Source organism: Anastrepha ludens, chromosome 4, assembly GCF_028408465.1.
Source record: "Anastrepha ludens isolate Willacy chromosome 4, idAnaLude1.1, whole genome shotgun sequence".
NCBI classification, from domain to species: Eukaryota; Metazoa; Arthropoda; class Insecta; order Diptera; family Tephritidae; genus Anastrepha; species Anastrepha ludens.
The window spans coordinates 24,790,527-25,943,959 of NC_071500.1; the positions used below are offsets into that span (position 1 = coordinate 24,790,527).

General features: G+C 37.6%; 25 protein-coding genes and 2 pseudogenes across 51 annotated transcripts; 15 read left to right on the plus strand and 12 right to left on the minus strand.

Moving 5' to 3' along the window:
- Positions 1-6,967: 6,967 nt before the first annotated feature.
- LOC128861149 (A-kinase anchor protein 14-like) lies at positions 6,968-7,493 on the plus strand. The gene is made up of 2 exons (XM_054099067.1): positions 6,968-6,979; positions 7,047-7,493. The coding sequence occupies exons 1-2, from the start codon at positions 6,968-6,970 to the stop codon at positions 7,491-7,493; spliced, it is 459 nt and encodes a 152-aa protein (XP_053955042.1).
- A 3,499-nt stretch (positions 7,494-10,992) lies between these two features.
- On the minus strand, positions 10,993-11,617 carry LOC128861316 (larval/pupal cuticle protein H1C-like; annotated as a pseudogene).
- Positions 11,618-14,791: 3,174 nt separating this feature from the next.
- LOC128861313 (A-kinase anchor protein 14-like) lies at positions 14,792-15,342 on the minus strand. Its single transcript, XM_054099356.1, has 2 exons — positions 15,288-15,342; positions 14,792-15,221 (listed from the first exon to the last, which is right to left on the minus strand). The coding sequence occupies exons 1-2, from the start codon at positions 15,297-15,299 to the stop codon at positions 14,817-14,819; spliced, it is 417 nt and encodes a 138-aa protein (XP_053955331.1). The 5' UTR covers positions 15,300-15,342; the 3' UTR covers positions 14,792-14,816.
- A 2,820-nt stretch (positions 15,343-18,162) lies between these two features.
- On the minus strand, positions 18,163-18,769 carry LOC128861312 (calphotin-like). The gene is made up of 2 exons (XM_054099355.1): positions 18,708-18,769; positions 18,163-18,639 (listed from the first exon to the last, which is right to left on the minus strand). Exons 1-2 carry the CDS (start codon positions 18,717-18,719, stop codon positions 18,163-18,165), a joined length of 489 nt encoding a protein of 162 aa, XP_053955330.1. The 5' UTR covers positions 18,720-18,769.
- An 885-nt stretch (positions 18,770-19,654) lies between these two features.
- On the plus strand, positions 19,655-20,220 carry LOC128861150 (calphotin-like). The gene is made up of 2 exons (XM_054099068.1): positions 19,655-19,666; positions 19,744-20,220. The coding sequence occupies exons 1-2, from the start codon at positions 19,655-19,657 to the stop codon at positions 20,218-20,220; spliced, it is 489 nt and encodes a 162-aa protein (XP_053955043.1).
- Positions 20,221-32,326: 12,106 nt separating this feature from the next.
- Positions 32,327-33,159, minus strand: LOC128860040 (uncharacterized). Its single transcript, XM_054097264.1, has 2 exons — positions 32,994-33,159; positions 32,327-32,910 (listed from the first exon to the last, which is right to left on the minus strand). The coding sequence occupies exons 1-2, from the start codon at positions 33,000-33,002 to the stop codon at positions 32,614-32,616; spliced, it is 306 nt and encodes a 101-aa protein (XP_053953239.1). The 5' UTR covers positions 33,003-33,159; the 3' UTR covers positions 32,327-32,613.
- A 16,417-nt stretch (positions 33,160-49,576) lies between these two features.
- Positions 49,577-50,689, plus strand: LOC128862045 (uncharacterized). The gene is made up of 2 exons (XM_054100448.1): positions 49,577-49,667; positions 50,123-50,689. Exons 1-2 carry the CDS (start codon positions 49,647-49,649, stop codon positions 50,660-50,662), a joined length of 561 nt encoding a protein of 186 aa, XP_053956423.1. The 5' UTR covers positions 49,577-49,646; the 3' UTR covers positions 50,663-50,689.
- Positions 50,690-53,463: 2,774 nt separating this feature from the next.
- Positions 53,464-54,705, minus strand: LOC128860104 (uncharacterized). Its single transcript, XM_054097367.1, has 2 exons — positions 54,621-54,705; positions 53,464-54,550 (listed from the first exon to the last, which is right to left on the minus strand). The coding sequence occupies exons 1-2, from the start codon at positions 54,630-54,632 to the stop codon at positions 53,693-53,695; spliced, it is 870 nt and encodes a 289-aa protein (XP_053953342.1). The 5' UTR covers positions 54,633-54,705; the 3' UTR covers positions 53,464-53,692.
- Positions 54,706-68,596: 13,891 nt separating this feature from the next.
- On the minus strand, positions 68,597-70,468 carry LOC128862035 (uncharacterized). The gene is made up of 2 exons (XM_054100437.1): positions 70,378-70,468; positions 68,597-69,175 (listed from the first exon to the last, which is right to left on the minus strand). Exons 1-2 carry the CDS (start codon positions 70,387-70,389, stop codon positions 68,672-68,674), a joined length of 516 nt encoding a protein of 171 aa, XP_053956412.1. The 5' UTR covers positions 70,390-70,468; the 3' UTR covers positions 68,597-68,671.
- Positions 70,469-141,977: 71,509 nt separating this feature from the next.
- Positions 141,978-151,523, plus strand: LOC128861402 (uncharacterized). Of its 2 annotated transcripts, XM_054099522.1 has the most exons (5): positions 141,978-142,186; positions 146,821-148,681; positions 149,216-150,334; positions 150,455-150,747; positions 150,824-151,523. In XM_054099522.1, exons 2-5 carry the CDS (start codon positions 146,837-146,839, stop codon positions 151,425-151,427), a joined length of 3,861 nt encoding a protein of 1,286 aa, XP_053955497.1. In that variant the 5' UTR covers positions 141,978-142,186; positions 146,821-146,836; the 3' UTR covers positions 151,428-151,523. The 2 variants fall into 2 exon arrangements, with proteins under 2 accessions (XP_053955497.1, XP_053955499.1); XM_054099524.1 differs by lacking the exon at positions 149,216-150,334 and having other exon boundaries at positions 141,983-142,186.
- A 7,354-nt stretch (positions 151,524-158,877) lies between these two features.
- On the plus strand, positions 158,878-160,012 carry LOC128859598 (uncharacterized). Its single transcript, XM_054096535.1, has 2 exons — positions 158,878-158,944; positions 159,015-160,012. Exons 1-2 carry the CDS (start codon positions 158,878-158,880, stop codon positions 159,959-159,961), a joined length of 1,014 nt encoding a protein of 337 aa, XP_053952510.1. The 3' UTR covers positions 159,962-160,012.
- A 4,845-nt stretch (positions 160,013-164,857) lies between these two features.
- Positions 164,858-166,099, plus strand: LOC128861256 (uncharacterized). The gene is made up of 2 exons (XM_054099245.1): positions 164,858-165,155; positions 165,223-166,099. Exons 1-2 carry the CDS (start codon positions 164,964-164,966, stop codon positions 165,958-165,960), a joined length of 930 nt encoding a protein of 309 aa, XP_053955220.1. The 5' UTR covers positions 164,858-164,963; the 3' UTR covers positions 165,961-166,099.
- Positions 166,100-167,819: 1,720 nt separating this feature from the next.
- Positions 167,820-169,677, plus strand: LOC128861257 (uncharacterized). Of its 3 annotated transcripts, none has more exons than XM_054099247.1 (3): positions 167,820-167,906; positions 167,962-168,212; positions 168,280-169,677. In XM_054099247.1, the coding sequence occupies exons 2-3, from the start codon at positions 168,021-168,023 to the stop codon at positions 169,006-169,008; spliced, it is 921 nt and encodes a 306-aa protein (XP_053955222.1). In that variant the 5' UTR covers positions 167,820-167,906; positions 167,962-168,020; the 3' UTR covers positions 169,009-169,677. The 3 variants fall into 3 exon arrangements, with proteins under 3 accessions (XP_053955222.1, XP_053955223.1, XP_053955221.1); XM_054099248.1 differs by having other exon boundaries at positions 167,838-167,906; positions 168,005-168,212; XM_054099246.1 differs by lacking the exon at positions 167,820-167,906 and having other exon boundaries at positions 167,913-168,212.
- A 190-nt stretch (positions 169,678-169,867) lies between these two features.
- Positions 169,868-170,665, minus strand: LOC128861258 (uncharacterized). The gene is made up of 2 exons (XM_054099249.1): positions 170,373-170,665; positions 169,868-170,317 (listed from the first exon to the last, which is right to left on the minus strand). Exons 1-2 carry the CDS (start codon positions 170,547-170,549, stop codon positions 169,934-169,936), a joined length of 561 nt encoding a protein of 186 aa, XP_053955224.1. The 5' UTR covers positions 170,550-170,665; the 3' UTR covers positions 169,868-169,933.
- Positions 170,666-173,871: 3,206 nt separating this feature from the next.
- On the plus strand, positions 173,872-174,314 carry LOC128861260 (uncharacterized). The gene is made up of 2 exons (XM_054099251.1): positions 173,872-174,041; positions 174,137-174,314. Exons 1-2 carry the CDS (start codon positions 173,872-173,874, stop codon positions 174,312-174,314), a joined length of 348 nt encoding a protein of 115 aa, XP_053955226.1.
- A 609-nt stretch (positions 174,315-174,923) lies between these two features.
- Positions 174,924-179,013, minus strand: LOC128861259 (coiled-coil domain-containing protein 186). Its single transcript, XM_054099250.1, has 11 exons — positions 178,311-179,013; positions 178,036-178,248; positions 177,861-177,980; positions 177,741-177,804; positions 177,488-177,642; positions 177,283-177,425; positions 176,989-177,169; positions 176,149-176,388; positions 175,771-176,085; positions 175,355-175,711; positions 174,924-175,294 (listed from the first exon to the last, which is right to left on the minus strand). The coding sequence occupies exons 1-11, from the start codon at positions 178,878-178,880 to the stop codon at positions 175,220-175,222; spliced, it is 2,433 nt and encodes an 810-aa protein (XP_053955225.1). The 5' UTR covers positions 178,881-179,013; the 3' UTR covers positions 174,924-175,219.
- A 27,260-nt stretch (positions 179,014-206,273) lies between these two features.
- On the plus strand, positions 206,274-233,313 carry LOC128861265 (oocyte zinc finger protein XlCOF8.4). The gene is made up of 4 exons (XM_054099259.1): positions 206,274-207,078; positions 226,745-227,475; positions 227,708-227,880; positions 227,967-233,313. The coding sequence occupies exons 2-4, from the start codon at positions 226,778-226,780 to the stop codon at positions 228,710-228,712; spliced, it is 1,617 nt and encodes a 538-aa protein (XP_053955234.1). The 5' UTR covers positions 206,274-207,078; positions 226,745-226,777; the 3' UTR covers positions 228,713-233,313.
- Positions 233,314-252,443: 19,130 nt separating this feature from the next.
- On the plus strand, positions 252,444-270,152 carry LOC128861268 (fibroin heavy chain). 2 transcript variants are annotated; one of them, XM_054099261.1, is made up of 11 exons: positions 252,444-252,524; positions 252,791-252,954; positions 264,498-264,589; positions 264,656-264,759; positions 264,820-264,900; positions 264,960-268,082; positions 268,146-268,513; positions 268,581-268,777; positions 268,869-268,991; positions 269,047-269,159; positions 269,213-270,152. In XM_054099261.1, exons 2-11 carry the CDS (start codon positions 252,886-252,888, stop codon positions 269,827-269,829), a joined length of 4,887 nt encoding a protein of 1,628 aa, XP_053955236.1. In that variant the 5' UTR covers positions 252,444-252,524; positions 252,791-252,885; the 3' UTR covers positions 269,830-270,152. The 2 variants fall into 2 exon arrangements, with proteins under 2 accessions (XP_053955236.1, XP_053955237.1); XM_054099262.1 differs by having other exon boundaries at positions 264,960-268,064.
- A 40,239-nt stretch (positions 270,153-310,391) lies between these two features.
- LOC128861269 (homeodomain-interacting protein kinase 2) lies at positions 310,392-321,383 on the minus strand. 3 transcript variants are annotated; one of them, XM_054099266.1, is made up of 12 exons: positions 321,028-321,383; positions 320,635-320,955; positions 316,645-316,745; positions 316,346-316,555; positions 315,839-316,279; positions 315,456-315,756; positions 315,115-315,395; positions 314,814-315,034; positions 314,098-314,724; positions 312,143-313,191; positions 310,621-310,780; positions 310,392-310,483 (listed from the first exon to the last, which is right to left on the minus strand). In XM_054099266.1, the coding sequence occupies exons 2-11, from the start codon at positions 320,719-320,721 to the stop codon at positions 310,640-310,642; spliced, it is 3,459 nt and encodes a 1,152-aa protein (XP_053955241.1). In that variant the 5' UTR covers positions 320,722-320,955; positions 321,028-321,383; the 3' UTR covers positions 310,392-310,483; positions 310,621-310,639. The 3 variants fall into 3 exon arrangements, with proteins under 3 accessions (XP_053955241.1, XP_053955238.1, XP_053955240.1); XM_054099263.1 differs by having other exon boundaries at positions 312,143-314,724; XM_054099265.1 differs by lacking the exon at positions 321,028-321,383 and having other exon boundaries at positions 312,143-314,724; positions 315,115-315,383; positions 320,635-320,815.
- Positions 321,259-460,779, minus strand: LOC128861271 (G-box-binding factor-like). 6 transcript variants are annotated; one of them, XR_008454357.1, is made up of 5 exons: positions 460,140-460,779; positions 443,441-445,042; positions 387,335-387,400; positions 338,244-338,330; positions 321,259-321,386 (listed from the first exon to the last, which is right to left on the minus strand). XR_008454357.1 is itself a non-coding variant. In XM_054099273.1 (3 exons), exons 2-3 carry the CDS (start codon positions 444,234-444,236, stop codon positions 387,390-387,392), a joined length of 807 nt encoding a protein of 268 aa, XP_053955248.1. In that variant the 5' UTR covers positions 444,237-445,042; positions 460,140-460,779; the 3' UTR covers positions 383,683-387,389. The 6 variants fall into 6 exon arrangements, 5 of the variants coding, with proteins under 5 accessions (XP_053955248.1, XP_053955244.1, XP_053955245.1 ...); XM_054099273.1 differs by lacking the exons at positions 321,259-321,386; positions 338,244-338,330 and having other exon boundaries at positions 383,683-387,400; XM_054099269.1 differs by lacking the exons at positions 321,259-321,386; positions 338,244-338,330; positions 387,335-387,400 and adding an exon at positions 417,058-417,095.
- On the plus strand, positions 422,182-424,059 carry LOC128861270 (putative nuclease HARBI1). Of its 2 annotated transcripts, XM_054099268.1 has the most exons (3): positions 422,182-423,035; positions 423,093-423,237; positions 423,304-424,059. In XM_054099268.1, the coding sequence occupies exons 1-3, from the start codon at positions 422,676-422,678 to the stop codon at positions 423,681-423,683; spliced, it is 885 nt and encodes a 294-aa protein (XP_053955243.1). In that variant the 5' UTR covers positions 422,182-422,675; the 3' UTR covers positions 423,684-424,059. The 2 variants fall into 2 exon arrangements, with proteins under 2 accessions (XP_053955243.1, XP_053955242.1); XM_054099267.1 differs by having other exon boundaries at positions 422,182-423,237.
- Positions 460,780-461,828: 1,049 nt separating the features above from the next.
- LOC128861273 (BLOC-1-related complex subunit 6) lies at positions 461,829-463,109 on the plus strand. Its single transcript, XM_054099274.1, has 5 exons — positions 461,829-462,234; positions 462,303-462,392; positions 462,453-462,649; positions 462,706-462,866; positions 462,926-463,109. Exons 1-5 carry the CDS (start codon positions 461,913-461,915, stop codon positions 462,969-462,971), a joined length of 816 nt encoding a protein of 271 aa, XP_053955249.1. The 5' UTR covers positions 461,829-461,912; the 3' UTR covers positions 462,972-463,109.
- On the minus strand, positions 463,077-463,810 carry LOC128861274 (peptidyl-prolyl cis-trans isomerase-like 1). The gene is made up of 2 exons (XM_054099275.1): positions 463,626-463,810; positions 463,077-463,551 (listed from the first exon to the last, which is right to left on the minus strand). The coding sequence occupies exons 1-2, from the start codon at positions 463,712-463,714 to the stop codon at positions 463,104-463,106; spliced, it is 537 nt and encodes a 178-aa protein (XP_053955250.1). The 5' UTR covers positions 463,715-463,810; the 3' UTR covers positions 463,077-463,103.
- A 2,417-nt stretch (positions 463,811-466,227) lies between these two features.
- LOC128861275 (bifunctional heparan sulfate N-deacetylase/N-sulfotransferase) lies at positions 466,228-844,208 on the plus strand. Of its 15 annotated transcripts, XM_054099285.1 has the most exons (10): positions 466,230-466,319; positions 466,421-466,482; positions 468,040-468,767; positions 568,419-568,476; positions 651,529-652,425; positions 655,988-657,944; positions 734,275-734,478; positions 803,214-805,077; positions 829,143-829,495; positions 841,053-844,208. In XM_054099285.1, exons 6-10 carry the CDS (start codon positions 656,386-656,388, stop codon positions 841,153-841,155), a joined length of 4,083 nt encoding a protein of 1,360 aa, XP_053955260.1. In that variant the 5' UTR covers positions 466,230-466,319; positions 466,421-466,482; positions 468,040-468,767; positions 568,419-568,476; positions 651,529-652,425; positions 655,988-656,385; the 3' UTR covers positions 841,156-844,208. The 15 variants fall into 15 exon arrangements, with proteins under 15 accessions (XP_053955254.1, XP_053955256.1, XP_053955258.1 ...); XM_054099279.1 differs by having other exon boundaries at positions 466,228-467,519; positions 468,016-468,767; XM_054099281.1 differs by having other exon boundaries at positions 466,228-466,697; positions 468,016-468,767.
- Positions 844,209-902,758: 58,550 nt separating this feature from the next.
- LOC128862618 (U2 spliceosomal RNA) lies at positions 902,759-902,940 on the plus strand (annotated as a pseudogene).
- A 93,547-nt stretch (positions 902,941-996,487) lies between these two features.
- Positions 996,488-1,028,161, minus strand: LOC128861167 (protein javelin). The gene is made up of 5 exons (XM_054099094.1): positions 1,027,732-1,028,161; positions 1,025,045-1,025,357; positions 1,002,628-1,008,019; positions 999,933-1,000,284; positions 996,488-998,605 (listed from the first exon to the last, which is right to left on the minus strand). The coding sequence occupies exons 1-5, from the start codon at positions 1,028,159-1,028,161 to the stop codon at positions 997,176-997,178; spliced, it is 7,917 nt and encodes a 2,638-aa protein (XP_053955069.1). The 3' UTR covers positions 996,488-997,175.
- Positions 1,028,162-1,088,627: 60,466 nt separating this feature from the next.
- On the plus strand, positions 1,088,628-1,138,615 carry LOC128861170 (uncharacterized). The gene is made up of 8 exons (XM_054099096.1): positions 1,088,628-1,088,673; positions 1,098,226-1,098,357; positions 1,098,579-1,099,199; positions 1,133,046-1,133,277; positions 1,134,185-1,134,290; positions 1,134,362-1,134,463; positions 1,134,529-1,134,732; positions 1,137,496-1,138,615. The coding sequence occupies exons 1-8, from the start codon at positions 1,088,628-1,088,630 to the stop codon at positions 1,137,793-1,137,795; spliced, it is 1,743 nt and encodes a 580-aa protein (XP_053955071.1). The 3' UTR covers positions 1,137,796-1,138,615.
- Positions 1,138,616-1,153,433: the final 14,818 nt, after the last annotated feature.

Genomic DNA, 1,153,433 nt, shown 5'->3' on the forward strand with positions numbered 1-1,153,433 from the left:
AATTTAAAAGTTTTTTCAGAAAAAATTCTAGATAATTCGCTTTTTTTCGGCCTTCTAACTGTATATAACCCCTTCAGTTACAGTGATTGTGCTTGTGAGTGAGGTATCGCGCGGTGTGCAAGAATATCCTGAAAATTATGCTCCCATTAATTAGTCCTTGTTTTTTTTACTTTTCTTAACTTGTTTTTAGTATCGGAACAAAACATTGGGTACTGAATAAATATCGGTAAAAAGTATCGCTTATAATCAAGTATCGTGTAAAAAATTTTAATTTTAGCTATGGAACAAAAATTCGTTTTTTCAACAAAAAAATAAACATTTCGCTTTTAGCATTGACTTTAAGCAAGACAATCACCCTCACTAACTGAGATATAAATGGCATTTTTCCTAAATACCACATTGATCAAAAACTTACCGTAATATATTCAGAAAATTCAAAAAAAAGTTTATTCCTCAAAAGTGTCTACTGCCTTCAAAGTGAAGAAATGCAACACAATTATGCCAGCGTTTGATCCAGCTCTCGAAATATTCCTGGAACTCTATTTTCTGTATAGCCGTCTGCGATTTTTTTTCGGCTGTTAAGACGCGGTCCAAGTAGTGGTTTTTTTGACTCGATCAAACAGAAAAAAATTGCAGGGAGCCATACCGGGTGAATTCAATGGCTGTTGGATGAAATTGGGTTCCGTTCGCGGTCAAAAATTCACGGATTATAATGGCACTATGAGACGGTGCGAGTTGGACGGGTTGTTTTTCCACAAATCGATTCTTTTTTAGTGAATTGATTCACATTAATGTCTCATAACGCCCAAACAATAGTCCTTATATAGTCTAACTGTCTAACCTTCTGGCAAAAATTTGTGGTATACAATACTGTTTCAGTCCATAAAAACCGTGAGCATCGCTTTTTGTTTTCCAACGAAAATTACGTGGTTTGTTTGGTCTTTGTTCATTCAGAACTTTCCACTCACTCGCTTGATGTTTTGCGGATCGTGCTAATAAGCCCACATTTCATCTCCAGTAATGATGCGTTTGATAAATATTGGGTCGTATTCAGCCTTGGTAATCATGTATTTGGTGATATCAACGCGGTTCATTTTTTGCATGAAATTTAGATCCTTTGGGACCAACTTTGCAGCAAAACGATGCAAATCCAAATCATTTACTATGGATCCATAAGAAATGTACAAGTCCTCTGAGAGCTCTCTGATGATTAATTTGCAGTTACTGATCAATTTTCCTTTGACTTTATTGATCTTATCATCAGTTTTCGGAGTCGAAGTTCTGGCACTACGTTCGTCATCCTCGATGGACTTATAATTTCTTCTGAAGCGTTCATTCCACTCGTAAGCGTCGGTAAGAGTATCATTGCGAAAATATTATAGTTTCCCAAAATATCTAAGGTTTTTGCACCATTGAATTTACAATGCCTTTTTTAACACAAACTTTAATACAAACTCGTTGTTGCGAATTAAAATCAATTTTTAAAATTGTAAAAAATCGAGGACGGGTGCAGAGATAGATTTACTCAAGACGGTGTAATTTTTACAAATGTCAAGCAATGGCGATACAATTTTGGCTGCTGTTAATCACAGATGTGGAAACCTAACAAAAGAAGAAAACAACAGAACTCAAATCAGTTGACTTAGAGCGTCATCTGGCGGTTGTTCCGAGAGCAGAAAAGAAAGAGGTTTTTCATTTCTCTAAAGGATTTTCTTTCAAATTAGATATGCCAAAATTCATGAAGAAATGTAACTGTTTGTGATGAATCCTCTAGGTTAATCGTTGCCATATAGCAAATACTGGCAAAAAGTATCGACACTCAGTACCAAAATCGAAAAAAAGCGATTAGAAAAATTACTTGCTTCGGGAAAAACTATGAAATATTTACTTGCAAGTACAGTTATCGAGAAATCACTAAATAGACCTATGGGTTTATTATTATATTTTCTACTCAGCCTTAGCAAGTAGGTCAATAGCAGGTAAATCAGTGAGTTAATATGGGGACTGTTTACTTTCATATATGTGGGAGCCAATCATGTCTTTGATAAGCTGCAATATAAGTTAACCAATAATGGGGTCAGCACACAACTCGCTATTTAATTCGTCTTTGCTTAGACGTTTGATCGCGAAACCTCCATTACGATCACTGAACCTCATTTTTCATCTCATCATTGGCTGATCGAACATTTCAATTGCCCACCTTCACTCCAAATTCTTTATTAATCAAACCTCCCGTTATCGAATTTTACCGATACGTTTTCGCAGATTCCATTGAACATCGTTTATAGCAGGAGTCTTCTTTGATCAGAAGTTATAAACATTAAATGGCAGTAGACAGCCGGTGATCTACTTCTTGGACAGACAGACCTCTTGTTTTCCGCAAATCGTTGCTCACAGTACCCCAACCTGGGTCAAAACTCAAAGTCAGCCGGATCTATTTTTTAGCTATTATCTTTTTAAACAGTTGGTTTAAACAGCTGACGCACGTTTCGTGTTTTGTTTCACTGTCAAACATCTTCAGTTTGGTCTATAATTTAACCATGAATCGTCTTACAAACGAACAACGCTTGCAAATCATTTAATTTTATTATAAAAATGCATGTTCTGTTTAAAAAGTTTAAAGTCAAAAAATTGTGTTCAGCGACGAAGCTCATTTTTGGATCAATGGATACGTAAATAAGTAGAATTGTCAATTTTGGAGTAAAGATCAGCCAGAAGAATTGCAAGAGCTACCAATGTATCCAGAAAAGGTCACAGTTTGGTGCGGTTTATGGGCTGGAGGTATCATTGGACCGTACTTCTTCAAAGATGCTGCGAATCGTAACTGTGAATGGTGAGCGCTACCGTGAAATGATATCCAACTTTTTTTTGCCCAAAATGCAAGAGCTTGACTTGCATGACATGTGGTTTCAGCAAGACGGTGTCACATGCCACACAGCACGCGTAACAATGGACTTGTTGAGAGGCGAGTTCGGTGAACATTTTATTTCACGTTCGGGACCTGTCAATTGGCCACCCAGATCGTGCGATATAACGCCTTTAGATTATTTTTTGTGGGGCTATGTTAAAGCTCATGTCTATTCAGACAAGACTGCTTCAATTAACGCATTGGAAGACAAGATTAAAGAATTTATATGTGAGATACCGGCCGAAACTGTGGAAAGAGTATGCCAAAATTGGACTAAGCGGATGGACCATTTGAAGCGCAGTCGCGGCCAACATTTGCATGAAATAATCTTCAAACATTAAATTATATGGACTGTACTATCGATTTAAATAAAAATTTCATACATTTTTCTGAATTTTACTTGTGGTTTTTCGAAAAACTTTTCTATAGCTCTTAAAAATCGCCCTTTAGTTAAACTAATTAACTATGCCACTATAGCGCTGTGCCCCCTAAATGTGACTGGCTTTGTTAATAATCTTAATTAATATTTAATCTTTGTTAATACTATAATTAAAGCATTCGTCAACATACTTAAGCTTAATTAGCGATACTAATCAGGGCTTGCAAATAAATTCCTTCGCGCCTATTAAGTTCCAAATAGCCACCGTTACAAGTAAGCAATCCAGTATTTTACGAAAATTAATAAAAATGGCATGAATGTATAAAAGAAACACAGCGCGCATGCTCATCAACATTTATTTCAGTGGCATTAAAATTTAATTAATTAAATGATTGGCTCAATTCGGTGCAGTAATCAAATTTCGTTCAACAGTGAACTTCGTTGGGTCGAATGATATGTTTAAATGTATGTGTGATGTATGTCTATATATATGTGAGCAGATAAAGTTGCGAAAATTATGTTTAGGGTATTATAATTAGCGTCTGTTTCTAATTATAATAAGAAGTGCTTAAGTTTCGAAGAAATCGAGCTTTAGATACCCACCGCATATTTTCATTAATACAGTCAGTAGTCATAGTAAAAACCATCAACAATCACACAGGCCAACAATTTTGCAAAACTGTTACTCAACATGAACAAACGCTACTAATTATGAACGAGAATATATCCAGGATCACTTTTGATGTAAACAATACTGCCCCAGAATGTCTAAGGAGGGCTAAACTTTTAAAATTATGCGAACAGTTTATCATAAATATTATGTATAAGACGTCTTAAAATTTCTGTCTCCAAACTTTTTAACAGAACTTAACGATAATTATTTTTTAGTAAATTTTAAGCCTCTACTTACTACCTAAAAGGGTATTTTTAAACGCTGTGATTAAGGGGATTAAAGTTCATTAAAACACACAGCTAGAGGGCTAAAGAATTTCACTGAAATTTTAACCAGACAATTCTGCTTGAGTCTCATTATATTGTTGTTGTTGTTGAAGTGGTTGAGTATTTCTATTGAAATAATCTCAATTAGTGACTAGCGCCCTTTTACCACCAGTGTTCTTCTGTGATGTCTGTTTTTTTAGTCAGATCCATTTCGTGAGATCCAAACGTTTTACCTCTGTGTCTGAGTCTGCATTATTTTGTTGTAGGAAAGCCTTACCCTACCTTCCAGTGACTTGTGCTTGGGCGAGAGCATCCTAACAGGTCCTCTGTATGTTGCACGACAGCCATGTTTTTTTTTGTTGTAGTACATGTCGTTAATTGCTTCCACCTTCTTTCGGCCAAAGCCTAGTTGTGTGAAGCAATATGTAGATGTTTCTACTCTGTTGAATGGTGTAGCAAATTCCACCAGCTCTGTTATGTTTAGTGCAGTACCTTTTCTTGCTAGCTCATCTGCTTTTTCATTACCGTGCATATTCCTATGTGCAGAAACCCATATCAGAGTAATTTGAAGCCAATGATCAATCAGTTCTAGTTTCTCGCAAAACATGTAAGACTGGTTTGGATGAAATGGAGCTGGAATTTAAGCTTTTGATAGCTGTTTGGTTGCCTGAAAAGATGGCTACTCTTGCACAAATTTCTTTGTAGTCTTTGTAGTGATTTGCATGCTTTTCTGATTGCTCAGGAAGTCTAACGGATTTGGATAATTTGAGGGGCTCCGAATTCAGGCCAGCTCGCACGCCACAGCTTATCTTAGAACCGTCAGTGTAGATTTCAAAGACGAACTCCCAATCACCTTCCCTTTCCTCCATTGAGCTCTCAGTGTGAAGTCACATTAGTTTAGTCAAACCTTTTTCAGGTACTCACCTGAAACTCTGCGAGCTTTTCGTCTTCGGTGACACCCAAAACAATGATCAGCTTCAAATTGCTCTGAAACACTTTAACCCTCTAACTACCTTTCCCAACGAATTTTCATATTACATGCCTTAAGAAAGGCTCAAAAATGCTCATTCAGGTGGGAGGTGGACTGTTAAAATGCACTAAAAAGATAATTACTCGCTAATTTCTTTTATAGACGTTTGGGGACAGAAATTATATTTGAAGAATTATGTATAAAGTATTTTTGATAAACTGTTTCCGATTTCACCCTGAATTTTAAAACTTTATCTCTCCAAAAATTAAACAAAAAAAGATACATATTTTTTTAACATTTCCTTTATTCCTCGGTGTTTTAGGGGTTCCTATTCAAATAGTTTAAATTATTATTTCCTTTAATAAAGCTCAGGTTATCAGCTTTTGGATACTTGTGAAAAGTACTTAAAAGGGAGTGTAATTTTTTATACCAAAAAATCCTGTTGTCCCATTCGAATTCAACAGAAATTTTTAAAACTTAGGTGGCGCGGGTAAAGATGAAACAAAAAACAAAGAAGCCAATAAGCGATAGGCTTTTAATTTTTTTGCTCATAGAAAAAATTGTATTAATTAATTAGAAAAATTATTTGCTTTTGCCATTCAAGTGTGCGTATGTATGTATAAACTACTTTAAATTCTCTAATAATAAAGGGTTTTCCTATAGCAGGTGTTACAGGTAAATGGATTGCGCTATCGAGAGGTGACTAACGATTTTTTATGGCAGGAATTGGATGGTATTGATCTGGACCACGTTTCATTTCAATAAGACGACACTACGTGCCACACAAGCAACGAAGCGATTGATCTTTTGAGGGAAAATTTTCCGGACCCTGGTATCTCTCGAAGAGGGGATCACAATTGTCCACCGACATCTTGTTATTTAACATCTTGTGACTTTTTTTTTTTTAAGCCACGTGAATGAGAAGGTCTACGCCAACAGCCCAGGGTCAACTCAAGATCTCAAAGATGGAATTCGTAAGGCTATCGGGGACAAAGGGCAGCCACTTTGCAATTCGGTTGTGGAAAATTTCATGAAAAGGATATTGTCCTGTAAGCGTGGTCGTGGTGGTCATTTGCCTGATGTTATTTTCCACTATTAACGGCGTGCCTTCCTCTTTATAATGAATTAAACATCCGATCATTTATATTAATATAAAAAATAACGTTTTTCTATGAATATCAAAATAACACCTCTTATTAAAAAACCCTTTAGTTATATTAAATAATTTGATGTGCAGTAATTAGCTATTCCAGTACTATGAAGCGATGCAAAATAAATAAATATAAGAAATCACAATACTCAAATTATAAATAAATAAAATGCATTTGATTAATAACATAAGAATCAAAATATATTATTCTTCATACACAAAAGCAACGCCCATTCAAACAGCTGCTTCCCAAACCTAGGTCAGTTAAACTTCCGTCCATTGGCACTCGATTGAAATCTGCGTGTAAGGCACAAAGAGTAAAGTACCAAACAGGTTACTCTTTATTTCGCATCAACTGCATACTTAGCTAACCTCCGCGCAAGCGTGCAAGTATGTGTGTGTTTAGGTTTTTATTTCTACCAACCTTTATCAATTTTATCTATGTACTTATATTTTCTTCTGTACCAACAACAAATTACCTATGGTAAGTGAATTAATTAATGCGGTGGCGCTGAGCATTACGAATTTCGTATAAAAACGCCAAGCAAATCTGACAATACCATCAGTTCCAATTTACTTACAATCAAAGCAACAAATTTGTACTAGCAAAAACAAATCAAAATGTTTAAATATGTAAGTGGGATGTGGTTTAATTTTGTAGTATCATTTTCTAATGACAATTTTCTTATCCTTTTCGTAGTTCGCATTCTTCGCCCTCCTCGCTGTCGCCGCCGCCAAACCTGGTCTGTTCGCCGAGACACATACCGTTGTGCAACCAGCTGTAGTTGCTAAAACTGCCTACGTCGACACTAGCGCCTCCTCGGCCATCACCCACCAGAGTCACGTGAACTTGGTCAGGAAGGTGCCAGTTGTACCAGTAGTCCATGCTGCTCCGGTCGTCCACGCTGCTCCGGTCGTACATGCTGCTCCAGTCGTCCATGCTGCCCCCGTTCTGAAGACCATTGCCACACCAGTGGTGCACGCCGCTCCAGTCGTCCATGCTGCACCCGTTCTGAAGACGGTCGTCACTCCAGTGGTTCATGCCGCCCCGGTGGTGCATGCCGCCCCTGTTTTGCCAGTCGTGCACTCAGCACCTCTTATTAAGACTGTTGTCTCATCTCCTGTTGCTTACAGCATCCACCACTAATTATCTGATTAACATGATTGTACTTTCAAAATAAGATTAAAAAACAAACAAAAAATAGAAAAATTAATATCTATAATTAGAATTAACTGTTTATATGGTATTTATCGCATCGAATATATGGCAAACTTTCAAGTCCTTAGCGCTGTCTTAATGATAATACAACTTTGACCCTTATGAATTTTACTACATCAACATCGCTTACGTAAGTTAGGGCAGATGGCAATTGTCGAATATTGGACAAAGTTAATATAAAATTAAAAGGGCGCCAATGATTTTTTACAACCAAAAACGAAAACCGAAAAACAAAACGGAAGAGTAATGGAAATATCCGCTTAGTGGCAATTACAAATTGCCCATGAAGAAACGCTACATGATAATATGGAAATTTTGCAGGCAGATACAGTATAAGTCTGCCAGTATATTAGAACTGAGTGCCAGGATGTCTGAATTATATTCGCAATGAATCTTTGATGACGACCAGCCTCACGACGAAATTGCGTATTTTCAAATAACCAGAATTTCAATAGTATTTTTCAAAAACTAAACACTTCGGAAAGCGTGACACGATGCATAATACAAAGACAAACTTCTTTGGATACTTTGGCCGCTATATATCATGGAAATTGTCATATACTTTGGCAGCTGCTCAAACATAACCATTAGAAGAACTATCATCGCCATCCTATGGCGCTTTACTTAATCAATGAAAACTGACCGGATGATGGGAAATTCTGTGTTGCTAAAGCGTCCATTGAGTTTTACGTGGGTATCTCGCAGCATCGACTTTACACTACGTTGCTCAAAAGCACATCGGATCAAAATAATGCGTCGATCAGCTGAAATAATTTGTGGTAACAGTTGTTAGTGTGGAAAGGACTCACTAGTAACCTTGGTGAGGTTCGAGGCTTATCTAAGCCTCTACCATACCATGGCTCCGACACCCATCTGCTATGCCACTCAACATTGAGCCAAATGCTCTACACTCATTTGGCTGTAAAATCACAACCACGGAGATACTCCTACTCGCTTTGATACTAGATTTAAATCTTGGGCGGACCTTGTTTTTATTAATACTCTTTCCCACACAAAAATGGGCAATTCATTACGTAGAGCTTCCAGTCACATCAATCACTACTCGATCATTCACACCGCCAATAGAAGCTTTTCTGCCCGCCAGAAAATACCTGCGCCAGAAACATAGCGTTCCTACAAAAAAATAAGACAAAAAAACAAAAATTTTACTGAAAACGAATTAAATCTAAATCACTTGTTTAATTTTGGCATTTAGTCGCATGAAAACTAAAAAACATTAATAAATTTGATTAATTTCGACTCGCCTCATGTTTTTGAAACTTTTTTTTGTGAAACTCTTTCCACCGTGGAAACTTATATACGAGGTGTGTTCAAAAAGTATCGCAAATTTTGAATTTTGGCAGGTTACGTATATTCGAATTTCGATTTTTTTGTGGCGATATGTTGGTACTCATGTCTCTCTCTCATGCCGACCCGAACTCGTCATTTGAATGTTCAGTTAATTGTTGACAGCTGCTTTGCTTGCAAGTGTTTCGGCTCGTCTTCGATTTTTAACTATTCAAAAGATGGATCAAAGAACCTGTATAAAATTTTGTGTGAAAAACGAAATTAAGTGCGCGGATGCATTCCAAATGTTGACTGTGTCATACGGAGAAGCTACTTTGGACTAAAGCAACGTTTATCGGTGGTACAGAAGGCCGACGAAAAACATGCCGGACGCCCGAGCACTTCAACAACAGACGAAAGAATTGATGAAGTGAAGAAAATGGTATTGGCCTATCGTCGAATCACCGTTAGAGATGTTGCTGAAGACGTAGACATATCGACTGGCTCGTGCCATTAGATTTTTTTCAATGATTTCGGCATGAGACGGGTCGCCGCAAAATTCGTACCAAAACTGCTCAATTTCGACCAAAAGCAGCAACGCATGAACATTGCTAATGAGATGTTGGACTCTGTCCGCGACGACCCAAATTTGCTCCAGAGGGTCATAACTGGTGACGAATCATGAGTTTTTGGTGGTATGACGTGGAAACCAAAGCTCAATCCTCTCAATGGAAGCTGCCGCACGAACCAAGACTGGAAAAAGCGCGCCAAGTTCGGTCGGATGTGAAAGATTTCCGTATCGTTTTCTTCGATTGCAGGGGCGTTGTGCATCATGACTTCTTGCCACTGGGTAAAACGGTCAATAAAGAATATTACCTGCAAGTTATGCGCAATTTGCGTGAAGCAAGCCGCCATAAATGCCCGAATTAGTGTAAGAACAAAAATTGGCTCTTGCATCACGATAACACCCCTGCTCACACATCGTTGGTTGTGCGTGACTTTTTGGCCAAAAACAACACACTAATGATGCCAGAGCCACCGTATTCCCCAGATATGGCCCCCTGTGACTTTTTCTTGTTCCCGAAAATGAAGAGGCTCATGAAAGAACGACGCAACGATGCGACTGGCGAGATAAAGACGGCATCGAAGCATTGAAGTGCTTCAAAGTTTGGAAAAAACTTTGGCACAAGTGCATAATATCTCATGGGGATTACTTTGAAGGAGATAAAATGAATATTAATGGATGAATAAATAACTCTTGAAAAAACGCAAAATTCGCGATACTTTTTGAGCACAACTCGTATACATATATATAATTGGCGTGTACATCCTTTATGGGTGTTTGGCCGAGCTTCTCCTCCTATTTGAGGTGCGCGTCTTGACGTTGTTCCACAAATGGAACGACCTACAGTTTCAAGCCGACTTTGAGCGGCAGACATTTTTTATGAGGAGCTTTTTCATGGCAGAAATACACTCGGAGGTTTACCATTGCCTGCCGAGGGGCGACCGCTATTAGAAAAAACGTTTTCTTCATTTTGGTCTTTCACCGATATTTGAACCTAAGTTCTCTCTGAATTCCTAATGGTAGTCACTCACCAAACCATTCGGCTACGCCTACCGCGGAAGCTTGACCGTGGAAACTTAGCCTCTATAAATATAAGTTTGTACTGCTCCATTCAACCGCTCTTGTGACATCGTACTTCTTAAATAATTACTTAATTATTCGAGTTGGAATAGCCCCATTAAGTAAGTCAGGGCTGCTTAAAGAAATAATGGATCAATCTACTTTAATCGCATGAATTAATGAAATTTTAATTTGTATCTGTTTTCCATTCTCATACACTTTTTCCTTCATTCACGCATGTTATATTGGGCAGAGTAGCTGGAATAGTTAATAAATTACATAGTTATTAGTATTATCCTTCACAGCACTCCCAACTCAACAAGAACGCTTACTAGACTTAACAAAACGGATGTTGGCCTTAATCCCTTTGCCATCATCTTGACCTAAACAAGCATCACTTATAATTTAATGTGTTGTCTAAAATCTTCTAGCAAAACACATCACATTTAAAATTAAATAACATCATTCAAATTTATTTTAACAAACATAAGACAGCCGGTATCATAAAGAAGAGTTTTAATGATGAACAATGTGGGCAACTGGGGCAGCAAAAACTGATTTTACAACAGGTGCAGCATGGACGACTGGCACCACGGGAGCAACAAAAGACTTCGCCACTGGAACATGATGAACGACTGGAGCCGAGTAGGACTTCACAACAGGTACAACGGGAGCAACAGTCTTCACAACTGGAACATTATGAACGACTGGAGCCGAGTACGTTTTCACCACAGGAACCGAATAGGTCTTTACTACGGGAACAACGGGCGCAACAGCCTTAACAACTGGAACCACTGGAGCAGCATGTACGACTGGAGCCACAGTCTTCACAACGGGTGTTCAATATGGCCATTGTTATGCACTTGAGTGATGCTCTGATGGGAGACGGCAGTTGGTACGCTGTGCACTACAGAACCCACTTTGGCCACAACGGGTTGTGCGATGAAACCAGGAGCGGCGGTGGCGATGGCGAAGAGAGCAGCGAAGGCGATCTGAATTAAAATAAAATGATGATAATTAATTTCGTTTCGCCAAAATATACTAAAATAGCTCAAATTCTTACGTATTTGAACATGGTGTTGTTGTTGTTGTTGGAGTTGTGGTTGTTTACTGTTAGAAGTGTAGAAGGCGTTTGATAGCTTCCTATGGATTTTAGCCAAATTTATAGTACGAAAATTAAAAGTTCAAAATCCGCTAGCTCAATGGTGTATATTTCTATTGAACTTCAAACTAAGAAAGTGCGCGCAGCAAGCAGGTTTTTGCTATTATTATACTTATAACAACCGCAAAGGTTAGCCAAATATATGTGTATATAAATAAAAGGGATATTATACCTACATAAAGTTTTACTATTTTCCTCCTTCGTAGAGTACAGCGAATGTCGTAATTAAAGAGAAAATGTTGAACAAAAACTACTGTTCGAAAATCTATTTAAATAGTCTCGTTAAAATGTTAATTGTGTATTAAATGTGTATATGTATACAAAATTTCAATTTGCAAAGTAATTTTTTTACTACATACAACAAAAACATACATCCAAATGTACATAAAATTTATGTTTGCTTTGCAATGAGTTGATATTTCTAGCTCCTTTGCACCCCAACTTCAAAAAGTGCTGATTCAAATGCAATCATGTGAATGCACACAAGTACACGAAGACCTTAAAAATGACATTAAAAAGAATTCATACTTCAAACTGAATGAACTTTATTGATTTTGCTTACCTCTTTTGCTAGTGTATACCTCGTTTTTCTTACTAATTAAGTGATAAAATTGGACCTTGCATGATTATTCTACAAATAAATACAACTACAAAGCTTGGCACGAAAATGTTTCTAATCTTGCGTGGGCTTATTAAGGGCTCACGAGAATAGGCCTCCAAAGCTCATCTTGGCATGCCCTGCGCAAAGGCAATCAATGATTGATGTTTCTCGTTATGCGTATAATTTTTTTTCTATCATATTTTTTGTCTTTTGTTTTATTTATACTTCATACAGCTGGCGCCATTTCGTTAAGAGGCTTTTCAAAAGGCGTGAAGTGCCTAATGCGAGTACGTTGCCAGTCAATTGCGGTTATCGCTAAGAATCAGTTAAGAAATTTTATATTCGGCCGTATCCGAATGGGTTTGAGCGTGGCTGCCATTCGGCGGTTTTGGGTTCAATGGCCACTGTGTACAATGGAACATCGAATGATACGAGATGTTTTTCTAATACTAATCGCCCCTTTGCAGTTGATGGCAAACCTCTGAGTTCATGTCTGCCATGAAAACCTGCTCTTAAAAAACTATTTGAGTTTCAGAGGCAGCATAAAACCTCTTTAGGGTACCACATCAAGAATAACACCAATAAAGAACGAGGGCACTAATTATGGGCATACAAGGTAGGTACATTGTACATACAGGGTGGTCAAAATCACCTTTTCTGGTGAAGCACATTTCGAAAAGCAAACTGCCAATGCATCCTCAAAGAGTGGCAGTCTGATGCTTATTTTAGTGGCATCATTGAATGGTGGAAACTCCACTTCGGAAAACTGTGAGCACTACAAAGACATGTTAAGCAATTTTTTGTGGCCGGTAATTGAAGACATGGATCTTTGGTTTCAGCATGCTAAAATTTATCTCTGGCACGCAAAGTCAGTAGTCGTGTCATCAGTCGTCCCGGCGATGTCAGTTGGCCACCTCGGATCTGCGATTCGACACCGTTTTTGTGCCCTATTGTAATACTCGTTGTGAAGGCTGTTTCTCCAGTCGAACATTATATATAAGTGCTGATTGTTGGGTTAAAATTATGGGGAAGGGATATGAGAAACAAATTGAAGATAATTTCATTAATTCATGCGATTAAAGCAGATTGATCCACAATTTTTTAATCAACCTGAACTACTTTATGGGGAATGATGGTTATACCCATTACTGATTAAAAAAAATTACAGTTTACAATCAAAACGTCTTTTTTCTTCACATTTTCCTCTGCCGCTTTAATCAATTGAATCAAAAGTTATCAGTTGTCACTGTAAGTACAGCAGAGGTCACAGATTGCGAAATCGCCCTTGTAAATATTTCGAACTACACTTCATGAATATATTTTGTTAGAACGCCACCTTTCTTTCTCTACTTTGGATATGATTATGTCCGATCACATGTTACCCCATCTTATTTTTCTGTAAGAACGCAGTGTCTCTGGCGCAGTATTTCGGGGACAGAAAAGTTTATATTGTCAGTGTGAATAATCGAGTAGTGATTGATGTGACTGGAAGCTCTACGTAACGAATTGACAATTTTTGTGTGGAAGAAGTTTTATGAAAACAAGTTCCGCCCGAGATTTAAATCTAGTATCGAAGCGAGTAGGAGTATCTCCGTGGTTGTGATTTTACAGCCAAATGAGTGTAGAGCTTTTGGCTCAATGTTGAGATGCATAGCAGATGAGTGTCGGAGCCAAGGCAGGGTCTTGGCTTAGATAAGCCACGAACCTCAACAAGGTTACTAGTAAGTCCTTTCCACACTAACAACCATAAATTATTTCAGCTGATCGACGCATTATTTTGATCCGATGAGCTTTTGAGCACCGAAATGTAAAGCCGATGCTGCGAGATACCCACGTAAAACTCAATGGACGCTTTAGTAACACAGAATTTCCTATCATGCGGTCAGCTTTCATTGATTAAGTAAAGCGCCATGAGATGGTTAATGGTTATATTTTAGGAGCTGTCAAGGTATATAATAATTTCAATGACATATAGCTGCCAAAATATTCAGAGAAGTTTGTCTTTGTATTATGCATCGTGTCACGCTTGCCGAACGTGTCTTAGTTTTTGAAAAATGTTATCGAAATTCTGATTATTCGAAAATACGCAATTTCGTCGTGTGGCTGGTCATCGTCAAAGATTCATTGCGAAGATAATTCAGACATCCTGCCACTCAGTTCTAATAGACTTGCAGACTTATACTGTATTTGCCTGAAACATTTTCGTATTATCCTGCAGCGTTTCTTCACCCGCAATTCCTAATTGTCCCTAATAGGATATATCCATTACTCTCCCATTTGTTTTCCCGTTTTCGTTTTTAGTTGTATAAAATTCATTGGCGCCGTTTTAATTTTTTATTATTAACTTTATCAATTATTCAACGTTTGCCATCTGCCCGATGTTGATGTAGTAAAATTCTTAAGGGTCAAAGTTGTATAGTCTATCATTAAGACAGCGCTAAGGACTTGAAAGTTTGCCATATATTCGATGCGATAAATACCATATAAACAGTTACTTCAAATTATAGATATTAATTTTTCTATTTTTTGTTTGTTTTTTAATCTTATTTTGAAAGTACAATCATGTTAATCAGATAATTAGTGGTGGATGCTGTAAGCAACAGGAGATGAGACAACAGTCTTAATAAGAGATGCTGAGTGCACGACTGGCAAAACAGGGGCGGCATGCACCACCGGGGCGGCATGAACCACTGGAGTGACGACAGTCTTCAAAACGGGTGCAGCATGGACGACTGGAGCAGCGTGGACTACTGGAGCAGCGTGGACGACTGGAGCAGCATGGACGACCGGAGCAGCATGGACTACTGGTACAGCTGGCACCTTCCTGACCAGGTTCACGTGACTCTGGTGGGTGATGGCCGAGGAGGCGCTCGTGTCGACGTAGGCAGTTTTAGCAACTACAGCTGGTTGCACAACGGTATGTGTCTCGGCGAACAGACCAGGTTTGGCGGCGGCAACAGCGAGGAGGGCGAAGAATGCGAACTACGGAAAGGATAAAAAAAATTCATTAGAAAATGATGCTACAGAGTTAAAGCACAGCCCACTTACGTATTTGAACATTTTGATTTTTTTTGCGAGTGCAAATTTGTTGCTTTGATTGTAAGTAAATTGGAACTGATGGTATTGCCAGATTTGCTTGGAGTTTTTATACGAAATCCGTCATGCTCAGCGCAACCATACTAATTAATTCACTTACCATAGGTTATTTGTTGTTGGTACAGAAGGAAACATAAGTACATAGATAAAATTGATAAAGGTTGGTAGAAATGAAAACCTAAGCACACACATATGTACTTACACGCTTCCGCTGAGGTTATCTAAGTATGCAGTTGATGCGAAATAAAGAGTAACCTGTTTGGTACTTTACTCTTTGTGCCTTACACGCAGATTTCAATCGAGTGCCAATGGACGGAAGTTTAACTGACCTAGCTTTGGGAAGCAGCGCTGTGAGTGGGCGTATATTCTTGCTTATTGTTATCGTTTGTTTGTATGTTTATCTTTAGAAACAAATCAAATTTGATTTTTTACAATCAGTTTAAAGTAGATTTACACGTCGGCTGGACCAATCCGCTGTTGTATAATTTTTTGTAAGAAAATTATTACAAAGAAAAATAAAAAAATTGCTCCTGGTATGGGTACTGATTTTTATTCAGCAAGCTTCGTGTAACTTCTAAGAACAAAGATCCAAAGCTGAAAGGTCATTATGTGAAATTTTCAAAGCCGGGGTGCATTTTCTCGCATTAAGGGGGTCAAACGCCCATTCCTTCAAATATACAGGTGATATACACTTCTGCGTGGAAGATTCTGAGAAAACTATCCTTCGGAAAAGACCGCTTTGTTTTGGGGTCATATAAATTTTCCAGTACCTATGCCTTCAGATGCCCTCGAGCGATCTGTATACTCTTGAAGTTTCCTTTCGAAGTCAGGTGTACTCCAGTTTACTCATTGTTCAGTTCGATCTGCAAATTATTCTCAAATCTATTGACCTTAGTATTATCATCTCTGTCTAGTTGCGCAAGTGGGAGCTGCGGACTCAACGCAGCTGTGTTCTTGGAAGAAATCAGTTTTTCTTTAGTAAAACCCTCCCTAGTTATATTAAACACGGTACACTTGTTTGTTTTCTGACTAACTATGGATCTGAAACGGTATCGCAACAATGCGCACGCAATGCTAAGTGCTAGTCTCTGTTACCCAGCACTTGGGCTGAAAAGTCCCGGGCCTAACAAAGAAAACATGTGATGTTTTTTTGTTCAAAATTAGCTTTGTTCATCAAAGTAATTTCCATCAAGAACAACGCAATCATTCAAGTGCCGCTCTAACATTTCAATACCACTTTTGTAAAGGGGTTTATCTTTTACCTAAAAATAGGCCTCAGTTTCAGCGATATCCTCTTCATTAGAACGAAATTTCTTACCGGTGAGCATTTTTTGTAGGTTTACCATTGATTTGATTGACTTGTGGCTTGTGTGTTTTTGGTCAACAGTGAGCAAACGCGGCACCCACTTTGAACAGAGCTTTCTCATAGTCAAATGCCCATGCAATATCAGGCCAACTCGTTATTTTGATATCTTTACGATGTCAGCTAACTCAGGCATCAATCAAAAGGATTTTACGGATTTTTTTATGTTTTCTAGTGTTACCGCCAATAGTAGCACCGCCACCCTTAGCACAATAACCCACGAACTAAGAAATAGAATATCATGAAATTTTAACACCTGTATTTTTAATGTTGTGTACTAACTAAAAAAAGCGAATGCAATAAAACTAGTACTAGTGTGTTAGGCTCAGGACATTTCAGCCCATGTGTTATACTGTCGAACAGCCAGTTCGTGTGTTATCATTTTCTAATTATCATGATGCACATCCATGTCAGGATTCTTGAACAACAACCCCGGGATTCTCTTGCTAAACTTTTGCGTACCAAAAAGATCGGATGAACATTTTTTTGCGGTCACGAGATCATCTATGTGTGTTTACCTCACTATTTTGAATCTTTCTATTATTTTTCCTTAGCCTACTTATGCGATTCTTCCGTAGTGGATGTGATACACGTTGCTCTTGGAAAATATCAATAAAAAAGTAACTTGGCTTAGATTTTTGGACTGCTTTTCCTATTGACCTTGTAAATTGGCGTGTGAGTGAGATTTTGATCTCAGCTTGTGAGCTCGGCAACGATTTTCCCATTAAATTTGTTTAATTTATTAACTATTCTAGCAACTCTTCCCAGAGCAACTTGCAAGAATGAAAGATCATTTTCACTTCATTGACTTCGCTGACCTCTGGTTAAATATTAGTAATACATTGTTTCGTAATGTCCGTATTACCACTATCGGAAACAGTCTAGTTTCGGTTCCATCCCCCCAAATCCAATTTGTGGCGAAAGGGAAAGGTGAACATACCAAATTACTTTTATGGAGATACTGAATGCGATGATGCGGAGCACACCTTTTCCACCTGAAGAAATAATCGATAAAATCATGATAGGCGAGAAAAAATCTAATGTCGTCGCAAATTTCATTGAGAATATTATCCGAAAAAAGGCGTGAAATGAAAACTTATGCTGAAGAGCAAGATGCATATGTTTTTTAAAACAGGCAACCCTGCACGCAAGGTGATTAAGTGAATGTGTCGTCTTGGACCAATGCGGAAGCGTTCCCCGGGTTGAGGGAAAAATCCAAGAGAACAGGTGGGATGCTTTAAGTGGAGTCACCACACACGTAGTGCCGATGGTTGCTATATCCCGCAAAGACACTTTTAACCCGACCCCACAACCAAGCAAAAAGAAAAAAAATCAATACACACTTATACGTAATTGTATACAACTAATATTAGTAAAGAATACAAAACGAAACGAAACGAAGTTACATTGAAACAATATCTTATTTATTTAATTTAACAATATCACAGGTCACAGTGAACAAGTTTAATGATGAACAACATGGGCAACTGGGGCAGCAAAAACTGATTTTACAACAGGTGCAGCATGGACGACTGGCACCACGGGAGCAACAACAGACTTCACCACTGGAACATGATGAACGACTGGAGCGGAGTAGGACTTCACAACAGGTACAACGGGAGCAACAGTCTTCACAACTGGAACATTATGAACTACTGGAGCCGAGTACGTTTTCACCACAGGAACCGAATAGGTCTTTACTACGGGAACAATGGGCGCAACAGCCTTAACAACTGGAACCACTGGAGCAGCATGTACGACTGGAGTCACAGTCTTCAAAACGGGTGTTACAATATGGCCATTGTTATGCACTTGAGTGATGCTCTGATGGGAGACGGCAGTTGGAACGCTGTGCACTACAGAACCCACTTTGGCCACAACGGGTTGTGCGATGAAACCAGGAGCGGCGGTGGCGATGGCGAAGAAAGCGATGAAAGTGATCTGTGAGGATATTGAATTATTAATGAAATTTTAGAATATATCCAAGTCTAGAAATGTAAAAGACTTACGTATTTGAACATGTTGCTTTTGTTGACGAAGTAGTGGTTGTTCACTGTTTAAAGGGTGGAGGCTGATTGATGGCTTTCAAATGAATTTGTGCGAAATTTATAGTGCCAAAAAATATATGCTGAATGCATGTGATCTGAGCATAAAATCATAGCGCATTGAACTTGAACCTTAAAATTTTGCGACACCAACTGCCCATAATTAACATTTTATTCGCGAGCTTTGAGTGCGCACACATTCACATATGCGCATGTGCATAGCGATCCAACAATAAACAATACTGAAGTAGTGAGCTTAGGAGGCACGCATGATTGAATTTGTTTCGCTTTTGAATATTTTGCCTTGGAAAGCAGAAAATAAGTATCTTATTTAGCGCCACCAAAGTATCTGCTAGAAAACTGACAGCGAGACCTACTCTTCAGGAGCTTTATTGAAATGTTTGGGTAATTAAACGCACATTAATTAGCTTAAATTCAACTCTAAAGCCCAATTACAATGATTTGGCAAATATTTTTAAGTTGCAGCTGAAGTGATTGCCGGGGACGACTACTAACTCTGTGCATACTTCATAGACCCAATATTAACGGCTTTTAAAAACTATTTTCTTAAAAATAAGTAAGTACTCACACAAAACAGGGTCCACAAATACATATATAGTACATATGCACAATGCATACATATTTATTTTAAATAGTTCATTTGCGTATTCGATTTCGAATGATCGTCCATTAATTTGTTGTTTGTATGTACTCGTTTGTATTTTGTGGTCAAATTTTTACGCGTAAGTCAATGCCAATAACCCATTGACTTGGTGTGTAACCGTTGAACATAAAAAAATCGATGTATACTTTAACTGAATATATAAATTCCTCGCAGATCTCTTAGCTTATCATCAGTTAACCAACAAATTTCAAAGAGCTAACACTAGCAGCAAAAATATAGCAGCAACATGTTCAAATACGTATGTTTCCTTTATTGAAATTAATTAAAAATTCGGTATTTGCAATAACTACGAAAACTATTTTTTCTTCCGAGCAGGTCGCCTTCATCGCTTTCTTCGCCATCGCCACCGCCGCTCCTGGTTTCATTGCACAACCCGTTGTGGCCAAAGTGGGTTCTGTAGTGCACAGCGTTCCAACTGCAGTCTCCCACCAGAGCATCACTCAAGTGCATAACAATGGCCATATTGTAACACCCGTTTTGAAGACTGTGACTCCAGTCGTACATGCTGCTCCAGTGGTTCCAGTTGTTAAGGCTGTTGCGCCCATTGTTCCCGTAGTAAAGACCTATTCGGTTCCTGTGGTGAAAACGTACTCGGCTCCAGTAGTTCATAATGTTCCAGTTGTGAAGACTGTTGCTCCCGTTGTACCTGTTGTGAAGTCCTACTCCGCTCCAGTCGTTCATCATGTTCCAGTGGTGAAGTCTGTTGTTGCTCCCGTGGTGCCAGTCGTCCATGCTGCACCTGTTGTAAAATCAGTTTTTGCTGCCCCAGTTGCCCATGTTGTTCATCATTAAACTTGTTCACTGTGACCTGTGATATTGTTAAATTAAATAAATAAGATATTGTTTCAATGTAATTTCGTTTCCTTTCGTTTTTCATTCTTTACTAATATTAATTGTATACAATTACGTATAAGTGTGTATTGATTGTTTTGTTTTTTTTTTTGCTTGGTTGTGAGGTTGGGTTAAAAGTGCCTTCGCACGATATAGCAACCATCAGTACTACGGGTGTGGTGCTTTCACTAAAAACATTCCTCCCCTCCTCGTGGATTTTCCCCTCAACCCAGGGACTGCTTCCGCATTGGTCCAAGAAGAACACATTTACGTAATCGCCCTGCGTGCAGGCTCGCCTGTTTTGAAAAACATATGCATCTTGCTCTTCAGCATAAGTTTCCATTTCACGCCTCTTTTGTCGGATAATATTCTCAATGAAATTTGCGACCGTATTCCATTTTTCCTCGCCTATCATGATTTTATCGATTATTTCTTTAGGTGAAAAAGTTGTGGTCCGCCTCATCCCATTCAGTATCTCCATAAATGTAATTTGATAGTTTACTTCTCCCATTCGACACAAATACTTGCGAAACGCCCCGTGTCCAGACAAAAACTATGTGATAATTAACTTCCCCGTGCTTTCTTTCTACTCACTTTTTTAAATCGGGTATTCGTCTCGCTGTCCATTTACCGTACTGTTCAGAATTCCATCTTGTTTACCAACTGTTTGCGATCTTGGGCCAGAATATCTATAGGGATGGTTACGCTGATAACTAAAACCGCTGTTTCTGATACTCTTCTGTATGGCGAAGCCACTCCGAGAGCGCAGTTACGTTGCACAGATTGTAAAGTTTTTCACCGACATTTCACTCTTAGCGAATCTACCCATATTTCGCAGCCGGATTGAAGAATCGAGTTCGTTATGTTCACTAAAAGTTTTCACGTGCTCTGAGATTGACCTCCATGAATTTGGATTTGCCAAGAACTTACTTTACTTGTGGAAGAATGACTTATGTGCGCCCAGTAAGTTTATCTTGAGTGTAGTTGTACTTCTAGGCATTTGATCACTCTTTTTGTCGATAAAGTGGCACCGTGTACTGTATAAGGAGTGGTCTAATAGAGTATCCACAATATCCACCATGCCATTCCAAGTCCGGTGTCGCTCAAGCGAGACATGACACTGATCATGACTGGAGCTGGATCAAACCAAATATTAACTTTTTATTAAATAAAATAAAATATTAAAAATTACGGAAATATTTTTAGTGAAGGAAGGAATGAAAAAGTGACCTGTTCGCCCTTGTAAATAGTTTAAATTAGAACTTACATTAATTTCATTATTATTCTTGATTGTCTAACTAAGCGTATTAGGGCGATTGAGGGCGACCTCCAGCTGATTTAGTCTGTTAGTAGAAGCTTTGGCAGGGAACTAATTTTCCCGCTGACATGTCCGTCTGACTTTGAAGTGCACTCCAAACACTCAAAGAAGTAGTCTATGGTCGCGTCATCCTTGAAATAATAAAGATTTTATAAAACTGAAAAAAAAAATGTATAAAAAAACAAAAAAATAAAAGTTTTTCTAATAGTGGTCGCATTCAATGGCGAACCTCCGAGTGTATTTCTGCGTATCGTAAAAACCATTTGCCCTTCGGAGATGGCATAAAACTGGAGATTCCTCCATTTGTGGAACAACATCAAGACGCAAACCACGAATAGGAGGAAGTGCTCGGCCCCAAACACCTAACAGACGTCAATTATTTATTTTATAATTTTTTTTTTTTATAAAATCTTAGTATGATGCAGATTACGTCGAGTTATTCGTTAATCGGAATTAGCAAAAAGTACTTGGCGACGAAGCCTCTGTCACTATAAATCCGATGCCCAATTTCTTCGCTTCGCTGCGCTTCCTTCCATGGAACTCAACTTCGCTTGTAAGCCTGCAAACCAATAGCGTTCTCTTTGGTTTTATTTGATAAACCGCAATAATAACGGTGGTCAATCAAAGTGTGATCAAATAAGAATTCGCTTGAGAGACAATTTGCAATGTGTTGGCGTGGAATTTTTTTAATTCAGTAAAACGCTTTTAAGTGCGAATCTTTTTCCAAAAATTATATATGTATAACAAAAATTTTAAATGTATCAATAAAATAGTTTTCAGCAAACGTTGAATTAAATATTGATTCAAAGAAATACTGCTTCGAATAACTTTTACACCACCGTTCCTGAAATTTGCTCACATTTACTTTCTATAGCGGCCTAACAGCTGGGCGTGCCAACTTAAAATCTTATCTGTGATAAATATAATAAGATTACAAGTGAAAAAAGTGTATAGACAAAGCAAAAAAATGTTCGACCTTTATTTAACAACGAGGTTCTGAGATATTTTATTTAAGAACACCCTAACATATTTAGCGAGCCTTTTGCTCCGACCATGCAATCTCTGGTTAACCCTTAAGTTGTAAATCCTCGATCGGGAGCCCACCGAGTCTCGCCTGCTCATTTTGGCCTACCCCAAATAGGTGTTTAGTTGCTACTCAGAGGATTATTATTATTGATTGGCTGTTTGTGCACTGCGACCTGAAGAGATCTATTGTGCAGCGCCATGTAGCCTACTCGAACAGTTTTAGGCTGTTAATAAATCCTAAAACTGCTGTAGCCTTTATTTCTATCAAGAAGTTTGGATCTATAGCCCCATTTCCCAGGTAATTTAGTCTACGTCGAGCCAGTGCTGATTGAACCAATTGGGCTCTCCAGTAATCGATTAGGCCTCGTTGTTTCTCCTCACGCAGAAAGGCACTTTCACCCCGCTGAAAGGTTCACGACCTACGAAGGGAGTGTTTGCCCCCTTATTCGCTAAAGTGTCCGCAATTTCATTCCCTTCGTGGCCCTCATGTCCCGGAACCCACATCAACTAACAAAGTTCCTTGTTGCTAGGGTGTTGAGGATTTTAAAACATTCCCAGACCAACCCTAAATCAAATGAGAAGTTATCCAGAGGATAATTGACCGATAACCGATGTTGTAACCTGTTTGAAGTCATTGCAGAATTAAAATCGTTAAACTTTCTTAGACTCTTACCTTCATTCTCCATGAATACGATTTTGCTTTTCTATGGATTTCGACACTTTGTATACTGTAAATAATCGGTATTTTGTTTTCCAAACTCCAAAAAGAAAACAAAAACATTTACAACAAGAAATTTAAACAAAAAGGTGCTTTACGGCAATGAAGGTGCTCCGTAGTAGACGCCGCAACCGAAGCGTAATAGAAAACGCAATCCATGAGAAAAAGTATTGTATGATTTTTCATTTTGCTCGATGCTGCTCAGGCCTTCGGCAAGCTATGGATTTTGCTTCCAAAGGAATTTTTTGGCGTTTTAACTTCGTATCTAAACATTAGATATCTCAGGACCAAGCGCGATAGAACTTATGCAAGCGTTACGCCAATAAATGCATGAAAGTATCCTTGGACCTATACTCTATCTGCTCTTCACAACTTTCTGTATACTCAATTAACCAGGTCATAATTTAAAAATATACAAATACCATAAATCTTTCTGTACTTAATTTTTATTTTTATATTTTAATCACGGTATGCGCTATTTTTCTGTCGCAAAGTGTTTTTGCTTATGTTTTTGGTCACCAACACAGCGATAATCAACACAACACAAGCAGCTAAACACACCTCCCATAGCTTACGTGAGCATACATAAATGTGTCTACTCGTAAATTTTGTTGCTGAAATTCCTCGCTCTCGCTTTGTTTGGCACGTTTACTACGTGGTTTTGCTAAATTTGGCAAACTCAAAACTAACCAGTTACCTCTACAACTTTCCAATTACCAGCCGAAATAGCTGCTATACAATGTTGCTGGCGAACTTGCAACATTCGCTGTTCAAGTTCAATGTGAAAATATTGATTGCCAGGAAAACTTGAATTAGTGAAATAAATTTCTGGTACGATTTAGCTGATTGCGAACTTCTTCGCTAGTGATGCGATCTTATCGAATTCAATAAATGCATACGAGACGCCGTAGCCGAATGAGTCGGTACGTGACTACCATTCGAATGCGAGTAGGTTCAAATCTCCGTGCATGAAACATCAAAATTAACGGAACGGTTTTTTCTAAAAGCGGTTGCCCCCCGGCAGGCAATGGTAAGCTTCCGAGTGTATATCTGCCATGAAAAATTTGTTTTTTTACGAATCTGCCGTTCAGAGTCAACTTAAAACAGTAGGTCCCTTCATGTATGGAACAACTCCCAGACGCACACCACAAATAGGAGAAGGAGCTCGACCAAATACCCAAAAAGGGTGTTAGCGCCAATTATATATGTATATATTATATTATATATATATATTTTATAATTTTTATAATTTCTAATATATGTATATATAATTGGCGAGGGTCGTTTGGAAAGTCCATGCAAAAATGAAAGCAACTTATTTCTTTGGGGTACACTTTTTTTCATTTTTCGACATATCCTCCTTTTAGGCTTATACACTTCATCTGGGGGGTTGACGCCTTCCGAAAAATAGGATTTGTCCAAGTCTGACAAATAGCCATACGTTTCCCGCCAAACATTTCTTCTAATTGTGGTACAAATAGTAATCCGAGGCAGTCTGGAGAATAGGCGGGATGTGAAGCGAGTTGAAACCTTTTTTGCTTAATTTCGCGCCCACAACTACTGAGGCGTAAGCAGGTCTGTTGTCGTGATGGAAACGGAAAATCACTCGGCTTCCGCGATTCCAACGAATGCCAAACAAGAAGAAGAAATAGATCGATCTGGCTGAAACTTGATATGTCGATGGTTTTCGAGAAAAGTGACATAATTCAAAAATACAAGTTTTGTAGAAAATCAATTTTAAAATTACGCAAATAGATAATCTAAGTTTTTGATTACCAATATTCATATTTTCCAATCCTACTGGTTTTGTGCAATCATAATACAACAGTGCTTTGTGGAAATACCATATTTTACATTCTTAGCTTATTTTAAAAAGAAATATTGTAAGTTTTTCGCAAATGTGTCATTTTTCCTGAAAAGATTTAAAAAATGTATTGTATATTATATTTTTTTCAAATTTTGAGATACATTTCGAAGAGTAGTAGAGTCAAAAGCAAAAAAGCAATTTATTTTTGATTATTTTATTATATATTATATTACAAAATAAAAATTGTAACACAACATTTACAAACTTCCTCTGAATAAACTAGTAAAACAAAAACAAAAACAATTAAATCCTTTGGTAGAACATAAAAAATACTTTTTTTAAGGCATAATGGTAAGAAAAATCCTAGATGTTATTGTAGAACTGAGAGTAATACTTTGGAATGATATTCTTCTCCATCAGTTTTAATAAACCTTCCTTTTTTTATCCTTAACTTTCTGTTTAGCCTTGTAGGCGCGATTGAGCGCAGGTAGAGTTGTTAATTCGCTATTACTGCTAGTACTACTACGGGTAGACGATGTTCGGGCTTTATTTACTTCAAATTTCATAAAATCAGTCTCGGAAAATGATGTTTTATAAAACACTGTAAAAGGGGACTCTTTTCCACTCTGAAGATACTAATATCATTTATTTTTACAAGTTCTCCATCTAAGTTTTTAAGGATTTTTGGAGTTGGATCAGTTTTCTAGATAAGTGACGCGCCAATTCGATCACCTGACAAAACGACACTATCGCCATCTCTCAGAATTGCTTCAAGATTCGCTTATGACACTTTTCCAGGTAAAAATATATAAACTCTGTAGTTGATTTTTGCTTTTAACGGCAAAACTCCGAATTTTGAGTTGTGTCACTTTTCTCGAAAACCATCGATGTTTTCTTCCAAGAGATGCTACTAACTAAACACAACCTCGATACGCGCCAGTTGTGATATATCTTTGACTTTGCACGAACTTTTCAAACGACCCTCGTATGTACGTAGGTGGAGCAATGCCAACAGCAGTGTCTGTTAACGTAAAGTGTGACATTTTTAGTGATAATCGTATTCAAAACAATTTGTCATACATACATTCGCTAACTATTTGCGTTGTTACACATACCAGCAGCATTGATATAGATCAAGAAATGGAATTAAGCTATACTCCATATATTCAGTATTGCATTAGCATTTCATAAAATGTGGCAATCGCTCAAAAAAGTGCATGTCGATTGCTTCGAAACTTAGCTCAAACACATGCATATTAACCCTCATGGAAAAAAAATTAGCCCGCTTTGGCTATCACGAAGGATGAACTATAATTCTTCGTCCAAGTGGGCTCACTTTTTGGGCAGCCACTACAAGCCAACCTAGTCCTAGTAGTCTAGTAGGTAATAAACTCTCATTTCTACTTCTTTATAACGAAATTTAAGTGACATTCACATACATAACTAATATTGTATTTGGGCACGCCTCTTTCAGCCGATCTTCTCTTCGGTTGTCTGATGTGCGTTTTGATGCTTCCATACACGTACGCCTACATTTTTTTTCCTTTTCATGGTAGAAACCCGCAAAAAGGTTTATCATTGCCTGCTGGGGACTGTCTACCGTTGGAAAATACGCATTCTTTAATTCGATACTTCATGTTCACAAGGGTCATCGAACCCCGAGCCAACTGGGCGCTAGCCATGCACAACGCTGTTCGATCGTTAATTCTGGTGCGGAATGATCAAAAATCAACGCAGAGTTTATTAGGGATCTAGGACTTCGCCGTGCAAAGTTAATCTTATGAAAGCTTATTAAATTCACCAAAATCGCCCAAGTTTAATGCAGTTTAGTTTTTTTTTTTTCAACAATTTCAATACAATGTTTCAACCAAAACAAATAAGAGCAAGTAAATCTTCTTCATTGCAAACTACCCAGTGTGAAGTTATCCGCATCCCCAGACTCTGAGCGAACTGTTACGAAACGGTCTCTAAATTGTAGACAGCTGAGCCATGTAGGGTGGACTGAATATCAACGCCCTAAAAATCGCAATGCTGATATCTACAAACAAATATAAAATATTTACTTTCAAAGTTCTCTCATTAAAAGGCGTGGGACTTACAATTGCTACTGGTAAACTCAACTGGAACCGTAATATCTAAGACAGGTCAAGAAAAATGGCCACTGCTCTTTGCGCATGCAAAACGGCTTTAGGTAAAAGATGGGTCTTAAAACCGCGCATAGTACACTGCATGTAGTGAGGTCTATCCTCATCCATGGTGGGACTGATTCGTGGCCAACAGTGGGAAATATGGTTTGCAATAGCAAAATGAAAAAGATACAAAGTGCAGCATCCATAGGACCGCTGCCATCTATCCCAACCAAGGGTCTTGAGACTCTATACGAGGTGTATTCAAAAAATATCGCGAATTTTGGCAGGTGACGTATATTCGAATACCGATTTTTTTGTGGCGATATGTTGGTACTCATGTCTCTCAGTCATGCCGACCCGAACTCGTCATTTGAATGTTCAGTTAATTGTTGACAGCTGCTTTGCATGTACGTATTTCGGCTCATCTTCGATTTTTAACTATTCAAAAAGATGGATGAAAGAACCTGTATCAAATTTTGTGTGAAAAACGAAATGAAGTGCGCGGATGCATTCCGAATGTTGACTGTGTCATACGGAGAAGCTACTTTGAACCAAAGCAACGTTTATCGTTGGTAAAAAATGTGTCCAGAAGGCCGAGAAGATGTGAACGACGAAAAGCATGCAGAACGCCCGAGCACTTCAATAACAGACGAAAAAATTGATAAAGTGAAGAAAATGGTATTGGCCAATCGTCAAATCACCGTTAGGGAAGTTGCTGAAGACCTAGACATATCGATTGGCTTGTGCCATTCGATTTTTTCAATGATTTGGGCAAAATTCGTACCAAAACTGCTAAATTTCGACTAAAAGCAGCATCGCGTGAACATTGCTAATGAGGTGTTGGACTCTGTCCGCGGCGACCCAAATTTGCTCCAGAGGGTCATAACTGGTGACGAATCGTGGGTTTATGGTTATGACGTGGAAACCAAAGCTCAATCATCTCAATGGAAGCTGCCGCACGAACCAAGACTGAAAAAAGCGCGAAAAGTTCGGTCGAATGTAAAATTTTTCCTTACCGATTTCTTCGATTGCAAGGGCGTTGTGCATCATGAGTTCTTGCCACTGGGTAAAACGGTAAATAAGGAATATTACCAGCAAGTACCCGCATTTGTGGAAGAACAAAAATTGGCTCTTGCATCACAATAACGTCCCTGCTCACACATCGTTGCTTGTGCGCGACTTTTTGGCCAAAAACAACACATTAATGATGCCACAACCACCGTATTCCCCAGATCTGGCCCCTGTGACTTTTTCTTGTTCCCTAAACTGAAGAGGCCCATGAAAGGACGACGCTACGCCACAGTTGACGAGATAAAGACGGCATCAGAGGAAGAGATGAACAAGATAAAAAAATTATTTTTTGAAGTGCTTCGAAGATTGGAAAAAACGTTGGCACAAGTGCATAATATCTTATGGGGATTACTTTGAAGGGGACAAAATAGATATTAATGAATAAATAAATAATTTTTGAAAAAACTCAAAATTCGCGATACTTTTTGAACACACCTCGTACTATCTTTTCATAGATATCCATGGCAAATTTCGAACTAATTGCAACGACTGAAATTATGTCTGGATTTATATTCAAGAAATATTTCAGATTTGTACACTCGGAAATTTTTTGAACCCCTCCGGAGAACACAGGGAGCTGGATTACACTGCTCCACTATTTTATTTTGAAAACAAAAATTCTCCACACGAATCCCAGAAAAATGTGAATGGAATTACGTTAAGGGCCTTGACCCAGCGTCTGGGGCTAACTTCACTGACAGCTCAAGACTAAATAATAAGACATCCACTCGGAAGTACCTTAGATGAACTTAAGTCTACGGCTACCTGACTACTGCAGTGTCTTTCAAGCAGAGTTAATAGGTATAAAGAAGGCTGCGTTATAGGTCAGGCTGTCAAGCTGTCATAAAACCTCTATAGTGCTATTCTTAATGAGTTAGCTAAGCAGTGTACCACGAAAATTGTCTGAGTTGCTGGACACAGAGACAGCCCTGGATTTTGCATCGCTTATGAGCTGGATTGATTTGGAATTGATTTTAAATCTTTCATTCCTGCCCAATATATGAGCATCTCTTTATCCTCAAGCAAATTCTGGATCAGGTTGGTCTACATTTCGTTAGACAATAGAAAACGGATCACAGAGCTCACTTTTGAGATAACAAGACAGGTTTGGGTTAGAAGGAATGAGCATGAAACTATTGCTGAGGGACAATCTGGACTGTTTTTTCATTAGCACGGTGGTTGATAAAATCACCGGACACTGCCTCCTGGGAGCACATGGAAAATGTATGAAGTTTGCCTTAAATTACTTTTGCCGCAGCTGCAGAAACGAGGAAGATGTGGAGAGTGTTAGAGACACTTTCTCTGCCTCTGATTCACTTTTGTCAGAACGCGATATCGATGTCTAAACTCTTACTTCATTGGATGACTAGCAAACTAGAATCGGCAGCCATCCACAGTTCCACCCATCGTTTCACCACATTGGGAATTAAAGAGGGAACTTGAAGACTAGTGGTATCACAATCAGCCTCTAAGTATAAGTGGGCTCGCTCTACACCCTTATGGAGAGTCACTAGCACCGTAACCTAGCCTAACCTAACCTAAAGCTGGAGTCACTGTTATCGTTGCTTGAATTGTATACTTATCAAAGATTTCAAATAAAATTTGGAGAACTTCAAATTTTAAAATCAATTTTAAAAATAAAGAAACAGATTACTCATATTACATATGAAATCAAAATAAAATATTTCACAACATCAATCTCGTTTTTAATAACCGCACCTCATAATCTTAGGCTGGAATTAATGCACATGGAAAGTTTTAACATTTCCCACAAGTAAAAATTTCCGCTGCACTAACAGTTTAACATTTGTTACACATATTTTATATGTGGTTGCATATATTTTTCATAGTCGTATGGATATCAGAAACGTATCGTTTACTGGCACAACCTCGCATCACGCCATGAGTCTATAATGCTATTGATGCCCTAGACGAAAATGAAGTTTCTGTACAGTTTCATTGTTGGCTTAATCATTAACTCCGAGTGGATCGTAGGGCCAAAATAAAGTTACTGAAGTCGTTGCGATTATTAACAAGTTCTTTAGGATTATTACAGTTTGTATGGCGGTCGGCAGCTATCATACATCGCTACGGTCTTTGATGTAGCTGAACGCCTTGCAGATTCCAAGAAAGGATTTCGCTGCAGACTTCGCCAGCATCTTTGCGCAGTGTATAGCCAATCCAACCAAACCTGCTGCGTTTTATGTTTTTCGTATTTGTATAATTGTGCAAAAGCACTGCAGTCTATATTTATTCGATTTGAATGACTTCGGATGTTTCACCAGTTGCTGATATTTTGCTCTCGTGATAACAAAAGTCCTTCTTGTGGAAGACAGGACAGGAGGGAAGTCTACAGTCATATGTGGGTCATCATTCATTGAGAAGTTCGATATGAATTCGAGCTTTATTCCAATAACTTAACAAAATTCAGCGCAGGATTATGAAGACTAGATGGCTGGTGGGACATGTGCATGAAAGGCCAAGAAACTGTGACGAGAATGTCCAATATTTGAGCTATGTCTGTTACATACTTAGGCAGTATAACCCTCACAAAATGTAGTATCATTAAGCCCTATTCAGTATGTCTTATTAGCTTACCTAACTTGCAAACCATTTAGCATACAGCTGGCCTTTAGATATCTAACGTATTGGTAGTTAGTTTAACGTTGTTCTGTGCAAGTACAACAACTCACTCTAAATCCGTATTTAACATATTTTACCTGAAGGTTGAATAAAAGTTAACTATACCTTCCCTAATAGTTTAGCTAAAAACGTCACAAACTTGCTTCTAATTGGTCCTGAGCCTCTCTGTGGAAATTCTATGGATCAACGACAGGCGAAACAATTCCTAACGCCGAACAGAAGAATTTCTGATAAGCTACTTTCGCTGAGCAGAACAGACTTAAGACTTTTAACTGATTACTTTACAGGCCACTGTAGTCTGAGATACCACTTAAACAAAATTGGTCTCCCTGAAACCATTATCTGCCGATTCTGGACACTGATAACTCAGAACACATTCTTTCTAGATGCCCTGCAAGTAACATATCTCTGATCTGGGTTCCAAGACATAGCAACATAGAGGGAAATGAAATTGTAAGACATAGTAACATTGAGGCAAATGAAATTGCTGATGAGCTTGAAAAGAAGGGAACTGAATTGGTCTCAGAGACCTCCTACCCGATCATCAACATCCCTCTTACTTATTTTTCAGGCAAGCGCAGAAAAGGTGGAGCTCCATTTCTTCATGTGGTATTTCGAAAACCCTGTGACTCCAGTGCAATAGACGAAAGACTCAGTAAGCCCTGGCGTTTCCAAGCCATTTTATTTCCAAACTCGTAGCTGTGTTTACCGGTCAGCTGGCGATCGGCACACACGCGGGAAAGCTAGGTTTACCATTCAACCCCCCTTGCAGAAGCGGTGGGGACCTTTCAGAGAAGGATACTGTTGAGCACTTTCTCTGTAAATGTCCGCGATTGGCAGCTAAGCAATTAAGGTCACTGGATGCTCCTTTTTTCGACAGCTTGTGGCAGCGTTTCAACCTTAATCCCATAAATCTTCTCAATTACATCAACAGCTTTGGCTGGCTGTAGATATTTGCCTGTTGTATGTTTCATAACGGTATCAAAACGGTGCTTTAATGCTACTTGGGGAGTGCCAGAGTGGAATTGAAGCCATTTCACCTACCTACCTACCTCCTGCACTAGGCAGGATGACCGAGGTGATACTGCCGTACACTCATATAAATTATGGAACGGTAAACCTCGGAATGTGCCAAAACTTTTAAAACGCCTTAAAATATAGGGTGTCTCAGCAGGCTTTGCACCATAGATCTGTTTTGATCGCAGTGTGCAGTAGCCTAATAGTAATAATAATAATAATAATAATACCTTCTCCAGCCATCTGAATATCATGAATAATTGTCTTTTATATGAAATTTTTCAAGCATAAAAATAATTATTTCCTACCAATAACAAACCAAAACAAACTAGTCTTATTAGTGTATAAAAAACTATATTTCAAGTATTGTTACATACTTTTTACTTACAATATTAATACAAAACTTTAAAGCATTCTAAGTTTATTAGAAACACCAACATTCACTAAAATTCACTTATACTCGTACATAAAAATATCAACACAAATATTATCAATCTATCTTCGAATAGGAAAAAATAGCAAGCACACATTAATCGGTACTTTTTGCACAGGCCTACATATAAACATATTTACATAGGTATGTATGAACAACGGTTCACTTTGTTCGTTTCATGCTTGGCGCCCTTCACTCTGGCACATACACCGGACTGATATCCAGCACTTCGTGTCGTTCGTCTAAGCGTTCATTTCGCGCCAGTGTACGATTCACATTCAACGGTTCCACATAGCCCAAAGAACGACCCATGGGCGCTAGTACGAGATGCGCATGCGCCTGCGAAGAGCCCTGATAGGAGACCACCGAAGGTGCCGCATCGATAATTATACCCGCCGCTGTGGCAGCCGCCATTCGATCGATTGGCTGTGCATTGCAATGGTTATGGAAAACAATGCAGGTGAGGAAAAACGCGACAAATGTGGAAAACTGCAAGTGAAGTGCGAGTATGAAAATGTGCATGAAATTGCAAAAGTGACAGATTGACTCAATCCATTTACAAATATACTTACAAATTTCATGATTACGAGCTCGAACAACTTCAATGCGCTCAATACGCTCGACACTTTACGCGCACAGCGAAAAAATGTGCAGACTAGGAAAGCGCAATGCCGCAGACAGACTGAATGACTGACTGATTGGTTAGCTGATGGCTTGGTTGTCTGTCTTACTAACTGACTTACCTAGCCATGTGAATGTGTGAGTGGGTACTTAGCCAGCCGGCACGATTGTTGCGATCGCTGCCATGCATTGTTGGTAGGCATTATTGGAATGAGTACGGCGAGCATGTAAATATCAGAGTTGCGGTAAAAACTTGATTTCATATAACCGCAAGCAATATGCGTACAGCTACGGTCAAAATAATAGTAGTACACACGAGGAAACCCAAAATAGAATATACGAGCACATAAGCAATAAAATCTAAATTGTACACAACTTTTCTCAAAAGCAGACAAACTCAAAAGTGAAGCAAATGGGTGAAGAATGCAACTATTCTTGGCACAAATGGGAAGGGATTGGCCACACGCTAAGGAAAAATCACGAAAATATCGCTTAACAAGCGTTACGCTGGAACCAATTTCAACGAAATGGTAGAGGAATTGGCAGACCACGTATCACCACGCTGAAATGAAGTGTCTTGGATTATCGTAGATCGAACTAAGATCCTTAGCAGAAAACCGTGTCCGTTAGCGTAGAGGAGTGGTTGACGCCCTATGCCCCAAACAGGAGTTGGAGGAACACATATATATGTATATATATATATATATATATTGGCACATAACAGTTATAGTTTTGAAATTGTAGAAAACTTATTTTACTTTGAAACCAACAGATTTGGATATAATAATATCAACCTTGAAATCAAATGGGAAATCTCTATCACCAACAAGCGCTAATTTTGATTTAGTAGGTATATACTTAAGCAATAAATCTGCCCTTGACAAACAAAAGGAACGCTTTATGAGACTCTCATCATGAACGGCTTACGGACGTATGTAAATACTCTAGTACAGAACACGATGGCAAATGTTGGCAGAAGGAAGTAAGATCTGATCAACTGCAGAAGAACTGGTCTTCATGTGATGTTTTTAAACAATTTTAGTTAGCATGTCCATTATGTAAATAGATGTAGTTAGCCCACCTATCTTTAATCTCCTTCTTCACTATGCGATAAGAAATGAAGTCAAGTTGGGAAACCTTCTGAGTCGTTCTGGAATAACAATCGCGTATGCAGACAATATCGCCATAGTGGCAAGGAAAAAAGATATATATTTGAAACCTTTTGCAACATTGAGAGTCGTGTGAAAGCAATAGGCCTTAGAGTAAGTGAAGCAAAAACTAAAAAGCTGAAGATCTCTCGCAGTGAAGAGAGACGAAATCCTGAAAACTTCGTAATCGGGACATTGACCTTTGGGGGAGTTCAATACCTGAAATATTTGGGAGTGTTAATAAAAAATTACAACAGTAGTCTCGGCGCAAACACAGACGAGCAAATAAAGCATATTGTGCCCACACAAAATTGCTGCAACCTAAAGTGGTAACACGAACTCCAACTCTACCAGTCAATAATACTGCCAGTGCTGTCGTCCGGCTGTGAGTACTAGACAATGACAAAACCAAAAAAGCTCAAGAGCGTTCAAGGGAAGAGTGCTCCGAAGGGTGGCCTTATGCGCTGCAACGATGGAACGTACCGAATACGCTAAAACGCTTAGGTTAACCTAACTTGACCAAGTCATAGCCGACCTGAAAAAGCTGCGAGTTAGGAACTCGAAGCCTATTGCTAATTGGAAGAGGATTGTGGACCAAGCTAAAGCTCACCCTGAGCTGTAATCTCTACTTGATATTGATGATGACGATGAGTTTATTAGCATGTGAAAGGAAAAAAGACTGAGGTACTTTATTGGATTGACTTGTTCATTATCACCTTCAATATACTTTTAAGTTCTTCACATACAATATTTTTCTGAAAAATCCCTAAATGAAATTTTCCAGCAACTAATTCTCGGGCTGTCTTAACTCTCATGTGACCTACCAAACTAATGTTTTAAGCCTTTTTCAAAAACAAGGCCTTCAAATCAGCCCTGAGATGCGTTATGTGATGTTGAACAAAAATACTCCTCACTAAACTTTACTATGTACATATGTATATCTGGCTAACTGGGCTTTCATTCAATTACTCTTACAGAGTGGCCGGTGGCAGAATTAGGTTTTAAATTTAAAGAAGAATCTTAAACTTCACTTTTTCAAAATTGAAGTCGTGCCAGCGCTTAAGGGGTTGCATACGTCCAGAATTTTTAAAAATTGTTTTTTTACAGTTTATTATTCTTTATACTTTTAGGCGTATTTCTGTGGATGCCGATGTAAAAATTCATCAAAGATACTAAGTTATGGTACAAAATGTAACTTCCCGACGAGAGTTTTATGCGCTCAGGTAGATGTCCTTCATTTCCTCTTGAAAGTTTAAACTCGCTTTTCTCAAAACTACTTTTTCTGGCACGGTCTGCATGATAACTCCTACAGTTTTTAATATTTTTTGTTGCGATTTTTTTTTAATATTCGAAAGAGTTTTCTCTATAGTCTGTCGATCCGGATGTTGAATATTTTTATAAAAAAAATTTCTAAACATAATTAAAATGTGACTTAAAGCGCATCCATTTCTTAAATGCCGTAAATTGCAAAATTTTTCAAAATTCAAAAGTCCGGCTCGACAGACTATAATTACAGCTTTATTTTGCAAGGATTTTTTTTAGTTTTTACAGATCCATTAACATTTCGAGGAGAAATGATGCAGACCGTGGAGCAACTTTTTTTCATTGTACTTTGGGTCACGTGATTTTTTATATACTAATTTTTGTAAAGAAAAATTAATATAAAGTTTTTTTATAAATTTTAAGTACTAATAAACAATGTAAAAAAAAATATATTTATTTCTATTGTTACGCCATCTAAAAACCGTTTTTCTTTTATCGCATTTTTGGCGCTGCTGGACGTATGTAACCCCATAAGCCTAACGATTATAATTTGCGTCAACTTTTCTGCGGGACCATGATGGGGCGATTTGGTGTGCATTGTCAAGCAGTGGAATAGTTGAGTCATATTTTTTTGAAAATCGCTGAGTGCAAGCCATTACTGTGGGCAGTGTCTCTTGTCAGCGTACGCTGAACGATTATTTTCTGCCAATAATGAGAGAATATCCTTCCTTCAGTACTCACACATAGTTTCAGCAAGATGGCGTGATTCCATGCCGCACACCGCCAGAGAAACCATGGCGATACTGCGTGATTTCTTCCTAATAAACTAGTAAGTCGTTTCGGTGACATGTAACGGCCACCTAGGTCACTGAAGCACCTATGGCATTTTTTCATTGCTAAGGCACCTCAAAGTAAATTCTATGAAACAAATTCTGCGAGCATATCAGCACTAAAAGAAAATATTGTTCCCGAAGTCAATAGCATCCCGACATCCCTTATCCAGCGGAGAACGGAGACCGGATTCCAAGAAAATATTCGATGTAACGGTCAGCATGTAGAGAAAATATATTTTGAAGTGAAACTTCTTAAGCGTCGATGGACGAACGAGAATGGAGAGTAAAATTTCAAGGCCATGCAACGTTTTGGGCATTTTCGTTCCGCGAGAGAGAAAAAAGATATAACGTAGAGGAAAAGGAGAGAGAGAGAGGTTCCTTATATATATCTTAGATACACTTTAGGCTATTTTTCCTGAGTTTTTCCTTGTCGTTGCTAATTTCTAGTGAGAAATAACACTGTCTACCTTTTGGCGCTTGTTTTTTGGAGCAAACTTGTAGGAAATATAATATATTGGTGCCTACTTTTAGGCGTTATATTTCCTTGGTGCCTACTGTTTCGGGCGTTTCTTGGTCCCCATTTTTTTGGATTTTTTTTTTTTGGTGCCTACTTTTTGGCACTTATTTCCGTTTCCTGGCTAGTGCTTGTGCGTGCTATGAAGTGCTATCCATTCCGGCTTGGATTTATTGATATTGCCTTGCGGTAATTTGTGCCGTTGCTGCGGTCCTGGGATCGCTGCGTTTGTGCGGGTGATAAGCGCTCGGACTAGTGCGCGTTGTTGCCACGGTTTGTGTCCGGCGTTTACCTACACCGGTCGACCCTTCTCCGTTTTTTGGTAATTTTGTCTATTTGTATTCTCTGTAAATGTTGTGATTTTATTTATTCTTTCTCTCTCTCATTCTCTCTCGGGTCTTTCCCTCTTTCTTTGTCTGCCTTGAAAGTTTCACTTCTGTTATGTGTACTACGCTATACGCACTTTTTTTTAAATAAAATCCGCTTTTGACATCTTTGTGACCGTTTTTGAAATCAACTTTTATTATTAGTAATATTTTTTAATTTAGCTTTTAATTCTTAATTCTAGCATCGGACACCCTGATGAACGGTTAGTGTGCACTGATATGCACATATCTATATAAATGATATATAATATATAGTAATGTGGCCATATAAAAAAATTAACCACAATATCTTTATATTGATTGACTAATGAAATTGCGTCCAAAGCTCATCAGTTTAAGATGTTTCTACAAATCGTCCCCTTAGTATTAAAATAGCCTATACATTTTTTGATGTTTTGAGAAAATGAATTTCAAACTTTTTGTCGAAAGTAGCTCTCACTCAAATCTCGTTATGTCTGTGAATATTTATTATTTTTTGACTGACGTTTTGACCCACTTTGTGGAACTAGAATTTTACAAAATTTTGACCACATATAAAATCGACGATGGAGAATCCAAAAATTCAATAAAAAAATAATAGCCTATGAGCACATAGGCTATTGTTATACTAAGGGGACGAAATATTAGCCTTACACCGCCCCAATAACACTGTGACAATTGTTTTTTGGAAGAGCCAGAGTAGTGCAACTTTTTTTCGTAGAATATATAAGAAATAACGACATAATGCATCCTTGAACCATATTACATTGACGCAGGTCCACAAACTGAAAATCACACACAGAAGCCTCGATGTTTAGCAGTCGTAATTGTAAGTTTTAGCTTATATTGAAATTAAATTTCTTTCAAATCCCCTTAACCAGCCTATGGTAGAATTCATGACAACTATTTTTTTAACGGCAACTGTACATATATATGTATGTCTGTAAATAATATAGATAAGTGTTTTAAGGTGTTCGTATTTACCTTTGCCTTTTATTGGAATAGTCAATAACAAAAATGTATGTAGAAATAATAACAACACAATAGAAGTACGGCAAATGAAGCGAGAAATGAGTGATCGTCAATGATGTACACTAGTGCAATTTGCGCGCCAGATAAGGAGTGGCGGAATGAAGGCAAGGAGAGGGTAAAAATGTAATATTTTAAACTGAACTAAACCTGAGCTTTGATACCCTTCATATGCGCAACCATTTCATATTGTTTGGTATAGGAAGGGAATATAAGAATGTCTTTCAAATGAAAAATACTTTTATTCAAAATACTAATTCCTGAATTCTTAAACCTAATCTTGTTATATGTGATTCATTCCCATTTCAGCAATGGAAAAGTTAAAAGAATCATAAGTAATTTAGACTTTTAGAACTTTTATCTAAAAATACTAGAACCTCATGGTTAGACTATTAATCGCCTCGCATATATATACTAACCATACCCGGCGATATGTTGCCTTAAGCTACGTTCACGTTACGGGTAAAAATTCCATATTTGTATAGACCGAGTTTTGTGTTTTAAACCACTACTGCAACAAACTCATTGCGAGGAAATACATTATAATTTTTCGTACATACTTTTTCGTCAATACTGAAAATCTATCAACTATTACCCCGCATTATGCTCCCCTTTATTTGAAGTTGACGATTTTAGCGGAGAATATTTTTCCTAGACCACCAGGCTCGCAAATGCGTGCGCATATTGAACGCTGTTCCCACATTAGGTTTTAGATGCCGTTATAAAAGATTTCTATAAGTTTTACAATGTTACAAATTATTCCTGCTGTGTACTCTACATTGACGAGTTCAGCTTTATGGTGATGTGTTGTCGATTTGAAAGAGAGCATTTCCTTCCAAACACGATATCAAATTGTAAATACCCACCAAGGCACACCAAGCCTAAAGCTAGATTTTATTCTGCCTAAGTTAAAGTAATTGTATATATCCACCCTATACTCTACCTCTCGAATCAGTCACCCGTGAGCATTTACGGTTCACATTTAAAACCAACAATCAGTAAACATTGGGTTGGGAAATAAGTACGTAGCGTTTCTACCGGATACTTTTATTTAAACAAAACAATAAGTATATCAATAAATTAATCAATTATATATTCGTCGTTGTTGTTCACAACCTCTCGACCAATTTGTTGATGCCAGTCCGCCAAAAATCGCCAAGTCTAGTGTCAAAGAAGTTGTTCAGCCAGTTTTTAACGCCCTTTATATAATATGATTTGACAGGGATCAGAAAAGATGGTAATCGGTCGGGACAGGATCCGGAGAATACGGCGAATGCTGAAGGACCTTCCATTCGAGCTCTCGGAGTGCGGCTTTGACGACTTGTGCAACATGGGGCCTCACATTGTCTTGAAAGAGTAAAGTTGTTGATCAGGTATTTTCAGTCGAATAGCCTTATTCACGCGGTGTAGCTGAGCAATGGAAAGCTCCTTGTTGGCCGTGCCATTCTCATCGAGCATTTTCCAGTGCACCGTGCCCTCCCACTCTCCCCAAAAACATATAATAATCTTCTTTGGATAAAGATGAAGATCAGGCTTCACTTTCGGCTTTGACGTATCTCTAGGAGTTACCCAGTCCTTTCTTTGCTTCATTTCTCATCCGCTGTGACGATTCGGTACAAAAAGCGCTGTTAATGTCGCCGAGTTTTTTTATAATTAAATATTGCTAGGCGACCATCGTAGCCGAATTGGTTGGTTCGAAACCTCGGGCATGAAACTCCAAATGATTGGAAAAGGTTTTTTTAATAGCGGTCATCCCTCAGCATGCAATGGCAAGCCTCTGAGTGTATGTCTGTCATGAAAACTGTAGATCCCTCCACTTGCCGAAAAGCATCAAGACGCACACAACAAATCGGAGAAAGAGCTCGACAAACCTCAGTGGTATAAATGGTCTTAACTACAATAGTTAGTTTTATTCTTTAAAGATGTAAAAAAATATAACGTGACGAGGTTTAAATATTTCTGCCTTTCAAAAAAAACAAAATACTACTTATGGAAAAAAAAGTAGAATGTTCCGACTGATACCTATATAAAAAGGGGCGAAAATTGCAAAGGAGCCGCTGCTTTTCTTGAAATTCACAGTAAAAACTTTCTCTTCATCAAATGCAAGCGTATCTGTCCAAAAAATTCCTCTAATTTAACCTTCTTTGACTACTCACGGAAGCTATAAATAGTCTTACGAAATTTTATATAAAATAGTAAATCGTGCCTGCCACTACGCGCTATAAAGGGCATAAAATCATTGTGACTCCATAAGAGAACCAAAGCTCAGTTTACTAAAGCATAAACTACAAAACAGCAATCAACAAAAAAACACTTCAAAAAACAAAAACATGCGGATTTAAATTGTTGTTATAGTAGGTGGCACCTAAACGATTGCACTGCTGACTTTTCTACAACTTATAAATTGCGTAAGAGGCTCTCGAGAAGAAAACCAAATAAAATGAAACAAATAATAAAAGCATTTACTAGGAGTAGAAATAATAAATCAATAAAAATAAATAAATAAAACAAACAAGTGAAGGTTGATTGAACACACTTTTTGTTTTGTGCGCATGAGTGCGGCCCTAAGTGAAGCCAAACATGAGTAAGTAACTACATGCCTTCGAAATACATTGAATGCTCGTAGCCACATACTCGTACAATACAATAAAAGTGTAAATTGCCCCCAGCAAGTGAACAAAGTGGCTAAGCGATTTTATGCATTCAAGCGCACACTCAAAAAAACAACTGCAAATCACAGAATTTTATATGTAGACATTTGCGACAACTTTTATGGGTTAAATTGTAACCAAAAATATTTGGGTTTGAAGCGAGAGCGCAAAGACTGATAACTTTTATTAAAAACTAGCACTTAGTACAGCAACTTTCGCATTTAAATTAAGAGTTGTTGATTTAGATTTTATTTCAAATACTATTTTTTTAGAAAAATAGTAGAAATTGTTGGAAAAAATGTGCAATTCTACTGACGTACACTGAGAAAAATGTTTAACGTAAGCTCTATTGATTGGCTTTTGATTTAAAATAATAAATTCCATTTAAATGTTTTGTACATGTGGCGCAAAATTAATCCATCTATCGAAAGATTTATCATTTTTGCAAATGGCGACGTACCTCAATCATATTGGGCACTTGCGACCGAAACAACTGCACTATATACACAGACAAGCAATGGGCCGCGTAAATGTCGAAATAAAGATTTCTATCACTCGAAATCATTTTTTTTTTATTTAGTAAAAAACTTATCTAAAAAGACGAAATTGGAAGACTAATTTCGCGCCTCCTTGCAAAGGGTGGTTAAATTTCAAGGGCCGATGTTGAATATGAACTACACCAAAACGACAAGTTTTTTCTGCATTTCATTTTTCCATTTCAGACCAACTCAATTTGAGTTATGGAAAGATACACAATCAAGTCAATGGTCAGAATGATGGTAGAAAATGGCAACAGTGAATGACCAATTTTCGAAGAAAATCATCTTCAGTGATGAGGCATATTTTCACCTCAGTGGATTCGTCAATAAGCAGAATTGCCGCATTTGGGCGAATGATAATCCAAGAGTGGTTGCCAAAAAACCAATGCACCCACAAAGAGTGACTGTGCAGTGCGGTTTATGGGCCAGCGGCCACATTGGGCCATATATTTTCCAAAATGAAGCCGGTCAGGCAGTTACTGTGAATAGTGTTCGCTATCGTGAGATGATAGTGAGCTTTTTATGGCCCGAATTGGAAGATATGGATGTGAACGATATGTGGTTTCAACAGAACGGTGTCACTTGTCACACAGCTAACGAAACAATGGCTCTTTTGCGCGAAAAGTTTGATGGCCGAATAATCTCACCCCGCGGCGATGTCAATTGGCCACCAAGATCATGTGATTTCACACCGTTGGACTTCTTTCTTTGGGGTTATTTGAAAAAAAAGGTGTACGTCGATAAGCCAGCAACAATTCAAGAGCTAAAGGATGAGATAATTCGGCACATTAACGGCCTAGAACCTCCATTGTGCTTTAGCGTCATGGAAAATTCGGACCATCGGATGAAGGTGTGCCGCCGAGGCCGTGCCGGCCATTTGGCCAATATTTTGTTTCATTCGTAATTTAGCCATACCAATATTATCATAATAAAGGGAAATGATAATAGTTTCCTAAAAAATTGTATTTTATTCAAAAACAACACCGGCCCTTAAAACTTAACCACAGTTTAGACATAATAAACTAAAATATTTAATTGTTTTGCACATATTTGGAAATGAAAAAAAAAATAATTACTATCATTCATTGATCTTACAGTCTGTCTAATGGAAGCGTGAGCGGCCAAATACAAATTTAAAGTTCCGTTATGAAAAAAATTAAATACTACTTAATTAGTGTACCCTTTTCCACGTTGTGCAATTTATTATTTTTGTTATATTAATATAGATATTTAAAAAGCCTATGTTTACGAAAGGAGTTACCCTGTCACGTGCAACTGCAACAAAATATTTTAAGAAGGCGAAGACGTTCATAAATAAATGGATACAAAGGTACACCGAAATTAAAAACGTTGACGACTTCCCCGAGCGAGGCCCATAAAAAAATTACTTCTACTTTATTTATTACTTATCATTGATTTGCTTATTGATTTGTTTGGGACAAAGCCGAACTTATCGTTGCGCGAAACTGAAGCAGTTTGAAGAAAAAGTGGTGTTAATGTGTCCAAAGACTCGATTCGAGGACGTTTACGTGCATAAGACCTCAAATTCCGGAGCATCCGGAACACATTGAAGAAACCGCTGCTCTCATTATCACGCATTGAATGAAAAGGTTTGCATGGGCTAGGGCAAATTCAGACGGGAATTAGGTAAACGTTATATTAACGGATGAAACCTTCTTTCGCGCGAATAGTTGCACACGTCAGTCCTGGTGTGCTGCTGATAATCGACAACTTCAAAAAACTTTAAGCATCCAGATAAGGTTCATGTTCGGGGTTGCTTCTCCGAAAAAGAATTTAGCCTTTTATTCGTACCGCCAATTTGAACAAAATTTTGATGAATAAAATTTCCAAAAAGTCATTATTACCGTCACCTGCGAAGATGTTTTCAAAAAATAGCTGGCGAAGATGTCTGGCAAGAAAAGACAACGATCCGAAGCATCGAAGTCGAAGATTTGTAGAGTGGAAACACCAAAATGTAATTGAAATGTTGGATTGGTAATGTAAATATTATATATAAATTTTTGGCAAAAGTCAAGGCAAATTGGGCCGACTTGGAGCCGATTACCTCCACAACTTGCGCAGAAATTAACACAAAGTACGACTCAAAGATGTGCAGTTAATGATGGTGTCTTAACATTTTATTGAATATATGGCGTATAATAAATATTATAAGCCCATTCAATGCAGTTTGTTAAAATCGAATTGGTCAAATACAATAGTTTCTAGGTTATGACGGTCACACTTCTATTAAACAGACTGTATAACGTTCAGCCATTCCCAAAATCTTAAAATGATAAGCTATTGGAGTTTACTGTTCGTCATAAAGATCAAAAATGTAATTAAGTTTTTTCAAGCTTAGCAAATGTGAGCTCTTTTGACGAACTCTTTTAATAAGTACTTCGCACTCAAAATATTTTATTTTGGAATAGTATTTTGTAATTTTGGAATTATCTCTTTAGAAACGATTTCAAAAATAAATTCGCGCAAAAACTTCTACACATAATTGGAGATTGTTGAATATTCGAAAATAAATATGAATATTGTAATATTTTTATAACCTAGTTCTGACGCTAGAGTCTGTCGGGGAACAAGCAGGAAAATGGGCATCCATCACAACACACACTGTCACAGTTGTAAGCAACCGCAGAAAAAGAAAACGATTTTCCATTTCTTCTGTGAATGCCCTGCCCTATGAAAGGAGAGAAAATAAACCCTGAAAAAACCACTGTTCGAGAGTCTCGAACAACTTTCTGGCACATACGTCAAAGACCTAATAAGGTTCTTAACCCCACAGACTGGATATAGTCATGTTGCAAATAACTAAACAAGTTGGAAATAAAATGATGGGGAAGCGCTGGTTGAATTCTAGGTAAATCACCACTTTAACGCACCAACTAGGGCTACCTCACCGACCTTTCTCGCTTTTTCACTGCGAGGAATCTCCAACTTTCCCCCACTAAGTCCACGGCGACCCTCTTTACCACCTGGACAAAGGAGGTCAAACGACCTCTCAAGGTAAAAGTCGATGACACACCAATTCCGACGGTAAACAATCCCAAAATTTTGAGTGTAATCTTCGACACTTTGCTCTCCTTCTCTGCGCACACAACCGCAATTGCCACTAAAGTCCAAAATCGCAACAAGGTTCTCAAATCGCTTGCCCATAGCACTTGGGGCAAAGACAAAGAATTGTTGTTATCGACATTTAAGGCACTTGGCCGGCCGGCTCTAAACTATGCTGCGCACGTCTGGTCACCTGGAATTAGTGACACGCAGTGGATAAAGCTTCAGACATGCCAAAACACTGCCATTCGGACAGCGACGGGCTGCCTCCTAATGGCCCCAATACAACACCTTCACAACGAGGCCAATATGCTACCTGTCAAGGAGCATAACAAGCTGCTCAGCAATCAGTTCCTGTTAGGGTGCTACCGTAGATTCCACCCTTGCAGACACCTGCTTGAGCCAGAGCCGCCTCCCAGGCACGTCAGGAGACACCTACTACACTACGCCGACGAGATCCAGGACAAAACAAACCGAGACGTACTGGATCGGACAGTGTTTAGACAGACATTAAACGACATTCACGGGGAGACTGTTACCACCTTCATAAGGTCCCGTCCAGTGAATGCCGTAATCGGAGTCCAACCACCACCCATTGCAGATGAAGAGCTCCAGCTTCCTCGTGAGACCCGCATAACACTGACACAATTACTTTCGGGATATTGTAGCAGGTTAAACTCCTAGTTATCAAGAATTGACCCCGACATACCTAACTTATGTCCGGCATGTGAAGGCACCCCGCACGACACTAACCACCTTTTCATTAATACCCACTCGTCTAACACCCCTCTCCCTCTGGACCCAACCTGTCGAAACAGCATGTTTCCTGGGCCTACCTTTAGATCAGCCTTAGGAAGACGATCGTTGATATACTCTACACTCACGGCGCTTCTCTTACTGCTACAACAACAACGAACCAAGCAGGGCACGAAGTAAGGTCATTCAAGTAAGCGTAGAACTCTGACAGATTTTAAACTGGACTCCAACAAAAAAAGCTTTGCGTCACAGTTTTATCTTTTCTTAAATGACACACGCATTCATAACGTGTTCTTTTCTCTCAATAATGTCGCATTCATTCCGTCCTCCACCAGTGCTGTCACATTTTCGTTTTCTTTTCTCTAACTGTTATATTTGACGAGGCGAATGTGTGGCATTTTCTACCCTCTACAAAAAGTGAGGGGAGAGTTGTTCAGCTGAATTTTGTTAGGTTGTATACACAAGGTCATCCAAATATATGTATATAAGATACTCTAACTCTTAGTTAAAGCACAGGGAGTCCTGACAATTCGTTAGCATGTTGTGCTTCAGATAAGTAGCTTTCTAGCCTTCCGCACCTCCAAGCAAGTGTTTTCTGTTTTGGTCCGCGAGTGGTATTTTAATTTCCACTTACCCGAGCCTCCCACGATCCGCCACAAGAGGACGCGTAAATCGTTCTATTAACTTTTGATTGCATTTTTCATAATACTGTGTGGTCGTTACCGACAGCATGTACTCCGATGATTTCACAGCGGCGCCCGTGGTTCCACAAGGCAGCTATTCGTTATTTTTATCAATAATACATCTTTTTGTTTCATCAACTCTAAATTTCTTTTATATACCGCTGACTTGAAGATATTTTCAACAAGTTCAAACTTCTCAGACTCCATCAAGATCTAAACTGACCTGGATAATGTCTCAGCCTGGCGTCGAACCAATACAAACAGTGAAATATAAGTAAGTGTTTTCACTTATCATTTCTCAATCGCATTATCTCCTCTGTTTATTGCATGGAAAGCACTCGACTTTCCGCTCCTCTTAACGAAACAACTTAGGAGCAGTTTTTAATTCCAGATGATCATTTAATTCTTTTCTAAATCACTCCATTGCTAAGTCAAATTTATTCCTTGCATTTATTTGTCATTTTATCTACGATTTCACAGATCCCTGCACTCTTAAGCTATTATTTACGTTATTCATATTTATTTTTGACATTATTAAGGATGAAATCGATTCGTAATACCTCCTTGAGCGCATTTATTTTCAAATTCCAAGCAGGATGCTCCGTAATAGTGATATTGTGAATTAATGAAATGTTCTCTAAGACAAATGCTCGAAAGATATGTATGGCAGGTGAGAAATAAAATACCAACCGCGGGCCAAAGCAGGCAAATATGAACTTGATTACAGTCTTTTTGTCATCGAGTTGGAAAAAAAACGAACACAAAAATCCATTCAGTGTGTGTCTTACAAATAAATGTCAATTTGGGCAGCGTTGGCCTCAGAATGAGCGGCGGTACGTGGAAGAAGGAAAGCGCTACACCTTTTAGAAGCCAACAGGAAACCACTAAAGTAAACTCCTACGAAAATCATACAATACTGATTAATAAATTTTATTGAAGTACAATTGCAAAAACGGTCTTCCGTCTCTGGCAATATGAGGCTGCCAAGAATCCCCGGCGAAAAACTTATCAGACACTCAATATTGGAACTTGGACTGCTCGCAGTTCTTACGAAACTGGCAAGCTCAAAAATGCTATTGTATAATAAAAGTGAACTGATTGAAGATGGGTACGCCAAATATTAGCGAAATATGGTGGTCAGTTAGTGGCGAGTTCATATCAGATGAAATGAAAATTTACTATTCTGGTAATCAAAACAGAAATCACATAATGGGTGCCGCTATTATTATGAAAAAGTCATTAGCGCGCAGCGTTGGGGGCTTCATTCCTAAATTGTTTCAACTGCTTTTTTTCTTTCTGTGTACCCTTTTATGTACGATTTTACAGAGTCACTAAAAAGTAATTGCGATCAAATTAGCGCAGACGAGGTGAGGTATTGGTAATTGCAATTGCTATGCAGAGGTAGCAATACGCACCTGTGCACACCCTATGGGGAAAAGCTAATGGAGTAAGTGTCTGGTTCACAACTCGTGTAACTTTGGCAAGCTTTTCTACATATATCGAGTGTTTTTTAAGAGCTTGGGAAATTAAAACGATAATATAAACAGATTTATTGCTGGCTCTTTTTTTTAATATGATATTCGTCATATGTTCGCCGCGGCTCCGATTTAAATAGTCCCTTCGATCAGTCCAGTTTTTTCCTACTTCTTCCAATAAATCTGACCGTATAGCGTCAATGGTGGCTTGAGTACTGCAAAAACTCGATTGTTAAGCGCGTTATATGGCAAGTTACGCCGTCTTATTGGAGCCAAATGTCGCCGATGTTTAGCTAATGAGTTTTTGGAAGCAAACATTTTTTGGAAACAAAAATTCAGTCAGCAAGGCTTATTTTCAAAAGAATTAAGGACCGCTGATGCCGCCAGTGCTCTATGAACAGATTTATTTTCTTCAAAATAAAATTCTTCAAAGCTTTACTTTTTCATTCATCATTGCTTGTTGAAGTAAATAAAGTCTCGTAGATATAAACATTTATTCAGAAGTAGGCCATTCTCATTTTCCAAGCTATCTATTTACTAATTTATCTTAATGTCTACCCATTTGCAATTTATTATTATATGGAATTTAGGCGTCATGCCAACCTACTTTGATTGAAGGACAATACCTGTACCAAGTTTCTTTCAGATATCTTATATGGGTTGTATTGAGGACGCTTTCGGTATATGTACATATGTATGGGGGATGGTTCAATATGTAGAAGCCCACGCAAGTGGAGAAAGTCCAAGCAACTCATAACTTCGCCCTAGTACCTTCTTGATAGCTTCCGAACATCCGTTCGAGATCGATCTAATGTGAGAAGCGAAGGCGAAGCAACCCTTGATATCTGGCTGTGCGATGGGTTCGGGACCCGCCACCTGTTAGTTTTGCTTTTTCCAAATTGGATAAAGAAACAAAAAGGATGGGTCTGTCATCAAACAAACAGTCGGCGCAGTCGCGTATCGGCACCCACGCCACTGTTGGCAGTTGTAATTTCATGGTTCAGTAACAGACTTCGTTTATCTAGGATCCAGCATTAACACCGATAATAATGTCAGCCTTGAAATCCAACGTAGAATCTCTTTTGCCAACAAGTGCTATTTTGGACTAGGTATGTAATAGAGTAATAAAGTCCTCTCTCAACGAACAAAACTAACACTCTACAAGGCTCTCATCATGCCCATCCTAACGTATGGCGCAGAAGATTGAACGATGAGAATATCCGATAAGGCGTTCCGTGAAGTGTTTGAGAGAAAGTTTCTGGGGAAGTTTTTTGGATCTTTGCACATTAAGTATCGTAGGCGATGGAACACTGAGCTGTGTGGGCTTTATGGCTACATAGACATGGTGCCGCGAATAAAGATCCAGTGGATTCGCTAGCTCATGTCGTCCGAATGGATACTCGTACAAAAGCTGCGGCTCGATGAGGCACCAGTTGTTGGTAGCTGAGGATGAGGAAGACCTCTTCTGCGTTGGAAATATGAGGTAGAGAAGGACTTGGCCTCATTTGATGTATTCAACTGAAAAATGACGGGCGCGTTTTATTAAACTCGTCCAAAGTCGGATAAACGGTTATTGCACCATCAAGGAGAAGTAGGCATATATATGTATCTATATCTATCTCAAACTTGTTGGAGTGTAAGCAAAGTGCGAATACCCTTTTGTACTAGAGCACTGAGCCATGAAGGTAAAAATAGCAAACTAGTCCATGCTTCAAAATATTATATGTCAGACTATAAAGACACCAGAGCGGCCAGCATTACGTATTTTCCCTACAAGGCAATTTAACGAATTTATATGTAGGTATACTTGTGCAATGGTATATTTGTGCACGCTTAACATTGCTGCTAAATTATGTTATCTTAAATAAATTTGTTAGAAATTTGATTTATGGATATCTTAATTTCCTTGATGGGAATTTGTGAGTGCAACTGACCTTAGCAAATGACAAAAACATGGAGAAGAATTGTATTGCTGTTGGAGTAAACAGTAAAAACACCGAAAATTATTGTACGGATTTGAACATAGATATACCATAAACATACTAACATTTTGTGAAATTCGCAACCACATAAAAATTGTGTGGTTGCTGCACGCGATTTACTCCAATTCAAGGCGTGCCACCGTCGCACAATCAATGCGTCTACGGCTGCAATGTAACGTATAAATTCAATTTACGCAAATCATCGGTGTTAATCTCGATTTGTGAAGCGCGTTAAGCACGTAGTAAGAAGAAAAACGATACGCCGAAAAAATAAATAAATAAATATCAAATAATAATTTGTTTATGTGCATCAATAAAAAAATGGTAATTAATTAAATCAAACAATTAAAGTGTTTTCTTTTCTCGAAAAAAGTCACCTCATTATATGTGGACCTTACGAAAATATTGCCATACGACCTGTGAAAATGTTTTGTATTTCATATGAAAATAGACCAAGAAAATTCAATTCATATAATCAAATATTATATATTAATACTGGATATAATGAAATGGAATTTTTGTTAAAATATTCTACTATACTATGTAAACGAACTTGTGAGCACAGCTAAACAAAAATCAGCAGAACAACGCGCGTCCTCAGTTTTTGTAGAGGGTAGGAAATGCCACACATTCGCCTCGTCAAAGTATAACAGTTAGAGAAAAGAAAACGAAAATGTGACAGCTCTGGTGGAGGACGGAATGAATGCGACACTATTTCGAGAAAAGAGAACACCATTGGGTAAACTAATTAAACATTACTAATTAAACTTCCTTCGCAGCAGCATCTTCTCATCTTCACCGCCTTTATTGCCACGAGCCATGCCGGCCTACTCTCCCTGTCTCCAGAAGATTTTAAGCAATCCGGCGATATAAAAATCGCCACAATCGTACATAATGCACCATCTGCCGTTTCGCATTCAACTTTCACGCGCATTCACAATCATCACGCCAACCCCAGCCAACACATACAGTCCACACAGCCGAACATTGCCAGTACTACCACACAACCGGCAGTACTTCATCACATACCAACGGTCGCGGTGCAACCAGTCTACACTACACAGCAATTGCATGCCATTCCAGCGGCGATTGCGAAGCATGAATCACCAGCGGGACAAGTGGTGAACAGTGTGGCGACCACAGCGACAGCAGTCAAAGGCAAGACTCCAATTGTTGAGTCATTGACGCATACGCCAGCACATTTGACTTTCGCCGCTCGGCCAGTGGTTTATCAGATGTTACCTGAAATAAAGCCAGTGCGTAAAATTAATTATGATGAAGTTGTGCCTAGTCCAAGGCATGGGACATATATACATTAGTGTACGAGTATGTATACAAGCACCAAAGTGGAGTTTAGAATAAATTGAGACTATAAAAGACACTATTAAGCCTGCATAAAATATAAACATTTTTATTTTGAAGCTTTGTTCTAAGTTATTGTGCCACTGTTCCTTATGTGCTGGTTCCAGAGGCCTGCATTATCTTTTATTTCCCTAACCCTCAGTAACTAGGACACCTACACACTCCCTTCTTCTTCTTTTTTATTGGCGCGATAACCGCTTAAGCGAAACAAAGACAGGATACGTACAAACAAAAATATTGAATTAGTAGAAATAGATCAGTAGACACAGACATCCGCCTCTTGAATGATCATCACATTGACTTGTGTGCCGGCGCTTATTAAAATTGCGAGGCATTTTATGGTTGCCGATCTTACTACATATGTAGATACTCGTATAAACTTATTCAGATAGGATAAAATGCATAATTCTGTAGCTTCTTCTTCTTCTTGATTGGTGCAACAAGATTTTGGCCGAGTTTAGCAAAGCGTGCTAGTCAATTCTTTCTCGTGCCAACCGGCGCCAGTTGGACACATCAAGCGAAACCAAGTTCTTCTTCACCTGATCAGAGGAGGTCTTGTTCTTCCTCAGCTACCACCAACTGTTTTTTTTTTCCTTGTTCACTCCACTCGGAAGCATAGGGCCTTGACAAGATTTGATTTGCGTTGGTTTCGTTAATCTATTGAATTTCGGGCAGGGTAGGTGATTAGCCTGCCGCTATCAGTCCTAAGTAGTGGCCCAGCTGTCGTTGCTTAGGAACAACGTCTTCATACTGCTTGGAGCGCTATCTGTGTGTCAGATTTTTCTACCAGAAGGATCGCACAGATGGTTGAGGACCTAAAGTGGTGTGTCTGCGCTATTACCGTGGCTGCCTGCTTCCTCTTACTGGCGCCACTGATGCAATGTGTAACTGTGTGTTTTTCTTTGTTTTTGCTTGTTTTAGCAGCCACAATGCAAATAATGTGCTGATTATTGTGCGGTAGTAAGATTGGAAAGGATAAGTTTTTGGGTTTAAGGAATGAGTTTTTTTTGTAGAATTTCTCTATATAGGTAAATTTGGAAAAGTGTGAGGACCGTGCTTTACGTTGGATTCGAACCCACAACCTCTGAGATGGCAGGCTAGTGCACTTACACTAGACTACCGCGGCCGCAAGACCACCAGCTGGTACCGCATTGAATATTTTCAGCGCCGGAGCGTTTGTATCCATTCGGATGACATGAATCAACCGACGTAGCCGCTGGATCTTTATTCGCTACACTATGTCTACGTATGTTGTCATAAAGCTCATACAGCTCATCTTTCCATCGTCTGCGATACTCGCCGTCGTCAACTTGCAAGGGTCCAAAAATCTTTTTGAGAATCAGAATCTCTCTGTAAAACACTCCAAAGGACGCCTTATCGGATGTTGTCATCGTCCAGGTTTCTACACCATACGTTAGAGCATGATGAGAACCTTGAAGAGTTTTAGTTTTATTCATCAAGGTAGGGTTATACTGCTCAATTGCCTACTTACACACTCTCTATACAACACTCCCTAATGAAGGTTAAAAGGATCTTGGGTGACATATACGTAACAGAAATAAAATCAGCTACAAATTCCTAGGCATTCTAGCAAATTGAAGAAATATCTATCTGTATAGCAGCTTGATCAAAATGTTATGGAATGTTAAGTATTCAGAAAATTCAAAACACAATTTTATTTCTCATAAGGGGCAATATCCTCTTCAAAGTACTCCCCATAAACTTTAACGCACTTATGCCAGCTAAGCATTTCTGGGCGTTGATTTTCTGTATAAGGCTATAGCCATCATTCGTTTGCGATCGTTTTTTGACTAAATCAAACAGAAAAAAATCGCAGAGAGCCTTAACAGACGATGAATGATGGATAGTACAATATTATTTTCGTTCTTGGACAAAAATCCTCGAATTATAATGGTGCAGAATCCACAAGTTGTTATCCCACAAATCCTTTCTTTTTTAGCGAATTGCTTCACGTAAATGACTCGTAATGCCCAAATAATAGTCTTTATTAACAGTCTGGGCTTCTGATGAAAATGCCGTTGTGATTCGTAGAAACCGTGAGCATCGTTTTCATTTCCGACTGAAAACGACGCACTCATACTCATCTCATCTCCAGTTTATCAAACGCAAATATTTCATCAGATTCAGCCTTTACAATCATCTATTCGGTGATATCAACGATGTCCATTTTTGCTTGAAATTCCGCGCTTTTGTGATCAACTTTGCCGCAACATGGCGCAAACCCCCCAAATCCTTAACAAATACTCTTTAAGCAGCACACCCGGCTTTATTGGTCGTGTGGTCCTTGAGCACCCTCCAATTATCGGTAGGTAGCTACGCTCTCACTTTTGTCCTTGAGGTCTGCTGCCCTTAGCCTCGCACAGTGTAGACCTCACAAAGCAGGAAACTGTAGAGGATGGCGGTCATACCTGATTTTCGTGACGCTCCCTCCCTTTTTACCATTTCTCCCTTTTCTTACCATTTCTACTTTAACATTTACCATTCAGTGGACTCTCAAGCCCCTTGGATTCTCAAGGCTAGCCTTACTATTATTATTAGAGGTGTTCGAGAGAACACCGAAACTTTTTTGTCTTGCTTGTTTCCCGACTAAGTCTCCACAGCATTCGGTAATTGGTAGTCAGAAAAGTGGCGACTCGAGTTTCACATGAATCAATCCCTTCTGTAAACGAAGCAAAACGCTCAAGGTGTTGTTCTTTTGCTTTTCTTTCAAAGTTTCACTAGACATTTTTATCAACCATTGTAGAGTTTGAATTTTTTATTCCAAAAAAGTTTTAGTTAAAGTAAATATGAAACCTAAACAACACGAGTGATGCCTGTAAAACAGAAAACACACTTCGACTAAAATTTGGATAATTAAAATTTTAAATAAATTTCTTATAACGAACATCAACCTGGAACACAGTAAGCAGTTTCAAAAGATTTTAAAGTAAATAACAGCTAGATCAGCAATAAGAGCATCCTTTGCCTCAGAGTTTGTATCTGTTGTTGGCACTACTCTGGGCATTGCTTGCATTCGAGATGATGCTTGCACTTGCGCTTGCACTTGCACTTGTTTTTGCATTGCCACTTGCTTTTGCATTTGCATTTGCGTTTGTGTTGCCTCTACGTACCACGGATGTTTGCGGTGAGAAGATGATCGGGGTATGGTAGGCACGCAACACTTGTGACTTGATTGTACGCACTGCGGGTGCCACAATGGGCGTGACCACACGCGCATGCTTATGCACCACCGTTTGACTCTGATGTGACACAGCAGTCGGTATTTTCTGCACCACTTCTCCCACCTTAGCTACAGTCGACTCGCGAATAGTGATGGTCTCTGGTGCGATAACAGTACGTAGGCCAGGACGCGTAGAAATGGTAATGGGCAGTGGTATAGTCTCAGGCGGTAAGATGTGATGTTGGATGGTTGTAGAGGAGCTGCTGCCTGTTGGGACGTTAATCGAAGAAGATACACGTAATGCGGAGCGCGATGCTGATGCTGAAGCCAATGCAGAACCAGCAGAGGCCACAGCTGTAAGACGTGCTATGGATGCTGGCGCGGCAGCTTGAGAGTTTGAAATAGGTGCAGGAGTGGCAATTGATGTTACCGATGCTGGCGCACCTGATTCCTGGTCATCTGTTATGCCCGTCGTGTCGTTGTTGTCCTCCTGCTCTCCCGATGTGACGGCATTCGATTGCAGCTGTTGTTGATTTTGAGACTTAGCTGTCAAGGAGATTGTTTGATAAGGCTTAAGGATCGAGCTGCCGCTGATGATTTTGTAAAGACCGTCCGGCTCCGGCGAGGCTATACTGCACACAATGCAAGCGAGTAGTAGTGGCAACTGCGGATGGAGATTTATGAGTTGAAATATGAATAAGCAAGAGCACTCAATAATTTCATTTAAGGCTCACCAATTTGAACATTGTTATTTCGCACAATCTTTCAAAATGTTTGCTTTAGAAAATACCAGTTTCTTACTGATGCTCGAACTTTACTTTCTGGAAGCTTTTATACTCATTAAATGTCGTTGCAGATGATTGGTTTCACGTCAATCATTGGCATAGAACATCTTAGATTTCAAATAAACTCGAACCAACATCAAGTATTTCATCGCATCAGTAATCAGGTGATTCAAGTTTCATCGAGTGAGTGGTTATGAGTTGCTTGTTTGTGTATTACAAAATTGTTTTACCAACAGTGATATAATTTTTATATTGTAATAGGACACTTTTAATCACATGTGAGAATTTGTGAGCTATTTGTGATTATTTCCGATTTGCATTTACTAATTTGTTGAATAATAATTTCTTCTTTATGTACTCTTTGTATTCCAATGTTATGAATTAAATGTAATAGACATCAAGCAAGCGTTTGTCAAACTTAGTCGAAAACATATTGAACATAATTTAAAGATGTTAGGCATACCTTGTATACTAGTACGCCTAATTGGCATAACGTTAACAAACACTTGGGCAAAAGTGAGAATCCAAGGTAATGCACCGACCGTTTTGAAGTGATCTCAGGTGTAAAACAGGGAGATGCGCTTTCACCCAGCTTTTCAACCTGGTACTATACTCTGATGTGCGTCTAGAATCATCTGCTAGGATGGCAGGACTTATCATCAAGGAAGAAAAAACTAAATATATAGTGAATTTAAGGGGTCCCGGTGGTCTAGAACTTTTAAAGAACTGATTTTTTTTCATATTTCAAAAATATAGGCTTTTAAGAATATATGTACTGTCAAATTTTTGGAAGGATATTCGCAATTAGATTCTACAGTCGTTTTAACAGGTAGAGTCAGATTCGTCACGCAGCAGCATCAATGGAAAATATCCACTCTCAAAACTTTAAACTCAATTATCTCAAAACTACTTTTTTCGGCCTGGTGTAGTAGTCAAAAAAAACTATTCAACCGAATCGTCTGAAATTTTAAAATGTTGTTCACAACATCAATGGCTATCGCCCGTACCTGAATCATGTTATTATTTAGATTATTTCGTATTTTTTTATTAAAAATTTTTTATTAAAAAACCGAAAAAACCCCGATTTTTAGAGTGTCAAATTCAAAACCGCGCTATTTTGTAAAATTTTTTTTTATTGTAGTACGGAGCATAGCTACAGTCATACTGATTAATAATTTTTTTGATTTTTGTGTTTCAGATAAATAGAAGAGCCAAAATAGACAACACCGTCCAGGTCCAATTTTTCGGGAGAGTCAACTTCAGCGCCATTTTTTAAATTATTAAAATTAAAAAAGAACTTCATTTCATTAAAAAAAAATTTATTTTTCATTAAAAAAAAACAATTTTCACTTTTCATTAAAAAATTTTTTTTTAATTTTGTATGTAAAAGAAGCTAAATAAAAATCTTAAAAAATTCAAATATCGTTTTTCATTTTTTTATTGCAAAAAAAAATTCCTCAAAATACCCTAAATTGTCGAGCTCTAGACCAGGGCTCCCCCTTAAGTATCTTGGAGTTATGCTGAGTGCACAGAAAGCTACCTCTATTGCCATACAAGACAGCATACAAGCTGCAAATAAGTCTTACTTCACGCATAAAAAGTTGATGAAGTCGAGATTACTTTCTAGAAACCAGAAACTACGAATTTGCAAAACTCTCATAAGACCTACACTCCCACACGGGTGCGAAGGGTGGGCTCTGAAATAAAATGAAACCGATCAGTTAAATTGTTTTGAAAGGAATATCCTTAGAAAATATATGGACCTGTACGACTTGAAGACGGTACTTACCGCATTCAGTACAACGACGAGTTAGACACATTTATCAATTGGGCAAACGTAATCAAGTACATCAAAGCGTGAAGGATTCGATGGTAAGGTCACATTTCACGAATGAGCAACGATAGATCTTCGAAGCAAGTCCACAAGGCGACAGAAGAAGAGGCCGGCCTAGAAAACTATGGAGAGATAACATCGAAGGTGGCTTTGATGCTATGGGCATATCTGATATCAAACGACAAGCTGATGACCGAGTGACATGGAAGCGAATTGTAACGGAAGCAATGGTTCACCCCGACCTACGATGCTATGATGATAATGATGATGAACGTATTCGAATGTAAACGATTATACAATTTACGTTCCCGTGACAGTCGGTTCTACGTTACCGGAACGGCCCGGATTTATATCTGGCCAAGGACTGTCACTCCAGCAGCATTCCCCGTGCATGCATGACATATCTTTTTTCAAAAGTCCGCCATTTTGTTATTTTTCAAAAATAATGTCCCATTGTTACATCTGTCAGAATGAAGAGCCTACAGAATAATAATCAGTTTAACTTTTCATTTTCAGATATCCTGAAGAGCCAAAATCCTGTTAACAAGCGACCTATCTTTTTTTAAGACGCTTACTTTGGTGCCACCCTACTACAAAAAAATATGTAAAACAAAATTATTTTTGTATACAATTTGATGTCAACTATGGCATTTTATTTTCTTAAAAAAAAAAAATCCTAAAAAATATCTATAAAAAATGAGTACTTGACCAGACTACTACCTTAAGCGTTGCATTTCAATTTGCTAACTTTGAAATGCCTATGAGTCCTCAGAAGAAAGCCAATAACTTCTCTTTACAGACACTTTTGTAAATCTGTCTAGCGTCATGTACAAATAAAGTCAAATAAAATTAGTTCAACAAAGCTTTTCTTTTAATTAAGTGCCAGTTTGGGTGATCGGATAAAAATATTTGCTATTGTGCATATATTAGTTTCACATGGAGATTTAAGTTTCAAAAAAAAATTTAGAGTTCCATTTTACCACATCACATAACTTGATTTTAAATAAGTCGGAAATTTTGGAAAAGTTATACATAAAAAATCTTACTGCCATTCAACGATCGAAACAAACTTCAACTACTGCACAAAAGGCGGCCGTAAAAATTTATTGCATTTTAGTTTAAAATTTTTCTTACCATAGACCCAATTCGACCTGATGCAGAGGACGCCTCTGAGCGAAGGTGACCTCCCAGAAGTGGTCTTAAAGTCAACCCAAGTAAAATAAAGCTTTAACTTATTGTATCACCCTCAAATATACAAAAAAGTGTAAATGTTCCTTCAATATCCTGGAAATTACAATGCACTTAATAGAAAATGTTGCTTATCCTCAGCCGTCCATATTCACACAACAGTAGTTTAGGAGTAATTAAGATGTTGGGATCAAATGCTAACATTTTCAAATAGATATTTAGAGCAGTTGACTAACAGCGGCCGCCGTAGCTGAATGAGTTGGTGCATGACTACCAGTCGGGAGTACATAGGTTCGAATCACCATGTATGAAACATCCGGTTGGTTGGAGTGATGATTCACCAAGAATCCAATTAGAACTTCCGCACTATTTTGTCCCCACATCCTAGCTACCAACAAATTATTCGGTTATTCCTTCACTACTACAGCGTGAACGATATGAAGTGTTACCAACTTCACACAGCTTGTATCTGTAAAACAGCTCATGACATCAACGGCAAAATTGTTTTAATGACAGTTCAATATATTGTTTATAACCCATCAAAAGCATTTGCGTCTCAGTTCTGTTGAATTTTTTTTTTCTGTGATGGAAATCAAACGTAATGGTGTGACTGCGTTATATTTGGCTAGAAAATCACAACCAGCCATTGTTCGTGAGCTCAGTCACCTCAAAGCGAATAAAATGTTTATGTATCGCACTATAAAACGTTACAATGATACTAGTAGCATTGCAAAACGCTATGGAGGTGGACCAAAAAAAACCGCAACAACGCCAGAAATGGTTCGAAAAGTGAAGGCTCGACTTGAATGAAATCCACGTCGAAGTGGAAGAAAAATGGCCAAAGAACTGAAAATATCACAAGACAGCACTCGACGCATATTGAAAAATGAGCTCAAGGTCAAGGTTTACAAGTTCCAAAAAGCACACGATCTTTTACCCCAGCAAAACAAGTTCGGTGCGAAAGAGCAAAGGAGTTTTTGCGCTTGGACGAACGTGACGAATTTCCTCACATTGTGTTTTCTGATGGAAAAATGTTCCCAATTGAGCAGTTCATAAACACTCAAAACGATCGACTGAACACTCATACGAAAATTTGAGCCTACGTATGGCCACTCGAAGCAATTTCCCATCGCAAGTAATGGTTTGGGCCGCAATAACCGCTGATGGACACTCTCCAATCGTTTTTAGAGCCGTGGACACGCAAAGATTTCGGTCGTAGACCATGGACGTTCCAACAGGACTCGGCACCGTCTCATAAAGCTCGTGTGAACCAAGAATGGTTAAAAAATCGAATTCGCCAGACACAAATTCGACGAACTATTCCATCTAGTCCATTTTGGAGAGCAAGGTGGGGACTAAAAAATATGACAGTATGGATGCGCTGAAAAAAGCGATTATACGAAAATGGGCCAAAATACCTAAAGATCACATTCGTGCAGCATGCAACTCATTTTTTGACCGTTTGAAGGCTATAGTCAAGGCAAAAGGTGGTCATATCGAGCTAAAGTGAATATATGTTAAAATTGTAATCATTTTTGTAATCATTTGGCCAGCTCGACGAAGTTTTCAAAAATAATAAAACAATGTTTCATTCTATAGTTCATTGTCTAAAAAAATCTTCTAATTCAAGGTAAATTTCAAAAAACTTTCATCCAAATATTCAACTTTTTGAACAAAATTTTTAGGAAACCTTTATGTATACATTTTTAAGTCCCATTCAATTTTAGTATCACTAAATGGAAGTTTGAAGTTACTCAAAAATCGCGTTGACTTGGGACAATCTTTTTTTTGGTATACATTTTCTTCCTTATAAAATACTTCAAAGTTATTTTGGCTTATATTTCATGGGCGCATCATAAAATTCAAATAATTAGTGCTAAATACATAAATACAATTCATTTTCATGTTATGACTGACATTTTTGTTAAAGTCGTTAACAAAAGTCTGAATTTTTCAAACGCAATATATTTTTCCTTACTCAAGATAAACAAATACTGCAGGGCCTGTAGAGAAATGCACGCTTTAAACTAATAATTTTTGAGAATTTTCATTTTAATTTCTCAGACACAATATATTTTTCCATATGGCAAAATGAAGAAATACTTGTACGTATGGCCTGTAGGTAAATGCACACTTAATCTTCTTCTTTCTTCTTTCCCAGCATTACAACGCAGGGTGCGTCAAAGCTTCCTTCGCAATGCTCCTCCAAAACGGTCGAACTTTAGCTTTTGCTTCCTCACTTCCACACTCGTTTTCCACTGCCTCTATTCATCGGTTCCTCGGTCTGCCTTTGGCCTTTACGCCCATTGACTTTCCTTTCTTCTCGCAATACATTCTTCATATTCGAACGTTAATCCTGCCACGAATACTTTAGCGTTGACATAAATATCAGCTTCGAAATAAATTCGTGTAACTTCCACATATGCGAATTCATGTATGTATATAATTGACGCTTACACCCTTTTTGGGGGTTGGAAAAACTTCTCCTCATATTTCTGATGTACGTCATAACATTACATAACATAACATGGTACAACATATCACACGCAGTAGCATAACACAACACAATATACCATAACATAAGGTAACTTAGCAAAATACAAGATTGCATAGCATAAAATAAAATTAAATAAAACAAAAAAATCAAATTTCTAGATTAAAAACAATTATTTCCTTCATTTATTATTCTCATCTGTCGCTTAGCTTTGTGAGATGCTAAACCTCAGCGAGAACTCAACTGTAACTGCCAATAGTGAGCTGGGTCGTGATTCAGGTGTACTAATTGAGGTAAACTGCGTGTAAGTTGGAATTTTTATGTAACAACGAAGAGATATTCAAAAAAATTCTAAAATTTTCTTTTTTGAAGTAGTTAGCGTGAATTTATTACCTAGTTACACTCTGTTCCAGTTAATACTCAAGTTTAACTTTTTACTAAAATGGGCTTCAGTAGAAGGCTTATTTTATTCTTCATGCTGCCGCAGAAAAAAAGGATGCCGCCTATAGAGCCACGCTGCGATAGGGCGCAACGCGAGCCATGTGGGATCGCTACAGAGAGCTGAAAAGGAAGAGAGACGTATTATCCGAAAAAAGAAGTGAGAGGCCGAAATACGAGAGTGCGAAGAGCTTGAGATGCTGGCCAACAGGAACAACGCCCGAAAAATCTACCAGAAAGTTCGGCGGCTTACAGAAGGTTTTAAGACCGGGGCGTTTTCCTGTAAGAACAAAGACGGCGATCTGGTGACTGACGTACTGAGCAATCTTAAATTATGGAGGGAACACTTCTCGAACCTATTAAACAGTGATAGCTGCTCATGTCACGAAAAGTGAAGATCCCGATACCCCAATCGTTGACGATGGAATTATCGTTCCGTTACCCGATCATGACGAGGTGAGAATAGCGATAAAGCGGCTAAAGAACAACAAAACCGCGGGTGCCGACGGACTGCCGGGTGAGCTATTCAAACATGGCGGCGAGGAGCTGGTAAGGTGCATGCATCAGCTCCTGTGCAAAATATGGACGGATGAAAGCATGCCTGCCGATTGGAATTTAAGTGTGCTCTGCCCAATCCATAAGAAGGGTGATCCTGCAATCTGTGCCAATTACCGCGGGATTAGTCTTCTAAATATCGCCTATAAGGTTCTAGCGAGCGTATTGTGTGAAAGACTGAAGCCTACCGTCAACCAACTGATTGGACCTTATCAGTGTGGCTTCAGACCTGGAAAGTCTACCATCGACCAAATATTCACAATACGCCAAATCTTGGAAAAGACCCATGAAAGGAGAATCGACACACACCATCTTTTCGTCGACTTCAAAGCTGCATTCGACAGTACGGAAAGGAGTTACCTAAATGCCGCGATGTCTGAATTTGGTATCCCCGAAAAACTAATACGGCTATGTAAGATGACGTTGCTCAACACCAGCAGCGCCGTCAGAATTGGGAAGGACCTCTCCGAGCCGTTTGATACCAAACGAGGTTTCAGACAGGGTGACTCGCTGTCGTGTGACTTCTTTAACCTGATGTTGGAGAGCATCGTACGAGCCGCAGAACTTAATCGCTCAGGCACAATTTTTTATAAGAGCGTACAATTGCTGGCGTATGCCGATGATATTGACATCATCGGCCTTAACAACCGCGCTGTTAGTTCTGCCTTCTCCAAACTGGATAAAGAGGCAAAGCGAATGGGTCTGGTGGTGAACGATGACAAAACGAAGTACCTCCTGTCTTCAAACAAACAGTCGGCGCACTCGCGTATCGGCACCCACGTCACTGTTGACAGTTATATTATAATTTCGAGGTTGTAAAAGACTTCGTTTATTTAGGAACCAGCATTAACACCGAAAACAATGTCAGCCTTGAAATCCAACGTAGAATCTCTCTTGCCAACAAGTGCTACTTTGGACTAAGTAAAAAAAACTGAGCAGTAAAGTCCTCTCTCGACGAACAAAACTAATACGCTACAAGACTCTCATCATGCCCGTCCTAACGTATGGCGCAGAAGCGTGGACGATGACAACATCAGATGAAGCGACGCTTCGAGTGTTCGAGAGAAAGATTCTGCGTAAGATTTTTGGAACTTTGCACGTTGGCAACGGCGAATATCGCAGACGATGGAACGATGAGCTGTATGAACTTTACGACGACATAGACATAGCGCAGTAAATAAAGATCCAGCGGTTACGTTGGCTGGATCATGTCGTCCGAATGGATACAAACGCTCCGGCTTTGAAAGTATTCGATGCGGTACGAGTTGGTGGTAGCACAGGAAGAGGAAGGCCTCCTCTGCGTTGGAAAGATCAGGTGGAGAAGGACTTGGCTTCACTTGGTGTGTCCAACTGGCGCCGGTTAGCACGAGAAAGAAACGACTGGCGCGCTTTGTTAAACTCGGCCAAAATCGCGTAAGCGGTTATAGCGCCAATTAAGAAGAAGAAGAAGAAGATGATGAATAAATAAATAAAATTCGGTTTTGATGCCTCAGGAAATAATAAATTCCTCCTACAGTTTTTGAGCGATCACAAATGTTATTGACTACGGATAACGGCTACAAAGAGTGAAACATCTAACCCATATTTTTTAAATCCGCTTTATCACAGCAGAAATACATTCGAAGGTTTGCCATTGCTTGCCATGGAGCAATTGCTATTAGAAAAAACTTTTTCTATCATTTGGCGTTTCCTATCCTTCCGAATAGGAGTTGTCACTCACCAACTCATTCGTTTACGGTTTCCATGAATTTAGTCTACTTAATATAGAATAGAGCTAACACAAAAGTAACAAAGAGGTTACTTTTATTTTTCTGCAATGGTTAAACTCTTCCGAATTATGTTCTTACAGGGTGTGTATTAACACAATCCACATATTCTTATATACTTACATGCACACGCATAAACCCCAAACAAATAGTTATTACCTCCTTTATTGCACTCATATTAGTCTCACAACGCTGGTATTGTATTCATTCAACGCTATGGCCCCAGCCGTCTGCATTAGACGAGTATTCTTACTTGTAGCACCATTAGCGAAGGCAGCAATAGACAGCGCAGCTCCAATACGGCGGCTGGGCCACTTAGACGTATGAGCTACTCGAATAATACATACGGCTTTATTCTCATTTCTGATGTTTTTACTTGCCACATTTACAAAGTATGTATGTATGTAATATATATGTACATTTGGGTGGTCCCAATTTTTGTGAGGAAGAAAAACGTATTATTTTTTTGTTGTTTTTGTAAGGCTATAAAACAAAAAACTACTAAATATGGAATTTTAAACCGATCGAAGAAGGTTTAGAGATTCCGACTAGAGCATCAAGTTTGAAAAATGCTTTTTGGAAAAAAAAAAATTTTTTGTAGGTGTTCTTGAAAAACACCCCCAGAATTTTTTTCCTTTTTCAATAATAGGATTCCCTTTTTGGGTGTTTGGCCGAGCTTATCCTCCTATTTGTGGCGTGCGTCTTGATGTTGTTCCACAAATGGAGAGACCTACAGGTTTAAGCCGACTCCGAGCGGCTGATATTTTTATGAGGAGCTTTTTCATGGCAGAAATACACCCGGAGGTTTACCATTGCCTGCCGAGGGGCGACCGCTATTAGAAAAATGGTTTTCTTTATTTTGGTGTTTCACCGAGATTCGAATCTACGTTCTCTCTCTGAATTCCGAATGGTAGTCACGCACCAAACCATTCAGCTACGGCGGCCGCCGATACCCATAACTTTATTCAATTTCGTACAGCAAATCAGTGAAAGATTCCGCTCGTAGCACTATGTAGCACGCAACTGTATGTACGTATGCTTGTTCCGATGCTAAAATATATATAATATCTTTCACTGTTCCCCATTATTAATTTCACGATGAATGCTGTGTTTTAAAAACGTTAATATCTGACTCATTGACTGCAATGTTATTCGGAAAATAAAGAAAATTACGGAAAGTGACTGATTATTTTTTTTTTTTAATTATGTGGTCTTACTTTTAAAAAATATAAATATTTCGAACTTTAGAATAAAGTCGGAACCGCTAAATCATACCGGATCGGCTTAGTTCTTCATATTTAATAGTTTTTTGAATAATCTCACATTTGTAGTGGGCGTCCCGAACAGTATCCACAATTTCAGTAGAAGCGGTCACCCTAATGTGCATATATACATGTATGTGTGTACATGTCTCATAGGCATAAAAGAATATTTATTACAAAATATTTGTCTTGATTTTTAGAGGATGATGAAAAGTGGAAAAGTTCCATTGCGATTATTGAATGATGAACATATCTTGCAGAGAAAACGTAACTGGTGTGAAAGTCAGATTCAGGACCAGTACAATTACACCAGATGAAAGCGATTACCCTTTTCATACATAACGGGCGTAACGGCGTATTATGATTTGAGCCTTTACGTGGTTTGCCTTAATATTTTGCGCCCCTTTGCAACCTTTGCAGCCTTTGTGATGAGCTGTACTATAATTCGAGGTTTTTACGAGGAGTGCCTTTTATATGTCGGGATTAGAGAACAAAAACAAATTTTAATCATCGAAAATCACTTTATTGTTTTTCAAAATACTCTCCATGAAGATCTATACACTTTTGCATGCGTTTGAACCAATTGTCGAAGCACTTTTGCCACTCTGAATGAGGTACCTCCAAAACATGCATTCTGAATGCCGCAACCGCTTCTTCAGGTGTCGAAAAACGTTGACCTCTCACTTTGTTTTTTACGTACGGGAATAAAAAGAAGTCACTCGGTGCCAAGTCAGGACTATACGGCGGATGACCCATTAATTCGATGTTTTGGGTGCTCAAAAATGCAGTTGCTTGAGCCGATGTGTGAGAGCTCGCATTGTCCTGGTGAAGAGTGATCCGTCTTTGGCGATTGGTTTACCTAATTTCTTGGAAGACAACTGGCAAACAAATGGTTGTGTACCACTCAGAATTTACTGTTCTGCGTTGTTCTAGTGGTACGGTTGCGACATGTCCAGTTTTTCCGATAAAACAGGCGACCATTTGCTTGGAAGTGCTTCGTGCGCGAACAACTTTTGTTGGATTTGGCTCATCTTGAAACACCCATACAGTCGACTGCTGTTTACTTTCGGGCTCATACGCGTAAATCCATGATTCATCACCTGTCACGATGTCATAGACGTGTTTCGACACGAGCCTTTTTTTGAGCGATTGACAAATGTGGGATCCAACACGAACAAATTTTTTTGACAGTCAAATGTTTATGCAATATTGAATGTATGCTAGTCCCACTAATGCCTAAGATTGTCTCAATCTCACGATAGGTCACATGACGATCTTGCAATATCAGTTCGCGCACAGCATCAATGGTTTTCGGAACAACAACTGATTTTGGACGACCTTCACGAAATTCGTCTTGGAGTGAACTACGACCACGATTGAATTCACCATACCATCGATAAACAGTGGTCCTTGATGGAGCTTCATCGCCAAAAAATGAATTAAGTTCATCCATGCAATGTTGCTGAGTTAATCCACGTCGAAAGTTGTAAAAAATAATCGCACGAAAATGTTCACGATTTAATTCCATTTTTGGACCGAGATGAATCTTTTAAGTTACTGTAAACAACACAAATAGCGCTGGTATTTCAAAACGTTTGAGTACGTAAAAGCCAAAAAATGTCAAACTTTGCGATACAGCTGTCAGTTGCTAGATTGCAACACCATCATACGCAACACCATTCATCATAAACTTACTTTGCCCTTAAGAGCTTTATTAATTATTTTTTATCAGTGAGTTGAAAAATTCATGTCGCCAAAAAGATGAAATTAGTTCGTGAAGATTTATTACGATTTTCAAGGTGGATTCTCCTGACAGGAGTGCATTGACCAACTTACTTCCACATTTGGCGTTGAAGCACGACACTTAGCCACTGTGAAACACTGGTAAAAGGAGTTCGTGCACTATGAATTTCATGAAGGCCGTGCAAAAATGATTGTTGTGAAAGAGATAATCGATGCTGAGCGGCAATTGATAACGCAAAATCGTCATGTGACATATCGCGAGATAGAGACATCCCTGGGCATTAGTGAGGCTGGCATACATTCAACATTGTATGAATATTAGGTCGTCAAGAAGATTTGTTTTCGTTGGATACTGCATAATTTGACAACTCTCCAAAAAGAGGAAATTGCAAAGAACTGTTTAAGAAATTCAGCGGCGGTGGTTCAAAGCACGTCTGGAATACCGTAAGAGATAACGAATCTTGGATTTATGCATATGGGCAGGAAACAAAACAGCAATCGGCAAAACGAGCCTAATCCAACAAAAGTGGTTCGCGGAAGAAGCAGCTCAAAACAAATGGTCGCCTGTTGTTTTGGTCATGGAGTAACTGTACCGCTAGATAAACTTAAAACGTCTATTCTGAGGGGTACGCAACCATCTGTTTGCCAAAAGTTTTCGGAGAATCAAGGAGCACAAACCTCTGAAGACGAATCATCTTTTACTAAGTCAATGCGAGCTCTTACGTAACGAATTTAAATTTATTTGAAATTAAAAGTTATTATAAATAAAAGAACAATTATTTTAAAAAATATTAAAAAAATTGATTTATTTTTATGCGTCTCAGGAATTGTACCTAAATCCTACTGGAATTCCTTTGGCTTATACAACAGCGATAGCAATGTGAGCTAACTATCAGTTTTGTTTTATAACTATTGTTGTAATCAGTGACAGATATTCGTGTGCACGCCTAATTTTTAACTTTACCACCTTCTCAATGTATGGCTCGAAGCAACTTCGCCAAACTAAAGAAAATTTAAATTGCATGTAATTTCTAGTTAAGTTTTTGTTAATTCCTTAATGGCCAATTTGAGCTCTAGTACAGTCTTATGCTGGTGTTCTTGTGCTTTTTGTCCATAAATTTTATTCAAAATACTGCTCTTAACAATTATATATGAAAAAAGATGGAAATGAATGAATAAGCACGTCTACAGGTAAAATTCGCCAAACAGTGGAAGAATCGATTCATGAATGCCTTATTGTTGAGAACGTCGAGATATCGATGTGGACGGTTGCGTTGCTGCAGTAATATTCTGAACAGAATAAGCAATTTTTGGTCAAACAGTCCTATTTTTATCCACGACAGAACCAGTTTCTCGACATTTTTTCACTAAACTTTGAATTGTCACTAAGCTAAATGTCAACAATACACAAAAAAAGTTTAAGCCGGTATTAAATGAGTTGTTACAAATTTTTTTTTCCCCACCTTTCGCAGCATCCCATGCACGTACCCACCGCTACTGGACCAGGTGACGGTTGGTTTCGTCATCCAATGGATGGCGTCTGCCTTCAATATTAAAAGCAGTCAGCATGAAATGATGAGGTCAAAATGACCCTTGGCTCCCGGACTATGAGCCAAAAATCCAAAAAAAAAAAACAAGTGTGGATCACAGAAGCTTGGTCTGCATAAATTAGAAAACTTATTAGACAGGCTAATTTTCCCATTTCTTATTTTGCTTATTTTTTAATTTAATGTTGAAAAAGTTTCAAGCGTTTTTAAACGAATACTTAAATAATCTACAAGTACTTGTATGTTTGAACTGCTGTGCGAGGTGTGGCAGAAATATTCCACTGATAACAGCAAGAATACGTACGTTTAATGCTTTCTGTATTTATCAAAATGCACCAAAAACGATGGCAGATTTCCTAAAACCTCTTCTCTTAAACGAAAAACATCAATGCCATGTTTTTCAATAACTGGTGTAATTAAGCGAAATACTCTATGATCAAAACTACCGGGAAAGTGAGGCACCATGAGTACCTTCCATCGGGCCAGACAGTCAATAAAGAATATTATTTATCTGTTTTGAAGCGTTTGAGAGATGCTGTACGTCGCAAACGGCCGGAAGTGCGGGCAAACAATTCTTGGATTTTGAATGATGATAGCGCGCAATCGCACCGAGCCCAAATTGTGCTGGATTCTTTGACCAAACACCAAGTAAATACCATCGTGCAAGCCCCGTATTCACCTGATATGGCCCCATGCGACTTCCTTTTGTTTCCCAAGTTGAAGTTACCACTTCGTGGAAGGAGCTTTCAGTCGATAGAGGAGCTCAAAGAGAATGCGACGAGGGAGTTGAAGGCCACCAGGCGTGCATGGAGGACTGGGTTAAACGTTGGCAAATGTGTGTTGCTACAGCCGGATATATTTTGAAGGAGATAAAATAAATTTGCCTGAAATTTAACTCTGTTTTGTTTTATTTAAACATTCCCAGTACTTTCTGAGCATAGGGTGCATACGGGCTAGCACTAAATTAAACCGAAATCCAAAAATAGGCGTCAAGGTAAATAAAGTTGCGGAGAATATGCAAAATGCACGAGTAAAATAATTTACAAGGAAACATGAAACATACCTATGTACATTCACAGAATATGTTGTTCTATTTATTCATTCATTTTTTTCGGCAGTTATATGGAATACGTAACAAATTCGAAAATATTTGAAAGGCATATATACATTTGCTTACTTCCTAAAATGCGCAGTAGTATAGACCAATGGTTGTCCCCCATAGGTGAATCCATATGAGCGGTAGAGTGATGCCGGAATCGCAGGAGCAGCTGAAGCGAAAGAGCGCAATTGAATTGGAGCGTTGGCGTGAACAAAATCGGCAGCGGGTCCTAGTCCAAATGGCAGCGTGCGCAGCAAAGGTGCGACTGAGAGTGGTGCCGAAAAAGTGTGAAGGGCCGGTGCCGTATACGAGCGCACAGCAGGCGCCACTAGCGGTGCAACGCGTTGAGCTTTGCTATGCACGATGGTTGAGCTCTGATGCGAGACAGCAGTGGGCACACTCTCCACCACATCGCCTACTTTAGCCAGTGCCGGTTCATGCACTTCAACGTGGGTAGGCTGGGACGCCACAAGTGCAGACTTGTAGATCGGCAATGCTGCTGACAATGGAGCGGCTGGCAAGACGGTGAAGCCATCAGGAGTGGCAATAGCCAAAGCGCAAACAGCGAAGAGAATGAACTGAAATTAAAATTAAATTAGGCATATTTTTGTTTTTTAAATGGTTGAGTTTCGAAGGTAGCACAATTTTTCTTGCTTGAAAATTCTTGCTTTCATAATATAGGTTTCAACCTGTTTACCCAATTTTTTTTTAATCAACTGATGAAGTGAAAAAATACTGAAATGCCGCATATTTACAAAAACAAATGTTATTAATTTTTTCGCTAGTATTTTTGAAATGAATAATGAGAAAAAAAGCTTGCCGCTTTTGAATCGAAATTTTTTTTTAATTTTCACTTTTTCAATTTGAAATATGTATATAGATAGGTAGATATGTAGATGTGGCAGTCGGTGTCTAAACCAGCTTACTTAGACCGTTGCCGATCCATTGTGATACCACAGTAGCAGTTTATCTACAATACATACTATTCCCCGCTAAACCATTTTTTTTTAAGTGGAAACCCATTGAAACCCAGCACCCGCCACAGATAATGGTTTGGGCCGTTGTAACCGCGAATGGTTGCTCTCCAGTCGTTTTCATCGAGCCTGGCGTTAAGGTAAATTCGTAATATTATCGGAAAGAATTCTAGAGGTTGCTTTGAAGCCGTGAGCAGGCAAACATTTCGTTTCAGATAAATTCACCAGACGCGAATCCGATCGATTATTCTCTTTGGACCATTTTGGAGAGCAAGGCTCGAACTAAAAGATTCACCAGTCTCAAGGCGCTGAAAAAAGGCATTGTCCGCGAGAGGGCCAAAGTACCGGCAATTCACCTTCGGGTAGCTTGCTATTCGCTTCTGGATGGTCTCAAGGCCATAGTCAAGGCAAAAGGTGGTCATATCGAGCAAAAGTAAATTGAAGTAATTTTCCAAACTTAATTTATGGCCTTTTTAATTGGTTAGACTTTGAGTGGCGGACCCGGTAACATAGAGACTTTTTTTATCGACCGCTTAAGTAGCCCTTCTGAGCGCGTGACATGTCAGACTATCAACCATTTCGTGTTGGCTGAAGTAGCAATGCTACTTGTATCACGAAGTTTGTAGGTTGAGGTATACCTACAATCCCTATACCAAGAGGGAGGCGAGAGGTTAGTGCCCTCATTCGCTAATTTGTCTGCCTTACAATTCCCTAGTATGTCACCCTTATGTATGTATGTAAACAATTGGAACTAAAATTATCATATTATTTTAATACATAGTTGGAATTTGTTTTTGCGCACTCACCACTTTAAACATTTTTTTTCTTTGTTAATTCAGAAATTTTACAATTCTCAAAATCTATTTAGTTTGTTAATGTTCCTTACTGGACACGAGCACTCGTACTGACTGCTCGCCTCAAATTCGTACCGCTTTTTATACAATTCTTTGATCCGCCTCAGCAAAATCAGAAACTCCTTTAATGATATTAAGAATGAAACTTAAGTGGCATAAGAATCAAAAGCGTGGAAAAAACTCCAGCGGAAGACTAGCTTTTAAGCCTCAAACACACGCGCCATCGAGATAGCAAAGAAATCCAAACGATCATATTTCAACCGCACCAATAAACTTACAAACACTAAAAACCATAAAAGACAAGGCTAAAAAAAGCAAAGAAATCCTATTAAATACTCAACTACACAGCTAGCATCCGTACTTGGTACATACGCACATACCCGTTGCACTCAATCCTTTTGGCCATGAGGTGAGATTTCACTTTCGCTGAAGAACTCCGTTCGCATTTTAGCCGCATCAAAGCCAATTCTGCACAAAAATAGGGGCCGTAACAATTGCAACAAAAAAGGAATGCGATTTGCCCAACACATCCATTAACTTGTACTAACTACGAGTTGCCACAAACACTTGGTTGTTGTTGGTGGGTGTATACTCGCATTCTATATTCAAGTGTTGATCGTTAACACTGATTGGCAAGAGCAATTGTATGTCACACTTCAATTTGCGCTGGCTAAAGTCGTTTGTTATTATGTCAGCGGTAGTGGCAGCGGGAACACCTAGGGGTGCAACATCATAAAGTGAAAAATCGATGGTTCGGTGTATCGAAGTTCAAGAGAAAAAACAGCGATATTGGCTTCAACTTAAAAAAAAGGTAAAAAAATAAGAAGGCCCAGAACTCACTTGTGCCCAAGGGTATTCTAATTATGTTCGCATGTAATGGAATGAATGAATACAGATAGTTATGTACATATATGTACATATGGTAGGTATAGTGGTTGTCGGTTGACACACCTAGGCCTGCTGTAGGAACATTGTGATACCACCAAGGCTGCCCCCTCTCCTCACTCTACATTGCCCTCATTGAACCAACCTGTGGCTTTAATATATCTAACAAGGCTTATTATTTTTATATTGGCTACTTCTGCCAAGTTATTCAGGGAACTTTTTCCTATAATATTGAACCTTATTCTATCCAGAGCCAGGCACCCGCATAGAAAGTTTTCTATAGTCTCTTCTTCTTCAATGTCGTTACAGCTTCTGAAATAGTCGTTATAGCGTGCTTCCAGTCTACGGGCATGCCTGCCAATCAGACAATGCCCTGTTAGGACCTCGAGAAGATTTATCATGTTTTTTCTGTTTAGTTTCAACAGTCGGTTTGTGCGGTCCAAGTTCCATTCCGGCCACATTCCGGGACGCTATACGCTTGAACTAAATTGGGAAATATTGAAAACCTATTTCCAAAGTGGTGAGTCTTCTTCTTCTTCCGCGGTTACAGTAAATGGCGACCGTTACCGTGACGTGCTCAACGAGTTTTTGTTTCCAAAAATTGAAGAGGATGACATGGACGACATTTGGTTTCAACAGGACGGTGCAACTTGTCACACTGCCAAAGTTACACTCGAACTTTTGGCTACCGTTTTTCAAAACCGAATAATCAGCCGAAATTCCGATATCAATTGGCCGCCTCGGAGCTGTGATTTAAGCCCGTTGGACTATTTTTTGTGAGGAGCCGTTAAGGACAAATGCTATGCGAACCATCCACAGCAATCCACAACCGATTGATGCTTTAAAACACGAAATCGAAGTTGCCATCCATGAAATTGGAGCCCAAACAATCGAAAATGTGCTTAAAATTGGGTTGATCGAATGGCGTACTGTAAAGCCAATCGTGGTAGTCATTTGGACGATATTATTTTTTATTCATAAATGACAATGTTCAATCTTCAAAATAAAAAAAAAAAGTTTGAAAAAATATTAATTAGTTTTTTTTTTTATAGCCGATTCAAAAAGCAAATTTTACATGACCCACCCTATATTAGGCGATTTTAAAGCTTTCTGGGCCGATTGGCTATCTGAATATATGGTGAGGACACTTTTATTCAGGGCTAGAAGGCCTACCCTGATAGCTAAAATTTCAGCTTGAAATACACTGCAGTGATCCGGTAACCGGAATGAGATGTTGGAATTCATTCCTACAGAATGAAGGCATCCGCCTACTTGATAGATGCTGATTCCGTTTCTATTGTTCATTACTCCATTGTCCCAATCTTCTCTCGTTAGGAAAGCTGTGGTAAAGGATGTGTTTAAATGCAACTCTACTGAGCTACAAACGTCTGTCGTTTGATGTAGGAAGAGGTATTCGTCTTGCGTGACCCCTTCTATTAGTGGCTAAGTTAGAAGATTCTCTAACCTAAGTGCCGATTTCGCCGCCAGCTGTTTGCTGTAGGCCTCAATCGGTAATAAGTGCAGCATGACATTCATCGCTGCCGTGGGCGTAGTCTTTTGTGCCCCGCTTATGCAGAGACTAGCACCCCTTTGAATACTTTCTAGGCGTTTTACTGTTGTTCTATTCTCAAGTGTTGGCCACCAGACTAAGACACCGTATGTCATGATGGGCCGTACCACTGTTGTATATAGCCAGTCTGTTCGAGTTTGAAAAAGCGATTGATTATTTGGTCTTCATCAGCTATTGGGATATTTGGTCCATTATAATTAGTCGATCCAATATATTTAATGACACTCTGACTGTCGCACCAAATTAACGTTTTTACTTTTGATTCAGCTGCGTATATAATTGCTTGTTCTACAGCTGCAAGTTCTGCATTAAAGATTCCTGCATGTGGCGGTGATAGAGCTTGCTTCAGAGTTTTAAAGGAGTCACCTGAAGTTTGTTCTATTTAAGCGTAAGTTGAGGTGTCATCTTGTTTGGGCCCGTCAGTGAACAATACACGCGCTGGGTTAAATTCATTTTTTTTTATTTGCATAGACAGTTTTGAAGATTTCAGCATTTGTGTTTTGTTTGTTTAATTGACAGAGTGTCATATCCGTATGAAACTTAACCTTAGATGGCACCCAATTTTTTAGTGGTTGTGCCGGTATAGGTGTTTTTATATTGTTAATATAGCATATTACGTTTTCCAAAGCGCTTGCCTTTCTGCCGGTTATCATTCTTTTATTCATGGATTGTTGTTCCCACATACTAATAGGACTATGAATAAATTTAATATTCAAAATATTGTCCATCGCTTACTACTACTTTTTCCCATCTTTCTGGCAATTCACGGATTCCCTTTGTGAAAAATTCGGTCGGTTTTGCCGCAATCCACGAATCGATCCATTTTTTGACTTCATCGTAATTACGGAAGTGCTGGTCAGCCAGGCCATGTTGCATCGATCGGAAGAGATAGTAATCGGATGGCGCAAGGTCTGGACTATACGGCGGGTGGGGTAGGACATCCCATTTGAGCGTTTCTAAGTATGTTTTGACCACTTGTGCAACATGTGGCCGAGCATTGTCATGTTGCAAAATAACTTTGTCGTGTCTATCGGCGTATTGCGGCCGTTTTTCTCGCAGTGCTCGGCTCAAACGCATCAATTGTCGTCGGTAGACATCCCCCGTAATCGTTTCATTCGGTTTCAGTAGCTCATAATACACAACACCCAGCTGGTCCCACCAGATACACAGCATAACCTTCAGGCCATGAATATTCTGCGCCGACGTCGATGTTGAAGCATGGCCAGGGTATCCATACGTTGCCCGACGTTTTGGATTGTCGTAATGGACCCACTTTTCATCGCCAGTCACAATTCGATGCAAAAAACCCTTTCTTTTGTGCCGTTGAAGCAGTTGTTCGCATGCCATAAAACGGCGTTCAACGTCTCTTGGCTTCAATTCATACGGCACCCAATGGCCTACCTTTCGGATCATTCCCATGGCTTTTAAACGTTTGGAAATGGTTGATTGATCAACTCCCAAAGTTTTTGCAACCTCTTCTTGCGTTTGAGCCGGATCTTGATCGAGCAATTCCTCCAATTCGGTATCCATGAACTTTGGCGGCGCACCCTCGCGTTCTTCGTCTTCCAAGCCAAAATCACCACTTTTAAAGCGTGCAAACCACTTCTGGCACGTTCGCTCAGATAGAGCATGCTCACCATAAACTTCCACCAAGATACGATGACTTTCGGCTGCTTTTTTCTTCATATTAAAATAATGAAGAAGAATTCCCCGCAAAAACACATTATTTGGCACGATATTCGACATTTTCAAGTGTGGTAAAAATATTGTTGTTTACGCTTCAAATAAAAAACTTATACTGACTTTTGTGCCTTACGACAGTAGCTCTCCAATGAATGTTTGGAAATGTGGATCGATGGAATAATAATCAAGTTACGCCATCTGTTGTAAAACCGCACGAACTTATTCATAGTCCATTATATAACGGTGTAAGGGGTCATTTCGAAGTGTCACGGCCTTCGCTGCGAGACTAGCTGACCGATGTAATTGACAATTGATATTATGATACCGCGCCTCAAGTCTGAGGGCATCAACCGAGGTTGCCATGAGCAGTCCTGCGGCCGTTCGAAAACATCTATTCATTGCCGTGTTGATTTTGATTTTATTCTTTTTGGATATCGTAAGTTCGTGTTGAATTATTCCTTCCGATATATATTAGTTCGACATATTGAAATGGCAACATCTATACATATGTGAACCTTTTTTTCTGGTGCAGAAGATTTTTGATAGGTTATTAACCTTCTCCAATTTTTCCCAAATTGTGTTGAGATGCTCATTCCATAGTGCATTTCTGGAAAAGGTGAGGTATTTTTGTTTTTTGCAGTTTGTTTATTTGTTTTTTCGATGTTTCGAAAGTGCCTTAAGAATATACTGTGAAATTTTCATGCGGAAGTTCCCAATATTATAGCTTCCACAGCTCATTCACTAGATAGAAAGCGGTCCGCGCGCTTCTGTACCTCAAACTTTAAACTCATTTATTTCGAAACGACTTTTTTCGGCCTGATGTCAAGTTCAAAACCCGTGCCATTTTGTCAAATTTTTTATTCTAGTTGCGGGACATAGCTACATTCATACTGATTTTTTTTGGCTTTTGTGTTTCAGACAAATATGATAGAAGAGCCAAAATGGGCAACACCGTCCAGGTCCAATTTTCCCAATTTATTAAAATTAAAAAAAAAAATTACATTTTTGTATGTAAAAAAAGTTAAATAAAAAAGTCCAAAAAATTTAAACATCATTTTCAATTTTTTTTATTGTAAAAGAAATTCCTGAAAATACCCTAAATTTTCGAGCTCTAGACCACCGGGACCCCTTAAAGGTGATATCTGCAATCCAGCTGATTTGCTTTTTTCCATTCGCCGTGTGCATCCGGATGTCAGCATGAAATGAAATAACGAAAAGCCGTTCCATTCGCACTATCGGCGTATGCTTCTAGCGACAACTTCATGGCGGCTGCGCAACATAGTTCGTCATTTTCTTTTTTTTTTACTTTCTTTTGAAGTCATATTTCTATTTAAAAAACATTGTTGTCGATCTAGCGCAACCACCTTTAATGAATGCACCTTGGTACGTAGGCAAGAAAATTATTTGTAAATGACGTTGAAGTCAGTGTTGTCCCTTCCAAATGCGGTATTTCAGTTTCAGAAAAGAGAAGGAGGAAGTGTAGTGAAATTTCGGAGTAAACTTTGAGTTAAATCGATATAAAAACGTCAGTGTAAAACACCGCTTCAAGTAACATCGATACATCGCTGTTTTTCAACAAAAAAATCGCTGGTTCAAAAACATCGATGCATCCTTTGCATCCCTAACAGTCAATAAAACGCCTACGCCTCTAATATTCATAGTCGCAGGCGTAGACAGGCTGTGAGTGTTGTATACATTTTTATTGTATGCATACGTACATATTTTTATATGATGTTCACTTTTTATTTTTAAGATCAACTTAACAATCCAATGAGATTAGAGCGAATATCTCATTGAATCTGTTAAGCTGATTATAGAAGGGCATTGACAGCTGTGGCAACACTTAGAGAAATTTTGTAAGTACTAAATTACTTGTAGAAATAGTTACTAGTTTTTCACTAAATTCCCCAGGATGAGACTATTCAATTCATTGCAACTTCATTACAAATCCTGGCGGTTGTCACACGCTTAAAAAAAAGTTATGAAAATCTATGTACATATATATGTATGGATGCCAGGTGGCAGAATTATAAATTAAAAGCTAAATTGAAAAAGAATTACTAATGATAAAAGTTTACTTCTATAACTATTGCAAAGAAGACAAAAGGCGAATTTATTTTTTTTTTTTCACTATAGCCTCTTTATTATTGACCGTCGAATGAACTCACGGAATCAGATCTCCGTGCTCCGTACTCGCTGGAGAAGTGATCTCGGGATACCATTAACCTAGAGATGGATATTTTCTTATAGTGCTGAAATTATGATCGCTAAATTTGTTTCTAAACTTAAAAACCCTAAGCAAACCCTAAGTTGATCGTATTATCTGAATGGGATGATGACATACGAATGCAAACACATCTTTTCAATTCACGACGGGTTTTAAGTTTCACTGCATTTTCGATTGTATTTCTGAATAACAAAAAATGCCAAATTGTCAAAATAATGAATTAATCAAAACCTAGCAAAACCTTTTACAAAAGAGCCTAAAGAGTGTATATTCTGGGGGAATTAAATTTGAAATACCACCTTGGTCAAAAAGTTGCCCGAGCCAGGTGACGCTCTAAGTCAGCTTCTTTGGTTAACAAAACTTTACCGCCATTAACATTTGTAAAAGTTACGCCATATTGAATAAATATACCTCTGCGCCTGTTTTCTATTTTTTACTTAGGAATCTTGGGAAACTGTTGGACATGAACGCTTCAGAAGAGATGGTAAGTTCATCGAGGATGACGGACGTAGTGGTAGGCCATTGACTCCAAAAACTGAAAACTCAATAAAGTGAAAGAAAAGTTGATCAATAACCTCAAACTAACCGTCGATAGTTGGCAGAGGCCTTGAACATTGATAATGAGTCGGCTCAGGACTTTATACTTAATAATTTGCGCTGTATTGCTTCAAAGTTTGACCTGGGTTTCATGCAAAAAAGGGATAGCGTTGACACCGCCAAAAACATGATTTCCAAGGCTGAATCTGCATCATTACTGGAGACGAGACGTGGGCTTATGAGTACGACACGCAATCCAAACATCAGACGAGTGAGTGAAGAGCTCCAAATGAATCAAGAACAAAAAAACCACGTCGTTTACAGTCGAAGATGAAAGTGATGCTTACAGTTTTTATGGACTATACGATCTTGTACACCACGAATTTTTGTCTGAAGCTCACACAGTTAACAAAAACTATTATTTGGGCATTATGAGAGATTTACGTGAAGCAATGCGCCAAAAATTAAAGGATTTGTGAGAAAACAACTCGTGGGTTTTGCACCATGATAATGCACGGTCGCACAGTGTCATCAATATGCGTAAGTTTTTGATCAAGAACGGAACGAATACCATCCAATAGTCATCAAATTTACCTGATATGGCTATCTCTTCTTAATTGGCGCGATAACCGGTTAAGCGATTTTGGCCGAGTTTAACAAAGCGCGCCAGTCGTTTCTTTCTCGTGGAAATGGATTTTCAGAAATGTTTCAAGAGCTCGATCAAGCGCTGGCATAAGTTCGTTGCAGATGGGGAACATGGTGGGGTGTACTTTAAATGCGATAATAGCACTTTTGAGAAACTCTGAAGGGTCATAAAAATCCTTGCAGCTCTTCTGTCCTTGTGCTCGAACAGCTAGAAGTGAGCTTCTGAAAGCAGGCTTAAAAGGATGCAAAGCCTGAAAGAAGCAGTGGCTTTTGGAAAAAAGATTTAGAATGAGCTCTCCGATACCAATATTTTACGGAGGAAGATTGGTCGAATATTCTGTGGTGTGATGAATCGAACTTCGAGCGGGACTTAGTTTACCCCATTTTAAAACATCCCCAACCAGAGCTTCTTACCCTAGTCCAATTTCGAGGAAATATCACAAGCCCTATGAATATCTACTCCGACAGCCAAGCGACAATTAGGGCCTTGGGATCGTTGTTTGTGCGTTCGAAATTAGTCGGGGAATGCCTCTCTTCCCTCTCCATTGCATCGATATACTTCGATATTAGGCTCATTTGGGTTCCCGGTCACATCGGCATAGAAGGAAACTGCTGGGCCAATGAGTTGGCTAGACAAGGGACCCCCGAGACGGCTTCATGGCAATACGAGAGGATTGCAGTTCCCTTCAGAACCTATGGCTTGCTCCCGGAAAGATGGGCGTCGCGTAAACTCCGCGAGCGCTGGACCAGTGCACAAATGCGAATGCATACCTGGCCTCGGGGAAACTTCTAAGGCTAACAAAGCCACAGCTGTCGAATTTGGTAGAAATCCTCACTGGACACTATCCGTTAGTTGTACATGCGATGAAGATTGGCATTGCTTCACGCCCTTACTCCAAAAGCTGTCTGGAGGATGAGATAGAATCATCTCAGCACCGTCTTCTAAGCTGCCCTGCTCTCGTCGGGCTAAGATTTAAACATCTGGGCTCTCACTTGTTCGCAACATCAGCAGGTATTGTGAGTTTAATCTGCACACATCTGGTGAAATTCATCAGCAGCTTAAAGCGGTTAACCCATACGTATGCAAATCGCCACTGATGGTTGTCATCCTCTAATCCAAGCCCTGGATTCTGTCTGGTTATTTCCCCTCTCCTGTTCCCCTCCCCCGTGTATGCTATCACAACAAGCAAACTGTTTTGTTTTAAATTTGACCAAGTGGGCTTCTCGTAAGGGCACCCATTTAATGCCACGTGTAAGATTTCCAAGCACCAAATACAGATATTTCTTTCTTAATACAACCAATGAGGTGAAAATGTGCGCTCTCCGAATATATTATTTTCTATGCATATACAGAGAAGCGATTGGTCTGCGATTGCTCTTTGGCTTTTACTTTCTCAGTTAAGTAAACCTAATATGAGAATAAGCCAATGTCTTCTCTTCATTACTAAGTAGTGCGATAAATGTTGAGTTTCTCTCAGCAATAGAAATCCGAGCTTGTGTTTCCAATTAAAATGCCATTTTTTTGAATTTCCTTTAAAATTTTATCAATCTAAAGTGTGGTTTTCTTTTTAAAATTCGCACCTTCTCACAAACCATCATTCTTCAGCATCCACTTTGATTATATGTAAAGAAGTTCAATATTTCGAAAAGCTCTTCAAGCGCAAAGCGATCCACGTACATATTCTGCACCACAAAGATATGACAATGAATTGCTACCACTTTTTTCATACAATCAGGAGTGCAATTTGAGTACAGTTAACTGTGAGTCACTAAGGGCTTTGTAAAATTATACTGTATAATTGTGGTAACGAATATTGATCTATTGATACCCCAGTAGCTGGCCGTCGTGACAACAATCCGTTTAGATCAAAATACTTTAAAACAATGCAATGTCAATGCACTGGACATAGATGTAGGACTTCGTCAAGCAAACACTTACAAGCACATATACAAAATGAAAAGCAATACATGTGTGTGGATTTAAAAATTTTGTAGACAACAAGTCAAAAAACAAAGGGAATACTGAAATGGCGATTAAAAGTTCATTAAGACCAAACTTTTGTTTTGGCTCTTTCCTAGAAAGTTAGCGGCATAAAAACGCTATTTTGCATTTGATTATTCCTATTAACTAGGTTTGTAAATAATGTAAGCTATATTTGGAAGACCAAAAAAAATATAAATATGTGGCTGTATTAAGTCAATAAACGTTCCAATGAAAAACATTTTACTTGTACATATGTGCCTAGAGGCGAGAACAAGATATATGTATGTATTCACTTGATAGCCTTAAAGAGGAGCTCATGCCTCGAAGTTCAGGGTCTAGTATCGAATTGTAAACAAAATACTAGAATAACAATTAAACGGAAAAAACAGTGCAGCCACCTCATCAATCTTTCTCACATCACAGAGTCGATGCATTTACAAGCAGTAAGGATTTCTGAAAACAATAAGTAACAATTGCTGCCCAATCCAGAGAGTGCAGAGAGAAAAGAAACAACTTCTACGCCATCTTTTAGTTAACTTCCAATACAAACATACACAGGTGTGTGCATAAAAGTATTCGTATGTATAAGTAGTCGTATGTGTTTGCAAAGGGTATTTCGAAAGATACGCTTAGATGTTGTTTTAATTAAAACATGCAAATATTTTGACTCTTTCAGGTTTCACTATTTTCATACAAAACAATCATACAAGTATGTGAAAAATGGCATCATTTAAATGTCCAATATGACCTCGTCTACATCCGCCAAACAGTCGGTCCATGCAGGCCTAAATGCTGAGAACAACAGAACGTCATTTTCTATTCTCGCCAATTCTTTTTCTATCCTCGACAGAGCTAATTTCTTGAATTTGTTCCATCAACCTTTAACTTGTTGACTCATACGAGTGATTATTTCCACCGAAAAAATCATGAATTTCGCGACATGTTTTCCTTAAAAATCGATCATTTTCGTGATAAGTTTCAATATTATCAAATTTTTACGCATTGTGCCTTGTCGCCCACTTGATAAATGTCAAATATGACATAAAAACAGGTACCATACACAGTGTATTGTTACAGTGAGGCAAATAGCCGAAACTAAAACTGTAAAATGCTGGTTTGACAACTCCTTTAAATATATTGGTTGAGCATTTTCATTAAGTGTCATTAATTTTTAACCGAATGAAATGACTTTTCATTTGTGGAAGTTGGTAAAACAAATATTGTATTATATATATATATTTTTTGTTTTTTGTGGTTATTATTATTATTATTATTAATTTTTTTTTTTTTTGGTAAGAAACCATTTCATAGATTTTGATTTAGTATTTAAAAATGAAATAATTACGCCACGAACGCTAAAAAAGCATTTAAACGATGCGTGAAAATCGAACTTATCGATTGTGTTTAAGCTGTCAAAAGAACATTTGACCGTTACTGATCGTGACAAATGTTATTGCAGTGGCAATAATTTCCACAACGCATGCAATTTCTTACAAGTGGTCCCCACTACTCCTATTTGTAACATCTTGGCTGAATCCGGACTTCCTAGTTTAAGTGAGCAGGTGGAATATATGACTGCTGGCCTTATGTACAAAGTGTTATACTGCAATAATGATCACCTCTATAAAATCACAATCAATGCAGCAAATAGAAAATGTTTTCCAAAGAGGCTGTCGGCAATATATCATGTGGTTGTCTGGGACAGAAAAATGAGTATCCATTTTAAACCTACTCGTCAAATCCGCAGAAAGTGCTCAGCTTGGCTTCTTTCGAACTCGTCATTTGTTAATTGCTTTCAAGATTATCGAAAGGAAAACACTTGTGGTCTTATCTACCGACAAATATTCCTTCAGCACAAACGAGAATTAAATTAAAAATCTTTCAAATTCATATTTACCGATGTCTCCAAAACTAACTTCTCAACCTCTTTCGCGGTTATATCTGAGGATCTACAAAGTTCTGACAAAAGGTTTGCTGCACAATCACTGCTCGACATTTAGTAGTGAAATCTTTGCTATATACATATCAAGCCACTCTAATAGCATCCAGAGAGAAAGGTAAATTTTGCATTTGTACCGACAGTCAATCTGCCATCGATGCCGTAAGAAATTTCAACAATAACAGTGCTGTACTAACTCATGTTCGAGATTTACTTGTCAAGCAAATAAACAAAATTAAATTGATGTGGATACCAAATCACTGCGGAATTAAAGGCAATGAGTTCGCTGATTATGTCGCGAAAAGTGTTCATAAGGAACCGGCTCTGTATTTTGACGTTCTGGAAAAAACTGACTTAAAACGTCTAATAAAGCAGTACTTACATAACAAGGCTCTATTGAAATGGAATGAGTACTTTCATCATTACGCGACAATTAATCCCTTCAGAGTAATGCCTACCTGTCCACCGGAATCTAAACATGCAGACATTTTGTTGTTCTCAGGAACCCAAGTCCCCTGTTTCTGAAGCATCCCCAAAGCATGCAATCGCTTGGAAATGGACTGGCGGGTAACTCCCAATACGTGAAGCATTCTTGTGTTTGACACGGATCCTTATTGAGCAATGCCTCCACTGTTGTTGTTTCACTTAAAGCAGCATCTACATAAACTTTTTTTAACTCTCGATGCGCTTCAGCCGAGGTTTTTTTCGAATGAAAGAGGAAAATCAACACTTCCCGCAAATGACGATTATTCGGCTCAAAATCAGACATTTTAACAAAACCAAAGCTTGGTTTACAACGTTTAGGTTATGTTAGAATCGACTAGCACACACTGCTGGCGGCATCTTTTAACAAACAGCAGGAACTTAGTTGGGCACCTAATACTTTTACTCCATTTGCTTCCTATGGGATAATGAACGCAAACACATGCAAATCATTTTACCAAAAAATTTTCAAATAAGCACAAGTCAATGGCTGGCTCACTGTGGTACCGTGTAGGAACTATACACTACTGACATCTAGGCGTCACTTTTGAAAGACCCTTCATTTTAATTTCCATAGAGGTGAATGACAAATTTCACAGAAGCTCGATTTTCCATATACGCATATCGAATGTTCAGTTGTTCGAATGTCTTTTGTTCTTTCACCTGCAGCATTTTCTGCATTTCAAATGAAAAACTTAATGAACATATGAATAGAATGGCCTTTTGGCATGAAATTCGAAAACAAAACAAAATGTAAAGCCAATAACTTGAACTCGGCTGGTCAGCAAGGGGTCAGACAGCGTGATTATGGTAGGCAAACATGACGTGTGTAATCTGGAACCCCACGGTTAATCGAACACTCATTTGAAAATCATTTGCCACCACCGACTTTAGAAATCAGACAATAAAGAATACAATTTTGTATTTACAATAAACAAGCGCATGCTAATGAACTTCTCGATGTCGTTCAATCACACTCGAACCGTAAAGGAAGTGCAGCTATTGAAAGAGGAAGGAGATTGACAGCAAAATGGTTTTTAATGAGAAGGGGATTGCTATGATTTCTTAGGAAAATTAGGAAGCATTTTTCCCAAAGTGATAGTGGATAGAAATCGGAAAGTGTACATTTAAGAACGTCTCTCTGGCAGATTTTTAATGTCTCTTAAATTTTAGTTTTTTTTTTTCTTACTATATGCCTGTCCCTCTAATGCTGAAATACATATATATGTATGTAAGTAGCCAATGATTGTTGTGTTGGATATTAAATAAATTCATATTAGTCTGAGAAATGGCTTAATGGTTTTTTTGTCAATGGTTTAAAACTGTTTTATGGTCGATTTTTAGCTCCTGGGCGATGCTACGACTACTAACATGTCGATCAGCTTCTATATTTCTGCGATTTTATTGATATTTTCGCATTTTCTTCAATATCAAATATGCCTGTATGGAACTGACGAAGCCAAAATTGCACTTAGTTTGAAGTTACTGTAGCGGCCTGACTTGCATTTCCCTTAATCAAAGAAAAACTATAAAATGTACCAAATTTTCTCTTTGTTCACTTCCATTGTTAACACCCTGTAAATCACAATTGAATGGAACAAAATAAAAACCGCAAAAAGAAATTTTTCACTGTGTAATATCGCCTTGAGAATGAGCATAAACTTTAAATTGTATGATCGATACTTTGCGAGATATCGATCACTAAAGCCATGTACCGATAAAATAATGGATTTCCTTTTCCCCAAGCTAATATTAGGCAAATGAAATAAATTTGCTTAAAGATCCACAATTAGGGATCCTGGTTTTTTTTTAAGTCCTGAAAATTGCGGGCGAAACTGATAAATTTATCTGCAAATTTCTTTAATTTTACTCGAAATGGCAATAGAAAAGTAACAGGCTTTATCACTGGTTATTCCAGATAAATGAATTAGTAAATTTTGTCCAGTGCAGGTTTCTTGACGAAGAAGAGAATATAAAAGAGCACATGACTTGTCTTAGTGAAGCCCTTACTAAGCGGAGACTTCACTACCTGGACTCTCCGTACCTGGTAGCGTACGACCTAAGCAGCATCTGGCCAAGAAACTTTGCAAAGCAAGTGAATATATCGCACCCTAAATACAAAAGGGTCACAACTCAAAATTTTCCACACTCGAGCTTGACTTGTTTACAGTAGCACAGAAAACAAACTATGCGACATATCACGCTGAAATTTGCCATGTAAGCTTATAACAGTCCTACCAAAAAAACAAAAAATTTATTTTTGCCATATGTCATCCGCGGACCGTTTTATTGATAACGTCTCGTTCATATTTGAGCAGAAGGTACATTTTGAGTTGTGACCCTTTTGTATTTAGGGTGCGATATGTTTCCCTAGAATAATACGAGGGCGGGTCAATAATTCCGTGACTTTTTGTATGTCTGACCTCTTTACTGAAAAAGAAATACTGCTCCTGTCAACAGGCATCTGTCAGTTGACTCCTGTCAAAATTTGAACGTGCTGCGTCAGTTAGTTTGTGTTTTACAGCTACCTTTATCAGACTACCCAGTAATTCACAGTCGACCACAAACGCAATCGTGTAACAACTTCACAGGAAGGTTTGGCGTTGTTTAATCGCAATATGGAGGAGTTTTTGCGCCGTTTTGTAACCGTGGACGAAACATGGATCCATCACCACGCACAGGAGACCAAACAACAGTCGAAACAGTGGGTTTCTAATGGTGAATCGGCTTAATAAGCACACGAAATTCAGTTTTTTCCATTTTCTCCTCAAATTACAGAAATTTCACACGCCTCTAATGCCCAATTGATGGTGTAAAATGTTGCGAATTGATACGTGCGACACGCTAAAGTCACGAGCTACCTCCCTCGAACTTAAATGATGGTTTTCCATCACCATTCCTTGACTATGTCGACGTTTTCATCCATTGAAGGCTTTGATGGGCGACCAGATCGGGGCAAATCTTCCTTGACTTTTGTTTTTGAACTCTTCCTTGACTTCTGTGTGAATTGAAATCCCGTTCAATACACAAAATTTAAGACAACTTCTTTATTCGATATTTCTATCCATAATGAAAATCATCGACTCCCCATTGCTACTCGAGAAACTCAATTTCTCAATAATCAAAGAAGTACCTAATTTTGCTTCCATTGCTCCGAATTCTAGAACTCTGGGAGAATTTAATTAGCTTTTAAATCATGCTGGACTAGATTTTTCTTCAACAAAGAATCACTTCAAATTGGTACTAAATGAATTGTTGAACAAAATTCTTAGTATTATCTAATCATCTTTCTCTGTAAATTAAAGGAAATGTTACCTTTTCTTTCATTCAATACAATTGAAACTAGTAAATTACAATTTTAATTTTACTTTGATTAAATTATTTAGCACTAATCTGTTTTCACCTTTTGTAAGAAATACTGTAATTGAAGACTATTAATTGAATAAATAAATAATAAATGTAAATATAAAAAATGTTTGTGTGTGGACCTTTATAAAATTCAAACAAAATATAGAAAATAAATTTCCGTTCAATAGGAAAAATTAAAGAAATTTTATTCTTATATAGTAATTTAAGTTTTAAACGACATGTTTTTTACTAATATTTATTCAGTGCTCGACATTTTCTTCCGATACCAGAAAGAAGAAAAAAAGTATCCGTATCAAGGCGAAATTGAATGATCATCAGTACACTGATATGTACAGTTAGTAACATAAATAAGTATACAGGAGCCTGATTTATGGAATTGTTTGACGCCAACGCTTTCCTTAATATGTAATCAAAATATAATATTTTACACATGGTAATTGGGTACTGGGATAACCTTTCATATGCCCCTTAATTTAGCTGTAAATTTTAAGTATTGTTATCCCCGCTTTGCTTTGTCTTTGATGCCAGCGAAATTTATGTCGCAAAAGTTAGTATACAGCAAACGATTGTTCAGTTAGCATAACACTTATTTTTACGTATTGATTAAAAAAGTTAAAACTATTAAAAGGAAATAATCAAAGTGACTATAAAAATTTAGGGAACTACGTTTTTTATTAATTTTTGCGACATTTTTAGTAATGGCACCAAGAGGGAAAGAGCTTTCTGATGATTTAAAAAAACTGATTATAAAATATCACACGGAACATAAATCGTTGCGAGAAATCGGGCGTTTAATAGATAGGAGTTTTGCTACAGTTCAAAAAATTGTGAGTAAATATAAAAGTGCGGGAAGCACTACTAATAAAGAGCGTTGCGGGCGTCCGCCGCTCTTAAGTCCCAGAGAAAAAAGCTTAGTCGTACGAAAAATCAGGACAAACCCCAAAATAAGTGCCCCCAAATTGAAATCTGAAGTTAAAAGAGAGACTGGAAAACAATTTAACACCCAGGAAAAAGCCCTTCGTGAGTAGTGTCAATCGGAGTAAACGGATTTCATTCGCAAAAGGTCATGAAAAATATGACCAAACGTTTTGGAACCAAGTCATATTTTCTGATGAGTGTAAGTTCAGTATTTGTGGAGCTGACGGCCGTGAAAAAGTTTGGAGAAAAGTTAACGCGGAATTGGATCCAAATTATATGGCCGGCACTGTGAAGCATGTAGGGGGCTCTGTGATGGTTTGGGGATTTGTATGGCTGTGAACGGGGTTGGAAACTTGGTATTTATCGAAAATATTATGGACCGATATGGTTATTTAAATATTTTGAAAAATAATTTAAAAGAAAGCGCTACGAAATAGGGCCTTGGAGGAACGTTTATCTTTCAGCAGAATAATGACCCCCAGCACACATCCAACATTGTACGAGAGTGGCTGTTGCACAGAGTGCGAAAACAGCTGAAAACACCACCACAGTCCCCGGATACCAACCCAATCGAACATTTATGGGAACATTTAATGCGGCAAACACGTAAACATCCGATTAGAAATAAGGAACAACTGAAAAACGTGCTTCCAGAGGAATGGAATAAAATACCACCAGCTGTAACTGAAAACTTGGTGAAATCAATGCCTTCACGACTTAAAGCGATTGTAAAGTCTAATGGGTATCCTACCAAATACTAGGATTTGATTTTAATTATGTTTTTGATTTCACAAATTAATAATATGATTAACTGTATACTTACTTTTGAGACTTGAATTTTTATAAAGTTTAATATAAAAAGCTATAATTTGGTTCCTTTTTCAAATTTTGTCATTATTTGGATTAAATTTGATTTTTGTATTTCATTCATGTAAATAAAATACAATTTTGTTATAACTTAGGTTGTTTGAAGGAATCGATTGGGGGAAAATTGAAAACGTGTCCAGTGTATACTTACTTCTGTTACTAACTGTGTTTGTTGCCAGCTTAGGAAATGATTCCTTCAGCAGAAAAATGAAGCAGGCCTTATCACATTATATTATGCCAACTGATTGCTCTATATGCGTTTTGATACTCGTACACAAATGCTGCAAAATCCTACATTCGTATCAAAATCACTATCTAATGGCAAAACAACCAGCAAAATGCAAACAAGTAACGGAATGTAAACAAAATAACAATGCGGTTGAAGAATGGAAATCAACTATTGTTATAGGTATGTGACTGCAACGAGGCCATTCGCAAAATTGTGGCTTACAACGAAGTGAGCTACTGAGGTAGATGATAATAATAATCGCTTAACTCAAACATTGTTGAAAGTAGTTTAGGCCAAGCTGCTCCTCAATCGCTGCGTGAGCGTTTTACTGTTGTCACACACATGGAGAGACCTTCCACGAATGGTAGATACTCGTATTTTTTGGAAAATTCTTTTCATAACACTAATACACTCATATTTTTGCTGTTGGTAGCTGCGGGTTCATCGCAATTAGAAAAAACGTTTTCTATAAATTAACCGAATAGTAGTCATGCACAAATCCACCACTCAACTACAGCAACCTATACATATGTACCTATATATACTTTATGTATATTGTATAATTGTATAATTGTATATGTAGATAAGTGGCGCTCGCAGCGGCAGGCTAATCACCTACCCTGTCAGAAATCAAAATAGATTAAGGAAACCAGCGCAAGACTGAGTCTTCTCGACGCCCTATGCTCCCGAAAGGAGTGAACAAGGAACAGAAAAAAAATTTAAGTGGCGCTTACACCCTTTGTTGGGTATTTGGTCGAGCTCCTCCTCCCTTTTGTTATATATGTCTTAATGCTTTTCCACAAATGGAGGAACCTACAATTCTACGAGTATGCCGCCTCTGCATGGCAGATGGCACTATCGAGGGGTAGCCACGCACCAACCCATTCGGCTATGGCGGTCACCGTATATATAGACGTAGATACATACATACATAAAATGTGTATTGAAGGAATATCTTTCACAGTATATTTATTCCTTTTTGTTGCACTTATTTAACGGTATGATTTTATTGCTACTGTAGTAGTCAACATTCCAACTATTTTGCAATATCAAATCAAGCCGTACGGTAATATTTATTCATTTTCCAATACAAAAGTTTACTTTCAATTGCGCGAAGGGGGTGTCACTCACCATTGAGATTCAGGACTGCTCATGACAAAAGCGTATCAGTAAGAATCCTTTGGAATCCATCAGTTACCAGCTTACCGTTATAAATATTAATATTTTTTCCATCAATTGCATTTGAATATGACGAACTTGAAGGAAGAGTTGCCAGCAATAAATTGTGGGAAATAAATTTTACTATCAATGCTGAGTAAAAAATGTTCTCAACGCGCTTTGTCGATCTGGTTCAATAGTTTCGTGAATAAGTGGCATTGTAACTCAGTCACTATCGATGAACGACGAAAAATGCGCTCTGTGGTGTTGGCGACGTTATCGAAACGTATGCACTTCTTCAAAAATCAAGAGTGGCCGAAAATGATAATTGGTTGGTCAACGATTTTTTTCCACAGTGCGGAAAAACGGTTCGTAAGGCCGTAGGCCATGAAATATATGTATCTTTTTGACAAACTTATAATGTAGGCATATTACTTAAAGAACCTTGTATCAGGGCCTCTAGTGCTTCCTGTTATTAACACTTTCCGTACAAAACGTGATTCCGTAGAGTTTCATGCCAGCCCAAGTTTTACCGTCGGCGCACTAGAACGAGAGCGGAGAGATATACGAGAATATCAACAATGTAACACTAGTAGGTTCATGCATTGTCGATTATCTGCATTTACAGCGGTATCGACCTATAGAATTGGCAAAAATTGTTATTGTTCCGAAATAATCTTATTGGTATATAGCTTATTTTGGATTTTCGGCTAGAAATCTGCAAGGTATCCCACACTCACCCAAATCATTCAGTTCAGAAGAATACCTACTTTTTCTGAAACGCACATCTGTAATTTATCCTAAAAATGTTCATTGGATGGCGTGAAAGTACAATTGATAGTGAGAGTAGTGAGTTTTAGAAAAAAAATTATATATAGAATTTCGTCGAGTTCAAGCTTGGTTACTGATGAATGACGAAGTGAAGATATTGAAGAATTTCTAACAGAACTGGGTTCAGACAAAGAAGAGAAATTGAACACAGCGACTGATTTATTGGACAATATCCAATGCGTGCTTCTGTTGGATTAGTCGTCTGACATTGGTCCAGGTGAAGTTCTTTGGCTATTCTTGAATGAAACAGTAATAAGTATTTTAGTCACAGAAACTAATAGGTATGCATAGCAGAAATTACTTAAACATGAATTGACTGTTCACGGCTGGACAAAATAAATGGAATCTCACCACTTCCCAAGACGTTAAAAAATCTATTCGATTGATGATTTGGATTGTTCTAGTGCAAACACCGCTACAGCAATGTTAGTCAACGGAACCTATATACAGGGACCGGCACTCGAAGTGTAACCAACTTCAGACCGCTCGAGTAGCACGGGCATCGGTTGTCTGTTAATTGGCTAAATGGCCACAGTATTGTTTATAAGCGCACAGAAGCATTTTACCGAGAGTAAACGCGAAAAAAATTCAGTAATGGATTTCAAACGTAATAGTCTGATTGCATTATATTTGGCTAAAAAATCACAACCAGCGATTCTTTGTGAGCTCGAGTACCTTAAAGTAAATAAAGTTTTTGTTTATCGCATCATTACTCGTTACAATGATACTGGTAGCATCGCGAAACGTCATGGAGGTGGTCATCAAATAACTTCAACGTCACGTGAAATGTTTCAAAAAGTGAAGTAGCGACTTGAGCGAAGTCCCTAACGAAATGCTCATCAAATGGCGAAAGAACTGAAAATATCTGACCATAGCGTCCGGCGCATACTGAAAAATGATCTCAAAGTCAAGCCTTGCAAGATCTTGAAGGCGCATAATCTCACACCAAAGCAGCAACAAGTCAGACTTGAGAGATCGAAGGAGTTGCTTCGCTTGGCCGAAAGCGGTCATTGTCCGAACATTGTGCTTTCTGACGAGAAAATTTTTCAAATTGAGCAATTGGTAAACTCCCAAAACGATAGGGTTTATTTGACCGACCGCTCATATGAGAATCTAAGTGAGCGATTGGCCACCAGGAGGCATCACCCGCTACAGGTAATGGTTTGGGCCTCTGTAATCGCAGATGGGAACTCTACAATAGTTTTCATCGAACCTGGCGTCTAGGTTAGGTTAGGTTAGGTTGAAGCGGTTGTCCTGTGGGACACACTCAGGCTCATAGCCCATTGTGATGCCGCGTGGGAAGCTTGTCTCTATCTCTCCTAAAACCAGCGTGTATTTTTCAAAAATTTTAAAATTTCTCTGATTTCTATAGAACTGAGGTCTTCTAACTCATTAAAAAATTGTCTAGCCAGAATAGTAAACCTGCGTCTGGATAGAGCAGGGTAGTGGCACAGTAGGTGCGAGATTGTCTCTTCCTCGTCCTCATCTAGACAACTTCTACAGAAGTCATGTGTTTGCACACCCATCCTTTGGGCGTGTCTACCTATTAGGCAGTGCCCCGTTATGACTGAGATCAATGTGCTAAGACTGTGTTTATTTTGGCTTAGCAGAGATTCTGTGCGTTTAGCATTTAGAGTCGGCCAAAGTTAACGGGCGATTTTGCAGGTTGCTTCATTTCGCCATCTTTCGTTTGCTTTCTTTACAATTTCTTCAAGGATGTGTAGCTTACATGTTTGTAAGGGTATCCCTATGTCATTATCTATGTGCTCGTCAGACAATTTAGTGCCGAGTCTTGCTAGTTCATCGGCTTTACAGTTACCCTCAATGTCGCGATGGCCAGGAACCCATGTTATATTTAGGTGAAATGACTCAGCCATCTCGTTAAGAGATGTGCGGCATTTCATGGCTACCTTGGAGGTTGTCGACTGTTTTGTGAGGGATTTTATCGCCGCTTGGCTATCAGTGAAAATGTAGATATCATTTCCGGATATCGCATCACACTGTATCAGTGTCGCGGCTTTTATTATTGCCATCAGTTCAGCCTGAAAGACACTATAGTAGTCGGGGAGCCGAAAACTGAAGGAGATCCCCAGATGTTCAGAATATACACCTCCGCCCACCCTGCCCTCGAGCTTTGAGCCATATGTGTATACATGGAGCGTCTAGGTAAATGCGAAATATTATCGGGGAAGTATTGTGGGGATTGCTTTGGAGCCGTGGGCAGACAAACATTTCGGTGGCAGACCATGGTCGTTTCAACAGGACTCGGCACCGTCTCACAAAGCTCGAGTGAACCAAGAAAGGCTTAAAATCAACATTCCGACCTTTATGACGTCTACACAATAGCTCTCAAATTCACTAGACGCGAATCCGATGTATTATTCTCTTTGGACAATTTGAGGGCAAAGTCCGAATTAAAAGATTCACCAGTCTCGAGGAGCTGAAAAAAACAATTGTCCGCGAATGGACCAAAATACCTGCAACACACATTCGGGCAGCTTACGATTCGTTTCTGGACCGTCTCAAGGCCATAGTCAAGGCAAAAGGTGGTCATTTCGAGCAAAAGTGAATTGATGATTCGATAGTACAAAATAACAGATTTGGAAAAGTTTCACCACTTGTAGGCTTATTGATGGTTAATTGTCAGAAGGTTTTTTCTTCAGGCTAAGAAATTTTTAGCCCGGTGCATTGAAAAAAAAGCCAAGTTTTGTAATGTCCTATCCATTGAAAAGAGGTGAAAGGTAAAAGAAAGCGACACGAGAAGATCATAATGGTGTTGCAGTACTAAAATGGAGAGATGTTCGCGGAGTCAGAATCTTATGCACAAAACACTCTCCCATCATGATTCGAAGCTTGGATTCTACACATCTCGGTCGTCCTTCGAAAATGAAGTCTTTGGCGATAATAGAGTACGATCTTGGTAAAAGTGCATCGACAGAAACGACCAGATGGAATCATATGTAACAAACATACAAAAAAGCATCAAATAGTAACGCAAATTATCAATATATTTATTTTTAGGGACAACGATCGTAAATACTCATTTAGTGTATCAGAAAACTACACAAAAAACTGAGATAAGAAAATCTGGCTCACCATTTGGAGAATCGCAAGAATCACCAGCACAAGGCTGTGAGAAGGATGTGCGTACTGTGTTACCAAAAGAAGGCGAAAAATGGCGCACGACAACAAGCAAAAAAACCTTAAAAATACGATAACGTCTTGTTTGAATAGCCAAAAATCGCCTCAGGTGTGCTTGGACTGTTTCAACGTATATCATCCGACATAGTATAATGTATTGTAATATCTTATCCTATATAAATTAACAAAAAGTGGAGTGCTATTTGTGTATGTTTTATATTTTTATGTTGTATGTTCTATATTTATGCTTCAGAACTTGTTCCATTCAAATTTTTTATTAAAATGCAACTAAAAATCGTATTTAACTTGAACAAGGAAAGCGTAACCCACATATGGGTGACGTGAACCCCAAGCAAGCATGCCCCCAACCCAAGTATTAGGTGCGCAGCTAAGTTCTCTCTTTTTGATGAAAATATTATACAACTTTATTCTCAAAAAATGGTTACAAGTGAATCATTGAAAGTATTGCCCATCGCTGACTAGCTTTTCCCCATCTTTCTGGTAGATGTCGTATATCGTCGCGGTAAAACTGTTCATATTTTGAGGCTATCCACGAATCAAGCCATTTTTTGATGTCTTCATATGAATGGAACTGCTAGTCAGCTAGACCATGTGTCATAGATCGGAACAGGTGATAATCGGACGGCGCAATATCTGGAGAATATGGCGGTTGGGGTAGGATTTCCCATTTTAGTTTTTCCAGGTAGGTTTTAACGGGTTTGGCAACGTGAGGCCGAGCGTTGTCATGCTGTAGAATCACGTTTTCATGCCTCTCCGCGTATTGCGGGCGCTTCTCGCGCAGTGCTCGGCTCATTCGCATCAATTGAAGTCGATACCGATCCCCAAAGATGGTTTCGCTTTGTTTTAACAGTTCATAATAAATAACACCAACTTGGTCCCCCCACATACATAGCATAACCTTCGCAGCGTGAATATTTGGCCGAGGCGTAGGATGGTAGCGAGGTAGAAGCAAGACCGGGCAGTCCCCATAACTTTTTTTTCTTTGTGTTGCTGTAATGATACCATTTTTCATCACCCGTCACGATGCGATGAAGAAAACCCTTCCTGTTTTGCCGCTGAACGAACAACTGTTCAACAACAGGCGAGAAAACGACGTTCAACATCCCTTGGTTTTAACACATAAAGAACCCTCTTTCTGAATCATTCCCAAAGCATGAAATGGATTGGCGGGTAACTTCTAATACTGAAGCAAGCTCTTCTTGCGTTTGGCATAGATCCTCATTGACCAATGTCTCCAATTCAGTGTCTTCGAAAGATTTTGGCCTTCCTTCACGCGGGCGGTCGTCAACATTAAAATCACCGCCTTTGAAGCGACGGAACCAATCTCGGCACGTTGTTTCACTTAAAGCAGCGTCTCCATAAACTTTTTGTAACTCTCGATGCGCTTCAGCCGCTGTTTGTTTCGAATGAAAGAGGAAAATCAACACTTCGCGCAAATGACGATTATGCGGCACAAAATCAGCCACTTTCACAAAACCAAAACAAAATCACTAATGTGTCGAAGCAGTTAGTTTACCATATCGCACCCTAAATACAAAAGGGTCACAACTCAAAATGTACTTCTGCTCAAATATGAACGAGACGTTATCAATAAAACGGTCCGCGGATGACATATGGCAAAAATAAATTTTTTAAGCTTACATGGCAAATTTCAGCGTGATATGTCACATAGTTTGTTTTCTGTGCTCCTGTAAACAAGTCAAGCTCGAGTGTGGAAAATTTTGAGTTGTGCCCCTTTTGTATTTAGGGTGCGATATGTCTAAGCTTGGTTTATGATGTTTAGGTTATTTTAGAATCGACTAGCACACCGCTGGAGGCATTTATTGACAAACAGCGAGAACTTAGTTCCACATCTAATAATAAAATCTTAATCGTGCCACCAATATCGATGCAAAATCATCGGTAATTGATCATGGAAAATTATAAAGAAAGCGACCATCCCTCAACTTTGCACTCGTTTTATACATACAAGTTGGCGCAAGATTAATCCATCTATCGGAAGATTTTTAATTTTTACAAATGGTATCGTATGCCAATCATATTTGAAACTTGTGAACTAGACAGCTCCAGTATACAAGCAGACAAGCAATGAAGCGCGTAAAGGTCAAAATCAAGATTTCCATCACTCAACATCCCTTTTTTTATTTTGTAAAAAATTTATTCGAAACCCAAATTTTTTTATATTACTTTTGATGTTGGTAACCCCAGTGTACTGCACAGTGACGTAAATCTAAAGTTGCGCATAGCGGTAACAGCAGTTAACAAAAGGCTATGGGAAACGAATTTTGTTTGTATGTGTGCTTTGTTTGTTTGTCGCTATCAATGGTAGAGAAACTGAACTTAAACAATAAATAAATTAATAAAATACCTGTTAACATACAAATTGAAAATGTTCAGATTTTCGAATCGAAAGAAGCATTTGGTTTTACTGATGTCGAAAAAATGTTTATGTATTTTTCTATTCCTGCGCGCTCGCACGCCGCAAAATAATATATTTTTTTTTAAGCATAACGATTCAATGTATCTGCATAAAGGCTGGAGGTACGTATAGAGTTTATGATATTACGTGAAATATGTGCCATTGGAAGCTACAACTTTACTCCATCTTCCAAGCAGCATAAGGAAAAATTCGCGTTCCTTTGACTTGATCCATTCATTGAGCCAGTTTGCGTTGCTCTCGTGAGAAGTGAACCGCTCTCCAATAAGGGCTAACTGCATTGATCGGAACAGATGGCAATCCGAAGGTGCAATGTTTGGGGAATACGGTGGGTGGTGCAAGATTTCCCAATTAAGTCCCTCTAGTTCCATTTCTATCGTCCCATTCCGGCCGCTTTTCGTTGAGAGCTCGATTCAAATGCATTAGCTGCAGTCGCTAAGTGAGCGTGGATGTATCTTCATTCGAATATATGTACATAAATATTTTCCTTTTCTTTTACTGTTTTAAAATTATAACGACTTCATAACCTTAAGATTTGTGCATCGATGTATGCATGCCACATCCTTGCTCAATATTTCTGCTACTTCATTCTTTATTGCACAACCAAATGCTTTCACGTAGACATGGCAACAAACAGAATAATCAACACATTGTATTTACGAATGCATTTGACAAACTTTTCTTAAATGCATTGAAATTGAAGCTGAATTCTCAATTTCATAATATTTCTTGGCTTTACTGTCAATTCAATGCGACAATATTCGCTGCAGAATGCATGCCAATTCAATGTAATGCTGCCAGATAATGGGGGTGCGATAGCCCAGCAGATGCAGCAGTTTAATGGAACGGAACATTGCATTGCGAGCTTTGGTCCTCAAACCGTTTGGCAGTTTTTATGTGCAAATGAATACATTTATGGGGTTATTAATACATATACAGTTTTATATATTTTACATTTTCATACACGAGCGCACTTACATAAGTATGTCGAAGGACGCGTAGTGGTCGATATAGGTATACATTCTGTCGGGAATTGTGCATTTAAAAAGCTTGCGTAACACATGTGTCTAATTTGTTTTGCTAGAATGTTGGTACAACTGTTTTCTATAGTGTCGCAGAATTTGAGCGCGATTTGTCAATTAGCTTGTTTTTGGCATTTAATTACATCAGTCAACCGCAGGTGTGATCTGCGATTTTCACTATGGATAACAATATCGAACAAAGGATTTGTCTTAAATTTTCTGAACGGGATTTCATTTGCCGAATTGTTGAAAATGTTACAGAAAGTCTATGGCGCGTGTGCTTTTATTAAAACCACGGGTCTTTTAAGTTTAAGGGAGGTAGCTCGTGACCTTAGCGCGTCTCACGAATGAATTCGCAACATTTTACACCATCAATTGAGAATGAGATGCGTGGCTGCTCAACTGCTTCCAAGAGAGTTGAATATCTTTTAAAAAATTTATCGGAAGAAGGTGGCTGAAGTCATACTTGAGCAAGTGACAAGTGGATTCGGACCCAACATTTATCCAGCGCATCATAACAGGTGATGAGACGTGTATATATGAATTTGACATACAAACCAGTCAACCAGTCAACAGGCGGCTGAATGGCGCTATCCACATGAGCCGAAACCCAAAAAACCACGTCAAAGTCGGTCAAAAGTGAAAGCCATGCTCGTTTTCTTTGATTATCATGGTGCTGTCCACTCGGAATTTCGGAATTCGTTCTAAATGGTTCCCCGCTAAATATAGAATATTATTTGGAAGTTATGAGAAGTTTGACAGAGAATGGAGAGAATGTGCGTAGGAAACGGCCCAATTTGTGGAAAGAAAAGTTATGGTGCTTGCACCATGGTAACGCACCGTCTCACAAGGCTCATAATGTGGATACTTTTTTGACCATCGAACAACTACCGTATCCGTGACTTTTTCCTTTTCGCAAAACTTAAACTGGCACTCCGCGGAAGCCGCTTTGATTCGATAGAGGCTGAAGGAGCTGAAGAATATCTCTTCAAACGCGTTTGGAAGGTGCTTTGATGACTGGACTAATCGTTGGCATATGTGTATTGCTTCGAATGGAGCCCATTTTGAAGGCGACAAAATAAATTTTGATGATTAAACAATTATTTTGCGTTTTATTGAACAATTCCCGGTACTTTTTGGACAGAATACCTATATTTCTAATTTTTGAAGCTTTTGAGGTATTCAGTACTTTGTTGGGTATTTTTTATTATTAATTATTGGTTGAAGTCTACGTGGCATGCAGTGAACCTTTTTTTGTTTTTTTTTTTTTGTTTCTTTGTTTTTGGTTTTGTATATTCTGGACTAATTTGGTGCTACTCTTCAAATATCGCCTGTTTAGATCAGTTTTTTTATGGATGTCATATTTTCTTATATTTGTCTTCAAAACCGACACAAATTTCCGATGACCTACAAAATATTAGAGTCTTATTTAGATGGTCATGCGTAAACTGCTATCTCTTACAGATGTTCCTTGTACTACGAGTGGTTTATTACGGGCTATTCTGTCATTTAAATTTGCTTTTCTCAGTACTCTTCGAACAGTTTCTGGATAGCAAGTCTTACCTTTGGTGCGCTGAACCGTTGCCGAACTTAAATGTGTAAAATGAGTGCTATTTTATGATACGACGCGGCATTCTTTTTTTGAAATGTTCCAAAACTAACTCATGCTTTTGACTCGAGTATGAAGCAACGGAACCTGCCCCATTCACAGAAGAAGAACTTATGGATGCTGCAAAAGCAGTGAAATGCAATAAAGCGCCAGGACCTAATGGCATAGTTGCCGAAGTATTGAAACTATTGGCAATCGAACACCCTCTTTTGCTGCTAAACATGTACAACGCATACCTAAAAGAAGGCGTTTTTCCAGAAATATGGAAAAAACAAAAACTAGTACTAATAAATAAAGGAAAGGGAGACCCAACATTAGCGTCCGCTTATAGACCGTTATGTACGCTGGATAGCGCAGGAAATTTCTTTGAGAAACTGATAAAGCATAGGCTTAGCGAAGCCGTAAAGAACAATGGCGGACTGTCTGACAGGCAGCATGGTTTTAGAAGTGGCAGATCTACCTTAGGAGCCATTCAAGATGTAATAGCTAGCGTAGAACATGGCCAGGCAGGTAATCGATGCTCCAAACGCTTAGTATTACTAGCCACACTGGATATTAGAAATGCTTTTAACAGTTTAAGTTGGGACGACGTAATTGAAGTCTTAAAGGTAAAATTCAAGATCCCGAATAATCAATTGAAGATTATTCGTAGCTATCTAAGCAATCGCGTGCTCTTATACGAATCGCGAGAAGGGTGTAAGACTAAACAAATAACAACAGGTGCGGCTCAAGGATCAATACTCGGACCTGAACTTTGAGAGATGACATTGCAGCTGTAATAAACGCCCGAAACACTGACGAAGCCAAAAGGAAGTTAAATCAGGTGATGATCCGAGTTCAGATATGGCTAGAAGACCATGGATTAAAGCAGGCCACAGAGAAAACAGAGCTAATCCTTCTAACCAACAGACGTATCCCATTAGAAGTAGACATACAAGTACTCGATGCCACTTTATCGACAAAAATAGTGGTCAAATACCTAAAAGTGCAATTAGACACAAGGCTAACTTACTGGGTGCATATAAACCATGCTACCACAAGAGCTGCCAAAGTAAGAGGCAGGTTAAGTAAGCTCATGGCAAACTTTAGGGGTCCAACGCAGAGCAAGCGAAAACTTTTAATGGACACGACGAACTCGATTCTCTTATACGGATGCAAAATATGTACATATTCGCTTATGGCGCAATCCCGGCGGAAAACTCTACAATCTGTGCAACATACCTGAGCTCTCAGAGTGGCTTCGTCATACAGAACAATATCTGAAGCAGCGGTGTTATTTATCAGCGGGACCATCCATATAGATATTCTAGCGCAGGAGCGCACATAGAGATAGGAGGCAAAAAACACAGGAATCCCAGTATCACGCTTCTCCGATATTAGAGTTCAAACGCTCACACTTTGGCAGGCAAGATGGAACTCTGAACGGCATGGTAGATGGACAGCGATACTAATACCCGGCCTAAAAAAGTGGGTAGAAAGCAAGCACGGTGAGGTTAACTATTACCTCACACAGTCTTTGTCCGGACATGGGTCCTTTCGCAAGTATTTGTGGCGAATGGAAAAAGTGAGCCAACAAAAGTGCAAACTATATGGAGATACTGAGTAGACATCTTCTTTAAATGCGAGAGGTGGAACGTAGAGAGAACAGGTCTGCAACGAGCTATTGGTGTATTTACATCTGAAGAAATGGTCGAGAAAATAATGATAGACGAAGGAAAATGGAATGCCGTCGCAAATTTTGTGGAGGATATTATCCGAAAAAAGAAGCGAGAAATAGAATGTTATGCTAAAGAGCATTGTGCATAGGTTTCTCAAAACAGGCGACCCTTGCCGCAGGGTGAGTAAGTAAGTGTCCTTCCTAGGACGCCGTCTTGGCCCTCTACCTCGAAGCAATGCGGAAGCAGCCCCGGGGTGGAGGTAAAAATCCAAGAGAAGAGGAGGGATGTTTTTAGTGGAATCACCACACCCGTAGTACTGATGGTTGCTATATGATGCGAAGGCATTTTTAACCTAACCTCACCGCCAAAAAAATAAAAAAAAACGCATGCTTTTGTATCGAAGTACGCGGTCTTAGGTATAGTTCAAAAAACCTAATATTGCTTCATTTCAAATCCACTCTATAAATTGTCGCAAATTGAGCACTTTTTGTATTTTAAGGTAAGGAATGTAATAAAGCAAAGTAAATGAGATGTCTGCATACATAAATGACAATGAACATACGGGCCGCCCAAAATCAGTAATCACCGGAAACTCCATCGAAATTGTTCGTAAATTTATCAAAAATGCACCGAATCATCATTGAAATTCATGAAATATTCATGGAATTGAATGTCTCCAAAACATCGATTTATCGCATTTTGACAGATCATTTGGGTTTACGAAAGCTCTGTGGCCGTTTCATTCCACACAAGTTAACTGAGGACCAAAAATTGCTCAGAGTTAACTGTTCGAAAGACCTCATAAAGAGGGGAGAAAAGACGAGAACTTCCTTTACAATATTGTAACCGGTGATGAAACGTGGTGTTTCCAACATTAATGGAAGGCCTCAGACAAGCCACCACTCAAAAAATCGCGTTTGGGGAAGTCAAAAATCAAGTCGATGCTCATTTGTTTTTTCGTTTCCAAGGGTATTGTCCACAAGAAGCCAGAGGTACCAAAGGGCCAAACCGTCAATGCAATTTTCTATCTTGGCGTTTTGAAGCGTTTGTTGCATCGCATTCGTCGAATTCGCCCTGAATATTGCGAAGGAGGAAGCTGGCGCTTGTTGCATGACAATGTACCATCTTATCGAGCCACTCTTGTGACTGATTTTTTGACTAGAAATCGCATTTTAACCACCAATCACTCACCGCTTTCACCTGATATGGCTCCCTGTGTCTTCTACCTATTGGGAAAATTGGATTTGACCATGAAAGGAAAATGCTTTGCGTATGTACATAGCGGCCATTCAATTCGGTCAATGACCTGAAACACTCCTTCGACAAGCTTTTAGATCGCCAAAAACAGTATATCAAGGCCAGAGGGGACTATTTCAAATAAATAAACTCGAAGCTATCAGCTATCAGCTATCACCATTTCTCAACCGAAAAACAAATTTTTTTTTTGCATATCAAAAAAATTCAACTAAAAGGAAGTTCCTTTTATTTCATGTCTTTAAAAATATAATTTTTATCTTATGTACATTATTTAAGAAATTTATTTCAAAAGTATCTTTTTATTTTCTGCAAAGGCCCAATATTCCTAAACCGAACTATGATCTACTTTTCCACCTTTCTCAGTTTTAGTTCAGAAAGTTGCAATGCATATTCAGAATTTCCTTTAAAAGTTAAGAATTGCACTTAAATTGGAAATTTCTAAATTTGAATTGCAACTTATCAGCCCACAGTGGTTCCGCCATAGGACATTGGATGAAAATAGTCATGTTAAAATTATGCAGCAATATTTAGCTAAATGTTAGTTCATTAGTCATAGTAACTTAGAGTACAAAAGAAATTTCAACTGCACAAACAATTCACTTATAATTGGGCCTCCAAAGTAAGAGAATTTGAAAAGTGATAGTTAGCGTGGTCTCCGCTCCGTACTTACGCAGTTCCGGGAAGTGTTATTTTTCTAAGCATTACTGTGTTTATGTCCTGTTGTACAATGGGAATTCAAGTTGAAGGTATGTACGACGTGTTAAACGCTTTGTTATCTTTTTTAATTATTATTTAATAGGTTTTCAGACCGTACGAAATAGGTACTTTAAAATTTGCCATTTATTATTGTATTTTTATAAGAAGTTTGTAAAGTTTTAACTAAGTTCGCATGAATCTGCACAAATGAAACATACATTAAAATATTCTTACGTATGTCCTCTTTAAGGAAAAATAATTTCCAGCTGCGATGACCTGCGATTGCGCTTGATATAGGGTCTAATCTGTACCTATGTGTACCTATGTTACCCAACAGGAATTGACGTTACAGAATCATCTGCCGAAATTAATTTACAATGTTTGTTGGACCACACTTGCTTTCGAATTCTCGAATATCAAAAACCAGTATGAATTAGTAGGTAAATGGGGTTTCGATGGCAGCACTGGACAGAGCGAATACAAGCACAGTTTTTCTGAACCGAGAACGGAAGAAGGAAGTTTAATTGTTACATCTTATGTACCCTTGAAATTAATTTGTAAATCGATTACCTCTGACCCAGATAAGATAATTTGGAAAAACCCTCGCCCATCCTCCACAAGGTTTTGTCGGCCTATACGTTTTCAATTTGCTAAAGAAACTAAAGCTCTTTGTGTTCAAGAAGAAGAGCATTTTAAAAAAGCTATTAGTGACTTGAATCCGACTGTTGTTAAAATCGATAACCATAGTTATAAAGTAAGTAATTCTTTACAATTAACTATGGTTGATGGTAAAGTGTGCTGTGCTCTTAGTGACTCATCTACGAGTATATGTTATATTTGTGGTGCGACACCTAAAGAAATGAATGACTTAGAAAAGTGTCGAAACAAACAAGTAAACTCCAGTAGATTTGAATTTGGTTTATCACCCCTGCATTCTTGGATTAGATTTTTTTAATACTTTATTCATGTTTCTTATAGAATCGAATTTAAAAGGTGGCAAGCACGTTCATCTGAGGAAAAAGCACTTTAAGCTAAGAGAAAAGAATTTGTTCAGAGGGAGTTTAGAGAACAATTAGGCTTGATAGTTAACAAACCGCGAATTGGAGGAAGTGGCACCTCTAATGATGGAAATACAGCACGAAAATTTTTCCTTCATTCAACCATATCATCCGAAATCACAGGAATAGACAAACACGTTATAGACAGATGTAGTTATCTCCTACAATGTCTTTCATCTGGTTTTAAAATTAATGGGAATAAATTCAAAAAATACGCACTAGACACTGCTAAAATTCTAGCTAGTAAATATTCATGGTATAATTTACCTGCATCAGTTCACAAAGTGCTCATTCATGGGTCGGAGGTGATCGATCATTGTTTATTATCAATTGGAGAATTATCAGAGGAGGCAGCTGAATCATGTAATGAATTAGTGAAACAATTCAGACGTGACAATACCAGAAAGCACTCAAGAACTGTAACTAACACGGATCTTTTGCCAGGCTTCTTCTTAATTCCGATCCATTTATATCTAGTCTACGAAAATTACCATGTAAAAAGAAATCTATGATGTCAAGAGAAGTGTTAGATTTATTGAGTTAAAAGTTTTGTATTTCTAAGTACATTAACTTTTTTGGAAGTGAATATTTTATTGTTTTCATAAATAAGAATAAGTTAACTGCCATCAAAGTATACTTTACGCTCATCCTTTCGGAATTTAATGTTTTTTTCTATTATTGTTTATAATTTAAGATTTATGCAAAATTTTAAACGAAACAAAAAAATTGTATATAAAAAATGTGTGTACCTAATTTTCCTTTGACTTTTTATATTAATTATATGTCTTAATGTTTTTTTAACAAATAAAACATTTCTCAACTTAAAAACGTACTAAAAAGTCATTTATCACGCCAAAAGTTCTTATGACCGCTCTTCCTTCGCGGCGGGACCACTGTGCAGCCGTTCGATGGCGGCTTAAAACTATAGGTCCCTCTATCTGTATAAACAAATAGGAGGAGGAGGGCGGCGAAATATCCAATAAAGGGTGTTAGCGCCAATTTAACCTACATATATGTATGTATGTATGTATATTATTTACTGGGAAATTTTCGTAACATGCATATGTACATACATATATACATACGTATTATGTTGATTGAAAAAATGGGCTAAAGTTTTGTCGAGAGGGAATTGCCGAAAATCGATGGAAATCCGTTTGGCACACATTTTATTTATAGATGTACAAATGAATATGTATGTATGCACATATCTCTTGACTACACAGAAAAATAAAGGCTTTCGAATGAGGTGTCGCAATATATAATATGTATGTAAGTACATTTGTATGTACATATGTACTTATACAGAAACGAATTTATGCGCACCTTCTTTCAAAATTGCGATGCAACGAATTCGGCAAAAGTAGACTACCTATTTTGTTTGCCCCAATTTATTTTTGTTTATATTTTTTCTTGTTTACCAACTAATACTTGTTGATTTCGGAGCTTTTGTTATGAAAGCCGCTTGAAGTGCGAAAATAACGCCTAAAAGTTGGCAACGAAGTGTTTACAAACAGTCACGGCTGGTTGACTGAGTCGAATTTCGTAAGGTTTGGCTTACTACGTATAAACAAAAATGGATAATAAATAACAATAATAAAAGTTTCTATCTAAACATTTAAATTTACCAAACATTAAATGTTCAATGTTCATATTCCATATGCCATTTTGATTATTTTCAAAGAATATAAAAACAAAATCGAATTTTCGTCATTGCATTAATTTTAGATGAACCAGTGCAAATTTATGTTGGTTCTCGCACAGCACAAGGATGGCTATAACTTCTTCTAAAGTCATTTTTTTGTTAATATTGTCTAGCAACTCTGTATTATTAGTTTAGTAAAAAAAATTATCAAAATCACTTATTTTTTCATGGCTCTGACTAGCTCTGGCCAAAGATTATAACAACTTCTCGATTTTTTTATTAATTTCATTCAAATGAGCTTAACGGTTTCTAAGTTTATTCAAATGAGGACAAAATGCTTTAAAAAGTTTGTATTATATCAAAAATTACAAAAATTTAATTTATTTAACTGTACCTTAACTTTTATTATTCTCAAACTTTTGTTGTATTCAGTAATGTCTGTTGTTGTTGCTGAAACATTTCATGCTGTGCCGCCAAGTTACTTTAATCATTTCGTCATTAAAATATTTATATGTATTATGCACATTTGTATGTATATATGGGCATATGTGTAGGGTGATCCTTATTTACTTTATTTATCCAAGATATATGGATGTATACATAAGATTTTAGTCTTTTTTAATACACCTATGGAATGAAAGTTCCAAATTCAAAAACTGAATTCTATTACAATAGAACATAGGCTTAAAACCAAAAACTAACGGTCAGACATACTATACTATATTATACAAGGTGAAGTCCAAAATAAAAAAGACTGGCATCTTAAATATGTTTTTTAATTTTTACCATATTTTTTATGGGTTAGTGCGTTGGAAATTACATCCCTAGCTGACTTGTGAAAGTTTGGTGGCATTCCGTTCAGAGGAAGCGAAGTTACTACGTCTAAAGTGTCAACATGTTATAGGTCATAAGTTTTGGGACAATGAGTTTCGAACAAAGATAAAAAAAGTTTATGGCGATGATTGTCTATCTCGTGGTTCATGGGTGGTTTACACGTTTCAGCGATGGTTGTGAGGGCATAAAAGACAATGAACATACGGGCCGCCCAAAATCAGTAATCACCGAAAACTCAGTCGAAATTTTTCGTAAATTTATCAAAAATTAACCGAAATCATCATTGAAATTCATGAAATCGGAGTTGAATATCTCCAAAGCATCGATTTATCGCATTTTAACAGATCATTTGGGCTTACGAAAGGTCTGTGCACTTTTCATTCCGCACAAGTTAACTGAGGATCGAAAATTGATCAGTATTAACTGTTCGAAGGACCTCATAAAAGAGGCGAGAAAAGTCGAGAACATCCTTTACAACATGAACCTGAAACTAAGCGTCGAAGTGCCGAATGGAAGGCATCAGACGAGCCACCACCCAAAGAATTGCGTTTCGAGAAGTCAAAAGTCAAGTCGATACTCATTTGTTTTTACGATTCCAAGGGATTGTCCACAAGTAATTTGAGCCAAGGGGCCAAACCGTCAATGCAATTTTCTATCTTGGCGTTTTGAAGCGTTTGTTGCATCGCGTTCGTCGAATTCACCCTGAATACCGCGAAGGAGGAAGCTGGCGCTTATTGCATGATAATGCACAAATCGCATTTTAACCATCAATCACTCACCGTATTCGCCTGATATGGCTCTCTGCGATTTCTACCTATTCGGAAAATTGCATTTGGCCACGAAAGGAAAACGTTTTGCATCCGTAGAGGCTATCCAGAAGTCTTGCACCGATATTGTGAGGGACATTCCGGTCAATGACCTGAAACACTATTTCGAAAAGCTTTTAGATCGCGCAAAACAGTGTATCGAGGCCAGAGGGGACTTTTTTGAATAACTAAACTCGAAGTTATCAGAGCAAAGCTACATTCGTTTTTATTTTAGCTCAGTCTTGTTTATTTAAGACTTCATCTTGTATGTATGTACATGATTTTAGTAAAAAGGTGGCGAAGAAACATCAATCGATTCTATGAATCTCTTGTCAATTTTGTGGATATTGCATAAATTTCACAATTTCTAATGGCGATCATTTATAGTCCAGCAGCGTTGTGAAAAGAGCTCAGAGGTGTGACCAACTTCGGCCCGTTAACCGGCTTTCAGCAATTTTGAAGGAATCAGCTGATTGGCTGACGTATCTTGGCTCATGAGAGCGATTTGTTTACGAAAAAAATTAGATTATGTTTACGGATGTTACTTCGTTGATATTTCGTCTGAACAACGGCTGATTGGAGGATTGTGGGAATACGTGTGAAATTGGCGTGCACAATTCAGCTCCCAAATCTCCTATGACGTGGCAGCCATCTCATATGATCGTGCACTCATAAAATTCTTTACTTTGAAAGGTTTATCAGCAACGTACTTACTTAGTGTTGCCACAAATTTTCACTGTTGAAGAAGTTTTTAATAAGCAAAAGAACAAAATCTAGGCAAAAACTTCTAAAGACGCTAAAAATGTTGTACCTAAGGTTCAGCGGGGTGGTAGTGTCTTGTAAAGGTGTTACATCTCTTCATTTCCGCGCAAAAGAGGTTAAAACCGGAGCGAAACTGTACCGGGAAGATGTCTTAGAAGGCGTGGTGGACCAGTTGAGCAGCACTCTCTTCAATGGAGTGCGTTGGATCTTCCATCATGGCAGAAACCACCCAGCAGAGGCTAAAAAACGATATTCCTGGGTTCATAGTCGCAGAAGATTGACCGTCTGGAAGTCCAGATCTGAATCCATTGGAATACAATTTGTGGTCTGACATGGCCTGTCGAAGACCTCGCAGCAATTTTGAGAGTCTCAAACAATCTTTAGTTCAGGCAGCGTCGTCAAAATCCATGAAAGCCGTGCATGCTGCAATAACTGAATGGCCTAATCGTTTGAAGGCTTATGTAAAAGCAAATGGTGACCATTTCGAATGATTTTGTTTTTTTAATATTGTTTACATAATTAAATAAAACTAACTTCGTTAAAAAAAGTATTATAATTTCATATCTGTTAGTATTTCATATCTGAAAGTGTTAAAGCAATCTTGTCCTTCATCGATGGGTTTTAGAGTATAAAAGTGGTCGCAAAGCGTTGAAATTGAAGCATTAGTGGACGTTTGAAAAGAACAACTGCGAAAATCGTTCGATGAGTGCATGATACTGTTTGTGAAGATCCAAGCTTAACTTAAGAGGTCCCAGTGGTCTAGAGTTCGAAAATTTAGGGTATTTTCAGGAATTTTTTACCCAACCAAAAAAAATGAAAAAAGGATATTTTCATTTTTTATGCTTTTTATTTAACTTACAATACAACTTACATACAAAAAAACAAAATTTTTTTTTAATTAATAGTTTTAAAAATGGCGCTGAAGTTGACCCTCCCGAAAAATTAGACCTGGACGGTGTTGTCCATTTTGGCTCTTCTATTTATCTATGACTGTAGCTATGTCCCGCTACTAGAACCAAAACAAAATTGATAAAATGGCGCGGTTTTGAATTTGACACTCTAAAAATCGGGTTTTTTCAGTTTTTTGATAAAAAAAAAACTAAATAATTGAAATAATAATATGATTCTAGTATAGGCGATATCCATTGATGTTGTGAATAACAAATTTCAGACGCTGCGATTAAATACAATAGTTTTTTTTTTTTTTGACAACTCCAGGCCGAAAAAAGTCGTTTCGAGATAAATGAGGCTAAAGTTTGAGGTACAGGAGCGCGCGGACTGCTCTATACTTAGTAAACGGGTATATTCTTAAGATGAAAAATGAAATTGAAATTTGAAAAGATCGAGCCAAGGAGCACCAGGAGATTTGGTGGATCCTAAAACACTCAGGCTAAAAAGCCCATTGTATTTAAAGCTGTGGAAAGGGGGTGGATAGTCAAGGAGGGAAGGAAAAAAGTGTCAGAGAAAGAGACAGGAAAGAATAGAGACAGAGATAGAGATAGTTAGTCCTGTAAGAATTTTCCAGATTCTTTGGCAAATCTGTAAATATCCTCCAGTTTTAGAGAACGGATATTACTCATTCTTATGACATCGGAATCCAAAACTCGTAGCCGTGCTCTAGCAAAGGCAAGACACTCACAGAGAAAGTGCTGGGTGCTATCCGCCTCCTCCAAGCACGACAGGCACATTGGGACCTCAATGATTCCCTGGCCCCTTGGGTTGTGTCCTGCAATGATACCGACCATCAACCAAATGGCTTTCCTTCTAAGTTTTAGTAGAAAGTTTGACAGTTTTCTGTTCGGACTTGTCACAGAACGCCTTGCAGTTCTGCAGCGTTCCAGACCGGACCATCGCTCTTTATGCAGATTGCCTACATAATCGCTGATCCAATTCATGATTCCTGCGGAACTGATTCCGATTATTGGCTCTGGCCCCTGTGGGGGCACCTCTGATCCATGGTTGGCCAATTCGTCGGCGATTTCGTTTCCTTGAACAGCGGAGTGTCCCGGAACCCATATAAGTACAAGCCTGTTTTGTCTTGGGACAGAATTGAGCTGCTTCTTACATTCTTGAACAATCTTTGAGGTTTGCTTCGCGTACTCCTGGGCCTTCAGTGCAGCCTGATTGTCACTGAAAACTCCAATCTGTTTCCCGCTCCATCTCCACTCGATTATATTCTTAAGGTACTCTACTTTCGAAGTATTGAAAAAACAAAAAATCGATTTTTTTTTAATTTCTAGCCCACCGGGTCCCCTATGTTGGCACCAAAGGCATCTCAGATTAATAAGTAATCCATATTTTACATGAAAAATTGCATATGGGAAAATTGTTCGGAAATTCAAGAAAAAGGAGTGGTAAAATATTCAGCAAAGCTTGCCGAAAAACATTACAGAGACAGCATACAATTATTAGAGGATCATTGGAACAAGTGCATTGAAGTTGAGAGAGATTATATTGAATAAAAAAAGAGGTTGTCTCTAAAGTCGGTTTACTGACGATAGTTTAACGTGACAACGTCATACGAAAATACTGATGTAAGGGTTGCAATTTTCAAAACAAAATTTTAATTTTATTTGTTTGATAGATATTTTGTATGGATATAGAGGAGGAGGTAAATGGAATTGCAATGGAATAGGTCAAGTTATATTACATTTACACAAACGTGAAAAATTACGAAACATTTATCAAATTCATGAAAGATATCCTCAATTTCGATTGTGCATCAGACGTTAATAAGTCAACAACACTAAGAGGCAACATCATTAGACTTTTTCAAGACAGATTACACTCGAAACATTCCCTTTCATTTCCTACTTTTTCTATCATCGTCCTATTCTCAACAGAGAAATGGTTCATTACCATGCACACAGCAAGAAGGCATATGCAAATACAAGTATGTGAATTTATATACAAATGCGCATATACATATTGTACATATACATACATATATATGCTCACTCAAGTAGGACAGAGCCAGATGTCGAACGTTGCCGAACGCGGGGGCCGATTGTGCTCTTTGTCGTTCGTTCCGCGCTCTCGCTTGCAGTTCAAGCAAGGTAACGACGCATGAGCAAGATAACGACGCATGAGCCAGATAACGACGCATTTTTTGGTGCGTGCAGCCGGCTACATCGAATTATAAGACGTTATCACGTCAAAATAGTTACGTTAAAAAAGTCATGTTCTTCCTTTTTATGCAGCCTTACGTTTAAACCAACTTGTAGTTTGTATTTACAAAATATTTTCATTATGAGCAATCACAGTTATTTACAAGCCTTTTTTGTTTGCTTACTTGGACGGCATGATTCTTCCAATATTTTTAACGGCCTTCAATTATGCGCCACCCTAATACAATTGCAAATGTAAACACATTGCATGCAAACAAACATATTTTGTATACAGTGCCAATTCATCTCTAGCCCGCCACTCTTGAATGTTGCCAATCAAAGCGCCAAGCAGTGGGAATCTTATCCACTTAACGCTTGTTAGCCAAATTATCCAAATTGATGTTTGTACAAAAGGCGAAGAATTAGTATGATTGCATTAAATTGTTACAATATCGCTGACTTCTTGGATCACAAAAATGAGCTTAAGGGACTAAGGTGTTTCCTGGTAAGCCACTTAAAGTATCCTAAATCCGAGAAAAACAAAATAAATTCGCAAGAATTTTATAGGGAACTTAAATAATATTTTCAAAGTAAAATTGAAGGAACTTGCGTAACGCGCAATGCAAAGGGCTATCAAGTTGAGCGCTTGAGAGCGGAAGAATTTAGTCCCATTGTAGCTTTTCGGTAGCCCAATTAAGTCACTGGCATTAAAACATTCTACATTATTCTGTGTGGAAAATTTAATTGATTTCAATTGAGCTAAGTAGCCATCATCTCAGTCCATTTTTGTTAAGTATTTTGCTCAAAATTTAAATTTTCTAATCAATAAAAATTTAAGAGGCTTTACAAGTTGTAATCACAGATGGATACAGGTAGAAGAAAAATAGAAATAAGTATATTACATTAGTTTAGATTAAATTCTTGATGAGGTTTGCACCTCGACCGCATGGTCTTTTGTGCCCTCTTCTCATCACAGTACCTCATTCAGACCCAGTTCCCTTAGTAAACTCAGGATGGAGCTGGGTTGGATTGAGCGTATGTGCCTTTCTTCTGGCTACAGTTGGCCAAGATGTCTCAACTTTCTACGCGCTATAGCGTTACATTCAAGGAGAAGGTGCATTGGAGGCTCCTGGGAATGGTCACAGAAAGGACAAGATGCCGTAGACCTAATCCCGACCATCTGTAGAGGACTTCGCAATCTGCAGTGGCCTGTGAGAATGCCCGTGAGCATTCTCAGTTTATCCTTGGGGAGAGTAATGAGTTTTAAAACCTCTTTTAGTTGTTCCCTGCCAGTAGGGACCTTGCCTGGCATAGCTCCATAGTGGGGTGCTTCTTTTTGATGGTGTGTTGTCCCATAGAAAGGAAGGGCTCAGATTCTATTAAAGACGAAGCCTCAGCCTCTCTCGCCATTGCGTCCGCTACTTCGTCCCAAGTTATGCATCTGTGTCCTAGAAAACAAATAAGTCGGACGCAATTGTGGTGCGATACACCCAAGAACCAGTGGGAATGTGATCACCCAGGACGATAGGGCCATGCGTGCCGTCTGACTGTCACACAGTACGGCAATTCGCTCATTCCGGAAATTTCTGTCTAAATTTATCTCTGCATATAGGCAGATGGCATACATCTCCGCTTGGAAGATGCTTGCCATCAGCACAGAGCGCTTGATTCTAGAGCCTGTACGTTCTGGAGTCTTCGAGTCATCTGTGTACCAGTGCAGGGTATACTCCTGGAGTTTCTTTTCAAATGCACGTCTACTCCAGGTTAACTTATTGTTCAGTTCAACTCTGAACTTCTTTTCGAATTTAATTACTCTAGTGATGTTATCTCTGGGTAGTGGGAGCTGCAGCCTCAGCACTTCCATGTTTTTAAATGACATCAATTTTCCTCTCCCGAAGCCGTCCCCGGTAATATTCAGCAGGATATGCTGGGCTGATTGCTGAATAACTATATGAAGCGGTGTCGACTCAAGCATCACCTCCATAGCAGCTGTAGGCAGGTCCTAATCGTGCCCATGGTACACACGCATGCTAAGCGCTGAAGCACAGTTGGAGATGGCCGCACCGTCGAGAGAGTGACTCCCAACGCCCAAGCGGCTAATCCATATGTCACAACTGATCTTATTAGCATGACGTACATCCATCTGAGGATTCTTGGGCTTCAGCTCCAGGATTTTCCAGCAAAAAGTTCATTTAATTTCGCTGACCAAACCAATAGCAACCCCGTCTAAGCTGATCTCTTCCATTCTTCGTAAAACTCTTTTACTGGTGAGAGGAATGATGGCTATTTTGGACGGTTTTATATGCAGACCCACGCCAGCCCACCATATTACGTATTATAGTTTTATTAAAACTAGCGAAACAGTCTATTCAGATCAGCATCTGGAGCCTCGGTTGTTACTCCGACGGTTTTTCAACCGCATGTACAATACTTTATTTAGCAGAATGGAAAATTGAAAGGAGATGACGAGCACAGCATGTCAAAGTCTGCAGTGACAGTTAGTCTATGCTAAAGCTACAGAAAAATCTTCTAGCCTATTGAAAAGTTGACTAGGAATATAAGTTGAGGCTGAATCTCAACGCAAATGGTTTCACTATATTTTGGGGGTGAAGTAACCGAATTTTCTGATGAAAGAACAGGCAGTGAGCCCACTGGTCACCGAACGGATCCAGATCCGGATCCACACGTCTAAATTTAGCGCAGACTGCTAGGGTGATCGGAAACCTCTTCGGCAAAACTCACGCCTACCGCTGGTACAGCCTTTAGGACACCATTAAGGACAACCCCAAATAACGCGCTCGAGGTACTAGTTAACTTGCCTGCTCTAAATCTAGTAGGAAAACACGTGGCCGCCGCTTCAGCGCTTAGACTTACTAATATGCCGCTATGGAAGACCCGGCGGTTCAGCCACGCTTCTATGCTACATAGTATGAGTAGTTATACCCAAGAAATCGACTACTCTTTCCCTAAGCTCTCCTTGGACAGGCTCTTCAAGACCAACATAACATCCTGTCAAGAAGAGAGTGGCAAACTCAAAGGCCATGGGGAAAAGAGGAAATAAATTTTTACACGGAAGCATCCAAGCTACAAAAATAGTAGGCTATGGAGTTTTTTCAAAAGATTTAGAATTAGAACTAACTGTTCGACTTCCGGACTACTGTAGCGTCTACCAGGCAGAAGTCTTAGCCCTGAAGGAGGTAACTGTGCACCTTAACACCCACGTCTTAATAAAAACTATGATAAATATTTTCTCGGACATCAAATCAATGGAGGCAGTTATACTAAACTCTCTGCGAAAGCCTTATGAGAAAATACCACATGCCGACTTGACTCGGAACCCGCACGGTATGATAAGAAGAGGCAGACCATTGATGACTTGACAAATAACTATCCGCAATGAAACTGGAAACTCGTTTAATGAGCTGAGATTTATGTCTAGAAATAGAAATGTTTGAAACACTTTTGTTGAATCCTTAAGCTCGCAAAGGAGCATGGAATAATAATACTAAAATCAAAGGTTGCTCAGGAATGCCTGGCAGCTCTTTATGGTCAGTCTTATATGGTTTCCGCGTCATAGAGATATTGAAGAAAATTGCAAGGCCGATGAGCTAGCCAGAAAGGGGACTAATCTTCCACTGCTTGAGGAATTATTGGCATTCCTATGGCAACTTGCAAATTAAGGATAAAAAACCATATTCTCCAGGAGGCCAATAGGTTATGGAGAGAAGAAAATACGTGTGTTACAACTAGCCTAATTTGGCCGCGAATAGGTAAGAAAAGATCAGGAGAATTACTCAACCTCTCAAAGGAAAACATCTCGAAAGTCGTGGGTTGTGTCGCCGGTCGTTGGCTGTTAGGTAGACATTCTTTTAAGATAGGAGTGTTTTCTCATGAATACTGCAGAAGTTGTACAAACGAGAAAAGGAAGTAGAGCACTTGCTCTGTACTTGTCCAACCTTAGATACTCGTAGGAGTAGAACAAGGAAAATACTAATATATTTTGACTCTCTTGCTGGACTATCCAGTGTTGCGATAAAATCTATCCAACACATCATAAGAGAGTCTAAATGATTACCCAGAAGTACCACAACGAACCTGCATGGTCTAAGAGAGTTGGTTACTCTAGTCAACTGCCACAAAAACCAAACCTAACCTATCGAAAAGTATTGGAGGAATAGAGAAAGCCAATAATGAAAGAAAATTGTAACTCCATGAACTTTTATAATCAACTCTAAAAACTATGTAAAAATTATCCACTTAGAATAAAAAAAATATCTGAATTATTAATATAATTAAATATCTTAATGTAAGAGCTGTCCCATTCCGTTTGCAGCTTTGTTGGTGTCTCTATATTTACTAATGCGCAATACACTCCCGTATGCAGTATAATCATTGCCCTTTAGCAAGTAAAGCTCATCTGGAAATGAACTTTAATGACCCAGCGGGTGCATCATTTAACTTGTTCTTGTACTAATGGTTCACTTGTTTTGGCGGCAGAAAATTTACCCTGACAGAGGAATTATATTTATATACAAAGTATGAGCTTATAGTACGTAGCACACAATGCAAATGATATTATTTGATTATAATAATAAGTACTACTTAAGTGGATTATTCGCATCCCTTATTGAAATAGTCGAAAAAGAATTAAGCATTTCGCGTCAAGGCCGTGCAAATATGTCTACGTAAATGTTTACCGGTCTCAAACCTTTTGCTGCATCTACAGTAGTTGATATCGTGGAACATTTCGTCTCATCTCTAGTAGCTGCACAATTCTAGTGCCCAAGTATCCCAATACTCCTCGAAAAGGTATGCAGCAGCCTGCCCTTCCGTAAAAAACCCACTCAAGCTGGCCAGATAGTGTTAGCATGTGTCCTTTCCCACTACTATCCTACCCACTTCAACTCACCAAAAATCCGTAAAAAGTTAGCCTTAACGTGCCCAGTTCACCCGTATCACTAAATTCGACGTAATTACTGCCATGAATCTATCTAGCTACGATTAAATCTTTGATTTCTTACGGGGCAGTAGTCTGGTAGAAGTAGACGACGAATCAATCAGTAATAAACTCACTTAAAGGTTACAAAGACATGCGGCTGTATGCATAACGGAAGCCATGCCATTTAGGGCAATCATTTATGGCTTTCTGAGCTTCCAAGTGAAACGGCTTCACCTCATCGACCGGAGACCACCCTGACCCACATGCTGAGTTCAAAAGTATGCATTGTAAAAGTGAATTTTTACCGATATGTATACCGATACATATTTAATACATTTAATTGTAGATGTACGTAATATTAAGAACTGATTAAACGCCTACAGTACTAATTGAAAGTCATGGGAACACATCTTGACGGGCAGGTCACCTCAACGTTTTATATCTTCAACGAAATTCAGTCAATTTATCTGATTTCCTGCTGTCATTTGCATTGCATTGAAATGTGTCAGCGACATGTACACTATGGAGCAAAAGCGAGCACAAAAAAGATATTTAAAAAGATTCAGCAGAAATGTTTAATACCGCTTTTAAGTTTTTAGCATTATTTATTTTTTATATTTCTATACTTAGGTGTAGGAACTTGATTACATTATACTTATAAACTTAACATTATATTCTATATTATTAATTAATAAAAACCAAAAAAGGACATGTGTTCAGTTTTGCACTCGCTTCGAAATTCAAATTTAAATATACATAGTTAAAATTTTAATAACTCGTTATTCCTCCTTTTGCCTTTATTGTTGAACTCACACGTTTCGGCATGCTTGCTATTAAGTTTTGACACGTTTCTACCGGTATTTCTTCCCATCTTATTTGAACTCTTTCCCACAGTTCATGAATGCTATTTGGGGCCTCATCAAAGTTACCTAACCGTCGTTTCACTATAGACCACAAGTTTTCTATAGGATTGAGGTCAAGGTTTTGAGATGGCCACTCAATGGTCTCGTAATTCTGGGTTTTTAATATAGAAAATTTCGGACGAGCTTTGAGGAATTACTTCATTCTCTGGAAATTCCATTTGACCCAAAGCTACCGACATATTTTCGTACAGAATTTGATGATACACCTCTTTCGTCATGATTCCTCTAATAAGCTCTAACGTTCCTACTCCGAAATAGGAAAAACATCCCCAGACCATCCGTGATCCGCCACCATGTTTAACCGTTTCTATTACCTGATGACTCTGTGTGGCTCTTCCTGTGTCAGACCAAAAATATCGTATGCCATCTGAGTTAATCCGATTAATTTTGCATTCATCAGACCATATCACTCGTTTCCAGTCTTCTATAGTCCAATGCTGATGAGCTAAGGCAAATAATATAACATTCGAGCCTTTCTGTTTTTGACAGAAAGTTTTGGCTTTTTGGGCTTTTTGGCGGCGAAACATCCAACTTTTTTTAGTGCCCGACGTGCGGTCCAAGCAGTAGTCTTATTTCCTATGCTTTCAGCAGCTTTTTTTGGTGTTTTGGTTTTTCCAGCCATTAAACTTCTGGCCATGTGCCTTGCATCTTGGTCAGATAGGATACGAGGGCGGCCATTTTTTGCACTTGGCCCTTTCAAATTTTTATTTTTTTTAATTTTCATCACCATAGCTTGAGATATCCGTAGCTCAGAAGCAATTAGTCTCGTTGATTTGCCTTCTAAAATTAATTCTCCAGCTTTTACCACTTTTTCATTATTAATTTTTCGCATTTTTCACAAAATGAACCTTAACGAATGAAAACCAAAACGCAACAGAAAAATAAAGGAAGTAACGAATACAAATCTATCGAAATAAATAAACTTTTTATTGTTATTAACGGTTAACTTCCAAATCATAAGGGGAAATAGAGGGAGGGCAAAAGTGATTACATGTTGCTCTTAAATGCTCGCTGCTTGCAAATTCTTCTGTTATACATAACACTGTGGAACAAATTCAGGTTAGCAAAAATTAGGTCCATTCTGAGAGTGGCGGGTGAAAATAGAGGCGAAATTAGAAGACCCGTATCGCGCCGTTTTTTTATGTTGGTTCGAATTTTTTTTTAATCGGCATTCGAAGTTCGAAATCGGAGCAAAATTGTTTATATGGTTTTTTGGCTATAACTCGTCGACTATTTGATATTTTTTCAATCTGTAAAAGCCAAATTATTGCTAGAGACCTGTGCAACAGTTACAATTTTTGAAAAAATTGATTTCGAAAATTTTTGTGGTACTTATGAAACAATATACCGAAAATCGGCTCCGATTTCGAACTTCGAAGGCCGATTAAAAAAACTTCGAACCAACATAAAAAACCGGCGCGATACGGGCCTTCTAATTTCGCCTCTATTTTCACCCGCCACTCTCAGAATGGACCTAATTTTTGCTAACCTCAATTTGTTGCACAGTGTAATTGTTGTTTTTGTTTACTGGTATTTTGTAACACACTAATTCCAAAAAAGGTGGTACCAGTTTTAATAAAAAACCATGCATAGCGCTGAAATTGATTATAACACAGCTGAATTGTAATTTTGTGATCACTTTTGCTCCATAGTGTAAATATTAACAATTAACTTCAACAATTTGTCTCACACCAAGGTTTCTTGCGGTGTACACTTTGTTGTTTGTGTACCACAAACCACTTAACAAAACTGACATTTATGCCAAACGCCCACACACTATTTAGTTAAGAGGCAGCGACTGGGACAAATGTCGTAAGGTTGGCCATAACTTTTGACCAAGAAAGTAACTGAGCACCGCAAGTATGCCCTAATACGACTGTTGACCCCAATAGATCCTCATCTAAATAAGGAAGCTAAACCAAAACTTCAAACATACTAATAAACAATAATTTTGTAATATTCACTGAGATGCGCCCCAAACTGGAAACGCTGTAACAAAGCTTTATGGAAAACGAGTTATTTGTAAACAGATTTTGCTAAAGTAGTAGCAGTCGATTGCAACATCAAAAATAGCAATGCAAAACATACCCAATCATTGCATAAAGACACAGCCACACCATTAAAAAGTAAAATAAAAAAATGCCGACCAACAGCCGGAAACGAACCGATGCCGATGCAAAAGCCACTGCAACGAATATGCAATCGCGCAAATTGGGGAAAATCCCGAATTCTGTAGCCAGGCGATGCAATAAGTGAGATGCAATAAATGCTGTGAAAAAAACTTAAGTGTAAGATGTATGTATGTAAATGCATTGGCTATGAAAGCAAAAGAAAAAAGTATTGGAACTAATTTTTAGTCGTTCGCTTGCGCTGTCTGCACTTTTTGTTTTTCAACGTTTCAGCTCTTTTTTTTTTTTTGTCTAAGACACACAAGTTTCACGCTTCAACTCAATGTTGGCCAACTGAAACATAAAACCAACAAAGAGGCAGTTGCCTTTCATGTTCGCTTTTGAAACATGGGGATATCCCCAACAACAATTGCTTTGTGCAAGAGTCGGAAAGCAAACTATTGACTCAGCGTCAATGCAACAATTTTGAGCGATTTTTGACATTACCTACTCACCTCTCACATAAACGTATTTATGTATTTATGTATATGTATGTGAACGCACACATTCATAAAATGCAGTGAGAAGCCAAACAAGTCAGCGAACTTTTTAGTTCATGAACTGGGATTTGATGAACAAAGTCACACCAGTACGGAAGTGACTAGAATTGTACCAATTGCAAAACTACCAATTAGAGCTATATGCAAAATAAATATTTTTAATGGTTCTTAAATGAGAATGCTTCAAACATTAAGGGGTTATATACAGTTAGAGTTTTCAAAAAATCGATTTTTTTATTTTTATTTTTTTTTTTCTTAATGTACATCTATTTAAGAATACACACAGAAAATTTAATGTCGTTCCGGTGAATATTTTCGAAGTTGCACGCAAATTTCAAAATACGTTTTAGAGTACTTGAAAGTGCTTTTCAAACTTTCAACGCTTTTTTCCCAAAAAAGGGTGTTTTCAAAGTCGGTAACCAACATTACACGAAAACGGCTAAACCGATTAGACTCAACTATTAACACGAGTTTCTTAAATATATTTTTTAGCAATTCATCGAAGATTTTTTTTCAGCTGTAATTTTTTTTTTTCATAAACAATTTAAGGCCGAAATTTTGGTCAAAAATCGAGTTTTTGTTTTTTGAGAAACCGCCATTTTGTCAAAAAAATTTATTTTGCTTATTCCTTCGAAGTACCTCCTGTCCTACCGCATGGCGCAGAAGCGTGGACAATGGCAACATCCTATGAAGCGACGCTAGGAGTGCTTGAAAGAAAGATTCTGCGCAAGATTTTTGGATCTTTGCACGTTGGTAACGGCGAATATCGCAGGCGATGGAACGATGATCTGTTTGAGCTTCACGATGACATAGACATAGCACAGCGAATAAAAATCCAGCGGCTACGTTGGATGGGTCATGTCGGCCAAATGGATACAAGCGCTCCAGCTCTGAAAGTATTCGATGCGGTACCAGCTAGTGGTAGCAGAGGAAGAAGAAGGCCTCCCCTGCGTTGGAAAGATCAGATGCAGAAGGACTTGGCGTGTCCGATTGGCACCGATTAGCACGAGAAAGAAACGACTGAGACGCTTTGTTAAACTCGGCCAAAATCGCGTAAGCGGTTATCGCGCCAATGTAGAAGAAGAAAATACCTGTGGCTCAACTACCGTCACTAGCGTCCGTTGGTGCTCTCTGATAAGCTGGAAGTACCTGAGACTGATCCTGGGCAGAGGAGTAACGTGAAAGTTCAACGTTGAAGAGAGGATTAGAAAAGCAAAAGTCGCCTTGTATGGAAGCAGAGCGCTATCGATAAAAGATATGCCCTCTCGCCTAAAGCCAAATTTTAACTATATAACACAATTATAAAGCCAATTTTGTCCTATGAACTCCTTGTCTGGTGGAACTCGCTGGAGAGGAGGACGTCGATTAAGAAGCCGGAGAGTGCCTAGATACAAACGAGACAGAGTAGACGTTCTATGATTAGCGAGGGTGTGCACTCACCATGGAGATGTGAGGAAAGTTTCCAAAGATATTAGAGTGTCCGTAGTAAGAGTTTTGCCTGCCCCGGGTGCCACATTTAACATTGAGTTAAGCGCTAGAGTAAAAGTGGTCCGAATCACCGCACTGTTTTCAGTGAGGGCAGATCCTTGGCTCGGTATTAGACTCATTTGGGTGCCTGATCTTAGTGGCATAGTGGGAACTTGCTGAGATAAAGGGCAAGAGGATGGATCTTCGAGATGGTTTCGCCGCGAAATGAGAGGATTGTGGTTCCCTTGAAAATCTGAGATCTTCTCATGGAAAGATAGGCTTCACGTCAACTTAGCTACCGCTCGATTAGTGCACAAACGTGCGAAGTCTCAAGATTCTTCTCACCGCGGGTAGATCGCAGGCGCTCGAGGGAACTTCTAAGCCAAAAAAAGCCGTAGCTCTCGAATTTTGGGAATATGCTGTATGCCGGTCATTGTCCGATTGTTTTCTTCGGCCTAAGATTCAGATATCTTGGCTCTCACTTTTTTGCTACAAATACGGATATAGCAGATTTGAAATCACTCACCTGACGAATTTCATCAGTAGCTTGAAGCGCTAAACGCATTACCTGCATTGCATTTGCATTAATAAACTACCATATGTTTTATTTTTAGAACGACTTTCTGAAACTGTCCTTTTTTTTGGTTTATTTGCTGTTTCAACTCTTCCAAAACCTGTGATTTCCGTCACAAATCATACTAGAATTTCGCGGTTCTACAATGAACAAATTCAATAGCTACTGCAGAAGTTGATGCACAGTCTCATAATTGACATTTCGTGGAATATCACCATGTTTTAAAAATACCAGTTGCAAAAAGATAGAGGTCGAACTGCTTCACCTGCAAACCAAAATGCAGTATAGTAAAGTAATTCAAGACCAGTAGGTTTGACTGTAGGGAAATCATGCACACACACATGTGTATGTACATAAATACATTCTAATCAGCCGGCAGTGTCAGCAACTGCGTGTAAGCAACATGCTCATGAATCAGTGTATAGGATCTCTCTATTTCCATGGACTGTTTGTCTCAGCAATGATTTGCTCCTGCAGTATAATGCCCTCACACAAATCACAACTACTGCATAAGTGTATGCACATACACAAAGCTAAATATGCGCATGCGTGACATTTTACAGTGGTACCTTAAGTGAATGGCTTCTTGAAGATTAAGAAAAGAGCCAGTTTCATTTTTGGTAAATATGTACTACTAGAAACTGATGTAAGTGGCTCAGGGCCAAATCTGGTGAATGCAATGAATGGATGCAATGGACAATTCGAGCTTTAATTCAAAGATTTTAGCCATTGTCAAAATGCTCCTGTGACGAAAAACAATTTTTTTTCTTTTGTAAACTTTTTTTCACGAATTGTACTGTAATTGCAAGTAATGGGGTTGCCCATATTCGACGGACCCATGTGTTTTTTTTTTAAATCAAAGAAAAACACAATTTTTTTGATGTTGACGATAATAATCATTTTATTTGGCTCAAGTAGATTTGTTGACATCACTTTTTGAATATGATATCTCTCAAATGGCCGCCTTCAGCCTGTACGGCGTATTGTGCCCGCTTTGCAGCATTTTCCATAGTTTTAGCTAACATTTCGGCTGGAATAGCGGCTATTTCCTCACGGATGTTGTTCTTGAGCTCTTCTATGGTCTTTGGCGTATTAATATAAACCTTTGATTTTAAATATCCCCACAAGAAGAAGTCAGGTGGCGTTAAATCGGGCGAACGTGGTAGCCAGTCAAAATCGCCATTTTTTGACATCAAACGACGAGGAAACAATTTCTTCAAAACATCGATTGTGGTGCGAGCTGTGTGTGGTGGAGCGCCGTCTTGTTGAAAGCAGAACTGCCTCATAAGCTTTCGACGAATAATTGGCATCACAAAAGTGGTTATCATATCGCGATAACTCTTCTGATTGACGGTAACAGCTTGACCATCTTCATTTTCGAAGAAAAACGGCCCAATAATCGTTTTCGCACTAACGCCGCACCAAACAGTGACTTTTTCGTCGTAAAGAGGTACCTCTTGAATTTCGTGAGGATTTTCAGTGGCTTAAATTAGGGAATTTTGCTTGCTTACCGTCCCATTCAATAAGAAATGAGCCTTATCGGACATGATGATTTTGTTCTTCTTCTTTTGACTTCTTTTGTTGAATGTAAATTTCAACAATTTGGGAGCGCTCGCGTTGCGTGTACTGTTCCATGGTAAAAATTTGCTTGGATTGACGCTTCCACCCGTTATGTCATCAAGCGATCTGACGTCTCTGTCAAAAGATACAGGGTTGCCATATGGGTCCGTCGAATACGGGCAGCTCTGTAGTCCACAAGAAAAATTTCTTTCGCATTCCAAAAAACTTATGCTAACAAGAACCCGAAATCGGCCAAGATTCTAGAGTCAAACTCGTCTCTGAGCCAAGGAACCAGGTTCACACCACTCTATTACCTCTTGTTTTGATTTAGATCGTAGTAATAGATTCAAATCTTATTGATAGGGATGAATCGACGCACAAAATCCACCTTATCCTTTCAAAAACGCTCTATACCTATGTTGCTGAGAAAGTCGCATTCGGATGTGTTTTTGTTCCATTGTTAACAAATGGGTGTTGCATTGCTTGTGCTTTCTGTTGATTCTTTTGAGTTTTCTGAAATCCAATACTTCAAACAAAATATTGTTTAGATACATAGATGCTTACACAATCAGATAAATTTCCTTTGCTTTTAAAGCTTCCAAACGTAAAAGTTCAATCGCTGCACGATTCTTGATTTCTTCCATTGTGGAAATTACTGTGACACGTCGATACTAAATGGCGGGTAATCAAAAAAGGGATTGACAATTAAAATGAAGCCTTACATGCGTTCATATGAAGAGAGAACCAACATAACAAAAGAAAAAATTTGGCTAGTAGCAACGCCTTCTCTTATCGAACCGCAAAACTTATTGAACAACCTAGTATATAACCTCGTCATGCAGCGAGGTAAAAATAAGTGCTGAATGTCAGATCAGCGATTGATCCAGTTCTCGAAGCATTTCTAGAACTCTATTTTCGGTATAGTCATCAGAACCGTCTTCGATTTTTCCATTAATTCCTTTCGGTTGTTAAAATGCGTTCCCCGTATTAGTGTTTTGACTCCATCAAACAGAAAAAATTCGGAGGGAACCATATCATGTGATTTCGATTGCTATTGGATAATATTCCTTTTGTGCTTGGTCAAAAATTCACGGACAGTGATGGCCCTGTGCTATGGTACATTATGGTGGTGCAAAATCCACGAGTTGTTATCGCACACAGCCTTTCTTTTTTACAAGAATTTTTTTACATTTTACAGATCCATAAACATTACAAGGAGAAATGAGGCAGACCATGGAGCAACTTTTTTCATTGTACTTTGGGTCACGTGATTTTTTAAATAGGTACTAATTTTTGTAAAGAAAAATTAAAATAAATTTTCTTATAAAGTTTAAGTACTAATAAACAATGTATAAATTTTTTTTATATTTATTTCTATTCTTATCCTTTCTAAAAACTGTTTTTCATTTAGCGCATTTTTGGCGCTGCTGACCGTATGTAACCCCTTAATGTTTCTATTATCGAATGAATACTGTGTATGCTAATACCCAAACGAGTGCTTGATATTGTATGAATGTATGTACATACATAGATGAGCAAGCATAAAAAATTGTGTGCGTTTGATTTTTTGCACGCAGTGACTCATTTTGGGTTATTTATTGAAATTTTATTTATTTTGGGCTGAGCACCTCACTTTATTGTGCTTTGCATTTAAATGCGCGGGGAGCGTGTCTCGTGTAACCCACTATCTACATACATACATTAATATCGTAGTTATTGTCTGTTTACACTTCCATTTTATTGGAGTGAAGGTCGTTTGAATAGCTGGATTTGAGCGTGTCATGAATGCAGATATTTTTTGTGACGCTAACTACACTCGTTTACAGCCGACAAAACCCCAATTGAAGATGTTAGAAAAATGTGTATAATCTAAAAAACTTAAAGTTAAAAAAGTTTAAATCTAAAATTTTTCTAAAACAGTATTAATACCATTTGTGCATATTTAAATTACATAATTGATTTTTTCAATGTGACTTTTGTCATAGTCGAGTGGGTGTGTCACTAGCACGCGGCTGGCAGAAACTTTTATATCCAAGAAAGTGTCCCTGTTTCTGATTCTGAGATGGCTTTTCTGAACGTAATTTTTCTTACCCATATATGACAGATGTATTTGGTTTACAAAAGCATACAAGTAAGTTAACCTGGCATATACACTACATTCATTAAGTGATTCGACACCACAATGCCATGTGAAATGGTTCAAAAAGTGAAGAAGCGACTTAAGCGAAATCCCCGACGAAGTGCCAATCAAATGGCGAAAGAACTGAAAATATCTGAGCGTAGCATCCGCCGCATACCGAAAAATTATCTCAAAGTCAAGCCTTACAAGCTCCAAAAGGCGCATGATCTCACACCAAAGCAGCAACAAGTCAGACTTGAGAGAGTGCAGGAGTTGCTTCGCTTGGCCGAAAGCGGTCAATTTCCGAACATAGTGTTTTCTGACGAGAAAATTTTTCAAATTGAGCAATTCGCAAAATCCCAAAACGATAAGGTTTATTTGACCGACCGTTCATACGAGAATTTGAGTCATCGATTGGCCACCAGGAGGCAACACCCACCACAGGTAATGGTTTGGGCCGCTGTTACCGGAGATGGGCGCTCTCCAATCGTTTTCAACGAGCCTGGTGTCACGGTAAATGCAAAATATTATAGGGAAAGTATTCTGGAGCTTGCTTTGAAGCCGTGGGCAGCCAAACATTTCGGTGGCAGACGATGGACGTTTCAATAAGACCCTGCACTGTCTCACAAAGCTCGAGTTAACCAAGAATGGCTAAAAAACAACGTTCCGAACTTCATAACATCATAACACAATGGCTTTCTAATTCACCAGACGCAACCCCAATGGATTATTCTCGTTGGGCCATTTTGGAGAACAGGATCCGAACTAAAAGATACACCAGTCTTGAGGAGCTGAGAAAAGCCATTGTCCACGAGTGGACCAAAATACCTGCAAGTCTCATTGGATCCATCTGGATCGTCTCCAAACCATAGTCAAAGTAAAAGACCATATCAATTGAATAAAAGTAAATTTCCAAACTAAATTTATAGCCTTTTTAATTGGTTACACTTCGAGTGCCGGACCCTCTAGATTATGACTTGTCGCGAAGGCGACCGGCTTTCTATGACAAACCAATCTATTATAAGGTGATGGGCACGCCAAGGTCTTCTACTCTTCAATTTCCTCCTCTTATCAAATAATCATCACGTTGATATATTTTCTTTACATGTGCTTCGACGATTTCAAACAAGTTTTGAGAGCGTTCTTAGATTCATAATCCTTCAAGCAGTCGCACCATAAACAAAAAACTCTCACCCTTAACTAAGGTCAGCCTTAACAACGCCAAAGGAAAAGTCTTTGTGCAAAAGTCAACCTCGGAACACTATGCCATTCGAAAGTGGAGTTAAACAAGGCGAAACTTTATCAACAACGGTGCTCAATTTGCTTTTGCACTACCGAATCAAGAGCGTTGTAAGATCCTGTCATCTAATCAGCCGCTCCGGGATAACCATCGCGTATGCTGAAAACATAGCTATGCTCGCTCGATATTGAAAGTAGACGGATGAACTTTTCTCTTACATCAAAGCAAAAGCAAAGACTGTCGGACTCCATATCAACGCCCAGAAAACGAAATACATGAAAATGTCACGCGATGTTAAAAGGCGAAAGCGTGAAAATATAACTATCCATCCCAGATCGACTTGTTGCAGCAAACAGGAGCTTCTACGCCAAAAATAGTCTCGCGCAACTGTAAATACAATAATTACAAAGCAATAATAAGACCATTTACGACATATAGCTGTAAACCATGGTTACTGTAATTTACGGATGAACAGAATCTCCGAACTTTCGAAAGAAGAGTCTTGAGTATGGTCCAATCCGGGTTGCGGATGGTTGTTTAGAATCAGATACAACGAGAAGCTGTTGCAGATTTCCAAGGAAGATAAAAAGCTCATACAACGGACCCACAAGCAGGGTACTCCACGCCGGACTGCTGAGCTAACCCTTTCAGACAGTGTCCGGTGTTAAGCAGGGCTGCGCTCTTTCTCCGCTCGTATTTATATTCACTCTCGACCTGTTCTTCGAATGCTGCGATGTCGCCAAACTTGGTATACCTACAATGGAAACTAAATTGTTGTTCGCTAGCCGCAATGAAATGCAAAGCATGTTAAACATCGTTTCCACTGTTGGCCCAAAACTCAATATACAAAAATCGAAAACTATGTGCTCTAACACTCAAAATGTGCAAAATTTCCATATCGTTAACGATATTCTTGATTATGTGAAAGAATTTGAGTACCTAGGTAGCGTTCTTACATCTGAAGGCGATGCCTCGACGGTTTTAAATAATCGCCTAAGCAAGATTAAGTAGGCTTACGTTTCTCTTTCGAGAGTATGGAATTCCCCCACAATTAATCGAGCTATAAAAATTTAAATTTTAGCGAGACTTGGTACAAGATACAATGTTTTATCAATCGGAGAATAATGAGAATTCTCTGGCCACGAACGATTTCAAATCAAAGGCTATGGGGATTCACGAAACAGAAAGGCATAGATAACGACATTAGGCGCAAGAAATACGGGTGCATCGGCCATACACTTAGAATGGACGCAAACAACATTGCACATTCGGCCATGGAAGAAGACTGGTACAAGGGCTAGAGGGTGTCCAAAAACTACGTGGAGGCGTACAGTTAATAACGAAACAGCCAAATCGTTTAGCGACTTACGATGCATGGCTCGTTATAGAGAGGACTGGAAATGTTTTGTAGATAGGCTAAGTTCCTAATTTTATAATGTAAATTATATTCAATTAGAACACGCGAATAATATTCATTTTTTATTCAAGCGTAAATATGTATGTATGTACATATGGATACATACATATATAAGTATGTTAACTATACGAGATCTTCATAATGCTTCTGTGAATCATGTCGCATCAGTCATTCTTCAAATTTCAAGAAGAGTTCAATGAAACAAAAGTCAACAAGCCGGCGAGGTAAAGTTTGTCCAAAAAACCCGACGGTCAGATCTAGCACTTCAATGAATTACATAGAAATCAAGCTTAAGTATGAGCATCGCCGCTAATCGCTTCCGATCACTATGCACTAGCATTCAACTCGGCGGTTATGAAAACCTAAATACATAAAGCCACAAAAATACATAAAATGTTATAAATAAACAAAAATTAAAAAGAAATGTGTACACTTTATTGTTGTTACTGTACGCAAGAAGTGATTAGCATTAAATTGACAAAATTTGTTGTGAAAAAACCGAAACAGTCGTTGAAATGGTGAAGGTCACACTGACCATACTCAATAAACGCGAAAACAAAAAAACTAAAAGCAAGAAACCGAACAGACGAGCTTAACGTGGAATATTCAATAAGTACATACTGACTGTCTGTTACTTTTTTTTGTTGCCCATTGAAAAATTAATAATTTGGCACGCGTACCCAAAAATACCACGAAAATGTTAGTCAGCTCCAAGCCTTTAGCTGTGGTGTTAAAGACTTTTAACTCTGAAAAATTTACTATACACTTTTCATGGGTGTGTATTTTATTAGTTCTGCTATTAGCCGTAAAATTTCTGAGTTTCGGTTATTCCGAAAATTGTGTGCCTGACGTATTTAAATCACAGCCGACATTTATTCACATGCTCACTGCGACTGTCATTGGGGTAAATGCTGAGTTTTCCCACCAACTCAGCTGCTATACTAATGAATAAATGTATGTATACATACGAGAGTGGTAGACCTAAAAATATGGGCACCCAAAAAAATTGCAGATTTTCTTTAAAAGATTTTTAGTTGAAAGCTAACTATATGCAAGTTGTATAAAAGAGATCATTTTAAAAACATTTTGCTAAATTCTTATGTGGGAATAGAAATAAAGGAGTTTTCAAAAGTGACGCCTAGATGTCAGTAGTGAATTATTCCTAGACGGTACTTTTTTTGTATGTCATCTTTGACATTTGTCAAGTAAAGAGTGTAATTGTACACAAAATGACTGAAACTTATTATGAAAATGGTCGATCCTTAAGAGGTTCCGGTGGTATTGAACTCGAAAATTTAGGGTATTTTCAGGATTTTTTTTACAATAAAAAAAATGAAAGACGATATTTAAATTTTTTAGGCTTTTTATTTAACTTCTTTTACATACAAACATGAACAATTTTTTTTTTTAATTTTAATAGATCAAAAAAATGCGCTGAGGTTGACCCTGCCGAAAAATTGGGCTTGGACGGTGTTGTCCATTTTGGCTCTTCTCTTTATCTGAAACAAAGAAACCAAAAAAATTATTAATCAGTATGACTGTAGCTATGCCGCGTACTAGAATAAAAAATATTAATAATTTGACAAAATGGCGCCGTTTTGAATTTGACACTCTAAAAATCGAGTTTTTTTTCAATCAAAAAAGTATTGTACAAAATAATTGAAAAAATAATATGCTTCTAGTACAAGCGATACCATTGATGTTGTGAACAACATATTAAAATTTCAGACGATTCGATTGAATAGTTTTTTCTTTGACAACACCAGGCTGAAAAAAGTCGTTTCGAAATAAATGAGTTTAAAATTTGAGGTACAGGAGCGCGTGGACCGTTCTCTACCTAGTCAATGGGCTGTAGAAGCTATAATATTGGGAATTCCTGCATGAAAATTTCACAGTTTCGAAATATCGAAAAAAATCGATTTTTTTTTTAATTTCTAGACCACCGGGTCCCCTTAAGAACAACATATCTCATAATTCGTGATTTTTGTGGTGTAAATAACCCTCCGAATGAGCCGACAATTCAAAGTTTGGTGAAAAAATTTTAAGAAACTGGTTCTGTCGATTATAGAAGAAGGACTGGTAGGACAAAAACCAGCAGTGTTGCAAAATCAACATCTGGATGTTCTCACCAATTAGGCATTCATGTATCGACTGCTCGACTGTTTGGCGGATTTTACCTGTAGACGTGCCTATTCATTCATTTCAATCATTTTTCACATATGTATAATTGGAAGAGCCGTCTTGATTAATCTTTTGAAAGCCCCTTTATGACAACCTCGTATACTTTGCGATTTCAATATAATATTTTGGGTATTAACAGCCTTGCCTCTATTATCATAACAAAAAATTTATAGAACTACGCAAGGCGAATCTTTTAAAAGTGGTGTTGGTAAATCAGCTGATTTGGTTTTTTTTTATTTCGCCGTGTCCATGCATCCGTCAGCACAGAATAAAACAAGACGAATTAATTTTATGTTTTCTACTTCGTCAATACCTTGCTGTGACAATCAAACGTATATCAATCAAAACATTGTTGTTGATCCCGTGCTATCACCTTTAATAAATGCGCCTTCGAACTATGAAAAAGTGAGAACATTAAAATATTGTATCAAGGTTTTGTCGAAAAACCTTAAACTAATAGATTTTTACAGTGTTTCTTGATACGAGAGACGGTCGAAAAGTTTCTGAAATTGAGGGCTGGCAGAGGGAAGATTTTTTTAATTAAGATTTCTTGGTGGTTTAACACAACTACAGATACTAAGTTTCAGCTAAATCGGTGCATAAACCTTTGAGGTTTCCCAAAATGAGCAGGTAAATCCGTAAACATCACAACATCAACCATGAAGAAAATTAAGTTGCATGAAACTGAGTAGAATCCTCACCAAGTAATAAAATACACAAATCAACATGGAAAGAATGCCATCTGTTTACATGAACTCTGGCCTAGGAAAATGTACTATTTATGAGTCTATAGTCAATTCAAACAAGGTGGTGTGACAGTTGAGAATGATCAGCGCTCTGATCCACCGGGGTCCTTGGCGTCCTCCGGCATTGTTGAAAGATGAAGATACACCTTTGAAAAAGAAAACCACAAATCTTAGAAATTTTTGGAGAGTACCATCACAGACTGCTTTGAATATTCTCCATGATCACCCTTATGTGGCTAAGATTTTCATTAGATGGATATCGAGAATGCGCGTTAGTACTTCGAATGTTAATGCGAGTTTTTAACTATCTGTAATGAGAACTCAGATGAATTTATGCAACGAATTTTTACGAAAGACGAAAGTTAGGCGCAACATTATGAACCTGAGCTGAAATAGGCTTCTATGCGGGAGCCATTTTATCGATAGATTACAAAGAAAAATATGTCAATGTTACGAGAGAATAAAATGCTATGCATAATTTAAAAAAAAAAAGTTGATGCCGCTGATGAAATATGGAAGAGGAAATGGACTCAAGGTCTGCTTCTTTCACACGACAATAGATTTGTGCACAAGACTCATGTTGCGATGGTTGACCTATGCGAGTGGGGCTTCGAAACACATAAACATCGTCTATAAATTCCAGATTTAACAACTGGAGATTATCACACATTTTCAAAAATATTAAAAATCTTCAAAAAATGTTTACTGATAACGATAAAGTGAAATCAGCTATTTATTTCTGCTGTAAAGCGATTTTTTTAAACAACTGTGTGGGAGATCTGAGAAGAATAAAACAAAATTTTATATTTTAATGCACGCGCCATGCTCTTCATTAGGTGGATTTTTTGGTCCTACCTCGTACCACTGTTTTCCTTGTGTTACCTTCTTCTTCTCGTTCTTGATTGGTGCGATTACCGCTTACGCAATTTGAGCCCAGCTCAACAAAGCGCGCCAGTCCTTACTTTCTCATGCTAACCGGCGCCAGTTGGGCACACCAAGTGAAACCAAGTCCGTCTCCACCTCATCTTTCCAACGCAGAAGAGGCCTTCCTCTTCCTCTGCTACCATCAGCTAGTTCCGCATCGAATACTTTCAGATCCGCGACGTTTGTATCCATTCGATCGACATGACCCAGACAACGAATCCGCTGGGCCTTTATTCACTGCGCTATGTCTATGTCGTCGTAAAGCTCATACAGCTCATCGTTCCATCGCCTGCGATACTCGCCTTTGTTACCTATGTACGTCTGGAGAAAACGTCAAAGATTATCAATTTGAGGGTTTGAAATTGGATTTACTGTCAAAATATTATTATAAATATTTTATCTGAAGACGAGCAATGTTTCTTATTAATGAATTTTCTAAAATAGTCTTTCTGTAGCCAAAAAATTGTATCCATTGTGGTGCGATGCCAATACTCAAAATCGGCTCAGTCATTTGTCTATGTCATTCAATCTGGGGGCAAACTATTCCTTAATAGCTATTCCAATACCATAGCTGAAAAAACAGTCCTCAGTCCATTCGACTACCCCCTTATTTTAGTCTCCTTATATTCGGCCTACGTTCGGAATGTAAGACTTTAAATTTGGACTCGTCTAAGAAAATAAGTTTGGCTCAAAGATGAAACTATCATCTTAAAGTTTTCGATGAACTGTTCTCTCAAATTTCAGCTTAATTTACAATATTTGTAAGAAATTCTTCTACCATTTAGGATTTCACATACTAGGAGAAGACAGAACGAGCTCGAAATTGCAGCGCAAAACGAGAGCTGAACAGAGATAAAATAGAGAAAATTGGAATATTTTTATAATGGCCCTATATTCTTTGTAGGATTAATGGGAATATATTCATGTTCACGGTGGGCATCGAATCTGTGGCACGAACCGACTGGTGCTCACGCCAAAAACTCACCACCCTACATTGCCCGCATGAATTTTTTATAAAAAAAACACTTAGCCTACCCGTTTAATTTAATTCCTGCTAGACCGCATATGTTTTTAAATGCTATGCACGCTGTTCGTATTTTTTTGTTTGCAACTGTTTCAATCAACATTTATTTATATTGCTTAATTATTTTCTTCATTCATGAGTTTAGCTTTTTCACATGCTTTTTGGCTTACCTTTAGTGGCTTATTTTTATTTCGGATTTATAATGATGGCCTTTCGTGAAAAGGGGGATTGCAACACAGCGCCAATTGCATCGATCGTGAGTCATGATTTTGTGCCCAATTTTAATTTTCGTACCTTCATGACGTCAATAGTTTAACTTTGCTAATTGTAGCTCATTGCAGTTAGCCTCTTTTTCGGTAAAGTTTGTTTTTTTTTTTGCCTTTTTCGTTTCAATAATAAATGATCGCTATTCGTCGGCACATAATTGACTTGAAAAAATTTAGACAATCATCTTTCCACTTTCAGTGTGTTGACCTATTTTTTATGCTGTTCAACTTTTAGTCTTCAGATTTGTGTTGGTTTCCTTCCATACATTGGCGATTATGTAATGCTTAAGACGATGACTGCACACATATGTATATATATATATATGTGTGTGTGTATAAGCCCGTATTGTTTCATTCCCGGCTTTTTTTTTTTTTTTACCCTTTATTATTGTTTCTATTTCAACTTAAAATATTTACAATGTTTCTTTCTTTTTGGGTTTCAACAGTATTTAGAAGCCAATACCACTATATACATTTATCTAAGAAAAAAACAAAAATTAACTCTATATTTAATTAATTTAATTATTTAATGAATAAATATATTCATAAAATTGTGACACCATTTACATCTGCAGGTCAGTTGGTCGTTTACGCTTAAGTCTCCTCGTCTCGGTTTCCTCTTTTAATGGAAGTTGCCGAATTTCCCTGTTAGAATGTTCTAGTAGTCGGTTTGTGTGTCTTAAGCTGTTGTTGCGTATTTCTTCATGGACTGTTTTTACTTTAAGTTCTCGATGGATATTATCATTTAGTATATACCACTCTGCTTTTGATATTATACGGAGTATCTTATTTTGCGTTTGTTGTATAATTTTTATATTTGTTCTGGGCAGTTACCCAAAGCTCTGAGCCATATTTCCATATTGGTGTTATAATTACTTTGTATATAGTATCTTATTTTCTAGTGAGAGCGTTGAATTCTTTCCCAAAAGCCAATGAAGTTGTTTAAACCTAGTCTTGATTTCGCGTCGTTTTTGTCCAATGTGTAACTTCCAGTTAAGTTTATTGTCTATAATCATACCCAAGTATTTTGCCCTTGTGTCGTGGTGGATTTGTTTATTCTTTATGAATATTGGATTGTATTGTTTTTTTCTCTTGTTAGTGTATGTGACGTGGGCGGTTTTATCTTCGTTTATTTTGATTCCCCATTTCTCGAACCATTGAGTGGTGTTGTCAAGTAATTCCTGAAGTTTATAAGCAGCCGTTCTTGGATCTTTGTCTGATGCTAACAAGACAGTGTCGTCTGCAAATGTTGCTATTAGAGAATTCTTAGTTACCGGTGTAGGGATATCAGCAGTGTAAAGAAGGTACAGAAGTGGCCCAAGGACACTACCTTGCGGTACACCTGCTTCCATTGTTAGTATATCAGAATACTTATCTTCGAATTTTACATAAAATTGTCTTCCAGTTATATAACTTTTCATTAGTTCGTAGTAGTCTGTTGGTAAATAAGTCAAGAGTTTTTGTAGAAGTCCTGCGTGCCATACTGTGTCAAAAGCTTTGGCCACGTCGAGATATACTGCTTCACACGTTCGTTTTTTATCGATGTCTTCTAAAATTTTGTTTGTAACTCTGTGAACTTGTTGGATGGTGGAATGTTTTTGCCTGAATCCGAATTGGTGGCAAGGTATTATTTTGTCCTTTTGTATAATGGGATCGATTCTGTCAAAAAGCAACTTTTCAAAAATTTTTGATAATACTGGTAGTAGACTTATAGGTCTGTACGAAGTTACTTGGGTAGGATCTTTGCATGGTTTTGGTATTGCGATAATTTGAGCAATTTTCCATACTTTTGGGAAATATTTCAAGTTCAAGATTTGATTGAACAAATTCCTTATATAGATAAGCCCCTTCTCTGGGAGTTCTCTTAAAATTTTTCCAGTTATTAGGTCGTATCCTGGCGACTTCTTAGGATCAGTTCTCTTACATATGCATTGTTTTATTTCTTCTAATGTAACATTTTTTGGTTTGCATGGATCTTTTTTTGCGTGGGTCGGGAAAAGATTTACATTAGGCGTATTGTTCGTAAAAGTACTTTTGAAGTGTTTTGCGAGAACTTCAGCCTTGTCAAGATTTGTTTTAGTCCAGGTTTTGGAAGTAAATATTTACCAATTTTTGCATTTGACTCGGTGTGCGCCCAACCAACAAAAGTGTTAGTATTGTAACTTCTTAAGCATTATCATAAAAATATACATACATACATACACACATACATATATAAATGTCCACATGAAAAGATATAGTCACTATGTCAGCTTTGTTTTCAATATTTAACTCATTTTATGATGCATGGCGTTAATGTGGCATTTCAGCCGGCACAGCATGAATTATAAAAAAATGCATACATATGACAGTCCCACCTTTACTTCCTGACCTTAACAAAAATTTTAGTTACCTTTGTCTTGGTATTTCTTAACCCAAATAGTGAACCTTCGGGTTCCATGCTGGTTCTCAAAGAGTATGTAATTGAGGATTTTTAAGGCAATGCACAAGACATGGAAAATTGGAATACCAACTAAATTACTTGTACAAGGTAAAGTCCAAAATGAACAAGACCGAACTAAAATAGAAACGACAGGAGCTTTACTTTAATAACTTTGAGTTTCTGGCCTCGATACACTGTTTCGACATCCTGAAGCTCGTTCCGGTCAATGACCTGAAACACTCTTTCGAAAAGCTTTTAAATCCAGCTTTTAGATCGCAGCTTTTCGAAAGAGTGTTTCAGGTCATTGACCGGAATGTCCTTCAGAATGTCGTCCAAGATCGTACATAGAATTTTTCGCTCGAAGGCTGCCAAAACTTTTTCATCCACTATTGACATCGTCCATGCTTCTGCGCCATATATTGGGACGGGGATAATGAGCGTTTTATAGAGTGCCAGTTTAGTCCTTCGAGTGAGAGCTGTACTTCTCAGTTACCTACTGAACACAAAGTGACACCTCTTGGCAAGAGTTATTTTCCGTTTGATCTCCAGGCTGACGTGATTTCTGTTATTAATACAGGTGCCAAGGTCTTCGAATTGTTGGTTGTCAACACTAATATATTGCCCAAGACGCGAAGACTCCTTGTGTGTTAACTGCAGGTATTTTGTTTTACCCTCATTCACCGCAAGACCCACATAGCTCGCTTCCCTCTTTAAACTGGAACATACCGAGCATAGAGCGCGTTTGGTATCGCCGATAATCTCGAAGTCATCGGCATATGCTAGTAGAATGGTAATCTAATGAAAAATAGTACAAGTCCGGGTCAGCTCGGCAGCGCAAACGATTTTTTCCAGCCAAAGGTTAAGAAAGTCACAAAATAGAGAATCGCCTTGTCTGAAACCTCGCTTGGCATCGAACGGCTCGGAGAGGTTCCTTCCAATTCAGACGACGCTTGTGGTAGCGCGTAACGTCATCTTACACAGCCGTATTAGTTTTGCGGTGATACCAAACTCAGACATAGCGGCATAAAGGTGATTTCTATCCGTGCTGTCAAAGGCGACTTTGAAATCAACGAAGGGGTGGTACATGTCGAGTTTTTCCAGTATTTGGCGCATCGTGAAGATCTGCACTATGATGGATTTTCCAAGTCTAAAGCCGCACTGATAGGGTCCAATCAGTTTGTGAAGATGGCCTTCATTCTCTCACACAATACGCTCGACAGGACTTTGTATGCAATGTTAAGCAGGCTTATCCCGCGTTAATCTCCGTAGATTGCAGGATAACACTTCTTATGAATTGGGCCCAGCACACTCAGGTCCCATTCGCTGGCATGCTTTCATCCGACCTTATCCTGCATGCGATTATTCAACCTCCAGCTTTGTACATATAGCTCGACGGGAAGTCCGTCTGCTCCAGCGGTCGCGTTGTTTTTAAGTCGCCTAATGGATGTTCGCACTCCATCTAGGACGGGTGGGGGCACCACGATTCCATCGTCGGGTATCTACTTCCCCATCGACCCTGCTACGTCCACTATTAAGCAACTGGTTGGAAGGATTAAAAAAGGAAAAATTGCATTTGCATTTTTTGCCTTGCCCTAGTGATGTGACATTTTGATAAGGGCACTTAGTACAATATTTTAATCCTTATTAAAAGCAGCATGTCTACCAAACTTATTAAGCATTCAAATTTGCTTTACTCCTTATTTGGTTTACATTTTGATCATTTCTCTCTCTTGTCGATTACAACAATTCGTCGCTGTTTTAATTTAAGTTTTTTTCTTTGCGGCCGCATTTCCTTTCATTCAACGCGTACAAGTAGAGAAAAGTAAAACATTTAACATGGCTAGCGTATGTTTTGATTTATATCTTCCCCCATACACTCGCTTTCGGACCATTTAACCCGGTTGCAAACTGTGACGACTGACGAGAAACTTCATGCAGGTTTTAAACACCGGGCTAAAACCAACAAAAATAAGTTTATTGCAACTAAATATTTGTAAATTATATATTTAGATGTGGTTTTTTTTTTTTGAAATTTAATTTTTCCATTTATATTGCTGATATTATGTAGTTGCACTTCTTGCGGAAACGATGAACTCATTTTTATTACGTCTTACATGTGTGCGTACACACATACATACATACATGTGTGGCAAGGCAGGCGCAAACGAGCCAAGTTCAAGTTAAAGCAAATTTGAATGGGGAAAAGTTACATGCATGGGAAGAAACACACAAAGTTTGACATTTAGCATAATTAATGGAGTATAATTTTTACATCTACAGTAAAATTCCTCTATGCGGACAGTCAGTCCTTATAACCGGACAGTGCCAATAGCCGGACAAATATTGTGCACACAAATGTTTCATTAATATTTCCACGAAAATATTATCCCAATAACCGAACACTCTAATAACGGAACACACCCATTATATTTCAAAACCATTTTGCTTAAGGGGGTATTCTGGTCTTAAAGCCCGAACTTCGAGCATTTTTTGACAGTGAATAAAAAAAAGCTATTGATATTTTTAATATACTATCCATTTTTTTATCATTTATTTATTTATATGTATATTAAGAGCACATAAAATGAATTTAAAAACAAAAAAATAAATTTTCTTGGAATTATGCGTCCTTGAAGTGGAAGGGGAAAACAAAAGGAAGTGTCGTCACGATTTCTACCCTTGGCGTCATTTGAAAAAAAAAAGATGACAAATTCTTAATTAATATGCATATCATTATCGTATAACGCAGAAACAAAGGGGAAACAAATTAAAAAAAAAAATGGGGGCTACTCAAAAATTGAGGTCGATTTTTCCCTAATTTTTAAGCTTTCTCGAATTGTTTACACATATTAAAAAATTGAAATTTCCAGTTTTCCGTGCGTCATAGAGATATATATAAAGAATATTCATGATAAACTTCAAGCAAATAGGTTGATTAGAACTTGAGATATCGTGCCGACCGTACCGAAAGAAGTAGTTTCGAGAAAAACACGTTCGCCGTCCGCGCAAACCAGTATAGCTGACGCGTCACTAAAATTGTTGTAACTTCGAAAATAATTCGAATTTTGAAAAATCCGTTTAGGGAGATATTTTTGAATACTTAAACTATCGAATTTTGAAAAAAAAGATGTTTCGATTTTTTTCAAATTTCTAGACTAGACTAGACCCTTAAGCAATTTTTCATAAACGGGAAAATTCAATGAAATTCCAAGCAAGTAAAAAAAAAATTGTTTACCAGAAACGAAAAATTCTCGTTTATTAAATGTTGACCGTTATGTCGGATACACTCTTAGAATCTGGCATTCGTACTCCGTGCGACTCTCTGGAGAAATGATGTCGGGATGCCAATAACCTCGCGAATGATATTTTTCTTTAGTGCTGCGATGGTTGAGATACCCCCGCAGCAAATAAGTCCATGGAGGTAAGATCGGGTGGCCTGGCTGGCCCGGATATGTCATAATTTTTAATTGTGGCGTACACCCTGTTTGGGTGTGTGACCGAGCTCCTCCTCCTATTTGTAGTGTGCGTCTTGATCTTATTCCACAAATAGAGCGATCTACAGTTTCAAGGCGACTCCGAACGGCAATATTTTTATGAGTAGCTTTTTCATGGCAGAAATACACTCGGAGGTTTGCCATTGTCTGCCGAGGGGCGACCGCTATAAGAAACTTCAGCAAACTGTGCTTTGCGGGTTGTGATTGGACTATCTTTCCGAACCTGCAAAATTGGAAAGAGGGAAGAGTCGGTACGGATATAGATACCTCTGTTTTCACTGACGGATCCAAAATGGAGCATTTCGGACTCCTTTAAACTGCCGGAAACAAGCAGAGGTCTTCGCGATCCTGCAGGCATGCAAAATGCTTTGGGATTGCTGTTGGGAGGGAGACATTAATATTTTTTCCGATAGTCAAGCTGCAATCAAGGCCCTGTCGTCACCGTATTGCAGCTCTCTTCTCGTGAACTCCTATAAGGAGGAACTCAAACGTCTCGAACGTGCAGGAAACATTTCCCTTATCTGGTTCCTGGGCACAGGAATATAGAGGGAAATGAAATTTCCGATGAGCTTGTCAGGAAGGGATCGGCAGAACCGGTTCCAGCTGTCCCCTTCTCAGACATCGGTATCCCCTTGGCCGTCGTTAAAGGGAATCTACATAATTTCTTTCTAAAAAAAACGCAAGACAGATGGAGGTCTGTCTCATCGTGTGCTATTTCAAAAACACTATGGCCTCAATACGATAGAAACAGAACGCTTAAGGTGATGGGAATTCCCCGCCATTCAATTTCCAAACTTATTGCGGGGTATCTGGTCACTGGGTGATCGGTACTCATGCGGAGAAGCTTGGAATTCCGTACAACCCCTATTGCAGAAGCTGTGCAGAGAAAGAGACTGTGGAATACTTTCTCTGCAAATGTCCGGCTGTGGCGGCTAAGCACTTGAGATTCCTTAGCGTGCCCTTTGGGGATGACTTGAAGAAATTCTCCAGCCTAGATCCCTTTTCTCTCCTCCGCTACATCAACAGCACTGGATGGCTGTAGATGTTTTTTTTTTCTCTTCCCTAAATCCTTTCACAGGTAGTGGTCCACATTATGGTATCAAAACGGCACGTAAGTGCTACTTGTAGTGTACCTGGGGTACTCTTGCCATCTTACCTACCTACCTACCTTGGTCATTCACCGAGATTCGAACCTAAGTTCTCTCTGAATTCCAAATGGTAGTCACGTAACAAGCCATTCGGCTTCGGCGGCCGCCCGGATATGTACATATGTGATAGAAAATAATAGTTTAGCATACGCCTATAAAAGACGCTATTCACAGAAATTACTTGCCCTCGGCGGTTAAAAAAATATGGCCCAATCATTCCACTGCTTGACAATGCACACCAAATTGCCACTTTGGGACAGTGAATTGTTTGTTGATGTTCTAATAGTGGACTCTGTCCTTAGGTGACCAATCAGGAAAATTTTGCTTGTTTATGTTACATTTCCATATAACTGAAAGTGGGCTTCATTACTCCATAGAATAGTGTTTTTCCATACGAACCCGCCCCAACAATGCCTCGCAGAAATGCATGCGCATATCGTAAGCGTTAGGCTTAAGCGCTTTCTCTATTTGAATACTTCATTCACAATAGTTTTTGGCTATTCTAGAGCATCGCATGGACTGCCGCGTATTGTCGTACAAACTTTTAGCGACAAGTTTAATATTCTCATGTGTTCCCGATGTCCGGCTCGGCCAATCCTATTCAATAAGACAACACCGCACTTTGTTGGATCCCGGCTACTCTGGAGTAGCGGAAAATGAAAGAGCGGATGAGTGTGCAAGGAAAGGCTCTGAGATTGAACTTCCGCGAGTAACTGTATACTGCGATTGCCTTGAGCGTAAACGCGGAAACCAATAGAAGGTGGTATCTGACTACTAACTGCAGGATTTCCAAAGCGCTCAGGCCAAAACTGAATCTTAAAAGGACAAAACGTCTGCATGGGTTCAACAGATCAACTACCAGCGTCCTCACAGGTGTTATAACGGGTCACTGCGCTATTGGCACCCTAGCCAGTTGAATGGGTGTTACTCATAATGACTTCTGCAGGAGTTGTGAAAGTGAAGAAGAAATCAAGTCGTTACAACACCTCCTTTGCAAATGTCCTGCACTTGAAAGAAGCCGTGCCAAATATCTTAGCGATTATTTCTTTAAAGACCCGTGAAATTTTCAAAATGTCTCATTGTAGGGACTGAAAGAGTTATCTTCTTAAAAAGATCTAAGTGGTCTAAGCAACTTAGTTAGGAAATGGAAATCAAATGCAAGTATCACAATGGACCTTAGAGCCACCGAGTGTCTTGTCGTACATAGACAAGCAACTTGGCTAACCTAACCTAAAGGTATTACATAAGACATTCACAAAAGAATCTAATGAAGAAATAAGTGATCATACGATGAGGCGTTAAAACTTATTGCGCGTTTGAAGCAGTTTGCCAGAAAAGACTTTATAGCCTTTCAACACATCAAAACTATCGAGAAAAGGATATTTAAAGCACCTTTCTGGTCTAGAATTTCGAAAAAATCGATATTTTTTCATGTTATGATAGTTTATACTTTCAAAAATATACTTACAAATTTTTATATTGAAATTCGAGTAGTTTAGTCGTTGTAGTCCTTTGAAACTGATCGAACGACGCCCAGGTATAAGCGCGTTAACCGTGTTTTTCTCGAAACTATTTTTTCCGAGTTGGCGTTGGTAATGTCTCAAAAAGTACTGAACCGATTGATTTGAATTTTTAATATGTTATTGAGTAGACTTGTGGCTCTCGCGGGTAGTAGAATTATAATTTTATAATAATTTTTTCTAGTTTTGTTAAGAGCGAGGACGTGAAAAAACATTTGTTTTTTTTTTTGTTTTTCAATAAACAGATAAAATAAATATCAAAAAAAATTTTTTTTGTAAATCTGCTACCCACCACAGCTACATATCTCCTGATGAATAATCGACCGAATTTTTTTTTTCAGACGTACCTGAGCAGCCCAATCAGTTACGCCAGTGGCATGTGTTACGTCAGAGGAGCAATTTTTTTTATTATTGTCACTGAAAAAAAAATTTTTTTTTTTGTAAATAAAGAAGTGATCTATTGAATAAAAACGATTTTCAATTGATACCGATTGTTTTTCTTCAATTTTTAACGCCTTCAATTTTTCCGTCTCTAGACCAGAAAGGTGCCTTTAAATTAAAACAATAATTGTTGAGTATTTTGGCCGAGCTCCTTCTCCTATTTGTGGTGTGCGTCTTGAAGTTGTTCCATAAATGGAGAGCCCTACAATTTTATGCCACCTCTGAACGGCAGATAATTTTTATCAGTAGCTTTTGCATGGCAGAAATACACTCGGAGATTTGCTATTGCCTACTAAGAAGCGCCCGCTATTGGAAAAACCTTTTCTTGTGGCGCAATTTAAAGGAATTGAAAAAAATGAATTTGAGCATAAGTTAGAGTTTGGGTATATTTTACAGTGAAATAAAAAAGCAGCAAATTGGAACCTAGCTACCAAGGCTTACGGCTCCAGTTAGGATGTAATCATTTCTCTGTTATAGGAAATGTATCAATTTACTTAAAAAGTATTTTCTGTCATACACTAAACTCAAGCAAACAACAAAAATTATTTAAATAGTAGACAAAGTTGGAAAACACTAAAAATCTCACTCATGTACATGAATACTAAATGCATTATCAAGCCATGAACGGTATTTCAGTAATTCTCAGAAATCATACATACAAACTGCCAGCGGATGTTAACTGTAGCCCTCAGTACAAAATTGCAAAGTTCACTTTAAGGCTCTTTATGACGTCACATTTCATGAAATGGAATTGATAAACATTTCAACTTCAAGATCATGTCTTTGAGCGGCACGCGCATACGCACATATACAGGCACTGAGGACTTTGGCTGAGTTTTGAAGTAACTTTTGCGACTGCGCAAATGCACCGCTTCGCACAGTCAAACGGAAATTTTTCTACAACCATTGTCATTGCTATACATTTCGCTTACTGCTTACAGCCGCTTTTTCGGTCCGACTCTTCTCTGGGCATATTTTACTTTTTTGCTGTTTTTGCCTTTAATTTTGTCTCTTCGTAGTTTTACTCAGTGAGTTTACCGGCTTAGCCGCTGCTACAAACTATCAACATCTGGCGGTAGTGGTATAAAATGTTGTGTGAGGTCCAAAACAAAATCAGTCAAGCAGCCAACATCAGTAAAGCGCACAGCGCGATCAGCAATAAAAAGGAGCAAAGGATTACCTTTTTTGTGGATTATTATATAAGGATAACAAAACAAAGCTGTTGAGTGCGAATTGAAGTTGTGCCAGTGCTAAGTGCGTTTTACTTATTTATTTCTCAAACCCAATTAAGGCGAAACAAAAGCGAAAAGGTGAGTTTTGTTTTTGGGGAATTTCGAAATCCAAAAAGTAAAGCAATAAAAGCATAAAAATATAAAAAATGTGTAAAAACGTTATTAAAACTAATTGTGCGACAGTGAAGGCAAAAGTGATGGGGAAAAAACAAAAGTACAAAATAAGTGAATGCTTGCCGTTTAGCACTGAAATCATGCAGTTTTACATTTCGTAAAAAAAAACTAAATGCCACGGAACTCATTAATTTTTAAAAAGTGTTGGCTAATGAAGACATTAAAGATGTAAATTATTTAAAAAGCGCAAACTTAGAGCATAAATAATAAACTATTTTTCCACCGTTTGAGATGAGTGAGCGCAAGTGAAGTTGCATGCGATTTGTTGTTGTTGTTGTTTTTGAATTGATTAACAAGCGCATTTGTTGAATGAAGGCTGGCACCGAACGGGCATTGAAAAAAAATTAATGGCAACGAAATTGGTTTAATCGCCAAATGCGCACGAAATTCCAAATCAATGTGCATAAATTTATTGGTTATGCATTATGACCAGCATTGAGAAGAAAGATAGCTAATGAAAGGCAAACTGAACAAATCAAACGGCAATTATCTACTTGTGCAAGATGGCGCAAAATCAGTCCCCCAATTTTGTTTTTGAATAACTTTTTTACTAAATAAAATAAAAGATTTTGAGTAATGGAAATCTTTATCTTCACCTTCAAGCGCTGCATTGCCTGTTCCTTTTATATATTAAAGTGTTTTAGTAAATAAGTGTTGAATATGACTAATGTACGGCGTCGTCATTTGCAAAAATTATAAATCTTTCGAAAGGGTTATCAATTTTGCGCCACTCACTGTCTTCTAGCAGGAAATAAATGTTATTCAGTTACTCTCTAATAAATTTTAAGTTTTTCCGCTGCTTTGGACAAAGGCATGCTGTCTATTTTTGGAAAAGAGAAAATCTGAAATTTACAATTTTTTCAACTTTCTTTTATTTCGACTGCTCATTTTGATAGTATGTGAAATATAAATATTATAATACTTTGCAGTTATTAGTATTATAGAGCTTTTGGTTCCCAGTTAAATTAAATGCATTCATTCAAAAGGGGGAAATTTTCTATATTTTTTCAATTGTTCCCACAGGAATAACTTTTAAATGTATGAAGTCGTAGATTTCCCCTGCCACTCACATATACTTGAATATTTACACAGTTACAATATAGGCAATAAAAAAGATTTAGCATCAGTTTCCGTTTTTTTTTTTTCAATAATTTAGATATTTTTTATTACTAATATATTTATGCATTTTACATAAATGAAAACCCGGCAATTTTTTCGCAAAACAGCATAAAATACTAAGAGCTTCAGCCTAAGAGATGGGCAAAAAATTCGGCTAAAGAATTGAAAGCGGTGAGCGATTAAATATTAATTTATTTTCCTTTAAGTCTAATACGTATCTATAATAAGGGAACTCATGAAGTTTATTAATTCTATAAAAAAAAATTGTTTATACCTCCAAAAAGCCAAAAATAACCAGAGTCATCTCCCGTGTTTTTTTCCTCGAAACATTTTGTTGAATTTTTGATAATAATAAACTGAAGAGCCTCAATCTCGGTCATATGGAGCCTGGTTAAAGTTTTCGAAGTCACACTTGGACAGCTTGTCGTTCAAAACAAGCACAGCTCGAGTACATTTTTTGCTTAATGGCAGTGTATCTAAGTGCATATATAATACTTCCGTTATATTGGCTTCTTTTTCCTTTTTTTTTTTAATCGTGAGTCTTCAATTGACTCTCTCCGAGTATAAGTAAATGATTAGGGGTATTCAGCACCAGTTCAGAGAAATAAAAAATCGGTATTCGGTAACTCACTGATATCTAAGTATTTCTGATAAATATTCTTGCCATCAAAAAATTTTATACATAAATACAAAGTTCTATTTCAAATTAGAGTTGCGCCTTGATGATCCTAATGCGAGGTTCATTGTAGAATTTTTTACGATATATGCACAAGTACAAACATACACACAAATGTGAATGCACTATTATTTTAGATGAATTTATGTTTAAGTTTGAAGAAGTGCAGTGCAAGGGAAATTTTATAAGATGTAATAAGACGGGGGCGCCGATCGTTCGTCACTACTATTCAGAAGTGCGCAAGTTCGAGTATCCGTGCATAAAACATCAAATGATAGAAATAGTTTTTCTAATAGCGGTCGCCTCGCGGCAGGCAATGGCAAACCTTCAAGTGTATTTTTGCCAAGAAAAAGCTCCGCATACCAAATATCTGCCATTCGGAGTCGGCTTAGAACTGTAGGTACCTCCAACTGCGGAATAACATCAAGGCGTGCGCCACAAATACGAGGAGGAGCTCGGCCAAATACCCCAAAAGGGTGTAAGCGCCAATTATGTACACATATACATATATATGTATATATAATAAGACGTAAATGTAGGCAGTTAAAAACTATATTTGGCATAAGCTTTAAACAACCAATTTCCAACAATTTACTGTTTGCGGTGTAGCGAGGTAGATACGCCGGGTATTTTCTAGTATGTACTTAGTGCTTTGCTATTTAAAACTTTAAAATATGTTTCATGGCAATAAGTAGTTTCACAAAAAGTAGTAAACCTATAGCAGACATCAGTTTTATGAACCATTGCACTTGGCAATAAAGAAAATTTCAACGCTTTTCCTAAGCGGAACAAAAACTTTAAAAGTTAATTCTTCCTAAAAAATGCCATCATAATGAAAAATTTGAGTAGAAAGTGTAATAAGTAAAGTTTCTTGTCTACCAAGTGCGGCCAAGCAAGTCAAATTTATTGAGAAAAGCTCATAATTTAGTAGTTTTTTTGTTGTTGTACTGTCTTTTTACATTTTTGAGATCTAAGATTTATGTGTATAGTAGACATATGTAAGTAAAAGTACCTAACGGTTACTTATGTGTGTACATCTCTTCCTTTTTCCTAAAGCAATGCGATTGCAAAACTTGTAACATACATATTAATTTAAATATGCAAAGCCATAAACTATACTCCCTTGTACACACATAGATCATAAATAATTCAGCTAAACAGAAATTTGCTCTCATCATGCAATATAAATACAACATTGCACACTCACGCGCACTCACACGCACTCAAACAAGCGAAAACTTCCGACCATAACAGGCCACTCACTCACCAGGTACAACGATCATTGCAATATTTCCCCTTCGTTGTTTCCCCAAAATAAACGCAATATGTAGAAATAAATCAGATGCAGTTGCGTAATAAAAATAAAAACAATTAAGTAAAAATATTCATGTAACTAGACAATGAACTACGACAGATATTCCTAAAAATCCAATCTCACAATCACAATTATAAGGCAAGCATACACTCCTTTTTACCACGCAGCTATTATTTAAGTTCGTTTTTTTTTATGCATCCATAAAAATTTGCGCTCCAGAAAACACAATTAAATCTTAAACCCGCGCATAACAACTTCACAAAACTCTGAAAACAAAAATCAGACAAACAACTGTCAGTTGCCTAAAATGTGTACAAGCAAACATACACAAACACATACAAGCAATACCTTGAACCCACACACAAGTTTAGGCCAGTTGCATAACGGCTACAAAATAAAAAACAAAACCAAAAATAAAACTGTAAAGCAACAACAGGCATCCAAGTCCCCCAATGCGTTCAAGTATAGCATAAAGAAAGATCTCACAAATAAGCAACAACAACAGCAACATTAACGTCTACTCCCGTATGTCATTTCCTCTGCTTTAAGAGTCAGGCTGTCAGACATTTGCTCTGACATACATGCATACATATGTAACGTTCACACTGTGTTGCAGTTTAAGGAGTTAGTCAACAAATCGCACGTAACCATTTTTGCTTGTAAGTATCATATTTATGTATGCATGTATTCGTCTTGCGATACATACCTATGTATGCATTGCAAATTTTCATTTCGTTAAAAAAGTATTTGAAAAACTTAATTTGCATAAAAATTCCCGCGCCAGGCATAAGCGCTTACATCAGCTAAAAAGTATAAAGCACTTCCTCTGAAGCAAGGTAAATGAAATGAAAAGCAGCACCTTCACACCTCGAGTACATCCGCACTCCACTTTTGCGCAACTTACAACAGCAAACCGTTCAGCTGATGGCGATTGTTCATTGTTGTTTTTATTTTTGATTTTTCTTCATTTCGAGCTAACGACCTTAAAACGAAAGTAAAAGTCTTTCGCGCATTGCTCCAGCTCGATCAGCCATTTATCCATCTGTGACTTCAGGCGTGACTCATATTTCAAGCTCTGCGCTTTGTGCGCAGCCAACTCTGCAGTGCTCTGACTATTGTAAACAAAAGAGCCGAACAAACCGGTTGTTAACAATTGCCGAAATACTCGAACTTGTATGTTTGTATGTACAGTACAATATTTACTGTTGATCTTTGCGCAAGCGCAGCGACAGAAGTGGCACAATGACCACAAATGTATCTGGCGCCATCATTAAAATTTGGGTTAATTAACACTACCTTAAAAAAGGCGAGAGAGAAAAAAGTGAAAAAAAAAACAACCATTGAACTTGTGAAACCTTTAAATTTGGTTTCTTCATTGCACTCTGTTTCAATCACTAACCTCGCATCTTTTGTTTCCCTTTTCAACAGCTCGTACGCCTGCATAATGAGATTAACACATCGTCTGGCAATCATGGCCGCCATACTCTTGGCTGGCTGCTCAATCAGTTATGCACAGGAATCAGCGTGGGGCGGCGGTTGGGAACCCGCGAAGGAGTCAATGCTCAGCAGACGCGGCGCAGAGTCCGACAAAGCAGATCCCGCCGCAGTCCAACCTGCAGAGGTAGAGGGCCGTAATTATGGTGTAAATGAAGCTATCTATAGCAATGATACTAACGTCGACATCAATGCCGTCATCGATCAAATTATAAACTCCCGCCGCGAAGGCCGTATTTTAGGCGAATATGATCAAGTTTATGCCGATGGTAATATCGATCAGGCGCTGCAACAGGGCGACCACATGCAGGCACGCAATCTTATACGTGACAAACTTTGTGGATTGGGGCTGATGAGTTGTGATGTCGAAGAGAAGCGTCCTTACTATTCAACAATTTACGCGCAAGGTCCGCCACCGCCCTCGTTTGGTGGTGGTCCATATGGACCGGCCAAGCCAATGCCACCACCTGGCCATTTCAACAGTCGTCCGCCACCATCCTCGTCATTGAACTCTTTCGGTCCGCCACGTAAAGTTGGTTACGAAGGCGCTTACAAGCCACCTTATCGTCCATCTGGCCCAGGACCAGTGTATAATGGTCCTTATTTGGAAAATCCACCACCCTCTGCAATTGGCGCCACATTTAATAAACCTCCACCCGGTGCTATAATTTACGGCAGCAAACCACCAGGTCCCGTCTTCAACGGCAACTCCGACGTACCTCCTCCTTATGCCTTTGAAAATCCTGGCGCTGAGAAAATTCAAGCATCTGGCTCCTCACAAACCAATTTTTATGCACATCAGTCGTCCTCCGCTTCGGCATCCTCGTCTTCGAAAGTAGTTGTTGGCAATTTGAATGCCATTCCGGTGCCAGCTCCACAAGGCGGCTTACAACAGCACGTGCACCACCACTTCCATCACGTTGAGGGCGCTGACGGCGTCGCTGGTGCTCAGGTGCCAACTGTGCCAATACCAATTGGTGGTGGGCAATCGATTAATACTGACTTCTCATCACTTGCACAATCATCGACAGCCTTCACACCACAAACTCAAGGTGGTTTCACGGAATCCAATGCCTTTACAGCCGGTTATAATGGTGCTTCACAAGGAGGACTACTTTCGCAGGCGGCAGCCAATAGTTTCGGCACATATGAGAAACCCAGCACAGAACTCTACAAGCCTTCAGGCGGTTTAGGTAGTTTTGGCAATGCTGCTACTCAAGGGATTTATGACCCATCTAACGTTAATGGTGTTGACACTACAGGTATTTACGGACAAACAGCTGGCGCAAATAGCTTTGGCCAGAGTGGCTTCGGACAATCGACCAACTTTGGCCAGTCCAACAACAACTTCGGACAAGCCAGCGGCAGTTATCACAGCCAAAATCCCGACTATTACAAGAAGGAGTTACAAAACTTTGGGGGTATTGGTACCTCGGCTGGCTACAATGGCCTCGGAAACAATTTAGCAGGTCAATACCCAGCTGGATATGACACCTCACGTCAACAAATCGTCGATTGTCAATGTGTACCATTCAACCAGTGTCCGGCAGCCGATCGTATTGGACGCAAGGAAGACCTTATCTTAGCTATCGATCCACGTAATTTGGGCAAAGACATTGAAGCTTTGGGTGATGAGACAGCTACAAACGCCACTGTCAGTGAGACAGAAGATAAGAAAAAAGAAAAGAAAGAGGAAAAGAAGGCGGACGAAATTAAACGCAGTAAGCGAGAGGCTCAAGCCGAAGATAAACAATCCGACGAGGGTGCAGCTGATCTGCCACTAGATGCCGAAGGGGTAAGTGATATTTTGAAATATTTTATTTTTTAATTCATGTTCTGATAACCGTAACCAAATTAATTTCGTGCCTGATTACCCGTAACAAAGAAATTAATATTAATGCAAACTAATTGGCAGTACAGGTATCAAACACTCTACTACGTTCCAAGTGCACACTCACGAAACCAATGTCCACGTCACATGTCGTACTCTCCCAGCAACACCAGTTACAATAGACATAGTAAAACTTCGGTTACAGTTCAGTGGACCTCAAGTGAACTAAAGAAACCAAATGAAATACGTATTTATGTTTCAGAAAGTCTTCTACAATGGGTCGCGTAGTTCCGTGGTGCGCCTACAATGTAACTAATCTCACTAAAACCTTCCATTTCTAATTGCACACCCAAATCATTCATTTCATTCTGGTCCAAGTCGCACGCCTACTAGCATGCCAATTCAAATCTCACATGATTCCTCCACTATAAACATCTTATCATGTTACTCATTTCCTCTTTCTCACTTGTCCCTCCCCAAAACATAAACCATCTATAGCGCACTGGCATACCAGAGCTCGCAGCCTTCGAGCTAATAAAGCGTAAAATTCTTCCCACTTACGGCGTATCATTTGGCTTGCCATACCCCAATGGTGTAGGTGGTTATCCTGCAAATCCACAAGGCGATTTTCATCCTGCACCGAATCCGAATTTTGGTTCAATAGGACCGAATGGCTTGAATCTAGGTCTTTTAAATGTAAACCCATTGGTCTCCGTACAGGTCAGCAAAACTGAGTTCGGTGACAAAGTGGTAAAACCACTGGTCAATCTTCATGTTACACCGAATGCCAATATCTTTCAAAAAGTCGGCGAATTATTCAAATCGAAACCCGAGTACACACACAATACACATTACCATCATCACGACCATTACAGTAGTTTTGAGCATGATCACCATTCGCATACTTTTACCGCACCTGGTCCCATTTACGGTGGCACAGGCCCCAGCGCCACGATCATCGATGTGGTGCCGAGCAAGCCGATATATGAACATCATACTACTATAACGGCACCGGCAAATACAATAATTGATACCGGGTTTCTCCCGCAGCATCAACATCATGCGAGTCAACAATTCCAACATACCTCTTTCGGTACAACATCCACGGCGAATTATTACCCAGGCCCTTATGCTGCGGTCGGCGAACATTCTTCATATCCTAGCTATAACTTGGCCAATACAGGCCCCGATCATTTCAGCGGTTCGATTTCAAGTGGGTATGGTGCGAGCGGTCATGGTGCTGGCATTTATAGTGAGAGCTTAGCACAATCAGGATACTCAACTGGCTTTGGCGCGAGCGGTCATGCTGGTGAGATTTTCACTGGCGAGCATTATAATGCGTATGAAGAGCGCAGTTCTAACACAAGCGTCACCTTTAAGGGGCCAAGTGAGCATGGTCCGAAACATCAAAATATTAACGAATTGCATACTCGCCGAGGTAAAGGATTGCGCTATGAGCATAATTTGCGCCCCATACCAACACAAGCGCCTGGTGCTGCTGAAGGTAGCGACTATGTGACATTTCCACGCGATCGTCGTCGACGCGATGTGGTTGAGCATGAGGAAGCTGCGGAACGTAAAGAGAGTGTTTTGGCACGAACGGTAAAGGCGGAACAGGTAAAACGGGGAATGATGACAATTTAGCAAATTGCGTGATAAACAACAAAAAAAACGAACTTTTTTTATTGCTTGCTTTAAAATAAATACTAAGAAATTGTTTTTTTTTTTCTTTTAAAGCGCGCTTACTACGGTAACCGCCCAGTTGAGAAAACCTGCCGCGTCAGTGAGGTCTGTTGCCGTCGTCCTCTACGCCCACCACCACAACAACTTGGACGTTGTGGTACACGCAACGCTGCTGGCATTACTGGTCGCATCAAGAACCCATCGTATATTGATGGAGACAGTGAATTCGGCGAATATCCATGGCACGTAGCCATCCTGAAAAAGGATCCCAAAGAGTCGGTTTACGCTTGTGGTGCCACACTGATAGATGCACAACACGTCATTACTGCCGCTCACTGCATTAAATCGTAAGTTCACCTATCTCCATATCTACACATGTTTTTATGTAATCATTCGATTCTTCTGCTCTTTCAAAAAATGTAGTCAAAACGGCTTTGACTTACGCGCCCGCCTCGGCGAATGGGATGTCAATCACGATGTGGAATTCTTCCCCTACATTGAACGCGACGTCGTCTCGGTACACATTCATCCCGAATACTACGCTGGTACTTTGGATAATGATTTAGCTGTGCTGAAACTTGATCATCCCGTGGACTTTACCAAGAATCCACACATCAGTCCCGCTTGCTTGCCAGACAAATTCTCCGACTTTACTGGCTCTCGCTGCTGGACCACTGGTTGGGGCAAAGATGCTTTCGGCGAACATGGCAAATACCAGAATATTCTCAAGGAGGTCGACGTGCCGATCTTGTCGCACCATCAATGCGAATCGCAATTGCGTCAAACGCGTCTTGGCTACAGTTACAAACTCAATCCCGGATTCGTTTGTGCAGGCGGTGAAGAAGGCAAGGATGCCTGCAAAGGTGATGGTGGCGGTCCATTGGTGTGCGAACGTAACGGCATCTGGAATGTGGTCGGCGTTGTATCCTGGGGTATCGGTTGCGGTCAAGCCAATGTACCCGGTGTGTATGTACGTGTTTCGCATTATTTGGATTGGATTCGTCAGATTACGCAATACTATAAATGAGTAACGGCACAGGTGATGACGACGCATGTAGTGGCGACCACAACAGCCTATCACAGCTGTCAGTCGCAAGACCGAGATGTGTTCCACTTTCACTTTCGATAAGCCATTTTTGTTACGTGTGCGAGTATATGTTAATGATATTATTTATTTTTGTTAGTGTTGTAAGTGTAACTACATAGGTATGTATGTAAGTGCTGTTCAGTGCGACTGCTTATCCTGTTTTGTTTATATATCTTTTTGTTTTTGTAAATATTTATTGTCTTCTCGCACGTTTGTTAAATTATTTTATTGATCGCCTGGCGCTATTTGCGAAAGCGGCTGCTGCTTGGCTACACCATTAAATTATTATAATTACTAAATTATTTATACGACACTTAATTGTCCTACATTTTGTAAAACGTAAATAAAATGTATTTATGTGTAATAAAAAAGTAAGAATTGAGTATTTCAATATTTTTAATGGAAAATATGTAGAATTTGGATCACTCTGTGCTAAGATCGAATTAGTAATATCATCCTAATAGCATCCCTTTACCTTTCACCGATTACAGAAATTTCGGAGAGAGCAAGTATGGGAGAGCAATACAAACTTAAATACGCTTTAAAAATAAAAGCTAAAGTCCGAGAGGCCGACAGAAAATGTATTCTCAGTTTTTGGTACAGATCAAATAACGTCTCGAACCACCTGATAAAGTTAGGTCGAAACATGTAGCTAGAGAGAGTGGATTTCGCCTATAATAATAATAAAAATTTCGTATCTGTAGTAAGCCCAATGGCCAACACTCGACCTAATTGTGTCCTACTACAAGTTTTAGAATTAATAAATACTAGTCCGCTAGACTGACACTTCTTCTTCTTCTTAGCCTCACAGTCCGTGGTGGACCATAGCTTCATCAACAATTTTTCTCCACTTTATTCTATCCATGGCTACATCTCTCCAGTTGTGTACGTTCATTTGCTTAAGATCTGATTCGACGTCATCTAACCATCGCTTTCGTGGGCGTCCTCTTTTTCTTCCTCCAATTGGTGTTAAAATAAAAGCTTTCCTAGCATTTCGCTCTTTCGGCATGCGCAGTACGTGCCCAATCCATCTAATTCGTTGGGCTTTGATAAAACGTATTATATTTTGTCCTTGAACGATTTCTTCGATTTCATTATTGTAGCGAATGCGGTAGCTGCCATCTATTGTTGCAACCGGACCATATATTTTCCTTATGATACGTCTTTCGAAGCACATCAGCTGATGAATATCATTTGTTTTCAGCGTCCATATTTCTGCACCATATGTAAGGACGGGTCGTATCAGTACTTTGTACATTCTTATTTTCTGTGCTCTGGACAAATATTTTGATTTAAATAGTTTTATGTTAACGTAGTAGGCGTTATTTGCAGCTTGGATTCTGTCGTTAATAGCTATCGCCGAATCTTTATCTGCTGATAGTTTATAACCCAAGTATTTAAATTCAGTGATATTTTCGAAAGCAAAGTTGTTAATACTTAGGTCATCGCGTGTCGTGTTGTTGACTGACCGAATCATGTATTTGGTTTTCTCGGTATTTACGTGTAGTCCCAGAGCTTTTGCATCTTTATCAATACATTTAAAGACGCGTATAAGAGTGTTTCTATCTTTAGCCATAATAAGAATATCATCAGCGTAGGCACATATCTGAAAATCATTATTAAATAATGTTCCATTCGTGTTTATTTCTTTAACAGTCGTGTGTAGCATTAAATTGAATACTAAACATGACAATGCGTCTCCTTGTTTTACTCCGGATATGATTTCGAATGGGTCTGACAGGCTTCCTTGCACCTGTACTTTACTTGTTGTGTTCGACAATGTACAAAGAATCAAATTAATTAGCTTCAGAGGTATTCCAATTTTCTGAAAGCAGTATTTTATCCGTTTTCTATTTATACTGTCAAATGCCTGTTTGAAGTCAACAAAGAGGCAAAATATATCAATTTTATATTCGTAAAACTTTTCGAATATCTGGTGGACAGTAAAACCTTGATCAATCGTTGAGCGGTTGTTTCTAAAACCACATTGGTAATCGTCTAGGATGTTCTCAGCATAAATATTCAGCCTTTCAAATAGAATGTTTGTAAATACTTTATAACCTGTATTAAGTAAAGATATGCCTCTGTAATTTTGGCATTCAGTTTTATGTCCTTTTTTGTGTATAGGTACTATTATGCTTGATGCCCATCCAGTGGGTATTTCATTTGAATGCCATATTTGGCTTACTAAGGTAAATATTTGTTTATGTAGTTCATGTCCGCCATATTTCAGAAGTTCTGCGGGTATTCCATCTTCACCACAGCTTTTATGGTTTTTAAGTTTTCTTATAGCCAATAGTACTTCGTCAAAGCTAGGTTCTTCAACATAGATTTCGGCCGTATGTAGACTGACACTACTAGCATTAAATATATAAAATGTATCTATTTAACCTATATGTTCCCTGCCTCAAGCTAGGAAATGTTTGAAAGAAAAAATATTTTAGTAAATTTCGCCTTGCTGAAATTTCATTCAGATCCAATGATCTCGATGAAAGATTTGCAGTCTTGCCTTTGCCAAGGCAATAAGATATGCTCGGTGGTTTTTTTTTTATAGCCGATTCAAAAAGCAAATTTTACATGGCCCACCCTATATAACAACTGTGGGGCAGCTGTTAATGACACTAGTTATTGCTAGACAGGCTTGCCTTTGAAAATTTCGAAGTAGTTGTTTAGCGGTTACTTGTTTGGCTTTCCACCACCAAACAAGGAAGGCATAGGTGATGATCGATCTAATCACCATGGTATACATCCAATGAATCATTTCATCTAGACATAGACCAGGAGTAGGTCCGCTGAAGGACTATTTGCTGTCACCCTTCCCCTAAAGAATGATGGTATACAGATCGTAGTTGAAAAATGCGTGACTTTCAGAGTACTCAGAAAATAATGTAGCGCAAATTTGTACACAAAAATGAAAAGTTAGCTTAGGTGAATGTAAACAAAGAAAAGTGCTGAAAGAAAGAAAAAAGTTGTTGATAAACAAACAAATTTTAACAAAAATCTACAATGACGTCAGGTTAACAGTTGACAACTTTCTTGAAATCAACCTTATTTTGGTTCCAGTTAAAAGAACTGCAGAATTTACGAGCATGCAAATCTCGATTTGGCATTTATTTAAGGCTAGAACGACTCAATGTCTAATAAACGCGGACATGTTTGTAATTGCAGAGTATTCTCATGACGGCTTTGGGAGGTAGAGTACAAGGGTATGCTGAAACAAGTTGAGCAACTTCTCTGTCAACTTGCAGTGTTTTTAAGGGTTAGGTAAGAATATCTATGTGGCCGCCGTAGCCGAATGGGTTGGTGCATGACTAGCATTCGGAATTCACAGAGAGAACGTTAGTTCGAATCTCGGTGAAAACACCAAAATTAAGAAAAACATTTTTCTAATAGCGGTCGCCCCTCGGCAGGCAATGGCAAACCTCCAACCTTCTGCCATGAAAAAGCTCCTCATAAAAATATCTGCCGTTCGGAGTCGGCTTGAAACTGTAGGTTCCTCCATTTTTGAAACAACATCAAGACGCACACCACAAATAGGAGGAAGAACTCGGCCAAATACCCAAAAAGGGTGTACGCGCCAATTATATATATATAGGTATAAAATATCTAGGAAAATATTGAGTGCACTCATAGCTTTAAGCAAGTCTGTGTATAAAAACAAAGGTGAGCACAATAAAGTACTGTACATCACTGGCCACTACCTACGTCTATCTCTCAGGCAAAGTTTTAATTCCTTCTCGAAAAATGCAGTGGTTTTTAGGTAATCCCTGAAATGGATTCTCAAGTCAAATATTTCTGAATGGATCGAAGTTAACAGAAATCGTAATGTATTTACTTATATAATACGACGCGTGGAGTAGGAGCTCATATTTCAATACTTTCAAATATAATATTTTTCGACAAGAGTTGCAGTATGTTACCGAGCGTTATCATGCTGAAATATTACTCGACCGTCTCTTGTCTCGGCTTCATTTCGCTCTTCGATTGCTCGGCGCAAGCGCATCAATTACAGTCGGTAGATGGCACGGACTTGACCCCAGAAAGTACAGGGAATAATATCAGATTGTCGCAGTCTATCCATTTTTAAATTCCGAGTCAGATAGTTCAGTTAAAGTGCGTGAATTTTTCGGCTGTAAATTGGCGCAATTGATGTGTTTTTGAATTAAGGGATGGTAACAGTGAAATCGAAAGTGGAGTCATAAAATATTTGGACTATTTGGAACTAATATTTTGAAAACGTCGACGCCGATTTACTGCAGAGCTCTCTGATTGGGTTGAATCCAATTTCTTCGCCACCAGCAGAGATTGTGTATATATGATTTGCACTGGCATTTGTTAGTAAGAGGCCTAAAATCAGCGTTTGGTGAATCCTCAATCCAGCAAAAGGCGAAAAATGCAAGAATTTTTATCTACAAAACCGGAAGCGGAAGTAGTCAAAGTGTTTGCGTACATTAAAAAATAATGCTAACACAAATTCAATTTATCTACATTCGAATCCCTAGCACAAAACTAAAATTATTCGGGTATACAACTCCATTTAATTGTTGGAGGGTCACAGAAGAAAACAAAAAAGTTTTTGAAACAGCGAAAAATAAAATTCAAATGGAATTTTAAGATCGATTGGGCTTGAAGTAGACAAATTGAAAACAGGCTATGGAAGCAAGAATGATTTTTTAAGAACAAAATGATGTCTGCCGGCATTATTGGTGCTTATTTTAAAAGTAATTTTAGTGGTCGAAAAATAAATGTTGACGCATTTCGTCATTTGTGAGAAGAAACGAGGGAGCTTTATTTGTAAAGGGTGAAAAATAAATATGACAATTTAGAGGTATCGGATTTTAAATTGAAATAAAACTACGAAAATTCCTATTGGTTGGGTAATCTTTATTATTTTTGTGTAGAACCATTCTTAATATAATATTTATTTTTTAGACATAATCCCTTTCAAATGTTGGCTGCAGTCGTAATTCGGTCATACCAATTTTGAATGACACGCTGTAGGGCTTTGGGCGGTATCTCGTGAATAACTTTAGTAATATTAACTTTCAATGCCTCAATCGAAGCTAGTTTATGAACAAAGCGTTTAGGATTTACATGGAGAGGAGAAATAATCTGCTCACTGAAGCGACGACGCAGTAAATCAATTCTTCCACGGGCTGTATGGCAAGTAGCGCCGTTCCGTTCATCCGGCATCAAAAAGTCGTTCATCAGCATTCGCCATTCACTGTTACATTGGCGCCAAACTCGTCTTTAAAGAAATATGGGCCAATAATTTCTCCAGCCCATAGACTGCATCAAACGGTTGTTTTCAATGGAAGTAATTGTTATTCTTGATGGCTTCGGGTTGCTTTTCAGCCTAAATATGACAGTTTTGTTTATTGGCGTAGCCATTCAGCCAAAATGGGCTGTACGGTTATTTGCATCATAAGTGGGCCTGAGTGGGTGATGACCACATTTCGCAAAACATCGATTTTTACAATACAATTGTACGATTTGTAAACGTTTTTGAGTCATGTCTTTCCATAACAAAATGTCGATGAATACTGAAAAAAATTATGTATTTAATTTGACAGTAGTCAAGCGAAATCTGTCAACAAAACCCTACTGGAAAAAGTACCTCCAATCTGATCACCCTTTATAACTAAACGTAGTATTTCGGTTTCCGCCGCAGTATCCGAATGCGTTGGCGCGTGACTACCATGGTAGAACAAGTTTTTGTCTAATAGAGGTTTCCCCTCGACAGTAAATGGCAAACTTCCGAGTGCATTTCTGCCGTGAACCTGATATTTCATGTCTGCGATATTTCCGATTGGATTGCTTTGGAAAGTCGAAATAAAGATATCAGAAACCATCAAGAACCCCCAAAGAAAATAAAATTAGAATTAAGTTATTTATGTATCAAAAAATATTGCAATCAGATCGTTTTTAGTCCTGAAGACGGAATCTTTTGTGGATGGAAGGCATATTAGGAAGCGAATCAGCAGCATATTTTATATTTAAGACAAATGTTCAATCCAAATTTCATTAAAATCGAATAAAACTTATCATATTCGTCACATGTGTGAGGTGGGCGTGGCAGTTTATATATATATAATTGGGTGTTTGGCCGAGCTCCTCCACCTATTTGTGGCGAGCGTCTTGATGTTGTTCCACAAATGGGGGAGCCTGCAGTTTCAAACCGACTACGAACGGCAGATATTTTTTTATCAGGAGCTTTTTCATGGCAGAAATACACTCGGAGGTTTGCCATTGCCTGCCGATGAGTGACCGCTATTAGAAAAAACTGTTTCTTAATTTTGGTGTTTCACCGAGATTTGAACCAGTTTACCTATATTTCATATTCTGTCTTTCCAAGTGAAAGTTTTATTAAAATCGGAGCATGTTTTTGGCCGACGAAGAATACCAATTCGACACCTATTTATACGTGTGATTAAAACTAAAATCGTTTAACTATACTTCCTATTATTCCTTGAGGATTGCTCATTGATAAGTTAACAGTGTTTGTGAAAGATATCAATTGCTTTGCATAGGACTGAGCACAGTGTCTACCACGAGCAGTGGCTTAATTGTCCATATTTCTGTAGTTATTACGACAACAATATTAATGGTGAATGAAAATCCTCTAATCTGATTCAGCCTTTTTGATGCCAGTATAGGAAAGATTATGCTATATTCATACGTAATAATCTCGTCAATAAATGTACACTCCTCTGTCATAGATGACTGCATCTTTGAATGATTTTTATGGCTGTTGATGAAGTTCACTTCAAAATGTCTTGCCTTGTTGCCATATGCAACAATAGCTCATTAAATTTCTTTTACTTTTTACTACATTTAACTACCTGAGTGCTTTTAATACCTAGGCTGTAGCAAGCGTGATAACAGCCAGTTGGAAATTTCACTTCCTCAAAAGTTGTTTATACTAACATACGTACATACGAGTATGATGTGTGGTCTAAAGTAGACGAACCAAATTAAAACGAAAGAGTGTATAAAAAGAATATTCGCCTCTAAGTACATGTATAAAAAGTAAGAGTCTAATGTAATGGGTACACTGATTGGCCAGTGCCGCATATTACAGTATTACACCTGCCCACCTGCCAACCGGCCAACTAATAAACTTGGTAACAAACTAAGTAGCCGCTGTTAAACAAAATCGCGATCATACCGCATTTTGTGGCCGTTACAAACGGCTGAACGCAGCCGCCGTTTATTAAAGCCCGCCATACGAAATTTGTTATAGGGAATTTTAGATATTGTGTGTATGTAAACCATACATGTGTATGTGTGTGTGTGCATGCATTCATGTACGCATTTTTGTTGTTTGTGCTTACCTTAATGGATTTACATGCTATTTTCGGTGTATAAAACCAATATTCAGGATATGCCAATGCTCATTACTGAATTTGCAGCAAACATGATCAAGTGCAACACCGCATTACCGCTACTTCTATTGGGTTCGTATATGAAATGTACACAAATTTATTTACGAGTATATCGAAAAAATCACTCATATCTTCCTTGCAGCACTCTGTTGTTCTACAACAATTGGTCGTCTCAATAAACGCAGCGGTTATCACTACAAAACGCCAGTTGGACCACCACACGGACCTGTACATGGATATTACGAGAGTAGCAATACCCTGCACCCACACGAGTTGCCTTCAGGTCCATCACATGAGGTACCGAGCAGCTCCTATTACGATTACAAACCCTCCTCCCAAAGTGCTCACGCGCATGGTAGCAGTGGTGGTGGTGGTGGTGGTGGCAAGTCAGGTTACAGCATTGGCAGTGGTTTGCGTTCCATCGCGCAAGGTTCAGCGAATCAGGCATACACCGCTGTTGCCAATCAACATGCCGCCGCCAAACAGGCAGCTTTTATAGCTAAAAATACATTGGCGCAGGCTGCCTCGCAAGCGGCGGCCACCGCACAGGCAGCACTGGCCGGCAAACAAGTGATTCTTCAAGAATTAGAACAACAGGCAGCCGAAGCTCAGCGTTCGCTCTCGCGTGAATTGGAGCAATTGAAGTCAGCTAAAGTTGCTTCTCAGTTAGCGCAGCAAACAGCTCAAGCTGCTAATCATCATATTTCAGTGTTAACAGCAGCCGTAAACAATGCAAAATCGGTAGCTGACCAGGCTGAGCAGGCTTCGAACGAGGTGGCGAATCAATTGGCTTCACAATCGTCAATGGTCGGTCAGGCAAAAAGTCGTGCCGAGCAGGTGGAGGAACAACTGAAACAGGCGCGTGTCGATTTCGAGGCTACGAAGGAAGCGGCGCTAAAAGCCGCTTCTTCTGCCGCCGAGGCTCAAGTGAATGCATCGAAGGCGGCCGCACATGCCACTATCGGCTTGCATGATAGCACCAATCACAATCCTCCCAGCGCGGAAGCTGATGACTCGTCGTACGATATTGAGACCACTGGCATGGGTCACGAAATACAATATGATGCGCATGACGTTCATCGGCAATGATGGTTGGTTGGCTGGTCGTAGTAAATAGTAAAAATACAAGGTGGCGCAGAATTGGCTAAGACTGTAAGTTTATTGTGAATAAAAAAATATTTACATGCATAGTTCCCTTCAAAAATTGTTTTTATTTGAGCATTTAAATTATTTACTGTTAAGTTGAAAAAGCAAAAGAAACTTTCAATGGGTGATTGCAAGTTGACTCTTGCGATAGTAAAACAGTAGTGGGCATCGAAAAATTGGAAACAGGTTTTTTATCGCAAGAAAGTTTCTAACATTGCGCATATCTAACAATTTCTAATGGAACAAGGTACAAATTAATAAAATAAACCAGTAAGGAAGTCCTAAATTCGGTTCGGGCCGAACTGTACTTATATACATTCTGTCAAAACAATATCAGGAATTGTTTATTTAAAAAGCGCGTGTTGTTTTTTTGCTGGAATGTTGGTACCATTGTTCTCTCTGATGTCACAGAGATTGAGCGAGATCTGTGAATTAGCTTGTTTTTTGCATTTAATTACATATATCAGTGAACCGCAGGTGTGCTCTGCAATCTTCACTATGGATAAAAATATCGAACAAAGAATTTGTCTTAAATTTTGTGTTTGGGGGCGTCCATAAATTACGTGAGATGTTTAAGGGGGGGGAGGGGGTCGAGTCAAATCTCATCTAATCTTACGTTGGAGAGAGGGGGGGTCTCGGCAAATATCACGCAATTTTTTTTCTGATTGAAACAAAAAAATCTCAAGCGTAATCGTAGTATGATTAAGATAATTCACTAATTCGTTCGAAAGAAAATAATTTCATTCATACTTCGACGTTATACATTACTACTGTCAAACCACCATATTTGTTTTATACCAAATAGCTCAATTTAATCTGAATTTGCGGTACAGTGTAGCCCGTCGGTTGTTTTCGCGCCACTATGAGCCGAACGCCCTATCACTCAGATTGACGTTTGACAATTCCGGACTTCAAAGAACATGACGGAAAATCATTTGCTCCATTTCTAATACGCGTACCGATTCAACCGCTGAATGCCTTTATCAGCACGCCTATTGATCTCTATTGCCCAAGTATACGTGATGATTTAGAGAAAATATGCTGCAGTACATGCGGTATTTACTTCGCATCTATCACAAGAGCTGCAGAGCACAGGAGAGCAGCTCACATTGCACCAGCTAAGCAAGCGCGTATGTTCCGCAAAGTGCGACCCTCACGGATTGTCACAAGACGAGCTAATGAGTTACTGTGCGCAAGCGTCAACGGCTTAGAGTGGCTAGATTAGAACGAAGTTGAAGGAGCACACGATTTTACTGAAAATCATATGGACATGTTGGTCCCAATAGTCTCTCTTGAAACCGCGCATGATTCTCCATGGACTGAATTAGAGTAGATATTCTTTTTTTAATCGCAGTAGTTACGATTTAAGTCTTCTATTGTTAAATTTTTTTTATACTTATAACTCTCAGCAATATTGATTACTAGTCTTAACTAGTCGTAAATAAAAGCACGAAGCAAATTTTTTTTCTTTTTACAATAACAATCCAACGCGTTTACATAAGAAACCCACATTTTGAAAAATCTCACGTGAGATTGGGGAGTGGGGGAGGGGGTTATGTTGCAGATAGTCTATGGCGAGTGTTCTTTATTAAAAACACCGGCTTTTTGCAGAGGGCCCAGAAGTCGTGGAAGATTTTCCCCCATCTGGTCGCCCGATCAACGGATAAAGTCAAGGAAATGGTGCTGGAAAACCATCATTTAAGTTTGAGGGAGGTAGCTCGTAACTTTAGCGAGTCGAGAGTTGAATTTCTATAAAAAAATTCATCGGAAGAAGGTGGCTGAAGACATGCTTGAGCAAGTGAATACGGACCTAACATTTATCCAGCTCATCATAACAGGTGATGCGACGTGGGTATACGAGTTTGACATGCAAATCAGTCAACAGGCGGCTAAATGCCGCTATCCACATGAGCCGAAAACCAAAAACCCACCTCAAAGTCGGTCAAAAGTGAAAGTCATGCTACTGGTTTTCTTTGATTATCATGGTGTTGTGCACTCGGAATTCGTTTCAAATGGTTCTACGGTAAATAAAGAATATTACTTAGAAGTTATGTGACGTTTGAGAGAGAATATGCGTAGGAAACGGCACAATTTGTGAAAAGGAAACTCATGGTTCATGCATCATGATAACGCACCGTCTCACAAGGCTAAAATTGTGAACACTTTTTTGACCAAAAACCCGACAAATATCATCGAACAACCACCGTATTATATTCGCCGGTGACTTTTTCCTTTTCCCAAAACTTAAATTGCCACTTCGCGGACGCCGCTTTTAGTCGATAGAGGCCATTAAGGAGAATTCAATGAAGAAGATCTCTTCGAACGCGTTTAAAAGGTGCTTTGATGGCTGGACTAATCGTTGGCATGTATGTATTGATTCGAATGGAGCCTATTTTGAAGGCGACAAAATAAATTTATTATTTAACCAAAGACCAAGTAAATACCATCGCGCAAGCACCGTATTCACCTGACATGGCCCCGTGCGACTTCTTTTTGTTTCCCAAGTTGAAGTTACCACTTCGTGGAAGGAGATTTCAGTCGATAGAGGAGGTCAAAGAGAATGCGACGAAGGAGCTGGAGACCATCCCTTCGTCAGCCTACCACGGGTGCATGGGTGATTGTGTTAAACGTTGGCTCATGTGGTTTGCTTCAGACGGGTCATATTTTGAAGGAGATAAAATAAATTTGCCTGAAATTTAACTCTGTTTTATTTTATTGAAACATGCCCGGTACTTTCTGATCATAGGGTATACCCGCGCTGGCTTGAGCTAGCAGTTAATTCTTGGAATCAAGCAAACAGATGGGCGAGGTTTTTATCCCATCCTAATGATATTTATGTTGGATCAAAATGAGGAGGTGGAGTTTTATTAGGTCCTCATCGCGATACAGGCATTTGCTTACACGTTATTTTTTGATCCCCTATTTGAGGAATTTGGCTTTATATATAGCAATAGCATCACTTTTTATCTTTCTAAAATTTACCGTTATATGGGAGCAGCCTTATTCGCCATTTGATGTGTTCACATAGCGTGAAAGTTTTAATAGGGCATGGGACGCAAGAGCAAAAGTTCGTTAACTGAAATTAAAAGACCAGTTATAAAATACTACGTGGGAAGGAAAACTTAGAAAGAATTAGCGGAAATTTTAAACACAAAGACGTACTGAGGCGATACCGAGTAGAGAGCAGGACTGACTACATTAAATAAAAGAGCCAGACGAAGAATTTTCTCCTCTTGAATAACACGTGAAATCAAACATCAGCAGCGGCTCAAGACCCCTCTCCCTATAACTTTAGCATCGCGTTGGCTATCGCTTCGCTTTGACGGAACGTGGGAAACTGCAGTGCCTTGCGAGGGGGGTTCAATAAATACCCGTGTTAGAAATGAAGACATCATTTTTTTTTTAAGTTTTGTTTTTTATTTTTCAACATAATCCCCTTTTAGAAAGATACACTTCTTCCAACGCTCCGGCCATTTTTTTAACCCCTCCAAAAAATAGGATTTGTCGAACTCTCCAAAATACGTCACTTTCTCGGCGATTACTTCCTCATTTGGACTAAATTTTTTTCCCGCGAGCCATTTCCTTATGTTAGGGAACAAGAAATAGTCGCTTTTTCATGGCAGAAATGCACTCCTAGGTTTGCCATTGCCTGCCGAGGGGCGACCGCTATTATCAAAAACGTTTTCTTTATTTTGGTGTTTCCCTGAGATTCGATTTGCTGCCATCAGAGTGTCATAATTATACCGCTCGGGTTTTTGGAACTGCCTGCAGTATTGTGGCGGCAGAACCCTTGAGCGAGGTAACCAATGCAACAACTTTGCCTTCAGTATTCCAGTGATTTGTTCTTGCTTTTGTTTCGTACTGGAACTTAAATATAGGGAATGGCACAGTGGAGCTTTTACCTAGGAATCACTGGTTGAAATATTCGGACGATTTAAATGTAGCTCACATATAGCCCCTGGTGACGCTCAAGCATGCATGTCCAACAGACTTATATGTGTGCGTGTCGGATGACACTCGTACTTGCTTCGTGTCACACATACTTGTTGTCGGCTTTTGCATGATGAAAATCAAAAATTTTAGATATTAGCGTCAAGCACCCGACACGCACACATATAAGCTGCAGAACATGGATGCTTGAGCGTCACCAGGAGCTAATAAGCGAGTATTTACTACATCTGGATAGCAACCAAGGCGAATTTATTACAGGTGACAGCAAACACATATAAGTAAAACCCTACATGTATTTGTTGTTGCGTTTGGTGCAAGCATCATGTCAAAATCAGTAAGCAAATGTAATACATACAAACAAAGCATATCATTTTGACGTAAGCCATACCTACGGCGAAAAATTCAGCTGGGTGAATGCTGTCACCTTATTAAATCCACCTTGATAGCAAGGAAGCAACATAAGCGAATACTAAGGCGAATTAAGTACTGAAGATGGTGTCTTTCCAAAGCAGTTATTTTATATTTCGCGATTTGACAAATCTATCTGCGTAAGAAATAAGGGATTTTGAAAAAAATGTAAAGACAATCTTTAATTTACATAATTTTGTTTTAATTGGATTTATTTTAAAACAAATAATTATAAATATGTATGTAGCGAAACTTTTCCATTAGCTTCGAAACAGTTTTTTTCAGTTAATTTTAATAATCTCAAATTCCCCTCAAATTTTATTTCACATCAGATTAAGACTACATTTTTTCTTTTAATTCCCATAACAAATTTTTATCATTGCTATGAACTATTGTGAACATTTACTCTAATTAAATATTATTCGTAAAGAAACACTTCTAATGATTTCGATATATGATAAATTCACTTCCAAAGTCGATATAGAAGTTGTATGTATAAGAAATTTGTAAAATTGTCTTTACATGGATTAAGGTTTCCTGTCGCTATTTAATGAAATAATATAAATATAGAAAGAAGCTAGTGGAAATGGCAAAGAAAAAGAAAAAGAGCCGAGGAGGGAGGCCAGGGGTGCATTATCGTGGAAAACCCCTTTGGGAGCTTTTAGAAAATTTACCCGATTATGGCGTTGGCCGGCTAATAATTCGTGGATCCTTTCAACAGAAGGAAGATGAACCGAGCTATATGCGAATTTTGGAGGTGGATATGGCCTCAAAAGCAGTAAGTTGATTTAAATAATCTAAAAATAAGATACTAAATATTAATACATGTATGTATGTGTCAATAGCCGGATAAGAGAAAGAAAAATAAAATAAGGGTGCCAGTCAAGGTGCAAAGAATATTTCGCGGTATCAAGTATCCTCGACCGGTTAATATCTGCAGTACAAGCTATTTGTATGACTTCAAATTGGTACCTAAAGACGAAGAAGAAAAATATATAAGCCGTACGAAGACAACAAATGAAAGTGGTTATTATTATCGTAATACGGGCGAAAAGAAACGAATAAGAGCGTTGGTAGCGCAGGGCTTTACTCCATATGAAGCTAAGCAGAGGGAATTAGAAAGGCAGGCCCGACAAGAAGCTGAAGCTGAAGAACGCGCTAGTGTTGGACCAAGTAAAGAACCGGTACCTAAAGTTGATCAAAGTAATTTCACTGATCAATTCGACGACGTTGAGGACGAAGGAGAAACTGAAGATTCATTCGATTCGGATTCTATACCTGAGAAGAAGGTGCAGAAAAAGAAAAATAAAGGACAAAATAGGAATGACTTCAGTAAAGAATTTCTAAAACAACAGAATTTTGAAAATTTTTCACCAGAACAAACACTCAGGATAGAAAAAATGATACAAAATGGCATGGACGCCGATACAGCAAAACAATTAGAATGGGAGAGACAAATAGCTTTTGAAGCCGCAGCTGCCAATGGATGTAATAAATCAGATGCTGGTCCGAGTAGAGGGTCGAAAAGGTCCTCGTCTCTTACTACAAATGCGCCGAATGCAAAATTAACAAAAATTGGCTGAAAAAATTTATATTGGATGGGAATTAAAAATGTGTAGCCAAAAATTGTGATTATTTGTTCTTGTAACGAGTGCGCTAAGTTTGGGTTATATTGTATATATCCTCTACAAATAATAATAATAATTTTTTTCTTAAACTTTATGAATATTATGTTATAATTTTCATAATTCCTAAGAGCCCTATTAACCAACTAATACAATTTGGTTTTAGTGAAGTTCTCTACACCATATGCAGATGGCAGAATTTATTTTAGTGGTATATCCAGCAACAATCAAACTTCGAAATATAAACCGAAGGTAATAGATCAAACAAATAATAGCTCCGTTCATGAAACAAATAATTTGTAACAAATGCTCAAGTATTGGAATTATGAACACGTTATGAAAACTTGTAAAGTAGGTGAAGTGGGAGAGCAAAATTATATTTTATTTTAAAATGAAGTTGCAAGTTTTTACCGGAATTTGCAAGCAAGAAAAATAGCTGATCGCAAAGTAAAAATAAACGAATTGAGTCAAAGTTGTAAATTTAAATAAAAATGGAGAAGTAAGTAAATATATTTTAGATAAAATTAATAAAGTTTATTTGAGGTTGTATATTAAATAGGAATCGGCCGATGAATGTGTGTATGTATGTACTTCTGAAATACAGAATCCAGTCACCGTTGCTGCATACGTTCTGAAATACAAATCGACAGCATTGATTGTTTCTTTTGTATTTTAGGCTTGTACTTCTTGGTTATTAACTATATACAGCATTATCAAGAATGAACTTTGACAGAAAATAAATTAAATTTTTCGCTTCGCTTCGCTTTTTTTTTTTTTTTTGAATTTTTTCCTTAAATATGTCATCATATTTTCTGTTGGATAATTATTCTGGTTTTGTGCTGATGTATTCAATACTTTACTGCAATTAAAAAGAATACTCATTCTGATCATTTGAGCTTAATGTTTTGGTCCATTGTCCTCGTAAAATTTTAACTTAAGTTTGTTATCAAAAATGAAGCAAACTTTTGTTATTTGACAAATGGCATTGCAGAATATTCAAATATTGTTGTATTTCTACCATGAAAAAGCTCCTCATAAAAAATATTCGCCGTTCGGAGTCGGTTTGAAAGTGTAAGTCCTGCCATTTGTGGAACAACATCAATACGCACGTTCACATATGCATTAATTACCAATAAATCCACAAAATTAATCTATGGCAGATTACCTGCCAAAATGACAATCAAGTGTCAATACTGCTTTGAAAAGTTTTTCTTCATAGAAATTGCTTTGGTGGAATACTTTGCAGTGTATGGTTTGTTTCATTATTAACGATATGAAGAAAAGACAAGGAGAAGGAGTAGTTAATTTAATGGCGAAATTGGCTGTTAGTAATAATCATTTGGAGGAAATCAGTAAACGACGTTTACTGAGGTTTCAAAAAATTATGGCAGCAATAGGCATACGAAGTTCGTAATTATATTTTATAATAAGTAATAAGAGGACATACGTTTATGGACACATGCTTTTTTCTGTTAAATGAATGCATAGTTAAGAATATTTAACAAACATTTTATTAGAATTATGCCTACAAACCTGTTTTATTTGCCGGCATCCATTTTATGTAGTTTTTACTTTGACATTTTTCTTTTCACTCGTAAAAATAATGATTACACAAAAAACACAGGGTTGCCTGTCAAAAAGTATGGTTATTATCTAGGAATATTTTATAATCTCAGATTTTGGGAGTGAAATCTTGTATGGAAAATCTCGCCTTTAAAGTAGATCATCCACTTATATGTGAACGTCTTATTACTCTCTCATCTCAGCTTGTTTTGACGTAACAAATTTGTATCATTGTTATGAACTATTGTGAATATTTAATTAACTATTCGTGAATAATCACTTCTATTGCTTTCGATATTTCCCAATTTCGTTGCAACTTCGATATACAAGTTGTTGAAAATGTATGTATACGAATTTTGTAAAATTCTCTTTAATGAAGTAAGGTTCCCTGCATAGACAACGTTCCCTGTCGCTACTTAATAAAATAATATAAATATAGAAAGAAGCCAGTGGAAATGGGAAAGAAAAAGAAAAGTAACCGAAGAGGGAGGCTAAGGCCGCATTATCGTGGAAAACCCCTGTGGGAGCTTTTAGATAATTTACCAGATCATGGTGTCGGCCGGCTAATAGTTCGAGGATCCTGTAAACAGATGGAAGATTACCCGAGCTATATGCGTATTCTGAATGTGGATATGTCGTCAAAAGGTGTAAGTTCATTTAAATGATCCTAAAATAAGATACCAAAAATTAATATATGTATGTATGTGTCAATAGCCTCATAGGAAAAAGCAGAACAAAATAAAAATTGCAGTCGAAGTGCAAAGAATCTGGCGCGGTGTAATTTTTCCTCGATCGGTTAATATCTGCAGTACAAGCCATTTGCATGATTTCAAATTGGTACCTAAAGACGAGGAAGAAAAATATTTAAAACATACGAAGACAGCAGGTGAAGTGGGTTATCACTATTGGACTGCGGGCCAAAAGAAACGAATAAAAGCGTTGATAGCGCAGGGCTTGACTCCATATGAAGCTAAGCAGAAGGAATTAGAAAGGATCGCCCTAGAGCAAGCTGAAGCTGCAGAACGCGCTGGTGTTGAACCAAGTAAAGAACCAGTTCCTAAAATTGATCCAAGTAATTTCGCTGATAATTTCGACGACGTTGAGGACGAAGGAGAAACTGAAGGGTCTGTTGATTCAGATGATATACCTGAGGAGAAAAAGAAAAATAAAGGGCAAAATATGAATGACTTCAGTGAAGAATTTATAAATCAAAGGAATTTTGAAAATTTTTCACCAGAACAAAAACTCAGGATAGAAAAAATGATACAAAATGGCATGGATGCCGATACAGCAAAACAATTAGAATGGGAGAGACAAGTAGCTTTTGAAGCCGCAGCTTCCAATGGATGTAATGAATCAAATGCTGGTCCGAGTACAGGATCAAAAAGGTCCTCGTCTCTTACTACAAATGCGCCGAGTGCAAAATTAACAAAAATTGGCTGAAAAAATTTATATTGGATGTGAATTAAAAATTTGTAGCCAAAAATTGTGATTATTTTTTCTTGTAACGAGTGCGCTAATTAAGTTTGGGTTATATTGTATATATCCCCTACAAATAATAATTTTTTTCTTAAACCGTATGGATATTATGTTATAATTTTCATAATTCGTAAGAGCCCTATGAGCCAGTTAATTCAAATTGGTTTTGGCGAAGTTGTCTGCAGCCATACAGAATTTATTTTAGTGATATATTCAGCAACAATCAGAATCACTGTGGGAAATTTTAGGTTCGAAATATGAACCAACTCTAATAGATCAAGCAAATAATATGTTAAGACATCTCCCAGTAATTCGCAATGAAGAGGTAAATGCTGAAAGTAAAGAGGCAGGACTTATTACTCACCGACCGTTTCCACGACAGCCGGTTCTACGTTACCGAAACGACACGGATTTATATCCGGCCAAGGACTGTCACTCCAGCAGCAGTCCCCGTATGCAAGTATGGGGAATGTTTATGCTGCAATAACAACTTACCGACTGTTCTAGTGGAAGAACCCAATACTTTTTTTACGTTTTTCCTTTATTATTATAGAACTGTAAAATTGTATTGAAGTATGAAAAATGCTTGATTTTGAAAATAAAATTGAAATCCGAATGCTTTACATGAATTAATCAAGTATGTGCAATTGTCAAGTTTAGTATCGGTAGGCACAAAATATATAAATAAAAGAATTTACTAGGCGTTAAGCAAATGAAAAACCATTAGCTTCGTTTCTCAGAGAGCCTATTACACTTTACTTGAACGATTCGGATTTATTTGCTGCCAAGGTCTCAATTTTGGTCTGGTACAACAATAACAACATTTGCTTTTTTAACTTATTGTATTTTAGTAAGCGGTAACTTAAAATACATGCATATGTGTATAGGTTTATAACAAGCCTTCATATAGCTTCGGACTCGCTGGTGTACCTAAGCCCATTGTGCATTCAATAGTCGGTTTTTCTCCTTCGGTAACTAAGCGTACTATTTTATTATGTGTTTTTTTGTGATGGACTTTCATTGTAGGCTCCTGAGTACCAGTCTCCTGTCGAATATATTCACGAAACAGTGGGGGAAATTCGATTTTGTCTGCTAATAATTTCTCCGTCACTTTTTTCGTGTTGTTAATATATTTTGGTTCATCTTCTTTGGGAATAAGTTCGTAGTCTGGCTTGTAACTAGTTCTGTATATGGTGACTGGATTTGGACTCACTACGCCACGCCATGTTTTTTCTACCGTTACAGCAACTTTACGTATAGGATCCTTTGCTGGCTGTTCATGTAAAAGATTAGTCAGTTTGACACAACTAAGAATGCCTCGTACTCACGTCATGTGGTGTAACCTCTACTTTAAGTATACGCATATAGCAGGGCTCTTCATATCGTTGGAATTTGTTACGTATTACCAACCGGCCAACACCGAAGTCACGTAGATTTCCTACTATCTCCCACAGCGTCTTGCCGCGAAAATCGGTTGTACGGCCAATATATTTGATTACACTCATTGTTTTTATTTAAATTTCTGAAATTATCTCTCTTGGCAGAAACTATGAATATAAACTGAAATATTAAATAGAAAATGTGAAGCAGTCAGCTGTTTTCCTAATGTAGCAACACACTAGACGAGTTCGTACAAGGTGACTTCACTAAAGCAACAATCTTTCATATATATTCTGTTTTTGCAATTAGCTGGGTGGATTAACAAAACTTTAAAAAAATTGTAAATAAACAAGAATAGATTGTAAATAAATAATACATATCCTTTATTCATGCTGAATGCTAAACTGTACCTAAATATTATATTTTCTTCATTAAGAATTTAAATGCTGAAAGCAACTCTGCTATCTTCGAAAAATTTGTAAATTCGAACTTTTTGAACGTTTTTGTAGCAATCCACGATTTACAAACTATTCTCACAAATTTTGCTATTTTCACAAATCTAGATGTTTATTTCCTCAGTTATAAATAAAATAGAGAATTATAGACACATCTAACTTTACCATAAATAGTAGTGGGTGCCATGGCTCACAGACAACGTTTGAGTGAACTGGCTCTCAGCAATTTTGAAGGAATCAGCTGATTTGCTGACGCAACAAGAGACCAACATTGTCACAGGTTTGTTACGACAAAACTGAAACTGTGTTGATGATATAAGAAATATTTAACGCAAGCATTGCTCATAACTGATTGGAAGAACGTGAAATTTCGTGTAAAATGAACGGGCACAATTCAGCTGACGAATCTCCTATGACGTGGTAGTCGAATTGACTCTCGAAATTTCGTGTCAGATGGATAAATCTTGTAATCTATCATCCCATGACTGCATTTCAGAAAAGCAATGTTCAAAAGTACTAAATGCGCATTTAAAGCACAGCATAAATAAATTAGTCAATATCGAAATTATTTATTTATTTATTTATTTATTATTAAAGTCAAAACATACAACCATAGGTTATTTTTACAATGATTGACCTTAAGAATAGCTGACATAAAAGGATTAACAGTAAAATCAAAATTAAAATTAAAATTACAGATAGTAGTAAAGAAGTATAAGTTGGAGAAAGTATTAAAAGGAAAGTAAGGTAAAAAATAGTGGTAGCAGGAGTAGGGATTAATGGGAAGAGATTTAAAGTACATTCAGCAATTTTCGGCAAGATAGCGAAGCAATTTATTTTTGAAACACGAGCTTTCTTTTATACGTTTAATTTTGTAAGGTAAGGTATTCCAAAGACGGACAGAGAACACAAAGTATTGACGTTCAGTCACCAAACAACTGTATTTCATCGGGACTATGTTTAACGAGCGGCAGGACTTTGAAGGCATAAGTCGATCTTTGAGGTATCTGGGTTTTTGAGTGTTTATGATCTTGTGGAGTAAAACTAAACATTTAAACCTAAGCAAGTCGTTAAAGGATACGGAAGCAATTTTTTTCGCAAATACTGAAATATGGTCATAACGTTTTTTACAGTACACGTACCTAGCAATGTTGTTATACAAAACATTAAGCTTACTACGACACACACTATCACAAGGAGTATATAACTCGCAACCATACAGTAACGTTGGTACCAAATACGTTTTAGCTAGTAGCAGTCGAGTGTTTACTGGTGTAAAATATTGAGTTGTCCATAAATTTCGGAGCATACCATAAACTTTGCCTATGACAGTAAAAATGTGGTTGCTCCATGTCAAAGTTCTATTAAATGTAACCCCTAGATTTTTAACATTGTCCACATATTTAATCTCAGCGCCATTTAGTTTGACTTGTGTATAGCCATCGAGCTTGATATATTTTTTGTAAATAACGATGCATTGGGACTTATCAGGATTAAGAATTAACCCATTTTCAGAAGCCCACTTGCTTGTGAGGCTCAAGTCAGAATTCATATTGCTTATGCAAATATCAATGCAGCTAATGGGACAACTAACATATAATTGAACGTCATCAGCATATACATACATGACATCACTATATTTAATCACACCGAACAAATCGTTAATGTACAAGACAAAGGATAGAGCCTTGAGGTACACCTCTGGTTACAGGGAGAAAGTTTGACATGGTATTATCACTACATACGGCTTGTAATCGGTCACTAAGATACGTTTCTATAAGAGTCAAGGCCGACGTTGAAAAGCTAAATAAGTTTTTAAGCTTCAGAATTAAGAGCTTAAGGTCTACGGAGTCAAATGCCTTTGAATGGTCAAGTAGAGTTAGAAAGGTCACATGCATTTTGTCAATGTTGAGCCTTATATCGTCAGACACGTCGAGATGACATATTTTCAGTCCAGACTTTAGCCTACTTAGTACGCGAATCATATTAAAAGTGGTATCTCTGCCCGTGTGAAACTGTTTATCCTTACCTATCATTGGTGAGGGAAGTAAAGAAGAGGACATTGCATATAAGACCCTTTGAAACCCGAATATTACCGAATATGACAGGAAGTATAGTTAAAACGGGAGTTAAGAGAAAGTTTAAGTAGCGGAAATAGAGAATATGAATGGAAGAGATAAATAAAAGGAGAAGGACACAATTTATTTTTATTGAACTAAGTAGTAAGATGTTATTATAAGAACTGCACAGTATTTTTCTTTCAAAAAATTCTGTATAAGTATCAATACTATCATTGTTAGTTACTAATTCTTCGATTTCCACAAAATTATTTAGTAGTCCTTGTATACTCAAGTATTTGCACCGGATGAAGGGGGCTGGTTGCTAATATAATTTCTCTTTTTCAATATTGATCTTTCGTTTAAAGAGTTCACAACTATGAGGGATAATTATGAGGGATAATAGGGTATATTCAGAAACGCATTATAAATGCGCAGTAATTGCAGCGCTGGCAGCACTGCCAATGTGACAAGTGTTGCAATTGATAGATTGGCAGTATTAAAATTTTTCCTGCAAATAGTGCGCGACGTTTGATACAAAAATGGCGTTTTCGAACGCAATGCATTTGCAGTACTGCCATATTTGCATTTCTGAACGCATTGCCAACACTGCAAAAGTACGTTGCGCATTATAATGCGTTATTGAATATACCCATATATTATGAAAAATGCATTGTTTTTACTTACTTATTCAACTTCATCTATCTACATCTACATATGCAACAAAGAGCCAAACATCAGAAAAGTAGGAACCGCCTTGGTAGGAACTAAGCAATTGTAATAGGGTTGCAAAAGTTTAAAAGCGCTGCGATACTTTATGATGATCATTTTGAAAATGTCGTCAAGGAATGTAGTGCTTTGTGCCCGCACTCTTGACTTTTTGAATTATACGATGAATAGGAAAGAATAAAGGGTATATTCAGAAACGCATTATAATGCGCAACGTACTTTTGCAGTGTTGGCAATGCGTTCAGAAATGCAAATATGGCAGTACTGCAAATGCATCGCGTTCCAAAACGCCATTTTTGTATCAAACGTCACGCATTATTTGCAGGAAAAATTTTAATACTGCCGCTTATTACGCTAATATGATGTCTGATGAGAAGTGAGCATAAAACTAATTTTTTTAGCTTTTAATGCAAAGATATATTAAATATACGTTATTAAAACAATATTTTATTACATTTTTCTTGATTTTAGCGATTATCTAAGTACATCGGAAGTAAAGTTGCTTCTCAGAGTCCGACTGAGCATGGAAAGTGAATGTGCTTCAGGGAGGAGGAAAAAGATCTTTTTGCAAATCGTCAACAAATCTATCAATTGCATCACTTGTCACATTGGCAGTGTTGCCAGCGCTGCAATTACTGCGCATTTATAATGCGTTTCTGAATATACCCAAATCCTTTTTGGTGCAATTTCCACACGCTGGAAAACTGCCAGTGTGAGCGTCATAAAAAAATATCAATTGACTACAAAAATATTTCATTAAGTGCCAAATTCATTCCATTTGCTATCTCTATTGGCAATTTGATTGAAATGAATCACATATTTAGTGTCGAGATGCCTAATTCGAGGTACATCGAATGCCAAGAAGTCAGATTACAATACTGCAATAAGAACGTTCCCACGACAGTCAATTCTACGTAACCAGAACAACCTAAGGACTGCATGTGAAGGCACCCCGCTCGACACTAACCACCTTTTCACATGTCTCACTCTTCTAGCACCTCTCTCCCTCTGGACCTAACCTGTCGAAACAGCAAGTTTCCTTGAACTACCTTCAGATGAGTTAGACGAAGACGACCGGTGATATACACTACACTGACAGGGCTTAGTATTGATGCTACAACAACAACAACTGTCACTTCAGCAGCATTCCCCGTACATGTATGGGGAGTTTTTATGCCGCTACAACACAACTGCAATTACAAACATACACCTTTATTTACATTGTTTTATTTTTTATAAGTATACGTACATTATGTGTACATATGTATGTATTATACGTGTATACTCTATCTATTCACCCGCTTTTCATAAATTTGTTTATTTTAGCTTTGTTCATACACATGGCTAAAATATTTATGTTGGACAAGTACATATGTATGTATGTATATAAAACTACCTTACAAAATGGATTTATTTTTAATATTTATGGAATTATTTAAACCGTTTTACAAAACTGACTGTCCACATTGTTTTGTTAAATTAATACTAATTAAATTTTGTTATAGTATTTGCGGCTCATAAAAGTCGCAGTATTGTTTAAAACATGGGTCTGTGTCATTCTTTAGACTCCATGATCCTTAATTTTCTAGTCAGGTTATCTACTTCCAGCCCTAACACATCAAGATTTTCCTACAGAATAAAGCAAATCGTATACAAACATTATATATTACACTTATTATTTCAACTCACCTTTAATGTTATATTTTTGAGCAATGTATCCTCTAAAACTGCCTGCAATTTCTTATTTATTTCCAGAGACAATTCTAATGTCATACTCCTTGTATCACCCTTTATGCCATTGTATATAGCCGACATAACACCGTTGCCATATTTGGCCAATTCAGATTTATTTTGATCACTTCTCGTGGAGGTAAGTGCGCCTGCTTGATCGCGCAGCATGTAATACTGGACAACTTTGGACTTTTTCTGCAACTCGGCCACAAGCGAAAGCGTGTGATTTTCAAGGAAGTCAATTTTTTCCGTTTGTCGCGCTGAAGCCTGCTGCAGACGCAATATACGTTCAACCAAGTGTTTCTTCGAAGGACCCTACAACAAATACAAAATATTAATTTTATTGACGCACACTTCAAAAGACAAAGTGATACCTGTAAATCCTGCTGTACCGCTGTGACACTGCTGGCCATGGTTTCTGACTCTGATGTCTCGCTTGGCCGTCGACTTGTACTCGGTTGACTACTTTGGCTGCTTGTACGGCTGTGCGTGCGATGTTGTTTGACTACTAAAGCAGTTCCATTTTCACTAAAACCATTAGTAGATGGTAGGAGTGCTTCGTTAGGCTCCGCAACACTTTTGAAACCATTATTAGAATGTGACCAGTTTTGAAGTGCAGGAGCTCCTACGGATGGTGGCGCTGCGTGCTCCATAGACCTTTTGTACTTTTGCAACTCACGTTGTAGTTCCTTTAGAGTATCAAATATGTTTGCATTTAAACTACGGGTAAAATGAATTCAATGGTGATTTACCTTTATTACTGTGGCATGTTTATGCTTAGAGGCCTCAAAATCGCCTTCAATATTTTCTAGCTTCGTTTTAGTTACTTCATAAAGTTTAGTTTTTTCTGAAAGATGCTTGGTAAACAATTGCCTTTCCTCAATTTTTTTCTCCATCTCAGTTTTCAATTCTTCCAACAACTTTTCATACTTGTTGTCGTACACCACTTTTTCTTTCCTTAAAATAACATTTTCTGCGCCGATACCTTGCACCTGCAAAATATAAAAGAAAATACAGTATAAGCCCGGTAAACATATCTAATCATTAGTTCGACCGTTCAATTTTAAGCATTGCAACTTTTATAAGCATTTAATTTGTCAGAATACGTATTTTGGGGAAAATGTTGCCATTGACTTAACCCATTTTTTTAATTAATTAATTTTTAATTAATCAAAAAATTTAATTTTGAAATTGAAAAATAGTTAAATTCTAAAATGAAAAAAGCAATTATTGAAAAAAAAAAAAATTAAAATAATGCCGAACACTTGTTGATAAAATTATAACATTGAGCGTGCATGCAAATCAAGTGGCTTTTGGTATCTCAGGAAAAAAAGGACACAATGGGTTAATTTACACACACATACAAAGCGTTTACTTTCATGCTGTCAAATAAACGTACGCCAAATGCTTATTCCACTTTGTCGATTGCTTTAATTTTAATAGTGCATTTTACAAATTAATCCAAAAATGCATTCTTTACATCGTGAAATGGCTCGATATTTGTGATGTGTTTAAAAGTTACAAAGTCATTTTTATGTTGTTGTTGTTGTTGTTGTAGCAGCAGTATGAAACCAATTTCCAACTTTACCCACCTTAGACTTTAGCAGACAAATCTCATTTTGTAAACCCACAATGGATTCACTCATCTCTTTGTTAATACTCAACAGTTCCTTTTCCCTTTTATGTAGCTGATATAAATCTTGTTCGTTATCATGTAACTTTTCCTTCATTTCTTCCATAGTTTCCGTAAGCGTGCAGATTTTTTCTTCGTTTCTAAAAAATTAATAAAGTTTGTGTTTGTTCAATGTAAAGGGTTCAAAGGTTTTGTAGATATACCATAATAACATACATTGAGCTTTCATATTTAATTATAGTCAATAACTTACAGAGTGTGTTGGGTTTTTAGCACCTGAAGTTCATCCAATTGACCACGTAATTTGGCAGAGTTCAACATCTCTTCGCTGTAGGCGTTTTGTAGCGAATTATGTGCTTCTTGCAATTGGCATAGAGCAGTAGAGAGGTCCATTTTCTAAAAAGCAAGGAAATTACTAGTAGCACATTAATTTCATAGTGTAATCGCTTAAGCTTTACTTCCAAATCTTCCTTGCTTAACTGATCTTGTAGCAGTTTGACTTCCTCTTTTGATTTATTCAGTTCTCTGCTTAAGCTTTCTACTTGATCAGTTTTGCTTTTAATCTCATGTTTTAGTAAAATGGTGTTAGCCTCATACTCCATTTTTAAATTTTCTGAAATATTACGAAATTGTTACACTTACACTTTTTATTAAATGTTTAGAAATTTAGGGTTGTTTGTAAAAGAAATTTCAGGCTATTTATGTACTCACCATTGGCCTTTTCCTCCAGTTTGTTAGGTGCATTTCGTTCTTCTTCGAGTTTCTTCTCCAATGCCTAAAAATAAAATACTTGCATATGTGAAAAAAACAATATAGCGTTTTTGCACGCACCATTCGTGTTTCTATTTCCATATTCAATTTATTTGCATGATACTTTAGTTTCGACTCCAAGTGGCCATAGTCAGTTTTTAATTTGTCACATTCACGTTGATATTTGCGAACTTCGTTGCACTAAAAATAGACATTTAACTAAAATCTGGTCTTTATTTACAAGTGTATGTCAAACCTTTTCATCTATAATGTAAGACATGCGAGACTTCTCTTCGTAGAGTGCCTGAAAGCGTATAGTTACATTTTTAACTTCTTTTTTGGCATCAGCAAGTTGCTTTTCCACAGCATCCTTTTCTTTCTTGGCATCCAATAATAACTTTTCTTTCATTGCAAACTTAATAACCGTCGACTCCTTTTCCTTATTTGCCAGCTCCTTTTCTTTTCGAAACTATGAAGTAGATGAAAATTAAAATACTTGATATTTCTTTTAAAGTAGTGTAAGCAAATTACAGCATTTTTCTCCTTGTCAAGTATTGCATTCTCTCGTTGATACAATGTGATCATATTTTCCTTTTGTGCTAGTGCTGCATGTAGTTGTTCTAACTGTTGTTCATAACACTGCCGCTGCCGTTCAATTTTCGCCATGCACTCAATATGTGCTAAAGTATCTCCAATTTGCGACCTTGGGGTGCTCGGCGAGCTGGGAGTGCCTCCAGTGGACGGTGGTGGAGTAGGAACATAATTTCCTTGCAAAACATGGGATTCGATAGCAGTTGCTTCCACAGCCGTTTCAGCCTCCACAGGAACCATCTGTGGCTCAGAAATCAGGTGGTCATTTGAAACAGCTGTTTGCAATGCCTGCTGCGATTGTATTGATTTCTGCTGCAAAACAGCTTCAACTAAGTCCTGCACTGGCGAATCGACCTTTAATTCAGCCACGTCTTTAATGATCTTCTCACATTTGCAATTTTCTCCCAATTCATCTCGTGTATTACAATTATCGCTAGTCGATTCATTATCATTCATGAGGTCTTCTTGAGTGTCAAGTGAGCTGTCCATTTTTGCGTCTGACTGCTCCATTTGTAGTTAATCTGTCGCTAACATTATCATTTAAAAAATTTGTTTATTTAATTATGTTTTCGCAGATCCTTTGCTACTTTCTTTTCCATGTTTACGCGTCACATATTTTTGTAGGTGCTTCCAATCCTGCATTTTTGCAAAACAGCAGAACGATTTTGAGTAAACTGGGCCACACTAGCAAACAGCTGCGCCATACCCGGTAATAACTACTAGTTTAGACGAGCCAGCTGTCAAAAGTGGCTTACTTGCAGTTTCGCCTTGTTGTCTGCTTCATTCAAGGCCCATTAAACAGGTAGTAACAGTAAAGCAAAAACAACAAGAGCAACGTTTTTTTTTTTTTTTTTTTTTTTTTGAATAACAAAATCTGTAAACGAAGCTAGACAGCTTAGCGTAATTTAAAAAAAAATTGAAAATTTAAAGACCGAATAAATAAAAAAAAAAAAAATGAAAATAGGAAACTTACAGCCGCTACCTATTTAATGTGCCTTGGCTTCCTTACTTTTTCTCGTTACGCTTTTAAGGGGTTATATACACTTGTAAGGTCGAAAAATCACGTTTTTTTGAGAGCTTGTTACAAAGAACGATTTTATTAAACAAATACAATTTTTAATTATTCAAATAATGTCTACTTTAAAATTAATTATATCACGTAAAGTTAGTAAAAATATTGAAGTGCACGGCTCCTGCAGATGATCTCCCAAGCTCCCTCTAAAAAAAAGCGTTCGGCGGTGGACAAAATATCTCCGGTTTGGATTATCTGAAATCAAACAACCAATTAGATTCTTTTTGTGGATAGATAAAGCTAGGTATTAATCGAAGGAATAGTCAAAATTTAATTTTTTGATAAAATGGCGGCTATAGGTAAAAAAATTGAATTTTTTACAAAAATTTTTGCGAAAAATTGCCTAAAAAAATGGAAAAACCCATCAGAATTCTTATTCCTTCGAATAATACATGGAGAATATATCTGAGAAGGGTGTGTTACAATTTCAATACGACCGGTTCAGCCGTTTTTGAGAAATCGTGTCCACCGACTTCGAAAACAAGGGTTTGAGAAAAACGCGTTTAAAGTATGAAAACCACTTTACATAGGGTAAAAATTCTCTGAAAAGCCTTTTCAAATTTGCGTGTAATTTCGAAAATATTCACCGGAACGATATTAAATTTTCTGTGTGCATTCTTAAATATATTAGTATTAAGAAAATAATATAAAAACAAAATCGATTTTTTGAAAATTCTATATTTCGCTTAAACCTGTTGTTTGCCATTTCGTCGAAGGCTCTCGTCATTGGTAGAGCTGATTTTGATAAAATACTTTCGGTGAGGTGATTTACCAATGAAAATTCCTCCTGCACGATTCCACTTAGCCATCGTAAGAAAATTTTAAGTTTAGTTCTAAATTTAACAAGTTTCAAAGTATGTTAAACTTAGCAATTATTGCAAAATATGCTCTAAGAAATACCGCAAAAATTTCATATGTTTTTGTAAAACGTATTTTGGGCTGCTCTTTTGTCGCCTATGCTTTCCATATCCAATTTGACCGCAATAATGCCATAAATTGCAACGAATCGCTGGGAAAGAACGAATAAATTTTTAAAAGTTCCGTTCCGGAACTTCAACTCAGTTAGATTTTTTCACCGCGAAAAATACGAATTGGTTTCGATTTAATTCTTGTGGCGAATGCAGGTAGTGAAGCGGGCCGGGTCCACACTCTCTTGCCTTTACGGGCGTTCAATGATGTGGGTCATTTACGCGGACATTAGCTATCACTATAGGCAATTGAATGGTAAAGTCGTCGAGAGACGACGAAGGCTCTCATCATGCCCGTCCTATCGTATGGCGCAGAAGCTTGGACGATAACAACATCCGATGAGGCGTCCCTTAGAGTGTTTGAGAACAAGATTCTGGGTAAGATTTTTGAACCTTTGCACGGTAACACCAGTGAGTATCGAAAGCGATGGAACAATGAGCTGTATGAGCTATAGGGCGACATAGATATAGCACAGCGAATAAAGATCACGTGGCTTCGTTGACTGGGACATATCGTCCGATTGGAGACAAACGCTCCGGCTCTGAAAGTATTCGATGTGGTACCAGCTGGTTAGAACGACTGGCGCATTTTGTTAAACTCGGCCAAAATCGCTTAAGTGCAGATAGCGCCGATCAAGAAGAAGAATAAGCCAGCAATCAGTATTTCGGAACAACATTTTCAAACCGAGTTAGATAAATAAAGGCTTCTCGAAAAAAGTTCGAATAAGTTTCCCAAGCTGAAGTTACTTCCATTAAAGCATTGATAGCTATTGTTGTAGTTGCATGAAATATTGTCCATCCAGTAAGTGACATCATTTTGCTGGATATAAGTCCGGAGCATTTCAGTCACCTAGACTCGCTGTCGTGGAAAATATTAAGTAATTAAAGTTGATGACTTTTGCAAGTTGATGGCAACCCATCTAGATGATTTTGTGCACTTCCTCAGTAAAGGCAAGCAGAATATCTCTGCCACAAAATTATCATACACACCTATCAACCATATGAAAGGCAGAAATAGCTCCGGAGAACTGGACTTCGCAGCTGATAATGCAGAAATTTCTATTTCAAATCGCAAATATGTTCACTTCGCCTCACTAAAGAGGAGTTAGTTGTTGTAACACATCAAAGTGATCTGCTGCAGGAATAAGTATAAAATCACCCGCCCAATGCTTAGAGAACTTCTCTACAAAAAACGTGTCTGTTTAATATAAAAATAAAAAACCAGTCTATCCTATAAGCAGCTATAAGCAGTGGATAAACATCCAGGTATATTTTATGCCGCACAATACAACGCTGTTCAATCTCTAACCATGGACTGCTTAACAGAACGTTACATTCTGAAAGAAGGCAACTCAGTCAATAGTCAAAAATAGCATCATGCAGTGAATTCGCTGAGCTATCAGGAGGAAGCATAAGATCTCCGTTCCAGTTACGATCGGTATGATGGTGCGGTTTGAATTTGAGTCACCCATAATATAAGTAGATCCAGAAATACTAAATGTCAAGTCGGCATGCTTTGGCCATTATCTTAGACTTCAAAGAGGTCCTCACTTTTTAGACTTAAGCAATCAAAATGTGGCATATCAGCCGTCATCATCTTTTCAGTCGATAGTAACAATTTGAAGAATCATATGGGGTGCAGTACCTTTTTTGTGCCGCTGCATAGACTTCTATTCCGACTCAGCTTCATAGGGATGACCACTGATTCTATTCCTGTAGTGCGATTCACCAACACATTTTAACGACATTCGCATTGTTATCTTTCCTTAACGATTTTAACGATTTTACTATTCGGTATCCCATTTTATAAAGGAAATCGATAAGACAAAATCAGCTGCTTGGTTAACATGTCGATTCTCGCAAACTGAACGACCACAATTTTGTTGTGGTTAAATTAAACCAGAAAAGAAGAATTAGTAGTTTGAATTAAAATTTTGAAATTCCATTAACAAAAACAGGAAGACGGGAATATGTCCATTGAGTATTTAGCTTATGGCCTATCGCATGGAGATGTGATAGTGAACCCTCAAACGACATTTGCTCCGCGATGTATTTGGCTGCAGGAGAGTTCCAACAACTATCCCTTTTAACTCCAGACTTGGCTGAGGACCTAATTTCTCAGGTTGGCAGTAAACTCAGTTTACAGAACAGTTAAATCCTGTAATCTTCGAACAAGTTTAATTCTAAACTCTGTCTTTATATTACAAGGTTTTAACTGCACTGCGATTTTTTGCAACTTGATGTTATCAATGACCCGTAGGTGAGCGATAGGGAATATCCATGAGCCAGTCGTTCGTTAGCCGAAAAATACATAGCGCAACAGATGCAATCAACCGTCCAATGTTTTACGCAAGGGTGACCCGAGTGAACCGGCAAGCTGCAAAAGAAATTTGTGATTGAGTTGCTCAGCTGTGAAGCGGATTTTTTGACATTCTAAACAATATATGCATAATCGTTTGAGCAAACTACAAATGCTGTAGACAAAATTAACAATTATCGAATCGTTAAAAGTTAGCGAAAAGATAGTGAATCTTACTATACAGATTTAAAAACTTCCACGAGCTGTTTCTTCTGAGGTAATGTTGTGCATTATTACATGATATTCTACAATAATTGGTAGAATATGAAATATACGCTAACCATTTCTCAACATATGCCACTTAAAAAATGTATAATACATTGTTTTTGCGAGACTCTTGTCGCATAACAAATGCTCAATGAGGACTTAAACTATGTTAGCGAGCTAAATTTTGATGATCTATTCCTATTAGACTTGCTTAATTTTTACAGGTTATCAATCGATTTGTCTGCAATTTAGTATTTAAAGTTATATTGGGTAACCAAGTAGCGCTAAGAGCTAACCAAATCCTCCTCCTCCATTTCCCGAACAATTTTACCTACTCTTTAAATATTTTAAAATGGGATTTGAATAAAAATGTATGCGTATAAACTTCCACAAATCAATTTCCACATTCAAATTGAAAAACATTTTATTTGTAAAGTGTGCGAATTCGCTGCCAACGATACCTAAAACATATCAGGGGGAAAAATGTGAAAATTGAAAACAAAGAATATTGATAAATAAACATTTCCATAGCTTTTTGATTAAAACAAATGTCTTTACTTTACCTTTTTTACTCAATGCGCAAAATTTCAGTACTAACTGCCTCTTTTCAAACACGCGACGCCTTTTCCTGATTTTCCACTTGTTATCATTTCTGTTGCTGTTTCCCCCGCCGCGCTAACCGCCACATAGCCATAGACCGCATAATTTAAACGAATCAGATTAGGTTAGGTGTTGTGAAGGCAGTGGGAGAGGGTGGCTCGCTGAAAGCAAGAAATCAAAATAAAAATAAAAAAATTGGACGCAAAGTGTGTGCGTGAAAAGTTCAATGGCCACATTCGAATGAAACGCAGAAATATTTTCCAACACACCTACCTGCCACCCCCACCGTCTGTATCATACATCTCTTTGCGTTTCCGCTTTTTCAAGAAGTGTGCGGTCTTTGATGCGATTGCTTGTGCTTTTTGCGTTGTTGCTTTTTCCCGTTCAAATGCCTCTGCGGGATATACATGGAAATGCTTTTTCTTCTGCGCATAAAGGGTGATCCAAATATAATTTTAGTTTTTTTGAAAAAGACAAATATTTTTTTAGGTGACTTAGGTTTTTTTGTGATTGGCGCCTTAATGTTGCCACACACATGAATGGATCTAAAGTTTTTGCTCGGTACAGAATGGTAGGTGATTTTTTCGTATGAGGCTTTTACTTAGCAGGAATACGCTCAGAGGTTTGTCATTGCCTGCTGAGGGGCGACTGCTTTGAAAAAAATTTGTTCAGTCACTAAAACTCCCTACTGTGCTACGGTGACTGTAATATTTACCATCTTCTTCTTCTTAATTGGCGCGATAACCGCTTACGCGATTTTGTCCGAGCTTAACAAAGCGCGCCAGTCAGGAGGTCTTCCTCCTCCATCGAATACTTTCAGAGCCGGAGCGCTTGTATCCATTCGGACGACATGAGCCGCTGCGCTATGTCTATGTCGTCATAAAGCTCATACAGCTCATCGTTCCATCGCCTGCGATATTCGCCGTTGCCAGCGTGCAAAGGTCCAAAAATCTTCCGCAGAATCTTGCTCTCAAACACTTGAACTCCACGCTTCTGCGCCATACGTTAGGACGGGCCTGGTAGAGCCTTGTTTTGTTCGTCTAGAGAGGCTTTACTACTCATTTGACTACTTAGTCCAAAGTAGCACTTACTGAAGAGAGGCTCTACGTTCTATAATACCATCTTATAGCTTAATTACAGAGATAAAACATTGCAACTATTTTTGGAATAATTTCAACCATGTGACTGAGGCCTGACTCATTCCAGTTTTTACCTATTGTGGATTGTTCCTTGTTGATGTGGATTGTTCCATCATTTCAGTTGATAACAGTATCGTTTACGACGAAAGATCCTTTAAGCACATTTCTTCAATTTTGTTTAACAAAATGTCGGAAGTAGTTGCCAAAAAACAGCATTTTTTAATTTTTTAAATTTCTAGATTGGAAGCGCCTCACCGTCAGAGTCACTTAAACGCTTGTCAATTCTACTCCGTCTTGACCAGCAAGCACTCCAGATTGACGCTTGAATCACATTGCTATCCAATCTAAGGTTCACAAAGTTTGTGAAGGTCAACTAGGCGGTGAGTCATTTTTGTAAAACAAGGAAGTTCCGTTATGTCCTGTCGAACCATATGTCAGTTATTTATAAATAAGTAATGAAATGCAGTCCCATGATCTTCTAGACATATTTCACAAGGAGCCGATTTTTTTGCCTCAAATATATTGTGGAACTCATCCAAGAGAATGTGTCTCGTGATTACGCCAACAATAGCCTGCAAATAAACCAACGTAAGTAAAAATTTTAGACTACGAGCAAATCTTGAGTTCATGCCAGTAGTCATCGTATTTCAGTGACGGAAGATAGGAGTATTGGCTTTCAAAATCACTACCCGACAAAATCATTACTCTAAAAATACTACCAAACTGGCGCTCGGCCCATCTCCATAATCCCGTGTGACTTTTCTGACCCCAGCTGAGGCAATTTTGACGTAAATATGCTTCGCCAAAGGAGAAAAACATTATTCTCTCCAAATTGAGAAAAATCCAAAATCTTTGCTTTTTGGTTGGTGTGTCAAATATCATACTTAGATATTGGGACTGAATCGATTTGTGCTTTGCCGATTGGAAGAAGCGTTGGACTGTGTGTTAATTACGGTGAGGATTCCTTCAACATTCAAGCGTAGTTAGATCCTCTTTGTTCTCTTGCAAACAAACTTATACTTCAAGCACCCTGTTCTCATACATATTCACACACATACATACATACATCTTCTTGCTTTTGTACTACTTATTTTCGAGATTTTCCATTGACAACGTATTGAGAATTGGCTGCTGTGCTACATCTGACTAGTTTAGTTGGAGATGTAGAAGATGTATTGGCAACCAAATTGATGGACAGCTAGTTGATCGGTGGTCGAAGTCTAGTGATTCGTAGTGTACTTGGAGATAGGTGTGCCTTAAGCAGCACTTGTTCATCCAATTGTAGAAACGTAATTTCAACAAACAAAAAAACAAAAACAAAAAAATAAAAATAAAAGTAGAAATTTTAATTTAAGAAGAAATTGTTTTATTATTTCATTTTCTATTCAAAGTTCTCTTCTATAAGTATAATAAAATATCTTCGATCATATGCAATAACCGCCACAGCCGAAAATCGTGCTTTCGAGAAAAGGCAGTTTCTTTGTCTACATATATTTACACGAAAGCCAATACGTTTGTATTAACAACCTTTTAAAAACATTGCTAAGAAGGTGCGAGTTACACGTAAATAATTTTATTCTTTCAAAATCTTACTGTGTTCTAGGCTTCATTGGCAATACATCTGAATTTTCTGATTCTTAAACTTCCATTTGTGGAACAACTTCAAACGCACACCACAAATAGGAGGAGGAGCTTGGCCAAACACCCAAAAAGGGTGTACGCACCAATTATATATGTATATATAAACTTATAAGCTGATATTTACGGTCCTTGTTCGTTCTTACTTAAAGTACGCTGTTATAATTTGTATACCTTACGACCAACTTTCATTGTTCAAAAATTCCAAAAAATATTATTTAAGCAGGTATTACCTACCCTATGATTTCAGTTACCTGTTCCATCCTATAATTCTCGGCTAAAGCGAATTATTGGGTATGAGAATAAGTTTCCGCCCTTTCTTGGCCAAAGTTACGAATTATTTAAACAACTAAATAAGCCATTGGAGGCTACAACTTTACCCCATCTTTGAGGCAGCATACCTCTGACGAAAATTTCGAGTTCTTTTGACTTGAGCCAGTTTGCGATGCTCTCGTAAGACGTGAACCGCTTTCCAATAAGGGCTAACTGCATTGATCGGAACCGATGGTAATCCGAAGGTGAAATGTCTGGGAAAGACGGCGGGTGGTGCAAGGTTTCCCAATTCAGTCTCTCTAAATATATCTGGACCGATTTTGCAACGTGTGGTCTGGCGTTGTCATGCAGCAGAATCAGTTTGTGATGCCATTCCGACCGCTTTTCTTTGAGAGCTCGATTCAAACGAATTAGCTGCAGTCGGTAACGATCACCAGTGATGGTTTCAGATGGCTTAAAGAGTTCATCATAGATCACATCCTTCTGATCGCACAGATGAACAACATAACATTTGAAGCATGAATATTTTCGCTGCCCATGGACCTGGTTTACCTGGCAGGCTCCAACATTTCCGACGCTTAGGACTATCATAATAGATCCATTTTTCATCACAGGTGACGATGCGATGCAGAAAACCTTTTCTTTTCTGCCGTTCAAGAAGCATCTCACACGTCATCAAACGTCTCTCGATATCCCTCTCCTTCAACTGATGTGGCACCCAGTTACTTGCTTTCTGAACCATTCCCATCGCGTGGTAACGACGAAAGATCTTTCAACATGCAAATCTTTAGACATATCATTAAGAGTTCGACATGCGTCTTCATCCAATAATTGTTGTAGTTGAGTATCTTCGAATTGTTTCGGTGCCCCTTCGCGATCTTTATCACTCACGTCGAAATTGCCTTTTTGGAAGCGTCGAAAGCACTCTTTACAAGTTGTATTTGATGGAGCGTGATTACCGTAAATATTGATCAATATACAAAATGTTTCAGATGCACTTTTCTTTGAAAGGTAATAATGAAGCAAGGTTTCCCCGTAAATGATGTTTCTTTCGGGACGAACGTAGACATTTTTGACGTCAGATAAAAAAGTATCTTGACGCTTCAAACGAATGCCAACTACTGCGATCGAGACCTCACATAAACACCTTCAAATCACCAGTATATTACTAAAGCCAACACAAAAATTGTATCAGCAGCGACACCTCTTTTACAAGGGCGGAAACTTATTCCCATACCAAATAATTTAGAATCTCTAAAAAATACGACAATTCTTACACTTTCAATTATTTTCAGTATTGTTAATGGCATCGTCGACCAATTTGAGCGGATGAACTTTAAATAAGTTTTCTCAATTTTTGCCCTTTTTATAGGAAAAATTTTAAGACTAAATTTGCGAGGTGCATGTATTGCACGCGAGTTACATATGCACATAGACAGGTAAAGGAAAATGATAAGTTTGCAGAATTTATCAGTCAAATAAGTCAAACAACAGGAAAGTAATATGATATCATTTCCGTTGATTTCCCAATATTTCGTCGCACTAAAAAATTAAGCATTTTAATAAATAAGTATTTTTATTATTGAGAAATATAATATGTTAAGTAAACATTTATGTACAATTGTAAAATTTACAGAATAAGCAATTATGTACACAGTTGTAAGCTTTCATTAAACCTAAAATCAATTAATAAAGTTAGTCTGTGACTGAAAGCTTCTGGTCAAGCAACTGCTGTGTGTTTTTTTAAAAACCCTTTTGCATTAATCGAATATAAAATGCGCGCACTTCGAAACTACAATTCATTATCCAATACCAGCTTGCTTGATTTCGCTTTATTTAGACCTAATTTTCTAAAAAAATTCTATTTGGGTACTTAATATTGCAAATATAATAGTTGTTTACATTTTTATTAGTCTGTAAGGAAATTTGTACTGTAGATTATTAGAATAAATAAATATATTAAATATATAAGTAGAGTTTGTTAGAATACGATGGAAAATAATACCAAAAATAGAAAAACGAGATTAATATATTTGTTTCTTTAATTTAACATTTTTTTGTTTTTTTTAGTTAATAGTTAACATTTTTTTTTAATAAAGTGTGGGGCATCATCTTTTTAACGTTTGTGAAACTGCAAACATTCTATACCAAAATTTTCAGAAAAACACGTTTTTTCTTGTGCAAATTCAATGTTAATTTTCAAATCGCTGGCGGTATGGGTAAAATAAATAAAGACAAACTTTTTTGGCCATAGAACAAATTCAAGAGGTAGCATCAGAAATAAAAATTCTGTTTTAGGCCATCCTAATGTATGTAAGTGCATATGTATATATGTAGTACTACAAAGTATATCTGTACCGTGGATTACTGAGCGGCTGAGGTGGATGCATTCACGCGCCATTTGAAGTTCGCTTGAAGTTTCTATTGTGTGCTCTCTATTAGTCATGGCGAATCATAGAGGCGAACAGACAGACATGCACAACCGATGCAGCGCCTTCTTTTACAAGTTGCATTTCACCGCGTTATAACTATTCGACAAAGCATCTTGTTTAAAATAGACATTTATGGTGGTATTTTCTTTGAAATGATCTGAGAGAAACTAAAAAAATTTCACTGGTGCATACATACATATGTACATATGTACTTATGTATACATATGCGCTTATACATATCTTTATGTTTGCCACAAGTCAAAGGATATTGGAAAGGAAAACAAACGACGATTAATTTGTACATCTTTGAATACGTACGAGGGTTGCTACTTAAGTTATGAGATATGGCAACATCACTGTGAATGTGTTAAATTTGGCAACTGTAATCGTAAAGTTTAACATTTCTAATGGTAATGGAGTGCAAATTGTGTTGCTTACAAGTACTTCGAACATGAACCCATTGTGATGCCGCATGAGGAACTTCCTCAACTCTTCTAAGACCAATGTGAACTGATCAAAAATTTTAGAAGATCCCTGATTTTAACGGTGCAAAGTTGTTCTACCTCATTAAAGAACAGTCTACCTAAAGTGGTGTATCGTCATCTGGGTAGAGCAAGACTGTGGCACAGAAAGTGCTGAGTTGTTTTTTTGTCTTCTTCATCTAGACAGCTTCAGCAAAAGGTATGTGTCTGCAGACTAAGCCTCTAGGCATGTCTGCCTATTAGACAATGTTTCGTTTTAACAGAAATAAGTTCGTTAAGACTATGCTTGCTTTGGCTTAGGGGATTCTGTACATTTAGCATTGGGAGTCGGCCACAATTGTCGCACGATTACGCAGGTGGGTTCGTTGCGCGATCTTTCGTTTGCTAATGTTAGAAAATGTCCAAAAAATAGGTAACTTGCAAGTCATTAAAGGCACCATTCATTTTCTATGTACTCGTTTCGTTTTGTTCGGAGTCTTGCTAGTTCGTCTGTTCTACAATTCTCTTCGAGGTCGAAATGGCTAGGAATCCATATTAAACTTGGGCGTAATCATTCAGACATTTCGTTAAGAGATATGCGGCGCTTCTTGAATACCTCGGAGGTTGCCTGTATGTCAGTCCAAATGTAGATATTAATTTCCAATATTGTATCACACTGTACCAGTGTCACGGCTTTAATTATTCTCATCAGTCCATTCTGAAAAACGCTGCCATTGTCGGAGAGCTGAAAATTAAAGGAGATTCCCAGATGTTTGGAATATACACCTTCACTCACCTTTCCCTCGACCTGTGACCCATATACATATGTTTGTCTTGACTGTTTTGGTGTCACGTCACTAGTCACCAACAGATACACACCTTGCCAGTCCTCTTAATATTCACACCCTCTCAAAGGTGCTCTGCCACAGTTCAATGCCATGGCAGTGAATTGGTATAACTACAGCCTATGCATTATTCCGGGTTGCATTCCCAATTTTTCCACAATTGACCTATTTCAGGAGTAAAACGTTGTTAATACTTTGCGCACCATATCAGCAGCTGTGAGTCCTCAAATTAGCTTCTTTTTTTTTTGTTTTTATCGGAACAACTAGCAAGTGAGCAAGTGCAGCACTCAGACACATTAATTAAGTCCATTGTACTACACTTGGATTCCCTTTTAATTTTCTTTAAATCTACCCGATCTCCGAATAAATCTGAGTAGATCTTGTGGTGCCAAGGAGCCAAGATGGTCGCTTCTTAACACATCAGTGCCAAAGACCTCAAACCTGATTTGAGCGAAGGCGGGGCAGACACACAGGAAGTGGTCCGCCGTCTCATCCTCCTCTTTACAAGCTGGGCAGAGTACACTGTCTGAGATGCCCAACCTTTCCATGTGCTTTGCCCACAGAAAGTGGCCCGTCATCAGTCCAACCAGCCGTCTGCACTCCCCTCAGCTTAATGACAGAAGGGTTTGCGGCAGTCGATCGGACATGACAGGTAACATCAGTTTTGTCCATCTGCAGCCTCTCTCAGCCTGCCAATCTCGCTTGTGGGTAGTAGTTACCCATTTGCTAACCGTGGCCGTGATGGCCGCAGAGGGGAGTGGCAAAGCGGGCTCTGAGGCCAACTTCTTTGGCCCATCTTAGCTAAGGAGTCAGAGGTCTCGTTACCCGCGATACCCACGTGTTCCGGGACCCATGTTAGCATCAGGCTATTATGTCTACCGACATAGTTCAGCCTGGACTTACAGGACTTCACTACCCCTGATGTGGTTTAAGGGCTGTCTAAGGCGCTGCTTGGCTGTCGCTGCAGACACATATAGATCTGCCTCTCCATCGTTTTTCCACAACAAAGTTCATCGCTTCTTGAACTGCATACACCTCCGCTTGAAACACAGATGCATGCATTCCAAGAGCAAAGTGCAGTTTTGTCCCGCTGGATTCCACGTAGACCCCAGAGTCGGAGCCATGCTCGGTCCTGGAGCCATCCATATAAATGCGAAAACAGTGTTTGCCGGGCTCATTTTCTGAGTCTTCCCACAACTGAGCCTCTGGTAGCACTACACTGTATCTCTTTTCAAGTACGACTCTTGATGGCATGGAGTCAAGGGGCAAATTAACTTTCTATTCAGCGAAAGGCGTAGACATTTACGTTATTCTAAAGGGGTTTCCCCCTAAGGGTATCAGTTTAAGAACATGTGTTTTATGTCTCCTGTTAAAAAGTATCATATCCGTTTTAATAGCCAGATTCTACAGCAGTTGTGAACCTAAACACCCTGACCGGAAATTTCTTAATTGATGCTTCACCAAATATTGAGTTTATTGTCCACTAGATTAACATTCGCACTATAAGCGAGACTAGCGCACCCTTTTATTTGTCGAAAAAAGCTGCTGTATTCCTTATAGTGAATTGATTTTTCAATTGTGTAAACTAGTGAGTGAAGTGCTGTTTGAGTGGTTTGAATATAATAACACCGAATCGCCATCTCAAATATAGACACATCTGACCTCGGCGATTTACAAGGTTAGAAGTTGTTAGTGGCATATGTTATGCCTTCTGTTGTTACGAATAGGAGCTGTATTGCCTAAATTCCTAATCTGAAAATTTTTAAACATAATGAATTCAAGAATCCGTATTCGTTTGTAACTGAACTGCTCAGACGTGATGATGTGCGTTAATAGCAGCTGCCAGTACTAGGATAATACAGCGCCCGAGGTTACTTTTACTGCACTTCTCAAGTGTTGTAATGGTAGTGGCTCCTCCGCATTGTGCATGATATAAGAAGATATACCACAGGACTCCACGACTAAGATAACATTTAAATTTTATAGATACACATTAATATATTTCTTTACCAATATGCACGACACCGCTGATAATTGTGGTCTTCCCTATTTGGATGTGACGGGATACCAAGGTAGGCAGCTATCGTTGGTACGGTGCTATCCGCATGGATAATTGAATGGGCACCATATAAACTGTTTCACGCACGCCTGGTCAGCCTTCTCAGTTCGTAATGCATTGAGTTACCTAGGGGGACTAAACCACAATAATAGTCTTGTCGCCACGGCAAGGAGTCCAACGTGGGGTACTTCAAGCCTTAATCTTGGTAAAAAATATAAGTAAATCTTTAATATTCCTGTGCGAAATTTTCTTTCACTTTAGACGTGAATTACACCAACGACTGTTTCTCGATAGAATCGCTTCGCCTTTTGGTGATGAAATATCATCTCGAGCTGTTCGTAGTCGATCTTCGCTGTAGGACGCTCCTTGTACAAAATCGGTTGTTGTGTCTGAAAAAATCGTTGATGATTGATATTGCAAGACCATCATGTGGCGCACCGAGGGATTGAGGCATGCTTTGGCATTAGCTTCTCTTGCGTATATTCAACATTGCACGAATATTTGGCTGTCAAAAAGATTTTCTCGCCTTAGGTACCGCATAATGGGAAAAATCGTTCAGTAAAAAAATATTTGTGTCGATTACTGCAAAGAAATGTTGACAAAATGCAATTGCGTGCATCTAAAAATGTTTACAGGATTGGGACAGGTGACAAATCATATGCACCCGAAACTGAGTAAACTAAAATCTAAACTAAAACTAATCGTGGATCTTTCAAGACGAGCCAAATACAGCAAAAGTTATTCGCGCACGAATTACTCCGAAGCAGATGGTTGACTGTTTTTTTTTTTAAATTGGATATATCAGGAAAAATATTAATATTAATAATATTAGGAAAAATAGAGAAAACCAATCACAGAAGACAAAACATTATCCAACACGACCGTTTCAAACAAGTGAATTTTTGGGCAATCAATACATCAAATTGCTCCGCCAAACGCGATTGCAGTCCAGGTTGAGCCCAAATTATTTCTTTTTATTCCAACAGTTTAAAAATAAAATGGTTTTCCGATGCCTGAAGGAGATGTGGATGCGTTTTAGGCACATGTTTCGGAATTTCTTCAATCGGAATGGAAAGTGCTTTGAAAATTTGTGCAAACTCATGGAAATGAATACTATTTGCAAAAACAATAAAGCCATTTTCGATTATATGCAATTTTTTTTTACTTGTTTATCTCAAAACTTAAGTTGCAACCCTCGTAAACAATATTTATGTGCATTTCTTTAAACTATTTTGAGCTATTTGTTAGCGACTATAAGCTGGCTTTCTTTTTCATCTGCCCGTTAAGAAAAAGGTGTTGAACTCGTTTGTTAATATTAAAAGAGGTGCAACGACACTGCAGCCCAAACAAACAACCGATGAATACTTTCAAGTGCGAAGTGTGAAAATATTAAAAACTGAAGTTATTTTAAGCAAACGGATTTATGGGTTTTTTATTATGGGTTTGTATGTATTCTACTTTATAGGTAGATGTAAATTTTTTCAACTGCATTTCTATCCTAAAATTTTCGTAAACTTTCGGTTGTTTCAAATGTTTACAAATCTATTTTTATTATTGATTTTCTTTTTCTTAAATTCATTCTTTAATTAAACACTTTTTGGTTTTAGTGGTTTTTTTTAAATCTAGCTGCCGACATAGCTAGCGCCCGATATACCACACTGATCAAAAAGTTCCCGGGATATATTCAGAAAATTCTAAATACAAGTTTATTCATTATTATACGCCCCATCAACCGAAGCACACTTATACCAGCGGTTGATCTAGCTTTCGAAACATTTCTGGAACTTTATTTTCGGTATTGCTCAGAGCCGATTTTTCCATTCCACAAATAACGATGGCTATGTGCGTCGGTTCTCTTCCTATTTGTGGTGTGCGTCTTTTTGCGTTGTTTCAAAAATAGAGGGACCTACAGTTTTAAGCCGACTCCGAAAGGCAAATGGTTTTATGAGACGCTTTTTCATTTTAGAAATAGGCTCGGAGGTTTGCCATTGCCTACCGAGGGGCGACCGCTACTAGAAAAAAAACTTACTCTAAAAAAGTCAGAAAATGGCCAGCTCAAATGACGGCAATGTTGGACCTTCACAAATACCGGCTGCTCTTCTTTCATTCACCATAGACCCGTCTGTGTGCATATTTGGAATGTAAATGTAGAGAATCCTTTTATCCAAAATTCTATATTAATTCACGTTTTTAACTTCGAATTTCCTACCAAAGAAAATGTTTCTAATAATAAAAATAATGAATAAAATTTAGAAAGGATTGATCTAATTCGAATAGACGTGATAGTCGTAATGAACGTCATTCTGCATAGGATTGTAGTACGAATTATGCAGTTATTCCAATATTAGGTCCGATCTCGTATTTGTCGCTCCGTTTAATATACATATGAAGAGCGGTGTTCACAATGGCGAAAATGTGATATCAGGCAGAGTTGTGGCATTCCTTGGCAAGCTTATCTACGAGTATAGCGGATGACCACACTGATAAGGCCGAATCCGTTCGTTGATGAGAGGATTTTGTGTTTCACTAAGTTCGGCCGATAGAACCTGTAATGGTCTATGATTAGAACGCTTTTCTTAGGGTTAACGTAGAGTACACTGAGTTTCCAATTATTGGCCATATGTTTTTCTGCTGGTAATTACCGGCGCCACAGTTGACTGACTTTTTTCAAGCCGACTAAAGAACAGTGTAACTAAAACCTCTGTTCTAGCTATTGACATGCAATAATACGCAAAGGAAGGTAAAGGGTTTTCCAATAAGTGGTGTTATTGAGGTAAAAGATCAATGGTTTCGTTGCTTGTGTGGCACGTAGCGCCGTCTTGTTGAAAAAAAAACGTTGTCCAGATCAATACTATCCAATTCCGGCCATAAAAAATAGTTAATCATCTTTCGATAGCGCAATCCATTCACCGTAACTGTTGCTACAGCTTTATATTCGAAAAAGTAAGGTACAATGACTCCGCTGGACCATAAACCGCACCAAACAGTCACACGTTGAGGATAGAGAGGCTTTTCAACAATAACTCTTGGATTTTCTGAGTCCTAGATCCGACAATTTTGCTTGTTGACGAAGCCACCGAAGTGGAAATGGGCCTCATCACTCAAGATGATTTTTCGATGGAATTCCGGATCATTTTCATGCATTTCAACGACCCAATCAGCAAAGACACGACATTGTTGATGATCGGCCGGTTTGAGTTCTTGTGTTAACTGGACTTTATAAGCCTTAAGACCTAAATCTTTATGCAAAATACGGTGTAATGACGTTTGTGGAATGCCTAATTCGAAAGAACGAAGAGGAATGAACAAACCTGGGTTTCCTTTAACACTTTCGGCTACCACAGCAATATTTTCGGCTGTTCTTGAGCGACGTGCACGTGTTTTATTCTTCACATCACTAACTTGTCCCAACAGAAATTTGTTTATCATGATGCGATAGCGTTCGCCATTCACAGTTACATTGGCGTCAGCTTCGTCTTTGAAGAAATTTGGGCGGATGATTTCTTTAGCTCATAGGTCGCACCAAAAGGTTGTTTCAATGAATGTAATGGCTGTTCTTGAATTTCTTCGGATTGCTCTTCAGCCCAAATATGGCAATTTTGCTTATTGACGTAGCCATTAAGCCAAAAATGGGCCTTATCGTTGAACACCATAAGTTAGCCTTAGCGCGATAAACACTTTTCACAGAACGTCAATTTTCGTAATACAATTGTACGATTTGTAAAAGTTGTTGATGATAAAATGTTAATGAATACTGAAAAAATTATGTATTTAGTTTGACAGTAGTCTTGCGTGATCTGTCAAAAAACCCCATTGGAGAAAGTACCCCCAATCTGATCAGTTCCAATCTGGCAACGCGGACATCTAGCGGCCAGTGCCTTTTGGAGATAGCGGTTAGCAGGGGTATATCTTCCCTGCCCTTTTCAATAATAGTTTCATTTACTACCGCACCCTTTGCTGGATAGATGCTTCCATCTGCATTTAGGTAAACCCGGCAATTAGTTAACTTTGGAAGATCCGACGTCTAATAATGTTCACTAACATAAAAACCTTTTTTGGCTACGTGATATCAAGGGACGAACTATTTTGGATCAGTAAGGCAATGAATAGTAAGGCAATCCAGCATCCAAATAGGGGAAAAGCTGCGCTGAAGGGGTTGAATGTCATACAGTAAAGCTTCGAATTTATACTTTTCAATCGAATGTGCTTTCTCGGTATTGGATCCCGGAGTTGGCGGTAGAATCGCTGGGTCAAGCATTCTTAGTAAGCATTGGCACATGCAATCCTATGTGCATATGTATGTATGATATATGTAAGTAAGTACTAGTGTTCCATTTGTGTGTTTATAAATATGAAGTAAGCTTTTTAATGAATCAAAATTTAAATATGTTTACGATGTGATTATCTCTGGGCAAGTGCGGTGATTTTAATGGTCCATCATTAATTTTGGTGCAATTTGCTTATGACCTGTATACGTTTCACTGAATTGGCTGCTAAAAATTTGTGTCGTTGCACTCATGAACACAGCCCACATACACATAGCGCCAATAAGTGAGCTCACGCACACAGCTACCCAATGCCATGGTGCGAAGATCGATACACACGCACACTCGTATGTGAAGGCACGAATCGCAGCAGGGCGAGAATATTTTGATCATTGAACCAAATATTGTAAATAAATTGAAAAATAATATAAACTGTACTTGTATGTATGCACATGCCTACACCTAAAGAAACGAATAAATCTCTACTCATACATATGTATATACATATGTATGTATTCACGTGCGCTTGTAAATATTTTACAGCAGCTATAAGTATGTACGTGAACGTATGTAAACACCTCTATGCAAAGTTGTTCATGAAATTATGAATCTTAAAATAAAAATGCTTCTCACCCCCCACCACCGTCAAGAAAAAAGGAAACATGAACGGCACTCGCACCAATAACATTACCAACGCCATCACCGCTGCCACCATCACCACCACTAGTTGCTGCCGCCTCGAATGCGACGTGTCACTGCACGCTTGTTGGGGTGCAGTGGCATTGCAGTGGTAGCCAAAAAGTACAACAACAACAACAATAACAATCCGAACACAACAACATCATTGCTCGGCGGTGACAATGCCAGCAGCAGCCAGTGTGGTTGCTGCCAGCGATTAATGTGTATGCAACAAAAACGAAGGTTGCATCAAAGCCGAGGTGACGCAGTGTGTCTTATTGCCCTCAGCATGTGTTGCTTTGCTTGTTGTAATGCAGGGATCCAGGACGAAAATAGATTTATTACCGGCAGATTCTGTGGCAGTGAATGCTCCTATCATGACGCGCCAGCAAACCAAACAGCATCAACCCCAATCAAAGAGAGCTCTCATTTTTGGCCGTTCCGCGTTTACTATCCGCTGTCGCTGGAGCTGCATTCCAGCACAGTATATCTACTCTATTTGTATGCATGTATGTATGCATATGTGTGGGTATGTACATATCTTGCACCATTAGCCCCTGCGTCGCTCGGCTCGTCAGCAACGTCGTTCGTTGCAGTAACTGTCTGCACTTTGGCCAGTGCTGCAGCTCAACAGATGCCAATGACTATTTTTAAATCAAATGCAGACGAACTCACACAACTGCATACACTTACAATTACAAATACAGAGCAACAGTGTTTGTTGTTGCGCTATACACACCAGCATGCCAACACTCCAGCAGCAATGCAGCCGCCCTCCCGCCAACCCTGCCGTCAACTATTACGCGTGCTCAATGACCGCCCCTGACATCACGTTCGACACTATTTTCGCAGGTTTTGCTCTTTTTTCGTTCTCTTTCGCTGTAAAATTAATTATTTGCAATTAAAAAAATGTTCCTTAACTTTGCGAGTATACGAACCGAATATCGCGTTCATTAAAAGCTGAGTTGAGTTGAAGATGAATTCTGTGCGGAAACGGAAGTGGTTGTTGGTGTTGGCGTGTTGGTATTCCAAATACGCCATCTAAATACTTTTGGCACATATGTCACGCATGCCTCTTCGTCAGACGCCAGTTGGCAGTTAACAATTGCCTGCGTCCACCAGCCATTTAACCATCACCAAGATCACCCATCAGCCATCCGCCACCAACCACAACGCAATAAATTTTACCATCAGCATGGAAGTCACTTTGTTCCACATCACGGTTTAGCGCGATACTTTCTTTGTTCGACGTACGGCTTGCAGTTTTTGTCCATTGTGCACATTGTATGGTTCCAATGATGTGTCTTGCGAGGCTGTGAAATGTTTTGACCTTTCTTTTAAATTGCATTTTCTTGTATTTTGCGTAGTTGGCATTTAAAGTGCTATTTATTTAAAATGTTCTCTTTTTTTTGCGAAACAAAGAAAGGATATCAGGTCCGGTGTCAGCGATCATTATTGTGTATACTTATACACACATACTTGTATAAGCATATAAAGGGTGATCAGATTGGAGGTACTTTTACCAATAGAGCTTTTTCGACAGACCACGCGTGACTACTGTCAAACTAAATACGTAACTTTCTTCAGTATTCATTAACATTTCATCATGGTAGGGTTACTCCACCATCACACAGAGGCTACAATCTTTGATCAACAAATGCCTCCGCATCATCTGCAGAATATTCTGGCCAAACACCAACAGCAACGACGCACTCTAGAGATCAACGAACGAGGAACCCATCCTTTGGCAAATCAAACGCAGAAAGTGGCGGTGAATAGGTCACACATTGAGAAAACTACCAGGTAGCATCATAAGAATGGCACTGGACTGGAACCCGCAAAGGAGCGGTCGACCAAAAAACACGTGAAGAAGGTCATTGCTGCGCGAACTAAGCAGATGCTGACCTCTCATGGGGCGTTGCAAAAACAACAGCATAGAACCATGTAAGATTGAAGAGTCTTGTCGAGGCACTATTTTCCCGAGGGGAGCAACGTTTATAAATCGTACATATGTCTTACGAAAATCAACTCTCTGTGAAAAGTGTTCATTGCGCGCTGAGGCCAACTTATGGTGTACATGGATGAGGCCCATTTTTTGCTTAAAGTCTACATCAATAAGCAAATTGCCGTACATCGGCTGAAGAGCAGTGCAAAGCCTTTCACATCCATTACAGCCATTACATCCATTGAAAACATCCGGTGGTGCGGCCTATGGGCTAGAGGAATCAACGGCCCATATTGCTTCAAAGACGAGGCTGGCGCTAATGTAACGTCGTTTCGGTGAGCAATGTATCTCTCGCCTCGGACCAGTGGATTGGTGACCGTGTGATATCACACCTTTGGACTTTTATTTGTGGGGATATGTAAATTCGATTGAGGCATTGGAAGACAACATTACTGAAGTTATTCACGAGATACCGACCGCAGTCCTCCAGCGAGTCATTCAAAATTGGTGTTTACAGATGGCCGCATTACGGCGCATTTGCGGCCAACATTTCAAAGGGATTATTTTTAAAAATAAATTTCATGAATGGTTCTACATAAAAATTGCCAAATTTATTTGAATTTTCATTTTCTTTTTTCAATTTTTCGTTTCAATTTTAAATCCGATACCTCTAAATTGATCACCCTTTACATACAGACACAACTATTGGATCACTAGTGGTACTCACATCATGAGGAAAAGTAAAATTGTAGCGCAAATGTTTTCAAAACAGACACCCGTCTCTTTAAGGATAGGTGGGTTAAAATATTTCAGGATCACATTGACTTGTGTGGTCAGTCCATTTTTTAGGCGACCAAATATATTTAGTACCGTCAAGAGACAATTCGGCCAGCAGTAAGTAACATGATGGGCTAGGATCCGGTTAAATAGTTGCGAATAACTTTTTCTGAGGTTAATGCAATAAATTCTCTTTTTAATGAACTCGTATCCGGATGACTGGTTAGAGAGAGTCACCAGAAGGGTGACCGCTATTAAAAAAAAACGTTTTCTATTGTTTTGTAGTTTTATACACGGAGATTCGAACCTACGCACTCCCAAATGCTAGTCACGCTTCAACCATTCGGCTACGGCGGCCGCAAAATTGAAACAAAATCTCCAAAATCTCCATAGCTGCACTAATAATTATTAGTATAAGTGCCAAAAACCAAAACCCGGTACAATATGGGCCGAACGCCGCACAATCAGCCCAGGATTTGGCCAAATGATGGAATATTCACGCAAATTCATATCCCGATCACGTGGGATAGACTTTTCCCAGGTAAATGATCTTGTTTATTGAGTTTGATTGACTTGCATCCAATCCTCACTTGAAGCAATTAAATTACTCTGCATGGCTAAGCCATTGGTAGCGTTTTTTCCACAATCTTTTCGCTACCCATTACCCAAAGTATAACCTGATTTGATTGGAGATGTTTTGCAATGAAGTTCAGCATTACTCAACCAGTCTCGGTGTAATACTGCAAGACGTGGCATGAGTTACTATCCAAAAGGCGGAGGCCTTTGTAATAGCATTTTTTGTTCCTTGTTTACTCCTCTCGGGAGCATAGGGTATCGACAAGACTCAGTCGTTAATCTATTTTGATTTCTGACAGGACAAAATCGGAAAGATGGAAAGTTCTTTGTCCTAAGTTGGTGCTTTCTTGGAGCCGTCATTGTGTAAGTGGTGGTTCTGCGAAAACCCTGATCAAGACATATTTCGTAGGAGGAAGGATTTCAAAGGGCTTGTGTAATTCTATTTCAGACACTATACATTACATTATATCCATCGTAATCAGTGTCCTGCCAGATGGTAAATGACAAAAAACCTCCCTTCAAATCAATTCTAAGACTAAGTTCGTACTAATATGTGGTTGTTGATGTTGTAATAGTACTATGAATAAGTTCGTGCGGTTTTACAACAGATAACACGTAACTTGATTATTATTCCATCGATCCACATTTCCAAACATTCATTGGAGAGCTACTGTCGTAAGGCACAAACGTCAGTATAAGTTTTTTATTTGAAGCGTAAACAACAATATTTTTACCACACTTGAAAATGTCGAATTTCGTGCCAAATAATGTGTTTTTGCGGGGAATTCTTCTTCATTATTTTAATATGAAGAAAAAAGCAGCCGAAAGTCATCGTATCTTGGTGGAAGTTTATGGTGAGCATGCTCTATCTGAGCGAACGTGCCAGAAGTGGTTTGCACGCTTTAAAAGTGGTGATTTTGGCTTGGAAGACGAAGAACGCGAGGGTGCGCCGCCAAAGTTCATGGATACCGAATTGGAGGAATTGCTCGATCAAGATCCGGCTCAAACGCAAGAAGAGGTTGCAAAAACTTTGGGAGTTGATCAATCAACCATTTCCAAACGTTTAAAAGCCATGGGAATGATCCGAAAGGTAGGCCATTGGGTGCCGTATGAATTGAGGCCAAGAGACGTTGAACGCCGTTTTATGGCATGCGAACAACTGCTTCAACGGCACAAAAGAAAGGGTTTTTTGCATCGAATTGTGACTGGCGATGAAAAGTGGGTCCATTACGACAATCCAAAACGTCGGGCAACGTATGGATACCCTGGCCATGCTTCAACATCGACGCCGGCGCAGAATATTCATGGCCTGAAGGTTATGCTGTGTATCTGGTGGGACCAGCTGGGTGTTGTGTATTATGAGCTACTGAAACCGAATGAAACGATTACGGGGGATGTCTACCGACGACAATTGATGCGTTTGAGCCGAGCACTGCGAGAAAAACGGCCGCAATACGCCGATAGACACGACAAAGTTATTTTGGAACATGACAATGCTCGGCCACATGTTGCACAAGTGGTCAAAACATACTTAGAAACGCTCAAATGGGATGTCCTACCCCACCCGCCGTATAGTCCAGACCTTGCGCCATCCGATTACTATCTCTTCCGATCGATGCAACATGGCCTGGCTGACCAGCACTTCCGTAATTACGATGAAGTCAAAAAATGGATCGATTCGTGGATTGCGGCAAAACCGACCGAATTTTTCACAAAGGGAATCCGTGAATTGCCAGAAAGATGGGAAAAAGTAGTAGTAAGCGATGGACAATATTTTGAATATTAAATTTGTAACCATTTTACGTCAATAAAGTTTCAAATTTCGAAAAAAAACCGCACGAACTTATTCATAGTCCTATTACTATGATGCTTATCTAAGTAGAAGTTAAAAAATTTAATCATTTACTTTTCACATTATTCACCGTGTCCGACGGAAATATGTCTGGATTGGTAGAAGATAAAAATTAAACAATATATGAATTTCTTAGCTCTGCTCTTCTTAACTTGGCATTGCGATGTAGCTTCTTCATATATACCACCTTGATCAAGAAGTGCCCGGAATATGTTTAGAAAATTAAAAATACAAGTTTATTCCTCAAAAGTGATATTATCACCTTCAAAGTACACCCCATCAACTGCAACGCAGTTATGCCAGCTTTTGATCCAGTACTCGAAACATTTCTGGAACTCTATTTTCGGTATTACCATCAAAGCCGTCTTCATCAAACAGAAAAATCACAGGGTGTCATATCAGGTGAATTCTATAGGTGTTGGATGGTATTCGTTTCGTTCTTCTACACGAAAAATTCACGGATAATGATGACACTGTGCGCCGGTGCGTTATCACAGTGCAAAATCCACAAGTTGTTTTTCCCACAAATGCGTTCTGTTTTGGTGAATTGCTTCTGCTTCGCCACCTCTTCCTCTTGGCACCGTCTCTTATATCGTCAATTGACACGATTCATTGTTATCTTCAAACCCTTTGGATTAATCTACTTATGGATGTATGCATGTATGTAGGTATATCTATTAGCCAAGGAGCAGTTGCCGATCTCCTTTTGCTTTAAGAAGCAGCCTTTTATCTGATGTCTCGCAGAGATAGTGAGGAGCCATTTCTTCAAAATTCATCATTCATTTTATCGAAATTTTAAAAATGCGAATCAGAATAAAAAAACTGGGTAAGCAGTTTTATAGCTCATTAAATTTTACAATAATAAAATGCAAGTTGGAAGTGCTAGAAGATCCTGTTGACTTTTTATAATTTTTGGATTAAAAGGGTCTTTATTATATTCGGGTGGGGAATAAGTTCGTAGCGTTTTTACCGAGGACTTTTATTTAAACAAAAAATAAAAATTATATCAATAAGTTAATCAATTACATATTCGCCGTTGCTGTTTACAACCTATTCCCACCTCTCCACCAATTTGTTGATACCATTCCGCCAAAAATCGCCTGATCTGGAGTCAAAGAAGTTGAAGCAATTTGAAGAAGTTAAAGCAATTTTCTTTGTTTTTCTTTTCGTTGAGCTCGTGAGGCACACAGGCTCTAAATTTTTCGCTAAATACCGTTGAATGAAAGTGTTTGGGAATCGTTTTATGATCACAGTTCCTTTTCTCAGCCAATTCACGACTGGTTTGGCCACCGTTCTTCTTCGAAATTGATTTGAGATGTTCTTCATGGTCTTCCGACGTCAAGGTCGCCATTTTTGAACTTTTCAAACCATTTCCGTGCTATAGACACGCCTATGACGCTTTCTCCATATAAGCCGCGAATATCCCAGGCTGCTTCGGCAACTTTTTCACCTCGATGAAAAGCAAAGAAGAGTAGGTGTCGAATATGTTGATTTGGTATCCTGGGTATTCCATTTCTAAGCCTCGAAACTAATAAATTATTAAATAACTCAAAAATACACCTAATATAGTTTTGTAGAGCAGAAAGAGTTCTATCGAATGAATACTTACCCTTTGCCAAACAGCAAACAAATCGTAGTAAAATAAAAGAAAAATATAAAACGCTCTGAACTTATTCCCCAGCCCAATAGAATCAAAATTAAATACAAATTAAGAGAAAATAATAACAAAATAATTTAAATTAAAAAATAAATAAAATTAAAATTAAATAAAAAGGCACAAATAAACCTTGGCTGCGTATATACCCTGTACAATGTCAAAATGTTGAGGTGCTATATTTTTTACGTGGGCTGTACCTATAAAATATTAGAACAATTTCGGCACGCACATTTTCAACCCCGGATCCAGGCTTTTTCTTGGCGACGTGGAGTTGAGAGCTTTTTCTTGAGGATTTGAAAGCCTTGGCTTTGGTGAAATTTATAAATTGTAAATGATGTAAATTACCATTGGCAACAGGTGTCTCCCTTGAAAGAACTCAATTTATATTTTCAAATACATATTTATTACATAATTTGCTTGAATATAATGAAATTTCTTGTCAAATTTTTCAAAACCCATTAAAAATATGTAGGTAAGCATTTATTTTTGCCTTAGCCAGTGCCAAAACGGTGTTCTATTTTGCCTTTCTTTAGATTCTTTGTTCACTATGCACGCAAATACAAATGTATACGAGTATATGTACGTATGTGCGTCAATGTCTACCATATTGCGAAGTATAGGAAAATTTCAAATGAGCCCATGAAACGCGCATAGATCACCTTATTGATTAACCAAACTAAGCCGCTGAACACAATATTTATTTATTTATAGAATAAAGTGTGAAAAGAGATTCATTCGTATGAATTTTTTCTCACCTGACAAAAAGTGACATAAAGTTCATTATACTACAAAAAGCTCAACGTATAACAAGCGCTGCGTTTCGTAGTGTGTGGTGGCACACACCTGTGATGAAAATGTTTAGCGTGCATGTACCAGGTACACACATATATAATTTCGAAAGAGCTTAAAATTTATTTTGACTCGCAATATTTGCACTACTTGTTAATTTGGAAATAGCCAGAGGAGTGTGCTGCGCATATTTGTGGCGAAACAACCCCGCAGCGATCAGTGCGATACTGAGGCATTCCACTCGGTTTGCCAAACACCTAACTACAAAAAATAAAAATAAAAATAAACAAATATACAGAATACCCAACTATTGATGAAATGGAAAACAGCTTTAGGTAGCAACTACAAAGGAAGTCAATTGAAAAAGAAAACAAAGCGAAACAAAACAACTTTCCCCCGAAAGCGCAAGAAATGAAGAAAAGCAAATGCCAAAAAACACAAATGTGGTTTGGACGCCAGAGACCGGCAAATTTTCACCTTTCAGCAACATGTTTGGAGTGCTTTTGTGAGTTTTTTGACACTGATTGTTGACGCTCATAGACGCTTTGCCCTCTAACAGAAACTCTCCAATGGATCGCTAAGACATCTGTAGCTCGTCTCGCCATCTTTTCGCTCGTGTAGATTCTGCGCATTGCTCCTTTGCGAGCTCTCCCATCTCTTAAGAGCATGGCACGTACCACAGATAGACTGAGTGACAGCTAAGAGGCGAACTTCCCACAGCCAGCTGAGCATATAACCGCATTGTAGGAAGGGGGAAGTGCTGCCCACTCGTCCACACAAGAACGCCTATGCCATTACGTGCGGCACATTGGGCTGGTCATAAGGGTGCCACGCTTAGTGGTGAAATTGCAGGTTCCCTGAAAGATCGCTAGATATATGCACATACATATGCGTATATATGTACTTTAGTGAATGGACTCTCATTTTCCAAGATAATTCTTTGTTTTGCTTCCACTTCTTTGAAATTTTCCTCGCTGGTACCACCTTTTATTTAGCGCTTCCTGCAGTGCTCATACACAACGTACGTACTCATGCACATTCATATATACATTCATATATTTGTTTGTGTGTGTTTGAGAATATTTTGCTCCCGAGAAAAATTGACTCGGATTTATTTTTAACATATCACACTTGTTTGGCAGCGCACGATCCTCTCAGCTGTCTCCCGCTAGTTGAACGAGGGAGGCCTTTTTGTATCCTAAGTGTGCTGCGCAGCTGTTACCGTATTGCTGTTCGTTATGGTTGGCGTTGCCGTCATCCTCACAGCCATCACCGACAATTGCCACCAGCACGGCAACGACCACGACCACCGTCATTCGTGGCATAGTTAAGCGTCAACACCAACGCCATCATCAGCTTCCCCCCTCTCAATTGTTCACCGCTCGCCGATCACTGATCACGGTGCGCCGCCTTACAGCCTGCGCCATAGCGGTGGACGAACGCGGCGGAAACATTTTCGAGATGTAAAAATGTAAGTGGTATTTTGAAAACCATTTCAGTACTTTTCGAGATTTCCAAGTGATTAAACGTGTGCACAACTAACAACGTCCAAAGGCAAGCAACGAGCCATAGAGGAGAAAAAGAAAACAGAAAACAAAACTCATTTTTTTTGTGCAGAATCAGTGAAAATTGAAAATTATTTCCACAGAAGAGTACGACGGAAAAGTCAATATGCGAGTATTGCAAATTTTGGCAATGCGTGTGTGTGGTGATTTTAGATTTTAATAATTCAGTGGAACTACTCGACCTACAGCAATTGGGGCCATTTTATAGCGAATGTAATCGTGTGAAAACTTATAGTAATAAAAGCCTATTGGACTATATATTTATTATATTTGAACTTACAACACCACTCACTGTTAACGAACTTTAAGTGCGAATTTCGGAGAATTGAGCGGACAGAATCGCACAGTTTCGGCAAGTGGACACGTGGCTTCACTCAGTCGCTGCGTTGGCCACTTCCTTCTTACGCCGCTGAATCATCCATCTAATTATTGTCTATGCATTAACTTTTCTCATTTCACAAAAATTTAACAAAAGTCGCAAATAGTTATTTCAAAAACGCTTTGTGATTGACGATTGGCGGAGGAAATCTATACAATTCTACTTTTCTAAGGTAAGTCCTTATGGCGTTATTAAGAATATAATTTAATGTTGGTTTTTTTTTTATTAAAATTTTATTTATATATACATACATATAAATACATTGTTTATCCCCGCGGTTTAATCGCAAAACAAAAATGTTTTTTTTTGTATAAGATTATAATTGAGGTAGTACGTAAATATTTATCACAGAATTTGTATGCCAGTGCGCACCTTTAGAACACATACATACGCATATGCATATATTGGCCGATATTTTCTTTTGGGTGCTGATTTCGCAGAAATGGAAAGAATCACTTTGGCAATTTAAAAAATTCTTGTGAAATTAGTGACCACTAAGCGGCTATAAAACCTACTATTTTTAAAGTGCAGTCATAAAATAAAATTAATATGAATTTACCAATGTTTGTACTATAGGACAAATTGAAGGATGGCATTATTTATAATTAAATTTTACTACAATGTGCGCGGATATACAAAGTCCGATCCGTATCGAAAGTAGTAATTTTTTCTAAGTGTATTTTTGCTGAAATTCAGGCTGACATACGTAGTGGTGGCTCCAGGGACTGCAATTCGATTTCGCTAAAATAGTATGTGTCATCCTTGGAGTAGTGCCTGTTTTTCTATCTATAACGCATTCCAATTGGCGAATACCACGATGTACTTCATTTTTTTTTTTTTGGTCCCGTCTATGAAGTTGCGTTTGCTCAGGCATAGTTTAGTTAGTCTTCCAAAAACACACTTACTTACTAATCGAACTCATTACCCAAACGATTATTTATAATGTGCACCATATACACATGCACGAGTATACATTAGGCGGGTACATTGTTTTCTCTACTTTGTTTCGGCGACTAAAATGTTTTACTGCCAATTCTGAACAAAAAAGTCCATGGAAGCATAGCTCTAAATTGGATTGTGGACCTCCTTGTCCTATGCTGCAAATAGGAGTTAAATCAAATCACATACATATGTATGTATGTTATTTTAAATTTTATTTTATTTAAATTTTATAATTTATTTATTAATCCACAATCAATTTGTTTGCATATTTTAGTAAATTTTTTTGGCTTATTAATTTCTACAACATCTCAGGAATATTATCCTAAATTTTCAAGTCGATCCGAATAATAAATTCGGAGACACAGCCTTTGGAAGGTGTGCGCTTTCAAAGTCGGTTGTCAAATGTTCTCGAAAACTACTCAACCGATCTTGATGAAATTTTACACAGGTGTTCGAAATACAATTTACTCGTGCTTGAATGAAGGATTTTGTTTTTTTTTCTATTACAACTATTTAAAAAAAACAAAATGTCAAGCAAATTTGACCGAAATTTTCATTTTTTTGCAAAAATGTCTGCCAAAATTCTAATTTTTACTTTTTTTTCTTTCCTTCGTTCAAGCACGAGTTTATGGTCTTAACTAAAGCACTTATTTTTGTTTTTTCATTTTTGATGAGCCTGTCAGGAGTTATGCTGACAACGCGGACGCACCTTTTTTTCGAGGGGTCACCGGAAATGACGTCACAATTGAGGAGTTTTAATTTTTTTTTTGAAAATTTCAGAAATTATTCTTTAAATATGTATCTATAAGACAGAAAAAATTTTGAATTAAATAAATCATTTTTTACATAGAAAAAAAAATATTGAAAATAGGCCTTTTCTTTACCCGACGAAACCCATGTAACCCCTTAAGGGTGCTAAAAACTAATTTTTGGCATTTATTTGCTCAAACCCACCGCTAGAGGGCATAGCATCAGTTGTGGCCTGCAGTTTTTCTCATTAATCCAACTGCGGTACCAACGTCCCTGTTGAGGCCCGAGGCTCACTCGTTTTCGATTTTCCAATGCGTCATAAAGATGGCGAATGACAGTTCAATAAAATGAAAACCAACGAATGTAATGGTTTTTTTAACCATCCGTTGGGCACTCGAGTCTGGCCAGACTTTTCTGGCTTCCTAAAATTTAATTTTCCATCGGCTTATGAATATAACCTTTTAAAAAGGATTCTCGAACAGGACGAAGAAAGCTCTAACCAAACGGTTAGTTATGATCCAACCTATGGAAATTTTTTTCGTTCTGAGTCTGAGGTTCGAAATCCATTTTAGAGCTATGCCCTTATGCACTTTTGCGTTCAGAATAACCAGTGGAATATTTCAGTCGTTGAAACGAGGTCGGTTCAATTTTTGAAGAACAAATTGACCCACCCTAATTTACATATTTATATATATGAGTGCTTTTATAATATACGTTCTTATAAAAATATTGAGGTACAACGGTGTCCTAATTGCTGCCAGCAACACACCACGGGAAACGATTTTCAATTTCAAAGCGATCATTTGTTTAGAAAATTTTGAATATTTAACTTTTATATGCATACATATGTATATGCGCACGTAATAATACTTGGTTTGCTTGCATATTTCAGTTGTCTTCAATTTTTTGACAATTTAAAATTTTAAAGAAGAATTAATATACAAATTTATGTGAATACTCACATATGCACTTGGCTAAGGGAATTATAGTAGATCTTTGTAGGACTTTTAATAAATCGATGCCACTTAAGGTAGGCGGTAATGCATGAAGTCACCGTTTAGTTTTGACTTTGTCTCCTTGATTGGGGCGATAACCGTTTAAGCTATTTTAGCCAAATTTAACCAAACGCGTCAGTCATTTCTTTCCCTTGCTAAATGGCGCCAGTTGGACACATCACGTGAAAACAAGTCCTTCGCCACTTGATCTTTCCAGCCTACAAGTGGCTTTCCTCTTACTCTACTTTTAATCCGTTGGGTCTGCACTATGTACAGCTCATATAGCTCATAGTGCAAAGATCGAAAAATCGTTCAATCTTTCAAAGGAATGTTTCTCCCGAGCACTCCAAAGGCCGCTTCATCGGAAGGGCTAGCGGAGATTTTTTTGTGATGAGAATAGGGAAATATTAATGTACCTGCCAACGAAACTACGATACCCTAAGGAGTTTTTCTCAACTAAAAGATAGAAAAAGCTCATACGAACGAAGAATAATAAAATACAAGTATATCCACATTGAAACTGAATTTCGAGAGTGATTTTGCCGTGCTGTAATTTGAGAGGAGTTAACTGAAAGGAAAGTGTAAAGGGAATAGAAAGTGAAGAGTTGCTTGTAAGCAAAAAGTGTAAATTGACGTCAACTCAACAACTAATTCTCTTCGAGAACCGAGCAGTGGTGCTGCAATATGCGTAACTTTCAATATTTTCTCAACCGCGCATGCGATGGTAATTTACCTGAAATTTTGCAAACCATGTTTCGCGGTTCACTCGGTTGAGACGTGGTTTTGCTGCAGTTTCGCTTTTCATATTTTCGGTATATTTCCCAAGGAAGATCAATGTGACGTATCAGCTATTAAATAGTATTCGCCTTTACTATTCATCTCGTTAATACTCGTATATCCCTACACAACACTCTGCCCAAGTCTTGCTGGGAAAATCTGATCGAAAAAAATGATAAGTTTGTCAAGGTTTACATGCTAACTACATATAATAGAACCGCATGAAATGATTTCGCAGCAGACTTTGTAAATATTTCCTTTTGTAAATTAGTGCATAATACACCCTGCCGGAAATTTAATAGCGTAGAACCAGGAAAGTGCTTTTCCAGCATATTTGAAATAGAAGCTATGAGTATCAGGCACTTCTTACTGTAACTGATCGATTTTACCCGTCGGTGTCGTAAAAAATGACAATTGTTCTCTACTAATTCCGTTTGTAATCCCTAGGAAATGATAACATATGTATTCCACTGATGAGATCTAACAAACTAATCATCCCAAATACCCAGTAATAAGGAAATGAGGAAGTAGATAAGTGCAAGAGAAAATGATCTGAGTGTGGGTTCCAATTTAAGCATCCAATTCATGCTCACTTTCCTGCTTTTGCATGTCGAAGGAGGAAATGAGCAGCTAAGTACTAACGTTTCTGTAGAAGCCGTTGAGATGAGTAAGAGGTCGTGTCTATTCATTCAGCACTTCCTCCGCGAAATGCCCCGCATTGATAGGCAATTTCACCAAATGATATTAACTGGAATCGGCCGCAGTAACTGAATGGGTTGGTGCGTGACTACCATTCGGAAATCAGAGAGAATGTGGGTTGAAATCTTGGTGAAACACCAAAATAAAGAAAAAGTTTTCTCTGAAAGCGGTCGCACCTCGGCAGACAATGGCAAGTCTCCGAATGTATTTCTGACATGAAAAAGCGCCTCATAAAAAAATATCTGCCGTTCGGAGGTGGCTTGAAATTGAAGGTCCTTCCATTTGTGAACAATATTAAGACGCACGCCACAAATAGTAGAAGGAGCCAGACACCCAAGAGGGATATACTTATGTGCCAATTATATATATAGGTATATATATATTTGCATATATTTACTGGAATCAATTGAAAACCAATTAGCGCGGAGAAACTTCCCATCCGAGTATTGTTAGAGGGAGAGATCGGCATTGCAGCTTCTTACCTTTGTACATTATTTGCTGCCTCTCTTTGGTAACTGATGTGGGTTTTCCCGACATAATAACTGAAGTGGTTCGCAATTGGTAAAGTAGTACGAAGTTGTGCTGAACCAAGGAATAGAGATTTACATGGTTTGCTCTTTAACTATGGTGAAAAAGAAAATTGTGAGGGGAACTTCGGCTGCCACATCACAAGGGAGATTCGACAGCCGAAATCTGCACTATCATTTCACATGTATTCACACACTCGTCCAATCAGTCGTTGTTAAGATGGCAACGAAGTGAAATTTTTTTTTCGTATATCACTAACACAATCACACACAGTTGATTCTGTTAAATTCGCTGAGAGCCGAAAAACGGTCTGTTAAAGAGCACACCTTTTAAAATCTTTTCACCATGGTGCTGAACTAGAAATTTTCTGCACTAGTTCATGCCTTCTCTACAGGGCATGCATTCTAAATCTTAGTGAATTGGTACGAGAATGTGTGAATGTATTATCTGCATTTACGAGCCAATTTCAATTACGTTTTTACAATCAATGTCAAGTGTAATAAATGTGATTGCGTCTGTAAATTATACTACTCATAATAACCAAACAAACCAAATGCGTTGGAAGCACATTTCTGCAAAAGAAATACCAATATATGTATGTGTCTATATACATATGTATGTAGGGATGTATGAATATGTAAATAGAGTATACAATTATGTACCAAAACTTAATGGTTTTGCGCATACAAATGTATATGTATGTATGTGTAGTGTAATGGACAACGCTTCCTAATGGTGAAGCAATTAGACAATTAGCCATTCGAAATACGTTTTGCTCGATAACAAGGAATTTTGCATTATATTTTATAATTCTTAAATAGCGCATTGTTGAAACATTTGTTGATAGCGATAAAGCCCATACTGCCAAAATAATTTCTTGTTTACAGTTCGATATCTACGAATTAAATTAAAATGTATACATCGAGGCGCAGAAAACGTTTGATTATAGTTGTATTACCCTGCATCTGGCTTGCAAAATAATACTAGGAAATTTAGTGAATTACGTGGAAAGCAGCAACGCAAAATATTCTACTTGAATTGATACAACCGGTTTGAGTTAAAAGCGCTTAACTAAAGGGTTTTCCAATAGCAGGTGTTACAGGTGAATGATTAACGATTTTTTATGGCCGGAATTGGATGGTATTGATCTGGACAACGTCAACAAGACGGCACTACGTGCCACACAAGCAACGAAACTATTGATCTTTTACGGGAAAAGTTTCCGGACCCTGTTATCTCTTGAAGAGTTGATCACAATTGGCCATCGAGATCTTGTGATTTAACACCTTGTGACTTTTTTCTTTGGGGCCACGTAAAAGAGAAGGTCTACAGCTCAGGGTCGATTCAAGACCTCAAAGATGGAATTCGTGAGGCTATTGAGGACATAGGTCAGCCACTTTGCAATTCGGTTATGGAAAATTTCATGCAAGGATATTGTCCTGTAAGCGTGATCCTGGTGGTCATTTGCCTGATGTTATTTTCCACTATTAACGGCATACCTTCCTCTTTATAAAGAAATAAACATCCGATCATTTATAGTAAAAAAAAAAAATTTCTTTGAATATCAAAACAACGCCTCTTATTACAAAAACCCTTTATATGCCATCTGATTGATAGTGTTGCATTCGGCCAGCGTAGATTGTTGTTGTTGTTGTATTTGTTGTAGCAGTATAAACATTCCCCATACATATACGGTGAATGCTGCTGAAGCGACAGTCCTTAGCCGGATATAAATCCAGGTCGTTCCGGTTACGTAGAACCGATTGTCGTAGGAACGCCACCGTAGCCGAATGGGTTGGAATGCGTAGGTTCGATTCCTCGAAAGATATTGTTTCCCAATAGAGAGGGGTGGAAGAATATAGTGCGGTTCTAAAACGAACTGTGCATTAGTTGCGTTTATCTATTCCCCGGATATTCATACTGATTGGTGTATGCGATCACCAGAACCAACTTGCTTCTTTTATTCAGAAGTAGTTGTCACCTGGGGCGGTTCCCGTAGCTGAATGGCTTGGTGCGTGACTACCATTCGGAAGTGAACGGTTTCGAATCTGTGTGCACGAAATACAATTTATAGAAAATGTATTTTCTAATAGCGCTTGCCCCTCGGTAGGCAATGGCGAGCCTCCGAGTGTATTTCTACCACGAAAAAAGCTCCAATAAAAAATATCTGGCGTTCAGAATTGGCTCAAAACTGTAGGTCCTTCCATTTGTGGAAGCAGCACGACGCACACCATAAATAAGAGCTCCTTCTACAAATTATTTTTTTTTTTGTATTTGTCACCAACGAGACTTTTAAAATAATCCCAGTTTTGGAACTAGTATCTTCTCGAACAGCCAACAGGTCATAAAAAAGAGACATCGACTTTTGCAAAAAAGTCATCGACGTCGAAACAGTGCCTGTAATACGTCAAGGATGTAGTTCATTGGTGCAGAGTTACCATTATAATTGGTAATGAAATGGCTTTTGAGCTGACTGAGAATGACGCGACTGGAGACCAAGAACCTCTCTTGTTTTTGTGTTTTATCAATAGGACTGTCTTATGAGTTTATACACGTAGAACCTACTCCAATGAGAACTAAAAAAAGTTTCGAAACTTCTAGGAATTTTAGTGTTTTATTAAACCCATACGTTTATGTATGTACATTAAGCTCGTTGTTCAAAGTTGAAAGAACATTTATGCATCAGATTTTCTAAATTTCAATCTTTCGATTGGGCGCGGTTAATGTCTATTGCATAGGGGTAGAGAGTTCAGTTCACCCTACGAAGATGCAAACAATAAAAGCTGTGTTTTGTTTTTTAGTCTAAACTAAATAGCTACTCTACACCAGTCGAAGATATCACAAACAAATTTTAGCTTCGATTGGTGACGCTTAAGGTTGTCGCAAAGGGGGCAAAGTTCAGATTCCTCTACGGATACAACCAAAAAAAAAATTCAAATCCAACAGCAGTGCGACATATTGTGAAATTTTGTCTAGTTTTTTTATTTATGTATAATATATACTTCTGTCTTCAGTAAAAACCATATAACGCAAAGTTTCAAACTTTGCGAAAAATTAAAAAAAAAATGAAGTTGTTAGAATTCTGGTTATGCACTTTTGAAGCTCATTCAATTTTATTGTGCCAGCTTAAAGTGGCTCGAAATTCGCGTTGCGTTTGATAATCTTTTGTTTTTTGATGGTGTTATCATTTTCTGCCTTGCTCCACATTTTTTTATAAGACGAAAAGGCACAAAACCGCCGTCAAAAAAAATGTCAAACTTGCACTTTATTACCTCAAAATGTGATATAATGTTACATACTCGAAGTTTTTCTAAGAATTCTGATGAAAAAGTTTGAAAATTTGTTACATTTTATTTTAATTTTGTACGGAAATTGAAACTATAAGTTACTTGGTTTTTATTGTAGTATGAACTATATTTTATAAAAAAATAAATAAATAAAACGTAAATAAATGGTAAAACTTTCCAATATGTTTTGCGCTGCTTTTATTGTGCGCGCAGGTGTATGTGTATATGTGCTTATGCGTGTATATAATCGCATCCCTTATTTTGATATTTAAGCAATAAAAAAATAATTACATAAACGAAGACACTCAATCAAGAAATTCGAATGGCTTATAATATAAAATTCAAACTATAAGCCATTAACATTTGCAAGTTAAGAATCTATAGAAATAAATGTTGACATAAAATATTATACATATTAAATATAATAATAAAAATATTGTTTTAAAAGCAAAAATACAGTCCACAAGCATTAGTGGATATTTCCATAGAAACTGCTTGTTTTGAATTTGCCTTTTGTATTTGTTGTACCTGTACATAATACTTGTAAATATGTATGCATGTGCACAATATTGAAAATTTTTGCACAGCTTCCCATATGTGTTCGTTTTTGTTGGCTACGCATTTCGGAATTTTTGTTCTCTCTAATTCTTATTTTTACACATGGGCTAAAAAGTCCCGGACCTAACAAAGAAAACACGTTTGTTTTTGTTAAAAATTAGCTTTATTCATCAATGTAATTTCCATCAAGAACAACGAAATCATTCCAGCGCCACTTTTGTAGCACGATTTATCTTTTGCCTCAAAATAGGTCTCAGTTTCAGCGATAATCTCTTCATTCGAGCGAAATTTCTTATCGGCGAGCATTTTTTTAAGGTCAATTTTTTTTAGGAGTCAAATATGGCGAATACGGTGAATGTGTAGTGCAATTCGAAGTTCAATTCATGTAGTTTTCCCATTGTTTTGGTTGACTTGTGACTTCTTGTTTTTGGTCGACAATGAGCAGACGCGGCACCCACTTTGAACAAAGCTTTCTGATAGTCAAATTCTCAGAGAATATGAAGCCAATTCGTTCTTTTGATGTCTTTACGATGATAACTCACATAACTTTACTTGTCGATCATTCAAAACGATTTCGTGGGCTTTTTTAAGTTTTCCGGTGTTACCGCCTTTGGTGTCATTTGGGCGTCCACTGCGCTGTGCATCATCGGTGTCTCTACGCCCACGTTTGAAGTCAGCAAACCATCGTTTTATTGTTGTTTCTGATAGAGAGCAGTCCCTATAACGTTTTTCAAGTCATTGCTTCGCTTAAACAGTATTTTTTCCCATCAAGAAGCAGTGTAAAATTAAAACTCTAAATTCTTTTTATCCATTATTTCGAAAATAACAAAAGTAGCGTCACTCTTAGCGCAGTAACTCACGAATTATTGAATCGAATATCATGAGATTTTAACAGCTGTCTGCCCAAGGTTAGTACTAACTGAAAAAGAGGTGAATGCAATAAGACTAGTGCCGTCCATATGTTAGGCCTGGGACTTTTCAGTCCAGGTATTATTATATGGTATTTGTTTTTATTTTTATTTTGCTCTTAATATGCGAACAGGGAAACGCACGCGGTATATCTGCTTAGATTTTTCGCCACCACCCCCTTCTTGAACGGCACATACACGCGTATTTCAAACGCAACGACTGGTGGCAACAGCTGACATCTGGGAAATTTCTGAGATATGTTCATTTAAATATATTACATATATGAGCAACACATGTTTTTATGTACATATATTCAATACATTAGAGGTGTCAAGCTTTGTGGGGAAAATTTTAAAATTGTTCATACTTTTGATTAAGGCTTAGAGTATAAAATTCGATCAATTTCATTATTAAGAACCCCACGCGAGTTTAAGAAAAGAAAAATTTGCTTGGTACGCGAAAAATCGATTTTTCCTATTTTTTGTAACCAAATTAACTGTAAAAATTATTATTTTTTAACTTGAAACCGACCGATAGCGACGCGCAAACCCAATCGGCTGCAACTGTTACTTGGTTATTCTGACAATCCAGAATCCAGAAAACTATATTTTATTATTACCATTTTTTTTTTTGACAAAGGCGAAAATGTAAGCCAAATCGCTGAAATAGTGAATGGTGTTTATGGTGCCGATCGCGAAAATATTGGATTTTTTTTCCTCAAACTATATTTAATTTTTTCATCCTACTTCAGTGTAACTGATTTTTTAACCTTGCAAGGCACACTAAACCTGAACCCAATAGGATCTAATTTTTAATAATACACCTTGAGCGGTTAAGGCAAACAAAAATTTTGCGGTTCGCATGCCTATGAACATTTGGACACCCTTAATATAAATATGTTTGTATGTATGTATGCGTCTACCTATTAAATTATAGTTATGACGCGAGTTTTGTTGTTGTATCTTGTTTGGTTTTTTGTTGGAGTTTGGTAATCTATTTGATGTCTGCTAGAGACTCGCATGTTTCTCTGACAGCAAAATTATTAATTAGATTTGTCATGAAAACGAATTATTAAGTAGAAACAATGCATGCATATGTACGTATGTGCATGCCAGTCCAAACAGAAAACAGAAGCACGTATACATACATACATAAATGTATACATGAATTATTACTTAGTTGAATGCTTAGCTCGTCAAATGTAGGAAGTGCCATTTGAAAATCTGCAGCAAAAAATGAATATTCATAAGTAACATACATACATACATACATAAATATTAATTATTTTCTTTTCTGGGAAATTTGTTCTTTGTTTGGCTTGCATTCAGCAAGATTCTGTTTTATTCTATTTACATTATCTTGGTACTTCTTGCAAAGTGAACAACAAAGATTTCACTCGCCTGCCATGCTTTGTTTATATTTCGCCTTGAAACACCTTTACCATACATGCAACTAATTGTTGGTATGTTTACTACGGCGCAGATATAACAACATAAAGAAAATATGTAGAGCGACAGAAGTTCAAAATCCTTTTTATGAATATAAACAAAATGCAAACGACTCGCAGGCCACCAACGCCTAAGACACCCAGAAACGTGATTATAAATTCAAAGTATGTGTGTGTGTGTGCACCGTGGTGGCGTTGCTGTTGGTATTGGCCGATCGGTGGCTCTGTTTTAGTCTATTTTTAGGACATTTAGTTCAAACTTGAAAAACATTGAAATCGATTTAAAAAGGCACTACCTCCTTAATGTATGCGCTTTGAAGCATGCATTTGTACACATCCATATACGATTATGTAAACATATGTTTAGTATGTATGAATGTATTTGTATGTTCCTGCCACGCATACCCTGCAGAGAAATCTACTGTACTCTTGGTGTATTTTTACTAAATTTAAGGCGTTTCTGTTGCTTTTCATTATAAGCAACTGGTGAATTATACACGGCGATGCTGTAGAGTTGAATCCGCACCTTTCGTGACCAACGTTTATTTTCCTTTTTGACAATTCGAAACTAGTACCTAATTCTTCATACGAGATTTAGCTTGCTTTACATCTCTTAGCCTCTTAACAGGTGTATGTCAAAAGTGCATACTATCCACCAAGGCTCTTTAACATCGTCTTGGACACCGTTATGCAGAACTCCGCAAGATTAGGAATTGGGAGCCTGTAGGACCAGTTTGCTGACATCGACTACGCGGATGGGCATCATTTGCCTATTATTGCATCTAAAGCTGGACTGGTTTTCAGTTAGTTGGTTTGAGTTACTAACACTGAAAATACGCGTCGGCTCCTGATCGATTTACCCAGCTGGAGAAAGTACAATCTTTTCGCTATCTGGGTATCTATCATATCGGTGTCACGTGGCTCGAGTAAAGACACAAAAAACCGCATTAGGAAAGCTCTAGCAACATTTGGTTCTCTAAGTCCAATCTGGATAGTATCACATAATTCCGAAAGCATGAAGTTGAGAATCTTTAACCCTTCGCGGTTGTATGTCTATCCTCCGCCACCACAGCAAGGAACCCTACAGATTGTATACTGTATTTAATTATAGCATTAATAAATCTTGTTTATCCTTAATAATCTTGCATGTTATATATCACTGCTCTTTCAACGGAAATTAATTCCGAGCACTGCGGCCTCATGTCCAAATTTAATACGACTGCAAAGGGATAATTATAATGCTAAATCAACATTGCTCTATACCTGTGAAATATGGAATGCAACAACGGTTGATTTAAACGCACTGCAAGTTTTCACTAATCGATGCCTTCGTAAAACCCTGAAAATCTACTGACCCACCACAATTCCGGATGCTGATGTGTGGAGAATAACTCAGCAAAACCAAATACTCTTTGAGATTTGCAGAAGAAAATGGGGTTGAATTGGCCACGTAAGCAGTGGGATGACCTAACAAGAGCCGCTATTGATTGGGATCCCTAAGGCAGCAGTAAATGAAGAAGGCCATCAAACCCTTCAAAACGATTGTTGGATTCGAAAACATGCGCTATGAATTTAATCCGTAATGAAGCTGAGGGACAGCGCAGAACGGATCTGAATGAAAAGAATTTGTTGTGTCCCTTTGTTCTTCTCTGCAATCATAGGGAATAATACTACACATCTCTTTTTTGAAAGTCTTAATGAACAAACCAACACGTAACTGATTTGAATTATATTGAACACTTTTATATAGATGGACAATGGCACTGGGTCGAGAGTGCACCAGGGATCCTTAAATCCTTAAATTGCTCCTTTGCAGCATATTACAAGCTGAGATCTACACTATAGACAAAACAGCAACGTCGTTAAGACTAATGGACCACTTCCAGCAAACCTTACCACTTTTGTGGTCAAGGCACTGACCGGGTACCTGGTCACAGTGACATTGCAGGAAACTGCGAAGCCGACGAGCTGGCCAGCAGGGTGCCTGTGAGGCAATGTGTCCGCGAAAGGAGAGGATCGGGATCCCCTTGACAACCTGCGGTCTACTCCAACTCAGCGAACGCTGGGCAAGTACACGAACGTGTAGGGTCGCGAAGTCCTTCTGGCTACGTTTGAATAGGAGGCGTTCGAGGGATATCCTGGGGATGACAAAATGTCATCTCTCAAATTTCGTGGGCATCATCACGGGGCACTGTCCGCGAGGTATACATGCCGTGAGACTCGGAATTACTTCGAGTCCTTTTTGCGTCAGCTGTATGGAGGATGAGGTGGAATCATCTCAGCACCTGCTCCTTAGCTGCCCAGCCTTCGCGGGACTAAGATTCAAGTATCTTGGTTCTCACTTCTTTTCGGCGCCTGCTGATATAGCAGGTGTTGATAACAAAAATCTGATGAACTACATCAGCTGCATAATGAGGTTAACACAACCGCGGACTAGTCACCGTTCGTAGTCCACAAACACTCACCACTCCCCATCCCTTCCCTTCCTCCCCCTTCTTTGTCCTTCAATGGTATCACAAAGGACGAACCAAACTATTTCGTCCAAGTGGGCCCTACTCTCTGGGCAACCATTACAACCTAACCTATCCTAACCACTGACCGCAACGCGCGTCAATTCTAGATGTGTTAAATAATGCAGGAGGTTGCTTTCGGTTGTTTAACAACATAACACCATACTTTGTTGGGTTTCCGGCCACTCTGGAGTGGAGGGAAATGAAAGAGCGGATGAATGTGCAAGGAAAGGCTCTGAGCTTGAACTTCAGCAAGTGGTAGAGGACATAAGCATTCCTCTAAACGATTTATACACTGAAATTGAGTGGAGCGTAAACGCTGAAACCAATAGAAGGTGGTCTCTAATTACTAACTTGTCTGCTTGGATTCAACAGATGAACTACTCACGTCTTGACAGGTGTTATAATCACAGGTGGATCACTGCTCTATTGACATTCCAGCCAGTAGAATGAGTGTAGCTCACAATGACTTTCGCAGAAGCTGTGGAGATGAAGACGAAATTTAGTCGGTACAACACCTCTTTGTGAATGTCCTGCTCTTCAAAGCAGCCGTGCCAAATATCCTGGCAATGCAAGGGTATTTGTTTCTTTGAAGACCTGGGAAATTTGCAAATTGTCTCACTGGAGGGAATAGTCAACTTCATAAAAAGATCCAATTGGTTTAAGCAACTTAGGGGATGGTAAACAAATGCACGTATCACAATGGGCCTTAGAGCCACAGAGTGTCTTGTCTTAGACAAGCAACCTGGTTATCCTAACCTAAGGCAATTACATTACATTTAATGCGTTCAGTAAGTAACAATCAATCGTCAATGCGAAATATATTTGATGGTCTTTAAAAATGCTGTGAAAATGTTATAATACATCGTTTCTCTGCAGGGTATGTTCTTCTCACTCATTCAAACATTCACACGTAAACATACATATGGAATGCATCGAAATCACGCAAGTGAAGAGTCAGCCGACATAAGCAACATTGCCACCACAGCCAATGTGACCACCTTGGGCTGCTGCCGCCTAGAGCGTTCAATGCGCACTCATGCAAATATAAGAAAGTGTTTTAAATATTATTCTAGTGCAGACATACATTGAACGCCTCAATTTTGAAGTCGAACCCTGAACGATTTGTTTACACAATTTCCATTGTAAACAGAAGCAATGGCTTCTGAAGGAGTTTTTCTGCTTGCAAGTAATTATCCTTTGAATGATTTTCCGACATTGACCTCAAGTAAGGTCTCAACGTTATATGCATACATACTCGTATATATGTATATATTAGTATGTGCGTACATAAAATGTCTATGGGCGCATATGTATGTGTGTGAGGTGAAGTGACGAAAGGTTCTGCCTAAAGAAATGTATCTGCAGTTAAATTAAAAAAAAAACAAGAGTAAAATCCTGATTGAGATGCGAATATATTCTTTGGATAGGGGCAGTGAAATAGAATATCATAGTGAAACACATTAAAAGCCTTACAATAAACATTTAAAGTGTAATCAATTTAGAGCTATCGGATTTTAAATTGAAAAAAAAAAAAACGAGAATTTAAATTGATTGGCAATCTTTATTATTTTTGTGTAAAACCATTCATGACATTTATTTTTTAAAGTTAATCGCTTTCAAATGTTGACCGCAACTGCGCCGTAATTCGGCCATCCGTAAACACCAATTTTGAATGACTCGCTACTCGAAGCTACAATAGTTTATCCACAAAGCATTTAGACTTTAGATAGGGCAGGTATATAGGTAGGTGAAATGGTTGAAGTGCAAGGCTGCTACCCCTCAAGTAGCACTAAAGCGCCGTTTTGATACCATTATGAGACCTCCAACAGGCAAATATCTACAGCCTGCCAGAGCTTTTAATAAAATGGAGAATATTGATGGGATTTAGGTTAGCGCATTGCCCCAGGCTGTCGACGAAAAGAGCACTCAGTGACCTTAATCGTCTAGCTGTCAAGCCCGAACATTTACAGAGAAAGTGCTTAACAGTATCCTTCTCGGAAATGCCCCCACAGCTTCTACAATGGTAACTCCAGCTTTTCCGCATGTGTGTGGATCGTCCAGTGACCGGTAAATACAGCTACGAGTTTGGAAAGTGAATGGCGTGGAGGCCCCAGGTCTTTCTGAGTGCTTCGTATATAGTACAGAGGTCAAAGGATTTTCGAAATAGCACATGAAGAAATGGCTGCGGTTTCCTGAGAAATAATTTGTACAGTTCCCCTTTAACAACTGTCAGGGGGATACCGATGACTGTGTAGGAGGTCTCTGAGGCCAATTCAGTCCTCTTCCTGGGAAGCTCATCAACAATTTCATTTCCCTCTATGTTCCTATGCCCTGGACCCATATCAGAGAAATGTTACCTGCACACCTAAGAGATTTGATCTCCTCCTTACAGCAGTTTACTACTTTCGTTCTGCCCCATGGCGTCGACAGAGCCTTGATCGCGTCTTGACTATCGGAGGAAATATTAATATCTTCCTGTCTCCCGCGTTCCCTAAGCATTTCTCACGCCGATTCTATCTTGGAACCGTCAGTGAAGAGAAAGGAGCAAGCTTCGGTGCAGATTTTCCCCTCGATCCAATCCTGCCTATTAGACTTTGCATACCCCCAAAAATAAAAGTTCACGGGTGTGCTATCACAATCTACGGGTCCGACACTAGAGATAAATTGCTCACCGAAACGACAACGCAGTAAATCCGGGCTGTATGGCAAGTAGCGCCGTTCGCATCTTGTTGTAATCAAATCTTGTAGAGATTACGGGCTTCAATTTCTGGCATCAAAAATTCGGTTATCAGAGGACGATAGCGTTTGCCATTTCAATGTTACATTAGCGCCAGACTCGTCTTTGAAGGAATATGGGCTGATGACTCGCCCAGCCCAAAGACCGCACCAAACGGTTGTTTTCAATGGATGTAATGGCTGTTCTTGAATGGTTTCGGGTTGCTTGCTCTTCAGCCCAAATACGGCAATTTTGCTTATCGACGTAGTCATTAAGCCAAAAATGGGCCTTATCGCTGAACATCGCAAGTTTACAGAGCGTAGATTTTCGTAATACAATTTTACGATTTATAAACGTTATTGAGGGGAAGTCTTACCTTGATGAATTGTTAATAAATACTAAAAAAATTACGTATTTAGCTTGACAGTAGTCACGCGTGGTCTGTGAAAAAAGCCTACTGGAAAAAGTACCTCCAATCTGATCACCCTTTAGATATGTTTTGTGATGGTTTTTGAGGCCTATGTATTATCTGATGAACCTAAAATCTGACCCACATATTAGCACTTATTCCATTGCGCTGGAACTGACGATTAGCCAAAATAAGAACTTTTTATATCGAATTGATGCCTTCGATTCTTTGTTGAGGTAGTTGATATCTGGCTTTTGAAAAACTTATCACATACCTACGATAATATGGATCCCATAAGGACAAACACACAAATCGGGCCATTACTGAACAGATTGAAGCATGCTAAAAAACGCTTCACCAAAACGCTGACTAATAGATTAATAGATTGAGATATGTACGTATGTATGTATAAAAAATTGAAGGAATATTTTTCAAAAACACTTATTTATATGTATTTTTATTACCATCAAGACCAAAATATTTCTATTAAACACTATTTTTATTCAACCAATGGATCGGAAGTAAAATTTCCTCCGAATCGCTAACTATTTGACCACAAATCTTAATATTTGCAATTTGTTTATAATCACTAAATTGGCTTAAGTGAGTGTGCATACATAAGTATGCGTATGTGTATGTGTGTATCTACTTATATTTGTAAATATTGTTGTTCATGAGGATTTTGTTTTGGTTTTTTGCCGAGCTCGCCGAAATTACTTGTCAGCTTTCCTCGCAAATGTTTGTCTATTGCCGTATTGTCGCACGCTTAGTTGGTTTTATTGTTGTTGTTGTTGTATTATCGGCGATTTGGCCTCAATTCAACTCATTAAATTATGAGCGTCTAAAGGAAAATGACGCACATTTCGTATTTAGCAGGTTGTTTCACCTCTCCTTCGAGCAGCAACAAGTTAAGCATCAAAAGAACAGCTGAACTGGCTAGCAGATTGGCTGCGTCATGCGCATGTGAATTTCGATTTGAATTTTACATTTTGCACAAAAACAATTTGTAGACGTATTATACATATGCGAGAGTTAAAGAGTATTAAGCCGAGTGGGATTAGCCAAGGGGCCAAGTGGCAATGTGGCAAAGTGGCAAGTGGTGATTACTATTGGTCAGACGCACGTACAGCAGCCATACATACACACACATACTTAGCGGGTTGTCATTTGACTGTGGTCGGGGTTTAGAGCCCGCGAGAAAAAACATGTGTTTGTAGTTGAAATCGCGCTAACCTTAAGGTGGTCCATCTATGCAAGTGGTTCGGGATCAGCGCGAGGTACAAGCATACATACATATGGATGTGTGCATGTGCGAGAACGTTGTGAAATTTATTTAGCTTTGCTTGTGGCCAGTAATTTTGAACGCCATCATTTTGCGCCCCATGTGGCGTGCATGATTTCCTTGAAAATAATATGCAATATTGTTGATGAAAGAAATATTAGGGGCAAATTCGAATTTTTAAGTGATTTGTAAATTTAATTTATGTTCGCTCATAAGCACTTCCGCAGACGTTAAATGGACAAATGTGATTGAAATAAGCTCTGTTTGTGTAACATAAAAAGAAATTATAATGTCTGATGGCGTTTTTTGTCTTTATTAGGGTAGAATAGATCCAAACACTATGTGATCTGAGATACGATTTTTATACCCGCCCGCACTTGTTCACAAGGGCATTATTATTTTGTTCGCATGTCGGTTGGATGTAACAGCATAAACGAATAAAGACAGATGGACGAATACATATGCGTTAAATACCGTTAGCATTAGGACTTACGGACAGAAACAAGCGAGCTTCAGAGTAAACCGTTCATGCAACGGCCACATCAACAGTCTCCGAATTATCGTTGAACAGTCAGTTGAGTGGAGGACCATGCTCGATCTCGTCTTTATAGTCTTCAAAAAGCGTTCGATGCTTTACATCACGCCGCTATTTGTAACGCCTTCGAATGCAAAGGGGTCCCATCGAAATTGATTCAACTCCTCGGACGCAAGGTATCGGATAATGCACAAGAAACTTCTGGGTGACAAAATCAAAATAGGTGTACGTCAAGAATGTGTTCTCTCGCCATTTCTCTTTAACATCGTTTTGGACGTTGCCTTGAAAAACGCGTCGTCATCTAGAGCCGGTATTACCTGGGGACTGCAACAACGCCTGACGGATCTTGACTATAAAAACGACATTTGTATTCTGTCCCACAACAATCTTGACATGACAGCGAAGTTTCAAGAAGTGCAAGAAGCAGCTGAGAAAGCCGGCGTGAAGATCAATATTCAGAAAACTAAAGTCAGTCGTATAAACACACGAAATACGCAAAATTTCTCAATTGATGGTATCGATCTCGAAGATGTCCGATTGCCCATCTATTTAGGCAGCGTTATATCGGTCTCTGGAAGTTCAAGCGATGATATCAAAAGCCGAAAAAAGAAAGCTGTGGAGACATTTGGCTCTTTGCAGGCAATTTGGAACGCATCAAACTGCGCATATTTAACTCCAATGCAAAGTCGACTTTACTTTATGGTTGTGAAACGTGGAGTGGGACGCCTGCTGACACAAGCGCAGATGCCTTCGAAATATTCTGGCCAAATGTTATCACGAATGCTGACTTGTCGGTCAGAACCCAGCGGAAACCAATACTATTAGAGATTCGAAAGAGAAATGTTCTACGCAGAGGAAAACGTGACTTAAACAGAGCCGCCATTAAGTGGAACCCCCAAGTTAGCCGCAGACGTGGAAGACCAGCAAATATCTGGACACGACTGTTGAAGTCAGAAGTACGCACAATGCAGTTTAGCTGGAATGAAGTTAAGAGAACGGAAGAAATTCGTTGTGGCAATGGAATTTATGTGGTTGTGGAATTTGTGACGACGAGGACTTATGGACAAGTTTTCACAATTTATGTGTTTCTGATTTAAGTTTCATAATTTTTTTAATATAGTTTTCTACTGTAAAACCCCTACAAATCTTCGTTTCAAGCATTGTGCAAATTTGAAAAAAAAATGATCAAATTTCCATTAAATTTCACACTTATTAATTGGAGTTTTTAGCAAAATTTCCGCTTGACGTTTAATAGCCCATTGAATTTTTGTATAATAAAGTGCACGCTTCAAGTGACCCAAAAATTGCGCTTGATTTTGAAATTGGTTTTTTTGCTGGCTTTCTTGATTTCACCTTAACATAATTTTTGTATTAGATTTATAGAATTCATGTGATATTTTATGCTATCGGCTACACTGCACTACATAATAAGAAAAATAAATCACTTTGTATGAAATCTTCATATTTTTCTGTTTTTCTTCCCATAAACAGTTACCAAGTCAACAGTAAAAGTGCTGTGCCAAGATGACGAAGGAACAAGCAACCGCAATACCGGAAGAACTGTACAACCTTACACAATTGGCCGAGGTTACATTAGCTGCTGGACGACTCAGCACAACCAACATAACCGAAATTAAGGACTACATCAGACGGCACAAGACTTTGGAGTACCTCTCAGATGAGACACCATCCCCAACGACTACATCTGATGCCCCAATGACAGAACCACAAAGCTACGTACCGGCAGCACCTACCGCGAACGAGAGCAATGAGTTTTCGACTACTTTGTGGCGCAACAACCAGCAGTCGATTAGTCAAACTCCACCTTATGAGTCAAGAGAATTTCATAACGCCCAAATAGAACACCATATTCGCATTCCTGCCATAGCAATGACGCGTACAGCATTCTATTCATCCTCCGATGATGACTCAAACTACTACAGTCACAAGGTTTTTGATCGTAAGAAATTACGGCGCTCCACAATTTCCGACAACTCCCGCTATGATGAGCATTCGTGTAGCAGTTTGCCGAGCTGCAGTAGTGAGGAGCCATTTATGGGTTCCTCAAGTAACTCGAGCAACTCAGAGAGCATTAAGTTGTGCAATGGTTCTGAGGGAAGCGCCAATAGCAACCATTTGGCCGAAGATGAACACGTTTGTCCGGAGTGTGGCAAGAAGTATTCGACATCGTCCAATCTAGCGCGACATCGACAAACTCACAGGTAAATGAATCGCATGATCGAAAGGTTTATAATTTTTGCAAATACAAATCGCCAAACATATTTCGTGCTTACGAACTAGAAAACTGCAATCAAGACCTTTTGTTTTTATTTAGTAAAAAAGTTTTTTAAAAAGAGAATAGGATGATTAGTTTTGTGCTACATTTTTACATACAATAAATAATAATAAAATTTACAAGCGCGTAAATCTAATTCACAATAATTAATTTCACAGGTCAATAATGGACAAAAAAGCGCGACGATGCCCCTACTGTGAAAAAGTCTACGTCTCAATGCCCGCCTTCAGCATGCACGTGCGTACCCATAATCAGGGCTGTGAATGCCAGTACTGCGGTAAATGCTTCTCTCGGCCATGGTTGCTGCAGGGCCACATACGCACACATACCGGTAGGTGTAAAAAAGTGTAATCCGCAGTACCTTTGCCAATTTGTATGCTTGTATTTGTATGTTAAATTTTACTTCTCTTGATTTAGGCGAGAAACCCTTCAAATGCAGCGTTTGCAACAAAGCCTTTGCCGATAAATCCAATCTACGCGCACACATACAAACCCATTCGAACACCAAGCCACATACGTGTGGACGCTGCGGCAAAGCTTTTGCGCTCAAATCTTATCTGTACAAACACGAAGAGTCATCGTGCATGAAGAACAACCATCGTGTCGGTGAGTCGCGCTCAAACCGTAACTCTACCAATTCCGCAAACGCATCCTGTGCTAAAGCTATGAGCACACAATCGACTTCAGGTTCAGCCAAGTCCACCTTGGCGACAAAACTCTTGCAGAAGGAAAAAGAGCGACGACAAGCTACGATGGGCTATGCCGAAATTACACCGGAATCTGTAGAAAAACCCTTCGAAATCCATACCATTCTGACGCTAACGGACAGCAATGGCGTAAACAAAACGAATGTGGTGCAAGAGAAATCCTACACAATGCTTACGAGTCCCATGTCTCAGGAGGAGTATGAACGCTTCGAACGTATCAGTGTCATACAATCGGCCACGCCTAGTGATCTCATTTATCGTGAGCAAATCATTAGCGTTCAAGGCTTCGCCGACACAGCCACACATATGCCCATACAATTGTGTAATCTAAGAAATGAGATACATGAAGATCAGATGCAAGAGCAGCCGATGGACTTTTCGCCCAAAAATAATTTTACACATTCAACAAAGACGAGCCCTTTTGAATTGACCAGTAATTATGCAATATTGGCCTAAAGCATGGAGCACTCAAAATATAATATAGTTCAAAAAGACAATGAAACATTTGAAAAAGTTAGACTGTTAGTATGTTTGGAAGAATGAGACGATATGCTATAAAAATTGTGAGTTCTATAAAAAGTGCATATGCATATGGAAAATGCGTAAATGACCGGATTAAGTTTGAATTGATAACTGATTTTTATACGATTTTTAACAAATACCCAGCTAAAAAGTTTGATAGTTTTAAGCAAAAAAAAAACCGAAATTAACAAAGACTTAGTCGGCCTTTTCTGGGATATTCTGTAAGTATTTCGCAACAAGACATCCTTTTTGGAAATAGTGTTCGTCAAACGATTGAGTGTGCCTCATTTCAAAATTGAAAATGCTTAGTTCGAACCAACAGGAAAGACAAACCAATTACAGCATAATCTTCCACAGGTGAGCACTCATGCTTCCAGGGCTCTTGCCAGTTCTTAAGAGATGTACACATGGGATAATCGTTGGTACGAAAATCGCAACGAAGTTATTTGCACGTACGGCGCATTTGGCCTATTAAGCTGATATTTTTTAGAACCGGTTTTTTTAATCTGTGGCTGAGAGCCTATCGCCTGTAACGTTTGACTTGTCTTGCAAAATTTGGTGTACAACTGTTTTGCTTACACAATTTTACACTTTTCTTAGGCCTAGACAATTCTTTTTTCAAAGGATGCTTGTGAAGACTTTTATAAAATACTTATTGAACCTAAAGATTTTGTTAATATTTTAATTGCAATAAAATAATTCAATATGTTTGGCTCAGAACTTCGCAAACGTTTTGAAGTAGTGAAATAAATTCAGATATTAGTATAAACGAAAAACAAAAAAAATGCATTAAAAAAATAGTTTACCAAAGAAACATTTGCACTTGTAGTTTAATAGAAAACTGATTGTGATAATTCTGAAAAAGATTAGTAGTAGAAGATTACAAATTGTGTAATAAGTAGATACTTTCGTGTTTCTCACAATGAACTACATGAGATATAAGTAAATATATGCATACTCATACGCACACACACACACATATATATATATATGTATATATAACACATATTACATGCCTATGTATTTATAAAAAATGCATATGAACGTCTACATATATTAAGAATAAATATTAAAAACAAAAATGAGTACTTCATTCTATAACAAAAAAATAGAGTTACTTTAAAATGTAATAATTTGTGGCAACTAAATTTCATAATAATGTGGAAAGGAAAAGGAGCAAAGATATTTATCTATGTATTGTTTTTTTAACTATCTTACCGATTAAACCATATTTTCAATATTATTTACCATTAATATTAATACATTATAAAAAATATAAAGGAAGGACTAGACATTCAATTAGGCTGATAAAAATTGTAGATTGTGCTGAAAGCTCGCTTTCTCCCTTTCAAGCACTTCAACAGAAATTTTTTACTGAAATATATATTATTATTATTATTTTTATTGTATTTATGACTAAAATTACAAAAAAATATTTAAGCACCAGTTACCAGGGATGTACTGAAATGTATATGAAATTATTGCTTAAAACGATTTAGCAAATACTTAGAGTGGGAATTCTTGCTATTAAAAAAACAAAAAAAAAACTGAAAATGTCAGTATTGCGATCGGATTAGAACGTTTTCTCATTAAATCAGTGAAGGGCAAGAGTGAGAGTCGGTCGTTATAATCACCCACCAGAAACACCGAAAATATCGCAGGCGTAAATGCTGCAATTCAGGAAATGGGAATCTCTCATTATCTGAGAATCATTCAATATGTTCTTAGTAAAAGATGGAAAACTTAGTACTTCTAAATTTTTTTAAATTATTTTCCAACAGAATCTTCAATTTCAATGCTTTTCCAAGCGTTTTTCCAACTCATTTAAGTTAACCAAAAATTACGATATTTTAAGTCTGCTGCTATTCAAAAGTTTGAAATCTCTCCTTATAAGAGAATCATTCAATATGTTCTTAGAAAATGATGACAAATTTAATTGTTTTAAATTTTTTAAAACTATGATATTTTCCAACGCAATCTCCAATTTCAACGCTTTTCCAAACGTTTTCCCAACTCATTTAAGTCATGTAAAAATTAAGATGTTGGAAGGTCTTTAATCTGCTACAATTCAAGTTGGAGTCTCTCATTATATAATATGAGAATCATTGAAAAATATGGAAAATTTAATTATTTAAAAAATTTTAAAATTATTTTCCATATAATCTCAAATTTCAGCACTTCTCCAAGCGTTTTTCCAACTCATTTAAGTTATCCAAAAATTAAGATTTTGGAAGGTCCTCAGTCTGCTGCTACTCAGAAATTTGGAAACTCTCAGAAAAAGGTAGAAAAATCAATTATTTTAGATTTTTTTTTTAAATTATTTTTTAACGTTTTTCCAATTTCAACACTTTCCCAAGCGTTTTTCCAACTTATTCATCTAAAAGTCAAATAAGAATTAAGATTTTGGAAAATCCTCAAAAGAGGTAAACAAATTTAATTATTTAAAAAAAACAGAAATTATTTTCAAACGCAATCTCTAATTTCAACACTTCTTCAAGCGTTTTTTTCAATCCATTTAAGTTATACAAAAACTAAGATTTTGGAAAGTCCTCAAAATAGATATAACTTTCTCGTTCGACATAAGCCATTTTTTCAACTTTGAAAATAAATCACTAGGGACCAAATCCAGTGAATACGATGGATGCTGTAATAATTCCTACTTGAATAATTCCCCTTTAAAACAGCAGAGGTATGTTTAATCACTACTCGAGCTTCAATTTTTTTTATTCTTTTAAATAATCATAGGCTTTTTTAACTCAATCGACAATAAAAATAAAAACATATGATCACCAAAACTCAACTATCTAAACGTTCTCGTTGCAACGAGCGTCATCTGTTGTACACTCTAAGGACTTATTGAATGCGCCACGCAAAAACGAAGCTTGGCACTGCTTTGTTTCCTTGATTCAACTAACTCAAGAAATGAAGCATTTGAGTATTTGAAACACTTTCGATTGGACTTTGCAAAAGTTATGTTGTGTTCCTATTAAAAACACCACCACCTTTACTAGGGAATTTTTGACAGCCATCTGAAATATTGTAAAATGAAGTGATTTCTGAAATCTTCTTGACAGTTCATTTTGGTGAAATTATTATTTTTTCGATATATTCGAAAATGTTGACGTCTCTCCTCTTTGCACTCGTATATTCCCTCACACAAGCTTGGACACCTATATGCATGCATATATTTATATTTTAAGATATTATGTACATTCTAAGCAAAAAGCTGTCTGCTTTTAATGTTTTTTGAGCCTAGTATATATTATATATGAATTGAAAATGGTCTAAATATATTAAAATAAAAGAAGTAAAAGCAACAGTACAGTATTTTATGCAACGTACACATTGAGTTAGCTTTCCATAATATTTGTAATTGTAATACTTAGGCAAATCTGCACATAAGCCTGCACAAATATATTAATACATATTAGAAATACACTTACACACAATGATCTTAATTAAGCATAAATATATAAAGCATACGTATATAATATTTAGGTACCTTTGTATTTTAGACAGCTTTTTGCACCAATTCAATTTTATATTAGTGATTTTAGTTTGTTACTCACCAGTTATTCGTATTGAATAGATAATCGAAAAGTGAATATTTAGCGCTTAAATAAAGAACGAAAAATAATATTTATCTTATTGCAGCTGCAGCAGGTGTTTTTGCATTCATATTAATTTTATATACATGTATGTACGTAAGATATTTGTACTCTCTAATAGTGTTGTCTTTTCTCGAAAAAAAAATGCCATTTCATTATACCTGTATGTCGATATTATGAAAATATTGCCATATGCCCTGTGAAAATTTTTCGTATTTCATCTGAGAATAGAACAAGAAAAATATGACACTCCTATAAATTATACGAGCTGGCGCAAAATTAGACATTCAATGAATTTCAATGAAATGAATGTAAAAAAGTAATTTTGAGTGATGCAAATTTTATTTTCGTTAATTTATAAAAGGTGGCACAAAATTAATCATACAATTTATACAAAATAATAAAAAAAATTATTTCGAGTGATGAAAGTTTGATTTTTTTTTAACTTATAAAAGGTGGCGCAAAATGAATTATCCAATTTTTACTAAAAAAATTGGATTTCGAGTGATGAAGATTTGATTTTATTTATTTAATGTATACAAAATTGTACGCAAAATTAATCATCCAATTTTTACTAAATAAAAAACAATAATTTAGAGTGACGAAAATTTTATTTTTGTTATTTAATTTATGCAAGGTGGCGCAAAAATAATAATCCAATTTTTACTAAATAAAAAAAATAATTTAGAGTGACGAAGATTTGAGTTTATTTATATAATTTGTACAAGGTGGCGCAAAAATAATATTCAAATTTTTGCTAAATAAAAAAATAAATTGCATAAATTAAATACAAAAATAAAACTTCATTACTCAAAATTATTTTTTTATTTAATTTATGCAAGATGGCGCAAAATTAATCATCCAATTTTTACTAAATAAAAAAAATGAACACGAGTGGTAAAAATTTTATTTTATTTTATTTGTAAAAGGTGGCGCAAAATTAATCTTCCAAGTTTTGCTAAATAAAAAATAAATTGTATAAATTAAATAAAAAAATAAAACTTCATTACTCAAAACTTTTTTTTTTTTTAATTTCTGCAAGATGGCACAAAATTAATCATCCAATATTTATTAAAAAAAAAAATTTTGAGTGACAAACATTTTTCTTTTTTATTTAATTTATACAAGATGGCGCAAAATTAGTCATCCAATTTTTACTAAATAAAAAAAAATTTAGAGTGACGAAAATTTTATTTTTGTTATTTAATTTATACATGGTGGCACAAAAATAATAATCCAATTTTTACTAAATAAAAAATATAATTCGAGTGATGAAAATTTAATTTTGATTATTTAATTTATACAAGGTGGCGCAAAATGAATCATAATTGACCTTTACGCGCTCCATTGCTTGTATACTGCAGCTGTCTAGCTCACAAGTAAATAAATTATATATGGTTGAGGCACGGTGCCATTTGCAAAAATTATTAATGTGATTAATTTTGCGCCATCTTGCATATTTAATATAATATAATAAAATATATACATATCGGACATAATGAAATAGAACGATTTACTTCCTCTTTTCGAAAATAATTAAAGTTTTCGTACTACTATTTAGGCGAACTTGTGTACACTGATAATCAAATGGGCAACTCTCACCCTCACTATTTGCAGAGACTATAATTGTTTGAGAAAATAAAACGAAAATTGTATAGCTCTAACGCAGGGCAAAATGAATGCGACATTATAGCGAGAAAAGAAGACACCATAAAATTACACACATAATTTGTATATTAAAAATCACTCAAAAAACGGACGAGATGGTCTAGTCTTTAATTTTAAAAATTGAACTTTGATAAGCTTCAACTATATTTGTTAACTACATTTAAAATACTCGTTATTAAAATATGTGCACTCAGTAATAAAAATATGTATTTGTAATTTCTAGCTTTTAGGCCGTATATTGTGCAATATTTGAAAGAAAAAAGCATTAGTGGAATATGTCAATTATTGTAAAAGAAGTTGTAAGAATCCATTTCAAAATCTTCATTACCGAATATGCGATAGCTTGCATACAATGTTTGATACAGGCAATGACATATGCGTATGTAATTAAACGTGCATGTAGGTACCTCTAGCAAGAAATACTAATTTTACTCAAATTAAGGTAGTTTTTAATTATTTAATTTTAAGCATTGTTAATGTAGAAACAGCGCATTTGTATAACCTTTTTTTAATTTCCTAATTCTGCTTATACTTGTAGTAACATTTGTATGTATTATACACACATTTATTCGTTTTTTTTATGGATTGTACATAGCAACAAATATACAAAAGCTAATTATGCCAAAGATTATGTTTAGAGTTGCATTAAGTGCTCGTTAAATAAAAGAGCAAATGCCAAATAAAAAGAAAACAAAAAATAAAATAAAATGTATTATTTTGAATTGCTCGAATGCATAATTAAGCAGGATCAACTAATCTGGAACTATCTATGAGTTAAGTAGTTCAAGGTAATTTAATGTCATAGCATTTGCATTGAAAATCCTCGAATTTGAAAGAAAAATAGTACATATAAAGGGTGGGTCAACAGCATATTTCTAAAACTGCTATAAAAATATACGTCCTACGGGAAATGAGTTGGTGCAAGACTACCTATGAAAGCAAGAAGGATGGACGTACGGCAAGATGATTTCTTGAGAACAAAATGATATCCGCCGACATTTTTCATATACATACAGGTATTGAAATACATAGTTGAACAGTTTTTACCCTATTTTAAAAGTAATTTTATGTGGTCAAAAAATATGTCTTGAAGCACTTCAATTATTTCATTTCAATCAAGGAGGAGTATTTCAAACGAGGGAGGAGTATTTGTATAATTTTTATTTCAGTAGCTGCCGCCGTATGCGAATGAGTTGGGGCATGACTACCATTCGGTAATGCCCGGGGCGTCGTACTCAAAATGAGAGAAACACCAAATGGCAGGAAAAGTGGTTTCTAAAAGCGATCGTCCCGCGGTATGGCAAGCCACCGGTTGTACCGTATTTCTACTACGAAAAAGTTCCTCATAAAAAACTATATGCTACTCAGAGATGGCATAAAACTACAGGTCTCTTCATTTGTGGGAAAACATCAAGACGCATACCACAATTAGGAGGAATTCAGTTAAACACCCAACAAAGGGTAAATACATGGGCTGATACGACTACTGATTGATCGCAGGAGATCTACTGACAGGATCGTAGGAGACTCGTGACTAACTTTGGTGGCGTACAGATAGAAACCAGGCTCGTGATGTATATGTTTGTCCCGACGATCTATTCACGAGTCTGACTCGGCATATTCTTATTCATGTTTGGATCAAAATGTTCATCACGAGTCAAACTCGTTAAAGCACGGCAAGGGTTTAACGAAATGGCAAGTATCAGGTCAGTCTATAAGTTCCTGCGCATTTTACCCATAATCTCACTTTTGTACGATTTTTGCACACAAAAAATTATTCGCGGAATATAACGGAACTATTTATATTTTCTTTGAAATATTGTGCATTCAACAAGTGATTTTAATCGCGGATAGAAGCACTTGTTGTTAATAAATAAAATGGAATCTTCGAACGCGTATAAGAGGCATATTTTTTCTATTTTTTTGATAAAAGTGTTAAAAATGCAACAACTGCTGCTGCAGAAATAAACACTGTTCACGAAGAGGATACCGTGAGTGTAAGGACTGCGCAAAAGTGGTTTTCAAAATTCCGAAGTGGTAACTGCGACGTGGAGGATGCTTCGCGCGCTGGTCGCCCTGAAGTCTTTAACTCCGACGCGTGGAAGCTGAGCCAAATTTGACAATCGATATGATAGTTCAGAGGTTATATTCATCGCATGGAACAGTTCACAGGCACCTGGTTCAGTTGGGAAAAGTTTCAAACCTGGGAAAATGGGTTCCGCATAGGCTTTCCATCGCCAACCTTCAGCAGAGAGTGAATGTGTGTTCTCAGCTGCTGCAACGGCTTGAAAATGAAAGTTTTTTGAACCGTATCGTCACTGGTGATGAAAAATGGGTCCTTTAAGTAAATCTTGTTCGCAAACGCCAATGGTTAGATAAAGATGAAACACCAGAACCGACCCGTAGAGATGGCCTTCACCCCAAGAAGGTTCTCCTGTCTATTTGGTGGGATGTGCCCGGTATTGTTTATTATGAACTTCTGGAACCAAACCAGACGATAGCTGCTGATTATTATTCTCACAACCTATCAAACCTGAATGAGGCACTTAACAAAAATCGACTGCCTTTAGTGAATATACGCAAAGTTTTGTTTCACTACGACAACGCAAGACCTCATACCGCAAGGCAACCATTAGGCAAGCTGAACGAGCTCGGATGGGAGCGTTCCGCATACACCATACTCTCCGGATATTTCACCTTGTGATTATCACCTTTTCCGTGGACTTCCATCCGATATGTGTAACCAGAACTACTCCTCAAAAGAAGCTATAGAAAGGGATACAAAAAGTTTTTTTTAGCGGGGAATAAACAATTTGTCTAAACGTGTGGAAGACATTGTAAATAATGAAGGAAAATATATTATTGATTAATAAATACAAGGTGGCGCAAAAGCCTTGCGATGTTTTTTGGCTGTAATTAAAAAAAAAAATGAAAAACGTTGATTCTTCTTGTGGATTATTTTTATTTGGTCTTTTAATTTTTTTTACATCAAGTCGAGAATATGATGTCATGTAAATGGCCGCCGCCACAGTTGATTGCCATTTGAGCCCTTTTTGTGGCTTTTTCCATCACCTTGGCGTAAACTTCCGGCGATAGGTCCTCATATTATTGACGGATATTGTCTTTAAGAGCTGCAAGAGTCTGAGGCTTGTTGACATAAACCCGCGACTTCAAAAAGCCCCACAAAAAGAAGTCTGGAGCGGTCAAATCAGGCGAACTTGCTGGCCAGTGCAAATCGCCAAAACCGGAGATTAGGCGTCCGGGAAATGCATCCTTCAGCATATCGGTTGTGGCACGTGCAGTGTGTGCCGTTGCACCGTCCTGTTGGAACCACATGTTTTCCAATCCCAATTCATCAAGTTGCGGCAAAAAGAACTCGTTGATCATTGCTCTGTAGCGCTCACCATTCACAGTAACCGTTTAGCCCGCGACGTCTTCGAAGAAAAAAGGTCCGATGACTCCTCCAGCGAAAACAGCACACCATACAGTGACTTTGAGCGAGTGTAATGGCTCTTCGTGGGTTACACGCGGATTTTCAGTGCCCCAGAAGCGTAAATTTTGCATATTTACGTACCCGCTAAGATGGAAATGGGCCTCATCACTCATGATTATTTTTGATGAAAAATCATCTTCCTCTTGGTGGTGATTAAGTATGGCTTGAGCGTATGTTAGACGCGTTTGGCGGTCAGCAGCTAACAGCTGATGCACCGTCTGGACTTTGTACGGAAACATCTTCAAATTTTGTACCAAAATTCGCTGTAAAGACCGTCGACTGATACCCATTTGCGTGGCACGTCGTCTGGTCGATGTAGACGGCGCTTCCATGATATCCTCGGCTATGGCAGCAATATTCTCTGCAGAACGGCTACTCCGGGGTCTGCCACGCCTGGCAGCATCTCGTGTTGTGCCAGTCTCTTCGAGGCGAGCGGCTAAACGTCGCAGTGTTTCACCAGTAGGCGTTGGACGGCGAGGAAATCTGCGACGAAATTCACGTTGTGCCAAAGTCACCGACCGATTATTGGTCAAATAAATAGTCAGCAATATTCCGCGTTCTGGAGAAGTGTAGCGTAAAATTGTTTATTGACGTGTATTTCGCATGTGTTTACTACACAAATGTCAAAACAGAACTGACATTAGGGGCCAATCGCAAAATTTATAGCATTTTCTGATAGGAGGATTACTTTAGCGCCACCTGTTAGTTGAAACTGAGACCTATTTTGAGGCAAAAGATGAATCGTTCTACAAAAGTGGTATTGAAATGTTAGCGCGGCGCTGGAATGATTGCGTTGCTCTTGATGGAGATTACGTTGAAGAATAAAGCTAATTTTGAAAAAAAAAAAAAAAAACGTGGCCCGGGACTTTTCAGTCCATGTGCTTGCTGTCCTTGTAAAAAATGTATATATGTTATTCATATGTAGTTTTATAAAGAAAACGTAATACTGTAAGTATTATCCTAATAGAAACACCTAATAGTGATATGTTTTATGGTTTTATTGGATATATTTTTTCATTTATGTCTTAAATTTTTTTAAATATGTAAGTTTTAAGAAATAAGTAAAAACCGAACAGTTTGGAAAATCTTCAGTTAAAATTTTTTTGCAATAAATTAAACATTTTCATATTTTTGCAAAAAAAAAACATTTGCTTAACTTTGAAAATGGAAGGAATTTGTTTTGATCGTTCAACGGATTCTTCAGATTATTATTCTTTTTTTACACTCAAACGTCAACTCCATCTTGCTTTGCCGTTTGTCAATGGCACTCATGTCGAGATTTACCCACTGAGAACATAATCGTGTTTGTGGTAACGCCAATACGTATTTTAACAAATAATTAAATGTCAACTGCTCCATTGGCATGTCGATAGCCTGATAGCTTCCCTCTGCAATAAGCCGTAAAACAGAGGACAGTCGGAGAACTGGAATTATGGGCGACGACCTTGCTGAGCTTGCGCTGTCTTCAATAAAACTCAAAACGTATGTGAATGCATCTTTATTTAAACAGTCATTTTTGAAGTACTTAAGTAAACCTTTTCTTTAACTCCTTGCCGTGTCATTTAGCTCGACGAAACTCGGGCCTAAGTGTTACGTGTCAATGCGTGGTAAACATATCACAATAATATAAACCACTTTGTAACAGCAATTAGGAGACTCGTGACTAACTCTGATGGCGTACAGATAGAAACCAAGCTCGTGATGTTTATGTTTGTCCCGACGATCTCTTCACGAGCCTGGCTCGTCATATTCATATTCATGTTTGGATCAAAATTTTCATCACGAGTCAGACTCGTTAAAGCACGGCAAGGGTTTAACGATATGGCAAGTACTTGCATTGGTTCGTCCATACCGAAAGATTTGCTTGCATCTCTCAATATTTTTAACACAATTCTGAGAATCTGTTTGCCTTTCTCACTTTCCTACTCCATTAAAATCATTGCGCATGTCAATGAGTACATTTTAATTTGGAAATTCAGCTGACTTTGCAAAAAACTTGAAGATTATTTGCTGAATTTTTTTGCTTGCATTGAATCAGCTGTTGTAGAAATATCAAAATTTTACATTTGAGTTCACATGGAACCCACGTTTACATTTTTTCGCATTCGTAGTAGACGTTCGTATTCGAAGGTTTTCTACGATGGGTTCTATGATAAGGCTAATTAGTTTCACAGCTGCATCCGGTTATGCTTTTTAAGAGGAAAATATTCCATTCCTTACTGCCAAACAGCCGAGTACAACCATATATCGTCCCCTTAGTATTAAAATAGACTATAAATTTGTTGATGTTTTGAGAAAATGAATCTCAAACTTTTTGTCGAAAGTAGCTCTCACTCAAATCTCGTTATGTCTGTAAATATTTTTTATTTTTTGACTGACGTTTTGACCCACTTTGTGGAACTAGAATTTGACAAAATTTTGACCACATATAAAATCGTCGATGGAGAATCCAAAAATTCAAAAAAAAAAATAATACCCTATGAGCACATAGGCTATTGTTATACTAAGGGGACGATATAATTCTCAGCATCTTATTGCTAATAGCATACAAATAAGTATTGCAAGAGGGTGCTCTGTAAACTGGGATTTTGGTCTATCGGAGAACAAACAGCCAAAATGGGTATCCCTCACAATACATACAGTCACAGTTGTAAACAACCGGAGAAAAGGAATCAATCTTCCATTTCCTCTGTGAGTGCCCTGCCCTATGGAAGGACAAAATGTTAACCCTTGGCCAACCGCTGTTTGAGAGTCTCGAACAACTGTCTGACTTAGACGACAATAACCTAATAAGGTTCTTAAACCGCACAGACTGGAAGTAGTAATACTGTAAATAACAGTTAAACAAGTTGGTAACGAGGATGTGGCAACAAAATAGTGCGGAAGCGCTAGTTGGATTCTGGAAGTATCACCACTTTAACCAACCAACCACTCTCCCCTAACAAACTTTCGCCACTTTCACCGCACCAAATTCAGTACCGCATTACATATGATAATTGTTGGGGTTGGAGCGAAGTTGTTTTACGATAGTCAAAAATCGTCTTGTTTAAATACAATAAAATCTGGTAGGTAAATTTAGAGAGACTGCTAAATCTGGGCAGACGTCATATGACCTTGTGAGTGCCTATTTGCTAGTTCATTCATAACGGGGCTCAAATGCTACATCCTTTTACCTTTGCCTATGTTGCTGTTTATTTGAAATTCGATTCTTTCCAATGCTCTAAAATTGTCTGCATTACGGGCGTGTATTTCCGGAGCTGATAGTTTGATCAGCACTATAATAATTCTCTTCGTATTTAATACTCTTTCCGATAACCTTAGGCTATGAAAACTTAGTTGCAAATTTTATTTATAAAGCGTGGCTTCATTCATTTCACGTCAAAACTTTATATACACACTTACAAATATGCATATGCGTGTGCTATTTGCCAAATTTATATAAAATAGAAGCTTTAGCTAGTTTAGTAGTTGTTCCAATTGAAATTATTTACTTGTTCTATTATTTAAAAACAAAGAAGTATTGAGAGCACTTTAACCCATGAATTTAGAACAAAACTGAGCTTATCGGAAAGCTAACCTCCAACATCTTTGTTGGTATAAGTGTATACACATATATACATACTATACATACACATTTTCCGTACTTATGCACATATGTTTGCACGCACATATTTACAAACAAGTGCGCAAGGGTGCGTATTTCTATAGTTATACGCGCGATGTGCGCTCCATTGGCGCCAATAAATAAATTGTTCTAAAAAATCATTCAAGCAATTTGATTCAAGGCTATCATCACTTTAATTTGTAATCTTCACGTTTTGAACATACACAACCCCTATGTACAAGAATATGTATACATATGCACATTACTTAGAGTGCGGCTTGCAAATGATGTACTCTAGAAATTTTAAAGTACGCATGCCTTCGTTTGTGTGTAAGCATTGATAAAAGACGAATGTTGAAACCCAGATTGATTATATCACTACAATCTTCCATTGAATGAAAATTAATTAATTAAAATGTGTGGACTCGTATGCAAATCTATTTCAAACATCAAGAAAATAAATTGAATTTTACTAAATAGAACAATAAAATGAAAAAACAAAGTGTTTGGCAAATGGAATTTAGGTCGACGTGATGACATAATCGAATATTTATTATGAAATACTATCAGTAATAAATATAATAATTTCATTGGTACACACAAGCATCTTTATACGTTTCTATGTATATGCTATTTAATCAGCTATCTCCTAGATTGTCGTCAAAGAGACTTCTTCGTATCCTCAACTTACAAGTTGGGAAGTCAGTGAGGCAAACATTGAGAAAACATTCAAGTAAAATGGAGTCAAATATATGGATAGGTGAAATGGATTTTTCTACTTCTACTATTTATATACTTATATATAATTGGCGCCTTTTTGGCTGTTGGTGCCGACCTCCTCTTCCTATTTGTGGTGTGCGTCTTGATGTTTTTTTCACAAATGGCGGGACCTTTAGTTTTAAGCCGAGCCGAACGGAAGATATTTTTTTATGAGAAGCTTTTTCATGGGTGAAATACACTCAGAGGTATGCCATTGACTGCAGAGGGGCGGCCGCTATTATATTTTTCTTCATTTTTGGTCTTTCACCGAGATTCGAACCTACGTTTTCTCTGAATTCCGAATGGTAGTCACGCACCAACCCATTCGGCTACGGCGGCCGCCCATTCTACTATTTGGTTGGTTGGTTGGTTGGTTAGAGTGGTGATTCATCCAGAATCCAACTAGCGCTTCCGCACCATTTTGTTGCCACATCCTCGTTACCAAATTGTTTAACAGTTATTTGCAGCAGGACTAAATCCAGTCTGCGCGGTTTAGGAACCTTATTAGGTTGTTGACGTCTAAGCCAGACAGTTGTTCGAGACTCTCGAACAGCGGTTTGCCTAGGGTTAACATTATGTCCTTCCATAGGGCAGGGCATTCACAGAGGAAATGGAAGATTGATTCCTTTTCTCCGGTTGTTTACAACTATGACAGTAAGTGTTGTGAGGGATGCCCATTTTGGCGGCTTGTTCTCCGATAGACCAGAAGCCAGTTATGACTGCCGTAAGTCTACAGGTGTCCCGTCGTCCTATGTTTATTAATGTCGACGATTGCTTGAGATTGTAGGTGGGCCATAACGTTCTGCTGATTTTGCATTTCGTCTGGTCTCTCCATCTACAATCTGCAATTCGAAGGTATTTTAGGGAAATTGCATTCTTGACCGCACCTAGTGGAGTGAATACTGGTACTGCAAGAGCGCTATTCATGGCAGATCCCCCTCTTGCCAGTTCATTAGCCTTTTCGTTACCTTCTATGTTCCGGTGTCCCTACTTTGCTCCACCACTTTAGAGGTTGTTATAGTCGCGTCCAGCTCCTGGATTGCGGCTTGGCTATCCGAAAGAATAGCGATATTGCCCTTAAAAGAGAAATCTGCGATTAGTAACCTACAGGCTAACCCAATTGCTAGTACTTCCCCTTGGAAGACGCTGCTGGTATTAGGGAGACGCACAGATTTTTCATTTCCAAGTCTATGAGAATATATACCAGCTCCAACACCACAATCCATTTTACTGCCATCTGTATAGACTGTGGTATCGAAGTTGTTTAGAGAGAATCCCTTATTCCATTCTTTTTTAGATGGAAAGAGTGTGGCAAAATTTCTATTGAACGTTATCATCGGGACGATGTAGTCAGTCCTCACCGAGGTTAACTGAGTTTGTCGCAATAATAGGCTAGCGTGACCATAAGTTTTTCCTTTCCAACCTAAATGCACTCATGGTTTCCGTCTTCTTTATATTGGAATAACTACTATTTACTATTACTAATTTCACAATCGAAACGCCGGAAACGCTGAAAACGTCGCATAGCGTCTACTCATCCTTTTAACACTAAACTAATTCGCATTAATTCAATTTACGATGTGTGGCCATCAATACTTTCTTTCAATGGTTGAAATATTATTTATCCGTTAGACGATGTGTGGCTATGATTGAGCGTGAATGTTCGCAACCTTTCACTGCATCTTCATGGGGTGTCACAAATCAGTATTTTAGGTAAGGATATTAGTATCTTTTTTTTCGTTTGCCAATTTTCTTCTGCGGCTAGAAATACTGAGGATGTTTCTAACTTGCAATCGGAAAGTAATGCGCTCGTTCACTGGTGCAGTAACTCTGGCATCTCTCTAAACATGAAGAAATGTTTTTATGTTACTTTCGTCAAAACTTGAATTTTTGTAAATCATCTTATAGTATTGCTAATACTTTAATCTGTTCATGAATTCAAAGATCTAGGTGCCATATTTGACTCGCATTATTCATACAATAGTCTCATTAACTTTGTTGTATGTACTTCTTACCCAATATTAGGTTTTATACCGCGTAATAGCTCGAAATTGTCGGACCCCTACACTCTCAAATTTCTTTTTACTTCATTTGTTCGCTCTAGATTATAATATTCAAAATTCATCTGGTCGCCTTACCACCAATTTGCATTTGCGAGAGTTGAACGTATACAGAAGGTGTTCCTTAAATATGCTAATAGGTCGTTTCATTCTGAAAGAATCCTATAATTCTCGATTGATTTTTATTAACTTAAAGTCTCTAGAGAGTAGAAAGTCTATACTCTCACCGTCTATTGTTTTAGTCTAATTAAAGGAGAAATTAATTGCTCATTTCTATTAAGGAGCTTTGTCTTTGACGCTTCTACTAGACCTCTACCCAACACTTACCCATTTAATCTTAAAAACCTTTTCTGTTATTTGGTGTTTCATGCCCGGGGCACTACCAAATGCTAGCCGATCATGAAACCATACAGCTACAGCGGCCTTAGAGGCTGCTGGTCAGTTTTATTACTTTACCATTTACGTTCTTTCTGAACTCCGAAACGGAAAAGGCAAAAAAAGATACCCTCTTTTAAATATTATATATTATTGGGTAGTCGAAAGAGTCTTTTCGTATTTTGTCAATAGATGTCGTTGGAGTCATCTATCTCCAGTGCTACCAATCACATTGTGTCATATCATATGGTGTTAGAAAGGTGACATTTTAAGCTTCATTTAACCAAAAAAAAAATTAAATTCGGAGAAGTTGAAAAAAAGTTATAGCTGTTCAAAAATGAGTGAAAAAATGAAGAAATTCGCTATATTTTGAAATTTTTGTATAAAAAATGCAACGCAAGCCACCAATGAAATTTGTGAAGTTTACGGAGACGATGCTGTATCAGTTCGTGTAGTACAACAATGGTTCGCTCGCTTCCGTTCTGGAAATTTCTATGTGAAAGATACACCCCGCTCCGGTCGACCTATTGTTGAAAAAGTCGATGAAATTATGGAAAAGATTGACCAGGACCGTCACATAAGCTGCCATGACATCGCCAAGGCACTAAACATTCTTGATCAAACGGTTTTGAACCATTTAAAAACGGCTGGTTACAAAAAGAAGCTCGATGTTTGGATACCACTTGAATTGTCTGTGGAAAATTTAATGGACCGAATTAACATCTGCGATTCTTTGCTGAAACGAAATGAAATCGAACCATTTCTGAAGCGAATGGTAACAGGAGACGAAAAGTGGATCAAATACGACAATAATGTGCGAAAAATATCATGGTGCAAGGGTGGTGAAGCTCTACAAATGGTCGCAAAGCCAGGATTGACGCCTTGAAAGGTTATGCTGTGGGTTTGGTGGGATTGGAAAGGAATCATCCACTATGAGCTGCTCCAGCCTGCTCAAACGATTGATTCTACACTTTACTGCCAACAACTGATGAGATTGAAGCAAGCAATCGAAAAAAAACGGCCAGAACTGATCAGCAGAAAGGGCGTGATGACTCGGCAAAAACTGGGAGAGCTTGGCTGTGAAGTTTTGATGCATCCACCATATAGCCCTGACCTTGCACTATCGGACTACCATTTGTTTCGGTCAATGCAGAGCTCCCTTAAGGGAGTAAAGTTGGCTTCAAGAGAAGCCTGTGAAAATTACTTTTCGCAGTTTTTCGCCGAGAAACCACAAAAGTTTTACACTGATGGAATAATGTCTCTAGAAGAAAAATGGCAAAAGGTGGTCGACCAAAATGGTACATATTTGGTTTAATAAAGTTCATTATAAATATAAAAAAAATGAGTTGAAGTTTGATTAGAAATACGAAAAGACTTTTTCGACTACCCAATATATGCAATAAGTAAATTTGTTTAGGTTTTCTTACAGTACTTTATTTATAAAAAGTTAAAAAAAACATACAGACATATATAATATATTCAGTTTTTTTGTATGAATAGGAAGTTTCGAAATTCTTACCTCGTCAGTATAGGACTTTACTCCGAACTAAACTTCATACCGTCTTAGTACCGACCCTATGGTTGGAGCACTACTGACCTGATGCCATCCTGATACGTCAGAAGTTGCTGCCCATTTCAATAGAGAGCCATCCCTGTCGGATCTGTACGCTCCCACCCGCCATGTCCATACTATAGAAAAGTTAGTTTCAAAGTACGCTATCGCCAGTTTACTTCTATTTTCATCACTGTATAGGTTTCTTAGTTTATGCACTTTCCATTTTGCCTGCTCGCTGTATATGAGTGGTTCCTCAGCATCAGCGACACAAAGTTCTCGGGGCGAAACTGAAGCCGAGGCTATTTCCCAATTTATCTTTTGGATTTCTAAAGCGAGGCCATCCGAAAAAGCGCATGCTCCGCATCTTCGGCGACTGCTGGTGTACACTGTTCGCACCCAAAGCTATGACTATACACTTTAAAGCACCCGTGACCACTTAGAATTTGGTGGAGGTAATAGTCTGGCCCCTGTCTTTCTTTGGAAACAATGTGCAGTTCTAGAGAGGAAACAGGGCTTTCACCTTCTTTTTGTTGCACCATCCCTTTATGTCTTCTACTGCCCTTTGCTGCGCTGATTTACGATTTTTCTGAGTGCACATTGATCACCTTGAGTCTGGTTGTGCTTCATCGTTCTCCTTTCACATAGGTCACACCAGACTGTCGTATATACAATAGGGCGGGTCGATTTAAAAATCGCTCATTGCTCTGGGAAAATCGTATTCTAGGGATCAAAATAAGAAACCATACCTCCGAAGGAACCATACCTCTAAAACGAATTCTGATGTCCCCCAATTTAAAAATATCACCATTTTTGGCCTTTACATGAAAAAATCGCTAAATGGCTATGTTTTTTTCTTTATTTTTATTTATTTATAATAATATTTATTATTTATTTATAATATCTATTTTTTCTCTTAAGAAATTTATTTAGTCAGAACATATGTAAATGAAAAAATTAATTTAAGTGAGTCATAGAAAAGAAACTAAAAAGTTCGACCCAAATTGGGGGACATCAGAATTCGTTTTAGAGGTATGGTTCCTTCGGCAAAGTTTCTTATTTTGATCCCTAGAATATGATTTACATAGAGCAATGGGCCTAATATACAAATAAGTATAATGCATACATAGTCAAGTTTCAGAAATTCCAAGTCTGGGTTTTTATTAAACAAAACCATTAATTTTAGCTTTTTAATCTTTTTTTAAATTCAACTATCGCATTATTTCTTTGATACGAAAGTTCTTTTAAATAAAAATGTATCCCTAAAATCTTCTCTTGAACCGGCACTCGAAGAGTAACCAACTTCAAACTGCTCGTGCAGCTAATGCACGGCCATCAGCTGTCTGTTAGTTGCCTAAATGACAGTGTAGCAATTGTTCGTGAGCTCGAGCACCTTAAAGTAAATACATTTTTTGTTTATCACACCATTACTCGTTACAATAATTCTGGTAACATCGCGAACCGTCATGGAGATGGTCATCAAAAGACTGCAACGTCACGTGAAAGGGTTCAAAAAGTGAAGAAGCGACTTGAGTGAAATCCCCGACGAAGTGTCAATCAAATGGTGAAGGAACTGAAAATATCTGAGCGTAGCATCCGTCGCATACCGAAAAATTATCTCAAAGTCAAGCCTTACAAGATGCAAAAGGCGCATGATCTCACACCAAAGCAGCAACAAGTCAGACTTGAGAGAGCGAAGGAGTTGTTTCGCTTGACCGAAAGCGGTCAATTTCCGAACATTGTGTTTTCTGGCGAGAAAATTTTTCAAATTGAGCAATTCGTTAACTCCCAAACGATAGCCATTCATACGAGAATCTGAGTCATCGATTGGCCACCAGGAGGCAGCACCCGCCACAGGTAATGGTTTGGGCCGCTGTAACTGTAACCGCAGATGGGCGCTATCGTTTTTATCGAGCCTGCCGTCAAGGTAAATATTGGTAAATATTATCGGGAAGGTATTCTGGAGGTTGCTTTGAAGCCGTGGGCAAACAAAAATTTCTGTGGCAGACCATGAACGTTTCAACAGGACTCGGCACCCATCTCACAGAGCTCGAGGGAACCAAGAATGGCTAAAAAAACAACGTTCTGAACTTCATAACGTCCAGACAATGGCTTTTAAGTTCATCAGACGCGAATCCGATGGTTTATTCTCTTTGGGTCATTTTGGACAGCAAGGTCCGAACTAAAAGACTTATCAGTCTCGAGGAGCTGAAAAAAGCCATTGCCTGCGAGTGGACCAAAATACCTGCAAGTCACACTCGGGTTGCTTGCGATTCGTTTCTGGACCGTCTGAAGGCCACAGCCAAGGCAAAAGGCGGTCATATCGAGCAAAAGTAAATTGATTCTTAATTTTGTATTATTTTCACACATTTTTTACTTTTAATTGATTAAAAGTATTTTTCCAAACTAAATTTATGGCCTTTTCAATTGGTTACACTTCGAGTGCTGGACACTGCATTTCATGATTACTTCATTCAGTAGCTGCAATAACAGTCAGTATTTGGCATTTCATAACCCATGGAAAAATTAAAAACTTTGTATATTTTATTTTTTATAAAGGTGTAAAGGCTCAATATTTATTCAGAGGTAATGATTTAAACTCCCGTATGGGGTGTTCTTTCTGTGTCTACCATTCAAGTGTCAATTAAAAAACTTTTTTCGACTAAAATTAATAAAGATGTTCCGCAATTGCAACATATGCTTCTCATCAATGCCACATAAATTATAATTACCAGCAATAAATTTTGTTTGTCTGTAGCATAACATGGAATTATGTAGCACAGCAATGTCACCATTCATTAAAATACTTAAGAATTTTTCAATTCCAAGATAAGCAAGCCCAAGCTAAGGCTTGGCCAAAGAGAAAAAGTAAGTAATTAGTAAATTTAAATATCAATGAATGGAAAAAGTTGTTTTTTTGATAGGATCACTTAGTAACATCTTGTAAAAATACATAAGCGCTTAGATATGTAATTGTTTGTAAATATTTATGTACATTGATTCAATTTAACTTACACACATATTGACTTTATTGAAACTACTTGGGAGTAGTACGCGGGCGCAAATTAAGAATATACTCGCCCACATGCGTTCATAAATTGAAAATCTTGCCCATATTCAATGGTACCGTGCATCTGCCCGTGTGTATAAGTATAAGAAAGTAAGTAGGTCTTTATGTGCTCATCTTCTAAATAGACGAGCATCCCACAGTCGGCGCATTACTATGGGCAATGACAAAATATATTTACTTGTAATGGAATAGAATTTATCGCCACGATCTCACGGCGATCGATCGATTGCAAAAGCTTTTAATGGACTATCAGCATAGGGACACTGCTCCGCTGATCAGCGATCGCTACATGAGTAAAGGCAAAACATTGCCCAGCAGGCGGCAAATGACAAACATCAAGTGGAAACAGATACACTCAAAAGCAATTGTGCTGCGCGTCTGGACTTAAAAGAGTCCAAAGAATTTACTTAAGTAAGTCGAATACACACCCATATGTTCGTTCGTATTGTGTCTGTAAGTAGATGTTTGTTTATATGCACTTAGGTCAAAGCATTTGCAACACATTCTGTCAAATAAGTTCTGGTACTAAGTCTATAATGTTGGGTTAGGTTATACTGGCTGGCCGAAGCCACGGACATACCCATAACGATACCAGATCAGAGTCGTATTCTATTAAGTTGGTAGCAGTTTGTCCAGTTGAAAAGCACTATAGCACCTTGGAAAATAGGGAAATATGGGAAAAATAACTTGCAAAGTACGCACGCCTTTGGAAGTCAGCGGCATACAAGTAGATATCGCATATATTAGCGAGTTCAAAACTTACTATCCCATAAGAACTCAAAGTGGTGCCTAGTTCGGAGTTGATTTCGTATTCAATATAAACTTCGAGCGACTCTCTGTAATTTAATCGGTTCCGCGAGGCTTAACAATCTGTTTTCGGGGTGATAAGGATTTTGAATTATGTATTACCCCATTTGGGCTATGAGAAGACCAACTCAATGGCATATGTGAGCTTCTCGCCGTGTAACTACAAAATTGCTGAGGACTTTACTCTGATATCAACTCTGAAGAACTTGCTTCTTGCAAACACAATCACCGGTTCTCGAAGCATTGGACCTGTCGAAGGATTTCGATATAGCCAGCCACTCTAAGCCACTAGATGATATCCGACAGTTGACCCTCCTGCCGGGGCTGAATAAGTGGTCCAAGAAATATCTGCCATTTATCCAACCACCTATCTGCTTAACCACCAGAGGGAGTCTCACTGGTCTGCTATGCTGACGATTGTTCAATGATGGGATCCAGCAATGACATCGATGACTTGTGCTCCAAAGTGAACGCTTATCTCGCCAGCCTTTATTGCTCTTTTACTGCGAGAAATCTCCAGCTGTCCCCTCAGGTCAAACTGCGGCTAAAGGTGCAAGTCGATGAGCAATACCAACTCATAAAAACAACAAAATTTTGGGTGTCACTTTCGATAGTTTGCTTTTCTAATCAGCGCATACAACCGCAATTTCCACTAAGATCCAAAATCACAAAAAGGTCTTCAAATCGCTAGTCGGCAGCACTTAGGGCAAAGACAAAGAAAAGTTGCTGGCGACATTTTAAGCGATTGGCTAGTCGGAACTAAATTACGCTGCGCTCGTCTGGTCACCTGATACTAGTGATTCTTAGGGGATAAAGCTTCAGATCTATCAAAATACTGCTATTAGGACCGCCACGGTCCAACGTTCACATCGAGTCTTCCGTACTGCCGATCAAGGAGCACATTAAATTGCTCAGCAAGCAATTTCTGCTTGGGAGCGACCATAGGAATCACCCCAGCAGACATTTGCAAGCGTCAATCAAATCAGGACACACCTATTCGTCTACACCGACGAGATTCAGGATGAAACACAATTATAACTACTTGACAAACATTAAACGGCATTCACCGGGAAGCTTCACCAGAGTCGGAATCCAACCAGTACCTATTCCAGATGAAGAACTTCAGCTACCGCGTGAGACCTGCGTAACATCGGCTCCATTATATATATATAATTGGCGCGTACACCCTTTTTGGGTGTTTGGCCGAGCTCCTCCTCCTATTTGTGGTGTGCGTCTTGATGTTGTTCCACAAGTGGAAGGACCTACAGTTTCAAGCCGACTCCGAACGGCAGATATTTTTTATGAGGAGCTTTTTCATGGCAGAAATACACTCGGAAGTTTGCCATTGCCTGCCGAGGAGCGACCGCTATTAGAAAAACTTTTCCTTAATTTTGATCTTTCACCGAGATTCGAACCGACGTTCTCTCCGTGAATTGCGAATGGTAGTCACGCACCAACCCATCCGGCTACGGCGGCCGAAACGGTCTGGAAATTGTAGCAAGTTAAACTCCTACTTATCCAAAAGCGACGCCGACATACTCACTACATATCCGTCATGTGTAGGTACACCGCACTACCTATTCACATGCCTACTTACCGAACACCCTCTTCTTCTGGACCTAACCTGTACTAACAACACGTTTTCTGAGCCTACCGTTATGCGATGATGATCGGTGACTACACAGCACTGGCAGGGCCTAGTGAACTGCCAAAACAGCAACTGGCTGTCCATTTCAATAAATTTAGGATTTTAGGAACGAATCGGGCTATATACTGACAAAAATGCTGGGTCCACTAACATGCTTTCTCAGTTCGGATGTGTTTTTCAAACTGCACTTTTGAAATAAGTACTGAGCTATATTTGGCGAAATGTATGTACATACTTACAATTGTTGCTGTATACCAGTACATAGGCAAGCATAATTTTATGGTGATGTTACTGTCAAAGCAATCCCACATGCGGGAGTTCTTGAAATGGGTCAAAAGTCTATGACAATATCTTGTAATGAAGTTGCATATGTAGTCATAGTTGTTGTCTAAAGCAAAATCCCAGACCACTTGACGCAATACTCGCATGCTGCGAAGCAAATAAGTAATTATCGTTCCGAATACGGCTTAGTTGAACGAAGAAGAGACATTGAAAGATGAACAATTAACCAAAACAAAAAAAAAAAACAAAAAAGACTTGCTGTCGCTGCAGTGACACGCCACAAATGCCCACTAGACAGCTCTGCAGGAAACTAATCGAGGGAAGAGCTACGTTTCATTGCTGAAATGGAGCAGCAGCAGTGAATGGAAGTAAAATGATCGATTGGCGCGATCAGCAGTGTTGATAGGGTGTTTCAGAAATTTTCTACCAGCAACACCAGCATACTGAGCACATACAAACATACATACACATATACACATATGTGAAGGCATGTATTGCTATGCCTGTGCAAGTGTAAATTGTGACTATGGTTTGGAGACAAGCAGCCATTGCGTACACAAGCGTCCCTAGTACGCTTGTGTGTGGCGTGTCTTTGCAATCGTATTAAAATTAATGTAAATCTATAAAACTCTTCAATATATATTTTTTATTACTTGTTGCTTGTTCTTGTTCCTACACGCACTTACACATCGACAGTTATAAAATGAACTTACTCGTCTCAATTGAAGCTCTCCAATTGTGGGCCGAACGGTTGGCATTGCTGTTATTCGCAATCCAGTGGTTGTCGCGATCGGAAGCCCTCAATTCGGAATTAATCCTCGTAAGAAAAAAAATATTAAAAAATTTAACAAATCAAATATATAGAGTGTGTTTCGTTGAAAGGATGTGAATGTACATATGCTGTAGTGTACAAATAAAAATGCAGAATATGAGAAAGTGAAATATTTACATCTAAAAAAAAATATATTTATATTCATGTGACACATATCCTTGAGTAGTGAAAGCGAGCTTATATAAAAATATGATTACATAATAGTTATATGTGATGTATTGAGTTAACCAATTACAAATAATAAATCGTTACAGCTCGAGAAATCGTATTTCCTTTGAAAGAATAGTGGAGTGAATACATAACCTTAAAGAATTTGGCAACTGTGCGCGTACCTACGCCAAGGATAATTATGTTGCCCATTCGTTGGGCTTTCGTCGGCATTGCGCTGTTGATTGCAGCTACAAATGGAGCAACAATAGTAAGTCTCAATTCGAAATTTCTCAACTAACCAGTAACTAATCTAAGTAACCAAATCTTCGAAAACTGAAGCGCTACGCCAATTAAGACGAGTTCGAAGGATAACAAATCAACGCTATAAATAAGCGAGATACATTTTAAAAAATGCTTGCTCATTTTGTGCTTTTGGTGATATTCTAAAGGGGTTTCCAATAAGTGCTGTTATTTCAATATTCAAAGAAAAATGCTATTTTTTTAATATAAATGATCGGATGTTTATTTCATTATAAAGAGGAAGGTATGCGGCTAATAGTGGAAAATAACATCAGGCAAATGACGACCACGACCACGCTTACAGGACAATATTCTTTTCATGAAATTTTCCATAACCGAATTGCAAAGTGGCTGCCCTATATCCTCGATAGCCTCACGAATTCCATCTTTGAGGTATTGAATCGACCCTGGGCTGTTGACGTAGACCGTCTCTTTCACGTGGCCCCAAAGAAAAAAGTCACAAGGTGTTAAATCACAAGATCTCGATGGCCAATTGTGATCACCTCTTCGAGAGATAACACGGTCCGGAAGCTTTTCCCGTAAATTATCAATCGTTTCGTTGCTTGTGTGTGGTTGTGTGTTGCCTGTTATTGGAAACCCCTTTATATAAACTTGCTTCTTCATATCTGGCCAATGGGTTCAATGAACAAATGTTAAAAAAAAAAAATTACTTGCGTATTTACATCGAAAGCTAAATTGTATTTGTTGTAAGCTACAAGTAAACACGATTTTTTTTTTTTTTTGAGCAACAAAAAGATTCATTGGCGAAGTCAATTAAATGTTCAGAGCATAGAAATTTTGGAATACCGTTATGCCCAGAAAACGCCTTCCTTTCAACGGCAAATGCTTTTTACCGAGAAGATAAAAAATGGGAGTAGTTGGCAGCTAACACGTGTTGTGGTCATAAAATCTGTCCCAAGTGTCTATCAATGTGATGGCGCAGTCAACTTTTGGGGAACAGGGGCAGAAAATAGTTATTATTTCACGCTCGATATATGTATATATAATATAATTGGCTCTTACACCCCTTTTGGAAGTTTGAATAAGTTCCTCCGCCTGTTTCCACAAATGGAGGGGCCTACAGTTATGAGCCGAATCAGAACGGCAAATGGTTTTCCACGAGGAGCTTTCTCATGGCATGAATTTTGGCATTGCCTGCCGAAGGGTTACCGCTTTTAGAAAAAAATATTATTTTGGTGTTTCATGCACGGAGATTTGAACCTATCTAACCTTCCGAAATGGTAGTCACACACCAACTCATTCGGCTCTGGCGGCCGATATACGAGTAGTTACATGATTATAAAGGCAGGGGGCGAGCATTTTATTCTAATATGTCAAAATCGGTTTTCTTGAAAGTTTTTTCTACAAAATTTACTATAACGTCTAGAAATTTCTCTACTACAACTTTGTTATCAATGACTTTATAAAATTTGTTAAAATCAATTTTTTTTAATTATGTGAAACTTGCTATTATAATGCTATAGACACAAACAAAAACAACTAGGTTCCAATAATTGATTCTGATGAGAAGACAAAAAATGTAGGCTTGTCGGCGATTTGAAAATTTATGTTTGAATTTTTTTAAGGGAGTCAAAGCTCTCACTTTTTCACATTCTTATGATCAACAAGCATAGGAAACCATTTGATCGGACAACGCAACTGCTGGAGGAGAGCAAAAAACAAAAAAATGCGTGCACCCACGTCTTGAAAATATATGTACGTTTAGGGGGTTCAAAGTGTTCACCCTTTTGTACATTTTTATGTTAAATCGGCATAAGAAACTATAAATATTTTAGATATATGGTGTGTTCAGCCTTGAGCTACTCAATAGATGGGGTTCTTAGCTGTTTTGTGATTTGCGCGAAGGGCCAAACGTACTCATAACTAAAGACTATAGCGGGTTAAAATGTACCACAAAAGTATAAGACTTACTATAAGACTTCAAATAGAGAAAAGATCGAATTCAACTTAAACGCCAGAAAAAAGACAAAACGGCGACAGGTACGCTAATTTGAGTGGAATTTTAATTTGTGGAATACAGCATACTTTCAAACAGACGATGAGAGTTATAGAAAAAGTTAGTATTAGAAAAGTGTGCGTAATTTAAAACCGATCGAAATAATAATATTTCCGTAATATTATATTATATTTTATTAAAGAAACCAACGCAAGACTGAGTTTTGTCGAGGCAATATGCTCCTGAGTGGAGTGAATAAGGAAAACAAAATTATACAGGGTGGGCCATATAGCCTTTGCTTTTTGAACCACCTCTTTTTTTGAGAATGGTAACACAAATGACATGCCAAATGTGTTCATAATTTACTTAAACGTTTGACATTTACGAAATGGGGCTCTATATGCTTGAACAAAATTGAGAAATATTGAAAACCTATTTCCAAAGTGGTGAGTCTTCTTCTTCTTTTCTGATTTTCACATCGGTGGCTACGTCAATAAGCAAAATTGTCGAATTTGGGGCTCAGAAAATCCACACGTTACTGTAGAGAAGCAAATGCATCCCCAGAGAGTCACTGTTTGGTGCGGTTTTTGGTCTGGCGGCATCATCGGACCATTTTTTTCGAAAATGAGCGAGGAGCCGCGGTTACAGTAAATGGCGAACGTTACCGTGACATTCTCAAAGAGTTGTTTCCTAAAATTGAAAAGGATGACATGGACGACATTTGGTTTCAACAGGACGGTGCAACTTGTCACACTGCCAAAGTTACACTCGAACTTTTGGCTACCGTTTTTGAAAACCGAATAATCAGCCGAAATTCCGATATGAATTGGTCGCCTCGGAGCTGTGATTTAAGCCCGGTGGACAATTTTTGGTGAAGAGCCGTTGAGAACAAATGCTATGCGAACCATCCAGAGACAATTGATGCTTTAAAACACGAAATCGAAGTTGCCATTCATGAAATTGGAGCCCAAACAATCGAAAATGTGCTTAAAAATTGGGTTGATCGTACGCACCAGTTTATCACATTTACCAATTTCACTTGGTTTATAATAACTAGTTTTTTTTCGATTTTTGAAAATTACCGTTATATAGCATTTGGCTGTGCTTATTGGCCAATTTCGCTCATTTTCAATACCAAACTACTTTGTGTACCAACACTCATGGAAATGATCGACTAGATCGACTCCTCTCCTCGTTCTGTGCATTTTCGTATATGTGTGCCGGTATCTCAAATCCTTAAGCGGTTCCATTCAACCCTTATGTGAACTGATACTCTTGTGAACAAGTGCGTAAATATATAGACTCGATGGGTCTCAGGTTTTTGGATAAGCTTAAGCGGTTACATATGTCCAGCAGCGCCAAAAATGCGCTAAAAGAAAAACTGTTTTTAGAAGGAATAATAATGTAATATAAATAAATATAAAAAAATTTTACACATTACTGAAACTTTATAAAAAATTTTAGTTTAATTTTTCTTTACAAATATTAATATATAAAAAATCACGTGACCCAAAGTTCAATGAAAAAAGTTGCTCCACGATCTGCATCATTTCTCCTTGAAATGTTGATGGATCTGTGAAAAGTAAAAAAAATCTTGTAAAATAAAGTTGTAGTTATAGTTTGTCGAGCCGGATTTCTATATCTATAGAGAAAACACTTCGAATATTGAAAAAAAAACGCATCAAAAAATATTAAAAACTATATGAGTTATCAGGAAGACCGTGCCGGAAAAAGTAGTTCTGAGAAAAACGTGTTTAAAGTTTGAGGTACAGGAGCGCGCGGACCGCTCTGTACCTAGTTAATGGGCTGTAGAAGCTATAATATTGGGAATTCTTGCACGAAAATTTTACAGTATATTCTTAAGATACTATACTTTCGAAATATCAAAAAAAATTCGATTTTTTGAAAATTCTGGACGTATGTACATAAATAACTTGTAGACATTTAACAAACTACTTGTTACAACATCGTTGTATAATTATAATAATTTCTTTATTGTCACTTCAATTAAATGTTCCCCTTATTCCAACCAAAGACTAGATGACTCCGTACTTTAGTTGGGAAAGAAGGTTTCGCACTACAATTGAAGAGGAGGGATGGCACAAAAGCATGAAGCCTGGCCATAGAACTTTTCACATCTATACAGACGGCTCTAAAACTTCAGTTGGAGTGGGAGCGGGTATTTACTGCTCAAAACTAAGGCAGCCTATCAAGCTGCCAGACCACAGCAATATTTTCCAAGCTTACACTAGAACTAGAAAGAACTCAACAATTAATATATACGTGGACAGTCAAGCAGCAATAAAAGCAATAAGCTCATATAGCATTAAGTCAAAAAATGTTCGACAGAGCAGGGAGGCCATAGAGAGGCTAGCCGCAAAACAGTAGGCTGCATATCTATTGGGTGCCTGGTCACAAAGGTATTATGGGAAACGAAATAGTAGATGAGGTAGCAAAAATTGTTGTTAGACTACCTTTTGAACAAGAGAACGACATACCAAAACCGCCAAATACAACATACAATGAAATGCACGACTACATGAAAAGGCGAGTGGAAGATTAGTCCACCTAGCGACTAATCTAACCTCATGCAAAACAGCGAAAGTCATGTGTAGAACTAACGACAAAAAACTGACTCAATTCGTACTTACGCACTCGCGAAAGGACTACAGAACTATCATAGGTATGCTAACAAGCCACAATATATTGGCTGCATATGCGTACAAGATAGGGATTGCTAGCAACGACAAATGCTGGAAGTTCAGAGAGGATACAGAGGAAACTTTAGAGCACCTTCTGTGCGTTTGTCTGGCATTATCAAAAACGCGTTTAAAATGCCTGGGAACCCAATTTTTTGAGGGTCTGGAGGACGTCTCAAAAGCGGATCTCCCAGCGCTGCTTAGATTCGACAAAAGCGCTGACATCCTACTTTAGGTATTCATAGAGGTCGGTCTCCATCTGGTATCGCTAAGGACCAAAAGTTCTATGCGTGGCTTGTTGCCAAACAGGCTAACCTAACCTAACCTATTCCAACCAAAATTATTTTTTTTAAATATCTCTATTTTACTCACTCCACGCCCAAAACAAATCCTAGTTTTAAGGAGTTTTCTTTTAAGTACGAAAAGATACTAGGATTTGTTTCTGTTGTTGAAAAAAGAAATTCTTACCATTCCGACCTTAACCTTAACCTGCTTCACATCACCCTCAGAATGATTTCAAACAAACCAAATGCTCGTATTCATTGTGATCTCAAAGTACCCACAACAATTGAAGAAATAAGAAAATATGTCACATCACACAACACAAGACTCCAATCGCACTCAAACCCTTTCGTAACAGAAATAATTGCAAACCCCATAACCTTCACCAGATTCAAGAGAAAATCTTCCAAAGACCTCGTATGATAATAAATTATTACGTATCTTAAAATAAGTAATTGGGGTGTATTCTATAAATGTTTTTTCTCTTAAATAAATGAAATAGCTCTTAGTAAAAGTATTGCTTAATGCTTAAAAAACAGGTCGCAATAAAGAAATGGATTAAGAAACAAATGTATAATACAAATTCAAAATAAAGTATGATATCAAATCAATCCATTTTACCCAGTGTGAAAGCAGCCGAAACTCCAAAAGGCGCAGTTAAAGTTTTATGAGGCACCTTTCAAAAACACAAACATACTAATGCAATATTTTTAGTAAAGACTCTAAAATAAACACCTATATCTATATAAATCTTATCTGAGTTCCTGGGCACAGGAATATAGAGGGAAATGAAATTGCCGATGAGCTTGCCAGGAAGAGGTCGACAGAACTGGTTTCAGTTGTCCCCTTCTCAGACATCGGTGCTCCATTGACTGTTGTTAAAGGGAAACTGCACAATTTCTTTCTAAAAAAGCGCAACGCAGATGGAGGTTTGTCTCATCGTGCGCTATTTCAAAAACACTATGGCCACAATACGATAGAAACAGGACTCTTAAGGTGATGAGAATTCCCCGCCATTCAATTTTCAAACTTATTGCGGTGTTCACTGGTCACTGGGTGATCGGTACTCATGCGGACTACTATACAACCTCCATTGCAGAAACTGTGGGGATTCTGCAGAGAAATATACTTTTGAATACTTTTTTACAAATGTCCGGGCCTAGCGGCTAGGTGTTTGAGATTCCTTAGTGTACCTTTCGGCGATAAGCTGAAGCAGTTCTCCAGCCCAGATCCATTGTATCTCTTACACCCCATCAACAGTACTGGATGATTGTAGATGGTTTTGTAGTTTTTCGCAGGTAGTGCTATAAATTATGATAAAAAATGGCACTCTAGTGCTACTTGTGGTGAACCAGTGGTACTCTTGCCATCTAACCTATCTATCTACGTACGTACCTAAAATAAAAATACTAGAGTGACTAGCACATAAAAAAAGTTGGGTTCAATTTATTAATTATATGAAATTCGTCCCATCTGAAGTGATTTATGGGAGGCTAGACAATGTAAGTTTACGTAAATCTACCATCACTAAATCAAAGCCATTTATGCCTCATTTACTTAGGTTTCGCACAATTCTGTACATTTGATTATGATTGAATATCCAAATCCCAGTTCTGACGTTCTTCTTCTTCTTGATTGGTGCGATAACCACTTGAGCGATTTTGGCCGAATTTAACAAAACACGCCAGTCGTTTCTTTCTCGTGCTAACCGGTGCCAGTTGCTCACTACAAGTGAAGCTAAGTCCTTCTTCACCTGATATTTCCAACGCAAACGATGCCTTCCTCTTCCTCTGCTACCGCCAGCGGGTACGACATCGAATACTTTCAAAGTTGAAACGTTTGTATCCATTCGGGCGACATGAGCCTTCGAAGCCACTGGGTCTTTATTTGCTGCACGATGTCTATGTCGCCATAAATCCCACACAGCCCATTGTTCCATCGCCTACGATACTCACCAATGTGCAAAGGTCCAAACATCTTCTGTAACCCCAATACATAAAATACCTTCAAACTTCATAATGAAAGCTAGACAGTCGTTGCGTGCCGTATTCCTTTTAATTAAAGGATCAATATATAGATTTCGTAAAAAAGGTCAGATGTGCACATAAAATATGTTGAGACATGTTCGGTATCCACTACAAGCGCGGCACGGTCATTCAGCAACGTATCAATCGAGCTTGAAGGTACTGGCCCAATGCATTCTGGCTTTGCTTTGAAAACTTGTCCAGTCAAATGGACACTTTGAACCCTTTCATAACAATCAGATAATTCGTGAAAGGAAAAAGGAAACAAAGAAGTTAGTCATGTCCAATAATACTTAATGCATATTTGAATCATGATGTAAACTAGAAGCAGTGAAAAAATACAGCGATTTTTTCTTTTAATAGTAAAAATGTTCAAGATAAGACGCCAATCACGCCAACAACGAAAGTTTTGGATGCGCAATTATATTAGATCGTCAAAAGCGCGGGTATTTTCAGAGAGACGAGGACCAGTTCCAGAATGTACATATCATTTTTATGCTTTTCAATGGCATTTTCTGGACACATTTTTGAAAAGCAAATGTAAATAAACCGACTCTCTAACCTGCTTAAAATTCACAAATGAAGCTAAACTTAATCAAAATAAATGAACAGGGGTTTTCCTAATGTCAAAAGCGTTGAAAATAGAACGTTGAGCTGTTCTAAACCTCACCGTACTTCATTTGTTCTCATTTCATATATTAAATTTTAGTATTGTTCCATTAATTGTTGGCAGTTAACGAACCCCAGCCAGCCTAAATTGGGCCAGCACCTTTAGTGGAATGTATATGCCTCGTCACACCAATATAGCTCGAGAATAATTTGAGAGAAAACTGCTAATCACAGCATAAATAACAAATATATTGAACTGTATGTATTGTATATATATGAGCATCATGGTAATTTTATTAAATTTCACGAGTGGTTGTCCTTTCACCCTACTTTGGCTAGTTGCTATTGACGAAGTTCTGATAATGCTAAATAAGGGGTTAAGGTAGTGGCATACGCCGATGACTTGGTCCTGATGGTATCGGGACCGTTTCCCTCAGTCATGGCTGAGGTTTTGGAAAGGTAACTGATTGTACTCAGTTGTTGAGCTGCCACCTGCGGCCTCCGAGTCGACTCTGACAAAGCGGAGCTGGTACTATTTACCAGAAAATATAAACCTCCACCCTTTCGACTTCCCAAATTAAACAACCACGTTCTCCCGACTCCATCGGAAGTTAGGTATCTTGGAGTGATACTTGACTCCAAACTCCATTGGAAGCTACACATTGAAAATCGGGTAAAGAAGGCCAGTATAGCATGTAAACTTGCCTCAGTGCTGCCCTGAATGCCCGTTTGCATTTACTTCCCATCGACTTTTACGTCATGTCCATCGCAGCTCAAAGTGCAATTAGGTTAAAGGAGGTTGGCCTCTGGAGGCAATCTCTCAAGGGGCATGGTAGTATTTTCAGGCAGTTAACACCATATTTCTCCGAACTTCGAACAGATCTCTCTGACCGCAAACTAGAGTTTGAGGGTCGCGCTAGAACAATTTTTCCAAATTGGAAAGATTGGATCGAGGGGAAAATCTGCACCGAAGCTTGCACGTCTGCCTTCACTGACGGTTCCAAGATGGAGTCGGAGCAGAGGTTTTCTCTAAATCAGCCAATTTATATATTTCCTTAAAATTGCCGAATACTGTTAGTGTTTTTCAAGTAGAAGTCTTTGCGATCCTGCAGGCATGCAAAATGTTTAGGAAACGCGGTAGTGAGGGAGATATTAGCAAAACAGCATTGGAATGGAACCCACAAGGACACATACGAAGTACTTGAAGGCATTCTACCCTCCCTGAATTAAAAGCAGTTAACCAAAAGTGGGATGTCGTAAATATACCAGCGGTGAATAGAATAAAATTTAAATGTTTTGTTGAAGCCCTATATTCCCAAGTGGATCAAAAAAAAAAAGAAATATATATTATTATTAATTACATTACAGGAGTGTAACCGGCATCAGCTGTCTGTTAGTTGGTAAATGACAGTCCAGAGATTGTTCGTGAGCTTGAACACTTTAAAGTAAATAAAAGTTTTATTTATCGCACCACTACTCGTTACAATGATACTGGTAGCATCGCGAAACGTCATGGAGGTGGTCAATGACAATCCAGAGATTGTTCGTGAGCTTGAACACTTTAAAGTAAATAAAAGTTTTATTTATCGCACCACTACTCGTTACAATGATACTGGTAGCATCGCGAAACGTCATGGAGGTGGTCATCTAAAGACTGCAACCTCACGTGAAATGGTTGAAAAAGTGACTTGAACTTCATAATGTCCACACAATGTCTCTCAAATTCACAAGTCGCGAATCGGATGGTTTATTCTCTTTGGTCCATTTTGGAGAGCAAGGGCCGAACTAAAAGATTCACCAGTCTCAAGAGGCTGAAGAAATCCATTGCCCGCGAGTGTGCCAAAATACCTGCAAGTCACATTCGTGCAGCTTGCGATTCGCTTCTGGACCGTCTCAAGGCCACAGCCAAGACAAAAGGTGGTCATATCGAGCAAAAGTAAATTGATTATTAATTTCGTATTATTCTCACCCTTTTTTTTCTTCGAATTGAATAAAAGAAACTTTCCAAACTAAATTTACCGAATTTTTAAACGGTTACACTTCTAGTGCCGGACCCTGTATATTGTGCCGGACCCTGAATATTGTTCATTTTGCAGGTGCGGGGCATGTTTATTGTCCAATTACATCAATTTTTAACACCAACCGTTTCTAGTGCCTGAAATCTCCAATTTTTTTTTTAATTTTAGTAAATGCATTCTAATTATGTACCTTCTCGACGAAATTTATTATTTTTCCTGCTAACTAAATATGTACAACATGTCGAATTTGTGCTACAGAGTTTCAGTGAGATTGAGTACCGTGGCGTAGTTTTTGATGACAATTCTTTTTAATAAGAAACCACTAAAAGGTGAACAATAGAGGTATCGAATTTTAAATTGAAATAAAACAACGAAATTCAAATTAATTAGGCAATCTTTATTATTTTTCTCTAGAACCATTCATGACCTTTATTTTTTAATGATAATCCTTTCAAATGTAAACACCATTCGTAAGCACCAATTTTGAATGACTCGCTAGAGGACTTCGGTCGGTATTTCGTGAATAAGTTTAGTAATGTTGGCTTCCGATGCCTCAATCGAAGCTGGTTTATCCATAAAGCATTTAGACTTTACATACCTCCAAATTAAAAGTGCAAAGATATGATATCACACGATCTTGGTGGCCGATCCACTGATCCGAGACGAGAGATAAATTACTCACCGAAACGACTACGCAGTAAATCCATTGTTTCACGGACTGTATGGCAAGTAGTGCCGTCGGCGCATTGTTGGAACCAAATGTTGTGGATCTCACGGGCTTTAATTTCTGGCATACGGCCATTCGGCTACGGCGGCTGCCAGTGATATATATTTTTAATCTTATGTAAGTTATTTTAACAATAACAGTTCATTTTCGAAATGATCACTCTGCGCTTAATCAACGCAAACTTATTTGCAAAGCCAATGTTGTCTAGCTGAAACAGTGCAATTGAAAAGAAGTCGAAATCATCTTTTCTGACAAAACGCATTTTAACAAACAAACTGTCGCATCTGGTGATCAGAAAACCGCACATGACCGTCGTCAAGACAATACGTGCTCAGAGAGTGGCAGTTTGGAGCGATGTGTCTATATTTTGAAGCACTGGCGTCCTAGGCCCATTTTTCTTTGAAAATGCTACTGAAAACGCGCAACTGTGGCATGATAAACGATTTTTTGTGGTAGGAAATTGAAGATATTCTTTGGTTTTAGCGAGATGGCGCGCCATGCCAAACAGCCTGTACTACAATCAATTTTTTGCATAACAGTTCGGTAATCGTGTTAACAGCCATCTCGGCGATGTCAATTGGCCACATCTGATCTGCGATTTGACGCTGTTCAACTTTTTCGTAACGCATTGTGCAGAATCGAAATATGAAAGGTTTTTTAAAGACCATCTGCACTCGAAAAGTGTTAAGAAAACAAGAATACTTTCTTTAAATTTACAGCAAACTTTATATATATAGGTATACATATAATTGGCGCGTACACCCTTTTTGGGTGTTTGGCCGAGCTCCTCCTCCTATTTGTGGTGTGCGTCTTGATGTTGTTTCACAAATGGAGGGACCTACAGTTTCAAGCCGACTCCGAACGGCAAATATTTTTATGAGGAGCTTTTTCATGGCAGAAATAAACTCGAAGGTTTGCCATTGTCTGCCGAGGGGCGACCGCTATTAGAAAAATGTTTTTCTTAATTTTGTTGCTTCACCAAAATTCGAACCGACGTTCTCTCTGTGAATTCCGAATGGCAAACTTTATACTCAATTATTTTATTTCAGTGAATTTTGTAGAGTTATCATAAAAAAAAGGGGAACACCATTTTTTCCGAATTTCATTCCGTATATTATATTATGTAATCCTTAATTATTTCTTATGCATTACAACTACGTATAGTTATTAAAAGCAGATGTTTTTGTAATTTTAGCCTTCGAATGATGGAAGTGTAGCAGAATCGAGTTATGATGTCAGTAATGATCAATTTGATTTGGATAGATCCAAGCGAAGCGGAAGAGGCTAGTAAGTTTGTATGGAGAGATGTGGTTTTCATAACTTTTACCTACTTTGTTTTTGCATAATTTTAAGTTTGCGCGGTCAGACGCAATCTCAGTATCTGAATTTTGGTAAACCAGAGCAAGACGGCAAAGCTGAAGCAGAGGCTAATGAACACGGCTCCAGAACAACAGTTTGTACGACATGACAAACATTTTTTAAATAAATTCTATAAAATAATGCATGTTTACTCCCAGCTGGAAGCCATGGCATGGGACAAGCGCAAAGCCAATTTTCTATGGGGGACTGTAGTGAATGTGCAACAAGTCCCATTTACGGCAAGTGTTTAAATATCTTTTAAAGCTTTAGATGTTTTGACAAACATTATTTCATGTAGAATATCCGGCCGGCTCTCCGGATCCACTAACTTTAATTGGCGGCAGTGGTAGACCAGATGCTTTAATAAGTATTCCAGGTACTGGTGCAGGCGGTCAACAACCTGTTGGGCGATATGGTCCGGGTGGAATTAGTACGGCCGGTGGTCCTGGAGCCGCTGGAGCAGTGAGACCCGGTGGAGTAGTTGGACCGGGAGGCGTATTTCAGCCGTCTGGTGGAGTTGGTGGAAGAGGTGTTTTAAGACCCGGTGCTGGAGCACAACCTGGAGCAGGATATGGAGTGGGAGTTGGAGGTCAATCCACTGGACCTGGAGGAGAAAGAGTTCAGCCAGGTGGCGCGTTCAGACCTGGCGCAGGTGTACAACCAGGAGCTGGTTATGGCCCCGGTTTTGGCGTACCCGGAGGAGCAGGTGTTGGAAGTGCTGTTCAACCAGGTGCTGCATTAAGGCCTGGCGCTGGTTTGCAGCCAGGTATAATTTATGGTCCGGGTGCTGGTCAACCAAGTGGACCTGGTGGCGTTGGAGCACAACCTGGCGGAGTTTTAAGACCAGGTACTGGATTACAACCTGGTGCGGTAGGTGGAGCTCTAAGGCCTGGTGACATCGAAGGGGTTCCAGCTGGTGGCAGTTATGGTCCGGCTGTAGGTCGTCAACCCATCGGTGGTGATGGTATAGGGGCACAGCCTGGATCAACCTTACAACCCGGTGAAGCTTATAGACAAGATGTTGGCGGTCAACCTACTGGGCCTGGAGGAGTAGGTATAGGGGGAGGTATTCAACCAGGAGGGGATTTAAGAGCAGGTGGTAGACTTCCACCTGGTGGTGTATACGGACCTGGAACTGCCCTTCCTCCTGGACCAGATGGCGCAGGAATTAGTGGACCCGGAATTGGTTTAAGACCGGGAGCGCTTATACAGGGTGGCCCTCATGTAGGACAACCAGTGAGGCCAGGAGGCCTAGATGCCAGCGGAGGTGTGCAACCTCCTGCTGGATTAAGGCCAGGATTTGGAATGCAACCTGGTGGAGTAATCGGTGGTGGTGCACATCCCGGTGATATTTATCGACCTGGTGCTAGTCCCGCAGGACTTTATCAACCTGGCTATGCGCCCGGTTTCGGTCCTGGAGTAGGTTATGATGGAGTACACAGACCAGCAGCAGGCGGAGTCTATAGACCTGGAGTGGGCCCTGGAGCAGGCATACGTCCAAGTGATACCTATGGAGCTGGTGTTCAACCTGGTGATCGTATTTATGGATCTGGTTCGATTGGTCCAGCTCAAACTGGTGTACCAACCGGGCCTGGGAGTAGATATGGAGTCGGAATTGGAGGACAGCCAATAGGGCCAGATGTAAGCGGATCATATTGGCAACCCGGAGTAGGTGTTTCTGGCATACCATCTGCGCCCAGCAGTGGTACTTCACAGGGAGCCTTATACAGACCAGATCAGTCGGGTGGAATATACACTCCTGGCATCGGTAGTGCAGTTGGAGATCAACCGGGCGCAGGTCTACACCCAGGGGTAGGTTTGCGGCCGGGAGCGGGTTATCAGCCTGGCGCAGGTCTACAACCAGGCGCAGGTTTACAACCAGGCGCAGGTCTACAGCCAGGGGTAGGTTTGCGGCCGGGAGCGGGTTATCAGCCTGGCGCAGGTCTACAACCAGGCGCAGGCTATCAACCAGGTGCAGGTCTACAGCCAGGCGGAGGTTTACAGCCAGGAGCGGGTTATCAACCTGGCGCAGGTGTACAACCAGGTGCAGGTCGACAACCAGGCGGAGGTGTACAGCCGGGAGTGGGATATCAACCTGGTGCAGGTCTACAACCAGGCGCAGGCTATCAACCAGGTGCAGGTCTACAACCAGGCACAAGTCTACAGGCAGGCGGAGAGTTACAGTCAGGAGCGGGTTATCAACCTGGCGCAGGTGTACAACCAGGTGGAGGTCGACAACCAGGCGGAGGTTTACAGCCGGGAGCGGGATATCAACCTGGTGCAGGTCTACAGCCAGGAGCAGGTTTACAGCCAGGAGCGGGTTATCAACCTGGCGCAAGTGTACAACCAGGCGGAGACTATCAACCAGGTGCAGGTCTACAACCAGGCGCAGGTCTACAGCCAGGGGTAGGTTTACAGCCAGGAGCGGGTTATCAACCTGGCGCAGGTGTACAACCAGGAGCAGGTTATCAGCCCGGAGCAGGTTACCGACCCGGTGCAGGTCTACAACCAGGTGCGGGCATACATCCGGGAGCAGGATATCAACCAGGAGCAGGTCTACATCCTGGAGCGGGTATACAACCAGGTGAAGGCTTACAACCGGGAGCAGGCTATCAGCCAGGGGCAGGTCTACAGCCAGGCACAAGTCTACAACCAGGTGCAGGTTTACAACCAGGCGCAGGTCTACAGCCAGGCGGAGGTTTACAGCCGGGAGCGGGTTATCAACCTGGTGCAGGTCTACAACCAGGGGCAGGCTATCAACCAGGTGCAGGCCTACAACCAAGCGCAAGCATACATCCGGGAGCAGGCTATCAACCAGGAGCAGGTCTACATCCTGGAGCGGGTGTACAACCAGGCGAAGGCTTACAACCGGGAGCAGGCTATCAACCAGGGGCAAGTCTACAGCAGGGAGCGGATTATCAACAAGGTGCAGGTCTACAACCAGGCGCAGGCTTACAGCCAGGAGCGGGTCTACAGCCAGGCGGAGGTTTACAGCCAGGAGCGGGTTATCAACCAGGTGCAGGTCTACAGCCAGGCGCAGGTTTACAGCCAGGAGCGGGTTATCAGCCTGGTGCAGGTCTACAACCAGGAGCAGGCTACCAACCAGGTGCAGGTTTACAACCAGGCGCTGGTGATATTTACGGTACTGGTACTGGTACTGGCCCTGGAGTAGGTCCATCTGGAGCTTATCCTTCACTTCCACAAACAGTATCGACATATGGCCAAGGCGGTGGTGTAGGTACTGGTGCACCAACAGGTGAAGCTTATGGACTAATTGCGACAGGAACCGGAGGTACTGGAATAGGTGGTATTGGTGGTACTGGTGTTATCCCAGGTGGTGTGTCGACAGTACCCGGAGGAGTAGTCTATCCTGGAGCAGCTTCCCTTGGAGTGGGAGCTTTGGGTGAGTATAAAGTGGAAGGTAAATTTTACGCAAAGTCTATTTTATTGCAAATGTCTGTAATATAAAAATGTCTTTCTTAAGGGCCAAGTAACTTGATAACAGCATCTGGTGTGGGAGGAGCAGATGATGCATTCTCCCAAGCGGAATCTTCCATTAGCGATGGCCAAGCAGCTGCTAGTTCACAAGGCAAAAAGAATGGAGGTACTGCAAAATCTCAAGTATCAGGAACGTACAGTTCAGCTGGAACATTCAGTGCCAGCGCTTCAACATCTGATAGCGACCGTTCAGCCAATGCTCAAGTGAGTGGAAGCAAAGAAGGAGCTATGAGTCAGTCTCAAGGACAAGGTGGTGCAGCCCAATCGCAAGCTCAAGTACAAGTCAATTCGAAAGATGGAGGTACCAAGGCTTCCTCACAGAGCGGGGGTATAATCCATCAAAGTCAGAGCGAGGTATTGTATTGCGTTATAAAGAAGCGATGTTGTTGTTTATCTATTTTGTCCTATTCACTTTTTTTAGGTACAAGCAAATGATAAAGGAGGCTTGGCAGATTCACAGTCTAGTGGGCCGGGACAAACTTCGTCACAAGCTCAAATTGGTTTCCGGCCCAATCAAGATGGCAGCCCAGCAGTACCGACTAGCGGAGGTGGTCAAGCTTCTGCGCAATCTGGCAGCCATTCGGGCCAGAGTCAGTCGCAGATTCAAGGCACATCTAAGTAAGAAGCTCTTATATTATTACGTAAATCTAGCAACCCCTATTGAAAGAAATTGCAACAATAAAGTAAAACAAAAATAACATTTTTCCAGCTTCGGTGTCTCGTACCATGGAGCCGCACAATCAGCCTCTGGTACTAAGGAACAAGTTGCAAGCTACCGCGAACAGAATCGTGAATTATTTCATAGCATAAGCCAATTTGGAAATGCGGATGCGTAAGTCCCTCTATATCAACACTTTTCATTGCATAGGTTAAAAAACTATTTCTAGAGTGACTGACCGTGTAGACACCGTGTACGGTGGGCCTAGTGGAACAGCACTATCAGCTGATGGCGGCGCCTTACCTGATCTAGACCTGAAGTCTTCAAAGAGTGTTAAAGAAAGTAGGTTATACATAATAATACCAATACTGAATATTAATAAGATATTTTTCCAGTCGTCAACGCCAACAAAGTTACCGACGACGATTCCACATTAAACGAAGATGAAGAAGAGGAACCGTACGATGAATACGACGAAGACGATGAGTACTACAATGAAAATTCCGCAAAGTCCGATAGCAAAACCGACTCTCAATCATCATATCGAACCTATACACAAAATTCACCCACACAAAGCCAACAAGCCGCTGTGCCCAGTTCATCAGATAAATATCTCTTGGTACAAAATCAAAATGGCCGTGTTCAAAAATATCCATTCCGATCAACCACTGAAGTGGTACCTCGTGGCTTTCGGGGTACCGTTAATGTGGAGAAAAAATTCCACCCTAAGGCAGTAAAATCACAGCCTACTGATACTGGCCTTGATAGCGCCGAAGAGCAGGACTCAATCCAGCACCGAAAACCGGATAGTTATGTAACAGTCACCAAGTCGATTACTGGTAGTATGGACAACACGAAAAATCCACCGCAGGAAAATAAGAACTTCCAATCGACTTACTATACAAAGTCATCCACCTGTGGATATTTCACATTTTCCTGCAACATAGTATACGGTGCTAATGGCCGTAGTAAAATATGTCGTCCGAAAGCGCCAACAAATGGAAAATGCTAGATTTCCAAAAAAATAAAAAAAAATCATCGATATTTTTTATATCAGTAATAACTTAGTCGTAAAGATAAGCTGTAACTTAACTCGAATGTATTTTTAAAGCCCTAACAAAATGTAACATTAAAACTTACTTAAGGAGATTCATTGTATGCCGAGCAGTAAAATCATAGAAATGGCTTTAAGAAAGTGCTAAGGTCTATTTCCAAATAGGTTATTTTTCGAAACTTACTAATAAATACACTGCCGTGGAGAAAAACCGTTAAACAGATATGCTGAAGAGCTACTTATTGATAGCTTTGTAATAAATGTAATTATTGTTTTTTTTTTAACACATCTCTGCAGTTTTTATTGAAGCACCAATGTGGGCATGCAACACATGGGCTGAAAAATCCTGGGCCTAATACATAGATGACACTAGTTTTATTGCAATCACCTCTTTTTCAGTTCGTACTTCGGCCGCCGTGGCCGAATGGGTTGGTGCGTGACTACCATTCGGAATTCAGAGAGAGAACGTCGGTTCGAATCTCGGTGAAACACCAAAAATTAAGAAAAACATTTTTCTAATGGCGGTGGCCCCTCGGCAGGCAATGGCAAACCTTCGAGTGTATTTCTGCCATGAAGAAGCGTCTCATAAAAATATTTGCCGTTCGGAGTCGGCTTGAAACTGTAGGTCCCTCCATTTGTGGAACAACATCAAGACGCCCACCACAAATAGGAGGAGGAGCTCGGCCAAACACCCAAAAGAGGGTGTACGCCCCCAATTATATATAAATATATATACTAACCTTAAACAGACAGATGTTAAAATTTCATAATATTTTATTCATTGGTTCGTGAGTTACTCCGCTAAGAGTGTCGCTACTTTTGTTATTTTCAAAGCAATGGATCAAAAAGAATTTTTTGTTTTAATTTTACACTGCTTCTTGATGGGAAAAATACCGTTCAAGCGAAGCAATGCCTTGAAAAGTGTTATGGGGACTCCACTCCATCAGAAGCAACAATAAAACGATGGTTTGCTGACTTCAAACGTGATCGTAGAGACACCGATGATGCACAACACAGTGGACGTCCAAATGACACCAAAGGCGGTAACAGCACAAAATTAAAAAAAGAACTCAACAAAATCGTTTTGAAGGTAGCCACCCTTTTTCCCGAATCCTATTTCATGAAATCCTTTTTCCCGACAACCGGTTTCCCGACAGATATTTTTCCCGAATCTAATTCCCCGACAACTTTTCTCCCAAATCCAATTTCCCGACAACCTTTTTCTCGACAAATGTTTTTTTTCTTTGTTTAGACATTTTTATATCATATCATTCTTTATTGTTGTCATGGTAACAATATGACAAACCTTCAGTTTTGTTTATAAACTTGTAATTTGATATTTCAAATTAAAATATTTCTTGAACATTTTTGTTTTAATTCGAAAACATGGGGTCGTTAGGTAAAATTGTCGGTAACAAATTAAACATTGACGGTTACGTATATTTAAAATCGAGAGAAAGAAATGGAAAAACGTTTAGGCACTGTAATCGATTGCGGAAAGGTGAATGCAGTGCAAGAGCTGTAATGGTCATGAATAGTGACGATGTTATCACACTTAGAGGACCTGCACAATCAAAACAGGATTCACATATGTATATTAATAAAATTCCTTTTACTACTTATTATTATTTTTTAACTGTCGGGACTTGCATTTTCGGGAAAAAAGTTGTCGGGAAATTAGATTCGGGGAAAAATATCTGTCGGGATCAGAGTGCGTAGAGCGCTCAAAATTCACTCCTACTCTTTCAAGCTATCACTAAATGCAATAAAACTCATACAAAATATTCTCTGAGTAAATCATTGAGAGGATCTATTTTGCGTAAACTCCTCAAACACTTTTATTACTCATTTGTTTGTATACAAAGAGTTCTGGTCGTTCTGTGAGCATTCGCTTTGTTTTCTTCCCCCGAGTTTTGTAAATGATGCGCTCTTTATTTGAGCTCAAGTTTATATGAATTTATCAATGATAAGTAATTTGATATTCAATATTGTCCCTTTTTGCATTGCTCAATTATAAATATGCATTTCGAGCATATCCTAACCAATTTCTGCTTTATTTAATGAAAGCAATACTTTGCGAGAATAGTGAAGTTTATTTCATTTATTTTTTTTAAATATAAATCATAAATACAATAAAACTTATATGAAAATAAAAATTTCAAAGAATTTCAAAGAAAGAAAGTAAAAGAAAATTCATTAAAGTTGAGGTTCATTGAATTTAGTGAAAGTCGATTAAATATATTATTTAAGACTGATCGTCGTTCGGTTCGTCAAAATCTGTATTTTTGAATAAACTTTCATTCAATTTGATAAACAGCTAGAAAATCTGCCCATTTTTTACACTTTTTACACACGCGAAACACTTGCAAACGAAAACCAGCCACAAAAATGCTTTAATAAAAACAAACGGGGATAGAAATTCAAGTAGGAAAATGTGTCAATATAAAAGAGTGATAAAAAATGATGCTTTCAAAGAAAACTCACTGAGCATACAAAATGATTGCTACTGTTGAAGAGAGTTTATCATTTTTAAATAATCTGAGAGGAAAGAATAAGCTAGCGAACACTCAATTCGGTTGATGCTTTCAAAGAGCGCATGTTAAAAGAATGTCGAAAGAGGAATGTTAATAAATGATTTTTTCGCTCTTTCAAAAAATAACTGATGCTCTCTTGTTTGGTTTTAAGCAGAAATGAAAAACTCAAAACAAAATGCATTGAGTTGAGTTTTTATCAGCTGAATGAGGGATATTTTACTCATCAATGATAAGTATTTACGAACTCTGGTCGGGATACAGGTTGTCGGGACACGAGTTGTAAGGAAATAGTATTCCGGAAAAGAAACGGGAATCCGTTTTGAATGATCGGAGAGTAAAGTTGCGTGCGTTAGCTGAATCGTAAAGATATCAAAAGAACGAGTTGGCTTTTTATTGCATGAACATTTGACTATGAGAAAGCTCTGTTCAAAGTGGGTGCCGCGATTGCTCACTGTTGACCAAAAAATAGTAATCACAAGTCATTCAAAACAATGGTAAACCTACATGAATTGAACTTTATATCATATATGTGTGTATACTTATCATATTTGGCTCCCAGAGACTACAGACTGTTTAGAGAGAGAATTAAGAGGTTATCGCTGAAGCTGAGGCTTATGAGGAAGAGGAAAACTTCTTCTGCGTTGGAAAGGTAAGGTGGAAAAGCACTTGGCTTCACTTGGGGTGTTCAACAGGCGCCGGCTAGTACGAGAAAGAAACGACTGGGGGTTATCGTGACAATCAAGAAGAAGGCATCATTAAAACACATATTCTGCTTATATTAATTTGTTTCTTGGTATTTATTTAATTATTTGTTTTTTTTTTTTGCAATTATTTTTTTACGACTTATGTTTTCTATTTCACATTTCTGCTTGTATTTGCAATCTATCTAACTCAAGCTTGAGGTTTTACTTTACGTAAATGTCATCGTTTGAGTTGTGCTTTTTTGCAATTGGATACAATTTTTCCATACTTGTATGTGACACATAAATATTTTTCAGCATGTTTTTATAGTTATTTCTTTGTTTTTGTAGTAACTAATTTATTTTAATGAAAATTTAAAACTTCACATTTTTCTGGCACTACGCGCTAGAAGTGTGTTGTTGTTATTTTCGCAATACATGCACACATAATTCAAGTGCTGTTAGCTTGCATTATTTTTATTTCTATTTTTGTAGGTTTTGTAATTTTTATGAGAATTTTAAAGTGTAAAGACACTAAGTTTCACAAAATCTAGAATTTATAAGTTAGTGGTTGTTAGTTTTTTTTTATAGAATTTTGTGAATTTTACTTTTTGTTGTTGCGTTTTTTTGGTTTTTTGAATTTTGTAAATCTTTTAGTTTTGTCTCCTTGCTATTTAGCGATTTGCATACATTACAAATTTGTATTTAGTAAAAATCGAATTATTTATGCCGTGTTTTGCAACTCGAGATTTTTAGTAGATTTTTGCTTTCTTCTCATTTTTTTACTTACATATTTATTTTTATTAATTTGCATAGTTCATGTATGTATGTAGTTATTATGCTTATTTATGTAGGTATGTATATTTGTGTATGTTGTATATAAATTTGTAAAGTTGGGCTTATTTATTTAGAAATTTTTATTGTTTATTTTACTAACTTTTCATAGCATTTTCAGATTCACTTCTAAGTATTATTATTATTATTAATATTATTTAGTGTTCAGACACACATACATATATGTACGATAGATATAATGTTCGCTGGCTACTTTTACACAATAACTATGCAATATATGAACAGCCATAGAGTTAAATTTATTTGTGTTGTTTCTCTGTAATGCTAAATTTTACCTTTTTTCTAGATTTTAACGGCATTATTCTCTTACGTATGTATGTATGTGTATTTGGGTATCGTATTCCTTATATACGAGTACACACGAGTTACGAGTAACCATATACATATCTCAAACGATTTATTTAAAGACACGAAACGACGAGTAGTTAAAAATGCATTTCCCTCCTTTCAACTTGAAAACACTTTAAAAAATTGTAAGTGCTTATGCCTATAGATGCATCTTTTTATACGAGTAGGCTAAAAAGGGCGACAACTGAATGCGAATGCATGCGTAGCAATACTTGTACATTTGTGTATTAATATATGGATGTGCATGTACATGTCCTCAAATGCGTGTATTTTCTCGCATGCAAATTTGTAGATTTGCTATCTCTATCATATTCCAAGTTACGTATGATATACTATGGTACATAAATACATATGTATTGGTGAGTACAACTTAGGGTACATACTCTAGTATGCTTGCATTACTACACCTTCATAGATCTCATACGAGTATTTGTATATGTACATATACCTATATAAATAACCTAGCATCTTTTCTTTACATTCCTTTTACCGCAAAACTATATTTCTAAGGTGTAAAGAATTATACATACATCCTTCGAAAGGTGTTATGATGCTGAAAGAAAGAAAATTATTAAAATTGCAAATTTGTTTAATGCAAAGCGGAGAATCAATTAAAAAATGGCATTAAACAAATGGAAAAACCTTTATGTAAGCCTTCTAAGTGTATGCTTCAAAAATGATACCGAATTAAATAAAGAAACAGCGATTTACGCAGCGGTTTACGAATACGATTTAGGTTATGAGAGAGGTGAATATGTAGATGAAGGATAGCATAAACGCAAAGAGAAAAACAAAAATTAAAGTAGAAATAGAAATAAGGATACGTAATTAACTCAAAGATGAGGGTATATACATATAAACACCTAATAATAGAGCAAAGGTGAAGGTGAATATGTGTGTAATACAAATAAAGATAGTGTAAGTGGGGAGGAAAAATATTGAATATAAAAATAAGACAAAATCAAGTAAAAATAAAGAACAGGAGCGAAGTAGAGATAGAGACAATGAGAAAAAAATATATAAATATGAAAATATTGAATTTGAATAGAAATTAATTACAATGGAAATTGTTAATAGCCGAGTTTTTGAACACGGACAATACTAATGTTTGCAAGGTGGCGCAAAATTAATCATTCAATTTTGTTTATGAATAACATTCATACTACATTCAAAAAAAAAAAATTTTTAGTGACGGAAATCTTTATTTTGGCCTTTACGCTCCCTTGCTTGTGTGTTTGCACACTGCAACCGTCTAGGCCACAAGTGTCAAATCAAAAATCTTCCGATAGGATGACTAATTTTGCGCCAGCTTATTTAAATACTGGAAAACTCACAACTTCTACATAGACTAACCGTTCGCAGTTCAACGCTTGAAAATTTCTTATTTGTCAATCGAAAGCTCTTTTTTCATAATTTTATATATTAAATTACTAAAAAAGTACACACACACACTCATACAATTTTATTATATATCTGAATTATCATAAATTCTAAACTTCTATGAGCTTAAAATTGTGCCCTGCATTTACTTGAAAATAATATTCATTAACTTTTTAGACAGCATTTCTTAAAATTACTTAGGCATAAAAGGTGTTTCTTGTATTTTACAATATTATTTGTTGTCTTTAGAAAAGCGAGTACTAGTCAAATACCACCACTAAATTAACTGCTTATTTTGTATTACTATTTTACATGCGCAATTATTATGTGCTTATCTATGTATGTATGTACGTACTACTACGCATTTAAGCCTTTGATAAAACTTGAAAATTTTAAGTTTGAAAAAAATTACTGTTGCTCGGTGTGCTTCGGTTTATATTTGATTAATTTTAAACGCATTAGTATTTCATTTGAGTTTTATTTTTTATTTTATTTTATTTTATTTTATATATTTTATTTCTCTAAGTACATATATAGCCTCTGTTGTTGTTTTTACTCGAAGCTACTTTTTCATATTTTGGACAGTTATTTTTAAGCAAGATCTTTTAGCTTAAGCTAGTTTTTTTTTTATTAACTATATCTAATGACTTTAAGTTGATTATCCAAGAAATTTCACATCGATAGGACACCAAGTATTTCGGGCAATAATGTGTGCAATTCTACGAGTATCATTGCGTTCGTGGGTATGCGACGAAGGTTTGACCAGAAAACGTCTAAGGCAGAAGAGCTGCAGCTGCCGACCCGTTTTTGTACTCAAATACACCAACAACCAAAGAACGTATCTGTATTTGTGCAATAAGCTGTAATACCAGTTCGTTCCTCTAGCAAAACTCGGGTAGGAAATTTTAGCACACATACACACTAGAAGCTATTGGGGTTTAGAGTATGGCCAAGCTAATTTACGCGTTTTGGTAGAGAATCGGCCGAACAGCTTATCGATTTTAGAAGTTCTCAGAGTTTACTCAATGCCGATATTATTAAAGTGCAAATATATATTAGTTGTAGGACAAAACATTTCATGACGTTTATGTCTTCGGCTACGCCGTAGGTTAAATTCCTTTCATTAAATCGAATATTAAACCTTTTAAAAACATACTACCCAAAAGCTATGCGTAATTTTTATTTTAAATACTAAAAATTATGAACGTGAAGGCTTTTTATTATACCCACAAACATTTGACTTGGAATTCAAAGACACTGGAGGATCTATTCAAAAGAGGGCTGCGAAAAGTATAATCGGTCAAACTTGATATGAACCACTGCTCTATTCTTTCTACTAACGGCTAACTTTCAGTAACTTTAAAAGCTAATAAATCTGAAGTTATGAATATTCAGATTTCATAAATTTTGAATTCGATTCCTATAAAATCCAACAAATTGCCTGACAAACTCCACTAAGAAGTGTATTCAACATCACCAGTTAAAGATTGAGATTGTGACGATTTAATTATAACCAACAGATCGAAAGATAAGTACTGCATATTTACTAAGAAACCATTCAAAATTTGTTGAACTTGGTTTCATTTGTAAAGCGAAAATTGCATTCTCGGGGGCCGCGCAATTTCCTTTTGCGGCCTCAGTGTAATTTCAGTTAGAGAAGGTCTCTTAGCCTATCTAATCTAAGAGATTTATGTGTATATATAATTGGCTCTTACACACCTTATTGGGTGTCTGGCCAAGCTCCTCCTCCAATTTATGGTGTGCGTTTTGATAGTTTCCTACAATAAGTTTAACTCCAGTTCCAAGCCGACTACGAACGGCAGATAGTTTTTGTGAGGAGCTTCTTCATAGTAAAAATACACTCGGAGGTTTCCCTTAACCTGTCGATCGCTATTAGAAAAAACTTTTTTATGATTTCATGTTCGTACACTCAGTTTAGAATGGTAGTAACGCACCAACCCATTTGGGCAATGAAATTTCAGCTCCCTTTATATGTAAGTGGGTACGATCTTCCTAACTCTAGAAAGCCAATAAATTCATGTAAAATTTCAAGTTGGTACTAAAATTGAAGGACATATGAGCGAAAGTATCACTAAGAGGCGTTATAAATTTTGTGCATCTAATTGGTTTATAATATTTTTAATGCGCATTATCGATATTTTGATATATTTATTCAGTTAATATACCGCTTATGTTAATGAAAGGCATACAAATATGGTAAAAAAGTTTTTATATTCATAAGTTTTGCACATTTGCTTCATTCAATAACACAACAACAAAGATGTACAGCATAAATTGTTTTTGCCGGGCCTTATGCAGCACGCATTTCAAACAACAGAAAAAACGAACATTTACGTACTTAGCACTTAGCAGGCCATTATTATTTTGTTACAGATTTTTAATTAGGACACAAGGGATACTAGGTAATGTACAAAATCTCCAATGTTCCCGTTTTTATTTCTTTTTTATTTATTTTCAATTTCGTTGTTTTACCTAAGGATTTCATTTCACAGTAAAAGAAATCGTAAAAGTATTCTACTTTTCTTGTTTATCTTTTCGTTCTTCTTCTATTCAAGCAGTTATGCGTGCAAGTATTTTATTTTACGTTTTTTTTTTTTGGTTTTAGCTTTTTTTTTTTTAATAGTTGTGTCCGCCTTCTATCGTTTTCAAAGTATGTTTTGGTGGTTTGAGTGAGTGAAGAAACCAGTTGATTAGAGTTTAGAGATCTAAAAACGGTATACGAATATTATTATAACTACGTGTATGCTTTTTTTTGGTATGTGGTATGGTAATTTTTCTTGATGTCCATATTCTTCTAATGCCACCCGGATGATTGGCGTGTATGTGTTGCGAAGAAATGTCTTTTGTGTGCAAGTAGCATTAATAAAAAAATATCAATACTTATATGCTTTGCAGTATTAAAATGAGCTTGTTTTATAAACGACAACCAGTCGAATTATTGGCTTTAAGTTTCTGTGCATTGCCAAATAATTCGAAGAAGTCAAGTAGCAGAAGCATTTCGCTTTCATAGCAGTTGGCCAAATTGCACTGACGGTTGCGATATTCACTCTCACAAAAGTATCTACAAAATGTCTGCTTTCACATAAATATTTATTTGCTATTTTTATTGCTAGACACATTTAAATACTTTAATATACTTAAATACATACATACATAATATGTAAAATAGAGTGTCGCAACACATAAAATGTGCCGTTTTCCCATCGAAATTATAAAATTTATTATTTTTTAAGGCTGCCGCCAAAAAAAATTTCTGAAAATTATTAAGATTCACGTGCGCCGCACCAATTTGTAACACCTCAAAAATGAACACCTTTATAAATGAAATTACAAATTTCACTTCAGAGGATACACAAATTTAGGCCTAAAAAGCCTACATAAAATGTTTAAAATTTCTATCAACGAAATCAAAGTAATGATATTTTTGGAAGTACTTTCAAATCAGTCCAGCTCACGTAAATTTTAATAATTTTCTGAAATATTTTGGAAAAAGTCTTAAAATATAATAAGTTTTATAACAGCGATAAAAAAGTACCGATTTTTATTTTGCTTTGCCTGTTAATTCTGTTTCGAAAATTGCAGTCGAAATCCGATAACCTTTGGTAGTTCTGTATATTATTTGGTAGTTTTAGTACTCGGACAAGAAGAGAGTTATAAAATTTATGTATGTTCAAAACGGGCAAACCTAACCTGAAGCGAAATGTTTAATTTCCCAAATATGTAGAAAACTTATTGTAAACTAGATGAATAAAAGAAATTTGGTCAAATAAAATATTTGGATGAATTTTTTGTAGCAATTATCATAAAAAAATGTTGAAAATACTTCGCCGATTTCCTTTCAGTTCCGGCTATTTTATTTGTATTAGAGTAGACTAGATCCCTCAAAAACCGAACACACTTAGACTCTTAGAGTAAGAGTCGGATTGTGCTAGCACTAGAAAGGAAATAGCAGGCAAAGAATAGTTAACCCTTTGGGGACGAGTGCCGGCATATAGCCGCCCAGGTTAGTTCGTAGCTGCAAGGCTCCTGACGTCTGTCGTTCTGAGCGATAAGATACGCATAGGTATAGTAAAAGAGTCACGTTTTCATTCAAAGACATTAAGGGTCATTAGCGATGAAGTCTTATCTTCTTTATAATGTAAACTTACGATGTTAAACGAAGGTAGAGTCAGAACGATTTTCACTGCCAGAGGAACCAGTAGGCTTTTTATACATACATATATTTTATATTTTATCCTACGAATGATGGCTAAGCGATCTGGAGATGATACGTTAGATAGTAACAGTTCTGATGAATATTACTTTGAATCTGATAAGACGGAAGATGACGGCGTTATTTCGTCAAGTAGAGGTGCAATCCATTTTTGATTTCATGAAAAATGTTTCTTGTGTTAAATAAAGCCATAGTTTTTATAACGTTCCACGTATTTATATTCTTTATTGCGCACTCCAATATCTCTCGTCCGTCTAGCGGCTCCGTCCCCAAAGCGTTAAAAGACACCACAGTTGAATTTTGAATGTCAACCATTAAAGTTAAAGGAGCAAACGCCACTAAAGTTCCATAGGCGATCAACATCCACCCAGATTGACTCTCATGAGTGTTGATGAAATGGGCCCATACGAAATTGACTGCTTCGATAGCATGGCTTGAAATATTTGTAATATTGATTCTAACCACATGGAGAGTCTGGTGAAGGCGGTCGCAAGTATCGAAAGTTGTAGGTTGGTAAGCGCCGCAGTTCCAGCGACTTTACAACCTTTCACGTCCTCTTCTTCAGCGGGTTTTTAAAAAATGAAACTGAAAACCATCTTATCTCTACCACGCGGAAAGCCAAACCAAAAAATTCAAAATAAAATTTACTTATGGGAAATTATTTCTACGAATAAATAAGCTATTTACGGACCAGATTCTATCGGCCCCTACACTGGTCGAACATACTCGTATGCATCGCTTGATTTAGTTGAGTGGTAGATGGAAGGCAGGTTGCGCTTTGTCAGACAGTAAAGTCTTTGAAATCACCGAATGTAGAATAATAGAGAAGTCAATATATATATAATTGGCGCGTAAACCCTTTTTGGGTGTTTGGCCGAGCTCCTCCTCCTATTTGTGGTGTGCGTCTTGATGTTGTTCCACAAATGGAGCGACCTACAGTTTCAAGCCGACTCAGAACGGCAGATATTTTTATGAGGAGCTTTTTCATGGCAGAAATACACTCGGAGGTTTGCCATTGCCTGCCGATGGGCGACCGCTATTAGAAAAATGTTTTTATTGATTTTGCTTTCACCGAGATTCGAACCAACGACCTCTCTGTGAATTCCGAATGGTAATCACGCACCAACCCATTCGGCTACGGCGGCCGCCACTAGTCATATAAAATTAACACATAAAATGTTGGTAAAAAATTATGTTTATAGAATAAGATCTCTAACTGATATAGATTATAAACGGAATGGAAGGTCTTTGGTTCAATTTAAACGTGCACGAATCCAAACATATGAAATCAACTACAATGGAACACAGCATTTTCCTGAGAAAATTCCTCCTCCAGAAAATTATCAGCGAAAACATATTTTCAGCGTTGTAAACAATGTTATAAACAAGAAATAAGGAGGGTAATATCATATTGCTGCAAGAATTGTATGTCAAAACCTGGAGAAACGACACCCGCCATCTTTTCGTTGTCTTCAAAGCTGCATTCGACAGTACAAAAAGAAGTTATTTAAATGCCGCGATGTTCGAATTTGGTATCCCCGCAAAACTAATACGACTATGCAAGATGACATAGCTCAACACCAGCAGCGCCGTCAGATTTGGGAAGGACCTCTCCGAACCATTTGATACCAAACGAGGATTCAGACAGGGTGACTCGCTGTCATGTGACTTTTTTAACCTGATGTTGGAGAGCATCGTACGAGCGGCAGAACTTAATCACTCAGGCACAAAATTTTATAAGAGCGTACAATTGTTGGCGATTGCCGATGATATTGACTTCATCGACCATAACAATCGTGTTGTTAGCTCTGCCTTCTCCAAACTGTATAAAGAGGCAAAGTGAATGGGTCCGGTAGTGAATGAGCACAAAACGAAGTACCTCCTGTCATCGAACAAACAGTCGGCGCACTCGCGTATCGGCACCCAAGTCTCTGTTGATAGTTATGATTTCGAGGTTGTAAAATACTTCGTTTATTTAGGAACCAGCATTAACACCGATAACAATGTCAGCCTCGATCCAACATACATAGAATCTCTCTTGCCAACAAGTGCTACTTTGGACTACTTTGGAGTAGTAAAGTCCTCTCTCGACGAACAAGACTAACACTCTACGAGGCTCTCATCATGCCCGTCTTAACATATGGCGCAGAAGCGTGGACGATGACAACATCCGATGAAGCGACGCTTGGAGTGTTCGAGAGAAAGATTCTGCGTAAGATTTTTGGACCATTGCACGTTGTCAACGGCGAATATCGCAGACGATGGAACGATGAGCTGTATGAGTTTTACGACGACATAGACATAGGGTAGCGAATACAGATCCAGCGGCTACGTTGGCTGGGTCATATCGTCCAAATGGATAGAATCGCTCCGGCTCTGAAAGTATTCGATGTGGTACCAGCTGGTGGTAGTAGAGGAAGAGAAATAAGAAGATTGCTTAGTTGAATCTTTAATCCAGTCATTTACGTTTATAATTTTTTGCATTACTTAGTGTCGATGGCGCCATGACGATTTCGGGCGCAACCTAATTAAAAGTGCTGAATTAATGAAAATTAAATTTATTTAAGCAGAAAGCGTAAAACTATGCTTCTAATATTCTAAAAATGACAAATAAGGCGTTTTTCAATAGGTGTGCTTAAACTTTTTTCCGATAGGGAGGGCGAAGGACGCAATATTTTTTATTTTTCGCTTTTCATTTGTAAACTTCATTAGGATACATTTCATCATGGAACGCTACACACTTGAGCACCGATTGCAAATCGTGCAAATTTTTTATGAAAATAATCGTTCTGTTGCTGCTACTTTAAGAGCATTACGGCCATTTTACGGTTCTTCAGTGATGAAGCTCACTTTTGGCTCAATGGCTTTGTCAACAAGCAAAATATGCGTTACTGGGCAGAAAGCAATCCACACGTGATTCATGAGGCACCGTTGCATCCCGAAAAAATCACTGTTTGGTGCGGTTTACATGCCGGCGGCGTAATTGGCCCATATTTTTTCGTTGACGAGAACGATCGCCACGTTACTGTGAATGGAAATCGATACCGCGACATGATAAATGATTATTTTTGGCCGCAATTGAATGGTATGGACTAAGACGAAATGTGGTTTCAACAGGACGGGGCCACAAGCCACACAGCACACGCTACAATTGATTTGTTGAAGAGTAAGTTCGATGAGCGCATTATTTCCAGAAATGGACCGGTCGAATGGCCGCCGCGCTCGTGTGATTTGACGCCTCTAGACTATTTTCTTTGGGGTTATGTGAAGTCATTGGTCTACAGTAACAAGCCGGCGACGATTTGTGAGCTCAGAGCCAATATTGAACGCGAAATTGCTGGAATTTCGTCCACGTGCACGCGGTGGTCATGCAAAAGAAATTGAATTTCATATTTAAATGTACATACATATATGTTCAAACTGGATAATAAAAAAAAAATTAGTTAAAAAAGTCAAACCGTTTGTGTTTTATTCAAAAAAAAAGTTGAAGCGCTCTTACTGAAAAACGCTTTACGTTTAGTGCCAATTTTCGAACTTCCCTTGCGCCTACTATGCGTCAATGTGTTAAAGTTATTTAAATGCATCTCACATATTAATGTTGCCTACATACATATGCACATTGAAGAAATACACATGGGGAGCTACATGAAGTACATACAGTACCTGTGCATATACTCGCATACCTATGTAACACCTACATAATTAGTATTAACTCAATGAAATTCGTATCCAGGCTACCGGAAATCGACCGTATTTACATAAATGCATACGTGCACTGACTAGAAATATGCTTTATTATTATGTTATGCTTTTTAATTACTTTTTAAATATTTTTTTATTAATAATTTTTGTTTCTTCACGCTAAATACCATATACATATGTACGTATTGATCTGTGATGCTACATTTAAATAATGATTTTGTTGTTTTCACTAAAGGTTTGTTTAAAGTACTATAAATATTTTTAGAAATTTGCCACTCTGGTGTAATATAAAGCTATAAATAAAGATAACTTTAATTTTTTAATTAATTATGTGCTATATATATAATAAATATTATTACATACATATATGTATAAGTTTGTTTGTACGTACATAATTTGCAGCTACATTTATAGTTATAACCTATGAAATATTTGTTGACATATAAAAATATTTTTATTTTTTAATTTTTTGTATAATCATTATTTTTTAATTTTATCTCTTTGTTTGCTTTTTTTCTTTTTCTTTTGCTTTGTATATATAATGCATTGATACACTCATTAGATTTATGTAAAAAAAAGTGTATGTATGTATGTATGTACATATGCGTTTGCTAAAGATTTTATTTGTTTGCATAATAAATTGTTTTTTTTTTGTCACATTAATGTGTAATAAAATTTTTTAATAAATTCGAAGTTCATATATTTTTTACATGACATCAATAATTATTTGCCTTAAAGTGCCTAATAAATTACATATCATTTATTCATTTAAATTTATTATTATTAATATTGTAAACATTTACGTTTGCTATCACTACATGCACTGTTAATTAACAAATACACATATGTACCTTTGTACGTGTATGTGTGGATGCATACCAATTTTTGTGTGTTTTATTATGCATGCAAATTCAAATAAACGGCATTATTTTGTATTCAAGTTGTTATTTTAATTCATATATAAATTTGTCTTTTAATTCATTAATCATTTTTCTTTTAATTCATTAATAATTTTTCTTTTAATTAATTTATAATTTATCTTTTACATTATTGTGTATTCCTTGTGTCTTTCGAATTAGTTTTATCTTCAAAAAAGGTACCATAATTGAGTTCTTGTTCAACACCTTACCTTATACCTATTCTCCACCGCTTATTCCATACTATACTACTTGTATAAGGTAATATAATATCTTGTTTATGCAGTTACTATGCGTGTTAATTAATATAATGTAATAATAATTTTCGTTTACTAATTATTAGGTAGGAGAGATGCTAGTCTTATGAATTTCATACATCAACATTATTTGCATTTGTTTGCCTCTGTTCAAATTTTATAAGGCTATACGAGTATTTATTTAGTTAGTAGCTACAAAGTATCCAGTTAGTATGTAATGAATGTGCTATTAACTACGTACGTACACATATAAGTATGTATATTTATATGCACGTAAGACTATCCATGTCATAAGTTTCAATAAAAAAATGTTTCAATTACGAGTATGCAGTTAAACATCTATACGAGTATAAGTCACAGTTGCGTATATGTATGTGTATGTGAATGTATGTATTTAATTATTGAAAATTACATTGGAGTGAAATATAAAAACACATAATTTAAGTACATTTCTATATATGGTATATACATAATTTATATAAAAGCATAATGTCTACTATATAGAAGGATTTATTATGTATTCGATTTTATAGTATGTCAATAATATGTTGTGCAGACGAGGCTGTTTTGGTAGCTGATTGCGAGGATAATCTTCAAAGGCTTGTATCGCTTTGCTATAACTTGCAAAAAATACAATATGGAAGTTTTAACTGAAAAAACTAAATTTTTGTTGGAAAGTTGTAAAGTTGGAAATTGACCGCCATATGATAGAACAAGTAATGCCGAATAACGGTATGTTATCCAGCACACCTCTAAAAATCTTTTCACAATGGATTTCACAGATGTATACACGCACATAAAACGGGAATTCGGACATAGGTGCCTTCAGCTACAAAAGCAAGAATTACCAAACCGTCTATGATACAATGCGTATTTTTATGATTTATTATTTGACAGCATTTGTTTTTGTAATTTTTTAATAGATGTCTACTATACAAAACTTAAACTTTTCAGTATCAGCGTAAAATCGGTCCTCCGGTAAGGATCTCAGACCTGACTCATCTCTGAGTATATAAGCAAACGCCTTCAAAGGCTTATCAACAAATGCCTTGGAATTATATGTCCAAGAACAGTCTCCAATTCAGACCTTCTTTCGCTCACTGATAGCTGATTAATCAATCTTGAAATTAAAACACGAAAATGGGGCTGGAATGAACATACTTTTCGTAAAAAAGACGAAAATGTTGCCAAAAACCGGCGCAAAGCACGCCCACGATAAACTTGGATGCGCACAATCCTAAATGAGAGCTCTTCCATCGCCACCTAGCACGAAATTAGACATATTAGAAGAGCTTTTTCATAGCAGAAATACACTCGGTGGTTTGCCAATGCCTACCGTAAAATGATATCATACAAAAAATAGAAATATTGCTGGAATGCATTTTTTATTTTATTATAATCTGGTAGTTATTTATTTTTTGAATATAATAGCTGGCATATGTCCTCCGCGGCTACGAGTTGCATGCTTCATTCGATCAGCCCAATTTTTGACTACTTCTCCAATAAATCTAGTCGTATGGCGTCAATGATGGCATGCATATTGCAAGAAAGCAATTGTTAAGCGCGCTGTAATGGCAAGTTGCGCCATCTTGTGGCAACCAAATGTCGTCGATTTTTAGCTGATTAAATTTCGGAAAAAAATTCAATCAGCATAGCCCGAAAGCGCTCGCCATTCACCGTAACGGTAGCGCTTTCCTTATTTCAAAAGGAATAAAGACCGATAATGCCGCCAGTGCTCTATGAACTTCGCGAGCAGATTTTTTTTTTTTTTCAAGGTACATTTCTACAATTTGGAAGCATTTTTCTGGCGTTAAACGATTTATGATGACTTGCCAAACCTTACTGAACAAAATGTCAACACAGTTTGCCATTCTCAGTTGTCAAGAAATATATGTTAGGGTATCATGATTCAATTATTAAAGGTTTCATCACTTGTGACATTGGCATTTAAGAAGGGCGAAGAAAGTGGAAAAATTAAATACCTTTTTGGTAAAAATGGTAACAAAAAATGTTTTATTTTTATTTAAATTATAAATGGTACAAACAGAAATTGCCAGCAATGATATTAAAAAAAATGTTATTAAGTTAAAACCAGATTGATATTTTGTGAATTAATTTTTAAATTGAAAACTGATCACGAAGTTGGGAAGCTTTACCAATATGAAGCTATCATATTACCTAAGCATTATGGCACTAATGAACTCATCATAAATTTAGTTGACTAACAACAAGCTGTGAACATACTCTTGCCTTGCTTTACTATGCTATGCCCACTTAAGTTTGCAGTTCTGACCCAGAAGTCGCGATTATTCTTACATTCCAAACTACTTGACAAACTACCACGGGCATGAAACACCAAATGATAGAAAATGTTGTTTGTAATAGCAGCGGCTCCTCGACAGACAATGGCACACCTCCGAGTGTATTTCTGCCATGAAAAAACTCCTCATAAAAAACCATCTGCCATCAGGAGGCTATGATTAGTTACATATTGCTAAATGAGCTCGTGTTGGTAACTTATGTATTTTTAAAGTAACGTAGTAAGTACTTCCCTAACCTGTATTTGTAAGCCATCGGGCTCAAATTGTCAAAACGTCCATCTTTCACGCTTATTGCCCCAAAAAGATGCTTTATTATATCCTGATTTAAGCTGTATGTCAGTATGTTTTCCATATCGTTTTGGCTATTCACATACCGAGAAGGTTCTTATACACCCTTTTGAAAACGAAATGTTTTTCCTACAAATTTTACTTTTCTTCCACTTTTGCTAAAAATTTCTAGAGTTCACAAGTGTCTTGCTAAAGGAGCCGATTTGTCAAGAGGGAATGAGAATGCTGCTTAGAGCAAACATTTTATTATTGAATCATGTTGGGATATATGCCAATTCTTATTGCCGAAATAAAAAAAAATGTTTCATTCAATAACTATTTTCGAGATAATACTTATACCTCTACCTTCTCTGCTCTGCCCACTCATTAAATGGCAGAATTATATAAATTTATAATTAAGTTAAAGCATTAGTGGAGTGGTTATTTAAAAATGTTATGTTAATTTCTAATTTGATCTTTAAGAAATGTGTTTACTCAGCATGCAAGTAAAAGCAACTAAATTCAAATAGTGAGTGTGAATGTAAATTTCTGGCACATCTACATACACATTTTCATCGCACTAAATTATAATTTTTTGCTACTTAACTTTATCTAAAATTGTTTAATGCACTGGTTTCTTAGCATACACAGGGTGCTTCGTTACCGACTACAAAGACTTAAGGTTACATTCTGCGACTAATCTCATGGCAAAAGGTACCTTAAAATTGGGGTCCAACTTGAACGCCGTAGGAACGGCAACAATTTTTATTTGCACCTTTCCTTCCTAAAGTGCGTTTACGAAGCTTTGAGCCTTTAAAAGCCAATGAAATTATCTGCGAGATCAACAAAGTAAAAATTGTAAAAAAACAGAATTCGTAATAAGTTGTTTATTGAAACAACTAAAGTGTTAACTTGCTATTAATTTGGCATTTTTCGACAGCCGGTTATCTAATATTCAGAACATCATCACATTTTCAACTTTTCCTTTACTACTTTACCATAGAAGGGCATGAAGCACCAAATGACAGAAAAATTGTTAGCTAATAGCTCCTGAAAAAGCTGCTCATAAAAAACCATCGGCCGTTCAGAATCGGCTTAAAACTGTAGGTTCATCCATTTGAGAGAGGAGGAGCCCAGTCAAACTCCCAATTAAGGGCGTAAGGAACTTTCTATATATACAAGATACTCGTATATAATTTTTACAATAGGGGGGAAAGATAATCTTTTTCACTACTTATGCGAATTTCTAGGTACAGCTAGAGCAACCCTTTCGGTAAGCCTTTCTTGCAGTAAGTTAACATAAACAGTTTTCTGCTATATTTGGAGCTCACTAAATGGCTCTGATTAAAAAACAAAAAAAAAACAAAGACATAACACGAAAACAGCGGTAGTAAAACGGTAGTATCCCAACAGAAATGCTCAAGCAATTCAACAGCAACAACAACATATAGTCTGTGTCAGAAAAAAGGAACCGTGTTTATTCATGAAGTATAAAAGATATATATTTAAATTTTTTCCCCCATGAAAGTATGTACAAAACTACGAGTCGCAATTACTCAATAAGCCGTGTAATCTCCATCGTTGGAGTATATCCTGATATCTTCTCGGCATGCTTTCAACAAGCTTTTCTGCGAAGCTCGTCGACAAAGAGGACTAGATTTTGCGAACTTGACGCACGAGTTGCTTTAAATCGTGGACTGGCTTTCCGGCAAGATGCGTTTTCATTATTCTCCACACATTTTGGAGTTGACGTCTGGGGACTGGGAAGGCCAGTCCATTACTGTGACGCCATTTTCGTGTTTTGTTGTTTCTCAATGTGTTTTTTTGAGAGCAGTGGTTTTGATGATGTGGGACGGTAGGATGTGTTCGCCTCCTTCAGTCGACGTTCGATGGTGTTGATACTCACATCTATTCCCTTTTTAGCGAAAATTATGCGTGCTTGTCGTAGTCACATAAAAGGGTCCCGCTTAAAAAGTTGAACGATCACTTTATTCTGCCTTTTTGTCATCACTCGTTTCAAGCCTCGCTCGGAAAAGTCATCAACATTTTTGTACAGCTTATACCGCTGATTTCACATGACAACAAACTTTTTTGATTTCTTAATCACTTTTGCAACCGCGGCGTAAGATAATTTTGGCCTTTCGAATGCCTGCATATAAATACCGCCACTCATTTTTGTTTGGCTGCGTTTACGGGAAAGTTTCGAACGACACTAACCTGAGTTAGCACTGGTGTTGTAGCCCTTGAGTGGGACTATTACGCAGCAAAAAGCAGAATGAAATATATCTTGAATCTACAAGAAAAAGCCGGTTCTTTTCTTCTGACGCAGACTGTATGTAGTTGGTTGCTTATTTCGCATGCCTAAAGCTTGAAGTAGGGATGCCATACCATACCGTCATTAATTTACCATAACGATATTTATAATACATTCACATATAAATACTCTTTCGTTTTTCAGTCCGTAATTAAAAAGCGAGATTGCATATACAAAATTTCCCTCCGAAATTTGAGATTATAAAATAATCCTAGAATATAACCATATTTTTTACATACAACCCTGTATTATTGATAATTATTTTTACGAATGTAAGGTGAAACGTCAAAGTAAAGACTAAATAAAACGGACGCCGGCAAAGAAAACAGGTTTGCAGACATAATTCTAAAAAACAAATGTTAAATATTATTAATTATGCATTCGTTTTACAGAAAAAAGCGATCGCAGTGGTACGGAGAAGCAGTCGAATTTCTTTTGCAGTTGTGGCAAGAAGTACACCATATCCTTGGGGGGTATACATCTTCTAATGGCCCCATCTATGTCACCTGTAATCGATTACAGTGTTACCTATATGTTGGTTTGATCAGCAAATTTATGGCGTTATGGTTATATGGATGCGGCATCACAATGGGCTATAAGCCTGAGTGTGTCCTACAGGACAACCGCTTCAACCTAACCTAACCTAAGCTATGGTTTTGGTATCTCTACTTTGAGCTTAAAACTTTTACATCATATGTCCACTTTCGATACATCCTCGTAGTGCGGCAAGATAAAAATCAAAATGGCTGCAATTCCTAGGGCGTTCCAGTTTGACCCCAAGTTTGAGGAGTGGTCACAATACACCCTGTATATATGTGTGCGTACATACGTACTTATGTTAAGATATTTATTTATGTAATAGTAGTCACTATGTATATACGTCTATGTACATTGAAAATTGCAGTGCACGAAATTCAAGGTTTCTTACATTAAAGTTTATTTTTGTTTTTTGTTTTTGTAATTTCGAAATTTTTTCAATTTGTATATTGTTTTTGTGTTTTTTTTTTTGTTTTTTGTTTTGTTTTATTTTTTGTTCCACTGGAAATTTTATTTCTTTAAAATCAAATTTTATTTGGACGGGCATAACATCAATCTTTTTTGTAACTGTATCTAACTACATATACATACATATATCAAGTGCCATTGAAATTTCAAATACCTTCTTATTGTACGTGTGGTTGTTATGATTCAAATATTAAATTTTTCTGTTTTTTCTGCTAACTTGCAAGGTGCTTTTTCTATACTTTTTCGCTTAAAATCGCTACTTTTAGTATTTTTGTTGCTCAAATTTGTAGAAATTTGCGTCTTTTGTGATAATTTTACTTTTTATTAACTTTTGCTGGTTTTTATTTTTGTTTTTGTTAACAGCTACAGTTTTGATTTGTGTTACTGTTTAATTTGCTTTTAATTTTCTTAAGCATTTACATCTACATATAAACTATTTGGTGTTGCCTTCTTTCTAAAAATGTTGCTTTGATCAAATGTCCATTTTACAAATCATGCATACAAACAATTTGTATGTATGTATATGCAGCATTAGCTATTTGGTTGTTGTTTTGTGCTTTGCGATATTTTCTGTTAAATGCACAAAATTGCATAGTGAAACACATTCGAAGCAATGAAATCAATCATCTGAAGCTCATAAATTTGTGTCGTTTGGCTGTATGTAATTATTGTTTGCTAAAAATTCAGGCTTGTATTTAATCATTTTTCATTTTCTTATTTCTTATTATACTTTTAAATTTTAATAAAGCTGGGAATAGCAACAATCCGTATTGAGTTTTCCAACTTTTTTTCAGTTAGTTATTTTTGTTTGCTAAGAAATGTAATTTTCCCGTTTCCGTTTTTTTTTTTTGTTTTGCTTTGGTTATTGTTGCTTGGTGGGATAAACATTTAGTGAAATATTTCCATTAATTTGTTACTATTTCGACATATTTATACATTTATTTTCTTATATTTTCTAACTTTACTAAATTTTATAAAATCGATTTTTTTTGCATCGATTGTATTGATTTCTTGAAATAAAAAAGATTGTGAAAAAAACAATGTTAGTTAAAAAATTGGAAACATTTTAAATAAATATATAATATTAGAGCTGTGCAGTAGTTAGCAGAGATGTTAAAGAATGCAGCCATTGCGACTTAAAATCATTGCAGTCATTCAAAAGTGTTAGTTGACGCACTTTTTAGCCAATGGTGCGAGTCATTTATATATAATATTTATTTGCTTAAAGTTTTGAGGTGAAGTCCAAAATAAATACCACTGGTGTCATAAAAGTGTTTTTGATGACGCCATCTTTTTAATGAGTTAGTGCGTTGGAAGTTACATCCCCAGCTAACTTCCAGTGAAAGCTCGGAGACAATCGGTTCAGTAGAAGCGAAGTTATTGCGTCTAAAGTGTCAGTATGTTTGTGTCATAGGTACAAAAATGAGTTTCGAACAAAGAGGTAATATCAAATTTTGTTTAAAAGTCAGTAAAGTGTTTACCGAAACACTTCAATTCATGAAGAAAGTTTATGGCGATGATTGTCTGTCTCGTGCCAAAGTTCATGAGTGGTTTACACGTTTCAGAGTTGGTTGTGAGGGCATAAATGACAATGAACATACGAGCCGCTCAAAACCAGTAATCACCGAAAACTCCATCGAAATTGTTCGTAAATTGATCAAAAATAAATAGGAGTTGAATATCTCCAAAACATCGATTTATCGCATTTTAACTGATCATTTAGACTTACGAAAGGCTGTGCACGTTGCGTTCCGCACAAGTTAACTGAGGACCAAAAATTGCTCAGAATTCAACATTCGAAAAAACTCATTAAAGAGGCGAGAAAATACGAGAACTTCCTTTACAACATTGCAACTGGTGATGAAACGTGGTGTTACCAACATGAACCTAAAACTAAGCGTCAAAGTGCCGAATTGAAGGCCCCAGACGAGCCACCACACAAAAAATCGCGTTTGGAGAAGTCAAAAGTCAAGTCGATGCTCATTTGTCTTTACGATTCCAAGGGAATTGTCCACAAGGAGTTCGTGCCAATGGGTCAAACCGTCAATGCAATTTTTTATCTTGGCGTTTTGAAACGTTTGTTGCATCGCATTCGTCGAATTCGCCCTGAATACCGCGAAGGAGGAAGCTGGCGCTTATTGCGTGATAATTCACCATCGCATCGTCACTCTTGTGACTGATTTTTTTGATTAGCAATCGCATTTTAACCATAAATCACCGTATTCCCCTGATATGACATCCTGTGACTTCTATACATTCGGAAAATTGCATTTGGCCATAAAAGGAAAACGTTTTGCGTCCGTAGAGGTCGTCCCATGTAGAGGCGCCATGTAACGAGGCCAGCGGGGACAATTTTGAATAACTAAACTCGAAGTTATCAGAACAAAGCTCCTTTTTCCTATTTTAGCTCTGTGTCGTTTATTTTTCATTGCCTCAGAAACAAAAAAAAAAATGTAATCCCCATTTTAAACTTAATTTCATGGAAATCATAAACACCAAACACACAAGCCCGATATATCAAGGATTCAGCTTACTAAAAAACAAATTTTTAGCAAAATTAATCCATTTGCATTTTCATTTCCGCATTTTCACTTTTGCCTACTATTTATATTGGGCCGGAGTAATCTGCGTTGTTTGCCCTTTGTGTATACGAGCATAGCCATCATTGGTCGCCTTTACTCGTATAACTCGACACGATGATTTGCGCATCCTCTTATTTTTATACTTTATTTTTATACTTTATAAGAAGGAGACGAACAACCCTGGATCCCCAAAACCAAAATAATTTTTATTCGAGATTGTTTTTTTTTTTACTCAATGATTGAAGTCATTAATCTTTCCTGCTATTCATAATTGGTTAATCATTTTGCAGTCTTAGGTGCGTAATAAAATTCTAATTATAATTTTTCTATGCTGGCTTACTGTGACAGCAAAAATTTCACGTTATTCTGTTGCGGCCAAAAAAAATACAGTAGTGCCTATAATACAATTTTTTGTATGAATTTCCTGGTAAAATTTATAATTGAAATTAATAAGCATAGATTGAAATATTAGTTTGGGAAAAAATAAATGCTTTATTTTTGCGTAAAATTTTAGAGCAAATGGTTTAAGGCCGTGTTATGGTTGATCTTTAGCTCCTGGGCGATGCTACGAGTTCTAACGTTCCAGTCAACTTCGATTATTTCTATGATTCTATCGATATTATAGATATTTTCTTTAACATCAAAAATGCCTGAATGGAATCGACGAAACCAAACCTGCACGTTACAGCAGCAGTTGTTACAGTATCGCCACCATAAACACCAATCACGAATTCAAAATTTCAGTGGTCTGCCTTGCGTCCTCGCCTTTATCATAGAAAGTTTGTTGATTTCCATTGTTAATACCCTGTAACTCACAACTGAATGGAACAAACAAAAACAGCAAAATAATTTTATTGTGTGAAATGGGACCTTGACAACGAGCAAAAACTTTAAATTGTTTCATCGATACTTTACGAGATACCGATCACTACATCCATCTACCGAGAAAATAATGGATTTCTTTTTCCCAAAATTATTATGATTTTTGCAATAATATGATTGATGCATGAAGGAAACGATAGCTCTCCCGACAGTCGATTCTACATTTCGGAACTACCAAAATTTATATCCGGACAAGACTGTCACTCCACCAGCATTTTCCATATAACAACAATAACATCAAAGACATGATATCTAGACATAAATATCTATATCTAAGATGTGGCACAAAATTAATCATCCAATTTTGTTTTTGAATAACTTGATTTAAAAAAGAATTATTGAATTTACGCTAAATTATTTTATAAAGTAAAAAAAACAAAATAATCTATGTTTTTATCAAATAAAATAAATTATTATTTTCTCCTTAAAAGTGAAAAAACCCTTAATCAAATTTACTCTTTTTATATTGTCAATGAAAAATCCCTATTTCACTTCATTATTTTCATTTTCATTTAATAATTAATTATGAATTTAAACAATTACACAGGCCGACAAAATTTAACCAACATTCAGACCCAGAAACCAGACTATATATTTCCGAAGGTTTATGATGCGCTGAATCCAAATCTGGCCTCAGAATTGCTCTATTAGTTTGAGTTTTCGAGATATCCTAACCTAAAAGTGCAAAAAACCCCATTTTTGCCCATATTTGAGGTTATGTAGCCTTGCAGATGTTTTCTTTCACCAAAATTAAAGGATGGCATCTTTAAATACAATCCTTCTTTTTTCAAATGGCGTTTTGTTTGCTCAAATATCATTTTTTTTCGCAGAGATATCGCATTTTGAAATTTTCATGTTTCGAAATTTTCCTACACCTGAAAATCGATTAAGATAACATAGACATGATATAGTCGATTACTAATTTTCTTGGGTTTGAGGGCCTGAAATATATGGATTAATAGTATGTAAATTTGGAGTTTGTGGGTAAGCCTGCTTGCGGCATGATAGGGGTGGTTACTAGGGGTTAGGGCTGTGTGTGACTCGGTACCCAAAGGTTAGATAGTGTAGGGGTGTGGTGAGTCAGCACACTTATGGTGTGAGACAAAATTTTAAGAAAAATAAGACTCAATTCAAGAAAATTAGTAATCGAATATATCATGTCTATGTTATCTTGATCGATTTTCAGGTGTAGGAAAATTTCGAAACATGAAAATTTCAAAATGCGATATCTCTGCGAAAAAAAATGATATTTGAGCAAACAAAACGCCATTTGAAAAAAGAAGGATTGTATTTAAAGATGCCATCCTTTAATTTTGGTGAAAGAAAACATCTGCAAGGCTACATAACCTCAAATATGGGCAAAAATGGGGTTTTTTGCACTTTTAGGTTAGGATATCTCGAAAACTCAAACTAATAAATTAATTTTAGTTATCAATCCGAATTTTGCATGGACAGAGAAGCAGATATTAGTTTAAATTATTTCGGATACTTTTCCTTGTAGACTAGTGTTATTATTAAATAACGAAAAAAAAAAGTTTGATTGATGAAAATCTTTATTTTGATCTTCACGCGCTCCATTGCTTGTCTGTTTGTATACTGCAGCTGTCTAGTTCACAAGTGTCAAATATGATTGACGTATAACGGTATTTGTAAAAATTATAGACCTTTCGAAGGGTTGATTAATTTTGCGCTTCATTGAGAGAAATTTTGCATATTGCCAATGAAAAAAAAAAAAAACGATTACATTGGACCTTCCACCAGAAGAATAATCCAAATCACTTCAGCAAATCGGTGACTTGAGGCCAATTGGATTAAGATTGTGGAGTGGGTCTCGTGGTCGCCACAAGCAAATTTCAAATCAACAGATAATTTTCAACTTTTCAGCTTTAAGAACTGATACAAGGAGTTTCGCGCCATTAGAAGGAAACGAACATTTAGTGAGCTCAAAACAAAGATGCTGCGCTGCGCAAAAAAATATATACGAACTTTATTATATAATTCCTACTAATATTTTTTGATCAATTAAGTAGGTATTCTGGATGTTCTCAACCTAATGCTTTGGAGCAATGGCATTTTATTCGTTGATATCCGCACAAAGCACAAGTGATGTTAATTTCTAATCTAAATCTAATTTTGCTCAAGATTGCGGCACTTTTCGTGGCTACCAGTTCAATATTAATTCCGCGATTGAAGTTAATGGAGAAAGACGGTGCTGTTCCGCCACGATAACGCACCAGCACCTCATCTGGAGTTGTCGCCGCCAAACTGCGTGAATTGCTGCTGCGTGAATATTGTCCACCACTTTTTATACGTAGACTGAAAAATTAACACGCCACCGATAAGATTGAACATGTTGAAAATTGTTTTCTTAAATTCGCTCCTCGCCCTTTAAACTGTGGTGAGCCTATGCTCCCCCGCGTAACAATAGAAATTAATATATATGATATTTCCTAATAATTTAACTTCTATTTAAGAATGCTTAGTTCTAATGCATTTTTTTTTTAACTTTTTTTATTTATTGCGCTTTTAGCATTGCATCAACGGTTCGTTCGGCTGAATATTGATTGCGATACGCTGTGTTTGAAAACAGGCGAACTTATCTGAGAACAATCCATGGTGAAAAGATTTCAAAGGTGAGCTCTTTAACAGACCGTTATTCGGCTCTGAGCGAATTTGACAGAATCAGCTGAGGGGCTGACGTCACGTTCCCACGACAGTCGGTTCTTCGTAACCGGAGCGACCCGGATTAATATCCGGCCAAGGACTATCACTTCAACAGAATCCCCCGTATATGTAAATGGAATGTTTAAGCTACTACAACAACAACGTCACTTGAAATGTGTTTCCAAAAAAAAATTAAAATTGTGTTAGCGATATACGAAAAAGATCAACCAAGGACACTTCGTTGCTGCCTGAACAACGACTGGTTGAACGAGTGTGTGAATATGCGTAAAATTATCGTGAAACTTCGGCTGACAATAAGATTGTGTTAGTGATACACGAAAACAAATCAACACCCAAGTGACGTGGCAGCCAAAGTTCCCCTCACAATATTTTTTTCACCATAACTAAATAGCAAACCTGGTAATCTATCATCCTTGAGAACAATCAACTCCACTGTATAATGGGCATTTGCATGCAAGTTAACAGTTTTATGTTGGCCACGCTTTTAAGCGTACACGGTGTTCTAAAGCACGAAAATTTCACCTATTTTCAATTTTTTTTTTTTTGCCATTAAAAATTTAAAAATATATATATTTCAACTTTTCGTGTTGATTACTATATCTATTGAGCATACAAAAACATTTTGTATTTTTTTAACAATATTTATTAGTATAAAAATGACGCTGAAGATGACCCCCTTGAAAAATCGGACACGGATGGCGTAGGGGATTTCGAGACTTCTACTCAGCTGAAACACAAAATGCAAGAAGATTCTTAATCGTACTCTTTCTGATGAGTTATGGTCGGAACTAGGGGTATATTCAGAAACGCATTATAATGCGCAACGTACTTTTGCAGTGTTGGCAATGCGTTCAGAAATGCAAATATGGCAGTACTGCAAATGCATCGCGTTCAAAAACGCCATTTTTGTATCAAACGTCACGCATTATTTGCAGGACAAATTTTAATACTGCCGCTGATTACGCTAATATGATGTCTGATGAAAAGTGAGTATAAAACTAATTTTTTTAGCTTTTAATGCAAAGATATATTAAATATACGTTATTAAAACAATATTTTATTACATTTTTCTTGATTTTAGCGATTATCTAAGTACATCGGAAGTAAAGTTGTTTCTCAGAGTCCGACTGAGCATGGAAAGTGAATTTGCTTCAGGGAGGAGGAAAAAGAGTGTTTTGTGGAATAAGGTGGCGGAAGAAATAAAAAAAAGTGAATAAAGATTTGAAAATAGACGGGCAAATCGCGCAGCGAAAATTTTCTAATTGTTTCAAAAAAAGATTTTTTTTTTTTTTTTTTTGAAAATTGGAAAAGTAATGAATTACAATCACAATAAATTAAAAAGCATTAGCGACTAGGAAAAAAAGATTTATTTTTGGGAATTTTTCGTTTTAATGAACATCTTACTATATGTGATCTTTTTAGCTTTACACGTCTTTTTTTCTTAAATTTATCAAAAAACTATCACTTTTTACTTCAAATATATCGTCAACAACTAAACTCAATAATACTTCCGTTTTAGTGTAAAACGCGTTCATAAATGCAACAAATCTTTTTGCAAATCGTTAACAATTCTATCAATTGCATCACTTGTCACATTGGCAGTGTTGCCAGCGCTGCAATTAGTGCGCATTTATAATGCGTTTCTGAATATACCCTAGAACAAATCGAAAAAATTAAAAATTGACAAAATGGCGCGCTTTTGAAAAAAAAGTTCATAAAATTGGGTTTTTTCCACTAGCTTTTTAGTGTGAAGAATAGGAAACTATTTAAATAAAATTATGACTCTAGTTCCGACGATAGCCATACATGTGTGAATAACACATTCAAATTTCAAGTGATTCGGTTGAATTTTTTTTTTCATTCCCGCCGTGCCGAAAAAAATCGTTTTGAAATAAATGAGGCCTTTCACACACCGTTCATATCCTCATCTGCACGACATGTTTTTTGTAATGTTGCGATGATGCCGATAGGCTTATAGGTATGTACGCACACAATATGACTATTTACCATCCATGCACGAGTTGTCAATATGTCGGAGGACGAAGAGAAATTAATTGTTTCATATTATTTTCTCCATCGGAGGAGAAATAAAGGAAAAAGCAGGCACTGGCACGTTAGAAATTGAATTATTAGCATTTGAATTTCTATTTCTTGAAATTTCTAGACCCACCGGGCCCTCTTAAATGCGAAGCCTATCATAGTCGCGGTCTGAATTCATGTATACACATTCCGCCAACGACTGTCGGTGCCTAAAGGCAATACAACAACAACAAAAAAGAAATTAAAAACCATAACAATCTCAAACACTGTTTGAGCTCTTGAAAAGAAAATAGCGAATAAAACAAATAAAAACAAAGAAAAGTGTTGAAAAAATAATAATAAAAAAACCTAAAAATGTAAAAAAACATCTAAAGCAAAACCAAGCAGCTCTTAGCTGGCGGAATTTGGATAAAATGTAATAGAAAACAATGGAGAGAAATTATTTAAAATAAAACAAACACAAAAGTTTTCAATTTGCTGCATTTAAATCATATATTTAATATTTTAGTTGAATAATCTTTTGTATTGTTTTTTCTTTCTAATTTTTTTCAGTAGTAGGATAATACAAATAGAGTTAAGTTTATTTTAGTGTTTACATATGTATAGTATGTATTGTATATATGCAGTATGTGTATTATAAGGTAAACATATTCCATTAGCGTTTATAGATAATATAATATTTTGTATTTAACACATATGATTGAGTGGTTCGATTAAAAAGTACAAAATAATTTGTAAAACATACAGTAATTATATTTAGTTTTCTAGAACATTTAACTGTAATCATAGTATATAGTATATAAGCAATAATAGGTAATTAATATAATCCATATAATCAAAGTAGTAGTATACAAATATCAAAAGCACACTCTACATACTACAAACAGTGAATAATATATTGCCCTAACTCAATCAATGGATAATTCATTTTTTGTTTTGCCAACCACGAAATTATTAGGTATATTTGAATTGTTTTAAACGTTTGTATTAAATGTTCATCTAAAGCCTACTTATTAAATTGGTAAATAAAATAATAGTACATATTATAAGAAGTACAAAGTTTAGTAAACAAAAAATTGAAACATGTGTTGACCCAAACTCGAAATGGTTTTAAAGATGCTTTCATCCTTCCATATTTATGAGTATCTATTTCTTGTGTATTGTGTACGCATGAAGTGGCTAGTAAATTCAAAATTTCACATAAGCCTTTCTTATGGCCCATAACCGTGGTGGGGCGAGTGTGTGAGGTTATGTAAGAAAATTTTTATCAAGTCAATATTTGCTAATAAAACAGTTTCTGTGTATGCAAAAAATTGTCTAAACTATTTCGACAATAGCTGTTTCATACAAACAGAGCGATTTTGCGAAATACACTTCTCATAATTTCATCTACAGAACTTGTTAATTGTATTCGTAAAAATTAATAAACTGGCGCCTACACCCTTGAAAGGTCTTTAGACAAGACTTCACGCGCCTAAACGCTGTGCGTCTTGATATTGCGCAATAAATGGACTGATCTAAAATAGTTATGTTAGCACTGAATCGAATTTGTTTGTATTATTATTATTGTAGGAGCATAAGCATTTCCCATACATGTACACGGAATGCTGCTGAAGTGAATGGCAGTCCTTGATCGATGACGTAGAACCAACTGTTCCACGACAGATTTATATTCGGCCAAGGACTGTCACTCTAGTAGCCTTCCCCGTATGTATGAAAGTATGGGGAATGTTTATGCTACTACAACAACAACAAAAACTAACTGTTGTTGGTTTTTTTTATAAAAAGCGATGAGCTAGCGGTTAGAGATTGCTGCAAGAAAAAAGTGTAGTTTAATAGTGGGTATCGAAGCCAGGACCTACCGCCTGTGGATTACTCACAAAAACACTTTGCTACGTTAAAGGCCGATTATAAACTAGATTAACGAATTTTTTGTCCCAAAAATTCCTTACAAACGTACCGTTTGAATAATCAAGCGAGTTGACTAAGGTTAGGTTAGGTTAGAATGGTTAGCCAAGGAGTGGGCACACTTGGACGAAGATAAACGGATTCGTCTCTTGTGATACCATTGTGACGGAAGGAAAACTTAGCCAAGGGAAATAACTTGAATTTCTTAAAATCTCAAATATTTTGTTACCAATTTGCAAAATAAACGCAATAATTGAGATATATTTTTCGATATTTTTTCCACTACTTTCTGCTTTATTTTTATGAATATGCAAAACAGCTAGTCACACGAAACTTTTAATAAAAATAAAAAAAAACACAGAGATACACAACATCGCTCATATTTAACGATTTTTTACATTCCTCTCACTGCTCTTTTATGATGAAAAACCGCGCAGCAATTTTTAGGCGCCATTTTCATTCGATAAGCAAGCGGTCGCCGTAGCTAAATGGGTTGGTGCGTGACTACCATTCGCAGCGTGACACAGCGAACCTTCAGTTCGAGTCTCGGTGAAACACCAAAACTAAGAAACAGTTTTTTTCTAATAGCGGTCGCCCCTCGGCAAGCAATGGCAAATCTCCGAGTGTATTTCTGCCATGAAGAAGCGCCTCATAAAAAATATCTGCCGTTAGGAGCTGGTTTGAAACTGTAGGTCCCTCCATTTGTGAAACAACATCAAGACGTACGCCACAAATAGCTCGGCCAAACACCCAAAAAGGGTGAACGCGCAATTATAAGAAAATAAAAAAAAGCAATTTTGTAGACGTGATTTTTTTCGCAAAAAGCCTTGTAATCCAGTAGCTACAATGAATTATATTATTGGTGTTTTTAGGAAATGTGAGTTTTTCTATAGTATAAAATGTAATACAATTTTTTTTTCTTTTTTTTTTTGTGTAATAAACTGCAATGATGTGAATTTGCTACATTCTTATTAAATTGCATAGTTTTTTGCCTGTGGACATCAAAATTTTCTTAATACGTTGTTGGGTATCGTAAAAAACATTTATTACATGAATTTAACGCATTTTCACTAGAAGTGTAATGCAATTTTTTAGCTTCTGATTTTAAAACTTTAACACACATTTGCTTAATTTGTATATTCGAATGTTTGTTTGTTTACTGCGCATTCGCTTAATAATTTTACTATACATTTTTCGAAACCTACACACATCCATTTAGAATCATACGGAACTACATGCAATTTATTTAAACTTGAGTAAATGATTTAGAACTCTCTAAAAACACTCCATTCACACATAATTTGTGTGTGTATAACAAAATTTACGCAGCATTGCATATGTGTGCACATGGAATTACAATTTTCGTATGCTTACTTTAAATCGCTTATTCAGGTTAGGCCAAATTTTGTATGCTCTAATATCGCTGGAAACAGCGCACTTACATTGAACAATTAGAGCATTTTAAGTAAAGGTCATTCACAACACATTTAAACACATGAATTTATTATATATGTACATACATATAAATTTATATTTTTAGTTTGTCTCGCCATTTTCTTTTGCATATGCCTACTATTATTTAATTAATTATTAGCTACATGTAAATTCAAATTTTATTACTTTTGTAATGATTCCCTATAACTTTTGCATTGTAGTGTTTTGTTGTTATTGTAAGTCCATATTTTACTTAATAAACATTAATTTTTAAAAAGTTGATTATATTTGCGCTAAACTGTGGACAGTAGAAATCAAACAAATTAATAGTAATACGAATGTATCGTCAAAAGCTCTCCGACAATTGGCAGTTCTGGGTTTATGGTAGACCAGAATGAATTGAAAAAGCAATTTTTGCCGCATACTGATGATCTAATATTTAAACCCTTGCTTTTTTATTTATATACATACAAAATTCCATATAAAACTGCGGTTACTGCGCCCATCAAGAGTAATACTAATGCCAATTCTAGTACAATGTTGGTCATTTTTGTCCAACGGTCATAACTTTTTTTTACATAAAACAAGCGAAATTTCGTTATAAATTCAAAGGACTTGGGGAATCTCCGAAATTTCCTATTTCCTCAATAACTGGTTTTACATGCCGAAAAGAGAGAGATTTTATTTGACGATTGGGCATAGTTCAACCTTTAATGTTTCAATGGGCTAAGGCTAATTCGTATACGACTAACGACACTCGCGAGCGACAAAACCTCCAAGTGTATTATTTGATAATTAGACAATAAACGCCAATCTAGTATTTCATACGATGCAAACCGAGTAGTATAACGTTTCAATTTGACAACCAATCAACGAATAATCTCAATAGTGGTGCCATCCCAACAATCGGTTGCACGAAAGACTAGCGATTCTTTAACCTTTCATCTTTCTCTTTCATCAATTATTCTATTCAATATATACAGTTCCCAGTTAATCAATTCAATGCATACAATTCCCAGCGCTCGGTTGTAGTGTAATGATCCCAACTTATATACAGATTGTGACTCCATCCAGCCAACATTGCCCAGAATGCGAGCTCTGCCTTATTTCTCAAGCAACAGAAAAAACTGCCTAATAAGTATTCGAACTGCCCACAATTAAATGCGAGTGATTTACATAGTAGAAACAAGTAAGATTAGTTAGAATTTAAATGTTAAACTCTATTAGTTTAGTATATTGTAAACAGAGAATTTTTCGAAGTTTAATTTTTCTCATTACGTAGTGTTGATTGTGTTATTTTGTTACATATATATATATACTAAATATATATATTTGTTATTTTTTGTATAAGTGTTGCCCTAATACTAATTGTATTTCGATAAAAATTGTATATAAAGTTTTTTTGTATCTATGTATTGTATTTATGTATGTCTAATATAAGTTGTTTGTTACTTGTTTGTATTGTATTAATATTTTTTAGTTTCTTGTAACTTTAACATAATTTGTATTTATATTTATATGCTTGTATGTATAACCATTTAAAACCTACATCACAATAATTATAAGCTAAATGTGTTGTTTCTGTTAATATTGTTTCTTTTTTTTTGTTTTTGCTTTTGTTTTTTGCGTATACCACATCTTAGTTTGTGTATTACTACTTGTATTTTTTTATATATTTTATTTACTTATATTTTGTGTGGGTGTGTGTGTTTTGTCGCATTTGCGTTACACGTTGCCTTATTATCGTATTTTTTTGTTTAACTTTGTTTGATCCTTTGTTCTTATATTTTGGTGCCTTAAATTACTATTTCTAATTTCTATTAGTTTATTTTATTATTAAATTGCGAACATTTCAATGAAAGAAAAAACCTACTTCATTTCTTTTGTTGTAACCAATATCATATATCATTTAGTATACAGTGAAGAAAAAAATTAAATACGACACCATTAAAAATGTTTTAGCGATTTTGTATTTTATTTGTAATACATGCATTTATTTATGCGCTGTAATAGTAGTTGTAAAATTGAGTTCTTTTTTTCATACTTAATTTTTTCTTTTGTGGTGTTAATCTGCAGAGTAGATCAATTGTGTTTTTTGTCTTTTAAATCATGAAGCAGCGCTAACAAATATTATTTCTAGGCATACAAAGTGCGTGCATTTGCATTTTACTAAGGACTGTTACTGCCGCACACATAATTCTGTTAAAACAGAATATAGCATATTTATGCATGTGTAGAGCATTCCATGTTATAAATACTTCAACTAACATTATGTTATAGAAAAGAAGTACGTATTACTTTTGTATTTGTTTGTATTCTCTCTCTCTCTCTCTCCCTCTCTCTCCCTCTCTCTCTCCCTCCCTCTCCCTCCCTCTCTCTCTCTCTCTCTCTCTCTCTCTCTCTCTCTCTCTCTCCCTTTCTTGTCTTTAGTTCGATCACACACAAGTCGGTTTGCATTGGCACACAACTTTCGGGAGAGGATGAGAAATTTCATTTACATAATGTTAAAGCACATAACATACCTATGTGCTGTTACTATTACAGACACACTCTTTTGTGCACAATGACAAAATTAACATTTTTACAGATATTGCAAGTGTACACAATCGGAATAAAGTTAATTCTAAAAACAGCATAAGAATTACGAATAACCAGCAAGCAAGCGCTAGCTTTAGTTTTAACTTTATTTTAATTATAAATATGCCAGTATTAAGCCTGTCTTTCACATGAATTGTGCATGTCATTTCTTTTACACCAATACGATTTCGTCATCACACAATAGCGCATAACATATATACATTTACTCAACTCTATTGCAGTGTGCATACATATGTATGTACGTATGCATTCACCATGAAAAACAAAAACTACTACATTAGTGTAGTTACAAGGAGCATAAAATAGCTCTTAAGTGTTAATTTTTTGATTTGCAAATGTTATAAGCTAAAAATAATTATACTACGTATCATATGTATTAAAGAAAAAAAAAAAACAATGCAAGAATAATAACTTCGTATTAATTCTAGAGTTATATAATATAACAGAAATTTTGTATATGTACATATAAAGGCATGCGTATCATAGCATATAATATAAAGAGATAAAAGAGTGATAAGAATAAATTAGCTTAAGCATAAAAAAGTGGTTAATTCCAACCCAAGTAATTGTTTATTTCACTGGGACCAATACTAAACTAAATAGCACATTCATACCAAAACGCTTGTCTGTAAAACTGTGTAGTTATGCTGGAAAGAAGTCCATCTAATTTTGTATGCAAAACTCCACCCCCAACTACAGCCGTGCATGAAAAAGAGTTAAATATTTTTTGCTTATATGTAAATAAAGCAAACTAATAATTGACATGTTTACTACTATGTAATTATGCATGAGGAGTACTATAAAGTGTTGCTACATAACTGAATTAGCGAATAACTAATATACATATAAATTTATCATATATTACTTGTACATTAAAATGAAATATTTGTAAGCGCTTAGCACTAAATAAAATACGCGCTCCACGTTCGACACATTGCTCCTTTTAAAGCCTCACACACTAAGTGCAACAACAACATAAATTATCATAGTGCGTTTATATGTTAATGTATGCATTTATTTTTATTACAAATTACACCATTATTATTACTTCATTGTTTCTTTACAACCTTAAAACATAAAACAAACATAACGTTTTTAAATCAATTGCCAATAAAATGTATGTTATGTAAGTGTAAAAATATTATAAAATATAGCACAGCTAGGCAATTTTGTTGTGAAGCGAATAAAGAGAGTTGGTTGTTAATTTGAAAAATTTAGCGAAATGTTTGGACAGGCAACAGTTATTGAATTATGCAACACATATTTGGGTTGAATAGCAAAGTGCCACTTATTTTAAAACATACAGTATCGGACAAAACATTTACAACTGCAATGCAGCCTTCAATTTATTTTTTGTCATAATGTCATTCTTCACTCAATTACAATTCAATTTCACGCTATGGATACTAGAGCATCTGAGTAATATTTTCCAAAAAATCTTTTCAAGATCCTTTCCTTTTTGTAGCTGTATTTAAAAAAAAATTAAATTATCTAGCAACTATTAGCGACAAAACAATTGCAACCTTATGAGCTTAGCTATATAACAGTAAAAATGCTTGAGCTTGGTTTTGTTTTCTAACTGTTCTGAGTTTAGTTTAATCGTGTCAGTTTGTGAACATCAGTTTTGTGCAGAATTTGTGCCGATAACACAATTTTTTTGTAAAGTTGAGTTAAATGAAGTAATGGCTCGAAATAAGTTCGGTGAAATATTACGCGCGCGTGTTGTAGATGAATATAACAAAGGAATGACCCAGAAAGATATATCCATAAAATATAATATTCATAAGTCATCAATTTCTCGAATTATTGCGAATTTTATAAAAAACAAAACTATCGCGGTGGTGCATCGAGGAGGCCGACCAAGAAAAACGGATGAAAGAACTGACAAACTGATAGCGAGAGAGGTAAAAAAATATCCATTTAGAAGTGCCCCCCAATTGGTAGAGCTTGGGTTACCAATCAGCTCAAAAACTGCCAGTCGTCGCCTGGCTGAAGCTGATTTACGGACGTACCGACCAGCAAATAAGCCGCTTATTAGTAAGCGTAACCAACAAAAACGATTGCAGTTCGCAAGGGATCACATAGATTGGCCATTAAGCAAGTGGAAAGCTGTTCTTTTCAGCGACGAATCCAAATTTAATTTAGTCGGAAGTGATGGCGTATCCTACCTTCGACGCCCACGTAACAAGCGTCTTCAAAAATCATACTGTGTAAAGACTGTTAAGCATAGTGGTTACATTATGGTCTGGGGATGCTTTTCTGCTGCTGGTTTGGGACCACTCCATCGTATTATGGGCATAATGGACCAGTACGTTTACAGGGACATTATGGAATCGGTAATGCTGCCATATGCTGAGTGGGAAATGCCCTTGAAGTGGGTCTTCCAACAGGATAATGACCCGAAGCATACGGCGAAGGTCCTGAAATCATGGTTCCAGAGGAATAAAGTGGACGTAATGGAGTGGCCCCCACAATCCCCAGATCTTAACCCCATAGAAAACCTATGGGAAATAGTAAAAAAGAGAATTGATCGGACTAATGTGGCAAATACTGACCAACTTTTCCAAAGAGTCCTGGAGGCATGGAGAAATATACCACAAACGATAGTTGACAATTTGATAGCTTCAATTCCGAGACGATGCAGAGCTGTTATTCAGAGCAATGGTTTTGCCACGAAATACTAAGTTTAATAAAAATAGTTTACTGATTTCCTTTAGTTGCAATTGTTTTGTCTTATTAGATACAGGTGTTGGACACATTTGATTTTTAAATTTAAGATATGAACTGTTGAATTTGAATAAATTTGTTTTATTTACGTAAATCAACATCTTTTATTACAAATAAAGTGAAATTAACAGGTTCCAAACAAATAACGGCTGAGCAATCGAAAGTTTTCATTGCCCACATTTTAGTTGCAAATGTTTCGTCCAATACTGTAAGTGTACACTTAAAAAGGGTGAGGCTCTTTGTTCCACCTAGGAAGTATGGAAAAAAAACCAAATTATATATGTATATATAATATAATATATGAAGGGTATTGATTTTTAAGTGATTTATTGCGTTGTGCTACATATAAGCAGCTAGACTTTATTTAATTGAAATTAATTAATTTTTAATTATGTGCATTAATGTGCTGACTCATGAAAATAATATGAAATTCTTGGCAAAACTTTTATTATCATACAATCAGTTTGATTTGTTTTTTTATAATAAAAGCTCGAAAAGTAAAATTGTCGCGGAAAGACATCAAACAATCTAACTTGGTCAATAGGCACGCGGTAAGCTATTAATTTTTTTCGCATCCGCAGTTCGAAGGAGCTAGATTATTGAGGCCTTTACATGTTTTTTTTTTTTTTTTAAATTAATTCATTTGTTTATTTGAATGAAGTGCTTTTATAAATAAAAATTTGTATTTCAATACTAGCATATGATACCACTACCTTCCAATATTAGATATACTTATATGCATTTTAGTTTAATTTAAAAAAAAATTAACAAATAATAATTCATCATTGAAAGTTATAAGCGTTGAATTATTTATTTGTTTAAATACTAAAGTTATCGAGAATTTTTAAGTCACTATAAAAAAAGATTATTTAATATTACTTTTTGTAGGTAAGAAAAATCAAACGTTTTATTTATTTTTTACACAGTACATATAAAAATTGTTAACTTTAAAATTTTCATGAAAATTCTGCTTTTATTTTAAATTGTTTTTTTTTTATTAAAAACTGCTAACCGGAAAAAGCAAAGCGCTCATTTGCAGGACTTGCAACAAATTTAATTCCCACTAAAATTTTATATTTTTTGTGTCAAAATAGAAATTTATGTGTTCATTTAGAACAAGTTAAAGTGTAGACAATTAATGACAAAAATGTATTTATTTACTAAAATGTAATTTTCTACATTTATGTTAAGATTAATTGAATGCTCGGTAGGTAGGTGTGTGTGTGCATTTTGTGTGTGTGGCAATTTTATGTATGTGCTCACAAAATTTTTACACTCTTGTGCAAACAAGCGTACACACATTTTTTTTTTTTAAATATCTGTAGCTGTACAGCTGGACAACTAAACAAGTATGTATTTATGTACGTGTAATTCATCAAAAGCACTTTACGTATTTGCAAAAGTTAGTAACTCATAGGATTTTGCGTTTTTATTAAAAGGTTTGAGTTTACAATTTTAAACTATACCCTTTATGAATTTAAGGTATATTACTTATATATATATTATCTAATACATCAATTTCTTTATTGTTTCGAAACTGATTAGGTAGTTTAGGTAGTTATCCGTAGGGGGTGGCGAACAGTTGTAAATTGTGTTATGTGCTCTTAGCACGCGTATCTACATATGTATAGTTCTACATATTCTTCATTTTTTAAAGTACATTGTTACAATAATCACTTCTATTTTCCCTTTCTTACAAAAGTACAATATGTTGTTGTAAACTTACGCAATATAACAAAATATCAATAGGTGTAATATACATTATAATATTTGTAATAAGAGCCATAAGGGTAAATTATGTTAGCGCATAAATGTTGCAGTATTTTCTGTTATGATTCATGGTATAGTGATATTGATATATATATATATATATGTGTGTGTGTCAGATGTTTACTTACAGTCAACATGAATACGTATGTGTGTGTGTATAGTAAGTTTATCTGAACATTTTAAATTGTATGCAAAGATTGATAAACCCTTTGTGGTTGCTCTACCAAATATTATTGTTAGCTACATTTTCATTTTTCAAAGTTATTGCAACTATTTTTCTGTGTACAAAAATTACATGGTAAAACATTTATTTTACACATTTCTCGTCAAAAACAACTATTAGCATATTTATTGCTGCTATAAGTGTTTGTGTGGATGTGTAATAAGTTAAAGTAGCTGTCTAATTTTATGTTGTGTAGTTAAAGAAATCACGTATGTATGTACTCCATATTCATATAAATATTCACTATTCCATTACTTCAAAAAATTTGATTATAAGTTTTCAATTCTACATATATACAATACGAATAAGTCGAAGGCTTAGTTACTTTCTACACCTCCTGACAGTCGATGCGAGCGCGCACAACATTTTGTCTTTTAATGCAGTCACTGCTAACACAACTACTGTTAATGCAGTCACTGTTAACACAACTACTGTTAATGCAGTCACTGTTAACACAACTACTGTTAATGCAGCTAATAGCATTCCGCAGTAGCTCAGCTCTTATGGTTGTTATTGTTCGTTAGGTAAAATATTTGTTACATTTCCTAGCAGCTCGTTTAAAAATGCTGTTGGTAAATTGCTTGCTGTTGCAGCGTTTGCTCGCTGCAATATGTTGTTGTAATTGTTATTGTAGTTGTAGTTAATAGTTTGTTGCATTAGCATAACCCACCAGCGTGTAAAACATAAATTTTGATTATTCTCCATTACTGTTGTGTTAGTTTCTGCTAACGCTTGGGTCTCTGGCTCGGCCGTAAGTAATTTTGAATCATGTTCTCTATGTTGCTGTTGCTCCATTTGCTGTTCGTTTTGTATTTGCAGCTGTTGTGCCGACGTCTGTAACTGTTGCTGCAAATCGCGTATGACAATATTATTATTATTGTAATTATTTTTGCTGCATTTTGTTTTCATAAATCTGCTGTTGCTGCCAGTGCAATCAGATAAAAACGATCTGCATGAAAGTCATCAGGCGAAATATTATACATTAAAGTTTTGTTAGAGATAAAATACGATAAAATATACAATGGAAACTATAAACGATTTCATAGTAAAATAATCAAAGTAATTCATTTGTTTCGTTGGACTCACTCGAGTGTTTTAAACCAGTTTACTCTCCACCGTACCATATGTTCGTCGGAGCATAATGCGCATGCTTGCTAGCGGCAACTTGTGCTGGGCTGAGAGGACCAAATTGGCTGTACTGTGTGGGAAAATGTATATGGGCAGGCAGTGGATGCGATGGTATTACCTATGAGCAAAGGAATATGGCAATTCAGTTAGTAATATTTGAGCGAGAAAATAATTTTTTGATTATGTTTAAGTTTCATATAACACATGGGCTGAAAAGTCCCGGGCCTAACACATAGATGGCACTAGTTTTATTGCATTCACCTCTTTTTCAAATAGTACTAACCTTAAAGAGGCAGCTATTAAAATTCCATGATATTCTATTCATTAGTTCATGAGTTACTGCGCTAAGAGTGACGCTACTTTTGTTATTTTCAAGACAATGGATCAAAAATAATTTTTTGTTTGAATTTTACAATGCTTCTTGATGGCGAAAAAATACCGTTCAAGCGGTGTTGAAAGGTGGCCCCCTGGAAAGGTGTTATGGGGACCACGCTTCATCAGCAACAACAATAAAACAATGGTTTGCTGACTTTAAACGAGGTCATAGAGACACTGATGATGCACAACGCAGTGGACCTCCAAATGAGGCGGTAACACCAGAAAACACAAAATCGTTTTGAATAATCGAAAAGTGAAGTTGTGTGAGTTAGCTGACATCGTAAAGATTTGGCTTTAAATAACATGAGCATTTGACTATGGAGAAGGTATTGAAATGTTAGAGCGGCGCTGGAACGATTACGTTGTTCTTGATGGAAATTACGTTGATGAATAAAGCTAATTTTGAAAAAAAAAAAAAACCAAAACGTGTTTTCTTTGTTAAATATCGGTTTAGAGAATTTGTAGACTAGCCTTTCCATACAGCACAGGATTTATAGTCTGAGTTCATATAAAAAAAATTATTCACCATTCATTTCAATAACACAGGTCAACAACGTAGTAAACATAGTATTTTAAAGTATAAGTCTATTTCAAATGCCGTTGAGTTTGCTTAAATATCTTAATTTTTCACTGAGATATCGCATTTTGAAGTTTCCAAGTTTTATTGTGAATTTTTCGATATTCGAAAATCCATTGAGATAACATGAGACGGTCGATTACATAGTCGCACAAAAAACAAACATGGAGACTTCAAAATGCGATATCTCAGTGAAAAATTAGGATATTTGAGCAAACTCAACGGCATTTAAAAGAGGAAGACTTATAATTTAAAATATCACGTCTACTTTTTTATGAAGAGCAAAATCTTCGTAGCTACATAACCTCAAAAATGGGCAAAAACAGCGTTTTTTGCACTTTTAGGTCAGGATATCTCAAAGTCCTGACGTGACAGAGCAATTTAAACCCCAGATTCGGATTCTACGCAAAAAATTACTTAATTACTTACTAAATTACTTACAGAAAAAATACTAAACAAGTTGTGTGCTAAAAAGGCCTAAAGGTAAAGGCAGTACAAAACTCAAACCTATTTCGCATAACTCACCTGACGACTCGAACTGTTATGTGCTGGCGGCGGTGCTACTGCAGCACGATTATATGCATATGTGGGAGTCGCCTGCGATACAAACACTGTTGGGCGTCGATACATGTCACCCTGCGCATAAATATCCGGCTGCAGCATCACTGCTGTAGCAGCGGATGGCGAACCTCCGATTGGGGTATTCGCTTGATGCTGATGATGTGGCGGTTGTGGCTGTGATTGCTGTTGGGCTGATGGTGCGACCACTTGTACAGCAGTATGAGTTTGTTGCTGTCTATGGTATACTTGTGGTGCACCCCACGAAGGTGGCCCTGCAGCAGCTCCTGAAACTGCACCTACTACCACCGCACCGCCAACTGCCGATGAAGAGCTCTTCGAATGCGCCAATGGAGGTGCAGCTGCTGATGAGGATGGCGCATGCTGCACGTACACCGATGCAGATGAGGCCGTGGAGGTGACCTCACGCTTGTGATGTGCTGGTGGTGCTTGTGTAGCCGCGGCTGCCCACGAAGAACGTTTGTTGTCAACAACGACCGTGGTGGCCTGCTGCGGCGGATACTCATAAAATTCGGCTGGTTCCTGCTTCGTTGGCAAATGTGGCAAACTAGCAGTTTGGTTGCCTAAGCTGCCGCTGCAGCTGGCACCATTATTGTAACACTCATTCTGGGCCATGGCCAATATACGCTTTTTCTGCGACTGTCCCGGCTCGTATTTAATGTTCGGCTGTTGCTGCTGGGTAGGCTGCTGATATTGTTGCTGTTGTGGTTGTGGCTGTGAAACTTGTTGCTGATGTTGGTGCTGCTGGTGCTGGTGGTGTTGGTGGTGGTGGTGGTGGTGGTGTGGTTGTTGTTGTTGTGGTGGTTGTTGTTGTTGTGGTGGTTGCTGCTGTTGTTGGTGCTGCTGCTGTTGTTGTTGTTGTTGATGATGGTGATGGTGTGAAGAGGATGATGATTGTAATTGTTGGTGGTGGTGCAGCTGTTGTTGTCTAGGACTATTACCACCACTATGTACATGACTGCCACGACGACGTCCCTCCTCTGCCTCGTTGTCACCTACGGTTACGCATGGGATTACTAACTGAACGTGTTTGCTGTGACGATGAGCGATGCTGGTGGTTGCGGAAGAAGAGGAAGATATTGCGGGTGGATAGGGATTGGTAGTGGATAGGGTAGATGATGGATGAGATGAAGAATTGTTGGTGTTTGAGGATATGGAGGAACTGTTGCTAGGAACATGATGGTGATGGTTGTTGCTGCTATTGTTGCTACTATAATGGTGGTGGGTGGAAGTAGAAGTAGAATTGGAATTGGTGTTGGTTGCGGAAGTGGAGGCGGAATTGTTAGAGATGCTGCCGCAATTGCTAGCCGCATGTTGCTGCTGCTGTGGCTGTGGCTGTATTTGTTGATGATGGTGATTGCTAGCAATATATTGCGTCTGCATGAGTGTCTGTGTCGGCGTCTGATGGTTATGGTGAGAATTATGATGATGCGAATGCGAGTGCGAATGTGGAAGCGAGTGTGCGTGTGGCACATGTTGCTGTGCCGAGCATGCGGCGACCGCAGCCGCGCCAACGGCAATATCTGCTCCGGCTCCTGCACCAAATCCAGTTCCACTTCCGCTTCCGCCCTGCACAGCATTTGACGCTGTACTTCGGGCGGCGGTGGCATATTGATTACTGTTACTGTTACTATTACTATTGTTGTTGTTATTATTATGTACGCCACCGCCTTGACTATTGCTATTAATATTATTATTGGCATTATTGTTATTGCTACTGCTATGGCTATGGCTATTGCTACTGTTCGAACTACTTGAACATTTGATGCTGACATCAGCGCTATGGGTTAGATTTGAATGTGAGTACGTATTCGGATGCGACTGTGATTCATGCGACAACTTTGCCTTGGAATGATTAGTGATGCTACTAGTAGACGTTGAAGTGGATGTTGATGCATTACCATAGATGTTTGCAGCTTGGTGCTGGTGCTGGTGCTGCGGCTGTTGTTGCTGCTGCTGTGGTTGCGGCTGTGGCTGGGGCTGATGGTGGTGATGGTGCACATGCTGCGGCTGCGGTTGTAGTTGTGGCTGTTGTTGTTGCGATTGTGTTTGATGTTGATGGCCATTGGCACGGCACGACGAAGACGATGAAGAGTGTTGCAACAACGCTGGATTGGTTTGCGACTGCGCATGAGCGCGTTGCTTCATTACCGGTGCCACGGGTACTGGAGCAGGTGGCTCGTTGCCCTCATCCTCACTATCCGAAATCGTTATGACGGCCGATGGGGACGGCGTGTCATGAATAGTAATTGTTTGCTGCTTTACAATAGCGCCATGATGCTGATGCGAATGCTGCACCGTTTGTTGAGCCGGCTGTTGTTGTGGAGCGTGATGAGTTTGTTGGTGATAATTGCCACCAACACTGTTGTTGCTGCTACAATTATTGATAATGTGATGATTGCTATTGTTATAGCCTCCACCACCGCTGCTGCTGCTGCTGCTGTTAATAACATGTTGTTGATTGGCTGAGTTACTACTATGATGATGGTGATGGCCCCCACTGTTACTGCCACTCTGGCTAACAATGTCTGCGAAGGAAGGCAAATAGGAAATAAGAAACGTAAAAACAAAAAACAAAAATATGAAATTTTTGATCTCAAAGTCATTTCTTCCTTACTACTTGAAGAAGCCGATGTAATAACAGGTCCAGCATTGCTGTTGTAGCTGCTACCATAGTTGCAATTGTGATGACTATGATACTGCGGCGAAACGTGCGAAGCGCGATTATAGCGCTGCTGATGCGGAGGTGAACTCTCCTTTACACGCTTCTTAACAGGTGACAGCTGATTATTTTCCTTTTTGTCGTGACGCGGCACACGATACGAGTTGCTCTTAGTCCTACGAAACGAAGAATATAAAAAAAATGTTTACAATAGTGAGCTTTGATATTCCGCCACTCGTAATAGACGTTAACTTACACTAAATGCTGTACTGGAGACTCTTTCTTGAGATCATTTCTTGGTATATTCAAATGGTGTTTGGGATAAATCTCCTCAACATTCAAAAATGGTGCTGAATCGACAATCAACGAATGTGCTGGGGCCTGTTGCCACGATGGTACCAATGCCATCTGTCGCCCAGTCTGTGGCCAGGCCACACCGCTTGCTTGCACACGATTGGTCAGTAGCATACGTTGGCCGGAAGCCGGTTCCACCATCGATACTGGCACAGGCACATTCACATATTGCTGTGGAGGAACCTTTGAAATGTTTAATTCTCATTATATTTTAAAAGGATTCAAAATGGCACGTATACGTACTTGCAGTGGTGGTTGCATTGTAGCGCTACCCACAACAACATGCTTAGTGGGACTGGGCATGGTTTGGTAAGATGGCGGACACAAAATATTCAGCTGATGTTGGAACGCATCAGCACGCCCTTGGGTGTACTGACGTCCAACATTGCGGCCGCCATAGATTTGGTAGAGGCCCTCGTAAGCCAGTGGACGCTCACGCACTAGACGTTGCACTTGACTGGTCAGCTGATTGTTGATGGTAAACGTCATATTCTCAGTAGTGCTTGGTACAAAATTGGTTACCAACGTAGAGGCTGGTTGTACGCTGTGCAAATACAATTACAGAAATTAAAATTGCAAAATATTTTAAATCAACTCTGAAACAATAAAAAGTAATGGTTACTTACGTATGGAAATCGCCACGTCGGCATACTTCCATCATCTGTACTGACGCTTTTACATTGTTACAATAAACATAATCAACTAGGTGGGTGAGGCGTACAAAGGAATGGTTCAATGCCTCAGCAGGTGTAAGACGACGCTCCTGATCAATAGTCAGCATACGCTTAAGCAGGTCAATGAACTCTCGACGATCGGTCTTTTCGGCCAACAATTGGCCGCCTTCCAAGTCAGTAGGTACATTTACTTGGCCGATGTCATCTAAACAATTAAATATATATTTGCGTGCCTCCTTGCTTTTCGTGTTTGTCTCCGCTTCGTGTTCTTCCGTGGTCTTCAAACGCCAAAAGGGATAGGTCGAATCGACGTCGCGATAGAAAAATTTCGATGTCTTCGAGGCACTGTTCAACATGTGCTCCGTGGGCAGACCCTGTGTCTGTGATATGTACCTAAATAGAATTTAAGCAATTGCGTTATTCAAGAAACTCAAATTAAGAGAAAAAGTTAAAAACCACCTTATTTGATCGAACTCAGATGAGCCCGGATATAAGGGCCAACCCAGGAACAGTTCAGCCACTACACAGCCCAGTGACCACATGTCGATTGCCTCACAAAATGGCAAACCTAGAATTATTTCCGGTGCACGATAGTAGCGCGATTGCAAGTAAGTATTGCAAACCGTTTTGCTGACATGCGATGCGCTCCCAAAATCAATCACCTTCACTCTAAATACGCGCGAAAAGTGCATATAAGTAAGATGGTAAAAATAGTTAAAAACAAAAATAGTGAATGAAATAATTTATAGATAGCTCACCTATAAGGTTGTCTTACAGGATCTACCAACATAATATTTTCCGGCTTCAAGTCCGCATGAATCAAACCAAGTTGCTTCAATTTCAGCAACGCCGTTAAAACCTTGAGAGAAATGGGGAAGTATGGTTTTAAAAGATCATCGTCATCAATAAAGAAAATAAACTTCAAATACATATATGAATTTATATAAGGTATTCTGTTGGTAAGTAATGAGAAAATGTTTTTCAGATAAATACTGGTTCTAAAAATTATTTTATGAGTCGAAGTCAGATATGATATGTTGTTATATAAACCTTCAAGAAAAGATCCAGGGAACGTTCTGCTTCGACAGAATTGGATAAAAAAAAGTTGTTAGGAAGCTCGCTAGAAACTTTCCCTATTCGATTTAAGTGTTTTTTGTATTCGGATTAATTTTATGGCATGATACGACACTATGTCCCATAACTACTCTACCGTTGCACAAGCAAAGCGAAAGGGTGAAGAGGTAACCTTTCACAAGTCCTAATTATTATACATATATATATTGGGTATGGGAATAAGCTTCCGCCCTTGTAAAGGAAGTGTCGCTGCCGATACTATTTTTTGTGTTCGCTGTAGTAATATACTATACCCGAATGGGTTGGTGCGTGACTACCATTCGGAATTCACAGAGAGAACTTTGGCTCGAGTCTCGGTGAAACACCAAAAATTAATGGTCGCCCCTCGGCAGGCAATGGCAAACCTCCGAGTGTATTTCTGCCACCACACCACAAATAGGAGGAGGAGCTCGACCAAACACCCAAAAAGGGTGTACGTGACAATTATATATACTCGTATATATATGTAGTAATATACTGGTGATTTGAAGGTGTTTATATGAGGTCTCGATCGCCGTAGTTGACATTCGTTTTAAGCGTCAAGATCCTTTTTTATCTGACGTCAAAAATCGTGCCGAAAAACAGCATTTGCGGGAAGTTATACTTCATTATCACTTTTTAAAGAAAAGTGTAGCTCAAACGTGTCGTATATTGATCAATATTTACGGTAATCACGCTCCATGAAATACAACTTCTAAAGAGTGGTTTCAAAGCTTTCAAAGTTGGAATTTCGACGTGAGTGATAAAGATCGCGAAGGGGCACCGAAAAAAGTGGAAGATACTCAACTACAACAATTATTTGATGAAGGCGCATGTCGAACACTTGATGATATGTCTAAAGAGTTGGATGTTGACTGATCAATCGTCGATAAACGTTTGCACGCGATGGGAATGGTTCAGGAAGCAAGTAACTGGGTCACATCATTTGAAGGAGAGGGATATCGAGAGACGTTTGGTGAAGTGTGAGATGTTTCTTGAACGACGGAAAAGAAAATGCTTTCTGCATCGTACCATCACTGGCGATGGAAAATGGATCTATTACGATAACCTTAAGCGTCGAAAATGTTGGAGCCTGCCAGATGAACCAGGTCCAACGACAGTGAAAAAAATATTCATGCTTCAATGGTTATGTTGTGCATCTGTTGGGATCAGAAGAGTGTCATCTATTATGAACTCCTTAAACCATCTGAAACCCTCATTGGCGATCATTACCGACTGCAGTTCTCGAGAAAAGCGGGTTCTCAAAGAAAAGTGGCTGGAATGGGACGGTAGACATGGAAAACTGATTTTGCTGCATGACAACGCCAGGCCACACGTGGCTAAATTGGCCCAGAATTATTTAGAGAGATTTAATTCGGAAATCGTGCCCCAGTCGCCGTATTCCCCAAACATTGCACCTTCGGATTACCATCTGTTCCGATCAATGCAGTCAGCCCTTATTGGAGAGCAGTCAGCTCTTCTTTCGAGAGTATCGCAAACTGGTTCAATGAATGGATCAAATCAAAAGAACTCGATTTTTTCGAATGCTGCCTGAAAGATGGATGTTCTTCCACAAACGGAACGACTTACAGTTTTAAGCCGATTCCGAACGGCAGAAGAGCTTTTTCATGCCAGAAATACTCTCGGAGGTTTGCCATTGTCTGCCGATTGGCGACCGCTATTTATTAGAACAAAAATGTTTCTTCATTTTGGTGTTTCACCGAGATTCTCTCTCTCCGAATTCCGCATGATAGTCACGCACCAAGCCATTGGCCTAATTATGGAGCCTGGGTAATATAATATTATCGTACAAACATACTTATATATTGAATGAGAATGATAGAATACAAGATTGCGTCTTCCGAATTCGATATGTCTTCACATCCCATTGCCGTGCTATTTAGCTCGACGAAACTCGGGCCCAAGTGTTACGCGCAACGCGTGGTAAACAAATCAGACTAATGGACGAGATAATGTAACAGCAATTATGAGACTCGTGACTCACTCTGGTGGCGTACAGATAGAAACTAACATTCAATCAGGATCGTGATGTTTACGTTTGGCCCGACGATCTATTCACGAGCCTGACTCGTCATATCCATGTTTGGGCCAAAATTTTCATCACGCGTCAGACTCGTTAAAGCACGGCAATGGGTTAACGAACAAAACGAAGGGAAACTACTTGTTTGCGAAGAGGAAGAATAAACGAAAGTAATAGTAACTGCCAAAATACGAGAAATTATACACACAAACATTTTCTTGCCACAGCGCAAGGCAAATCTTTTAAGCCGACTCCGGTATCGGTAAATCACCGGATTTGTTTTTTTTCCTGTGTGTTTTCGCCGTGTTTATGTGACCATTTTCTACTTTGCCAATACTTTGCTTTGACGATTAAGCGTATAAAACATTGTTGTTGGTCCAGTGCCACCACCTTTTGGCATTTTGAGATTTATATTAATTTGTGCTTTCACAATTCAACATGCGGCACTTCATTTTCATTAGTTTGCTTAATGTAAATCTTCAAATTACAATATTTACCAGCCAATTACTTAATACTTACAAACAATTAATTTCTCTTTCTCTCGTTTGTTTGGTATTACTATAACTCATGACGTTGTCAAAATCGCGAAAAATAAAGTAGCGATTTTCGTAAGACGCCACCTTTAGTTTTCTTCACACCTTGATCACATTGTGCCGATGCATTTAAGGGGATTTGAGAAGCACTTCCCCAAACCGCCCCGTTTAACCCATTCGCGGACAAACCGGCAAACGCTGTCAACTTTGTGTAGAAACATAGAGGCAGAACGGCATTACCCGTCATTAATTATTGGAACAAATATGACAAACATGCAACACCCGCAGCCACAAAGACGAGACTTCCCGATCTGGTCTGTCCTAGGCTAACAAGTTTGGATTATAAATAAGACAGAATGGCTATATCCGCAAAACGTAAAATGTATATGTAATGTCCAAAAGTTAATTCAACTATTGATTTCAGTCATTTTGCTGCGTTCTCGAAGCGATTATCTTTATTATATCCGAAGATATAGGAAGTGTGCCAACGAAACGTCATACCAGAAACTATGAGGATGCCTTAGTCAGTCAGCATATGTTTTTCCAACTTTTACGGACGCTTACCGTTTCTGCGACCAATCTCGGGAGACTCCAATGCAACTTCCCCTGAAATGCAGCGCTATAGCGCGAAGAAGGTTGAGACATCTTGGCCAACTGCCGCCAGAAGAAAGGCATATACGCTCAATCCAACCCAACTCTAACCTGAGTTTAATAAGAGAACTGGGCTTGTAGGAGGTACTATGAAGACTTAAGGGCACAAAAGACCTTAAAGTCGAAGTTCAAACCACATAAAGAAACTAATCTAATCTGCTTTTCCAGCAGCGTTTACGGTGGTTAGAAGCTATCGTTTCTGCGCTGATAAAGCGTAGAGATTTCTTAAATAATTATGTGGTACATCTTTGGTAAAAATGGTCAGGTCAAAATCAAATTTACATTGAATAGATGTGGCTGCTGTGGAATAGGTGTGTGATACACATAAATTACATTTTATAAGTGAGCGCATAATTTAACGTTCTTTAGTTTTCTTTTTTTATGTTTGTTTTCACAACTATATTTAAATAATTTGATATCATGTTACCAACCTGCTCCAATATCGGCCGTATATATTTCAATGGTAGTGGTGAAAACTTGTTCTGCTTGAGAAAATCATAGAGATTCTGTTCAAGCATTTCAAAAACCAAGCATGTGTGGTTTTTGTGTTGGAAACACTCGAAAGCTCGCACAAAATTGAATTCATCAGCATTTTCCTGACTGAGCCGCGACAAAATTGACACTTCAATCTGTCCTTGACGTGCATACGACGGATGATTCTTTAAAATCTTAATAGCCACAATTTCTGAGGTGCCACGCTTCCAGCACTTAACCACTTGGCCGAAAGTGCCGCGTCCGAGAAATTCCAAGACCTAGAAAATATAAAACAAAAACAAATATTTTACAATATGAATATATTCAGGCGGTATATGCCGTATGCTCACCTCATACTCAGCGGAGAGCGAATAGAGAACTTCATGTTGAACCAGCTGGTAATCGCCGTCGGCACCGCTACTCGAACGCTTACTGGGGGGCTGCGTATTGGCGTGCCCCCCAGACGTAGCAACTTTTGTGTGTGCCGTCTTGAGGCTGTTGGTCGCTGTCGCCGCCGCCACCGCTGCCACCGTTGCGGATTTGGTGATCGCCGTTTGCGCTGAAGCAGATGTCGCTACTAATGCAGTTGTGCTACTTATCTGACCAACTCCAACAGTTTCGTTGCTGTTGCTTTGGCAATCAGTCACGGAAGCTGAACCAACAATGTACGAGGATGACGAGTAGGAATCAACGCAACCGCAATCACACTCTGCAAATATATAATGAGAAAATTGTGAGAATTGTATTTTATTTCAAAAATGTAGTTATTTATTTATTTTTTCTTTATTTAAGAAGCAATGATATTAGCAGTAAGGAAGAGAAGCGCGTTTCCCCCCGAACACACAAACTCTAATGGCCTCTGGAGACGATACAGCATGCTTGACTGAGCTTTGTGTGTGTTAGTGCAGTCGGGTGTCGTCGTGTCACACATACTTGTTGTCGGCTTTTGAATGATGAAAATCAAAAATTTTAGATATTAGCGTCAATCAGCCGACACGCACACATATAAAGTTCTTGTCAAACAATGCTTGACCGTCGCCAGAGGCCATAATACCAACACCGGCATCCCTCTCTACATGTATGGACAACTGCGGCCGCTAAAAGACATGCATATGTACATATGTATATGTAAGCGTTTGCTGATACTATGCAACACACTTTAACGCCGCCCAGTTGCCACTTACACGCAAAAGAATTAATTAAATTTCGAAAAACATTAAAAAGCAAAAGGCGTCAGCACACAATTTCCGGCAAGGAAAAATGGCAAATGCATACGGGCGAAAGGGTACTACCCAGTACTATCACAACATGTGGTAGGCATACAGAGCCGGGCAGAGCATATTGAACTAAATATTAATATAAACTTATTACCATATCATAACATTAAAAAATTAGCAAATAAAATTAAACAAAATTATTATAAAAAAAATGTTTATAAATGTTTGAAACAAACAAACATAAATGCCAAACATTGCGCGACAAAACATATTAGACTCGTCGCCATTAATCGTAGTAAGTGACGAAAATATCGTTATTTGTACACTATCATGCATATAATGCGTAGTTTATGTATGCTTAGTAAGATTTTATTTGATGAAGTTGAAGTGAGTGGAAAATGATTTCATGTGTTGAAGTCCACGCAAGTGCGGAAAGTCAGTGATTTCCATTTACTTAAGAGTGGCCAGGACGATTCTTCTGCATATGATCTAAGCAGCTCACAACTTCCGGGCCTCGCCCAAGCATCCTCTGGGTAGTACCCTCGAACATCTGTTTGAGAGGCGAAACAACCCAGGATATTTGGTTGGGGTTTGGAACCTGTCACATAAAAATCCTACGCCAATTGAGCAACAAAACAAAGCCTCAAATCACGTAAGCGGTCATCACGTCAATTAAGGAGAAGAAGAAGCTCAAGTGAGTACTTTAAATGCATTTAAATGCGCAGTTCTGCAGCGTTCTAGACCGGATGATTCCTGCGGAACTGATTCCGATTATTGGCTCTGACCCTTGTGGGGGAACCGCTGATCTACGGTTGGCCAATTCATCGGCAATTTCGTTTCCTTGAACACCGGAGTGTCCTGGAACCCATATAAGTACAAGCCTGTTTTGTATTGCGACCGAATTAAACTTCTTCTTACATTCGTGAACAATCTTTGAGGTTTGCTTCGCCTTATCCAGGGCCTTCAGTGCAGCCTGACTGTCACTGAAATCTCCAATCTGTTTCCCGCTCCATCTTCTCTCGATTAACAATTCGGCTACTTTTAGGATGGCAAAAACTTCCGTTTGGAAAACAGTTGCCATTTCCCCCATAGCAAAGTGATACTTATTACTATCGTTTAAGTACCTTACGGGGTATCACTATGGGTATAAGGTCGTCTTTAGGTACCAAAAACAGTGGATACTGCTCAGATAGCAACTTAAAGATTTCTCTGTGCCTCGAAGTCCCGGCGTCGTGTCAGAAACCATATTTGTGGAGTCTACACATTGCTTTTATTGTTTCTTGTTGTATCTTAAGATCCAAGAGGAGCAAATCAAGCATAGCATTTAGAGCATCGCCGGAGGGCTTAGCCTGTATAGTTCCCGGAGTGTGGACTTAACCATGCTTCGTTGCCACCAGACCACAGAGGCGTAAGTGATGATTGATCTGATAAGAGATGTGTATATCCATAGAACCACAGCAGATTTCAGACCCCAGATTTTACCAAAGGCTCTGCGGCATTGCTGAAAAATCCTTAATGCGCGATTCACCTCCAGAGAAACTTGTATCTCCCAAGACAGCTTCTTATCCAAGATTACTCCTAAGTTAAAGCCAAGTCCAAGCATAGTTTAACCCTTAAACTTAATTGTAAGCAGCCGAACAAGTAATGGGGCAGCTAAAAAACCACTTACATATGTTACGAAAAAATCAATTAAAACGTTTTCAATTTTTTCCTCAACTCATAAGTTGGTCAGTTAAGCCCTGGAAAACTCTGCACTTTTATTATGAATCCAAATTTAATTTGAAATATTTAGACGGAATGAGAAAAGTTAGATCCTCTATGTGGTCAAACTACAGTTAAGTATGGCAGAATGGTATACTGGCGTGGGGATGTTTTTCTGGATTTGGCATTGAGCCGAATAAATAATACAATGGATTGATTTATGTTTTACTATTTTACAGTTTGTGACACAATTAATTACTCAGTATAGTCTCCCTGAATATCAGCACACCAGTTCCAACGATATTCCAATTGATGAATTCCATCCCTGAAGTGAGAATCTAGAAGGGTGTTATGATCTCATCATTTGATTAAAAACGTTTTCCACGCGTGAATTCTTTTAGATTTGGAAACAGATACAAGTCGCTAAGGGCCAAATCTGATGACTATGGAAGATGCTTCAACAATTTGAACTTTAATTCATGGATTTTAGCTATTGTAAAAATGCTCTTCTGACGCGATTTTTTTCTTTCTTTCATACAGCTTTCTGAAACTCGAAACTGCCCAATGAGATGCCTAGCGCTTCTACTAAATCTCTTTCAGTCACTCGACGGTTTTCCAATATGAGATCCCGTATTTTTTCTACGATTTCTGGTGGTGTTGCTGTTTTTGGGCGCCCTTGACGTGGATCGACTTCAAGGCTTTTACGACTACGTTTAAGTTCAGCAACCCATTTTTCTACTGTACTAATTGATTGCGAAAAGTCCTTATACACTTTCAACATTCGTTCATAAATTTCCTTTAAAATCTTCAAAAAGTAAAAATTCAATCACCGCACGATACTTGATTTTTTTCATCGTAGAAAATACTGCGACAAGTTGATACTAAATGGCTTGCAAACAAAGAATGAATTGCGGATTGAAATTAAACTTTACATACGTGTATATGAAGAATGTACGAACATAACAAAAAAAAAACAAATTTAGGCTACCAGCAACGCCCTCTCTTATCGAAACGGAAAACTTATTGAACTACCTGCTAATAAAGTTTAAATTTGAAGTTGCTCATCGCGTTCATTTTTGTTATTTTTTTGTACCCGATGTGAATTTTCTTCTATATGAAGCATACATTCGGAAGTGCATTCCTGTGAATATATGAACAACTTCAAAAAAACTAAAAAAAAATTTCAATTAAACGACAAGAAAATAAAAATTCAATTAAAATAATAAAACAAACTTTCAACTTTTAATTAAAAAATAAAAATAAAAATAAAAATATGTTTAAATAAAAAAAAATTTTCAATTGAAAAAATTTTAAAAAATTTCATTAAAAAATATTAAAAAATTAAATAAAAATTTCAATTAAAAAATTAAATAAAACTTTCAATGAAAAAAATTAAAAAAAATTTTATTAAAAAGAATAAAAAAAAAATTCAATTAAAAAAAAGATTTCAAAAAAATTTTTTTCAATTAAAAAAAAAATCTATTAAAAAAAATAAAAACAATTTCAAATAAACAAAGTAAAAAAAGTTTCATTTAAAAATATAAAACAAATTTCATTTAAAAACATTAAAAAAAAAATGCAATTAAAAAAATAAAAAAAAAAATGTATTAAAAAAATAACAAAAAAAAAATGCAAATAAAAAAAATTTCAATTAAAAAAAAAGTTCAGCTAAAAAAATAAAAATAAAAAGTAAAAATTTCAATTTAAAAAAATTTCGATTAAAAAAAAACAAATAAAAAATTGAATTATAAAACAAGAATTCAATTTAAAAACGTTTCAAAATTTCAAACCTTCAAACTTATGTCAGAGTTTTTAGGAAAACTCTAAGTATGCAATTTTTTGACCGATTCAATGTTGATGCGATAAAGCGCAAGTATGAGGTGGCTTAAAATTCGTGTTGAATTTTGACATCCACTCCGTAGCTAACTCATAATTATCACTAAACAATTTTCTTCACATCGAAGTTATTACTTTTCCTCACAAAAAAAAAAAGAAAAAAAAAACACGTATTATTTGCATCACAAACAGCAAAACATAAAAATTAGAAACGAACACCTCAGGTAAGCCTCACATCCTACTTATGTACATATATACACATTCGTATATATAAATGTACATATGTATGTAAGTACATGCATGAGATGCCGACATCAATGACTACGTGGAAATCAAAAGATCAGTTAATCAGCAACGTATGTAAATGTGTGCGATGTTGCCAGATACCCAATCTAAACGAGTGTAAAAAGCCACACACACTCACACATATAGATATATACGTGTTTACTTTTTCTTTAGATTAACGATAGATATGTAGTTGTGTGCCAGCTTTTCGACCGGCGATTGCTAATCAATTCACCAGCTAAATTCGTATTCGTGCCTGTATGTAGATTGAGTTCATGTAACTAAAACGTGGTTTTTTCGACCGGCAAATGTTTAATGAAAGCCTGCTGATTGTATACGTATTGGTGTGGCTTGGCATTTTGCACTTTTGCGAAAAGGCCAGCACAAAACTAACGAGAAAAAAAAAATTTTTTTTTTTTTTTAATTTTTTTCTTGATTCTATGGTAATTGCGCCGCTCTAATATCGCTCAACAAACGCAGACATCCACCAGCTCAGGTTCAACACGAACGCAAACTCAACTGATTGCAATTGTTGCTTCATGTGGGCTGGTTTGACTTGAATTTCTTTCTTTCGAAACCGTTTTTAGCTTCTCAATAACTTCATAATTTGTTTGTCTTCGTTTCCTTAGCTATAGCTAATTGCAATATTTGGCTTCTCCATGGTTGTTGAGATTTGCAATCGTGTAACAAGATATTAGTATTGACAAACAAATTAAATAGGGAGAAATTATGCACGTTGGTCCAGAGAGATGTTTCCTTTTGAAAATTATTGGTTTATTCGAAATAGCAAACATTCCTCTCCATTATTCAGCCTCTCGGCTGAACCGTTAACGGAATTTCAGATTTCTTTATTTTTCATTTTTATTCTAAATTCTACAAAAATATCCTTGGAAAAAATATCTGGAAAATTGCCCAAAAATCTGCAATCGAATGAATGACTAGCGATCGCTGTCGTCGCACCGAACACGATAAAATTGTTTGTCTTTTCAGTGTAGCCGCTACAGATTCTTCATATAGTATAACATCGGTCTTGCACGATAACTCCCAAACTAGTTTAACGACGTCAAATCGCAGCTCCGAGTTAAACAATTGGCTTCGCCAAGACACGATTACAAAACTTGGCGTGCAAATAATCGATTATGGCATGGGCTGTGTTGCACGGTGTGCCATCCTGGAGAAACCGAAGATCGTCCAAATACATGACTTCAATTTCCGGCGACAAAACAAAATTTTTATCATGATTCTGTAGTGCTCAATTTTGACCGAAATGTCATTTCGAGCAACAGTTAAAAAAAAATGGGCCAATGATGCCACCGCTCGAAAATCCAACCCACCGCTCCAAACTGTCATTCTCTGAGAATGCCATTCGCTTCTCAACGACCACGTACGAGTTTTCCTATCCCCAGACGCGGCAGTTTTGCTTGTTAACATAGCGATCGCTACGTCAGAAAAGATGATTTTGACTGCTTTTCAATAAATGCACACAACTATCATACTTAGGCTACACAACATTGACTTCGGAAATAAGTTTGCAATATCTACCAACTCTGTGCAAAGTATTATCTATAATACAACGTTTCACGCATATATAGTATACTGACTTTCTGCCACGATTTCCATCGGGAAAGAGCCTCACTGTTAATATAAGATATGGTTAACACGTTGAGCGCGGCGTCGATATTTCTAGGCCGGCAAAAGCGGTTGCTCTCTAAGTTTACCATAATGTAAAATTATCAGCTATCAATTGCCGGTTCCTCTTTGAAGAAATAACCGGACAAAAAATTTCAGTTACGGAATTTCGCAGACAATTGGTAAAAACGGACTGGCACAACGTGTAGATTGACAAATTACACCTCGGGAAGGAAAAATTGTTCATAAATTACAGAAAAAGAAAGGAGATGTTCATAAAGTTCGGACATACTGTTCTGACTGTTATGATACAATTTCAATTTCATTTTGTTGCATGTGTAAATCCCAGCCACTCTTTTGCTTAGAATGCTTCAATAAAGCTCATTAAAAGTATATTTGTCTGCATTCGACAGGCATTCGGTCACACGATAATGTCGATTTACGGCGATCGCAGCGGGCAACAGGGAAAAGTCCCCAGGCTCCGGCGTCGCGCTTAACGTGTTAAAAAAGCACAATATGGATCTATAAGGGTCTTTCGGATGTTCGATGTTGTATTATATTATAGAGCATTTGTCGCAATCCTCAAAGAATAAGGTATATTAATTTAATTTCACCTCGAATGGTTTTATATCGTGAAAAAATCATGAGTATTTATCACGACCAATATCAAAGTTGAATGCGAGTACTTTACTTGACACTTAAGAACGTTTGACAGTTCACTATATGGAATTATACATATTTATTCATTATACATACGAATTTTAAGGGAGAGAATACAAAAAAAGGATAGAGCAAGAATAATTAGAGCAAACTTGAGCAAAAGCAAAATTAAAAATTTTAGAAAAAAAAAAAATTAGAAAACTGAAGAAATACCACGACTAAAAGCTATTCTGCCTCATCCTTATACGTTCTTATTGTTGTTATTGAAACAAACATTCGCCAAAAATGTTTGGGAAACGCTGCCGGGATGACAGTCCTTGGCCGGATATAAGACCGAGTCGTTCCGGTAATGTAGAACCGACGTTCTTAACCCGGGTTGCACAGGTCTCCTGGATTGGATGCTAAAATCATCTTGGTTCGCGAATTCAAATTAGCTGAATTTTTCTATATCTCTCTGGCCAAGGGCGGATATTTACTCAAAATATGCTCTGAAGTTGATAAAATCGGTTACCCATAACACAAAGTGAGTCAAAAGATATATCGTTCTAAAGACTATTTTGGTAGGTGTCACTTTTGAAGCTGTCATTTTTTGATATTTGACAAGTAGAAACTACGCCATTAACAAAATTTAATAACAATGGAACGATGCACGCTTAAAAGTATTAAAATTCACTATAAAAATGGTGAAAATTTGGCAAAGACGGTTCGTAAAACTCGAACATTTTTGAGTCATCGTGAAGCACCTTGTCGGACCGCAATTCAGAAATTGGGGAAAAAATTCGAGCTGTTGGGACAAGTTAGTGATGTGAAGAATAAAACACGTGCATGTCGCTCAAGAACAGCCGAAAATATTGCTGTTGTAGCCGAAAGTGTTGAAGAAAAGCCAGGTTTGTCCATTCCTCGTCGTTTTTTGGAATTAGGCATTCCACAAACGTCATTACACCGTATTTTGCATAAAGATTTGGGTCTTAAGGCTTATAAAGTCCAGTTAGCACAAGAACTCAAGTCGAGAAAATCCAAGAGTTATTGTTGAAAAACCTTTCTATCCTCAACGTGTGCCTGTTTGGTGCGGTTTATGGTGCAGCGGAGTCACTGGACCTTACTTTTTCGAAAATGAAGCTAGAGCAACAGTTACAATGAATGGATTGTGCTATCGAGAGATGATTAACGATTTTTTATGTCCCGAATTGGATGATATTGATCTGGACAACTTTTATTTTCAACAAGACTGCGCTACATGCCACATAAGCAACGAAACCATTGATCTTTTACGGGAATAAAACCCTTTACAAAAGTGATATTGAAATGTTAAAGCGGCGTTGGTATGATAGCGTTGTTCTCGATGGAAATTACGTTGAAGAATAAAGCTACTTTTGAACAAACAAAAACGTGTTTTCTTTGTTAGTCCCGGGACTTTTCAGCCCATGTGTTACATATGTATCAAAAGACAGACTTAAGTCGTTATATTTCAGTTGAATACTATAACTTTTTTTTTTTTTTGTCAAAAGTGAGTTGATATCTATGAAGTTCTTGCTCTTCTAAGCATTTTTGTTTTTAGTTTATTAATTGTTCTCCGAACTATATTACTTGATAATTGCCTTAATAGCACTTTCGATACATGTAAGCTTTGTTTTTAAATTACGTAATTTTGCAAATAGAAATCGGTGGTGCGTCCACACAAAGTTCCCCTAAATGAGTAATACATTTTTAAATGCGTATATTATAATATAATAAGAAGCTCGCCAATAAGGTGGGCGAAACTTTCCTTATTAACTCTGTCAAAAAGTTGTAAATTTCAATAACAAAAAAACCGCACATACACGCCTTTATGGTTATTTCTGTTTTATTCTGGTTGCCTGCATATTTACAAATGTTCATATGAGCTTGCGTGTATGTGTATGTACCAATCCCATGTAAGTGCATCAAAGTGTGTCAAATTAAAATGAACAAAAACTGGAAGCAATTAAATGTTGTTGACATTTTTGTGATTCGAGGTGAAATGTTGTCAATTTTGTAATGTTTGATTTTCCTATATGTGTATGGATATATTTGTGTGTGTGTGTGTGTGTGTGTGTGTGTGTGTGTGTGTGTGTGTGTGCAATGTACATATGTATAATAAAACCAAGGAAAACATAGTAAGTAGCCTACATTAACACTAGATTTGCGCGCCTTGACAGTATACCTTTTATCACTAAAATCCGTCTTTTTGACGGGTATATTAAAATGCAGTTTTTTTGTAAAACAATAAAATGTTTGCATTCAATAATACATTTTTTTACATATTTATTACATCTCATGCAAATATACCATAGTTAGATCTCTTTTTCTTACAAAATCCAATTTAGCAAGATTTTCACACATTTGGATTTTGTGCATCAGACAATGAATTTTTGTTTCAAACTTGTTTACTCATGTATTGACTGCAAAACAGACCTTACTTGCTTTGTTTTGTTTTTTTCTTTTTTCTGGATGTTTTATACCTATGAAATTAAAACTGTCTAACTGAAGGATTTTCGTAAAAACAGGTATACCTCCCCCTCAGAAATAATAAAATAAAGGCGTTCCAGAAAAAATGTGTGTGAGAATTTTTTAAGCATTAAATCGAAAATCCATCATAATTATGGGTTCCGTAAATCTAGTGATAAGGGATCGTATGACTAAGAAAGAAATAATTTGTTGAATGGTTAGATTAGATTATCCAGGTTGTTTGTCTAAAACAGAACACCCGACAGCCCTAAGGCCCATAGTGATACCTGCTTTTGATTTACATTCCCTAACTAAGTTGCTCAAACCACTTAGATCTTTTTAAGAAGGTAACTAGGCCTTCAAAGAAATAATCGCCAAGATATTTGGCATGGCTTCTTTCGAGTGCAGGACATTCGCAAAGGAGGTGTCGTAATGACTTAATTTCTTCTTTATCTCCCTAACTCCTGCAGAAGTTATTGTAAGGTATACCCAATTCTACTGGCTAGTGTACCAATAGTGCAGTGACCCGTTATAACACCTGTGAGGACGCTGGTGGTTGATCTGTTGCATCCAAGCAGACATTTTGTCCTTTTAAAATTCAGTTTTGGCCAGAACGTTCTGGAGACCCTGCAGTTAGTAGTCAGACACCACCTTCTATTGGTTTCCACGATTACGCTTAAGTCAATCGTAGTGTCTAGCTCAGAGCTTTTCCGCTCTTTCATTTCCCTCCACCCCAGAGTGGCAACAAAGTGTATTGGCTTGAAAGTGGCATGGTTTCTCTTGGCTTAAGAAACTGGTAAAGGTGTGCGGAAAACAGAGATGCCTGACGAGACATTATTCGGCAAGCTGTAACTCGGTAATGGGTTATTACGGTCAATTAAGTATGTAAGATTCATGTTTAGGATTGCCATCCTGCTGGATCCTCCATTTTAGTGGCATTTCTTTCAACAACAACACTTCATGTCTTAAAATATCCGTATACATAAAGTGATCCATTACACTATTTATACGGTGAATAGGACTGATTCCTTTTAGAGAAACATCCCTAGATGTTTCCCCGCCATTCTTAGTCGTTAATATTTAATGGGGCCTTGGTAGTCTCGCGTAAGTGCACTAGCCTGCCATCACAGAGGTTGTGGGTCCGAATCTCACGTAAAGCACTGTCCTCGCACTTTTCCAAATTTACCTACTTTCCCTGTTTCTAAAAAACAAAGAAAGAAAAAAAGCAAAACCTCATTCCTCAAACCCAAAAACTTATCCTTTCCATCCTTACTCCCGCACAATAGTCAGCGCACTATTTGCATTGTGGCTGCTAAAGCAAAGAAAAAAAGCACATCACGGTAATAGCGCAGACAAGCCACTGTAGCGAAGACCTCAACCATCAGTGTGATCCTTCTGTCAGAAAAATATGACGCACAGATGGCGCTCCAAGCAGTACGAAGGCGTTGTTCTTAAGCAACGGCAGGTGGGCATTCCCGCTACTTAAGCCTGCCGCTATTATCACCTACCCTGCCAGAAAGCAAATAGATTAACGAAACCAACGCAAGACAAGTTTTGTCGTGGCCCTATGCTCCCGAGAGGAGTGAATAAGGAAACAAAAAAAATTTAAGCAGATTTTGCATATCTAAAACGGAACGAATTTAGTAATTGAGTAAAGCCATTTAAATAAGCCAACTGGGTTATTTTCATCTAAAATATTGCTATTGGCAACGTAGTTGACTTGCAGTTAATTATATGTTTAAACTGCCGTTAGTGCGTCACCGCAACCATAATGAGAAAGAAAAAAAATTTACAATATTAGGGCTTGAAATAGGGCGTTAGGCACGTTGTGGTGCACGGATTTCCGAAAAAAAAAACAGTCATTTACATAACCGAACCACATCAAACGAACACGTTCCAACATTCCAACGATAGCACACAAACTATTACTCGTAGCAGTACTAATTTGCACTGGAAAAACTAAGCTGCCTCCGGTGTACGCTCAACGTGTACAACGCCAACACAGTTAACGAGTCAACGTGGATGCCACTATTTTTGTGTTGCTAATTCAAATTTTTAAATGAACAGAAAAAAAAAACGAATGAGTACATCCTTCATAGGAAAATAATGAACATTTACGTAAACCATTACACGCACGTTTTGCTGTTTGCCACAATTCATTGCATTCATATTGCGGCTATTTTGGCCATTTGTGTGTGTTGTTGATAGATAAAAATATTTCCATTAAGTTACTTCCTCTAGTAAGGCAACAAAACAGAAACATGTAACGCAAATATGTCAAAAACAGTGTTTCATACCTCGTGAGCAACTACAACAGCATAAATTTATGTAAGCATGTAATTCCCTGGGTGTAGTGTAGCACAGGAAAGTGAAAATTTCACTTTTCAAAGAGCCGAACTAACTTAACTGCAAAACGTTGAATTTAAAAACCACTTTAACTGAAATTCAAAAAAAATTTGCATATTTTTTATTTTTCCTGGAATTTGGTTCTTATTCTCATAGCCAAATTCAATAAATACTGAAGGGACTGACACACAGACTACCCGTTGAGCAATTCAAAGGACGAGCTGATATGGTGAATGCATACAGTCTTATGCAGAATATATAATATTTCAATATACCGGCCGATTCGAACTTAAATCAGTGTGCTCTTACATTCCACAAGAGGAATTATCCTCTAATCTTCGCTAACTGGCGCGAAATTATTTTTCCTAATATTGCATATAAGGATTTATAGAGCGTCGTATTGTGTGAAATGCTTAAATTAAATACACAAAATTTGTTGATTTTAAAAATATATGAAAATAAGTTGTCCTGTGGGACACTCTCAGGCTCGTAGCCCATTGTAATGCCGCGTGAGGGAGCTTGTCCCTATCTCTCCTAAAACTAGTGTGTGCTTTTCAGAAATTTTAGCATATTTCTGATTTCTGAGATCTTCCAACTCATTAAAAAATTGTTTACCTACAATAGAACAGTAAACCTACGTCTGGATAGAGGAGGGCAATGGCACAGTAAGAGCGAGATTGTCTCGTCCTATCCCTCATCTAGACAACTTCTACAGAAGTCATGTGTTTGCACACCCATCCTTTGGGCGTGTCTACCTATTAGGTAGTGCCCCGTTGGGACTGAACTCAGTGTGCTAAGACTATGCTTATTTTGGCTTAGCAGAGATTCTGTGCGTTTAGCATTATTTATTCAACACTAAATAAAAAACAAAATACATAAGTTCCTATATGAAGATAAGCAACTCATTAGTACAAATGAAATTTAATACATTTAAGATCAAATCTTAGAACAAATATCGTAATTTTATATGTAGTTTTGCATTTGTGCAAATACTACCGCTGCTATTAGATTATAAGACCTAATTTGCTGAATATCATTATATTAAGATAGATTGCAAATAAAATATTTACACAAAAAAAAAAAAAAAGTTTAGCATTGAGAGTCGGACGCAGTTGTCGGACGATTCTGCAGGTGGTTTCATTAAACAATCTTTCGTTCGCTGTTCTTACGATTTCTTCAAGGATAAGTAGCTTACATTTTTGCAGGAGGATGTTAAACTTGTCATTAAGTGACAAATAGTGTCGAATCATCAAACTCGTGAACTAGAAAGCTGCAGTATACAAACAAACAGGCAATGGAGCGTATAAAGGTCCAAAAAAAAATTGTTTTCTTTTTTTTTAATTTATTACTTTATTATTAACTTTTTTTCATTTTATTATAATTTTTTTTCGTTTTTTATTATTATTATTATTATTTGATTTTTTTTTTTGTTCATTTTATTATTATTTTTTGTCCATTTTATTTTTTTATTTTATCTTTTTTTCATTTTATTATTATTTTTTATTTTATATTTTTTAATTTTTATTTTATTATTTCATTAGTTTTTTATAATTTATTTTATTATTTTTTTAATTTTCTTATTTTTTGTTTTATTTTTATTTTTTATTTAATTATTTTTTTTTATTTAAAAAAATATTATTTTATAATTATTATTATATAATTAAAAAATTAACTTTTTGTTTTAATATTTTTTCCGTATTTTTTATTTATTTTATAATTTTGTTATTGTATTATTTTTTTTAGTTTATTATTTTTTGAATTTTTTTATTTTTATTATTTATTTTATTTTTATTTCTTTTTTATTTTTTATTTATTTTTATTTTTGTTTTTTAATTATTATTTTTTAATTAAAACTTTATGTTTGTTTATGTTTATGTAAAATGCTCATTGATCGAGAATTTCACAGCATTGCTGATCGGAAGTGGCGAGTGGAAACTACTTGCGTTACGACCAGAGAAATCTGGCCATCCTACAATCTGAAACAGACAAAAACCCTTATAAGTCTTTCGAAATACGAACTAAGGCATATAATATCTCTTATCACCGGCCACTGCCTTTTGGGCACTCACACACGTCGGCTCGGGGTTCCTCAAAACGACCTGTGCAGATACTGCGAGGACGAAGATGAGGAAGTATCGAGCAGGCATTTGCTGTGCAGTTGTCCCGGTCTAGCAAGAAGTCGACTCGCTCTTCTAGGCTCTCCAACAATTGACAATCTTTCAGTACTCTCGAACCTGAAAATCGAATCTCTCATCAAATTCTCGAAACGAATTAATATCTTTGACCAAAATCTACAATAAAAATCTCGGTTAGGTGGGGAAATCATATAACATAATGAGCTCTAGGGCAACACAACGGGCCCAACTTGCGGTCTATGTGGCACTCCGATGCGGGGTCACCCAACCAACCAACCAATTAAAACTTTTATTTTATTTTTTATTTTCTTTTTTTACTTTCTTTGTTGTTATTTAATTTTTTTTTTTATTTGAAGTTTTATTTTATTTTAATTTAATTTTTTTTTATTTTATTTGTATTTCACTTTTATTTATTTTTTGTTTTTGTTTGTTTTTTGAATAAAAGTTATTCAAATGCTCTTCACTTCTGTTTTTGTCCTGTGGGAATACCTTGGTTTTTTGCAATTATCATGAAAATGAAAAAATGTAAAACCTATTAAAGATAAAGATTTGTAGGATTTTCTCGCCTTTCAATAAAATTTTAGCTTTTAGCTAAAGAATGCCTAGTAGCTCTAAATTATATTAGCACCGTCTTCAAGGTCAGTCTTATATGGAGATAGAAATATTGAAGGAAATTGCAAGGCCGACGACCTAGCCAAAAAGGGTAGTTAATCTTCCACTGCTTGAAAACAGGGACAATATTGGAATTTCAAATTGCAAATTAAGGATAAAAAAGAATATTCTGCAGGAGGCCAATAGGTCACTTGTGTCACTTGTCAGGAGTATTTTCCCATGAATACTGTAGAAGCTGAAGATCCGAAGACGAGGAAAAAACAGTAGAACACGTAATCGCCGATTGTCCAGTCTTATAGCTAGGAGCAGACCAAGATTGTTAGGAAAATACTCTTTTGACTCTCTTACTTGAACTATCCCATCATACGCTTCATCAGAGCATCTAAATGGTTCCGATGATGAATAAACACTGAAGTTCTCGTGATACACAGGGGATACCGTAACGGACTTATATGATCTAAGTGAACTGACTATTCTGCCACAAAAACCTCACCTAACTAAACTATAACTTTCTATAATAAATTAATATGAAACAGCTTATATTTCGTCCAACCGAGTTCTTTATAATAGCAATAGCAGGGCGAAAAATTACCAAGTTAAAAAAAAAGTATGGAAATTTCTAACTTTTTAATCAGGAGCATATGTTTGGAAGTATTTTATAAGGAAGAAGAAATGCTCCACAGCTCATCGAAAAAAAAATTTCAAAAGTCAAATATAATTTGAAACAACTTGAAATTTGCACGTTTTTGTAATATGGATATTGAATGCGCTAGAGAACTGATTACACAGAATTTTTCCAAAAACTAAACATTTTGTTTTGTATTTTTTTTTTTTTTGTGAATTTTGCACAAAGTTTGAAGTTGACTTATAAAAACTGAAAAAAAATATTACAAAAATTACAACAAAAAAACAAATGGTTAACACTTGTTATTCGATGCGCTCCTAATATTTTAAACACAGGTTTAAACACAGGTATGTACATTAAGTAACAATGAATTTAAAACGCATTGGGCAGATCTGCAGAAAAGTTGGCTTTCCATCCCAGAGAATCCCACAGACAAGGAAGCCAACAATTTTTTTTGCATCATCGCATGTCAGGAGCTGCCCCTTTGCTAGCTTTTAATTCTCACTTCACAAAGTTATGTCCGAGCATGTCTACGTGCATACAATTATATTCGCTTTTGGTTATTCATAGAGTTAAGATTGACACCAAAGCGTTTTCATGGCCTTGTAAGGTTTTGTATTTGGTGACATTCAGTGACGAGTTTGCACTGTGGATCATAGGTTGTATATTATGCTTTAATATTATTAAAGTTATTATTATTTCACTTTAGTACAGCAGTTAAAAACAAATTACAAGTTTAAAACTTCAAATCTTTTATATACGAAGTTTATTATTAATAGATTTTGTAATAGTTTGTGATTGTTATTAACTCTTATAAAGGCAGATTTTCATTGCCAAGCTTTTACGAAAGACAAAAAAAACTAAATCCAGATACTATCGCTCCACCTTAATGTGCATTTACGCCAGTAATTTAAAATTCAGTTAAGCCCAAAAATCCCCGATGTCCAACACAAACTTTTCTGTGGCCAGACAACCCACGTGTTATTATCACATTAAAATATCCACACTTTTAGTCGAGATAGTTGGTTCCGCATAAAGCCGTAGGCACAAAAATGTTACGCCATTAAGGAGGATACAAAAAAAATGTATAGAAAGAGAAAGCATAAAATGAAACGTGCGAAATATGTGTAAACTCAGGCGAACTCTTCGGCAATCATACTGGGCACTAGGTAGTACTGGGTACTACATTCACTGTGCCGGTCCAAGTTCGATTTAATTTCCATGCCACATAAGCCACCCATTCACTCGCGCTATTTTTACTCTCCAACCGAAGCTGATGAAATGTTTAAAAGAAAAAAAATGTAAACACAAAAATGGAGGAAGGTGGAACATGTAATCAACTTAATGAAAATTCTATTTTTGCTCTATTGCCGGTGGGAATTGCCATCGTCGTCAAAGAAATGTCTATGTATAAGCAGGGCCCAATAAAATAAAATTAAAACAACTTATTTGAAAATATATAAGTATGTATGTACATGTAATACATATTTTTATACTAGCGTGGAAAAAAGTACACGCATACATATATAATGAAAAAAGTACACGCATACATATATAACGAAAAAAGTACACGCATACATATATAATGAAAACGTTGAAGGACAAAAGAGCAGTCTCAAAATATTGATTGAAAGTTCTCTGCTGCGTTAAAAAGTAAAACGGAATTAATTGCGATATTTCACAAAAGCTAACAACTTTAAGAAATTCACCGCTGTTCTAGAGTTGACACAGCGTAGGCTACAATAAGGGGCGGTCGATACCCGTTTAACGGCGTAATTTCTCTTTACTAAGGCAAGGCCATCATCATTCATACCCATAACATAAACCTTTCCATTTTATTGCAGCAACAGGGCGTTGTTATGACTTAAGCAGTTAAATAAACAAGTCGAAAGTATGTATGTATGTATGTACACATATATGTATGTATGTATGTATATATATGTATGTATATAGCAGTAGACACTCGAGCATATAACTCAAATATATTGTTATATACTTGTAAATACTCATATATTCTTAGCCAAGTGCGTAATTGGTGTAAATTTCCTGCTTACCAAAGTGATGATGAGCTTTCCTTTGAATTAATTGCCATTAATAAACACCTGATTATGAAATAATTGCGAGAAATTGCGGATATTTACCTAGAAGTAAAAGAGAAAAGATCAATAATTTAGTAAGAGTGCATAATAAATAGGCGATAGGAAGAAAGGAAGTAATAAAATTATCAAACAAATGACTGTGAATGACAGGGGAACTGCTTACATGTATACGAGGTGTGTTCAAAAAATAAGGTGAATTTTCATTTTTCATTAAAAAAAAATTTTATTTATTCATCAATTTATATTTTATCTCCCTCACAGTACTCCCCTCAGATATAATACATTTATGGGGTTAGGGGTAATCAAAAATTAAAAAAAAATTGAATTTTTATTTTTTTGCATTTTCATAAAGTATAATATCTCAAAAATATTGGGTGAAAATTTGAAGCGAATCCGACAAATACTTTTCGAGTTATTCAACAATTAACAAAGGGCGCTCGGACGCCCGATAGCAAAATTTTAAATGCGTTTTTCTCAAAACTATGTTTTTTGAACTGGTGATCGCTGTAACTTAAAAAACGCTTGGTAGATTTCAATAAAATTCATACTGCTTTTGGAAAACATGAAAAACTCGTGCCTGAAGGATTTTTTGTTGTTCAAAAATTTCGATTTTTTTTAAACAAATAATTGTCGGTTTTTTCCTCGAAAATCTGAAAAATATTTCCTGAGGCCGTCATATTGTTAATTTTGAAAAAACAAAAGCTTTTCTTGTCCTATTGATTTTAGATGAATCTCCAAGGACTTGTGATGATCACCGCAAGGGGCTTTTGGAGAAACGGGCGGCGATAACTTTTACAATTTTTTTTTTCTTTTTACTTTTGCTAAAGTCAAGTCGAAACATTATGTATTAATGCTATGTTTTTATTTTTGTAAAATAAAACAATTGACTAGCGAAAAAAAATTATTGAAAATCATGATTTTTTCGGGCCTCTGACTAACCCTAACCCCAGCGTTTTTTCCAATCCTCGAAGCAGTTCTGATTATGCACTTTTTGCCATGTCCTTGAGCTCTTCTCAACAATTCGGTTTTTATCTCCTCAATCGTCGCAAAACGCCGTCCTTTCATGGGCTCCTCCTCAATCTTGGAAACACTAAAACGTCGCAGGGAGCCAAATCTGGTGAATACATTGGCTGAGGCATGGTAACGGTGTTGTTTTTAGCCAAATAATCGCTCACAAGCAAAGATGAGTAAGCAGTTTTTTGACTCAGAGTACTTTCACCGTATGCCACTGTCAACATTTCAAGTGTTTTTGAGCACCGAATTCCATTTTTTACACAAAATTTGATGCAACTACTTTGATCCATTTTTTTTCGATCGCAGAAAATCGCCGAACACGAACCACACTCGTCTTATTTATGCCTCTCACAAACAAACTGAAGATGCTATATTTCTAAAACCTTGAACATATCTGCAAGACGAGTGTGCCTACATAAAAAATGTATGTATATATATATAATCGAAAGTCGAATGTACGTAGCCCGTAAAAATTTGAAATTTCATCTTTTTTTTTGAGCACACTTCGTATACAATAACAAGTGAAATCTCCATTCTAAAAAAAAAAAAAATTTTCAAATAGAAAGAAACAATATATATTTTGTGACTAATATCTTTTCAATGTTGCACGATTTTGAACTATTTATGTCCTTTTTATGAATGTTGGACCATCATTCCACGAACACTGTGGTTTCAATGATTTCTATCGATTCACGGCACTTTCTTTTCGTCGCCAGATTCAGTTTCGAGCGCGCTGAAGAATACAACAAAAGCTATGCGAGAATGCATCAGACCGTCAACCGGCTTTCAGCGATTTGGAAGCAATCGGCTAATTTACTCGAGCAACAGGTGATAAGACAGCAGAGGTCGGTAAGCATCGAAATGTGTTAGTACGAAAATTTCAACGATTAATCTCACTTTACATACTTTGTTTTCACTTCATTCGACTTAAATCCCCTATGATGTAATAGCCAAAGTTACTATCACAATTATGCTTCGGAAGCTTTGCTAAACCTTGTAATTTACCATCCTTGATCGTCGGGAATAGATAGTAGTCGCAGGGTACCGGTTTGCCAAAAAAAAAAACACTTGGACATTTAGCGAATTATGTGGAAAGCCACATCTCAAATTATCGACTAACCACAACCGGTTTGATTTGAAATCGCATAACTATTGGCGACCTGTTTAGTGGTGTCGTAGGTAAATTAAAAAATAGAGGCTATTGTGTGTGGGCTGCTGGAAAGCACTTGGGAAATTAACTACCCATTTTACATAAAGCCAAGTGAATGGCTTGGAAATACTGCGATTTGTGAGATTTAAACTAAACAAACTAATGAAAACGAGTGCCGCGTGTTAAATTGTGAAAGCACAAATGAATACAAAAATCTTCCAAATACAGTTTTTTTGCGTCCTTATGCGGAAGATGCCGTGGCAAGAAAGTGTGTGTATGTGTGTGCGTATAATTTCTTGTGTTTGGTTGTTTCCATTACTTTTGCCTACTCTTCCCCTTCATAAACAAGTAATCCCCTTTCGTTTGTTTGCTTATTCATGGGCTCTGACGACACAGCGAATTCGGAAGGCGCAACCTGATATTCTATTAACTTTGCGATAGACCCATAAAACTGAGGCGCATTCATACTAATAACTATAACCACACTTGCTCGATGACTTTGTTGTTGCTTTCACATGCAAATTATCGTCAAGTGAGCTGAACAGAGAGATAGCCAGCAAAGAAGTGGCGAATAGAAGAGGCCTTAAATGTAAAATATAACCGATTTGGGCTGTTCATGTTGCAAGTCGGAAGCAAAAGAATGCAGAAACTGTTCACGAAGAACACCATTTTAATCTTAAATAACGTTCGGAGGAATGAATATTTCGAAAAATTATACAAGACCCTTTTTAGAGCGTATATATGGGTCATTGTTGTACCCTTATTAGCTTCACATTCAACAAAAAAAGTTAAAAAAATTCCATATAATATTACATTGGAAATGCATGGTGAATTCGGCAATTTGAAAATTAAGAGATTTTTTATGATTGGATATTATTTTTAGAGCAAAAACTAGAAATTCATAATGCGGCAGGAAAACAAAAATCAATTTGGGAAATAACGGACATGTATGCTGGTGTATTTGTATATTACGTTTAGAAATATCAACGTTAACAATTCAAAAATACCTAAACCATAACTGAACTAAGCGCAGCCACAAGTTAAAAAATCAATTAAATGCAAGGCAATACAACAATGTGTGAATGAAAAAATTACGAGTTATGCCTGCAAGGAAGTTGTTAGCGACCACAACAGCACACACTCGAATACACACATCCATAAAAATAAAAATAGCGCGCAATGCACCCTGGTAGGAATTGACCAACGTAGTTTGCAAACTCAGTTTCTCGACAAAGGTTACTCATTGCAGATTAATTTGAATTAGACCTTATCAAGTTGTGAATTTACATTAAGTATAGCGATTATGATAGTGAACTGCTACAACAACAATAACAACAACAACATTATGATAAGGGCCACGAAACAAGCACTCAATATTCGACGCTTTATATGACAAAATCGCGCTTTCCCTTGAGCGACAAAGGCAAATTTATAACTAAAATATTCAGTGACCATTGGTGCAACTCTTGAGTAATGAAAAAATGTCGTATGGTCCGTAAACGAAAATTCAATTTAGCATTGCGCCGACATACTCCCATACGTGCGAGGTCACGCAACCGCGATGACTAGAGAATATTTTTCATATTAAATACGTAACCTTCTACTTTTGACCAATGAAATGCATCTACCTAATAAACGGCCTCATTTTACTTATCGTAGAGGAATAAAACACGCAGTCTTCCAAAGTCATACCTACTCGTATTCCAGGAAGACAGCACAACAAGTCATCGAGCCGAGTTGGTTGATAAGTTAAGATAAATATTTATATTTATTACTTTCTATTCAAAATAATGTCAGAATTCAGGAAAAGTGGCGGGGTAATAGTATTGGAATTTGTAGTGGCAGTCAAGCTGCACTAAGAGCCCCCGCTCACCCACGCTACTCTTCGACTTTAGTCGATGAGTTCTTCGAAATTAGTCAGTAAGACAAAACTGAACAGTGTTGCAAAACACAACAAAGTTTGTCTTATTAGAGTGTCTAGACTTTGTGGTATTACAGGGAACGAGTTGGCTGTTAAACTGCCTCTTCAAGCATACCACTGGGCCCTGAACCCTTTCTAGGTGTCAATCCTGCATCGATTCCACTATAAATTGACGACTTCAAGAGGTGTACCCATAGAAGACGTTGGTCTGAGTTGGGCTCCTGCAGAGTAGCTAAGTGCTTTGTGAAAGAATTAGCGGCGTTATTCCTAAAACTTAGTAGGAAGTACCTGAGAGTACTGATGGGTGTAATCGCAGAGCACAAGAGCATTTTCTCTGTAGATGTCCGGTGTTTTCTAGAGCAGACTTCGACTGTTGGAGTGCGATGTATTGAGTATGGATAAAGTTCATAATCTTGTTGTTGTTGTTGTTGTTGTTGTAACAGCATAAACATTCTCCATACATGTTCCTGAAGTGACAGACCTCGGCCGGATATAAATCCGGTTCGTTCCGGTTATCTAGAACCGACTGTCGTGGGAGCGTTCCCTCTATCTCTTCCTATTCGGGATCTCTTAAGATTCATCAATAAATTCAAAAGATTCGCATAAGAGTGACCGCAAACCAAATTTTTTAGTCTCACCATCCATACTGCACCCTCTGTCTCTCTATTCCTTCCACTGTAATCTGTCCGGGTGTAGTACAATGGACTGACTGAGTGCTTGGACCATTGCGCTTGAAATTCTCCTAATTGAAATCCAATAATATAACATTTTTGGTATGTAATGCAGTGCAGAATTGTCATTCAAAATGGAATTTCGAAAGAAAAAATTACTTCCAATCTTTTGAAAAAATTAGCGAATTCACGCCATATAGATTTGAAAGTATTACAGCTTCTAAGGGTGATGTTAAATATAAAAAACGGAATTAAATAAAAAAAAAAAACGATTTAAATAAAAAAAAAGATTTAAATAAAAAAAAACGATTTAAATATAAAAAACCCTGAAATCCTATAAACCAAGAAAACTCAATAATATTACAGTACCACGTTAATGCGTTTTTGTTTTTTGTTTTTTCAATATTAGACTATATACTCCGTGCGATTCTAACCAATTTTCTTACCTTCCGTGAGTAAATTATGACGCACAATGTAAACAATAATTCGCGTGGTATTCGATTCAATACTTTTCTGCTCGCTGTGCTAAAGCTCTGCTCACTCGACGAAAAATGTGCATGTCAAAGCAGCAACAAAGTTATCGGTTAAGATTCACCGCTAGCGAGTTTGTTATAACTCGATTAGTTTTTCAATGCTGCTAACTCTCAACACTCTACCGTAGCCTTTTAATTACAGTTGAATTTTACCCAAAATAATCATAAATTAAGAACCAAGGGATTTCATGCCAACGAATAAATATGTACATATGTTATGTATGTATGTATTCGAAATTGTTTTCATTTTAAGCTCATTACTCATTACATATTAATTTTAATTGTTCTCCTTTCTTTGAAGTCTCTGAGCACTCTTATAAGGAACGTATTTTTGGTTAATTACTAACTCTACTATAGCATAGACATATCATCCGCGGACCTGATTCATTCGCTATTAATAATATTTACGTGGATTTCGCCATTGAATTTGTCGATAAAAGCAAACACACTTGAAAAACTGTTGTTGGCCCACGATCATGGATGGATGAACTGTAGCGTCCGTTATGCATTGGCTGATTGGCTTGCTGGCAAAGCAGGTTGAACGCTAACAAGCGGAAGAGGAAATAGTGTAAATGTGAGTTAGTTTGAGGCGTGAATGGAAAGTCAACAACTATAAGTAGATTACTCGTACTAGTAAACCCAAAGAGAAGAAGATGTTCAAATATCGGGTGTTTTTTTTAACTGTATGAGAAAACTATCGATATCGATAACTGTGGTTTGATAGCTAAGAATGGAAAATGAGGTTGACATTTATGTTCAGTAAGGTTTGGCTAGTCATCATGAATCGTTTAACGTCAAAACAATGCTGGTGGAAATTTACTTTGAAAAAATAAAAAATCTGTTCGCGAAGTTCATAGAGCGAAGTGTTGAAGAAGACGCCGAAGATGAAGCGTTTTTGCTGATTAGACTCTTTTAGATTTATTATTCAAATATATTGGGAAAAAGTAGTCAGAAATTGGACTGATCGAATGGACCATGTAACACGTAGCCGCAACGGACATATGCCGGGTCCATATTCATAAAATATGTGGCATGAAACTATCTACCAGATTATAATAAAAGAAATCATTCCAACAATATTTCTGTTTTGTATTATAATTTTAATTTCTCAAGCTCTTAAAAAAGCACCCGATAGTTAATGTTCGAAGCTAGAAATGTGAAAATGTTGATGAGGAATACATAGAGGACGCGTCAGTGAACAATTTCTAGTTATCGCACTACAAAATATTAAAGCGGATTCAAATTATGTGATTTAATAAAAGAGGAAAATGGTAAATGGCTAGTGAAAGTCCTAAATACTGTGAGAATCGATTATATCCGATGAAATGTAACTTTATTAAAAGAATTAGTTTGGTGAAAAGATAACAGGAGATACGATGAAAAAGCAAGTTGAATGTTGACTAATTCTAAAGATGTGACACATTCAGATGTGACTACATTCAGAAGTGATTTTTCTTGCTGAATTTATGTGCACTTCAGCGCCTTTACAGCGTAAGTGAAAATACGTCTTGCCTGGTTAGAGCGTTGCGAAATAGGCATTTACAAGAAGTCTTATTTTTGAGATTTTTTGAAATGCTAAAGGCAATCCGAATGAACTTTCATTACACATGTTTTGAGAAAGGCCTAAAAATCCCTATTTAGAAACGAGTCAGAGTGATAAAATGTACTAACAAAGAATCTCTCGTTAAGTTGTACTATAAAAATTTGAGAACAAAATTTATATTTGAAATGTTTTTATGAAAAATATTTTTGATAAACTACACCTAATCCTCTTTTTGCACGATAAATGAGTTCCCAAAACATTTGTGTAAACACAAATTCGTAATGAGATCCCAAAAAATTCGTGTAAAAAGGGCATTAAGTGAAAACAATATTAAAAAATTATTTTTCAGAGTTCACTTAAGAATTTATTTCGCGCTCTCACATTTTAATTCATTAAATATATATATTATTATAAATAAAATAATTATTAAACGGCGGGAGCAAAATCTACTGAGTCTCAGAGACTAGTCCTGACACCGAGACTACTTTAAACGCTTCGTGTGTTATCGTTAGAAGTCGGTTGCTTGCAGCTGCTGCTAGCTACTTGCTCTCAAACGCTCCGCAGCGCCCGAACGCCCTTTGTTAATTGTTGATTAACTCGAAAAGTATTTGCCGACAATACTTTAAGAAAGTGTAAAACAAAAAGCAATTTTTTTTTAATTTTGACTACCCCTTAAGGGCTTAAGCCACCATAAAAAAATGCATTGTCTCTTCAGGCCTATTATTGTCTTCGCCAAAAAGGATATGTTCCATAATTATTAACGTTTGTTCGTGCTGTTAAACAGTTAAAGTAATTCAGCAAAAATCTGCCACGATTTAATTAATTCAGACAAAAAATATGCCATGGGTCGCTCGGACACCCGAAGTCGAAATGGGTTATCGTTAAGACAACCAAAAAATGGTCGTTAAAACACGATTTTAGGCGCCTGAATGTGCACGAAAATATCAAAAACATGCTGAAATTATGCACCTAAAAAAATAAATAGCTTAATTTTTCTTATGCACGTCTAGCCGGTAGAGAGCATTCCGAAATAGCGATCTAAAAAATAGATTAATAGATTTTTTTTTCGTGTAAAAATCTGTTGAATATTATTTAAAAAGTAGAGACACTGGTTAAAGCAAAACATTACAAGCTTAAAGCGTATTCAATTACATACATATTTATTTATTTGTTTTCCTTGTTCACTCTTCTCGGGAGCATAGGGTCTCGACAAGACTTAATCTTGCGTTGGTTTCGTTAATCTATTTGATTTCTGACAGGGTAGGTGATTAGCCTGCCGCTATCAGTCCTAGGTAGTGGGAATGCCTACCTGTCGTTGGTTAGGAACAACGCCTTCTTACTGCTTGGAGCGCCATCTGTGCGTCATATTTTTTTGACAGAAGGATCACACAGATGGTTGAGATCTTCGCTAAAGTGGTGTGTCTGCGCTATTACCGTAACGAGCTTTTTTTCTTTGTTTTTGTTTACTTTAGCAGCCACAATCCAAATAATGCGCTGACTACTATTGTGCGGGAGTAAGGATGGAAAGGATAAGTTTTTGGAGTTGAGGAATGAATTTTTATTTTTCTTTTTTTACAAACAGGGAAAGTAGGTATAGTAGGAATTTTTTTGGGATGGCAGACTGGTGCGCTTACACTAGAGACAGCTTAATATTTTTGTGACAATACCATAAATAGAAAAATAATTTTGATAAATAGAATACACTTGGTACAAAATCAATCACACAATAAGTATTGATTGGTAAATATTTAAACGAATTTCTTTTAGCAATCATCGCTAGCTCATTTCGTTGCATTTCTATAAAAAAAAAAATAATTATACTAGATTGTCTTGGAAAATATGGTAATATTGCATGGCATTGCTTACAGTTTTATTGACCAGCAATAAATATTTCGCTTGTAAAATTATATGGCACGGCTTTGACATTGGAAGACGAACGACTCGTATAATAAAAACAAATGAGTTGTATGCAAAGATGCATATGAATGAATTAATAAGCTTGTTTTTCAAACAAAAAAAATAAAAGGTTTATTTTTTAAGTTTGTTTTTTCAACAAACTAAAAAAATAATAAAGTTGATTTTTTAAACAAAATAAATTAAAAGTTTGTTTTTATTTAAAGGAAATAAACGATTTCCCATGTAATGTGTCCTTTTAGGTGATTATTTCGCCGGTGAAATTAAATTACTTATAATAATTATTATTCAAATGAATATAAAAAGATTTCTTACTAATCTTAAATTTCTGGGCAATGGAATAATCTGCCACACGCTGGTCCTAATCATCAATTTTCATGATTTCGTCGACATTTACGATTAGCACCCACCTCTTTGATGTTGCATTCCACACCGTTTCACCAGTGACACTGTTTTATACCTGTACAGTAACACAAAACTGGATTCATGGCGGATTTATACCCGCCCAAGGACTGTCACTCCAGCAGCATTCTCCGCGTATATGTACATATGGGGCATGTTTATGCTGCTACAATAACAACAACAACATAAATTGACAACTTTTGACTACAGTGTCCCCTCTCTTGAGCGTACACCTAGAAGACTGAAAATTTGTCCGCTTATGGAAGATGTCCGCATATGAGAAAAGTGAAAAAAGTGAATAATACATATGTTATGGGAGGTTTGACCGCTCAAGAGAAAAAGATTTTAAAAAATTCTTTAGGATTTGTGGTCTGTACTGAAAAACATAGCGCCTTATGGTGGGTGTCCGCTTAAGAGAAGTCTCCGTTAGGAGAGCGTACACTGTATTTATTTATTTACTTTTTAATTTCAAATAATTCTTTTATAAAAACATAGTTTATACTACAACAAAAACATTAAAAAGCAAGGTTTCAAACTGTGTACAAAATGTGTAAAACTTCGTCACATTTTCATGAAACAAAAATCATATTAAATATTTACCAGTTTTGAACTTTGTATAAAATATACAAAAATCGACAAATTTTCATCAAAATTACAAACTTTTTACTCAGAATTTCTGGAAAAAATTTCAAGTATGCAAATTTGAATTATAGTAAAAAGTGGAAACTTCAAGTAGATCAAAAATCGCACTGATTTTTGGGGCCTTTTTTTTTAGGTCGGAGTCTTGTATATTTCTTTTATTTAAGAGCTACTCCAACATTCGTTTTTTATATGGAAGAAAACACCCGACACCGTATAATTGTCAAAAATCAACCCGATTTTCGAACAACTTGAAACTTGCACTTTACCAAAATTCGATGATCTATAAAAGTGCATACCCGAAATTTTTCTAAAAATTAGTAAGTAAAAATGAATTTTTATGCAGGGTTGAAAACTTTGCTTTATATGGTTTTGTTGTACATATACCTATACCGTTATAAAAAAAATAATTGAAATTAAAAAATATAAAAAATAATTAAAGTGGTAGGTGTGCACTTTCTTTTGAAGCTGACTGTATATACTAAAAAGTTTTCCAATCGAGAGATGATTAACGATTTTTTATGGCCGGAATTGGATGGTATTGATCTGGACAACGTTTATTTTCAACAAGACGGCGCTACGTGCCACACAAGTAACGAAACCATTGATCTTTTACGGGAAAAACTTCCGGACCGTGTTATCGCTCGAAGAGGTGATCACAATTGGCCACCGAGATCTTGTGATTTAACACCTGGTGACTTTTCCCTTCTTTCCTCTTTATAATGAAATAAACATCCGATCATTTATATTAAAAAATTGCATTTTTCTTTGAATATCAAAATAACACCTCTGTTTGGAAAACCCTATATATGTATAGTACATATATAGGCGCACTACAGATGTCTAGCCTTTTTATTGCAGAAATATACTTGGCAGCCGTCAAATTTATGCAGTATTGAATAAGATACGAGGAACTAGGAAAAAGTCGGTAAGGTGCATGGGGAAAAAAGCATACAAAATAATTTTTAATTTGATATTTTCAATGTTCAGAGTTTTTTTAATTTTTTCAAAATAATCACCATTAGTAGAAGTAGTAAAGGGTGATCAGCTTGGTGGTACTTTTTCCGAAAGGGGTTTTTGACAGATCAGGCATGACTACTGCGAACCTAAATGCATAATATTTTCAGTGAAAATTAACATTTAATCGTGAAAAGACTTACGCCTCAACAACTTTTACAAATCGTACTCTTCTATTACGAAAATCGACGCTCTGTGAAAACTGTTAATCGCGCTCAAGCCAACTTATGATGTTCAGCGATGAGGCACATTTTTGGCTTAATGACTCCATCAATAAAGATCAATTTGAATTTTCGTTATTTTATTTCATTGCAAAATCCGATACCTCTAAATTTATCCCCCTTTAGTATTCATTTATTCATATTTAATATATAATATTTTTTTTGTCTTGTTCCCTCCACTCGGGAGCATAGGGCCTCGACAATACTCAGTCTTGCGTTGGTTTCGTTAATCTATTTGCTTTCTGACAGGGTAGGTGATTAGCCTGCCGCTACCAGTCCTAGGTAGTGGGAATGCCTACCTGTCGTTGCTTAGGAACAACGCCTTCTTACTGCTTGAAGCGCCAACTGCGTATCAAATTTTTCTGGCAGAAGGTCGCTAACCTCTGGGATGGCAGGCTAGTGCACTTACGCTAGACTACCGATAATAATTCTAAAAATAAAGATACAAAAATTTTTCCATTTTTAACTATACGAGTACAATACATTTTTGATATAGGCTTACGCCGTCTGTAGGTATGTCAATACATTTCTTTAATTCGTAGACCCACTATTGAAAGCAGTCTTCACCACCACCACCACCACCAGCCACATGCCCTGCTCTCTGATCTCTCTCATCTAACATCTTATTCCCTCTGGAACCAACCTGTCGAAATAGTTGTTCTAACTACCGTTAGATGAGTTAGACAATGTCGATTGGTGACTACACCGCACTGGCAGGGCCCCATGTACTGCTAGAATAACAACAGCAACATCGTGCCTAAATAACCTGCATAAATAGCGAAGCGGTTAGGGAGAAACTTTTCATTTAAGCCCTAATTCTGCCACCCGACACCAACTACGAGTACAAGAAAAAAAAAGTTTAGTGAACCATTTAAGATCTACACTGCAACAGATTGCATGCATTTTAAAATTAAATCGCAATAGATTTCATACAAATAGTATTTTAATAGAAAATGTTTAAAACGTCAAACAGGTGGCAATTGCGACTAAACAAAAAGAAGAAATGCAGGCAACCACACCAATAAAAAAAGTGAGGTAGAGAAATCATTCGCGGGAGTCCATGTAAACGGCAAATTTTATTCGGAAACACGTTTTCACGATTAGTCGCATTTGTTGAGCACAACGCTGTGGGATATTGTTGTGATTCAGGTATGTGGAATCATGAGAATTAATTTGCATAAAAAAATTAACTTTAATGGCACGAGGTACACTTACATATATTATAAATGCAAATGTATGGGCCCAAAACAAGCTTAAACTAAGTAAATACGGCGTCAAACTGCACAAAACTGGAGTGAAAATTTTAGGCCCATGATGAAGCCACTACGAATGTTTTTACAGCCGTATATAAATGCTGATGCACTCATTAAAAATTTAAATCCAGAAAAAGTAGCAATAAAAATAATTTCGTGTGATTGCACTTTGTGTTTTGTTAAAAAAACAAAAAATAATTTTTGATAATTAATATACGAAATTTTTGTTTCTGCCACATTTTTACAATTTTTATTTTTACATATACGTATGTATGTATGTATTTTAAAAACAAATTTCATTAGCAAACAAAAAATAAATACAAAAATCATTTTTGATAATTAATATACGAAATTTTTGTTTCTGCCACATTTTTACAATTTTTATTTTTACATATACGTATGTATGTATGTATTTTAAAAACAAATTTCATTAGCAAACAAAAAATAAATACAAATTCAAAAAACTGCAACAAATCAACGAACGTTGACGGTCGGTCGTTTTGAAATGGAATGCGGCGCAATGAAATGACGCGGATTCACGGCAAAGTGATTTCGGCTTGTTGCAGTGGGAACAACGAATCCACAACAGTAAACATAGCAACAATAACGCAAAAACGAAAACACACATTTGCTATGCGATGCGTTTCACGCCATCGAGCGCATGCAGTACACACCCACATATACATACTTAAGTACATATATATATTAGTGCATATCTATACAGGGTGGGCCATCTCTAATGTTTGAAACAGCTTTAAGTAAGAAACGAATGATTTTTTTCTTAATGTGGTTTTTTGTTTTATTTTTATTTGCCAAGTCTTCCGCTTAATTATGGAATACTAGGCCGCTCTCAAGTGGCGAATAGATGAAGCAACTGGTATAAATAAACACATCTTGGCAGCGCTGGAATAGAGCTACCTAAATTTTCATTTGTGTGTAGTGAGTTAAACTGCAATTAGCGGTCCAGTATCTTAGCCATAATCGTAACCATAGCAAAAATCTGCTGTTCTGATTAAACATATGGGCAGCACTGTAATCGATTATAGATGCCGTACCATAACGCCATAACCATAACCGTAGCCGTATGTGTATATTAAATTGTGGTTTTTCTCCGTAACCATAAGCAGCTGCGAAATACTTTGGATTTGTTTCCATATTTGCGACAAAAATTTGAAAATTAGTAGTGAGCGACGAAACATTAATTAACTTAGTGGAAAATTACACGTATTTTTAGGACAAAATGCAAATGTTGTAATTAATTCTACTTCAATATCAGTCACGTATGGTTACGTCACGACTTAATCGGCGAATGGTGAAATGTTGTGGCTATGGTTATGGGTACGCCTATGGTGGTATGGCTACGGCACCACCACCACTAATTGCAGCTTTATACCAGTTTTATCAGTTTTACTCGCTAGCGGCGAATCTTGCTGGATAACTTTCGGCTGTGCGCACTATACGAGCATTAAAACTAAAAAAAATTAAATTGTTTTAACCAATAAATTTACAGTTTATGCACACATTTCACAAATTGATGTACAAATTGCGCAGAAGGCGATTCTCTTCTACCGAACTGAGACCGTAATTTTCTTGCAGTTTCCACACGTTGATGTTGAGCAAACTTTCCGTCTTTAGTACCCATGTGTTTTAGTTGACACGTTAAAAGTAATCAATGGTTTAAGTTTCAAATGTTGGACAGCCCACCCTATACACCTGCATGTGCGTGTGATTATTGCAGCACATTAGTCGACGTGCAATGAGAGCGAGCCTCACTACCAACCGCCCGCCACCGCATCAACAAGTGCAGCAAAACTCAAATACGTTAAAAAAACAAAGTAAAACTGTATTATAGAAATTCCACTCCTCTCCGCCTTCAATCAAACGTTACAACAGCTAGTGCAAGTTGGCAATAAAATAACAATAAAAAATATATACCTGCAAGTTTTTTGGTAAAATTTTACGTATGCCAATTTCGAAAGCAAAAGGTGGATGGACTTTGCAATTCAAGGCTTGAAAAATGTGGAATAGTTGCATCAAACAACGTATGTGTCTGTATGTGTAGTGAATAACATATATAACTATATATATATATGACGCATATAGGTATGTATGTATATACGTATGTATATATATACATATATAATTGGCGCATACACCCTTTTTGTTCCACAAATGCGGGGACCCACAGTTTTAAGCCGTTTCCGAACGGCAGATATATTTATGAGGAGCCTTTTCATGGCAGAAATACACTCGGAGGTTTGCCATTGCCTGCCGAGGGGCGACCGCTATTAGAAAAACCTTTTCTTAATTTTGGTGTTTCACCGAGTTTCGTTCTATCCGAATGGTAGTCACATTCCAACCCATTCGGCTACGACGGCCTAGAAAATTGAAGTATCGGCCTTTAAGTGAAAAAAAAACCAAAAAAAGCTTTTAAAATTCTCAAATGCACTTGGATCGTATCAACGAGTTTCAATCAAAAGTAATATTTAGTGATGAGACTAAATTTAACATTTTTGGGCCAGATTGTTCAATATGTTCAGTTATGCAAGGTGGTGACAAGTGTAATGTTGTGGAGATACATGAGTGGAAACGTTGTCGGTAGCATGCAATTTATTAGTGATAAAATGGATCATCGGCCTTATATTCAAATATTTAAGGCGAATTTGAGTGCTAGCGCCAATAAACCTGGGCTTTCAGGTCATTACATCATCTTCCAGCAAAATAACTACCCAAAGCATACAGCTCACCATTAGTTTGGGGAAAAAGAAATTCAATATTTTCATGGTAGATGGTTGTAGTCGATTAAATAGTTTAAAGTTTTTGCTCGTTGTTAATTTCACACTAAAAATCGATCGACCATAAATAAAACAGTTTTATACCATTTGCGCAAAACTTGTATGCAAAACTAATGGATTTATTTTGCTCTAAAAATATTTATATATAGATTTATAGTTTTGCAACGCAGTGTAATTACATGCTTTTGAACATTGCCTCAACGAATAAACACGCACGTAAGCAATGTACTTGCGTACGTCCTTCGAGAAGTGTACCGACATTAAAATGACCTGATGTAACCCAACCCAAGCTGTGCAGCAGCAAACAATCAAAGAACAAACGAACCGGCAAACTAACAGACATAACCGCCAACCGCCATTGTCAGCCACTCAGTTCGTTAGTCAGTCAGTCAATCTGTTAGCCTAGTCAGCAAGGCAACAAGAAGATTACACCTCAGTCGGAGAGTGAAAAACAACTAAGGCCCACGAACGTCAAACGACGGCAATGAGCGACGATGACGGCAACGGCGTCTAATCTAAACGGCACATTGAAGTGCATACAAGCAGAACGCAGCGGATACAAGTCACACGCCACCCACTTACACCTCTCCTTTTACTACCAAACTAAAACTATTGCATTCTCAGAAAGTGAGCAGAGCACTCTAGCGGCATTTCTCAGTATAAGTATTTTACTCTTCACAAAAGAGAAGTGTACAAATTGTTCGAGCTCGGCTGGGTATAACGAATGGAAGGGAAGTGTTGACGTACTCTATGTGAATGAATGACGGGCGGACGCCCAGGCGAGCAGTTCGCGGCAGCTGGCGTTTACAACTTATCGCAACTAAACTAAACTATTCACTGCAAAAAAAAAAAAAATTAAAGTGAAAGGGGCCGACAAATAGAAAGCTAGGCAGCAGGACAAACAGCGTCGCAAACGCGAGGGTTAAGCGCTGAAAGAGTAATGCTACGAAAACGTTAAGTATTGTTGACGTCGAAGAGCGTAGCAAACTGTGCAAAATGAGAGCAAAGTAAATTGGAGGATACTGCGAGCATTATGGAGGCGTAAGAGGCATATTGTAAATAACAATAACAAAACCTTTTATATTTTACCATATTAAATTTTCTTTATTTCAGTCTTATTGGCGAAGCAACAACAAAGGCATCAATTAAGGTCACATGCACAGCAATAGACGTACAAGTACTTTTGTTTGTATCTATGCATGCGTGTACACATGTATGTATGTATGTGGCATGATGGGTAATGAAAGGCGAATGCACTGCCTTCAGCGCAATATTTTCAAGACAATTTAAAATGGCTGAAAAAAATTCGAATAGTTTTATTGCTTAGTTGCAAGAAAATACAGTTTTCAGCCATTATCAAATCATCATCACCAAAATAGGACGGAATTTCAGAATGATAATATTATATTCAAAAAAAAAAATACAATGGCGTGCATTTATTCCATGGAGAAAATACGAAAGACCGTCAGGAAAAATTATCAGAAAGAAAAAGGGATTTTAATTAATTGGAACTTTATTTTATTCGAATTTAAGGGGTTATACGCAGTTATGACTTTCAAAAAAATCGATTTTTTTTATTGCATTTTTGTAATGTACATATATTCAAAAGTATACGCACGAAATTTGAAGTAGATCTAAGCAATACTTTCGGAGTTATACCTAAATATGTAGAGATGCCTCGGCACGTTTTAAGGTAGGTATTGAAACTTTAAACGTGTTTTTTTCAAAACGGCATTTTTCAAGTCGGTGTACACGATATCTCGAAAACGGCTTGTTTGATCGGTCAACCGTTTTAACTCAATCTTTAAAGATACATTTTCTAGTAATTAATCGTTCCTTTTGTAAATCTGATACTTATTTTCCATTTTATAATCAATTTACGGCCAAATTTTAACGTAAAAATCGAAATCATTTCTTTTAAAAGCTGCCATTTTGTGAAAATTCACTATTTTGATTAGCCGAACGATTAATTACTAGATAATTTAATATATTAACAAAATTTGTTTGGTTTTTTGATTTCAGATAATCCAATCCTGAGTTACGACGTACACCGTAAATCGTCTTTTTTTAAAGGAGGTTCCAGAAATCGCCTGCAGCGCGCTCTATAATCAACATTTTCATAAATAAAAAATTTTGTTACGTTCTTGAAGGATGCTTTTATAACCGCCAAAAATTTTCAAATTAAAATATTCTGAAGTTTCTTCAGGATAAATCCTTGACAACCCGTCTTTTATTTGCTTCATAACTGCGTATAACCCCTTAATGGTCTCTAAAACTGCTTACCCAATTTTTTTTTTTTAATTCTGATTAAAAATTATTTATATTAAATTTTGATTACAAATTTTAAAATTTGATGAAAACTTGTCGAAATAGGTACAATTGTGGTTTCCAAGATTTGTGGTTGTGAAGATTTCCAGAATAGTGCATTGTTCATGAAAAATGGTATAAAATGCCATCAGAGATGTCAAGTCGGATGCTAATTTATTAAAACAAAAAAAAAATCGTTCCCCCCGTGAGGATCAAATAATTGTAAGGAAAAGTCGATCGAATCCTTTTATGTCTTCACGAACGATAGCGGCTGAAGTAAGGGCAGAATTAGGCTTAGTTGTGTCCAGTAAGCTCGTGCGAAGGCGTCTGAATGAAAATAAAATTTGGCCGCATAAGCAGAAAAAAACCGCTCCTATCAAAAAAGAATATTAAAGCGCGTTTATCATTCGCGCGTAGGCACCTCTTCGAAAAGACAGAGTTTTGGAAACGAGTATTTTTTACGGATGAAACTAAAATAAACCGCATCGGTCCTGATGGAAAAACGTATGCACATCGTGAAAAAAATCAGGAAACCAATCCACGGTACACAAAAAAGACGGTGAAGCATGGCGGCGGGAATTTAAAAGTTTGGGGGTCTTTTTCGTGGCGCGGGGTTGGGCCGCTGGACAAGATAGAAGGAAATATGGATAAGCATATGTATCCGAATATACTTAGAAATAATATGGAGCCATATTCTTTCAAGTTTATGCCAGTAAATAGGATATTTATGCACGACAACGATCCCAAATATACTGCGGGAGTGGTCAAAAACTGGCTTTCGTGTAAAAATATTACCCAGCTCGATTGGCCAGCACAAAGTCCGGATTTAAATCCAATCGAAAACTTGTGGAATGATGTGAAGACGATGGTTGGACAAAAACAATTTAAAAATATCGATGAACTTTGGGAAGGTGTACAGGAAGCATGGAACTCTATTCCTTTGAACAGATGCCAAAAGTTAATAGAGAGTTTACCACGCAGGTGTGAAGCAGTTATACAGAATAACGGCTATTCTACCAAATATTGATATGGTAAATAATAATAGTCAACAATCTTTTCTCAATTCTTACAAATATTTCATATTTTGACACTATGACCAAAAAAGAATTACTTCTATTTTATCATATTTTTACTAGGGAAAACTGTATAAAAAATAAATAAAAATAAATAATTGGCGCGTACACTTCTGTTAGGTGTTTGGCCGAGCTCCTCCTCCTATTTGTGGTGTGCGTCTTGATGTTGTTCCACAAATGGAGGGACCTACAGTTTCAAGCCGACTCCGAACGGCAGATATTTTTATGAGGAGCTTTTTCATGGCAGAAATACACTCGGAGGTTTGCCATTGCCTGCCGAGGGGCGACCGCTATTAGAAAAATGTTTTTATTAATTTTGCCTTCACCGAGATTCGAACTAACGACCTCTCGGTGAATTCCGAATGGTAATCACGCACCAACCCATTCGGCTACGGCGGCCGCCAGGGAAAACTTACAGTAAAAAATGGTAAAAACATACAATTTTTCGAGATTTTGGTATTAAAAATTGCGTATTGAGATATAGGTTCTTCTCAAAATAAGTTTATTTGTACATGTACGAAATTTCTGCATCAAGCTATGACAAAATAAATCGATTAAATCAAACAAAGGTCGATTTATAAGTCAAATTTAGCGTACAGGTAAAACTACAAAATCTCATGAAAATAGAAAACTTCAAAACGCTATAAAAAAAAAATCGAGCTAACTTTTAAAAACACAGCGAGGGTTTTGCTACTGAATAGGTATATTTTCAGAAAAAAAAGGTCCGGTGTGGTTTGATTTTGATGACCCCAAAATTGTCGCACAGTGTAATAAAGTGTTAAATATATTTAGTTAAAAAAACTGGATTTAATTTGGTTTCATATCATTTAATCGAGCATTATATTGAACTCTTTTTAAGTGCGCTAAACGTTTGACCATAGCTGTATGTATGTATTTACAAAAATATTATTAGACAAAACAACAAATAAAATAAATGCCAGAAACAAGAATATCGACAAAAGTTTTAAGAAAAAGTGAGCAAATACACTGTAAAACAAGGGAAGATAAGGAATGAAAAAAATAATTTTCCGAAAATTTTATTTTTTCATTTAAAAATGCCCAGGCTCAAATCATTCTTAATCCACGAATTAGAATTAAAAATCGACAAACAGGCTTTCGCGAATTTAGTAAGATCCAAATCCGGTAAATTTTACAATTCCTAAAAATCAATTATCTTCTTTGTAGAATGAATCAATTAATTCACTAATATAATTATCACTGTATTGGTAAAATTTTATTTTAGTTTTAGCTCAATTTACTTGTTCTTTTATTAATAAATGGTTTTTTTTTTACACTATCAATAATCAGTAAGAACCGTTGTGAGTTTGACTAAAATTACTTACTTTCTTATAAAAATAATTAAAAAATTACTTAAAAATAAATAAAAAATGACTAAAAATTTAATGAAAAAATGACTAAAAATTAAATAAATAAATAAATATTTTCTCGTGCCGTTAACGCTTTGAAAATTACCCTTGAATTTCCTTGGAAAAAATCATCTCTCCACAAAATTTGGTATAAAATGTTGACAGCCCAATTATTTATCGATATTATTTAATCTCTTTCTATAATAATTTCACTTTACAAATGTCCAACAACTTGTAACCTATTTTTATATGGAACTCGATTTCATCCAAAAAGTTGTTTGTAATCTCAATCTCTTATCAACAGACAGTGATGGCAAGACAAGCCTTCCAAGTGCATTTAAAACATGTAAGAGTTCTTTATAAAACCCATCTTATTGGAGACTGCGTGGAACTGTCAAAATGTTAATTAATATGCAAATAAGAAAGAAACCTTTTTCCAACAGACATTGGCTATTAATTCAACAGATACTTTTAATACTAAGCCAAAAAGGATTTCGCTTTTTTTATATCCAATCAAGTACGCATAATTCAAAGCAAAGCATAGCCACCAACAAGCCCGAAGCAGAAAAAAAGAAATTTCAAAACGAATTGCATTTTAAATGCATCGGTTCATCGTTCATTTTCACGTTGACGGCACAGCTAGCTGAGATTGAATTAGTGTGGACGAAATGATCGAATTTCATTCGCTTTAATTTGGTAACGTGGAGTGCTGTTTTCTGCTTTGGGCGAATTCACATAGTATGACAGGCGGTCGGCCGTAGTAAATACCAAGCCTTTATATGTGCATACAGTTGCGTACACTAAAACAGTTCATCAACTAAAACAGTTCAAGTATATCGAATTCTAAGAAAAATTAATTGAAGAGATAAGAGTAAAATTCTGATTCTACGAAAACGATTTATACACAATTTGATACAAAAAAAAATTAAAAAACAAAAAATAGCATTTGTCTAACCATCGGCAATTTCTTTCAAATGTCTCAGAAGCGTCTTACTGAAAACACACGACACCATAATTTAAGACTACAGTTCATTACAGTACTCTATCGGACGAATTAAAATTTAATATTTTCAGTTTCGGCGACACGTCATACTAAACGAGAAGAACAAGGCAAGAGAAGAAATAGGCCGTATTCAAATGGTTTGCGATATTTTATCTACGGTGGTGTTGAACAGCTAACCTCTAATGGATGGAACAGTAAATACCAATATTTGTAAACCGACGAAAGTATACAAACACTCTCGTCTTTATTGTACAGGTACATTATTTTTGAAATTTCATTAAACAATGCTATTTTTCTATTTCTGGTAAAAAGTTAGAAGAAATAGGATTTTCGAAAATGGAAGTATTTGAAGTCCTAGGATCGAAAAACGCCCAAGGCTTTACTTGAGTTGGAACTGGTAGTTGAAAAAGTATTGTATATTTAAGTATAGTGGCCATAAATGTGGATCAAAATGAAGGAAAATTTTTATTTATTATTTTTTTTCTTGTATTTATATACCTATATTATTTTTTTTTATTAAATATAATAACATTACAAAATAAAATATTAACGAAAAAAAATTATATTATTTTGAATCTTATGTTAAGCACAAATAACATTTTTTTTTTCAAAGCAAATAATAAAAACAAAAAAACTTATAAAAAATATTTAAAAAAAATTCTTATAATCTTATAATTCTCGTAACTCTTATATCTTATAATTTATATATATTTTTATAATAAAAAAATTATAGAAAAATATTATAAAAAAGTATTATAAAAAAATATTATTAAAAATTTTATAAAAAAATACTAATATATTAAAAAAATATTAGAACAAAAATATAAAAAAACATATTATAAAATATAGTATATGTATAATAATACTAATATAATAATAATAATAATATAAATAAAGCGCTTGCCAAAATAATAGCAACTGAAAGTTTTGACCAATTTTGAGTATTTTTCTATTGTTTGATTAATGTTCATAAATTTTCTATAGCTTAGCTCATTATAAAAAAAATTTTAAAAATAATATAAAAATAAAAAAAAAATTAAAAAAAAATAAATAAAATTAAAAAAAAATAAACAAAAATAAAAAATAAATAAACAAAAATAATATAAAAATAAAAAAATAATAATAATACAATAAAATAAAAAAAAAATTAAAAAAAGTTACAACAAACAAAAAAAAAGAGAAATAAAAAAAATTAAAAAATTAAAAAAATAATGAAAAAAAAATAAAAAAAATAAATAAAAAATAAAAAAAATAAATAAAAAATTAAACAAAAATAAAAAATTAAACAAAAATTAAACAAAAATAAAAAATTTAACAAAAATAAAAAATTTAACAAAAATAAAAAAATTAAATAAAAATAAAATATACTTTGAACATAAGTTAATAATAGTTTATTAAAGAACTTTCCAATGAACTATTTTTTCCAATATTTTTTTTTTTTTTTTTTTTTTTTTTTTTCAAAATATAAGCAGTTATTGATAATAACTACCATTTCCATAGAATATTTGATTTTTGCAATGATATTTTAGTGAGTTTTGTGCGGCGATTGGTCGTAGAACAAGAAAAGTTTGCAGCTGCTAAAAAGAATCCCTTTAATCTCTCTTCCATATGAAAGAAAATGTAATATGGTTTTGAAACTTCATACCAAATTTTTTCTACTGAAATTTTTGAAACTCTGAAGAAACTTTATTAATTTAGTTTTTTTGTGTTTTGTGCAAAAATATACAGAATATTTATTTCGAACCATCATTTAGCCCTCCGCTAAAAGAAATGTTTCAAATATTTACAGTTCAAAAGTAATGCAGCAAAGACTATTTTTGTTTTTGTGTCCAGATTTCCATGCCCGCAACCGTACATCCATCCAGCTGTACAAGGCTTGAGTTTGTATTGATTTGTAAATCGATACTACGCTACAGTGGCGCCAATGCAGTGACATCAAGTTGGGGAAAAACGAAGAAAAAAGCAACGTTACTGCATAGATTTACAATTTAAGCATGTATGTGTGTGTATGCATGTGTTAATGTTCGATGTAAACAGCAAATCCGATAATTTGCCTCGCATATGTATGCTATTTGCCGGGCCACAGATAGCTGCAGCGTCAGCAGTGACGGCAGTCAAAACGTATGGCACAGCGCACTCAATTCGCCTTGTTGATTTCGAGTGCAACGACACTAGTCCCCACGGTTAGCTTTGTTCAGCCTAGGCACACAAACATATTACGCTCTACTACTGCTCCTCACCTCACCTCCTCTACCAGCGATACCCACAGCTTCGACTTTGTACTCAACCGTAGACAGCAACTGTTGCACGTGGCTTGGCAGCGATGAAAGTGTATATGTGCCTGAAACGGTTTACAGTTTTGTGCCTCGGCAACAATTTGTCGTCGCCGGCGCACTGCGTAAGTACGTGTAAATAAGTTTATGTACACATATGGGCATTGAAGTAGATACACTACGCTACAGTTCAAACGCATGATATGTGTGATTGCTTTTATTTCCTTTTTAGTGATCCAATGGACGCAAAGTCGGTCTCAAGCATGCGGCACATCACGTCAGAAGCCGCTGCACAAGGGATAGCTATGGTAAACTTCGTTTCAGTTCATTTTCGCCATGGAAAGAGGTTCATGAAAGTTAACTTCGATTCAAAGGCGATATCAAACTGCAGGAATTTGTAAACCCCAGTAATATCATACTAATATTCATTGTTATTAATTTCGGCCGCGGTAGGCGAATGGATTTGTGCGTGACTACGATAGTACGCAGGTTCGAATCTCCGTGCATGAACATCAAATAATATAAAGCTTTTTTTATTATTGGTCGCCATTAGGCAGGCAATGACAAAACTCCGAGTGTATTTCTGCCTTGAAAGATTACCTCATAAAAACCGTTTGCTTTAAACTGTAGTTCCCCCTCCATTTGTGGAACAACACCGAGACGCACACCACTAATAGAAGGAGCTCGCCATGCACATAACAGAAGTGTTTTTATAATGGGGCCACCTGCCCTAATCGAAAGTAAAACACTTGGGAATTTAGCCACATGCAACTATTCCCACCTTAGAAAATCACAGCGCATTTGAGTTATATAAAATATTTATTAACGGTACGCTTCGGATAATTCAGTTTGGCATCCACGGTTAAGTTTGCTTCATTCTAATAGGATATACCGGCACAGCTTAACTCTTAAATCAAGTGCGTCATCCAGATCTTCAAAAAGTACTAAACCCATGAGCTTCCGCGCCCTCCTCCAGAGGGTATGGCATAAGAGGTGCGCTTAAGATTTCTGACTAACTCCTGTTCTTTGCTGTGGCTTCTACAGAAAACATTGAGGCGTGCTCTCAAATATAAAATTTAATAAGTTTCCCGAGTATGATGATGAGAATCTCCTCAACGACTTTTTCAGTAATCACGTCCAACGAGGGCATACACGAGGAAAGGTTGGACGGAGTGGCAGGAGTTCTTCACCAATGGTAAATTTTGCCTTCCAAATAAACTTTATCACCGTGTAAGTCGGCTGGCTGTTCTATATGCATATCTGGTTAAAGAAGTCAATGACTATTCAAATATCCAGGCAGTAAAATCAAGGTTCTAGATTCATTGACAGTACGTTAATGTCGAGAACGTCTTGACTTGTCTTTCATTCGCTTATGAACACCTTCTTAACGAGCTGATTGAGGTATCAGGACTCTACAGCAAATTGATTTCCCGGCATGCAGTTCGTCGGCTGAGCAAGGCATCTTTGAGGTTGTTGTTATAAAAGAAAAAACATTCAAACAACCATACATTACTCTTGGTTCCAATTTCAACAATCAACAATCTTTTTGATCTATCTGTAATGGATATCCAGCCGCCTACGGAACTTTCTTGTAGACAGGTAGCGTTTATATTTTTACTGTTTATTGCTGATTTACCGTCCAAAAATTTCTCTGGAGATTTCGCAATAAACTAAGGTTATAAAGTAAAATAAAGCACGTATTTAGAATTTAATAAACTTCAAGGTATGCAGTTTTATATTTAATTAAATTTCACTATAATAAAGTGTAAGTTCTAAGTCGTTCAAAAAACGCATGGTTTTAGGAATTTTCTTCCCTAAAAAGCACATGTTGGAATATCTTTTGTACTATAGCAGAAAGTGCTCAAATACGTGAACACCATTGAGAAGGTGTGGCCAATAACAGACCGTTATCCGGTCCTCAGCGAATTCGACAGAACCAGCTGATAGGCCGACGTAACTCGGGTCACGAAGCGGTTTGTTTGCAAAAACCACTGAGATTGTGTTAGCGATACACGAAAAGAATTAACCAATGGCACTTCGCTGCCGTCTGAACGACGACTGATTGAACAAGTGTGTGAATACATGTGAAATGATCGTGCAGAATTCGGCTGCCGATTCTCTCAAGTAGTGGTAGTCGAAGTTCCCCTCACAATTTTCTTTTTCACCTTGAACCGATTGAGCATCTATGGTATACGATGAAAAAGAAAGTAGGTCAATACATACAAAACTCTGAGGTAGAACTGAAAAAAGTGTTGAACAAAGTTATGGAAACCGGAAATTCCAAACGAAATTCTTGAAAAAATCGTTTTGTTCAATCCCTGCCTAGGGCCAAGCACTTATTGCTGCCAAAGGTGGTTAATCAGCATATTATATTAGAACATTTACTAAAATATTTATTCAATTTTTTATATCGAAAGCAAACGCAAAAATTACTCGAATGTTGAACAAATTTTAATGCTTAACAAAAATTAGTATGCAAATTATCTTCTTAGTTAAAAATTAAAAATGTTTTTGACCCCAAATTTTACATTTATAAAGCAAGATGAGCAAAATGGAGATGGTGACGCGAATACATAGCCTCTCCCTCTCAAATGTCAACCTCTCTTTCACGTGGCATCCCTTGTTTAAAACAAACGAGGCCCTGTCGACCCAGTGAAGGCGGGATAACCTTCCTACAAGCGAGAGGGAAATCCCTACGCCATGCCAGCCTGGAGGCAGTCTGGCAGCCCCGGATCCGAGGTCGGATGCAGAAGGCCAATTCCCTACTCATATTAAAATAACGGATTACAAAAACTAACAATACCAAAAAACTGATGACGACTTTCAGCTAGAAAAAAAGGGGATCTATGTTTCATCCAGGTATGTCCATATCCACTATGGGAAGATATATGTATACTATAAACCGCAGTAAGTGGGGAAAAAAGTGCAAAAAAATAATGAGGTGGTAAAGTTTGCAGCTTTTTCGAAAAAGCAAAAAATTAAAAAAAAAAAAAAAAAAAAAAAAAAAAAAAAAAAAAAAAAAAAAAAAAAAAAAACAAGTAAGTGTAACGTTTACATGACGCTTTTTCCAGACAAAAGTGTCGCATGTCCGGTATGGAATCGACGTAACGCTTACGGCGTACTGTTTTTACTGAGATAAAGTCCCACTTCTTAAATTTACTTTTTTGCCACTTTCGCGAATAGAAATGTTGGCTAGGAACGGCGCTATATATACCAACAGTTCTTCTTAAGGGTTTAAATCGCAGTTTCACGATGGCCAGCAACACGTCAAAGACTCCTCATAACACAAGGATGCTGTGCAAAAGAAAGGTTGCTATTTTTTCGTTGTTAAAAATCGAAGTTAGCCAACATGGATATGTAAATATATATAATTCTCGTTTACACCCTTTTTGTGTGTTTGGCCGAGCTCCTCCTTTTATTTGTGGTGTGCGTCTTGATGTGATTCCGCAAATGGAGGCACCTCCGACTCAAACGGCAAATGGTTTTGTATGAGGAGCTTTTTCATGGCAGAAATACCCTCGGGTGTGTGCCATTGCCTGCCAAAGGGTGACCACTATTAAAAAAAACCCGTTTTACAGTACACTTCGAAGCCCTACTAAATGATAGTAACGGACAAACCCATACGGCTACGGCGATCTAATATTTATATGCTAAATATTCAGTAAATTTTTCGTTTGTTTTAATTTTTTGTCTCATTTTGTTGTTTCATGCACAGAGATTCGAACCTACGCAGTTCCAAATGGGTGACTGCCAGCAACCCATTCAGGTACTGTCGACCGCCGCATGTATGATAAATGTCTTCAATTTAAATCTGCAAAAGGTCGGCATTTGAACATTGTATTCTTGCAACATACGCGCGGATTTCTCCGTCCCTAGATGAAACAATTTTGTTGCGTAAGATTGCCCTGAAATGGAAATGAGTCTTAACCCAACCATTTCGATTATAAAAGTATAGTTTGAATAAATAAACCCTCACGTTGGAAATAAGTTTGGAATACTGCCTCGCAGTCAAATTTTTGAGTAGAAAGAAAAAACAAATTTTCAGCTTCAAAATAACATCATATGATTCAAAAACTAAACTAGTGAATAGAGACATACATACATACATATACTCATACATACCTACATTTGTAAATATAAGCAGCTTAAGCGTTCTACTACTATGACTGCAAGTGGTTTCGTGCTTGATTTCAAAACAAGTAATGTAAGGAGAAGAAAACCATAGAAAAAAATATAAAAAATACAAATGTATGTATGTATTGTACAACAGCCAAGCTCGTAGACTTATAGATAGCACAGTTTAAAACAAGGTTGCGGCATATAACCGCATGCAACACACTTTCAGCCGGTTGAACAATAAAATATACGTTGATTAATACAGGGTATTTCAAGCACGAGATAATTATTATTATTATTTTTTGGTCACACACAACCTTTAATTAGAAGTTGAAGGTGTTTGGAACTGCACCTAACACAGACGCCGATTTTAAGGGATTACGTATTTCTTCGACAACCCTCGTCCACAGTGAAATGTAGAGGTGAAAAATTTACCAACATTGTGACCAAGTTAATTTTACATATTACACATGCACACACACATACGTATATAAAATAAATTTTATCTACTGCAATGATATCGATATCATACATTATTTGATTACCTTGTGCGTTGTTGAAGGCGTACATCGTGTGTGTGTGTATGTATGTATGTTTGTATATATTTATTTGTCTGTATACGTCTACTTGGTAAATATGTATTTAGGTAAACATATAAAGATAGCAGCTGAGTAAAGAAAATCAACACCAAAGCTTTCAAGAAGGAAATTTCAAGCGATTTAGTAAAATTTCTAACAAAGTATTTCATTATGTTTGGCGAAAGAAAATTAAGGAAAAACATCAAAAAACCTATAAAACAAAAACGGAAGAATGTAAAAAGACCTACTTAGGTATATATATTGTAATATATACCTTAGGCCGGGTCGATTTGTGGGGAGGCAAAAAAATCGCCCATTGCTCTGTGAAAATCATATTCTAGGGATCAAAATAAGAAACCTTGCCGATGGAACCATACCTCTAAAACGAATTCTGATGTCCCCCAATTTGGGTCCAACTTTTTAGTTTCTTTTCTCATGTAAAGGCCAAAAATGGTGATATTTTGAAATGATTGTATGGGGAAACCCCCAGGAGGGTTCCAGGAGGTGTGCCACTGGCATGGGTGGATCGGCCGTCCAAAGTTAGTGGGGGTCGGTCATACATTTGGACTCGATTGGAGCACTCTAAATGGGTCAAAGTGGGATTTTTCGTTCGACCCAAATTGGGGGACATCAGAATTCGTTTTAGAGGTATGGTTCCTTCGGCAAAGTTTCTTATTTTGATCCCTAGAATACGACTTTTACAGAGCAATGAGCAATTTTTAAATCGACCCGCCCTACTATATATAATATATAATATTAGTAGTGGTACTCATTTAAAGTCGCATACTTATGGTATTTTTTTGCAAACTTCGCTAAATGGCAATGCCGCAAATCATCCGTCAGTTTTTATATGAAATTTGTTTTGCGACAAAATAGCAACCACGCGAGAGTCTTTAATGGCGTTTATGTAGGTAGTAGCCCGGTGTGACGGGTTCAAAAAATCGATTTTTTTTTTACATTTTCCGGAAGAAAAACATCTTAAAAATATACTATAAAAATTTCAGACAGAAATTTTAATTATTTTTAAAGTTATAGCTAAAATAAGAGAGCGCGCCGTAGTGTGTATGAAAGCGTGTGACACACCAGCAGAGCAGCAGCTGTTGTCGAAACTTTAAACGCGTTTTTCTCAAAACCATGTTTTCGAAATTTCGGGAAATCACTGACACAAAACTATTCAATCGATTTGGCTAAAAATTTAACCCGTTATTCTAGACACAAATATCTAGATCACGGAACTTTAAAACATTTAATTTTTTAATAATAAACTATTTAATTTAAAAAATTTATGAAGAAAAATAATTAGATTTTGAGAACTTTTTTCACAAGTCCACCATTTTTTTTTTTTTTATGTATATTTTAGGTTCGGGACCTAAAATAAAGTCTACAGAATAATAATCTCTTTGAATCTTTTATTTCAGATGACTTTGGAAGGCTGTGTGTTTCCCCGAACCAACTCATCTTTTTTTTAATGACTCCACTTTGACGTCAAAAATTTTAAACAAATTAATATAAAATTAACTTTAAAAAGTTTTTTTTTATATACTTCAAAACACCAATAAAAACATGTAAAAACTTTAAAACGATCGCATTTTATTTTCTTTTTAAAAAAGATTCATGAAAAAACATCGAAATTTCGGTCGTTACACCGGACTACTACCTTTATGTCGCTAATCACTTTCAGCCAAAGTCGCGGTCTTTTGGTTTTTAATATAATATGGCTGACGTGTAAGTACATTTATTTTCAATATTACAATTCTATGCTATTATTTTGTTATACTAAGCAATGAAGCATTTGTGTACATATGGTATATCTATTTTTTAAGGAAAAATCAATCACGGATTAATGGCACTTTTTGGTAGACAGAACAGCAAACTAAAGATTTACTTTCGACTGTCTTGAACAATAGAAAGGCTAATCCAGAACAATTTGAGGTACTATTTTTAAATTTTTCACTTTAAGCTTTTTACACATTTTGCAAAATATTTCGGGAAACCAACTGCGCAATAATTTTATGATCGCATTATTAAGTTTTTCGTCAGCACTCAAGTGGAAAAATGAGATGGGAGCAGGACTACTGGAGAGCGGAGATGTATGTAAAACGTGTTTAAGTGAAGTGTTGATTAAAAAGTGTGAATAATATTCTCACAAGCAGTCTAAATGAATTGTAATAATTAAAAATGAGAAAACAAATGATCACTCCAGACAATTTTTTTTTCTTTTAAGTATAATAAATTAACCATAAGTTGCCAAAATGTGTTTTTCTCACAAAATGTATTATTTTCTTATAATCGTATATTATAAATACATATGTACACATAAACACATGACTACATATAATGAAATTGAATTTAATTTAAAATTGTTATTTACAAAAACTCAATACGCAATTGAACTCTATACAAATTTGTTTGAATAATTTAGCATTTCACAGATTTCTCCTTTATTAGTTGGAGCACTCGTTAGGGGCTCGCCAATATCGTACACAGAATCCTCAAGTTGGGAAACGAAATGTTAACCTTGTTGGGGTATAAAATAGATAGAGATACAATACAATTTGCATGATCGAGGTTAGTTCATAAGTTAATCTTTCTGTAGTAAATTCAAAATAAAATCGAAGGTTTTCCAAATTGCACGTGTGAGCTTTTTAAATCGCTATCTCTTAGTTCCCATAGAACTTCGTTTTACATTTAAGTACACTATTTGGACAATCAACAGCTCCTCCAATATTTTATCTTATTTTCTTTTCTATAGGAAAATCTAAGTTTAAACAAGTCAAATTAAATATCATTTAATACAAATTTATACCTTCGTTTCACAAATTCTGCAATCAATATCATTCAGCGCTGTAATTTCAAACGATTTAAGAAGTTTCTGTTTTTCACTTAATTTCGGCATTTTTTTAGTTCTAGTTTGGACAATTAAAAAACAGCTGACGTATAGAGTTTTACCATAGGGCGCTCATTTAACCGTAGTGACAAATTTGCCTTTTTTTCTCTTTTTTTTTCTTTTTTTTACATTTTGACAATGGATTGTAGGAGATATATGTTAACCCCACACCGACTAACGGGCATATCCATCAGAGGTAACTCAGTCCATGTGTTGACGGTTGGTTGGTAGGTAGGTGAAATGATTGAAGTGCCAGTCTGGCACTTTTCAAGTAGCTGTTTTGATACCATTATGAGACCTCCAACAGGCAGATATCTGCAGTCAGCCAGAGCTGTTGATATAATGGAGAAGATTGATGGGATTTAGGTTGGCGCACTGCCCCAGGCTGTCGAAGAAAGGATCACACAGTGACCTTAGCCGTCTAGCTGAAACACCCGGACATTTACAGAGAAAGTGCTCAACAGTCTTCTTCTCTGAAAGGTCCCCACAGCTTCTGCAATGGGGTTTAAACGGTAACCCTAGCTTTTCCACGTGTGTGCCGATCGTCCGGTGACCGGTAAACACAGCTACGAGTTTGGAAATTGAATGGGGAGGAGTTCAAAGGACTTTCTGAGTCCTTCGTATATGGTACTGGGGCCTAAGGGTTTTCGAAATAGCACATGAAGAAATAGAGCTCCATATTTTCTGCGCTTTCGGGAGAACTAATTTGTACAGTTCCCCTTTAGAAACGGAAGGTTGGATCGATCATTCGAAAAAAATAAACTTCTCAGCTCCGACTGCAAATAAACTTGGAAGTCCTGTAGTCATCTGAAGTCTACGCAAAAGATAATTATGCAAAAAGTGCAAACAGAAACCAGGCTTTCCAAATTTTAGTCAAACCCGCTTTATTCCATATATTTTGGTGGATTAAGAATTCGTATTAAGAAAAGTCAAAATGTGTCCACTGAATATTTGAGCCCGAAACGAAAAAGAAAAACATGCAATAGAATTTGTTAGTCAGCAGAGAACGTCCTCGAAGAAACTTGTGTGAGGGATAGGATAGATCTGAGAGCTATTGACCTGAGTTAGATCCTACGCGCAAAGTAGTGTTTCTCAAGTTTTGGTACGTTTTTGATTCTCTAACCCGCAATACAGGGTTTGATTGAAAAGTAATGAGCCTTACCGCGCGGAGCGTCTGCCAAGCGATCAACCGGTGGGGGAAAATGATCGTTGGACCTTCCCCTTCCACTAGAAACCGGTCCCAGTTCGCTGGCAACAGCGGCGCAGTCAACATCGCTCCGCGCGTGAAAGCTGTTTTAAAAGTGTGTTAGGATTTTACAGTGGCGAAAATGCAGCGATCGTTGGAGCAACGTTATCGATCAAATTTTGCGTAAAGCTAAACAGAACGAGTACCGAAACCATTGGGCTACTCAAGGAGGCTTACGGGGACCAATCTCTGTCCAGTGCCCAGGTAAAACGGTGGCACAAGTCGTTCAAGGAAGGCCGGAAGGACGTCGAAGACGAACAGCGATCTAGAAGGCCTTCGACGACACACCTCTGCATTGGCCAAGATGGGGGTTCTGGTGCCTCCCCACCCTCCCTACAGCCCAGACCAGTCCACTCCGGACTTCTTCTTGTTCCCGCGCCTGAAAAGAAAGCTGAAGGGGAGGCGTTTCGACTCCATCGAGGCGATCCAAAAAACTGTGACAGCCGAATTGAACGCGATTCCGGCGGATGAGTTTAAAAAATGATTCCTGTAGTGGAAGGAACGCTACCAGTGTTGTATTGACGCTCAAGGGTCCTATTTTGAAGAATTTTAGTTGTATAAACCAAAAGGTTTAATAAAACTGCTTAAAAAAAATAAGGCTCATTACTTTTCAATCAATCCCCGTATTACTCAATCATGAGAAGCAACCAGTACAATAAAAGTTAAGTGAAGATCTGCAAAAGCACCGGTGATCGGTAGTTTTCACGCGTGAGATGCTATAAGTCCGTGTTCCGTTAGTAGCTTAACTACTATTCCACAATCTACATATGGATTCTTTACAGGACAACAGATTGAGAAAAAATCGTGGCTGAGACCTCATGCCGCTAGTTCTTCATGTTGGATGCATTTCCAATACCGTAAAATACAGCAAAACAAGCACCGTCGCATTAATTCGATCCACAACTTTCGTTCATTTTCATGCCTCGATGTTTAGATTTAGACGCAAGAATTAATTTCAAAAGTATTCGTCCGTCTGTCAGTCGCGGTCGGATTAATATTGTATGTATACCTAATGACCTAATGAGAAGAGCAGAATTCAAACTGACTGCCTTTTATTTATTTAGATTTGTTTACTAAAAATTCAGCTGACAATCAGTTTTAAAAAAAATTTCAGTTTATATTTGAATCGATATTAAAATCTCAAAATCCAATAAGCATAAACAAAAAACAAAAAAGAAAGAAATATCTGCTGCCAACTCACATTACAACAATCAAACAGAGCGAGGCTAGCAGCAGCAAACATACAGGGTGTTTCATCTATATTTGGCACATACGGTTTGGTTTGTTGGTTGGTTGAAGTGGTGATTCATCCAGAATCCAACAAGCGCTTCCGTACCATTTTGTTGCCACATCCACGCTACCAATTTGTTTAACGGTTATTTTCAGAATGACTATATCAAAGCTATGAGAGTTCAGAACTTTATTAGGCTGTTGACTTCAAAGGCAGACAGTTGTTCGAGACTCTCGAATTGTGATTTGCCAAGCGTTGACATTATTTTCTTCCAAAAGGCAGGCCATTCACAGAGGAATGGAAAATCGTTTCCTTTTTCTCCGGTTATTTGTAAGTGTGGCAGTGTGTGTTGCAAGGGATACCCATTTCTGCTGCTTATTCGCCGATAGACCAACAGCTAGTTATGACTGCCGTGAGTATTCAGGCGTCCCGTCGTTTCATGTTTATCATTGTTGACGTTTGTTTGAGGTTGTAGGAGGGCCATAACGTTCTGCTAATTTTACATGCCTTCTGGCCTCCCCATCGACAATTTGTGTTTTGCAAGAATGTTTTAACTGTGTCCCAACCCCGCCCCGCATACATCGCAGAGTTTAGAGAACATGAAAACTCTTCCCGAAGATATTTGGGAAAGCACCTGGACCTCGTTTCGCCATCATTTGTCGCAATTCTATATCCCGCAAACCACTTTATGGAGAATTATGAAGAAAGACTTGAAAATTTTCTCTATAAAGTGCAATTGATTCAACTTTTTTTGCCTCTGGTTAAGCCGCATCGGTTGGAATTTGGCAGAAATAAGCTTTATTTGTGCAAAATGCACAAGTCTTTGAAATCGACCCATCATGCGTGATAAGGCACGTTTCACTCACAGCGGAGGGGTGATTAAACAATATTGTAGGTTTTGGGCACTGAAAATCCTCGAATCGTGCATAAACACAACCTCTGAATGATGCTAAAGCCACTGTTTGGTAAATCAGTTGAAAGATTATTGGATCCACCATTACGGCGCAACATTCTAAGAGGCACAGCAGACAAGGAATTTGCTTAAGACTTCAAAAATAACAATTTCTATTTGACTCGCCGATTTAACAGTGCCGGACTTTTTCCTGTGCAGCTACTTAAAGGAAAAGTTGTACAGTAATATACTACCTCGAAACTCAACTCTCTGAAGATCGATATTGAATATTCGTTTCCACGACAGTCGGCTCTACATTACCGGAACGACCACAATTTGTATCCGCCAAAGAATTATCATTCCAGCATCATTCATCAAACATTTACGAGGAATGTTTATGCCTGTTTATGTTATAACAAAAATAAAGCGACGCCATGGCTCCAGAAATGATACAAAATATTATGAAAAATATTTTCCTGCATTTTGACTGCACTTCAACCGCGCTCGTATTATTTAAAAAAAAATGTAACCGAAGGCAATCGAAGTTCATGAATTTTTCATTAAATTACTCAAAGTTCTCACAGTTCACGTATAGATGGAACACCCTGTGCACATATATAAATGCACTATTTGCAATAAGAGCGTAGCAGTTGCATTCGAGGCGAGTGAAGCTGAGTTGTTGAATTGATTTAAGTTGCTGTTAGATGGATAAATGCAGCTATAAAACTTTCTTATCTGGTTGCGGTTGATGGTCTGTGCGACGATATTTTCTGGTTTTGCATGTGATTGTAGTTGTACTGGTGATGGCCGGTCGGTAGTTGCACACTTTTTTCTCATGCCTTCCATCACATTTGTTATTATTGCTGTTATTTCGTGTTGTCCGCTATCGTTGATGATATCAAATGAAATGTACGAGCGGTGTTGCTAAGGCGATACAAATACAAACGTGCACAATTGCATGCAGCCAAAGCGGGAACAACAAAAACAACTACAGAGCGAAAACAACCACAATAATTCAGCCAAACGGTATTGCAAGCAACAACGATTGTTAGTCGCAGCAACAAATAAACAACAATATCAGCAGTAGCAGCGACAGCGACAACGACTGCAAGACACGATTCACGACGAGTGTGGCGAAAGAGCAGAGTGAAGCGAAAAATGTTTGCAATGAAGGATTCATTTCATTTCTGCAATATCATCACAAAGATATCGTCTCGTGTTGCATGCCACAAAAGAGAAAATGCGCCTACAATCAGCTGTAAAACAGGTTCCACTCTATTCATACCTAAATATTTGTTGCTACACAAGTTTATTGCAGACATCACTTCAGTGATTGTCGTATTGTACTTGCAATTACTTTGTTGCTTTATCAGTTAAATTTGTGTTTGTAACGATTGTATGCCGCCGGAACTTGTTTGTTGACATAATTATAATTTTTATTGAATACATCCCATGGTATTGTAGTCGTGTATTTGAGTAAATTGATTTGTTAAGAACTTCAATCAAAATGATCTCCAGCCACATATTAATTGGCTGCAGAGCTGCACTAATAACGAACGAGGACTCGAAGAGTTAGACGGGCTGCTCTAACAGCGTTTACTCGGTGACCTCAGAGGACCATTGTGATGCCAAGGTAGTAAGATTTCTCAAATCTTACAGCATATACCAACCCATGCCAAATCGAATCAGACGAGACTATATCTGAACACAACCTTTCGAAACAGAAAGTTTCCTGGGCCTACCGTTAGATCAGCTAGACGAAGACGACCGGGCATTTAGACTACACTAGACAAGGTTTAGTATTGCTGTAACAACAACAACAAGAAATGACTATGTCTAAACAGCCCAGGTCTTTTAAAAAGTGGCAACTGCAATGCCAATGTTTTGTTCGAATACGGAAGAATACAGTTTTTGTAATGAAATTTTCTTTCGTATTACTGATTTTGCTGTAGATGTACCACCGTGAGCAAGTTCTCGAAATAACCGCCAGAACTCAACTGAGTTCAGTTCTGTTTTTTGTTAGATTGCCACATCTGCATTAACTGTCCTACCAAATTTTATCGCCATTGCTGATATTTGTAGAAAATACACCATCTTGAGTAATTTGTTTTTTCTTTTTTTAATTGTAAAAATTGATTTGAATTTGTTGTTACGTTTAAATTGATTCAACGTTGGTAATGACACTGGTAATGACACTCTAAAGAAAACAGACGTTTAGGAATGGCATGTAGTGTTAAGCTGTAGTGTCATTTGATCATGATTTGATCTACGGACTCTCGATTCTGCGACCAATCTCAGGAGACTCCAATGCACCTTCTTCTGAAATGCAGCGCCGTAGCGCGGAGAAGGTTGAAACATCTTGTCCAATTGCAGCCAGAAGAAAGGCACCGTATAAATCCAATCCAGTTCCATCCTGAGTTTAATAAGGTAACTGGAACAGGATGAGGTACTGTGATGAGTAGAGGGCACAAAAGACCATGAGGTCGAAGTGAAAACCTCATTAAGAATCTAATCTAATTTAGTGTCAAGCCGTCGATATCGAAAGCTGATGAAGACATCAATAAAGTGGACGAAGAATTGATCAATAACCGGAAATTAACTTTCAGCGAGCTGTCAGGGGGCATGAATTTCAGGCAAAAAAACAAAGACCGCGCTGATGTCGCCAGATACATGATTTCCAAGGCAGAATCCGATGCAGCATTCATCAAACGCATCTTTACTGAAGATGAGATGTGGGTTTATGAGTAAAACACGCAGACATCAGGCGTGTGAGTGATGAGCTCCGAATGAACGAAGCAAAAAAAAAAAAACAGATCGTTTTCAGATACAAAAAGAAAGCTCACGGTTTTTATGGATTATTAAATTACAACGGTATTGTACATCACAAATTTTTACCAGAAGGTCAGCGTTCTCACGACAGTCGGTTCTACGTTACCGGAACGATCCGGATTTATATCCGGCTAAGGACTGTCACTCCCATACATGAACGGGGAGTGCTTATGCTGTTACAACAACACCAATAACAACAACCGGAAGGTCAGATAGTTAATAAGGACTATTATTTGGGTGGTTTGAGACGTTAACGCAAAGCAATTCGCCAAAAAAGAAAGGTGTGTGAGAAAACAACTCCGCCAGCAACGTCCCACCGTCGCATAAAGTAATCATTATCCATGAATTTTTTACCAAGAACGACACGAATACCATCGAAAATTCGCCTGATATGGCTCCCTACGATTTTTTCTGTTTGATCGAGTCAAAAAAACCACTACGAGAAACGCGTTTTGGCAGCCAAAATAAAGTAATAAGAAAATCGAAGATGGCTCTGATGACTAAGTATATGGAATTCTAGAAATGTTTCGAGAGCTGGATCAGACGCTGGCATAAGTGCGTTGCAGATGATGGGGCGTGCTTTGAAGGCAATAACATCACTTTTGAGGAATAAACTTGGATATAAAAAAAATAAATAAATAATTGGCGCATACACTTCTGTTAGGTGTTTGGCCGAGCTCCTCCTCCTATTTGTTGTGTGCGTCTTGATGATGTTCCACAAATGGAGGGACCTACAGTTTCAAGCCGACTCCGAACGGCAGATATTTTTTTGAGGAGCGTTTTCATGGCAGAAATACACTCGGAGGTGTGCCATTGCCTGCCGAGGGGCGACCGCTATTAGAAAAATGTTTTTATTAATTTTGCTTTCACCGAGATTCGAACCAACGACCTCTCTGTGAATTCCGAATGGTAATCACGCACCAACCCATGGCTACGGCGGCCGCCTTGGATACAGAGATATTATTATTATTATTATTTTTTAATTTTTTTATTTTTTTTTTTATTTTTTTTTTAATTTTATTTTTTTTTTTTTAATTTTTTTCTTTTTATTTTTTTTTATATTTTTTTTTATATTTTTGTTTTACCTTTCACTAACTTTTTAATCAAAATGGTATTGAGTTATTAAGCTGTAGGAGGACCTACACATGGTAGAAAAAGTCTGCGTTCACCCAGTGTTATAAAGTACTAAAATAATTTAACGTGTTTATCTTAAAACTCTCAGTTATTTCTTTTCACTTATTTCAAAGAAAATTATTCGTAGAGGCTATGAATAAACTTTTTTGGAGTTTGAGCTGCGTCGTGTTCAGATAACGGGATTGTATTACAGTTACTTAAATAGGCTGAGCAGAAAAAGTGTGCGTTCATTTCGAATAGTGACGATTATTTGCATGGCAATTACGTTAAATTTAATTTTAAATCATTCATGTAGTTGACGCGGTTAAGAACAAATCTAAAGAGGGAAAAATTGATATTAGAAATACATTTTTTGTTACTATGGACCAAAGGCGAAAAGAAATAGATATTGGTGAAAGGAAAATCATTGTAAGTTTGTGGCAAAATAGTAAGAGCTATCGTGAAATCGCGAAAATTGTTGGGAGGCAATACTTCTCGGTCCAAAAAGTGATAAACAACTTCAAGCAAACGAATTGTTTGGAGTCTAAGCCTCGTTCTGGGCGTCCAAAAAACTGACTGAAAGAGAAGAACGCAACATAACTAGTCTTGTGAAGTCTAATTCACGAGTAACAGCAAGCCAAATTTCAAAAGACATAGAAGTAAAATACCAAAAGAAAGTACATCCAGATACAGTAAGAAAAATTCTAAAAAGAATCGGATTTCACGGCAGAGTGGCCCGAAAAAAACCCTTCATATCGCGAGTAAATCGACTTAAGCGGATGGCTTTCGCCAAGGAATACGTAAACAAGCCACCTGTGTTTTGGAATAGTGTGATTTTTTCAGATGAGAGCAAGTTTTGCATTTTCGGGATAAAAGGTCGTAAAATTATTTGGAGGAAAAACGGAACGGCACTTGGAAATCAAAATCTGGTACCTACGGTAAAGCATGGGGGAGGAGGTGCCATGATATGGGGGTGTATGGCTAGTTCGGGCGTTGGAAATATACAGTTTATTGAGTCGATAATGAACAGACATGATTATCTCGATATTTTAAAAACGAATTTGAGAGAAAGTGCAATCAAACTGGGACTCGGTGAAAGATTTGTTTTCCAACAGGACAACGACCCGAAACACACAGCAAAGATTGTTAGGTTGTGGTTGTTGTATAATGTTCCACAACAACTTCGCACACCCCCACAATCACCTGACCTTAACCCCATTGAGCACTTATGCGACGTTCTAGAAAAAAAAATACGAGAGCGTACAATAACTAGCAAGGAAATGCTTAAGAACGCGCTTAAAGAGGAATGGGAAGCCATAAGTCCAGAAATAACAGCCAAACGAGTTGGATCAATGAAAAGACGCCTTCTAGAAGTCATAAAAAGGCGTGGATATCCAACTAGCTATTAATTTTAAAACATTTCTGTGATCTTAAGCCTTTTATTTTATTATTACTGAAGTGAACGCAAACTTTTTCCGTTTAGTTTGAATGGCCTTTTTAATTTTATGTGATCTCATTTTAAATTTGATTTAGTTATTGGTAGCGAAATATGTGTGATAGTTACGTTTAAGTGAACTAAATAAAACTCATTAAAAAAAATTTCTGAAATATTTATTGTTTTGAACTTTTTCTAATGCAAAGAATATTTGCATAGGTGAACGCAGACTTTTTCTACTATGTGGATGTCTTATATGAAAAAGCGAAAAAAGAAAAGGTATGGGTTTCGGGAAGCTATCCACATACACCCATTGTCAAAAGTATTTACGCAAAGCTGAAATTGTCACACTATTTACTAGAAAGCCTTTGTTCGTTGTTGTTAAATAACTGTAGTTTAACTGTAACTTTACAGTATGCAAAGATAACTGTGCAAATTCAAAGAAAGCAACGGTGTATTTCACATTAAACCAAGCGCTTAAATTTAATTTATTTTTCTAATATTTTTAGGTTTTATTTTATTAATTTTTCTTCACTTTTTTAATTTATTTTGTTATTAATTTTGTGTAAATTTTCAAAAGATAATTGAGCTAAAATTTAATATAATATTTGATGATTAGTTTAAATCGGCAACACTCGATTAAGGAAATGTTTGAGTTATATGTACGAGTATTTGTATCGGTAACTATTATTTGTTATTGTATTTGTGTGAACTACTGTTTAGCTCTTTAGAAATTGCATTATTTAAATGGGAAACTTGTTGGTAATAAGAAATTAATCACTTTTCAGAAGAACATAAACTGGTAAATTTCCCTCAACCGTTCCATGGAGGTGCATAACAGAACTGCGTAGTTTAGTTTCTCAACACAAACGCCTCCCTCCAAGTACTCACGCACTCAAAAGTGGCCATATGCCCGAACTAGGTCAAAAGCTGTTTCCAACTACCATCCCTCCCTTCAAAGCATATCGCGATGCATTTTATTTACATTCATTCGCTATTTTCGCTGGTAATTCGCATACCTACAATTTAAGTAGTGCAAAATGCATTTTCGAAAAAGGACAATGAGAACCAAATTGTTTTTGCTAAAACTATTTGCTGCTGTTCGAATTGTAATAAATTTGAATAAAATTCATCTTAAGTTTAAATTTGCTATTTTTTTTTTTTTTTTGTTTTGCATTTCAAGCCCCTCAAAGGTGTTGAATTATTTATGAGTCTAATGCTACCGCTTTTGTAGCTGTGCATATATGCATATAGTATGTACATATGTATATGGATGACGTTGTTGTTGCAGGAACAAAACAAAGAACGGCGTATATGCGCGTCAATTTCAATTTTAAACGGCATTCGAAATGGCATTTATTCAGTTGAACCAAGAGCTGCAACTGCGACGCCAAAAATAAGAGCAACAACAATGAAACCGGAAGCCAGATCATTGAACTCATCAGCCATGACGAAAAAAAAATTATAATGATAAAAAATAAAAATAAAATATTTATGTATGGTATATTTCCAAAGTCCAAAAAGTATTATAGAGTATAAGAGTAATATTTTGCTGCAAATAACTAAATAAACTATTTCATCCATTTTGGTTATATCAATGGCAAAGAGACCAGGAGCAATTCGCAGGGAATGGAATTTTTAAGAGGTTTTCTATGTTCTGTAATTTAATACCTATTTTATGTTCATAATGAGAATCGATCCTTGGACGATCCGCCGATTTAAACTTTGTATGAGGCATAAATGGAAAACGAAATTTTAATTGAATTGGAGGTGAAGAAAAACGTGATTTACAAATGTTGTGCTTGATAAGTTCGATTGCAATATGAAACGTGTTTATTTTGTTCAATGTTTTTTGTTTAAAATATATTTTATAGGGAAGAAAATGCACAATACCACCAACTAAAAAAAAATTATTCAAAATCAAAGCGATTTTTGAGGCATTTTATCAAACCTTCCACTTGATTGCGCTAAAATTTTATGGGCTAATATACTATAAAGATGAAATTGCACACTCAAATAATTTCTAAAGCTTCTGATAAAAAAGTTGGAAATATGTTTCAGAATTTCGTGCAAAGTCGGAACATTTTTTTCATGTGGCTTTTGCTAAGAATTAACTATATTTTTATTTGAAATTAGTCAAAGCGCTTAGCTCCCATCAGACTAAAATTCAGGTTACCGAGCCAGTGTAGCGTGTGCCAAGCAGGGGTAGCCGTAATCAGAAAACCAGCTGATTGGCTACTCACATGCGTATTAACTGACAAGTAAGTAAATATTTACTCCGATAGCCAGTAAGCAATTAGGGTCCCCGGCCAATGATGGTGCATTCGGGAACTGGTCAGAGAATGACTGACCTCATTTTCGATTGCACCCGCATTCTTGGACATTAGGCTCATCTGAGTTCCTGTTCATAGCGACATTGCGCGAAACTGTGAGGCGGATGGGTTGGGCGGACAAGGGACCTGTGAGGTGATTTCTCCGTGAAGGAATTATGATCCCCTTAACCACCTCCAGTCTGCTCCTGGAAAGATGGGCTTTGCGCCAACTCAGCGAGCGCTGGGTAAGTACACAAACTTGTAATCTCGCGAAATCCTTCTTCTAACCACGTGCGGATTTTGGAGGCGTTCGAGGGATGTTCTGAGGTTGACAAAATCGCAGCTCTCGAATTTTGTGGGTGTTCTCATAGAACACTATCCGCGAGGTGAGCATGCTGTGAGACTTAGAATTACCTCGAGTCCTTCTTGCGTCGGATATATGGAGGATGAGGTGAAATCATATCCCCACCTTCTCCTTAGCTGTCCTGCTCCCGCGGCGCTAAGATTTAGGCATTCTGACTCTTACTTCTTTGATACGCCTGTTGCTATGCCAGGCCTTGACATAAAAATCTGATAAACTTCATAAGCAGCATAAGGCGGTTAACACAACCGCAACGCAGTCGTCGTTCATAATCCACACATACTAAATGAAATTATCTACCTGGTTATGCACCTTCTCTTTGAATGCAGCGCTAGGACGCGGAGAAGGTTAAGACTTATTGGCCACTTTCAGCCAGAAGAAAGGTACAACTGTATCTTTTGCACACAATCGCGTAAGGAACAAAATTGTAATACCCTTGAGCATAAAGTGCGTGCGGGTATGGAAATGATAATCTAATTAGTTCTGCCATAAGTTCTGTTACAAGTTAAGTCCGTTATAGATATGAAATTACAATACTTTTTTGTAACGAAGTTAGTTTTATTTAATCATGGAAATATCAAAGAAAACAAACAATTTTTAATTTTCATTCGAAATGGTCACCATTTGCTTTTACAAAACCTTCAAACGTTTAGGACATTCAGCTATTGCAGCACACACCGCTGGTTGAATTAAAGATTCTTTGAGACTCTCCAAATTTTTGTGAGATCTGCGACACGCCATGTTTTCCAAATCTGACTACAAACTGTAGTCTAATGGATGCAGATCTGGACTTCCAGACGGTCAATCTGCTGCGGCTATGCACCCAGAAATATTGGGTGGTTTTTGTCTTATGTCCTGGAGCGGAATCTTGCTGGAAGATCCAACGCTCTCCATTCAAGAGAGTACAGCTCAACTGCTTCACCACGCCTTTTAAGAATTCTTCTTCCTATACTTTTAACCTTACACTCACTTACTTCGCAGAAATGAAGAGGTGTAACGCCTTTAGAATATACACCCCACCAAACCATTACGGAGGCTGGATGGCGGCAACGCTGAGCTCTTGGAACAACAATTTTCGCGTTGTTAGAAGCTTTAGCATAGATTTTGATCCTTTGCTTATTAAAAAGTTCTTCATCAGTGAAAATTTTCTCATCTGTGAAAAGAGTATTTTCATGGCCGTTGACCGCATGCCACCGTGCCACCCTTTTCGTCAAGTGCGTTGCAAAAGATGACCAGTTGAGCTACGCAAGACTTTCATGTGGAGATCATCTCTAATTAGTCTTGACATGGATCTGGTCAACACATTTCCCTGGACATGATTTTCTGCTTTCTAAGAGGATTTCTGCGAATTCTTTCTCTAACGGCTTTTATGGCTGCACTGGTTCTAAACTCGTGATGACCACCACTTCTTTTTCTGTCTGTCACTTCAGACGTTTGGAAAAAACGATGGATCGTGCGGTAAACAAATCTTGAAATATTAAGTTTTTTCAACAATTCGTAAATCTCTTTTACCACACTTTTGTAATGCTGGAGTGTGATTTTCGTTAGAGTTCCACGAGACTGAGTATAATTTACGAGTAGACAATGCATACGAACAAAAGCAAAAATAACGGAACTTTTTTTTGCGAATTTGTCCTCGCCGTATGCATTGTAAAATTTGTCACAGAATTTATATCAAGTCTAAGTACAATCAAATTATTTATATTTATTTACAATATTTCTTCGTTATAAAGCACTTGAAAAACAGTCAAAATCACAAGAAATGAGATAAAATAATGAAAGGCATAAAATTTAACAGTCATTTGAGTAAAACGGCTTGTGTTTTTTGAAAATTCGCAAACGCATGAATAAATGTGTATATATGTACATCAACAACATACGCCAACTCCTAAATCAAGTTAGTATATTCACACTTATGTATGTATGTTATTGTTGCTACATACGAACAAGTTAAGTTTGTGGTCATGAGTCATAAACCAACTACCAGACCAACAGCAGTGGGATGTCGAACAGTGCCAGCCAGCCAATTCACAAAACATTTGTTAAACATACATACATGCATCCATTTGTATATGCCTATGTTGTTGTGCCACAATGCCTGGGTAAGATGACGCAAAGAAACAGGCAACGAGTAGTGGGTTTGCAGTTTGTGCAATAATAAATGGCGGAGGTTGGCTGCGTTGATGGCGCCATCAACAAACATTTTTGCCGCGCTTGTTAGTAAAAGTTTTGCAATGAAAATTGAGCAGCAAAAAAGCTTGTTAAAACAATCGTAGAATCGTAAACGAAAAATGAAATGAAAGTCAAAATTACAGGAACAAACTACAGATCAAGCTATTGAATTCTGGCGAGCTGATACAAATCTTTTAGTTTGGGGATATGCGAGTACAAGTAAAAAAGGTTTCAAAAATGTTTAAAAACAGTTTCGTAAAACTTTGTGGTTCTCATTGAATTTTGTTCATTATTAATTGCAAATTGGACTAGTTTTATTTTTTATAACTACCGAAACCAGTCGAACTATATCGAAAAAGTATTTTCACGTAAAAAAAAAACAATTGGTAGAATTAATAATTTTTCAAAACCTACGCCCAAAACGATATTTTGGTTTCAGAGTCAGAAACGGATGTACCATACAGACACTATCGAGAGCTTCAAGTTTTAGGGGCTGTCGAACGATAATCCATTTGAAAATTTTGATATTCCAAAAATAAACGTTGTCATAAGTGCATTTTATTAAGACTTTATTACATCAAAACAGATGTCAAAAATATGAAGATATCATAGATTTCGGTAGCTGAATGAGTTTGCTCATGATTACCTTCGGCTCGAAGCTCACCTGAATCAAACTTACTGTGGGCATTTTGTATATTATATATTTTTTATATTTAATTATATTTATTATATAGATATTTATATTTTTTTTTTTTAATTTTTTTTTAACTTTTTATTTATTTATGTTTTTTTTTATTTCTTTTTTTTTATTCATGTTTTTTTTGTTTTTATTTTATTTATTTATTTATTTTATTTATTTATTTATTTTATTTATTTATTTATTTATTTTTATTTATTTATTTATATTTTTATTACCTTTTTAGTATTTATTTTTTATTTATATTTTTATTACCTTTTTAGTATTTATTTTTTATTTATATTTTTATTACCCTTTTTAGTATTTATTTTTTATTTATATTTTTATTTACGCCTTTTTATTTATTTATAATTATATTTTTTTTTTTTTTTTATTTTTTTTTTCTATATATTTTTTTTTTTTTTTTTTTTTGTTGTTATTATTATTATTTCTATACATATATTTTTTAATTGAAATTTTTTTCTTATTATTTTTTTTTTTCATTGTAACTAGTTAATATAAGCAACTAACGAACAATTTGTTTTGGGTTTTGCGTTATACAAATGAGTCATGATGCTCTGCCCACTCCTTGCAGAGAAGTTGGCTGCTGCGAGAGTTGATGCGGCTCTTTATGCTTCAGTCTTTCTTTCCACTCATTCCGGTCGGTGAGAGCTATTAACATGGTGAGAGAGAGAGAGCCTCTTCATGTGCGATATGGCATATTTTTGGATTAACGCAGCAATTGGCTCAATACCAATATCACGTTCGAGATCGCTACTGCGTACATACCAAGGGGCGTTAACATCACATCTCAAGACTTTGTTTTGAACGTTCCTACGATAGTCGGTTCTACGCTGCCGGAGCGACCCGGATTTATATCCGGCCAAGGACTGTCACTCCAGCAGTTATCCCAAGACTTATGCTGCTACAACAACAAGAATAACCACGTTGTTTTGAAACCGTTGTATTTGCAAAGTATTGCTGGTTCTTGGGCAACCCCATAGTTGGATTCTATACGCTCATATTGGTTTCTATAGCAGTACTTTAACATATGTGGACATATCATGTTCGTTCTATTTGAGTTTAGTATCTAAGGTTATGCCCAGCTATTTAACGGTGTCGGGCATGAAACATCAATTGATAGAAAGGTTTTTTCATAGCGGTCACTCCTCGCTAGGTATTAACAAACTACCGGGTGTATTTCTGCCGTGAAAAAATTCATAATAAATTCAAAAAATTTTCGTACGCAGGCGGCATAAATTTGTAGCTCACATACATAAGCAAAAATAGTATTCGTCAAATTGATAGTGAACTTATGTTGATTCCTAAAAAGCTTTGAAAGATAACAAGGAAGAAAAGGCCTTCTCTGCATTGGATAGATCAGTTAGAGCAGGGCTTGGCTTCACTTGGTATTTTCAACTGGCGCCGGTTAGCACGAGACAAAAACCATTGGCGACTTTGCTAAACTCGGCCAAAATCGCGTAAGCGGTTATCGCGCCAATCACCAGGAAGTTTCAAGTGAACCGGACTGTAAATATTTTGTTTTTATTTGTACTTAAATGAGAACTGGGTATTATCATAATGTATTTATGTAAGTATGTAAGTATGATAACCTTTGGCACACATGCCAATAAACGATCTAACGAATAGCGAAATCAAATTTAAAATTTAAGTTTAATTTGATTTCAAGAAAATATAATCGAGGTTAAAGCACCTGTATTCTTTCCGAGAATATTATAAAATTCATTAAAAAAGCTAGGCCTTTTTTCAACTACAGTCGCTGAGAAATTGGGTTGAAACGTAGACGCCAGCACTTTGACGTTGTCACGAAGTTGGCACAATACAACGTACAAAACAACATTAAGTCGGACACATTTCACACCAAAAAAATATGAAGCTTTCCTAGACATGTGAAATTCAACTTTCATAGGAATACAAGAAAAAAACGTGACAGTCTGGCCAAGATCGCACTATGATGAAAATAGCATCGCGCGAAAACGCTTAGTGCTTGCAACAACACATACAGCAAATTTGCTTTGGCGGCAAGCACAAGAGAGCCCCAAGAAAATACAGAAGTAGTGCCAGCCAGTAAGCGCAACTGGGAAAATAAAAACTAAAAGAAGCGCCGCCTTTGGCGCACACATTTTTGCTTTGCTTTGCTCTGTTTTGTTTTATGAGCACTTAGCTCAGAAGAAAAGTATCTATTATAATTGGACTTTATTTCTTTTCTACTGCGACAGCTCTATAATGCACTGGAATTAGCCGAACACATAAATACAGCAAACATCTACAACAATAACAACAACAACATACATATATATTAAAATAGTACAACAAATATGGCATGAAAACTATGCGGAAATGCAAAATTTTAATTTGTGCATGTTTTCGGTTTTGTTGCATATTTCGAACACACTGCAACGTCCACAGCTGATAGATGCTTCTAAATTTTAGCTGTTAAAATGATAATTTTGAGACAAAAATTTCTGTGTGCAATACCGTCGAAAGCGCAACGGACGAAGCAGGAGAAGCATTGAAAGGAGAAAGGCAATAAATGTCGGAGAATTAAAAAATTTCAAAATTTGATATTTTCTAAGATGCTGAAATTCTTAGTCATTTATTATTAGCAAAAAATTTTGCTATCAAGAATGAAATCATATAAAAGTGTGTGTGCTGAATATAACGTAAAATAATAATACAATAATGGCTGTGTTCGTAAATGCAACATGACGCGCAAACTACAATTGCATAACAAACAGAACGTTCAGAAATGCCAATATGGCAGCACTGCAATAATCAAGCGTTCAAAAAGACAACAATTCTATCAGTTGTCACTCATAATTTCTATCAAAAAATTGTTTACTGCATTTAACTACGATGTCTGATGAAAAGCAAGCAAAACTGTTTTATTTTAATTTTTGTATTGAAATTTAGTTAAATTATGTTAATAATAATTGTATAAATTATTATTTTTAAATTTTTAGAGAAAATCTCAGTAATGCGGAGACACAGTTATTGCTGAGAGTACGGTTGAATATGGAGGACGAGTTTAAATCGGGTAGAAGGAAAAAAAATGTATTGTGGAAGAAAGTTGTGACCGAAGTTAAAAATGTAAATCCCAATATAAGACTGGACAGCACCACAGCGCAGAGAAAATGCTTAAATCTCTTGGTAACGTACAAGCGCATTAAGAAAAGAAATAATTCTTCCGGTAGAGAAGCTACATCCTGGAGGTATTTTGAGGACTTCGACGAATTTTATGGTACAAGGCACTCAATGACTCCTCCAGCAGCAAACTATTAAAGTGAAACTATAAATTATTAATTTTCATCAAACTTATAAAACCTTACTTTAAAAGTGGCCCAATTCATTCGGAAATGGGAATAGAAAATGTCCTCGGGAAACGACTTTATTGTTTTAATAAACGATTTGTTTTTAGGTATTTTTCTTTTTAAAGACAAACATTTGTCCCTAAACATTTTTCTCTTTGACTTCAATAGCCTTCTTTTTCTTAAATTTAAAGAAAATCTATCTTTTCTTTGCTCACAAATTTCGTCTAGTGTTAGATTCAGCAAAATTTCCATTTTAGTATTATACGCGTTCAAAAATGCAAACAAACGTATTTGCAAATTGTCAAAAATTGTATAAGAAGTATCAAATGTCAAACTTGCAGTGTTGCCATTGATGCTTATGCTGCAAGTCATGTCGCATTTACGAACACAGCCAATATGCGCAACTAAACTACTTCTTCTTCTTCTTCATCCTGATTGGCGCGATAACCAATTAAGCGACTTTAACAAAGCGCACCAGTCAGAGGGACTTTCAAATCGCTAAATGGTCATAAATATTAATCGAAGTCCCGCAAAATCTTTAGGATTGCATGGAATTCCCCACTTCCAACAGAAAAAATTAAAGAAATTGAGCTTAAGAAGTTCAGAAAACTACTTAATCCTACTATCGCACTAAAGTGGACATTTCATTCCATATAAAAGGATCACTTCGCATCAATCGCATGACGCTTGGCGACTGATTCCTTGAGTCACCCCGGACTAACCATATTTTTTGCAGGGCATTTACTATTATTTACATATCTCGAACTTACCAACATTCATGCGTATGTATGTGCGTACAGTGTATAACAAGGAACTGTTTCAACATCAATATTTACCTGGAAAAAAAAGTAAACAAATTAATAGCTATAACAAGTCAGCTTAAAAGTGTAAACAAATATATTCGTAAAAATAATATTGTGAGCGTACATGTAAAGGGTGATCAATTTAGAGATATCGGGTTTTAAATTGAAATAAAAAGACGAAAATCAAATTGATTGGGCAATTTTGATTATTTTTGTGGTGAGCCATTCATGATATTTATTTTAAAGATAATCCCTTTCAAATGTTATCCGCAACTGCCCCGTAAATAACGTTACTATTGTTGGCTTCCAATGCCTCAATCGAAGCTGGTTTATCCACAAAGCATTTAGATTTTACATACCACCATAAATAAAAGTACAAAGATGTGATATCACACGATCTTGATGGCCATTTCACTGCTTAGAGACAAGAGATAAAAATTGCTCACCGAAACGAAGACGCAGTAAATTCATTGTTTCACGGGCTGTATATATGGCAAGAGGCGCCGTCTGGTTGGAACCAAATGCTGTGGAGGCATAGGGCTATGGGCCTCAATTTCCTGCATCAAAAAGACGTGTATCATGGCGCGATCGCGTTCGCCATTCAGTGTTACATTGGCACCAGCCTCGTCTTTGAAGAAATTTGGGCCGATGATTCCTTCAACCCATAAGCCGTATACCAAACGGTTGTTTTCAAAGGATGGCTAATGACTTCTTTAATGGTTTCGAGTTGAGCTTCAGCCCAAATACGGCAATCTGCTTATTGACGTAGCCATTATCCAAAAATGGGGCCCCATAAGGGCACCATAAGTTGGCCTAAGCTCGCGATGATCACTTTTCTCCTCGATTTTCGTAATACAATTGTACGATTTGTAAATATTGTTGAGGCGTAAGTCTTTTCATGATGAAATGTCAATGAATACTGAGCGAATTATGTTTTTCGTCTGTCAAAAAGAAACACTATTGGAAAAGCACCTCCAATCTGATCACCTTTTATACACATATACAGCGATGAACATATGTATAAAAGGGTTTAAGGCTTAATGTTTTTTAAGAGCCAGCAAGTGTTGGGAAAACAACTTATTCCTCACATCCAAGGCACATTAAACAGGTAGAGTTAATAGAGAAAAAAAAGTGATGCATTTTTTAGTTTTGGAATATCAGCATCTATGAACAATTATCGGCGGTTGATAGTAATTTTAAAAAATTTTATCATTTGAAGGCCAAATAAATTGAGAAAAAAAATTTAAAATTGCAACCATCCTTACTGCGGCTACCTCTTTAATGAGCCTTTCTCACATCTAGTAATAATAATAATAACAAACTCAAATGAGAATCCATTAAAACCACAATCAAATTATAAAAATGTGGGCAAAGTGACGAAAGTGGTGAAAGGAGCTGGGCACAACCTGAAAAAAGAGGGCAAATCGAGTTAAAACTAAGTTTTTGGGCAGAAGTTAAGATACTTTGAATGCGTGATAAAACAGATTTCCACCTTCCAGACGGGCAAAGAAATAGAAAGACGTGTGGCTTTTATATTAAGCGCAATAACGTAAATTGTTGCAACAACAACCACAGGACGTGAAAGATGCAAATCTTGTTGTTATTGTAGCAGTATAAGCAATCACCATATACAGAGGGTGTCCAAATTATTATACTCAAATCTATTTTTTTTAAATAATGTAAAAAGATCTAGCGATAACATACATATGTATGTTATAGGGTAGTAGTTATAATATTTTTAGTTTTAAATCATTACGTACACATCTGATAACACAGGTTTTTATAGAAATAAATTGAAAATTTTGCCTTGTAGAGATGGGGAAGTGTGCTAACCTCACACCAACTAAAAAAGCTAAAATTGTGAATATATGCGTCAAATAACTGAGTTACTAAATGTTTTGCAGTCCAGCGTTCGAAATATTAAAAAAAATTGGACGCTAAGAAACCGAATAAAAGTACAGAAATTTTTGTTTGAGTATAATAATTTGGCCACTCTCTGTATACGGGGAATGCTGCTGAAGTGACAGTGCTTGGCCGGATATAAAGCCGGGTCGTTCCGGTTACGTAGAACCGACTGTCATGGGAACGCTGCAAATCTTGTCAACCAGCTCAGCGGCGATTGAGGCTTACAGTTAAATTCTCTGAGAAGATATTTTCAATGCAAATGCTCTGCCCTTCGAAAAATGGACTTCAGAACTCTGCGAGACCACTCCCTGAAGTAACTGGTCATTATAACCATAATATCGCTGGAAGGATTATGTGAATGTGCCAAACTAAAATGTCCCTTACTTTACGCGTTATTATTGCTTGAACAGTTGAGTGCTAATAAAATATGATTTTATCGACAGCAAAATTTTTGCTTCATTAAAAGCACACAAAGTTTCGCGCTGTTGAACTTGAATTTCGTAAATGAGCTGACTTAGTTCAAACAGAAATGGTACAAAAAAATCACACCTTGGCGCATACATACATTTCAGATGTGTTTAAAAAAATCAATAAAATCTATTATTTTGGTATGGCGCGATGGTAGTTGACCTTCAACACAAATACAAAATAACATGCAGCACACGCACACTATGCTATACACATGAATGTGCATAGATTAATTGAAGGAATAAAAGCACATAATGCAAAACACAGTATTTGATGGCTCATTTATTCAATTTTTACTTCTTTTTGCTCTTTCTCATTTCGTTTCCGTAATTTCAAGTACACATTTTTTAATGGAATAAAAAAAGCAAATTTATGTAGTATGAATTTGCCATCGCTTATCTTTTGAAAACATGCTAAGCCACAACTACTACCACCACCACCACATTTAAGCTCTTGTTGATATTAAAAGCAGACCTTTTTGATTGCTAAACCACACATCCGTTGAGGTTCTTCTATTAAGGGGGAAGTCTACTGTGAATTTTTCAAAAAATCGATTTTTTTTTTATTAGCTTAAAAAATACTTTGAACCCTCTTAAATAAGGTACAATATGTGTTACAGCTGGCTAAATTTTTCTTCGTTGAAATTTCGACCTTTTCCCGAAGCGCTCCAAAGCGCGTACCTGCTATACTGAAACTTTAAACGCATTTTTCTCGAAACTAAGTTTTTGTATACGGTGTACACGATATCTCGAGTTCTGATAAATGAATCAGCTTAAAAATTTAATTATATATTCTCTGTAATAGTGTCTCTCGTCTGACATAGGATTTTTTTGATATCGTTATTTGTTAAATTGTTATAAACAATAGTAACATCAATTTTAGGCAAAAAAAAAGAAAAAAATTTCAAGAATTTTTTTTTCAACGCCAAAATTTTTTATCGACATAATCCTACGTCAGACGAGAGTCAATACTATGTATATGATAACAATATTTTGTTTTTTTGTTTTAGATCACCGAAACGTAAGATTTCATGTACACCGTTTAGGCACCTAAGAAAAGCGGGCCTGCGCTTGCAGAAGTGCCACAGCGGCCATTTTGAATATTTTGACTTAAAATTTTTTTTTCAAAAACTTAAATATATAATAAAGATAAGAGTTTAAATAGATTTTATGTACGAGCAATATTTTGTTAGAAATAAAATCCGGAAAATAAGCCTGTTTTTTCCCTTGTCACAGTAGACTTCCCCCTTAAACGAGCACTGCGTAACAAAGAAAAGAAAGTGGTTTGATATAAAATGTATCCTTTAAGGATGGTTCGAGTTTAATAGGTACTTCTTGTGATTTAATTAATCAAAGCAATAATTGTAAAATCTCAAAAACCATTCTAGAGCCGACCGAAATTCAATGGAATTCAAACGAATTTCCATGATACATTCTTTTAAATATATTTTGTCCTCCTCAAGGAAGTTTCCACCCGACAAAATATTCGTATATACTTAATTCTAGGGACAGTTGGTGTAAATCTTGTTTTATAACCAGTCTCCACTTGACACAGTTGTGTCCGCGGAGTGGTATTGGTAACAAATTGCAGAAAATTGGATTTTAAGTTGAAGTGTTTAAAAAGGGTGTGTTAAGATATCACAGCATACCAATCAGCCCCCTAATTTTCTCCTCTTTTTTGCCGGTAATATTAGAATTAACGCGCTCCCGCCGGCGACCGAATTTGTTGTTCTCGGCATCTGGCGGCTCTGTAACTCCAAGATTGTTTCATCGGACGGCGCTGTTGTAACCGTAATTGCTTATCGCTCAGTGAGAGCTGCCGACTATGCCTGCGTTAGATGTAAACTATTTTTCTCCTTTTTACTCAGAAAATCGTTACCAGTACATATTCTCAGAAAACCGCCCGATGAGACAATTACGTATGTACTACCAATGGTACAAGCCGTCCATGGGACAGTCCTCAATGTACCACTAGTGGTACACGCCGGCGGGAACGTGTTAATAGTGTTGCCAACTCCCAACTGTCTTTTGACACGGTCTTCTTTTACACGATTTTAAAATAATACCGTTCACCGTTAAACAAAATTTTACACAAAATTTTTGTTCTTGCACGAATCTCAAACCAAAAAATGTTTTTGTAAACAGAACATAATTCCTAAAAGAATGTATTATTATGTTAAAATGTTTCGTGTAAAATTACGTAAAGATAAAGGGTGATCAATTTAGAGGTATCGGATTTTAAATTGAAATCAAAAAATTAAAATTCAAATTGATTGGACAATTTTTATTATTTTTGTGTAGAACCATTCATGACCTTTATTTTTTAAAGAAAATCTATTACAAAGGTTGTCCACAACTGCGCCGTAATTCGGCCATTTGTAAACACCAATTTGAAATGACTCGCTGAAAGACTTCGATCAGTATCTCGGAAATATTTAATGTTGGCTTCCAATGGCTCAATCCAAGTTGGTTTATCCACAAAGTATTTAGACTTTACATACCCCCAGAAATAAAAGTTCAAAGGTGTGATATCACACGATCTTGGTGGTCAATCCACTGATTCGAGACAAGAAATAAATTGCGCACCGAAACGAAGACGCAGTAAATCCTTTGCTTCACGGGCTGTATGGCAAGTAGCGCCGTCCGCGTCTTGTTAGGAACAAATGTTGTAGAGATCACGGGCTTCAGTTTCCGGCAACAAAAAGTCGTTTGTCATGGCGCGACAGTTTCTCCATTCACATTAGCGTCAGCCACGTCTCTGAAAAATATGAGCCGATGACGCCCTCAGCCCATAGGCCAAACCAAACAGTTGTTTTCAATGGATGTAATGGCCGTTCTTGAATGGCTTCGAATTGCTCTCCAGCCCGAATACGGCAATTGTGTTCATTGACGTAGCCAATATGCCAAAAATGGGACTCATTGCTGAACACCGTAAGTTGGCCCTAGCGCGCGATGAGCGCTTCTCACAGAGCGTTGACTTTCGTAATACAATTGTACGATTTATAAACGTTGTTGAGGCGTAAATCTTTTCATGACGAAATGTCTATGAATACTGAAAAAAATTATGTATTTAATCTGTCAAAAAAAAACCCCCTCCAAAAAAAGTACCTCCAATATGGTCACGCTTTACTAAAAAAAACTTTGAGGTATTAGTAAAATAATATTTTGTAGAGTATGCCCTTGTGTCAGTAACAGTTTAGAGGCTCTTTAATACCAATTCCCCAAGCTCTTAGAAAGAAGCAAAAAATTTTGTCCGGTCGTTATCCTGATAGAAGCGAATTTTTTTCCGAATGTTTAATTTGGTCACACTTTGTAACCAATTTTCCTTTAACATATCCAAATATTTATGCCTATCTCCCTTTACTTTCAATGAAAGTTTAATTTCCGGGTCCTTCAGATATCATGTAACCCTTCCCTTCCACCGCATGTTTTATGGTTGTAGCTTTGCGTTTGGTTTTCATCAAAAAAATGTTTGCCATCCGAACTGAAAAGGTTAAACTTGCAATAAAAGCAGTGGCAATAAACTGCACAGTACAATAAAGTAATTATTTTTAGTTACATACCGAGTACTTACATAGATATACTCGTACGTACTGAAAACTAATATACAGTGAGTCAATAAAGTTTAAGTACACACATCAGTCAGATAAAAAAATTCATATGTTTCATTCAATTTACATAAAAATTTATTAGAGCTTGTATATTTCACATTGTAAATAAAGTAAGGAACATAAAATCATTCTTTTCAATTCATTACATACTAGCTTTAAAAAATAATAAACAAAAAACTTTGCACTATCGTGATTTCACATAAAAAAAGTTTAAGTACACTTTATAAATAATATTAAAAAAAGAACAAAAACAAAAAACGTGGAATAAATTAATATTTTGTTGGTCCTCCACCTGCATCGATAACAGCTTGTAAGCGTCTACGCATGCTTCTCACTAACCTTTTAGTGTCATTTTCTGCGATTTTGCCCCCACTCCTCTGATAACGCATTTTTAAGCGATCCCTTTGAGGTTATATTATGTTTCCGAATTCTTTTTTCTAACAAATCCCAGACATGTTCAATGGGATTTAGGTCCGGTGATTGTGGGGGAGTATACAGTTGTTTGCAGTTGTAAAGGAGCCATTCCTTAACAAAATATGACGTGTGCTTGGGGTCGTTATCCTGCTGAAAAATAAATGTATTTTCATCGAGCTCCAATTGCGTTGCACTTTGCTTAAGGTTGCTGCGTAAAATGCTTAGATATGAATGCTTATCCATAGTAGTTTCAATAGAGACCAATTTATCCACACCAGCTGCCGCCATACACCCCCAAATCATTATGTTACCGCCACCGTATTTGACAGTCGGTATTAAATTTTTTATCTGCATCTCGTCATTAGGCTTTCTCCATATTTTTGTCGCTCCATCCGGTCCATAAATATTATATTTAGATTCATCGCTAAATAATACGTTATCCCAAAAGGAATCTGGCCTTTCTAAGTGCTCCTTTGCAAAATCCAAACGTTTTTTTTTTTTATTAATAGGTGATATTAGAGGTTTTCTACGTGGAACTCTTCCATTGTAACCAGCTTTATGAAGTACATTTCTAATGGTCTGAGGATTGACGCTTGTTGCAGTTCCTTGTAGCAATTCATCACGTATTTTTGGAGCAGATTTTTTGGGATCAGCTTTGATGGCATTCAAAATATATCTCACTTCCCGTTCGGAAATTTTTTTTGGACGACCAGAACGTGGTTTCTTTTGCACATTTCCATTGCTGTTGTGAAAGTTAATAATATTTTGTACGCTAGAATGTGTTTTTCCAACAATTCTTCCAAATTCACGCAATGATTTTTTTTTTCCAAATACAATTTGATGATCAGTTTTCTTATTTCCATCGATATTTCTTTACCTTTTCCCATTTCGCCCACTTTGAACTAGCGCCTGTATACAAATGTACAAATTGTCAATAATAAAATGCTTCAAACGCATTTCTACACTTGTTTGCTAAAACCCAAACAAATTTAAATCCGTTATCTTTACAAAAACAACAACGCAACAATACATATTTGCGTGTTGTACTTAAACTTTTTTTGCGTAATTTTAGCGCTCATTGAGGGTTATTTTACGTATGCATCTAAAATGTATAACGGGAACAACAAAACAAACTGTTTTCATGACAACAATGTACTCTTTTAATGATACAAAGATAATGCATGAAGTTTTTTTTAACATAACTATGATAATTCTTAGTGTTTGTAAGAAATAACAAGGTGTACTTAAACTTTATTGACCCACTGTACATAAATATGCAGACTGTGGAACTCATCTACCCACAACGTAGCAAAATTGCCATTTGGCAAGACGACTATGGCGGGCAGACAGAGCAGTGAAGGGATGTGGTGCAAATAAACCGGGTGAAAACTTCGATTAGTCATCGGTGCTAATGTCGTCAACACCATCGCAAACGCCAAAACAAGCAACAAGCAAGAGTAACGCCACCATAAGTGACAAGAAATCGCAACAACACTTGCAAAACTGCAACCAAGAGAGCAAGTTTCCATATGATGATTCCTACGATGCGCTGCTCAATTGGAACCTTATGGGCTTTTATGCGTATTTTAAACTGCGTACATATCCACATACATACATGCATGTGTATACAAGCATAAGAGTAAAAAACGAATAAATTCAATACAATTCACTTTTATATTGTAATGTAATAACAGCAAAGAAGACAGACACAAGCGCTAATAACAACGCATATTGTAGCGCGGCAGCAACCAAAAATTTCCACGCTCTCACACATGCCGGCTAAAGAGTCATACATACATTAATACATAAGTAGGGGGAATAAGGTGGAGGAGTTGAGAAGTGAGAAGCGCCGCCAAACACATTATCGATTGAATCAATTTAAACAAACGAATGTGCTTACATCTACATATACATTTGTGTGCATAATAATAGCAGCGCGACATTTTGCAAACTGTTGACTATTTACTTATGTTTTATTTTATAACTTTTATTTGTTATGAAAATATAGTTCTTACTACAACAAAAACCATAAAACATAAAATATCAACCTTTGTAAAAATTTGAAAAATATTTAAAACATTTCAGCAAAATTTCAAACTTCTTAGTCAGAATGAAAAAAAAACAAAATGTGAAAAATTCTGGGTGCGCAGTTTTGTAGCCCATTCAATTTTGATATGGTAAATTAAAGTTTATTAAGGGGACAGATACCTGTAAACGGCCATATTTTCCCTGATTTTCATTAAAATTATTTAAAATGAAGAAGTCAATATATATATATTTTTTTCAAAATTGGCATACAGTTGATTTATACATTAAAATAATATAAACTTTTTTTTATTTTAATCATTTGAAATGGCGGATGTACACTCAATTCTTCCAGGAAGGTCGCAGCGGGGCTTTTCAATCGGCCGGCATTGTAGCATCGGTGTCAGTGACTTGAATACAAAAACCAAAAATTTGTTTTTTTATTAATGTCATAATTTCTATATAAATCAAAAACAAATGAAAAAAAAATTCGCGGGAAAAAATGCTTAACAAAAAAAAAGGAATTTTGAGGCGAATTTTCCTACTAAAGGGTTTTTCAATTGGCGCGGGTCGATTTTGGCGCCCCGTGGCAGCCATTTTGTTTTGATGACATCTGTCAAATCTTTTGTTTCTTATTCAGTTGTTTATGCCAAATCATCATGGCAAGTTACACGATTGAACAGCACGTTCAAATGATAAAACTTTATTATCAAAATGAGTGTTCATTAACGCAAACGTTGCGCGCATTGCGCTCATTTTTCGGTAGACGTGGTGGCCCTTCCTATTTCTTATGGCCCATATTGAACCATATGGACCTAGACGACATGTGGTTCCAACAGAACGGCGATACGTGCCACACAGCAAACGCCAATATATTCCATTTCAACATCTTATGGCCCTTATTGCAAAACCCTTTATTTTTGCTTCGAAAAAACTTTTTTTTTTTTGAAAAATTTTCGAATTGTTAATTCACATAGAAAGTAATATCATAAAAAAGATGTGTGCAAAATTTCAGGAAGATCGGTCAATAACTTTTCGAGTTATCGTATACGCGAATTCGAAAAATATAGTTTTGAGAAAAACGCGTCTAAAGTTTGAAAACATAACTATACCTCTCCCAGCGCTCGAACTCAAAGAATAAAGTCGTCACAGTCTATAATATAAAAAATACTTCAATTTACGTTCTAAATTTTTATTTAAATTTATATTATATTAATATTTTATAAAAATATTTTTTTTTTTGTTTTCGAAATTTTAAAAGTATCTTGGGCATTTTCTCAATAAATAAAAAGTAAAAACTTTGCAATATGTCACAATATGCTAATATAGTGAACACAGGTGTATCTATATATGTGTATATAAGCAAAAACAAAAACATAAAAAATATAGCATAACAACAACTGCTGCAAAACTGTTGCCATGATGATCGAAACGACTGTAACCGCGCATGTTCTGCCACCATCGCTGTTTATTGAGAGGATCGACCGCAAACTGGGTTTATTTACTTTGTCAACAAGCTGATAAACAACTGAAAAGCAACAAAACAAACACATATAGCAATGATAAGCGAGTCGAGTATTCGTTTAACACACATACGTGTATATGTATATGTGTCTATGCATACAATTTTTTGCGTCGCAGTTCTCGAGTTCTTCACAGTCGTCGTCAACGTCAACGTCAACGCCAACCCCAACATTGTAGTCGGTTTTGTTGACGATGACTTTGATGACTCCAACGCTATTTCTTTTCGTGAAATAGTATAAATAAATATCAGCGACATCGGGTATCGACGCACAGAATTTATTGAACATATAAATTAACGATGAATCTTGCTCCCCCTTTCACCACTCAGTTGTGTTACTTTTTAGCTTGGCATGTGTGTGTTGTTAGGCTGCGCTTGGTTTGTGGGATAGATTTCAGTACTTGCTATTAATTGAATTGAATTAAATAAAAAGTAAAGAAAGGCGATCTTTACTTACATGCATACACACAAACATATATACACGCGCACAGTTTAGTAAAATTTACTATTTCGAATCAAACAAACTCATAGACAACGAGAGTTGAGCTTGCAACATTAGAGAGACGGACAGAAATTTGGTTTTGGCGTATAAAAAGTGGGTCCACACAAACTTATTCGAACTTTATTTCTCCTATTTATCTCTTCTCCAAAGGCCGACGGACATATACATAAGTTTATCCCCAAACTAGATGAATGGATAAACTGAAAGCACGGCGAAACAGATTACTATCTAACCCAGATGCTCAGCGAACATGGTGGCTTTCTTGCGTACCTCCACCGTTTTAATCTAGCAGATAATTCGAAGATGAGAGTGCAGAACACGTGGCTTTTCACTGCGCCATATTTTATGAAGAGCGCTTCGAACTCGCAAATGTCCTCGGTGGCGTCCCTACCACAGATAGCCTTGTAACGCAAATGTTGGAACTCGAAAGAAAAATGGGAAGCAGTACACAAAAGTTTACAGCAAGGAATAAATAATAGGTCTATTTATAAGTTCGTGCGGTTTTACAACAGATGGCGTAACTTGATTATTATTCCATCGATCCACATTTCCAAACATTCATTGGAGAGCTACTGTCGTAAGGCACAAACGTCAGTATAAGTTTTTTATTTGAAGCGTAAACAACAATATTTTTACCACACTTGAAAATGTCGAATTTCGTGCCAAATAATGTGTTTTTGCGGGGAATTCTTCTTCATTATTTTAATATGAAGAAAAAAGCAGCCGAAAGTCATCGTATCTTGGTGGAAGTTTATGGTGAGCATGCTCTATCTGAGCGAACGTGCCAGAAGTGGTTTGCACGCTTTAAAAGTGGTGATTTTGGCTTGGAAGACGAAGAACGCGAGGGTGCGCCGCCAAAGTTCATGGATACCGAATTGGAGGAATTGCTCGATCAAGATCCGGCTCAAACGCAAGAAGAGGTTGCAAAAACTTTGGGAGTTGATCAATCAACCATTTCCAAACGTTTAAAAGCCATGGGAATGATCCGAAAGGTAGGCCATTGGGTGCCGTATGAATTGAAGCCAAGAGACGTTGAACGCCGTTTTATGGCATGCGAACAACTGCTTCAACGGCACAAAAGAAAGGGTTTTTTGCATCGAATTGTGACTGGCGATGAAAAGTGGGTCCATTACGACAATCCAAAACGTCGGGCAACGTATGGATACCCTGGCCATGCTTCAACATCGACGTCGGCGCAGAATATTCATGGCCTGAAGGTTATGCTGTGTATCTGGTGGGACCAGCTGGGTGTTGTGTATTATGAGCTACTGAAACCGAATGAAACGATTACGGGGGATGTCTACCGACGACAATTGATGCGTTTGAGCCGAGCACTGCGAGAAAAACGGCCGCAATACGCCGATAGACACGACAAAGTTATTTTGCAACATGACAATGCTCGGCCACATGTTGCACAAGTGGTCAAAACATACTTAGAAACGCTCAAATGGGATGTCCTACCCCACCCGCCGTATAGTCCAGACCTTGCGCCATCCGATTACTATCTCTTCCGATCGATGCAACATGGCCTGGCTGACCAGCACTTCCGTAATTACGATGAAGTCAAAAAATGGATCGATTCGTGGATTGCGGCAAAACCGACCGAATTTTTCACAAAGGGAATCCGTGAATTGCCAGAAAGATGGGAAAAAGTAGTAGTAAGCGATGGACAATATTTTGAATATTAAATTTGTAACCATTTTACGTCAATAAAGTTTCAAATTTCGAAAAAAACCGCACGAACTTATTCATAGTCCTATTAATAAAAGCAATTAGTAATAAAACTCCGAAGCTTTGAATTGGAACGCAAGGTGGAAGCAAAGAACCTTTTTTGAAACACATCTCCTGTGGCGTGAATGTATGCACGAACAGACGACAAGCACGAACGCGTGAGGTAAAGCCTCAAGACGAAACCAAACAGACGGCAAGACGATATCGAGAAACGAAATTACAACTTTCCGATGCCCCATCGGTCACAAAGCAATGGAGGCTTATCCATAGCGTATAACCCCCCAATATGCTATTTGCAAAGGAACCTAGACGCAGGTACCAATGTGATCGCTTCTTAACACATCAGTGCCAAAGACCTCAGGCCTGATTCGAGCGAAGGAGGGTCAGACGCACAGAAAGTGGTCCGCCGTCTCATCCTCCTCTTTACAAGCTGGGCAGAGTACACTGTCTGAGATGCCTACCGTCATCAGTCCAACTAGCTGTCTGCAGTCCCTTCTGCTTAGTGACAGGAGGACTTGCGACAGTCGGTCGGACATGATAGGCAACATCAGTTTGGTCCACCTGCAACCTCTCTCAGCCTGCCAAGCTCGCTTGTGGGTTAGAGTAACCTATTTGCTAACCGTGGCTTTGATGGCTGCAGAAGGGAGTGGCAGAACGGGCTCCGGACCAAAGAAGTTGCCTTCAGAGCCCATCCTAGCTAAGGAGTCGGAGGTCTCGTTACCCACGTGTCCCGAGACCCATGTTAGCATCAGGCTCTTATGTCTACCGACATAGTTGAGCCTGGACTTACAGAACTCGACTACTCCTGATTTGGTTGGCGGGCTGTCTATAGCCATGAGCTCAGCCTGGCTGTCGCTGCAGACACGTATAGATATGTCTCTCTATCTATTTTCCACAACAAAGTTCATCGCTACTTGAACAGCATACATCTCCTCCTGAAACACAGATATATGCATTCTAAAAGCAAAGTGCAGTTTTGCCCCGCTGGATTCCTCGTAGACCCCACAACCGGTCCTGGAGCCATTAGTGAAAATGCGAAAATAGTGTTTGCCGGCCTCCTTTTCAGAGTTTGACCTCAATTGAGCCTCTGGCAGCACATCGCTTTTTAAGTGCGACTCTTGATGGCAAGGAGTATGGTGAGAATCGTTAGATCGAAGTTCATGCCTTCTCTGTTTTCCAATGCCGGACAGGGGCCGTACCAGTTCGCATTGTGTTTCAGCCTGCAGATGGCCTTCAAGACCTCTCCGGGGATGAAAGCATCAAGTGGTGGTAGACCAACCAGAGCAACTAATGCCGGGCCAGAAGTAGTCGGAAAAGCTCCAGTGCAAGAGATGGCTACAGTACGTTGTAGTCTTGATAAGGTACTCCTGACTCCGACGAGAGGGAATCTACTCATCCAGACCACTGAAGCATAGGTGATAATAGGTCTTATCAAAGCCGTGTAATCCATAGGATTTTGCTAGGAGAAAGACCCCACACTTTCACAAAAACACCCTTGCCCCGCTGGAAAGCTGTCAGTGCTTTGGATATCTTTGTGACTTCCAAAAAAGTTTACTATCGGGGATTACTCCCAGATATTTGATAGCTGAATTGTGACTCTTTTTAGCTTAGGCAGAACGAGTTCATCAAGGTTCCTCCTTCCGGTAAAGAGTACAATACCAGTTTGGATGGGGTTTGCCGATAACCCATTAACACAGCACCAAGTGTCAATTTCGTAGAACCAACTATCGTGGGAACGACTTGGTCAATTAGTTCAATTATGGCACTATTGCGTTTGCTCATGCAAAAATTTGGAAAATTTCCATTTAAATTTCATTCTGTTTTGCGCACTGTTTATCTAATTTCGTGAAGCATTGACACTTTATATCAGTATTGCTATAGCGGAGTTAACCGAGTTGGAATAGTCTTTTCCAACTCGTGCAACTATACAAAAGAATACAACTAATGTTGTATCTGCAAATGACAGTGCTGTCTCATTCGAAAACAGACGAGTAGAACAATGACAATAGCAACAATGCAATTGTCAACAAGACGGAGTAAACAATGAGAAAGTATCAGTAACAGCTGCTGACATATATTCCACAATTCGACTTGTTTTTGTGCTGTTTCACTGTTTTTGAGATCTAAGTATGTACGGCCAGCTATGACAGGATCGGGCAGAGAGTAGGACAACGGGAGGCTGAATGAATACGAGTATACATGCATATAAGCTTTTTGTAATATTTTTTTCCTCTTTACTTTGCTTCTTATTACGAGGGTCGTTTGAAAATTATGTTGGAAAATAAAAACTACTTAATTGTTTGGGGTAAACCGTTTTCTTGTTTTTCAACATATCCTCTTATTTATATGTTTATACACTTCATCCAACGCTTTTCTAGTTTGTTCATCCCTTCCTTTAAGTCCAAAATAAGTCCAAGTCCAAATAAAAATATTTTTTATGGCGCCATCTTTTTAGTGAGTTAGTGCGTTGGAAGGTACATCCCCAGCTGACTTCCAGTGAAAGCTTGGTGATATTCGGTTCAGTGGTAACGATGTTATTGCGTCTAAAGTGTCAATATGTTTGTGTCATCGCTACAAAAATGAATTGCAAACAGAGAGTTAATATCAAATTTTGTTTTAAAATCGGTAAAACGTTTACCGAAACATTTCAAATGGTGGTGAAAAAAATTTACGGCGATGATTGTCTATCTCGTGCTAGAGTTCATGAGTGGTTAACACGTTTCAGAGATGGTTGTGAGGACATAAATAACAATGAATATGGACGCCCAAAATCAGTAATCACCGAGAACTCCATCGAAATTGTTTGCAAGTTTATCAAAAATTAACCAAAATCATAGTTGAAATTCATTCATTGACTTCCTGTGACTCATACCTATTCGAAAAATTGCATGTGACCATGAAAGGAAAACGCTTTGAGTCCGTAGATGCCATCCAAAAGGCTTGTACCGACATCCTGAATGACCTGCAACACTCCCTCGGAAAACTGTTAGATCGCGCAAAACAGTGTATCGAGGGCAGAGGGGACTATTTCGAACAAACAAACTCAGAAGTTATCAGAACAAAGCTTCAGTCGTTTCTATTTGAGCTCAGTCTTGTTTATTTTGGACTTCACTTTGTAGGATTGACCCGAATCTGGAAAATAGTAATGCGTTTCTGCAATCACCTAAGTCGAGGAAAATCACTCCCAACCACCACCCAATGCAGACGAAAAGCTCCAACTTCCCCGAGAGTCCCGCGTAACCTTGGCACAATTACGTTCTGGTTACTGTAGCAGGTTAAACTCCTACCTATCCAGAATCGATCCCGACATACTAAACATATGTCCGGCATGTGAAGACACCCGCACGACACTAATTACTTTTTCACATGCCCTTTAAAACCCTAACACCCCTCTCCCTCTGGACCCAACTTGTTGAAACAGCAAGTTTCCTGGGCCTACCGTTAGATGAGCTAGACGAAGACGACCTATGATTACACTACACTGACAGGGCAAAGTTACTGTTACAACAACAACAATAAAGGAAAATCAGTCAACTTCCTCGATTCAAACGAATGCCAAACACACAGAAATAGACCGATCTCGCTGAAACTTGGTGTGCGCTCTTCCAAGAGATGGTACTAACTAAACATAGCCTTGATGCACGCCAATAAGACTTGTAAGAACTTTTCAAACGACCCTCGTAGGTATAAAACATACATACACACATATTTTTTTATTCATAAAACAAAAGAGCTATACAAATATCACATACTTTTTTGCGCTTGACTTTTTCAACAAAATTTTGTGTTGACCTTTGCTGACATTGTTGTTGTTGGCCTCAATTTACTGCATTTTAAAAAACACGTCTGAAAAAATTTTTTAACACGAATATGATAGTCTGGTGTCATTTTTCTTCTTTAGACTCGTTTCTACCAGTGGGATATAAAGCAAAAAGGTTATTATTGTTTCAATTTTGGATATTACCTTCAACTCCTTCACTCTGGTCGGACTTCAGCTACAACCAGACTGTTATGCCGAATCAATGCACTTCTAGCAATTTCAAACATGAGCCAGCCATTTGGAGCTACAGAACTGGAAATATTTACATGCGGAGGACTCCGCCTATATTTTATTCATATAAAAGCAAAACAAAAGTAAAAATGTTGTCCAAAAAGTTTCTCTATTTTGTATTCCGCAAACAACAGTAACGAAAGAAACGAAAACGCAGAAGAGTTTAAACGAGCTTGAGCAAAGATGAACCTCCCTTCTCGTGAAAGCAATGATGTGACCATTAATGATCTCCCTCACGGCTTGTAATTTGATTAGGAAGTAAATTATTAGATATTGGTTGAGTTTGTTTCGAAATGTTGATAATTATGAAAAATTTAAAAAGATGCTGCTTAATAAAATCGGCAGCGAGCAAAGAAAAATATCAGTTATTCTACTGACAAGATATCTATCCAAAAAAGCGAAGATTCAGTACACATTTCTCAAGTGTTTACTGTCAACTCCACGCTCCGCTATGGTTGCCTCATTTCTCATGTGAGTTCGTAGTCGCTTATACAGCCACTTCACCAACACATTTATTGAAACGCTCTTTGCTGACGCTGCTTGAAGTGGACTGCATTTGATGCTTGATGAATATGTGATATGCAATCAAACATGTTCTTCATTTTGCTATGTCATGCAACACCTATCAGCCGGCCAAATCGGTTACTCCCTTCACCAACTTCATGGCCCAGTGGCCCTCTTTGAGATGAGTATACATACATGCAGCAACAAAATTCTCAGTATTATACTATTGACAAAAAGCGTCCAAATTGAGAATGTACATATACTATATTTATATACACTGATGGCGGCATTTCTCTCACTTAAAAAAACACTAGTAACTAATATAAGAAGAGTGATCAAAGTACCTGTTCCGCGACGAAAGGCGATTCAATTTAAATGGACTTGATGAACCTAAGCGTGCGTCATAAGGTGAGGTAGTAATGGTGTCGCAGAAGCTGTGGAGACCTTTCAGAGCAGAAGACCGTTGAGCGCTCTCTCTGTAAATGTGACAATTTAGCAGCTAGACGATAAAGGTCAGTGGGTGTTTCTTTCTTCGATAACTTTGAGCGGTGCGCCAACCTAAATCCCATTAGTCTTCTCCACTAAATCAACAGCTCTGGCTGGCTGTAGATATCTGCCTGTTGGAGGTCTCATAATGGTATCAAAACTTGGTGAGTGTCAGAGTGGCACTTCGAACATTTCACCTACTTCATGAAGTGGGCTAGGTTTTGCTCCAATTGTACCATAGAAATGGGGTAAGTTCCACCAAAACTGAGCTGCTCCATCCGGAGAAGTGGAATTTGCATTCACTTATCCGCAGGATAGCACCAGAATTCACTCTTCTAGCAGGACAAAAGAGACAAAAACTTATTATAAAAGCCCGCACGCCGTCCAGACACTTAAACCCCATTGAAAATGTTTGGGTTATCCTTTTAAGAGACTGGAAAACTGCGAGCTGCAATGCCAATAAAGGCTTGAAAAAACTTAGTTCGTTCTATGCTGATAAGTTGAAAAAAGTTGTGAGTTAACGCGACATCAACTTGTTATCAGAATTGTTTTTTTTTTTTAATATATGTGAATTATAGCTAAAAAGCATTATGAATGAATGAAAATGAGGTATGCACTTCGACCTCACGGTCTTCTGTGCCTTCATCACAGTGCCTCATACAAAATCAGCTCTCTCAATAAACCTAAGATGCAGCTGGATTTAGCTGAGCATATGTGCCTTTCTTCCGACCGCATGCGATCGAGATATCATTCTCCTTCACGTTATAGCATCACAATCGAGAGGAAGTTGTGTTAGAGGTTCCAGGAATTAATCGCAAATACGACATAAGTCAATGGACCATAGTGTATCCAAGCCTGTGAAGTTGGATGCGCAATCTGCAATGACAATGAGCGAGAGCCATCTTAGTTTGTCCCCAGGGAGTGTTACGAGTTTCTTGTACCTGTTTTGATTATAGCCTCCTGTAAAGACTTCGTCTGGGGTAATCCAATAGTTTGGTGCCAGCTTACGTCTATTAACTTTCTCTCCTCGCTTCTAAGCTCCTCCTTGACTTGATAGTGTGTTGTCCCATGACAAGGAAGAGGCCATACAACCTTTTTAATCAATACAACAGCCACTTCGTTCCTGATAAGATTCCGTACCTATACCTCTATGTCCTGGGACCCTTATGAGCCGGATGCAATCGGGCATTTCTGGTAGATTTATTTTCTCGATGCGCTCAAGAACTAATGAAGCCTTAACCTTAAAGGATGACAATTCTTTGTGTGCACCTGACTGTTGCTCATAACTGTAGTTCAGTCCACCTAGAAGATATTGGGAAAACTACCCACAGACCACATTTTTTGTCATATATTCAGCGCCAGGCAGAGGCAGGTGCTAGAATGCAAGGTGCCAAAATGGATATACATTTTCTAAAACTTGAAGAGGCTTTATTTGAATCTTAACATTTTTACTTAGTTAATGGCAAATATTGGGAAGCAAGTAATATTAATTTTATCCACACTTCGTCCCAACTTTAAACGAAGAAAATCTACATAAGTGAGTACATGGGAATCGCCAATAGTGTACGAATATGTAATAGCTGAACAACAATCAAAACAAAGAGGTTAACAAGTCTACACAACTCGATTGGCGTTACCTCGCCCCAACTACATACAGGCATGCATACATATATATATACATACATGCATATATATATATATATATACATACATGCATATATATATATATACATACCTACATATGCATATGTGTATTATACATACATGTTTACATGGATATCAGCAAATTTTCCCTCATTTCAAACGGAGTCGATTACTCAAGATGCTTTCAATTTCAATTCAACCGGGCTATTCGGGTCATGTTCTTCGATTTCGATGTAACTCAAGTATGTTGCTCTCTGGTCAAAATAATGAGACACGTATTTTTGTGTTCGCCCGAAAAAATTTTTTTTCAAGAGTTATCGGCAATTTTGTTTTTCGGCTCAAAATCGTTTTTTTTTTTTTCATTATATAAGAATTTTTTTTTTTTAATGCCCATAACTTAGTCAAGAATGAACCGATTTTAATAATACTGGGTTCAAAATGATCGTCATTAGATACACGAGCGTCTTAATGTAGAAACAATTGAAAAAAAGTAGTTGAAAAATTTTTATTTAGCAAAAAAGGAAAAATTTTGAAATTTTTTCGAAATTCAATATTTCAAAAAGTGTATTTTTTTTTTATAACTTTTTCCTAATCAAGAGGACACCTCAAACTTCAATTGAGCTGAATGCCCAGTAGTTAAAATGAGTTGTATTTGAGTCATGAATTTTTGAGTCAAAAACCTGTTTCGCACTTTTTGTTTTTTGGAAAATAAAAAATTTTCAACTACTTTTTTGCAATTGTTTCTACATTAAGTCGCTCGTGTAGGTAGGTAGGTAGGGTGGTTGTCGTAAGACACACTTAGACCTTCGGCAGGTCCATTGTGATACCACTGGAGCTGATCCTTACTCTACGTGTTCCCTTTCAAACCATCCGGTTGCTTTAATAAACGAGCAGAGCTTGGTTAGTTTTAGATGGGCTATATCCGCTACATTGGTTAGAAATGCTCGTGTAAGTAAGTAAGGACGATCATTTTGAACCCAGAATTATTAAAATCGGTTCATTTTTGACTAAGTTGTGGGCATTTAAAGAAAAGTTTTCTTATACTATAATTGAAAAAAATCGATTTTAAGCCGAAAAACAAAATTGCCGATAACTCTTGAAAAGAAATGTTTTCAGGCGAACAAAAAAATACGTGTCTCATTATTTTGACTAGAGAGCAACATATTTAAGGGGGGAAGCTGGTCTAGAGCGCAAAAAATGGGCATATTTTATGAATTTATTTTGACTCAACAAAGGAATCAATCGAAAATCTGTGAAATAGGTTTAATAATATAGCTTTCATGGTACAAATACAAAATTTTTCGTCTGAATTAATTTCAAAATGGCCGCTGTCCAGCAGTTCTCCTAAGGCGCCTTTTTTTCTAGTGGGTCCATTGCCGAAGACGTAAGCTCCTTAATTTTTGTCCTGGATGAAAAAATAAAATTTTTTTAGTTTCTATATAACAACAGAAAGAGACGTACGTAGGATTTTTTCGATATTTTGTTTTTTCGCGAAATGGTGCACGTTTGAACAAAAAGTTACAATTTTCACTATAAAGAACGACATAAAATTGTTGATTAAAAAAAAACTATGTAATATAAATAAAAAATCCTACGTACGTCTCCGGAGAAAGGTATTTCGAATGTATTGCCAAAATTTCGTAAGAATCGGTAAAGATTTGTTCGAGTTATGTCTTCGGCCAGTTTAAAAAAAGTGATTTCGAGAAAAACGCGTTTAAAGTTGTAAGTAGCGTTCGGGGCATACCTGCGAGGCACTGCCGTCGAATGAAAAATTTGGGCATTTAGACATTTTTGCTGGCATCCCTCATTTGGTATATTATTTCTAAGACCCTAAAGCACCTTTTAAGACAAAAAAAAATTTTTCGATTTTTTTCAAAATTCTAGACCAGCTTCCCCCCTTAAGTTACAACGAAATCGAAGAACACGACCCAAATAACCCGGTTGAATTGAAATGGAAAGCATCTCAAGCAACAGTCGTAAACACTAAAATAATCCATCGATCCAAAATTTAGTTCAATCAACGCAGGTGCCCATAAAAGATGTCATTAAATGAATGGCAACTGGACAAAATATTATTACACGTAAAACTTTTTAAGATATTTAATGTTGCCCCTAATTTACTACACTTTCCTTATATTCCTTTAAATTACCAAAATTTTTATTTGAAAACGGAAATATGTATAAGGAATTGGAATATTTCTAGCCCGAATTAACATAAAACAAAGTATCTTGTCTTGAAACATGCTTTTAATAATGTCCAAATTGTCAATTATAATAATTATAAATTTATTATTATAATTATAAATTCATTCGCGTTGAGACTTGTATGCCCGCAACTGTAAGCTGTATATGCAAAAATTGCCTTGCTCTTGGGTACAAAGTATGCACGTACTTACACACATATATTACATATGAGCGTATGCAAGTACTATTCAACTGTTTTCGAAAGTTATCAGCCATGAAATTTCGTTAATGTTTACTTTACAAATTTTATTTAAATTTTTTAGCTCGAAAACAAAGGCTTCTACTCATAAGCATACATACATACACACATGCATACATACATATATATTAAATATATATATATATATACTCCCATAAATACGTCATATAGTATACGTCGATATGTACTTGTAGTAGAACAGCAACATACAGCGTTTTTAGAAATGCATTCAATACCTTCTGCTATAACCTTCACAATCTGAAAATCGTTATTATTAATTCTGTCTATGCGAATGTGGAGTTCAATACAGATAAACGTAAACAAAAACGTAAAAAGAAAATAAAAATAAGCAAGCAAAAAGTGCTATTCAAAATTGCACTGCCTCAGGTAAACGAAATCATCCAAACCTAATTTATAAAATTGCAGGTCGGATGTTGGCTTCCTTCTTTGCTTCGAAAACTGCTAAAGGCGAGTAGAAATGTACGAAAATTGGTATATGACTTTACTTCTTCACTCCCTTCAAGGCTTCCCATAAGCTTACATTGAGCCCGAAACTTAAAAAAATTTCGTATTATATTCAGTGACTTTATATTGGAACAGAAAATTAAGAAACTGAAATAAAATTGCTCGCACATATTCTACAATACTTGGTTTCTCTGCTTGCTTCAAGTGTTTATAATTGGCTATAAAAAATGTAATATCAGCAAATTATTAAAATCCCAGTGCACCTAACTAATTAACCCAATAATAAAGCGGGGCATCAGCTATGCTCTCAGTTGTGAGTACAAATAATGATATGTGCGGATATGCATATGTATATATGTATGTATGTACACAAACATACTTGTATGGGTAAGAAAAGTAGGTTAAAGAAGAGGTTGAATCTGGAAACAGTGCAAATGGTGAAACTAATAATAAATAAAAATGTCTTTTGCATATTGAATTTCGATAGGGATATCTGCCGAACAATCATCAATCTGATTGATGATCAAAAATAGGGTCGAGCGAATAGCCGTATAGGACGATACAGAGATACAGTCCGCGACAAACAATGGCACATCAACAGTTTAACCCATTTTGAAAATTGTTCTCCTTTGCATTTAGGCTATTTTTTAGCCACTCTCTTGCCTTTTACTTCAATAGTGGAACTAACCTGCCTGCTTTCCACTAGTCAGGAATTATGAAAGTGACCAACGACAGATTGAGGACCTTTGTGAGGTAACCTACTCCCAATGGACCCATGTTTTTCTACACAAACACATTAGTTCCGTCGGCGCCAATGACTTTTGAAACATTCGCTTTGTTGATGACTGTGCCAGCACCTCATCGCTGGAGTAAACAAACGGTGCACAGTTGTTTCGCAGTTTTTGCAGCTGTCTGGCGGCAAAAAGAGCTCTCGCAACTCTTCGGATTCGATGAAGTACAGCCACCGAAGATGATTGCCAACTTGTCGTTGTACTTCGTGGGATTCGACAGGTCTTTACGGTGGAGCAATGCTTAGTCACACACCAGAGGTAAAGTTGCAGGTCTTCAGGTGCCCCGCCTATTTAATTCGCTTATGTTGAATTACAAGTTGCCGAATCTCCAAATTGAGATCACTTATTCGGAGATCCCCGGGATCGGGATGAAGCGAGCTGCAGCAGCGATAACCTTGCGGAATGCGCGTTCGCCCAAGCACACATCATTAGGGATGGGAAGAGCGGTGGAAGTGTCTTCGGTGAATCCCACGAAGCCGGCCCAATTAGCTTTGTTAAAGTTAAAGTGATTCGCGGAAGCAAAATCTGCAGGTTTTTCAATCGAAAGTTTAATGAGTAAATGATCTGATGTCAGAGATAGCATAGGTCGCCAGGTTATGATATTTATCAGACCAACATTAGCAATTGTTAGGTCAGGCAAGCTGCTGCGGTTACTTACTATCCTGGTGAGGGCTTCGTCGTTTACTGTACTAAATGTCGAATCGTCTCTTTGCTCTGCCAAAAGTTGCCCCTTACGGCCGTTTAGCAGGCTTGAGTGCCAGAGATCGTGATGCGTATTGAAGTCACCTACAATTAAATGGTTTTCACTACTGATAAGCGCACCATTTTCAGGTGATATCCAGCAGGAAAGCAGGTGACAGGGGGTATATATATATGTTAAATAATATAGATTAATGTTACTCAGGTGAACTTTACTGGGTCATCCGCCTTGATTAGGCCCTAATCATTTGTTTTTGTTCCCGCACCTCAAAAATAAAATGCGAGGTTTCAGCGCCTGAAGAAGCTGAAAATTGGTTGAAGCGAATGCAGAAGTATACTGACTTCCAAGGAAAATATTTTGAAAAACAATAAAGCCATTTTCATCATTATTTTACTGTGTTGTCGTTATTGGGCACAAAGTATGAAGAGCAGCCCTCGTATATGCATACATACATACATGCATATTTTACTTAAGGAACATACTTTAAGAAACTCAAGGGCAAAAAATCTTTCATTTGAGTGAGATCGAAAATGATCTGAAACATAAAACACTTAAGTTTTTGTTGCTGGTTTTGATAAATAAATGAACCAAATGTGCATTAGCCCTAGGAAGTTTGAAAATAATACAATAAATACGCTCAAGTGACGGTTAGAGAGTTGATGTAATGAAAATTTACGATCTCTCTCATTTATAGAGCTGTCTCCTCCACAAGTTTGTCTGTATTCGTTAAAGAACCCAATTCAAAGTGGAACCAACAACCAACCAAAGTAGAGCCCAAGTGGAAAGAAAAGCAGTTTGGCGGAAATAAAAACAGTTTGGCCTCACTTCGGAACATCAAGTAGAGGAACAGATAAATGCTTAAGATAAATATGCAATTGAGAGCACAGTATACGCCGCTTAAATGATACCCTCGCTTATTTTAATCAGCAGTTTCAACAGCATACAAAATACATATGTACAATTTTCACTCGAAACATTTTTTATAGAACAGAAACACGCCTTAATTTTCATTGTTCAGTCAATAAAAAGAAAATTGGTGATGAAGAATAGGGCGTTAAATGCATGCAATGCAAAGCTTGGTTACCAAAATTTATAAGCCAATAATTAGAAACCGATAAATTGAAAAATGTGTAATTTTAAATTTCCAATTAACCGAGGGATACTGTACTTGAAATATCGAATTGTGCACAATACCTCAATGCTGGGTAGAATACAACGAACGTTTGGATCTACGTGGGTATATTTATTCTCCATAAAACTATGAAGTATGAGTATTTGAATTCAATTTTGTAAGCCATGATTTTTCGTGTTCGTCCGTAAATAGCGTCAGTGATTCTAAATAGGACAACAAAAAACCAACCACCCTTGCTAGAAAATATTATTACAATACATTCATGCATACAGTACCTTTCCAATGAATTATGGCCAGGCTTTTTTTTGCCTTTTTCGAGTTTACACATCATTTAAATCGGCTGAAAATGGTTATCAACTGATAGATGTATAAGTAGAGCAAAAAAACAAAAAAAAAATGTATACAGGATGGCCCAGAAGTTAACAAAAGTAAGCGTCGCACTTTACAAATACATCGTGAATGAGCCAAGAAAAAACGTAAAAAGAATGAAAATTTTGAATAAATTTTCAAAACTTTCTTTGAAGCCAATTAGCAAAAAAGCAAGTAACACAATTTTTACTATTGATATGTAGTATAAAAAAGGGTAAGTTTTTTTATATAATAGTTTGGAGAAAAATAAATCAATTTTTTTGTTTTTTTGCTTAAAATTTTTGCGCAAATGGTTTAAAACTATTTTATGGTCGATCTTTAGCTCGATACTACGACTACTAACATGTCGGCCAACTTCGATTACTTCTGTGAGTTTATCGACAATATCGACATTTCCTTTAACATAAAAAAGGCCTGAACGGAATCGACGAAACCAAAATTTAACGTAATTAGCTGCTACAGTATCGGCACCATGAGCACCATTCACAATTTCAGCGGCTTGGCTTGGCTTACATTTTCGGCTTGCTTTTTCAAAGAAAAACTGTAAAATGTAACGAAATTTCTCTTTGTTGACTTCCATGGTTAACACCGTGTAACTCACAACTGAATGGAACAAAAAAAAAAACAGCAAAAGAATTTTATTGTGTGAAATGTCACCTTTACAACGAGCGATAAACTGTTTGATCGATACTTTACGAAATTTCGATCACTACAACCATCTACCAAGAAAATAGTGGATTAACCAATATTTTGAATTTGATGTAACCTAGATAATAGGACTATGAATAAGTTCGTGCGGTTTTACAACAGATGGCGTAACTTGATTATTATTCCATCGATCCACATTTCCAAACATTCATTGGAGAGCTACTGTCGTAAGGCACAAACGTCAGTATAAGTTTTTTATTTGAAGCGTAAACAACAATATTTTTACCACACTTGAAAATGTCGAATTTCGTGCCAAATAATGTGTTTTTGCGGGGAATTCTTCTTCATTATTTTAATATGAAGAAAAAAGCAGCCGAAAGTCATCGTATCTTGGTGGAAGTTTATGGTGAGCATGCTCTATCTGAGCGAACGTGCCAGAAGTGGTTTGCACGCTTTAAAAGTGGTGATTTTGGCTTGGAAGACGGAGAACGCGAGGGTGCGCCGCCAAAGTTCATGGATACCGAATTGGAGGAATTGCTCGATCAAGATCCGGCTCAAACGCAAGAAGAGGTTGCAAAAACTTTGGGAGTTGATCAATCAACCATTTCCAAACGTTTAAAAGCCATGGGAATGATCCGAAAGGTAGGCCATTGGGTGCCGTATGAATTGAAGCCAAGAGACGTTGAACGCCGTTTTATGGCATGCGAACAACTGCTTCAACGGCACAAAAGAAAGGGTTTTTTGCATCGAATTGTGACTGGCGATGAAAAGTGGGTCCATTACGACAATCCAAAACGTCGGGCAACGTATGGATACCCTGGCCATGCTTCAACATCGACGTCGGCGCAGAATATTCATGGCCTGAAGGTTATGCTGTGTATCTGGTGGGACCAGCTGGGTGTTGTGTATTATGAGCTACTGAAACCGAATGAAACGATTACGGGGGATGTCTACCGACGACAATTGATGCGTTTGAGCCGAGCACTGCGAGAAAAACGGCCGCAATACGCCGATAGACACGACAAAGTTATTTTGCAACATGACAATGCTCGGCCACATGTTGCACAAGTGGTCAAAACATACTTAGAAACGCTCAAATGGGATGTCCTACCCCACCCGCCGTATAGTCCAGACCTTGCGCCATCCGATTACTATCTCTTCCGATCGATGCAACATGGCCTGGCTGACCAGCACTTCCGTAATTACGATGAAGTCAAAAAATGGATCGATTCGTGGATTGCGGCAAAACCGACCGAATTTTTCACAAAGGGAATCCGTGAATTGCCAGAAAGATGGGAAAAAGTAGTAGTAAGCGATGGACAATATTTTGAATATTAAATTTGTAACCAGTTTACGTCAATAAAGTTTCAAATTTCGAAAAAAAAACCGCACGAACTTATTCATAGTCCTATTACCTAAATGTTACTGGCGAGAAAAAAGTTCTGCTTGAGCGAATTATCAAAAATGTCTACTAATAGGACTATCAATAAGTTCGTGCGGTTTTACAACAGATGGCGTAACTTGATTATTATTCCATCGATCCACATTTCCAAACATTCATTGGAGAGCTACTGTCGTAAGGCACAAACGTCAGTATAAGTTTTTTATTTGAAGCGTAAACAACAATATTTTTACCACACTTGAAAATGTCGAATTTCGTGCCAAATAATGTGTTTTTGCGGGGAATTCTTCTTCATTATTTTAATATGAAGAAAAAAGCAGCCGAAAGTCATCGTATCTTGGTGGAAGTTTATGGTGAGCATGCTCTATCTGAGCGAACGTGCCAGAAGTGGTTTGCACGCTTTAAAAGTGGTGATTTTGGCTTGGAAGACGAAGAACGCGAGGGTGCGCCGCCAAAGTTCATGGATACCGAATTGGAGGAATTGCTCGATCAAGATCCGGCTCAAACGCAAGAAGAGGTTGCAAAAACTTTGGGAGTTGATCAATCAACCATTTCCAAACGTTTAAAAGCCATGGGAATGATCCGAAAGGTAGGCCATTGGGTGCCGTATGAATTGAAGCCAAGAGACGTTGAACGCCGTTTTATGGCATGCGAACAACTGCTTCAACGGCACAAAAGAAAGGGTTTTTTGCATCGAATTGTGACTGGCGATGAAAAGTGGGTCCATTACGACAATCCAAAACGTCGGGCAACGTATGGATACCCTGGCCATGCTTCAACATCGACGTCGGCGCAGAATATTCATGGCCTGAAGGTTATGCTGTGTATCTGGTGGGACCAGCTGGGTGTTGTGTATTATGAGCTACTGAAACCGAATGAAACGATTACGGGGGATGTCTACCGACGACAATTGATGCGTTTGAGCCGAGCACTGCGAGAAAAACGGCCGCAATACGCCGATAGACACGACAAAGTTATTTTGCAACATGACAATGCTCGGCCACATGTTGCACAAGTGGTCAAAACATACTTAGAAACGCTCAAATGGGATGTCCTACCCCACCCGCCGTATAGTCCAGACCTTGCGCCATCCGATTACTATCTCTTCCGATCGATGCAACATGGCCTGGCTGACCAGCACTTCCGTAATTACGATGAAGTCAAAAAATGGATCGATTCGTGGATTGCGGCAAAACCGACCGAATTTTTCACAAAGTGAATCCGTGAATTGCCAGAAAGATGGGAAAAAGTAGTAGTAAGCGATGGACAATATTTTGAATATTAAATTTGTAACCATTTTACGTCAATAAAGTTTCAAATTTCGAAAAAAAACCGCACGAACTTATTGATAGTCCTATTACATTACGCGATACAGGAGGCCTACGGAAATTCGAGAGAAATTTTAAAAACATCCAGAAAGAAGATCGAAAAATAATTCGGATGGTCTTAGAAAAGTGAAGCATGAAATATTGTGAAGGATTTTGAAGTATGAATTCCTACAGCGCCTTTTTTATGAGAAAAGTTACGCCTTTTTTGTGGGAACAGTTTCGTTTTTATGAAAAAAAATAAAATAGTAAAAACTAACAAATTTTCGTAAAACGATGTCTAATATGGTAAGTTTTGGTCCGTTCCTCAATCAAAAACTTGGTTAGGTGATTTCAAGACACACAAAAAAGCTTTGAACCAATTGAGTTCAATTTAGAGCCAATTCCATTAAATTTCTTTCTTTTTGTATATTGAAGTTTCTTACCAAATTTTTGTTAAAGGAACGCGCCCCTCGGCCTTAAATGTAACGAATACGAAGTTTATATAAAAACGAAAGTGTACCAAAGTAGCAAAGAGAATTTGGAAGAAAGCATGCAAGATGTATTTATGGACTATTAGCTACAATTTAAAAGGAATGATAAGAAAAATGCAATTTTAGCAAGGCACCGCAAGCCAGTTTTTCAGTGCAAGTTTCACTATGCTTTCCTGTTAAACTAAATTTAAGCGCCCAATTTTGTGGGCGTAATAAATTCGGTCTAAAAATTAATCGCCGTTGAACTAGCAATGGAAAACTGACCTAAAAAATAGAGCCTGTCATAAAAAATAAAAGCGAATAGGTACTAAAAAAATGGGATACCTCATAAATTATTACCATATATTTGAACCAGCACATCAAACTTAATTTTTGAATTGATTTTTATCTGCAATTAAAGTTTAAGTAAACGTTTTTTAGTTGGTCTCGTCGCTCATAATTCAATGGCCAGTGACTGTACATAAATGAATTTTCGGATTTTAAGTGCCTCTTTTACAATGCATTATAACCAAATGGCTGACAGCTGTTTTCAACCAATTCAATAATGCCGTAAGGCGCCTAACGCAATGACAACAACTACATAGAGTAAAGTGGAACACATACATACATATGTACAAATTGATGCATATGTACCATGTACCTTATTTATCTGCATCAAGTACGAGACATATGTACATGGAAATACAGGGTTATCCAATTTTAAATCCCGAAAGTAGTTAAAAATTAAACCAACTAAATTTTAATATTGACGAAAGTTTTATTTTTTATTTTATTTAAATCAGAACATTAAGAGTGGAATACATGATGGCACGCATACGCGTCCGATTAAATGTCCTTCAAGTTTTGATTACAGTATCGTCACATTCGGTCGTTTTGTATGAGCGCAGTCATCCCAAGAATGATAGATTTATAGGATTGCTCTTTAACTATGGTGAACAAGAAAATTGTGACAGAAACTTCGGCTGCCACGTCACTTGAGAGATTCGGCTGCCGATTTTGCACGATCATTTCACATGTATTCACACACTCGTCCCATCAGTCGTTGTTCAGACGGCAACGAAATGTCATTGGTTGATTTTTTTGTTTTTTCGTATATCAACAATACAATCCCAGTTTTTCTGTACCGAAAGATGAACAAAAAAAAAAACTTAACAGGGGTTCCAAGTTACTGGATATATGAAAATCTTATGTTATTCAGAATCAGATAGTCCAATGTTTATGAAACTTGGTATGGTAGAGTTTTGAGGTCGCTAATGAAGCCAGAACCAAAAATTTTTAAATAGCGGACGATGTTGTTTTGAAATGAAGGAATGCGATTGAAATTCTTTTTTCTCATATTTATCTTATTCTGACCCTGTTTGTGACCATTGTGAGATTATCAAATAGAAAAAAAATGTAGGTTTTGCTGGTTTTTCTTCTTAAATAAAATAAATAATTGGCGCGTACACTTCTGTTAGGTGTTTGGCCGAGCTCCTCCTCCTATTTGTGGTGTGCGTCTTGATGTTGTTCCACAAATGGAGGGACCTACAGTTTCAAGCCGACTCCGAACGGCAGATATTTTTATGAGGAGCTTTTTCATGGCAGAAATACACTCGGAGGTTTGCCATTGCCTGCCGAGGGGCGACCGCTATTTAGAAAAATGTTTTTTATTAAATTTGCTTTCACCGAGATTCGAACCAACGACCTCTCTGTGAATTCCGAATGGTAATCACGCACCAAACCATTCGGCTACGGCGGCCGCCGGTTTTTCTTCTTAGATATAGTAAAAAGCTGTGCGATAATAAAACGATCAATATTGTCAAATGACATGCATTTAATGACTTAAATAACGCGTTGTTAGTGACAGATATCATGAACGGTTGCCAGATTCAGCGTTGATACGTGCGAGATCTCGAAATGGACAACCCTGTATAAACAGGTAGGAATGCGTAGAAAAATCTATTTCAAATAATTATTTATGAGTGCGTGAAAGTAATGGTAAACAGGCCGGCTGGAAATATGAAAGTGCACACCAATGAATTAGATTGCGAAGAATACTTACTGAAAACATATTAAAAATAATTAAAGAGTCTCAAGCTGTGAAATACAAAGAGAGAAACGTTAAAAATTACGAACGTAAACTGCTACAACAGCAGGAACAAAACCAACAACAGCTACCAACATAACAAGACGAGGGATGCAATTCATGTAGAACCGGCTGCCAACTAACACACTTCTCCCTCTGGAACCGCGACGACGAAAAAGGCATTTTTCCGTGGCCTACCATGTGATGAGATTGACGACGGCGTCCGATGACTTCACTGCGCTTGACAGCACTTCGTAAACTACTACAACAACCACCAATATAATGAACTACTTATACATACATATTCATATACAGCGGCTCAATAAAGCACTCGGACTCCCAGGTGATATGGTTTTAAAACTAAAAATATATATTAAAATGCAAATCTAATGCGTTGATGTGTCACATTTATTTTCGTACTTCAAGCGTACTTTTCAAAACTAAAGAATACACAAACAAACTTCAATTCATTCCTACATAGAAAAACAAACATAAAAACTTAGCAGAATACATGACAAAACAGAACTCCGGCAATTATATAAAGTATAGTTAGGCAAATAATATTTAAGAAAAAACAACATAATTAATATTTAGTCGGCAAGCCTTTAGTTTTTCTCACAGCATTCAGTATTCTTGGCATGGATTCGACCAGCTTCTTGTATGTTAAAGGATCTATTTTCCCCCACTATTCTTTAATAGCATCTTCTAGATCTTTCTTATTCCTCATAACATGCTTTTTTCAGTTGTTTTTCCAAATGAGCCCACAGATGTTCAATTACATTGATATCTGGAGATTGTGGAGGTTTTTCAAGTAGTTTAGGGCAGTTGTACATAAGCCATAGATGGACATCAAGTGCCTTATGCTTGGGATCGTTGTCTCGATAGTACTGGAAATTGCCCTTAATTCCCAACTTTTCAGCACTTTGGACCAAATTTTCTTTCATAATTGTTAGGTATTGTTTGTGGATGGACCATGGATGGCCGTTAATGAAGTACAAATTTCCAGCATTAGCGGTGGAGATACAACCTCATACCATTACCGATCCACCACCATGTTTAACTGTCGGACGCAAGTTTCTTTTTGCAGCAACTCTTCAATAGGTCTTCCCCACACATATCAGATTGTCCATCTGACCTAAATATGTTAAATTTACTTTCATCGGCAAATAAAACATGCTTTCAGCACTCGAAATCCTTATCCCCATGACGCTTTGCAAATTTTATTCTCTTGTGTCGGTTAATCTCGTTGATGAAACGTTTTTTTCGAGCAACTCTTCCATTATAATTATTCTTTCGCAACACTATACGTATCTATACTTTCGGAGCTGCAGTTAATATTAGCGTACTGGAGGATTTCTGTTGCGAGCTTAGGAGCGCTCAAATTTGGATTTCTCTTAATTCGTTGCACTATCCACCGTTCATCTGCATCCGAAAACGGTTTTGGACGTCCCGTTTTCTTCTTATTTTCCACGGATTTTGTTTCTTTGAAACGTTTTATCACGTCTTATATAGTGGAACAGGGTCTATCCACTATTTCTGCGATTTCCTGAACGGTTTTACCCTTTTCAACATGACTAATAATTAAATTTCTGACTTTAATTGACTGTCTACCCATGTTTATTATAACTTGGACTTTTATTCAACAAAACACGACTGAAATTTTACTTTAATTGATTACGTTTGGTTATTTCTTTGCACTGTTCTACCGAGAGAAAATTAATCGTTTTAAAGTGCCAACTATTCGCAATAATATCAGATGTTCAACTTCTTTTTTGACACAAATTTTGAGAATGCTGCATGATAAATTTTTTATATCAAGAAGGTAATAGATTTGTAAATTATTATTACTATTTTTATAATCCTATTTGAATACCCAAAATAGAAAAATATAAAAATAAAAATATTTAACTTGCATTTCATTCATACGTCCGAATTCTTTATTGAGCCACTATATGAGCATACACATACACATGTATGGGAACGCATACAAATAGGAATGAAACATGAAATTTGAGTGAAACTTCTAATTTAAAAATGTTTTCAGCATGAGACACTCTTCTTTTTTTTCGTTGAGAAAAGTTGAACAAAAACGCTCAACATTGTTGTCACGTTTTCTTTGATGTGCAGAAATAACTTTGCCTCTTGCGAAACATCTCAAGAGGCATTCGCATTTTACCTAGCTAAGTATGTAAAATATATCTACATATAATTAACTGTCTAGCAGAAAACGGAGGAAGCGTTTTTTGTTTTTGTAGGGTTTTGAATGACTAAACAAGTAGGTGAAAAATTTAACAAAAGTTAGCTAATTAACAATTAAACCGCTCATCATTGTATGTTTTTTCAAATCTCTTTTTACAAGAATATTTTTTTTTTACACGCATTGTTTTTCTTTTAAGCACCTTTCTGGTCTAGAATTTCGCAAAAGTCGTTTTTTTTCATGTTATGATAGTTTATACTTTCTAAAATATACCTGCACATTTTTATATTGAAATTCGTTGTACTTTAGACGTTACAGACCTTTAAAACGAGACCGGCTTGAAGTACGACGCCCAAGTATAAGCGCGTTAACCGTGTTTTTCTCCAAACTATTTTTTTCGAGTTGGCGGTGGTAATTTCTCACAAAGTACTGAGCCGATTGATTGGAGTTTTTAATATGTTATTGAGTAGACTTGTGACTCTCGCGGGTAGCAGAATTATAATTTTGTAATAAATTTTTATATTTTTTTTAAAAGCGAGGACGTGATAAAAAAATCTTTTTTTTTTGCAATAAAAATATAAAATATCAAAAAAAATTTAAATTTTTAATTTTTTTTTTTTTAAATCGGGTAGCAGATATACCATACCGACATATCTTCTGATGTATAATCGACCGAATTTTTTTTTTCAGACTCACCTGAGCAGCCCAATCAGTTACGCCCGTGGCATGTGTTAAGTCAGGGGAAGCAATTTTTTTTATTATTGTCATTGAAAAAAAAATTTTTTTTTTATTGTAAATAAAGAATTGATCTAATGGATAAAAACGATTTTCAATTGATACCGATTGTTTTTCTTCAATTTTCAACGCCTTCAATTTTCACGTCTCTAGACCAGAAAAGTGCCTTAACACAATTTTCAATATTTAATGAATTTTTGTTGAATCTCATAGTAAGATTTTTCGACGCATATACGAAGCATTTAAGTTAGTCTCCAGAAAAGTCTCTGGTACTCGGTAGGTTTTGAATTCTCCGTTTAATAATTTATTTCTTATAATATATTTAATGAATCAAAATGGGTAAGCACGAAGTAAATTCTTAAGTGAAGTCTAAAAACAAATTTTTTAATATTGTTTTAACCTAATTCTCTTTTTACCCGAACTCTTTGGGAACGTATCTATCGTGTACGTTTCCACCACAGTCGGTTCTGCGTTACCGAAACGACGAGGATTTTTATCCTTGGCCGGATATAAATCCGGGTCGTTCCGCTAACGTAGAAACGAAAGTCATGGCAGCTGCTACAGCAACACCAGTATCACATATTTAGTATAGGTGTATCCCTATTTATAGTGGTTTCTCTGTTATGTGAAGAACACAAATATAAAAAGTATTAAATTAAACATTCAGAATGTTTTGAAAGCTAAACCAACAAAAACGAAATTAAAATAGAAGCGAAACAACTTAAATCGGCCTTCTTTTCATGGTTAAGTCCAACCAATACAACCTTCGAATCTAAATCCGTAGTGTTGTGTGCAGCATAAACTAAATTTTTATATAAAAAATAAAAAGTAAATAAATAATCAAAACTTTGCTATATGTCGCGCTACTATCATTGCGAACGAACACAGGTGTTTCTTTCTCATTACAAATATTAATACTATAATACAGTAATAATAATAATAAAAACTACATACAAATAATTCAAATCAATATTTATTTATTTATTTACTTGAAAAACAATTATAAATAATCATATTACAAAATCAAGGCATCTAACAGCAAGGCTACTGGCAATAAAAAATAAACTGTATTGACAACACAAATTTATTAGAAAACTTCGCTCCAAATCAATTATAAAGTTTTAAAGTAATTCATTTTAGTGTTTACTGCCACATTAAGTATCTTAAGGGGTAGGGGTGGTCAGAATTTTCTTAAGTATAATCTGCCCTATCGCACAATCCATCGTAGCAAATCTCCGAATGTAAATGTCCGCTCCGAATCGGAGCAATTTTTTATCATGCAACCCATGTGAATTCGAAAAAGATGTTGCCATACGCATATTTTAAATTTTGACATTTCGAAATCAAATGTTTTGCAATAAATTAAAATTTCAATAAAGACAAGCGTAAATAAATTTAATTAGACTGCAATATATATTGGAAAAACAAAGCTTTTAAGTGTTATGGATTCTTCGTTGATATTTTCTATAATGTTGGTGGAGGCGGAAGGTGAAAGAAGTAGAGCGAATATGAAAATTCAACGAAAAATATTAAGGGACGCAAGCAATCCGCTCGATGTCGAGGACACAATGTAAGTATAGGAATAACTTCATAACTTCATAGGTTAACTTTATTTTATGAAACAGGTTTACTAAAAACTACCGCTTGAATAAGGCGGCGTTTTTGTACGTCTTAAGTGTCCTAGATGGAAATTCACGCTCAATGAGGTCGTGCTCCATCTCTTCGCTCCAGCGTTTGTCTTCCGTATTACGTTTTTTTGCAGAGGGTGGGTACCAGCATGGAGTGGGAAAGGACTTTGACATTCCCATGGCTCAATCCACATTTTGTGGCGTATTAAAAGACGTGTTACACACTCTTCAATGTCACCTATGTCCTCAGTGGGTGAATCTGGATTTAAGCAACGAAGAAAAAAGACAAGCAAAGATGGACTTTTATCAAAAATATGGATTTCCTGGTGCGATTTTATGTGTAGACGGAACACACATTAAAATTGTTGCGCCAGCTAAGGACAAATTCCTGTATTTTAATCGTAAAGGGTACTATAGCATCAATGCTATGATTGTAAGTCTTGAAAAAACTGATATTTCAAATATCTTTCTAATTTTTTATTTATTGCAGATATGCGATAATAAAATGAGAATTCGCTACGTGAATGCGCAGTATCCTGGCAGCAACCACGATGCTCATATTTGGAACGTAAGCAGCGCGCGAAATTTTTTTGAAAATAAATACCTAAACGGCGAACGAAACACTTGGCTTTTGGGTATGTGCATACACATATAGACCGTTTGAATAATTTTTTGCTAAAATGATTTTATTTATTCCACAGGAGACGCTGGATATGCTCTAGAGCCATGGTTAATGACACCTTTTCGTTCACCTACAACAGGAAGCGCCGAAGGAAACTACAATAAAATACATGCAAAAGCCAGAAATACTATAGAAAGGACCATAGGTGTATTTAAGAACCGATTCAGATGCCTTCTGGGTGCTCGTGAGCTTTATTATGAACCCATGAAGGTTTGCCAAATAGTGAACGTTGCCGCAGCATTGCACAATATTTGTATGCATTATCGCGTGGTTGATGATTTTTCAGAAAATGTTGAAGAAAACCATTTTAATCAAACGTGTGAACCTTCTCCTTCAACATATACTGATGCAGCTATTCGGATAAGGGAATCTATATCATCAACATTAACACGACTATAGTATTCAATTAAAAAATAGCAAGACTTACATATATGTATTATGTATTATATATATGACTGTTCTTTTTTGTTTTCCGCTAGCTTCCTTTTAATATAAGCCTTCCAGTCTAGCCATACCTAGTAAATACAATATATATACATATATACATACAAGTAAGGCACAGTAAACATTTATAGTTTTCAATAAAAAATGTGAATTATTATTTTTTTTTTGACAACGCTTCGAGGCTCTTATTCTCGACTTCTAACATTTGTTGTTTTATTTCATTTTTGGCCGCATTCAAGCACTCCATATTTCTATGGTGCCTACGCGTTTCTTCCAGGTCGGCGGCTTTCAGGTCGCACATTTTTTCCAGTGCCGAACACATTCTCTGCATAGTCGAAGCGAGATTGTCTAGCTTCATATCTTGCTGTTCAAAATGCTGCAGACTCTTTGCTTGGAAGTCCTTTTGAAGCGCTAGCTGCTCTTTTAGAAGATCTGCAGTACTTGTACCGACTCGCTTTTGGACAGTTGGTGCACGTCTCGTGAAAGAAGGACTGCAGTTATCCGACAGCATGGATACGTCCGGATCGGGTCCACTATTCTCTGCCTCGACAGTAGCAGGTAGTCCCACACTTACTGTGCCTGGGATACCGTGTGTGCTGGTCTCTAAAGCGGTCAGTCTGATTACTTCTTCTTCCATCTCATTAAAGTGGTGCTGCTTATAGCGGCCACCGCCAGTTGTTGTTTGCTCCCTCTTGTTTTCTGACAATTTTCGCTTTATATAAGCCTTCCAATCTAACCACACCTGAAATAAAAATATGTTGTGCAAACGGTTAATGTACTTATATACAGCCCTTTATTACCTTTTTCCAGCTTGATACATCTTTGGTTGGTGGGCCTATACTATTAAGCTGCTTCGCAACATTTTGCCAAAACTCGGCTACCTCTTCCTTCGAGCATTTGGAGAACCCCTGAGCAATTTCTGGCTTCTCCTTTATTAGTTCCAACAAACTAGCATACTGCTGACGTGTTGTTACAACTTTGTACCTGTAAAAATCAAATAAAAGTTCATATACTTAAAAAATTCCTTTTTGTTTATAGTTCAGTTAATATAGGACTTACATTTTACAGCTTTCGTTTTTTCTCCTTTTAAATTTTCTTTTTATTACTACTTCTAATTTTTGTCCGTTAGTCTAACGTTGTCGTAGAAAAATTGTACGAAACGGTAAGATTTGACGTTACGAGTGTATTCAGTGAATGCTACTCTACGAATTTCGAATGTGCGTTCGGAGCTATTCGAATTGTATGATTAAAATTTCTTAGTTTCTACGAAAAACTGTCTACGACGGATTCTATGATAGGGCTGAATATCTTAAAAATATTGTGTGAAAATTTGAAGTGAATCAGACAAATACTTTTCGAGTTATTCAACAATTAACAAAGACCGCTCGGGCGCTCCGGAGTGTTCGAGAGCAAGTAGCTGGATGCTGCACATATGAAAGTGGCTGATAAGCGCGCTAAGGATAACACTCGAGAAGGTAAAATGCTACGTAGGCAACAGCAAATCGATATTTTAGAAGCTGCTATGACGGCTGAAGAACTATTATATGGCCCAGGAATATGATGACACAGTGTAAGTAATTAAATAATTCGTCTAACTCTACATAAATCAATAGCAAAACTTTAAATGCGTTTTTCTCAAAACTATGTTTTTTGAACTGGTGATCACTGTAACTCAAAAACCGTTTGGTAGATTTCAATAAAATTTATATTGCTTTTGAAAAACGTAAAAAACTCGTGCCTGACAGACGAATTTTTTTTTCATAATTTCGATTTTTTTTTTCAAAATTTCGATTTTTTTTCAAAAACTTGGTTTTTATCTTTTTTCAAAAATTAAATTTTTTTTAACAATTAATTGTCCGTTTTTTTCTCGAAAATCTGAAAAATATTGTTTATTAAAAAAAAAGCTTCGACCAGGCACAAAATTATCTATTAATAAAACTAATTTCTCTTGTCCGATTGATTTTAGATGAATCTCCAAGGACTTGCGATGATCACCGCAAGGGGCTTCTGGAGAAACGGGATGCACTCAAAAAGCGATAACTCGTACAATTAATAATTTTTTTTTTGTTTGAAATTTTGCTAAAGCCAAGTCGGAAAATGATGTATTAATGCTACGTTTTTAGTTTTATAAAATAAAGCAAAAACAAATGATTGAAAATTATTATTTCTTCGGGCCTCTGACTACCCCTAACCACTTAAAATGTTGCAGAAAAATTGCAGGAATATTAGGGAAAAAACAGCTTACAGCTAGCTGCAAGTTTATCTGCTAAGACTGCTTTACTGGCTGAATATAAAATGCATAAATAAATTCATATTTTTGGTCTGCCTCTGCTAGGTAAGAGATCTCAAACGTAAGATTCAGTATAGTCAGAAGATGTTTTGCAGAAATTTGTTATCCATTGAAATTTCGTCCAAGAGAAATGTGTGCTCACAGTATTTCTTACTCTTCTTGTTGTGGAGTTTTCAAATGTTTTGGTGGAAATTGGTAAGAGAGCAATGTTTACTCAAACCTGCAGCGGATCGAAATATTCGATACATATTTATCACTTTAATTTAAGGTGCTTGATAAAGGATTTTATATAAAATAAAGTGCAAGTACAGCCCCTTTAAATATCCCTTGGATGTAATTCAAAATACCAGCATATGCAGTAAAAACGCCCAAAAATGGAAAGGAGCCGTTAACAAGTCTAAGCCACTTCATACTAAACAGCTGCCCAAGTAGAAGCAGCTGCAATATTTTACTCTCAGCAAACAATTCCATTGGAGAGCACACAGAGAAGCAACAATACCTAAACACCTGGCATGTTTCTCACTAAGCATTGCTGCTTCAAAATAGTATTACGAGAAATTCCAATGAAGGCAATGTGAAACAGAACAATGACAATCTGAGCAATTTGTCATGCACACAGGAGGATTTTTTACTTACTTAATATATAGCCAAGCAAAACAAGAAGAATTCGAGGAAAAAGAAATCCTTTATTTTTGTGTAAATGGTTTAAAACTATTTATGATCGATTTTTAGCTCCTGGGCGATACTACGACTACTAATTGCCGTGCCGGTCAACTTCGATTATTTCTGTGACTTTATCGACATTATTGACATTTTTTTTAACTTCAAAAATGCCTAAACGGAATCGACGAAACCACAATTGCACGTAATTAGCTGCTACAGTATCGGTACCATGAACACCATTCACAATTTCAGCGGCCTGCCTTGCATTTTCGCCTTTATCAAAGAAAAACTCTAAAATGCACAAGACTTTCTCTTTTTTGCCTTCCAGTGTTAACACACTGTAACTCACAACTGAACGGCATAAACAAAAAGCAGCAAAAGAATTTTTTTAGCGTGAAACGTCACCTTCACAACGAGCATAAACTTTAAATTGTTTGACCGATACTTTTCGAGATATCGATGACTACGGCCATGTATCGAGAAGATAGTGGTAGGTAATAAATAATTCTTTTTCTTCAAACTAATATTTATAAAATTGCGTGTATTGTTTATCAGTTGATTCAACTATGCATGTTTTTGAAATCTGTTACGCAAAGATATTTATTAGCAAACCCTTAAAGATTATCGGAGATTCTGACTGCCGTGAAAGAGAGAGCGGTGTAAGAGCACTGCTAGGCGCAAAATTAATAATCAATTTTTTTTTATTTCTTTAATTTTTTTTGTTTTTACTAAATAAACAAATTATTTTCAGTGATGGAAATCTGTATTTGGATATTACAATTTGTAATTGTTTCTGTTAAGTGGAAAATATTATATCGGTCAAGTGGCTGCTGCCAGTCTTGATACACATTTGTGCCCGTTTTATCGCAAGTTGAGGGGTACGGCCCCTGTGCGGCATTGGACAACACAGAAGGCATGGATTTCGGCCCAACGGTCCTACGTTTCCACGACAGTCGGTTCTACGTTACCGAAACGACCCGGATTTATATCCGGCCAAGGACTGTTACTCGAACAGCAGTCCCTGTATGGAAATATGGGGAATGTTTATGCTGCTACAACAACAACACAACGATCCTCGACATGCCCCTCGACTCTATGCCATCCAGAGTCGTGCTTGACAAGAGATACAGTGTGTTGCTGCCAGAGACTCAACTGAACTCAAACTCAAGAAATTAACCCGCAAACACTGTTTCCGCATTTACTAAAATGAAATCAAGTTGTTGTTGGCAGAACGTAGACTGTTGAGGGAACGATGAAACGAAGTGGACTGGTGCTGCAGTTTACTACGACGAAATAAATTATTATATTGAATGCTTTTTCAATATTTGCATATATTCACATTTCTACATTTCTGGTCAAAAGTATTAACAAATAACGCTGATCATAAACCAGCTAAACGCTTTTCGGGTCATTTAGAGGGCAACAAAAATCAAAACTATAAAAACTATAAAGGTGTATAACGAGCAAAAACAAAACAAGAATACAAAAAACAAAATTCAAAAAAATACAAAAAAAAAATACAAAAAAATACAAAAAAAATACAAAAAAATACAAAAAAAAAGATACAAAAAAATACAAATACATATTATACATACATATATGCAAGTTAAGCATTCCTAAATTGATTGGTATTTATATTTATCAACTGTCGCAATGGCTTTTACGAAATGCCACTTTCGGCTTGGCGGTTGCTCTCTAACAGAATTTCTACTCTCGTTTTTTACCTGATAAATATGTACATATGCTATATACTGTACATATTCAATCCATCTTTCACCATTCTTTTTTTACAAATATTTTTTTCTTTTGCATTTTTCAATTTATGCGAAGAGCATTGGAGGCCTTTAAAATGAACACCGGTCGATCTACCGGACAGCGCGCAATACAAATCCACGGCAATATAGTATGCATCCACTTGTATGCACATACATACGTCCATTAACTATTTTTGTCTTTTTATAGTTTATTTATTTTAGTTTATTTTATCAAAAAAAAATTTTTTTTTTCGTTGTTTTGACGTAAGTTTTCGCAGAAACATACAAATATATGGCAGGCGCTTTTTAATCTTTATTTTTTTTATTTTCGGCTGCTATTTATGACAATAAAATTCTAAAGCTATACGAAAGATATCATACAAAACAAACTAAATAAAGTATCCAAAATGCCACTCTCATTCGAGGATCTTATTTGCCAGAACGTGCGTAAATATGTCAAAATGTACATACCTACGCGATAATTAACAGGTTATTTTTATGCTTTGCCTTGTGTACTGTAGGTTTTTCAGATTTGAATTTATTATGTCCACAACTTGTTTGCAGAGCAGCCAACCAGCAGCACAACCTGGTTCAATCACAAATATGAAACCTTTGACAGATTAAGAAAACTAAAAACAATTTTGTTAAAATTGATGTAATTTATACGAAGTAAATCCTCTCGCGCTTTGTGCTTGGAAATGGCGGTCGACGAACTTTATATGGCTTCAATGTGTTTATACCTTTTTCTAGTTATGGCTAAATGTAATTTACTAAGCAGAGAGTGCTCGCACTGAGCTAAATTAGGCAGAGAGTGATTGATAGACTGACCGTTCCCACGACAGTCGGAACGATCCGGATTTATAGCGGGCAAATGACTGCCTGTTCAGCAGCATTCCCCGTATATGTATGATAAATATTTATACTGCTACAACAACAAAAACAGTGATTGATAGACAGGGTGACATTTTTGTTCAAAAAGCTCGTGTTATTCTTGGTGCTTGGGCTGAGACTGTCATGAGAACGAAGAACAAGGTCTTCAAAACATGCGATACATTTTTCATCTGAGCCAGATAGATATATGAATGAGGTTTGCACTTCGACCTCATGGTTTTTTGTGCCCTCTACTGATCACAGTTCCCTTACTAAACTCAGGATAGAGCTGGGTTGGATTGAGCGTCTATGTCTTTCCTCTAACTGCATTTGGCCAAGATGTCTCAACCTTCTCCGCCCTATAGCGCTGTATTCCAGAAGAAAGTGCAGGGAGCGTTTTGGCTGACAGGTCGCTACCCTCGTTCATACCATTTGTTCCGGCTGGGCTTCCTTATCCCCGGCAGCCTTCTGCCTCCATGGTTTCATGGTGACAAAGCTGAACCGGTAATTCAGTCGGTAGCTCATCCTTTTCATGGTTATGTACGAGTTCTCATCAATGCTCAGGTTTTCAAGATGCCGTTCTTAGTTTTCAGCAGCCCTATTACATATTTCGCAGACTTGTCTGCGCCCCTCGGCAGGTGACATTATGCATAGGGGGTATATCGCCCCCCTTTTTCGTGTCAAGTTGCGAACCTTTCCACGCCGCAAGCATCGGTGCCACAGCTGCTAACCACTCATCTGAGCCAAGTTTTGTAGCAACGTAATGAAAAGCATTTTTTTAGCGAAATGGGGCTTGCCTTTCTAAATTTCATGTCGAATAGGTGTTTATTCACTGTAGTACAGACTTATTATCATTCCTCCTTTCCGCAAAACGTCCTCGAGGATTGTTCGTTTTAGATATTACAATTTTTCGCCCGATTTTGTGCAAAAATGGCTTCAAAATCCAATTTTCGAACGATTTTAATAGTTTGTTTCTTAATTCTTAATTGGAAATAATTTTGGAAGAGATTTTCTAGGCCCGAATTAATTTTTCTTCTTTATAATATAATATATCAAAACACACCCTTGAGTAGGAGTAGTTTTATGAAAAAGTCAGAAAAAAACAGATTGCAAAACTAAAAATTAAACGTACTCCAATTCAGTTTGGAATTTCTAGTTCTAATCAACGCAAATACATCAGAGCAAGTACGCAAATTTCCAACTCCAATTTTCCCTTGAGGAGTGAAATCAACCCTTATATACCAAAAAACTTAAAACCTAATTTTTTTCATGGAGAAACTTAGAACAATCACTGGAAAAATTTTTTAAAATATATATGTATATATACGTTTTCGGGGTTACTATATCTGAATTCATTGTCCATTTGTCCTTGTGGGAAAAAATTGAAGGTCAGTTCAAGGTCAACCATAGCATACTGAAATGAAAAGTTAAAAAAAAAATTTATATACACTTTTTTGGAGTTTCTGAATCCAAATTCGTTGTCCATTTGTCCTTCCTGGTTCAAATTGAAGGTCTCTTCCAAAATCATTTCAGAGCATTTAAGAAGATATATATATTAAAATCGGTCGAAAATTGTCTTCTCTAGTATTTTTGAACAAAATTGGTCCAAAAATTCACATTGTTCGATGGATCGCTTTTACTTTCTTGTTATGCTTGCATAAATGTATTTTCATCACATTTATCATATTAAAATTTTTTCGTTTAGTTATAAAAGATATGTTCATTTCGCAACAAAAACCTTACAAAAATCAAAGTTCTAAACTTTGTACAAAACTATCAAAATTTAACAAATTTAACAAATTCGAAAAATTTATTAATTAATTTTCTTCGATATAAAGCACATGTTCGTACATACATAAGTCTTTAATACGTATGAAAAAGCGCAAAACATCGTTTGCAGAAAAAAAACCTGACAAAACTCAACGCGATTTTTGAGCGACTTCCAATTTACACTTTCTTGTCCTAAAATTGTATGAGAAATACAATTCATCAATATGCGGCGACCTTATCATAATGCCACTCACTTTATAGAGCCCCAAGAATTCTCATGACTTATGTACATACCACGGAGGTCTTAGGTTTTTGTTATATTGATTCGAGTTTATTTCACCTAATACAATTCTATGGTGCCTAGCAATTTTGCGCCCTGACCTTTCAACTTCTCATTAATTAAGGCTGCTATTAACCCTACTACTATTTTTCATTAATTTCGTCGACATTTTTCCATTACTAAAGAAAATAATTCTGCATTGCGTTGGTTGCAACTACTGCCAATTGTGCTTTTGCCGCTGCTACCTTTGTTGCTGTAGTTGTGGCTGTGTTATTTTCAGCGCGTTCTACTTAAAAATTGCAACGTTGGAGAAAAAAAATTATTGGTACGAAAGTCGCCGAGACAAGCGTGGATGTTTATATCCGTGGCGCAAAAGCGATTGTGTTTTTGCTGCTGTTGGTGATAAAGCGGTTCATGTGGTTATTGCTGTTGTTGTCACAGTCATTGTCGTCATTGTTTTTGTCGTTGTATTTTTCTTCGATTTTCTTTTTTTTTTGCAGCTTGTTTTCGTTGCAGTTGTGTGTCAACGTTGAATGCAGCTTTCATCATTTCAGTCTTTTGCTTTGCCGTTTGCTCTTTTTTGCTTGAATCTTATACCCGCGCGCACTTGTGCGTAAGGGTATTATTATTTTGAATAGATTTAGGCATGACTGGCAGTCCATTCGTCCGAAAACACGCGTAAAAATTAAAAAGAAAGAAAGTGATATTTCAGTTACAAATAAAGCAAATACATATACTCGCGTTTGTATGAATGAAAAGTGGGCGCTGCCAAACCCATTTTTGAATAACCATATGTATCTCTACAATGACTTAACGAAGTTGATATACGTCTAGCTGCCCATTTCAGTTTGCTAGGTTTGGCAGCCACATCGCACATAGAGACAACGATACCACTTAGACCACGAAATGCGTCCGTTGTGAGGCCATTTCAGTTAGATCCGACAGAAATTTTATTGAGATCGTACAAAAACCTTGCCCACTTTTTATCATATATGCCAAGTTTAAGTTTCCGTCAGTCCGTCTGCTGTTACCAGGTATAACTCTAATCGCACAAAGTTCGTTCGGAACAGAATTTAGCACTTCCTTACTTGTGGTAGTTATTCTAAACGAGAAAGTAGCAGCTACAACCCAGTGAGAACTACTGTTCAGTGAGAAATAAGACAATAACAGGCGGAAATTTGGCGCAATGTTTTCTTTTTATTTTTCTACCTCTCTTTCTTCTTTACTCTTTTGGCTTGGTTTTTTTTTTTACGTTTTCTTTAGTTGGCTTATGTGGCTACAGATTTATGGGAGAAAGTATATAAAAAGGGCGCTTAATATTCTATAGCGCAGAACGCAGTGGTAAGGTAAGCATAAAACGCATTTTTCTGAATGCACTGAACTCACAACGACTTGTGTGCATGCATACAAATGTAGTTATGTATGTACATTGATGCCATGCAGGAAATTCGAAGGCGCATGTAAACTGGCACTTTTCTAGTATATTTTTTACTACATAGTAGTTTGATGTCTCAGAAAATGTCCTCTAAGCCTAAAGTGAGCAAAGACCGGCCAACGGCTTATTTTTTAAGCCCCATATTCTTTTCACTCTAAACCCAGTGTCAAGGTCAAAAAAGCTCGGAAAGCCATGTGGCATGTGGAGCTCAAAAACGAAACTTAAAGCAGAAGGTACGCTTGAAAAAATGCATATATAAAAAACTTACTTCCATATCTAATAAATAAAGTGCTACCGAAGCAGTGGCAATTTAAATAGACATTTAAAATATCCCAATATGTCGTAAACTTCTGAAGAAAATTTGAGAACTGGAAATACAAGATATTTTTGTTGTTGTTGCAGCAGTTTACAAAACCTTGTCCAATATGGTGAAGTCATCAAGCAAGGTTGCTGTTGCATCAGTTCATCAAGCCTTCCCAGACACAGTAAGGTCACCGGTTTTTGTTATTGTTGTTGTTGTATGATGTTGTAGCAACTTACTAAACCCTGTCAGTGCAATGTAAATCACCGATCGTCTTCGTCTAACTCATCTAACGGTAGGCCCAGAAAACTTGCTGCTTCGACAGGTTGGGTTCAGAGAGAGAGAGGAGTGTCAGATGAGTGGGTTTGATGGGGCATATGTTGGGTATAAATAATAATAATTGGCGCGTACACTTCTGTTAGGTGTTTGGCCGAGCTCCTCCTCCTATTTGTGGTGTGCGTCTTGATGTTGTTCCACAAATGGAGGGACCTACAGTTTCAAACCGACTCCGAACAGCAGATATTTTTATGAGGAGCTTTTTCATGGCAGAAATACACTCGGAGGTTTGCCATTGCCTGCCGAGGGGCGACCGCTATTAGAAAAATGTTTTTATTAATTTTGCTTTCACCGAGATTCGAACCAACGACCTCTCTGTGAATTCCGAATGGTAATCACGCAATGAAAAATATTAAACATTTTAAAATATAAAGGGTGGGCCATATAGCGTTTGCTTTTTGAACCACCTATTTTTTTGAGAATGGTAACTCAAATGACATGTCAAACGTGTTCATAATTTACTTAAAGGTTTGACATTTACGAAATGGGACGCTATGCGCTTGAACAAAATTGGGAAATATTGAAAACCTATTTCCAAAGTGGCGAGTCTTCTTCTTTTCTGATTTTCACATCGGTGGCTACGTCAATAAGCAAAATTGTTGGATTTGGGGCTCAGAAAATCCACACGTTACTGTAGAGAAGCAAATGCATCCACAACGAGTCACGGTTTGGTGCGGTTTTTGGTCTGCGGTATCATCGGGCCATTTTTTTTCGAAAATGAGCGAGGAGCCGCGGTTACAGTAAATGATGAGCGTTACCGTTACATGCTCAACGAGTTGTTTCCAAAAATTGAAGAGGATGACGTGGACGACATTTGGTTTCAACAGGACGGTGCAACTTGTCACACTGTCAAAGTTACACTCGAATTTTTGGCTACCGTTTTTGAAAACCGAATAATCAGCCGAAATTCCGATATCAATTGGCAGCCTCGGGGCTGTGATTTAAGCCCGTTGGACTATTTTTTGTGGGGAGCCGTTAAGGACAAATGCTATGCGAACCATCCAGAGACGATTGATGCCATATCCAGCGATTTCATAGCTGTTTGACAGTCACTTTTAAGCCGACTCCGAACGACAAATGATTTTGAATGAGGAGTTTTTTCATGGTAGAAATACACTCGGATGTGTGCCATTGCCTGCCGAGGGGCGACCGCTATTAGAGGAAAAACTTTTTCTTCATTTTGGTGTTTCGTACACGGAGATTCGAGCATACCTACTTCGAATGGTATTCACCCACCAACTTATTCGTATACGACGGCCGCCGTAGTTCATACTACAACAAAAAGCATATAACGCAAAATTTCAAGCTTTGTACAAAACTTTAAATAATTTCATCAAACATTCCAACTTTTTAACCAGAATTTTTTTCTTAGTATGCAGTTTTATAGCCCACAGAATTTTGAGCATAGCAAAGTGCAAGTATCAACTGACGCCAAAATACCATTGATTCTTGAAAATTTTTTTTCGCATGCTCAAATTTTCAACAAAACCAGTCATCAAAACTCAACGAGAACTTGACGCTCGCACGACAGTCAGTTATAAGTTATCGGAACGACACAGATTTATATAAAACACTGCAGCAGCACTGCCCAAACATGAAGTAAATGGAATGTTTGTGCTGTTAAAACACCAACATCACTGAGTAAATTTGCCAAATTTACCAATTGTCTGAAAAAAAGAATGAAAATATCAAAATATAATTACTGGCAACGATTTGCATCACCCTATACAACGAAAAAACAACACCAATTAATATTAATTATATATTAATATTAATAAATTTTTTTTTTTTTTTCAAGCAGCTTCAATTGCACGTGTTTTGATCAGTACTAATTTATGTACAGTAGGCTAATTTATAGTGGGTTCTGTAGTTAAGAAAATACAAATGAATGTCGATATATTCAAGTTGTTAATTTAGATAAAAATATTTTTTGCTACACGCCTGACCTGTGTAAGTTACGGATAGCTGAGCTGCCAAAGTTACGGATAGCAAAGGAAAAAAATTCAAAACCCCCAATGCCACCGCTTTGAATCGCCGAGTTCTAGTCATGTGAGTACAATAGTCTTTCATCAATACACCATTTCATTTAAAAATATTATTTCTCTTATAATTTTATTAATGTTTTTATTAAAAATATGAAAAAAGAGAAAAACACTAACATTGAAAAAGAATATCATTTAATTAATTTCCATATTCTCTTCTATACTTTTTTTCACAATTTCTAGTAATTGTTATTGAGAAATTGTGGTTAATTGGTTGAAGAATTATGACTGGTAAACAACATACAAACAATTTTTTACCCGATTACAAATTTTGGATATACAAGCAATGCATCGTCATATTGACTGAGTTGAACATTAAAATACAGTGAAATGTGTACATTCGTCTCGGGCGTGAGAGTTTTTCATATGGTATTTATTGATTAAATAAATAAAAAATAATAATTTTTAATTTAAAAGAATGTAAAACATATTTATAAAAAAAAACAAATTAAAAAAAAAAAAAAATAAATAAATAAAAATTAAAAAATATTAAAAAATATAAAAAATATGTAATATATATAACAAAATATATAAAAAAATATATAAAAAATATTATAAAAAACTAAAACACATTGAAAATGAAAATAAATAAATAAAAATTAAAATAAAATAAAAAAATGTATAAAAAAAACTATGCGTGTAGCGTAGTTCACAAAACAGAACTTAAACTTTCAAGGCAGAAAAAGAAAGAGGGAGAGACCCGAGAGAGAGTGAGAGAGAGAGAGAGAAATAATATATATATATCTAAAAAGTTTACAACATTTGCAGAGAATACAAATAGACAAAATTTACAAAAAACGGAAAAGGGTCGACCGGTGTAGGTAAACACCGGACAAAAACCGTGGCAACAACGCGCACTACGCCGAGCGTTTATCACCCGCACAAACGCAGCGATTCCAGGACCGCAGCAACGGCACAAATTACCGCAAGGCAATACCAATAAATCCGACGCCGGAATGGATAGCATTTTATAGTACGCACAAGCACTAACCAGGAAACGGAAATAAGCGCCAAAAAGTAGGCACCAAAAAAACGCCAAAAAAATTGGGACCAAAAAACGTCCCAAACAGTAGACACCAAGGAAATATAACGCCAAAAAGTAGGCACCAAAACTATATTTCCTACAAGCTTGCACCAACCAACAATCGCCAGAAAGTAGGCAGTGTTATTTCTCACTAGAAATTAGCAACCACATGGAAAAACTCAGGAAAAATTGTCTAAAGTGTATCTATGATATATATATATGTTAAGGTATAGTTCTCTCTCTCTTTTTTTCTTCTACGTTATATCTTTTTCCTCTCTCGCGGAACGAAAATGCCCAAAACGTTGCATGGCCTTGAAATTTTACTCTCCATTCTCGCTCGTCCATCGACGCCTAAGAAGTTTCACTTCAATAAAATTAAAAACAATAAAAAATATTGAATTAAAAAATCTAAATAAAATAAAAAATGAAAATAAAAAACAAGATCAATAAATTAAAAATAAAAAATTTGTAGAATTCGCAAATAATACAAGCGAAGCCCTTGAAATTCAACATTCTGCTTATCAAGTAGCATCTTTCAAAAGACACATGCAAATTCCCTACTGATTCACCAAATAGTTTTATTGTGACAGCCATTTGAAATACGTAGATTCCTACAATCATTTTGGTAAAAATGGAACTTCGCATGCTCATTAAATACTTTTTTCCGCACACCAAACAGGAGCTTCAGAAGCTTGCGGTCTTACCAGTTCAGGCAACGTCAACAGTTGGTTCTTCGCCACCGGAATAATCTTATCCAGACAAGGCACGTTCAGCACGTCAGCAGCTGTAACAATGGTAACAACGCCCATCCTTATGGTCGCCTGATAGGCGGTAAGTTGGTAAATTTTATGATAAGCTAATTAAAAACATATTTCAATATTTGCTTTAAATAACTTAATTTATTTAGCTGTGTTTATTTGGTAAGCAGTTGTACTAATTGCATTGAAGTAGTGTACACTTGGTTAGTTTCATTTATGGACATCCCTCAAAACACACACTGCCACAGTTGAAAAAAAAACGGAGAAAAAGGAAACGATTTTCTATTCCTTCTGTGAATGCCCTGTCTTACGGAAGGAAAGAATATCAACCCTTGGCAAACTACTGTTCGAGAGTCTCGAACAACTTTGTCTGGTTTAGATGTCAATAACCTAATGGGGTTCTTAAACCGCACAAACTGAGTATAGTCAAGCTGTAAATAACCTTTAAACAAGTTGTTATATAGGATATGTCAATAAAATGGTGCGGAAGCGCTAGTTGTATTCTGGATGAATCAAAACTTTAACCAATTCCAACCTCATAGATGAGTGAGTATCGGATTTACGTCGATACCACACTTCCCACGACAGTCGGTTTTGCGTTACTAGAATTTACAATATATCCTGCCAAGGACTGTCACTCCCCTACACACATATATGGGTGATGTTTATGCTGCTGCAACAACAACAATGCCAACATGAGTGAGTATAGGCTTTAGATCGATACCACACTTTTTATTTGTATTGGCTTTCTCTAAGAATCTCACTCCTAGAACGTTCATACTCTTATTAAAGTGTTTCGATTTCTCAGAATTTGAATTTATTCCATTTTAGTGTTTGTATTAAACTGTAATTAAGAAATTAGCATTTTTACTATTTCTAAGTATGCGTGTATGTACATAAAAATTAATGGAAGAAAATTGACTGCCTTATAAAATAGAATTTTGCATATATGTATACACAAATGTAAAAACAAACAAACTAAAAGTAAACAGAACATGGAGCTAAAACGAAACGAAAGTAAAAAAAAATTCTAATAAGTGTTAGAAAAACATGAAGTAAGCACTCGGCTAATGGTAGTACTACGTAAATAAAACATTTTCGCACTGACATACTGAGTAGGCAACAATAATTTGCTATAACAATTAGCGAAAAAGGTAACTTCCACCAAAACTAGAGTGCCACAATGAAGCAGCTACGAAGGAATAAAAAATATTATACTGAAAAGAAAAATAAAAAATCAAAAAAATTTTAAAAATTATGTATTTGAAAAATTTGCCTTAGTAGAAACGAACAAAATTCATAACTTAGTTACTTAGAACTGGTCAAGAATGATAGAAACAAGAGTGCGCCTATCAGAGAGTGCGTGAGGTCACGTTTGCCAAGTTGTGCAGTGTTGCCCACCATTTGCTCTTCACAATAAATTTAGTGCTCATTATTCTTTCCATCATGGAACTGGTTAAAAGCCACGGATCGGCTCGGGTCGACTCGGAGAAGCAATAAAAAAGAAAGGGGAAATTGTTTTTATATGAAAAAGTTGATTTATGAACGAGTACGTAAACAAGCGAAAAAGACAAAATAAGGGAATTTTTGGGAAGAGCAAAATGCACTATACAGACAAGAAAGATCCAAGGTGGCGCCAAATTAATCATCAATTTATTTTTGAATAAGTTTTTTACTACAATAAAAAAAAAAGTTAGTTTGAGTGATGGAAATCCTTATTTTGACCTTCAAGCGCCGCATTGCTTATCTGATGGTAATGGATTCGTAATCGAATGTAAGCGATTATACAATTTAAAAGTAATAAAATTTTTTTAATATATATTTTGAACTATTTTTGAAAATATTTCGCTTTCTCTAGCTTCCAAGAGGCGACCCACATGTTGTATACCGGTCCACTACCTTATGTTCCTCAATCAAGAAAACTGCTTACGCCCCATAACTTGTGTTCCTTCAATCTTGCCTGCAATATGACTTGCAACAGTTAATATTTGGGCTTTCGTAGAATATTTCCCAAATAGTATGAAATTTTTCGTGGTTTGATGCGACTGTTTGTCTATTTCACAAATGTACGACGTCATTTGCAAAAATTATAAATCTTCCGCTTCTCACTCTTGAAAATTTGATGAACCCGTACTTTCATATCTTCCTCATTCATCTCGCTCGTAAACATTAACTCTCTTCAGAATCATAGGTCTATCAATAATAGTGCAATTGGATTTTCCTTATTTGTTAAGACGAATATGATTTAATAATTCTTCCCAACATCCTCTTCGTAACTTACTGGCGTCGGTTGGGCATAACGGGGAACTAATTATTTACTTAAAGCTCCTTTCGCGCGATGTATTCGTGAATTAAAAGCTTTGAACGAGCTTCGTATGTTTTACACTGCATTCTGTTCACTGTGTTTCTGTTTAAAGGGCAACTTTTTGAATCTTTTGAATTCTACTTTTTAGTTTTTGGATTTTAATTTACCTTGCGCTATTCGTAAGATTGTAAAATTGACTAAATAAATAATGGCATATATAAATTTCGCTTGCTATATCCAAGGCGAATTCATATAAGATGGTATTGTCTCATTAGCTGATTGGCACGGTGTACAGAATATAGAAGGTGGGGCCTTCCGAAAACCCTTACTTTATTTTTTGTAATTTTGAGAGCCGATGGCGTCATCTCTTCAAATAAGCAAAGACAGAGGTTACTTATTTGGAAATATTCAGTGAATGGCTTGATAATATTGTAAGATTATTAAGATTTGTGTTTTGAAAATTGAACAAATTAATAAAAATCAAGGCCGTGAGTTGCGTTGTGAAATCACGAAACACCCCCAATGCATTTTTTTTGCGTTTTTATGCGGAAGACGCCGTGGCAAGAAAGCGTGTATGTGTATATAATATGGTTGTTGTTGTTATTGTTGCAGCAGCATTAGCATTCCGGGGAACGCAGCTAAAGTGACAGTCTTTGGCCGGATATAAATCCGCGTCGTTCCGGTTACGTAGAACCGACTGTCGTGGGATCGTGACAGTGTTTGGTAGTTTCTATTTCTTTCGCCTACTCACTGACAAGTAATTCCCCTTTTCACAAAAAAGTAATACCCCGTCCTTTTGTGCGTGTATTCATGTAGCCTGACACCACGGCGAATTCAGAAGGCGAAACCTTTGCATTCTATCATCCTTGACCTTGTAATCGGCAGCTTGATCAAATTTAAATTTCAACATGGCGGCTTAACACGTAAATAACTCCATACCAAGGCGAATCCACACAAGGTAACTTCGATATAGCAACGGATTTGTTTTATTTCTCGCGATTGCTATTCGGAATGTCAAAGTGACCTGCTTCCTTGTTTTGTCTCATTTGTTTGTTAACATTATCTTTGAAATTTTTACGCTCAAACCAGCAAATGGCAAAATACATGAAACTGTTGTTGCTCTCCCGTAGTCATCTATGAATTCGCCTTGCCCCATGCACTACACAAAATGGCTTGATCGAACAGGATTTTTTGCCTCATTTGATAAGCTGCTTGCGTAGCGTATTTCGCTCTTAAGTCGCAATAAACAAAAATAAGCGCGTTAAAAAGAGCACGACGAGTGTACGAACGAAGCATAAGACCACGTAAAAATAATATAGTATGCATACATATACATACAAAAATTGAATCGGATATCATATAAAACCGAGACAACAACAAATGAGGCGACAACTAGCAGCAAAGCAACTTTAATTAGCGGTATATACTACATACACGTATTATGTACATATTGTACAATATTAACCCGCATACGTACATGGACACATATACATGTATGCGTACGTATGTATATAGCTCAATCAAAACGTCGTTCATTATTTTGCTGTTGCCATTTTGAGTTATCAGTCGGGCGTTTACAATAACAAAATTGATAACTAGCACTTCTGTCAACAGTAAACAACATCAAATGCCATCACAACGGCTTAATGGTTTTTTTATTTATTTTTACTTTTTGCTTTTTTTGTTGCTTGAAAATTTATCAGAATAAAATTCAAAGCTGCCTTAAAGGCACATTAGCGTTGTGAGTGCAAAAGGCAGCGTAGAATGGAAGTGCCAGATATTAGGTTTTTCCTTGTTCTTTACCCGTAAAAATTAGCCAGCTAAGAAATTTCAATACGCAATAGTTCATACAAACTGTTTAAACAGAAATATCAGGTAGAGACAGCGAAGTTCCACTGTTAAAACATATTTGTCTCACCGATTTTCTTGCAACACTGCAGTAACACCAACTGCCATTTCGGGGTTTGACAACTTAAATTTGATTTTATTGCGCCATTTGCATTAAAAATATATATCTGTACGGATTTCCTCGTTACGTGCATATCTGCCGATGTTTTCAATAGTTTTAGTGTTTTTATGGTCCGGTTTGCTTTTGAAAAAATGAAATATTAGGGCAGCGGCAAGTTATCCAGATAAAAAACGGAAATTTGAAAAATATTAAGAGACATTTAGTACGTACTTAGAGGTACATCAAGGCGTTTATATTACTTGTATAACTGCAAAACCCCTAGGTATTTTGCTCTCGCATTTTGATGGGATCGATGTCAAAAATCAAAATTCATCTTCGGTTGAAATGCCAAAATCCGACAATTATCGAGGCAAAAACAAAAATCTCGTTAAAAATAATACTAGCCTTGATAGATTCTCCTTGGTGTTGGTGGTGGTGTTACCAACTATAGACGTTTGGCGCTCTTCTACTTACAAGGGGAAATTGAGAGCGCAGTAACATTTCATTTTGAGGGAAAGTTGAAAAAGTATTGTAAAGCTTTTTCCGAATTTTTCTCAAATCCGTATTCCTCAAGTCGGTATGCCTTGCTCTTTAACTATTATGTTTTATCCAGCTTATATATATATATATATATATATATATATATATATATATATATATATAATTGGCGCGTACACCCTTTTTGGGTGTTTGGACGAGCTCCTCCTCCTTTTTGTGGTGTGCGTCTTGATGTTGTTCCACAAAATGGAGGGACCTACAGTTTTAAGCCGACTCCGAACGGCAGATATTTTTATGAGGAGCTTTTTCATGGCAGAAATACACTCGGAGGTTTGCCATTGCCTGCCGAGGGGCGACCGCTATTAGAAAAATGTTTTTTTTTCTCTTAATTTTGGTGTTTCGCCGAGATTCGAACCGACGTTCTCTCTATGAATTGCGAATGGTAGTCACGCACCAACCCATTCGGCTACGGCGGCTGCCGCTTCCAGCTTAATACCCGATAAAAAACAAATAATTTCAACTATAATTTAAATGAATGACACTCTCTATTTCGTATCGCATACCTACACATATGTTTACTCTCCAAGAAATTCACGTAGCAATGCGCGAATTACCATGTTTCGACGGCGCATTCGTATCACTTTGGCAGCTCTCCTTCTTGTTTTTGTTACTATTTTTTGCTATGATTATCGGATATGGAGAAAAATCCAGCTAAATACCCGATTTTACTTGAAATGGCATGAAAAGGAAGGGAAATTTACAGTTCGACCTTAAGATCTTTTGTGCTTCCTACTCATCACAGTACCTCATCCAAACCCAGCTCTCAATGTAAACCTAATATGGACCTGGGTTTGGTATGAACCCGTTTTCTGGCCGTATCCGGCCCAGACTTCTACTCTTTCTTCTCGCTATGGCATCATATTCGAGAAGGTGTGTTTAAGCTTCCGCAAATTGGTTAATTTATTTTATACACAAAAAAGATTGAATTAATTTGGTCTTGATGTGGTTGGTAACCTGACCTACTCGACATAATAACTTTCTTTGCAATATTTTATTTTTTATTTTTTGCTTCCATTATTGAATTTTGTTTCTGGTTAATTCTGGTCAATTTCTGATGAAAACTAGAGAGGCCAACGATTTGTTCGTAATTCGCAAGGTAATTGAGTCTGAACTACTTATAAATGAGGTAATTCGCTCTCAAAATTGTGTATGGCGAATTACGTAACTCGAAGTGTAATTGGAAACTGAATTACGAATGAGAGATCGAATTACGAATGGGGGAACGAATTAGGTGCCGTGGAACATAAAATAAGTATGGTTTAAATTTTTAAGTTTGTTTCAGTTGATTTATTTACTTGAGATTTTTGTTTGGATATGTCGATTAGTAGATCGACTTCTTCTTCTACTTTTTCAATTAACTTTTCATTTTAACACTCACCTGTTTCGCGTTTGCGTTTACTCGACGATTTTTGTTGCTGCAACTGCTGCCGTTGGTGCTGTTGATATTTGCTGGGCTCGGCTGCTCCGGGATAACGTATTGTTGACGCTTGCTGCTTTTTTGTCGTAGTATTGGGTACACTTGCCCCGTTTTTATTATTCACAAATTTGCTGTTGCTTACGTTGCTATTGTTGATACTATTATCGTCGTTGCTCTCTTTTAGTGGCTGTCTCTGATCCTGAGGCTGATCGCAATTACTGTCGTCGATATAAATTACACTCTGTGTTAAATTATGAGTACCGCTCGCGTTGTCTCTACTCTCTACTTTAGCTTCAGTAATGACTGTACTCTCACGTCGATTAGAATACTGTTGTTGTTGTGGTTGTTTTTTATCAGCGTCAATAAAACTACTCGGCGAGTGTTTTATATGCGACGAGGATGGATAAACAATTGTTGATGCGGTAGCGGCAGACCTTGCTTGTTGTTGTTGCCAGTGGTGCGATCTCTGTTGCGATTGCGACTGATTGTCGTCCTGATGTCTCTGCTGCTGACGAGACCGTTGTTGATGATTATGATGCAAATATGGCGACTGGTGGTTGTGTTGATGCTGAGTATGTTCTTGTTCTTGCTGCTGATGCAGGGCCTCGTCTTGCTCTACTTGCACTTGCTCCTGCCGCAGCTGTTGCTGTTGCTGGTGCAGTTCCTGCTCGTATTGAAGTACGCGCCGTTGTTCGCCCTCGTACACGGGGCGACTGGAGTAGTCGAAATCGGACGCGTTCACAAACGACGTTTTCATTTGTATTCGCTAACCGATGTAATGCAAAAATTCTTTGCAATCTAAATGCAATACAATGAAATCGCCACGTCTACTCGTCGGTCGCTGTTATTGCCGTTGAAAGTGTTGGTCGATGCGCCGTATCGCGTTCGTACGAATTATAACAATTTGTTGTTGTTGCCGTTGTCGAATTCAATTTCGTTAAACGTCCTCCACAGCGATTTGCACGCTTGGGTCTCACTGCCAAAAGTGCAGTTGATGGTGGTGTTGTTATTGTTGTCTTTCCACTCAGACTTGTTTTGCTGTCAGCTGTCGGTGTGTGTACGTCGATTGGTAACGCCGCTGCAGCAACAATTTCACTCGTCATTCGTATTATTTATGTTTATTTATTTACTTTTTATGCTGCCGGCATTTCCTTTTGATTTTATATCTTTGCTCCGTTATTTTGTTTGCAAATGTACATATGTATGTATGTATGTTTCTCGATATATTCTCGACTCAGTTTGAGTTTGGTTTTTATTTGAAATTTATCTGTTGGCAATTTTAACGCTGCTGACGTTGATATTAATACTTTTTTCCATTTTGTTTACATCGTATGTTTTTTTTTTTTTTTTTCTTGTTTTATTTTGTTGGATTAAAACTTAAGGGTAAGATTTTTCAAATCGTATTAGTGTCGTTTTAATCTGTGTACTTTAAGGGTTACTAGTGTATTTAAGATATTTTTTTTTTCGTTTAAATTACTAATTTACTGAATATATTATAATATTTACAAATCGATTTATTTTTGTTTGTTTAACACTAAATTTGAAACCAAAGTTGAAGAACAACTGCAAAGAAAGAAGAAAAGTAAAATAAGATTTTATTAATATTATTTAAATAATTCATTTATTCATTACATATCACAGTCAAGAGAATGCTGAAGGGTTACGCATATCGCCGATGCCGCTACCCGGCTCTCAGTGAATTTGACAGAATCAGCTTTTGATGAACTGACATAGTTGTTTCATTTTGCTTAAATTTTTTGTTTACAAACATCTTTTATCTATTCTCTTTTCTATCACGCCCCTGTTTACATGAACCTAACCCTTTTAATTTTTACTTGTTTGTGGTGTGAAGTTTTCAACGTTGTTTACCATTTTTTCTTGTCCCTTCCGCATAGCAGATGATTTCCTATAAAAAGTGATTTGTTGTTGTTGGTGGTGTTAGGTAAGTTAGCAGGAGTCAACATAAAAAACTTTTGTAGATCGCTGAAAGCCAAAGTCTTGCTGAGAAGGCATGAGTGAGCCTGTTGCGATTTAAGATTTTCAGAAAATACCCCTTTAGTTTTTAGTTGTTGTTAGTTAGCTTAGGAATAAAATCAAACATAAATGAGTCAAGATTTCGGTGCTGAGCACAGTTAAATATTTAGGAATAAACCTGGACAAGTTTTTATACTTCAGTCATCTCGTACATCATCAGTTGGAGCGGGCCACAAGGGCATACTTTTTATATAAACAGCTATTCTCTTCACGACATATATCCTCCTCTAGAGTCAAGATAATCATGTACCAATGTTTAATTATCTTGAGCCAAAAGGTTTAATAAAACTGCTTAAAAAAATAAGGCTCATTACTTTTCAATCAAACCCTGTATGTAGGTTTTTTTTTTTTAATTTGTATCGTCTGTTTTTATCTTATACAAATTTTTGTTTCAACTTATTAATCTTGTTTATTTAGATTAAGACCATTTATGTTCGAAATCTTTACAAATAAACAGAATTTAAAAAAAAAGTTAGCTTAGTTTTTAGATGCTAACTCATTTCTACATAGCTTGTTTTGAAACCTAATTTTTTCAATAAAAATTTAATTATTGAAATTTGGCAGTCCATGCGAACCAGACACTCAAAATGTTTTTTGCCGACGTCAACCCTCACCTCAAACGTTCATTTTATTATGCTAAAATTTCGTGAGCTATAAAACTGCGTACTCAAAAGTTTTCTAAACATTCCGGAAATTTGGAAATTTTGATCAAATTTTCTGAATTTTGTGTATTGCGTTGGGTACCTATGTACCTGTTTCAAAAAAAAAAAAACTATTCAATATTACTACCTTCACTTTATGTATATATTTATATTCGCCTAAGGATTGTCGCTTCAGAAGCACTCGCCAAACAATTATGGAAGAATGTTCATGCTGTAACAACGACAACATCAAGGCCAAATTACTTCGAGAAGGAGACAATTAACATTACGTATTTTCTGGAATCTAAAACAAGCTGGAGCTGTTACTACTCATACCAAGTGACGATAATTAATCGGATTGAACAGGTTTCTTTTTTGTCGAGACAGACTAGCAAGTACAGCACTCAGACAACATTAAGTCCATTGTACTGCACTCAGCTGCCTACAGTCCCTTCTGCTTAGTGACAGAAGGGTTTGCGACAGTCGGTCGGGCATGACAGTTTTGTCCATCAGCAGCTTGCCGAGCTCGCTTGTAGGTAAGAGTAATCCGTTTGCTAACCGTGGATTTGATGGCTGCAGAAGGGATTGGCAGAGCGGGCTCCGGGCCAAGGACGTTGGGCTCAGAGCCCATTCTGACTAAAGAGTCAGAGATCTCGTTACCCGCGATTAAACGATGCTTTGCCTTCAGAATATCAAAGGGATTTTCCATGAGGCTAGTTTATAAAGCTTGCCATGGAAAGGCAGATGCGCTAATGACAGTCAATTAAAAGTTTTAGAATTTGATGAAATTATCACAAAATTTCAAAAAATATCAGCCAATACTGCGTCTTGACATTTTGTCGTTGTTGTTGTAAGCAGCAAAAGCATTCCCCATACATGGACAGTGAATGCTGCTGAAGTGACAGTCCTTGACCGGATATAAATTCGGGTCGTTCCGGTAACGTCTTCCGGTAATGTCTTCGATATCTGGTATCAGTTTATAAACAAAAAGCATAAAGTTTTGTTGATTTTTTTTTTCTGTGATGGAATTCAAACTTAATAGTGTTATTGCGTTATATTTGGCTGGAAAATCACAACCAACCATTGTTCGTGAGCTCAGTCACCTCAAAGCGAATAAAATGTTTGTGTATCGCACTATAAAACTTTACAATGATACTAGTAGCATTGCAAAACGCTATGGAGGTGGACCAAAAAAACCGTAACAACGCCAGAAATGGTTCGGAAAGTGAAGGCTCGACTTAAACGAAATCCACGTCGAAGTGGAAGAAAAATGGTCAAAGAACTGAAAATATCGCAAAACAGCATTCGACGCATATTGAAAAATGAGCTCAAGGTCAAGGCTTTACAAGTGCCAAAAAGCACACGATCTTTCACCCCAGCAAAAAAAAAAAATTCGATGCGAAAGAGCAAAGGAGTTGTTGCGATTGCACGAACGTGACAAATTTCCTAACATTGTGTTTTCTGATGAAACAAATTTCCCAATTGAGCAGTTCATAAACGCTCAAAACGATCGCGTTTACTTGACCAAACGCTCATACGAGAATTTGAGCCTACGTATGGCCACTCGAAGCAATTTCCCATCGCAAGTAATGGTTTGGGCCGCAGTTACCGCTGATGGACGCTCTCCAATAGTTTTAATCGAGCCTGGTGCATTCGTGCAGCATGCAACTTATTTTTTGACCGCTCGAAGGCTATACTCAAGGCAAAAGGTGGTCATATCGAGTTAAAGTGATTATATGTTAAAATTGTAACCATGTTTGAACAATTTTGTCTTTGAAATCAATAAAAACTAATTTCACGCAAAAAACTTATGGTGTTTTGAATAGGTAACACTTCATATCGTTCACTTTGTATATATAATTGTCACCTACACCCTATTTGGGTGTTTAGCCGAGCTCCTCCTCCTACTTTGTTCCACAAATGGAGGAACCTACAGTTTCAGGTCGACTCCGAGCGGCAGATTTTTTTTTTATTTTTATGAGGAGCCTTTTCAAGGCAGAAATACACTCGGATGTTAGCCGTTACATGCCGAGGGCGACCGCTATTAGAAAAAACTTGCACCTTTCATTTTGGTACTTCATGCACGGAAATTCGGGCCTACGCACTCCCGAATGGAAGTCATGCACCAACGCATTCGGCTACGGCGGCCGGCAAATACATATGTATATATTTAAAATCTATTTTAAAATTTAAAAAAATCTTAATATTAATAAAGTTTTCAATACTCTGCACAACTTGGAGTTGTAAACAAAACTTTATTTAATTATTTTTTCAATATTTTTTTCCATCAAAATCGTATTCATACTGGCTTGTAACTTTCTACTTTAGCTTATTTTCGCTTGATCTTCTATCTTCTTTGTGGTATTTTCTTTTGTCAGCAGGAGAATTTCTTTTTGTACTTTTCAACCAAATAAACACTAATAGAACTCCGAAAAACACAGAACAATCAGTTCAGACGAAACAATAACAACCAAACAGAATATACATATGTATACTTTTCACTCTAGCTAGACGTTGTAGTCAGAAAGATTTTGGTGAGGAAAACTTCCAACACAAATACGAAATGTAGTGTAAAAAGTGTCGTGCGAATTAAGAAAGGAGAGCAGCAAAGCAAAACCAGAAAATGTAGAAGAGATTTCACAAAAGCCGGTTTGTTTGCCGCAGACGCTTGTTGGTTGGGTTGGCAGTTGGACCGTTTGACGAAGGTGGGTAGGTAGGCAGGTTGGTGGACTGGATTGCCGGCTGCTCGACTCTCGGCTTTTGCTTTGCTTTGCTGGCTGACGGGTTTACTTTAATGGCTGGGTTTTCAACTGCCGCTAGGAGGGCTAAGAAACAAGATTTTATTGTTGTATTTGCTGCTGCTGCTGCTTTTGCTGCTGACGCGGTATGTATGTATGTATATGGAGCCAATGAGGCTGCAAAGTGGAAAGGTGTTCTCGCGTCTGTAGGTAGACTATATGTTTGTATGCATGTACGTGCATATAAGTAGATGTTTATATGTGCCTGTATATTCGACAAAAAATGTGTGTACGTTTATGGAGCAAAAACCAGAAACTACGCAGCACAAACGACACTTAGTACTGGCATGTACATGTGTATGCACATACGTACATACATACATCCATGAAAGCATCCGAGTATGTGGCCAAAAACGATAATGACGGCAGTGTGGGCCTTTTGGGCGAGTCACAATCTGCCTGCTGCTCGACTGGTTACCTTAAATCGCTATGTAAGGCGTTGTTTGCATTTATTTTTACCTTCCATATTTTGTTCGTCGTCGTCGCATTAACACAATTTTCTCTTCCTATCATCGCAGTCTCTATGGCTATGGCGCAGTCTTTCGCTAAGAAAACCAACGCAATTCTACACGGAAAAACGTCACACTTCCTTTATAATAAATAAAACCAAAATTTTCTTAGTTTTATATAAAGGTTGTGTATACCGATGCACTTCTCTTCTCTTACAAAAACACCTCTTTAATTGAAACACACTTGAAAATTTTTCAATTAAAAACACGCGTGTTCCATTTCACTCACTATCGCACACACCTTTCTGCACTGTTGTCCTCAATGCTGCAACGCACAAAAGCTCCTTGGTAGCTGCTGGTGTTAATAAAAGGTGCGGCTGCTACCACTATCACTTTTGGCAAAATGCACTGCCACCACCATCAAATTGGTACAATTAATTGCTTCACAGCTTGATTATTAGTTGGCTATTGCTGGCTGCTAGCTGCTGTCTAACTGGCTTGGTGGCTTGTTGGTTTGCTTGCTCGGTTGGCTTGACTTTCTTCAAGCACCGAACGGGCCACTTTTCAACCGCGAACTTGAGTGTCCGCATTCGTCGATGTTGTGATTCACTCTGAATCATTGTGTAAGGCAACGAGCGACAACTACCAAGTTCCAACAATTTAACTAACTGCCTTGCGCCAGTCCACCATCCAGGCGCATCAGCAATATACCAGGCGGGCGCAGAGCCGATATAAAAGCAGAAAAGGATAACGTGGAAAAACAATCAAAGTTAACGATGGTTGTATGTTTTCTCTTGAATTTCCATTTTCCTCAGCTTTCGGAATAAAATTTTCTCTGCGGCTCATTTGTGCATAATTTACTCTCTTGTTTATTCTCTCTCTCTCTCTCTCGCTATTTCTATGATTCCATAACTGTATTGCTCGTTAACTTTTCTCCATACAGCGCATGTTCATTATACACCTCGCTACTTTCGTGCTAACTACCGCAATTACTGTTGCTGCTGCGACCTCCCAATGTGGCTACTCTCTACAAGACTCGTAGGCAAATGTGTAGTTATGGAGGTGTGCATCTCATGTTGCCCCCAATTGTTGTTAGTTGCTTTTGCAGTAAAGATTGCTGTTGCTTTTAGCAGCAATCCCCTAATTCGAATCTAAAACCACACTAACTCTTGTACAGGGTGGCTATTGCTTTTGTATTGTATGTTTTTTTTTCCAAGAAAAGGGCGCCTGAAAGGCATTTTGTATGCGCGTAGGCGACTGAGAAGCAGAGCAGAGCAGAGGAAGACCAGCCTAAACACGTCGCATAGAGCGGACAAAACAAAAACTTCAAGAGACACGCATTAAGGACATATAAATATTTGAATGTAGTAGGTTTCTCTTGCTCTCTTACTCTCCTGCCCACTCTGTAGTCACTTTCACGCTGTGACTCGTCTAAAGAAAGGATGTGGAGCGTTAATATTTAGGTGTTCGGCGACATACAAAATTATTCTCCGGGTAAACGGTGAACCGGCAACAAGAACAACTGTTGGTAACAATCAAAAAAACAAAACACTCTTATTCATATGCACGCATACATTTACATCAAAAGCCTTAATATTGCGCCATTGTCAGTAAACAAATAACAACTAGAATTCAATTAGAAACCAAGAAAATTTCGCAACTAATTATTAGCTATGTATGTGTCGTTATGGGGTTTTTTGGGAAAACTTACGCAAATTATTTATTTAATGCCTTTTTATTGCGACTAAAATCGTAAATTGATATGACGAATTATCAGGAAACTTGTGACATTGCAGCAAATAACGTTTCACATAAAATTGGTCCAAATACTGTAATAAAAAATTGGATTGACTTTTTCTAACGAAGAAATAATAATAGAGTAAATAAAATTCAGTTTCACGAGAAGCAAATGGCAAAGGAGCAATGCTGTGCTATTAATTTCATTCACTCGAATATAAAATTCCTCCTTTTTGTGAACTATCGTGGAAACGCCCCAACCTTACCAAGTAATTTTCGTCAATTCGACGAAAACCGTTGCTCTTTTTCCATTTTTCCCCCCATATATGTACTTGTCATATTGAACTCTTTTTTCTTTCTTGTTATGGTTTATGGTTATTGCAAATTAGTGTAGAAACCTCTTAACCTACATTATTCCTTAAAAAAAAAAAGACGGCGTCGACGAAAATTACCTTTACAGTATGTAAAATAATATTACCCTCTAAGCGATAAGAATTGACTGCATTAACAAACAAATACGCAATTTTTAAAATTAGTTGAAATAAATTTTAAATGGCTTTATTTCATGCTATGTTAAAAGTTTAATTTTTACTCATACTAGAAAAGTTATTTCTCAAGTTGCAACCTTACTAAGAACTGCCTAAGTCGGTACTCCACTAGTGTTTTTCGTTATTTAAAGGACCAGAGGGAGAGAAAAATGAGGAGCCCTAGTAAAAAATACATGACGTAACTGGGGTCATGACAGCCGTTTGTTTACAAAAACAAAACTGAGATTGTGTTGGTGATATACGAAAAAATCAACACAGTTAATCTTCATGTATGAGTATGTGAATGCGTGTGAACTGAGCTGACAGAATATTGCTGCCGAATTCCCGGTGACGTGTCAGTAGAAGTTGCTCTCTCAATTTCGTGTCTCACCATACTTGAAGGCCAAATCTAGTAATCTATAATCCAGTCGGTTCTACGTCAGTGGAACGACCCGGATTTATATCCGGCCAAGGACTGTCACTTCAGCAACATTCCCAATATATATATGGGGAATGTTTATGCTGCTACTACAACAACACCAAAAACAACATGTGTTAATTTAGATATGGATATGATATGATATGATATCGAGAAAAGTATTGAAGAAGAAATGTAATGAAGTATGCTCTTAATCCTGGAAATCTATTGTGAACTCTGCACTTAACAATACTTCATCCAGACTACTTAACAATTATACTTAAACCAGGACATCGTATTCAGAATATCAGGAAAAATTGTTTTAGGTAAAAAAAGATGAAGATCGGTAAATATTGAGGTTTGGTTAAATTCGAAAATAGCCCTTCCAATAGAGGCTTTACCTGCATAATTCTACCTAACATCATTTGCTTAGAAAGGCAACGAAACACGAAGATACCTCCACGGAACATTAAAATTTATTCATTCCAAAAGTAGTTGGCAGTCATAAACTTCATAAGCTACTTAAATATTTACTTGACTTTTCTCTCCGTCGTGCCTTTTGTCTCCTGAGATTTTCTTTAAAAAATTTTTATGCATCTATCAGATTCTTTGCTTCCGTTAAAGTTTTTATGGCACGCGATCCACAGGAGCCGCATATGATTGTGTACTGCTAAGGTGTTTAGTCCCTCTACTGACTACAGGACTAATGAGAACTTTACTACCAAAAATAACAGAAACCTTCAATCAAGTATGGGCTGTGTACGTATGTGCTACCTATTTTTTTTTATTGGAATCCTACTTTGAAAAATCATTTTTTTTTTTTTTTCAAGCCAAATAAGTTGGCTACATGTTGACTTATTGTGAGCATTAAAATTCCAAAAACAAAAAGAGAGAGGACATACTCATGAGTATCTGCTATATGTACATGGACACGTATAGAGAAATGAAAGTGGTTTTTCCTATGAATAACTTCACTACTTCCACGAATGCTTGCACTGGAGGATAAACGAGCCGTCGGGGACTGAGTGAAAGAAATTGGTTTTCCCCACACGTCAGCACTTGACACTTGTAGTTGAGAAAGAACAACTCTTGATTCTGGGATTACAATCGAAATAGAGTTTACTGCGAGCGCTACCACCACCACTTCGGCGCTCCTTTGCTTTCACTCAATGAAAACGAGAGGTCGATACATTGACAACGTGGCATAAGACAAGCGTCAAGTAGCGGAGGCCGCGCAACACCAACAACAAAACTAGTGACTAAAATTTCCCTGCAATTCATTGAGTGCGATTGTCATACTCCGTGTTGGTGCACGTGCGTGTGTTTATGTATACGTTTGTAACTGCGCAAATTGAACATTAAAAAGATATAATAGAAGTCGGTGTAGGCGGGTGGTGCCTATGCTTCACGCTGATTAGGAAAACACTGAATGATATGAAATGGTTAAATATGAAGTTATATTTGACGGTTCATGGGGAAAACACGTTAATAAACAGGCAGCAAACAAAAAAGGAAAGAAATTATACAAACTGGGGAAACATATGGAAGGCACGGAAAGGATGTACGTAAATATCTAAGTGGGTGCATTGTAATCAAGTATTCGAAGCGATGACAGCTCACTAATACTAGAAAATAAATCACAAATATACAGGGTGGCTGATGAAAGCCGCTACCAAAAAAAAATTGAATAACTTTTTTTCTTTTTAAGTTATCTGTTCCATTTTTGTTTTAATTTGCAGATTGATATTTAAAATTTATTAAAATGGATAACTGGGACACGCAAACAAGAATTTGGATAGTCCGCCGCTATCACGCACTGGAGTCCGTAGTTTTGGTACAGAGAGAGTACTCGGCGGCGATCCCCCGAGCAGATGGACCATAATGAGACTGGTGAATAATTTTGCTGAGCAAGGAACAGTCGCAAGAAGGCCTTATCATCGAAACCCACCAGTTCGGACGGAGGAAACGATCGCTGCTGTAGCTGCAGCTATACAAAGCAATCCAAGGGTTCCAACAAGAAGCTTATCTGATCAACTTGGTGTCAGCCGACAGTCTTTGCAAACAATAACGCACAAAGATTTAGACTTATTTCCTTACAAAATTCAAATGGTTAACAAACTGAACGCAGCAGACTTGCCGATTCGCTTGGAATTTTGCCAGAAGATCCTGCAAATGGTGGAAGAAGACCAAAACATGTTAAACTGCCTTTTCATGTCTGATGAGGCCCATTTCGATTTAAACGGCAATGTGAACAAACAAAATTGTCGAATATGGAGTACTTCTAACCCACAGATACTCCACGAGACGGAATTGCATCCTCTTCGCGTGACAGTGTGGTGTGCGGTTTCTTCACGCTGTATTGTCGGGCCTTATTTTTTTGAAGAAAATGGTCACACCGTTACGGTTACTGGAGACCGTTATTTGAAAATGCTGAAAGAATTTTTCTATCCAGAACTACGCCGAAAGAGAATTCCTTTCAACTCTGTGTCGTTTCAACAAGATGGGGCAACGTCTCACATAGCCCAGACTGTTATGACAGAGTTGCGACGAAAATTTCCCAATAAACTGATTTCAAGAAACTCCGAATTTCGTTGGCCCCCCAGGTCGCCTGACCTTACTGCACCTGACTTTTTCTTGTGGGGTTTATGTAAACAAGAAGTTTATAAAACAAAGCCAACAAATTTGGACGAACTAAAACAATCCATTCGGGCAACAATTGCGGCTATTCCTGTCGCAACTCTCAAAGCAGCAATGAACAACTTTTTACTAAGATGCCGCACTTGTGTCAACGAGCATGGGGGGCATTTAAATTCAATTATTTTTAAAACTAGTTAAGCTACATTTAATAAAATTTAATGACCTTCAACTTGAAAAAAAATAAATGAATTCCATACACTAAAAAAAAAATTATTTGAGTTTCTTAATGTAGCAAAATTCATCAGCCACCCTGTATTTAATTAAGGTTAGGTGCACAAGAGATTTATTTAAGTTAAAATTTAGACTCACATTTTCCATCTCCCGCTTGCGCTGGTTTTAAGTTTCTATGGGAAGGCAATATATGTATGTACATGGTTATTTCCACCATTTAAATTGTTAAAGGAAAGTTTCAAAACAGCACTACTTGCTTGCCCCCTGAGCACGAAAACCCACGCAATCTAAAAATATGAACACAGTTACCCTCAACACACATACTCGTACATACATATGTCTGTTCTCCTGCCCGAGATACGCATCTGAGAGAATGTGCATTGAAGAAATCATAAAAGAAAAAATAACCCCGGGCAACATTGTAGATCACATGCTGCAGTCGAAATTGGTGTGGGCCAAGATGAAAGAATGGTCCGCAAATGCGTTACAGGAACTGCGGAAAAAGGAATGGGAACGCAGTAAGGAACGAAGACAAAGAAGTAATGAAGGGTAGACGGAGAGAGAAATACAAATGAAGAGCCATAATGGCTAGCTTGGCCCTGCGATGCAATGCTTAAACGGCGGTACCGCAGGGCAAACGAAAGCTACAGAGGTCGGAGTTAGGGTTTAGTACGTAGGTGTACTGTTTCGCAAGTCCAGTTTAGTAGTAATAGTGACTATGCGTGGTCCCGAATGAGGTGCACCTTTAGCGATCAGTATGAATCGTGCATGCCGTCTGTATTGACGGTATCTATGTAAGATTCCCCCTTCGGAAAAAAAAAAAAAAAAAAAAAAAAAAAAAAAAAAACATATGTCTGTAACCTCAAATAGTAAACACGAAACCTCGTCAACCTTATTTGATGCATACATACATACATACATACATACATACATACATACATACATGCATATGTAAATACTATTAAAAGTTTTGCGCACTGAGCTCTAAAGAAATACAGTTGAATTTTGGTTAAAGTAATTCCCATCGATATAAATTTATTTGTGACATATCTTCCTTTTCATTTTCTTTTTATTATAGGCTTAGCTGTGGTTTTGGTTTCAAAACGCGAACGAATTTTTCGTAAGTGGTCGAACAGGTTTAGCCTCTATGAACGACATATTATTTCAGGGTGCTAAATAGAGAATATACAAATATACTCCTCAAAAGTTTTATAGGTTCTCTGTGGATACTAAACAAAAATTCAGGACTGGACTAAGATTATACAAAGTATGCTATTTATGTATGTATGTATGTACATGCTATGATTTACCAAAATTAAAGGCTTTGGCTAGCAATCAACTCAATTCTATACCGCCGAAATGAACTGGACTTAAATCGGGCCAAGAGCCATCACTCCAGTCGCATTTCCCATTGGCCTATGGCGAATGTTTGGTCCGTAAAGAATTTCATGAGTGAACAAAACGCACACCTACTATACATAACTGTAGAGTGTGAAATTTTCGAACGAGTGCTGGTCGAAATGGAATAAAACAAATTTAAATTGTCCAATATGCACAGTGAGGGTAAAGAAAATATTGTTGGGTACTCGGAAAGTGTAAATTCTTTTAAGGGGGAACCCCACTGTGATTTTTCAAAAAAAAATGTTTTTTTTTTAATTTTCTTAAAGTAGATATATTCAAAAATATGTTAAAAAACAATGTTACTTAAAATCTTGAAAATTGACGAAGTTATACCCAATACAATAACTGCAGGTAGTGACGGCTACAACGGCTAACTTCAGATGATTTTTCACCGCTGTATCGTGACCACCAGGGTGCATCAGTTTTTTATGACGTCATTGCATTAATATTAATAACAATTGTCATTTTTAATATTTTTTAATAAAAAATTGTGTCAGTATAGTTGAATATATGTTAAATAAATTATTATTTGTCCAATCCTCAAGTAATCATCCCTACTTCCAAAAAAAAATTCATGAAAATCACTTAATTTTCACGCGTTCACAGTGGTGTTCCCCCTTAAGATTTTTTTATAGGGTGGGCCATGTAAAATTTGCTTTTTGAATCGGCTATAAAAAAAACTAATCAATATTTTTTCAATTTTTTTTTTTATTTTGAAGATTGAACATTGTCATTTATGAATGAAAAATAATATCGTTCAAATGACTGCCACGACTGGCTTAACAGTAGGCCATTCGATCAACCCAATTTTTAAGCGCATTTTCGATTGTTTGGGCTCCAATTTCATGAATGGCAACTTCGATTTCGTGTTTTAAAGCATCAATCGTCTCTGGATGGTTCGCATAGCATTTGTCCTTAACGGCTCCCCACAACAAATAGTCCAACGGGCTTAAATCACAGCTCCGAGGCGGCCAATTGATATCGGAATTTCGGCTGATTATTCGGTTTTCAAAAACGGTAGCCAAAAATTCGAGTGTAACTTTGGCAGTGTGACAAGTTGCACCGTCCTGTTGAAACCAAATGTCGTCCACGTCATCCTCTTCAATTTTTGGAAACAACTCGTTGAGCGTGTCACGGTAACGCTCGCCATTTACTGTAACCGCGGCTCCTCGCTCATTTTCGAAAAAAATGGCCCGATGATGCCGCCAGACCAAAAACCGCACCAAACAGTGACTCGTTGTGGATGCATTTGCTTCTCTAAAGTAACGTGTGGATTTTCTGAGCCCCAAATCCGACAATTTTGCTTATTGACGTAGCCACCGATGTGAAAATGAGCTTCATCAGAAAAGAAGAAGAAGACTCACCACTTTGGAAATAGGTTTTCAATATTTCCCAATTTTGTTCAAGCGTATAGCGTCCCATTACGTAAATGTCAAACCTTTAAGTAAATTATGAACCCATTTGACATGTCATTTGTGTTACCATTCTCAAAAAAATAGGTGGTTCAAAAAGCAAACGCTATATGGCCCCCCTGTAGTATACCATCGAGCACCCGGCAACATACAATTTGATCGAACGATTTAGATTAGGCTTGTTGTTGTTGTAGCAGCATAAACATTTCCCATAGATATGCGCGGAATGCTGCTGAAGAGACAGTCAGATATAAATCCGGGTCGTTCCTGTTTCGTAGAACCGAGTGTCGTGGGAACGATTTAGTACATTGAGAATACGCTATTTGTTATTGTTGTAACATACTTATGGGGAATGGTTATGCATTTGAAACGCTTTTTGGTTATTGTTGTAATATACTTATATGATTATGCTTTTAAAACGCTTTTTGTTATTGTTTTAACAGCATATTCCTTCCCCATAAGTATGCTGGGAGGAGTGCAACTGAAGTGACACAGCTCTTTACTGGATATAAATCCGTTCCGTTAACGTTAAGCAAACTTTCGTGAGGGGTTATTTTTGCATATTTCCATAATATGTAAAAATAATTTGACAACTTTTAGGCTACCGCTAGACATGGCAAGAAAATGCTTGCGTAAGCCTGACAATCCAATGATTCTCAGGACGTATTTCAATACCAATCACACTATGCATGCAATGAAATTTTCGAAACTTTTTGGAAATGAAGTTTAATTTTCGGCTACTGCTTTTTGACTGTCCACACTGCGTCGGTGATGTAGTTTTTCAAATTAAATTGCGACTATGTGAATGGGTTTTTAGCAACTTTTCGTCAATTCAAGTGTTATTATTACCATGAACATTATTTAATAGTACTCAGATATTTTTGGGTCGGAAATTGTGGAATTAAGTATCTTAAAATTTAAAGCTTACATCTCTGAGACGATTTGGGTGTCTGAAGCGATCAGTTTTATTTATTTATAAAAAAACAAATAATTGGTGGCAATATTATAAAAAAAAACGGAGTTTCTTCTAACGCCATTAGCCTCTTTAATATTTTTTACGCATAAAGGCAGCGAGTACATAAATTTACTAATTTATTTATTATTTTTCGTTTAATTAACCTTTTTTTGTTTGTTCGAAAGTGAAAGGACTGCTTTCAACGGACTTTTTTTAATGAAATACCCGCGTAAAAATACATCTACTATAATTGTTCCCCATGCACTAAAATTGACAGTTCGCATGCGTTAGCTCAATGCAAATGGAATGTGGGAGGAATCCGTCGCTACCAATTACAAGATCTGACACTGGTCGATCTATTAACCGATCGGAGGTATCCCAGCAGCGAAACCGGATGCCATCTCCTTCAATCAGGAGCCACAAACCTCCTCGGCACTTTAAGTCGGGAGAATCGTCCAAAGGGTAGTCGGAGGAGGGGCAAACGCGCGACTGTCCTGCCGCCCGGACAAACTGCAGCATTGGATGATCCCAGAAGGACTGGTTTGCGCGGCACGTAAGTTAAATGGTACCTGCGCTACCTGGAAAAGAGCAAACCCTAGCGACAGCTCACCAGTTTGTGAAGCAATGGCTTCAGAATGTGCCTCAACAACCCTATGCAGCATCGGAAAAAGATTAAAGCGGATTGAGCTGCAGCTTTTACCTGCCAATGATTGAGCTGCAGCTCCTACCTGCCGAGCTACCCAGAGAAGATATCAATAAAGTCATTAAATTTGAGAAGAAGTTCAGAATTGAACTGGACGATAAAGTAATTTAGAGTACACCTACACTTGAAACGAAACTACAAAAGTATGCCCCGCACTGGTATACAGATGGGGCGAAGACACCAGAAGACATAGGCGCTGAAATATATGGAGTTACAAGAGGTAGGAATTATCTTATGTTAAGAGTATTTTGCGAGCCCAATAAAACCAATAGTAAAAAAATTTAAACAAATTGCGTGCTCTTATTTATTTGGCATGAGGCTGTATACGTAAACTACTATGACACCTTAACGTATGTTAAGTTTATGTCTAGACTATTTGCACTATTAGACTGTAACGAAGTTTAGAGAATATAAAAGCAATCAATTTTATCGATGGCTTATTTCGGTCCCTTCAAATTATCGTAATTCGACATTTTTCTACGCCTCTGGTTAGCGCTACATTAAAACTTGCAAGCTTGTGTTTTGCACTTTTTTGGACATTTTGCTTTTTGAGGGCAAATGCTATTAATTTCTAAGAAATTTAGTTATTTAATTTTAACTGAAAAAGTGAACCGAACTTGGGAGATTGGGCAACCGGAAAACCTGGGTTAAATAAGTATAAACCTTCGGTAGCTGTACATACACACCACGAAATATTCTAACATTATTTATACGTACGCATAGTCACTCTGTGCGCAGTAATGACTGCTCTGGTGTTGTGTTGTACCTTTGCTGCACTTTCTCAAACCAGGAGCTGAAAATGCAATCCAAACATTTGCAATTGAAGCTTCACAATCACTTTGTTCGTTGTTTTTACTTATTTTTTTAACTACATTCTACACTCTTAGCCGTATCCGCCTTTCCAATATCTCTCACAGCTACATTTGTTCACCATTTACTTGATTTTTTATTTTCTCAGATATTCAACTTGTCAAATAACTATAATTTTGGTCGGTATACGACTTTTTAGGTATTCATATTTCTAAATTTACATACTTTTCAACTGTTTCACTATTAACCATAACGTAACTTGTGGTTTTCGATATTGTGAAAATTTTATCAACTATGACTTTGCGACCGACCGACAACCGTGTATGTACGAGTACGTCTAGGTTACGAAACTTTTGTTTTAATATTCGTACATATATTTTGAGTATATTTGTGTAAATTAAAGTGTACGTAGCTAGGTATACTTTGGTTTTTTTGCTTTACACTATATTTTTAATAATAGATACCAAACTTTGCTTTACTAATTTCACGCAAACAACGCGTACACGCGACACGTCCACCAATACTCAACGACGATTCGACAAAAATGTAGTGAATTCGGCACTAAAATGCAGAGATGTATTTTGGGCTCGTCAATTATAGCATTGAAAGCCAGTTTGTTATTGGAAATTAAGCACAGAAAATTAGTTTTAATAAAAACAAACAAACAATATTACCTCTTTACATTTATTTTAATATATATTTAACTTGTGTATTAAAAAATTGTTTGATAACACATTTCAAAATGCATTAATCTGAAACCTTTCTGCAACACATAAACCCTGAAATTGTAAATAATAATGGCCGAAAGCATCAACCGAAGCATCTCGCTTGCACTTATCAGTTCATCCGTCATCAATGAATATTATTCTTGCTTTCTCACCCTATCTCACGAGGCGAGTTTATAGAAGGTGAAGTCACTGAAGCGCGAAGAAAATTTGCATCTATTTTGTTTTTGCAATTGCTAGATTGAATTATGATGGCACATCTACAAGGCAATTGAAGAACAGCAAAAAAAAAATATAACGTGAATTTTGTTATTGCTTGAAATCTCTAGAATGTCAAATTTGCCAGTGGCGTGAATTTAGCGGATATAAGAATTCTCTAACATCGCGTTTATACAAGGCAATTTTATGGGAGCAACTCGTAAATTGTGAAAGTAGGAAAGGAGAGGTCACTAAGTTGTTCGTGTTCGGGCAATTCACTTTGTATTTGCATTCTTTTCAATGTCGTTATAAGATGCAGAGTAAAAACTAAAGCAATTGCAAGCAATGAAGTTGCCTTGTATGAACACGGTCTTAAAAGCAGTGTAAAAGGCAAACAAACTTTGAAAACTGAGAGAACGGGCAATATTATAAAAAATGTTTAATCAAATGTTCTTGTTAATGTGCCTTGATTTGATTGCCCAAATTTATTATTATTATTATTAGAACGTAAACGAATTCCCAAAAAGATCAGCTGCTCTTTTAGTAACAACACACAAAGAAGCTTGAATGTTAAAATAAAATTGTACAATTTTTGATTTTTAAAAAAATAACTGACATATTTTTTTTCTTTCATCTTTGGTGGGTTAAGACAATACACTGCAGCATCAGCTGATTTTCCATTTGTTATTATTGTGCGAATGTGTATTTTGCTGCGAACGTATTTGTAATTAAAGTTCCTACATAGTTTTGCTTGGAAATGTCTAGGAAAAGTCAAGACATTCCCATACGACCACGCTATGGTATACCAGATTTAGGAAACGACGAGAATTATAGTGAAGCTGAAAGAATAACGTATAAAACCAGAAAGACTTCATCGAGCGCTATGGAACCTTCGTCGTACAGTGAAATTCCTTTTCTGGCCCAATATCCAGAAATGCAGGATACCACAGCGTCGGAAAAAATAGAACGGCACAGCAGTGTGGGCGAACCAGATGAGGAAGGCGAAGAGGACAATGACTCCAATTCATTTGAGGAAAATAAAACTCCAAGGCGCCCCAACTCATTGCACTGTGATTCCTGTAAGATCAAAATATTTCCAAAGTTACTTATTGATTTTTTGCAATAAATCTACTCTTTGTTGCGCTAGCTTTTCCGTATGAGCTGGAAGGTGCAACCAGTACAGATGGTCAAATGCGACACTTCGTAGCTGAAAATCTTGAAGAAAAAATACGAAGTGGTGGGTTTCTGGAAGTTTTACAGTTAAACTTATTTATTAATTTTTGTGTTTGCCTTTTAGATCAATTGAGTTACGCTTCACACAATAGCACACCTTCGGTGCCAAACAAGAACAGTAGTTTGCTAACACGACGTTTTTTACAAACGCAGCGTCCTCAAATCGACGCAAATGTATTGAATGACATTGAAATAGAAGCACAATATTTGGCCGCTTCGGTAGACAATTTGATGGAAAACTTGTGCAATTTGCTACATTCTGTAATTTCTATCACGATTTTACATGTTTATACTCAATAAAATACCATTTATTTCAGATATCTTCAATTACTGCCGATAACGTTGAGGTACACAAAAACGCAGTGAATAAACTGACCGATAGCATGGATGCCAACATCAAATGCATGTACACTATCATGGCAAAGACAGAGGAAATCACCAAATCAATGAAGCCAACAGAGCAATTGGGCCAGCGGATGTAAGTGTAATTTACGCAATGCAGTTTTGAGAAAAATGTAAAATTTATATTTTTTTTAGTCGAGAAATCAAGCGCCTCGTCGATATGCTCGATGGGACGATGTAGGATAAACCGTTGGTGGCGAAAGGTAATTCACCGAATCCCGCCTGCCCCCTCTTTTGACATCCTTAACATTTTTGTGTTATTATTTTAATTAATTATAATGTTCCATAAGAATAAAAATAGTTTTATGTATATTTAGTACTTTTCAACTTTCGCTTTCACAATACGCACACTGTCTACTGGTCTGTCATTTTTATCTGTTTCTGCCATACCAATACGTTTTACAACTTGCATTCCTGAATATACACGTCCAAAGATTGCATGCTTGCCATCTAACCACTGCGTAGGCGCTAGTGTAATAAAGAACTGAGAACCGTTGGTGTCTGGACCAGAATTAGCCATGGATAGTATTCCAGCGCCCGTATGTTTCAGATCCGTGTGAATTTCATCGGCGAATTCGCCACCATAAATAGAAGTACCGCCGCGGCCAGTACCAGTTGGATCACCACCTTGAATCATGAAGTCACGAATGATGCGATGGAATATCACATTGTTATAGTATCCACGGCGCGACAGTTCGGCAAAATTACGGCAAGTGTTGGGTGCGTGCTTCCAATAAAGCTCAACAGTGATTTCGCCCATGCTTTACAAATGAAATAAATATTTTAGGAATTAAACATTTGATATGGAAGCTATCAATGAAATTCTTATATTTACGTTGTCTCCAGCGTTACAAAGTGCGGTTGCCATGCCTTGTCGGGAATGCCAGAAACAGAGGCAGCAGCACTACTTGTTGTAGCTAACATTTTATTTATTATTTAGGAAATTGTGTTTAGAAGTGCAGGTATTTAAAATACAACACATAAATAAAACAAATTACTGTCACTTTTAGGGTTATGTTTTACCTTGCCATATCATGCAAATGTGCACTGTGCTACCACACTGCGCGTTTGTAATTGCTAGCAATCCTATTATTTTGAATGTGCTTAAAGTACGTCCACATATGCAGTAATTAGCAATGAATCCACAAAATTAATACCTATCCACAAAATTAATACCTATCGCAGATTACCTGCAAAATTGACAATCAGCTGTCAAGACTTTTTTGAAAGGTTATTCTTCATCGAAATTGGTTGGGAATATTAATAACGATATGAAGAAAAGACAAGGGGAAAGAATATTTAATTTAATCGCGCAATTGGCTGCCGTAGCAGAAATACGCATGCGAAATTCGATATTGCCAAAACGCCTATGGACGCACGTAAGTAATTGAGAGTATATCAGCTTTTTTATTAGTGAATATAATAATCACTGCGTGCAGGCGTATTGTAGGTGAGGCACGATAATGAACCCTCATCCTCACAACTCAACAGCTAGAAAGAGTGAAAAAGTTTTTAAGGGGTTATATACCTTCTGAGCCCGAAAAAATATCATAATTTTTTTTTTAAATATGTTTTAGAACTTTTATTCAAATGCGGCCGTTTTTTAGAAGAGGCTTGCCGTGATCACGGTAGCGCATGAGCAGGTCAACTGAAATCAAAAAAATTAAATGATTATTGTATAAAAATGTTTTTTAGTGAACCTGGACGGTTTTGCACCAAAAAAACGATTTTTGACGGGTTGAAAAATTAAAAAAAATTAATTCCGGCGAACTATACAAATATTTATAAAAAGTGAACTGTTCTGATTCACGAGGTTGTAACTTCGAATAATTAAAAACAAAGTTTATGCGAATAGGTTAAATAGTTTTTGATAAATATTGATCACCGCGACGGTTATTTTCAAAAAACACGACTTCGAAATAATCGCGTCTAAAATTTGATGCACTTTTAGAATATGCCATAAAAAATTTTCGATTTTTTAGTCCAACACAAGGTATATAACCCCTTAATTACCAACTTTCCAAGTCTAGGAGAGTAGTAGAGAACGCTTTCGGTCACTAAAATGCAAGGTTTAGAAAAATTAGGGAAGCCAAACAAATTTCGAACTCGCAAATAAACAAGAGCAAAAACAAGCGACGTACTATACTTAAGACCACAACTTCAGCGCAGAACACATAAGGGATTCACCCGCTTCGTTTTAATGTTCCTAATTTAACCTAATTAAAGCACTAACAAAAAATTTGTTCGACTAGTTTTAAATTAAAAGTTCTAATTTATCCGCAAACTTAAAATAAAAAGAATTCATTTATCAAATGTACATATTTAAAAAATTTTTCTAAATTGTAAGATTTATACACGCCAAGAATATGGCATACTTTACTATAGCACTTCCACGCAGATGTGGTACCGTCTGAAGGCCCAACAACCCAGAGCCGGAGCTGTGCTGGGTCCTGGAGCCAATCGTGAAAATGGGAAAACAGTGTTACACAAGGGATACTCTGTGCTGTTATCAACTGTGAGCCCAGACAGAAATCTGACTAAAGACGAAATCAATGATTTTATGGCTGTAGACGCGAGAAGAGAAGAGAAGAGAAAAAATAAACCTTCCGATTATCCCTCTTTTGACAAGTTTGACGTCAGTTCCCTTTCAAACAAAACAAACACAAAGAGGAGAAATTACATGTTTGTGAGAATTCGGTGAATGGCTTGGTAGTATTGTGATTTGATAGATTTCAACTAAGCAAACTATTGAGAACGAAGTTCCGCATGTTAAATTGTGAAAGCTCAAAGTAATATGAAGCCTCCAAATGCAGTTTGTTTGCGTTTCTATGTGGAAGACGCGGTAGCAAGAAAGTATGTATGTGTGAGTATAATTTTTTGTAGTTGGTTGTTTCCATTACTACTTTCCCTCTTCACAAACATCGAATTCCCTCTCTTTTGTTTGCTTATTTATGGGTTCTGACGATAGAGCAAATTGGGAAAGCGCAACCATGTACTCCATCATCCTTGTTTAACTCTTGTAGCACTCGATACAAAAATTTACCTGTTTGAGGGTTAATGTATTAATAATTTGATTTCACGCACAGATGTCGCGGTACTATGTTAGTGAGTTTAATTTCTGTGGTCTTTTCTATATAAGGCGAAAAGGCCACAAGGTGACTTTGGTAGACGACCTGATGTTTTCTTTTTGCTGCAATTTGGTATTTCGAATGTTGAGCCTACTTACTTCTTTGTTATTACGTTGTTTGTTTGTTTACGTTCTTATTAAAATTTTGACATTCCAAATACCAAATTACATACACCAAATATATGTAAATGGCGCTGTTCATCTACCGAAGTTACCTTGTATGAATTCGCCTTGCCTTGTAAATTGTCAACAAAAGGAATGTCAAAATCATTTGCTTTCTTCCCATTTTCATTTCATTCAACAACTTTCATCGTGTGCGTAAAGTTTAGTTTGCGGATAATTGTTATTAAGTTTCGGAAACAAACGAAAAATGTTACAAATAAGAAATGCATGTGATCGAAGGTAATAATTGGATCCGTCGTATTCCAATTGTTCAATTACTAACGTGACGCTAGTTTTAGTTATAACAAAGTTTCCTGATTTCTTGTCAATTTGTTTTCAAGGCATGAGACAAAGAAACATAGGAGAAAACGTACAAGAAGTGCAAAGAATGCGTAAAGACAACGTAAGAACCGATGATTTTGTTGTTCCTTGTATGCAACTTATTTTGCACAATCGAGAGGCAGAGTAAAGTTTTTCAAATTAAATTGCAAATGTGGTAAAAAAATTGTGCTTTTACAAGTAAATGCAGCAGTTCCACCTAATTCCGATTGTAACATCAGGTTTTTGTGACAGTCTAAACGGCGTGAACAAAACAGTAGGCGAAACCGATATGTAAAGGTAGACAACGCACAGAACTTTTGAGACAACCCACTGGAATGGTGTTATTTTGCCAATTAAATCGTATGAACGAAAGGAAAATATTAGTGTGTCGTTCGTAACGTCTAAATTACCGGTAGTGGCGAAGTGGCAGTGCATACAAGTGTGGGTGGTGGGGCAACGACAAGCGAGAGTGATTACGAATAAAAGTGAAAGTTGATGAAATAGTAAATATGCTTGACGCCAAGGCGCACAATGAATGCGCCTTGCTCCACGCTCTTTACATATGGGCAGGGTCATCCATGTTCCAAAAACTATTCAATTTTTCAGTTGCTTATGGCTAAAGTTTTTAAATTAGTTAACCACATAATTTGATTACCGCATGAAATTAGGAACTGATCTCCATTATTTCAGTCATCAGTTTCAAGTTATTTAAAATTGTTAATATGCCTTCACTTTAATTAGTATTTATATTAGAAGCTTATTAAAATACACTTGTAAACTTTAATTTGCACGACGCCGAGCAGCAAAAAAAGCTTAAAATCTCTAGCGAACGAACGCTTTGCCAGACGATAATAGCAAAGAGAACATATTTTAATTTATTGCAAAATTTTCCCCCAGGCAAATACATTCTACAAAGGTGATATCGCTTAGAGATGTAGCCAAGATCAGACCGTTAACCGGCTCTCAGTGACTATGAAAGAATCAGCTGACACGGCTGACACAGCTGATTGGCTGTTAAAAAAAAAAGATTGTGTTGGAGACATATGCAAAAATTAACACAGCCTCCGCTCATCTTACTTCTTTGCCATCTCAACAACCATGGTGAAAGAACTTAAGGAGGTATGCTCAATACCCACCGTTAACCGGCTCTCAGTTAATTTGAGAGAATCAGCTAATTGGCTAACGTAACCGGGGACACACAGCCTTCGCTCACATCGCTCCGTTTCCATCTGCACAACGTCTGATTGGACGAATGTGTGAAAACGTGTGAAATGAGCGGGTAGATTTCTGCTACTGAGCCCCCGGAGACGTGGCAGTCGCAGTTACTATCACAATTTTGGTTTTCATGATGGCCAAATAAGATGCTGCTCCACCAACAAAACAATCGATTTATTACAACCAAATTTATATAAAAAATATTTTCCAATTTTCTGCAGTAATCGCCTAATATAAACGCAGTAGAGCTTATTTCTATGAGGCCATCTTAAAAATAGGCTTCATGTGCTTAAGCTAGAAATTATTGTGGCTTTGTTAAATTAGACCAAAACAGTAATCTGGTTGTTGTTGTTGTAGTAGCATAAACATTCACCATACATTGAATTCCCCTTCAAAATAGGTGATTATTTTACATTTAAAAAAGGTACTCGAACTTGAAAACCATGATTCGACACAAACATACATACAAGTTTCGTGCATATGTAATGAGAGCATCAAGCTAAGGTCAATGGAAACCATGAGGAAAAGAGCTCTAACATCTTAGTTATATATATACGTACATATGTGCACATCTAAATGCACTTCTGATATAGTTATTAAAAAAAAAAGTTATTAAAAAAAATAGTTATTAAAAAAAAAAAATTATTAGTAAGTTGCCCAAAATTATCATGCCTTTTTAATGAAAATGTCCTCACACTAGGCATATTTATGTAATGTGTGCTATTAACCGTGTATTTGTGTATGTGCGCTCGAAGTGAAAGTTCAGAAAACTAGAATTTAATTATCCACTTAATGTTAAGTGAGATAATTCATAAATAAAAAAACTAATTCAAGTTATCTAAAATCGTGAATATTTAGAAAATAAAAATTAGTTATCTCCTTGATGTTAAATGAGATAAATAATAAAAAATAAAAACAAATTTAACGCCTTGCAAACCGCGAAAGCGCTTTTTCACAATAAACCCGCCGATTCCGAAAATGACTGAAATAGCGTTCAGTAATTGCAGCAGCTATAAAAAATAAGGGTAAATGGTTTTAAGTGCGCCAAAGAAGTGTAAAATAAAAACGCCAAAGGATACAGCGCAACAGCAGTTTATGGTATCAACCTTTGCCTACTTCCCAGCGAATGTTAAGAGCTTCATGTTTCGCAAGGTGAGTACAACATTTACAAATTTTGTTTTTAATTGTTAGAATATTTCTTTTTTATTACTTATCTATTTGTGTACCCCTATTTACATATTATCAAGAAAAAACCGAATGCTATAAGAATGAAAACAAAAAATATGAAACTCAATTTATGCTATTGGAACACCAATAACGAACGTACAGGCTCCCTAACATTTTTACCAGTTTTGACTATTTAGTTATTTATTTTTTACTTTTAAATAAAATATAAACAAACACACTGCGTTGCAAAAAAGATTGCCCCGCATGCCCCCCATCGGATTTTAGTCCGGGGACCGTGATGGCCACTCTAATACCGCAATCTGCTTCTTCTGTAACTAAGTGGCGCATGACGCATGTTTGGCTGTATTATCTTGAAATGTGGCCCTAAGTTATCCATAAAGTTAATCAAGACTTTCGTGAGTAGTGTATTTTTTTTTTTATCTACATACATAAATAATAATTATAATTCCTAAAATGAAAAAATAATAATGAGTAAAATTTCATTAAATAATAAATGAGAAAATGTGAGAAAAATATGAAAAATTGATTATTGCATATATTTTTATTAATTTCCCACAATTATTAATTTTCATAATGGCAGGTGTGCCAATACTTATGCCCGTGACAGTATGTACAATACACATAATGCGACTAATTACAGCCAAACCAAACAAAGTTCTTATCTAAAACAAAAAAAATATAAAGCAGTGTAAACAATAGCACGGATAAATAAACAAAACTAGAAAACGTAGACAATTACTTCGGTTGTCACTGGCGTTATTTGGGTTTTCTGCTGAGATAAAAATTCAATGAAATTTAAGTGGCAGTCATTGTTTTAGTGGGCCCAAGCTTACCGTACCATTATTAGAAGGCTAAAGACTTGTGTTCGCCACTTAACATTTTTTCTCTACTATTATATTTCGTTAAAGTTTGTTTTGTAGCGTACATACATACACATATGTATGTATTTACGAGCATATAGAGAGTGAATAGTGCAGGGCTAACCGACTGGATTGAATTAGCGGTGCCAAGTCATGCCGAACACAGTCGTGGATGGAATGCGTGGGCAAACTGCCTACGAACAGCGGTGAGCAGCAGCTCTGTTAGTGTGTGTGTGTGTGTGTGTGTGCAGATGCATTCTTATTTACACCTGTATGCGTGCTAAACTGAAAGAATTTGAAAGCCATAAAAGAAGCAAAACACAAATCAATGCCTTGAAGTAATAACTAGGTAAAGAAATCTACGAAAATGGAATGCAATTAAAAAGGCGGTTCAAAAGACCAAAAGACTAAGAAGAAATGTTGATCCGCAGCGCTGAAATTAAAAGACAAAAAGTTAGATAAAAGCAGAAAAAAGTAATGCAAGGCAGGAAAGTAAGTTTGGCCGCGCTTAAATTTATAGAAAATTTACATCTTTCTTTTTCTTCAAAAAATACCTCTAAAAGTTTTAATTTTTTTATGGTTTTATGCATCATAAATATTTTGCTGCACATGCATACATATATTCTTCTATATACATACATACATATATGTACATATACCTATAATGTAACCTTTATTGCGCGTTTGGCCGAGCTTCGCCTGCAATTTGTGCTGTGCATCAAACAATTTTATGTTGCCTCTGAAGGGCAATGGCTTCTTGGTCAACTTCAACTACTATATATGTATAATCTACCAAGGCAACAAGATAAATTCGTAACAACAAAATATATTTAGATGCATCCAAAATACAGGGTGGGCCATATAGCATTTGCTTTTTGAACCACCTATTTTTTTGAGAATGGTAACACAAATGACATGTCAAATGTGTTCATAATTTACTTAAAGGTTTGGCATTTACGAAATGGGACGCTATACGCAAAATTGGGAAATATTGAAAACCTATTTCCAAAGTTATGAGTCTTCTTCTTCTTCCGCGGTTACAGTAAATGGCGAGCGTTACCGTGACATGCTCAACGAGTTTTTGTTTCCAAAAATTGAAGAGGATGACATGGACGACATTTGGTTTCAACAGGACGGTGTAACTTGTCACACTGCCAAAGTTACACTCGAACTTTTGGCTACCGTTTTTGAATTCCGTTATCAATTGGCCGCCCGTTGGACTATTTTTTGTGGGTAGCCGTTAAGGACAAATGCTATGCGAACTATCCAGAGACGATTGATGCTTTAAAACATGAAATCGAAGTTGCCATTCATGAAATTGGAGCCAAAACAATCGAAAATGTGCTTAAAAATTGGGTTGATCGAATGGCCTACTGTAAAGCCACGATATTATTTTTCATTTATAAATGACAATGTTCAATCTTCGAAATAAAAAACAAAGCTTGAAAAAATTTTGATTAGTTTTTTTTTTATAGCCGAAAAGCAAATTTTACATGGCCCGCCCCTATATAACCTCATTTTTAGTGGCAATTACGAAAAATCGATCACGTTCTTGAAAAACACATAAAAGAGAGTGCAGTTGAGAGAGTCCACAAGGTACTCTCTTTGTCAGAAGATAACAGTTTTAATCAGAAATTTTGCTAGTCCATTCTGTCAAAAAAGTACCGGGAATTGTTCAATAAAACGCAAAATAATTGTTTAATCATCAAAATTTATTTTGTCGCCTTCTTCAGCTTCTTCAGCGAATTCTCCTCTATCGACTCAAATCGGCGTGCGCGGAGTGGCAGTTTAAGTTTTGGGAAAAGAAAAAGTCACATGGGGCTAAATCCGGTGGTTGTTCGATGATATTTGTCGAGTTTTTGGTCAAAAAAGTGTTAACAATATGCGCCTTGTGAGACGATGCGTTATCATGGTGCAAGATCCATGAGTTTTCCTTCGCATAACTTCCTAATAATATTCTTTATTTACCGTAGAACCATTTGGAACGCAATCCGAGTGCACACACGCTGAATAAACGTTGGGTTCAAAAATTCAGAAACAGTAACAACAAAAACAGAAGGATATCATAATGGAAAAGTGAATTTTGTGCGTCGATTCATCTCTACGGATGAGACTTGGGTCCATCACCATGATTCTTTTGGGATGCGAAGGGAATTTTGTTTGTGGATTACTTGCAAACTGGCAAAACATCAGCTATTCACTTTTTCGCACCAACACAATCTCAGCTTTTGTCGCTCCCTGTTGTAAACGAACTGCTGGCTCATCCCCTGTTACGTCAGCAAATCAGCTGAGCCCTTCAAAATCACTGAGAGGCGGTTAACGGTCTGCTGTTGGCAACACCTTCGGTATTCCTTTCCACCGTGCGATTGGTCCTATAATATATATAGACCTACACGCTTATCGATGCACCTAACTAACTCCCCCACAGAGCCCCACAGGGGTTACATACGTAGTGGTAAAATAAATAAATACATCATATGATATACGATGATATATATATATGTATAAGTTTGTATGTATGTCCATATGCATATAATTGAAAAGTATTAAATAATTTGTGAGGAGGCAATGCAGCGTGGCGGATAGTAAAGTCGAATGCAAGTGAACTGCTAGAGAAGTAGATGGAATAATGAGATGAAGTTCAGCTGCTGAAGAAATGCTTAAATTCACGTCCGCCCAGCGCATACCAATGCTTAGATGGGCGCGCGACCGGTTCGTTCAGTAGTACAGCGCGGAAAGGACACAAAAATAAAAGGCATTGGTGCAGTCCAAATCGCTCGACAGCTTGGAAATTATCAATAAAAGAACTACAACTCACGCAGAGCGGTGGAAGCTGGCGGCGCGATACTGTGGTGTGAAGCTACAAGAGCAATTTTAAACATTTCAATGCCACAAACAATGCAACACAGTGCAATCATTATATCGACGAGTTATGACGGAAGAAGAGAGGAGCCGAGGAGGAGAAGAAATCAGAAATGACGAACAGAATGAAGTAAAACTGAATGCTAGGATTAGTGGTCGAAATGTAATTTGCGAAATTTTCCAAACTTTAGACGTAAAACAATTTTACAACTTAAAAGTTCAGTACGACAAAGAATAAAGAAAGTTTGGAGAAAAGTAGCAGTTAACAATCATAAAGGCGAGCAACGAAAAAAATGTGTAGTCAATGGATAGGAAGAATCGTGTGCATTGTTGTGCGCCGTTGAATCGGAAGTTGCAGATTTGCGAAGTATATACATATGTATGTATGTGTGGCAAGCAGTCATTCGAACGCAAAATCCTCTGAATTTTTTTACTGTTAATGGGGCAAAGTGATCGATTCTAATTGATGGGGGAAGCAACTAAGTTGTAATGGTATTTTTTATGCACGTAAAATTGGATAAAGTTAATAGCAAGTAAAGTTTTTATTGAGAAAGATTCAGAATATCGACGATAAGTATATTTACAGTTCATAGGAATTCTATGAAATCATCAGCTCTTTTATGATTGATTATTTATAATACCAACTCGCCACCCCCTTGGAGAAAGTTTCAATGAGTAGAAGTGCAAATGAAATAAAAAAAAACTGAAATGATATACCTAAATAAAAGAAAATAATATAATACAAAATAAAATAAAATGAAATGAAATGAAATAAAACAAAATAAAATAGTTTAGATGAAATAAAATAATGTAAAACAACATAAATAAAATAAAATAAAAAAAAAATTAAAAAAAATATTAAAAAAAACTAAAATAAAATAAAATAAAATAAAATAAAATAAAATAAAATAAAATAAAATAAAATAAAATAAAATAAAGTAAAGTAATCTCTTCCGACATAGACTATCATGTAAGTCTTCCATCACCACCCTTGCTATTCTCCTGTTCACTCCCAACTAGGGAAGAATGGAAGACAAATCTAACCGAAATCGATGGCCCGCTGATTATATATACAGATGGTTCAAAACAAGACGGCAAAGATGGAAAAGATTCCAAATCCCCTCACATCAATCTATCATTTAGATTACCCGACTACTGTAGCGTATTCCAAGCGGAAGTATGCGCTATCTGGTATGCTGCGAAAACTCTCTTAGAAAATAGAATATCACTAGAGGATATCCGCTTTTTCACCGACAGTCAAGCGGCCGTTCGAGCACTCAGCTCCTCTTATACCCACTCAGATGTGGTTCGATCCTGTCTCTTATCTCTTAACGAGATAAGTGTTCAGAATTCTGTCCAAGTTATCTGGATACCGGGTCACAGTGGATTCGAAGGTAACTGCAAAGCTGATGAGCTCGCAAGAGCTGGAGCTGCGCAATCAAATGTTAGTGACTTACCCGCAATCCACATTCCGCTCTCAACATGTAAAATGCTCATCGATCGAGAATTTCACAGCATTGCTGATCGGAGGTGGCGAGTGGAAACTACTTGCGTTACGACCAGACAAATCTGGCCATCCTACAATCTGAAACAGACAAAAACCCTTATAAGTCTTTCGAAACACGAACTAAGGCATATAACATCTCTTATCACCGGCCACTGCCTTTTGGGCACTCACGCACGTCGGCTCGGGGTTCCTCAGAACGACCTGTGCAGATACTGCGAGGACGAAGATGAGGAAGTATCGAGCAGACATTTGCTGTGCAGTTGCCCGGGTCTAGCCAGAAGTCGACTCGCTCTTCTAGGCTCTCCAACAATTGACAATCTTTCAGTATTCTCGGACCTGAAAATCGAATCTCTCATCAAATTTTCGAAACGAATTAATATCTTTGATCAAAATCTACAATAAAAATCTCGGTTAGGTGGGGAAATCATTTAAAATAATGAGCTCTAGGGCAACACAACGGACCCAACTTGCGGTCTATGTGGTACTCCGATGCGGGGTCACCCTTAAACCAACCAACCAACCAAAGTAAAATAAAGTAAAATAAAATAAAATGAGATATGAAGTAAAATAAGATGAAAATAAAACCAAATAAATAATAAAAAAGACAAAATAAAATAATTTCAATAAAATAAAATAGTTCGGATGAAATAAAATAATATAAAATTATAAAAAAAAAAATTAATAAGCGTAAATATTTAAATTAAATTTTAAATAAAAGAAATGTAAATATATTAATACAAAATAAATTTATAGAATAATTTAATAAAAAACGAAATAGTTTATATTAAATAAAATATTATACTATAAATAAAGTAATAAATAAATTGTTCGAATACAATTTTGTAAGCGCTAAAGGTAAATACAAGACTCTATAAAAAATTTTCTATTTGTGATTCTCTATTTTAATTCTTTTTCCTTTTGATTTTTCAACAATTCCAATTTTCATTTATCACTATGGACGTACAGTTTGCCGAAATAAAATATATTGTATTTTCAGAAAATAAACAAGATTTTTTATCGCATATGCAGGTTGAATGCCTGCGATATTTCAAAATGTTTCATATATCTATTTCAAATTTGATTTATTGAATTACGCTGTGCATTTAACGCTCTCTGCCAAATGCACAAAGTTGCGCTGCCATCTATACTCATAACAACAAACAAACATATGTTATATGCACGTTAGGGATGTCCTAATAATCATGTTTCTTTTTTTATATCGAAATACAATAAATTTTGGTATTAATATATTTATTTCACGAAATTCTCTAAATTTGAAGTTGATTACAAAAACTTTTAATACAAGAGGTTTGAGGTCAAAGGGCAACGTTCCCGCTACAGTCGATACGACCCGGATTTATATCCTGCAAAGATTGTCACCTCAGCAGTATTTCCCAAAAATGTATGGGTAAACTGTTACAACAACAACAACTGCAAGGCGAAAGGCCAGCCAGATAGTTCTACAGGCTGGCCCAAGTAGTTTTTTTTTCTCATAGATTTTTTTAGAGAGACAGCTCTTTTCCACTAGAAATCTTTATAGAAAGTTGGTATCATATCTCCGCGGAACGAAGAGAATCGCTCCAGTCTTTAATAGCATTAGGAAATACTGCACTTCTGTTTCCAAAGTCAGTGTTGTGTAGCCCGAATAGAGCGTTTATTGAAAATATGTCAAAATCATATTTTCTGGCGAAGCTCATTTTCATCGCGGCGGGTAAAAGTCCGCATTTTGTTTGAAAATGGTGCTGAAAGCGTTATTTCGATCAACGGTGAGCGCCTATCTAGATAAACAAATTTTTGTGGCCATTGAAGACATAAACCTCGACGATCTTTAATTTTAGCAGGATGACGCGCCATGCCGCAGAGCTCATGCCACAATCGATCTTTTGCGCGCCAAGTTCGGTAGTGGAGTGCCGTGAAGGATCGATGTTATCCGAATAATCCTTTAACGATTCAAGCTCTTAGCTCTTAGAATAACAAGTAAGCCGTTTGTGAGATAGAGCCAAGAGCCGTAACTAAGGTATTGGAAAATCGGGTTAACAGAATGTGCTGCCGTGAAGCCAACCGAAGCAGCCATGAAAGAAATAGCAGCCTGAAAAAGAATTTAGAGATTTTTTTTTAAATATTTTAAAATAAATCACCATATAGATCACCCTATAAGCTTATATGCTTATGCGCGCTACCAAAACATACAGAATGCATTTTTAATTTTAAATCGTCGATTTGCTTTTTTGTGCAGTTTGTTATTCGAAAAAACTGATCCAAATTCAGCAAACTTTCCTTTAGCAAGTAAACAACGTTTAAGAAATGTTGATATGATTGTGAGGTTAGAATATTAGAAACGAAACTGACGCTGCTAGAAATAAAATTTGCATGCGCCAAACACCAACGTCCACCAACTGCTCAGATTGAAGCTTGAAGCAACTCAGAATCATTTTAGGGGTAGAAAAGGAGAAGTGGGCATTGTAAGCCATAAAAAGTAGAGTTTCTTCTATAACTTCAATTTAAAACTATATTTTTAACGAGAATTTATTAACCACTGTTTATTCACAGAAATTATATGAATGAAATATTATTTAGACTTAAATTGGGAAATTTCGCACGCCGAATGTTATCTTTTAAAGCTGATTTTATTTCCCTAAACTCTTATCCTTATCCTATTCTAAAGGCGTCAAATCGGGTATTTTTTCAGTCTTATTGCAGCAGAATATCGTGAAATTATTCTTACCAGGAATTTCGTTTGCAATAAATTGATTGTTTCATTAGATGTTTGGTACGTTGCGTGATCTTCTGAAACCGCAGAATGTCAATACGAGCATCCATATCATCAAAAATATATCAAAAAAACTTTGTTAAGACATTCACTTTTATGCGGCTCATGAGCGTAATCGAACTGTTTTCAGTAAGTTGTGCGTTTTCTACATAACTTCTATCAATAGAGACGCCATCAAATTGTGGCAGCTTTGGAGCGGCTTAAGAAGTTCGCTTGAGTTTAATAGTATTCATACATATTTTTTTTTTCATTCAAAATAATTTTGTTTTTAATATTTTGATGGTGTTTAAGCATGTTTTTTCCGGGATTCAAGCAACTACCAACTATCAGTAGTCACTTCAGTCACTTCAAAAGCGGTTCTCTGCATTTTGTCATGAAGTAGAATCATCCTTTAAAGTAAAAGTAAAATAATGACATCCCTAATGCTCATTTAATATAACGATATCACATTGCGCAATTTTTGAATTGTGTGCATCCATACTGAAACTATTTGCGACATTTAAAACGACAGCTAAATTCATGTATTTTTTAATATTCACACTTTTCACTTTTTAGCGGAGTTGTAAAATCATATATATACTGTGGAACAGTTATATAACACTGTGGAACAAATTCAGGTTAGCAAAAATTAGGTCCATTCTGAGAGTGGCGGGTGAAAATAGAGGCGAAATTAGAAGTCCCGTATCGCGCCGTTTTTTTATGTTAGTTCGAATTTTTTTTTAATCGGCCTTCGAAGTTTGCAGTCAAATGCCGATTTTCAGTATATTGTTTCATAAGTACCACAAAAATTTTCGAAATCAATTTTTTCAAAAATTGTAATTGTTGCACAGGTCTCTAGCAATAATAATACTTTGGCTTTTACAGATTGAAAAAATATCAATTAGTCGACGAGTTATAGCCAAAAAACCATATAAACAATTTTGCTCCGATTTCGAACTTCGAAGGCCGATTAAAAAAAAATTCGAACTAACATAAAAAAACGGCGCGATACGGGTCTTCTAATTTCGCCTCTATTTTCACCCGCCACTCTCAGAATGGACCTAATTTTTGCTAACCTGAATTTGTTCCACAGTGTAATTCACAAAACAGTACATACATACATATATATGTATTTGGGCTACATCATCTGACTTTTGTCGGAAGTTTACTATGCAGTCGTGCTCACATATTCAAGGGGTTCCGGTGGTCAAGAGCTCGAAAATTTAGAGTATTTTCAGGTTTTTTTTACAATAAAAAAATGAGAAACGATATTTACATTTCTGAGGCTTTTTATTTAACTTCTCGTACATACAAAAATGAAAAAAAAAAAAAAATTTAATTTTAATAATTTAAAAAATTGCGCAGGGTCAACCCTCTTGAAAAATTGGACCTGGACAAAAACCAGAAAAATTATTAATCACTATGATTGTAGCTATGTTCCGCTACTAGAATACAAAAAATTACAAAATGGCGCGTTTTTGAATTTCACACTCTAAATATCGGGGTGTTTCAGTTTTTTAATCTAACAAATAGGAAATAATTGAAATAATAATATGATTCTAGTACCCGCGATATAGCCTTTGTTGTTGTAAACAACATATTAAAATTTCAGACGATTCGGTTCAAGTTTTTTTTTTTGTTTTTTTTTTTTTACGAAACCAGGCCGAAAAGTGTCGTACAGGAGCGCGCAGACCACTCTCTACCTAATTAATGGGCTGCAGAAGCTATAATATTGGGAATTTCCGCATGAAAATTTCACAGTATATTCCTATATTTTCGAATATCGAAAAAACAAAAAAACCGATTTCTTCAAATTTCTAGACCATCGGGTCCTCCCTTAAGTCACCTCTTTTTATTATATTCGCAAGGTTTTTTGTGCTAAATTTCTTTGGTAGATTTTTCATACAATTTTAGTTGATTGTATAAGAACCTTGAAAATAAATTTTTCCGACTTTGTATAAAATTCATAAAAATTTAATCATTTAAAAAAATTATCAAATTTTTCAACTTTTTACCAAAATCTTCAGAAAACTTCGTTGCATGCAGTTTCATGGTCCATTAAGTTTTATTTATTTATTCACTCATTTAATAGTCTATGCAATATGCAATATTTCTTAGAGACTATATCCTTTTTGGGTGCGTGCGTTTTGATGTTCTTCCACAAATGGAGGGACCTACAGTTTTAAGCCGATTCCGAACGGCAGAGGAGCTTTTTCATGGCGGAAATACACTCCCAGGTTTGCCATTGCCTGCCGAGGGGCGACCGCTATTAGAAAAAACTGTTCCTTAATCTTGGCGTTTCACAGAGATTCGAACCTATGTTCTCCCTCTGAATTCCGAATGGTAGTCACGCACCAACCCATTCGGCTACGGCAGTTGAAAAACAGATTACTCTAAAATAATTCAATCAAAAACAAATTAAACTTATAATTTACTAGTTTCATTGTATTGAATGAAAGAAAAGGTAATATTTCCTGTAATTTACAGAGAAAGAATATTAGATAATACTAAGAATTTAGTTCAACAATTCATTTAGTAACAACAAATTGAAGTCGTATTTTGTTGAAGAAAAATCTAGGCCAATATGATTTGAAAGCGCATTAAATTCTCTCAGAGTTCTAGAAATTGGAGCAATGGAAGCATAATTAGTTCTCACCACTCCTGAAATTCCATTGAAATTAATTTTCTTGAGTAGCGATGGGGAGTCAATCGCCCCACATATCACATGAAAAGGAAAGTGAGGAAATTATTATTAGTGCGATTGTATTATAATTGGCTGGAAAATCACAACCAGCGTTTGCTCGAGAGCTTGAGCACCTTAACCTTAATAAAGTTTTTGTTTATCGCACTATTACTCGTTACAGTGATACTGGTAACATCGCGAAACGTTAAGGAGGTCGTCATCAAAATACTGCAACGACATGTTAAATGCTTGTGAAGTGAAGAAGTGACTTGAGCGAAATTCCCGATGAAGTGCCAAACCGTTCAGACGAGAATTTCAGTCATCGATTGACCACAAGGGGGCAGCACCCGTCACAGGTAATGCTTTGGGCCCCTGTAACTGCAGATGGGCACTCTCCAATCGTTTTCATCGAGCCGGGCGTCAAGGTAAATGCGAAATATTATCGGGAAAGTATTCTGGAGGTCGCTTTGAAGTCGTGGGCAGACAAACATTTCGTTGGCAGACCATGGACGTTTCATTAGGACTCGGCGCCGTCTTACAAAGCTTGAGTGAACCAAAAAAAAACAACGTTCCGTACTTCATAACGTCCACGCAATGGCTCTCAAATTCACCAGACGCGCATTCGATGGATTATTCTCTTTGGGCCATTTTGTAGAACAAGATCCGAACTAAAAGATTCATCAGTCTCGAGGCGCTAAAGAAAGCAATCGATCACGAGTGGGCCAAAATACCTGCAAGTCAAGTTCGGGCAGCTTGCGATTCGTTTCTAAACCGTCTCAAGGCCATAGTCAAGGCAAAACGTCCCCTTTCTGTGTTAACCTCGTAACTTCTTTTTTTTCGAAATTGAGATTTTTAGTTAAAAACACTCCTTAGCACTCCTGTTACGTAAAACAAAACATACAATGTTTATAATGATTATAGAATTTTTTTCAGAGCGTTTCGAGCGTATCTACTACAAGTATCGTATCAACTAAGTTATAACTTTTCATAGAAGTTAAGTAACTCTAAAAATTTTTATCGATTTATTGAAAATTATGATTTTGTAGATACGAGGTAAACACAGAAAGGGGACGAAAAGTTAGTGGTCATATCGAGCAAAAGTAAATTGATTCTTAATTTCGTATTATTTTCACCTTTTTTTACTTTGAATTGAATAAAAGTAATTTTCCAAACTAAATTTATGGTCTTTTGAATTGGTTGCACTGCGAGTGCCGGACCCTGTAATATCTAGTGAAAATTTTGGCAGAGTCAGCAACAATGCTTTCGAAAGGCAGAGTCATCGGTATTCGGTAGATTGCGCAAAGGTACCAAAGGAGATGTAGCCGTCCGATTAGCATTAGTGACGTCTCGGAAACAGCAACAATATTCGATTGACTGCGACGAGTATGAGTAAACAAACACTGTGAACATATCAGCCCGCATTATTTCCACGCACATTAGCTTCGTCGGCGACGATGTGACCCAATTTATGAAATCATTATTCAATTCTCCGTAAACTGTATTTTTGTGTCTTAATTTTTTCGTTAGTTTTTTTATTTTTTCTTTTTTTTCTTTGGGGTACTATTTCTAATAATTTCAACTTCATATCCCATTTTGACCCTGAATTTTTTCCAGCTTCCGTTGTAGCTATTTAAGATGACTAATCGCTAAGTATCCAATTCCCAAATCTCCATTTGTATCCTACCTGTTGTTTATACCCATTTACCTGAATTTGTTTTGCCTCGTTGACTGACGCTGGCTTCTAATACCTGTAGTAGTTGTGCTACCTGTATATATAGGGCATATAGATGTGTGTATTCGTATTTGTATGGCTGCGTGCATGTATGTATGTGTGTATTCGTATTTGTATGTATGTATGAATGCATGTAAGAATGTTCGAAGCAAAGTAATATGAATATAAATCATAGGAATGTGTCTGCTTTAGCGAGGCAATCAATAGAATACATGCCGAAATTGCTTGGCAGCTTCTGGCAACAGAAATGGAGTAAACTCGTTTATTTCTCAGTTTTACTAAGTAGTACTTGTTCATTTCAGTTTTGAGTAATTATCTTATGGGAAAAGTATGCATTTATTCTCCTCCCTAAATTGCTTAGTACCAAATGATCTCCTGTGGCAAACCAATTTCATTCAATTAATAGGGACTCGTTTTTGTAGTAATCCGGAAATGTATTTTCCGATTGCGATAGAAGATAGCAGCGTTTTTATGATTACAGCAATATATTCATACAAAACAATCTGCGTAAGGTGGTATACATACGAATATGTAGAAAAAAAGAAGAACGAGATTTATTTAACATTAATTGTTTAAAGTTCTTTTCTAATGTACGAGTGTTGCTATTTATATTTCTAGCCTTGGGCACTTGGATGTTGTCAGGCGCCATCTGGCATTTCCATTGGAAAGTTTGGCATATTTTACCACACACGCCCTCAGGAATGATTATGTGTAGGCCATATTAGGGTTGTTTACAGTGGCTTTAAAAATTCTTCTCTGCAAAAAATAGGAATCAAACGTGAACATTTTCGTGTGACTAGTTTTAGTCCAATCGTAGAGCTGCAACCTCTGACAGCCTATAGCTACTGCTTGGCCCGTGGACATGCCATTGATGCCTGTTTATGTAGTGAACTGCTTGATACAAGACAGACATCTGCTATAGCCACCTCTAGCCTGAGAGAGGCAGACGCTATATTGTGCCTTACGGCTGAAATGTGTTATGTGGATTGTTCATAGCTTCGGTGCTTATCATCGACCTTACCAACTTGGTCGCTTTCGGGATCATTGCACGTACTGAGCCACCTCATAACAACAAGATGACAACTCTCGAAAAGGAAAAGCTTTGCTAATAACTAAACAATTCTGAAGTGAGCTAAAATTTTTTGGAACATGTCAAACAAGTCTATTCAAACAAGACTATTGTTCGAGAGCTGAAGAGGCAGTCCTTGACCGGATATAAATCTGGTAATTAGGGTGATGTTTAATAATGGGTTATTCAATAGGTGCGCTTCAACTTTTTTCCGATAGGGAGGGCGAACGACGCAATATTTTTTATTTTTCGCTTGTCATTTGCAAACTTCATTAGTATACATTTCATAATGGAACGCTACACACTTGAGCAACGATTGCAAATCGTGCAAATTTTTTATGAAAATAATCGTTCTGTTGCTGCTACTTTAAGAGCATTACGGCCATTTTACGGTCCAGCCGGCGACGATTTGAGAGCTCAGAGCCAATATTGAACGCGAAATTGCTGGAATTTCGGCCGATTTATGCAAAAGAGTGGTCGAAAATTGGGTTCAACGATTGGACTTCGTAAAACGTGCACGCGGTGGTAATGCAAAAGAAATCGAATTTCATACTTAAATGTATATGTTCAAACTCGATAATAAAAAAAAAATTAGTTAAAAAAGTCAAGCCGTTTGTGTTTTATTCAAATAAGTTCAAAAGTTGAAGCGCTCTTACTGAAAACCCCTTTATAATACGTTTTCGTTCTCTGCATCTTTCCTTGCTATTGTGTTTCACAACGCCATTCTTAGCGAACTACCTGTAACCAGGAATCCATATTTTGCTTATCGATTATAGCAGTTTGGCTGCCCGAGTAAAAAGTAATAGGCCGACCAGTAGCAGTAGAGGTTACGAGCCAAGAAAAACCGCTGATTTTATCACTGCCTTTTTATCACGTTGCAGTGCGCAGGCGGACCACCTGTTTCATTACAGATTTTAAATCTGTAAAAATAGCCTTGGAACCTGAGCCCAGGGGAATGATATCTTTCCATTTGTTTCTCTCTAGGTTTCTTGTGAACAATTTCTTGCCAAATTATTGTACATAAGCAGTATATATCCATCAGCCCTATTATCGGGGAAAAATACAGATGCGTTGGGTATATATTGTAAATCGATGGTCTAAGTAGGTCCCATAAAATCAGCCCTAAAGAGACTTCGGAATTCGATACCAAGTGACATTGAATAATGTAAAAAAAATTAATTAAAGGCTATAGCGGCACTTTTCATACACGCAAAGCATACCACGAAGCTCCATGATTGTTAAGACATTTTTCAATTCCATTTACTTAAATTACGCCATGACCTAAAATTTGGTTCTTACTTATTTGTATACAAAGCAAGAAAAACAAAAACAACAACAACCAAAGCACTCCGCCGCAAAAGATTTGTGCTTGCAAATGAGCGAAAGCAGTAAGAAAAACAAAAGTTGAGAACTCATCAAATGTTAAAAGAAAAAAGAAATTCGTAAGAGGGAAAAAACTCATTCTCGGTATGCTGTTGCAACTTTTGTTGCTCAACAAGACAAAAACCTACTAAAGTGGAATTTGGCGTACAACCTCATCATCTGCCACAAATCCTTTGCAATGGCAAATCAAAAGCATCGAGAGGCAGGCAAGTGGAAAAGCAATATGCCTGGGAGACACACAAGACCAAAGAATTGTGGTAAATGTAAAAACAAAAATAACATTTGCACATTCTTGTACGCCAACAAACCAACAGATTAGTAGTAGTTGTGCAGCAACAATAAAAACTACAACACACGGGTAAAGTCTTTGCAGTTAGTTGCTTTGCTGCAGTGAGGCAGTTCTCGCTGCCTTAAGGCGCTTCCTTTTTAGGCCCATAGAAAATATTTCTTTGATTTCCATGCATGTAAGTAAGTGCGTTTGTGTTAGTAGTTTTAGTTAGTCGAACATCGAACAAATTTTTTAATATAAAAGGTTTTGTAATAAATAACAGAAACGATCCTCAACAGATGACTGTAAGAATCTGAACAGCTTCGACCCTAGTTTCATTACGCTCCTGATGTTTTTTTTTTTATTTTAAGAAAGATTAGTTGTACTGTTTTTTGTAATAGTTCTTTACTTCTAATTAAAAATGTCATTTAAAGGAATACACAAAAAAATTCAATGTGTTTACTCAACGCGAACAAACGATTATAATTATGAAAGACGATGTCTCCCAGACCAACTTAACCGAATACAGTATTAGTCCACGTTCCACGAACATTTTAAGCCGCAAAAATTACGGGGTGTCGCCGAAGATGAAAGGCTCGTACGGATTAAGATAAGTGCGCAAGAAAGCTTAGTTCAAGCCAATGTTTGTACATTCGATATATGGATGAACTTCTTTCATAAGTTTGATAGATGTTGTAGTACCTTCTCGACTTTCCTTCATATCTTTCCTCGATTGGATTGATTTCCTGGTGAAACCGAAAAGCTTGCAAGCAAAATGTAATGCTGAACGTATTTGCAGAATTGCTAATCTATCCACGCAATAGTCTTTAAGTAATCCGTCTGCTTAGTTTATAAAAACGGGTTCAAGGTTTTACGAGCACTTACTAGCAGCACTTGGTGAATTCTAAAATTGAATAATTTAAATAATGTTGCCCACTATAGAACCAGTTGCTCTTAAATGGAACACCACTGTGATTTTTCAAATGCTTTTGCATTTTCTTAAAGTAAATATATTCAAAAATATGTAAAAAAAATTTTAACTTAAAATCTTGAAAATTGACGGGTTATACCCAATACAATAAGTGCAGGTAGTGAGTTACAACGGCCAATGAAAACTTTAAACGCGTTTTTCTCAAAACGACTTTTCTGAACACGGGGCCCTCGATTTCTCGAAGCCTTATGAACCGATTTTAATTTTTTTTTTTATTTTTCTATTGGCTACAGTCGTATATAGCCGTTTTTAATAATTCAAGATTCAGATTAAGAATTTTTTGGGGTTTTTGCTTTCCAGATGATTTTTCACCCCTGTATCGTGGCCACCAGGGTGCATCAGTTTTTTATAACGTCATTGCATTAATATTAATAACAATTGTAATTTTTAATATTTTTTAATAAAAATTTGTGTCAGTATAGTTGAATATATGTTAAAAAAATTATAATTTGTCCGATCCTCAAATAATCATCCCTACTTATAAAAAAAATTCATGAAAATCACTTAATTTTCACGCGTTCACAGTGGTGTTCCCCCTTAAGGCACAAAACTAGTGTTTCAAACAAAACTATCGATTTTTTAAATACTACATTGTTGTAAATTTGATAGCTGAATAAAGCGTTGAACGCTTTGTATGGAGTTCTAGTTTTATCCCTCATTTTAAAGCTGGTCTACCCAGTAAATAAATATGCAATTTCTGTAACGAACTTACGAACCTGCAAATTTTTGCTTTTAGGTTACGGCTTTACTTAAATTGACTGCGATGAGAGAATGAGACTTGCCATACGCTCACTTTTATAATCTTTCAGAAAAATGTGAATATAATTATTTTTAAGACGACATTTATTTGACGTGACTTCTTCTCAAACAGCTAGAAAAAGCAGGAAAGAGAATATAAAACAAAAAAATATAATTTTCTACGGTAGGGAAAGTAAGCCAAGACCAACTACTTTTGAAAGGCACCACTTAATCTTTACTGGAGGCTTGAAAACTAGGATTAGTAGCTTTTTTAATTAAGAAAGTGCCTCTCTCCAAATCATTTACTTCCATTTTGGGCTGCTAAAATATTTTTGAAATATTTAAAGTTGATACCTTTTCAAATTACATTTGTTCTCCATACAGCCAGCGACAAAATAAAGTGTACACCACATTTTAATAAGCTTTGAGCATTTATTTATTTTTTTAGTTAGTTTTTTTGTTTTTTTTTTTATACGACAATAAAAACCGCATAACGTAAATATTCAAACTTTTTACAAAATTTATAAAAAATCGTCGAATTTTTATCAAAATTTCAAACTTTCTTCATAATCAGAATTTCTGTAAAAATTCCGACTATCCAATTTTGTGGTCCATTAAATTTTGTGCAAAATTCAAATGGCTCAAAAGTTACGTTTTCCTCCAAATAAAAAAAATTCGAGCATTCGTTTTCGAACAAAAAACAAAAAATGGTTTGAATTTTTATAAATGTTGTACAAAGTTTGAAATTTTCCGTTATATGGTTTTTGTTGTATGTAGTATCTATTGTTTGTTCTATTAAAAATAATTGAAATTAAAAAAAAGCGAAAACATGTTAATATGCGGTGCACACTTTGTTTTGACGCTCATTGTATGTATGGACATCTTTATGCATTGAAAAAAAGAACAAAAAGGAAGTGGATCATTGCGCACAATATTAAATGCTATTCTTTGTGTTTTTGTTTCCGAAAAATTTTAGCCGAGAAGCAGATGCGGGAATGAGACGCACACCTTTGTATCGCACAGGTAACAAACTGGAGCCAGGTAAATGCAGCGTGCATACAGTGGACTATTGAAATTTGCGACATGCCGCTGCTGCAAACTAGCAAAACCGAGCTACTGTAAAATGTTGATTCTTATTGGAGTGGCGTATCATTGTTGCAAAAACGCGTTGCTTATTACCTATCACAATGATTCCTTTCTTGTCCAAGGCTTGAATATATGTATTCTCTCTCGTCGGAGTAGACAGGCGAAACGGTACGTTTGTGGGGCTTTAGGGGGTTTCTCTTCTCTTTCAAATACACGTGCATATGCATGGGTGTGTGTGTGCGTGCGTGTGTATGGTATGCAAATGCGCACAATATTGCTTAACATTCAGTTGGTCCTACCTTACCTTCTTCCTCTACGCCCATATTCTTCTACTACCTTTGGCGTTGAAGCTTTACAAATGTTACAAAAGTACAAACTTCTCAAAGCACAAAAATAGGAAATAAAACTGAAATGAAAAATAGAAGAATAAATTAAATAAAACAAGTAAGGCAGTGCTAAATTCGGTCCGTACCGAGTTTTATATAATATATTAGTTTGGGGAAAAAGAAATCCATTATTTTTGCGTAAAATTTTTGGGCAAATGGCTTGAAAAGGGTTTATTGGTTGAGCTTTAGCTCCTGGGCGATGCTACGACTACTAACATGCCGGTCAACTTCGATTATTTCTGTGATTTTATCGACATCGAAAATGTTTGAACGGAATCGACGAAACGAAATTGCACCTAATCAGCGGTTCCAGTAACGGTACCATGCACACCATTCACAATTCCAGCGGCCTGGCTTACATTTTCGCCTTCATCAAAACTGTTAAATGTATCGAATTTTCTCTTTTTATTTACCTAAAAGTGGGCTGTGCCAGCGTACATTTTTCAAAACTTTACTTAAGCCGTAATTTTTAGGGCTCTTCGTTTGTACCAAATTTGAGTAATTTTGCTCTATTTATAAGAGGCATCATGTTTTTAGGTTTATTGGAAATTACCATTACATGGGAGGTGGGCACGATTATTGACCGATTTCGTCCTGTTTCAAAACCATACTACATATATTACCTTGGACAAGAGTAAAAAAGAAATTCGCATTTCGTGGTGTTGAACATTTCGCAAAATGCAGGAATCAAATGAAATTTGTTCAATAATAGTAATTGATTGCATTTTGTTTACATATTTTATTTTATATTTTTTTAATTTTATTTACATTTTTTATTTTATTTATAATTAAAAAAAAATTTTTTTACATATTTTTTAATTACATTATTTTTTTAATTTTTTAATTTTGTGTTTTTGAATTAAACAAATTTTTTTTTAATGTTTTAAATTTTTTTATTACTTTGTTTACATTTTTTTATATGTTTTAATTATTATTATTTTTTTTTAACAAGTGAAATTTATTTTTTTATATTTTTTTAAATATTTTATTTTATTTATAATTTTATTTACATATTTTTAATTGAAATTTTTTATAAATTTTTGAATTTTTTGTTTTTGATTTTTTTATTTTTATTCATTTAATTTTTTATAACTTTTTTAATTTTTTTTTACATATTTTGTTTAATTTATTATTATTATTTTTTTACATATATTTTAATTAAATTTTTTTTTAATTTTGTGTTTTTTATTTATTTTTGTTTTTTTTTTGTTCTTTGTTTTTTTGAATGTTTAACATTTTTTTATTACTTTCTTTACATTTTTTTAATTATATGTTTTTATTAAGTGAAATTTGTTCAATAATAGTAATTTATGCAATGTTATTTTATTTATTTTTTTTGCTTATTTTATTTATTTTTTTTGCATATTTTATTTTATTTATTTTTTTTTTACATATTTTTTAAATACATTTTTTTTTTAATTTTGTGGTTTTTTTTTTATTTATTTATTAATTTTTTTTGTTTTTGAATGTTAAACATTTTTTTTTTTTTTTACTTTGTTTACATTTTTTTAATTTTTGTTTGTTTATATTTTTTTAATTTTTTTTGTTTATTTTTTTTTTTTAATTTTTTTTGTTTATTTTTTTTTTTTAATTTTTCAATTTTCTGTTTTTTTCTGTGTACATACTGAAGAGAAAAACTTAAACAAAGTTGGTTGGACAATAATCGGCGTATACACGTTCCAACTTATTGTACAACCGCTAAATCCGCCCACCAAAAATTAAAACATTTTAAGCGCAATGCAACCGTTGGACCAACATGAAAATCCGTTTCACAACCATACCATATGGTACAACCGTTCATCCAACAAGGCCATGTTGACACAACGGTTGGAGCGTGTATACTCTGTAAAGATCTTTGTGGACAAGAGCGCGGGTAAAAGAAGAGCGCAACTTAAAACAAAACATGTGGTTTTTTTTATTCAAAAAGACAAGCGAACGAATCACAAATGCATTGCGCCGTTTTGCGCTGCTTCCTTCCTCTTTGCTCTGCTGTCTGTAGTTTTGCAGCCACTACATTTGCGCTCTGTTGCACATCCTGTTCCACATTTTATTCGGTGGTTTGTGTTTCATACTCTTTTAGTATTTTATTTTGCCCCTTTCATGTGTGGCATGCTTTGTTTGTTTGCGTTATTGCTGCACTTTCATTTTGTTATTCGTTCTATAGTTTTTAGTTCTCTCTCTCTAATTCATGTTTTATACCCTACACCCCTTACGGTTTCGTAACCTCGTTTTATGAGTACAGCAAAAAAATTTAAATAAAACAGAACAAAAAATTGAAATATTGGCTCTCGAATTCCGCATTTGCCCAAGGTTCTTTGCAGCTGACATCCTTGAATTAAATTTGCTTCTCTTCCACTCGATATGGTCTGTATTATATAAATATCTAACGGGGCATTTGAATAATTTTATTGATGAAAAGAAAAACACAAAAATCGATGCTCCTAAGCGTGCATCAGTGGATAATTTTAGCTATAGAGTCTTTTAAAGGACTGGTAAAGGTCGCAAGGCCTCAAATAAAATGTTAACTGAGGCTGACGTAAGATGGATATTGAGGAAAATCAAGAAAGGTCAACCATAAGTGCATTAGCGTTGACGAAAGAAGTTCAACTGATTCCCGGAAGTTCTTGTAAGAAGGGCGAAATCCTTTTGAATGAAGTTACTTGAGAACATGAAAACAAATTTAATCTTTTTGGCTCCAATGGGATGACGTTTATCTAGTAGCAACCTAATTTTTGTTTTTAATTATTTATAAAAATCACAAAATCACTTATGAGAAAATTGTTAAAATTTTCGAATCATCAAAATTTATATAATATTTTCGTTTTTATATATTACTTTGTACTTTGTTTTTAAGAAGAAATCGCGAAGTTCTTGCAGCTGGTTGGATGCGCCAACGAATTTTGTAGCTTTATTGCAGAAACATCTTTAAGCGTTTAAGAGTGTTTGTTGGAAGGCGCGAAGGAGTTATTGGCCACCAAAAATGTATTCTGTAGCGTTCAAGTGGTCGTGCAGATACCAGCCGCGTTGTTGGAAGCGGTCTGCTAACTTGCACACAGCACCAGATGACGTCAGAGTGACTGGCTTTACCGATCCAATATTCTAGACGGATTAGCGCCATTACATTTTACTTAAAAGGGGCAAAAAGAGCTCAAAATTTTCAAAGCTTTCAAATTCATTGAAACTTTTCTAAAGCTGTGTGAAGGCTGTGTGACCCGGTTACGTCAGCCAATCAGCTGATTCTTTCACATGGGCACCTGATTCGCTGAGGACCGGTTATCAGTCTTATATCTTTCACCATGACGTGGCAGCCAAAGTTACTCTCACAATTTTGTTTTTAAGCATAGCTATGTCCAAACCTGGTAAATGTATCATCCTTGGTGAATGCATCATCATTGGTTCAAATGACATCTACGGTCCTTTTTATTTGGTATAAATAAAACATACTCGCCTGGGCTTTCAACTATTCCCAATGAAATAATAATAACAAAAATAGTAAAGTGCCATTTGAAATTTTACACTTTAGCATAGAAAGAGTGGCAATTTGTCCTAAGGTAAGAGAATGTATAGGAAATTTGGTATCTCATGAACAGCCATCGAATGAATAGTTCGCCCTTGAGCTTTGGCCAATGCAATGGTATTAAATACCTTTATTAGAGGTAAATAAATTCTACAGAAAACAAGTAGAAGCAGCTGGGAACTACCTCAAGCTGTGCATGCTAACGGTCTATGTAGTTACATGCATACGAGTATATACGTGTCCTTGAGTAAATAGACATGCAAATTTGTGCTTTTCAAAAAATCTTGAAGGAAACCAAAACGCCAGAAATTATTGAGTTACACTTCCAGCCATGCTTTATTCTCCCATTTTTTTAAAAGCTTTTTTGCTTCGTGCTGCTTGTGGCCATCATCCCATCTTTATACCATAACCACCCACTATGCACTTAACTATGGCTCATATTTTTGCAATTCACATATTTTTCACGATATTTTGCAATTATTTCGCCTTCTGTGTGCAGCTGCAATAAAATTGCATTTCATTTACGTGCAAGCCGGCTTAAGAAATTTGTAAGGGAAACGATTTTCCTACAGTTGCGAACACAAAAGTCGTACACCAAATATTGCAGTATTTGTATTATTGTATTGTATTTGATAAAATATTCTGTGCTGTTTAGTTGATAATAGAAACAAGATAATTTTCCATATTTTTTTATAAGCCATTAATAGTATTTTCATGACTTAGTCTATATAATTACTGCAAGAATTGTATTACAATGCCAATTAAATTTTAATTATATAAGATATTCTGCAATAAATTTCTTTAATAATATTTTGTCGGGCTTTCCTTTTAGCTTTAGTAACATCACGACGAACGCCACAAATAGGTGAAGGAGCTCGGCCAAACACCTAACAGAAGTGTACCAGCCAGCTATTTATTTATTTTTAACGTCGGAACGCATACGCCATTGAATTGAACAAATTCTGCAGTGTACCTTTTGGAATTCCGTTTGCCTCATATCTAACTGAAGTTGATTCTTTCGGCTGCTCTGCAACCCACCCAATGTTTTATATCCATGTGCACTCCGCTCGGTAGCAGAGAGGCTCTACAAGACTCTTCCATCGTATACGGTTCTGGGCTGTTGTTTTTGCGCCGTCCCATGTGATGTCGGCATCTACTAGTTTGCGCAACATCGACTGTTGTGGTTGACTGTTGTGGTTGACTCTCATAGCCCTTGTCTTGGCGATGTTGAGCTCCAGTCCGACAGTGCGTGTCCGCCTTCGCTTGTAAGTCAAAGAGTTTGTGAGAGAGGAGGCAGATATTATTAGCGAAGTCCAAATTCTCAAAATGCCTGATGAAACTCCATAATATGCCTCTTTAGCACAGGGTCAATTGGCTCATAACGTCATATAAAACGATGGCGAAGAGAAGGGACGACATGTTGCAACCTTGCCTTACGTCAGTGTTGGTGGTGAATGGATCGCTGATGTTGCCGTTGTGTAACACTGCCAGTTTCGGGTGCGGATTATTTTAGCGGAAACTCTCTTTCTACTCCACGCCAGCCATATTGGGTCTTGTTTGATTGTGTAAAATGCCTTCTTAAAGTCAACCAACAGCGTGTAAAGCGGGGAGTACCACTCAACTGATTGTTCAACTAAGAAGCTAAAAGTGTTGGCTTGTCGTTTCTTTCTTGTGCTAACCGCCGCCAGTTGGGCACACAGAGTGAAGCCAAGTCGTTCTATGCCTGATCTTTCCAACACAGAGGAGGCCTTCCCGTTCCTCTGTTACCACCATCTGGTACCGCATGGAATGCTTTCAGAGCTGAAGCGTTTGTATCCCTTCGGACGATATGACCCAGTCAACGAAATCGCTGGCGCCTGTCGCCTGACGGCCGCTATAGCCGAATGGGTTGGTGCGTGACTACCATTCGGATTAAAACGTTCTCTACGTTGGTTCGAATCTCGGTGAAAGACTAAAATAAATAAAGAAGTTTTTTCTAATGGCCCTCGGCAGGCAATGGCAAACCTCCGAGTGTATTTTTGCCATGAAAAAGCTTCTCATAAAAAATATCTGCCGTTCGGAGTCAGCTTGAAACTGCAGGTTCCTCCATTTGTGGAACAACATCAAGGGTGTACGCGCCAATTATATTATATATATGTATATATATGCAAAGGTCCGAAAATCTTCCGCAGAATCTTTCTCTCAAACGTTACAAGGGACGCCTCATCGGATATTGTCATTTTCCAATATTCCGCACCATAACTAACGCCCTATATGGCTTTCATTATGTCCGTCCTAACACATTTTTTACCAACTCAATGTCCAATATTCAGCCCTTTGACAACCGTTGTTATGTTACGTATCTGATAAAACTGCAGCAGTGCCAAGTAAAATAAATCCAACGAAAATTGATCGAACAAAGTGTCGATGGCGAAAATAAAAATTTTGAAGCAAATTTAGTTGTTGGTATTTATCTTCCTATAAAAGAGTTAATTCAATCTCGCAGGAAATGGAGTTTGTTTTTAGTTCGATTTCGACTAAAGTTCACTGATGTTTAGCTCCGCTCTGCTCCGAAGTTCTGGCACTCTAAGCCATGCAATTTAGATACAGTTTAGAGCGCAAAATCATTCTATCCAACACAAATATAGAAGTATCCTCTAGACGTACATTCGGAACCAAGACGATTAAATTTGAATTTGTCTTTAAAAAATACAATTGCGTTGTTCTTTGATCTAATTGGGCAGTTTTTTGTGTTTTTTTGTTATGGTGGCTTTTTGGAAAAAATTCGAATGGTTAAGTCAAAATTTTCAAGTTTTTGATAAATTATTTTGGTACAATACTCTGAGTTATTGTTGTTGTGATTGTGACAGCATAAAACATTCAGCATGCATTTTTGGTTAATACTGCTGAAGTAATAGTCCTTCCCCGGATTTACATCAGGATTGGTCCGGTAACGGAGAACTGAATGTCACCATCTTCTATGGGTTTTCTACAAATACCATTAAAGTCGTATGTGCTGTAGCAAGTGAATTGCCTTCCAGTTAGTTTTTCTGTCACTTGGACCTCACATAATTCTCCAAGAAATATCCGTAGTGGACTGGCCGAATCTTACTTTCCGAATTATTTCTAGTAATTTTTTCTTTTTATAAGTCAAAAATATTACTTTAGTCCATTGTCAACCCCTTTTTATAAACCACAAGAATTTTTCTTCAAAGTTTACCAGTTGTCCAGTTTTTATGTCCGTAACTGTATGTTGGTAATAAATATTTTTTTATGCTTTTCGTGTTTTTATATATCTGAAAGCTCTCTCCTGCAAAAAGAATAATTTTTTGTCTTAATGAAATCCTCTTAGTTTTTCATGAATTTTTATTGAAATATTCTCTGTGTGGTGCAACATTTACAATACATTTATTGCAATCTTAATTTAAATGCAACTGTGTCTATACATATTTACATAAATTCGTATGGACTTCAGTAACCCATAAATGAGCAGCTCTTCTCTTTCATTTGGGCATTTGTATATCGATTTTGTTTTTGTTAATTTTTTACTCTACAATAACTTCATGTTTGTGTCTACCGTTCCTTGGGGATTTATGTCTATATTTATTGCTTGTATGTGGAAAATATATGAGCGCACCGGTGCATGCATGGCCTGTAAAATATGACCTAGTACAAGCATGTTTACCTTTGGTGTAATGTAAACTGCTCCCAAATGTACATACCTATGTTTGGGCGAGAGCGTACAGGGTTTTACGTTAAGGACGCGTGAAATGTGATATTAAAAAAAAAGAATAAGTGCTATTGGCATCTTTTTTGTTTTGTTTTTATTTTCATGTACGTTCGAAGACATTATTTATGGAATAAAAATTCGCACAAATAACCGCCGTGCCTTCACCGCAGGCGCCTTCGAAGAAGAAAGCGCTAATGATACCGCCAAATAAAAATCCACACCAAACAGTTTCTTTTCTTTCTCAAATCTGGGAAGTTTTTTTGTTTGCGTAACCATATAAGCAAAAATAAACGTTAAAAGGCCATGCAGCACAAAAATTGAAGAGATCATTTTGCTAACGGAGCACTGATTTTGAGAACAAACTTTAACACTTTCAACATGTTGCTGCTCCGTGACCGCTATACACTGTCACAGTTCGAGCGCGCCTATTAAAACACCCTTTGTAGCATGCATATGTCTTCCTAGATTTGCCTGCAATCCACAAAATTTATTAGGTTCATAACATTTGTGTTCGCTGCCATGAAGTTGGTTAGTCTAGGCAGCTACACGAAAATTTGATAGGTTACCTAGCTCTTTGTGTAATTTACGAAATTGTAAAATCACCGGTGTGCGCTTTCAAGTAAAGCGTCGGATTAGCACTGATATGCATATAAAAGTTTGGAATTAAATTCCCTTAATAATGATGTTTTTACCGATTTTTCGCTTCCAAGAGTTGCTTTTTTAAATTCCTAACTTAAATTAAATGGCGATTTTTAATTTAAGTTACTTTTGTATCATAGCCTGTAAGGATTATCATTCGAGAGTTAGATAAATAAATAAAAAACTAGACTGGCGCTATAAAGCCTTTCGTATTGCTTTCATACATACTCGTACATATTTACTTATAACATTTCGGGGTTACCGCGAAATTCATCTAGATACTTAAGCACATTATTTAGATAATTTCTGATTAATTTGGTTGGGTGACAGACGCCCAGAACTCAAAAGTTTCCGATATATTTGATTTGAAATATTAAAAAAAAAAACTCTTTTTCTGGCGTTATGTTCACTTTTTTTAAATGTTAGTTCATCGGTCCGATTTTTTATGTTTTTAGTTAAAGGCAACTTCTTAACCGATAAGATCTGAACCCAGCTCTGGTAGTTAAGCATGGCTGCTTGATAATGTTTTGAATTTACGATTTGTCACTATTTTTTTCATTTGTGTCCTATTTTTATCAAAAAAATTTTTGAAATAAAACTATTCTGAAAGTTACAATAATTTAATAATTAATATGTCTACCCAAAAACGTAGACAGCAGGAAGTCCAACATATAATATAATATTGCAAGAATAATATAATTGAATAAACTCAGCAGAAAGTCCAACATAACTCAACATCGCCACATTCAATTATTTGTTTAATAATAACTGTCAAATTTGCTTCAACCGAATGTGATGGCAATACAAGTGTAGGCATGCCATGTTATGTTATCGTTATTACGAAAATTCCGGGTAGATTACCAGGTTTGGCCAATCTGCTACGGTCAAGAACAAAATTGTGCGACGTCACCGGGCATTTTGCAGCCAAATTTTGTCCGCTCAGCGCTCATTTCACACGTATTCACACACTCGTCTAATCACAAGAATGAGAGAAACAAGATTTCGTCCATCAGAGAGTGCGTATGTGCACTTTGGTGCAGTGTTGCCAAGCACTTGCTCTTCGCAATAAATTTAGTGCTTCTTTATAACCAAAAAGCAAACATTTTTGAATTACGTGCTTGTTTTTGTTTTTAATTTACAGCTACCAAAACTGTAAGCTAAGAAATGTGTATAAGTTAAAAATAAGGCTAAAAAGGATGACTCTAGCATTTAATGCTTATGTGGAGAAGATGTCAGATTTCAGTGCTATTGAAAATTCGTTGATTATTACATCTAATCTGATGTTTTGAAAATGTGAAATTCATTTTTTGTTCCTTGTGCAAGAATATTAGATCTTCTGCTCCCTACTCTTCTTAACATTTAACAGCTTTTATAAATTTTTAAAAGCCTTTGAATTTACTGAATACGAACTGCAGCCATAGAGGTTAAGTCATAGCAAAAACAAAAATACCAGATAATACTGATGAAACCATAACGACCTCAAATATAGAAAACGAGAGTTTTCCGGCCTTTTTAAGGGTTTAGGGGTAGTCAGAGGCCCGAAAAATGATGGCTTTTAATAATTTTTGTTTGCTAGTCAATTGCTTTATTATAAAAAACTAAAAACATACCATTTACACATCATGTTTCGACTTAACTGTAGCGAAATTTCAAAAATAAAATTAATATTGTTAAAGTTATCGCTGTTTGTGTGGAGCCCGTTTCACCAGAAGTCCCTTGCGGTGATCATCACAAGTCCTTGGAGATTCATATAAAATCAATGGGACAAGAGAAATTAGTTTTATGAATCTTGTGCCTAATTGAAGCTTTTGTTTTCAAAATTAACAATATGACGGGCTCAGGAAATATTTTTCAGATTTTCGAGAAAAAAACCGACAATTAATTTAAAAAAAAATTCAACAATTTTGAAAAAATCAGCACGAGTTTTTTATGTTTTTCAAATGCAGTATAAATTTTATAGAAATATACCAAGCGGTTTTTAAGTTACAGTAATCACCAGTTCCAGAAAACATAGTTTTGAGAAAAACGCATTTAAAGTTTTTGTTTGCTTTTGCCCGGGCGCCCTTTGATAATTGTTGAATAACTCGAAAAGTATTTGTCAGATTCACTTCAAATTTTCACCCAATATTTTTAAGATATTATACTTTAAGAAAATACAAAAAAAAAAATCAAATTTTTACAAAATTCTGACTACCCTAGCCCCTTAAAGAAATTCTTTTAACATTAGTTTTAAATACAAGGGAATTTTGGAAACTGTTTTTTCAATACAGTCTATAGTATATAACCATAAAACATTTATTAAAAAAAAAAAAACGCACATAGTAAAGAAAATATGTTACACACACAAAGTTCTTTAGTAAGTACTCGTAATTCAATAAAAATTTGGAATTTTCTTTGGGTGCTTTTGTATATTCAAATTTAGGCAACAGTGCGGACACGAATCAGAGAGAATTTCATGATCGAAATTGTCGTAATAATACCCGATTGTACCCCATTAGAAGGTACTCTCTACACCCTTTTTTTAGGTGTTTGGCCGAGCTCCTCCTCCTATTTTTGTTGTGCGTCTTGATGTTGTTTCACAAATGGATATTTTTTTTATGAGGAGCTTTTTCTTGGCAGAAATACGCTCGGAGGCTTGCCATTGTCGCTATTAGAAAACACTTTTTCTTCATGTTAGTCTTTCACCGAGATTCGAACCTACGTACTCTCTGAATTCCGAATGGTATCACGCATCAACCCATTCGGCTACGGCGGCCGCCACTCTCTACGGATTATTTGCATAATATTTTACGGGGCATATGCTGAGCTATTTGGCTGGATTTTTTGACCAAATGGTCACAGACAATCAAAGAAGTGTGAGACGTTGCATTATTTTGGAATTGTCTCGCCGTAAATGTGGCGAATAGCTTTATTTTAGCGCCTTCTAGGTCAGGTTCGGTTGACCTGGCTGACTTGCTGCCACACATAGACTGGTTCGATACATAGCGATACCAGTTGGAGTTCATTAGTTATGTGTTTTGAAATAGTTCATCTGCATGGTGTCGGTTTTTACTGCGAATTTAAGGGGACATTTCCAACCCACTGCTGAAATGTCTTTTAATTCGTCAAACTGTGGTGCCCCACAATTTTTGAATAATGAAGGACATCCGCAAAGGAGATACTCTATTGTTTCTATTGAGTCCTGCTCCCTACATTTCCTCTGCCCGATATTCCTATCTTATAAGCATACGCTGCGTGTGGACTATCAAATAGTTCTACAATCTCTTCGTGTTAGTGATAGTATATTAAATCGAGTACGACTGTGATCGTCTTGTATACACAAGATCTTTGCATTCCTGCAAGTGGACAGACTTTTTTTCATCTTGTCCTAAATTTTCTGACCATATTTTCATCTAGTTCGCTATATAATTGACTGTGGTATTTCGTTAACAAGGCCCACAGTTAGACATACACCGTTTTTCGGTATATCGTCTACCATCTCATTGCCTGGAAGTCAATAGAAATGCAGCTCACAATATGCTGCCAACCTTTATACTACTTCCCTGCTCTGAAGAATTGGAATCTTGGATTGTATATTAGTATTAAACGATGTAATTGCTTTAAAGGCTGCCTGACTGCCTATGTAAAAGTTAGTCTTAGAGTTGGTCTCATAAATCCACGGACAAATTTAAATTTCATTTAATTAACAATTTACAAAAAGACCGCGCTAATGGCTCTTGTAGAATACTTTTCGTTAGTTAGGTTTGGTTTTCTAAGTGTTTTTTTTTTCTTCTTTTGGTTAAGCCAAATCCTTTGGTATTATTAACCTTTTACGCTAAAAATTAAGTTCCAAAAGCCGCTGACTCTATCGAGTAAACCAATCTAAGACGAGTTCTTGCTTGGAATAATTTATATTAAGGGGTTAGGGGTAGTCAGAATTTTCAAAAATTTGTTTTTTTTGCATTTTCTGAAAGTACAATATCCTAAAAATATTTTGTGAAAATTTTAAGTGAATCCGACAAATACTTTTCCAGTTATTGAACAATTAACAAAGGACGCTCGAGCGCTCCGGAGCGTTCGCAAAACTTTAACCCTTTCAATACGGATTTTTTAAGGGGAAAAAATATTTAACCATGAAAAGTTATTACTAGTGATCTAAATAGTATGTCCTCTTGTATAAATAAAGAAATTATTTCTAGGAATTGAGAAAATGTCCTGGGAAAACATTGTCCCACCCGTAATGAACACTCAGTAGATCTATAATTGTCGTTTTTCCACTTACTGACCTAGCACGTGCTACGATGGGAAGAAAATACACAGCGATGCAAAGAAATATTTGGCATTTAGTAAAACGAAAACACTCATTAGGACGTATGTGTCCCGTTAGTATTGACAGGGTTAAATGCGTTTTTCTCAAAACTATGTTTTTGAACTGTACCTTAAAACCGCTTGGTAGATTTCAATAAGAGTTATACTGCTTTTGAAAAATATTAAAAACAATTAATTGTCGGTTTTTTCTCGAAAATCTCAAAAATATTGTTTATTAAAAAAAAAAACAGCTTCGACCAGGCACAAAATTATCTATTAATAAAACTAATTTCTCTTGTCGGATTGATTTAAGATGACTCTCCAAGGACTTGTGATGATCACCGCAAGGGACTTTTGGTGAAAGGGGCTCCACAGAAACAGCGATAACTTTTAGTCGAAACATGACATGTTTTTATTTTTGTAAAATAAAGCTACTGACTAGCAAAAAAAAAAAAGATTGAAAATCATCAGTTTTTCGGGCTTCTGACTACCTCTAACCCCTTAAAGCTTTTAGCAGAGTGTGTTTAACAAATGCATATAGTCATGTAAATGGATATAAATAAAATGAATAATAGTTTAAAGAATTTTATTAATAATTTTGTATAGTGTGATATGTTTTAAAACAATCAGGAATGTGCAGTGGAACAAGATATTTCTCACATTCCTATACAGTTTCCCTGCGTTTATTCTGTTTCGCGCATACCTGTCATCTTCGTTGAGGGGTTTGTTTATTTTATGTACGAGGAAATTTTCTTAGAAAATGTCCCCACTGCTTTGCCTGCAACGCAGTTGTGCGTTATCCAAGGAAGTCCTTTCACGTGTTCGGTATTTAGGAATATTAACATTTTGTAAAATTTCTTCTGTAATGTCAAGCCGAAATTTTGAAAATGAATATTCTTTAGAATTTCGAATTTGTTTTGCTTTTGTTGCATGTTGTCTATATGCTTTTTTACAGTTAATTCAGTAGGCGCTCGCCTTTTTAACGCTAGAGAAGAATTAATCCTTAATGTCTTCCACAATCCAGTTCACATTATCTTTAATCACTTCTGTGCCACTTCCACATTCATATCAGAGAATGTTGCTCACATATTATGGTGTTGATTTATAATCAACGTCTCCTGCAGTTTGCAAAGTTTGCACACAACAAGCGCCTACGTTTGAGGCACCATACATCCATCCAGCTACCTGTGCAGGAGGTACATTCTGCGTAACGACAAACGCAAGCTGAGCAATTTTGAAATAGTGTTGAGGAACAATTTCCCCTTTATTGTGTAGCTATGTATGTGCGTACATACGTTCCATGCTTTCTCATTTTCATTATCTAGTCGCAGCTGTGCTACCTATTTGACTAGCCGCTGTGACTTTGACGCGCACGTTAGTAATTCCCAGTTTTGTGGTCTTGACTTAAGAACCTTTATCCTGCCATCACCACAAAGCACGTCGTAACACCTTAATCGGGCGCTTTAATTCGCAAAAAATACTTGGTCGCTTTGGTGCTTCTTAACGGTTCTTGCCACGGCAGCGAACAATTACTCCAGTTGTTATGGACATCATATTTACAGCCGTATGGTTAGCTGAAGCATAAAAAGCTCAACATACTGTGTTTAATCACTGAGCATCAAGCACATTGCGTACGCCAGGTTACGTACATAGTGAATACTACTGGACAAAAATGCTGCTGAATGTCCCGAACTCAGAATGAGTGTGCTAATGAAAAGTACTTGGTGTCCCTGCACATACGTTTGTATGTATATGTAGTTAGTCAGGAGGGAGTGTACATTTGTTTCTTGTTTGACGGTTCTCCGTTTTTGTTCAGCTTCTATGCTAGCTGACCACACTGGCCGCCAGCCAACGTCAAGCCGCTAAGCCACTAAAAGCGCCACCCCACAGTTTAGTTTGCCTTGCCACCTGCTTGATATTTCATTATTTTCTTGTTAATTGCTATTTCTTTGTGAGTTCCACATGCCAACGCGTGTACACCCAAAAATTCCAAAAAGTCAAACCATGAAACAAAAAAAACAAAACGAACGCTAGCAATTTGCAAAGAAAATTTGTTCAGAAGATTACGTGAAAAAAAAAGAAACGCAGTAAAAGCAGTGCCAACACTAAATGCAAAACAAGTCAAGCGTCGGAAATGTCATGGCTTGGTCTAAGCTGGTTAACTAGTCGCTTGGCGCGCTACGAAAGTGTTTGTGAATATTCTGCGAGTGGCTGTGTGGGTGTGCCAAATGCTAACGACTTTACTCAACTACCACTACAGCCCTGCATGAATGCAGGCGTTTTCGACGGTTACGTCACTTCCCAATAAACATTTTTGCTCGCCCTCTAGTTGAGAAGCATTTGATGGCTAAGCATTTTCCTAAATCTTAAACGTTAGGTCTTCAATGAATCCTATTATTGGGGGCATTAATATTTTTCCAAGCCTTAAATGAAATGAAAAACAGCGCGGAATATTCACCTGAGGTGAACAAAGGTTTGTGAATTTTTTTAATGTTTACTGGGTTGTCATACTGCAATGGTTGTGTATGTTACTATCTGTTATTAGTTATTAACTAGAAAGCGTACATATTTACGTACAAAAATTAGAGATGGTGCATGAGATTTTGGGCACTGCGAGACTCATTGCAAGTATTAAGTTGTTGAAAAATATTAAGATGGGCGAGTTTGCGAAAATTCCTATATATAAAGGGAATTTCAAAAAGAGGTGTTATTTTGATATTCAAAGAAAAATGCTAATTTTTAACATAAATAGTCGGATGTTTATTTCATTATAAAGAGGAAGGTATGCCGTTTATATTGGAAAATAACATCAGGCAAATGACCACCACGCTAACAGGAACTTTTTTTTCATGAAATTTTCCATTCCATTCCGAAGTGCAAAGTGGCTGCCCTATGTCCTCGATAGTCTCACGAATTCCATCTTTGAGGTCTTGAATCGACCCAGGGCTGTTGGCGTAGACTTTCTCTTTCACGTGACCCCAAAGAAAAAAGTCAAAAGTGTTAAATCACAAGATCTCGGTGGCCAACTGTGATCACGTCTTCGAGAGATAACACGGTCCGTAAATCATGTTATTATTAAAAAAAAAATAAATTTTAATTTGAAATGTTCACCATTTGCTTTATACTATTAGAAGATTCAGCTATTGCAGCACGTACGGTTTCATGGATATTGACGTCGCTGCCCAAACCAAAGACTGCTTGAGACTCTCCAAATTTCTGTTAGGCCGTGTTCCCCTATTTTAACTGCAAACTAATTATAGTCCAATGGATTCAGATCTGGACTTTCAGACGGCCAATCTTCTGCGGCTATGAACCCAGGAATTTTGCGTTTTAGACTTTGCTGGGTGGTTTTTGCCTTATGAGCTGGAGCGGAATCTTCCTTGAAGATTCAATGCTTTCCATTGAAGAGAGCATGGCTCAACTTCTTCACAACACTTTCTAAGACACCTTCTTGGTATACCTTCTAAGACATCTTCCTGGTACACTTTGAAATTAGAGAGAGAGAGAGAAATGGGAGATGTAACGCCTTTACAAGACACCCCACACCAAACCATTACGGAGGCTGGGTGGTGGCGATGCTGAACCCTTGGAACAACATTTTTTTCGTTTTTAGAAGGTTTAGCTTTTAGATTTCGTCGTTTTGTTTATGTAAAACTTTTTCAAGAGTGAAGATTTTCTCATTTGGGAAAAGAATATTTTCATGGCCGTTGACCGCGTGCCACCGAAAAAGCTGTTACATCTGTCGTGTCTACTTTTCTAAGCGACGGAAGGCTTTCATGTGGAGACTATCTCTAATTAGTTTTGACATGCATCTGGTCGATACATTCATTTTCCTGGACATGATTTTCTGTTTTCTAAGGGGATTTCTGCGACTCTTTCTGGAACAGCTTTTATTGCTGCTAGGATGACCACTTCTTTTTTGTTTGTCACTTCAGATGTTTGGGAAAAGCCATTGATTGTGCGGTAAACAAACATTCTCAAAATATTAAGAGCTTTCAGCAATTCGAAAATCTCTTGCACTTTTACCACACTTACGAAATTCAATCACTGCAATACGACTTTCCTTAGCTCCCCACTCGCCATTGTTAACAAGCGAAATTTGCCAAGAAACTGAGTATAATTTATGAAACAAAAAATGTACGAACAAAAAAAATTAAGGAACTTCTTCTGCAAATTTGAAGTGATCTAAGTGTTAAGCCGACTTCGTACCCAGATATCTTTTATGAGGTGCTTTCCATGGCAGAAATACACTCGGAGGTTTGCCATTCCCAGCCGAGGGGCGACTACTATTAGAAACAAATTTTTCTAGCATTTTGGTGTTTCCTGCATGGAGATTCGAGCCCACACACTTCCCAATAGTTGTTAGGCACCAAGCATTCGTCTACGGCGGTCGGCTATTCCGATATGTAGATTCCCTGTATATATTCCTATATATCCTGTTATTGTATTTAACTCATCATTTTATAGAAAAACTGACCTTGAATTTGTGTATACTTTAGTTAGGTTAGGTTAACCTGGCTGATTAACACTGCATTCCCGGAGACCAGCACTGACTCATAGTACTGCTAAGATCTTTTTTATTGCTGATTTTCTTTACTGCCATGTATCTCAATGAGCCGAAGAACGCAGAACACAGAACCAGAAAAGTCAATTTGCGAAATCCAACTTGTGACTTGCTCTTGAACTGGCGTAATTTTCTATTTCTTTTTCATGTTTACATTTATTGAACCTAATTTTCGCTATTTTTATCACTTCTAATCAATTATATTTCCTATCAAATCTAAATTTTGTTTCGATCTGCAATTTTTTATTCTATCATTATTGTCTCAAATCTATATTTGGAAGCTTATGTGAGCAAAGGGTCACTCTTGGCAGATATTGCACTCGGCAAGGTGTTCCAGTTCACCTTCACATCTTCTTTTAATATCACAGTCAGCTTACTCGCATCTCTTCGAACTCTCGGTTGGCCTTCACATCTTCTTTTAATATCACAGTCAGCTTACTCGCATCTCTTCGAACTCTCGGTTGGCCTTAGATATTATTGAACTTATTATTAGTTTTCCTATATTTATTAGCCAAATTAATGTCAAACGTCCTATTATTCAAGGCTCATAGATTACAAAGTCTGGCCATCCGTAGCAAAATTGCGAAAGTAACTTCGGTTCATTCGAATCTCAATGTTGTCATAAACAAACCGCTGTCACATCCTTTGTTATGTCAGCAAATCAGCTGATTCCTTTAAACTCGCCGAGAGCCGGTTAACAGTCTCATCTTGGCCAAACCTGCTGACTTCCCTCCCCCGTGCGAACAATTAACTGTCTTTAAACACGTATTTATTAACTAGTCCCGTCGAGTTCGTTGTCGATGCAGTGCTCACCTCTAATACTAACCAAACGAACTACTTTCTGTGACGGCTTCTAATTTGTTTATACAATTATTCTGTTTTTGTTTAGCCAAAAATTAAAATGTCGCCAAATATGCGGCAAGCAAATATTAAATGTTTACACTTTATCCCCCTTCTCTTTCCACTGGATTATTATCGATCTTCTTGGTGCTGCTGATGACGGTGTTGGTAATTTTTGTTTGCGTTTATTATCATCTTCTAGTCTTTGGTGGCTATTAAAAAAAATTTTGTAGTTTTTGTTGACTGACTCTATTACTAATTTGCTGATGTATACAGTTATGACTAAATTAAAAATTGAATTAGCTAATAATGGGCTGCAGAGCTAGCTCTAGCAGTTAGGTGCTTAAGCATTTTATGCATTTATACAGACAAATATTTTTTAATAGCTAAATTTATTACTCACAAAATGTTTAGTATTCTCCATCAACTTGACTTTAGTTTGGCAACAATGAGCAAAGCAGTGAATTAGCGGAATTCGTGAAATTCACATTAAAGGCGTAATAACTTTGCAGGTTTTCGTATAAATCCATTTTTTTTTATTTAAACAATAGTTTAGCGTTTAAACTGATATCCCCTTGGTTATTTTTAAAAGTACGCATGCAATCTATGTACAAAATTTGATTATACCAAAACCCCGAAGCACTTTCAAAGGCCATATTATATAGATTATAAACTTCTTTACATAAATAAATATAAATTAATTACAGATTTGAGCAATACCATCAGCTTCCTCCGAATACGGAAACGCGTCTTTGAGCCGATTGATACCAGACGTCAGGCCGGCCTCCTTAATCTAAAACTGAATAAAAATCCCTTATTTTTTAATAGTCGCAATATCTTGAAACTTTTTTTCTTAATTTTTTTTTTATAAAAATATGGTTAATTTTAGAAGAAAAACTCTATAAATCAAGCTTTGAAGCTAAGTACAAAATTCACAAAAATTTAACACGCCGTTGTGCACCCAGGTCGGGCCAGACCTTCTTCGACTTTGGACGTGAATTTAACATATTTCTATTATTGCAAACGACTTGAGCTTCCGGTTAGGTAGGTAGGTAGGTGGGTTGGCTGTCGTAATGACACACTTAAATCTTTCATAAGTCCATTGTGATACCACTGAAACTTATCCTTACCCTATGGGCTCCTTTTCAAACCATCCGGCAGCTTCAACAAACGACTTTTAGAGTTAAAAGTGCCGTATCAAGAGTGTAGAGCCTCCTTGTAGCTAAGCTTTCACATTCACATAAAAGGTGTCAGACTGTTTTCTCTTCCTCTGTATTGAGACAGCTTCTACAGAAATCGAAGTACGGGAGTCTTAACCTTCTAGCGTGGCTGCCTATTAAACAATAACCAGCTTTTTGATGGACCTCTGCTCCATTTCGGCCATGTCTGTCTGCTTAGTTCGCAGCTTCCGGGTAGCTTTCTAAAATTTAAAAAATGCTCCTCGAACAGGACGATAAAAGGACTTAAAAAGTTACACCTCCAGTTGGGCACCTCGGGTCTGGCTGGACCCCTATGCATTTACATGCTTTTGTGTGGGAATATGTGGCGCATTTGCCACATTTATAATTAATTTTTAAGTATCCCAGTTATATATTTTTAATTTCTTACCTTTTTCATTGGGTTTGGCGTGCATTGAGATACCTACAGAAGCAAAAATAATGGCTGAAAATATTTTGGTTTTGAAAAAAAACAAGAAGTTTTTTGTTTTGGTATTTATTTTGACCCATTTCGAGGAAGGTTGAAGAAAAAAATGTATTAAAATTAAATTTATGGTAAAATATGAAGTGACATTTTTTTATAGCTTCGGTGGAAGAGAGCTTCACTTGTACCAGAGCTTTTCGAATGCTGTTGACATATTAAATTCTTATATACAATACAAAAAAAAACGAGTTTTTCTACGAAGCTTTTCGCCTCCTTATGGGCAAAGACGACAATCTCTCTTCGCTTTGAGTGTATCCGCTCGGGTTGGTTGGTTGATGACAGTATTCCCATGGATAGTAATTGGTTTGTTGAAAAATGATTTGATAGCCAAACGAATAGTGAATTGAGAAATAACGGCTGAGTTATTCATACGTTTTTCGATGTTTGCAAAGACCAATGTGTTCGATAAAACCGTCTGACATCACTTTTTCTGAGTCCATCAACTTTCCGGCAAATACAAATTGTCCATTAAATTTTAGTATAATAAATTGTAGGTTTCGACTCGTTCAAAAATCGTGTTGATTTTTCACACTTTTTTTTTGCATACGTTGAATGCAAGGATTTGAAAAACTACCTTCAAAGTGTCATGTGGATAAAAAATGTGTATGGAATGAATCCCGCCTGCTTTTCTAAAGTACATACATATAATACTTATTTAGAATGTATATTTAATATCAAAAAAGGTACACGAGGGTTCTCCTTATTATTTGGCATCTTTGCAATTCGATATTTTTAATCGAAAAGTTTGGTATTTTTTAGCATAAACTTACAAACATACAACGTTTTCACTCACGAGCTTTATTTGTACTTTTTTCAGTGAGTTGGAAAATTCATTTCGCCCAAAAGGTGGAATTAACTCGTGAAATTTTTCATGCGATGATTTATTACTATTTTCCACGTGGATTATCGCGACAGGAGTGCATTGATTCACTCACTACGAACTTTAGCGTTGAAGCACCACATTTTTCCACTACGAAGCGTTGGTACAACGAGTTCCAACAAGGCCGTGGATCCTTGCAGGATGATTCTCGTGACAGCAGTTCAAAAACGGTGCTTGTGCCAAAAACAATCGATGCTGTACGTCAATGGATAATGCAAGAACGTCATGTGACATATCGTGAGATAGAGGCATTGGTGGAAATTAATGAGATCGACATAAATTCAATATTGCATGAATATTTGGTCGTCGATTTGTTCTCGTTGGATACCGCATAATTTGACAATTGGTGTAAAAAATGTCGAAGAAATTCAGCCGCGCTGGCTCAAAACACATCTATGACATCGTAACAGGTGACAAATCTTGGATCATTGCGTGTGTGAGCCGGTCATAAAATAGCAATCGACAGTATGCGTGTTCTAAGACCAGCTTAGTTCAATAAAAGTTGTTAACGGAAGATACACCTCAAAGCAAATGGGCGTCTGTTTTTTTTTTTCGGAAAATCTATCTAAATCTATACCTCTAGATAAGCGTCAAACAGTAAAGAAACTTAAACAGCCCAAGTGGTACACAACCGTTTTTTAAAGAAAACCAACCGCCGAAAACAAGTCTTTCTTTAACAAGGCAATACGCGCTCTCTCGTATTGGCTGACAGAAAAGAGTTTTGAGCACTCAAAAGATCGATCCGCCATACAGCTCTAATGTGGCACCTAATACAAGTTTTTTGTAAATATTTTTCAACTTTTGAAGAAGCCGTTAAACCTTTTAAACAGCTGATTTTGGAGGTATCCATTTCTGAGTGGCAAAAGTGCTTTGAAAATTGATTCAAGCGAATACTTCTGACTTCCAGGGAGAATAATTTGAAAAACCATGAATATACATACGTAAATCAACAAAAAGGAAATGAGTAAAATGATGAATAAGCAAAATAAATTAAAAAAAAAATCGATTTGGTAGCTTTTGCCTGCACAAGCAGTCCCAGGCAATATACATACATAAATAAAAGCCGGAAAATTTTTGCTGCTGCGATTGCTACCCATGTCTTTAATGCGGTGCCCGCACCCAACAGTAAATGAGAATTTCGGATGTCCGTAATTTAGGCGTAATTAATGTTAAACAAACACAAATAAGGCTCTGGGTCCATTATCATATCCTTTGTATCTGTTATGGCCCCCTTAGGGTGGTTTGATGAAGGCAACACTTATGGTGCGTCACGTAATGAAGGTCCAAATTTAGTGATCCCACTATTGTCGTTACGACAATGGCTTCATTGCTCAGCTTTTTTGCTTCTACACACAATGTGGATTACACATACTTACATACATACACAATTTTCATTATGCTAAGACAAAGCTTTCGCGGCTCTTCGTAAAATCCAGTTTCGCTTTGGTCGAAAAACAATCAATCAATCACAAATCAAACGCTCAACTGGTACGTAGATTAGAGAAGATAAATTTCATGTCAGACAAAATAGAACTCATTCACTCGTACTCACATCTGCGTGAGTGTTTTTGAAAGCTGCTTTGTATTTTATTTGCTTCGCCCTTTTTCAGGCTCGTTCACGTGCCTCTTGCTTTACTTTCTTTTGCTGCCTTTCGAAGAAGGACGAATGACCTCCGATATGTTTACAACATCGGTAGCAGACTTTCGTAATTGTATACAATTGCGCGCTCTCCACCCATCATTCTTTATTGCATACTTTTTTTTCATTCAACGGCTTTGCAGTACGTGCACCTGCATTTATGTATGTATGGATGTTTGCATGTATATGAAAGTTTACTTGTATGTTTTGCCGACAGAGTTATTAGTTTCAGTTGCACACAGATGTACACACAATTAAGCGTGGGTATGCTCGTTAGAAAAGCAATCCTTGATATGCCGCTATTCGTTCGCGCTGAACTTACAGCAGTACACTCGAAGGACTCGTTGACGGGCTGAAATACATAAACAGCGTACCGCATGCTCAAATGAACGATGCCCATTTCCTCGTTTGGTTTATTGATTGTTCGTTTGCGTATGTGTCGCACTGCAATGTTTTCGCAGCGCATAAAAACGCATAAACAAGTCAACGTCAACAATAAAGGTTTCAAATGCACGATGAAACACATTCAGATGTGTATGTATGCATGTATACATGCGTATAACTGTACAAGAAACTTGCTGAACAAAGATTTTCACACTCAAATGCAATTTAAAGCTACAGTTGCTGAGTTCATTTGGTCATACGAAATGTGATTTTTGGTTCGAACATATCCATTTGCTTTTCTTTCCCCTTTATACCCACGCGCACTCGTGCCCAAGGGTATTATAATTTTGGTCACATAAAGGTTGCATGTAATAGCATATATACGGATCGAGTTACATATAGACATATAAAAATAATGGAATTCTTTTTCCCAAAACTATTATAATATATGTATACCAAAATGCCCAAATTGATGAGCGAAGTCAATTTGCCAGTCTGCCCGTTCGTTTGTCCTGCCTTGCGTATGATAACTTGAGAAAAAATTAATTTATTTTAATGAAACTTGGTACACATATTACCCATTATTGAATTATTGAAGGTAGTTAGTTTCAAAAATGGGTGAAATCAGTCAATAACCACGTCCATTTCCCATGTAACGTAATTTTCAAAACTAAAAAGAACATAATTTCCTTGTTATAAATGGAACAAAGTTACTCGAATTTGGTACAAATGATGAACAAAATTAAAACAAATATGACGCAAGTAAAATAAAAACGGTTGCCACGTCCACTTTTTGGCAAATACATTCTGTGTCAGAAGAAAAGAACCGGTTTTTTCTTGTAACTTCAAGATATATTTCGTTCTGCTTTTTGTTGCATAATAGTCCCACTCAATTGGACTGGTCTTCCCAGTCCCAGACGCCAACCCCATTGAAAATGTGTGGGGAACTATGAAAACACATCTTGCCGGAAAGCCAGTCCATGATTTAAAGCAACTCGTGCGTCATGTTCGCAAAATCTGCTCTTCTTTGTCGAATTGCTACGCAGAAAAGCTGTTTCAAAGCATGAAGAAGATGCCAGGCTATACTCGACAACCATGAAGAATACACGGTTTATTCAGTAATTGCAACTCGTACTTTTGTACATACTTTCATGTAAAATTTTTTTTAAATATATATCTTTTATACTTCATGAATAATCGCGGTTCCTTTTTTCTGACACAGACTGTCCATATGTGCATCCATATAACGACTTAGCAAAACTATCCCAAACTTGATGCACGCCTTGTTCGGCACAGCATTTCGGTCCGATACAAGAACATTTATGTATATGACCGCCATTGCTTACCATATTTACAAATCGCAGCCAGTAAAATAGATTAAAATTCTTTTATTGTCAGGCCGACATACTTACATAGTTGAGATTTGTAGTATGTAGAGAAGGCAAGGAGGATTTGAACTGAATGAGTTAATATTACATGTTTACTAGCACGAACTTTTAAAGTACTTTGGTTTGAGCCAGACTCACTGACAACCCTTAGTTCGTCATTTTACCTTTGATTCTGGACATGGCACAGTTCTGAATTCAAAGCATTTGAAACTTTTGAACCAAAGTTACGCTTGGATATTTCGCGAGCCAATTGATACAGTGTGCTTCGTGCGCTCTGTAATGCGATAGAAATCATATGAATTATAGAACGATATTTTGTCTATTCCACTTAAAATGAAGAGCTAAAAAAGGCTACAAAATATAATATCAAGTCAGTGTTGAACAATAAGATGCTAAAGCTGAACATTTTTATATACTTAACAATCTGATTGTTTTTTACTGACATTTTGCCTTATTTTTTCTTTTATCCATTATCTGTCAACTGTCAGCTGTCATTTCATAACAGCCATGCCGACTTATTTACATATGTCCTTTGGCAGGCAATTTTTGTGTTGTGTCTAGACTTGGCTTGGATGGTTGGTTGCTTGAAATGGAAGTGTTTAGAATCCAACTAGCGTTTCTGCACGATATTGTTGCCTCATCCTTGTTACCAACTTATTTAACGATTATTTACAGCATTACTACTTCCAGTCTGTGCGGTTTAAGAACTTTATTAAGTTGTTGACATCTAAGCCAGACAATTGTTCGAGATTCTCGAACAGTGGTTTGCCAAGGGTTGACATCCTTTTCCATCATAGGGCAGGGCATTCACAGAGGAAATAGAAAATGGTTTCCTTCTTCTCCGGTTGTTTACAACTGTGACAGTGTGTTCTGTGAGGGATGCCCATTTTGGCTGCGACACGCGGCTTCACCCGCAAAGTAATTTTTCTTGAGCATAATAGAGCTAAAATGATATTTGTCTAACTATATCTTTTCTTGATTTTTCTTAAAACAATATACAGCTTAATTCAACGCTTACTTGGTATTCCCTGATCATAGCAACTACAAAAGCAGGTTTTCCCTGTGCACCACGATGTACAGGGGTGACGTAATGAAAGTAAAGGCAACAGGAGACGCGTACTATTTTCCTATTTTGGCAGACTTCCTCAGCACGTTTTGATACTAATTGGTACAATTTTTTAATATTTTCAAATATTTCTCGTTCAACCCCATTTTATTAAAGTACATTTAATATTTCAATAGTTCAAGAGTAGGGCTTATTAGACCTATCCTGTCATAAAATTCGACAAAGACAGATATTTCATGAGAGTCAACCACAATCAAGACATAGAATAGTTGATGAGCGCCCGGTGGAATTTGCCGAAGGCTTCTGCTACATCGGCTGCACTATCACGACAGACGGCGGAGCAGACGTTGCTCTCAACTGCGTGCCTGTAAACAAAGCACGGGAGGCGTTTGGGGAATGCCCACCTACGAAAAGGTTGATGTTGCGCAAGCTAGCAGATGCCGCCATTACATGGGATGGCGCAAAAACAACTGCCCAGAACCGTGCACAGTGGAAGAGTTTTCTCGACGCCCTATGCTCCCGAGTGGAGTGAACAAGGATATACAAAATGTACCTGTTGCATAGATCTTTAAATTTTAGTATTACAACTATTAGTTGCAAGTAAAGGGGTTTCCAATAACAGGTGAATGGATTGCGCTATCGAGAGATGATGAACGATTTTTTATGGCCGGAATTGGATTTTATTAATCTGGACAACGTTTATTTTCAACAAGACGGCGCTACGTGTCACACAAGCAACGAAACCATTGATCTTTTACGGGAAAAGTTTCCGGACCGTGTAATCTCTCGAAGACTCGATCACAATTGGCCACCAAGATCTTGTGATTTAACACCTTGTGATATTTTTCTTTGGGGGCACGTGAAAGGCAAGGTCTACGCCAACAGCCCAGGGTCGATTCAAGACCTCAAAGATAGAATTCGTGAGGCTATCGCGAACATAGGGCAGCCACTTTGTAAATCGGTTATGGAAAATTTCATGAAAAGGATATTGTCCTGTAAGCGTGGTGGGGGTGGTCATTTGCCTAATGTTATTTTCCACTATTAACGGCCACCTTCCTCTTTATAATGAAATAAACATCCGATCATTTATATTAAAAAATAGCATTTTTCTTTAAATATCAAAATAACACCTCTTATTAAAACACCCTATATTGTGTGCATTATGTTGATATGCTATCAAATATTTTTTAGGGATAATATGATTGTAAAGCAACAATTCCGAAATGAAGTCATTATGTGGACAATTTTCTTGTGTTTGGGTGACATCTCTTTGGGCGTCTTTTCTACCAAGTTTTAAAAGAAAGTTTTCTGTTCCGGCTTGTCACAAAACACTTTGCAGTTCTGCTGCGTTCTAGACTGGACAATTGCGCTTTATGTAAATTGCATACATTATCATTCAAGATTCATGTAGAACTGATTCCGATATTAATTTATCGATATTGAACTTATGAGATCCTAATACAGAATGTCAAAAATGCTTATAAAATAGTCTAGGGAACTCAAAAAAATAACATGTTACGAATCGAGAATGACAGATAACCAGCTAGTGAAATATCTCTATTTTTACGACTTCTTTATCAAACTGTCCCACTGTGTGTGTGTGTGTTTTTTTTTGCCTGACAACAATTACTGCCGGTGTTGTTGCAGTTGTCAAATGTTATACGTAGTGAAATTGCTCTTTGTCTGTATAGTTTTGTAGCAATAACAACAATTGCCAATAAAAACCAGCCACAAAAAGCCACAAAAATAGCAAACGTGTCTCTACATAGTTGCCATTGTGGTGGCTTTCATTGTTTGAATGTTGTTTATCTTTCCTAACTGTTGTTTTGTATGCAGTAATTTGTTCTTATTTCTTACGCGACATGCGTATGCACAAATACACATACGTACATATGTATGTGTGCATGCGCATAGAATATCGTTTACGTAGCTTGATTGCTGTCAACTCCTTCTGCTTACATTTCAACCCACTTTGTTTTGTTGCTGTTGGTTAAATTGCTGCAGTCATCGACATGTTTTATTGCCAATCGCTTCCGACGACCAAACGACGCGTCGTTGTCGTCGCATCTACACTAAACAATACCACTAAATATTCGTGGCAAAACATGTCCTTGCAACGTTACATTTTATAGGCACCTACGAGTATGTACATATGTGTGTGAAGTAGAAGCTACTTTACAGCCTCTTGTTACTTCTGACCATCCAATTGTCTTGTTGGCTCTCTGCTTGTCTGCTGCATTTTGTCCGCTTTCTGGCTGGGTCAATTGATTGTTCGTTGCTTGGCATTTCGGGGCCAACATTGTGTTAAGTTGCAAGCCATTTGGCAATTTTTGAAATTGGGCAGCAATTGATAACAGCACAAGAAGTGCAGGCATAGGAAGCACTTTGGGGCATAGTTTTCTGTATCCAGATGCTGCTACGGGTAATTGTGATGTTGGCAGCAATTTTTTTGAATTTTTTTGAATTTTTACGAGTTTCGTTTTGATTTCTGGTTCTGAATTTACTGGTGTCAGAGTGGTAGGGGAATGTAAGATTTTACAATACATAATCAATAATTGTCACAAGTGCATTGGTGACTTTGAAGTAATTAACTTCAAATCTTTATATAATAGACAAGGAACTCATTAAAACTTAGCCAAGCAGATTACCTCCTTTCATTGCTTCCTCTGTTGATGTATGCAAAGAATTTCATTAGGTTACTATCATTAGCCTGCTGCAGTGGAGCAAAACTTCAGGGTATGATGAAAAAAAAATAGAAACAAAAGTGAGCAAATGAATGTGAAAAGCGTCAAGTTGCTTGCAAAACTTTTGTACTTTAACATAATTACCAACTTGTCATAACTTCATTAACAAAAAAAAAATTAAATTCAAAACCAAAAACTCTCACTAAGAGTCAGATCCACACAGCTGAAATTGTTGCAGTTGTAATAAAGAAAAAAAAAAAAACAGCGTGAGAAGAGTGAAACTCCCTTAAATGTAGTAGTAGCATTAATAATGCAGAAAATAAACGAAATTGGTAGTAAAAGTGGAGGCCCCCAATGCAGCAATGCCAAGTCGACGATTTTGCTGTGGCACTTTCCGGCTGATGGCGCCGACGCACAGGACTTTTTGTAGCTATTGCAGCTAGCAGCTTCACAGAAAAAAAATTTATATATATAATTTAAAAGCGCAAAAAAGCGGCGTAGAAAAAGTAGAAATGCTAAAAGCACGCGTCACGCAATGTTGCAGCGGGAGGTGTGAATTTAAATTAATTCCAATTCTACTTTCTGCGCAAAACTTACCGAAAGACGAACAAATGTACATGAGAGCGCATACCTAATTATTAAAAAGTACGAAATATGTTTTCTTCTGACAAGTGACAACTTACCCTATGACCAGAAAGCACCGGGAATGTTTAAGGGGTTATACGCAGTTATGAAGCAAATAAAAGACGGGTTGTCAAGGATTTATCCTGAAGAAACTTCAGAATATTTTAATTTGAAAATTTTTGGCGGTTATAAAAGCATCCTTCAAGAACGTAACAAAATTTTTTATTTATGAAAATGTTGATTATAGAGCGCGCTGCAGGCGATTTCTGGAACCTCCTTTAAAAAAAGACGATTTACGGTGTACATCGTAACTCAGGATTGGATTATCTGAAATCAAAAAACCAAACAAATTTTGTTAATATATTAGATTCTTCTTCTTCTTAATTGGCGCTATAACCGCTTACGCGATTTTGGCCGAGTTTAGCAAAGCGCGCCAGTCGTTTCTTTCTCGTGCTAACCGGCGCCAGTTGGACACACCAAGTGAAGCCAAGTCCTTCTCCACCTGATCTTTCCAACGCAGAGGAGGCCGCCCCCTTCCTCTGCTACCACCAGCTGGTACCGCATCGAATACTTTCAAAGCCGGAGCGTTTGTATCCATTCGGACGACATGACCCAGCCAACGTAGCCGCTGGATCTTTATTCGCTGCGCTATGTCTATGTCGTCGTAAAGCTCATACAGCTCATCGTTCCATCGTCTGCGATATTCGCCATTGCCAACGTGCAAAGGTCCAAAAATCTTACGCAGAATCTTTCTCTCGAACACTCCAAGCGTCGCTTCATCGGATGTTGTCATCGTCCACGCTTCTGCGCCATACGTTAGGACGGGCATGATGAGAGTCTTGTAGAGTGTTAGTTTTGTTCGTCGAGAGAGGACTTTACTGCTCAGTTGCCTACTTAGTCCAAAGTAGCACTTGTTGGCAAGAGAGATTCTACGTTGAATTTCAAGGCTGACATTGTTATCGGTGTTAATGCTGGTTCCTAAATAGACGAAGTCTTTTACAACCTCGAAATTATAACTGTCTACAGTGACGTGGGTGCCGATACGCGAGTGCGCCGCCTGTTTGTTTGAAGACAGGAGGTACTTCGTTTTGTCCTCGTGCACCACCAAACCCATTCGCTTTGCCTCTTTGTCCAGTTTGGAGAAGGCAGAACTAACAGCGCGGTTGTTAAGGCCGATGATGTCAATATCATCGGCATACGCCAGCAATTGTACGCTCTTATAAAATATTGTGCCTGAGCGATTAAGTTCTGCGGCTCGTACGATGCTCTCCAACATCAGGTTAAAGAAGTCACACGACAGCGAGTCACCCTGTCTGAAACCTCGTTTGGTATCAAACGGCTCGGAGAGGTCCTTCCCAATTCTGACGGCGCTGCTGGTGTTGAGCAACGTCATCTTACATAGCCGTATTAGTTTTGCGGGGATACCAAATTCAGACATCGCGGCATACAGGTAACTCCTTTCCGTACTGTCGAATGCAGCTTTGAAGTCGACGAAAAGTGGTGTGTGTCGATTCTCCTTTCATGGGTCTTTTCCAAGATTTGGCGTATTGAGAATATTTGGTCGATCGTAGACCTTCCAGGTCTGAAGCCACACTGATAAGGCCCAATCAGTTGGTTGACGGTGGGCTTCAGCCTTTCACACAATACGCTCGCTAGAACCTTATAGGCGATATTTAGAAGACTAATCCCGCGGTAATTGGCACAAATTGCAGGATCGCCCTTCTTATGGATTGGGCAGAGTACACTTAAATTCCAATCGGCAGGCATGCTTTCATCCGACCATATTTTGCATAGAAGCTGATGCATGCACCTTACCAGCTCCTCGCCGCCATGTTTGAATAGCTCAGCCGGCAGTCCGTCGGCGCCCGCGGCTTTGTTGTTCTTTAGCCGCGTTATCGCTATTCTCACCTCGTCATGATCGGGCAGCGGAACGACAATTCCGTCGTCAACGATTGGGGTATCGGGATCTTCACTTTCTCGGTGACATGCGCAGCTGTCACTGTTTAATAAGTTCGAGAAGTGTTCCCTCCATAATTTAAGATTGCTCTGTACGTCAGTCACCAGTTCGCCGTCTTTGTTCTTACAGGAAAACGCCCCGGTCTTAAAACCTTCTGTAAGCCGCCGAACTTTCTGGTAGAATTTTCGGGCGTTGTTCCTGTTGGCCAGCATCTCAAGCTCTTCGCACTCACGTATTTCGGCCTCTCGTTTCTTCTTTCGGATAATACGTCTCTCTTCCTTTTTCAGCTCTCTGTAGCGATCCCACATGGCTCGCGTTGCGCCCGATCGCAGCGTGGCTCTATAGGCGGCATCCTTTCTTTCTGCGGCAGCATGACATTCCTCGTCGTACCAATTGTTTTTTCGGGCTCGCCGGAATCCGATTTCTTCTTCGGCGGCGGTACGTAGAGAACGAGAAATGTTGCTCCATTGTTCGTGGATGCCGGTTTGTTGGGCAGTACTCTCTGAGAGCAGGAGTGAGAGTCGAGTGGCGAATCTTCTGGCTGTCTGTTGTGATTGCAGCTTTTCGATGTCGAACATTCTTTGCGTAGGTAGATGCACGTTTTTTGCTGCACAGTTTGGCTGCAACAAGGTAGTGATCCGAGTCGATGTTGGGTCCTCGGATCGTACGTACATCTAATACACTAGAAGCGTGTCTTCCATCTATCACAACATGATCGATCTGGTTTCGTGTTTTTCGATCAGGAGACAGCCAGGTGGCTTGGTGAATCTTCTTATGCTGGAATCTGGTGCTGCAGACTACCATGTTTCGGGCCCCGGCGAAGTCGATCAGCCTCTGTCCGTTACCGGATGTTTCGTTGTGCAGGCTGAATTTTCCGACTGTGGGACCAAAAATTCCCTCCTTGCCCACCCTGGCGTTGAAGTCGCCAAGCACGATTTTTATGTCGTGGCGGGGGCAGCGCTCATAGGAACGTTCCAGGCGCTCATAGAAAGAATCTTTGGTCGCATCGTCCTTCTCTTCCGTCGGGGCGTGGGCGAAAATTAGCGATATGTTAAAAAAACGGGCTTTGATGCGGATTGTTGCGAGACGCTCGTCCACCGGAGTGAACGACAGTACTTGGCGACGAAGTCTCTCTCCCACAACAAATCCGACACCGAATTTGCGCTCCTTTACATGGCAGCTGTAGTAGACGTCGCAAGGTCCTATGGTTTTCTTACCTTGCCCCGTCCATCGCATCTCTTGGATGGCAGTGATGTCAGCCTTTACTCTCACGAGGACATCAACCAGCCGGGCAGAGGCACCTTCCCCATTAAGGGACCGGACATTCCAGGTGCATGCCCTCAAATCATATTCCTTATTTCGTTTGCAGGGGTCGTCATCAGCATAGGGAGGTCTCATCCGAGGCTTTTTCAAACTTTTCATTGGGGGGGGATTTTTAAGTGGCGGGTCCCAAACCCAACGCACAACCAGCTATCCTGGAATGTTTCGCCTTCTCACGTTAGCTCACTCCCGAACGGGTGTTCGGAAGCTACCCGAGGATACGTGGGCTAATCCCGGCCGTTGTGAGCTGCTTGAACCATATGCAGAAGAATCGTCCTGGCCATTCCCAAGTGAATGGCGATCAGTAACTTTCCCCACTTGCGTGGACTTCTACACATGGAACCATCCTCCATTATATTAGATTATCTAGTAATTAATCGTTCGGCTAATCAAAATAGTGAATTTTTACAAAATGGCAGCTTTTAAAAGAAATGATTTTGATTTTTACGTTAAAATTTGGCCGTAAATTGATTATAAAATGGAAAATAAGTATCAGATTTACAAAAGGAACGATTAATTACTAGAAAATGTATCTTTAAAGATTGAGTTAAAACGGTTGACCGATCAAACAAGCCGTTTTCGAGATATCGTGTACACCGACTTGAAAAATGCCGTTTTGAAAAAACACGTTTAAAGTTTCAATACCTACCTTAAAACGTGCCGAGGCATCTCTACATATTTATGTATAACTCCGAAAGTATTGCTTAGATCTACTTCAAATTTCGTGCGTATACTTTTGAATATATGTACATTACAAAAATGCAATAAAAAAAAATCGATTTTTTTGAAAGTCATAATTGCGTATAACCCCTTAAATAAAACAAAACAGGGTTAAATTTCAAGCAAATTTATTTTATCTCCTTCAAAATATGACCCGTCTGAAGCAACACACATTTGCCAACGTTTAACCCAGTCCGCCATGCACCCCTAGTAGGCCCACGAAGGGATGGCCTTCAGCTCTTTCGTCGCATTCTCTTTGATTTCCTGTATCAACTGAAATCTCCTTCCACGGGGAGGTAACTTCAACTTGGGAAACAAAAAGAAGTCGCACGGAGCCATATCAGGTGAATACGGTGCTTGCACGCTGGTATTTAGTTGGTGTTTGGTCAAATAATCCAGCATAATTGGGCTCGGTTATCATCATGCAAAATCCAAGAATTGTTTGCCCACATTTTCGGCCGTTGGTGACGTACAGGCATACACTAATGATTCGATGGCGCTAAAAAGTGATAGATGTGTGTCTTACAGTCTTACCAACATAAGAAAAAAATATAGACTAGTTCCCACGTGCGCGGTTCGTTTAAATTAAATATCCCCGGTACTTTTTGATCATAAGGTACATGCAGGAGCATCTCCAAATTGTTAAGGCTGAAAAAAATGTGTTTCCTTGGAGATGCGATTTGAAATATGCTTTTTCCTGGCGCTAGTTGGTTAGTTCAGCTGACAGGCCAACATATGGCTTCACTTAGACCGTAAGCATCAACAGTTTTAGGTACCATTGGACTCAACTTTCAGTACCAAGGATAATTTTTCAGAGCACTGTTGTCCTTTTGTGGAAAGATGACTCCCGTCGGTCTATCGACTATCGACTTCAAACCTTGAACCGAGTAGACGGTCTGACAGTCTGTCGAGTACGTTTTCATATGTCTCTATAGTCTAGGTAGGTGAAATGGTTCAAGTGACAGTCTAGCACTCCTCAAGTAGCACTGAAACGCCGTTTTGATTCTCTATAGTCTACTCCTGCAATTTTTGTCTCTTTTAAGGACCAGCTTGATTGCTTGTGCTTCCAAGAAGCAGTGCTCTAAACGCATGGTAGATATTTAATGAGCCTACTGAAATACGTTTTGCACATGGAGTTTACAAATCTAAAGTTCATGTGATGGCAAACCTCTCATTCAGGACCTGTCTTTGTAGACGTGCTAATCTTTTAATGTTTCTGCATGTCTGTGCTTTCGATTACCCGACGAAGGCATGCGACTTTGGATCCAGTAAACCTATCTATAACTCCTTCACAATGTAAAGGTATAAGGGCATCTGAAGGTAGATGTCAAAGTTTATTAAGTCGGTTGCATTCCGGCGTTAAGTTTCTTCACATATTGTTTATATCGAAATGGTTAATCGGTGGTATTCAGTGGATATCTGACATATTGAATATGAGATAGTGTTTAGCTACGCAAAGTTGCCAAATGAGTCTTGAGGTAATTAAAATTTTATGTTTCAGGCAGCCACCTTAGCCGAATGGGTTGATACCATTTGAAAGTGTCCAGGATTGAATCTCTGGACATGAAACATCAAATGATAGAAAACGTTTTTGTTCTAATAGCGTTCGCTCATTTCTGCCATGAAAAAGGTCCCTATAAAAACAGTTGCCTTTGAGAATCGGCTTAAAACTGCAGATCCTCTATTTGTGGTACAACATCAAAACGCACGCGAAAAATAGGAGTAAGATTTCGGATAAAATAAATGATTAAATTCTAAAAATCATTTTGTATATATTAAAATCAACATGAATATATTCATTATTATTCACTGACCTTAAATCTAGCCAGTTGATCAGGGAGGACTTTCAAAATATTATTAGTAGATGATACTCCTACTATCTGTGCGATTTTTTGGGTTTTCCAGCGTACCTCTTCTAGAAAAAGTTACTCGACTTTTTTAATAGTTTAAATGGTCTGTGGGGTGGTACCTGACTGAGGCCTGAAAATTTGCCTCCTCCCTCAGCGCTTCATCCCATAAACGCACATATAACTTGTTTGTAACAATTTGCAGCATTTCGGGGGTTAGGCCTAGATTTAATAACGAATATTGGCATTTAATTTGTCGAGTGCTTGAGATTTGAGGTTTATTAATGTACACTTTTTGCTTTCAATATGTAAAGCCACAGTAAATGTACGGTGCTCTCAAATTATCCGATCTAGTAGGCTTGTCGAAATCGCGGTTTTTGAGTTGACCTACCTAGGGTTTTATGGTCGGCCATATTCCCAACGGCGCCGCATATACAGAGTCAGCCTTGAACAAAGTGCATTTAATAGGGGTTTTCCATATGCAAGTCTTTCTTCATAATTCTCTATAAAGCGGTTTTCGGGGTGTTCAATTGAGACAAACGATGGTGAAAGGAGGTGACGGTGCTCTCACAGATGTTTTCACGAACAGTCTTCGTGTTCTCTAAACTCTACCATATACCAATTGACGGAGGTTGGTATGTACATAGATCAAATATTCCCGGAACATCCTCTTTGTGTTTATATTTAGCTCGCTCGATTCCTTTAAGCTGTTACATACAACAGTTATGTGAAGAAAATTATTATATCCGGGTATAATAAGACGGCAGGTTAATCACCTACCCTGTTAGAAATTAAAAATAGATTAAAGAAACCAACGCAAGACTGAGTCGTGTCGAGGCCTAATGCTACCGTGAGAAGTGAACAGGAAAAAAATATAATAATAATAAGACACACATGGAAATGTTTTGCAAATTGTTTTTGCATTCCATATTATTCTTGTACATATATGGATTACAATTTAAAAGGTTTTCTATTTCAAAACTTTTGCTGCAAGATTGTTTCTAGATGAGGCTTAGCTGTCCTAACGGGATATTGGAAAGGCCCGACTTAAGTGAGCTCAACTATCGAAACCTTTGCCCAAAAAAAATCTTTGAAAAACTGCGAACGATAAAGCTGCACACAGGGAACTAAAACCTGCGAGAAACATGAGCGCGTCAAGCGAAAGCAATATAGCTTTTTACCTGCTAAACTAAGTCCGCACATAGCATTTGACGTACGCAAATTCATCAAAAAGAACTCCTTCGAGATGTGTATGACCGTGACTAACAGGAATCATTGCAAAAAAAGGGAATACCACAGAGCAAATGTAGCAGAGCTAAAGTCAAGTGTTTGTACTTATTCACGTACAATCGGCATCGTCCCTTTGATGCTAGCAAGAAGTTTAATGGCAATCATGAAGATAATGATGAACTTGTTGTAAATAAAATATGAACGAATGAAAAAGCAGGACAATGAAGATTAGAGTAAAACGATGATGATGCCGATATGAGGATACTTATGATGCCGGATAAGTATAATGTAAGTGATAAGTAAAAGGAAAAAAATCATATGGTATACTCTAATATAAATTTAAATGAACTTCCTGTAAAAAGTGAGTTGTTTTAAGATTGCAATGAAGTATCTCAGTTCATGGCAATGAACGTGCTGATGACGTTTATCTGCTTGCCGATTGTGAGGAGTCAGCTATTGAAGTTCAAGGCATAAAGGGTATACGAAACAAAGGTAGCGGCAAGCTTCAAAGCTAGAAACAAAACACTTTAGCAAGAAAATTATTTAGAGGCAATGCTAGCAGCTAACTGTGGAGTGTATTACTTTTGTGGAGTATGTTGACGCCAAGTACAAGAACAAAATAAAGCTGCCGCACAGAGAGTTGACAACTAATGAGACTGAGGACGAATACGGGTTATTGGAAAGGGAGAATACAAACGAGGGTCGTACAAAAAATTCTTAGAAAATTCAAGTTGTGCTGTGTGCAGGTTGTACGAAAAAAAGGTTTGCCATTGATATTACGAGTACGCCGTCTCACACTCAAATGCTGTTGAAAGGTTAAGCCATATCGGTATTTGAGCACATAACGCAAAGGAGTTGTGCTTTATATCAAAATCTCGACGAGTTTCTGCATTTATCCTTTCATAACAGCATTCCAGATGACATGGGTCTAATTACTCATTACACAATTTTTGTTCAAATTAGAGCATCAGCAGTTTTTCTGAAACATCTTTCTAAGCGACCACTTTGTTTGAGGATTTTTTTGCTGGATAGCAGTTCATGTTCTGCTTATATCTACTGTTTGCTTTGCCTAATGGATTGGCGTTTAAAATATCTGAAAGTTTTATGCGCAGCTGACGCCCGCTAAAAGCTTGAAAGTAATTATTCCGTTACATATTCATATATATGTATATATACGCATACACATACACATAAATACAATCTAAAAACTGTTTACTACCTTTGAAATTTCTTTTACTTACTCCCAGCTTACTCATGTCAACGCAGTTCAGACCAAAGTGTGTATGTTGACTGAGATCAAAACAAAGCAATAAAACAAAGTCGTTGAAAATTGCGCATAAAAATTGCAAAGTGCAAAAACAAAAGCGGAATTAGAGAAAAAGAAAATACCAACAACAGAAGTAATAATAACAACAATGGCACGCTTTTGCCCTTGCAATGCCGTCGTAATTTACTGCACTTGCTGCTGCCTAATGTTGTAGAAAATAAAAGCATTAGTCAGGTTGCCGCGACATTCAAACCGCCAACTATGTACTGAAAACGTTACTCGGCGCTCCTAAAATGCAACAAACATTTGCAACACAATTTTTTAATTCCCCATTCACTTTGGTATTATTTTTTCAAGCTCTGGTTCTGTGCTGTTCGTGCCGCCTTCGCCTTCGCCGCGGTTGCTGCTGCTGCTACTGCTACTGCTACTGCTACTGCTACTGCTACTGTTGCGGCTGTGGTTGTGTCGGAAACGGAAGTTAAACAGCAAAACTGCAAAGAGCGGATTTATTTTAATTAACCAACACGAGCAAATGCAACGAAAACACCAACAACTTTTTCGCCGGCAATGGCAGTGGAAATTATGCGACCACCCGACCAGCCAGTTCCAGAGTATAACTGCTGCCGGCTTTGTAATGAAAGGCAGGCGGTTGGCGCAAAGTAGAATCATTAACGTCTACAATGTTGCCAGTGGTGGAAGCAACCAGCGCTGGAGTAGAGCAGCAATAACAGCTTGCTAGAATGGCGACGGTGGCTGCTCTTCAAATTACTTTGTGGCAAGCGACGTAGTGACGTGGTAGCGCGAAATGCGAAGTGCGGCTACCGAGAAAGGAATGACCCTCATTAAGTTAATGGTCATGGGTTGTTGCCGTGCTACTGGCGCACAGTGGAGCCGCCTCATACAAGTGGATACCTAAAAGTGAATACCTAAAAATTGTGTTTTCTCACTTAAAATAATATAAACAAACAAAAAATGATACCAGTATCATCTGGTTTTAAAATAAATAATCCAATAAATTAAATAATAATCCATTGGTATACATCTTGATATTTTTCCACAAATGGAGACATCTACAGTTTTAAGCCAACTCCGAATGGCAGGTGGTTTTTTATGAGGAGCTTTAACATGGCAGAAATACACTCAGAGGGTTGCCATTGCCTGCCGAAGTGCGACCGTAATTATATTTTCTATCATTTGATCTTTCATCCTCGACGAATCAAACATGGGCATTTCTGAAAGGTAGTCACGCATCAACACGTTCGCCTGTGGCGGCAATCATTTTCCAATAGTACGTTAGAATTTCAAATACGAGCGAGTACAGGACAAATTCATTGAGCGAATACAAGATAGGCCATTCAAATTGAAGGAAATGGGGGAACGCTACAAATTTTAACAGTTCTGTCCGATTGGTTGGAAACGCCACCAGACGTAGTGGATTTATATCTCAATTCTGTATAGCTGTGTGTATATTCAAAATATCTTTTCAACTAACAGATGACACTTTTATTATTCAAAGGTGGCTTAAATAAGCAGAATTGTTGGTTTTACGCCACTAAGAGCCTTCAATTAATTTAAGGCAAAAAAAAAACATATTTTATTGAAGGCGATGGCATGATCTAGCGCTATCGTAAGCGACAATGTCAAGCGTTGTCGGTGCATGAAAATGGGTATTGCGATGACAATTTGTCGTGAATATTCCATGGCTTACAATTGGTTTCAAAGAGATGGCGCTACATGTCACACAGCTTGGCGGGCAATCAATTTATTCAATCACGGATTAACATCGAACAATGGAATTTTTGATTAACCACCCAGGTCACCTGATTTAACGCGACTAGATTTCTTTCCCTGGGCGGACTTCTATTCCAAAGTATACGCCAAGTAACATTGGCCAAGGTAATGGATGTAAAGATTATCGCTAGGTTTTAGGTGGACACGACAAAAACTTTGCATCCAAGCTGTCTGTGCTTTTGGTGCATCGTTAAAGATGTGTGCGGCCTGGTGTTGTTTTATCGATTTACCGAGTACTTTTGGATTACGAACAAACGGTGGTACTAAACGGTTTTTTGGATAATCTTCCGATTACCATGATTTTATCTACGCCTGGCCCATTAGAGCGTGCCCCATCTTCGGCACCCATAATACTAGAAATGAGTTTTCGGAAATACCACTTTGCTGATGTATTCGATACTGCATTGAGTCCATAAAAAACACATTCTTTGAACGCCTGTCCTGACTTTTAAGCTTTGTACTAGTGTTTCTAAACACTATTGAATTTTCGTTTTCATTACCCCATTTTGGAACGCAACTGATCAACAACAAACAAAAAACTGTCAAGCACTTTTTTATGCGCAATGTGGCCATTGCATCGGACAATATACTCGTATATATCTTGACTAAAGCCATCTAGCGAATGGTAACAACATTTCGCTTTACCTAATAATAATAAATCAGACAGATTAAATACTTCGTCCATTAATGCACCATTCAATTCTAATCACAATGATCATTTCCCTTTTTAATACGGAAAGCTTTTAAAAATTTCCTTTTTTGTACTTGTTTTTATGATGCGCCCCAGTGTGCGCCTTACTGCCTCTCGAATTTCTAAACTCTTTCTCTTCCGCTATTAAGCGCCATTATTATTCTTGGTATTTGTTTTTGTTTGCTTGCTGTTGCTCGTTATACATATGTTGTGTAATACACATTTTGTTGCTGTTGTTGTTGTCTTTTTGGTGTTAAGGTGTTTTCATTATACTAAACCTACTGGGGCGGCGACTTGTGGCGCCACGAAACGAATGCGGCTTTGCAGCGACAACGTAAACTATTTTGTGTAGTATATCGCATAAGGAGTGGAAAATTTCTTATAAATAAGAATTTGTGAGCTCCTGGAGAAGGTATTTAATACAAATATGGAGAATAATTCTGGAATACATATACACATATGTATATGCTTCAATGCTGGCTTGCCTGTCATGGATTTGCGATTGCATCTCTTTATACGTTTTTGAGGGCTCGAAGCTATGCAGCAACCGAAAATTGGGCGGATGGGCCGACGCTCGACCCGAAGCACCTAAATCAAAGAAATTGATATAGAATTTTAATGCTGGCGTTATACATAATCGGTGTTAAATCTGGTGTTATTGCTATGAAGGACTCAACTACCTTGAAAATTCAGATTGAGTTTGCTCTCTGCCATTAACTTTATCATTAGCAGGGTCAGCAAATGTCTCTCGTATATGCTGAGACAGCGATTCAGTTCTACAAATCGATTCCTTTGTCCACATAATCGAGTAATTTCTATGTTTACCGCGATTTTTAGCATTCCACTGTTAGATCTGTTGAACAAAGAAATGTCTTCTTAGAGTGTCCTGGAGCTAGTCACTAGAGAGAGTGCATGCACGAATAGAGGATATTGGGTTTTATCTTAACGACTTTGCAACTCTTAGATAATCGGACTACCTTCTTGATTGGCGCGATAAACGCTTATGCGATTTTGGCCGAGTTTAACAAAGTGCGCTTCTTTCTCGTGCTAAGCGGCGCCATTTGACACTCCAAGTGAAGCCAAGTCTTTCTCCACCAGATCTTTTCAACTCAAAAGGGACCTTCCTCTTCTTCTGCTACGTCGAGCTGGTACCGCAGAGAATACTTTCAGAGCCCGAGCGTTTGTATCCGTTACCAACGTGCAAAAGCTAAAAAATTTACCGCATAATCTTTCTCTCAAACACTACAAGGGGCGCTTCGTCGGGTATTGTCATCGTCCAAGCTTTTGCGCCATACGTTAGGACGGGCCTTGTAAAGTGCTAGTTGTGTTCGTCGAGAGAGAGCACTTGTTGGCAAGAGAAATTCTTCGTTCGATTTCAAGGCTACATATTTATATTGGTTAATTTGTGCGACTCAACGGGTGGTTTTAGCTAAACAATGGTTAGTTTAAACTTGGTAAAGCAGTGCAGGGATTAGGTCATGGAATTGTGTTGAAATAAGTGTATCAAAATATTCAAGGTTTTGAAATCGCTTATGAGCAGTTAGACTGGAAAATCTTAGATGTCTCAGAAGAGGATGAGGTTATTGTGCCTTTGGGAATTATCACTCTGAACACCGGCAACACTTGGTGGATGGAAGTGTGTACACTACTGCAAGGTCTGGGTGGCCTTCTATAAAGCTAAAACTCACCAACTAACATACTAATAAATAGGCGATATAAGTTTATCTAAATAATTTAATGTTTCTTTTAGAGATCGTTGGGTGTTCAAGCAGCCGTCCTGTAACGTAACTGTCACTCGCCATAGACAGAGTGATCGTTACAACATTGCCTTTTGAAGAAATATGCACTGCCATACACTTTTTAATGAATCAGAAGTGCCAGCCTCGTGCTTTGATTTTTTTAATTGTAATTTTTCGGCTAAACAAGAAAAAAATACCAATGTAAACGAAGGCTCTACTTATTGCCCGAGGAGTGAGGTACTGCTTTCGACAGGGATTCATGTGAAGTATTTAGCGTTTGCTGCCGTTTCGCGCATGCTTGTTTCTTTTATACAAGCGTAAGTTTCGTTATTTAAATGCCACACCACGTTCATGCAGTCCATTTTCATGAGAGCTTCTATTAATTTATTTTATTACCATACATCCAGGCGCTTATGCCACATTATGCCGCTTATAGCTTTCCCAGATAAGTAATAAAGCTTCAAGTGAACCCATCAACTCATTTTCTTTATATTGCTTTGCTTTATAAATCATAAAATTCAATCTCAAGTGAATGGCATCTTCCACTCAACGCTCCATATAATCGTTACTTCAACATAAATCCTGCTTGTACTTACAAGGATCATTGCATTGTCAGCCAAATAGTGGTACATCTTCAAACCACAAATACATTAGACAGTTTAATCTCCGGTTATCGCGGTTGCCTGAAATTGAAAATAAAGGAGTTTCACGGTACCGCTCTCGACCTTTTGACAAAAAAAAAAAAAAAAAGTCCGCAATGGCTAAGCAGTAAGTGCGAAGAATTGCAGAGTAATCCAATACTTGATGCCACCGAAAATGGTAAATGGTTGATGGTGAATGGTGTTTTAATGCTCTACTTGGCAAATACTTTCAATTTGTAAACAAAATGGAAAGACGCAACATAAGGGCAAAGGCGGAGCCACAATCAGCGAGTAGCAAAGGAGCATTGGTGGAGTCGATTGGTTACAAGAGGTGATGGATATGAACGTAGAAAGTGCACAGAAAGCGCAAAAGCAAAAAACGCAAGAGAAAAAGTGCATATATAGTAGGTATATACACTCAACGAAAAAGTATTGTGCAGTGTTGATATGAAGGTATAATTTAGTATTGCTTGCACAGAATCTTACTTCTTTTAACAAATTAATTTTCTTATTATTCATATCATTTTCTTTATTTTTAAGTAAAAAAAAACAAATTCTGCAATAAATTATTTCCAATTATTTTGCGAAAAAAGTATTGACACATTTGTTATTATGCCATAGTAACTATACAAGCAACCTTACTACCATTCTCGAAGTAAAGGAATAGCGCGATGTATGAATTGACAGTTTTCTTCATTAGTTATTTCAACGTGCGCATGAAAAATGAGTAGAAAGCGAAGCAAAACTCCCATTGCTGAAACAAAAATTATTTTGATTCTCGGTTCTCATGGAAAATTATTTCCAGAAATTGGAAATGTTGTTAATAAAGGCCGCTGTAATGGGAGAAGTGTTTTAGAACGATTTAAAGGTAAACCAAATTTGGAAACCCGCAAGAGGTCGGCCCGACCAAGAAAGCTGGCAGAAAAAGAAGAGCGCCACGTAATAAAAATTGTGGAAAAGTCACGAAAGACTTCTTCATCTGAAATTGCAGCCAAGCTTAAGAAAAGCTTGACACCGAGGGGTCCCCCCCAGAGCAGTGTAAAATACTTTGAAAAAGCTGGATACGGGGCAAGAGTTCAAAGGAAAAAACATAGGCAAAATAAATCAGCAGCAAATATTTGAGTTCGCAGAATTATATAATCATAAAAATCCTGATTTCTGGAACGACGTGTTGTTTTCTGATGAAAGCAAATTCCTTTCTGCTTTACAAAACTATGTTACTTGTATTTTTGAGTTATTTAATTTTTTATTCGTTGAGGCTTAGAAATCGAGCATCCAGAAGGCAAAAATCAACATTTTCGACACCTGCTCTTCTTTGCTTTTCATCGAGGTCAAAAAGCTGCTGAAATAAAAAAAAATAAATAAATAATTGGCGCGTACACTTCTGTTAGGTGTTTGGCCGAGCTCCTCCTCCTATTTGTGGTGTGCGTCTTGATGTTGTTCCACAAATGGAGGGACCTACAGTTTCAAGCCGACTCCGAACGGCAGATATTTTTATGAGGAGCTTTTTCATGGCAGAAATACACTCGGAGGTTTGCCATTGCCTGCCGAGGGGCGACCGCTATTAGAAAAATGTTTTTATTAATTTTGCTTTCACCGAGATTCGAACCAACGACCTCTCAGTGAATTCCGAATGGTGATCACGCACCAACCCATTCGGCTACGGCGGCCGCCTGCTGCTGAAATAGCCCGGGACATTTGCGACGTGTATGGATAAGGTGTTATAGGCGAGTCTACAGCAAGGAAATGGTTTGCGATCATGAGACAATTCTCAATCACCTTCATTCAATGGGATTTACTGCAAAATTGGGAGCCTGGGGGCCTCACAGGCAAAATGAAAACAAAAGAAAGTCGCCTTCGAATAGCTTCTCAGAATCTCGCCCGCCATCGAGCTACACGCAGTCATAAATAGCGCTTTTTGTACCGAATCGTCAAGGGTGATAAGAAATTGTGCCTATATAGTACCTACAACAATGAAGTAGAAAAAAGAGTGGGAGTGGGAGAGGAGGGTGGCTCCAGGACAGGAGGTTCACTAAAATCGAGAGTCTAGCCGGATCTTCATCTAAAGAAGATCATGATATGTGTTTGGTGGAACTGGGAGGGCATAGTGCACTGGGAAATGCTCGAGAATAATGCCACGGCCAAAGAGGAGCTCTACATTGGCCAGCTACATCGCGTGAATGGGGCTATTCGACTGAAAAGACCTGATTGACATGGTCAGGACAGCGCCAGGCCCCATGTTGCACAAGTCGTCACAGCCGCACTCCAAGAGCTCGAATGAGAGGTCCTTCAGTATACGCCCTATTCTCCGCATCTTGCACCGACCGATTACCATCTTTTCCGCTCCCTGTAATATCAAGGGCGTTACCTTCGATAACAAAGAGTTCCTTAAAAACTGGCTCAACAACTTCTTTCACACTAGACCAGGCGATTTTTGGTGGAACTGAGTTGGAAAAAATTGACACGATAGCAACAGTAAAACACGGTAGCGGTAGGTGTAGTGGTATGAGCATTAATATCGGCATCCGACGATGGAAACATACAGCCCATTTATCTATGGGTTTACGAAACCATCGTATTTCAGACAAAGTACAACTGAAAGCAATAATAAATGAAAAATGGCTGAAGTTTAGATCGAATTTTATCCAAAAACTGGTTTCTTAATTGCCAAATAGACTAAGTGAAGTTACAACAAGGAAAGGATTATCTACACATTACTAAATTTTACCGTTAGAAACAAGAAAAAATTATTACTTAAGATTTTGGTCTCTTTTTTCACAATGAAATGCTTTTGAAAGAGGAAGTTAAAAGATGAAAATGCTTGTATATTTTATTTTTATCAAAGCAATTTACTGGCATACCTTTTAAATGCAATATTGTGCTAATCCTTTTTTCGGTGTGTGGTCATAGTGAATATGGTAAAGTATGCAAATATTTGTTATCGTTGTATGGCATATTATATTTTGACTGCCAGCTATTGCTTCTGGTTGTTGGTGGGGGGAAAACTATTTGTCTTCAATATCGATTGCTCCAGAAAATTGAAGTGATGGGGAATGAAGTGAAGGCATGAAAAAGGAAAGTGGAGCATGGTGCGCAATCTATTTGGCAGGATGTTGTCTGTTGAGTAAATAACGCGTTTGTGGTGTACATCCGAGATCTAGCTGTCGCATCCCTCACTTCAGCTTCATCCTCCTACGTGCAGGCGTAATGGCGTTATTGAAAATAAACTGTGTATGCTTATCCTCAACTGCGCGCAAAAACCTTGAGCCAAGCTGAGTTGAGCTAAGCTGAACACATAAAATAGAAAAAAAAACAAATATCGCATTGAGTCGATGGAGAATAGATAGATGGTTATTCCTTTGAATGGCTCCCATAACGAGTAATGACAATGCTTTGATCGCTATGGGCGCTGCTTGCTTCTTAATACTCTTGCTTGATCCCATTTACTTGCGACTCGGCACTTTGGTATACAGTAGGTTCTGTTTTTATGCGGTGGATACGTTCCGCAAGAAACAGCATAAAAAAAGCTACTAGTTCTATAGTAAAACTATAGATACGTTTCAAATGCTAAAACCGCATAAATCTGAAATAATGTAATAAAATCGCATAAAAAAGGGCACTAGTCCCATATTATAACTATAGATACGTTCCATAGACCGCATGAATCTGAAATAATTAAATAAAGTCACATAAACAAAATATTGTATTTTTGAAAATTATATCTTTATTTAAGAAACGTCAGAATCGAAAAATAAATTTAAGTCAGAAATAGAATCAGACAATACCCACATGTTGCGCGTTCGTTTAGGATTTGGCGTAAAATCACTTTCGTCACTTTAGGAAATGTACACGTCTGATCTAGATAGTTATGCAGGCGGTTCCATACTTGTAGGGTTAGCATTTCTGATGTAATCTGTGATGAGTTTTTGCTTAGCTGGTTTAGAATCTTATTTATATGTACAATTCCCGATAGGTCGACATGCATTTTGTAATTTAAAAAAAAACCGCACTATTTCAAAACCGCATAAAAAAAAGCCGCATAAAAACAGAACCTACTGCATTGTTAAATGTATTCTTATGAATACAGAGAATCATCGTTATTGAAAATCGATTATCACAGAGAAGAGGAGACAGTAATGGTGGTCATAATGTTTTAGGTTTGTGGGCATTACATTTGTTAATTATTTTCCGAGAGTTACATTCTGGGAAAGATATTGTATTAAGATATCATGTCAAGGATCCAAGTATTGGGACTTTATCGTAATTTTTTTTTTAAGTACTTTATTTGTAGGTTTGAGTAAAATAAAGAAAAAAAGAGCATACAAAGAAACTGAAAAAAAAGTTTTGAAATTTATTCAATGTTGATAATTTTGGTATAATTTTTTAAGTTAAAGTGAAATAACCTCGGTTCTTTTCAACATTAAAAACTATTTCTTTTTATTTTAATATATTTTATCCTTAAAAATTAGGAAAACATTTTTTTGTGAAAAAATTATATATGTAATTTGTTTTAAAATTTTTGGAATTTGTTTTTGCCGTTGTTGAGAAATACCCTCGTGTTGTTTTGTTTTTTTCCCTGTCCCTTTTTTTTTTTTTGTTTTTCTCCTGTTTCTGTTTTGTTGTTTTTTTTGTTTAATAGCTTAGATTACGTATATAATTGTCACAAAAATTTTTGTTTTAAAAGTATATTTTATCGTGAAATAATAAACAAAAAAATTGCTGTTTATTGGTTGGAAAGAAAAAGTTCGGTACAGGAGAAAACATGGGGTACTGCCAGCAAAATCGTTTTTGATAGAGAAATTCCTAATGCTTAGGCGTTTGAATGTTTTTAGCTCCATATTACCAATGCCGAAACTTTGTATAAAATGTGACCGAACGTCTCACTGTCTATGAAAAAGTGGACAGAATTTAAGTAGACAGGACTTAACCGATTTGATGGGTAAGTAACAAGTAAACCACTTAACGTCAGTCACGCCTAACGCTTCTTTGAGGCGCCCTATTGTCCTTTCAGTACTTGCCCTCCTCCTCTACACTGACAGGCCACAATTTGTTAGCGGCACACGCATACAGGATGGCAAATACAAACAATGATAGCTGCAGATTTTGCAATGAACTAGAAGAGAGGGAAACTCTTGAGCAGCTTCTATGTTCTTGCCCTGCATTAGCTAGAACCCGAATGAAACATTTAGGAGCTCTACAATATGAGAGGTTAGAATGTCTCTCGCGGTTAGACCTTCAGAGCTTACTTCGATTCGCAAAAGACACAGGCATATTACAAGAAGCCGACTACAAGGAACCGTAAGGGTCGAACTCCTTCTGGTATCACTAAGGACCAATAGGTCTATGTGATGGCTTTCAGCCAGCCAGGTCAACCTAACCTAACTTGCTCTCCTCTAAGTTGTTGATATGGTTAGAGTAGGTTAGGCTGAGGCGGTCGCCACACTCTCATACTCTTAACCCAACGGAAACTTGTACTAATCCCTACTAAAATCAATTTAAACTGATCAAAAATTTTACACGTTCCCTAATTTCTGCACTGCTGAGATATTCCAACTCAGTAAAAGAATTGTCTACCTATAGCAATGAAACTTCGTCTGGATAGAGGCAGCGGGGTATAAGCTGCAGAATCGTCTCTTCCTCTTCCTCATCTGCATGAGACATGTATCAGCACGCCTAGCTTCTGGTTGTATCTGCCTATTAGGCAGTGACATCAGTGCGCTAAGACTATATTTTGGCCCAACAGATATTCTGTGCGTTTAGCATTGAGAGTCGGCCGCAATTGCCTGGCGTTTCTGCAGGGGGGTTCGTTACGCTGGATATCGTTTGATATTCTTACAAATTTCTCAAAAATAAGATGCTTGCATGCCATTGTCTATGTACTCGTTAGGCAGTTTGGTGACGAATCTCGCTGGTTCATCTGCCCCACAATTCACCTCAGGCCACCATATTATATTTACCCGAAATTACTCAGTCATATCGTTAAGAGATGTGCGGCATTCAAAGCTACCTTGTGGGTTAGTGGTAATTCGAATAGTGAGGAACTTAAAAATATTCAAAGGCAAATGCACTTATGATTTTAGTGCAAAATTAGAATAAAAAAAACACAATTATCTGGTCAATGAAAGTACTGAATAATTTTCACAACGAATAAACTAAAAAAAAAAAAAATTATAACCTTCTAAAATTTATCTCAATGAGTTTCTAAAAAGAACTATGACGAGATTGCTGCCGTTATTGATTCGTTCTTGGGTTGCTTTTCTTTTGTCTTTTCCAACACATTTGCCAGCGCCACGGGTAAAATCGCTGCTATTTTTACTCCCTAAAAATACCAAGAGAAAGAAATCACTTCACCGATATTCGGAGATCTTAGTGACCAGCCAATATGTCTTCCCTTTAGAACCACACACTTCCGCCACAAAAATATTATGCGTCTTATTAGAACCTGTAGGTCTCTATAATTTTTTTAGAAATTTGTGGTAACACAAAGTGCGTTAGCTGTCGGTCACGGTGCCAGCGCACCAATTCTTAATATTGGATCATGATGGGCCTTCCAACCGTATTCGAATTCCCAGCGTATGGCTGCACCGCACGGAAGGGAGGCATATTTAGGAACCTTTGAGAAAAACTCACAAATGGCTTGTAGATAATGAAGGAATTGACAGATCGTATAGGCTTGCCAAAACCTAACGAAGATCCATTGCTATTAGAAAAATCTTTTTCTCTTCATTTGATATTTCATGTTGGGTAGAGACCATTCGATGGTTGTCTCACCATAAACCTCTTCGCTGTGGTTATGGGCCTTTTTAAAACCAAACGCCTATCTATGTACTGCTCGGCATTCGCGACACCAACTTTCGCAACCATCCAATGAATGTGGCTGGAATCATATTTATGGAGACATTTAAAAGCCCTAAACTTAAATAGATATTCAGATTATCGCCCGTTTCTTAGAAGCAGAGCTTTTAGACTCTTCTCACTCCCTCAATGGAAACTCTTATCAAATGCGTAAATAGCCAATTCAAGAAGAAAAAACATACAAGACAATAAAGCCTTTACGATTATGCGATTTCATTAGAGTTTACAAATACTTCTTTACATCCGTTTATTTCACTCGTGGCTCTAATCTGATTTATTATCTTCCAATTTTCTTGCTATCAAATTTGTCTCATTTTTTGCTTTTTATTTTACTTATGCATTTTATTCTGTATTGAGGCTGTAATCGGTTTCTATTGCCAATGCGATTGCCACTAATGGTGCTACTCCCTTGCTTGTGCTGTTGCTTTTATTGCCAATTACACGGTGCTACTATCTTGTATGGTTGCTATTCTGTCCTGCCATCAGGCTTTGTAATAGCGCTGTAGTTTTGCTACTTATTTTGTTTGATGTGTGAATTTGTTTGTGTTGTAGTGTTACGTCCTTTTCCACCGACACGCTCAAGCGTCATTCTGTAATCATCGTCTTCGCATATGCATAACGAGTACTTTGAAGAGTATTTCAAAAAATACACCAGCACCTGTAGGTCCTTCAGCTTTCCTGTTCATTCAATGCCATCCTGTTCACTCAATGCCGTCCTGCACAACCGTTGCTGAGCGCATTCTATTTCTACTATACGAAGATTTCTTGGTGTTGGTGCCGCTGAAATAATGTAGAAGGCAGTGATTGTTTTTGTTTTATTTTTATTTTCTATTCCAATTTTCCGGTATTGAGTTTATATAAATTCATTCAAAAGCAAATACATTCATCGAATCATCGAATAAGGCTGCTGAACGAGTAGAGAGTGACTGAATAAACTGCTTTGCTTCGTCACTGCTTATGATAGCGTCGCTAGTGCCCAAGGCAAAAGTTGAATCATCGCCATCTTTATACGTTTCTCCTGTGATTTTCTGATTATTGCTGTCAGGTCTCGTAAGTGGGAAATAACGTTGTTATTTTTACATATTTTCCCTAGGCGCTTTCTTACGGGGTGGGTTAGTGAAAGAAAGTAGAAGTTAAGATAAGTAAAGCAAAGAGTGTAAAATAGTAAATCAATCGGACTATAAAGACAGTATTTTCAAATATAACGTCCTTTGCGCTGACTTGCGGATTAATTCTTAATTGGTGAACGTGTGCAAGTTTTGTTTTGCACTGTTATTGAGATCTGAACTACGTATGCTGAAAATTGCAAGTCCCTACTTCATCGAGAAGTTAGTATAAAATCTTCTGCAAAATTTCCTGACAACCAAAAAGGCGACAATAAAAATTTTTCAAACTTTTTTTATATCATACTTTCCTTGATTTCACTCAAGCAGTTTTTTCTTTGAAGTTAAGCCTTTGAAGTTTAGCCCCACTTCAGCTTGTATTCAGAAGATTTCTTATCTATGTGCCGTAAATAAAAATACGTACGCACGTACACGCACTCTTCCTTCCGTTATACTGTTTTTTTATCACCTTAGCCGTTTGCGAGTACATTTTTTAAGCCACTTGCTGGCTGCCTTATCGGTAACAAGGACCCACCTGCGATACATTTAATGATTCTTGGTCGTATGCATGCACCTGAATTCATAAATGAAGATGAAACTTGTAAAATTTTAGCTCTAATGGAATAAGTGGTAAAGGGTTTTTCAATAAGAGGTGTTTTTCCCGTAAAAGATTAATAGTTTCGTTGCTCGTGTAGCCGTCTTGTTGAAAATAAACGTTGTCCAGATCAATACTATCCAATTCCGGCCATAAAAAATCGTTAATCATCTCTCGATAGCGCAATCCATTCACCGTAACTGTTGCTACATCTTCATTTTCGAAAAAGTAAGGTCTAATGACTCCACCGGACTATAAACCGGATCAAACAGTCATACGTTGAGGATAGAGAGGCTTTTCAACAATAACTCTTGGATTTTCTGAGCCCCAGATCCGACAATTTTGCTTGTTAACGAAGCCACCGAAGTGGAAATGGGCCTCATCACTCAAGATGATTTTTCGATGGACAATCAGCAAAGACACGACGTTGTTCTTGTGTTAACTGGACTCTATAAGCCTTAAGACCCAAATCTTTATGCAAAATACGGTGTAATGACGTTTGTGGAATGCCTATTTCCAAAGAACGACGAGGAATGGACAAACCTGGGTTTTCTTCAACACTTTCGACTACAACAGCAATATTTTCGTTGTTTAGTGCACATCGAAATTGCCAAGTTCGGTTGGCGTACGCATTGCTGAGCTTCGTCGGCTTTTAGCTAAAGGAACCACCTTCTTCGGTATGTAAGTGGCTCTCATAGGAAGTCTGTTGTTCCAGGGAATTGTTGTGCTTGTAGCAGCAATACTAAACCCTGCCAGTGTAGTGTAAATCACCGGTCGTCTTCGTTTAGCTCATCTAACGGTAGGTCCAGAAAACTTGCTATTTCGACAGGTTGAGCTCAGAAGGGGGTTAGATGAGTGGGGTTGATGGGGTATGTGGAAAGGTGGTTAGTGTCGTACGGGGTGCCTTCACATGCTGGACATATGTTTGGTATGTCGAGGTCAATTCCGGATAAGTAGGAGTTTAACTTGCTACAATATCCAGAACGTAGTTGTGCCAATGTTACACGGGTCTCTCGGGGTAGTTGGAGTTCTTCATATGCTGTGGGTGGTAATTGGATACCTATTGCGTCATTCGGGGGTCGAAAGCTTAAGAAGGTGGTAAGAGTCTCCCAATGAATGCCGTTTATTGTCTGTTTAAACACTGTCTGGTCCAGTAGTTGTCGATTCGTTTTGTCCTGGATCTCATCGACGTAGTTAAAAAGGTGCCTTCTGACGTGCCTGCGAGGTAGCTCTGGCTCAAGCAGGTGTTTACAAGGGTGAAAACTGCGGTAGTACTCTAGCAGAAACTTGCTTCGATAGAAGAGTTTGATATTTTATTCGCCTTCGTCATTTCATTGAATTGCTGACGATGATTCAAAATATTATATTATTTATAAAGTTAAAAAAATACAATATTTTTGTTTTAACGAAAATGTGAAAATTATCGAATTATGTTTTAAGAAATGTAAAAACGAATGAATAAACGAATTTCGAAAGGTTTTTTTTACTCATTCTCGCAGTAAACTTTTTCACATATCTAGAAGAAATTTAAGATATAAATAAATAAAAAAAATCTTCAAATAAATATAAAAGTTATTTGAATTAATATAAAATTATTAGTTTTTATTGACTGTACCAAAAATTTTATGTGATATTATCAGTTGATTTTCCTAGTAGCAAGTTACCTTTTTCCCCAAACCGGTATCTGGCGATGTCTTAAAAACTAAACTAAACAGATTTTTTTGTGGATTTTCGGACTCATCGTTCAATTTTACATTTAATTATTTGTACACCATCACCATTACCAGTAATTATTTGTATGCATGTGCAGTCGAGGAAGGAACTGTCAGCGGTAATTTTATTTCCATGCAGGTTCTTATGATGTGCAGTCCAAATTAATTCCATTGAGCTCTAATGAGAATAAGAGAATAATTTTATTTATGTTTTTCATTTTTGTTTTGATTCGTGGTGCTGTTGACTTTCCGGTGCTTCTTGGGAGGATTTTCTTTAATATTCCAGTCAGAGCTCTTCGTAGTTCAGAGTTCTTCTATGTTGGCCTCTCAAAATCTCTTTATGCCAATTTTTTTAATATTTATTATAAATAATTTAATTGTACTTTTTTTTAATGCCTATTGTGCTTAAAATGTGTCTACTTAGCCTATAAGAATCTGTTATATTCAGTGATTTATTATCAATTAAAAAAATATATAACATATAACAATATATAAATATATATATAACTATTGGGACTTATTGCGTTTACTAAGATGACAGCAAAAGAAATATTTATTCCTGAGGAAACACGTGTAATATCAGGGTGGTTGCAAAATAAGAAGAGTAAAAGAAAACCCCAGTCATAGCATAGCTCCACGCTTCCTGCCTCCCTTAGATTTCCACAGAAGAAGAACCCCAAAAGATGTGTGCAACTCTCCTTTAGTCTATTTATAGTCTCTGATGGTGGTGAGTAAAAGAGAGAAACATCTGCAATTCTTCCCCTTCACTGTTTACTTGCATAATCGCATTCCTTGGCATTTCATAGCTGTGTGTATTTTACAATAAGTAAATCAAAGAAAGCATGTTAAGGTCGGTAACAAAAAAAGCTCCTACTATGGATAAGTAGGATCTAGTAGGCAACATTTGAACTTTCGTCGTCAATGGAAATGCGATATAAAATACATCCTAGGTATGTTAGGGTGAGCTTCCTTCCCAACTTGTGGTGGGTGCTTTGATGTTGTCCTACAAATGGATAATCTACAGAAGAGCGGCGATAGCAGATGATTTTGTATGGGCAACTTTTTTACAACAAAACTACACTCAGAGCTTTGCCTGTCGAAGAGCGATCGCTGTTAGAAAAAACTTTGTTTTTATATTGTAACTTAATATTTCATATCTCCAGTAGGTTCTGAACACAAGACTTACCGAATGGTAGTTAGAACAAGCCCATTCGACTACGGAAGCATTTACTATATGTAACGGCCGTTTAAGGGCGTGAATAAAATCAAATACATGCATTTATGTCATAAATGCAACTCCACTCGTACACTTTCATCTGATACTTAAGATATTTAAAAAATCCATTTGCCCACGTAAATACATCCTGCGGAGAAGAAGAATACGTTATTTTTATACGTTTTGTAGTTATTTGCTTCTCGTTAGATTTGATCTCTCTCATAATATTTTATGTAGGATTCAGTGATGGCAGGGATTGCTACTTTTATAAAAGCTCCGCCATGAGCTTCATTTCAGCATGAAAATCAATCGTTTTTGTGCAGATGTACTTATGTATATGTATGTATACTTGTATATGCGCAATACATTAAGCTGGAGGGTATAGTAAGTATAAAAACAGTAATTACACAGATCATTCCGTATAAAAATATCCCAAAAAGGTACATATGAATGTGCATATGAGAGTACAAAATGAGAGTAGATGGAGAAAAAATTATCCAAAAAGAATTTTTAATTAGCTATACCAAATGATTTAACAAACTTTTAGCTCTCCTTAGATTTTGGCATTTTAGGAAACATGTATGCGCTCTGATGTAGTATGTATATTGTATGAAATTATGCGTGATTTAATGCTTTGATATTTTCACAGAAAATACAAATTGTTCTGCAGTTTCCCATACTTGCCGTAATTTAGTATTCAAGTGAAAATTTCTGGGTTTTCTCGCCCTTATTGTGGAGCTTAGTCTTAACCCTAGAACACACACCCGGGTACAAATGTATCCACTTCAACTTTGAAGTGTTGTAACTTTTGAACCGCTATACCTCTATACCGCTAACTTCTGATCTAGGAAGATTATTTAGTTTTTAGTTAGTTTAGAGCTACAGCCTTCCAAACACATTATATACGTAAACACACACCCGGGATACGTTTGTACCCCAATAGTAAAAATCCTCATAATAATCAAAAAAAAAAAACATTTTTTAAATAATTTTTTTATTTGAAAAATTAAAAATATTCATTTCACACATTATATTATTGACTTTTATTATAAAAAGGTATCTTATATCTAAGGAAAATCATGGCAAATAGAGCAATTTGTTGATGTGACCGAATGTTCAAGACACATTGGCTTCTTACATTTGGCGCACAGGTTTCTGGTTTTTCTACGGCGTGTTTCCTCTTGTGCGTAATATAAATAGCAAGATCCGGACACAGGACACCATTGATTCCAGCGGTCGGTTGAAATATGCTTCAATAGCAATTTTAGTTGAAAAATTTCGCGTCACTTGACGATTTATGGCTCTGGCTTCAATAATGGGCATACACAATGCTTCAGCCAAGCTGCGCAGAAACTGCTTACGCTTGTTGTTTGTTCTCCAAGGCAACATAGGGTTATTCAAATCGTAGACAATGTAGGCTGCAAGAGCTGTAATGTCCAACATGTTGAAGAACATCGCTAGTGGCCATCGTTTTGTTTGTCTTTGTGTTGGATATTCCGCAAACATTTGTCCATTCGATCAACACCACCTTTGGTACGATTATAATATTCAATTATTTCAGGTTTCCCACTGTCAGCTATTTCAGCATCATTATGCATGGTTGAAAGCAAAATTACTGCTTTATTTTTTTGGGAACATAAGAGCACATTGTCACATTATTTTTGAAGCCAAATGTCGTTGAACCAATTGTCCTGTTTTTGTTCTGCTTCATTTCTTGAGGAATATATGATTTGTTTTTGCGCAAAGTTCCAACGATCGTGAGTTTCCAGGTGAGAAGCAGTTCTGCAACTGGCAAGGTCGTAAAAAAATTGTCCATTGTAATGTTTCGGCCACTTCCTTGGTATTTGGCAGACAAATCTTTCACCACTCGTTCGCCTTGGTTCGTTTCCCTACCAGTTTCTGCTTGGCCAGTATATATTTGTCCATGCAGTGGATATGCATTTGTGGCATCGCAAATCCACCAAACCTTGTCACCATATTTAGCAGGTTTTGACGGTATGTACTGCGTAAACCGTGTGCGTCCACGGTAAGGAAATAATTGTTCATCAATCGTCAAGCATGAGCTGGGCTTGTAATGTGCAGCAAGATTATTGTTCATCATCGTCCACAACTCACTGATCGGTGCTGCTTTATCAGTTAGTAAGCGTGTTGCACGAGTGTTTTTATCGTCAAATCTTAGGAACCGCAATATCGAACAGAAACGGTTGACTCCCATTGTGGCGCGATATAAAGGATAGTTTTTGACGCTCCATAAATCTCGAACATGTTCTCCATTGCTATGGTTCGCACCAGTCATAATAAGTATGCCAAAAAATGCATACAGCTCTGTTATTGACACAGGCGTCCATGACTTAGGAGTTGTGTTTGGATGCGCATTGTTGTAAGCATTATAAGTTTCTTTTGCTAACTTATTTGTGTGGCGCATAATTATATCAGCCATTTCAACGTTCATGAAACATTTGAAAGTTTGCTCTATTGACAACATTTCAGTGCATCTAGCTGGTCCAGAACGTTCTCTTATAATATTTTGTCTGAGTACCTGACGACTTACATTTGGTTCTTTCATCCACTCAGTACCATCACGTGCAACAAATTTTTCGCCACTAGCAGGTAATTCATTATTTTCTTCTACTTCTTCTTCTTCATCGTCTTCTTTATCATCCTCATAGTCCGCATAATCAGGTAATACTTCTGCGGCACTTTTGCGAAACTTCAGCATCGTCATCAGCAATTTCAATGTCATTGAATTGAATTTCTTCTTCATCTTCTGAGTCAAAGTCATAGGGAGCGTCATCGTCACAAATTTCATCAAATAAAGATTGTATATATGATTCTCGCTGTTCCTCAGTTAGCCTGCATAATAAAAAAAATTAGTATATGTTTACATTCTTGCTTATTTTACATTTTTTACCTTCTATATGCTGCACTTGATAAATATTCGTTTCTTCTTGAAGTCATTTCGTATCCAGTTATTTATAGTTTCAGTTATATTTATTTTCACTTATATTTTCACTTCTTACACTTTTGAGCACCAAAACAATAATGAAAATATCAACAGGCAGCATTTATAACAACACCTCGTGTGAAAACAACCCTTGCAGCTGCATATAAAATACAAAAACCAGTTATACCAGTGTATTTGCTACCTACGTACCCATACCTTGCGCGACCTTTTTGCACATATCTTTTGAACCAGGTAGAATATTTCAATGAAATAAAAACCAAAATGTGTATTCGTTGTTACTCTACAAGTATATTATTATAAATTATATTATTTTGTTTTGCATTTATCAGGACAACAACAAAAATCCACTGTTGCATGTCCTGACTTTATTTGCCCATATCGCTGGAACCAGTAGGAATATTCGAATGAAATAAATACAAAATACAAAATACTTGTTATATATTAAAATATACATTTCAAAAAAAAAAAAATCATAGAAATCGGTTGAATAAGCATTAAAAAAACCGCAAAATAAGGTCCCGGGTACAAACGTATCCCGGGTGTGTGTTTACGTGATATTTTCTGGGTGTGTGTTCTAGGGTTAAATAAATTTTTTATTACCATGAGCAAGAAAAGTATCAAGATAGTTGCTTATGCGTACAATGCAGCCATCGTGATGATAGATAAAAGCACTCTCTAAGTGGGCGACCTCAAACGGTCCAATGGCTAATCCAGCCAAGACCGAACTAGTTCTGTTCACTAGAAGATATAAGATACAGAGATTTCAGTTATCGTCCTTAGGTGGAGTAACAGTAACCCTATTAAGCGAATCCATGTATCTTGGCATAATTCTGGACTCAAGGTTTTATTGGAAAAGGTACACGGGAACACAGGAATTTAAGAGGACATTTGGCAAATAATGGGGTCTGACACCGTATATAAATCACAGAGCGTACAATACGATTATCAGACTCATTTTGACTTATGGAGCTTTTATGTGGTTCAATTCTACCTAAAGAATCTCATAAAACTTTAACGATTAGCTTGTGTAGGAATAACAGGTACACTCCGATCGGTGTTAGAAGTGCGACATATTCCACCGATTGATTTTATGTTAAAGGGATAGCGACTAAATCTACTTCCAGGTTTAAAGCTGCAGGCATGCTAAAATAAAACACGCACGGTCATGCATCACTTCTACTATCTGTGGAACACTAGCAAGATGCATCGAAGACAGATTACCTGGTTCCCAAGATGGATTTAAACAGAGACTATAAAATACAAATACCCGACAGAAAGGATTGGCAGATCAGAGTCATATCAGATGATAGTGATCACCATATTTATACTGACTGCTCAAATATGGACAACGTCACTGAACGGGAGTGTACTCGGAAAAATTATTGTTAAATCGCTCCATTAGACTCCCAAACCGGTGTAGCGTCTTCCAAGCGCAGCTCAACCCTATGGACAAAGTAGCAAAAACGATAAGACTAATGGACTTCCCTCTGGCAAGCATTATCATTTTGTTGATCAATTCAAGACATGTTAAATAATGCAGAAGGTCGCTCTCGCTTATGCAGCAACACAACATCACACTTTGTTGGGTCCCCGGCTATTCCAGAGTGGAGGAAAATGAGAAAGCGGATGAGTGTGCAAGGAGGGCTCTGAGCTTGACTTTTAGCGAGTAATATATGACATTAGCATTCCTCTTAACGAACTGTCACTGCGATTGACTTGAGCGTAATCGCGGCTACCAATAGTAGGTCGTTTCTGACTACTAACTGCAGGGTCCCCAAAACGCTCTGGTCAAAAATGAGTCTTAAAAGGCAAGATGTCTGCTTAAACAATTTAGTTAGGGGATGGAAATCGAATTCAAGTATCACAATTAGCCTCGAGCCACCGAGTGCTTTGTTTTAGACAAGCAACCCGACTTACCAAACCTAATAAATTTAGTTTTCTGAAGGCGGAAATTAAATTGTTCTATCTTTTGTTCAACTTTAAATTTGCATTTGCTTAATAACTACTGAATAACTGCTCAACAACCGTTTTACCTGATTTTACCGTTTTTTACACTCTTCCACCATTCACCTATTTTACCAAGTTTAATGCTATTGCTGTTGTTGCGTAATAGTCTGCAACAACCTTTCTGAATGATTAGTTGATTAGCTTAGCTTAGTGAGAGTGGGAGAACCAATGATAGCGTGAGCTCACCCTGAGATTCTTACGGCTTTATTTATTTGAGCGCACTTCAATGTGCCCGCAAAATTTTCTTGTTCACAAGATTTTAAATCAGCTTAAGTGTTTGACCCATTCATATTTTCTTTATGTTAGAGCCGCTTATTTAGCCAATGTAAATATAAATTTCAAGATGAAGACGAAGAAGCTGCAGTAGGCCAAGTTTTCTCACATCGCACAACTCATTTCAGTGTAAACTTGTATGTATTAGGGCGGGAAAATTTTTCTTTCCACATCGCTCTTAGCAGACTCGGATTCTAATTATATAAAATTATAAGTTAATATTAACTTAAGTAATGTGGATGTTTTAATACAAAGTTGTGCAAAATAAATAATTTTTTATATTAATCTTTCATTTAAAGAAACGCAAGATGGCGTTAAATGCTCAAATAATTTTTTTGCTTGATGTTTTGGAAACCTTTGTTCGATTTGCATATAAAAAGCAAAAATGTATAACTTTGTTTTTTTTTTGTTTTTTAATTGATGCGTACACTTCTGTTAAGCCGAGGTCCTCCTCCTATTTATGGTGTGCATCTTGACTTTCTTTTTTATAATAGACTTTCTTTCTTATAATTTCACGTACACTCCAAATCTATTAAGCTGTAGCGTTTTTACCGAATACCTTTATTTAAACAAAAAACAATAATTATAACAATAAGTTAATCAATTATATATTTGCCGTTACTGTTTACACCCTCTTTCCACCTCTTGACCAATTTGTTGATGCCGTTCCCCCAATAAACCTAAAAATCGCCTGGTCTGGTGCCAAAAAAGTGGTTAAGGGTTTCGTCGGTTCAAAAAATCGATTTGTTTTTTTTTAGGCTTATTAATTTCTACAACATCTCAGGAATATTATCCTTAATTTTCAAGTCGATCCGAATAATAAATTCGGAGATACAGCCTTTGGAATGTGTGCGCTTCAAGCCACTTTTATTGTTACTCAAAACTTTAAACGCGTTTTTCTCGGAACCGTGTTTTCAAAGTAGGTTGTCAAATGCTCTCGAAAACTACTCAACCGATCTTGATGAACCGTGCTTGAACGAAGGATTTTTTTTTTTTTTCAATTACAACTATTTAAAAAAAATAAAATGTCTAGCAAATTTGACCGAAATTTTCATTTTTTTGGAAAAATGTCTGCCAAAATTCCAATTTTTACTTTTTTTTCTTTCCTTCGTTCGAGCACGAGTTTATGGTCTTAACTAAATAACTTATTTTTGTTTTTCATTTTTGATCAGCCTGTCAGGAGTTATGCTGACAACGCGGACGCACCTTTTTTTCGAGGAGTCACCGGAAATGACGTCACAATGAAGGAGTTTTAATTTTTTTTTTTTGAAAATTTCAGAAATTATTCTTTAAATATGTATCTATAAGACAGAAAAAAGTTTGAATTAAATAAATAATTTTTTACATAAAAAAAAATTTTTGAAAATAGGCCTTTTTTTACCCGACGAAACCCATATAACCCCTTAAGCCAGTTTTTAAGGACTTCTTTGTTTCCGAAGGTCCTCCATATGGTTTGAATGGGAGCGGAAAATATGGTAATCGGTTGGGGAATACGTCGGATGCTTAAGGACCTCCCATTCGAGCTCTATATACGACTTGTGCGACATGGGGCCTGGCGTTGTTGTGAAGGAGTGTGGTTTATCCATGGTGGGCGAGATGCTGAGAAGCAGTTTGAAGGCGATTTTCTTTCTTTTTTTGTTGAGCTCATGAGGCACCCAGGCTCCCAATTTTTAGTGAATCCCATTAAATGAAAGTGATTCAGAATCGTTTTATGATCGCGGTTTATTTTTTCCGTAAATTTACGACTGGTTTGCCGATCGTTCTCCTTCAAATGTGACATGACACTTTCTCTATATACGTCGCAAATGTTCCGGGGTGCTTCTGTAGTTTTTTGACCTCGATGAAACACAATTAACATAGTTTTGTAGAGCAGAAAGAGTTCTATCGATTGAATACTTACCCTTTGCCAAACGGCAAGCAAATCGCTATGAACTTTTTCCCCAACCCAAAGTAAGAATGATATTGAAAAAGTAGTTACATACAAATTGCTACGCCCTAGTAGCGTACCACATTATGCAGTTTGCAACATATTTATGTCCTACTTACTCTTTTGAAGCAACTACTCATCACAAGTTATATTCAGTTACTTATACCACTCTCAACGCAGTTAATGAATGTGAAACTTCCTAGTAATTCGCCAGTTTGGACGAGTTATAGCCAATGCTAAATTGTTTGCAGCGAAGTGAAGTAAGTTTTACAACATCTTTGTCTTTGCAGTTGGTGTTCTCTTGGGTAAGTACATTTTAAGTAAATGTGAGTTTGACTGTGCGATGTGTGCCCGCTGGCACCGAACTTGTTTGCTTCTGGCATATTTAAAATCATCACTATGTAGTTTGCATTTATTCCCTTTTCTATATAGGATGTGATCAAGGACATAATGTTACGTAATTTCTTCTAAAAAATGGTAGACTTGAGTATAAGTGAACTGAAATTATTTAAAAAAATTTTAGTTTTGAGATTTTTATGCAAAGATGAAAATATTAGTATAGAGTTTTTTAAACTGAAATAACTTCGTTTTTTTACATTTTTATAATTTTTCTTTTTAATTTTGTAGGGCATAGAATTCTTCTTCAAAAAATGTTTTGGACAAAAATTATATGTAAAAATGATAAAATAGGAGGCAACATTTTTATAATTTTTCTCATTACATTTTTAACATTTTTTTCATTACATTTTTATAATTTTTTTCATTACATTTTTATAATTTTTGCATTACATTTTTATAATTTTTGCATTACATTTTTATAATTTTCCTGTAATATTTTTATATTTTTTTATAACATTTTTATGCTTTTTTTTGTCATTTTTTGGGGTAGCGTATACTTAAAAAAATTGTTTGGGGCAAAAATTATATGTAAAAAGGGTAAAATAGGTAAAGAGCTCCACTGGAGGGTTGCACTTAGCAACAATTTTATAATTTTTTTCGTTACATTTTTATAATTTTTTCATAAAATTTTTGTAATTTTTTTATTACATTTTTATAATTTTTCTATATCATATTTATACACTGAACAACATTTTTATAATTTTTTTGTGACATTTTTATATATTTTTTGTAGTATTTTAATAGTTTTTTTTTAATTTTTGAGCTAACGTATACTTATTAAAAAATTGTTTGGGACACAAATTATATACTATTTAAGGGTTTCACTGGAGAGTTGCACCGAACAATATTTTTATAACATTCTTATACTTTTTATTTTTATTTTTTAGGGTAAAGATATTTTGTAATAAAAAGGTTTCGGACAATAATTATAAATTTTTATAAGGCTTAACTGGTGAGTTGAACTGAGCGAGCAATTCTTACGTACATAAAGGGTCTTTCAAATGCGAGTTTATTTTTAGCCGTGTTTACAACTAATAGAGGAAATGTTCAATCGAAAATCTATAAACATTAGTTCGATTTCGGTCGATCACTGCGGCAATTCTAGTGCTGTAAAAACCACTTTTCCCAGAAATTGTGGATTTTTCGAAAGTTGTACAAGTAATCATTCAGCAGAGCTAGGAATGAACAAGTTTATAGAAACCTTTCAACATGATTTCCATAAAGTTTTGATTTTTATTATTGCAAAATGTGTAAAATAAAGGAATAAGCAAGTTTGCCACCGAGAAGTTATGGCATTTACGCAGCAAACTGGAAAGATGGCGTGCAAAGCTCAATCACTCTGATACTTAAAATTGAAATGTGACAATATAAAGTATCTTCATTGTATTTGATTTGAAAAAATTATATTATCTTTTAAGTTCAAAGTGAAGCATTAAGCTGCTGTAACAGAACACGCAGTCTTCACCAGATGCCACGGCCACAGTCGCAATATGTGCTGAGGCTGATCTGAACTCAGACTTGGCTATTCATAATATTAGTTAACAAATTTGTTATGCTAGTTTTTTTTCCTGCCGGGTGTCATCAGTTAGGTTTGGGTGTACCCACAGTCGTCTTCTCTACCACCAGTTGTCTAGGCGCCTGATGTATGCACGAATGTATTATACTTATGTACTTACGTGAATTGCGACCCAATGACTTGTCTTCCGATGCGAAGAATTGTATTTCCATTTCCGTTTTCAATTGCCCTTATCACACACATACACGCACTCGTCCTTCATGCGCATACGTGCAGCTACTTCTGGTTGCGTGAGTGCCGTCAAAAATTGTCTATATAGTTTTATTTTCCAATTGTTTTCGTCTTCTTGCATTGCTTTTCATTTTTCTTCAAGTGTATGAGTGTTATGGCATGAGTTTTGTGCAGCAATTTGCAATAATGGAGCTAATTGAGTGAGTTTCCAGGTTCGCTTCAACAACAATACTCTGTTTACTGCTTTCTTTCGTTCTATTGTCGTTCTTGAATATTCATTGGAGTTTTCCTTGAATTCGTAGCTTTATCTTTGTACGTACGAGTATTATATCCGCTTCGGGGAAATTGATTTGCGGGCTTTGCTATGAATGAAATTCAAAGCAAACGACATTTTACTTAGAATTTTGCGATTTTGCTCTCAGTTGAATTGCAAAAGTTTTATAGAATAGTGGTGGCAACGAGCTCATTAAAATATTACAAAATAGGTATCAAGATAGAGAACCGAGGGCAACTTGAATCAATCAAATTAAGTAACAGTAAGGCATTAATGGTACGGCTAACACTGTAGAAAATAACAAAAAAAAAAAAAATATTATAAAGTTTTTGGACAAAGGGCTCTGGTAGGGAGAACAAAAAAAAAAATAAAGGTGTATAAAAGTCTCAAGTTTTCACGCTTTTGTGCGTTCTTATGTTAAATCAGCAAGGAAACTTGTGTGATTCGTACATTTTAGATATATAATGCAGGCATGAACAACACGCGGCTCGCCAAGTTTTTCTACAAAGGAGGTGGTCATCAAAAGACTGCAACGTCACGTGAAATGGTTCAAATTGTAAAGAAGCGGCTTGAGCGAAATCCCCGACGAAGTGCCATTCAAATGGCAAAAGAACTGAAAATATCTGACCATAGCGTCCGCCGCTTACTGAAAAATGATCTCAAAGTCAAGCCTTACAAGATCCCAAAGGCGTATGATCGCACTCCAAAGCAGAAAAAAGTCACTTGAGAGAGCGAAGGAGTTGCTTCGCTTCACCGAAAGCGGTCAATTTCCGAACATTGTGTTTTATGACGAGAAAATGTTTCAAATTGAGTAATTCGTAAACTCCCAAAAAGATAGGGTTTGTTTGACCGGCCGTTCACATGAGAATTTGAGTCATCGATTAGCCACCAGGAGGCAGCACCCGCCACATGTAATGGTTTGGGCCACTGTAACTGCAGATGGGCGCTCTCCAATCGTTTTCATCTAGCTCTGCGTCAAAGTAAATGCGAAATATTATCGGGAAAGTATTCTGGAGGTTGCTTTGAAGCCGTCGGCAGACAAACATTTCGGTGGCAAAGCATGGACGTTTCAACAAGACTCTCACAAAGCTCGAGTGCATCAAAAATGGCTAAAAAACAACATTCCGAATTTCATAACATCCACACAAAGGTTTCACATTCACCAGACGCGAATCCGATGGACTATTCTCTTTGAGCTATTTTGGAGAGCAAAGTCCGAACTAAACGATTCATCAATCACGAGGCGCTGAAAAAAGCCATTGCCCGAGAGCGGGCCAAAATAAATGCAAGTCGTATTCGGGCAGCGTGCGATTCATTTCTGAACCGTCTGTGGGGAACAGATTAAGTTTACCAAAGGCCACAATATCAATAATTAAACTGATCAATTTTATAAAGTCACGCGCGTTAAATCACTTTGGATTTTAAGAATTTAGGAAGAAAGATTTAGAAACTGAATGTGGAGACGTGGTGTTTAATACCTGAATAATGCTAAAAGGAGTATACAACTTAAAAAGCCTCCCCATTTTGGTGATAAATAATGGATGTGCGATTTTGTGTTTCTTATCATTAAGACTCAGCATCTCATTGATCTTCAAGGTAAAGGACAATTTATTCGCAATTTGTATAATACAATTCAGGGCTTTGAGTGCGAATTAGAATTGGGGCAACAGCACCTTTTGCAGAATAATGTGTCGCACTCTCCACAAAAAAAAAAAAAAAGAAAAAAAAAACACTTTACTACTTCTCAAAAATAGCAACGAATTTCAATTATGATTTCAAATGTTCAAATCTAAGAAGACAACGGTTTCTAAGAAAATGTTTTCCTCGCCATTTAATATCGATGTGGATACAGTTCCCGAAGAATTTCAAATTGAAGTGATGGACATGCAGAATAAAAAATCTTTATTAAGGAGTTATATACCTTGTGAGCTCGCGAAAATGGACGATTGTCATAATTTATTTAAATATTTTTTAAAACTTTTATTCAAATGAGGCATATATCATACTGAAGGGTAACTCTCGAAGAATACATTTCGGTGTTTTTATTTTAAAAAACGAAACGCCGTTTTTTAGAAAAGGCTTGCGGTGATCACGGTAGCGCATGAGCAGCTCAACTGAAATCAAAAAAATGAAATGATTATTGTAGAAAAATGTTTTTTAGGGAATTTTCTCGATATGAAAACCGCTTTGCACCAAAAAAACGGTTTTTGAGGGGTTGAAAAATTAAAAAAAAAAAAAAAAAATTAATTCCAGCGAACTATGCAAATATTTATAAAAAGTGAACCGTTCAGATTCACGTGGTTGTAACTTAAAATAATTAAAAAAAAGTTTGTGCAAATCGGTCAAATGGTTTTTTATAAATAATGATCACCGCGACGGTCATTTTCAAAAAACACGACTTCGAGATAATCGCGTCTAAAGTTTTGTGTGCACTTCATTTATGGATAAGGTCGCGCGCTTCCACGGTCTGTAGTTTTCGTTCTAGTGCTCCGATCTTTATGATTTTTTGAATTTATATTTTTAAGATGATGTACTTTTAGAATATGCCATAAAAAAATTTTCGATTTTTACGTAGTTTTTGCAGTAGACATAGAACAATTTTGTAAATCTTATAAAAGCCCTGTGCCCTGAGAAATTTCTGCCTTTGACGTAAAAGTACGTATGTATGTTTGTAAACAATTATTTTCACACATGAAATGCATCAAAAATTACCACCGATCAAGTAAGTGATGCACGATTAGAAAGCTGCCGGCTGACATTGATCGGCTTGTATCGAAAAAGCAGTGCCAAATTTCTCATTAAAAATTTCAAGTAAATTCGTTTTTCTGTTACCTTCTTGTTTTTTATTTATTTTGCATTAAAGTTTACATATGGAATATGCACTTTTTAATTTTATAGTTTTTTAAAGTAAACTTTTGTAAATTATTAATAAGTCTTATTTTACGTGCGCCCTTCACTATTTTTTTTAAATTTAAATTAGACTGTTGATCAAAAAGGCTGCTCACCTCTGATATAATGTGTTGAGGCGGCCGCCGAAGCCAAATAAGTTGGTGCATGGCTAACAGGTGGGGGAGTGCGTAGGTTCTACTATAATTTCAGTGCATGAAACAGCAAAATGATAATTTTAAAAGTTTTATCTAATAGCGGGCGCTCCGTGGCAGTCAAGGGCAAATCTCCAAGTGTATTTCTGTCATGGAAAAGCTTCTTGAAAAAAAAAAAAAAAACGATTTGCCGTTCGGAGTCGGCTTATAACTTTAGGTTGCTCCATTTGTGGAACAACTTCAAGATGCACCCCACAAATAGGCGGAGTAGCTCGACCTAACACCTAACAAAAGTGTTCGCGCTAAGTATTTATATTTATTTATTTTTTATGTGTTGAGGAGTTCTCTATAAAAAAAACAATGGAGAACTTCTCTGTGAAACATTTTAACCCTCTAACTCTCAGTATATAGTATAGAAATTTTTTGTCTCTCTGCTAGAATGGACCAAAAAGACTCATAACAGCGAAATATAGCGGGTTAAAATAAATCACAAAAATATTGGTTATAAAATTCTAATGTAAGTCTCTTAGTACATGAAGGCTGAAAATTTAACTTAAACGCCAGAAATAAGTAAAACCGAAAAGGGGTTTTGCAAGGGTTATTCTTCGTTTCTGGGTATTGAGAAAATTGTTTTCAATATACTTATACACTTTATGTAAATAAGTTACAAAAAACATTATCCGCTTTTAATAGTTGCCTCTACTTCTATTGCATTTTTATTATATTATCGTATCATGCTTTCCAAAATTCTGTGTTAACTTGAGCGAATTCGCCGCAACATTTTACATTGCATTGGTGTTGTCCTTTGTACGCAGAGTGAAATCCTGCACTTATCGTTTTAAAAAGTTGCAAGTCTGGAGCACTTCAAGCAAATAATAAGAAGCTAAGGCAACTGCAACTATAGTAAGCGCTGGCTTACGGTCAACTTTTCGGTGCCGTAAAAGTTAATGTCGCCTCCGCCGCCTTCGCGTGTCTGGCTGTCAGGCAAAGTGGACAATATAAAACTTTTTGGATGTGTAGTTTTTCGGGCAACGGACGTTATCTGCGTGCAGCAAATTCTCAACTTTTTCTCCATACAATTTATATATTCGACTTTTTCTCTACTTTTTTGCGCAATATTTACGGCCATCGTTGTTTGTATGTATGTATGTATGTATGTATGTATATTATGTATGTATGTATATGTGCACTTATGACAGTGAGTGCCATTAATATTCGGAATTTATTTTTATATTTTTTTAATTTTACATATTTTGCCAAAAGCGTCCATTAAATTAAAGCAAAGTGAATTAAATATAGTCAAACCTAATTTACATATGCGATAAAAATTTGCTGTTGATATGACTGACATTCATATTTTAAAAATAAATGAAATTTTTAGAATTTAGTGCTACTAAAAGTTGTTTTTCTACAGAAAATAATACTGCGCAAGAAGGGAAAGCTAGTTTTTGGAACAAAGGCAATGTTTCGTTTTCCATTACAACGAAGGCGAGAAATGTTATAAAAATTTGGATGAACGAGTCTTACCTGTGTATATTAAGATAAAATGTAAAATCAAGCGCAGAGGAATTAGTTCAGAAATAGCTCATTTATAATTGTCCAAACCTACTTCAACCGCCGTCACAATGCCCTGATATGAATGACGTGAAAAAGTTGTGGTTTATTGAGCCTCCATTGTCAGCAACATACATTTACGAAATTGTTATGTCTTCTCCAAATAAAATTTTTCTCAAAAATTCCTCTGAGTTCGCTCATTGGATTGCTAAATAAAAGTCAGAAAATAATGGCAATTTGCTCGCTTTAATTAATAGCTTTCACAAGCTTAACTTAAGACTGATTACTTTGTGCGCATGCATCCCTGCTTATGTACAGGTGGTTAAAAACTATTTAAATTTCTAAATGTAACTTTTGACAACTACTGTTTTCCTATCTGGTGTCAAGGCGAATTCATGTTTTTGATTTAGTATTTTATTCGCTCGGGTTTTGTTGCCAGTCGGTTCGCGAACTTTCGTGTTTTGCCACGATACAATTTCATCAGTGACCGACTTAAAAACGCAGCTTAAACAGGATAGTATTGAATTTTAGGAATAAAGGCACAACATTTAAATGAAATATTAAACATTTAAATGAAATACAGAGTGCGCCATCCTTTATGTCGGTATGTAAACGCTGAATAACTTTGTCCTTTACCAACAGATCATATTTTCGACATGTTTTCGATACGTCAACTCAGTACAATTTCAATCATGGATCGCTTTACACCAAAACAACGCGCTGAAATAGTGACGCTATACATCGAAAATAGTCATTCTATTGTTCTCAACGCGCATATCGCAAAAATATCACGGCAAACAGGCACCGTCTGACAATACGGGACAGTAGGAGATCGTTAACATGCCATGCCTTTCATCAATGACCAAGACTTTCCAATGAACTTGTTGAAGCAGTGAGGGAGAGCGTTGCCCAGGAGCCAACAAAGTCGTATCGTCGCCGCGCTCAGCATTTTGGCGTCAAACCACAATGCGGCGCATTTTAAAGGATGATTTAAATTTGTTTCCGTATAAAGTGCAATTGACACAAAAAATATTGCCGACAGACCATCCACGTCGCTTGGAATACGGCCAAACAGTCGCTCGAATGGTTTACACTGAACCCAATTTTTGGAAGCAAATTTTAATGATTGATGAGGCACATTTTAACCTCTCTGGCAGTGTGAATAAACAAAATTGCCGCATTTGGGGAACTGAGAATCCACACGAGATCTATGAAAAGCCATTGTATGATCGGAAAGTAACTGTTCGAGCCGGAATTTGCGCCAAAACCATCATTGGGCCATATTTTTACCGAGAAAACGAAACGGTCGACGGAAACCGACATCGATGGATGTTGGCTCATTATGTCTGCCCGCAAATACGTGAGAAAGGTTTAGACGGTTACTGATTTCAACAAGACGGTGCGCCATGCCACACTGCGAATGCAACAATTGAATTTCTGCAACGAAAATTCCCGAATCACCTGACGTAACCTCGCGGACTTCTTTTTGTGGGGTTATCTGAGTAGTAAGGTTTATGCCAACAAGCCGCAGAATATTGACCAGCTTAAGGAAAACAGTTGTGCCGAACTTGACGCTATAAAACCAGAAATGCTTGAAAAGTTCATGACAAACGCAGATCGCAAAGATCGCAGTTTGTGATCGTATTCAAAAAATAGTTTTAATAAATTGTAAATAACCAAACCAAACAAAAGTACCTCACTTATACAAATCAGTTATTTTTTTTTTCCAAAGTTATTCAATGTTTTCATATCGACATAAAAGATGGCGCACCCTGTACTACATAAAATAAAATGGTTACCCCAACGTATGCGAAATGTGGCTATAAAATAATGAATATTAATGACTTGTTATACTAGTACTTATTTATTTCTTTGTTGTTGTTTTTGTTTCGAAATGGGGACTAATTTAATAATTTATAATTTGTTATTATGGATGTATAAGAATATATTTTATGAACATTGTAGTAAATGCTTGAAGCACTGTACTACATACAGGGTGGGCCAGCTAACATATGAAACTTGACACATTGCAATTGATTTTTTCAATGTTAGTGCAATTATTGTTATTATCATTTGTTGCTGTCGCGCAGATTAGAGGTGCATAGTGCTAAATGTTGTTAATTATTCGCTTTTGCCTTAATCTAGTACTAAGTGAGGTTTTTGCCGACGCCTAAAAACTCGTCGAAAACCCTACGTGGCCATGATCCTCTGCGGAGATGTTTTTCAGAGTTATAGCCTAAAGCTGTTCTGCTTATTTCATTAGCTGGTTTGCGGATGGTGTGCACAATCCCCTTTCATTTACATTCCCGTATTTTAATAGCAATGGGTTTTTGTCCGCTTTTTGGAGGAGATGTTCATTTGAAATCCAGTTGTGAGACCTCCATATACGCAGGATTGTTCTGAGACAGCGGCTAACAAATGATAGTAAGCATTGTGTGGTAGATGCTGGTACACGCCAAGTCTCACAGCCCTTAAAAGTTCTTACTTTTGTGCGTTTTGTCAGTTGGTCAAGGTGTTCCATATTAATGGGATTCCATCAATAACCATTAAAAGTGGCAGTGACGATCATATGCAGCCATGCTTAACTCCTGCTACTGGCTCGATAGGCTCGGATAGAGCACCGTCATATAGAACGCTACATCGGAATTTGAATGTGCAATACTTCGGTTAATTATAGAACACTATTTGCACTGACTTCCAGGGCTGTTCTTGCAGCAGCTTCATACCGTGGGCCATACGTGCAACGAAGGGCAGGTTTAGGGCTTCTAAATCAAATTCTAGTTTTTGTTTTATTTTCATGTGACTAAATATCCTTATTTGTTCTATTGTGATTTCTACTTAATTGGTTTCATTAAAAAATGATTTTTTTTTCTTATCCTAGATTTTCTTTTTAGAACAATGAGAGAATTTCATATAGATAAATAAAATAAATTTTTAATATTCCCAATTTCGTAAGCCGCAGATGGTAACTTAACCCTTTGCGTTCGGCAAAATTTTCTGATGGGTGTGCCAACTAATCGCAGTAAATTTATTTTTCCGGAGTTATTTATCCCTTAGTGATTTAAAGTAAATATATGCATTTGGAAAACACAGAATTCGTTGAAACTGATTTATTGTACGTTTTTTATAGCTTTTCACTGATCTCAGTTCCACTGATCCCGGAAATCTTTCCTTTCTTCGTAATGACTTCTTGCCGCCAGATTGCCGGCATCGACTGTTACGACGACTTGCATCAACCGCAAATGGTTAACTTTCTGCCTTAATGCCAATGTACATTTGATGGCCCACCCTTTATATTTGTATAACCACATTGTTGGAGTTTATATGTTTTCCACATTGTTATACATTTTCTTTTCCTTTCTGGGTTATGCATTTTTTTGAGGTTTGTCCCAAAGTTTTGTCAGAAAATCTACAAAAGCTGACACATTCATAAAATTCAATTGCCGGCGGCCGGGAGCCACGTACCGCCGCACCGCATCGACAACCTATTATACTTGATGTTCTTCAACAAAAGTGGCTGGCTGGGGCGATAGAAAATAAAAGCCAACCGTCCGGTCAATACTACTACACTCTTCACACTTACTTGTACAACCTAGAGAGTGTTGTTGTTGGTATAAGGTCCAAAAGCAATGCGTTAGACAGTTTTCGAAAAATTTTGCATCAAGCCACATAAGCCACACATCCGTTTGCGGCGGCTGTGGCGACGGCGATGGCAAACATTGTTGCATGCCATCAAAGTGTGAAGTTTCCATTCAAGTGCGAATCGACACTGCAACCAGTATGAAGAGAATGTGTTAAAGCAATAAAAAAAGAGTTAAATATGGAAAAGCGCTGACGCCAATTCCGGTATGGCGCTGTGTCATGTCTGTCGCTCTGTTAGATTTCACTCGATTTAGGTTAGCACTGCGGCTTCCTGCTGCTGCTGTTGTTGTGCGGTGCTGAGGACATATGCATGTGTGGGGTGAAAGGAGGTAAGAGCAATAGATTTTTGCAAGCTGCTGCAACAGGCTTTTCCTTCCTTACTGTTGCGTTTAGATTTGCGCTTTTCTCATCCTTGCAATGTAATAAATTTCCAGGCCTCGTAATTTCAACTAAAGTATGCTCTGTGGGGCAGGCGATAGTTCGAATGTGCAGAATTTCTTTAAAGTTGAAATGCATGTTTGGTTAAGCTGAGAGTAGAATGTGATGAGGATTATACATACCACCACAGCCTTCAACAATCGTTTGCCTGCTGGCTTCCTTGTCGTAGCTTCCACACTATTCACACTCTCAAAAATTATGGGAGATAACCAATAAATTCGCAGCAACAATATTGGAAACATCGCACCTGAGGGTGATGTGGGGATATACATATATATGCAGAATAACTTAAGCAGTAATTGACACTTGCGGTTGCGGTTGCAGTTTACTTTACCAACCGTATGCGCGCCCGCAGTCATGTCACTTATACTCACTGATACATACACTCGTGTGCACAATAATAACACCGTTATTTACTTATTTGCTATTGATTTGAGTTTCTTTTATTAAAATATAGTAAAAATTAATTATCCTTAAATTGCTCCTTTATACTCCCAGATCGAAAAACGATAAGACTAATGGACTTACCTCCAACAAACCTTACCATTTTTGTTGATAGTCAAACAGCGATCAAGGCACTGGCCTCAACGCGCATCAATTCAAGATGTGGTAAAGAGAGATTACTCTCGCTTTGTTCGGTACCCGGCCACTCTGGGGTAAAGGGAAATGAAAGAGCGCATGAGTGTGCAATGAAAGGCTCTGACTTTGACCTTTGGCGCGTGGTAGAGTACGTAAGCATTGCTCTAACCGAACTGTACACTGCGATTGACTTAAGCGTAGTCACGGAAACCAAAAGAAGGTTATCTCTGACTACTAAGTGCAAGCTCTCGAAAGCGCTCTGGCCAAAACTGAATCTTAAAAGGACAAAATGTCCACTTGAATTCAACAGATCAGCTAGCAGCGTTCTCACAGGTGTTATAACGGGTTACTGCACTATTGGCACCTTAGCAATGGGTGTACCTCACAATGACTTCTGCAGGAGTTGTGGAGATACAGAAGAAATTAAAATTGAGAAATTCATTTCTTCTGTGAACGTCCTCCACTTCAAAGAAGCTGTGCCAAATATCTTGGCGATTATTTCTTAGGAGACCTGGAGAATTTGCAAAATATCTCACTGGAGGGACTAGGGAGCGACCTTTTTAAAAAGATCTAAATGGTTTAAGCAGAGCTTAGTTAAATGCCAATTAAGTACAGGTATCACAATGGGTATTAGGGCCTCAGAGTGTCTTGTCTTATACAAGCAACCTGGCTAACCTAACCTAGTAAAAATTAAATAAAAAAATAAAAAAAAATTACAAATTATCATCAAAATATCAGGCTTTTAGTTAGATTTAGTGTATATAGTTTTGTAGTACAACCAATTTAATATTGCACCGGCTTAAAGTCCATCCAATTTAAGGCCCTCGCCTGATTTTAAATGGGATTTTTTGGGGTTTTCCTTAAACGCGTGTATGACGGAAACGGAAAAAGATTTTTTATTTTTGTTTCCAGTATTTTATTTTTTGATCTATTTTAAAAAATAAGAGGTTCGTTCAAAAAGTTGTCAGCCTTCTGGTGCAGTATGCATGTCGTTATCGTGTGGACTACTATCTTAAAAAAATAAAAATTGAAAAAATGGCGGACGTTCAAAGTTGAAAGACAGTTTTTTGACCCTCTTTTTAGACTTTAAAAGTCCGAAAAAAATACTAAACATTTGTTTTTCGAATGACCGATAATGACATCAATTTCACGTCATTTAAATTTTATTTCAACAAAATCGGGTCAGTAGACCCGGCTATATCTGCGTCTATTGTCCATGTGATGATCATTTTTTGAACGAACCTCTTATGGCCAAAAAATTTTTTTATTTTTTAACAATGAATCAAAAAATAAAAAACTGGGAACAAATATAAAAAATCTTTTCTCGTTTCTATTTCACACGCTTTTAAAGAAACACGCAATAAACACCATTTCAAATGACGACCTTAATACTGCACCGGTTTAAAGCAGCGTTGAACTCGCGTTTATTTTAATAATCTTTTTTTTTTTTTTTGTTGATGGTGCTATGCATTTGCGGCCCTATATGAATGATCGAAATTTTTTTATATGGAGGAAATGCTTAAGCTCGCTAGCGAAATAAAATTTTCAGAACTCAACCCGATTTTTGCGCCACTTCAATCGTGTACTTTATCATACAAGAATTCAATGAGTCATAAATCTGCATACCCGCAATTTTTCTAAAAGTATTGATTCAAAAGTTTGAAATGTTTATGCAAATTTGTTGATTTTTTTTTAATTCTGTGTTTGAAAATTTATATTATGTATGTATATGTTTTTGTTGCAGTATGTACCTACTATGTTTTCATAACAAAAAGTAAAGTAAATAAAAAGTCAAAACTTTGCAATATGTCTCGCTGCTATTATTTGAACACAGGTGCATGTGCATACTTGTACTTGTGTGTATGTGTATGCAGTGCAGTTTTCACATGTCATCACCAATGACATGAGCTGTTCGAATTGTAACGATTTTTTTTTAATTTAACTTTTTCCCTAGTTTTCACATTGCTGCTAATTGATGCCAATCATAGCTCGCCAAGTTTTCCTTATAACCGCATCTGTCCTTTCCGTTTATTTGTTCCGAACATCAGCTGCACGCTACATATCTCATGTTTCTCTACACATACTCACACATCCCCCTTCCGCTTGACTAAAACGTACGCTTGCCTAGTTTTGTGTTTCAATTCCCTTTAAACATGATTAATCTCTCAGTGCTGCCTGTTTTCCTGCATCCTTGCCTCTCTTTTTTAAGTTTTTTTTTTATTTAATTTTAGGGAGACACAATTCCTGTTTGGAAGAGCTGCAGGGTTCAACAGAAGTGCACTAGTTGATTTGCGCGTGGTAAAGAATAGTAGGCGTACGGTAGTAAGGTAGCTAGGAAAAACTATGCGCGCTAGGTCGTACAACTGGCTTTTTTGCAGCTTGCAATTTTGCGGCCAATACCTCTGGCGCCTCTATCTGCCTACAGTTTATCGTAGTGAAATTTAATTTTCAAACTCTTACAATTGCTTGCCTGCATGTTTGAATTTGTGTGCCTCTCCAATACGATTTACGTAGGAAATTCTTTGAAATTTCTTAACAAGTATTTTTCCACATTTTTTCCTGTATTCCACCCTCGTTTGTTGCCAACTGCTGTTGTTCTTGTTTTTGCTTTTGTTGTTGATGTTGCTTGTATGGTACAAATTTGCCTGCCTCATGACCTGTGCGTCTACACATGATTACATATTTCTGCAAGTTTACCGATGAGCATTCGTTGTAACTTATGGGCAATTTAAATTTCTAATAGCGAGCGTAGAAGAAAGTTTTGGTGCTTTTGCCGCTGCACAAACTGCTGGCGAGTGGAAAACTGCCGGTTTTCACGATATGTTTACTCAGATATTTGCTTGCTTGGCTGGTTCGTTAGTTGCCATTTTTGCAGGTTGCAAGAGGGAACTGAAGATACTTTAAACAGAAAAAGGTTTTGGCTTTAATTGGATTTTCCTAGAAATGAAAAGGGAAGATAGTTTTTGAACTGTGGTCTTTGTAGAGTTTAAGATCCGCAAAAGACGCAGACTTATTATTACTATGGAGAAACTTCAAGGTATAGCTCCGTCTGGTACCACTAAGTACCAATATGTCTATGTGATGGCTTTCAGCCAGCGAGGACAATTTAACCTAACTTAGCGAATAGTGAACACTTTTCAATATGTGGTGGTTTTATAATAATTCCGGTGTTGTTAATGAAATCCAAATTTGTTGCGCCAATGTCAATTCCATTACTTAATATCCACACCTCGGCGTGTGAGTGAGAATCACTTTATACGATGGCGGCGGGATTAATTACAAGTGCATTCATGCATTAGTTACATTATGCGCCAGGCATACAACCAAGCACTCCTTGAGCTAAATGCTACGGTGGAAGTTTTAAAAATCCCAATGGGAAGAAATGGATATGTAGAGTCTTCTCCTAAACCATAATTCTCATTTCAAAAATGCTTCATGCTCATAAAAAAGTTCTATGCTTTTTTTCGCGACAAGCTCGTAAGTATTATTTTACTACCAACTCTTATAAAATTATTTTGATTTACTGGATTTAAGATTAAATTAGAGGTGACAAAACCATAAATACATAAATCTGCTGATCGAACCAATCTATGGGCAATACTGTAATCGAATAGAGGTGACATGCCATAATGTTTTTATTTTATTTTATTTTGTTTTTATTTTATTTTTAATTTTTTAAAAATTTTTTTAATTTTTTTTATTTTATTTTAATTATTTTTTATTTTTTTTTATTTTTTGTTATATTATTCTGCTGATCGAACCAATCTATGGGCAATACTGTAATCGAATAGAGGTGACATGCCATAATGTTTTTATTTTATTTTATTTTGCTTTTATTTTTTTTTTTAATTTTTAAAATTTTTTTTTAAATTTTTTTTATTTTATTTTAATTTTTTTTTATTTTTATTTTTTTTTATTTTTATTTTTTTTTTTTATTTTTTTGTTATATTATTTTTTAATATATTTTTTTATTTGCATTTTTAATTTTATTTTTTATTTTTAATTTTTTTATTTTTTGTATTGCTTTTTTTGGCGGAGTTTACAATGCCGTAATATTTTTTCACCGTAACCATACACAACTGATTGGTAGAGATTCGTAGATAATGCCAATATATTCATGAGCAAATTACTACTTCCCTTGTCACATTGCTCATGTTGTTATCGTTTTTTTAGTTTCTGCACTTTCGAAATGAACAAATGAATGTTAGTCTCAGCTGCTTATGCCTGTGGCACCAGTAATAGGTGACAGTTAATGTGGTTTGGTTAACACCACGGTTAAGTATGGCATTATGGTATGGCACCTCTAATTTACCCTTTAAATTCACACTAAATGTACCTACGCAAAATTGTCTACTTTCATCCTTTCTCTTCTCACACTCTGCGGTCCATTTTACAATTGTAGAAATAACATATACAAAGAAACAGTCTTGAAATTCTTAACGCCTGTCTTTCACACTCTACTCTACGCATTCCACCTAAATACTTTTTTCACGCCTGACACTTTTATTTAGTTTGCTTTGTCTTGCATTCTACTTAATTCAATACACTTTTTTGCGAGTAAGTTTATTACCGTTTTCTTTTCTCTGCTTGTGCTGTAGTTGATAAACTTTATAAATTAATTCCGAGCATTCCAATGCAGCTCAACGGGCAGTCTCCCAGTGTGGTTGTCCATCTACTGCATTGCCCTCCGGCCTATCCGTCCATTGTTTGAAGTGTTTTCTACGCCTTCGTTGCGTACATTTTTTATACCCTAGCTAGTAGTGTCAACTACAATGCAACCATCTGCTATGCGTGCATGCTTGCGTGCGTGTGCTGGACGTTCGCCAGACGAAGCACCGTTAAACTAACATTTGTCACCCGCTTGACGATTTGCTCCATTCGCAACTGACCTAGCTGTAGAAGTTGTCTAACAATTGGTTGGCTGTATGCATGACTTCTCCTCCGCTTTCCTGTCTGTCTGTTTGTCTGTCACCCAATGCTATCTTAATTTCTCTCCATCTCATTGCCTATTAGAGATTGCTATCTGTTGACTCTTGGCATGTGCTAAATTTTTTGCCATAATTTCTCATGACTCCACTTTAAATAAATTATTCCGATCCCGCTTTTTTATTTGTTGTGCTTTGTTTTTCCTTTCTGCTCCTTCTCACATTATTATTTTTCTCTTATGCAAATGCTAGGGCACCAATTAAATATCAGTTAGTAGTGTAGTCCCTTGTCTATTCTTGATAGAGTTTGTCTCTAATTAAGCTATAAATAAATTGTCTCATTTATTAAGACATTTCAAAGCAAGGACAAAGTAAGGCAAAGAAAAATTTAATAACTTTTTTAATATACCAAGTGAAATATAAGTTCTGGTAATGGTAATGCCAATGGTTATATGGGCTAGGCTAAGGTCTTTATAAACTGCAACCAGATTGATCTATTGTGCGCCCCTATTACTTAATTATAATTATTTAGTATACCGAGGAATCGAATCAGTTCCTTAGGAGGGAGCAATTGTAGGTCTTCCTCCTCTAGTAGGTATAAGTCCGAGGTTCTGTGACTCCTGTAGCCTAATGCCTCACAGTTGGTGTTCACAGTGTTCCATAGACTTCTAATGATCACAGCTGTACTAGATAACCCTATTGTGTTAAAGTGATTATTACAGGCAAAGTGACCTGTAAGTGTTCCGCAGAGTAATCTGAGGCCCTTTTATCTAGGGTTAGAGCAGATTTAGCGCTGTTGGCATTAAAATTGAAAAACTTTTGGGAGTTGTTGTTGTAGCAGCATAAACATTCCCCATACATGGACGGGGCATGCTGCTGGAGTGACAGTCCTTGGCCGGATATAAATCCGGGGCGTTCCGGTAACGTAGAACCGACTGTCATGGGAATTTTTTGGAGTGATTAAGGACACTTGTGCCGTTCCAGTGTTCCCTGATTTTAGTTTGGATGCATTTTTTGGTTTCCTGTTTTATATTATTTTTGTCAAAAACCGAAAAATGGGGTTGGCCCAACAAATAGCCCTTCAGCCCCTCTTTTGGCATAAAAGTCTGCCTTCTCGTTTTCTTCGTGTCCCTCATGTCCTGGTACCCAAATCAGTGAGTGCATTATTACACTCTATTAGGACTTTTGACTTGAATGTGAAGCTATTCAAGGCTTTGAGAACCGATTGGCTGTCCTAAAGTATTTTAATTTTTACTTTCTCGAACCCTTGATGATTTTTCAACAACTGCTATTGCACTCTATTGTATCAGAAATTTAGTAAGTTTTTCTAGAAACTCTAATTAAAAACCATGGGCTTACTAATTTTATTATAAAGTTTGAAATCTGGATTTACGTAATATAGTAGGTGATATAATAAGTTTTGCGGTTCGTTAAGAAAAACACATTCTTATCGCTTGAAATACACTGTAGGGTTGAATATAATCTCTCTGAACATCAATATACTTATTCCAATACGCTCCCACAGCTGTTATCATCATTTGATGAAAAATCGTTTTTCCACGCATGCATTTTCTTTATGTCTGGGAACAGAAGGAGTTCACGTGAATACGTGAAAACCTATTTTTTGAGAAGGGTATCACAAATGACATGTCAAATGTGTTCATAATTTACTTAACATTCACGAAATGGGACGCTATACGCTTGAACAAAATTGGAAAATATTGAAAACCTATTTTCAAAGTGGTGAGTTTTCTTCTTTTCTGATTTTCACATCGGTGACTACGTCAATAAGCAAAATTGTCGGATTTGGGGCTCAGAAAATCCACACGTTACTGTAGAGAAGTAAATGCATCCACAACGAATCACTGTTTGGTGCGGTTTTTGGTCTGGCGGCATCATCGGGCCATTTTTTTCGAAAATGAGCGAGGAGCCGCGGTTACAGTAAATGGCGAGCGTTACCGTGACATGCTCAACGAGTTGCTCAAAAAATTGAAGAGGATGACATGGACGACATTTGGTTTCAACAGGACGGTGCAACTTGTCACACTGCCAAAGTTACACTCGAACTTTCGGTTACCGTTTTTGAATTCCGATATCAATTGGCCGCCCGTTGGACTATTTTTTGTGGGGAATGGTATGCGAACCATCCAGAGACGATTGATGCTTTAAAACACGAAATCGAAGTTGCCATTCATGAAATTGGAGCCCAAACAATCGAAAATGTGCTTAAAAATTGGGTTGATCGAATGGCCTACTGTAAAGCCAGTCGTGGCAGTCATTTGAACGATATTATTTTTCATTCATAAATGACAATGTTCAATCTTCAAAATAGAAAAAAAATACCAGTCTAACGGTTAGACGCGATAGAAGTGAAATCTTCCGTAAAACAAACTGAGAGAGAATGAGACGAAAGCAGCATTAGGAGCGGGATAATTATAGGTTCATTATAATATTGCTATAAAGTTCATATTTTATTTTCTTCATTTTATAATTATTCTTCCTCAATGTTTTCAATTTCAACAAATGATACGAGTGGCTTATGATAGCTAAAATATGATACAAATGCTTTGGTTTCGATGTTGTCAACATATCTTCGAAATACCGCGTCAATTGTTGTTTTTGATCGTGTTGTCGATTCAGTGCGATTGTTACACATTTTTAAATTGAATGTTGTATTGAGAAAGTCAATTAAAGGAACCGCTGTGTCCAATGCAAAATTTACGTTAAAATCGCCACTTAAAATCATTGGAACTTTATCGTAATCTTTTCTAAGTATCCGCGATACTTCTGGTGTATACTTTATTAAATTTTCGTGAATGAATTCCGTGATGCTATTTATTGATTGATTCGGTGAAATATAAATTGCCACAATTAAAACTGTTTTTCCATTGCTCAATCTGGTTTCGCATGCACATATTTCTCCCACTTTAGAGAGCTGAACAGACAGTGATTCTAGTTGCTGTGCATTCCGATCTATCTGTGGAGTTACAATACGAGCACCGTCATTTTGATTGTGGTATATTGCAACACCGCCTGCTCTCGTTTGTGGTATTTTTTTTTCTGTCGATATTCACGACACTTTTTTGCATTATTTTTCGGCATAATTACGGTAAATATTTAAAAATGAAAATATTTACGAATATAAAAATACGGACACAATACAGCACACGCGGTTGCTGTTATGAGCGCCGTAACGCGTATATTACACAGACGTACTAATAAACACACAAACATTCGTAGGACGCTTGGTCTAAACAAGTATTAGGTAGTGTAGTATAGGTATACATAATGCCTTCTCGCTCACCGTGGCTCCGTAATGCGCAGGCGCGCATACATACGTACTAGCATACATACAAACATACATGCGTATGACGCTTGAACTAAACACCAGAGCAAGTAATAGGCAGTGTAGTATACATATTACAATACTCACTATACTAGCGTGGCTCAGCAGTACGCAGCCACACACATATACGTATATCAACATATAACGCTTCGTAGCCAAGAGTGGTGTCGCTTTTTCGTTTCATCGAGTCTCAAATCACTCCCACCGATTCTAAAGAAGTTTTCACTTCAAAAAGTTTGAAAAAATATTGATTAGTTTTTTTTATAGCCGATTCAAAAAGCAAATTATACATGGCCCACCCTATATTCGAAATTTGTTGTTTTACCAGTTTGCAATTAATTCACACACCGAAATTCCTTTCGCATCCCAAAAAACTGATGCCAACACTTTCTAGGCCGGTTTCTGGGCACGAACTCGCTTTGCAGTCGAAGAATCAGTTTCACACCACTCTTTAGCTTCTTGTTAAGATTTAGGGTCATGGTGATAGACTCAAGTCTCATCCATAGTGATGAATCGACGCACAAAATCCACTTTTCTTTGTTTTTTTTTTGGAAAAAAAACCGCTCTAAATATCGTTGATAAATTCGCATTAAATTAAATTTTAAAGTACTGCTTGGACTACATATGGTTGAGGGTTGTAAGACTATGCTGAATAAGTTGCTTATTCTTTTATAAAAATAATTGAATTTAAGCAAATGTGTATATTATTGGATTTTAAATAATTCATAATATTAATAGCAAAAAAATAAAGGTATCTAATGAATTTTATTTATTATATATTCTTAAAAAAAAAAATCCTCTCAAAAATTCGCATTCGAATGGTTTTTTTTTGTTCCATTGTTAGCAAACGCGGCACCCAGTGTGCGCACCAATACTTCAGTCAAAATATTGCTTCTACTACCTAGACCTTTTACTAAATCTCTTTCAGTCACTTGACGATTTTCCAATACGATTTCCTATTTTTTTTTGTACGATTTCTGGTGTTGCTGCTGTTTTTGGACATCCTGAACGTGGATCGTCTTCAAGCCTTGTACGACCACGTTTAAGTAATGTCGAAAAGTCCTTACCCACTTTAAACATTCGTTCATAAATTTCCGTTGCTTCTAAATCCTCCAAAAATAAGTATTCAATTACCACACGATACTTGATTTTTTCCATTGTAGAAAATACTGTAACAAGGCGATACACCAAGGAATGAATTGTCAGATTGAAATGAAACTTCACGTATGTTGATATGAAGAGTGGACCAACGCAAAGAAAAAAATAGGCTTGTAGCAAACCAGCAACCTAGTATATGGTTATTGTTAGAGAACGAGTTCCTCTTTTATTCAAAAATAATGAACATCAAAACAAAAAGAACGAGAAAAATTATCAAAACTGGTCAAAATGTTGATTGTGATCTTTTTTGTCGTGGGACCTAAGTGCATATATATCCGTATATTCATATGAATACACGTAAAAGCCTCAAATATTGATATAAAATCACACGCTACAAGTATATTACTCATATTACTCAAGTAATTTCATATTAATATACAAATTTTGTAATTCCAAGTGGTTTTCCTTTTTTATTTGCAGATTTATCATTGAAATTCAATCAATCGTCTCAATTATACCCACATCAACAGTACAGAAGGTATGCAATTGATATTTAAATCAGTTACGAATTGTTTATATTGTTTAAGTAAACGCATGCGATTATTTTACATGCCCTTACCTTTGATTTATTTCAGAGTTTATTAAATTAAAAAGAAAATCGTTTACATGGATTTCATATATTAGGGAACATTTCTCATATTCGGTATTATTTTTAGTGTAGTACATGTGCCGGGCGTATTCGTATAAATGCGGCACGAAATGTTGCGTATTTTTCCCCATCTGCGTCCTGCGTCTATTGTACTGGGGCCAAAAGGTTTTCCAAATAGAACACGAAAAAATGGAACTCGAAACTGTTTTGCGCTTTACTGAGAAATAAGTTGTGCAATTCCACTTTAACAACACTCAGCAGATGGCGATTGGCCGGTAGCAGACAACTGATACTAATTCAGTTGGCTATTTCCTGGCAAAATTATCAGCAATTTTATTTTCCTCTATGTTCCTATTTCCTGGAACCTAGATCAGAGAAATTTGTCTTTTGAGAGCGACGGAATTAATATAACAGTCGATGGAAGTGATTGCAAAATGATAGTAAGAGAAATCAGGTGTTTCTCCATTTACTGAGTATAGATCATTAAATATGTAAATAATTCTCGTATGCAAGGTGAAGTCCAAAATAAACAAGACTGGCGTCATAAAAATGTTTTTGATGGGTTAGTGCGTTGGAAGTTACATCCCTAGCAGACTTCCAGGAAAAGCTTGGTGACATTCGGTTTAGTGGAAGTGAAGTTATTGCGTCTAAAGTGTCGGTAAATTAGTGTCATCGGTACAAAAATGAGTTTCAAACAAAGAGCTAATATCAAATTTTGTTTTAAAATCTTTAAAACATTTACCGATACATTAGAATTGATGAAAAAAGTTTATGGCGATGATTGTCTATCTCGTGCCAGAGTTCATAAGTGGTTTACACGTTTCAAAGATGGTTGTGAGGGCATAAATGACAATGAATCTACAGCCTGCCCAAATCACCGAAAACTCCATCGGAATTCTTCATAAATTTATCAAAAATGAACCAAAATCATCGTTGAAATTCATGGAGTGGGAGTTGAATATCTCCAAAAAATCGATTTATCGCAATTTAATTGATCATTTAGGCTTACGAAAGGACTAAAAATTGCTCAGAATGCAACATTCAAATTCAACTCATTTGTTTTTACGATTTCAAAGGAATTGTCCGCAAAGAGTTACTGTCAATGGGCCAAACCGTCAATGCAATTTTCTATCTTGTCGTTTTGAAGCGTTTGTTGCATCGCATTCGTCGAATTCGGCCTGAATATCGCGAAGGAGGAAGCTGGCGCTTATTGCATGATAATGCACCACCTCATCCATCCACTCTTGTGAGTGATTTTTTGACCGGAAATCGCATTTCAACCATCAATCACTCACCATATTCGCCTCATATGGCTTCCTGTGACTTCTACCTATTCGAAAAATTGCATTTGACCATGAAAAGAAAACGTTTTGCGTTCGTAGAGACCATCCAAAAGGCTTGTACCGACATCCTGAAGGACATTCCGGTCAATAACCTGAAACACTCTTTCGAAAAGCTTTTAGATCGTACAAAACAGTGTATTGAGGGACTATTTTGAATAAATAAACTCGAAGTTATCAGAGTAAAGCTCCTGTCATTTCTACTTTACCTCAGTCTTGTGTATTATGAACTTCACCTTGTATACCCGCTCAAGTGCTTTCATCTCTCTCTCTCTCTCTCTCTCTCTCGTCTTCCTACTTAGCATCACGTATACGCCCGTGTGGCCGATTGATAGTATCATATAAGCGAGTGTGTTGTCGTCATTTTTTGTGCTTTTAACATTTCCTCGTCTAGAACCTTAGCCTTTGGCAACGCAGCAGAAATTCTAAATACAATTTGTGAAAAAAAATTCGCTCAAAATCCACAAAAATTCACTCATGGCAGCCCATCTCGCATATATTGCACTTTATTAATTGAAAAATATATAAAAGCATACAACAATTTTATTAATTATTTCCAGTATTGTATTGGCGACTGGGATTGAAAAGAAACAAAAAATGCCAACTGACCATTTTCCCTCTTAAGTGACACATGAAAAATATAAAAGTGCAAAAGCGCAGATTGAACTAAAGAGGAAGGCTATATGACTTTGGGATTTTCCAAAAGTGTGAACGAGTATAAACGAGTTCTTTCTACGTGCGTATGCATGTAAGCATGAATTTATGTATGTACATATGTATGTATGTATGTATACATGGATGTAAGTGTCCACGTATGTAGCTGCAAAATAAACATTTATGAGCTCATTGATCCGCCTGACATAAACGGATTAGATTGCTTTCAAGTCTCTATGCCATTTGCGCGAGAGCAAAATACGGTTGTGCAAGTTGTAGATATGTTTCGATGTAGCTCTGTGATGTTACATTTTGTTCTTCGTGTTTTTTTACTTTTTGTGTTTTTTTTGTTTAGTTAAGTTGTCTGCTTGTGTAGTAACAGCGTTAGTCTTCACTACTATTTTTCCTTTTATATTTTTTTCTTTAGTTGTTGTTTTTCGCTTTCATGGTTTATTCGTCCTTGCCGTATTCCTCGCAGCTTTGCAATTGTAAAGTAGCTTAATTTTACGCAACAATACACACATAATATTTTTTTTATAACGCTAGTTCCTTTTCTTATTATCGTTGTCCTGTTGTTTTGTGTGCATCCTTAATGATAAGATTTACAATTTTTATAAGCATTTGGTATATTCGTTGACCATAGCTAATTGGTTATTAATGCAACAGTCGTTGCTAACGAAATGTGCGAGTAGCCTGTCGATTGTAGTAATTTTTATAATTACGTTGCTGACTTTTAGGCTTTGGGATGTTGATTTGCGGGTAGGTATCTGCACTAGATATTATAATTCTACATTCCTCCTATTATTAAATACTATTTGTCAATGGAATTCTAACGGTAAGCTTAGTACAAATTCGAAGTCATTATTCTCGTTATTTGCTGCCGCAGTAGTCACAAAAACGTATCACCGACTTGACTGGTTTGCATGTCAATCTCATACACGCACGGCTCATCAGCTGTTATGATGCGCTTAATAAATGTTGGGTTCGAATTCACTTGCTCAAGCATGTCTTCAGCTACTTTCTTTCGATGAATTTTTTGAAAGAAATTCAACTCTCTTGGAACGAGTCGAGCAGTCACGCTTCTTGGCGTCTCATGTCTAATTGATGGTGTAAAATATTGCGAATTGATTCATGAGACACCCTAAGGTCACGAGCTACCTCTCTCAAACTCAAATGATGTCTTTTCAGCACCATTTTCTTAACTTTGTCTACGTTTGTATGCGTTGAAGATGTTGATTGGCGACCAGATCGAGGCAAATCTCCACGACGTCACGGCCCTCTGCAGAAGTCTTATACCACTCATAGACCAGTGCTTTTGATAAAGCACACTCGCCATGGCTTTCTGCAACATTTTTAACGATTCGGCACACGAAATCCCATTCAATTCACAAAATTTAAGACAAATTCTTTGTTCGATATTTTTAGCCATAGTGAAAATCGCAGAGCACACCTTAAATGGCAAAAACAAGCTAATAGACAGATCACGCTCAAACTCCGCAACACTATAGGGTACAGTTGTACCAACATTCCAGCAGAAAAAATTTAGACAAATATGTAACGCGCGCTTTTTAAATGAACAATTCCCGATATTTTTTTGACAGAATGGATATCCATGCAATATACGACCCACTTAAGTGAGTAATTATGTTCAATAATTTTGAAAATCTCTATAAAATCTGCTACCGGATTCAAGTTCCGCTAAATTTTCTGTTTTCACAAGACAAATGAAGGAGATAGATAGATAGAAAAGAGGGATAGAAACTTTACTGAAGATCACGAAAACAAACCTACGCCTCTTTAGGAAATTTGTACTAAATTGGAGCTTTGGATCATTAAACCTTAACCAAGTTAGAGTTTCACATAACGATTTATGTAGGAACAGTAGGGATGCGGATGAGGTAGAACCCAATCAGTAGTTTATAGGCAAATGTTCCGCATTTAGAATCATGAGCATATGTTTTCTCTGGAATTAGTTCCACTTATGTGAGTTATTGGATCCACCAAAAGGCCGGTTTGAACACTTTGGTGGACAGAGTAGGCCGTCTAACTAACCTAACGTAACTTGAGTTGGTTTATTTTATAATGAGGTTGCAGATATTAAAGCTAGCGACAGCTTCAAGGCTTCGAACTGGAAGCGCCCTTTTCCATTTAATGCAATTACCTGAGGGTACTACATAGAATACTCTCAAACCAATTGGAGAGAATGGACTTGAGAAGGAATGGTGGATGGTTGCGTTTGAAGCTCTTTATCGGTCGACTTTTTCAAGGCTACCATCGTAGCGAATAGCAGGCTGCCATTTCGGGTTCATGCTTAAAGCATGAAACTTAAAGTTTCAGTTATCAGTTGAGTTTTAATTTTATCAAGAGGCAGCCGCTTAACCTGATGACGGTTTTTCTTAAAATACATTTCCACCAAAGGCAGTTGGTAGTTTTGGGTCCAAGAGAATTATCAACTGTTTTCACTGCGTTAGGATGTTGGGATTAGATTTAAGAGTTTTAAGAATTCAACTAAGTTGGAGAGTTCTAGTCTACTGGCACATATACCATTGTAAGTTTTAAATTTTTGCATGTTTGTTTGGTCGTACTTGTTTTTTATTATTGAAAAAAAAAAAAGCTCCAAGAAAGTGCCTGTATCAGCCATGACTAAAGGCTACTCAGTTTCCACATCGCTTGAAGGAAGGTAGCAGCAACTATAGTAGTACGAATATCAGCTGTTTAAATGAGTGGTATTAATTAATTTTCTCGTCTGTAAATATGCAATTCTCAAGAGCAACTTCCGCTAGATGCTTACCATTTCATTCCTATAGCTATGGTCTGCACCGCTCAATCAGTTTATGAAATGAAATATACTGAAAACGTATGAGAAAGCATACACGCCTCCATAACTCATGTCATGTTTTGCCCGCTCCAGTAAAAATATTTCGCCAGAGCCCCCATATCGCAAGGTCGAACATTTTTGCATAATTAATAGTTTGTCGCATCTTATTAGTGACCACTAACAAGGCAAATGAGCTAATAAGCAAAAACTCCAATTAGTGCATGTTAGAATATCGGACAGTCTTGGAAATTCATAAGTATGAAAAGCGATTATAGCAGAGTAAAAGGGTTTTTAAATTCAAATAATCGGCACTTGATTCGATGTAATTACTCTACCTTTGCATTTTTTATCATTCCCTATCCCTATCGCATCGTTCAAATCACATCATCATTACTTGAATACCCATCATTTATAATGAGCACAATATTGATTTATGCCGTCGCTTAATTGACTTTCTTTTTTGCTTCTCCTTGCGTTCTCTTTTATATCCCTGGCTCTTACATCCCGTTGCTAGTCATCCACATGCCTCAATTATTCATCACATTTGTTTTTTAGTTTTTTTTTTAACTGTTGCTTCTAATCTGCTTCGCATTCGGTTGAATGGGGCGTGCACATTAGGGTTGTTCGAATATAAAGGGTGATCAATTTAGTGTTTTCGAATTTTAAATTGAAATAAAACATATTTCAAATTGATTGGGCAATCTTTATTACTTTTATGTAGACATTTATTTTTTAAATATAATCCATTTCAAATGTTGGCCGCAACTGCGACGTAATTCGGTCATGCGTGAACACCGATTTGAATGTCTCGCTGAAGGACTTCAGTCGGTATCTGGTGAAAAACTTTAGTAATGTTGGCTTCCACTACCTCAATCGAAGCTGGTTTATCCACAAAGCATTTAGACTTTACATCTTCTCACAAATAGAGGTCCGTAGGTGTGATATCACACGATTTTAGTGGTCAATCGACTGGTAAGTGACGAGAGATGAATTGTTCACCGAAACGACGACGCAGTAAATCCATTATTTTACGGGCTGTATAACAAGTATCACCGTCTTGTTAGATCCAAATGTTGTGCAAATCACGGGCTTCAATTTTCGGCATTAAAAAGTCGTTTATCATGGCGCGATCGCGTTCGCCATTCACTGTGACATTGGCGTCAGCCTCGTCTCTGTAGAAATGTCGGCCAATGATTCTTCCAGCCCTTAGGCGGCCCCAAACGGTTTGTTTTCAATGGATATAATGGCTGTTCTCGAATGGTTTCGGGTTGCTGTTCAGCCCAAAAACGGCAGTTTTGCGATGAACTTTCTTTGAAAGATTTGTAAACGTTGTTGTGGCGCAAGTATTTGTGATGAAATGTCAATGAATACTAAAAAAAGTATGTATTTAGTTTGACAGTAGTCAAGCGTTACCTTTTAAAAAAAACCCCTATTGGGAAAAAGTACTTCCAATCTGTTCACCATTAACAATTTTTCCCCTAGTTTGTTCTACGACCCAACACCTCAGACACTAATTTTTTATTTATTTAATATTTACCTGTGCTGTCAACGTTTTGGCATTTACATAAAAAATAGTACAATACCCGCTGTTTTATTTACAAAAAAGAAAAAAAACGTAAACTATTATTTTCGTGTAACTGTACTAAGTATTACGTTTGCATGAGCTCGATTTATGCTGAAGTCAGCTTTCGGGCGAGTGAATTTAAAATCCCATTTGTCACATTCGTATAAGTTAACACACATTCACACGTACCTACATATATACTTGCATGTGTAAAAGCTCACACTTAAAAGTTTACCCTCTTTATTGTCATTCAAACCGGAAACAAGTGATTTTTCATAATTTTATGCTTCTCTCCACTTCATGTTTCATACGTAGTTTGCATACATATAGTACTTACATATGTACATACTATATACCCACTGACGTACATAGCAGATGCTTATACATATATATATACATACATACACATAGATGTTCTTCTGAACACAGCGGTAAATATGGTATTAGAGCAAGAGCATCCTAAACGAAATTAAATCCGGCATTGTTCACTCACTTATGTATGTAGGTATGTATGTGCGCATAACTATCATATTTATGTACAAACATAAGCATACATACTCGTTTGCTATTACGAATATCAATTGTTTCTGTTTGCACATGCATATCACATGTGGAATGTAGGTCTTTGGGGTCTCTTTTTAATTTTTTAAACTAAACGTTTCATCTTGTTGCGCTCAGCCCAGCTGACGCATCAAGTTACCATTTTTTCACTGTCGGCATCCATATAAATAATAACCCATTCACTTCTGCTCCCCCCAACTCTCATCGTAAGCATCGTAACTCCTGTCCATCCGCGCAGTCACTCTACTTAAGGGGTTATACGCAGTTATGACTTTCAAAAAAATCGATTTTTGTTTATTGCATTTTTGTAATGTACATATATTCAAAAGTATACGCACGAAATTTGAAGTAGATCTAAGCAATACTTTCGGAGTTATACCTATGTAAATATGTAGAGATGCCTCGGCACGTTTTAAGGTAGGTATTAAAACTTTAAACGTGTTTTTTTCAAAACGGCATTTTTCAAGTCGGTGTACACGATATCTCGAAAACGGCTTGTTTGATCGGTCAACCGTTTTAACTCAATCTTTAAAGATACATTTTCTAGTAATTAATCGTTCCTTTTGTAAATCTGATTCTTATTTTCCATTTTATAATCAATTTACGGCCAAATTTTAACGTAAAAATCGAAATCATTTCTTTTAAAAGCTGCCATTTTGTGAAAATTCACTATTTTGATTAGCCGAACGATTAATTACTAGATAATCTAATATATTAACAAAATTTGTTTGGTTTTTTGATTTCAGATAATCCAATCCTGAGTTACGATGTACACCGTAAATCGTCTTTTTTTAAAGGAGGTTCCAGAAATCGCTTGCAGCGCGCTCTATAATCAACATTTTCATAAATAAAAAATTTTGTTACGTTCTTGAAGGATGCTTTTATAACCGCCAAAAATTTTCAAATTAAAATATTCTGAAGTTTCTTCAGGATAAATCCTTGACAACCCGTCTTTTATTTGCTTTATAACTGCGTATAACCCCTTAAGTACTTTGGACGCACGTATGTATGTATGGATGTGTGAACAGGCCGTGAAAAAACTGTAGGTAGGTAGGTGAAATGGTTGAAGTGTCAGTCTGGCACTTTTCAAGTAGCTGGGTTGATACCATTGTGAGACCTCCAACAGGCAGATATCTACAGTTAGTCAGAGCTGTTGATACAATGGAGAAGATTTATGGGATTTAAGTTGGCGCACTGACCCAGGCTGCCGAAAAAAGGAGCTCCCAGTGACCTTAGTCGTCTAGCTGCCAAACCCGGACACTTACAGAGAAAATGCTCTACAGTCTTCTTCTGTGGAAGGTCCCGACAGCTTCTGCAATGGGGGTTAAATGGTACCCCTAGCTTTTACGCGTGTGTGCCGATCGTTCAGTGACCGGTAAAGACAGCTACGAGGTTGGAAATTGAATGGCGAGGAGTCCAAAGGACTTTCTGAGCCCTTTTCTATTGTACTTGGGCTAAAGGCTTTTCGTACCATGGCATGAAGAAATGGAGCTCCATCTTTTCTGCATTTTCCTGAGAAATTTGTGCCTGGGTAGGAGGTCTCTGAGGCCAATGCAGTCCCCTTCCTGGCAAGCTCGTTAGCAATTTCATTTCACTCTACGTTCCTATGTCCTGGAACCCAGATCAGAGAAATGTTACCTGCACACCCAAGAGATTTGATCTTCTTACAGGAGATTACTATCATAGTTTCGTTCTGCACCATGGCGTCGTCAGAGTCTTGATCGCGACTTGACTATCGGGGAAAATGTTAATATCTTCCTCGTTCCTGCGTTCATTAAGACATTTTGTATGCCTGCAGGATCGCAAGAAAAACACTAACAGTGTTCGGCAGTTTAAAGGTGATAGATAAATTGACTACTTTAGAGAAAACTCCTGCTCCGACTCCCAATTCCATCTTGGAGCCGTCAGTGAAGACGGAAGTGCAAGCTTCGATGCAGATTTCCCCCTCGATCCAATCCTGCCTATTTGGAAAGATTGCCTTACCACGACCCTCAAACTCTAGTTTGCGGATAAAGAGATCTGTTCGAAGTTCGGAGAAATACGGTGTTAACTGCCCGAAAATGCTACCATGTCCCTTGAGAGGTTGCCTCTAGAGGCCAATTTCCTCTACCTTGATTGCTGTTTGAGCTGCGATGGAAATAACGGAAAAGTCGATGGGAAGTAAGTGCAAAACGACATTCAGGGCAGCACTGGGGCAAGTTTTACATGCTCCGGTGATACCAATGCATGCAGTCCTTTGCACCCTCCCCAATTTAGTGATATTATAGCCCTTACATATGATATTATAGAGCTTCCCACCAAACCAGGCATCCACACGTTAAAATTGGCAAACCCACTGCGTTGTACATCCCCAGCACGATCCGTGGCTTGAATCCACATTTTTAACCGAACATAGATTTGCAGGAGTAGAAAGCTATACTGGCGTTCTTTACTCGATTTTCAATGTGTAGCTTTCAAAGGAGTATCACTCCAAGATGCCTAACTTTCCATGAGAGCGGGAGAACGTGGTTGTTTAATTCAGTCGAAAGGCTGGAGTTTTATATTTTATGGTAAATAGCACCAGCTCCATTTTGTCAGAGTTGACTCGGAGGCCGCAAATGGCAGCCCAGCGACTGAGAACAGCCTTTCAACCTTTACAACCTTTCCAAAATCTCAGCCATGACTGAGGGAAACGGTGTGAAATAACTATAGCACCTCGACATTTTTACCAGTTCTTATTATTTTTCTGTTTTTTAAATCTTTTATTGACATAAGTTTTACACCCGCAGACGAATGAGTTGGTGCCCAGTTAATAAAATTTTATACTGAAATTGTATTCCAGTAATCAGTAAAAAAATAGTTTTACTGCAATTTTTTTCAGTAATCAGTAAACGTTTACTGGTAATGCAAACTAAATTGCAATGTGAGTAAAAAATTATTTTTACTGCATTTTTACTGCTACTGGAAAGTGCTCGTCAGTAAGTTATCATTTACAAGTGAACAGGTTCGAAACCTTAGGCACGGAACGAAATTGATAGAAAACGTTTGTTTTCATGGCGTTCACTCCTCGGTAGACGATGACATTCCTCTGAGTGTAATTCTGCCGCAAAAAAAAGGGCCGCATAAATCTGCCGTTCGGAGCGGCGTAGGTCCCTTTAGTTGTGGAAAACAACAAGCCGCACAGCACAAATAGGAGAAGCTCGGCCAAACACCCACAAAGGGTGAAACTGCCAATTGTCTGAGAAAAAACATAAAAATCCAAATTTAAAATATTTTACAAAAAATAAAAATCCAATCAACAAAATTGCATCGTTGTTAAAAATTATAGAAAAGTCGCCTATAGCTTATTAGAATTATTATTATCTATTAAATTGTAAATGTGAAGTTGCCTGTGGATTTTTTAATATTTTTTTCTTGATGTGTAACGTATTTTCTCCCCACAATAAATGTACGAAATTTTTTTGTTATTTGTCGAAAAGGCTGAATATTTGTGTAAAGTTAAAAATTTGGAGTTAGGTGGTTTTTGTTAGACTTCGAGCATGGTATTTGTTAGATAGCGGTATAGTATAGCATAAAAATAATGAATATTAGAAAAAGTCTAAACAGCTTAAAATATTGTGATGCTATAATTTTTTCGCGGTCTGTATTTAGTACTTGCAATTATTGTCATGTCAGCATCAGAGTGTCAACGTGTTGCGACGTCTGCTCTTGCATAAAGTGGCTACGTGAATAAATCAAAAGCACAGACTCACCAATCCCAATCGGCTGGGGTGTATCGGAACGGAAAGTCCATTTGTGAATCAAACGAATTCCAGCGCCTTGATGTGACAATTTTGTTGCTGCGACACGTAATGGCACCCACACATGTGAGAAATATTCATTTGCATGTATTTGTGTAGATGGGAATAAGAGGAAAAAAAAACTAGTAATGGCGCTGACCCAGTGAACGTTTTATCGCTGAACCGAGAAAGTGGTAATATGAATCAGCGCTTTTGAACAATTTGTAACATTAGGGCAAACAAACTATCTCGCTACGATAAGTGCGAGATATTTAAAAAAAAAAACAAATAAGAAAATTTGAAAACAAAAAAATAATATAATAAGAAAATTTGAAAAAAAAAAAAAATAATAATAATATAATAATAAGAACATTTGAAGCATATTTACCACTTCTTCTTCTTCTTAATTGGCGCTATAACCGCTTACGCGATTTTGGCCGAGTTTAACAAAGCGCGCCAATCGTTTCTTTCTCGTGCTAACCGGCGCCAGTTGGACACACCAAGTGAAGCCAAGTCCTTCTCCACCTGATGTTTCCAACGCAGAGGAGGCCGCCCTCTTCCTCTGCTACCACCAGCTGGTACCGCATCGAATACTTTCAAAGCCGGAGCGTTTGTATCCATTCGGACGACATGACCCAGCCAACGTAGCCGCTTGATCTTTATTCGCTGCGCTATGTCTATGTCGTCGTAAAGCTCATACAGCTCATCGTTCCATCGTCTGCGATATTCGCTGTTGCCAACGTGCAAAGGTCCAAAAATCTTACGCAGAATCTTTCTCTCGAACACTCCAAGCGTCGCTTCATCGGATGTTGTCATCGTCCAAGCTTCTGCGCCATACGTTAGGACGGGCATGATGAGAGTCTTGTAGAGTGTTAGTTTTGTTCGTCGAGAGAGGACTTTACTACTCAATTGCCTACTTAGTCCAAAGTAGCACTTGTTGGCAAGAGAGATTCTACGTTGGATTTCAAGGCTGACATTGTTATCGGTGTTAATGCTGGTTCCTAAATAGACGAAGTCTTTTACAACCTCAAAATTATAACTGTCAACAGTGACGTGGGTGCCGATACGCGAGTGCGCCGACTGTTTGTTTGAAGACAGGAGGTACTTCGTTTTGTCCTCGTTCACCACCAGACCCATTCGCTTTGCCTCTTTATCCAGTTTGGAGAAGGCAGAGCTAACAGCGCGGTTGTTAAGGCCGATGATGTCAATATCATCGGCATACGCCAGCAATTGTACGCTCTTATAAAAAATTGTGCCTGAGCGATTAAGTTCTGCGGCTCGCACGATGCTCTCCAACATCAGGTTAAAGAAGTCACACGACAGGGAGTCACCCTGTCTGAAACCTCGTTTGGTATCAAACGGCTCGGAGAGGTCCTTTCCAATTCTGACGGCGCTGTTGGTGTTGACCAACGTCATCTTACATAGCCGTATTAGTTTTGCGGGGATACCAAATTCAGACATCGCGGCATACAGGTAACTCCTTTCCGTACTGTCGAATGCAGCTTTGAAGTCGACGAAAAGATGGTGTGTGTCGATTCTCCTTTCATGGGTCTTTTCCAAGATTTGGCGTATTGAGAATATTTGGTCGATGGTAGACTTTCCAGGTCTGAAGCCACACTGATAAGGTCCAATCAGTTGGTTGACGGTGGGCTTCAGCCTTTCACACAATACGCTCGCTAGAACCTTATAGGCGATATTTAGAAGACTAATCCCACGGTAATTGGCACAAATTGCAGGATCGCCCTTCTTATGGATTGGGCAGAGCACACTTAAATTCCAATCGGCAGGCATATTTACCACTACTCCCAATTAAATACCTATTCTAAAAATGTATACTTATAATATACCTAAATAGTCGATTCATGAGAACATCGAGATATGGGTGCTGAGCACGGCTACAGATGAAATTATGTTAAGAACGTTGAGATATCAGCTTTGAAGGTTGTTCCGCAACACTTTGCGCTGTAGCACAAATATTCTCGACAGTACGTCCAGTTTTAGGGCTGCCAATCCCTTTTGTATTGTTTCTTTCACCAACCTTTGAATCGTCGGAAGGATTATTTTCACCAAAAAAGTCACGAGCTTTACCTTATGTTGCTCTTGAAGATCGACAACTTTCATTATAAGATTCAGTAATTTTAACGCGTTGCTCTATAGTATAAAATTGTACATCTGTGTACTTGACAAATGTCACAAATGACATAAAAGAAAAGATGCCCTCTAGGCTTCGACGTCGCTACTGACGTCTTGGCTTCATTTTTGAAAGACCCTTTATATTTCAATGCAAAACCAATTTGAATATATATATTTTTTTCAAACATATTTTCGATTTCAATCATATTTCGAGTATAAGCTAAATCTAGTTTCTAGAAATATCGACTTTAGCGCCATCTAGGGGATGCAGTTTTTTCTAAAGAATTTCTTTTTAAGTAGTCCATGCACATATTGTCCGAAATGAGATAAATCGGGGCATAAACACTATAAATGTGTCGACGCCAGTGCCATCTAAAGTGCCATAGACTCGCGAATAGTATTTAGATGGGGTTTTGTTTTTTAATTTAAATATGCATACAAGGATTGGCTTTTGTATTTTGCGCAGAAAAATAATAACGAAAATGCCTTTATTGGTTTGCAAAATTTCTCCTTTGAATTCAATACGCTTCTACATCCGCTTGAATCAATTTCCAAAGAACTTTTGCCAAAGCACTTTAGCCGCAAAATCAACTTTTTAAAGGCTTTACTAACTTATCCAGACACTAAAAAAAGGTTGACCTCGCATAAATTTCCTGGACTGTAACTCGATGCTTGACGTTGGAATTGGCTGTTGTGTTTTCACTTGTCAAAGTTTTTATAAAATCAATAGAATACTTTGATACAGCAGGCGGATCCAACAATTTCGTTTAGTTCTTATGCGTGGTACTGCAGGGTAAAGTGATTCAAGTGGTTTATCAGGCGCCATCAATAGTTATGGCTACACTTTGCTTTTAAGTGTCGTAGCCGCGCTTAAGCGTATTAAGTTTCTCAAACCACCCTCTTTCCCCAGTGCATTTGTTTGCTCTAATTAGAAAAAGATAAAAACCAGCAACTGCGTAAATTGTGTGAAAAAGTGCTCAAGTAATTTAATTTTCATGAGAAACATTTCGGGTTCAACGCGGAAACAATCGTGTAATTTATAGCGCAATTTGCGTTCCGCTATAATCTGATGTCAATAACTAAAACTGCAATTTCAGCCGAATGAATCTCGATAAGGATGGTACTCAGTTACTTACTGAATAACTTAGCATTAATTAATTAGTGGTGTTGTGTAGTCGCCTGTGTCTCATTATTTTATAATTTTATATTAATTAATTAAATTTTTGTTTAGATTTCCTGCTCAAAAGCATTATAGGAAGTCAAAAGTGGTTTGGGAAATTGATGCTGCTGCTGTTATTCGTATTTTTCTTTCATTTTATGATTCTTCACTTAAGTTCCTTGAATATATATATATATTGGGTGACATCAGAATTCGTTTTAGAGGTATGGTTCCTTCAGCAAAGTTTCTTATTTTGATCCCTAGAATACGATTTTCACAGAGCAATGAGCGATTTTTAAATCGACCCGCCCTAATATATATATGCATATTTATATACGTATTTTTATTTTCTTGTATTTATTTTAAGAACATGTTTGTTTTGTTGAGAATAACACTTTGCTTATAAAGGGTGATTAAGTCTCAAGGGCCGGTGTTGATTTTAAATAAAATACAATTTTTTTAGGAAATTATTATCATTTCTCTTTATTATGATAATATTGGTATGGCTCAATTACGTATGGAACAAAATATCGGCAAATTGGTCACCGCGGCCTCGGCTGCACACCTCCATCCGATGGTCCAAATTTTCGATGACGCTGAGGCATAATTGAGGTTCTATGCCGTTAATGTGCCGAATTATCTCATCCTTTAGCTGTTGAATTGTTGCTGGCTTACCGACGTACACCTTTTCTTTCAAATAACCCCAAAGAAAGAAGTCCAACGGTGTCGTTGACGTTTAAATTCAACATCAGCCCTTGAAATTTAACCACCCTTTATAAATGAGAAAAATTTTGAATTGGAATGCTTCTAAATGCCACTACTTGAGGCATATGCAGATAAGTATGTTCTGCCACTTACGTATGCGTGTATGCACGAATGCGTCTGTTTCTCTGTAATTCAGTCATTTCCATTTTCCTAACTTCCACTTTAAATACTCAAAGTTGATTTATCACTTTTATTTTAATTGCCGGTGCTTTAACCTATTTGTGCCACGCTTGCTCAAAGATTATCTTTTCTATATGAGGGCTGACATTTTTATTATGTGACTGGACGAGAAAACAAATATTTAGCATCCAAATGGCTTTACTGTTTTCAAAATACGTATCCTTCGATCAATAATATGAAAATGGTAAGTGCTTGAAGAATTACTTTTAGCATTAGTGACCGACAGTTTTTAGCATACCTTCTCCATAGCGCAGTGAAATGGCAATAGTAACAACATTTACAGCTTAAATTGATTAACGAAAATAGCCAAGTTTTCTGATTACTTATGTAATCATTCTCATATGTTTCGGTCTTACTTGATACCGACCATTCGATATCCCAAAGTTTAAACCATCCTTCACTGGAAAAAAATTAAATAAAGGAAGAAAATTATATATCATATTAAAATCATATTTAACTTATTTGTACAAGAGTTTTAATAAAATTCAAGGATTGCACTTCTGCCGTTCAACAGGCGACCCCCGAAAATTTGATAAGTTTCGAGATTTACTAGTAAAACTGTTTAGCTACAGAAAAAAATCGTTGAATAAAAATTTAAAAATATTCCATCGGAAATCATTTATTGAAAGAGCTGGGTATTATTTATATCAAAAGGGCTGGCATGAAAGTTGCAATCGTAGCAGAGGAATCACAATAGTTGATCTATTGTAATTAGTTCGTAATTTGTTTTACATAAACTAAAATGACCGAAATATTCAAGATAGTTGCCGCCGAAAGAAAAGGGCTAGAAATTGACTATAAATATTCTTCGTAGAATTTTTATGCGACTAGTAAGGGAATTGAAAAGTAGAGCTCTCTGTGGAAGAACCAAACTGATACTCTACAAAACGCTCATCATTTCTGTCCTGATATATGGCGCGGAAACATGGACGATGCCAACAGCAGATTATAGAGTTTTTTGAGCTTTCTCGGAAAAAATTCTTCGTAAGATCTTTAGTCTCCTCAGCGTTGGTGAGAAGTATCATTTACGGTGGAACAGCGAGCTATATGTGATATATAGGGACATGAACATAGTTAAGCATGTAAAAATACAGCGGCTACGCTGGCTTGTCGCTCATATGAAAGAAGATGCTCCAGTACGAAGAACCTACGAAACGGTACTCCAAAAAGAAAGACGTGGAAAGGAAAAACCACTTCTGTGTTGGAAGGACCAAGTGCTGCTGGACCTTCTAATTGGCACCAGCGAGCGTAGGACAGAAACAGCTGGCGGTCTATTTTAGATTCAGCAAAAACCTACGTCACCTAAGTAAGTAAGTAGTAATAAGAGTAGGAAGACTGATGAGCCTCAGACGAATATTGTATGAGGTTAGATCATATAACTTCACATTACTATGCTTTAGCCGAAAGCAGGTAGAAACAAACTAATCCAATCGCAGGCATAGAAATACAAGGTTTGCTGTTAGACGTGGACTGACTCGGGAGGAAAAAAATAAAAAGCACAAAAGTGGTAGTAAAACCTTGCTAGTCACTTATTACAACATTATTTATAATACTGAAGTCAACAAAGGCTAATATTAGCCCCTTTTTTGTTGAATATTTTTTATATTCCTGATGGGGAATGGGTCGCTGATGTTGCTAGTTCGAAGTTATCGTAAAGAGCTCTGATGAGGCGCATTATCTTTGCGGGAATTACCTTTCTACTCAACGCCAGTCATATTGAGTTTCATTTGATTGCGTAGAATGCCTTTTTAAAATCAACGAACAGCATGTAAAGCGCGGAGCGCCGCACAACTGATTGTTCTACTATGATGAGAAGGGTGAAATCCTAGTGCGTCCATTAAAGAGCTTTCGATACATTGGAGTCTGCCTTGTGTGATCGTGGCTAGAATTTTTTAGGTGGCGTTTAGCAGGGTTATTCCTCGCTTCACGATGATGCCTTTTGTTCACGACAAAGCAGCTTTTTATTGTCTCAAATGGCGGTGATATGGGGATGCAGAAGTTGCGCTGAAATTTGCGGGTTGGCGAACAGTAGTTGTGGCTGTATGCCATCTTCGCACGCGGTTTAGGGAAATATGTTGTTATTGTGATGCTGATTGTTGTTCACTGCTGAGAGCGATGTTGTTGAACAGGCTTGCAGCTATCACGTTAGGTTAGGTTAGGTTAAATGGCTGCCCTAGCTAAAGGGCTCACTTGGACAAATGTTAGTAAATTCGTCCATTGTGGTGCCATACATGGGAGAGGGAAAAGGAGATGGGAAGCAAGAAGGAGCCTTGGGATTAGATACGATGATGACCATACATTTTACGACGGCGCCGACGAGGGCTGATTTGCGTTCGTAGTTAGCCGTAACAAGCTACTAATGAACTTCACCAACTTTATGATATCTACACCGGCTATATCCGCAGGCGTAGCGAAAAAGTGAGAGGCCAGATATCTAAGTCTTTGCCAGACGAGAGCAGGGCAGCTGAGAAGAAGGTGTTGAGATGATTCCACCTCGTCCTCCAGACAGTTTCTGCAGAACGGACTTGAGGCAATCCCAAGTCTTACGGCGTGAACACATAACGGACAGTGTCCGGTAAGGATGCCCACCAAATTTGAGAGCTGTGGTTTTGTTAGCCTTAGGAGTTCCCTTGAGCGTCCCCGATCTACCCGTGGCAGTAGCCCAGCGCTCGCTGAGTTGACTCGAGGCCCATCTTTCCAGGAGCAGACCACAGGTTCTCAGGGGAACCCAATTCTCTCATTTCGCGACGAAACCGTCTCCAAAGTTCCCTGTCTAGCCAGCTCATCAGCCCAGCAGTTTCCCTCTATGCCGCTGTGCCCGGGAACCCAAATGAGCCTGATGATGAAGTATTCGGATGCAATCGAGAGAGAAGCCAGACATTCTCCGACCAATCTCGAGCGCACAAACAGCGAGCCCAAGGCCCTAATTGCCGATTGGCTATCGGAGTAGATATTTACTTCCTTAACGGTAATTACCGAATTGAGCAACCAGTCCACCGCTTCCTTAATTGCGGATACCTCCGCTTGGAAAACACTACAGTGGTCCGGGAGCCTAAATTTAAGTTTGATGGGAGGCTCCTTACCGAATACTCCCCCACCAACCCTTCCGTCCAACTTCGAGCCATCCGTGAACATGTTTACCATGCCTTGCCGCCGAATGTTGCACCCCGCCCACTCCTCCCTTGAGGGAATGTAGGTAGAAAAAGGTCCGCTCGGACCTAGCGTGGGTGTACAGTGGTCCAGCACCATAGGGATGAACTCAAAGTTTTTAAGAATGCTAGAGTGTCCGTAACTTAAGTCTAGCCTATGGCCCGAACACCTTAATCTGATTGCGGCGCGTGCAGCGGTAGTTTTTCCTACAATGTCCACGGGCGCCACATTCAGCATAGCGTTAAGCGCTAGAGTAGGAGTGGTACGAAGAGCCCCACTGATTCCAATGAGGGCAGACCTTTGAACCTTCTCCAGCTTCTTAACTGATACCATTCTTTCTAGCGAGTTCCACCAGACAAGGACTCCGTATAGCAAGATTGGTTTTATAATCGTGTTATAAAGCCAAAAAGTGACTTTAGGCGAGAGGCCCCATCTTTTGCCGATAGCGCCCCTGCAACTATACAAGGCGACTGTTGTCTTTCTGATTCTCTCCTCAATGTTTGGCTTCCATGTAAGACCTCTGTCAAGGATGAGTCCCAGGTACTTCACCTTGTCAGAGAGCACCAACGGAGCGCCCGATATTGAGGGGAGAAACACTCTTGGTACTTTGTATTTCCTCGTAAATAAGACGAGCTCCGTCTTCAGAGGATTAATCGATAGGCCGCAATTAGCGGTCCAATTTATAACTAGATTCAGATAACCCTGCATTAGTTTCATCAGAGTATCTAGAAACTTGCCTCTGACAATAAGTGCCACGTCATCCGCGTAGGCAATCACCTTACAGCCCCTCCCCTCCAGCTCCTCCAGCAGACCGTTAAGTACGGCAACCCAGAGTAGTGGCGAGAGAACACCGCCTTGCGGAGTGCCTCTGTTCACTTGCCGGCGGAGAGAGGTGTCACCCCATTCTGCCACGACCGTTCTATCGGTAAGCATCGTGTGGATAAGCCTTATAAGTTCGGTTCCGACTCCTAGTTTACCTAGCGACCTGGTGATTGCCTCCGGGAGGACATTATTAAAAGCCCCCTCAATGTCGAGGAAGGCACCCACAGTGAACTCCTTCTGGTGGAGGGACACCTCGATATCCTTAACAATTGTATGCAAAGCAGACTCTACCGATCTGCCTTTACAGTAAGCATGTTGAGCGTACGATAAACGCCCCCGAGGAATTTCACTCCTTATGTGCAGATCAATCAGCCTCTCCAGGGTTTTTAAGAGGAACGAGGAGAGACTGATTGGTCTGAAATCCTTAGGGGATACATGTGAAATCTTACCTGCCTTGGGTATGAAAGTTACTCTCACAGCCCTCCAAGATCTGGGTATGTAGCCCCTATCTATGCAGCTCGCGTAGATAGGAAGAAGCCAATGACAAGATACCTCAGCAGATTTCTGCAGTTGAGCCGGTATAATGCCATGGGGCCCAGGTGACTTGAAGGGTTTGAAAGAGTCAATCGCCCAAGCCAGGCGTCGCTTATTCAGCCAGAGGTGGTGGGTGTGTGGAGTGCTATGCGTCCTATCCCAGCCGATATTAAGCGAGTCCGGATTTGTCCGAAAATGGGCGTCAAGGAGTAACCGTAGTGACTCCTCGCTGCTCATGGTCCAGCACCCCGAGCTGTCTTTCAGGTACCCCATAGGTGTGGAATTCCTCGAGAGAATACGTCTGAATCTCGCGGACTCATGACAGCCCTCCACGCTTTCGCAGAATCTCCGCCATGAGTCTCGCTTCGCTTTCCTGATTTCGGATTTGTAAATACCCAGTCCTACTTTGTACAGTTCCCATCCCGAGGGAGACTTAAGCCTTCTGGCTCTATTAAAGAGCCGCCCTGATTTCCGAGAGCTCGGTTGTCCACCAAGGCGGCTTTTCCTTTTTGGGGGGCGGTCTTAGTGGACAAGCTCTCTCGAGGGCTCTGTTGCACGCAGCGGTGAATGTCTCCACCAATACATCTATAAATTCTTCCGAGAGATCCGCGTTTTCTTGCGGTGCTTCCGGAAGGAAAACCTGCAGGTTTCTGCAGTATAGGTCCCAGTCCGTGCTCCTAAGGTTCCTGTAGGAGGATCTATTCGGTTTGGTTTCATTCAGAGAAAACTGGATGTATCTGTGATCCGAAAAGGAATGAGCCCAGAGCACTCTCCAATCAGATATTCGATACCTTAGTGTAGAAGAGGCTAAGGTGAGGTCAAGCACCTCTTCCCTGACCGCCGTAATGAAGGTTGGATCCTTACCTCTATTGCAAATAACTAAGTCTTCGCCTTTAATAAAATCAAAAAGTGACTCACCTCTTGAGTTGATATCCGAACTTCCCCAGCAAGTGTGATGGGAATTTGCATCGGTTCCGATAATGACGTCGATTTTCCTCCGCCTCGCCTCAGCTAGGGCCTCCCTTAGCAGCAACGGAGGTGGCTCCACCTCGTCATCGTGCGCCATATAGGCTGAGATCAGCCAGAGTCTCCCGGTGGTGCTCTCCAGGCTTATAGATACAATGTCCTCATTGCTGAAATTAGGCAAAATGAATGCTTTTAGTTCTTTTCTGATGAGTATGCAGGATCTTGGTTTACCTGCACCACTGTGAACCATCAGTAAATAGTTTTTCGTCCTGATTCCAGAGATACCGCTACTGCTCAGCCACGGCTCCTGGATCAGGACTACGTCGACTCCACCTTGCTCAAGGTGGATCAGTAAGTTGGCGGAAGCTGCCTTAGAGTGCTGGAGATTTATTTGAAGAATCTTCATCTTCAATAATCTTCTCCAACATCCTGAGGTCAGCCTCCTCACTATCCGAGGCCAGAAGCCCCTCCTCCTCCGCCCTGTCGAACAGTTGCCCGATACTGAAGACTGACCCCGCTAGAGAGCGGGTGTCGTCAGCACTGCCCCCATCCGACATGACAGATTCCACATCCATCTCCACGGGAGCTTCCTCTACCGTGGGCCTATCCCCTCCCAACATTACCGGAGTTGCAGAGACATCACCCCTGGCATCGGTTTGGTAAACCTTCATGGCTACCTTCTCGAAACCATAGGTGATGATCCCTTTAGTTTCAGCAAGAGGTCCGAGGGACTCTGTATTTAGCAGAATCAGCGCTTGCCGAAAATGTCCTTCGGACTTCTCTGCCTTGACTACCTTCCAGTTATGCGTGAGAAGTTTCGGGTTACAGTAACGGAGGATTTCCTCCATATCCTCTGGAGCAGAGGGCTCTGAGGGAAGCCAGACCCGGGCGCGCGGACGAAGAGGTAGGTCCTTTTTGCTCACAGCTTCCAGCTTGGCTCCCTTCCAGACCTCCCCCACCAGAGCTACTGCCGCCCTGTACATAGTAGCCGACCGTTCATCGGCACACACTATCCGCTTAAAGGTGCCGTGGTGCCACCCGGCACTCTCACAGCACGGTGGAGGTCCAGGGTTTTCCCTTACCACCTTCATAAATACCGCAGAGATGGGCGATGCCACTATTTTCCACTCGTCCCTGGAAATGGCGCCATCTTCCCTGCTGTTGTCGACCACCCCCAGAGTGATGGATCCCGCCTGCTTAGCGACTTCGCTAAAAGATTTCGGCGGACCGCCCCCAGTCCTCGGCTTCTTCGGCCGGAGAATTTCCTCCTCTTGAGAGCGTTGCCGCTTCACTGCCGATTCTACTGGCGGTGCTACCGCACCCACCCTTTCCACTCGGCCTTTCTCTGCCCCACTAAGTACCATCCTGGCCCACTCAAGCGTCCTTAAATACTTCTCAGGTACCTGCGAAGCATTTTGGCCGCCGTAGCGTTCCAGGATTTTAGCGGCTATGCGTTGGTCAGAGAAGACTTTCCTGCTCTGTTCTGGCTGCCGTTTAGGCCTAGCAAGGTACCCCTGAAAAGAAGCCCCAGAAACCCCCGGAAAACTTGGGGAAAACCCCTTACTTGTACTGGCCATCCCCTCCAGTCCTACCTCACTACGGGTCGCAGGCGGTTCCGCAAGCGACCGTCTACCTACGTGAAGCGGGTTCCCGCTCACCCCCCCTGGGATGGTGCTCGAAGTCGATTCCGACTTCCTCCCAGAGCCCCACCCAGATAACGCTTTGAGCGTCGACTCCGACGCACTTCCGCCCCTACTTGTTTTGTCCCCCTGGACTGCCTCTCGGTTAGGGCTGGTTAGAGAAGGCGGTTACGCCCCTCTTTCCTTAAGTGAGGAGACCTTGGGGCTCGGCTCCGAATCCCCATTGCCGCCTAAATTCTTAGGGTTTTTGTAATTGGTTTTGTTTTTGTTGTTGTTGTTCATGTTTATTTAATTAGGTCCCCACTCGGAGCCGCTATCCATAACTCGAAAGTGTAGTCGTCCTTAAGTGATCCCACGGTTATCTGTGCCGAGGCAGGGAGGCCGTGCTAGGGTTGACGCATACCCTTATGAGGCATGCGTTCAGAGCCAGATCGGTCGCAAAGCGGGAGTCCTCTCAACCGCACCTATACCACCAACCCAATGGCGACGAGTTTGGAACGTACTCCGAGGCCTGCCAGGGTTTTAACGGGACGGGGGCAGTCACGACATTTGCCCACCAGCCGTTTCGGTTGAGTTTCACCCCAGCGTACTCAGGTGGCAGAATGCCGCAACCACCAGCTCAGGAAACGAAGTTCAAGTCCAGAAAGTCTAGAGAATGCCAAAAGAATGCAGGGCCGTCACCGTTCAGGTTTAAGGCCGTTAAGGCCGCAGATCATTTGGCGTTACCCAGGGTGCACCACGCGGAGGCGATCTGCCCTACACCCCATAGCAGCTATCACGTAGTATTTTTTATTTTCAAGCTTGGGAGAAAAGTTCTGACTGGGATTACAATTGCTCCCTTATTCAATTAAAAGTTGTTCCTCTTGAATTAGTTTAAGTTTTGTTTGCCACTTTACGTACTGAACCAATTCCAGCCTATTAGGCATTTGAGGCATTTGAAAAATCCGCGGAAGTACTGTAAATATTCCTTTTGGTACTGCTGTAAATTGAATTTGTTTATAATAGAGCAACATATTATACAGATTAGCCCTGATTAATTGTATACTTATGCCCAAATACCCCTACATTGTGCGATCTCCTCTTTTGTCACACCATCATTTACGCTCCACATTGCAATTCGTTTACTTTTTTTTTGGCTTATTTCCGATTTGATGGTACCACAACAATGCAACTTAACTTAATTTACGTTTAAAATCCATTAATTTTGCCATTAGATTATGTTTCGCTCACTGATACATTTTAAAACCTACACAAACTCGTCCACTTGTACACACAAATTGTGCTATAGTTTTGCCTGAGGTCAACAGCATTATTGCGGCAAAAGCTGCTCGCTCATAAACTCGTTGCATCTACAATTATATGATTTCCCCCACAGTGAATACTTAAATAAAGCGTGGCAAACTTCTGAATAACTCTCCCCACTGCCACATAGTATCTCGTCTATGTATAGTATGTGAATTATCCGATGTTTGTTAGGAAGTAATCTGTAATTTTGGCGCGCTGCATGTTTGGTAGCCATGGTTGCATGTGTGTTGTGCGTATCGTTGTCAGTTTGATAGTTATTGGTATTGCTAGAGGCTACCCTCATCAGCTACATATCAGCTAGACGGAATGACAGTCGTGTGTCATTTTGAAACCCGCTAAACAATTTGAGTTATACAGCTCTCAACCGCTTTGGCAGCTGCTGAGAAGTAACTGTGTGGTACGATGTGGTATGCGACGGGTATCAACAAAATTGTAACAGCATTTTTATTTTGGCATACAGGTATTAAATTCAATAATGAGCTGTGATCCACAACTGCTCTTTGTGATAGTTAAAATGCTTTTTATGAAATTAGCAACTTGTAGACATTTTGCCGAATGGTACACTTGTGCTTCCATACAGTAAGTATGGAAAGAATGTTGTCTCTTTCGTGGGAGTCAGGAGGACAATATCTACAACTCACTGTAGCCATCTGTTGCACTGGAGCTTATCCGACTATGTCTGGCCCGGCATTAGATGTTCTGGTTAGTCTACCACCAACTTATGTTTTCATCCAAGGAGAGGCCTTGAAGGCCATCAAACACAATGGGAATTGGTACGGCCCTTGTCCGGCATTTGGACAACAGAGTAGGCATGGACTTCGATTCAACGATCCCCGCCATGCCCCTTGACTCCATGCCATCAAGATTCGTACTTGGAAAGCAATACATTGTGGTGCTGCCAGAGACTCAATTGTGGTCAAACCCAGCAATCACTGTTTTCGCATTTTCATGCATGGCTCCAGGAGCGAGCACGGTTCCGGCTCTGGGGTTTACGTGGAATTCAGCGGGATAAAACTACACTTTGCTCTTGGAATGTACGCATTTGTATTTCAAGCGGAGGTGTATGCTATTCAAGAAACAATGAACTTTGTTGTGGAAAACAGATGGTGAGTCAGATCTGTATGTGTCTGCAGCGACAGCAAAGTCCTTCAATGCCCTTCATAGCCTTTAAGTTATGAGTTCCACTAGTGAAATGAGTTCTAAAAGGCTGGACTCTTTGCAATCTGCATTGCATTTACAGTTAAACTAACTCTAACTAGAACTAAACTAACTCCGTTCAAACTGATGTTTTATTTGCCGAAAAATCGGAACAATTTATAAAAGTCGAAATAATTTTTTTGACCGATCCTTAAATCGGAACGATTTGTAAACATTGTTGACCTGCATAAACATCGCTGGTTGATAGTTTGTCAAACTTTTTCAAAGTGAAAATATCTTAAATACATTAATTAAAATATACCTACAACAAAAAACGAAATGATTAATTCATTTCGCTATTACAGTATTATTTATATTACTATTTATTGTGAATTTGCTTTAGTAATAATCAAAAAAATGTACAAATACTTCTACTAAAAATCTATCACTATTTCACTAATTTCAAAAATGCCGCCACAATACACCTTAAAATCCCATATAAAATATTCCCTCTTTCCCCCCTTCTCACCCTACTTCATTATGCTCACCCTAACTTGACTAAATATTTCTGAACACATTCCTAAAAATTATTTATTACATTCCCGGTCGACATAAATACTCGTAATTTTAGTGCTAACATCTTTACTTCCGAACTGAAACATTGCTGTGGTCTCTAGCACAGCAGTGCGTATGAGTAACAAATCTTTGTTGTGAATTCTATGATATTGTGAACAAACCGAAAGTCCCTAGGCAAGAAAACAGAAATAGAGTATATACATAAATAAATTTCAAATATTCTGATAGCATCTTGTCTTGATAAGCGTTTTGTAATTGCAACATTTTGAAATTCCTTTAATACCATCTGCGTGCACTCCTCTCTTCGCAAGAGGCTCCCTTTGGTAACTTTATTGTTTCAATTTTCCACAGCCTGACTGAGATTTTGCTGCATCAGATTTACATTATTTGTATGTAGTTGGCGCGTATATTGAAATATGTAGAATACTTTCTTCACCACAAATTTCCTCCCTTGCTCTCTCGCTCTCTCTTGCATCTTTCGAATACTTTGCTCGGAAATCATTCTACTTTGCATGTTGTTAACTTTGCTTACAGTTTGTGGCCTTTTATTTTTATTGTTTTTTTTTTGTTTGGTGTTATTATTTTATAATATAGACGTTGTTGTAAAGTACTTCAACAGTTGTATGTGTGGTTTGGTTTGCCTTTGTCGTGTTACAAACACACACACATACTTAATGCTTAGTAAATACACAGTTACGTGTGCGTATATGCAAAGCCAGAAAGCCTAGTTTGCTTCATAGTAGTTTATATGCTTGTCTATATGAATGGCAACAATATTTTATAAAAAAAAAATTGAAATTTCTTCAAATGCTGTTGAAAAGGCCCCGGCATGCAGACATGAACACCTGTCTAACCGACTTGGTTGGCAGTATTTTTGCGGGTGTTTGGGATATTTTTTTTATTTTTCTTTTTTTCTGTTTTTTGTTAAAAATAAAGGGTATTTAAATAAATTGTGATACAAATTTGTGAGACTCACTTTCAATAATTTTTAAAATTCCGGTTCTATTGAAATTGGAAACTTCTCTTGAGTTTCATTTTGAATATTCTTAAAACACAAGTTAAGGGTTTTAAGCGATGTTTTAAATTGTCCCCGCCTCGTAGTGAGACTGTAGCATAACCGTAGTATTTGTCATCAAATTTTGTATAAAAAATGTAACATGTGGTTATTGCTATTAAAAATAAAATTAATTTAAAATAATTTTATATAAAAAAAAAAACGGCATGTTTTTGTGAGAATCCGTCAGATGTGTAAAAGAATGTCTCAAGTACTCGTATATAGGGGTTAGAACATGATGTTAGTTTGACCCTGTGTGTGTGTGTGTTTGGAGGCTGCATGCGTTTAGCAAATAAGTCTGAAAATTTTACAGGAATTTTCATTTAGATTTTTTTCTTTTTTACTTTTCATTTAGAAAAATTTTCAGGACATTTTTTTAAATTTTGATTTAAATATATTTTTTAAATTGTTCCCATTATAATCCTGAGAAACACGTACGCACATTGAAATTTATACAAATTTGTGCTTTCAGTATCGATCCATCTCCTGTATCGTATTTGCATAGCCTCAAGTGCTAAAGCGTAGGCTGGTTTGTTCTCACGTTGAAAATTAAAATTAAAATTGTAAAATTCACATAAATTTGGATTTTTCACGGCTTCATAATAAGTCAGATTCCTGTCGGAATCTGAAAAGGTGGCTTTTAACGTATCTGTGCCCACTGAGAATCTGCATTGGCTAAAAATTGTGCCTTCCATATCAAGATGTAGGAATTTTTTTCCTTGTTCACTCCTTTTGAGAGCATAGGGCCTCGACAAGACTTATCTTGCGTTGAATTCGTTAATCTATTTGATTTCTGACAGGGTAGGTGATTAGCCTGCCGCTATCAGTCCTAAGTAGTTGAAATGCCCACCTGTCGTTGCTTCGGAACAACGCCTTCTTACTGCTTGGAGCGCCATCTGTGCGTCATATTTTTCTGACAGAAGGATCACACAGATGGTTGAGATCTTCGCTAAAGTGGTGTGTCTGCGCTATTGCTACGGCTGTTCGCTTCCTCTTACTGGCGTCACTGATGCAATTTGTAACCGTGTGTTTTTCTTTGTTTTTGCTTGTTTTAGCAGCCACAAGGCAAATCATGCGCTGACTATTGCGCGGTAGTAAGGATGGGAAGGATAAGTTTTTGGGTTTGAGGTGTGAGTTTTTTTCTTGTTTTAAGAAACAGGGGAAGTAGGTAAATTTGGAAAAGTGCTCGGACCGCGCTTTACGTGGGATTCGAGTCCAAAACCTCTGGGATGGCAGGCTAGTAAACTTACGCTAGACTACCGAGGCCGCTTGCTTTGGCAATATTTCATATAAATCTGCAAGCAGGTTTGTAAAGAAGATTCCCCCACCTTGCTGACATATTAAAAGGGAACTCTGTTTCGTTTTTTCTGACACTCTCTTACTCGTAGCGTCTTCGCCATCGGTGGCGACTGGATAAGCATCTATTACTCGGAGGCCCTAATCATCTTTTACCCAGACTCGAAACATGACAATACTAAGATAAAAATGCGATTGTTTACTTTTACTTTTCCGCCTTCTCACTGTCACAAAATGCGAATGTACTAGTTCTGAACTATATTAGATAGTTTTGAGTTTTCCCGAAAGGGTTTATATCATCAGGTATAAGTTCACTTATCATTTGCGCTGAAAAGATTCATGCGTATGGAAAGAATTGTGATAAAGATATCCCTGCAACTTACTTTATTTTCAATTACGAATATGCAAATGGTGGTAGTAAAAATTATTTCATACAAAATGTGAAATGAAATGAAAAAAATGTAAAGCACGAAAAAAAAACAAAAAAAACAAAAAAAATAAGAATAAGAATATGCAAACCTTATAATTTAATAGCAGAAGTCAGTATTATATATCTTTAATCAATCCTTTTAAAAGTATTTTTTTTTTATTCTCTATTTTTTATTTATTTGTTATTGTAATACTCGCTGCTTGTAATACTTACAAGTTGTAAAAAGCTCCACTAGCTCCTTCTCAATACTTAAACCCCTGAGTTTCTCAATAATAAATGCCTCAATAGGCTTAAATTGTCAATGCCTCAAATTTATCACAATTGAATGGAATTTGAAAACTTCTCAACAGCTCTCTACTCAGCCAGCCTGACTGACTGTGGTATTGAGTTCAGATTGAGGGCATGCAAAGTAGCTGGCTGTGCTACTGCCACTTGTGAATGGAGATAGTGGAGCAGTAGCACAACTTTAGCGCTTTACAACTAATAATAATTCCAATTTACGACAAAATGAAAGATGTGCCAACACGCGCCAATATATACACATAGTCAAGCGCACAAGCAAAGGCATGCAAACACACATACTTACGTACTTAGAACTAAATTAAAATCAACTCAAATTCAAGACACATTTGCTGGCTGTTTATGAATTTCTAACAAAACTCAATTCAGGCAAGGCGTTCCTGCGTATATTTTGCCTACAGCTTGAGCGCTTTTATACACATATATTTATATATATATATATACCCGCATATATATAAATATAGTAACTGATAGCAAAGTTGCTTCTTCTTACCGATTTTCAGTGTCGTTGCTGCAGGCATTTTTGCTATTTGCTGTCTGTCGTTTGCTGCTTTTCCGTTTGCCTTTGGTTGCTTGCCATTTGTTGTTGTTGGCACTCATACTGTTGAAATGTTTCCTTAAAATTTCATTGCTAAATATTCAACTTAAAAGTTATGTAAATATTGAGTTGAGAAAGTTTTAAATAACTTTCTGATTGCTGCTATTGCTTGCTGCTACTGCTAGCATTACTTGCAACATTGCAACATACGCCACACTACACTGGACCAGGTACCTTAACCGAATATCTTCACTACTCTCATGGACGTCGCTTTACATTTTGTTGTTGTTGTTATATGAATGCTGAGGTTTGTTACCAAAGTGCCGACAGTTGGTTGGCTAGGTTACCTTACTTAGACTCCACCACCATCCTCTCCTGTTTTAGCCTTATTTACTGCACACCGGCACTGGTAGTATATGAGAATCTATTCAAAATTGTCCACAAAAAAGGTTACAGTAGTCGTTGTGATACCGCTGTAGAAATACATGTTTGTGCGTGTGTAATTTTTGTTTTCCTGTGAGTATTTTTAGAGTTCAAAGTTTGCCGGAACAGTTTGACAAATAATTGGCATTCCCTTTTCCGTTCCCAGAATCATACAAACGTACAAAGTAAATGGAAAATATGCTACCAAATAATTTCCGTTTGCTAGATTTACTTTTCTCAATTGCGTTTAGTTAGTAAACTTATTTCACATTCATATGGCTGATTGGGAGTGATAAGTAAAAGCTTAAGGAAGTATAGAAATTAGAATCATATTAAGGCCGGCGGGCCAATTAAAAGGTCAAAAAAATCGATTTTTTTTTCCTGAAATCAATAGCTTAGATATTCAAGAACATGAGACACAAATTTTCAGAGTTAAATTCCAAGTATATTATTTGCAGAGCTACAGAGCCGAGCGTAGTGCGGCGTCGAGCAACCGTGCGCTTATTGTTGTACTTTGAAGCGCGTTTTCTCGGCTTTTCATTTTCACGATTTTACCTAATTTATGTACACGATTGCAAAAAAACTAAACGAGCTATCCATTTCATTCAAAATGCGTTATCTTCAGTATTGTTTTCTCTTCTATGTGAACTAAAAAAAACATCCAAAAACTTTTTTTAAGCGACTTTTTTACCCAGTTGAAGAGTTTTTTTTCCTTGAAAAACCACTTTTTTTTTTCTACCGTCCCCAAAAAATTTTATTTCGAATTTTACGTGTTTCTCCCAATTTTCTTAGTTCACATCGAAGATAATTACATCAAAATTAATAATCTTTTTTGTTTTTGCTTTCAGATGAAAATTGCTAGTTGTATCTTGTACAGAAGTTGGATACTTCAGTGGCAAGGCGCTCTGGGAATCTATTGATAACTCGGCTTACAATATATTGTTGGAGATTGTACACATTTTTTTTTTTTAGTTCAAATATATATTAAACTATCCCCAAAACTTCATTTGGCTAATTGTTTTTTTTCTCATCCTACAACGCTTCGCGAAAACTACTGAATTTAGGACATCTAATTGGCCCGCCGGCCTTAATAGGCTCATAATATGGAAAAATTTACTGTAAACTTAGATTATTACTAGCTGAGCAACCGCAGCCCGAAATTCGCCAGAATCTAATTGTTTGAGTGATCAGCCTTCTGGCGTGGTTGGAAATGGGCTAATGTCCCGAGAGAATGATGAAGAGTTCTCTAACGTCTGCTTTGAGCTTTGCTACTAATTTGGATGTTATCACACATCTTAACATTCCATTCTCTGTCATTTTAATGTCTTAATATATCTTTGGATTTTCGTGTGAGCACTTGATGGATTACAACTTCATTTTCATCAAAATGTTATTAAGCAAATCAGCTCGTTAAGTTGCAACATCCAGAAATGTCAGTTCATATGAAGAGAGCTATGCTAAGTTGTTTAGAAAGGCAGAGATTTTTTGTTTTGTTTTTGTTTTGGAAATAAAGGGTAAAGATGTCTGAAACATTTTGATTGGTACCGTCGCACCAATGGGGCAAGCTTACACTAAAACTCATCTTCCGTCTTTGGCTGACTTCCACTCCGGCACCGCATTTGCACAACACTACAAAAGAAACCAGCGTCTAGGCTCTCTACCTATGATATATAGAGGTTATACGTCGCGATAGTCTCTATTACCTTCGGTATGAAGTAGATGGAACTTCGAAAGGGTGCGATAACGCCATCAGCATTATCGGCTTGTCTACGTCGTGAGTCGTTAACTCAAGCGTCTGAAACTGTTGTCGGTACGTCTGAGTCGACGGGAAGTTCGGTAAGATAAAACGCGGTCGAAGGAGTTGATGTTATTTAGCTCTAGCTGCCGTTGCTGAAACAGCTCTACTGTTCGCATTTCTTCGTTCTGCTTCCGTAGCGTACGCCACACTTGCTTGGCAAACTTACATTTAGCATTCCAGCAATGTTTTAAATTCATGGCTAACTCTTCACGTTCTCTTGCGAACCTTGGACAATAGAAGAGTGTGAGTCTAGCGTATTCTAACTCCACGGGGGCAGGTAGGACAGTGTGATGAAGCGAAGCGACCAAACCTGTACAGATAATTCTGGGAGCAGCCCGGTCCGCTCAGCATCCGAGAGACGAAGTAATCCACTGATCCGTGTCTTCATGGCAACCACATAGCAAGGATAGGGATGAGTTCGTGTGTGCAAGATCCCTAGACAGATATGCCAGGAATGGAATGGAAACTCGCTTTTAGATGGTGTATGTAGATGTAGGGTTAAGGTTAGATAGAGGCTATATGAGTTTCTAAATTTTGCAGCCTGATGACGTAATTTTGGCAGCCTAGAAATAGTGTCGAGAAATCCTCTTTGGCTAGCTCATCAGCTCATCGACGACCTCGTCTTCGGCAATGTTTCGACGACAATGTTAAAGACAGCATTCCAAAAGAATTCTGCATTCCACATTTGGCTGCTCGGAAACCGGAACTGGAGGTATATTTTTAGCCACAACCCAGCGCATTACCTTGGAGCCCCGACAGTATATGTCAAATTCTCTGTCTTGGTTAAGCATCGTCGGTACGAAACTTCCAAAATCTAATCAAAATTTTAATGGATATTAAAAATGAGAGAGAATTTTAACCCAATTCTCGTAGTCTCATAGTAGACATTGATGCGCAATGAGTTATTTGAAGATCAATAGGAAAGAAATTCGTTATATTCACCTTCTCTACTCTTTCTATTTTCATGTGAATAAGTATATAACACATGATTGGAGATCTACAATTATATAAATTATCAAGACCATTTTCGGATGAAAACTCTTCGTTTTTTGCAGGAATAAAAGTAGATATTAATTGTGGTGCTGGCCATTTAGCTTGAATAACTCGAAGTTTGAAATCTTAGGTTTGACAAAAAAAACATTATGAATTAAGTTTTTTTCGAGTTAATTGCCAGACATTGTTGCTTGTGTTGAAATATTAGAAAACGATTATTGTCCAAGCGAAATGTGTTAAATTTTGTTTTCGCCTGTAAGTATGCAACAAGTTCCGATTTATCAATTTATCGCCTTCACTCTCTTTAAGCTAGTCAATTGAGGGGCCTTTCAAAAGACGCGCCTAGATATTGTTTTAAAATAAAATATCAGTTCAGTCCATAAGTTCGTGCGTATTTTACCCATAATTTCACTTTTGTACGATTTTTGCATACAACAAATTATTCGCGGAATATAACGGAACTACTTATATTTTCTTTGATATATTGTGCATTCAACAAGTGATTTTAATCGCGGAAGAAGCACGTGTTGTTAAAAAATAAAATGGAATCTTCGAACGCGTATAAGAGGCATATTTTGTAATTTTTTTTATAAAAGTGTTAAAAATGAAACAACTGCTGCTGCAGAAATAAAACTGTTCACGAAGAGGATACCGTGAGTGTAAGAACTGCGCAAAAGTGGTTTTCAAAATTCCGAAGTGGTAACTGCGACGTGGAGGATGCCCCGCGGCCTGGTCGTCCTGAAGTCTTTAACTCCGAAGCCTTGCTCAAACTCGTGGAAGCTGAGCCAAATTTGACAGTCGATATGATAGCTCAGAGGTCAAATTCATCGCATGGAACAGTTCACAGGCACCTGGTTCAGTTGGGAAAGGTTTCAAAGCTGGGAAAATGGGTTCCGCATAGACTTTCCGTCGCCAACCTTCAGCAGAGGGTGAATGTGTGTTCTCAGCTGCTGCAACGGCTTGAAAATGAAAGTTTTTAGAACCGTTTCGTTACTGGTGATGAAAAATGGGTTCTTTACAATATTTCTGTTCGCAAACGCCAATGGTTAGATAAAGATGAAACGCCAGAACCGATCCTTAGAGATATCCTTCACCCCAAGAAGATTCTCCTCTCTATTTGATGGGATATGACCGGTATTGTTTACTATAAACTTCTGGAACCAAACCAGACGATAACTGCTGATTATTATTCCCATCAGCTATCAAACCTGAATGAGGCACTTAACAAAAATCGACCGTTTTTAGTGAATAGACGCAAAGTTTTGTTTCACCACGAAAACGGAAGACCTCATACCGCAAGGCAAACATTAGGCAAACTGAACGAGCTCGGATGGGAGCTAATGCCGCATTCACCATACTCTCCGGATATTGCACCTTGTAATTAACACCTTATCCGTGGACTTCAATCCCATATGAGTAAGAAGAACTGCTCCTCAAAAGAAGCTATAAAAAGGGATATCGAAGCGTATTATGGCTCCAAAGACAACAAAATTTTTTGAGCAGGGAATTAAAAGTTTGCCTAAACGTTGAGAAGACATTGTAAATAATGAAGGAACATATATTATTGATTAATAAATACTTTAGACATCTTTTTTATTAATTTTGAAACCTTGTTTAAAAAACGCACGAACTTATGGACTGACCTGATATGTAAAAATTTAGATTCGTTCAGGTTGTCACTATTTTTATTCAAAATTCGGCCCTTAGCAATTATATGCGGAATTGGCATGCTTTAAATTCCCACCATGGGCATGTCTACAGATGAAATAATGTTAAGAACATTGATATATTGGTTTTGAAGGTTTTTCCGCAACACTCTGCGCTGTAGCAGCAATATTTTCAATAGAACTTCCAGTTTTTGGGCTGCCAGTCCGTTTTGTATCCTCAACAGAACCGTTTTCTTAATTTTTTTTTTTCACCAATCTTTGAATTGTCGCCTCATTCGAGCGATTATTTTCACCAAGAAAATCACGAATATTGCGATATGTTGTTCTTAAAGACCGACCATTTTCCTAATAAGTCTCCGTAATTTAACGCGTTGTTCTATTGTGTAAAATTGTATACATATTGTACATACGTATATTAAAATTGAAAGGAAAGTCGGGTAAAATCTTTCAAGCACCCCGATAATTTATTTTATATACAAAAGTTCAAATTCGAAACTGTTTATGTAAAAAGTTTTTCATTTTTATTCACCGATTTCTTTTCTCTATTCTACTTAGTTTTTCTCTTATTCTCCTACACTCGACTCTATTTATTTTACATTATAATTCTATGCGCTCATTTTCTCCATGCCCTGCATGCGTTTCCGCTAAAGCTACATAGATATGTATATATCCATTCCCCGATTGTATCTCTACTCTGTTTTGCGTTCTGTACTGTCTAATGGAGCTTATTTTACGCCCCCAGCAATCAAAAGAAAAAAATTGTTGAAACATAAAAAGGAAAGCCCGCGGAGGTTGAACTTTTACAGCTTTTCTGCGTTATCATTGTCACCATCACAGACTGCCTGTCTTTTAAGAAAAACCTCACAAATTTAAAATCTCATCTACTTATGTATGTATGTGCATGAACACATATACACATATATATACGTACATGGATTTACATGCATTCGCGTATATTTATGGATAAGTGCGAACTGTTTCATCATATCTGTTTTTGTTGGTGTGTTACTGGGAATTAATTAAATTTATGTAGGCTGTAAATTGTGTATGAATTATTTTTTAAGACTTTGGATAATTCTGATTGCGATTGTAAATTTAATAAATATTCACCCGCTTTAAGTTAATATGCGATTCTCTTGCACCTATTGTAAATATTTTCAAAAATAGAATTATACGAATTTATATGCTCTGCATTTTTAATCGGTTTATCTCAGCCTAGTTCGCAACTAGTCCAATTTTATCGCCAATGCTTGTAAAAGTTTCGCGGTCGTGAGTAAATCTACCTCTGCACGTGTTTTCGATTTTTTACAGTTTTAAGAATGGATTTTAATTTGAAATAACCAGAGTTTGCGAAAACCTTGGAAATATTGGGATTTTGTTTCATTTTTGATACTCTAAAGAAAACAGCCGTTCACGAGTGGCATGAACGCTTCAGAAGAAATCGTGGTGCCAAAGAGGATGTCGAACCGCATACGTAGTGGTAGGCAGTCGACATCCGAAACTGATGAAAATATGAATAAAGTGAAAAAAAATTTGAGCAATAACCGCAAATTGACTATCAGAGAGCTGACAGAGGACTTAAACATTGCTTAGGATCCATTGTATTGTACACCACGCATTTTTGCCAGTAAGTCAGACAATGAATTAGGGCTTTTAATTGGGCATTATGAGATGTTTAAGTGGAGCAATTCGCGAAAAATATGATTTATGGGGAACCATCTCGTGGATTTTGCACCATGATAACGCACCGTTGCACAGTGTCAAAGAGGCATAAGTGCGTTGCAGTTGATAGGGAGTTTTTTGAAGGAATAAACCTGTATTTTGAATTTTCTGATTAGGGTGATATACCTTTTACTTCCTCTCTGAAGCAATGTATGTAGTGTCAGCCGGTTGGTAAGCTGACAGCGCTGCTGGCGGAGCTCCGACTATCAATTGGCTCAACTTAGCTCCTTGTGGTACCAGTTTAAGTACAGTCAGCAAATGGAGCAATCTCAAAACCGACTAGTTTTGAACTACATTTATCCTCTACGAGTTTGGTCAATTGTAATCGTTGGGTATATATAATTGCGTGCGAATTATGTAGCACTTTTGTGGCGGATAATTCATACAAGCGCAAAGATGAATTACATATGCATTGCAAATTTATGTATCAACAACTGTCGAATTGATAAGCTCATGGATTTTTATATTACGTTTGATAAAGACGTTGAAGTGACCGCTGATCCATTGTGCCCGACACTTGCAATTTAATTTCAATTGCAACATTTAATGCTTTTTCATATAGAAGTATAATTTGAAAACTATGCGAACGACATCTATAGAAATCACAGAATATATAAGTTAACTCACATTCAGTTTTATTTGAAATTAAATTTGATTAGCAGAAAATAAAAATTTAAAAAAATTGGAAAACAATTAGGAGCGAATCATGCATATCTTTGATTCGCTTGGCGAAAGAGTTGCACGAATGCACTTACAGGATATTTTTTTATTTGGTATTTTTTGCATTTACTTTTACTGTTACTGCGCACTCAGAATGAAACTGTAAATTGCACCATATCCACGATGGAGAGAATAATAAGGTAAAATTTGTTCAACTTATTCGAGTGTTGTTTGTGTAAGTTCGTTTTCTTACATTTTTGTAAGCGGTTTTACTTTTCTCTCGCTCAAATGTACCAGTTTGGAGGGGCTCCTCCTTCTTGTATTGGGCACAATCTTGTATTGTATCCTTTTTGCGACTCAACAAGTGTTGGTTGATGCGTGTTGGGAGTGATTTTTACACCCGCCATTCTATTTCTTGCTCTTTCTCCCTCTGTCTCTCTCTCTTTATCTCTCTGTCTCTCTCTCTTTATCTCTCTCTCTCTTTCTATATCTCTCTCTCACTTTCTCTCTGTCTGCCTCTTTCTCTTTCTGTATATCTCTCTCTCTCTCTCTCTCTTTCTCTGACTGATCACTCCATAAGCAAAGAAATACGTTTTTTAGGCGGTGCATAGTGAAAGAAATTAACAATCTGGTACGGATTATTTGGTATTTTCGAATTCCGCCAATATAGGGTTACCAAATAAGAACGGCGGGAAATCCATTTTAATAAAATAACAATGCAAGATGTCGATGAATTTTGACTGGCTTTATTTTGAAGCTAAATCTTTGCTATAATCTATAGAATATAAATTGCCGCCTTGGCTTGCCGTTAACACTTCAAGCGTTTGGTCCAACTTTCTTTGATCTGGTCCAATATTTACGGTGTTATTCCGGCAACGGCGTCTCGAATGTTGGCTTCGATCTCTTGATGTAGCTTCAGATAAAATAATCGCGAGGTGTCAAGTCGCATGATCGCGGTGGGCAGTTGCTGAACGCTCGCTGTGAGATGACCAAGCCGTCAAATTTCTCATTCACAACTTCTTCTACTGCGTACCTGGTATGGCACGTAGCGCTGTATTGTTCGATCACAGCTCGGATATATTGATGCTGTCGAGCTCTGGTCACATAAAGTCGGTTCGAGAACCGCTGACGGTAACGTGGTTTACTTAAGTAAAGTCTGATGATGCTGTCATGCCATAGGCAGCACCAGGCAGTCAATATTTGCGGATGCACTGTCAAACATTTGTGGTTTGGGTATGCGCCAATAGTAGGGATTTTCCTTTATGACATAAGAACTCTTCTATTCGCCATATCCCCGCTTGCTATTTTTATGCTTGATTAACTTGACGAAAACTTTTCATGCGAAAGCAACAACACAGTTATCGAGTAAGATTGACCGCTAGCGAGGATGGCTATAGGTCATTAGACCGCACTGCCTTACCAGCACATGTGATTTAAGACAGTTCTCTTCCAGCGTTGCCGACATATCTTCATTTGCTTCATCTATTCGCCACTTGCTAAGTCTTGAAAAAAAGAGGCCTATGGCCGTTGCGCCAAGAATGGGACACTTGAGAAAAGATCATTTTTTTGTCCGAAATTTGAAGCTGTATAGCAAATGCCACGGAATTTCGATAATATTTGTTAATCATTACTAAACGAGCAAGCGGTAAAGCTCTGAATATTTTTAGAGTTCAGCATGTCCATGGTGACTTTAGTAAAAGCTACTGAAGTGAAACAATTGGAAAACTATCTTTGCTATCTGACCACGCAATAAATTTGTTTTCGCTTTGTTTTAATTCGCCAGTTGAAACAGGAACGAAGAATTTTGTTTTCATTTTATCCAAGTTTGAACGTATCCCAAGACAATCTAAATAACTCTACAATAAGATTGTGAGGTCAAACAGCTTCCTTCCGAAAAAAATAATAAACCGACATCCGATAGCTCTTAATGGTGCTGAAAAATATTTCTCTGCATTTTTTTTATTATTGTGTTTTTAATATTTATTACATACTTTACCAATAAAAGTTAATTATCTTATGAGGTTAAAACTGAAACAAAACAAAAAAACAAAAAAAAAAAACATTTTAAATAAAAAAATAAAAAACATATTTTAAAAATTAAAAAAAAAGAAAAGAAATTAAAAAAGAATTTTTTTTTAAATAAAAAAATAATTAAAAAAAGAAACAATTAAAAAAAAAAATTAAAAAAAAAAAGAAAAAATTTAAAAAAAAAAAGTTTAAAAGTAAAAAAAAAACTAGTATTAATTGTAATTATAATAATAATAAAACAAAAATGATAAAAACCGTTTCTTTTTTCACGTTTTTCAGGTTTTTTCAGTTTAATTTTTTCATAAGCCATTTTTTAATACATTTCACATAATTTTTGAGGCATTGGTAATTATGTAATCTGTGTCAGCCTGGCCATTCCACTCATTGTGCTTTGGTGTTAATCGCTTTCTCACGTCAGTTTCAAATGCTTCCTAATCGTTCTAAGTGATAAATACATCAATAACAAAAAACAAAAAAAAAAAAAAACTGAACGGAAAATTTCTGGAATTCTGGTAATTAAACGGATAACTTAATTTCTTGAACCCACCGATGCTTTAAAGATTTAAAGATTTCTCCCCCGCACATTTGAACAGAACGTTTCATTTCGAGAAACAATAAAGAATTCAATGTACGAGTATGTAAATAAATATTTGCTATTCATTTCTTCAAACAAAAACACTTACAAATTTTGCTTGTAGTTTTTCTACATACATACATGCGTATGTGTTTTAGTGAAGGCCGCCAGTCGCACTGCATGCACCGGCGGAGACGAAGTACTCTCGTCTAGATGCCATTAGTCGTGTTAGTGTAGCATATCAATAGTATGCACACTCAGCTCATTTATCTGTCAGCGACGCGTTGCAACGCCGCGGCAATGTATTCCCGTCGAGTTTTTCTACGCTGCGGTGTGTTCACGCGCATATCCCTACGTCGTTGGCGTTTCACTGAGTACGCGTGCCAGTCAAGATATGTTGCTTGCACAGTTTGATTTACGATATTTTCTCTTCATTACATCAAAAACAAAAACAACACAAACATAAACAATAGAGCTGAGAACAGGGAATTGCGTATAAATCGAAAATTTCACGTTTCATTTATACGGACGTGTTGTGGCCCCAGAGTGCGTCTTCGCGGAGTCTCGCGTATTGCTACGGTGTCATGTTGCACAGTGGCTTAGATTTTTGTGTGCTAAAGAAATTTTCTTTTACTAATGGGTAAGCAAAGAAAAAGTATAACGTTTTTTTAATTTTAATTACTTTGTAGAATTTACCAAGCCGATCAATTGATATTCTCTTCGTTTTACGGTATTTTTTGGTAAAGCGATTTCTTGAGACCATTAAAATAAATGCTTCTAATTTAATATGTTGGATATTTTTCCCCACCAAATTGATTATAAATGAACATTTAGCTACCGTAGCCGAAGGGGTTCATGCGTCACTACCGTTCGGAAGTGCCCAGGTTCTAATTTCCGGGCATGAAACACCAATTGACAGAAAAAGTTTTTTCTAATAGCGATCGCCCCTCAGCAGGTATTGGCAAACCTTCCAGTGTATTTCTGCCGTGAAACGCTCCTCACAAAAGATAAAAGTGTAAAGCCCTCCATTTGTCGAACAACATTAAAACGCATACCAGAAATAGGAGGAGGAGCTCGGCCAAAAACCCAATAGAGGGTATAAGCGCCAATTATATTATATTTGTTTTGATTCGTGGCTATATCCCTTATAAACAATACCGAGGAAATTTTCTTTTGCATTTCTAATGTTGTCAAGGCTAACAAAAGGCATCTACTTTTATATGCTGATGAACTATAAGAAAAACGGAAGGCATTACTGGCAAATCTAGTGAAACATTTCTGAACCTTCTCAATTCTTAATGATGAACCCATATGGAATGGATTCCAGATGATGCTGTAATATTCGAGCTTTGATCTAACACGAGAAAAATACAAATTCGTTAGCATGAAGGATTCTGGAACTTATTTGAATTCCATACTGCGAAGTCGAACTTAGACGTAACCGTGAAGATCGTAAAGTCCATTTGTTAAAAAACGATATTTTCGATGTAAATATGACCCCCGAAGTCTTTCTTGCCCAATTTGTAATCGAAATCAATCACAACTTTGCGTCAACTGAAGCACAAGTGCTGGCATTTAGCAGCATTAAGAGGTGAGGAGTTATTACACCAAACTTCCAATCTTGTCAGGCCCTCTTGAGGTCCATGCAATGAGTTAAGTCCTCTATACGACTGTAAATTTTCAAGTCGTCTGCATGCATCAGACAGCGCCATGCCAAAAAACGTTTAGACTTTCGCCAACAAATGTCGCCGCAACATCTGTTAAATATTCTGGCTGAACACCATCAGCAACGACGAACTGTGCAGACTAACGAGGGAGAAACCCATCCTATGACAAATTAAACACAGAAAGTGGCGATGGGTAGGCTAAAGCTTAGAAAACCATCAGATATCATCATGATAATAACGCTGGACTGGAACCGGCAAGGGTGGTCGGCTAAAGTATATGTATGTACTTGGAGAAGGTCGATGTTGCGTGAACTAGCAGATGCCGACTTCAGCTGGGACGGTGCAAAAACAACAGCCCAGAACCGTGTACGACGCAAAAGTTTTGTCAAGGTCTTATGCTCCCGAGCGGAGCGAACAATCAAAAAACAAAAAGTGTGAGGGGCGATCGCTATTAGAAAAAACGTTGGCTACTATTTTCCATTCCTGTGCATTTAATTTTGTAGATTCTGTGCAGTAAACTGTTTTTTCTTGCGTTTCAATTTTCTAAAAGCACTACATCTTGTGCTCAAAGTACCAAGTTGCACCAAGGATTCTGGATTCTCGGAAACGGGTCCGACTATTTGGATGCAATTTTTTATGTTACTACCATTTCACTTTCTAGGGTTACCTAAATAGTTGATTTCACTAAGTTCATTCTTCAAAGGTTAATAATTTTTATAAAGTAAATAATATACATACATATGTAACACATGGGCTGAAGAGTCCCGGGCCTAATAAAGAAATTTTTTTTCAAAATTAGCTGTATTCATCAATATAATTTTCATCAAGAACTACGCAATCATTCCACCGCCGCCATCATCTAGCATTTCAATACCACTTTTGTAGAACGATTTATTTTTGTCTCAAAGTAGGCTTAAGGTTCAGCGATAGCCCCTTCATTCGAGCGAAATTTCTTACTGGTGAGCAATTTTTTAGGTCTGCGAACAGCCAATATTCGCTGACGAATACGTCGGTTGTAGGAGCAATTCAAAGTTCAATTCATGTCGTTTTGCCATTGCTTAGAATCATCAAACTCGTTCTTGTTTTTCGTCAACAGTGAGCAAACGCGGCACCCACTTTGAGCAACGCTTTCGCATAGTCAAATGTTCATGCAATATAAAGCCAACATGTTCTTTGATATCTTTACGATGTCAGCAGACGCACGGAACTTCATTTTTTGTATTCATAACGTTGATATTTTTCGTATTCATAACGTCATAATTTTGTTGATATTTTCTGGTGTTACCGTATCATTCGGACCTTCACTGCGTTGTGCATCGTCAGTGTCTTTACGAAGTCTTACGAAACTTTTCAAGCCATTGCTTCGCTTGCACGGTATTTTTTTCCATCAAGCAGTGTAAAATTAAAACAAGAAATTATTTTTGATCCATTGTTTTAAAAATAACAAAAGTAGCGTCACTCTTAGCACATAACTCACAAGAAAGAATAGAATATCATGAAATTTTAACGGCTGTCTGTTTAAGGTTAGTACTGAAACACTGAAAAAGAGGTGAATGTAATAAAGCCAGTGCTATTTACATATATGTTAGGCCAGAGACTTTTCAGCCCATGTGTTATGTACAACAATATGGGTAGTAAATGAAGGGCATGTTTTGCAGCAGCTTTAATGCAGACAATTTTTTTGAATAGGGTTGCCAATTAATTTCCAATATTAAATAAAAATTCAACTAATTATTTAAAAATATCAAATACCGTATAATGATGTGTATGTATACATATGTACCTGTATGTATGTAAAAGTAAAAAAATCCTGCAACAGATTTGTACGGAAAGGTATTGTTATTGTTATATACATACAATGTTACCACCTAATTTCAATTATTTAAAAATGAAATAAAATATCACAATATGCAAGTAAGAGAAGTGGACCCTAAGAAATATGTTTTGAATAAGCTTGAGAACCTTATTTATGTTACATATGGAGACCAATATTCATGGCTAAATGGACACCATAACCCCAGAAATGTCTCAAAATGTTATGAAAAATATAGGAAAAGGAGTGCAAATGTGCGTCACTCGAACATCTTGATATTGTTTACGGGTTTTGACCCAAGAATCTGTATTATATCAAGCAAAATTTTAAATAATGAATTAAAACTACAAAAAAAAAACAAAAAAATGTTTTAATGCAAACGTAACAAAGCGTAAAAAAATTAGAATTCATTGCTCACCAAAGTATTTTGCTTTTGACTAGGTGATGTATAAATATACTAGTTTTTATTAATTCAATATTTGGTATGATAACCATTGGAAACCGCTTCCAAGCGTCTTGGCATGGATTCTATCAACTTTCGTCAAAATTCAGTAGGTATTTTTTCCCATTCCTCGAGCAAAACAGGTTTTAGGTCACCTTTTAACGAAATTTTGTGTTCCCGTATTCTGTCTTCGAGATAGGCCCAGAGATTTTCTATGAGGTTGATATCGGGACTGGAATGTAAGTTGTCTTTGGGCATGGACAAATAAAGATGTTTATCCATCGTTCCATCTATAAATACTAGTTTTCCAACTCCCTGAGCCGACATACAAGCCCACACCATAACGGAACCCCCACCGTGCTTAAGAGTGGATTTGATATTTTTGATTCGCAGCTCTTGATTTGGCTTCCGCCATACCATAAAACGTCCGTCCGTATTGTATTTGCCTACATAACTAAAGATAATGGTTTTCCGAAACTCGAAACTTTTCGTTTTATATGTATGAGTTGGCGAATAAAAGCCTATTTTCCTTATTTACTTTTGAAATGAGTGGCTTTTTCCGTGCTGCACGGCCGTGAATATTGTTACTTCTTAGTACTCTGCGCACTGTCTCATCGGGTACTTGAATGTGAAGGGTTGTTTTTACCTTGTCATTGATTTTTGGGGCTGATACTTGAATGTGAGGGGTTGTCTTTACCTTGTCATTGATTTTTGGGGCTGATAAATGTGGGTTTTCGCGATTTTCTTTTCATATTTGGCGCTCTTCTCTCACTGTTAGCAACTATGGCCGACCAACTCGCGTAATATTTTCTAAACTACCGCGTTCTTTACACCATTTTATTACGTTTTCGATCGTTTGGCGACATCGAATAAGCATTTTATAAATGTATTTCGTAGACTTGCCTTCGTTGTGCAGATATAAAATAATATTTTTTTTCAAATGTAGTTAATTCGTTACTCTTTGGCATTTTCGTTATTCATAGTATCACATTACAAATAAAATGGTATAATTTACAACTAAAATTGATTACAATATGCACTTGCAGCCACCACTTGCAGCCGAAAATAGGAAAACTATATTAACTGAACTGTGTCAAGTTACGGTTTCAAAAACAATTAGCAAAATACTTTTGTAAGCACAGAATTTCATTGCTACGCACGTCTATTGTTGTATGCACGTAGACCATTTTCCAAGACAATGCTCAATAATACAACTACGCATTTAAATTATGATATTCGGATACTTAGTGCATACAAAATTCTAAATTTGTACATATGTATGTACAATTAAGTATGCAAAATACTTCTGTGAGTCACTGTATCTATGTACATAAGTGTGTAATAGTTTACATGCGTTGTGCTGCATGGGGTCATTATGGCGCTTACTTTTTTGTTTCTAATGGGGGAATAATTCGTACGGCCGCCCTACTGGCCTTCTACGTGCATACATACATACATACATACACGTGTATAAACACATATTGTCTGGCCCACTTTCCTTACGCCACCGCGCCCCTTTGCGCCTACCATCACACGTTACGAATACGAATGACTGCTTTTACGTTTTCCAACTGCACTGTCCCATTGAATGAAGAATATCCGAACGAATGAACTCACAGATGATATAAGAATGCGCTCAGGCAGGCATGTATTTTCTATGCATATACTCGTATATAGCATATTTGTATGTACGAACATTGCACTGCATATGGCTTTGAAGTACCATAGACTTGAAATATGTTGCTTCGTACGTGTGGTCATGTGTACATTTATCAGTTTGCTGGCTCACTATTATTGTGCGTCACGAGTTGTTTTTATTATTGCTGCTGTTGTTGTTTCATTGATAATAGTTTACAAGTTTGCTTTTATGGTTCTTTACAAACGCATTGTTACTACGCATTTTTATTTTTCTTTCTATTCATCCGTTTTTATTGTGTTCCATTGTTTATTTGTTCGAATTGCTTTGCCACACTTTTTTTATTATTGTTTCGCAATGTTTCTTCGGCGTATGCGTGTTCTACAAGTGTGCGCTGCTTCAACTAACGGCACCAGAAAAATTTAACATTAAAGCGCATGTGAAATTTGCTGTTGTATTGTCTAATGTGGGAGGAGTGATCGTGTGGCGCTGATGAGTGTGTATATGTGTGAGTGTATATGAGTTTATAAAATGCTAAACCGTTACAAAGCATTTGTATTTGCAGTTGTATGTTATTGAAATTATCCCTTCTGACTTTGTTATGGATTACCTGCATCTGCTGCTTGTACATGAAACGCTGGTGGCAGAGTGTGGCTAAAGAAAGTGTTGCGCCTCTCTTCGCTAGAGCTGTGGGCTAATGGGCTAGCTTGTGTGGGTGGGGTGATTTGCTCTAGAGTGCGAAGGTGTTAAGATCGATACGTAAACACCGATATGCACAGCTCGTCGACACCACGAATGCTTCCAACAAGCGTGGGTGCAGTGCGTAGGTGCTGGGAAATGTTTGCCTGTGGCATGCAAAGATGCGCGTGTATGTATGCATGCGTTTGCTATTTCGATTATCTCAATCATCATCTGCTGCTATTGGCTTGTTAATAATATTGTATGAGTATATTTAAACTAAATGCAAATAGAAATGTTGCTATGGAGAAAATGTGTTGGATTTATGGTTTATTAAAAACATTGTTGCTGATGAAGCCACGTAGAGATACATATAATTGGCGTACGGTTTAGACACATACTTACACATAGCCCATAAAGTCTGCGTACATCTTTAAAATATTTTTAAAATCATTTAGAACACAATTTAAATTTATAGTTCAAAACATATTTCAGGTATTTATTTTTTCATTACATTCTTAAGTTACAAAAACAAAAGAAAATAAAAAGATTCCTCACTTCGTTGTTTACGTAATGGTAAGTACTTGCAGCAACATGTAAATATGGCAACCAGAAAGTCTGCGTACAGTTTTAAAACATATGGCAAAAGAATAATAATGAAATGAAAAATTTTTTAATGAAAATATTCTCCTTGGAAGTCAGTAACTCCAAACCGAGCTGTTTAAGAGGTTGTATACAGTTAGAAGGCCGAAAAAAGCTGCACATATTATTCTATTTTTTAACTGTATTTTTAGACTTAGTATTAGTAAAAATATTTGATTGCTACAGCTGATCTCCGTGAGCTCCTCTCAAAAAACACGTTTTGCGGTGACCACTATATCTCTGAACTGGATGCTCTGAAATTAAAAAAAAAAAAAAACAGATTTCGTTAAAGTAATGTCAAATATCGTAATTAATCCAAGGAATAAGCAAAATTATTATTTTTTTACTAAATGGCTGTTTCTCAAAAAAAAAAAAAAAAAAAAAAAATCGATTTGTGATCAACATTTAGGCCTTAAATTGTTTATTAAAATTAATATTTATTTGTGCGAAAAAATCTTAGATTAATTACTCAAAACTATATTTAAGAAGCTCGTGTTAAAATTTGAGACTAACCGATTTAGCTGGTCACCGACTTCGAAAGCACAATTCTATATTAAGAAAACCCCGTTTAAAGTTTGCCTTGTACTTAACAAGCACTCTGAAACACCTTTTCAAATGTCCGTGTAACTTCGAAAATATTCAACGGAACGATATTAAATTTTCTGTGTGTATTCTTGGCGGCCGCCGTAGCCGAATAGTTTGGTGCGCGACTACCATTCGGAATTCACAGAGAGAACGTAGGTTCGAATCTCGGTGAAACACCAAAATTAAGAAAACGTTTTTTCTAACAGCGGTTGCCCCGCGGCAGGCAATGTCAAACCTCATCATAAAAATATTTGCCATCGGGAGTCGGCTTGAAACTGTAGGTCAGTCCATTTGTGGAACAACATCAATACGCACACCACAAATAGGGGGAGAAGCGCGCCCAAACACCAAAAAAAGGGTGTACGCGCCAATTATATAATCTATATATATAAAAAGAAGTTAAATTTCCTTGGTAATCTTATAACTCAAGAACCGCCAAACCGATTGGCACGAAAATTGTAGAGTTCTTTTCTATCTTTGAGGAGGTGGTTTGTGTGAAGTTTGATTGAAATCGGTGCAGCTGTTCCTGAGTTATGACATTTTATGTGATCACAAAGTGAAGAAGATCGTGTTCGACGAAATTAAGTGGAAACACAACAACACAGACGAAGAAATCAGTCGGTTAATAGTGAAGCACCAAGAAACCGTCGTGGGCGTACGTCCGTTTATGATATACGTCAAATGGACCGCGCGTCTTTCAATTACGATGCCACCATTGATTACAGCATGCATGCCTAAATTGGCCAAATGAATAAAGAATGCAAAGCAATTAAATTCAGAAACTAAAAGCCTGGTATGTGCTGTGCTGGTGGGAAAGTCAAATTGCCGGTGCTAGAACTTCCGCCAGAACCTTTGCATTCATTGGTTTTTGGCAATTCACCAACGTCGAAGCATTTCCTCTTAAACATTAAAAAATACAATTCATGCTTTCAAATGACATCTTTTGGAGCTACAAATATTATAAGAGATGGATTTATGCCGACGTTTAAGGTTATTACTTCGTTTGGAATAAACAATATCATATTTAATTTATGTGCCGTCACTGTGTTCGATGTTTTTAAAAATTCAGATCCGTTATCTACATATATTTCTCGAATTTTACAGATTCAAGGTCAAATATACCATAGAGCTGGGTCTTTGCTACTATTCCCAGAGGTCACCATCAATTTTTGCAAATATATTTTATTGGTGATGAGAATCGTGAATTAGATCAGCGCTGTGCAATTTCGACGAATACGAGAAGATCAAACGTGAATGAATTGCAAACAATGTTCCATCAACACAATGAATTGGTGAAACTGTTCAAAGTGGCACTCGATCTGATGCCCACCGATGACCACAAAATAATAATAAAAGCCGATAAAACACCAATTGGGGAGCACGCCAGACGATTCAATATAAAAAAACATTTTATGTATGGTGGTGCGAAGCCCACTGGGGAATGCTAGTATCTATATATTCTTAAATATATGTACATTAAGGAAAGAAAATTAAAAAAATCGATTTATTGAAAATTCTTTTCATCAGCTACTTCAGGTGTTAAAAAATGTAGACCTTGATTTTTATTTTCGATGTTTGGAAACAACAAGCAACCATTAGACTGTAGGGCGTATATTTTGTGTGCTTAAAAACTATCTTATCCGATAAGTGTCTTGGTGTCATTCCGAGGATGATTCGTCTTCGGCTGTTGGTTTTCCTTAATTCTTTGAGAACTTCTGGCAAACAAATGTTTGTGTACCACTCAGAATTGACTGTATTAAGTTTTTCCAGTGGTCCAGCTGCGACATCATCACATTTAAACAAAAACACATACGATATATATATCTCTTTTGCGAACAACTTTTGTGTTACTAAGCTCATCTTGGAATACTGTCGATTGCTGTTTTGCTTCCGGCTCATATGTATAGATCCAAGATTAGTCATCTGTGATGATGTTATAGAGGTGCTTTGAACCACCGTGTCTGAATTTCTTCAACATTTCCTTACACCAATCCAGACGAGACCAAAAAATATGTGCTCTTTAGGGATCCCTTACAATATCGAATACAACGAATTTAATAAAGAAATGGCTGATTGAAAGCTATTGTATTATACAGATAGCTCAAAGCTCGAGGGCAGGGTGGGCGAACATCTGGTGATCTCCTGCCGTTATTGGCTCCCCGACTACTTTCAGGCTGAACTGATGGCAATAATGAAAACCACGACACTGGTACATTGTGATGCGATATCTGAAAATGTTATCCATATTTTCACTGATAGCCAAGCGGCTATAATATCCCTCACAAAAAAGTGTCGACAACCTCCAAGGTAGCCATGAAATGCCGCACATCTCTTCACGAGGTGGCTGAGTCATTTCACCTAAAACTAATATGGGTTCCTGGCCATCGCGACAGAACCGATGACCTAGTGAGACTCTGCATCGAATTGACTGATGAGGCATAGCCTTACAAACATGCAAGCTACTTATCCTTGAAGAAATTGTAAGAGCAGCGAACGAAAGATGGAGTAATGAAACCATTTGCAAAATTACCCAACAATTGTGGCCGACTCTCAATGCTAAACACACAGAAGCTCTGCTAAGCCAAAATAAGCGCACAGTCTTAGTACACTGGTTTCAGTCATCACGGGGCATTGCCTAATTGGTAGACATGTCCAAAGGATGGGTGTATAAACGCATGACTTCTGTAGAAGTTGTCTAGATGGAATTGGAAGATATCAGTTCTGCAGAAATCAGAAATATTCTAAAATGGTTGAAAAGTACTTGTACAAACTGGTTTTAAGAGAGATGAGGAGAAGCTCCTCACGCGGCATCACAATGCGCTATGAACTTGAGTGTATCCCACAGGACAACCGCATCAACCTTACCTAACTTAACCTATTGTTATTAATGACCTGAATAATTCCGATAGAATTTTTGCAATTTTCTCACACGAGTAATTATCCAAACTGTAAAATACTAAATACGATTTTTTTTATTGAAATTTTTGATCATTGCAAAATATTGTACTGACCTTTCTGATATGAGGTTTTTTTTTTGTTTTTTCTCTACACCTCACTACCACTGCCATTCACCATCACAATATTTCTACCATACTCGCTCGCAATATTCGCTCATTGAATACAATTCTGTGTGAAGGCTGAAGGCCTCGATGGTAGTGCTGCGTTGCATGCATTTATGCAATTAATTAATTTTATTGTATACAAATATTTGAAGAATTTATGAGCATATGAAACTAAAAATGGCTAGCCGATGAACACTGGGAATTCCGTTGCTCATTTCCGAACATGAAATTGGTAAGCAACTATTAACGTTGGCATTTGCTTGTTACGTTACATACATACGATTATTTGCTCTGTCCATTAGCACATCCGTTAAATTGGCAAACAAAATTCAGATGGTAATTGAGAAAACCGTTTCAGCTTTTTCATTTGGAATCATAGGCATATGTGCTTGAATACATGGCATACAGGACGACAAAGAAACGGGCGGGAATTAGAGAAATAAAATATTTTGCTTATTACCACCTAATGCTATAAATTTATTCATAAAATTTTTAGGCTCAAAGAATTTATTCTGATTTGTTGTACAAATAGGAATTCATGATTTTTTTTGCAAAATGTGACAAATAGTTACCCTTTTTTTCTTGAAAATATTGCCTTCTGCAGGTGGGTACCAGATTCCATATACAAAAATCCTCCTTCTTGCAATAGGCATCTTCGATTCGCTACTTCCCCGCTCGCTAGGTTTGGGATTTGCTCGCTTGCCGAAAAAATTGCATGGAAGAGCAACAAAAAAGTTATCGAACAAAATTCACCGCTATAAATAACGATTTTCTCTTCCAATGAGTTTCATTAGACCACTGAGACTTTTGTTGCTTCAACTTTCTGAATTCGTTTTTGATTTTCCCGTCGTGTTCACATACCTTGCAATTGTTAGTTTTTAGTCTACGGTCAACAACGACATTGATTAGAACGAGAATACAAAGGGTATTGACAGAGACCGAGCATCACAGGCAACGAGTTGAAACAACAAAGGTTTTTCTTGTAGGAATGCGCTCTTACTAATATTCATTCATAAGTGCTGAAATTTTTGGCAGCTCTTTTCAAGTGCTACAAATTTATGTTTACTTATACCACTTGCTTCATCTTTTCGCCACTTGCTAGCGCTTGGCGAATCGAAGAGGCCCAAAATCTCCTTCCGCCCCGTTTTCTCTATCATTTATTAAACTGGTCACTAATACAACGGGCAACTAAGTCTCAGAAATCGGGCGCTCATCTACAAATCTCCAGTAATGGATCGGTCGTTTAATGAACTTTAATTTACGTACCCATACTCGAATTTCCGTTCGCTATTTCGGGAATTCTTTTGCCGCTCCCAAGCATATAAAAACCTTACCATAGGTCGGTTACTCTGGCGACAGTGCTGTAATATTTTGACAAAATTAATTTCCTAAGAATTACTGCCGGTAAGAGACTATGATTGATTTCCTATCTTTGAAAAACTTTGAATAAACTCATACGGGTTATGTGAGGCGACAAAAGATTCTCACGTCGGACGTGAGGCTTAAACTCAAAGGTAATAAGTGTAATGGCTATAGTTTGGTAACATTGGGACAATATATATAACTATAACAAATTTAACTGCAAGTGCTTTTCTATCTCTCGCTTACAGGATCAAAGAGGATTTCCTCAACTACGGTCCTACTCGTATGAAATCCTATTCATATTATTAAACAGGCAGCAACAGATTTTAAACATACCCTACTGATTCTATCTGGTGGCAGCTCCTTTACACGATTCTAGAACAAACGTTCTGGTTAAAATCCCCGTTTTGGAAAAGTGCTGGATTAGTAAATTTGTTACTACCGAATTCTGCTTCGGCAATAAGTTAAAATCAAAAATCTTTTTGGCATTGCAGTGTGAAAAATGGCCCACGGTATTTCAGGTTGAGGTGTTTGCAACGTCGAATTTTGATTAACGAATTTTTCCGATAGCCAGGCGGCCGTTTCTATTCAAACATTTATTTACAAGCTTCTTAAAGAGTAATGTGACATCCTTTATTCTGCGGTAGCAGAAAAACAGCTATGGTGTACTCGGTAATCGGGCACTACAGAATCGAAGTAAATTAGGCCGCCTAGGACGATCTGCTAACGTATTCACAGGGCTGAAAGTAATGGATGGTGTTAGATTAGATTATATTTTTATGAGGTTGGTACTTCGACCTCTTGTCTTTTGTGCCCTCTACTTATTACACAGTAGCTCATCCAGACCCAGTTTCCTTATTAAACTCAGGATAGAGCTGGGTTGAATTAAGCGTACATACCTATATGCCTTTCTTCTGGCTGCACTTGGCCATGGTGTCGCAATCTTCTCCGCGCTATAGCGTTACATTATAGGAAAAGGTGGTTTCAGCTGACCATCTGCCTGCTCTCATTTCGTTTTCAAAACCTCAATTTAAAAACAGTATTTTTAATAGCTGTTCATGCAGCTGCCAATACCAAACTAATAACGAAACTATGGTATTTTCTCATAAAAATGTCAGAAAGCAAGGATGAAAAAGTTGAACGCTTCCAGCGATAACAAATAAACGAATGAAACTTGTACATTCTATGAATATTTTCACAAAACGTTGCACCAATAAAAAAAGTTCCAATAAACTTTGTGCTTGGGGAAACGTCAAATGTGTTCTGCGCAACGTTATGTAGATGCCGCATGGATGGGGTGCAATTCGCTTACTTTATTGACCGCACTTTCATCGTACTAGTCTTGATTTTCTCTGTATTATTTTCCTTGCAGTGCCAACTGTGAAATGTACCTCAACCAAATAATTACTAGCATATGTACACATATGGTCATTAAACTAGGTACGCTACTTTTATCTATCGACTTCCTTGTGCCGCTCTGAAAAATTTAAACTATTATTGAAAGTTTGCTTTTTTTAGAAAGGCATCAATGCTTCGTTGTGAGGTTAAAGGAAAATTATATTAAATTATGTTATTTACATTTTCACTGATCGCCAGGTGACGATAAAATCGCTCTCAAAGCAATCGATAACCTGTAACGCGCGCTGTGTACATGAACAACTCCCGATATTTTTTTTTGTCAGAATGTATAATGAATGTCCGGTGGCAGAATTAGTAATTAAAACTGAATTAAAAAATAAATGTTGATCGTTACGTCGGATACTATCTAAAAATCTCTATCTTCCGTACTCCGTGCCACTCGCTGGAGAGGTGTTATCGGGATGGCATTAATATCGTGAACAATATTTTCTTTCAGTGCTGAGATGAGCGCTGGGTTTTTTTCATAGACAACAAAAAGTCCACAGGGATAAGATCGGGAGATCTGGGTGGCTAGGTGACGTCACTGGAACGACTTATAAGTTTGTTAGGGCAGAAATCACGCAGTATCACCATGGTATGGTCGTGTGTGGATGCGTCAAGCCCCGCTGAAAACATGTGTGTATACTGAAGACAGGATATCCTCTCATTAGTGGCAAAAAGTAATCGCTCAGCATGTGCCGATAAGAGATACCGTTTACAGTAATTGCTTACCCTCGGCGATTTTCAAAGAAATATGGAATTATTCCACTGCTTGAAAATGCGCCGCTTGATATTATAATAATAGTAGGTCCTGTTCTTTAGGTGATCAATAGTGGGTAATTTTCTTATTTACATTCCCATTCAAATTAAAAAGGGGTTTCATTACTCCGAAAGATTTTGCTTAACGTACGAAAACGTTCCAACATAATCTCGCAGAAATTTTTACACAAATTGTAATCATTAGGCCCGAGCGGTTGCATTATTTGGTTTTTGATTAAGAGAGTCTAAGATGCTAAGAGGGTAACCGATTTTTCTTACCTCTATGTATGTCTGGTGCTTAGAAGGAGAATTTATATGCAGTAAAGATGAAATTTTCTGATTTATATAGATCTGAGGAAAACAATAGTGTATTTATTATTATTATTATTTATTATATTATTATTTTTACGCGATAAGCTTACCCTACAAATTCGATGGATCCCGTAAAGATAGGTATATCACATATGAATCTTATAAAAGTAGAAAGCTTAGAAAAAATTGTCTAAATTTTTTGGAAAAAATTAGTAAACTAAGATGCAAAACAGTTGAAATCGATCAAGTGGTTTTCGAGATATTCCATTGAAAAGTTTGAATTCCTTCAAATTTACTGTTTCCATAAACCAGGTACACTAAGATGCATTAAGGATCAGTCAACAAATACGACCACCTACCATTTAATCGAGATATTCAAAGTTGGTGACCGCGGAAGTGCGCTACTTCTATGCCAAAAAAGTAATGAAATTGTATTAAAAAAATGCGTTTACGCGAAAAATTTGGAATTTGGGTGTGGCACCACCTACTTTCCTGTGAATAATAAAACACTTTTTACAGGGTCCGTCACTCGAAGTGTAACCAACTTCAGATCACACGCGCAGCGGATGCACGGGCATCGGCTGTCTGTTAGTTCGCTAAAAGACAGTCCAGAGCATTGTTTACAAGCGCGCGGAAGCATTTTGCCGAGAGTAAACGCGAAAAAAGAAAATCAGTAATGGATTTCAAACGCAATAGTGTGATTGCATTATATTTGGCTGGAAGATCACAACCAGCGATTGCTCGTGAGCTCAAACACCTTAAAGTCAAAACAGTTTTTGTTTATCGCACCATTACTGGTTGCAATGATACTGGTAGCATCTCGAAACATCATAAAGGTGGTCATCAAAAGACTGCAACGTCACGTGAAATGGTTCAAAGAGTGAAGAAGCGACTTGAGCGAAATCTCCGACGAAGTCCCAATCAAATGGCGAAAGAACTAAAAATATCTAACCGTAGCATCCGCCGCATACTGAAAATACTGAAAAATGATCTCAAAGTCAAGCCGTACAAAATCCAAAAAGCGCATGATTTTACACCAAAGCAGCAACAAGTCAGGCTTGTGAGAGCGGAGAGTTGTTTCGCTTGGCCGAAAACGGTCAATTTCCGAACATTGTGTTTTTTGACGAGAAAATTTTTCAAATTGAGCAATTCGGGAACTCCCAAAACGATATGGTTTATTTGACCGAGAATTTGAGTCACAGATTGGTCACCACGAGGCAGCACCCGCCACAGGTAATAGTTTGTGCCACTGTAATTGCAGATGGGCGCTCTGCAATCGTTTTTATCGAGCCGTCAAGGTAAATGCGAATTATTATCAGGAAAGCATTCTAGAGGTTGCTTTGAAGCCGTGGGCAGACAAACATTTCGGTAGCAGACCATGGATGTTTCAACAAGACTCGGCACGGTCTCACAAAGCTGGATTGAACCAAGAATGGCTAAAAAACAACGTTCCGAGCTTCTTGACGTCAACACAATGGCTCTCAAATTCACCAGACGCGAAATCGAATCCAATGGATTATTCTCTTTGAGCCATTTTGGAGATCAAGGTCCGAACTAAAAGATTCACCAGTCTCGAGGCGCTGAAAAAAATCCATTGTCCGAGAGTTAGCCAAAATACTTGCAAGTTACATTCGGGCAGCTTGCAATTCGTTTCTGGACCGTCTGAAGGTCATAGCGTAGGAAAAGGTGGTCATATCGGGCAAAAGTAAATTGATTCTTAATTTTGTATTATTTTCATTTCAAGGGGTCATATCGGGCTAAAGTAAATTTTGTATTATTTTCATTTTTTACTTTGAGTGGAATAAAAGTAGTTTTCCAAACAAAATGTATGGTCTTTTTAATTGGGAACACTTCGAGTGCGTAACCCTGTATATGAAGCTAATATTAAAATTCGGTTTCGCCCGAACTTAGACTTTTCTATCCTATTATTTTATTTGAGTAAATAAATGTTTAATTTACACTAAAGCACATTTTACTTAATGAATGATAAAGTTTTAGAAATATCACGTTTTTATTTACATAAACACATTGAGGGTTTCACAGGCGAACCTTCGCAGTTCCGGTCGTTTTGTTCGGCTGTAAGTGATGTCCACATTTGATAGTCAGTTTTGTCAAATACGCAACAAAAACAAAAATTAAGTATTTATTAGTTTACAGGAAGTTGTTTTTTGTCAGTGTGACTGCTGCACTCACATTTCTTCTTTGCTGTATTCTATTTGTCTAATAATCCACTTTTGAAAACGTTTGAAAAAGAAGTTAAAAATGTAGAGTTCATTTAAAAATATTTACAACGGAACAAAAGCTTTTAACTTAAATTTTTTATTTCATTCCAAATATTTAGGCAAAATTCAATCGTAAGTGAAAAAACTGTAGGCTTACGTCAATTGTAATTTTTTTTTCGTTATTTATTAAAAATTCAACAAAGCGACAACCCTGCCGGATGCCGAAAATACGCAATGCGGTATACGAATTTCGATGTTTTATTTTCGCTTTCGAATTCTTCTTACAAATATGGAAGCATATTCAGATTAAAATGAATATTACTCGCATATGTAGCAGCAGCTTACTTCATGTTTTGAAAATACCAAAACCTAAGCATTTATTTTTAGTTAATTTTGTGAGCTGGTGTTTCGTACATTATCCACTTTTACATCAACCTATGTATGTATGAAAACTTTTACGAGTGCAATAATATTCTCACGCATTTAGCCTGCGGGGAAATTCAGGAAATTCCAACTAATAAATTATTATGAATTTGGAACATATTTTTTGAAAATCAAAGTGGAGTTTATGCTTTGTGCTTTTATGTGTATGTGCTTTTAGCTTTCCGATGCCAATGAATAGAATGAAATGCTGTTCAAAATAAACGGTATACTGGTGTTGCCTTTCATATTTCACATACGAGCTTTAGTGTTTTTTTTTTCAGTGAGTTGAAAAACTTATCTCATCCCAATAATGGAATTAATTCGTGAAAATTTTTGTGCAATGATTTATTACGATTTTTTACTTGGATTATCGAGACAGAAGTGCATTGAAGCATTGCACTTAGTCACTGTAAAACATTCGAACAATAAGTTCCAAAGCGGCCGTCGATCCATTTAAGATGAACTTTGTGAAGTACATCCAAAATCGTTTGTTGTGCCAGGAACATTCGTAATTGTGCATCAATTGACGCAAGGTCGCCATGTGACATATCGCGAGACAGAGGCGCATTCTTAGCAATAATGGAACAAACATACATTCAATATTACATGAACATTTGGTCGTCAAGAAGATTTGTTCTCGTTGGATACCACATAAATTGACAGTCGCTCAAAAAAGGACTCGTATCGATTGGGGTAAAGAAATGTTAAAGAAACTCAGTCGCGATGGTTCAAAGCACGTCTATGACATCGTAATAGCTGAAAGGAGCTGGACATAAAACAGCAATCGACAGTAGGGGTGTTCCAAGACGAGCTTAATCTAACAAAAGTTGTTCGGGGAAGAAACACCTCAGAGCAAATGATCGCCTGTGGTTTTTAGGAAATTGTGGTTATGTCGCAAAACAAACTCAAAACAGCCAAACTCATTTGTTTGCCAGAAAAGTTTTCAGAGAATTAAAGGAAATCAAACGCCGAAGTCGAATCATCCTTCATCAAGACAATGCGAGCTCACAAGTAACGGCTCACAGAAAAGAGTTTTTGAGCACTCAAAAGATCGAATTAATTAGTCAGTTGCCTTGCAGTCCCGATTTAGCAAACTTCCCAAACCACAAACATAAAATGCGTGGCCAATGTGTTTCAACTCCTGCTACAGCCTTTAAACAGCTTGCTTTTGAGACGTATACTTCTGATAGGCAAAAGTAGTTTGACATTTGGTTTAGGCGCATGCCGAAGCACAATGTGAAGTCCAAAATAAAAGAGACTGGCGTCATAAAAATGTTTTTGATGGCGTCATCTTTGTAATGAGTTAGTGCGTTGAAAGTTTCATCCTTAGATGACTTCCAGTGAAAGCTTGGTTACATTCGATTCAGTGGAAACGAAGACATTGCGTCTAAAATGTCAGTATGTTTGTGCCATCGATACAAAAATGAGTTTTGAACAAAGAGCTAATATCAAATTTTGTTTTAAAATCAGTTAAACGTTTACCGATACATTTGAATGGATGAAAAAATTTATGGCGATGCCTTTCTCGTGCCAGAGCTCTCGAGCGGTTTACGTAAATTTATCAAAAATTTCATGATTTGGGCTTACGAAAGGTCTGTGCACGTTTCATTCGGCAAAAGTAACTTGATACCCAAAAATTTCTCAGAGAACGAGAACTTCCCTTACAACATTGCAACTGGTGAGGAACTAGACGAGCCACCACCCAAAAAATCGCGTTAGGAAAAGTCAAAAATCAAGTACATACTCATTTTTTACGATTCCAAGGGAATTTTCCACAAGGAGATCGTGCCAATTCAGCCAATCAGTGCATTTTCTATCTTGGCGTTTTGAAGTGTTTGTTGCATCGCATTCGTCGAATTCGCCTTGAATACCACGAAGGCGGACGAAGGCGCTTATTGCATGATAATGCACACTCTCATCGATCCACTCTTGTGAGAGATTTTTTTTGCCTAGAAATCTAATTTTAACCATCATTTTAACCACCATATTCACCTGATATGGCTCCCTGTGACTTCTACCTATTGGGATTTGTATTTGTACATCCTGAAGGACATTTCGGTCAATGACCTGAAACACTCTCGAAAAGCTTTTAAATCGCCCAGAACAGTGGGGACTATTTTGAATTAATAACCTGAAGTTATCAGAGCAAAGCTCCTCTCGTTTCTACATTAGCTCTGTCTTGTTTATTTTAGCCTTCACCTTGTACATTGGCTTCCAAGGAGAATATTAAAAAAAAAAAAAATAAAGCCATTTTTATTATTGTTTTACTGTGTTTTCATTGTTGAGCGCAAAATAACAGAAAGCGATGCTCGTATCAAAATAAATGAAATTTGCTATCTTTCGCTTTTTAACATCAAAAAGTGCCTCGTGACCAACTTTATCGGTGAAGTCAGTTCCTAAGCTCAGTTCAGCGCATCCAGCAACCAGCTCTATCGTATGAACAGATGGAACCATTTGGAAGCCACCTTGTACATGCCTCGTATATAAATAGTAGCGACACGTGGTCAAATATGCACTGAGTATCCATCCTTCAAACTTACAAAAACACTCTTCGCCAAGAAATATAAAACCAATAACACTATAAATGAAGAAAAATAAGTATGTATACTAGGGCGGGTCGATTTAAAAATCGCTCATTGCTCTGTGAAAATCGTATTCTAGGGATCAAAATAAGAAACTTTGCCGAACCATACCTCTAAAACGAATTCTGATGTCCCCCAATTTGGGTCGAACGAAAAATCCCACTCTGACCCATTTAGAGTGCTCTAATCGAGTCGAAATGTATGACCGACCCCCACTAACTTTGGACGGCCGATCCACCCATGCCAGTGGCACACCCCCTGGAGCTCCCCTGGGGGTTCCCCATACAATCATTTCAAAATATCACCATTTTTGGCCTTTACATGAGAAAAGAAACTAAAAAGTTCGACCCAAATTGGCGAACATCAGAATTCGTTTTAGAGGTATGGTTGCTTCGGCAAAGTTTCTTATTTTGATCCCTAGAATATGATTTTCACTGAGCAATGGGCGATTTTTTTGCCTCCCCACAAATCGACCCGGCCTAATGTATACATACATCTACTTTCTTATATTATTACTCTTACGCCAATACTTGAGTAGAATATTAATGAGTACATAAACCACTAATTGGTATGTGAATTGGAAATCAACTTCAGTTGCTTCTCTCCCTCTGCTGCACTACTCCTTAATGAAACTCATTTCATTCAAAATTATCTCACTTACATATACACCCAAAAATTACGTTGATTACCTTTACAGGCATCCCCATATTATCACCAATAAATAAGGAAATGCCATTCTAGTGGAAAGAAATGTACATCAAAATATTTCACCGTCTCAATTGAGGTAAGCCTAAGACTAAAATAGTACGCTGTCCTACGCATCTACATTCACCCTACTGCTGCATAAGTAAAAGGCTTTCTGACAGGTCACTATCATTTAAATTACTATCTCTCAAAGATTCACATTGAATATGAGACAGAGTGTCGCCACTGTCTGAAGGATGATGAAACCACACAGCATATCTTTTGCAACTGTATTGACTTGGCAAAGTCAAGACTGCAAATCTTTCGTCGAGATCAAATGGAACCGAAGGAAATCAAGAATCTTCCTGCTGGAGATATTTAAAATTTGCCCGTAAGACGGAAAATTTACTGAAAGAATTTGGCTTTCAATTCACTCCCAGCCAGAGGCAGGCAACATCGTGAGGAGAGGGCTACATCTACAACTACATCTAAATGTTTAATAAAACACAAAAGGTCTTTTAGGTCCCAGTGTCGGCCATTGGGCACACTACAAATTCTAAATTATTAATAACGGGCTGAATGTTAGTTTTCTCATGGTTTATCGCCTTAGACTATCCACTTTACAGCGTATACCTCAACACGATCGTGTAGTTCCAATGACTTTTAACTCTCACTGCAAAATCACATTATCTAAATATAGAGTGAAGTATCTATTCATTAATTGTTGAAAACGTTATGCCAACAAAACTTGCTGTAATAACAATTTAATATCCTTCGATGACTCAATCCTATGAAATATTTCACTTTGTCTTGCTTGCTCGCTTTATTATCTCTAGTTGCTGCGCGACTTCCTTCGAATATGACTTGAGGTGACTTTTTTCACCATGGTGGCCATGAAATTGACTTTTGCGCAGAGCTTTGTAACATATGTTCAGTAAGTAATCAAAGCAAGCGTGTAGAAAGAAAGTTAAAATGAAGAAAAGTATGTACGTCAAAAAGTTTCTTTCTCATCCTCGATTTGTTTCTTGATTTTGATTTTGGTTTTTGCGCGGGGTGTGAATATTGATAAATGATTCACAGTTTTGCTTTGCTTTTGTCCAACTTTTCAAGTTGGGTAGAGATGCTTCTGCTGCCATCGGTATTCTTCGTTTAATAGCGTGTCATTACGCCAACACAAACAAACTCACATGAGCGAAAAAAAAATCCATATTGTTTTCGGCATGTGTGATTTTGACTTTTTTGAATCAAGTCGGTTTGTGGTACACACTTGTGGGTACATATGTCCTTTTGCCTGCCATCTACAGGATACATACGCTAACACAAAATTACTTCACTTTGTTTTTTGTTGCTATATTTAGTGTCTCTCTGGGTAATGGATAGTATGACTGCAATCAACTCGAAAATATTAGTTTTTCTGCATGATATCCAAGGATGTATATACTAGGTTGTTCAATAAGTTTTGCGGTTCGATAAGAAAAACATAATTTTATGGTTTGAAATGCACTTTATTATATAGTATAATCTGTCTGAACTTCAACACACTTGTTCCAACTACATTTCATCATTTGTTGAAAAACGCTTTCCATGCATACATTTTTTTAGGTCTAGGAACAGATGACATTCGCTATGGGTGGAATCTGGTGTAAACGGTGGATACTCCAACAACTCAAACTTTAATTCATAGATTTTAGCCATTGTCAAAATGCTCTTGTGACACGGTGCAATGTCCTGATGGAAAATTATTATTTTCTTTTGCAAACTGGGTCTTTTTCACGATTTTTTTCCTTCAGCTGGTTTAAAAGGTTACAATAATATTCAGAATTTATAGTTTTACCAGTACGCAAGTAATCCACAAAAAAAGTTCCTTTCGTATCCCAAAAAACTGATGCTGACATAGATGCCCATAGTGTAGTCCTTCCTTCCGATGGCCTGGTCTATCCTTGCAGTGCCGATTCGCAGGTATTTCCGCTTTGATAGGCATACTGAAATGGGAAGAGTGGGTGAACCTTCAGCGACTTCTGACGCATATGCAACTCCACTAGCCGTTCGAAACTTTTCAGCATGAAAGAGTCTAAAGCTTTTGGGGCTAGTGTAGTCATCTCTCCCAACCTTAGCGATGTAGGCGACACTCACCATCCTCCACGAGCGTGGTATATAAGCCAGTGCCAGGCATGTAGTGAAGATTTTCTTCAGAGCTGCAGTCACTGACTCTGCTCTGCTTTCCTTCAGCATGCCGGGATAAATGCCATCTGGTTCGGGGGACTTGAAGCCGCCAAAAGATTTGATGGCAAATCGAATGGCGGATTCATTCACAGATCTGCCAACGTACCAATCACGCCGAGAAGGTGTAGCAACTCCGACAACAGCTTCTTTCATTAAGGGCTGTTGCCGGCCAATGCTTATCTGATTACCTGGAAAGAGAGAGTGCATCAGCCAGCTGAGTGTCTCACTTTGCTTCTCCGTGAAGGAGCCATCAGATTTCTTAAGTGACCCCTGCTTTGCGGTTGGATGCCTCTTCAGGATCCTAACCAATTTCGCTGTGTAACTCTGAGATTCAATACCGCCACAGAATCCCCTAAAAGAAGCCCTTTTCGACTCATGAATTAGCTTCTTGTAGTTCCTCTGAACATGACGGCATCGTTCCCAGTCCTCAGCAAGATTAGTCTTGAGGGCCCGGCTCAGAAGATTTTTCGACTCACGCATCAATGTTAGGAGCGCTCGATTTCACCACGGAACAGAAGTGCGATCAAGCAGAGGTCAAATTGGACTCAGAACATTCAACTAAGGTAGCGCTGAGTTTCTTAACTGCCAACTCCCTGTTCTTGCCGAAGTTTTGGTGGCGCCACGTCAAAGCCCCGCAACGTCCACTAAACTTCTGCCAGTCTGTTTTTCTGGGGGTTTCTGGACGGAAATGGCATTTGTGCCTCCTCGCCACACTGAAACTCAATATAGCTGTGGTCCGAGCACGAATCTTCTGCAAGGACTCTCCAGTCCCTAATTGACCACCCAAGTTTTGAATTTGATAAGGTGAGATCAATCACATCCTGCCTTCTATCAGTAACAAACGTAGGCTACCTGCCCTTGTTGTGTATGTTTAGGTAAGAGGAAGCGATAAACTCGAACAGCCGAGAGCCCCGCTCATTGCATTTTCTGCTTCCCCAGATTGTATGCTGGGCATTAGCAACACAACATAGGATAAGGCCAAGATTGCACCGCTCACAAAACCTCACGAGGCTTATGGCCTTCCCAGGTGGTGGCGCTTCCAGAGCATCGTAAGGAAAAATAAGCAGATGCAATCATAAATCTCAACCACTCGCTTCTACCCTTAAAATACACCTCAGCAGCTAACAGGTCTTGGCAACAGAATTGCTCAAGACCTGTCACAGTGAGATGGGATGATACTATAAGACCGGTCCTAGGTATACTCGAACTCCTATCATATAATAACGTAGCCCCTTTCAACTCGCTAAAGCCACAGAGGCAGCCCCTACGGACCCAGGGCTCTTGCACTGTTGTTATATGAGGTAAGCTGGGTAAGCCGTCTACTTAGGAGTGCAGTAGCGGCTTTAGAATGCTGCAAATTAGTACTTACGATATATCGATCACTACAGCCTTCTACCAAGAAAATAATGGACGTCTTTTTTGCTAGTTGCGGAACGATCGAATTTGTCTTGTTCCTTTCTTATATGAAATATGGAATATCATCGCAGATGTTTAACGAAATTTTTGTGATATTTCGGCATAATAACATTTTTTCGAGTCAAAACTCACACTATTAAATAGCGAATATATTAACGAAATATGTGAATGACTGAATTATTATTTCTAATTTTTCTCGGGTGAAGAAATTTCAAGATAAATCTGAAACTTTCGAGTGTATTTCCGCCATAAAAGCGTTTCTTCCAAAATCAAGTGCGGCACGTAGTCCATATAAAACAGTAGGTTCTTCCGTTTACCTTGACGCCAGGCTCGATGAAAACGATTGGAGACCGCCCATCTGCGGTTACAGCGGCCCAAGTCATTACCTGTAGCGGGTGATGCCTCCTAGTGGCCAATCGATCACTCACACTCTCGTATGAACGGTCGGTCAAATAAACCTTATCGTTTTGAAAGCTCACGAAGTGCTCAATTTAAAAAATTTTCTCGTCAGAAAACACAATGTTCGGCAATTGACCACTTTCGGCTAAGCGAAGAAACTCCTTCGCTTTCTGCAGTCTGACTTGTTGCTGCTTTGGTGTGAGATCATGCGCCTTTTGGATCTTATAAGGCTTGACTTTGAGATCATTTTTCAATATGCGGCGGACGCTACACGTTCAGATATTTTTAGTTCTTTCGCCATTTGATTGGCACTTCGTGGAGGATTTCGCTCAAGTGGCTTCTTTACTTTTTGAACCATTTCGCGTGACGTTGCAGCCTTTTGGCTACCACCTTCGTGATGTTTCTCGTTGCTACCAGTATCATTGTAACGAATAATGGTACGATAAACGAAACTATGTTTACTTTAAAATGCTCGAGCTCACTAACAATCGCTGGTTGTGATCTTCCAGCCAAATATAATGCAAACACACTAATACGTTTGAAATCCATTACTGATTTTCTTTTTTCGCGTTTACTCTCAGCAAAATGCTTGCACGCGCTTGTAAACAACACTGTGGACTACATTTAGCCAACTAACAGACAGTCGATGCCCGTGCATCAGCTACGCGAGTGCCGGACCCTGTAATGTACTTATTTAACTTTATAATTTACTTATTTTTTATAGTTTTAATGCAGGCAACGTACAATTTCTTAAAGTTTATAAATAACGAAATAAAAATTAAGTAGTTAGAATCTTTTTAAACAATTCTTTTAGTAACACTTTGAAGAGGTACTTTGTTCATGAACGGTCTAGGCCAAAATGATTTGAAAAGATATTAAACTCTCTCAAATCGAAGTGTTCGAAAATATTTAGTTCTAACCACCCTAATCAGAAAATATCATGATTTCTTAAGCTTCGCTGAGGAATATTGAACTAAATTTTCTCGACTGGCGATGGTGAGTCAATCGCCCCACTTATGAAATCGAAAACGAAAATGAGGCAGAGAATAGTACATACTTCAAATGTTTAGTGTTTTTTTAAATTAATGGGCAAGTAGCGACTTTTATAGGAAGGAATCGGATCACTGAAATGCAAAGAACGCAAAGCATAACTTTATGGAGACGTTTAAGACTACTAATCTTTTACTCCGTTTTAAGAGTACCAAAATCTTTGCGCAACTTCTCCAACGCAGTAGAGTCACGTTTCCGTGTTTCTACAATTTCTACTCTTTCTTCAAGGGATTTTACGCTTTGCTTTTGTGTGTAAGCTCAGCCTTAAGTTCTGCTATAAGTATGCAGTATGCACTCACCTGATTGCCTCGTTAAGGTTTTCACTGCACTCACGATTTTTGTCTCCAGTTGCGTGACCCACGCTGCACTAGCCGAACTCTCAGCTTTGCTCAAATTTTGCTTTGTTTTTGGACGCAAAAGCAAAGAAGTGGTTATGAGGCGATTTGATTTGATGCGGGTGGATATTTTTTAGGAAACCACTTAAAACAAAAAGCGAGAGAAATCAACAATGCACTTAACGGCAGCAAAAGTGATATAGAGCGGTAGAGAAGTAGCAGCTTTAATGGAAAATGAAAAAACGAAAAAGAAAGTTTTTGCTTACGCAATTTCTTATTTTTTTTCTCCCCTTGTTTTTGTATATAAAACAGCACTTATGCCGACACAACATCGCTCAAAGGACTTTGAAAAGTTTGATATTCTAACACAAAAGCAAATTAGAGTAAATTTTCTGAAAAAAACCGCGAAGATGAACATTTCTGTGTGGAGCGTGAGGAAAGACGTTCGTGCTCTCGAACAGCTTAGTTAGAGCGTCGACTCATTCGGTTGATTATTTGCAACAAAAAACGACGATTTTTTCAAGATCGACAACTTTAATAATAAGTTTCAATAATTTTAACACGTTTTTCTAAGGTGTACAATTGTACATCTTTCTACATGTACGAAAAGCGTTAAATGGAATCAAATAAATACGTTAAAAGAATTTTAAAAATATATTGTGTTATAAAATATTGCTTTTACTAGCACGGCTTACATGGAGATGCACGAAAATATTAGTAAATTTTCTATCAAAAATAAATCGCTAGGGAATTTTACTCTTTGATAAATTTTTCTTATTTCACTACTACTCGTATTTCTCTACTTTTAATTTTGCTATTACTCCTGCACACACAGCTTGCAACACTCACCTAGTTTTCCAACTTTTAAGGCATACATTCATGATACACACATACATGAATACAAACACCTAAGTAATTACATTTTGCCTTTCTACAAAAGTGAGTTTCGCAAAATTTATTGCAAAAAACATTTTATTTGCATGAATTCGTCTAAGCTGTATGACCATTTCAAGCTATCTGATACTGATAAATTAATCCTTTCATGGGGATATCTTATCTGTTAGACATCAAAAGCAAATAACATCCTCCTTTTTGGCAACGAATTTCATTATTACATTTTTTCATTTCGGTGAGATTATATGCATGTATGTATGTTGTATTAGCAAATCATACGAGTACATATATACATAAGTATAAGTGTGTGTGATTTTGTTTTCGCATAAGCCAAGCAAAATAATGAATATTAAGAATTTATATGATTGAATAATTCAGTCTTCCATAAAGACTTATTTGAGTTGGAGGATATACGTATGATCAATGCAAGCGTGTATGTATGTATGGCTGTGTGCGCCTTGCAAATATACGAATATGTACGACTTCCTTGCGTAATATTATCCACAATTATTTTAAAGTGTTGTCCTTCATATTTGGACTATGCATGAGTATGGGAATAATCTTCCGCTCCCGCAAAAGAGGTGTCGCCGTTGATACTATTTTTGTGTTTGTTCTAGTAATATACTGGTGACTTGAAGGTGTAAATGTGAGGTCACAGTAGTTGACATTCGATTGAAGCGCAAAGATTCTTTTTTATCTGACGTCAAAAATGTATACGTTCGTCCCAAAAAAACATCATTTGTGGGAAGTCATGCTATATTAATACCTTTTAAAGAAGAGTGCGTATTAAAATGGAGTTTTATGCGTTAATTGGCGCTACTACCAGCCAACCAACCAACCTTTGATGAGGTTTCTTTTACATATTTGGGACTGAGTTGCGGTATTGGGAGTGCGTAGCTTGAATTATTATTATTAGTCACTGAGTTTAGGATACTCCTATGAACATAACTACTCTGCTGCAGTAAACAAAACAACTATTTACTACTTGCGCTTGCCAAGAGAGAACGTTGGTTCGAATCTCGGTGAAACACCAAAATTAAGAAAAACATTTTTCTAATAGCGGTCGCCCCTCGGCAGGGAATGGCAAACCTCAGAGTGTATTTCTGCCATGAAAAAGCTCCTCATAAAAATATCTGCCGTTCGGGGTCGGCTTGAAACTGTAGGTCCCTCCATTTGTGGAACATCAACAAGACGCACACCACAAATAGGAGGAGGAGCTCGGCCAAACACCCAAAAAAAAAAAAAAAGGGTGTACGCGCCAATTATATATATATTATATACTTATGGTCATGCAAATCTATTATTGTGGCAAACTCAGTCCATCTCGGGGTTGACAAATTACATCATTCCAACGGTGACATTCAAAAGCAGTTTTGCCCCTCTCTTTCATCTCGGAAGGAATGGAGCAAGTGAATTTTACTAAACAACATCGACACTACAGTCTTTAAAGATAGCTTCAAAATTGATTGTGGTGTTGGGGCTGGTATATATTCTTTTAGTCTTTGAAATTGTCACACACTGTCACAGTTATAAACGGCCAGAAAAAAGAAACGATTTTCCGCCCTGCACTATGGAAGGAGATAATGTCAACCCTGGGCAAACCACTGTTTTAGAGTCTCGAACAACTTCCTGGCTTAGATGTCAAGGACCTAATAAGGAGCCAACATACTGGCCATTAACGTTTTATGCCCACAATGGGCTTGGAGCTGAGCGCAAACGAATGATGGTCACGTCCACACCATTCGATTACGGCAACTGCAAACGAAGGCTTACTATTTCTAATCAAGTGAAAAGTAAATAAAGCAAATATTAAAGGGTATCTTTTTTAGTATTTTTTGTAAAACTAAACCAGCCAATGGCTCGCCCTTTGTGCTGGGAAATTGCATTAGCATTTAATTTATGAAGTAAGTTGCAAACCTTAAAATATATATTTTTATACACACACACTTTCGACTTACAAGTATTTACCATATAGTAATTTGAACATCACAGCTCCGTTGTGCGTTTGAAGTGTCCAAATTGAGTTTTCAATTGTTGCAACTTCCAAACTTTCCTTTAATTGCACGGTTACAGGTGTATCATTGCAAAAACTAACGTTGGTTTTACTAGCTGTTTATTGCCGCTGCAGCGGCTGTCGTTGTGGTATCTGCTGCTGCTGTTGCTACTTTTGTTGTTGCTAATGGACCTCAGTGCACTCGCACTTACAATGACCTCATCAAATTGAATGTGTGGGCGTTGGTGTTGGTGCTGGTGTTGTTTGGTACGACTACTTGCCATGCTCTGCACTGCTTGCAGGTGTATGAGTATACAAGTAAGCCGACATTTGTTATTGCCGGAGCTTGTGCTGGTGCTGGTGGTGTTAGTGGTACTTCTAGTTCTGCTGCTCGTGCCGTAGTTGCTCTTGGTTGGTGGCACTCAAAAGCCATAACAAAGTTGTAAACCAATACACAGCGTTATCAGCGAACCAAACCAGTTCATCGCATGACTGGTTGGGCGTTCGGTCACTTTGGTGCACGGTACGCTTGGCCGCCAGAGAGAGGGATTATAGTTAAGTAATTGCAGCATTGCATACGCGGATAATCGCCTTTGTACTAGTTCACATTTACGACTACAAGTTGCACGTGTGGTTTGTATATGTATAGACATATACATACATATGCATGTGGGTATGTGCATGAAAGTGTAAAAGAAATCTAGAATGGGGTATTTTAACCATGCGGTTGTTGTTGGTGTTACTGTCGTTCCTGCCTTTTTCATGCTGCCGCTCGGAATGTTGTTGACGTTGCAGTGTTACTGGCTATGCGTATCAGGGCATGAGGTTACATGTTTTGTATTCACGATTTGTGAAATATAATAGCGAGGAGGAAACAAATTCAGCTTCATAAATCGACTTCAATTCAGAGGCTGAATGAAAGTTTTTTAAGCGAGTTGTAGTGATTAGGTATTAAAGATGTCGTACATTCTTTATTTCATTATTTTCCCAACACTTGGATGGCTTTAGTAAAATAAAAAGAGAAAAAGCACCATATTTTATAATTGAAAATAATGTTTATGGAGCAGATATGGACGATTCCGTCGATTGTCGAAAATGTTGATCAACTATTATTCAATTTACTGGGGCGATAACCGCTTACTCCATTTCGGCCGAATTTAATAAAGCGGGCCAGTCGTTTCTTTTTCGTGCTTACTGACACCAGTTGGAAACATCAAGTGAAGCCAAGTCCTTCTCCACCTTTTGGACGACATGACCCAGTCAACGTAGCCGCTGGATCTTTATTCGCTGCACTATGTCTATGTCGTCGTAAAGTTCATACAGCTCATCGTTCCATCGCCTGCGATATTCGTCGTTCGTTGACGTGCAAAGGTCCAAAAATCTTCCGCATAATCTTTCTCTCTCAAACACTCAAAGGAACTCCTCATCGGATGTTGTCATCGTCCACGCTTTTGCGCCATACGTTAGGACGGGCATGATGAGAGCCTTGTAGAGTGTTAGTTTCGGTCGTCGAGAGAGGACTTTACTACTCAATTACCTACTTAGTCCAAAGTAGCACTTGTTGGCAAGTGAGATTCTACGTTGGATTGCAAGACTGACATTATTATCGGTGTTAATGGTGGATCCTAGATAAGCGAAGTATTTTACCACCTCGAAATCATAACTGTCAACCGTGACGTGAGTGCCGATATGCGAGTGCGCCGACTCTTTGTTTGATAACAGGGGGTATTTCGTGTTATTCTCGTTCACGGCCAGACCAATTCACTTTGCTTTTTTATCCAGTGTGGAAAACGCCCGGTTATTAATGCTGATGATGTCACTACTGTAGACATACGCCAACAATTATACGCTCTTTTTAAAAATTGTGCCTGAGAGCTTAAGTTCTGCTGCTTGCACGATCTTCTTTTAAGCTTTAAGGGGTTATACGCAGTTATGAAGCAAATAAAAGACGGGTTGTCAAGGATTTATCCTGAAGAAACTTCAGAATATTTTAATTTGAAAATTTTTGGCGGTTATAAAAGCATCCTTCAAGAACGTAACAAAATTTTTTATTTATGAAAATGTTGATTATAGAGCGCGCTGCAGGCGATTTCTGGAACCTCCTTTAAAAAAAGACGATTTACGGTGTACATCGTAACTCAGGATTGGATTATCTGAAATCAAAAAACCAAACAAATTTTGTTAATATATTAGATTATCTAGTAATTTTCGTTCGGCTAATCAAAATAGTGAATTTTCACAAAATGGCAGCTTTTATTAAAAGAAATGATTTCGATTTTTACGTTAAAATTTGGCCGTAAATTGATTATAAAATGGAAAATAAGTATCAGATTTACAAAAGGAACGATTAATTACTAGAAAATGTATCTTTAAAGATTGAGTTAAAACGGTTGACCGATCAAACAAGCCGTTTTCGAGATATCGTGTACACCGACTTGAAAAATGCCGTTTTGAAAAAAACACGTTTAAAGTTTCAATACCTACCTTAAAACGTACCGAGGCATCTCTACATATTTACATAGGTATAACTCCGAAAGTATTGCTTAGATCTACTTCAAATTTCGTGCGTATAATTTTGAATATATGTACATTACAAAAATGCAATAAAAAAAAATCGATTTTTTTTTTAAAGTCATAACTGCGTATAACCCCTTAAAGAAGCCACACGACAGAGAGTCACCCTGCCGGAAACTTCGTTTGGTATCAGACGGCTCAGAGAGGTCCTTCCCAGCAATTGAGCCATACGAAGAAACTAATGGCCTGGAAGCCGCCAGCTTTAGTTAATGGGAAAGGAATTGTGTTCCATATACTTCGTCAGAAGTTCCGGGAGCTTACTTGGGAGGTTCTTATGCATCCATCTTGTAGCCCGGAACATTACTAGTCTCTGATTTTGCTGGAATTCGCCTCAACGGAGACTTGTGCAAATAGACTGCTTTAGTGTTTTTGAATTAATAGGGAGGACGATGTAGGTATATCCCGGCAAGGGGAATGGGGAAAGGAGAATGCTCATTCTGGCAAAACAACAACAACAACGTATATTTGACGTAAGTTTGGTTATTTGAACTATGGTAACTAAGGATTTCAACATACAAGGTGGCGCAAAATTTATCACCTTAACGGAATATTTATAATTTTTGCGAATGAAGTCGTAGGTCTATAATATGTGATAAGTGTGACTAGACAGCTGCAGTATACAAAAAAGAAAGTAAGCTATGGGCGCTCCAAAAGGTCAATATAAAGATTTCCTTCCCTCAATTATAATTTTTTTCTATTAAGCAAAAAAAAAGTTACTAAAAAAAAAATTGTTATGATGACTAATTTTGAGTCACCATCCATTATTGGTGGTTTGTGGTGCTCGTCTTGATGATGTTCCATAATTGCAGCGACCTACAGTTTTACTATAAACCCCCTCCGAACGGCAGATGGTTTTTTTATGAGGAGCCTTTTCACAGCAGAAATGCTTTCGGAAGGTTTGCCATTGGCCGCGGCTTCTATTAGAAAGAGCCGTTTCTTTTATTTGATATTTCGTAACCACAGCTGATTTCGAACCAAATGGTAGTCAGACACCAACTCGGTCTGCTACAACGATTAACTTTAATATCTACACTTCAAAAATAATGGATTTCTAATTTCGTTTTATTTTACCAAAAATTGTTATTTGATGATAATACATATATAGAAAAGAAAAAAACAAGTAATGTAGATTTTTATATTTAGCAAAAGATTTTACCCAGGAATTGCCCCTTTTGGGCGCTAAAGACACTAGCATTTTTCTAATCGCAAATGTATGTATGTACTTCTAAACACTTCCATATATACTTTTCTACTCACACAGATATGCTGCAGATGTAGAGGTCTATTTAAAATAATTTTTATTCGCCTGATATTTGGTCTTTGGTTTTGCGTAGTTCCGTTTGCCTTCACATTTGCTCTTTTTTATGACGAGATGTGCCTCTTATTTTATTATTATATATTTTTTTTTTTGTATTTAGTGCAACATTTTTTATATTACTTTTGCCAGTTTTTATGTGTTTTGTTGCTTTCGCTACCAATTCGCTGTTCTGAGTATACAGGATTACGGTTGTTGGTACGAAAATGTAGGTTACCGCCTACTATCCTCCTCGAACTTGTTATGGCCTTTGCTGCTACTCGTACCCTACATATATACGAGTACATACACACAAATGCACCTTCAAATTGTGTTGTGCATTCGCTTGAATGTACATACATACATTTTTTGTATTTGTAATTTGTTTTTGCATATCAGGATTTGCGGCATGGCAATGGATTTGTGGGGATTTACATTTAGCTTTAAACTCATTTTCACTGCAATTTAACGAATTTTATTGCGGTGCTTCGTATGTCATATATTTTCCTATCATCCCACCCATTTGAGACAACATAAAAACGAATGAATGAAATAAAGGAAGAAAATAAACCACATAAATTGTATTTTATTTTATGCGTAATCAGAAAATGGAAGAACCAATAATTTAGAGTGGGCATCATTGAATAAAATAAGCTAAGGCCGTTTTCTCATCTAACTTTTTGCGTTACAGCTCACTTTATCATAGCTTCTTGTCTCGAAATATACTTCAAATTTTAGGCTGACATAATTAAAGGTTGGTTGATGTACCCTTTAAAATTTGTGTCAAGGTTTATGACGAATTAAAGTAGGAATAATAAGGTCAGTTTTAAATATAACTTGGCACTAGCGAATTTATATTTCCCGGGCAGAAAACGAACAGAGTTAAGGGGAACTTTAAAGTAATAAATATTTAGTTTTTCGCCGCGCTTAGTAAACCCAGCGAAAGTCACGTTAAAAAATACATTCACTCTGAAATGCAGAGTGAGGTTCATGAGATGATGTTTAATGGCCGCAGGATTGCAGCGATGACGTATTTTTGGCCATCGATATTTTTATGACTGCAAAATAGCTGGATTCATTTCTATTTTCTCCGACGCGCTGACGGTTCATTTTTTGTTTTTTTTTCCATTGTACTATACTTGGATTCCCTTTTAATTTTCTTTAAATCTACCCGATCTCCGAAGGAATCTGAGTAGATCCTGTGGTGCCAAGGAGCCAAGATGGTCACTTCTTAACACATCAGTGCCAAAGATCTCAAACCTGATTCGAGCGAAGGCGGGGCAGACACACAGGAAGTGGTCCGCCGTCTCATCCTCCTCTTCACAGGCTGGGCAGAGTACACTGTCTGAGATGCCCAACCTTTCCATGTGCTTTGCCCACAGAAAGTGGCCCGTCATCAGTCCAACCAGCCGTCTACACTCCCCTCTGCCTAATGACAGAAGGGTTTGCGACAGTCGATCGGACATGACAGGTAACATCAGTTTTGTCCATCTGCAGCCTCTCTCAGCCTGCCAAGCTCGCTTGTGGGTGGTAGTTACCCATTTGCTAACCGTGGCCGTGATGGCCGCAGAGGGGAGTGGCAAAACGGGTTCTGGGCCAAAGAAGTTGGCCTCAGAGCCCATCTTAGCTAAGGAGTCAGAGGTCTCGTTACTCGCGATACCCACGTGTCCCGGGACCCATGTTAGCATCAGGCTATTATGTCTACCGACATAGTTCAGCCTGGATTTACAGGACTTCACTACCCCTGATGTGGTTGGAGGGCTGTCTAAGGCCATAAGCGCAGCTTGACTGTCGCTGCAGACACATATAGATCTGCCTCTCCATCGTTTTTCCACAACAAAGTTCATCGCTTCTTGAACTGCATACACCTCCGCTTGAAACACAGATGCATGCATTCCAAGAGCAAAGTGCAGTTTTGTCCCGCTGGATTCCACGTAGACCCCAGATCCGGAGCCATACTCGGTCCTGGCGCCATCCGTAAAAATGCGAAAACAGTGTTTGCCGGGCTCATTTTCTGAGTCTCCCCACAACTGAGCCTCTGGTAACACTACACTGGATCTCTTTTCAAGTACGACCCTTGATGGCATGGAGTCAAGGGGCATGGAGAGAATCGTTGGATCGATGCCCATGCCTTCTCTGTGTTCCAATGCCGGACAAGGGCCGTACCAGTTCCCACTGTGTTTCAGTCTGCAGATGGCCTTCAAGGCCTCTCCTTGGATGAAAGCATCAAGTGGTGGTAAACCAATCAGAGCTGACGGTTCATGGTTGTTCCTATGATTACTTGATGACAATTGATTTGCTTACAAGCAACAGAAGGCAAATAAGAGGCAAAAAATATTCGATTTGCACAATATAACCTGCGAATTATCAATAATTTGGAAAGAAGTTGTTTGTGTTGTAACAATGAGCTTCAACGAGTTGCTTCTCAAATATAGCAAACCAAAAGATTTAACTACAAAATGCCAGCTGAAATCCGTCCCCTCGCAATTGTATTTAACAGACCGAATTTTCCGGCGGAAGTCAATTGGCTGTGCCGCCATTTACTCGCTGTGCCGCTACAATTCTGTTTCGGGCCTTAGCCTGATGTTGCTGAACAAACCTTTGCCAGTCTAACGAACAAACTTAATGCTAAAATTTAACTCTGCATTTTTAATTATCATCACAACATACATGCGCACATGCATAAGGGAACGACTGGCACTTAAAAACATTTATCCTGCAAACAATGAATTCTGTATTAACTTGTGTATATTATTTCGATTAAAATGATACACTAAATTCTCATGGGATTTGATTTTAAATACATTTGTCTCCAATATTTTTGTAGCCACTTACTTTCTGTTATTGTATTTCTATAAAATATACGCTCACCGCCGCATGACTCCATGCATAAATAACTGAAAACAATAAATTTAAACTCTTGAATAAAATAATTATATTTATTTTGCGGATCACGCATGTTAAATGGTATCAAACTTTTCATAAACTCAAAATACTTATATATACGCACGTACGAGGGAGGTTCAATAAGTACCCGTGTTAGAAATGAAGACAGCATTTTTCAAACCCAAACCTTTTGAACCCCTCCAAAAAATAGGATTTGTGAAACACTCCAAAATACGTCTCTGTCTTGGCCACAACTTCTTCGTTTGAACAACATTTTTTTCTCGCGAGCCATTTCTGCATGTTAAGGCACAAGAAAACGTCGCAGGGAGCCAGATCGGGTGAATAGGGCGGGTGCTGCAACAATTCATAACGCAATTCATGCAGTTTGGCGGCTCCAACTCCGGATGAATGTGCTGGTGCGTTATCGTAGTGAAACAGCATCTTCTTTTTCGCCAAATGCGGCCGTGTCTCCTTCAATTTTTTGTGAAAGCGATCCAAAGCTCCCTTCCGTTTTCTGCAAAATCCATGAGGCTGACGCCGTTCGCATCCCAAAAAATCGCTGCCATGGCCTCTCCGACTGATGGGACTGTCTTCGTTTTCTATGGAGCAGATTCACCGGGAGAAATCCATTGTTTTGATTGTTGCTAAGGTTCCGGTGTGCAATGATGAATCCATATTTCATCAAAGGTGACAACTCGACGCAAAAATTCCCTCGAATCTCGCTTAAATTGCTCCAAACACTGCTTCGAAGTTAATAGCCGCATCCGCTCGTTGCTGCTTGTGAGCAAGCGCGGCATCGATCGAACCGACAATTTTTTCATCGCTAACTTATCATGTAAAATATTAATTGCCATTCCGGTCGACGCACCTATGGTCGCTGCTCATCAAAAACGGATGTTCGCCCACGTTTAATATCTAACTGTGGTCATAGAAGGCGAAGCGTCTCCATAGACAGCATCCAACTTTGCTTTTATCTTCTCGCATTTTTTCCGATTCAAAAATTCAACGAATTACGGAACGAGACTGCTCTTTTTCCAACTTAGCGAAAATCATGAAAAACATTTTACTCAAATAGCTGCCAAATCCAAACTAACCTATCAATCTGTCTGAAATTTTTTTTGCCGTCATTTGATAGATGGCAGCACACGATGCTAATACCAACTTCCCTGAGGAATGCCCTCTGTCTTCAAACATAACTACTTATTGAACCGCCCTCGTATGTGTAATAAACGTTTTTAGTACATCATTTAATTTCGAATAAGTTGAGGGTTAGTTGAAGTGTTTGTAATGTTGTATGTACGTATAAATGACTGCATATATGTTAAAGATGATAATACTGAAATTCAGGGGTTTCGGGGTTTGTCCCGACTTTCGTTACTTCGATAAGTTAATTTACTTTTACTTTAAACAGTTGGTTTAAACAGCTGACGCACGTTTCGTGTTTTTTGTTTGTCACTGTCAAATATCTTCTGTTTGGTCTATAATTTAACCATAAATCGTCTTACAAACGAACAGCGCTTGCAAATCATTGAATTTTATTATAAAAATGGGTGTTGATGACCATCAATTTATCGATTCGTCGCCGTTCGCAGCAATTGGGCCTCTGTTACTCAACAACGTGGACAATTTTGAGAAAGGATTTAGATGTGAAGCCTTTCAAAATACAGCTGGTGCAAGAATTGAAGCCGAACGACCTACCGCAAAGCAGAATTTTTGGTGAATGGGGTCTTGGAAAGTTGGCTGAAGATCCACTTTTTTATCGAAAAATTGTGTTCAGCGACGAAGCTCATTTTTGGATCAATGGGTACGTAAATAAGCAGGATTGTCGATTTTGGAGTGAAGATTAGCCAGAAGAATTGCAAGAGCTACCAATGTATCCAGAAAAGGTCACAGTTTGGTGCGGTTTATGGGCTGGAGGTATCATTGGGCCGTACTTCTTTAAAGATGCTGCGAATCGTAACGTAACCGTGAATGGTGAGCGCTACCGTGAAATGATATCCAACTCTTTTTGCCCAAAATGCAAGAACTTGACTTGCATGACATGTGGTTTCAGCAAGATGGTGCCCCATGCCACATATCACGCGTAACAATGGACTTGTTGAGAGGCGAGTTCGGTGAACATTTTATTTCACGTTCGGGACCTGTCTATTGGCCACCCAGATCGTGCGATATAACACCTTTAGATTATTTTTTGTGGGGCTATGTTAAAGCTCATGTCTATTCAGACAAGCCTGCTTCAATTAACGCATTGGAAGACAACATTAAAGCATTTATATGTGAGATACCGGCCGAAACATTGGAAAGAGTATGCCAAAATTGGACTAAGCGGGTGGACCATAAAATTATATGAACTGTACTATCGATTTAAATAAAAAATTTATGCATTTTTCTGAATTTTACGTTTGTTTTTTTGAAAAACTTTCCTATAGCTCTTAAAAAGCCACCCTTTATATACGCACTTATACATTGCGAAGACTATACGCGTAAGTCAGTTCAAAGGGATTTCGAAAGGGGAAATCAGCGTTAGATGCAGTCGCTTCAGCAATCCAGGTCGCAACGAATGCGATGAGTGGTACTCTTTGGCTAAATGGGACCAGAAATGCATTTGACTTTGCAAATTGGGTGAAAAGACGCCCAGAGAGAATTGATGTCCCCACTTACCTGAGGAGAATAATGCGGAGTTACTTTTATGGCAGAATTCTTTGGGCGAAGAAAGGTCGAAATAACGGAAGGCGGTTCTCGGGCCAATTTTCTCTATGTTGGAATTCCCGAGGGAATAGAGATAATTGGCTTCGCTGACGACATTGCGGTTGTATGCGATATCCGGAACAACGCCAGCACAAAACAAGCCATAGGAGGTCACTTTTGAATTTGGAGACTTCAATATATCCCGTTCCCGTTCCCGCAATCAAAAGCGCGGGGAATAATAATAGGTAAAAGGCTGTCTTTCAAAGCACACCTCGAGCACGCCAACAAAAAAAAAAACAAAAAGCATCAACCACTGTGAGAGCGTTGAGGCTGTTTAAACCAGGACCAAAGCGAAATCGCCGTCAGCTCCTAGCTAAAACTAAATTATGTATGGCGCGCGTATTTGGGCGAACAAAATGTACAATCTACCTCACGGTAGGCAGGAAGCATCGATAGGTTGCACAAAAATGTCGACAAAACTGCAAGCTGGGTTGTATTTGTTGATGATTATAGGTGCAAAATCCGTTGGAATTGCTACCTGCTCCTTTTCAAAAGTTATTCATATTTTTATATTTCATGTTGGGACAATTTGGAATCAATATCAAAAGTATAATCTCGTTTGAATTTGTATTATGCAAGAGAATAATAAAGAATCTTACGTAAGTTTTTAGCCGATTTTAATCGTTTCCAAGGTACACCACGTGGAGGTAACTTACTTTGTACCCTTTTTTTCTTTTTTTTTTTTTTCTTTTTTCAGTTTTTTTGTTTTTTTTTCAGATTTTTTGTTTTTTTAGATTTTTTTTCATTTTTTTACAATATTTTTAGATATTAAGATGTGTTACTATTTCTGTATATATTATTTAGAATTTGTAAACTTAAGTTTGTAAATTTAAACATGCTGTGATGAAAATGTAACGACAGCTTTCTTTAAGCGACTTATAAAAGATGGTTCATCTAGCAAATTTATTTTAAATCTATTCCAATATTTATTGAACTCGCTATGAACTGACTCTCCAGCCTGCTCGGACCATAAACCTAAGCCATCATTATTCAAGAATATGATTGCTTCCTCCAAATGCTCCAGGATAATATGAATTTTTAGTGTTTGAGAAATTTCAGTACTTTTTAAGGCTTCACGGAGTTCTTTTAAATTTTTGTTAAAGTCAGTAAGATCAGCTTACAGTACCACGTACAAGTTATCATCTTCAGTAGTGCCGTATTCAATGAATAAAGGGTGATTTACTGTACTGCGACATTCTTTAGACTTTTTTTGTCATTACCCAAGCTCTTGAATTTAAAGTAGTCATCTTTTAAATGCTTGTAGGTCTTTAAATCAAGATTTTTGTCATCACTGCTTATATAATTTTCCTCAATCATTTTACTATAACTTTTTAATTTATTTAATGTGACGAAGCAAAAAGGGCAAGGGTAGAAAGCCGTTGCAGTTTGCTGTCCATTGACCAATAGAACGAGCTTTAAATCTCCAACAAATTTAAATGGTATCTCGTCAATTCAACCAAAATTTTAAAATTATCATAGGTCTCTTTAATCCGAGGCACTATGTCTAATAAAAGCAATTTAAATACACTAGTCAACTTACGTTTATTTGCCATACTTCCACCAGTAGAGTAAGTTGAAACATTTTTTAGCGGCATTTATCGTAACTAATATATATAATATAGCTACATAATATTGATATACGTATTATATACCATGTATTGAGTATACAACACTTTTACATATCTATTTAGAAAATAACTTTTGATATTGATTCCAAATTGTCCCAACATGAAATATAAAAATATGAATAACTTTTGAAAAGGAGCAGGTAGGATTTCAATTCCAACGGATTTTGCACCTATAATCATCAACAAATACAACCCAGCTTGCAGTTTTTGTCGACATTTTTGTGCAACCTATCGATGCTTCCTGCCTGCCGTGACCTATCGGTTGTGCGTAATATGCGTATATAGCGCATTCAAGAAGGTGCCCGAGAACGCCGCCCTAGTAATATCTATACAATAAACTGACCTAGCAATGGAAGTTGCCCAAACAGCAAAAAGAGGCCTATGAGCTCGTCTTGTCGTGCGGAGTTACACAGTGAAAAAACGATGAATTGAACTAACTAAAGCTGTCATTAGGGGTACCTTAGCAATAACCGTAACCATAGCAATCAGCTGTTCTGATTAAACATATGAGCATCACGATTGTAGGTGCCACGCCATAACGCCATAGCCATAAACGTAGCCGTAATTTTGGTTTTTCCTCGTAGCTGTGAAATACTTTGTATTTGTATTGATACTTGCGATAAAAATTTGAATGTAAGAAATGAACGACGAAAAGTTAGTTGAGTTAGTGGAAAATTATCCATGTCTTCATGACAAGATACAGCTGTTTATGGTGAATCGAACAATGCTATAATATCACAGCTATGGCGCTATGACTACAACACCACTAATTGCAGCCTAACTGAGTTTTTTTTTTAATTGTGGATGACATTAATTTTCCAAGCACACGGAAAGTATTACCCTTTGCACTTAAGGCCTGGAAAAATATTCCTAGCAATTTTTAGAGTTAAAGAAAATGTAGCTTGTCCATTCTCAGTACATACATTCTCAAAACAATGGCAGAAGGAATCCTCGAAACAAGGAGAAGCGCATCTCAGTCTTTCTCTATCAGAAAAGAAATTTCCCTACAACCTTTTCAGGTCTCTTCAGGTCTGGTTGCTTTCCAAGTGCATTGCTACACCAGCGGCTCGCATGATTTTTTATTAGTTTTCAGTGACTCGGATCCAATTGAATGCTTTAAAGAACCACAGTTCGGCAAATTTATCACCACAGTGCACCGATACTCATGTAAGTGCAAGCTCATTCCACAAACACCGCAAGAGAAGTGATATTTGGTATCACATTCTGAGGGCATTATCGCCCAATCTCTGCCATGGTACAGAGCCCAGAGCCCAGTGCCCTCACCCATAGTCAGCAATCGTTTGGATAGCATGAAGTGAATTCGACTTGTGATTGTTTCGTTCACTCCATGAATCCTGACCGTAGATCACATAGAGGCAAAATTAGCGTTAGCTGCCTAAATATCAGAGTACAAACGGGAAGTACTTTGATTTTAACAAAATTTCTTCTTCTTAATTGGCGCGATAACCGCTTACGCGATTTTGGCCGAGCTTAACAAAGCGCGCCAATCGTTTTTTTCTCGTGCTAACCGGCGCCAATTGGACACACCAAGTAAAGCCAAGTCCCTCTCCACCTGATCTTTTCAACGCAGAGGAGACCTTCCTCTTCCTCTGCTACCACCAGTTGGTACCGCATCGAATACTTTCAAAGCCGGAGCGTTTGTATCCATTCGGACGACATGACCCAGCCAACGAAGCCGCTGGATCTTTATTCGCTGCGCTATGTCTATGTCGCCGTAAAGCTCATACAGCTCATCGTTCCATCGCCTGCGATATTCGCCGTTGCCAACGTGCAAAGGTCCAAAAATCTTACGCAGAATCTTTCTCTCGAACACTCCAAGCGTCGCTTCATCGGATGTTGTCATCGACTGTTTGTTTGAAGACAGGAGGTACTTCGTTTTGTCCTCGTTCACCACCAAACCCATTCGCTTTGCCTCTTTATCCAGTTTGGAGAAGGCAGAACTAACAGCGCGGTTGTTAAGGCCGATGATGTCAATATCATCGGCATACGCCAACAATTGTACGCTCTTATAAAATATTGTGCCTGAGCGATTAAGTTCTGCGGCTCGTACGATGCTCTCCAACATCAGGTTAAAGAAGTCACACGACAGCGAGTCACCCTGTCTGAAACCTCGTTTGGTATCAAACGGCTCGGAGAGGTCCTTCCCAACTCTGACGGCGCTGCTGGTGTTGAGCAAAGTCATCTTACATAGCCGTATTAGTTTTGCGGGGATACCAAATTCAGACATAGCGGCATACAGGTAACTCCTTTCCGTACTGTCGAATGCAGCTTTGAAGTCGACGAAAAGATGGTGTGTGTCGATTCTCCTTTCATGGGTCTTTTCCAAGATTTGGCGTATTGTGAATATTTTGTCGATGGTAGACTTTCCAGGTCTGAAGCCACACTGATAAGGTCCAATCAGTTGGTTGACGGTGGGCTTCAGCCTTTCACACAATACGCTCGCTAGAACCTTATAGGCGATATTTAGAAGACTAATCCCGGGGTAATTGGCACAAATTGCAGGATCGCCTTTCTTATGGATTGGGCAGAGCACACTTAAATTCCAATCGGCAGGCATGCTTTCATCCGACCATATTTTGCATAGGAGCTGATGCATGCACCTTACCAGCTCCTCGCCAACATTCTTTGAAACATAAAAAAAATATCTACTTAAATATTACTACATATCCTGCGTTGCTTATCAACTAATATCGGGATTTCCGGCAATTCCGGAATACCGCTGTCGTCATCCCTAGCATGTGTGTGTAATCTACAGTTTAAATTGCGCGCACACCACCCAAAACCGCAGTTTCTGGTAGCAAACCAAAAGCCATAAAAACCACGCTTTCGAGGTGCAAGGCAACGTTCAAGTGTAGTTAGGTGACTGAACTGTATTTTTTAATAAGCATTTGTTAAATGAATTAAATAACACAATGTGGGCACATACATTTATTTATTTTATTCAATTACGTGAAATATAATTATAAATGATTAAATTACATAATGAAGGCAACTAGCAACAGAGGCTATTTAAAAGTTCGCCATCAGCGGTTTCATTATCATTAAATGAATGAACCTTATTTGAACACTTTAATTAAGCTTGAAATTGGATTCATTACTACATGAAAAAAGTAAAAAATAAAAATCGTATTGAACTAATTTCATACGCCATCATCGAAAATACTTTCAAGGCAATTAAGTAATAAAACTGAATAAGCAGTTTGCATACATTTGATACGTAGGTTGCTCCTTCAGTTTTGGCATGTGGCTACACCGGATTGAAAATGTCAATTGCTAGCGTAAAATATTAAATGTTTCGTTGTAATCGCACTTAGAATGTTTTGCTTCGTGCTATTTCACATTCATCTTGGTCAAAAAACGGAATTAAATCGTTAATATTTTTATGCGATGATTTTCTTTAACTCGAGACGTGATCGCACTTTATATATATATATATAATTGGCGCGTACACCCTTTATGGATGTTTGGCCGAGCTTCTCCTCCTATTTGTGGTGTGCGTCTTGATGTTGTTCCACAAATGGAGGGACTTATAGTTTCAAGCCCACTCCGAACGACAGATAGTTTTATGAGGAGCTTTTTCATCGCAGAAATACACTCGGAGGTGTATTGCCTGCCGAGAGACGACCGCTATTAGAAAAATGTTTTTCTTCATTTTGGTGTTTCACCGAGATTCGAACCAACGTTCTCTCTGTGAATTCCGAATGGTAATCACGCACCAATCCATTCGGCTACGGCGGCCGCATTGCGAGCCTGGAGCCATCTTCTCGCCTTCATCGACGAGAACCAGAACCAGACACGACTACAACTACTGAATCATACAGCATAGAGACAGCCATTAAACGATATTTATCGGGACGCGCCCACCCTCTTCCTAAGCTCCCGACCCCGAATGCTGTTATTGGAGTCCAACCACCAGAGAAAGCATAGCTTCAGCTGGCTGGTGAGAGCAGCGTAACTTTTGCTCAATTAAAGACTCGATATTGTAAAAATTTAAACTGCCTCCGACATACTCAATATATGTCCGTCATATGAAGGTACTTCGCACCTATTCACATGCTCTTTCAAACAAACCCACCTAACACCCCTCTCCTTCTGGACCGTACCTGTCGAAGCAACCCAGTCTACGATGACGATCGGCGACTGCATTGCATTGGCTGGGCCTAGTGAACTTCGCAGTCCCAACAACTTGAAAAGAAAAAGTGTTGAAATAACGGCCTCAAAGTTTACAATAGGCTATGCCTCCCTTAGTAAAAGTAAAGGCAAATTTTTATCTAATGAGATGATCCTAATTAATATCGCCACTAATTTTTCACACGGCATGAAAGAGGAACTTCAGTTCATTTTTGCACGCTTTTCTAAAATTTATTTTTATTATTATGAGAGTGAGGGTAAATTTACTATGTAAGTAAAAATAATACTGATTATTATGCCAACTTTTGTTACGCATGCAACGAAAAATTTTCGATTTTAATACCTCTTTGCCATTGGTCTCACGCCTATTAAAGTATTTGCACAACTGCTATAATCAATTTTGTACGATCATAAAAAATAAAGCGCTGCAACGAATATTGAAAGTGATAGCAAAACAAACTGTTTCATTTAAACTTCTACAATGTAAATAAATAATTTATAATATTTTTAATTTTTTTATATTTTTTATATTTACAGATAACGAATTGTCAAAGCCCCGAGATATGTACCTACACATGTGACGGCTGGTCAGTAGTCAATTGACAAGCTGCGCATTCAGTTGAAGCGTAACGAGCCAACCAACAGCGTGAAACAGCTGGAAGGCGGATTAGAGTGAGTGACGCGGCAGATGAAAATAAAAGAGATATGAAATGTGAAACGCTTTTTGCAAACGGAGTTTGAATGGAGATCTACATGTAGTAGATATGAATGTATGTATGTGCACATATATAAATCCTATGGGATACAGTGTGGCAAAATACGATATTGGTGTAAACTGAATATTAAAAAAAAGAAATTCAAACTGACAGCGAACTACAGTAACTACAACAATAAATGTATTGGCAAGTGTTATAAAAAATATATGTATACATATTTTTTCGCTCCAAATGCATCGGATTTCGTAAATGATTATGAAATGAAACTTGACAGCTTGCAACATGTGGACTTCCACACAACGAAATACAATAAATAAAGACACGAAATGTGGCGGGCGACAAAAAAACCATCAGACGCTGGAAACAATTGCTATTCAAATGTACGATTCGTGGCAAAGTGTATCGATGATTTGACCAGGGCTGTTGGTGTACAAAATGGCCATAGCGCATGCGCAACGGCAAAGTGTTGAATATGTAAAAATTTGGAAACATATCAAATGGCGGCGAGACTTTACTGACTAACAAAGTGAAGAATTGTGAGAAAAACGAAGTATAGTTAGTAAGTGGCAAATTGGCGTATTTCGTGAGATAAAAGTGAAAATTTTAAATATAAATTTTTTAAAATAATTGTGTAAAAGTGTAAATGTGTAAGTGTGTGCTTTAAAAGGAGTATATTCTCTATGGACTTCTTTGCTTTGCGTCGCCCGTGCAAGTAAGGGTAGGTAATTATCTATTTCGTGGTGCAAATGGAAAAATTTGTCAAAAATTAAAATTAAATTACACGAAATTAAATGCATTTAAATGATTCATTTCTTTCTTTACTCATGGAAATATATTTTCCAAAAAAATCCGTAAATATTGAGAATAACTTAAATGTAAATGTTAATAAAAATGTAGATATGCAACGAACTTTTTTGACCAATGTTTCCATTTTCACTGCGGAGTAGATAATTATCCAAGCAAGTTTTAAAGCATAGTTTTGTAACAAGGAAATTCAGACTTGTGTAAAAATTTGATGAACTAAGAGAACAAAATTAAGCTACCAAAAAATGATAACAAATGTACAAATAATAAAAAAGAAAATAAAAAAAATATGTTAAAATAGGTATGGCATAAATTAAAAAAAGAGATGAAAACATAAAATATAAAATGAATTAAAAAGCAAAAATTAAATAGCAAATAAATTGAAAAATTTTAGAGGAAACAAATTAAAAGAAAAAAATAACAGAAATTATAAAACTTAAAAATTTTAATTAAAGGAAACACAAAATGAATTTAGTTAGCTAGAAAAAAGTATTAAATAATAATAAGCAAGTAGTAAAATGAATTAAAAAAGGAGTGAACGAAAAAAATTGAAAAAATGTATAAAATAAAATTAAAAAGGAGTACATGAAAAAAATTAAAAAAAAATATAAAAAAATTAAAGGAAACAAATGAAATGAAAAGAATAACAAAAATTATAAAATTTAAAAAAATTTAAAAAAAGAAATCAAAAAATTAAAAGAGAAACAAAATTAATTTTATTGGCTAAAAAAAGTATAAAATAATTATAAACAAAAAGTAAAATAAATAAAAAAAAATTGTATAAAAAATTTAAAAAAATATAGGGGAAAATTAAATGCAAAAAATAACAGAAATTATAAAATTAAAAAAAAAAATTAAAAGAAAAACCAAATTAATTTAATTAGCTAAAAAAGTATAAAATAATAATGAGCAAGGAGTGAAATGAATTAAAAAGAGAGTAAATGAAAAAATTGAAAAAAATTTTATAAAGTAAATTTGAAAAAAAGAGTAAATGAAAAAAGTAAAACAAATTATACAACTAAAATCAAATTAAAAGAAAAACAAAATTAATTTAATTAGTTAAAAAAAGTATGAAATAATAAGAAACAAGCAGTAAAATAAATTAAAAAAAGAGTAAAGTGAAAGAATTGAAAAAAGAATTAAAAAAAATGAAGGAAAAAAAAATTGAAAAAAAGAATTAAAAAAAATTAAAGGAAAAAAGAATTGAAAAAAAGAATTTAAAAAAATTAAAGGAAAAAAGTGAAATGAAATAAATTAATTATAAAATTAAATTAAATTAAAAAATTAAAAGAAAAACAAAATAAATTTAATTAGCTAAAAAACGTAAAACCTAATAATAAACAAGGAGCAATAATAATAATAGGGAAGGCAAAATTCGGTCTGGATCGAAATTTTTATACCCGCGCACATTTCAACAAAATTTTGTTTGGGCTGACTGTTAATTTTTGGAGTGAAACAAACTCATGGACAATGAATGTGGAAGTTTACAATATAAGACGGCCGGACGGAAATTTAGTCTTAACATATAAAAAGTAGGCGTTATCCGATCTCAATATATACACTTCTCACAAAAATTAGGGGAACAGTAAAATTTCCTAAATTACTTAGTAATTTTTGAAAAGCTGTATCTCGGTGAAAAATGATCGCACGGAGTTCCGACAAAAAGCAATTTTATTGTTGCTAAACAATTTTTTTTTGCAAATTAAGAAAAAGAAAAAAAATTTTGAAATTTGAATTTTTTTTTTTGATTTTTTTTTTTAATTTAATAAGATACTAATGCAAAAATGCAAAAAAGTTGAAAAAAAAATGTTTTTTCAATTTTATGTAATAATGTTTAGCCAATGTTTAAAATCATTGCACTTGCTCCTTTAATTCTTTTGTAAAATTTTGATCAATCGGTGCGGAAAAATGGCTTGATGGATCGCTTTAAAAACATGGGTCCCCACATTAATATTTGTAAGTGAGCGATAGATTTCCTGGAAAACCGTAAAAGGGCGTTTTTTTTTTGTGTTCACTTCAAACCAACGTTAAGGGTAAACAAATTTTTTTTCTCAAAACATTAAATTAGGATCTTATAGGAAATGTATTCTACTTTCCAAAATCATTGCCCCATTTATGGTGGGGTTATTAGTTGCTGAGATATCAATGATCAAAAATAAAATGGTCTTTTTTCGTTGACTGTATGGCTAGTTTTAGTCGGAAAAATTTTGCCAAACCCGTGCAATCAAAAAAACAAAAAGGAAAAAATTTCGAAAAGTTTTGTGTCGCCCTTTAACTGACGATTACAAAATAACCATTAAATGAAAAACATGTTTGCTCAAAGATCTTAAAACTAGAAGTTTAAAGCTTCAAATAGCTTTTTGTCGGAATTCCTTGCGACCATTTTTCACCGTGATACAAGTTTTCAAAACTCACTAAGAAATTTTGGAATATTTACTGTTCCCTTAATTTTTGTTGGAAGTGTATTTAACCTCCGTTTTGTCTAGGCTATACCACCAAGTAGTCCGAAATAAAAGTGAGGATAAATAGAAGACGAAATGTTATACAGAACAAAAAACCATTAACCACTGCTCACATACTGGGCTTCTTCTTTTCGCCAAGAGTTAGCCAGTGATGAATAGAGAAAGCAACTGCCATAAATAAACACAACTTGGCCGCGTTGTCATAGATAGACCTAGAATTACATTTGTTTGTGAAACAGTGAGTTATACCATTTTAATGGGGTATGCCCAATCTCGCTAGCGGTGAATCTTGCTCGATAACTTTGTTGTTGCTTTCACAATCACATTTTTCGTTAAATTAGTCGAGCAGAGAGATAGCGAGCAGAGAGGTGGCGAATAGAAGAGGCATATTGTAAATAATCTTAACGAAAACTATCTGCTTATATGTATGCAAGGCGAATCTATTCAAGGTGGTGGCATTCAGTAGAAATGTCAAGGGAGAGAGATAAGAAAAATTAAAGGAATTACAAATAAATTAAATTAGTTTGTCGCGCATTCATAACGCAACAACAACTTGCCGTCATTCCGTTTTACTGGCATTTCCAAAGTGAAGGCGAAATTAAGAAGACGAAATCAACTACTGCAATCACACCACCTTCTACAGATACACCTTGTATGTATTTATGAAAGTATCCATAGTATCCATCCATATGCAAGTATCCATTCGAAAGCAAGTCCATACGAAAAACAATTTATAATATATTTTCCAAAAGTGTGTATCTCTACATTTATCTCGATTATTTTGTGCTGTTTCATACAACTGTTATTGGAAAAAAATTATAATTGTCTTGTGCGCGGGTATAAGTAGGTATTTTGTGAGTTAAATGAATGAAGTTATTGCAGGCAAATAAATAAATTTAACTGATTAGTTAAAAACAGTAAAAAGCACAAATAAATAAAAAACTAAATTAAAATTGAAATTGAAATTTCTCACCATTTCGAAACTAACTAACTAAGTTGCGGACTTTTTTACAGAACTGTAATAATTTTCAAGTGCCGTACTTAATTTGAATCAAGATTTAAAACACTGTTGTGATAAATGATCGAAAACAGAAATAAATCAAAGCACAGCTCAAAGTAAAGCAAAGCCAAGTGAAAGCCAAGTCAAAACGACTCAAGCTTTCGGTGCCATAAGTAATACTAAACGTGAGGATTAACCCTCAAAGTGACACTATTTGGACGTTACGAAATTGAATAAGCTTCGAAACATATTTTACCGCTGGCAATATAAAAAAACAGCAAAAATCGCTATACGCAAATGAACAACGCCACCACCGACCAAAGGTTCCAAAACGAAAACTGTCAAAGCAAAATTAAAGCAAGAGATCACATAAAACTTATCAAGAAATACACAACAACAAACACCTTACCAAATGACAATATTAAATCGTCTGAGTCGTAGACGAAACATCAACAGTGATAACGGTAACAACGACTTTGCCGACGCTGAATTATTGCTGATAGCAACAACAAAAACCACCACCAACTCAGCGCCAACACGAGACTTGAAAGTAGCGAGCGGTGACACAAGGAGCAGCGCGACAAGCGGTCGCATAAAACGTTTGCGGCGACCAACAGCAGAAACGTCAGCGCTCAACCAACAACAACTGGCAACCAAACCGCTGACAACTACAATAACAGCAAAAATGAATGTAGATGCTGCTGCAATAAAAGAAAATCCACGAGGGCATACAAGCGCCGCTCGTATGAATAAGTTTGTGCCCGGGAAATCGCTCAAATATGAGCGACTCATAAATCAACCGAAACACGTTGTAATATCAACAACAACAACACGAGCGACAACAAACACAAAAACAGCTGACGACGTATCATCCAAAGCGGCACTAAATGCTAACGGTAATGAGTGGCTGGCACAAGAGCAGCAGCAGCAGCAGCCACAACAACACCGGCGCTTGGAAGATCAAGCACCAGGAACACCCTGGTATGACCCTTCATCGTTAGTACAATCTGCAATGCCTGCATCCACCGCCACCACACCACTAGGCACAGAAATACCGACAGTGACGGCTATGGCGACGGCGACAGGGGCAACAGCGGTGATGAAAAATTGGCAAACCCATTTGGAAGGCGCGGAAATGCATTTATCACCAGCAGCCATAGCCACAGCCACAGCCATGGACGTTGTGAATGCGAATGCCAATGCACATGCCAAACGCGGTAGCCGTAGAGGACATGCCAATGGAAATGGTGGCAATGGCTGGAGTGGCAATTATCAACAGCAGCATCCGCATCCGCCAGCAATAACGCAGCCAAACACACAAAGTCGTGGTAACAATGGCACCGGCTTTGGCAACACGAGCGGTAATGGCAACAGTTATGACAGCAATACGAGCAGCAACAACAACAACGGCAGCAGCAGCGCTAGCAGCAACAGCAACAGCAATAACAACGACAATGGTAATAATTTGAAATATTTTGGCAATGTCGATGCCAGTAATGGGACATTTGCGTCCGATACGGATGCTTTGCTCAGCTCTGTGCTGCCAAGTGCCGATATCATAGCGTCCGCCTACCATCAGCAGCAGCAAACCACCAGCAGGCATAGCAACAGCAATGCCAACTTGGCGCGGAATAGCAAAGGTTTCTACTACACCTCATTCACCAATAGCGACAACGTCGATGCTACAGCCACAATGCAACCCAACGCCTCATTGTATCACGACGCAACGATGCCATCGCCAGCGTATTCTGCCTCCTCAGCTGCGTCGGGGTCGGGTTCTACGTACGGGTCATCATCCACCGCCATTGCGTTGGCGTATAATTGTTGCAGTAATTTAATTGCCCGCTGCTGCTTCGGTATGCCTCTGCTAAAGGCAATCAATGTGCGACGATGTGTGTTGGCGTTGTTCGCCATAACGGTCGTTACGATTTTTTACTACACTCATTACGTTGATACGGGCGTTTTTGTTGGGTAAGTGGCATGCGAGCGAAAAGCTCGCAAATTTATATTACACAAACACATGTACACATACATACACATTCATTATATGCACCATCGTAACACAAGAATATGAAATATTGAAGGAATACGCTCACAGGTTTCAACTCTTATATGTCAGCATGTGGGTGCGTGCATCTGTATAGGTTGCAATATGTTTATTCTTCTTCATATGAGCAGCATAAAAGGTTGCCGCTTTACATATAGCTATGAAATAACGCTTGGTTGAAGTTTACTGCTACATATTTAATTGCTACATATTTTCCTATACTTTTGCAAAATGCGTTTTTGAGTAATCACGTTTTTACTGTAAACGAGCGTCGTGCACATTTATAAACATCCCGACGGGAAAATAAGCTGGTGTTGAATTGGCGCACTTCCAGTGATTGTGGACCCCTAACTTCCTTTGTCTCCCTTCTCTGCTCCATATAAACAACTGGTGAAGTTTACGTGAATATTTGCTCGAAAAGTTCAAATATCCTCTGTTGTTTCAGGTTTTTCATTGTGGACAGAGGAGATCTGGTACCCTCTGCGTACCTTTTCCGACAGTTCCGAACCAGTAACAAATTCGAAAAAATTGTCATCAGTCATTTTCCGTATACATGTAAATATAAATATAATAACCAATTAGTTAAACTCCTTTATCAGATAATTTCTATAGCATAGAGCTGAATACAAAACACCTAAAATTATATTCCAATTTTCATCGTTTTCTCCATTTAATGCTTTTATAACTTCTTCTTTTGTTAATTCTGATTTCTAACTAAATATTTCTACACTCAGCGAGTACAGGCTGTCTTCCAGTTTCCATTTTCTTCTTCGCTCAGATTACAGAGACTGCACATTTTTGGCACATTTCCGAATCTATTGACATTTAACAAAAGCAGGCCACATCGTGTTTTGAAAACCATGAGATATCTTCAATCCGCATTCCTTCTTTTATGTAGGTTGAACCCTTTGTTGTCCTAAGTAGGTAGGTTCGGCCGCCGCATCGCACATATGAAGAGCGATGCCTCCACCTGACAACGAAATGGGTTTGTTGTAAGCCGCAGGGGCTGAGCTACATTTCTCTTTTCAAATTGCACCATCCTGAGTTTTGGACAACGCGGAAATGGTTGTTGATGCCTAAAATGTATAAATTATCCATATTTAAGTAGGATCTAAAGTTCTCGGTTTCTGCTTCTGGCTGGAAGTTATGCAATGTCCTGACAATGTATGAGGGCCCCTACTAAGGCACTAATTTGAAGTCTACTCAATTTTGTAGTATTCCTGAATAGGCGTAAATTTATCCATGAAATTCATATCTTTGCCTTGACGTTAATTTTTTTCTAGCAACATTTTTTCGATAGGTGGTGCTGAACTCGATGCTTGTATTTGCAATCCGATTCAATCTATTTCTGAAAATTTTACCCAGCACGGCTTTGTAATGAGACTCGACCGGCTGTGAAAAAGTTATTAATTAATCTAGTCTATGGCACCGAGCTTGGATGACGTCATCATCCAATGAGGCATCCCTTGGAGTGTTTGAAAGAAATGTTCTGCAGAATATTTGTATTGAGACCCTAAAAAGAAATTTACGCCGCCCTCTGTGTAACGCTATGTAGGCTATGATTTACCTTTTGGTATAGAAGGAACAACATTATTTGAAGAAACGACATTAACTTCTAGTCTGACTACACTGAGGTCGTTCTTTTGATGTGCAGCGAACTGGGTCTGCCAATTTCGACGTATGTATGCCTGGATTGATGGAAAGCTCTTCGGAAGGGCTGTAATACCACTAAACTGCAGAGAGTACAAAAGACTGTTTGCATGGACATAACCAGAGCATATACACCTTGTCCCAGTGCTATACTGAATATCGTTTTGCACTTACTTTCCATCAAATTTTGCGTTATTTCCAGCGTTGCTCAAAGTGCAAAGGAGATTGGCCTCTGGAGGTAATCTCTGAAACGACATGAAGACTGCTGGTACCTCTGTTTTCCTTGACGGCTCCAAGATGAAATCGGGAGTCGGAGCAGGGATTAGAACTGCCGAATAGTAGTATTCCTTTCTTCGACAGCCTGGGGCAGTGCCTCGACCTAAATATCATCAATCTATTCCATTACATCAACAGCTATGGTCGGTTGTAGATATCTACCTGTTGGAGGTCTCATAATAGAATCAAAACGTTTACCAGGAACAACTATTGTGTGTCACACTCTGAATCCAGATATCGCCACTCGCAACATGAGCAACGGCGAAGTGATACACAATAGGCATAATCGTACTAGCTACGAATCGGAAGTTGATTCATTAGTTTCTATATTCCCTGCAGGGTATTGCATAAACTGTAGCATATACTACTACATACATACGTGTGTGGTACCTACACATGCATACATTTTAATCGTTTGTAGCATTTTAAAATTTTTTTATTGCATACTTTTGGGTATTCGTTAAAGGACGTTTAAGACAATTATGTTTTTCAAAACGGCGCCAAATTGAAAGCTCAACGGCTTCCCAACACTTAAGGGTGTCGGTATTTCTCCTTCAATTAATGAAAGGCCATTGAATTTGGGGGAAATGAATTAACTTATAAAATGGCTTTTTGGTTTAAGGAGTCGAAGAGATGATAGCGTTTACAGATGGGTGTACCGTCTGCCTTATCTGGCTCATTGCAGATTAATAAAAAAAACTATAAAAAAGTTATTTTGAAAAGTCACTGAAATAAATGGCAGAACATTTTTTTCAGACATTTCCAAGAAACAAAGCTAGGAAAGTACTGACATTTGTGAGAGCTTAAACATAACCAGTGCACTTTAAGTTGATCACATAAATTATTAGTCACAGAGCTGATTGCAAGAATGAAGGAATGTCCAAATCTCCTGTCGGCCATTTATAGATCCCATATTTCCTTGAGCTATCTTAACGAGACGTTTATTTTCTAGAATTCCAGATGAGAATTCCAACGAAGCTTTTGCTTGCCGAGCAATTCAATGGAAACAGAATACGCCCATTTTAACTACGAATGCAGTCCCCAATAGCTCCAGTTTCGATAAAATTATCGATTACCCCTCCGTTGGATACCCTTTTTAAAATCTGCGATGGGTGATCTTTTTCAATGATCCTTTTTAAAAGGTTTTATCCATAAATCAATAGAAAATTAAATTTTAGGAAGGCTTAGTCGGTAGAAGGTTCAGTCGCTAGCTATAATAGAAATATGTTGAATTCCCGACCAAAGTCGAGAAAGGATCATTTTCTCATCGGACGGTTAGGAACGATCAGAACCTGAAGAGCACACCACATCTTTTGACGTTTACAATTCTCTGTGGTTGTTTATTATGGACACTTGAGTGCCGAAAGCTGTTTTGTTTTTAGCCCTTATGGAAGGTGAAAAGACTCGTCTGGACTGATAGCGGTTTCATGGTGCTGACATTTCACATTTACTTTGTTTACCAACCCTGCTAGCAGAACCTTACTGAAAGTAAAGCTGAATATCTTTGATCTGAAGAGGGAACTTTTATAAATATCTCTAATTTGGTAAAGAAAGGATTTGTGTCGCAGTCAAAAGCCAAAGAAGTGGTTACATTATTTGAAAAAAAGCCTTGCCTCACTTACACTTCGAGATGCTGCCCGTATGTCGGAAGGATACGTCCAAAAAGTGCGTAAAAGTGAAAGTTTACGGTCATATAAAAATATTTAGCACCCAATCGAAATGATTAACCAAATAAAAGTGCTAAAGCACCTGCGCAAAAATCATACATTCTAGATATTTATAAATATTGCTGTTGGGTTATGGTCGATGAAACATACGACAAAGCATACTTTAGGCTGATTCAGAGCGCGGAGTTTTATACGTCAACGAAGAGAGGAGGAGTTCCAGGAGCCTTTTTAAAATATTTATTATAATAATTTAGATAAGTACAAGAGGTCAATTGGCGTTTTCGTTTAAGTTACTTCTCATTGAAATTTACTTCAGCAGTAAGCTTCTCATCGTCAAATTTGTGTGTGTCAAAAGTCTGCTTATGTGCCTTCTGCTAGCAGTTTGTAATGCTTCGTCAACTGTGTCGATATTTAAGTGGCGGTGAATGTCAGCTTTTGCCCTAAGTATCTTCGACTGGGAAGCTCTGTGCCAAACTTCTATACCGTACTTCCAAATTGGTGTTATCGTCGTTTTGAAGATTAAGGTTTTGTTTTGCAGCGAGAGCTTTGACTAAGGTCCTAGCAGCCAGTGCAGTTGCCGAAAGCGTTTTTAATTTAATTTCTTGTTATTTTTTTTTTTTTTTTTTGTTATATGGTCCTTCCAGTTTAGTTTAGAATCAGTTGTAATGCCTAATTATTTAGCTCTCGTATCTGTATTTGCGTCAGAGTTTCCAATCTTTAATGAGTCTATGGTTACCTTTCTGTTCGTGTAATTGCCTTCAATTGCTTTGTCGGTAAATTCTATACTTCACTTCTAGAACCAATCCAGTGTTTTGTTTAGGTCATTTTCTAAATTTGTTTTGGTTATATTCGGGTTTCTATGAGGTCCTATTAATACGAGTACAGTGTCATCTGCAAACTTCGCAATCATGTTGTTTTCTGAAAACGGTTCCGGTAAATCAGCGGTGTAGATGAGATGCAGAGCGAGTCCCTATACACTGCCTTGGTGAATTCCTGCGTTCATAAGTTTAATGTATGAACATGCAATATTATATTTAACGTACAATTTTTTGTCTTGAACGTAACTTTTTACTATTATAAAGTAGTCATTTAGCAACCGAAATTGGAGTCTGTGCAGTAATCCAGGGTGTCATACTTTGTCAAAGGTTTTAGCTACGTCGAGATATACATTTTGTTTTTTGTTAAAGTCTTTATTAATTTTGTGAGTGACTCTGTGCTCTCTGATAGGCTCTATGCAGTCAAAGAGTAGCTTCTGAAATATTTTTGATATTGTCGATCTCAATGATTTCGGCAATTTATGATATCCTTAGGAAGTATTTGAGCTTGAAGACACTCCTGGCATAAATTATTGCTCTGACGGGCATATGCTTTACAATTTTCTCTAGATGAGGTCATATCTAGAGGATTTGTTGTTTTTTAATGTCGAAATTATTTGCTTTATCTCTGCTATTGTAGTTTTTTTTGATGATTTGCTCGTCTTTATTGCTTGGTGTATGAGTCAAATCGAAGTCGTTGTTATTTTTATTTTGAAATAAATTTTTAAGTGTTGAGCTAGAATAGTCGCTTTTTCAGATGATACTCGGGCTTAGTGTACATTTGTGGTTCTTATTGGCGCGAAGTGTATTGTAGCTTCGACCATTTTTTTGTCGCCTTCCACATTGAATAGTTTGTAGGTTTTGTTGCGTTAGTACTTTTAAGGTCATTATTTAGTTTTTTCTCTTTTTCATATTTCAATAGTTCTTTAAAGTCTTTAGTTAAATTGTTAAGTTGTTTTTTGTCATATAGATTCAGTTCTGTTCTGACCCGATTTTGCAACGTGTCAATATAGTCGTCTTGCCATCAACTAGTATAAAAACTAAGGGGTAAATATTGTTCATAAAAGGACCACAACCCACCAAACTGTCTACTATTCCGACCCATTGAAAAATATTGGGCAATTGCTAAAAAACAAAAAAAAAAAAAAGAAATTAAAAATGAGCAGCAGTTTAAAATGAATTGGCAGAGAGCAGCAGATACTGTCGCTGAATGATAGAAGTCAAATCTAAATTGCACCATTTTGTTTATAACAAAGAGAATTTATATGCGTTTTTTTGTGTCCCATAGCTTAAAAAAAAGAAGAAAATAGAATAAAAAATGGTTTAATAGCTTATACAAATTTTATGTTACAATGAATTTGGCCTCGTCCAATATTTTTCGTGCCAATTTTTTATATGCATCAGAGCATACATACGCAGATAAGGTTAATGTTGATTTTTTGTATCATATTTGTGTGCTCGCCTACGTTCGTTTGAAATATGTGCTGTGACTTCTTTCCTTATTTTTAACAGCATAATTACAATTTGATATTTTTATTATAGTAGCTTTTATACTTTTATAATTTTGTAGTTCTTTTGCGGTAGTTAGTACAGCTACGGTTTACCTTTGCTTGCCACTTTGTAAACGTTTGGCTGCATGTTTGCACTGCTCCTGCTCTGTTAGTAGTTTATTTTTCATAATAATTTTTCTTATTTTATTTTATTTTATTTTTTTTTTTTATTTATTTATTTTTTTTTTTTATTTATTTATTTTTTTTTTTTTAATTTTTTTTTTATTGGATATGGGAATAATAATAAATAATGTCTACATAATATTATGTGTGAAGTATGTGCCATTGGAAGCTACTACTTTACTCCATTTTTCAGGCAGCATACAGTTTCCTCTAACGAAAAATTCGAGTTCTTTTGACTTACTCATACATTGAGCCAGTTTGCGATGCTCTCGTAAGAAGTGAACCGGTCTTCAGTAAGGGCTGGCTGCATTGATCTGAACGGATGGTAATCCGAAGGTGCAATGTCTGGGGAATACGGCAGATGGTGTTGTCATGCAGCAAAATCAGTTTGTCATGTCTACCCTCCCATTCCCGCCGTTTTTCTTTAAGAGCTCGATTCAAACGCATTAGCTGCAGTCGGTAACGATCGCCAGTGTTGGTGTCAGATGGTTTAAGGAGCTCATAATAGGTGACACCCTTCTGATCCCACCAGGTGCGCAACATAACTTTTGAAGCATGAATAGTTTTTTTTCGCTATCAATAGAACTGGTTCACCTGGCAGGCTCCAAACTTTTCGACGCTTAGGGTTATTATAATAGATCCATTTTTCATCGCTAGCGACGATGCGATGCAGAAAACTTTTTCTTTTCTACCGTTCAAGAAGCATCTAACACGTAACCAAACGTCTTTCGATATGCCGCTCCTTAAATTGATGTCGCACCCAGTTGCCTGCTTTCTGAACCATTCCCATCGCCTGAAAACGTTAACCGACGGTTCGTCTATCAATATGCAACCCTTTAGAAAAATGATCAAGGGTGCGACATGAATCTTCCCCCAATAGTTGTGGAAGTTGAGTATCTTCGAATTTTTTCGGTGCCCCTTCGCGATCTTTATCACTCACGTCGAAGTTGCCACTTTGGAAGCGTCGAAACCACTCTTGACAAGTTGTGCTTGATGGAGCGACACGTCTCAGCTGCACTTTTATTTAAAAGGTAATAAAGAAGCATGATTTCCCGCAAATGCTCTTTTTGCGGGACGAACGAAAACGTAGACATTTTTGACGTCAGATAAAAAAAGATCTTTACGCTTCAAACGAATGTCAACTACGGCGATCGATACCTCATATAAACACCTTCAAATCACCAATATGTATATTACTAGAGCGAACACGTGAATAGTATCAGCAGCGACTTATCTTTTACGAGGGCGGAAACTTAAGGCCGGCGGGCCAATTAAAAGGTCAAAAAAATCGATTTTTTTTTCCCCTGAAATCAATAGCTTAGATATTCAAGAACATGAGACAAAAATTTTCAGAGTTACAATATTTGCAGAGCTACAGAGCCGAGTGTAGTGCGGCGTCGAGCAACCGTGCGCTTATTGTTGTACTTTGAAGCGCGTTTTCTCGGCTTTTCATTTTCACGATTTTACCTAATTTATGTACACGATTGCAAAAAAACTAAACGAGCTATCCATTTCATTCAAAATGCGTTATCTTCAGTATTGTTTTCTCTTCTATGTGAACTAAAAAAAACATCCAAAAACTTTTTTTAAGCGACTTTTTTACCCAGTTGAAGAGTTTTTTTTTTTCCTTGAAAAACCACTTTTTTTCTAATATACCTTCCCAAAAAATTCGAATTTTACGTGTTTCTCTCAATTTTCTTAGTTCACATCGAAGATAATTACATCAAAATTAATAATCTTTTTTTTTTTTGTTTTCAGATGAAAATTGCAAGTTGTATCTTGTACAGAAGTGGGATACTTCAGTGGCAAGGCGCTCTGGGAATCTATTGATAACTCGGCTTACAATATATTATTGGAGATTGTACAAATTTTTTTTTTTTTAGTTCAAATATATATTAAACTATCCCCAAAACTTCATTTGGCTAATTGTTTTTTTTCTCATCCTACAACGCTTCGCGAAAACTACTGAATTTAGGACATCTAATTGGCCCGCCGGCCTTAATCCCATACCCAATATTTTTTTTATGTTTAAAATTTTTTAATTTTTTTTTTAATTTTTATTTCGTTTTTTTTTATTTAAAATCTTTTTTATTCCTTTTTATTTTTTATTTTTAATTAAAAAAAAATTTTTTTTTTGTATTTTGTTTTTTCCATTTTTTGTTTTTCCAGTGTCAAAACTGAAGGACGTACGATGCTATTTCCAAAAATTAAAAATTTTCCAGGTGCGCGATAAAGTTTGCGCTATCCATGTAAATGTGTGTGTGTATGTATGTGCATATGATATTTGCATTTGGCAAAACAAGCACATCGGAACAATGTTTTCCTGAAACGAATTAAAATTAAATTGAAAACAAATTTGAATTTTCAATTATTTTTGATTTACGCAATGAAATTCAAAAATCATTAACTGTCCAGCAAACTAAAATTTTTTCTGAATTTTCAATCAGAAGTGTACACAAATTTCCACATACGTACGGGAATTACTTACACTCATACATACACACATGCGTTCATTCAATGCAAATATGCCAACAATAATGACGCAATGAAAATGCAACATTCAACAAACTTTGGCATGCGGCCTGTGTGTCGTTGAAGTATTTTAACTGCTCTCGCCTCCATTTAATTATATGTGGTAAACCACCTTGATCGATAAATTCCCGGAACAACCGTCAGGTGACGCGCTAATTCAACTGATTTGAGTTCTGTTTTTGTTCTTTAAGGGGCCATCTCTCTGATTACGATGTCTTTTAAAATTTTATCGCCATTGCCTTTACAAAGCTACGCCTCTGCATGTGTTTTTGGGTTTTTACAGTTTTAAGAATGGATTTGAATTTGCAATAACGAGTTTGTATTAAATTTTTCATTAAAAAAATGATTCAATGATGCGAAAACCGTACAAATGTGGGAAACAGTTTCGGTAATGGGATTCTAAAGAAAACAGCCGCTTACGAGGGGCGTAAAGAGATCATGAGTCCGCATGCATAGTGGCAGGCTGCCGGCATTGAAAATTGATGAAAACATTACTAAGGCGAAACAAAAGTTGAGCAATAACCGCAAATTAACTATCAGAGAACTGGTAGAGGACTTGAGACTTGCTTATGCATCCGCTCAGAACATTGTAGTTAATGATTTAGGTATGCGCCCTGTTGCTGCAAAGTTGGTCACAAGCGACCTTAATTTCATACAAAACAGACAGCGTATTGATATCCCCAAATACATGATTTTCAAGGTTAAATCCGACCCGATATTCATTAAAGACATCATTAATAAAGGCGAGATGTGACGTGGGCTTGTGAGTAGGACATGAGGCCAGACATTACGCGAGTGAGTGGAAAGCTCCGAATGAATCAGTACCAAACAAACCATTTTCAGACAAAAAAGAAAGCGTGGCTCACGGTTCATGTCGATTAATGGATTACAACGCACTCTATTGTACACCACGAATTTTTGCCAGAAGGTCAGACAGTTAATAAGGACTACTATTTGGGTGTTTTGAGACGTTTACGGGAAGCGGTACGCTAAAAAGGAAAGGGGGGGGGGGGGGGGGGGGAACTCCAGCAGCACCAGGCACCGTCGCACGTTGCCATTACTATCCTTGATTTTTTAACCAAGAACGAAACGAGTACCATTCAACAGCCGTAGAGTTTCCCAGATATGGCTTCCTGTGATGTATTTCTGTTTGATCGAGTGAAAAAAAAACACTACGGTGAACGCGAAAGGAAGTAATGCAAAAATCGAGGACGGCGCTCATGGTTACACCGAAAATGGAGTTCCAGAAATGTTTCGAGAGCTGAATCAAACGCTGGGATAAGTATGTTGCAGTTGATGGGCAGCACTTTGAGTGCGATAATATCACTTTTGACGAATAAATTTGTTTTTTGATTTTCTGAATATATTCCCGGAGCTTTTTGCTCAAGGTGGTATATAACTACAGTATGTTTATTATGCTGCAACATTTTGGGTTCCATTCGAAAAAAAAGATAAACGGCAGCAGTGGTACTACGAACTTGCACCGACCTCAGCAGTTGCAATAGTTCCAAATAGTCTCTACAGTAGCTAAAGTATGAACGGGTGCAGCAATTACCACAAATACAAATACGTAAACTTGCATACAGGATGCATTCGAGTTTGTGTGTGTGTGTGTGTATGTGCGCACTTGCATATTTACTTTGTGCCATTTGCATTTCGGCTGAGAAAATTATGGAGTGCGGGAAATATTGTTGCTGGAATTGTTAAAACGTACTGTGGGATTGTGTTTAATCAACACATGTGACATGCCATGCACGGAGCTTTCTAAGCATTGTCAAACAGCATGGACCACCCCCTCCATTAGGCAAACCTCCACCCCCATCCCGCATCAACGCCAATTTACACAACACACTCGCCCGTCAGTCAGTTTTGATTTCGATATTCGAGTTTATTTTTGTGTGTCGTCTGCACTTGTGGCTACTGCTGCAAGGCGGAGTGGGGAATGGTGTGTCTCTTCTCGTTCCTCTACAACAATATTGAATTGCAAAATGAAATTTCCACAAAATACAATATTTCACGCAGTAGCAATTGCAGGAGCATGAGTGCGGCCACCGTTGCAACTTCTGCTACAGCTGTGCCATTGACGTTGACACAACCAGGCGGGCGGCAGTAGGTAGCACTGCAGCTGACAGGCATTAGCGTGGGCGGCTATGGTAGGCATTGCTGTTATCATTATTGTTATTGTGTTTGTTGTAATTGTATCAGTTTGTGGTGTACCACTTTTGCCGCTGTCAGTGTCAGCGTCATCATCATCTGGGTGCGCTTGTTACACCCCTCAGAAATCGAAATCGATTTGTTATGCAAAATTCATGCAAAGTATGACTTTGGGAATTTCGAATAGCATCACGAAATATGCTAATACACACGCGCATTTACACAAATTCAAAGTTTTGCTGTTATCGCTATGCATACGCATTTCCCCACTTCCGCACAGAACTTCGATTTCCGCTCACTTCCGTTGAAATGTGACGCGCATTAGCACGAAATGATTTGGTGGTTTCGGTTCAAATTTGAAAGTAAGTCGCGATTTCAGACTGGTTTTTCCGCCAAATGACATTATATTCTCACACATCCATACACAAATTCATATGTGGATACAGTGGCTCACAGCTTATTCCGCACAGTTTCAATTTAAAAGTTTAGATTATGCACAATAATTTGAAAAGTTTTTGTATTCTAATAAAAATATTAACGTAAATATTTAGTCGAAACGTTCGCAAGCTTAGCAAGTAGAGTAATACCCGCAGAAATACTGTCTTGCACACGCAAATGGATCAAATTCAGCAGCATGGCAAGAATTTCGCTCACATCCTATTTCATGCAGGCGTTTTTCCGCGTCGTTACGATGGCCAGTCGCAGGGGAAAGCTGCTTTTAGTAATGCCGTAGCCATAACGACATAGCCGTTACCATAACCATAGCCGTAGCATTACAGCATTTGCGATTAGTCATGCCGTAACCATAAACAGCTGATATTGAAGTAGAATTAATGGCAACATTTGTCATAAAAATACGAGTAATTTTCCATAAAGGCAATTAATTTTTCGTCGTTCACTACTAATATTCAAATTTTTATCACAAATATCAAAACAAATGCAAAGTATTTCACAGCTGCTTTCGTTTACGGGAAACTCCAAAAATTGAATAGAAGCTTACGGTTACTGTTATGGTTACGGCGTTATGTTGCAGCAGCTGTTAATCGTTTACGGCACAACTAATTGCAGCTTTAATGGCATTTTAGTTTCTTGTGCTATTTCTAATGAGTTTTCGACCGTCCAGTGATCAGTACCAAACTGTTTATCATATTACGACTATTGCGCAGAATAATTTGTCATAAAGCATGTCAAAACGGCAAAAGTGGGGGGAAATAATAATTACATCAGATCATTTGAGTAATGAAAACATTGAGCGCATCGTTCATAAAAATCGATTTTGTAGCACACCAAATAAAATTTGCTAAAAAAAAAAAATAAAACCCCAAACTATCGGCTCGCCACAAGTCTAGTGCTTGTGCGTACTATAAAGTGCTATCCATTCCGGCGTCGGATTTATTGGTATTGCCTTGCGATAATTTGTGTCGTTGCTGCGGTCCTGGAATCGTTGCGCTTGTGCGGGTGTTAACGCTCGGAGTAGTGCGCGTTGTTGCCTACACCGGTCGACCCGTTTTTTGTAAATTCTGTATATTTGTATTCTCTGCAAATGTGTGAATTTATTTAGGTATATATTCTTTCTCTTTCTCTCTCTCTCTCTCTCTCTCTCTCTCTCTCTCTCTCTCTCTCATTCTCTCCCGGATCTTTCCCGCTTTCTTTGTTCGCCTTGAAAGTTTCACTTCTGTTATGTGTATTACGCTACACGCACTTGTTTTTTTTTTTTTTTGTTGACGAGTCGAAGTTCAACTTCTATGGTTCTGATGGAATACTTACGTTTCTTTTTGACGAGTCGAAATTCAATTTCTATGGTTCAGATGGAAGAGCTTACGTTTGACAGAAATCCAATACCGAGCTCCACAACGGTTGCATGAAACCAACTGCTAAACATGCAAATCTAGCTGACGTGGAATTATCTGCGTGTAATGAAGGCCCCGACCGAGTCGCCCAAAATGAACGGTATCAAGCATTGATGAGATTGATTCGAGAACAGCATACGCTGGCACTACAATAAGCAGCAAAGAACGAAATTGCACCGGAAACTATCAGAAAAATAATTGGGTCAATACCAGTTAGGTTGCATTAACAATCTAACACTCATTTCCATAAAATCAAAGAGCAACAAAAAACAAAATGCCTGATCGGTTTTGATCGGTTGCGTAGTTTTCGTTTGGCGTTCGCTGAGAAATGGAAAATCAAAATGAATATTTTCGTCATATTTTGGTTTTTTATTTCTGCACAGGGAAAACCGCATCGCAAGCTCATGAAAAGTTATCCGCTATTTATGGTGACGAGGTCTTAAAGGAACGGCAGTATCAAAATTGGTTTGTCAAATTTCAGTTGATTTTTCACTCAAAAATAAAAAACGCTCTGGTCGTCCAGTTGAAGTTGATGACATCCTAACCAAAGCAATAATCGATTCGGATCGTCACAGTGCAACACGTGAAATTGCAGAGAAGCTTCATGTATCACAGACATGCATTGAAAATCACTTTAAACAACTTGGCTATGTTCAAAACTCGATGCACGGGTTCCTCACGAACTGAAATAAATGCATCTAACGCAACGCATTAACAGCTACGATGTGCTAAAGAAACGTATTGAAAATGATCCATTTTTAAAACGACTGTTAACTGGCGAAGAAAAATGGGTTGTTTACAACAATATCAAGCGGAAAAGATCGTGGAGCAGACCAGGTGAACCAACTCAAACAACATCAAAAGCTGATATTCATCAAAAGAAGGTTTTGTTATCTATTTGGTGGGATTACAAAGGAATTGTCTACTTTGAACTCTTACCATCCAACCGAACGATAAATTCTGATGTCTACATTGAACAACTAACGAAATTAAACAATGCAGTTGAAGAAAAGCGGCCCCAATTGACAAATCGAAAAAGTATTGTATTCCATCAGGGCCATGCCACTGGGCAAAATTTTTGGAGCTTAGTTGGTATGTTTTGCCACATTCACCATATCGTCCCCTTAGTATTAAAATAGCCTATACATTTTTTGATGTTTTGAGAAAATGAATTTCAAACTTTTTGTCGAAAGTAGCTCTCACTCAAATCTCGTTATGTCTGTAAATATTTATTATTTTTTGACTGACGTTTTGACCCACTTTGTGGAACTAGAATTTGACAAAATTTTGAATACATATAAAATCGACGATGGAGAATCCAAAAATTCAATAAAAAAATAATAGCCTATGAGCACATAGGCTATTGTTATACTAAGGGGACGATATAATCCTAACCTTGCACCATCTGATTACTTTGTGTTTCAATCTTTACAAAACTCCTTGAATGGCACAAATTTCAATAATTATGATGATGCCAAATCGTACCTGATTCAGTTGTGGGATTATGATGCTGCCTGAAAGGTGGCAAAAGGTCATTGATCAAAATGGGCAATACATTACAGAATAAAGTTATTTAGTTCCTTGAAAAAATTGTATTTGATTTTCTAAACAAAATCCGCCATTACTTAGTTGCCAACCCAATTTTTAGGATTAATTTTGATCCGATTAGCTGGCATTCATATATATTTCATTTCACTTTGTTTGTTAATTATTACGTGAAAAAAAGAAAAAGTGCCGCAGGTCACTGTTAATGCTTTAGCTAACAAAAATATAGGCAGGTGTGTTCATGATTTATGTAAATATTTTCATTGAAGAAAATTTAAGTTAAGTTGATTACAATTGTATGTTAACATTACATAATTACTGTGCATGATTATACTTCTACTAATTTTGGCGAAAAAAGTATGTATGTAAGTTGGTACTTTTTTGGCAAACAACAACAACAAAAAAACAAAAAAATGCGATCTAAAAATGGAAAAGTTTGAATTCGCTAACGCACTTCGTTTGTTGTTCAAAATGTACAATTAACGGTATTATAAACTCGGAATAAAGAGAAAGAGCTTTGCAAGCTTTTAGGTGAAAACAGCCAGAAGCATGGGTAAACAAAAAATGAAAAACCATTTGTGTTCAAAAAAAATTTCATGAAAAACTTTAAAGATGTTTTGCAATCAGGCATTTAAATGTTATAGCAAAAATGAAAATATTTCCAATTTAACATTTAGCAACGATATTATGCGCGTTTTCCGGCGGCAAACAATTTCTTTGTTATTGTACGACTATCATTTGTATGCTCCAAGGTATCCAAAACTCCAAAACTCATTGGAGTGGAGTTTCAAAAACACAAAATCGAACTTTGTACAAACAGAAATAATCAGTGTACATATACTTTGTTGCTACAAATATGTTTTATTAAACAGTACATTCACTTTCATAATTCTCCCGATGGTCAAACAAGCTAAAGGGTGATCAGATTGGAGATACTTTTTCCAAAACGGTGTTTTTTTTGACAAATCACGCGTGACTATTGTCAAACTAAATACATAATTTTGTTCTGTGTTCATTGACATTTCATCATGGAAAGACTTACGCGTCAACGACGTTTACAAATCGAAAAATTATGTTACTAAAATCAACACTCCGTGAAAAGTATTCATCACGCGCTCATGCCAACTTTTGATATTAAGCGATGAGGCCCATTGTTGGCTTAATAGCTAGGTCAGTAATCCAAATTGCCACATTTGGGCTGAAGAGTAACCCGAAACCATTAAAGAACAGCCATTACATCTATTAAAAACAACCGTTGGCCTGTGGGCTGGATGAATCATCGGCCCATATTTCTTCAAGGACAAGACTGGCGCCAATATAACAGTGAATGGAGAACGCTAACGCGCCATGATAAACGACTTGTTGAAGTCGGAAATTGAGGCCCTTCCCATATAGCTCGTCATTTCGGTGATCAATTTGCCTCTCATCTCCCACCAGTGGATTGTCCACCAAGATCGTGGGATGACACGCCTTTTTTTTTTTTTTTTTTTTTTTTTGTTTTGGCGGTGAGGTTGGGTTAAAAATGCTTTCGCACCATATATCATAGTAACCGTCGCTACTACGTGTGTGGAGATTCCACTAAAAATATCCCTCCTCTTCTCTTGAATTTTCCCTCCACCCCGGGACTACTTCCGCATTGCTTCCAGGTAGAGGGCCAAGACGGCATCCTAAGAAGGACACTTACTTACTCACCCTGCGTCCAGGGTCGCCTGTTTTGCGAAACCTGTGCTCAATGCTCTTCAGCATAGCTTTCCATTTCGCGCTTCTTTTTTCAGTTAATATCCTCCAAAAAATTTGCGACGGCTTTCCATTTTTCTTCGTCTATCATCATTTTCTCTATAATTTCTTCAGGTGTAAATAGCTCGTTGCAGACCTGTTTTCTCTACGTTCCACCTCTCGCATTTAAAGAAGGTGTGCTCCACATCATCATACTCAGTATCTCCATATATGCAGTTTGGTTGGCTCACTTTTCCCATTCGCCACAAATACTTGCGAAAGGACCCATGTCCGGACAAAAACTGTGTGAGGTAATAGTTAACCTCACCGCGCTTTCTTGCTACCCACTTTTTTAGATCGGGTATTAGTCTCGCTGTCCATCTACCATACCGTTCAGAGTTCCATCTTGCCTGCCAAAGTGTGAGCGTTTGAACTCTAATATCGGAGAAGTATGGTACTGGGATTCCTGTGTTTTTTTGCCTCCCATCTCCGTTTACGCTCTTGTGCTAGAATATCTATAGGGATGGTTCCGCTGATAACTAACACCGCTGCTTCAGATACTGTTCTGTATGACGAAGCCACTCTGAGAGCACAGGTGCGTTGCACAGATTGCAGAATTTTCCGCCTGCATAGTACCCTTATCTGCCCATATTTCGCATCCGTATAAGAGAATTGAGTTCGTCGTGTCCATTAAAAGTTTTCGCTTGTTCTGAGTTGGACCTCCAAGGTTTGCCATGAGCTTACTTAACATGCCGCTTACCTTGGCAGCTCTTGTGGCAGCATGGTTTATATGCGCCGCTCTTTTTGTCGATAAAGTGGCAACAAGAACTTGTATGTCTACTTCTAATGGGATACGTCTGTTGGTTAGAAGGATTAGCTCTGTTTTCTCTGTGGCCAGCTTTAATCCATGGTCTTCTAGCCATGTCTGGACTCGGATCATCACCTGATTTAACTTCCTTTTGGCTTCGTCGGTGTTTCGGACGATTATTACAGCTGCAATGTCATCTGCGTATCCCACGAAATGCGTATTCTCAGGCATCTCTATTCGATGGCACGCCTTTGGAGTTTTATTTGTGGTGAATGGAAGCCAACATTACTAAAGTTATTGACAAGATACCGACCGAAGTCCTCCAGCGAGTCATTCAAAACTGGTGTTTGAAAGGGATTTGAAAGGGTTTATCTTTAAAAAATAAACGTCATGAATGATTCTAATAAAATTTGCACAATCAATTTGAATTTAAATTTGTGTATTTTAATTTAAAATTTGATATCTCTAAATTGATTACGCTTTATTCACCTACTAGTAAATTTTTAACTAAAAAGTAAACTGATAAGCCGATTCAAGCAAGGACAATCAATTTGCCCGAGTCCCATCTGAAATCTCATTAAGTAAATTCTATTTGCTTCTGTAACTGTAAACATTGAGTAAGGAATCACAACTGAATGCTCTGGATTAGTGCAGCATGAAATATTTATACTTATTGATTTTAAAGGTAAAATCAGTGTCATGAAGCAACTGACAATAAACAGCAAATGCTGTGGCTTAAATTTGGCAAGCGCAAGTAGTAAATAGGTGTTTTGTTTACTGCAGCAGAGTAGTTATGTTCATAGGAGTATCCTAAACTCAGTGACTAATAATAATAATTCAAGCTACGCACTCCCAATACCGCAACTCAGTCCCATATATGTAAAAGAAACCTCATCAAAGGTTGGTTGGTTGTTCAATAAGTTTTCCAGTTTGATAAGAAACACACAATTTTATGGCTTGAAATACACTTTATTATTTAGAATACGAGTAGGCGCGAAGTTTCCTGAACATCAATACACTCCACTTCCAACGAGATTTCAATTTATGAATTCCATCCTTGATATGGGAATCTGGGAGGGCTGCAAAATACGCTTCCACAGCTGCTGTGACCTCATCAGTTGATGAACAACGCATTTCCCTCATGCATTTTTTAAGCCCTGGTATCAGATGGAAGTCGTTAGGGGTCAAATGTAGTGGATACGGTGGATGCTCAAACAATTCGAACTTTAATTAATGAATTTTAGCCATTGTCAAAATGCTCATGTCACAGGGGCATTGTCCTTATTAAAAAAAAAATGTTCTTCTTTTGCAAACTGGGTAGTTTTTCAAGAATTTCTTCAATTAGTTGGTTTAAATGGTTACAATAATATTCAGAATTTATTGTTCTACCAGTTTGGAAGTACTCCGTTGTAGACTCTCTCTCGTGGAAGTCAGAAGGACCTTATCGAGACCATCTGTTGCGTCGGAGCTTTTCCAACTACTTCAGGCCCGGCATTAGATGCTCTGATTAGTCTACCACTACTTGGTGTTTTCATCCAAGGAGAGGCCTTGAAGGTCATCTGCAGGCTGAAATACCATGGGAAGTGGTACGGCTGTTTTCGCATTTTCACGGATGGCTCCAGGACCGAGCACGGCTCCGGCTCTGTGGTCTACGTAGAATCCTGCGGGACAAAACTGCACTTTGCTCTTGGAATGCATGCATCTGTGTTTCAAGCGGAGGTGCACGCTGTTCAAGAAGCGATGAACTTTATTGTGGAAAACAGATGGAGACGCAGATCTATATGTGTCTGCAGCGACAGTCAAGCTGCGCTACTGGCCACTGATGATTATATGGGTCCCGGGACACGTGGGTACCGCGGGAAACGAGATCTCAGACCTTTTAGCCAGACTGGGCACTGAGGCCAACTTTTTTGGCCCGGAACCCATTCTGCCACTCTCTTCTGCAGTCATCAAATCCACGGTTAGCAAGTGGGTTACTACAACCCACAAGCGAGCTTGGCAGGCTGAGAGAGGCTGCAGATGGACAAAACTGATGTTACCTGTCATGTCCGAACGACTGTCGCAGTTCCTCCTGTCACTAAGCAGAAGGGACTGCAGACAGCTGGTTGGACTGATGACGGTAGGCATCTCAGACAGTGTACTCTGCCCAGCTTGTGAAGAGGAGGATGAGACGGCGGACCACTTTCTGTGCATCTGCCCCGCCTTCGCTCGAATCAGGCATGAGGTCTTGGCACTGATGTGTTCAGTAGCTACCACCTTGGCTCCTTGCCACCACAAGATCTACTCAGATTTCTTCGGAGGTCGAGTAGATTTAAAGAAAATTCAAAAGGGAACCCAAGAGCAGTACAATGGTCTTAATGCTGTCTGGTTCCTGTTCTTGCTAGTCTGTCCCGACACACACAAAAAGAAAAAAAAAAACAAAAGCAAAACAAATAAAGTTCCTTTCACATCCCAAAAAAACTGATGCTAGGCACTTTCTAGGCCGCTTTCTGGACACGACCTCATTTCGGAGTGATGAATCGAGGCACAAAATTCACTTTATCTTTACTCTACATTTCGCTGAGAAAGTCGAATTCGAATGTATTTTTGTCCCATTGGGAGTGAATGTGGCACCCATTTCGTACACAGCTTTCTTGAACCCAATACTACAGTCAAAACTACGACTTCTACTAAATCTCTTTCAGTCACTAGACGATTTTCCAATGCGATTTGTTGTATTTTTTCTATGATTTCTGGTGTTGTTGCTGTTTTTGTTCGTTCATTAATTGCCGTTTCTTTAAAACCTGCCACAAATAAAAATTTAATCACCGCTTTATACTTGATTTTTTTTATTCCCATACGTCGGTACTAAATGGCTTGCAAACAACAAAACAACGAGAAACAATAATTATAACAATAAGTTAATCAAATATATATGCGACGTTGCCGTTTACAACTTCTTCCCACCTCTCGACCAATTTGTTGATGCCGTTCTACGAAAAATCGCCTGGCCTGGTGCCAAAGAAGTTGTTGAACCAGTTTTTAAGGGCCTCTTTGTTATCGAAGGTAGCGCCTTTTATATAGTTTAACCGGCAGCGGGCAAGATACAATAGCAATTTGTCGGTGCAAGATCCGGAGAATATGGCGGATGCTGAAAGACCTCCCATTCAAGCTCTTGGAGTGCGGCCTTGACGATTTGTGCAACATGGGGCCTGGCGTTGTCGTGAAAAAGTATGGTTTAACCATGTCGGCAGTTGGGCAATGTAGTTGGGCAATATAGAGCGTGCTTGTTGTCCGTGGGGCACCAAACACATATCATGATCTTCTGTGGTTGAAGATCCGGCTCAGCTTTGGCGTGTCGCCCGGAACCACCCACTCCTTTCTTTGCTTCATATTGATGTATAGGCACCATTTTTCATCTCTCGTGACGATTCGGTACAAAAAGCGCTGTTTATGGCCGCGTGTTGCTCGATGGCGGGCAAGATGCTCAGAAGCAATTTAAAGGCGACTTTCTTTATTTCTTCGTTGAGCTCGTTGGTACCCAGGCTCCCAAATTTTCAGCAAATCCCATTGAATGAAGGTGATTGAGAGTAGTTTTATGATCGCAGTTCATTTTTTCCGCCAATTCATGACTGGTTTGCCGACCGTTCTCCTTCAAAAGCGATTTGAGACGTTCTTCATCGAGTTCAGAAGTCCTTCCGCTACTGGACATGTCATCGACGACAAGGTCCCCATTTTTGAACTTTGCCAACCTTTTTCGTGCTGTAGACTCGCCTTTGACACCTTCGCTATACACGTCGCAGATGTGCCGAGTTACTGCTTCAGCTTTTTAACCTCGATGAAAAGCAAAGAAGAGCAGGTGTCGAAAATGTTGTTTTTTGTCTTCTGGGTATTCTATTTCTAAGCCTCAAAACTAATAAAAAATTAAATACAATTAACATAGTTTTGTAGAGCAGAAAGAGTTCTATCGAGTAAATACTTACCCTTTGCCAAACAGCTAAAAAATCGTTATAAAATAAAATAAAAGAAAATATAAAAACGCTATGAACTTATTCCTCAACCCAATATAAAAATGTAATTATACGAGTATTAGTTGATTATTAAAAAAAAATGTAATTTGTGGGCAATAAATGTATAAACGTAGTATTGAAAACTTCGCAATATTCCCGCTGATCGCGGTCAAAATGCGACACAGTTGTCTCAGAATCACCCACTTGCATGCTTTTTTGAAATATTTGTTCTGACATCAGGATTTGTTTTGTTTTTTGTTTACATATAATCCCTTCTGCGGCTCACCGATTTGGTATTTCATTGTTAGCAAAGCAAAGTTAATATATCGAATTCTTCTTTAAGTTCCGTTCATTTATAAAAGTTCGTTTTCTTTGGTGTACAGGGTTTCGATACTCAATTAGCTGTTAGATTGATTTATTCTTTTTTTTTGTTTGCTTTGTTTTTGTAATGGTTGCATACATTCACGCAGCTCTTTGGTGGTGGTGCATCTGTATGCAGCTACTAAAATATGGGACATTAGTATGCACTTATTTTTCATGCCAATTTGAAGTCAATTCAAATTCCAGCCAAATACCGTAATCGCATAATAATGTTGTCCACACCATTTCAGTAGCATTTTTGCATTTGCATTTTTGGATTATTTGCATTTTTGGTATAACTATATAAGCATGTATAGTATGTGTCTGTGCAATTTAATTATATGTCACATGTTTTCAGTTAATTTTTAAACCACAAATGTGAGCGCTCAAAGTCATTTCCATTTCAAAAATTGTTCTACTTAGTAAAAGTCAATATTTTTCAAAATCAATTAAAATGGTTTTCGTGTTCATTCTAAATGAACTAATTTGCATACATGTATGTATACATATACACACATTAAGACTTGTGTGCACACATGCATGTGCACGTAATTAAAACAATAAAAAATTCATAATGTCAAATGATTGGCATACACACAAGCGAAATTTTGTAGCTGGGGTAGTTAAGTATTATTGTCTCTTATTGTTTTTTGCATTGTTGTAGTTTTTATTGGTAATCATGCATTTTCTCGCCTAGTTTGTTATTATTATTGCTTTAGTTATTATCGATGTTGTAGGGCGAATTTGTTATCGTTTAACTTGACTCCGCTTTAATGGCGTTATGTGAGGGGCAATAGGTGGGGAAAGGGTGATGTATGCAAATATGTAAGGGCTAAAGATGGATTAGAGCAATCACATATTTGGCGCCTTTAATACTAATGCGAGTAGCAAATTTTATGATATTTTGGTTTTGAGCTAATGCTGTTGCCATAGTTAAACTAATTTAGTGTGAGAGTGAATTTAGTGAATGAATTTGTAGGAGGTCTTATGCACAGTGTGCACGCTTCAACCGTTTTCTCAACACGAGTGCGCAATCAAGTAGGGGTTTTAGGGTTAAAATTATGCAGTTTGCTTTCGTGTTTTTACATTGACGATAACGATATGTTTTTGGTTTTTGATTCTAAGAAATAATTAACGAAGTTGCATTTAAAATGTATGCAATCATACCGGAAAGTAACTTGAAATTAATAGATTAATTAAAAAATAAATAGAAACAACCAGGCTGAAACACTAAAACTTAAAGATACGGTGCGCTAGATAGGGCTAGTATATTGGGGTTTATTTGGAGATGCTTGGTCGGGTAAATCCCGAGTCATTCCGGTAACGTAGAACCGGCTGCCATGGGAATGCTCTCCCTGGTCTCCTATGCTGACGATTGCACAATAACGGCGTCGGGCAATGACAATGATAGCCTGTGCGCCAAAGTGAACGATTTCCTCGCCAACTTTACAGCTTTTTCACTGGGAGGAATCTACTACTTTCCCCCTCTAAGTTCACGGCGACCTTCTTTACTACCCGGACGAAAGGGGGTCAAACTACTACTCAAGGTCAAAGTCGATGACACGCCAGTTCCCCCAAATTTTGGGAGTAACCTTCGACAGTTTGCTCTCCTTCTCTGCGCACAAAAGCGCAATTCCCACTAAAGTTCAAAATCGCAACGAGGTCATCAAATCGGCAAAGGCAAAGAAGTGTTGCTATCGTCATTTAAGGCAATTCGCCGGCTGGTTCTAAACTACGCTGCGCTTGTTTGGTGGCCTGGAACTAGTGACATGCAGTGGATTCGGCTTCAGACTCGCCAAAACACTGCTATTCGGAAAGTGACATGTGGCCTCCTGATGTCTTCTCTTCAACATCTACACTACGAGGCACAGATGCTATCTGTAAAAGAGCACAAAAAGCTGCTCAGCAAACATTTCTTGGTAGGGTGCTACCGTAGGTTTCGCCCATGTAGACACCTGATTGAGTCTCAGCTGCCTCCCAGCCACTCCAGGGGTTACCTCTTCAACTACGCCGACGAGGTCCTGGACAAAATGAATTGACAACTACTGAACCGACAGACATACAATAATCGACATTCATCGGGAGACCCTTACCATCTGCTTAAGCTCTCGACCTCCGAATGCCATAATCGGAGTCCAACCAGCAAAGGAAGAGCTCCAACTAGCCCGAGAGTTCCGCGTAACCTTGCATATACACGATCTGGATACTGTAGCAGGTTAAACTCCTGCCTATCCAGAATTGATCTCAGCATACCAAACATATCCCCGCATGACACTAACCACCTTTTCATATGCCCCATCAAACCCATTCATCTAACACCCCTCTCCCTCTTGACCCAGCAAGAATTCCCATGTGATGTGGGAGCCGAAGTTGCTCTCACAATTTTTTTTCACCACAGTTTACGAATCTGGTCATCCTTAAGAAGAAGTGTGTAGGAATGCAAAACAATTTGAAGATACAATTTTTTTGACGATTCTGAAAATAAATTTGACACGAGAACAAATGGAAGGTAGCGTTTTTAAGAAGTATGATGCCACATGAGCTATTAAATCGGGTAGCAAATCTTTATCAACCCGATTCTGAATGGAAGCCCCTGATTTTTCTGTATTCCCTTTTCTCCTCAAATTCAAAAAGATTTATTTCCATTTTCTGTTTACGCAAACGAGCTTTGAGAAAGTGAAATTGTTTTTCGGGGAAAAGTAGAGATGTATCACAAATGTAACTAAAGGGTTAATGTGATGGCGTTTTCCTCCAGCAAAGGGAGAGAAGCAATGTGAGAATTTAAAGTTGTTAGTCGAATTAAATGGCAAAAAGATGGTTTTAGGCCAAAACTATCAACATGCTGTCAATTTGGCATACAGGATGTAGGAAAATGCTGGACTCGCAAGAGGAATTTATAAAGTATTTTATGAGTAGGTAGCTGGAGACTAAGTAGCCAAAAATGTACTCAATTTTTGTATATAGTAATGCTAATAAGAACATGGATGTTTTTTGGAAATATTATTTATTTTTTACTCGTTTTGGAATGAATTTTATTTATATTATCACTTAGTACAATATTAAAAAATTCGGCCGCCGTAGAAGAATGTGTTGGTGCGTGACTACAATTCTGAGTCGAGCCTACGTACTCGTGTATGAAATTAGCATGAGCTTAGCATGAAGAAAAAGTTTTTTCTAATAGCGTTCGCCACTTGGCAGGCAATGGCAAACCTCTGAGTGTATTTCTTCCATGGAAAAGCTACTCACTCAAAAAAACCGAATTAATCGACTGTTCGGAGACGGCCTAAAACTGTAGGCCATTCCATTTGTGGATGAACAACAAGACGCACAACGCAAATAGGAGCAGGAGCTCAGCCCAACATTTAACAGAACAGAACATGCGCCAATTATTTATTAATTTTTTTTTTATTAAAAAAGTATTTTAGTTATGAAAAAGAATAATTTGAATTGAATAATTTTTTTGTACAGTTTTTATTAATTTTATATGAAGTTTTACAAGAAAAGGTTACCACTTTGCACCTGATTATATGTGTACTTTCTATTATGTTTGTTTGGGTCGGTGCTTCATTGATGAAATTTAAAAATTGATTTAAAAAAAAAAAACGAAATTGGCAAACCAGGCTTACTGCACTGCACGTAGCTTCACTCTAATCCAACAAAGAGCGCGAGGTGTTTTCGAATTTAATTTAATTTTCGAGATTTCATTCACTTATTTGGCTTCCATAATCCGTTTATATTTTGCTTTAATGCAAAATTTCTGCATGGCAACTACAACAAAATATATATTTATTATTAAAGCCAACACCTGCGCTAACCTTAAATGCTGTTGCACACTTCAAAAAAAAGAAACAAAAAAAATCTACTTGATGAGATGCAAATTAGTTGCATGCGATGCCAATCAGATAAGCCTGAGTGGAATTTGTAATTACCGCAGATATGCCATTACGGCATCTATATATAGACATAGACATATATACATGTGTAGATAGAAAATCGCATCAGCTGCAGTTACCCGCTGGCTCTAATCTGATTTCATTGTTGAAAATGGTTTGTTGTGTTGCTTTTCCAAAAAGAATGTGGGAGGCTCCCTTTCCAATTCTGTAGTAGCTAATGCCAACGCCTACTTCTACAAACGCCAGCGATGTGGATGTGGGGTATTCGAGTACTTTTCAAAACATTATTTATAGTAAATACTGATTTGATGGTGATGGTAAGATAGTTTGACATCGATTAGGTCCATAGCGATGCTACAGGGATGCGGTTAGGTTAGGTTAGGCTATGGTGGTAGTCGGTCTGTAGGACCAACTCACGTAGATATCATAGGTCCGTTGTGATACCATTATGCGCTACGGGATCCTTATTTATTTATTTTTTTGTTTGTGGAATCACTTTGTGGCTCTTATGGTCATCACCACGTCAGACATTTCCGCAAGAGAGTTGAATAAATATTTACCTAGAAAACCTGCTCTGATTTTAGCTAAGGTTGGATAATTGCAAAGGAAGTGCTCAACTATTTCTTCCTCCTCCTCATCTCTACAGCTTCTACAATATTTATGGTAGATTTAACGCCTAGTCTCAGGGTATGTCTGCTAAATGACCAATGACCGGTTATACAAACCATCGAGATATCCTCTCTTGAAAGGCTAAGCAGTTTTTTTGTCGTCTTCTTATTTATTTGCTATCATTTGGTGTTTTCATCTCTCGATTCCCGATTGGCTTCTTGACCTACTATTCTTAATTATTTATTTGCTCGTGGCCATAGGTGTGTCAGTGGTACTTCTATCACTGAGCAGTTGAAGAGTATTAATTTTCGTGGTCAGCTTATCGGTTTTCCAATTTCCCTCAATGTCTTTCCAAATAAGGCTGTCCTTGAATGTGACACTAATATCATTTAGGGCTTAAGTTTTCTTCATATTTCTTGTGCCGCGTGCTCTTATCACAAGTAAACCGTTCACCTCAAACAAATTCTGAGCCTGGAACTTTCATTTCTTTCTATAGAGAGCAGGTATTTTGTTTTGTGGTTCTTCTTCGCTCTTGCAGCATCTGTGGAAGTCGTTGTGTAGGGCCTTTAGTTTTTTGTGCTAGTCTCCCGATAATGTTGTGGCCTGTTACCAGTTTCATGGCTGTAGGTACATAATTATTTTCTGCTCTGCCTGAGAAGCTCTTATGAGCATCTCATTGTATTTAGTTGCCTTTCAAAGTCCGCTACGCTTTGACAACTGAGTTGCAATTATTTTTTCATAATATTTGTGAAATGAAAAAATATCGAGTTTTTCGTCTACGGTTGGCAGGCACAGATTCCATATCTCTCCTTTGATGCTCACTGCAGTCATTGTTCGGCAATTGGAGAAGTGTTTCAATCATAACTTAATTAGGTTACCAATGTCAGTTGCCAGGTCACATTTAAGGTGGTAGCGAAGTAAAAATAATATAGAAACATATTAGGGGCGAGCGTGTGTGGAAAGTGAGAGCCAAGGTATATAAACCTCAGCAAAGTAAGAAAGGTGTATACGCAAATATGATTCCATTTTATTATCTTTCATGCAGTTATTGCAGACGTAGCTCGAGGTTATACTGAGTCTCAGTTCATATATTTTCAATAGCCCACTAAATGCCACTGTGACTAAGTGGAGCCCTAGAAAACCATCCAATATTTGCGACCCATTCCTTGCCAGTAAAACTTTCCAACACTGCAAGTAAGTGCTACTGTCTCGTTCGCCAGCATCGAAATTAAGACCTACAGTGCACAAACCCATTAAGCTGTGCTACTAGTCCCACTGTATCTGACGCTATATAATTTGATCCATATCCTCACCAGAACTTCTGTTTGCGCTTGAGCATGAAAATATGCAAGCGTGTACGAATATATAAAGTAGTTTCCGTTTTGTTTTCTCCTTCTTCAGTTGCCGCAAAACTGATTAATTAAAATTTCCGCGCATTACTTTATTTCGATGACCAGAATGGGGCTTTTTCCTTTTGTGCTTATTGCTTTCAGTATTTTTTCTTTTCCTTCGTACTATGGATTTTCTCCATTATACACTGATTTCGTAAGTGCTCATAGTAAAAGTCATTAGCCAGTCGAATGGATAAATTAAAAAACGCAAATCACATTTTTCCACCTGTTGGCAGAAGCGCACTCTCCTTTGAATTAAAGCTCACCCGGCGCCCTGTAGCAGGTCATGCGAGCGAAATCATACCGCTCTTGCAACCGACAACACGATCACGCTGTCGCCAACAAGGCTGTCGTGGTAATCAACTAAACGTTCAGACTTCAATGGGAGTATTTATTTTCTTATTAATTGTTTGGGCAGGAAAATAAGGGAAAGTATATAAATATATATTTAAATATGCCCTCATAAGAAACCGGCAAATCGTTATCCCTTTTGACGAGACATGTTTTAAGAGATGTTCTGAAACAAAAAAAGTCCTTTATAAATCCTGTTTATTAAAAATTTTAAATAGGATTTCTCAATTTTTCGTGAAATTTGCAAATTTTAGAGAATGTGCGAAGCGAACGAGAGCAAAAAAATTGAATTTCGTTTTGGGTAAAATTATCAAATGCAGTTGAGCCCGTCGCCAAAGTGGCAACAGATCAGGGCAAACAGCTGTTAGCGGAAATCGAAACGGCACGTGCATGCCTCTCTGAGACCATTGAACTAAACTGTGTTGCCACCCAATAAATATTTGAGATGCATTAAAATCGGATCATTAATTGGTACACCTAGTAATATCGCAAAAAGCAACAAGGTTGATCAATGCTTTTACCGACTGAAAATATTTTGAACTTGAGCCAGAGCAATTAGACAAATATAGCCCCATCACTACTAACGAGCAGCTCGATGACGCAGTACTTCATTTTACGCAACATCCATTTACCAGCGTGGAGCAATCCACCCGCAACAAAACAGGCACCTGATGCGTCAAAGTACCGTTTATCGGAAGGCTGAAAAAAGGGTATGGCAGAAAAATGGAAACTACCGAAACGCTGCCAGTAAACCAAATCTCCAAAAATTAGTACGAAATTGAATTTAAAAAATTAACAGTTATACACAGCGATCACGTCATTTAAAAATTATGCATTCCATCGATTTCTGTCTGTGTGCGCAGCTGACAAAAGCACAGAGTATTCCTGGTGGGAGACGACTATATTCTTCCATAAACCAATTCAAGACAGCGCTCCTGCTGAAATCGACGCGAGAAACTGGGCTAAGAAAAGGGAGAAAAAGGCGAATCTATTTGCAGAGCGTTTGCAAAAAACTTGTAGTCCTAATGGAGGCACTTATGAAGCAGAATCTATTGTTATTTTTTTATGTTAGTACACTCGTCTCGATGATATTTTTAGTTTGTTTGTGAGAGGCGTAAATAAGTCAAGTGCTTTGCGTGTTCGGCGATTTTCTGGTATCGAAAAAAAATGGATAAAATATGTTGCATAAAATTTTGTGTAAAATATTGCATTAAGTGCTCACAAACACTTCAAATGTTGACAGTGGCATACACGGTGAGAGTACTCTGAGTCAAATAAATTTTAACATATGGTACAAGCTTTTCGCACGAAGTCCAGAAATGTGAAAGACGACGCTCGCTCTGGACGCCCCAGCACATCAACAACCGATAAAACTGTGGAGAATCGTAGAATCACCATAAGAGAAGTTACTGAGGGTGTCGGCATATCGTTTGGCTCATGCCAGGCACTCTTTTCGGAAATTTTGGGCATGAAGCGTGTGAGCATCGCCAAAGAATTGTTGAATTATGTCAGTGGATCATCGCTTTGGATCATCGATTTGCTGAAAGGGGGCACACAACTGGTGACGAATCATATGTATATGGTTATGACATCGAAACCAAATCCCAATCGTCCCAATGGAGGAGGCTAAGAGAGCCAAGACCAAAAAAGCACCCCCAGCTCGATTAAATGTCAAGGTTTTGCTCACTGTTTTCTTCGATTACCATGGCGTAGGGCTTCAGGAGTTCTTACCACAAAGTCGTATGGTAAATTAGGAGTATTACCTTGCAATTGTGTGCCGTTTGTATGAAGCAATACGAAAAGAACGCCGGAATTGTAGAAAAAAAAATCATGGCTTTTGCATCATGATAATGCACCTGCTCACTCATATTTGCTTGTGAGAGATTATTTAGTCAAAAACAACACCGGATTTACCAGATTTGGCCGCGTGCGACTTTTTCCTGTTCCCAAGGCTGCAGAGATCTATGAAAGGACATACCAAAAAGTGCATATCAGAACTGCTTCGAGGAGTGAAGAAAACGCTGGTGTATTATATCTGATGGGGACTACTTTGAAGGAGATAAAATAGAAATTGATGAATAAATAAATATTTTTTTAGACAAATGTTCATTCCCCTTATTTCTTGAACACACCTCGTATAATTCCAATCACACGTGAAGAAGTTGACTAGGAAATAAACCAAATTAAGCCTGAAAAGTCCCCTGCATTTGATTTAATAACGGCTGCAGTCTTTCGTAATCAGCCAAAAATAGCACTGTCTGTTAGACTAGTTTATTTATATATTTAAAATTCAACGAAGTCACAATGTTATCTACGCTTGTTAAATCACCCAACGAAGTGTCCTCTCACAGGCCAATACCTCTGTTATCAGTAATACCGAAGCTTTTTGAGAAAATACTTCTGGGACGTCTATAAGCTATCATTGGAAATAAATGCCTGGCATATATATACGTCTAACATAAACAACCACTCATATATACCAAATATGCATATGTATTTCGATTTTTTTCGCACTTTTTAACCGCCCGTATGAATAACTGGTACTCGCACACCTGTTTGGTACTAATTACTCGAATATTTGTTAGCGTCAGCTAGAGTGCAAGGAGTTTAATTTGAGCGAAGCTGTTTTTTTTTATTATTTTTGCTCTTTCATGGGCATATTTTGTTTTAAGTTTTATAAATTATTCAAACACGTGCATATAGCTTTGTAAAGCTGACAGATCAAATGAGAAATGCTGACAAATCAATTTGAAATTTTTTGTTCAGCAGGTCAAATTGTTCAAAAGCTGGAAAGTTACGAACAAATTTGTGAGCAGTTGGGAATTGAATGAAATTCCAGGAGAGTATAAAACTACTCGCACTGCTCGATATCCGGGCATATGGAGCTCTAGTAAGCATACAAAAATTACGTGCATGAATGCCTATGTTTGTATGTTTACTTATAAATACATATTTCACCACACATCTGCCATGTTTTCGTATTTATGGTTTATGAGGTGGCTATGTGTTTGCTTTTATTTCCGCTGTTGCCTTCAAAACTCGCGCATTCAAATTTAGCCGCTGCCATGGCGCTTGGATGCCAAAGCTAGCAATACACGCTTGGTGCATATGCAAGAGTGAAATTTTTAATTAAACGCATTTCGTATGTAAATTATTTTGGTGATTGATTTAAAAGCCTTTTGCTAGCAAAAGTACGATTGGTGGCTTACGGTTTGCTCCCAATTAACCGTAATTGCTGCAGTTACCTCTAGGGAGGTTTTCATTCACTTCCTGATGCACCATACTATCCATGTGCGCATGGTAAGCTAAATAACTTCGCCAGTGGTGAAAATGGCTATACAGTTACAGCAGAAGAGCACTAATTACTTCTTGCCTTCATTTACGGCACTCTGCCTTAGGGTGCGCGTGGGCGTATGAGTAACCATTTCAAATGATAATGCACATAAATGTTGGTGGCTATAGCATTTATGCAACGCATTTACAGAAGAGACCGTTTATGTTGGGCACTGTTGGTTAAGCGAAATTTCCAGAGCGAATATCCAGATCACACTTTTATTTATTGAATTACGAAATATTGCGAAGAAGAATTGAGTAGGAAGATAATTTTTGCAATGTACTCGTCTTCATTCACACTTGAAAAAAATACTTTCGGAAGAGGTTTTTAATTGTTCGTCCATAATTTCATAGGAGTCGCTCTCTATTTCTCGTGCATACTTACATTTCTATCGTTTTGATTTAATTACGCATTTTTAAGAAATAAACTTGTGGACAATAGGCGTTTGACATTTTGACCAGTTTTTGCTATTTCACTGTTGCTAATTTAGTATTTATGATTTTTTGATAGAAGTTTAACTCATTACACAACAAAAACCACATAAGTCGTATATCAAGCTTTGTACGAAAACTGTAAAAATACTATAAAATCGGTAAATTAAATTTTAAAATCTGAAATTCAAAATTTTTAATCAGATAATTTTAATTTCAATAAATCTAATCAGAAGTTTTATACTAGTTTTTTGTACGCAGTTTTATAGCTGATGTAGTATAATAGTTTAACAAAGTGTAAGCTGCAAGTGCCTACAAAATGCTAGTGATGCATAACGATTACTTTTCGCGGACGGTGCTAGCCAATTTCTTCTACATTAAAAAATTGTCGAACGTACTTAAAAAAACAATAATAATAATTTACGCGTACACTTCTGTTAAGTGTTTTGTAGAGCTCCTCCTCCCATTTGTGATGTGCGTCTTGATTTTGTTTCATGTATAGAGGGAGCTAAACATTTTAAGAAGACTCCGAAGTTCAAATGATTTTTATGAAGAGCCTACCGATCGTTATTAGAAAAGGCCTTTTCTATCTATCGTTTTTGGCCAGTATTTCAAAACTGTGCTCTTCCAAATCATAGTTACGCACCATATAGTCCATTTGCCTGCTTGCTCCGCCACCTAGCAGATTAAATTATAGTCTATGTCCGTGCCATGGGTGTCGTAAATGTACTGTTCAAATTTGGTTGAAATCCGTCGGTTCATTTTTGAGCCAAGTTGTAACAAAGAAAATGGCTACATTTGCTACATACACATAGATTCTCATAATCTTCAAATGGTTCATTTCAAATCATCACACTTCCAAATTACTACTTGAGTAAACAAGATTGAAATAAATACCTTAATTTTAAAAAAGTATTTTCATTAATGTATTTTCAATTATTTGGGCTATGATTTAGGAGAAAGGAAAATATATTTAGAAATACGAATTTTGAAATATCAGCAATACATAAATAAACAAATATAAAGGCCTCAGTCTCATTCCTTTGGCAATCCAGTATATCACTCATACACAATTACCGGCACGCACGATTTTAATTGCATTTGCGATTTTATGAAAACGTAGCTAGCCAATATTATTTGTGTACTTAAATTAAAATCGTTGTCTATTCTAAATTCTTGTTATAAATGTAGGTCTCATACATAAACAGCTATGGACCGTTTTCTCAAGTAGCTTTTAAAATGTATCTGTTTTTAAAAGAGTATTTTTTTGCGAAAAAAGCGATTTTGGCCGAATTTAACAAAGCGCTGCCCAACTGGCGCAAGTTCTTCTTCTTCATCTTCTACCACCAGCATCAAATAATTTCGGAGCCGGAGTATTTGTATCCATTCGGACGACATGACCTAGCCCGCGTAGAAGCTGGATCTTTATTCACTGCGCGATGTCGCGGTCGTCGTAAATCTTATACAGTTCGCCATTCCATCGCCTGCGAAAATCGCCTTTTCAAAAGAGTAAAGGTCCAAAAATCTTCCACAGAAACTTTCTCTGCAACACTCCAAATGACGCCTGAACGGATCTAACCAACATCCAAGCTTCTGTGCCGTACAATAGAAAGACTATGATGACATTAGTTTTATTCGTCGGGAGAGGACTTTACTACTCAATTGCCTACTTAGTCCAAAGTAGCACTTGTTGGCAAGATAGTTTCTCCTTTGGATATTAAGGCTAACTTTATTATAGGTGTTAAGGCTGGAAAGAACGAATTACTACTTCTATAGTGACGTCGGTGCCTACATGCGAGTTCGCCGTTTGTTAGTTTGATGGCAGGAGGTACTTCGTCTTGCCCAGCTTAGAGAAGGCAGAGCAAACAGCGCAGTTTTTAAGGTTAATAATAACAATATCATTCATATTTTCTATCATGAAGTTAAAGAAGCCACACGACAGCGAGATACCCTGTCTGACATCTCGTTTGGTATCAAGTCCTTCCCTTCGGAGAGGTCCTTCCCAATTCTGATGGAGCTACTGGTATGGCTGTATTAGCTTTGCGACCATAACAAATTCAGACAACGCGCACAAAATATGCAACTTCTTTTCGTGCTATCGAATTTGGCTTTAAAATCGACGAAAAGATTTTGTGGGCTGATTCCCTTGAATCTCTCAATTTAAACCTCTGTACTGCAAAAATTGAGAAATAGTGTGCCCATCTTTTGAAGATAGACAATGTCTGAGTTCAGCAATAAAACAATGCAGATTTTGTGCTCATTTATTTTGAGAGAGAATATTTTATGACGTGTGAGAGTGTCCATAAAAATGAGGCTAACAAACTTTACAGGTTTTACTGTACGGGCATTTGTTGTGCAAATGAAGGGATGGTGCGGGAGACAGTTCAGTAGTTAATTTTCAAAGGAATTGCTAATTGAAATGCGTTTGGCCCAAATACTGAAATCCAAGTTTCCCTCCCTCTTTCTTTCTTTACTTCGTTACTTTCCCTCTTTCTATGTGTATATTCGTGAAATGAAAGCTCAAAGGATAAGTGAATGCCTTACCACATAATTTTGACCTTTATTTGTGCATATGTGAACCGCACAAATTAATTGTGGTACATTGTGGAGCATCGTAAGGGTATTGAGTTAAATGCTGTATAAATATTTCATATAACATTTGAGCTTTTGACTTTTGCCATTAGTTGATATGTATGAGTGAGAGAGTGTTGACGATTTCCGCTGCTAAGATTTTCTGTGTGTAATTATTTACGGAAGGCAACCTAATCTAGTATATTATTTACTATTAATTAATTAATCTTTATTCATATTTTTTATACTTATTTCTTAATTCTATTACAATTTTAATGTTTTTACCTCGAATTTAATTTAATTTTAGTTGGCTTTTCATTATTTGTCCATTCGTTTACTAAGTAGTCTACTGCAGTTTCGCATGAATATTTCTTTCTGAATCCAGTTTTGAATTTATTTTGTTCCATATATTGTTGTTGCTGTTGTAGCAGTAACTTTGCCCAGTCAGTGTAATCACCGGTCGGTCGTCTTCGCCTAGCTCATCTAACGGCAGGCCCTGTTTGACATGTTTGGTCCAGAGAGAGAGAGGGGTGTTAGGTGAGTGGGTTTGATGGGGCATGTGAAAAGGTAATTAGTGTTGTGCGGGTGCGGTGCCTTTAAACGCTGAACATATGTTTAGTATGTCGGGGTTAATTCTGCATAGGTGGGAATTTCACCTGCTACAGTATCTAGAACGCAATTGTGCCAATGTTACGCGGGAGTCTCGGGGAAGCTAGAGCTCTTCGTCTGCAATGGGTGGTGGTTGGACTCCGAAGACGGTATTCGGGGGTCGGGAGCTTAAGAAGATGGTAGGAGTCTTCCGATGAATGTCGTTTATTGTCGGTCTGGTTTGTCATGGATCTCGTCCGCGTCATTGAGTAGGTGTCTCCTGACGTGCCTGGGAGGCGGCTCAGGTTCAATCCGGTGTCTGCATGGGTTGGACCTGCGGTAACACCCTAACAGAAACTGCTTTCTGCGCAGTTTATTATGCTCCTTCACAGGGAGAATATTGGCCTCGTTGTGTAGATGTTGAAGTGGGGACATCAGAAGACGTCCTGTCGCGTGTTAGTGGCAATAGCGGTTGTATGCGCTGAGAAGGAGAGCATACTGTTGAAGGTAACTCCCAAGATTTTGGGGTTGTTAACAGTGGGAATTGGCGTGTCATCGATTTGTACCTTAAGTTGCTGTTTGACCTCCCTTATCCAGATGGTGAATAGGGTCGCTGCGGATTTAGCGGGAGAAAGTTGCAGATTCCTCGCAGTGACGAAGCCAGAAAGCAGGCGAGATAGTCGTTTACCTTGCCGCATCAATGTCATTGCCCGATGCCATTATCGTGGTGGCTCGGGTAGTTTCGAGATATAGAAGTTAAAAAGCAAGTGTGAAAGGACACCGCACTGCGGAACTTCTTGCATTATTTTCCTTTGTTTAGAGATTTGGTCTCGAAATAGCACGGACGAATGACGACCATTCAGGTAGTTCGCGGTTCACCTCTTCAGTCCTGGCGGGAGTGTCGACTGTAAAATATCATCTAGTAGCGTGGCGTTGTTGACAGTGTCGAAAGCCTTTTTTATGAAGAACCCCAATCTAGCGGACTATGTTGACAAGAAGTATTGCCGTATTTGGGGTAAGGTAAATCCAATCTTCGTCATGGAGAAGCCACTGTCGTACAGCATTATTTAACGCCTTATTTTTCTTCTCAAGAATTGGAAAGGATCCGCCGTTAAAGTTAATGGCAAAGGTTACCAGCTAAATGAACCGATTTCGTGTTCCCATTATTTGAAGTTGATGACATAAAGGACTTATGTTTTTACCATCGCGCTACTATGTGCCCCAAATCCAACCTTCTGCACTGTCTGCGAAAATCGAATAATAAAACTATAGGTTCCTCCATCTGTGGAAAAATATCAAGAAACACACCACAAATAGGAGGAGAAGCTCTGCCAAACACCTAACGAAAGTCTACGCGCCAATTATTATTATTTTATTTATTTACAATGGCACAGTGGATGGATAAAGAACTTGCGTCTGCAATAGAAGCGTATTTCAAGGCCTATTCGTATGTAACTGCTTGACGTAAATTTTGTTCACGTTACAATATTCCACATTTACGTGATAAGGCCTCAAACGAAGATTTGATTCGCTCATGGGTGCGAAGGTTCCGCACAATAAGTTCGGTGGTAAACAGCCCAAGGCCGTGGCCTAGCCGTATATCGAAAACAAATGAAAATATTGAACCTACCGTTACAAGTTTGCACGATAATCCACGTCGGTCCGCGCGCAAAAGAACGCCTGCCCAAGGACTTCTTAAAATATGAGGGATCTTAGATTTCACCCGTTCGAAATTCAAATCGTGCAAGCGCTTAAGTCTAACGATTACAATTTACGTAAAAGTTTCCGCGTGACAATGTTCAAGCAATTTCGTACGGTAAACATAATTGTTTGGACTAATGAAGTCCATTTTCATCTAAATGGAAATGTAGATAAGCAAATAGCCATTACTGGTCACGTAAAAGACAGAATCCACTATTAAAATATCAACCAGCACTTTACAGTCTCAAGGTGGCGGTTTGGAGTGGAAGATTAAGCAGTGGAAAATGATTTTGAAGAGATTTTGGTATTCATTATTATGAGGCTATACTGAAAAATTGGCTCTGAGTTATCAAGAAATGTTTGGGGCTATACCTAATACGAAACGAGGTAGTCTCTATTGCGTATTTGAGATTTACTTCAATTGTTAAATGCAAACACTTTTGTTTTCTTCAATCTTCAAGCCCAGCAAAAATTCATGCTAACCTACCATCGTACCAAGGGGAAAACATTCTAGTAATTTTGGTACAAAAATTTCTCAAACCACCGCATTGATTAGTTCATCAACAGGTGAAATAGTATGCGTAGCTCACAACAACTTCCAATGTTCGCATTCAAACAATGCTAACTCATCAAGCATCGCCCTACCTAAGTTATGAAGTGAATTCATCAATTAGGTTGTGCATTTGTAGCCCGAATGGAGTCTTGCTGCTATTTCAGATGTATGCAAGTTAGTAGCAGACGCCACACAGCAGTATAATAGTCAGGTATAAGTAAAATTGAATCTTTACTTGCATCCACTAAGATGTTTAGGAATGAATGAAATTAATATGCTTTTTCCGATGCTGGTGGAAATTATTGAAAGATACGCACATAAATATGTATGAAATCGACATCTTCTTTGTTCACGCATTGTGAAATTAGATATCAAGTAAACACCATATCTGAATTTAAAGAGGCGATTTTGCTTGAAATTAATTATATTTTCTAAAACTCATCTATCCATTTTACCCTCTGTTGGGTCTGACCAAACCTTTTTCGACTTTGGAGGTGAATTTAATATATATATTTCTATTAAAGCAAACGACTTCATCTTTCAGGTAGCTTACAAAAATTAAATTTTCTATCGATTTATGAATATAACCTTCTAAAAAGAATCCGTGAAGAAGAAGAAAAAAGGATTTAAAAAGTTACAGCTTCAGTTGAGCACCTCGGCTCTGGCTGGACTCCTATACAAATGTATGGAAATATGATGCATTTTCACTATTCTACCTGCTTTTTTCTACTTTTTCATGGTAAATCTATTAGGTTGGGGAATAAAATCGTAGCGTTTTTACCGACTAATTTTATTTAAACAAAAAGCAATAATTATAACAATAAGTTAATATTATAATAATATTATATATTCGCCGTTGCTGTTTACAACCTCTACCCACCTCTCGACCACTTTGTTGGTGCCGTTCCGCCAAAAATCGTCTGGTCTGGTGTGAAAGAAGTTGTTGAGTCAGTTTTTAAGGACTTCTTTGTTATGGAAGGTAACACCCTTTATATGGTTTGACAGGGAGTGGATAAGATGGTAATTGGTCGGTGCAAGGTCCGGAGAATACGACAGAAGCTGAAGGACCTCCCATTCGAGCTCTTGGAGTGAGGTTTTGACGACTTGTGCAACATGGAGCGTGGAGTTGTCGCATAGCCTCATTCACTCGGACTAGCTGGGCAATGTAGAGAAGCAGGTGGGCAACAAGGAGGCTGTCCGTGGCAGTCTTTTCAAGCATTTCACAGAACTCCATGCCCTCCCACTCCCACCAAACTCATATCATGATCTTCTTTGGATGAAGAAGATGAAGATGTGACTCTCGGCGTTGGCGTATCTACTAGAGCCACCCATTATTTTCTTTGCTTCATATTGATGTATAGGCATCATTTCTCATCTCCCGTGAGGATTCGGTACAAAAAGTTCTGTTCATGACCGCGTGTTGCTCCATGGCGGACGAGATGCTGAGAAGCAATTTGAAGACGACTTTTTTTTTTCGTTAAGCTTGTGAGGCACCCAGACTCCCAATTTTTCAGTAAATCTCATTGAATGAAGGTGATTGACAATCTTTTTATAATCGCATACACTCTTCGTCGAATTCAGAAGACCTTCCGCTGCGAAACGTGTCGTCGACGTTAAGGCCCCCTTTTTTTTTAATTTGCAAACCATTTCCGTGCTGTAGATTCGCCTATGACTTCTTCTTAATTGGCGCGATAACCGCACACCAAGAGAAGCCAAGTCCTTCTCCATCTGATCTTTCCAACGAAGAGGAGGCCTTCCTCTTCTTCTGCTACCACCAGCTGGTACCGCATCGAGTACTTTCAACGCCGGAGCGTTTGTATCCGTTCGGACGACATGAATCAGTCAACGTAGCCGCTGAATCTTTATTCGCTGCGCTATGTCTATGTCGTCGTAAAGCTCGTTCCATCGCCTGCGATATTCGCCGTTGCCAACGTGCAAGGGTCCAAAAATCTTCCGCAAAATCTTTCTCTCAAACACTTCAAGCGTCGCTTCATCGGATGTCGTCATCGTCCAAGCTTCTGCGCAGGAAGCGAAAAGCTTCTTCAAAAATGTCTTTACTGTTGTATTGTAAGCATGAATCCAGTGTGACAACGGCACTTAAAAATTTCTGCAAGTTTTGCTCGCATTCCATCGAATCCATAAATAAATGCCATTTGATATTTTACCATAAATTTCATTGCAACCTTTTTTCTTCAACCTTCCTCGAAATGGGTCAAAATAAAGAACAAATCATACAAATAATCGCGAACGAAAATATTTTCAGCTATTAGTTTTGCTTCTGTAGGGGGCTGGCCAGACCCGGGTGTCCAACCGAAAGTTTTAAAAAAGCTGTCGAACGTAAGGTTAAGGAAATAGTAAGTTGCATGTACATTGGGGTGTATCACTTTGAAAAAAAAGGTGTTTTTTTTATCACAATTATAAAACTCATAATATTGTAAGACTTCCGTCATATTATTTCAGAAAAATATTAAGATTGATGCGTGATCTGAACCGAATGGGATTTATTTTTATTTCGTTGACAAACATTTTAATGTCGATTTTTTAAGCTTAAACTCTTCTTTGATATGGGAAAAATACTCATTTTTTTATAAAAAAAAATTCTATTTGTGATATAATTTCATATCAGTTCGGAAAGTCTGAAGATATAATAAATTTCACAATTCAAAGTGGGAAATCCAGAATTTTTTGACGAGTCACCCTAATGTGTATACATTATTCCTTTAAAAGTAAACTTAGCTAGTCCTTAATACAGAAACAACATCATCATTTTACCTTCAAAACACAATATAAATTTTCTTAACTCTCCATAACTTCCTCTTTGCAACCTTCAATCATTTCGTTCACCTTATTTTTTCTTTTTCGTCTCTTCCTCTACCGGTGGTTTTCATTGCTTTAGCTCGAGCAACCTTTTGTTATTCTTATTTTTCCCATTACGTGTATAATTTTCGTTGTTGTTTTTCCCAATTGTGTGCACATAATTGCATTCTTTTGTGTATTACATTCTTTGCATTCACCTTCGCTATGTTAACAACATCCATCTGCGCCATTAACTGCTCTCACCACCCTTGCAAGTAACCGCTAAACGTTGAGTCATTCATCGCACACATTCATCGCACTATTGTTGTGCTTTTGCCGGTGAACAATGCCATCGGCAATCTGATCGCCTCACCGTTATTTTTTCTTAATATTTCGTCCTTGCAATTTTCTCAGAATTTATTAACTCCTGGTGCAACGCTGCGCTTGCACTCCTCGTTCCTACTCATTCCGCCCTATTTTCACAATTTTTGTTCATTTTGGTTTTTAATTTATTTGCAGTGGAATGCGTACTGTGTGGATGTGGGGCTTTGTTAGCTGGTGGGTTGCCTGATGCATGAAGCCTATAATAGACTTACTTTTCTATGCTTCCTAGAAAAATTACATTCAAAAGTTTTGAGGAACTTTTGATTAAATGTTGTGATGCGTATGCAGCGCTCGAGTTTAAGGGGTGTTTTTGTTATAGTGCAGACAAGTAAGTTTAGTTTGTGACTGCCAATTATTCCGATACTTACGTAGTAGTTCGAGTAGTTCATAATCCTCCATCGATACCGGTTAAGAAGCTGGCTGAAGGCCAACTCTGGAGTCAGCGGCAAACATACATCGATGTACTCCTTTGATTCCATGCACCGAAATGTACATCAATATTTTTCAATACATCGGAAGGCATGAATCGATGCAGCTATTTGTATAGGACTTTACGGCTATTATTTCAAAATAAAATCAGGGTGGTCATATAGTGGTTTTCTTCTTGTTTTAAATCATATTTTTTTGGCAGTGACGACTCTTTCCCTTTGGAAATTTGGACAGAAAGTCCATATACTATATCCGCGAAATGGAATGAAATCCCATTAAGCTTCAACAAAGTTAGGAAATATTGCAAACTTGTTTCTTGCACGTGATCCTCGTATCTTCAAAGAGTAACAGTTTAGTGTGGATTTTGAGCGATGGCATCACTGACTCGTTTTTCATTGAAAATACTGCTGGAAATGTCATTTCGGTCAGAGGTTAACGCTAGAGGCGTATGTTAAGGGGTTAGTCTACTTTGTCACTTTAAAATTTTTCATTTTTTTTTTTTTGCATAATTTGAAAGTATATATATCCAGAAATATTGTGTAAAAATTTTAAGAAAATCCGAGCACTCTAACTATTTTTTTTTTACCTGAACATCAGTACCTTATTTCGTCTACCTGCGCGTATAGCGTGCATCGATGAACTTTAAACGCGTTTTTCTGAAAACAACGTTTTCAAAATCTAGCTCCACTGTATCTCAAAAACTAATCAACCGATTTTCATAAAATTTGGATCACCTATTCTAGACATAATTTGCACCAAATTGACGCTCGGGGGTTTTGAAATTTTAAATTTTTACTATATATTTTTTTTAAATATGCGAAAAAAAAACCGTTCTATCAAAAATTTTCCATTTTTATCAGCCATTTTTTTTGTCTTCATTAAAACCTAATATCCGAGGGTCATTTTGTAGCCAGTATCTTACTGAATCTGAAACATTTTGATTTTTTTGTTTCAGACAAGCCGTTCTTGAGTTCTGATGGAGCTGCCTCACCAACCCATGTTTGAGACGTTACGCTTCACTGCTATTTTTTTACTAAAAATACTAATATATAAAATTGAATAAAAAAAAATTTATTTCTGAATTTTAAGACTTTATTTAATAAATCAAACAAATTTTATATTACTATCATTTATAGTTTTTAAAAAAAAAAAATCACGAATATAGCCTTTTTTTCGAGTCTCCAAAGTAGACTGACCCCTTAAGCGATTTTTTGTAGCCGAAAGTTGAAGAAGTAAACTTCAACGACCTTTGGTTTCAGCCATATAGCGCGCCGTGCCACACAGCCTATGCCACAATCGATCTTTTGTACGCCAAGCTCAGTTTTCATGCGTTAACGTCCATTAACGATTCATATCCCTAAGTGCCATTTTTGAGTATTTGTGGATTACGATGACTGCTTTGCGCTTGTGTTAATCGCTTTATGCTGCTGATGAAGTTTATCAGATTTTCAGCAGACACGAGAAAGAAGTAAAAACCAAGATACTTAAATCTTAGGCCCACGGAAGCAGGGCAACTAAGGAAAAGGTGCTGAGATGATTCCACCTCTTCCTACATACTGCTGACGCAAAAAAGACTCGATGTAATTCCAAATCTCACGCTTACCTCGCGGATAAAAACTTGTGAGTACACCCACAAAATTTGCGAGCTGAGATTTGGTCATCCTCAGACGCTCCCTCGAACGCCTCCAATCCACACGTGGCCAGAAGTATTTCGCGACCTTACAAGTTTGTATACTTGCCTAGCGTTCGCTTAGTTGACGCGAACCCCATCGGTCCAGGAGGTTGTCAAGGAGATCCCAATCCTCTCCTTTCGCGGAAAAACCATCTCACAAGTCCGTTGTATGGTCAGCTCAGCCGCTTCGCAGTTTCCGAGCAATGTCGCTATGACCAGGTACCTAAATGAGCCTTATGTGAAATGTGAATTCGGATGCCATCAAAAGTGAAAGCAGGCATTCTCTGACCAGTTTCGAATGCACTGCCATTGAGCCCAGGGCCCCAATTGCCGCTTGGCGATCGGAGTAAATATTTTCTTTCTTGACAGTTGTTGCGCAAGCGAGTAGCCAATACGCTGCTTCTTTGGTTGTGGCTACCTCTCATAGAGACCTCTTCGCAAATTACTCCTCCGCCATCCCTGCCGTTCAATTTCGACGCATCCATAAGCAAGTTCCTTGTCTCCAAGTGTTGCACCGAGTTCAATCCTTGATAGAATGTGTCTGGAGTGTATTCCGCTTGGACATAGGCATACACTAATCCGTTGTCAGGGGGATGAACCCAAAGTTTGTAAGGATACTTGAGGGCTCGAACCTCTCAGCCTGATGGCGGTACGTGCAGCGGCAGTTTTGCCCGCGATGCCTGCAGTTACCACATTTAACGTTACATTAAGCGTTATAGCAGAAGTAATCTCTTTGAATGGGATGAAAAACAGACCTGCTATCAGCAGTTTTTCTGAAAAACCTCAAAAGGGTATTGCAATACTAATTTTTTTTTAATGGATCGATGCATCGACTATGCTTCGAGTGGAAAACGTTTAATTAAGAAATTTTAAAGTTCCGCAATTGAAGAGGACCTTGCCATTCCTAGTTACAAAACTTGCCCAACTTTTGAGGACCACTTTATACCATAAATCAAATTTTGGAAATTCCTGAAAATGTAATTGTCGTTTCCTATGTTATGTAGTCTGGACTATATGACGGATGTGATAGATTTTGTCATTTAAGGTTTCGCAACTTCTGATGCGTCGTGGAAGATACGTCCGGGTGTTACTTCTACTATGATCTACTCTTCAAAATCTTCTTTTAACACGCACCGTTTTTCCACTCGCAACCAGTAAATACCTTTGTTTCTCTCTTCCTTTTTCAGGTTTAAAATACCAGATCGGGCAATACCCGTTTATTTATCCGTCATTCGTATGATTGCTCGATCGATTATGAAATGTCTCGAATTGAAAATATCATAACTTTTCAGTAAAATGTGTTTTAAAGTAAAACGAAATAGGTATACAACTTTTTAACTTCAGAATTTCTCCACATAAGTTTGCCTCTAATCGTCTGAAACATTGATTCATTTTTTTCTAGTAGCCGCCAATCTCCGAATTTAATGGAAAGGTCTTTCATAAAATCGACCTAGCATTAAACTGTATGATTCTCCTTTTGTGGTGGAAATCTATGCACTTCAATTTGAAGATGAACCGGCTTCTGTGCCGTTAATTAAAGTATCGATTGTAGATGCAGAATCTTGCACTGTTCGCCGGTCCGTATTTAAACCCAACATGCAAACATCGAATGTATGCATGTCTCTTAATCCCTTCCTTGCGCATAGAAGCACCGCACCCATTCGCTTTTGTTAATTCAAAACAGTTTGCTATGCTATTTCGCTTGTGGCTGTAGTTGTTTCAGACTGAGCGCATCAAAAAAGTATCACTTGCTGATGGGATCTGGGATTGTCGTCGTCAGCGATATCTCATCGGTCTATTTGTCGAGGTAGTAGATGGAGCGCACGTTATTGCATTTGATAAGCATAGAATGCTGAAAACGAGACGAGTAGAACAGAAAAAACGTAATATTTCGGATGGTAGAAGCTGATGAGAGCAACGTCGTGTCATTGATGATGTGTTACGCTACCGCAACGAAAACCTTCCACATCGTTCGCATTTGCTTCCCGCTAGCTCCTCACAATCTTTAAGAATCGTTGCTGGTAAGCCAGCTAGACGTAGTTGGCTGCCATAGTACTCAGCTCCAATGTCTATGCAGTTCGATTTTTTGTTTATTTGCCTAGCAAATTCACTTCCTTCCCCACTCGAGTCAAGCTTTGGTGGTTTGTGTCTGCACAAATTAGTTTCAAATGCATAAATTTCGCAGAAACCACGGGCGCACACAGATTCAACAACTACGACGCACTTTCAGTGCACGCTTCAAATAAGTTCACAGCCGAGTATATAGTTGCTGACTTCCCTTCGGAGTGCACCATCCGTTTGGCTATCCGTTTGTGCTACTGCCTAGATGCCACACTGGCCTCATATTGTTAAAAAGCTGTATGGCTGGCTAGCTGCCTGGATTCTTGTTTATGGCATACTTGTATGTCTGGCTGACTATCTTTGAAAATCAGTCTGTCAGTTTGGTTCACACGTCTCCCTTCGCTACTTCTAGCTAGGCGCTTATTGTGTACCACGACGTCGTCCTTTGACTGGCAATAACGACTTCAGCTGCGCAAAAAAAAAGACACACACACAAATAGGGGAGTGAAAAGAAAACATTGCACAATGCGTTAGACGGAGGAGTGGCAAGCCGTAAAGCAAGCAACAGCGAAGCACAAACCGGAAACGGAACTTTTCGCTGAACACAAATAAATCACTGCCATTTTTAGTGCAATAATTTTTTTAGAAACAATATTGCGTGCTTTTGGGCGCACTTGAGCAGTGGCAATGGCTACAATAATTATAACATCCAGCATGGATAGCTCGAAATGCATAAACTACAGTAGTTTCGCCGAGTTGCTGTTGCAAGTGGCAACAATGTGCTAAATGTTGTCATGAATAGCGAAACTTTTTTTCGCTGCTACGTGCAATGTTTCTGCTAAAGCTGCACAAATGCAGGGTTTCACTCATTTACATACATTTATCCTGGCATTAGGGCAGTCCATACGCCTGCGAATAAAAATGCTTAAAAAAATTAGTAATCAGATTTAAATTTTTTACTATCACTCAGTCGGCAAAGCTGCCGCCATGCCCGTATGGGTTGCAGCGTGACTCCCACTCGGAGAACATAGGTTCAAATCTCGGCGAAACACCAAAATGAAGAAAAACAGTTTTTTCTACCATAGGCGACCTCGGCAGACAATGGCATACCTCCGAGTGTATCTCTGCCATGGAAAAGCTCCTCATAAATAACCAAATGTCGTTCGGAGTCGGCATAAAACTATCCACACCACAATATAAACACTATAAAAAAATAACATAACACTAAAAAAAGTTATTTGGAGAAGTTCTATTTTTGAACACAATTTTGGGTTGGGTTGCTATAAAATTGAATACGATTTATAGACATTTAGTCATTTCGTGACAATACTAAGATGCATTTATCAAACATTTTTGTTTTTTTTTGTTTTAAAGTTTATATAAAAAAGTTCTCGTACATGTACTTTTGCAAAATATCAATTAATACACTTAAAAATGTATTATAGTCATTTCGGCGCGTTATCTACCTTTTCTTATATTCGGTTAAGTAAAATTTTGCCGAGCACTTTCAGCGTTGTATTGAGAAAAATGGTTCTCAGTAATTAATTAATTAGTATGTCTTGTAAGCAATCAGACGGGTACTTTTCTCTTTCCCAAATAGCTTTCAAAAGAGGGTATAGACAATTTTCACTTGTCGTCGCTTCCGCTCTTAGCTTTTCTGTCGTTACGCCATCAATGCCTGCAGCTTTGTTCACTTTCAAAGTTTTGGTTGCTTCTACTATTTCCGCCATATCTAGGTAACTGCACTTGACATCGTATTCCGTCTATATCTTCAGGTACGTTATCACTTAGTTTTGGCGAAAGCTTCAGGATATGTTAAAAGTGTAGCACTGAAGTGCCAGCATTTAGAAACAAGAATATGATTCGGTTCCAGAAGGTATTCAGGAAAGGCGAGGTGATTGACTCATTATCGCTCATATAGCTTAACTTTTTCCACAAGTTCTTGACATCCAGCCGTGTGAGTTTGTCACTGCGTTTCTTATTTGATGGTCAAAGCCAATACCCGCTCTTCTCTTATTTCTTACATATAAAAGACTACCCCTCCGCATGTGACCAATACCCTATGATCAGAAAGTACCGGAAATATTTAATCAAAACAAAACAGAGTTTAAATTCAGGCAAATTAATTTTATCTCCTTCAAAATATGACCCGTCTGAAGCAACACACATTTGCCAACTTTTAACCCAGTCCTCCATGCACTCCTAGTAGGCCGACGAAGGGATGGCCTTCAGCTCCTTCGTCGCATTCTCCTTGATCTCCTCTATCGACTGAAACCTCCTACCACGAAGTAGTAATTTCAACTTGGGAAACAAAAAGAAGTCGTACGGGGCCATATCAGGTGAAAACGGTGCTTGCACGATGGTATTTACTTGGTGTTTGGTCAAATAATACAGCACAATTTGGGCTCGGTGCGATTGCGCGCTATCATCATGCAAAATCCGTGAATTGCTCCGAAGGAAAAGCGTAATGAAAGTTCAGCCGCTTCATTCACCTCAAACGCTGTTATTAGCTACCAACTGTTGGACAGATGCAAAAACGTTTTTTTCCTATATTCTGGTTCACCCTGCGTATTTTATTTCCTTAGTATCCGACATAGCGGCCGAGCGTTTCCTTACCCACCACTTGGTTAGGCGTCTGATTTAATAAATAAATGGAAAATATAATCGAAATTTAATAAACAAATGGATTTATTATGATTTATTATTACCAGTCCAAATAAAATTTCACTGAAGTGCGCGAGGTTATACGAATATAATATATTCTTTCCACATTGAATTTACAGGGTCCGGCACTCGAATTATAACCAACTTCAGACTGTTCGCGAAGCTGGTGCACAGGCATTAGTTGTCTGTTAGTTGGCTAAATAACAGTCCAGAGTATTTGCAAGTGTGCGGAAGCATTTTGACGAGAATAAACGCGAAAAAAAAAATCAGTAAGGAATTTCAAACGTAATAGTGAGATTGCATTATATTTGGCTGGAAGATCACAACCAGCGATTGTTCGTGAGTTCAAGCACCCAAAGTAAATAAAGTTTTTGTTTATCGCACCATTATTCGTTATAAACGTCACGGAGGTGACCATCAAACGATTGCAACGTCACGTGAAATCATTCAAAAAGTGGAGAAGCGACGGGAGCGAAATCTCCGACGAAGTGCCAATAAAATGGCGAAAGAACTGAAAATATATGACCATCGCATCCGCCGCATACTGAGAAATGATCTCAAATTCAAGCCTTATAAGATCCAAAGGGCGCATGGTCTCACACCAAAGCAGCAAAAAGTCAGACTTGAGAGAACGAACATTGTGTTTTCTGACGAGAAAATTTTTCAAATTGAGTTTATTTGGATTTATTTGACCGACCGTTCATAAGAGAATTTGAGTCATCGATTGGCCACCAGAGGCAGCACCCGCGCCACAGGTAATGGCTTGGGCTATTGGAAACGCGTCCACATAACGTCCATAAAATGGCTCTCAAATTCACCAGACATGAATCCATTTAATTATACTGTTTGGGCCATTTTGAAGGGTGAAATCCGAACTAAAAGATTCACCAGTCTCGAGGCGCTGAAAAAAGCCATTGTCCGCGAGTGGGCCAAAATATCTGCAAGTCACAATCGGGCAGCTTGCGATTCGTTTCTGGATCGTCTCCAGACCATAGTCATGGCAAAAGGTGGTCATATCGGGCAAAAATAAATTTTGTGTTACAGGTATTTTCATTTTTTACTTTGAATTGAATAAAAGTAATTTTCCAAACGAAATTTATGGCCTTTTTAATTGGTTACACTTCGAATGCCCGACCCTGTACTATACTGTTGCTTGTTGTATTTTTGTATCGAAATTTTATTTCTGTTGTTGTTGTAGCAGCATAAAGATTTCCCATACATATATGCTGCAGTGACATTCCTTGGCCGGATATAAATCCGGGTCGTTCCGGTAACGTAGAACGGACTGTCGTGGGAACGAAATTTTATTTCTGCTTTAGCAGGGTATGACAATTCCCTTTTTATTTAAGGCCGGCGGGCCAATTAGATGTCCTAAATTCAGTAGTTTTCGCGAAGCGTTGTAGGATGAGAAAAAAAACAATTAGCCAAATGAAGTTTTGGGGATAGTTTAATATATATTTGAACTAAAAAAAATGTGTACAATCTCCAACAATATATTGTAAGCCGAGTTATCAATAGATTCCCAGAGCGCCTTGCCACTGAAGTATCCAACTTCTGTACAAGATACAACTTGCAATTTTCATCTGAAAACAAAAAAAAAAAAGATTATTAATTTTGATGTAATTATCTTCTATGTGAACTAAAAAAAACATCCAAAAACTTTTTTAAGCAACTTTTTTACCCAGTTGAAGAGTTTTTTTTTCCTTGAAAAACCACTTTTTTTTTCTACCTTCCCCAAAAATTCGAATTTTACGTGTTTCTTAGTTCACATCGAAGATAATTACATCAAAATTAATAATCTTTTTTTTTTGTTTTCAGATGAAAATTGCAAGTTGTATCTTGTACAGAAGTTGGATACTTCAGTGGCAAGGCGCTCTGGGAATCTATTGATAACTCGGCTTACAATATATTGTTGGAGATTGTACAAATTTTTTTTTTAGTTCAAATATATATTAAACTATCCCCAAAACTTCATTTGGCTAATTGTTTTTTTTTCTCATCCTACAACGCTTCGCGAAAACTACTGAATTTAGGACATCTAATTGGCCCGCCGGCCTTAATAGATAAATAATATAATTATAAAATTATAAAATTCCCTTATCCAAATTTCCTTTTCTTCATTGAACTGTGGGACACTATAGAAATCATGCATACTTAGCTCACACTTTGAAAAATTATCCATTTACACATTTAAGTGCCACCCTAACATACACTAAATTACATGCAGATACTTTCCATTAACAAAATTTTCTGACAAGCCATTCGTCTGTTTAATTTTTTTTTTTTTTTTGTTTTTTTTTTGTTTGGTTTGTACGACCTTAGTGCGGCTAAGCTTCTTTGTAGGCAATGGACTTTTACTTTACTTCCTCCCTAAAATTTACTATAGCATGCAAAATTCTATGCCATTCTACAAGTTTGTTGTTATTGCGGTGTGTAGGGTGTAAAAAGCATAGACAAGTGAATTGCATAGAGTTTTCACTTTAATCTTTGGTCTACTGCTCGTTGAAAATGGAACGCTCTGTGGAACTTGCACGCCAACCGACATCAATTCACACGCACACATGCGCATAGACACGCTTTTGGGTTGTAACATCTACGCTGATAATTTATGTGCAATTTCAAGTGGAAAGATTTATGCACAAAATTCACTTCTGCCACACCACCCACCAAGGGCACATCTACATTTACATGCAACATGCAAATATTTCGTCGTAACAACATATCTCTCTGTGTGTGTGTGTGTGTGCCCTATGTGAGTCTGGCTTTCTCTTCGGTAGTCTTGTTTATGGGTTCGTTGGAGGATTTATTCTTGCTATTTAGCATTTTTACAAATAGTTTTATAAGCTTTTTAAAATACTTAGTTGGGTAACTTTTTATGGACATCAAATAGTTTCTGACAAATAGCATTATGTGAATGGTGCTTGGGCGGCAGTGGTTGGTGGCAGAGTTGTAGGGACAGTATACAGCTATGAACGCATAAACAGCGCACATTAGAAACTAACTAATATTGTCTTTGATTTTTTTTTCGGCATAAACTTTGTTTAAATTGGAGAGTTGTACGCCAAAAAAATAACATTCCTTTTAATAGAATTCCTTATGTCCGAATTTGGTGTTTCCTGAATACTGATTGGGAGTGGGCACATGAATAGAACATTTTTAAAACTTTGGTGCGTCTTGAAGCTTCATTTTTGTTTACTTTATTTTTCTAAATAATTTTAAAGTGATTGGTATTTTGAAAAATTGAGGCATAGTGAATAATGCACACCAAGAAATAGGGCTCTGGTATAGCGTATAAGAATCAGCTGTACGAGGTTGCCCAAAATTAATCATCCATTTGGTTTTGAAAATTTTTGTTTACTAAATAAAAAGACATTTTGAGTAATAGAAATCTTTATTTCGACTATATAGAGCTCAACTGCTTGTCTGTTTGTATACAGCAGCTGCTTACTTTACAAATGCCAAATATGTGTAATGAGTTTGGCAGCTAGACGATTAAGGTCACGGGTGCTCCTTTCTTCGACAGCCTGGTGCAGCGTGCCACCTTAAATCCCATCAATCTTCTCCATTATAACAACAGCTCAAGCTGGCTGTAGATATCTTCCTGTTGGAAGTCTCAAAATGGTATCAAAACGGCGCTTTAGTGCTACTCAGGGAGTGCCTGGGTGGTACTTCAACTAATTCACTGACTGAACTATAATGAGCAAGAGCAAGGTGAACTCTTTTAAGTCAACAAGGCAAATAATGCTGGAGATAAATCAAAAATGGCTGTTTCCTAGAGACGCCTCAAGCAAGATCAACCTTCTACCCGTATTAGCAGAAAAAAACCGGGCTTGCCAAAAAAGGACATTAAATCGCGTCTTATGTTTGTAAAAACCAACAAAGGCAATGCTTTTCAATTTTGGAAAAATGTTTTTTCTAACAACAAAATCAAGATAAATATATTGGAGCCAAATGGAAAGACGTTTGTACGTCATCCGCGAGGCCAAGCAGGTTTACACAAAAGACGTCTAAACGAGGTAGCGAAAGCGTCGTGGTCTAGTCTGCGGCATTTGAAGGTAAAATAAACCGGCTCCAGTATTTGCACATATTCCAGTACAAAGTGGGGTGCTTTGAGTAGGAATTTATGCTATTAAATTAAACATTTATGCAGGAAAATATTCCGAAGTAAATGAAGCAATGGCTTATTAGAGAAAAAATGAAGATCTGGAATAGCCTGCGCAGACACCCGTCCTTTATCTCATAGAAAACTTATGGATTGGTGTCAAAATAGAAAGCAAAAGTGTAAATTTCAAAAACTTTGAAAATTATAGATCTCAATCCCAAAGGAAAGATGCCAACATCTCGTCGAGAGCATGGTAGGTAGGTAGGTAGGTACAAGTGACAGTCCGTCTCTAAACCAACTCACTTAGACCGTTGCCGATCCATTGGATAGAACATCAACAGTTTATCGGCTACTCCTTGGTAAACAGTTTTTATTCCTAAGTATCATTTAAAAACGACGAGCCAAAGTATTTAAACCCCTAGAGAAGATATCTAACAGACAAGAGTCTGTCGTCTTGCTCCTTCTCATTAGTGTGGCTTTTGCAATAGTCGAAATGAGAGGTAGGTTACATTTTTGAGCATGTCGACATATGAGACAGTGGACTGTGATCAAAGCAACTAACACACATACATTTTTTTTGACCGATTTTGAGCGAATCGCGTCCCATTTTGGTCAAATTATTTGTGTAGCATTACATGTCCGACTATCAACCCATCTCTCTGAAGTGACACTGTTACTAGCACCACACAGTGTGAGGGTTGAGAGTGGTATGACTGCAATCCCCATTCCAAGAGGGAGACGAGTGTAGTACCCGATCTTGCTAATTTATCTGCCTTAGAATTCCTTGATCCGAAAATTGTCCGCTATCGCGTTAAAAGAGACGCCCGGCATTTGCGAGCAATGTTGACAACTCCACCAAATGATTTAATTTCCACTTGGCTATGGGAGTAGATATAGATTTCTTTAAAGGTAATCACATTTTTGCTTAACCAGATTGCTACCTCATTAATGTCTAGAATTTCAGTCTGAATTATGCTACAGCGATGAGGAAGACGAGCTGAAACGCTTACTTTTGGCTATCAATATAGCAATAGACATCAATACCAACTTTATCGCCAAGCTTTGAGTCATCAGTGAAGAACCGTAGACAGTTTTTCCGACCAGTTATATTGTAAACCCATTCTCATATAGCTGAAATTCTAGTACTAAATAAAGTACAAAGGCAGGACACTCACAGAAAAAGTGTTCAGTACTATCCGCCTCCTCTAAGCAAGACAGGCAAGTCGGGCCCTCTATGATTCCAATGGTGGCCATATGCTGACCCCAGGGGTTGTGTCCTTTAATGATACCGACCATCAACCGAACGTCTTTCCTTCCAAGTTTTAGTAGAAAATTTGACAGCTTTCTGTTCAGACTTCTCACAAAACACTTTGCAGTTCTGCAGCGCTTAGACCGGACAATCGCTCTTCAATCGCTAATCCACTTTGTGATTCCTGCAGAACTGATTTCGATTATTGGAGTTGGGTTGTTGGGTTACTATTTTAAAATTGTGCTATTAGCGGGTAGTAAAATGTTCCCAAATTAAAAGAGAAGACGAGTTGAGATTGTTTAATTTTTTTCTTAATACAGAAATAATTCACTTTTAGCTTAAAAACTGTGTCTTTTTTCATGTTGTTAGATATTTATTTTAAGTAATAAATTAACTTTTTGTTTACAAGCACCAAGTGTGGTATTTATGCGTCCATTGCTGTATGTATGCAAGCGTAAAATGCAGGATGTTTTGCTTTTTTAGTCCTTCCGGTTTTCAGTATATTTTCACCCAATATATTTTAAGCTTCTTTGAGGGAATGTGAGTGAAATAAATCGCAAAATTTGCTCCTCTTTGTGCCAAAAATAATTTGACATCGATTAATGCATCAGCCAGCACACAGAAATGCAAGCCTTATCTCTGCGAATTGTTGGAGCGAAATAATGACGTGTGATATTTAACTACCGGAGATTTTTTCGCTGTGAATCGAATATCCCTTCTGCCAACAGATACAGCTAGTCAAAGGAAACAGTGATTGTCGATTTTTCCTCTCTAAACTTTTGATAGTGAATATTTTTTTTAATGGTGATTTTCCACTGAATTGCATTTCTATTACAATTTTTCTTCTTGTGTGCACTATAGTTGAAATGTTCATGCTAAATGTAGCATTTGCTAAAGGAATATTTTATACAGCAAATTACATACCGATTAAAAAAAAACTTAAAGAATGCAAAAAATCATGCTAAATCGACTCCCCAGAATAGACTTACGACGTTACTTTCAAATTATTTTCGTAATACCTGTATAATCTTGATTTAAGTGGATTATATTTCCGAAACGAACAGAATGTTAAATAATTAATCCTGCCCGAGTCAACTTTGTGCGAAAAAAACCCCACACCGATGTGACCAACTTAAAGACCTTTTCGAATTTAAAAACGAAAATTGCTGAGTCAGTTGTGTTCTGTGTTCTGTGTGTTTCACTATTCCATATAAACACAAATTCTGCACCTCCGAATCCAACGTTGCATGCTGCTATATATACATATAATATATGTATATATATATATATAATTGGCGCGTACACCCTTTTTGGGTATTTGACCGACCTCCTTCTCCTATTTGTCCTGTGCGTCTTGATGTTGTTCCACAAATGAAGGGACCTACAGATTCAGGCCGATTCCGAACGGCAGATGTTTTTATGAGGAGTTTTTTCATGGCAGAAATACACTCGGAGGTTTACCATTGCCTGCCGAGGGGCGACCGCTATTAGAAAAATGTTTTTCTTAATTTTGGTGTTTCACCGAGAATCGAACCTACGTTCTCTCTGTGAATTCCGAATGGTAGTCACGCACCAACCCATTCGACTACGGCGGCCTCCTTAGCATGGGGATTTTCTATATTTCTGTGGGTACCACTTGGAGACTGTATTTCTCGTAGGTTTAAATTTATGTTTTTATGTCCGTAGCACGATAACCGTGGAGTACATCCATAAGTTACAAGCCTAAGGAAGTTTCTGAGGGAAAAGGCCTGATACTTGGTAGAGTGCGGCCGCTTCTAACTAGAAGAACAAATTTCTAAAACACCCCTACACCCCAAGGCTATTGAAGCCCTATGGAATTAATAGAATGTCTTTTTGGTTTGTAAAGAATTAGCAGCATTTGTTGAGGGTAAAGAGTTTAAATTGTTAAGACTCTTAATCCTGTGTATGAATTGCTAAGTTGAAAGATAATCAGTTCATTCCGAACATTATGTTTTCTGGCGCGAAAATTTTTCAAATTGAGCAATTCGTAAACTCCCAAAACGGTGGGGTTTATTGAACCGACCGTTCATACGAGAATTTGAGTCATCGATTGGCCACCAGGAGGCAGCACCCGCCACAGGTAATGCTTTGGGCGCTGTAACCGCAAATGGCCGCTCTCCAATCGTTATCATCGAGCCCTGCCGTCAAGGCAAATGCGAAATATCGAAAAAGTATACTGGAGGTTGGTTTCAAGCCGTGGGCAGACAGACATTTCGGTGGCAGACCATGGACGTTTCACCAGAACTCGGTACCGTCTCACAAAGCTGGAGCGAACCAAGAATGGATAAAAAGCAACGTACCGAACTTCATAAGATCCACACAATAGCTTTAAAATTCACCTTACGCGAATCCGATTGATTATTCACTTTAGGCCATTTTGGAGAACAAGGTCCGAACTAAGAGATTCATCAGTGTCGAGGCGTTGAAAAAAGCCATTGTCCGCGAGTGGGACAAGCAAGTCTGCAAGTCACATTGGGGCAGTTTGCGTTTCGTTTCTGGATCGTCTCAAGACCATAGTCAAGGCAAATGGTAGTCATATCGAGCAAAATTAAATTGATTCTTAATTTTGTATTATTTTCGCACATTCTTTACTTTGAATTAAATAAACGTAGTTTTCTAAATTTAATTTATGGCCTTTTTAATTGGTTACACTTCGAATTCGGGACCCTACATTTATAAAATTAATCAATCATCTTCATCCTGTTGATATTTGGTTCAATTCGCAAACAGCCCTTCCAATTGGTGCATTATGTGTTAAATTCGTTCTAGCCTTATCTGCTTGGAAAAGCAAGGAAGCACGAAGATGTGAAATCAAGCACCAAGAATATAATTTATCTCGTTCCGATTGGAGTTTGATCTGCGAAAAAAGGTTTAGATTGAACATCAACGAGTGTGGCAACGCTGCACCTTCGTTTAAAATAAGAATTAAGCTACTGGAGAAAAATAGAATGAAATCCCAGGCAAACGAGCTTGTCCATCAACACCGTCGAAGGCTTAAGAAAAGTTGGGGTAAAGGTTGTTATTTGCCAGAAGAGAATGCTGAGATACAATAGTCACTAAAGACAGCCAGATTTGTGAGTGTAGAATGACCCGATATTAGGTAGTAGTCAGGTCAAATACTCATGTTTATAGATATTTTTTAGGATTTCATTTTTGTTTAAGAAAATAAAATGCGATGGTTTTGATTTTATAGTATGTTATTATTGATATCAAATAGTATGCAAAAAAAAAATTTTTTTTTACATATTTTTTTGTAGTAGGCACCAAAGTAAGCGTCTTAAAAAAAAGATAGGTGGCTTGTCAACAAGATTTTAGTCCTTCAGGATATCTGAAACGAAAAAGTTAAACTGATTATTATTCTTTAGGCTTGCCATTCTGGCAGGTACTAAAATAGGGGTGCTTTTGAAATATACCAAAATATGTCAAAAAAAAAAAGTGTTTTTGTATACGATTTTTTTTTTCATAAAATGTTATTGTAATATAATATAATCCTTTAAGACAAATAACAAATTTTTAGAACGTAAATTTAAGTATTTCTTATATTATAGATCGTCAACCGTGACGACTCTATTCTTTGCTGGGAGAGGTATACCTCGTTGTATTCAAATTTTAGACGGGTTTTTCTCAAAACTATATTTTTCGAATTAGCGTACACGATAACTAGAAAAGTTATTGACCGATCTCCCTGAAATTTTGCACACATTTTTTTTTATGATATTACTTTCTTTTCCTAGTTTTCGAAAATTTTTCGAAAAAATAATGTTTTTGAAGCAAATAGGAGGAAAATTCGCCCCGAAATTAATTTTTTTTTAAGCACTTCATTCCGCGAATTTTTTTTGTCCATTTTTGTTTAACTCGTATAGAAATTTTGACATCAATAAACAAAAAAAGATTTGGTTTTTTGTATTCAGGTCACTGACGCCGATGCTACAATGTCCGGCGATTGAATGTACATCCGCCATTTTAAATGATTAAAATAAAGAAAAGAATTTTTATATTATTTTATTGTATAAATTAACTGTATGACAATTTTGAAAAAAAATATATTGAATTCTTCATTTTAAATAATTTTAATGAAAATCAGGGAAAATATGGCCGTTTACAGGTATCTGTCCTCTTAAAATAAATACATTAATATTTGCATATAAGCAAACAAACGTCGAGTCGTACTCATCCTCCTATACGTTCGAGTTTGGGTTTTGATGACAGAAATTTGAGCTTCGTAAATGTTGTATGATGTTGGTATCTCGTCAACGACGACATGCCCCGCGGAGTCTTTCAAACACTTCAAGGGACGCCTCATTGGCTGTCGTCATCGTCCAAGCTTCAACGGCATACGTTTCGACGGGCATAATCAGCGCCTTGTAGAGTGTTAGGTTTTTTGTCGAGAGATGACTTTACAACTCAATTCCATGCTACAGGTATGTTGTCCGTCTTATTACATTTAATAAGTTCCATTGAATGTACCTCACTTTTCGTGTCTATTTAAACTTTTTTATTTTTGTACAATTTTCTATTATGATTGTGACGAAGAATCTATTTTTTTGTTTTTGTTTTCCTGCTAGAAACAAATGTAGTAAAACGCGTACTTTTCTTTAAACTCAAAATTGGAAAGGTGCATTTATTGTGTTGGGGAATAAGTTCGTCTCGTTTTTATCGAAGACATTTATTTAAACAAAAAACTATAATTATATCAATAAGTTAATCAATTATATATTCGCCGCTGCTGTTTACAACCTCTTCCCACCTTCAACCAATGTATTGATGCCATTTCGCCAAAAATCGCCTGGTCAGGTGTGAAAAGGGCCTCTTTGTTATCGAAGGTAAAAGATAGTAATCGGTCGGTCCAAGGTCCGGAGAATACGGCGGATGTTGAAGGACCTCTCATTCGAGCTCTTGCAGTGCGACTTTGACGACTTGTGGGCCTGGCGTTGTCGTGAAGGAGTAGGTTTGGCCATGTCGATCAGTTCTTTTCAGTCAAATAGCCTCATTCACGCGGAGTAGATGGGCAATGTAGAGCTTGCTTGTCGGCCGTGGTTGAAGATCCGGCTTGACTCTCGGCATTGGGGTGTCTCCTGGAGTCACCCACTCTTTTCTTTGCTTCATATTGATGTATAGGCACCATTTCTCATCTCTCGTGACGACTCGGTAAAAAACCGCTGTTTATGGCCGCGTGTTCCTCGATGGCGGGCGAGATGCTGAGAACCAATTTGAAGACGAATTTCTTTGTTTTTTTTTTTTTCGCTGAGCTCATGAGGCTACCAAGCTCCCAAGTCTTCGGTAAATTCCATTGAATGTAGGTGATTGAGAATAGTTTTATCATCACAATTCATTTTTTCCGCCAATTCACGACCGTTCTCCTTCAAAAATGATTTGCAGGGTTTTTATCGAATTCAGAAGGTCTTCCACTGTGGGACGTGTCATCGACGTCAAAGTCGCGCATCGCCATTTTTGAACTTTTCAAACTATTTCCGTGTTGTAGATTTGCCTATAACACCTCCCCTATACATGTCGCAAATGTCCGGGCTCTTCTAACATAGTTTTGTAGAGCAGAAAGAGTTATATCGAATGAATACTTACCCTTTACCAAACAGCAAACAAATCGTTGTAAAATAAAAGAAAATAAAAACGCCCGAACCCAACATATATGTAATTGGCGCTTGCACCCTTTGTGGGTGTTTGGCCCCTCCTCTTATGTGTGATGTACGTCTTGATGTTGTTCCACAAATGGAGGGGCCCACAGTTTCAAGCCGACTCTGAACGGCAGGCAACTAGGAGCCTTTTCATGGCAGAAATACACTCGGAGGTTTGTGATTGCCTGCCGAGGAGAGACCGCTATTAGAAACAACTTTTTCTTCATTCGTGCTTCGCGCAGATTCGAGCCTGCGTCTTCCGAATGGTTGTCATGCACCAATTCATTCGGCTACGGCGGCCGCCAAATGATATTTCAATACAAAAATATTGTTGGAACGAATTATTTTTATTATACGCTGGAAGTAATTTCGTGGCATTTATTTTTTGAATATGATATTCGGTATATGCCTGCCGCGGCAACAAGCTGCATGGTGCATTTAATCAGTCCGATTTTTTACTGTTTCCAATAAGAAGATGATATAAATCTGGTCGTTAATTGTGGCTTGAATAGTGTAATAAAAGCGGGCTGGATGGCAAATTGCATCGTCTCGTTGGGCAAGAACGGCCCAAGTATGAACAGTACTTGATAGAAAGAGAGTAAAAATAATTACATGCATGCACACACATTCTGACAAATACACTCGGAGATCTGTCATTCTATACCAGGGGCGACCGCTAACTCTTAGAAACTTTCTTTGCGATCATTTGGTGTTTTATGCTCACAGTGGGTTTCGAAATCGGATCCTATTGAATAGTAGAGACACACAATCCCGCCAGTCGGGTATTCGCGGGAAACTCATACCCATAAATAGCAATTGATTATGTTGCACAAATATTAGCACATCAAAGTTACTGCTTAACAAGAAACTTTTCGTTCACATTTATTTTATTTCTCACCGTTTCGGCAGTTTCCGTCCCTTGAAGGAAAATTTTAGTCGCATCTTTTATATTTCCGTACATACATAAATATAATATAATATTAGAAGTATGTATAATATACGTAGAGGCACATGAGTATGCGAGTATACGTGAATGTGTACGGTTCGACTTTGTTGTTGATACGGTAGCGATGATTCAATTTCCTTTAATTTTTGCAAGTTCCCTTTATACGTGTGTGTACCAAAAACTTTTCATTTTGTTGACCCTGTAAATTGGAAGGCACGTACACGTGCACGTTTACACATACAATTAAAAACGAGTGAAACACAGCCTCATGTACATATGCGCGTATATTTAGGTATTCATGCGGAGGCGTCTGTACGTATGCTGAAATAATTATATCTATTTAAGTTTCCAGCTGAAAGTTCTGCACTTTTGTAAACAACAAATTCAGTTGATGGGAATTAGGGGAATACGGCTAGTAAATCGGCATTTTGTTATACACCAATTTTGTGTTTTGTTTTTTGTTATTCATTTGAAATTAATGAGTAAACCTTATAGTAAGTTTTCAAATACGTGCTAACCATGGCATAGTCACTTGATCTACGTTTCTCCATCTAACTCAGGTCGGTCTCTTGGTTCCAGACGTGACGTGCATATTGTGTGGACGAGAGCAGTATTGAGTGGCTCTTAATTTTTTGTTTAGATTTTTTTCGTTGCCATTTTTGATTTTGTTATGGATCATTGGTATATGAAAATCTGTGTGTATGTTCCAGCTTTTATCGTACCAAAAAATATTGCTAATGCCTCCAATTCACGGCGGACCTTATAAACTGGGGAACTTAAGAAAATTAAAGATTTCTAAGTGGGTGAGCGACTTGCTTATACGAGTATAGCGACGATGCATGTCTCTTCATTTCTTGAGTAAATTGTAGTCCTCCTTATCTGAAAAAGATCAAATAAAAATAATGGTTTCGCGAAGTTACAGCACCCGGTATATGGCGTTCTTTTACAAACTGGGTATCTTTCTGATCGATACATTTTTTATTCACCTGAAAATACTCTGCCGTGTGGGACTAATTAATCTTTTTCTAATAGTAACGGGTGATTTCTTAGTTATTATCTTTTTAAACATTTGGTTTAAACAGCTGACGCACGTTTCACTGTCAAACATCTTCAGTATAGTCTATAAATTAACCATGAATCGTCTTGGAAATCATTGAATTTTATTATAAGAATGCGTGTTCTGTTAAGAAAGTTTATGTGGTTTCAGCAAGACGGCTAACAATGGACTTGTTGAGAGGCGAGTTCGGTGAACATTTTATTTCACGTTCGGGATCTGTCAATCTGTCAATTGGCCACCCAGATCGTGCGATATAACGCCTTTAGATTATTTTTTGTGGGGCTATGTTAAAGCTCATGTCTATTCAGACAAGCCTGCTTCAATTAACGCATTGGAAAACAAGATTAAAGCATTTATATGTGAGTTACCGGCCGAAACATTCGAAAGAGTATGCCAAAATTGGACTAAGCGGATGGACCATTTGAAACGCAGTCGCCGTCAACATTTGCATGAAATAATCTTCAAACATTAAATTATATGGACTGTACTATCGATTTATATAAAAATTTCATGCATTTTTCTTAATTTTACGTGTGTTTTTTTGAAAAACTTTCCTATAGCTCTTAAAAAATCACCCTTTAGTAATAGTTTCTCACTTAATCAAAACTATGATCTTGATATAAAATGTAAAGAGAAATACCACAGTTTAGTTTAAATTTCGACTCGAAGTGTTTATTTTCGAATGGTTTTTGGTATTTTTAGTTTCATAAAGCTCAAATATAAGCGGGTTTGTAAATTTTGGAAATTAGTACCGTAAGTAAAATTAGTACCGAACGTATATTCGAAATTCGTAGAGTAGCATTCACCGAATACACTCGTACATAAAATCTTAAAGTAACGGATTAGAACGAGTAAAAAAGCCGTAAAATGAAAATTCTACATTAACTAAACTATAAATAAAAAGAAATTTTTAAAGTAAATGTACTTTTATGGGACTTCCACAGGTGTCCAGTTGTAACAACACGGCAGCAGTATACAACTTTGTTGGAGCTAATAAAGGAGTAATCAAACATGTCATTGATACTATAGTATCCTTTCCGTTTGTAGTGAAGCAATTTTTCTTTAGTGGGGGAAATAATTTTCATGTGCGTCGCATCCACACACAAAATTATGCCAGAAAATCTATATTTTTGATAGAATTCCATCTTGCTTTGCCGTTTTTCATTGGCACTCATGTCTAGATTTGCCCACTAAGAACACAATAGAGTTTGTAGTGATGCTAATATGCCTTTAAAAAAAAAAAAAAATAATTGGCGCTTACACTTCTGTTAGGTGTTTGGCCGAGCTCCTCCTCCTATTTGTGGTGTGCGTCTTGATGTTGTTCCACAAATGGAGGGACCTACAGTTTCAAGCCGACTCCGAACGGCAGATATTTTTATGAGGAGCTTTTTCATGGCAAAAATACACTCGGAGGTTTGCCATTGCCTGCCGAGGGGCGACCGCTATTAGAAAAATGTTTTTCTTAATTTTGGTGTTTCACCGAGATTCGAACCAACGACCTCTCTGTGAATTCCAACCCATTCGGATACGGCGGCCACGGATATGCCTTTTAGTACATAGCTAAATGTCGACTACCCCATTGGCACGTCGAAATATTTGCCAACTCCGTGCTGATAGCCTCCCTTCGCAAGAAACCGTAAAACAGAGGATAACCGGAGAATTGGAGTTATGGACGACGACCTTGCTGAGCTTGCGCTGTCTTCAATAAAACTCAAAACATATGGAAATGCAGCTTTATTTAACCTGTTTTAAACCGTATTTAAGTAAACTTTTCGTTAACAAAAAGACAAGCATTTATATTACATTGGTTCGTCCATATCGAGAGGGTTGCTTGCATCTCTCAATATTTTTCGCTCAATTCTGAGACTCCGTTTGCTTCACTTTTCACTTTCCGTCTCCATTAACGCAACCGCTCATGTCAACGAATACATTTTAATTTGAAAATTCAGCTAACTTGACAAAAAAATTAAAGATTATTTCCTAAATTGTCTTGTTTACTTGAAGTGAGCTGTTGTCGAAATATCAAAATTTGACATTTGAGTTTGGCAGCACCTTTTTCCTGTTCACATGGAACCAACGATTACAATTTTTTCGTATTCGTAGTAGACATTCATAGTCGAAGGATTTCTACGACGGATTCTATGATAGGGCTGATTACAATTCCATATCTACATAATATATAATGAATTTAACTTGTAATAGAACTTATGGCTGGACCATGGAAATTCCCTATCTTATTACTTACTCATTGGTGCAGTTCTTTGCAGCTCTGGGAAATATAGTCGATGCTTTGCCTTTGGAAGATTTCGTGTGCATTTGTTGGTAGTGTATTTGTATTTATGAATTTAATATAACATTTCTGAAACTGTATTATATAAGGTGGCGCAAATTAGCCAAAAAAAACAAAGATATGGTAAGGCTAATGGGATTTGGATGAGCAAGCGAAAGTTTTTGGATCTAAATTTCTATTCGCAAAAATATTCATATTAAAACCAAATGCATTTACACATAAATAAATAAAAACATGCACACACACACATTATCTTTTTAGTGGAGTGTTACATGTGTAAATGTATTAAAAATCATCACAAAAACACAACAACCACATGCACCCTAAAGACTGCATTAAAATTCCATACTTTGGGCGAGCATCGCCTGGGCAAACGGGTTGAAACCCGTCCAAACGCAAAGAGATAGTATTGGAGGCGCATATCACACAGTAGTGTGAACGAACGGAAGCGGAAACCTACACACAAGAAAGGCGCGCACACTACGATACATACGCATATAACGCCTAAAGGTGGTGTGTAAAGTGCAAATACAAATACAAAGTAAAACACAAAGCAGCCACATTAGTAGCCAAGCTAATACAAACAACAGCAGCAAAATAGGTAGAATATTTCGTAGTAAATGGCAAAAAATGCAAAAGTTTGCCTTGCTCTGCAATTGAGGTAAAAAAGCATAAAATCACAAAAGGCAAAAATAACAAACACAGCCAACGACATGCTCGCAGTGCCACCTTCACCCGGTCAATGTTTAGCGGCAACATGCATGGGTATCATTTGTGTGTGTGAGTGTGTGCGTTTGTGTGATGAGAGGGTTTGGGTTGTGTGATGTCGGAAAAACTTTGCCAGGTTTATGCTAATTTACTTTTATTACTTAGTTGTAGAGTAATTGCATTTCCGGCATTCAGCCCCTCACGCTGATTTCTCTGTACTCGCGTGCTAGTAGCAAGCGGCGTGTCATGTGTGACATGTGTGCGTGTGCGAGTGTTTGTGTGACAACTTTTATGCAAATGCGTACAAACAATTTTGTTTTATTGTTTATATCATTTGTTGTTGTTGTTGTTGTTTTTCGTCAGAACACCGTAAAAACAGCAATCTCATCGCTCAACTCTGCAACGACAGCTTTCGAAATTCACGCATGCATTGCATACTAATATCACGCATATGCATGAGCGTGCGCATATACAGATATTACATATATATGTATATCTATGTCTGTATATGTATGTGTTATGGAAAGAGTTATAAATTTTTATTCCTGCAGGGAAATCCACTGGCTGCAAACTGTTGCTGGTGCGTGTCTTCGACTCGAACAGGAAGCGACTGGGGAATTTAACAGCGCGCGATCCTGGAAATAATAATTTACTTAGCTGCTACATGCGGCTTTGGGAGATTTCAAACTAGTATTTAATCTCAAGAATTCGAGTTAATTTGTACATACAAATTAGCATAAGCACTGCCTACATTGGAGTTGGTTGTTACATAAAGGCCATTTGTACAAAAAAAAAAAAATTAGAAAAAACAATAATAATAATAATAAATTGTTAGGTGTGTTCAAAAATAAGGCTTTCAAAATTTCGAATGCATTCGATTTTCGATTGTTTGTTTTGCGGCATATCCTGTTTGTATTTGATTTTTAGGACTTATAAGTAATTTTCAATTAATAAAATTCAAATTGAAATCATGAAATATTAGCAACTAAGTATTTAGGAATGCTTCAAAAAATCGAATCATGTGTGCAACATATCAACAACAAAAACATGAACAGCAAAAACTGGCGTTACCATCAAAAACAAAGACAGAATACGAGGGGGTCCAATAAGTACGCGTGTTAGAAGACACCATTTTTCAAAAAAACCAAAAACAAAAAAAAAATCTTTTCCAACAAGGTCCATTTTAGAAAGTTACATTTCTCCCAACACACCGGTAATTTTTTGAACACCTCCAAATCCAAGGATTTCTCGAACTCTCCAAAATACGCCTCTGTTCGGCCACAACTTCCTCGTTTGAACAGCATTTTTTTCTCGCGAGCCATTTCTTCATGTTTGGTGATCAAGAAAAGGTCACAGGGAGTCAAACCGGGTGAATACAGCGGGTGCGGCAGCAATTCATGCAGTTTGGCGGCGACAACTCCGGATGAATGTGGCATTTTTTGCGAAAGCGGTTCAGTAACTCACTGCTGTAGTGCCCAGTGATCGTTATTCCTTTTTCTAAAGAATCCATGAGGATGATGCCGTTCGCATCCCAAAGAATCATCGCCACGACCGATGGGACTGTTAGCGACTTTTTTAAAGCAGATTCACCGAGAGAAATCCATTGTTTTGATTGTTGCTTAGTTTCTAGTGTCTAATGATGAATCCAGGTTTCATCAACGATGACAACTCGACGCAAATATTCGAATCTCGCTTAAACTGCTCCAAACACTGCTTCGAAGTTACCAGCCGCATCCGCTTGCTGTTGCTTCTGAGCAATCGTGGCACCTATCGGGGCGACAATTTTTTCATCGCCAACTTATCATGTAAAATATTAATTGCCATTCCGATCGACACACTTATGGCCTCTGTTACTTCGCGCACTTTTGTTTACCGATGAGTGAGAATCATGTCGGGGGCTTTTTGAATGATTTCCTCGGTAATCACATCTGCCGGGCGTCCTGATGGCTCCTCATCAAAAACGGATGTTCGCCCACGTTTAAGTTCGTGGTCTAACAGTGGTCATAGATGGCGAAACGTCCCCATAGACAGCATCCAACTTCGCTTTTATCTACTTTCATTTTTCCCATCCAAAAACAACAATCGAATTACCGAACGATACTGTTTTTTTGTCCAGCTTAGCTAAAATCATGAAATACTTCTTACTCGAAAAGCTGTCAACCCCAAACTAACCTCATAATCAGTCTGAAATTTATTTTGTGTTATTTGATAGATGGCAGCACACGATGCTAACACCAACTTCCCTCTGTCATCAAACACCGGTACTTATTTACCGCCCTCGTACTACAAAGAGGCAAGGAAAATTTCAACGAGTTACTTAATAAGCAAAGCGATATTGATCATGAGCACTTAGTGTATTATGCCCCGGGAGCAGCATTGAAGCACCAACAATAGACGAGGTGCAAGAGACCCTAGCGAGGAGCCTCTTAATTGCCGAATTGTCGATCAATGTTTCACTATCTGTCAGAGTTTTGAACATTTTTCGGAATACAATATTAATTTACACTTCCTATTTCTAGATTTTAAAGAGGCATTGGGTAACTTGAACCGAGCCAAAATTAAACCTCGCTTATAAGAAATGCCATCGCAGTAAAATTACCAAACTTGGTGAAGATTACACCGCAAAAAACAATTAGCAAAGTGCTTGTTCAAAACGACTTGTCAGACCCGTTCGAAGTGATCTCCAGAGTTAATCAATGAGATGCCCTGTGATCCTTGGTTTTCAACCTAGATGAAGTAGCTCATCATTACGATGTATGCAAATATGGGCATACGCAGATGACATAGCCATAATTACCCACTACGTAGCAACCTAGAAAAGAGCGCACTGCAAGTTGGACTATAAATTAATCTCAACAAAATCAAGTATATGCTGCGAACCAAATCAAAAAACAGCCCAGCTGGTCTTGTTTTGAAGCTGTAGAAGGATTTAAATATTTTGGACTGGTGCTTAGCGCCAAAGATGTTGCTGTGCCCAATGGCTATACAAGACATAGACTACGAGCTGCAAACAGGGCATACTTTGCACATATAAAGCAATTTAAGTCCAATAGAATATGTATCAGGCTCTCCTACGCCCAATTCGGACATACTGCTTTGAAGTATGACCGATGAAAATGAATGGTGTGAAGCTAATAGCAACATTCCAAAGGAAATGTTTGAGAAAACTATATGCCCCAATCATGTTGGCAGATGGCACATGTCGTATTAGATATAATCTAGAACCTGAATACCCCAATATCATAAAATCCATAAAAGCCCAACGAATATGCTGGCTTGGACACGTATAAAGAATGCCAACACAAGGATCACCAAACCGAGCCTTTCAGAAGCAATTGTATCAGAAGCCAACTAAGGGAAGACCAAAGACAAGAAGGACGGATTCGGTTATCGATGACCTCAAAAAAAAGAAAGAAAGAGAAAGATAGTGGCGAAAGCAGTGGTGCACGCTAAGAAAGAGTTTTTTCCTCTTTAATCTTCTTGTAAAAGTTCCTTCATCACTTAATACGGCAGATTCTGAATTAATATTTATTTTTATCCTTTCGGCTTATTTCATTGCAAAGATATTGGCTGAATCTGATACAGTTCTTATAGCTAAATTCTTGTGCTAAAATGAAATGTGAAATTTAGTGATTCCCGTAATTGCTTTGTTCTGGAAACGCTGTATAATATCAGTATGGGCCTTTGCGGTATATCCGCATAATTGAAAACCATATGCCCACACCGGTTTTAGCACTTAGTTGTCCATGGGGATCAACCGTTTAGTAGGTTTAGTATTTTGAGTAATTGAGTTCAACTGATTTGATGCATTTTTCTACTTGAGCTTTACATTCAAAGTCATGCCTAGATACTGGGCGCTATTGGCTATGACACTATCGTTGGCGGAATACATTCAGGTTTATTTAATTTTTTTTAATGAAATTCACGTGAACTGATTTGGTTTTATTAAATTTTATATTCCAATTTTCAGTCCATGTAACAACCTGGTTAATGGATATTTGACTGATACAAGGCTAAACTTGTTTTTTTGTGGTCGGTGACTTTCCGATATCCAAAAAATAGATCAGTTAGAAAAATAAGAATTTTTTGGTCAAAAATAACACCGTAGTCTGGAAAAGCGTTGCCGCAAATGTATTACAAGCGTATCTCTAGAGGATTACCTTGAAGAGGACAAAATAAATACTGAGAAATAAATAATATTTTTGGGAAAAAATGAAGTCACCTTAGTTTTTGAATCCCCCTCATATAGAGGGGGATTCAATATGCTTGTTAGACCTATGGAATATTTTTAATGTTACCTGTGCATACTTCTTTTTATAGAGTACACTAGGGTGGTTCACAAAAAGTCAAGTATGAGCCCTTTTTATGGCATTTTCCATCCCTTTGGCCAAAACTTCCGGCGATAGGTCCTCACATTCTTGACGGATATTGTCTTTAAGAGCTGCAAGAGTCTGAGGCTTGTTGACATAAACCCGGGACTTCAAAAAGCCCCACAAAAAGAAGTCTAGAGCGGTCAAATCAGGCGATCTTGCTGGCCAGTGCAAATCGCCAAAACGGGAGATTAGGCACCGGGGAAATGCATCCTTCAGCATATCGGTTGTGGCACGTGCAGTATGTGCCGTTGCACCGTCCTGTTGGAACAACATGTTTTCAAATCCCAATTCATCAAGTTGCGGCAAAAAGAACTCGTTGATCATTGCTCTGTAGCGCCCACCATTCACAGTAACCGTTTGGCCCGCGACGTCTTCGAAGAAAAAAGGTCCGATGACTCCTCCAGCGAAAACAGCACACCATACAGTGACTTTGAGCGGGTGTGGCTCTTCGTGGGTTACACGCGGATTTTCAGTGCCCCAGAATGTGTAAATGTTGCTTATTTACGTCCACGCTAAGATGGAAATGGGCCTCATCACTCATGATTATTTTTGATGAAAAGTCATCTTCCTCTTGGTGGTGATTAAGGATGGCTTGAGCGTATGTTAGATGCGATTGGCGGTCAGCAGCTAACAGCTGATGCACCGTCTGGACTTTGTACGGAAACATCTTCAAATTTTGTACCAAAATTCGCTGTAAAGACCGTCGACTGATACCCATTTGCATGGCACGTCGTCTGGTCGATGTCGACGGCGCTTCCATGACATTCTCGGCTACAGCAGCAATATTCTCTGCAGGACGGCTACTCCGGGGTCTGCCACGCCTGACAGCATCTCGTGTTGTGCCAGTCTCTTCGAGGCGAGCGGCTAAACATCGCAGTCTTTCACCAGTAGGCGTTGGACGGCGAGGAAATGTGCGACGAAATTCACGTTGTGCCAAAGTCATCGACCGATTATTGGTCAAATAAATAGTCAGCAATATTCCGCGTTCTGGAGCAGTGTAGCATAACATTGTTTATTAACGTGTATTTCGCATGTGTTTACTACACAAATGTCAAAACAGAACTGACATTAGGGGCCAATCGCAAAACTTAGGAGGATTACTTTAGCGCCACCTGCTATATTCAAAAAGTACGTTTTTTTCAGTTTGAAACTATTTGATGTTCATTTGTTTTGGGGCAGGAATTTTCAAATATTTTTTATTTTGAAAAAAAAGTCCCACACATTTTCAAATATGCTTAATATTATTTGAACGAAAATAAATTAACTAATACAATTCAAGAAGTGCATGCAAACAATTTAGAAAATGTGCCGCTCTTAATTGGAGCATAGGACGGAATTTAGTATCTTCCAACGGCTTCTATCATACGTATAGTTCCTCATTTGTCTTCAGGAACCCAATCGATTACTTTCATTACTCATCCACGCTCTCTTCGGGGGATCATGGCCTCTTTTCTCTTGTGGATTTTATTCTATAGCCATTTTTGCTATGTTGCTGTTGTCTGTGTGGCCAATCCAACTCCATATCTCTTTTTGATTTCCAGTGGGCGGTTGGGATTTCATTAGTGGGTATGTTGTTTGTGAGGGCGTGAATATTCTCTCACATTTTGCGGAGGCATGCGTCAATAAGATATGTACTGAAAAATTTCGGACAACCAATTTTGGCTGTTTAAATGCATTTATATAGGGAGTCGCATGCTGCATGAGCGCCCCCGATCTCAGCTGCATCTGAATTGATGCACAGACACGGAAATGTTCCCTCTCTCGTTTGTCTCTCTCCATTTACAACACCAGGGTTGGTTGCCCGATCGTTCAAAGAAGTGCTAGGGATCACTAGGGTTTACTACGGAAAGGTGAGTATAGGAAATAAGCAACAGAGGTTTCATTGGGCGTATCTCTGCCATTTAAACGCCCATTAATGTATTTTTTATTGAATTTACCAAAAAAAAAAGATTGGAAGTTGCCTGTGCCTTGTGGCTCCGATAAATCTCAACATAAAATTAAAAAGTTACGTATCTTCGCTTTTTCAATATGGAGCATATCTGATGGGCGTTGTAAAAAATATTCAATAGTTTGATTTTACTACAATATATAAGTTAGCGCATTGCACACTTGCAAAGCTAAAACAGAGATTTGATGATTCCCTTGAATCACTCCCACGCTACTGGCTGTTCGTAATTAGATCGCACAGCTTACTCCTACGCCTGCCCGTCTTTTGGATTTTGCAAATAAACAAATCTTACAGCGGTCAAGCTGATCATCAATTTACGTACGTGACTTTTGGCAGCTTGAGGAATGCAGCTGAGAATGCATTCGTACCAACATACAAACAAAGCTGCCGGCGCAACTACACCAACACAAACTCAATAGCTACACCGCAAGTAGGGATTTAGGGTAGATTGTAAGAATATAGTTTTTAGTTGAGATTGGAGTTTAATAAAGAACGGTCGAAAGTTGAGATTGGAGTTTAATAAACAACGGTCGAAAGTTGAGATTGGAGTTTAATAAAGAACGGTCGAAAGTTGAGATTGGAGTTTAATAAAGAACGGCAAAAATAGATAAGTGGCGCCCAACTAGCAGGACAACCGAGCCCAACTAGCAGGACAACTGAACCCAACTGGCAGAATAACCGAGCCCAACTAGCAGGACAACTGAACCCAACTGGCAGAACAACTGAATCTAACAACGAAGGATACAATCAACTATTTGTGGAAACGAAGGAAACCTGCACGGCAGAAATGATTGCAATACGTGAAATAATAATACTGTAAGTAATTGTTCGGTTTTGATCCAGTGCAAATAAAGAAAAGTTATATAAAGTTTTTGTAAAGCGAAATACCTTCGGCTCTTTCTTACCCTTTTTTTTAAAAAAAAAAAAGCAAAACAAAATTAACATGAGTGTAACTAGGGAACAGGTAATAGAAATTTTAAGACAACAAAATGAGCAAAATAAAAAAGAATTAAAAGCCCAGTTGGATGAAGTGATGCAAACTCTTCGGCGCTTAGAGCCGCCATCCGCGGAGAGTTACATTCCCGTGGAAATAAATCCAACTGTGGTCGGGGGCAACACAAATATGGATTAATTAAAATCTATACAAGAATTTAAGGGGGATACTGCTTCTTATCCGGCCTGGCGTTCCGCAGCAGAATTCGCCATTGGCTACTACAAAGAGGGTTCAGAGCAATATTATGTTGCCATGGGGATATTTAGAAACAAGATAGTAGGCCCCGCAAATGCAACGCTCGCTTCCTTCTCAACTGTTTTAAATTTTAAAGCTATAATAGCTAGATTGGACAAAGCATACGCGGACAAAAGACCGCTACATGTTTTGGAAACAGAGCTCAGCGTTCTGAGGCAGGGAAGTTTGTCAATCTGCCAATATTATGATACGGTAGACAAGCAATTAACACTCATAACAAATAAAAATATAATGACTCATTCAAACAATACGCAGCTTGCCGCCGCGCTCAATGATAGAGCTAGAGAAAACGCATTAAGAGTTTTTATTTCTGGCCTAAAGCGGCCGTTATGCGACATTCTATTTTCTGCCAATCCTAAAGATTTGCCTTCTGCACTGGCTACTGCCCAGGAGTTAGCGAACAACCGCATGCGTTATGATTTCGCCAGAACATTTGCGGTTAACAACGTAGCAACTACCACTAGCCCAAAATACCACAATAACTATCCTGGCAATCCCCAAATGCTCAAGGACACCCCTACTCCAATGGATGTAGACCGCGGATCCTCCGCATTCCGACGTACAAAACAGTCCAACCAGAGTTATAGAAAGGGAAATGCCGTGGGAGGGCACCCCAAAAGGGATGCTAATCAATACGTGAATAAACGGGAGCACAGAAGGGGAGATTCAGTAAATTCACGGAAGCCGAAAGTGCAACGGACCAACCATTTGGAGACAACCCCAGAGGTGGATCCACAAAAGAAAATTACTGTGGACCGTGACAGTGATTCGGATGTCGAGATCGCTTCCAATTTCGCGATGGAAGACGAGGTTAATTTTTTAGTATAAGGTCGCTCCTACCTTACATTACCAAGAAGGCGTCGGAGGGGCAGGAGCTTAGGTTACTGATTGATACAGGAACTTCAAAAAACTATATCAAAAATTTGAGCTTCCTAAAGGGAATTATCCCTGTGGAGAGACAGTTTACGGTCAAAACTATAAACGGATGTAATCTCATAGAAAAAAAATGTAAGGTTTTCGTTTTGGGGAAAGTCTCAACTTTCTTCATTCTTCCTAATATAAAGGGCTTCGATGGTATAGTGGGATACGATTTCCTTAAGGAGATAGAATCTAAAATTGATACGACATCCGGATACTTATATTACGAGGGTGGTAAGGAAAAATTAAATAACGTCAAATGTGAGCAAGTTAACTCCATATATTTGGACAAGGACTCGGTCCCAGCTCTTGTGAAAAACGAGTTTGACTCTATGATTAAAAAGAATTTTAAGGCCTTTGCCGAACCTAACCGCGCTTTGCCATTTAATACTAAGGTCAAAGCTAAAATTCGTACCACTTCCTCGGAACCAATTTACACCCGATCTTATCCATACCCGGTTTCGGCGGCAGGATTCATTAATAAGGAAATAGAAATACTGTTGAAAGAAGGAATTATCCGAAAATCTAATTCGGCGTATAACTCTCCGGTCCATGTAGTGAATAAAAAAGGCCTGGATGAATATGGTAAACAAAAGCTCCGCATGGTAATCGACTTTCGAAAATTAAACGAAAAAACGATTGCGGATAAATATCCTATACCAGATATTTCTACCATATTGGCAAACCTGGGCAGTTCCAGATTTTTTACTACTTTAGATCTAAAGTCTGGATTCCACCAGATAATCCTTGAGGAGAAGGACCGCGAAAAAACAGCCTTCAGCATTAACAATGGCAAATACGAATTTAATAGATTGCCATTCGGGTTAAAAAATGCGCCCAGTATCTTTCAACGGGCTATTGATGACGTCTTGAGAGACGACATTGGCCAAAGTTGCCAAGTTTATATGGATGATATAATCATCTTTTCAAGGGACGAAAAGTCTCATATTCAACATGTCGATAAGGTACTGGGGAAGTTGGAAAGGGCCGGTATGCGAGTTTCAGCAGAAAAGACTAAATTCTTTAAAGATAAGGTTGAGTTTCTTGGCTTTATTGTCTCTCGAAGGGGGATAAAAACATGTCCAAATAAGGTCAAGGACATAATCGACTATAGGAAGCCGGAAACACTTCGAGCATTACGCTCTTTCTTGGGTCTGTCAGGTTATTATAGAAGGTTTATAAGGGATTATGCGTCTATCGTCAAACCATTAACAAAGTATCTTCGGGGGGAGAATGGCCATGTGTCATCCCACAAGTCCAAACACACTAAAATAGTCCTTGATGACGAGGCCATTCAAGCATTTAAAAGGGTAAAAAGCATTTTGGCATCGGAAGATGTTTTGCTGTTTTATCCGGATTATGACAAAACATTCGAACTAACAACAGACGCTTCCTCTAGCGCTTTAGGCGCGGTCCTCTCCCAGAATGGTCGGCCCATTACAATGATTTCAAGAACATTATCAAAAACAGAGGAGAATTATGCAACCAACGAGCGTGAGCTCTTGGCTATAGTGTGGGCCCTTAAAAACCTTCGACATTACTTATACGGTATTAAAGACATCGTAATATTCACAGACCACCAGCCTTTAACTTTCGCTATTTCGAACAAAAATCCTAATACAAAAATGAAGCGATGGCGTGCGTTCATAGAAGAATTTTCGCCTAAATTTGTTTATAAACCCGGCAGAGACAACGTCGTAGCAGACGCTCTGTCCCGTCAGTTTTTGAATAATATGACTGATACAGATGCTACAGCACATAGCGAGTCATCGCTCTCAAACACAATTAAAACTATCCAGTATCCAGTAAACCAATTCAAAAGACAATTCATTTTGACGAAGGGGGATCATTATCACCAAAGTACAAAAATAATTTTTCAGAAAAAAATTCGTTATACTATAAATTACGACACAATAGTAAATTTGTTGCATAATCTTAAGAAACTCGTAAACCCTAGCGTTACAAACGCTCTTTGTTGCGATCTTCCGACACTATCAGAGATCCAGGGACCTCTTGTCGAAGCATTCCCGGGGGTTAAATTTATTCATACAGAAAAATTTGTAATCGATCTAACGAATCCGAACGATCAACAGGAAGCAATAGCAACGGAGCATGCCCGTGCCCATCGATCTCTGTCCGAGAATTTTAAGCAAATTCTATCAGAATACTACTTTCCCGACATGAGGAAAATGCTCAGGTCAGCTGTATCAAATTGCAAGATCTGTCTGGAAAATAAATACCAAAGAAAACCACCAAATCCGGAAATTGGGAAAACTCCAATCCCAGAGCACCCAGGAGAAATTCTCCACTTAGACATTTTAATTACTGGAAAGCAGCTATTCTTAACTGCTGTTGATAGGTTTTCAAAGTTTGCAATTGTTAAACCTGTTATTTCAAGATGTACCATTGATATAAAAGAAGCTTTATTAGAGGTATTAGGTATGTTCCAAAACACTAAAACAATTGTCACAGATAACGAAAGAGCGTTTACTTCAAATTTAATTAGAAACATGCTACGCGATCATTTCTCCATAGAACAGTTTTTCGTACCCACCTTACATAGCGAAAGCAACGGACAGGTCGAAAAGTTTCATTCAACCCTTTTGGAAATAGCCAGATGCGTGAAGGCACAGCAGCAGATAAGCGAGGTTAAAGATCTGATTTTGCTTGCTGCTTACAAGTACAACAGAACAATTCACTCGGTTGTAGATTCGAAACCAATCGAAATTTTGCAGAACTGCCCAGCGGAGAAATTTGGGGAAATTAGAGATAAATTAATAAGAGCCCAGAATTTAGTATTGAATAGATTGAATGAGAAAAGAATAACCAAAACATATCAGCCTGGTGAAAGGGCGTTTCTTCGACGAAATAAGCGATTGGGAAATAAATTTGAGAAGGTGTTCGTGGAAAAAATAGTAGAAAGAGATTTAGGTACAACAGTACAGATAGAAGGCAGGAAAATTCATAAAAGTAATTTACGATAAAATCAATTTCAGATTGCCGCTTGCCCTAGTCTTCGTCAGTAGAGCCAATTTAATTGACTACACCTCCTCACAAGTTATCACCATCCCTCGGGGAAATGTGGCTATTTATAATGAATTCATTTACCTCGTGCACGCCACCAACCTAACAGATTATCGCCAGATAGCTTACGAAAGCCGATGGTTCACATCAAAATCAAAAAATCAGGTAGTGAACGAAAATATTTTGAAACAGCAAGGTGAGGAAATACTACACATAACTCGCACTTTGGAAATACCTAAGAGAATTGCAAGGTCAATAGATTTTCTGGGGTCCGCCCTGAAATTTATAGCCGGTACCCCGGACCACGAAGATTTTGAACTGCTCTTGACAAAGGAAAGCATACTAATAGAAAACAACAATAGGCAGATTAGAATTAACTCCGATTTACAAAATAGAATTAACGAAATTACCAACCTAATCAATACACTTCGCGGAAATCAAACGGATTGGATATTAAAAGACGAGGAAACATTGCTCTGTGAAAATTTGGTAAGAAGAAATAACCATATAATCAGCCAACTAAACAGACTAGCACTCTCCATTGTGTTGGCAAAAAGTAATATCATAAATCCACTTATTTTGGATGACGAAGAGATGGATCAAGCGTTCAATTCCGAACAATTACCCTTTAGTTTAAGTAATTTACTTTTAGTATCTAAGGTAAAAATTTTGCAAAGTTCTGATGTTATTTACTATATTCTTAAGGTTCCTAAGGTTACAAATTTCTGTCAATTCCTAAAAATCTATCCTGTAGTCCATAATAATAGTATCGTAAAGCTAGAGACCACGCTTGCGGCAAAATGTAGCGATACGTTTCAACCACTCGAGAACTGCAATGACACTCTGGTAGCTAAAGTGTGCAAACCGGCTCACTCAGATTGCTTGGGTCAGATGCTAAATAATAACACAGCTAATTGTTCATCAGAATCGGCATATCACATACCATCAGTTCAAAAAATAGAAGAGGGCATCATTATTCTTAACAACGTGCAACCAACGACAATATTTGATCAACGAAAATTGGAAATAAGGGGAACGTATCTGCTTCTTTTTCGTGACTCTATCACCATAAATGATACAACTTACGTGGTAAAAAGAGAACCGACTTATATCCAACCACATCCTCCAAAAACCGTATCCATTAATTACTTGGAACACCATACGAGTTTGTCCCTACCATATTTGCACCAAATTTATATCGACAACATCTCTCGCATTCACGAATTGAAGGAGGGTATATCTGTTCATCGTAATTTGTTCTGGACGATTTTTTCTTTTCCTCCATTATTATTGATCGCAATAGCAATTTTTTTCATCCACCGCAGAAACAAATTAGCAAGTAATAAAGTAAAAACTCAGAGGGCAGTAGAGGAAATTTTGGCACGAGTCGAGGACGGCTCGTCTTAAGAGGGGGAGAAGTTAGCGCATTGCACACTTGCAAAGCTAAAACAGAGATTTGATGATTCCCTTGAATCACTCCCACGCTACTGGCTGTTCGTAATTAGATCGCACAGCTTACTCCTACGCCTGCCCGTCTTTTGGATTTTGCAAATAAACAAATCTTACAGCGGTCAAGCTGATCATCAATTTACGTACGTGACTTTTGGCAGCTTGAGGAATGCAGCTGAGAATGCATTCGTACCAACATACAAACAAAGCTGCCGGCGCAACTACACCAACACAAACTCAATAGCTACACCGCAAGTAGGGATTTAGGGTAGATTGTAAGAATATAGTTTTTAGTTGAGATTGGAGTTTAATAAAGAACGGTCGAAAGTTGAGATTGGAGTTTAATAAACAACGGTCGAAAGTTGAGATTGGAGTTTAATAAAGAACGGTCGAAAGTTGAGATTGGAGTTTAATAAAGAACGGCAAAAATAGAAAAGTTATATACTCCTTCTCTAAATTATATATCTTCTCGTAACTCATATATTATATTATATGATTGTGCACGTATGAGCCAAATTGTTCTCTAAATATGATTTTTATGAATAACTCAACACCGTACGCATCCTTTCATCATCCATCATCATAACAACTCACCAAAATTACATCAAATTCAGGTTCAGCGATTTCGTGGCCTATAGACCACATACACACCTACTTTCACTTTTATATAAACAACTATAAGATTTTCCTGCTGGGCTGCAGGATGTAGCATCATCTCACTTACACTCACAACTATGTAAATTTATGTTATTATGCCATTTTGTGTCATCAGTCATTTCATTTATTTATTTTAATTCAATTTTTATTCAAATTTGTTGTTACAGTTTAATTCAGCGTGACACCCGCCCTTCACCTCTTATTAACTGTCGCATGGTTAGCGGGAAGCACACACGGGAATCATCAAGAGCGCCCGATCATCGTTCTGAGGCGCGACTGCGCATCGATCCGAAAGTGCTGGTATTCGTGGAGACAACCTACTCAGGTCTCGGACGGGATATTGCCGAACTGTTGGTCTACAATAGAATAAAGTGAGTATGCACCCGCTATGGATTAAATTATTTCAATGAGGGCAACAAATTTTATACATACATACACATATACATATATAATATAATTGGCGCAAACAACGGGTGTAATTGTTGGTTGTTTAGCCGAGCAACAAATTACAGGATACTTTATTCTCTAATTGCTTTATATGATTTGACGGTGCGACTTTTGTTTTGTGAGTTTGAAAATTTGGTTGAAATTATTCAAAATATTTCAAAGTATTGCTCGCGCTATTGCTGAGATAGATGCCGAAACTATGGGGAATGTATTTCAAATTGGGTTGAGAAGGTGCGCTGGAGAGGTCCGAACAGGCAGCCATAGAAACAAGTTAATTTCACAAATTAAGTGAATGGCTTCTGAATAGAAAAAAAAAACTATTGTAAACTGTTAGACTGTATATGTTTTATCACATTTTTAGGAAATGGTATATTGGAGAATGCATACCAATTTGGAAATTTTTTTCGAGCTCTTTGTCTTTAAACGTTATATATAAGAACTAAACAAAAAATCATTAACAATTTTTCTAAATACTTTTAAGGGCAGTACCGAAAAAACTGCTCCTTTCAAATTCAAATTTCTTGCAAAGTAGTCGTTTGATCACACTTCTGTTTACCGTTTGACCGTATTAATAATCATTTTTTTACTAGAGTGCTTTCTTCTATTTTTGCTGCAGTTTCATCATAACATTGTTTTAGAAGGAAATACGTAGGAAAATGCTTTGCACTTCTTATCGATCGCATGGACTTTAGTGACAAGCCTGCAAACTTACAGCCCCGAAAAAGAAATTTCTTACAGGGAGCAAGCCAAGAAAGTTAGTGGAAATGGTGCAAACAAAATAATATCAGGTGTTTTTTAGCAGCATAAGAGAACTATCGATATCGAAAACTATGGTTTGACGGCTGAGAATGGCAAATTGTGTTGACATTTCTGTGCACTACAAACTTTTCCACACCAACCAACGTTTCCAAATTGTGTAAACTTACTTTGAAAAATCTGTTCGCGAAGTTCATAGAACACCAACGGCATCATCGGTCCTTATTTCTTTCCTGCAATAAAAAAAGGAAGATTAAGTGCTTCAATTATACAAAGAGTGAATAGACGGAATAATTCAAAAACATACAGAAGAAATAAAATCCCAAAATAACTGAAAGGCTGATGAAGGTTGGAAAGACAAGGTTGCGAAAAGTGTATGACCGATTGTTCCGAGATTTTGTTGAGTGCATTGTAATGAATGCTGAAAATTACGTCAAATCGACTCTAGAATATTACATATAAGTATATAATGGGCGCTTACACCCTTTTTGGGTGTTTGGCTGAGCTCCTCCTCCTATTTGTGGCGGGCCTCTTGATGCTGTTTCACAAATAGAGGGACCTAAATATTTAAGCTGATTCCGAAAGGCAAATAGTTTTTGATGAGGAGCTTTTTGATGTCAGAAATACACTCGCAAGCGCTAGATTTCTACATAAATAAAAATAAAAATAAAAATGTTGTCCAATGGGACAGTGGATGGGTTGATATCAAGCAAAAGTTTGCAAAAAGAACCTAATATGGCAGGATTGTTGTACTTGTGTACTTAACGCTACCAGACGAAAGCTAGTAGTCGAAGTTAATAAGAAAGAGTGACTTAATTGCCACTTATAATATTTTATTAAAATAAAAAAACATAATATTTCAGCAATATTTTGATCCGATTTAGCTACTCCAAATTACGCAAAATCCACTTTAGTGAAAAAGAAATACGTCAATTTGTGTGAGTGTTCGCAATGAAGCTGTGCCAAGTGTGTAAATATTCGCTTTTTTATGCACTTATCTTAAGCCGTGCAAGCCATTTTAACCGTGTAATTGCCTTTTTAACGAGGTTTCATTACAACACTCTTAAGAAAGGGTCAAGGGAAAGTTAGAGGGTTAAAATTTACAAAAAAAAGTTCTCACTAAATTCTACCATTGAAGTCTGAGCACAGAAATTTCATTTATAGCAATTTGATACGTGATATTTTCGATAAATTTATTGCACTCTCGGCCAAAATGTAGAAATTTTAATTCCCTGTGAAAAAAATTCGAGACCCTAAATTAGTATTGTCTTCGGCATAATTGGCCTGAGAGACATCTTCGTTATTATTTAAAAAAATATCATATAACTATGTATTTTTAAGGTTTTAGCATAACTTTGATTTTAAAACCTCCCACTGTTTTGTTTTTTTTTTTTGTTTTAGATTTGACCCAGGTTTTGGTTTCAGTAAAATTTAGTACTTTTTCACATATGACAACATTTTCGTTTATTTTCTATTTCATAAATAAACTTTTGAAGCGTCCGCAATTAGTCCTGTATCAACTATGGAATTCCACATAAATTTATGAGTGTTATTGCACAGATAATCCCACAATTATTTTATATTTCTGATTTTACTTCTTCCCATTCCTCATTTAGCGTTTGATTTCCACATAATCTATGAATGATCCTGCTCTCACAATTTAAAAAAAAAGCGTAAAATTTTCAAAATCATTGGCCCACATTTACATATTCCGACAGTCATTACATCATTCTTGTATTTAGAGTAATCCATTTCTATGCATTGTTATTGCGTTTACACGGGGAAAATGGGGTATGTACATTAATACATTGGTAAGATGGCTGGTATGTATGTATGTAGGTATGTATTATACACAGCGCTCGTTACAGTTGAATGACTTATTGTTGTTCACATCAGTCTGTCAGTCAGTCAGTCAATGAGTTAGTTCTTCATTTAGAGGAAATGGTTCATACACTTGCAATTGATGTTGCTGTACTGTCGCCATTCTTGTTGTTGTTATCTACGAGTGCATCGAATATTGAGCAACCGCAACATTCAGCGAATTAATTTCGCAACCAGAAATGGGCTGCCGCTGAAACAACCGCAACAAATGCATACTATGTTTGCATCGTGTAGTAAACGCCATACAGTATATATACTCACTCAACCACAGGGAATTGATAGAATACAAATTACGATACAACGCCTTAACATATGTTACACAATTTTTAAACATTCGCTACTACAGCTTAACTGTGGAATAAACGAGGACTAACAGATATGCTAATACGTGCAAATGTAGCTTGCATACATGCATACATATATAAATACATACATACATACATGTAACTACAAATACATCACTTATTTATTCATTTATTTGAATTTATGTTTATAAAATCTTACAAAATAGGAACACAATTAGGAACTTATTATTATTATTATTAGAAGGCCATTACGCACTGCGACCAGAGTTGATCTATTGTGCAAGACCTATTTTTGTAACCCTAGAGTTTAAGGCTTTTTATAAATTTTAGCACTATTGTGGGTTTGTTGTTCCAAAGATTACATGGAGATACTACGATACCACCAAGGTGGTGAAGTCTTTGTCTGCCCAGCGCAGGACATTCACAAAGCACATGTTCTGAGCTTTCTATATCCATTTCGCAAAAGCGGCAGACATTGGTCTCTGATAGACCAATGTTATTTAAATGATACCTCAGGCTGCAGTGACCTGTGAGGTATCCTGTTAAAAGACGCAGATCTACTCTGTTTAGTGAGAGTAGCTTGTCTGATATTCCTTTGTTCGGACTAAGAAATTGTTTGGCTTGACGCTGACCGGCACAATTTAGCCAGTGTGCAGCAAATTTCCTTTCTTCCCATTTCCTGAGGAATTCACTAATGTGGCTTTTCGTGAGTCCACAGAAAGGCTCAGGACCCGTAATACAAACTAGAAACTAAAAAGAAAGCAAATATAACATCCAAGCTTATTTAAGAGCTCCTCTCATGAAAACAAAATCAGAATACTAAAAATTGGTTTATCAATTTTACATTTTACAAGCGAAGCATGAAAATGCAGTGCTTCGTGAGAAATGCTAAAGCTTATATGTTCCTCCTGACAGTTGTTAAAGGGGAATTACACAACTTTTTTTTCAGGTAAGTGCTTAAAAGATGGAGCTATTTCGAAAACCCTTGGTCACAGTACAATAGAAGGAGGACTCCACGCCATTCAATTTCCAACTCGTCGCTGTGTTTACCGGTCATTGGACGAACGGCACACACGCGAAAAAGCTGGGTTTACCATTTAACCGCCATTGCAGAAGCTATGGGGACCTTTCTCTGTAAATTTCCGAGTTTGGAAGCTAGACGATTAAGTTCACTAGGTGCTGCTTTCCTCGAAAGCCTGGCGCAGTGCGCCAACCTAAATCCCATCAATCTTCTCTCTCTAAGGAGGTCTCTAAAAGGTATCAAACCGGTGCTACTTGGGGTGTACCAGAGTGGTACCTCAACCATTTCACCTACCTACTTATCTGTTTCTGCCCTGTTAGGTAAAACAATAAAGGTTCTTCAAAAATGGTTGAATAGCAAAGCCACTGAAAATATACTGAAATCTTTTGATTCTAAGGAACTGCGCTTAATAAATCGGGTTGCAAACTAGTGATTCACAAGGAGGGTTCAATAAGTACCCGTATTTGATGACAAAAGGAGTTCCTGAGGGAAGTTGGTGTTAGCATCTATCAAATGACGGCAAAACAAATTTCAGACTAATTGATAGGTTAGTTTGGATTTGGCAGCTATTTCAGTAAGACGTCTTTCGTGATTTTCGCTAAGATGGAACAGCAGAATCGTTCGGTACTTCGGGTTTTGTATTTGGATGCAAAAAATGCGAGGAGATAAAAGCAAAGTTGGATGCTGTCTATGGGGGCGCTTCGCCATCTATGACTATAGTTAAATTTTAGTTCAACGAATTTAAACGTGGGCGAACATCCGTTTTTAATAAGGAGCGAGCAGGACGCCCGGCAGACGTGGTTACCGAGGAAATCGCTCACCGACGAACGAAAGTGCGAAGTAACAGCCATAGATGTGTCGATCGGAATGGCAATTAATATTTTACATGATAAGTTGGCGATGAAAAAACTGTCGTCCCGATGGGTGCCGCGATTGCTCACGGTGCGCAACAAGCGAATGCGGCTGAGAACTTCGAGGCAGTGTTTGGAGCATTTTAGGCGAGATTCGAATGAATATTTTGCGTCGAGTTGTCACCGTTGATGAAAACTAAGCAACAATCAAAACAATGGATTTTCCCCGGTGAATCTGTTCCAAAGAAAACAAAGAGAGTCCCATCAGTCGCAAAGGTCATGGCAATGATTTTTTGGGATGCGAACGCCGTCATCCTCATTGATTTTTTAGAACAAGGAAGAACAATTACTGGACAGTACAACAGTGAGTTACTGGACCGCTTTCACAAAAAATTGAAGCAAGCACGACCGCATTTGGCGAAAAAGAAGGTGCTGTTTCAGCACGATAACGCACCAACACATTCATCCGGAGTTGTCACCACCAAACTACATGAATTGGTTTATGAATTGCTGCCACCTGCTGTGACCTTTTCTCGCTCGCGAAAAAAGAATTTAGCTCAAACGGGAATCGTTCATCGCCGAGATAGAAGCGTATTTTGGAGGGTCTGAGAAATTCTATTTTTTGGAGGTGTTAAAAAAATGACCAGAGCGTTGGGAGAAGTGTATCTGTCTAAGAGGCGACTAAGTTGAAAAATAAAATATTATTTTTGAAAACCTGGTGCCTCCATTTCTAACACGCGTACTTATTGTACCCCCTCGTAGCATAAATACTCAAAATGAGGAGTGTAGTCGATTTAGCCAAGGATGCGCTAAAGGGAAAACATATAAGTACATACATACATGTTATATTCATGTATAATTGTTGGAGTGTGATGCATACGCTGCAACTACATGTTTTGCTAGTCAACATATTTGCCGTCCTCCACCGCCAAATAAGAGCTCGCTTAGCCAAGACTTAGATGTTACTTAGTTGTCATAGAAACTTAGAGGATTTTATTCAGCACATCATAATAATGATGGCACCCGCGTTGTTTCCTCTTATCCATGTTTACAATGGTTTTTGTTTGCTATTTCTATGCTCTGTCTTTATTTTTGCTTTGACCTGTTTCTGTATGTTTTACGTTTGTACAAAAAATTTATTTCGCAAGAAATATCTGGAGGAATATTGCTCAAAATAGATAAACAAATGATACGGCAGAGTTATTCTTTCATGGCTCTCAATTGACGTAAAATACATAACTTATTAATCTATAGTCTGCAGCTTTCTATGTTTACTAAGTTGAGGGCAGCAGAAACACGTATTGCTCGTGTAGTATGTTGGCTTAACTTATGGAAAACTAAGTGCAAGTCTTTGCTAATAGGTCTCAAACGTATCGAATCCAGCGAATCGTTTGCTTACAGTAGCGCACCGAGAGAGAGAGAGAGAGTTAACGGGCAGTACCGTTAACATGTTACCTGTGCCGTACTCACGCACATTATTAAACTTGTCTCTGTTATTCTATTTTGTCCTAGGCTCTTTGTTTATCCCACAATTATACTACAAATCCTAACGTTGATGGGACTGCCAGTGCCATGTGATGCTCAATAAACGCATGCGGTGATATGATTGTCATTGCATTACTCCACACACTTACACATATACGAGTATATACGAGGGTTGTTATTTATACTTTTGACCCTGAGCACTTCTTACGTCGTCATTCGTCATCTGTCATTTCCATTGGATAGTGTGACATATTTTACCATAAAAGCATTCAAAACTTGTTGATGTGTGAGCCATATTAGTTTTGTTTACAGTGGCTTTAATAATTTATCTCGGCCAAAAAATTGAATTAATTCCCGAACGTTTTCGTGCGAATATTTTCACAGTTTTCGTCGGGGATTAACTATATAAGAATGTATCGACGAACTAAAATCATTATAGGGCGAGTATCCATCATTTGGTAGCGGCTGGCTAATCACCTACCCTGCCAGAAAGCAAAATAGATTAACGAAACCAACGCAACACAGAATCCATTCGAGGCCTTATGCTACCGAGTGGAGTGAACAGGAAAAAAAATGCATCATCATTTTGCATCATAAATCAATAAGTTTTATCATGTGCGCAGTTCGCTCACTGACGAATTCCGGGAAGGTTTCTAAAATCAAATTTTGTGCCAGAAAATATCGATGTTGTGAACGAAATGCAATATTGTCATGTCACACAACATAAGATTGCCATAGGCATTAGTATGACGGGTATCAATAAGATTTTGTGGTAAAAAGTGTGTGTTCGCGTTGGATCTCATAAAATTTAAAAGGCACGACAAGACAAAATGCTCTCTGAAAATGGGTCCTAACTAAAGCAGAAGAGTAGAGTATTAATCATCGAGGAGAACATTTTGAAAAACAATAAAACAGTTTTCTGACACCAATGTTAGTTCTTCCATTGTGAGGTCAAAAATATAAAATGTACATATAATTATATACAGTAGTGTGCGTTTGGGTGTAACCATACCAAAGTATTGTCAGTCCTTGAAACCACTTTGTGTTGTCACTACTGGCGATAGTAACACTTGACGCTGTCAGTTACATGACAGTTAAATCGGTCGTTGCCTTAAGGCTTCAATTTGTTGTGCTATTTCGTAACTGAATCCTTGCTTATTGCAGTGGGAGTGACACGTGTACCTGCCAGCCGACCTTTTAAGTGGGTGCTAATATTCGGATTGAAGCTGTAAATTTTGCAAGCAAAACATTGCGTAACATTGTTTGTGTACTCCTACATGACAGATATGAGAAAAGTTATTGTTCACATATGCTTCCGTTCTACCTGTTCTGTGCCACCTCTACCCATTTTCGAGTTTCTTTTGTTGAACGTTTTTGGCCTATCATATTGATTGCAAACTCACTTCACTGAACTTTAATTTGTCTGCTCTGTTTTTAACAACGTTATGATAGTCGACAGCAAATGGATAGGTATGTGAATCAATATATATCTATACTTAAATGTGTGTAAGTGTGTATCAGTAGCTAAGTATGTGTGGTCATAACCCTCTAGTATGAGTTGGTACTGTGTGGTGCTAGATTTAGTAGACACTGCGTAATGACCATTACTGCTACTTACTTTTTCCTTCCCTTTTTTAATGATGACAGTGATTGTATTCTTTTGCATTCGACCAGCTCGGAAAAACACTGGAAATCGGTTATATTTTTCATTTACTTAACATCTCGCTGTTGGACGTTTCGTTTTATTCAGGGCAAATCCATTTAAGATAATCCAAATTTGCAAAGTCAAAGTCTAAACAAACAAGCGAAAAAACAACAATAAAGCAGATTAGTTTGACGTTGAAACCACCACTGGAACCAGTGGTATTCTATTTTCGGTATAGCGAACAGAGCCGTCTCCGATTTTGCCATTACTTAATATCGGCTGCTAAAACGCGTTCACCTTAGTGATTGTTTGACTCGATCGAACAGAAAAAAATCGCAGAGATATCACGTGATTTCGATGGTGGTTGGATGATATTTGTTTCGTTCTTGGTTAAAAATTTACAGACAATGATGGCACTGTACGACGGTGGGTTTTCATGGTGACACAACCACGAGTTGTTTTCGCACATTCCTTTATTTTTTGGCGAATTACTTCACGTAAACGTCTGTCTGTTTTATATATTTATGTTTTTATCAGTTATCGATGTCAACAGCTTTCCACTACTTTCGTCATCCTCGATGGACTCAAGACCTCTTCTGAAGCGTCACCAATCAAAGTAAGAGATCTGTTTGTCAAGACTTACATTCTACTAAGTTTTCATAGAAACTTAGCCGTTTTCACTCAGCACGTCATCACGATTGCACCAGCGTTATTGTCCAAGTTTACAATATTGTTTTGTTTTTGCTTATTTCTTTGCTATGTCTTTATTTCTGCTTTTTTCGCGTTTGTTTTACATTTGCACGAGAAATCTATTTTATAAGATATATTTGGAGCAATATTGTTCAAAATAAGTAAACAAATGATACGACAGCATTATTCTGTCATGGCTTTCAATTTATGTAATATATAATTTAAAATCTACAGCTCTCTATGTTTTCTAAGTTAAGTGGAATTTAGGCTAACCAGAAACCATTAAGTTGGCCTAGGTGGTGTAAGATTATGTGCAAATGATGGCTTACAGAGCTCAAAGCATATTACGGCGAACACAAACAAAAGCGCCTTTAATTTGCCATTTCTCTGCTCGCTATCTCTGGGCTCTGCTCTCTTTACGAAAAATTTAAATGTGAAAGCAACAATAAAGTTATCGAGCAAGATTCGCCGCTAGTAAATACAACTGGCATATCTCACTATTTTCAATTCCCCCTACTCTCTTTCAAGAGAGTTTCATTAGACCGCGTTCATATCCAGAGGCTTTAGTTGCTTTAACTTAGCGAATGATATATTGGTGTTGACCGTCGTGTTCACACACAGCAACTCCATGGCTTACAATTATTTGGTTTTTGAGCTACAGCCAACAATAACACTGAGAAGAATAAGAAGAACAAAGGGTGTTTACAGAACACGAGCATCACAAGCGACGAGTTAAAACAACAAATGCTACCTTATATGAACGCGGTCTTACTAATACTCACTAAGTGTTTCCAAATAAATGTATTTTTTTATAGCTCTTTTACAGTGCTACCAATTATGTTTATTTGTACGAGTTATTGCATCTATTCGTCACTTGCTAGTGCTTGTAGAACCACAAAGAGCTAAAGCGTGAGTAACAGGACCTGCCTAATTTTTGTTTGTCTAAATTTTAGTTACTGCTAATGCACAGAATATGCACAAAAAGTATACAAAAAATTCGCCTCTACTTTGTCTCTTCGTATTAAGCTAAGGAAACGATTTATTTTTTCTTCTCTATATTCATTCTGTGGGATTTATTTTTATACTTATTTCGTTCGTCGATGGTTTACCTCGCGCATTACCAGGAGTTTGTGCAGTAAGTACCTACCAGTAACAAGCGATGTAAATACTTACAAGCGGTCAATCGGCAGAGCAGTATTAGAAGGAAATTCAATAACGTTGACATTCTCATGCATATATATTCATATACAAGTATAAGCTGGCACATGCTGACATATACTAATAAGTATATATGTGTGCGTATTTATGAATGTGTTTCTCTTTGTATCTAAGTTTTGCTGCAGTAATTCGTTCAGTTGCTCACAATTTGCCCAAAAAGAGTCATTAATGTTTAAACTGCTTTCAAACAATAGGTTTGTTTCCACTTTTTTATTGCTTGTTTTCGATTTGATCGCTTTCAGGTCGATTTCCTTCTTATTGTCTGTGGTAAAGATGTCATCCATATAAATGTTGTAAGTGTGTGTGCTGCTCAAGTGGATTGCTTTTTTAGTCATATGAATGCTTGATTTCTTTTCCAAATCATATATTGCCACATTAACGAGTGTATATTATTCAGAAGTATTTTGAATAGCTTTTATGGTGAAATTAGAAGCATGAACATGAAATTTGAATGCTTCAATTAGCTTCAATCGAAATAAGTTCATTTGCGTGTCCAACAAAATTGGCTGAAATAAAATAAACAATTTTCTGGAAAAGTGTAAATTTGGAGATACAGTGACTCACATAAGTATGTCAGTATTTTGCATGTGAAGCCTATTAAATACATTTCTCAACTTTTGTCCTTTTTTTACGATTTATCTATAAATTATTTTCAAGTTAATCAAATTAAAGCTTTATTAAACGTTGAAAAGACTCAAAAATAATTGTTATTTTTCATATACGAGTAAGCTTAAAAAAGAATCAGTATTCATTGCACACAAAAGTATTTTGACTTTGGCTAGTAGTGGTTCGTATGGATGTAATGTACATATATGAAGAGGGCGATCAATTTGAGGTAGCGGATTTTAAATTGTAATAAAATCACGAAAATTTAAACTGATTGGGCAATCTTTATTATTTTTATAAAGAACCATTCATTGCATTTATTTTTGAAATATAATCCATTTCAAATGTTGGCTGCAACTGCGCCAAAATTCGGCCATCCGTAAACAGCAATTTTGAATGACTCGCTGTAGGACTTCGGTCGGAATCTCCTGAATAACTTTAGTAATGATGGCTTCCAATACTTCAATTGAAGCTGGTTTATCCACAGAGCATTTCGACTTTGCATACCTCCACTTATAAGAGTCCAAAAGTGTGATATTACACGGTTTTGGTGGCCAATCCACTGGTCCGAGACGAGAGACAAATTGCTCACCGAAACGACGACGCACTAAATCCATTGCTTCCTTTTTTTACGAGCTATATGACAAGTAGTGCCGTCTTATTTGAACCAAATGGTGTGGAGATCAGGGGCTTCAATTTCCGGCATCAAAACTACGTTTATCATGGCGCGATAGCGTTCGCCAATCACTGTTACATTGGCGTCAGCCTCGTCTCTGAAGAAATATGAGCTGATGATTCCTCCAGCCCATAGACCCATAGAGTGTACCAAATGATTGTTTTCAATTGAAGTAATGGCTATTCTTGAATGGCTTCGGGGTGCTCTTCAGCTTAATTACGATAATTTTGCTTATTGAGGTTGGCCTAAGCGCGCGATGAACACTTTTCGCAAAGCGTTGATTTTCATAACACAATGGTCCGATTTGTTAATGTTGTAGAGTCGTAAGTCTTTCCATTATGAAATGTCAAGGTGTACTGGAAAAAAGTGCGTATTTAATTCAGCAGTACTTACGGCCGTATGGCGATAAATCAAATTTCTTGCATTGAATAAATCTAACTTTAATTTTTTAGTTGAGCCCTTTTGTCCTAGGAGGAACAACGGGAATATACATATATACATATATATATATATATATATATACATATATATATATATACAGTTGCGGTCAAAATAATAGTAGTGCTACTAAGGTATATAGTTTATTATGTTTATTTTTTCCTACTGACTCCTTTATTTTACTTTCTCCTTACAATACTATGTACAACAGTGCGTACAATAAAAAAGTACCGTTAAACCGGTCAAAGTTAGCATTTGTTTTTTCAGTCAAAATAATAGTAGTGCGAAGAGTTTGCTCTCAAAAAATACAAATAAAATACAAAATACAAATTGTTTACTTATAAAACAATTATAAAAGTGCTTTCACTGGTAAGTATTACATTTTGTTAGTGTATTTGTATATAATTTTGATTTAATTTGATTAAAACATTTTACAGCAATGGGACGAGGCAAACACTGCACGGCTGAGCAGCGGCAGCTTATAAAAAAAATGATTTCGATGGGGAAAACTTATAAAGAAGTGCAGGATATTGTTGGTTGTTCACCGACAATGATTTGTAATGCCCTTAAATACAAATCGCAGCCAGAAACACGTGGACGGAATCCAGCAATGTCCACTAAAATGATTAAGCGTGTGGTAAGATTTTCCAAAAATAATCCGTTCACGCCAGCAACAAAAATAAAAACGGAATTGGAAGTGGAAGCAAGCGTGGAAACTATTCGCAGGCGTTTGCGGGAACACGATTTTGTAGCTCGCAGCCCCAGAAAAGTGCCACTATTAACAAAGCGCCATGTGGCCAACCGACTAAAGTTTGCTAAGAGTCATTTGGAATGGACAGACGAGAGATGGCGAAATATTTTATGGACAGACGAGTCTAAAATTGTGCTTCATGGTGCAAAAGGATCGCGCCAATATGTCAGACGGCCAATTAACTCAGAATACAATCCGAAATATACCTGCAAAACGATTAAACACGGCGGATCCAGTATCATGCTTTGGGCATGTTTTTCTTTTTATGTAGTAGGACCGATATACTGGATAAAAGAAATGATGGATCGCCATGTATACGTAAAAATCTTGGAGGAGGTCATGCTACCATATGCTCGGGAGGAAATGCCGCTGATTTGGGTCTTCCAACAAGACAATGACCCAAAACATACAAGCCGATTAGCGAAGGAGTGGTTCCAGAAAAATAGGGTTGAGGTAATGGAATGGCCTGCACAGTCTCCAGACCTCAACCCGATTGAAAATTTGTGGTGCGATGTGAAAGAGGCAGTTTCTAATTGTAATCCAAGCAACAACAATCAGCTTTGGGAAACAGTGGAGCATGCATGGAAATCAATTTCCCAGGAGAGATTTGAAAATCTTGTAAATTCAATGAATCGACGTTGTGCTGCAGTAATTGCAAATAAAGGATACGCTACTAAGTATTAATAACATACTATTATTATTAAGAAATATTGCCTTAGTCTTACTTTAACATAAAATTCCTTCCAAAAGAACACATGTCTTAGTCATCCTTTTTTATATTAATCATACTACTATTTTTTTGACCGTCCATATTCGAAGAGTTCATATGAAATATCATTTTATTTGCATTACATTGGTTTTTTTCGAAATATTTTTTATAATTACATTGTTAAAAGTCATTACTTTTTAAAATAAAACACAACATACAAATTTTGCGGAAAAAAATCCCACTTTTTTTCAATTTCTTTCACATGGTATGCGCACTACTATTATATTGACCGCAGCTGTATATATATATATATATATATGTATAATATATTATATTTTTTACATATGAAAATTTGGAGATTACGCCTGCCACTGTCCGACTTTCGTCTACTTTCGACACCGTTGTCTCAAGATTAATCACCCTATCGGAAGATTTACAATTTTTGCCAATTGCGTCGTACTCCAATTATATTTTACACTTGTCAACTAGAGTATACAAACATATATCCAATGGAGCGTGTGTAAAGGTTAAAATAAATATTTCCATCACACAAAATCTTTTTTTCTCTTTTTTTTTTGATTTAGTAAAAAAGTTTTTCGAAAACAAAATGATGATTCATTTCGTGCCACTTTGTATTTCTCTAAATGACTAGTTGGCCTTTATTCATAGCTTGCTGGCATTTATGAAACGCCGCTGGCCATGTTTAACTACTGTGAAGGCAAAAAGCACAACCTCCATTGCGTATACGTCACTTACTGTATGGTAGCTTTAGCAGGCTAGCCATGTGAGTTTAGTTTAATTTAGATGAGTGCTTTCATTTATTTAGGTTATTTACGAATTTCTGCTTCTAAATTGAGTAAACTAATGCTAAGTTGAAGTTTTTGAAGCGGAATAATGGCTGACAAATCCATGAAAAGCACCATTTATATTTTCATAACAAGCAGTTAAGGAATCGCAAACTGTGCACACACGTACATGTTTGCTGTTCATGTTTGCATTTAAGCTGAGTAACATTTTCGAAGTACGCGTGGGTATTAGAAAGTCTTGTTTGTATGTTATACCCCATAGTTAAATACAGTGGTTCCCCGATAGCCATAAGTCAATAGGTGACTTTTACACTGCGAGTTTCTAAGTGGCAATGCATACATTTTTCTATAGTTTAGAACTACTAAGTACTGAATCTGGCATTTTCTCCCAGCGTATCTCACTGAGAAAAGTTTACACTACCACCGTTCTGGACTGAGACTTGTGTAGGACTGAAATCTATGTAATTGGCATCATAAGTATGGTGGATTTCGCTCCTATAAAACTCGCTTTCCGTATACAGTCAGTTAGTTGGATGAAAGCAACGCATTTGAAATGCTTGAACGAATTTTGAAGATTTACCCAATTTTTTCGATATCTTAGCGACGCGCACATAGTTTTAAGAAACCGAGTCCAAATGTTGAAGTCCATCTAGTGTACCCGATTTCACAAGCTAAGGAAAAGCTTAGAGGGATAAGTGAAGTAATTTGGACTTTGCATTCTACATTTTGACCAACACTCGATGAGCGAAGAACACGGAACTTAATGAAAAAAAAAATGTTTCAAAAGTGCATACAACTCGTCACTGGGCAATCGCCAAATGCCACCCGGTTTGGGGTCACCCAAAATTATTTCTGTTGGTGTTGTAGAGAAAAGATGAAGTCGAGAGGTCGTTTCGCAATTCTTGAATGAATGCTATGCACTTCGAAGAATACGTCTCCTATATCGAAGGCAAACTTCTCTGATAACCTGAATAGTGTTGTCATTTTGGGGGGCTTACTTCAGTTGGTGTAAATAAAAGGATACGGTCGTGCTCAAAATAATAGATACGCGATATATTGACCAGTTGTTATCATTTTCCTTCTATTTTTTTAAGTTTTGTTATTTTTTATAGACTTTTTTTTTATTTGATACAGTTTTCAAACTTTGTATATTACAAAATTGATAAAAATTTGAAAAATGTACATAAAAATTCAAAAAAAAAAAAACTTGGATTAAATTTAAATTATAAATAATAAATTCTGGTATAATAAGTACTCAAACTTATTGTGTATTTTGACGGTTTTGCGCATTTTCTTCACATAATTTTTTATATCGCCGAAAATGTTATTTTTTAGAGATTTAAATCTTTTTATTGACCTCAGTTTCGTGTTCAGTACACAACATTTATTTTTCAATAATAAATAATTCAAAAATTTTAAGTGCCGTCGCTTACAACTGTTTTGAGTGTTTGGCCGAGTTCATCAACTGATTTTTTATGAGAAACTTTTCGAGAAATACACTTGGAGGTTGGTCATTGTCTGCATAGGAGCGTCCGCTATTAGAAAACCCAAACTATACACTACCGAATGGTAGTCAAGCACCAGCCCATTCGTCTACGGCGGCCGCCGACTACTGCTGATTGAAAAAAGATGTAAGGAAAGGCAGAGTGTACCCCTTCTCAATCATCCTGTGCTAGAGAGACTACCCACACTTTTCAGCATATTAGGCCATACTAAAGTGATCTGTGTATGTTATGCTGTCGGTCACTCAATCAGATATCAGATCAGATTCTCTTTGAACTGATGAAAACCTTACCAATTCCATACCTGGTACACATTTGCAGTGCAAATCACTAGTGTTTTTATACCACACACATTTAGCTTTCTATTACTAATCTTATTGAAATAAAGTCATTAAATGAAGAAGCGAAACTAGAGGCAATAGGAATTTGATTGGCTTCGTTGCTAATGCTGATATGGAAAACGTTAAGCAAATAACTGTTACTGAGGATAACAGCAACCATAAAGTTCGTAATTGAGTGTGTGGGTGCTTGTTTGTATGTGTGTGCAATCGACCTAATAACTTGAGTAATTCGATAAAGCCAAGCCCAATTCAAATAGCAAAATGCTAAAATATCTTACCATACTTAAACTATGTATGTAAGTATGTATGTATATAAACATGAGAGTGTATGAGAATCGACTATATTAACTAACACTGTGGCATCAGCAAATGTTATGCCATAATAGAAGTATGTTAACCACGTTATCTTTGACGTCATCATCGATATTTTCTGCAGTAACTCATGTACTTCCAAAGCCTCTCTAAACCGCTGCTTCAATCATTTTCGACATACATACCAAATGCGTATCTACACGCATACACATGCACACATGCACATGTCGAGCCTTCCACATTATACTCGTATGCACTACTGGATGGCTTGCGTATGAGTTAGTTGTAAGTATGGAGCCTAAGTGGGGTTGACATGTAGCAATTTAGCGGGCCGAAGAGTAATAAGTTTGTGGGCATACTCGCATACATACATGCATATACTTGTACCAGCATGTACGTACAAGTAGCTTTCATATTTTAACTTCCAACAACAATCAAAGTTAACTAAGTTAAGCACTCCCCGCCACAAGTAATTTTCAAAGTAAATTAGATTGATTAGGCTTCCATTTGGGTATTCAGACAGTGCTGCATGGCATACAATGTGCTTTTCCGAGTATCACCAACACTCATAGAGAATTCATACGATCTAGAGGCCAATTGCGAGCATTGAAAGACGAAATGTCTCATGTAGTAATTGAATAGTTTTACGGGATGTATGGCATTTGAATATAACAGCAATTAAGCCTACAAATGAACCGATTTTCCGAATAATCGGTTCCAATGGTCAAAATACTTGGATCACTTGACATGGAATCCCTCATTGTTTGAACATAACTACGCTCTAGCGCTTATTGGTTTATTCTGCTGCTTTCGACTCAGATTTGTCCGAGGTATAAAGTGTTGCGGTATGTTGCTGGTAACGAACAAAGGACACAACATCTGCTGTAGAACATCGTGGATAACGACTTTGGCCACAAGTTTAACATTTCCCGCAAGAAATTATTGCAAATTTTGAATTGTTCCAAGTGTTAATTAATTTCCAATCTTCCCAAAAGGTTTACAAATGGAGTGTGGCATAGAATCTGGCATCTTCTTCTACCAAGTTTCATTGTGAGATGTATTCTATTTTCAGTCTAGTACAGCAAGCCGAGATCTATGCAATACAATGCGCGTTAACCGTCTTTTCGATATCGGTAATACAGAAACCCTCTGAACCCTTAGGACTAATACTAGTACTATCCACATGTCAGCACGGTATTAAAAAATTGGTGTGCCACTATGATTGATTATATAAAGGGTTTTCCAATAAAAGGCGTTATATTGATATTCAAAGAAAAATGCTATTAAGTGTGCAACTAAGTTCCCGCTGTCGATTCTAACATAACCTAAACGTCATAAACCACGCCTAGACATAGGTATGGTAAACAAACTGCTTCCACACATTAGCGATTTTGTTTTGGTATCATATACGTTTGGTTTTGTGAAAATGTCTGATTTTGTGCCGAATAATCGTCATTTCCAGGAAATGTTGATTTTCCTCTTTCATTCGAAAAACACTGCCGCTGAAGCGCATCGAGAGCTACAAAAAGTTAATGGAGATGCTGCTTTAAGTGAAACAACGTGCCGAGATTGGCTCCGTCGCTTCAAAAACACGGTGATTTTAATGTTGACGACCGTCCGCGTGAAAGAAGGCCAAACACCTTCGAAGGCGCTGAATTGGAGGCATTGCTCAATGAGAATCCGTGTCAAACGCAAGAAGAGCTCAGTATTAAGAGTTACCCGCCAATCCATTTCCAAGCGATTGCATACTTTGGGAATGATTCAGAAACAGTGGACTTGGGTTCCTTATGAGTTAGAACCAAGGGATGTTGAACTTCGTTTTTTCGCCATTGAACAATTGCTCCAGCGGCAAAAAAGGAAGGGCTGTCTTCGTCGCATCGTGACGGGTGATGAAAAATGGATTCATTACAGCAATCCAAAGACAAGAAAGTCATGGGGACTGCCCGGTCATGCTTCTACGTCATCGGCTCGGCCAAATATTCACGCTGCGAAGGTTATGCTATGTATTTGGTGGAACCCAATTGGTGTTATTTATTATGAACTGTTAGAACCAAGCGAAACCATTACTGGAGATCGGTATCGACTTCAATTGATGCGATTAAGCCGAGCACTGAGCGAGAAGCGGCCGGAATACGCGGAGAGGCATGAAAAAGTGATTCTATAGCATGACAACGCTCGGCCTCATGTTGCCAAAGACGTTACAACCTACCTGGAAACACTGAAATGGGAAATCCTACCCCACCCGCCATATTCTTCAGATATTTCAACGTCCGATTATTACCTGTTTCGATCGATGGCACATGGTCTAGCTGACCAGCAGTTCCATTCATATGAAGACATCACAAAATGGCTTGATCCGTGGATAGCCTCAAAATATGAACAGTTTTACCGCGATGGTATACGAGATCTATCAGAAAGATGGGGAAAAGTAGAAGCCAGCGATGGGCAATACTTTCAATGATTCACTTATAACCATATTTTCAGAATAAAGTTGTATTTTCATCAAAAAACAGCGAGGACTTAGTTGCGCACCTAATATTTTTTAATATAAATGATCGGATATTTATTTCATTATAAAGAGGCAGGTATGCGATTAATAGTAGAAAGTAACATCAGGCAAATGACCACCACGACCACGCTTACAGGACAATATACTTTTCATGCAATTTTCTATAACCTAATTGCAAAGTGACTGCCCTATGTCCTCGATAGCCTCACGAATTCCGTCTTTAAGGTCTTGAATCGACCCTGGGCTGTTGGCGTAGACCTTCTCTTTTACGTGGCCCCAAAGAAAAAAGTCACAAGGTGTTAAATCACAAGATCTCGATGTCCAATTGTGATCACCTCTTCGAGAGTTAACACGGTCCGGAAACTTTTCCCTTAAAAAATCAATGGTTTCCTTGCTTGTGTGGCACGTAGCGCCGTCTTGTTGAAAATAAACGTTATCCAGATTAATAACATCTAATTGCGGCCATAAAAAATCATTAATCATCTCTCTATAGCACAATCCTATTCAAAATAACAACTGTTATTGGAAAATCCTTTATTTTAGGAAAAATTGAAAGTCTTACTATTTTCCAAAGAGCAGAAATCATTGAAAAGTACAGAGTTGAAATTCTGTATAAAGCTTTTAATCGGAAGCTATCCGATGGCCCACCCTCAACATGTATACCAAAGTTGTCCCGATTGGTTCACAACCACATATATTGTATGTACAAGTATATCCTGTACATAAAGTTAGATGAGCCATTAACAAGAGCCAACCGTCGTTGTTTATTCTTTCCACTATAACTCATTATGACCAGAATGCAAGGAAGCACTACTGTGCTCCTCACAAATCTTTTTGTATTAAGAGTATTCTACCACAGGATTAGTTTGTTTCGCTTGGCGTTGGAGATTTGGAAAAGAGCTTATGCAAAGTACACTTCTGCTAGAAATGAGAAAATTGCACATATTTTAAGCAACTTAGAAGGGAGGCAAAAAGTGGCGCTGTAGCTGCTGAGTAGTTGAACTGGATGGCTAAGTATGTATGTACCAAAGATAGTTGAGTATGCAGCTAGATTTCGTGCGAAATCATAAATCAGGACTTGCCGCTTATTGCTGTCAAACACTGCAACACTTTTTCCATTGAAGAAGCTGACGAGAAGGTGTTGCGAATTTAGGAGTACATAGTATGTACAGTTGGCAACGAAGCGAAACTTTGTCATGTCACGTTGTTTATAATCATGTGACAAGCTAAAATACCGTCACACGATTATCCAGACCAGCTAGTTATAAACGCACAAATGCATACAAATATACAAGGTGGCGCAAAATTAATCATTGAATTTAGTGTTGAGTAACTTTTTTAGTAAATTAAAATTAAAAAATGATTTTGAGTGATTTTCTATTTGGGCCTTTAAAGGTTTTTTATAATATGGTCCTAAATGTGAATTATTCTTAAATAAAATAAAAAAAGTTTTTTTTCAGTACATAGGGGTTTCACATATGTATTTATCTCAATTACATATTGGCAAAAATTGGAAAAATTTAATTGCCATTAACAAAATAGGGCACGAAAACAAAAAGTAGTCAACAATTCAGCCAACATTAGTAATAGGGTTTTCAATACGGTAACAAATTAATCATACAAAAATGCTTAAAATTAACAAAATTAGTTTCTTTAGTTCCCCGGGAGAACAAATAGGTCTCAGTCGCACATGCCGATCCAACTTGCCAATCCACAAGTTTTCTATGGGATTTACGTAGGGTGATTGAAAAAAGTTTATGGCGATGATTGTCTATCTCCTGCCACGGCTTATGAGTGGTTTACAAGTTTCAGAGATGATTGTGAGGACATAAATGACAATGAACATACGGGCCGCCCAAAATCAGTAATCACCGAAAACTCCATCAAAATTGTTCGTAAATTTATCAAAAATTAACCGAAATCATAGTTGAAATTCATGGAATCGTAGTTGAATATCTTCAAAACATCGATTTATCACATTTTTACTTACAAAAGATCTGTGCACGTTTCATTCCGCACAATTTGACTGAGGACCAAAAATTGCTCAGAATTACACATTCGAAAGACCTCATTAAAGAGGCGAGAAAAGACGAGAACATCCTTGACACCATTATAACTGGTGATGAAGAGTGGTGTTTCCAACATGAACCTAAAATTCAGCGTCAAAGTGCCGAATGGAAGGCCCCAGACGAGACACTACCCAAAAAATCGCATTTGGCGAAGGTAAAAGTCAAGTGGATGCTCAATTGTTTTTACTAATCCGTGGGAGTTGTCCACGAGGAGTTCGTGCCAAAAGGCCAAACCGTTAATGCAATTTTCTACTTTGGCGTTTTGAAGCGTTTGTTGTATCGTATTCGCCGAAGTCGCCCTGGATACCACGAAGGAGGAAGCTGAAACTTATTGCATGATAATAGACCATCTCTTGTGACTGATTTTTGACTAGAAATTACATTTAACCTTCAATCACTCACCATATTCGCCTGATATGGATCCCTGTGACTTCTACCTATTCGGAAAATTGCATTTGGCCATTTTCCTTTGCGTCCGTAGAGACCATCCAAAAGGGTGGTACCGACATGCTGGAGGACATTTCGGTCAATGATTTGAAACACTCTTTCGAAAAGCTTTTAGATCAGTGTATCGGGCCAAAGAGGACTATTTCGAATAAATAAACTCGAATTTATCAGAACAAAGCTCCTGTCGTTTCTCTTTTAGCTCAGTCTTATTTATTTTGGACTTCACCTTGCACACTTATGGGCTTTATGCATAGGGTCTTTATCTTGGTATAGTTTAAAACTATGTATAATACCCATACTATGTATAATACCAATACTCACACTCACGTATTTCAGCCTCTTTTTTTCTGATAATACGTCTCTCTTCCTTTCTTAGCTCTCGGTAGCGATTCCAAATGGCTCGCGGTGCGCCCGATCGCAGCATGGCTCTATAGGCAGCATATTTTCTTTCTGCGGCAGCATGACATTCCTAGTCGTACCAACTGTTTTTTCGCGCTCGCCGGAATCCGATTCCTACTTCGGCGGCAGTAATAAGATAACGAGAAATGTTGATCCGTCGCTCGTGCATGCCGGTTTGTTGGGAAGTATTCTCTAAGATCAGGAGTGAGAGTCGAGTGACGAATCTTCTGGTTGTCTGTTGCGACTACAGATTTTCGATTTTGAACATTCCTTGCGTAGGTAGATGCACGTTTTTTCCTGCACAGAGGCGTGTGTGTAATTTGGCTGCAACGAGGTAGTGATCCGAGTCGATGTTGGGTCCTCGGATCGTATGTATGTACATCTAATACAATAGAAGTGTGTCTTCCATCTATCTCAACATGATCGATCTGGTTTCGTGTTTTTCGATCAGGAGGCAGCCAGGTAGTTTGGTATATCTTCTTATGCTGGAATCTGGTGCTGCAGACTACCATGTTTCGGGCCCCGACGAAGTCGATGAGCCTCTGTCCGTACCGGATGTTTCGTTGTGCAGGCTGAATTTTCCGACTGTGGGACCAAAAATTCCCTCGTTGCCCACCATGGCGTTGAAGTCGCCAAGCACGATTTTTATGTCGTGGCGGGGCAGCGCTCATAGGAACGTTCCAAGCGCTCATAGAAGCAATCTTTGGTCACATCGTCCTTCTCTTCCGTGGGGGCGTGGACGCAAATTAGCGAGATGTTAAAAAAACGGGCTTTGGTGCGGATTATTGCGAGGTGCTCGTCCACCGGAGTGAACGACAGTACTTGGCGACGAAGTCTCTCTCCCACAACAATTCCGACACCGAATTTGCGCTCCTTTGCATGGAAGCTGTAGTAGACGTCGCAAGGTACTAAGTTTTTCTTGCCTTGTTCTGTCCATTGCATCTCTTGAATGGCAGTGATGTCAGCCTTTACTCTCACGTTGACATCAACCAGCCGAGCAGAGGCACCTTCCGCATTAAGGGACCGGACATTCCAGGTGCATGCCTTCAAATCATATTCCTTATTTCGTTTGCAGGGGTCGTCATCAGTAAAGGTAGTTCTCGTCCGAGGCTTTGTAAATCTTTTCATTGGATGGGATTTTTAAGTGACGGGTGCCAAACCCAGCGTATAACCAGCTATCCTGGAATGCTTCGCCTTCTCACGTCAGCTCACTCCCGAACGGGTGTTCGGAAGCTACCCAGAGGATATTTGGGCTAATCCCGGGAGTTGTGAACTGCTTGAACCATATGCAGAAGAATCGTCGTGGTCACTCCCAAGTGAATGGCGATCAATAACTTTCCCCACTTGCGTGGACTACCACATATGGAACCATCCTGAGGGTTTACCTTTGTCAAATTGATTAAGCTTCTTTTTCTTTGGCTGCTCTCGATGGTATTCATCCCAAATTTCTAAAAGGCTTATTATCAAGCAGATTACCACATTTTATTTAGGCTCTGAATATCATCAATAATTATTTTCAGTGCTGAGTAGCTATTTAATGTGAGATTTCCATATGGGTATATAGATTTTTGGGAGGGATATGTATTCATTTATAGGTTTTTTTCTATTTCTTAATATGCCTGATGCTTTCTTCTGTGCTCCATATAAGTCGTGTGCCCTGTCTGCTGGGTATTTTTTCCGTTTAAATATTTTCATAATTCACAAAATTCAGATATGATTGACGTACCAAGCCATTTGCAAAAATCATACATCTTCTGATAGGCGCCACCTTGTACGAATATTATGTATATGAGTATAGCATGAGAATGACTAAAATAAATTGCGGCGTTACACTTTTGTTCGCTCCCACAAAGGCAGTCAAAATCAGTTGCTCAAATCAGTTCATCACTCACGCACTCACTCAGACGAGATTTTGATGGTTAAGATTTAACGATTTCATCCACTCAAAGTTTCATACACTTGTAAGTGCGTTTATACTTACTAGTACTTACTTAAATATAAACTAAAATATTTATGCAATCTACGGCAGCTTTATTTTATTCACGTAGATTGCATCTCCAACTCGTCGATAACGTCATTAAAACATTTAGAGTAGAATTTTCACTTAAGTGGAAATAACGAAGATTTCAGTAGGTTGATGATACCTTTTTCATTCATTTTCATTTATTAAATTAACACTCCAACTGTTTACAACAAAAACGCTCGCTTTATCGATTATATTAATCATTAACATATAAAAATGCATTCTTAGAATAAATCAATGAGACAACTACAATTTGGCTGAAATAAAATTTTTTCGGAAGTCATTTATATTAAAAAAATTCTCCAAAATCCACGCGATCTTTGAGCGACTTTGGACTTATAAAGGCTATAAAGCTGCATTCTTAGAGGTTTTCTTAAGATTCTGATTAAGATATTCCCCATTTTTTACATTACACTTCCAGAGAGTGTAGTGTAAATCGATATCGAGCACCATTGACTGTTTTGCCAGCTTTGAAGAAAAATATCCCTTGTTGATCATCGAAAACTTTCCAAACTGAATGAAATTATTTGAATTAGCCACGTGACGCGGCTTGTTAGTTTTCAATAATACTTGAGTAAGTTGCGGTTATGTTAGGTTATGCTGGTGGTCGGTCCGTACGCCCAACTCACTTAGACCTTAGACCTGGTCCATTGTGAAACCATTTGGGAGCTCTTATGAAGCGCTCAACTGTTTCTTCCTCCTTTCTTCCTCCTCCTCCTCCTCAGCTCTACAGCTTCAACAATAGCCATGGGAGAAAACTACAAGTCTGAAGTAATGTCTGCCAAATAGCCAATAGTCGGTTATACGAGCCCGCTTTTGACGACCTCAGCAAATGTTTGATATTTAAGGCCACCTTCTGTTTGTTTTTTGGCGACCTTTTCTTCCGCCGACCTTCCGTTGCCTTTTAGGAGTGACACTCGCTGGTTTTCCCAAGTCGCCGTCTAGAGGTACTGGCCCCTTCTATGGTAGCTTGCCGGTTAAACCTGGAAGCAGGTGTCGACCCCCGTCCCCTGTAAGAGGGTCAGCTGCGCTTCGTGAAGAAAATTTTGAAGATTATGCATACAAATTCGGCTTATTTTTTGGTTGGCTTCCGCTTAGGTTCAGGTTCAGAGTGATGAACACAAATTTGGTAATGTAGTCTGTAAGTAGAGGCAATCGGGTTTAGGACTTAAGCGAAAGTCATGGGAAAGCATGATACCGATAGTAAGCGACAAATAGTTTCTGTTACTCCCGTCGGAAAGATTATTTAAATCACATTGTAATAACGAAATATCTGAGATGCAAATAATTCTATTGACAAATTTCAAATCATCTTCATGCAGCAGGAACTTAGAGTGGTTAAAATAGACACGAATGTCATAAATAAAAACGAAGAAAGAGTAATGGACCACGAATGCTAAAATCCAACTATAAATATTTTAATAAAGGCTCTATACCTACATATTTTGGTAGCGAGGTGTGAGCTTTTTAGTGGTATGGTTGAAAAGGTCAAATCTCGCATTGGCAAGAAGGATTAGCGTTTGGTATCCTCCCTTCTGTGTGGCGTAATAACAACCTTAACGCCAACACAAAATTGTGGTTTTTCAAATCCAGTAATAATCCAGTGGCATCGGTTGGTTTCGGTTTTGCTTTACGCTTGCTGCAAATGAAAAGTAGTCACATTTATACTTTGGGGCCTCCTTTAAGAAAACCTAAATCGTTGCCATTTTCCGTATATTTGCTAAAAAAGGCGGAAGTGAAGGCAGTCGAAATGCTCATAAAACAACAAAAATGAAGGTAGATTGGTCACACTCTATGCAAAGAAAAAAATGTATTGCCGGAAAGGCACTGGACTGGAATCCTCTTGGGAATGCTGGTCGCAAGCCTATTACACCAAGAGAAAGTTGGAGGCGAGCAGTTGAAAAGGAACCTAGAAGCATCGGGAAGAGCTAAAGCGATTAAAGTACATTACCACGTATTACCCAAGATGGCGCGCAGGGCTGGTTTATACCCTATACCCGACGAGGGCTTGAGAACCGGAAGAAGACCCACATCAAAAGTGGTATGATTTGGTATTAACATTTTTGACTTATGTGGTCCGATTAGACAGGTAGGACCTTAACCAAAAAAGAATGTTTGAATGGAAACCTAACTTTTAAAGCTTCAACAACACTAAGATATACTATGCGAAGCAGTATCGGAAGTTTTAGAAAAATATGTATCGACAACATTTAATTGATGACACATTTTAAATGATGAAATCCAAAATTGGGAGAACTCAGTCGGGCTTGTAGCCGTGGAACGTCTATCGACAAAGCCATGTCGATAAATATTGTAAATAAATAAATAAATGGCGCATACCTTCTGTTAGGCATTTGATAGAGCTTATCCTCCACTTTCTGGCGTGCGTCTTAATGTTGTTTCACAAATGGTAGACCTACAGTTTTAAGCCGACTTCGAACCACAACGGTTTTTTATGAGGAGTTTTTTCATGACAAAAATACACTCGAAGGTTTGCCATTATCTGCCGAGAGGCGACCGCTATCAGCAACGACTTTTTCTTAATTTTGATGTTTCACTGAGATTCGAACTTGCGTTCTCTCTCAATTCGGAATGGTAGTCACGCACCAATCCATTCGGGTACGGTGACAGCAAGCCATGTCGATGCCAATCAATTATTTCTTTCACAAAGTAGTGCATTTTATATTTCACCACCTTTCCAAAAAGAGTGGACCAAATCGTGAGTTTAGAAAAGGCTCATAGTTTCTTACACCATTCCAAATTGGCTCCAAGTTTAATAATCGGAGTAATGGATGAAACTTTCCAGCGGTCAATAAATTCGCTTGTAGCGAGAGAAGTATTGAAAATTAATTTTAAGGGCACGCAAAGTAGAACACTGCACTAGAGAACGCTAGAGAAACGAAGGGAGTCCGTCTAACTCCCATTTTCTTATTGTCTGTATGGAAGAAATACCATTGATGACATCCTGTTTAGATACGGACCCGAATTACCCCAATTGTAGGAGTGGAAAGAATCAAGGCCGCTGGAATGTATGTCTATTGTAAAGTACTACGGTAGAAACAAATTTTACTTACAGAAATCAGCAAAACGCTTTACGGTATCAAGTATACTCTAAGATTTTAAGTAACTTTTCGCATTAACTTCGCGAAATAATTCTATACCTGTACTATGTACCGGATGATATGTGGTGAAGTGAAAAAACTCTCAAAAAACTTTAAATTGAAGAATGACATCATCTTTATATTATTCTTCTTGATATATGGCTCACCAAGGACATCAAGCGATGAGAACTTTTTACTTCACTTAAAATAAATACAAACATATGTTGAACTTCACTTATTTTTTTTTCTAAATTCCAATTTCAATGGCGTAACCCTATTTTGCTCTACTCCCTAAAGAATTTTCATTCTGTTTTTTTTGTTATAGCATGTAAGTACTACTACTCATACAAACATATATACCTCCATATATATGGTATTTTTTTTTTATTTTCCGCTCAACATATTCGTGTAAAGGAAAGCAGAACGAACACCTTTACTGTGATGGCTGCTGGTTTTGTCACTTCAGGTGATTGTATCTTTATTAGAAGTGTAAAAAGAAAATTGCCTGTCAGATTTCCTTACACACACGCATTGCGCCGGAACCATATCCACTTTGGCGGGGGCTTTTTTTTGTCGAGAAAGTTGCGTTAAGCTGACTGCTATGATATGCTGCTTATCAGGTATTCTCGCATAGCCATTACCCCACATAATTTATCGCTCCCCCACACCCAGTTCACTTGTCATCCATGCACTCAAACTCAGCTTCGATGTAGTCTGCGCTATCTTCGCGTAGTAAAAGTATGTAATGTGCCTCAATTTTCTTCCTGAAATGTTTAGTTTGAATGAAGTGGCGTATAAATGTTCATTTATGGATACCCAAAAGCGAAATTGCACCCTCCGAAATGAGCGAATTAACACGTCTGGATTGGTTGCATACATACATACATACATACATATGTACATACATACGTACATATGTACATACACTAGTATCGGCTTCGTTTTCATATGAGCATCACTGTGCCATGTCATTAGTTGTTTATGGCCATTAGCTTATGAAAATGGATTTGCGCTTTAGACAAGTAGAATTCGTGCAGTTGCCGCTATACGTGTTAAATTGCATATAAAATGAGTGAGTTTATCCAAATATTCGTCATGCTTTTACTTTGAAATATTATAATATGTTTATCTGACACCAAATCAAAGGAAAGCTTAATAAATTTACCCAATTAAATGTCAAGCACTACATTTCACAAGCTCCGACTCGCATTTCAATCAACTGGATTGCTATGATCCCATTGTGTGAGGGGCAATTCAACTACTTCATGTATGTATTCGTATGCACACACATATTCTTATGTGTTATACATATAGGTATATACATGCAAGTGCACAAAAAGTCATATATGTGCAATTGCACCGCTGCCAGCAGCCAACTGAAGCAACTTAATTGAACTGTTCTGTGGCGGTTTAGCTTTTAATGAGCGAAGCCTTTTCTGAAGTCAAATTCCTTGAATGCCTGCTTTTACCCTAAGAGCACGACACCATCTGCACATGCAATTTGCCTTTTTATTTTGCATATAAACCAACAAAAGCAAAGCTTTGAAGGGAGGGAGTTGGAGCATGGGAGTTGACGCCTAAATGTATGCATGCACATACGCATCAAAAGCAGAAGAAAACGATTGTATTTAAATGGCGGCAAAATGCAAGGAAAGTACTTCCATGCTATTACCCAGCATATTTTTCATGATACAAGCAATGTAAGATAAATTTTTATTTTAAATTTTTAAGTTAATGGATCAAAAAATAAAATACTGAAAACAAAAATAAAGAATAGCTTTTTGTTTCCGTTTTAGATGCTTTTAAAGAAACACCCCAAAAAAAAAACACCATTTCGAGGGTCTTAATTACAACTTTCGAATTATATACTCGTATATTTTGTGTATGGTGTTTGAAGACAACTTGAGAGTATAACTAATTAGCTTTGATTGTGTACAAAATTTAATGCAATTTCACGAATTTTTTAAGCTACATTACCTTATTGTACAACTATAAAATCGTTGAAGCGCCTTTCACTAGTGAATTAATTATACATAACTCTCATTCTCATGTAAATAAAAACAAAAAAACAAGAAAATATCTGCAATAACGGATGCGTGCCCGAACCAAATGTTATTTACTTATTCATATTGACCGTAACGGTATTAATTGCAGTCTTCGGAGATGAAATGGTGTTATGTTGATGCTTATTGCTTTCACGCTCAACTACACCTCATACTTTGTAATCCAGGAGATTACGATCAGGGGAGTTAGGCGGCCATAAGTTCGGTGTTATATGGCCATGGAAATTTTCAGCCATCCAATCTTGTGTCGACATCGCTTTGTGCAGAGTCTTGCTGAAAGATGTCTGTGGTGTCAACGCAACTCTATCAATCCAGCGTTTCACTAGTGTCTCTAGAACCTCGATATATGCAGCTGAATTCACTTTGTTGACCCCAAAACCTGAAACCATAGTGGCATGACTTCGTGTGCGTGAAGCACTGAAACAGCAATTTGTAATTTTTTTGGTTGGTTATTCAACATTTTTTTCGTGAAAAAAAAAATCATAATATCTCAAGGGCTTCAGAGTGTTTAATTTTGTTTAGACGTCCTTCTGATTGTGTGACTCGTTGATTTCGTATTTGCGCCGAAATAAACTATCTTCTGCTCATAACCTGGGATGTATACAGAAGACCTTCATGGACCACTTGACGTATAAGACTCTCAGAAACAGTAAGCCCCTCGTAGGGGACGTTATTATTTTGTGGAGTCCTCGTCAATGATCGCTTGCACTTGTTGAATAAATTCTGCAGATCGGACAGTGTCGCAATGCTCCTCGTGTTTTTTGCGTTTTGCACCAGACTCTGCATCGCCACCTGATGCTTCCAATTAACGGCGAACCTTATGAACGAATGAACAGGTGCTCTTAAGAAAATTACAGATTTGAAAGGCGATGTCGATGCTAATCATTTCTTGAGTTGAGCGGTCGTCAACGATGTCTTATCTGGAAAAAAGCACAGAAAATTAGGGGTTTCGGGAAGTTATAGCTGTTACATGCATGCCCTCAAATACCATATACATACGGTATATGTTAGAGATGCAAAAAAAGTACGTAATACTGTACAATGTCGAAGCACTTTTGCCACTCTGAATGAGGTACCTCCAAAACATGCATTCTGAATGCCGCAACCGCTTCTTCAGGTGTCGAAGCACGTTGACCTCTCAGTTTGTTTTTTACGTACGGGAATAAAAAGAAGTCATTCGGTGTCAAGTCAGGACTATAGGTGGATGACCCATTAATTCGATGTTTTGGGTGTTAAAAAATGCAGTTGTTTGAGCCGATGTGTGATAGCTCTCATTGTCCTGGTGAAGAGTGATCCGTCTTTGGCGATTGGTTTTCCTAATTTCTTGGAAGACAACTGGCAAACAAATGGTTGTGTACCACTCAGAATTTACTGTTCTGCGTTGTTCTGGCGGTACGGTTGCGACATGTCCAGTTTTTGCGAAAAAACAGGCGACCATTTGCTTGGAAGTGCTTCGTGCGCGAACAATTTTTGTTGGATTTGGCTCATCTTGAAACACCCATACAGTCGACTGCTGTTTACTTTCGGGCTCATACGCATAAATCCATGATTCATCGCCTGTCACGATGTCATAGACGGGTTTCGAAGCCCCGCGATCGTATTTTTTGAGCATTTCCTTCGACCAATCGACACGAGCCTTTTTTTGAGCGATTGACAAATTGTGTGGGATCCAACGCGAACAAATTTTTTTGACAGTCAAATGTTTATGCAATATTGAATGTATGCTGGTCCCACTAATACCTAAGATTGTCTCAATCTCACGATAGGTCACATGACGATCTTGCAATATCAGTTCGCGCACAGCATCAATGGTTTTCAGAACAACAACTGATTTTGGACGACTTTCACGAAATTCGTCTTGGAGCGAACTACGACCACGATTGGATTCACCATACCATCGATAAAAACTGGTCCTTGATGGAGCTTCATCGCCAAAAAATGAATTAAGTTCATCCATGCAATGTTGCTGAGTTAATCCACGTCGAAAGTTGTAAAAAAAAATCGCACGAAAATGTTCACGATTTAATTCCATTTTTAGACCGAGATGAATCTTTTAAGTCACTGTAAACAACACAAATAGCGCTGGTATTTCAAAACGTTCTGAGTACGTAAAAGCCAAAAAATGTCAAACTTTGCGATACAGCTGTCAGTTGCCAGATTGCAACACCAGGGTTGCCAAACCCTGCCAAATAAAAGGCACCCCTCGTATTTGTTTTTTTGTTTGTGCTCATCATTTGTATTAAGTTTGAAGAATTTCACTTCATTTATAATAACTATGACGTTTTTTTCTAGTTTGAAAATAACCTCGATGTGGAAGTTGAGCATGGGTATTGCCCGATTTCGCTCGAGTTGTCGTGCTCACCGCTTAGACTTAATAGTATGGTGCTATGGAAGACCCGGCGGTTTGGCCACGCTTCTATACTATATACTATAAATAGTTATAATGAAGAAATCGACTACTCCTTCCCTAAAAGCATCTTCGACAGGCTTTTCAAGACTAGCATGACTGAAGAGCATGGCAAACTCAAAGGCCATAAAGAAAAGGGGAAATCAATTTTTACACGGATTAGGATTAGAATTATCGACTTCCGGACTACTGTATCGTCTGTTCGGCAGAAGTCTTAGCCATTAAGAAGACAACTGTGTACCTTAACACTTGCGCCGTAACAAAAACTACAATAAAGATACTCTCGGACAGCGATGCGGCCATCAAATCAATGGAGACAGTTATACTACAGTAAGATCAAAGGATGCTCAGGAATGCCTGGCAGCTCTAAATTATATTAGCACCGTCTTCAAGGTGAGCCTTATATGGGTTCCGGGACATAGAGATATTGAAGGAAATTGCAAGGCCGAAGCCAGAAAGGGTGTTAATCTTCAAACGCTTGAAAACCGAGGAACTGTTGGAATCCCTATATCAATTTGCAAATTGAGGATAAAAAATATTATTTTCCAGAAAGCCAATCGGTTATAGAGAGAAGAGAATACTTAACCAGGCTAACCAGAACAGGAAAATTGCTCAACGTCTCAAGGGAAAACATCTCGAAGGTTACTGGGCACTCTTCTAGGCTAGGAGTATTTTCGCATAAACACTGCAAATGCTCTAGAGACGAGGAAGAGGAAGAACTAGCAGAACACTTTCTCTGTAATTATCTAGCCTTAGCTAGGAGTAGAGGAAGTTTGTTAGGAAAAAACCATTTTGACTCACTTACAGAACTATTCGAAGTTGTGATAAAACCTATCCTACGGTTAATAATAGATTCTAACTGGTTCCATGAAAAATGAACACCTTCCCGTGTTACATAGTGGCACCACATCGGATCTACATGGTCTAAATGAGTTTGCTACTGCAAGCAGACGACTGCCTCAAAAACCTAACCTATCGTGCTCACGGACACACATGGCTTCAATCACTCGCCTCATCTTTCTGTGCCTTTTGGTGTGCATATGCCTGCATCTATTTCGACTCCCTTACGCTGTGACATGCAACCATTATGGCAATAAAATTGAAATACCCTTGTGCACAAGTGCGCAGGTATAAAAATAACATGGTTCTGACACTGGAATATGATAAGAAGGTTAAAGCAATAATAGCTACCAAATTCCGCTCTTGAAGCGTATGTTGCTCTAAACAGAAGACAGATAGAGGGTTAATATATTGATGCCACGTAAAATTGCTGAACCTTTGTTTGCTGGTGATTTATTTGTTTTCGTTGTGTAGAATTTTTTTTGTCTTTAGATTTTAATGCTTAGACAGGTATTTTTTATTTAGAGGTATTTCAAAGACCCTTTCTTACATACCGATGCGACATTTTATTTAGCTCGGTCGGTATTAGGTGCTACCAAGTACTAGGCACTACTTAAATGGATACGAACACAATTTGTCATTTCGCTAGCCCAACCAATTTGTTCAACTACCACGCACACAAGCATACATAATTCGTTTATGCATGCACATACATTTACGTATACTCGTATGTGTGTAAATAGGTGTCTTGTTTAGCTTCCGCTTGCACACATTCACTTCCGTCGGTATTGTCGTGTTAATGAGGTTACGTATACGCCCCGATTTGTCTACGCCTCTGCTTGTTAGCACGCCGCTTATAGTTGTTAGCAGCCGCTGCCGACAATTCGAACACATGCTTGCTGATTGTTTTTCTATTTTCTTATGGTAGCACAACAATAATACATTTCTGTATTGGGGACAGCTTCAAAAGCGATTCTCCTATGGGACAAACCGGCATCAAGCAATTATGTAGATTACACACGGCCTACACTCATGGTGTATATGTGTCCGTACGTATGTATGTAGGTACGTGTGTAAGTGCGTTCTATTTAATATGCAATTATGATTCATGATATTGCTGCATCTGTTCTTGTCACTCCTGAGTACGTCTTTCTTTCCACTTTAGGTCGCCCCCTCTGGCTTTTATTCTTGCTTGCTAGTGCTAGTAATATGGTGGTTGTACGTACATATGCATGTATGTTTGATAGTATGTTATTGTTGTTAATTGCTTTTTACTCCAGAAGTGTCTTGTAGTGGAATTATTTCTATGCTGCCGATTATAATTACCATTTGCCGGCATTAATTTTTCTATTATTTGTATGTGGAAAACAACAACGCGCTGCCACACTTAGCGTCATTTCCATAGGCACTTACGAGTACGAGGGTTGTATTTTATATTTTCCGTTCAATGTAGAAAACACAGTAAACCAATAATGAAAATTACTTTATTGCTTTTCAAAATATTTTCCTTAAAAGTCAATACACTTGAATTAATTTTCAAACCACTTCTGCCACTTAAAAGTGGATACCTCCAAAATCAGCTGTTTAAAGGCTTTAATAACTTCTTTAGGTATTGAAAAACGTTGAACTCGCATTTAATTTTTGAAAGAAATCATTATGTGCTCATTAGATATATGAGGAAGATGATTCGATCTTTGAGTGCTCAAAAACTCTCTTGTGTGAATCGATACGTGAGAGCCCGCATTGTCTAGTTGAAGGATGGCTCGTTCTCGGCGGTTGGATTTCTTAATTCTCCGAAAACATAAGCACTATAACTAACCAATCAATTAGGAATTTGTCTATTTATGTCAACACTTTGCTAGCTAGAGCGTCATCGTTAGAGGCGCATACACTGCCAAAGGCTTTCAAGGTGCGCTGAACACGATAATGATATTTATTTTGTTAGACTGACTCGAAGCTATCTTGAAATATGCTTTCGATTCAATTATACGTCCTATAAACGAGTATAAACATACATGTATGGTATATATGTAACTTGCGCTTTCACCCTGTTTTGGGTATTTGGGCGAGCTCATCGTCCTAGTTATGGTGTGCGTCCTGATATTTTTCCATAAATGGAATAACCTACATTTTGATGCCGACTCCGAATGGCAGATAGTTATTTATGAGGAATATTTTCGTGAAAAAATTCTCGAAGGTTTGCTATTGTCTGCCGAGGGGCGACCGCTAATAGAAAAAACTGTTTTATCATTTGGTGTTTCGTGCACTTCAAACTCGGGCACTTCCAATTGATAATCACGCACTAACTCATTCAGCTACAGTGATCACAAGTGCTGGCTCGCGTATATCGTATCAAATACATTTATTGATTTTATTTCACTGTAAGCCCATACAAAGTCTATTACTTTGTGAAAAATGCGCTATAGAAGATGTATCCACCTTTTTAGTTTACAAGCAATAAAGACAATTTTTTTATCCTCTTGAAAAGTTTAATTTCTTTGGTCGTGAATGTGTTAATTTTCCTTTCTTTGCAGCACCTTTTTCTTTTTTACGCAATTGCAGTTTCTGCCTCCGTACAGAGGAAGTAGTCGACCTATGTGCCATGTGATGTGGTCCTTTCATTTCTTGTATCATTGGAAATGGTCGCGATGATAGCGATTGTGGTCTAGTTTGTAATTAAAGACAATTCACGAGTAGCATGCCAGGTGCACTAATATTAAGTAACAGCAAGCGTTGTTAAATTTTGGGAAAGTACCAAAAGTTCAGAATTTCTAACAGCAACACTCGCCTTTTATTTTTCTTTGAATTACGTTGCTTGCAAACGACACTAAATGCTTTGCTTAAACACCAAAGGATTTGCCTAACGGAATGTTTCTTACTGTTGCTAAAATAAACCTTTATTCAAACATTTTAAACTTCTCGCAATTTGGCGTGTTAATTTTTGCAAATATATTTATTTTCTTGCAACTAATATTATATACTAGGCTGATTCAATCGCTCTAGAAGCAGAAACAGCAACCGCATCAGGAAACCTTAAAGTTAGATATGCAGTCTTGCATTGGAAGACTAGCCGGCAGGAAAACACCAGCATGGTTACTAATATACATAATAAGAAATCTAAGCTGAATTTTGTTGTCTGAACCAAAACTTGGTAGACCACTTCTTGAACTTCTGAAACTTGCGCCAAAACTACATGAAAACGCCCCTGAGGTTATAGACGGAATAGATGAAATTCGACGCATTAATAAAATCAACTACAGGCACCCAGGCGTAAATAGTAGAAGCAGCACAATCTCTGAGAGTGAGCAAAGCTCCAGGCATCGATGGCTTTACGACAGAAATGCTTAGTGCAGAAGCGACGGCAAGTGCAAATCTTTTATACCCTCTTTTCAAGGCTATCTGGGAAAGAGAAAAGCAGCCGTCTGATTGCTTACAAGTCATACTAATCAACATACCAAAAGAAAGATCGCCCACTGATTGTCGTAATTGGAGAGGAATTATGTTACTCAATACAACAAAAAAAGTAGGCAATGCTGGTTTTCGCGTCGGGCATTCATGTATCGACGACAGTATTGTTTCATTAAGAAAATTAGTGAAATCTGGCAGCCTAGTGACTTTCGAAGAAGCATTCGATTATGTTAAAAATGAATACGTATTCAAAGCATTTGGACAAAAAGGTATGACAAATTTTGCAGTTTGAGAGAAACGCAATATTCGGGCTTTAAATGTAAAGTTATGCATGATGCAATGCTCGCAGATCCGATCAATGTAGTTGGGGGTGTCAGACACGGATGCATACTTTCCTGCCTACTGTTCCCCATTGTGATTGACGAAATTCTAAACAACTCAATTCAAAAAAATCCCAAAAGAGGTATCATGTGGAACTCACTTACGGTGGAGCATTACATCGATATGGATTACGTTGACGACAGGAAAAAGCATCCAAACTGCAAACTTTGTAAATCTATGTCAACGTACGCGCTTGGTGCCTAGAAATTTGAAGAGCAAACATTGATTTACACAAACGATGCAATCAAATCACAATCATTATTAAGATCCGTAAGAGAAAGTGAGCGTGGATTGGGTTTACTTTTCGAAAACCAGCACACGAAATATCAGCGATGGCTCTAGACTTGTCCTCTTAAGGTCCTAGCGACAGCCTACACAGCAACAATTTCACCTAGAAGCAAACTTTGTTTAGCTTGGTAAGAATAGAAGAAAGTGGAATTCATTGACTTTGACACTATACGCTTCATGATCGACGCTTAAGCAAACAGTAATAATAACTAATATATGCACTCAGTCGCAGTAGTCGAATGGGTTAGTGTGTAAGTTCGAGTATGGTGGAGAAGCACATTAGGACGAGGGTTCTAAGTCGAAAACCTCTCAACGTCAGACAACATGCCTATCAAAGTGGGAAATCTTGCGTATCGGCTCTGCACGAGTGCGTTAGTATAATCGAAGAAGGGGTTGAAGGAGCTTTCGACAATGCTAATATACCTTTGACTCTATGTCCTTCTAGGTCCTTCCTAAAACTCAGCAGGAAGGACCTGAGACAACTTGGTGGTTGTAATCACACGGCACAACGTCTGTGGTCAGCATATGGCTACCATGGGGGTCGTGGACAGCCCGATATGCCTATCTTGTCTTGAGAATAACGACACTGCAGAGTATTTTCTCTGCAGCTGTCCTGCATTTTCCAGAATCAGACTTAGAATATTGGGTTGCGATACACTGAGTATGGACAAAGTTCATACTCTTCCGGATCTCTTAAAATTCATCAATGAATCATAGAGATTTGTGGAAGAGTGACCTCAAACTAATTTATCCGTTTTTACCATCCACCTTTTATCTTTCCTCTCTCTATTCTTTCTACTGATATCTATCCGGGTGGATAGCAAACGCTTTTTCTAATAGCGGTCGCCCATCGGTAGGCAATGGCAAACCTACGAGTGTATTTATGTCATGAAAAAGCTTCTCATAAAAACCATCTGCCGTTCGAAGTCGGCTTAAAACTGTAGGACTCTCTATTTTGTGGAACAACATCAAGACGCACGCCACAAATAGTACGAGAAGCTCGGTCAAACACCTAACAGAAGTGTACGCACCAAATATTTATTTATTTTTCTGTTCTGAATATGAGTCAAATCGGATCTCCAAATACAGGTTTTCTCAGTATCTTAACTCCACGGGTAATAATTTCAGCTTATTCCAGTGAAAATCAGGTAAAAATCGATTTATTCGTTTCGCAGATTGGCCCATACAAACAGACAGCTCATTGGACGGACGGATAGGCAAAGATAAATTTAAAAATAAACTTGTAAATGAATTTAAAAAGTCATCACAGACAAACACTTCAATTTTATTTACGTATGTTAGTTCTTTCCACTGCCCAGAAAGCAAGTAAAAGTAAAACAAAATATGCAACAATATTATTGATAAAATACTAATAAATTTCACTGATTTATGAAAGTGAGGAAAGCCCATGTGCCATAAATCAAAATTGAAATGCATTTAAAGTGCTATTATCGCTTGCAAATGTGCTTTTTTAAATGTAATGCGCTTATCAATGGGGCGGCACTATTCTCACACCGAAAATTGCCATGCGCTTTTCGTCATTTACACACAAATATTTACACAAATTGGTGAGTTGAAATATGTGAGCCGAAACCAACGAAAGCCATTGTAAATAAGTAATATACCAATGAGAAACTTGAAATAAATGTAAAAATTACAACTGAATTCAAGTACATATGCACTTATAACATACATATATCATTATGATAGGGAGCGAGAGCATCGCAACTGAGTATTTGCTGGCAACTGCGAATGGGGAAAGTTGGCTCCCAACTTGCAGCTCATCTCTGTCGCAAACGTTGTGAGGGCAGGTGCATCGATATGGCACTTGAGCACATACTGTTGTCAGCGAAATGATGTGCAATTTTCATATCAACACATTCGAATGCCCCACCACAAGGCAACAGAGCAAATAGAGCAGTCTTGCAGTTATAGTCAACAAAAGTTGCCAACAATACTTGCATAGCAACGAGCAAACAGAATGCGATGAAAAATTAAATGAAATACGCAATGTCGGGCAAAATAAATACGAAAATACGAAAATAAATCAAATGCAGAATGAAAAACTGAAAAAGGGTCCTAACTGTTGGCATGCGCGTGCGACAATCGTATTTTTCTGAACACTATAAAAAAATTGGTTGGCTGCAGCGGTAGCGATTGCCGCGAGTGGAAACGTTGTCACTTTCTGTTTATCACCACTGAAATGTTGATATTCTCACTTTAATTTTTAAGCCTGCTGGCAGTCATTGGAACTGCCATTCCCTATGCCAAAAATTTCATTCCGATTTTGACATGCAGCCGCACTTATCAGCATATGGCAGTAGCAGGTAATGCACAAAAATATGCTACAAAGCGATACTCGTACCAAGAGTAGCACAGGTTTAAGGGTGAGCAGGTGAATAGCATACACAGCTGCGGAGCAACATAAGAGTTGCACTTGTTGTAATTTTTTATTGTTATGAGCGGCCACAATGCAAAAACTAGTAGCAAAAACAAACGTTTATGTTGGTTTTCCATAATTTTTTGTCCTGTGCGCATGGGGGCTGCTAAATAAACACATTTGCACATAGAGTGCAATATGTATATATGTATGCCGTGGTAGATGTGTTTAAATAGAGTGTTTCTTTAAGGGCGCGCAAATTAGAGCAGGATATATTTGATACTTTTGTGCGGCAGTTGGAAGTTTTTTAATGTTTTTAATTTCATGCTGGTCTATAGTTTAATTGCATAATATGAGAAGTTATAATTTTATTTCATGAGCATAAATAAATACACGAAATGAATAAATACTCGTACCAATTAGTCTTTTTGAACACTTAGAAAATCTGATTTTTCAGCACTTTTTGAAAGCCTTTTTTAGGATCTTTTAAAAACAAAAAAAAATATAAAATTTTTTAAGCACGAACACAAACTTAAGTCCTTGTGGAGTCCATCGAAAAGTGCACTCACAGTCGTACTCTTACCAGCCAATTGCTTGTTATAGAAATCGGTAAATGAAGCCAAGTTCTCTCTAATTTGATCTTTCCTATAGTGAAAAGGTGGCCACCGTAGCCGAATTGATTGATGTGTAACTACCATTCGAAAGTGCACAGATTCGAATCTCCGTGCATGAAATATCAAATGATAGAAGCTGGGTTTTCTAATAGCGTGCAATCCAAAAAGGAAATCGACGCAAAGGCCGTCCACGTCAAACTTGAATGCGCACAATCTCCCACGAGCGTATTGCAATCACCACCTGGTACCAAATCAGACACATAACGGCTAACAGAAATCGTTGGAGAACACTATTCCCCGCCCTATGTACCGACTAGAAGCGATATAAAATGCATAATAATGTTTTTCTTCTATAGTTTGCTTATTTTCAATTGAGAATGCCATTGCAACTTATAATTTATGAAGGTATAAAACAACGCATAGCAGGCGCCCCTCGACAGTCAATAACAAGCCTCCGAGTGTATCTCTGTCATAAAAAAGCTCTTCATAAAGAATAATTTCGGAGACGGTTTAAAACTGTAGCACCCTCCATTTTGTGGAACAGCATCAAGACGCACGCCACAAATAGTAGGAGAAGCTCGGCCTTAACAGAAGTGTACGTGCCAATTATTTATTTATTTTTCTATCCATGTTGTGCATATGAGTCTAATCGCATCGCAAATACAGGTTTTCTGAGTATCTTTATTCCACGGGTAATAATTTCAGCTTATAAATTAAAATAAAAAAGGCCTTTTTCCGCCAGTGAAAATCAGGTAAAAATCGATTTATTCGTTTCGGAGATTAAGCTCGGACAAACAGACAGCTAGATGGAAGGACAGAGCGCCTGCTCATACCGTTTTGAATACTTGCAGTAGTGAACGGCTCATTTAAAAAGCATGGAAATGGAGTGGCTCTTTCAGAATTTGCTGTGCAATGCTATTTCAGGTGTTCCGCTTATTCAATTTGAAATTAAAGCGTAGTTTTTTCTGCAAATAAATCCCGAAAATCGTTCACTTGCCTTCTTAGAAAAACGCTTTAAAATCACTTTTTTTATCGGGTGCTTTTTTTTATGGGCTTTAGAATTTAAAATGAGAAAAACAACAGAAATATTGTTAGAAAGAATTTTTTTATTGTAATCTGGAAATAAATCCATGGACTAAGTAGGCAATTGAGTAGAGTACTGTCCTCTTTCGACGAACAAAACGAACACTGTCAATTTCTCAGCATGCCCTCCCTAATTTATGGCGCAGAAACTTGGACGATGACGTTCATCCGATCAGACGTCCCTTGGAGTGTTTGAAAGAATGATTCTGTGGAAGATTGACCTTTGCATGTTGGTGAAAATATTCAATGTGGTAGCAGCTGGTGTAGAAAGAGAAAGACAGGTGGTCAGCTCGAGAAAGAAAGAACTAGCGCGCTCGACCAAAATCGTGTAAGCAGTTATCGCGCTAATCAAGAAGAAGAAGAAGAAGATAATTCCATGGCAATATGCTATCCGGCAATTGTTCGCCGTGGCTACGAGTTACATGGTCCATTCTATCAGTCCAATTTTTGATTACGTTTTCCAATAAATCTGGCCTCATGACGTTAGTGGTGACTTGTATATTTGCAATAAATCGATTGTTAACCGTGCTGTATGGTAAGTAGCGCCGTCATATCGGAACTAAATGTCTAAGAACTTCGCGAATAGAAGTTTTTTCAAAGTCAATTGCCACAATTTGTAAGCGTTGTTCTGGCTTTAAGCGATTCCTGATGGCTTGCCGAGGCTTACTGAACAGAAAGGCGAGGCAGTTTGCCATTCTCAGCTGTCAAGCCATAGCTAGCGATATCAATAGTTCTCATGCAGCTAAAAAAACACCCGATATACGAGATGCTTATACAAATGGTACATAAAACCATAACACACCTACCTACATACCTGCTTTTACCCATTCGACAGAATTCAAATGCACAGCCACTAAGGCACTTTTCTGCAATTATTTAAATTGAATTGCAATAATTGAAAGTTTTTGCTGAAACGTGTGTGTGATAATTAATTAAAAAATATATGTCCATGAAAAGTAAAAACAGTGAAATTCGAATTGAAAACGGTATGGCAAAAACTTTTGCTAATGAAAATGATGAAAAAGTTGCAAATGCAATGTTGCATAAAATTTATTGTTTTTGTTTGATTAAATTTCTTATTTCTTCTCTTCATCACGCATATGTATGTATAAATGTTTGTGTGTGTGAGAGAGTATGTTCCCTATAGGGAAAACTGCTAGTTGTGAACTACATAAAATAATACCAGTTCACTTTTCAGCTTGCTCTCCATGTTAGCCAATGGTATTTTTATGGCAAAATGTCAATTGCCCTGCCAATTATCAACGAAATAACAGCTGAAATAGCAGTTCATAGTATCCAAAACATTACAAAACGTGGGCCAATATGTTTCTGAAATAACCGGTTAAAATACAAAAAAAATGTGTCTTATCCATTCTAGCAATTTAAAATATTCTATTGCATATTTAAAGTGTACCCAGAACTTGCTTTTCTTAAAATTAAATCAAATCAGTTTTTTTCTAATTGCGGTCGCCCCTCGCCAGGTATGCATTTCTGCCATGAAAAGCTTCTCATAAAAAATATCTGCCTTCCGAGTTGACTTAAAAATCGCTCTACAGTTTCCTCCGTTTGTGGTGCAATATCAAAACACATACCATGTATTGTAGGAGGGGCTAGGGCAAATGCATAATAAAGGGTGCAAGCGCTTTTTTCCTATACAGTAATTAGTGAACAATTCAAAAATTGGTTGAAACTTACACTGTAAGTAAATCCTACAAAAATTGAAAGAAATTCTCAAGCAAAAACTTTCAATTATTGCAATTCTATTTAAATAATTGCAGAAAAGTGCCTTAGTGGCTGTGCATTCGAATTCTGTCGAATGGGTAAAAGCAGGTATGTAGGTAGGTGTGTAATGATTCTATGTACCATTGGTATAAGTATCTCGAATATCGGGTGTTTTTTTTAGCTGCATGAGAACTATTGATATCGCTAGCTATGGCTTGCCAGCTGAGAATGGACAACTGTGTTCTGTTGAGTAAGGTTTGGCAAGTCATCAACAAACCAAAACACAAACACTAATAAAAAAAATGAAATTTAAGATATTCATTTTAGGAACTTAAATGAAATTAATGGTAGAGTAGAATGGGGTAAGATAGGTCATTTTTTTTTGGAGAGCTCTTGCTACGGTGTTTTTGCATGGATTTTGAAAAATAAGCAAGATTTTGAAAGGTTATTTATCTGCTAACATTTTGGTTATACTTACTTGTGTTTGGCTAAATATTTTGGAAGCTGCATTCAATAAGACAAAGGTACTTTTTTTTCGATATTTTCAAAATCGGGGGGCACGATAGGTCACTATATGTGAGGGGAAAAGAACAATGTACATGGCTTGGAAATTAACGTTTTAACTTTTATTTATAGAGTATGAACACTGCACATGTTATAAAAGTTAGGAATTTTTCTTTAATTCATCACGCAAGCACGTAATGTTTCGAACGGAATTTTAAATTGTTTAGAGGCTGATCGAACACTAGCGCGATCTCGGACTGCCGCGATTGCGTTTTTTACGTCCTCTTCACTTAGTTTCGGCGTTTTTCGCACATAATTATGCACCATTTTGCTGCAAAAACAATTAAAATTTATTTTATTCCATTAAAAGTAGTGACCTATAATGCCCCCAGACGGCTGACCTATAGTGCCCCCAAGCACATGTTTTATGTTAGTGTCGATATTTTTTTAAAAAACAAAAATATCAAAAAACTGACACATTATTCGTGTTCAGCATCATTTTCTACGTAAAATAAAACTCACCTGACAAATATTTACTTACATTAAATGCACTGCACCGTAGAATAAAAAACATCCTATGTCGGAGAAAAGCTCACAAAAAACTAAACGACGCCAGAACTAGGATAACTAATCAATGGTGACGGCAGAAATGACAGTCGCGAACGTTGTTCCCCACCACGTATTCAATTCACATAAGACGAGTGATCTCTGCGAAAACAGTGCGCCGAAAACCCCACCTACCTATTGTGCCCCCATACCTATCTTACCCCATTCTACTCTAGTTAATATTCGAATACATATTTTAGGTATCCGATTGCTGCGAGAATTTTTCTGCGATGCCCCTTTTATAGAAAAGTTCTTTACCCAATAAAACCCCATAAAAATTTGTAGGACTTTCGGCACGTTTTCCTCACAGGTCCAGCCCGCGTTGTATTTAAATTATTATATAGGCGCTAAACACGTTTTTAAGATTTTTGCTAAAATAATGCAGCAATCTATCAAGGGTAAAAATATGATCGAAAATAACGCACACCGTCATAATGCGGTCTCCCGGTATCACGTTTTAATTCATCTTTATTAAGCCTTTTATAGAGTTCGAGACTGTCGTATAATCTGGGCGATCCAATATCCTCTAATGATTGGTCTCTACTAATGGTATTATTCAGCTAATGACGAAGCATGATTTCTTTTATTAAATGCCAATATCTAAAATACAATGTTTACGTAATAGTTAGGCTTTTCCATGCAGGGTTATTATGCGTAATTGTAGCGAGTGAAATAATTGCGCACATAAACGAGTATATGTATGTATGAATTTATGAGAAATAAAATTAAATTTCTTTTCGCAACAAAGCTCGAAAGTAGAATTTGCAGTTGAGAGGTAGATAAATGCCGAAGAAATTTCCTGTAATGAAAGTGAAATGTAGTGAAAACACATGCATTTTTTACATACAATTTTTTAAAGCTTTTAATAGGAAAAATATCTACAATATATTTCAGAATCTCTCGCTTTAAGGGGTTAGGGGTAGTCAGGCTAGTCAATTGCTTTATTTTACAAAAATAAAAACAAAGCATTAATACATCATGTTTCGACTTGACTTTAGTAAAATTTCAATCAAAAAAATTAATAATTGTAAAAGTTATCGCTGTTTGTGTTGAGCCCCTTTCTCCAGAGAGAAAAGAAGATTTAAATTTTTAACGGTTGCCTTAAGTCCGTGCTGCTGTGCGGATCCGAAACTTAGTTGGTAACTTCGACAACGAACGCAAAGCTGCAAGAGTTATAACAAACGAGGAGCTCTGGAGAACTACACACCAAAATAGCATCAACAGTGAAATAAAGAAAAGAAAATATGTATGGATAGGGCATGCCGCCTTGACTTGGAACCCGCTAGGAACGAAAAGAAGAGACAGACCATTGATGACTTGGCAAAGGACTATTCCCAATGAAACTGGAAAATCGTTTAATGAACTGAGATTTAGCCGCCGCCGTAGCTGAATGGGTTGGTGCGTGATTACCATTCGAAATTCACAGAGAGGTCGTTGGTTCGAATCTCGGTGAAAGTAAAATTAATAAAAACATTTTTCTAATAGCGGTCGCCCCTCAGCAGGTAATGGCAAACCTCCGAGTGTATTGAAACTGTAGGTCCCTCCATTTGTAGAACAACATCAAGACGCACACCACAAATAGGAGGAGGAGCTCTACCAAACACCTAACAGAAGTGTACGCGCCAATTATTTATTTTTTTAACTGAGATTTATGTCTAGAAAAAAAAAAAATGAAATGTTTGGAAAACTTTTGTTGAATCCCTAAGTTCCTAAAGGAGTATGGAATAATAATTATCACTAAAATATTGTTTTGATCAATTTGTTTATAAATATTTTATTATTTTTTTTTTTTAATTTTTCTCTTTTTCACTTCAAATTTTCATTATTTTTCCATTAAAAATAAGTAAGTGGAAAGCGGAATAACTTATTTTCACGGGGCAAATTAAGATATTACATACGTCCAAAAATGCGCTTAAAGAAAAACAATTTTTAGAAGGGATAACATTAAAAATAAATATAAAAAAATTGTACACATTTGTTATTAGTACTCAAATTTTTCTACTACTTAAATTTTTCATTACAAAAATTAGTACATAAAAAATCACGTGACCCAAAGTACAATGAAAAAAGTTGCTCCACGGCATGATTCAATTATTAAAGGTTTGCTCACTTGTGACATTAGAATTCTGACACTCCCTTACAAAAGGTCGCATTTAAAAAGTATGGCGAAAATGGAAATATTAAGGACCTTTTGCTTAAAATGGTAGCAAAATAGTCCTTTTTTGATTTAAATTAAATAATAAAAAAATATATAGTATAAACGGAAATCGCCAAGTATGATATTAAAAAATGGTTTAACTTAATGCCAGACTCATATTTTTTGAATTAATTTTTATATTCAAAACTGATCACGAAGTGTTGCCAATATGACTCTATTATGTTACCTAAGCATTATGACCTTGAATTCTTTCATAGAAGAAACGGATTTATCATAAATTTGGTTGACTAAAAACAAACTTTGAACATACTCGCGGCCATACTGTACTTTACCATGCCTTGCCCACGTAAGTTTGGAGTTTTCCCCACCCAGTCAAGATTATTCTTGCATTCATAAATACTTAACAAACTACCTGCACTTATTTAAACTAATTATTATTATATCGACGGCCGCCGCCGTAGCCGAATGGCTTAGTGCGTGACTACCATTTGGAAGTGCAAGGGTTCGAAACCGCAGACCTGAAACACCAAACGATAGAAAATGTTATTTGTAATAATGGTTGCCCTTCGGCAGGCAATGGCAAACCTCCGAGTGTATTTCTGCTATAAAAAAGCTCCTCATAAAAACCATCTGCCATCCGGAGGCTGTGATTAATTACATATTCTGAATGAGCTCTTGTTGGTAAGTTATGTATTTTTAAAGTAACCTTTACTACTTTTCCAACCTATATTTCAAAAGGCATCGGGCTCAAATTGTCAAAACATCCATCTTTCGTGTTCCTTGCCCCAAAAGATGCGCTATCATATCCTGCTTTAAGCTGTATGTCAGGATGTTTTGCATATCGTTTTGGTTATGGACATTCCGAGCAAGTTCTTGTGTTTGAAAACCCTTTTGAAAACAACATGTTTTTACTACACATTTTACTTTTCTTCCACTTTTGCTTAAAATTTCTAGAGTTAGCAACCCAGTGTCTTGCTAAGGGAGCCTATTTGTCAAGAGGGAATGAGAAAGCTGCTTACTAAGCAAACCTTTTATTATTGAATCATGTTCCACGGTCTGCGTCATTTCTCCTTGAAGTGTTGATGGATCTGTAAATTCTTGTAAAATATTTTGAATTTCGAAATATTTTGCAATTTACAGCATTTTAAAAAAAGCATGCGTTTTACGTCATAAATGTCACACTATAATTATGTTTACAAAATTTTTTAATAAAAATATCAAAAATCCGAAGAAAGAGAGAAACCACTTTTGAATATTTATAAAAAAACGAATCAAAAAATATATTAAAAACTGTATGAGTTATCATGCAGACCGTGCCGGAAAAAGTAGTTTCGAGAAAAACGAGTAGTAACGACCAGCTGCCGTAGCCGAATGGGTTGGTGCGTGACTACCATTCGGAATTCAGAGAGAACGTAAGTTCGAATCTCGGCAGGCAATGGCAAACCTCCGAGTGTATTTCTGCCATGAAAAACTCCTCATAAAAATAAAAATAAATATCTGCCGTTCAGAGTCTGCTTGAAACTGTAGGTCCCTCCATTTGTGGAACAACATCAAGACGCACGCCACAAAGAGGAGGAGGAGCTCGGCCAAACACCCAAAAAGTGTATATATATTGTATATATAAAGGTCAGCTGCCTCAAATGAAGGACAGCTACTGTGCGCATGAAACACTCATCGGGCAGTTACATTTTTTACCATAACTTTGTATCTATGGGTAATTTTTACAATCGTCTTCCACAGAAATACGCCTAAAACTATAACGAGTAATAATCTGTAAAAAATCCTTGTTTTTTAATTCTGGACGTATGTAACCCCTTAATGAACTGAGATTTATGTCTAGAAATCTTTTGTTGAATGCTTAAGATCATAACACTGCGTTACAAAAACGAACTTTTTTTCTGTCCTATGAACCAAATATAATTTTTCGGAAAGAGGAGAAAAAATAAAAATACACGTGTATCGGCGATTTTCATGTACACGTCAGAACTTTTTTTTTTATGTATAAAATACTAGCAAACCCCGCCCCCTTCACTGGGCACAGTAAAATAGAATAGATATGGTTTAGAACAGAAAATATATGATTTTCATATTATTTATTTCTTTATTCTTTATTCAAGCGCTTTGGCATAAACAATATTTTTTGTTTTTCTATTTGTTTTTGAGTAAATATAAAATATAAATTGAAAATCAGGAAAAAAGAAGATTGTTTTTAAATTTCAAATCAACGCATATGAATAAACAATCGTCTTTTTTCCTGATCATCCATGAATTTTTCGTTTCAATTTATATGTTTTATTAAGCATTGGAGCTTTTTTAACCATTATCCATTTATATTTTTCAAAAAAAAACGAAAAAATTTTTTTTTTCACGAACACATAATTTCATTCGGATTTCACATTAAATTCTCAAATTTCGTAAGAAATTCTTCACTGTTACAAAATCCATTCCAAAAAAATTCACAAACAATTTTTACATGTTGCACTTACGTTTTTTCCTTATGGCATCCAAATCAGAAAGAAATATAGACCCATTGTAACTCACACTGTCAATTTGACAGTTCAGTTCCGCCCCAAGCGTTAAAAAAGTAAGCGACATTATGGCTGGTTCAAAAGAACGCTGTACCCGTTGCCAGTGCTCCGAATTACAACCAAACTTTACGAAAACCATTTTCAATACTTACTTAATAATGTGCATAAGTTTGGTTTAATTCGGTGCAAAGTCACGGCGGGTCTACGTTTTGGCATATATTTTGAGACCCTAGTCATCAATAGGTATGAAAATTACCCCGTATTAAAGCACTTATCAACAGCTTTCATTTGATACCCATATTGTACATACACACCCAAAGGTTACCCGGGTCCACGTTTTGACCTATATCTCGAGACCCCAGTCACGTAGCGGCATGAAAAATACTCTGTACTAAAGCATTCGCCAACAGCTTCAATTTGATATCCATATTGTACAAACACATTCTAGGGTCCACGTTTTGGTCTCTATCTCGAGACCCTAGTCACGGAGCGGATGGAAATACTCTGAACTAAAGCATTCACCAACAGCTTCCATTTAATACCCATATTGTACATACACGTCCGAAGGTTACCCGGGTCCACGTTTTGACCTATATCTCGAGACCCTATCTAACAATAGGTATTCAAACTATACGGAAATCATCTTCATTACCTACTTAACAATGTGTGTAAGTTTGGTTTAATTCGGTTCAAAGACACGGCGGGTCCACGTTTTGGCATATATTTTGAGACCCTAGTCATCAATAGGTATGAAAATTACCCCGTATTAAAGCACTTATCAACAGCTTTCATTTGATACCCATATTGTACATACACACCCAAAGGTTACCCGGGTCCACGTTTTGACCTATATCTCGAGACCCCAGTCACGGAGCGGCATGAAAAATACTCTGTACTAAAGCATTCACCAACAGCTTCAATTTGATACCCATATTGTATATACACATCCGAAGGTTACCCGGGTCCACGTTTTGACCTATATCTCGAGCCCTATCCACCAATAGGTATCCAAACTATACGGAAACCATCTTTAATACCTTCTTAACAATGTGTGTAAGTTTGGTTTAATTCGGTGCAGACACGGCCGGTTAGCGAACACGCACAAAAAGTTGACTTTATTTTATATATAAGATTTTTTTCAGTTTGTGTCCGAAAAATCCAAATATCTTACGGAACCCTATCTTTTTCCAAAATAAAATGTAAGCCATGTTACTCGTGGAGGATGTAGCTTTCGAATGGTGAAAGAATTTTTAAAATCGGTCCAGTAGTTTTTGAGCCTATTCGTTACAAACAAACAAACAAACAAACAAAGTTTTCCTCTTTATAATATTAGTATAGATAGAGCTCGTAGTCCGCCTGTGTGAAAAACTTTGGATCAATTTTTAGCCCTTTTTCCGTGATCCAATCGCGCTGAATTTCTGCAGGCAGACTCGTGGAAATGTTTTTATTATGTAAAATTAAAAAAAAAATTTATCAATTCTCTAAAAACAAACTTTTTTCTAAATTTTCGGCATAACTTAAAGGACTCCAAATTTTTAAACAACTTATTAACCTTTAATTTATTGTTTCATACAACACACTCTGTGCCGTTTGTGTGTTTGTTACAGTTCCGGAAGTTCCGATCATCTGACAGTTGCGCTTCTAGGAGACATATACTTTGACAATTGTTTTAATTTCTGTTGCGCGAAAACGTCTTTCTGTATACCTATTTCATCTTACGAAAAATGCAGTGCCCGACTCGAAATAACTTTTGTTGCGTTTGTGGCTTATTCGCACCAAGTAAAAATTTTAAAAATATTACGAAAACAGTGGTTAATTCGTTTCAGAAAATATTCAAGACTGCTTATGTTCCTTACTTGTGATATACTCCGGAAGTCGTGTGCGACTATTGCTATAGAAATTTATGCAAGTTTACTGATGGAAGATCAACAATAAAGTACTCTGTACCAACAATTTGGCTACCACGTACGGATCACTGCAGTGAACTGTGCTACTTTTGCGTAACTTTTACTCAAACTAAAGGGTACCAATGCTTTCGCCGCAACAAAATTCCCTACGCTAATGTAGAATCGGTTATTCCAGCTCACCACTCCGGTTCTGTACTCACCAGAAGAACGTATAGCGGCTTCAATGGAGATTTTTGATGATGTTCCCGAATTAAGGGATGGAGAACCAACAGTAGCACAAACAATGCTATCAACATTTCTTGCATCGAATGCGAGATGCGGGGAACCAGAAGTATCGGAATTTGTACCAACACCCAGTGAAATTGGGACTGCAGGGCCGCATTTAGTAACGCAAGCCGACTTCAATGACCTTGTACGAGAAGGAAATTTGTCAAAGAGAACCGCCGAACTCTTTGCATCACGCTTTAAGCAGTGGAATATAGAGGCGGCTGATTTTAAAATAACAGCCGCTCGTGATCGACGTAGCAGTATTCCATATGAGGAACTTTTTAAATTGCACGAAGATCGGGAAAAAAACCTGGCTTATTGTTGTGATATTGATTCGTTGTTTGAAAAAATTGCTTACCCTCATATTTCAGAGGAGTGGCGACTTTTCATCGATGCATCGGTCAACTGCCTTAAAGTAGTGCTGCTTCATATCGGTAACAAACATCCAGCTGTCCCGATCGCATATGCCACCAACCTCGAAGAAACAAACGAAGGCATGGAATTAATATTACAGCTGATAAACTACCAAGAGCATAATTGGAAAATGTGCTGCGATCTAAAAGTGGTGGGATTACTCATGGGTGTTAAGCGTGGATTTCCAACCCACCAGTGCTTTTTGTGTACATGGGAAGGTCGCAAAAGAGATCAGCATTACACTGAATTTAAGTGGAAGCCACGAACATGCTACAAGTAGGCGTAGAAAGTACATTACATTAGAAACATTAAGATCGGTGTCGTATCAAATTTTGTTAAAAAACTGGATCGTGAGGGCGAGGCGATTGCAAGTTTGCGCAATATTTTTCTGAAACTGAGCGGAGCAAAGATTCATGCAGGTATTTTTTTTACGAAGGCTTTTAGTATTTTTATTAACTTTATTTAATGATGTATATAATTTAAGGTGTTTTCAGTGGTCCGCAGATAAAAAAAATAGTTGCAAGTTATGAATTTTCATCAAAATTGAATGCTATCGAACAACGTGCATGGAAAGGCACAGTTGCCGTTATTGAGCAGTTTCTTGGCAACAAACGAGCTGACAATTATAAAAATATTGTTGCAGAAATGATTACGGCATATGGCGAAATGGGCATATTAATGTCGCTAAAGATCCATTTCCTTCACAATCATTTAGATTGTTTCCCTGGTGATATAGGAGCTTGTAGCGATGAACATGGCGAGGGTTCCATCAGGACATTGCGGCTATTGAAAAGCGCTTTAAAAGACAAGACATTACGCATATGCTTGGCGAATACTGTTGGTCTATTTGTCGCGATACTGACACAAATGCTTACAAACGCAAAAATAAAAGGCCTAAGTTTCTTTATAAGCATTAAAATTGTAACAATTTTTAATTTTAATATAATAAAATTAATAAAAAAATTCGGGGTTTTATATCTCTATTGTAATGCGGAGTGAAATACCTTTCTTTTGATACCAACATCGGCATATCTGATGCAATTTTTTTTTTTTATTTCGAACAGGTGGCAACCCTGTGAAACATTGTCAGTGGCAACACCTAGGTGAAAAGTCTAGAAATGTGATACACTATCTGTGTGCCCAATTTCATTCAAATCGTTTAGCTAATCCTGAGATCGTGTGGCTATACAGATATGCATACAAGAATTGCTCGTTTAAAGTTATAAAATGCAAGAAAAAAAATTGTGACGTGTACATGAAAATCGCCGATACACGTGTATTTTTATTTTTTGTCCCCTTTCCGAAAAAGTATATTTGGTTCATAGGACAGAATGTGTTTAACGCGGTGTAATCACTAAAATATTGTGTTGATCAATTTGTTTATAAAATGTGTAATTTTTTCTTTTTCGTTTTAAATTTTCATTGTTTATTTTTTTTGTCAAAAATAAGTTTGCACTTTCTGAATTTGCGGCATTACTTATTTTAATGAAAAATTTTTGTCTGATTGATTACAAGGGGCTGTTAATTGCACGGCGCTAATTAAAGAAGCCACGTTTGAGCAGCTGTAGCGCCGCCGTTCTTATTTTTTGTTTCAAAAAAATTCTTGTACATGCATTTAAGCATGAATATTAATATGTAATTTATTTTAAGATAATAAATACTCTAAGTTTTTCGCAAAAAAATATTTTGAAAAACTCGTGGTCTGGAGGAGTGCCCCGCTTAATCCATAAGAGAGAAAGCGGTCGCTGCTACTCCCATGAAAATGCTTTTTCAAAATCTGTCTGCCGTTCGAAGGTCATATAAATTTGTATATACACACAGTCGAATAATTCAGAGGTTACCTATTTCCAGTACTCAAAATTCTTATCAACAGACTATTCTCTAGTACATGAAAAATTAAATTACTTCGGAACTGAAATATGAATAATGTCGCACTAGTAAATGATAGTTATTACATTTTTTAACTTTTTTCTCTATTTTTGAACTATTATCATGCCCACCTCAATATTGCGTCATATCAGATATATGACTCATATGTAGATATGTATGCACGATGTGAAACTACGAATGATATCTGTCAATTGTAATGACAGGCACACGTATACACACATGCATATGCGCCTAGGTATTTTGCATATATTTAGTTCAATATTCGCTCCATTAGTTACGTTTTGAATATGCATGTGCGCATCTAGCGGAAGTGGTCCTCTCAGCACGGCCAATGGTTACAAATAACATTTACACTAACCGCACACATGCAATTATGCACACACACACCCACACACAAACACACGAGCGCACAATGTAAATAATTTAATCGTTCCTAGCATAGAGCATAGAATCTCATTAACTGCGCTCTAAACTATGTCACTGTTCGCTTAACTACAAGACCAATGGGTAACTAAAATTGCATTATGCTTTATAAGCCTCTGGGCCTTTGCCTTTTAGTCCTGTGTTGCAGTAGGTATGTTATTGGTCGAGAGTTCAGTATCCGGTCAGTAGCTACCACACCGCGGGCAAAATGCTTAGTCACGCAGCTCATTGTGGTCATTGTGGCGTTGAAATATGGTTTTTGTTGTTGTGTAGCAGGCTTGTCGTATTCAATGATTGTCGTATTGTATGATGTATTTTTATATGGTGTAATATTGCATATTTGGTTTTGCAAGCGGAAACCGTGGTAAATCGAATTAAATATGTGCGTACATATAAACGTATATGGAAAATATGCCGATACTTATATTTTTATGTGGCAAATTTTAATGAACCAGTTTGGTAATTAATTACGATCCTATCAGATAGTAGCTTATATATATTGCAAGCTCGTTTAGGGCTGCTTTATGCGCAAAGGCGCATACACGCAATTTATTTTATTTTTATGTTTTTTTTTGTAATACCCGTTACGCAATACATTTAAAATGAATGCACACATACACACATACGCGCTAATGATAAACTACTTTTTGGCGACACTTCAACGCTGAACTTGTAATTATGCGCCCAAAAGTCGGCTTAAATTTCAGCATAAAAGCCTTTTTGTGTGCTTGGGTGTGTGAAAAACGATTCGCAACATATGTCACCGCATTGCTCCACCACTATTTGCTTGTTTTCCATCAACGTGGTCAACGCTGCAATTTTTTCTCATGTTTTTGTTTTTTTTTTGTTTTTTGCCATAAACACTGAAATGCAAAACTTGGTGCAGCAATCTCAGGCATTCTATTGTAAGCTGAAAAAAATTTAAATTAAAACGCCGCAACATATGCTAGAAACAAGAAGTTAAAAAAAAGCAAAGCTCACCATAAAAACTAAGCTAAAAATGAGCTGATAAAATAGGCGAACGTATACGAGTGCGTACAAATATTTGCACACGCCTATTCTCGTGTGTATGTATAAAGTGTGTGCACCCACCGATTGTTAAATAAATATAAAAAATACACATGCTCGATTGCGAAAGCCAAAGTATCCGGATTTGAAATTCGCTATATTCTATGTGCGTTTTTGCAACACGGCCGGTGGGTTAGCAACACCGAAAAATATACTACCTGCCAGACGTTTTTTTGAACGCGTTGCAATTTTTGAAAAAAAAGAAGCTTAAATAAAAGCTGGGTTTAAGGTTTCCATTCAAATTTAATGCATCAAATGCCGAAAAATGCAATTTTGTAAAGGTCCCTGACAACTGATTTCTAACTACAACAATTATGAATGTGACTTCGTAACCATTTCGGATTGCGATTTTCAGCTGATCAATATCGGCTACTATTTCGAAATCCAAAAATTATTGATTAGATAATCCAATTTTGAATAATATAGTTTTTGTAATATTGTAGCCATTTCAATCTCGAATTATTTGCTTGAGACTTAATATAATTTTCTAACTGTTTGAATTTTTTTTGCTTGCCAAAATTTTGAAACAACGATTATATTAGAAGAATAACGATTATGTTACCCATTCTGCACATCGATTTTCTTCTTCTTCTTCATCTCTTTTTCTTCTTCATCTTCTTTTTCTTATTCATATTCTTCTTCTTCTCCCTGATTGGCACAATAACCGCTTACGCGATTTTGACCGAGTTTAACAAAGCGCGCCAATCGTTTCTTTCTCATGCTGACCGCCGTCAGTTGGGCACACCCAGTGAAATCAAGTCTTTCTCCAACACAGAGGAGCCCTTCCTCTTCCTCTGCTACCACCAGCTGATACCGCATCGAATAGTAATTTGTATCCATTGGGATGACATGACCCAGCTAGCGGCTACGTCTTTATTCGCTGCGCTATGTCTATGTAGTCGTAAAGCTCATACAGCTCCATCGACTGCGATATTCGCTGTTACCGCATCACATACTTTCAGAGCCGGAGCGTTTGTATCCATTCGGACGTCAAGACCCAGCCAACGTAGCCGCTGTATCTTTATTCGCTACACTATGTCTATGTCGTCGTAAAGTTTAAACAGCTCATCGTTCCATCCCCTGCCATATTCGTGGTTGCCAACGTGCAAATGTCCAAAAATCTTGAGCAGAATCTTTCTCTCAAACACTCCAAACGACGCCTCACCGGGTATTGCCATCGTCCAAGCTTCTGCGCCATACGTTAGAATGGGTCTGATAAGAGCCTTGTAAAGTGTTAGTTTGGTTCGTCGAGACTTTACCACTCAATGGCCTACTTAGTCCAAAGTAACACTTGTTGGCAGGAGAGATCCTCCTTTGAATTTCAAAGTTGACATTATTACATTAATGTGATTTTCTAACGAATTATGATTAATTTTATTCTCTACTAATCAAATCTGAATCAGAAATCTAAATTAGATATTATCTAAAACATTTATTAGGGAAATAAAATAAAAATTAAATTAAAATATAGAAAAAAATTAGATTTCACAATGAATCTTATTGATACTATTTCGTAATAATTTCAGAATTCCAGCTCATACTTATATATTAAAAGTCACATCGTTACAACTTCAGGCTGAACTTTTTTACCAAGGTCTAAATAAAATATTCTAATGAAAGGCGAAAACTGTTTCGTAAAAGTTTCGTTAACTAAATTTTAATGTGGATAATTTTTGTTAATTAATAGAATCGGAATATTTATAGCAGCTGTGGCTGCTTTTCATTTTCTTAATTAAAAAAAAATTGTATTAAATAATAAACAAGACTTATAAAAACTCGTAAAATTTTCTAGTACTAATACTAATTCGAAGCCGACTAGATTATGGTTCTCCAATATGGAACCCATTCTACCAGTGTCATATAAATAAAATTGAAAGAGTCCAAAAAGACTTTACCAAATATGCGTTGTGTAAACTGCGCTAGCTTAAAGGGCTCCCTAGTTATATAGGCAGACGCAAATTGATTGGACTGCAAAGCCTTGAGGACAGACGAATCAACTTTTCGATTCTCTTCGTGTACAATCTTTTAAATTTCAATATAAATTGCTGTGAGTTACAGAATTTAATTACATATCAAACAGAGCACAATGATTTAAGGCAGGTTCGTTTATTTGTAGATCAACGGTATAGAACTTAGTATGCCCTCAATGAACCAATGGTGAGATGCATTCGATTCTGCAACAATTATCCTAGCCTCGACTTTAGACTAAGTTTATATAATTTTAGGCAGCAATTGTTTATAATCTTTAACTAATAATTAAAACTGACTTAGACTGAATAAACGGAATATAATTTCACAGCTGTGTATTGGCTTGTAAATGGCTTCCGGTAAAATGTTGCTAGCAACATTGATTGCCATATGAGAAGAAACGTCAAATTTCAACGCCCCATAATCAGTTGGCAAATTTTTGTAAGAAACGTATTTTTAAACAAATTAATACACATACACATATATCAACAGAAAAAAAAATAAAAAATTTACTTTCACTGCGAAGACATTTCGCTTAAAACCACCAAATCTTCTGAGTATTCGAACTCAAAAACTTCACTCGCAAAAGAGCTGTTAGTTTTCGCTCAATTTTAAATGTCATGTGAATTTGGAATAGGTGTCAAAAGATGTGGGGCGGTGTTTTCACGAGGGTACTACTGGGTACTGGGTACACTACTTTGCCATGAAATACAAACGAAATTTCACGCATATTTCATGACAATGCAATTTGTATAGATTTTGACAACCTTTTCATGTGAAACACGAACGTAGTACCAAGTTTAACCTGAGAATATAATCCAATGGTACCTACAGGTTCCACAAGGAGGAAGATGAAACAGCCAAATATTTGTTGGCATCGTGCCTAGCATTGATGCATTAGTGTCACGAACACCTGGGTAAACATACCTGTACAAGTATATTATCGGAAGAGGAAATAAATCTCAATAAAGCAGGACGAATGCTAAAATTTATTAAGGAAGTTAAATACAAGAAAATTCTCTAATTCCTTGAAGTGGGCACAATAAATATTTCAGGTCTCAGAGCTAAATCCTCTCATAATAATAATAATAAAAAAAGAGAAAGAAAATGTGCGACACCGTCAGGGGAAAAAAACCATTATAACAGGTGTCAAATTCAATGGGCAATAAAACTGAGTATCCACGTTTTAAATTTAAATTCTAATAAAATCAAAATAAATGAGAGTTAAAAAACAAAAGAAAAGTAATTTACACCACTGGTCAAGTTTCTGCGATTCTATTATTTTGTCCGTTATGTTTTAAAAGGCCTCTTCTATTCGCCACCTCTCTGCTCGACTAACTTGACGAAAAATTTGCATGTGAAAACAGCAGCTAAGCTATAGAGCAAGATTTCCCACTAGCGAGTATGACGGTACTTCACAAAACTGGTATAAATCACTATTTCAAAGAGCAATTTTTATTTTAGGCAGCTCTATTCTAGTGCTGCCAAGTTGTTTTATACCACTTATACCAATTGTTTCATTTCACTTGCTAACGCTTGGTGAAAGGAAGAGGCCTTATGTCGGATAAATGAAATATCGTAGCAGTTTCGAGAAAAAATTATGTAGCCAAATGTGATTTCCTTCCTTGTTGAAATATTTACTGTGAAGATATACAATAAAAGATGTAAGAATATAGAGAACAGCGTTGCCGATTGCCGATTTTTTTTTTTTTTTTTGGAAATGGCTTTTTTCTACCTTTCACATCATAAATATCCGAACTCTTCAAAGGTCTGTCTTTATATACATATATTGCTTCTATACAGAGGCATACCTGGAGGAAGTAGCGCCCATGCCAGTCCCTCAGCCGTCAATATTTATTTTTTTCAAAATCAATGTCCTCGAACCTCACGACTTCTGACATTTGATCGCGATGGGCAATATCGGGAGTTGAGTCGAACATGAGACCATAATACTTAGCCACATGAATGCTTTTAAGTAAACGTTGGCGAACAACAGCTGCCATAAGGTAAAGAAATTCATTCTGATACTTTCAACGTTTCTCAGGTGTTCTTTCATAACAGGATCGAATACCGTTACTAGTTTCAGCAAACCAAGAAAATTTCCGACATTAGAGTTGTCAAGCGTATGATTTAGGTACTCTCTGTGTCCTCGCAGAGCCAAATTTTGAGTAGCTAGAACCTTGATGCAATGAAGAATCCTTGTCAAAATTTCACGCCATTTAAGTTTTTCTGCCTCGAACTGTGACAATATTCGTGCATCAACAAAACCTTCATTTCGAGTAAAATGTAGCTCCATTTCTTTCCACTGTACAAAATGCGATGATTCTTGGAGTTTTCACGAATGATGATCGTCTCGGGTGCCTTCCGCAGATAAATCCCCTTTCTTTCTCCAAGGATGACTGAAGTTCCGAATTTGAAAACGGAATGCAGCAAAGAAAAAATGATAATTTTTTTAACGGGGAGTACTCCAGCCAAGATCGAGTAACTTCTTCACCACGTCCATCTCCTAACTTTTTCTTGAACCAACGAACGATTGTTTTTTGGTAGAAATGGCTCGTCAGAGTTTTGAAAATATTTCCAACCAAGCTTAATTATTTCTGGCCTGGTTGTGTTGCTTACTATTGCCCTCCCGGAATTCTCATCAAATTTCAGATGTCCGATGTCATAGTATTGAGTCAGGTTTTCTATTTCACTATTAAGTTTTTCGAAATCATTTGTATGTATAAAGTTATTTTCTGGTAATTTTTTAATTACAGAGTCGACAATCCTGAATTCTTGTATCTTTATTTAAAACTGAAGTACAAATCGCGATTGAATATACATTGAATATACAAATTTGAGGGGTAACTTTGCGCCCCCTAGAGTGGCGCCTATGGCACGTGCCCTGCTTGGCATACCCTAGTTACGCCACTGCTTCTGTATCACTTCCAAAGCTGCTGTAAATTTTGTTTGCGTTTGTCACTAAGCTCGACAATTTTACCATCTCTCAATCGACAAAGAATGTTACAGTAGTCTGAGCGATGGTTCGAAGACTTTTCATTTTATTTTCAATAAAATAATTATTTTCATAAAAAGTTGCTTATTATTGAAAAAAAGGGGGCATTCTTAAGCTTATCAATATGAACAACATATATGCGAAAATGTTGTTGGATGTTTTTATTAAGATTTTGTTCATACATTTTTTTTCAAATTATAATGAAAAATAGACTATTCAAAATTATGCCAATAGTTCAATAGTGCGAGTTCACGTCTTATTAATACGTATTTGTATCTTCCTCTCAAAAATATAACTTTCTCTTCGAATTTTTTACGAAAAATCGCAATTTCAAAAATGTCATCAACTTTTGTTTACTGTGGACCGGTGGTTTTTCACACGTAAATAAATATTCCCACGCGCTCGTACAGAACCAGGCACAATAGCTTGCGCCCATTACGTGGTTAACGCCAATAAACGCACGTTGTTGTTGTGGTTTCTGCCATTTCCCTTTTTTCTGTAAACAAGAAGCACAGCTATCCTATCAACATATTTCGTTGCTCTTTTTGTGTGTCCAGCTGTTGCCGAAATTGTCAAAAATGGAAATTTGTTGCTGCAACCTCAACCATTTGGCTGCTGGCTACTAGTCGGCTGCCGTCAGCTCTATTGTTTTAGCGTTTTCTTTTTTTTTCCTTGACTTTTTTGTTTCGCTTTAACGACATTGTGCCCCAAATCGTTGTTTTTGTTTGGCTGAAAACAGTGCTTATTTTTTCGGCTATGAAATTCTCACAAGCCGCTGCAAAATCCAAAAATTTCATCGAAAAGCTGCAAATGTGTGCGAAGCCATTTCGGTGTTGGTCAAATAACCATAAAATCATACTCCGTGTATATGCGTGAGTTTGTTTGTACATATATATGTATGCAGGTTTTTAAATACTCATATACTTGGCAGCTTAAGTTACTAGCAAAAATCGCGTCCTGCTAATAAACGATCCGGATTTTCTTTTAACTGTGTTGCCTGAATTGGAAAATTGCAGGTTATTTTTTGTGGTGGCAATGGCAGTTTGTATTGTATATACAAACATACACGCACATCTAAAATACGCAAACTATTAGATTTTTGTTGACTGAGAGATGGTAGCATAGAAAAGTTGGTAAAATATTTCAGAAAAGTTAAAGCATTGTTTAAGTTTTTTTAAAGTGAAACTTCTTAGGCGTCGATGGACGAGCGAGAATGGAAATTTCAAGGCCATGCAACGTTTTGGGCATTTACGTTCTGCGAGAGAGAAAAAAGATATAACGTAGAGGAAAAGAAGAGAGAGAGCTATACCTTATATATACACATCTTTGATGCACTTTAGGCTACTTTTCCTGAGTTTTTCCATGTGGTTGCTAATTTCTAGTGAGAAATCACACTGCCTACTTTTTGGCGCTTGTTTGTTGGTGCAAACTTGTAGGAAATATATTTTTGGTGCCTACTTTTTGGCGTTATATGGTTTTGGCTGTTTGCGGCATTTTTTGTTCCCAATTTATTTGGCCCTTTTTTTTGTGCCTACATTTTGGCGCTTATTTCCGTTTCTTGGCTAGTGCTTGTGCGTACTATAAAGTGCTATCCATTCCGGCGTCGGATTTATTAGTATTGCCTTGCGGTAATTTGTGCCGTTGCTGCGGTCCTGGAATCGCTGCGTTTGTGCGGGTGATAAACGCTCGGAGTAGTGCGCATTGTTGCCACGGTTTGTGTCCGGCGTTTACCTACACCGGTCGACCTTCTCCGTTTTTGTTGTAAATTTTGTCTATTTGTACTCTCTGCGAATGTAGTGAATTTATATAGATATATATTCTTTCTCACTCTCTCTCTCTCATTCTCTCTCGGGTCTCTCCCTCTTCCTTTATCTGACTTGAAAGTTTCACTTCTGTTATGTGTACTACGCTACACGGCACTTTTTTAATGAACTTACTAAACCTAAACTTACTAATACTCTCGCAATGATTCCGTGATTGATTCTTTATTATAGTCAGTCTACCTGCTGAACAATGCACTTAACTCAGCGGTCCTTAACCACTTTCATATTAACAAACAGAATCATCAAAATCATTTGATGAAGTCTTCTAAATAAGCCTGTGTATCGACGATGCTGATATTTGCATATAACGTGAATTTTTTCGCTGGAGAAAACTCGGAATGTTTGCAAATAAGTAGTAATCTCTGATGAATATGGGAGATGATAAAGCAATGCCTGGAGGATGATACAATGCCTTCAATTTGATAGTCGTTTTCATCGATGTATTCGCCGCGGCGTTGTCGTGGTCATTGTTCGGATAAGATATTGATGATGCATTCATTGGTGAACTTTATTTTGCCATCTTGCACAACGACTTTTTAAATTTTGATTTTTCATGTTTTTCGGAGTGCTGGTCTCAGAAGAATGTCCACTCTGCTCAACATCTGCGGTAGTTTTGTGACAACTTCTATGACAATGGCAAACCTCCGAGTGTATTTCTGCTATGAAATCTCATAAAAAATATATGCCGTTCGGAGTCGACTTAAAACTGTAGGTCCCTCCATTTGTGAAACAACTTTGTGACGGTCGTCCATCCAATAACGTTTGTTGTTCCAGAAACATTCGATGATGTGCGTCAATTGATAAGATCGTCTTGTCACATATTCTGAGATAAATGCATCCTTGGACATTAGTGGGATCATCAAATATTCAGTATTGCATGAATATTTGGGCGTCAAAAAGATTTGTTCTCGTTGAATCCCGCATAATTTGACAATCGCCCGGAAAAGTGTTCATGTCGATTGGTGTAAAGAAATGTTGAAGAAACTCAGCCGGGGTGATTCAAAGCATATCTATGGCATCGTGTACCAAATTGCCGAATGAGTACATGGACAATCACATAGGCAGATGACGTAATGACAGACAGATGACGTAATGAACCGCCTGCAGAATCGCCCGACAAGTGTGCCCGACTCACTATACTAAATGCACGGAATCTTTCTTCTCTTCTTAATTGGCGCGATAACCGCTTACGCGATTTTGGTCGAGTTTAATAAAGCGCGCCAGTCGTTTCTTTCTCGTGCTAACCGGCGTGAAATGGGCACACCAAGTGAAACCATGTCCTTCTCCAACTGATCTTTCCAACGCAAAGGAGGCCTTCCTCTTCCTCTGTTACCACCAGTTGGTACCGCATCAAATACTTTCAGAGCCGGAGCGTTTGTATCCATTCGGACGACATGACCCAGCCAGCGTAACCGCTGGATCTTTATTCGCTGCGCTATGTCTATGGCGTCGTGCACAGTCTTAGCACACTGATCTCAGTTTTAGCGGGGCATTAATAGGTAGGCACGCCCAGAAGCTGTCTGGATGAGGAAGAGAAGGAGACGATCTCGCACCTTCTGTGCCATTCCGAACGTAGGTTTATTATTCTAGATAGACAATTTTTTAGTGAATGGGAAGGTCTTAGTTCTACAGAAATCAGAGATGTTCTAATATTTTTGCCAAGCACTCACTGGTTTTAGAAGAGATAGGGATAACAAAACCTAACCTATGACATCGAAATCGGTGAGGTATCTACGCGTAAGCACCGGAAATAAAACAGCAATCGGTAGTATGACTGTTCCAAGATGTGCTTAATCCAACAAAAGGTGTTCGCAAAAGAAGCATCTCAAGGCAAATGGTCGCCTGTTTTTTCGGAAAGTCTGGTAATATCGCAACTGTACCACTAGTGAAACTTAAGATAGTCAATTTTGAGTGGTCCTCAAATATTTGTTTGTCAGAAGTTTTCGTAGAATTAAGAAAAAGTAACTGCCGCAGATCAATCATCCTTCACCAAGTTAATGCGGGCTCTCACCTATCGGCTCACACAAGAGAGTTTTTGAGCACTCAAAAGATCTAAGTAATTGGTATCTGCCTTGCAGCCCTAATTCGGCACCTAATGATTTCTTTTTATTTCGAAACAGCAAAAATGTTTTTCCTTTTGGAGAAATCCACTTCCAAGTGATTGTTGATGGACATTTCACTCCATGTATTTTGTGTCATTCTGTTCAGTGAAGTTTTTCAGGTTGAGACATTATTCTATCAATATATATTAGAAACTGATTGTATACTTTTATTCTTTGAATTAAATTTGACTCCATTCAGAAAGTTCTGCTGAGACCTCAGCCAATGATAATTTAATGTCATGGCAATGTAAGGAATGCATCAAATCTGCCCAGTCAAGCGCTTCCAATTAACGATTCGATATCAAGGTTGATTGTTGTTTTTTTTTTTTTGTAAACTTCACTAAACCTAGCGAAATCGCTTAGCCTCTCAATTTTTGGCGGCCATCTTAACTATCAGTAGGCCCAAAGGAGAATGACATTCTTCGTTACATTGGATCAGGTGCAAAGCGTTTTGGCCTTATTTCTGTTTTTCATTCGCCTTAGAACTGATGAGCTTTTTTAGAGAAAAAAAAACCAAAAATAACCACTTCGCAAAATAAACTTATTTCATTTGCCTATCCTGCATTTCCTTAAGGCGCATTCCAGAAGCATAGGTGCCGTTGCGGGTGTTCGAGTGAGCAGCAAAGAAAGATGTGAAAGTTAGCAAATACAGACAAATTTCCCTCCACTCCAACATACTCGCACGTGAACTCTGCCACTTTCTCTCTCGTTTCACTGGTACGTAGCAGTTTGTGTTGGATTTACGCATCTTCTTAATTACTTGTGGGAAATGGAGTTAAAAATTTTGTTGATGATGGCGTTGGTGGTAATGGCAAATGCAAATTAAGTCACCGCCAGTTGTTGCTAATGACTTCAAATTTTCAAAAACAAAAAAAAAGAAAAACCAAAACTAACCTTAGCCAGTGGTATGTGCATTGTTCCGTCAACCCATTACGCTAGCTCGTTCGCCGTGTGCTTCCGGCGTCCGTTGCAATTATGGCGGAAATTGTAATTTTAACTATTTTAAAAGTTTACTTTATGAATTTTAATAGAGTTGTCAACATGATAAAGAGAGGAAATATTGTAAGGTGTCCCTTGAATTCATATATTTAAGGAGTAACATACGTCCAGTAGCGCCAGAAATGCGCTAAAAGAAAAACTGTTTTTAGAAGGGATAACAATAGAAATAAATATAAAAAATTGTGATATTGTTTATTCATACTTAAACTTTATAAAAACATTTATTTTAATTGTTCCTTACCAAAATTAGTATATAAAAAATCACGAGGCCCGAAGTACAATGAAAAAAATTGCTCCACGGTCTGCATCATTTCTCCTTGAAATGTTAATGGATCTTTAAAAAGTAAAAAAATTCTTGTAAGATATTTTGAATACCGAAAAATTTTGCAATTTACGGCATTTTAAAATAAGTAACGTTTTACGTCAAAAATGTCACACTTCAATTATGTTTATAAAATTTTTTAATAAAAATATCAAAAATCCGAAGAAATAGAGAAACCACTTTTGAATATTTATAAACAAAAAACCGAATCAAAAAATATTAAAAACTGTATGAGTTATCATGCAGACCGTGCCGGGAAAAGTAGTTTCAAGAAAATCGAGTTTAAAGTTTGAGGTACAGGAGCGCGCGGACCGCTCTCAACCTAGTTAATAGGCTGTAGAAGCTATAATATTGAGAAGTTCCGCATGAAAATTTCACAGTATATTCTTAAGATACTATACTTTCGAAATATGGAAAAAAAATCGATTTTTTGAAAATTTCCGGAAGTATGTAATCTTTAAAAATTACAAAGGATAGAAACTTTAATGGATTCACTTTTTTAAATTAAAATTATTATAAAACCCTGTCTTCGAAATAAAAAGGTAAAAAGTACCTAATAATTAAAGAAATTAGTATGTACTTTATTGTGCTTATGAAACGTATGTTAAAGCATTACAGCATTTACTTTAAAATTGTTAAAATCCAATTTCAAAATTCGCCTCCGAGTAACTCTTGTCTTTTTTGAAAACGCTATGGCCTAAATACGACATTAACAGCTTAAGGTGATGGAAATCCCCTGCCATTCAATATCCAAACTCATTGCGGTGTTCACTGGTCACCGGGTGATCGGTACTCATGCGGAAAAGCTTGGAATTCCGTACAACCCCTATTGAAGAAGCTGGGGAAATCCTGCAGAGAAAGAGACAGTTGAACACTTTCTGTGCAAATGTCCGGCTCTGGCGGCTAGGCGCTTGAGAGTCCTTAGCGTGCCCTTTGGGGATAGTTTGAAGAAATTCTCCAGCCTAGATCCCTTTTCTCTCCTCCACTACATCAACAGCACTGGATGGCTGTAGACGGTTTTTTCTTCCCTAAATTTTTTCGCAGGTAGTGGTCCACATTATGGTATCAAAACGGCGCGTAAGTACTACTTGCAGGGTACCTGTGGTACTCTTGCCATCTAACCTTTCTACCTACCTAATTCTTGTCTTGTACTAAATACCATCGGCTTTTCAGCCTGTATGTTTTAGGAGCCACCAAATCTCTTGCTGCTCCTTGGCTCCACCAATTCAAATTTCAATTTCAACTCTTGTCTTATATAATAAATTAGGACGACTAAAACATCACTTGCTTTTGCTTGGTTACATATTGCATGTGCGTTTGTCCTCATCTCTACTAAAACCAGTGTGTAATTTTCACTATTATAGAAGGTCTCTCATTTTCACAGCACTGATATCATCTAATTTATTTAAAAATTGTCTACCTAAAATGGTAAATCTACGTCTGGATAGAGCAGGACAATGACACAGGAAGTGCAAGATCGTCTCTTCCTCATCTAGACAGCTTCTGCAGAAGTCAGGTGTTTGCACGCCCATCCTCTGGGTGTCTGCCTGTTAATTACAATATATGTAATTATATCATATTCCGTTATAACGGAAATTAGTGTGCTTTGTGTATGCGTAGTATTTTAGCATAATAATGGAGAAATTTACCAAGACCGTTATCTGTCGTTTTCCTAAACCCCCCGTTTGACACCTTTTTTAAAACCTTCGGTTGGGCACCCGAATCTGGCCTATTTTGTCCTATTAGAGTATCCTTTTTAAAAGGTTATATCCATAAATCGAAAAAAAAATTAAATTTTAGGGATCTACGTCGTTAGCTAGAATAGAGATATATTAAATGCACGTTCAAAGTCGAAAAAGCCAGTCGGGCCAGTCCCGGGTGCGCAACGGAGATTCAATGTAAGTCAAAGATATGTACCTGCTGCCACCGAAGTAATCGATTCTTCTTACTTACTTACATACGAAACTGTTTGTACTTAATATTTTCCCAACTGAGGGTTTGTTGTTGTAGCAGCTTTGCCAAACCTTCTGTCCACCACCGGTTTAGTCTAAGATTTCCGGCGGTACCGCAAATGAATTGTTTTGAACGCGTAGGTTGGTTTAAGTGGGCATCGGAAAAGATTCTTGCTATCGCGTCGAGCTGATTCTTATAGCGGCCATTTGTTCTATGTTTACTCTGCTTAATAGTCCGAATTTTATTTTATTAACATCCAGCCCCTGGTAAAAAATGACAATTTGACTCATCATCAAAAAATAAAATTTAAGTAAGAAACAAAAGAAATCTAAGAGAAGTCTGTATACATATGTAGGAATAGGAAACAAATCAAAATATGTTCATTGAACAATAAATAAAAAAATATATTAATTTCGCTTCACATTTTGCACGCGAAATGAAGCAATGTTGTTATCAAATTGGCACAAGTGCCTGATGATACGAAATTGGTGCTTAGTAGTATAAAACTAGCCTGTCAATCACTTATTTTTTGTTTCGTTAATGCTCCACGAAAATTAGATATACGAGAAATATCTGGATTTATAACTAGCCACCGGTACCGTGAAAGCGAGGCTGCAGAGGCAAATGCTTAAGGGCGATGCATTGTGGAGGGCGGCAAACAGACACAATGAGCTTCAAATAATGAATGAATGGAACGTCTGTCCTGATGTGTGGAGGTATTTTTAATAAGTGTTGTTGTGGAGAGCAGATATTATACTATACAATATCGCACATAGATCAAATCTCTACTATTATTCGTTATGTGTCGTTAAGTCCTAATGAAAACAATCAATGAACATTTTTGTTTTTTTTTCATGCATGGATTCAACGAGAGCTGGAATTACAAATAATATTATTGCTGAATTAAAAAATATAAAAAATAAACAGTATCAAATTGTTTCGTATATTTCTCAAAAACGGCCTCGGTCGGTAGTCTAGCGTAAGTGCACTAGCCTGCCCTTCCAGAGGTTGTGGCTTCGAATCCCACGTAAAGCACGGTCCTCGCACTTTTCCAAAAACAAAAAACAAAAATCTCATTCCTCAAACCCAAAAACGTATCCTTTCCATCTTACTCCCGCACAATAATAGTCAGCGCATTATTTGCATTGTGGCTACTAAAACAAGCAAAAACAAAGAAAAGCACACTGTTACACATTGCAACAGTGGCGCTAGCAAGAGGAAGCGGGCAGCCGCGGTAGTAGCCCAGGCACACCACTTTAGTGAAGTCCTCAACCGTCTGTGTGATCCTTCTGGTAGAAAAATGTGACAAACAGATGGCGCTCCAAGTAGTCGGAACACGTTGTTCCTAAACAACGACAGATGGGCATTCCCACTACTTAGGACTGATAGCGGCAGGCTAATCACCTACCCTGTCAGAAATCAAATAGATTAACGAAACCAACGTAAGACAAGTCTTGTCGAGGCCCTGGGCTCCAGAGAGGAGTGAACAAGGAAAAAATGCTGAAAATTACCGAAACGCTGGGCGATATTAAAAAAAAGTTGCTGAACAATATTCTCTCGAAAATAAATGTTATTTTCAAGTCAATCACGATCACTTTAAACCTCATTGTCAAAATAAAAAATTGGAATGACTACAAGAGACAAGCATTTTAAATATCGTTCGTCTATCCTATTTTGCCTTCTCCAAGTTACAAAAACGCGCTGAACGTTTATCGAAAGTGAATAGGCTGCGTTTTATTTGATTTACACTCGACTTTGTGCATACCGAAATTGCATTTACTTCGACCAAATATGGCAATAAGGAATTGTCCGTTATTTGATTAAGTTGCTCGTTTATGTTCATTGATTAAATCAAATCATTACTTCATGATGGCGGGGAAAAATCCCTGAATTTGGTATTGGACGAATTCATCCCAGCTTAAAACCTTGTATGCCATTCGAGTTGCCACCAGATTCGGCTAAATGTTTTCACTTTGCTTTGAATGCAGCCACATTTTGGGAGTTTGCCAAAGCCTGCCTTTGTACGTACATATGTATATCTGGTCCATCCAATTTCTCTAAAATAAATATAGCCGCTGGCCATCGTAGCCGAATGGATTGGTACGTGACTACTATTCGGAATACGTAGATACGAATCTGCGTGAAGCACTAAAAATTAAGAAATAAGTTTTTTCTAATAGCTGCCCTACCTCGGTAGGTGATGGCAAACCTCCGAGTGTTTTTCTGCCATGAAAAAGCTCATCATACAAATTTGCTTGCCATTTGGAGCCAACTTAAAACTGTAGGTGCCTCCATTTGCGGAACAACATGAAGATGCACGCCCCAAATAGAAGGAGTAGCTCGGCTAAAACACCCAAAAAGGGAGCCAATTATATTTGTATATAAATGAAAAACTAAAAGTAACTTTGGTTTCATTTACATAGGAAATTATAAAACTTTTATTGTAATTTATTTCCTTTAATTTTTAATTAAAACTATTCTTGGTAAAAATACCAAAAAAACGTTTTTTGTTTTATTTAATTCTATTTCAAATCCTCAATGTGACGCCGATATAGAGCGATGGATGACGTCACTGAAGCGTTGGCTGTGCAATTCTATTAGAGAACACCGAACTTCGACTTCGGCCATGTTCGGCCACAAAAGTTCAGTTACCGAACTTTGGCCAAACATTCCCTAAAATTCTTTTTAATCAAAAATTACATTATATACATACATTTTAAGATTTTGTAAACATTTTGTATACTGTTTAAAAATATACCTTTAAAATATGCATCTGCTGCTCCGTCGTGTGTCTAGTCAGTGCTGCGTCAACAAAAAATTGATGAAAAATCCATATTTTTCAATTATTTCTTGGCTAATTTTCATATATCGTTAATCTTTCCAAAAAATAAATCGATAATGATAACAAACTGTGCATTTCGCACCCATTTTCCATTGTCAGTATTCATATATTTTTATTTTTATTTTACAAAACTAACTGCGTTTTCCGGTTTTAATTTTTACAGGTACAAAATCGAAGTGGCTGGCAAAAGTCTTCCAGTGTTAACGAATCTCGACAAAGGTCGCTATGGTGTCATCGTTTTCGAAAATCTAGACAAGTATTTGAATATGGACAAATGGAATCGTGAGCTGTTGGATAAATACTGTCGTGAATACTCAGTAGGCATAGTGGGTTTTGTTAGTCCGAGCGAAGAGACTTTGGTTGCGGCACAACTGCGCGGTTTCCCACTCTTCGTTCATACAAATTTGCGTTTACGTGACGCGAGTCTCAATCCAGCTTCGCCAGTATTGCGGTTGACACGAGCCGGCGAAACAGCATGGGGTGTTTTGCCCGGAGACGACTGGGCTGTTTTTCAGCATAATCACTCCACTTATGAACCAGTTGAGTGGGCTCAACGCAACACGCAGGACTACCCCTCGGACAGTGGTGGACAAGTGCAATTACCGCTAACAACCGTGTTGCAAGATCATGGCCACTTCGATGGTATTCAGCGAGTTATATTTGGCAGCAGTTTGCGCTTTTGGCTGCATCGCTTACTGTTTTTGGATGCCTTGTCTTATCTGAGCCACGGTCAGTTGAGTTTGAGTCTGGATCGTATGATATTAGTGGATATTGATGATATTTTCGTTGGTGAAAGGGGCACACGACTGCGGCCGGATGATGTGCAGGCGCTGATAGCCACACAACGAATTATAGCAGGAATGGTGCCAGGTTTCCGCTTCAATTTGGGTTTCTCAGGCAAATACTATCATCATGGCACACGAGAAGAGAATTTGGGTGATGATTATTTGTTGCGCAATGTGCAAGAGTTCAACTGGTTTTCACACATGTGGAAGCACCAGCAGCCGCATCTGTATGATAATCTGACATTGCTAATGTCTGAGATGCAACTGAATTATGCGTTTGCGAAGGAACACAACATTCCCACTGACTCTGGTTACTCCATATCGCCGCACCATTCAGGTGTTTATCCGGCGCATGAGATACTCTATGTAGCCTGGAAGAAAATATGGGATGTAAAGGTCACTTCCACCGAGGAGTATCCACATTTGCGGCCTGCTCGATTACGACGAGGCTTTATACATCGCAACATCATGGTGTTGCCACGACAGACGTGCGGCCTTTTCACGCACACCATGTATATCGATCGCTATCCAGGCGGTCGCGATAAGCTCGATGAATCGATACAAGGTGGTGAACTCTTTCAAACATTAGTTTATAATCCTATCAATATCTTCATGACGCATATGTCGAACTATGGCTCAGATCGGCTGGCATTGTATACGTTTCAATCGGTGATAAAGTTCCTGCAGTGTTGGACTAATTTGAAATTGGGCTCGGCGCCGCCTATTCAACTAGCAGAAATGTACTTTCGTCTTCATCCCGAAGAGGTTGATCCCATTTGGGGCAATCCATGTGATGATCCACGCCATAAGAAAATCTGGTCGAAAACGAAAAACTGTGAATCGCTACCAAAATTTCTAGTGATTGGTCCACAGAAGACGGGCACCACTGCCCTCTATACATTCCTCTCCATGCACTCAAGTATCACAAGTAACATACCAAGCCCCGATACCTACGAAGAAATACAATTCTTCAACGGCAATAATTACTATCGCGGTTTGGATTGGTACATGGATTTCTTCCCGACCGAGCCAAATACCACCGCGACTACCACACCTCACTACATGTTCGAGAAAAGTGCTACTTATTTCGATGGTGAGGCGGTACCGAAACGTGCACATGCGCTCCTGCCACATGCGAAAATCGTATCGATCCTCATCTCGCCGGCGAAACGTGCTTACTCTTGGTACCAACATCAACGAGCGCATGGTGATGCGATCGCGAATAACTACAGCTTCTATCAGGTGAGTGAATTAGAAATGAAGGGAAGAGATTACGATTTTTTAATTAAAATGTATAGAGTGTTGATATACCGACTATTTTATTTGATGTAAGAAAATAACACGCTAACAGGTCAACTACTTTTAAGAAAACCTGTGTAACCTTACAAACGATTGATATCGAACAAAAACAACGCACGCCTTCTAGAAATTTGAGTTCCTTCGTACCCGTTGGTACTTGAGAAAAAGTTTAGTTATTTCAACAAACCTCGATATGCTCTTTGCTCTTCATATAGGGATGAAAATGTCCTAAACCCGATATAACGCTAAGTCACCAAAATGATAAAAATACGGTAAAATGCGGCAAGGATGAGAATGAGGGCCTTTTTACACTCGAAAGAGCAGGCCAATGCCAGTTTTAGATTTATTATGCAGAAATATGGGTCGATGATTCCAGCAGCCAAAAGGCCGCACCAAACGGTTGTTTTCAATGGATATAATGACTGTTCTTGATCGCTCTTTAACCCTTCACGGTGGTAGCCATTAAGCCAAAATCGGACCTCATCGTTGAATAAAATTCGAGCTCCAAAATGCAGATCTTCGGCGAGTTTTTCAAGAGCCCAACGTCTGAAATTATGACGCTTTGAAGGAGGGGTCGGATTCAAATCTTGTACTAGCAAATCAAGATCTTTGCGTAAAATCGCCCAAGTAGTGCCATAAGATAGGCCAAGTTGTTGAGATTGACGCCGTATCAATTCTTCCGGGTCTTCGGCAAAACTCTCATTTACAGCCGCATTATTCGGCTTATTTAATCGGTCGAGTATCATCCAATAATATAAAGTTATTCTCAATTTTACCGACGGTTTGTCGAATAGTACGTGTGGTAGGACGATTATGTGCACCATATGTTGGCCTGAGCGCGCGATGAACACGTTTCACAGAAAAAAAATGTATTTAGTTTAACAGTAGTCACGCATGATCTGTTAAAAAAATACATCGAATTTGATTACTCTTTATAAGTAGATTCTGCTGATCATGTTTTGTTTGCCTGCTTATTTTCGTCAAGCTCTAAGCAAATGCTTAGAGGAATTTGGTAAAATTCATGAATTATGAGAGCTACAAATGTTAGGCATGGAGCTTTTTTTTTTTTGTTTGCCAATTTCTTCTCCGCTCTATGGCTTGGCACTAACGCTATGTGTGTGTTGTATAGGGTTAGCATTTCGAGCTGCACTCGCTCACTGTTATCGATGAGATTTTGTAGCAGTCGAGTGATGTAATAGTCCTCTCATTTACGGAAGGGGTTATTATACCTGCCTTGGCTCGAACCAAGCTTGAGGTCTTTGGCACTGATGTGTTAAGAAGCGACCACCTTGGCTCCTTGACGCCACAAGATCTACTCAGATTTCTTCGAAAATCGGGCAGATTTAAAGAAAATTAAAAGAGAACCCGAGTGCAGTACAATGGACTTAATTGCGTCTGAGTGCTGTACTTGCGAGTCTGTTTCGACAAAAAAAAACAAAAAAAAAAAAAAAAGACCTGTCATTCAACTCTTTTCAAATGAATCCCTCCACCGCTGGACTAGTGAACTATCAATTTATTTTGCGATCATCCGCTTGACCATCAGAAGCAGCCCACAAAACATTAAGCACGAACTTGATGGTATTCAAAGTGGGTTAGAATGCTTCTATGAAACATGCATTTCTAAATCATTTAACTTGTTATTTAATCGTACACATCTTTAATTAAAAACCCACTTCAACATGATTTATAATTCAATTAAAATTTGCAATTTATTTCGTTATAAGTTAGCAAATACATGCATGTTTAGATATTTATATTTATTATATGTTCGTAAATACGAGTAGATAAATTAATCTGCCAGCTAGCTGCATTTCCCACAAATAAATAAATATGTCAAGCATAAAGTCAAGAATATTTGCATACGTTTACTAGTAAAGGGTATTTCAAAAGTGACGCCGCGATGTCAGTAATGAATAATTTTGTATTTCATCTTTGACATTTGGGAAGTAGGCAGATGTACAATTTTACACAAAAGAACAACGCGTTAAATTATTATATTAAAACTTTTATGAAAATTATCGATCTTTAAGAACAACATATCGCAAAATTCGTAAATAGTTTTTATAGAAATAATCGTCCGAATAAGTCAAGAACTCAATCGTTGGTAAAAAAATTTCAAAAAACTGGAGAGAAGGTAATCCTCGAGTAACTTCAGAATAGTCATTACATCACTAAAATGTAATATTTGGTATGGTTTTTGGCTGGTAGAATAATTGACTCGCTTTTTCTTCGAAGGTGAAAATGAAAGAACTATAGACAACTGATTGAATAGTAATAAATAAATAAACAAGAAATAGACTACTCTATTCCTATACTCACCTTCGACAGGTTCTTCAAGACGTGTATACCGTCAAGAAGGAAGTGGCAGACACCAAGACCATGGTAGAGCAAGGTCAATGATTATAAAGATGATTCCAAGCTAGACGATAAGATTGGCTTTGGAGTATTTTCGAAGGAATTATGACTGGAACTATCCGTTCGACTACCAGACTAATGCGGCGTCTATAGAGGTAGAGGTTCTAGCTATAAAAGACGTGGCTACATATCTAAATACGCATCCCGTAACAAAAACTGCTATAAATATATTCTCGGCAGCCAGGTAGCCACTAAATTAATGAATGCGACTATATTAAGTTCAAAGGTTGCACAGGAATGCTGAGCAGCCCTAAATGATATTAGCGTCGTATTCAAGGTCAGCTTTATTTGGGTTCCGGGGCACAGACATATTAATGAGGAGAATCGTAAAGCCGATGGTCACACAGACCAACTACCACCATAACCTAACTGATTGAATGATTTATTGCGGCCTGAGCTTGAAGAAGTAAACATAGACGAACTTTATTTTCAAAAAGGATGAAGCCACAAGTCACACAACACAAGAAAACATCGCATTATTCAGATCTAAGTTTACCGGTCGATTGATTTCGCGTAATTGCGACATAACTGGCTACCAGATCATGCGATCTAACTCCAATAGACTTCTGCTTGTGGGTTTTTCGACAAGGAAAATCTCTGTGTATAAGCCAATAACGATTCCAGAGTTCTTTTTTTTGGGGGAAGCATCGAAAGCATTTACTCCATCAGTGCTAGACTTTAACTCTAAACTTCCTACCGTCAATGTACCGAACCCATCACAGTTCTACCGTCGAGTACCTTACAAAATCATCGGGAGATGGTTAAGCACTATGTTGTACATCAATTGATCTTCACATGCAGTCCATCAAAAGTTGCATGCACTTTAATATTCCCACAGTTTTGCTTATTTCTGAAGGAAACCACCCCAGTTGGGCCTGTCCACAAACAAACAACATTTAAGTGCGCCTTTTGAAAGACCCTTTGCAATAAAAAATTGTGTGCCACATGCACAAATTAAAATCCGATTTTCTTACCACAATGCATTTGTCGACTTCATCATGCTGCTGGCGGTTGTGATAGACACACTGCTCGCAAAACCGACAGTTGCACCGAATGGATTGTCGATTATCTGTCAGTTTCAGAAACAACACTTAATAGGAAGACATAGGACACATGCCACCTGAAATATTGCACCAATACAAAGGATGATGAAGCAAATGCGATTATGCAACCAGTGATGGTCAACAAGAGCATGCGTGTTGATACCCTTCATGAAAATGAGTGAAATATAAAGTTTTCTGCCAAGTAGAGAACACTCAGACGAATACATGACGCATCGAAACTACATACCTGGTGGCTTGAATCTCGAATTATTCAGTGCATTGGTTTGTCTCATTGGCTGTGCGTTGATCAATGTGAATTGCTTCTTTTTTGTCTTTTAATACATGGACTGAAAGACTTACATGCTATAAGATCACTCAACATGCCTATACGAGTCCATCAACCAGAGCAACGTTAAAACGTTGGCTTGAAGAAAACCAGCATCCACTTTCACAATTCCAAGTAATTGTTGGCTTCAAGTGGTCTTCTCCAGAGAAAAGGAAGTTTTGTTCTCTATACCTTTTGGACTGATTCGGAGTGTGGTTCGAGTCATTTAGTCCAGCATATCACTGATAAGAAAAATAATGGTCTTACCTGGTCGATTAGCATTTCAGGTAGATCTTTTTACGTTCTAGGTCTAGGTAGGACGAAGCTTCTAAGTCCTTTCGGCTGGGGAATTGGAATAGTGTCTTTCAAGTAAAGGTTCTCGGGATAAGGGAAGTTTGCACGATAATCAGAAATCATCTACAACTAGAAGAAGTACGTTTTTTTTCAGTTAGTCAAGCGGCCATCTTAGCTATAAAGTCACCAACAACCAATTCAAAAATCGTTAGACAATGTAAAGAAGAATTAAATGTCTTAGCATACACAACAGACATCACTCTCATCTGGGTACCTGGCCATGGAAACATAGAAGGCAATGAGAAAGCTGATGAGCTGGCCGTACAGGTGGCTTCCTCTTGAGCATCCGAAGTGGTAGCAGTGGGCTGCCCCAAAGCGTCTAGAAAAGGAAGCAGGCTGTTCTCGGATACCGATACCTGCAAAATAGCGAAGGAAACAAGGCCAGATTACAAAAGATCTGATGAGCTGTTAAGAAAGCCAAGAACAGACATCTTTAGAATTATGTCAACAATAACCAGTCATTGACCTATCTGAGACGGTAGATGTAGAAGCTGCAGTAAAGAAGATTCTAGGGAGACAGTCTTCCACATTCTGTTGGAGTGTCCAAGTCTGGGTGGTCGTGGTCTACGGCATTGAATGCTGGGGGAAATTATCAATGAACAATTTGGTAGAAATTGCAGAAAGTAAAATATAATATATGACTTAGGCTGATTTATAATCAAATCAAGATGCTTTGACTAAATAACGACAGTGGTTCAATTAGTGGTGTACCAAAGTGGTACCTTTTGTACTAATGGAGTCTGGGGGGGTCACTCAGACAGCACCTCTACCAACCAACCAGCAATTATTATTATTAAAATTATTTTGGATTTCACGCTGTTCTCCTGCAGTGGGTGAAATCCTATTTATGCGGAAGGTGCTGTGTGGTCACAATTGATGGTGTTTCCTCTGAAACATTCATTGCCCGCTCAGCAGTGCAACATGCAAGGGTTTTAGGTCCACTACTCTCTGTGTTATTTATCAAAATCATTAATCTCATTTACTGATTTTCTATTATATATGCAAGCGACTTAAAAATATTTTCAGTTATAAAAAACACAATTTACGTTTTCAGACTTCAAACAAATATACACAAATTTGGTATGTGGTTTTAAAAATCACGGCTTCTTTAAACATCCAGAAATGCTATCATGTCACTCTTTCCAAAATCACTATTGTCATTCATACTTCCTATAGCATGTCTAATATTGTACTTCAATCTGTTAAAAAAATAAAGAGATTTAGGTGCGTTTTTTATTTAATAGTCACATTAATTTTTTTTTCCTGTGCAATAACAGTCGGTGCAATCAAACCATGTCCTAGGAAGGCTCTGAACGCTCTGACACACGTTATTCCGGTAGATCTCTATATCAAGAAGATGGCAACAATGAGTGCATTTAGATTAAATGAAGCGGGTCGCTGGAAGGAAAAAGCTCATGGCCATGCCAATCTATTACTGCGACAAACCCAGTATACCTCGAAAAGGACTGACTACATCGTTCCGACGGTAACATTCAGTAGAAATTTTGTTACTCTCTGGCATATATTCTCATAGACTTAAAATTGAAAGATCTGTGCGTCTCCCTAATGCTTGCAGTGTCTTTCAGGCGGAAGTACTGGCAATTGGGTAGCTAGTAGGCTACTAATCGCAGATCCCTCTTTTAAGGGCAATATCGCTATTCTTTCGGATAACCAAGCTGCAATCCAGGCACTGGGTTCAGCTAAAACAACCTCTAAAGTAGTGGAACAAAGCAGGACCTTGAGCGAAAATCATAAAGTTACCTTAATCTTGGTCCCGTGACATCGGAGCATTGAAGGCAATGAAAAAATCAGATGATCTGGCAAAAAGGGGATCTACTATGAATAACGCTCTTGCAGTCAAGAGTGCAATTTCCCTAAAATACCTCCGAATCGCTGATTGTAGATGGAGCGACCAGACGACATGCAAAATTAACAGAACGTTATGGCCCACCAACAACCTCAAGCAATCGTCGGCAATAATAAGAATGAAACGACGGGACGCCTGTAGACTAACGGCAGTGATAACTGGCTTTTGGTCTGTGGGAGAACAAGCAAGCAAAATGGGCATCCCTGACAACACGTACTGTCATAGTTGTATACAACCCGTGAAAAAGGAAACAATCTGCCATTTCCTCTGCGAATGCCCTGCCCTATGGAAGGACAGCCTGTTAACCCTGGGTAAACCGCTGTTCGAAAGTCTGGAACAGCTGTCTGGCTTAGATGTCAACAACCTAATAAGGTTCCTGAACCGCACAGACTGGATATAGTCATGCTGAAAATAACTGGCAAACAAGTTGGTAACGAGGATGTGGCAACAAAATGGTGGGGAAGCGCTAGTTGGATTCTGGAAGAATCGACACTTAAACCAACCAACATTAATTTATCCAACCAACATATCTTATCTTATCAAATCATATTCTGTCCTAGGTTTTATGCGACAGATTAGCTCAAATTTTACTGATTTTGAAATTGCTGTTTATTGTATTCGTTCGCTGTAGGTTGGAATACGCGCCGTTTATTTAGAGGCTGTAGCATACAGTCTACATACACATCACCATTAAAAATATTCAGTTTAACTCCATATAGCAATAAAAACTTTAGTTTTCGATTAATTTATGTAAAATTTATTTAGACTTCGACCGAGTCGAAACTACTAACGTCCTTATCTACTCCCATAAGTGCACATTGTAGTTTTTGTTTTTCTATATTTATATATGCACTTAAGAATTTATTCGTGTACTTACTCATATAAATATGTAAAATTGTATGCACATATACTTGTGTATTCATTCGACACTCACCTGCATTGCACAGATGTGCACTTGAGCGTTCGAACCGCTGCATTCACCACACTTTCAAGATAACAGCAAGGACCATATGCGCTGGAATATTCTGATTCATATGTGGTCACTCATGTCTTAGTGCATATTCACTGTCCATTGCCGCAACAGAACTGCTGTCCACACGCACACACATCCGAACACATTGAAAAGCTTACATAATCGTATGAAAACCACTTGCTTGCTTTCTAAGTCGGATTATCCTTATCCAAACTGGTTTTCCGACTGATGACCGAATTATGTGCATTTCAAGTAAATTGTTATGCAATTGTTTTGTATTCCCCCACACAAACACATCCGTGTTACTTCTAAGTAGTTTGTTGGTTGGACTAAAATGTTGAAACATCGTGTGTAGCCACATTTCGAATCCAATTTGTCAAGTGTCGTAATACACTCAGAGCTTGGCTTTTTTGTTTGCTTGTTTGCAATGTTGTTTAGAAATGCATATGACTAGCAGCGGTAAGACGGAAATAAAAACCACATATCAGTTTTATACTTGACTACGTGCGTGTTTTGGTAGCCCTAAAGGGAAACGATCCGCTTTCAACTAACAACATTTTGCTGTCTAAAGATGTGTCGAAAACAAGACATTTTTGCTGAATTGTAAATTTAAAATTAGTGCTGGTTTTCTCAAACATTTTACTTCCAGCATGCAATAGATTTTTGGTCTGAGAATTTTTTAAATGAAAGGAGTAGATTATATTTCATCGTTAATATTGGAAAAAAAATTCCATCCCAATGGGGAAGTTACCTATACGAGGTGTGTTCAAAAAATAAGGTGAATTTTTCAATTTTCGCAGTCTACGTACATTTGACCTTCAACTATTATGGTTATTATTTTTATGATGGTGCACTCGTCTCGAAGATATGATTACGGTTTTAGCAATATAGCCTGCCTAGTTTGTTTGTTTAGAGGCATAAATAAGACAAGTGCTTTGCATGTTAGGCAATTTTCTGCTATCGAAAAAAATGGATCAAAGAAGTTGCATCAAATTTTGTTTAAGAAAACGGAATTAAGTGCTCAAAAACCCTTGACATGTTGGCAGCGGCATACGGTGAGAGTACTCTGAGTCAAAAAGATGTTTACAAGTGGCACAAGCTTTTGACAGAAGGGCGAGAAGATGTGAATGGCAACGCCCGCTCTGGATGCCCCAGCACATCAACAACCGCTGAAAATATTGAGAAAGTGAAGAAAATTGTTATGGAGAATAGTCGAATCAGAATTAGAGAAGTTGCAGAGGATGTCGGCACATCGGTTGGGTCATGCCATGCAGTCTTTTCGGAAATGTTTGGGCATGAAGCGTGTAGCAGCGAAGTTCGTTCCAAAATTGCTGAATTTTGACCAAAAACAAGCATCGCTTCGGAATTTTTGAATGTTGTCAACGATTATCCGGATTTGCTTAAAAGGGTCATAACTGTTGACGAATCATGGCTATATGGTTATGGCATCGAAGCCAAAGCCCAATCGTCCCAATGGAAGAGTCCAAGAGAGCCAAGATCAAAAAAAGCACGCCAAGTTCGATCAAATGTCAAGATTTTGCTCGCTGGATTCTTCGATCACCATGACGTAGTGCTTCAGGAGCTCTTACCACAATGTCTTACGGTAAATAAGGAGTCATACCTTGAAATTACACGCCGTTCACGTGAAGCAATACGAAAACACACGCCCGGAATTGTGAAAAAAATGCATGGCTTTTGCATCATGACAATGCACTTGCTGACTCATCTCTGCTTGTGAGAGATTGTTTGACCAAAAATAGCACCGGATTCACTAGATTTGCCCCCCTGCGACTTTTTCCTGTTCCCAAGGTTGAAGAGGCCCATGAAAGGACAGCGTTTTACGACGATTGAGGAGATACAAACCGATTCACTGAGAGAGCTCAAGGACATGCAAAAAAGTGCATATCAGAACTGCTTCGAGGATTAGAAAAAACGTTGGCACAAGTGTATTATATCTGAGGGGAACTACTTTACTCTTACTTTACTACTACTCTGAAAATCGCGGAGTTACCTGAAGAGTAAACACTAGTCCCGAAGATCTGGAGTATGCAGATGACACAGTTTTACTCTCGCATACATATCAACAAATGTAGACTAAATTACGCTTGCTGGAGCATGAGTTCGCAAAAGTAGGACTTAAAATAGATATTAAAAAGGCGAAATCGAAAACGATTAACACCGCGTTTTTTGCAATTGAAGCAGAAAGCATTGCTGGCGTTGCAAGTTTTTGTTAATGAAGAAGTTTCATCTCCAAAGATGCTGGTGTAAGAAAAGTAACACCAGGCAAAAAGTAACAAAGGAAAAATGTAACCGAATAAATAAAGCACGCAAAGCATTTGGTAGGCTGCGAAGAATAGGCCGCTCCAACTGCATCAGAATATGCACAAAGTTCAAAATTTTTAGCGCGTGCATTCAGTCCATGCTGTTGTATGAAACCGAAACTTAATGGTGGCCAAGAATAAAAACAAACGAGAAGCTCTGGAAAATTACACACCAAAAAAGCATCAATAATGAAATAAAGAAGAGAAAATATGACTAGGCAGGGCATACTTTGCGGAAACCTTACGATGGATGCTGCCCTTGCCTTGGAATCCTCAAAGAATGAGATGAAGATGCAGACCACTGATGACTTGGCAAAGGACTATCCGCAATGAAACTGAAAAATCGCTAGAAATAGATATGTCTGGAAAACATATGTTGAATCTTGAAGTACTTGAAGGAGTATGGAAATAATAATAACAATGGCACTACAATTGTTTGAATGCATAACTAAGAATAAATTCTCATCATTCTCACACTAAAAGAGAACCTTCCAGAGCACTCTTTCTAGTCGGCGGCATATTTAAATGACAAGAGAACAATTGCAATTGGATGATGAACCTTTCCTCTTCATTTCAGTGAATCCCCATGATAGATTACGGCCAGCTGAACTTATTCTGTGAAATATTTTTAATTCTTACCACAGCGTCTTGAAGTATTCATGTAAATATTTAAACTCCGAAATACACTGAGATCGATATTGCTGAATCCTAAGTGGACTAGAGTTTCTTTGAGTTTCCTGTTTTCGTGTAGTACAATAATTCAAGTAAAACGTTCGAATAAGGCCGGCGGGCCAATTAGATGTCCTAAATTCAGTAGTTTTCGCGAAGCGTTGCAGGATGAGAAAAAAAACAATTAGCCAAATGAAGTTTTGGGGAAAGTTTAAAATATATTTGAACTAAAAAAAAAAAATGTGTACAATCTCGAATAATATATTGTAAGCCGAGTTATCAATAGATTCCCAGAGCGCCTTGCCACTGAAGTATCCAACTTCTGTACAAGATACAACTTGCAATTTTCATCTGAAAAAAAAAAAAAAAGATTATTAATTTTGATGTAATTATCTTCGATGTGAACTAAGAAAATTGGGAGAGACACGTAAAGTTCGAATTTTTGGGGAAGGTAGAAAAAAAAGTGGTTTTTCAAGGAAAAAAAAAACTCTTCAACTGGGTAAAAAAGTCGCTTAAAAAAAGTTTTTGGATGTTTTTTTTAGTTCACATAGAAGAGAAAACAATACTGAAGATAACGCATTTTGAATAAAATGGATAGCTGGTTTAGTTTTTTTGCAATCGGGTACATAAATTAGGTAAAATCGTGAAAATGAAAAGCCGAGAAAACGCGCTTACAGAGACGTACACAGAAACAATTCACTACAACGCCGCACTACGCTCGGCTCTGTAGCTCGGCAAATACTTGGAATTTAACTCTGAAAATTTGTGTCACATGTTCTTGAATATCTAAGCTATTGATTTCAGGAAAAAAAAAAATCGATTTTTTTGACCTTTTAATTGGCCCGCCGGCCGTAACTCCTAAACGCATAATAATTTGACAAGTGTCGGGTATTCATATTAGAATTTTGTAAAATTTGCTCCTTTGACTCTCTGAGTTAATCGATGTTTCTGATTTGGACCTTTCCATGCCCTGTGGCTGTCCGCAGCCTATTATATGAAAACTTGATAAGTAGTAATTAAGTAGGTTTCGTCCTACAAATAGCTTAGTAAGAGTTTTGTTCATTTGGCTAAAATTAACAAGTAAATAAAACATTGGGTGAGCACAGAATATAGAACTTCTGAAGTTTTCCGAAATCATTATTAAAATTTATATTTTGGCTTTAATAAACTAGTTTTTATACAAAAAGAGTAGTAACTTACGAACTTACTTAGAGGAGGACTTCCTCTTCCTCTGCTACCATCAGTTGGTACCGCATCGCACACTCGAACGGAAACACCCTGCTAACGTAGGCGCTGGATCTTTAATCGCTGCGCTATGTCTATGTCGCCGTAAAACTCATACAGTTCATCGTTCCGTCGGCTGCGATACTCACCGTCACCAACGTGGAAGGATCCAAAAATCTTCCGCAGAATCTTTCTCTCAAACACTCCACAGGACGCCTCATCGGATGTTGTCATCGTCCAAGCTTCTGCACCATATGTTGGGAAGGGCATGATCGGAGGAAGAGGCAGAGTCTCTTCAAAAATTCATTTGCAAATATCTAATGTAGCAAAACACGCATAGACCCTCGATCGAATAGTTACAATATCTGTCTATTTGCGCGCAAATTAGTGCAATGGGTGTATACATATGTATGTACAGGGTGTGTACGGTATTTGAGGAAAACTTGAGAGTAAAACTAACTGGCTTTTATTTATAAAATAAAATTTAAAAAAAAATAAAATTTAATGAAACCTCACGAAGCTCTTACACAGCATTAACTTATCATTTAACTATGAAATCATTCAAATAAATCTCCAATAGCTGCAATAACCTCCTCGATATGAGTCCGGAAACGATTGCGTGCCGAATCAAATGATTCTTATTCGTATTGAACATAACGGTATTAGATGCAGCCTTCAGAGAAGAAATGGTGTTATGTTGATGCTTATTGGTTTCACACTCAACTATGCCTCATGCTTTGTAATCCAGGAGATTAAGATCTGGGGAGGTAGAAGCCCTTAAGTTCAGTATTAGGTTAGGTTAGGTTAGCCTGGTTGGCAATAACCCACGCATAGACCTTTTGGTCTAAGTAGGGCTGGGAGCTCCGCTTTTGAGACGTCTTCCAGACCCTCAAACAGTGGGGCTCCCAGGCATCTTAGTCGCGTTTTTAATAATGCCGGACAGAAGGTGTTCTAAAGTCTCCTCAACATCCTCTCTGCATTTTCTGCATTTGTCCGTGTTAGCAATCCCTATTTTGTACGCATATGCAGCCAATAGATTGTGGCGTGTTAGCATACCTTTGATAGTTCTGCATTCCTTTCGCGAGAGCGTTAGTACGAATTGAGTCAGTTTTTTGTCGTTAGTTCTACACATGGCTTTTGCTGTTTTCCCTGTGGTCAGGTTAGTCCACCTAGCTTCCACTTGCCTTTTCATGTGGTCGTCCATTTCGTTGTATATTGTGTTTAGCGGTTTTGGTATGTCGTTCTCTTGTTCAAATGGTAGTCTCACAGCACTTTTTGCTATCTCATCTACTATTTCGCTCCTCATAATGCCTTTGTGACCAGGTACCCAGTAGATATGCAGGCTATTGTTTCCGGCTAGGCTTTCTATGGCCTCCCTGCTCCGTCGAACATTTTCGGACTTAATACAACATTATTGCTCTTATTGCTGCTTGACTATCCACGTATATATTAATTGTTGAGTTCTTTCTTGTTCTAGTGTAGGCTAGCTCCGCGGCTTTCCCCACAGCAAAAACTTCCGCCTGGAAAATACTGCTGTGGTCTGGCAGCTTGATAGGCTGCCTTATTCCTAGTTTTGAGCAGTAAATGACCGCTCGCATTCCGTCCGCCGTCTGTGTAGATGTGAAAAGCCCCATGGCCAGACTTCATGCCTTTGTGCCATCCCTCCTCTTCAATTGTAGTGCGAAACCTTCTCTCCCAATTAAAGTACGGAGTCATGTAGTCCGTGCCACCTGAGCTCCACTTTCCTATTGAGCTGTGACCGAAGGTTCTCCAGGTGAATACCCCCGCAGCCACTAGCCTCCTCGCGGATTTCGCTGCCAGGTTTTCCGCCATGAGGTCAATAAGTGGCATGCTGAGTATCATTTCTAGCGCCGCCGTTGGAGTGGTCTTCATCGCTCCTGTTATGCAGCGAGTCGTTGAGTAAGGTTCAGTATTATTATTATATGGCCAGGGTAATTTTCAGCCATCCAATCTTGTGTCGCCATCGCTTTGTGTGAAGGAGGAGAGATGTATGAGCACTACTCTTTCTAGAATCTCGACATACGCAGCAGATTTCACTCTAAATCCTTGAGTAAAGAAGTATGATAAGATGGTATGTCCTTTGTTGCCCACAACACCTAACACCGTGACAGTGGGTAGAAACTTCGTGTGCATGACAACAGAAACTTCTGCAGAATTGAGACGTAGTCATTTGTAATTTTTGCGGTTGGACTTAAGCTCAAAATTTTTTTCGTCAGAAAAAAACCATAACATCTTAGGCGCTTCAGGGTGTTTAATTTTGTTTAGAAGACGTTTTGATGGGATAAATTGGTGTTCTCATGTTTGCTTCGACATAAACTATCTTCTGGGCAAACCCTCAGAAAAATTGTGTTCTTTCACAATAACCTTCATTGATTTTGGAGGATCCTTGTCAATGAACGTTTGCTCTTGCTGAATAAAATCTGCAGATCGGACAGTGTCACAATGTTCCCCCGTATTCTTTGCGTTTTGCAACAGATTCTGCATCGCCACCTGATGCTTCCAATTCACGGCGAACCTTATGAATGAATGAACGGGCGCACTTAAGAAAATTAGAGACTTCTAATGTAATTAGAATATAGCAACCATAACTGCATGTCTCTTCATTTCGTGAGTCGAGTTGTACTCCTCCATGTCTTATCTGAAAAAGAGCAAAAAGGGAAGTTATAGCCACATATACTCGTATCCATCTCCGCAAATACCGTATGCACCCTGTACATACCATAATTGAAAAGCATTCAATTTAACTTCCGTCAGCTTCAACAATCTGCTACAGCCGAGACTTACAGCCAATAGCCTACTCTCCTCTGTCCATTGCGATCATTGCTTTCGTGATGATGTCCTTCAGAGTATTTTTACTGCTATGAGTCTTTACGTTATCGTTTGCTTAAAAAACGCCACACAATTAATATTTAATCAAGTGAATTGGAACTCGGGCCTGAAGGTTTTCACAAATCGAGCGTCCAGTGGTAGGCAAGGCTGCTGTGGAGCCAAACAATGTATCTTGCCTTATGACCAGGCGCGGAGTTTGATTGAGACTGAGGAGTCTCTTGTAAAATGTTGACACTGTTGTGTTTTTTTTTTTTTTTGTAAGCATATCATTCATATCATCATTCATTTTTCCTTCGATCTTTTCCGACTCATCGTTTTACTAGCACACTCTACTTGCATTCTCAATTCGAAAACAATGGATTAAAAATATATCATTTATCAGCAGTTTTGTGCCCTATGTAATGTGAGTCGCACTATTTCAGTTTTTCCTGCAGGGATGCTCACATATTCGAGGAGAAAAACCCCAATGGAGTACATCATGAGGGCTGATGTGTGTGTATGTGCGTGTGTAGTCAATGGGGCGTGATAACATGGATTTTCTCAATTCACACCTTGCACGCATTAACACATTCTCTCAGGCATTTCATTGCATACATACATGCGTGTGTGCGCGTGTGCATGAATTTGCGACTTACTGTTTCTTCACCCAGTTGAACACTTTATTTGTGGTTTATTTTTCATGCAACGTGTTGCACAATTTTCCGAATTTTCGGGTTTATTGTCTGCAAGTTTTTCAATTTGCGACCGCAATACCGTTTGAATTTCACTTCGTCATCTGCAGCCACTTGCTTATCTGCACTTCAATCCGGCCACCACTCATCGCTTTTCGCACACTTTACTTGCCGCATACTTTCTTCTCAGCTTGTTGCAATACAAGCATGTTTGTGGCACCCCAACAATCCAAGTCGACTCAATTTGTGGCCACCCTACTTACGTATTTAAGTACTTACGTTGCACATCTTTGGCTGCATTTGACCATTTAACACTTATCGGCTTACATTTATTGGAATTTATTTCCATCTCTATTTTAGAATGGTGAACTTGTATCTGTATACGTACACGAAGCAGAGCATGTCAAAGGCACAATTTTTTTGTTTTGTTTTGCACTAATAGAAATCGAGAAAATTGCATTTATTGATATGCGTGGATATATAGTGAATATTTACAAAGGTATAAAGGCATCTGTCATATTTGTTTTTACTTTAAGGTACTAGGTCATAAATTTTTTTACAACAACAGTTTTACAAAGCTATTTCAGAATTAAGATACAAAGATTACAAAGTTATATTTTATAGTATTAAGAAAATCAAGAAATTATGTGGATCAAAATTTCCAGTTATCGTACTGCACTTTAATCAATTTAGCAATAGACAAAACATTCGGGGAAATATAATTTCGCTTCAGTTTTCGTTAAATGTTTAATGAATGTGGTACTCACTGATCGGACAGCTTTTCAATATCGCTCGTTTGCTAGAAGACCAAAGTCATAACGAAATAAAAATAAAATAAAAAAATGGCTTTAAAGTTTATAATTTCCTCAGGCTGCATTCATACAGGGCAACTTTTGTTGCTTCAACTCGTAACTTGTGGAAGAGTGGGGGACGAGAAAAGGAGGTTTAACACGGAGTTGCTCGTGCTCGGTCAATATATGCTTTCAGTTCTTCTCACTGTGGTTGTTGGCTGTAGCCTGAAAACTAAAACAATTGCAAGCAACGTAGTGGTACTGTGAGAATGCGGCGAGCAACACCAAAGAGAATTCGCAAAGCTGAATCAACAAAAGTTTACCTGTGCAAACGCGTCTAAGTAAAAGTGAAGACATATTTTCTTCTAAAGGCTAGAAGTAACTTTAAGTCGTGAAATTTCGCCAGCAACATGCCCTTGGCTTGCCGTGAAATGTTGCTAGCAACATTGATTGTCAAATGAGAAGAAGAAACGTGAAAGTTATGAGCATCGCGCCAGAAGCAATTGGCAAATTTTGGTAAGAAACGTGTTTTAAACAAATTCTTCTTCTTAATTGGCGCGATAACCGCTTACGCGATTCTGGTCGAGTTTAACAAAGCGCGCCAGTCGCTAACCGGCGCCAATTGGATACACCAAGTGAAGCCAAGTCCTTCTCCACCTGATATTTCCAACGCAGAGGAGGCCTTCCTCTTCCTCTGCTACCACCAGCTGGTACCGCATCGAATACTTTCAAAGCCGAAGCGTTTGTATCCATTCGGCCGACATGACTCAGCCAACGTAGCCGCTGGATCTTTATTCGCTGCACTATGTCTATGGCGTCGTAAAGCTCATACAATCAAATCAGCAAACTTAAACATACAGGGCCCGCCATCTATCGTTACGGATTTGAACTAGGTATTATTTGAAGAATGGTAACACTTAGCTGCCGTCTGATTTGACAGGAAATTAGTTTTATTCTTCCGCTGAACGAAAATGGTTGTGTATACGCTCAAAGAATGCTGGGAAATATTGCGACATTACTTTGAAAATCATGGTAATGTTGCAGAATGTGTACGAAAATTACGTACGGCAATGGGAAGAAGAAAATCACCGAATAAAGCGTATGTGCGTTACTTTGCGAAAAAGTAAGAGAAACTGATTTGCTTATTGACAAACCAACGCGTGACCGACCAAAAACCGTGCGTACACCCAAAAATATTGCTGCTGTGGCCGAGAGTTTTCGTGAATCACCAGGAACATCAGTTCACCGTCGTTCTCAACAATTGGACATTTCGGAGACATCATTGAGACGAATTTTGCGTAACGACCTTGGTATGACGCCGTACAAAGTCCAATTGGTTCGGCAGCTGAAGCAAACCGACCACCCAATGCGTTTTCGCTTCGCTTCATGTGCTTGGGATCGACTTGAAGAAGATGAAGACTTTTACCGAAAAATCATCTTTTCGGATGAAGCTCATTTCCGTCTCGGCGGGTATGTTAAGAAGTAAAACTGCCGCATTTGGGGCTCAGAAAACCCGCACGCACTCAAAGAAAAGCCGATGCATTCACAACGAGTGATGGTCGATTGGTGCGGATTTTGGTCGAGAGGCATCATTGGTCCATTTTTCTTCGAAAATGAGCGAGGAGTGGCCGTAACCGGCAATGGAGAGCGTTACCGGGACATGTTGAACGAATTTTTGTTCCAAGAAATTGAAGAGGAGGATATTGGTGGCGATTTGACGCCTTTGGATTATTATCTTTGGGGTGCCGTCAAAGACCAATGTTATGCCAACAAACCAGCAACAATTGATGCACTGAAGACCAACATACGCGATGTCGTAGGTGAAATACATGCGCATACAATCGAAAATGTGTTGAAAAATTCTCAAGATAGTCGATGAATATCACACCATGCGCATCCCACAATACCTTTCAAGCTAATTGTTGTGCTTTCGAACGCTTTGTACGCGGTTCACCAGTTGCTGTCCACCCAGATGACGATCGTTTTGGTTCTGGAATGAAATGGTGGATCCATGTTTCATCCAATGTCACATATCGATGCATAAATTCCGGTTTATTATGAATCATCAACATGTTTTTGCTTTTGGTCAACAGCGAGCAAACGTGGCACCCTTTTTGAATAGAGCTTTCTCATAGTCAAGTGCTCATGCAATGTAAAGCCAACGCGTTCTTTTGATATCTTTACAATGTCAGCTAACTCACGCAATTTCACTTTTCGATCATTCAAAACGATTTTGGGAATTTTTTTGACGTTTTCTGGTGTTACCGCCTTTGGTGCCATTTGGACGTCCACTGCATTGAGCCTCATCGATGTTCATTGTTTTATTGTTTTTTCTGACAGAGCGGAGTCCCCATAACACTTTTCAAGCCACTGCTTCGCTTGAACGCTATTTCTTCCCATCAAGAAGCAGTGTAAAATTTAGACTCGAAATTATTTTTGATCCATTATTTTGAAAATAAAAAAAGTAGCGTCACTCTTAGCACAATAACTCCCGAACTAAGGGATAGAAAATCATGAAATTTTGAGCAACTGGCTTTTTAAAGTTAAGGAGGAGTTAGATAAAAGGTGAAAGCAATAACACTAATGCCATCTATGTTTTACGCCCGAGAATTTTCAGTCTATGTGCGGACTTAAAATCTAGTAGCCATATCTGCATACTTACCTAAAAAACTTTTTTTTGGATTACGACGCTCTTGGAGCAAATTAACGATATTTATTTCTTCATGTTAACTACGAAACACTGGGTCATCTAAGTTGCCTGTGATATCAGCGATTTCATGCTTAGTCAAACTTGGATCTTCACAAACAGTATCAAACACTTGCAATATGATTTCTGGTGTTGTTGCATCTTTTAAACGTCCACTGTATGGCTCATCTTCAACGCTTTGCCACCACTTTTAAACTCTAAAACCCTCGATACACAATTGAAAATGAAGAAGCAGATTCCATTAACATTTTTTTGTTATGAATTTTTGTTGCTGATAAATCTTTCGAAATGATGAATTTCAACTCAAGGTAATTATCGATGCATTCCATTGTAAAAAATACACTAACACAGCAACTTCAAAAAATTGCGTTAGAAATAGATTCAATGGTGTAAAAACCATAGAAGTGTTGGTAAACTATTTCGAGTGTCAGGTCATCGACATCGACAACTATCAATCAAGTCAAAGAAAAGTTAATCAATAACCGCAAATTAACCATCGGAGAGGTGGCAGAGGGCTTCAGCATTGCTTATGGATTCGTTCAGAGCATTGTAGTTAAAGTTTTGGGGTTTGCGCCGTGTTGCTGTAAAGTTGCTCGCTGGGCCTAAATTTCATGCAAAAAAAAGGATCAACGCGGTCCCCAAGACATGACTTCCAAGTATCAATCCGACTCAACATTCATCAAACGCATTGTTATTGGAGACGTGCCGTGTATTTGTGAGTACGACATTCCATCCAGACATCACAAAATTGAGTGATGAGCTCTGAATGAACCAAAACCAAAAAAAAAACCATGTCGTTTTCAGTGCTCACTGTTTTTATGGATTACCACGTTATGGTACACCGCGAATTTTTTCCAGAAGGTCAGGCAGTTAATAAGGACTACTATTTGGGCGTTGTGAGACGTTTACGTGAACCAATTAGCCAACAAAAAAAAGATTTGTGAGAGAACAACTCGTGAATTTTTCACCATGAAAATCCACCGTCGCACAGTGCAATCATTATCAGGAAATTTTACCCCAAGAACGAAACGAATACTATCCAACAGCCATCGAATTCACCTACGATTTTATTCTATTTGATCGAGTCAAAAAACCATTATGAGAAAACTGTTTTAATCGAAGACGGCACTGATGGCTATATCGAAAATATAGAAAATAGAGCTCCAGAAATGTTTCGAGAACTGGATCAAACGTTGGCATAAGTGCGTTGCAGTTGATGGGGCGTACTATGAAGGCGATAATATCACGTTTGATGAATGAACTTGTATTTTGAATTTCTGAATATATTCGGGGAACTTTTTGATCAATTTGGTATGCGAGCTTTTTGTGTTTTTGTTATCAAACTTCACATTGTCTTTTTTCGTTATTTGGACTTAATTCTATTCCTTATGACTTGATACTCAGAAACGGAAAATTATAAGTGAATGAGAAAGAATACAACTGAAGGAATCGTTGTTGAAAGAAAAAATAGAGAAAAAGAAGATTATATTGTATATATATATTTGGTGCTTACACCCTTTATTTGGTGTTTGGCGGAGCTCCTCCTCCGATTTGTGGTGTGCGTCGTGATGTTTTGCCACAAATGGAGGGAGCTACAGTTTTACACTGACTCCAAACCGCAGATGATTTTTTATGAGAATTTTTTTTTCATGGAGTTTGGCTACTACCTGCCGAGGGGCGACCCGCGCTTGCTATCGATTTGTGTTTCATGCACTTTCGAATGGTAGAAGCAGCTTACAAAACAAGTTTTTTTTTAACAAAAATTTCATTCTTTAAATGTCTACTTTTAGAAGCGAATTTTTACACTGAAAAGAGGAAACTATGAAAAGCCTTCTAGCCTACTTTTAATTAGAGTAAATAATCGAAGAAATAAGCAAAATACATTTTTTTGACAAAATGGCGGTTTCTCAAAAAAAAAACAAAAAATATCGATTTTTGACCAAAATTTCGGTCTTAAATTGTTTATAAAACAAATTATTTATCCGTGAGAAAAAGTCTTCGATTGATTACAAAAATATATATTTAAGAAGCTCGTGCTAAAATTTGAGACTAATCGGTTTAGCCGTTTTTGAGTAATGTTGGTCACCGACTTTGAAAACACCATTTTGAGAAAAACGTGTTTAAAGTTTGAAAAACACTTTACATACCCTCTGAAACGCCGGAACGATATTAAATTTTTTGTGTGTATTCTTGGCGGCTGCCGTAGCCGAATGGTTTGGTGCGCGACTACCATTCGGAATTCGCAGAGAGAACGTAGGTTCGAGTCTCGGTGAAACTCCAAAATTAAGAAAAAAATTTTTCTAACAGCGGTCGCCCCGCGGCAGGCAATGGCAAAGCTCCGAGTGTATTTCTGCCATGAAAAAGCTCCTCTTAAAAATATTTGCCGTTGAGAGTCGGCTCGAAACTGTAGGTCCCTCCATTTGTGGAAAAACATCAAACCGCACACCACAAATAGGAGGAGGAGCTCAGTCAAACACCCAAAAAGGGTGTATGCGCCAATTATATATATATATATATATATTCTTAAATATATGTACATTAAGAAAATATTTGAAATTTTTTGAAAACTCTAACTGTAGCATGAATAAGTAGGCATGTATAACCCTTATTGATCGCTCGTTATAAAAATAATGCCAAACTTACCACTTTTATTTTTACTATTTTTGAGCACACACGTTTCAGAAAACAAGATGAAAACACGGTGCTTTAATGGATAATAAAACTCGTCCACCTTATTTAGATCCGACTCAAAATTATTCAAACTAAGTTTCCGTCCGTCCGCCTTGCGATGTTACAAGCCACAGCTTCCATTGTCTATAAGGCCCTGTTTAATATTTACTAAAACGTGTGTTGTTGTGTGGATATATATTATACAATTTTATCGGACCGAATTCAGCACTTCCTTGCTTATTTTTAAATCCTAACAAAATTTGCCAGACACAATTCATGTGTAATAAACAAAATATATATAGAAATTAATTTGATTGGAAAAGGCAGATTAATGGTAACACAATTACTTATTTACCAACTTCGAATTCAATAAATCGCCTAGCCAATAATTATTCACATAACATCTATAAATGGCTTGTGATGTCCGCTTGGCCAATTATTATTATTGAACCGCAATCAGTAGAAACAGAGTTTCTGATTACCAAACAGCAAGTAGAAAATGCATATTTAGATTTAATTGGAATTGTGGTAATGGCCAAATAATCCATTGTTTTCCCCAACTAAGTGCTTACAAATATATCTATGTGTGTGTCAACATTTATTTTAATGTTTGCTTTCTATGGACGCTCTTCATAGGGTTTTTGTTTCAATTAACATCAATTAGTGGTTTTGGTAATTTGTTGTGTAGTTGCAAAAATCCTCCGATTGTTATTCAGCTTAGAGAATTGCAACAAAAGTAGCTAAAATTGTGTGTGAATTGTTTTGAAAGGTTTATAGAGGCTCTAAAATTATACAATATATTGTACAAAAATAAAATATAAGTTTCGTATTTCATTACTATATATTATTATTTTTAAATGAAAATAAAATTCGACGTTGTAGAAATTATTCTTTTCAAAATAATCTGCTTAGATTACTGTTATCTCAATGATGCTGCCAATGTTCAGTTTCGCTCAAAATTGAGCTGGACTATAAAAACATTTGGGAAGGATTATCTAAATCCTGCAAGATAAATCAGAACATGATAAAGTGGCACACTAACGGAACCCTCACCTGGGAAAGTGCAGACGCAGCTGTCTGCGGACCAGAGAGAAAGTATACTCGAAAGCGCTATATTCATACATAGCGCTAGATTCATACAAGTACTAGGTTGGGCAATAAGTTCATAGCATTTTTACCGAAGACTTTTATTTAAACAAAAAACTATAATTATATCAATAGGTTAATCAGTTATATATTCGCCGTTGCTGTTTATAATCTCCTCCCACCTCTCGACCAATTTGTTGATGCCGTTCCGCCAAAAATCGCCTGGTCCGGTGTCAAAGAAGTTGTTGAGCCAATTTTTAGGGGCCTCTTTGTTATGGAAGGTAAAGCCCTTCATATATAATAGTTGGCAAGGAGCGGGAAAGGGGGTAGTTGGTTGGTGCAAAGTCCTGAGAATACGGCGGATGCTAAAGGACCTCCCATTCGAGCACTTGGAGTGCGGCTTTGACGACTTGTGCAACATGTGGCCTGGGGTTGTTTTAAAGGAGTGTGGTTTGACCATGTCAATTAACTCTTTTCTTTAGAATAGCCTCATGCACGCGGTGGAGCTGGACAACGTAGAGCTCCTTGTTGACCGTGGTATACTTGTCGTGCATTTCCAAGTGCACCATGCCCTCCTAGCCCCATCAAACACATGTCATGATCTTCTTTGGATGAAGATCCGGCTTGAGACTCGGCTGTGGCAGATTTCCTAGAGCCACCCACTCCTTTATTTGCTTTATTTTGATGTAGAGGCACAATTTCTCATCTCCCATGACGATTCGGTACAAAACGCTCTGTATATGATCGTGTGTTGTCCAATGGCGTGCGAGATGCTGAGAAGCAATTTGAAGGCGACTTTCTTTATTTTTTTCGTTGAGCTCGTGAGGCATCCAGGCTCCCAATTTTTCGGTAAATCACATTGAATGAAGATGACTGAGAATTGTCTCATTATCGCAAACCATTTCCGTGGTGTAGACTCTTGCCAAAGAGTAAAACGGTCAATAAGGAATATGAAATATTACCTGCAAGTTGTGCGCAATTTGCGCGAAGCAATCCACCAGAATCGCCCGCATTTGTGGAAGAACAAAAATTGACTCTTGCATCACGATAACGCTCCTGCTCACACATCGTTGCTTGTGCGCGAGTTTTTGGCTAAAAACAACACACTAATGATGCCACAGCCACCGTATTCCCCAGATCTGGGCCCCTGTGACTTTTTCTTGTTCCCGAACATCTATAAATGGCTCTCCCAAATACGAGGCTCAATGAATTTCTCAAGTGGTGTTTAGCCGCACAATATTTGGGCTATCGAGCTCCAAGAAATCTTTATCCGTTATGCTTTGCGTTATTTGCATTTTTCCGATCCAATTCCATCCACACTCGTCGGTGCTCGCTCATTAATTTAAAAACGTTAGATATTAGAAGGACGAGATTCTCCCTCACTTCCGTTTGACTCACCAACACCAGTCGAGAAAATTAATTACGGTCCGCCTCGGGGAAGCTTACGAAATCATAATATTTTCTATTGTAGGACTAATTATGCTTCCAATTCTCCGATTTCTAGAGCTGTAAGAGATTTTACGGCGGCCGCCGTAGCCGAATGGGTTTTAATTCATTTGAACGAAACTCGTATGTCAAAAAAAAAATTGTATGTTTTAAAAATGGACCAAAAAATAAAATACTAAAAACAAAAACAAAAAATCTTGTTTCGTTTCCGTTTTACACGCTTTTAAAAAAAAACCCAAAAAACACAATTTCAAATGAGGCGAGGGCCTTAAAATTATAAAGTACTACTTCAATATGTTATAAAATGAATTGTCTAACTAGATTTTAAACTATAAAAAGTGTTAAATTTCCTTCATTAAAATGCAATAAGTAAATTTAAGTTCAATTAACTTTTGATTAATCTCTTTTTCATAGTCTAGAAGAAATACTGATCTTTTAGATTATTAAATGAATGCATAAATAAACCGAGCCATAAACGAGTTCACCCAGAAAGAAACATTTCGCCCCATTAATGCTGCTATTTCTCACACACAACTATCTCCGTTCCGCTGAAATACTTGAGTACTTACTTAAAAACTGTTCACTTCTATTTACAGGTAATCACAGCAGGCGATTCGGCACCCAAAGCTCTAAAGGATTTGCGCAATCGTTGCTTAAATCCCGGCAAATATGCTCAACATCTGGAACATTGGCTGGCCTACTATCCCGCCCAGCAATTGCATATTATCGATGGTGAACAGTTGCGTCTCAATCCAGTGGATGTGATGAACGATTTGCAACGTTTCCTTAAAATCCAACCGACATTCGATTATTCGAATCATTTGCGTTTCGATGTGAAGAAGGGATTTTTCTGTCAAGTGGTGAGCGAGAAGCGCAATAAGTGTTTGGGCAAATCTAAGGGGCGTCAATATCCATCGATGGACGAACGTAGCACCAAGTTACTGCAACGGTGAGTGTTTGAATGTAAATGCGCTATGTTTTGTACGCAAAGTTGGGTAAATGTGGTTGTCGTGTGTTTGTGTGCGTGAGGATTCACATATACGAGTATACGTATATATAATGAAATTGCAAAGTGTACGAATGCACTGTGATTGGTGAGGTGTGAAGTACAAAATAATGATGGCTGTTGTAGGTACACACTGTAGTTTGGCATGCGACCACACACAAACTTACACCCTCATATATATGCGCATTTGTGCTCACATAATTAAGTCACTTTATCATTTTACAACAGGTACTCGCAAAATTTTTCATGATAATTTTTATTCGTAACTTTTTTATCAAAAAACTTATAAATCAAGGTACGAAATTTACAAAAATTTAACAAATTTTCATAAAAATTTGCAATTTTATAATAGGAAAGTTCAGAGCATTACCGGGTATACGGTTTTATAGCCCATTTAATTTTAATAAAATTTATAAATAATTTCAATAAAATGTATGTTTCAAGACGCTCATAAATAAAAAAATGTTTATACGATTTTGAGAATTTCCTTCAATAAAATACACAGAATTTCGTGTATTTCGCATGACAGATACGTTCCCAAAAAATTCCTGTAAAAAGAGAATTAGGTGAAAACAATAAGAAAAAATTCTTCTTAGAGTTCACTGAAGAATTTATTTTCGGGCTCATACCTTTTAATTCATTAATTAATATATTATTAAACGGCGAGAGCAAAATCTTCCGAGTCTCAGAATCTTTTCCTGAGACTAATTTAAATGCTTCGCTCATGCCTCGAAAAATCTCACTCCAAATAGAGTGATTCAAGAAATATTCGTAAAATATTCAAAATCGTGTTAAAACAAAATAATTCGTGTAAAAAAAGAATTTTTTTCTTTCTTTTAAACTCGTGTTAAATCAAACTCTAGTAAAAAGAAAATTAGGTGTATGTGCTTTAGATGGAATTTATGCTTTATAAAAGGATAAAGTGACTTAATTATCTGCACACAAGTATACATGCACATAGAAATACGCGCGGCTTACGAGAAATGCCGAAAATCAATTGAGATTGTGTGGTATTTCCATGCCACTCTGAGGCGCCAATATCTGCATGATTTTGATGGTTTATTGCTGGAGTTTTTTAATTTCATTTGCATGATTCGCTTGCCTGCCATCGTGTGACAGCGAAGGCGGTTTAGGTAAAGTGCATTTCACTGTTTCCTAAATTTATTTTCCGCTTTTGTTTCACCAACTTCGGTACATTCGTCGCTGCAGTGTCACTTTGCTCGTTGCATTCGTGACGTGCCTAGATATGCACGTAAATGCGTTGCTTGGCCCAATGTGTTTTTGGTTCCTTTCTTTTTTAAGCTGCATTTTTCTGGTATTCACTCCCATACCATTGTTACCAAACGAAAGCCGGAATACAGCATCCTGCAGTGACAGTTTCAGCTCCTGCCTTCATTTAAGTTTAAAGTTTTTCATACAATTTGAAAAGTTTGAAAGTTTGCTCGTGTTGCTAGATTATCGACCTCATGTATGTTTGTATGTACATATGTATATGCACTGGCATGCCTATGCACTACTAGGGTTGCTTTTTTTTGTCGGGACAGACTAGCAAGTCTAGCAAGGCAGGACAGATTCCACTGATCTGCCTTTGCAGTAAGCATGTTGGGTATGCGACAAACGCCCCCGAGGAATTTCGCATCTTATGTGTAGGTCAATCAGCCTCTAAAGGATTTGCAGCAAGAAAGATGAGAGACTGATTGGCCTAAAGGGGAGACATGTGAGCTCTTGCCAGCCTTTGTTATGAACACAACCCTCACAGCCATCCAAGATCCCGGTATATAGCCCCTGGCTATGTAGCTCGCATAGGCTTACCATCAGGACCAGGCGCCTTGAAGGGCCCGAAGGAGCCAATGGCCCAAGCCAAGCGGTGCTCATCCAACAGCCAGCCCCGGTTCTGAAGACACATTGGTGTACTTCCCAAGCTGGTGCTGCTAGATACCGGATTCGTCGGAAAATGAACGTTGGGAAGCAGTTTTATTGATTCCTCGCCGCTCATCGCCTAACGTCCCGATTCATCCCTCAGGTATCCCAAGGGTGCTGAGCTCCTCGTGAGTATTCGCCTTACTCTTGAAGACGCATGACAGCCCTTCGCGCTTCTACAGAAGCTTCTCCAAAAGTCTCTCTTGACCTTCCTAATTTCGAACTTATCCATCCTGAGGGAGACTTAATTCTTTCAAGAGGCGTCGGCACGAAGCCCTAAGCCCAGAAAGCTCAGCTGTCCACCAAGGCGGTTTCTCCTTCTTAGGGAGCGTTCTAAGTGGACACGAGCTTTCGAGTGTCTTATTACCAGCTGAAGTGAAGATCTCCACCAGATCATCGATCGCTCTCTCCGAGAGATCTAAATTTTCCCTTGGTGCTTCGGGGGGAAGGTTTAGCAGATCCCTGCCGTATGTGTCCCAGTCCGTTCTCCTCAGATTCCTGTAGAAGGGTCTTTTTGGACGGGTTTCAATGAGAGAAAATTGAAGATACCTGTGATCCGAGAAGGAGTGGGTGTTAAGCACCCTCCAATCGGGAATTCGGTGTAACAATGAGGAGGAGGCCAGAGTAAGAAGGAGATGGCTCCACCCCGTCCTCATGCGCCATATAGGCCGACATCAGCCACAGCTTTCCGGCAGGGCCCTGTAGACTCACAGTCACAATGTCTTCATTGCTAAAATTAGGCAAATTAAGTTCCTTTCTGATGAGCATACAAGATCTTGGTTTACTTAACCCGCTATACGCCATCAGTTTATATATTTTCGTCCTGAGTCCAGAAATACCGCTGCTGCTCAGTCACGGCTCCTGGATCAGAACTATATCACCTCCACCTTGTTCAAGGCGGAGCAGTAAATTTACGAACGATAATCGATAATCCTCTCCAGCACCCCAAGGTCGGTGTCCTAACTCTCCGAGGCCAGAAACCTCTCCTCCTCCGCCCTGTCCAAGAATGACCTGATGCTTATGACGGACCCTGGTCGTGAGGGGGCGTCACCAGCACTACTAACCTCCGACGTGACGGAGTCTATCTCTATGTCCACAGGAGCTTCCTCAACTGTGGGCCAAATAATCACTGTGCGCTAAATAATCAGAGATCTCTTGGTTCCTAATTAATTTCAAGAATTCTTCATATTGCACAATCGAGAACTTTTTATTTAATTGCCAAGAAATTATCAGAATTAGGCGCTGATGCCATAATCGTTCGGCATCGTCATAATATGAAAACTTGCACCATTCGCTAATAATTTCAGCCTACCCTCGTGTGAGCATTCATGTGTTGTTGTTAATTTTTGTTGGCATTCCTTGTTCGCATTATTGGCGCTTCCTAATAATGTATACTTAATTAAATTTGGATTAAGTTCAGCTCATAATCGTTATTCACACACTCAACAAAGCATGAATAGGCTGACAGCAACTGAGCAACGGTGCTGTAGGATTGAAAGTTGAGTGTTAATTAATAGAAAATTTATAGTATTTACAAACAGATACATGAATTATGAAATTTTAATTGGAAATATTTGAAGAAAAATGTAATATTAAATGAATTAACTAAAATATAATTTTGAATACTTTATTGAAATATGAAATAAAGAATGCGTCACAGAAATTAGTTTCCATTGCTAAGTATTACTTTCTCCCTCCTTTAGGTTAACTTACTAATGGAAAACGATATCCATTATTTTTGCGTAAAATTTTTGCTCAAATTTTTTTTTTTTTATTATTATTATTTACATTGTAACTAGTTAATAAATTATAAACTAACGAACAATTTGGATTTATTTTTGTACAATACAACTAAATTTAAAAATACTCTGCATCAGGCTTGCAGGGAAATGGGCTACTGCGTGAGTTGGTGCGGTTTTTTTCGTTTCAGCCTTTCTTTCCATTTAACGGGGTCAATTAGGGCTGAGGCTTCGCTATTTACATGGTGGCGTAGTCTTTCCATATGAGACTTAGCGTTGATGTTGATCGAAGTGGCAACTGATTCGATGCCAAGGTCGCGTTCGATATCGGTGTTACGGACGTACCAAGGTGCATTAACAGCGCATCGTAGTACCTTATTTTGGAATCTTTGTATGGATTTTATGTTGGTTGAGCTTGAGCAGCCCCATAGCTGGATCCCATATGTCCAAATTGGTTTAAGCACCTGCTTATATAAAAGAATTTTATTGTATAGGGATAAGGCTGATTGGTTGCCCATAAGCCAGTACATATTTCTAAATCTGATATCTAACTCTTCTCTTTTCTTTTTAACGTGAGCATTCCATCTAAGCTTGGTATCTAGTGTCATACCTAAGTATTTGGCGGTGTTGTGATGCGGGATTTGTACGCCGTTTATATGTAGTGGCAGATATTTGATTTTCTTCTGTGTGAAGTCTAAATGAACCGATTTTGTTTCGTTTAGTTTTATGCGCCATTTAATGGTCCACTCGGAGATTTTATTTAAATAAATTTGAAGGTTTTTGATTGAGTCAATCTGAGTTTCTCCTACCGATAAGATGGCTGTGTCGTCAGCAAAAGTTGCGGTGGAGCAATTTATGTCAATAGGTAGATCACACGTAAAAAGAATATAAAGAATGGGCCCCAGCACGCTGCCCTGTGGGACGCCAGCTTTAATTTCCTTAAGTTCGGAATATGTGTCTTCGTATTTTATTCGGGAAAAACGATCGGATAAGTACGATTTTAGAACATTAAAATATTGTATTGGTAGAAGCGCATTTATTTTGTTGAGGAGCCCAATGTGGCAAACTTTGTCAAAGGCTTTAGACACGTCGAGAAAGACAGCAGAGCACACCTTTTTTTCCTCAAAGGCGTTTTCAATGATGCGAGTAATTCTGTGCACTTGATCGATGGTAGAATGTTTTGTGCGAAAACCAAATTGATGCACTGGTATTATATTTCTTTGCTTAATAATTATGTTGAGACGTTTGGCTAAAAGCTTTTCCATCAGTTTTGATATAATTGGTAGGAGCGAGATAGGCCGATAAGATGTGACATCATGCGCTGGCTTCCCTGGTTTATTAAACATAATTATTTCAGCAGTTTTCCAATATATTGAGATATGGTGCAATTTGAATGTGGCGTTCATTATTTCAGTAAACCTAGATATCGTGCATTGAGGAAGTTGTTTTAAAATTTCAGCAGTAATAAGATCATACCCAGGCGCTTTTTTTGATTTTAGTTCATTTATTTCACCAAGCAATTCGGAATCCGTAACAAGGGGAATTTCGGCATCAGTTTCATAGGTAAGTGGCTGCATTCCGGCTATCCTCGACGTGTCATATGGCTTAAAGATGCCCTCGAGGTACTCAGCAAAAACATTAGCTTTTTCTTTACTGCTTTTGGCCCAAGAACCGTCTTCTTTTTTGATTGGTGGGTACTGTGTTACTGGCTGTGAAAAGTTTTTTGTACATTTCCAGAGCGAGTAATCAGTGCTGCGTTCGTTCGATAAGCTCTTTAGATACGTACTCAGAGATCTGTTTTTAAAATCTTTTATTTTCCTGGAAATTTCTTTCGTAATTTTATTTAGTCGTTTTTTGTCGGAGGGAGATCTTGTTTGCTGCCATCGTCTTCGTATTTTGCGTTTTTCTGCGACCATATCTTTAATATCTTTGGTATATTTATGACCTGATGTGACAAACTTTTTTTCCGAAGTGCTACTCCAGGCTGCCAGTTGTATAAGGTTAGATAATCTTAATATTTCATCATCTAAATCGGAAGTGTTGGTAATTTCTACATTGTGATTATCCGCGGTTAAAACGTTCCTAAAGTATTCCCAATCCGTACATTTATTTGTTAGCGTAAATGGCAATTTCTTGATAAGCGCATTTTCATATAATGTTAATAAAATTGGAGAATGATCCGAGTTCATATCCAACCCGCTTTCTATGCTGATATAATTAGCTGATATTTTTTTGGCAATGAAAAAATCGATTAGGTCGGGTATTTTTTGTGAATCCGTTGGCCAGTATGTTGGAGTCCCAGTAGAAAATGTTATACATCCAGTCTGTTGAAGAGCTTTGCATAATTCTCTACCTTTTGTAGTGGTTAATCTCGAGCCCCAGTGTGTGTGCTTCGCATTGAAGTCACCGCCCATTAAAAATCGGTTGTCGTGACTATTAATTAGCTCTATGTATTGGTCGCATTTGATCTGATGTTTTGGGGGACTATAAACTGCAGTGACTGATAAATTCCTATCACTCTCCACTGTTATGGTTATTGCTTGAAATTCAGGTATAGAGATGCTGCCTTCTTCGTAATGCTTTATATTGTTTCTTATAACAATAGCAGCGCCTCCTCGTGCGGCGTTGTTTGGGTGAATTGAATGGTATGTATTGTAGTTTTTGAATTTGATATATGACTGCTTGGTAAAGTGCGTCTCGGATATTAGGCAGATGTCGATTTTTTCGGTTTCTAAAATCATTTCCAGCTCGCTTTGATGTTTAAACAAGCCGTTTGCATTCCATAGCATTATTTTTAAAAATTTAGTCATTTTTATTCAACTAGGTGTAGTGTTTTTTCGATCTTCTGCAATCTCTTTTCTAGTGCAGTCATATACTCGTTTTGTGTCGTTATTTTTTCCAATATTTGTTGTAGTATGTTAGCGTTTTCCGAGTGATTGTTTCCTTTTACTACCTGTGAGAATGTGGGTCTTTTAAGTGGTGTAGTATTGTTTTGCAAAATTGGTTTGCTGGTAAGGTTATTTGGGTAGCTACCTATAATATTTTTATTTATATTTTTGCCTTGAGTACTATTTATATTATTTTTTATTTTTGAGCCAGCTCGTTGATCACGTATCTTTTGTAGTTCTTTGGCAACAACACATCCCCTGTAGTTCGCAGGATGGGACTCACCACAATTGCAGCATTTTGGTTGTTGTTGTTCAAGCTTTGTGCATTCAATCGTTTTATGCTTCCCTGCGCATTTGACACACCTTGGTTGTTTGCCACAGTAGTTTTGCGTGTGCCCATACGCCTGGCATGATTTGCATTGCGGTATGAGTTTTGATTGCCTCACTGCTTCTATAGTAACAACAGAGTGTAAGATAGTTTTTACTTCATGTATTTTCTTAATGTTTTCACTGGAATCAAACGTAAGGAGAAACATATCTAAAGGTTCTTTAGTTTTCCATTTCAATTTATTGACTGCGCTGATGGCTTTAAGTCCTTGTTTTTGAAGATTTGATATTATTTCTCCTGGATCACTCGTATGATGCAAGTTCTTTACCATCACCTTAACCGGCCGGGCTTGCTTGTTTTCATATGTATACCAAGATAGGTTTTTATTGGTCAGCATTTTTGTCAGGTTTCTATAGTTATCAGGATCTGATGCATTGATTTTGTAAGTATTATTGTTTAGAAGTTTAATAAGAAACTCTTTTTTCATTTCCTTTTTCGCAATATTAAAAATTTGTTGGTAATCGCATTCTCCAGATATCATTATTGGTGGAGGTCGTGGGATTTTCTTCTCTTTTTGCTCAAAGGATGCTTTTGCAGTCACTTTTGAGTTAGAAGCCTGTATTTCAGGTGATACTTCAGCCTTCCTTTTCTTACTTGGCCTTTTTTTTAGGATCCAATCCGTCTCTCGTGCAAGTTCTTCTTCATCCGTTTCATATTGTACGTTAGTATCATTTTTTTTAGGAGGTGTACTATTTTTTTTAAGGTTTTTATTTTCTGTTTTGAGTAAATCTAATTCATTCTTTAACTCCATGCACATTTTTTCCATATTTTTTAACTGGTTAGCTTGTTGGCTTATTATGTTTTGATAGTGGATTAAGTTATTTGCCATAATTTCATGGTTTTTCGCTAGTTGGCCACCTCCGGGTGGAGGCGTTCGTTGCATAATTTATGTACTTCGTAGTGTGCGCTGGGATATATGTATGTTTAAACACTTATCTACTAACACAGCACTTTGGGTTCGAAGTTTAGTCGGTATAGTAGATACCTTTTCGTTGAGTCGGTAATGCAGTTAACGATGACAGCTGTTCTTTCGACCCACGAGATTGTTTGTTTACGTGATTGTTTACACTCTCTATAGCGGGTTTTTTTTTTGTTTTTTTTTTTTTTTTATTGTAATGTTTTTTTTTTTTTTTGTTTTGTTTTTTGTTTTTTTGTTTCTCTCTCTTCTATTGTTCTTTGTTTTCGTGTTTAGTCTACCGTACAATAATATATGTACATATATGCACAGCGAAACTAAAAACGCATGAATATGTATTTTGCTAATCACAAGTTTTGTTCACATGTACATATGTGTGTATATCAATAATCACAGGCTCAATATGTCACCATTAAAATGGTTAAAAGTCACCAACGATATTAATACACTTAAAAACTGCGGAGCGAAATCAAAACACGTCTGTTTCCTCCAAATGCCGAATACATCTCTTGAAAGTGTGTCAAATGGATCAAAACTATTTTATGGTCGATATTTAGCTCCTGGGCGTTGCTACGACTTAGGCACCGTAACATTACGTCTGCTTACCAAAGTGGCCGGTCAACCTCGATTATTTTTGTGATGTTATCGACATTTTCTTTCACATCAAAAACGCCTGTACTAAATAGACGAAACCAAAATTATACGTAATTAGCTGTCACAGTATCGGCAGCATAAACACCGGCCTGGCTTGCATTTTCGCCTTTATCAAACGTACTAATCTTCTTCTTTATTGACTTCCATTGTTAACACCCTGTAACTCAGAACTGAATGGAACAAATAAAAAACAGCAAACGATTTTATTTAGTGTGAGAATATCACCCTGACAACGATCATAGGCTTTGAATTGTTTGATCGATACTTTACGAGATATCGTTCACTACATCCATCTACCCAAAAAATGCTGTATTTCTGTGTCTCCCAACTTAATATTTTGCGCCCAATAATGAAGAGACAGTAAAATAATAATTTAAATGGCTTTTTTGTTTTTCAAAATATTATCCTTGGAAGTCAATACACTTCTGCATTGGCCTAAATCAATTTTCAAAGAAAAAACACGGCGACCATTTACTTTGAGGTGCAACTTTTGTTAGACTAAGCTCGTCTTGGACAATCCACCTGTTTTGTTTCCGACTCATATGCATAAGACTCGTCACATGTTACTATGTCATAGACGTGCTTAGTACCACCGCAGCTGAATTTCTTCAACATTTCTTTACCCCAATCGATATGAGTCCTTTTTGGGGCGATTGTCAATTTATGCGGTATCGAACGACCACTAATCCCACCAATGGTCTTTCAAAAATCGAATTAAAATCGACAAAATTATGCGCAGTCTAAGTAAGAGGTCCAAAAAAAGAGGGTGTCCTGGCGTGCATGCTTCCAACCCAACTAAATGAAAAGTTAGAGTTTCAAACTAAGGTCATCCGATGAAGGAATGTACAAAGAATATTCTAAAAAAATTTGCAGTAAATCGGTCCATTAGTACTCGACGTATCCTCACCGCCAGCTCGAAAACGTAGTTTTGAGAAAAACGCTTTCAAAGTTTTCAGAAGCGGTCGGATCGGAACCGATGCCATGTCACCAAACAGGCTGTAACTCAAGAAATTATAGGCTAAGGGCTATAACTTTTAAATGTGTAAAATTTGCAAAAATAATTTCGATTTTTTTGAAATTCTACACTAGAATACCCTTTAAAACTGTAGGACCCCCACATTTGTGGAAGAACATCAAGACGTGTGCCACAAATAGTAGGATAAGCTCGGCCAAACCCAACACAACGGGTGTAAGCGCCAATTATGTATAATCAGAAAAAACGAACCGCGATCATTCATGAAGTATAAAAGTTAAGTTTGAAATTGTTTTTACATGAAAGTATGTACAAAAATACGCGTCGCAATTACCCAGTAAGCCGTGTAGTCTTCATCGTTGTCGAGTATAGCCTGGCATCTTCTTCATGCTTTGAAACAGTTTTTAGCTCGTCGACAAAGAGGACCAGATTTTGCGAACTTGACGCACGAGTTGCTTTAAATCATGAACTGACTTTCCGGCAAGATGTGTTTTCATAGTTCCTCACACATTTTCAATGGGGTTGGCGTCTGGGGATTGGGAAGGTCAGTCCAATACTGTTTTCTTGTTTTGTTGCTTCTCAATGTATTCTTCTGAGAGCAGTGGTTTTGATAATGTGCCAAGGTAGGATATGTTCGCCTCCTTCAGTCGACACTCACATCTATTCCCTTTTTAGCAAGAGTTCCGCTTAAAAAGTTGGACGATCACTTTATCCTGCTTTTTTGTCGTCACTCGCATCAAGCTGCGCTCGGAAAAGTCATCAACGTTTTTGTACTCCTTATACCACTCACTCATTTTATTTGGTTGCGTTTACGGGAAAGTTTCGAATGACACTAACCTGAGTTAGCACTCGTGTCGTTGTCCTTGAGTGGGACTATTACGCAGCAAAAAGCAGAACGAAATATATCTTGAATTTACGAGAGAAAAATCGGATATTTTCTTCTGACACAGATTAATTTAGTTGGGATGGAAGTACAAGGTGGGCTATGTAGCGTTTGCATTTTGAACCACCTATTTTTTTGAGAATGGTAACACAAATGACATGTCAAATGTGTTCATAATTTACTTAAGGGTTTGACATTTACGAAATGGGACGCTATACGCTTGAACAAAATTGGGAAATATTGCAAACCTGTTTCCAAAGTGGGGAGTCTTCTTCTTCTTTTCTGATTTTCACATCGGTGGCTACGTCAATAAGCAAAATTGTCGGATTTGGGGCTCAGAAAATCCACACGTTACTGTAGAGAAGCAAATGCATCCACAACGAGTCACTGTTTGGTGCGGTTTTTGGTCTGGCGGCATTATCGGGCCATTTTTTTTCGAAAATGAGCGAGGAGCCGCGGTTACAGTAAATGACGAGCGTTACCCTGGCATGCTCAACGAGTTGTTTCCAAAACTTGAAGAGGATGACATGGACGACATTTGGTTTCAACAGGACGGTGCAACTTGTCACACTGACAAAGTTACTCTCGAACTTTTGGCTACCGTTTTTGAAAACCGAATAATCAGCCGAAATTCCGATATCAATTGGCCGCCTCGGAGCTGTGCTTTAAGCCCGTTGGACTATTTTTTGTGGGGAGCCGTTAAAGACAAATGCTATACGAACCATCCAGAGACGATTGATGCTTTAAAACACGAAATCGAAGTTGCTATTCATGAAATTAGAGCCCAAACAATCGAAAATGTGCTTAAAAATTGGGTTGATCGAATGGCCTACTGTAAAGCCAGTCGTGGCAGTTATTTGAACGATATTATTTTTCGTTCATAAATGACAATGTTCAATCTTCAAAATAAAAAAAAATTTTTGAAAAAATATTGATTCGTTTTTTTTTGATAGCCGATTCAAAAAGCAAATTTTACATGGCCCACCCTATAGCAACCATCAGATACGTCATCCAATGTGTTCCTTGCCCATCAGCTTATTTGCTTTCCCTTATTGAAGTTTTTAATTATATTATTTACGCACTAAATAATTTTGTTGCTAATCCTAATATACACATCTTTTCCTCTCCCCCCCCTGCAGCTATTATCTAAGCCACAATACAGCGCTGGTGAAATTGCTCAAGAAGCTGGGTTCTCGACCCATACCACAATGGCTGAAAGATGACCTCTCAACGGGCACGTGATAGTTAATGCGTTTCCGATGACAGCACAATAAATTGCGAAAACAATTCGAATTGGTATACATACGACTCAAACAACAAACTGATATGGAAAACGAGGCGATATACGAGGATGAAACGCCTAAAAGTGTACAATATAGACATCACAGACGTAACAGCTGGACGCGATTTAAGCGAAATTTATAAAAAGCAACGATGCGACGATGCGGTGAAAGCAGGTAAAAGCCGTAAATAAAAATTGGCATTCATAGATAATTGGCAAATTAACAGTTACGGATAGTTGTGCGTGAACAACAGGCAACTAAGAGAATGGGACAAAATTAGATCGAAGGCGTGAGAGGACGCCGTTAGAGTCAATATTTAGTTGATAATAAGCAATAAACACTAAAAAAAAAGCAAAAAAAAATATGTTAAATGTATGTAAGTTTGTATACGAGTAATAAACGAGGTTAATTTAGTTTTATTTAATAAATAGTCATATGAATGTATGCTAAGAGAAGCCGAGGCAGTCAAAAAATAGACGCGAACTGCATTTTATGTAATTAGAATAGTATTTACGCTTATATGTATGTAGTTGTGTGTGCACACATTTGAATATGGCTATGTAAATACTGCAAAATATTGTCTAATTGAGGTCATGTGCATAGTGTATAAATATATATAAATATGAATATGGATAGGCTAATTAGGTGCATACAAATAATATAACATACAAATGTAAAAATTAGTACATATCTTATGGGTAGTGATTGTTGTAATTGTTGTAATTGTATATTCAACTGTAACTGTAATCAGCAACTTTAATTTTGAGCCTAATTATGTAAATACGTGGGAAACGAACCACATTGCAGACTGGAAAAAGGTACACTACCGTTACGAGCAAAAGTAGGATTTCGCAGCTGTTCCTGAACTGAGCTCGAATAGACATTTTTTTTTATCAGATTTGAATTATATCGTAGAAACTAGTATTGTAGGTTTATTATATACATTGAGCTGAAAAAAGCATGAACATGGGTCCGCAGGCACAGTGAAGGACTTAAGCTTACATACCACAGCGTATTTTATTATTTCCCAGAAGGTATATAAGCGGCCACCGTAGTTGACTACCATTCGGAAGTCAGAGAGAATGTAGGTTCGAATCACGGTGGAGGATCAAAATAAAGAAAAAGTTGTTTCTAATAGCGGTCGCCCCGCGGCAGCCAATGGCAAACCCCCGAGTGTATTTCTGCCATGAAAAAGCTCCTCATAAAAAATATCTGCCGTTCGGAGTCGGCTTGAAACTGTAGGTCCCTCCATTTGTGGAACAACATCAAGACGCACACAACAAATACCCATACAAATCAAACTCCAAAGGTGTGATATCACACGGTTTTGGTGACCACTCCACTGGTCCGAGATGAGAGACAAATTGCTCACCGAAAAGACGAAGCAGTAAATCCATTGTTTCACGAGCTGTATGACAAATAGCGCCGTCATAGTGGAACCAAATGTTCATATGATCACGGTCTTCGATTTCCGGTGTCAAAAAGCCGTTTGCCACTGGCGTCAGCCTCGCCTTTGAATAAATATGTCACGATGTTTCCTTCAGCCCATAGGCCGCACTAAACGGTGTTTTACAATGGACAGAGCCACCATTACATTCTTGACTTGTCTCGCGTTGCTCTTTAGCCCAAATTCGGCAATTTTGCTCTTTCGCGTAGCCATAGTACCTCCAATCTGATCACTCTTTAGTATACCGATTGAAAATAGTATACCCTTTCTTCATTTCAAGATTGGTGCTTTTGAGTAAACGTCAATATGGGCGTATGTATAGTTCCTTGCATATGAGACAAGACTGCGTTTCAATTTATTTCCAGCCAGACATTAATTTTGCATGCGTTTCCAATTCATTCAAATTCAATTCTCTCCTAATAAGGCCCTTCTCTTTCGATGCTAAAATTTTCCTATATCTCTGTGCTACCTTCTGGCAACTGGTCATCAAAATAGATGCAGATTTATTAAAAGTTTAGTGATAAAATAGTATACCTAAAAAATAGTTAGATTAGTAATTGCACACCTCAGAGCATGCAACAGTTTTCAAAGCCTATTTTTTTACACCTTTACTATACTTTTTGTTCACATACTTGATTCTTCCGAAGCTACTTCAGATATAAAAGCTAGTGAATGAATCTACCAAACTTTGACTGAACTCAGTGGACGATTTAGCGTGCAATTCATGTTGGACAAATATATAAAGGAAAAATTCATTTTAAAGTACAAAAAAAACGCAATACTTTTTAATATTTGAAACACAAGTTGAGTAGTTACTCGTGGACGACTTCTTCCATCAAATGCTTGTAAAGTAGAAATACCTAGATGCACCTCTAATTGTGCATTTTGCATCTGGTGCCGTACTAGTTTCTCCCTGAAATAACAGTTCAAGAACTGAAATGTTCGATGAGTAGTTGGGTTTTAACTATAGTGCACTAATAGGAAAGTTGGATACACCTTGAAATGATGGTTTTGAAACTGGTTGTATACTATCTACTCTAGGACTAGTTTCACTACTTCCATAACATGCTTGTAGGGTATAAATATTTTAATTGATTGCATCTGTAGTTGTTTATTTTACAACTGGTCCACAACTAGTTACACTGGGACTAGTCCGATTACTTCCATAAAATGTTTTTAGAGTATAAATAAAAGAAATGACTGCATCTCTCACTGATCATTTTTCAACTGGTGATGTTCTAGTCACTCTCAAACTAGTATGACTTCCTCCATCAAATACCTGTTCAGGAACTGGAATATTCTATCAGTAGTTTGGCTTCCAACTCTAGTGCACTAATAGGAGAATTAAATATAGCTTGAATTTGTTTCGTTTTGCAACTTGTGCTGCTCTAGTCACTCTCAAACTAGTATGACTTTCTCCATCAATTACCAGTTTTTGAGCTGAAATGTTTGCTGATTAGTTGAGGTTTTCTCTTCATGTTTTTTTTGCATACCCTAAATGGTCACTTTCCAACTAGTACAAATCTAACTACATTGGAACTAGTATTCCTTCTGCCATGAAATACCAGTTCACGAACTAGAATTTTTGTAATTGCGGTTTTTCTAAAATAGTTTTAGTTTTAACTAACTGGTCACTGGTCTTCTCGTAACTAGTACAAATCTAACTACACTAGAACTAGTACGCCTTCTGCTATCAAATATCTGTTCATGAACTCACTGACTAGTTTGGCTTTTCACTGTTCCGCTAATCTTCATGTATTTGCGTATATTCGTTAATTACCAGGCGCAACCCTGGTCTGAAAACGTTTATAAATAATTGAGGCAAGGAAGTAAAATAAACACGACACGCAAAAATAATTGTTAGGGTCTGTGCTGGGAAAGTTATTGATCGCAAAAGCATATCCTTGTTTTCTAATGTATTTTACTGTTGGGCACGGGAATTTTCAGCCCATTTGTTAGCTTCTTTTAGAACTTTTTAAAACTGGAAAATTGTCGATTGACGTAAGTTTTTTTTTGTTATTACTTTTTTTTTTAAGGAAACTATTTTGCAGATAGTTTTCCAATTTATTGAACAATTCGAAAGCAGTAAAATCATTACTTTATTTATTTTTTACAATAAACGCAGCCTCTGTTTTTCCAATGTTGAGCCTAATAAGGAAAATCGAGCTTATTTCTTTTAAAATTTCATTCACAGATTCAATGCTGACGTTTATACCAAATGTAGTGAATGAATTATTTTTTATCTGGCAAAATTATGTTTGCAAGATTTGGTTAGTAAAACTTGTCTAATGGCTAATGTCCGGGCGCACAAGTTGTTTTCCTCGCAAGCGCAATAAAATCACGACGTAAACTTAACTAAATGTGTGCATGAAAAACCTTCACACTTTATCCGGAAAAAAGGGGACTTTTTCCATTTTTTCCATTTAGTACGTAACTGCTTACTCACATTTTTTATATTTTGTCCGCCTATGAGAAGTGCGCGCCCGCTCAAGAGAATTTTTTGTGTAGATTTTATCAAAAATAACTGCCCGCGTCCAGCCAAGAGAGTGTCCGCTTATGACAGATTAGGCTAGGTAGTGCTGGCTGATCTGTAAACCAATCTCACTTACACCGCTAGGGTCCATTGTGTTCCCCATTTATTAGGAGTCAAATTATTATTTTATGTAATTCTTAGTGCACGTCTTCGCGAGTTATAACAGGCTGTTCAGCCTTTTGTCAGCAATATCCTTCAAGGATGAAAAATACAAAAATACGGGTTCTACAGAGAGCAGGGCAGGGGCAGTGGCAGTGGTACGTATTCCAAAGTTCGCCTAGCTTACGCTTCATTGCATGTGTTATGTGTATGGGGTGAAACAGTGTCCCGTCAGACTGTAAGTTTTGCAGTGTTTCCTAGAAAGTGTTAAGATAAAGTTGGCAGTTTACTTATTCCAAATCCTTATCATAATTTTGGCAGTTTTGTACGAGGTTGAATGTTTCCATATCGACTGCTATTCCAGAGCTAGTTCCTCATTTAGTTCCTTTTTCAGAAAGGCAAGTGATGGGTATACGAGTATGTCTGACGTGCTCACTCTCGGCAAGCGAATAACTGCCTTAGCGAGCTCATCGGCTCTCTTATTTCCTTCTATTCCTTTGTGTCGTGGTATCCAGTAAATCGTGATCCGACCATTTCCGCAAGTTCATTCATTTTGGATCTGTATTGTTAAACACATTCGGAGTTAGTGCAAGGCGCCATAATTACTTTAATAGCCGCTTCGCTATAAATGAAAGTGTTTATATCCGAGTAATAAGAGATGTTAATTCCAGAGCCAATTGTTGCGGCATAGATTTCAGCTTGAAATATACTACAGTAATTAGGGTATCTGGAAGACTTTTGGAGATCAAACTGCGGATAAAAGACTGCAGCTCCTACTCCTTTCGGCATTTTGGACCCATCTGTAAAGAAATTATATGAATGGTATATGGATTTTAGAACTTTCTGTCATTCATTTTGCTCTATAATGTCGCTAGACTTTTTGCCAAATTTAACTCGTGGATTTACGTAGTCTGTTCTTCCGTTTGACACCAGAATGTTGCTGAGACCAGAAAGCTTCTGTGAGAATTAAGAGAAAGTAATTTGTCCCATAGCGACCGCCGTAGCCGAATAGGTTGATGCGTGACTACCATTTGGAATTCAGAGAGAGTATCGGCGAAAGATCAAAGTGAAGAAAAAGCTTTTTCCAATTGCGGTCGCCCTCGGCAGGCAATGGCAAACCTCCGAATGTATTTTTGCCATGAAAAAGCTCCTCATAAAAAAATATCTGCCGTTTGGATTCGGCCTGAAACTGCAAGTCCCTTCATTTGTGAAACAACATCAAGAAACACACCCTTTTTCGGTATTAGGCCGAGCTGTATAAGTTCCGTTTTTTACAATAGTAAAACAAAGTTCTTTTAGTTAGCGATTTTTATTTATCCGCTTTTACTAAGAGTTTTCTCTGCCAGATTGCCAAGAAGTGAATTATTATACTATTGACATCATTTAGGAAATCAAAAGCTACACATTTAATCTTCTATTTTACCCTATCCATTCTGTTGTCACTGCTGCCGCTAACGCCTTCGTCTCTTCCGCAGTTTTTTTTGTTGCAATTTTAGTCTCATTCACTTGCAATTGTATGGCAATGTTTGATAATCTGCCTTTATTGCTGATGCAGCACATAATCAGGTGATGTTTCTACTATTTTTTAGAATTAAAGAAAAGTGAGCTTGAAGCCAGTGTTAACTTATACTTAAAACTTGGCTTCGGGAAAAATGTCCGCCCAAGAGAGATGTCCGTCTAATAGAGGTGTCCGTTAGGAGAGGTTTCGCTATATACGAATTTTCTCATGCAACGCTATCCTGCCACCTCTGGCGAGCAAAAAATTGTGTTAGTCCAAAAAAGTTTTAAAAATGCCCATTTAGTTGTTTTGTTATTTTTATCAGTTTTAAAAATATATCAAAAATTATTCCGCTTACAAAAACTTTTTTTTTTTTTGGGACAAAAAGATTGCTCTGAACTCGTGAATGGTTCATCCTCCAACACTTTTTATGTACACATTAATGTAAAGCTTGCCATTTATTCTATCTACACATTTGATAGTGTGAATTAAATTAAATTAAATTTAAATTTTTTTCTCATCAAAATTTTTTTGTTTTGAATTGTTATTATTATTATTGTTTTTTGTTTTCTTTTTTTTTATTTTGTTTTGCTGTCCAATTAAGTATAATAAATTTATTGCATTAATAAAGCGCGAAACAATGATTATATGTATTTGGTAAATAGTAGAAGAAAGGCAATTCATTACCGCGAGAACTCCCATAACCGAACAGTTAGGAAATCCATTCACAATTTATAAATAAAAAACTAATCAAATATTTGAAATGAAAATAACTAAGTAAAATAAAGGATTATTTTCCAATGCACTTACAAAAAATTGGTTTCCATTTAAATTAGAATTTACAAATTACACTAAAAGTACTTAGTATTTACAACAACAATAACTATTATTATTATTTCTTTTTTTTTTTTTTGTTGCTGTTTTTGCAAGAGTATAAAAAATTGTCCATACACTTTGGGAGAATGTCGCTGAGGTGACACTAATTGGCCGGACATACAGCAAATTGCGCTGGTAAAGTAAACCGGAATTTTTCTATGTCTATTGACGATTTCAATTTATGTTTATGGCTGCTTTTCATATTTTAATTAGTTATGAATAACTCGTTTCAATGGCTTGAATTTTCCGTTATTTTTTTCAAAAAATTACTGAACCGATAAATTGGCTAGGCAAATCGCTTTATAGTAGCTGCCTTGAACACATCTTTAAATATTTAAAATTTAGTTAATATTATATTTGAACCATTTGCTTCCGCTGGTTTTTTTTCCTCAAGATAGAGAACATGAGTTATGGTACCGACGTGCGTTTCTAGGAACATTTGCAAATATACCCTGTGATCAGAAAGTACCTGGAATGTTTAAATAGAACAAAACAGAGTTAAATCTCAGGCAATTTTATTTTATCTCCTTCAAAATATGACCCGTCTGAAGCAACACACATGTGCCAACGTTTATCCCAGTCCGCCGTGCACCCCTGGTAGGCCGACGAAGGGATGCCCTTCGACGAAGAAGCTGTCGCATTCTCTTTGATTTCCTCTATCGACTGAAATCTCCTTCCACGAAGTGGTGACTTCAACTTGGGAACCAAAAAGAAGTCGCTCGGAGCCATATCAGGTGAATACGGTTCTTGCACGATGGTATTTACTTGGTGTTTGGTCAAATAATCCAGCACAATTTGGGCTTGGAGCGATGGAGCGTTATCATCATGCAAAATCCGTGAATTGCTTGCCCACATTTCTTCGTTTGTGACATTCAGCATCTCTCAAATGCTTCAAAACGGATAAATAATATTCTTTATTGACTGTCTGGCCCGATGGAAGGTACTGATGGCGCACTACGTCTTGGCAATCGAAGAATCACCTTCCCGGTACTTTTTGATCATAGGGTATTTAAAGAAAAAATCAAATCATCTTCCGTATAGGTGCGTGAATTCCACACCTGAGGAACTCCTCGCCTTTTGAAGCGATCAATGAATCAATGACTTATTCATAAGAGTAAGACTGCCAATCAGCCAGAGTATGTGCCATCGAACGAAACAAGTTATAGTCAGAAGGGGCAATGTTCAGAGAAAAAGTCGCACGTAGTACAGAATGCGGAGGTGTCACCAGTATCAGACAGTCAACCAGGTATCAGCAAATTTGAAGAACCAGCTGATTGGCTGATGTTATCGGGGTCATGACAACGGTTCGTTTATGGAAAACTGAAATTGTGTTGGTGATATATGTACGAAAAAAATCAGCACAGCCTCCACTCAAAAATGATAGAATAACAGATAGAAGAGAGAGAGTTCACTGCGACGTCATGTGTCGAAAATATACAAATAAAAGTAAGGGAAATTACTTGTTTTTGAAGAGGAAGAGACTGAATTGAGCTCAGAGACCTTCTAACCGGGTCATGTCTGTTTTTAAAGGGGAATTGCACAACTTATTTCTCAGGAAAGCGCAGAAAAGATGGAGCTCCCATTTTTTCACGTGCTATATCGAAAACCCTGTGGAATATACGGAGAACTCAGAAAGTTCTTGGGACTCCACGCCATTTAATCTCCAAACTGTAGCTGTGTTTACCAGTCATTTGACGATCGGCTCACACACGGAAAAGCTAGGTTCACCTTTTAACACCCATTGCAGGAGCTGTGAGGGCCTTTCAGAGCATTAGACATTAAGTGGCACTTATCGCGTGCCGTACCCTTTTTTCACCACACAATCTTACGCCCTTTGATTCCAAAGGCGCAAAACTTGTTCTTGGCGGAGAAAATAACCTTCTCTCGAAACTATCGAGGCTTATTGCTGTTTTTGGAGCTGCATAAACATTCCCCATACACATACGGGAAATGCTGCTGAATTGACAGTCATTGGCCGAATATATAATAAATCCGAGACGTTTCGGTTACGTACAACGAACTGTCGTGGGAACGTAGACTTGCTTATATGCTCGTCTGAGAAAGCAAAACACTTTGGCGCCTGTTAGCTGACGAAATGAAAGGCTTTTTGCGCGCGATATGGCCCTGATAACCTGCTTTCTTTCAAATTTTCCGAATTGTGTCAGTGCAGACAGGCTTTTTAAAACTTTATTGTACTTTTTGGGCAATTTTGGATGCTGGATGCAAGTCACGAGTCACGAGTTTCATGCTTTGTTATTATACAACAAGTGTACAACTAAGTTCTCGCTGTTTTTTGGATGAAAATAAAACTTTATTCTAAAAAAATTGTTACAAGTGAATCATTGAAAGTATTGCCCATCGCTGGCTACTACTTTTTCCCATCTTTCTGGTAGATCTCGTATAGCGTCGCGGTAAAACTGTTCATCTTTTGAGGCTTCCATTGTTCCATTATTCGGCACAAAATCAGACATTTTCACAAAACCAAAAGTCTATGATAGCAAAACAAAATCACTAATGTGTCGAAGCAGTTTGTTTACCATATGTCTAAGCTTGGTTTATGACGTTTTGGTTATGTTAGAATCGACTAGCACACACTGCTAGCGGCATCTATTGACAAACTTAGTTGCGCAGCTAATAATATTTTTCGTCATCCTGAACGCGGTCGGCAAACAAACACGCGGGTATCTTTGTGATTTTTTATCACTCTTTGCACGGACGAATGTGTTCTTGCAACAATCACGCCGATTTCACGATATGGTTTTTCCTTCTTTGAAAAGTTTTCCCTTCCAGAGTGCCTTATTTCCTTTCTTTTAGATGGCATTGTGTATTTTAAATTCGAAAATAAATTTAATAGAATAAAAAAAAAATTTGTTGCTTTTACGAAGACAAGTAAGAATATAACTTTCCGACACTTTTACATTATTCTGTGACACGGGGAATATCTGTTTTACTGGATGTACGAAGACTTTTCCTACGCTGCCGAATGAGGCTTTGTTGTAAATTTAACGATAGAAAAATGTTGCCGGAATTCAATTGCTTTAAATGCTGTGCGATTGTGCAAGGGACTAGCAATAGAATGTGAGTTTCTCCGAAATTTAGAAAAGATAAATTATTTTTGGATGAAAACAAATAAGACAGAAGCATGTACGCATACTTTTTCTGCCATGTGTATGCAATATATTTGCAATTCCGAAACTAATATCTACCAATTTCAACCTTTCACTTTATGAGTTTCACATACACACACACACTCACACACACAAATGCTACAGCTTTACTCACAACAAATATGTAGTTATGTATATAAAACTGAATGTTTTTGCGGCAATAAATGCAAAACACTTACTGAATTTTACACTACTAAAATGGAACATAATGAATTAAAAAGAAAAACACGACTGTAAGTGCAAGCAAAAACTAAACCAAATCTATTTTTAATGTATCAACTCTGCGTAAAAAATTCTCAAAGCTTTATATGTAAATGTATGTATATACGAGTATGTATGTATTTGTGCGCTGGATACTTTGCAAGTGGGAAAGTACGAGTCAAATATAACTGTACATGTACGACTATTTATAAAAAAAACTGTCTAACATCTGCTACTAGCACGTAATTGTTTATGTATAAGTGTCACACAAAAGAACGAATTAAAATAAGAGCCAATAAAAAAAACCTATGCAAGTAAGTTAATAAAAATGCAATGTAAACCTCAAAAACTTTATTGATTATAAAATTTTAATTATGTGTGAAAGTGTAACGCTTAGTAAAAAAAACCAAAAACAAAACAAAAGAACGCGAAAAACAAAACAAGGAAGGAAGTGGTGATTCGGCACGAACCGAATTCCGTATACCCACGCACATTAAAGTCAAATTTAGTTATGACTGGCTGTTAGTTTGTAATGAGCTGGAGAGCAATGCTTGAACAAGGTGAAGTCCAAATTGAACAAGACTGAGCTAAAATAGAAACGACAGGAGCTTTATTCTGATAACTTTGAGTTTTTATTTATTCAAAATAGTCCTCTCTGACCTTAAAACACTGTTTTGCGCGTTCGAAAAGTTTTTCTAAAGAGTGTTTCAGGTCATTGATCCGAATGTCCTTGAGTATGTCGGTATAAGCGCTAGCTTCCTCCTTCGCGGTATTCAGGGCGAAATCGACGAATGCGATGCAACAAACGCTTCAAAACGCCAAGAGAGAAAATTGCATTGACGGTTTGACCCGTTGGCACGAACTCCTTGTGGACAATTCACTTGGAATCGAGCATCGGCTTGATTTCTGACTTCTCCAAATGCGATTTTTTGCGTAGTGGCTCGTCTGGGGCCTTCCATTCGGCACTTTCACGCTTGAAATTGAAAAAGTCGAGCCAAGGAGCACCAGGAGATTGGGTGGCTCCTAAAACACTCAGACAAAAAAGCCCTTTATATTTAGAGCTCTGGAAAGAGGGTAGATAGTCAAGGAGGGCAGGAGAAAAGTATCAAAGAAAGAGATAGGAAAGAATAGAGACAGAGATAGAGATAGTTAGTCCTGTAAGCATTTTCCAGATTCTTTGGCAAATCTGTAAGTATCCTCCAGTTTTATAGAACGAATTTTGCTCATTCTCACGACATCGGAACGCAAAACTCATAGCATTGCTCTAGCAAAGACAGGACACTCACAGAGAAAGTGCTCAGTGCTATACGCCTCCTTCAAGCACGACAGGCACATTGGATCCTCAATGATTCCTATGGTGGTCATATGCTAACCCCATGGGTTGTATCCTGTAATAATACCGACCAACAAACGAACGTCTTTCCTTCCAAGTTTTAGTAAAAAGTTGGACAGTTTTCTCTTCGGACTTGTCTCAAAACACTTTGCAGTTCTGCAGCGTTCTACACCGGACCATCGCTCTTTATGTAAATTGCTTACATAATTGCTGATCCAATTCATGATTCCTGCGGAACTGATTCCGATTATTGGCTCTGGCCCTTGTGGGGGAACCGCTGATCTACGGTTCGCCAATTCATCGGCAATTTCGTATCCTTGAACACCGGAGTGTCCTGGAACCCATATAAGTACAAGCCTGCTTTTTTTCTTACGACAGAATTAAGCTTATTCTTACATTCTTGAACAATCATCGAGGTTTGCTTCGCGTTCTCCAGGGTCTTCAGTGCAGCCTGGCTGTCACTGAAAACTCCAATCTGTTTCCTGCTCCATCTCCTCTCGATTATCCATTCGGCTACTTTCAGGATGTCAAAAACTTCCGTTTGGAAAACAGGTGCCATTTTCCTCATAGCATAGTGATAGTTATTACTATCGTTTAAGTACCATCCGGCTCCAGATCCTATTTCATTCTTGGACCTAACGGTAAAGAAAATATCCGCTTAGTTTCAGGTTCAGGTTGGAAACGCCACGTTTCATCACCAGCTGCAATGTTGTAAAGGAAGTTTTCGTCTTTTCTCGCCTCTTTAATGAGGTCTTTCGAATGTGAAATTCTGAGCATTTTTTGGTCTGCAATTAACTTGTGCGGAATGAAACGTGCACAGACCTTTCGTAAGCCTAAATGATCAGTTAGAAGGGGATAAATCGATGTTTTAGAGATATTCCACTCCGACTCCATAAATTTCAACGATTATTTCGGTTCATTTTTAATAAATTTACGAACAATTTCTATGGAGTTTCGGTGATTACTGATTTTCGGCGGCGCGTATGTTCATTGTCATTTATATCCTCACAACCATCTCGGAAACCACTCATGAACTCTGGCGCGAGATAGACAATCATCGCCATAAACTTTTTTCACCAATTCAAATGTTTCGGTAAATGTTTTACCGATTTTAAATCAAAATTTGTTAATAGCTCTTTGTTCATTTTTGTACCGATGATACAAAATACTGACACCTTGTACGCAATAACTTCGCTTCCACCGAACCGAATATCACCAAGCTTTCACGGGAAGTCAGCTTTCACTAGGGATGTAGCTTCCAACGCACTAACTCATTAAAAAGATGGCGCCTTCAAAAATATTTTTATGACGCCAGTCTTGCTCATTTTGGACTTCACCTTGTACTAAGTTTGGGGGCGTTTTATTGGTTCATTAATTGTATTAAGAACATTTACCCAAAAGTGGGCGTGACACCGTAATTTGGCTTCATTTATAGCAGAGTTGTCACGTTTTCTGCTTTCTTGAAAATTACTAAATTACCGTTGTATGACAGGTGGCGTGATTATTGACCGATTTCGTCCATTTTCGATACAAACCTTGAACAAACGTTAATAGGTATGTGCGCCAAGTTTTATTGAAATATACTAATTTTTGTTGGAACTCATGGAATGGCGGGCAGGCATAGGTAAATCGTTTCTCGCCTCATTCCAAACCTTTTGGTAAATACTTGTCTGAACAAATTGTGCGCAAGTGTGCGTGGGTATAAAGAAAAAACCACAAAAATAGGCAAAACTCAAATAAGCAGGCAGCCTGGTGAAGAAGCAAAGTAAAATAACAAAAACATATTCATAAAGAGACAATAAAAAACAAAAACGATTAATTAATGAAATAAAAAATTATCTATTGAAAGATAAAATGCAATTTCGAGTTTTCATTGATATAAGAACATGGAGTGGGTGAAATTTTAGGATATTCTTCCAACTTGAGCTAAGCGTCGTTCTTCTGCAGTTTCCTGCAGCTTATAAATAGTGATCAGATTGGAGGTACTTTTTCCAATAGGGTTTTTTTTTTACAGATCACGCGTGAATACTCTCAAATTAAATGCATAACTCTTTTCAACGTTTACAAATCGTAAAATTGTATGACGAAAATCGACGCTCTGTGAAAAGTATTCATCGCGCCACGAGGCGCATTTTCAGCTTAATGGCTACGTCAATAAGCAAAATTCCCATATATAGGGTGAAGAACAACTCGAAGCCATTAAGATCAGCCATTATTTCCATTGAAAACCACCGTTTGGTGCAGACTATAGGCTGGTGGAAACATCGGCTCATATTTCTTCAAAGACGAGGCTGGCGCCAATCAGTGCCAAACAGTGAATGGCGAACACTATAACGCTATGATAAACAACCAACGATCCATAACATTTGGTTCCAACAAAACGAATCTACTTGCCATATAGAGGGTGAAACAATGGATTTACTGTGTCGTCGTTTCGGTGAACAATTTGTCTCTCGTCTCGGACCAGTGGATTGGCCACCAAGTTCGTGTGATATTACATCTTTGGACTTTCATTTGTAGGGGTATGTATCAGGGCAGTCCATAAGTTCGTACGTATTTTACCCATAATTTCAATTTTGTACGATTTTTGCATACAAAAAACTATTCGCGGAATATAACGGAACTATTTACTATTGTAGGCAAAAAGTAAGGTGAATTTGGTTGTAAAATGAAAAATCTTTATTTATTCTTGTAAATCAATTTCATCCCCTTCAAAATAATCCCCTCTCGCTGAAATACACTTATGCCAACGATTTTTCCAATCCCCGAAACATGCCAAATAGTCCATTTCCGGTATAGCCATCAGCACCTTCTTCGATTCAGCTTTTATCTCCTCAATCGACTCGAATCGCGTTCCCCGGAGTGATCTCTTGAGTTTTTGGAATAGCCAGAAGTCACACGGAGCCAAATCAGGCGAATACGGTGGTTGCGGAACGTTATGCGTGGAATTTTTGGCGAAATGGTCACGAAGAACGAGTGCAGTGTGAGACGGTGATGATTATCGTGATGCAAAAACCAAGAGTTGTTGGCCCATAATTCTGGTCTTTTTAGACGAATTGCTTCACGTAAACGACGCATAACGCTCAAATAATATTCCTTATTAACAGTTTGGCCACGTGGAAGGAATTCATAGTGCATCACACCACGAAAATCGAAAAAAACTGCCATCATGACCTTTATTTTCAGTCGGCCTCGCCTTTAGCACGATATTCGCTTGATTGGTCGGTTGTTTCAGGGTCGTAAGCATAAATCCAAATCTCATCTCCCGTAATGATGCATTTGAGCTTGTCCTGATAGTCTGAAAGCATTGTTTCACACACATCAACGCGACGGCTTTTTTCCAAGAAATTGAGAGTTTTCGGTACCAAACGAGATTTGACTTTTCGTAGGCCCAAATGGTCTTTCAAAATGGTTTTCACAGATCCTTCTGATATTCCGATCATATCAGTAAGGTCTTTAACAGTCAACCGACGATTTTTGAGCACAAACTCCTTCACTTTATTGACGTGTTGGTCATCTGTTGACGTCGATGGTCGTCCGGAGCGCTCCAAGTCATCAACACGTTCTCGACCCTCTTTGAAGTCCTTGTACCACTTATAAACATTTTTCTGCGACATGGTCGAATCACCAAATGCCTTCTGGAACATGCTAAACGTTTCCGCAGCCGAAATTTCATTCCGCAAACAAAATTTGATGGCACTTCTCTGCTCAATCAAATCAGACATTGTAAAAATCGAAAAATGCACTCTTGGTCGTTTGGTAAACACAAGCGTAAATATATTACTGATAATGACATTCACATGAAAGTTGGCCCAGATGTTATTAACAGTGTTGCCAACTCATGAAAAAATAATTAGAGCGAAATTTTAATCCCGCGAAGTTTGACAAATAAATTCACCGTACTTTTTGCCCACAGTATTATATTTTCTTTGATATATTGTGCATTCAATGAGTGATTTTAATCGCGGATAGAAGCACGTATTGTTAAAAAATAAAATGGAATCTTCGAACGCGTATAAGAGGCATATTTTGTACTTTTTTTATAAAAGTGGTAAAAATGCAACAACTGCTGCTGCTGAAATAAACATTGTTCTCGGAGAGGATACCGTGAGTGTATGGACTGCGCAAAAGTGGTTTTCAAAATTCCGAAGTGGTAACCCCGCGCGCTGGTCGTCCTGAAGTCTTTAACTCCGACGCCCTGCTCGAACTCGTGGAAGCTGAGCCAAATTTGACAGTCGATATGATAACTCAGAAGTCAAATTCATCGCATGGAATAGTGCACAGGCACCTGGTTCAGTTGGAAAAGGTTTCAAAACTGGGAAAATGGGTTCCGCATAGACTTTCCGTCGGCAACCTTGAGCAGAGAGTGAATGTGTGTTCTCAGCTGCTGCAACGGCTTGAAAATGAAAGTTTTTTGAACCGTGTCGTTACTGGTGATGAAAAATGGGTTCTTTACAGTAATCCTGTTCACAAACGCCAATGGTTAGATAAAGATGAAACATCAGAACCGACCCCTAGAGATGGTTATGAACTTCTGGAACCAAACCAGACGATAACTGCTGATTATTATTCCTATCAGCTATCAAACCTGAATGAGGCACTTAACAAAAATCGACTGTTTTTAGTGAATATACACAAAGTTTTGTTTCACCACGACAACGCAAGACCTCATACAAGGCAAGACCTCATGCAAGGCAAACATTAGGCAAATTGAACGAGCTCGAATGGGAGCTAAAGCCGCATCCATCATACTCTCCGGATATTGCACCTTATGATTATCACCTTTCCCGTGGACTTCAATCCCATATGAATAACAAGAACTACTCCTCAAAAGAAGCTATAAAAAGGGATATCGAAGCGTATTTTGGCTCCAAGGACAAAAAATTGTTTGAGCAGGAAATTAAAAATGTGCCTAAACGTTGGAAAGACATTGTAAATAATGAAGGAAAATATATTATTGATTAATAAATACTTTAAACATCTTTTTTATTAATTTTAAAACCACCTTTAAAAAACGCACGAACATATGGACTGACCTGATAAATGCTTCGTGGATAAACCAACTTCGATTGAAACATTTGGAAGCCAACATTACTAAAGTTATGTACTTACAAGATAGTCAGCAAGTCATTTAAAATTGGTGTTAGGGATGACCGAATTACGGTGCAGTTGCGGCAAACATTCCAAAGGGAAATAAATGTCATGAAGCACAAAAATAATAATGATTGTCCAATCAATTTGAATTTTCGTTGCTTTATTGCAATTTATAATCCGATACCACCACTCAAACACAACGCATACAAATTTTTTGTCACCATCTTTTGTTTTCTTCATTGGCGCGGTAATCGTCTAGCGAACTTTAGTCGAGTTCATTATCTTCTTTTATAACGCGAAGGAGGCCCTTCATTTCCTCCAGCAGGTATGGTGCAATAGACATTCATACAGCACAACTCCTTCAACAGAACTACATCATCTTTATTCACTGCTATATTCCTACATATGTCGTCCCATCGTTTCCGATATTCACCGTCATCAGCATGCAAGGGTCCCTTCGGGTTTGGTGTATTCCCCTCAAAAACTCCCAAGGCTGCTGCATAGGATGCCATCATCGTCTAAGGCAGTGTGTCATGCAGTAGGACTTACAAAGTGTGGTTTTTCTTCGTCAACAGGATGCTACTCTTCCAAAGTAGCACTTCCAACCGGAGATTATTTGTTGGACGCTCCGACTCAACGACGTTTGTGTAAACGAACTCATTTGCCGCTTCAAAAATATAAATAAATATCTATCACCAAGGCGCAAGTGCACAGTACCTCCTTTTATCAAACAGGAGCTACTGTGTTTTGATCTCGTTCATACAGCTTAGAACACTTTTTTTATAAAGGATGGTTAAATTTCAAGGGCCGATGTTGAATGTGAGCCACGCCTAAACGTCAAGTTTTTTTTCTGCATTTCATTTAACATTTTTCAATTTCAGACTAACTCAATTTAAAACATGAAAAGATACACAATCGAGCAACGCGTTAAAGTTATTCAGGCTTATTATGAAAACATGCGTTCAAATCAAAATGCATATCGCGCACCTCGTGATTTAGTGATGAGGCACATTTTCACCTCAGTGGATTCGTCAATAAGCAGAATTGCCGCATTTGGGCGAATGATAATCCAAAAGTGATTGTCGAAAAACCAATGCACCTACAAAGAGTGACTGTTTGGTGCGGTTTATGAGCCGGCGGCATTATTGGGTCGTATTTTTTGCAAAAAGAGGCCGGTGAGGCAGTTACTGAGAATAATGTTCGCTATCGTGGGATGATAACGAACTTTTTATGGCCCGAATTGGAAGATATGGATGTGGACGATATGTGGTTTCCACAGGACGGTGCCACTTGTCACACAGCTAACGAAACAATGGCTCTTTTGCGCGAAAAATTTGATGGCCGTATAATCTCACGTCGCGTCGATGTCAATTGGCCGCCAAGATCATGTAATTTGACACCGTTGGACTTCTCTCTTTGGGGTTATTTGATAGAAGAGGCCAGCAACAATTCAAGAGCTAAAGGATGAGATAATTCGGCACATTAACGGCATAGAACCTCAATTATGCCTCAGCGTCATCGAAAATTTGGGCCATCGGATGGAGGTGTGCCGCCGAGGCTGCGGCGGCCATTTGACCGATATTTCATTCCATACGTAATTGAGCCATACCAATATTATCATAATAAAGAGAAATTACAATAATTTCCTAAAAATCTTGAATTTTATTCAAAATCAACACCGGCCCTTGAAACTTAATCACCCCTTACAGCTTAGAGCACTAGCAGCACTTGCAAAAAAAAACTGTGCCTAACTGTGATAAAGTGCACCTAAGCCCCATATTTTCCATAGGAGGTGATGCATACACCTTACCTACTCTGTGCCACCTTATTGAATGGCTCAGTCATCAGTTAGCCAACTCTCGTGAGTTAGTTGTTCTTTCTCTGGTAGAATTCTAACGCGCGCCCGATCGCAGCGCGGCATTCCTCTTCATATCAGCTATTTTTCCAAGGTTCGGATGTCCACTTTCTAGACTTCCTGGAAGTCCGATGCCCACTTTCTAGACTTCATATGTATATGGTGATGGCCAGCAGCATGTCCATCCAATCCATGCCTCCCATATGCCTATTATATTATTTTATAACACTTGGGCAAGCTATCTATATTTTCTTTATTTTTTCGATCCAATCAAGTCACTGCATTTCGAGACAAGAACTACCAACTTAAGAAGATGCATACAAACTGCAAATGTGGAGTTTATCTTGGCAGCTGTGTTTGCAGTGTACATTGTTTTTACTGTTTACTTTTGTGATATTTTTAAACGGACTATCCGCTATCCAAATAAAACAAAAGATCGAAAGAAAACCATAGATATAAAATACATATTTTCTTCACCAATACGTCTGAATTTCCCTAGATTGGTGGATGTCAAAACACTTCCTTCACAAACTTTATCTTAATTTCAATCTTATTCAAATTTTTACTTTTATTTTATCAAATATCCCGAAACTCCTTCGAAGTTAAAAATTAGTCGCCTACGAAGTCTCGATGAATAACGAATTTCACTTAAAATTTGCTCAACTTGGTTAGGTTGAAGGAAGTGGATTTAAACATTATTGTTCCACTGCTTCTTCCCTCAACCGAGCAATGCTTGTGCGCAATTTGCATGTGCACTACTAACGGTGAATAGCAGAGGCTATTGGTGAAGCTTTTATGACGAGAAAACTTAAAAGTTCTCGTTTCAAAAAAGTTAGATTTATTTTTAAATATCTTATCACCCTGTACTTGAAAGATGCTTTGGTTACTGGGAATTAGATTTTACACCGCTTGCGGAAGTATTGCTTTTCTTAGGGTAAATAATTTTTTGCGATGCAGCTTTTTATGTTCGGATTTGCGAATATGCGGATATCCGACAGGAAGAAATTGTTCTGCCGTCAAAGGAAATAGTTAAGCCTCAAACTGTTTAAAATATATGTAATAAATGTGTACATATGTACATATACATATGCAAAATTACCAATTAGTTTTTTATTGTTTTCTCAATATTTATAATCAAATATTTTGTTTAAAATAAGTGTTTGTCTCATTAAATTGTGTATGTATGCTATGTATAAACATAACTACAAACACATATGTGTGTATACGTGTATATCTATACCACTTACTCATCAAAGGCTTGTCACATCCCAGTCGGAAATTTCATTATGTATGACTTTATGATGCATCCAACAGGTAGTGCATCCTTAAAAAAAGAGGTTGTCTGTAAAGTCGGTTTACTGACGATAGTTTAACGTGATAACGTCATAAGAAAATACTGATTGAATGGTTGCATTTTTCAAAAGAAAATTTTAATTTTATTTGTTTGATAGATATTTTGTATGGATATAGAGAATGAGTTAACATTAACATAACATAATATACTTTAACATAACATAACATAACATAACATAACATAACATAACATAACATAACACAACATAACATAACATAACATAACATAACATAACATAACATAACATAACATAACATAACATAACATAACATAACATAACTTAACACAACACAACACAACACAACACAACACAACACAACACAACACAACACAACACAACACAACACAACAGAACACAACACAACACAACACAACACAACACAACAACACAACACAACACAACACAACACAACACAACACAACACAACACAACACAACACAACACAACACAACACAACACAACACAACACAACACAACACAACACAACACAACACAACACAACACAACACAACACAACACAACACAACACAACACAACACAACACAACACAACACAACACAACACACACAACACAACACAACACAACACAACACAACACAACAAACACATAACATAACATAACATAACATAACATAACATAACATAACATAACATAACATAACATAACATAACATAACATAACATAACATAACATAACATAACATAACATAACATAACATAACATAACATAACATAACATAACATAACATAACATAACATAACATAACATAACATAACATAACATAACATAACATAACATAACATAACATAACATAACATAACATAACATAACATTACATTACATTACATTACATTACATTACATTACATAACATAACATAACATAACAAATTACCCCGTATTAAAGCACTTATCAACAGCTTTCATTTGATACCCATATTGTACATACACAACCAAAGGTTACCCGGGTCCACGTTTTGACCTATATCTCGAGACCCCAGTCACGGAGCGGCATGAAAAATACTCTGTACTAAAGCATTCACCAACAGCTTCCATTTGATACCCATATCGTACATACACATCCGAAGGTTACCTGGGTCCACGTTTTGACCTATATCTCGGGACCATATCTACCAATAGGTACCCAAACTATACGGAAACCATCTTCAATACCTCCTTAACAATGTGTGGAAGTTTGGTTTAATTCGGTGCAAAGACACGGCGGGTCCACGTTTTGGCATATATTTCCAGACCCTAGTCATCAATAGGTATGAAAATTACCCCGTATTAAAGCACTTATCAACAGCTTTCATTTGATACCCATATTGTATATACACAACCAAAGGTTACCCGGGTCCACGTTTTGACCTATATCTCGAGCCCTATTTCCAAAATAAAATATAATCCATGTTACTCGTGATGTAGCTTTCGAATGGTGAAAGAATTTTTAAAATCGGTCCAGTAGTTTTTGAGCCTATTCATTACAACCAAACAAACAAAGTTTTCCTCTTTATAATATTAGTATAGATATGGTAAATATTACCATACATTTTTTCCTTCATATATAATAAAAAAATAATAATAATAACATTAAAACAACAGGTATTATTAACAAACTTGGTTTTATTTTAAATTCTTCAAGTAAATCAAATTAATAATAATCAATAAGAAGGCATATGCCAATACAAATACGTGAATTTATATATGTACATATGCGCATATACATACATATATACGCTCACTTAAGTAGGAGAGAGCAAGATGTCGAACGTTGCCGTTCGTTTGCTTTGTTTGCTTTGTCGTTCGTTCCGCACTTTCGCTTGCAGTTCATTCAATGCAATGAGCAAGGTAACGACAAATGAGCAAGGTAACGGCAATGAGCGAGGTAACACTAATGAGCAAGGTAACACTAAAGAGCAAGGTAACACTAAAGAGCAAGGTAACGACAAATGAGCAAGGTAACTACATATGAGCAAGGTAACACTAAAGAGCAAGGTAACACTAATGAGCAAGGTAACTACATATGAGCAAGGTAACACTAATGAGCAAGGTAACACTAATGAGCAAGGTAACGACACATTTTTTCGTGCGTGCAGCCTGTTAAATCGAATTATAAGACGTTATCACGTCAAAAATTCTAAAACGATTTGATGACGGGCGCTTCGTTTTGTACCTGTCAACTAATAGAAATTCGGAGGCATGCTTGTACACGTTCCAAAGACAGTGAGCGAGGTTAAGAACCATTTTTGAGGTTAAGAAGCTACGCAGATTTTGCTCTTCATAAAAAAGTAAACATAGCATTTTAAAGTATAAGTCTTCCTCTTTTAAATGCCGTTGAGTTTGCTTAAATATCTTTATTTTTCACTGAGATATCGCACTTTGAAATTTCCATGATTCGGATTCTACGCAAAAAATTACTTCGGAAATGACACTACACTTTTATAGAACATTCCGAACCCATTTTTTTGCAGACCTGTGCAATTGATTGTAAAAATACAATAACTGATTAATAAAGTACTTTGAAAATAAATTATTCAAAACTGCAATTCATTTTATGAAGACGTCTTGCGTGAAATAATGTATAGCGGTGTAAAAGGAACGACATTATTTAAAAGTACATTCACTGCATATGCTAATCATGCGAGCATCAAAACTATCACTTTATAATAAGGTCTATATACAAAACAATTATTACTCTTATCTGGAAATACCAAATAGAAATATGGGGAACGGCTAAAAACACGAATCTTCAGTTCATACAGCGAACACAATCCAAAATATTACGAAATATAACAAATGCTGGTTGATTTATTTCCAATGAAGCCATACATCGTGACTTAAATGTAGACACAAGCCAAGAAACAATCACAAAATGTAGCACTAAGCATATACAGCGAGTGTCAGTTCACCAAACCGAACAAATGCGTAAAATAGTACCGGCAGAAAATATCAAACGAAGATTAAAGCGACTCACACCGACTGATCTAACAATAAGAAAAAAAATTAATAATAATAATAACAGATTCTCCTTACATTGATAAAAGAACATAATAGACCCGGATTGTACAAAAATTACATATTGTTAATATAACAGACTGTAATAAATAAAGGGGATATAAAAAAAACAAAACTGCATAGGCTTCGCAATAAATCCAGAAAAGTTAATCCACCCGTTCACATATGGCAGATTAGCTGGAAAATTGACAATAAGCGGTCAGGACTCTTTTGAAAGGTTTTTCTTAATAGAAATTGCTTTGGGGGCATATTTTAATGCTTTTGGTTTGTTTAATTATTTTTAACGATGTAAAGAAAAGGCAAAGCGAAGCAATAGTTAATTTACTTACGCAATTGGCTGCTAGTAAAATATACTTACTTGGAGGAAATCCGTAAATGACGTCTACTGAGGTTACAAAAACTGATGACAGCAATACGCTTGCGAAATTCCACATTACATTTCATAATAAGCAATAACAGGCCAAAGCGATTATGGACATACGCCTTTTCCTGTAATATAAATGCATAATTAATAACACCTAACAAAATTTTATTAGAATTATGTCTACAAAGCTACGTTCGTTGCCGGCGTCCATTTTATTTAGCTTTTATATTGACGTTTCTCCTTACATTCGTAATGATTATCGATAACACTGAAAACTGTTGTACTGAAAGAAGTATCTCGGATTTCGGGAGAGAAGTTTTGTATGGCTTTTTAACGAAATGGGAGTTAAGCACGAAAAAGTAGATAATCTATTTATACGTGACGATATTATAAGCCTAAAAAAAAAGGAAACCAACGGAACTCTCATAATTTGCAAGGCTTGAAATAAAATGTTTGTAATTATATGGTTATCGCACCAATTAAAAAGAAGAAGAAGTATACTTTTAGTCAACAATTTTTTAAAGCTTGCTGAGTGCTTTCAGAAACGGGATGCACAGAAGGAATCTATAAGAAAGAAGTACAAAAAACCAGGAACTCGTTCGTCGCCGCATTAAAAAATATGTTTTAAACCAGAAAGTTATTATGAGGCACACTTTTTTTGTACGCATCTAAATATGAATATAAATAAAATGTAATATATTGTATAATAAAGGTAAATTTTGACTTTTTGATTAAAAATAATATATTGGAGTGCGCTGCTTTAAAAATTAGGACTTAACAATTAACTTCGATTTTATTAAATATCCCGAAACTCCTTCGAAGATAAAAATTAGTCGCCTGCGAAACACTCTACTACCGGAATGTACAAAACCACTCAATGAATTTAGGGAATGCGATTGTAGAAAACTAATGAAAGAAGAGGGAAGGTAACTGAAAATAAGATTAAAATAAGCGATTGTAGGAAATGTCCATTCGAACATCATTTCCTGTCTTATCCCGGCATGTATAAACGGATGCATGACTTTCCTAGCACATCGCAAAGATGCTCTGTGGAACGTAGAGTACTTAAGCCCGAAACATTCTTGGGTACATGACTAAATAAGTAGATCAGAGATCGGCGAAGCTTACTCGTGCGAGCAGTACACTGAACACACGTATTCTTACGCTCTTAAAATCAGTCGTTGTTCAGTCGGTGTCAGAAGCAACATAAGTATTGGCTATGTTGGTAATTTTCTTATGCTGCAGTAGAGATACTGTACTTGGTTATATGAATAAAATGGTTTTAAAAAAATACATCTATACTATAAAGGTGAATGCCTGTACGTTGTCCGCGCATCACTACGAAACGACAACACCAAATGACGTAAACATTTTTATACATTCATATTTTCACTCAATGAAGGTTATAGGCATGTTTTTATGATGGAACTCCCTTCCCACAGGCCCCAGGCCACGCCACTACTCTCATTCGTCACTAATAATCGAATATTTGCTTAAATTTAATCTAAACAATTTTAGTTTTTCCTATTTCCCACTGCTTATAGCACACTCTAGACTTCATAATCTGCATAAGCTAATCAACTACATATGACCCAAATGCAAAATTCAAAAACGGTTTGAGATAGAAAATTAATAAAAATAATTTTGCTTGATATTTTTCTGATTGGTTGTTTTGATTTTATTCAACGAGGCAAAGAAACGGATTTCTGCGTAAGATTTTTGGACCTTTGCACGTTGGCAACGGCGAATATCGCAGACGAGGGAACGATGAGCTGTATGAGCTTTAGGACGACATAGACATAGCGCAGCGAATAAAGATCCAGCGGCTACGTTGGCTGGGTCATGTCGTCCGAATGGATACAAACGCTCCGGCTCTGAAAGTATTCGATGCGGTACAAGCTGGTGGTAGCAGAGGAAGAGGAAGGCCTCCTCTGCGTTGGAAAGATCAGGTGGAGAAGGACTTGGCTTCACTTGGTGTGTCCAATTGGCGCCGGTTAGCACGAGAAAGAAACGACTGGCGCGCTTTGTTAAACTCGGCCAAAATCGCGTAAGCGGTTATCGCTCCAATTAAGAAGAAGAAGAAACGGATGCCGGGTATTGTAATATTATGGTTATTAATAAAAAATTATTTTCTATGAATCTATTGTTTGTAATTCTCTTATATACATACATATTTTCAAATGCGTTTGATGATAATGCAGCGCCTTTTGTGTGATTTAAAATTCAAATAGAAATAATAATCCTACGACGCAATATACATACATTTTTATAATGTAAGCGACATATTTGAGTTCTGGAAAAATTTAGGTAATAGTTTGTATCTCAATTCAATCTCTTTTATGATATTATCATTTCTTATATGATATTTTCACTTTTTCCTTCCACGCACTTTTGCGAAATAATTTTTTCTGATTTTGAGTTAATTTGTTGTTTGAAAGAATTAGGTTTTTTGTCGTCAATTAAATTCCCTTTAAACTAAAGTAGGATTAAGTTCAAAAAAATTGTATGAAGTAATTCAGTTGCTCAATTTTTTATTGATGTTGGCTACAGAATTCATGTTTTTCGTACTTATATATGTATATATAATTGGCGCTTACACCCTTTTTGGTTGTTTGGCCGACTATATGCTCTTATTTGTGGCGTGCATCTTGATGGTGTTTCACAACATTATTTGATTATACAAATATTATTTATTATGTTTAATTATTTTATTATATTAATTTTTGCCACTCTTTTCACCACTGTACAATGCGATAATTCTGTACTTACCAACACGTAAAGCCAATTTTGCCGACCTCTACTATAGATAGATTACCATTTCCGACTGGGATGTTGCCCACCTGGTTAAATGGCTGTGTGAGTATGAGTACTCTTACAATAATGAGAAGTATGAAAGAGCACGGGCACTAAGAGAGAAAAGCTTATTCTCTTGCAAGCTAACACGCGGCTTTTAGCATTGACATACCGCGTGCTATCGTATCGCTGCAATAGGATTCTCTCAATAAAGTTTATTCGAAGTTAGAGAAATGTGTGGAATTTATTTAATATAAGAAAATAAAATAACATTTGTTGTATATAAGGCAAACAAGTTTTATAGGTTTTTTATTAATAAATTTAAATAAATGTTTGCAATTCAACTCCAAATTTTAAGAAGTTTTGCTTGTAGTTTTGTATATCTTAATCTTGCAGTGTAAAGTTTAGTATTTTAATTATACATGTATGAACATTTATTCTTAGGCTAGAGATAGAACAAATGTATATACATATTATGCTTAACATTACATATAAAAATGCTATGCTTACTTAAGTTATATATTTTTGTAGAGTGCCAGAAATATGTTAAATATATTTAGTATAAAAAGTAATAATTTAACATAATAAAATGAAATTATTTAATAATTGCTGCGGGTTTAATTTATGAAATGTGATATGTATAATTATTCAGTTAATATTAAATTGAAACAGAATTATTATTTTCAAATAAATAATTATTGTTCCATGTACGGGAGTTTATTTCATTTGTTATGAATTTGTCAAATTTTTTTTACAATTAATTTAATTTAAATTACATAATTGCGTCATTATTGGTTTTAGGTATTTAACAAAAAGAATACGGCGACCACTGTAGCCGATGGCTATGAAGCATTAAATTAAAGAAACAGTCGGCAGTCGCTCCCGACTGACAATGGCAAACCTCCGAGTGTATTTCTGCCTTAAAAAGCTCTCATAAAAAAGCAACTGCCGTGCGGAGGCGGCGCAAAACTGTAGGCCGCCATCTGCCAAACACCCAAAAAGGGTGTATATTATATTTGTAGTAAGTTCTTCAAATATAGAATTCTGTTTTTTTTTTTTGAAATACTGTATATTGGATTTATTTTATTTTTCATAAGTTTGACTGTGTGATTTTAAAAATCTAACTAACAATAATCTTGAAATTAATCAATACAAAATAGCAGTTTTTTAAACTCAGTAAGATGTAGAATTTTATGTATATATATATATATTAGTGGCGCGTACACCCTTTTTGAGTGTTTAGCCGAGCTCCTTCTCCTATTTGTGGTAGCGCGTCTTGATGTTGTTCCACAAATGGATGGACTTGCAGTTTCAAGCCGAGTCCGAACGGCAGATATTTTTATGAGGAGCTTTTTTATGGCAGAAATACACTCGGAGGTTTGCCATTGCATGTCGAGGGACGATCGCTATTAGAAAAAAAACGTTTTCTCCCATTTGGTATTTCACAATGATTCGAACCTACGTTCTCTCTGAATTTCGTATGGTAGTTACACACCAACCCACTCGGCTACGGCGGCCGCCGAATATAAAATATTTCAGATGATTATTTAGGTAGGTGTTTTGAACGACTTTCTAAATCAAAAAAATTACTTTTCGCTATATCTCCTGCCTACTCTATTAAACTTACTGCGAAAAATATTTATTTTGTTGTAACATCATAAATTACTCCCCATCTATTTTCGGCCAATACTGCTGAAGTGACAATCTTTGACCGGATATAATTCCGAGCCGTTTCAGTAACGTAGTAGCGACTACAGGGGCAACGATAAATATTATTTTCTTAAGCGTTTGCTCAGAAAACAATGAAGTACTAACTACAACTAGAAATTGCTGAATATTTATAAAACACATAAATCAAGCGCATTATTTTTTGTTTTTGTTGTTGTTTATGTTCAATTATACATTTTTGATTACTTTTATTTGAGGCGATTACTGATGATAAAAAATGTTTACACAGAATAATAATTAATCACTAAGCGCATTCATTAAAAATATTATCCAATTGGCATGCGTTATAACTCGCTGTAATCACCATCTGAAGTGTTTGCATTGAAGTCGCTAAAAGCTGTCCGCACATCTGTGACTGAACATCTTATTAGCTTCCTCTTAAGCAAAAAGCTCTACTTGCTGGCAACGCCAATTCATTCAAAGGTGGAAGATAGTGAAAGCAGTTCAGTGATAAATTGCAGGCGAAAGAGAATTTTCAGTTGTTTGCCAACGTTCTACGCGTGTGTTGGGGATACTTTATTTCGCATTGTGGAGCATAACTAGCCGCCGCGACATAGCACAGCAAAAGAACGAACGAGTGGGCAAGCAAGTGAGCCAACCCGATCCAGTGTCAGTGCCAGCGCCAACACCAGTGAGCTCCCCGGTGTTTGGATTTGTTGTGTTAGCTAGAGGAAGTGCGTTTGCAAACTCGCTTATATACGCGAACGTGTGCGTGTGTGTGTGAGTGTTTTGTTCATTTAAAGTGAAATATCAAGAAGAAAATAAGTAAAATTGCAAATTATGTGAATAAGCCCAGTAAATGTTTTTAGAAAAAATATAGTCGAATAAAATGATTTTCCTCTAATTTCTTTAAATAAAAAGTTCTTTCAATGCAAAGGAAATCAACGTCCAATATAAGTAAAATTTGATTGAAGTGCCTTCCTGGGAATCGGAAAGTGGAGTTGTTGCTTTTTAATTATTTCATTGTACGATACCGTATTGTAGACGGTGCGTTAGGAAAAAGTGAGCGTGTGAATAAGCGGGCGTGTCATTGCTGGTGCAGCTAGAGGATTCGGGGTGAATATGGCGCCGAGCGTATGTGTAACAAGTTTCCGTATGTTAATACGTCGAACGGAGCTGAGCAGTCATCTCTGTCGTGGACTGCGGCTAACACCAACCGGACCGTATTTGATGGTATGTCAGTAGGTTAAGAGAAGCAAAATATGCGAAAAGACACTCTAGTGCTGGAGAATGCGGAGTGAATGCCCAGAAAAGTGTCTGGTTCACTTTCTGCTTTTTCTTTTTTTTTTTGCTTATATCGTGTTTCAGGAGATCATACCAAAGGCGTCTGACAGCCGCTGCCTCAACGTATTTGGCATTGCACTTGAACATCGTCAGTCGGCAGGTTAACGACATTTACGACATGCGTTAATGTCTAATAAAATCAACGAACACAAAGCGAAAATTAGTGCTCAAAAGATGAGACATCAAAGGGCTAATGTTTAACGCATTATTTAGCGGATATGCGTATATATTTATTGATACTCAGTAGCTTTTGGGAATTATATGGCTCATGTGTTTTGGGATTTGTCACAAAATTTAAGTGAAAATTATGAAAATATACAAAATATTTAGGTATGCGGCATTTTCCAGAGTACAAAAATAGACAGTAAATCGTGGTAGTGCAATTTAGCAAAGAGCGAGCGAATTTGGTTTCATTGCCTTAGCGGTGTGCAAGACAAAGAGGCGGCGGTAGCGGGATCATGAGGGGAGACCAGACAATTCCAAACTCGCTTTAGTGCTCTATTTTTATATTACGTTATGTGTGTATGTTTATGTAAGTGGAGAGCAGCGAGCGGCAAAACACAAAGCAAAAGAGCGCCTAATTCTGACAGCACAACAAGGCAATGCTCGAATATGGAGAATAAGCGAGCGGCTGGGGTTTTAAACGTTTTTTTTTTGTTTGTTTTGTGTGTTCTGATAAGAATATTTTAGTAATGTTTATTTGCGCTTTTAACACCGTTTTTCAGCCCATTTGTTTTGGTATCAAAGGTGTTATAAATATGCCAGGTTTTTTTGGGGGTGTGTGTGTTCCCTGGGAGTAATTTATTAATTTATTTTTCGGTTCATGTTGTTTTTTTTCTTTTGGCCTCTGATTCCAATTAACCTGGTGCCGGTTGTTGTAGTGAATGGGTCTTTCGTTGTGGCTATCGTCGTGTTATAATTATACCCGCGCAGACTTGTGCAAGTTAACACCTCGTTCATGTTTATATTATACATACATACATATATCAACACAGAATAGCTTGGCCAGCGAATCCCACGCGCGGCAGGTACAAAAATGCATGCCATTAAATTATATTACACACGCAAGTGACAAAATGCTCGGCACTATGTCAACCAAAATCGTGTGCGTTTCCACCATTAAGCCCCAAATAAGAAATTAAGTTTTAAATATTGTGAAAGTTAGAATTAAGTTCAGATCGGGCAATAACCACTCCCACCGCGACTATATCATGTCTATGTTATCTTAATCGATTTTCAGGCGTAGGAAAATTTCGAAACATGAAAATTTCAAAATGCGATATCTCTGCGAAAAAAAAAATGATATTTGAGCAAACAAAACGCCATTTGAAAAAAGAAGGATTGTATTTAAAGATGCCATCCTTTAATTTTGGTGAAAGAAAACATCTGCAAGGCTACATAACCTCAAATATGGGCAAAAATGGGGTTTTTTGCACTTTTAGGTTAGGATATCTCGAAAACTCAAACTAATAGAGCAATTCTGAGGCCAGATTTGGATTCAGCGCATCATAAACCTTCGGAAATGTATAGTCTGGTTTCTGGGTTTGAATGTTGGTTAAATTTTGTCGGCCTGTGTTATCAATGGTCAATACCAAAATGGTCAATACCTTCAAATGGCTGAGTAAGATTTAGGTTTGATAGCAGTTTGACCATTAACTATGGCGAAAAAGAAAATTGTACGAACAACTGCGGTTGCTACATTACCTGTGCCTCGGCAACAAAATCATGTCCGCTCATTTCACACACACTTGCCTAATCAGTCATTGTTCAGCTGACACCGAAGCAACATGGGAAAAGACTATGTTAATTTGTTTTTATATATCACCTACACAATCTCAGTTTTTTCGTAAGCACACCTACACACCACATAACCCCTGCTATGTCAGTCCATCAGCTGATTCTGTTAAATTCGCTGAGAGCCGGTTAACGGTCTGATATTGGCCACACCCATGAGGGTAAGATTTTTAGAGGTGGTATATGTAGCAGACCGTTATTCAGCTCTGAGCGAATTTGACGGAATCGGCTGATAGGCTGCCGTCACTTGGGATGTGTTTAACGATGTGATGTGTTAGTGATATACGAATGCCATGAGCATTGGCTGTTTTGATTTTTTTCATATATCTCTAACACAAGCTAAATTTTGTTAAACATAACCCAAGTGACGTGGCAGTCAAGTTCCCTCAACAATTTTTTTTTTTTCGTAAACAAACCTTGAAATCTATGATCCTTAGGCCACTTCTGTAAGAGACTTTTCACCATGTTCGCTAAGAGCCGGTTAACGGTCTGCTTTTGGCCACCCCTCTGAATTTTTTTTACTATACCTATATAGTTACTCTCACAATTTTGCTTCGGATGGCCAAACCTTGTAATTCATTTTAAAGTCTAAAATCCATCTATGCACAGATCGCAGATTTTTTTGGCACTAAAAATTTGTTTAATAAATCTCCGAAACAGGGAACTGCATACATACTTACATCACGTAGGATTCGGTTCATTCCATTGTAAAAAAATACACAAACACATCAATTTAGAGTTAGTTGTAAAAAAAATAATTATTATTGTCAAATGAAAAATGCAAATTTTAAAACCGCATAAATTTTGATTGCTCTACTGGTTAATAGATGCCGCTTTCATCAATACTTTGCCACGAGCTCTATCACATGATTGGAAACAAATCGTTATATAAAGAAGCTGGGATTATGAATAATCGCTCTAAATCAATTGTGTACATTTTAAAGCGTCTGTAGTAAAATAAAGTAAATATTCTTCCAAGTATACAAAATTAAGCGCGCGAAAGCCTTTACATAAGAAGTTCAAAGACCAAATAAGCTTCAGTAAAATGAATCTCTCGAAACTGTATTTAAATTTGCTAATACTTTACTGCATATTTATTTGTTTTAAATTCTTTGATTTACGTATGAGTTTTGTTTTTGTTTTGATCTCTTCGCAGCAGTCTAACTCTCCGTTTATTTGCTCTCATATCGCCAAGCTGGTATTGAAAATAAAGTGAGAGCAAAGAATATGAAGAGAAATCGATAATCGGCAAAGTTATGAGAGCATTATCGTAATATTACATAAATATTACACACACACAATTGTGTGATCGTTGCAAACAGACGAAAGCCCCATAACTACTAAGTATTTATGTATTTATTATTTGTATTTTGATATCTAAGCTAAAAATATTTATTAATAGAAACGTTTTTCTCCTTTGCCTACAACTCTAGCTCAAGCTAAGCACAAATGCTGGAAAATCAAATATGTATGTGCGTACATAAGTAAGTATGTGTGGTGTGCCTATGTAACATTCGCATATCTTATAAATTATGAATATATGGATAGGTGCTTGTGTGTGCAAAAACCCAACAGTAAAAATAAGAGTCGATAAGCCTACGGATCGATCTTGTGTACCTCGATTTCTACTACTTAGATTACCAAGATGAATAAATTGAAATATATACAAATTATAATAAATACATAGCTACATTGTACAAACAGACACGCAATGGAGCGCGTAAACCTACAAAAAAAAAAAAAAAAGATTCTTATCACTCAAAATATATTTTGTTTAATTTAGTGAAAAAGTTATTCGAAAAAATTATGATAATCAATTTTGCGCCACCTACATTTATATAATAAGGGACGAGCAAATCTTTTTCTGAAATTTCACATACAACTTGAATAAATCGCTACTTTATCTTGGTAATTTATTGAAATAAACTTGTAGCAAAGAATGTTTATTATTCATGCAACGTATCAAAATTAAATTTTTGAATCCGTTAAAGTTGGTCAAAGTTCGACCAGAAAACAAGGCTAAACCGGCGTGCTAATTTATCGGCTTCTGTAAACCGAGAATACGAGGGGTGTTCAATAAGTACCCGTATTAGAAATGAAGACACCATTAAAAAAAAAATTATGTTTCAACACGGACCCCTTTTAAAAAGATACACTTCTCCCAACGCTTCGGTCATTTTTTTAACCTTTCCAAAAAATATGATTTGTCGAACTTCTTAAAATACTCCTTCGCCTCGTTCGAACTAATTTTTTTTTTGCGAGCCATTTCTTTATGTTAGGAGCAATAAAAAGTCGCAGGGAGCCAGATCGGGTGAATACGAGGAGTACGCCAGCAATTCATGCAGTTTGGCGGCGACAACTCCGAATGAATGTGCTGGTGCGTTATTGTGGTGAAACAGCACCTTCCTTTTCGCCAAATGCGGCCGTGTCTCCTTCAATTTTCTGTTAAAGTGGTCCAATCACTCTGTAGTATTGTCCAGTGATCGTTCTTCCTTTTTCTAAAAAATCCATGAAGATGACGCCGCATCCCAAATAATCATCGCCATGAATTTTCTGGTCGATGGGACTGATTCGTCTTCTTTGGAGCAGATTCACTGGTAGAAATCCATTGTTTTGATTGTTGCTTAGTTTCTGGTGTGCAATGATGAATCCAGGTTTCATTAACGGTGACAATTCGACGCAAAAATTATTTCGGATCTGGCTTAAATTGCTCCAAACACTGCTTCCAAGTTAGTAGCCGCATCCGCTTGTTGCATGGGCCGAACATTTTTTCATCGCTAACTTATCATGTAAAATATTATTTGCCGTTCCGATCGACACACCTATGACCTCTTTTACTTCGCGCTTTTTCGTTCGTCGATCAGCCAGAATCATGTCGTGGACTTTTTAAATGATTTCCGGGCGTCCTGGTCGCTCCTCATCAAAAACGAATGTTCGCCCTCTTTTAAGTTCGTTGAACCAATATCTAACTGTGGTCATAAATGCGATGCGTCCCCATAGACATCATCCAACCTCGCTTTTATCTCACATTTCTCCCCATCCAAAAACAAAAAGCGAATTACCGAACGTTCCTGCGCATTCTTCCATCTTAGCGAAAATCACGAAAACACGTCTTACTCGAATAGCTGCCATATCCAAACTAACCTATCAAAGTCAAAGTTTTTTTTTCGGTCGTCTGATAGATGGCAGCACACGATGCTAACACCAACTTCCCTCAGGAATCTCCTCTGTCATCAAATATGGGTATTTATGAAACCGGCCTCGTATGTTGCTAATTTTATGCGAAGTATTATGAAGAATATGCACATATGTATGTATGCATGTATAACTGCCATGCAGAGCCACCAATTACATTTTTTTGACAGCATCCAATAAAAATCTGTATTAAATTAATGAGACACAAACACCAGCGAGCGACTCAATTCTGTTACTGACAAAATATAACGGATTTAAATAAAGATAATGTATTGATGACGCATAAAAAAATGTACAAATGTATGTATTGCCTAATTCATCAATATCACCGGCATTTTTTCAACACACTGACATTTCATTGGTTTCCATGAAATTAAGTTAAATGTCAAATGTATTTCTATGATTCATACAAGTATGTACGTACATATATAATGTAGGTATGTATGAATGTCATTAATTCAATTAAAAATTGATTCAGTAAAAGAAATCATTTAATTTGCTCCTAAAAGTTAGTAATATGCTTTCCCGTAAATGTAGAAATACATATATACATATGTACATACACTACTGCATATTCGTGTAAATGCACTCTTAGTTACAGAGAAGGTGGTAACTCTCTCTTTTCTCAATGCATTTCTCACAACAACTAATGAGTTAGAAGTTTGGCATACCAGCGGAAATTTAGAAAAATAAGAACATTTGTTTAAGCGCACCTGGAGCCAATGAAGCCGAAAGCATTAAAGTGAATGAAAATTTTACTCTTTTTTTGCGGTAAGTTGATAATTGGTAAGTTTTTTTAGCAATTCAGGTGAAAAATTATTTGAATAATACGATTTTTAAGATCAAAATGCGGAAGAGGGAAAATATCTTAATGATTCTGAAAGTTGCAAATAAACCTAAACCATAGAGCAGGGTATTCAATTCGAGAGATTAGGCGAATAATCGGAATATCAGAGGCAGTAGTGCGCTCTCTAAAAAAGAAAAAGGCAAAAATTATGGCGTGGGAGAACCTAGGAAAGGCAATAAAAAACTGATTTATCGCCAAATAAACCAAATTAAAAACGCAGTCACTAAAATGTGCTTCAATAAAAGGAAACCTGTGTCTTCCAGTTTCGGGCCAGGCACACCGCACGCATTTTGCGCAACACAGCTCACGTAAAATGAGAAAAAAACCGGCGTGCAAGCCTGTGTTAAAAACGCATCACAGACAAAACCGTATAGATTTCGCTCAAAAACACATGCAGTGGGAAGCTGAGTAGGACAATTTTGTGTTCTTCGTAATTGGAACGATTTGCGTAACACCAACATACGTACGAATTTTTAACATAAAAAGAAACTTTGGTGGTGGCAGCGTTATGGTGTGGGCGGCATTTTCATCACGAGGAAAAACAAATATTTGCTTGGCCGCGAGCAAACTGAGTTCTAAAATAGGTATACACGGAATTGTTGGACAATGCTCTGATCTTGAATGATAAAGTGGATGAAGACAGCAAGATAACGCTGCTATTCACGTTTCCAAAAAATCGTTAAAATTGTGTGAAGTGGCCTGCTTGCAGTCCCGATTTGAATCCTTACGAAACTTAAACTTTGCATGCAATCTAAATTTCGGTTAGTTTGACAATATGACGTGAGCTCCCTTCGCAATACAAAACAAACGAACAAACCAAATAAAAGTAGCAAAAATTTCATGTTTCATGGCTCGATAATATTGTGATTTATGAGATTAAAGCTAAACCAGCTAATGCAAACGCAGTGCCTGTGATAAATTATTAAAGCACAAATTAATATAAAACCTCCAAATGGAGTTTGTTTGCGTTTGTATGCTGAAGACGCCGTGGCAAGAAAGTGTGTGTGCGTGCGTATGCGTATAATTTCTTATGTTTGGTTGTTTCCATTGCTTTCGCCTACTCTTCTTCTTCACAAACATCTTCATTTTGCTTGTTTAATCATGGGCTCTTACGAACGGCGAATTCAGAGGGCGCAATCTTCTTCTCTGTCATTCTTGATGCGGTACCAAGAATGATAGAAACAAGATTGCGCCAATCAGAGAGGGTCGTCACTTTTGCCAAGTTGTACAGTGTTGCCAGCTATTTGCTCCTCACAATAAATTTAGTGCTTTTTTATACCCAAAATGCGAAAATTTTTAAGTTTGGTGTTTGGTTCTTTTTGTTTTTAATTTAAAGCTACCAAAACTGTAAGCTACATACAAAAAAAACTGTATTATAAAACAAAAGAATGTTAAAAAAGGTCACTCTGAGAAGATTTCAGTGCTAATGCATATTTGCTGATTCTTATAAAGTTTGATATTTTGAAAGTGCAAATTCAATTTTTTGCTCCTTTTAAGTTAATGCAAGAATATTAAGTGTTCTTCTCTCTCAACTCTCCTTAACATGGAAAACCTTTTAACACATTTTAAAAAGCGTTTGAATTTACTGAATGCGTGTGCATCCTTAGTGAGACGTGTGCATCAAGAGAAGTATTCACAGTAAAAATAAGCAACAAAATACCAGAAAATACTGAAGAAACCATAACGACATTTTTACAAAAATAGTACCTTATTTTGTTACATAACCTGAAATATAGCAAATAAGTCCTTCCCTTAACAAAAGAGTTTCTTTTAACAGAAAAACTCAAATTAAATTGTACATATCCATAACACATTTATTAAAAAAAACGCACATTTTTAAGACAACTTCTCAAGCACACAAAGTTCTTTCAATAGTTCAATAGTTCTGTAGTGCAATAGAAGTTCGGTATTTTATATTCTTTAAATGGGCATTCGAGTGCGTTTTTATATCCAAAGCTAGGCAACACTGCAATAGCAAGAGAGAGATTTAACTGCCGAAAGAAGAAGAACACCAACAACAACTGCAATCGCGGGCAATGCGACCAGATGTTATTGTAAAAAAAGTAAAGCTAAGTAAAACTGAGTGAATTATTCAATTAATTTTTAAAAAATAACCGTTTTCTATGCCACTGAAATATTCTTAGATTTCTCTTCATCCCACTGTCATGCGAAAATCTGCATGTTTTTTTTTTTAACTGCCACCCTATCAGTTGCATTGATCTTGGCTTGTAGAGTACCATATTGTCACAAAAAAGCAGCACGAGAGAATCGTCTACATATTTGGAGTGGGCATAAAGTCTTAGGCTCAACATCCAGATGCACACAAAACACCGAATTATACGAGTGCTAAAAAAAGAATGTAAATTATTTAAGGAGTTACTAGCATTTATCAAAAAAGCAAAAAAAAAAAATTGGATAATTCTGAGCAAACATCCAAGTGTATTGAGAGGACATGAACACGATTCTTATAAAAAATCTACGCAGGTGGCACCCAACTGTAAGTCCCTCCATTCGTGGAAAAATATCAAGATGCGCATTCTATCTTGGCCAAACACTCAGCTAAGGATGTAAACGCCATTTATATATACATATGTATACATATATAACCCCTTTTTCCATTCACACATTCAACGTGTAATAAAGTGAAATCTATAGACGGTCGAGTGTACTTGTCCTCAAATTTATTTTACCCGACTTTCAGTTGATTTCACTTTAGTAAGTACGCCTATTATTCTATATGAATGATTGTATGAATAGTCATGTGAATGAATGAACGATGTAGTGGGGAGGATATGATTACAAGAGTGTGTATTTAATGCCTTTGCGATTTACGCAAAGGGCTCTCAACAAGAAAGGTTTTGAATGTGCCATAATTTTTGTTTCCGTTTCGTTTCGGTTGGTTTGACCCTTGAATGCTATTAGCTAATTGCATTTTTTGTTTAAATAATTAAATACAAGGAGCTATTAAAAGTTTAGTAAATATGCAATTACATTGTACGTATACTTATACAGGGTAGACCATTTGTTGGTGACTTTTTGGAAATGTAGTAAAATAAACTCAAAACATTATTTTCTGAAAAGTTTCTTTATTAGCAAGAAAAAATCGTCTAATTATAAAATTAATAAATAATTGGCGCATACTCTTCTGTTAGGTGTTTGACCGAGCTCCTCCTCCTATTTGTGGTGTGTGTCTTGGTGTTGTTCCACACATGGAAGGACCTACAGTTTTAATCCGACTGCGAACAGTAAATGGTTTTTATGAGGTTTGCCTTTGCCTTCCGAGGAGCAATCGCTATTAGAAACAATTTTTTCTATTATTTTATGTTCTTGCGGGTAATCTAACTTTCACATACATAAATGGTAGTCACACGCCAACCCATTCAGTTACGGCGGCGTTTAAAAATCTTCTGATTACATAGTAAAAAAAAAAGTGCGTGTAGCGTACACATAACAGAAGTAAAACTTTCAAAGCAGACAGATAGAGGGAGAGACCCGAGAGAGAATGAGAGAGAGAAAGAGAGAGAGTGAGAGAGAGAGAGAGAGAGAGAGAGAGAGAGAGAAAGAATATATATCTAAATAAATTCACAACAATTGCATAGAATACAAATAGACAAAATTGACAACAACGTGCACTACTCTGGGCGTTTATCACCTGCACAAACGCAGCGATTCCAGGACCGCAGCAACGCACAGTGCGGCCGATTCCCAAAAAGCTGGCCAAAAGTCGAAAAAAAAGTTTCTAGATAGAGTTTTTTTTGTCTTTGGGTTGGCTACAGTAATGCCTTGAGTAGTGAAAACCGTTCATAGCAACGTCCTGTACCCTAAGTATCCTCTGTATTTTCAGTCGCAACGTGTCCTTCGTTTGAGCATCGTATCGATGAATAGTGAAAGTTGTACACATTTGAAAGATTTTGTTATGGAGTAAATTGAAGAAATCCAAATGGAATCATCTTCGGAAGGTTAGTAAAATACGAGAAATCTTTAGTACATATCAATACCTCGACACAAAATTTTATTAAAGGTTACTCAAAAAAGTAATGGTTACTGAATAAAACAAGATTCAGCTGCTACCACTTGCTAATCAGCGACCCCGAAAACATATAAATTAACATGCATCTTGATTATGTTCTAGAATATACGCTATTTCACGTGAGGGGGTGGAAGGGGGTGGATTTTCAAAATTTTAAGATCAAATTCGTAATCAGCGACCCCGACAACCCCCGAGTAAGAAATTTTGAATCAATTACTTAATTTTTTGAGTTTTGGCCAGCTTTTCGGGAATCGGCCGCACTGTGCAATGGCACAAATTACCGCAAGGCAATACCAATAAATCCGACGCCGGAATGGATAGCACTTTATAGTACGCACAAGCACTAGCAAGGAAATGGAAATAAGTGCCAAAAAGTAGGCACCAAAAAAATTGGAACCAAAAAACGCCCCAAACAGTAGGCACGAAGAAAATATAACGCCAAAAAGTTGACACCAAAAATACATTTCCTACAAGTTTGCTCCAACAAACAAGCGCCAAAAAGTAGGCAGTGTTATTTCTCACTAGGAAAAACTCATGAAAAATAGCCTAAATAGTATCTAAGATATATATAAGGTATAGCTCTCTCTCTCCTTTTCCTCTGCGTTATATTTTTTCCCCCTCTCGCGGAACGAAAATGCCCAAAACGTTGCATGGCCGTGAAATTTTACTCTCCATTCTCGCTCGCCCATCGATGCCTAAATAACCTCAATAATGCAGAAATGTTAGAGAGACAGAGGGTGATAGAGAGAAAGAAATAGGATAGAATAGAGACAGAGGCAGAGATAGCTACTCCTAAGAGAGTTTTCCAATTTTCTTTGACAAATATAAAAACCGCTTAATATTTTCCTAAAAAAGGTTTCTTGATGCCGTCTGACCAAAATACAAATCAAAGAGTCGCTTGATATCAATGCGTAGGCCTCTCCATGACAACTCCTGAATTTTCTGTTCCCCGAATGTGACAAGTCGATTTGTTAACATATTCGAGGGGGTTAAATTATCGTCAGTTGGAAAGTTGATTTTCGGTAAAAATGCGCTTATTACATGGGCTCAAAAGACCCCGGCCTAACACATACGTAGTTGGCACTAGTTATATTGCATTCCCCTCTTTTTCAGTTAGTACTAACCTTAAGAAGGCAGCTGTTAAAATTTCATGATAATCTATTCTTTAGTTCGTGAGTTATTGTGCTAAGAGTGACGCTACTTTTGTTATTTTCAAAACAATGGATCCAAAAAAGTTTCGAGTTTTAATTTTACACTTCTGCTTCTTGATGGGGAAAAATAGAGTGAAGCAATGGCTTGAGAAGTGTTAAGGGGACTTCACTCCATCAGAAGCAACAATAAAACAATAGTTTGCTGACTTCAAATTTGGTGGTAGAAACACCGATTCATTGTGCATTATCGGAGGCTGTAACACCAGAAAATATCAACAAAATTCATTGTTTTGAATGATTGAAAAGTGAAGTTGCGTGAGTTAGCTGAAATCGTAAAGATATCAAAAGCATCCTTTGGCTTTTCATTACATGAGCATTTGACTATGAGAAAGCTCAGTCCAAAGTGGGTGGTGCTTTTGCTCTCTGTTGACCAAAAAGAAGAAGGTGTTGATGATTCCAAGCAATGGCAACGCTAGATTTGGCTCCCAGCGACAACTGGCTGTTCGCAGATCTAAAAATATGCTCGCCGGTAAGAAATTTCGCGCGAATGAAGATGTTGTCGCTGAAACTGAGGCCTCTTTTGAGGCAAAATATAAGTCGTTCTACAAAAGTGATATTGAAATGTTAGAGCGGCGCTGGAATGAGTGGGTTGTTCTTGACGGAAAGTACGTTGATGGAGCTAATTTTAAACAACGAAAAACGTAGTTTCTTTGGTAGGCCCGGTACTTTTTAACGCATGTGTTAGCTTATTTTTTTACCGGAAGAACGACGTATCTTGCAAATGTCTAATCATAAACTAAGTTTTTGAGATATTATATAACGGATGCTATTTAAGTTGTCAAAATTAAAAAAATGTATGGTTAAAATTCCAAACGCTAGATGTTCTACCCTGTATAATCACCTAGTTATAGGTGGTTGATTAATATTTCGAATCGTCTCATCCGATATTAATGATTTATAGCGGCTACAGTTCAATGGTATTTTGGAAACTCGCGAATCGAAATGTGGTCCATAACTTACTGGTATACTAACCATAGATATCTAATGAACTGTCGACTACAATCTTTAGTGCATACGTGCAATGTGAATAATGTGCTTTTTGAAGGATGAAGGATGGATTTTTACACTGATGACTGTATCTCTACACCGTCCATTTCCGCGATCAACTGTGCAAACTGATAGCTAGCTCTATAAAAGTGTGCCGAAAAATATTTCTCGTATATATTTCAATCACATATTGTAATTTTTATTATTTCTTTTATTTACTTTTTCCCGTTATAGGTACCTCTCAGCTTATGAGATAATTTTTCCTCCATTTAATAAGAGATGCTGTTTAGCTAATTTTCCTTCTACCCGAGTGTCTTTTCTAAAAATATGAAGCATCACCCCACAAAAAAAAAAATTATAAATTGTTGGCTAATTAATTTTGCCACGCAAACTAAACGTTTGACGAAAATGATTGCGAACACACACAAGGTGCAATGAATGCGGTAACCTTGACGTTTCACATTCATCCCCAACGTCATCAATTTCTTCTGCCTAGCATCGTAAGCAAAGAAGGCAAACATACATTAGCATCTACATAAGAACTTGTGTCCCTGTAAGAAAACTAAGTTGTTTTAGTTGTTCACCACTAATATTTCACAAAAATTGTATACGAGCTAACTACACGAAGTATATTTTTACTGCGTTTGCCGAAGAAGACTCCATTAGAACTCAACATCGGTAACTTGCCGCCAGGTTCCTCCTAGATAAAGGCTGGCATCGAGCGTAACCTCAGACATGAAGTATATTTCTACTGCGTTTGCCGAAGAAGACTCCATTAGAACTCAACATCGGTAACTTGCCGCCAGGTTCCTCCTAGATAAAGGCTGGCATCGAGCGTAACCTCAGACATGAAGTATATTTCTACTGCGTTTGCCGAAGAAGACTCCATTAGAACTCAACATCGGTAACTTGCCGCCAGGTTCCTCCTAGATAAAGGCTGGCATCGAGCGTAACCTCAGACATGAAGTATATTTCTACTGCGTTTGCCGAAGAAGACTCCATTGAACTCAACATCGATAACTTGCAATCAGTGCAATGGGGGGAGCCGTCTTAAGACCTGTTCAGACAATCTAGAGGCGAATCACGAAACCACTTCTACTTCGCGCAACGGTGCGTGGCCTCTCCAAAGTACCCAAAATGGAACCTCCACGGTTGCGAGACCTCTCCAAGGTACCCAAAATAGAACCTCCACGGTTCTCCGCAGCTCATCACAACTGTATATCTCCCATCCTCTATCATCCAGTACAAGTGATCCGCAAGCTATTTGTGTGGTCGACACACGCCAGTGATATTTCGAGATGAAATCTTCAAACAGAGGAGAATAAAACAACCGCGGCGCAGTTGTTGTTGTTGTTGTTGTTGTTGTAGCAGAATAAACATTACCCATACTTATATACGGGGAATGCTGCTGGAGTGGCAATCCTTGGCCGGATATAAATCCGGGTCGTTTCGGTAACGGAGAACCTCCTACTGTGGTGCTACCATGTAGCCAATTTCTGGAGGCCGACGGAATTCGTACATATACATAACAACCACTAAATCTCGCAGCATACAGCCGAGCTATTAACGACATTCACCGGGATTCTTTTCTTTTGCCACCTTTCTCAACAAACAGTCCATTGAAACAAGAAGTTTCAGCTGCCTTATGAGATCAGCGGTACGTTTTGAATACTGTAGCAGTTTAGACTCCTATTTATCGAGAATTGACCGACGTAGATTCGAATCTCCGTGATTCGTTTTTTCTAATAGCGGTCGCCCCTCGGCAGGAAATGGCAAACTTCCAAGTGTATTTCTGCCATGAAAAAGCTCCTCATAAAAATCATTCATTTGCCGTTTGGAGTCGGCTTAAATAGGCCGCATAAGCCAGTTAAAAAATAGTTATTTCATTAAGAGTGGAATGATTTAAATGGATTACCTTTTTTTTGTTGTTTTTTTAGTCAGCAGGTGCAAATCAAAATGTCAGAAACATCATCAAAGGTGCCGTCACACCAATGGTAAGTGGGACATGCTCCCACTAACACTATAACATTCCTTTTCCTGGGCTGATTTCCACCCTGGAACCGCATTTATGTCTATTGACACAACAGGTTCCTGCGTCTAGGTTCCGCTCCTGTGAGCATATGGAGACTTAACGCTATCGTTAGTATGCACTCCTCACACTACCTTTTCAAGCGGTTGTGGGGAAAATGAAATATCGGTGAATGTGCAATAGTCCGATACTCACAATCTATTGTCTTGCCTTCAGGTTGGTGGTGTTGTTAGCGTTTGACTAAAACTTCTGTATCTGTCGTCCGTTTGTCTAAAACAGTTCATCTCCACTGCCTTGCTGCTTACAAAACTTAATAATAAACGAAATATAATAAGTTTATAAGGTTTTATTTCTCTCTTTTTCCTTCTTCCTTTTTTGGTCAAAACTGTGGAATTCTGACTTAGCTGGATAAAGTATTGCACATAACGTAAAAAAATAATCAGACTGTCCTTTCTATCTAATTAATTAAATATTTTAATAGTTTCTAAATACTTCACCTATCTTTAGACTTCTACTGCTGCTGCCGCTGTTGTTGCTGCAGCTCCAGCTGCTGCTGTCGTTTCTGGGCTTTCCTCTCTCAGTCGATGTGGTTTAGCCTCTTCACGACTGTAGCCGCGAATGTTTTTACGGCGTCCCATTTAGTGATGGTCGAGCACGTATCCTGGACAAATCTTGTGTGGCATGGCGGGTGTTCGAATGCCTTCTTCAGCACTGCTCGTTCTTCACTGAAGCGTTTTCCGTGAAAGGCCACGAGTTCTGCGCTCTCGACTGTATTCGAGCAACTCGGGCAAAAAGAGCTGTCGGCCAGCTGGAAACGGTTGAGATATTCCAGGAAGCAGCCGTGTCCGATGAGTATCTGAGTTAGGTAGTAGTCGATATCGCTATGCTTCCTATTCATCCACACTTCAATATGGGGTATGAGTTGTCAGTCCACCGACCTTGGTTGACTCATCCCATCTTCTTTGCTATTCGGCCAACGATCGCGTTCTTTCTGCCGCCTTTTCTGCTACCATACTCTATTGTGTTCAAGCTTGATATTTCGATGAAATTTCGTAATTGAGCATAACCTTTTCAAGCCGTTTGAAACTAAAGCAATTGAGGCTAAAATACTGAAAGGGCGAAAATTGTGATTTAGACTGAGATGTTTTCCAGAATTTTAGGGCTTACACTTCTTCTCTCTTTGAGAGAAGCATTTGGTTCTATTGAGAAGCCTTTTATATTTTAGAGGAGCGGGGGTTTGCATTGCCTACGGAAATTCGAGCAGTAATTAAAGAAACCTGCAAAGTGTGCTCTATGTCCTCCTTACGAATTCCATCTTCGAGGTCTTCAATCCATCCTGGGCTGTTGGCGTAGACCTTCTCTTTCACGTGGCCCCAAAGAAAAAAGTCAGAAGGTGTTAAATCACAAGATCACCTCTTCGAGAGGTAACACGGTCCGGAAACTTTTCTCGTAAAAGATTAATGGTTTCGTTGCTTGGGTTGCACGTAGCGCCGTCTTGTTGAAAATAAACGTTGTCCAGATCAATACCATCAAATTCCGGCCATAAAAAATCAATAATCATCTCTCGATAGCGCAATCCATTCATTCATAACACCTGTAATTGGAAAACCCTTTAGTTTACCAACTTGAAACCAGCTTGAAAGGCGCTTACGTTTTTGGTCTTTTACTTATATCATTTTATTGGATAACCCAACTAGCGTATTTTGCCGGCTTTGTGTTGTTGCTCTATACGTACTTAACTCTCCGTTGAACACGTTTTTCAAAACCTTCAGTTGAGCACCCGGGATGGTCTGTTTTTGTTCTGCTCGTGGATCCTTTTTAAAAGGTTGTTTCCATAAATCGGTAGAAAATTAAATTTTTGGAAGCTACCTGGAAGCTCAAGTCGTTATCTATAATACAGGGTGGCTGATGAAAGCCGCTACCAAAAAAAAATTGAATAACTTTTTTTCTTTTTAAGTTATCTGTTCCATTTTTGTTTTAATTTGCAGATTGATCTTTAAAATTTATTAAAATGGATAACTGGGACACGCAAACAAGAATTTGGATAGTCCGCCGCTATCACGAGTCCGTAGTTTTGGTACAGAGAGAGTACAGGCGGATGTTTGGCGGCGATCCCCCGAGCAGATGGACCATAATGAGACTGGTGAATAATTTTGCTGAGCAAGGAACAGTCGCAAGAAGGCCTTATCATCGAAACCCACCAGTTCGGACGGAGGAAACGATCGCTGCTGTAGCTGCAGCTATACAAAGCAATCCAAGGGTTTCAACAAGAAGCTTATCTGCCCAACTTGGTGTCAGCCGACAGTCTTTGCAAACAATAATGCACAAAGATTTAGACTTATTTCCCTACAAAATTCAAATGGTTAACAAACTGAATGCAGCAGACTTGCCGATTCGCTTGGAATTTTGCCAGAAGATCCTGCAAATGGTGGAAGAAGATCAAAACATGTTAAACTGCCTTTTCATGTCTGATGAGGCCCATTTCGATTTAAACGGCAATGTGAACAAACAAAATTGTCGAATATGGAGTACTTCTAACCCACAGATACTCCACGAGACGGAATTGCATCCTCTTCGCGTGACAGTGTGGTGTGCGGGCCTTATTGCTGTATTGTCGGGCCTTATTTTTTTGAAGAAAATGGTCACACCGTTACGGTTACTGGAGGCCGTTATTTGAAAATGCTGAAAGAATTTTTCTATCCAGAACTACGCCGAAAGAGAATTCCTTTCAACTCTGTGTGGTTTCAACAAGATGGGGCAACGTCTCACATAGCCCAGACTGTTATGACAGAGTTGCGACGAAAATTTCCCAATAAACTGATTTCAAGAAACTCCGAATTTCGTTGGCCCCCCAGGTCGCCTGACCTTACTGCACCTGACTTTTTCTTGTGGGGTTTATGTAAACAAGAAGTTTATAAAACAAATCCAACAAATTTGGATGAACTAAAACAATCCATTCGGGCAACAATTGCGGCTATTCCTGTCGCAACTCTCAAAGCAGCAATGAACAACTTTTTACTAAGATGCCGCACTTGTGTCAACGAGCATGGGGGCATTTAAATTCAATTATTTTTAAAACTAGTTAAGCTACGTTTAATAAAATTTAATGGCCTTCAACTTGAAAAAAAAAATAAATGAATTCCATACACTAAAAAAAAAGTGATTTGAGTTTCTTAATGTAGCAAAATTCATCAGCCACCCTGTAGAAATATATTGAATTCACGTCCAAGATCGATAAAGCCAGTCTGGGCAGACTCAGGTATCCAACGGAGGGTTAATTCGCTGTGGTAACAAGTATTCTTTTTCAACTTGGGTAACTTCATAAATTTTCTAATCAAACGTTAATAAGTTGTTAGAAACGTTTCGATTCAGTTCCTACAGGGATGACACATTGGAGCATATGCAAATATGTTTAATAATAAATATTCATGTTCAGCTTGATTGCGGAATTTTGTCATTAAAAGAATTTTGAAATTATGCCAAAAATTATTTACATATGCACGCTGTCTAATAAATGGGCATACAAATATATATACGCGTCTTTGTTTAAGCTGTGATTTGTGAAATTTCTCTTAATGGGCTATTTGGCTAACCGAAAATTTATGCAGCTGTTCATTTTCCCAGAATTACTCATTCTACTTCGAGGATTTTCTTATATTCCACGTTCACTTTTTTGTAGCCGCAAGCCAAAACGGTTGCAATGTAAAAACCAAGAACCAATTTTTTTAACCTTCTTGCAATAATTAGCATAAATATGCGCATTACTGTTAGGGAATTAATTTCAAGATTATTTTATTATGAAATTACCTAAATACTACTTTTCTTTTCATTTTGACTACCGCCTTATTGCGCTCCGTAAAGTTCGTCCTTATGCCGCGAAAAATCCTAAAAACTTTCTCCTAACAATTTTTAAGTAGTGTTGGAAAGCAGGAAAGTGAAAACGAGTGGAAATGCTTTACGCTTCTGTCCGCGCTACCTTATTTGCATAAAGTTGCATAGTTCATTGTTTCTCCAGATATTCGCTCGCAATGCAATTTCAAGCTGCATTTTAAAATGATTGTCCTGAAAGTGTCAGTTGCATGTTTTTTTTCTCTTGCTAACTGAGATCAACGCCGTTCACGAGAATCTGAAATTTTTTGTCCTAATTTTTACATCGACTTGCAAACATTCAAATACTTTATTGTTTATTTTGACTGCACGAAAATTTTCATTAGCAGAGCTTGGAAGAAATTACATTTTGCTAGGTGTTTCGCTGCTTCTTTAAATTTATTTGAGAGAATTTTCTAATTCCAAGCTGGGACCTTAAAGTTAATTTGTCTTAGTCTAAACGGCATAGCCGAATGGGTTGGTGCTTGACTACCATTCGGGAATGCGTAGATTCGAATCTCCGTGGATGAACATCAAATAATAGAAACAGTTTTTTCTAATAGCGCTCGCCCCTCGACAGGCAATGCCAAGCCTCCGAGTGTATTTCTGCCATGAAAAAGTTCCTCATAAAAAAATATCTGTCGTTCGGAGCCGGTTTGAAACTGTAGGTCCCTCCATTTGTGGAACAAAATCAAGACGCACGCAACAAATAGGAAGAGGAACGCGGCCAAACACCCAAAAAGGGTGTACGCGCCAATTATATATAAATGTCTGGTGTTTACGGAGTGCACCAGAATACTTGCTTCATACAATTGGAAGTTTGGCGACGAAAATATAGAGACTGGCGTATTAATTCACTACAAATTGTCTTACACCCGGCATTAAGATTTTAAGCTTGCCTGCTCTAAAAGATCACTTAATGTTTCATGGCTAAAATACATAAATAAAAAAATAAAAATCTTTGATGTGTGCTCAAGATCGCTTATGTTTTATGGTGCACAGATTTGGGGTGTAGAAAAATATGAGACAGTACAGAAACTTTTGCGTTTCTTTATTAAAAAAACTGATATTTTAGCCTGCAAATATGCCGACTTACATGATCCAAATTGAAACCGAACTGCTTCCGCAATATTTGCATACTCTTAGATCTCATTCGTACTATGTTTTGCACTGTTTTTCTCTGCCGAATGACAGAGTTCCGCATATCCTTGCTAAAGAGACTGTGCGCCGGCAAAAAAATTGAAAGATTTATCGGGAAAACTTGAATATGGAGCCTCTAAACGTCATTCTCCTCCGCAGTTTATAGAAAAGTAAATGTCACAGAATTCTCGGTATTTTTAAACTCAGCGAAAAAATCTGCATCCCACGAATTGTTTGTCAGCGTTGCTAAAGTTTGATTTTTCGTGCAAGGCGAGGTCTTCTTAATCTAAATATTTACAAGGCTTTTTAACAAGTAACTTCCACCGTTTGTCGAATTATAACTTGGATGTCCCAGAAAATATTCAGCACGTCGTTGTCCTGTCTATACATATTTTAGTTGTGAACATTTTGATGAAAAGACATTGAATCTCTTAAATATAAGCATGATTTTGAATGGTAGTAGTCTTACAGGGTCCGGCACTCGAAGTGTAAGCAATTAAAAAGTCCATAAATTTAGTCCCGAAAATTACTTTCATTCAATTCAATTATACTTTAAGGGGAGGCGTATCAAAGAAGTAAGAGCCAAAATGCCTAAATCTTAGCTTCGCTAGGGCAGGGCAACTAAGCACAAGGTGCTGAGATAATTTCACCTCATCCTTCATACATCCAACGCAAAACGGAATCGAGGTAATTCTAAGTCTCACAGCATTCACTCCTCGCGGATAGTGTCCTGTGAGAAAACCCACGAGGTTTGAAAGCTGAGATTTTGTCAACCTCAGAAGCTCGCTCGAGCGCACCCGATCCACACGTGGCCAGAAGGACTTCGCGACCTTACAAATTTGTGTACTTGCCCAGCGTTCGGTGAGTTGGCACGAAACCCATCTTTCCAGTAGCAGACCGCAGGTAGTCAAGGGAATCCTAATTCTCTTCCTTCGCGGTGAAATCACCTGTCCCTTGTCTGGCAAGCTCATCCGCCTCACAGTTTCCCACAATGTTGCTGTGACCAGGAATCCAGATAAGCCTTATATCAAAGAATTCGGATGCAATCGAAAGTGAGATCAGACATTCTCTGACCAGTGTCGAATACACCATCACTGACCCGAGGGCCCTAATTGCCGTTTGGCTTACTACTTTTTTGAGTGAGTGTGAGTAACGAATCAGCTGTTTCTTTGATTGCGGCTACCTCTGCTTGGAGCACACTGCAGTGGTTTGGTAACCTGAAAGTGAGTCTGATGCGGAGCTCCTCGCATAATACTCCTCCGCCACCCTTTCCTTCCAACTTCGATCCATCCGTGAACCAGTTCCCCAGGCCCTGTATCCAAGTGTAGCCCCCTCGTTCACTCTTCCCTTGATGGAATGTGAGTGGAGAAAGTTCCGGTTGGACTAAGCTAGGGTATACATTGAACCGCCGAAAGGGGGATGAACTCAAAGTTTCTTAGAGTCCATAAGTGAGGTTAAGCCTAAAGCTCGAACCCCTCAGTCTGATTGCGGTACGTGCAGCGGCAATTCTGCTTGCGATGCCTACAGGTATCACATTTAACATTGCGTTGAGCGCTAAAGTAGGAGTAGTTCGAAGCGCCCCACTGATTCCGATGAGTGCAGTCCTTTAAACTCTCTCCAGCTTCTTCAACAAATTTCGTCTTCTCTAGTGAGTTTCACCAGACTGAAGCAAGAGTGGCTTTATAATGGTATTATAAATGGCCAAAAAGCAACTCTAGGCGAAAAGCCCCATCTTTTGCCTATAGCGTCCTTGTATCTATACGAGTACAAGGCGATTGTTGCCTTCCTTACTCTCTCCTCAATGTTGGACTTCCATGTAAGCTTATTCTCAAAGATAATGCCTAGGTACGTCACCTTGTCAGTTTCCTCTATTGAGGGAAGTTGAGCTCTGGGTATTTTATATTTGCCAAGAGATGTTAATTTTCAAGATTTTTTTTTTCGCTTGTGAGCTTTATTGATTGCATCATAAAATAGAAAAATAACAATAAAAACCAAATTAGCTATAGCTGCTTTCGATTTAATTCAGTATCGCCAATCGCTGGGAGTACACGTCTATATAAGTATGTACTTACATGTCTTAGCAAAACTGAACACAAAAACTTAAGAAGAATACCAACAATATTTTACATGTAAATCAACATCGAATGTTGGACAAGCGCAGGGCAAATTTGACATAATACGAATGTTCGCGTGACGCATAACTTGTGTCAGCACAAAATTTGCTTAAATCGCGTTCGTTTACTCGGAAAAACTTGCAAGTGGAGAGCGCAATTTGACATTTCATTTTGAGGGGATGTTACATTTCATTTTGAGGGTTGAGAATATTCTAGCCAGCAAGACTTTTTGGCATGTGGTTGCATTTTTGTCAACAAAGCAATTTAAAAAATGAGAAGCGTGAAATTCTTGAACTGCTACCGTCGTTATGACGATAATTGGCTTGCCGTCTTCCGATGATGAAGAAAATAAAAAGTTTTTCGAACTGAAGAGAAAAACGCAAAGCTCTTATTGAATATGCTTTGCCTTGGTGTGAAATGAAATAGGCTTATGCGGAAGAAAAGTTCGTATTTCACGAAGCATTTTCGTAAAATTTAGCCAGAAACTTTTAAAACTTGGAAACACAATTCCTTCGTAAAAATCTTTTCCAGCAGCATCTTGCAGAATTTTTTGCCTATATTCCACATCTACGAACTAACAAATATACATATGCATATTTTTCATTTCTTGCTTTTAGGTATTTCGAATTTTCAGAAATGTGTCAGCAGAACATTGAAAATTCAATTTTTCCTTGTTTTCCGTTTCTTAATATGTAATTTATTTTGTTCAACATACAAGCGCGGCAATTAGCTGCCATTCAAGCTGGCAAGTTTTTCGTTGGGGTGACAATTTGAAACATCTCTCTTTAAAAGAGAATACTTCAAAAATTTCACTGCTTGCTAAGTTTTACTTAGATTAGATTAGTTTTGTGGGAAGTTGGACAAGTCCAAGCACTCAGGCAGCAAGACCAGTGTGCTACACTCGGATAGACAACAGTGGAAGGAATAGAGAGACAGGATAGTTACAGTATACATGGTAAGACGGAGAAATTGGTTACAGGTCACTCTTCCGCGAATTTTTTGGGTTCATTGATGAATATTAAGAGATACCGAAGGGGAAGAGTATGAACGTTCCCACGACAGTCGGTTCTAGGTAACCGGAACGAACAGGATTTATAACCGGCCAAGTTCAGTCACTTCAGGAGCATTCCCCGTTTATTTATGGGGAATGTTAATGCTGTTACAACAAAAACAGGAAGATTATGAACTTTATGCCAGCTCTGAATCTAGAGAAAGTCGGCCAGCTACAGAGAGAATGCTCTGCAGTGTCCTCATTTTCACGACAAGACAGGCATATTGTGTCGTCAATGATTCCCATGGCAGCCATATGCTGACCACATGCGTTGTGCCCTGAGATAACACTTACTAGTACTCACTGGTCCTCTCTACTAGATTTTAGGAGAAATGTCGCTAATTTTCTGGTTGGTTCTTTCTCTGCAGTTCTGCTTGTCTCTGCAGGAGCCCAACTCAGACCAGCGCCTTCTATGGATAGACCTAATGAAGTCGTTAATCCATATTGGAATTGATGCAGAATTGACCCCAGTCCCAGTGGTGTGGTTGCAGAGCCTTCATTAGCTAGTTTATCAGCCAACCCGTTCCGCGCAATACCGCAGTATCCAGGCACGCAAATAAGACAAACTTTGTTTTTTTTTGTAACACTGTTCAGTTTTATCTTACATTCACCGACTAATTTCGAAGAGCAGCGTGGGTTAGCAAGGGCTCTCAGTACAGCCTGACTGTCACTATAAATTCCAATACTACTACCCCACCACTTTTTCTCAATTACTATACATGGATAAAATAATAACATTAGTAGTGCTCAAGCAGAAATTTGTTTTACTAATTCATTATGTATGCATGTATGGGTGCAGAGCATACAAAGAGACCTACTCACCAACTTAAATTGTTAAAATGTAAATTTTGGGCGTCTGAATATGTCAGCATTAATCAGATAAGCGACAATGGAAGCACTAAAGACACCAAAGGCATCAACGACATCAACGGCATCAAAGGCATCAAAGGCTTTAAAGGCAAAGCCAGACGATATATAATTTAACTATGAACCATAGCGAATATGTCTGAAAGCAGAAGCAAAGTGTTTACCAAAGCCATTGTCAACAATTCCAGTGTTTTAGTGTTCAGAAGAGCAGCAGCATTTAGAGCAACATATTTTGTATATACACTAATATAAATATGTAAGGGGTGTTTATTTTGGATTAATCAAACTTTCAAGTGCGATATGAATCAAATCAGCGATCAAAGTGAACACTTCAGTCTGGGATTTCGGCTCCGAAATGGCTCTCTGGCAAATTACCAAGAAAAGAATTACATTCGCATAATAAATGGTTTTCCAATAACAGGCGTTATTTTGAATATCCCGCTATTTCGGTAGATGCCACTTTTGAAGCTGTCATTTTTTGATATTTGACAAGTAGAAACTACGTCATTAATAAAAATGGAACGATACACGCTTAAACAACGCATTGAAATGATTAAAATTCACTAAAAAAATGGTGAAAATTTGGCAGAGACGGTTCGTAAGACTCGAACATTTTTGGGTCAACGTGAAGTACCTTGTCGGACCGCAATACAGAAATTGGTGGAAAAATTCGAGCTGTTATGATGTGAAGAAGAAAACTCGTGCACGTCGCTCAAGAACAGCCGAAAATCGAAAATATTGCTGTTGTAGCCGAAAGTGTTGAGGAAAACCCAAGTTTGTCCATTTCTCGTCGTTCTTTGAAATTAAGTATTCCACAAACGTCAGTACACCGTATTTTGCATAAAGATTTGGGTCTTAAGGCTTATAAAGTCCAATTAACACAAGAACTCAAGCCGGTCGATCATCAACAATGTCGTGTCTTTGCTGATTGGGTCGTTGAAATGCATGAAAATAATCCGGAATTCCATGGAAAAATCATCTTGAGTGATGAGGCCCATTTCTACCTCGGTGGCTTCGTCAACAAGCAAAATTGTCGCATCTGGGGCTCAAAAAATCCAAGATTTATTGTTGAAAAGCCTCTCTATCCTCCCTGCGTTTGACTGTTTGGTGCGATTTGAGGTCCGGCCTAGTCATTGGCCTTACTTTTTCGAAAATGAAGCTGGAGCAACAGTTACGGTGGATGGATTGCGCTATCGAGATATGATTAACGATTTTTTATGGCCGGAATTGGATGATATTGATCTGGACAACGTTTATTTTCAACAAGACGGCGCTACGTGCCACACAAGCAACGAAACAGTTGATCTTTTATCAAAATAACATCTCTTATTGGAAAACCCTTTATTTACAAAACGAGAAAGTTTTTTTAACCTTTTGTTTTGGGTAAGGTTCATTGCGTGTAACTTCTTGTTTTGAAACCATCACCAGAAATGGATCATGCATGGCATCAAATACCTGTTGTCCAAATGTGTACATTTTGGAGGTACGTCAAGTCAATGGCGCCGGATTAATAACTTAGAAGTCAGCATTCGGCGCATTTTAAAAAAAATTGGCTTCAGGTAAAGAGGGTTGGCCCCTAAGATATTTCTTATGGGTGTGAAAGCTTACATCTTCTTAGGATGAAAGGGCATATCGTCCCCTTAGTATTAAAATAGCCTATAAATTATTTGATGTTTTGAGAAAATGAATTTCAAACTTTTTGTAGAAAGTAGCTCTCTCTCAAATCTCGTTATGTCTGTAAATATTTATTATTTTTTGACTGACGTTTTGACCCACTTTGTGGAACTAGAATTTGACAAAATTTTGAATACATATAAAATCGACGATGGAGAATCCAAAAATTCAATAAAAAAATAATAGCCTATGAGCACATAGGCTATTGTTATACTAAGGGGACGATATGATCCTTACATCTGATGTAAAATATATAAAAAAATGTATGCAGGAAATCGCAAGAATATTATTAAATATTATTATTATTAAGTAGAATATGTAAATATAAAACTTATTATGAAGGAGAGTATCGGCTCGTTATCTTCAATACGAAAAATTAAAAATGTGAGAAAAACGAAATATACGAAGGCACTAACAAAAGGTCGGTACATTGAATTGAAGAAACGATACATTTTTTATGCTTATTTTTATTTTTAATCTTCATTATTTTTTATCTTCTCCACATAACCACCATTCATTTCAATACATGTTTTTAAGCTGTAAATCCAATGTTGAAACCAGTCCTCAAAATCGCGTTTTTGCAGCTGCTTAAGTGCAGCTTTAACCACATTTATTATCTCTTCATTGCTACCAAAGACTTTTTTTCCTTAGGAAATAACCAAAAATTTCACAGCACCAGATCCGGAGAATATGGCAATGAACGAATCTCTTCAATGGCAAAAAACGCAATGAACTTAGCTTTCATTTCAGCAGTGTGAGCTGGCGCATTCTAGTCAAGTAAGAAGTAGCGACGCAGTTTCTCATTTTTCCTGTTTTCAAGTAAATTTTTGAAAACTTTTCATAAGCAGTTTTCAGTGAATCATTTGGCAGTTACTGTTTGAGAAGAATCTGATGGAGTAGCAGCAACTATTTTTGCTCTGGTGAAGTAAAGCGCGATTATCAGTTTTGTTGGCTTTCCAAGGTATCCACCTTGCTCTTTTTGGGCTCCATACCATGGACTACTATTTTGTGTCCGGGTCATACTTCAAAAATCAAGCTTTGTCACCTATTACGATCATATTAAATTTCCCAGATTTTCTGTTTTTGAATTTGTTTTTAATTATTGAGCAAAATTTACTCTAGCTTCTTTTTGGCTCTGCTTCAAAATTCGTGCCACCCATCGAGCATATTTCGTAATACTGCCATAGCATTCAAGCTCAATTCACTTCATATCATTTCCTGTGTCATTCGTGAATCTTCGCCTATTTTTCGCTTCACCAAGGCCACATTTATCTCGTCGGTCGACGATTTTGGCCGTGTTCTCCACAGAAAAATGGCCAGTGTGAAATCATTGATACTACATTGATACTAAAACGATAGGGGTTATTTGACCGAACGTTCATACGAGAATTTGAGTCATCGAATCGCTGTAACCACTGATGGGCTCTTTGCAATCGTTTTCATAGAGCCTTACGTCAAGGTAAATGCGAAATATTATCGGGAAAGTATTCTCGAGGTTGCTTTGAAGCCGTGGGCAGACAAATATTTCTGTGGGCAGACCATGAACGTTTCAACAAGACTCGGCACCGTCTCACAAAACTCGAGTGAACCAAGAATGGCTAAAAACAACGTTTCGAACTTGATAATGTCCACACAATAGCTCTCTAATGCACCAGACGCGATGGATTATTCTCTTTGGACCATTTTGGAGAGCAAAGTCCGAACTAAAAGATTCACCAGTCTCGAGGCGCTGAAAAAGCCCATTGTCCAAAATATATTAACTGCAAGTCACATTCGGGTAGCTTACGACTCGTTTCTGGACGATCTCAAGGCCATAGTCAAGACAAAAGATGGTCATATCGAGCAAAAAGAAATTGATAATTTTGTATTATTTTTACACAGTTTTGAATTTGAATTGAATAAAAGTAATTTTCCAAACTAAATTTATGACCTTTTTACTTGGTTACACTTCGAGTGCCGGATCCTGTACTTTCAAATAGTCTTAAGAGATTGTCATTGAAAATTTCTGCAAGCTTAAGCTGACGTCGAAAGCCGTAAAGTATTGAGTAAGGAATTGGGCATTGCATCACTAATTTTACGTTTTCTCGTTTAATCGTAAGCATACCTATAACAAAGTAATGACACGATATATGGCATTGGTTCGTAGACATGCATATCAGTGGCCACTTTAACAAAGCGCGCCAGTCGTTTCTTTCTCGTTTCACACCAAGTGAAGCCAAATCCTTCTCCAACTGATATTTCTAACATAGAGGAGGCCTTCCTCGTCCTCTGCTACCGCCTGCTGGGCCGCGTCGAATACTTTCAGAACCGGAGGGTTTGTACTCAATCGGACGATATGACCCAGCCAACGAAGCCGTTGGATTTTTATTCGCTGCACTATGTCTAAGTCGTCGTAAAGCTCATACAGTTCATCGTTCCATCGGTTGTGGTACTCGCCGTTGCTAACGTGTAAAGGTCCAAAAATCTTCCACAGAATCTTTCACTCCAAGTGACACCTCAACGGTTCTTACCATCATCCAAGCTTCTGTGTCATACAATAGAACGACTGTGATGAGAGCTTTATAAAGTGTTAGTTTTGTTCGTCGGGAGACGACTTTACTACTCATTTGCCTACTTAGTCCCAGAGAGATTTTACTTTTACCACTTGTTGGCAAGAGAGATTCACTTTTGGATTGTTATCGGTGTTAATGCTGGTTGCTTAATAAACGAAATCTCTTACAACCTCAAAATCATAACTGTCAACAGTGACGTGGGTGCCGATACGCGAGTTCGCCGGCTGTTAGATGCCAGGAGATACTTCGTTTTGTCCTGATCTTACGAAGCACTAAGTTAATTGGTTCTAAAGCAATATTTAAACTCTTAGTCACTCGTAGTTGTAGCTTGAGAATTGATTTTTACAGAAGTTGGAAAAATTGTCAAGTTGTTCTATAAAATATTCTATGAAAAATATTTTCAAAACGTTTTAATTTAAAAATGTGGTTTTACTAATACTGAAATTATTATTTTGTGTATTATTTGGCAAAAGAAAAAATCGACTTCATGAAAAAACCACCCGTTTCATTTGTGCACAATAACCGCAAATGTCGTTTGCTGATTCACACCACAAAGTGTTGACAAATATTTATAAAACTTAACGCCAGCCACACAACAACAATGGCTCGTTAATACGAGTATTTTAAACAAGAGCGTTGAGATAAAGAAGTGAATCATAGTGAATACCACAATTAGTGAAAATTTATATTTAAAGTAATTAGAAATGGAAGGGACAGAGAGCCTGTGAATTGAAGTTCTCTTATTTATCAAAATACCAAATTAGTTTATATTTAATTATAATCAGATTTAAATAAATATAAAAATAAGTATCTTATATGTAAATGTGAAAGTTTGTTTGCTTTTAGTTTATAGACTTCTAAACCCATCTCCCGATTACGCTTTAATCTTTGAGATTTTGTACTTAGTACCGGTAGGAAGGTTTTCGAAGTTGTTTAGATCCGCTGGCGCTACGAAAATATTCCGAAAAATAATTTTCATGATTCGATTTGATTGAAACTCGGGTAATATTCAAAATACTTCAAATAAAAAGTTTTTTGGAAAACTAGAACAATTAGGAGGAGTTGTGGTCGAGATATAAAAAATCGTGTTTTTAGTTCGATTTGGGTCATATTCTTAATCTATATTAATTACCTAAAATTAGACATATTTGAAAAATTAGTCCGAATTTATTTGCATCCAGTGGGTGGTGCTGGAGTGCTGGTGCTGGAGTCGAAATATTTATAAAAATCTTATAAATAGTTTGATTTATCAAAGCTCTAGAGGTTTCAGAGCTTCAAAAAAAAAAGAACAATTGAATTCAATTTGTTTGGGATATAGGAAAAATTTTAGCTAGAAAAAATTGCTTTCCTCCAAATGTGTTATGTAAATGAAGAACACTTAACGTAAAGTAATGAATGAATGTAAATGATGTTTGCACTTCCACCTCCTGGTATTTTGTACCCTCTACTCTTCACAGTACCTCACACAAACTCAATTTCCTTGATAAACCTAAGATAGAGCTAAGTTGGGGGTTCTTCCGATCGCATCCGACCGAGATGTCTCAACCTGCCTCACGCTACAACATCAAATTTGAGAAGAAGGTGTGTTGGAGTATTCAGTAACTGGTTGCAGAAACGACATGAGTCAGTGGAACATATCGCAATCCTATGCAAATGACTACGTAATCTGCAGTGATTTGTAAGAATACCAGTATTCGCATCTAATTCTTAGGGAGGGTTATGAGCTGTCTAAACCTTCTTTGATTATACCTCCCCAGTAAAAACTTCGCATAGCCCTTTAATTTGCTGCCAACTCACGTCTCTTAGCTTTAGCTTTTCACATCTAAGCTAATCCTTGATTGTGTGTTGTCCCATAGCAAAGAAGTACCCGTGATATATTATATTAATAACGATACCCCAAACTCTCTAGCCAATGCATCCACTACTTCGTTCCCGGTTATACTTCTGTGAACTATGGCCCATATGAGCTGGATGCGATTGTGTATTCCTAGCGTGATTAATTTTTCGATACACTCAAGGACTAGTGGGGACTTAACTTCAAAAGACAACGCCTTCAGTGGCGCCTGACTGTCGCTTAAAGTGGCAATCCGCTCATTTTGGTGGTTTCTGTCTAAATTGATCTCTGCACATAGACAGATAGCATACACTTCCGCCAGGGAGATGCTGGGAAAACTACCCATCGGCATAGACCGCTTTGTTTTGCGGCCATATATTCGAGCTCCTATGCTTTCTGATGCCTTCGAGCCATCTGTATACCAGTGTAGGCTACATTGTTGGAGTTTCCTTTCAAGTGCAAGTGTGCTCCAGTTTACTCTATCGTCCTATTCAATTCTGAACTTCTCAAATTTACTAACTCTAGTAATATCATCCTTGGGTAGCTGGGCAAGTGTGAGCTACAGACTCGGCAATTCCATGTTCTTAAATGACATCACTTTTCCTTTACTAAAACCTTCCCTAGTCATGTTCAACAGAGTACGCTTGCTTAGTTGCTAAATATGAAGCGGTGTTAGCACGAGGATCACCTCCATCGCAAAGGCGGTTCTAGATAACCACGTGACTGCTCTATATGTTATCATTTTCCTAATTATCACATGATGGGCATCCTGATACATTTCAGGATTATTGATCTACAATCCCTGGCCTTTGCAGACTATGAGCCTCTTCGTTGCTTTGAGCAAGGTTGCTTCTACGTTACTTTTCCTGTTAAGCTTGGCATCCAGGGCAAGACCAATATATTCAACTTCGCCGACCATTCCAATAGCAACCCCGTCCATGTTTATTTATCTCATTTCTGGTAGCACTCTTTTTCTGGTGAAGAGAATTATGACTGTTTTGGTCGGGGTTGCTTCGCCTTCTCACATTAACTCGCTCGCAAGCGGATGTTCGTAGACTACCCAGAGGATAGATAGATAGATAGATTCTATAAGAGGTTTGCACTTCGACGTCAATGCCTTTTGTGCCCTCTACTCATCACAGTAGCTCATACAGACCCAGTTCCTTTATTAAAGTCAGAATAGAGTTGGGCTGGATTGAACGTATGTGTCTTTCTTCTGGCTGCAATTGGCCAAGATGTCTCAACCATCTCAGCGCTATAGCGCTGCATTTCAGGAGAAGGTGTATTGGTGTATCCTGAGATTGGTCGCAGAAACGACTAGAGCCCGTAGACTAAATCTCGATCATGTGCAGATGACTTCGTAGTCTGCAGGGGTCTGTGAGAATGCCCGTGAGCATTCTCAGTTCATCCTTGGGGGAGAGTTATGAGTTTTTTTCAACATCTTTTGGCTGTACTCTCACAGTAAGGATTTCGCCTGGCGTAGCCCCATAGTTTGGTGCCAGCAAACCTCTCTTGGCCCTAGCACTTCACTCCTGAGCTTCTCCTTGATGGTGTGTTTTCCCATAGCAAAGAAGGGTTGGGGCCCTCGTAATACCTCACTTAAATATAGCAACCTATCGGAATAATATAATCAATGAGGTGCCGGTTCGCGCAGATTCCATACATAATTCCTTGCATTATTTCTATATTTTATTTTTTGACGTTCTTAGTTTTTTTTTTTTTTTTTTTTTTTTTTTTTTTTTTTTTTTTTTTTGTGCGTTGTAAAAATACCGGAATATTTTAAATTTCCACATTTGACACCAGACCTTGTGCATCCATTAGCACATGAGTGGGAAGTTATTCATACCCCCATCCTGATGTAAGCAGTTACAGAAGCATTTTGTGCTACTATTACAGTCATAAGAGCAGCACCGCCTTACTGCTCGGGGTTCAGAGCCGAAGCAGCTGCTTTGCTTGAAGTAAGACTTTCTGTCTTTCAGAAAATAAAATCATAATTTGTAGCGATAGTAAATCTACTTTGCATGCTGTCCAGAACCACGCACACACACACACCAAATGATGTCTCAATAATAGCAAATCCAAAATTCGTAACATTTCTCTGCTCATGCAAACATTCGTGGCAACAAGTTTGTTGATAGAAGACCAGTAGGGGGAAATCGACAACCGTTTCACATTAGTGACTACTTCACAAAAAATGATATAAATACATACTCATACATAAATTAGCATAAGCTTACGTACGTGAAAGCTCCACAAGAGAATGTAGCAGTTTTCAACACCACTACAGAGTTGCTAGTTGAAATGAAACGAAAGTATTTTACGCCATAAATATATCGCATCAACGAGAAAAACATTCCTGCGTCTCAGAATTGGCCACACTTTAGATTCACGTGCTCATATTTTAAATGGCTCAACGAAGCCATCCATCCTGTTCTTACTGTTACTCAAGTGGCCACACAATAACGCATATCCAAAGTAGTTGCCCGCATCTGGAGCAGTTCTAAAATTCCGATTTTTTAAAAAGCACTAAAGTTGGCAATTTACGAAAAATATGTAAATTTATTACAAAATCCACAAATTAGGGATTTCAACTAATATCTTCCACTCAAACCTAAATTTTCTCCATTTATGCACACCTACACTAGGAATATAAAAGGCTGAAGACTATGCCAACCTGTGCTGCTTTAGTTTGCAAGTGTTACAGTTATTTATGATAAATATATAAATATAGCATTCAACTCAATTTTCTATTTCCCAATATGTTTGCCTGCCTGCCTGTCGAGATTTATCTGCTCACAGATTCATAGTTATTTATCGTTCATAGTAACCCTCATCAAAGAATTTTCCATTCCGAAATAAGTTGTTCTCTACCCCTGGGGAGTGATTTACAAGAATGCGGCGGGATATGTGTGCGAGTATACACTTGTGTTCAAAATAAAAGTATTGCCTTTTTTTGATTCAAAGCTTTGATTCTGTTTTCATAAAAGTTTGGCGCATTCTACATCAAAAACGATATGACTCGAAGCTCCAAACTATGTGCAACATTCACAACAAAAATTCAACGAATTCAAAAAAAAAAAACTAAGAAAAGTACAACAAAATGTTTCACTTTTTATTTTGGTTTTCTAGAAAAATGTTGAGTATGCAGTTTTATTATATTATATGAGCCATTGAAGCCATTCAATGTCAGTATAACACAGTGCAAGTTTTAAGTGGCCCGAATTATCAGATGAAAGACTTCCGAAAATATAGTTTATATGGAAGAAAATTCTCAACGTAGTTTGCAAAAAAATTGGCAAAATTTTTGTTTTTGAAGTGAAAACTTCTTTAGAATCGTTGGGAGTGATTTGAGAAAAAGTGAAACGAAAAAAGCGACCCTCTTGGCTACGAATATTACATATAAACGTAGCGACGAACTAAATAACTTTTAGGCCAACGCCGACAGTATGGCGCGATAGCCGAGCGGCTAGCAATGTGAGCTTCCGATCCAAAATTCTTGGTTCGAATCACAAGAAAAAAAATTTTTTTTTTTGAAATTTGCATTGTAGGACATTTCTGATTATTTATTGAAAACAGTTTTTTGGCTTTTCTATTTTTGGTTTAGATACTGAAAGTCAGTTTTAGTGAATCGATATAAATATTTCGTACATTAATTTTTGTGAGCGTGTAATTCTCAAAAGGTTTATTAGAAAATGTATTGACAAGGTAGTTTGTTGGTTGTGTATGGTTATCGCTTCTCGGCCTTATGGCTAAGATCAAAGTGTAGCTTAACATCTGATAGATCCTCCATCGGAGGACAACAAATGTTAAACTGATTTTTGGAAATGGGCGGAGTGTTTTAGGGGCTTGCTCCACCTCTGCCACGGGTTGGCCCGGTATTGCAGTACCGCCGGGATTTCGGCCCAAATTATTGAATAAATACAAGAAGAAATATACTAATACATTTAGCTTTGGTGGGAAGAGACATAAATTTTTATATGAATACAAGTAGACGAAAATGGAAGAAATTTGTAAGTCTGTTTCTTCGGTCCGTTTGGGTATTTTTTTTGACAACATCGAAACCAAAGCATTTGTATCATATTTTATCTATCATAAGCCACTCGTATCATTTGTTGAAATTGAAAACATTGAGGATGAATAATAATAAAATGAAGAAAATAAAATATGAACTTTATAGCAATATTATAATGAACCTATAATTATCCCGCTCCTAATGCTGCTTTCGTCTTATTCTCTCTCAGTTTGTTTTACGGAAGGTTTCACTTCTATCGCGTCTAACCGTTAGACTGGTATTTTTTTTTTCATAAAATGTTAATATAATCCTTTAAGAATATGTCAACAAATTTTTAGAATGTAAATTTAAGTATTTCTTATAAAGGGTGATTTTTTTTAGAGCTATAGGAAAGTTTTTCAAAAAAACACACGTAAAATTCAGAAAAATGCATGAAATTTTTATTTAAAGCGATAGTACAGTCCATATAATTTAATGTTTGAAGATTATTTCATGCAAATGTTGACCGCGACTTCGCTTCAAATGGCCCATCCGCTTAGTCCAATTTTGGCATACTCTTTCCAATGTTTCGGCCGGTATCTCACATATAAATGCTTTAATGTTGTCTTCCAATGCGTTAATTGAATCAGGCTTGTCTGAATAGACATGAGCTTTAACATAGCCCCACAAAAAATAATCTAAAGGTGTTATATCGCACGATCTGGGTGGCCAATAGACAGGTCCCGAACGTGAAATAAAATGTTCACCGAACTCGCCTCTCAACAAGTCCATTGTTACGCGTGATATGTGGCATGGGGCACCATCTTGCTGAAACCGCATGTCATGCAAGTCAAGCTCTTGCATTTTGGGCAAAGACAAGTTGGATATCATTTCACGGTAGCGCTCACCATTCACAGTTACGTTACGATTCGCAGCATCTTTGAAGAAGTACGGTCCAATGATACTTCCTGCCCATAAACCGCATCAAATTGTGACCTTTTCTGGATACATTGGTAGCTCTTGCAATTCTTCTGGCTGATCTTCACTCCAAAATCGACAATTCTGCTTATTTACGTACCCATTGATCCAAAAATGAGCTTCGTCGCTGAACACAATTTTTCGACTTTAAACTTTTTAAATAGAACACGCATTTTTATAATAAAATTCAATGATTTGCAAGCGTTGTTCGTTTGTAAGACGATTCATGATTAAATTATAGACCAAACTGAAGATGTTTGACAGTGAAAAAAAACACGAAACGTGCGTCAGCTGTTTAAACCAACTGTTTAAAAAGATAATAGCTAAAAAATCACCCGTTATTATAGATCGTCAACCGTGACTCTATTCTTTGCCCTCGAGCGCTGGGAGAGGTATAGTTACGTATTCAAACTTTAGACGCGTTTTTATCGAACCTATATTTTTCGAATATTTATAGAAATTATGACATTAATAAACAAAAAATTTTTTAGTTTTTTGTATTCAGGTCACTGACGCCAATGCTACAATGCCCGCCGATTGAGAAGCTCCGCTGCGACCTGCGAGAATTGAGTGTGCCGCCATTTTAAATGATTAAAATAAAAAAAATTATATTATTTTAATGTACAAATGAACTGTATGCCAATTTTGAAAAAAAAAAACGTTGACTTCTTCATTTTAAATAATTTGAATGAAAATCAGGAAAAATATGGCAATTTACAGGTATCGGTCCCCTTAAGATTCTATTTAAAAAGAGGAAAATGTTGATGACAATTTTGATTAACTTTTTTAAATTTTTTCGAGTTTCGTACAAAGTTTGATGCTTTGAGTTGTACGGTTTTTGTTGTACAGTGCACTATGGGTAGGTAGGTAAAATGGTTAAAGTACCAGTTTGGCACTCCACAAGTAGTACTAAAACGTCATTTTGATACCATTTTGAGACCTCCAACGGGCAGATAACTATAGCAAACCGAAGCTGTTGATGTAATAGAGAATGTTGATGGGCTTTAGGTTGGAGCACTGCCCCAAGCTGTTGAAGAAAGAAGCACCCAGTTACTTCAATCGTCTAGATGCCAAACCCGGACATTTACAGAGAGAAAGTGCTGAACTGTCTCCTTCTCCGAAAGCTCCACACAGCTGCTGCAATAGGGATTAAGTGACTAGCTTATGCTTATGCTTTTCTGCATGTGTGCCGATTGTCCAATGACCGGTAAATACAGCTACCAGTTTGGAAATGAATGGCGCGGAGTCCCCAGAATTTTCTGCATCCTGCGTCTATTATACTGCGGAAACATGGTTTTTCAAATAGTACACGAATAAATGGAGCTCCATTTGCCCTGCGATTTTCTGTGAATTAAGTTGTGCAATTCCCCTTTAATAGCAATCAAGAAGATGCCGATGTCTGGGACCTTTGAGACCAATTCAGTCGACCTCTTCCTGGAAAGCTTATCAGCAATTTTATTTTCTTCGATGTTTCTACGTTCTGGAATCTAAATCAGAGACATATTACTTGCACCACTTTGGATCTGCACCATGGCGTCGCGAGTACCTTGATCGCAGTTTGACTTGACAGTGCACACACATTTATAAAATAAAAAAAGAAATACAAAAAAGCTTTCAAACTTGAAGGCTCGTCACGCTGCTATTATTTTGAACACAGGTGTATGTATGTACAGATTATACATACATAATTTGATAACAGAAATTAATGATGTTATATATGTATAAATAATTGGCGCTTACGACCTTTTTGGGTGTTTGGCTGAGCTCTTCCTCCTATTTGTGGGGTGAGTCTTGTTGCTATTCCACATATGGAATGACCTACAATTTTAATCCCACGTGAAACGGCAGATATTTTGTACGAAGAGAAATTAGATAAAACATTTTCTGACATTTTGATGTTTCATGTACGTAGATTCGAGCCTACTCGCGTTCTAATAGAAGTCACGCATCAGCCCTTTCGGTTACGGCGGCCGCCTATCTAATGAATGCATTGGGATTATTGTACTGTTTGCATTTACTTAAATCTATTTAAACACTAACTGTAACTTACGATGTAACGAGCTTGCTAGAAAGTGTATTGCCCGATTACTTTTGCTGACCTGGATACGGTTAGGCGCACTGCTCACCTGCCACAGACTTAAACTTAGGGAATTCTTCTTGAAAGATGCGTGTGCAAATGTGGCAGGGGTTCGCCCGCAATGGTTTTTTCCCAGATTTGCAGAAGAAGACTAACGATTTTTGGTGCAGGATTTTTCAGTGAACTGAACACAGTGGCAGCTTTATAGCTACAAAGGCTGCTCAGGTTGATTAACTCAATGCATAAGTTTAAGGCAGGAAGAGGAATTTCAGACATGAGTCTATAGGTCCACTCTTGGCTATTTATGTGCTGCAAACATTGCCAGCAGTCGCCTCTAACTAACTTACGCTTACCCTTCGGTTTACTGGATTTACGAACTATAGAGTTGATAGACCATCGAATTAGTACGCAATATGTGCGAGATATGTAGGTATGTTCGAAGTGAGAGAATAATTAAATCTTCGCCCTATTTTAGTTGGCTAAGTATTTAATTCCAGTCAGTGCGTCACTTTTATCACTATTCGCATTTTAACTGCCACATTTCCTTTTAACTTTCTTTATATCTAATCGAAATATGAACGAAATGCAGAGTGTCCTGTGGCAGAGTTAGGAATTACAAACCAAATTAAAAAATAATTACTAAAACTAAAAGTTTATTCCAATAGCTTTGCACAGAATACAAGTGCGGATTCTGTTTTTTTATTATTTTCTCTAAATATTGCCCGTTTCGTCGGACATCTCTTGGCATCTGGAGAAGTGTTTGTCGGGCTGCTTTTAATCTCGTGAATGATGATACTTTCTTTTATTGCTGAGATGTTAGCTGGGTTTTTTTCATAGACTTTACTTTTGACGTAGCCATAGAAAAAGTCCGGGTAAGATCAGGCAACCTGGGTAGCCAGGATATGTCCCCGAAACGCACAGACGCGGTTTATCGGGCAAACTTGTAGCGAAAATTTCAATATTTTGCTTTGTCGAGATCCGGCTTTACGCTAGTCGGGTGCTGTTTGACACCGAAAACATTACCCGGAACTTCACACCCATGAACAAATCAACCCCAATCACTTGGGGTATCACGTAAATGTTTAATATTTGTAATGTGAACAAAATCTACGATGAGCAGTTGTTCACCGGTTCATCTGGACATAGTTACTAAATAACCCACATGAATAGCGAAACTAGCACGTTCCACTCCCCGCTAATACACTCAGCGGTTAGGGAGCAACTTTCAATTGAAAATCAATTCTGCTACAATCAATAAGTTTTACTATAATAAAGCAGACATAACGTATTTTTCTCTTGAAAATACCATAAATATCTACAGACTCTGTAAGGGACTTGTTGTTCCTCATGCTTGGGTACTAGACATTCATGGGTGCTTCACGGTTAGAGAAAATAAAGGGCAAGCTTTAATCTAAACGTAAGCCATCATTACATATACTACAGTTGACAAGAAGTCCACAGGATTTGGCAGGGAACTTTGTTCCCGCGATTATAAAAGAAGGGTGTTGCATCCCTTGGAAATAAACCAAAATATCGATATTCAGCTCTTGGCGCAGAAGCTCTTAAGCGATACATATCAATGTACGAGTATTGTGCATCGACAAGCATGCAAGACTGCTATATTCCCTCATAAGAAGAAGAAAGTTACGGGCTAGCAACAGCAGTTAGTTAAAACTCCCATTCATTGAAGAGAGAAGACTACTAACAAGCCCATATGACTGCCATATTTACCAATCATTAAGAGACTGCATAAATGACAAAAAGATGGTATCCATACTGTCTTCCATCAGTAAATTCTTTGAAGAAAGCGCTTCAGTGTTCTGGTAAATCAATTTTTCAAGAATCCGGACCATTTAACGGATTGGATATTTGAACAACTTCCCTGTCCAATGAGTCATTGTGACTCACGAAAACAATTTGGGATAAGTTCATGAGTCATATGTGATTCATTTCTCAATTAAATTTCGGACAACTTTTTTGGTATGTTACTCAAAAACTACTATGGAGTTCCTATGGGACTCATTGAACGTGGTGAAGAAAATTTTTGGTCTTACGTTCACAAAATAACCAAATTAATATAAATATATACGGCGTATGGTAATAAGTTTCCGTACTTTCTTAGCCAAAGTTACGAATTATTTAGACAATTACATAATAGATGGTATTATGTGAGATATGTGCTATTAGAAGCTACAACTTTACTCTATCTTTCAGGCAGCATACGGATTCCTCTGACGAAAAAATTCGAGTTCTTTTGATTTGATCCATTCATTGAGCCAGCTTGCGATGGTCTCGTAAGAACTGCATCGCTCTCCAATAAGCGCTGAATGCATTGATCGGAACAGATGGTAATCTGAAGTTGCAATGTCTCGGGGATACGGCGGGTGGGGCAAGATTTCCCAATTCAGTCCCTCTAAATATATCTGGACCGATTTAGCAACAGGTGGCCTGGCGTTGTCATGTAGCAAAATCAGTTTGTCATGTCTACCGTCCCGTTCCGGCCGCTTTTCTTTGAGAGCTCGATTTCAACGCATTAGCAGCACTCACTAACGATCGCCAGTGTTGGTTTCAGATGGTTTAAGGAGCTCATAATAGATGACACCGTTCTGATCCCACCAGATGCACAACATAACCTTTGAAATATGAATATTTTTTTTCGCTGTCGATGGACCTGGTTCTCTTGGCAAGCTCCAATATTTTCGACGCTTAGAATTACATAATAGGTGTATATTTCATCGGTAGTGACGATGCGATGCAAAAAACATTTTCTTTTCTGCCGTTCAAGAAGCATCTCACACGTCACCAAATGTCTGATGATATCTCTCTCCTTCAATTGATGTGACACACAGTTACCTGATTTCTGCACCATTCCCATCGCGTGCAAATGTTTACCGATGGTTTATCTGTCAACATACAACTCTTTAGATATATCATCAAGGGTTCCTTATGTGTCTTCATCCAATCCCTTCTTCGAAATTTTTCGATGCACCCTCGCGATCTTTAAGACTCACGTCGAAATGATCACTTTGGAAGCGTCGAAACTAGTTGATGGAGCATGATTACCGTAAATATTGATCAATTTACGACACGTTTCAGCTGCACTTTTCTTTAAAAGGTAAAAATTAAGCATGACTTTCTTCAAATGGTGTTTTTCGGGACGAACGTAGACATTTTTGACGTCAAAAAGAATCTTTACGTTTCAAACGAATGTCAACTCCTGCGATTGACACCTCACATAAACACATTCAAATCACCAATATATTACTAGAGCGAACACAAAAATAGCTTTTGTCCAATTTATGAAGAACGCCATGATTTCTTTTTTGCGCCAATGAAGGGACATACAATTTTATAGTGTTTCAAAACGGCATTTTTAGTTGAGAGCCTGTCGTTTTATTTCTCAAATCTAGTGCTTCAGTGGAAATTTATATTTCATACAAAACGGTTCTGTAAAATTTAGTGCACTTTTGCTTTGCTCGCCTCAATATCATTTCTGCCTTTTTTTCGGATCTTTATAATAAATGAATAATTAATGTGGTCTAATGTCTATTCTGTCACAATTTTCCACTCGTTTTATGTGTATCTGAGCTTGTGCCAAAATCAATGGAGAATGCACTAATGCAGCATGTAGAAAGTAGCATGGAAGTAAAGTGCGAGCAAAGAATAGAAGGCGACTCGTTGTCTGTAAGAGTTTAGCAAGTAGGGTATAGATAATACTTACATACTTATATGTAAGCGTATGTGTGAAAACTGCAGTAGGAAATGTTGGCGCTCAGTTGTCGGCGTCAAGAAAACTGCAAACGGCAGTTTTTATATATATTTAAGTATAAACGAGCAAATACAAAGGGTGAATTTCACATTCCAAGTTGTTGTTTCTTTTCAATAAATTTGAAGTAAACGATTTTTTTTCATTCATTTTATTTTATTTATTTCCTTGTTCACTCCTCTCGGGAGCATTGGGCCTCGACGAGACTTATTCATCGTACACGGTTCTGTGCTATTGTTTTTGCACCGCCCCATCAGTTGTTGACATCTCTGCTAGTTCGACATTTTCCAAGTGTTTTTTGGTCGACCGCGATCTCTGCTCCCTTGCGGGTTCCAGTCCAGACTTGATTTATATTTGATTAAGTTTTTATACGTCCATCCATCCACGATTTTAGTTGGGGTCAAGTAGGCCCATCAAGCCGTGAAGTTCTTTTAGGCACATGTTCCCACAACTCCTAACTTTTGTTCACGGCATCGACGTGAGTTATTTTAAAGTTAGTCTCAACTTTATCCGTAATCGGCAGGCTATGAAAATCCTCCGACCTTATTTCTGCCATGAAAAAGTTGTTTGGAGTCAGCTTAAAACTGTAGGTCCCTCCATTTGTGGAAAAATATCGAGAAGACGCACAGCACAAATAGGTGAAGGAGCTCGGCCAAACTCCCTATACAAGTTGTAAGAGCCAATTATATATGTATATACAGTAGAAACTCGATTAGTGCACGTAAAGAAAAGCGCCCTCGGTGTAAGTTTCGAGTTTGTCTGTCCAATCCAAGCATATATTGAATGCTGATACTGCATCACGTCGTTAGTTCCTTCACCAACTGTTGCGTCGTCTTCATTACAAGATTCTGAGGGAAGCTGTGGGTTCCAAATGTGGTTCAACAATCAATTGCTCGATTTCATATTTGGGGATTTGCTGCAATAGTTGAACTTCCCGAAGCAAAGTTGTAATCAATTAAATTTTGGATGCCTCATCAGCTATCTGTAATCGTAACTCTGAAAGTATCCCAATAGTGCCGTCATAATCCCAGTCAGATGCTCTTTCAGTTTTTGAAACGATGACTGTTGAAGTTGCAGTGAGAGCACCCCATTTTTCTGGTCGAGATTTCGCAGTGACACCGATAGCTTCTGCACGAGCAGCAATGTGTCTTAAAAGGGATTTTTTGTTGTACAATTCAGTAGGTCTTATAACGATTTCATCCATGGGCTGTATTAGAACCATACAGTTTAGAGAAAAGCACTTTACTAATATTTGGCCGTCGTAACTCTTTAACTCGCCTTCTTTAGGATGGCTGGGAGCAGTATCAATAAGAAAAAGTGCTTTTCCGGAAGAACTCACTTGTAATTGGCAAATGTGTGGCCCTTTGCTCCGCAAACCAATTGAATAACGCCTTTTTTTGGAAACACAGAAATCTTAAGAGTTTTCATTTTACCTGGATCAGATTAAGATCAGATAAAGAAGTTTGTTACTTTATGGACTTTTCATTTTTTATTTCGAGTTATTGTTGCTCTATGCACGTGAAAGTTTTTACCTAATGCTTTAATGGAAATTCCCGCGTTTAATTTATTCTGAACAAATTTCAGATTTTTTTTTTATTGTAAACAGCTTAAATTTTCTCTTTGCCATTATGAGCCCATACCATTCAAAATCAAAGGCAAAACTGTCATTTCGGCAGCAAATGAATTAGATGGTACTTCCTCTAAATGATTCAATTCAAAAAATGTTATTACAAGAATGACATCGACGGTACTTCCCCGAGCTTTATTCCCAAAAATACAACTTAAAAAGAGGAAAAGAGAAAGACAAAACAAACAATTTTTCAAGTATCAAAGTAAAAATTTTCTAATGAAAACAAAAAAAAAAGCAACTGCTACTGGGGACACCGATGTCTGAGATGGGATCAACTGAAACTATATTAGTTATGACGACTCCTTCCAGGCAAGCTCATCGGCAATTTCATTTCCCTCTATATTCCTGTGCCCAGGAACCCAGATAAGAGAAATGTTTCCTGCACGTTCGAGACGTTTGAGTTCCTCCTTACAGGAGTTGACCAGCAGAAAGCTGCAATATGACGACGACAGGGCCTTAATCGTAGCTTGACTATGGGAAAAAATATTAATGTCTCCCTCTCAACAGCGATCCCAAAGCATTTTGCAAGCTTGCAGGATCGCGAAGACCTCTGCCTTAAAAACACTGCTCGTTTCCGGCAGTTTAAAGGAGACTCAAATAGTGGCTGATTTAGAGAAAACCCCCCGTTCCCGCTCCAAATTCCATCTTGTATCCCTCAGTGAAAACAGAGGGCAGCTGTGGAGCATGTTCTAACATTATTAAAGGCGCCCATTATTAGGACGCCAAAGTGAATTGCTTTCCCTCCAAAGATTTCTCTATAGTCCTTACTACCTCATGTTAGGCTGGAGATAAACTGGTTCCAAAGTGCTCTCGATTGTGATAGTCGATCACTTTTTCGAACACCTTCAGAAAAACACATCAAGAACTGATGAAAATATTGAAAAAGTGAAGAAAATTGTTATGGAGAATCGTCGAATCGGTTGGCTCATGCCATGCAATCTTTTCGGAAATTTCGGGAATGAAACGTGTGGCAGCGAAGTTCGTTCCAAAATTGCTGAATTTTGACCAAAAACAACGTCTTTGAATATCGTTCAGGAATTTTTGAATGACATCCACGATAATCCAGATTTGCTTAAAAGGATCACAATTGGTGACGAATCATGTGTGACATCGAAACCAAAGTCCAGTTTTCGCAATGGAAGAGTCCAGGAGAGCCAATACCAAAAAAGCACGACAAGTTCGATCAAATGTCAAGGTTTTGCTCACTGTTTTCTTCGATTACCGTTGCGTAGTACTTCAGGAGTTCTCACCGCAAGGTCGAACGGTAAATAAGTATAAGTATTACCTTGGAGTTATGCGCCGTTTGCGTGTAGCAATACGAAAAAATACGCCTGGAATTGTGGAAAAAAATATTCATGACTTTTGCATCATGATACTGCACTTGCTGACACATCTCTGATTGAGAGAGATTATTTCACCAAAAACAACATTATCATGCCTCAGTCACCAGGGGGCCAACCCTGCAACTTTTTCTGTTCCCAAGATTGAAAAGACCCATGAAAGAACGGCGTTCTGCGGTGATAGAAGAGAGCTCAAGGACATACCAAAAAGTGCATTTCAGAACTGCTTCAAAAATTGGAAAAAATGCTGGCACAAGTTGATTATATCTGAGGGGGACTACTTGGAAGGAGATAAATTGAAATTGAGAAAAATGAAAATTAACCTTATTTTTTCAACACACATCGTACGCAAGTACGTAACTATTTTATTTCTTTCTTTATTTAAAACAAACTAAGAAAAATATTGCAATTATTTTTAGACAAAATAAGAAGCACTGGCTGCCAGGGCCTTCGGCTCGCAGGTAAATATTAAAGCAGAAAATTATAATAAAATTGAATTAAAAAACTATTTCAATTCTTTCCTAAAACCAATTTTTCTTTCACTAAAATATCTCATTAATTTCTAGAGGATTTAACAATCAGTTGCTGAAATTTATTTATAGAAGTTTTCCGCCAAATCACCGTCACCGGAGCGACCAAGTTTCCTCTTGCCTCTTACGAGCCCAGAATTTACATTATTTGCTTGGAGATTTCCCTCCATTTGACGAACAAAAAAAAAAGATTTTATTGTGATTATGACTCTCCTTGACTCCATTAATACCAAACTTGGCTCGAGTGAAAAATAAAGTTTTTATTTTTTGTTTACCTTCAACGCCATTTTATCGAACTTTTGCGAATGCATTTAATATTTATTTGTTGGCTGTGGTATTTTAAGAACTTTCTTATTATGCTGCCATATCACCTCGAGGGCACAGAAGTGGTGTGGAAGAAAATTAAAAATTCTTTATATTATATAAAATATGGAAAACGCTAAATTACAGGCTGCGATGGATATTTCACACACATAGACATACTTTTATACTATATACCGTAAATATATACCCAGTACGCTGCAGTAAAACGGCACCTAATACTTTGGTACTGCGTAGTTTTCTGACTGCCTTCGAATAAATGCACAGCAGAAAAGTTGGTGTTTGGTTTTGGATAGTAGCATCACCACGAACGATACGAATGCTTTTCATGTTATGGTGGTAAAACAAAAGCACAAAATCGTGTAAGAATGACGGAATACAAGATTACATAGGCTGAAGTGGAAAAATAAGCGTAATTTTGCCGTGACCTCATTGTAGATGTGGTGTGTGAGGGAACTAAGCGGAGAGTGTCAAACTTGTCAGAATTTGTAAACAAAAATTAAAAGTTAGGTTAGGTTAATGTAAGCAAGGAAGATAACAGAAACAAGAATATGAGGAAAAAAGTTATTTCCAAACAAAAAAGTTTAAGCAAAACACTGCTCAACAGCTGATTCTTTCACTGAAACCGAGTAGCGGCACCACAATATGCGCAACTTTCTCTGTTCTATCAATCGTGATTATCGTGCTTATCGCATGGCGATAGGCAGGTCGTTAGGTTGTAGGCCGTTAATTCCACGAATATTTAGTTTAAAAAATACGCGGTTTTTTAAGTTCAACAAATGAGGGTGTTTCAAGCTCTAGTTGCCTTTTTAAATTCCAATTAAAAATATTTTGATTCGGAATGCAGTACGGGGTGTGCTCAAAAAATATCGCGAATTTTCGGTTTTTTCAAAAATTGTTTATTTATTCATTAATATCTATTTTGTCCCCTTCAAAGTAATCTCCATGAGATATTATGCACTTGCGCCAACGTTTATTCCAATCTTCGAAGCACTTCCAAAAAAAAAATTTCTTTTTTTTTATCTTGTTCAGCTCCTCCTTCGATGCCGTCTTTATCTAGTTAATCGTAGCGTAGCGTCGTCCTTTCATAGGCCTCTTCAGTTTCGGGAACAAGAAAAATTCACAGGGGGCCAGATCTGGGGAATACGGTGGCTGTTGCATCGTTAGTGCATTGTTTTTGGCCAAAAAATCGCGCACAAGCAACGATGTGTAAGCAGGGGCGTTATCGTGATGCAAGAGCAATTTTTGTTCTTCCACAAATCCGGGCGTTTCTGGCGGATTGCTTCGCGCAAACTGCGCATAACTCGCAGGTAATATTTCTTATTGACCGTTTTACACTGTGGCAAAAACTCATGATGCATAACGCCCTGCATTCGAAGAAAACGGTAAGCAATACTTTTACATTCGACCGAACTTGGCGCGCTTTTTTCGGTCTTGATTCGTGCGGCAGCTTCCATTGAGATGATTGAGCTTTGGTTTCCACGTCATAACCATAAGCCCACGATTCGTCACCAGCTTTGACCCTTTGGAGCAAATTTGGGTCGTAGTGGACAGAGTCCAACATCTCATAAGCAATGATCATGCGATGCTGCTTTTGGTCGAAATTGAACAGTTTTGGGAAGAATTTTGCGGCGATCCGTCTCATGCCCAAATCATTGAGAAAATTCGAATGGCATGAGCCAATCGATATGTTTAGAGCCCCAGCAATTTCTCTAACGGTGATTCGACGATTGGCCAATACCATTTTCTTCACTTCATCAATTTTTTCGTTGATGTTGAAGTGCTCGGGTGTCCGGTACGCTTTTCGTCGTTCACACCTTCTCGGCCTTCTGAGAACATTTTGTACCACCGAAAACGTTGCTTTGGTCCAAAGTAGCTTCTCCGTATGACACAGTCAACATTCGGAATGCATCCGCGCACTTAATTTCGTTTTTCACCCAAAATTTGATACAGTTCTTTGACCCATCTTTTTGAATAGGTAAGAAGCGAAGACGAGCAGAAACACGTGCAAGCAAAGCAGGTGTCAACAATTAACTGAACATTCAAAATTACCGAACTCGTCGGCATGAGTGAGAGACATGAGTAAAAACATATCGCCACAAAAAAATCGAAATTCGAATATGCGTAACCTGCGAAAATTCAAAATTCGCGATACTTTTTGAACACACCTCGTATATCTTTCACTGGCATGTGATTAAAGCCTTGAAGCTATGGTTTTGAGACATATAAAACGTATAAACTTTATTCTTTAAAGGGTTGTGTACAGTTAGAGTTTTCCAAAAATTTCAAACAATGTTTTTTTTTCTAAACGTACATATCTTTAAGAATACACACAGAAAATATAATATCAATCCGGTGAATATTTTCGAAGTTACACGCAAATTTGAAAAGGCGTTTCTCAGAGTGCTTGTAAAATGTTTTTTAACACGAACTTCTTATATGTATTTTTTAATAATTAATCGAAGATTTTTTCTCACCGATAAAACTTTTTTTTATTAACGATATAAGGCCGAAATTTTGGTAAAAATCGATTTTTTTTTAGTAAAAAAATTTATTTTGCTGATTTCTTCGATTTAACATTACTTTAACGAAATCTTTTTGGTTTTTTAATTTCAAAGGATCCAGTTCAGAGGTATAGCGGTCACCGCAAAACGTCTTTTTTGAGAGGAGCTCCAGGAGATCAGCTGTAGCTCTTTTTCAAATAAATATTTTTACTAATACTAAGTCTTAAAATACAGTTAAAAGACAACATACTATGCGTATAAATTTTTAGATCAATAAATTTAAAAGTTTTCTCAGAAAAAGTTCGGTCTGCTAACTGTATAAAACCCCTTAACACCAGCCCCTGTACATAAAAATTAAATGAATTAGTAGTTTTGGCAACATGAAACATTCGCATCCGTTTAGCTAAGCTTGAAATACAAGGTGGCGCAAAATTTATCAATATTTTTTAGCAATTTGGTTTTTATATAACTTTTTTCCTCAATAAAAAAAATTATTTTAGGTGAAGGGAAATCTCCATTTTGAGCGTTATACGCTCCATGACTTATACTGCATCTGCCCAGTGGGTATGTAGATGAAATGGTTGAAGTACCAGTTTAGCACTAAAGCGACGTTTCGATACCATTTTGAGTCCTCCAATAGGCAGATATCTACAGCCAGCCAGAGCTGTCGATGTAATAGAGAAGATTGATGGGATTAGGGTTGAATAAAGGAACACCAGTGAACTTAATCGTGTAGGTAACAAATCCGAATATTTACAGTCTTCTTCACTGAAAGGTCCTCAGAGCTTCAGCAATGGGGATTAAATGATAAGCCTGTCTATTCTGCGTGTGTGCCGATCGTCCAATGACCGGAAAAAACACAGCTACCAGTTTGAAAATCAATCAGTTTAAAAAAAATCAATGTGATTTGTAAGCTACTTGAAACTTGCACTTTATTCCACAAAAATTTAATGGACTTATAATCGCAATGATCTGCATACCCAAAATTGGTTTAGAAATTCCGATTGAAAAGTCTGAAATTTCGATGAGAATTTGTTGAATTTTTTTTTCCAAATTTGCACAAAGTTTGCAACCAGAAAAACTGAAATGCAAACTTTTGTAAAATGATATTATTGATTCTTAAAATTGTATTATAAGTAAAAAAAAATGAAAACTACAACAACAATACGATATTATATTTAGTAAGCTAAATGCACATAGAAAAACCGTAATATTATTAACCAAAAAGGATTCTTAAAGAAATGAAATATTTATAAGCATATAATAGCCAGAGCTACGAAAAAAACGAAAAAGCTTGAATGCTCATAACATATGTATACATATGTACATATTTAAGTTAAATAATAAAAACAAAAAAAAAAATCGGGTTAGTAAAAGATGAAATGGATATCCTTCTGTGCTTCTCACATGAGCACGCAACACAAAGTTTTGTGTAATTTATGTATGTAGGTATAAAAGTTGATGTACTTATGCATATAAACTCACCTTCTGCTGGAAATGTTGGCTATAATTCGTATTTACATATACACATACGCAGTTGGAAAACATTTTAATTGGTCTGTAGCAGAATAAATCAGTTATGTTTGCTTGAATAAATCAGAAATTGCCTCGGAATGATGCAACACGTAATATTTGTTACTATATTTTTAATTGAGGTAATCTCATTACACTTAAGAGAGAAGTAAAAGTGAAATTTATATGATAACTAAATTAATATTTACTGCATGAGAAAATAACAGCACTGGCAATGGCAATAAGGTAAGTCGGACGAGTATAGAATCACTTGCTTATGAAGATTTCTGTACACGAATATGTTACATGTATACTACCTATACATACATAAGAGCATACGTATGTACATACTTGTGCGTATTTGCATATCCTATTCACGTATACATGCATGCGTATGTATGAATAAAAAAACAAAACATCATTGCTGTCCCCAAAGTATATTTAAGTATGCCTTTAAAAAGAATTTGGACCAATGGGAATAGACTGAGTTGGTTGAATGGCTTAACACTTGAGTGTTTATTAGTCTTTGAGTTCAATGAGTCTAGACTTACGAGCCTATTTACCTTTTTGTTAAGTTTTAAGCACAATGTGTGTGTCTTAATTAAACAAATCTCACTGATTATGTAATATAGTTGTACAACGAGGGACTTTCCTGTGCATAGAAGGATACGTTGCATTTGTTTTTGCTTCAATAATCTCTAATCATAAAAAGATGAGAAACTGTTATCCATTTGGGGTCCACCCGGCTACAGTTGATTTATTTCGTTTTTGTTTTGTTAGTAAAAATTCGAATAATAGTAGACGTAAGCACTCACAAGTGGAAAAGTGGTTACATATTCAGAATTTTATTTAAGAAAATATAAATTTTCAAAGCATTGGCGTCGCGGGAATACCTTCTGCTCAAATATGAACGAGACGTTATCAATAAAACGGTCCGCGGATGACATATGGCAAAAATAAATTTTTTGTTTTTTGGTAGGACTGTTATAAGCTTACATGGCAAATTTCAGCGTGATATGTTTGTTTGTTTTCTGTGCTACTGTAAACAAGTCAAGCTCGAGTGTGTTCTTCGAATTCTCTTTTATGACTTCAATTGTCTCAAAATGTTTTCCACGGAGCGGCAACTTGAGCTTGGGAAACAGGAAAAAGTCACATGGAGCCATATCAGGCGAATACGTTGCTTGCGGAACGATATTAACATTATTTTTGTTCAAATAATCGCGAACAAGACGTGATGTGTGAGCTGGTGCATTATCGTGATGCAAGAACCATGACTTGTTGTCCCACAATTCCTTCCTTTTAAGACGAATGTTCTCGCGCAAACGCTTTAAAACGTCTAAATAATATTCAGTGTTAACCGATCGGCCTTGCGGAAGGAACTCCGAGTGCACCACACCTTCGTAATCGAAAAAACAGTCAGCATAACCTTAATTTTTGACGTTCATGAGGCAAGTTTTCAACCGATGTACGGCCCTCTTTGAACGATTTGTACTACTGGAAAACACGTGCACGCGATAGAGCAGAGTCCCCATAGGTTGTCTGCAACATTTTTAAGGCGTCTGAAGCCGAAATTTTGTTGGAATAATAAAATTTCAAACAAATTCTTTGTTCAACTTGAATTTCCATCGTTAAATTCGAAGAACACACTCGAGTTTGACTTGTTTACAGTAGCACAGAAAACAAACTATGTGACATTTCACGCTGAAATTTGCCATGTAAACTTATAACAGGCCTACCAAAAAACAAAAAATTTATTTTTGCCATATGTCATCCGCGGACCGTTTTATTGATAACGTCTCGTTCATATTTGAGCAGAAGGTATATTAAATAAGCAAAATAAAAAAAAAACAGTTTTTGCTGTAAACTCACGTTTTTGAACGTAGAACAAATTTGGGGATAGCCCCTAAATCAAGAAAAATATTCTTCTTTTTTTCATATTTTCTTTTATTTTACAACGATTTGTTTGCTGTTTGGCAAAGGGTAAGTATTCATTCGTTAGAACTCTTTCTGCTCTACAAGACTATGTTAATTGTATTTTTGAGTTATTTAATTTTTTATTAGTTTTGAGGCTTAGAAATGGAATACCCAAAAGGCAAAAATCAACATTTTCGACACCTGCTCTTCTTTGCTTTTCATCGAAATCAAAAAGCTGCCGAAGCCGCCCGAAATATTTGCGACATGTATGGAGAAGGTGTCATAGGCGAGTCTACAGCATGAAAATGGTTTGCAAAGTTCAAAATGGCGTCTTTGACTTCGATGACACGTTTCGCAACGGAAGGCCTTCTGAATTCGTTGAAAAGTGTATCAAATAACTTTCGAAGGAGACGGTCGCCAAACCAGTCATGAATTGGCGGAAAAAATGAACTGCGATAATAAAACGATTCTCAATCTCTTTCATTCAAGAGGATTTTGTGAAATATTAGGAGCCTAGTTGCCCGACGAACTCAAGGAAATAAAACAAAAAAAGAAAGTCGCCTTCAAACTGCTTCTCAGCATCTCGCCTGCCATCGAGCAACACGCGGTTATAAACAGCGCTTTTTGTACTGAATCGTCACGGGAGATGAGAACTTATGCTTATACATCAATATGAAGCAAAGCGAGGAGTGGGTGGTTCCGGGAGATGCGTCAAAGCCGAGAGCCACGTCGGATCTTCATCCAGAGAAGAATATGATATGTATTTGGTGGGACTAGGAGGACATGGTACACTGGGAAATGCTCCAAAAGAATGCCATGGTCAACGCGGAGCTCTTCTTTGTCCAGCTTCATCGCGTGAGGTTATTTGCCTGAAAAGGCCTAATCGACATAGGCAAGCCATATTCCTTCACGACAACGCCAGGCCACATGTTGAACAAGTCGTCAAAGCCGAACGCCAAAAAAGCTCGAATGGGAGTTCCTTCAGTATCCGCCGTAATCTCCGAACCGTGCATCGACCGATTACCATCTTTTCTCTGTCAACCCATATGAAGGGTGTTACCTTTGATAATAAAGAGGCCATTAAAAAATGGCTTAACAACTTCTAAAACTTCTTGAAATCTAAGCAGAGCTAGGAGATTAGCTTTTCAGGCGTCCTCCAGACCCTCAAACAGTGGGACTTCCGGGCATTTTAAACGCGTTTTTGATAATGCCGGACAAACGCATAGAAGGTTTTCTAAAGCTTCCTCAACATCATCTCTGCATTTCCTGCATTTGTCCGCGTTAGCAATCCCTATTTTGTGAGCATGTGCGGCTAACATATTATAACTTGGCCTTTAATAGCTCTGTAGCCCTTTCGTGAGAGTGTAAGCACGAATTGAGTCGGTTTTTTGTACTTTGTTCTACACATAACTTTTGCTATTTTGCATGTGGTCAGATTAGTCCACTTAGCTTGCACTAGCTTTTGCATGTAGTAGTCCATTTCGATGTATATTATATTTAGTGGTTTTTGTATGTCGTTCTCTTGTTCAAATGGTAATCTAACAGCACTTTTTGCTATCCCATCTACTATTTCGTTTCCCATATTGGCTTTGTGACCAGGTACCCAATGGATGTCCAGCCTCCTGTATGCAGCTACAGCAAAAACTTCCGCTTGCAAAATATTGCTCTGGTCTGGCAGCTTGATAGGCTGCCTAATCCCTAGTTTTGAGCAGTAAATGCCCGCTCGCACTCCGTCCGCCGTCTGTGTAGATGTGAAAAGTCCCATGGCCAGGCTTCATGTCTTTTTACCATCCCTCCTCTTCAATTGTAGTTCGAAACCTTCTCTCCCAATTAAAGTATGGAGTCGTGTAGTCTGTGCAACCTGAACTCCTCTTTACTATTGAGCTATGCCCGAAGATTCTACAGGTGAATACTCCAGCAGCCACTAACCTCCCCGCGGAGTTCGCTGCCAGATTTTCCGCCATAAGGTCAATAGGTGGCATGCTAAGTATCATTCCCAGCGCCGCCATTGGAGTGGTTTCCATCGCTCCTATTGTGTACAGAGCAGCGAGTCGCTGAATCCTTTTCAGTGGCGTTAAGTATGTCAGTTTTCTTGTCGCAGTCCACCATACTAAGGCCCCAAACAGCTTAACTTTAACTACTGCCGTGTAGCATCAATGCATCAGAGAGGGTGATAGACCCCAAGTAAGTAACGCCCAGCATTCTTTTACATGCGTACAACGCATTACTGGCCTTTTTCACCCTTACCTCAATATTGTGCTTCCACAGTAATTTATTGTCCAGTTTTACTCCGAGGTACCTTGCATGATCTTTGAGAAGTAGTTCGTGATTGCCTAACTTCGGGAGGTTCCACGCCGGGATCTTATACTTCCTGGTAAAAAGTATCACATCTGTTTTTCCGCGCTTATCCCTAGCCCTGCGCGAGATGTCCATTGGTGTACAGTTTTAAGTGTCTTATTCATCACATTACTGATGGTGTCTAGGTATTTTCCCGTAACTACTATAGATATGTCATCTGCATACGCCATTACATTTGGTACCCCTCCGTCAAATTTCTTGTTGCTGTTCATTTGCTGCAAGTAACCATAATAGCGGCGATATTACCCCACCTTGCGGAGTACCTCTGCATGCATATTTGGTTACTCTTGTAACGTTCCACACCGCTCTTGTCTTCCTGCTAGCTAGTAGCTGCTTTATCCATAGATAAATCGCGGGTTGCACATTAAGTGACTCTATACTATTTATAAAAATATCTTTCGTCACGTTGTCAAAGGCCCCTAGAGCATACTCCTTGTATTCTAACGCCTTTTCTATGTTTAGTGCAAGTGAGTGAAGTGCAGTTTCAGTAGATCTGCCTTTAGTGTAAGCGTGCTGAGCCTTGGATAATTTGTCTGGCGCAATTGTGTCTCTAATGTCTTAACCCGGTAGCTGTAAAAAAAATTATCAAAAAATTATGTAAAATACCAGGGCTTTTGTTTATCCTAATCCAAGTTTTGTTTCTTAAAAAGTTTCACCTTGAGCCTTAAGTAAAGTTATCGATAGAGGTATTTTTGTTGTTTAAAATAAATTACATTTTATAAGTTCGAAGCCACATACTGACTAAAATACGCTGCATATGCACTTTGACACTCCATCTGGCATCCCTCATTCAAGGACTCAGATTTAGTGGCTATCACACATCGTTCGCGCATTTTCTCATGTCGTACAGTGTTTGCTATTATATAAGTAGGTGTATCAATCAGTCAGTACAGTTATTTATTACTTTACTACTTTTCCATTCTTCACTCTAAACTTGTGGTTCCGCCATCTCTTACGAATACATGCATCTGTACATCTGTATTTATGTTTTTGTGTTTCTTCTTATTAGATCCCAATCGAGTGTAGCACCTATAGGATACATGTACAACTACAGCCATAAGTGACCAGCACACATAAATTACTGCTCATATATGTATGTGCTATACTCTCTCGAGACTCAATGGAGTTTTGACATATACTCCATGATTCATAGCGGAAGCCTTTCTGTACAACTTAGCTAACATTAATTTATAATGTCTTGCTGGATTTTTGATTGCTCTGCGTCGTGTTGCTGTTATGAAAAAACACATAAATGCATGTTTGCCCATCTGTCAGTGTTTTCAACAGCTCTACAACTGGCAATTCGATGCACGGAAAACGATATTCAGCCCACAATACGAAATGGCAGAATTTATGTATATATTTCCTGAACAGCTCCAATGGGATTCATCTATCAGTTTTATTTTCTACAAGAAATGATGCACGTCTGAATGGCCAACTTACACTTTCAACTCAATAATGTATGTACTCATACATAGATGTAAGCATACATATATAAGTACATACGATTACATATATACATATGTATGTACAATGCATTTTGCATTTTATTGGCTATTGACTGAATTTTGGTACTAACGAAGGAAGAAAAATAGAAATCATTTATAATACGTTGCACTAGTGGCTGTGTGTGAATATGAAAAATTAAAAAGAAATTCCCAAACTCGTAACATAAAACGTACCTTTGTCGAAGAGTGATTAAGGTAAGTTGTTTACGAGGGTTGTACTTAATATTTTGCGCCCAGTAATGAAAACACAGTAAAATAATAATTCAAATTGCCTTATTGTTTTTCAAAATACTCTCCTTGGCACTCCACTCAGATGTGGATATTTCCAAAACGAGCTGCTTAAAGGCGTCAACAGCTTTTTCAAGCGTTGAGAAACGTTGACCTTTCAATTATTTTTTATGCTAGGGAACAAAAAGAAATCATTAAGTGCCAAATAAGGCAGCAAGGCGCATGACCCTTTAAATCCATCTTTTGAGTGCTCAAAAACTTTCTTGTGTGAGTCGATATGTGAGAGCTCGTATTGCTTTGCTGAAGAATGATTCATTTTCACCGGTTGATTTTACTTAATTCTCCAAAAACTTCCGGCAAACAGATGATTGCGTACTACTCAGAATTGGCTATTTCAAGTTGCTCTAGTGGTACAGTTGCGACATGATCACATTTTTCTAATAAAACAGACGATTATTTGCCTTGAGGTGTTTTTTCCTCAGTTTTTGTTGGATTAAGTTCATCTTGGAACACCACTACTACCGATTGCTGTTTGGTCTGCGGTTCATATGCATTAACTACCTAATATGGATTAATCACCTACTGCGATGTCAGTGACGTGCTTTGACCCACCGCTGCTGAATTTCTCAATATTTCTGTACACCAATCGACACAAGCCCTTTTTTGCGGTGTCCAGCCGACCAAATGTTCATGCAATATTAAATGTATGCTGGTCCCACTATTGCCCCAGGGTGTCTCTATCTCAGGATATATGTCATCTTGTAATGTTGGTCTAACTTCTTCCCAAGAAGATGTGTTCTTCTTCGCTTAAATTGCTAAGGGTGCAAATTTTCTGCGCATTTCCATACGTAGTTCCATTTAACTTTAGTAGTTTTTGCTTTGAAAATTGTTGTTATGTCTGCTAGCCGCATATCTCTTTGATATATGATTCCCCTTTTGAGGAATCTAAGTATTTGTGAATTCCAGTCGCTTTTGACTGTGCTTTTTGTGGCAGGAATCAGATCTTTTAACTTCATTTTGGTAAGAAGCTCCACAACAGTGATCTTGACAACTGCAGTCTGTTTAAACAACAATTCATAACGTAATTCATGTAGTTTGGCAGCGACAACTCCGGATGAATGTGCTGGTGCGTTGTCGTGGTGAAACCGCACCTTCTTCTACGTCAAATGCGGTCGTGTCTCCATCATTTTTTTGTGAAAGCGGTCCAATAACTCACTGTAGTATTGCCCAGTGATCGTTCGCCCTTTTCCAAAAAAATACATGAGGGTGACGTCGTTCGCATCCCAAATAATCGTCGCCATAACCTTCCCGGCCGATTGAACTGCCTTCGACTTCTTTGGAGCAGATTCACTGGGAGAAACCCATCGTTTTGATTATTACTTAGTTTCTGGTGTGTAATGATGAATCCAGGTTTCATCAACGGTAACAATTCGACGCAAAAATTCCTTCGGATCTCGCTTAAATTGCTCCAAACACTGATTCCAAGTTAACAGCCGCATCCGCTTGTTGTCCACCGTGAGCAATCGCGGCACCTATCGGTCCGCCAATTTTTTCATCGCCAACTTATCATGTAAAATATTAATTGCCGTTCCGATCGACACACCTAGGACCTCTGTTACTTCGCGCACTTTCTTTCGTCTATCAGCGAGAATCACCTAGTGGACTTTTTGAATGATTTCCTCGGTAACAACGTCTGCCGAGCGTCCTGTTCGCTCCTCATCAAAAACGGATGTTCGCCCACATTTGAATTCTTTGAACCGATACTGTACTGTTATAGATGGGGCTATATAATTACTGAAGGTAGTCATAGATGGCGAAGCGTCCCCATAGACAGCAACCACCTTTGCTGTTATCGCCTTGTATTTTTCCCATCCATAAACAAAACGGGAATTACTCGAAAAGAATGCCACAGTCAAGGCGAATTGAGTATTGAAGGTGGCGCCATTAAACAACAGTTACTTTAATCTGACGTCAGCTCCGTTCGCAATATAAAACGAACGAACAAATCAAACAAAAGTAGGAGAAATTTGCTTGTTTGTGAAAATTCAATGAGTGGCTTGGTAATATTGTGATTTGTGTAATTAAGTGCCGTGTGTTAAATTGTTAAAGCACACATGAATATAAAACCTCCGAATGCGGTTTATTGCGTTTTTATGCGGAAGATGCCGTGGCTAGAAAATATGTGTGTGTGTGCGTATAATTTCGTGTGTCTGGTTGTTTTCATTGCTTTCGCCCACTCTTCTTCTTCAAAAAAGAAATTCCTCTTCCTTTTGTTTGTTTATTGATGGACTCTTACGTCACGGCGAATTCGGAAGGCGCAATCTTCTTCTCTATCATTTTTGACCGAACGATACTACTCTTACTCGAATAGCTAACAAATCTAAACTAACCTATCAATCAGTCTGAAATTTGTCCAAGTGACACGATTTTGGAAATATGATTTTTCCTTAATCAAAAAGCCGTTATGAACTTTAAAAACTATATATGAATTTAATACAATTTCTTATATTTCATTCACAATACTTCATTTCTTATATCATTCAAGATAAGCCCACTGAAGAATTACTGATTTTTCTTGCTATATAAAAACTTTAGTGGCTCACTACATTCCAAATGTAAAATTACCACAGCAATTATACTACTTTAGAAAAGCAAACATTAATCGGCGTCTACTCTACAGCTTAGCCTTACGAACACATTTCAGAGTTTGGAGTACCGCTTGAGGTACTAAGACACATGTAAAGGTAGTAAGACACAGGTAAAGAAAGGCACCACCTTTTGTGTTATTAATGCGCCTATTGCCAGTTTACGAGCTACAAGTGCCTACACGCACACTTCTCGCCTTTCAGCAACATAAATGCCAAGGCCTTTTCTTTGTTGTAATTAAGTAAAATGGGTGTTTATGCACAGAAGAGGGCTTGGCAGGAATAAGTGCCAAATTAGATCCGCAATTAAAAATTTAGACAAAACAAGCATTCAGCTACCTGACGTGCTTTTCACATGACTGTGCCACAAGCTCAGTTGTGTGCACACTTATATATGTTTGGAAGGGGATGTAAATTTCCCTGCAAAGAAAGCCTGAATGTTTGAAATACGAGTACATTTTTTATTTACAGCACAGAGTTGCTGGTTTTTTACTTATAAGACACTATGGGCATCAGTTGTTGTACGCATAATAGATAATTTTCCTCCCAAAACCGTATAAATCCAAGTTTCATACACTACAGGCATATTAAAAAAAAAATCAATTAATTTTCATGAAAATTTCACTCTTTTTAATCAGAATTTTTGGAACTATTTCGCGTATGCAGTTTTATACTCCACTGTATTTGGAACGTGTAAGTTTCAACTGACCTTAAAATCACATTGATTTTAGACAACTTTTTTGCTGGCGCTGTTGGGTGCCTTCTTCCATATAAAAAATTTAGAGCTTTCGAGCACAATACCGTCAGTACAGTTGACTTTCGACAATTTTTACCCTAAGGTGTGTCACCCCTTTGAATGCTTCAATGCAATCATTTATGTTTTTCTTGCAAAAGACATGCTTGTAATTTTTTAAATGGCAGAAAAGGCATATCACCATCAACAAAAATACCGCACCGTTCTACAGAGCAGAATAAATGCGACATTATTACGAGAAAGGAAAACACCACTAATTAATGATAACTCTGTTACATGCTTAGTTTCGGCTCTATCTGCGCCTGAAAGTACCCTGTACACAATGTTAACATTGCTAACACTGTTATGACTGTTAACATAAACGACTGAGACTGTTAACATTGGTTTAACATTTTCTGTTAGTTATGCTCCGTCCCGAAAGATAGTTACTAGTTTTGATGCAATAAAAATTAAATGAAAATAGGCGAAAAAGAAACTCACATATTTTTATTTATTTATTTAATATATTATCTACCAATTACCCTTAAATACTGAAAATTAGTTCAAAAAATTTTAAGAAATTTAACTTAAAGCTACTTATTTCCATGCTGATGCTAAGATCTTTAACATTGTACTAGCTCTTGTCCGTAAAATTTAGTACTAGTTCCGATTTTTGGGAAAGGAAAGTTGTGTGTGTGAAAGAAAACTTGTTTCCTAAGACGGCGCAGTGTATAAATTACCAGTTATTTACATGGAAAAGTAAAGTAGAAGAAGCTAAGTTTGCTATTTGCATATATTTATTGATAAAGTCTCGTTCATATTTGAGCAGAAGGGATACTATATAGTAAATACATTTAATTATACAATAATTAGCTGCTGAAAACAAAATGTTATGCCTTAGCGCATGCTATCCACCCATAAAATACAACCTACATACACTGTACATACAGTTGTCGACAAAATAATAGGAGTGCCGGCATGCAAAAACATGCAACGTGAAAATTTCTCTAAAAAAGGTTTGTGTTTAAATTTTTTGGCATTTATAAGGCGGCTGCCGGGACTGTAGGGCAGACCAACTGGCAAGAGAAGGTACCTGTATGCCAAACATAAGTAATTTTGTGGAGGTACTTCTCGCATCTTGTAAGCTTCTTATTAAGGACGCACTAATCAGTTCTGCAAATCAAAGATGGATTAGCGTTACCACCTGTGAAATTGCTAGGCAAACATGGCCCAGGCTAAAGCTACGTCTGTCCAAGAGTATTATAAAATAGAGTAGACTTTAAATTAAGACCTTAGTAGGGGCTGCTTTGAGGGGCTGCATTGTCTCATAGGATATCATGCAAGGAGATAAGCCGTTTACACGCATGATTTCTGTCGTAGCTGCAGAAATGAGGAGGAGCTAGAAACAATTCAACACCGTTTTTGCACATGTCCATCTTTAGCCAGAAGCAGGAACCGATATTTAAAATCCTACTTCTTAACGAATATAGATAATCTATACACTTTAGGTATCAAGAACCTTTTACGCTTTGTCAAAAGCTCAGGATGGTTCAATATCGAGAGGGAAATGTAGCCCAGCCCCCGCGGCTCACAACGGACCCATCTCGTTGTCTAAGTGGCATCGTTGTATCTATGTCAGAAGAGAACGTAGGTTCGAATCGCGGTAAAATATCAAAATTAAGAACAAGTTTTTTCTAATAGCGGTCGCCCCTCGGCATGTAATGGCAAATCTCCGAGTGTATTTCTGCCATGAAAAAGCTCCTTATAAAAAATATCTGCCGTTCGGAGTCGGCTTGAAACTGGGACCTACAGTGGAAAAACATTAAGACGCACACCACAAATAGGAGTTTTCATAATTCAATCAAACGAGAACAAAAATTAAAAGTTCAATTCAAGTAATGGACTATGCATAAGTTCGTGCGGTTTTTTTCGAAATTTGAAACTTTATTGACGTAAAATGGTTACAAATTTAATATTCAAAATATTGTCCATCGCTTACTACTACTTTTTCCCATCTTTCTGGCAATTCACGGATTCCCTTTGTGAAAAATTCGGTCGGTTTTGCCGCAATCCACGAATCGATCCATTTTTTGACTTCATCGTAATTACGGAAGTGCTGGTCAGCCAGGCCATGTTGCATCGATCGGAAGAGATAGTAATCGGATGGCGCAAGGTCTGGACTATACGGCGGGTGGGGTAGGACATCCCATTTGAGCGTTTCTAAGTATGTTTTGACCACTTGTGCAACATGTGGCCGAGCATTGTCATGTTGCAAAATAACTTTGTCGTGTCTATCGGCGTATTGCGGCCGTTTTTCTCGCAGTGCTCGGCTCAAACGCATCAATTGTCGTCGGTAGACATCCCCCGTAATCGTTTCATTCGGTTTCAGTAGCTCATAATACACAACACCCAGCTGGTCCCACCAGATACACAGCATAACCTTCAGGCCATGAATATTCTGCGCCGACGTCGATGTTGAAGCATGGCCAGGGTATCCATACGTTGCCCGACGTTTTGGATTGTCGTAATGGACCCACTTTTCATCGCCAGTCACAATTCGATGCAAAAAACCCTTTCTTTTGTGCCGTTGAAGCAGTTGTTCGCATGCCATAAAACGGCGTTCAACGTCTCTTGGCTTCAATTCATACGGCACCCAATGGCCTACCTTTCGGATCATTCCCATGGCTTTTAAACGTTTGGAAATGGTTGATTGATCAACTCCCAAAGTTTTTGCAACCTCTTCTTGCGTTTGAGCCGGATCTTGATCGAGCAATTCCTCCAATTCGGTATCCATGAACTTTGGCGGCGCACCCTCGCGTTCTTCGTCTTCCAAGCCAAAATCACCACTTTTAAAGCGTGCAAACCACTTCTGGCACGTTCGCTCAGATAGAGCATGCTCACCATAAACTTCCACCAAGATACGATGACTTTCGGCTGCTTTTTTCTTCATATTAAAATAATGAAGAAGAATTCCCCGCAAAAACACATTATTTGGCACGAAATTCGACATTTTCAAGTGTGGTAAAAATATTGTTGTTTACGCTTCAAATAAAAAACTTATACTGACGTTTGTGCCTTACGACAGTAGCTCTCCAATGAATGTTTGGAAATGTGGATCGATGGAATAATAATCAAGTTACGCCATCTGTTGTAAAACCGCACGAACTTATAAATAGACCTATTAAAATAATTTGAAAATTAGTTCCACAAATAGGAGTAATTTATATAATGTAAGATTATTTAATATTTTATTTTATTTATTATTTACATTATAATTATTTATTTAATAGCCTCGATTTTTGAACACCGCATCACAGCTTCATGGCTGAGAGGCTATTCGATCCTGACTACATTTTAATGGAATTCCTTTCCATGCCTTTTTTACCACCTTCCATAAATCTCTAGAATTGGTTGGTTTTCGTTCAGCATTACTTTTTGTTTTTATGTCTGCCCACAAATTTTCTATGGGATTGAGGTCGGAAGACTGAGCAGCTCAACGCATAACCTCAACCTCGTTGACCCTAATCAATTATTTTGCTACCCTGTTTGTATATTTGGGATTATTATCCTGCTGATACACCCATTTCAGTGACATATGATAACATTACCTCATCTAGTAATATTTTCACATATGCCCATTGATGCATTATGCCTTCAATCAAATCAATTGGGCCTACTCCGCTAGCTCCTCCATACCATGACTTTAGCGCTGCCGTATTTGACCGTTTGTGTGGTGAATCAGGGACTATAGTCCGTGTTGGATGGGCGCCGAGCATACTTTCTGGAGCCTGTACTACCACATAATTCGATTTTGCTTTCATCTGTCCACAATGTATTTTGCCATTTACTCACGAGCCAGGCCAAATGCAAACTCTATACGGGCTTCCACGTGTTTCTTTGTCAGTAGCGGTACTTTCGTGGTCTTCTTCCAAACAATTTGTAATGCACCAAACGTCAATGCGCACGTTTCGGCACTAATTGGCAAACTAAGGTTGTCGCGGGTGACCCTGTTTAGAATGCCCAAGGGGAGAACAACTCGAAAGGAAGTTGGGTTACGCCCTGTTGGAGGCCGAAGAAGAGGACGCCCCAGAAAGAGATGGTTCGAAGACGTGAAAGTTTACCTTGAAAAGCTGCGGCTGCGTGGCGGCGGTGGAGGAAGGTAGCCTTAGATAGAGACAGATGGCGCAAGGTTGTGAATGAAGCAATGGTTCACCAAGGACTGTGATGTTAAGAAGAAGAAGTTAGCGCTCTTATTATTTTGTGGAAAGCAATAATAAATGTCGCAGAAAATAAGTAATTCTGCTCTGAAATAACTACCGCAGCAATAAAATTTTGCGTCATATTTTACTACTAGCGACCCTTTGGATGCACCGCTATAGTGCAGCGTTACTTACGCGTGGCACAAAAAATCTTATACATTTTTCATGCCGCCACTCCTATTGTTTTGTGACCCACTGTATGTATAGAAATTGAATTTTTTGCTAAAAATAACCCACAACATAAAACGGTTAAAAAACTGAAAATTATGAGCCTCTTCGAATTTCTGAAAACATCGGCCATTCCTGCTCAGTACAATTTCGACCACATGCCAACAAAGTGGGCGATTATTTAAGCCTTTGCCTTACTTTTAATGGCACATACTAAAGTATCAGAGCAGCAAGCAGTGAGCATGAGCGGCCACAAAAATCTCAAGTGACCAGAGAAAATCTACTCTGCAAATTTTGGTTGGCCTAAACATGAATACATATGCGCTTACGCACATATATACATACATAGGTATGTACCGTAATATATAACACACACATACGGGTTTGGCAAATGCTTCTATGTTTTTATGTATTTCTTGGAGATGTCAGCGGTAGGTGGCCTTTTTTGTTTGTTGTCTGTAGGCGTTATTATGGACGGCTAGTATTTTTAGATCTTTTGGCAAGTAGGAGCTGATATTATATTTTATGTTCCTATGCACGTACTTACATACATATACATATATGCATGTATTATATGAAACATTTGAAAATATAGGCTCATGTGTTCTTATTCGAATTGTTTTGTCAAGTTGTGGGTGTATCTGTAGATATTTGAGCGTTGGCTATACCGAAATTGCAATGTGACACATTTTATTGCCAAAACTTTTACTATAATAACAACACTGTCGATTCTGTCTATTTTGCATGCAATAGCAAATTTAGAAAATTTGGGAAAATACATCATATACTTTATTTACAGCTCAGTATTTGTACCTTATATTAGCCTGTGTAAGATTCTTTTCATCAAATTGTGTTGATTGCGATTACTTCGGAGGTAATAAAGTGTTTGTGGTATCAATCTTTTGAAACTTTTGCGTGGGCATTAAGCACTGAAATACGAGTATATGAAGTTTTAAAATAGTAAACGCACAAAGGTCACCGAAATTTCACAGACGGTGTGATTAAGAGTGAAGGCGGTTATTTATATTATGTGAACAGTATCAAATAATTGTTACCCAAATTTTTTAAGGAATTATTTTTTTTTAATATATGTTCTGCTTCACTTATTGTTAAGAGCATACTCCATAATATATTTAGAACAGTACTTTATAACATAGTGTTATTTTGCAACAACAGCAAAAACGCCAGCAACGCATTGTAAAGGGTGGTTAATTTTCAAGGGCCGATGTTGAATGTGAACCACACCTAAACGTCAAGTTTTTTCTGCATTTTATTTGACAGTTTTCAATTTCAGACTAATTCAATTTGTTAATGTTTATCAGGCTTATTAGGCTTATTATGAAAACGGGCGTTCAAATCAAAATGCATATCGCGGGCTTCGTGATTTTTTCGGACAATTTAATCGTCCAAATGTGCGTAAAATCGGAAAATTTGTGCGAAAGTTTGATCAAACCAGGTCTGTAGGAGATGTGAAAACACCAGTGCATGCTCGTACAGCTCGTACTGCAGAAAATATTGCTGCTGTTCACGATAGTGTGGTTGAAGAGCCGTCCACCTCAACTCGTCGTCATGTCCAACAATTGCACCTCTCACGCTCGTCGTTGATGAACATTATGCATAAAGACTTACATTTACAAGGTGTAATTGGCTCAAGAACTAAAGCCTCTTGGCCATTTCAAGCGTCGTCAATGGTCAGAATGGTGGCAGGAAATGGCAACAGTGAATGATCAATTTTCGAAGAAAATCATCTTCAGTGATGAGGCACATTTTCACCTCAGTGGATTCGTCAATAAGCAGAATTGCCGCATTTGGGCGAATGATAATCCAAGAGTGATTGCCGAAAAACCAAAACACCCACAAAGAGTGACTGTTTGGTGCGGTTTATGGGCCGGCGGCATCATTGGGCCGTATTTTTTCCAAAATGAGGCCGGTCAGGCAATTACTGTGAATAGTGTTCGCTATCGTGAGATGATAACGAACTTTTATGGCCCGAATTGGAAGATATGGATGTGGATGATATGTGGTTTCAACAGGACGGTGCCACTTGTCACACAGCTAACGAAACAATGGCTATTTTGCGCGAAAAATTTTATGGCCGAATAATCTCACGTCGCGGCGATGTCAATTGGCCGCCAAGATCATGTGTTTTGACACCGTTGGACTTCTTTCTTTGGGGTTATTTGAAAGAAAAGGTGTACGTCGATAAGCCAGCAACAATTCGAGAGCTAAAGGATGAGATACACATACACACGGCACATTAACGGCATAGAACCTCAATTATGCCTCAGCGTCATCGAAAATTTGGACCATCGGATGGAGGTGTGCCGGCGGCCATTTTTTGGTCCACACGTAATTGAGAGAAATGACAATAATTTCTTAAAAAAATTGTATTTTATTCAAAATCAACACCGACCCTTGAAACTTAACCACCCTTTATAAGACATCAAGAGCAACGCAATCATTCCAACGCCGCTCTAACATTTCAATACCACTTTTGTAGAACGATTTATCTCTTGTCGTTCTAGCGAAATTTCTTACCGGCGAGCATTTTTTTTAGGTCTGCGAACAGCCAATAGCCGCTGGGAGCCAAATCTGGCGAATACTATGGATGTGGGAGCAATGGGAGGTTCAATTCATATAGTTTTGCCATTGTTTTGATTGACTTGTCACACATATCCCAAATACCGAGGCCATAATCTTTCCAGCTGATTCTACTGCTTTCGGGCGCTTTGGACGAGGTTCACCAATTGGTGTCCATCCAGATGACGATCGTTTTGATTCTAGAATGAAGTGATGGATCCATGTTTCATCCAATGTCACATATCGACGTAAAAATTCCGGTTTATTACGTTTTAACATGTCCAAACACTGCTCAGAATCATCAACACGCTCTTGTTTTTGGGCAACAGCGAGCAAACGCGACACCTACTTTGAACAGAGCTTTCTCATAGTCAAACGCTCATGTAATAAAAGCCAACGCCTTCTTTTGATATCTTTACGATGTCAGCTAACTCACGCAAGTTCCCTTTTCAATCATACAAATCGATTTTGTGGATTTCCTTGATGTTTTCTGATGTTACCGCCGCATTTAGACGTCCACTGCGTTGTGCATCATCGGTGCCTCTACGACCACTTTTGCAGTCCGCAAACTAGCGTTTTATTGTTGTTTCCATTGCTTCGCTTGCACAGTATTTTTTTCATGAAGAAGCAGTGTAAAATTAAAACACGAAATTTTTCACTCTCTCAAGTCGGTCTTGTTGCTGCTTCGGTATGAGGTTATGAAGATATAAATCTAAAATGGCAAATGTTTCAAGCCATATGCCATGCCATTACCTTTAGGTGAAATGGCTCAGCCCTCTTGTTAAGAGATGTGGGGTATTAGTGAGGGATTATCCAAATAGCAAATCCATTAGTCATCCGGAACAAAAAGTTTGAGGAGATAATCAAATTTATCAGAAGCCTTCAATTATAGGCTTGTGGTCAATCCCAATAGACCACATCAGGGGTTGCAGTGCATTATTGCACAATAACATTAATAATAAAAATAATGACATCGTCAGAAAAGGAAATGGAAAAAGATTTGTGAGGCCTACCAAGCTACCACGAAACTCAAAAGCAGATTTTTGGAGCACTAAATTTACTTTGATTCTACACAATTTTCTTGAAGTCGTGGGATCCAGTAAACTCTTTAGGGGCAAGATCAGACTCTTCTTCTCAATCATCAGCATTCTACTCAACAGTCTCAGTTCGCATACGCTTTCGTATTGAAGAAATTGCAACAATTCTTGAAGAAGCAGCGCTTCAGCCAAATTTTCTGCGGTGGAATCACCTGCACGCTGCAGAAATTGAGTGAGATGGAGGGGTGTAACCACTTTTTTCCGTGAACTTTTTTATTTTCTTAAAAAAACGCATTGATAACTCAGTAAAATTCACCAATATTTGTTTGGGGTTTTCAAGCTCAAAATTTATCTGAAAAAACGTTTTCTTTCTCCCATAATTTCAATTGTAAGAGGTTTGAGCGGTTTGTATAAAGCTTTTCTACAGCGAAATTTTGCACTCTGAGTTAAAAAAGTTGTTACATCTACTGTCAAATTGCCAAATTTGAGACAAAAGCTACTCGTCTCCAATCGCTTCCTCATCGCTACAAATTTTTTGAGTGGAATTCATTAGGACACCTATAAGTACATATTTACTTACTTATAAAATTCGCATAGCCAAACGAGAATACAAAGGAAAGTGAAGTAAAATCATATAAAAGAATAGAGGAGACAAAACAAATAGCTTTAATAAGCGCATTAAAATTGACGAGCGCGTTAAGTGCGCCTCCTTGAGACATCTACGCGCAGAATGAAACAAATTGGTGTTGAAGGACAGACATAATAAAGCAAGGCAGTGAAACGAGACTAGAGTCACAATAACCAAGTAGTACAAAGGCGAAAATATGGCGCGGTCGTGTGGCAGTAATTTAAGCTCATCTCCGTTTTAATGTCGTGCCGCGCCAAAAAATAAGAAAAATAAACAGCGAAAAAACACAGAGCCCACGCTAAATGGGTAAAGAATAAAATTGGGGTCACGATTTGTTTTTTTTTTACTTCTGTTTTCACCATTTTTATTAACAATATGATTTGCACACCACTTGTACGGCGGTTATTGCAAGGCTAAAGTGCACTCAAATGATTTGTCAGGACATTTAACTGCATGAAACGGTTTAAACACATGCAACAAGAAGCGTTAGAGCGTTGGGTTCCATTAAATCTGCATATACACTTTTATATATACTGCTGCTTTGCGTGTGAAAGAAGTAAAGAGAAAAAAAAAGCAACAAAATGCTTAATTTGACGCTATAAACCTCTTTTACTGCTCAATTTAATGCACGCTTTTAGGCGTTTTCACAGATTAAGACGAACTTATGGCGCTAAATCATTGAAATATTGCATTTTCACCGCAAATTTGGCACAACATACATACGTATATATGCACGTGGTCTAGGCGTTAGTGTATGATGTTGTACGTACATAGATGTTTAAAAAAAGCTGGTTGGTGCTGCTTAAAAAATAATGTAGAAAAGCAACTCCTTCATATTTTTAATGGTTTTTGCGTACAGAACGAAAGTGTGCATGTCACCATGACAGGCTGGGCTTAGACAACAAATATATCCTTCTGATTTTTATCTACTTGACGCACGCACAGTGAGGTGCCGTGAAAAGAAAACTAATCAGCTTAATGCGCTGAGACGTTCGTCAAGTTGAAAGGTGTGTAAAGTATTCTTAAATTCTCTGTGTAGTGAATTTTTCGCTCAACTCATAATTTGTTCCTTTGTTGTTTACGAAAGTGTTTGCGAAATATAAATTTGGCTGCTTTCTCCATAACGCCAACAAGTTAAATATTAAACTTTAAACAGCGCCAATCACCGCCTAGCTCCTGACGGTAATGTTTTGCGAATAATCGCCTATGTTTGCACTTATATATAAGGTGAAGTCTAAAATAAACAAGACTGAGCTAAAATAGAAACGACAGGAGCTTTGTTCTGATAAGCTCGAGTTTATTTGTTCAAAATAGTTCCCTATGGCCTCGATACACTGTTGCGCGCGGTATATAGTCAAAGCTTTTCGAAAGAGTGTTTCATCTTTCATCGAGATTCGAACCTACGTTCTCGTCTGAATTCCGAATGGTAGTCAGGCACCAACCCATTCGGTTACAGTGGCCGCACTTTACTTTAGTACATAAACTTCACAGTGAACCTGATAAATTCACTGCAAATAATTTCGAACTGGCTAAATGGTGTGAAGAAGGCAAAGGGGGAAAATTGGCGCGACATCGCCAACAATTTAATTATTAATTAAAATTGGGTGAATCAGTTAATGAGCACAGAGAAAGAGGCGAGCGATACTTCACTAACTCGGAAGTAAATTTTCTTAAATTTAGCAAGAAACGCACACGAAATATATAAGACTAGCAATGCAGCACTAGGCTTCGCTTGCATATAAAATGAAATACTTAGTGCTAATTAGGTTAATCATGTAATGTAATTAACACGTTTTACTCCTGCGGAAAGCTAACTGGGAAGAGATGGGGGTTGGAATCCAGAATGATGCATTGTCTCTACACAGCAGTGGTTAGGCCAATTCTCTACTATGGTGCTGTAATATGGTGGAATACCTTTGAAACGGAAGTGAACATCAAGAGAATTGACAAAGTTCAAAGGCTTGCATCTGTTCTTATAACCGGTGCGATGCCAATCACACCATCGAAAGCATTGTATGTAAGTGACATTAAACTTTCTTCTGGTTGATCTGCAGGCAAGATATATCGCGCACAATGCGGCAATAATGCTGAACACTCTTAGTAAGTGGTCAAACACGGATTACGGTTGCGTTAAAGTCCTGGTTGGCACTTTGGAGCTTCCCGGATTGGTGGACTATGCATTTCCGTCTACACTTGCCATTACAACATTCTCAACCCTCCTAGCCTCAAGGGAAGAGTGAGAACGGAACGATGTAAGACAGGGCGAGTCCGTCTATGTACAGACAGATCGTTTTAAGCGCGAGAGCAGAGCGGGCGGAGATGTATATTTCGAACATCTGGGGATCTCCTTCAGTTTTCGGCACCCCGACTACTGCAGTATCTTTCAGGCTGAACCGATGGCAATAAAAAAACCGCAACACAGGTACAATGTGATGCGTTACTTAAAGATGATATCTACATCTTCACTAATGTCGACAACCTCCAAGGTAGCCATGAAATGGCGCACATCTCTTAACGAGATGGTTGAGTCATTTCATCTAAATGTAACATGAGTTCCTGGCCATTGTGACATTGAGGGTAACTGCACATCTGATGAACTAGCAAGACTCGGCACCAAGTTGACTGAAGAGTACACAGACAATGGCACAAGCATACACTTACAAACATGTAAGCCTCTTATTTGCGAGAAAATTATAAGAACAGCGAACGAAAGTTGGCTGATTTAATGTTAGCCATATTCATGCATTTTTGACTATTGTAGTTATTTTTCAAAATAATGCTATAAAATTTTCAGGTTAAATGCTTCATTTTTTAAAAAATAAAACGTAATGCAAGTTTACAAAATATTAAAAAAAAATAGCAAAAAAATATATTTAGTTCAATTTGAACGTCTTCAAATTCGTCATTAACGTTTTATTCTTAATACCGTTATCCTTGACGTTCTTTTTATGTCGTTAAACTGTCCTGTTTCTTGACTCGCGGTAAGCAAAATAAAGCGAAAAGTGTAGATTTCTTAATACGAGGGGTGCCTTTTATATTTCGGGATTTGGCAACCCTGGTGTTGCAATCTGGCAACTGACAGCTGTATCGCAAAGTTTGACATTTTTTGGCTTTTACGTACTCAGAACGTTTTGAAATACCAGCGCTATTTGTGTTGTTTACAGTGACTTAAAAGATTCATCTCGGTCCAAAAATGGAATTAAATCGTGAACATTTTCGTGCGATTATTTTTTACAACTTTCGACGTGGATTAACTCAACAACCATGTATGGATGAACTTAATTCATTTTTTGGCGATGAAGCTCCATCAAGGACCAGTGTTTATCGATGGTATGGTGAATTCAATCGTGGTCGTAGTTCACCCCAAGACGAATTTCGTGAAGGTCGTCCAAAATCAGTTGTTGTTCCGAAAACCATTGATGCTGTGCGCGAACTGATATTCCAAGATCGTCATGTGACCTATCGTGAGATTGAGACAATCTTAGACATTAGTGGGGCCAGCATACATTCAATATTGCATAAACATTTGGCTGTCAAAAAAATTTGTTCGCGTTGGATCCCACACAATTTGTCAATCGCTCAAAAAAAGGCTCGTGTCGATTGGTCGAAAGAAATGCTGAAAAAAATACGACCGCGGGGCTTCGAAACACGTCTATGACATCGTGACAGGTGATGAATCATGGATTTACGCGTATGAGCCCGAAAGTAAACAGCAGTCGACTGTATGGGTGTTTCAAGATGAGTCAAATCCAACAAAAGTTGTTCGCGCTCGAAGCACTTCCAAGCAAATGGTCGCATGTTTTTTCGGAAAAACGGGACATGTCGCAACCGTACCACTAGAACAACGCAGAACAGTAAATTCTTCTGTGGTACACAACCATTTGTTTGCCAGTTGTCTTCCAAGAAATTAGGAAAACCAATCGCCAAAGACGGATCACTCTTCACCAGGACAATGCGAGCTCTCACACATCGGCTCAAACAACTGCATTTTTGAGCACCCAAAACATCGAATTAATGGGTCATCCGCCGTATAGTCCTGACTTGGCACCGAATGACGTCGTTTTATTCCCGTACGTAAAAAACAAACTGAGAGGTCAACGTTTTTCGACACCTGAAGAAGCGGTTGCGGCACTCAGAATGCATGTTTTGGAGGTACCTCATTCATAGTGGCAAAAGTGCTTCGACAATTGGTTCAAACGCATGCAAAAGTGTATAGATCTTAATGGAGAATATTTTGAAAAACAATAAAGTGATTCTTCTTCTTAATTGGCGCGATAACCGCTTACGCGATTTTGGCCGAGCTTAACAAAGCGCGCCAGTCGTTTCTTTCTCGTGCTAACCGGCGCCAGTTGGACACACCAAGTGAAGCCAAGTCCTTCTCCACCTGATCTTTCCAACGCAGAGGAGGCCTTCCTCTTCCTCTGCTACCACCAGCTGGTACCGCATCGAATACTTTCAAAGCCGGAGCGTTTGTATCCATTCGGACGACATGACCCAGCCAACGAAGCCGCTGGATCTTTATTCGCTGCGCTATGTCTATGTCGCCGTAAAGCTCATACAGCTCATCGTTCCATCGCCTGCGATATTCGCCGTTGCCAACGTGCAAAGGTCCAAAAATCTTACGCAGAATCTTTCTCTCGAACACTCCAAGCGTCGCTTCATCGGATGTTGTCATCGTCCACGCTTCTGCGCCATACGTTAAGACGGGCATGATGAGAGTCTTGTAGAGTGTTAGTTTTGTTCGTCGAGAGAGGACTTTACTGCTCAGTTGCCTACTTAGTCCAAAGTAGCACTTGTTGGCAAGAGAGATTCTACGTTGGATTTCAAGGCTGACATTGTTATCGGTGTTAATGCTGGTTCCTAAATAAACGAAGTCTTTTACAACCTCGAAATTATAACTGTCTACAGTGACGTGAGTGCCGATACGCGAGTGCGCCGACTGTTTGTTTGAAGACAGGAGGTACTTCGTTTTGTCCTCGTTCACCACCAAACCCATTCGCTTTGCCTCTTTATCCAGTTTGGAGAAGGCAGAACTAACAGCGCGGTTGTTAAGGCCGATGATATCAATATCATCGGCATACGCCAACAATTGTACGCTCTTATAAAATATTGTGCCTGAGCGATTAAGTTCTGCGGCTCGTACGATGCTCTCCAACATCAGGTTAAAGAAGTCACACGACAGCGAGTCACCCTGTCTGAAACCTCGTTTGGTATCAAACGGCTCGGAGAGGTCCTTCCCAATTCTGACGGCGCTGCTGGTGTTGAGCAACGTCATCTTACATAGCCGTATTAGTTTTGCGGGGATACCAAATTCAGACATAGCGGCATACAGGTAACTCCTTTCCGTACTGTCGAATGCAGCTTTGAAGTCGACGAAAAGATGGTGTGTGTCGATTCTCCTTTCATGGGTCTTTTCCAAGATATGGCGTATTGTGAATATTTGGTCGATGGTAGACTTTCCAGGTCTGAAGCCACACTGATAAGGTCCAATCAGTTGGTTGACGGTGGGCTTCAGCCTTTCACACAATACGCTCGGTAGAACCTTATAGGCGATATTTAGAAGACTAATCCCGCGGTAATTGGCACAAATTGCAGGATCGCCCTTCTTATGGATTGGGCAGAGCACACTTAAATTCCAATCGGCAGACATGCTTTTATCCGACCATATTTTGCATACGAGCTGATGCATGCACCTTACCAGCTCCTCGCCGCCATGTTTGAATAGCTCAGCCGGCAGTCCGTCGGCGCCCGCGGCTTTGTTGTTCTTTAGCCGTGATATTGCTATTCTCACCTCGTCATGGTCGGGTAACGGAACGATAATTCCGTCGTCAACGATTGGGGTATCGGGATCTTCACTTCCTCTATGACATGCGCAGCTGTCACTGTTTAACAGGTTCGAGAAGTGTTCCCTCCATAATTTAAGATTGCTCTGTACGTCAGTCACCAGATCACAGTCTTTGTTCTTACAGGAAAACGCCCCGGTCTTAAAACCTTCTGTAAGCCGCCGAACTTTCTGGTAGAATTTTCGGGCGTTGTTCCTATTGGCCAGCATCTCAAGCTCCTCGCACTCACGTATTTCGGCCTCACGTTTCTTCTGTCGGATAATACGTCTCTCTTCCTTTTTCAGCTCTCTGTAGCGATCCCACATGGCTCGCGTTGCGCCCGATCGCAGCGTGGCTCTATAGGCGGCATCTTTTCTTTCGGCGGCAGCATGACATTCCTCGTCGTACCAATTGTTTTTTCGGGCTCGCCGGAATCCGATTTCTTCTTCGGCGGCGGTACGTAGGGAACGAGAAATGTTGCTCCATTGCTCGCGCATGCCGGTGTGTTGGGCAGTGCTCTCCGAGAGCAGGAGTGAGAGTCGAGTGGCGAATCTTCTGGCTGTCTGTTGTGATTGCAGCTTTTCGATGTCGAACATTCTTTGCGTAGGTAGATGTACGTTTTTTGCTGCACAGAGGCGTGTGCGCAATTTGGCTGCAACAAGGTAATGATCCGAGTCGATGTTGGCTCCTCGGATCGTACGTACATCTAATACACTAGAAGCGTGTCTTCCATCTATCACAACATGATCGATCTGGTTTCGCGTTTTTCGATCAGGGGACAGCCAGGTGGCTTGGTGTATCTTTTTATGCTGGAATCTGGTGCCGCAGACTACCATGTTTCGGGCCCCGGCGAAGTCGATCAGCCTCTGTCCGTTGCCGGATGTTTCGTTGTGCAGGCTGAATTTTCCGACTGTGGGACCAAAAATTCCCTCCTTGCCCACCCTGGCGTTGAAGTCGCCAAGCACGATTTTTATGTCGTGGCGGGGGCAGCGCTCATAGGAACGTTCCAAGCGCTCATAGAAAGAATCCTTGGTCGCATCGTCCTTCTCTTCCGTCGGGGCGTGGGCGCAAATTAGCGAGATGTTAAAAAATCGCGCTTTGATGCGGATTATTGCGAGACGCTCGTCCACCGGAGTGAACGACAGTACTTGGCGACGAAGTCTCTCTCCCACAACAAATCCGACACCGAATTTGCGCTCCTTTGCATGGCAGCTGTAGTAGACGTCGCAAGGTCCTAGGTTTTTCTTACCTTGCCCCGTCCATCGCATCTCTTGGATGGCAGTGATGTCAGCCTTTACTCTCACGAGGACATCAACCAGCCGGGCAGAGGCACCTTCCCCATTAAGGGACCGGACATTCCAGGTGCATGCCCTCAAATCGTATTCCTTATTACGTTTGCAGGGGTCGTCATCAGTGTTGGAAGTTCTCATCCGAGGCTTTGTTGCTGTTTTCATTGGGGGGGCTTTTTAAGTGGCGGGTCCCAAACTCAGCGCACAACCAGCTATGCTGGGATGCTTCGCCTTCTCAATAAAGTGATTTTCGATGATTAAAATTTGTTTTTGTTCTCTAATCCCGAAATATAAAAAGCACCCCTCGTAATGAATCATTTAACCCGAAAATTTGAATGTGGCTAACATTTAGTCAATTATGCTCGTCATTGTATACTTAAAGGGTCCCATAAAAGCGGCGATTAAATGTTAGTAGTGAATAATTCCTAGATGATGTCTTTTTTATGCTATCTTTCACATTTTTCACGTAGGCAGATGTCTAATTTAGACCATTAAAAAAACGTTAAAACGTATTGAAACTTATTATGAAAATGGTCCATGTTTAATATCAACTTATCGCAATATTTGTGCTTGCTTTGGTGGAAACAATCTTCCGAATAATGCAAAAGTTGATGAAAAAACTTCAAGAAACTCCTTCTATCGAGGATAGAAAAAAGACTGGCAAGTCAAAAATTTGACTTCTCCTGGGAATATTTCTGCTGTGGCGCAAAATGTTAATGAACAACCTTCAACACCGATACCTCGACGTTCTCAACAATTAGGCATTCATGAATCGACTGTTTAGATGTGCTCATGGTGGACATTTAAATGCTTTTTATAAAGTTTTCACAAATATTTATTAAGAGCCATCTTTCAACTAAAATCTCCAATTTCTATTGTGCGTTTTGATGTTCTCTGTAAATGGAGGGACCCACAGTTTTTCGCCGCCTCCGAAAGGCAAATGGAATGCACTCGGTGGGTCGCCATTGTATGCCGGAGAGCAACTGCTCTTCGCTAGAAAAAACTTTCGCTATCAATTGGTTGGAATATAAGTTAAGCAAGTCATATTGCTTATAAAATAAAACAACACTTTGTTTGAATGAAAGCTTTATTAACTTTATAAATTAAGTTAACTTTGCAACTCCTTAACGTAACAAGAACTGTCCTCGACAGGCAATGATACCGCCTTTTATACCCTCGAGATCAGTGGTAATCACCTGTAAGTGTTGTTGCGCGAAAAAGGTCGCTCGGATTCTACCGCTAGCAAGACAATTGTGTTGTTGCATGCGCATAAAGTGATATCATGGCATGACAAGTGGTACCGCTAGCCTGCCTACCAAGCATGTCAACCATGCGTTGCTATGCAATGAGTGGTTTACTAAAGCAGGCAAGCACTGTTGTCATTTTGGGCTACCTACCCAACACGACGCTGCTAGGGCAGGCGCAATGCATTGATCGAGCTGTTGTCATGCAGTTGATCTGCATGCTAAGCTCACGCATGTTGTGTTGCTATGCAGTCGGTGGTTAGTTGGGCCAGACAACAATTGTTGTGTTTTGGTCTGCCTGCCTAACATCCTGTTGCCAAGCCAAGCGCAAGCAGTGATCGCTGTTTGTTGTTATGCAGAGGGTTGTTTTGTGAGGCCAGGCGAGAGTCTTTCTATTTGCGCTGCCTGCCCGGCATGCTGTTGCTAAGGTAAGCGCAGGTAGTGATCATCATGTTTGTTGGTGTTAGGCTGCATATCAAACTCGAGCATTGATGTTGCTATGTTGTGATAATTTGTTGTTATTATAAATGGCAACAATATCACAATGAATTTTGTTATTTAGGTGGCGAGTATATTGGGACTGTTGGCAATGGGGTTTTTGTAGGCAAGTGATCACATCATACTAGTCTGTTGTCAGGCTGCATCGACTGAGCTTAGATGTCAGCACTGGGCTGACAGAAAAAGCGGTAGGGTATGTGACGTTTTGCAACGAAATGCTGTTGCTTTCGTAGGTTTCGGTATCATGCCTTAACTTATACAAGTATTTTATTCTCCAGCAAATATTCCAAGTTGATAAAAGGCGGCATGAATCCTTTGGCAGTAGGCAGCTTAAATATAGTTTCGCTTACTTTCTGAGCTGAGAGTAGACAGCTTGAATATAATTCCGCTTACAGTGAACACTCATAGAACATCCAAAATTGTAAAAGTTGTGTTCGCACTAAGTGGTTTTAAGACAATTATTTTCAATACAAATTTCATTCAATTTAGATCAGGTAGTAATTTAGAAAAATTATGTAAAAACAAGTATATACTCGTATGCATTACATTGACATATCAAGTTGCTGACTGTTAGTGTTTTCCTTGGTTTTCATTTGCCGACGAACATAATGCCAATTTTTGGATAACCAGAAGCCTTATGAATATCTTGTATATCCTCTCTTATGGTATAAAAATTAAATTAAATGCCCCTTAAACAAAAAATAAAAAAAAAATTCGCTTAGTTTTATATAATTTGTCTTATTTTTGGTTAAACATCTTGCCAGATATCGCTCTGTTTATTTAAGATTATCATTCTTTAAAATTTTCCCATTGATATTTACATAGTTGTAGGTTTGTATTATGGTATCCTCCAGAATTTATGTAAAACTCTAAAATATTATATTACCACTCAAATTTTCATAACTCGTTCTTATAAGAACTGGCTGAGCTGCTTTACAGCGCAAATTAACGAAATGGAGCAAAATGAAAATATACAAGAAACACAAGACGGCATAAATACGGAAGGAAGAACGAAATTCATTTCAGCGCGCTTCATGTGCTACCGTCACACTCTTTAAGTTGTCCTCCATTAAACACAAAGGGGGGCAAACATCATTAAAGAGATGTTATGTGGTGGGCAGCGTTCTCCACTGGATAGTTATTTAGCATAAAAACTCACACTAACAGTAACATTAGTTAACAGTACCATTAACATTAGCACTTATAGTATGTATGAGCTCTGTGTCTCTCTTGCTTTGTGCTGTATTCCGTACGCATTAACAGTAATGGAGCGCTCTCATTTGTGATTCGCAACTGACCAGCGTTGTTATGTGGGCCTCTATCTTTGTGATTCGATAGGATTTTAGAAGTCTTGGAGTTTCAGTTAAAAATTCCAGAGTCCATAACCAAAATGGTACGAAAAATCGGTACTGCCGTTTTCGAGTATTACGAAAAGAAGAAAATCGACTTTTGCTATTGTCGTTTTAATACTGCAGACAATTATTCTAAGAGTGATTGTAGCTCATATTATTTATTTATTTATTGAGGTAAATTAGTCTGCAGACACAAACTGTCTTACAGACTAATATTAATCTTAATGAGTAAAAAGAATATATACCAAAAAATAATGAAGAAATTTAATGAAAATTTAATTCTATCACAGCTCTCATTATGGGTCCATTTCTTGCATACGGATTTCTGATGAAGCAAATATGGAAAAAATCTAAATTACGAATCGTTTCAGATGGTATTAAAGGGCGAAAGATGAAGAAGAACCAGATCGCCCAGACTGCAGAGATCTCAAATTGATGAGCACGCATCTATGTAGAATTGTATAAGGATATGGGGTCATGAGAACGAAGGGCACGTAGAGAAAAGACAATGAAAACTTTTTGATTACGTTTAACTCATAGTTTATAACAACACTATTGTTGACGACGGCAGTGTGACGCGCAGTTAAAATCCTTTTTCGTAAGCTCCTTAACAGTAAATAAAGCTGCGTTTGTTAATCGAAAGCTGAAAACTTTATTGAGATCAATAAATTTACAATTCAATCTCAAAATTAATAGACAATTTTTCTCTTACACTTGTTTTATGCGGCGCCCACGCGCTTTCATCAACGGCTAAATGGAAAAGGAACTAAATTTGCTGCTATTTGACAGGTATTGATGGGCGAATGAGAGAAAAACGGAGAGATGAGAAAATGCGAAATGGGGTGCCAAAGTGACCTTTCGCAACAACTATTTTCCCGAGTTTCTACATGAGTAAATTTTTAAAAAATATTTTCCTTTTTTAATCTGATAAGTAAAAACTACAATCACAAAAATATATAACATTATTATCAGAGAAAAAATAGATTTCAGCAACATCTGAGTTAATTGGTGATATCGGTTAATTTGGTGAAAAAGCGCATATTTTGAAGATATGTTTTTGTAATACAGATGGCATTATTTTATGCAGCCAATTTCCATATAATAGTGCAACATTTGAACACCATTTGCCTTAATTTCCCTTGCAAAATATTGAAAATTGTGTGTAAGACAATGAGTGCCACAGGAGGTGCCACAAAAAGGTGGTTGCAGTGTACACCATAACTCGCAACAGAATCATCTGGAACATACACCTCGAAATACATTTGCTAAAAAAGTATATCTGAGAGAACTTTTTTCCGTTTTAAAATTTTTCGCAGCACTTAAAAGTCAAAAAACCGATGTTTGCCAAAAAAAAAGTCGCCTAATTTGGCGGCCGCCATAGGCGAATGAGCCATTCGCAATTCACAGAGAGAACGTCGGTTCGTATCCCGGTGTAACACCAAAATTAAGAAAACCATTTTTCTAATAGCGTTCGCCCCTCGGCAGGCAATGGCAAACCTCCGAGTGTATTTCTGCCATGAAATCTCTGCCGTTCGGAGTCGGCTTAAAACTGTAGGTCCCTGCATTTGTGGAACAACATCAAGACTCACACCACAAATAGAAGGAGGAGCTCGGCCAAACACCCAAAAAGGGTGTAGGCGCCAATTATATATATATATATATGATTTGTCACTGTAAGATTAATAAATTGTCCAAAAAAACTCCCGGCATATCTAATGAATTATGTGAAGAAGTAATTTGCGAAATGTAAAACAAGTGGTTCAATAGATTTTGTGTTATGGCGCGCAAGGACTTCAAAAATAAGAAGATGCAGCAGGTCGGACAGCTGTCGAACACGTGTAGAAACCAGCAACCTGTAACAGCAGTTACTCAAATACTCAAAACTTCGTCAATTTTGTTCCGGTCGGCATACATTTTTTTTTTGCCACAATATTCTATTGCATTTCATTTAAAAATATAAATTCCATTCTATTCCATTTAAAAATAAAAATGCAAAAGTTTAAATTCTGCGCATAATTTACGCGTAGTCCCACCTACGCTATGTAGTAGCAATTTAATAAACAGTTAAATGAAATACGGTGCAAATTACCTAATCAATCGATTATAAACGCACAAGGAAATTATAATAAAAATTAAAGACCTCTATTTGCATCATGAATTTTCACCTTCCATATGAACGCATCAATTGCAGATAAATTCTACAGCGACTGCATGCATTTATTGACCATCCACAAACCTGTATGTATATATGCATATATGGAGCTACATTAGGCATGATTATAGCAAATACGTGGATGCAATTTTTCATTTCAGAAAATGTCTATGATAGTAAGTCTATTTGTAGGCGTATGTGTAAGCTCGCTTTAGCTGACCAAAGCGCACACAGCCACTTTCATCGTACTATACAAAAACAGCATGCAATCAGACTGCAAATGAAAGCTATTGCCAACTACCAAAAAACTATTAATGCTTTTGAATTGTGCAGTCGGTAATTCAATGTTCATATAGCTGTGAATACAGTAGTTGCTGAAATGCTTGCCCCTGCATGCACCAATAAGGGGGTAAACAGTGGAGCTTACGGGTCGCTAGTATTCGCTAGCATTGGCTGGATGTTTTTTTTTTGTTTCATTTTATTTGTATGTACGTATACGTGTGTATATGCTTGTGTAAATATATATTTGTATGTGTGCATCCCTGTAGGGAATTCAATCCAATGCACTTTTTCTTAACTACTTGCCAATGATATTTCCACTACTTTTTGCTTGTTCTTAATACTTGGTTTTATTTACTCAGACGCATATAACAAAACCTAGAACTAGCAGTAAGTTTTTAAATCGAAATCTAATTTAACTGCTTAGTCCATTGAATAGACTCCTTTGATTTACGTTTCTCCATCTATCGCGGTGCTATCTCTTCGTCCTACGCGTGATATGCCGATTGTGTGCACGTAAGCAGTAGGCAGGAGGGTTCGGGTGGGTCTGCTATTTTTTAAAACATATTTCGCTGTTATTTTTGATTTTGTCATCAACCATAGGTATTTGAAGATATTTTTACTTACTTGCCTTTAACTTTGATATGGCCATGACACCAAACAACCCAGTTTTTGGTTAGCTGCTTATTATACCCATTGTACTTTTCTGCAGACAATAACAAAAACTGGACGTGTACTTTCAAATCCGTCCTGTTCACGTAAACCTGAGTATTTTTCCGAAATATTCTGGCGGAAGTCTTAAAATACAATAAATTTTAGAGTTCTGTCAGTCACAGGCAATAATCACCTAAGTCGTCATTAAAATCATGCTTTTGTGAAAAAGCACTTTATATAAGTATACCTTATCTATTTATTCAAAAAATTTAATGGTTGAGCTGCATTTTATAGGCACGTAAGCCAAGATTATTAATATTACGATTATTTTTGAATTGTTCAAGAAATATAAATATATATGTACTAGGTTAGGAACTTAGTCTAGTCACAAAAGATTTCCAATTATTTCCATTGCGTGCCAAAGTTCTTAGTTCGCTGAATGATTTGCTCGTCTTTCTGTTGATTGTCCTTCTCCATGTTGTTTTCGGTCAACTCCGATGGTGTCATGAGCTATTTCGCTCACAGGTTTGCGTAAGGTGTGGCCGATCCAGTCATACTCTTTTTTCATAATTTGTTTGTCAATTGGTTGTTGTTGTGTTGAAGCCCATAGCTGCTCGTTGCTAATTGTTCTCGACCACCATATTTTTTTAAATTTGTGTCAAGTAGCTCCTAATAAAAGTTTTCAACTTATTTGTGATAGAAACCGTCACAAACCAAGTTTCGGAGCCATAAAGCAACACCTTTTTTGGCGCAAACATTAACAATTTTTAATTTAGTATTTAGGCAAGCCTCTACTTGTCCAGATCTTATGTTGGCAAAAGCACATCTGCTTTTTTTATCCTCAGTAATAACAATACTCCCAAGGTACTCAAATTGAGTAACATCTTCTACTAGATTGCCACTAATATCTGAGCGTCATTCTTGGCATTGATTCGCATAGATTTCGTTTAATGGATGTTGATGTTGAGACCCGCTTCCTCACATTCTTCCGCGATCCGTGATATTAGTGTTTGCATAAAAGCATGACGATTTAATATAAAAACTCCAGGTCGCTTAACTTGCAACGCAACTCTGAGTATATGTCTTAACTTTTAATGTTAACAGTTTCTAGCACAGCATCCAGGGCTGTGGTAAATTAAAGCTTGGACAAGGCACAAGCCTATCTCGCTCCACTAGTAGACGAGAACGGCTCGCTGAGAATACCGTTACGCACAATACGGCATGAAGCGGAATCCTTCTTGATTCAAGTACTCTCCAGACAAAGTTTCTTTTTAATGCTTCGCCAAAGTATTGGCTCGTAAACCAAAATCCTTTAAGGTCAACAAGTTGAGCACGATGATGAGTCGACATTTCGGTATCTTCCAACACTTCGCGCTATGAGCTTTGCAAACAGATTTATTTTTATTTTATTTTTTAATTAAATTTCCACAATTTGGAAGCGTTGTTCTGTCGTTAAATGATTCATGACGACTTGCCAAACCTTACTAAACAAAAATGTCAACACAGTTTGCCATTCTAAGCTGTCAAACCATAGTTACCGATGTCGATAGTTCTCATGCACCTAAAAAAGTACCCGATATATGGACAGTTCATAGATGCTTGGAGTTACTTCCATTACACATTCAAAGCTGGGAGCTATAGGCCTAACTTTCAACGATTTCAGAGGTCAAAGTATATTAAAAAAAACACCTGTAAAACTTAATATTTCTATTAATCGGCAATCACTAGTCTTGCTATTTTTTCAGATTCTTGTACTTCGGCTTTCCGTAATAGATTTCGAGGTGATGTGGTTTATACGGTGATACTGTTAGTTCTATGTAATCTGTAAGCACTCTAGCATTTCTAGATTTACTAAATGAATAAATAAAAGTATGCAGAAGCCCATACGTTAAGTCAGTATGTATTTATCATTAGCTTTTTAAAAAAATATGTAGCGATTTACCGTAAATATAGACCTCCTTCTTCTTCTTCTTGATTGACGCGATAACCGCTTACGTGATTTTGAACGAGTTAAACAAAGCGCACCACTCGTTTTTTTTTGTGCTAACGGGCGCTAGTTGGACGCACTAAGTGAAGCCAAGTCTTTTCTCCAGCTGATCTTTCCTACGCCGAGGTGGACTTCCTCTTCCTCTGCTACCACCAGCTGGTACCGCTGCGAATACTTTCAGAGCGTTTGTATTCATTCGGACTACATGATTTTGAGTGATGGGAATTTTTATTTCATCCTCTACATTTATTTCTGTTGATGCTCATTTTCCATGACTTTCCGCTCATCCCATTTCGGCAGTTAGAAATCGTCTGGTTGATGTTCTTCGCTCTCAACGGCATCGCCAGCGACAGCCGATCAAGTCTTGTGGTTTCAATCTGTTCGAATCGAGTAGCTAAGCGCCGGACTGTTTGCCCAGTTGGCGCGACGCGATTACGAAATCGACGTCGATGTTCGCGTTGCGCCAACACCACCGACCAATTATTGGTAAAAAAAATCGGACTATTATTCCATACTGTTGCGAAGTATAGGGTCCCATCGCTTGTCTGTTTGTATACTGCAGCTGTTTAGTGCTCAAGAATCAAATATGATTGACGTACGATGCCATTCACAAAAATTATAACGCCTTCCGATAGAGTGATTAATTTTAAATTAATAATTAAGATAGAGTGATTAATTTTAAATTTAATATTTTGGTTTTATTACTTTTTTTTCAAGAATTACTTGTATGCCCAACCCTATACTCGTACACCTAACGATCAGAGCTGAAAAAATATGGTTAGCAATTAGAACAAAGCCGCTTTTTAAGAGCGTTTAATTGAGTGCATTGCCTCTTCCTTTAGCACACATTACTATACTACCGAACAGACATACATACATACATACAGCTCTATGACTTCTGACTAAAAAACTGCTCATTTTTGTCATCACAAACACCTCAGTACCTAAAGTGCCCAGCAGTGTCTTGTAGGGCTCGTGATAAACTTATGCATGCAACAACACCACCACTCAATGCCTTGTCCGTCTCACCTGAATGGTTAGTTACTCAGTTGGCAGCCGTTCAAATGTCCTTTTGGCGCCTGTGGTTTTTATGCATGCCACGAATGTTGTTATGCAATGAGCAAAAGTATGAAATAAATAACAAAAAATGAATTTTTTCAAGCCTGAATACAAAATTTAATTTGGTGCTCGTAGGCCGTTGTAGTGAATTGTAGCCATTAAGAACAAACTCACTGGGCTCGGTTTTAGTTAATTTTATTGTTTGGCTTATAAAAATTCTAGTAACACTTTTATGGCTTGAATTGAGTGAAAGAGAGATGTTAACTGGCTGCAAAATAAATAACGACCTGTCAACCACAAATACTCATGGCATCTACGAATAGAAAGTGAAAAAAATATTGTTTTTATTTATTTACTTAAATTTTAACAATTAGAGTGCATTTGAAATTGATTACTAAAAAGGAAAAAAATAAAATGTGAATGAATGTGTACCTACAACAAATACTATATAAGGTAGAGCCAGAACAGATAGCATCGCTTTTAATGTTGCAGTACGCAATATTCGACCTTACTTATTGATTTATTTATTTTTATTTATTTATTTATCAAACACACAACCATAATCTATTTACAATGTTTGAGTTGAATTCTAAAAGATTAAAACTAAAAAAAATAAAAAAATAAATAATTGGCGCGTACACTTCTGTTAGGTGTTTGGCCGAGCTCCTCCTCCTATTTGTGGTGTGCGTCTTGATGTTGTTCCACAAATGGAGGGACTTACAGTTTCAAGCCGACTCCGAACGGCAGATATTTTTATGAGGAGCTTTTTCATGGCAGGAATACACTCGGAGGTTTGCCATTGCCTGCCGAGGGGCGACCGCTATTAGAAAAATGTTTTTATAAATTTTGCTTTCACCGAGATTCGAACCAACGACCTCTCTGTGAATTCCGAATGGTAATCACGCACCAACCCATTCGGCTACGGCGGCCGGATTAAAACTAACATTACTAAATAGAGGGGTTTTAAGTAAAAGGATTTGAAAAGAGGTAGACTGTAAAAAGTGAATGTAGGAGGAGAGGAACAAGGAATCGTTAGAAGAACCTACAAGATGAATCACAAAATAAACAAGACTGGCGACATAAAAATGTTTTCGATGGCGTCATCTATTTAATGAGTTAGTGCGTTGGAAGTTACATCCCCAGCTGGCTTCCAGTGAAAGCTCGGAGACATTCGGTTCAGTGGAAGCGAAGTTATTGCGTCTACCATAAAGTGTCAGTATGTTTGAGTCATCGGTACAAAAATGAGTTTCGAACAAAGACCTTATATCAAATGTTGTTTTAAAATTGAGTTCATGAGTGGTTTACATGTTCCAGAGATGTTTGTGAGGACATAAATGACAATGAACATGCGGGCCGCCCAAAATCAGTAATCACCGAAAACTCCATCGAAATTGTTCGTAAATTTATCAAACAAGAACCGAAATCATCGTTGTAATTCATGGAAGTAAAATATCTGCAAAACATCGATTTATCGCATTTAACTGATCATTTGAGTTTACGAAAGGTCTGTGCACGTTTTATTCCGCACAAGTCAACTGAGGGCCAAAAATTGCTCAGATTTTAACATTCGAAGACTTCAATAAAGAGGCGCGAAAAGGCGAGAACTTCTTAACTAAAGGCGAGAACTTCTTAACTAAGCGTCAAAGTGCCGAATGGAAGGCCCCAGACGTGGCACCTTCCAAAAACTCGCGTTTGGAGAAGTCCAAAATCAAGTCGATGCTCATTTGTTTTTACGATTGCAAGGGAATTGTCCGGATGGAGTTCGAGCCAACGGGTCAAACCGTCAATGCAATTTTCTATCTTGCCATTTTGAAGTGTTTGTGGCATCACATTCGTCGAATTCGCTCTGAATACTGCGAAGGAGGAAGCTGGTGCTTATTGCATGATCCATCTCATCGATCTTGTGTCAGATTTTTTGACTAGAAATCGCATTTTACCCATCAATCACTCACCGTATGCGCCTGATATGGATCCCTGTTGTTTTGTTTTTTTTTTTGTTTTATGGAGGTGGCACAAAGTATTGAACGCCAAAAAGTGTGAGACTTGCCTCTCGGCTCACCCACTAAAAACCCACCCGAACTCCGTTTCCCTCCGCTAAGTAGTACTTCACGGGAGGGGGAGCGGCCTATTGCCTCTTCATGAAAATCTGCGCTTTTGTTCAGCGCGACGCAGTTTGGAGATTACTATTTGTGCCATATTACATAGGGCGGACCAATTTTCTTCGGACTCTATCATAATATCCACTAGGTTATCAGCCGTAATTGGCTTCCCCACCCTAGTGTTTAGTTCTTCCCCTTTGGATCCTGGATCATATGGTGCCCTGTGCCTTCTACCTATTCCTACCCTTGAAGGGAATTGTACTGAACAAAAAAATATATAATACAACCGTACTTTTCATTCGTTAAATATGGCGAACTTATATACGTGTTATGCATATGGAGCAGTTTTTTTTTCAATTTGTTTCAAACTTTTTACAACCTTGCAAGCCTACACCGGCCAAATATGTATATTCTTATTTCATCAAGAACATTAAATTGGAGTTTGATACAGTTTTTTTTTTATTTAGTTTAGTTTATATTAGTTCTTTTGGATATAAACTCAGACCGCCACTTGCCTTTAAATTGAAACAACAAATTCTGCCCACGCTTTCGTCTCTCATTATATTTTGTAATTATAATTAGATTTTAAAAAGGTTGATATAAAAATCATTTCAAAAGTCAATATTAATTAACCGCAATTAAAGTCAAATAGATTCGCTTGGTTGTATATTATATGCTTTCAAAGCCATGCAACCGCATAAATTAGGTCAAAAGTAAATAGTGAATGAGCAAATAATATATTACAAAGCAAAAAAAACAAACGCAAAACAAAAAAATTGCAAAAATTCGAAACAAAAATTGCTAAACCGACAACTAAAGAATATTTTTACGATGAGAGATGTAGTCGGATGGTAATTCTTATTGTTCGTGCAGAGTACAGACACAGTCTGCTGACTGAAAATTTAAACAAATTGGGCATATTCGCTTGTAAATATTTTACGAATTCTATCGCTATGATATAAAAAGCTCAGCGTTCTAGTTCATGAACTGGTTTGTAATGGAAAAAGACATACTAGTACGAGAGTAACTAGAATTGACCCAGTTGCAAGATGAACAAATAGAATGTAGAATGGTATGTATAAAATAAATATTATTATATTCTTCTTCTTCTTCTTAATTGGCGCTATAACCGCTTACGCGATTTTGGCCGAGTTTAGCAAAGCGCGCCAGTCGTTTCTTTCTCGTGCTAACCGGCGCCAGTTGGACACACCAAGTGAAGCCAAGTCCTTCTCCACCTGATCTTTCCAACGCAGAGGAGGCCGCCCCCTTCCTCTGCTACCACCAGCTGGTACCGCATCGAATACTTTCAAAGCCGGAGCGTTTGCATCCATTCGGACGACATGACCCAGCCAACGTAGCCGCTGGATCTTTATTCGCTGCGCTATGTCTATGTCGTCGTAAAGCTCATACAGCTCATCGTTCCATCGTCTGCGATATTCGCCATTGCCAACGTGCAAAGGTCCAAAAATCTTACGCAGAATCTTTCTCTCGAACACTCCAAGCGTCGCTTCATCGGATGTTGCCATCGTCCACGCTTCTGCGCCATACGTTAGGACGGGCATGATGAGAGTCTTGTAGAGTGTGAGTTTTGTTCGTCGAGTGAGGACTTTACTGCTCAGTTGCCTACTTAGTCCAAAGTAGCACTTGTTGGCAAGAGAGACTCTACGTTGGATTTCAAGGCTGACATTGTTATCGGTGTTAATGCTGGTTCTTAAATAGACGAAGTCTTTTACAACCTCGAAATTATAACTGTCTACAGTGACGTGGGTGCCGATACGCGAGTGCGCCGACTGTTTGTTTGAAGACAGGAGGTACTTCGTTTTGTCCTCGTTCACCACCAGACCCATTCGCTTTGCCTCTTTGTCCAGTTTGGAGAAGGCAGAACTAACAGCGCGGTTGTTAAGGCCGATGATGTCAATATCATCGGCATACGCCAACAATTGTACGCTCTTATAAAATATTGTGCCTGAGCGATTAAGTTCTGCGGCTCGTACGATGCTCTCCAACATCAGGTTAAAGAAGTCACACGACAGCGAGTCACCCTGTCTGAAACCTCGTTTGGTATCAAACGGCTCGGAGAGGTCCTTCCCAATTCTGACGGCGCTGCTGGTGTTGAGCAACGTCATCTTACATAGCCGTATTAGTTTTGCGGGGATACCAAATTCAGACATAGCGGCATACAGGTAACTCCTTTCCGTACTGTCGAATGCAGCTTTGAAGTCGACGAAAAGATGGTGTGTGTCGATTCTCCTTTCATGGGTCTTTTCCAAGATTTGGCGTATTGAGAATATTTGGTCGATGGTAGACCTTCCAGGTCTGAAGCCACACTGATAAGGCCCATTCAGTTGGTTGACGGTGGGCTTCAGCCTTTCACACAATACGCTCGCTAGAACCTTATAGGCGATATTTAGAAAACTAATCCCGCGGTAATTGGCACAAATTGCAGGATCGCCCTTCTTATGGATTGGGCAGAGTACACTTAAATTCCAATCGGCAGGCATGCTTTCATCCGACCATATTTTGCATAGAAGCTGATGCATGCACCTTACCAGCTCCTCGCCGCCATGTTTGAATAGCTCAGCCGGCAGTCCGTCGGCGCCCGCGGCGTTGTTGTTCTTTAGCCGCGTTATCGCTATTCTCACCTCGTCATGATCGGGCAGCGGAACGACAATTCCGTCGTCAACGATTGGGGTATCGGGATCTTCACTTTCTCGGTGACATGCGCAGCTGTCACTGTTTAATAAGTTCGAGAAGTGTTCCCTCCATAATTTAAGATTGCTCTGTACGTCAGTCACCAGTTCGCCGTCTTTGTTCTTACAGGAAAACGCCCCGGTCTTAAAACCTTCTGTAAGCCGCCGAACTTTCTGGTAGAATTTTCGGGCGTTGTTCCTGTTGGCCAGCATCTCAAGCTCTTCGCACTCACGTATTTCGGCCTCTCGTTTCTTCTTTCGGATAATACGTCTCTCTTCCTTTTTCAGCTCTCTGTAGCGATCCCACATGGCTCGCGTTGCGCCCGATCGCAGCGTGGCTCTATAGGCGGCATCCTTTCTTTCTGCGGCAGCATGACATTCCTCGTCGTACCAATTGTTTTTTCGGGCTCGCCGGAATCCGATTTCTTCTTCGGCGGCGGTACGTAGAGAACGAGAAATGTTGCTCCATTGTTCGTGGATGCCGGTTTGTTGGGCAGTACTCTCTGAGAGCAGGAGTGAGAGTCGAGTGGCGAATCTTCTGGCTGTCTGTTGTGATTGCAGCTTTTCGATGTCGAACATTCTTTGCGTAGGTAGATGCACGTTTTTTGCTGCACAGAGGCGTGTGCGCAGTTTGGCTGCAACAAGGTAGTGATCCGAGTCGATGTTGGGTCCTCGGATCGTACGTACATCTAATACACTAGAAGCGTGTCTTCCATCTATCACAACATGATCGATCTGGTTTCGTGTTTTTCGATGAGGAGACAGCCAGGTGGCTTGGTGAATCTTCTTATGCTGGAATCTGGTGCTGCAGACTACCATGTTTCGGGCCCCGGCGAAGTCGATCAGCCTCTGTCCGTTACCGGATGTTTCGTTGTGCAGGCTGAGTTTTCCGACTGTGGGACCAAAAATTCCCTCCTTGCCCACCCTGGCGTTGAAGTCGCCAAGCACGATTTTTATGTCGTGGCGGGGGCAGCGCTCATAGGAGCGTTCCAGGCGCTCATAGAAAGAATCTTTGGTCGCATCGTCCTTCTCTTCCGTCGGGGCGTGGGCGCAAATTAGCGATATGTTAAAAAAACGGGCTTTGATGCGGATTGTTGCGAGACGCTCGTCCACTGGAGTGAACGACAGTACTTGGCGACGAAGTCTCTCTCCCACAACAAATCCGACACCGAATTTGCGCTCCTTTACATGGCAGCTGTAGTAGACGTCGCAAGGTCCTATGGTTTTCTTACCTTGCCCCGTCCATCGCATCTCTTGGATGGCAGTGATGTCAGCCTTTACTCTCACGAGGAAATCAACCAGCCGGGCAGAGGCACCTTCCCCATTAAGGGACCGGACATTCCAGGTGCATGCCCTCAAATCATATTCCTTATTTCGTTTGCAGGGGTCGTCATCAGCATAGGGAGGTCTCATCCGAGGCTTTTTCAAACTTTTCATTGGGGGGGGATTTTTAAGTGGCGGGTCCCAAACCCAACGCACAACCAGCTATCCTGGAATGTTTCGCCTTCTCACGTTAGCTCACTCCCGAACGGGTGTTCGGAAGCTACCCAGAGGATACTTGGGCTAATCCCGGCCGTTGTGAGCTGCTTGAACCATATGCAGAAGAATCGTTCTGGCCATTCCCAAGTGAATGGCGATCAGTAACTTTCCCCACTTGCGTGGACTTCTACACATGGAACCATCCTATTATTATATTACTGTACTCAAATAAGAATACTTTAAACATTAAGATCGCACCCAGGGATTAGAAATAGAAAACGCAAATACAACTAAACCCACAAAACCAAACCGAACACGATACAAAGATTAGATCCTAATCATAGGAGAGCTTAGCACCAGTCCTGTATTTCTGTATTTCCATTAGACTGACACATAAAAATAATCACTACATGCAGCGCGTTGAGACTCAGAGACATAGAAAGCGGGACAACAAGATCGTACGATGACCGCAAGATCCTCCTACAGGGGCCCTCACTGCTCAAAAACAAATGAGACTTCACAATCCCCGAACTTAACCTCAGGAAAGTTTTTATGGTACATTTTCCACCGAGAGCCGGATGAAGGTGATTGGTAGATTCGATATTGGAATCTACACTGACGTTTCTAAGATAAAATGTGGACTATGCTAGCGTTTTCCAGTATTAGCACAATTATTGAAGCTTGCAAATCAACACAACAAAGAAATTGGTGCAAGAGTAGATATCTTTTCAGACAATCAAGCAACTAACAAAGCCTTAGATTCCAATTCAATTTCATCCAAACAATTTTTACAATCGAGAGAGGAATTAGAATTCCTTGGCCATTGGTTTCACATTACTCTAATATGAGTTCCCCGTTATAGGATTATGGAGGGTTATGAGATGGTAGATGAGCTAGCTAGAAAAAGCTCGGCACTAGACATAACTGAGGCGGTGGCAGTTGCTACTCTACATCCACACAACTCTGCTTTAACCAAAAGAAGGAAAAAGCAATTAACAACTTGCCAAACACCAAGAAAAACATGGCCGACATCCAAAAGACAAATTAGCTGTTAGGATGCTCTGCAACCCTGTAAAATAAGAGGATCATGCAGACAGACTTAACCTTCCTTTCAAGTCCATCTGCATAAGCTGTCAGGCGGAGGTGGTGAAAGAAAGTCCAGAGCTAGCTAGGGCAAGACTTCGCTCTTTCGGTACGCCTTTCGTACAGCAAATTAATGAGATCTCAGACGTCGAGGTAAAAAAAACAAAAACCCTCAACATCACACGAGAATAGCGGCTGTAAAACGGTGCTAGTCGCTAATTAAGATTATTTTAATAGAAATACTCAAACACTTCAACAACCAATGAATTACTATGAATATGCATAGTGAGTTCTAAAAATTCAACCTATCATTACTTCAAAGGCTGCACTGTGCGACAAGCACAGACCAACCCAGACTTTTTTACTATTTTCTGAAGGTGTGCTTATCTCAGCAATGAAACACTCAATGGATTTGCTCGAAGTCAGCTCGAATTCTTTTTTACGACCTACTAAAGTTTTCGTGTCCCGCCCCAAGTTGCTTTCGAAAAAGTGGAAAAATGACTAAAATATTATATATCTGGGCGAAATAAAATGTTAAGACATATGCAGTAAAGTCTCAATGGAAATATCCCTTGGAAAAACCTCTGAGAAAATAAATTAAAAACGTCTTTTGTGGATTAAAATGTTCTAGAAAATTGTTCATAGGAAAGTTTTACTAGGGTCTTCCAAGGCAAAGCCTTCATGTCACCAACGTAAAAGGTCGGTAAGAGAGGTGAAATGGTTGAAGTACTGGCACTCCTCAAGCAGCACTAAAGCGCCGTTTTGATACCATTATGAGACCTTCAACAGGTTGTTGATGTAATGGAGAAGAAGATTGGTACAATGCCCCAGACTGTCGAAGAAAGGAGCACCCAGTGACTTTAATCGTCTGGCGCCAAACCTGGACATGTACAGAGAAAGTACTCAACAGTCTCCTTCTCTAAAAGTTCCCCACAGCATCTGCAATGGGGTTTAAATGGTAAGCCTAGCTTTTGCGCGTGTGTACCGATCGCCCAATGACCGGTAAAGACAGCTACGAGTTTGGAAATTAAATGGCATATATTCCTCGGAAATTCTGAGTCTTCAATCTATTGTACTGGGGCCAAAGGGTTTTCAAAACAGCGCAAGGAGAAATGGAGCTCAACCTTTTCTGCGCTTTCTTGTGAAAAAAGTTATGCAATTCTCCTTTAACAATAGTTAGGGGGGTGTCGATGACCAGGTAGGTCTCTGAGAGCAATTCAGTCCCTTTCCTGGCAAGCTCGTCAACAATTTACTTTCCCTCTATATTGGTATGTCTCGGAACCCAGATCAGAGAAATGTTATCTGCACACCCAAGATATTTGATCTTCTCCTTACAGAAGTTGACTAGCTTGGATCTGCACTATGACGTCATCTGAGTCTTAACCGCGCATTGACTATAAGAATAAATGTTAATATCACTCTCGCTCTTTAAGCATTTTGGGAACTAGCGGTATTCGAAAATTTTAAGGAAATAGAGAAGTTGGCTGATTTAGAGAAAACCGCTACTCTTACTCCCGATTTAATCTTGGAGCCGTCCGTGAACGCAGAGGTACCAGCTTCGGTGCAGATTTTCCCATTATTCCAATCCTGCCTACTTGGAAAGACTGCCCTAGCACGACCCTCAAACTCTAATTTGCGGATAGAGAAATCGGTCCAAAGTTTACAGAAATACGACGTTAACTGCCCAAAAAGCTACAATGTCCCTTGAGAGATCGCCTCCAGAGGCCAACCTTCTTTAACCTGATTTACTTTGAGCAGCGTTGGAATTAACGTAAAAGTCAATGACAAGTAAGTGCAAAGTGACGTTCAAGGCAGCACTGGGACAAGACCTTCATGCCACGGTGATACCAATGCAAGCAGTCCTTTGCTCCCTCCTATACTATAGCCCTTCCGAAAAGTGTTCTCCAAACGTTTTCTCCATACGCTTAAATTGGCAGAACCATTACGTTGTACATCCACATTTTTTGCCGAACACAGATTTGCAAGAGTAGAAAAATCTCTAAAAAAATATTCAGAACAAATTTGTACCATTTTTTCACTTCTTTGAAAACGACTTGTGTCGCGTTATGAAAGCTGTAGTAGGTCTTTAAAAAAATCGAGTGAAACTCTGCAAATCCATCGAGCGTTTTATTACGGGATAGACGTACTTTCAGAAAATATTAACAAAGTCCAGGCTGGTTTGAGTTGCCATGAAATTATGACTCAGTACGGACCATGAAATCGATCGAAAGACAATCTATAAGACAACGGGGTATTTAAACAAAGATGCAAAAACAGATTTTACATTTAAATTTTATGAAATGTGTATTTTTTTTTAATAAATTCATATTAGGTCAAACGACGAATTGAAATATAAGAAAGGGTTTTATGTGGAGCTTTAGTTCACAAAAAAAATGTGTTTGTAACTTTCATTCAGCTATTTTTATTCTTTTTTTAAGCTAACCCAAAACTGGTGATTTTCACCACAAGTTGGACTAGATATTTTTTGTGTTATTCACCATTAACTTAGTAGTTCTTTAAATGCCATAATCTTGATTTACGGGCTGACTAGTCCATTAACTGGTTTAATGCTAATGCAGAGGCTGGTAATTGGTATTTCGTAAGGCATTGTCACATTAAAAATACGAGTTGCGAGCATAAGAAGAAGTTTGAAAATTAACAAATTCAGCACCAAAGCACACAAGCAGTTAGTTCAGAACTAATTGCTCAGACTGCAGGGCTATTTCTACTATATAAGTACAGCACTCACAATAATTTCAAGCAATTTTCATATTTTTGTTTTTGTTTAGTAATGCTGTATGACCGCTGGCGTCCATTTACTAAAGAGCCTGTTGGCAGTCAGTTGTCGACGGAATTCCGCATTAAAATAACGACGTCGCGTCGCCGCCTTGCCTTTTTCTAAGTCTTGTGTGAATGGCGTGAATGAAATGAAACGCTTGTGAGATTTGTCTGTTGTTTGCTTGCTCCTTTTGTTCAATTGCTCGATTTTATTTGCGTGCATTTACATTGTCAACAATAGCGCCTTTCATTTTTTTTTTGTTTTTTTTTTTGCTGCTTTGTGTTGTGGTCGAGCGCGCTCCTTTGTATTGCTGCTGCTGCTGCTGCTTAAACTCGCATTTGATCCTTGCACCGCACCTACTTGCCCTTAATTCAAAAGCTAAACACCTCGTTTTATCGTTTAGAATTTGTTGTGTTTTTATTCCACAACCTTCCTGAGTATTCTTATTTCTTTATATTTGCATGTTTGTTTGTCCATTTACTTTGCTTTATCCAAGATTCTTGGTGCGTCTTGTAGTCGGTGCTATTCACAAAATTTGCCGAGATTTTAATTCTCATTTAAGCTCTTAGAATCTTGTTGGAATTTTTTTATTTTATTTGTTTTTTTGTTTTTAATTGCCAAAATCATAAAAGTTTGGATTTCGCTTGCTGTTTCGTTGGCAGTTTACTAGCGCTGCATTAAATTTTATGGCCTTTAGGCCAAGTTGGTTACGATGCCTAATTAAGTATCGCAGTAGGGCACAGCGTTAAGGAAGGATTTTCGCTGTTATTTAAATAGTGATCAGAAGTACGCCAGTGATCTGTAAAATAGTTCTGTTGTGCAAGTGGAAAAACGTGATTATCCCTTATGTGCCTAACTAAGTAAATTAGCGTAGTACTGCCAGTTCATTTTAGTTCGTTTAGGAAAGTATTTGGTAATAAAATTCCAACGATGTGTCAGAAAATGGCAATCACGAAATGAGTATTCATGTAATCAAATTCATGGTGATAAAAAATTATGAAATAAAATTATTAAATTTGAATTATGCATCCTTATGGAGTGACACCAATCTGGCGGACGAAAAAAAGTCCTAACAGTGACGATTAACATATTTTGGAGGTATGAAAAAAAGTTTTTCGTTTAGTTTTTATTTAATAAATTTTATAACATATATCTCCACTGACGGAAATTAAATAAATTAATAAATAATGAACTTTCGGATGGAAGTTTTCGAAATCTCCTTTATAGCAGTTTTTCACGGGCGGACGATTTTCTTATAATGAGCAAAACTTACGTAGAACAATAAAAACAATTTCTTTTTTAATCCTGGGAAGTATAAAGGTGATCTTTGTATGAAAGTTTTTAGAAATCATGTATTTTTAAGCTTCTCTTTTACGCCGAGTAAAAATTATCTATCAACCGTAACCGTATGGGTTCGGGAATGCATGGATTCGAATCTCCTTGCATGAACATAAAATTTCTAAAATTCAAGTCTTTTCTAATAGCAGTCACCACACGGCAATCAATAGCAAATCTCGGAGTGTATTTTGGATATGAAAAAGCTCCTCATAAAAAATATCTGTCGTACCGAGTCCATTTGTGGAACAACGTCAAGATGCACACCACAAATAGGAGGAGGAGCTCGGCAAAACACGCGCCGTTTTTTTTGTTTTTCTTTAATCTATTAATAGCAACTCATTAGCTGAAAATATGTACTTACTTTTACCTAAGCAGGTCTTTTGCGTTGGAAAGATCAGGTAAGGAATGACTTGGCTTCAATTGGTGCGTCCAACTGGCGCCGGTTAGCACGCGAAAGAAACGATTGGCGCGCTTTGTAATCGCGTAAGCAGTTATCGCGCAAATTTAAAAGGAGAAGAAGAAGGCTAAACTTTAAAGGCGTTTTTGAGTTCTCGGTTTATGACGCTCTTCCAGAAAAAATTCAATTTGTGATCAAAGTCTTGAGTTTTTAAAGTTTCTGTGGAGTTTTTTGGATAAGAAGTAAAGTAACTTCAGTTTTCTTTTCTACCAACGTAACACTTTTCTCCCTTTGACTTTTGAAATTGAAGCTTCCAACAGCAAATGTCCTTACATTCGCTCTACAGGTCGCTCTCAAGGCAAAATCTTTTATTATTATATTTATTATGAGCCACGGAGGCGTATGAGTAATACGCGTATTATTTTCTTGGTGCACTTCATTAAGTATAGAAATCATTATGGTAGAGAAATTCAAATAAGTTCTATTGAATGAATAAAATACTAGACATGGAATTTGCTAACGATTTTCAGTTACTTCTAAAAGGCTCCGGCACATCCCAACCAATGCACGGTTAAAAAAGTGTTTTATTAAATAATAAATAATTGTGCAAGTGGCCTTAAAACTGGTTTTAAGTTATTTACCCATTTAAAATAAGGCCGTGGTTATGCTGGCGGACATGCGAATACGAAATGTATTTGCTCTGCTTAGTGTCGGGTGGTCATACTGAATTTGTTACGTAGTTGTATTCTGGACAACTGAAATTTAGATTGAACATTGTTTCGCTATCCTACTGGCAATACTAATCGATGTACGCGCTTGTAAATATAAGTATACTAGTCACCCAAAAAGTTCAAAATAGATAACGAAGTCTACAATACGACGAGAGTTGTTTGCAAAGTCCGTCCAACGTCACAGAGATGTCACTACTGGTGCATGTCGAAGTTTTTTTTTGTGCAAGTGCAGCACTCAGACACAATTAAGTCCATTGTACTACACTCGGATTCCCTTTTAATTTTCTTTAAATCTGCCCGATTTTCGAAGAAATCTGAGTAGATCTTGTGGTGCCAAGGAGCCAAGGTGGTCGCTTCTTAACACAACAGTGCCAAAGACCTCAAACCTGATTTGTTCATTATTTATTTAATGTATGCTTCGTATGAATTTTATATTTAAAATAAGTTTTTGAAACGTCTTTGTGTTTTATTATTTTAATTTTTAAAATTCTTTATCACGAAAAAAATAAATAAAGTTTCGCTTAACAACGTGAATTGTATTACCTATTTTTCAAAGTGAATTTCCGGCCTTTTTTTGTTTCATTTTGTTGTTTGGCGGCCCCCTTGGCCGAAAAGATTGGTGCCCATTCAGCTGTGCCCGTGTTCGGAACCCACTGTGGGCCTACCAAGTCACGAAAAATGTTGAAAAAGTTTTTTGTAAAAGAGGTCGTGCATCGACAGGCAATGTAAAATCTTCAAAGCATTTCTCCCTTAAAAAAATCACACAGAAAAAACTATTTGCTTTCGGTGGCGGCAGTTCTCCATTTGTCGAAAAAATTAAAACAAAGTCATGACGCATCTCGGCCAAAACCGACTAAAGATGTACGCGCAATTTATAAATAAATACATAAATTGTATACAGTCAACCAGGTATAATCAAGAGTTCCTCAAGCTTTTGCAGTCATGAGTTCAAAATATCGACAAAAGCTTAAAATGAATAAATAAATGCAATAATTTATATTTTTTTGAATCATATGTGAATTTTTTTTTATGTTAATCCGGCCTAGAGCTCACAAAATCGAATAAGATGGTTTGTAAAAAAATAAATCAAAATTTTCTTTCCTACGCCAGTCGGTTCTACGTTACTGGAACGATCTAGATATATTATACAATATATCCGGCCAAGGACCGTCACTCAGCAGAATTCCCATCCATACATGTATGGGGAATGCTTATGCTGCTATAAAACAAGTTCGAAAATTTTAACTAAAAAAATTTTTTTTCACAAAAAAATTAAGACTAAATTGTATATATCACAACGCCCGAATGCATATTCGTCTCCGAAAAATGTAAGTGCAGGCGTTCCACAAGGAAGCATTTTGGGTCCTCTCCTATATTTTCTGTATACCCACGACCTACCATCAGCAAGCAGCAAATAACTGCAATATTTCCGGATGACACTGCCATACTTGCAGTCGATACCGCTGTGGAAAACGCAACGAACAATCTACAAGAAGCTGCTAACCATATTCTACATGACCTAACAAATGGGGAATAAAGCTTAACAAAAGCAAGTCAGCACATATTGTGTTTTCCCCAAAAAACGCTATTACAAGCCAATCTTCAATAATAATCCCATATGGCGGCGAAGACAAATATCTGGACATATCACTTGATGTCCGACGGCGCTGGAAAGCCGACGTCCAGATGAAACGGGAAGCGCTTGACTTGAAACTAAATAAGCTATATTACCTCATTGGTAATCGCTCAAATTGATCTATTCGCAAAAAATTACTTAATGCAAAAAAGTAATCTGCAAAACAAAATCCTGCGGAGCGGAGTGAACACACTGTACTATATATAGTATATATTTATAACCATCTTGGCATTCCAACAGTCACTGAAGTAATGAAGCCATTTGCCATAGACCACAAAAGGCGACTAAACAAGCATATCAACGATGCAGCATTCAGCTTAGGTTAGGTAAGGTTAGCCAGGTTGCTTGAGTAAGACAGGGGCACTCGGTGACCGTAAGTTCCATTGTGATACCTGCTTTTGATTTCTATCCCCTAAATAAGTTACTAAACCATTTGCATATTTTTAAGAAGATACCTAGTCCCTCCAGTTACACATTTTGCCAATTTCCCAGGTCTTCAAAGAAATAAGCGCCAAGATATTTGTCATGGCTTCTTAGGGTGCCAAAAGGGCAGTGACACGTTATAGCATCTGTGAGGACGCTAGTAGTTGATCTGTAGAATCTAAGCAGACATTTTGATGTTTTTGGGCCAGAGCGTTTTGAAGGAGACCCTGCAGTTAGTAGGCAGAGACTATGTTCTCGCGTTACGCTCAAATCAATCGCAGTGTACATTTCATGCTTATGCCCTCTATACCACTAACGGAAGGTCAAGCTCAACGCCTTTACTTGCGCACTCAGCTGCTCTTTTATTTCCTTCCACTACAGGGTTGCCGGGGACTCAACTAAGTGTGGTGTAGTGTTGTTGTATCAGCGAGAGCGACCTCTTTACTTCGGCTGAATTCTTCTGAAAGACAATTAAAACGCTCAACGGTAGCAGACCTTATGGAGCGCATAGCGATTATAGCGTAAAATGCTTCTAAAAACAAGTCAAATTATCAAATGGTGCAATTGTACAACGCTTCTAAAAAATGAATAAGAATTGTTAATAAAAACCATAACCGCACAGCTTTTGGAAATAGCAACTAAAGGATCAATTAATATATCGCGAATATTTGATGTTGTGCCATCTTTTTCTACTACAATACTAATTGGTTACATACGTCCAGAATTTTCAAAAAATCCATTTTTTTCGATATTCCGAAAGTATAGTATCTTAGCAATATACTGTGAAATTTGCATGCGAAAATTCCCAATATTATAGCTTCTACAGCTCATTAACTAAGTAGAGAGCAGCCCGCGCGCTCCTGTATGTCAAACTTTAAACTCGTTTTTCTCGAAAGTACTTTTTCCGGCACGATCTGCATGAAAATTCATACAGTTTTTAAAATTTTTTTATGCAGTTTTTTTCAAATACTCAAACGTGTTTTCTCTATAGTCCGGATTTTTGATATTTTTATTAAAAAATTGTATAAACATAATTAAAGTGTGGCATTTATGACGTAAAACGCATACTTTTTTTTTTTAAATGACGCAAATTCCAAAATTTTGGAAAATTCAAAACTCCGGCTCGGCAGGCTATAACTTCAACTTTATTTTACAAGAATTTTTTTATATTTATTTCTCTTGTTATCTCTTCGAAAAAACAGTTTTTCTTTAAGCGTATTTTTGGCCACCAATACATTGGCCAGCTGATATTAAGGCTCGTCCTTTCTTTTTTTTTCAGATATAACAGAATGTATGTAGAACTTATATTTGTTTATATTACGATTTGCCGATGACACCAAAATATTGGCTGACAAAATTAATGACCTACAATATCTCCTTAAAGAAGTCAGCGGAAAAAGTCTGCAATACGGCCTAACTATTAATACCCAAAAAACAAAATTAACGGTTGTTTTAAAAAACTCTCAACAAATCACCAATTCAAACTATTATATATATACATATATGACAATTCCAATCCAAAGAGTATCCCGATTTAAGTACCTAGGATGTTGGCTCAGCGAAACATGGACAAATGACAGAGAAATTTGCTGTCGGATTGAAACAGCGAGGGGAGCTTTCTTCAATTACAGGAAAATTCTTTCCAATAAAAGCTTGAACTTAAAATTACGTCTTCGGTACCTAAATGTTATGTTTGGTCTGTTTTGTTGTACGGTGTGGAGACTTGGACTCGAAAGGTTACGAGTATGTATAAATTAGAGACGTTTGAGATGTGGTGTTATCGGCGGATGATAAAAATATCGTGGACAGACAAAGTTAGTAACAAAGAAGTCTTAACGAAACTTGGAAAGGATAGAGAGCTATTATTAACGCAAAACCGCATATTTTGGTCATATTTTGCGTGATCCTAAATATGAATTGTTGCAACGGATTGTGCAAGGTAAAATCGAAGGCAAACGTGGAATTGGAAGGATGCAAATGTCTTGGCTACGTAACATCAGATAGTGGACAGGATTAAGGACTATTGGGCAATTGGTTGAAGCAGTCCGAAGCAGAGACAATTACCATAATATTATAACTAATATGTTATAGTTTTTTTTTATGTAAAAAAGAAGAAAGCATTATTTATCACATTTGTATTAAAATTAATGAACTATTTATTACTCTGATCGCTTACATTCTGTATTAAGAACTTACAAATAAAGAAGAAATACGATATTTACATATAAAGGGTGGTTAAATTTCAAGGGCCGATGTTGAATATGAACCACATCTGAACGTCAACGACACCGTTGGACTTCTTTCTTTGGGGTTATTTGAAAGAAAAGGTGTATCTCGATAAGCCAGCAACAATTCAAGAGCTAAAGGATGAGATAATTCGGCACATTAACGGCATAGAACTTTAATTATGCCTCAGCGTCATCGAAAATTCGGACCATCGGATGGAGGTGTGCCACCGAGGCCGCGGCGGCCATTTGGCCGATATTTTGTTCCATACGTAATTGAGCCACACATTTATCATAATAAAGAGAAATGACAATAATTTCCTAAAAAAATTGTATTTTATTCAAAATCAACACCGGACCTTGAAACTTAACCACCCTTTATAAAACTTTTTTTTCACTTGAACAATTTTTTAGTTACACAACTTTTTTGTTTTTTCTTAACCCTTTACCGCATATCAGTCCACATATGGTGTTACAGTTTTGCTTCAATTTTATTTCCAAATTAAGCATTACAAAATAATACGATTTATTTGAATCCATCAAATATATATTTAGCAATAATAAAATGCAAACAATCTGTCTCTGATTTTATGGCATTTCGAAATAGCCTCACGTTTGTGCAAGTGGGTGAAAAAGCAGACTTGAAGTGTGAGTGATTCATTTTCAAAAAACGATAACAGAGTGAAACGTAAGTGCTTTTCCACAATAAAATAGTATTTTCATGGAATCTATGTACTCATCTTTATCTATAGATAATAATTTTTCCGTTTTTCAGGTGTTTTCTATACTTTACAACGAGTTTTTATGTACAACTTCTCCATTATTTTACTTTTAATATGTTTTATTGATAATTAAATAAAGCCATTTCCACCGTGAAACAATTTTTTTCCAACGCTTTAGTAATTCATGCTGTAACATTTTTTTTACTCAAAGAAGTACTTTTTATATTTTCGGCAAAAAAATATTCAATACATTCTTTACTCATTACGTTTACAAAGAGACCCAACTAATGTTATGTTGTTGATTTTTAATTCCTAATTTCTAGGGAAATCTGTGTTATTTGTTTCAGTCCCAATGTGAAATGAATCGCTCAGAGAATCAACAATTTTTGACACATTTAATTTCGAGTGGATTTATAGGTGTTATTATGTGCACATTGCATGTGTATTTGTAGTCACGTATATAGCATAATTGTACGTATGTACATATGTAGCATAATTTAAGGTAAAAACTTTATAAAGTAAAATTTTTTTTTTTGTTATAAATTTGTAAAATATGGCATTCATACGGCCCCTTTGCTCACTTTTTCGCTTTTGTTTGGTAAACGAAAAAACACTCCCGTTGATCTGCGCTTTTTAGTGCAATTTATCTCCCCACTTTTTTTTTTGCGTTCTCAACTTCAGTAAATGTCTGGCGATTTTCCATACTTCTGATTTATTCAAGTGCTTGATTGAATAAAACAAACGCATAGACACAAATACATACGCAAGAAGTACGAATACAAAAAAAAACAAAAAAAATAACCAACAACCAACCAAATATTTGGACTGTAGGCAAAGTTATTTTTAAACTTTTGAATGTCTCTTTGGAAAGTCAGCGTCGATTGACTTTATGCAAATGCACAAGGTGGCGCAAACGGCATCATAAATAATCAATTTTGTTTTTGAGGAACTTTTTTAATAAAAAAAAACAAAATAATTTTGAGTGATGAAAATCTTTATTTTTACCTTTAGGCGCTCCATTGCTTGCCTGTTTGTATACTGCAGCTGTTTCGTTCGCAAGTGTCAAATATGATTGGCATACCACGAAATTTTCAGAAATTATAAATTTTCCGATAGGTTGATTATTTTGCGCTGCCTTGTACTTGTATACATATATACGCTAGGGTTTAGATGTTGTGCTCTGGTTCGCGTTTAAATTTAATTGAATTTATTTTTTGGACGGCTTACAAAACATTCGCGTACGTTTCGTACATGTCTTATATCAGGTAGAGGAAGCTACTGGTTCCAAATTGAGTCACTATTAGCGATTTTAGAGATTTACCTAGTTCATACTCGTTTCTTTTCCTAAAGGAAGCACCAAGTAAACTTTGCGCTGGCATAATCCATATGTAATTCTTCAATTAGAAAAAAGGTCTATTCAGCCACCATAGACCCAGCGAGTGTGTGCAAGGATAAACCGTCGAATTCATTTCTGTCATAACAAAGCCTCTCACGAGAAGTCATCTACCATTCGGTTGCGGATTGAAACTGTGTCATTTGTGGGAATATATGAACACGCACAGAAAAAAATTGGAATATAAGCTTGACCAAAATACCTCTAAGGATTTGTAGTCCCAGTAGCAGTATTACTATTACATTATTCTTCTTCTTCTTCTTCTTAATTGGCGCGATAACCGCTTACGCGATTTTGACAGAGTTTAAAAAATAGCGCCAGCCAATTCTTTTTCGTGCTAACCGGCGCCAATTGAACACCCAAGTGAAGCCAAGTCCTTCTCCACATGATCTTTCCAACACAGGGAAGGTCTTCCTCGTCCTCGAGCCATGTGGGATCGCTACCGGGAGCTAAGAAAGGAAGAGAGACATATTACTGTTATTACTTACATATGTATATTACTACTATTATTTCTTTTTTCTCAATTTTTTCATTAGAAAATGGGTAATCAAGTTTAAAGCCATATATCGACATTTATCAACAAACTCTCCAGACTATCTATTAACTCGTGCTTAGGTTCCAATAAACTCTTAAAAATTTCATCGCACTTTATACGGTTGGGCCGTAACGAGGCTTGTTCACTTATAAGATGACTTTAAGAGATAATGAAAATATTTGTACAGTGAGAAATTTGTGCACTCTAATGTAAAACGACTCTCACTCCTGCTCTCGGAGAGCACTGCCCAACAAACCGGCAGGCGCGAGCAATGGAGCAACATTTCTCGTTCCCTACGTACCGCCGCCGAAGAAGAAATCGGATTCCGGCGAGCCCGAAAAAACAATTGGTACGACGAGGAATGTCATGCTGCCGCAGAAAGAAAGGATGCCGCCTATAGAGCCACGCTGCGATCGGGCGCAACGCGAGCCATGTGGGATCGCTACAGAGAGCTGAAAAAGGAAGAGAGACGTATTATCCGACAGAAGAAACGAGAGGCCGAAATACGTGAGTGCGAGGAGCTTGAGATGCTGGCCAATAGGAACAACGCCCGAAAATTTTACCAGAAAGTTCGGCGGCTTACAGAAGGTTTTAAGACCGGGGCGTTGTCCTGTAAGAACAAAGACGGCGATCTGGTGGCTGACGTACAGAGCAATCTTAAATTATGGAGGGAACACTTCTCGAACCTGTTAAACGGTGACAGCTGCGCATGTCATAGAGAATGTGAAGATCCCGATACCCCAATCGTTGACGACGGAATTGTCGTTCCGTTACCCGACCATGACGAGGTGAGAATAGCAATATCACGGCTAAAGAACAACAAAGCCGCGGGCGCCGACGGACTGCCGGCTGAGCTATTCAAACATGGCGGCGAGGAGCTGGTAAGGTGCATGCATCAGCTCCTATGCAGAATATGGTCGGATGAAAGCATGCCTGCCGATTGGAATTTAAGTGTGCTCTGCCCAATCCATAAGAAGGGCGATCCTGCAATTTGTGCCAATTACCGCGGGATTAGTCTTCTAAATATCGCCTATAAGGTTCTAGCGAGCGTATTGTGTGAAAGGCTGAAGCCCACCGTCAACCAACTGATTGGACCTTATCAGTGTGGCTTCAGACCTGGAAAGTCTACCATCGACCAAATATTCACAATACGCCAAATCTTGGAAAAGACCCATGAAAGGAGAATCGACACACACCATCTTTTCGTCGACTTCAAAGCTGCATTCGACAGTACGGAAAGGAGTTACCTGTATGCCGCTATGTCTGAATTTGGTATCCCCGCAAAACTAATACGGCTATGTAAGATGACGTTGCTCAACACCAGCAGCGCCGTCAGAATTGGGAAGGACCTCTCCGAGCCGTTTGATACCAAACGAGGTTTCAGACAGGGTGACTCGCTGTCGTGTGACTTCTTTAACCTGATGTTGGAGAGCATTGTACGATCCGCAGAACTTAATCGCTCAGGCACAATTTTTTATAAGAGCGTACAATTGCTGGTGTATGCCGATGATATTGACATCATCGGCCTTAACACCCGCGCTGTTAGTTCTGCCTTCTCCAAACTGGATAAAGAGGCAAAGCGAATGGGTTTGGTGGTGAACGAGGGCAAAACGAAGTACCTCCTGTCTTCAAACAAACAGTCGGCGCACTCGCGTATCGGCACCCACGTCACTGTTGACAGTTATAATTTTGAGGTTGTAAAAGACTTCGTGTATTTAGGAACCAGCATTAACACCGATAACAATGTCAGCCTTGAAATCCAACGTAGAATCTCTCTTGCCAACAAGTGCTACTTTGGACTAAGTAGGCAATTGAGCAGTAAAGTCCTCTCTCGACGAACAAAACTAACACTCTACAAGACTCTCATCATGCCCGTCCTAACGTATGGCGCAGAAGCTTGGACGATGACAACATCCGATGAAGCGACGCTTGGAGTGTTCGAGAGAAAGATTCTGCGTAAGATTTTTGGACCTTTGCACGTTGGCAACGGCGAATATCGTAGACGATGGAACGATGAGCTGTATGAGCTTTACGACGACATAGACATAGCGCAGCGAATAAAGATCCAGCGGCTTCGTTGGCTGGGTCATGTCGTCCGAATGGATACAAACGCTCCGGCTTTGAAAGTATTCGATGCGGTACCAGCTGGTGGTAGCAGAGGAAGAGGGCGGCCTCCTCTGCGTTGGAAAGATCAGGTGGAGAAGGACTTGGCTTCACTTGGTGTGTCCAATTGGCGCCGGTTAGCACGAGAAAGAAACGACTGGCGCGCTTTGTTAATCTCGGCCAAAATCGCGTAAGCGGTTATCGCGCCAATTAAGAAGAAGAAGAATGTAAAACTCTACGTGTCTTGTCGTTTCTTGAAAAAAAAAAAATTGAAAATGGTGAAGCTAGAAGCACCGAGAGAATGGCATCTCTTAAAACACTAATTCTAAAAAGTCCATTGTATTCAAAGCTCTGGAAAGTAATAGGGTTGATAGTCGAGGAGGAAAGTTGAGAAGTGACAGAGACAAAGAGAGAGCTGAGGAGATAGCTCTGTGAGAAATTATCAGATTCTTTGGCAAATCGGAAAATATCCTCCAGCTTGAGACAACAAATTTTACTCATTCTCATTCACACGCAGGACACTCACAGAAAAATTGCTCACTGCTATCCGCCTCCTCTAAGCAATACAGGCAAATCGGGACCTCAATGATTCCAATGGTGGTTACATGCTGACCCAATGGATTGCCTGCTGTAATAATACCGACCATCAACCGAACGTCTTTTCTACTAAGTTTTAGAAGAAAGTTTGACAGTTTTCTGTTCAATCTTGTCACATAAAACTTTACAGTTCTGCAGCTTGCTAGACTGGACCATCGCTCTTTATGTAAAGTGCATACATTGTCGCTGATCCCATTTATGATTTCTGTAGAACTGATTCCGATTGTTGGTTCTGGCCCGCTAATCCGCAGTTGGCCAATTCATCGCCAACTTCATTTTCGCAGTGTCCTGAAGCCCTTATAAGTAGAAACTTATTCCGTCTTGCAAGAGAACTAAGCTTCCTCTTACATTCCTGAACAATCTTTGAGGTTTGCTTTGTGTTCTCCAGAGCTTTCAGTGCAGCCTAACTGTCACTAGAGACTCCACTCTGTTTCCTGCTCCATCTCCTCTTAATTATCCACTCAGCTACTTTCTGATTGGCAAAAATTTCCTTTTGGAAAACAGTTACCATTCCTCCTATAGCGTAGTAAACGATAGTATTCAGTACCATCCGACTGCTGAACCTATTTCATTATTGAATGCATCGTTAAAGAAAATATCCGACAAATGTCTTTGCATGCCCTCTAGAGCAATGCTTACGCAATAGAAATTAGACATAAAATTTCGTTCCAAAAGAAACATAAGATCGTCCTTTCGTTGCTTAGTTGAACAAGTCTGATGTTCCCTCCTCATCATCTTCCCGACAGTAGTTCGAAAATTGTTTCATAGTAATTTTGCGATTTATCTAATGTTAAAACTTCGAACCACTATCGAGAGCTGCAGCTGTTTTAAGTGTCGATGCTCCATTGAATTTCTTCTAGCTACATATAGGCAAACAGATCACGAGAGCGGAGCTGACTCGACGTCCACGTCTCCAAGACCATACCACTGGTAAGCAAGGGAATTTTGCAAGGAACAAAAAATGATGAATTACCTTGGGTTTCATAAAAACTTAAACCTGAAGTAAAATAAAAAAGTTTTTTTGTGCGTAGGTGAAAAAGTGTGTGGCATTAATTTCTGTAGCACAAATTTAAGAAATTATCTTATGAACCCATTTATTTTATTCAATATCCATATAAGTGAGGGTATAAAATAGTACAAAAGAATATAAAGTCAGTAATTAATATACTATTTTTTTACTAATTACTAATTTTTTAAAATATTGTATTTATTTAATTAAACTCTTAAAAATATGCATACAAAATAAAAAAAATATAAAAGGTATTCTGATCTCTATCGAAGTGGGGCACAACTAGTCCGTGAAAGACTAGTCGGCTTTAACTGAAACATGACTTGACGTATTGTATCACTGAATCAGCCTTTCTTTGCACATTACTTTCACATGTAGCATGTAAGAGTGTGCACACATTTATTTATATTCATTTATTTATATACTTATTGCTCATTCATTAACTGGAATCCTTCCGCTTTACTTGACATATCGTTGCAATTTACGACACTTGCAAACATGAACGATTCAATTTAATATATTTCATATTATATCAAGAACATGACAATTGCAGACAATAAAAAACCCAGGTGGATGTGTATATAGTAAAGTTTATTTGCAAGTGTTTTTTTAGTTTTGTCACTGGGAGTGAAACTCAAACGGTAGAACCAATGGAGGCCACAGGCGTGTCATATGGAGCAAATAAGTTAAGGGGCTTCGACTCCAATACATGTTTTTCTAATATTGGAAAATTTCGGGAATTTCGGTCTAATATTTTGTTTCATTTCATTTGTTTATTGAGTCTTGATTCCAGAAATCTTACAGACCAGATGTTACAGAAAGTTCTTCATTTTAGTTGCCTGTTATTTGCTTTAGTTGTACAAAAAGTTTTTCTTATGAATAATAGAAAGTAACTCTAGCTGCAAAATGAAGACTTGGCATGGCAAAATCCACATCTGTATTTGTATACATTTTATTCATTTCATTAACTGCTGCAGTGGTGAGGGTAACAAAAATCGTCATTACATTTAACTGCTTTAACATGAAAAGCGCAAGGCGAAAAAACGTAATGCTCTGTTTGGTACATTGAAACGTATCTGCTTAATTAATGATTGACAGCCAATTAATGACTTATCAGCAAGCAGGAAGCTTTTTAAGATGAAAAGGGATCATCAAAATGTAGCGGTTGGGGGGCGAAAATGAATGAAATTACTTGTACTTGCCCAATTCTATCAGAGTGTGAGCCATAAAATGGATTACATATAATAGAATAATATTCCAACTTGGAACGAACTAGAGAATTAAACAGCGATTTTCTAGTATAAGGATTCCTTAAAGCTCTCACATGACGCATTTTCTCGCACTGTGCTCCGACTAGGAGCGCTAATACGTGCAGAGAAATGTTTCTCGTAGTTCTTTTTAAAAAAATCATCTAAAAGTATATATTATATTATATTAGCAAAAAGTAAAAAATTTTAAAAAAATTACGCTCTAAAAAAGCTATATTGGAGTAAGCCTTTGCCAAAACACAACCGACAGGGTTAACAAACGGAAAACCTAGATTAAGGTATTCTTTAGCAGCAGAAAGTGGAATTATTAGTGGGGATACACAGAGCGATAAATTTCATCCATAAAGGGTCCGACACTCGAAGTGTAATCAATTAAAAGGACCATAAATTTAGTTTGAAAAATTACTTTTATTCAATTCAAAGTAAAAAATGTGTGACAATAATAAACAGTTAAGAATCAATTTACATTTGCTCGATACCTTTTGCCTTGACACGGTCCAAAAACGAATCGCAAGCGGTCCGAAAGGGACTTGCCGGTATTTTGGCCCACGCGCGAACAATAGCTTTTTTCAACGCCTCGAGACTGGTGAATCTTTTGATTCGGACTTTGCTCTCCAAAATGGTCCAAAGAGAAGAATTCATCGGATTAGCGTCTGGAGAGCCATTGTGTGGGCGTTATGAAGTTCGAAACATTGTTTTTTACCCATTCTTGGTTCAATCGAGCTTTGTGGGACGGTGCCGAGTTCTGTTGAAACGTTCATGGTCTGCCACCGAAATGTTTGTCTGCCCACAGCTTCAAAGCAACCGCCAGAATACTCTCCCGATAATATTTTGCATTTACCTGAACGACAGGCTCGTTGAAAACGATTGGAGAGCGCCCATGTGAGGTTACAGTGGCCCAAACCATTAGCTGTGACGGGTGCTACCTCCTGGTGGCCAATCGGCAAATCGATGACCCAAATTCTCGTATTAACGGTCGATCAAATAAACCCTATCGTTTTGGGAGTTTACGAATTGCTCAATTTGAAAAATGAACACAATGTTCGGAAATGAACCGCTTTAGGTCACGCGAAGCAATTTCGCTCTCTCTAGTCTGACTTGTTGCTGTTTGGTGTGAGATCATGCGCCTTTTGGATCTTATAAGGCTTGATTTTGAGATCCTTTTTCACTATGCGGCGGATGCTACGGTCAGCTATTTTCAGTTCTTTCGCCATTTGATTGGCACTTCGTCGGGGATTTCGCTCCAGTCGCTTCTTCACTTTTAGAACCATTTCACGTGATGTTGCAGTCTTTGGATGACCACCTCAAAGACGTTTCGCGATTCTACCAGTATCATTATAACGAGTTATGGTGCGATAAACACAAACTTTATTTACTTTCGAGCTCACGAACAATCGCTGGTTGTGAATTTTCAGCCAAATATGATGCAATCACACTATTACGTTTGAAAGCCATTACTGATTACCTTGTTTCTCGTTTACTCTCTGAAAAATGCTTCCGCGCGCTTGTAAACAATACTCTGGATTGTCATTTAGCCAACTAACAGACAGCTGATGCCCGTTCATCAGCTACGTGAACGGTCTGAAGTTGGTTACACTTCGAGTGCCGGACCCTGCACTAATTTGGTCCTTTAAAGAAGTCAGTAGCCAATAATAAACCGCCGTGATTTAATTCTATGCTAGTGAACCTAAAAAAATGCGCAAAATAAGCAAAACTTTCAAAAAGTTTGAGTGCACAAATTCTAAGGAAGACTATGCACAATTTCGTATGTTGAGGAAAGACTTCAACTCCTCCCACAATTTCTTATTCTCCCAATATATGATATCCATTGAAACGAGACTAAAATCCAATCCTTCCAACTCCTGGAATCTCATTGACATCTAAAGAAAATCTAAAAAATCAAAATTTTCTGCTAGTTTAGAATATGATGGAAATGTTTCTAATAATGTCAAAAGTCCATATGACTTATTTGCTTGATTTTTTCAAAAGGTCTATGTTACATATAATGTTATTTCCTAATCTACCAGCTTCACATGTGCAAACTTTCAGCACTTTTGAGGTTAGTAGTGGTGATGTGCTTCTAACGATTTCTAAACTTAAGCCCAGCGCTAGATCAGATAGGGTAGTCATCACATCTTTTTAGAATTTGCGCCGTCTTGATAGCTTATGATTTATTATAGATTTTCACAATGTGTTTAAATGACGGAACTTTCATGGATTCATGGAAACTTGGCTCAATCGATTGCCTAGTCTATAAATCAGGTGATCGCAACGACGTCTGTAACTATAGGCCTATTATCAAGCATCGCACTATTGCCAAGTTATTTAACAATAGAAGCTATTTGATCACATAAATAAGGTTATATCTCATAGGCGCATCGAATTTTCTCCGACAGAGCAACCCATTCTACTCTCGGCTAATCAGCTGCAAATCAAATGGTAAGTGCGTTTAAAAACTGCGCCCAAACTCTGCATTTTACACAGATTTTTCGAAAGCCTTTGACAAGGTGGAGCACTTAATACTTTTGTTGGAAGTTGGAGTACTCTGAGATTAAAGGTTTCTTAAAAGGTAGAAAAGTACTTGTGCAAATTGGAGCTATCGCGTCTGAAATCACAGTCCATGCATGGTCTGGTATGCCCCAAGGAACTCATTGCAGGCCATTGCAGTTTACACTGCCTATAAACTTTTTACCTAACCATTTTAAGTTTGTCAACTGTTTAATGCTTGCGGACGATATAAAACTCCTTAAAGAGGTACATAACCTACCTAATGGTGCCTTCCTAATTGGTGCTCATCAAAAAAAATTTTTTTTTTGAATACCAATAAATATTTTTTTCCACCATTTACGAGAAAGCCAAATTTCTTTTCTTTTAACGACAAATTGAACAACTGCATCCTAAGTTGGAAGGGAGGATATGAAAGGTCTTGGTGTTATTTTTGATGCTAAACTCTCATCCACCAAACATATTGATTATGGGATATCCGAAGCATTTGCAGTGGTTGATTGCATGAAAAGAAATTCCACTGACTTGAAAGATCCTCAAACTTTGAAATCTCTTTATGTTGCCTTTGTACGATCTCGCATTGTGTACTGTGTTGTTACACTTAGGAAAAGGTTTCAAATAAAGCTGCATTGACAAATTATTTAATAAACTTCTTGTACTTCGAAACCAACGAAAATAGAGGGTGTATACCTATAAACTTTTGTCATCACTGTTTATCGAATTTCACGATATAAACGCGTGATGAAATTCCCTATCGTAGTTATGGAACAACATCAAGCCGCATGCCACAAACAGGAGGAGCAGCTCGGTCAAACAGCCAAAACGGGTATAAGCGCCAATTATTTATTTTTAGTTGTGTTGTAGGAGCGGCCCAGAATTGCAGCTTGTGCTCGCTGTACGCTCTTTGCCGCGAAGTTCTTGGCGAAAATTTTACTGCTATTCATTGCAGTTGCTGTCAAATAGTTTAACCTACGAAGTATAAAAAATTTGGGTAATATTTTTAAAAGTACGCATTGTTGATTTTTTTTTTTTGGTAATTAATGCTATTTTTCTGTTTATTTATTGCTTGAGAGAGAGAGAGAGAGAGAGAGAGAGAGAGAGAGAGAGATGTGGCCATGGGTGCATGGCTGATTCCTTTTTTCGCAAGGTTCGTTATTTGCGCATTGCGACTAAGTATCATATATCCAGCAATGTTACGGATTCTGTGTGAGGCGCACGATGCAATTACGTATGCAAACTGTATACATTTTCAGTATAGCATTTCATAAACCGATTAAGAACGTGACGGGGCAAATAAAACTGCACAGAAGCAATAAGCACAAACTGATGTTAAGGCTTGCATACTTATAGGCGAGAGAAATTCTAAACACAACACAATAAAGACACCGTTAAAGCGACTACAAAATTGTATTCAAATAAATATTTGTATCAGTGTTAAAGAGTGAACGATTGCGTGTAAGTATGCACGACACGGCAAAGCTCTTCAAATATTTACTTTCTTTCCAGTTTAAATTTCTCGGTGCAGTGGATAATGCCAAATAAAAAAAGCTTTTTTCCTATTTTTTTTTTCTCGTTTGAAATATTTTTTTTTTTTTCAAACCAATTGACTATGAAATTTAAGCAACTTGTGGTTAAGTGAATTATTACTAATAAGTCTTCAAAGAAAACGCAAAACACTATTTTTTTCTTAGTTTTGAGATGATATACATTTTCTTCAATGCAAAAAGTGTTATTAGGTGCCGCTGTTTGTCTATAAATGTCGCCAGCAGTGGGTGCTAGTCGATTCTAACATAACCTAAACGTCATAAACCACGCCTAGACATATGGTAAACAAACTGCTTCGACACATTAGTGATTTTGTTTTGGTATCATATACTTTTGGTTTTGTGAAAATGTCTGATTTTGTGCCGAATAATCGTCATTTGCGGGAAGTGTTGATTTTCCTCTTTCATTCGAAAAAAACGGCGGCTGAAGCGCATCGGCAGCTACAAAAAGTTTATGGAGATGCTGCTTTAAGTGAAACAACGCATCGAGATTGGTTCCGTCGCTTCAAAGACGGTGCTTTTAATGTTGACGACCGTCCGCGTGAAGGAAGGCCAAAAACCTTCGAAAGCGCTGAATTGGAGGCATTGCTCAATGAGGATCCGTGTCAAACGCAGGTAGAGCTTGCTTCAGTATTAGGAGTTACCCGCCAATCCATTTCCAAGCGATTGCATGCTTTGGGAATGATTCTGAAACAGGGGATTTGGGTTGCTTATGAGTTAAAACTAAGGGTTGTTGAACGTCGTTTTTTCGCCTATGAACAACTGCTCCGGCGGCAAAAAAGGAAGGATTTTCTTCATCGCATCGTTACGAGTGATGAAAAATGGATTCATTACAGCAATCCAAAGAACAGAAAGTGCGCGGTCATGCTACTATGTCGCCGCCTCGGCCGAATATTCACGCTGCGAAGGTTATGGTATGTATTTGGTGGGACCAAGTTGGTGTTATTTATTATGAACTGTTAAAACCAAGCGAAAGCATCATTGGGCATCGGTATCGATTTCAATTGATGCGATTGAGCCGAGCACCTGCGCGAGAAGCGGCCGCAATACGCGAAGAGGGATGCAAAAGTGATTCTACAGCAAGACAACGCTCGGCCTCACTTTGCCAAACCCGTTAAAACCTACCTGGAAACAATGAAATGGGAAATCCTACCCCAACCGCCACATTCTCCATATATTGCGCCGTCCGATAATCACCTGTTCCGATCGATGGCACATGGTCTAGCTGAACAGCAGTTCCATTCTGTAGAAGACATCAAAAAATGGCTTGATCCGTGGATAGCCTCAAAAGATGAACAGTTTTACCGCGACGGTATACGAGATCTACCAGAAAGGTGGGAAAAAGTAGTAGCCAGTAATGGACAGTACTTTCAATGATTCACTTATAACAATTTTGTCTGAATAAAGTTGTATGGAAATGGAATTAAGTGTTCAAAGACACTTGAAACGTGGACAGTGGCATACGGTGAGAGTACTCTGAGTCAATAAAATGCTTACAAGTGGTACAAGCTTTTTACAGTAGGCCGAGAAGATGTGAATGACGACGCTCGCTCTGGACGCCCCAGCACATCAACAACCGATTAAAATGTTGAGAAAGTGAAGAAAATTGTTATGGAGAATCGTTAAACCTCAATTAGAGAAGTTGCAGAGGAGGTCGGCATATCGGTTGGTTCATGCCCTGCCAACTTTTCTGAAATTTTAGGAATTAAGCGTGAAGCGTCATACATAGACATTCCACTAACACAGATACGGAAATTTCAACGCTTCTGTTGAGGCATTTTTGAAGAATAAACTTAAAATTTGAATTTTCTGAACTTTTTGCTAATGCTATTATAATCTTTTTTTTCTTTAAAGGATTTCAGATAAAAGTAGTAGGTGCACTGCATTGTTTACCTTTTTCATTTCTAAACATTTCTACTCCCCAATGAGCTCTTCCGATCACAGCAAATCCAGAGAACATCCACTTTAATTTATTCTACACATTTTTTTACATCGCCTCCATACTAATTTTGCGAGTTGATATGCACATACATACAAATGTATGTAACGCACACACAACTCTTTGTTTCTAGAAAATTCCATAGAAAGCAATCGTATGCCAATAATTTTCGAAATTTGAATTTCAAATTGGATTATTCCAATTTTTGTCTTCCATGAATCCTCCTTTTCAATGCGATTTGTATGCACCCAGTAACTCGTGTATGGTATGTACGTACATACGCACATGCATACATACATACATACGGATATACATATAAATGAAGTAGTATCAAATATCTATAGAATTTAAAAGTATCCTTTAAAAAATAAAATAAAATAGAAACCATAGAAAATCCAATTTTTCTATCTGCTATTTACTAGTAGCGCTTCCACTGAAATGATTTCGTATCTTTCTTTCGCAGAACTCTTGGAGCACAAGAAGATATTGTAAACAAAGTGACGATGCGTCAAACGAGCAGCAACAACAACGCACAGGTGAGTGGTAGTGTATTGCATACATGTACATATATATGTATATATATTAGGGCGGGTCGATTTAAAAATCGCTCATTGCTCTATGAAAATCATATTCTAGGGATCAAAATAAGAAACTTTGCCGAAGGAACCATACCTCTAAAACGAATTCTGATGTCCTCCAATTTGGGTCGAACGAAAAATCCCACTTTGACCCATTTAGAGTGCTCCAATCGAGTCCAAATGTATGACCGACCTCCACTAACTTTGGACGGCCGATCCACCCATGCCAGTGGCACACCCCCTGGAACTCCCCTGGAGGGTTCCCCATACAATCATTTCAAAATATCACCATTTTTGGCCTTTACGTTTTAAAGGTATGGTTCCTTCGGCAAAGTTTCTTAGTTTGATCCCTAGAATATGCTTAAATATATTATTATATATTTACAAACAAAGTTGCTGATTTCCAATCGATTCATACAGTTTGATACGATTTAGGATTTAGGACTTCTAAAGAAATATATTAGATAATTCATGCGCTCGACCATATCGAAAATTGCATACAAAATAACATAGCTTTGGATAAGTATAAAGAAACATTTTTTTTTAAACTTTTATACATGTATCTGAAATTTACTCTTTCGTCTCATCAGAAGCCATTTGAGTCTGATTGGATTAGACGAGGTGCTCCTAAAACGAGTTCACTCAGTGATCACAGAGGCTCATTGTGGTAACAAGTCCTATACCGACATGTTCCTAAATTATGCATTGGCCAATTCAATCAGGCTACGCCCTCCATGTATTCAAAGAGAGGTTCCCTGAAAGCGTAAATGTCTTTCTCGCAGTCCGAAGCATTCACACCGGAAGTGGTGATTCAGTCTTGCACTTCCGTATTTGTTTAGCTTATGCGGAATTTTTTATGTGGCACGCCGATCCTGGCATTCATATGACCAACAACCCAGTGCCCCGTTGGTATTCCCTTGGCAAACCTATTTATTCTTTTTCGAGAATCTTAGTAAGTTCCCTGTTGGTTGGTTGGTTGGATGGTTAAAATGGCGATTCATCCAGAATCTAACTAGCGCTTCCGCACCATTTTATTGCCGCAACCTCGCTACCAACTTGTTTAACGGTTATTTACTGGATAGTCTTCCAGTCTGTGCAGTTTAAGAGCCTTATTAGGTTGTTGACGTCTAAGCCAGAGACTCTCGAGCAGTGGTTTGCCAAGGGTTGACATTCTCTCCTTCCATAAGGTGGGACATTCACAGAGGAAATGAAAAATCGTTTCCTTTTTCTCTGATTCTTTATAACTGTGACAGTGCGTGTTGTGAGGGATATCCGTTTTGATTGATTATTCCCCGATAGACTAGAAGCCAGTTATGACTGCCGTTCATCGTGAGTCTCCAAGCGTTCCGTCGTTTTAGGTTTATCCATGTTATCGTTTGTTTGAGGTTGTCGGTGGACTAAAGCGTTTTGCTAATTTTGCGTGTCGTCTGGTCTCTCCATCTAGAATCCGTGATTCTGAGGTATTTTGAGAAAATTGTATTCTTGATTGCACCTAATGGTGTGAATACCGATTCAGCAGGAATGTTATTCATGGAAGAAGGATCCTCTTTCTTGTCAGTTAATTTGCTTTTTTGTTTTCTCCAATGTTCTAATGTCCCGTGACCCAGATTAAGGTAACATTATGGTTTACGTTCAATGTGGTAAAGCTATTTCTGCTTTGTTCAACAAGTTTAGAGGTTGTTGTAACTGAATCCACGCTGAACAGGAGGCTGGTTGGACTGATGACGGGCCACTTTCTACGGGCACAGCACGTAGGCATCTCAGACAGTGAACTTTGCCCAGCATGTGGAGAGGAGAATGGACGGCGGACCACTTTCTGTGCGACTGCCCAGCCTTCGCTCGAATCAGGCTTGGGTTCTTTGGCACAGATGTGTTAAGAAGCGACCTCCTTGGCACCATAAGATCTACTCAGATTTCTTCCGAGTGCAGTACAATGGACTTAATTGTGTCTGAGTGCTATACTAGCCAGTCTATCCCGACAAAAAAAAATAAAATAAAACTGAATCCAATGCCTGGATTGCAGCTTGGCTATCCGAAAGAATAGCGATATTGCACTTAAAAGATAAGTCTGCAGTCAATAGCCTACTCCCTATTGCCAGTACTTCCGCCTGGAAGACACTGCAAGTATTGGGAAGACGCACAGCTCCAACACCACAATTCATTTTTGCACCATCTGTGTAGGCTGTAATGTCGAAGTTCCTTAGTAAAGGTACCTTACTCCATTCCTCCCGAGATGGAAAGAGAGTGGCGAAATTCCTATTGAATGTCACCGTTGGGATTATGTAATCAGTCCTCTCCGAAGTGAACTGAGTTTGTCGCAATAATAGACTGGCATGACCGCAAGTTTTAACCTAAGTATACTCTTGGCAGCCATCTGCTTGATACGGAGATCGACCGGAGTGTCAATGCATTAAGGGCCTCCCTTGGACATGATCTAGATGCACCGACCGTAATTGCACAGGCTGATCTTTGAATTCTACGAAGTAGTTTCATATTGCAATCTCTGCCAAGAGCTTTGTATCAAACTACCGATCCGTATGATAAAATTGGTCGTAAAGCTGTCTAATACAGCTTTAACACGTTGACTTCCAACTACGAGATAACTCGTAGCATGATTTCCCTTCCAGGAAGCCAACTACGAGTTCTCTCGTACTACCTAAAACTACCACGTTTTGTGTAACTACGAGTAAAACCGTATTATAATAGTGTTAGTATCGATAAATAGCTTCTGGGAAAAGAAAAAAATTTTGGGTTTGGCTTCCGTGAGCTTTTTTTTATTAAAAAAAAAATTCATTCAATATAATGGAAAAATTAACTTAAATACAAGAAATAAAGTAATATATTATTGTTTGTGGAAGTTTTTAAAACAATTTTCCACACAAAGGGCTGGCTTCTCTGGACAGGCTGGACAGAAGTAACGCGTTTCTCGGCGTTTTTTTTCTTGGGTACATACACGACATGGCTTTGTCGGACGCTGTTTTTTTCCGTTGGTGGTAAACACTCTAAATAATGGAGCTCTTTAGATCTATTTGCAATCAACGCCATGACGAATTCTTCTCTGAACTTTATCAGTTTTATTTTAGATGAAGTTACTTTTTGGTAAATTCTGTGAGTAATTTTTGTATAATATATATCTCTATAATATGAAGTGAAACCTTTTTGTGCCATCTAATAGTCTTTCTTAGAGATGAGTAGTACGAAATCATTTGATCCGATCGGTCAATGCCAGACATTCCATTATTGTAATCTCGAATTATATTCGGTTTCATAGAAATTCTTCCATTGCGATTGGGCACCTCTACCATTTCAATAGCGTGCATGTTTGAAATGGAAAGGACTTCTCGTTTATCCTTCCATTTGCATACAGTAACAGGACCATTTGTCTGCCAAAAACACTCCCCTCTTTTTAGTTTACGATTTACCACATCTTTGGGGTGTCCTTTTCTGTTACTTCGTAGGATTCCACACACACATGTTTTTCGTGTATATAACAGTTTTGTAAGACTAACTGAATTATAAAAATTATCCATGTAAAGTTCGTAGCCTTTATCGAGATAGTCCTCAAATAAATGTAAAACAACGTCAGCAGTAAGACCTACATTATGGGTAGTTTCCTCAGATTTTCCGCTGTAAATTTTTATTTTTATTACAAGACCGTCGGACTCACATAGTTCATATGGTTTGACACCATATTTGTGTTTTTTATTTTTTATGTATTGGCGGAAAAGCAATCTTCCCCGCCATAGCATCATGGATTCGTCAATACAAATATTTTTACTTGGTACTTAGTTTTCACGCATAACATCGTTGAAATGATTTAGGATTGGTCTCACCTTGTATAATCTGTCAGTAGATGGTTGTGAGTTATCAACCAAATGAAAATAACGAAGTATCAACTGGAATCGATTGCGGCTCATATGTGTGCGCCAAAAGTTTACATTATATAGCTTGTTTGTGTTCCAGTAATGTTCTATTGTTGGAAAAGTACAAGGTCCCATTTGCAATAAAAGTGCAATAAAAACTTTCATCTCTGTAGCACTTACGTCTTGCCAATTTGATATCTTTTTAGATTTTTTATAGCATTTTGATTCCCATTTTCCAATGTTGCAATTTCTTGCGCAGCATATAAATTAGTTTGTTCTACCAGTAATGCAAGAAACTCATCCGAAAAAAATAAATCCACCAGCGTTTGTACTGTAAAATTTGATGTATCTAATTTCACACCAACATTTTCTTCGAAAAGAAATAATTTAGGATTGTGTTGAATTTCTGTCCACAAATCATCATTCTCATTTGACGTTGTTGCTTGAAAATCATCGTCATTATTATCAGATTCGGAGACGTCTTCAGGTTCGGAGATGGCTTCATCTTCACTATCACTTGTATTCTCAGAAGACTCATAAATGTCGTTACTACCATCGCTGAAATCATCTTCTGAATCACTTAGATTTGCGTTGTACTCAATTTCACTTTGATTCAGTGACCTTTTCTTATCCATATTGGGTTCTTGATAATTATAACAGTAATTTTATAGAATGTTTATAAATCTAGAAAGAAAGAAAATAATAATAAAATTATGATAATTATAATAAATAATAATAACAATAAAACAAAATACTATAGAAAGCAAAAATTATGTTTTTTTAGGAAAAAAAGGACCTACCTACTACGAAATAATTCGTAGCGAGTTCTTTCCCAGACGCCAACTACGAGATAACTCGTAGGTCCTTTTTCTCCTTTAAAAAACATCATTTTTGATTTTTGATGATACCAATGATCTAGAAATAGAGTTTTTAGTAATATAATGTGAAAAAATCAAAATGTCATTTTTGGCCAGTTTTCTGAAAATGGCCTTGGCAGTCAACGTGTTAAAGTATACTTACTACAACTAAGTTTGGAGTCCAAGATTACTCCAAAGTACTTTGTGCTGGATGAAATTGTCAGAGTTTGTCTATTAAATAGTGGACCAAGTCCAAGTTCCCCGTACTTCGTTCACGAAATGTTGGCCAAAGTGCATGCGATGCTATGCAGATGTTCATATCAGTCCACGTATTGTTTGTAGCTGTTCCAACCCTTTCTTCAACGTGTGCAAAGAGATGCTTGTGTGCTTCAAATCGATTCGCCTGGTCTCTATGCCACGCGCGTTGTCCTGATTCATCACCTGCTGCTTCTTTCCTTGAAGAACCACTATGTCGTGGGAGTCATTGCAGAATTTCGCTGTGTAGTGTGGACATTCATGAACATATTTTGAGTTGAACCTGTCGGCAAAAAAGGCGAATTTTGAAGGAGTTCGGCGTAGTTCTTTGCTTGGAAAATGTTGCAGTACTCCAGAAGTGTTTCAGTTTCTCTCAGTGAGAGTTGCTAGTTTTGCAATAATCTGTTCCAAATTTCTTTAGTTTTACGAATTGTTTTTCTTGCATACAGGCATGCCAAGTTTGCAAGTTCAACACAGAAAATTTTGTAATATAATTTTTTATTTCTAAGCTACTAATATAAGTATTATCTAAAAGTTTAGGAGTTCATAACACCTGTTTTTCATATAAACTATTCCTTTATACAATGTACGAGTATTCGAAGTGATCAAGGGACACGCCGCACTGCTAAATCCTCTCATAATAAGTACATATGTATGCCTCCAGCCAAGCTTAAGCTTAAATACATACCATCGCCACATTTGCTCACGGATATGCCATAACAACTCAAAACAACTGTCAACAACAATTCTGTGTCGGGCTATTCCTATATTTGCGGCATGTGCCGACACTTTCTACACGTTGTGGCAGCTGTTTATTGTGCTTATATATACTCGTGTAGCCACTCAGTCACAAGGCGTCATTTGCTGTTAATTAACTTTGAAAGCATCTGCTTTCGACGTACACAAGTGCGAGTATATTTGTAGTTATAGTACTCGTACACATACACCTGTGCTCAAAATAATAGGAGCTCAATGAGTTACCAAGTTTTAACTACTATTGTTCTATTTAATTTTTTTATATTTTTATAAAAGTTTAACTCAAAACTTAAAACTTTGTACGAAATTCAGTCAAATTTGCCAAATTAAAAAAAAAAATAGATATATAGGGGGCTTCAATAGGTGCGCTTTAACTTTTTTCCGATAGGGAGGGCGAACGACGCAATATTTTTTATTTTTCGCTTGTCATTTGTAAACTTCATTAGTATACATTTCATCATGGAACGCTACACACTTGAGCAACGATTGCAAATCGTGCAAATTTTTTATGAAAATAATCGTTCTGTTTTTCAATTGGCGCGGGTCGATTTTGGCGCTTTGTGGCAGCCATTTTGTTTTGGTGACATCTGTCAAATCTTTTGTTTATTATTCAGTTGTTTATGCCAAATTATCATGGCAAGTTACACGATTGAACAGCACGTTCAAATGATAAAACTTTATTATCAAAATGAGTGTAAACGTTGCGCGCATTGCGCCCATTTTTCGGTAGACGTGGTGGCCCTTCCAATTTCTTATGGCCCATATTGAACCATATGGACCTAGACGACATGTGGTTCCAGCAGGACGGCGCTACGTGCCACACAGCAAACGCCATTTCATTCCATTTCAACATCTACCCGCTCTTATTGAAAAACCCTTTATATAAAAATTTCCATCATTTGGCTTGAAAACTTTAGAAAAATGAGTTGTTGAGCATTTTGTTCCAGATAAAAGTCTTCCGAACATGTAGATTATATGGAAGAAAATTCTCAATATGGTATCCGAGCAAAAAAATTGTAAAAAATTAAAGAGATTTTTGAGCGGCTTCAAATTTACACTTTACAAATAAAATTTACAATTTACAAATAAAATTAAGTGAACTATAAAACTTCTTACTTTGAAATTTTCTAAAAGTGGGAAATTTTGATGACAATTTTTTTTTAATTTTAAAATTTTTGTGAATTTTTTGTGGATTGCACTACAACCTTACAAAACCATGAAAAAAAAATTAAAAAAAAGTAGGTAAAACTTGGTAATTCTACGCACTGCTATTATTTTGAGCACAAGTGTATTGCATATGGTCACCTTATTGTTATGTGAAGTGCTTTGTTAAGCATGTGACCACATATACAAAAACGTTATCTGTTTCTGTATTGCTTTTCAAACGGCTTTAAACTCATGTAAATGGAGAAATTCTGTCAAAGTGTGCTGATTAAATTTAGTTTGTGCAGTTTGAATAATTTTGGTTTAATTATTATAGAAGCCACATGGATATCCTTCAAAACATACAGAATGATTCTTTGATTTTCGCCTAGAGTTGCCTTTTGGCCATTTATAATACCATTATAAAGCCAATTTTGGTCCAGGGAGTCATAGTCTGGTGAAACTCACTAGAGAAGACGAAATTTGTTAAAGAAGCTGGAGAGAGTTTAAAGGACTGCACTCATTGGAATCAGTGGGGCGCTTCGAACTACTCCTACTTTAGCGCTCAACGTAATGTTAAATTTGGTACCCCGCAGACAGAATTGCGGCTGCACGTGCCGCCATCAGATTGAGGGGTTCGAGCTTTAGGCTTAACTTCACTTATGGACTCTCTAGCATCCTAAGAAACGTTGAGCTCATCCCCCTGTCGGCGGATCAATGTACACCCTCGCTTAGTCCAACCGGAACTTTCTCCACTCACATTCCATAAAGGGAAGAGTTGACGGGGGGCTACACTTGGAGACAGGGCCTGGTGAACTGGATCACGATGGATCGAAGTTGGAAGGAAAGGTTGGCGGAAGAGTATTTTGCGAGCAGGTTACCGGACAAACTTCAGTGTGTTCCAAGCAGAGGCAGGCGCAATCATCGATTGCATCAGAATTCTTCGACATAGGCATAATTTGGGTACCTGGACATAGTGACATTGCTGGAAACTGCGAAGCCGACGAGCTGACCTGTGAGGTATTGTGCACGCGCAAGTAGAGGATTGAGATCCCCTCGGCAACCTGCGCTCTACTCCTGGAAAGATGAACTTTGCACTAACTTAGCGAGCGCTGGGCAAGTACATGAACGTGTAAGATCGCGAAATCCTTCTGGCCACGTTAGGATCAGAGGCGTTCGAGGAATATTCTGAGAATGACAAAATCTCAGCTTTCAAATTTTGTGAACACCTTCACGGGGTACTATCCGCGGGGCATACATGCCGTGAGACTCGGAATTAATTCAAGTCCTTTTTGCGTCAGCTTTATGGGGGATGAGGTGGAATCATCTCAGCACCTGCTCCTCAGCTGCGTCGCTCTCGCGCGACTAAGATTTAAGCATCTTGATCCTCACTTCTTTTCTGCGCCTTAATTTCTTTTATCGCAGAATCTGCTGACATAGCAGGTCTTGACATCAAAAATCTGATGAACTTCATCAGCAGCATAAAGCGGCTAATACAGCCGCAATATAATTAGTCACCGTTCATAGTCCAAAAATATCCCGAAATGCAGATTTTTTCCGTTTTTATGAGTATGACGCCGTGGCAACAAAGTGTGCGTATGTGTGTGTATGTGTGTGATTTCTTGCGTTTTGGGAGTTTCTATTGTTTTCGCCTACTCTTCCTCTTCACAAACAAATAACTCCCCTGCCTTTTGTTTGTTTATTCTTGGAGCCTGACAACACAGTGTATTTGGGAAGCGTCATAGTTGAAGATGAAAGGTGTTAAATGTGTATGCCTTTCTGATGCAAGTAATCAAATTCTTGTCAAATTTAATACAAGCGTACAAACTTAATAGAGATTGAGAATTGCTCGTCTCTAGTCACGTTAATTATTTTTAATACGCATTTGAATTTATCTAATCCTCAAGGTTTGCTTTTTTTGAATGAGCTGAATTTCAATGACAATTTTCCCTCAGCAAATTCTCTGGACTTCAACTAGACTCACTTTTATCAAAATTGAATTTAAGTCAATTGGATTACGCGCAATCATTGATTATGTTTCCCTTAATTTAGAGGTAAAGGGCATTTTGCCCTCATAGGATTGCATAGAGAATCTGACCAAATTTATTGCCAATGAAGTAACTATTAATTCTTTCAATTTTAAATAAATTGAGTTGCAATCCAGACTTAAATTATTGAATTCTTCTTAATTGGCTGTCTGTTTGAACATAGTTTTAGACTTCAATTGTCTTCAGCCCAAAGCAACACATGTTGACAGGCGAATTTATTTATATTTAGATTTCAAGGCTGGCCTTATTAACTGTATTATTGCGAGTTACTGTTTGCCTTGCCCTCATTCCCCTCCATTTTTCGGTTCTCTAGCTAATAGCACATTTAAGGAGAAGAAAAATGTTGTCGCCTCGGTAGTCTAGCGTACGTGCACTAGCCGGCTATCCCAGAGGTTGTGGGTTCGAATCCCACGTGAAGCATGGTTCTCGCACTGTTTGCAAATATACCCACTTTTTCCTGTTTCTAAACACAAAAAAAACATCCGAAAAAAAACAATCCTCCCCAAAAACTTACCCTTTCCATCCTTACTCCCGCACAATAATCTGCGCATTATTTGCATTGTGGCTGCTTAACCAAGCGAAAAACAAAAAACAAAGAAAACCACACAGTTATACAATGCATCCATGGCGCCAGCAAGAGGAAGCGGGCAATCGCTATAGTAGCGCAGACACACCAAAATTTAGCGAAGTCCTCAACCATCTGTGCGATCCTTCTGCCATAAAAATGTGAGACACAGATGGCGCTCCAAGCATAAAGAAGGCGTTGTTCCTCAGCAACGACATGTGGGCATTCCCACTACTTCGGACTGCTAGCGGCAGACTAATCACCTACCCTATCAGAAATCAAAAAAAAAAACAAAAAAAAAAAAATCAAGATTACAGAAACCAATGCAACACTGAATCTTGTCGAGGCTCTATGCTCGCGAGAGGAGTGAACAAGGAAAACAAAAATGTTGTCGACATTTATCCGTTTTATTTGGTGAATCAAATTAATATAGTTTTTTATAATTATTCTTATGCAAATGGTTCCAAACAGTTTTCTGAACTATCTTCAATTACCGACTCTACGATCCACAAAATTTTATCAACATTTATGCCACCAGAGTGCACCTCATATGCAAAGTTCATACTAAAGTGGTGCACAAATGACTTGCTTATTACAAAGCAACAAGTCACACATTGCATGTGACACTGTTTGTGATGACAAAAAGCAATGTAGGCACACAACTTGAACAGCAACGAAGAAAAACTGTCTTCAACAAGAAATACTACTTCGGCTCTATCGACATTACACGAATTGCACGACGCTGCTTATATGCTTGCATGGCAATGGTAGAAAAACATTCTCATACAAGCTTTGCCGAAAGACATCAAGTACAATGTGTGAATTGGTGTCATATGTATGTATGTACGTAGTGTGTATTAGCACACTTTCGAGATGTATGAAAATTGCAAACATACACATTTCTTCGCTCCCCGCGCACTTTTGCGTATTAAGGGCAGAATATTAATAAATAACGGTAAACTTTCGATGAATAATTTTTAAAGCTATTGAAGTTATGAAATACGACAGCTTTTAGTAAATTTAAAAGCCAATAAAGTGCGCAGAAGAATATTTGCAGGCAAAGTGTAAGTTGTATTCAAATATTAATCAGAATTTAATTTTTATTCTACAAAACCATCATACCAAACATTAACTGCCTATTTGATTTTAAAATATCAGGAATTCATGTAAGTAAATAATCCACATTTGACACAATTCACTTGTTTGAATTGAATTGGTTTTCATTGCCTTTCAGTGTCATTGCTTTTCTTGCTATCTTGCCGAAATATGTGTGTAGTGACAATGCTGAGAGAGAAACAAGTCATGCAAAAGCATGATTTGGTTTTCTCTCTAGCTGCTATTGCCTGTTACTGTTAGTTGAGAACAAAACACTGCATTGTTGTGTGAATTCAGCAAATGACTTGAAAGCACATATATGTCGACTTGTGCACCACTTTAGTTCAAAATGGAGTATTGGAAGTGAAAGCTTCTCTGTTGCATTCAATACTGTAATGCACCCAAAAACATTGAAACGTGTGATCAGACTTTTCTCCTTCGTCAAAGTGGTTCTGAAAAATATGTAGAAAAGTACATAGATTTTATTCTTGTCTTTATTTTGGAACTTTGTAACACACAACTGGCTTCACTAAACACAAACCAGTCAAAAAGGTAATGCCATCTTTAAGTCTTTAAGGTTAACAAGAAGGTTAACAAATATTTCTTTTACTTTTACTTCAAAGCAACACATTAAGAGCATTAATTCCCGTTAATTTCTAAAATTTATTAATCATTGAAAATCAATATGAAATACCGCAAACTTTCACTAAAAGGTGGCTCAAAATTAATCATACAATTTTATTTATGAATAAATTTTTTACTAAATAAATAAAATTATTTTGATTTTTTTTTTAATTTCCATTTTTTCAGCAATTGTCCAACATTTTTCAATGGGTCTCAATAGTTGACAGTTGGGTGGGTTGTGGTTTTTTTGGAACAATATTTAGCCCACGATTTTCATACCAGTTAATGGCAAGACGGCTATAATGACAAGATGTCAAATCGGATCAGAAGATAACTGAGTCTGTATGTTGTTTTATGAGTGGCAAAAAAAACGTTTTTGTAAAGACTCCCTCATATAATTCCTTCATTTGAAATGTCCGTGGTAATGAACGTTTTGCTTTTTGTACCACATTGGCAAATGGCTTGGCAAAACAAATATTTTTGTCCAATATTTTTAGCTTAAGGACTACGTCTGATCAAATACAAATTTTTTATAGATATTTTTTAGGAATTTTTTTTTTAACGAAAATAAAATGAGGTCGTTTTAATTTTATAGTATGTTATTATTGACGTCAAATAGTATACAAAAACAATATTTTTTTGTAGTAGTGTAGCACCACGGTAAGTGTCTTAAAAAAAAGATAGGTACCTTGTCAACAGGATTTTGGCTCTTCAGGACATCTGAAACGAACAAGTTAAACTGATTATTATTCTGTAGGCTTGTCATTCTGGCAGGTGCTACAATGGGAAAATTTGTTTGAAAAATAACAAAATGGCGGACTTTTAAAAACATACATACCACACTATAAATCAAAACGATCGCATTTTATTTTCTTTTAAAAAAAATTCCTAGAAAATATCTATAAAAAGTGAGTATTTGACCAGACTAAGTCCTTAAAGGCGCCTGCGACTCCTCATATTGTTGTGCTGCTTAAAGTCTACTTTGGCGTATGTTTTATCGTCCGTAACCACCCAGCCATGTATATGAATATCTTCACTATATAATTTTCGCGCACGTGTTTTAGCTCTCTTTTTGTTTATTATTTCAATTGGGTCCCACAATCTTTTTATATGATCATAAACCTTCATTTTTCCGCACTTCTGGGGCGTTTCCTTCCGACATATGGGCCTCTTTTGCAGCATCGCGAAGTGAAAGCTCAGCTTTTTTCGAAATAATGCCCCCATTCTTTGGCTTTTTCTCCGCAAGCTCAGACTTAACCGGATACATTTGGAAGCATACGGATAATAGAAGTAGCAAAAAGTGAATACGTCAAAATAATAATTATAATAAACACTATTAAAATGTATGTATATTTATTTTTTATTTTCAGTTAGTTTTCCGCAAGTGATGAGTAAACATAATCAACTAGTTTTCTTTGTGTCCATTCTTTATGATCCGATGGAATGTACCCTATAATCAGAAACAGACCGGGAATATTTAAATAAAACAAAATATAATTTAATTTTAGGCCAATTCATTTTATCTCCTTCAAAATATGATCCGTCTGAAACAACACACATGTGCTAACGTTTAACCCAGTCCCCCATGCACCCCTGGTAGCTCCTTCATTGCATTCTCTTTGATCTCCTCTATCTGAAATCTCCTTCCACGAAATGGTAACTTCAACTTGGGGAAACAAAAAGAAGTCGCAAGGGCCATATCAGGTGAATACGGTGCTTGCACGATTGTATTTACTTGGTGTTTGGTCAAATAATCCAGCACAATTTGGACTCGGTGCGATGGTGCGTTATCATTATGCGATATCGAAGAATTGTTTGCCCACATTTCTTGTCGTTTAAGACGTACAACAACTCTCAAACACCTCAGAACGGATAAATAATATTTTTTATTGACTATCTGACCCGATGGACGGTACTCATGGTGCATTACGCCTTGGCAATCGAAGAAAACAGTCAACATCACCTCCACGGTACTTTTTGATCATAGGGTAAACATCCTGAGATGTATTTCTCCAAAGTTATCTAGCGGAGAACATTCAGCGCTTTCTACTTCACCTATTCAATAGCAAAGGTAGTGTATACCTTTGTATAAGGTTAAGCGGAGGAATCTGAATAGCACTGCACCTACGAGTATACCGGTGTACCCTGATACTGAGAGTTTTTTTGTATAGTTTATGCTTTATTTACTACTACTTGAGTGCAAGGTTTAACAACAAAACCTCAATAAATCCCATTATCATCTCTTTTTCCTTAATTTTAAATATTTTTCTAACATTTCATAAGCCATTTCAAAACTGCAGCGATTTGCTTGTCAAATGAAGTGATCAACAAAAAGCGTCACTTGCTGTATACTTACAGGCGAGAAGAAAATTGAATGCCACTCGCTTGAATAAATATATGTATGTATATTTATATGGAGTTAATATTTATAAATTTTAATTAAACAATTTAATTTATAATTTAACTTATATATTCGATATTCATAAAAACTTTGGAGTGACTGCATTTGGCATTTGGCTCGGCAATTGCCACAGCACAATTCTTCTCGAAGTCAATGAGTTTTTGGTACATTTTGGTTTTCTAATAAATAAAGCAATGAATTAAAAATTAAATAAAGAGTTAGCACAACTGTTAAAATATTAAAATGTAACTTCCCTACACCGTTATCGTTGTCGTTTTTACATTTCATAAATTTCGCTTTATTAGAAAGTGAGTGAATCAACTACGCTTAGCTGCGCATTTCGAAAATTTTAAACAACATAAAGCATTTAAGCACTAAAGAGATACCATAAATATTAGAATTGTTTTGATTTCCTCGTTCACTTCACAATTTATCCTCTAGGCTATCGTAGTCATAGCAATCGCTACCAAGCTTCGATTTCCTTCCGTCTTCCTCCTCATCTTCATCCTCTTCATAACGCGCATCTAAGTTGCTGATGCCATTCCGTGTGGCTATTGCAGCTAATTCGCCACTAACTGGCTGTTGCTTGCCCTCTTTTTTCGCCTCCTCACGGCGTTTTTCATTTTCAATTAACTTCTCGAAATCTTTTGTCGGATCATAAACTTCAAATTCCTCAAATTCGATATCATCGTATTTACGTTTCTGGAAGAGACTCTTATCGTTTGCCACATAATGGCGTACGACATTGTTGTCCCGCAGCGCCGTTGAGTTGGTTGTAATGACTGTCGTTATACTGCTGCCACGACTACTGGCTACACTCGTACGACCGTGTGGCTCCGGTGTTTGTTGATCGGCGCGGTGTATCTCGACGGGCACCACTATTTGTGCGGGCAGTTGCGTGGAGCGTGGTGCGAGTATTGGTGTCGTTGTTGCTGTGACTGTTGTTACTTGTGCTTTAACTTGAGTGCCCGCAGTGCGGAGTGCCTCACTCGGCGTTTGGCAATTTTCAGTGAACAGCAGTTGTTCTACATTTCTTAAATTAATTTTGTCTAAAACATCACAACTTTCATTGTTGGCAGTATCAAGAGCTCCGCCAACGTAGTCATCGTTTCGGCTCTTCAATGGCAAATTCGACTCTAATATTCTTTTGATGCCTGCCACGTTAGCTGACGCTGGTGTTGTTGTTGATGGGAACAAAGTTTCACTCTGATTGCCATTTTGTTTGGGGCTTATGGTGGCTTTGGCTTTGCCATCTGACTCTGCATGAAAATCTCTTCCTTGTTGCTGTTGCTGTTGGTTTTGCTTCTTGGTCATTGTGTAGGCTAAATCGACGTTTTTATTGCGCCAAACTTTGAGTGTAGCATTGCCATCTCCACTCGCATTATCTGCAGCACACTCCTGGGACTTACGTTGGTCCACGTGGCTCAAGCGTATATCCATGGCTGAGCTTTGATATGTTATTTCGTTACTCATTTCCGATTTATTATTTTCATAGTTGGTGCGGTCACATCCATTGCTTATCAAATTCGTTGGCTTGACGTCGTCTAAAGTATACGAATATGTAGTCATAGGCACATTTATGTGATTATTTACGGTCACTTGCTTTACTTCGCTCACTCCACCAACTAGCACTTGCCCGCAATCCACCAATTTTCTTGCAGGCGTTTGATTGTTGATTGTCAAAGGTTCATCCTTACCCTCCACTTGTCGTAGTTTCGTGCACTCGAAATGGTGTACCATCTTTTTGACGACCTCTGTTTCATCGGCGCCAGTTTCGACGATTTCGGCGCCAGTACCAGCCAATTCCAAACGGCTGCTGCAGCTGTTTGATTTGACGAGTTTGAATTTTATACCTAAAAACAAAAGAAAAAAGGAAATCTGAAAACAAATACGAACCAGATGGATACATACCAATATAACATATACAAATACAAGGTAAGACCGACGGGAACGAAAAGGAATTGAAATGAGCATTATACAGGGTGGGGGGTGGATGAATGCTGATGCATGCAGAAATAACTTTTTGTCGCAATTAATATAATTTATTTTTTAGTTTTATATAGTTTTTGCGTGTTTGTACATGGTGGCGCATCATTAATCATTTTTATTTTTATTAACCTTTTTTTCCTAAATAAAAAAAATAGTTTGAGTGATGAAAATCTTTATTTTTACCTTTGCGCGCTCCATTGCTGGTGTGTTTGTATAGTACAACTGTCTAGTTCACAAGGGTCAGATATGATTGACGTACGATGCCATTTACAAAAATTACAACACCTTCCGATAGAGTGATTAATTTTGCGCCACTTTGTATAAGGTGTTTTTAAGAGGTTAACAGAGTCCCATTAGCTACAATAGTTATTGTTTCCTACACCCGAATTTTGTAGAAATAAAATGTAACGATGATAGATTATTAGGTTTGGCCAAACTGCTGTGGGGAAAAACAAAATTCTTCGAGCAACTTCGGCTCCACTCGTCACTCGTCCAATTAGTCATTAGTGTTCAGACGGCAGCGAAGCAACATGAGCGAAAACTGTGTTGATTTTTTTCATATATCACCAACACAATCTCAGTTTCATCGTAAGCAAAAGGTTACCATGACCCCACTGGCGTCAGCCAATCAGCTGATTCTTTCAAATTTGCTGAGAGCCGGTTAACGGTCTGATCTTCGTCACACCTTCTGAATTCTTTGCACCATGAAATTTTATTTTATTTATTTTGGAATTATGCAGACTTATTCACGATCTAAACTTAATTAACATGTCGATCGGTAAGGACTACGAGTTACTATGCTTGTCCCACTCGTTCAATATTTTTCGACATCCTTGCAGCCTTCTGGCACCAGCGGTTTGTTCTTTTAAGCGGTTCTGTAAATCAATCTGGAAAACGTGTTGCGAAGTCCTAAGTCATTTAGATTTTGAAAACAAATGCCTAATATAAGGCATTTTTTGGACCATTTCTTCATAACTACAGGTTTTTCTTGCTGCAGCAAAAGTTATGATATCTGGTTCGCCTTTCTCGCCACCCTATTTGACCTTACACTTCAATGTCGAAAACTTTCAGTTGCCGTCGACCACCCTTTATTTTCGTTTTACGCAGGGAATTCATGTAATTTTCTACATTTGTGCGCACATATACTTACATACATACATATTTATATTGTTCTTATTTATTCAAACTCACCAAAGTGCCCCAATGAACTTTCTCTGTTATCGTCAGTAACTTCCGCTGAATTGCCCTTCTTTTTGTCATTGTGTTTATCATGTTGTTGTGGAAACTTGTGTGTCGTTGGTTGTTGGTGCGCACAATCTTGTGGTGGCTCGCAAGCATTACAACTCTCAATTTGTCGCACTCGACGCCTCGTCAGCGTCATTGTATTGGTACTTGCCGCGTTTACCTGTATATTGCCATTGTTGCTGGTGGCGCCATTGTAGCCACTGCCATAGTGCAATGGATCCGGCGAAGTGCTTTGCAACACACGTCCGCCGTAGTAGGTGACTGTGGAGCCACACTCCCTTATCTTCTCGAGTACATCCTGTGAATGTAAATTTTACTGATTTAATACTTGTTGTTTGTGCAGGCGAAATTAGGTGAAGTTATTCCGATTATAATTTCAAAACTCTTTGTGAATCAATAAATCACAATATTCTATTGAGTGTTTTATGCAATTGTAATGTTGCAACAAAAACTAACGCAAAATATACCTACATAGTCGTACAACTTTGAACGGTATTTAGGCCTAGCTCCCGATTGACCGTGAGTGTCTTTGTGTTGTGCCACATATAGAGAGCTTTGCAGTTTTATGTCGTCTATGAAGACAAAATGTATTTCACAAGAAAGTTTTGGAAGCCAGAACCCATCGCCGATTTCAACTGATGCAGTCACTTAAGTGAAGTAACATTAAGTCTAACGTAGGTCTGGATATCCGTAAGCAGGTTAACCTTCTCTAGTTTTGATATTTAAAAATGTCGAAGATCTCTACAACATCATAGACTGTCTAGCATTAATCTATATTGAGCATTCGAAAATATGTTTTGTTTTTTTGTACAGGAAATAAAAGAGCAGACGACTCAAAAGATGGTCCGTGGCTGCACTTGGAGAATCACGTCCAAGCATACAGGCCCTGTTTGGGTGAGTTGCAGAAAAAACTAGATGAGTTCCTAACGTAAGTTGATGCCTGCAAAGTTCGCTGTGGCCAGCGCTCATTGAGCTATATTAAGAACACAGAACTCCCTGAGGCTCTCAAAACCGCTTCTTACGAGCTTATTAAGGGTGCAATTGGTCCGCCGTAGCCGAGTGGGTTTGTGTGTGATTATTTCGAGTCTTTGTGCGTAAAAAAGCAAAATTATAAAAAGAAAAGTTTTTTCTAATAGCTGTCGCCCCTCGGCAGGCCATGGCATACCTCCAACGGTATTTCTGCCATGAAAAAGCTCTTCATAAAAAAACCATTTGGCGTTCGGAGTCGGCCAAAATCTGTAGGTCGCTCCGTTTGTGGAACAGCATCAGATAGTCACCGGAGAAGAAGCTCCGCCAAACACCTAACAGAAGTGTACGCGCCAATTATTTTTTTAATATATCGTCCCCTTAGTATTAAAATAGCCTATAAATTTTTTGATGTTTTGAGAAAATGAATTTCAAACTTTTTGTCGAAAGTAGCTCTCACTCAAATCTCGTTATGTCTGTAAATATTTATTATTTTTGACTGACGTTTTGACGCACTTTGTGGAACTAGAATTTGACCAAATTTTGACCACATATAAAATCGACTATGGAAAATCCAAAAATTCAATAAAAAAATAATAGCCTATGAGCACACAGGCTATTGTTATACTAAGGGGACGATATATTTATTGGTCACTGGACTGGCCCCGATTTTCGGAGGCACGCTAGACGATTTCTGCAAAATCTGTTGAGTTGAGGAAGCTTTGCCTAAGCGAGTTCCTCGCACCTCAAAAAACGTACTTCAGATTTCTGTTGAACCACTTCTTAGTCACAACCCTGCGCACTCAAAAGAAGCAACAGATAAAAGATAATCTCGTCGTGATGCGCAGGCAGCAGGTTAAAGCTTACATTTTGAGCTGATTAAATGCAGTTTGCAGCAGCCAATTATTATTATGACTTAAGACACTTTGATTCTCCTGATGAATAAAGTTAGAGTGTCTAGAGTTAAAGTAGCATAAATAAATTTAAGTAAAATTGTGACTTCCCTCTATCAATTATTGGAAGTCAGTCCCAGAAACTCTGTGAGCATTTCTATTAATAATGGATGCGGGTACTTCAACAGATTATAGTTGGGTTAAGCTTATGGTACCCCCAACTCTTGCTTTTTAGAGTACCGCTGCTCATAATAATTCAATGCTTCCACTAGAACTTTAATTTCGAACTAAAATGGCGGTTGTGAAATGTTTCTCTCAAGTCCAATGCCTGTGGACGCCTATATGTACAAGTGTGTATATGTTTGGATAGATACGGAAAAATTTTGTGAATTATACCTCTTGGTGCATGCTGCGTTAAATCTACTTCTGCCTGTGTTTTTTCGCATTTCTGCTGATGTAGCACAAAAATCCTATTACGATGGGAAATTTGAAAAGATATGCGGCACGTAAGGCCATAACTACGGCGCATAAAATAAGCGTAATTGAGCCAAATAAGCGCGCCATAAATCCATAGTAACACCTCATTTGCCCGCTGCTCACTTTTGCGAGCGCCTACGAGCGAAACACACTCACGTTTTGCCTTCTAAAGCCAAATTATAAATACGAGTATGTGTGACTGCAACATCAAGCAATATCACAACCACCATATTTCAGTTGTTCCCCCTTTCTCTCTCCGCTCACCTCTCTCATATCTCCTCATTTTTACACTTCAAAATACTTACTTTGCTTACATAATGCGATTCGTAGACCTCTTCATCAAGGTCTTCATCATCGGCGTCCTCGTTTTCCTCCTCATCGGTTGCTGGCCCATCATCGCCCAGTCGACTGAATTTATCTTCTCTTGTGAAATTTCGATTTTGTTGCTGGCTCGCATGCTGCTCATAAATGTCGGTTATGCGGTAAGTAGGCTCCTCACCGCCACGAATGGCACTGCTGCGTGGTCGTGGACGTGGACATGGTAAATGTCCATTATAATCATTTTCACCCCCAATCGTGCCGTCAATATGCGCTGACGTCTTATTCCGCATATTCCTATTATTATGCCCTTGGACAACCGTTTGCACGTGCACGCCCTTTAATGCCTCTTCATTGATTGCTTCTTGCTTCTCGGACGTGGTCGTTATGTCCGTTTCATTACACTCACAAGGCGATGACAAATCACCGCTAGAGATCCCGCTCGACAAGCTGGCCGTATCCCATTTGCGTGCCGTCGGACTTGCTCCCTTTGTTGGATGTTGGCCAGGTAGTTGCTGTTGTGTAAGCTGTTGTTGTTGATGTTGCTGGTGTTGGTGCGGCATATGCCCGTAAGATGTATCAATGGTAAGATAGCGGTACTTGCGTGCACGTCTAGCACGCGGGCTCGGCAGCTGCGTTGCTGCACTACGTTCCACAAATGTGTCCTCGTCCTGCGAAGTGTGTTGTAGCTGCATGCCGCCACGCGGTGTGGGCAACACATTCTCCTCGAAGAATTTGCGCACATTTCGCACAATATCGGGATTAGGCAACTCCTCTTCGTACAGTTCACGGTTCACGCGCACAGGTTGGTAAAAGAAGTGACGCTTAATGCCACCGCTGCCACCACCACTGGCGGTTTTTGCAACGCTATCACTCGCTTTTCCTACTCTCTGTTGGGGTTTCGTTCCCTCGTCATTACTCTGTGCACCTGCACTCATATGCAACTTTGCTTGCGGTTCCACTTTGCTAGCGCTATCTATGTTCACATACTGAATTGTGGCCTTCCCATTGTCACTGCTTTCGATTGTCTTTTGTCCCAATTTCTGCAATGCGGTCGCCGTTACGTTCGCTGCCGCGTGTGCTATGGTAGTGAGTGGGCGTTCGATTTTAGTGCGCACTGGCTCCACAATCACTACATTATTGTTGGCCAGCAGTTCTTGGAAACTGTACTCCTGCAGATACTGTATGAGTCCATCGAATTGTGCTTCCTTCTTGCTGCGCGGCATCATATTGTTACGCAGTAGTTGCTGTGATTTCAGCACTTTGTAGCGTATGTGATCAAATTGTGGCTCACCGTTGGCATCGTTTGCCAGCGATGCGGGGTCGTCCGAATTAGGCGGTACTGCGCTGACTATGGTCGCCTTCTTGTCACCATCCAATTCGACGATTTCAATGGAAGGCATAAAGCTACAGAACTCATCTTGACTGAAGCTTGAATTGGGATTGAGCAGCTTGGTAGTTGGCGGATTAACGACATTTTTATCAGTCTGCGATTGTGTCTGCTCGTGCGACTGTGCGCCCAAAATGAAATGTCTCGGTTCGGGTTGTGGTTTTTGTGGCTGCCGTGCTTGCTGTTTTTGACTTTCCTGCTCTTCTTGCGACCCTTTGGGAAGCTCATATATATTTTCCTGCTTGTTTGTATATTTCAGCGTCTGCTCTTGTTCTACTTCGATTTGCTTGTCATCTGCTACAGCCTCTTGCTTCTGCTCGTCCTCATCTTTTGCCAATTTCGACCAGTAATTGCGCACTGCGTCGACCTTTTTCAGATATTCATTTTCTACTTGGCTGTCTTCTACTCGTTTGGCCTTATTGAAGTTTATGCCAACGCCTTTATTGCTACTTTTGCTATTGCTTGCATTTTTACCAGCGCCAAGCATATCACCTCGGCGCTTATTGTCTACAACGTGCAAAATTTGTGGTCGCGACATTTTGCTGCCTGCGGCCGTAACGGCGCCCTCAGTGCTACGTCGCCGGAAAGAGTCGTTCGCTGTTAGAACCTTGACGGGACGTGCTTTGTAGATTTGCGTACTTAGCACACGACGTTCTTTAGATTTTATTGATAACTCGCAGTAATTGTTGTTGCTGCTGCTGTTGTCAAAGTTGGTTTTGTTATCATTGACATGTGCGTTCGTTTTATTGCTGCTGCTTTGGATATTCTTACTGTTGCCGTTAGTGTCTTTGGCTTTGTTGCTATTATTTTTACATTGCTGTTGACAGCAATGATGGTGAGCTGTTGGATGCTGTTGACGTTTCGGCTTGGAGGGCACACGCTTCAGCGATGCCACGCGTGTGTGCGTGCTGACAATTGTTGATTTATCTTTAGTGGATATCTCTCTTTTCTCCTGTCTTCTTATTGTTACATCCGCCAAGATGTTAAGCTTTTGGAGCTGTGGTCTACTGTGCGTCTCTGCCTTGTTAGCGTCTTTTAAGTTGTCGTCATTATCGATTGCGTCTTCCTCGATTATGTTGTTGTGTGCATCCGTCACAATTATGCGGAATTTACTGCCAGCACTCGGGTTTACTCGATTACCATCGGCCTGCTGTGTGCATAATTCATTTGAGATTGTAACTGAGTTCTGTATTTCCGTGGAATTCTTCAAATACTTAGCTTCTTCCGCACCAAGTGTTCTTTTACCAGTTTTCTCCTTAATTTCTTTTGCGCGTCGTTCAATTAGTTTGCTAAAGTTCTCGACTTCTATGTCGGGCGCGTCCTTTGGTTGCTCCTGATACTCACTTGTGCTTGTGTCCAGCGAGCTATTTGCTGTTACGTTGCTTTCAGTATCATCTGCTATATGTGAATCAGTGCAGTAGTTTTCCTTACTAACTGTGTTTTCTTGTGGGTCAATTTCCGTCGCTACCGCGCCGTCATCAACTGTCTTCCCTGTGATTTCCTCCACTAAACTATCTGGATATGTTGTTGTTGTTGCTTCACGTTGGTTTTGCACATCCACCCCTTCGTTGGCAATATTATGTGCTCTGACACACTTCTCCTTTACCTCCCGCTTCTTCGCCTTTTCCAAATGTGCTTCGTGTAATTCCTGATATTCCTTCTTTCTTGCCTTCTGGTGTGCACGACCAAATCTCTTGATTGAGTCGTAAATTTCTTCACTAGTTACTACTTCTTCTAGCTGTTGCTTCAATTTTTCCGTGTTAGTATTTTCTAATAGGTGTTTTGCCTTGTTGATGGCTGTGCTGTTGCTGGTGTCAGTGGTGTTGGTATTGGTGGCAGTGCTTTCACGTAAATAACAGTCATCCAGCTCGGTGTTGTTGACGTTGTAGGAAGATCTCAATTTCGCATCAATACACTCGGACACTTTGAGACTCTGACCAATGTTCAAATCCGGCAGACTATGATACTGGTTATCACTAAGATTCGTTTGGAATGGTAAGTACGTAAGTGAGTTGGCCGTTGATTGGCGTTTCAATGGCGCGAGCGGGTAATCAATCGGCGGCGAACCAGAAGTGGCGATTGACTCTAAACCACAGCTACGTGGCTGGACACTTGTCTCGTTGCAAGAGCTCGCGTTGGCTGTGTGTGATGCTGTGTCGTTGTGGCGCTTCCACTTACGTTTTTCCACCACAGAAAGGATTTTCGGTTTGCTGGCTACACTCGATGTTATGCCCACAGTGGATTGAGTTGCTGACAAAGTGCTGACTGTTGCAGGCTTAGCTACTACACCTGTCGGCAGAGCAGTGGCGGCGTTGGCTGCCACTAATGCCCGCGCACTTGCTACAGAATTGGGTGTAGCTGTCGTTGATGTTGACGTGGTTGTGTATGTAATTGTTGTTGCTGTTTCTGTGCACGTTGCTGGCGCATGACCTACTTTTAATATTTGTGTATACAATGTCGTCGATTCGAGCGTTTTACTCAATTCCTCCTCATCTGATACTGTCGCTGTGAGTGGAATCTTTTCAATTTTCGTATTTACTCTTTCCACTACACTAACTAATTGTTTTTCCTTTGTTGTTTGCGTTGCAATTTCCTCAGCTTCCGTCTCTGCCAATATCGTAGCTGCGCAAGTTACAGTAGCTATTTCGTTATCAGCTCCTTTTCCTGCTTCCTTGCATTCACCACTGTACTGCGGGTTGGTGTTCGGCTCATAAATTATATCTTCGATAGTGAAATGCAGTAAGGTTGCGGTTTCGCCACTCTCCTCTGCGAGTTTCGCCGTCGTCACATGCGTTGTACGCTCGTACGCTCCACACTGATTTTCGTCAATCAGCGTACTTTCGGAACCCTCTTCCGATGACAAATACAACGAGTCATAGGCAATAAGTTTCTCAAGATTTTCGCTCAAGGCACGCGAACGTTTTAACACACCACTACCGTGATCGTTCACGTCCGCAGTTGCTTCAGCAGCTGCTAGGCAACCAAAATTGTCAACGTCTTTGTCTGTGTAACTGATTATACTATGCAGTTCTTCTTCACCCTCGTCTTCTGTAGTCTCAATGCGTGTACGCGTTGTTGTGGTAAGACTTATTAGTTCATAACCTTCTTCGGCTGCATCTAATTTTGTAGTTTCTTTGTAGATCTTCTCAATCTTCTTCAGATCGTATTCCTGTTCGGACAACGATGCACTATCCGTCTGATCGTCCGAGTTACTAGTTGTAGTCTCGGGGAATGCGCTGCTCTGACTGTTCTCCTGATAGGAATCTGTCGCGTTGTGTAGCTTCTGCTGTGAACTGCTCAGCGTACGCTGCTGTCGGTGCGACTGATAGATGCGTGGCTTCTCACTTGCCAAATAGCTGACCGCCTCCTCGAGCGCTTCAAAGTCCAATTGTTGTTGCAGTTCGTGACTCTGGTGCAGTGAGTTTTTGAAATAATCCGAGTTCAAACTCTCCAAATCGCTTTTCTCATTGTGCCAAGGGTGTAATTGTTCAACAAGTCCCAATGTCAGCGCATCCAAGCGCTTCAAATTATCATAGTAATCATCCGCCTCACGTGACTGATGTGGCTGATTATGATGTTGAATCGGATTATGATGAGGTGGTTGTGCAACCGTGGGGCTTTGCGGGTATTGATGCGTCTGAGGCGGTTGATTGTTTTTGTGTGAGTGTTGAGATTGAAGGTTGTCGTGATTACTATTGTTGGCGCTGCTGTTGCTGCCGCCGCTCGTATGGTTATACTGATGATGTCGATACAGATGCGAATGTGGATGTGGATGCGCGTGTATATGCTGTGGCTGCTGATACAATTCTCCTATATCGCCGCTGGCAGCGTTGATGCTATTGTTGTGTTGCACCTTCTTCTGCTCGGCTGCACTTAAACCAATATCCTCGCATGTATCAGCAGCGTTGTTGCAACTACCACCACCGCCTGCGTGATGATGATGGTGATGATGATGCTTGTTGGCGCCGATGCTGCCGCCGCAGATTAATCTGTGGGGAAAACGTCACAATTAGTGATGACAGTAATTGTGCTTGCGATTGTTATTGTTCCACATTTCTTTGATGGGCATTGTGTAAGTTATTATAATAGTAAGAGTGTGTGTGTCAGTTAGTGCTTAAGTGAAAATTGCTGAGGAGCTGAACAGGGGCGCTTAGACAATAGATGAAAACACTAAAAAATAGTAACAGACAATTAAACATTGCTTGCGATGCGATGCTCTCCAGATAGATTTGCGTGCAGTGTAGACTTTGAATCGTTTAAAACATCACTCAACGCTTGACTAAACAGACAATTAAGACGGCTCTGTGGAGTGTGGGAGTAGGGGAAGATAGTTCAGCTTTGTGCAGTTTGAACGCACGCAATGAAGGTGAAACTACGTCTCGTTTCAGTCGTTTTCAAGAACTTGAGATTATAGATTTTCTCGTTTGCTGATTTATGCACTCAAATGAATGTATATATGTATGCATGTATGTATGTGTATAGGTAGGCACATATTTTGTGTTTTGAAGTCAGAACTATTTTCATTTAATTTTCTAGCTAAGCATACAAATAGCTAAAAAGATATGTTTACGTATACGCTGACGTGGAGGTCATACAGAGTTTCGGAAAATCAATCAAACTATGCAGCCACCGTAGCCGATTGGATGCGTGACTACCATTCGGAAGCGCACAGGCTCGAGTCTTCGAATGAAACACCACGTAATGAAACGTAATATTCACGGAGCAATTTTCCTTCTTGGGCGAATGGTTGCACACCTCGGTCCTGGTATACTGCCGATAATCGTCAACTTCAACGAACTGTTTAACATCCAGTTAAGGTTCATGTTTGGCGCTACTTCTCCGAAAAATATTTGGACGTTTATTCATTTTTACCTCCAATTTTAATGCAGTTTTTATGTATAAAATTTACCAAAAAGATTCATTGCCATACGATGCGAGGATATTTGGAAAAACTAGCTAACTTTGGGTTTAACGTGAAGACAACGATTCCAAGTATTGTAGTCGAAAGTGTGTGGAGTGGAAACAGCAAAATGGGATTGAAATGTTGGATTGGTCTTCACAGTCGCCTGATGCCAACCCTTTTGGAAATGTTTGGACAACGGTTAAGCAAAACTGAATGCGATACAAATGTGGGCGGTCACACAGTTATCAAGGCAAATTCAGCTGATTTGGAGCAGAATTTGCACAGAAATTAACTCCAAGTATGAGTCGAAGATGTGAAGCCACTACATCTGACGGTGGGTACTATGGGATTTTGTTGAATGTATCGTGGGTAATAAATACTACCACTCCATACAACACTCGAGTCTTAGAGTCGATTAATCGGTTAAATAGTTTCCAAGTTATGGCGGTCGCGCTTCTACTAGACAAATTGCATATTTGATCGGACAACTGCAGATGACCAGACTACAGCCGTTGAACCCCTCAATTTGAAAAATTATTTTACGTTACGAACTCTAGCGTGCCATAACACTTTGGTGGTTGTTTAGTTCCTGAAATGTCTACTCGTTCTTCGTTTATGTCTTCTGTTCAAAAATTTCATTCCGATATCTACACCCCCGAAATTATTATTAAGGCGCCACTTCTTGATAAATTTTGACTATTTACTTATTTCTTTTTTAGTTGAAATTATTAAAAACAAAAAACTTTAAGAACTTTTATATGGAGAAAATGTGAAGCATTTGAAGGGAAACAAATTATGAAAAGTCAACGAAAATTGTGAGCGACTTCACACTTGCGCTTTTAATAGGCTATAAAACTGTGTACCCAATTTTTTTTTTTTATTTTGATTAAAAATTTTGAAATATTGGTTAAAATTTAAAGAATTTTTATAAATCTGGTACAAAGTGTTAACCATATTTATGTAGAATGAACCATATTTTTGTTAAAAGAATTATTGAACTTAAAAAATAAATTAATAAATAGTAAATACGTAATAGCGAAATAAATAGGTAAATAATAAGTAAAAAAAAAATTTTTAATTAAAAAAAAAAATTTTTTTTTTATACTTTTTTTTTAGGTTTTTTTTCTATTTTTTGTTTTTAAGTAAATAGTCAAAACTTGTACCTTCAGTAGAATACCGCGAGGTTATTAACAGTATCTGAAACTTTAAGGTCGTTTTTCTTGAATTTTAAATTTTTTGATTTAAGTTAGGTTAGGTTATTGTAGTAGTCGGTCTATACGATCAACTGTGCGACAAGGGAACTTCATTTGATTTTCTTCGTGACACCATTTTGGGGCACTTTATGAAACGCCGAATTGCTCCAATCCTCATGCCGGACAGTTCCGTAAGAGAATTGAAAAAGTATCCACCTAGAAAACCTGCGCCGATTTTAGCTAAGGGTGGATAATTGCAAAGAAAGTGCTCAACTCTTTCGTCGACTTCCTCATCACTACAGCTTCTACAATATTAGTGGATGAAAATTCCTAGTCTCAAGGAATGCCTGCCAAACAGCCAATGACCGGTTATAAAAGCCACGCCCTTCGAGATATCATCTCTGGAACGGCTAAGCGGTTCCTTTGTATTTTTCTTATTTATGTGGCGCTCGTGGCCATAGGTATCCCAATGGTACTCCTATCACTGACCAGTTGAAGAGTAGTACCCCTCCTGGCTAGCTTATCGGCTTTACAATTTCCCTCAATGACTCTGTGCCCCGGAACCTAAATCGACCTTCAAAGCGGCACTAATATTATTTAGGGCTGCACGGTATTCATGTGCAGCCTTTGATCTTAGTAGAGCCGCCTTTTTTTGATTTAATGACCGTCTGGCTATCTGAAAATATATTTGTTTTAATTTTTGTCAACGCATGCGTATTTAGATACGTAGCCACTTATAGATAGAACTTCTGCCTGATGGATGCTGCAGTAGCGGTGGCCACGTGCTTCCCTACGAGATTTAGTGTAGGCAAACTGATTAGCACTTCCAGCGCTTTGTTTGTGGTAGTCCTCAAAGCACCAGAGTTGCATAAAAAAATCTGTTCTTTGGGTCTTACTCCTGATTTTAACGTAACTCGCCTTCGAGCAGATAGCCACCATACAAGTATTCCATATATAATACTAGCAAACCCGGCCCGCTTCGCTGGGCATACTAAAATAGAATAGATATGGTTTAGAACAGAAAATATATGGTTTTCATATTATTTATTTCTTTATTCTTTATTCAAGCGCTTTGGCATAAACAATATTTTTTGTTTTTCTACTTGTTTTTGAGTAAATATAAAATATAAATTGAAAATCAGTCAAGTTATCCCGTATTAAAGCACTTATCAACAGCTTTCATTTGATACCCATATTGTACATCACACAACCAAAGGTTTCCCGGGTCCACGTTTTGACCTCTATCTCGAGACGCCAGTCACGGAGCGGCGTGAAAAATACTCTGAACTAAAGCATTCACCAACAGCTTCCATTTGATATCCATATTGTACATACACAACCAAAGGTTACCCGGGTCCACGTTTTGACCTCTATCTCGAGACCCCAGTCACGGAGCGGCATGAAAAATACTCTGTACTAAAGCATTCACTAACAGCTTTAATTTGATATCCATATTGTACAAACACATTCTAGGCTCCACGTTTTGGTCTCTATCTCTAGACCCTAGTCACGGAGCGGCATGAAAAATACTCTGAACTAAAGCATTCACCAACAGCTTCCATTTGATACCCATATTGTACATACACATCCGAAGGTTACCCGGGTCCACGTTTTGACCTATATCTCGAGCCCTATCCACCAATAGGCATCCAAACTATACGTAAACCATCTTCAATACCTACTTAACAATGTGTGTAAGTTTGGTTTAATTCGGTGCAAAGACACGGCCGGTTAGCGAACACACACAAAAAGTTGACTTTATTTTATATATAAGATGTATGCATTTTTGTTTTTTTTAATTTTTGAGTTATGAGGCTCTTCCAGCAAATGAGTGATATATGAAACGGCTCTGCCAAATTCTACAAAACTGAATAAAAATCGAAGTGGTTTTCTATTTGCTTGAATCAAGTAAAATTTGAGATTTCTTACTGGACACCTCAATATCTTGAACAGGGTTCAACATGATGCAGTATGCATAACCCAGGCGAATGACCACACGGAACCCGTACTCAATTTTATACAGAGATACAAGGTTATATTCGCGTTTAAGGAAGATTGGAACACTAACCCAACATGGCCAAATGATGACTCATAAAAATGGTACTCAGATGGTTCCAAAACGCTCTAAGGTGTAGGAGCAGGAATAGTGGGCCCTCGAGCACACAAATCTCTAACACTAGGTACAGATACCACGATTTTCCATGCGGAGCTCTCCGCCATAATTAAAACAGTGGAAATCATATCCAAAAAGGGTTCGCGAAAGTAAAAATTAAAATACTTTCGGACAGCCAATCGGTGTTCAAAGCCTTGAATAGCTTCACATTCAAATCAAAAGTTCTAATAGAGTGTAACAATGCACTCAACAAACTGGCCACTCATAATCAAGTCTCACTGCTTTGGGTACCAGAACATGAGGGACACGAAGGAAACGAGAAAACAGACTTTTATGCCAAAAAAGGGACAGAAGGGCTATTTATTGGACCAACCCCATTTTTCGGATTTAACAAAAATAATATAAAACAGGAAACAAAAAATTGGATCCAAACTAAAAAATCAGGGAACACTGGAACGGCACAAGCGGCCTTAATCACTCCAAAAAGTGTTTAAACTTCAATGCCAACAGAGCAAAATCTGCTCTAGCCCCAGATAGAAAAGGCCTCAGATTACTCTGTAGAGCACTTACAGGTCACTTTGCCTGGAATAAACACTTTAACGCAATAAGGGGTTGTCTAGTACAAGATCATGCAGGTTCTGCTGTGATGAAGAGGAGTCTATGGAACACTTAATCACCAACTGTGAGGCATTAGACTACAGGAGACACAGAACCTTGGGCTTCTACCTATTAGAGGAGGAAGACCTACAATTGCTCCCTCCTAAGGAGATGGTTCGATTCCGCGGTGTACTAAATAATTATAATTAAGTAATTAGGGGTGCACAATAAATCAATCTGGTCGCAGTGCTAAAAGGCCTTAGCCTAACCCGTACAGCCATTACCATTACCATTACCAAAATTTGAGATAATCTAATGAAGCTCTGCAGAGATGCGAGAAACCGATGCGTAATAACTCCTACTTTACTTATATACCATATAACGGTGATTTTCAAATTTGCCCGAAAAGGCGATATTTCAATAAATAATAAAGAAAAAGTGCTAAAATTTAGTATAACGGGATATATCACAGAAAAAAATATGAGGGCATTTTGGACGGAAAATAGGACACTGCTGTTTCTTGGACTTTTCTGCATTTGTTGCCACATTTTTGGTTCGAAACAATATGACTTATAAAATAGAGCTTAACTTGACCTTATAATCTAACTAGCATACAATATTTGGGCACATTTTTTGCTAACACAAAGGAATTTTTGCAAATATTTATTCTGACATTTGAAATATAGAAACGACCACCACTGGTGCACATTTTTTAAAAATACATATATATGTACTTGTATGTATGTATGTACATATTCACATATGACTGACTGTTTATAAGTGGTCCATTTGTCAGCTATAGTCGCCAGTCTTGCATCTATAAGTGCATATGGATGTGTGTACAAACGCGCCAGCTTTCATCCGATGCCAATGAAATGACCTAGAAAATGCCTCAAGTAAAATAATTTGGGCGCCTTGTGTCAACTGAAAAAATTTACATAGAACAAAAAGTGAATTCTAATAAAGGGGAAAAAAGAAAAATTTTGAGTAAAGTACTGCTTCCGGTGGAATTTAGCTTTTCTGTTGCTTAAAAAAATGGCTCTGGTTAACGTGGTTGTGGTCGCATTCTAGTGTATACATACATACATTTACTTGTACGTTTTATTTACCTACGAACTTATGTTTGCATTTAAATGATAAAATGCGGTAAAGCATTTTTTGCTTCGGACAGCTTATAAAATGCATTTCATTTACCTCTGCATTTATCGCTTTTAAAATTTTGGTTTACATACATATTTTAATTACTGTGAAAATTCCAATATAAATTTAAATGTTGAAATGCTTTTGAGTAGTTTAAATTTGACTTGCGAAACTATTGGCAGACTTTTGGTAGTGAATTCCCATCAAAGTGTGAAAGAGTCTCAAACTATTTTCGAAAGTTGCAATGCGTGTATTGTTATCATTATGCCAAGATACTCCTGTTCCAACTTAAATGGGTTTTGTTTTTATCGAGCCCTAGAAATAAGTCCACTCAGAACATTCGACTACCAGGTAAAAAGCGTTTTGGCGAGTCTTGTATTTCTCATTTCTGGAGGAACACTGCAACCCTAGAGTATGTAGAAAGTGTGTTCCTCAGATTTTGACTGTAGACCTGTCTCTCTTCAAGCGGGAGTAAAATGGTTAGAGTACCAGTCTAAAACTTCCCAAGTAGCACTAAAGTGCCATTTTGATACCATTTTGAGACCTTCAACGGGCAGGTATCTACAGCCAAGCAGAGTTGATTATGTTAGGTTGGCGCAGAACGGAGCACCCATTGGCTTTAATCGTCTAGCTGCCAAACCCGGACATTTACAGGGAAAGTGCTCAATGGTCTTCCGAAAGGTACACAGAGCTTCTGCAATGGGGATTAATTGGTAAACCTGGCTTTCTGCATGTGTGCCGATCGACCAATGATCGGTAAGCACAGCTACAAGTTTGGGAATTTGAATGGCGAAGAGTCCCCAGAACTTTCTACTCCCTGTGTCTATTTTCCTGTGGCCAAAGAGTTTTTGAAATAGTAAACGAAGAAATGGAGCTCCATCTTTTCTGCGCTTTCCTGAAAAATAAGTTGTGCAATTCGCCTTTAACAACAATCAATAGTATGCCGATGGCAAGGTGGAAGATCTCTGATACCATTCAGTCGACCGCTTCCTGGCAAGCTCAGCAGCAATTTCGTTTCGCTCTATGTTCCTATGTCCTGGATCCCATATCAGAGAGACGTTACCTGTACAAGCAAGAGCTTTGATCCCTTCCGTGCAAGTGTTGACTAGTTTGGATCTGCATCACGGCGTCGTCAGTGCCTTGATCGCAGCTTGACTATCGGGAGAAAATGTTATATCTCCTTCGCTCCCTGTAGAAGTTTGTAATACATAAGTATACTCTGGCGTTTGATCATCTAACCCACAAAACCTGTAGCTGATTTTTTCAGCAAGTCCCATTTTACCACCAGTTAGGTGTCCATGCGGTGAGACTTGAGATTGCATCAAGTCCCTTTCTGCAGAATCTATCTGGAGGTCGAGGTGGAATCATCTCAGCACTTTCTTCTCAAGTACACTGCAGTACTCGTCGTGCAAAGGTGTAGACATTTGGGCTCTCACTTTTTCGCTACACTTGCGGATATTGCGGGTTTAAATATCACACATCTGGTGAAATCCATCAGTAGTTTGAAGCAGTTAATACGAACGTAAATTGCCACTATTGGTCGTCAGCCTCTAACCCAAAGTCTCTCTTACTTTTTTCCATCTGTCAGATTCCTTTCCTTCTCAGAAGAATTTTCCTTGCTTCAGAAGAATTTTTCAGTCATTCGCAAACTTCAAAGAAGTCTGCATTGTGGCACAGATCTCGGTTTGGGAAAATCACAGCAATGTGTTTAGTCATCAAAGCTTTACAGCCCGCTTGCGACAAACTTTTGTTCTGAAGCACTACCCGTCCCTAAATTACAGTACCCGAGCAGCGGGACCAGAACTAGCCAGAAAGCTTACATCTCCAAAAAATTACTTCTTATCAAGTGGCAAGTTTAAGTAGAAAATCGAATGCCTGTATAGACTGGTAAGATAGCCTGGTGAATGCATTGGTCATCCGAAATTTCTTGGAATAGCGATGTTTGCTGCACTCTTCGTCTTGATTGGTGTATTAACCTCCAAGCGATATTCACCCTGTTCAACAAAATACGTCTGTTGTCTCTGGCTCCCTAATTGGATACACCAAAAGATGCCTTCTCCACTGGTTATTATAAGTATATACACAATCTACTCTAGAAAAAAACCAACTTTTTGGTATAGGAGCAGAAGTATATTTCGTGAAATATTTTTGATTGAGGAATATATTTGACTTCGCTTCGATCAACAATTTTCTATGCTCTCCAAGTTAACTTTCTACATCGTTTCAGGAAAACAGTTTAAAATGTTTGTCACGATAGCTTGAATAGTTTCAAATAAACCACTTTCCTTTCATCGCCAAATAGAACTTAGGACATAGAAGGATACACAGGATTCGAACTCAGTTGAATATGGTGAATAATGCAATGAAATCGTTGATTTTTTTTGGGAATTTCACTCGCAACTCTTAACCGATTAGATGGTTCCCAGTCATCTGAGGAATACCTAAATTCATTCAGAGAAATTTTGTTGTTGTTTTTAATTAAATCATGCAATTTTTCGATATTTTCTGGCGATAATTTGTTCAGTGGCCGCCGTAGCCGAATTGGTTGTGAGCGACTACCTTTCGGGAGTGCGTATAGTAGACTCAAATTTCTGTGCGTGAAACAGCAAAGTGATTCTAAGTTTTGTTTCTAATTGCGGTCGCCCCTTGGCAGGAAATAGCAAATCTCCAAGTGCATATCTGCTCCATTGGTGGAACAACATCAAGACGCACGGCACAACTAGGAGGAGAAGTTGGGCCAAACACCTAACAGAAGTGTACGCGCCAATAATTCTCCAAAGTATGACGTCATAATATTTTTTTTGTTTTATAAAAAGTACGTTTTTTTTAACAGAATGTGTGTACATTTTTACAAATCCATATATATTTATATAAGTGTGAATGCAAAAGGTACGTCAGTCTCTGTTTATTTTCATTTTCGCATTGAATTCAACAAACTTTCTACCACTTCAAGCGTTAATTGAGTTTGCAAGCTGTTACAGAGCTGTGAATATGAAAAATCATGAATTGTTGACAAAAATAGCAAAAGCAGAAGCTGATGACAATATTGCAAACATGGATTAACAATTGACTGAAAGCTGCAACATTGTTCTGCTTAATAAATGTTATCTCAGTTTTTTCTCCATTAAGGTTTGTGTGTGGTTTATACATACATACATACTTATACGCGCTGTATATGTTTATTTATCCTCTTTCTACGAATAGAGTTAATTGGTACAAAAAAAAGAAAAGCAAGAAAAATATGGAACAAAAATTTATAATTTTTTGAAGCCTCGAAAATCGTGCCATAAATTCTATTGACTTACGTCGCTATACTTGAAGAAAAATTTTCAAATATTATATTTGGTTCTCCGTTTATTTGAACAGGAAATATATATTTTTTGTTATAGTTTATGATTTTCAAAACCGTACTCTCGCATGCTTTATTTGCTCATGAAAAACAGAGTAAAAAAAAACTGTTTTGAAAACTTGTTATCATATTAATGAAATAAATATCATGAAATAATACCCAAAACTGAGAGTTTATAATATCTTAAGATACTACGCGTTATAAGATCTTTTGTTTCTCATCATGTCCCTGTCATACCGTTTTAAGTTTATCCTATTGAAAGAATATCCAAGAAAGCCTTATCTGTCTGAGGCAATCCTCTACGCCCGTAATTTAACCTTCCAAATATATTATCTATGTTTGGTTGGCATCTTAGAAGTAATCCAACTTAAGCCCCAAAGCCACCTTTTGTTCGCTGTTCTTACAATTTTCTCAAAATAAGAGGCTTAGATGTCTGTAAGGGTGCGCCTATGCCTTTTGTCTGTGTACTCCTCAGTCAATTTGGTGCCAAGTCTCGCTCAAGTCATTGGCCGTGTAATTCCTCTCGATATCACAGTGACCAGGAAGTCATCCTACTTTTAGCTGAAATGACTCTGCCACATCGTTAAGAAATGTGAGACATGTCATGGCTACCTTAGACGTTGTCGACTACTTCGTAGTTCTTATCAGTATTCTTCCGTTTGAATTAAAAACTCTTAGCAATTTTTCGGAAAACTCTTTTTTTGTTTTAAACTTTAAACAAATTTTAATTTTTTTGGTTTATTCTCAATTCTCATAGCGGATTAATGTCTTAAATTTGCCATAAACTTTTATTTCGGACAAAAATTATCATTACCATTGCGTCATGGAAAAGTACTTACTTATGATGTATATATTAATGTGGCGCAAAATTAATCACCCGTTCGAAAAATTTATAATTTTTACAAATGGTATCGTACGTCAATCATATTTGACACGTGTGAAGTAGACAGCTGCAGTATACAACAGACAAGCAATGGAGCGCATTAAGAGGTTACGGGTGGTCAGAATTTTCAAAAAATTATTTTTTTTTTTAACTTTTTTTTTAATTTTTAAAAAAATATTGTTTTTAAAATTTGAAGTGAATCCCACAAATACTTTTCGAGTTATTAAACAATTAACAAAGTTCGCTCGGGCGCTCCGGAAATCGATAGCAAAATTTTAAATGCGTTTTTCGCAAAATTATGTTTTTCGAACTGGTGATAACTGTAACTTAAAAACCGCTTGGTAGATTTCACAAAATTTATACTGCTTTTGATAGTAAAAAACTCGTGCCTGATCGAAGAATTTTTTTTTTAATTTCTATTTTTTTTAAACAATTACTTGTCGGTTTTTTTCTTAATTAATTCTTAATTTTGAAAAAAGCTTCGATCAGGCACAATATTATTTATTAAGAAAACTAATTTTAATAGTCCGATTGTTTTTAGATGAATCTCGAAGCACTTGTGATGATCACCGCAAGGGACTTCTAGAGAAACGGGCTTCACACAAACAGCGATAATTTTTACAATTATTAATTAATAACAACATCAAGACGCACACGACAAATAGGAGGAGGAGCTCGGCCAAACACCCAAAAAGGGTGTATGCGCCACTTATATATATATATATTAATTTTTTTTGTTTTGAAATTTGTGGAAATTTTGCTAAAGTCAAGTCGAAACATGATGTATTAATGCTATGGTTTTATTTTTGTAAAATAAAGCGATTGACTAGCAAAAAAAAAATTATTGAAAATCATGCGCTACCTTATATATACTCTAAATAAATAATATATATGAATATCCTAAAAAGCCATTTTAATTATTTTATTTTTTCCTTCTGAAAAATATTGCTAGACAAAACGCAATTTTTATATCTTTTAAATAAGAGTCCCCTCAAGTGCAACAATAGAGTAACGTACGCATCGGTCACTCCGCATCGTATGCAAAATAGCTTTCTAGACAAGTACAGTATCTAGCCAGCGTCAGATCAACAGATTTCTTACGGTATGCGGCTCATATCTGTTACTTAAGGGGAAACCTTTTTTGAGTGCCTTGAAAGTATGGTATAAAAGGGCTCCAGAAAGGGTGGCAGACAGCACTGTTTCGAACAATGGAAAATTTGAAGGAGCCTTATAGCGATGGTGAACGATTTGCACATTGAAGACGATAAGTGAATTTACGAGTATACGAAGCTAAAATAAAATAGTTTACAGCATCAGCCTCGTTACTTGATAGTCAATTCGTCAAAGTTACCAGCAAAAAAGAAGGCAGTGAAGCCATTCAAGTTTAACCTTTTTTTACTTTTTTATAACTACAGCCTTTCATCTTTGCTTCTGGCATTAAACCAAACGCACATTTTTCGCACTTAAATAATCCAAAGTTCAACATTTAAATACTCTCGTTTCCAGTTCCTCACCACCAATTTCTCAAAATCAAGCCGCTGCCTGCAACTTGAGCTTTCCTAACTTCCAAATGGTTATAAAAAGATTTTTTGTTTTGAATCAAAAATTTTCTTTGTACTTTAATGGCAACTGCAGCAAATTTATTATGGCTAAAAACCAACAAACTAATACCACAAATACACTTTTAGCACTCTTCGAAACAAATTGTTAGCATTTTCGTTATTTTGCATTATATTTTGCATCTTTGAAAGCTTTTTGAGCACTTCTAAGTGTTGCATGGTTTATGAGCAGAACAAAATATTTTGGCAACACAAAGTTTGCAGCTGATACGTTTTTACGGTGGCGGGTGGCGGCAGCTGGTACAGGTAGAAGAGCAAAAAGTGCCAAGCAGAAATTGTAAATCGAGTCTATTGAAAAATTTCGCACACATCAAGCTAGTGAGTGAAAATGCCAACACACGAAAAAAATCAATAAAAAGGGGATTTACAGTGAGCATATCGCGAGCTGTTGCCGCACAGAACATGCAAATATTATACATACATCTGCATGTGCAAACTTTGCAAACGACTGCAGATAGCGGCTGGAGCTGCAAAATTTTCCACTAGATTGGCGTTAAATCTACTGCAGCCAACCGCATAGTTTGTACTAACGCATATTTTATGAAAACCTTTTGCACACACAAACACAGGAAACTTGCGAAACTGTGTGCACAACACTAACACTCACAAATGTGTTTACTCCACCTTGTGTAGAGGTTTTTCTCGCTAAGTGGCGCAAAATCATGGACACTTTTGCACGACTCACGTGATACAACATGCAAACGCACTAATACTCGCACATACATATGCACCTGTGAAGAGTGATGCACCCTTCTTTCTCTACACATATTAACACTTCAGGTTTTCAACTTTTTCATTTGGAATCGCGGCTGCCAGCAAAGCTTTTTGCCTAGTGCAATATTTTTTTTGCTTTAATAAAACTTTTATTTATTGTACTTAATCCACAATTTATCCTGAAATCTGTGTACGCTACCTGTCGCGAATCGGTAAAGCAACACTTCACAAGTAAAAGGCGTTTGGATATTCTTTACCGAGTTATTCGTTGACTATATAAAGTGTACAGCTCGCATGCGTGACCGCAAAATACTAAACTCTGGCAAATTAAAAATCGTAAGCCGCAGTCAGTAACTTGCTCACAACTTTGTGTGGTCAGCAGCGCCGCCGATTGACTTGATAAAGCTTACTAGCCGATCGTAGATTCATTCTCGCTGAAAACCGACCAAGCAAGCCAGCCGTGAAATGAAAATGGTGAGCGTGTGCCATTTAGTGTAACGAGGGGCACGCGATGTCATGATGACTTTTACGATCAACAGCGGCGCACAGCTACCCCTAATGCGAATTTCAGTAATGTGTCACCCGTCTCCACTGTGCAATTTGTTGGTTGAGCGGGTTACTTGCTCTGAAATAGCACACACACACACACACACACACACAAAAGCAGGCAAATAAAAATGTATTTGTAAGTGTATACGCTTTTAATTGAGTGCCCACTTATTTACTCTACGTAGTTAAAGACAATACAACAAGTGTTTTTCTAATTTGCAACTTTTCTCAGCAATAAGTACCTGGTTCGTCAAGAAAATGGAAATGCCGTAAAGATGCTCATAATGTTGTACTATAAATAAATACTCGTACACATTTGAAATGTGCACTGCAATAAATAAAAGCTGAATTGTGCACTTAAGTCGCCTCGCCCCTTCACCACGCCACTTCTTATGTGAATAAACAAAAATTGTAAGCGAGTGCCTGTCAAGCGAACCAAGTATTTTTGACCTTATTGTAAATTTTTCTGAAAATTGGTTTATTTGAAGACTTGAGTGTGCAAGAAAAAGGAAACCAAAAATAGAAAAACAAAATTTTTATAACTTTGAGATTTATTGTATGGTGAAAATTTAGGTGTAGTGCTTTTTAAACAGAAATATCTTAGATTTTTGCTTTCAACGTTTTTTATAGTGTTGTTGTTTACTTTTTTAGGATAAAATAAGCTTTATTGAAAACTTTTTTGCAAAAACAAAAAAAAAATTTTTTTAGTTGTTAAAATTTGTTGGCTTATTAGCTGAGGGATTCCCATAACTTGTCGAGTGATATTCAAATACGTATAGTGAATCAGTACAAAAACTGTTCCAGCGTAGCGTTAGCCTATACAGGTACATAATCCTATATTACGTACGTTTGCAAATCAATCGAAGAATCGCTACGTACATTAACATAGTAAGCAGATATACACATTAGTGCATAAGCATTAAGTTTTTAATTACAAAAAATATTGATATTATTTTAATATTTAAAAACAAATTCATTTTCATAAAAATGTTTTTTAAGAAAAATTAAAAAAAAAAAAAAAAATTGTACTTAATTAAAAAAAAAACAAAACAATATTTAAATATAAAAAAAATTTAATAGCCTCTATAATAATAAATATAATAACTAAGTTCCCTTATTTTGTATAATATTTTCAATATTTTTGTCGCTAAATTTGTTTCGTTAATTTTTTATAAAATAAAATTAGTTCATTGTGTAAGAAAACCGTTATAAATTAAATGCGAAAATTTGACAATTTAAAATAATAAACAGTAAAAAAACACTTTTTCGCTTTTACTAAAAAAATAATTTTAAATACATATATATATTTTATCAACATTTTTGTTTTTTTTCAACATATTCCCCTTTTAGAAAGATACACTTCTCCCACCGCTCTGGCCATTTTTTTAACCCCTCCAAACAATAGAATTTGTCGAACTCTCCAAATTTCAAACCATTCCTTCATGTTAGGGAACATGAAACAGTCGCAGGGAGCCAGATGCGAAGTAGGGGGGTGCGGCAACAAATCATAACGGAATTCATGCAGCTTAGCGGCGACAACTCCGGATAAATGTGCTGGTGGTGAAACAGCGCCTTCTTTTTCGCCAAATGCGGCCGTGTCTCCTTCAAGTTTTTGTGAAGGCGGACCAATAACTCTGTGTAGTATTGTCCAGTGATCGTTCTTCCTTTTTCTAAAAAAATCCATGAGGATCGCATCCTCAAAAATGATCGTCATGACCTTTCCGGCTGATGGGACTGTCTTCACTTTCTTTGGAGCAGATGCACCGGGAGAAATCTATTGTTTTGATTATTGCTTAGTTTCTGGTGTGTAATGATAAATCCAAGTTTCATCAGCGGTGACAACTCGACTCAAGAGTTCATTCAGATCTCGCTTAAATTGCTCCAAACACTGCTTGGAAGTTAATAGCCGCTTGTTGTCCACCGTGAGCAATCGAGGCATACTTCGGGCCGACAATTTTTACATCGCCAGCTTATCACGTAAAATATTAATTGACGTTCGTAGGTCGACATACCTATGGCCTCTGTTACTTAGCGCACTTTCGTTCGTCGGTGAGCGAAAATCATGTCGTGGACTTTTTGAATGATTTCCTCGGTAACCACGTCTGTCGGGCATCCTGATCACTCCTCATCAAAAACGGATGTTCGGCCAGGTTTAAATTAGTTGAACCAATATCTAACTGTGGTCATTGATGGCGAAACGTCCCCATAGACAGCATCCAACTTCGCTTTTATCGCCTCGCATTTTCCCCATTCAAAAAAAAAAAGCGAATTACCAAACGCTTCTGCTCTTTTTCCATCTTAGCTAAAATCACGAAACACGTCTTTTTCGAATAGCTGCCAAATCCAAACTAACCTATCAATCAATCTGAAATTTGTTTTGCCGTCGTTCTGCCAAGTTCTCACAGGAACGCTCTCTGTCATCTAACACGGGCACTATTGAACCGCTCTCGTATATTTGTTTTTAATAAAAATAATTTTCAACTGAAAATATGGTTTCATACTTTCCAATTTCATTGATAACCAAGCGACTTTCAAGCAAGTATGGCTCCTTACACTAGCTCGAAAAGTGTTCACCAGTGTATATCCAAAATGTATGGACTCTGCGAGAATAGGCAGATCACGATTTAGTAGATAGCAGGACACAAAGGAATAGAAGAAAATAAGAGAGCCGATGAGTTCGCTAAGGCAGTTATTCGCTTGCCGAGATTGAGCTCGTCAGACTCGTATATCCATCACTCTCCTTTCTGAAAACGGAGCTAAATGAGGAACTAGCTCGATAGGGGAACACTCAACCTCGTAAAAACCTGCGAAAATTATGCTAAGGACGTGGAATACGAAAACTACAAATTTTATTTTATCACTCTCTAGAAAAGACTGCAAAACTTTAAGACTTGGTTGGAGAGCTGACGGAATACTGTCTCACCCCACGTCTCACAGCCAAAATGGGATTAATTCAGAGCGATGCGTGTAACACATGCAACGAAGCGAATGATAAGGGTACTTTGGAACCCCCACTTTGCCACTGTCATGCCCTCTGTAGGAACCAACCAATGTGCCTAAGATCAACATATTTTTCGTCCTTGAAGGCTGAACGGCCTGTTAAAACTAGCGAAGGCGTTAAGAATTACATAAAATTATAACTTCGACTCCAGATACATAGCACTGGCAACACAATGGACTCTACGGGTCTAATTGAGATCTTTTTACAGGTCAGCCGGTACTACCTAACCTATGGCTTGGCTTTCCGTTACACCCACAAAAGCTCTGTTTGCAATGTCCAAGTGCGATGACCAAATTTATATTTTGAACGCAAATGCATTCAATAGTCAATACATATGTCAAACTTGTTAGTTGGAAAAAAGTTTTGTTTTATCTGTTTAGTTTGGATAAGATCACTTTTGAGTTGTTGGGGCCTTGCACAAATATGTACAAGCCTTTCTAGTTAAAAAAAAGTTCTTTTGCCAATAATGAATTATAAAACCTTAGCTAAATATTGGTCGAGTTAACGATTGCGTTTTACAATTCTTTTCAACTTTTTGTTTTTAATGATGGTTTGCGCTTATTCTGCGGATTTGATAGGGGCCTTGGTAGGTGAGGGATTTGATAATTAGAAAGGTTGGTTCGTGCTCTTCCCCATGGCCGCCTATCACTCAAATACTGTGTGACCGTAAAGAAAAGTTTAGTTGTAAATATATTCATTATTATTTATATATACAAGGAGGCGCAAATAAAAAAAAAATGATTTTCAGTGATGCATTTTTTTTTATTTTGGCCTTTACGCGCTCCATTGCTTGCCTATTTGTGCATTGCTAGTTCACAACTGTCAAATACAATATGATTGACGCACCACGCCATTTGCAAAAATTATAAATCTTCCGATACGGTGATTAATTTTGCGCCACCTTGTACTCGTAGTATGTGCATACATGTGTATCTGTTTGTATTTGTACTTACCGCTCGCGTTCACGTATGAAGCCGCGATTGACGATGCGCGCACGCGGTATCAGTTGCGATCGTCGGCTATTGTTGGCCGTAGTAATTTGTAAGTCGCTAAATGTCTCCTCACGAATTACGGCTAAGCTGCGCGAGCGCCGCAAACTACACGACTCGCTGCCAAAGTCGAAAGCTTGTAAAGTGGCCGCCGTCGCCGCCGCAGTTGTTGCGGCTGTGACTGTTTTTGCTGCGCTACTGCCAACGCCTCCGTTTCCGCCACCACCACTACTATTGTGATGCAGATGAGGTGGATGTAGAAGCTGGCTATTATCAGCTATGGGCCGCATGCATGCGGAAAATGAAAGAGATATTAAAATAAACTGAGGATGCCTGTGTCTTACGAGATGAAAATATATAGATTCTACTTATATAGCTAAGGAAAATATATATGTGTTTGTGGATGTGTTCGGATGTACTCGTATGGACAAAGTGTAATTTGGTTGTCATACGCAAACGATGAATTTCATATCATGAGTGCGGGGAAGTTAGTAAGTTTCTTTCAAAGATCATAGATTAGAAGTTTTAGCCACTCGGAGCAAAATTGTGAGAGTAGCTCCGGCTGGCACGACATTGACGATTCGGCAGCAGACTAGTGCGCGCTCACACATATTCTTACGCCCGCCCAATCAGGCAACGAAGTGACGAGCGATGCTTGCTTCGATTTTTTTTTAATCACCAACACAATCTTGGTTTTCTCGTAAATGTGAACGACCCCAGTTACGTCAGTCAAACAGCTGATCCGTTAAAGTTCGCAGATGGCCGGTTAACGCTCTGATATTGGTCACAACTTCTGAATTCCTTTCATCATGAATTTCTTTCTCTCTAATTTTTTATCAATCAATGACTTATATGAAAGTTTTTTTAAATGACGACTAGTGGTGAGCAAATGTCAGCCGTTGATATATGTAAGTAAACATTGAATGTTTTACGTATATTTGAAGGACTTTTATTTCATATATATTTTATTCAGTCAACACCGTGTGATGATGTTACTGATTTGATTAACTTTTTTTTGATATTAGTATTCTGCATTGTCTCTGACAATGGGGCTTATGGAAGGAAAGAAACGGAAGAAGATGGGGATAATGATAATATCTTCTCTTGCTTTTATTCGTGTCTGTCACTATCAGGCAGGTAATTTATGTACGGCCTAAAATAGTTTTAACTGGAACAAGAAATTTTACATGTCGGCTTTTAGAACCATCACTTAAACACTGACGGCGCGAATGTGTAACCGCAGCACAATGGGGATTTTTCGCCCAATTTTGTTAAAAAATCCAAGAGAAGGAAATTCTCGACTGATTTTAATAATTTTTTTTTCAATGCTCGTAAATGATTTTGGGAGACACTGTATGGACCCGAATTTCAATGTTTTTTTATTATATGGAAACACACCCTTGAATACGGGTACTTTTATCAAAAATTCAAAAAACTTTTCCATATAATTTGGACAACAGATTATATAATTAGGATGTTTTTTATTGCAGTTCTAAGCAACGGTAAAACATCAGAGCAAGTACGCATATTTTCAACCAATCTTTAGTGTTGAAATCATTTCCTTACTGACGAGCTATAAACTTACTTTCATGGAGAAACCTAGAATATTTAGGGAAAATTAAAAAAAAAATGAAGGGTGTGTTTTGATGTAATAAAAAAAGTTAAATTCGGGCCTAGACAATCTTCAAAACCATTTACGAGCATTAAAAAAAACTATTAAAATTGGATCCTGTAGCCATTTATAAACTAAATTGGTCGAAAAGTGCCCACTGTGCGGCGGTTGGGTCTAGAATTTTCATCCATTTCCGGGGGAAAAAGATTTTTCCATCTTTCGAACAGCTATAAAAAACTGACTTCGGACTGAACTGCCAGCACTCTCGTACTTAGTTCCTTTTCTAGAGAGCTGTGACCTTTAAGCTGTGATTAGAGAGAGCGAAAGTGTTTAGAGAAAAATTCAGCAAGTAATTGAAATAATTTGTTACCAACTTGGCCAACCAGCTCAAGGAAGTCTTTGTTATGTCCGAATAAAATTCATGCAGCTGGTATTAAAGTCTTTAGATTTGTAATATCTTATTTTCAAATGCCTCAACACTAAGCAACTGTATTTATTATAGCTTAACAAACCCTTTATTCGCCTAATTTAGCTTCGTGTGAGTTTTCTAGCTGTTCAATAAATACAGCGCATTTCGAATCATTGCCCGGAATCATATTGAGATTCAAGGTAATAATACTAACAAGAATTGGCCCTTAAACGTTTTTTGGGTACTTGGCCGAGTTCCTCCTGCTATTTGTGGTGTGCATTTTGGTGTCTTTCCACTAATGGAGAGACCTACAGTTTTAGGAAATCTTTTTCATGCAGAAGTACACTCGCAGGCTTGCTATTGCCTGCCGAAGGGCACCCACTATTAGAAAAAAACTGTTTCTGTCATTTGATGCTTCATGCACGGGAACGGGTTTCAAATCCGAGCACTACCGAATGAAAATAAAACTGCAAAATTTAAATCAAGGGTCCAACTAATTAAATCACCCTTCTGCAATATGAAAATGCAAATTTTCCTGATATTATTTGTTAATTGTGTATAAAAATCTTGCGACTAGGGGATCACGTAACTAATGGCTACAAGTCTACATGCACACATACATAAACTCACCGTAATTATAATCCCGGTATGGCGGCTCTTGTCGTTGTTCACCGTTATATCGTCCTATTAACGTTTCCTCCTCATCGGGCACTTCATCTTCATACTCATCTTCATATAAAGCATCACCCTCTGGATCCAAACGCCAATAGAATTCAGCAATATCCAAATGATCCTTACAACGATCCGTAAGATGGGCGTAGTCGAGTGAACGCGAATGACGCAGCTGACGATTGTGAGGCCAATGACTTGGACCGAAAGCTGTGCTGTGGCAGCTTGTGGCCAAATCCAAGTGCGAGATGGACTTATTGTTGTGTCGCCAGCCGGAACCACGCGTCGGACATTTGTAGTCTTGTTGCAGCGAATGTTCAGCCAAACGAACGCGATCCACGTAGTTGTACGTAAGCTCTTTGGTTCTTCTGAGTGTTTGTGTATGCGACATAGAGAGTGAGTGCGAGAGAGGGAGAAACGAGAAGAGAGGAAAAAATACGTATTATAAAAGGGCGGTGATTCACTTGCGCTGCTAATTGACTAACTAAAATCACTTGTGCGAGTAAAAGTGACCAATTTTTAATGCTAACGTAATATACATACATACATACGTACCTAACTATACAAGCCCAGTTTATGATATATCAGTAAATCTAGAGACAGTACAGTTTATGAGCTCAAATTTAATTGATTAGCTTTTTAATTGTGTACTTGATATAGTCAGCATTTTAATGGAGGCAAAAATAAGCGTATCGGATTGAAAAACCTTGAACTTTTATACTCTTAAACACTTCTACGCTTTCGTACATACGTACATACATATATGTATGTAGAAATTATAGCAATAATTTATTAAAATAATGCAAACAGAATTGATGCGAATTATTGCGGTAAATTGATTTTGTGGTTTCGATGTAGTCTACGTCTACGTCTCCGATTGTGCGAATGTGTGGTTAAAATGCAGCTACCTCACTTGCTGCTCTATTTCTTAAACAATACAAGGTGGCGCAAAATTAATCATCCAATTTGATTTCTAAATACATTTTTATTAAATAAAAGAAATGATTTTGAGTGATGGAAATCTTTATGTTTTTACCTTTACACGCCTAATTTTAAACATGTTTTTATACTGCAGCTCTCTAGTTCAGAAGTGTCAAATATGATTGACGTACCGCATCACTTGCAAAAATTCTAAATCTTTCGTTAACGGGCTTGTGCCACCTTTTATAATAGCAATGGCAGCAAGTGAGATATTTGTATGTTAATTGGTAAACAAATATTGTCATACCTGTTATTTGAATGCATGTATGTGCACCTGTGTGTCAAATACCACAATGCTCATTAATAATTTAGTTTAAAAACAAATTAGCATTTAATTTATTTTCTGAATATTTTATATAATCTAAAAATTTTTATACCCGGGGGTACTTGTACTGCTGGGTGTTTTAAATTTGCTCACATAACGGTGGTATGTAATAGACATATACGAGAGTACCTTCTGCTCAAATATGAACGAGACGTTATCAATAAAACGGTCCGCGGATGACATATGGCAAAAATAAATTTTTTGTTTTTTGGTAGGACTGTTATAAGCTTACATGGCAAATTTCAGCGTGATATGTCACATAGTTTGTTTTCCGTGCTACTGTAAGCAAGTCAAGCTCGAGTGTGTTCTTCGAATTTAACGATGGAAATTCAAGTTGAACAAAGAATTTGTTTGAAATTTTGTTATTCCAACAAAGTTTCGGCTTCAGACGCCTTAAGAATGTTGCAGACAACCTATGGGGACTCTGCTCTATCGCGTGCACTTGTTTTCCAGTGGTACAAATCGTTCAAAGAGGGCCGTACATCGGTTGAAAACTTGCCTCATGAACGTCGTCCAGCAACATCAGTAAACGACGAAAACATCGGAAAAGTAAAGGAAATTGTGCTTGAAAATCGCACAAATCGCAAAATCGGTTAACGCTGAATATTATTTAGACGTTTTAAAGCGTTTGCGCGAGAACATTCGTCTTAAAAGGAAGGAATTGTGGGACAACAATCACACATCACGTCTTGTTCGCTATTATTTGAACAAAAATAATGTTAATATCGTTCCGCAAGCACCAGTTTTCCAGTTTCCCAAGCTCAAGTTGCCCCTCCGTGGAAAACATTTTGAGACAATTGAAGTCAAAAAAGACAATTCGAAGAACACACTCGAGCTTGACTTGTTTACAGTAGCACAGAAAACAAACTATATGACATATTACGCTGAAATTTGCCATGTAAGCTTATAACAGTCCCACCAAAAAACAAAAAATTTATTTTTGCCATATGTCATCCGCGGACCGTTTTATTGATAATGTCTCGTTCATATTTGAGCTGAAGGTATATCAAAATGTTCAGAATGATGAGAGCAGTCGTAAAAATGGTAAAAAGACTTGATATATCTGTCCCAAATAAAACAAAATCACCGAAATTTAATGCCAGTAAAACTTAAAAATATAGGTTTGCCACGCGTACTTTTAAGAAAATGCCTGTATCTCGATAACAGTGTAATAAAACTCGGCTAAATTTAAGCCACGTATTCCGCCGCTCAGCTGAATCGACGTAAAGCTATTAGATGGGGTAAAGACCACACCCACTTTTTATAAAGAGTGAACAATTTAGAGGCATCGAATTTTAAATTGAAATAAAACAACCGAAATTCAAATTGAATGGGCAATGTTAATTATTTTTGTGTGGAACCATTCATGACATTTAGTTTTTAAAGATAATCTCTTTCAAATATATGCCGCAACTGCGACTTAGTTCGGCTATCCTTAACAACCAATTTTGAATGACTCGTGACTCGCTGGAGGACTTCGGTCGGTATCTCGCGAATAATTGTAGCAATGTTGGCTTCCAATACCTCAATCAAAGTTGATTTATCCACAAAGCATTTAGACTTTACATACCTCCACAAACAAAATTCCAAAGATGTAATATCACACGATCTTGGTGGCTAATCCACTGGTCGTAGACGTGAGATAATTTGCTCACCGAAACTACGACACAGTAAATCCATTGTTTCATAGGCTGTATGGTAAATAGCGCCTTCTGGGTGGAACCAAATGTTGTGGAGATCACGGGATTCAATTTTCGGCATCAAAAAGTCAGAAAGTATCATGGCGCGCTAGCACACGCCATTCACTGTTGCATTGGCTCCAGCCTCGCCTTTGAAGAAATGTGGGCCGATGATTCCTTCCGCTCATAGGCCGCAACAAAAGGTTGTTTTCATTGGATGTAATGGCTGTTCTTGGTTGGCTTTGCGTTGCTCTTCAGCCCAAATACGGCAATTTTGCTTATTGACGTATCCATTAAGCCAAAAACGGGTCTCATCGCTGAACATCGCTAAATTGGTCTGAGCGCACGATTAAAACTTTTCACAGAGCGTCGACTTTCGTAATACAATTGTACGATTTGTAAACGTTGTTGAGGCGTCGGTCTTTCCATGATGATATGTCACTGAATACCGAAAAAAATTGTGTATTTACTTTGACAGCAATAACGCGTGTTCTGTCGAAAAAACCTTTATTAGGTAAAGTACCTCCTATCTGATCACCCTTTGTGTCAATACTCAATTTTCGTTCATCCGTCAAATGTTACAATCCAGTAGACTATCACTGTCAATGAATGTGTTTACATAAAATTCGGTCCGGACCGAAATTAGGCTTCCTTTGTTTTTGTATTGGCATTGTTTATATGAGTATATCCGTATATACCCTATGATCATAAAGTACCAGGAATGTTTAAATAAAACAGAGTTAAATTTCAGGCAAATTTATTTTATCTCCTTCAAAATATGACCCGTCTGAAGCAACACACATGTGCCAATGTTTAACACAGTCCTGCATGCACCCCTGGTAGGCCGACGAAGGGATGGCCTTCAGCTCTTTCGTCGCATTCTCTTTAATCTCCTCTGATAACTTGAACTTGGGAAACAAAAAGAACTCGCACGGGGCCATACCAGGTGAATGCGGTGCTTACTCAATGGTATTTACTTGGTGTTTGGTCAAGTAATCCAGCACAATTAGGGCTCGGTGCGATGGCGCGTTGTCATCATGCAAAATCCAAGAATTGTTTGCCCACATTTCCGGCTGGCCAGGCAGACACTAATGATCCGATGGCGCTAAAAAGTGGCAGATGTGTGCCTTAGAGTCCTACTAACATAAGAAAAAAATGTGGACCGGTTCCCAAGTGCGCGGTTCGTTTAAATTAAACATGTCCGGTACTTTTTGATCATAGGGTATATACATATATGTTTCTTCACAAGCACTAGCAGCAACTTACTCTTGTTAAAGGCTGTGATATTATTTATCAAAGGGCTATATACATATATACAGCTGTGTTCAAAATAATAGGAGCGCGACCAATTGCCAAGTTTTAACTATTCGTTTGTATATTATTTAATTTCTTTGATTTTTATTTTTATTTTTATAAAAGTATAGTGCATCCACAACAAAAGCCAAGCGCCAAATTTTGTACAATATTCACAAAAATGTAGGCAATTTTGAAAAATTTGCCATAATAACTTTTAACTTTTTATTCAGAATTTTCATATAAACTTTCATAGTCTCACTCACTTTTACTAAAACGAAGAGTAAGTTTGAAGCCACGCAAAATTCGCCTTAATTTTTTGCCATTTTTTGTTTTTGCATACGATGCTCAGAATTTTTTTTTCATACAAAACACAAGTCCGTAAGATTTTTATATGGAAAAAAATGCTCAACAATTCAGCGAAAGAAAAAGTACCAAAAATCAACTATAATTTTAAGGTACCTAGACTTGTACTTTGTTTTACGATTATTGACTGCGCTCTAAAACTGGATAGCCAGAATTTTTTTAGAAATTCTACATAAAACGTTGGAAATTTTGATGTAATTCTTAAAAGTTTCTCTTAAATTTCGATATACTTTACAAAAAATTAAAAAAAAAAAATTAAAAATTGGTTGCGCTTCTATTATTTTGAACTCAGTTGTGTTGTATGTGTAACCAAGCGAGGCAAGTCAGTTCCAGCTGATTGCTTGTTTCAAATGCAGTCTTTCAATGGAGGCAATTCCAATATTTACCCGCTGCACATACATAAACATATATACCTAATAACATACATACCTATGTAAATATTCTATTCTATTCCAGTTGGGAGCATCAAGTGTAGTGATTTTTTTTGTTTTTTGTTTTTGTTTTTTGAATCACTGAAGGGTACAATAAGTATGCATACATATGTTCAAATGCATGATTATACAGAATTATAATACTCGTATAATTATAATTAAGGCTGGAAACATTGCTGTGTGTCTTTTATTTTATCATACGAACCATTCGGTTACAAAGCGTATTTTAAGTTCAAGCTTCGTTCATTAATAATGTTCAGTTAATTAAGAAATGCTAGTAAAAAAAATAGAATTTACTAAATTGAGTTCAATTTCGTTCAAGAATCATGTGAAGATAATTAAAACTCACTAAGAAAATGGTAGATCTATATTATGAAAGCTCAACTTTTTTCAAAATTTACGGTCATTATAATCTTTCAAGACAGCGCAAAATAAAAAAAATGGAACGAACAATTTGAGTTGTTGTTGTTGTTGCTGTTGTTGTAGCAGTAATACAAGCCCCGTCAGTATAGGGTATATCACCGGTCGTTTTCGTCTGGCTCATCTACAGGTAGGCCCAGGAAACTTGCTGCTTCGACAGGTTGAGTCCAAAGGGAGAGGGGTGTTAGATGAGTGGGTTTGATGGGGCATGTGAAAAGTTGGTTAGTGTTGTGCGGGGTGCCTTCACATGCCGGACATATGATAGGTATGTCGGGGTGAATTCTGAATAAGTAGGAGTTTAACCTGCTACAATATCCAGAACGTGCCAGAGTTACGCGTGTCTTACGGGGAAGCTGGAGCCCTTTATCTGCTGTAGGTGGTGGTTGGACCTCGTTTACGGGATTCGCTGGACGGGAGCTTAAGAAGGTGGTAACAGTCTATGTCGTTTAATGTCTGTATAAACACTGTCTGGTCCAGTAGATGTCTGTTAGTTTTGTTCGGGATCTCGTCGGCGTAGTTTAGTAGGTCTCTCCTGACATGCCTGGGAGGCGGCTCTGGCTCAAGCAGGTGTTTGCAAGGGTGAAACCTGCGGTAGCACCCTAGCAGTAACTGCTTGCTGAACAGTTTGTTATGCTCCATTACAGGGAGCATCTGTGCCTCATTGTGAAGGTGTTGAATGGGGGACTACAGGAGGCGACCGGTCGCTGTCCGAATGGCAGTGTTTTGGCATGTCTGAAGCTTTATCCATTGCGTGTCACTGGTTCCAGGCGACCAGACAGTCGCAGCATAGTTTAGAACCGGTCGACCAATTGCCTTAAATTTTGATAGCAACAATTCTTTGTATTTGCCCCAAAGTCCTGCCGGCAAGCGATTTGAGGACCTTGTTGCGATTTTGGACTTTGGTATGCGCAGAGAAGGAGGGCAAACTGTCGAAGGTTACACCCAAACTTTTGGGATTGTTTACAGTCGGAATTGGTGTGTAATTGACTTTTACCTTCAGATGTAGTTTGACCTCGTTTGTCCAGTTTGACCACCCCGGCTGCCATGGGAATGGAACAATTTGAGTTGGCTGGTTCTCTGCAAGATATAAAAGCTCTAAAGAACATTCGTTCCAACCGTTCAAATGAAGATATGGTGATTCGGAAAAGAATCTAAGAATATAAAAATTTTTCAGCTGAATGGCTTTCAAAGCATATAGAGATATGTGACCAATAGGGCGGGTCGATTTAAAAATCGCTCATTGCTCTGTAAAAATCGTATTCTAGGGATCAAAATAAGAAACTTTGCCGAAGGAACCATACCTCTAAAACGAATTCTGATGTCCCCCAATTTGGGTCGAACGAAAAATCCCACTTTGACCCATTTAGAGTGCTCCAATCGAGTCCAAACGTATGACCGACCCCCACTAACTTTGGACGGCCGATCCACCCATGCCAGTGGCACACCCCCTGGAACTCCCCTGGGGGGTTCCCCATACAATCATTTCAAAAGATCACCATTTTTGGCCTTTACATGAAAAAATCAGCTAAATGACTACGTTTTTCGTTATTTTTATTTATTTATAACAATAATATCTATTTTTTCTCATTAGAAATTTATTTAGTCAGAACATATGTAAATGAAAAAATTTATTTAAGTGAGTTATAGAAAAGAAACTAAAAAGTTCGACCCAAATTGGGGGACATCAGAATTCGTTTTAGAGGTATGGTTCCTTCGGCAAAGATTCTTATTTTGATCCCTAGAATATGATTTTCACAGAGCAATGGGCGATTTTTTTGCCTCCCCATTTTTTTGCCTCGACCCGGCCTAGTGACCAAAGTTTGTTTTGTTAACCTGAGATATACTGTTCTCACAAGAGTTGATGCCAAAGTAATAAAATTAAACAAGCTTTTAAGTTTTGCGATTTAAAGTGTGTGGTTAAACGTTTTGGAAAGGTCAAGTAAATTAAGAAAAGTCACGTAATTTTTGTCAATATTGAATCTACTGTCGTCTGAAACTTTTAAGAGTTCCATAGTTCAGCATCATTCGATCTCAGCCCCGATTGCAAAACAAAAATTGCAATATTACAATAGGTCGATAGTAGCCATTCGATTGCTGTATCGGAATAATTTTTGCTCTCTTCCAAGAGTTTCGAAAAATTTACTTGACAAGATAATATTTAGAGCCCAAGTACTATATATTTACGCTCAATAGCTTTTATTTTTATGGAAATACAACCTTACACATATAAGAAGCAGTAAGCGGTACTTGAGGGCAGCGAAATAAACGCTTGTTAAACGCTTTGACTTCCCACGAATTTTTCTGTAATTCTGTTAACTTAAAGTCTTGCGCGATTAGTTTCATATGATTTATACCTTTTCCCAATTCAATATAAGAGTTGTCTAAAATGTCTTTTGAATGATGCCTAACTGACAATGGAACTTCTCATCTCGTGATTGATCTGCTTGTTTTCCTTTTCGGAAAACATTTGTTTTTTAATCCCAATTTTATAAAATTTATTTATGGACATTTTGAATACCTCCCATGCATCATCTAAAACTTTAGTGGGGCCAGGGTTGTCACTAATCAAGTACAGCTTTGCTCCAATCAATTTTGGGCAAGCTTTCTTCAGAGCAAGTAATTCCTCAATACAAGGCGCCTTATCTAAAATATAGTTTACAGGGTCCGGCACTCATCAAAAGACTGCAACGTCACGTGAAATGGTTCAAAAAGTGAAGAAGCGACTTGAGCTTGACGCAGCATCCGCCGCGTACTAAAAAATGATCTCAAAGTCAAGTCTTACAAGATCCAAGGCGCCTGATCTCACACCAAGCTCGAGTGTGTTCTTCGAATTTAATGATGGAAATTCAAAGCATTTGTTTGAAATTTTGTTATTCCAACAAAATTTCGGCTTCAGACGCCTTAAAAATGTTGCAGACAACCTATGGGGGCTCTGCTCTATCGCGTGCACGTCAGACTTGAGAGAGCCAAGGAGTTGCTTCGCTTGTCCGAAAGCGGTCAATTTCTGAACATTGTGTTTTCTGACGAGAATATTTTTCAAATTGAGCAATTCGTAAGCTCCCAAAACGACAGGGTTTATTTCACCGAGAATTTGAGTCATCGATTGGCCCATTGGCCACCAGAAGGCAGCACCCACCACAGGTAATGGTGTAACGCAAGATGGGCACTCTCCAATCGCGTCGAATTCACCGGATATGGCTCACTGTGATTTTTTTTTTGTTTGATCAAGTCAAGAAAGCAAAGACGGAGTTCCAGAAATATTTGGGGAGCTGGATAAAATGTAACCATGAGTGCATTGCAGTTGATAGGGAGTACTTTGAAGAATAAAAGTATTTCCAATTTTCTTAATACATATATTCAGGGAACTGCAAATATTTTTGGCACTTCAACAAGAGATTTGATTGAAAAAAGTGTTCACTCCTACAATTAAATCCATTTGATACACTTTTAAACCGTTTAAGTCAATAAAAATTAAAAACATGTAAAATCAAGTACTAACAGAGACAATTAAAAATTTGCACGTTTGTTAACTCATTTCAAAGTAATAAAATCCATGTAACTACAAACCGGATTATCGCATTAAAATTTCAATTAATCTAGCAACACACGAGCGAGACAAAAATACAGACAGATGTCTGTCCCAATGCAATTAGTTAGAAGCGTAGTATGGAGCGGCGAAAGTAAAAGAAAGTGTCAACGTATGTATACTAATGGCTCTACGAAAGCATACTTATGTAGTTGTACGCAATAAAACTTCAGCGTTGGAGGCGAGTAAAACCAGTTTGCACGTGCCAAAAATAAGTTACAATACATATATACATACATGAAATTAATAAAAGTTTATTAAGATGTGTAAAAATGACTACTGTCACATTAAACGAAGCAGTGTTTTATGAGGAAATGCAAGTACACTGTGCAACAAAATATTTTTCAGTGCTGGTCGAGTGGATTTCAGAAATAATAAATACTATAGCAGTGCTTCACCAAAAATATTCCCGTAGAATAACTTAGCCCATTAAGTCTTTGACGAAAGGGCCGTTTTAACTCTTTGTTTAATGTCTTTTCAACTTAAGGACCGAAGTGTTGTACAGCCCGATTATGCGTACATTTTTCACAATGCCCAAGTCCAAGTTTATTCGGTAGCGAACTCCAATAATAGCTTCGAATGAAACACCTTGGTGGTCCAACCAAATAAACAGCACGATTCCCACTACACGTCATACAAATCTGCCATTATTCGAAACAATGTTGGACGTCTTGCGAATAAGGCGGATGGTCTAATACTGGAATGTTTTACTTTTATAGAAACTTCTTGACAGGCAATGCAGAATTATACGTTGTCAATTAGAGCCGGTTTTCGGTATTCTTTTACGACTTTTAGGTATAATTTGATTTTAGTAGATGGTTTAGACTTTCGGCGTCATTCTTAACATTACTGCCGTCAATTAGTTTCACCTCCTTACCTCTATATTTTCTCATGTAACAGCTTTTTGCTATAAGTATACTCGGTATGATCTACCAGTTCAATTTTTTTGCTGGTGGTAGTGCTAGTGGCCTAAATATACTACTTTACTTTTCCAAATTTATAACTGCGGACAAGTAGGTAGGTGAAATGATTGAAATACCAATCTGGCACTCCCCAAGTAGCACTAAAGCGTCGTTTAGATATTATTATGAGACCTCCAACAGGCTGATATTTACAGACACCCAAAGTTGATTGTGTAATGGAGAATACTGATGGGATTTAGGTTGGTGCACTGCTCCCGTCTGTCTAAAAAGGAAACACCTAGTGGCTTTAATCGCTTAGTTGCCAAACTCGGACATTTTCCGAGAAAGTACTCAACAGTCTTCTTCTCTGAAAGGCCTCCAAACTCCTGAAAGTGTTATTAAATTACAAATCTAGCTTTTCTGCGTGTGTGCCGATCTTCCAATGACCGGACGCCTACGTCAACACTAGCTACGAGTTTAGATATTGAATGGCGTGGAGGCCTCAGCACTGTCAGAGTCCTGCGTGTATTGCACAGGGGCTAAAGTGTTTTCGAAATAGTACACGAAGAAATGGAGATTCATCTTCCGTGCGCTTTTCTGAGAAATAAGTTGTGCGATTCTTCTTTAGCAACAGTGAAGGAGGTGCAAATGTCTGTGTAGGAAACCTCCTAGGAGACCAATTCAGTCTAAATCTTCCTAGCAAGGTCATCAATAATTTCACTTCCCTCTCGTTCTTATGCTCTGGAACGAGGATCAGAGAAATGTTACCTGCATACCCAAGAGATTTTATCTCCTCCTTACATGAATTGACTAGTTTAGAACTGCAATATGGCGTCGTCAGAGTTTTGATAGCGGATCGACTATCGGAAAACATATTAAACGCTTACTCGTTCTCTAAGCATATTGCATGCCTGCTGGATCGCAAAGACTTCTGCCTTAAAACACTCGCAGTTTTCGGAATTGTGAAGGAAATTGATGAATTGGCTGGTTAAGAGAAACCTCCCGATTCCATCTTGGAGCCGTCAATGAAGATAGCAGTACCAGCATCGATACTGACGAGTGAGACGCACGAAATATTTTTTTGTTTTAATTGGAGGAGGCTGTTTTTCATATTTTCATCTGCATAATTTAATTCTAGCCATTTTCATCAATTTCCTTTTTCTCATTTAATTTTACAACTCCCTGCCAATATAATATTTTAGTTGCAGTAAATCAGATTTTCCAGCATAACAACAACCTGTTGATAAGACATTAAAGCTCCGTTTCCGTCCACCAACATTTTCCTACTCTTCTACTATATTTCTCAAAAAGTCCTTTGATTCCTGGTTTTTCTCCACAAGGCTTTGAAAACCCTTCTATTCCTTGCAATGACACAACAGCAAAGTGCAAGCAAAGAATAATGCGTAAAATTTATTAAATATCGTTTTAAAGATAGAAATACATTTTCACAAAAGAACTCTAGTATCTTATAAGAGAAAATTCAACACAATTCTAAATTTTTAAATGCTCGCATAATCCTTATAAATTATATAATCCTAGCTATACAATTTCAGCAAAAAAAAACGCTGTGTGCTTAAAATTTGATTCCTTTACTTTTTCGCTCAAATCATATTAACGAGTAAATATACGAATAATTTTGAGATCATATTGTAACTATACTCCCACATTTTATATATACATATACCTTTCATGGTTTCTTAACTAATTAATCTCGTGGCACAACTTCGCACAGCTTCCTTCCATGCGCTTCTTAAATACTCGTTGCACTGCAGCTACTACTAAGAAGAACGCAGCCTTTTTCACATTTTTTATATTACTCATAGACTTGAGGGGAGGCCCTTCGTTCCACCTAGGAACCACGGGAAAATATACATATGTACAGGGTGGTCGTGTAATGTTTTTTTAGCCATACCTATGCTATTTGGTTAAAGACAGCTCCTTTTCCCTGGAAATTTTAACAGAAAGTCAGTATCATATCTACTCGGAGCAAAATGAATCGTTCTACCCTTGAAAATCATTGGCAAATATTGCCAACTTATTTCCAAAGTTGTGTCGCCCAAACAATGCTTTTGCTATGTTAATAAGTGAAATTAACAAGTCTGAGAATCAGAAAACCCGCACGTGATCGTCGAGCATCCAATGCATCATCAGAGAGTTGAAGAGGGTTGGTGTGGATTTTAGAGCAGTGGCATCGTTGGTCTATATCGGTCAAAGGTAAATGCTACAGAGGGCTTACAGACGTTTTTCTTCGTGGCCAGGAGTTGATGGCATGGGCTTGACGATATTTGTTTTAAGCAAAATGCTGCGACATATCACACATCTCATACCACAATCGAGCCTTTCCGCGCAAAGTTCGGGAATCAAGCCATTTCAATTGGCCACCTTGGAGTTGCGCTACAGTGACAAGACTTTTTTTGTGGTATGCCGTGAAGATCCTTGCTATGTGAATAATCCGTTAACTTTAAACGAATATCGAGCAAGCCATTTGTGAGAAAGAGCCAAAAACCGTCCCCAAAGTCTTGAAAGACTGAGTTAACAAGGTACGCTTCTACTAAGTCAGCCGAGGTAATCGCATGATTAGAGTCGTGTTCCATAAATAAGGGGAATATTTGTTCTTTTGGAAAGCTAATAATACTACCTTGATAGAAAAGTTGCCGTAATATACGAGAATTCGGAAAATTTTTAATACAACTGTATTCCTCAAGAGTGATATTACCACCTTCAAAGTACTCTCCATCAACTGCTATGCACTTATGCTAACATTTTATTCAGCTCCCCAAACATTTCTGGAACTCTATTTTTGGTATAGCCATCAGAGCCGGCTTGGATTTTTCCATTTCTGCTTTTCGGTTGATAAATCCGTTCCACGTAGTGTTTTTTTTTTCACTTGATCAAACAGAAAAAAATCGCAGTAAGCCATATGAAGGGAATTCGAGCGCTTTTAGGTGACATTGGTTTCGTCCTTGGTCAAAAATTCTTGCATAATGATGTGACTGCGCGACGATGCGTCATCAATGTGCATAATCGACGAGTTGTTTTCCCACAAATCCTTTCTTTTTTAGGGAATTGCTTTACGTAAATGTTTCGTAACGCCCAAATAGTAGTCCTTATTAACTGTCTAATCTTGTAATCCATTAATCCATAAAAAGCGCAAGCATCGATTACTTTTTCGACTGAAAATGAGGTGAGTTTTTTGGTCTTTATTCATTCCGAGATTGTAGTCTGGTTTGCTTTTTCTCGTTTCCGGTAATGATGCGTCTGACGAATGTTGTGTCGTTTTCAGCCTTGGAAATCATGTATTTGGTGACATCAACGCGATCCTTTTTTTTTGCATTAAATTCAGCTAATTTCGAACCAACTTTGCATCAAAACGGCGCAAACCCAAATCATTAACTACAATGTTCTGAACAGATCCATAAGTAATGTTCAAGCCCTCTGCCACTTTTGTTTAATTTTATTAATGTTTTCATTAGTTTTCGATGCCGATAGCCTGCCACTATGTTCGATCATCCTCGCTGGACTGACGATCTCTTCTGAAGCGTTCATGCCACTCATAAATGCCTGTTTAGTATAGTATCATTACCTAAACAATTTCTCAACATTTCTAAGGTTTTCGCAACATTAAATCAAATTTTTAACGGTAAATTTAATACAAATTCGTTGTTGCAAATTGAAATACATTTTTAAAACTATAAGAAATCGAAAACTCGCGCAGAGGTAAATTTACTGAAGACGTTGTAACTTTTCACAAATATCAACCAATGGCTATACAATTTTGGTAGGAATTTTAATCACAGATTTTGCAACTTTACAAAAAATAAAAATAAAGAAACAAAAACAGAACTTAAATCCCTTGACTTAGAGCGTCACCTGGCGGTTGCTCCGGGAACTTTTTGAACAAGGTGCTATATCGGAAAAAGTTGATATATGTTAATTTTTAAACAGAAATCACTATATGAACCATCCTGTGTGTACTCACATATGTACCTAAATATGTATGTAGTTCAACCAACGAGTATGCTTGTGTACATAAGTATGTGTGTACGTGTCAGTTAAGTGAGTATGCCTTGTAAACATAACTTATGCCATCGCGCAAAAGAGTTCCACTTTAACTCCGCCTCTTTTGCTTGTAATACCAACAGCAGCAAGTCGTAAATGCAATTTCTTCGCGTTCGTTATTGCTCTACTTTGTCTACCTCTTTTGCCCCCTCTTCACATTTGCTACTTGCTTTTATAGTACTTGCAGTCATAGATGGTTGACTGAAATCCTTAACGACTTGTGCGATTTTTTCCTCAATTCCCTCCTTTGTTGTGTTTTGTTGCCTCTACATAAATACAGCAGCAGCAGCAGCCAGCAACAATAAGTTATGAATGAACGCATTGCGGCGAGAGCAAGGCCAAGCAAAAGAGTACCAAGGTAATACTTGTTGCAAGTATGTTTGTTTAATAAATTATATTCAAGGATACAATTGGAACTCCTTGACTTTTTAAAAATGCCTGCCTGCCACTTATAGTTTTGGCTGCAATAAGAAATTTGTTTTTTTTTTTGTTTTTGTGTTCTTTGAAATTACTATTCCGAAGTGTACTCAAGTAATTTAACTGTAACTAAGCAACAAAAGTACTCCAGGCTCTAATGGTTGTGCACATCAAAATCTACTTAAATCATTTAAAAAGTTACCAATTTGCCAAATACTCAATTAAATGTTAATAAATTAGCATTTCCACTAAATGAGTTCTAGAAAACTTTGTCTCTACCGTTTTGAATGTACAGTACAGCGCACAGGGGCAAAAGTCGACATACGCCCGTTTTTTCCATTAGTGCCAAAGTCGGAAAAGTTTGTTGGAAAATATGTTGATACACTTTTATTTGAAAAATTTACCTACTCACAATAAACTGAAAAATTCTTTCTTTAATATAAATTTACAAATTTATGGCGGAAAAACGCGAAAACAACGTTGACAAAAGTCTAAATACAGAACTAAATTCATAGCCGTACAGAGGTAGGTTATGTTGTAATAACGGTAAAATATCGTTTGTTGTCTTTTTTCTTTTCTTTTATCATACATGGTGAAGTCCAAAATAAACAAGACTGAGCGAAAATAGAAACGACAGGAGCTTTGTTCTGATAACTTCGAGGTAATTTATTCAAAATATTCCCCTCTGGCCTTGCGCGATCTAGAAGCTTTTCGAAAGAGTGTTTCAGGTCATTGACAAGTCTTTTGGATGGCGTCTACGGACGCAAAATATCTTCCTTTCATGTCCAAATGCAATTTTCCGAATAGGTAGAAGTGATAGGGATATCAGGCGAATACGGTGAGTGATTGATGGTTAAAATGCGATTTCTAGTCAAAACATCAGTCACAAGAGTGCATCGATGAGATGGTGCACTATCATGCAATAAGCGCCTTCGTCCGCCTTCGTGGTATTCAAGGCGAATTCGACGAAGGCGATGCAACAAACGCTTCAAAACGCCAAGATAGAAAATGGCATTGACAGTTTGGCCCGTTGGCACGAACTCCTTGTGGACAATTCCGTTGGAATCGAGCATCGGCTTGATTTTTGACTTCTCCAAACGCGTTGTTTTGTATGATGGCTCGTCTGGGGCCTTCCATTCGACGCTTTGTCGCTTAGTTTCAGGTTCATGTTAGAAACACCACGTTTCATCACCAGTTACATTGTTGTAAAGGAAGTTCTCGTCTTTTCTCGCCTCTTTAATGAGGTCTTTCGAATGTTGAATTCTGAGCAATTTTTGGTCCTCAGCTAACTTGTCCGTAATAAAACGATCACAGACCTTTCCTAAGCCCAAATGATCAGTGAAAATGCAATAAATCGATGTTTTGGAGATATTTTACTCCGATTCCATGAATTTCAACGATGATTTCGTTTCATTTTTGATAAATTTGCGAAAAATTTCGCTGGAGTTTTCGATGAATACTGATTTTGGGCGGCCCGTTTGTTCATTGTCATTTACTTGGATGTCCTCACAACCATCTCTGAAACGTGTAAACCACTCATAAACTCTGACACGAGATAGATAATCATCGCCATATATTTTTTTCACCAATTCAAATTTTTCGGTAATCGATTTACCGATTTTAAAACAAAATTTGATATTAGCTCTTTGCTCGAAACTCATTTTTGTACCGATGACACAAACATACTGACACTTTAGATGCAATAACGTTGCTTGCACTGAACCAAATGTCACCAGGCTTTCGCTGTCAGCTAGGGACGTAACTTCCACCGCAATAACCAAATGGTTGTCGCGGCATCTGGAGTTGGAAGAATCGCTTTTATTGGGAGTAACTATATATTTCATCCTTTTATTCTTGTATGGAACATAGTTTCAAACCTTCGGTGGATAATTTGGAACTTGGTGTAGGTTAGACCTTTCGACAAGATAACACATTACACATTGTTAATCGTCCATCGCAAATCCCAGATTTGAATATTATTGGGGATGTGTGGGAAAGTACAGAAAAAAATTTAATTTTTCCGTTTACATTTTGTTATACTCAAGTCCAATAAAAAAATTGACGTCAATTTCATGAATACTTGGTTCACTGGACATGGAATGCTGTTATATTTTTAAGCTATGAGTCATAGTATGGTGGTGCCTATAGCAAAAAGCACTACATATATAGGAATGGGTACCACTAACTTTTAGAAACTAGCTGCCATATAGCACTTGATTGGTAATCTGGTGATGAAAAAAAATGTGTTTTCTTCGTTAATGTGCAAACTAGAGATTTATCTGTAGGAATGGTAGTGACCTAAAGTAGACTACATATGCGAGGGCCTGGCCTTTCTCGTATCAGAGCGATGTCTAAATTCGACGACCGATATAATCGAGGGGACACTAAAAGAGATCTACGAATAGCCTGGGAGAGGATGTGGGCCCAGACAAAAGAGGTTTAGTACTCCTTACAAGAAAGTATACGATTCCAATTTTAGCGACAGGCTAATCACCTACCCTGTCAGAAATCAATTAGAGTAACGAAACCAACGCAAGACAAGTCTTGTCGAGGAAGAAAAAGAAAGATTCCATTTTGGTATCCACCCAATTTAGAAAGAGACATACTTACTTCTGAATCATTCACGCAACACTTCGAAGGCAAGTAAGTACAGTAAACTGACATGGAAGTTGAATGTAAAAGAAAGGGTATGAAGGGTCTGCAAAAGAACCTTATCGAGCGTTCGTGGGGCCTACCCAACTAACTCGCATTGGATATGCACAGCTGGCATAAAACCCGTCATTTTCTATGGTATCTTTGTTTGATGGACGTCGATAGACAAAAGTACTAATAACCTCATGCAATCGTGAAAGGCATAGGTATCCTCCCTCGTACAATGTACTTATATGTGAACGTGTACAAAGTCCTGAAGAAAACTTTTTAGCGAGCATTTCTCTTGATACTTGGAACTTTCGCTGATGCCTCCTTTGTGAATATTATTTCATAAAAAATTCCTTTACATAAAAAATTTCTTAACGTTGTCCCCATTGAAGGAATGCAACGAAAGTAGGTATGTAATCCAGATAATCATTAGAACTTGAATAGCAGCGCTGCATGTTGAAGAAATTCAAATTAAATTTGATTTTCAAAGGTATGGAGAGGTAACTCGTCAATCATTAAAGATAAAAAAAAAATTAAATTGTTGAAAATGTTGGATTTATTCCATATAAGAATTGCCCCTCACCATGAAATGAGAAATCCCATGACATTTCTGTCACGAAATAATTTAGCACGGCGTATCGCGTACATTATTATTTTGCCTGTTAAAAAGAGCAGGCATCAGCCAGAAACCAGAACTATTTGATTTATTTAAAATAGGGAAATAAAAATGCACTAAATCCAATCAATAAATCATGACAATAACAACATTTCCTTGTTAAGTCAACATTGCAACCAAATATATGTTTATGTACATATGAACATCCACATATTTATATACATTTTGTATATATTAGAATACTGAATTCGCATCATACGCACCATAGTGGGTGTTTTATTTTTTAGCTGCATGAGAAGTATCGATATCAATAACTTTGGTTTGGCTGCTGAGAATGGCAAACTGTTTTAACATTGCTGTTCGGTAAGGGTTGTCAAGTCATCATGAATCGTTTAACGTTAGAACAACGCTTCCAAATTGTGCTCTGCTCTGTCCGCCTCTGCTGCTAGTTGTCGCCTTCATGTGTTGGCTGGTCTCCCGCACCTACGGATTCCTTAGGGATTCTAGCGCTGTCTTTACAATGACATCCCGTAGTTTTCACAATGTGTGACCGATCCATTTCCACTTGCGACGCATAGTTTCTATGAGAACTGGTGTTTGCCCGATAGCCGCCCAAAGATCATCGTTGCTTTTAATATCAGGTCAGAATATCCGCATTATCTTTCCTAGGCAACGGTTTAAGAAGCGTGCAATGATTGTGATATGCTTATTGTTAAGTTCCATGTTTCACATCCATACAGAACTACCGACTTCACGTTGGCATCAAATATTTTCAGTTTTGTGTGCCTGGAGGTGTGGATTGATCTCCATTCCTTGTCTAGCATGCCAATTGTAACGCGTCCCGTAGATATTCGGTTGGGTATGTCAGTTGTTGATCCGCTGTTTTTTGAAATTATGCTCCCATGGTAGCAAAATTCATCTACATCCTCAAGTGGCGTGTCGGCAATTTGAAGGGCTTGCGTTTCGGTGGTGTTAATCCGCATTACTTTGGTCTTTCCTATGTTAATTCTTAGACCTGTTTGTGCTACTGCATAGCATACCGCTTATAGTTTAGCTGATGCATCTGAGTATTTGTGCGATAGTAAACAAATGTTGTCCCATAGTCTAGGTTTTCAAGCCGGCCGCATAAACCCCAGGAAATACCCCTGCTGACCGCACACGCTTGTCGCATTGCTAGGTCCAGGACTAGGTGAAGATAATACACCTCCTTGCCTAACACAGGTTTGAACTTCGATACTACCACTTAAAGCATTTTCGTATTTCACGCGGTATGAAGCGCCCGAGTATAATTCTTTTATGATGGTTACAATTTTCTCAGGCACTCCTTTACTTTCAAGAGCTTTCCAGATTGCTTCATGATTGAGAGTGTCGAACACTTTCTCGAAGTCGATGAAGTAAAAGTAAAGAGGCGAGCGCCATTAAACCGACTGTTCCACGATCACTCTTAAGGAGTTTACATGATCGTCGCAAGATCGGTGGAGACGAAAGTCTGCTTGTGGGCATATGCCGGATATCATATTCAAAAAATAAATGTCATGCGAATTGCATTAAAAAAATTCATTCTAACAGTATTTCTATTTTAAAAAAGGGTTTAAAGTTGACAAGCTCTTAAAAAACACCCGATACAATACAGCTACGCTTGCCGCTTATAGACTGCAAATGCAATAAATTGCGTGAAATTTACATACGAACAAATAAGAAAGTACTAAATTCGGTTCGGACTGCACTTAGATAAATAAATAGATTTTCTACGAAGCCTGCACTTCAACCTCATGGGCTTTTGTGCCTTCTACTCATCAGATTACCTCATCTCGTTCTAGTTCCTTTATTCTACTCAGGATAGAGCTGGGTGGAATTGAACGTATATGCCTTTCTTCTGGCTCTAGTTGGCCGAGATGTCCCTACCTTCTTCGCGCTACATTCAAGGAGAAGCTGCATTGGAGTCTCCTGGGATTGGTTGCAGATTAAAATCAGTGGCTCCATATCCCGATCTGCAGTGGCCTGTGAGAATACCTGCAAGAATTCTCAATTTATCTATGAGTCTTCAACCGGTCCAAACTCATTGCAATAGAAACTTGCCTTGTCTCAAGGTTAATGTCCTTGTTGAGTTTCGCACAATTATCGAAACTTTTTTCGCGAATTATGTTGTAGAAAAGTGAGCGTAATTTTATCCGATCTCAATAATAAATATGTTAGATCCAAATCAGGCGGGTAGTAATACTTTTACTAAGTTTGAGCGAATTTTAGTAAGGCGTTATGGAGATGCAAATATTTACGCAAAAGTGAGCGTAACATCGTGCATTTTCCCAAATTTTTCTTTCATTTTTGATTTTTTTTTCACTTCAGGAGTCATAACCTTTATCAAATTTAAATAATTTTACATCATTTGTAATAGAAATTTCTTTTTTTTTTGTGAAAATTACCGTTATATGGCAGGTAGGCGTGGTTACTAACCGATTTCGCCCATTTTCGATACCAACTTACATTATACAAGGTGGCGCATAATTAATCATCCAATAATGTTTATTAGTAGTTTTTTTTCACTAAATAAAAAAGCTGATCTCGAGTAATAAAAATCTTTATTTTGCGTTTTAAGCGCTCCACTGATTGTCTGTTTTCATACTTCAGCTGTGTAGTTCACAAGTGGCGAATATGATTGACTTATGACATTATTTGGAGAAATTATAAATCTTCTGATAGGGTGATTGATTTTGCTCCATCTGGTATAAATGGCACCTTGGCAATATGTATAACAAGTCTAATTGAAATATAATAATTTTTGCTCGAACCATCGTGCGCACGCACGGATGGACAGGCGGGGAGGCACGATTAAAGCGACTCCTCTCATCATTCTGCACGCTTTGCTAAATATACTCGTATGTCTCTATCTTTCCCGATTCCTCTATGCTGTTACATACAACCCTTAAGTGAACGGAATTGTAAAACCTTTGTGCTCAAGTGTCCATGGGTATAAAAAATGCATTCAAATTTTGTACTCCTGTTTGTCAGAGATTCGTGTCACACCTGAATAAATAGACAACTACGCCCAATGCATATACATATTTATGTTTGTACCTCGGTGAATGCCATCGTTACGCATTCCGATTGGCCCGGGGCAATCAAATGAACAATGAAAACTCGGTTACATATTTTGACTATAAAATGCAATAATAATTTAATTTATGTGATATAATATTGGCAAATGCAGCTACCGAATTTCGCTATTGCCAGTGGCACATTGCACTAAACAATTGTCATACCGTGCCTTCATGTTAATATCTATGAATACATCCATATAAATGAAATGTGTATATCCGCAACAAAGGTTTATTGCTTGAGTAATTGGCAATCGCAGCGTGTACCGTATGAGTTTTCAGGTTATGCAATGCCTATGCTATGTATTTGTTGCCAACAGCAGCGGTAATCTGCACTCCTTCTTTTGTAAACACGCATTCGAATGTCGGTACGCGGCCTTGCACGAATTGAAACGTCAAGCAGCTAAAAGAGATGTGCGAGTTAATACGCGCCTTTGTAAAATCAGCTTAGCCCGTCCAGTCTGCCATGTGAAAAAATATTCATATCTATGGACATATACAGTTGCAGGCTTAAAAAATGGGACACTAACAATTTGCAGTTGTTGCGCATATTTCGATGCGTCTGTTTTGTAAATTAATTTCATTAACTCAAAGTATTGAGAAAAAAGTGGCAACGCTACTCAAAACATGTTTTGAATTAAACTGTTATTAAGCAGCTTTCGTAGACAAGTAAGAAAGTGCTAAACCGCACTTTTTAGCCACGCACATTTTTACTAATTATTTTTTTGGGCTGGCTGTTATTTTTTGAAATCAAACAATGAGATTTATAGCTTGTAACATCAGACGGACGTGCTGAAATTTATTCGTAACATAGTATAAAAAGTGACTAACATGGCTAAACCATACTTCTCTCATCATTCTGAACCTTTGAGTATGTACTCGTATATGTCTATATCTCTCTCGATTCCTTTAAGCTGTGCCTTATTTGTACAAAATTATAATACCCTTCTGCCCAATGCTCATTATATCCAAGATGCTTTATTTAATATAGAATTACATTAGTTTAAATTAAATTTTTGAGAGGTTGGTCAAGTCCAAGTGGTTTGAGTGGTCACTCCTCCGCGAATCTTATGGATTCATTAATGAATCTTATGAGATTCAGAAGAGAAAAAGCATGAACTTTATCTGTACTCATTAGTCTACTACAATCTTACCTCTTTTTCTCAGTTAGCCAGTATGCTTTATTCCGTTAAAAATATCATAGTCATCTGTCCTATAGCGACGAGTACTTAGTGTCTTCGTCTAGTTTCTCTCGTTATAGTTTCTCTGAACTTAACCATTGATATCTATCTGAGAGATCAAAACATCAGACTTCCAACCGAAACTAACGCTAAGGCACCCTATTGTGCGCTGGCACTGAAAAGAGTATCCATCATTCCGACAACTGGCGACATATCTGACGGTGGCCAGTGTTTTCTTCGTTTGCTCTTACGCTGTTTAACTTGAGCCTGAACGCCGCCTTCAACGCTTCCTTTCGAATTTGGGGATGTAGAGGTTGCAGTTTCAGGATGGCATTGTGGGCACCGCCAGATGTCGTACTCATAGCTCCTATGACACCCAAGCACACACTTCTCTGTAATCTGATTAGAAGTTTTACTCTGGAATTAACCACAGTAGCCTTCTACCAGCCTACAGAGGCGTATGTAATAATGGGTCCTATTAGGGTGTTGTACAACCAGTGTACTATCGCCGGTCTTGGACCCTATGTCTTGTCAAAGGTTTTCTTAAACTGCCAGAAGACTTTTATTGCTCGGGAGAGCTTCTGCTTGACGTGCGTGTTTCAGGTCTTTTTACTATCTAGGATTACCCCTAAGTATTTGACCTCAGAAAACAGTTCCACTGGCGCAAGCTGACGCAAAATTAATTACCCTATCAATCATATAAAAGATTAGCAACATAAATGGCTTGTTTTTTTTTGCGATTGTTTTAGACGACATTTTTAAGAAGAACTAAAGAAATAGTATTTAAAAAAAATATCATTTCGCATATTACCGCTCCTAGAGCGGCGACAAAGGCTCTCCAGTGTCTAATTTCGTTCCAGGTGAAGGTGGATGAGCTCTCATTTAGGATTGTGTCCATCCAATTTTGTCGTGGGCGTCATATGCGAAATCTTTCTTGTAGGTTCCATCGAAAAGCCATTTTGGCAACAACGTCGTCTACTCTACGCAGAGTACATTTGTATATCCTATCCAGTTCCATTTTCGTCTTTTAATTTCAAAACTGGTTGCGCGACTAGCAGTGAGCGTAGGAAGGTGAGCATTGGAGACCGTTCTTGGCCAAGAAATGCGGCATATAGTATAATCTTAAGCCATTTGTTGCTAAACGTTTGAAAGAGTCTTCTTATGTACTCAGAGATGAGCCAGGTTTCAGATCGATATATGACAACTGATTTTATGCTTGCATCGAAAATTCTTTGTTTTGTTCTTAGTGACAGGATACGAGTGCGCCACAGTCGGTTTAGCTGACGGAACGCTGTAAGTGCTTCATAAATACGTGCGCTGCCACATCAGACACTACGCAACCATCTTTTGTTATTTGGCTACCGAAGTAACTGATCTAATCCACATCTTCAATAATGGCGGCATTTTCGCTTTCACTGAATTCAAGAGATGATGTGTTCGTTATTTGTATTCTCATAAGCTTGGTTTTTGTGAAGTTTATTTTAAGACCGACTGCATGTGCATTTATTTCGAGTTGACGGAGTTTGGCGGTGGCACCAGCTAATGTGTGGGTCATAAAACAAATAACATCGGCATAATCCAGGTCACTTCATTTCTGATTTAGCCTCCACTGCGCATTAAGGTCAATTTCAAAATCACATTTGATTTCTATTTACTAAAAAATGTATGCGAACACAAAATTGGATGATTAATTTCGGGCCACCTTGTATTAGGGACCAATTCTTCAACATTATATTGTACAATTTAGGAATGGCCGACTCAAATCATTCGGCTGTCGTATTGTGTAACGATACGTCAAACAAATTCACGCTACAGCCTTCAATGTTCACTCCCCGTACGCAAAATATGGAATTTAAAATGTAAAAATTGCAGCCGTTTGAGAAAATCGCTTTTCGCCTATCAATTTTAGTGCATTTTTGGGGTTGTTAGACCACTGAAGCGATCAAGTTGGAGGCCTTCGATGAACTATTTTCGTACAAATTTTGCCACCGCCGTCTTCTTTCATGAACTATACTCTGCAGAAGTAGCTTTTTCGGCACATTATTAGCTGGATTTACTTTTCACATAGGCTGCTCTCCCCTATGTCATTAAGAAATTTTCGATAACAGTCAAAACTTTTTTGCTTATAATCTTAAAATTATAAATTTCACTGCAATTGCGGAAACACTTTTCACAATGCAAATATTGCATGAATTTATACTAAAAATGTAGCACTTGAAATGGAAGTCCGATTTTTTATGATCGCAACTGTATATATATATATATGCTATGGCATATGTATGTATGTGGGGAAGTGTGTCTGTGCATGTTAAATTTACCATTTACAAGTTTGATGTGTCGCTTGTCAAAGTGATTTGCATATGACGGAATTGAACGGATTGCAGATTTTTCAAAGAAAAAAATTTTATCAAGTGAATGTTGTTGTTGGTTTTGCATTTACGAGTTTTCCACACATTGCAGCAATTAAATTGCTTGTCAAGTTGTAAAGTCATCCCTGTAGGGACGCTTTTTATTGTTATTAACCCAGCCCAATTGTTACCCTCCTTTTGCTTAACAAAGACTTGGGGTGTAGTTTTCATAACCTATGAACTCTTTTTGTTTATGGTTGTTAGTCAAGTCATGAAAAGCAAAGTTTTTAAGCGCCTGATTTAGAGGTGTAGCTAAGCGCGTTCCACTTGTTAAAAGTGATGAACTGAGAGCGAAATATAAAAATAAAAAATTAACAATTTTTTATACTATGTTTCAAAAGAGTATTCTAAGTGTCTTGACACTGGAGATGGTACATGGTTCTCTGCAAACAGGCACAGTCTGTTCGTGGGTACAAGGTGGCTCAAAATTAATCATCCAATTTTGTTTTTGAATCACATTTTCTCTTCTTCTTAGTTGGCGCTTACCCGATTTCGGCCCAGTTTAACAAAGTGCGCCAGTCGTTTCTTTCTCGTGCTAACCGGTGCTAGTTGGACACACCAAGTGAAGCCAATCCTTCTCCACCTTATCTTTCCAACGCAGAGGAGGCCTTCCTCTTCCTCTACTACCACCAGCTGGTACCGCATCGAATACTTTCAGTGCCGGAGCGTTTGTATCCATTCGGACGACATGACCCAGCCAGCCTAGCCGCTGTATCTTTATTCGCTGCGCTACGCCTATGTCGTCGTAAAGCTCATACAGCTCATCGTTCCATCGCCTGCGATATTCGCCGTTGCCAACGTGGAAAGGTCCAAAAATCTTGCGCCGAATCTTTCTCTTAAACACACCAAGTGAGGCTTCATCGTCCATCGGATGTTGTCATCGTCCACCACGCTTCTGCGCCATACGTTAGGACGGGCATGATGAGAGTCTTGTAGAGTGTTAGTTTTGTTCGTCGAGAGAGGACTTTACTGCTCAGTTGCCTACTTAGTCCAAAGTAGCACTTGTTGGCAAGAGAGATTCTACGTTGGATTTCAAGGCTGACAACGTTATCGGTGTTAATGCTGGTTCCTAAATAAGCGAAGGGTTTTACAACCTCGAAATCATAGCTGTCAACAGTACCATGGGTGTTGACACGAGAGTGCGCCCTCTGTTTGTTTGTTGACAGGAGATACTTCGTTTTGTTCTCGTTCACCGCCAAACCCATTCGCTTTGTTTTGCATACGCCAACAATTGTTCGCTCTTATTAAAAATTGTGCCTGAGCAAATAAGTTTTGCGGCTCACACGATTTTTTCCAGCATCAGGTTAAAGAAGTCACACAACAGCGAGCCCGCCAATAGGATGGTTGCATATGTAGAAGTCCACGTAAGACAAGAGAAAGTCACTGATTGCCATTCACTTGGAAGTGGCCAGGACTGTCCGGACTTAGTCCAAGTATAATCCGCGTAGCTTCGGTACACCCATCCGAGAGCGAGCTAATGTGCGAAGGCGAAGCATCCCAGGATAGCTGGTTGTGCGCTGGACTTGGGATCCGCCACGTAAATGTCCCCGCCATGGCGGAGAACTTCTAATACTGAATCGCTTTTTTTTTAAATAAAGAAATGATATTGAATAACAGAAATCTTTATTTGGACCTTTACACGCCTCATTGCAGAATTGTTTGTATGTTGCAGCTGTTCAATTCACCAGTGTCAAATATGATCGATGTACGACACCATTTGCAAATATTAGAAATCTTCCGTTAGGGTGATTAATTTTGCGCCACCTTGTACAATAGATGTTCATATAGTTGAAAGATACAACAATCAAAAACTCGAATTATACATGATTTTAATTTCACTATAAGGGCATCAGTTCATAAGAAAACGGAATAGGTAAGGTTTTTTACTATTTTTGAATTTTTTTTTTTTTTTGTTGTGTTGTTTGTTTTTTTGATTTTAACGAAAGCTTGCACTCATTTTTTTGTATTCCGCCAGTACTATTTGCTTATGGTTTTTATACAATATTAATATCAGTACAAATCGCTATAATCCATGCACTCTTGCATGTCTCAACAGTCAGTCAACTGTTGCAACATTGTATTTGTTGTTGCTTTACATTTGAACAGCCTTGAATTTGCGTTTGTTGGTTATTTGGTTTAATTTTTGACTACATCTGTTACATTAATATAATTAAAAACAACATCTACATACCTACCACCTGCAAAAAAGAAAACTCCTAACGGCATTTAAATTATTAAATTCAAATGTACCTGCTGTACATACCCTGTAGAAAAAAGCCAAACTAGTATGGAAGCAGTCAAATTCAGATACTGGTATTTAACAGAAGAAATCATACTCAGCCTACGTAATTCCACAAGTTAAATTTGGCAAAAAGCCTATCTTCATTATGGAGCAAACTGGATGGTCGAAAGGTCTAGAATACACACACCATTCATACACACAATCTCTTTACAGATGGGCCTAAAATGGCGGAAGGAGTAGGAGCGACCGTATTTTTTCCGCAAAGTCTTTTAGACTCTCTAATTACTGTAGAATATTTCAAGCTGAAGCGAAAGCATCTGAATTGGCTCTAGAATTAACCCCTCTTAATACTCGGACTAACTCGGAATGTGTTCAACAGTGCAGATAATATCTTCGACTGCCAAATACATGGCAGTACCCAACCTAACCTAGTTCGTCAAAGACTAGAATAATACCAGTAGCAAAATGATCAAATAATCTGCAAGTTAATTGTTCTTTTTTTAGAAAAAAAAAATTTAAGACTAATATCTGAACGCTCCACTGCATAGCAATGATTGCTGAATTATGTCTAAATAGATACTGATAAATCAAGAGTGTTTCAAAAGTGACGCCTAGATGTCAGTAGTAAATAATTTCTAAATGGAACCTTTTTTATGTCATCTTTGATATTTATCGAGTCGACAGATATACAATTTTATACCCTAGAACAATGTGCTGAAATTATTGAAACTTATTATGAAAATAGTCGATCTCTAAGGACATCATATCGAAAAATTTCGTGATTGTTTTAGTGAAAATAATCGTCCGAATAGAATAAGTCGACACTTCAAAATTTAAAACTAAAAATTGGTTCTATCGAGTATAGAATAAGCACTGGCAGATCAAAAACTGGCCGTTTTGTTGAGAATCCTGCTGCTGTAACGCAATTTGTTGCTGAACAACCTTCAACATCTGTAGACGTGCTCATGGTGGATATTTAAATGATGTTATTTTCCAGGTATAATTGTCAAGAGCCGTATTTTTAATAATTAATTAATTAATTCTTACTTGTTTTATTTTAAAACAACAACTAGGCGTGACTTTTGAAATACCCTTCATGTTTATTTGAAAACTTCTGTAGCCAAGTTTTTGGTATGGGAATACTTTCTTAGCCAAAGTTACGAATTATTTAAACAATTACATAATACATGAGATTATAAAATTAAGGAAGTTATAACTTTACTCCATCTTTCAGGCAGCATACGGACTCCTCTGACGAAAACTTCGAGTTCTTTTGACTTGATCCATTCATTTAGCCAGTTTGCGATGCTCTCGTAAGAAGTGCACCACTCTCCAATAAGGACTGACTATATTGATCGAAACAGATGGTAATCAAATGTCTGGGAAATACGGCGGATGGGGCAAGATTTTCCAATTCAGTCCCTTGAAATATTTCGGGCAGCAAAACCAATTTGTCATGTATACCGTACCATTCCGGCCGTTTTTCTTTGAGAGCTCGATTCAAACGCATTAGCAGCAGTCACTAATGATCGCCAGTGATGGTTTCATATGGTTTAAGGATATCATAATAGATGACACCCTTCTGATCACACCAGATGCACAACATAACCTTTGAACCAAGAGTATGTTCTTTCGCTATCGATGGACCTGGTTCACTTGGCAGACTCCAACTTTTTCAACGCTTAGGGTTATCATAAGAGATGAATTTTTCATCGCCAGTGACGATGTGATGCAGAAAACCTTTTCTTTTCTGCCGTTAAAGAAGCATCTCACACGTCACCAAACGTCTCTCGATATCTCTCTCCTTCAATTGATGTGGCATCCAATTACCTACTTTCTTCGGCGCGATGGCGCGTTATCATCATGCAACATCCAAGAATTGTTTGCTCTCATTTCCGGCCGTTTGTGACGTACAGCATCTTGCAAACGCTTCAAAACGGATTGGATGTCTGGCCCGATGGAAGGTACTCATGGTGCACTGCGCCTTGGCAATCTAAGAAAACAGTCAACATCACTTTCCCGGTACTTTTTGATCATAGGGTATACTTAAGGATCATTTCTAAAGTAAGCAAATGATTTTCTTGCATGTCGGTTTTCAAAAAAGAGTATGTAGACATATGTGATGATAGCTTCAGAGTTCGCTTTACAAAATACTTTTACAGTATACGAGTACCAACTGCTTTAGACCACCCAAAACTGCACACCTTTGCTGCGTATGACTGTATTGGACATGAAAAGTGTTCATTTAGCTTCAATTGTAATTTCTTTCCTTTGTAAAAGACATGTCCACGAAGCATCAATAGCATGTTTTGGTGCAAATGTTCTTTTTTCAATATGTTTTTTTTAACTCATCTGAAGTGTTATTTCCACTCCCAAGAAAGTATATCGAGGTACAGTCAGTATTTATTCCTTACTATACCATTTCTGAAATTCATTTAAAAAATTAAGAGAAAGTTTTTTCTAATAGCGGTCGCCCCTCGGCAGGCAATGGTAATCCTCCGAGTGTATTTCTGCCATGAAAAAACTTCTCATAAAAAAATATCTGCCGTTCGGAGTCGGCTTGAAACTGTAGGTCCCTCCATTTGTGGAACCACATCAAGACGCACACCACAAATAGGAGGAGCTCGGCCAAAAACACCCAAAAAGGGTGTACGCGGCAATTATATATATATACATATATACCATTTCTGAACATCATTATTTGTGACTTTGAGCGGTTTACTTCCAACCTCTCAAAGTCACAAGTCAGTACGCTGACGGATTTATTTCGTTACATTCAGTTAAGTTTCAGTTTAACCTTTAAAACGTCAAAAAAAGAAGATTATTTCCAGTGCTGGGCACAATTATTTCACACCATTTACTATGAATTGTGTCCATACACTTGCATAGTAATGTAATATTCACTATTTTTAACACAATTAAAGTTTTTTGCAAGCATTCGAAACAATTTTATTCGCTACTTGCTGACATCAAATGAATCAGATGCCGATGAACCAGAAGTCGCATTAGAAAAAGACTTCAATTTAATAAAAAACGATTTTTCCAAAAAAAAAAAACCATGGCAGAAATATACTTGCAGCAGCCAGACACATAACATAAAACATGAATACATTTCATTGTTTTTTTTTACAATATTTATAAGAATTTGTTTCAATTTTTGTAGGGTTTACTTTGAGCGTAAGTTTTTTACTTACAGTGTAAATTATTGCACCTAAAAGAAATTTCATTTAATTTTAAGAAAAATCAAATTCCATGTACACTTTCAGTAGTAAATGGAATATCTTAAAACGTTGGAATGGAATGGAAAGGATATTTTCTTCATATTTTAACTGGCCTAAAATTGATTACTTTAAAAACATATTACAATACATTTTTTTGGTTAGCATGCACTGATATTTTGCTGGTGCATGGCCGAACACTTGACATTACGTAGGACAGCACCATTTTCGAAATATCATTTGGTAACATGGAATAAAAATAGAGCACGAAGTAGTTGAGCTGAAAAGTGAACTGGTCACAACTTATATTTTCCCTACAGGGTACAGGGTATACATTTATGTATGTATTAGTGGATCTGTACTTATCCACATGCATGCAGATAAATATGTATAAATAATTTAGTATTTAGTGCTTTCATTAAAATTTCATACATATTTTTGTTTTTAAGTAATAAATTATGGCAGAATTGACAAATGCGCATGAAAGCTGTGGTTTGGCAGAATCAGCTCATATTGCATAAAGCACTCCACTTGTAGAATTTATGCGAGCCTACCACAAGCATTTACATACATACATATATACATACATATATAGGTATGTGTTGCTTGCAAAAGTTTGGTTTAATTGAATTTGAGATTGGAATTTTTTCAAGTGAATTCATAAATTAAATACAATCGCTCAGTTATGATTCGCATCTAGAGTGTTTACGATACAAAGAGTGCGGCAAGCGGGTAACCCAGACCAGCATGCCGAGCATAAAGGAGTGCATTACTGTTTATTGGCGATTAAGTTCTTGCAAAGCTTTTTTTAGCATTTATACTTGTCGGTTGCAAAGCATTAAAAGCAACAGGCATTAACCCATAGAGCTTCAAAATTTATATGTCATTTTAATATTTCATTTGAATATAAAAAAATCTATATATATTTTGATCTGACAATCCATTATTTGCTATCAGACCCTTTATTTTTTCATAATGAAAAGAATCGAGTATCGTACAGTGGTAAAATTATTTGCTTTCGCAGGTTGCTCAGCAAAAGATATTCATAAAAAATTGTGAAAGTGTTAACATCTTTTCCTTCATATCCAAGAGTTTATTTAGAGTTTAAAAGCAGTCGTACAAGCGTTGATGATGAGTCACGTAGTACGCGGACATCCAAGAAGTGCAACAACTCCGGAGGTCAATACGCATGTGTTTGATACAGTTTGTGAAGATTCCAGTTTGACTAAGCATAGAATTGCTGATCCAATAGGTTTCTCTTACGCACGAGTATTACATATTTTGCATGAGGCGGAATTGCGGCTGCCATAGTCGAATGGATTGTTGTGTGACGACCATTCGGAGGAGCATAAATCCGAAACATCTATGAAAAGTTATTTCTAATGGCAGTCACTACTCTGGAGACAATCACAAACCCCCAAGTGTATTTATGCATTAAAAAAGCTGGTCATAAAAATCCATCTGCCGTTCGGAGGTGGCATAAAAGTGTAGTGCCCTCCATTGTGGAACATCAAGATGCACACTACCTATTAAAGGAAGAGTTCAACCAAACACCCAACAAAAGTCTACGCACCTATTGTATATCATATAAACCGCGTTGCATAATTATAAACGCTCAATAATCTTACCAATATTTTATAGAAATAATATGTTTAGACACATAATAAAGCCCAAAAAATGAGTGTTATTCCCATTCTTTTCAATAACCTCAAACATCCTGTTCGGTATTGAATCAAACAACTCTTGCACTAGTTGCGTGCTAAGTGAGTCCCACGAATGAAGGATGGCAGCTTTCAACTCTTAATTTGTAGGGACTGCTTATTTCCTCCATAAACTTCTCGAGCCAGTGCGTCACACACGTTCTCCTTGATATTGAGATCTGGAGGTGGCCACTTAAGAAAGGCAAACCAACTCAAAGTGCGATGAGTTCCCTATTATCTTGTTGGAAAACAAGATTTTCGTCAGAATATATTATATATTGAGAAATAACAGCAATTTATACGAAAGTAAGCTTATGTTCTTCCGAACTCATCCCATCAACACACAAAGTGGATATTGAGCTTTCAAAGTTTGCTCACAGCTCCGCGCACCATCAGAGATCCACCGCCAAAAATTTTTTTTTGCAAAATATCTTGGCTGTTCATTCAGAAAAGATAAAAAAATGTAAAATTTGTAACATGTACACGTTTTTGCGGCCTCGGTAGTCGGTAGTAGCGTAAGTGCACTAGCCTGCCATCCCAAAGGTTGTGGGTTCGAGCACCACGTAAATCACAGTCCTCGCACTTTTCCAAACTCACCTACTTTCCTAGTTTCCAAAAACAAATAATAAAAAGACACAGTTACACATTGCATCAGTGGCGCCAGGAAGAGGAAGCGGGCAATCGCGGTAATGGCGCAGACACACCAAATTTAGCGAAGTCCTCAAACATCTGTGTGATCCTTCTGTCAGGAAAATGTGGCACACAGATGGCGCTTCAAGTAGTAAGAAGGTGTTGTCCCCAAGCAACGACAAGTGGGCATTTCCACTATTTAGAACTGGTAGCGGCTGGCTAATCTCCTACTCTGTCAGAAAGCAAAATAGATTAACGAAACCAACGCAAGACTCAGTCTTGTCGAGGCTCTATGCTCCCGAGTGGAGGGAGCAAGGAAAAAAAATACATTTTTGAAAAGTTGATATATTTACTGTAAAATCACCAAATTCCAAACCAATCCATATTACAGCGAACAAGCGAAGGATTTCTGTCAGATTTTGTGGTCAGCGGTAAGTTTTGTAGGTGACTTCATTTTAGAGAACTTAATACTCTCCGCACACCTTAAAGCTCGATTTAACATAGCCCGAGAAACATTGAGATCACATTTAGCCTTGATATCATTTGTACTGTTTCGTGCCACGCGAATGAGTTTTCGAACTTCACGGGTGTTTACAATTTGTTTTCATCCACACTGATTATTTGTTTATTTCGAAGACGAATCGCTCTTCATCAAGCCATTGCGAATTCTCACATATCGGCTCACACAAGAAAGTTTTTAAAGGGGTAGTATGGTTAATTCGGTGTAAAACAAGCATATTTTTCGAAATTTTTTTTGTCGACACAGTTGATTTATTCAAAATTTTAAAATTACTTCATTATAAAGTCATATTTAAAGAATATTGTGTGAAATTTTCATTGATTTTTATGAAGAAATGAGTTGGTGACAGCGAATCTTCGCGGACGTCTCATAAAAAAGTTTTATTGCGGTGTCCCTCAGAACTCATTACTGGATCAACTAAAATCAAAAAACCAAATTGATTTCATCAGCTAATAAAGTTTCGCAGGTAACAACGTCGAGTTTTTTTTTTTTTAAATTTTGTCATATTTTAAAACAACAAAGTTTTCAAGTTTTTTTTATGAAAAATCGGTGTTTTGACTTCAAAGCGCTTTAAAAAATTTAAAAAAAAAAAAAAAAAAAAAATTCGACGTTGTTACCTGCGCATAAAGGATTGAACTTATAAGTCATTCGCCTTACAGCTCTGATTTGGCACCTAAGAAATCACGCACGAACAAATCATTTCTTTTCTATCCCCTGTACATTACAAATAAAATGTGAGGTCAACGTTTTTCAACGTCTGAAGAAGCTGTTGAAGCCTTTAAACAGCTCGTTTTGGAGGTATCCACTTCTAAGTGGCAAAAGTGCCTTAAAAATTGGTGCGAACGAATGCAGAAGTGTATTGCCTTCCAAGGAGTATCTTTCGAAAAACAATAAAGCCATTTTCATTATTAATTTTACTGTATCTTCATTACGCAAAATATAAAAGCTAACGCTCGTACCATTAATTTATACGTATAGTATAAGTAATTTATATTTAATATTCATTAGGTGGGCTTGGACTACCCTGAGTGGTTGATTACTGGTGGCAGCTTCGCTGTTCAACATCTCAAAAATATGTTTAAATTATTTCACTTCACTTAGTGCATAAATACATTCAAATATACTTATAATGATGCACGCAAATCAAAAATGTCAATCTCAGTAAGCAAGAAAATGAATCCGTAAACATTAAAGGCATGAAATCTGAAAAAAGTTACCAGAGCAAATAAAGTTTCCGTCATTCACCAGCAGCCAGCAACAGTCAACTGCAGTTGAAGTCTCCTTTTCTCAACGAATTTAATGAGCATAAAATTGCAATGCTAAATTGTTGGTACTTTTTTGGTAAATAAACTTTACAACATCTATATTGACACGAACAAAGGTACACAAAAAACGCAATCACATACAGCGATCAAATCAGCGTAGTCATGCACGTTGCAACGCCAACATGAACACAAACGCAATGTGGCAATTAAAGTTGTTCACAAAATGTCTAACGCTGTCGTGCTGATAGGCACCAGTCCTTGTTTTTGGTAAATGTCAACCACTTGTTTACACATCGATTATTTCACTTAATTTCGAGCTTGATTAGTTTGCACAAAGTCAATGAAAGTTGGTAAAAGAACATCGATGTGGATATGTAGGAAATCTTTTTAAATTAATTTTTAAGTATTTTTTCTTAGCTTGTTTGCCATTTTAATTCAATTTGAATTGGTACTTGCAATCAATTTTTTTTTTTTGTTTTTTATTTTACAATATCCAGCGAAAATCGCTATATTTTCACGCGCGTTCAATTATTCCTTCATTCAAAGCCGTCTGCTAGCTGTTGTCGTGAACGCGTCTCATGTTGGACTGTTTTGGCCACAAGCTTGCGCCCTCGTGAGCTTCATATTTTGAGTTGGCCAATTCTCAACCTAAGCGCGACTTCGGCGACGCAGCTATGTATTTACATATGTATATCTGTGTATATGTGCATATATAAATTTACACATAAGTATTAGCTTACCAGCAACCACCGCGTTGGCCCAATGCCAGTGCATCAAGCCCACGATCGCAGTGGCTGAGCTGCGTTGAGCGCTCCACAAATTTCCACACAACACGGTTTGAGTCATCCAATTTCAACCACCGGCTTCGGTTCGCCACGTTCTCTTCTCCCTCTAGCCACTTGGCTCTCCACCTGCTCTCTACTCTGCTAGACGTGCTGCGTCTCTGGCGCTTCACACATTTTCAATTGTGACAGCATTGTGGCATTATGAAGCCGAAATCTGTGACACTGGTGTCAACTCGGTGGTAGCATTACCACATTGGTTTGCTGTTGAAAGCGGCGAATAACAAAAGCAATACGAACGCAATACAATGGTTTGAGAATGACAATTTCTAAAGAGCAGCAATAGAAATTAAAAAAACTGCGCTAAAAATTTCTATATTTTTTTCATTTATGTACGTATGTATGCAGGTAGGTACAATACGAATATTTTTTTCTGTTTTCGAGTGAAATTAACGCGAAAACAAGTTGTCTATTCTAGGCGCACCGCTCCTCGTCTGCTAAATAGGTGTAGAAGATTGACTTCGTAGGCTCATAAATCAGTTGCACGAATTTTCACTTTTCACATTCACCGAAAGAAATGTATTTTTTGTTTTTTTTTTTGTTTTCAAAAATGCAGAAGAGTTAATTGTTTTTCTCAAGTTTCTTGCAACTGTTGAAACTGCTTGTAATATTTGTACTTATGCACAAATTTGTATTTGTGTGTGTGTGAGTTTGCGTGCTCGTGTACTTCAGCAATTTATATTTTTGTGAAACTTAATGCTTTAACAATTTTTAGTAATTTCTGATAAGCAAATTGTTGTGCTGATGCTGTGAATATTACATTGGAAAGCCACACTTTGGCAGTCACCCGAAGCAAGCGCAATCCCGTAACGATGATGTATGTATGTATAAGTGCACTACACTAGCCAGAAAAAATGTACGTAGAGTTTGCTTTCTACAATATTCACTGCGTTTGTTCATTAAATTTTTTCGCAATTTTTTTACAAAAAAAAGTAGTTCTTATACCGTGTACATCAAGGTTTCAAATTTTGTTCAAAATTCACAAAATTGAACAAAATTCAAAAAGTTGTCAGCAAAATTTCAAACTTTTTGAACAGAATTTTTAGAAACTTATTAGGTATGCAGTTTGGTAGCCAACTAAATTTCAGCATAATAAAGTGCATGTAAAAGAATGCTTGGAACCCCAGAAATTTATCCCCCCTCGCCGATGCATTGGTGTTACCCACCAGTAATCAGACAGTGAAGGTCTCTATGGCACTCTGGTGTAGTGGACCATGGTGGACTAGAAAATCTTCATGCATTTCGTCTATGTCAAAGGTTCAGCGACTAGCTGCTTTATGCATTACAGGGGCGCTTAGAATGACTCCAACGGTGGCCCTCGAACACATAATTGATTTACCACTGATAGATAATTTTGCAGAAAACCTTTTAGCGAATTCTGCAGGAAGACTAAAAACCCTAAACGAACTCTCATATAGGACCTGTGAACGCAGCTCAGTAACCCAGAACAAAATAGCGCAAAAAAAAGGTTCAAGACCGCTATCGAAAAAGAAGTATAGCGTAAGGGCTTTAGCTTAGCTCCAAACGCAATACACTTAACTTTTATACGGACGGTTCTAAAATGACTAGTGGATTAGGCGCTAGGATAATTTGTCCAGAGTTAGACCTAGGGAAATCGTATAAGCTTCCAGACTACTGAAGTGTATTCCAAGCTGAGGTTTTTGCAGTTGGAAAGGCAGCAGACCTAGCCTGTTTTACTACCGGGACCAACTCCAAGGTTAAATTTTACATAGATAGTCAGGCAGCCATTGAAACAATTACATTGTTTAGTATAACGTCCAAGATCGTTCTTCGGAGCAGGGCGGAAGTAGAAAGGTTAGCAGCGAATTGTAAGCTAAATTTCTATTGGAGTGCAGGCCATAAGAGTATTGAAGGGAACGAGATAGTAGGATCTTGTTAACGAAATACCAAAGTCAATAAAAAAATTACACAACGAACTAGACGAAAACATGATCAGAAAATTCATGACGAAATGGGAGAGTCTATCCACTTACAGGAATACAAAGATTGTGTGTAGACGATCACAGTCGTACTCGACTTTCTCTTATACTATCACTAACACCAAGAAATTATAAAACTCTCATAGGCGTGCTGACAGGACATAGCCCAGTATCAGCGTATGCTTATAAGATAGGAATCTCGCAAAGCGTGAAATGCAGGAAATGTAGAAAGCAGAGTTCAAGGGAGACTGTAGAGCATTTCTTTTGTGGATGTTCTGCGTTATTTAAAACACGCTTAAATATTTGGGGGCAGCACAGTTCGATGGATTGGAAGACAACCCAGTAGTAGGTTGGCCATGTCTCCTTAAATTCGTAATAGAAACAGGCACCATGCGGATGGACTATTTTAAAACGCATAAATAATGAACTCCATTATCTCCAACTCAAAACTCAAGTCCAAAAAAAAAAACAATTATGGCTATCGGAGCAAATATTTACTTTCTTAACGGTAATTACCAAAGTAAGCAACCAATCCACTGCTTCCTTAATTGCGGAAACCTCTGCTTGGGAAGCCTGAATTTGAGTTTGATGGGGAGCTCCCAGAATAGTCCCGCACCAACCCTTCCATCCAACTTCGAGGCATCCGTGAACATGTTGGCCATACCTTGCCGCCAAATGTTGCACCCCGACTACTCATCCCTTGAGGGACTATGAGTGGAATATGGTCCGCTCGGACCTAGCGTGGATGTACAGTGATCCAGCACCATGGGGATGAACTCAAAATGTTTAAGAATGCTAGAGTGCCCGTAACTTAAGTCTAGCTTATGGTCCGAATACCTTAGTCTGATTGCGGCGCGTGCAGCGGTAATTTTTCCTGCAATGTCCACGGGTGCCACATGCAACATAGCGTTAAGTGCTAGAGTAGGAGTGGCACGGAGTGCCCCACGAATTCCAATGAGGGCTGACAGTTGTACCCTCTCCAGCTTCTTAACTGATACCATCCTTTCTAGCGAGTTCCACCAGACAGAGACTCTGTACAGCAAGATTCGTTTTATAATCGTTATAAAGCCAAAAAGTGACTTTAGGCGAGTACCCCATATTTGCCGATAGCGTCCCTCCAACCATACGAGGCGACTGTTCCCTTTCTAATTCTCTCCTCGATGTCTGGCTTCCACCTAAGACCTCTATCAAGGATAAATCCGAGGTCCTTCACCTTGTCAGAGAGCACCAACGGAGCGCCCGCTATTGAAGGGAGAAGCGGACTCTACCAAGTGTGTGGAGTACTAAGCACCCTATCCCAGCCGATATTACACGAGTCTGGACTTGTCGGAAAATGGGTGGCAAGAAGTAACCTCAGTGACTCCTCGCTGCTCATCGTCCAGCACCTCGAGCCGTCTCTCACTTAGCCCATAGGTGTGGAACTCCTCGAGAGAATACGTCTGAATCTCGTGGACTCATTACAGCCTTCCACGCTTCGCAGCATCTCCACCATGAGTCTCGCTTCAATTTCGGATTTTTAGATTCCTAGTCCTACTTTGTCTGTCGATGGAGACTTAATTCTTCTGGCTCTATTAAAGAGGCGCCTACATAAAGCCCGGATTTCCGTGAGCTCGGTTGTCCACCAAGGCGGCTTTTCTTTTTTTGGGGGGGGGCGGTTTTAAAGGTCAAGCGCTCTCGAGAGCTCTGTTACAAAAAAAAACAAAAAACTCAGTGGGCTATAATCGAAAATTTTCTAGATACTCTGTTTAAAAAGTTTGATATTTTATTGCAATTTTTTTTAATTTGAGCAAAGTTTTGAACCTGAATTTTTATGGGTTTTGTAGTAGAATGAATATATTTTCATAAAAAAATTATTAACATAAAATAAGAAATTGTGCCATAGTTATTGATCGCACCATATTTTTCACCATCGAAATTACCCACAAAACTTTTAGCTTTTGATGAAAATTTTAACTAAATGAATCCAATTTATATTCATTTAATTCCTTTGCTCGACCAACGGTTTCGCGTGTTTCAGTTCGTCGTAAGTATGTCCAACAACGAGTAGCAAAAAAGCAAATAGTAAAAAATAACTCTAATTAGTTTTATGTATGTATGTATGTATAGTGAGTGCATATGCGTATAAAATTTCACAAAATAGACAAGCACCACTACCAGATATGCTGAACAGATGCACATACATACATAAATAAAAAAATAGACCGATATTTGCTGCAAATATTTTTCATTCATATTTGCTGCCAATTTAGGGCATCAACATCAACAACAAGCCCATGTAAAAACAACAATTTGAATATTGGCAAAAACATGCAGAAAATAACGAGCAAAAAAAGAACGGCGCAACGGTGTAGAAAGTACGCTGAACCAGGCGCAGATGTGCTTGTGCATGTGCTTGCCTACAGATCCACACACATACATGCGTAAATGTTGCCTAATGTGCATATGAAAAGAACTTAATATAAATGGACTACAGTCTGTATATAAGTAAACATACATGCATGCTTACAAGGAATGATTATTTTGACACTTGAGTTTATAAAAATTTACGTACACATATAAGGAAAGGGATGTATGCGTACATTAGGATGGCCCAAAGAAAAAAATCTTTCTTGTTCATGTTAACTCCCCGACTTGGTTCTATGGCTAAAAAAATGCGACATATATTTATTTTGTTTTTTCTTATTTAATATTTCCTCATGCCAACAACACTTTGAAAATTAATTAATTGAATTCATGTGGGAAAGCGCGGGTAAGTATTGGACTTGCAGTTTAGATTTCGACCTGGTATAGAACTTCAAAATGTCAAAATCTCTGGTAAGCTCAGTGATAATATCTCAACATTAGGGCGGGTCGATTTAAAAATCGCTCATTGCTCTGTGAAAATCGTATTCTAGGGATCAAAATAAGAATCTTTGCCGAAGGAACCATACCTCTAAAACGAATTCTGATGTCTCCCAATTTGGGTCGAACGAAAAATCCCACTTTGACCCATTTAGAATGCTCCAATCGAGTCCAAATGTATGAGCGACCCCCACTAACTTTGGGCGGCCGATCCACCCATGCCATGGGCACACCCGCTGGCACCCCCCGGGGGGGTTCCCCATACAATCATTTCAAAATATCACCATTTTTGGCCTTTACATGAGAAAAGAAACTAAAAAGTTCGACCCAAATTGGGGGACATCAGAATTCGTTTTAGAGGTATGGTTCCTTCGGCAAAGATTCTTATTTTGATCCCTAGAAAATGATTTTCACAGAGCAGTGGGCGATTTTTTGCCTCCCCACAAAAGACACTAAAAGTTCGACCCAAATTGGGGGACATTAGAATTCGTTTTAGAGGTATGGTTCCTTCGGCAAAGTTTCTTATTTTGATCCCTAGAAGATGATTTTCACAGAGCAGTGAGCGATTTTTTGCCTCCCCACAAAAGACACTAAAAGTTTGACCCAAATTGGGGGACATCAGAATTCGCTTTAGAGGTATGGTTCCTTCGGCAAAGTAATAGATTGTAAGATCAGACAGTTAATAAGGGCTACTATTTGGGCGTTATGAGACGTTTATGTGAAGTAATTCGCAAAAAAGGAAGGATTTGTGGGAAAAAAACTTGTGGATTTTGGGTTTTTATTTAGGTTTTAAAAACTATGGAGTAGAAATTTTCCCAAAACCAGCCCTAAAACCGCTTTGTATTACGAAAAATGTGTTACAAACAAAAACAATAAAAAAGGTTGTCTCATTTTTAGGCCATAGAACAAATTTCGGGGGTAGCATCAATAAAGAAAGATTTTTTGTGGCTACCCTAATGTACATATGCACATATGTTTCCACATCTGTGTTGCCGCCCGTACTGATTTATTGCCGACAATTATGACTGTCATTACATATTGCAATCCTGCACTTAATGGCGCCCTAGAGTAAGTCACAGTGCATATGGCGTTTAGCTGGCCACTAACTGAAATGTATATGAAAAATAACTAACAAACAAGATGGGCAATTCCACATATAACTGGTTTTTTTATTTGAAATCAGAGCACAGGCAATATTTTAAAAATTTTAGGATTTTTATTTTACTCCATAAAACAACCAGGTTAGATTAGGTTAGAAGATATGTGTTTAAAAAGTAGATCACTTAGAAGTCACAGGAGCCGCCCAACCATATTCTGACTTCTTTTTAAACCTTTTCGAATATTAGGTATATTATATTAACCTATCCATAGAGACTTTAAATGGTCCAGGTTAACAAAAAGAGGTTTCCAGAAATTTGAAACTCATGTTTCTGGCCAGTAGACCAGTGAAACGTTAAAATTTGTTTTTGAGAGTCCCAGCAAGTTGCACGTTTTTCATTGGAGTGTTGTCCAAAGTGAATACGATGTTCGAGATTAGTCCACTCACAGTTAGTAACTGGTCTAGTCTTCTCCTCAACTTGAGGAAACAGGAAGCACAGTGGGACTTATCTAATGGACACGATTACCCAAATCTTCCCTAAGACACACTCAGTCGTCTGCTTCTTCACTCCTCGATGTTATTCCTTTGTTGTCGAATAGATTCCCACTTCATTTCTGTTGAAAAATTTAGTGTGGAAGTTGGAGCCTAAGTCGATATCCGTGTTAAAATAATTGAAACTTGTTATGAAATTGAACGATCCGTAAGAACAACATATCGTGAAATTCGTGATTTTTTTGGTGAAAGTAATCATCCAAATGGGTTGACGAAAAAATGTCAAGATACTGGTTCTGCGGAGAATAGTAAAAGGACTGGTAGATCAGAATATTGCTGCTGTAACGCAAAGAGCTATTGAACAACCCTCAAGTGTTCAATAATTTGGCATTCATTAATCGACTCTTTAGTGGGTTTTACCTATAAATTAAACAAAGTTTAAAGCCAATATGTCTGGACTTTCGTTTCGGTTTAAGCTACTTGTCATACGGCCACAGATATGACAGAATATGTTTCAGAGAGTAGGAGTGGGGACTTGAAGCAGAAAACGGAGTTTGGCAATGTTTTTTTTTTGAAAAATAATGCCAGCAGGAAGACATACCTGACTTTGGACGTAAGAGAATCCAATTTGTATGGTAGTGGTGGTGGAGGTGTGGTCTGAGTGTCACATCCCAGACCCAATTAGCGCAAAAGTTGCTATTTTAATACACCATTTGTAGAACCACTTCTTTTTATTAGTCGAACCATCTTGATTTGACAATGAATCTGCCTATGTCGTATATTTTCCTTTCTGCAATTTCTCTCAAGTTAAACATCCAGAACTCCCCCAGCATTCTATGTCGTAGAGCACCCAAGCTTGGACATTCACACAGAAAGGCTGTTTCCTTAGATTCTTCTTGATTGCAGCTTCTACATCTATCGTTGTACGGTCACCCCATCTTCCTGGCATGGTCTCCCAAAGGGCAATGGAAGTTGACGAAGTTATTGCAGAAGACTGGATACTAAGATGTGGGTACCTTGGGAATTTGAACTCTAAAACAACTCATACTACAAGATTTGTAAAGAATGGCCAATCGCAATGACAACAGGGTATTATTTCGGCATGCCAACGACCACACGAACGATGGAACGATGAGCTGTATGAGCTTTACGACGACATAGATATAGCGCAGCGAATAAAGATCGAGCGGCTACGCTGGCTGGGTCGTGTCGTCCGAATGGATACAAACGCTCCGGCTCTCAAAGTATTCGATGCGGTACCAGCTGGTGGTATCAGATTAAGCGGAAGGCTTCCTTTGTGTTAGAAAGATCAGGTGGAGAAGAACTTGGCTTTACTTGGTGTGTCCAACTGGCGCCGGTTAGCAGGAGAAAGAAACGACTGGCGCGCTTTTGCTATTACAAGCTATAACTTCCATTGCCCATGAGTTTGTTTGATTCCAAAAATTAACAGCCAGCCGAAATAAAATTTTACTAAAATATACGCTAATCCGAATTTAGCGCTTGCTTACTTGTTTATTGAAATTTTAGAAAACTTTGATGTTTTTAATTTGAATTTTAGAACGTAGCGATTACTATTTTATGTATATTAGTTATTTTTTTTTTTTGCTATTTATTTTGCATTTTGCCTAAAATCCACCTCATTAATTCAACACAATTTCCATTTACATTTCTTTTTGCTCGGCTCTGGCTGTCATTGCGGCTCTTGATTGTTGTTCATTTGCTGTCAAAGTAATTTAAAATTACGTGGTGCATGCTGCATTTTTCTCTTTGTAAATATGTAGTGAATACTATGTAAATAAAAACAAACCACTCAGTTGAATAGCTTTGAATGGGGCATGCAACAGGTGCCAGCGATTGCCGAGTAATTAAGGACTTGCTGAAAAAAATCCCCATAACACCCACGCTGACATTCTTAAGCATGCATATATGCATATATACATATGACACTTACAGATGTACATACATGTACATACATACCAGTACATTAATACGTACAGGTGTCTGCACAGGTACATATATAAATATTTACCAGATGCGAATGTAGATATGCCGCAATTCTGCGCTTTATGCCTCCGGGCTTTTGTTACATTTCAATCGGCTGGCAGAGAAGCTGGCAGCGCCACGACTGAATAAACAAATTTCCTGTCACTGCCGCACGCATTCAAAGCCACCACCGCGACCAGGTCGAGAATGCGACACAAACATTTATAGCGCCGAACAAAATAAAAGCACTTCCGGTCCCAAAGATTGCTTGGGCTTTGAGTAAAAATGATGTGTTTAAATGTGTGAAAAGCTGTCAAGGTGTGCGTGTGTGTGTTTGTGGGTGTGTAAGTATGAATTTTTATTATACAGGTACTACGAGTATTATGCTATTAATTATTATGCATATGTTATGAGCCACCTTTTATGCCATTTTTTAAGGTACGCAACACTGCCAATGATAATGACGATGGTGATGATGACAGTGGCAACAAAAAATGTTGTATTCGACAATTGCTTCGTTGCTCTGCCGCAATGTCGCCTTGAAAAACAATTTCCATTCGCCTCACTTGCTGCTCCTGCACAAAAGCTGTCATTATGTAAATAGCTTGGGCTCACAAATGTACGTATGTATGTATGTATGTATGTGCATATGTGGCGGCTGTTGTTGCTGAGTGCGTGGCACATCGGCTATTAGTATGAATGTTGAGGGTTCAATTGCAAGTATGAAACAGCTTTTAGGAAACCATTTGAGCATTAGAAAACAGCGCATGTGTATGTATGTATGGAGCTTTAGAATTATCCAATTATAGAAGAAAATGAAAACGACCATCGGAAGCACAGAAATGTTTTGGCGGGGCCCGTCCAAATTGTATGTATGCGAATGAGTAGTGCCTGGACTCGAAACTACGGGCATGAAACATCCGGATGGTGACAACATCCGATGAGACATCTCTTCGAGTGTTTGAGAGAAATATTCTGCGGACGTAGGTGACGAGGAGTATCGCAGGAGGTGGAACAATGAGCTGTATGTGCTTTATGACGACATAGACATAGCGCAGCGAATAAAAATTCAGCGGCTTCCTTGGCTGTGTGGAATGGATACAAACGCTCCGGCTTTGAAAGTATTCGATGCGGTACCAGCTAGTGGTAGCAGAAGAAGAGGAAGGACTCCTCTGCGTTGGAAAGATCAGGTGGAGAAGGACTTGGCTTCACTTGGTGTGTTCAACTGGCGCCGGTTAGCACGAGAAGGAAACGACTGGCGCGCTTCGTTAAAGTCGGCCAAAATCGCGTAAGCGGTTGTAGCGTTACAATTTAGTATCGTTCCTAGTCGGAACATAGGACAGAGACTAACGCATTCCATCTATCACGATTTTATACAATACCTCGAAAGTAACCACCATATCGCACTTGTTACGTTAAAGCGTAACAACTCAAAATCTGAACATTTTCAGTAGAGACGAAAAACTGTTTCCGTAAATATTAATAATATAGGTATTACAAGGAAAAAAATATGTAATTGCACGAAAATATCATTCAAAACAATATAACGGTTGTTTCATTCTTATTTGTTTAGTAGTTGCGCTAAAATAACAAATTTTTGAGTTGTTACTCTTTTCCTTTTCTTTTTGAGTTGTTACGCTTTAACGTAACAAGTGCGATATGTAGAGTCGTGATTACCGACTTTCAAAACGTGGCCATTTGCTTGCGAAATTTTTCTTTTCAACAAAATGTGATACCTTGCAGACATATCATCGGTTCAATCGAAGTTCGCAAGCTATTAATCATCGTGGCAATAACACTTGGCCATCGATGTTGTGGTAAAAATCAAATAATCAGACACTTCAAATATCGACGAACCTTTTGTTTGGTAAATAAAATGTATTACACACTCGTCAAAGAGTCGGCTCTTCGAATAAAGAATAGGAAATCACCTGGTACATACGCAGTAACAAATGAAATGTTCAGTATTGGTCACTGTTGTTATTCAGTCATCCGCAATAGTTCATAAATGGAAAACAAGCATTCCCATCTCAATTTTGAAAAAAGGTAAGAAGTGTCATCCATCAAATTATAGATGAATTCAATCCCCTCGTTCTTTAAAATATTACTGCACAAACTTACACCATATTTGGTGGCAACATCGAACATCCACTCCTCATCAAAAACGGATGTTCGACCAGGTTGAAATTCGTTGAACCAATAATTGTGGCCATAGATGGCGAAGCGTCCCCATAGACTGCATTGAACTTTGATTTTATCTCATTTCATAATTTTTTTCATCCAAAAAAAGCGAATTTCCGAACGATTCTACTCTTTTTTCATCTTAGTAACCAGTAATCAGTAAACACTTCTTACTCGAATAGCTGCCAAATCCAAACTGATCTATCAATCAGTCTGAAATTTTGTTTGCAAAGAGGAATCGTCTGTCTGTCCATTCGTTCGTCCATTCATTCGTTCATGCGATAGCTCAAGTGAAAATTGAGATATCTGAGCGAAACATGGTACAATTCAGGTTTTTGGCCCTAACTAGAAATTAGCAAACACAAGGAAAAACTCAGGAAAAATAGCCTAAAGTGTATCTAATATATAAGGTATAGCTCTCTCTCTCTCTCTCTCCTTTTCCTTTACGTTATATCTGTTTTCTCTCTCGCGGAACGAAAATGCCCAAAACGTTGCATGACCTTGAAATTTTACTCTCCGTTCTCGCTCGTCCATCGCCGCCAAAAAGTAGGCAGTGTTATTTTTCTCTAGAAATTAGCAACCATAAGGAAAAACTCAGGAAAAATAGCCTAAAGTGTATCTAAGATATCCATATCTCAGGTATAGCTCTCTCTCTCCTTTTCCTTTACGTTTATCTGTTTTCTCTCTCGCGGAACGAAAATGCCCAAAACGTTGCATGACCTTGAAATGTTACTCTTCGTTCTCGCTCGTCCATCGGCGCCTCAAAAATTAATCAGAAAAAAGTAATAAAAATTGATAATTCGTCGCGCTTCTATTATTGTGAACACAGGTATATGGATTAACGAAATGGGCATGCAAATCGCACTTGGCATGAAAATGGTTTTCATGTAATCTGTGTAAAATCGGATATTAACTACTTAATAATAACCACTTACACCCAGCAAGAATTTATTACATAATCTTTCAGTAGCCAGTAAGGGAAAACTGCTTACAGTTGGTATCAGAGCTAACTTTTTCTTTGCAATTCCTTAAACAGTAAAGTGTGATTCCGAACGAATCATTTACTTGTTTTAATTATTTTTTTAGGCGCTTGTAATTAGACTTTTCTTTGATGTGCACAGTTTTTTTTACGCAATGTCTGCTCCCTTATTTCTTTTTACTAAATATTTTAATTTTCATTATTTACTTTATATTACAACTGTTTGCTATGATAACTAAAATATACTTAATTATTTACTGCACATAATATTTCTACCATAGACCAACTTGGGGTCACCCTTTGCTCCCTCATTACGTAGCACCTGGTTCATCTGCCATGTCGGAAAGATTTTTGAGACTCAGTACTCTTAGTACTCTTATCGCTGCTCACACACACATCGTGCACTATTAACATACGAGTACATACATACCTACATATGTTTGCGTACGCATGCGCAGCTGCTGTGACTCGCCTGCCGCATATTTGGCTGTCAACCAGGTCACTTGCAACAGTCATTGCTACCGCGTTAATTTCGTCTATACTTAAATTTTATATGTTTGCTTGCTTATGGTGTTTTATTATTATTATTTAAGCTGTTTTACATATAATGTACAACAACAAATAATTCGTTTAGGTGCTGCCGCTCCACTTTATTTGCCAAGTATTTCACTAGTCTATGTATTTTTAATCGAGCTGCTGCATTTGTCATATCATAGTTTTTGACTTGGAAAATAACCGGTGAAGTAATAGTTTGACGCGTACTTGGCAACAATTTAACAACAACACATGCTCAAACAGAGTTATTATTTAACTTTTTTATTATTTAACTTTTACCCAAGTGCCTCGTACGTATTACGAAAGTGTTAAACACAACTAAGCAAATTGTATACATACATGCACGTGTACATATGTATGATATGTGGACTAGTAGGCTTATAGGAGTCGTAGGGCGTTAAGAAATACCAATGCTGATTCCTACGAATGCCCATTCACGAATGCACTATTTTGTATGCAGATGATTTTTTGATATGCACAGCGCCAAATTTTGCCGTTCAATAAGACGAACGGTTGGTTCAGCGCACTAGACTGGGCTTGTTTACTAGGGCGGCAACCATTGGTCGCGAAAAGCTCAAGTCATTCCGGTTCGTAGATCCGGCTGCCATGAGAATGCATGATGAAGAATGAATGACCGAGCACAACTACAATTACTGGATCAGACCAAACCAAACGATATTCATCGCGAGTCTTTTACCACCTTCAAAAATACCCCCAGTCAAAAGTGCGTATGTTCGAATCTCCGTGCATGAACCACCAAAATGGTAGAAAAAGTATTTTCTAGTAGCGGTCGCCCCCCCCCGGCAGGTAATGGCAAACCTCAATGGTAGTCACACACCAACCGATTCAGCTACGGCAGTCGCTTCTACTATAGTATGAGTATACTTGATATTCTTCACACACTCGACATGTGGACTCAAATATTTTAAGTTATTTATCAGGCCAAAATTGTATAAGGAAGTTTTCGAAGTTTTTAAGAGAAATGGTCTCTGATGAAGTTTGTGAACCCTTCCATGTTTGCGACTTGATTAATGAAGCGACCACCTAATGAAAGATAATATAACCTTACGGTCTATAGATATAGTTCAGCGATTTAAAATCCTAAAATCCGGCGGTTCCACTAACTAGATCATGTCATTCAAGTGAATACGAGTGAGCAAGCCCTAGATATATTTATATGTCACTCGCAGAAAGCCTTATCTTCCTTTGAAAAGGCCAAGTAGAGAAGGACTTTACTTTTTTTAGCATTACTTAATACTCCTGGCATTACTAAATACTTGGCGCCCGCCGTAGCCGAATGGGTTTGTGCGTGAGTACCATTCGGAATTCAGAGAGAGAACGTAGATTCGAATCTCGGTGAAACACCAAAATTAAGAAAAAGTTGTTTCTAATAGCGGTCACTGCGGCCGGCAGGCAATGGCAAACCTCCGAGTCTATCTCTGCCATGAAAAAGCTCCTCAAAAAATATTTGCCGTTCGGAGTCGGCTTGAAACTGTAGGTCCCTCCATTTATGGAACAACATCAAGACGCGCACCACAAATAGGAGGAGGAGCTCGGCCAAACACCCAAAAAGGGTGTACGCGGCAATTATATATATATATGGGGCATTCTTTCTGAACGTGAGACCCCCTGCCCCCAGAATAGATTTTGACGAAAAGAGGTCTATGAGGGCTTAAAATGTAGGTAATTATGTTTACTTTCGAAAGCAAAGTGGCACTTCTTGAAATTCAAAAGTGCGGATCCTTCCTTCCTTATACTCCACAAGCTTGCTCACAAGAAAATTTTGCTTGCGCAATTTAAGGAAGATCGTGTTCTACGACTTATACAACCTTTAGAGCCAATTTAAAGACTTAATTAAATGACAGGTGTCACTATTGCTGTCAATAATTGAAAAGTCATTTAATTAAGTCTTTAAATTGGCTCTAAAGGTTGTATAAGTCGTAGAACACGATCTTCCTTAAATTGCGCAAGCAAAATTTTCTTGTGAGCAAGCTTGTGGAGTATAAGGAAGGAAGGATCCGCCATTTTGAATTTCAAGAAGTGCCACTTTGCTTTCGAAAGTAAACATAATTACCTACATTTTAAGCCCTCATAGACCTCTTTTCGTCAAAATCTATTCTGGGGGCAGGGGGTCTCACGTTCAGAAAGAATGCCCCATATATATTATTCCTATATACTTAATTTCAAAGATATAATCAACGAGAAGTAATATACAAAAATAAACTTTGAGTAAGAACTTATCTCTTACAAAGGCATAGCCTGAAAGCGATTTTTGAGGTTCGAGAAATTTAGTATAGAAGAATTTCAAATAGAGAAATTTAGTAAAAAAAAATTGAAAATGATCTCTGTTGCCTTATTTCCGGTACTTTTTGGTTTTGTTTTTACTTGCCTCTAATCGTTTGTCGTTTTCGTCAACTTTTTTATAAAAAAAATTTTTTTTTATCAAAATAACTTATTGATATGGATCAAAATAACTCATCTTATCGACACCAAAATACTCCGAATAATTTGAAATCTTCTGGATATAATAGAAAATGTGTTAAATTTGTGAAGTTCAATATTTTCAAGAAATAGAATGTAACTAAGAAGAATAATCAACTTTTCATGGCAAATAAATTTTAGCTTAATTTTTGTTAGGTTTTGTTTTGTTTTGTTAAATCGGAACGTTGGGAATATAGACTGAGTTGAATTAAATCTTGCCAAATTTCCTGGTGGTTCACGTATGTAGATGGTCAATGGCGAATTTCAAAAGGGAGTTTGCGCTGATAATTTATTTGCTTGCTTAAATAAAGGGAGAAAAAATCAGAACAATGATTGTCACGAAGGTCAGGTGAATGTATCAAATCTTCTGTGTTCGGTCTCATTGAGATCTATATTCTACTGTTTTTGGATGCCAGCTTCTCAAAATGCTATAGATTTAAAACCAAGTTGAATTCTATACATTTCAGTTTCGGCTGTTGATTTTCGAAAAATGCGCTTTATCGATAAGGGCTTCCGGTGGTAGTGGCAGAAAAAGAGTGGAAATAACAATAACAAGAAGAGGTGATTACTATTATTTGGTGTACTTTCACAAGCCGTTTAGTCGAGTTCCTAATCCTATTTGTGGCGTGAGTCTTGATGTTGTTCCCCAAATAGAGGGGCCTAAAAAAGGGGCGACCCATATTAGAAAAAAACTTTTTCTTCATTTTGGTGTTTCACTGAGATTCGAACCTACGCTATCCAAATGGTAGTTACGCATCAACCCATCCAGCTACGGCGAAAAACTATAGTGCCACTTAATTTTTTTTTTATAAGTTTTTATAAAAACACAGTTCATTCCATAATAATCCAAGTTTCAAAGCAAAAAAAAACTAGGTACGTATTGATTCTTGATTTTTTTCCCCTCTGAAGGTCCAACATTTTCTGCATATAAAAAAATCCTAATGCACAAGATAGAGAAAATATGCAGCACCACCAGGGGAAAAAATGATCAAAAATCAACGAAAATTTTGGGCCACTTAAACTTGCATTTTGTTGTACTAAAATTTAAAAATCTATTAAACTGTACTATATATTCAAATTACAAAATAAAAAACAATATGGTTAAAAAATTTTAAGCTTTGATGAAAATTTGTGGGATTTTTATTAATCTTGTGCAATAAAAAATTAATAAACATTAAAAAACAAAAAAACAGCAATTTGAAGTATTCAAAACTGGTCAACATGTTGTGGTCCTATGGTTTTTTGTAGGCTTTATGTCAAGTAAATCGACTCAATTCTAGATAGAATTTTCAGCTGGTATGAGGTGTGAGCTGGTTCTAAGTGACCGAAAGACTCGGATTTTTAACAAAAACAACTTCACCAATCTGACACCGTTTAGTTCGATGAACGCCATGGGATTCCCCATTGTCGGCTTGCGAACGTTTTATTTGTCCCCCGCCTTGCCCTTCAGAGCTTATATAATATATGTAGTATAGTCAAAAATAAAGCGAATATACGATATCTTACAGGAATAGTAAAGGTCAGAGGTAAAGAAGAAGCAGATCCTGTACAGCATTTCCAATGCAAGTTCACTGCACACCACTGCTTGGACTCGCCGAAATTTTAGACTTAATAATACGACGGGTGCCTTTTATATTTCGGGATTTGGCAACCCTTGTGTTGCAATCTGGCAACTGACAGCTGTATCGCAAAGTTTGACATTTTTTGGCTTTTACGTACTCAGAACGTTTTGAAATACCAGCGCTATTTGTGTTGTTTACAGTAACTTAAAAGATTCATCTCGGTCCAAAAATGGAATTAAATCGTGAACATTTTCGTGCGATTATTTTTTACAACTTTCGACGTGGATTAACTCAGCAACATTGCATGGATGAACTTAATTCATTTTTTTAGCGATGAAGCTCCATCAATTACCAGTGTTTATCGATGGTATGGTGAATTCAATCGTGGTCGTAGTTCACTTCAAGGCGAATTTCGCGAAGGTCGTCCAAAATCAGTTGTTGTTCCGAAAACCATTGATGCTGTGCGCAAACTGATATTCCAAGATCGTCATGTGACCTATCGTGAGATTGAGACAATCTTCGGCATTAGTGGGACCAGCATACATTCAATATTGCATAAACATTGGACTGTCAAAAAAATTTGTTCGCGTTGGATCCCACTCAATTTGTCAATCGCTCAAAAAAAGGCTCGTGTGGATTGGTCGAAGGAAATGCTCAAAAAATACGATCGCGGGACTTCGAAACACGTCTATGACATCGTGACAGGTGATGAATCATGGATTTATGCGTATGAGCCCGGAAGTAAACAGCAGTCGACTGTATGGGTGTTTCAAGATGAGCCAAATCCTACAAAAGTTGTTCGCGCATGAAGCACTTCCAAGCAAATGGTCGCCTGTTTTTTCAGAAAAACTGGACATGTCGCAACCGTACCACTAGAACAACGCAGAACAGTAAATTCTGAGTGGTACACACCCATTTGTTTGCCAGTTGTCTTCCAAGAAATTAGGAAAACCAATCGCCAAAGACGGATCACTTTTCACCAGGACAATGCGAGCTCTCACACATCGGCTCAAACAACTGCATTTTTGAGCACCCAAAACATCGAATTAATGGGTCATCCGCCGTATAGTCCTGACTTGGCACCGAATGACTTCTTTTTATTCCCGTAGGTAAAAAACAAACTGAGATGTCAACGTTTTTCGACACCTGAAGAAGGGGTTGCGGCATTCAGAATGCATGTTTTGGAGGTACTTCATTCAGAGTGGCAAAAGTGCTTCGACAATTGGTTCAAACGCATGCAAAAGTGTTTAGATCTTCATGGAGAATATTTTGAAAAACAATAAAGTGATTTTCGATGAATAAAATTCGTTTTTGTTCTCTAATCCCGACATATAAAAGGCACCCCTCGTATGTTATATATTTATCTAACTAACCATCATTACGTAATTAACCACTAACCTGGACACATTCGTATGTATGCACAAATCAAAGGTTAGAAATGGCCGTAGACAGCCAGGCTCACATTTGACTGCGAGTTCGAAGGCTGGTATGTTGTAAGTTTTTTTTTTCGTCACATTTCAGCAAAGAATCGCAGGCGTCAATCCGGTTTTTTCGTAAATCTTCAGTTTCTGAATTACATATTATTACACAAAGTTGATTTTATAAGCCCACTCAGTTACAGTTTTAAAACCGACATGCAAATGAGAAATGTAAAAATTATTAATTTGCCTTTGATATTCTCCAAAGCTTTCGCATATCTCCGCATAACATGACAGCAAAATTTGTCCCCTATGCTGCTGTGGTGGTCACTGTCAACTATCAGCTGTTATTAAATCGTTAGTGCATCCACCAACAACTACCTAGTGGGCGTACATCACTCGCATTGGCTATTAAGTAATGTTTTATTCTTTGATGGCATCTTACTGCTGTTAAAAGCTGCTTTTATCTAATATACCCTCTTGTCAAGCGTTCGTAAGTGAAAGGAATAAGTGTAAAGTAGGTGACATTGTGTGTACCAACACTTGTGCATGCATACGCCATGCGTGCTAACATCTCTAAAATCCCTCAACAATAATATCAGCACTTATGCATTGTGACCCTCTTGAGTGTACAAAGCAACTGCATACGTACGTGTGTAGTGATACCCGCAAATGTTGCAAGATAATATTGACCAACAATGATCACATTTATTTGTACGCCCACACATGCATTTGTGTGAATAAGTATCCGCCTGCATACAGATAAAGGGTAGCTGAAGAACTGCAACAGCTTGTGCAAGCTCGCATTTTATAATAAACGAGTGCAAATGGATGGAAGCGGCGACGACGGAAGTTCATTGTGTTTGACGAATGTGATTGAACAAAATACCAACAGATGGGTATCAAATGCACTTAACGGTTCGAAGGTGAACGTGACTCTGACAAAGCTATCGACAATGTTGCGATATGAGATGTTTGAAAGCGAATTCGCTACATATCGATTTTCTATGTACTTACATACATCTGTATGCCGTAACCCCAAAGATACAAAGGCAAAGAAATATTAATACTTGAACCGTAATTGGGATAATGTATAAGTAGTTGCATTGATGTGCATGCGCGCATAGATTTAATGGGAATTTAATGTTGCCCGTTACAATCGATATCATCTAAATATATCAAACACGTGATTGGGAATACAATAGCGTGAACACCTTTTGTGCTCAACAGGAGCATGAAGCATACGTGAGACTTGCAAAAACCGCGCATGAAGGAAGTGAATATTTTACGATTCTATTTAGATGCATAAATGAAACCCCACGCTTGACAGAAAAACTTTGCGTGTAACCTAATCCCAAAGCTTGGAAGACAACGCAACGGCCAAAGAATTTCAAATATGTACGACTTTTAGTTACTATGTACAGGGTGCGTACGGTATTTGAGGACAACTTGAGAATAAAACTAATTAACTTTTATTTTGCCCCATTTACTACCCATCTTCTATATTTCAGCTTTACGGTCTAGAATAATCCAGAAATACTTTTCCTTGGTGTCATGTGAAAGTCCTTTCCCATTCAGTGCTAGGTCTTGAAAGTGGGAACATTGGTATGTTGGTGTCACGTGAATTAATATAAAAAAATGTATAACACCGAACTTCAGGGCCAATGTCAAAGAAAAGTAATACTCTGTGTTTGATAAAATTGAGTCATAAAACTAGGGTTAGAAGAAGACTATTCGCACAATAACAGATTCGTATGAAACGTTATGCGGATGTCGGACGGGTGTATATTGAAGGCGTTAATTAATATATGAAACCGCTATCTTCTGACCAACCGATTAGCTCTCACATGCATTATCAAAAATTAGTATACTTTCAAGCAATCAAGAAAACTTGGGTGGAAAGTTTTTGTGCATTCACCTTGCACTCCTCAGATTATCATTGTTTTCATTATCTGTTTCTGGAATGAAGTAAAATTTAAGTCAATAAAATCCAATTGATCCAGCTTTTCACTCAGAAAAGTGTACTCTGATGGAATAATGACTCCACTCGAGAAGTGACAGAAGATCGTCAATCAAAAGTGATTCGTATCTGATTTATTGTTCACTTTTATTGCTGAAATTTTTAGATATGATAGCCAGAGTTTGAGAAACACCTAATAATTACAAATTCGTTGGCATAGAATGCTGGAATTAGTTAAAACTACATATTACTTTAAAGTAATTTTTTTAATGAAAAAAATACTAATCTCATGGTCCATGGGGAAATTACTGCGTCTTAATTTAATTTTTTTCTCCTGCTATGAGTAATCATAACAACCCTTCATTGTCTTTGTTAACAAAAGAGTTTTCAATTTATCCATGTCTTGGCTGTCTTGGCTGCCTTCACATCGAACAAAGGCTCTTTGATGTCGAAAATAATAACGTAGTGCTCGGAATGAATGTCGCAGATTGGCCACAAGTTAATTATGACTGTCAAACGCACACAGTACGTAAATGCGGTAAGTTTTTGCTTTACCACCAATCATGGATGCTGATGGCACTGCAAATGACTAGGCGAAACTACTACCAATACCTGCATCAAACGTAAGCAATAGGGTGCATATGCATGTAGGACACAAATTTTATGAAATTTCAAAGTCACATCCTAACCTAAAGTTTTATATTTCCTCCAAACGCCAGATGGTTTTTTATGAGAAGCTTTTTTATGGCAGAAATACACTCGGAGGTTTGTCATTGCCTGCCGGGGGGCGACCGCTATTAGAAAAAACACTTTCTCCACAATTTGATGTTTCATACCAACAGTGGATTTGGAATTCGGGCACACACACACCCATTCGGCTATAGCGGTCTATTTAAAAAGGATTTAGAAGTTCAGAGGAGCTATTGAGTTCCTTAAGTCAGAGAGTACAACAATAAAAAAACGGAAAAAATTGTATGGGCTAAAAATTAAAATATATCGCTTGGGTAGCCGAAAATTATTTCTTATGAATTAATTCTTAAGAGGCAATAGAGGTCTTCAAATATACGAATGTGCAAATTTTTTCGTCATACACTAAAAAAATTTCTCGGTACGACTTCTAAACTATTATAAAAAACAAAATACGTAAAACGAGGAGACATTAGGAAAAAGGAAACATAGAAAAAAGGTCTTAAAATTTCATATCTTTTCGATGAGTGAAATTGTTGAAGCACCATTCTGGCATGGGAGGACTAAAGCACCGTTTTGATACCATTATGAGACTTATTGACCGATCTCCCTGAAACTTTGGACACATTTTTTATGATATTACTTTCTATATGAATTTAAAGTTTTCGAAAATTTTTCGAAAAAATAATTTTTTCCAAGCTAAAATAATAGCAAAATTCGCCCCAAAATTCATTTTTTCAAGCATTTTATTCCGCGATTTTTTTAAATTCATATAGAAATTATGACATTAATAAACAAACAAAAATTTGGTTTTTTGTATTCAGGTCACTGACGCCGATGCTACAATGCCCGCCAATTGAGAAGCCCCGCTGCGACTTTCCTGGAAGAATTGAGTGTGCATCCGCCATTTCAAATGATTAAAATAAAATAAAAAAATTTATATTATTTTAATTTATAATAAACTGTATGCCAATTTTGAAAAAAAATATTGACTTCTTCATTTTAAATAATTTTAATGAAATTCAAGGAAAATATGGCCTTTTACAGGTATCTGTCTCCTTAATGGGCTTTAGGTTGAAGCACTGCCCCAGCATGTCGAAGAAAGGAGCACCCAGTGACCTTAGTCGACTAGCTGCCAAACCCGGACATTTATAGAGAAAGTGCTCTACAGTCTCCTTCTCTGAAAGGTCCCCACAGCTTCTGCAATTGGGGGTTAAATGGTAACCTTAACTTTTCCGCTTGTGTGCCGATCGTCCAGTGACCGGTAAACACAGCTACGAGTTTGCAAATTGAATGGCGTGCAGTACCTAAGACTTTCTGAATTCTCCGTATATTGTACTGGGACCACAGGGTTTTCGAAATTGCACATGAAGAAATAGAGCTCCATCTGCCCTGCGGTTTTTTTTAAGTTGTGCAGTTACCCTTTAACAACAAATACCGATGACCAATTCAATCCCCATCTTGGCAAACTTATCAGCAATTTCATTTTCTTCTATGTTCCTATGTTCTGCAACCCAGATCTTAGAATTTGATACTTATTAAAGTCTTCAAAGTGGCATAGCACATTTTTAGGCGTGCGATAAGCGTTAAAGCTACTTTTTGTCATCACTATTTACTTTTTATTTCTACATTTTGTGGCCTCCGATTGAAGCTTTTGTCCGGCCCTTAGTGCTTGGTGGCTGTTAGAACTTTAGTGTTGAGTTATCATTGTTAGTCACTTGAGCGTGGTTTATGCAGCAAAAAAGGCATTAAATTGATGAACTTTTGTTAGATGCAGTAGACCATTGAAAACTCATTTGGTTTTGTTGGCAAGTTGTGCGAATACTAAATAAAAAAATAACGAGAATTTACATTTCGGTTAACGTTGACATCAAATGCGGTATAGAAGCCAAACTTTTTGTGCAGACATGAACAATGCCAGCGACAACTTTCGGACAAGCCTGTAAGAGAAACCAGCTGTGTGTTGTTGGTTTTCTAGCAAACGAGCTTTTGGTGAATATTAAACTATAAGTAAGTATAAACTGCAATTACCCCCTACATGGAAATCATAGGTATTTTCTAGTAAAATACTCTATTGCTTCGTAAAAGAGAATCCTTCGCCGATGTTAAGTGAAAGTTTCATGACATGAAGGCGATTCGTAGGCATTGCAGAGGCAGAGGTACTGCGTCTGAAGTGGCAATAAGTATGTTTGAGCGAGCTTCACAAAAGGGAATATTTGATAATATAATACATCATATTTTTTATTGAGCTAAGGAAAACTTTTGCCGGAAAGTTTTGATTGATGGCTAACGTGTCTGGTGATGATTGGTTACCCATTGGCGGATGGTGAAAACGAATTCTTTGTGCGATGTATTAATATTTTGCAATACTGCCAAAATCATGCTTCGCTCTTACAACCAATTTTCTTCTAACGCATACAAGAGCAGTTTATTAATTCGTGCTTAGCGCGCATTCTCGAACACCAACCCATGTGACCAAATTAGAATTGGTGCCAAATGAAGCATACACAGCATGCAAGGAAGATAATGTTAATTGTAGCCTTGTCGTCTTCTGTGCTTCCTCGCCTGATTGAGGAATGTTGCGTAGCAGGGGTTCAGTAATCTACTAAAGCTTGGAAAACAGTGCAGCATAAGAAGCCTACGCCTTCAGACTCTCTTTTGCTAGTATAAGACACTGCTCTCTAGTTTATACGAGATCACTGAATTCCTTCAAATTTGTTGTTATAATTCTCTCTTCACTTGTAAATTACTTATACTCATACTTTCTGAATGCGACTAACTTTACTTACGGATTGTGGCAAGACAGGGTGAATATCAAATGGTCGAACGAGAAATCAAATCGACTAGGTTGTAATAGACGGAAGGCAACCTTGCAGTTTTTTAAACGTGCACACTATCCTAGAAGCTAACATTGACTCGGATCCTCATCTTGTCGCAGCAAAGATCCGCATACGCCTCAGCAAGAAGCGTTCCCCACAGACATAAGAAGAATTTGACGTCGGAAAGCTCCAGTCGTAACAAACAGTTAACCATTTCGTAACTCGGCTCACACTTCTGTTCTCTGAGAGCACTGCTCAACGAAATGATATCTGCGAGTAATGGCACCATAATTCTTGTTACGTAACGCCGCTGAAAAAGTCACAGGCCCCAAGGAACTACTGGTACGAGGTGATACGATACGCTGCGGTTGGGCGAAGATAAGATAGAGGCCGAAATAAGTGAGCGTGAGGAGCTTGAGATGCTAACCGACAGGATGAACGCACAAAAATTATATCAGAATGTGTGGCGGCTTCCAGAAAGTTTCAATATTGTGGCGATTTTCTGTAAGTACTAAGACGGTGACCGCATAATCGTCATCCCAAATACACTTAGGATATGAACTGACCACTTTTCCGCGTGGTCTACTGAAGAGTAACAGAAGAAATAACTACGAAGAAGAAGAGGAATCCGAGGGAACGATACAGCGATAATACAATTAAACAGTAACAAAACAGCTGGAGTCGGTGGGCTACCAACTTAGTTATTCAAGCACGATGGAGAGAATCTGGTGAGGTACATGCACCAGTTCAGTTTTCAAAATTTTATCGAACTAATTCATGTCTGCTGGTGGAACTATAGTGTTTGAAATCTGCCCATTCCACAATTCCACAGATACCAATTACCGAGAGATCAGTATTCTTAATATTGCATATAAGGTTCTGTCGAGCGTGCTGTACGAAAGAGTAAAGCCCACCCTTAACGAATCAACCGTTGTCCAAATATTCGACAAACTCAAGGCTTTTTCGATTTCAAAGTCGCCTTCGATAGCACAGAAAGGAGTTGACTATGTCCCGCGATGTTTGAAATTGGCATTCCTGCAAAACTAGTACGCTTATGCGAAATGACTTTGAGTAATACCATCAGCTCTATCAGAATTGGGAAGTATCTCCGAACCGTTTGATACCAAATAAGATTTCAGACATAGGGTGGCCCTCTATCGTGTGATTTCTTTAAGTTGGGGCAGAAAAAGACAGTACGATAGTCTACAAGAGCGTGCTTGTATATGTTGTTGATATCAACATCATCTGTCTTAACAATGACCCTATTAGTTCTGCCTTTTCCTATCTGTATAGAGCAGCAAGAAGATGAACGAGGGTAAAACGAAGTATTTCCTATCGTCACATAAAAGTCAGCGCATTCGTGCCTTAGCAATCCTGTCCAGTTGGCATTTATAAATTTGGAGAAGTAGAAGACTTAGTCTATTTGGGAATCGGTATCAACAAAGATCATAACGTAAGCTTTGAAATTCAACGGAGGAGCTCTCTTGCTAACAAGTGCTACCTTTGAACTAAGTAGGCAGTTGAATAGTAAAGTCGTCTCTCAATGGACAAAAATCACACTCTCTAAGTCGTATCAGTATACTGGTCCTATTACATGGCACAGAAGCTTGTTGGATAAAAACACCTGATGATGCGACGGCGCTTGGAGTGTTCGAGGGAAAGATTCTGGGAGGATCGCATTTGCGATGGAAAAATGAGCTTCACGGGATTTACGGCGACTTAGACTTGGTGCAGCGAATATTGATCCAGCGGGTACGTTGGCTGCTTATGTCGTCCGAATGGAAACAAATGCAGAGCCGGTATTCGAAAAATAATTATTCACTCAAAAAATAGTTAAAACTTGATAACTCATAGTGCTCTTATTATTTCGAACACAGCTGTACGTGCATGCGTATTTCCTTTGCTAAGCGTTTGGTTGAGGTGCTCCTCGAATTTGTGCCGCTCGTCTTTATGTTGTGCTGCAAATATAGGGCCCTTCAGTTCTATGCCACTTCCGAACGGCAGACTTTTTATTTGAGAAACTTTTCATGACAGAAATGCACTCGAATATTTGGCCGAGAAGCAAATTCTTATGCAACTTCTTTCTTAATTTAATATTTCATGTCCACAGTATGCGACAAAAAGCAATCAAGTACAAACTCAGCCGGCTACGTTAGCCGTGTTTTTCACAAATGTCCCTAGCAAAAATTAAATCACATTTTAACGAAGAATTCTGATTACTTTGAAACTAAAATAACCCTTTTTCTTTTGCTTTCTTTGCAGGTAAAAAAATTCTACACAGAAAATATCAAAGGTACAGAGCAGTTCAAATATGTGTATGTAAAAATTTCTAATTTAAATGTAAGTGTGTATGTTGTGGCTGTTGTGGCTCTTGTATTAAAGCATTAACAGTCATCTCGACTGCATAACATCCCACGCAAATTCAAGATTGTGCACAAAGAAATAAAGTGTTTGGAAAGAGGAAACAAATTGGCGTGGACATACAATTGCATACTTGCATATGTATATGTATCTTACTTCATAACTGGATTTATATAGAAACATTGACATACTTATTTACTTATATAACATACACCAGTAGTAATAACATAATAATAGAATGGCTATGGCAGTAGATGTACTCGCAAATTGTGCAGAAATAGAAGAAAGGAACGTGACTTGTCATTGGTTTTCGTTTGCGTAATCTTATTTGTAATACTCACTTTCACGATATATGTGTATACAATTCTCTTAGCTACTACAGAGTGCTAAACACAAAAGTTTACGTATCTAAAAGATTAAATAAAACAACTTATTTTCGGATATTTCGTATGCTTTAAAAAAAAACACAAAAATATCCAGATTTGATGAAATATGATTGCATGGATATGACTGTATTGACTCAAAGATATTAGATTACAAGCTTTGGCCATCCGAAGCGAAATTGTGTGAGTAATAGGTCCGTCACTATGGGTCCGTTGCATCCGTTGCGATAACGAATTTGACTGACAGCAAAATAGATTATGTGTATTTGAGTCGAAGACGCCACATTTCTGCCGTGCACCATGCCGGAATGCACAAAAATTGGTAACTTTCTACTTTTGCCGTGCGGTAAGTGTGGCTATAATGACAACTGTTTAAAGAAGAAAAATTTTGAATCGCGCAAATTTTTATCGAGAGTGTTTTTTATTACATCAAATTAAATGCAGAAAATGAATGGAATTTAAATGAATTGAGTTAATTCAAATGCACCTTCATCTTTTCGATAAATCCTTCAAAAAGTATAGAAAAGGCCAGGCTTAACTAATTTGTCATGAAAAATTAATGTGCGTCCCGAGCTCGATATTGTCATCGCACCCACCTTCTACAACCACCATAAATTCTTTTAAAACCATACATTTTTCCGCTTTAATAAGTATTAAATTCTCAACCACCAAAAACCTTTTTATATACAACGAAATAAAATATTTTCTTTCACGGCAGAAGTATCTGTTTGCGGCAATGTATTCATTGTGCGGCACGATACGTTTTAGACATCACCTCAGTCAATGCGATGCAGCAACGGATAGGCCTATAATTTCAGCTGTCGCGTCATCAGGAACTGGGCAACAGAATTATGCCTGCTCATTTCACACCCATTCACGCACTCGCCCAGTCCCAATCAGTCGTTGCTCAGACGGCTTTGAAGTAGCATGAGCGTTGTTTGCTTTGATTTTTTTCGTTTATTACCAAAATAATCTCATAGCCCCGGTTACGCCAGCGAAACACCTGATTCCTTCAAAGTCCTGATTCCTGCAAAATACGCTTCCACAGCTGTTATGATCCCATAATTTAATGAAAAACGCTTTCCACGCAAGAATTTTTTTAGGTGGTTTGAAATGTTACCATAATACTCAGAATTTATTGTTTTACTAGTTTGCAAGTTATCCTCAAACTAAATTCCTTTCGCAACCCAAAAAACTTGATGCTAAGACCTTCTTGGGCGATTTCTGGACACAAACTCATTTCGATGCATAAAGTCCACTTTAACATTTTGAAACCGCTCAAAATGTTGCTGAGAAAGCCGCATTCGAATGTGTATTGGTTCCATTATTAGTGAATGCGGCACCCATTTTGCACACAGCCAAAACTTCAATCAAAATATTGCTTACACTGCCTAATGAGATGCCTACGGCTTCTAGTAAATCTCTTTCAGTCACTCGACCATTTCCCAATACGATTTCCTGTATTTTTTCTACGATAACTCGCTGTTCTCGTGTTTGCTCCGGCATAAACTGTCTTCTGTGCGTAGTGTAGGATTTATACCGGAGATCTTCATGTACCACTCGACGGATAAGACTCTCAGAACTATTAAGCTCTCGCGAAAGGGTCCTCATCACTTTTGAAGCGTCCTCGTCTATAACCACTTGCACTCGTTGAATAAATACTGCAGATTGAACAGTGTCAAAACGTTCCTTGAATTTTGCGTTTTTCAACAGATTCTGACTCGCCGCCTGATGCTTCCATTTCACGGCGGATCTGACGAAGGAATGAGCGAATGCACTTATGAAAATTAGAGATTTCTAAATCGGTGTGACTTGCACAAATAGACGATAACTGCTTGTCTCTGCATTTCTTGAGTTAAGTTGTAGTCCTCCATGTCTTATCTGAAAAATGATTTCGGAAAGTTATAACCACAAATATGCTTGGGCGATTAAAATATATTCCGAGTAGGATCTAAAAAAGCTCATTAATACACATTCTCCATATATGTCTTGACCACAGCGCCACCTAGTGCACCGAGGTACACTCGTAAACCTTCCTTGACATGTTCGCATTAACTCACCGAAATTTTCTTCGCAATCAATGTATATTTCTAAGCCATATCGGAAACTCAAAGTCCCCTGGTTATGTTGGTTGGACAATTAAGAACCAAGAAATGCTTGTTATTGCCTAAAAATTAGTTATCCTCATATATTCTCGAAAATATTGGAAATACCATTTCTTCGAAAATTACTACCAGTATTGGAAACTCAATCAATCATTCAATCACTCAAAAAGTACAGAAGCGACTTGAGTGAAATCCCCGACAAAGTGCCAATCAAATGGCGAAAGAACTGAAAATATCTGACCGTAGCATCCGCCGCATACTAAAACATTATCTAAAGTCAAGCCTTACAACATCGAAAAGGCTCACACCAAGCAGCAGGAAGTCAGACTTGAGAGAGCGAAGGGGCTGCTTCGCTTGACCGAAAGCGGTCAATTTCCGAACGTTATGTTTTATGACGAGAAAATTTTTCAAATTGAGCAATTCGTAAACACCCAAAACGATAGGAGTTATTTTACCGACTTTTCATACGAGAATATGAGTCATCGGTTGGACACCAGGAGGCAGCACCCGCCACAGGTAATGCTTTGGGCCGCTATAACCGCAGATGGGCGATCTCCAATCGTTGTCATCGAGCCTGGCGTCAAGGTAAATGCGAAATATCGGGAAAGTTTTCTGGAGGTTGCTTTGAAGTCGTGGGCAGACAAACATTTCGGTGGCAGACCATGGACGTTTCACCAGGACTCGGCACCGTCTCACAAAGCTCGAGCGAACCAAGAATGTTCCGAACTTCACAACGTCAACACAATGGTTCTCAAATTCACCAGACGCGAATCCAATGGATTATTCTCTATGGACCATTTTGCAGAGCAATGACCGAACTAAAAGATTCACCAGTCTCGAGGCGCTGAAAAAAGCTATTGTCCGCGAGTGGGCCAAAATACCTGTAAGTCACATTCGGGCAGCTTGCGATTCGTTTCTGGACCGTCTCAAGGCCATAGTCAAGGCAAACGGAGGTTATATCGAGCAAAAGTAAATTGATTCTTAATTTTGTATTATTTTCACACTTTTTTTTACTTTGAATTGATTAAAAGTAATTTCTCAAACTAAATTTATGGCCTTTTTATTTAGTTACACTTCGAGTACCGGACCCTGTACAGCAAGCGTTTGACAAAGTCTGGCACTCAGTACTGTTATATAAACTAAAGGACATACTGCCCCTCCATTCTACCGTTTTTATGTTAATATATAGAGAGGAAAACTTTCGAAATTTACGAAATAAAAACCGGAGTTCCACAAGGTAGTTCTTTTGGACCAATGCTCCACACAAATTTCACTGCTGACATGCCAATACTACAGAATATTAACTATCAGTTGCAACCTTTGCGGATGACACTGCCATTCTTTCTTTTTTCCGTTCGGCTATTGAAATTGTCCAAATGCCGTTGAACGAATAAAAATTTGATTTTGAAAATGGAACATCCAAGTAAATGTCTCAAAATCTGTTCAAGCCACATTCATGCTGAGCTGCTCCAGTGTTAGTCTTAACCAAACTAGGTATCTCCGTCTACATTTAGATAGAAGACTAACAACACATCACAGCTAAAAGATCTCCACTTAAAACAAAAGCTCGTAAAATGAACTGGCTGCTTGGTCCAAATTTAAAGTAAGGACAAAACAAACAAATCTTAATAACAAAATTTTTCTTTACAAGAATATGTATGTATGTTAAACCTGCTGGTCGTATGGTGTACAAAACTGGAGTACTATAAGCAAATCGAAGATAGATGTGATCTAAAGATACCATTCAAAAACACACCGGGTGGTAACGAATGCTCCGTGGTATTTCAAAAGTGCACACATACACAAAGGCTTAAATATACCAGTGGTAATGTTGAAATAAAAAATACAGCACAAGATACATAAATGAATTAAACTGTCATTCTAACACTCACGCCATCAACTTGTTAAACAACAGCGAAGAAACGCAATGGCTAAAAAGATTACATGCCTTGAACTTGTCGGTTAGATCTTACGAATAATTTAAAAATGTAAATACTCATTTTTAGAATTCTTTGACCTATTTCAAGGACAAATTGCAAATGATGCAAAAAAGTTACTAATATATTATATGTTATTATCATTTATTTATTGTTTAATGACAGATTGTGTAAGCAAATCAAAATAATAATAAAAATAAAAAGAATGCACACAATTCTTTTTTTAAAGGAAAAAGGTGCGAAACATTCTCAGGGGAAAAAATCATAAAAAAACAACGAATATTTTGAGCGACTTCAAACTTCCACTTCGTCTTACAAAAATTGACTGTGGTCCCAAATTATTTCAAAAAAGTCTGAGTAAAAGTTCTAAAATTTTGATGAAAATTCGAATTTTTATAAATCTTGTGCAAAGTTTGAAACTTGGATTATTGTAGTAAATAAACGAATAGTAAAAACTTTTCAATGTGTAGTGCCTAACATATTCTGTTCGTAAAAACTATTTAAAGTTAAATAATTTAAAAATTGTAATAATACTCACAATCAGGATGCATAAAATCACTCACCGCTTGTCCTTGCGCGTTTGTGACGTTCGAAAATAGCCGTTGCCCATTGTGCCGCCATAGCACAGGCTGTGACTCTGTCCTGAACCTATTTTGAATGTTAGTTAATATTAGCCTTTCACTCGCGTACAAGCAATTTGCCAAGCTATAAAAAATGATAGTGGAGAAAACCAAAATTAAAGAATAAAATTAATTAATATAGACAAATTTGTTACTGCGGTGTCAAAATGACAACTTACTGTAAATATAAAAAAACGCTTTCAAGTCACTTTTTCCAAAATATCTATTGCCTTTCATACTTCTTACAGAGTATGTAACATTGTATGCTACTTTAATCTGTTATAGAATATTTTAATTTGATAGTCACATTAATTTCATCTTATCTACATCAAATTCTGTCTTAGGTTTTTTGCGACGGACCTTTTATACCCTGAAATTGCTATTTATTGTATTCGTTCGCAGTAGGTTCGAATACGCCGCGTTTATTTAGAGGCCAAGCCATAAATTTTTAATTGAAAGGATCGAAAGTGTGCGAAAGGTGTCTCTGAAACTTGTACTAAAATCTGTAAGATTTTCTGAACTTATCCAATTTTACACATTGAACAACTTCAAGTGTTTAAAATTTGGAAGACCGATTCTTGCTCTCTCGTTTGTTTTCTATATTATTAAAGGTGACATTGGTTGCCCATATCCTCAGCAAAGTGTTACTTTTCTTACACCTCCCAGAACTCTTCGTATTGCTCTTCGTTCCTATTTCAATAACTGCGATAAAGATTATGCTTAGAATGTTCCTACTCCCTAGATTTCTCAGTTTCAAAGAAAGAGTTTTCTGTACTATTGAACTCTCATCTCAAGTCTGAAATTATGGTTTCTTGACTTCTAGAAACAAAAGAAATAAAATATAAAAAAAATAAATTTCAATTCACAAACGTCCAAAAACTTGCACAGTATGCTTTATTTAAGAAAGAAACTGTATCAGTACAGGACTGCCATCTTTTATGTCGGTATGAAAATATTGAAAAACTTTGAAAAAAAAATCAACTGATTTGTATAAGTGGGGTATTTTTATTTGGTTTACAATTTATTGAAACTATATTTTGAATATGGTACAATATCAATCAAGTGGCTACCTTTATTGGCAATCACAAACTGCGATCTTTTTTCTGCGCTTGTCATCACCTTGACAAGCATTTCGGATTTTATAGCGTCGATTTCGCGTTGTTTCGGTGTAAAGCGATCCATGGTTGAAATTGTACTGAACTGAGGTATCGAAAAGTAAAAGTTAGTAAATGACAAAGTTATTCAGCGTTTACATACCGACATAAAAGGCGGCAGTCCTGTACTGATACAGTTTTTTTCTTAAATAAAGCATACTGTGCAAGTTTTTGGACGTTTGTGAATTGAAATTTATTTTTTTTATATTTTATTTCTTTTGTTTCTAGAAGTCAAGAAACCATAATTTCAGACTTGAGATGAGAGTTCAATAGTACAGAAAACTCTTTCTTTGAAACTGAGAAATCTAGGGAGTAGGAACATTCTAAGCATAATCTTTATCGCAGTTATTGAAATAGGAACGAAGAGCAATACGAAGAGTTCTGGGAGGCGCACCCTGTTCTTTTCTTAGAAATCTGAAATCCCTTCAAAATTGAAAAACATGTTAAAAATTAAAGAATATTTGTGAAGAGAAATTAAAAGATGTGATTAAACTATGTCGTTCTGCAAACATTTTCTATCAATTTGACGGAAAAGTGTATTTGTTCCTATGCAAATTCAATGGCAATTTTCAAAACCTTGGCAGCCCGGGTAAATATTAATGTATATATATATATTATATATATAATATATGTAGGGACTTATACCTATGTTTGGCCAAAGAACCAATTAGAGAGTAGCATCAGGAATTTGTTTTTTGTTTTTTTTGCCCATCTAAATGTATAAATTGATCATTCATACGTCGCGCGGTACTATTCGTGAATGTTGCTCATACGTCATGCCTAACTAGCATAAATGAAGATACATACATAGGTATTTGGGTCGCTTGGGTAGCTGTACAGCAAATTTTTTTGATTGTTTTGAATTTGTTGAAGCCAATTTTGCGGTTTAAATTCCTTTATAGATAATTATATGTGGCATGTTCACTATATATGTATGTATACACAACTGCTTGCCTAACATACGTATGCATGTAGCGATACTAACTATAAAGAATTGAAAACCCGCTTACGTAATTAGTGTTATAACAGAGTACTATGTACCTAATAATTATAGCAGCGAATGCATGTGGGCGCTTTGACGTGTCATCTTAGAAGAAAGCTCGTACCTTTGCTATAGCTTTGCTTGGCCTATAGTTAAATATCGAGGCATGATAGTGGTAAATCTAATGGGAGTTTATTACATACAAACAATGTAGGTACTGGAAATATTGGCTTTGGCTCTCTATGTTTAAAAATGGTGCAAAGGCTGCCACATACATACATATATCGAAAACTGTAAACGAATGATTATAGCTCATAAAGAGATAGGAATCTTTCTAAACCGCAAATGTTCTATACGGGTTCGGTTCGTCTTCGGCACCAAAATGAGCATAGGCGAGCATTTCCTAAACATTTTTTTTTTTTTAAAGTTGTATAAACATTTATATTAATATAGTTTTTGTAAAATTGTATGATAACTGGTAACAAAGCCCACATCTTCTGTTTGCTTTTCTGTATCAAGATGAAAAAGCCGATAAGCTGTGGTTTTTACATTATAATATAAAATTCTCCAACTATGAGTAGGTTTTAAATAATGACTATATGCACATAGGTAAAATATTTTTTTGTTTTTATTAATTTTACAAGCATGCGCTGAAATTAATGTGTCTGAAATTTAACTTAAACCCTTTTTTACTTCTTTATTAATAAAAATACAAAAGTGAAAAAAGGTAAAAGTTATTATATTAAGTGAAATTGAAATTTGAAATATCGATCCAAGAAGCACCCTATCATCAAACACTCAGGCATCAAAAGCTTCGGAAAGTCAAAGGGTAGATAGTCAAGGAGGAAAGGAGGAAAGTAACAGAAAGAAAAAGATAGGATAGAATAGAGTAATAGAGGTAGTTAGACCAGTGAGAATTTTCCAGATACTTTGATAAATCCGGAAATATCCTCCAGTTTGAGAGATCAAATTTTACTCGGAACCTAAAATTCGTAGCCTTGCTCAAGCAGATGCGGGACACTCACACAGAAAATACTCAGTGCCTTCCGCCTCCTCGAAGCAAGACAGGCAAATCGGGACCTCAATGATTCCAATGGTGGTCATATGTTGACCCCATGGATTGTGTCCTGTAATAATACCGACTATCAACCAGACGTCTTTTCTTCAAAGTATTAGAAGAAAGTCCGACAGCTTTCTGTTCGGGTTTGTCACAAAATACTTTGCAGTTCTGCAGCGTTTCAGACCAGACCATCGCTCTTTATGTAAATTGCAAACATAATCGCTGATCCACTTCTTGGTTTCTGCGGAATTTCGATTACTGGTCCGTGTGAGGTAACCGCTGATCTGCAGTTCGCCAATTCATCTGCAATTTCATTCCCTTGATCCCCGCAGTCTCCTGTAACCCAGATAAGTACGAGCTTGTTGTGTCTCTTTCAACAGAATTAAGCTTCTTCTTCCATTCATGAACAATCTTTGAGGTTCACTTTATGATCTCCAGAGCCTTCAGTGCTGACTGTCACTAAAGACTCCAGTTTGTTTCCCGTACCATCTCCTATCAATTATTCACTCAGCTATTTTAGAATGGCAAAAATTCTGGTTAGGAAAACTGTTGCCATTCCTTCCATAGCGTAACGATACTTATTACAATCGTTTAAGTACCATCCGGCTGCAGAACCTATTTAATTATTGGATGCATCGGTAAAGAAAATATCCGCCAAGTGTCTTTGAATGCACTCTGGACTACTCCAGTACTCTCGCAATCGACATCAAATTTCCTTCGAAATGAAACTATGGGTATTAGGTCGTCCTTAGGTGTCAAAAACAGTGGATGCTGCTCAGATAGCGTCTTGAAGATTTATCTGTGTCCCGAAGTTCCGCCTTCTTGCCAGAGGCCATATTTATGGAGCCTACACATTGTTTTTATTGCTTCCTATTGTATCTTAAGATCCAAGGGGAGCAAATCAAGCATAGGATTTAGGGTATCGCCGGAAGTTGTACTCGTGGCACCTGTAATGCAAGTTATTGGGTACTAGTTTCCTTCAATAAGCTCGCTTCGGTCTTAAAGTTCGGTCGTTCTCTTGCTGTAAGTATGCTTTTAAATAAGTGAACTGTATATATTGGGTGTTTTTTGAGAGCTTGCGAACTTAAAATGAAAATACAAAACAAAAATATTGTTGGAATAGTTTTGTTTTTATTATAAAAAGTAAATTATAAATATTATTTTTGGAATATGATATCCGTCATATGTACGCCGCAGGTACCAGTTACATGGTCAAACTTTTTCCAATAAATAATAAATAAGCCCCATCAGAAAAACGCGACGCAAACGATGATCATTTGGCTTGAATTCTTTCACGAGTTGTATTTTATGGACACATAAGCCAAAATCCTTCCGTAAAATTTTTCACGTAGTCGAAGAACAAAGGCCAATAACAATTGAGAACGACAAAGAACCGACCTTTCGGCGTCTTTTTCAACTCTTCGCTCTATGAACTTTCCGAACAGATTTTTATTTTTTTTAATCTAAATTTCCACAATTTGGAAGCGTTGTTCTAACGTTAAACAATTCATGATGACTTGCCAAATCTTACTGAACAGATATGTTACAACAGTTTGCCATTCTCAGCTGTCAAAACATAGTTATCGATATCGATAGTTCTCATACAGCTAAGAAAACACCCGATACATATGCAAAACTGTGCTTTTTAACAACCTGCTAATTAAAATTTTCTTTATTGTATTTCTTCCTATTTATTTATTTATCGATATTTGGTCATTTCCGTGTGCACTTCGCATGTAAAATATTATTCATTTGCTTATAAATATATCAATTTTTATTATTAAAATAGTAATTCGCATCCATTTTTTGTAAATTTCACCCCACAAGCTACTCATTCATTGCTTGCCATATTTTTCATGCCGCAGTAATTAACTTTTTGGTCATTTTTTTCGGTGTTGCCGCTTTAGCATTCACTCCATCGCACTAACTTCATTCCAAATCCATATAACAAAACAAAGACATGAATTATTTCTTGGTTTGTTCCATTTCTTTCAAAATTATTCCTTTTTTTCTTCTTTTTCTTTTATATTTCGTTCTAAGGCAAAACTAAAACAGTTAATGAAAATGCGGAACAACCAACCGCCAAAGAAAGCAACTTTGCATCAAAAAGCATGCAAGCGCATATTTTAAATCCAAATCTATCGCTTACAGCAGATGAAAATCTCTCAAAAGGTATGCTGAATCTGCCGGCGCTAGTGGTCATCGCTAGTACTGCAAAAATAGTACTGCACATGGCTTGCTTCCATTGCTCATCGCTAAGTCGTTAATCATCTAAATTTTCTTTTTTCTCTATATATTTTCAACCCAACACCCTTGCAAAATCTCTACATATGCATACACACATACACACTTGTGCATAACATGCTCGCAACGGTTTTTCTTCTTCAATGAAGAGGAGGATCTGACACAATTAAAAATTTCACAGTTACGCGCTCAACTACGCGTACATGGCTTAAGTCCTGTTGGCAAAAAGGATGTGCTGGTGCAACGCTTGCAAAACTATTTACAGTTAAAAGCAAAAAATACCATCACTCATAAATCATTTGATATGCAAGATGATCAAACGAAAACAAGAATAACGGAAGAGAAGTTATTAAAAGATGAAAAATTAACAGAAGAAGGCTTTAATTTGGCTGCAAGAAATGAGAAACTTTCACACGAAGCACCACAAAGTGAAATAAATGTGTCAGAAACTAAAATAAGTGGGGTGCATCGCAGTTCCATAGTTGACCAGCACACGGAAGAGCCATCATTGGCTAAATTGAATGAATTATCGCTCCCGCCAATAGCAGAGAAGGCAGCAGCCAATGCTGATAAAGGCGTCGAAAAGTCTAATGGACACCTAACAAGTACTTCTGAGTTAGTTGCCAGCCCAAAAATAAGTGGCAAGAGCGCTGCTGATGACGGAACAAATGATGACAACGACGATCGTCATGAAGACGATGACGAGAAATTTCAAAATCATTCCTACATTAAGCATTCGGTGGAAAATGTGGTTGGGAAGCAAGCTGAGGGTATGTACAGTCATTAGTCTCTTAATACTCACTCGTATGTGAAAAGGTTGCAAGAATATGCTACGCAAGTTAGATTTAAGGGTGACCACCGTACTAACAACATATTTTCTATTGGATTGTATTTTAGGATTATCTGTAAAATATGTATATTGTATAATGAATCGTGGGTATTATTTATAAACCATTAAGCATGGCAAGCACATCAACATGAACATCATTTGGATGACCTTCAAATGGAAACAAGTTTTCCAAAAGCTTTAAGACTTTTTACGAACATATTATCTACCTACTGTTAATATTTTTACACCATTTTTAGATTAAAATTTTCTCGAATTTTAGGATTTAACTTCTGTTGGGGGTTAATTCACTGCTCGCGTTAACAGCGGTTCACTACACCCAAATTATGTGTCATGAGTCTACGCTCCTTTGGTAGGAAAAAGTAACATAAAACAAAGTTTTCAGGTTTCTCAAATTAAACTTTTTTTTTTAATTTTAACTATATAACGAAACTCAACTTATGAATAAAACGTTTAAAAAAATGTATGTATCGACCGACACGCTACCGTCACCATGTTTCACTGTTGGCAATCATTTTTTTTATTCAGCCCTGTATCCTATTGCCTCAACACAATTTTTCTTCATATAGATACCTTGATACCAAAAATACAAAACATACTTTGCGAGATAATAACCCTTTTCCGAAATTCTGGAAGCTTGTGTACTACATATTTATGGTAGGCTCATTTTGCGAAAGTAACGCGTTTTTGCCTATTTATCAGGCGAAACTTCAAAATTTAAATGATTTTACTAATTACTTTATTTAATTCATTTAAGAGTACTTTTTCTGTCTTTAAAATGTTTGAAATGAAATTCATATATAGAATAACAAACCTCCTTCTAAATTTATAAATTACTGAAGAAAAAATGTACTGCACATACGCAAAAATGGTAAATTTAGGTAACTTAAAACATTTCAAAAACATAAAAAATATTCAATTAAGAGGCCAGCTGCATCAAACCCTCGTCGGGCAGTTACAATTTCTACCATAACTACCATCTATGGGGATTTTTTACCATCGACTTCCACAGAAATACGTCTAAAACTATAAAAAATAATGGTCTGTATAAAAATCGATTTTTTGAAAATTCTGGACGTATGTAACCCCTTAATTCAAACCCATTGAGGAAAAGTTTTTAAACCTCCCACAGGAGTATTGATATGGCCATTACGTATTTTTGTTTATGGTTTTCAGGCTCTCGTTACGCGATTTTCAACACTTTTCATGCCCTACAAAGCTTCAGATTACAGAAAATACCTGTGCCATGGTGGCACAGCAATTCATACCGGGTATTTTTTCTAATGGAATACTCGATTTAAGATAGTGAAATTTTATCAAATGTTTGAAATTTTGTTTGCTGGTAATAAAATGTATGTACTTTTGACGTGATAACGTCTTATAATTCGATTTAACAGGCTGCACGCACGAAAAAATGTGTCGTTACCTTGCTCATTAGTGTTACCTTGCGCATTTGTCGTTACCTTGCTCATTGCCGTTACCTTGAATGAACTGCAAGCGAAAGCGCGGAACGAACAAAGCAAACGAACGGCAACGTTCGACATCTTGCTCTCTCCTACTTAAGTGAGCGTATATATGTATGTATATGCCCATATGTACATATATAAATTCACGTATTTGTATTTGCATATGCCTTCTTATTGATTATTATTAATTTGATTTACTTGAAGAATTTAAAATAAAACCAAGTTTGTTAATAATACCTGTTGTTTTAATGTTATTATTATTTTTTGACGTGATAACGTCTTATAATTCTATGTAGCCGGCTGCACGCACCAAAAAATGGTGCTTGAACAGCATGTTGTTATTTTATGATATGTTATGTTATGTTATGTTAAAGTATATTATGTTATGTTAATGTTACCTCATTCTCTATATCGATACAAAATATCTATCAAACAAATAAAATTAAAATTTTCTTTTGAAAAATGCAACCATTCAATCAGTATTTTCTTATGACGTTATCACGTTAAACTATCTTCAGTAAACCGACTTTACAGACAACCTCTTTTTTTTTATGTATTTATTCTTTTTTTTTTTAAATTTGTATATGCCAAGTCTTGTGGCGTTACTTGGATAAATGTCACAGCCTAAAGCCACTGACATGTAAATGCTTTCCTTAAACCCAACCACAAAACCTCACAATTGCAAACGATGATAATACAAGCAGGAAACCCCACCTCCAGAGAAGCCGTTTCTAAATATTTACATACGTACATATGTATGTGTAACCTTAGTCAGCTCAATCAGTAGCTGTTTTCCTTTACTTATTTAATTCAACTTTAAATTGATTAATACCAACCGGCGTCGCAATTTTTCATGTAAAATACAAACAGCTAACGAACACCACAAACATCTATTATAAATACAGCTACGGTCAACTTATTAATTAAAAATGACAGGTAGTCCCTTTCATTGGCAGAGGTCAAGTTTTGCAAGGAACACCTTTTTTATTAATATTATTTCAGAGCAATGCATTTATAGAGAGGGCGTGTACATAACAAATTTTTTGCATTGATTCCGGTTAATTCGTAAAATTTCTGAATCATTGGAATCATTGAGAATCAGTGCAAATTACCAGAAGATTTAAAAAAATACTACAATAAAGGATAAATTAGCACAAGGTGGCGTAAAATTAAGCATCCCATTTTGTTTTTAAATAATTGTTTTCCTAAATAAAGCAAATGGTTTTGAGTGATATAAAGGTGAGGTGCCAATAGAGGTGTTATTCCCGTAAAAGATCAGTGGTTTCGTTGCTTGTGTGGCACGTAGTGCCGTCTTGTTGAAAATAAACGTTGTCCAGATCAATACCATCCAATTCCGGCTATAAAACCGGTAATCATCTCTCGATAGGGCAATCCATTCACCGTAACTGTTGCTCCAGCTTCATTTTCGAAAAAGTAAGGTTCAATGACTACGCCGGACCACAAATCGCACCAAACAGTCACACGCAGGAAGGATTGAGGATAGAGAAAGCCTTTGAAAAGCCTTTCAACAATAACTCTTGGATTTTCTGAGCCCCAGATCCGACAATTTTGCTTGTTGACGAAGCCACCGAGGTGGAAATGGGCCTCATCACTCAAGATGACTTTTCGATGGAATTCCGAATCATTTTCATGCATTTCAACGACCCAATCAGCAAAGACACGACGTTGTTGATGATCGGCTGGCTTAAGTTCTTGTGTTAACTCGACTTTATAAGCCTTAAGACCCAAATCTTTATACAAAATACCGTGAAATGACGTTTGTAGAATGCTTAATTCCAAAGAACGACGAGGAATAGACAATCCTGGGTTTTATTCAACACTTTCGGCTACAACAGCAATACTTTCGACGTGCACGGGCTTTATTCTTCATATCACTAACTTGTCCCAGCAGCTCGAATTTTTTCGCCAATTTCTGCATTGCGGTCCGACAAGGTGCTTCACGATGCCCTAAAAATGTTCGAGTTTTACGAACCTTCTCTGCCAAATTTTCACCATTTTAATAGTGAACTTTAATAACTTCAATGCGTTGTTTAAGCGTGTATCGTTCCATTTTTATTAATGGCGTAGTTTCTACTTGTCAAATATCCAAAAATGACAGCTTCAAAAGTGGCATCTACCGAAATAGCGGTCTATTCAAAATAACACCTGTTATTGGAAAACCCTTTATAAACGAGGTTTCTCCAAAAAATAAGGTGAATTTTTAAATTTCGCGGGCCACGTACATTTGACTTTTGATTAGTTTCTTTTTTTTTCTCGAAGATATGCTCACGGTTTTAGTTTGTTAGTGAGAGATATAAATAAGACAAGTGTTTTGCGTTTTCGGCGATTTTCTGCTATCGAAAAAAATGGATCAAAGAAGTTGCATAAAATGTTGTGTAAAAAATAGTATTAAGTGCTCAAATCTCGCATAGGTTGCTTTCAACTACTCCTCTTCGCCAACGAAAGCGGTTATGTGCTAGGCATCTCAATTCATTCTATTCCCTTCAGGCCGATGGATTTCATTTCTGCATCTATAGAGCGTCGCCATGTCATACGGGGTCGCCCAATTCCTCGACCGGCTTGCTGAAAAGAAATCCTCGCTCTTTTTCAGCGTGTGGCCGATTCACTGTAATATTTCAGTTGCTACATTCACGTCTGAAGCTTCCCTCAACATATCATCATTAGTAATTGTTCGCTGCCACAAAATTCGCAAGGTGCGCTGAAGCCAGCGGCTGATAAATGCTTCTAGTCTTTTCGTGATCGTCACCGTTACCGTCACCGATGTTATTGTTTTGCCACAGATGGGCGGGGATGCCGAAAGCCGACTTTCTGCATACATCATTGAATTTAGAACCACCATCTGCAGTGACCATGCAGCCAAGGTAGCAAAATTTATCAATGTTTTCAAACTGCTGCGCACGCACTACCAACGGCTCGGTTACAGTGCCATTAAGGTATAATGCCTGTGTTTTGTCAACATTGACTCTGAAGCCGGCTGTTTTCAACTTCTCCTACATGGCTTGAGTTAATAACTTCATGTCGCAAAGCTTGTGTGCAAGCACGACGTATGCCAGGTATCTGAAAAAGGTGTTTTGAGTGATGGAAATCTTTAGCTGCCTAACTCACAAGTGTCAAATATGGCATTTCCAAAAACTACAAATTTTCCGATAGGGTGATCAATTTCGTGCCACCTTGTACTTTGCCACACCCGTACCCGTATTTCAACTGTTGTAGAAGGAGGAGGTCAGCTCAGCGTTTGGAATTGACATTATTAAAAAATCTTCTAAAATCTTCGCAAACGGAATAATCAGCCAAAACGGTGATGTCGTCTAAAAGACTTGACATGGCTGCACTAGGCTATTTTTTGGCACGCCAGGTTATTCGAATTAAGTTGTAGTCCATCTTTAATGGCACTTTTTACACTTTTCAATAATGAAAAAAATTATTGAAAAATAGCCGAATTAAATTCCAAACTCAAAATGGCCCAACCTGTTCATGTACAGAGTATTTCAAAAAATACGTCTAGATATTGTTGTTTTAACAGGTTATATACAGTTAGAAGGTCGAAAAAAGCGAATTTTACAGAATTTTTTCTGAGAAAACTTTTAAATTTATTGATCTAAAAATTTGTACACATGCTATGTTAGCTTTTAACAGTATTTTAAGGCTTAATATTAGTAAAAAATATTTATTTGGAAAGGAGCTACAGCTGATCTCCGGGAGCTACTCTCAAAAAAGACGTTTTGTGGTGGCCAGTATATCTCTGAACTGGATCCGCTGAAATTATAAAATCAAACAGATTTCGTTAAAGTAGTGTTAAATCTAGTAACCAATCGAAGGAATAAGCAAAATAAATTTTTTCTGACAAAATGGTGGTTTCTCAAAAAAAAAATTGATTTTTGACCAAAATTTCGGCCTTAAATTGTTTATGAAAAAAAAAATATGTATCGGTGAGAAAAAATCTTCGATTAATTACTAAAAAATATATTTAAGAAGCTCGTGTTAAAATTTGAGACTAATCGGTTTAGCCGTTTTCAAGTAATGTTGGTCACCGACTTTTGAGAAAAACGCGTTTAACTTTTGAACAACACTTTCAAGCACTCTGAAACGCCTTTTTCAAATTTGCGTGTAACTTCGAAAATATTCACCGGAACGATATTAAATTTTCTGCGTATATTCTTAAATATATGTGCATTGAGAAAATAAAATAAATTTTTTTTTTTCAAATTCTAACTGTATATAACGCCTTAAATAAAAATGTAAACATTTAAATTCCTTCAGGTTTTACTATTTTTACTTAAAACGAAAAATGAAAAATTACATCATTTCAATGTCTACCATGAGCACAGACTGTCATCCGAGACCTAAAATTTTCAATGACTCGCTCACACTTCATCGCATTGTGTTCAGCCAGATCGATCCGAATTCTGTGTTTCAGCTGTGGAATCGTTGTTTACATATAAACATAGATTATTCTTATCAAAGAACCCCAGTTTGGTCTGTCAGTCCTTTTGCAATCCTCGACAAAACCAGTTTCTTGAAATTTCTTCATCAACCTTTGAATTATCGACTCATTCGGACAATTATTTTTAATAGAAAAATTATGAATTTCACGACATGTTATTCTTAAAGACCAACCAGTTTCATAATAAGTTTTTATAATTTAAATTTTAAAGCGTTGTTCTATCTATAAAATAATACGTCTGTCCACTTAACAAATCTCAAAGATGACATAAAAAAGATACTGTATAGGAATTATTCACTACTGGCATCTAGGCGTTTTGAAAGGTCCTTTATATTTAAAATAGTAAATAAAAAATCCTGTGTCGAATAGGGCGAAATTGCGAAATATCTTGCAAACGTATATAGTAAAAAAATGCCGCAAAAAAGAGCAAACGAAGTCAGGTGTAGTGTTTTTGGAGAAAATAGTGACTCACGATCTGTAGAAAGTATTAATGGGCATTTGCCCGAAAAGGCATAGTTTGCAAAGCCTTCGGCTCCTTTGGCTCCTTTTCTCTCAAAACGTACAGAATTATAAGAGATCGCTAAAAAATGCATCAGTTTGTACAAAAATGGGAAAAGGTTTGCTTTTCGTATGAAAAAAAGTGAAAGGTAATTCCGCGGGATGGAAAATCAAATTCTTGTCGCACTTACTAAAAGTTTAATTCCCAAAAAAAAAACCTTGGAAGTCATATTATACTTTGGGATGTTGGGTTTTTAACTCATGGCATGAAGTTGAGCTCATTACACAAATTATGGGACGTATGGATCAGCCCACCACACATTTCTATACTGAAGAGCATAAAGCTTTCTTATTGCAATGATAAGTAATATGCGAATCACAATAATATAAAAAAAAAACAACTTTCCGAAAACATATTTACGCTTCTTCTTTCACACATAGCAGCTTTTCGTCGAAACATATCAGCTTTCACTAGAAAATATTTCTCTATAAAAATGTTATTGAATAATTTAACTGTAAAATATCAGTTAGTGAAATTTCATAAAACTTCTTTAAAAAAAACTGATGAGGGTTAATTCAACAATCATAGGTAGGGTTTAAATTGTTGTGCACAATTTTTTTCTCTAAATACAAGAGTCATATTTGAAATAAATTTATGTATAATATTTCAAATAAACAAAATTGCATTCTTTTCTCAAAGTTTCAACCTAAATTGAGTTAAAATAAAGCAGAACTCATGCACAAATGCGAATGCTTGGAATTAGTTTCGTTCAGGCCCTAAACAACAATGAAGGATTCCCCGAGATTATGTGACCGGGAGGTGGTCGCAATATATGTAATAAATAAAAAATACTACGAAGTTAAAACATGTTTATGAACTGAGTTATATTAAATATAATGGCAACAACAACAACCAATACACATGGATTTTATAAGAAGAAGTGGTAAATATTGCTAGCGAAAATTTTAAGCATTTACAAAAACAAAAAAAAAGCATTTCCAAACACCAAAATTCTTTATGGCTGCGCTTCTAATTAGTTGACCAGTGCTGTAAGCACACATAGTCGTATGTACGTGAATTTGAGATTACATACATACTCTGTATATTTGCACACATACATATGTGACAATGTATGCGCTTTGCATCCATAATTAACGAGCCTTGTTTGTGCACGCAGATATGCAAAGGGACGAACACGCACTTCGACTCTTGCATGTGGCATGCCACAGGATTATTTATAAATATGTGTACATGTATACACTGTGTTAGGTAATTGTAGCACTAGTGCCTATTGACAAAAACCATATAAATCCAATTCAGAAGAATTTTACACTTTTTAATCAGCACTTTTTACGCAGTTCTATAGCCCATTGAATTTTGAAAGAACAAGTACAAGTTTGTGGTGACTCAAAAATCGGATTGATTTGTTTTCAATTTTTTGTTATGACGCTATTTTCTATTCTTTCCAAAGAAAAAATGTCAAAAATCAACGCGATTTTTGAGCCTCTTCAAACTTGCACTTCATTGCACCAAAATTCAATGGGCTATAAAACTGCGTACTCAACATTTTTCAATGAATTTGTTACATTTTTTTTTTTATTTTGCACAAAGTTAGAAACTTCTATGTATATGACTTCTGTAAGAGAATGGATTATGTTTCCATAAGCAAATTATTAATATTAAATGAGTAACTGAGAACAAAATGAGAAAAAATGTGTCAAAACTTGTCAATAAGTCCTTGTGCTTGTATATCTGCCATAAAAAGTGGCTCATAAGCAACCTTTTGCAGTTCGTAGGTGGCATAAAACTGTGTGACTCTCCATTTGTGTAACAACAAGAAGTCGCAACCCAAAATTAGTAGAAGGAGCTCAACCAAACATTCGACAAAGGATGTAGGTGCCATAAATACGTATACATACACATATAAAAATATGTATGTGCATATTTGCATCATCACCCATACACATATAGTGTAACAATTGGGAAAGTCAAAGGCAATAAGCTCTGAATTTATGCATATGTTGTGAATTTTGAAAATGTTGGTTGCTTCAGAAAGTCGGAGAGACGAATATATAAATACAGTTTGTCAAGAAAATATTTTGACTTACTAAAATATTCAAGACATTTGCTCTTCTTTAACTAAAACCATGGGTTCTTACTGAATTTGAAGAACCTTTCAAAATTATTTCATTAACTTACTTAGTTACCAGTACTCAGTCAGTCATAAAGTGATCGTAAGAGTGATTAGTTGATAAAAATATCAATTCGCACGTAAATTATAAAGAACCCAAAAATGCCTGGAAAACAGATATCGTTAGAATTAATTCAGTTAGTCTATTATAAAAAGAAAAAGCGTGTAATAGTTATCAGAAATGTTTCAGTTCGCCAAGTTTTGCAAAAGCAAAACATTCTGTCAAAAAAATACTGGGAATTATTCACTAATACGCAAAATAATTGTTTAACCCGGGATTTGTCGCTAGGAAAGTGCATACACAGACAGTCGCAACCGGGCAGGTCTATTTATAAGTTCGTGCGGTTTTACAACAGATGGCGTAACTTGATTATTATTCCATCGATCCACATTTCCAAACATTCATTGGAGAGCTACTGTCGTAAGGCACAAACGTCAGTATAAGTTTTTTATTTGAAGCGTAAACAACAATATTTTTACCACACTTGAAAATGTCGAATTTCGTGCCAAATAATGTGTTTTTGCGGGGAATTCTTCTTCATTATTTTAATATAATATGAAGAAAAAAGCAGCCGAAAGTCATCGTATCTTGGTGGAAGTTTATGGTGAGCATGCTCTATCTGAGCGAACGTGCCAGAAGTGGTTTGCACGCTTTAAAAGTGGTGATTTTGGCTTGGAAGACGAAGAACGCGAGGGTGCGCCGCCAAAGTTCATGGATACCGAATTGGAGGAATTGCTCGATCAAGATCCGGCTCAAACGCAAGAAGAGGTTGCAAAAACTTTGGGAGTTGATCAATCAACCATTTCCAAACGTTTAAAAGCCATGGGAATGATCCGAAAGGTAGGCCATTGGGTGCCGTATGAATTGAAGCCAAGAGACGTTGAACGCCGTTTTATGGCATGCGAACAACTGCTTCAACGGCACAAAAGAAAGGGTTTTTTGCATCGAATTGTGACTGGCGATGAAAAGTGGGTCCATTACGACAATCCAAAACGTCGGGCAACGTATGGATACCCTGGCCATGCTTCAACATCGACGTCGGCGCAGAATATTCATGGCCTGAAGGTTATGCTGTGTATCTGGTGGGACCAGCTGGGTGTTGTGTATTATGAGCTACTGAAACCGAATGAAGCGATTACGGGGGATGTCTACCGACGACAATTGATGCGTTTGAGCCGAGCACTGCGAGAAAAACGGCCGCAATACGCCGATAGACACGACAAAGTTATTTTGCAACATGACAATGCTCGGCCACATGTTGCACAAGTGGTCAAAACATACTTAGAAACGCTCAAATGGGATGTCCTACCCCACCCGCCGTATAGTCCAGACCTTGCGCCATCCGATTACTATCTCTTCCGATCGATGCAACATGGCCTGGCTGACCAGCACTTCCGTAATTACGATGAAGTCAAAAAATGGATCGATTCGTGGATTGCGGCAAAACCGACCGAATTTTTCACAAAGGGAATCCGTGAATTGCCAGAAAGATGGGAAAAAGTAGTAGTAAGCGATGGACAATATTTTGAATATTAAATTTGTAACCATTTTACGTCAATAAAGTTTCAAATTTCGAAAAAAAACCGCACGAACTTATTCATAGTCCTATATATAGGTGCATAATTAATAAAATATTTATTTTACGTAGGGAGCGTTTTTTTTTGTTTCTATGCAGAAAGGTACTTGAAGCAGCAGGGCACGGTATATTGTAGAAAAAAAGTTGGAAGTGGTTTTATTACCTCTGTGGTATTTTTTACCCAGTAGCGACGAACGCCCTGTTAATCATCAAAATGTATATTGTCGCCTTCAAAATAGGCTCCTTTCGAAGCAATACACATATGCCAACGATTGATTAGTCCAGTCAACAAAACACCTTTTAAATGCGTTTGAAGTAATCTCCTACAGCTCCTTCAGCGAATTCTCCTCTATCGACTGGCCTGTATTGACTCAAAGCGGCGTCCGCGGAGTGGCAATATAAGTTTTGGGAAAAGGAAAAAGTCACAGTTAGCCCCCTGTGGTGATAATGGTGGTTGTTCGATAATATTTGTCGAGTTTTTGGTCAAAAAAGTGTTCACAATATGAGCCTTGTGAGACGGTGCGTTATCGTTGTGCAAGGTCCATGAGTTTTCTTTCCACAAATTGGGCCATTTCCGACGCGTATTCCCTCTCAAACGTCGCATAACTTCCTAATAATATTCTTTATTTACCGTAGAACCATTTTGCACAAATTCCGAGTACACAACACCATGATAATCTAAGAAAACGAGTAGCATGACTTCCACTTTTGACCAACTTTTATGTGGGATTTCGGGTTTCGGCTCATGTGGATTGTGCCATTCAGCCGCCTGTTGACTGGTTTGCATGTCAAACTCATATTCATATGATGCGCTGGATAAACGTTGGGTCCGAATTCACTAGCTCAAGCATGTATTCAGCCTCTTCTTCCGATGAATTTTTTGAAAGAAATTCAACTCTCTTGAAACGAGTCGATCTGCCACGCGTCTCATGCTCAATTGATGGTGTAAAATGTTGCGAATTGATTCGTGAGACACGCTAAGGTCACGAGCTACCTCCCTCAAACTTGAATGATGGATTTCCAGCGCCGTTGAAGACGTTGATGAGTGACCAGATCGGCCATGTTTTTGATAAAACACTCTCGTTATGAGCTTTCTGCAACATTTTCAACGATTCGGCACACGAAATCCCGTTCAAAATACCCAATTTAACACAAATCCTTTGTTCGATATTTTTATCTATTGTGAAAATTGCAGAGACAATTGCAGGTGACTGATATAATTAAATGAAAAAAAAGGTTAATTAACTTAGTACTCTATCACCGAACTCGTATATTCGTTTCGGTAAATCGGCTGGCAAAAAGCAGCATGGAATTTACTTGGAATTGATTGCGGACTGATACCGCCCCAAAAAGTACTACACGTGGTTGCGGTATTTCGGAGGCATGTGATTGACTTCAACGAACTACGTAACTCGACTAAATACATATGTGTATCTATATGTCTGGCGAATGCTGTTTATGTTGTATGTGTGTATCACACATGTTGTTACCCGAATCTAAAACATTGCAAGCCAAAACACTGAACCTCAAAAAAAAAGCAGATAAACAAGCCAAATGAGCAGCAAACTACTAAAATACTTTCCCATCTCAGTGGTTTAACTTTGCCAACCAACCAGTCTAGCAGCCACGGTTCAGAATACAGAAGGATTTCTTTGGGAATTTCTGCTACCAGTACTACTGCTGCAACATTTCACCGAACATCACCAGCACCAATGCCACTATAGATGCCCTGCAGGGAAATGCCAAACTAGTATGGAAACATTATATTTCAGTCACTGGTATTTAATAGAAGAAGTCATACTAATTCAACATTGACTAGAATAATACCAGTAGTAAAATGATCAATTTTTTTGCAAATAAGTGGATTTTTTTTTTGAAAAATAATTATGGACGCTCCAACGCATCGCGATGATTAGAGAATTATGTGTAAGTAGATACTGATAAATAAAGAGTATTTCAAAAGTGACGCCTGTACTGAAAAAATCATAGAATGCATCTTTTCTTATGTCATTTTTGACATTTGTCAAGTAGACAGATGTACAATTTTACACATTGGAACAACGCGTTAAAATTATTCAAATTTTTTACGAAAATGGTCGATCTTTAATAACAACATAGCGCAAAATTCGTGTTTTTTTTGTGGAAATAGGTGAAAAATTTTCAAGTAACTAGTTCGGTCGAAGACAGAAAAAGGACTGGTACACAAAAAACTCGACGTTCTGTTGAGAAACCTGCTGCTCAAAGTAGCGAAAAGTGTTGCTGAGCAACCTTCAACTTTGGCATCTCGACGTTCTCAACAAATAAGGCATTCATGAATTGACTGTTTGGCGGATTTTACCTGCTTTACACTTAAATGATGCCATTTTTCAAATATGATTATTAAAAGCCGTGTTTTGAATAGAAATATAAAATTAGTGAAATCTGAAATAATCTACATTTTAACACGTTTTATTCCAAAACAAAAACCCTGTGCGTCTTTTGAAAAACTCTTTAGAATAAAAACTGGTTGAGCTGAAAAGTGAACTGGTAATATTCTGGTCCACAACTAGCATTTTTCTCTGCAGGGTACCCTCCTCACGATGGTATTAACGATGCTGTGGCATGTACGAGTACTAACGTGATATTTAGGAGAAACTAAATTTGCGTTTGTTTTGTTATTATTAGTGTTTTTGTGTTGCGGTTGGCGTAAAAGCAATGGGAAACGTTAAATCAGAAAAAATATCGAATGAGCTAAACCCGCCGAATTGAGGTCAAATTCAAAAATTTAGTGGTAGAGGAGAGTAGACTTGAAGGTTTAACTGATTAAAACTTTTAATTACCTAAAATGTATTTTAATGCCAATTTTTTTCAATCTTAAATCGATGTAATTAAATAGAAATATATTTTAGGTAGATTGCGCTACAAAAAAAAGTTATTTAATATTTTTGGGTTCGGTGGAGACAGTTGAGTGTTACAATTTTCCATCATTGAGGTATAAAGGAGAAAATTCATAATATTCTTCTTTACTATTGGGATTAAACTGGAAATTCGTAGAAGGCTGCAAAAAACTTGTGGTTAGTTACTTATGGGCCAAATGCAACAGAAAATCAGTGGTTCCAACGATTCCATAGTCAAGTAAGGAAACCAACAATTCTGTCAAATCATTGAAATCATAAAGTCGGACCGGCATGTAAGCACATATTCATTTGCCTAAGAACTGAAGAAAGAAAGAACGCTGACTATAGCAGGATGTCTCTTCTAACATGTGCTACTTTGTACTAAGTAGACAATTGAGTAATAAAATCCTCTCTTGACGAACAAAACTAACACTTGTCTGAACAATACGTCTCTCGTCATGCTCTTCCTAAACTTGAACGATAACAAACCTGGAGCGACGGCCCTTAGTGTATTCGGGACAAAAACTTTACGGGAGATTTATAGATATTTACGCCCTAGCAACATGAACGGAAAATGAGCTGTATTAGATACACGAAAACATGGGCATAGTGCAGCGAGTTTAAAATTCAGCAGCTCCACTAGCTAAATTATGACGTACGAATAGACACACACGCTCCGGCTCTGCAAATGCTCGAAACGATGCCTGAAGATGGTAGCAGAGAAAGAGGAAGGCAGTGGATGTGTTAGAAGGATTAAGTGGAGAAGGATTTGACTTCAATTGGCATTTGTAAGTGGCGTTGGGAAAGAAACTGCTAGCACTCTTTGTGAAGAAGAAGAAGAACAACTGGAGATTAGCCATGAAACAATTTACAACTATTTGGATATCACATGAACGGACGTATCAAACGAGCGCCATCGGGCCCAATTCAGACCTGTACTACTAACAACTGGTCAGAAACATTTTAATTAGTCCCGTCGCATCAACGACATGAGGAGCATGCTCACACTAAAACAAACCTCTCCTCTTCGGCTGACCTCCAACCGGGACGAGGTGATCGTGTCTATTGGCTTCAATAGAAACCTGCGTCCAGGCCCTCTGCTTGGGGCTTATGAATGTAATACTTCGTCGTCCAATTACTTACACTGAAGGTGGGATCATGACCAATACCGTCTTGTCACTGTATTATTTACTTGTGAATGATTAACTCAAGCGCCTGTGATTGTCGTCAGTTCGTCTCTAGTCGACCCCCTCTAGAACTCTGATTCTGAATGAATACAAACTCAGACGTCATAACTATCAGCCTTTAGCTGTTGCTATTGAAACAGTTTCGTTCGCCTTTCCTCATCGAGCTCACTCAGCGACCGCATCACCAGCTTAGCAAACTTGCACGTCGTGTTGAGATGTACATGATGCTCATTACATCAGACACGCTATTTACCCACACAAATGAGAACTTTCAATCAAGTTTTTCGTGAAAAGGTATAATAGAGTGGTAGCAAAGTTCCTTCTCAAACAGCGATGGGGATAGTACAGAAGATTTTCTTTGCCTGTGTCTCATCTTTGCCAGACTTAGATGATACATTTTTCGTGTTTGGATGCATTTAGATTGGACTTGCTACATTCTCTTACTCTCGGCAAACTGTGTGAAATTTGCAGAAGAGCAGTGAATTCCTACCCCAGCTGTTTTTTTTTTTTTTTTTGTAGCAGCATAAACATTCCTCATGTATGCGGATTGCTGCTGGAGAGATAGTCTTGTAAATTCGGGTCGTTCCGGTGACGTAGGACAGACTGTCGGGAGTGACACCCCACCTGCCTCTGCCTATGCTTTAAATACTCTTCCTAGGCTTTAAGTGTAATGAGTAATATTGCCTGAGTGCCATCCATAATCCCATTTCATTTCATTCGGTGCCATCCTTTATCGGTGGAGTCCCTTTCAGAGAAACTAGTGTAAAATTCATATTAAAATTTAATTATATTAATATTTTTGACCTAAAAACTCGAAAATACACCACTTTGAAATGTTTATTTAATATTAAAATTAAAATAATAAAAATGAACATTAATGCGTATTTACAGAGGTTGACAAACTATAGCCAACCAGGACACCCAAAAGTTGTGTCTAAACATGCATGGGCTGTAGCACACCTTTACTCCACATTGTACACAGATGGTATGCGAAAAAAAGGCTTGAGAACCGCCATTCTAGACGATTGCGGTGGGAAGGAACTGCCACAACAAAGCAACCTAAAAAAGAGTAAAGATAAATGTGATTAGCTTAGGTAGAGTGGGGTAACCAACAATAGCGGGAGCGAGCTTCTGGTCAGCTCGTTTAAGTGTGTATTCTTTTGAGCTTGATGGCACAAAAGGTTTGTTTGCGCACACTGCTGTGGTGCGGCTACATACCTTTAAATAGAAGGAGCCGTAAAATTAAATCGAAAGATTTATAATTTTTTGCAAATGGCGTCGTACATCAATCATATTTGGCACTTGTTAACTACACAGCTGCAGTATACAAATAGAAAAGTAATGGATCAAAATAAAGATTTACATCACTCAAGCTCATGTGTTTTTTTTATTTAGTAAAAACGTTGTTCATAAACAACATTGTATAATTAATTTTATATTTATCAAGCCTTGTGGCTCGGCGACTCTTAGAATGAGTTTTGCACGTAGAGGTCGAGCGTGATACGCTCAGCAAATAAATTGATAAACAAAAATACCACTTCCTGCATACCTATAGATGGGAATGCATTTAAGTGGAAGTCGCTTAAACATTAGAGCTGATCATCTTAATTATCCACTGCTCTTGGACGAATTTATTTATTTTTTTGTTAATTAAAAAATCTTAGAATGCCGTATTTCTTACAGACTATCAAATACAGATTAATGCTAACTAATTCAATCAAAAATAAATTAAACTTATACCTGCAATTTACTTGTTTCATGGTAATGAATGAAATAAAATTTAACATTTCTTATAATTCATAAAGAAAGAATATTAGAAAACACTTAGAATTTAGTTTAAAAATTCATTTAGTAACAATTTGAAGTGGTACTTTGTAGAAGGAAAATCTAGGCCATTGTGGTTTGAAAGCGTATTAAATTCTTTCAAAGTTCTAGAAATCGAGGCATTGGAAGCAAAATTAGTTCTAGCCACCCTTACCAGAAAATATCATGATTTCGTTTGCTTCGCTGAAGAATATTGAAATTAGTTTTCTCGAATAGCGATGGGGAGTAAATCGCCCCACTAACCAAATCGAAAACGAAAGTGAGGGTGACAATAGTCTTTCTAATATCTCGTGTTTCTCGATTAATTAGCAAGCACAAACTTTTATAAGATGGAATTGGATCAGAGAAATTCAAAGAACGCAAAGCACAACACCGTTAAATTCTTGACTATACTTGTGATTTAGCTTTCATGAGAGTACGAAACGTGTCGAAAAAAAATTTCTACCAACTCATTTTATACCGGCTGAAATGTTTTTCATGTATTGTTGACATTTAGTAGAATACAAAAAAATTGTCAGCTGCGCGGTAGAGGGGGGAAAACACGTCAGCTGAACAGGTGAACTTGTAAAAAAAAATTGAAAAGTAAAACTACTTTATGCCGGTTGAAATTTTCGAATATTATACAATAGTATTGATAAATGAAAATGGAAAAATAATCGTCAACTGATTGTCCGTTGGAGAAAAGACGTCAGTCGTAGCATTGAAAATTCCGCGGCCCGCCGAGATGTATGAACGCAAAGATATATTCTTGCTTCGGCTGACGGTCTTCCAACCACTATGAACGCAGATGACCATCATTATTATATTTTCATATGTGTCCAAAATTATGTAAAAAATTTTAAATCGGCATAAAGTAGTTTTACTTTTTTATTTATTTCACAAGTTCGCCTGTTCAGCTGATGTATTCTCCTCCTTCTACGGCGCAGCTGACTATTTTTATTTATTCTACTAAATGTCAACAATACACAAAAACAATTTCAGCCGGTATTAAATGAGTTGTTACAAATTTTTTTTCGACACGTTTCGCAGCATCCCACGCACGTGCCCACCGCTGACGGTTGGTTTCGTCTGCCTTCAATATTAAAATCATCATTTGGTCAAAATTACCCCTGGCTCCCGGACTATAAAAGCTTTCTGGGCACGTATTTCAACTTCAAACGCATGGACCAACAAATTCCGAACTCAAACGTCGAATAAAAGCAAGTACAGAATATGACTTTAAGATATATATATAATTGGCGCGTACACCCTTTTTGGGTGTTTGGCCGAGCTCCTCCTCCTATTTGTGGTGTGCGTCTTGATGTTGTTCCACAAATGGAGGGATCTACAGTTTCACGCCGATTCCGAACGGCAGACATTTTTATGAGGAGCTTTTTCATAGCAGAAATACACTCGGAGGTTTGCCATAGCCTGTCATTGACTTTAAAATGGTGTCATTTAAATTGAAAAGAGATTCTAGAGTCAAATATCACACCAAAATCAATAATTTCATTTGAATAAACAAGAACCACAGCGTAGTATTGTACTAAGTGTGTATAAGAGAACAAGATTTTGAATAAGAAACACAAAAGAACTTGCTTTCGTTTAAGTTTAACTTACGTATTTTGAATTTTATTTTATTTTATTTTTTTCTTTTTATTTCATTTTATTTTATTTTGTTTTATTTTATTTTATTTTATTTTATTTTATTTTATTTTATTTTATTTTATTTTATTTTATTTTATTTTATTTTACTTTATTTGAGCTTAATCCAGTGAAATTTTGCATAGAAATAAAACAATCTTTTTTGGGTAAATGCGTGTATTTCGACACCTTCATAGAAATAGCCCAAACTTTGTACACTTATTGCACATCACCTCAGTTAGATCTGACTTAAATATTATTGAGATCGGAGAAAAACCGTGTCCACTTTTAATACTAAATCTCCGTACGTCCGTCTGATGTTTTTTTTAGCTGCGTGAGAGCTATCGATATCGATAACTAGGGTTTGACAGCTGAGAATGACAAGCTGTCTTGACATTTTTGTTCAGTAAGGTTTGACAAGTCATCACGAATCGTTTAACGCCATAACAGCGCTTGCAAATTATGGAAATTTACTTTGAAAAAAAAAAAAAATTATAAATCAGTTCGCGAAGTTCGTAGAGCTCTGGCGACATCAACGGCCCTTATTTCTTTTGAAATGAGAAAGGAGCTGCCGTTACTTTGAATGGCGAGTGCTATCGAGCCATGCTGACTGAATTTTGGTTTCGAAAAATTTGTCAGCTAATTATCGACGACATTTGGTTCCAACAAGACGGTGCAATTTGCCATACAGCGCGCTTAGCAATCAATTTATACTCGTATATATTCAAGCCACCATTGACGCCATACGGCCAGATTTATTGGAAAAAGTGGTCAAAAATTGGACTGATCGAATGAACCATATAGCTCGTAGCTGCGACGGGCATATGCCGGATTCAAAAAATAAATACCATGAAATTATAGTATCTAGCAGATTATAATAAAAAAAATAATATTTCTCAAGCCCTTAAAATAACACCCGATGCAACTCTTATTGTTTAAAAGTTTGTTTGATTCCAGAGAGTAACAACCAACAGACCAAATTTAGCACTTCCTTTCTTTTATTTTATTTTTAAACTCAAACAAACTTTGTTAATTGGGTGGAAAGAAACAAGTTAAAGCAGCTTGCGGACTCCATGCCAAATAGAATAAACGAAGTATTTGAAAAATAAAACATATTAATTATTTAAAAATTAATTATTACAAACTAAATATTTTATTTAACCATAATTTAGAATATAAATGGTGATCAGATTGGAGGTACTTTTTCCAATAGAGTTTTTTTTTTGGCAGATCACGCACGACTACTGTCACACTAAATACATAATTTTTTTAAGTATTCATTGATTTTTCATCATAGAAAGTCTTGCGCCTCAAAACGTTTACAAATGGTAAAATTGTATTATGAAAATCGACTCAATTTATTCCAATATTCATCGCGAGCTCAGACAAAATTATGGTGTACATAACCATCCTACCGAACGACCTATTCGGCAAACCATCTACAAAATTTAGAATAATTTTACATTAGGGGATGATATTCGACCGATTAGACCACGTACAGTTTGAAATGAAGATAATATTGCGGCTGTAAATGAGAGATTTGCCGAAGACCCGGAAGAATCGATTCGGCGCCGATCTCAAAAACTTGGCGTATCTTATGGCACTACTTGGGCGATTTCACGCAAAGATCTTCGTTTGAAATCGTATAAAATACAGGTAGTCCAATATTTGAAAATTTACACATTTCAGTCGTTAGGCTCTTGAAAAACTCGTTGAAGATGTGTATTTTGGGACCCGAATTTTGTTCAGCAAAATGGCTCATTTTTCGTGAAGAGCTATCCGAAGTCATTCAGGAACAGCCATTACATCCATTGAAAACAACCGTTTGGTTCAGCTTATGAGCTGAAGGGCTTATTGGCCGATATTTCTTCAAAGACGAAGTAACAGTGAATGGCGTCGCGTCATCGTAAACTGCTTTTTGTTGCCGGAAATTGAAGCCCGTGATCTCCACAACATTTGGTGCCAACAAGACGGCGCTACTTGCCACATAACCATACAGCTCGTGAAACAATGGATTTTTACTGCGTTGTCGTTTCGGTGAGCAATTTATCTCCCGTCCCGGAGCAGTGGATTGGCCACCAAGATCGTGTGATATCATACCTTTGGACTTTTATTAGTGAAGGTATGTAAAGTCTAAATGCTTTGTGGATAAACCAACTTCGATTGAGGTATTGGAAGCCAACATTACTAAAGTTATTCACGAGATACGGAGTGAAGTTCTTCAGCGAATCATTCAAACTTTGTGTTTACGGATGGCGGGATTACGGCACAGTTGCGGCCAACATTTGAAAGAGATTATTTTTTAAAACTTATAGTCATGAATGGTTCTGCACAAAAATAATAAAGATTGCCTTATCAATTTGTTTTTCGTAGTTTTAATATACTTCAATTTAAAATCCGATTCCTCTTATTGATCACCCTTTATATTGCATATGCACTTATTTCCTAAACGGAATTAATTTGAACTTTTTTTTAATTTACATAAGCTTATTGAAATTGAGTTTCTTTATATTATATTTTTTGGTTTTTTTTTGTTCTTTAACTAAATTATACTGAAACGTTTAAGATAATTTCTGGTTTTAAAGAAAATGTTCTGGTGTTATTCCAATTCGTTCCATATATACTTATTTCCCTAAAATATGTCCGAATTAAATGTTAAATTACATATTTGCGGCACTCTGAGCGTATTGAATTTCTATGTTGATATTTTTTTTGTAATATTACACCGGCATTGGAAGCATAAAAAACTAAAAAAAAATCTTAAACTCTTGCTGGAACAGTATTCAATGAACTTAAACCAACATCGTGTATTGCTTCTACTTCAGTCATCGACTGCCAATATGCTATTTGTCTGCCATTTCATTCTTGAGCAATTGACACTGACTGCGAAGGAATAAGCAATTTCTCAAATGGATAATCAAACACATTTCCGTTTTCTTCGCCTTTGACCCGGTCTTGTAGAATTTTCGACATGTGCACATATTGGCAAAGCAAACACAAACATTCGAGTAAATAAGTTGAAAATTTTAGAATGTGGGTTAGTGCACATGTACATATGTCTCTACTCGTAGTTATTGTTGGTGAAACAAGCCGAACGCGTGCTTGCTACCGCAAATGAGCGGATGTATAGTAGGTGCACTCGGGGTAGCATTCTGGGTTACATGACTGCGCGAATAAATAAATATTGATTTCTATTATATAAACCGTCTGGAGTATCAGTCAATCTCACTTTGACATTTCACTTATCACTACACTTTGGAATTTCAGCTTGCAAACAAAATATGTTGTTACTTCAGTTGAAGTGATGTATTTGTGGTTTGAACTTTTTGTGGCAACAAATTTTATTGTAATTTTTTTTAACTAATTTTCCTTTGCCTTTACATTAATATATACCAATTTTCACATATTTTTCAAAATTCACTCAACACTTTTTTTTTTTTTTTTTTTTGCAAATTTATAGATACTAACTGTATTTAATTTTATGCACCGTTTTGCCGATCGTAGACGTAGGCGATCCGTCGGGAATGTCTGCAAACGCGAAAATCTGAAAGTTAACTGATTTTTAAATCCATCAATAAGAGCCGAACAGAAAAAACAAAATATACTAAGTACAAGTACAAGTACATCGTTACATGTACACGTAGCTGGCTGCAATAGTCATAATCATGAAATGCTTACTGAAAATCCCAAAAAATCAGAGTGCATGAAAATAATAATCAACAGTAGCGGTGGTGCAGGCGTGAAGGCGGCAATGACGGCCAACAACCGCAACTGGCAAGACAGCGAGCGACCAAATAGCACCACTTACCCACATACGGGTGTATGCATATGCATGTATGTATGTATGTGCATAAGTACGTACGTAAGTAGGTACTCGCGCACCAGTTATGACGCCAAAGACGCGCGCGCGCTAATGATTAATTGACTAAAGACGATGGCTGATCATAATGAAGCTGGTTGTGTACAATAATGCGCGCAATAGTGGTTGGTTATGTGGAGTAATGTTGACGATAATGAAGCCAATGAGAGTCAAGTGCGAGCTGTAGCGCCGCCACTGCCGCCATCAGCGCCACTGCGATTAACTCAACCATTAAAGAAATTTGATTTAGAAAGAAAATTAATACAAAACTCCACACGGTTTTGGCATGAAAATGAGCTGCTACCAAAGTGTACAACAATACGCTTGTACTCGTAGGCATGCACCATATGTGTGGGGATATGCCGGTGCACAGACTCACCCACCGCTGCTAACGAAACCAACAACAAAGCCTTTGGCGCACAATTGCTTTGGTGGGCCAACAGAATTTTAATTGTAGCAAAAGCCTGTAAATGTGGCAAATAAAACAAAACAACAAGAGAAAAAACATAGCTACAGAAAATAAAAAGAGAAAACTGAAGAAACATGTTGAACAAAATATAATAAAAGTTGCAAGAAGAAGATATTATTTGTAATGTTAGTAGATACTTAATAACTATTCACAATAATTAACCAAAAAAAATTATGCTCAGTAGGTTGCTCGCTTTTGCATTTAACGAAAAACACAACAAAAACAATGAATATATAATGTAACAATACATACATGCCACATATATATGGATATATACAACATATAAGTACATATTTACGTAACACCCTGCTGGAGAAAAGGCGGACTTGTATGGAGGAAGCATGGAGCATTTAATAGAAGAAATCATACAATTCGAAATCATACGAGTCGTAAAAAGTTCCATTTATCTGCACTTTAGTTGATTACTAGTTTTTTTTTTCTTAAATAAGAATCGCGATGATTAGATATTTACAGTCACTCATATCTTATTTGATATATTAGGTTGGGGAATAAGTTCGTAGCGTTTTTGCGAAGACCTTTATTTAAACAAAAAAACAATAAGTTAATCAATTATATATTCGCCGTTGCTATTTGCAACCTCTTCCCACCTCTTGGCCACTTTGTTGGTGCCGTTTCGCCAAAAATCGCCTGGTCTGGTGTCAACGAAGTTGCTGAGCCAGTTTTTAAGGACCCCTTAGTTGTCGAAGGTAACGCCCTACATAATGGCTTAATAGGCAGCGAAAAAGATGGTAATCGGTCGGTGCAAGGTCCGGAGAATACGGCGGATGCTGAAGGACCTCCCATTCGAGCTCTTGGAGTGCGACTTTGACGACTTGTGCAACATGTGGCCTGACGTTGTCGTGAAGGAGTATGGTTTGACCATGTCGATCAGGTCTTTTCACTCGAATAGCCTCATTCACGCGTTGTAGCTGGGCAATGTAGAGCTCCTTGTAGACGATGGCATTCTTTTCGAGCATTTCCCAATGCACTATACCCTCCTAGCCGCACCAAACACATGTCATGTTCTTGTTTAGATGAAGATCCGACTAGACTCTTGCCTTTGGGGTGTATCCTGGAGCCACCCACTGACTGATATATAGACACCATTTCTCATGACCCGTGCCGTATCGGTACAAAAAGCGCTGTCATGGCCGAGAAGCTATTTGAAGGCGACTTTCTTTGTTTTTTTTCGTTGAATGAAGGTGATTGAGAATCGTTTTATGATCGTAGTTAATTTTTTCCGCTAATTCACGATTGGTTTGGCGGCCGTCCCCCTTCAAAAGTGATTTGAGACGTTATTAATCCGTCAAAGTCGCGAATCGCCATTTTTGAAATTTGAAAACCATTTTTGTACTGTAGACTCGCCTATGAAACCTCCTCCATGCAATCACAAATGTCCCGGGCTGCTTCGACAACTTTTTGACCTCGATGAAAAGCAAAGAAGAGCAGGTGTCGAAAATGTTGATTTTTGCCTCCTGGGTATGTCATTTCTGAACCTCAAAACTACTGAAAAATTAAATAACTCGAAAATACAATTAACATAGTTGTAGAGCAGAAAGAGTTCTATCGAATGCACCCTTGGCTAAACAGCAAACAAATCGTTGGAAAATAAAAGAAAATATAAAAACGCTATAAACTTATTCCCCAACCCAATATTTAGCAATTTGTTGGATATCCTTTATTATCAATTACAGCTTTAAGCCTACGTAGCATGGAGTCAGCTACTCTTTTTTTTTTTTCTTTTTTTTTATGTATTCTGGACTAATTTGTCATGGATGTCATATTTGCTTATATTTAACTTCAAAACCGACCACAAATTTTCGATGACGTTCAAATCTGCCTTTGTGCAGGAGTTTCAACAATGTGAAGACATTTATATACTAACCACTTTTGTATTATTTGTGACTTGTGCTTAGGGTCGTTATCGAAAGTAATCTTCAATTTGTAATTTTGTAGGGCTTTTATCCAAATTGTCTCGCAGAAGTTTGAAATAAACATATTTGTTCATTGTTTCTTCGACAAAGGCCAAATTTCCAACTCCATTTGATGGCATTCATGCCCAAACCACAACATTGCCACCGCCGTTTTTAATTTTTTTTTTATTTTATTTCTTTTCCTCATTCACTCCCCTCGGGAGCATAGGCCCTCGACAAGACTTTGTCTTGCGTTGGTTTCGTTAATATTTTTGATTTCTGACAGGTTAGGTGATTAGCCCGCCGTTTTTTATAGTAGCTCCCAAATTTGGCGTTTGAGCTCTGCATTGGCTTCGCACCATATACAAAGTCAGCCATCTGGTCCAAATAATTTTCTTTTTACCTCATCTGCAAAAGGCACGACCCTCCAAAATGCTGGTGTTCTATTTAGATGGTCATGCGATAACTGCAATCTTTTACTTCTATTCTTTGCCTTTTGTAAAATATTATATTATTACGGGCTATTGTACCATTTAAATTTGCGTCCCTCAGTACTCTTCGAACAAGATTCGGGTTACCTAAATCCTTTCTGATCATTTCAGTTAACATTGGTGCGCTTGTTGCTGGATTTTTCTTCATTTGGCGCACTAACAACTCTTACGTTGTGAAAGTTTTATTTGGAGCCTGTCGTCCCTTATTTACCATACGATTTTCGGGCATGAAGCGTTCAATAATGTGTTGAGGTGTTGACGGACTTAAATGTATAACTTCAACTGTTTTCCGATGCGACATTCCTTTTTTAAAATCCTCTTAAACTAGCTCACGCTTTGCTCTCGAAGTTCGCCGTCAGTGAACACTTTTTTGTATTTAATGTTGAGAAATGGAATAAAAAAAAATAAATAAAAAAGTTGTATACTCTGTTGACCATTTTCGCAAAATATTATAAAATATAATGAGTTGGGTAACTAAGTTATTTCGAATTTCACTCATAGATGGCTTCAGTTGAGTTTTTAAGTTTGCAGACGTAGTACAAATGTGAAACACATTTTGTTATTTGATAATGGGCAATTCAACTGTCAATAAGTAAAAACAGTTTTTTGATCGGTTGCGTAGTTTACGTTTGGCGTTCGTTGAAAAATGGAAAATGATTCGGACCGTCACAGTACAACACGTGAGATTGCAGAGAAACTTCACGTATCACTTACATGCATTCAAAATCACTTAAACCAACTTGGCTTTGTTCAAAATCTCGATACATTGCTTCCTAACGAACTGAAAGAAACGCATTTAAGGCAACGCATTAACAGCTGCGGTTTGCTAAAGAAACGTAATGAAAATCCATTTTTAAAACGACTGATAACTGGCGATGAAAAATGGTTGTTAAAACAATCGAAAAAGATCGTGGAGCAGGCCAGGTGAACCAACTCAAACAGCATCAAAAGCTGATATTCATTAAAAGAAGGTTTTATTATCAGTTTGATGGGATTACAAAGGAATTGTCTACTTTGAACTTTTACCACCCAACCGAACGATCAGTACTGATGTCTACATTGAACAACTAACGATATTAAACAATGCAGTTGAAGAAAAGCGGCCCGAATTGACAAATCGATTTCACTAATGATGATGATGTCAAATCGTACCTGATTCAGTTTTTTGCTAATAAAAAGCAGAAGTTTTATGAACGTGGGATTATGATGCTGCCTGAAAGATGGCAAATGGTCGTTGATCAAAATTTGCAATACATTACACAATAAAGTTATTTATTATTTATGAAAAAATTGTCTTTCTAAAGAAAATCCGAAATTACTTAGTTGCCAACCCAATAAAACAAAAAAGATTATGTCTGTATCAAATAAGGTGTGCGTGACTGTATGTATGTTCTTTTCTTTTCAGGTTTTTCTTTAACAGATTTTTGTGGCAATTTTGTAAATCATTGGAATGGAATGGATGTCTCATTTTATATTTTAACTGGGCTGAAACTGGTTGTTTTAGAAACATATTGAACAAGAATTTGTTTGACTAGTATAAACTGGGATTTTAACTGATATTTTGTTGGTGCTTAGCCAGATAATTGGTATTTCCTAGGCAATGCCGTCTTAAAAATACAACTTGCTAATGGGGAGAAAATATGGAACGCGAACTGGTTGAGCTGAAAAGTGAACTGGGAGTAAATGTTCTACTTCACAACCAGTATTTTTTCCGGCAGGGTATATGTACCAAAATTATATGCAGACAGGCACACATGCAACACATGTGTATGTGCATGCTGCATGGCTCGTGCAGAGCTGCTGAGCTAATTCTATTCCTTTTTCTGCCGCAACAAGAGGGAAATAACAAAATAATACAAGCGCTAAAACAGCTCCTAATTTATGTTGCTTATTAAGCTCAACAAACCCGTCTCCACTCAGCAAAAATTGTTTACCAACGAATTAATCTTTTAAATATATTGAACATTTTTATGCTTTATCTGACACAGATGTGCATTTGTAGAAACTGTTGTCGTTGGAAAATTTCTATTTTCAAACTAAGCTGCATTTGTGGCGTTTTCACGCATTCAAAAAAGTTGTTTTTATCACAAGCTTTTAACATTACCGCGAACTGCACACTCAAATAGTTTTATTATTTAAAGGCTTAGGGTGCGCAGTATGCGTATTGAATAACATTTGGCGATATTTTGAAAATGTGTTTCCCTTTCGCTTTGTGATAATTATTATTTCAAATAAATGAAACTTTTTAGCTCAGTATTACGTCCTAAGTTTTTCAATAAGTTTTGCGGTTCGATAAGAGAGGGCATTGTTACAAGTGTAAATTTGTTTTTGTTTTATTGGTAAACTTTTCATATGCATGTACGTGAAGTTTAATTTCAACCTGTCAATTCATTCTTGGTTTACAAGCCATTTAATATCGACGTGTCACAGCATTTTCTACAATGGAAAAAATTGATTGAATTTTTATTTTTGGGTTTTTGGAAAGTTTAAAAGCAAAGGAAATTTATCAAAGAATGTTGAAAATGTTTAAGAACTTTTCGCCATCCATTACTATAGTAGAAGGATGAGTTGCTGAATTTAAACGTAGTCGTACAAGCCATGGAGACAATCCACATCAAGGACGTCCAAAAACAGCAACAACAAAGCCAGAAATCGTAGAAAAAATTTAGGATATCGTATTGGAAAACCGTCGACTGCCTGAAAGATATTTAATAAATGCCCTAGGCACTTCATTGGGCAGTGAGCCCAGTGAACCTGGTTCTTCGGGCTTGAGGAAAAAATTCGTGAAAAAAGACCCTGTTTGCAAAAGAAAAAGTTCCTTTTCATCCGTGAAATGCACCGTGCCACAAGAGCATGAATTAAAGTTCGAATTGTTAGTGTATCCACCGTATACGTCAGGTTTACGGCTTCCGTCTGTTTCCAGACATAAAAAACTGTATGCGTGGAAAGCGTTTTTCATCATGTCATGTGGTCATAACAGCCGTAGAAGCATATTTTGCAGGCCTTCCAGATTTTCACTTCAGGGATAGAATTCATAAATTGGAATCTCGTTGAAACAAGTGCATTGATGTTCAGGGAGAAGTGTATTTCAAACCATAAAATCGTGTTTTTCTTATCCAACTGCAAAACTTATTCAACAATCTAGTAATAACTGAGAATAAAAAGTCAATACGATTTATATTTTCATTTTGGGCTAAATTGGATCTCTATTAGACGCAGATCCGGGCATTCGATTTCTCATTCACAACTTCCGAGCGCTGCATTGATTGTGTAGCATGTAGAGCAATCTTGTTGAACTACCACTCGTATATATCGAGATTGTTAAGCTCTGGTCAATCGGTTAACACCAGGATGAAGGGAATACAGAAGATGTCGCCTTTCGAAAACCACTACTTTGTTCTTGGCAAATTTGAGTATTCAGTGTCGTCAGTACAGAAAATAAACTAACTTTTATCTCCAAATACATGTGTGCACCATATATTCTATCATTATTGGTGTCCCACTAACTTTTGATTATTCTTCCGCTTTTTTCGTGTGTTTATTTTTTGTACTAATGTAGTGTCACTTCGGAAGGCGCAATAGAGCATTTTTCATTCTTGGGTTAACATCACTTTATACCGAGGGCCATTGATCTTAATAATGACTCCTTCTTAATTAAAAATATAAAGTCCCATGACACCGCTATGTCATAAACTACTTGAAAAAGTCAATATTTGTGAATGCATTGTTGATTAGTTGAACACTTCCGGAGCGTGCACAAGCTCCAATAATTTTGAATTTGCTTGTTGACACAACCAAAGAGTCAAAGATGGGTATCGGTCAAAGAAGATGATAATTTAGCCAAAATGCGGATATAAGGCCACCATTTCTAGCGCCCATTTAGTGAATTCACGGCGTTATCTCTGGTCGATCGGCTTATATTCTTCCGTCAACAAAATATTATACAGATTTAGGCCCAAAGCCAACCGCAAAATACACCGAATCGACGTACATATGTCACGACTAATCAGTCATCTCCGATACCGTCTATGTTTTCTTTATATATTTTCCCCTTGTTCTGAGGTGAAATATAGGGCCACAATAAACAACTTAGATTAGACTTTTTTAAAGCGAGGGACTTCGCTTGCCGCCTTCTGCTTCGACTAGTCGTCTCCACATGTTCGATGGACTGCCGCATCTGCGAATTGTGGGTTCCAGTCTAGAGCTGCTTTGGAGATGTCTAGATTGGGTTCCCGTAAAGTATGGGTTCCAATCCATTTTCATTTCCGACGCCGGATTTCTAGTCCAGAGATTGTTGTTGGTGGCAGTGTTAGGCGAAAACAAAATACGCATGATCCTACGAAGTCTGTGTTTTTGTTTTTTCGGTTTGTTAACTCCACACCAATATCTAGCTAGTTGGTGAATTAAGGTCCAAAAAGCTCCTGCTCCTATTTGTGGCGTGAGACTTGATGTTGTTCCACAAATAGAGGAACCTCCAGTTTCAAGCCGACTCCAAATGGCAGATATTTTTTATGAGGTGCTTTTTTATGGCAGAAATAGACTCGGAGGTTTGCCATTGCTTGCCGAGGGGCGACCGCTATTAGAAAAATCGTTTTTCTCCATTCGGCTACGGCGGCCGCGTGAAATATACATTTTTTAAAAATTAGTTCAATAATTCACTCAGTTCAATTTACTTTTACTTCTTATTTATCATCTGGTCATGATGTCAGCGATAGCGATCGTGGTTGATGTTGGTTATTAATCGTGTGATACTTCTGTGTAACATTTTTTCGCTTTATTTAAATTTTTTCCAAGTTTGTTCTTCTTCTTCTCTGTCTCGCAACTGTAGTGGCTGTCTAGTTTTGCATATGAAAAAGCACTGAAATGCCTATTAATAGAAAAGAAAATAACAATTTTTTTTTCAATTACATGAAGAATTTTGTAGACATGCAAAATTGTCCCGTTGTTTTAAATAAATGTGTTATGGTTATGTACAATGGACTGTATTAAAAAAACAGAGATTTAAAAATCCATCTTTATATTTAAAACATATGTTAAGAGAATTTCTTTAAAAAAGGCCGTAAAACACTTTTTTGATATATTTGAGGTTGTGTAACAAATTAAGGCACTCCTTTTTAAAGAAAAGTCGTTTTCGGTTTTTGAGTAGTATGTGCTATTATTTGTGTGTTTATTTTTATAAATACACCTTTATGGGTATAATTCGCATTCAGTAAATTAAAAAAATTGAGTAAATTTAAAATTTATAAAAAGGTTTTAGGTGTTAAGAAGAGTTAAGTGAAGAAGATTCAATATTCTTGCATAACCTCAAAAGGAGTAAAAAATTTGCACATTCAAAACATCAAATTTTATAAGAATAAACAAATTTTCACTAGCACGTAAATCTCCTCAGCATAAAATTTAAATGCAAGAGGAGTGGTCTTGTTTAGCTTTTTTTAATTATAAAAGCTTTTTTTACCTACAATTTTCAACTTCAAATTGAAAAGAGAAACATACACCAAACTCAAAAATTTTCTCAATTTGGGTATAAAAGAGCACTAAATTTATTGCAAAGTGGTGGCAACGTTGCACAGCGATACTAATGTGACGTCATGCACTCTCTGATGGGCGCAATCTAGTTCCTATCATTTTTGATAACGAGCGATCTCACGATGAAATTCGCGTTACATAATGACAACTGAACTGAAATTTGACGGATTTTACTTTTTGACATGCTCATGGTGGACATTTAAATTATGTCATTATTCACATATACCTATTTATTAGCCCCTTAACCTACGATTTAGATTCGAAAATGTTGGGCCGAAATCGTATACAAGCTCGCTTTTTTAAGTCATCTAGTTTTAGCCCACACCATAGCACACGTAATATTCATTTCTGGTCTGATCACCGTACGCGAGCTATGCCCGTCATTGTAGGTTAAAGGGTTAAGAGTCCTATTTTGAATAAAAATATAAAAATAGTGAAACATCAAAGAAACTAAATTTTTACATGTTTTATTAGAAAACAATATCTGGTCGCGTCTTTTGAAACACCCTGTTTTAAAGGTAGTAACACTTGAGCAACAAAAACATTTACATGTATTTTGTTTTTATGAGTCTTAACTTAAAGTTTCCATGAGAAACAGAGCAACAACAAATAGAAGGTCACTTTGATAATCAAGACAAAAAATTGGAAAATCAGCTCTGTCATGCCGTCACCTGGAATGAATTCACATCGTATTCAACTATCTGCAAAATGTGAATTTTATGCTTATTAAAACTCAAGCAATTTACTTTCGCTTTATTTAATTCTGACTTCAATAATACAATGTTTGACTCTTGAACTTTTATTGTAAAGTTAGTTTTTTATTAAAATACCAGAATTTTTGCATGCTTTGGTTTGTTTCATTAACGCTATACTTTTAAGTATTCGTTTACGCTCCGTATTTTCTTGATTTACCTTCATAAAATGGCAATAAATATTAGCTATTATTCACTCACATTAACACAAGCGCGCACATCTACTCATAAATATATGCTCACAATCGCATATTCATATCACATCGAAATGAAATGCTAATAAACTTGCCAATTCGCAACATTTTCCAACAATAAACTACTAATGATAATTCAACATGCGAGATCGAAAAGAAAAATTCCATTCGAATTTAGCGTGAAGAGTCGTGCTCTAGAGAGCATTGAGAACATTTAACTACATAAAAGATGTCGATGTAGATAGATGAGCAATTAAATTTCTACCAGAATCCAAGGAGTCAATAACCTCGGCTATCAGCTAATACTTAAAAGTGACACTACGTTAAGGAAAAGTGAAGATTTGAAGGCATGGCATTCTCGAAATACTTTCCGTGGTATGAATTTTACTTTTTTCTAAACAACATCAAAATATTTGCAAAGGAGATGTGCTTAGTTATACTTATTTGGCGTGAAGCTTTAATGCCAGCACTCAGCTTTGATCTGTCCATACACTTATACGAGGGTTGCCTTTTATATTTTGCGCCAAATAATGATAACATCATAAAATATAATAGTAATGAAAATAGCTTTATTGTTTTTCAAAATATTCTTCTTGGAAGTCAGTACGCTAACGCAATCATTTGAACCAGCATTTTTTTCAAAGCATTTTGGCCTCCAAAGCGAGCTGTTTAATAGCTTCAACAGGCGTTAAAAAACCTTGACCGTGCATTTTATTTTTCTTGTTTGGGGCTATAAAGCGGATGACCCCTTAATTCGATCTTTTGTGTGTTCAAAAACTCTCTTATGTGAGCAGATGCATTAGAGCACGCATTGTCTAATTCGTGAAGGATAATTTGTCTTGGGCGGTTGGGTTTTCCTTACGAGTATTACTCCGAAAACTTCTGGCAAAAAAATGATTGTATATCACTCAGAGTTGACCTTTCTCAGGGTTCTTCAGTCGTAGAGTTCCGGCATAATCAGATTTTCTAAAAACATAGGTGACCATTTGCTTTGAGGTTTTGTTGGATTAAGCTCGTTTTGGAACACCCAACTGTCGATTACTGTTTTGTTTCCCCGCATAGATGTTTTCATGTGCACTGATCCAAGATTCGTCAGCTATTATGATGTCATAGACGTGCTTTGAACCACAACGGTGTAGTGTGTCCAACGCGAACAAATCTTTTTGGCAACCAAATGTTCATTCAATACTGCATGTTTGCTTCTCTCACTAATGTCCAATGTTGCATTATCAATTCACACACAGCAGTGCTTGTTTCTGGCACATCAACAGAAATGGCCTGGCCTTTACGAAATTAATCATTCAACTCTCGACAGCGACTTTGAATGTTATACCAGCGTTTCGCAGTAGTTGAAAATGGTGCTTCAACGCCAAAAATCGAAGTAAGTTTATCAATGCACTTCTGTCTCGATAATCCACTTCGAAAAACGTACTAAATCAGGGCACGAAAATTTTCTCGAGTTAGTCCCATCTTTTGGGTGAGATGAATTTTTGGTTGAATGGATGAAGGGTGTTCAGTAAAATTTGTCAAAAACTTCAGCTACAACAGCAGATGTCAAGTGTATGCTAAACAAAACAAGGGCGTCGTTCGGACGTATACATACAGTATGGGCGAGTTCGCAAATCTCCAGGCGCAATAAACTACAAATATTCACCTCAAGTGTGGTGTCTGTATTGTTGTACGCAAGTGAGACATGGCTAATCTCCAATACCATCACACAGGGGCTACAGCCTTCGTCAACAAATGCCTCCGCATCATCTAAAGAATATTCTGGCCCAACGTCATCAACAGCGACACGCTGTGGAGATCAAGGAATGAGGAGCCCATCCTATGGCAAATAAAACGCAGAAAGTGGCGATGAATAGGTCACACACTTAGAAAACCACCAGATAGCATCACGCGAGTGGCACTGGACTGGAGCCCGCAAAGGAGCAGAGGCCGCGGTCGGTCAAATATCACTTAGCAAAGGTCGATGTTGCGCGAATTAGCAGATGCCGACATCACATTGGACGGCGCAGAAACAACAGTGCAGAACCGTGTACGATGGAAGAGTCCTGTCAAAGCGGTATGCTCCCGGGCGGTGTGAACAAGAATATAAAAAAAAAATTTCAACTCACTGAAAAAAGAACAATAAAAATATCGAATTACAGTTCATCACACGTAGTGTTGCAAAGATGGCCGTGTTAAAAGACAGCTTATATATTCAGTGGATATTGACTTTCGTGGATTTCAAAATGCAGATGTCTACTCGATAATAGTCCAAAACTTTACACAAGGAAAATCAACTTCAAGTGCTCTCCGCCCGCGCATTGCTTCTCACAACTTTCTTGGAAAATAGTGATTAGTTTTTAATATGCGGTGGATAAAGAGAGCCCTGAATCATTTGCATTTCCATGAAAACTTTATGTTCAGAGGTCTTTAATATGGAAGAAAGTTCTCAACAACTCATGCAAAAAAAAAAAATTGTGAAAAATCAAAGCAATTTTGCTGACAATTTTTTTAAAATAAACTTAAGTAAAATTTTTGAAATTTCTTACGAAATCTGGAACATTCATTTATGAGGTTTACACAAGAAGCTATGTTTTTATTGAAAAATTACTGAAAAAAAGTTAGCATGAAAAATGTTAAAAATATTGTAAAAAATATAAAGTGGATTAATTATGGCTTATGTCTACGCCGAATTTTTTTTTTTTTGGCAGAGAATTATGAATATACATATTTACATACATGAGTACTTATATACATATTATATATTTTTTAAAGCCATTGTTGCAAAAAAATTTTGTCCACTCTCATCGCTTGCATTTACCTAAAAACTACGAGACCGATTTGATTTGATTTTGTTTTTACTTTTCAGGCGATGTTTGTGTCGAGTATATACAGGGACTTCCACACCTAACAGTGCCGTTGCCAAGTAGATTGGAAAAATGCCGATTTGCTCTAAGGCCTGTCTCACACAAAGTAGGCGATTTAATCGAAATGTTGAAAATTGAAGACCACGGTATCGATCGAGCGATTGTGCTGAATCAAAATGGCATACGGATATCCTCCACATGCTCCATCGATAGCCTTATGGATGAGCCATTCTGGTGAGTAAAAAAAAACATTGTTCTTTGTATGCAAGGATGATACATTTACATGGTTTGACCAATAATTATGATGAAAAACAAAATTGTAAGGAGAATTTCGGCTGCCAAGTGATGGGAGATTCGGCAGCCGAATTCTGCGCGATCATTTCCCGTGTAGTCACACGCTCGTCCAAAAACATATTCACACACTTTTCCAATTAGTCATTGTTCAGATCGCAATGAAGTGGCATTGTGTTGATTTTTTCTTATATCACTAACGCAATCTGAGTTTTTTCGTAAACAGACCGCTTCGTGACCGCAGTTACGTCAGCTTATCAGCGCCAAATACGCTGAGAGCCGGATAACGGTCTGTTATTGGCCACACCTTCCAGGTTCTTGTCTCCATAAAAATGAAGGTTCTCTTGCATCGGACTGTCACTTTGCTCTTAAAATTTTTGAGCGACTGCTAATTTTTCGAATCCATCGAACGTCTGCATGTAAAAATTAGGAATAACTATTACAAATTTGTATATGTTTGAACGCAATTTATATCTGCGTATATTTATCTGCATATATAATACGGGAACATCTAATTCCATCAGATCTGCTCCGTAAAGTTGGGCAAATTTTGGGCCTGCTATCAGTCAATGTAAAAAAACGTTAGGTAGTAACTCTTATCAGCAACGGAAAGAATACGAGTACGTCTCATCTAACAAACAACATTTTCGGTATATTTTCGAATTCGGGCAACGTTTTCAATTTGTAAGTTCGGGAAAACTGAGTCTTGCTCCCTATATAAAAGACCTTGAAACTAGCAATGCCCTGCTATTCTGCAGCATCTGGGGGTATATGTGTTGTATGCAAAACGTAGCATAAATTCTAATAACACAAATCAATAACATTAATAAAATATTTAATTATTTTCCAGGCTGCAAATAAATGACAACAAATATGAAGTGATCCCTCCAAAAAGGAAAAAAATCGACTCAGAAGACTTAAAGAATCTTAATGATATTAGAACTTTAGTTGCACAAGTAAATATGAATAAAAAGGCATTTAAAATATTTAATTTTTTACTAATTAACAAATAATATTTACCTTACAGTTGTACGAAGCTTTACACGTCGGCGAATATCATTTGCAAAAAGAGGAAGAGCTGGTGAAAAGAATAGAAAAATTAAAATTTGAAATTGCGCCACTAGAAATAGTAAGACTTAATGGCACTCCAACATTACAAAAATTATTGCATATTATGTCTTTATACATTTTTAGCAAAAACAGGAGCTGGCTAGACTCGCTGAACGTAAAACCGTCGTCGCAACATGGGTTGGACTCAGTTTGATGGCAGTACAATTTGGCGTTTTGGCGCGCCTCACTTGGTGGGAATACTCTTGGGATATCATGGAACCCGTCACTTACTTTGTAACCTATGGCACAACGATGGCCATGTATGCTTACTACTGCCTAACAAAAACGGTAAACATTTGAACGTTTTTTTACATATTTTATTTATACTGACTGGTTGTCCCAAAAATAGATACTAACAAAGTGGCAAGGTAAACCCATTGTCATATGAGTAAAACACGATAACAGAGACTGCCTAATTGGCACCTAAATTAACTCATCTGACACCCCTTCCCTTTGGTTCACACTCATCGAAGGTACACGTTTCCGGAGCTTACCGTTAGATAACCTTGATGGCAACACTTAGTGGTGGATTTGGACGATATAAAGTTCGAAACGTTTTTTTCAGCCATTCTTGGTTTACTCGAGATTTGCGAGGTGGTGTCGTGTCCTGTTGAAACGTCCATGGTCTGCCACCGAAATGTTTGTCTGCCCACGGCTTCAAAACAACCACCAGAATACTTTCCCGATAATATTTCGGATTTTCGCAATTACCTTGACGCCAGGGTCGATGAAAACGATTGCAAAGCGCCCATCTGCAGTTACAGCGGCCCAAACCATTACCTGTAGCGGGTGCTGCCTCCTGGTGGCCAATCGATGACTCAAATTCTCGTATGAACGGTCGGTCAAATAAACCCTATCGTTTTGGAAGTTTACGAATTACTCAATTTGAAACATTTTCTCGTCATAAAACACAATGTTCGGAAATTGACCGCTTTCGGCCAAGTGAAGCATCTCTTCGCTCTCTCAAGTGACTTTTTGCTGCTTTGGAGTGCGATCATACGCCTTTGGGATATTGTAAGGCTTAACTTTAAGATAATTTTTCAGTATGCGGTGGATGCTACGGTCAGATATTTTCAGTTCTTTCGCCATTTGATTGGCACTTCGTCGGGGATTTCGCTTAAGTTGCTTCTTCAATTTTGAACCATTTCACGTGACGTTGCAGTCTTTTGATGACCACCTCCATAATGTTTTGCGATGCTACCAGTATTATTGTAACAAGTAATGGTGCGATAAACACAAACTTTATTTACTTTAAGGTGCTCGAGCTCACTAGAAATCGCTATTACGTTTGGAATCCTTTACTGATTTTCTTTTTTCGCGCGCTTGTAAACAGCATTTAGTCAACTAATAAACAGCTGATGCCGGTGCGTCATTTGCGCAAGCGGTCTGAAGTTGGTTACACTTCGAGTGCCAGACCCTATAGATGATAGCACCAGCGCATTAGGCGAGATAGAGGTGCGTCATTTGCGCAAGCGGTCTGAAGTTGGTTACACTTCGAGTGCCGGACCCTATAGATGGTTGCACCAACGAATTACGCGAGATAGAGGCCATGTGGGGTAAGAACGCCCAATGGCAGCAGCAACATGTGGCCACAAACCATGTGGACCACTCCGCTTGTGTCTTGTGTATCTTAATGTGGCACCACCCGTCCAACTGATTGCATCTAACCAATGTAGAGTTTGAGTGGAGCCGTATTTAGCAAACGCAGCGGAAGTAAACTTGATAGCCACTCGTACCAAAACAAAACAACAAACTATAACAACTTCGATTATTTCTGTGATTTTATCGTCATTTTCCTGAAATTCAAAAATGCCCGAACGGAATCGACGAACCCGAAATTCCTCGTAATTAGCTGTTACAGTACCGATACCATTAACACCAGTCACTATTTCAGCAGCCTGGATTGCATTTTCGAATTTATGAAAGAAAAACTGTAAAATGTATGGAATTTTCTTTTTTTTGCCTTACATTGTCAATACCCACCTGAAGGGAACAAACTAAAAAATGAGTTGTTAGTGTGAAATGTTACCTTGGCAACGAGCACAAACTTTAAATTATGTGTACGATACGAGATACCCATGCGTGATGGGTAAGGGATTTCTTTTTTACCAAACTAATATTACAGGGTTTGATTGAAAAGTAATGAGCCTTCCCGCGCGGAGTGTCTGCCAAGCGATCAACCGAATCGCCTGGTGAGGAAAAATGGTCGTTGGACCCTCCCCTTCCACTAGAAATCAGTCCCAGTTCGCTAGCAACAGCGGTGCAGTAGAAGCTGTGTTAGGATTTTGCAGTGGCGAAAATGCAGCGATCGTTGGAGCAACGATACTCGATCAAATTTTGCGTAAAGCGAAACAAAACGAGTACCGAAACCATTGAGCTACTCAAGGAGGCCTCCGGGGACCAATCTCTGTCCAGTGTTCAGGTAAAACGGTGGCACAAATCGTTCAAGGAAGGCCGGGAGAAGATGTGAACCGGGTTCGTGAATTTTGGTACATTGACTGTCGTGCTAGTCTACGTGAGATCAGTGAAGAGTTAAATTTAACTTATTGCAATGTGCGGGAAATCGTGACTGGAAAACTTGAAATGCGCAAAGTGTGTGCCAAATTGGTTTTGGCTGATGAATAAAAGCAATTGCGTGTGGAAAAGAGTCGTGAAGTATTGGAAAGTGACGGTGCTTCCCCACCCTCCCTACAGCCCAGACCTGTCCCCTCCGGACTTCTTCTTGTTCCCGCGCCTGAAAAGAAAGCTGAAGGAGAGGCGTTTCGACTCCATCGAGGCGATCCAAAAAACTGTGACAGCCGAATTGAACGCGATCCCGGCGGATGAGTTTAAAAAATGTTTACTGCAGTGGAAGGACCGCCACCAGCGGTGTGTTGACGCTCAAGGGTCATATTTTGAAGAATATTAGTTGTATAAGCCAAAAGATTTAATAAAACTCCTTAAAAAAAAATAAGGCTCATTACTTTTCAATCAAACCCTGTATATTTTATTTCATTTCATGATCTACTTCTTTATCGTTACAACTTTCTAAATATATTCCCTTCATTTTAGGAATATAATTGCGAAACAGCCAGAGATCGCATGTTCTTGCTTACCATACACAAAAAGGCCAAAAGAAAGCGCATGAACATTGAAAACTATAATGTTTTGAAACGCCTAATTGCCGAAGCTGAATACGATTTGCGTCGGCTAAGGGATCCCATCAATTTGCAACTGCCGCCACATATGGATCGTGCACAGCGGCTCACACCAATTGAGCCATTGAGTGATGACGGCACCGAAACACAGCACAAAACCAGCGAAAGGAAAGCCGCCGGCTTCCGACTGCCCTTCTTAGAACCGAAAAATTAGATATTTGTATGCATACGAGTACATAAAGCACACTTTATCATTTTATGTATGTATTGTGTGTATGTAAGTTTCTCACTAAACAATGTTGAGTTGTTGAGTTTATCGAAAGCACAAATTAGCTTCATGCAAATACAGATATTATTGATGAAGGCATATAAGTAAATACAAACTTACATGCATGCAATTAAATATATATTTATTTTAAGTCGCACATGTTGCATAATACGATTTGTTCGTTCATCGTTTGTTCGTTTGTCAAGTTATTTCAATGTTTCAATGCGTTCTTATATTCAATCTTAATGAAAGTTGCTATTTTTAGCCTTAATCCTTGTATACCCATATTGATTAGATTGATTAGGAGAATTTTAAGTGGCCTTCTGATGGTATGTATGTACATATGTGTATTGATATCAGATCGATCGCTTCTTATACTGAATAGCTAAATTTTATTAAATTATTATCGCAAGACAATTGTTACCTGTTTGCCAACATATTTATGTGAGTGATTACAATTAAATAATTCATGTGACGGGCAAATCAAAGACGGTAAATTATATTGTAGGCATTCATTGTAGGTGGATTCGTGTAATGTGCAAAAACTTTGTACGACCACTAAAACCGCGGATGTATACTTTTGTGATTAAGTGCACAATCTTACCTGTAGATGCATAAATACTTATTTACCACTTGCATATGTATATTGTTCCTCACTTTATGAAATGCGGCCTTCTCACTATAAAATTATATTATTTATTTTTCTAAAAAGTGTAATTTAGTTTTAAAGGTTTATTCAAATAAATGTTTGTAATTTAATTGTTTATTTCAAATTTTGTTTTTCTGTTTTTTTTTTGTTTTTCTGTATTTTTAAACGATAACGCGCAATGCACTCAATAGTGCAATGCTTTGCGGGGAGCTACTACTAGTTTAAGGTTAAGCAAAAGTTTAAATCTCATTTTGTGTTTTACAGCAACTTTTCTAAATACAGAGTACTCTCTCTTAAAGGGTTAGGGGTAGTCAGAGGCCCGAAAAAATTATGATTTTCAATAATTTTTTTTTTTACTAGTCAATTACTTTATTTTACAAAAATAAAAACATAGCACAATACATCATGTTTCGACTTGACTTTAGCAAAATGTATGTGTGGTGCCCGTTTATCCAGGAGTCACTTGCGTTGCTCATCACTAGTCCTTGGAGATTCATCTAAAATCAATCGGACAAGAGAAATTAGTTTTATTAATAGATAATCTTGTGCCTGATCGAAGCTTTTAACAATATGGTGGCCTCAGGAAATATTTTTCAGATTTTCGAGAAAAAAACCGACAATTAATTGTTTAAAAAAATTGAGATTTTGAGGAAAAAAAATTCTGCGATAAGGCACGATTATCTTATGTTTTTCAAAAGCAGTATACATTTCATTAAAATCTTCCAAGCAGTTTTTAAGTTACAGTGATCACTAGTGCAAAAAACATAGTTTTGAGAAAAACGCATTTAAAGTTCTGCTCCGGAGCGCCCAAACGCCCTTTGTTAATTGTTGAATAACTCGAAAAGTATTTGTGGGATTCACTTAAAATTTGCTCACAATATTTTTAAGGTATTATACTTTAAGAAAATGCAAAAAACCAAAATGCAATGTTGTGAAAATTCTGATAACCCCCTTAAAGTTTCTTATAACGCCTTGGTCAAGGGGTTGACAACAATCCGGTTGTGTTTGCTTGGAGAATAATAACTTTAACATTTTTGAATTTTAGAAACGAGTATGGGAAGCCGTATTATCCAGAAATAGAACGACGCTCCGCTCTTGAAGTTGCATTTCTCTATCGAACTGCACGAGAAAATATGTCCTCAAATCAGATGTCATCCAAGCCTTTTTGTTTGATCGCCACGTAACGGGTGAATTTGTTTTTGCTGATTTGATTTTTTTGTGTTTGGAAATAACTTCCTTAATAGTTTGCTTATGCTCAAAGTATATTTTCCTGGATAGCAATTTTTTGGCTTCCCGGACAGGTGGACTATACAGTCTCGCCTATACTTGCCATTATAACATTCACGACCCTCTTACCCTCGAGGGAAGTGTGGGAACGGGTCGAGATAAGACAGGGCTAGTCCGTCCATGTATACATAGATGGCTCAAAGCTCGAGGGGAGGGTGGGCGGAGGTGTACATTCCAAACATCTGGGGATCTCCTTCAGTTTTCGGCTTCTCAACTACTTTATTGTCTTTCAGGTTGAACTAATGGCAATAATGAAAGCACTGGTACAGTGTCATGCGATACCTGGAGATAATATCTGCATTTTCAATGATAGCCCGGCGGCGATAAAATCCCTCACAAAACAGTCGACCACCTCCAAGGTAGCCATAAAAGGCCGTGCATCACTTAACGAGATGGCTGAGTCATTTCACCTAATGATAACATGGGTTCCTGGCCATTGTGGCATACAGGTGAACTGCAGAGCCGATGAACTAGCGAAATTCGGTACCTGATGAGTACATAGCTAATGATATAGGTATACAATATGTACGTATACACATGTAAACTACGTATCCTCGAAGAAATTGTAAGGGTAGCGAATAAAAGATGGCGGAATGAAGCCCCTTGCAAAATCGCCCGACAGTTGTGGCCGACTCTCAATGCTAAACGCACGGAACTTCTTCTAAAAAGAGGTAAGCACAGTCTTAACACACTGATTTCAGTTATTACGGGGCACATCCTAATCGGTAGGCACCCCCAGAGACTGGGTGTGCAAACACATGACTTCGGCAGAAGTTGTCTAGACGAGGAAGCGGAAGAGACGATCCCGCACCTTTTGTGTCACTGTCCTTCTCTATCCAGACGTAGATTCGCCATTTTGGGTAGACAATCCTTTAATGAATTGGAAGTATGAATCGGTTCTGTTGAAATTAAGGATGTCAAAAAATTTTTGAAAAGTTCGGATTGGTTTTAATAGGGATAAGAGCTAGTTCCCCACGCGGCATCACAATGGACCATAAGCCTGAGTGTGTCCCACAGTGGACAACCGCTTCAACTCAACCTAACCTAACGGGTGAATTGTTCAAATTTATGTTGCGAAATGCACGAGGTCTTGCAGATTTCCCAATAACAAAAAGGCGTTCTCTTTCTCCAGCCATATAGAGGCAGTGTAAAATCGTGAGCCTATCCGTATCCATTTTTCTACCTGTGCATTTTTCACCTGCTTTATCGGGTAATGCTCGGAAAAGCAGACCCGTCTCATCTTCATTATATGGTAAATGTTTTGCGAATCAAATCCTTCAATCAAATGGTTGGTACCTATTCGATAAAACTTTTGACATCATATTGACGGATTATGCGCTAAAATCGTCGTAATTCAGTCTCACTGAAATTTCTTTAGCTTTGCTCCTAGGTAAGTGTGGCTGACAAAGGAATGCCTTTATTTCGTGCCTTCACAAACCATTCGTAGCACAATTTATCAATATTAAGGCCTTTGGGGTTAAGCAGCTCATTAAAAACAAGTTCTTCGTATTTCCGGGATTTCCCTCTATGCCTACAAGTGTTATTGAATAAGCAAAAGCTGTACGAATATGGTAGATAGTAAACGTAAAAACAATGTTGTAGACTCTCCGGTTATGGGGAATTAAAATACCGTTTCGGGTGGAAAACAATTGTCCGCGTCCTGTTATGAGAGAGTTGTCCGCACAAGAGGGAAAAATTCTCAAAAACCCTTAAGAATTTTTTAGTATGAAAAAAAACTGTCTGTTTATGGGAGTTGTCTGCTGAAGAGAGGTGTCCGTTAGGAGAGAGAACACTGTACTTAAATTTAGGTTAGGTCAGTAAGGATTCTCAAAAGTCTGCATATAGATAATAGCGTTAATAATAAGTGGTTTTGAGCAGCATCGCATAAAGAATAGGGTTTCATTAACAGTCCAAGTACTGCCTCTGTACAACCACCTGTATTAACAGTCAATGTTCGGCAACAGTCAATGTAGCGGTCAACGTACGGTTTCTGTTATATCACTTGTATTAACAGTCAACTTTCAGTCTCTGTTAAATCACTTATGCTATGAACTGCTCTGAAGCCTCTATACAACCAGTATTTGCAATCAACATTGGGTCTCTTCTAAACCACTTGTTTTAAGAATCAACGTTTCTCTGTTAAATCTCTTTAATAACCGATCTGTATTAAAATATTTGTTTTAACATTCAAATATAGGTCCTCTGTTATACTAGTTACAAGTATATTAGCAGTCAACATTCTGCCTTTAATAAATCATTTGTAGATATTTAACGCCAAAGAATTGCCTCTGTTAAAATACTTTTTCCGGATTAAAAAAATTCAAGAGATATTATAAGTCCCCGGCTGCCGTAGCCAGATGGGTTGGTGTGTAACTACCATTCGGAAGTGCACAGGCTCCAAACCACAAGCATGAAGTGTTTTCTAATAGCGGTCGCTTCTCAGTAGGCAATGGTAAGCCTCCGAGTGTGTTTCTGCCTTGAAAAAGCTCCTTTCAAAAAACCACATGCGCTCCATTTGTAGGTTTTTATTATTATTATATTTTTTTTAGGTTTATTAGTATTATATATTTTTTTTACCTTGGTACACTCGTTTCGAAGATATGTTTAGTTTGTATATGAGAGGCATAGAGATCACTTAAATGAATTAAATAAATAAAAATTTGATGCAACTTTTCTGATTCATTTTTTTCGATAGCAGGAAAACGCTGAACACGCAAAACAGTTGTCTTATTTTTGCCTCTCACAAACAAACTAAACATATCTTCGAGCTACGTAGCCCGCGAAATTTGAAAATTCGCCATATTTTTTTAACAAACCTCGCACATATATTTATGTTGATTCTAACTCTAATAATTCATTATTATTGAATTATAATAAATGATAAAACATGGCCTTAAATATTTGATCCTTAAGAGGTCCCGGTGGTCTAATTCTCGAAAATTTAAGATATTTTCAGGAATTTTTTTACAATAATAAATATGAAGAACGATATTTAAATTTTTTAGGTTTTTTTTAACTTCTTTTACATACAAAAATTAAAAAAAAAAATAAAAATTTTAATTTTAATTATTTAAAAAATAGCGCGGAAGTTGACTCTCCCGAAAAATTGGACCTTCACGGTGGTCTTCATTTTGACCTTTTATTTATCTGAAGCACAAAAACCAAAAAAAAAATATTAATCAGTATAACTGGAGCTATGTCCCGCTTCTTCTTCTTCTTAATTGGCGCGATAACCGCTTACGCGATTTTGGCCGAGCTTAACAAAGCGCGCCAGTCGTTTCTTTCTCGTGCTAACCGGCGCCAGTTGGACACACCAAGTGAAGCCAAGTCCTTCTCCACCTGATCTTTCCAACGCAGAGGAGGTCTTCCTCTTCCTCTGCTACCACCAGCTGGTACCGCATCGAATACTTTCAAAGCCGGAGCGTTTGTATCCATTCGGACGACATGACCCAGTCAACGTAGCCGCTGGATCTTTATTCGCTGCGCTATGTCTATGTCGCCGTAAAGCTCATACAGCTCATCGTTCCATCGCCTGCGATATTCGCCGTTGCCAACGTGCAAAGGTCCAAAAATCTTACGCAGAATCTTTCTCTCGAACACTCCAAGCGTCGCTTCATCGGATGTTGTCATCGTCCACGCTTCTGCGCCATACGTTAGGACGGGCATGATGAGAGTCTTGTAGAGTGTTAGTTTTGTTCGTCGAGAGAGGACTTTACTGCTCAGTTGCCTACTTAGTCCAAAGTAGCACTTGTTGGCAAGAGAGATTCTACGTTGGATTTCAAGGCTGACATTGTTATCGGTGTTAATGCTGGTTCCTAAATACAGGAAGTCTTTTACAACCTCGAAATTATAACTGTCTACAGTGACGTGAGTGCCGATACGCGAGTGCGCCGACTGTTTGTTTGAAGACAGGAGGTACTTCGTTTTGTCCTCGTTCACCACCAAACCCATTCGCTTTGCCTCTTTATCCAGTTTGGAGAAGGCAGAACTAACAGCGCGGTTGTTAAGGCCGATGATATCAATATCATCGGCATACGCCAACAATTGTACGCTCTTATAAAATATTGTGCCTGAGCGATTAAGTTCTGCGGCTCGTACGATGCTCTCCAACATCAGGTTAAAGAAGTCACACGACAGCGAGTCACCCTGTCTGAAACCTCGTTTGGTATCAAACGGCTCGGAGAGGTCCTTCCCAATTCTGACGGCGCTGCTGGTGTTGAGCAACGTCATCTTACATAGCCGTATTAGTTTTGCGGGGATACCAAATTCAGACATAGCGGCATACAGGTAACTCCTTTCTGTACTGTCGAATGCAGCTTTGAAGTCGACGAAAAGATGGTGTGTGTCGATTCTCCTTTCATGGGTCTTTTCCAAGATTTGGCGTATTGTGAATATTTGGTCGATGGTAGACTTTCCAGGTCTGAAGCCACACTGATAAGGTACAATCAGTTGGTTGACGGTGGGCTTCAGCCTTTCACACAATACGCTCGCTAGAACCTTATAGGCGATATTTAGAAGACTAATCCCGCGGTAATTGGCACAAATTGCAGGATCGCCCTTCTTATGGATTGGGCAGAGCACACTTAAATTCTCTATGTCCCGCTACTAGAATAAAAAAAGAAAAAAATTTGACAAAATGGCTGGTTTTTGCATTGGACACTCTAAAAATCGGGTTTTTTTCAGTTTTTTAATAAAAAAAATATAAAGCAATTTAAATAATAATATAATTATAGTACGAGCGATAGCCATGATATTGTGAACAAAATATTAAAATTTCAGACGATTCGGTTAAATAGTTGTTTTTTTTTTGACAACACCAGACCGGAGAAAGTCGTTTCGAGATAAATGAGTTTAAAGTTTGAGGTACAAGAGCGCGCGGGCCGCTCTCTACCTAGTTAATGGGCTGTAGAAGCTATAATATTGGGAATTTGCGCATGAAAATTTCACAGAATATTCCTAAGGTACTATACTTTCCAAATATCGGAAAAACAAAAAACCGATTTTTTGAACATTCTAGAATATTAGCAGGGGAAGGGATGTCACCCACAACGAAGACTGCTGAAAAAACTTGTATCCAATAATTTACAATAGCAGAGTGCCCAGCGAGGACTTTTGTTTAAAATGTTAGACCTCTATAACAATCTGAAGACATTTGCATTTTCCTGGTTCAATTCGGCCATAATGTAAAGGGTTTTCTAATAATAAGAGTTATGAATGAATGGATTGCGCTATCGAGAGATGATTAACGATTTTTTATGGCCGGAATCGGATGGTAGTCATCTGGACAACGTTTATTTTCAACAAGACGGCGCTACGTGCCACACAAGCAAGAAACCAGTGATCTTTTACGGGAAAAGTTTCCGGACCGTGTTATCTCTTGAAGAGTTGATCACAATTGGCCACCGAGACCTTGTGACTTTTTTGTTTGGGGCCATGTGAAAGAGAAGGTCTACACCAACAGACCAGGGTCGATTCAAGACCTCAAAGATGGAATTCGTGAGGCTATCAAGGTCATAGGACAGCCACTTTGCAATTCGGTTATGGAAAATTTCATGTGAAGGATATTGTCCTGTAAGCGTGGTCGTGGTGGTCATTTGCCTGATGTTATTTTCCACTATTAACGGCATACCTTCCTCTTTATAATGAAAACTAGCATTTTTCTTTGAATGTCGAAATAACACCTCTTATTGTAAAACCCTTTACTTGAAGTGTAGCTGTGATTTTGGCTAACCTCTAAGTCCTCTAAACTCGTCAATGCTCCTAAACGGCATGAAAGGATTTTTTATTTCCGCCAAGGTGTAGAACAACCAACGTTATCCGGCCACATAACAGAGTAATCTGCATATCCCAAGATTAGAGGCCAGCTTACGAACCAAATTCCATTTCAGTGCATAATGTTGTAAGACCCGCTTGATTCCTGATTAATTCCTGGTTATATTGATATTTTTGGCGAGTGATTGGAAAAAAATCTCACCTGACCCGCACATTATGGCATGTTTACCGTGTCAGTGTGGTCGTTAAGCCGTTATCACTCCCTGTATTTTTTCTAGAAGAGAAATGTGACAGGATCCTTAGAAAGTTCCCTAGCTTAATTGGGAACTCGCTTCGTTTGAAGGAATGATGACTACTGATAGAAAATATTTTACTTATTGTACTAATGTTGATTATAGTTTCTTATTTCCGTTTTAAAATAAATTAGTGCACCTTTTTATTAAATTATGTTAGAAGGATTACAGACTTTAGCACAAAATGAAATTATAACCGATTAATATTTAGGAGAAAATTATTAAATGTAAGTTTCTATTAATGCAAAAATCACGCTTTGGAACACCTTTCACTGAGTACAGACAGTGAGTGTAGCTAAAATCGGACAGCGATATTTTCGTATATTTACGTGTTTTGGGTTAATTTATTATAAGTACACATTTATAGTATTGTAACTATAATAAAAAAATAAAAATGTAAGTCCCAAACTCTTTAAAAAAAAAGTTAAAAAGTCAGAAATTTCGATGTTTTAGAATTTGTTAGGGTATACAGTTTTGTAGCGCATTACGTTTTAGTAAAGAGTCTTTCAAAAGGGCGTCAAAAGTGGCGCCTAGACGTCAGTAGTGAATAATTCCTAAACCGTAACTTTTTTATGTCATCTTTGACATTTGTCAAGTCGACAGATGTAAAATTTTACACGATACAACAATGCATTAAAATTATCCAGACTTATTATGAATCCGGTGAATACGGTGGTTGTTCGATGATATTTGACGAGTTTTTGGTCAAAAAAGTGTTCACAATGTGAGCCTTGAGAGACGGCAAGATCTATGAGTTTTCTTTCGACAAATTGGGTCGTTTGCTACGCACATTCTCTCTCAAACGTCGCATAACTTCCAAATAATATTCTTTACTTACCGTAGAACCATTTGGAAAGAATTCCGAGTACACAACACCATGATAATCTAAGGGTGCGTGCATGTCAGAGATGCGATAAGCGATAAGAGCAGCGACAAAAGCATAGCGTCGAGCTTTAGTTTTGTGTGGTGTATAAAACAGAGCTGCGATAAGAGCGTTAGTTGCATTTGCAATTTAAGTTTTGAAAAGTGAAGAGCTATAATATTTATAATAATGAGTGATTCAGAGCAAGAAAATATGTTGTTGTTGACGCCAACTGCTGCATATTATCATCTACATAATACTGTAAGGGAAAAACGCCAGTTTTCGGCGCATCCTATAAACCAAGCAAGACTAGAACTCCGAGAATTTCACCATCTCTATAATAGTTTGAGACAGGATCCAAAAAAGTTTTTCGAATATATGAGAATGACAAGCGATACATTCGATTATATTCTGTCTCAAATTTCGGATCGACTGCAGCATAATTGGCAAAACTGCCACAACAGACCAATCTTGCAAGAGGAGCGATTGATGCTTACAATAAGGTACATACGTACGAATAATTTTATTGGAGAAAAATTAACATATTCATTGGTAAATAACAAAAAAAAAATGAAATATTTTAAACATTTAGAATATTGTGAATCTAAATCGGATATTCATTGTTTTGTGCATTGTCATCACATCTAGCCGTGGTGTTTTCAGTGTTACATTCAATATAAATAGGTATTGATTTATTAACCAGTTCATGTGTCAGCTACAATACTTTGCCACAATTTATCCAAAATGAACCTGTTGTGGTGATTTGGATCTTTTTGATCCCAAATTGCTGGTTTTAAAGATACTGCACTTATAAAATCTTCTGTGTCCATCATCGATAATAGCGAAGAAATTACTAGCCTACAATTTCTACGCTCTTATCGATGATAGCGAGCGAAGAGTGAGTTAGCGCGCTGCTCCGACATGCACACTTCTATTAAAATACATGCATTAATTTTCTACGCTTCGCTCTTATCGACGCTCTTATCGCTTATCGCATCTCTGACATGCACGCACCCTAAGAAAACGAGTAGCATGACCTTACTTTTGACCGACTTTGACGTGGATTGGGTTTCGGCTCATGTGGGCAGCACCATTGAGCCGCTCGTTGACTGGTTTGCATGTCGAACTCATATACCCACGTCTCATCGCCTGTTATGATGCACTGGATAAACGTTGGGTCCATTTGGGCCTTCAGCCACCTTCTTCCGATGAATTTTTTGAAAGAAATTCAACTCTCTTGGAACGAGTCGAGTAGCCACGCTTCTCATGCCCAATTGATGGTGTAAAATTGTTGAAATGGATAATGTATCACAAATCTGGCATCACCCATATTACTTAGACTTAAATGTCATTTATGTCAATTCATTAAATACACATTTTTTTCTCACTTCCTGGTTGTTCAAATAAAGAACACGTTCGAACAAGACTCCGCGATATTTTTAATAGGTTATGGGCCCAGCACGCTTCCACTGCGCCTGGATAGTTCCCATTTAACCACAACTGCGAAACAAAGAAAACATCTTGACAACAGAAGAAAATAGAAATCCATAGAAAGAAAAAAAAAGTGAAGTGCAAACTGAAAAATGAGTTTTTCGGCAATTAATATTGAACGTCTGAATAAGGAAAATTTTGATACCTGGAAAATACAGGTTGAGGCCATTTTAATAAAAAATGGGACGTGGAAATACGTGAATGGCAGCTGTATAAAACCAGAAGCGCCACCCGAAGCAGTGAACGAATGGATAGATAGCGATGCCAAAGCAAGGTCAGATTTGATATTATCAATCTCTCCAACCGAATTACAGCAAATTAAACAATGTCGTACATCGAAAGATATTTGGGATAAACTTCATTCGGTATATCAATCCCGCGGACCAGCACGTCAAGCAATGTTGCTCAAATCGCTCATATTGCACAAAATGACACCCGGTGATGATATGCACGAACATTTGCGAAAATTTTTCGACATTGTTGATAAGCTTGTAGAAATGGATATGGTCGTCATAGATGAACTATTGACCATCCTGCTATTGTATAGCATTCCTAACGAATACGAAACGTTCAGAATTGCAATTGAGACGCAAGAAAAACTACCGAAACTAGAAATGCTGAAAGTGAAATTATTGGAGGAGTTCGAAGCACGGAAACGAAATGAAGAAGCAGATCCCGAAGACGTATTGTATGCGAATAGACGTAACTTAAATAAAAGCAGAGGTCGACCACCAAACACAGCAAGGGAAGATCAACAGAAACAATCTTTCAAATACGCTTGTCACACATGCGGAAAGATAGGCCACAAAGCAAGAGATTGTAAATCCAAAAATTTCAAGCACAGAAAGCCACAACAGAGGCAAGAACAAAACTATTCGTCGTGCAAAGTTGAAGAAATCGTTTTAGGTGCAAGCAGCGTAAATATGAGTGGCAGATGGTGTCTAGATTCAGGGGCATCGTCGCACATGTGTGCATTGCGTGAAAAATTTCGACAGTTTAAAACCTTAAACGGCAAAACGTTAGCGTTAGCGAATGAGAGCTTTACGAAAATAGAAGGGCGCGGAATAGTGGAAATCAAATCGAATACCGGTTGTAATGTTACACTTAACGAAACATTGTATGTGCCGGACCTCCGAACAAATTTGTTGTCAGTGCCAAAAATGACTCAGCATGGTCTTGACGTGACATTTACCGGAAATAAAGCTATTGTAAAAAATGCTTCGACAGGCGCAAGAATCTTCGTTGCGGAGCGGAAAGAGAATCTTTATTACGTTGAAGAACCCTTTGAATTTACAGCCATCGCCAACATGAAACCAACATCACTTCAAGATTGGCACGAAGCTTTTGGCCATTTAAACGAAAAAGATCTAAAGGCAGTTATTGACAAGAAAAAAGTTATTGGAATAAACGCAAATACGAAAACAAACTTAACTTCATGCAGTACTTGTATTCAGGGAAAGCAGACACAGAAACCATTTCAGAAGTCGACTCGTGAAGCCATGGATGTTTTAGAGTTAGTACACAGTGACGTATGCGGGCCGATGAAAACGCAATCTTTTGCTGGCTCACGTTACTTTCTCACATTCATTGATGACAAGAGTCGATGGTGCGAAATTTACTTTCTAAAACATAAAAGCGAAGTTTTAGAAAAATTCAAAGAATATAAACGTTTAATGGAAAATCAATCTGGTAAGAAAATTAAATGTCTGCGAAGTGACAATGGAACTGAATACACAAGCAATGCTATGAGAAGTTTCCTCAAAGCCGAAGGTATACGACAAGAGTTTACTATCGAATACACTCCACAGCAAAATGGAGTGGCCGAACGGAAAAACCGAACCATCGTAGAAATGGCCAGATGCATGCTCATACAATCGGGCCTTCCTCCAGCATATTGGGCAGAAGCTATCAATACCGCAAACTATTTACGCAATCGCTGTCCATCACAAAGTTTAAATGGTGAAGTTCCCTACCAAATATGGATGGGAAGGACTCCACATGTCAGCTATTTACAAAAGTTCGGCTGCACAGCGTACATGTTAGACAAAAGTGCAAGTAAGTGTAAATTCAATTCGAAGTCCATAAAATGCATATTTGTAGGTTATTGCGACACGTCGAAGGGTTACCGCCTTTGGGACCCCGTAGCCAGAAAAATACGTCGAAGTAGAGACGTCGTGTTTGTCCCGCAACAGAATATAGACACATACGAAGAATTTTTAACGAAAGACTTCGAAATACATTCGCAGTTAGAACAAACGAAAGAAAAGGCACCGGTAAATTTTCCCGAAAACCAACAACAACAACCCCAAACAACTGGAGATTTGGGCGTTCAAGCGCCACGAGCTCTTAAACGAGGTAGAGGCCGCCGAAAGAAAATTAAGATTAAGTCCCGCGGTAGACCACGGTTAGAATACAATATGGTACCAGTTTTCGAAATGTCATCAAGCGACGAAAATTCTACCAGTGATCCGGAAGCGGTTCTCGAAGATGAACATCACAGTACAGCATTAGCCCATAGTACCGACCCAGAAACCAGTAAAGAAGCCCTCTCAAGTCCTGAAGCAACCGAATGGAAGAAAGCCATGATAAAAGAATACCGAACGCTTATGTCAAATAATACTTGGGAAATCGTAGATCGACCGGTTGGGAAGAAGATTGTCCAATCTAAGTGGGCTTTTCGAACTAAATACAAATCAGATGGCAGTGTTGACACCAGAAAAGCTAGACTGGTAGCAAAAGGATTCACCCAAAGGGCTGGAATTGATTATAATGAAACCTTTGCACCTGTCGCTAGGCTAAACACCATACGGCTGCTAATGGCTTTTTCAGCAGAAATGGGTTTAGAGGTCCACCAGCTCGATTTTGTAAGCGCATATTTAAACGGAACTGTAGAAAACGAAATATACATGACTTTGCCCAGCGATTTGCATGAGATATTGAGCGATGCTGAAGCATCTCAATACACGAAAGACAACGCCTGTTTATTGAAAAAAGCAATCTATGGCTTAAAGCAGTCGGGTAGATTGTGGTACCAAAAGCTAGATCAGAAGCTACAAAATATGAACATGACAGCATCGAAATGTGATCCGTGTTTATATATGTACAGAAGCAAAAACACTATTGCTCTTATTGCCATATATGTTGACGACATAATCGTAGCGTCGAACAACAGGCAAAAATTAGAAGAAATAAAAAATGAACTGGCATCTACTTTTGAAATGAAGGATTTAGGCCCGATAAAGTTTTGCCTCGGGATTGAATTTAATCAATGTATAAACACAAGAACTATTACAATGTGTCAATCGAAATACGTAAGTCAATTACTGAAAAAATTTAACATAGAAGAATGCAAACCGGTCGCCACACCTGCAAACGCAAGCATAAAGCTGTCTAAGGCAATGTCTCCGAAAACCGAAGAAGAACGTAATTCTGCAAGCAAACTGCCATTCCAGAATCTAGTTGGCTCACTAATGTACTTGGCTGTTTCAACAAGGCCAGACATCGCACACATCGTAAGCGTATTGAGTCAATTTAACACCAACTACGGAAGTGCACACTGGGTGGCAGCAAAGCGAGTATTGCGCTATTTAAAAGGTACACCGAATCTTGGAATGACTTTCACTTCAACCAAAAACAGCACCTTAGAAGGATTCGCCGATGCCGATTGGGGGTCAAATATTGACGACAGAAGATCATATACCGGGTTCACATTTAAATTAGCGAACGGAGCAATAAGTTGGGAGTCCAGAAAACAGCGTACAGTGGCTATGTCAAGCACCGAAGCTGAGTACATGGCGCTTTCTGATTCAACCAAAGAAGCAATACACCTGAAGAGGTTAGTCAGAGAAATAACCGGCGAAGACAGAACAGTAATCATCTACAATGACAACCAAGGCGCCGGTAAGCTAAGCAAAAATCCGATTTTCCATAACCGCACCAAACACGTCGATATACGTCATCACTTTGTCCGTGAATCTGTTGAAAGAAAAGACATTATTATAAAATATGTTAGCACTGAAGAGATGCCAGCGGACGTTTTGACAAAAAGTTTGTCAGCAACCAAGCACATTCATTGTATACAAAATCTCGGAATGAAACTGATTTAAGATTAATATTTCGGGAATATGTACTTAATTTAATTACTAATTTAACACACTTGAGTATTTATAAAATAAATTTGTAAGCGATGTCAGATTTGAGGGAAAGTGTTGAAATGGATAATGTATCACAAATCTGGCATCACCCATATTACTTAGACTTAAATGTCATTTATGTCAATTCATTAAATACACATTTTTTTCTCACTTCCTGGTTGTTCAAATAAAGAACACGTTCGAACAAGACTCCGCGATATTTTTAATAAAAATGTTGCGAGTTGATTCGTGAGACACGCTAAGGTCACGAGAGCTACCTCCCTCAAACTTAAATGATGGATTTCCACCACCATTTCTTGACTTTGTAGACGTTTTTATCCGATGAAGATGTTGATGGGGGACTAGATCGCGGCCAATCTTCCACGACTTCTCGGCCCTCTACAAAAGCCTTATAGCACTCGTAGTCACGTGTTTTTAATAAAGAACACTCTCCATTTGCTTTCTGCAAAATTTTCAATGATTCGGCAAGCGAAATCCTGTTCAAAACTTAACGTTCAAAAATTTAAAACAAATTCGTTGTTCGATATTTTTATCCATAGTGAAAATTGCAGGGCACACCTGAGGTTTACTGATATAATTAAATGCCAAAAACAAGTTAATTGAGAGATCACGTTCAAGCTCTGCGACCCTATAGATTAAATGAACAATTCCCGATATTTTTTTGACAGAATGTAATTTGCTCACCGAAACCACGACACAGTAAGTCCATTGTTTCACGAGCTGGTGTGGAGATCCCGGCTTCGATTTCCGGCACCAAAAAGTCGTTTATCATAGCGCAATAGCGTTCGCCATTCACTGTTACATTGGCGCCTGCCTCGTCTTTGAAGATTGGAATCATCCTATCTTACTGATCACTCTATACTTATTGCATCGTTTTTGAAGGAACATAACTAACGTAACGTTTTTGTTTTAAAATTCGTGCAAGAACAAAAATATCGTGCAAAAACATTTATTAGTGAGCCGTGTTATTTCAAAATCGTGTAAGAGAAGGCATTGTAAAAAGAAAGTTTAGTGTATGTAACTACTGCACTGGCAGCAGCAACCACTTCAGACTCGGGCTATGTTGCAATAAAATT

Excerpts from the sequence above, each read along its gene's own strand:
- LOC128862045 (XM_054100448.1), top strand. The coding sequence starts at position 49,647 with ATGTGCATCAATAAAAAAATG. Across the intron at positions 49,668-50,122 it reads TGTGCATCAATAAAAAAATG|CAGCATCTTCTCATCTTCAC; the intron begins GTAATTAATTAA and ends CTTCCTTCGCAG.
- LOC128861402 (XM_054099522.1), top strand. The coding sequence starts at position 146,837 with ATGAGATTAACACATCGTCTGGCAATCATGGCCGCCATACTCTTGGCT. Across the intron at positions 148,682-149,215 it reads TGCCACTAGATGCCGAAGGG|CGCACTGGCATACCAGAGCT; the intron begins GTAAGTGATATT and ends AACCATCTATAG. Across the intron at positions 150,335-150,454 it reads GAACGGTAAAGGCGGAACAG|CGCGCTTACTACGGTAACCG; the intron begins GTAAAACGGGGA and ends TTTCTTTTAAAG.
- LOC128859598 (XM_054096535.1), top strand. The coding sequence starts at position 158,878 with ATGCTCATTACTGAATTTGCAGCAAACATGATCAAGTGCAACACCGCA. Across the intron at positions 158,945-159,014 it reads ATTACCGCTACTTCTATTGG|CACTCTGTTGTTCTACAACA; the intron begins GTTCGTATATGA and ends TCTTCCTTGCAG.
- LOC128861256 (XM_054099245.1), top strand. The coding sequence starts at position 164,964 with ATGGCAAAGAAAAAGAAAAAGAGCCGAGGAGGGAGGCCAGGGGTGCAT. Across the intron at positions 165,156-165,222 it reads TGGATATGGCCTCAAAAGCA|CCGGATAAGAGAAAGAAAAA; the intron begins GTAAGTTGATTT and ends ATGTGTCAATAG.
- LOC128861257 (XM_054099247.1), top strand. The coding sequence starts at position 168,021 with ATGGGAAAGAAAAAGAAAAGTAACCGAAGAGGGAGGCTAAGGCCGCAT. Across the intron at positions 168,213-168,279 it reads TGGATATGTCGTCAAAAGGT|CCTCATAGGAAAAAGCAGAA; the intron begins GTAAGTTCATTT and ends ATGTGTCAATAG.
- LOC128861258 (XM_054099249.1), bottom strand. The coding sequence starts at position 170,549 with ATGAGTGTAATCAAATATATTGGCCGTACAACCGATTTTCGCGGCAAG. Across the intron at positions 170,318-170,372 it reads TAGAGGTTACACCACATGAC|CCAGCAAAGGATCCTATACG; the intron begins GTGAGTACGAGG and ends TTACATGAACAG.
- LOC128861260 (XM_054099251.1), top strand. The coding sequence starts at position 173,872 with ATGCGCAACGTACTTTTGCAGTGTTGGCAATGCGTTCAGAAATGCAAA. Across the intron at positions 174,042-174,136 it reads AATATGATGTCTGATGAGAA|CGATTATCTAAGTACATCGG; the intron begins GTGAGCATAAAA and ends TCTTGATTTTAG.
- LOC128861259 (XM_054099250.1), bottom strand. The coding sequence starts at position 178,880 with ATGGAGCAGTCAGACGCAAAAATGGACAGCTCACTTGACACTCAAGAA. Across the intron at positions 178,249-178,310 it reads TTGACAAGGAGAAAAATGCT|TTTCGAAAAGAAAAGGAGCT; the intron begins GTAATTTGCTTA and ends TCTACTTCATAG. Across the intron at positions 176,389-176,988 it reads TTTGTCTGCTAAAGTCTAAG|GTGCAAGGTATCGGCGCAGA; the intron begins GTGGGTAAAGTT and ends TATATTTTGCAG.
- LOC128861265 (XM_054099259.1), top strand. The coding sequence starts at position 226,778 with ATGACGAAGGAACAAGCAACCGCAATACCGGAAGAACTGTACAACCTT. Across the intron at positions 227,476-227,707 it reads CGACATCGACAAACTCACAG|GTCAATAATGGACAAAAAAG; the intron begins GTAAATGAATCG and ends TTAATTTCACAG. Across the intron at positions 227,881-227,966 it reads CCACATACGCACACATACCG|GCGAGAAACCCTTCAAATGC; the intron begins GTAGGTGTAAAA and ends CTCTTGATTTAG.
- LOC128861268 (XM_054099261.1), top strand. The coding sequence starts at position 252,886 with ATGTTGCCCATTCGTTGGGCTTTCGTCGGCATTGCGCTGTTGATTGCA. Across the intron at positions 264,590-264,655 it reads AAGCGAAGCGGAAGAGGCTA|TTTGCGCGGTCAGACGCAAT; the intron begins GTAAGTTTGTAT and ends CATAATTTTAAG. Across the intron at positions 264,760-264,819 it reads CGGCTCCAGAACAACAGTTT|CTGGAAGCCATGGCATGGGA; the intron begins GTACGACATGAC and ends GTTTACTCCCAG.
- LOC128861269 (XM_054099263.1), bottom strand. The coding sequence starts at position 320,721 with ATGCTTGAACAGAATCTCTATGATTTTCTCAAGCAGAACAAGTTTTCA. Across the intron at positions 316,280-316,345 it reads TCTGAGTTCGATCAAATAAG|GTACATATCACAGACACAGG; the intron begins GTGGTTTTTAAC and ends AATTCTATTTAG. Across the intron at positions 314,725-314,813 it reads TACATCGGCTTCTTCAAGTA|ACATTGTTAGCCAGAGTGGC; the intron begins GTAAGGAAGAAA and ends CTTCCTTCGCAG.
- LOC128861270 (XM_054099267.1), top strand. The coding sequence starts at position 422,676 with ATGAGGTCGTGCTCCATCTCTTCGCTCCAGCGTTTGTCTTCCGTATTA. Across the intron at positions 423,238-423,303 it reads ACGAAACACTTGGCTTTTGG|GAGACGCTGGATATGCTCTA; the intron begins GTATGTGCATAC and ends TTTATTCCACAG.
- LOC128861271 (XM_054099269.1), bottom strand. The coding sequence starts at position 444,236 with ATGAAAACGTCGTTTGTGAACGCGTCCGATTTCGACTACTCCAGTCGC. Across the intron at positions 417,096-443,440 it reads TAAACGCAAACGCGAAACAG|AAAAACTGGGATTGTATTGT; the intron begins GTGAGTGTTAAA and ends CTTTCGGTACAG.
- LOC128861273 (XM_054099274.1), top strand. The coding sequence starts at position 461,913 with ATGTCTAGGAAAAGTCAAGACATTCCCATACGACCACGCTATGGTATA. Across the intron at positions 462,650-462,705 it reads TGTGCAATTTGCTACATTCT|ATATCTTCAATTACTGCCGA; the intron begins GTAATTTCTATC and ends CATTTATTTCAG. Across the intron at positions 462,867-462,925 it reads GAGCAATTGGGCCAGCGGAT|TCGAGAAATCAAGCGCCTCG; the intron begins GTAAGTGTAATT and ends TATTTTTTTTAG.
- LOC128861274 (XM_054099275.1), bottom strand. The coding sequence starts at position 463,714 with ATGTTAGCTACAACAAGTAGTGCTGCTGCCTCTGTTTCTGGCATTCCC. Across the intron at positions 463,552-463,625 it reads TTTGTAACGCTGGAGACAAC|CATGGGCGAAATCACTGTTG; the intron begins GTAAATATAAGA and ends TCATTTGTAAAG.
- LOC128861275 (XM_054099278.1), top strand. The coding sequence starts at position 656,386 with ATGACAATATTAAATCGTCTGAGTCGTAGACGAAACATCAACAGTGAT. Across the intron at positions 734,479-803,213 it reads TTGGTCTACAATAGAATAAA|GTACAAAATCGAAGTGGCTG; the intron begins GTGAGTATGCAC and ends TAATTTTTACAG. Across the intron at positions 805,078-829,142 it reads ATAACTACAGCTTCTATCAG|GTAATCACAGCAGGCGATTC; the intron begins GTGAGTGAATTA and ends TTCTATTTACAG.
- LOC128861167 (XM_054099094.1), bottom strand. The coding sequence starts at position 1,028,161 with ATGTCGCATACACAAACACTCAGAAGAACCAAAGAGCTTACGTACAAC. Across the intron at positions 1,008,020-1,025,044 it reads TTCATACGTGAACGCGAGCG|ATTAATCTGCGGCGGCAGCA; the intron begins GTAAGTACAAAT and ends TTTTCCCCACAG. Across the intron at positions 1,000,285-1,002,627 it reads AATCGCATTATGTAAGCAAA|GATGTACTCGAGAAGATAAG; the intron begins GTAAGTATTTTG and ends TTACATTCACAG.
- LOC128861170 (XM_054099096.1), top strand. The coding sequence starts at position 1,088,628 with ATGCCGGAATGCACAAAAATTGGTAACTTTCTACTTTTGCCGTGCG. Across the intron at positions 1,134,291-1,134,361 it reads TTAGAACTTTAGTTGCACAA|TTGTACGAAGCTTTACACGT; the intron begins GTAAATATGAAT and ends TTTACCTTACAG. Across the intron at positions 1,134,733-1,137,495 it reads ACTACTGCCTAACAAAAACG|GAATATAATTGCGAAACAGC; the intron begins GTAAACATTTGA and ends CCTTCATTTTAG.